This window comes from Drosophila kikkawai, chromosome 3L, assembly GCF_030179895.1.
Source record: "Drosophila kikkawai strain 14028-0561.14 chromosome 3L, DkikHiC1v2, whole genome shotgun sequence".
NCBI lineage: Eukaryota > Metazoa > Arthropoda > Insecta > Diptera > Drosophilidae > Drosophila > Drosophila kikkawai.
In genome coordinates this window covers 32,140,285-33,293,717 of record NC_091730.1, presented here as the reverse complement: position 1 = coordinate 33,293,717, position 1,153,433 = coordinate 32,140,285, and the positions used below count along the sequence as shown (strand labels likewise).

Below are 1,153,433 nucleotides of genomic sequence, written 5' to 3'. Positions count from 1 at the left end.
TGAGGTCAACCCCCACCAAAGCACTCGAAACCATAATCGTTATATATCCCTTAGATATCCAAGCGCAACTGACAGCAGGAACGGCGGCACAACGTCTGGTTGCATCAGGAAACTGGTCGCTACAAGGATTCGGGCACAGTTCAATTGGTCGAGACATGAGCAGTACATCTGGCTACATGATACCCAGAACGTGCCCGGATGTAAACACAACAGTATTCATGGGACCAAATGACTGGAAGTCAGGCCAGGACTCTGCTCAACACCTCAATATATACACCGACGGCTCCAAGATGGAAGGAGGAGTTGGAGCGGGCATATACTGTTCAGACCCTGAAATGAGGCTGTCGTATAAGCTACTGCAGTACATTCCAGGCGGAAGTATTCGCCATCAGGAAAGCAGCAGAGCTTTCGCAGAGCATAAACCGTCCACATGAGGCGGTCAATTTGTTCGTAGACAGTCAAGGCTCCATAAGATCAATGCAATCATCAGCGGTCAGTTCCAAAAATGTACTGGCAAGCAGGGAGTCACTAGATAGCCTAAGCACGACTAAGTCAGTGAGGATCTACTGGGTTCCCAGCCACCAAGGCATAGACGGTAACGAAACCGCGGACGAACTTGCAAAGGAAGGCGTTGGACTGGCGAGTGAAAGAACAGAAAACGTCCCTATCTCCATAAGAACGCTCCAAAGCGAGCTAGAGAGACGGGCTGACGCAAGCGCAAAAAGCAGGTGGAGTAATTCCGCAACCTGCAGAATATCAAAAATCATGTGCAAAGAGCACAACGAGAAACTCACCCACTACGTGCTGCATCTTCCGCGAAAGGACTGCAGAATGTTAGTGGGTATTCTTACAGGTCACTGCCTGTCTGCTGCACATGCAGTGTGGACCCTCGAGGGCCGTCCGGACAAACCTAACCTAACCGAACCTACTTGGGGATGCTTGCAGCTTTGGCGCCACATTTTAAATTCCATATTTCAATTTATAATAATATTATTATAATGGGAAATAATCCCAAAATACGCGGGTGATCATTGGCTGGCTTAGACGGGGAAGTTGGCACCGGAGTGTTCTTGGCAGCCACACCTTCAAATAAAAGTTCCGCTCGGCTTTCCGTAGTGAACTCGGCCGGCACCTCCTACGCGCGGCCGAGATTTGTTACATTGGTGTCAGGTGTGGGGTCCATAGGGTTTGCGAAAACCCTGACCTACGAAAATGCCGAAGAACTCCGCTCGCCACCGCCGTCAAGCCTCCCCTGAAGGGCATAACCAGGAAGAACCGCGGGATGATGCCGCCGCGCTGGACGCCGTAGATCGAGCCGTCGACCGCTCCTTCTGGCTGCTCGAGCGAAAAATGGAGGACCTGGATCAGTCGTTCAACCTAAAGCTCGAGTAGATGTGGGCGTCCTTCGAGAGGACTATGCTGGGCGACCGCTCCGGAAACAACGGCGACTTGCATTCCGCCAGCACCCCGCGCTTCGCGGAGGCAGCCAACCCCGACTCTGCACCGGCGCGGCAAATGTATTCCCGGAGGATGGACACCGGACCTGGGGCAGCGCCATCAGCGTGCGACCTAACCTCACATTTGGGAATGCTCGAGGTGTCGGACGCGGAGCTGCCGCCCACCTTCGACGGCACCCGTCGCTGGCCGGAGTTTCAGCGCCTGCTGGACGACATGGCCGAGGAGTACCATTGGTCAGAAAGGAAGAAGTGCAGGAAATTGTACACGAGTCTTTGGGGGCGTGCCCAACGTTTTTACGCCACCCTCCCCGAAGCCACCCTCCACTCGTATGAGGCCATAGCGGCTGCTATGCGCGAATATTTCACGGTCAGTAAGCATGCCAGCTATCACGCTTTTCACAATCGCATGCAGGGACCCCGAGAGTCGCTCGAAAACTTCGCCATGGAGCTGGAACGTCTGGGCAGATGCGTGTTAGGCGAGTTGCCACCTGCGACTTACAACAGCATCATCGTGCAGCGCTTCGTCGACGGGATCCGAGAGACCGGATATCAAGTCCCGATCATCAGCAGCAATCCGCGCTCGCTGACAGATGCCCTTGACATGGCCTGCCGCATCGACGCCCAGTGCCGACGACGCTCAACCGCTGCCGTGATGACCGTCGCCGCTGGGGACCCAGACGATCCCGTCGGCGCACCCCGGAGATTCCGGAATTCCGTGTCGTCCTCGGGAAACAAGCTGCCGTTAACCTCTCGGGGCGGAGGTTGACAGCCAACACCGACTGCCCCAGCCAGCGTGTGCTCACTCCCCCCAATCCTCATCGGTGGCCAAACAACCGCCGCACATATCCAGCTCGCCCTCAATCCCGGATTACTGGAGCGACCCTCCCCTGCGACCCTACGCCACCCCTCGAAGCGAAGCCGCCGCCCACCGAGCAACTTGGTGCCCGACAGAGTCTTCCTCCCAGTCGAATCGAAGCCGTCCTGGCCCCCTTGTTCCCGCCGCCGCCGCTCGAGGAGAGTGCCCAGCCGCCACGGGACATTGAGATCGCCGCAGCCCTGAACGCCTCGCAGCACCTCGACGAGAAAGCCGCGACTCACCGAGTAACCGGGCGCCCGACAGAGTCTTCCTCCCAGTGGAGTCGAAGCCGTCCTGGCCCCCTTGTTCTCAGAGCCGCCGCCCGAAGACAGTGCCGATTCGTCTCAGGAGTTAAAGTTTGCCGCGATCTGGGACACCGCCACAGTGCCCCGGCCGAGTGGCCTTTCGAGCACCTCCACCCAAGAAGTTGCCGGAACGGGAACCCCGGCAAGGGAAGTGCCGTCCGCCAGCGCACATCCGTTCCAGGAGCCGCCGCCCTCCGCAAATAGTGCGATCCGACCTGCCGCCGCCGCCGAGTCCTACGGGACCACACCGCCGCCGCCTGCAGTAGGAGAGGAATCGGACGTGCACGCAGTGGACTCCGCCTTGAGCCGATTATTCGACGAATACTCAGCCGGAGGCCCACCGCCAATCCCCTTACTACGGGAGACTGGAAATCCTAAAGCTGAACGTCAGTCTTCGCCCGCCCAAGCTACGTATACCTGTCGTGCCGTGGGTGGCCCTCACTTACACTGCTTAATCTTTTTACAGAAGCAGCCTTTACGCCTGATCATCGACACCGGGGCCGCCGTCTCCCTACTAAATGATAGGGATCTGCAAAAACGACTGACGACCAACCCGTGCCGAGTGACACTTCAGGGACCATCAGCTGAACAATTCGTGGCCACCGCTCGAGTGAACGCCTGACTCGAAATTGCTGGAAGGCCGGTTACCCACGAGTTCTTGCTGGTGGAGGGCAGCACTCCTAGCCATCTGGGCATGGACTTTCTGCTGCGATACGAAGTAACCGTCGATCCGAAAGACCTTCAGCTGCGTTTTCCGTGGGTCTACTATCCGACTCTGCTGTATGGAGTCTTAGTGTGGTGGCAAGCCACGGAGAAGAAAACGTATAATAAGCTATGCGCGAATATTTCACGGTCAGTAAGCATGCCAGCTATCACGCTTTTCACAATCGCATGCAGGGACCCCGAGAGTCGCTCGAGAACTTCGCCATGGAGCTGGAACGTCTGGGCAGATGCGTGTTAGGCGAGTTGCCACCTGCGACTTACAACAGCATTATCGTGCAGCGCTTCGTCGACGGGATCCGAGAGACCGGATATCAAGTCCCGATCATCAGCAGCAATCCGAGCTCGCTGACAGATGCCCTCGACATGGCCTGCCGCATCGACGCCCAGTGCCGACGACGCTCAACCGCTGCCGTGATGACCGTCGCCGCTGGGGACCCAGACGATCCCGCCGGCGCACCCCGGAGATTCCGGAATTCCGTGTCGTCCTCGGGAAACTAGCTGCCGTTAACCTCTCGGGGCGGAGGTTGACAGCCAACACCGACTGCCCCAGCCAGCGTGTGCTCACTCCCCCATTCCTCATCGGTGGCCAAACAACCGCCCTCAATCCCGGATTACTGGAGCGACCCTCCCCTGCGACCCTACGCCACCCCTCGAAGCGAAGCCGCCGCCCACCGAGCAACTTGGTGCCCGACAGAGTCTTCCTCCCAGTCGAGTCGAAGCCGTCCTGGCCCCCTTGTTCCCGCCGCCGCCGCTCGAGGAGAGTGCCCAGCCGCCACGGGATATTGAGATCGCCGCAGCCCTGAACGCCTCGCAGCACCTCGACGAGAAAGCCGCGACTCACCGAGTAACCGGGCGCCCGACAGAGTCTTCCTCCCAGTGGAGTCGAAGCCGTCCTGGCCCCCTTGTTCTCAGAGCCGCCGCCCGAAGACAGTGCCGATTCGTCTCAGGAGTTAAAGTTTGCCGCGATCTGGGACACCGCCACAGTGCCCCGACCGAGTGGCCTTTCGAGCACCTCCACCCAAGAAGCTGCCGGAACGGGAACCCCGGCAAGGGAAGTGCCGTCCGCCAGCGCACATCCGTTCCAGGAGCCGCCGCCCTCCGCAAATAGTGCGATCCGAACTGCCGCCGCCGCCGAGTCCTACGGGACCACACCGCCGCCGCCTGCAGAAGGAGAGGAATCGGACGTGCACGCAGTGGACTCCGCCTTGAGCCGATTATTCGACGAATACTCAGCCGGAGGCCCACCGCCAATCCCCTTACTACGGGAGACTGGAAATCCTAAAGCTGAACGTCAGTCTTCGCCCGCCCAAGCTACGTATACCTGTCGTGCCGTGGGTGGCCCTCACTTACACTGCTTAATCTTTTTACAGAAGCAGCCTTTACGCCTGATCATCGACACCGGGGCCGCCGTCTCCCTACTAAATGATAGGGATCTGCAAAAACGACTGACGACCAACCCGTGCCGAGTGACACTTCAGGGACCATCAGCTGAACAATTCGTGGCCACCGCTCGAGTGAACGGCTGACTCGAAATTGCTGGAAGGCCGGTTACCCACGAGTTCTTGCTGGTGGAGGGCAGCACTCCTAGCCATCTGGGCATGGACTTTCTGTTGCGATACGAAGTAACCGTCGATCCGAAAGACCTTCAGCTGCGTTTTCCGTGGGTCTACATATCGGTGGTGCGTCCGACTCTGCTGTATGGAGTCTTAGTGTGGTGGCAAGCCACGGAGAAGAAAACGTATAATAAGCTTATGGAGAGAACCTAGCGGCAGGCACTGCTCTGCATATCAGGGGCGCTGAGGTCAACCCCCACCAAAGCACTCGAAACCATAATCGTTATATATCCCTTAGATATCCAAGCGCAACTGACAGCAGGAACGGCGGCACAACGTCTGGTTGCATCAGGAAACTGGTCGCTACAAGGATTCGGGCACAGTTCAATTGGTCGAGACATGAGCAGTACATCTGGCTACATGATACCCAGAACGTGCCCGGATGTAAACACAACAGTATTCATGGGACCAAATGACTGGAAGTCAGGCCAGGACTCTGCTCAACACCTCAATATATACACCGACGGCTCCAAGATGGAAGGAGGAGTTGGAGCGGGCATATACTGTTCAGACCCTGAAATGAGGCTGTCGTATAAGCTACTGCAGTACATTCCAGGCGGAAGTATTCGCCATCAGGAAAGCAGCAGAGCTTTCGCAGAGCATAAACCGTCCACATGAGGCGGTCAATTTGTTCGTAGACAGTCAAGGCTCCATAAGATCAATGCAATCATCAGCGGTCAGTTCCAAAAATGTACTGGCAAGCAGGGAGTCACTAGATAGCCTAAGCACGACTAAGTCAGTGAGGATCTACTGGGTTCCCAGCCACCAAGGCATAGACGGTAACGAAACCGCGGACGAACTTGCAAAGGAAGGCGTTGGACTGGCGAGTGAAAGAACAGAAAACGTCCCTATCTCCATAAGAACGCTCCAAAGCGAGCTAGAGAGACGGGCTGACGCAAGCGCAAAAAGCAGGTGGAGTAATTCCGCAACCTGCAGAATATCAAAAATCATGTGCAAAGAGCAAAACGAGAAACTCACCCACTACGTGCTGCATCTTCCGCGAAAGGACTGCAGAATGTTAGTGGGTATTCTTACAGGTCACTGCCTGTCTGCTGCACATGCAGTGTGGACCCTCGAGGGCCGTCCGGACAAACCTAACCTAACCGAACCTACTTGGGGATGCTTGCAGCTTTGGCGCCACATTTTAAATTCCATATTTCAATTTATTCCTCGCCATCTTTGTTTACATTTTCGTAGTGAATTGTCAATTTTTCACTGTCGCCGAAAAATGGTTGTTAAATTTAGATGCACTCAGGCTCTCCCTCTGAGATCGGTTGTGCTTTATTTCGCTCCGTTGTTGATTTTACCTATCATAACAAAACAATTCATTTAGAGATTAGAGGATTTTGAGGTTTTATTCCAAGTTTTCTCTTAAAATCTATGAGGTTTCATTCTATTAAAACAAATATTGTAATTCAAAGTCCTTCTCTTCATGTATAAGTTTTGTTTTTTGGTTAAATTCAGGTTATCTTAAATATTAATTGTAATTCAAAGTCTTTCTCTAAACGTATAAGTTTTGATTTTTTGGTTAAATGCATGTTATCTTAAATATTGATCTTATTTTATAAAAGGTATAGGAGGTTTATTATGTTAAGAAAATAGTGAAGTTTAAGAAGGTTGCTTGTTGTAGGATTGGAAAGAAGCAGGGTAAGGTTTGAATTAGGAATAGAGATTCTGTGATTTTGAAATGCTGTACATTCGTTTAAAATATGTTCTATTGACATTGTGTTGTTGTCGCAGAATTGGCAGGTATTGGCTATGGCCTCCAATAGTCTGTAGTTGTGAGTAAGCCGATCGTGTTCAAGGCGTAATCGAATTTAAATATCGAATAACTTTGTCATTAGTAAACAAATTAACCAGTGTAGAGAAGCTCACTTCAGCAGAAATTTAATCATGGATCGCTTCACTCCAAAAGAACGCGTTAAAATAGTGACGCTTTACATTGAAAATAGTCGTTCAGTTGTGTTGACTCAAAAAAACTCAAAAAAGACTAAATTGATCGGACCTAGATTTCACACCTCCGGATTTCCTTTTGTGGGGCTTATTGTAAAGCAAAGTTTGCGCCAGCAAGCCTTAATGCATTGTAGAGATCATGGCTAATATTCGTGCAGAAATCATCGTTATACCACCTGAGATGCTAGATAAGTAATGGAAATGCAGCAAAAAGAGCTGTTACTCAACATTAATATTGAGCGGCAACACTTTGTTAGCCGAAGCACTAACCATACAACATATAGACTAGTCATTTCATACAACGAAAATTGAACCAAAAATTTCTTAGCGACAGGCCCCAGACACTTCGTGTGCGCCCTAAGCGACAGACCCCGTAGCTTCGTGTGTGCTCGGGTTTTTCGCTCTCTCATTCTTATGCTCGCACACTGGTTGCGAGAGTTCAGTCGCAGAGTGCCGCATCTTCAGAAGGTTGCTCTGCGCTTGAACTCTTCTTTATATGTATGCGTGTTCATGCATTCACGTACACGGGTGGATGTGTGCAATCATTTCATTTCGGCTCAGCAAGAATATTTGGTACCCTAACAATATGGGCATATTCACTATTGGGTTAATGATAAAAATAATGTTACATGTTATAATATATTTCTTACTTTTGCACCAATAAATCATAAAAAAAAAATAATAATAATAATATATTTCAATGTTTCAGCATACATTTCATATATGTTTACAAATTTAAATCACCCGCAGCAGTGAAATGATTTTGACCTCTCAACTCTGTGGCATGCAATTTCGTATGCATGAAGCCGAAGACCAGTGCGAAGACCGGCCCCGCCTGAGCCCATAGGCTCAGCAGATCAACAGCGAGAGGGGCAATCCGCCCCTTTCGTTTGCGAAGGAGCGTTAGTGCAGCCAACTGGCGACGACCAACTGACGCAGAGGATGCAGATAATCAATATACATCACATATATTATAATTAAATAAAAAAAAAATTTGTTTGAAAAATCGTGCTGAACCTTTTACCCTCGTTTAGAAGTTTAACTCGTTAAGCTATACGATTATTAGGTAGGATATATGTATGTAAAACAAAGAAAAACAAGCATACAAAATAAAAGCTTTTGTACGGGAAGTGGCAATTACACGCAACAAAGGAAAGGAAGCTAACTTCGGCGCGCCAAAGTTTGTATACCCTTGCAGATTGGTTTTGATGTTTATATTATAGATTTAAATGCTGAAAACACTCACAAAACAGAGTTTCATTACATTTTACCTATACTTATTATGTTTACAGTTTGACAGTTAAAGTTTAACATTCCCAGCTTTATATATTTTATACATTTACCGATCGCTCCTATGGCAGCTATAAAATATAGTTGTCCGATTTTTATGAAATTTATACCAAAATTCTATAATAATAAAAAAAGCTTATATCTCAGAGTAAATAAAAATGCGTTGAAAAACAACGAAGCTATAATTTTATTTCTATTAATTTCTCGATCGTTCCTATGGCAGCTATATCATATAGTCGTCTGATTTTCATAAAATTCTTACCAAAATTCAGAAATAAGGATGTCTGGTCTCTCTCTTATCTCTCTTGTTCTTAAGCCCGGTTTCCGAAAACAACACGCCGGATTGGCGAAAATAAAGTCAAGGATATAATCCCAAAATACGCGGGTGATCATTGGGTGGCTTAGACGGGGAAGTTGGCACCGGAGAGTTCTTGGCAGCCACACCTTCAAATAAAAGTTCCGCTCGGCTTTCCGTAGTGAACTCGGCCGGCACCTCCTACGCGCGGCCGAGATTCGTTACATTGGTGTCAGGTGTGGGGTCCATAGGGTTTGCGAAAACCCTGACCTACGAAAATGCCGAAGAACTCCGCTCGCCACCGCCGTCAAGCCTCCCCTGAAGGGCATAACCAGGAAGAACCGCGGGATGATGCCGCCGCGCTGGACGCCGTAGATCGAGCCGTCGACCGCTCCTTCTGGCTGCTCGAGCGAAAAATGGAGGACCTGGATCAGTCGTTCAACCTAAAGCTGGAGTAGATGTGGGCGTCCTTCGAGAGGACTATGCTGGGCGACCGCTCCGGAAGCAACGGAGCGCAGCTCGCACGGAGTCGCGACTGCGTGACACAAGCTGCGGGCGACTTGCATTCCGCCAGCACCCCGCGCTTCGCGGAGGCAGCCAACCCCGACTCTGCACCGGCGCGGCAAATGTATTCCCGGAGGATGGACACCGGACCTGGGGCAGCGCCATCAGCGTGCGACCTAACCTCACATTTGGGAATGCTCGAGGTGTCGGACGCGGAGCTGCCGCCCACCTTCGACGGCACCCGTCCCTGGCCGGAGTTTCAGCGCCTGCTGGACGACATGGCCGAGGAGTACCATTGGTCAGAAAGGAAGAAGTGCAGGAAATTGTACACGAGTCTTCGGGGGCGTGCCCAACGTTTTTACGCCACCCTCCCCGAAGCCACCCTCCACGCGTATGAGGCCATAGCGGCTGCTATGCGCGAATATTTCACGGTCAGTAAGCATGCCAGCTATCACGCTTTTCACAATCGCATGCAGGGACCCCGAGAGTCGCTCGAAAACTTCGCCATGGAGCTGGAACGTCTGGGCAGATGCGTGTTAGGCGAGTTGCCACCTGCGACTTACAACAGCATCATCGTGCAGCGCTTCGTCGACGGGATCCGAGAGACCGGATATCAAGTCCCGATCATCAGCAGCAATCCGCGCTCGCTGACAGATGCCCTTGACATGGCCTGCCGCATCGACGCCCAGTGCCGACGACGCTCAACCGCTGCCGTGATGACCGTCGCCGCTGGGGACCCAGACGATCCCGTCGGCGCACCCCGGAGATTCCGGAATTCCGTGTCGTCCTCGGGAAACTAGCTGCCGTTAACCTCTCGGGGCGGAGGTTGACAGCCAACACCGACTGCCCCAGCCAGCGTGTGCTCACTCCCCCCATTCCTCATCGGTGGCCAAACAACCGCCGCACATATCCAGCTCGCCCTCAATCCCGGATTACTGGAGCGACCCTCCCCTGCGACCCTACGCCACCCCTCGAAGCGAAGCCGCCGCCCACCGAGCAACCTGGTGCCCGACAGAGTCTTCCTCCCAGTCGAGTCGAAGCCGTCCTGGCCCCCTTGTTCCCGCCGCCGCCGCTCGAGGAGAGTGCCCAGCCGCCACGGGACATTGAGATCGCCGCAGCCCTGAACGCCTCGCAGCACCTCGACGAGAAAGCCGCGACTCACCGAGTAACCGGGCGCCCGACAGAGTCTTCCTCCCAGTGGAGTCGAAGCCGTCCTGGCCCCCTTGTTCTCAGAGCCGCCGCCCGAAGACAGTGCCGATTCGTCTCAGGAGTTAAAGTTTGCCGCGATCTGGGACACCGCCACAGTGCCCCGGCCGAGTGGCCTTTCGAGCACCTCCACCCAAGAAGCTGCCGGAACGGGAACCCCGGCAAGGGAAGTGCCGTCCGCCAGCGCACATCCGTTCCAGGAGCCGCCGCCCTCCGCAAATAGTGCGATCCGAACTGCCGCCGCCGCCGAGTCCTACGGGACCACACCGCCGCCGCCTGCAGAAGGAGAGGAATCGGACGTGCACGCAGTGGACTTCGCCTTGAGCCGATTATTCGACGAATACTCAGCCGGAGGCCCACCGCCAATCCCCTTACTACGGGAGACTGGAAATCCTAAAGCTGAACGTCAGTCTTCGCCCGCTCAAGCTACGTATACCTGTCGTGCCGTGGGTGGCCCTCACTTACACTGCTTAATCTTTTTACAGAAGCAGCCTTTACGCCTGATCATCGACACCGGGGCCGCCGTCTCCCTACTAAATGATAGGGATCTGCAAAAACGACTGACGACCAACCCGTGCCGAGTGACACTTCAGGGACCATCAGCTGAACAATTCGTGGCCACCGCTCGAGTGAAGGCCTGACTCGAAATTGCTGGAAGGCCGGTTACCCACGAGTTCTTGCTGGTGGAGGGCAGCACTCCTAGCCATCTGGGCATGGACTTTCTGCTGCGATACGAAGTAACCGTCGATCCGAAAGACCTTCAGCTGCGTTTTCCGTGGGGATATCTGCCGCTATATGCCCCAAATACACAGCAGCGAAATTCGTTTGATTCGACTGCATCCACCAGTATCCTGCCATATAGCGACACCCACATAATGTAACGTAATGTAATGTAACGAAAGCCGCCCAAAAAAGAGCTTTCGATCCTCGAGCCGGTACGGTACGCGAGAAGCTGCGCGATAATGAGTTTTGAGAGCACGGATCTCAAAACGAGCTGCGCGATCCCGAGAACTTGACAGCCAGGATGTCAGGTCTCTCTCTTATCTCTCTTGTTCTTAAGCCCGGTTTCCGAAAACAACACGCCGGATTGGCGAAAATAAAGTCAAGGAAGTAATCCCAAAATACGCGGGTGATCATTGGGTGTTGGCATCGGAGAGTTGGCATCGGAGAGTTCTTGGCAGCCACACCTCAAATAAAAGTTCCGCTCTGCTTTCCGTAGTGAACTCGGCCGGCACCTCCTACGCGCGGCCGAGATTCGTTACAATATATACAACCCCTGTTAGGGTATACAAGTTAGAAATTCTTTATATAGACACATTTAACTGTCATGCCTCAGCATTGTTTTACTGCATTGCAACCCAAAAAGGAATAGTATTAACAACAATTCCGGGTGTGCAAGTTAAATCAAGAATAAATGAACATCCAATTTTAGGTAGAGCAATTGTTATGATGGTGTGTAAGAAATAATTCATATCCATAATATAATGGAATGGAATGAATTATCAAAGGAATTCTAAAACATTAAAGCAGAATTTCACAAATCGGAGGAGGAGGAGGGGCTTTCAACCTCACCGTTTATTAAGTTGTTAAGAAATACGACACCAAGCATCGTTCTACGGTTAGCTAGCGAGGGTAAGTTAATTAATAGAAGTCTACTAGAATAGGATGGTAGTCTCTCTTCAGCATCCCAAAATATGTTCAGAGAACGAAAGTTTAGGATCTAAGCGAACGCCTAAATCATCAACAAGAGATATTCTTTCAAGAGCGCAATTATACATCATTTAGCATATAAGTGGCAAACTGGAGAGTGACAATTGAAATTGTCATCAGCTTGCATTTAGAGCTATTGAGATGTAATAATTTAGCATGACCAATAACATACAGTTCTGGCAACAGCTCAATACTTCTGCCAGCAAGATCCACAGTTATTAGAAAAATTCAATTAAATTCCCAAGAAGACAGTGTATTGATTCCAAACCAGGAAATTAAACATGGTATTTACATAGCTAGTACAATAACAACATCAAAAAATGCATCATAAGACGACTTAATACTACAAATAGAGATCCAGTAGTCAATACAAATAACTTGGCATATGAATCACGTTCAAACTACGAAGTAATCAAAACTAATAATGAAACTAGAAAAAAGTCTGTATTATCTCAACTATCAATGAACTTTCCTTCACAATTTAAGTCACAGCTCTCAAGCTTATGCACCAAATACAGTGATATATTCGGATTGGAAACAGAACCAATCAGTACAAATAATTTATACAAACAGAAACTGAGATTAAAGGATGATGAACCAGTATACGTCAAAAATTATAGAAGCCCACACAGTCAGGTGAACGAGATACAGAAGCAAGTTGGAAAATTGATCACCAACGTAATAGTCGAACCTTCTGTATCTGAATATAATAGTCCCAAAAAAATCATCTCCCGCTTTAGATTCAAAGAAATGGCGATTAGTGATTGACTATCGTCAAATAAACAAAAAATTATTGTCCGATAAATTTCCACTCCCTAGAATTGATGACCTTTTAGATCAACTTGGGCGAGAAAAATATTTTTCGTGTCTTGACCTTATGTCAGGATTCCACCAAATTGAACTCGAAAAAAGTTCATGCGATATAACGTTAATTTCAACGAGCAATGGCTCGTATCGTTTCACGCGATTACCTTTCGGTTTAAAAATAGCGCCTAGCTCATTTCAGATAATGATGACATTCTCGGGATTAGAACCTTCATAATTTCAATTTTCATTACTTTAAACCATAATCTTTAACAATATATTTCATTTTATAAACAAAAAAAAAAAAACTCAACAATAAATCAAGGAACACTTCCAATAGTTCTCAATGAATTTAATGAATGATCGAAGTTTAACAGTTTCATTCCACTTATGCTTACAGTGTAGTCCCTACTAAAGCAAATCCTAATTGGAAAATTTGTAATACATAGTAAGTTTTAATTCATTTTGTTTGGTTGTATAGAATATATATAAAGCTAATAATTGTAGAGTTAAGGGAATTTTTAATTTTCTAAAACATTTTTTCTTTCGGCATATTGACTGTGATTTTATTCTTATTTATTTATTGATTTATAGATTTAATTTTTTTGTATATACTACAGTTTAGTTTTTTTCTGTGTAGACCAAATTATTACTTTAAATTTAATGGCATAAATTCATTATCGCTTCGTTTTTTCAGTGTTTCAAAATAACTATTTACTCATTTATTGTTATTATTGATATTTTGTTTGTAAATTAGCGGTCACTAAAGGTTCTCATAAGTAAATTAAATCACTGAGTATTCTTGAGAAGATAATTTCAACTTAAAGCTAGAGATATATATACTTTGTTAAGGCATTACTGACAAGATTACTTTCTCCATCGTTGAAAGGCCTTCCAGCGGGTTACATGATGATCATAAAGACTTTAGGGGGCAACAGAACTTTAAAAATTGAACTTAACTTCTCATACTTATTTTTAATTAACAACAAGTTAATTCCATTAAGAATTTATTAAAAAAAAAAAAAATTTATCGAATTTAACTTGGAATTTTAACTCTCCTTGTAGCACTAATTGTAGGTCATTTTTAAGTCGCAACACTCTCTTTATCTTTTACGAATTTAAAGAACAAAAGAAAATCTATTGACAAAAAAAAGCTTGTTCAGGTCAGGAGCTTTCGTTTCCCCCCGCGCAACTCCGAAGCGCTCCCGCTTCTGCAAAGCTCCTCAGCGCGCTCTCGCTCTCAGCTTGCGCTCTTGCGCAGCTTGCTCTCTCGCTCTTCCAGCGGAGGCTTTCGACTCTGGGCGATCGGCGGTTCTGATCTCTCACTCCAACTTGTAAATTAGTTCCTTTTACGACATCAAATAAAGAAGACCACGTCCACGGTCGTTTAACACTGAGAATAACCACGCCCCCGGGCCTCCTACTTTTTCGTATTTCTCTTCATTTTGGTGGTGATTTCTTTGGTGTTTCCGACTGCGGCGCGGGAGTGATTTGTTTGACTAATAATTCTTGTGCTTATCTGGAAACTGAAAGAAGTTTTCCCCCCTACAGCCGAACAAAGCTTATAAAAAAAAACCAAAATGTACAACAAAACCCTTTGCCTAAACCTCGTGGTGCGATCGCTGCCTCCGCCGTTATCAGTCCTCTGGTCCAGGCGTCGCTGGACCCAGCGCTACCGCTGCTTTGTTCCTTGCGAGGGGTGCTGTTGGGGACAGGTGCGGATTTTGGGGCTCTGGCCAGGTGCGGATTTCGGGTTTAATTTATCCCGCCGGGATCCAAATGGCCAGCTTTCCTTAGATTTAATGATTCTTCTCCTTTTTCCTTTGTCGAAGGGGTTTATTTCAACTTCCAAACACAACTCTAATATAAAACAAATTTGGCGTTATAAAAACGCAATTTAGTTCGGCCTTCTAATAACACCTACCTTTAAGAGAAGGCTGCAAGGGTTATTTGCAGTTTTCCGGAAATTTCACCATGGAGTTTTCTCTGGCCAACTCGAAGTTGAGGCCAAGAAGAATATTTTCTCTCGAAAACGGAAATCACTTTTCCCAACAGTTGGCACAATTGATTTAAGCGCTTATTTTTTATTTTACTTCACGGAAACACCATCTCGATGTCCGCGGAGTTTTATTATATTGGTCGGAAAAGATCTAATGAAGCCACGTGGGTGGTTTATATAGCTAAGTACAGAAAGCTTTATCTGGAGTTGGTTTGAGCTCGAACAAAGTTGGCTGCGATTATCAATGCAGCTGAATTAAGAGAGCAAGCTTAAGATAGCTTCAGCTCTTATTAAAACTTTTGGAGCTTTAGATATTTGTTTTAAAATTCGAAATCTTAGCCGTTACACCACCCGATAATATTCCGACTTTTAGATGTAATATTAGCGGGAATTAGTTTCGGATGTCTTTCGCATGGAAAGTTCCAATTTCTCTTCCTTGTAAATTCTTGATTTGGTAATAGCAATTGCCTAATCCGACATTTTTAAAATTTTGGACCTAGTTTGGCGTTGAAATTAGCTGCAAACTTGCTTTGTGCAAAACTTCTACAGTAAACTTCTTGTCCTTCTTTGAAGGACATTGCGATCGTAAGCGGGACAGATGTTAGATTTAATTTCGTTCCGTATAAGGATAGACATTTTTTATTTTTCTTTGTACTTTATTTATTAAGGCATACGGAGTGCTGTTTACCCCTTTGTGTCCTTTGTATCCGTTCATTCAGCCCTAAATCGGGCGCGCCGGCTAACCTTTTCGGTTTGCATTTTCAATAATATTACAATAATAACAATTACATCACAATACAATTACATCACATTAAATATAGACATCACAGTCTGGCCATTGTAGGTCGTCTTCTTCTGGCCACAGGCGACCGAAGAATGAGATCCCCAGGGTTCCTCCTCCTTAGTCTCCTGGGGTTTATCCCCGGACGTACAACTCGCAGCCGGTGATAATTCTGGCTACTCTGTTCTGAGCAGCCTGGTTCTCCGGATCTGGCTATCACATGTCAGCCCCCAGATCTGGCATCCATATCTCCAGATTGGCGCTATAATCTGCTTGTAAATTGTGGATAGAACGTCGTCACAGAGAGCAGACGTTCAAAAATCAAAATCTACCAAGAAACACAACATTAATTAACATACATTAAACCACACAAAGTTCAGTGTATTCAGAAATCATCAACATAAAAGTCACAATAATATTAACCAAACGAAGTTGTTTAATTGAGAGAGACACCTGACCTTTGGACTTCTAAGCTTCTCTTTATCTTTACTGAGAACATCAGTGCTGAGAGCAGCCGTGCTCAGAGAACCAACTCGCTTATCTCTCTTTCTACACTCCACCTACCTTTCTTCGACGAGCAGACCAACCGCAACAACAACTCCAACAGAAAGAATAGCAAAGGACAGAGAACAGAGTAAGCAACCCTAACATAAACAACAACAATGCACAGTGGTTGGGCTTGTATGGAGACGCGGCCAAAAATAGTTCTAGTTGATGTATCGTTACGAAATTTATACCAAAAATCAAGAAAAATGTTTTAAGTATATGTCCAAAAAATTGGCCATGTAGCACGTCTATATCATATAGCTGCCATAGAAACAATCTGTTAAAAATCAACATTTAGTATGAAAAACTTTTTTGTTTTTCAAAATATCTTAACCAATTTCACAGATAATATGTTTGAACCAGGTTTATGCATTCTTACCAAATTTGGTTAAAATCGGATGTCTATATCTTATAGCTCCCATACAAAATTTTTATAAAATTATTTTTTTCCAAGAGCTAAAATTAATTTTTTATCTCTTAATGAGAATGTTGGTGAAATATAAGTGTCCAAAAGTAAAAAAAAAAATTATTAACTTATATATTGTGTATTTTATTTGTTTAGCAACAAATGCACACAGCTTAAGGGGGGTAAGGCTAATTCGGTGCAAAACTGCCCACTGTTCAAAAAAATGTTTTGGCGAAACGGCTAAAGTTAGCTTAATGATTTAAATACCATAAATTAACAAAACATTTGAGTCATTTTTTTAAATTTTTTTATTAAAAAATATTTACAGGCCTACGCTAGACATATACGCCGCCGCGCCACGCCGCCGCCGCCGCCGATTTTTGCCTTATTTGACGCGCCGCCGCCAAATTATGAAAATAACGGCGCGCCGCGGCGCGCCGCTGGTGCGGCATCGGCGCAGCTTCAGCGCGGCCTTCAGTGTCATTGTTCTTTATAAAACTTTAAAAAAAATAAATAACTCATTAAAATGGCCTTTTTGCCTTATTTGACGCGCCGCCGCCGCCGGTTCTTTCTGACTACTACGCCGCCGCCGCCGAGTCATTTTGACCTCTACGCCGCCGCCGATGCCTTTAACCATCGGCGTAAACCTCTAGCCTACGCTATATTGCTAATCTCCTGAGTCCCCACAAATAAAAGTTGGTTTTCGGTGTACATCCTAACTGTCCACAAAACGTCCGATATCAAAAAAATGTATTGCATTCCTTAAAGAATTAGTGCCCCAAGGTACTTAAGAGACGTTTTTATTTTTAAAAATTTTTCCCGATTGTTTATCAAAATTGGAAGTCAAAACCCCTATTTTCGACTAAAAAATTAAGTTAATTTAAAAAAATATATATATTAACATTAAAAATATAAAAAAGCTTTACGTGAGTACCTGTACAATTAAATTTCAAAGTTATGTTCGAAATTTCAAACCGATTGGTTAAGTAGTTTTTGAGTTATAGAGTACACCGATTTTCAAAATGGCATTTTTCAGGAGAACGCTTTAAACTTTGTGATTTTCATACATCAAACACCAAACGACTTCCGTTCAACTACCCATAACTTCGTCAATGTTGTAATAATCGATGTAAAACTTTTACACAATATTTTAAGAATATTAAACCTTTATTTAACAAAAAAAAAAAAAAAAAAATACCAAAAAAAAATTTAAAAACCTTACCCTAACCTGTGTTAGTATTTTTAAGATTATAGGCACATAGGCAAATTTCGGCAAAATTTTTTTTACCATTTGTCATCTTAAAAGTGCGACAAACACATTGGCATACATATGAACTGTAGATTATTGTGGGGTCACAACTATAACTTTAGCTAAACATAAAAAATACGTTTAAAATAAAGGCCAGAAACATGATTATTTCACATGAATATAATGAAAACAATAATTATTTTTAATATATTAAATTATATCTCATTTTATAGAAAATACCTTGAACTTCAAAATCCATTACAAAAAATATTAATTTGGACACGTAATTAATAATCGGACCTCTTCAAAGTTCGGTTTGGTTGTGAAACACTCGCGATGCGCGTAGCTACGCTTTGCAAATTAATACATCTTCACATCTTTAATTTAATTTTTAGAAAGTCCTGTTAGATTTAAAAAAAATCTGGTATGCCACAAAGAAGTTTGGATATTTAAGAGACGATCTGTTTACTTTTCGTACATTTTTGTTGTAATACATTTTTTTATTTTTGGCCTATGGGCGCAACCACTGTGCAATGTCAGCTCCGGTTACACGCTCGCTAACTGCAAACGGGTGCGAACTGACTCGTCAATAGATCTGAAGGCGGGTCGACCATCTGATATCATGGCAATGGAGTTGGTTGATCTTATCAACAAACGCTTCACGGAGCAAAATGAGCACATCAGTTCAAGCTTGGAAAAGCTGAACAATGAATTCTGGCGGAGCTTGAACACAGGTTTAGCCAAAAAATAAACGACCTATCTGAGGAGGTGATCGTTCTCCGCTCACAACGGGACAGACTGGATGAGAAGGTTGGGCAACTGGACAGGGAGGTCGCTGATCTGCGTGCACTGTGTGGAAAGGTGGCTTAACTAGAATCCAAACTGGCATCTCAGAAGGATCATAACCTGGTGTACGAGGTGCGCATACACGGCGTACCATATGGTGAGGGCGAAAATGTCCGAGCCTTATTCCACACGCTGTGCTTCAACCTGCAACACCCCCTCCAAGAATCCGGTATATCTTTCGCGCCCGAAAAACCCAAAACACACAAGTCGACCCGGGGATCATCGTCAAAATGGAAAGCGCTCGGGTGATGATCACACTTCTCAAAAAAATTGGGGCGTACGTACCGGCGCGAGTGTAAATGCCAACTAACTCTAAAGCTCTTTGGTATCGACTCGGAAGCTGCAGTTTATGTTAATGAGCAGCTGACCAGAGATAATTATCTCATTTTCAAAGAAGCCATGCCTATGAAAAAGCATCGTGTCCTTACAGCTGTTTTCGCCCGCCGTGGCTTAGTTCACGTTCGCTTCACGGACAAAGACGGCGTAAACTGCATCGCGCACATGAGCGAGCTTTCGACGCTCACTGCTGACCCTCTCTCTTCGTCCCTCACCACCTCTCTCTCTGGCGCTACGATGGAAGCTGGAGACGCTGCCGCTGCTGAACATAGCTTTCGCTCTTAATCAATTTTATTATTTTCTCTTAGTTAAGTTATCATTAGAATTTGTTTATTGTTTGTTGTTTGTTTTTACTTCTATGTTCTTAAATTGCTTTGCAGATATTTGAGCTTGCATTCCTAACTTTAGCCAAATCTTCCAGTGCAGGATGAAGTAAGGCGTTCCATCACTGACAGCCTGATAAAAGTAATTAGTAAACGTAAAATCGGGCTCAAAGTTGTTCATCTAAATGCCCAAAGTCTATTGCGAAAAATGGATGAATTTCGGTTTCTTTTTATTAATTCTGACGCAGATGTAATTTGTGTGTCATCTTGGCAGGGGACTTTAACAGCAATCTGTTAAAGGAAAGACACCTTTTAGATAATTTTGAGTCCTTGGGTTTTTATCCAGCTAACGACACGACGCCAACGCATTTCAGCAGCACCTGTGATACCCTACTTGACCTATTTTTTATAAATGACCCCAGCAAGATTTTACTTTATGACCAGGTTTCAGTACCAGTTTTTTCTAGACACGACCTAATTTTTCTGACATATGACACGTCCTTAGACTATAAAACAGACTTTTTTGCCTATAGGGACTTTAGGAATATTGACTTTACCGGACTCCAATTAGATTTAGGGTTATGTGACTGGGAATCTATTTCCACCTTACGTTGACATTCAACTCCGAATCCTAAATAGCAATATGCAGTACCTGTTTGAGAAATTCGTACCTTTAAAAACCAAAATGTCTAAGCCAAGCCTTGGTTTATTGTAGAGATTAAGAATCTTATACGACAGCGTGATGCTTCTAATAAAAGATGGAAGCGTTATAAAACTAACGAACTCCACAGTCATTATAAGATTGCCAGGGAAGCGGTTACACAAACTGGCCAAACGTGACCACTATAAACTAAAATTTGGAAACTGTATATCAGCAAAACACAGATGGACAGAACTAAAAAAGCTAGGGATCGGAAAGTGCGAACAGAAAACCGAGCTCAACGTTAATGTTGAAGAACTAAATCAACAGTTTACAACAATCAATGTACCTGAAGCAAAACGTAACGTGTACCTGAACAACGTAGCCCCCTGTGATAATATATTTAACTTTGGGTGTGTTAGCCAATGTGATGTCCTTGATTGTATACTTAAAGTTAAATCTAATGCGGAAGGTCTAGACAACATAAATCCTAACTTTCTAAAATTATTGTTACCATGTTTACTGCCCTATGTCACCTATATTTTTAACTATATCCTTAAACAGTCATCATTCCAAAATGCGTGGAAATTGGCAAAAATACTACCGATTCCTAAACAAAACAATGAGTACAGACCGATCTCCATTTTGCCATTTCTTTCAAAAGTGTTCGAAAACGTACTGGCCGGTCAGATACAAGATTTCCTGGATAGAAACATTCTCCTACATAATAAGCAATCTGGCCTTTGTAGGAAGAGAAGCTGTTTAACAGCAATAACGGACATCGCAGAGGACATCAGACAACAATTTGACAAAAACCATGTTACAATCTTGACGCTACTTGACCATAGTAAGGCTTTTGACTCCATGAATCACAATACCAAGCAAAAAAACCTATTTAACTTTTCTGATTCTTCAGTTAGACTGATTGCGTCTTATCTTATTGATAGACTTCAAGCGGTTGTAGCAGGGGCGGTGACCTCCGCCGTAAAAAAACTGACTCGTGGCATTCCTCAGGGATCCGTCTTCGGCCCTTTACTGTTTACAATATATGTCAATGATTTACCAAATGTCTTGTCCGATTGTGAAGTTCACTTGTATGCCAATGATGTCCAGATATATGTCAGTAGTCCTGTTCGTGAAATAAATATATGTATAAGTACATACTTTATTGACTTTATTCTTCCTTTAAGGGGGTTTCCTGAATTAGGAGGCAAAAAAAATCGATTTTTTTTTTATTGCTTAAATCGATAGATAAACTATCTAAGAATATACCACAAAAATTTCAGAAGCCAATTCGAAGTATTTTCGAAGATACAGAGATGAAAGCAAAGGAGCGCCCAGTAGGTTTGCAGGCTCTTGGCGAACTTTGAAGCGCGTTTTCTCCACTTCACATTTTTCGAATTGGCGGGAGAGATAACTAAAAAACTTATTGACCGATTGAAACGAATAAAGGCTTATTCTCTTTAGAATTAAATTCTCTTCTAAATAGACTACAACGGTTGTTGAAAACCGCTTTTTATATTTTTTACAGCATGTTAAAGTCAATATTTTATCCCGAAAAATGCAATATTGACTTTAACATGCTGTAAAAAATATAAAAAGCGGTTTTCAACAACCGTTGTAGTCTATTTAGAAGAGAATTTAATTCTAAAGAGAATAAGCCTTTATTCGTTTCAATCTGTCAATAAGTTTTTTAGTTATCTCTCCCGCCAATTAGGGACTTCTGTGACGAGGCGCTTCAGTAAACTACTTATAAGTCCGCCATTTTGAATTTTTTTTTTTTTTTTTTAATTTATTTAAGCACTTTAAATATGTATAAAAATATACCAAAAATTGCAAGAAGCTTGGTCGTTTCTTTACCTTCCAAAAAAAAATCGCGAAAAACAGCTATTTTTTGGCCTCCTAATTCAGGAAACCCCCTTAAAGTGAACGGACGTGTTTTTTTCTTGCGCTCCCGATTTGTGTAGAATATTTGGTGTTTCAAATAATTCCCGTTCACTTCGCGTGTGCATGCTACTAGTTTATTTTGTGCTATTTAATTCAATTTAAATTGCATTTTAGTTTGGGCTGCTGCGGTTGCTTTGCATTTTGCTCTTTTTGCATTCCCTTTTGTGCCTTTAGCGTTTGTTGTTGTTTGCGTTGCCGCGACAGCTATAAACGGTTCTACTCAGTGCTTATCTCTCGCTCTCCTGCTCTTTGCCCCCCCGCTCATCAAGTGCCGCTGCATTTAATCCCTTGCGCCCTCTCTTAAATAGTGGAAGTACAGTGGTAAGTCCTTATAATGTCCCATAATATGGTCTGCTTCGCCAAAAATGGTAAGAAAAATATTACTTACGGTGAACTCACCATCACCTGTTGGCTGTGTGACAACATAGTACATGCCAAGTGCATTGGCGTTGTTGCACGGACAGTAGATGACGTGGCCAAAAATATCGGCGTACGTTACTTCTGCGAGGCCTGCCGCGAGGTGGAGAGGGAAATTATGTCTTTTATGCGGCAAACCAGGGGTGGTTTTAAAGAGCTATTATTGAGTTTTCGCAAAACTCAAGATATGCTCTTGGCGCTGGATACTCAATTTAATAGCCTCAAGCTGTTAAATGAGTCTCCTAGGCGCAAAAAAACCGCAACTGGTGGGCAGCATATTGGCGGATCCCAGCCACTGCACAGCAGGCACTGCACAGCAGCCTCCCTCGACTCTGCCCCCGACCCCGGGACAAATTCCAAGAATCCTGAGATCGAGCGCTAAAAAAGATTCGGTATCCGAATGCGTCGCGGGTCCCTAATCCCCGTCCCTGCCAGGGTATCAGGCCCGGACTACCGGCCGAAAGTGGTATGGTGGGTGAGTCTGCCGTGCCAAAACCCCTTACGGCAATTCCACCAACAAAACAGTTATTTGTTTCGCGGCTTTCCCCTGATCAGACATCGGAAGATGTCATAGCTTTTATCCAAGGCAAAGTAAAAGTCGATAGAGAAAAAATTAAGGTGGAAAAATTTTAATTTTCTTACCCTAGGAACACTTCGTCTTTCAAGATAAATGTTCCTGACGAAGTCTTTGGCACTCTATGCTCTGCCCAAACCTGGCCACAGTATGTGGTTGTCAAAGAGTTTGAAGGTACGAAAAAGAAAAAGCGGCCTGTAGGAATTACTCTTCCTAGGCCAGATTTGCCCAATGCTCCGTCTACGTCTTTCAATTCCGTCCCAAAAAAATAACCAGTTCCCTTGGTTTTTTTTTTTTTTTTTTTTTGTCGCGCGGGGTCCGCTTCCACCTCCCGCCCAACCGACCGAGGGGCGCAGCCGCGTGACGTACGGCACGAATCGCGAACTAGATAGACGCGGTGAATGAAAGAAGAAAAGAACGAGGAAACGTTACGAGAGTACACAAATAAAATTTAATAAGAAAAAAAATATAATTTATTAAAATATGTATATAAGTAAAAACGCATGCAAAATAAATATAAAAAATATAATATGATGTAACTAACTAATAACTACGATAAAAATATAAAAACGCATGCAAAATAAATATTAAAAAAATAATATAATGTAACTAAATAATAACTACGATAAATAAATAAAAACGCATGCAAAATTAGACTAAGGTGATACATTACGAGCTAACTCAACAGGTATTAAAGTTTTTAGTACGGAAGGGCTATCACTACGAATTATAATGTCAGAGAGGCGGTTGTAATTCGTACATAAAACCCTAAAGGGTTCATGTACTTCAAACTCCCGCCTACAGTGATTTACTACTAAAGGGATAAGGGTTCTAGATGTTAGTCGAAGAACGTGGAAGTTAAGCTGCCCTAAAAGAAAGGGGCTCTCAACATCACCGTTTATTAGGTTATGAAGGAATACGACACCAAGCATCGTTCTACGGTTAGCTAGGGAGGGTAAGTTAATTAATAGGAGTCTACTTGAATAGGACGGTAGCCTCTCATCAGCATCTCAAGGTAGGCCACGGAGATTTATTGAGATTTAATAAATTAGCACGACACCATGCTTGAAAGTTATTAAGATCCGATTGCAGGTCTGACTGGCAAGAGCTGTCCTTATACTGCAAGCATAGCTTAACGTCATCAGCGTACATAAGTACTCTAGAATTCGTTAGAACCATCGGGAGGTCATTGATAAACAATGTAAATAGCAGCGGGCCGAGGTGGCTACCCTGTGGGACGCCAGAAGTGACTCTGAGGAATTTGGATAGAGCATTTTTAAACAAAACCTTTTGAGTTCTGTTACTCAAATAGCTCAAAATCCATTTAAGAAGATCGACAGGAAACCCGATTAAGTCAAGCTTCCTTACAAGAAGAGAGTGATTAACCGAGTCAAAAGCTTTACTGAAGTCTGTGTAAATCACGTCGGTTTGAAAGTTACGTTGGAAACCTCTAATAATGAAGGAGGTGAGTTCCAGGAGATTTGTAGTGGTCGATCTTCGCCTCATAAAACCATGCTGACATGATGAAATTACGGATCTGCATAAATGCTGCAAGTGGGGAGTAATTACATTCTCGAAAAGTTTTGGAATTGCCGACAACTTAGAGATTCCTCTATAGTTGCTGGCGTCCGATTTGCTACCTTTTTTGTGGAGAGGAATGAGAAATGATTCCTTCCAAATAAGGGGAAATTCTGAGGTTTCTAAAGATAAGGTAAACAATTTCAGAAGGGGATTGCACAGAGCTCCGGCACAATACCTGAGCACACAGCCTGGTATTCCATCGGGACCCGGTGAGTAAACTGGTTTTACACGATGAAGATCCGAACTAAGGGAGCTTTCGGTTAAAATAGGACTGAAAATTAGGTTCGACTTGGGCAAATCAAAAGAGTAAGTCTGATCTAAGCTATTTGAGGAACAATACGTAGTTTTGAAAAACTCGGCAAAGAGATCGGCGATGGCCTGATCAGAGTTTGCTGTAGCGTTCTTGAACGAAAGCGATGAAGGATGCAAATTGGGTTTTCGCTTAGTGTTAACAAAGGTTTAAAACTGTTTCGGGTCCTGCGTGAATTGAACCCTACAACGAGTTAAATAACTTTTATAACATTGCGCGTTAAGCACGGTGAAATTCGACCGAGCACTAAGATATCTTGAATGAACAGTAGGAGATCCGGTGCGTTTATAGCGATTATATAGCCTAGACTTAACGTTTTTTAGGCGTGTCAGCTCTTTGGTGAACCAAGGTGGTTTACTAGAAACCGACGGATAGGCTAAAGGAACACACAATGCAAAGAACGAATTCATGGCACTGTAAAAAATATCCACGGCGGACGCCATGTCAGTACATCTGTAAAGTTCAGACCAATTAAATTGGGAAATCAAGATATCTAGCCTTTGAAAATTTGCTTTACGGAAGCAGCGAACTTTAGTCGCTGAGCAACTCAAATCAGGTTTGGTCTTTACGACAGTCCCCAAATCGATGGTCACTTCGAAAGTAGGATGGTAAGGGTCTTCGGGAAGCGTCAATGGATCAACTCTTGTTAAGTTTACACCTACAGGATCAGAGACAAAACTCAGATCTAGTAAGCGATTCAAAGAATTTAAGACATGGTTAACTTGAGACAAAGAAATGTCAAGCAAGCCATCTATCAGGTCATGCTGTGCCGCAGTTTGGAGGACATTGGACGTACCATCTGATGAGTTATTAGTTGGTCTCTATCCGAAAGCATGTTGGAACGGCCTGAATTGCCGAAAGGTGTTTCCAATAAATAGGCTCTTCAGCAGATGGAGGAACGTAAGAACAGGTTATATAGATAAAACTACCTGGAAATGATAGTTTTACACAGATAAATTTAATACCTGTGAGATCGTCAATTTGAACCAGTTCGGATATAAGGGTGGAGTCAACGGCAATTAAAACTCCACCACCTCGCTGGGAAAGACGGTCCAATCTATAAGTTGTGTACTTACCCGGAAAAATTTCGGAACTGAGAATCTCCGGCTTTAACCAGGTTTCGGTAAACACAATCACCTGGGATGCAAACGAAAAACTATTAGAATACAATTTAGATAGCTTGCTGCGTAAGCCTCTAGTGTGTGAGGAGTCGTCTGACTCCCCACCAATAATGGCGGCGGCAACAACAACAGCCCTAACACCGGCCATCCGCGCCAGCAACAACGGCCACAACACCGGCCACAACACCGGCCCGAACAGCGGCCACAGCAACAGCCGCCACGTCACCAACAGCGACGCCATCAACAGCGGCCAACGGCCTCAACACCGGCCAGAGCAGCGGCCACAACAACAGCTCGCTCTCGCAGCCAACAACAACGACAGCCAGCGCCAGCTATCGGCATCAGCAGCTCCCAAAAACAACAACCATAGCGAAGCCGCGTCAACAGCAGCAACAACAACCGCAGCTACGTCACCAACAACGACAGCGGCAGCGCGCATTAGCAGCTCCCAAAGCCAACAACAACGGCGGTCAGGAGCCGGCAGCGCCAACGCTCATGGAGAGCTACAGCCGACGGCAATAACAACTGCCGCCAACGCTCATGGAGAGCTATAACGAAGACAACAACAACTGCCGCCAACGCTCATGGAAAGCCGCCGCAGCTACCAGCGAAACCAAAACAAACCGGCAAAAGCCCCAAATTATTCTTACTTTGTAAAATAAGTTTTTGTAAATAATTTTTATATAATAATTAATCATTTATCACTTTGTAAACATAAGCTTTGTATATAATCATTTGTCACGTTGTAACTTAATCTTTGTATAGATAATCATTTTCTATTTTATATAAAATAAGCTCTGTCTATTTAATCAGCCAAGTTTCACAATATAGGCATTTATTAGCTGTACAAAATTTAAGCGTAGACAAGAGTTTGTAGTTATCTTTGGTTCCCCGTTCTCACATCACTAGATCGCACACACACACACCCACACACCTACACTCGCGCGAAGCAACAGCGGCGCGCTCCCATGACGACTGGAGCCATTAGCTCGGACCAACCCTCCACCAGCCGACCTCCCATGGCCAACGCGGCCAAGCACAGGGCCCCGAACCCACCGCCGCCCATAGGCCCGGCTACTGGAGGCACCGAATCAGAAGGGAGCGCCTGGAGGACATTTACGAGGAAAAAGAGGCGTAAGAAAAACGATGCTCCTCCTCGATCCCGGCCGGACGCAGTCATCATAGCTGCGAAAGGGAAGACGTATAGCGAGATCCTGGCCATGGTCACCCGAAGCGGAGACAGCCAGCTTTCCGGCCTGGGAAGCTGCGTGAAGAAGGTGAGACGAACCACAAACGGCAACCTCTTGCTGGAGATGGCGAAGGAGAGTGCTGAGAGTGCAGAGTCCATGCGTACGTGCATAGCGCGGGTGCTCGGCGACTCGGCGGAGGTGCGAGCCATGTCGGAGGACTCGAAGGTGGCAGTACTCGAGATCCGAGAGTTAGACGCCCTAACTAAGGAGCCCGAGCTAGTGGCTGCGATCGCCGAGCAATACAGCCTGGATAAGGCAAAGGTAAAGGTGCGAAGCATCCGCCCGGGTTATGCCGAGTCCCAGACGGCTGTAATAAGCCTTCCATGCTCCCTGGCTAAGGCGGTGCTTAAGAGAGGAAAACTGCGTATAGGCTGGTCCTCATGCTCGATCAGGGAAAGGACGGGCCCCCCAAGATGCTATCGGTGCCTTGAGGCAGGTCACCTGGCATCCAACTGCAAAAGTGCGACTGACCGGAGTGGGTGCTGCATAAGATGCGGGGAAAAGGGCCATAAAGCTGCAAAGTGCTCCAACGAGCCAAAATGCTTTATCTGCGCTGCTTCCGGCAATAAGGAGACGAGGCACCAGGCAGGCAGCAAAAGTTGCCCGTCAAGGAGCTTCAGCAGCAGTGGAGCCGGCCCCCGTAATGAGTCATGCAATTGATTCAGCTGAACCTGAATCATTGCAGGGCCGCGCAGGACCTGCTGATGCAGACAGTGCGCGACCTGGACGTGGAGGTGGCGGTGCTCAGCGAGCCATACAAGGCTCCTAGCACACACGGCTGGGCCACGGACCGATCCGGCAAGGCTGCGCTATGGATGTGTGGACGGGAACACACCCACTTGTCCGACGTCAGATCGGCGGATGGTTTTGTTCGTGGTAGAGCTGGAGGGGTGTGGGTGTATAGCTGCTACCTGGCTCCGAGCCTCACCCTGGAGGCGTTTAGCAGCATCATGAACGCGCTCAGCGACGACATCCGGGGACGAAGCAACTCAATAGTGGGCGGCGACTTCAACGCATGGGCACAGGATTGGGGGTCGCCCTCAACCAACGCCCGAGGCCGCACCATCCTGGAGGCCTTCGCCTCCCTTGACATCGCTCTGCTCAACGAGGGTACCCAGCAAACCTTCAATAGGGCGGGAGCAGGGTCCATAATTGACCTTACATACGCTAGCAGCGCACTAGCCTGCCAAGCCAGGTGGAGAATTAGCGAAATTTATACAGCCAGCGACCACGAGGCCATCCTCGTTTCCCTCGGCGAGAACTCACCCCGCAGATCGGTTCCGCCTAGCGCAAACAAGGCATATCGACAAGACACGCTCAACGCCCAAGCGTTCTCGAGCGCTTTATCAGGACTAGCCACAGACGAAACGGACAGCGCTAACGATGCTGCGCTCAAACTGGCGGCCGCGGTCGAGCGTGCATGCAATGCAAGTATGCAGAAACGGAAATCTTTCCGGAAGCATCACGCACCGGTGTACTGGTGGAGCGATGACATCGCAAACCTCCGCTCATCTTGCCTCCGAGCCAGGAGGAAAGTCCAAAGAGCGCGCGGCTCTCCGAGCTTACCAGCTCGCAGTGAGGCTTACAGGATCGCAAGGGCGGCCCTAAAGAAGGCGATAAAGTCCAGTAAGAGAGAGTGCTTTCTTAAGTTATGCGACGACGTCGAGAAGGACCCATGGGGCGGGGCCTACCAGAAAGTTGTGAAGCGAGTGAGCGCTGGCAGCAAGGCGCCAACTGACCCTGAGGCTCTCGAAGGCATAGTCCGGGTGCTATTTCCGACTGGGCAACCGCTCAACTTCCATGTGAGCAGCGAGTCCATGGAGATATGCCCGGTCTCGGAGCAGGAGACCTTAGTGGCAGCGAGGTCACTCAAAAACAAGAAGGCGCCAGGCCCTGATTCAATCCCGAACAGGGCGACCAAACTGCTGCTCCCATTGCACGCCAAAACGATCGCCGATATTTTCAACAAGTGCCTGGCGGAAGGCTCGTTCCCAGTGAGATGGAAGCGCCAGAAGCTTCTTCTTCTCCCGAAACCGGGGAAGCCAGCGGGCGAGGCATCTTCGTACAGACCCATCTGTCTGCTGGATACGATTGGGAAAGTATTTGAGAAGATGATTGTTTCGAGGCTGGAGGCAGCGATAGAGCGCGCTGGTGGGCTCGCGCCAAACCAGTTCGGCTTTCGGAAGAGGAGATCGACCCTGGATGCCATTGAAACGGTCACAAACCTGGCCGCGAACGCCATCGCTGGCGCAAGATGGAAAAAAGGCGCCAAGGAATACTGTCTGGTAGTTACTCTAGACATCCGGAACGCCTTCAACTCTGCGGACTGGAGGCGGACACTGGAGGCTCTGGAAGCCTTCAGCATCCCGGGCTACCTGGTGAGGATAGTCCGCAGCTACCTCAGCGAGAGGAGTCTCATCGTGGACACGTCCCATGGTACCAGAACGCACGAGGTCTCAGCCGGAGTCCCGCAGGGCTCCGTTCTGGGACCGCTGCTCTGGAACACGATGTATAACCTCCCGTTATCCTCGAACACCACTATCGTCGGCTTTGCCGACGACGTGGCGCTGGTGGTCGTGGCGAAGGAGCTGGCAGACGCGGAGACAGCGGCAAATAGTGCGATCCGTGCGGTCGAGTCCTGGCTTGCAGTCGCCGGCCTCGAACTGGCCTCGCACAAGACCGAAGCAGTCCTGATCTCCAGCAGGAAGCGCGTGGAAACGGCGGAGATCCGGGTAGGTGGACTCCCAATCACCTCCCAGCGCGCACTGAGGTACCTGGGCGTCATCCTGGACACACGCCTCTGCTACAGAGAACACCTAGAGTATGTTCACAAGAAGGCCAGCGAAACCGCAAGGTCCCTCTCCAGGATCCTGCTGAACACCAGGGGGCCCAAGCAGTGCAAGAGGAAGCTGCTCATGAGCGTCGTCTCGTCACAACTCCTCTGCAGCCCCAGCCTGGGCGGAGGCTGTGAAAGTCAGGAGCTATGTGAGGGGTGTAGAAGGGGTGTACCGCCTATGCGCTCTAAGAGTAGCGTGCGCCTTTCGGACTGTCTCCGACGACGCGGCCCTAGTCATAGCGGGACAGGTGCCGATATGCGAGCTGGTTCGAGAAGCTCAGGAAGTCCGCCTCTCACGCGAGCCGGGAAACTCTTCGGCGAGGAGCGAGGTCAGAAGCAGCGCCAGACGCAGGAGCATCGCCCGGTGGCAGTCCAGGTGGGACAGTTCCACAAAGGGCCGTTGGACTCACCGCTTGATTCCGGATATCCAAAGCTGGATCAACCGAAGCACGGCGAGGTAGACTTCTACCTGACACAGGCGCTCTGTGGGCACGGTTGTTTTCGGAGCTACCTCAAACGCTTCGGCCACGACTCAGAGGACCACTGCCCGGAATGCGGGACCGGAGTCGAAGAGAACGCGCACCACGTTCTGTTCGAATCCCATCGCTTTCACCACGAGCGGCTAGCACTGGAGGAAGTCGTGGGCGCTGCCATCGGAGCTGACAATCTGGTCCCCACTATGCTTGGCAGCCAGAAGGCCTGGGACGCGACTGCCACTTTTGTGGCAAGCGTCATGAAAACGCTGAGGACCCTGGAGACGGAGAGAAGGATGCGTGCAGAGTAGGTGGCCCGTACCTCGCGCGAAGCAATGCCTAGCGGCGGTACCGCGCGACCAAGGCCCTCTACACTGCAAAACAAAGCAGCCTTCAAACCAACAATTCGCAGTCTTCGTTCTTTTTTGTTGTTATTTGTATATTAAGATTTAAGATTGGATGTTGTTAATAAATGGAATATAAAAAAAAATAAAAAAAAAAAAAACACACCTACACTCGGAGAGCAGAGAGAGTTATTCACCACGAACAAGTGGCCACGGAGTCAGCGCCGTGCAGGAGCAAGGGAGAGCGAGCATACGATCGAGCGCAAAACAACCCCCGAAAATTGGCACGCGCCAACGAGAGAGAGCGAGAGGGAAGCCGATACACCGCAATGCAAAAGAATGGAAAATAACCAGCGCGGCCGAAATTTGGCAAAACCGCATGGCATTTTTTCACTCTTGCGTACGTGATCAAAACCGGCAGTTGTGCGAGCGGACGATTTACTTCGAGACCCCGAGTTTTTTTTCAAGTTCAAGTTCACGGTGATAAACGGGACTTTGTCTGCGCGACGGAAAACGGCAAACGTGTGTAAAATAAAACAGATTGGCAGTGACAATTATTTTCCCTTACCCGAGACCAGCCAGGAGGTGGTGCTCGACGTAGTGCAAGTGCCGAACGCCAGTGGAGGTGCAACGGATTTGGTGGCCAAGGAGGCACATTTGGAGGCAGACGAAGACGTGGCGGAACATCAGCCACGGGCGAGAGTGTGTGTGCGGACAACTGAGACGGGTGAGTGATTAGGGTGAACCGCATTCTGGCCAGCGAGACTCACGTGCATATAGAAATTTCTCGACGGCCAAGATGCGGATTTACTAGAGTAGGCTAGAAAATCAAATAACTTATACCTGCGACGTAAAATTATACAAATTAAGCCCCGAGAGGAAAAAAAAATAAGAAAATATGAAACACAAAGAAAGTTAACCTCAAACACCTGCAAAGAAACAAAATTTGTTAAAATACCAATGAAAACTAAAATTTGTTAAATAAAAATGAAAACTAAAATTTGTTAAATAAAAATGAAAACTGAAATTAATTAAATAAAACTTGAACATACATATATATATAAAATAAAACTCCCCTCGCTGTCGCCATGTCATTTGCCCTGACCTACGCCAATTGTTGTCAAACGAGACATGCAGAGAAAAAAGGGGTGGACCCAACTTTCGCTAAAACTTCATTGAAATTTATAAATTAACATATTTCGCTCCGCACCGTTTTCTCCGCATGGTAAAAATCAGTGGGAAATTTAATAAGGAAATATTTTATTACAAAGTCGAAGTCCGGCGAAAAGGGCGGACCTTATCTTCGCGGCAAATGTATTACAGGAAATTAAATTGAATATTATTTGACGCAGTGCTGTGGCCACGCGTTTACGATGAGAGGATTTCAGGCATAGTTTTGGCGGGGAACGGCTGAGTTTTCGCCTACACAGGGAGAAATGAAACTCCAAACTTTAATTATAAAATTAAAGTAAATTTTATTTAAATATATTTTGCTTTCTCGCGGAGAGTCTAACTCCTGACTGCCACTTCTGGGAGCCCGTACGCTGCCCACACGGGGAAAAATAAACGCAGAGAAATTTAAATGAGGGAAATTAAATGAATTCAAGAAAAGCTCTCTTAAATATAATTTTCGGCTCAAATCGAGTCCAGCTCGCGGGGAACGACCCAAAATCACGCTGGCCATGACTCACGTAGAATATTTTCCCAAAAATGCCACGATTTTAGGCCATAAACTCTGCCCTAGGAAGCGGTGCTCCCCATAATCGATTCCGTCTCTTTCGGCCTCCTTACAACGCCTGCTATAAGCCCGGCCCAAGGCGCGACTCCGCCGATTATTTCGCTCCATTGCAAAGACCGAATCAGCCATTTTCTGGCTGCGTATTCCGGTGGCTGACAACCAACACCTCACGTCAGCTCAACCTGAAAGTTGAAAAAAAAAACTTTGAATTTTCGCGAGGCACATGGTAAAAATCGGGAGAACTTAACCAAAAAGTATACCCACTCTAATAAACTCGCGGCACACGAAAATTTTATGTCTCAGCCGCGAAAAGATCATAACCTAAAACGAGAGGTTATCCGATCACGTGACCAGAAAAAAAAAAAAACGGGAAGAAACACACGTGAGCCAAGAAATAGAACCGAGCAGAGAAAGCAAAGAAAAAAAAAGAGAGAGAACGAGAGCGAAATGCCCTCTAGGTTGCCAAGTCAGGTCGCGAGAATTTCAAAAGCACGAGGTAGGGAAAAGCTAACACAAATTCCCCACAGCGCAGCCATTTTGTTTTCGCCCTTCACTCTCATCGTCGTCTCCCTCACACCAGCAGCGATCGAGTACAGCCAGCGGAAACGCATCGGTGGCTCTTCTCTTTCAAACGTCGTCGAGGCAACACGTACAGTCGCAGTTTTCAACGGAAATCAAAAGTCATCGTCGTGAAAATTTTACCAAGTCTCGATCAACGTCGAATAAAATTTAAAGCATTGTGGAATAAACTTTGAATCACCGTCGAATAAAATTTACATCGCCGTCGAATAATCTAAATCATCGTCGTGGAAATTTTACAAGCTTGCATAGTCGTCGAATAAATTTAATCCCCGCCGAGGAGAGCAGCAGAATTAAATCGCCGTTTTACATCGAATTCTGGTTTAACCTAGTTGCACGTGGGCATTTAGTGATTTTTTTTTTGTGTGGCAAATAAAATCAAATATTTCACTGAAGTTTAATCAACTCAAACGTCGCACAGTAGCGCCTCTCGAACAATTAGCGTTGCAAAAATCGAAAAAGTCATGTTCGCAAAAACGATTTTAACCATACTTATTCGACAGAAAATTTCCCAAGGATTCAGAATCTGCAATAAAATCTATTTTAAGATTTTTTTTGTAGAAGATATGAGCATTAATAGTTGAACTTTCTTTTGTTTTTTGCATCATACCAAAAAAAGTAGGTAAAATGGTCGACTTTCAGGTAATATTACACAAAAACCATAAAACCAATGGTCATGGTTTTTACTTTAAATTATAGATACATTCATAAACTGCTAATTAAAGCAATAAAAACGTCACTTTGGTTTGGGCTTGTACAGGTAAATCGCTACCTGCCAGGTGTCCATTTTTTGCACCTTTTTCTGCCTAAAGTAGTCTATAACTTCTGAAGCCGATGAAAGCCACCAACTACACTATGTCTACAAGTTACGTGGATCTTTCCTGGACCAGAATTAACTTTCATCGGCTGCGTCGAGCTGCGTCTGCGAAAATGCAACGACATAAACCAAAGCTACTCATGGTGAAATATACCAAAATACCGACACAATATCATACATACATTGAAATATACTAACTGCAGCGCGTGGCGATTACACTTTGAAATAAAAAAAATTGTTTTTTTCAGTTTTCAAATTATTTTTATTTGAGGAAATACATAAAAATAAACATAAAAAATTAAATAAAAAATATTTTTTTAAAATTGTTTTCATTGAAAAAAAATTATTTTTTCACTTTGATCCCCTTTAAAAAGGCGTATTTGTGGGCGTGGTACTTTATGCAGTACATATATACATTTTACAACAATTACCTGTCCAATGCCGTTTAAATTATTCGATTACCTTATTTGGTTCAAAAGATATGATTTTTGCAACGCTAAATGAGAAAAGGCGCTACTGTGCGTCGCTTGGCCCTCGTCTGAAATATTTCCCTCGACCCATCGAAATTTTTCTTGTTGTTTGCCAGTTGATAAATTATTTCACAGCATTATGGGCGCACGCTGGATTTCGTATCTGCGGAAGCGGGAATTGGAGGCGATTTTGAAGGAGTTTTCTTTGGAAGCAACCGGAACCGTGGAGGAAATGCGGAGCCGACTGGCCTTCAACAATCGAGATGATCACGTGCTGGAAGTCACTGAACGACTACAGGAATGTGAAGCGGAAATTAACGCCACTCTAACGGATAGGAAACAGCGTTCACCGAGTCCACACCCACACCCACCGGGTCCCGCGCAACTGCAAGTACCAGTACTGGAGGGCAGAGCTACCGCCGACGTGGCCAGAGACATGGAGACCCTCCCGGCCAGGCGAGAGATTCTTCCAAAGAAGGCGGAGATGTCAGCAGCCACGTTGTCGGAGAAACTGAAGAACTGGGGGATAGCTTTCGATGGCACCACGGATCCCATCACCTTCATCCAGCATCTCTAGGAGCGGGCAACCGCCTACGAAGTCGACGTGGAGAAGATGCCGCAGGCCATCCCTGGTCTTTTGACGGACACGGCCGAACACTGGTTCCGGAAGAGCCAGCTGCTAGGGGAATCATGGACGAAGTTCAAAAAGGCGTTTTTGGATTTCTTCTTGCCGCCGAGGTATTTCCAGCTACTCGAGGACGAGATCCGCACTAGGGATCAGCGCCGAGGGGAGACGTTCAAGCAATATCTCGTCAACATCAGACTGTTGATGCACCGAGCGGGATACAACGCGGAACAGGAGTTGGAGCGCATCTATGAGAACCTCCAACCGGAGTACCAGATGTACGCCAGGAGGCATGATTTTACCACGTTGGACCAACTTACCAATTTGGCGGTAAATTTCGAGGTCACCCGGGACCGGAGCACTGGAAGCCATGCCAGGATGGTAGCTGAACCACAACCCGCGCCAAGGAGGAGCGGATACGAGCCACCAGCAGGTCAACAAAATTTCTCGCGAACAGCCGGGCGACCACCCATCCCAGCTACGGTCCCACAACACGGTCCTCGACACGATCCTCGAGTAGGGAATCTGTCGACGATCACAAATTTCAGGTTTGCTTGTAGGAATTGTGCTCAAGAGGGCCATCAGCAGGCAACGTGCCGCAATCCCAGAGTCCTTTTCTGTTGGGATTGTGGGCGCCGGGGAATACGCACAGTCGAGTGTTGCAGACGCATTCAGCCGGGAAACGAGAGGAGTCTTCGCCCACTCGGGGATCGGACGGAGACTGCCTTCAGGAATCCCCGGAATTAGGAGAGATATTGCAGGTGCAGGCTAGCCGGATCATCGCACAGGTGCAGATCGAGGGGCAGAAGTTTCACGCGACTATAGACACCGGAGCTAGTAGGAGTTTTGTGAGTGAACGAGTGGTTCAGCTCGTAGGGACAGCACATAACGTACGGCCGGTACGCACTCACGTCAGCCTGGCTGAAGGCTCCCGCAAAGAAATCACAACGTCTCTGGTCGCCAAAGTCCAGCTGGACCAACGTAGGGTAACTTTTCCGCTGCTAGTTCTGCCTTCGATCATGGAAGACGTGCTCTTAGGCATGGACTTCCTCTGTGGCGTATCCGCCATTATCCAATGTGGCCGCGCATCACTGCAGCTAAACCCTTTCTTGTTAACCAGCCCCAGCTATGCCGTCGGTTTTGACAAACGCGTTCACTCCGGAAACAAGAGACCCCATAGAAGCCGTAGAACCCACACCAGCCAGCAACGAGCCAGATCATGAGACGCAAGATACCCCGACCAGTAGCGTTTTAGGGCCTCGTGATGACAACGCCGTGCGAAGCAATCCGTTTCGACGAAAGCAAGCCACCAGGCCAGCGGAACCAGCAGTGGAACCCGTAGCGGAAAGGCGAGCGCCTTCACCAGCCATCCCAGAGCCTAGACGCTGGAGGAGCGCTAGCTGTCATCACCGAAAATACGGAGCACGCAGACTTGGAGCCATGGGTGAACCAGTTTCTACAGGAGGAATTGGCGAAATTCGACGGATTGACAGGAGTGTCAAAAATCGCTGAGCATACAATCACAATGCGGGATGATAAGCCCATCAAACAGAGATACTTTCCGAAGAATCCCGCGATGCAGAGGGTTATTGATGAGCAGATCGACGAGCTGCTGCGCAACGACTGTATAGAGCCTTCACGGAGTCCCCACAGTGCCCCGATCGTACTCGTGGGCAAGAAATCTGGAGAGATGCGACTTTGTGTGGATTTTCGTCAACTAAATGCTCACTCTATTCCAGATGCATACCCGCTGCCGAGGATAACACACATCTTGGAACGCCTGGGCTATGCCAAATATATATCGACGCTCAATCTGAAGAGCGGATATCGGCAAATCCCTGTAGCACCTGCCACATTCCAGCGGGCGCTCGACAGCGTCATAGGACCCGATATGGAGCCCAACGCGTTTGCGTACTTAGATGATATCATCATCATCGGACGTACTCTGGAAGAGCATGTACAGCACCTGCAGGAAGTATTCCGACGGCTACGAAAGGCGAACCTTCGCCTCAACGCAAAGAAGTGCAGCTTCTTTAAGCGCAGCCTGGTATACTTGGGACATGTTATTAGCGAGGAGGGAATACATGCGGATCCCGAGAAGATTTCGGCAGTACGGCAACTGAGTCCACCGACCACGTGCAAGGAGCTAAGGAGATGTTTGGGTATCGCATCTTGGTACCGGCGATTTGTACCAAACTTTGCTAGCGTAGTGCAGCCCATGTCTCTGCTGCTCAAGAAGGGCAAGAAGTGGCAATGGGAAAAGGAGCAGTAGGATGCGTTCGAAGACCTGAAGAGCAAGCTGACGAAGGTGCCGGTTCTTGCCTGCCCGGATTTTAACGAGAAGTTCGTGTTACAAACGGATGCCAGCGACATCGGCCTCGGAGCGGTGTTGACGCAAACAATCCAAGGGGAAGAACGAGTCATCGCATTCGCCAGCAGACGCCTCATCGCTGCAGAGGAAAACTACTCCGCCACGGAAAAGGAGTGTCTGGCTATCATATGGGCCATCAGGAAGCTCAGATGTTACTTGGAAGCATACCGATTTGAGGTGATAACCGATCATCTCGCTCTGAAGTGGCTCAACTCGATTGAGAATCCCACCGGCCGTGTAGCGCGCTGGGCGCTAGAACTCCAACAGTACCAGTTCGATGTCACCTATAGACGCGGGAGCCAGAACGTCGTCGCTGACGCACTTTCTCGACAGCCTTTGGAGGTACTGCAGATGATCCAGGAGGATAAGCCGGAGAGCACATGGTACCAGCGGATGGTGAAGCTTGTTCAGGACAGACCTGAGGATTACCCGGAATACGTGTACGAGAACCAGCAGCTGTATAGACACATCGGATCTCGACCCGACGACGAAGACTCCGTGCCATGGAAACTGTGTGTGGCCAAGGAACACCGGCAGCGAGTACTGGCGGAATGCCATGACCAGCCCACGGCAGGACACCTCGGAATCAGGAAGACAACTGCCCGGATCGCCCAGAAATACTACTGGCCGGGCCTCTTTCGCGATATTTCCAGGTATGTTCGCAAGTGCGACACTTGCCAGCGATTCAAAGTAAGCCAAGCCAAGCCAGCGGGGAAAATGTTCTCCAGGCAGGTGAGTGAGCCATTCGATACTGTCTGCGCCGATTTTGTTGGGCCTCTTCCGCGATCAAAAAGTGGAAATACAATGTTGCTCGTGTTTTTCGACGCGTTCTCGAAGTGGGTCGAGTTGATTCCACTTAGAAAGGCCACCTCTGCACATCTCGAAAAGTCCTTCAGGGAGAGGATTTTAAACCACTTCGGAGTTCCTCGCACTTTTGTCTGTGACAATGGGACACAGTTTACGAGTCGTTCGTTCAAATCCTTTTGTAAGCAGGCAGGAATGGAGATCCAGTACACCGCGCCATACACCCCGCAGCAGAACCCGACAGAGAGGGCCAATCGAACCATTAAAACAATGGTCGCCCAGTATATCGAGGACAAGCAGACGACTTGGGACGAACTCCTGCCCGAATTGAACCTGGCGATAAATAGCAGCGTCTCAGACTCAACCGGATTTACTCCGGCGTTCATCGTTCAAGGCCGAGAGCCACGACTCCCAGGAGTCTTGTATGATGAAGTGACTCCAGGACCAAGCCAAGCGCCACATTCACCGGAAGCAAAGGCGGAATTGCTACGGGATATTTTCAAGGTGGTTCGGGAGAACACTCAACGGGCGTCGCACAGTAGCGCCTTTTCTCATTTTACGTTGCAAAAATCATAACTTTTGAACAAAAACAAGATAACTAAATAATTTAAACGCCATTTGATAGGTAATTGTTGTAAAATTAACATATGTATTGGAAAATCTGCCACGCCCACTCATTCGCCTTTTTAAAGGGTATCAAAGTGAAGAAATATTTTTTTCTCAATGAAGACAATTTTTTAAAAATATTTTTTATTTAATTTTTTATCTTTATTTTAATGTATTTGCTTAAATAAAAATAATTTGAAATTTTTTTAATAATAATTTTTTATCTTTATTTTAATGTATTTGCTTAAATAAAAATAATTTGAAAACTGGAAAAAAAATTTTTTTTTGTTCTATGTTTAACCGCCACAGAACCGTGAGCGCTACAGTTAGTATTTTTTGTTGGTTTGTATGAAATTGTGTCGGTATTTTGGTATATTTTACCCTGAGTTGTTTCAGTGTTTGCTTCGCAATGCCAGAGTCGCAGCTGGACGCAGACTTTCTAAACGGATTCTGATTCAGGAAAGATACACGCAGTGCGTAGTCATAGTGTAGTCGCCGGCTCTGGGCAGCTTCAGAAGTTATAGACTACTTTAGCCAGAAAAAGGTGAAAATAATGGACACCTGGCAGGTAGCGATTTACCTGTACAAGCCCACACAAAACTACCTTTTTTTTTAATTTGAATAAGAGGTAATGAATATACCTATCATTTAAAAAAAAATTCAAGACCATTGGTTATGTAGTTTTTGTGTAATATTACCTGAAAGTCGACTAATTGACCTATTTTTTGTTGTATGACGCATACACGGAAAACAATTTCGACTTTGAATGCTCATATCTTCCTCAAAAAAAATCTGAAAATTTTTTTGGTTACAGATTCGGAATCCTTGGGAAATTCTCTGTCGATTTCTTATAGTTTAAATCGATTTTGCGATTATGACTTTTTCGATTTTTGCAACGGCTTTTGTTCGAGAGGCGCTACTGTGCGTCGGTGGAACAACGTAAACATTACGATCTCAGGCGACGTTCATGGAGACCAACCATAGGATCACTGGTCTTTGTAAAGCAGCATCATTTGTCCAAGGCGGCGGATAACTTTGCCGCCAAGCTCGCTCCCAAATATGAAGGCCCGTACAAAGTAATCAAATTCTATTCTCCCACCATAGTGCGCTTGCAGCATCTTCACAGCCGGCAACGTCGAACAGCAGCCCTTGGAGACTTGAAGGAAGCAGTCAACGAGCCAGAAACACAGAATCTGGTGCCCAGCCGACTGGACCACGCAGAAGACACACAGACGACGGAATAAGCTTAGCGATCGAGGAGCGCTAAACCCCTGAGCAGCGGAGCAGCAGCAGCAGAGACGCAGAAGACAAGGATACCCGCGGACGGCGGAAGAACACACGGCGATAGCCACGCAGCAGCAGTCGCGGAAGTCCGTATGAAGTCGGCGTAACAGCAACAAACTTGCTCAAAAGAAGCCGACGAGTAACGCTCGATCTGGCCGAGGCGAGAGCCACTGAGGAACACTGATACAGGAGCCAATAATAGAGTCAGTGGGGCCACTTGCTGGAGGGCGCGCCTTCCCAACGTCCCACTTTCCCTAGTGGAAACTCAACGCTCCCAGTGCCATCGCAGCGAACCTATTGCCCTGATTACTAACTTTCCTTAAAACTTAGTAATAGTCACAACTACTCGCTAATAAACCTTTGTTTTTCTCCTTCTACAGAGACAATGGCGTCGGACAATTCGAGCCGTTTGTGGCGCGTGGCAACATCAGCCACGGCTACCCTGGAAGTCTCCCGCACGGAGGACATGGTGCTGAAGTACCCAGCCGAGGGAGAGCCGAGCCCCGGCATCGAGGGCATCGACTGGGAGGCCTTCAACGAGGCAATGGAACACGCCGACGAAATCTTGTCGGGCGGAAGACCGCTGCCCGATATATATCGAGCAGTCAGCCACGCCGGCGCAGGCGCGGCGGTGCCCAACCGGGTGCCAGTCGCACGTCGCCGGGTGGTGTTCGAGTCGGCCGTGGGGACCCTGATGTCACCAACACTCGAGGAGAGCCGCCACGGTCGATCGAACGGGAGCAGCGACAACGACGACGTAGTCGCCACATGCCCTCGCAGCAAGGGCAGCGACGTGGGCGCCGCAGACGACGACGGCAGCAAGGAGGGCAGCGACTTGATCCCCATCGGCGCGATGTACACGCGGGAGGAGAACGACCTCGACGCCACCAGGGCTAGCAGCATGGGAGACTTCGACCCGGCCGACGTTGCCCGACGCACCATCTTCACCGCGTCCGGGGTCATATGCGGGCTGAAGCCGAAGCCCAAACGCAGCGCGACCGGGCTCAAGCCTGACCCGTGGATGGTGCAGTACGACAAGGACTGCCGCGCCAAAGCCCGCCTTGAGCGAGTTCAGCCGCGGAACCGCCCTGCACCGGTGGCGACCGAGGGACCCCCTGCCGTCCCCACCGCCGAGGAGAAGGAGGAATACCCCACAGCCGATCAGGACTGGGTCCTGCCGCCTCGACACTGGCGTATCCGGATCCAGGGAGGACGGATCCCACGCTCCGTGGTCGAGCGAGTCCAACCGCAGGAGGCCGCGAACAGGCGAATGAACAGGAAATTCCTGTTCTACGCGGGCACCGAGGAATTCGGGGTGCACTTCACCAAGGGGAACAAGATCACCATCTCGCAGCGCACCCCGAAGTAAGGGGAGGATGTGAGGAGTCGTCTGACTCCCCATCAATACTGGCGGCGGCAACAACAACAGCCCTAACACCGGCCATCCGCGCCAGCAACAACGGCCACAACACCGGCCAGAACAGCCGCCACAGCAACAGCCGCCACGTCACCAACAGCGACGCCATCAACAGCGGCCAACGGCCTCAACACCGGCCAGAGCAGCGGCCACAACAACAGCTCGCTCTCGCAGCCAACAACAACGACAGCCAGCGCCAGCTATCGGCATCAGCAGCTCCCAAAAACAACAACCATAGCGAAGCCGCGTCAACAGCAGCAACAACAACCGCAGCTACGTCACCAACAACGACAGCGGCAGCGCGCATTAGCAGCTCCCAAAGCCAACAACAACGGCGGTCAGGAGCCGGCAGCGCCAACGCTCATGGAGAGCTACAGCCGACGGCAATAACAACTGCCGCCAACGCTCATGGAGAGCTATAACGAAGACAACAACAACTGCCGCCAACGCTCATGGAGAGCCGCCGCAGCTACCAGCGAAACCAAAACAAACCGGCAAAAGCCCCAAATTATTCTCACTTTGTAAAATAAGTTTTTGTAAATAATTTTTATATAATAATTAATCATTTATCACTTTGTAGACAAAAGCTTTGTATATAATCATTTCTCACGTTGTAACTTAATCTTTGTATAGATAATCATTTTCTATTTTTTATAAAATAAGCTCTGTATATTTAATCAGCCAAGTTTCACAATATAGGCATTTATTAGCTGTACAAAATTTAAGCGTAGACAAGAGTTTGTAGTTATCTTTGGTTCCTCGTTCTCACATCACTAGATCGCACACACACACACACCCACACACCTACACTCGGAGAGCAGAGAGAGTTATTCACCACGAACAAGTGGCCACGGAGTCAGCGCCGTGCAGGAGCAAGGGAGAGCGAGCATACGATCGAGCGCAAAACAACCCCCGAAAATTGGCACGCGCCAACGAGAGAGAGCGAGAGGGAAGCCGATACACCGCAATGCAAAAGAATGGAAAATAACCAGCGCGGCCGAAATTTGGCAAAACCGCATGGCATTTTTTCACTCTTGCGTACGTGATCAAAACCGGCAGTTGTGCGAGCGGACGATTTACTTCGAGACCCCGAGTTTTTTTTCAAGTTCAAGTTCACGGTGATAAACGGGACTTTGTCTGCGCGACGGAAAACGGCAAACGTGTGTAAAATAAAACAGATTGACAGTGACAATTATTTTCCCTTACCCGAGACCAGCCAGGAGGTGGTGCTCGACGTAGTGCAAGTGCCAAACGCCAGTGGAGGTGCAACGGATTTGGTGGCCAAGGAGGCACATTTGGAGGCAGACGAAGACGTGGCGGAACATCAGCCACGGGCGAGAGTGTGTGTGCGGACAACTGAGACGGGTGAGTGATTAGGGTGAATCGCATTCTGGCCAGCGAGACTCACGTGCATATAGAAATTTCTCGACGGCCAAGATGCGGATTCACTAGAGTAGGCTAGAAAATCAAATAACTTATACCTGCGACGTAAAATTATACAAATTAAGCCCCGAGAGGAAAAAAAAGAAGAAAATATGAAACACAAAGAAATTTAACCTCAAACACCTGCAAAGAAACAAAATTTGTTAAAATACCAATGAAAACTGAAATTTGTTAAATAAAAATGAAAACTAAAATTTGTTAAATAAAAATTAAAACTGAAATTAATTAAATAAAACTTGAACATATATATATAAAATAAAACTCCCCTCGCTGTCGCCATGTCATTTGCCCTGACCTACGCCAATTGTTGTCAAACGAGACATGCAGAGAAAAAAGGGGTGGACCCAACTTTCGCTAAAACTTCATTGAAATTTATAAATTAAAATATTTCGCTCCGCACCGTTTTCTCCGCATGGTAAAAATCAGTGGGAAATTTAATAAGGAAATATTTTATTACAAAGTCGAAGTCCGGCGAAAAGGGTGGACCTTATCTTCGCGGCAAATGTATTACAGGAAATTAAATTGAATATTATTTGACGCAGTGCTGTGGCCACGCGTTTACGATGAGAGGATTTCAGGCATAGTTTTGGCGGGGAACGGCTGAGTTTTCGCCTACACTGGGAGAAATGAAACTCCAAACTTTAATTATAAAATTAAAGTAAATTTTATTTAAATATATTTTGCTTTCTCGCGGAGAGTCTAACTCCTGACTGCCACTTCTGGGAGCCCGTACGCTGCTCACACGGGGAAAAATAAACGCAGAGAAATTTAAATGAGGGAAATTAAATGAATTCAAGAAAAGCTCTCTTAAATATAATTTTCGGCTCAAATCGAGTCCAGCTCGCGGGGAACGACCCAAAATCAGGCTGGCCATGACTCACGTAGAATATTTTCCCAAAAATGCCTAGATTTTTGGCCATAAACTCTGCCCTAGGAAGCGGTGCTCCCCATAATCGATGTGGTTTGTGCCGGCCGTGAAGGCCGTTTTTTCTTTATTTTTACCTCGAACTCCTTAACTACAGCGTGCTCGGGCCAGAAGTGACCAGAACAAATTGTGTCAAAAAGCTCCTGGGAGATACTTATCTTGTAAGATGAGATATCTCTGGGGTATGAGAAATTGAATTTATCCACTTTCACATTTTTGTCTTGTGTTTTGCTCAGTAAATGAGCTAGTACATCTTCCGATGCGAGATCAGGGGCAAGCCGAGAAACAAATATTGTTTTTTGTGGTGGAATAGCGGTGATGGTCTTTGGTAACGCAGCATTACCGACTTCTGCTAGTGGTTCAGCCCTATTTTTGCCCTTTGGGATAGCTGAGATTTTTTTTTAAGTCTGCGGTGTCAGAGATTGAGACCCCGCAGCGGACTCAACTAATAACACTGGCGGAGCTGATGCCATTACTGCCCCGGCACCTTCGAATGCCGAATCTTTAGCCGTTCCCGATCTTAACACCATTGGAGTTGGCGTCAGTGTCGGGGGCTGTGCCGAGGGAGTGTGCCAAATTTTTGGTGGCTGGGATTCGCCTAACTGCAGCCGACCAGCAGCCGATTTTTTGCGCTTTGGTGACTCGCTTAGCAGCTTCATGCCGCTAAATTGAGCGTCCAGCGCTGTAAACAGGTCATTTGTTTTGCGAAAATTGACCCTAAGTTCACTAAAACCGCTTTTGGTTTGCCGCATGAAGAATAACATATCCTTCTCCACCTCACGACAGGCATGGCAACAATAGCGCAATCCATTTTTGGCAAAAATTGCGTCAGAGATACGGCCCGTTAAGCCTAGACACTTAGCGTGAACGACCGCATCGCAAAGCCAGCAGTAAAGGCCGGGCTGATCTGCCAAAACCTCCTTTTGCCAGCCTTTAATATCACAAATCATATTTGGAACCATTTTCACTAATGTTTAACCACGGTGCGCAGATAAGCAGTATTGAAAAAAAGCAAGAGAGCAGGAGCGTAAGCGTGGGAAGAGAAACACGAAAGCTTTGGAGCTGGTTAAGTGCTGCTGCTAGAAGCAAATAAACGGGACAATACAAAGAGGGGATAAGAAAACGCAAAAACACAAAAACTAAAGGTGATTATTTATATATATATTAATTAAACACTGAAATCCACATGCACATGCACTCGCGTAGCGAAACGGCAAAATTAGGAATTGTATTTTAACAATTTAAAATTTGGACCCCGGTGGTTTAAATGCAAAACAACACAAAAGTTAGGAGCGCAAAACAAAAACACGACCGTTCGCTATGAAAGTTAATTGATTGCGAATGCAAGATCAGAATGCAAGAGGCTTACGCAGTAAGCTTCCTAAATTGTATTCCGACAGCGTCGCATTTGCTTCCCAAGTTATTGTGTTCACAGAAACCTGGTTAAAGCCGGAGATTCTGAGCTCCGAAGTTTTTCCAGCTGCGTTCACAGTATACCGGCTAGATCGGCCTATCAGACGTGGGGGAGGTGTCCTTATGGCGGTCGACTCCACTCTCACGTCCGAATTAATAATTTTCGAGGAATCCAACAATGTTGAATTCCTTTGCGTGAAGCTATCAGTTAATGGTAGTTCCATTTTTGTTACATGTTCCTACATTCCTCCATTGTCTTCCTATTTATTCCTATCTTTCCGCTATTCAGTTGGTCTCCAAAAGACTTTCGGATAGGGACCATTTAGTTGTTCTTGGTGATTTTAACATCCCAGGGGCTATTTGGTCCCTAGATAATTCCACTAACACACTTCTTACGACAACACATCATGATTTTATTGCTGGCTTGTTTGACATTTCGCTGTCCCAAGTCAATCATGTTCGAAATTCCTTAGAGCGCTTGCTTGATCTTTGTTTGGTCTCAGATCCGGAAAGAGTTAGTTTAGCTAGGGTGGCGCCCCTGACGTAACCCGAAGATCCCTATCATCCCACTTTCGATGTGACTATCGACATGGGGACTGTTTCACGGAATAAATCTGCCAGTCCAGCCCAAGAAGTCTTCTGCTTTAGCAAGACGGATTTCGTACGGCTGAATAATTTCATAATTAATTACAACTGGTCCGCTTGAGCGCTCTGAGAGTGGCGTGCGCCTTCAGGACCGTCTCCGACGAAGCGGCCCTGGTCATTGCGGGGCTGGTGCCGCTAGGCGATCTAGTGCAGGAAGCCCAGGAAGCCCGCCTCCATAGCGTGCCGGACAATCCAACGGCAAGGCGCGAGGCCAGGAGGAGTGCCAGACGCAGAAGCGTTGTCAGGTGGCAGGACAGGTGGGACAGATCCACCAAAGGCCGCTGGACATACCGCCTGATTCCAGACATCAAAAGCTGGAAGAAGTCGACTGGAGAAGTCGACTTCTACCTGACACAGGCTCTTAGTGGTCACGGATGCTTCAGAAGCTACCTGAAGCGTTTCGGTCACGACACCGAGGATCACTGCCCAGAATGCGGGACCGGGGTGGAAGAAAATGCGCACCACGTACTCTTCGATTGCCATCGTTTCCACCATGAGCGGCAGGCGCTGGAGGAGGTCGTGGGTACGGCCATCTCAGTGGACAACCTGGTTTCCACCACGCTGGTCAGCCAGGTGACCTGGGACGCGACAGCCATGTTCGTGGCAAGCGTCTTGAAGACCTTGAGGACCATGGAGAACGAGAGAAGGACGCGAGCGGAGTAGGCGGCCTGCATATCGCGCGAAGCAATGCCTAGCGGCGGTACCGCGCGTCACGGCCCTCTACACTGTTTCTGCTTGTCCTTCCCAGCAACCCTGTGTTATTTATGTAGTTATAGTCTTAAATGTTATGTTTTTCAAATAAAAGAATATAAAAAAAAAAATCCTAAATAGCAATGTAGGGTTATAACTTTACTGAGTTCCCACAAACGTTTATTTATTATTATTAACTGAATTTCTTAAATATTAAACAATTTACATATATGTCGCGCTTTTTTACTTCAAACTTGTTAACTTCACAACCGCTCAGCTCTTCTCTCTAGTGTAGTGTGGCCGCATCTCATAAAGCATGCCATCCCGAATCTTAATACTAATCTTACATTAATGGATTACTTAAATACTAACAAACTTTAAGGATATACTTAAATACAAATATACCAATCCTACATTCGGCCATCCTGAATCTTAGTTCGTCCCGAACTAAATCCATTTTTTCATACACTCTGCTGCTGTAAACGTGCGATTGGGACCTTCTTGGCAACCAACTTTTTCTACCTCGTAGCGTCCATGGTCTTTCTTTGCAACTACCTTATAAGGTCAAAAAAATTTTGGTCGTAATTTCATTTTTGCTCCATACTGAGTTTTTTTAATTGCTACTAAATCCCCTACTTCATATTCTATTTCTATTTTCCTCTTTTCATTGAAGCTCTTTCTATTTTCTTGCTGTATTTTCTCAATGTTTTCTTGTGCATTTCGCCTGATCTCTTCACGTTCTTCTGTTAATGCCTTTAAATCTATTTCTTGTAAAAGTTCCCTAATTTCGTCAGTTTTTGTTTTCATTTGTAAGCCTGTTAGCACCGAGAATGGTGTGAACTTCGTACTTCGAGGGGGTGTGTTGTTTATAATCTGCTGTATCCGATCTACATGTGCATACCACTTGGTCGAATTGTCCTGGCAGAGTTTGTTCAGCATTGGAATAACAATTTTGTGGACTCTCTCAACCTGGCCATTACCTCTTGGCATACCTGTAGTAATGTGCAATAACTGTATTACTTCTTCCTCACAGTAGTCTCGAATTAAACTCGAAGTAAACGCTGTTCCTCTATCTGTTACAATTCTTCGCGGATTACCGAATATTGCCGCCTGCTTTTTGAGTTTGTCTAAAACTTCTTCTGTCCCTGTAGATTTAGTGGGGTATAACCATACAAACTTCGAAAACCCATCAACTACGACAAATATGTGGTTGTACATCTTTTTGGTTTCTGTTAGAGGTCCTACGTGATCCACGTGATATGTTCCTAGCGGTTCTTGTGCTTTATCAATCGGACATAAAAATCCCTCTTTCTTTCCTCGCTTAGCTTCAGCGATCAGACATTCTACACAATTTCGAACTATTTTCTCTACTTTCGATTGTATATTGTTTACATAATAATTTCTTTCTACCAACTCTCTCGTTTTCTTGCTTCCAAAATGCCCTTCTCGATGAGCCTTAGTGATTATTTCATCCTGCATTGATTCTGGTACTACTAATAGTTCCTTATTGGGGTCTTTATAAAGAATATTATTTCGCACAAAATAGTCCTCATAGGTTTTCTCAGCCTCCAACAGTATCTTCAAGGCTTTGATCCTGTCATCTTTGTCCTGCGCTTCCTTTAAAAAAAACCCTAATGCTTCGACTAACAGACAGCAAGACACTCGACTTAAAGCATCTACATGCTTCATTAGACTACTCGATCGGTGTTCGACTTTGTATCTATATTCGTCCAGAAACATTGCCCATCTTGCTACTCTTACAGGCACATCCTTTTTCCTACTGTCATTGCAAAAGCGTCACAGTCCGTTATTATCCTGAACTCGATTCCAAGTAAGTATACTCTCCACTTTTTGATGGCATTTATTATAGCTAGTACCTCCAACTCATACGCGCTGTATTTCTCTTCGGTTGGACTAGTTTTACGGCTCATGAACTCTACTGGATGGAACTGCCTAGCTTCTGAATCCATTTGCATTAGAATGGCACCAAATCCGTGCTTACTGGCATCTGTGTGTACCTCCGTGACAGCTTTTGGATCATACAACTTTAGAACTGGAGCTTCAACTATTAAACATTTCATATGTTCGAACGCTACTAACTCTGAATCCTTTAACTCGATATACTTCTTATCTGTTCTTTCGCTTTCTTTTCTTAGAATGTCAGTTAACGGTTTTGCCTCTGTTGCGTAGTTTTTGATGAATCTGCGCAAGTACGAAGTTAAACCCAAGAATCTTTGTAACGCTTTCTTTGTTTTAGGACATGGAAAGTGGAATACAGCCTCAATTTTGTCCTTTGAAGGAGAAATAGACTCGTTTTCGATAACGAACCCCAAAAACTGAATTCTTTTTTGCAAAAGCTGTGATTTTTCCCACTTGATACGCAACCCTGCTTTACTCGCGACTGTTAAAAACTGCTTTAAAACTGCTAGTCCTTCCTTTTCGTCAACTGTCGGGATAACTATATCGTCCATGTAGACTATTACCTTCTTTTGTTGCACTAAATCTCTCAAAACAGCGTTTATGTATCTGCAGAATACTGCTGGCGAGTTTGATATACCAAATGGTACAAAATTAAACTCATATTGCCCATTGTGAGTTACGAACGCAGTGTACTTCTTAGAATCTAGCTCGAGAGGCACATGAAAGTAACCATTTCTGAGATCCAACGTTGAAAAAACCTTTGCTCCCTTCAATCGGTCAAGTACGTCATCTATTAACACCATTGGAAAATTGTCTCTTCTAATTTTCAAATTAACTTTCCTGAAATCGCAACAAAGTCTTTTTGAGCCATCTTTCTTACCAACCAGCACTATTGGTGCTGCGTATGGAGAACAACTGGGTGATATGATTCCTTCCTCTAACCAATCTTGGACCTGTTTTTCAATGATCATCTTATTTTCATATGAAGTTCTACGTGGGGACTGATAAATGGGGAAATTGTCTTCAAGCACAATTTTCATTTTTACTGGCGACTCAATTTCCTTCTTTGCTTCATAGTTGTTTATCAGCTCTTTAACCTCACTTCTCAAACTCTTGCTAAGATGAATTAATTTGCACTCCATCGGATGTTTTAGGTTCAGAAATTACCTCACTCACGCACAATCCTTCAAATATCTCCGATACTTCTCTTTTCTTGAACTGTACACCACCTGCACTAAAGATAATATCTACTTCCTTTAAAACGTCGTTTCCAATGATAGTTGCATACTCAATGTCTTTTTGTTTGATTACATTAAAAGTTACATTGAAGCACACGCCTCCTGCTGTCACCTGTGTTTCAAATTGTCCAATCGTTTTAATCTCTCCATTACCTATGCCTCGCAAACTCTTTGTCTCCTTCCTCAGACATACTCCTTTTAATTTCTTCATTAGATCTTCCCTCATCAAGCTCAGATCGCATCCAGTCGCGACAAAATATACATCGTTTACGCACATAATCGTATTGATTTGGTCTTTTGACTTTGATTTAGAGTTCAATACCCCTACTTTCTCATTGTTTTCGTTTGTCTTTCCCTGATTGCAATTCTTAGCAATGTGGCCAGTTTTGTTGCATTTAAAGCATAAAATTGGCGCACTGCATTCCTTTGAAAAATGCCCCTCCTTGCCACATTTAAAACACTTCCTCTTAATCTGGGAGATTGGCTTTCTTGTACTGACGCCCTTGGTACTATCCTTGATCTTTTCGTAAATTTTTATCTCTGCTTTCAATTCGTCAAGTGTCTGGCATCGGTACAGATTACTCTTGTTTAATTTACTGTCTGTCCTGAAAAATGTGATACACTATCCTGAACGTCTTTGAGCGTAAATCTTGATGCACTCTTAAAACCATCTGTCTCTGCGTCTTGATATTCGCTGGACTTAACTGACTGCGTCTCTTCCTCTTCTTCATCTCCCTCAACGTCTTTTTCTACATTGTAATGCTCTAACAGCCTATCCTGCAGCACTGCTTTTCTACCAGTGGAATCTAACTCTAAAGCTCTTAGGTGTTGCGGTAATTCCTCCACTTTTAAGGACAAAATCTTTTTAGCATTCATACTTATTAGTTAACTACAGTTAGGTTACAATTGGAAAATTCGTACTTAAGACTCACGATCTCACGTTACTCTACTTTAACGATCCCTTGTCGATGCACTGCTTGCTGGTTTGTGTTGCAGTCGACAGCTTTGCGACAGTTGTTGTTGTTGTTGCAGCCTGCCAATGTACGACCTCTGTGTCGCACAGAATTGGCGCTCTTCAACTGCAACTCCCTCCACGACGCTTCTCTTGTTGTTGTAGCAGTCGACCTCTGTGTCGCACTGCTTCACCGCTCTCTTGTTGTTGTAGTTGTTGCAGCCTGCCAATCTATGACCTCTGTGTCGCACAGAATTGGCGCTCTTCAGCTGCAACTCCCTCGAAGACGCTTCTCTTGTTGTTGTAGCAGTCGACCTCTGTGTCGCACTGCTTTACCGCTATCCAACCGTTGTTGTAGTTGTTGCAGCCTGCCAATCTACGACCTCTGTGTCGCACAGAATTGGCGCTCTTCAGCTGCAACTCCCTCGAAGACGTTTCTCTTGTTGTTGTAGCAGTCGACCTCTGTGTCGCACTGCTTTACCGCTCTCTTGTTGTTGTAGTTGTTGCAGCCTGCCAATGTACGACCACTGTGTCGCACAGAATTGGCGCTCTTCAACTGCAACTCCCTCGACGACGCTTCTCTTGTTGTTGTAGCAGTCGACCTCTGTGTCGCACTGCTTTACCGCTCTCTTGTTGTTGTAGTTGTTGCAGCCTGCCAATCTACGACCTCTGTGTCGCACAGAATTGGCGCTCTTCAGCTGCAACTCCCTCGAAGACGCTTCTCTTGTTGTTGTAGCAGTCGACCTCTGTGTCGCACCGCTTTACCGCTATCCAACCGTTGTTGTAGTTGTTGCAGCCTGCCAATCTACGACCTCTGTGTCGCACAGAATTGGCGCTCTTCAGCTGCAACTCCCTCGAAGACGCTTCTCTTGGATCTTGCTTGCACACTCCTGCTTGGTGCTCCACACACACACGCACAAAATTTGACGATTAGTATGTGTATGTGATGCGCGTTTACCGCTGTATTTTTAAATCGTTCACTTCTTGTTGTAACTTTTGCAGGCGACCTCTGTGTCGCACTGCTTTGCCACTGACCGACAGTTGTTGCAGTCTGCCAATCTACGACCTCTATGTCGCTAGATTTGACGCTCTTCAACTGCAACACTTGCACACTCCTGCTTGGTGCTGCACACACACACGCACAAAATTTGACGAGGAAGGTGTGTGTGAAGTTGCCGAGTACGGTTGCGCCGCGGAGGCGCTCCCGCGGAACCCGCGTTGTGAGTGGGTTGCGGCATGTACTCACGCGAAAAGTGTTGCAGGCCAGTCGAAGGAAGTTACCTGGAGCACGTCCAGCCTCGGGTGACCACGGAGGACCAGGAGAATCCGATCTTCCAATCCAGAGATTTGGGCCGGCGGTGAGAGAGGAAAGCGGTGAGAGCATTTCCTACTTTCCACATTGTTGTTGCCTCCTGCGGTGAAATTTTCTCCAGCGGTTAATGTGGCTGCCCCCGCAGCTAATTGCCAGTCACTACAGCTGATTGCTTGATCAGCTGTGATCCAGCGTTATGAAGCACTCGGTTCCGCCCCGGTCTGGCAACTCCCCACCGCCACCAGGTGGCGCTGAGCGGATCTGACCTGCAGGTGGCGCTGCAGAGCCATCCGTTGATGCTGACGTTAGCTGCTTGCTGCAGCACGTACACGTCTCACTCCAATCGAGGAGGTAGCATACCTTTTAGGGCTGCTGCCCCTGATCCTTGGTTCGAGGATGTGGGATCGGCACGAAACCCGTGCCCAAGGCAAGCACAGGGGACTAAATGGTGGTAAAGGTTAAGGAGCTGACCAACAGCCAACCCCTCCGCCCTGCGGCCCACCTTAAAAAATCGGGGCTCTGGCGACCGAGCAGGGGCGGTAAACCCCCACCTGCCAAGTCTTGGGGAAACCCCTGACCCACGAGGGACCCCAAAAGTGCACACGCCTTCCCTCCACACTCCTCCACGTAGCGTCTGTCCCATAATGGGCGGCTACGTGATCTGCGTCTGTGCCACAGTGGCCGGCAGAAGACCAAACCTGGCAGCAGACACCAGCTGCTCCCAATCCCAAACCCAGGCAGCGTCTGACCCATATTGGGCGGCTGCCAGGTCTGTGTCTGAGCCATAATGGCCGGCAGCTAATTCTACCTGGCAGAAGGTCTAAAATGCAGCCCTCGCATTGGGCCAAAATGAACCTAAAAAGGAATGTCCATGAACAACGAATTTACTCCAGGTGGCAACCACTCAAGTGGAAATCCACCCGCGGGAGATCCCGCGGCTAGGGCATGGAGTCTGGAGGCCCTACATAACATTCCCCGAAGCACTGACGTGGCGGTGGCTGACTTGGCCGCCACGGAAGTTACTACGTCAAGCCAAGAAATCATAAAAGACAGCCCCATGGCATTCAGGAGGAGTAGCAGGACCGTAAGATCCCCGACCCTCCCTGCGAGCAAGACTCCGTCGGGCAGCGGAACTGCTGTTTCCCCAACCCCAAAAAGGACACGGGACGCCGCCAGCCCAGCAGGCTCTCAGCGAGTTACGCCGCCGAAGAGATGCAGGGCATCCCAGTGCCTGGAAAACATTGCGGAATTGGGCAAGATTCTGGACGATGTCCTCGACGATATCAACGTCAAGCAAGTCCGGCATATAACCCTGGCAATGAAGACCAGGCTAGCGAGGGTGAAAGACCTGCAAGCCAACATAGGCGAGTGGCTTAACTCCGCTAGGAAGACAGAGGAAACGGATCGCCCAGAGCCCGAAGCTACGTGCCACAAATGTAGTGGTGGGAGCTCCGTTGAGGGCACCCAGAGACGGGACGCCGAGCAAGAGACCCCCAAAGTCTGGTGCAAAGATGGAGCATCGCAAACGGAGGCCCAGCGCGCTCCGCCCAGAGCAGGGAATCCGCAAACAAGGGCAGCGAGCGCGAGCGCGAAGCAACAGCGGCGCGCTCCCATGCCGACTGGAGCCATTAGCTCGGACCAACCCTCCACCAGCCGACCTCCCATGGCCAACGCGGCCAAGCACAGGGCCCCGAACCCACCGCCGCCCATAGGCCCGGCTACTGGAGGCACCGAATCAGAAGGGAGCGCCTGGAGGACATTTACGAGGAAAAAGAGGCGTAAGAAAAACGATGCTCCTCCTCGATCCCGGCCGGACGCAGTCATCATAGCTGCGAAAGGGAAGACGTATAGCGAGATCCTGGCCATGGTCACCCGAAGCGGAGACAGCCAGCTTTCCGGCCTGGGAAGCTGCGTGAAGAAGGTGAGACGAACCACAAACGGCAACCTCTTGCTGGAGATGGCGAAGGAGAGTGCTGAGAGTGCAGAGTCCATGCGTACGTGCATAGCGCGGGTGCTCGGCGACTCGGCGGAGGTGCGAGCCATGTCGGAGGACTCGAAGGTGGCAGTACTCGAGATCCGAGAGTTAGACGCCCTAACTAAGGAGCCCGAGCTAGTGGCTGCGATCGCCGAGCAATACAGCCTGGATAAGGCAAAGGTAAAGGTGCGAAGCATCCGCCCGGGTTATGCCGAGTCCCAGACGGCTGTAATAAGCCTTCCATGCTCCCTGACTAAGGCGGTGCTTAAGAGAGGAAAACTGCGTATAGGCTGGTCCTCATGCTCGATCAGGGAAAGGACGGGCCCCCCAAGATGCTATCGGTGCCTTGAGGCAGGTCACCTGGCATCCAACTGCAAAAGTGCGACTGACCGGAGTGGGTGCTGCATAAGATGCGGGGAAAAGGGCCATAAAGCTGCAAAGTGCTCCAACGAGCCAAAATGCTTTATCTGCGCTGCTTCCGGCAATAAGGAGACGAGGCACCAGGCAGGCAGCAAAAGTTGCCCGTCAAGGAGCTTCAGCAGCAGTGGAGCCGGCCCCCGTAATGAGTCATGCAATTGATTCAGCTGAACCTGAATCATTGCAGGGCCGCGCAGGACCTGCTGATGCAGACAGTGCGCGACCTGGACGTGGAGGTGGCGGTGCTCAGCGAGCCATACAAGGCTCCTAGCACACACGGCTGGGCCACGGACCGATCCGGCAAGGCTGCGCTATGGATGTGTGGACGGGAACACACCCACTTGTCCGACGTCAGATCGGCGGATGGTTTTGGTCGTGGTAGAGCTGGAGGGGTGTGGGTGTATAGCTGCTACCTGGCTCCGAGCCTCACCCTGGAGGCGTTTAGCAGCATCATGGACGCGCTCAGCGACGACATCCGGGGACGAAGCAACTCAATAGTGGGCGGCGACTTCAACGCATGGGCACAGGATTGGGGGTCGCCCTCAACCAACGCCCGAGGCCGCACCATCCTGGAGGCCTTCGCCTCCCTTGACATCGCTCTGCTCAACGAGGGTACCCAGCAAACCTTCAATAGGGCGGGAGCAGGGTCCATAATTGACCTTACATACGCTAGCAGCGCACTAGCCTGCCAAGCCAGGTGGAGAATTAGCGAAATTTATACAGCCAGCGACCACGAGGCCATCCTCGTTTCCCTCGGCGAGAACTCACCCCGCAGATCGGTTCCGCCTAGCGCAAACAAGGCATATCGACAAGACACGCTCAACGCCCAAGCGTTCTCGAGCGCCTTATCAGGACTAGCCACAGACGAAACGGACAGCGCTAACGATGCTGCGCTCAAACTGGCCGCGGTCGAGCGTGCATGCAATGCAAGTATGCAGAAACGGAAATCTTTCCGGAAGCATCACGCACCGGTGTACTGCTGGAGCGATGACATCGCAAACCTCCGCTCATCTTGCCTCCGAGCCAGGAGGAAAGTCCAAAGAGCGCGCGGCTCTCCGAGCTTACCAGCTCGCAGTGAGGCTTACAGGATCGCAAGGGCGGCCCTAAAGAAGGCGATAAAGTCCAGTAAGAGAGAGTGCTTTCTTAAGTTATGCGACGACGTCGAGAAGGACCCATGGGGCGGGGCCTACCAGAAAGTTGTGAAGCGAGTGAGCGCTGGCAGCAAGGCGCCAACTGACCCTGAGGCTCTCGAAGGCATAGTCCGGGTGCTATTTCCGACTGGGCAATCGCTCAACTTCCATGTGAGCAGCGAGTCCATGGAGATATGCCCGGTCTCGGAGCAGGAGATCTTAGTGGCAGCGAGGTCACTCAAAAACAAGAAGGCGCCAGGCCCTGATTCAATCCCTAACAGGGCGACCAAACTGCTGCTCACACTGCACGCCAAAACGATCGCCGATATTTTCAACAAGTGCCTGGCGGAAGGCTCGTTCCCAGTGAGATGGAAGCGCCAGAAGCTTCTTCTTCTCCCGAAACCGGGGAAGCCAGCGGGCGAGGCATCTTCGTACAGACCCATCTGTCTGCTGGATACGATTGGGAAAGTATTTGAGAAGATGATTGTTTCGAGGCTGGAGGCAGCGATAGAGCGCGCTGGTGGGCTCGCGCCAAACCAGTTCGGCTTTCGGAAGAGGAGATCGACCCTGGATGCCATTGAAACGGTCACAAACCTGGCCGCGAACGCCATCGCTGGCGCAAGATGGAAAAAAGGCGCCAAGGAATACTGTCTGGTAGTTACTCTAGACATCCGGAACGCCTTCAACTCTGCGGACTGGAGGCGGACACTGGAGGCTCTGGAAGCCTTCAGCATCCCGGGCTACCTGCTGAGGATAGTCCGCAGCTACCTCAGCGAGAGGAGTCTCATCGTGGACACGTCCCATGGTACCAGAGCGCACGAGGTCTCAGCCGGAGTCCCGCAGGGCTCCGTTCTGGGACCGCTGCTCTGGAACACGATGTATAACGGGGTGCTAAACCTCCCGTTATCCTCGAACACCACTATCGTCGGCTTTGCCGACGACGTGGCGCTGGTGGTCGTGGCGAAGGAGCTGGCAGACGCGGAGACAGCGGCAAATAGTGCGATCCGTGCGGTCGAGTCCTGGCTTGCAGTCGCCGGCCTCGAACTGGCCTCGCACAAGACCGAAGCAGTCCTGATCTCCAGCAGGAAGCGCGTGGAAACGGCGGAGATCCGGGTAGGTGGACTTCCAATCACCTCCCAGCGCGCACTGAGGTACCTGGGCGTCATCCTGGACACACGCCTCTGCTACAGAGAACACCTAGAGTATGTTCACAAGAAGGCCAGCGAAACCGCAAGGTCCCTCTCCAGGATCCTGCTGAACACCAGGGGGCCCAAGCAGTGCAAGAGGAAGCTGCTCATGAGCGTCGTCTCGTCACAACTCCTCTATGCAGCCCCAGCCTGGGCGGAGGCTGTGAAAGTCAGGAGCTATGTGAGGGGTGTAGAAGGGGTGTACCGCCTATGCGCTCTAAGAGTAGCGTGCGCCTTTCGGACTGTCTCCGACGACGCGGCCCTAGTCATAGCGGGGCAGGTGCCGATATGCGAGCTGGTTCGAGAAGCTCAGGAAGTCCGCCTCTCACGCGAGCCGGGAAACTCTTCGGCGAGGAGCGAGGTCAGAAGCAGCGCCAGACGCAGGAGCATCGCCCGGTGGCAGTCCAGGTGGGACAGTTCCACAAAGGGCCGTTGGACTCACCGCTTGATTCCGGATATCCAAAGCTGGATCAACCGAAAGCACGGCGAGGTAGACTTCTACCTGGCACAGGCGCTCAGTGGGCACGGTTGCTTTCGGAGCTACCTCAAACGCTTCGGCCACGACTCAGAGGACCACTGCCCGGAATGCGGGACCGGAGTCGAAGAGAACGCGCACCACGTTCTGTTCGAATGCCATCGCTTTCACCACGAGCGGCTAGCACTGGAGGAAGTCGTGGGCGCTGCCATCGGAGCTGACAACCTGGTCCCCACTATGCTTGGCAGCCAGAAGGCCTGGGACGCGACTGCCACTTTTGTGGCAAGCGTCATGAAAACGCTGAGAACCCTGGAGACGGAGAGAAGGATTCGTGCAGAGTAGGTGGCCCGTACCTCGCGCGAAGCAATGCCTAGCGGCGGTACCGCGCGACCAAGGCCCTCTACACTGCAAAACAAAGCAGCCTTCAAACCAACAATTCGCAGTCTTCGTTCTTTTTTGTTGTTATTTGTATATTAAGATTTAAGATTGGATGTTGTTAATAAATGGAATATAAAAAAAAAAAAAAAAAAAAAAATTTGACGATCAGTATGTGTATGTGATGCGCGGTTGCCCCTTTTCACGTCGTTATGATTGTCTTTGAGACGCCAGAAACACGCGGTCTTTTGACCAGTTCTCGGTAAGTTCCGTTTTCCACGAATTCCAGCGACGCCTCACTTTCGACAATTTTCGTCATTTCAACACACACAAACAGCCTCTTTGCATGTATGTGTGACGCCAGAAACACGCGGTCTTTTGACCAATTCTTGGAAAGATCCGTTTTCGCAGAATTCCAGCAGCGCCTTTGCTTTTTACACTTTTCGGCTCCTTTTTTTATTCAACACAAACTCCTTTTAGTGTCAAACTGCACTTTTCCAAATGTTCTTTTTCACATCACAAGCACACGCATACATATATGCAAAAGTTTAACCGCATGCAATTTTGACGAATTGCGAAAAGAAAAAAAAATTCCAGAATGTTCTTTTATATTATTCCCGGACGAGCCCCCAATATTTGTAGGGTTATAACTTTACTGAGTTCCCACAAACGTTTATTTATTATTATTAACTGAATTTCTTAAATATTAAACAATTTACATATATGTCGCGCTTTTTTACTTCAAACTTGTTAACTTCACAACCGCTCAGCTCTTCTCTCTAGTGTAGTGTGGCCGCATCTCATAAAGCATGCCATCCCGAATCTTAATACTAATCTTACATTAATGGATTACTTAAATACTAACAAACTTTAAGGATATACTTAAATACAAATATACCAATCCTACATTCGGCCATCCTGAATCTTAGTTCGTCCCGAACTAAATCCATTTTTTCATAAACTCTGCTGCTGTAAACGTGCGATTGGGACCTTCTTGGCAACCAACTTTTTCTACCTCGTAGCGTCCATGGTCTTTCTTTGCAACTACCTTATAAGGTCAAAAAAATTTTGGTCGTAATTTCATTTTTGCTCCATACTGAGTTCTTTTAATTGCTACTAAATCCCCTACTTCATATTCTATTTCTATTTTCCTCTTTTCATTGAAGCTCTTTCTATTTTCTTGCTGTATTTTCTCAATGTTTTCTTGTGCCTTTCGCCTGATCTCTTCACTTTCTTCTGTTAATGCCTTTAAATCTATTTCTTGTAAAAGTTCCCTAATTTCGTCAGTTTTTGTTTTCATTTGTAAGCCTGTTAGCACCGAGAATGGTGTGAACTTCGTACTTCGAGGGGGTGTGTTGTTTATAATCTGCTGTATCCGATCTACATGTGCATACCACTAGGTCGAATTGTCCTGGCAGAGTTTGTTCAGCATGGCCATTACCTCTTGGCATACCTGTAGTAATGTGCAATAACTGTATTCCTTCTTCCTCACAGTAGTCTCGAATTAAACTCGAAGTAAACGCTGTTCCTCTATCTGTTACAATTCTTCGCGGATTACCGAATATTGCCGCCTGCTTTTTGAGTTTGTCTAAAACTTCTTCTGTCCCTGTAGATTTAGTGGGGTATAACCATACAAACTTCGAAAACCCATCAACTACGACAAATATGTGGTTGTACATCTTTTTGGTTTCTGTTAGAGGTCTTACGTGATCCACGTGATATGTTCCTAGCGGATCTTGTGCTTTATCAATCGGACATAAAAATCCCTCTTTCTTTCCTCGCTTAGCTTCAGCGATCAGACATTCTACACAATTTCGAACTATTTTCTCTACTTACGATTGTATATTATTTACATAATAATTTCTTTCTACCAACTCTCTCGTTTTCTTGCTTCCAAAATGCCCTTCTCGATGAGCCTTAGTGATTATTTCATCCTGCATTGACCCTAATGCTTCGACTAACAGACAGCAAGACACTCGACTTAAAGCATCTACATGCTTCATTAGACTACTCGATCGGTGTTCGACTTTGTATCTATATTCGTCCAGAAACATTGCCCATCTTGCTATTCTTACAGGCACATCCTTTTTCCTACTGTCATTGCAAAAGCGTCACAGTCCGTTATTATCCTGAACTCGATTCCAAGTAAGTATACTCTCCACTTTTTGATGGCATTTATTATAGCTAGTACCTCCAACTCATACGCGCTGTATTTCTCTTCGGTTGGACTAGTTTTACGGCTCATGAACTCTACTGGATGGAACTGCCTAGCTTCTGAATCCATTTGCATTAGAATGGCACCAAATCCGTGCTTACTGGCATCTGTGTGTACCTCCGTGACAGCTTTTGGATCATACAACTTTAGAACTGGAGCTTCAACTATTAAACATTTCATATGTTCGAACGCTACTAACTCTGAATCCTTTAACTCGATATACTTCTTATCTGTTCTTTCGCTTTCTTTTCTTAGAATGTCAGTTAACGGTTTTGCCTCTGTTGCGTAGTTTTTGATGAATCTGCGCAAGTACGAAGTTAAACCCAAGAATCTTTGTAACGCTTTCTTTGTTTTAGGACATGGAAAGTGTAATACAGCCTCAATTTTGTCCTTTGAAGGAGAAATAGACTCGTTTTCGATAACGAACCCCAAAAACTGAATTCTTTTTTGCAAAAGCTGTGATTTTTCCCACTTGATACGCAACCCTGCTTTACTCGCGACTGTTAAAAACTGCTTTAAAACTGCTAGTCCTTCCTTTTCGTCAACTGTCGGGATAACTATATCGTCCATGTAGACTTCTTTTGTTGCACTAAATCTCTCAAAACAGCGTTTATGTATCTGCAGAATACTGCTGGCGAGTTTGATATACCAAATGGTACAAAATTAAACTCATATTGCCCATTGTGAGTTACGAACGCAGTGTACTTCTTAGAATCTAGCTCGAGAGGCACATGAAAGTAACCATTTCTGAGATCCAACGTTGAAAAAACCTTTGCTCCCTTTAACACCATTGGAAAATTGTCTCTTCTAATTTTCAAATTAACTTTCCTGAAATCGCAACAAAGTCTTTTTGAGCCATCTTTCTTACCAACCAGCACTATTGGTGCTGCGTATGGAGAACAACTGGGTGATATGATTCCTTCCTCTAACCAATCATGGACCTGTTTTTCAATGATCATCTTATTTTCATATGAAGTTCTACGTGGGGACTGATAAATAGGGAAATTGTCTTCAAGCACAATTTTCATTTTTACTGGCGACTCAATTTCCTTCTTTGCTTCATAGTTGTTTATCAGCTCTTCAACCTCACTTCTCAAACTCTTGCTAAGATGATTTAATTGCACTCCATCGGATGTTTTAGGTTCAGAAATTACCTCACTCACGCACAATCCTTCAAATATCTCCGATACTTCTCTTTTCTTGAACTGTACACCACCTGCACTAAAGATAATATCTACTTCCTTTAAAACGTCGTTTCCAATGATAGTTGCATACTCAATGTCTTTTTGTTTGATTACATTAAAAGTTACATTGAAGCACACCCCTCCTGCTGTCACCTGTGTTTCAAATTGTCCAATCGTTTTAATCTCTCCATTACCTATGCCTCGCAAACTCTTTGTCTCCTTCCTCAGACATACTCCTTTTAATTTCTTCATTAGATCTTCCCTCATCAAGCTCAGATCGCATCCAGTCGCGACAAAATATACATCGTTTACGCACATAATCGTATTGATTTGGTCTTTTGACTTTGATTTAGAGTTCAATACCCCTACTTTCTCATTGTTTTCGTTTGTCTTTCCCTGATTGCAATTCTTAGCAATGTGGCCAGTTTTGTTGCATTTAAAGCATAAAATTGGCGCACTGCATTCCTTTGAAAAATGTCCCTCCTTGCCACATTTAAAACACTTCCTCTTAATCTGGGAGATTGGCTTTCTTGTACTGACGCCCTTGGTACTATCCTTGATCTTTTCGTAAATTTTTATCTCTGCTTTCAATTCGTCAAGTGCCTGTCATCGGTACAGATTACTCTTGTTTAATTTACTGTCTGTCCTGAAAAATGTGATACACTATCCTGAACGTCTTTGAGCGTAAATCTTGATGCCCTCTTAAAACCATCTGTCTCTGCCTCTTGATATTCGCTGGACTTAACTGACTGCGTCTCTTCCTCTTCTTCATCTCCCTCAACGTCTTTTTCTACATTGTAATGCTCTAACAGCCTATCCTGCAGCACTGCTTTTCTACCAGTGGAATCTAACTCTAAAGCTCTTAGGTGTTGCCGTAATTCCTCCACTTTTAAGGACAAAATCTTTTTAGCATCCATACTTATTAGTTAACTACAGTTAGGTTACAATTGGAAAATTCGTACTTAAGACTCACGATCTCACGTTACTCTACTTTAACGATCCCTTGTCGATGCACTGCTTGCTGGTTTGTGTTGCAGTCGACAGCTTTGCGAAAGTTGTTGTTGTGTCGCACAGAATTGGCGCTCTTCAACTGCAACTCCCTCGAAGACGTTTCTCTTGTTGTTGTAGCAGTCGACCTCTGTGTCGCACTGCTTTACCGCTCTCTTGTTGTTGTAGTTGTTGCAGCCTGCCAATCTACGACCTCTGTGTCGCACAGAATTGGCGCTCTTCAGCTGCAACTCCCTCGAAGACGTTTCTCTTGTTGTTGTAGCAGTCGACCTCTGTGTCGCACTGCTTTACCGCTCTCTTGTTGTTGTAGTTGTTGCAGCCTGCCAATCTACGACCTCTGTGTCGCACAGAATTGGCGCTCTTCAGCTGCAACTCCCTCGAAGACGTTTCTCTTGTTGTTGTAGCAGTCGACCTCTGTGTCGCACTGCTTTACCGCTCTCTTGTTGTTGTAGTTGTTGCAGCCTGCCAATGTACGACCACTGTGTCGCACAGAATTGGCGCTCTTCAACTGCAATTCCCTCGACGACGCTTCTCTTGTTGTTGTAGCAGTCGACCTCTGTGTCGCACTGCTTTACCGCTCTCTTGTTGTTGTAGTTGTTGCAGCCTGCCAATCTACGACCTCTGTGTCGCACAGAATTGGCGCTCTTCAGCTGCCACTCCCTCGAAGACGCTTCTCTTGGATCTTGCTTGCTCACTCCTGCTTGGTGCTCCACACACACACGCACAAAATTTGACGATTAGTATGTGTATGTGATGCGCGTTTACCGCTGTATTTTTAAATCGTTCACTTCTTGTTGTAACTTTTGCAGGCGACCTCTGTGTCGCACTGCTTTGCCACTGACCGACAGTTGTTGCAGTCTGCCAATCTACGACCTCTATGTCGCTAGATTTGCCGCTCTTCAACTGCAACTCCCTCGCCGCTGTCATTTCTCGCTATTGCTTGCACACTCCTGCTTGGTGCTGCACACACACACGCACAAAATTTGACGATCAGTATGTGTATGTGATGCGCGGTTGCCCCTTTTCACGTCGTTATGATTGTCTGTGAGACGCCAGAAACACGCGGTCTTTTGACCAATTCTCGGTAAGTTCCGTTTTCCACGAATTCCAGCGACGCCTCACTTTCGACAATTTTCGTCATTTCAACACACACAAACAGCCTCTTTGCATGTATGTGTGACGCCAGAAACACGCGGTCTTTTGACCAATTCTTGGAAAGATCCGTTTTCGCAGAATTCCAGCAGCTCCTTTGCTTTTTACACTTTTCGGCTCCTTTTTTCATTCAACACAAACTCCTTTTAGTGTCAAACTGCACTTTTCCAAATGTTCTTTTTCACATCACAAGCACACGCATACATATATGCAAAAGTTTAACCGCATGCAATTTTGACGAATTGCGAAAAGAAAAAAAAATTCCAGAATGTTCTTTTATATTATTCCCGGACGAGCCCCCAATATTTGTAGGGTTATAACTTTACTGAGTTCCCACAAACGTTTATTTATTATTATTAACTGAATTTCTTAAATATTAAACAATTTACATATATGTCGCGCTTTTTTACTTCAAACTTGTTAACTTCACAACCGCTCAGCTCTTCTCTCTAGTGTAGTGTGGCCGCATCTCATAAAGCATGCCATCCCGAATCTTAATACTAATCTTACATTAATGGATTACTTAAATACTAACAAACTTTAAGGATATACTTAAATACAAATATACCAATCCTACAGCAATATGCAGTACATGTTTGAGAAATTCGTACCTTTAAAAACCAAAATGTCTAAGCCAAGACAGGCCCCTTGGTTTATTGTAGAGATTAAGAATCTTATACGACAGCGTGATGCTTCTTATAAAAGATGGAAGCGTTATAAAACTAACGAACTCCACAGTCATTATAAGATTGCCAGGGATCGGAAAGTGCGAACAGAAAACTGAGCTCAACGTTAGTGTGGAAGAACTAAATCAACAGTTTACAACAATCAATGTACCTGAAGCAGAACGTAACGTGTATCTGAACAACGTAGCCCCCTGTGATAATATATTTAACTTTGTGTGTTAGCCAATGTGATGTCCTTGATTGTATACTTAAAGTTAAATCTAATGCGGAAGGTCTAGACAACATAAATCCTAATAGAAACTTCCTCCTACATAATAAGCAATCTGGCCTTTGTAGGAAGAGAAGCTGTTTAACAGCAATAACGGACATCGCAAAGAACATCAGACAACAATTTGACAAAAACCATGTTACAATCTTGACGCTACTTGACCATAGTAAGGCTTTTGACTCCGTGAATCACAATATTCTTTGTACCAAGCAAAAAAACCTATTTAACTTTTCTGATTCTTCAGTTAGACTGATTGCGTCTTATCTTATTGATAGACTTCAAGCGGTTGTAGCAGGGGCGGTGACCTCCGCCGTAAAAAAACTGACTCGTGGCATTCCTCAGGGATCCGTCTTCGGCCCTTTACTGTTTACAATATATGTCAATGATTTACCAAATGTCTTGTCCGATTGTGAAGTTCATTTGTATGCCAATGATGTCCAGATATATGTCAGTAGTCCTGTTCGTGAAATAAATATATGTATAAGTACATACTTTATTCACTTTATTCTTCCTTCAAAGTGAACGGACGTGTTTTTTTCTTGCGCTCCCGATTTGTGTAGAATTTTTCTAAAAACCTCCGGGGTTTACTAACATTTAATATTTGGTGTTTCAAATAATTCCCGTTCACTTCGCGTGTGCATGCTACTTGTTTATTTTGTGCTATTTAATTCAATTTAAATTGCATTTTAGTTTGGGCTGCTGCGGTTGCTTTGCATTTTGCTCTTTTTGCATTCCCTTTTGTGCCTTTAGCGTTTGTTGTTGTTTGCGTTGCCGCGATAGCTATAAACGGTTCTACTCAGTGCTTATCTCTCGCTCTCCTGCTCTTTGCCCCTCCGCTCATCAAGTGCCGCTGCATTTAATCCCTTGCGCACTCTCTTAAATAGTGGAAGTACAGTGGTAAGTCCTTATAATGTCCCATAATATGGTCTGCTTCGCCAAAAATGGTAAGAAAAATATTACTTACGGTGAACTCACCATCACCTGTTGGCTGTGTGACAACATAGTACATGCTAAGTGCATTGGCGTTGTTGCACGGACAGTAGATGAGGTGGCCAAAAATATCGGCGTACGTTACTTCTGCGAGGCCTGCCGCGAGGTGGAGAGCGAAATGATGTCTTTTATGCGGCAAACCAGGGGTGGTTTTAAAGAGCTATTATTGAGTTTTCGCAAAACTCAAGATATGCTCTTGGCGCTGGATACTCAATTTAATAGCCTCAAGCTGTTAAATGAGACTCCTAGGCGCAAAAAAACCGCAACTGGTGGGCAGCATATTGGCGGATCCCAGCCACCAGTGATAGGCACTGCACAGCAACCTCCCTCGACTCTGCCCCCGACCCCGGGACAAATTCCAAGAATCCTAAGATCGAGCGCTAAAAAAGATTCGGTATCCGAATGCGTCGCGGGTCCCTAATCCCCGTCCCTGCCAGGGTATCAGGCCCGGACTACCGGCCGAAAGTGGTATGGTGGGTGAGTCTGCCGTGCCAAAACGCCTTACGGCAATTCCACCAACAAAACAGTTATTTGTTTCGCGGCTTTCCCCTGATCAGACATCGGAAGATGTCATAGCTTTTATCCAAGGCAAAGTAAAAGTCGATAGAGAAAAAATTAAGGTGGAAAAATTTAAATTTTCTTACCCTAGGAACATTTCGTCTTTCAAGATAAATGTTCCTGACGAAGTCTTTGGCACTCTATGCTCTGCCCAAACCTGGCCACAGTATGTGGTTGTCAAAGAGTTTGAAGGTACGAAAAAGAAAAAGCGGCCTGTAGGGATTACTCTTCCTAGGCCAGATTTTCCCAATGCTCCGTCTACGTCTTTCAATTCCGTCCCAAAAAACTAACCAGTTCCCTTGGTATTTTTTTTTTTTTTTTCGCGCGGGGTCCCGCTTCCACCTCCCGCCCAACCGACCGAGGGGCGCAGCCGCGTGACGTACGGCACGAATCGCGAACTAGATAGACGCGGTGAATGAAAGAAGAAAAGAACGAGGAAACGTTACGAGAGTACACAAATAAAATTTAATAAGAAAAAAATATAATTTATTAAAATATGTATATAAGTAAAAACGCATGCAAAATAAATATAAACAAGAAAGGAAGCTAACTTCGGCACGCCGAAGTTTGTATACCCTTGCAGATATTATTTCATTACATTTTACCTATACTTATTATGTTTACAGTTTGACAGTTACAGTTTTGCATTCCCTGCTTTACATTTTGTATACATCTACCGATCGGTTTGTATGGCAGCTATATGATATAGATGTCCGATTTTTTTGAAATTTATACCAAAATTCTAGAATAATAAAATAAGCTTATATCCTGGAGTAGATGAAAATATGTTGAAAAACAACGAATCTATCATTTTTTTTCTATTAATTTCCCGATCGTTCCTATGGCAGCTATATGATATAGTCGTCCGATTTTCATACAATTTTTACCAAAATTCAGAAATAATATAAAATGGTAATATCTAAAAAATGGTGCAAAAATGTTGAAAAACAGCAAAGTTATAATTTTTTATCTAAAAATATGTCGAACATTTGTATGGCAGCTATATGATATAGTCGTCCGATCCGGCCCGTTCCGACATATATAGCAGTGAGAGCATATAGAAGACTATATGCAAAGTTTCATTGAGATAGCTTTAAAACTGAGGGACTAGTTTGCGTAGAAACGGACAGACGGACAGACGGACGGACAGACGGACATGGCTAGATCGACTCGGCTGTTGATGCTGATCAAGAATATATATACTTTATAGGGTCGGAAACGTCTCCTTCACTGCGTTGCAAACTTCTGACTGAAATTATAATACCCTGCAAGGGTATAAAAATATAATATGATGTAACTAACTAATAACTACGAAAGAAATAAAAACGCATGCAAAATAAATATTAAAAAAATAATATAATGTAACTAAATAATAACTACGATAAATAAATAAAAACGCATGCAAAATTAGACTAAGGTGATACATTACGAGCTAACTCAACAGGTATTAAAGTTTTTAGTACGGAAGGGCTATCACTACGAATTATAATGTCAGAGAGGCGGTTGTAATTCGTACATAAAACCCTAAAGGGTTCATGTACTTCAAACTCCCGCCTACAGTGATTTACTACTAAAGGGATAAGGGTTCTAGATGTTAGTCGAAGAACGTGGAAGTTAAGCTGCCCTAAAAGAAAGGGGCTCTCAACATCACCGTTTATTAGGTTATGAAGGAATACGACACCAAGCATCGTTCTACGGTTAGCTAGGGAGGGTAAGTTAATTAATAGGAGTCTACTTGAATAGGACGGTAGCCTCTCATCAGCATCTCAAGGTAGGCCACGGAGGGCGAAAAGTAAAAAGTTCTTTTGTACAGATTCAATACGGTTTATATGGATTCCAAATTGAGGACTCCAGACGCATGAACCATACTCCAATATAGGGCGAACTAACGAAGTAAAAAGGGTCTTCGTTATATAAGGGGAATCGAATTCCTTCGACCACCTCTTAATAAAACCGAGCATGCCTTTGGCTTTATTAACCATGCACGAAATATGTTCAGAGAACGAAAGTTTAGGGTCTAAGCGAACGCCTAAATCATCAACAAGAGATATTCTTTCAAGAGCGCAATCATTTAGCATATATGTGGCAGACTGTGGAGTGACACGTGAAAATGTCATCAGCTTGCATTTAGAACTATTGAGATGTAATAAATTAGCACGACACCATGCTTGAAAGTTAAGATCCGATTGCAGGTCTGACTGGCAAGAGCTGTCCTTATACTGCAAGCATAGCTTAACGTCATCAGCGTACATAAGTACTCTAGAATTCGTTAGAACCATCGGGAGGTCATTGATAAACAATGTAAATAGCAGCGGGCCGAGGTGGCTACCCTGTGGGACGCCAGAAGTGACTATGAGGAATTTGGATAGAGCATTTTTAAACAGAACCTTTTGAGTTCTGTCACTCAAATAGCTCAAAATCCATTTAAGAAGATCGACAGGAAACCCGATTAAGTCAAGCTTCCTTACAAGAAGAGAGTGATTAACCGAGTCAAAAGCTTTACTGAAGTCTGTGTAAATCACGTCGGTTTGAAAGTTACGTTGGAAACCTCTAATAATGAAGGAGGTGAGTTCCAGGAGATTTGTAGTGGTCGATCTTCGCCTCATAAAACCATGCTGACATGATGAAATTACGGATCTGCATAAATGCTGCAAGTGGGGAGTAATTACATTCTCGAAAAGTTTTGGAATTGCCGACAACTTAGAGATTCCTCTATAGTTGCTGGCCTCCGATTGTCTACCTTTTTTGTGGAGAGGAATAATAAATGTTTCCTTCCAAATAAGGGGAAATTCTGAGGTTTCTAAAGATAAGGTAAACAATTTCAGAAGGGGATTGCACAGAGCTCCGGCACAATACCTGAGCACACAGCCTGGTATTCCATCGGGACCCGGTGAGTAAACTGGTTTTACACGATGAAGATCCGAACTAAGGGAGCTTTCGGTTAAAATAGGACTGAAAATTAGGTTCGACTTGGGCAAATCAAAAGAGTAAGTCTGATCTAAGCTATTTGAGGAACAATACGTAGTTTTAAAAACTCGGCAAAGAGATCGGCGATGGCCTGATCAGAGTTTGCTGTAGCGTTCTTTAACGAAAGCGATGAAGGATGTAAATTGGGTTTTCGCTTAGTGTTAACAAAGTTATAAAACTGTTTCGGGTCCTGCGTGAACTGAACCCTACAACGAGTTAAATAACTTTTATAACATTGCGCGTTAAGCACGGTGAAATTCGACCGAGCACTAAGATATCTTGAATGAACAGTAGGAGATCCGGTGCGTTTATAGCGATTATATAGCCTAGACTTAACGTTTTTTAGGCGTGTCAGCTCTTTGGTGAACCAAGGTGGTTTACTAGAAACCGACGGATAGGCTAAAGGAACACACAATGCAAAGAACGAATTCATGGCACTGTAAAAAATATCCACGGCGGACGCCATGTCAGTACATCTGTAAAGTTCAGACCAATTAAATTGGGAAATCAAGATATCTAGCCTTTGAAAATTTGCTTTACGGAAGCAGCGAACTTTAGTCGCTGAGCAACTCAAATCAGGTTTGGTCTTTACGACAGTCCCCAAATCGATGGTCACTTCGAAAGTAAGATGGTAAGGGTCTTCGGGAAGCGTCAATGGATCAACTCTTGTTAAGTTTACACCTACAGGATCAGAGACAAAACTCTGATCTAGTAAGCGATTCAAAGAATTTAAGACATGGTTAACTTGGGACAAAGAAATGTCAAGCAAGCCATCTATCAGGTCATGCTGTGCCGCAGTTTGGAGGACATTGGACGTACCATCTGATGACCAACGAGCTCCAGGTATATTGAAGTCTCCTGGAGTTATTAGTTGGTCTCTAGCCGAAAGCATGTTGGAAACGGCCTGAATTGCCGAAAGGTGTTTCCAATAAATAGGCTCTTCAGCAGATGGAGGAACGTAAGAACAGGTTATATAGATAAAACTACCTGGAAATTATAGTTTTACACAGATAAATTCAATGCCTATGAGATCGTCAATTTGAACCAGTTCGGAACTAAGGGTGGAGTCAACGGCAATTAAAACTCCACCACTTCGCTGGGAAAGACGGTCAAATCTATAAGTTGTGTACTTACCCGGAAAAATTTCGGAGCTGAGAATCTCCGGCTTTAACCAGGTTTCTGTAAACACAATCACCTGGGATGCAAACGAAAAACTATCAAAATACAATTTAGATAGCTTGCTGCGTAAGCCTCTAGTGTTCTGATAGGAAAGTAGGAGGGAGGTATTTAGTTTTTTGGCACTGCCGTGACGCCCGCTGCCACTGTGGTTTGTGCCGCCCGTGAAGGCCGTTTTTTCTTTATTTTCACCTCGAACTCCTTAACTACCGCGTGCTCGGGCCAGAAGTCACCCGAACAAATTGAGTCAAAAAGCTCACGGGAGACACTTATTTTAAAAGATGAGATATCTCTGGGGTATAAAAAATTGAATTTTTCCACTTTCACATTTTTGGCTTGTGTTTTGCTCAGTATATGAGCTAGTACATCTTCCGATGCGAGATCAGGGGCAAGCCGAGAAACAAATATTGTTTTTAGTGGTGGAATAGCGGTGATGGTCTTTGGTAACGCAGCATTACCGACTTCTACTAGTGGTTCAGCCCTATTTTTGCCCTTTGGGATAGCTGAGATTTTTTTTGAAGTCTGCGGTGTCAGAGATTGAGACCCCGCAGCGGACTCAACTAATAACACTGGCGGATCTGAAGCCATTACTGCCCCGGCACCTTCGAATGCCGAATCTTTAGCCGTTCCCGATCTTAACACCATTGGAGTTGGCGTCAGTGTCGGGGGCTGTGCCGAGGGAGTGTGCCAAATCTTTGGTGGCTGGGGTTCGCCCAACTGCAGCCGACCAGCAGCCGATTTTTTGCGCTTTGGTGACTCGTTTAACAGCTTCATGCCGCTAAATTGAGCGTCCAGCGCTGTGAACAGGTGATTTGTTTTGCGAAAATTGACCCTAAGCTCACTAAAACCGCTTTTGGTTTGCCGCATGAAGGATAACATATCCTTCTCCACCTCACGACAGGCATGGCAACAATAGCGCAAGCCATTTTTGGCAGAAATTGCGTCAGCGATACGGCCCGTTAAGCCTAGACACTTAGCGTGAACGACCGCATCGCAAAGCCAGCAGTAAAGGCCGGGCTGATCTGCCAAAACCTCCTTTTGCCAGCCTTTAATATCACAAATCATATTTGGAACCATTTTCACTAATCTTTAACCACGGTGCGCAGATAAGCAGTACCGAAAAAAAACAAGAGAGTGGGAGCGTTAGCGTGGGAAGAGAAACACGAAAGCTTTGGAGCCGGTTAAGTGCTGCTGCTAGAAGCAAATAAACGGGACAACACAAAGAAGGGATAAGAAAACGCAAAAACACAAAAACTAAAGGTGATTAATTATATATATATTAATTAAACACTGAAAGCCACATGCACATGCACTCGCGTAGCGAAACGGCAAAATTAGGAATTGTATTTTAACAATTTAAAATTTGGACCCCGGTGGTTTAAATGCAAAACAACACAAAAGTTAGGAGCGCAAAACAAAAACACGACCGTTCGCTATGAAAGTCAATTGATTGCGAATGCAAGATCAGAATGCAAGAGGCTTACGCAGTAAGCTTCCTAAATTGTATTCCGACAGCGTCGCATTTGCTTCCCAAGTTATTGTGTTCACAGAAAGCTGGTTAAAGCCGAAGATTCTGAGCTCCGAAGTTTTTCCAGCTGCGTTCACAGTATACCGGCTAGATCGGCCTATCAGACGTGGGGGAGGTGTCCTTGTAGCTGTCGACTCCACTCTCACGTCCGAATTAATAATTTTCGAGGAATCCAACAATGTTGAATTCCTTTGCGTGAAGATATCAGTTAATGGTAGTTCCATTTTTGTTACATGTTCCTACATTCCTCCATTGTCTTCCTATTTATTGGAACCATCTTTCCGCTATTCAGTTGGTCTCCAAAAGACTTTCGGATAGGGACCATTTAGTTGTTCTTGGTGATTTTAACATCCCAGGGGCTATTTGGTCCCTAGATAATTCCACTAACACACTTCTTACGACAACACATCATGATTTTATTGCTGGCTTGTTTGACATTTCGCTGTCCCAAGTCAATCATGTTCGAAATTCCTTAGAGGCGCTTGCTTGATCTTTGTTTTGTCTCAGATCCGGAAAGAGTTAGTTTAGCTAGGGTGGCGCCCCTGACGCAACCCGAAGATCCCTATCATCCCACTTTCGATGTGACTATCGACATGGGGACTGTTTCACGGAATAAATCTGCCAGTCCAGCCCAAGAAGTCTTCTGCTTTAGCAAGACGGATTTCGTACGGCTGAATAATTTCATAATTAATTACAACTGGTCCGATCTATACACATGCACTGACATGGCGGAAGCCGTGGGTATTTTTTATACTGTTATGAATTCATTTTTTATTGACTCTGTTCCGTTATACTGTCCGTCTACATCAAACAAGCCTCCTTGGTTTACCAAAGAGTTGACCCGCATCAAAAATAGAAAATCAAATCTATATGCTAAATATCAACGTACCGGTTCTCCGATTGTCCTATCTAGTTATTTATCAGCTCGATCCACTTTTACTGTGTATAACGCGCAGTGCTACAATAATTATTTGACTCGTTGCAGGTCCCAGTTTTCTGAGGACCCAAAACAGTTTTATAATTTTGTTAATTCTAAGCGTAAATCCATTACTCGTCCGTCCTCGCTCTCTTTTGGTAATTCAACAGCAGATAATGATCAGGCAATAGCCGATCTTTTTGCTCAGTTTTTTGAAACCACTTACTCCAACTCAATAGACCCAAATCAGGCTTATCCTTACATCATCCCCAAATCGAACCAAATCTTCAGTCCTACCTTAAGCGAAAGCTCTCTTCTTATAGATCTTCATCGTGTTAAGCCAGTTTTTTTACCAGGTCCCGACGGAATACCAGGCTGTGTGCCTAGGAATTGTGCCGAAGCCCTGTGCAATACACTTCTCAAATTGTTTACCTTATCCTTAGAAACCTCCCACTTTCCCCTTATTTGGAAGGAATCATTCGTTATTCCTCTCCACGAAAAAGGTAGCAAATTGGATCCCAACAATTACAGAAGTATCTCTAAGTTGTCGGCCATCCCTAAACTGTTCGAAAATGTTATTACTCCTCATCTGCAGCACCTGTGTAGGTCAATTATTTCTCCATGTCAACATGGTTTTATTAGGCGAAGATCAATTACAACTAATCTGTGAGAGCTCACTTCCTTTATTATAAAGGGCTACCGAAATAACTTTCAGACAGATGTTATCAATACTGATTTCAGTAAGGCATTTGACTCTGTTAACCATTCTCTTTTTGTTCGGAAATTCATTTAATTTTTGACTGATCTTCTTAATTGGATCTCATGTTATCTAACTGGCAGGACGCAAAAGGTCCTTTTTGAAAATAAATTATCTAATATTCTTAGGGTTACATCTGGTGTCCCGCAAGGGAGTCATTTGGGTCCCCTACTGTTTACATTATTTATCAACGATCTGCCCGATGTTTTGACCAACTCTAGAGTACTTATGTACGCTGATGTCGTCAAGCTTTGTGTGCAATATAACGACGCTACTTGCCAATCAGACTTACAGATAGATCTTAACAATTTTCAAACATGGTGCTGCGTGAACCTTTTAAACTTAAATGGCTCTAAGTGCAAGCTAATGACATTCTCCCGTGTCATTCCAAAGCCTGCAACTTATACTCTAAACGGCTGCTCTTTAGAAAAAATTAATATAATTGATGATTTAGGTGTCCGTCTGGATCCTAAACTCGACTTTATCGATCATATTTCGTGCATGGTGAATTAAGCCAGGGGTGTGCTTGGTTTCATTAAACGGTGGTCGAAGGAATTCAATGACCCCTACGTTACAAAAACGTTATATACTTCACTTGTTCGTCCTATCTTAGAATATGGATCCTGCGTTTGAAGCCCCCAGTATGGCGTCCATAGTAAACGCATAGAATCGGTTCAAAAGAACTTCTTACTTTTCGCTTTACGCGGTTTAAACTGGGATGCAAACCAGAGGTTACCGTCTTATTCTAGTAGACTCTTACTAATTAACTTACCCTCCTTATCTAATCGTAGAACCATGCTAGGTATTACATTCTTATACAACTTAATCCGTGGTGACGTGGTGTGAGGAGTCGTTTGACTCCCCACAAATACGCGTCAGCCAACAACAACAGCGGCCAGCGCCAGCGGCCAAGTAACAACAACCACAGCCCTAACGCTCATGGAGAGCCACAACAACCACAACAGCAGCCGAAACGCTAACGGATAGCGACAACAACAACAGTAGCAGACAAACGACAGTAACAGCCTGCAGAACAAAACCCCCAGAAAACAACACAGGCAACCAAGCATAAAACTAAAACAAAACACATATTATAAACTAGCTATAGGACTAATTAATATTTAAGTTCAGCAGCGATCATTGTTAAGAAAGAGATTTAATTAAATTATATTTAAGCTTGCGTTCTCGCATCACCAGCAGCCACACACACACACACGCGCAGCGACGACAAACTTACCACGAACAAGAGAAAGAAGGCCATACGATCGAGCGCAAAAACAACCCCCGCAAATTGGCACGCGCCCAAGAAAGAGCGAGAGCAAAGGAATGCACCGAAACTTCGAGAAGTGGAAAAATACCGGAGCTGCAGAAACTTGCAGAAACGCATGGCATTTTTTCACTCTTGCGGACGTGACGAACTCGATCAGAAGTGCGAGCGGAATATATTTAAAACTTCGAGCCAGATCTTTGCGATTGCTAAGTGCGGTTTACAGTGAGCATCGAGTGACGACGAGGAAGTCCCAAGTGACCAAGGAGACCACCAGGAGGGATGCGCTGCAGCCAGTGGCCAGCGAGAACCAGCTTCGACGCGCGAGGCCAACAGCGGCGGCGATCAGGAGCGCCCGATTCCAGCCACCGGCTGACGACTTTGGAGATCAACCAGGCGATCTCGGAGAGCATGTGCCCGGCCCAGGACCAGCGGCGGGGCAACAGGAGATCACTCGTGTGTGTGTGTGCGTGAGAGCGAGACGGGTGAGCGAATTAGAGTGAACCGCATTCTGGCATTCACGTGCGATGAGAAACTTCTCGAAGGCCTCGATGCGGTGTCATCCAGAGTAGGCTAGAATTAATTACATAACCATGACCTAACCTAACCTGTTACACCCGCGGGCACCGAGAGAAAAGCCATGAAGAAAATATAAATGAACAAAACACAAAACGAAGCAAAACTAAATGTAATAAAGAATACTTTCTTACACATATGAAGCCAATTTGCCGTCGTCATGTTTTCTTTGGTTTTTTCCTGCCGAGCCTGACCACCGAGAGAAAAGGGGTGGACCAAATTTCACGGTTGCTAATTAGTAAATAAATATTTCTCAAAGATATTTAAATACATCGTTTTGCCATGTGTTCTCCGCGGATAAAACCTTAGAAATATTTGTATGGGAAAACACCCGATCTTTGGGCCGACACTGATAGAAATAAAAGTAGAAACTCGGGTTTAAAAAATAAATTAAAAATATATCAAATCAATGAATAAAATGCTCCCATAAATACATTTCTCGGCTAATTTCAATACAACTCACAGGGAACCAATCAAAATCAAGCTGGCCACGAATAAATATAAATATTTCCAAACAAATGCCTAGGTTTTAGGCCATAAATTCTGCCCTAGGAAAAGGTGTCCCCATAATCGATTCCCTCTCTCGGTCTCCTCGTCGCGAATGCTATGAGCCAGGCCCAAAACGCGTTACCGCTGACTCTTTTGCTCTTATGCAAACACCGAATAAATAATTTCTCTTACTTTGTACCCCGGGGGCTGACACTTTAAACCTCACGTCAGCTCACCGATCGTCCAAGTCGTCGCAAGTTCCACTTGATATGTACTGTACATAGCGCATCAACGTCTTGCAATTTAAAAGTACTTGTAACAGAATGTTGTCTTTAGTGCAAACATGGGCTGAACATAACGGCTTGAGTATAAACCCGAAAAAATCCAAATATATTTTAATTAGTCGCAAAGCCAATTGATACAAATGACCTTGCAAAACCAATAATAAATAATATACCTATAAGGTATATCGATCATGCAGTTAATCTGGGACTAACGTTCAACAACACCCTGTCTTGGGGCAATCCCTAAGCAGTAAAAATTATTATTAGTTGCGGAAAAACGAATCCCCAGAAACCAACTAGGTGGCAACCCCTGAGCATTTCGTTAGCCAAGACGCGACCCGCTCAAAGACCCCCCTAACTTGCTATCGCACCAGTCGCCATCGATAGGCCAATCGATAGCATCGGGCCGATCGATAAGCGCAACGCGTCGCTTAAGGGCGACCACTGATTTTTTCACTCACTATCTTCCATTTTGACAAGTCGCCGAGGACAGACGTGCGTCCGATCGCCGCATCCTCGCCGCCACGCGCAAGCCCGAACACGTGCCCGTATCAAAGCGAGAACACACCCCCGCCTTGCAACGCCAATCCGTGCTCCATCACATCGGAACTACGCCAGCTCGTTTGCTGCGACACACGCCTGATCGCCAAACGTCGACACCGCGAGTGTATACCCCCCCCCTTCCCCACGCGCCAGAGCGCGACAACCGCGTCGCTAGGGAAGTCACGTAAGCACCTCCTTCTTTTACTTATGTGTGAGGGCAGCAGAAGGGTCCCCCACAATACAACGAATAATTACAATAAAAGAATATAAAACTTGAGCAAAATATATTTTTTCTTATTTCCGTAGCTTTTGGTATCCCTTCTCTCCCCCCTTTCCTGCACCTCGACCGAGACTGACGCTGGTGTCTGGTTTCTCATTGGCGAGACGAAGTTCTGGTCGAGATTTCCTCCCTTCATCTGCATGCTCTAACCTAGCAGTATCATCCCGTAGCCTCCGAGTCCATCCGGAGCAATAGATTCTCCGTAGCCTCCGAGTCCATCCGGAGTAGTAGATTTCCCGTAGCCTCCGAGTTCATCCGGAGCAGTAGATTCCCGTAGCCTCCGAGTCCATCCAGAGCAGTAGATTCCCCGTAGCCTCCGAGTCCATCCGGAGCAGTAGATTCCCCGTAGCCTCCGAGTCCATCCGGAGCAGTAGATTTCCCGTAGCCTCCGAGTCCATCCGGAGCCGTAGATTCCCGTAGACTCCGAGGCCATCCGGAGGGGTAGATTCCAATAGCCTCCGCGTCCATCCGGAGGAGTAGCCCTGCCCCCCAGCGCCGATTCCGCTACCGTGAGTCGCTGCGACGACCAGCACGCATTTTTCCGTAGAAAGCACCACCTAGCGGGCCGAGCCCTCCGACGACCAGCACGCGTTTTCGACCGACAACACCACCTAGCGGTCCGAGTTGTGAACCCACGATTGGCGTGACCACCGTCAGAGGGCGCTGTCCCCCGAATTTACGGACGATCGCTGTCCCAAATCAACCGAATCTCACCTCCGTGGTGCTATCGCCCTTGGCCGGCAGACGGCGCTAATCGGGCTCACGGCGGTCACCCACCAGGGGGCACTAGCAGCAGTTTCCCTGAGTTTTACCACCCGCGAGCCTCATTCGAAGCCTCATTCGTTCACCCGACAGGTGGTGCTGAAGGCCCACATTTTCACTGTCAGACATACGGATGAGACAGTACAGTGGCTCTTGGCCTTAAACCACGTAGTGTGTAACGCTTGGTTACGAGGTTCGGTGGCGCCACCTAGGTGTCAGAGGGAAAATTGCGGATAAGGGCTTTGGTACGGTACAGTGCCATCTGTCGGCAGATCCGAGAAGGTCTCGGGGAGGAAAGTGAAATTGTTAAGAGAAATTAACCGGGTCAATCTCTCGTTGTTCACCCGAAGGGGTGCATCTTCGGGAGACGATCGAAGGTTCCCGCTGTCGTGAGGGCGCGACTGGCGGCCTTTTTTATTCTGGCGGTGCTATTAAACAGATCGGCAGCAGCTCTAGAAATCGAGCTTTTTTTTTTTTTTTTTTTTGCAAGACGTTGATGCACTATGTACAGTACATATCAAGTGGAACTTGCGACACCAAGCACGTGCTTGTTCTGTTAGCAATTAGTAAACGCGAAGGACTTAAAAAAAAGGATGCGGGGAGACTACTACTGGCGTACTGCCGGATTGGTTGCTTGCATGCGTAAGTAGGTTAGAATTGAAGTTTTTAGTTTTGGGAGGCTATCGACGTTAGATATTATTGTGTACAAATCGTTATAATTTGCACAGAGGACTCTAAAGGGTTCATGCAGTTCAAAGGATGTTCTACAGTGGGGCAAAACTAATGGTAAAAAGGATCTGGTGTTTCTTATTGGTACGTGAAAATTTAGCTGACCGAGCAAGTCAGTACTTTCCACGTCACCACGGATTAAGTTGTATAAAAATGTAATACCTAGCATGGTTCTACGATCAGATAGGGGGGGTAAGTTAATTAGTAAGAGTCTACTAGAATAAGACGGTAACCTCTGGTTTGCATCCCAGTTTAAACCGCGTAAAGCGAAAAGTAAGAAGTTCTTTTGAACCGATTCTATGCGTTTACTATGGACGCCATACTGAGGGCTCCAAACGCAGGATCCATATTCTAAGATAGGACGAACAAGTGAAGTATATAACGTTTTTGTAGCATAGGGGTCATTGAATTCCTTCGACCACCGTTTAATGAAACCAAGCACACCCCTGGCTTTATTCACCATGCACGAAATATGATCGATAAAGTCAAGTTTAGGATCCAGACGGACACCTAAATCATCAACTATATTAATTTTTTCCAAAGAGCAGCCGTTTAGCGTATAAGTTGCAGGCTTAGGAGTGACACGGGAGAATGTCATTAGCTTGCACTTAGAGCCGTTTAAGTTTAATAAGTTCACGCAGCACCATGTTTGAAAATTGTTAAGATCTGTCTGTAAGTCTGATTGGCAAGTAGCATCATTATATTGCACACAAAGCTTGACGTCATCAGCATACATAAGTACTCTGGAGTTGGTCAAAACTTCGGGCAGATCGTTGATAAATAATGTAAACAGTAGGGGACCCAAATGACTCCCTTGCGGGAAGCCAGATGTAACCCTAAGAACATTAGATAGTTTATTTTCGAAAAGGACCTTCTGCGTCCTGCCAGTTAGATAACCTGAGATCCAATTAAGAAGATTAGTCGGGAATCCCATTAAATCGAGTTTCCGAACAAGAAGGGAATGGTTAACAGAGTCAAATGCTTTACTGAAATCAGTATAGATTACATCTGTCTGAAAGTTATTTCGGTATCCCTTTATAATAAAGGAAGTAAGCTCCAACAGATTCGTTGTAATTGATCTTCGCCTAATAAAACCATGTTGACATGGAGAAATAATTGACCTACACAGGTGCTGCAGATGAGGAGTAATAACATTTTCGAACAGTTTAGGGATGGCCGACAACTTAGAGATACCTCTGTAATTGTTGGCATCCAATTTGCTACCTTTTTTGTGGAGAGGAATAACGAATGATTCCTTCCAAATAAGGGGAAAGTGGGAGGTTTCTAAGGATAAGGTAAACAATTTGAGAAGTGTATTGCACAGGGCTTCGGCACAATTCCTAAGCACACAGCCTGGTATTCCGTCGGGACCTGGTAAAAAAACTGGCTTAACACGATGAAGATCTATAAGAAGAGAGCTTTCGCTTAAGGTAGGACTGAAGATTTGGTTCGATTTGGGGATGATGTAAGGATAAGCCTGATTTGGGTCTATTGAGTTGGAGTAAGTGGTTTCAAAAAACTGAGCAAAAAGATCGGCTATTGCCTGATCATTATCTGCTGTTGAATTACCAAAAGAGAGCGAGGACGGACGAGTAATGGGTTAACGCTTAGATTTAACAAAATTATAAAACTGTTTTGGGTCCTCGGAAAACTGGGACCTGCAACGAGTCAAATAATTATTGTAGCACTGCGCGTTACACACAGTAAAAGTGGATCGAGCTGATAAATAACTAGATAGGACAATCGGAGAACCGGTACGTTGATATTTAGCGTATAGATTTGATTTTCTATTTTTGAGGCGGGTCAACTCTTTGGTAAACCAAGGAGGCTTGTTTGATGTAGACGGACAGTATAACGGAACACAGTCAATAAAAAATGAATTCATAACACGATAAAAAATACCCACGGCTTCCGCCATGTCAGTGCATGTGTATAGATCGGACCAGTTGTAATTAGTTATGAAATTATTCAGCCGTACGAAATCCGTCTTGTAAAGCAGAAGACTTCTTGGGCTGGACTGTCAGATTTATTCCGTGAAGCAGTCCCCATGTCGATAGTCACATCGAAAGTGGGATGATAGGGATCTTCGGGTTGCGTCAGGGGCGACACCCTAGCTAAACTAACTCGTTCAGAATCTGAGACAAAACAAAGATCAAGCAAACGCTCTAAGGAATTTCGAACATGATTGACTTGGGACAGCGAAATGTCAAACAAGCCAGCAATAAAATCATGATGTGTTGTCGTAAGAAGTGTGTTAGTGGAATTATCTAGGGACCAAATAGCCCCTGGGATGTTAAAATCACCAAGAACAACTAAATGGTCCCTATCCGAAAGTCTTTTGGAGACCAACTGAATAGCGGAAAGATGGTTCCAATAAATAGGAAGACAATGGAGGAATGTAGGAACATGTAACAAAAATGGAACTAACTGATAGCTTCACGCAAAGGAATTCAACATTGTTGGATTCCTCGAAAGTTATTAATTCGGACGTGAGAGTGGAGTCGACCGCTATAAGGACACCTCCCCCACGTCTGATAGGCCGATCTAGCCGGTATACTTTAAATTTTATTTTTTTGGTGAAGAAAAATCTATTTTTTGTAAATTTATATTGGAGACCTATTGGAGTTGGAATCGAATCACGGTGAGATTGAAGAAGTGGTTTTACAAAAGGCTGCGTCCTAAGTTATTATCGCTTAGGAATCTCGGAGGCGGTCAATTTCCTCGGCGCCAATATTGGTCAGCGCGAAGCACCAAGGCGAGGGCGCACCGGGGGAAGCGGGCAGAAAGAAGACCGCCAAAAGCGGTTCCATCCAAGCGCGGGAGAAGAGCGTCAGCAAAGCGGAGGAGCGGACAGGTTCACCCCCCTTCTTGCTACCGAAGCGCCGCTGATCTCAGCAAGGCGGAGGAGCAGAAGAGTTCACCGTTGATCTCCGCAAAGCGGAGGAGCCGTTAGCGTCACCCCCTCTTGCCACCAAAGCATCAGCCAAATTTGGCAAAGGCGGAGCCGCCGCTGCTTTTGTAACTTTTTCTTTGTGCCGATGGTTTTTGTCGTTTGATCTGGTGTCTCTGCCGCAGCCAATGTCCAACTCAATTGTCAGTATATAGGCCTGCCGTTGGGTCTCAAGCAATGCAGTAAGCAGTGAGTGGAAAGCATCAGGGAAAATTAGATCCGAGATCAGCAGAACCCCTATCGTCGGCGAGATGCTGTAGCTGGCGAATTTAAATATTTAATTTAATTTTATTTTTTCTTGTTACGCGTACTTAAATGTTTTTTTTTTTTGTGTAAGTTTTAGTGGAGAGCACGAGGGAAAAGATAGACCGGTGACATAGAGAGAGTGTAGAAATTAAATAATCATATGCAGGGCGAGATTTTCGGCAGGATTTAAACCATATTTGTTCCACACAGCCTCCCATCACATCTACGCGGGAAAGCGCTTTCTTCGCTGGAGTTATAAAAAGGTGAGTGAAATTCTGGCGTTTTTAAATCAACATTTTTCAATGAAAACATGAGATCCCTATACAAACAAAAAAAAAAAAACTAATACACAAAATTAGCTCCTCTGAATGTCTCTGAGTCCCATCTATTTTCTTTTCTACACTGAGAAAATTTGGCGAACACTCGAGGCCATTTTAATTTCATGATCGCCGAAGATTTTTAATTAATTTATTTTGTCAATTTTAAGCCCAGCAACCAATGCAGGCAAATAAGAGAAAAAATATTTTTTTAGGTAACTTTTTATTGCTAGTCTCAAATAATACCATACAGCCTAATTTTTAAGAATTTTAATTTAAAGGGAAATTTCGCAGCCAATGTCTTGTAAGATTTTAATATTCAAAACTCATTTAAATGTTTATTTTTAAGGGAATAAATTTTATAATGTTCTAATTTTCTTTGTTTTGCCTTCAGCTAGCTGATTCTCGTTGGGGATGCCTTAGATAGGTTTTAAAAAGGGGCCATCGGACGAGAGCTAGAGAGTGATGGCCAAGGAAGGGAGGGTGAAGCCACTCCAATTCCGTCAGGAGTGAGCCAAATTACCGTTGAGTGTATTTACAAGTAATTTTTCCCAGTGTATGTGTTAGTGTTTGGTTCTATGGATTTTTCGTCGTAGCACGCATTATTTGAAAATTATTATTCGAAAATGGGGCGAAGCCTAGGAGGGCAAGAATACCACCCTATAGCCGACGAGCCCCAGCCGGGTCAAAACGCGTGCGCCCCCTCTAGGTTGGAACAACTGCCCACGATCGTTACATTTATAATTTATTATAATGTTTTTAAATTAAGAATAATAATATTTTCTGGCGCCCAACGTATGAGACCAAATACTTTCGTTAGAGCTGCATCTAGATGCGGTCTACAAAAGCACATTAATACACATTCAACAACTTCGATTACCTTCCCGTGGCATAAGTAGTGGAGTGGGCTTTAGAGACAGATACGTGTGTATGGCTGGCTGCAAGCCACGATTGCTTCAGTATATGCAGCGAAGGGTGGTATTGGTGTACCAATCCAAGGCAAAGTCAACAGGGCAACTGTTGATGAATATTCCTTGGCTCTAATGGTACACCAAGTCGACTCGTAGGTGAATATCGGTTTGATAGACACCACCTTCTCCTCAGAGAAGGTCCTCCGCGTGGTACCTCCTGGAAACGTACTGCGGTACGGCCAATGCGAGCGGCACCTCCAGTGAATCCCTCACCTAATAATCCTTTGCCTCCCAATCCTTACCGAGACATGGGCAAGTCTTAAAACTACCTCCCCTCAAGTCAGGCGTGTAAAGCGACCCGTGCCCACTGACTATAAGGTTCGCAGCTGAGGGGTTAAACCAGCTGTGTTCGAACAGATCCTTCCCAGGGCCGGGCAACCCTGGGTCGGAACGAGCCTTGCCGTGGCTTAGGGGCGAAGCCACGGTCGACCTTCCTTCAATGCCGAGCAACGCGGGCGTTTATGAAAATGAGCACAACAAAAAAATCCGCTTTGGACCTCGTGGGGGAGGTAAAACCCCATCACAAATCGACGGAAAGCGAATTGGACGAGGAGGAGCTACTGCGCTCAGACGACGAGACGCTAGCTCCGTCCAATACAGAGGGAGGTGTAAAGACAAGCACACCTCAAACGACACAACCAAAGCACACTAAAGCGGCGGCAAGCCAAGCCAAAGCGACCGGCGAACACGGGAAGACAAAACCGTGGACCCACCAACAACGAAAGGCGCAGGCAAGCAAGGCCCATTTCATCCTCGCCAAAATAGTGAGGAATGAAAAGGAGGGCAAAGCCGACCCGCGCGACGCTGCAGACAAAGCCAGATTTCTAGCAGTGATCAAGGAATACGAGCGCTACAAGAAGGAGCACCCAGACACGTCTTTGCCTCCTCAAGCAAAGCGCAACCGCTCACAAGAGGTGAGCGAGAGCGCTCCAAAGAGAGCCAAGGACGCTAAGGGAGCACCGAGGCCGACCACCTTCGTCAAACCGGCGAAAAAGTTCAGCGAGGTGACCAGAGACAGCCTCGCAATGGCACTTATAAACGAGCTCAACGACGATGGGCGCCTTCTGATGGAGAAATGGGAGGAGGTCGAGACCCAGTTGGCGGAGATGGTAACCGACAAATTACTGTCCGAGCCAACGGGCCAGTCACCCTCCTTTGACTCCTCAGACATGGTTAGGGGGCACCGGGTAATCAGGTGCGACGACGAGTTTTCGCGGGACTTCCTGGCGGATTGCGTTGCCAGACTAAGCAAAGCATGGAAGGGGATTAGCATAAAGCTAGTCCCCGCCAAGGACATCCCAAGGAGACCCAGAGCTCGCACCTGGTTGCCCAAGGGGCTGTCTAGCCATGAAAGGGTGCTCAAGACTCAGCGAGCAATGAATAAGGGAGTCCACATGGAGGACTGGGCCATTCTCAGAGCTGACCGAGAAATGAAGTCCAGCCAGCCATATCTGTTCTTAATTAACAAGCGCTGCCTAGAACAGCTGAAGGCAGCAGACAACAAGGTCCGGTACGGCATCAGGAAAGCCAAGGTGAAGGTCTTCCTAGACGAACCGGACGACATCCGGGAAGATGAAGTAGAGGACGTCAATAAGCTGCTGGACGATTTGGCGATCGACGACAGCACCGCCAAAACCACCCCGATCTAATGCCGACGGTCGTTCAGATAAACCTGAAGCGCAGCTCCCACGCTTCAGCTAATCTGGGGGTCCTTCTCCGGGAGAGGGACATCGAGATCGGCCTTATACAAGAGCCATGGACGAGGGACGGACAAATCTCTGGCATGGCCATAAAGGGATACACAACATTGTACACAAACTCGACAGGTAGGCCGAGGGCGGGTATAATCATTAAAAACAACCTTAATGCTCTTCTCTACCCCAATCTCAGCAACTTAGATCTAGCAGTGGCAAGATTCAAGGCTGCGGATGGGACAGCCATACTAATAGCCTCCGGTTACATGGCCCACGACGAACCTGCACCACCTGAAGCGGTTAATAGGGTGATGCAGTGGGCCGAGGAGACTAAGACGACGCTCATCCTCGGGTGCGATGCCAACGCAAGGCACACACTGTGGGGAAGTAAGGAGACAAACGAAAGGGGTGAGTCTCTCTTCGATAGTATTATATGTCGTGACGTCAATATTTGTAACAAGGGAAACACGCCCACCTTCATCTTTCCAAGTACGGAAGGATTTCAGGGCTGGGAAGAAGTCCTAGACATAACCCTCCAAATGGAGCATAGCGATTATAAGGTAAGAAATTGGAGAGTCTCTACACAACCCTCGTTTTCATACCACAGGTACATATTCTTCGAAATCGTGATGCCGGTATGTGAAACGGCGCCAAAGCGAAACCCTCGAAACACTGACTGGGACAAATTCGGAAAGATTGTACAGTCAAAGGTCAAGGACAGAAGGATCAAGACCCGATCCACCCCGGAGAGAATAGATAAGGAAGTTGAGGACTTCACAAATATTCTGAACAAAGCCTACAAAGAGTCATGCAGACTAACATACTCTAAGAAGACATACCCACTGTTCAGGCAATTCAGTGGCAGCTTATCTTTGAAACCCAATGTTTACATTTAGTACCTAAGATCATAGAGCTGAGCTTGCATGCTCATATAGCGAAAAAGCTCTCTCCCTCTCTCTTACTCATTCACTCAAGAACCCATTATTTTGTAAATCAAACAGCCCAAGAAGGAGCTTTAATAAACTGTGAAATCACTCGCAATCTGGAATCGAAAGCGTTGAGAAGCCCATCTTTGTGTCCGCATTTTAATTTTTATTTTTATTTTTTTTTTTTTTTTTTTTAGGCTTTGCTTTTATTTATTGAATCTTCTCATTTATGAGACTAACAATAAGTGTATCAAATCTTACAATACTACCTAACTAGCAGTCATGAGACTGGTACAGAGTAAATGGCCCTGAATAATTATGGCTGGGTTGGATGGTCGTTACGTAGTAGGCGGCTTCTTCTGGAAACTTTTATCAAGTCCCTTGCTAAAGGATTTGGATGGGTGGAGAGTTTTTCCTTGTAGGACGCTTTTTGTTTTTCTATTTCGTTCTTAACTGCAGGAATGCCGAGATCCCTGTGGATGTTTTCGTTGCGAATATACCATGGTGCCCCAGTGATAGTTCTCAGGATTTTTGATTGGGCGCGCTGTATGATGTCTAGATTGGTACTGCACGCGTTCCCCCAGAGCTGGGAGCCATACGTCCATATTGGCTTTAGTGTGGAGTTGTAGAGCAGGACCTTGTAGTCCAGACACAGGGGCGATCGGGAGTTTATGAGCCAGTGGAGGCTGCTGGCTTTTAGTTTTAGATGAAGTTTCTTGCATTCAATATGTCTTCGCCATGTTAGGCGTCTGTCCAGGTGGACGCCCAGGTACGTTACCACGTTGACTTCGGGGATCAGTGTGCTGTTCAGGTAGAGCGGGGGGCATGTTTGTCTGTTGAGGGTGAACGTTATGTGCTTACACTTTTGTTCATTTATTTTAATACGCCAATCAGATAGCCACTTCTCGACTACCTTGAGGTGGTTGGCGAGCTGGGCTGTTGCACGGACTGGGCATCTGGAACGGCTGAGGATCGCAGTGTCATCAGCGAAAGTGGATAATGTTAGCTGGTCGCTTGTGGGGATATCCGCTGTGTATAGAACAAATAGGGTAGGCCCAAGTGCACTTCCTTGTGGGACTCCAGCTTCGATTGAATAGGTGCCGGATGTTGTTGCGTTGCACCTCACTGCGAAGACTCTGTTGTAGAGATACGACTCAAGTAATTTGTATGTGTATACCGGCAAGAGTGTTTTTATTTTGTGCATGAGACCGTTGAGCCAGACGCGGTCGAATGCTTGAGAAACGTCGAGAAATATCGCGCTGCAATATTCTCGATGCTCGAAGGCTGTGCGAATTTCTGATGTTATTCTGTTAACTTGCTCGATAGTTCCATGTTTTTCTCTGAAGCCAAATTGATGAGCTGGGATAATGTTGTGAGCTCCCAGATAAGGGATTATGCGCTTTAGTAGGCATTTTTCAAATAATTTGGACAAGCATGATAGTAGACTTATTGGTCGGTAAGATGACGGAATCGTGTGGTCTTTTCCGGGCTTCGGTATCATTATAATTATAGATTTTTTCCATTTTGTTGGGTAATGGCCGAGACTTATGATCCCATTGAAGATTTTACAGATGACCTCAATAGCACAATTCGGAAGTTCAATTATCATTTTTTGAGTTATTAGGTCAACGCCGGGAGCCTTTTTCGGCTTCAGTTCCCTGATGACCTTCGATATCTCGTTCGGACGAAATGATGCTGGAGTAGATTCCGTTTCAGTGTGGATTTGCGGTAGATCAAATGGATTTGCAGCAGGGTTCGGCTGGAAAACGCCCTGGAGATGTGAGGCAAAAGTTTCGGCTCTGTCTTTGTCGCTGCGGGCCCAGCAACCAGATGACATTCTTATCGGGGTGATGGTTTCAGCCGGTGAGCTTAAATTTGGGTGAGCTCTCCATAAGGGATGCTTTGTGCTGGTTGGCGAGAGTTTTTCAATATATCTTAATTGTGCTTTTTCGGCATCTTGCTTCAGGGCCCGGCTTAGTTTGCGTGTGGCTTCATTTAGACGTTGCTTTGTGCATGGCGATCTATTGGTTTGCCACGCCCGTCGCAGACGCCTCTTTTCTTGGATAAGCTGTTCAATTTGCTGGTTCGTTTTGAATTTGATTTTTTGCACATCCGTCTGTTGTGGTGTTGAGATTCTGGCTGCAGTCACAAGTACCTCTTCCAGTGCGGAGGTGGAGGAGTCGATGTCGGTTTCAGTATTGAGCTGGGGGGCTAGCTCAATGTGGGAACTCACATACTTTTTGTATTTCATCCAATTGGTTCTGTGCGACGTCAGCCTATAGGGGCGATCCGTAGTTTCTGGGCTTTGAAGGAGGGTTATCAACAGCGGCGAGTGATCTGAAGAAAGGTCTGGAAGGGCCTTGGCGTTTATTAAATTTCGTGGGATGTTTTTTGTCACCGCGAAGTCAATTAGGTCGGGTATCTTTCTGGGGTCTGCTGGCCAATATGTGGGGCTACCAGGGGAAACGTAGTCCAGCTTATTTCTCACATTGATGAGAGCGTTGTACAGTTGTCTTCCCTTGGGGGTCACGAGGCGGGATCCCCAATGCGTATGCTTGGCGTTGTAATCTCCTGCAGCTATAAATCGATCTCCAAGTGAGTTGTAAAAATCCATGAATTGACCTTCAATGCAGCAATGCAAAGGTTGCCGTTACCTGACTGCACTTTTATGGACGTAGCTTGCAGGTAATTTGTTGCAAACCTTTGGTGGAAGTGGTGTTTGATGCGTTCTCTGATAAGGATGCCGGTCCCGCCGTGGGCTTTACCATCTGGATGATCTGTGCGGTAGAAGGTATAACCTCTTATATGAAAGTTGTATCTGCTTGTGAGGTGCGTTTCAACCAGTAGCATGGCGTCGATTTGGTTTTCGTTTAGAAATTGTGTTCAAGTTTATGCCGTGAGACCCCATTGGCATTCCACGTGGATATACGTAGATTGGACATTGATTATTTTGACTGTTGTGCTACGAGCAGCTGTATCACCATATTCTGATTCTGGACGAGCGTTTGCATGGTCGTTTTCATAAATGACATGAGTTCCATCATGCTTTGTTGCATGGTCACCATCATGGATTCCATGTTGTTTCGTGGCTGCTCTGGGGCCTGCTGAGCATTTACTGAGTTTGAGGGGAGTGGATTTTGCATACCTGTCCGTAGAGCTTCGGCGTAGGAGATGCCCGTGGGGGCATTTAGCGGACCAAAAGAAGATCTGGCTGCTTTGGCAAAAAATACATCTGGAGTAGTTTTTGAATTAAAATACACATTTTGTGTATTTTGTTGGCGTGTAGCTGTCGCCCTTCGCATGCGACTCTTCAGCTCCTTGTAGACCTCACAGCCTCTGTAGTTAGCTGTATGGTTTCCTCCGCAGTTTCCACATTTTTTCGTGTTGGGGTCTTCTTTGTTCGCAGGGCAGTGTGCGGAGTTGTGGAAGTCTCCACAGACTACGCAGACTGACCGAAGGGTGCAGTATGTCCTTGTATGACCATACTCCTGGCAATTTGTGCATTGCACAGGACCGTTGCGTTTGTGAGGTTCTTCCACGGTGATTCTTCGATGCAGTAGGAACTGCAACTTGTAGATCGGGTGAACTTCGTTCTTCTTTAGGGCTTTACTGTCTGGCTCAAGTTCGACTTTGAAAAGAGGTTGCGGCTTTTTGTTTTTGTTGATAATGTTGCTAACATTCTTGGCAAAGAAACCCTTGCCTTTCAGGGCTTCTAGTATCTCGGAGGGGGCGACATCTGGTTCAATTCCTTTCAGCACTACTTGCAGTCCCTTGCTGCTTTTTAGTTGGTAGGTGTAAAAGCTCTTTTTTGCTTCCTGCAGGTAATTAGACACAGCTCGAAAGTGTTCTTCTGTTTTGGTTTGAACTTTGGTTTCGCAGATGTTCCCTTTAATAATTGGAACAACATGAAAGTTTCCGTCCCCGACCACCGCAACAATTTTGTTGACCAGGGCGTTTGAACTTTTCTCCCTTATATATATAGGTGGGGGCTTTGGCTGTTTTTGAGTCTCCTGCTCCAGCTCTGCTTCATTATTCTCACCAGCTGCTAGCGGAGAAAATTTGTTGGTGTTGTTTGGGTCGTAGCTTTTGGTGACACGGTTGATCTTAGGCTTGTTACCAACCGTGTTATTGGGGCTAAGCTTACGCTTAATTTGGATGTAGCGATCCATGCCAGTCTGTATGGCCGGAACCGCTTGTTGCTTATCGGAGCTCACGGTTTTTGTTACCATTGTATTTTGCGCTGCGGCCGTTGGCACCGATTTCGCAATATTAGTATTTGGTTTAGTTGTTGCTGTTGCTTTTGATGCGTTTGCAGAAATTGCAGCTCTGCTTGTTGTTGGTGCGTCTTCCATCGAAGCCGCTGGTGGTGGGGTTTGGCATTGGGAGCTCCAAGATGTAGGAGCTGGAATAAGTAGGGCGGGAGAGCAAGAGCGCGCTCTCGTGCCGTCGGCGGTCAGTAGAGCCGGGTTGGGCTTGGTAGACGTTTTTTCTGCTTCGATATCGCGAGTTGAGAAATAAGAGAAAACACCGTTTCTTTGGTTTACAGAGGTTCTACGCTCATTCTTTTGATCGCCGCTCATTATTTTGAGCTTGTTACGCGTGGCACCATATAAATGAACTTTGCAGCTCAAAAACACGTCTCACGCACTAGTGTCCGTATGTCATACGCACTGTAGGGCTTGGCCTAGCTGACAGTACGTAGTTTAGAGTTCCGAATTTACTTTTTCACCATGAAAAAACACTTCGAGAATAAACCCCGCGTAGCGGTCGTCCGTAAGCACGTCTGCACTCGATGAAGGTCGAATGCGAAATTTTTATTTGAAACATAATTTGCCGTACCGGCCAGTTCGCAAGTGGGCGAACATTTTGGCGCCCCCGGGTGGACATTTGGATCCCCATCGCTGGACATTTGGAGCCATATCGTTGGAGCCATTGGAAGCAGAACGTTGGATACTTTAGTTGGAGTCGATTTCTGGACGCCGGGCAATAAAATCTGGATTTAAAGCCCGCATCGCTGGATTGTTTGGAGTCAACGCTGAAGTGGTTTGAATTGTAATATGCGCCCTTATTATAATAAGTCGCATCAAACAAATAAGGTAATAATTCTGAAAAATAAAAAAGAACTCGCGCATGATTTTCGTATCACGCACACATACACATACATAGTACCGCTAATTTGGAAGCAGCAGCAGACAGAAGAATAAAGTGCATAAAGTACAAGAATTTACCGTACGTTTTCTCGACTTTTCGTTGTGCCCAACTTCGTTTTGTGCGGCTGCATTTGTCGGTACAGTCGTGTTAGTTTTCTTGGTCGCCGCTCAGCTAAGCCAGCGCTCATACAGTTGTTTCGCTCATTGCGCTCAATTAATTGGAAGTCACTCAAAAGGTCGAACCGTTTGAGTTGGTTTGTGTAATATAATTCCGAGTGGACTGAGTCTGAGTGAAGCGGGACTCTTTGGTTTGAGTAAGAGTGGAACTTTTCGGAAATTACAACATCGTTAAAACTCAATAAATAAATTATCGGAAAATGACTCGAAGACGTGGAGGTTCTGACAGCAATACTTCTGTTGTTGAAGAAGTCGATGCGGAAGGTATTATGAGAAAATTAAAGTCAGTTAAGGCAGATATCAATCGTCTAGCGCAAGCTATTAAAACTAAAAAGATTTCTTCAAACCCTACGCAATTGGATTGTCGGTTGAGTATTTAAGATACGTATATAGATCGAGCTTTTTCTTTACAATTGCAAGTGGAGGATATCGATTCGGAATTATCATCGCGAGCCGACCTCGAAGATTTGTGCGTGGTAACCAAAGCATTGTTGTTGTCTTTAAAAGGCCCAACCCCGCCTAATAATTTAAACGAGTCAGTTTTGAATACAACTACATCGCATACACGTCACTTGCCGCGAATGCAGTTGCCCAAATTTAGTGGGAAGTATTCTGAATTCAAAAACTTTATTGGATTGTTTTCAAGCATAATAGATTGTGACCCATCGCTAAGCAACGTTGAAAAATTTAATCATCTATTATGTTGTTTAGAAGGCGAAGCTCTCGGTACTGTTAAGGCCTTTCAGGTGACGGATCAGAATTATGCGAAAGCGCTTGATGCACTGAAACAAGTTTATGATAATGAGTGCCTTATTTTCTTCGACGGAATATCTCAACTTTTCGAACTGCAGGCTATACAAAGCCCTTCAGCTAGTGCATTGAGGTCACTAATTGATACCGTATCTGCAATTTATGAGTCCCTATTGTCTGTTGGTGATGAAAAGGTTATTGCAAACGCACTTTTGATTCATATAGTTATGTCGAAGGTTGACGAAAAGACTCGCTCTAGGTGGGAAGAGAATTTAGATTATCAAAAAATTCCGTTGTGGTCGGATTGCGTTAGTGCCCTCAATAAGCGTTTTCAGCATCTATCGGCTGAAGAAGCCACTACCGGACGGTCAAAGGGTCGCAAGGGACAGCAAGAACACAAAGGTACCACACCACTCAATAAGTTCCCGGCCTGACATATACGGGGCAGTAGTAACCAAACATCGATATTTTTTATTGATAGTGTCTTTTATCATAAGCTTTGTGTACAAATTTTACAACTCTGCGACCACGTGTTTTCAAGTTATAAATTTTAAAGTGAAACAACCTCTGAGTTTTTCTACAATATGGAAAAAAAAAAGAATTTCGTGTCCTCATTAAACACTGTTTTTTGATTGGAAAAAATACGGTAGAAGCCAAAATTTGGCTTGATAAGCATTACCCGGACTCTTCTCCAGGAAAATCAACCATCAAGGACTGGTACAATAAATTTAAACGTGGTCGTGTGGACACCGAAGACGCTGACCCTAGCGGTCGCCCAAAAACAGCAGTTACGCCAGAAAATATCGCCAAAATCCGAAAAATTGTATTGGCCAAACGCAAATTTAAATTAAAAGAGATAGCTAATGCATCAAAGATATCAGAAGGCAGTGTGTTCGCGATATTCCATGAATATTTGGATATGAGAAAGCTCTGCTCAAAGCGGGTGCCGCGATTGCTAACACCGGACCAAAAGCAACAACGCATTGATGATTCCGAGACGTTTTTAAGCATGTTGAAGCGCAATGGGACCGATTTTTATCGCCGTTACGTAACAATGGACGAAACATGGATACACTACTATACTCCAGAATCCAGTCAACAGTCTTCTGAGTGGGTGGTATTTGGTGAAAGCCGTCCGAAGCGTCCCAAAACACAAATATCGGCGGGTAAGGTTATGGCGTCCGTATTTTGGGATGCATATGAGATTTTGTTTATAGACTACCTGGAGAAAGGTAAAACAATCAACAGCGAATATTATATAAAGCTGCTGGATCTACTGGACCAAGCTATCAAGAAAAAAAACGTCCACATATGGCAAAGAAGAAACCGCTGTTTCACTGGATAATGCACTGTGCCACAAGTCTGTGGCAACAATGATGAAATTGAGCGAATTGAGATTCGAACTACTGCCGACCGCACCCTATTCTCCAGATTTGGCCCCCAGCGACTACTGGCTTTTTTCAGATCTCAAAAAGCACCTCCAAGGCAAGAGATATCGAAAAAATGAGGAGGCGATTGCCGATACTGAGGCCTATTTTGAGGGCAAAAGTTCAGCCTTCTCCAAAAATGGCATCGAAAGGTTGGAGAAGCGCTGGACTGAGTGTGTAGCCGTAGATGAAAACTAAATTGATGAATAAAACTAAATTTTCAGAAAAAAATGTGTTTTTCCTTCTTAGGCCGGGAACTTATTGAGCGGTGTGGTAGGCAGTTCGGAAAAACGGCATTGACAGCAGTACAAACAAGCAAAATGCAGGAAGTAAAATGTGTGTTCTGCAAATCTAATGATCACTTTATCACTACATGTCCGTCATTCGCAGCTGCGGCTGTCATTACCCGGTTTAAATTTGCCAAGGAATTCCCACTTTGCATAAATTGTTTGAGAAAAGGACATAATGTATCGGCATGCAAACTATCTCACTGCGGGGTATGCTCGAAACCCCACCATACATTGTTACATCGATACACTGCTGATGTATCCATATCACAAAACGTAGATTCTGCGGCAAGCCATCTTGGAGTGCTTGCTGCAGAACATCAAAGCCCTGTGTTATCAAATCACGCCAGCATCATTGATGCACAGCAAGTTGTTTTGGCAACTGCAGTCGTACACATAAAAGGTAGCTCTTGTTAGATTCAGCCAGCCAGGGTACTTCTAGATTCAGGTTCCCAGGTTAATTTTATTACGGAGGAAATGGCAAGAGGCTTGCAGTTAAAGCGAACTCGAAAAGAAGTTAATTTGTTGGGAATTGGAAAATCGAGCTTATCTGCGCACCAAGTGGTGCAAACTACAATTTGTTCTCGCGTTCATGGCTTTCAAATGGTGTTTGATTTCGTCGTTCTTAAGTCTAAGACGCATTCTTTGATTTGCTAAAAGATGGCCAAATTAGACAGAAAAACACACTCACTTTGCAAAACACTGTTTTTGGTTGGGTGGTGTCAGGGCGTTATAGATCAAAAGATCACCAAAAGACGGAAGTGTGCTCTATGGTAAGCACCGTGAATGAGTCTGGTCCACTGGAAAAACTAGTCAAACGTTTCTGGGAGTTGGAACAAGTTCCAAATGTGTCCGAGGACAAACGGTATACCCCAGAAGAAATGCTTTGTGAGAAAATCTTTCGAGTAACAGTTGTTCGTTTACCTTCAGGTCGATTGCAAGTATCCTTACCTTTCAAATCAAGCCCAACATGTCTCGGATCATCGTTTGAGATGGCAAGAAGGCGGTTTCTATCGCTAGAGAGACGCTTATCCAAAAATCCGAACACACAATTAATGTTTAATCAGTTCATGGAAGAGTATTTGGCTCTTGGGCATATGACTGCAATCGAGGGGTCAATACCGAAAGATCCACATTGTTTTATACCCTACCAATGTGTGGAACGTCCACAAAGCAAATCCACCAAGCTAAGAGTGGTGTTTGATGCATTTTGCAAGACTACTTCGCAAATGTCGCTTAATGACCTTCTGATGGTAGGAGCTACAATACAACCATGCTTATATTCAACTCTCCTTAGATTTCGCTGTCGCAAATTCGCCCTTGTGGCAGACATAACTAAAATGTACCGTCAAGTGGAGATTGACGAGGCGCAGCGAATTTTCCAGTTAATTGTATGGAGAAGAGATCCTGTAAGCCCCTTAGAAATTTATCGGCTGAATACTGTCACATATGGAACAGCAAGTGCCCCTTTTCTTGCAGTTAGATGCTTAAAGTATCTCAGCGACAGTCATTTACAATCACATCCTAGAGGCGCAAGAGCACTTGCCAAAGATTTTTACGTTGATGATCTGCTCACTGGAGCAGATACAGAAGAAGAAATAGTCATTCTTCGTCGAGAACTCGTTAACATATTGGAACCTGCAGGCTTTGTTCTAACAAAATGGGCTTCGAATTGTGAAACTAATATGTATACCAAATCGAATGCAGAAATTTTACATGCAGATCTTGAAGACCTCAAAACACTTGGATTAATATGGAATCCGCAGGCTGATGTGTTTAAGTACCGCGTTAGTAAGGTATCTTCTGATCAGCTGGTGACCAAAAGATCAATCTTGTTCTTTATCGCTACTCTCTTTGATCCGTTGGGTTTGTTATGCCCAATTATAACCAAAGCAAAAATATTCCTTCAAGAGGCTTGGCTCTTGAGTCTAAACTGGGATGATCCTGTTCCCAAAGAATTTGAAAATAGGTGGAACATAGTAAAAAATGACTTTGCACTGTTGGAAAAGTTGACCATACCGAGGTTTGTCGAAACAAGCAAGCAAGCAGTGTGTCACATTCATGGGTTCGCAGATGCTTCTACACGAGCCTATGGATGTTGCCTATATGTCAGAGTGGTTGATCCAAGCGGGGTATCTGTGCACTTATTAACAGCTAAATCTAGAGTAGCCCCTTTAAAAACAAAAACTATTCCTAGACTGGAATTATGCGCGGCGCATCTGTTAGCAAAACTGTGGGAAGAAGTTCGTAGCATTATTGACTTTCCTGTAGAGAGCGTTGTACTGTGGTCCGATTCGGAAGTAGTTCTTCACTGGATACAAACTCACCCATCCCAGCTTGCTACATTTGTATCGAACAGAATTGCTGATATTCAGGACATTGTGTCATCAGCGGTTTGGCGGCATGTGCCAACAAAAGAAAATCCTGCGGATTTAGTGTCGCGAGGATGCTCTGTGGATGAGCTAAATACCTCGTTTTGGTACAATGGTCCTAGTTTTTTACAGAAAGAAGCGGAATACTGGCCGAAAAACTCGCATTTTCAGCTCTCAAAAACAGAGTCAGAATTAGAATCAGCTCAATACTGAAACCGACATCGACTCCTCCACCTCCGCACTGGAAGAGGTACTTGTGACTGCAGCCAGAATCTCAACACCACAACAGACGGATGTGCAAAAAATCAAACTCAAAACGAACCAGCAAATTGAACAGCTTATCCAAGAAAAGAGGCGTCTGCGACGGGCGTGGCAAACCAATAGATCGCCATGCACAAAGCAACGTCTAAATGAAGCCACACGCAAACTAAGCCGGGCCCTGAAGCAAGATGCCGAAAAAGCACAATTAAGATATATTGAAAAACTCTCGCCAACCAGCACAAAGCATCCCTTATGGAGAGCTCACCCAAATTTAAGCTCACCGGCTGAAACCATCACCCCGATAAGAATGTCATCTGGTTGCTGGGCCCGCAGCGACAAAGACAGAGCCGAAACTTTTGCCTCACATCTCCAGGGCGTTTTCCAGCCGAACCCTGCTGCAAATCCATTTGATCTACCGCAAATCCACACTGAAACGGAATCTACTCCAGCATCATTTCGTCCGAACGAGATAACGAAGGTCATCAGGGAACTGAAGCCGAAAAAGGCTCCCGGCGTTGACCTAATAACTCAAAAAATGATAATTGAACTTCCGAATTGTGCTATTGAGGTCATCTGTAAAATCTTCAATGGGATCATAAGTCTCGGCCATTACCCAACAAAATGGAAAAAATCTATAATTATAATGATACCGAAGCCCGGAAAAGACCACACGATTCCGTCATCTTACCGACCAATAAGTCTACTATCATGCTTGTCCAAATTATTTGAAAAATGCCTACTAAAGCGCATAATCCCTTATCTGGGAGCTCACAACATTATCCCAGCTCATCAATTTGGCTTCAGAGAAAAACATGGAACTATCGAGCAAGTTAACAGAATAACATCAGAAATTCGCACAGCCTTCGAGCATCGAGAATATTGCAGCGCGATATTTCTCGACGTTTCTCAAGCATTCGACCGAGTCTGGCTCAACGGCCTCATGCACAAAATAAAAACACTCCTGCCGGTATACACACACAAATTACTTGAGTCGTATCTCTACAACAGAGTCTTCGCAGTGAGGTGCAACGCAACAACATCCGGCGCCTATTCAATCGAAGCTGGAGTCCCACAAGGAAGTGCACTTGGGCCTACCCTATTTGTTCTATACACAGCGGATATCCCCACAAGCGACCAGCTAACATTATCCACTTTCGCTGATGACACTGCGATCCTCAGCCGTTCCAGATGCCCAGTCCGTGCAACAGCCCAGCTCGCCAACCACCTCAAGGTAGTCGAGAAGTGGCTATCTGATTGGCGTATTAAAATAAATGAACAAAAGTGTAAGCACATAACGTTCACCCTCAACAGACAAACATGCCCCCCGCTCTACCGGAACAGCACACTGATCCCCGAAGTCAACGTGGTAACGTACCTGGGCGTCCACCTGGACAGACGCCTAACATGGCGAAGACATATTGAATGCAAGAAACTTCATCTAAAACTAAAAGCCAGCAGCCTCCACTGGCTCATAAACTCCCGATCGCCCCTGTGTCTGGACTACAAGGTCCTGCTCTACAACTCCACACTAAAGCCAATATGGACGTATGGCTCCCAGCTCTGGGGGAACGCTTGCAGTACCAATCTAGACATCATACAGCGCGCCCAATCAAAAATCCTGAGAACTATCACTGGGGCACCATGGTATATTCGCAACGAAAACATCCACAGGGATCTCGGCATTCCTGCAGTCAAGAACGAAATAGAAAAACAAAAAGCGTCCTACAAGGAAAAACTCTCCACGCATCCAAATCCTTTAGCAAGGGACTTGATAAAAGTTTCCAGAAGAAGCCGCCTACTACGTAACGACCATCCAACCCAGCCATAATTATTCAGGGCCATTTACTCTGTACCAGTCTCATGACTGCTAGTTAGGTAGTATTGTAAGATTTGATACACTTATTGTTAGTCTCATAAATGAGAAGATTCAATAAATAAAAGCAAAGCCTAAAAAAAAAAAAAAAAAAAAAAAAAGAATTAGAATTCAAAAAGTCACGCGTCGCTCTTATCGCGGCCGATGGTGAGCTAAACCCGATTCTCAATATTGTAGAAAGGTCATCTTCTTATCTAAAGGTGGTTCGCATAGTATCCTACATTTATCGATTTGTTAACCTTCGAAAAAATGCTACTTGGAATTCAATTTGCCCGTCAGCGGACGAATTGGGAACGGCATTTCTTAAGGTAGTAGAAACGGTTCAACAGAAAGCCTTTGCAGATGAAATTGTGAAGCTGGAGAAATCAGCCAATTTGCGTGCGGGAATTCAAAAGTTAAATCCCTTTGTCTCGGTGGAACAACTTGGGAATTCATCATTCTCCTTGCTGCGAGTAGGTGGTCGTCTACTACATGCCCCCATTGCGCACAACGCTAAATTTCCCTTACTAATGCCAAAGAACTGCAAATTTGTGAATCTATATTTGAGACACTTACATAGAACCAATTGTCATGCGGGACCAAGGTCGTTGGTGGGACTTTTAAGACAATCAATCTGGTTAATAAACGCGCGCCGTGAGTGCAGTGCCATTGTAAGGCAGTGCGTCCATTGCATTCACTACAAACCAAAACTTCTATCACAGATAATGGGTAATTTACCAAAAGATCGACTACAGGGAAATAGACCCTTTGAAGTTTCTGGGTCGCCGCGGCCCTGCTGTCAAACTTTATTGCGACAATGCTACAAATTTTGTGGGTGCTGCACGAATCCTCAAGGAGCACATGGAACCCTTCGGCACCAACGACCAGAGCATCATGTCGTATGCTGCAGCACACCGATTCACCATCGAATTCATCCCGCCCAGAGCGCCACACATTGGCGGTCTTTGGGAGGCGGCCGTAAAGTCGGCCAAGCACCTTTTGTTGAAGGCTATGGGCAAGGAAATTCTCAAGGAGGACGAGCTGCATACGGTCATCGTGGAGGTGGAAGCCGTGCTAAATTCGAGGCCGCTCATCGTGGACAGTGGCAGTCCCAACGAGGGAGAGGTCGTCACACCAGCGCACCTACTCGTAGGCACAACGCTAGCAACGCTGCCACCCGCATCCGCGCAGCCAAAGGCAGACTGCAACCTCACGTACTTGCAGAGATGGCAGCTAGTCTCAGCGATCAAACAGCGATTTTGGAGCGACTGGTCGAGAGACTATCTACTGAGCCTACAGCAGCGGGGAAAATGGACCAAAGGCGTGGACAATCTTCAAGTCGGAACAGTGGTGGCGATTCACGAAGACAACGTTCCCCCCAATTGTGGATAACAGGCGTAGTCGTAGAGGTCATTCCAGGACATGATGGGAAGGTTCGCGTAGCTGTAGTCAGAACAAAATCTGGCATATACAAGCGGTCTATTCACCGCCTTGCACCTATTCCTATGTGTTAAAGCATACATGCTGTCAACGCGGCCGATGTTCAGGCAATTCAGTGGCAGCTTATCTTTGAAACCCAATGTTTACATTTAGTACCTAAGATCATAGAGCTGAGCTTGCATGCTCATATAGCGAAAAAGCTCTCTCCCTCTCTCTTACTCATTCACTCAAGAACCCATTATTTTGTAAATCAAACAGCCCAAGAAGGAGCTTTAATAAACTGTGAAATCACTCGCAATCTGGAATCGAAAGCGTTGAGAAGCCCATCTTTGTGTCCGCATTTTAATTTTTATTTGAAACATAATTTGCCGTACCGGCCAGTTCGCAAGTGGGCGAACACCCACCATGGTGGAACAAAGAGCTATGCGAGCTCAGAAGGAAAATTCGAAAAGCCTTCAACACAAGTTACGGAACCAAAGACTGGCAGCCGTACAAAGCAATACACAAAGAATACAAAAAGGCAATCTATGTAGCCAAGAAGGAATCTTGGAGCAGCTACTGTGAATCGCTTTAGGGAGTCAAAGACACGGCGAGGCTAAGTAAAATCCTATCGAGAGGACACACAAGCCCCACGGTCATAAACAAACCCGATGGGACAGGAAGTACGTCGGCTGAAGAGTCACTGGAAATCCTGCTGAATACGCATTTCCCAGGAAACCAAAAAGAAGAACCTAGAATAATGGAAAGTCAGGGGGAAGACCAGCAGCTACAAGTAGAAGAGATCATCACCATGGAAAGAATCCATTGGGCGATAGATTCCTTCGACAAATACAAAAGCCCAGGTCCAGACGGAGTAATATCGGCAATGCTACAAACAACAAAAGCAAGCACGGGAAAATGGCTGCAAGCAATCTTCCAGGCATGCATTAAAACAGCACACATACCACTTCCATGGAAGGAAGCGAGGGTAGTCTTCATACCAAAACCAGGAAGAAGGGGACACATCCAAGCCAAGGATTATAGGCCGATAAGCTTTACCTCCTTCCTAATGAAAACACTGGAACGGATCATAAATATTGTGTGGAGTCGTTTGACTCCCCACCAATACTGGCGGCGACAACAACAACAGCCCTAACACCGGCAACAACAACGGCCACAACACCGGCCACCGCGCCAGCAACGACGGCGACAACAACAGCCAGAACACCGACCAGAACAGCGGCCACACCAACAGCAGCTACGCCATCAACAACAACAGCCACGGCGTAAACAACTGCCGTCAACGCTCATGGAGAGCTATAGCAAAGGTAACAACAACTGCCGCCAACGCTCATGGAGAGCCGCAGCAGCTAGCAGCGAAACCAAAACAAACCGGCAAACGCCCACAAATTATTCTCACTTTGTAAAATAAGTTTTGTAAATAATTTTGTATAATAATTAATCACTTCTCACTTTGTAAACCTAAGCTATGTATATAATCATTTCTCACGTTGTAACTTAATCTTTGTATATATAATCATTTTCTATTTTTTTATAAAATAAGCTCTGTATATTTAATCAGCCAAGTCGCAATATAATCCTTTACTAGTTGTACAAATTTTAAGCGTAGACAAGAGTTTGTAGTTATCTTTGGTTCCCCCCGTTCTCACATCACTAGATCGCACACACGCACACACACACACACATACTCGGAGAGCAGAGAGTTATTCACCACGAACAAGTGGCCACGGAGTCAGCGCCGTGCAGGAGCAAGGGAGAGCGAGCATACGATCGAGCGCAAAACAACCCCCGAAAATTGGCACGCGCCAACGAGAGAGAGCGAGAGGGAAGCCGATACACCGCAATGCAAAAGAATGGAAAATTACCAGCGCGGCCGAAATTTGGCAAAACCGCATGGCATTTTTTCACTCTTGCGTACGTGATCAAAACCGGCAGTTGTGCGAGCGGACGATTTACTTCGAGACCCCGAGTTTTTTTTTAAGTTTAAGTTCACGGTGATAAACGGGACTTTGTCTGCGGGACGGAAAACGGCAAACGTGTGTAAAATAAAACAGATTGACAGTGACAATTATTTTCCCTTACCCGAGACCAGCCAGGAGGTGGTGCTCGATGTAGTGCAAGTGCCGAACGCCAGTGGAGGTGCAACGGATTTGGTGGCCAAGGAGGCACATTTGGAGGCAGACGAAGACGTGGCGGAACATCAGCCACGGGCGAGAGTGTGTGTGCGGACAACTGAGACGGGTGAGTGATTAGGGTGAATCGCATTCTGGCCAGCGAGACTCACGTGCATATAGAAATTTCTCGACGGCCAAGATGCGGATTCACTAGAGTAGGCTAGAAAATCAAATAACTAATACCTGCGACGTAAAATTATACAAATTAAGCCCCGAGAGGAAAAAAAAATAAGAAAATATGAAACACAAAGAAATTTAACCTCAAACACCTGCAAAGAAACAAAATTTGTTAAAATACCAATGAAAACTAAAATTTGTTAAATAAAAATAAAAACTAAAATTTGTTAAATAAAAATGAAAACTGAAATTAATTAAATAAAACTTGAACATATATATATAAAATAAAACTCCCCTCGCTGTCGCCATGTCATTTGCCCTGACCTACGCTAACTGTTGTCAAACGAGACATGCAGAGAAAAAAGGGGTGTACCCAACTTTCGCTAAAACTTCATTGAAATTTATAAATTAAAATATTTCGCTCCGCACCGTTTTCTCCGCATGGTAAAAATCAGTGGGAAATTTAATAAGGAAATATTTTATTACAAAGTCGAAGTCCGGCGAAAAGGGTGGACCTTATCTTCGCGGCAAATGTATTACAGGAAATTAAATTGAATATTATTTGACGCAGTGCTGTGGCCACGCGTTTATGATGAGAGGATTTCAGGCATAGTTTTGGCGGGGAACGGCTGAGTTTTCGCCTACACTGGGAGAAATGAAACTCCAAACTTTAATTATAAAATTAAAGTAAATTTTATTTAAATATATTTTGCTTTCTCGCGGAGAGTCTAACTCCTGACTGCCACTTCTGGGTGCCCGTACGTTGCCCACACGGGGAAAAATAAACGCAGAGAAATTTAAATGAGGGAAATTAAATGAGTTCAAGAAAAGCTCTCTTAAATATAATTTTCGGCTCAAATCGAGTCCAGCTCGCGGGGAACGACCCAAAATCACGCTGGCCATGACTCACGTAGAATATTTTCCCAAAAATGCCTAGATTTTAGGCCATAAACTCTGCCTCCTTACAACGCCTGCTATAAGCCCGGCCCAAGGCGCGTCTCCGCCGATTATTTCGCTCCATTGCAAAGACCGAATCAGCCATTTTCTGGCTGCGTATCCCGGTGGCTGACAACCAACACCTCACGTCAGCTCACCGCGCGTCAAAAGGCTTTGTCCCATATCTTTATAAATTTTTCTGATAAAGAGGACCTCGGAACCAGCCGTCGAACTTCCTTACAAGTGTTCTGATAGGAAAGTAGGAGGGAGGTATTTAGTTTTTTGGCACTGCCGTGACGCCCGCTGTCACTGTGGTTTGTGCCGGCCGTGAAGGCCGTTTTTTCTTTATTTTTACCTCGAACTCCTTAACTACAGCGTGCTCGGGCCAGAAGTCACCAGAACAAATTGTGTCAAAAAGCTCCTGGGAGACACTTATCTTGAAAGATGAGATATCTCTGGGGTATGAGAAATTGAATTTATCCACTTTCACATTTTTGGCTTGTGTTTTGCTCAGTATATGAGCTAGTACATCTTCCGATGCGAGATCAGGGGCAAGCCGAGAAACAAATATTGTTTTTTGTGGTGGAATAGCGGTGATGGTCTTTGGTAACGCAGCGGAGTCAGCGCCGTTCAGCAGCAAGGGAGAGCGAGCATACGATCGAGCGCAAAACAATCCCCGAAAATTGGCACGCGCCAACGAAAGAGAGCGAGAGGGAAGCCAATGCACCGCAATGCAAAAGAATGGAAAATTACCAGCGCGGCCGAAATTTGGCAAAACCGCATGGCATTTTTTCACTCTTGCGTAAGTGATCAAAGCCGGTAGTCGTGTGAGCGGACGATTATTTTTCCCTTCGAAGTTCAAGTGCAAGTTCAAGTTCACGAGTGACAAACGGGATTTTTCTACGCGACGGAGTTCTGCGGCAAACGAGTGCAAAAATACAATTGATAGTGACAATTATTTTTGGATAACCCGAGACCAGCCAGGAGGTGGTGCTCGACGTAGAGTGGACAAGTGCGAGTGACGTCAGCGGAGTTGCGACAAATTGGTGGCCAGCAAAGGCATCTTGGAGGCGGACGGAGACCACGGCGGCGGAACATCAGCCACGTTCGTGTGTGTGTGCGGACAACTGAGACGGGTGAGTGATTAGGGTGAACCGAATTCTGGCCAGCGAGCGTAACGTGCATTTAGAAATTTCTCGACGGCCAAGATGCGGATTCACTAGAGTAGGCTAGCAAATAAAAAACCCAAACGTAACCTCTAACCCCTGCGACGTAAATTTTATAAATTAAGCCAAGAAAGAAAATAAGAAAATGAGAGAACAAAATGAAACCCAAAAATTTGTTAAATAAAACTTGAATATATATACATTGCTATTGAAAACTAAAACTCCCCTCGCTGTCGCCATGTTATTTTCCTTGACCTACGCCAACTTTCGTCAAACGAGACGGCTAGGGAAAAAGGGTGGACCCTGTGAGGAGTCGTCTGACTCCCCACCAATACTGGCGGCGGCACCAACAACAGCCCTAACACCGGCCATCCGCGCCAGCAACGACGGCGACCACAACGGCCACAACACCGGCCAGAACAACGGCCACGTCATCAACAGCGACGTCATCAACAGCGACGTCATCCGCAGCTACGTCATCAACAGCGACAGCGGGAGCGCGCATCAGCAGCTCTCAAAGCCAACAACAACGGCGGTCAGGAGCCGGCAGCGACAACAACAGCAGCCGACGGCAATAACAACAGCCGCCAACGCTCATGGAGAGCTATAGCCAACGGCAATAACAACTGCCGCCAACGCTCATGAAGAGCCGCCGCAGCTAGCCGCGAAATCAAAACAAACCGGCAAAACGCCCACAAATTATTCCCACTTTGTAATATAAGTTTTGTAAATAATTTTCTATAATAAGTAATCACTTCTCACTTTGTAACCATAAGCTTCGTATATTAATCTTTGTATATATATAGTTATTCCCTATTTCTTATAAAATAAGCGCTGTATATTTAATCAACCAAAACTTCGCAATACAGGCAGTTAATAGTTGTACAAAAATTAAGCATAGACAAGAGTTTGTAGTTATCTTTGGTTCCCCGTTCTCACATCTCTAGATCCCGCACACACACACACACACACCTACACTCGGAGAGCAGAGAGAGTTATTCACCACGAACAAGTGGCCACGGAGTTAGCGCCGTATGAGAGCAACGGAGAGCGAGTATACGATCGAGCGCAAAGCAACCCCCGAAAATTGGCACGAGCCAACGGGAGAGAGCGAGAGGGAAGCTGATGCACCGAAATGCAATAGCCATAGAAAAATACCAGCGCGGCCGAAAATTTGGCAAAGCCGCGTGGCGGGATTTACTTTTGCGCAGGCGACGAAAACGTATAGACGTGCGAGCGGTCGACGGAGTTTTCAACGAAGCCAAACGGGAGTGTTTCACGCGACGGAGTTTTCTGCGATCAACGAGTGTAAAAAAACAGATATTGACAGTGACAATTTTATAACCCGAGACCAGCCAGGAGGTGGTGCTCGAAGTGCCCAGTGATCGTGACGGCAGCCAGAGGAGTGCGCAGAAGTTTCTCGACGGCCAAGGAGTCATTTTTTTGAAGCGGACGGAGGCGAGGACGTGGCGGAAGCGGCAGCCACAGGCAGACGTGTGTGTGTGCGGAAAAACGGAGACGGGTGAGTGTATAGGGAGAATCGCATTCTGGCCAGCGAGTACATGTGTAAATAGAAATTTCTCGACGGCCAAGATGCGGTTTTCGCTAGAGTAGGCTAGAAATAATGCCCCAAAAACTTAACCTCAAATCCCTGCAAAGAAAACTTGTTCAAATAAATAAAGAAAACTAGAATTTATTTAAATACAAATGAAAACTAAAAATTTATTTAAATACAAACGAGAGTAAAAAAATGTATTAAATAAAGATGGAAAAAACTGAAACTAATCAAATAAAACTTGGACATATATATATGAAATAAAACTCCCCTCGCTGTCGCTATATCATTTTCCCTGACCTACGCCAAGCGTTTTGTTAAACGGGTGGACCCAAACTTTTGCTAAAACCCCATTAAAATTTACAAAATAAAATATTTCGCTCCTCGCCGTCCCCCCTCATAGTGAAGTCAGGTGGAAATTTAATTAGGAAATATTTTAGTACGAACTCGAAGTCCGGCGAAAAGGGTGGACCTTATCCTCGCAGCAAATGTATTCCGACGAATTAAATTAAATCTTTCTCCGGGTATTTAGCGCAGTGTGGTGGCCATGCGTTTGTGATGAGAGGATTTCAGGCATAGTTCTTGCGGGGAACGGCTGAGTTTTCGTCTACACTGGGAGAAATGAAACTCCAAACTTTAATTATAGAAATTAAAGTAAATTTTATTTAAATATATTTTGCTTTCTTGCGGAGAGCCTAACTCCTGACTACCACTTCTGGGAGCCCGTACACTGCCCACACTGTGAACAATAAACGCAGAGAAATTTAAATGAGGGAAATTAAATAAATTCCAGAAAAGCTCTTTTAAATATAATTTTCGGCTCAAATCGAGTCCAGCTCGCGGGGAACGACCGAAGATTACGCTGGCCATGACTCACGTAGAATATTTTCCCAAAAATGCCTAGATTTTAGGTCATAAACTCTGCCCTAGGAAGCGGTGGCCCCCATAATCGACCCCCTCTCGGTCCCCTTATAGCGATTGCTATGGGTTCGACCCAAAACGCGCTCCGCCGATTATTTCGCTCTATTGCAGAGACCGGACAAGCCATTTCTCTCGCTTCGTATCCCGGTAACTGACAACTACCATCTCATGTCAGTTTGCCGTCCGTCAAAACACTTTGTCCCACATCTTTATAAATTTTTCTGATAAAGAGGACCTTGGACGTGACTGAGACCTACCCCAGCCGTCGAACTTCCTTACAGAATGGCGCCCGAGCAGGGACATGGGGTTTACAAATTTTAGACGTCGAAAATATGGCCTAAAGACCCATTCGGACACATAAAGTTCGGAAAATTTTCGGTTCCGCCACTTAGAGAAAAATTTCTAAGTCAGAACGTATGGAGAGTCGGATGTCGAGGGACGCCGAAATTTCTAGGGCAGAAAACTACAGGAAAATATATATATCTTGACAAAGAATATATACAGGGCATTTGATATAACCTCAAAGTTGGAAAAAAAAACTTTGAATTTTTGCGAGGCACATGGTGAAAATCGGGAGAACTTAACCAAAAAGTATACCCACTCTAAAAACTCGTGGCACACGCAGAGAAAATTTGGTGTCTCAGCCGCGAAAAGATCATAACCTAAAACGAGAGGTTATCAGATCACGTGACCAGGAAAAAACCCACACGTGAGGAAACACACGTGAGCCAAGAAATCGAAACGAACAGAGAAAGGGAAAAAAAAGAGAGAGCGAGAGCGAAAAGCCCTCTAGGTAGCCAAGTCAGGTCGCGAGAATTTCAAAAGCACGAGGTAGGGAAAAGCTAACACAAATTCCCCACAGCGCAGCCATTTTGTTTTCGCCCTTCACTCTCATCGTCGTCTCCCTCACACCAGCGGCGATCGAGTACAGCCAGCAGAAACGCATCGGTGGGGACCTTTTTTTTTCAACCGTCGTCGAGTCAACGCATACAGTCGCAGTTTTTCAACAGGAACCAAAAATCATCGTCGTGAAAATTTTACCAAGTCTCGATCACCGTCGAATAAAAACTAAAGCATCGTCGAATAAAAACTAAAGCATCGTCGAATAAAACTTTCATCATCGTCGTGAACATTTACAAGCCTACATCGCCGTTGAATCAAAATTTAATCGCCGTCGAAGAAACCTGAAGAAATAAATCGCCGTTTTACATCGAATCCGGGTTTCACCTAGTTGCACGTGGGCATTTAGTGATTTTTTTTGTGTGGCAAATAAAATCAGATATTTCACTGAAGTTTAATCAACTCAAACATCGCTGACCCTCGCCTGAAATACTTCTCTCGACCCATCGAAATTTTTCTTGTTGTTTGCCAGTGGATTAATTATTTCACAGCATTATGGGCGCACGCTGGATTTCATATCTGCGGAAGCGAGAACTGGAGGCGATTTTGAAGGAGTTTTCCTTGGAAGCAACCGGAACAGTCGAGGAAATGAGGAGCCGGTTGGCCGCATTTAATAATCGGGACGATCATGTACTGGAGATAGCCGAACAACTGCAGGAATGCGAGGCGGAAATCACAGCCGCATTAACTGAGAGTAAACAACGTACACCGAGTCCGAATCCACACCCACCGGGTCCAACGCAGCTTCCGATGCCAACACAGGAAGGCAGAGGTGCCGCCACTACAGTCGGAGACATGGAGGCCAACCCGGTCAGACGGGACATTTTTCCCAAGAAGTCCGAGATGTCAGCAGCCACGCTCGCAGAGAAACTGAAGAATTGGGGAATTACTTTCGATGGGACCACGGACCCCATTGCCTTTATCCAGCACTTCGAGGAACGAGCCACCGCATATGAAGTCGACGTGGAGAAGACCAGGCCATCCCTGGTCTTTTGACGGACACAGCGGAGCACTGGTTTCGGACGAGCCAGCTGCTAGGAAAATCGTGGACGAACTTCAAGAAGGCGTTTCTTGACTTCTTCCTGCCGCCCAGGTATTTTCAGAGACTCGACGATGAGATCCGCAACAGATACCAACGACAAGGAGAGCCATTTAAGCAGTACCTGGTAAACATTCGACTCATGATGCACAGAGCAGGATACAACGCGGAACAGGAGTTGGAACGAATCTACGAGAACCTCCAACCGGAGTACCAGCTGTTTACAAGGAGACACGAGTTCACGACTTTGGAGCAACTTACCGCCTTAGTGGTAAACTATGAAGACACCCGCGACCGAGCCACAGGAAACCATGCAAGAATGTTGGCCGAACTACAGCCACCACCAAGAAGAGATGACCACGAGACCCCGGCGTACGCAGGAGTACCATCAACGAGTTACCAAAATGTCACGCGACCAGTCAGACGACCACCTACGCTCGCCGCAGTTCCACAACTAGGTTCTCGAGTGGGAAACATATCGATGGTGCCGCATTGTAGATTAGCTTGCAGGAATTGTGCCCAGGAAGGACACCGTTCATACACATGTCGCAATCCCAGAGTTCTCTTCTGCTGGGATTGTGGTCGCAGAGGAATACGCACTTACGAGTGCTGCCGTGTTTTACAGGTTCTCTCTTCTCTTTCAGTACCCAGCCCCAAGAACGTTCCAAGTCTACCCGCTGTTTTAACAAATGCGTCTTCGCCAGAACCAACAGACAACATCGAAGCCACAGAACCCGCACCAGCCAGCAACGATACAGATAACAGGATGCACGACACCCAGACCAGCAGTATGTTAGGGCCGCGAGACGACAATGCCGTGCGAAACAATCCGTTTCGACGAAATCAAGCTTCTGCTTCAACAGAACCAGTAGCGGAAGGGCGAGCGACTTCCCCAGCCAGAGCAGAGTGTACACCTGACGCTGGAGGAATCCTAGCCGCACTCAAGGAGACCGCGGAGCTGGAAGACCGCACCAAGGCGGTACCAGGAAGCAGAGAGACCCGTAGCTGAGAAGCATCAGCAGCAGAGAGCCTGTACCGAGACAGGAGAAGAATCCAGGAAATACCCGCACTCAGGCGGAAGCATCAGAGGAACGTCATCGATGAGCCCGCACCCCGGCGGCATAGCAGCAGGAGCCCGCACACGGCGGCACATCAGCGAGAACCCCGCTCAAGGCGGCATCAGCATCAGGAGTTCGCACACGGCGGACACATCATCGTGAAGACCGCACACGGCGGCTACATCAGCGAGAAGACCCGGACACGGCGGACACAGCCGCACGAATCCCGCACCAAGGCGGAAATAGCAGAGCAACAGCAGCAGCAGAGAACCGTTGGCAAGTGTCGCACCTGCGAACGTACCTGGAAATATCGCGAAAGAGGCCCGGCCAGTAGTATCTCTGGGCGATCCGGGCGGTTGTCTTCCTGATTCCGAGGTGTTCTGCCGTGGGCTGGTCATGGCATTCCGCCAGTACTCGCTGCCGGTGTTCCTTGGCCACACACAGTTTCCATGGCACGGAGTCTTCGTCGTCGGGTCGTGATCCGATGTGTCTATATAGCTGCTGGTTCTCGTACACGTAGTCCGGGTAATCCTCAGGTCTGTCCTGAACAAGCTTCACCATCCGTTGGTACCATGTACTCTCCGGCTTATCCTCCTGGATCATCTGCAGTACCTCCAAAGGCTGTCGAGAAAGTGCGTCAGCGACGACGTTCTGGCTCCCGCGTCTATAGGTGACATCGAACTGATACAGCTGGAGTTCTAGCGCCCAGCGCGCTACACGGCCGGTGGGATTCTCAATCGAGTTGAGCCACTTCAGAGCGAGATGATCGGTTATCACCTCAAATCGATATCCTTCCAAGTAGCACCTGAGTTTCCTGATGGCCCATATGATGGCCAGACACTCCTTCTCTGTTGCGGAATAGTTTTCCTCTGCAGCGATGAGGCGTTTGCTGGCGAATGCGATGACTCGTTCTTCCCCTTGGATTGTTTGTGTCAACACCGCTCCGAGGCCGATGTCGCTGGCATCCGTTTGTAACACGAACTTCTCGTTAAAATCCGGGCAGGCAAGAACCGGTGCCTCCGTCAGTTTGCTCTTCAGGTCGTCGAACGCATCCTGCTGCTCCTTCTCCCATTGCCACTTCTTGCCCTTCTTGAGCAGTAGAGACATGGGCTGCACGACGCTAGCAAAGTTTGGTACAAATCGCCGGTACCAAGACGCGATACCCAAACATCTCCTAAGCTCCTTGCACGTGGTAGGTGGACTCAGTTGTCGCACTGCGGAGATCTTCTCGGGATCCGTATGTATTCCCTCCTCGCTAATAACATGTCCCAAGTATACCAGGCTGCGCTTAAAGAAGCTGCACTTCTTTGCGTTGAGGCGAAGGTTCGCCTTTCGTAGCCGTCGGAATACTTCCTGCAGATGCTGTACATGCTCTTCCAGAGTGCGTCCGATGATGATGATATCATCCAAGTACGCAAACGCGTTGGGCTCCATGTCCGGTCCTATGACGCTGTCGAGCGCCCGCTGGAATGTGGCTGGTGCTGAGTGGAGGCCAAACGGCATCACTTTCCAGTAGTACAGACCCCTCCCGGGGACTGTAAAGGCAGTGCATTCGCGACTAGACTCGGCTACAGGGATTTGCCAATATCCGCTCTTCAGATCGAGCGTCGATATGTATTTGGCATGGCGCAGGCGTTCCAGGATGTGTGTTATCCTTGGCAGCGGGTATGCATCTGGAATGGAGTGAGCATTTAGTTGCCGAAAATCTACACAAAGTCGCATCTCTCCAGACTTCTTGCCCACGAGTACGATCGGGGCGCTGTGGGGACTCCGTGAAGGCTCTATACAGTCGTTGCGCAGCAGCTCGTCGATCTGCTCATCAATAACCCTCTGCATCGCGGGATTCTTCGGAAAGTATCTCTGTTTGATGGGCTTGTCATACCGCATCGTGATCGTGTGCTCCGCGATATTCGACACTCCTGTCAATCCGTCGAATTTAGCCAATTCCTCCTGTAAAAACTGGTTCACCCATGGCTCCAAGTCTGCGTGCTCCGTGTTTTCGGTGATGACAGCTAGCGCGCCTCCAGCGTCAGATCTAGGCTCTGGGATGGCTGGTGAAGGCGCTCGCCTTTCCGCTACGGGTTCCACTGCTGGCTCCACCGGCCTGGTGGCTTGTCTTCGTCGAAACGGATTGTTTCTCACGGCGTTGTCATCACGGGGCCCTAAAATGCTACTGGTCGGGGTATCTTGCGTCTCATGATCTGGCTCGTTGCTGGCTGGCGTGGATTCTACGGCTTCGATGGGGTCCGCTGTTTTCGGAGTGAACGCGTTTGTCAAAACCGACGGCGTAGCTAAGTTATAGGTGGGGCTGGTTACCAAGAAAGGGCTCAGCTGCAGTGATGCGCGGCCGCATTGGATAATGGCAGATACGCCACAGAGGAAGTCCATGCCTAAGAGCACGTCTTCCATGATCGAAGGCAGAACTAGCAGAGGAAAAGTTACCCTACGTTGGTCCAGCTGGACTTTGGCGACTAGAGACGTTGTGATCTCTTTGCGGGAGCCTTCAGCCAGGCTGACGTGAGTGCGTACCGGCCGTACGTTATGTGCTGTCCCTACGAGCTGAACCACCGGTGTCTATAGTCGCGCTGAACTTCTGTCCCTCGATCTGCACCTGCGCGATGATCCGGCTAGCCTGCACCTGTAATATCTCTCCTAATTCCGAGGATTCCTGAAGGCAGTCTCCGTCCGCTCCCCGAGTGGGCGAAGACTCCTCTCGTTTCCCGGCTGTGTGCGTCTGCAACACTCGACTGTGCGTATTCCCCGGCGCCCACAATCCCAACAGAAAAGGACTCTGGGATTGCGGCACGTTGCCTGCTGATGGCCCTCTTGAGCGCAGTTCCTACAAGCAAACCTGAAATTTGTGATCGTTGACAGATGCCCTACCCGAGGACCGTATTGGGGAACCGTAGCTGGGGTGGGTGGTCGCCCGGCTGTTCGCGAGAAATTTTGTTGCCCTGCTGGTGGCTCCTATCCGCTCCTCCTTGGCGCGGGTTGTGGTTCAGCTACCATCCTGGCATGGCTTCCAGTGCTCCGGTCCCGGGTGACCTCGAAATTGACCGCCAAACTGGTAAGTTGGTCCAACGTGGTAAAATCATGCCTCCTGGCGTACATCTGGTACTCCGGTTGGAGGTTCTCATAGATGCGCTCCAACTCCTGTTCCGCGTTGTATCCCGCTCGGTGCATCAACAGTCTGATGTTGACGAGATATTGCTTGAATGTCTCCCCTCGGCGCTGATCCCTAGTGCGAATCTCGTCCTCGAGTCGCTGGAAATACCTCGGCGGCAAGAAGAAATCCAAAAACGCCTTTTTGAACTTCGTCCATGATTCCCCTAGCAGCTGGCTCTTCCGGAACCAGTGTTCGGCCGTGTCCGTCAAAAGACCAGGGATGGCCTGCGGCATCTTCTCCACGTCGACTTCGTAGGCAGTTGCTCGCTCCTCGAGATGCTGAATGAAGGTGATGGGATCCGTGGTGCCATCGAAAGTTATCCCCCAGTTCTTGAGTTTCTCCGACAGCGTGGCTGCTGACATCTCCGCCTTCTTCGGAAGAATCTCTCGCCTGGCCGGGAGGGTCTCCACGTCGGCGGTAGCTCTGCCCTCCAGTGCTGGTACTTGCAGTTGCGCGGGACCCGGTGGGTGTGGGTGTGGACTCGGCGATCGCTGTTTCCTATCCGTTAGAGTGGCGTTGATTTCCGCCTCACATTCCTGTAGTCGTTCGGTGACTTCCAGCACGTGATCATCTCGATTGTTGAAGGCAGCCAGCCGGCTCCGCATTTCCTCCACGGTTCCGGTTGCTTCCAAAGAAAACTCCTTCAAAATCGCCTCCAATTCCCGCTTCCGCAGATACGAAATGCAGCGTGCGCCCATAATGCTGTGAAATAATTAGTCAACTGGCAAACGACAAGAAAAATTTCGAAAGGTCGAGGGAAATATTTCAGACGAGGGTCAAGCGACGTTTGAGTTGATTAAACTTCAGTGAAATATTTGATTTTTATTTGTCACACAAAAAAAAATCACTAAATGCCCACGTGTAACTAGGTTAAACTCGAATTCGATGTAAAACGGCGATTTAATTCGGCAGCTCTCCTCGACGGGGATTAAATTTATTCGACGACGCTGCAAGCTTGTAAAAATTTCCACGACGATGAGTTAAATTATTCGACGGCGATGTAAATTTAATTCGACGATGATTCAAAGTTTTATTCCACGATGCTTTGAATTTTATTCGACGGTGATCGCGACTTGGTAAAATTGGTACGACGATGGCTTTTATTTCCGTTGAAAAACTGCGACTGTACGTGTAGACTCGACGACGGTTGAAAAGAGAAGAGCTCCACCGATGCGTTTGCTGCTGGCTGTACTCGATCGCCGCTGGTGTGAGGGAGACGACGATGAGAGTGAAGGGTGAAAACAAAATGGCTGCGCTGTGGGGAATTTGTATTAGCTTTTCCCTACCTCGTGCTTTTGAAATTCTCGCGACCTGACTTGGCTATCTAGAGGGCTTTTCGCTCTCTCTCTCTCTTTTTTTTTCACCCTTTCTCTGCTCGTTTTCGTTTTCTTGGCTTACGTGTGTTTCTTCACGTGTGGGTTTTTCTTAGTCACGTGATCTAATAACCTCTCGTTTTAGGTTATGATCTTTTCGCGGCTGAGACATAAAATTTTCGCTGCGTGTGCCACGAGTTCATTAGAGTGGGTATACTTTTTGGTTAAGTTCTCCCGATTTTTGCCATGTGCCTCTCGAAAATTCAAAGTTTCTCGATTTTGAGGTTATATAGAATGCCCGGTATATATTCTTATCGATATATATATATATTCCTGTAGTTTTCTGCCCTAGAAATTTCGGTGTCCCTCGACATCCGACTCTCCATACGTTCCGACTTAAAAAATTTTCTCTAAGTGGCGGAACCGAAAATTTTTCGAACTTGACGTATCCGAATAGGTCTTTAGGCCATATTTTCGTCGTCTAAAGTTCGTAAACCCCATGTCCCTGCTCGGGCGCCATTCTGTAAGGAAGTTCGACGGCTGGGGTAGGTCTCAGTCACGTCCAAGGTCCTCTTTATCAGAAAAATTTATAAAGATGTGGGACAAAGTGTTTTGACGGACGGCAAACTGACATGAGATGGTAGTTGTCAGTTACCGGGATACGAAGCGAGAGAAATGGCTTGTCCGGTCTCTGCAATAGAGCGAAATAATCGGCGGAGCGCGTTTTGGGTCGAGCCCATAGCTATCGCTATAAGGAGACCGAGAGGGGGTCGATTATGGGGACCACCGCTTCCTAGGGCAGAATTTATGGCCTAAAATCTAGGCATTTTTGGGAAAATATTCTACGTGGGTCATGGCCAACGTGATTTGGGGTCGTCCCCTACGAGCTGGACTCGATTTGAGCCGATTTATATTTAAAAGAGCTTTTCTGGAATTTATTTAATTTCCCTCATTTAAATTTTTCTGCGTATATTTTTCTCAGTGTGGGCAGTGTACGGGCTCCCAGAAGTGGCAGTCAGGAGTTAGGCTCTCCGCAAGAAAGCAAAATGTATTTAAATAAAATTTACTTTAATTTTTATAATTAAAGTTTGGAGTTTCATTTCTCCCGGTGTAGGCGAAAACTCAGCCGTTCCCCGCAAGAACTATGCCTGAAATCCTCTCATCGCAAACGCATGGCCACCACACTGCGCTAAATACCCGGAGAAAGATTTAATTTAATTCGTCGGAATACATTTGCCGCGAGGATAAGGTCCACCCTTTTCGCCGGACTTCGATTTCGTACTAAAATATTTCCTGATTAAATTTCCACCTGACTTCACTATGAGGGGAGACGGCGAGGAGCGAAATATTTTATTTTGTAAATTTTAATGGGGTTTTAGCAAAAGTTTGGGTCCACCCCTTTTTTCTATGCATGTCTCGTTTGACAAAAAGCTTGGCGTAGGTCAGGGAAAATGATATAGCGACAGCGAGGGGAGTTTTATTTCATATATATATGTCCAAGTTTTATTTGATTAGTTTCAGTTTTCCCATCTTTATTTAATAAATTTTAACTTTCGTTTGTATTTAAATAAATTTTTAGTTTTCATTTGTATTTAAAGAAATTCTAGTTTTCATTATTTATTTGAACAAGTTTTCTTTGCAGGGATTTGAGGTTAAGTTTTTGGGGCATTATTTCTAGCCTACTCTAGCGAAAACCGCATCTTGGCCATCGAGAAATTTCTATTCACACGTGTACCCGCTGGCCAAAATGCGATCCTCCCTATACACTCACCCGTCTCCGTTTTCCGCACACACACACGTCTGCCTGTGGCTGCCGCTTCCGCCACGTCCTCGCCTCCGTCCGCTTCCAAAAAAATGCCTCCTTGGCCGTCAAGAAAACTTCTCCGCACTCCACTGGCTGCCGTCACGATCACTGGGCACTTCGAGCACCACCTCCTGGCTGGTCTCGGGTATAAATTGTCACTGTCAATATCTGTTTTTTTTTTACACTCGTTGATTGCAGAAAACTCCGTCGCGTGAAACACTCCCGTTTGGCTTCGTTGAAAACTCCGTCGACCGCTCGCACGTCTATACGTTTTCGTCGCCTGCGCAAAAGTAAATCCAGCCACGCGGCTTTGCCAAATTTTCGGCCGCGCTGGTAATTTTCCATTGCTCTTGCATTTCGGTGCATCAGCTTCCCTCTCGCTCTCTCCCGTTGGCGCGTGCCAATTTTCGGGGGTTGCTTTGCGCTCGATCGTATGCTCGCTCTCCGTTGCTCTCATACGGCGCTAACTCCGTGGCCACTTGTTCGTGGTGAATAACTCTCTCTGCTCTCCGAGTGTAGGTGTGTGTGTGTGCGGGATCTAGAGATGTGAGAACGGGGAACCAAAGATAACTACAAACTCTTGTCTATGCTTAATTTTTGTACAACTATTAACTGTATTGCGAAGTTTTGGTTGATTAAATATACAGCGCTTATTTTATAAAAAATAGGGAATGACTATATATATACAAAGATTAATATACAAAGCTTATGGTTACAACGTGAGAAGTGATTACTTATTATAGAAAATTATTTACAAAACTTATATTACAAAGTGGGAATAATTTGTGGGTGTTTTGCCGGTTTGTTTTGATTTCGCGGCTAGCTGCGGCGGCTCTCCATGAGCGTTGGCGGCAGTTGTTATTGCCGTTGGCTATAGCTCTCCATGAGCGTTGGCGGCTGTTGTTGTCGCTGCCGGCTCCTGACCGCCGTTGTTGTTGGCTTTGAGAGCTGCTGATGCGCGCTGCCGCTGTCGCTGTTGATGACGTAGCTGCGGTTGTAGTTGCTGGCTACGGGCGCGAGCTATTGTTTTCGCTGGTCGCGCTGGCCGTTGCTATTGCCGCTGCTGTTGGCCGCTGTTCTGGCTGTTTGTTGTGGCCGGCGTTGATGACGTCGTTGCTGGCGTTGGCGGCTGTCGTTGTTGTTGGCTGCGAGAGCGAGCTGTTGTTGTGGCCGCTGCTCGGGCCGGTGTTGAGGCCGTCTCGCGCCGATGGGGACCACGTCGTCGTCCTTCTGGCTGCCGTCGTCGTCGGCTGCGCCCACGTCGCTGCCCTTGCTGCGAGGGCCTGTGGCGACTACGTCGTTGCTGTCGCTGCTCCCATTCGGTCGACCGTGGCGGCACTCCTCGGGTGTTGGTGACCTCGGGGTCCCCACGGCCGACGCGAACACCACCCGGCGACGTGCGACTGGCACCCGGTTGGGCACCGCCGCGGCTGCGCCGGCGTGGCTAACTGCCCGATGGAGATCAGGCAACGGTCTTCTGCCCGACAAGATCTCGTCGGCGTGCTCCATCGCCTCGTTGAAGGCCTCCCAATCGATGTCCTCGGGCAGGACTCCCGCCTGGGGTCCGGTCTTCCAGGGGCTCGGCTCTCCCTCGGCTGGATACCCCAGCACCACGTCATCCGTGCGGGAGACTTCCACGGTGGCCGCGGCGGATGTTGCCGCGCGCCACAAACGGCTCGGATTGTCCGATGCCATGGTTTCTGTAGAGGGAGAAAAACAAAGGTTTATTAGCTCGTGGTTGTGACTATTACTAATTAAGGTTTGAAGGAAAGTTAGTAATTAGGGCAAAAGGTTCGCTGCGATGGCACTGGGAGCGTTGAGTTTCCACTAGGGAAAGTGGGGCGTTGGGAAGGCGCACCCTTCAGCAAGTGGCCCCACTGACTCAATTATTGGCTCCTGTATCAGTGTTCCTGGGTGGTCTCGCCTCGGCCAGATCGAGCGTCGCTCGTCGGCTTTATTTGATCACTTTTATTTGCTATTGTGCCGTCTTCATACGGACTTCCGGGGCTGTTGCTGCGTTGTTTTTCCTGTCGCGTGTTTCTTCCGCCGTCCGCGGGTATCCTTGTCTTCTGCGTCTCTGCTGCTGCTGCTCCGCTGCTCAGGGGTTTAGCGCTCCTCGATCGCTAAACTTGCTCCGAAATCTGTGTGTCTTCTACGTGGTCCAGTCGGCTGGGCACCAGATTCTGTGTTTCTGGCTCGTTGACTGCTTCTTTCAAATCTCCAAGGGCTGCTGTTCGACGTTGCCGGCTGTGAAGATGCTGCAAGCGCACTATGGTGGGGGAGAAGAATTTGATTACTTTGTAAGGGCCTTCATATTTGGGAGCTAGCTTGGCGGCAAAGTTATCCGCCGCCTTGGACAAATGATGCTGCTTTACAAAGACCAGTGATCCTATGGTTGGCCTCCATGAACGTCGTCTGAGATCATAATACTTGCGCTGTTCCAACGACGCCCGTTGAGTGTTCTCGCGAACCACCTTGAAAATATCCCGTAGCTGTTCCGCCTTCGCTTCCGGTGAATGTGGTGCTTGGCTTGGCCCTGGAGTCACTTCATCATACAAGGCTCCTGGGAGTCGTGGCTCTCGGCCTTGAACGATGAACGCCGGACTAAATCCGGTTGAGTCTGAGACGCTGCTATTTATCGCCAGGTTCAATTCGGGCAGGAGTTCGTCCCAAGTCGTCTGCTTGTCCTCGATATACTGGGCGACCATTGTTTTAATGGTTCGGTTGGCCCTCTCTGTCGGGTTCTGCTGCGGGGTATATGGCGCTGTGTACTGGATCTCCATCCCTGCCTGCTTACAGAAGGATTTAAACGAACGACTCGTAAACTGTGTCCCATTGTCACAGACAAAAGTGCGAGGGACTCCGAAGTGATTTAAGATCCTCTCCCTAAAGAATTTTTCTAGATGCGCTGAGGTGGCTTTTCTAAGTGGGACCAACTCGACCCATTTCGAGAAAGCGTCGAAAAACACGAGCAACATTGTATTCCCACCTTTTGATCGCGGAAGAGGCCCAATAAAATCGGCGCAGACAGTATCGAACGGCTCACTAACCTGCCTGGTGAACATTTTCCCCGCTGGCTTGGCTTGACTTACTTTGAACCGTTGGCAAGTGTCGCACCTGCGAACGTACCTGGAAATATCGCGAAAGAGGCCCGGCCAGTAGTATCTCTGGGCGATCCGGGCGGTTGTCTTCCTGATTCCGAGGTGTCCTGCCGTGGGCTGGTCATGGCATTCCGCCAGTACTCGCTGCCGGTGTTCCTTGGCCACACACAGTTTCCATGGCACGGAGTCTTCGTCGTCGGGTCGTGATCCGATGTGTCTATATAGCTGCTGGTTCTCGTACACGTAGTCCGGGTAATCCTCAGGTCTGTCCTGAACAAGCTTCACCATCCGTTGGTACCATGTACTCTCCGGCTTATCCTCCTGGATCATCTGCAGTACCTCCAAAGGCTGTCGAGAAAGTGCGTCAGCGACGACGTTCTGGCTCCCGCGTCTATAGGTGACATCGAACTGATACTGCTGGAGTTCTAGCGCCCAGCGCGCTACACGGCCGGTGGGATTCTCAATCGAGTTGAGCCACTTCAGAGCGAGATGATCGGTTATCACCTCAAATCGATATCCTTCCAAGTAGCACCTGAGTTTCCTGATGGCCCATATGATGGCCAGACACTCCTTCTCTGTTGCGGAATAGTTTTCCTCTGCAGCGATGAGGCGTTTGCTGGCGAATGCGATGACTCGTTCTTCCCCTTGGATTGTTTGTGTCAACACCGCTCCGAGGCCGATGTCGCTGGCATCCGTTTGTAACACGAACTTCTCGTTAAAATCCGGGCAGGCAAGAACCGGTGCCTCCGTCAGTTTGCTCTTCAGGTCGTCGAACGCATCCTGCTGCTCCTTCTCCCATTGCCACTTCTTGCCCTTCTTGAGCAGTAGAGACATGTGTAGTATGCTCATATATTGAGTACCCACTATACTTAGCGGGTACACACTGTAACACTAAGTTGCAATGTTTATATCATAAACATCAAGTGGACGAAATATGAACTACCCACTTATGTATATATCGGCCGCTCACAAAGAATGCAAGTGTCAGCATAAATGCTACACGAGCGGACCACATGTATGTATGTGCATATACCTCCGCGCTCAGTCCAAAAGAGCATAGCTATGTATTTAAGAATATTTAAGAATATATACATGACTCTCTGCTGCCGCTGTTGGCAGCGCAGCTAAGGGACTTAGACTTCCCTAGCTTTAAGTCCATATTGATTAAGACACACATAAATGAGAGTTCGGAGCGACAACAATGGTTGCTCCGACCAAACCAAGAAACTGAATGTAACATTGACCAAACCTAATCTGAAGAGTTAATAAAAATAATAATCAATAAAAACCCACTCGAGAACCTGCCTACTTATTTCTGGAGGAAACTGATGTTAATATTACATGGCGACCGATAACAGAGAAGAACCTCAAGGGACCGCAACTCCGAACCGCAAATGATGAAAACCGATGCTGGAAAACGGATCAAGAGGCAAAACGCAGTGAGTAGTGTGTGATGTGCGGAAAAAGAAGTGGTGTGGTAAAAAAATTAAAGGCCATAAAGGCCGAACTACTGAAGCTATTGAATAGCGGAAGTAATGTGAATTGGGCCCACTCGGTAAAAATACATGCCGAAGTGGAGCATATAAAAAATATATTGAATGAAAAAAAGAACAAACCACCAAAAACCACTGAGACAACCACATCCACCTTCACTGTGATTAAAAACAATGCAAAAATTAATCTGAAACAACCCCCTCCAGAAGAAGCTGAATTTCCACGATTTAAAAAGGAATGCCCAAAGGACTGCCCGGGACCTCTGGAGAGCCCGTTTTGCATATCAACATGTATGAAGCCTGTGCGATGACCAGCACCGGCACCGCCTGAGCCCATAGGCCCAGGACAGCTGCAGCAGAAACTGTGAGTGTGAGGGGCAGGCCGCCTCTTACACCTTCGAGGGAGCGTCAGCGAAGCCGGACTGGCGACGACCAGCTGACGCAGAAGGACGTCACTGGAACCTGTGGAATCCTGCACAATATTTAAAAAAAAAACATTTTGCACTGCGTTGCATATTTTTTTTAAATTGCACTACGATGCATATTTTTTTTATACATATAAAAAACAATTGTAAAATTGAGCGACATTAAAGTTGCCCGATAGCGTGTGGCCTGGCGGCTATACAACCAATAGGCAGGGAAAAATGTAAAATTTTTTTTATAAAAGAAAAGAAAATTAAACAATATCTTGAAATTTACAAATTCTCTAATATTTTCTATGAGCCATTGGCAAATAAGTTCAAAGCCAAAATCCACGCCATATGTTAATGGCATAAAATTGGAAGAAGATTTTACAAATTTTAAAAACAAAGCTAAACAAAACATAGCCACTATGGGATTGATAGAAACAAAGTCAGTGGACTCCACTGCAAATGTAATTAATAAAATCGAATCACACACCAGTGACACCAATTTGACAAATATTTTATTAGCAGTTATTGTTTTCATAATGAGTGCTTACATTCTGTACAAGGCTTATATTTTCCATAATAAATGCATTTCAAAAAGAGCCATAAACAGGAGTCAGGCTAATGACCTGGACAAAATATAAAAAGCACAAACAATAATTGAAAATAAAATTTGAAATATTATTATGTATACCATTGAGGAAATGTATAAAGAACTATATTAAAAATTACTTATCATATATCCTTGGAAATAAAATAAAATAAATAAATAAAACAAACACAATTCGAAAACAATCAATAGGAAACCATCAGCAAAATGGCTAGCAGCAACGCTGACATTAGACGTACTGACATGAGTCAGGAAATGCAGGAAAGCGCCATTGAATGCGCAAAACAAGCCATTGGTGCATTCGAAACTGAATCGCAGATTGCCAAATATATAAAAAACGAATTCGATGCAAAATTTAGACCCAACTGGCATTGCGTTGTCGGCAGGGATTTCGGATCATCTGTGTCCCACGATCCAGATCATCTTATATATTTCTATTTAAATCAGTTAGCGATTTTATTGTATAGGACAAGTTCGTAGAGACAGCAATTCCGTTTGTGTAGGTTCGAGAATAAAATTCGAGTAATGTTCTGAACAAAATTCCATTAAATAATGGAATGGGGTGAACTTTATAAAGAACTGAACAACATAAAAACCGATTTTGACAGATCATACAAGTCATTATCAAGGACCCGGCTGGCACAGCAAAATACTGTGAATAAGCATGCTGAAATATTAGTAGACCGCTTTAACGCAGCGCGTATATTAATATATGACCAGAGAGACCGGCTAGACAAAGCCAATTGGTCTCGAGTATCTAAGTTCTTACTAAAATTACGAGAGAACTTAATATACATAAAACAAAGGTATAACTTGGCCATTTCAGTGCCAACTATATTAAACACACCATTGGCAGTAGAAACTGAAGACGAGCCAGCACCATCAGATTCACCAGCTCTTGAGCCGGATGAAATAAGTGACCCAGCTACTGCAGATACCGAAATAGAGGAAAAAGATATAAACAACCTCACGGTACCTGCAGTCCTTATTCAATCTGAACCATCAGATCAGGATCTAACAGACTCTACCGATAACGACAGCATTGTAGAAACAAAACCTAACACAATGGCTGACGAAACGATTGCCCAACGGGCATACATTAAAGAAATTTCGAGTGCCATACCCGAATTCAACGGCCAAAAATTACATCTACAACGATTTGTAACGGCCTTGAAGTTAGTTAACCTAACAAAGGGAACATTCGAACACATAGCTGTAGAAGTGATTAAATCCAAAATTGTTGGATCAACACTATACAGAGTTCAAGATGAAACGACCATACTTGCGATAATCAAGAAGTTGCAAGACACCATAGTCGGCGAAACGTCCGATGTAATAAAGGCCAAAATGGCCAAAATGGCCAAGACTATACAGAAAGGCAAAACTGCCGAAAAATTTACCTCTGACATTGACAATTTACGGAAGCTCCTCGAAGCTTCGTATATCGATGAAGGCCTCTCAGCCGAACACGCTGATAAATTCAGCACAAAGGAAGCCATCTCCACAATGGTCAAAAATTGTGAGCATGGCCGACTTAAGACAATATTGGAAGCTGGCAACTTCACGACAATGAATGAAGCCGTCACCAAGTACATACAATGTAGTACCGAAATGACGGGTAATGCCAACGCCATATTGTACACACAGAGAGGTAACAACTATCGCGGTAATAATTACAGAAATAATTATCGCGGTAGGGGTAATAGCCGAGGTAACTACCGAAATAATGGCTATTACCAGAATAACCAAAATAACGGTTATAACCGCAGCTATAATAATAATAACAATAATTATTATAGAGGAAACAACCGTGGCGGAAACAACCGCAGCGGAAATAACAGCGGATCGAACCGAAATAATCAAAACAATGTCCGAGTAGCCCAAGGCACATCGGAAAACTCACAAACCCCTTTAAATATTCAAAATTAGACGAAGCTAGAATTCACACAGTTAATCTCAGCCAAAATGTATTTGTTCCATTTTTCAATGTAGCTACTGGGAAACACCTAACCTTTTTAATAGATACGGGTGCAGACATTTCAATTTTAAAAGAAACTTCGGATAACTTCCAAAACATTCAATATGATTACATAATAGATATAAAAGGCATAAGTCAAGAAATAACCAAATCTCAAGGTTTAGTTTCAATTGAGATACAAACAACTAAATACATAATTCCACACGATTTTCATATGGTAGATTCACACTTCCCTATTCCATGCGATGGAATATTAGGAATCACAGCTTTCCAACTTATGCACTCAGTATAGCGATATATTCGGATTGGAAACCGAATCAATAACAACGAATAATTTTTATAAACAAAAACTGAGATTAAAAGATGATGAACCAGTCTATATAAAGAACTATCGAAGCCCTCATAGTCAGGTTGATGAAATTCAAAAGCAAGTCGGAAACTTAATCTCCGACGGGATTGTCGAACCATCTGTTTCTGAATATAATAGCCCTCTGTTACTTGTTCCTAAGAAATCATCAACAGGGTCCAATTTAAAGAAATGGCGATTAGTAATTGACTATCGTCAGATTAATAAAAAATTACTATCTGATAAATTCCCATTACCTAGAATTGATGATATTTTGGATCAACTAGGTCGAGCTAAATACTTTTCATGCCTTGACTTAATGTCAGGATTCAATCAAATTGAACTAGAAAAAAGTTCAAGAGATATAACATCTTTTTCAACGAGCAATGGCTCATATCGCTTCACGCGATTACCTTTCGGATTAAAAATAGCTCCAAATTCGTTTCAGAGAATGATGACTATTGCATTCTCTGGACTAGAACCTTCTCAAGCATTCCTTTACATGGATGACTTAATAGTAATAGGTTGTTCCGAAAAACATATGCTTAAGAACTTAACAGATGTTTTTGAGAAATGCAGGAAATACAACCTAAAGTTACATCCAGAAAAATGTTCATTTTTTATGCATGAAGTGACTTTTCTAGGTCATAAATGCACAGATAAAGGAATACTTCCAGATGACAAGAAATATGACGTCATTAAGAATTACCCAGTCCCGCACGACGCGGACAGTGCTAGACGTTTCGTCGCGTTCTGTAACTATTACAGACGTTTTATAAAAAATTTCGCCGACTATTCACGGCACATAACAAGATTATGTAAAAAGAATGTTCCTTTTAAATGGACAGATGATTGTGAAGATGCATTTCAGTATCTAAAAACAAAACTTATGGAACCTAGCTTGTTACAATATCCAGATTTCACAAAAGAATTTTGCATAATAACAGATGCAAGTAAGCAAGCATGTGGAGCGGTTTTAACTCAAAACCATGATGGTCTCCAACTTCCCATTGCATACGCATCAAGAGCATTCACTAAAGGTGAAAGTAACAAGTGTACTACTGAGCAGGAATTATCTGCAATTCATTGGGCAATATTACATTTTCGCCGTATATTTAAGGAAAACATTTCGTAATTAAAACGGATCACAGACCCCTTACATATTTATTTTCAATGACTAATCCAAGCTCTAAACTTACACGTATGAGGCTCGAACTAGAAGAATACGACTTTACAGTCGAGTATTTAAAGGGAAAAGACAATTATGTAGCTGATGCGTTATCGAGGATAACCATCAAGGAATTACAGAATATCACTGGATCTATACATAAAGTCACTACTAGAAATCAAAGTAGACAGAAATCCTGCGCAGGAAATCAACAAACAGAATTGCCTAGGCAATGTGAAGAAAAAGCTTCAAAGCCCAACGTATATGAAGTCATTAATAATGACGAAGTACGTAAAGTAGTGACCTTGCATGTAAATAATAACATGTGTTTATTCAAACACGGAAAGAAAATTACAGCAAGTTATGATGTTAGCGATTTGTATACTAATGGAACCTTTGACCTAGGTCAATTCTTCCAAAGGCTTGAAAAGCAGGCCGGTATTAACAAAATCAGCCAACTCAAGGTGGCACCGTGGGAAAATATCTTTGAACTAGTTTCAATTGATAATTTTAAGATAATGGGCAATAAAATATTGAAATTATTGAGAGTAGCGCTACTCAACCCGGTGACCAAAATAAACAATAAAAAAGAACAAGAAGCTATACTGTCTACATTCCATGATGATCCAATCCAAGGAGGTCACACAGGCATTACAAAAACCTTGGCCAAGGTCCAGAGACACTACTACTGGAAAAATATGTCCAAAGACATAAAAGAGTACATAAGGAAATGTCCAAAATGCCAAAAGTCCAAAACGACTAAAAATACCAAGACCCCGCTAACAATAACAGAAACTCCGCAAAGAGCTTTCGATAGGGTAATTGTGGATACAATAGGTCCACTACCAAAATCTAATAATGGAAATGAATACGCAGTAACATTAATATGCGATTTGACTAAGTATTTGGTAGCAATACCCATACATAATAAAAGTGCAAACACAGTAGCGAAAGCTATATTTGAAAATTTTATTCTCAAGTACGGTCCAATGAAGACGTTCATTACGGACATGGGAACGGAATATAAAAATTCGATAATTGAAGACTTATGTAAATACTTAAATATCAAAAACATAACTTCTACTGCACACCATCACCAGACCGTCGGAACAGTGGAACGAAGCCACAGAACACTTAACGAGTTCATACGCTCATATATCTCGGTCGATAAAACAGATTGGGATACATGGCTACAATACTTCGTATATTGTTTCAATACAACTCCCTCTATGGCACATGATTATTGTCCATATGAGTTAGTTTTTGGTAAATCTTCAAATTTGCCAAAACACTTTAATAGCATAGATAGAATAGACCCATTATATAATATAGAAGACTATGCTAAGGAATCTAAATTTAGATTGGAGCAGGCATACAAGAGAGCTAGAATAATGCTAGACATTAATAAACAAAAACAAAAACATAGGTACGACAAAAATAGTTTAGACTTTGAATTAAAAATAGGAGACCAGGTTTTATTAAAAAATGAAACTGGTCATAAGTTAGACTTTAAATATACAGGTCCGTATAAGGTAGAATCAATAGGAGTTAACGATAACATAACCATAACAAATATTAGAAATAAAACACAAGTAGTTCACAAGGATAGATTAAAACCATTTATTTCATAACCATTTTAGTTCTTTTTATATTTCACGTATGGCCATACATAGCATAAATACTATTAAAAACATAATACATAAGGTAACTAAAAAAAAAAAAAAAAAAAAAAAAAAAAAATTTAAAAAAAATTCAAAAAAATTTTATATATACATATATACACATATACATATACACATACATATATATACATACAACTATAAAATAACTTCACTATATTACGTTATTTTCAAAAGGAGGGAGATGTAGTATGCACATATATTGAGTACCCACTATACTTAGCGGGTACACACTGTAACACTAAGTTGCAATGTTTATATCATAAACATCAAGTGGACGAAATATGAACTACCCACTTATGTATATATCGGCCGCTCACAAAGAATGCAAGTGTCAGCATAAATGCTACACGAGCGGACCACATGTATGTATGTGCATATACCTCCGCGCTCAGTCCAAAAGAGCATAGCTATGTATTTAAGAATATTTAAGAATATATACATGACTCTCTGCTGCCGCTGTTGGCAGCGCAGCTAAGGGACTTAGACTTCCCTAGCTTTAAGTCCATATTGATTAAGACACACATAAATGAGAGTTCGGAGCGACAACAATGGTTGCTCCGACCAAACCAAGAAACTGAATGTAACATTGACCAAACCTAATCTGAAGAGTTAATAAAAATAATAATCAATAAAAACCCACTCGAGAACCTGCCTACTTATTTCTGGAGGAAACTGATGTTAATATTACACATGGGCTGCACGACGCTAGCAAAGTTTGGTACAAATCGCCGGTACCAAGACGCGATACCCAAACATCTCCTAAGCTCCTTGCACGTGGTAGGTGGACTCAGTTGTCGCACTGCGGAGATCTTCTCGGGATCCGTATGTATTCCCTCCTCGCTAATAACATGTCCCAAGTATACCAGGCTGCGCTTAAAGAAGCTGCACTTCTTTGCGTTGAGGCGAAGGTTCGCCTTTCGTAGCCGTCGGAATACTTCCTGCAGATGCTGTACATGCTCTTCCAGAGTGCGTCCGATGATGATGATATCATCCAAGTACGCAAACGCGTTGGGCTCCATGTCCGGTCCTATGACGCTGTCGAGCGCCCGCTGGAATGTGGCTGGTGCTGAGTGGAGGCCAAACGGCATCACTTTCCAGTGGTACAGACCCCTCCCGGGGACTGTAAAGGCAGTGCATTCGCGACTAGACTCGGCTACAGGGATTTGCCAATATCCGCTCTTCAGATCGAGCGTCGATATGTATTTGGCATGGCGCAGGCGTTCCAGGATGTGTGTTAGCCTTGGCAGCGGGTATGCATCTGGAATGGAGTGAGCATTTAGTTGCCCAAAATCTACACAAAGTCGCATCTCTCCAGACTTCTTGCCCACGAGTACGATCGGGGCGCTGTGGGGACTCCGTGAAGGCTCTATACAGTCGTTGCGCAGCAGGTCGTCGATCTGCTCATCAATAACCCTCTGCATCGCGGGATTCTTCGGAAAGTATCTCTGTTTGATGGGCTTGTCATACCGCATCGTGATCGTGTGCTCCGCGATATTCGACACTCCTGTCAATCCGTCGAATTTAGCCAATTCCTCCTGTAGAAACTGGTTCACCCATGGCTCCAAGTCTGCGTGCTCCGTGTTTTCGGTGATGACAGCTAGCGCTCCTCCAGCGTCAGATCTAGGCTCTGGGATGGCTGGTGAAGGCGCTCGCCTTTCCGCTACGGGTTCCACTGCTGGCTCCACCGGCCTGGTGGCTTGTCTTCGTCGAAACGGATTGTTTCTCACGGCGTTGTCATCACGGGGCCCTAAAATGCTACTGGTCGGGGTATCTTGCGTCTCATGATCTGGCTCGTTGCTGGCTGGCGTGGATTCTACGGCTTCGATGGGGTCCGCTGTTTTCGGAGTGAACGCGTTTGTCAAAACCGACGGCGTAGCTAAGTTATAGGTGGGGCTGGTTACCAAGAAAGGGCTCAGCTGCAGTGATGCGCGGCCGCATTGGATAATGGCAGATACGCCACAGAGGAAGTCCATGCCTAAGAGCACGTCTTCCATGATCGAAGGCAGAACTAGCAGAGGAAAAGTTACCCTACGTTGGTCCAGCTGGACTTTGGCGACTAGAGACGTTGTGATCTCTTTGCGGGAGCCTTCAGCCAGGCTGACGTGAGTGCGTACCGGCCGTACGTTATGTGCTGTCCCTACGAGCTGAACCACTCGTTCACTCACAAAACTCCTACTAGCTCCGGTGTCTATAGTCGCGCTGAACTTCTGTCCCTCGATCTGCACCTGTGCGATGATCCGGCTAGCCTGCACCTGTAATATCTCTCCTAATTCCGGGGATTCCTGAAGGCAGTCTCCGTCCGCTCCCCGAGTGGGCGAAGACTCCTCTCGTTTCCCGGCTGTGTGCGTCTGCAACACTCGACTGTGCGTATTCCCCGGCGCCCACAATCCCAACAGAAAAGGACTCTGGGATTGCGGCACGTTGCCTGCTGATGGCCCTCTTGAGCGCAGTTCCTACAAGCAAACCTGAAATTTGTGATCGTTGACAGATTCCCTACCCGAGGACCGTATTGGGGAACCGTAGCTGGGGTGGGTGGTCGCCCGGCTGTTCGCGAGAAATTTTGTTGCCCTGCTGGTGGCTCCTATCCGCTCCTCCTTGGCGCGGGTTGTGGTTCAGCTACCATCCTGGCATGGCTTCCAGTGCTCCGGTCTCGGGTGACCTCGAAATTGACCGCCAAACTGGTAAGTTGGTCCAACGTGGTAAAATCATGCCTCCTGGCGTACATCTGGTACTCCGGTTGGAGGTTCTCATAGATGCGCTCCAACTCCTGTTCCGCGTTGTATCCCGCTCGGTGCATCAACAGTCTGATGTTGACGAGATATTGCTTGAATGTCTCCCCTCGGCGCTGATCCCTAGTGCGAATCTCGTCCTCGAGTCGCTGGAAATACCTCGGCGGCAAGAAGAAATCCAAAAACGCCTTTTTGAACTTCGTCCATGATTCCCCTAGCAGCTGGCTCTTCCGGAACCAGTGTTCGGCCGTGTCCGTCAAAAGACCAGGGATGGCCTGCGGCATCTTCTCCACGTCGACTTCGTAGGCAGTTGCTCGCTCCTCGAGATGCTGGATGAAGGTGATGGGATCCGTGGTGCCATCGAAAGTTATCCCCCAGTTCTTGAGTTTCTCCGACAGCGTGGCTGCTGACATCTCCGCCTTCTTCGGAAGAATCTCTCGCCTGGCCGGGAGGGTCTCCACGTCGGCGGTAGCTCTGCCCTCCAGTGCTGGTACTTGCAGTTGCGCGGGACCCGGTGGGTGTGGGTGTGGACTCGGCGATCGCTGTTTCCTATCCGTTAGAGTGGCGTTGATTTCCGCCTCACATTCCTGTAGTCGTTCGGTGACTTCCAGCACGTGATCATCTCGATTGTTTTAAGGCAGCCAGCCGGCTCCGCATTTCCTCTACGGTTCCGGTTGCTTCCAAAGAAAACTCCTTCAAAATCGCCTCCAATTCCCGCTTCCGCAGATACGAAATCCAGCGTGCGCCCATAATGCTGTGAAATAATTAGTCAACTGGCAAACGACAAGAAAAATTTCGAAAGGTCGAGGGAAATATTTCAGACGAGGGTCAAGCGACGTTTGAGTTGATTAAACTTCAGTGAAATATTTGATTTTTATTTGTCACACAAAAAAAAATCACTAAATGCCCACGTGTAACTAGGTTAAACTCGAATTCGATGTAAAACGGCGATTTAATTCGGCAGCTCTCCTCGACGGGGATTAAATTTATTCGACAACGCTGCAAGCTTGTAAAAATTTCCACGACGATGAGTTAAATTATTCGACGGCGATGTAAATTTAATTCGACGATGATTCAAAGTTTTATTCCACGATGCTTTGAATTTTATTCGACGGTGATCGCGACTTGGTAAAATTGGTACGACGATGGCTTTTATTTCCGTTGAAAAACTGCGACTGTACGTGTAGACTCGACGACGGTTGAAAAGAGAAGAGCTCCACCGATGCGTTTGCTGCTGGCTGTACTCGATCGCCGCTGGTGTGAGGGAGACGACGATGAGAGTGAAGGGTGAAAACAAAATGGCTGCGCTGTGGGGAATTTGTATTAGCTTTTCCCTACCTCGTGCTTTTGAAATTCTCGCGACCTGACTTGGCTACCTAGAGGGCTTTTCGCTCTCTCTCTCTCTTTTTTTTTCCCCCTTTCTCTGCTCGTTTTCGTTTTCTTGGCTCACGTGTGTTTCTTCACGTGTGGGTTTTTCTTAGTCACGTGATCTAATAACCTCTCGTTTTAGGTTATGATCTTTTCGCGGCTGAGACATAAAATTTTCGCTGCGTGTGCCACGAGTTCATTAGAGTGGGTATACTTTTTGGTTAAGTTCTCCCGATTTTTGCCATGTGCCTCTCGAAAATTCAAAGTTTCTCGATTTTGAGGTTATATAGAATGCCCGGTATATATTCTTATCGATATATATATATATTCCTGTAGTTTTCTGCCCTAGAAATTTCGGTGTCCCTCGACATCCGACTCTCCATACGTTCCGACTTAAAAAATTTTCTCTAAGTGGCGGAACCGAAAATTTTTCGAACTTGACGTATCCGAATAGGTCTTTAGGCCATATTTTCGTCGTCTAAAGTTCGTAAACCCCATGTCCCTGCTCGGGCGCCAAAGTGTTTTGACGGACGGCAAACTGACATGAGATGGTAGTTGTCAGTTACCGGGATACGAAGCGAGAGAAATGGCTTGTCCGGTCTCTGCAATAGAGCGAAATAATCGGCGGAGCGCGTTTTGGGTCGAGCCCATAGCTATCGCTATAAGGAGACCGAGAGGGGGTCGATTATGGGGACCACCGCTTCCTAGGGCAGAATTTATGGCCTAAAATCTAGGCATTTTTGGGAAAATATTCTACGTGGGTCATGGCCAACGTGATTTGGGGTCGTCCCCTACGAGCTGGACTCGATTTGAGCCGAAAATTATATTTAAAAGAGCTTTTCGGGAATTTATTTAATTTCCCTCATTTAAATTTTTCTGCGTTTATTTTTCTCAGTGTGGGCAGTGTACGGGCTCCCAGAAGTGGCAGTCAGGAGTTAGGCTCTCCGCAAGAAAGCAAAATGTATTTAAATAAAATTTACTTTAATTTTTATAATTAAAGTTTGGAGTTTCATTTCTCCCAGTGTAGGCGAAAACTCAGCCGTTCCCCGCAAGAACTATGCCTGAAATCCTCTCATCGCAAACGCATGGCCACCACACTGCGCTAAATACCCGGAGAAAGATTTAATTTAATTCGTCGGAATACATTTGCCGCGAGGATAAGGTCCACCCTTTTCGCCGGACTTCGATTTCGTACTAAAATATTTCCTGATTAAATTTCCACCTGACTTCACTATGAGGGGAGACGGCGAGGAGCGAAATATTTTATTTTGTAAATTTTAATGGGGTTTTAGCAAAAGTTTGGGTCCACCCCTTTTTTCTATGCATGTCTCGTTTGACAAAAAGCTTGGCGTAGGTCAGGGAAAATGATATAGCGACAGCGAGGGGAGTTTTATTTCATATATATATGTCCAAGTTTTATTTGATTAGTTTCAGTTTTCCCATCGTTATTTAATAAATTTTAACTTTCGTTTGTATTTAAATAAATTTTTAGTTTTCATTTGTATTTAAAGAAATTCTAGTTTTCATTATTTATTTGAACAAGTTTTCTTTGCAGGGATTTGAGGTTAAGTTTTTGGGGCATTATTTCTAGCCTACTCTAGCGAAAACCGCATCTTGGCCGTCGAGAAATTTCTAGTTACACATGTACCCGCTGGCCAGAATGCGATTCTCCCTATGCACTCACCCGTCTCCGTTTTTCCGCACACACACACGTCTGCCTGTGGCTGCCGCTTCCGCCACGTCCTCGCCTCCGTCCGCTTCCAAAAAAATGCCTCCTTGGCCGTCGAGAAAACTTCTCCGCACTCCACTGGCTGCCGTCACGATCACTGGGCACTTCGAGCACCACCTCCTGGCAGGTCTCGGGTATAAATTGTCACTGTCAATATCCGTTTTTTTTTTACACTCGTTGATCGCAGAAAACTCCGTCGCGTGAAACACTCCCGTTTGGCTTCGTTGAAAACTCCGTCGACCGCTCGCACGTCTATACGTTTTCGTCGCCTCTGCAAAAGTAAATCCAGCCACGCGGCTTTGCCAAATTTTCGGCCGCGCTGGTAATTTTCCATTGCTCTTGCATTTCGGTGCATCAGCTTCCCTCTCGCTCTCTCCCGTTGGCGCGTGCCAATTTTCGGGGGTTGCTTTGCGCTCGATCGTATGCTCGCTCTCCGTTGCTCTCATACGGCGCTAACTCCGTGGCCACTTGTTCGTGGTGAATAACTCTCTCTGCTCTCCGAGTGTAGGTGTGTGTGTGTGTGCGTGCGGGATCTAGAGATGTGAGAACGGGGAACCAAAGATAACTACAAACTCTTGTCTATGCTTAATTTTTGTACAACTATTAACTGCCTGTATTGCGAAGTTTTGATTGATTAAATATACAGCGCTTATTTTATAAAAAATAGGGAATGACTATATATATAAATTAATAAATATATTATATCGACTGTGTATTGCCGGCGGCAATAGAGATCCCTCGGACGGTCCCTCGCAGTTGCAGATATAGATCGGGGAGCGGGTGATAATATTCGCCGCTATGTTGTAGGCCGGTTGGCCTAGGTTTCTCCAAGGTAAGTTACCGCAGATGATCCACTGGGCGCAGGGGGCGTGTCCGCTGCGATAGTCACTAGCCGGTTGGCTGACGAATCTCCCAAACAAGTTATGAAGGTTACGTTGGAAGGGGGACTACCCTTCTTTAACTACTGGCCTAGAGACTCAGAAAGTTTTCAAATGATAAATCTTTAACGACGGTAGTCGGAGTATGATAAATTGAGCAGCAGCTCTTTATTGTATGAATATAAAATCAGAACTGAACTTAAAAGCTAACAAAAGTGAATATCATAGCGGCCACTCCAATGGGCTTGCCGGCTATGCATGAGCTTCCGGCCAGACGCTGTGTCAGCAGTTTGGCCGGAGCGAGCTTTCGGGCGGACGGTCATTGCCGTTGCCCGGCTGAGTTAGTTAACTACTCCCCCCTCAAAAACAAGGCCGCCCTCGGCCGACCCTATTTGGGCAATCATCTCTGTTATCTGGGCCGTAGATCTCCTGGCCTGGATGACTCGCCGATAGGTTAAGCCGACGCAGATCAACGCGCAGCATGTGGCTCCTGCCACTAGTACTATCTGATGTGAATGATAGTCGTTGATATCCTCCCCGAATCTCTTAATATGCTCCAGGTTACGCTCACTCAAGCGGTGAAGGTAAGGGAGGCTGAGTATATCATGTTCTAGGGTGATATTGAGAGAGGGCGCGCTAGCCACTCCTGGGACCCTCTTTTGGGCCGCGCCATAGTTGGCGTACCGGGTTTCATTGACCGTGGCGCATTCGGCGAAGGTGACAAGGTGGGTTCCTCGCAGATGAACGCAAGTGCCGTTGTCCACGCACACATGAGCCGGGCGATCGTTGATAATGATAATACCTTCGTCCACGAAGGTGACCGGATGCAGGTCGCTGGGTTGAATGTCGCAGTGTGCAACCCGTCCAGCGTGGAGTTCTTGGGCGCATGATCTTCTTTGCGCCAGACGACAGAAAGTGGCTCCCGTTGTTACAGAGCAATTCTGGACTGTATGAATTTCTCCGCTGCAATCCGCAATGATCTGGTCCTCCAGTCTAAGCATTGTGTCATGATGTGACACGGGGAAAACAGTGATTTTAACGCAAGCTGACTTGACTTTAGGGAATTTGATAACAAAATGCAAAAGGTTAACGGATTGTAATATCTTGACGGAAGCAACGGACAATAAATCTTTGATGGGGGTATCTGTGGGCTCTTCTATCCATATATCTTCCAGGTCTGCATGATCTAGTATATTGGGGCTAACGATGTTGGCTTTAGCCAGAGCTATTGCTAGTAATAGGTTCTGCAGCTCCATACTAATCATTCTGTTTCGGGATAATAGCATCTCATAAAGATGCCCCGAGTCGATTTGGGCTCCCTTGGCCGACCTCAGAAGTTGGTTGACGGTGCTAGTGATATTATTAATTTGATCTTGTACTTTATTATTAATATTTATCTGCCTATTGTTTGCATTTATTAATTGAAATTCATTAAGTTTAACTTTTTCAAAATCCTCCGCATCTGGCGTTCCCGCCACTACCTTTAATGCTGCCCCTAGGAAATCTAAGCTCCTAGCTACTCTGTGATGGATGCCCAACGAGTCGAGCAGGTCACGCAGATGAGCTACATCGACGCTCAAAAGTTTCTGCATATGTGACTGGGGAAACATGCTAATCATGCTACCCGTTTCCTCCACCACGCGCCTATACTCCGAGAGATTTGCTGAGTGTGTGACGAACGCTAATTCTTCCCAAACTAGAATTCTACCATCAATGATGGGAATATACTTGGCCTGCGAGTAGTCGGTGACATGTCCCGCTGTTACGGCAAGCAGGACTAACAGGGATATGAATGCGAACCTGTAATATTGGATGTATTGTAGTGTTTGATTAAAATGGGGTAGCCCACCACCAAAGTGTAAAGAATAAAGCATAGTGAATAAAAATGGGTATAAATGAATAATGAACGTGAAAACCATGATAATAACAAAACTTATGCCAAGCGGCTAGAGAAAAGAAATATAGAAAAAAATGAAAAAAAAACTATGCCAAGTGGCAAGGAATAAAAAATATAAAAAAGATAGTAAAAATTATCAGACAAATGTCGGTAAGATCAAGCTTCGTCTACCTAAGGTTGTCCTTGTGGACCACCCTCCCCTTAATGAGGACTGTGGTCCCCATGTCCGCTTCCACAACTTTCTCTTCACACAATGGGGAGAGTTTGTTGCCCAGTCGTCTGTTTGATTTAACCAGGACTTTTTCGCCAACGTCGAACACCCTGTTTTGTCGGGAAGCATTTTCCCTGTTCCTGAGCTTATCCTGGGCAAGTTTTATCTTATCCTGAACCTCATAAAGCGGCTCATCCGACTGTGCTTGAATGACATCGGCCGGCCTCTTGTCGATGACCGAATGGATAGATTTATTGTATCTGGCTGTGGCCAGCAGGATTAGCTCCACGGTGTCACTGATACCTTTATCGATTTTAAGGCATCTGGCAAGCTCCACCAGAGTGCTGTGGAAACGCTCCACTTGTCCGTTCGAGACACTGTGGAGGGGCGGTGCGTTTGAAACGCTGACGCCGAAATGGTTTTCCAGCATGGCCAAAATAGTGTGCGAGTTCAACGATGGTTCGTTGTCGCAATATATGACTTTGGCTTTAGGGAAAACATTCATCAGCATTAGTAATGCCGGTTTTAGATCCTCTATGGTTCTAGATGGAACTGGTTGGACCATGGCAAATTTCGAGAATTTGTCAATGCATGTAAGGAAATACTTTTTGTCCGTGGAAAAAATATCTATATGTAGCATTTCCCCTACATGAGATGGGACTGGTGTCTCGCCAAGCTCATGCTTCTTGGGATGTCTATCATATTTGGCCTTAGCGCATGTTCTACAATTAGCGACGATTTCGCTCGCCAATTTAGTCATTTTTGGGAAGTAGTACTCTGAGAGTACTTGCTTAACATTTTCCTGGGCCGTCCTGTGGGCCCTATTATGTTCGGCATTGAGGACTTCTCGTCTCTCAGCGACCGCAAAAATGTCCGTGACACGCTTTTTGCAGTGCCAAATTTTGGTGGCTGGGAATCGCCGAACCAATTCATCCTGTATCATCGCTAGCGCGTGCAAATCGCAATAAATGGCGTTTACGCCTTTAGGGACGATAATGTCTGCGAGTTCTTCCAGCAACGACCCCTTGCATACGAAGTTGATGTCGTGCCGTCTCTTATTTCCGAAGAGAACGAAGCTGCGCTTGGACGGAAAGCGTGCTTCTTCCAGAGTTATCCAGTGCCCAAACTATGGCTAATAGCTCCCTTTCATTGGTAGCATAATTAACTTCTCTGTCCTTAAGGGTCCTCGAGATCATAGTGATAGGTCGTCCCTCTTGGGATAGCACTGCGCCAATGCCGTAAGCTGAGGCATCCGTCGTTAGATCGAATGCCTTTTTATAGTCTGGGTATCTGAGGATGACATCCTCGGAAGCCAGAATGTTACGCAATTTTTGAAAAGCGGACCTTTGTTGCTCATCAAATTGTACCGGGATGTTCTTGGATCTGTGCCTACTGACACTTCCGTTCTCCCCCTTTAGAATGTTCGACACAGGTCTAGCTACTGACGCAAAATCTTTTATAAAGCATCGGTAGTAGCTGGCCAGGCCTAAGAACGACCTGACTTCAAACACGTTTTTAGGCTCAGGGAATTCCTGAATAGCCTTAATTTTTTCTGTGTCAGTAGTGGCACCGTTGTTGGTGACAATAAACCCGAGAAAGCTAACACTTTTTTTGAAGAACTTAGACTTCTGTGTTGAAACCCTCATGTTAGCATCGTGTAGGTTCTTAAGAACCCAATCTACGTGCTGGATGTGGGCGTTTTCGTCTTCTGAAAAAACGATGACGTCATCCACATAAACGTAGCAGAACTTGCCGATCTGCTCTCGCAGAATGTCATCTATAGTTCTCTGGAAGATGCTGGCAGCATTCTTCAATCCAAATGGCATCCGGCGAAATTCATATTTCCCTCCGTTGACGGAAAAGGAAGTTTTTTCGCGGTCGCGCTCTGCTAATATAATTTGATGGTACCCAGACTTTAAGTCTAGCGTAGTGAAGTACCTGGCCTTGCCTAGGTTACTCAGTATCATGGATATGTTCGGCATTGGATAGCGATCGGGTATCGTCCTCTCGTTTAATTTACGAAAGTCCAATACCAACCGCATTTTTCGATTTCCAGCCTCGTCGGTGCCCTTCTTGTCTACTACCCATATTGGGATATTGTAGGGGGACTTCGACTTTTGTATGATACCGTTACTTAGCAGATCTTGAATCTCGTTATTGACGAAATCGGCTGCTCCCATCGGATATGGGTAAAGTTTGGCATAGATCGGCTCCTCATCAACAGTTCTGATGGTAGCTACCACCGACGTGTTGTAGGGTAAGGCCTCATTGGGGTCCGCGAAGGCTTTTTTCCTGTCGCGGAGCATTTTTAGAAATGCGTTTCTAACTAAAGGCGGTGCATCTGAGCAGTCCACTTCAGTAAAATTAACATCGGGGCATGAGTGGAAATCAATTTTCTCTTCTCTATTGCCCCATTTAAGATGGCCAGAGGCCAGACAAAGCGATGCCCCTGCCTGTTTAAGTAGGTCGAGGCCGATGATCGCATCAAAGGAAGACAAGTCAGGTAAAATGAAGAACGTGGCCTTCAAATTGAAAAGTTGTAAGAAGCATTTCCTCGTGATAGTGGTAACGCCGTGAATGGAATGGATTTTAAAGGGGGTTTCGACCGGTACGCTTTTCAATCCTTCATGAGGACAGATGAAATTTTTGGCAGCGCCCGTATCAATAAGAAGTTTCATACTTATCCCCGCTACTCTTCGTCTGATGACAGGTAGCAAGGATTTTCCCCTAAAAAATGGACGGCATCGGAGTCGTATTCACAGATGGCGTCTTCGTCTATTTCTACTGCCGCGCTGGAAGCTGCGGTGTTGTAGGTGTCAGCCGTAGTATCGGCGCTTTGCGCAATGTGATTTACTCGCTGTCTTTTGGGTGGGCCGGATCGGTCAGACGCGGTCGGCTTCTTATTTTGGTATGCTGGGGCCTGCGATGGCCTAAGCATTTTGGACAGCGATGGGTCGATATCCATGGGTTCGGGCGTATTTCTACGAAGCCTATCACTGTGCGGGGCAGAGTGTACCTGGACTTTGTGTTGTTTGGAATAGTGGGGATTTTTACCGCCACTAGGCTGGGAATTGGCATGAGGGGCGGTTTGATGACGCTCCTGTGCCTTCGAAAATTGTTTTTTGTCCTTATCTTCTTGGCTTCTGGCAAATGTTGAAGCAAAGGTGTACCTATCATGGTTCGCCTCCACTTCTTGGGCCAATGCAAGTGCTGTTGGCATGTCCTTGGGCTTAGCCGCGAAGAGGACATCAGTGAGACTGCGTCTTAATCCAGAGATAAATACGCGAAGGGCGTCATCCCGGAATTTTTCGCATAAAACCTGCGCAGCCGAGGCTTCGTACGACATGGTCACCTTGTTGGTAAGGAGCGTGAGCTTCTTTTCGACCTCATCATAATACTGCAGAAACGAGAGATTCCCTTGTCTAAGGGTACCCATCTCCTGCTCTATGACGTGCATTGTTCGCTTGTAGTGACGTGAAGTCAAGTCGATCTATAATCGCGTCGAAATTAAGCACTGTGCCAAATGAGGATAGCACGGAATCGGCTGATCCCCTTATTTTGCTCCTAATTATAATGACTGCCTGATAATGGCGTGAAGTACCCTCGAATTTCCTAAAAATAAAGTACGCTCCTACCGCCGCTTGCCGCCAGGATACGTATGTTTCCTGGGCCCCCGAAAATTCGGGCAGGCATTTGACGGCGTCTAGTGGCTCATTACAAATGTCGGTGCTGGTTAAATCTATAGGTTTATAGACTTTAATTTGAGGAGCCACTGTTTGGGTGGGTGTGACTTGTATCGCCGCCACCTGATCGGCCAGTTCTTTAATAGTTTGGCGCAATTCATTCTCCCTACGCTGGCCTTCAGTGGCCGCTTCCTGTAGGGCAAGGTTGACGGCAGCCTGTACTACCGTTTGCAGTTGTTCTGTATTAAATGCCATATTTATGGCTGCGGGTTCGCCTGTGTTTACACTTTTCGGTGTAGAAGTTCCGGCCGGCTCTTCGGTCTCGGACTCAGATTCGCTGTCGAACTGCTTTTTGTTCCTATATTGCTGGAATGGGTTGCTCATATGGAGCTGTGCCAGCTAAATCGCCCTAATGAAAAAATGTATGCTTAAGCGGTCTTGCCCATGGATATAGCGGGGGGCCGCGGGGGCTGCGTTGCCGCTTGGTAACGATGGACGAGAGCTCTTTGAGCTGTTGCCTTGCCGAGCGATGACAAGGGAGAGGGGATCGCGGGGACCAGCCCTCTGTTATGGAGAACAAATATATAAACAACAAAAATTTACACAGTAAAAATCCGTGGTGGCTAAGCTGCCGTTCTCAAAGACAAAGAAGCGAAGCTAAACAGAGTCTGAATACAGCGTAGCGGTGTCAAGTTCGAGTGTCGTAGTGGATTGGGACAGCGACAACAAAAAAAACAAACCCAATATTCTTGCGAAGCTAACACAAAGAATTTAGGTGTAAGCAAAAAGACGATTACATATAAAGGGTAAATTAAATGCACAAATAAAATTGAGACAGTATGTACCACTGACAAAAAATATAATGAAATTAAATTTTAATAATTTGGCGAGACAGAGTTCGTCGCCAATAAATTGTTTAAATAAATTCACGATATATTAATTCCTCAGCAGCGCCCTTGCGCTTATATGGGGATGTAAAATGAGTGTGTTTTAATATACGGCTACACGTAAATGAAACTCATAACTGTGAAATTTATTAAAATTAAATGCAAACAATACACAAAATAATACATGTAAAATCACCAATACACTTGTCAAGCAAATAATGAGTGTGAGTATGAAGTTGTGTTTGTGGGGCTGCAGAGAATATTCTAGCAGCGATTTGTATTTATTTAAAAAAATGTAAATGCAAATGCAGACACTGGGAAAAATTCTTGGACTGAAGTGCTCACTTACATGTTTCCCAATTTGTAAAGAATGGGTAAATTTAGTTGGGCGCCAATTAATAAATATATTATATCGACTGTGTATTGCCGGCGGCAATAGAGATCCCTCAGACGGTCCCTCGCAGTTGCAGATATAGATCGGGGAGCGGGTGATAATATTCGCCGCTATGTTGTAGGCCGGTTGGCCTAGGTTTCTCCAAGGTAAGTTACCGCAGATGATCCACTGGGCGCAGGGGGCGTGTCCGCTGCGATAGTCACTAGCCGGTTGGCTGACGAATCTCCCAAACAAGTTATGAAGATTACGTTGGAAGGGGGACTACCCTTCTTTAACTACTGGCCTAGAGACTCAGAAAGTTTTCAAATGATAAATCTTTAACGACGGTAGTCGGAGTATGACAAATTGAGCAGCAGCTCTTTATTGTATGAATATAAAATCAGAACTGAACTTAAAAGCTAACAAAAGTGAATATCATTGCGGCCACTCCAATGGGCTTGCCGGCTATGCATGAGCTTCCGGCCAGACGCTGTCAGCAGTTTGGCCGGAGCGAGCTTTCGGGCGGACGGTCATTGCCGTTGCCCGGCTGAGTTAGTTAACTTATACAAAGATTAATATACAAAGCTTATGGTTACAACGTGAGAAGTGATTACTTATTATAGAAAATTATTTACAAAACTTATATTACAAAGTGGGAATAATTTGTGGGCGTTTTGCCGGTTTGTTTTGATTTCGCGGCTAGCTGCGGCGGCTCTCCATGAGCGTTGGCGGCAGTTGTTATTGCCGTTGGCTATAGCTCTCCATGAGCGTTGGCGGCTGTTGTTATTGCCGTCGGCTGCTGTTGTTGTCGCTGCCGGCTCCTGATCGCCGTTGTTGTTGGCTTTGAGAGCTGCTGATGCGCGCTGCCGCTGTCGCTGTTGATGACGTAGCTGCGGTTGTTGTTGCTGGCTACGGGCGCGAGCTATTGTTTTCGCTGGTCGCGCTGGCCGTTGCTATTGCCGCTGCTGTTGGCCGCTGTTCTGGCTGTTTGTTGTGGCCGGCGTTGATGACGCCGTTGCTGGCGTTGGCGGCTGTCGTTGTTGTTGGCTGCGAGAGCGAGCTGTTGTTGTGGCCGCTGCTCGGGCCGGTGTTGAGGCCGCTGGCCGCTATTGATGACGTCGCTGTTGATGACGTCGCTGTTGATGACGTGGCCGTTGTTCTGGCCGGTGTTGTGGCCGTTGTTGTCGCCGTCGTTGCTGGCGCGGATGGCCGGTGTTAGGGCTGTTGTTGGTGCCGCCGCCAGTATTGGTGGGGAGTCAGACGACTCCTCACATTGTTCAAGGAAGTTCTAAGGCTAGGGTAGGTCTGTCTCGTCCAGGTCCTCTTTATCAGAAAAATTTATAAAGAAATGGGACAAAAGGTATTTGACGTGCGGTAACTGACGTAAGATGGTAGTTGCCAGTTACCGGGATACGAAGCCAGAGAAATGGCTTGTCCGGTCTTTGCAATAGAGCGAAATAATCGGCCAGATCGCGCTTTGGGTCGGGCCCATAGCAGACGCTATGGGGAGACCGAGAGAGGGGTCGATTATGGGGACCACCGCTTCCTAGGGCAGAGGTTGTGGCCTAAAATCTAGGCATTTTTGGGAAAATATTCTACGTGGGTCATGGCTAACGTGATTTGGGGTCGTCCCCTACGAGCAAAAAAAAAAAAAAACGGGAAAATATGTAAAACTTCAAGTGCGGTTGACACTGAGCAGCGAGTGACGACGAGGGAGTTCCAAGTGACCAAGGAGACCACGAGAAGGGATGCGAAAGCCAGGTTATCCGATCACGTGGCAAAGAAAAAAAAAGAGAGAGAGCGAGAGCGAAAAGCCCTCTAGGTTGCCAAGTCAGGTCGCGAGAATTTCAAAAGCACGAGGTAGGGAAAAGCTAACACAAATTCCCCACAGCGCAGCCATTTTGTTTTCGCCCTTCACTCTCATCGTCGTCTCCCTCACACCAGCAGCGATCGAGTACAGCCAGCGGAAACGCATCGGTGGCTCTTCTCTTTCAAACGTCGTCGAGGCAACACGTACAGTCGCAGTTTTCAACGGAAATCAAAAGTCATCGTCGTGAAAATTTTACCAAGTCTCGATCAACGTCGAATAAAATTTAAAGCATTGTGGAATAAACTTTGAATCACCGTCGAATAAAATTTACATCGCCGTCGAATAATCTAAATCATCGTCGTGGAAATTTTACAAGCTTGCATAGTCGTCGAATAAATTTAATCCCCGCCGAGGAGAGCAGCAGAATTAAATCGCCGTTTTACATCGAATTCTGGTTTAACCTAGTTGCACGTGGGCATTTAGTGATTTTTTTTTTGTGTGGCAAATAAAATCAAATATTTCACTGAAGTTTAATCAACTCAAACGTCGCACAGTAGCGCCTCTCGAACAATTAGCGTTGCAAAAATCGAAAAAGTCATGTTCGCAAAAACGATTTTAACCATACTTATTCGACAGAAAATTTCCCAAGGATTCAGAATCTGCAATAAAATCTATTTTAAGATTTTTTTTTGTCGGAGATATGAGCATTCAAAGTTGGACTTTCTTTTGTTTTTTGCATCATACCAAAAAAAGTAGGTAAAATGGTCGACTTTCAGGTAATATTACACAAAAACCATAAAACCAATGGTCATGGTTTTTACTTTAAATTATAGATACATTCATAAACTGCTAATTAACGCAATGAAAACGTCACTTTGGTTTGGGCTTGTACAGGTAAATCGATACCTGCCAGGTGTCCATTTTTTGCACCTTTTTCTGCCTAAAGTAGTCTATAACTTCTGAAGCCGATGAAAACCACCGACTACACTATGTCTACAAGTTACGTGGATTCTTCCTGGACCAGAATTAACTTTCATCGGCTGCGTCGAGCTGCGTCTGCGAAAATGCAACGACATAAACCAAAGCTACTAATGGTGAAATATACCAAAATACCGACACAATTTCATACATTCCAAGAACTGCAGCGCGTGGCGGAAATACATAAAAATAAACATAACAAATTAAATAAAAAATATTTTTTAAAAATTGTTTTCATTGAAAAAAAATTATTTTTTCACTTTGATCCGTATTTGTGGGCGTGGTACTTTATGCAGTACATATATACATTTTACAACAATTACCTGTCCAATGCCGTTTCAATTATTCGATTACCTTATTTGGTTCAAAAGATATGATTTTTGCAACGCTAAATGAGAAAAGGCGCTACTGTGCGTCGCTTGACCCTCGTCTGAAATATTTCCCTCGACCCATCGAAATTTTTCTTGTTGTTTGCCAGCTGATAAATTATTTCACAGCATTATGGGCGCACGCTGGATTTCGTTTCTGCGGAAGCGGGAATTGGAGGCGATTTTGAAGGAGTTTTCTTTGGAAGCAACCGGAACCGTGGAGGAAATGCGGAGCCGACTGGCCTTCAACAATCGAGATGATCACGTGCTGGAAGTCACCGAACGACTACAGGAATGTGAAGCGGAAATTAACGCCACTCTAACGGATAGGAAACAGCGTTCACCGACTCCACACCCACACCCACCGGGTCCCGCGCAACTGCAAGTACCAGTACTGGAGGGCAGAGCTACCGCCGACGTGGCCAGAGACATGGAGACCCTCCCGGCCAGGCGAGAGATTCTTCCAAAGAAGGCGGAGATGTCAGCAGCCACGTTGTCGGAGAAACTGAAGAACTGGGGGATAGCTTTCGATGGCACAACGGATCCCATCACCTTCATCCAGCATCTCTAGGAGCGGGCAACCGCCTACGAAGTCGACGTGGAGAAGATGCCGCAGGCCATCCCTGGTCTTTTGACGGACACGGCCGAACACTGGTTCCGGAAGAGCCAGCTGCTAGGGGAATCATGGACGAAGTTCAAAAAGGCGTTTTTGGATTTCTTCTTGCCGCCGAGGTATTTCCAGCGACTCGAGGACGAGATCCGCACTAGGGATCAGCGCCGAGGGGAGACGTTCAAGCAATATCTCGTCAACATCAGACCATTGATGCACCGAGCGGGATACAACGCGGAACAGGAGTTACCGGAGTACCAGATGTACGCCAGGAGGCATGATTTTACCACGTTGGACCAACTTACCAATTTGGCGGTAAATTTCGAGGTCACCCGGGACCGGAGCACTGGAAGCCATGCCAGGATGGTAGCTGAACCACAACCCGCGCCAAGGAGGAGCGGATACGAGCCACCAGCAGGTCAACAAAATTTCTCGCGAACAGCCGGGCGACCACCCATCCCAGCTACGGTCCCACAACACGGTCCTCGGGTAGGGAATCTGTCAACGATCACAAATTTCAGGTTTGCTTGTAGGAATTGTGCTCAAGAGGGCCATCAGCAGGCAACGTGCCGCAATCCCAGAGTCCTTTTCTGTTGGGATTGTGGGTGTCGGGGAATACGCACAGTCGAGTGTTGCAGACGCATTCAGCCGGGAAACGAGAGGAGTCTTCGCCCACTCGGGGAGCGGACGGAGACTGCCTTCAGGAATCCCCGGAATTAGGAGAGATATTGCAGGTGCAGGCTAGCCGGATCATCGCACAGGTGCAGATCGAGGGGCAGAAGTTTCACGCGACTATAGACACCGGAGCTAGTAGGAGTTTTGTGAGTGAACGAGTGGTTCAGCTCGTAGGGACAGCACATAACGTACGGCCGGTACGCACTCACGTCAGCCTGACTGAAGGCTCCCGCAAAGAAATCACAACGTCTCTGGTCGCCAAAGTCCAGCTGGACCACCGTAGGGTAACTTTTCCGCTGCTAGTTCTGCCTTCGATCATGGAAGACGTGCTCTTAGGCATGGACTTCCTCTGTGGCGTATCCGCCATTATCCAATGTGGCCGCGCATCACTGCAGCTAAACCCTTTCTTGTTAAGCAGCCCCACCTATAACTTAGCTATGCCGTCGGTTTTGACAAACGCGTTCACTCCGGAAACAACAGACCCCATCGAAGCCGTAGAACCCACACCAGCCAGCAACGAGCCAGATCATGAGACGCAAGATACCCCGACCAGTAGCGTTTTAGGGCCTCGTGATGACAACGCCGTGCGAAGCAATCCGTTTCGACGAAAGCAAGCCACCAGGCCAGTGGAGCCAGCAGTGGAACCCGTAGCGGAAAGGCGAGCGCCTTCACCAGCCATCCCAGAGCCTAGATCTGACGCTGGAGGAGCGCTAGCTGTCATCACCGAAAATACGGAGCACGCAGACTTGGAGCCATGGGTGAACCAGTTTCTACAGGAGGAATTGGCGAAATTCGACGGATTGACAGGAGTGTCAAATATCGCTGAGCATACAATCACAATGCGGGATGATAAGCCCATCAAACAGAGATACTTTCCGAAGAATCCCGCGATGCAGAGGGTTATTGATGAGCAGATCGACGAGCTGCTGCGCAACGACTGTATAGAGCCTTCACGGAGTCCCCACAGTGCCCCGATCGTACTCGTGGGCAAGAAATCTCGAGAGATGCGACTTTGTGTGGATTTTCGTCAACTAAATGCTCACTCTATTCCAGATGCATACCCGCTGCCGAGGATAACACACATCTTGGAACGCCTGCGCCATGCCAAATATATATCGACGCTCGATCTGAAGAGCGGATATCGGCAAATCCCTGTAGTCGAGTCTAGTCGCGAATGCACTGCCTTTACAGTCCCCGGGAGAGGCCTGTATCACTGGAAAGTAATGCCGTTTGGACTCCACTCAGCACCTGCCACATTCCAGCGGGCGCTCGACAGCGTCATAGGACCCGATATGGAGCCCAACGCGTTTGCGTACTTAGATGATATCATCATCATCGGACGTACTCTGGAAGAGCATGTACAGCACCTGCAGGAAGTATTCCGACGGCTACGAAAGGCGAACCTTCGCCTCAACGCAAAGAAGTGCAGCTTCTTTAAGCGCAGCCTGGTATACTTGGGACATGTTATTAGCGAGGAGGGAATACATGCGGATCCCGAGAAGATTTCGGCAGTACGGCAACTGAGTCCACCGACCACGTGCAAGGAGCTATGGAGATGTTTGGGTATCGCATCTTGGTACCGGCGATTTGTACCAAACTTTGCTAGCGTAGTGCAGCCCATGTCTCTGCTGCTCAAGAAGGGCAAGAAGTGGCAATGGGAAAAGGAGCAGTAGGATGCGTTCGAAGACCTGAAGAGCAAGCTGACGAAGGTGCCGGTTCTTGCCTGCCCGGATTTTAACGAGAAGTTCGTGTTACAAACGGATGCCAGCGACATCGGCCTCGGAGCGGTGTTGACACAAACAATCCAAGGGGAAGAACGAGTCATCGCATTCGCCAGCAGACGCCTCATCGCTGCAGAAGAAAACTACTCCGCAACAGAGAAGGAGTGTCTGGCCATCATATGGGCCATCAGGAAGCTCAGATGTTACTTGGAAGCATACCGATTTGAGGTGATAACCGATCATCTCACTCTGAAGTGGCTCAACTCGATTGAGAATCCCACCGGCCGTGTAGCGCGCTGGGCGCTAGAACTCCAACAGTACCAGTTCGATGTCACCTATAGACGCGGGAGCCAGAACGTCGTCGCTGACGCACTTTCTCAACAGCCTTTGGAGGTACTGCAGATGATCCAGGAGGATAAGCCGGAGAGCACATGGTACCAGCGGATGGTGAAGCTTGTTCAGGACAGACCTGAGGATTACCCGGACTACGTGTACGAGAACCAGCAGCTGTATAGACACATCGGATCTCAACCCGACGACGAAGACTCCGTGCCATGGAAACTGTGTGTGGCCAAGGAACACCGGCAGCGAGTACTGGCGGAATGCCATGACCAGCCCACGGCAGGACACCTCGGAATTAGGAAGACAACTGCCCGGATCGCCCAGAAATACTACTGGCCGGGCCTCTTTCGCGATATTTCCAGGTATGTTCGCAAGTGCGACACTTGCCAGCGATTCAAAGTAAGCCAAGCCAAGCCAGCGGGGAAAATGTTCACCAGGCAGGTGAGTGAGCCATTCGATACTGTCTGCGCCGATTTTGTTGGGCCTCTTCCGCGATCAAAAAGTGGAAATACAATGTTGCTCGTGTTTTTCGACGCGTTCTCGAAGTGGGTCGAGTTGATTCCACTTAGAAAGGCCACCTCTGCACATCTCGAAAAGTCCTTCAGGAAGAGGATTTTAAATCACTTCGGAGTTCCTCGCACTTTTGTCTGTGACAATGGGACACAGTTTACGAGTCGTTCGTTCAAATCCTTTTGTAAGCAGGCAGGAATGGAGATCCAGTACACCGCGCCATACACCCCGCAGCAGAACCCGACAGAGAGGGCCAATCGAACCATTAAAACAATGGTCGCCCAGTATATCGAGGACAAGCAGACGACTTGGGACGAACTCCTGCCCGAATTGAACCTGGCGATAAATAGCAGCGTCTCAGACTCAACCGGATTTAGTCCGGCGTTCATCGTTCAAGGCCCCCTCGCTGTCGCCAAGTTATTTTCCCTGACCTACGCCAACTTTTGTCAAACGAGACATGTAGAGGAAAAAGGGGTGGACCCGAACTTCTCAAAACTTCATTGAAATTTATAAATTAAAAATATATTTCGCTCAGCCCCGATCGTTCTTGGGATAAAATTCAGTTGGGAATTTAGAATGAAATATTTTATTACAACGTCGAAGTCCGGCAAAAAGGGTGGACCTTATCTTCGCGGCAAATATATTCCAGCAAATTAAATTAAATATTTCTCCGGTTAGTTAACGCAGTGCTGTGGCCACGCGTTTGCGATGAGGGGATTTCCGACATCGTTTTGCGGGGAACGGCTGAGTTTTCGCCTACACTGGGAGAAATGAAACTCCAAACTTTAATTTAAAAATTAAACTAAAATTCATTAAATATATTTTTTTTGCTTTCTCGCGGAGAATCTAACCATCGACTACCACATTCGGGAGCCCATGCGCTGCCCACACTGGGAAAATAAACGCAGAAAATTTAAATGAGGGAGAAATAAATAAATTCGAGAAAACTCTCTTAAATACAATTGTCGACCCAAATTTAAATATTTGCTCGTAGGGGACGACCCTGAATCACGCTGGCCATGACTCACGGGATATATTACCACAAAAATGCCTAGATTTTAGGCCATAAACTGTGCCCTAGGAAGCGGTGCTCCCCATAATCGATTCCGCCTCTTTCGGTATCCTTATAGCGCCTGCTATAAGCCCGACCCAAGGCGCGTCTCCGCCGATTGTTTCGCTCCATTGCAAAGACCGAATCAGCCATTTTCTGGCCGCGTATTCCGGTGGCTGACAACCAACACCTCACGTCAGCTCACCGCGCGTCAAAACGCTTGGTCCCATATCTTTATAAATTTTTCTGATAAAGAGGACCTTGGACCCAGCCGTCGAACTTCCTTACACACGCATAATTTGAAAATTATTATTCGAACATGGGGCGAAGCCTAGGAGGGCAAGAATACCACCCTATAGCCGACGAACCCCAGCCGGGTCAAAACGCGTGCGCCCCCTCTAGGTTGGAACAACTGCCCACGATTGTTACAAGTGCTGCGCCCGGATGCTCAGTCTGCGAAGCATTTCCTACGATTCTACGTATGGTTCGCCTCGTTCCCCGGTATTCTGCCACCCCCATGCCATTCCTACTACAGGTCCCATCCCTCTATATACATTTTCTTGTATATGTTCCTTGGCCCCGACTGAGATTTTATCCCGGCCAGAGAACTACGTTACACACATATCGAAAGCAACCGGTCGAGTCTATGGTATCATGCGTCAATTGGCAAATACCAAAAACTTTTTACCCGAACTCATGAGCCTTCATATTTATTCAATAAACTAATACCGACAACTAGAACTAGAACTAAAAATTTTATATGCCCTCGAGTCCATATGCTCAACTCTGAGAGCCAGTTCTTTATCAACGCTATCCGCTTATGGAACCAATTACCACATGAGCCTAAGACAATTAGGAATGCAACTCAATTTAATTCCAAAGTAAAAATATTTCTGAGTAACATCAATCAAGCAAACAAACAGGAAACCGCATATTAAAAGGTAACTTAAAAAAAAAAATAAATTAAATAAATTTTTAAAATAAAATAGAAATAAGTTTATAAATAATTAGTTTATAAAATTATTTGTTAGTAAAGCCTAGTACTCTGACGACGAAAATCCGCTGTATAACGTAGTACAGCGGCCAAACTCCAATTAAAAAAAAATTCGTCGAAAAAGGAAGAAGAAGAACTTTTTGCCTCGTCGTTTTTGCTAGTACTCTGACGACGAAAATTATAGCTGCGAAAATTTAATGGCGTTGCCAGATCAAGAGAGTAAACAGCTGATATCGTGCTATAACAATAATTCATTTCATTTATTCTTACACCTCTAATGGAGGGAAAGCTAAAGGAAAAAAGTGGCATTGAAAGGGGCTGTTAAGGCGAAGCCCATAATATGGAATTTAACCCACAAAGGACATTTTAATGCCATATTTATTAATATTTTAAATATTTTTTTAATATTTGTTTACAAACAGCTGTCCAGTGAGACCAAAGAAAAGCCTTGAACGCCATAAAAGGTACATTTTCATGGCGTTTCATGGCTTTTCCTTAATTTTTTTGGTCACACTGGTTACCGAGCCAAATATACAGCGACTCTGCTATAACACATGTTACGGCGGATTTTCGTATTCAGAGTACTAGGCTAATGTTATGTTAAACAAAAATTACCATATAAGGATTTTATAATAAGGAGTATACGGTCACTTTGGTTTGACTTCTCTCTCTGTTCCTTTTTGATCTCAACGTGGCTGGTTGTGTGCGCAAAGTAATCAAATATAAATCAAACAAAATACAGAAGCATCAAACCATAAAAACATATAACTACAACTTAATTGGTCTGGGTAATATAAGGACTAGGCCTATCACATTAATGGCGCTAGTTTTATAGGAGCCATCTTTTTTTTAAGTTAATACTACGCTTCAAAAGACAGCTGTTAAAATTTCATGATATTCTTCCATTGGTTTGTGAAATATTGTGCTATGAGTAACTCTACTTCTGTTATTTTCAAACAAATTGATGTTTTAGTTTTATACTGATTCTTGATAGGAAAAAATACAGTTCAAGGGAAGCAATGACTTGAAAAGTTTTACTCCCTTCTATCAGAAACAACAATAAAACATTGGTTTGCTGACTTTAAACGTGGTCGTAGAGGCACCGATGTTGCAGAACGCAGTGGACGTCCAAATGAGGCCGTAACAGCAGAAAAAATAAAAAAAAAATTAACAAATACGTTTTTAATGATAAAAAAGTGAACTTGTGTGAGTTAGCTGACATCGTAAAGATATCAAAAGAATGTGTTAGCTTTATATTGCATAAGCATTTGACTATGAGAAAGCTCTATTCAAAGTGGCTGCCGCGTTTTCTCACATTTGGCCAAAAACAAGAACGTGTTCATGATTCTGAGCAATGGCAAAGCTAAATGAATTGAATTTCGAATCCACCGTATTTGCCAGATTTGGCTCCCAGTGACTACTGGCTGTACGCAGTCCTGGAAAAAATGCTCGCCGGTAAAAAATTTCTCACGATTGAAGAAGGTTTAGCTGAAACGAAGGCCTATTTTGAGGCATAAGATAAATCGTTCTACTAAAAAGGTATTGAAATGTTAGAGCGGCGCTGGATGTGATTGCGTTGCTCTTTATAAAGATTAAACTGATAAATAAAGCTTTTTTTTTTTCGTTTGGCATAACATTAAACAAATTTTATTAACGTTGATCAACCAACTTAATGGCTATAAAACGTTGGTTATAAATATGAACAAAAATATCATGGCACTTAACAGAAATGGAAACAAATTAACAAATTTTTAATGACAAGTGGAAAATGCTAGTTACTGCTTTAAGACTCGCGAGATATGTCTTCCTCTTGTCCAGAGATCGGCGGGATGTCTACGTTTGAGACTTCTTCTAACTGACGTGTTGGCCAATGAAGCCGCTAGGCGATTGGTGTGAGCCGTGAGACGTTTATTATAACGACTTGAATGCCGGTTGATCTGCTCCCTGATAGAGGGAATGTGGAGGTCACTTGCCAAGGTTTTGTTTCTTACGTACCAGGGGGCATTAGCAATCAAGCGCAGCGCTCGATTTTGGACTCTTTGGACCTTCATTACGTTCGAGTCAGAATCCATGCCCCACAATTGGATGCAGTAAGTCATCGAAGGCACAACAATTGACTTAAATAGCAACATTTTGTTGCCAAGGCTGAGCTTGCTCGTTGGTCTAAGCATCCAGTTGAGCTTTTTAAGCTTAGTACGACAGGAAGCTGCTACCTTCGTTGTGTGCTGCTTCCAGGTGAGCTGCTTGTCCAGGATAAGATCTAAATACTGCGCCTGTGGTGCTTGTGGGATGGCGATGTCATGGAGATCAACCCTAGGGAGGATCTTTCCAATAAGAGTGAAGTTGCAGTGCTGCGACTTTCTATTATTTATAGAAATATTCCACCTGTTGGTCCACTTGCCCTATGAGTCCAGAAATTCCTGGGTGATCCTTGAAGCTTCGTTTCGACAGGGGGAGTTAACAAGGAATGCGGTGTCATCAGCATAGGTGGCCAGAAGTGTGCCCGGTCCATTAGGGCTTGGTAGGTCAGAAGTGAACAGAGTGTACAGTACTGGGCCCAGGACACTTCCCTGCGGAACGCCAGCACGAACCATACGAATGCTTGCTCTTTCCCCTCTCACCTCAACCATAAAACTACGATCGTGCAGGTATGACTTTAAAAGCAGGAATTGGCCAGTCGGGAGTAGAGACTTCAACTTATAAAGTAAGCCATCATGCCACACGCGGTCAAAAGCTTCCTTGACGTCAAGAAAAATAGCAGAGCTGTATTGCTTGTTTTCAAAAGCATTTAAAAAGTGCTGGACGACTCGATGTGCTTGCTCTGGGGTCCCATGATGCTGCCTAAAACCAAACTGGTGGTCGGGAATGGCTTCCTGAACGCTTCTTACTCCCATTATTCTAGTAAGGAATATTCTCTCGAAAATCTTAGAGAAGGTGGGTAGTAAGCTTATCGGTCGGTATGACTCAACAAGGTTCTCCGGTTTACCAGGCTTTGGTATCATCGTTATCACAGCACACTTCCATTGAGAGGGGAAGTGGTGGATACGAAGCATGGAGTTAAAAAGGAGAACAAGGAACAAGATTCCCTTTTTAGGCAAAGCCTTGGCAATTCTGCTGTCAATGCCATCGAATCCCGGCGCTTTACTGGGATGTAGCTTTCGAATATGAAGACAAACTTCTTCTGGGCTTACATGTTGGATCGGAACCGCTTCAGGGGAGGGGGCATTTATGAAGGCTAATGTTTCTTCAACATCCTCGGGGTTCGCGAGGTCGAAAGGCTGGAAGCGCTTCTCTAGTTCATCCGCAAAAGCTAGTGAAATCTCTGTATCAGACCTGCACCATGTATCGTCAGATTTCTTAATGGGGATCTTTCGGATGGGCTGTCGCTTAATATTCCGGGTACATTTCCAGAGGTTAAAGCCGTTCGATTTGGTGGGGTCAGCGTTGAGGAGCATCTCATCAAAATATTTGCGCTTTGTTTCATACAGAAGCTTTTTGAGATCGTTTTCGGCGCGTCGATATGCAGCTTTGTCGAATGGGTCTTGGGATCTCATATATCTGCGCCGAAGGGATCTCTTCAACCTTACTAGATCCATAACCTCATGTTTTAAAAGAGCCTGAGGTGGGTTAGATGAGTTCGGTACTTGTCCACAGGTTGAGGACTCGGCAGCGGTATGAATATTTCGTATAAATATCTCGACAGCGTCGTCTATATCGTCCGGAGAGTTTAACAGCATGTTGAGGTTAACAAGCCGGTTAACTGTAGCGAGGCCTATGGCAAATTTTCTGCGCAGCAACTCTTAATTTAATTATCAATGGGATGTGATCAGAGCTAAGCTCAAAACTTTCTGAGATGGGGAGGCACTCAGGTCGTATCCCACTGTAGACAGCAAAGTCAATAGCTGTTAGAGTTCTTTGGCTATGAGGATAGTGCGTAGGCCCTCCAGTTGCAAGGACCTGGACATTAGACCTTTGAACTATGTCGGCGAGTGCTCTTCCGCGGGTAGTTGAGTTTCGAGACCCCCAAACGCGATGATGAGCATTCCAGTCACCTGCGACGTTGAAGTTCCTTCCAAGATCGTCAAAAACTTTTTCGAAGTCGTCAGCAGAACATTGAAAATTTGGTGGACAATAGATTGACGCAATAGCAGTTTCGCCATGATCAGTTTTAACTTTAACTGCTACACATTGTAAATTTGTACTTTGCATGCTGTAGAACTGGTAATATTGAAGACAGGATTTTATAATAATTGCTGAGCCACCGCGTTTTCGAGCGGCAGGATGAGTAGCTTGATGGATATCGTACCCGTGAAATTTGTAGAACGACCTTGAGCAAAAGTGTGTTTCGCTGACCAGCATAATATCAATATTATGACCTTGCACAAAGAGCTCCAGCTCAAGGGCTTTGTTGGCAAGTCCGTCGGCGTTCCACACACCAATGTTAAGGCCAATTTGACTCATTGTTGAACTATATTAGCTGGGAAAAACCCAGCAACTGCTTGTGCAGTTTCTGGAGAAGTTTGTGGTAGGAGTCTAGAGACAAGACCCATCATCGACACCATCATTTGGAATAATTTGTCAAACTGGGCGACAAGGACCGAAATTCTTTCGTTCGATTGCAAGAACATTTGCCCTTGGCGCTGCCACTGATGGTCGTTGAAAGATTGCTGCGAGCTGCGTCGCTGTTGTTGAGGGAAAGACTGCTGCTGTTGTTGTTGTTGTGAATGCTGCGGCTGGTGCTGCTGCTGCTGTTGGTGCTGCTGCTGCTGGTGGTGCTGCTGCTGCTGGTGGTGGTGCTGCTGCTGCTGACGAGGGGGTTCCTTTTGCTGGCGTAGCTGACTTTTCTTACTATTGTAGCTGCCCAATGGGGGAAATTGTTGACTCTGCAGGACATTCATAGGAGCATGATGATGGGGGCGACTAACTTGCCCACGAACTGCGTTAGCGTAGGAGCTTGAAGTTACAAGGTTAGACTGAACTATTGGATGAGCTGGCTGTTGGGGAACGGTGCTGCGATGAGTTGTGACACTTTTCCGTCGATTAGCAACTTGATGATAAACGAGGCAGCCTTTATAGCTAGCTGTATGGTCTCCGCCACAGTTTACACACTTCACTGGGTGAAGATCCTTTAAGCAGGCCTCCACACCGTGTTGCAGGCCGCATCTGACGCAGTTGAAAAGCTTTTGGCAATGATTTTTTGTATGTCCAAAAGCTTGACACCGGTGGCATTGAACAACATCATCCTTTTTGTAAGGGAGTTCAACTTGAACCCGTTGCCTACAAAGCGAATTAATATCATGGATTTCTTTGTTATTTGTCGCTGGTGCCAGTTCAACAAAAACTAAGTTAACGAACTTGGTTTTGTCGAAGCGGCTTCTGGGCCTGTTAACAAATCGAACCGTGTGACCAGCCGATGTAAGGCTTTCCTTTATGTTTTCATCCGGGACAGAATGATGGACACCACGGATGACAACTCGATAAGACCTTTCTTCTTTCAACTGCCAAGAATGGAAAGGAACTTTTTTAACAGTCAGGGATTTTGTTATAGCTCTGTATGTATCAGAATCAGCAGCTAAGATGCAAATAGAGTTGTTGGAATGACATTTTAGGGAATATTTGGTCGGGTCAACGATTTTGTCTGTGGATCTGATAAGTCCGTTCAGATTCTCACAGTTATCAACCACAATCGGAGGTGGCTTGTGGGTGGATAAATGTTCCTGACTCCCAGGCCGGCTGAGATTGTTGTTGTTGCTTCCGACATTGTTGGTAGAGCTGCTGGTAAGACTACTGCCGTTGTTAATAGTATTGCTACTGTTGGTGTTAACCTGCCTTAAGCCGGTTGAAGTACTAGCTATTTCTGGGTCTTCGGGGCTGACTGCTTGAGGACTTTCGATGTCTGTGTCCATGTCTGACAGTTCATCGAATTGGTTGGTAGAAGTATTAGTTTTTGGGCTATTGGCTTTTCTTAGAATTTTGGTGGCTGATCTCGGTGCTCCGGAGACGAGACGGCGTTTGTTGTTCGCCGATATAGGGGTCCACCAGTCTTCATCGTCGCCATTTATGACTGCTAGCTCTGGTTCTACATCAATGGTTGATATTGGTGCGGTATTGACGGAGGAGGAGGCGGCAAGTCGCCGGCTGAATTCGGCTAATGAGCAATTAAGTGCCTCACTCATTTGTCGTTGCTGCCGAGCCACGATCTCGCTGATGTTTAGATCTTCTTCAGTGTCCGAAAGATTAGACATTATGCACTGCTTTACTGACTTGTTGGATAAGTATGTCCTTTATCCGACCTCCAAAAAGAAGAGCGTAGCCAAGTGGATAAGACGCAAGCCCCGAAGTCGGGCGGCACCCAGAACAAATGCGACTGTCTTTTTGTTTCACTTGGTTTTCGCGATTGGAACAAACAACGGAAAGTAAGGGCACTGACACCACGACCTTAGAGGTCGGATTTGGAAAAGCAATAGCTTTTGCCACAGAGGTGGACTTGTCCATAGATTCTTCACAATGAAGTTCGCAGCGAAGCAAAAATGCGTTTGCACTTCACGAAAACATGAGAAATTTATTTATTTTTTTTAATTTTCCCTTTTTCTTTTTTAATAGCCGAAAACACGCCCGATGCCTTTGACAGCTAACGCAAAGCTGATAAATAAAGCTAATATTGAATTTTTAAAAATTGTTTACTTTGTTAGGCCCGGGACTTTTCAGCCCATGTGCTAGAACTCAATGCGCTCAGTAGAACGAGCCGTTGCAGCTGCGAATTTTTGTCGAAAGCGAAGAAAGCAAATAACGGAACCTGCATCGCGCACATAAGCGACCTTTCGACATTCACTGCTGACCCTCTCTCTTCGTCTCTCACCGCTTCTCTCTCTGGCGATACGATGGAAGCTGGAGACGCTTTCGTTGCTGAACCTAGCTTTCGCTCTTAATCAAGTTTATCATTTTCTCTTAGTTAAGTTAGCATTAGAATTTGTCTATCGTTTGTTGTTTGTATATACTTCTATGTTCTTAAATTGCTTTGCAGATATTTGAGCTTGCATTCCTAACTTTAGCCAAATCTTCCAGTGCAGGATGAAGTAAGGCGTTCCATAACTGATAGCCTGATAAAAGTAATTAGTAATTTTTTTATTAATTCTGACGTGGTTGTAATTTGTGTGTCTGAGACGTGGCTCTCACCAAATGTTAGTGATGTACTATTGCCGTGTGATGGATATGCTGTGTATCGTTCGGATCGCGTCGGTCATGCAGGAGGGGTAGCTATTTTTGTTAAAACAAGTCTTAAATGTACTGTTAAATGTAGACAACCAAGTGATTGACCATTAGAGTACCTGTTCACGGATATATGTTGTAAAAATAACAGAAATGCGCTGATTGGCTGTATCTACCGACCCAACTCCACGACTGAGTACGAGCACTACTGACAACGATTGCCGATTTATCTATGGCATACATAGATGTCATCTTGGCAGGGGACTTTCTGTTAAAGGAAAGAAACCTTTCTGATAATTTAGAGTCCCTGGGTTTCTACCCAGCTATCGACGCCAACGCATTTCAGCAGCATCTGTGATACCCTACTTGACCTATTTGTTAGAAATAACCCCAGCAAGAATTTACTTTATGACCAGGTTTCAGTACCAGTTTTTTCTAGACACGACCTAATTTTTCTGACATATGACACGTCCTTAGACTATAAAACCTGCCTATAGGGACTTTAGGAATATTGACTTTACCGGACTCCAATTAGATTTAGGGTTATGTGACTGGGAATCTATTTCCACCTTACGTTGACATTCAACTCCGAATCCTAAATAGCAATATGCAGTACCTGTTTGAGAAATTCGTACCTTTAAAAACCAAAATGTCTAAGCCAAGCCTTGGTTTATTGTAGAGATTAAGAATCTTATACGACAGCGTGATGCTTCTTATAAAAGATGGAAGCGTTATAAAACTAACGAACTCCACAGTCATTATAAGATTACCAGGGAAGCGGTTACACAAATTGGCCAAACGTGACCACTATAAACTAAAATTTGGAAACTGTATATCAGCAAAACACAGATGGACAGAACTAAAAAAGCTAGGGATCGGAAAGTGCGAACAGAAAACCGAGCTCAACGTTAATGTTGAAGAACTAAATCAACAGTTTACAACAATCAATGTACCTGAAGCAAAACGTAACGTGTACCTGAACAACGTAGCCCCCTGTGATAATATATTTAACTTTGGGTGTGTTAGCCAATGTGATGTCCTTGATTGTATACTTAAAGTTAAATCTAATGCGGAAGGTCTAGACAACATAAATCCTAACTTTCTAAAATTATTGTTACCATGTTTACTGCCCTATGTCACCTATATTTTTAACTATATCCTTAAACAGTCATCATTCCAAAATGCGTGGAAATTGGCAAAAATACTACCGATTCCTAAACAAAACAATGAGTACAGACCGATCTCCATTTTGCCATTTCTTTCAAAAGTGTTCGAAAACGTACTGGCCGGTCAGATACAAGATTTCCTGGATAGAAACATTCTCCTACATAATAAGCAATCTGGCCTTTGTAGGAAGAGAAGCTGTTTAACAGCAATAACGGACATCGCAGAGGACATCAGACAACAATTTGACAAAAACCATGTTACAATCTTGACGCTACTTGACCATAGCTTTTGACTCCGTGAATCACAATATTCTTTGTACCAAGCAAAAAAACCTATTTAACTTTTCTGATTCTTCAGTTAGACTGATTGCGTCTTATCTTATTGATAGACTTCAAGCGGTTGTAGCAGGGGCGGTGACCTCCGCCGTAAAAAAACTGACTCGTGGCATTCCTCAGGGATCCGTCTTCGGCCCTTTACTGTTTACAATATATGTCAATGATTTACCAAATGTCTTGTCCGATTGTGAAGTTCACTTGTATGCCGATGATGTCCAGATATATGTCAGTAGTCCTGTTCGTGAAATAAATGTATGTATAAGTACTTGTAACAGAATGTTGTCCTTAGTGCAAACATGGGCTGAACATAATGGCTTGAGTATAAACCCCAAAAAATCCAAATCTATTTTAATTAGTCGCAGGCCAATTGATACAAATGACCTTACAAAGCCAATAATAAATAATATACCTATAAGGTATGTCGATCATGCAGTTAATATGGGACTTACGTTCAACAACACCCTGTCTTGGGGCAATCACATGTAACGCCTCAAATTTGGGGCGCACAATTCTTTTGCCAACTACGTGCCGCGAATCTCGGAGTCACTTCTTTTGTTATCCAGCTTTCATTATTATTGTTATTATTAGGTTAAGTTCATTACTTGTAAATATCGTATTATTCATTATAAACTTAAACAAACTAAGCAGTAAAAATTATTATTAGTTGCGGAAAAACGAATCCCCAGAAACCAACTAGGTGGCAACCCCTGAGCATTTCGTTAGCCAAGACGCGACCCGCTCAAAGACCCCCCCTAACTTGCTATCGCACCAGTCGCGATCGATAGGCCAATCGATAGCATCGGGCCGATCGATAAGCGCGACGCGTCGCTTAAGTGCGACCACTTATTTTTCACTCACTCTCTTCCGTTTTGACAAGTCGCCGAGGACAGACGTGCGTCCGATCGCCGCATCCTCGCCGCCACGCGCAAGCCCGAACACGTGCCCGTATCAAAGCGAGAACACACCCCCGCCTTGCATCGCAAATCCGTGCTCCGTCACATCGGAACTACGCCAGCTCGTTTGCTGCGACACACGCCTGATCGCCAAACGTCGGCACCGCGAGTGTATACCACGCGTCTTTTCCCCCGCTTCCCCACGCGCCAGAGCGCGACAACCACGTCGCCAGGGAAGTCACGTAAGCACCTCCTTCTTTTACTTATGTGTGAGGGCAGCAGAAGGGTCCCCCACAATACAACGAATAATTACAATAAAAGAATATAAAACTTGAGCGAAATATATTTGTTCTCATTTCCGTAGTTTTTGGTATCCCTTCTCTCCCCCCTTTCCTGCACCTCGACCGAGACTGACGCTGGTGTCTGGTTTCTCATTGGCGAGACGAAGTTCTAGTCGAGATTTCCTCCCTTCCTCTGCATGCTCTAACCTAGCAGTATCATCCCGTAGCCTCCGAGTCCATCTGGAGCAATAGATTCCCCGTAGCCTCCGAGTCCATCCGAAGTAGTAAATTTCCCGTAGCCTCCGAGTCCATCCGGAGCAGTAGATTCCCCGTAGCCTCCGAGTCCATCCGGAGCAGTAGATTCCCCGTAGCCTCCGAGTCCATCCGGAGCAGTAGATTTCCCGTAGCCTCCGAGTCCATCCGGAGCCGTAGGTTCCCGTAGACTCCGAGGCCATCCGGAGTGGTAGATTCCAATAGCCTCCGCGTCCATCCGGAGGAGTAGCCCTGCCCCCCAGCGCCGATTCCGCTACCGTGAGTCGCTGCGACGACCAGCACGCATTTTTCCGTAGAAAGCACCACCTAGCGGGCCGAGCCCTCCGACGACCAGCACGCGTTTTCGACCGACAACACCACCTAGCGTTCCGAGTTGTGAACCCACGATTGGCGTGACCACCGTCAGAGGGCGCTGTCCCCCGAATTTACGGACGATCGCTGTCCCAAATCAACCGAATCTCACCTCCGTGGTGCTATCGCCCTTGGCCGGCAGACGGCGCTAATCGGGCTCACGGCGGTCACCCACCAGGGGGCACTAGCAGCAGTTTCCCTGAGTTTTACCACCCGCGAGCCTCATTCGAAGCCTCATTCGTTCACCCGACAGGTGGTGCTGAAGGCCCACATTTTCACTGTCAGACATACGGATGAGACAGTACAGTGGCTCTTGGCCTTAAACCACGTAGTGTGTAACGCTTGGTTACGAGGTTCAGTGGCGCCACCTAGGTGTCAGAGGGAAAATTGCGGATAAGGGCTTTGGTACGGTACAGTGCCATCTGTCGGCAGATCCGAGAAGGTCTCGGGGAGGAAAGTGAAATTGTTAAGAGAAATTAACCGGGTCAATCTCTCGTCTTTCACCCGAAGGGGTGCATCTTCGGGAGACGATCGAAGGTTCCCGCTGTCGTGAGGGCGCGACTGGCGGCCTATTATATTCTGGCGGTGCTATTAAACAGATCGGCAGCAGCTCTAGAAATCGAGCTTTAAATTTAATTTTTTTGGTGAAGAAAAATCTATTTTTTTTGAATTTATATTGGAGACCTATTGGAGTTGGAATCGAATCACGGTGGGATTGAAGAAGTGGTTTTACAAAAGGCTGCGTCCTAAGTTTTTATCGCTTAGGAATCTCGGAGGCGGTCAATTTTCTCGGCGCCAATATTGGTCAGCGCGAAGCACCAAGGCGAGGGCGCACCGCGGGAAGCGGGCAGAAAGAAGACCGCCAAAAGCGGTTCCATCCAAGCGCGGGAGAAGAGCGTCAGCAAAACGGAGGAGCGGACAGGTTCACCCCCCTTCTTGCTACCGAAGCGCCGCTGATCTCAGCAAGGCGGAGGAGCAGAAGAGTTCACCGTTGATCTCCGCAAAGCGGAGGAGCCGTTAGCGTCACCCCTTCTTGCCACCAAAGCATCAGCCAAATTTGGCAAAGGCGGAGCCGCCGCTGCTTTTGTAACTTTTTCTTTGTGCCGATGGTTTTTGTCGTTTGATCTGGTGTCTCTGCCGCAGCCAACGTCCAACTCAATTGTCAGTATATAGGCCTGCCGTTGTGTCTCAAGCAATGCAGTAAGCAGTGAGTGGAAAGCATTAGATCCGAGATCAGCAAAACCCCTATCGTCGGCGAGATGCTGTAGCTGGCGAATTTAAATATTTAATTTAATTTTATTTTTTCTTGTTACGCGTACTTAAATGATTTTTATACCCTTGCAGGGTATTATAATTTCAGTCAGAAGTTTGGAACGCAGTGAAGGAGACGTTTCCGACCCTATAAAGTGTATATATTCTTGATCAGCATCAACAGCCGAGGCGATCTAGCCATGTCCGTCTGTCCGTCTGTCCATCTGTCCGTCTGTCTGTTTCTACCCAAACTAGTCCCTTAGTTTTAAAGCTATCTGAATGAAACTTTGCATATAGTCTTCTATATACTCTCACTGCTATATATGTCGGAACGGGCCGGATCGACTATATCATATAGCTTCCATACAAATGTTCGATAAATTTTTAGAAAAATAATTATAACTTTGCTATTTTTCAACATTTTTCAGATTTGGCCATTTTATCGAGTTGTCATCCGTGGTGTCCATCATTCTGTCCCGGATGAAAACATAAAGGAAAGCCTTACATCGGCTGGTCACACGGTTCGATTTGTTAACAGGCCCAGAAGCCGCTTCGACAAAATCAAGTTCGTTAACTTAGTTTTTGTTGAACTGGAACCAGCGACAAATAACAAAGAAATCCATGATATTAAAACGCTTTGTCGGCAACGGGTTCAAGTTGAACTCCCTTACAAAAAGGATGATGTTGTTCAATGCCACCGGTGTCAAGCTTTTGGACACACAAAAAATCATTGCCAAAAGCTTTTCAACTGCGTCAGATGCGGTCTGCAACACGGTGTGGAGGCCTGCTTAAAGGATCTTCACCCAGTGAAGTGTGTAAACTGTGGCGGAGACCATACAGCTAGCTATAAAGGCTGCCTCGTTTATCAGCAAGTTGCTAATCGACGGAAAAGTGTCACAACTCATCGCAGCACCGTTCCCCAACAGCCAGCTCATCCAGTAGTTCGGTCTAACCTTGTAACTTCAAGCTCCTACGCTAACGCAGTTCGTGGGCAAGTTAGTCGCCCCCAGCACCATGCTCCTATGAATGTCCTGCAGAGTCAACAATTTCCCCCATTGGGCAGCTACAATAGTAAGAAAAGTCAGCTACGCCACCAAAAGGAACCCCCTCGTCAGCAGCAGCAGCACCACCAGCAGCAGCACCACCAGCAGCAGCAGCTCCAGCAGCAGCAGCAGCAGCAGCAGCAGCACCAGCAGCAGCAGCACCAGCAGCAGCAGCACCAACAGCAGCAGCAGCAACAGCAGCAGCACCAACAGCAGCAACAGCACCAGCTGCAGCATTCACAACAACAACAACAGCAGCAGTCTTTCCCTCAACAACAGCGACGCAGCTCGCAGCAATCTTTCAACGACCATCAGTGGCAACGCCAAGAGCAAATGTTCTTGCAATCGAACGAAAGAATTTCGGTCCTTGTCGCCCAGTTTGACAAATTATTCCAAATGATGGTGTCGATGATGGGTCTTGTCTCTAGACTCCTACTCCTACCTTCCCTGCTAATATAGTCCAACAATGAGTCAAATTGGCCTTAACATTGGTGTGTGGAACGCCGACGGACTTGCCAACAAAGCCCTTGAGCTGGAGCTATTTGTGCAAGGTCATAATATTGATATTATGCTGGTCAGTGAAACACACTTTTGCTCAAGGTCGTTCTACAAATTGCACGGGTACGATATCCATCAAGCTACTCATCCTGCCGATCGAAAACGCGGTGGCTCAGCAATTATTATAAAATCCTGTCTTCAATATTACCAGTTCTACAGTATGCAAAGTCCAAATTTACAATGTGTAGCAGTTAAAGTTAAAACTGATCATGGCGAAACTGCTATTGCGTCCATCTATTGTCCACCAAATTTTCAATGTTTTGCTGACGACTTCGAAAAACTTTTTGACGATCTTGGAAGGAACTTCATCGTCGCAGGTGACTGGAATGCTCATCATCGCCTTTGGGGGTCTCGAAACTCAACTACCCGCGGAAGAGCACTCGCCGGCATAGTTCAAAGGTCTAATGTCCAGGTCCTTGCAACTGGAGGGCCTACGCACTATCCTCATAGCCAAAGAACTCCAACAGCTATTGACTTTGCTGTCTACAGTGGGATACGACCTGAGTGCCTCACCATCTCAGAAAATTTTGAGCTTAGCTCTGATCACATCCCATTAATAATTAAATTAAGAGTTGCTGCGCAGAAAATTTGCCATAGGCCTCGCATCCTGCCTCGAAATGCGAACATTCCACGCTTCCAAGCTACAGTTAACCGGCTTGTTAACCTCAACATGGTGTTAAACTCTCCGGACGATATAGACGACGCTGTCGAGATATTTATACGAAATATTCATACCGCTGCCGAGGCCTCAACCTGTGGACAAGTACCGAACTCATCTAACCCACCTCAGGCTCTTTTAAAACCTGAGGTTATGGATCTAGTAAGGTTGAAGAGATCCCTTCGGCGCAGATATATGAGATCCCAAGATCCATTCGACAAAGCTGCATATCGACGCGCCGAAAAAAGCTTCTGTATGAGACAAAGCGTGAATATTTTGATGAGATGCTCCTCAACGCTGACCCCACCAAATCGAACGGCTTTAACCTCTGGAAATGTACCCGGAATATTAAGCGACAGCCCATCCGAAAGATCCCCATTAAGAAATCTGACGATACATGGTGCAGGTCTGATACAGAGATTTCACTAGCTTTTGCGGATGAACTAGAGAAGCGCTTCCAGCCTTTCGACCTCGCGAACCCCGAGGATGTTGAAGAAACATTAGCCTTCATAAATGCCCCCTCCCCTGAAGCGGTTCCGATCCAACATGTAAGCCCAGAAGAAGTTTGTCTTCATATTCGAAAGCTACATCCCAATAAAGCGCCGGGATTCGATGGCATTGACAGCAGAATTGCCAAGGCTTTGCCTAAAAAGGGAATCTTGTTCCTTGTTCTCCTTTTTAACTCCATGCTTCGTATCCACCACTTCCCCTCTCAATGGAAGTGTGCTGTGATAACGATGATACCAAAGCCTGGTAAACCGGAGAACCTTGTTGAGTCATACCGACCGATAAGCTTACTACCCACCTTCTCTAAGATTTTCGAGAGAATATTCCTTACTAGAATAATGGGAGTAAGAAGCGTTCAGGAAGCCATTCCCGACCACCAGTTTGGTTTTAGGCAGCATCATGGGACCCCAGAGCAAGCACATCGAGTCGTCCAGCATATTTTAAATGCTTTTGAAAACAAGCAATACAGCTCTGCTATTTTTCTTGATGTCAAGGAAGCTTTTGATCGCGTGTGGCATGATGGCTTACTTTATAAGTTGAAGTCTCTACTACCGACTGGCCAATTCCTGCTTTTAAAGTCATACCTGCACGATCGTAGTTTTATGGTTGAGGTGAGAGGGGAAAGAGCAAGCATTCGTATGGTTCGTGCTGGCGTTCCGCAGGGAAGTGTCCTGGGCCCAGTACTGTACACTCTGTTCACTTCAGACCTACCAAGCCCTAATGGACCGGGCACACTTCTGGCCACCTATGCTGATGACACCGCATTCCTTGTTAACTCCCCCTGTCGAAACGAAGCTTCAAGGATCACCCAGGAATTTCTGGACTCATACGGCAAGTGGACCAACAGGTGGAATATTTCTATAAATAATAGAAAGTCGCAGCACTGCAACTTCACCCTTAATGGAAAGATCCTCCCTTGGGTTGATCTCCATCACATCGCCATCCCACAAGCACCTCAGGCGCAGTACTTGGGTCTGATCCTGGACAAGCGGCTCACCTGGAAGCAACACACAACGAAGGTAGCAGCTTCCTGTCGTGCTAAACTTAAAAAGCTCAACTGGATGCTTAGACCAACGAGCAAGCTCAGCCTTGGCAACAAAATGTTGCTATTTAAGTCAATTTTTGTGCCTTCGATGACTTACTGCATCCAATTGTGGGGCATGGCTTCTGACTCGAACGTCATGAAGGTGCAAAGAGTCCAAAACCGGGCGCTGCGTTTGATTGCTAATGCCCCCTGGTACGTTAGAAATAAAGCCTTGGCAAGTGACCTCCACATTCCCTCTATCAGGGAGCAGATCAACCGGCATTCAAGTCGGTATAACGAACGTCTCACGGCTCACACCAATCGCCTAGCGGCTTCATTGGCCAACACGTCAGTCAGAAGAAGGCTCAAACGTAGACATCCCGCCGATCTCTGGACAAGAGGAAGACATATCTCGCGAGTATTAAAGCAGTAACTAGCATTTTCCACTTGTCATTAAAAATTTGTTAATTTGTTTCCGTTTCTGTTAAGTGCCATGTTATTGTTTTTGTTCATATTTATAACCAACGTTTTATAGCCATTAGGTTGGTTGATCAACGTTAATAAAATTTTGTTTAAAGTTATGCCAAAAAAAAAAGGCCATTTTATATTATTTCAAAATTTCGGTTAAATTTTCATGAAAATCTGGCGACTATATCTTATAGCTGCCATAGGAACGATCGGGAAATTAATAAAAAAAAAAATTATAACTTCGTTGTTTTTCAACATATTCTTATCTACTTTTAGATATGAGCTTCTTTTATTGTTTCAGAATTTTGGTACAAATTTTATGAAAATCGGACAACTATATCATATAGCTGCCATAGAAGCGATCGGTAAATGTATACAATATGTAAAACTGGGAATGTAAAACTGTAACTGTGAAACTGTAAACATAATAAGTATAGGTAAAATGAAATGAAACTGTGTTTTGTGAGTGTTTTCAGTATTATAATCTATAATATAAACATCAAAACCAATCTGCAAGGGTATACAAACTTCGGCATGCCGAAGTTAGCTTCCTTTATTGTTAATTTTAAAATAATCAAGAAGTTTTTTAATATAAAAAATCAGATTTTATAATACAAAATAATATTTTTCTAAGTCAAGGAATCATTTTCGATCCCATAAACCATATTCTTAATCAGCATCAACAGGGGAATCTTTCTAGATATGGCAGGAAGAAATCGATTTTTTGGCCATTTTTGCAAAATTTGATAAAAATTAATTGATTAAAATTAGCAAAAATGGCCAACAATTTTGATTTCTTAAAATTTTAAATTTGGTATGCAGTTTTTTTAAATTAATAAAAACTAACACAAAACTGCTTTCCGAATCGAAATTAATGCATTTTTGGCTTAGTTATGATATATTTTAATTGTTACCTGCAAGGGTATACAAACTTTGGCTGGCCAAAGTTAGCTTTCTTTCTTGTTTTGTGTAAGTTTTAGTGGAGTGCAAGAGGGAGAAGATAGACCGGTGACATAGAGAGAGTGTAGAAATGAAATAATCATATGCAGGGCGAGATTTTCGGCAGGATTTAAACCATATTTGTTCCACACAGCCTCCCCATCACATCTACGCGGGAAAGCGCTTTCTTCGCTGGAGTTATAAAAAGGTGAGTGAAATTCTGGCGTTTTTAAATCAACATTTTTGGCCTGAGGGCATAAACCAAAACCTGACCGAGAATTGAAAGTCCTATTTTTGAAGAAGAAAAGAAATGAAAACATGAGATCCCGATACAAACAAAAAAAAAATAACTAATACACTAAATTAGCTCCTCTGAATGTCTCTGAGTCCGATCTATTTTCTTTTCTACACTGAGAAAATTTGGCGAACACTCGAGGCCATTTTAGTTTCATGGTCGCCGAAGATTTTTAATTCATTTATTTTGTCAATTTTAAGCCCAGCAACCAATGCAGGCAAATAAGAGAAAAAATATTTTTTTATGTACTTTTTTATTGCTAGTCTCAAATAATACCATACCACCTAATTTTTAAGAATTTTAATTTAAAGGGAAATTTGGCTGCCAATTGTCTTGTAAGATTTTAATATTCAAAACTCATTTAAATGTTTATTTTTAAGAGAATTAATTTTATAATGTTCTAATTTTCTTTGTTTTGCCTTCAGCTAGCTGATTCTCCTTGGGGATGCCTTAGATTGGTTTTAAAAAGGGGCCATCGGACGAGAGCTAGAGAGTGATGGCCAAGGAAGGGAGGGTGAAGCCACTCCAATTCCATCAGGAGTGAGCCAAATTACCGTTGAGTGTATTTACAAGTAATTTTTCCCAGTGTATGTGTAAGTGTTTGGTTCTATGGATTTTTCGTCGTAGCACGCATTATTTGAAAATTATTATTCGAACATGGGGCGAAGCCTAGGAGGGCAAGAATACCACCCTATAGCCGACGAACCCCAGCCGGGTCAAAACGCGTGCGCCCCCTCTAGGTTGGAACAACTGCCCACGATCGTTACAGGTGCTGCGTCCGGATGCTCAGTCCATTTCCTACGATTCTACGTATGGTTCGCCTCGTTCCCCGGTATTCTGCCACCCCCATGCCATTCCTACTACAGGTCCCATCCCTCTATATAAATTTTCTTGTATAGGTTCCTTGGCCCCGACTGAGATTTTATCCCGGCCAGAGAACTACGTTACACACATATCGAAAGCAACCGGTCGAGTCTATGGTATCATGCGTCAATTGGCAAATACCAAAAACTTTTTACCCGAACACATAAGACTCCTGATTTCCAAAACCATTCTGAGTCCCACCCCGTTTTATGGTATATAAATATTTGGGTCTTGCGACTCACGGGACATGAGAAAATTAGTCACAACCTTAAATTCAATTGCTCGTTATGTGTTTAATTTAAATCGTTTTAACCATGTATTACACTTGACTACTAAACTTCTTGACATTAACTTAAACTCCTGGATTAATTGTAGCACTGGTAGACAATGTAAAATAGGCAGAGCAATCGCCATCTGTGGGTCAGTTGATAAACTCTATTCGCTGGCTAAGAGAAAGCAGCATAGGTCAACAGGGCGAATTGTCAGATGAGTTCTAGTGAGAGTGGGTTCCAGATCGGCTGTTAAGGGGTTTGGCGCCATGGGCAAGCGGCAGTAGCGTTCTATTCCCTTTGAACCTTTCGCAGTGAAAGTAGTGCTGATCCGGAAAAATTGAAAGATTTAATTGCTGGCGTTCAAACGGAAGAGGCAATCGAATTAAATATTTTTTTTATGGCCGAATCCTATGGATTAGGTGAGTCGGAAAAAGAAAGAATAAAGGCAGTCCGATCAGCGAAACTCTGTGCAATTTGTAGGGGTTCGGCAGCGGAAGAGAAAAGAGAATAACTCGAAGTACGATATTGAAGACCGACTAGCAGCCGAGAACCTACAAAGTTCCCATTGGAGCGATTTGGCGGCGGAGAGGGGGACCAGTGTCTGCGCCACTTACAGTCGTCGAACAACGTCGAGGGATCGTCCCAGTTTTGATAAATAAAGGGCAACCGCTGCGGGAGTTATTTTTTTTTATTGTGTCCCTACCCCTGATCTCGGTTTTCTCGCGCTAAAAATTCCATATATAAATCGTGAAAATCTGCCCAAGAAAAGGGAAAAATAAGCAGAGTACTAAGTGGAAAAAATAAGCGGGATAAAGTGTCGGCCGCAAAAGAAAATTTAACCTAATATAACTGGTGAAGAGGAGTAAAGAGAAAAGAGAAGAAAAAAAAGAGGATAGAAAGCATAAAAGAAAAAAAAAAAGAAAATGTCGATTTTTTTTGTATTTATTGGGCGTATTAATTTAATTGTTTTGTATACAGCAAATTGATTTGATTTTATGTTTTTTTAACGTGTAATTTTGTGAAATGCGTTTGAGTTCTGTGAAAGTTTCAAAAACTACAATTTTAATAAGTGAGCTCACAGATATGTAAATTTTAGCAGGCGACTTACCCCAAACCAAGAAAAAAAAAATTAAAGGTTAAAAGAAATTAATCAAAAATAAAAATCCCCATGTCCCCATAAAACCTTTCCTTTCGCAGCTTCAGGCGTCCCCGAACAAAGCGCTTTCTTCGTTGGATGCTGGAAAAATATTGGTGAGCGTACAAAAAAAAAAGACCTAAAAAAAAAAATGGTTAAATTATTTTAGCGGATATTTTGGATTTTGATTTTTATTTATTTGGTGTGAGTGGTCGGCTTAATAAAAAAGAGAAAAGAAATATAGAGAAAAAGTAAAAAGAAAAATTGCCAAAAATTGAGCTGTAGAGCAGCTGTAACGGAGCAAATGAGTAGTTATTGAAGTCGAGCGCAGAACTCACTCAGCCAATATCGTATTGGGAGCGTTGGCTTGTACTCTTGCGGTTTATCGAGCCTTGAGCGAAACGAATTTTAATGTCAAAGAAGAATATATAAAAAAAAAGTATACAATTTAGAAGGCCATAAATTTAAAGAAATTGTTTAAATTAAGTTAAAAGATATTTTAGGGAAACTAAGAGAGATCAGGCATGCCGTATTTTTAATTAAAATTTTATATTTATTGTATCTTTTTATATATAATATAAATTTAGATTTTTTACTCGCATTCTATAGGTTGCCTTGACTTATTTGAATTTTGACAGAAAATAGTAGTAGATAATCAAACCAAAAAAGTTGTTTTATTCGTTTAATAAATCCAATAAAATGTCCTCATGAAAACGCTTTAAACCGAAATTAAAGAATACAATGAACAATAGATTCAATTAATATTTAAAATTAGTTCCATATAAGATTTAATTCTCAGAATTGTTTTTTCATCACAGAAATGTTGAAAATTTTGGGAGTTTCAACTTTGGCGTCGAATTCCAAAGACATGGGCAATGGTCCACGATTAGGACTATTTTTTAGTAGTGCCGTGATGTATTGAGAGTAGGTCCTACCGAAAATAATAAAGGTAAGTCCGATTATATAGGCCACGTAATTCAAAATGTCGGCAAACATCGGTTTTTTGTATTCTTAGGTATACCGCGGAACCTGTAGGTGATGGAAAATAATTTTGTATGGGACTTTTACTCAGGAGCACCCAAATATCATGGAAAACTTGAAATGGTCCGTGGAAATTTCACAAAGTTTAATTTTGTGTTCCTGTGTTATTTAGAGCTATATTTGAAGACAGACGTTTTGTTGCTGACAGATGTCTTTCAGAATTTTAGGGCTATCTGTAAAGGTATCTACGAACTCGATCCTGCCCATTATTATACAACTCCGGGCTTCTCATGGGATGCGATGTTGAAGACTACCAAAATATCCCTCGAGTTAATATCGGATATAGACATTATTTTATTTATTCAAAGTGGAATTCGGGGGGGTTTAGTTCAAAGTAGTCATCGATATACAAAAGCGAACCTCAAATACCTCAAAGATTTCGATCCAACTAAGGAATCGGAATATTTGATGTATGTGGACGCGAACAATTTATATGGATGGGCAATGTCTGAACCACTCCCCTATGGCGATTTTAAATGGATGGAACCTTCAGAAATAGAATCATTTAATATTAATTCTATTTCTGAAAGTAGTGAGTATGGATACATTCTAGAGGTCGACTTGAAGTACCCATATGCACTTCACGACCAACACAATGACCTGCCTTTCTGTCCCGCAAATAGACGTCCTTCAAAAAAATCCATGACTGCAAAGTTAATAGCGGATCTTTGCGATAAAAATAAATACATTATGCACTACAGAACTTTGCAGCAATGCTTACTTAATGAATTGAAACTTGAAAAGATTCACAGTATCCTTCGATTCACGCAAAAACCTTGGCTTAAAGAATATATTGACATTAACACTGCACACAGGATTAGGGCTAAAAGTAATTTCGAGAAAGACTTGTATAAGCTTTTAAACAACAGCGTCTGTGGTAAGACGATGGAAAACAGCTTAAAGCGCAAAGATATTCGGATAGTAACAGAATGGGAAGCTCCACCTGTGGGTCCAAAAGGTGGGCGCCCGAGATTATGTGCTAGGGACCTAATAGCTAGATCAAATTTTCACAGTGCAACTAATTTTACTGAAAACATGTACGCAATTCAAATGAATAGGTTGCGTAACGTTTGTGATAAGCCAACATATCTAGGTTTTGTAGTGTTGGTGTTATCCAAATGGAAAATGTATGATTTTCACTACTCTTATATGAAACCAAAATTTCAAAATGCACTGAAATTAAACTATATGGATACAGATTCATTTATCTATTCCATTATGACAGAGGATTTATATAAGGACATTCGAGATGATATTCAATTAAAATTTGATACATCTGAATACCCTGAGGAATTGGCTAGGCAATATGATTTTCCACAGTGTAACAAGAAGCGCTTAGGGTACTTTAAGGATGAGCTGCATGGCAGGCCAATGACAGAGTTTGTGGGACTAAGGTCTAAGATGAAACCAAAATTTCAAGATGCACTGAAATTAAACTATATGGATACAGATTCATTTATCTATTCCATTAAGACAGAGGATTTATATAAGGACATTCGAGATGATATTCAATTAAAATTTGATACATCTGAATACCCTGATGAATTGGCTAGGCAATATGATTTTCCACAGTGCAACAAGAAGCGCTTAGGGTACTTTAAGGATGAGCTGCATGGCAGGCCAATGACAGAGTTTGTGGGTCTAAGGTCTAAGATGTACGCCTATACTAGGGATGTCGAAAATATATCAAAATATCAATATATCGATATTTTTTGCGAAAAAATAAATATTTTTATCGTGATATTTTTTTTGAAAAATTATCATATTTTATCGATATTTTTTTGAGATATTTTTTGATGTTTAAGGCGGTTACACTTTTTATCGGGACAAGGAAAGAAAACATGTTTTTGTTATCTTTCATATAAGATACTGTTAAAGCCTTAGTTCGGCGGAAAAAATGAAACTGAACCTAAAACAAGAAAGGAAGCTAACTTCGGCACGCCGAAGTTTGTATAGTTCATTACATTTTACCTACACTTATTATGTTTACTGTTTGACAGTTACAGTTTTGCATTCCCAGCTTTACATTTTCTCTACGTCTACTGATCGTTTCTATGGCAGATATATGGCAGTTGTCCGATTTTCATAAAATGTATACCAAAATTCTGAAATAATAAAATAAGCCTATATCTCAGAGTAGATGAAAAAACGTTGAAAAACAACGAAGGTGTTTTCATAAAACATACCAAAATTCTGAAATATTATAAAATGGACATATTTAAAAAATGATGCAAAAATGTTGAAAAACAGTCAGGTTAGAATTTTTTTTCTAAAAATTTATCGAACATTTGTATGGCAGCTATATGATATAGTCGTCCGATCCGGCCCGTTTCGAGTATATAGAAGACTTTATGCGGAGTTTCATTCAGATAGCTTTTAAACTGAGGGACTAGTTTGCGTAGAAACGGACGGACAGACGGACATTGCTCGATCGACTCGGCTGTTGATGCTGATCAAGAATATATATACTTTATAGGGTCGGAAAGGTCTCCTTTCTTGCGTTGGAAAACTTCTGACTGAAATTATAATACCCTGCAAGGGTATAATGAAAACGTTTGCTTTATTATTATTTAAGCATGTTTTTATTATCTTTCATATAAGATAAATTTTTGTTCTGATTTGATTTTAATATAAATAAAAGCAAAAGAAAGTAAAAATAAATATAGTTTTCTTTCATTTAGTTATAAATATAAAATAAAAATCTAAAAATATAATTTAAGATCGTATGTGAGTTAATGTTTAGTGGTTATTGAAATTAAAAAAAAATAATAATAAAACAAAAATATCAAAAATATTTGATAAATCGATATTTTTTTTTTGATATATCAAATATCATTTTGATATAAAAAAAAAAAAAAAAAAAATCATCGATACGATATTTTTAAATATTTCGACAACCCTAGCCTATACAGCGTCAAGTGCAGGTAGCGAGCCCGAAAAATGTGTAAAAAAAAAATAAGGGCGTGAAGCGAAGTGCCTTGGAGAAAATTACATTCGAGAAATATAAAAATTGTTCGTTCACAGGAAAACAAGAAAGTGATAGCATGTATTTGTTTCGGTCTAGGGGGCATGAAATTAATACATACAAAATTTCAATAATAACATTAGATAATAAGGATGATAAGAGGCTAATATGTGAAGACGGAATTGCCACAAAAGCGATAGGACACTATTCGACAAGAGATGGGGAACTTATGGGGTGTATCTCAACACGGGGGTTAAATAATGAAACTCTTGCGATAATGAGTGAAAGAAAGAGAGAAGACTTAAAAAGAAAGTTGGAGGAAACAAACAGTGCGCTCGACGAATATGAACGAGATTTAATTTGGCATTATATTAAAATAGCTAAACTAGAAAATCCAGAATTTGTGATATAAAATATAAATTCAAATTTGTAAATAAAACATTGTATTTAAGTTTTAAATTAAAAAAATTTATTCAAAATGTTTAGATCTAAGATTAAAATATAATGTATAATGTAAAGTTAAAATTTAAAAACAAATAAAAATAATAAAAAATAGAAATAAATATCCAGCTGTCGTCACGAGTACGAGTGCTCTTCTCCCCTCTGGGCTATTCCGAATAAAATTTCACTGGGAAACTGCTTAATGCTGCTATGCAGTGTGAAAACCCCAAATAAATTAGAAGTCTTCATCTGCTGAGTTTTTGTAAGAAACTGATTTTATTCCATTCAAACCCTAGCTTATATAGCTAACATGAGAATGTACATTGTAGATCTTAGTTCTAGACCCACGCATCGGACAGTTCCCGATCGTGAGAAATATACGATAAGGGTGCAAACAGTCACCCCGAAAGAACATATCTTAAACAAACCCAGACCGCTCGCAGGAGGTCATATTTCGGGTTACTTGTTACATAGGCTCAAGTGGCGGTTGTATTAATAGATCGATATGCCCATACAAGTGCTAGGCCGTGCTCTGCTGCTGGGACTTTATCGCTAACAGATGCTTCTTATCTAAAACCGTGTTCATGTTTGAACATTCTGCCAAGGGCCAGCAAGATTCGGGGTACATTTAAATTAGTTGCAATTAAAATTAAGTGGACTGTATTTATTTTGTTTCATTCGATATAATTAATTTTGCAACTAATATTTTACAAAGCCCTCCGTATCATGGCTTAATACATGTACAATTTTATTTCTTTTTAACTTTTAATTTTTAATTCATCAAAATTAGTTTATCCGCTTGTATTTCTTTTTTCTATTATTTTTGAACAATTTCCTTTATATTAAACAATTGGTATTGAAACTGACTTTATGACTTTAACTCCAGCTTTATAAATACCTCCGAAGTGAGGTCCTGCCGGGGGAATATTGCGTTAAGTAACTGCTGATTGAACTTTCTTTCTTCTTCTTTCTTCTTTTTAGTGCAATATTTATAAATTCTTTTTTTTTTTTATTACAAAATCAAAAAATTATTATAAAAACGAATTTTAATTAAGTTGACTTAGCTGCTGCTTCTGCCGCGCCGCCGTCGTCTTTAGTGTTGATGTTGTTGTTTTTGCTGCTGCTGTCGTCGCTGCCGCCGTTGTTGGTTGTAGGATGATTTCCTGATGCCGCCTGTTTCTGTATCGTCGCTGCGGCCGTCGTTGTTGTTGCAGACTTATTTGTAGTTGCTGCCGTGAGGTCGTCCCTCCTTCTACTTTTCTCCGTCAAGGGCTGGGTAACTTCCACACAATATCTTAGCCGATTTCTCGACCCCAGAAAATTATTTTATTCTTATTTTCTGGTTGCCATGTCTGGCATTTACAAAAAAACCAACCAATGGAGTTGGAAAAAAAATATTAATAAGGACTCTTATTGTCCTTTAATTTTAAAAAAACCAACCAATGGAGTTGGACAAATTTTTTTTTGTTTAAAAACAAAAGGGACTCTTTTTTGACCTTTTGAATTATCGTTTTCACGACCACCAAAAACTTTTTTATAATTGTGTTTTTTTTTTTTAATTTTGTCACGATAGGTCCTTTTTTTTCACTACCGCGACTTTTCGATGTTTTAGGCCTCGAAAAAACGCCCACAATAAATATTTGTTATATTTATTTTTTAATTTTGTCGATTCCTCGAACACTTTTTTTTTTTTTTTTAACAAGAAGGACTCTTTTTTTTATCCTTTTGCATATATATGGTATATGTTGGCCATTTCAAATACCATAACATAATTTTATGCACTTTTTACTTTTTCTTTAAGCACATTTTCTACTGATATTATTGGCTCCAGCACGCCTTACCATTTCTTCCATGGTATTACAGCAACCTAAATGGTGCTTCAATTTAAAACATAAAAGACTCTTTTGTGTCTTTTTGTTTTTATTTTATACTCTGTTCCTTACCACGGGTGGGGGGAAACAAGAGTTAATTATTTTGCTACCTTTTAGCTACAAGTGTTACTTGCTTCGCTTGAAGGAGCTGGCCTCACTCTGAGTCCCTTACCATAGAGGGGGAAACTGCAGAGTTGTCGAAGTAAATTTCTTCGAAGGCTCGATTGACCAAAATGAAAACCCCAAATAAATTAGAAGTCTTTTTAACTTTTAATTTTTAATTCATCAAAATTAGTTTATCCGCTTGTATTTCTTTTTTCTATTATTTTTGAACAATTTCCTTTATATTAAACAATTGGTATTGAAACTGACTTTATGACTTTAACTCCAGCTTTATAAATACCTCCGAAGTGAGGTCCTGCCGGGGGAATATTGCGTTAAGTAACTGCTGATTGAACTTTCTTTCTTCTTCTTTCTTCTTTTTAGTGCAATATTTATAAATTCTTTTTTTTTTTTATTACAAAATCAAAAAATTATTATAAAAACGAATTTTAATTAAGTTGACTTAGCTGCTGCTTCTGCCGCGCCGCCGTCGTCTTTAGTGTTGATGTTGTTGTTTTTGCTGCTGCTGTCGTCGCTGCCGCCGTTGTTGGTTGTAGGATGATTTCCTGATGCCGCCTGTTTCTGTATCGTCGCTGCGGCCGTCGTTGTTGTTGCAGACTTATTTGTAGTTGCTGCCGTGAGGTCGTCCCTCCTTCTACTTTTCTCCGTCAAGGGCTGGGTAACTTCCACACAATATCTTAGCCGATTTCTCGACCCCAGAAAATTATTTTATTCTTATTTTCTGGTTGCCATGTCTGGCATTTACAAAAAAACCAACCAATGGAGTTGGAAAAAAAATATTAATAAGGACTCTTATTGTCCTTTAATTTTAAAAAAACCAACCAATGGAGTTGGACAAATTTTTTTTTGTTTAAAAACAAAAGGGACTCTTTTTTGACCTTTTGAATTATCGTTTTCACGACCACCAAAAACTTTTTTATAATTGTGTTTTTTTTTTTTAATTTTGTCACGATAGGTCCTTTTTTTTCACTACCGCGACTTTTCGATGTTTTAGGCCTCGAAAAAACGCCCACAATAAATATTTGTTATATTTATTTTTTAATTTTGTCGATTCCTCGAACACTTTTTTTTTTTTTTTTAACAAGAAGGACTCTTTTTTTTATCCTTTTGCATATATATGGTATATGTTGGCCATTTCAAATACCATAACATAATTTTATGCACTTTTTACTTTTTCTTTAAGCACATTTTCTACTGATATTATTGGCTCCAGCACGCCTTACCATTTCTTCCATGGTATTACAGCAACCTAAATGGTGCTTCAATTTAAAACATAAAAGACTCTTTTGTGTCTTTTTGTTTTTATTTTATACTCTGTTCCTTACCACGGGTGGGGGGAAACAAGAGTTAATTATTTTGCTACCTTTTAGCTACAAGTGTTACTTGCTTCGCTTGAAGGAGCTGGCCTCACTCTGAGTCCCTTACCATAGAGGGGGAAACTGCAGAGTTGTCGAAGTAAATTTCTTCGAAGGCTCGATTGACCAAAATGAAAACCCCAAATAAATTAGAAGTCTTTTTAACTTTTAATTTTTAATTCATCAAAATTAGTTTATCCGCTTGTATTTCTTTTTTCTATTATTTTTGAACAATTTCCTTTATATTAAACAATTGGTATTGAAACTGACTTTATGACTTTAACTCCAGCTTTATAAATACCTCCGAAGTGAGGTCCTGCCGGGGGAATATTGCGTTAAGTAACTGCTGATTGAACTTTCTTTCTTCTTCTTTCTTCTTTTTAGTGCAATATTTATAAATTCTTTTTTTTTTTTATTACAAAATCAAAAAATTATTATAAAAACGAATTTTAATTAAGTTGACTTAGCTGCTGCTTCTGCCGCGCCGCCGTCGTCTTTAGTGTTGATGTTGTTGTTTTTGCTGCTGCTGTCGTCGCTGCCGCCGTTGTTGGTTGTAGGATGATTTCCTGATGCCGCCTGTTTCTGTATCGTCGCTGCGGCCGTCGTTGTTGTTGCAGACTTATTTGTAGTTGCTGCCGTGAGGTCGTCCCTCCTTCTACTTTTCTCCGTCAAGGGCTGGGTAACTTCCACACAATATCTTAGCCGATTTCTCGACCCCAGAAAATTATTTTATTCTTATTTTCTGGTTGCCATATCTGGCATTTACAAAAAAACCAACCAATGGAGTTGGAAAAAAAATATTAATAAGGACTCTTATTGTCCTTTAATTTTAAAAAAACCAACCAATGAGTTGGAAAAAATTTTTTTTGTTTAAAAACAAAAGGGACTCTTTTTTGACCTTTTGAATTATCGTTTTCACGACCACCAAAAACTTTTTTATTATTGTGTTTTTTTTTTTTTTAATTTTGTCACGATAGGTCCTTTTTTTTTCACTACCGCGACTTTTCGATGTTTTAGGCCTCGAAAAAACGCCCACAATAAATATTTGTTATATTTATTTTTTAATTTTGTCGATTCCTCGACCACTTTTTTTTTTTTTTTTTAACAAGAAGGACTCTTTTTTTTATCCTTTTGCATATATATGGTATATGTTGGCCATTTCACATACCATAACATAATTTTATGCACTTTTTACTTTTTCTTTAAGCACATTTTCTACTGATATTATTGGCTCCAGCACGCCTTACCATTTCTTCCATGGTATTACAGCAACCTAAATGGTGCTTCAATTTAAAACATAAAAGACTCTTTTGTGTCTTTTTGTTTTTATTTTATACTCTGTTCCTTACCACGGGTGGGGGGAAACAAGAGTTAATTATTTTGCTACCTTTTAGCTACAAGTGTTACTTGCTTCGCTTGAAGGAGCTGGCCTCACTCTGAGTCCCTTACCATAGAGGGGGAAACTGCAGAGTTGTCGAAGTAAATTTCTTCGAAGGCTCGATTGACCAAAATGAAAACCCCAAATAAATTAGAAGTCTTCATCTGCTGAGTTTTTGTAAGAAACTGATTTTATTCCATTCAAACCCTAGCTTATATAGCTAACATGAGAATGTACATTGTAGATCTTAGTTCTAGACCCACGCATCGGACAGTTCCCGATCGTGAGAAATATACGATAAGGGTGCAAACAGTCACCCCGAAAGAACATATCTTAAACAAACCCAGACCGCTCGCAGGAGGTCATATTTCGGGTTACTTGTTACATAGGCTCAAGTGGCGGTTGTATTAATAGATCGATATGCCCATACAAGTGCTAGGCCGTGCTCTGCTGTTGGGACTTTATCGCTAACAGATGCTTCTTATCTAAAACCGTGTTCATGTTTGAACTAGGGTTGTCGAAATATTTAAAAATATCGTATCGATGATTTTTTTTTTTTTTTTTATATCAAAATGATATTTGATATATCAAAAAAAAAATATCGATTTATCAAATATTTTTGATATTTTTGTTTTATTATTATTTTTTTTTAATTTCAATAACCACTAAACATTAACTCACATACGATCTTAAATTATATTTTTAGATTTTTATTTTATATTTATAACTAAATGAAAGAAAACTATATTTATTTTTACTTTCTTTTGCTTTTATTTATATTAAAATCAAATCAGAACAAAAATTTATCTTATATGAAAGATAATAAAAACATGCTTAAATAATAATAAAGCAAACGTTTTCATTATACCCTTGCAGGGTATTATAATTTCAGTCAGAAGTTTTCCAACGCAAGAAAGGAGACCTTTCCGACCCTATAAAGTATATATATTCTTGATCAGCATCAACAGCCGAGTCGATCGAGCAATGTCCGTCTGTCCGTCCGTTTCTACGCAAACTAGTCCCTCAGTTTAAAAGCTATCTGAATGAAACTCCGCATAAAGTCTTCTATATACTCGAAACGGGCCGGATCGGACGACTATATCATATAGCTGCCATACAAATGTTCGATAAATTTTTAGAAAAAAAATTCTAACCTGACTGTTTTTCAACATTTTTGCATCATTTTTTAAATATGTCCATTTTATAATATTTCAGAATTTTGGTATGTTTTATGAAAACACCTTCGTTGTTTTTCAACGTTTTTTCATCTACTCTGAGATATAGGCTTATTTTATTATTTCAGAATTTTGGTATACATTTTATGAAAATCGGACAACTGCCATATATCTGCCATAGAAACGATCAGTAGACGTAGAGAAAATGTAAAGCTGGGAATGCAAAACTGTAACTGTCAAACAGTAAACATAATAAGTGTAGGTAAAATGTAATGAACTATACAAACTTCGGCGTGCCGAAGTTAGCTTCCTTTCTTGTTTTAGGTTCAGTTTCATTTTTTCCGCCGAACTAAGGCTTTAACAGTATCTTATATGAAAGATAACAAAAACATGTTTTCTTTCCTTGTCCCGATAAAAAGTGTAACCGCCTTAAACATCAAAAAATATCTCAAAAAAATATCGATAAAATATGATAATTTTTCAAAAAAAATATCACGATAAAAATATTTATTTTTTCGCAAAAAAATATCGATATATTGATATTTTGATATATTTTCGACATCCCTAGTTTGAACACAGTGTATTATTTAACGAATACTCTACCTTCTCTACTACTACATCCCAGTGTAGTCCTCTTTCTGGTTCTGAAAGTTTCGCAATCATCTGTCCTAAACTTCTATTTACTCGCTCCACTTGACCATTTGCTTGTGATGACCCCGTAGCAATTTTTATGTGTTTTATATTCCTTTCCTCAACAAAATTTGCGGAATCCGTTGATGTGAAGTAGACTTCTGCATGAATGCATCCAAAACGACAAATGAATCATTTATTCTAAAAACGGGAACACACTTTTTACTGCACAGTATACTTGGGTGTGAGTGAGTAGGGTAGTATTGTCTGTTTTGACAGACAGTGTTCTCACTCATTCCATAGTTGTACAGCTATTTATGAGTACAGCAAAAATGGTGTGCAGTAGTCAAGGCACTGTACAGTGTTTTGGTGTGCAGTTGACTTATTGTACAGTGAGTAAACTTCATGACTGGTACATGCACACATATAGAGTTCTCGTGTGTACTATGTATTTCATATAAAGAATTTTATTTTATTAAAGTATTTACATTTAAATTATTAATATTAGAATGGAGAAACATTATTTTATGTACCATTTTTATGCACTTATTAAAGAATACTGAACTCATCTACACAGTTGTACACAAGCAACTAACAAGCTGTACAACTAACAAGCTGTACAGCAAATATAGTACTCACTACCGAAGGGTACAACCATATACTGCACTCACGCAAAGTGGGCACACTAAAAATGTTGTGCTATCTACTTCTGGCCTATAGAGTATACTGTACAGAAAGGATTGGGTGCAGTATTTTTAAGAACTCTACACTACTGTACAGATCTGTTATGCTACAAATGAGTACACTCATGCAGAAGTCTAATGTGAAGCAACTTCCTCGATCTGATATAATACACCTTGGTCTGCTATATGCCCGAAAATAGTCTGCTAATGCACTCAAAACTTCTTTGGTGTTTGTTGTTTTCGTCGTATAAAGCCTAACAAATTTCGTGAATCTATCTATCTCCACTAATATATGCTTCTTTGATCTGCTATTGTCTACTGGGCCATAATGATCAATATGTATCACCTCAAATGGCTTATTGCCTTTCGGTATACTGTGTAGCAATCCATCTCCTTTACCTACTTTAGGAGAGAACGCTATACACTTCAAACAGTTTTGAATGTGTTCACAAACCTTGTCTTTCATGCTCGGGAACCAATAACTTTTACTAATAGCGTCTAACATCTTATCCCGTCCAATATGCCCTAATTCGTCATGATACTTGTACAAAACATGTTGCTCCATTATACTTGGTACATAAAACAGTAATCTATTGTTATTATTCTTTTTATATATAACCCCATTCCTCATCTCAAACCATTTATGTTATCTGTTCTCTAAAATTTCCCTAATTTCTTTTAGCTTCGTATCTATTGCCTGACAAATTATTAAGTTATCCTCAAAAGTATTTGCGTCTATTATCATAACATTATTACATCTGCTAAGTGCATCAACATGCTGTATTTGCCTACCTGCTCTGTGCTTCAATTCATAATCAAATTCCTGTAGCTCTAAAGCCCACCTCGCAATTCTTGGGTTTAGGTCTATCTTATTCAGAGTTAATGTTAACGAGTTACAGTCTGTAACGATTTTGAAAGGTTTACCCTGTAAATATATCCTGAACCTTCTAAGTGCATAAATAATAGCTAACGTCTCTAACTCAAAGCTATGATATTTCGCCTCAGTTGGTGTGGATCTTTTCGAAAAATAAAATATTGGATGCAGTTTCTTATCTTCCTTCCTCTGAAGCAGTACAGCTCCAAAACCTAACGCACTCGCATCGCAATGAAGCTCAACATCATCCCTATGATCATATAAAGCCAGCATTGGAGCTGCTACTAATTTATCCTTCAAAAGTGTAAAACAATCCAACTCTTCTTTCCCAAACTCAAACGTCTTATCTTTTCTTAACAAGACATATGGTAGGTAGGTAAAAGTGGTGAGGCAGCCCTGGCCGCCTCCAATTAGAGCTGAGCTCCGTTTTGATCCACACCCTCGATTTGTTGTTGTCTGCGCCCTACTCAGTACCAGCCCGTGTCATTCAGGTAAGCTAGGATGGCCGCTACTGGCTGCCTTCCAATTTCCCCTACTGACTCGAGTTGGTGTGCTCCGAAGTGTCGGGCTCTTTGTTTGTTGAGTGCCGGGCAGTGGCACAGCAGATGCTCTGGTGTCTCCTGCTCGCTTGGTTCCTTGCAGGTTCTGCATTGTGGGTTGTAGGGTAGACCCATCTTGCAGGCTTGCGTGCCTATTGGCCAGTGGCCGGTGATGGTTGCCGCTATCCTCCTGATGTCCTTTTTGCTCTTGGAGATCAGTTCTGCGGTTCTCTTCCTATTAAATTCTGGCCAGCATAATTTCGATCTTCTGTGCTCTGCCTTCGTCGACCATTCCTTGCTGGCTAGTTGTTTGAAATGGTCATGAATTTCCGTCTGGACTGAGTTCAGGGAGATCTGTATGTCTGTTGTTGCTGAGTGTTCTTCTGACCCTTTTCTGGCCAGCTCGTCTGCTTTCTCGTTTCCGTCTATGTCATTGTGTCCGGGTACCCAGGCTAGTTGTACCCTGTTGTCTTCTGCTAGTCTGTTTAGTGCCCTTTTACATTTGGCCACTAGTTTTGAATTCGTCCGTGCTTGTGCGAGGGATTTGATCGCCGCCTGGCTGTCTGAGTATATCCTCACCTTGGTATTCCGGAGGCCTCGGTCTAGCGAAAGTTCGGCAGCTTTCAGTATCGCGAGAACCTCCGCCTGGAAAACCGTCGCTGACTCTGGGAGGTGGAAGTATTCCTCCACCTTCCAGCTCTCGGCGTAGATTCCGGCGCCTACTCCGCCGCTCATCTTTGAGCCGTCGGTGTAGAGTGATACTTCGTCCGCTTCGGTTACTCTCCCTCTCTTCCAGTCTTCCCTTGTAGGGTATATAGTGGTGTATGTGTTACCGAATCGCAGTTCGGTTGTCATGTAGTCTGTGTCTACTGTCGTCCGATAGTTTATCTCGTTCAGAATCCTGCAGTGCCCAGTGTGGTAGTCTTTCCAGCTTTGGCTAGCCTTAAGTCGTACCGCACCTTGTGCTGCATTGTTCCTGATGAAATGCTCTATCGTTATTATGTTTAGGATGGCGTTCAGCGCCGCCGCGGGGCATGATCTCAGTGCTCCTCTGGCTCCTGCGCATGCCGATCTCTGTATCCTTGTTAGTTTCTGTACGTTGTAAGCCCTAGTTAATGCTGGCCACCATACTAGTGCTCCGTATGTGAGTATGGGTCTTACCACCGCTGTGTAAAGCCATATTATTATCCTGGGGTGGATGCCCCAGTTCTTTCCGAACATCTTCCTGCAGAAATAGAATGCTATGCTTGCTTTCTTGACTCTCTCGTTGATGTTTTGTTTCCATGACAGTTTCGCATCCAGTATCACTCCCAGATACTTTGCCTGCTGTGATATCTCCAGTTCTATGCCATCTATCTTTGGCTTTGTGAAGCTAGGGACCTTAGTTCTTCTAGTGAAGAGCATTAGTTCCGTTTTACTTGGATTTATGCCCAATCCGCAGGCTTTTGCCCATGCATTGAGTTTAGTAAGTGCCCTTGTCATTAGTTCGCTGATGACGTCGGGGAATGGTCCTGAAGTGAGTAGGACTACGTCGTCTGCGTATGCTACCACTTTTACTCCTTCGCTATTTAGTGTTCTTAGTACTAGTAGTACTACTTAGGAGTAGAGACTCCTATACCGTTGAGGGAACTCAGGATGGAATCCGCATTGACGTTATTAAAGGCTCCTTCTATGTCCAGAAAGGTGGCCATGGCGTAGTTTTTGAAAAGTAGAGCCTTTTCTATGTATCGCACTACCTCGTGTAATGCTGTTTCCGTGGATCGGCCTTTCCTGTACGCATGTTGCGCAGTGGAAAGGTTTTTCTCCGTTCTTTCTCTGATGTGGATATCGATGATCCGTTCCAGTGTTTTCATTAGAAAAGAGGTAAGGCTTATCGGCCTATAATCCTTGGCTTGGATGTGTCCCCTTCTTCCTGGTTTTGGTATGAAGACTACCCTCGCTTCCTTCCATGGAATTGGTATGTGTGGCCATGGCGTAGTTTTTGAAAAGTAGAGCCTTTTCTATGTATCGCACTACCTCGTGTAATGCTGTTTCCGTGGATCGGCCTTTCCTGTACGCATGTTGCGCAGTGGAAAGGTTTTTCTCCGTTCTTTCTCTGATGTGGATATCGATGATCCGTTCCAGTGTTTTCATTAGAAAAGAGGTAAGGCTTATCGGCCTATAATCCTTGGCTTGGATGTGTCCCCTTCTTCCTGGTTTTGGTATGAAGACTACCCTCGCTTCCTTCCATGGAATTGGTATGTGTGCTGTTTTAATGCATGCCTGGAAGATTGCTTGCAGCCATTTTCCCGTGCTTGCTTTTGTTGTTTGTAGCATTGCTGGTATGATTCCGTCCGGACCCGGGCTTTTGTATTTGTCGAAGGAATCTATCGCCCAATGGATTCTTTCCATGGTGGTGATCTCTTCTATTTGTAACTGCTGGTCTGCCCCCTGGCTTTCCATTGTTCTAGGTTCTTCTATTTGGTTTCCTGGGAAGTGCGTATTCAGCAGGATTTCCAGTGACTCTTCAGCCGACGTACTTCCTGTCCCATCGGGTTTATTTATGAGCGTGGGGCTTGTGTGTCCTCTCGATAGGATTTTACTTAGCCTCGCCGTGTCTTTGACTCCTTCAAGCGATTCACAGTAGCTGCTCCAAGATTCCTTCTTGGCTACGTAGATTGCCTTTTTGTATTCTTTGTGTATTGCTTTGTACGGCTGCCAGTCTTTGGTTCCGTAACTAGTGTTGAAGGCTTTTCGAACTTCCTTTCTGAGCTCGCATAGCTCTTTGTTCCACCATGGTGGGTATGTCTTCTTGGAGTATGTTAGTCTGCATGACTCTTTGTAGGCGTTGTTCAGAATATTTGTGAAGTCCTCTACTTCTTTATCTATTCTCTCCGGGGTGGATCGAGTCTTGATCCTTCTGTCCTTGACCTATGACTGTACAATCTTTCCGTATTTTTCCCAGTCAGTGTTGCGAGGGTTTCGCTTCGGCGCCGTTTCACATATCGGCATCACGATTTCGAAGAATATCTACCTATGGTCTGAAAACGAGTCTTGTGTAGAGACTCTCCAGTGACGTACGGCACGAATCGCGAACTAGATAGACGCGGTGAATTAAGGAAGATAAGAACGAGGAAACGTTACAAGAGAACAAAAATTAATAAGGGGAACAAAAATATATAATATAATAAAAATGTAATATAATAAAAATATAATATAATAAAAATAGTACTAATTAAGTAAAAACGCATGCAAAATAAATATAAAAAATATAAAATAATGTAACTAAATAATAACTACGATAAATAAATAAAAACACATGCAAAGTAAATATAAAAAAAATAATATAATGTAACTAAATAATAACTACGATAAATAAATAAGAACGCATGCAACATTAGACTACGGTGTTACTCTACGAGCTAACTCTACAAGTATTAAAGTTTTTAGGGTTATATCTAGGACTTCTTCCCAGCTCTGAAATCCTTCCGTACTTGGTAAGATGAAGGTGGGCGTGTTTCCCTTGTTACAAATATTGACGTCACGACATATAATACTATCGAAGAGAGACTCACCCCTTTCGTTTGTCTCCTTACTTCCACACAGTGTGTGCCTTGCGTTGGCATCGCACCCGAGGATGAGCGTCGTCTTAGTCTCCTCGGCCCACTGCATCACCCTATTAACCGCTTCAGGTGGTGCAGGTTCGTCGTGGGCCATGTAACCGGAGGCTATTAGTATGGCTGTCCCATCCGCCGCCTTGAATCTTGCCACTGCTAGATCTAAGTTGCTGAGATTGAAGTAGAGAAGAGCATTAAGGTTGTTTTTAATGATTATACCCGCCCTCGGCCTACCTGTCGAGTTTGTGTACAATGTTGTGTATCCCTTTATGGCCATGCCAGAGATTTGTCCGTCCCTCGTCCATGGCTCTTGTATAAGGCCGATCTCGATGTCCCTCTCCCGGAGAAGGACCCCCAGATTAGCTGAAGCGTGGGAGCTGCGCTTCAGGTTTATCTGAACGACCGTCGGCATTAGATCGGGGTGGTTTTGGCGGTGCTGTCGTCGATCGCCAAATCGTCCAGCAGCTTATTGGCGTCTTCGACTTCGTCTTCCCGAATATCGTCCGGTTCGTCTAGGAAGACCTTCACCTTGGCTTTCCTGATGCCGTACCGGACTTTGTTCTCTGCTGCCTTCAGCTGTTCTAGGCAGCGCTGGTTGATCAAGAACAGGTATGGCTGGCTGGACTTCATTTCCTTTTCAGCTTTGAGAATGGCCAAGTCCTCCATATCGACTCCCTTGTTCTTCGCTCGCAGAGTCTTGAGCACCCTTTCATGGCTAGACAGCCCCTTGGGTAACCAGATGCGAGCTCTGGGTCTCCTTGGGATGTCCCTGGCGGGGACCAGCTTAATGCTAATCCCCTTCCATGCCTTGCCTAGTCTGGCAACGCAATCCGCCAGGAAGTCCCGCGAGAACTCATCGTCGCACCTGATCACCCGGTGCCCCCTAACCATGTCCGAGGCGTCAAAGGAGGGTGACTGGCCCGTTGGCTCGGACAGTAGTTTGTCGGTCACCATCTCTGCCAACTGGGTCTCGACCTCCTCCCATTTCTCCATCAGAAGGCGCCCATCGTCGTTGAGCTCATCAACAAGTGCCATTGCGAGGCTATCTCGGGCCACCTCGCTGAATTTTTTCGCCGTCTTGACAAAGGTGGTCGGTCTCGGGGCGCCCTTCGCGTCTTTGGCTCTCTCTCGCTCACCTCTTGTGAGCGGTTGCGCTTTGCTTGAGGAGGCAAAGACGTGTCTGGGTGCTCCTTCTCGTAGCGCTCGTATTCCTCGATCACTGCTAGAAATCTGGCTTTGTCTGCAGCGTCGCGCGGGTCGGCTTTGCCCTCCTTTTCATTCCTCACTATTTTGGCGAGGATGAAATGGGCCTTGCTTGCCTGCGCCTTTCGTTGTTGGTGGGTCCACGGTTTTGTCTTCCCGTGTTCGCCGGTCGCTTTGGCTTGGCTTGCCGCCGCTTTACTGTGCTTTGGTTGTGTCGTTTGAGGTGTGCTTGTCTTTACACCTCCCTCTGTATTGGACGGAGCTAGCGTCCCGTCGTCTGAGCGCAGTAGCTCCTCCTCGTCCAATTCGCTTTCCGTCGATTTGTGATGGGGTTTTACCTCCCCCACGAGGTCCAAAGCGGATTTTTTTGTTGTGCTCATTTTCATAAACGCCCGCGTTGCTCGGCATTGAAGGAAGGTCGACCGTGGCTTCGCCCCTAAGCCACGGCAAGGCTCGTTCCGACCCAGGGTTGCCCGGCCCTGGGAAGGATCCGTTCGAACACAGCTGGTTTAACCCCTCAGCTGCGAACCTTATAGTCAGTGGGCACGGGTCGCTTTACACGCCTGACTTGAGGGGAGGTAGTTTTAAGACTTGCCCATGTCTCGGTAGGGATTGGGAGGCAGAGGATTATTAGGTGAGCGATTCACTGGAGGTGCCGCTCGCATTGGCCGTACTGCAGTACGTTTCCAGGAGGTACCACGCGGAGGACCTTCTCCCAGGAGAAGGTGGTGTCTATCAAACCGATATTCACCTACGAGTCGACATGGTGTACCATTAGAGCCAAGGAATATTCATCAACAGTTGCCCTGTTGACTTTGCCTTGGATTGGTACACCCATACCACCCCAACATATAGAGGTTTTGCCAATATCGAAAATTCCTTTATAAATCGTCGAAAATAAGAACACAAACCTAAAAAACTTTAAACAGCTTGCACTTTACTCAGAATTGGAAAATTATTTATTGCTTCCAATCCCTTCTCATCAGCTTTTATTCCTTCCTTTGAAATTAAGAAACCTAAATATTTTACCTTATCTTGTAGAAACTTGCATTTATCCATTCTTAGCTCTAATTTATTCTCCACTAATCTCCAATACCTTCTCATCAGCTTATATTCCTTCCTTTGAAATTGAGAAACCTATATATTTTACCTTATCTTGTAAAAACTTGCATTTATCCATTCTCAGTTCTAATTTATTCTCCACTAATCTCCTAAATATATATTTAGAAGTATACTTCTACTAATATTTCTAAATGTTCTTTGATATCGTAACTTGCAATTAAAATATCATCCATGTATATTATAACCTTATTTTCTAGAATCATATCAGAAAAAATATCATTCACAAATCTTTGAAATACCTGAGGCGCTGTTTTCAAACCCATTGGCATACGTAAAAACTCAAACTGTCCTAATGGCGTTGTAAAAGATGTATACGTCACCGAATCTTTGTTCACGAACACATGAAAGTACCCATTCTTTAAATCCAATTTTGTAAATACCGATTTTGCACCCAATTTATCCAAAAAGTAATCAATTGAAGGAATTGGATAATTATCTTTGACCATAATTTTATTTAGCCTTCTGAAATCGATGCATAGTCTAAGCTCGCCACTCGTTTTCTTCATTAATACTATTGGAGAAGCATATTCAGACCTACTACTCTGAATAATTCCATTTTCTAAGTATTCATCCAACAGTTTCTGTAACGCTTCCTTTTCACTATACGACAGCCTCCTAGGTACACAACTAAATGGTTTTGAGTTCTCCAGAATTATATTAATTTCACATCTACTTTTCGGCAATTCAGGTCTCGGAACATGTATATAATTCGACTCTAATACTTTAATTAATTTCATTTTGTCTGTATAACTAACCTGTTATCCAATATCATAAACCCTTTCTTCATTCTCATGCTCTAACATATTTATTTGCATCATTTCCTTTTCAAAATTTTCCTCCAACACTCCCATTGGTTCATCTAACTTTTTTGTACCTAAAAGTTGCTCATCTAAATTTTTTGTTACACCTATCCTAACATCTTCCTCATTTTCATTCCACAATGAATCTTTATTCAAAACTGTACCTTCAAAATTCTCATTCCAAATTGTACCTAAACTTTGTTTACCTAAGCTTGTACCTAAACTGTTTCCAATTAATGTTGTACCTAAACTCTTTCCCCCTAATGATGTACCTAAATTCTTTCCATGCAAAGTTGTACCTAAACTCTTTTCACCTAAAGTTGTACCTAAACTCTTTTCACCTAAAGTTGTACCTAAACTCTTTTCATCCAAATAACTATCTCTTAATCTTATACCTAAATTTATGTCGCCTAATTTTCTTTTTCCATTTCCGAATTTCCTCTCCGAAATATTTTCAGTTTTACTAATTTCCATACAATTATTGGAAAACTTTTCCGCTTTTTTCTCGACATCGGTTTCAACACACTCTACAGTAACAATTTTTAATGTTTCTAAATCAATCTTTAAACCGCAAGCATCCATGAAATCTCTACCCAGCACAACATTACACACCATAGATAAATCAGACACTACAATTAATTTAAAGCAAATCTTTATCTCTTTCTTTAATATAAAGCATAATATTTTTCCGTAACTTTTCAATAAGCTTCTGTTAATTCCAAAAAAACTCTCTTTTTGAGGTTCTAATTTAATTCTTGCTGGTACATATGAAAGCTTAACAAATGAAACTGGGCTTCCCGAATCTGTTTGGCACTCTGTAATAATCGGCTGGCTAGGATTTTCAACGCAAAAAATTTTCAACAATCTTACATAATTATTTTCTGCCTTCTTCTTATATCCGGGACATTCCGCAATCAGGTGATCCTCTGCGCCGCATCCGTAGCACGAGCCTGGCGACCTTTTTGGCTTAGTACACTCCCTCTTCCAGTGCCCCTTCGCGTTGCAATTGAAGCAACGAGTCTCGCTGCTCGTTGGAACCGCCTTCGCTGCCGCCAATTTCGCCATGGTTGGCCCCCTTGCTCGGAGCCTAGTGTCTGCAAACGCCCTCAGCATCCTCTCCGGGCCATCAAAACATTGGAGCTTGGCCTGTGTACGCAAGCTTAGTACTGGAATGCCCTCCACGAGCCCATCCAGTAGTTCCTCCTCGTCCATTTCGACATCTCGAGCCAATCTGCATTTCTCGCCAAAGTATGTGGCAAACTGCTCATTTGGAGACCAACTACGTGCTTTGAACTTGCGCCGTAGTGCAGACTTGGACTCGATGCCTCCAAACGCCAACTTGAGTTGTTCCAGCAACTCATTAACAGGCTTCGCAAACCGCCCTGCAACAGCATGCCGTCGCCGTTTCTATCTCCATCTCTGCCTTCGCCGCTGCCGCCGCCTATATCGCCATCTCTGTCTTCGCCGCTGCCGCCTCTTCTACCTCCGCCTATCTCGCCGTCTCTGTCATCGCCACTGCCGCTGCTTCTGCCGCTGCTTCTACCGCCGCCTATCTCGCCGTCCCTGTCATCGCCACGCTGTGTGTTCTCCAAGCTTCTAACGCTCTGCTCCAAATTCTCGGAGCTGCTGTTGCCGTCTCTGTTCCTCAGTTGCGCATTTTCGCCTCCTTCATTCTCCGTGTCTTCGTTGCCGATCTGGCGATTCAAATTTTCACGCTTCTCCTGTGCCTTTGCAATTTCGACACGCAAATTTTCCAGAGTTTGAACTTCGCTCTGCATCTCCTTGCCGCTTTTCACGTCCGAACCACGCAACTCTTCCACTTCTGGCCGCAAAATTTGTCGATTTATTCTTATCGCACTGACGTTTTTGGTTTGCTGGGAAAATTTTTTCCCAAATCCCACTTCTGAAGTTTGTGACAGGATGTTTTATTAATTATTTCTTTATTCTTTTCTTTTACACACACGTCTTTATACACGTATTTACTTTTTGTTCGCTCGAATGACAGTGATCATGCTGCACGTAGGCAGCTCTCTTCAACCCCGAAAACCAGTAGCGGCGCTCTCTGAGAGAGAGAGTAACCTGCTCTCTCAGAGAGCGTAGCTCATCAAATAGTGTGACCAAACCTTAAATATCATAATTGGCCTGCTACTAATGTTTCCTCCAAACCCATAGTATTCTGACTTTTAAATTGTTTTAGCTCTAAAAATTTTTTTTAAAGCATTTCGAGTTTTATTCAATTGTGATAAAATATTTTGGTTCATTGTGATGAAATTTTAGAATGTTTCAATCGAAAGAACAATACTGGTTATTTCTGTCTCGGAGTTCGGTATGCACTGAGAAATAATTAATTAATCATGATCATATATTCCTAATCTGATAAACGGACCTGATAATCAGACCTGATTTGTTTATCAGGTTTCCTTTTTACCCTGCAGGCGTTGAAGGCCTGCATCAGAGGGTCTTCCTCATATCCCTCAAAAGGGCATCGATGTCCTCCTGCGTGACCCCAGGGGGAAGGTTGGAGGCGGTTAAGTTGGAGCTGGATGAGGCGGATGAGTTGGAGCTGGATGCGGTGTTGGAGTCGGTGGAGCTGGTGGAGCTGGTGGAGCTGGTAGAGCTGGAGGTGGTGGTGAAGTGGTTCATGATGCTAGAGTATTTCTGCTGATGCTGGAGTTTCTGCTGATGCTGGTGGCTGCTCGTCACGCTTGCTGGTCGCTTGTACTATGGTATTCGGTCTCAAGGGATAGAACGTCTAGCTTTGTAAAAGGTCAAAGTGTCCACTTCATGTGAAGTGGTTACGAAGGGTATGGGAAGAATTACAGTCTAGCAAAAATTTAAGGCATAAATGCCCACAGTTAAAAGTATCAAATTTTTGGAATCGCTGATAATTATATCTTATTTTTTCCCCTAAATATCTAATTATTTCTAAAGGCGGCTGCAAGTTACCAAAACTGTCAAAGTAGTACGAGTCTGATCCTTTCTTATAATACGCCACCCAATGCGTTCCTTCTGATGAGTCTGCTAAATTTATTATTCCACACTCGGAATAATGTGGTACTTTGGGTATCTCATCTCATATAAACCCCCCGAAAATGTGGAATATTTTTAAAGGCAAACTTCAATATATCAAAATTGGAAAGTGCTCTCTTGGGTAGTTCATTTAATAGTTTTTTTTGATTGCATTATTTATTATTTTTTGAAAATGATATACCATAGCCTTTCTTGTATGGTTGTAGGTACAAGCCTTTACCCAACGATACAGATTCCATTTTTCTGTTATGTCTCTGGTTTTCCTCAAGTTGTGCCTTTGCCATCTTTGCATTGTTAATTGATTTTACAATTGCAGCGCTACCTGACGCTAAACTACCACAGCGCTAAGGGCTGTTAAATTAGGTACCAATGGTAAAAAACCAACAACTTTGGGAACTGCTATTACCCGTGGAATTACAACATTTTTCTTACATCCCATTGATTTCGATACTGCACTGCGTGCCACTTTAACAGCATTCAATATGTCGAGTGGCTTATTCTTTCGCAATTCGATGGTTGCCTTTTTGATAATTGATGCAAGAGATTTTTTCACCACTTTCTTTTTCTGTTGCTTTGCTCCCATACCAAATTTCTTTTTTAGCTTCATCATGTTTGTAACAAAATATGATGCAGCCCTCTCACTAATGCTGCTATCCGCTGCTTTTACTCGATCCCAAGCCCTATTAATTAAAATCGAGTCTGCTTTATGACGTTCCCCCAAATCCTTTGTATTTGAATATGCTATATCGTGTTCCCTACAAGCTTCGTCTAAGCCGTTGATCCCCCGATCACCGCGAGCTAATCGTTTCTCTAGCTTCGTACCAGGTCCACAGTAATTATACCCAGATATATGAGCCTCAAAGGGAAGAGTGTTTATTAAATTATTTATGAGACCTGTACCCTGTTTGACATTTGATTTATGACTGATAATATTATAAAAATGTTTACCCATTTTATATCAACCTCAATTAACGACTGGTTGTCTTTGAATGAAGTACTTATCTCTAAAACATGCGTTTATTAAGACAAAATAAAAAATCATAGTATAAAACATTGAAAGTGGTGGTGATGGTGAGAGTAAACATCCGCGTCACAGCTCACTGCTACCAAACACGATTAGAGCTTTGGTGGTAGGTCCGTCCAATAGCGGAAAAACTAATGTGATGATTGCCTTAATCGAGGACCCAAACGGCCTGAAATTCGAAAATATATACGTGTATTCAAAGAGTTTATATCAACCGAAATATGAGTATTTGGAAAAACTTGTAAAACCAATACGAGGAATGGGATATTATACATTTTCAGCGAATGACAGCGTTTTTTCACCAGAGGAAGCTAAAAACAATTCCATCATGGTGTTTGATGACGTAGCGTGTGAAAAGCAAACTGCTATTCGCAATTATTTTTGTATGGGGCGACATAGAAATATTGATTCATTCTATTTATGTCAAACGTATACACATATTCCAAAACATTTAATACGAGATAATGCAAATTTTATTATAATGTTTAAGCAGGACGATATGAACCTTCGTCACATATATCGAGATCATGTTCATTTTGATATTGTTCACGCCAGAAAGGCGCTCAATTTCGGGAGGCAGTGTGATCCCGAACGCTCTCCTTTTCTCTCCCTCTTCCTCCGGACTTCCAGTCCTAGAGCTTCCAATCCGCTCTCCCTAGCATTAGTTTCTTTTGTATAGTCAGTACCAATTTACTTCTGCATAAATAAAGACATCCGACGCACGTCGCGCAAGCAACCCGAAAGTCCTACGTGTTTTTCTTATCGAGTGCATTTCAGCTTAAAGCCGCCCCCCTCCAACATTTGGTCCATCAGAGCCGGATTTCATCCACCAGCAGCTCCGGTGGCTTTAACACCGCACAAGACAAGTTCAAATATATTATTGCTGCCGGTCATACAGTTAGGTTTTGCGAAGCTCAATTCGTCTTAATCTCTCTGTATGATTTGTCTAAATCCTAAGTCCGATTGATCCGACACTACGGCAGCATAATAAGTTCCAATTCCAAATCCAAATTTCATTTTCTACATTTGTGCCAAAATCCAAAAGTGTGTGTTTAAATAAATAAATAAATGCAATAGCCACAGTGAGAATTTAATTCCAATAGTTCTCAATTCTTTTTCGTTAACTGTGTTCCCGCTACCCAGCAGGCAAAGAGCGGTCTCAGTGCGGATGGATCCGAGAAATGTCCGCTAAAAATATTAAATGCGAACAAAGAATCGGAGTTTCCGCATTAGGTTCGGGGAATGCTCAAAAACGGACGCGCAAACGGACGAAAAGCAAAACTGTGGCGTTCCCCGTGAATGTACCGAAAACGTATTGCTAACGGACACTGAAACGTACAGTGGGCGGCCAAAAAGCGGACTTACCGCAATAGGTTTGCCTAATTGTCGAAACCTGGTCCGAAAACAGATACTGAAACGGGCTAACACTGGGACCCGTGCAAATGCCGCAAATGTCCCGCTAACGGACACTAAAACGCACTGCACGCGTTAAAAATCTTGTCGTCAACGAAATTTCTAGAACTCGATGAACGGTTCTTCTCCTTACTTCTTTTGTCGCTTGCCTGTTTTTTGTTATTTCGCTGCACATGAGCGAGAGGCAAATATTATTGCATCATCTTTTAACTCTTTTGGTTTGTGGAATTTTTCCCGTTGCGACTCTTTTCCTTTTGACCGGCGAGTTGTGCGGACGTGAGTGAACAGTTTTTTACAAGACGCACGTGTTTTCATCGGTAAGTGTTAAATTTAAATTGATTAATATGTATATTCTCTTACTAATGAACTAATATTGACTAGATTTATATTTATTTATGCTGGCGAGACTTAATTTCCGACGAAGTGGCGCGCCAATGGTCCTGGTTTGGGACAGAGTCCAAAATGTCCATTCGAGAGATGCTTATTACATCATCCGTCAAAGGTATGTATATTTTTCGTATATTTTTTAATACGTATATACTTATAATAATTTATATTTTTACAGCCGCTTTTATAAACAAATTTCCGTTGGAGCATGCAAGCAGACACAAAAGCAGAATGCACAGGACGGTTTGTATTAGTATTAAGTATTATTAGTTTTAAGGAAATTAACAAATCTTAAGTAAAATGTTTATTTTTTAAGTTAAATAATGATAAATAATAAATAATGATAAACATAAATAAATGTATGTTTTATTTACATTTAAAAAACCCGAAATTCTAAAAAAATTTAGTTGGAAATAGATATTAAAAACGTATCTGAAACGCATCGTCAAAAGGTCCGCAAACAGTACTTCCTGCGGTATTGCCACAGGTCAGCAAACGATCCTTTTTCGGGTATCGTAAAGGGGTTGCTATCGGTACTGTTTCCGGTCTCGCCACAGCGTCCGCAAAAGCTATTAGTTCGTGCTCCGAAAATGAGAGGTTTTGGTGCCACAAACCCCAGGACATGTAATTTACTTTGCTACCGATCTTGAGCCTAAAATCGGACGTTTTGTCCGCCTGCGGTCCGCAAAACTTCAGTTTTTAATATTTTTTACGGAGTTTTTGTCTGCTGGGTAGCATTTATTTACTTTTACATACATAGTCAATACAGTCCACTCCACACCACTACAATCGCTGTCAACATTGACATTTCCCCAATGCGAGAAATTATATCCAAATAATTTCTATACAAGATCTACGGGTTCCAAAATTCATAAAGTGTTTGTTTAAATAAATGCCTAAGCCACAGTAAAACTTTCCAATTTCGAATTATTCTTAATTCCTTCTCGTTTACTGTGTTCCCGCTAGCATTTATTTACATTACATACATACTACAAATACAGTCCACTTCACTCCGAAATATAATATATAAATATATAACCCAATATATGAATATTCCTAAACGTACTGCATACCTACATGCTACAATTACTGTCCGCAGCTACTACAATTATAAATTGATTTAATTCTTACAGATATTTGTTTATTTCCTCCCTTGCTCTATCCTGAGCTGAACTCCACCTAAGCAATTAAATATACATATGTATGTACATACATACATAAATCGTCTGCAAGTCGACGCTCCAATATTTGGCAATTTTTTCCGCCTCTCCTTATTTCCGCTATTTTGCACTTGCATACGACAAGTGAACAAATATACACACACGCGTATTGGTTCCGAAATACAGCACCGGTCAATCAAATAAGACCAGACAAATAAAATAATTTTAAATTATTTTATATTAAAATTCCAACTAACCGATTAAGTTAGAAATCCAAGTGTGCTTCCATATCCGCATTAGTGTGACCGTATTTTCGTAATTCCGTATTTAATTCAAACATTGCCGATTTAAATTCCATACGAGAAAAATGCAATTTTCCACAAATAATAATTATTTCAAAAATAATTATTACGAGTCCGATAGGTTCCTAAATTCCCAATCCAACTTCGACCTATAAATTATTTTGTAACATATACCTATTTATAGTAAAAATTATAAAGAAATATCCAGAATGGCTCCTGCAATTTTAAACAAATTTACTTTGATCTGTGACCGTCTGAGTCACTTCGAGTCCAGAGTCTGCAATCCAGCAGCACCCACTCCATCCCAGTACTCTTGTCAAATCCATCTCGACCAAGTCCGAGCGCTATGGGACAAGGTCGAGTCAGAGTACGAAGCTTGTTCAGAGCTAATTAAAGTTGGTTTAGAGGGCGCGGCAGACACCCTGCCTACTCTTAAGGCAAAATACGACGACACCTATTCCATTTATGAACGGTGTGCCGCCAAGTTCATGGAACAGATCGATACGATCTCTGCTAAAGCAGCTCAAGTCCAATGCCCTGCGCCCAAAATTCCTTTTCGTCTGGCTGTCGGCTTCCTCCGTACGAAACGGAAGTTTTCTCAGGCGATTATCTTCGCTGGCCGACTTTCCGGGACCTTTTCACAGCGGTCTATATCGACAATCCTACGCTGACCCCTGTAGAAAAGTTGTTCTATTTAAATGCCAAGACGAGTGGTGAAGCTCATTCCATAGTTTCAAATTCGCCTCTGACCAACGACGGTTTCCGCTCAGCATGGAAAAACCTATCTGAGCGTTTCGAAAATAAACGCGCGTTGGTAAACAGCCAACTGAAGAAATTGTTGAACATTCAGTCCATTGAACGTGAGTCCTCGGCAGCCTTGAAGGAGCTGCAAAATATAATTCAAAATTGCCTCACATCCCTAACTCTGTCCGGCCTTCCTACGGATAATTGGGACTGCCTCCTGGTTTATTTGTGCTCCACAAAGCTTCCAAAGCTGACGCTCTTATTATGGGAGCAATCCTTAACAAATAAAACCGATATTCCGTCGTGGCTAGAACTCGATTCGTTCCTTACTGAGCGCCGTAGAACTCTGGAAACCATCGATTCTCTCCAGCCTCCTACGATATGCCTCAGTCCGTCCAACCCGAAAAAATCCATCGTGGCACCGCGAGTACTAAAATCCTTTAGTACGCGGATTGTTCCCATATCCAAAAGATGCGATTTGTGTTCTGCAGAGAACCATCCAGTGCGTTTGATATACTTCCTGGTACTTTTGCTGCGTATCCTCGCAAGGGGGGGGGGGGGGGGGAGAATGTTCACGCCAGAAAGGCGCTCAATTTCGGGAGGCAGTGTGATCCCGAACGCTCTCCTTTTCTCTCTCTTTTCCTCCGGACTTCCAGTCCTAGAGCTTCCAATCCGCTCTCCCTAGCATTAGTTTCTTTTGTATAGTCAGTACCAATTTACTTCTGCATAAATAAAGACATCCGACGCACGTCGCGCAACAACCCGAAAGTCCTACGTGTTTTTCTTATCGAGTGCATTTCAGCTTAAAGCCGCCCCCCTCCAACAGATATGAATTTTGAAACATTCATGGAAATTTCACGAAAGTGTTGGGACGATAAATTTGGATTTCTTGTAATCTCTAAAGAAGATGATATGAAAGCTGGACGATATAGAAAAGGATTCGACCAATTTATTATACTTGAATAAATAATAATGATAATACATATAAATATAATAATATTATTGGGAATAAAGTCAGTTCAGACTCTAGCATCATAATGACTACATCATTGACAATAGCTCTAAATGGCAATACATCTGTACTTAGCGAGAATTTTTTCCCACAAATTTTGCTAAAACGTAATTATGAATGTGCTCTAATTGATTTTTATACATTTAATTCTATACCGAATGTTGATAAGGGGAACAACTTATTTCATATTGGGAACAAAGTCATTGAAATACCAATTGGCTCATATGAGTTTGATGATATTTCAAAATATATTATTAATAAGCTCAAGGAGTATGAGCTTCAAGACAGTATAAAAATAGAGTGTAATATCAACACTTTACAAGTTCAAGTTATTACTAAAAATGAGACCGTATATTTTAATCATGAACGATCAATTGGTCGTTTATTCGGATTTAATAAACGAAAATTAAGACCACATGAGAAAGAAGTTTACATCTCGGATAATCCTGTGAATATTTTAAAAATAAACTCTGTTAGATTGGAATGCAACATTATAAGCGGGTCATATGTAGAGAATAAATCAAATCATGTGCTTCATGAATTTGGAATCAATGTCCCCCCTGGATATAAAATGATCATAACACCACGAAATTTGATTTATTTGCCTGTGAACACCAGAGAAATAAGCACACTCGAAATACGGATAACTGATCAGGACGGAGATTTAGTTAATTTGCGTGGAGAAACTGTATCAATCCGTCTCCACTTACGACCGAGAGAATGATTATTTACAATAAAAGGGGTACTCATCGATCCTTTGATAACATTATCAAATCTAAAGCTGAAGTGAAAGCACCATCATCTTCACATCAACGCCAGGCCCTCACATTAAAAAATAAATTGATTTTGACATCGTTGGGATTTAATATTAAATAAAGTTTATCAACTAATATTCAAATGAATGAGATCTTTTATGTCCAGGAAAAGCCTGCTAACGATGAATCTATTATTAAAAAAGAGTTTTATTCATATTATCCATATCAGCAGAACTTCAAAGCAAATGATGAAGTACGGATCAGTTTGCAAAACCAAGATTTGTATGTCCTTCCATGTGAAAGTTTTCTCCATTTTGAAGGAACGCTTAGCAAAATTATTGACTCAAATACAGGAACGACTAGTACAAATGGCATTAGCGGTTTGTTAAAAAATAATTGCATGGCCTATTTTCTGGATGAAATAAGATATGAGTTGAATGGCTGTGAATGGCCGCGGTTTACTGGAATAACAACGACTATTAAGAACTTTCTCTCAGTCGGCCAACAGGAAAGAGCGGCTTATCGCAATGCGGGGTGGAGTGGCGGGGACAATATCCCTTCTGGAGGACATTTCAGTTTTTCTGTACCTTTAAAAATGTTGATGGGGTTCGCTGAAGACTATAAGAAAGTCGTCTTAAACTGTAAACATGAGCTCGTTCTGTTACTTACGAAAAACCCTGATGATATGTTTGTGAGAAATGTTGATGGGAAAATCCATAATATTGCTATAAATAGTATAAGTTGGAAGATCCCCCACATCGTTCCAAGTGACAGTGCTAAAATTTAAATGTTTAATGTAGTAAAGAGTGGAGCTAGCCTCCCACTCGCATTTCCGGAGTTGGGATTGTTATATAAATACGACATTGGTTCAGGGAACACATCATATATGGAATGTCAAGATGTCTGCAAATAGAGAACGTCCACGTTTTGCTGTTATTACATTTACATTGAATATAGAATTAATTACAAACAATTTGAGAAATGCAAAGGTATATCTTAATTCTGAAGTATATCCCTATGGGGATTTGAATGTTAAATATAATGAGAATCGGTTTGCTGTCTTGTATGACATGTATACAAAATTTCCAGAGAGCTATTACAATCGAGAACCCCGAGCTCTTTTATCTCCAAAGAAATTCATGTCGAAGGCTCCTATTGTGGTTGTTGATCTCTCATACCAGAACGAGAGTGTCAAATCAGGAGCGACTGATATAAAAATTTCCACTGAGCTAACTGTTGCGAGTGAGATAAATACAAAGGCATATTGCCTTCTCATCCATGATCGACTAGTTGAATACTCGCCATTAACTGGATTGGTTCAACGTATCGTCTAACAATTTGGAAAGAATTACTTCATTTAAATTTTTGAATTCATTGCAAGTATACGTACACGGATCCATCAAAATGCTAACACTAAAAAACAAAGACATCATCTCAACCAGTAATAGCATTCAACAACTTGTAATAAAAATAAATAATTTCATGAAAATGTTTAAACATCAAATTTTCCCCGAACATGAGCAATATCTGGAGGAGTCGCTCAAATATTTTTATAAAAGGATGGCTGATACACCGCTGGTTTCTAATATTCATGGACAACATTTCACATCTTGTTGTTGGGCACACGATAATGTCGAGAATGGAGTTGATACATGTGCTTGCCATTTCTTTACTGTACGCTCACAAAAATCATTAAAAATTATAAAAAATGTATGTTAATTTGGAACATCGCTTGTGATTATTATACTTGAAAAATAAAATTATATTTACAAAAAAAAAAAAATAGATAGCATTTTTTTAATGGTGGAAATGGGATATGGGATATTTCTTTTGCAGCCTTTACTTTTCAGTTTGACTGTGGATTTGAGTTTTGGGTGGATGGGGTGTTTCACATTGCACAGACTATTGAGAAACCGTTACAAGTGCATCCTTCACCATCCCTACTTTGGTGAGCTAATTGATCAGGTTGTTGCACGCACTTGATCTAGTGTAGGTGGGATGAGGGTTGGAAAATTTGACTGCTCTGATCCTCTTTCCAGCGGCCCTTCAGTGGGAAAACAAGTGACCTTTTTCAAGTGAGGTATCTCACAGGGAAAATCACAGTCCTGAGTCGTGGGTGGGAACATGTTTCGACTCTGGCGCCCTTGTTCACTTACACCCCGTCCCTTTATCAATTGAGGATGTTGCCTGAACGTTCACTTCTGGCGCCCTTGTTCACTTACACCCTGTCCCTTTTTCAAACGAGGATCGTGGGTGAACGTACACGGGATGCTCAGGATCACGCCGGGCGGAGCAGGACCGCCGCCGTGCGCCCTTTTTCAATTGCCTTAAGTGGGTGAACGTACACGTGTGGGTCAGGATCACTCCGGTCGGAGCAGGATCTCCCCGGTGCGCCCTTTTTCAATTGCCTCACCCTCTAAGTGAGGGGTCGTCGGTGCACGTGCATCGATCCGGGATCGCTACCGGGATCGCTCCGTTGCATTCGCACTCGTATCCATATCCCTGTGGGAACCCTTGAACACTTGATCTCAAGTGTCCTTTTACATGCACTTACCCTAATTTATTCCATCTTTATTACCCCCCCTTATGACAGATTCATATCTCCCCCTAACTAAGTGCATTTTTATTATCTAAACCACTCTAAACCACTTTTGACAGCTAATCCATTAATTGCATTTTTATTACCCATGTTACCGACATCAAAGGTCCCGAAAGCCGGGTTATTTAACTACTGCTGCTAAATAAATATGTTTGTAATGTTTTAAATTGAGTGTTTGTCCTCGGCGGACATAAAACCCCCATAAAAACCAGAACCGCGAAGGGACCGTTCTTAAAGAAGGGAGATGGAAAAGACGAAAGGCTAATGGAAGGGTGGGCCAATGGCGCCTCATTAACAGCTGAGGTGGAAAAGCGGTAGACCCGATCGCAGGTGCATAGGGCTTTGAGCCCAACAATAGCCCAAATGTAGGAGTGTGTGTTTCTCACCGGTTAGAGTCCACACCATTTGCTGACGAGCCATAGCCGAGGAACATTTTTGCGTGCGCTCAAGTCCACCCGTAACATCAAGCCTTGTCATTGTTTATAGATGTTCGTTACATATATAAATAATTATTAGCATTCGTAATTGCAGACTTGAGGTCATAGCCGGCTTCGATTTTATAAAAATTAAAGGTTCGGCTTTAGCTAAAAACAACAAAAAGAACTTGTCAATAGACAAGCAGCAGCTGTGGTGACGATCGTTTCGTTGGCGCTACCCAACTCATCAGACCACTTGCTGACTATTGCTAATTTTCTTGGTGCTTTACCTTCAATCTTAGCTTAGACCCGTTGGGAATCGTAAGTTTCGATGTAAAGGCAAAAGCAAACCCTAAAAATCGGCAATAGTTCTTTTTGTTGTTTTTAACCAGTCGTTTGGCATGCAAGTCTCTCAGACTTGCCATAAGCCAAGCTTAAAAGCTTTTACGTATGGATTATTATTCATGATTATTAAAATTATTCTGGCGCCCAAACGTATGGCTGAAGTTTTTTCAGTGCACCACCCACACACACCTACATCTATCAACATTTTCGTAGAAAAAACTCACTTTTCCTTAGTGTAAAAGAAATTTCGTTCCGGCTTATTTTTTATACTTGTCCCGCATTCACTTTTGTTTTTGCAGCAGTTCAATCAGGCGTTTGGAAAACGCTTGCCAAGACTCCAAGAAGTTGGGCAGCGGCCACGGCTGACGAGATTCAATTACATTATTTTTTATTTATACTCTTATTATTTTGAGTACTTTAAATTTTGCATTCTGCCGCATAGGATTTATAGGCTTGCAGTTATTAATAACGGCTTGCCTAGCCACGTCAGATGTCGAATATTGGGTATTCATTCTGTCACATATTGGAAAAAAAATTAGTCCACGGCCGAACGCTTTGGATGCACTTAAAAGAACAATAATTTTTTTTATAAAAAAGTTAAGTGACCACGTTCTAAGGCCAGCTAATATGATCAATAAAAGGGTAAATGTGCAAAGTCGTTCGGAACGCCGCTCGAGCAGACCGCTCGCGGACCACGATGTGCCATTCGGCTAATTATGTTGTTGTTGTTTTTTAGAGATAAGCACAGCCCATATGCATGCCCTTTGTCAAACATATTTTTTATCAATTCCTTTATACACTTGTCTGGTCGACGTCTCAATTTGGTTTTTTGCAGGGGTATCAGTCTCGCTAGAGGCAAACGATTTTTTTCTGAGAAATTTTGTTTTCGATTTTTGTTAAGCGTTTGTTTTGTTTTTAGTAGTTCTCTTCAGCGCTTAGAACCTTGATTCGCTTTTAGTTCAAGCTGATATAAAATAAATAAGACAGCTGGTTGTGCGTTTGAGGGCATTGAACTTTGAAATAGAAACCCGGAAGAAGGAAAATAAGAAATTTAATTAGTTCTTTTTAAGAATAGATTATTGTTTTATTTATTTATTATTATTATACGTATTAATTGTCTTCTTTTATTAGGATTATTTTGTGTGGAATGTACTATTGATTTATTTAATTATTATTTAATTGCCTTGCTATTAATATTACAAAAATGGCAGATCAGGAAAATGATTCTACTTCGCCACCTCCAGAATGCGTTCTGTGTGTTGACAGAATTGACAGCTTCAACAGTTTTTCGAACCAAATGCTCCCACGAATTTCACAAAAATTGTATTGCAGATTATGCTAAAAAGAAACCAACGTGTCCAACCTGCAGAACGGTTTGTTTTGAAAAGCCTGCTACGCCCAATACCAGGTCACAAAGCAGACTTAATGTCGATAGTTCAGGAACCTCAGCCGGCTTGAACCAGTCGGTTAGACAGTCGTCAGATGCAAACATGGGGCAACCCGAATCAATTACAAGCGCTATAGCTGAGGCTGTTCGAGCAATGCAAGGCGAGTTAATGGCCCAATTATCGAGGGAAATGTGACAACTGATTCGCTCAAGCATAGCAACGCAGTTACAACCAATCAGTGATCAGCTATCTCAACGCGGAGGTCTTTTAGGCACCGCCCAACCTTCTCCCAGTGGTTTTCCAGAAATAGAAGTAGATGCTGTTCAAGGTTTTGGTCGTAGCCCCGGACCTGGACCAGGTTCACAGCGAAGTTTTGTCTCCGACTTAGCGCAAAGGCCAGATAAGGTTGCGCATATACTAAACGGTTGGAAGATTCGTTTTAGTGGAAATCAGGATGGCCTTAGCATCGATAACTTCATATATAGGGTTGAAGCTCTCACTCGTCAGACACTGGAAGGGAATTTTACTATTCTTTGCAGCATGCTTTTTGAGGGCAAGGCCAGAGATTTTTATTGGCGATTCCATAAAACAGCTCCAGTGCTAAGATGGGATCTGCTGTGCCAAGCCTTTAGGAAGCAATTCAGGGATACCCGTACAGATGTAGATATTAGGGAAGCCATTCGAGATCGCAAGCAAAGAGAGAAAGAGAGCTTCGACCGTTTTCACGATGCGATCATGCAGATGATAGATGGACTGGAAGTGCCTTTAGAGGAATTTACAGTGGTAGATATCCTGAAGAGGAATTTGAGACCAGAGATAAGGCATGAATTGCTTAACGTAGCCATTCATTCTGTGGATCGTTTGAGAGAAGTTTGCCGCCGACGTGAGAGTTTCCTAGACGACGTAAGGAAAAATCAAGGGTACCAAAAAGTAGTTCCTTTTCGGAGGCAAGTTGGTAGAAGAAGAAAAATTCGAGGAGCCAGTTGAGTTTTCCGATGCGGACGAGGATGAGGAAGTTGGTGCTCTGGCTTTAATCTGCTGGAATTGCCATAGAGACGGCCATCGCCACCAAGATTGCCAGGAAAAGAGGAGAATTTTCTGTTGGGGTTGCGATGCCAAGAATGTATTAAAGACTTCCTGCGCTCGTTGCCAAAAAACGGAAAACAGAGCACACAGTACCGTCAGCAACTTCAGAAGAACAAAGCCACCAACACAGAGCTGAGCCAATAAAATCAAAAGCGTCCATCCAAGAAGAAAACAATTCATTCATTTCGGGGGAGGAAACAAGGCAATTGAAGTGTTGGCCTCAACTTGGTAATACGGGCATGACACTGCCGCATTAATTAGAGACTTCATTAAAGATTTGACAGCGCTATAGCGTTTTACACAAGTGCGAGCAAGACGACTATATGGCGCTCAAATGCATTAGAATAATGCATTAGCTACTTCATTGGCGCGATAATCGATAGATCTACATAAAAATACTAGATTCTCGATAACAAAATACGGGCTTAATGAAGAAATTTGTAATTGAAAAATGTATTAGCCAGATCATTGACAGTATGGTCTCACAATGAGAATTTTATTTTTATATCATTTCGCTGGTTTTTGAACTCAAAATATATTAGAAAATTAGCAAAAATAATATGTTTTGCGGTGGCAAGGTTCTTGCGCTGTAAAATTAATTACATTTTTTTTTTTTTGTAATAATTAAAAAAATTTTAAGCATTATAGGTTAGAAACATAAATTTAAAGGATTCTGCATTTATTTATGCAAGAGTACTTCGACGAGGAATTCAGAAATTCAAAGTAATACGCCGCGAATGGCGGCCGTTTTTTTTGTTTACCTTTTACGGACCGTAGTCGTATTATCAAAATAATCCAAGAAAATGACACATATAGTGGACTCTTTCAAGGTTCTAATGAAGTAGCTAATTAATGAAAACTGCATTAGAGTATCATATGGGCATAAGCAGAAGTTTTCTAATAATATTCCTAAGGTTTCAGGTAGATCTAGATCAAGAAACGCAAAACGCATGAGATCTTATTGGAAAACCATAAAAACAATAAATACAATTAGATTCAAAGGAAATGATAAGCGACCCTATGCGGAGGTTCGACTTTTAGATAGAATAGTTATAGGACTTTTAGATACAGGTGCAGCAATCAGTGTGATAGGAGGAAATTTGGCTAAGCAGTTAATTCAAAGCAATCATCCGTTTAAACCAGTAGCGACTGCAGCGGGCACAGCTGATGGTAAAAGACAAGAAGTTTTTGGACGTTTTAGTACTCCAATCCAATATAAGGGAGTCGTCAAAGATTTGGATCTTAATATAATACCATCGCTGAGCCAAGACCTCTACTTCACACGAACTATCTGGCGAGCAGAACTCGGTTTTGGAGAAAGTAATTGCTAAGTTTCCCTCATTTGCAGTGTCGGGACTTGGGAAAACAACTCTAATATCTCATTCGATAGACACAGGAGATGCTAAGCCAGTCAAACAGCGGCATTTTCCGGTGTCTCCGGCCATTGAAAAATTATTATATGCGGAGATTGACAGAATGCTGAAATCAGATATTCCTTGGTCGTCTCCTGTGGTGTTAGTTCAGAAGCCTGGAAAGGTCAGACTCTGCCTCGATAGCAGAAAAGTCAACGCAGCCACCAAGAAAGATGCCTACCCCCTTCCGCAAATCGATGGAATACTAGGTAGACTTCCCAAAGCAGTCTATATTTCGAGTTTGGATTTAAAGGACGTTTATTGGCAGATTCCCCTGGAGCCCAGTTCTCGCGAAAAGACTGCATTTACTATTCCCGGAAAACCTCTCTACCAGTACAAAGTGATGCCGTTTGGACTAACGAATGCGTCCCAAACTATGACCTGTCTCATGGATAAAGTAATTCCAGCGGCATTGAGAAATGAGGTATTCGTGTATCTGGATGACCTGTTGGTGGTATCGGATACCTTCGAAGGCCATATGAGGGTTTTAGGTTTGGTTGCTGACCAAATGCGAGCCGCTGGCTTAACGCTTAATGTCGGCAAAAGCAAGTTTTGTATGAAGTCAGTTAAGTATTTGGGCCATATTGTTGGAGAAGGAGTCATTCGTACAGACCCTGAAAAAATATCAGCCATGAAGGACTTTCTATTGCCGAAATCGTTAAAGGCTCTTCGAAGTTTTCTTGGCATGGTCGGATGGTATAGAAAATTTATCAACAATTTCGCTTCGGTGGCAGCTCCACTCACAGATTTGCTAAAGCCAAAGAAAAAGTTTGAAATGACACCTGAAGGCAAAGAATCCTTTGAAGGGCTAAAAGATATGCTTTGCTCAGCGCCAGTGCTTCGAAGCCCTGATTTTTCTAGACCATTCTTTGTTCAATGTGATGCAAGTAAATCTGGTGTCGGTGGTGTCCTTGTTCAGAAAACAGACGAAGGCGATGAATATCCCATCGCATTCGTTTCAAAAAAGTTGAATAAGGCCCAAAGGAATTACTCTGTGATAGAACAAGAATGTTTGGCAGCCATAACTTGCATAAAAAGGTTCCGAGCGTATATTGAAGGCCATGATTTTACTGTGATTACGGATCACGGGTCTCTGAAATGGCTCATGTCTCAGACCGATTTGCATAGCGCGTTGGTCATTGAAGTTGCAAGGGTTTAGCTTTAAAATTGAGCACAGAAGTGGCAGGCTTAATGTGGTTCCCGATGCGTTATCGTGTGTGAATGAGGAGGAATTGGCAGCAATAGATGCCAGTCATCGTCTCTTGGTCGATTTGCAATCTGCAGCGTTTAAGGGAAGCGAATATACGGAACTACAGGAAAAAGTTAGCGCAAATAGCGATAAGTTTCCGGATCTAAGGATTTCTGATGGTTTATTGTATCGCAGGACTGATCATGCAACTGGGGACTTACTTCACGATACCTTCGCATGGAAGTTGTGGATTCCAAGCGAATTAGTGCCTGATATTTTAAAAAAAGCTCATGATGATCCGCTTGCGTCTCATGGTGGAGTGCACAAGACTCTAGAACGTATTCGCAGATATTATTTTTGGCCAGGATTAGTGGCGGATGTCAAGGAATATATAGGCAAATATGATATCTGTAGAAAAACAAAGGCACCAAACAGAGTGCAACGGCCACCAATACGAAATGCTCCCGAGTCGCAAAGATTCTTCCAGAGACTCTACATAGATTTTCTTGGCCCATATCCTCGATCCCGTGCCGGAAATGTGGGGATATTTATAATTTTGGACCACTATTCAAAATTTGTCTTTCCCTAAGCTGTGAAGAAAATGACAGCGGATTCGGTTAAGTGTTAACAGTGGTATCTGATAATGGCTTCCAATTTAAGTCCGAGCCATTCCAAAAGTTGATGAAACAGTACCAAATTGCCCACAGCTTAACTGCCGTCCATGCTCCACAGGCAAATGCATCCGAAAGGGTGAATAGGTCGGTAATAAGCGCGATACGGTCATATATTAGAGAGGACCAGAAGGATTGGGACGAATACCTAAGCAGTATCTGGTGTGCCTTGCGTACATCCGTTCATTCGGGAATTGAAGCAAGGCCTTATTACATGGCTTTTGGCCAGCATTTTATTTCGTCTTGTTCGACTTATAAGTTATTGAGGGCTCTTGGTATGCTTGAAGACAGAACAGCCAGGTTCACTCAGGAGGATTCGTTGGAATTGGTGCGTTCTAAGGCTCGAGAGGTTATGCAAAAAAAAAAAAAGAGAAAAATGAACGTCAGTATAATCTACGGTCTCGAGAGGTAGTGCATCACGAAGGTCAGGAGGTCTATCACAAAAGCTTCAGGCAAAGTAATTTTCCAGGAGGATATAGTGCTAAACTAGGCCCATTATATCTTAAAGCCAGGATTCAGAAAAGGCTTGGAAACTCATGCTACCAACTAGAGGATCTGCAAGGTCGATCCTTGGGACGCTATCACGCAAAGCACTTAAAGCAGTGATCAGGCTTAGCTACCAGCTTTGTTCGGATCTGTTTTGGGATGTCAAACCCCATTCCAGATCTTGAGGGGGGGATTTTGTAGCGCTGGTAGACAATGTAAAATAGGCAGAGCAAGCGCCATCTGTGGGTCAGTTGATAAACTCTATTCGCTGGCTAAGAGAAAGCAGCATAGGTCAACAGGGCGAATTGTCAGATGAGTTCTAGTGAGAGTGGGTTCCAGATCGGCTGTTACGGGGTTTGGAGCCATGGGCAAGCGGCAGTAGCGTTCTATTCCCTTTGAACCTTTCGCAGTGAAAGTAGTGCTGATCCGGAAAAATTGAAAGATTTAATTGCTGGCGTTCAAACGGAAGAGGCAATCGAATTAAATATTTTTTTATGGCCGAATCCTATGGATTAGGTGAGTCGGAAAAAGAAAGAATAAAGGCAGTCCGATCAGCGAAACTCTGTGCAATTTGTAGGGGTTCGGCAGCGGAAGAGAAAAGAGAATAACTCGAAGTACGATATTGAAGACCGACTAGCAGCCGAGAACCTACAAAGTTCGCATTGGAGCGATTTGGCGGCGGAGAGGGGGACCAGTGTCTGCGCCACTTACAGTCGTCGAACAACGTCGAGGGATAGTCCCAGTTTGGATAAATAAAGGGCAACCGCTGCGGGAGTTTTTTTTTTTTTTTGATCGGTCCCTGCCCCTGATCTCGGTTTTCTCGCGCTAAAAATTCCATATATAAATCGTGAAAATCTGCCCAAGAAAAGGGAAAAATAAGCAGAGTACTAAGTGGAAAAAAAACGAGATAAAGTGTCGGCCGCAAAAGAAAATTTAACCTAATATAACTGGTGAAGAGGAGTAAAGAGAAAAGAGAAGAAAAAAAAGAGGATAGAAAGCATGAAAGGAAAATAAAAGGAAAATGTCGATTTTTTTTTGTATTTATTGGGCGTATTAATTTAATTGTTTTATATACTGCAAATTGATTTGATTTTCTAAAACTACAATTTTAATAAGTGAGCTCACACTGACTTACCCCAAACCAAGAAAAAAAATTAAAAGTTAAAAGAAATTAATCAAAAATAAAAATCCCCATGTCCCCATAAAACCTTTCCTTTCGCAGCAAGTTTCAGGCGTCTCCGAACAAAGCGCTTTCTTCGTTGGATGCTGGAAAAATACTGGTGAGCGTACAAAAAAAAAAGACCTACAAAAAAAAAAATGGTTAAATTATTTTAGCGGATATTCTGGATTTTGTTTTTTTTGTATTTGGTGTGAGTGGTCGGCTTAATAAAAAAGAGAAAAGAAATATAGAGTGAAGACCCCAAATAAATTAGAAGTCTTCATGTGTTGAGTTTTTGTAAGAAACTGATTTTATTTCATTCAAACCCTAGCTTATATAGCTAACATGAGAATGTACATTGTAGATCTTAGTTCTAGACCCACGCATCGGACAGTTCCCGATCGCGAGAAATATTCTAAGCGCAATAAGGGTGCACATGTCAACCCGATCGTACATATCTTAAACAAACCCAGACCGCTCACAGGAGGTCATATTTCGGGTTACTTGTTACATAGGCTCAAGTGGCGGTTTCAAATAGCTATGCACACAAGTGCTAGACAGTGCACTGTGGCCGGGACTTAATCGCTAACAGATGCGTTCTTATTTATAACCGTGTTCATGTTTGAACATTCTGCCAAGGGCCAGCAAGGTGTGGGTGTATATTTAAATTAGTTGCAATTAAAAATAAGTGGACTGTATTTTTTTTGTTTAACTCGATATAATTCATTTTGCAACTAATATTTTACAACGCCTCTGTATCATGGCTTAATAAACAATTACAATTTCATTTTAATTTTTAATTCATGTTCCTGTGTGAACATTCTGCTAAGGGCCAGCAAGGTGTGGAATTTTAGGTTATCAACTTCTCAAAAAATACAATACAATTCAAAACGATTTTTTACGAATTACAAATTTTAAGATTTTGTTTACGGACATCGAAAGCATCAGCTTGTAATTGCCTGCTTACGAAATTATAATAATTTTTTATTATTATTAGCGGAGTGCCTTTAGTACTCCCAGATACCTCTAAAGTGAGGTCCTGCCGGCGGAATAGGCGGAATAAAATGCCATTCAATTCTATCTTTTAATGGCCTTTGCCAACTTTCTAGCTGCGCTTACAAAATTTGTTCCGTTTATCGGAATAAATAGTAGCGCATTTTCCTCTTCTTGCGACAAACCTTCTGAGTGCTGCTGCAGTCAGTGTTGGATGCGTTGAGGTGCCGCCTGAATCCTCGTTGCTGCTGTCGTCGCTGCCGCCTTGTCGTCGCTGCGGCTGTAGTGGTTGTTGCAGACTTATTTGTAGTTGCTGCCGTGCGGTCGTCCCTGCTTCTCCTTATTCTCCGTCAAGGGCTGGGTAACTTCCACACAAAATTTGTTTATATTTTGTCGATTACTCGACAATAAAAAATTTTTCATTTTTATTCTCTTAAAAAACCAACCAATGGAGGTGGAAAAATTTTTTGTTTTTTTTTTTAACAAAAAGGACTCTTTTTTATCCTTTTGCCTTTGGCAATTTCAAATGCCACAAAATTATTTTATTTATTATTTTCCAATTTAATGCACTTTTCTTTCCTTAGCACATTCACTACTGATGTTTTCTTTTATTTTTTTCAAAAAAAAGGCCTCAGTACGCCTCCAAACCATATATTTCCATGGTATTTTATTCCCTTCTGATGTTTTCTTTTATTTTTTTCAAAAGAAGGCCTCAGTACGCCTCCAAACCATATATTTCAATGGTACTGATGTTTTTTTATATTTTTTTCATAAAAAGGCCTCAGTACGCCTCCAAACCATATATTTCAATGGTATTACAGCAACCTTTAGCTATGTCAAGCCTAAATGGTGCTTCAATTTAAACATAAAAGACTCTTTTGTGTCTTTTTGTTTTATAATATTATTCTCTGTTCCTTACCACGGGTGGGGGGAAACAAGAGATAATTATTTTTGCAGCCTTAATATTTTAAGGTGCTGATTTATAACTCTGAACCTCTTACCACAGGGGGGAAAGTTGCAGAGCGGTCGAAGGACCAAAATGAAAGACCGCCCGAATTAGAGGACGTCTTCATACGTTGAGTTTTTGTAAGAAACTGACTTTATTTCATTCAAACCCTAGCTTATATAGCTAACATGAGAATGTACATTGTAGATCTTAGTTCTAGACCCACGCATCGGACAGTTCCCGATCGCGAGAAATATTCTAAGCGCAATAAGGGTGCACATGTCAACCCGATCGTACATATCTTAAACAAACCCAGACCGCTCACAGGAGGTCATATTTCGGGTTACTTGTTACATAGGCTCAAGTGGCGGTTTCAAATAGCTATGCACACAAGTGCTAGACAATGCACTGTGGCCGGGACTTAATCGCTAACAGATGCGTTCTTATTTATAACCGTGTTCATGTTTGAACATAGAGAAAAAGTAAAAAGAAAAATTGCCAAAAATTGAGCTGTAGAGCAGCTGTAACGGAGCAAATGAGTAGTTATTGAAGACGAGCGCAGAACTCACTCAGCCAATATCGTATTGGGAGCGTTGGCTTGTACTCTTGCGGTTTATCGAGCCTTGAGCGAACGGAATTTTAATGTCAAAGAAGAATATATAAAAAAAAGTATGAAATTTAGAAGGCCATAAATTTAAAGAAATTGTTTAAATTAAGTTAAAAGATATTTTAGGGAAACTAAGAGAGATCAGGCTTGCCGTATTTTTAATTAAAATTTTATATTTATTGCACCTTTTTATAAATTTTTAAGCTATTTATTCGATCTATTATATTTATTATATTTTGTCTAATTATGTTTAAACAATTCGCTCGTAATTAATGTGGATTTTAATGCGTATTTTAGGCGATATTATTTTTTAGGATTTTATTTTTATTAGCTGCTAAATAAATATGTTTGTAATGTTTTAAATTGAGTGTTTGTCCTCGGCGGACATGAAACCCCCATAAAAACCAGAACCGCGAAGGGACCGTTCTTAAAGAAGGGAGATGGGAAAGACGAACGGCCAATGGAAGGGTGGGCCAATGGCGCCTCATTAACAGCTGAGGTGGAAAAGCGGTAGACCCGATCGCAGGTGCATAGGGCTTTGAGCCCAACAATAGCCCAAATGTAGGAGTGTGTGTTTAGAGTAGTTGTTATTGGTTTGTCATAGCACGCAATCTGAGTGGGTATAATAATCGAAGAGGCGTTGGTGGATTAGAGCAAAGATCCACACCATTTGCTGACGAGCCATAGCCGAGGAACATTTTTGCGTGCGCTCAAGTCCACCCGTAACATCAAGCCTTGTCATTGTTTATAGATGTTCGTTACATAATCTTAAAGCCCTTTCTTTTTTCCACAAAATAGTGACAACTCATGAGCCTTCATATTTGTTCAATAAACTAATACCGACAACTAGAACTAGAACTAACAAGAAAGGAAGCTAACTTCGTCACGCCGAAGTTTGTATACCCTTGCAGATTGGTTTTGATGTTTATTTTATAGATTTAAATGCTGAAAACACTCACAAAACAGAGTTTCATTACATTTTACCTATACTTATTATGTTTACAGTTTGACAGTTACAGTTTTACATTCCCATCTTTATATATTTTATACATTTACCGATCGCTTCTATGGCAGCTATAAGATATAGTTGTCCGATTTTTATGAAATTTATACCAAAATTCTAGAATAATAAAAAAAACTTATATCTCAGAGTAAATAAAAATGCGTTGAAAAACAACGAAGCTATAATTTTATTTCTATTAATTTCCCGATCTTTCCTATGGCAGCTATATCATATAGTCGTCCGATTTTCATAAAATTTTTAACAAAATTCTGGAATAATATAAAATGGCTATATCTCAAAAATGATGCAAAAATATTGAAAAACAGCCAAGTTATAATTTTATTTCTAAAAATGTATCGAATATTTGTATGGCAGCTATATGATATAGTCGTCCGATCCGGCCCGTTCCGACATATATAGCAGTGAGAGTATATAGAGGATTATATGCAAAGTTTCATTCAGATAGTTTTAAAACTGAGGGACTAGTTTGCGTAGAAACGGACAGACGGACGGACAGACGGACAGACGGAAGGACGGACAGACGGACATGGCTAGATCGACTCGGCTGTTGATGCTGATCAAGAATATATATACTTTATAGGGTCGGAAAGGTCTCCTTCACTGCGTTGCAAACTTCTGACTGAAATTATAATACCCTACAAGGGTATAAAAAATAGGTCAAGTAGGGTATCACAGGTGCTGCTGAAATGCGTTGGCGTCGTGTCATTAGTTGGTAGAAACCCAGGGACTCTAATTTATCAGTAAGGTGACCTTCTTTAAATAGATTACTGTTAAAGTCCCCTGCCAAGATGACATCTGTGTATGCCATAGATAAATCGGCAATCGTTGTGTTTAACATGACATTAGCCTAGTACTCTGAATACGAAAATCCGCCGTAACATGTGTTATAGGAGAGTCGCTGTATATTTGGCTTGGTAACCAGTGTGAACAAAAAAATTAAGGAAAAGCCATGAAACGCCATTAAAATGTACCTTTTATGGCGTTTAAGGCTTTTCTTTGGTCCCACTGGACAGCTGTTTGTAAACATATATTAAAAAAATATTTAAACTATTTATAAATATGGCTTTAAAATGTCCTTTGTGTGTTAAATTCCATATTATGGGCTTCGCCTTGACAGCCCCTTTCAATACCACAGTTTTCCTTCAACTTTCCCTCCACCTCTAGTGTAAGAATAAATGAAATGAATTATTGTTATATCAGCTTTTTACTCTCTTTTCGCAGGTATCATTTTCGTCGTCAGAGTACTACCAAAAACGACGAGGCAAAAAGTTCTTCTTCCTTTTTCGACGCCTTTTTTTTATGTGGAGTTTGGCCGCTGTACTACGTTATACAGCGGATTTTCGTCGTCAGAGTACTAGGCTTTACTAACAAATTATTTTATAAACTAATTATTTATAAACTTATTTCTATTTTACTTTAAAAATTTTTTTTATTTATATATTTTTTTTTTTTTTTAAGTTACCTTTTAATATGCGGTTTGCTGTTTGTTTGCTTGATTGATGTTACTCAGAAATATTTTTACTTTGGAATTAAATTGAGTTGCATTCCTAATTGTCTTAGGCTCATGTGGTAATTGGTTCCATAAGCGGATAGCGTTGATAAAGAACTGGCTCTCAGAGTTGAGCATATGGACTCGAGGGCATATAAAATTTTTAGTTCTAGTTCTAGTTGTCGGTATTAGTTTATTGAACAAATATGAAGGCTCATGAGTTGTCACTATTTTGTGGAAAAAAGAAAGGGCTTTAAGATTATGTAACGAACATCTATAAACAATGACAAGGCTTGATGTTACGGGTGGACTTGAGCGCACGCAAAAATGTTCCTCGGCTATGGCTCGTCAGCAAATGGTGTGGATCTTTGCTCTAATCCACCAACGCCTCTTCGATTATTATACCCACTCAGATTGCGTGCTATGACAAACCAATAACAGCTACTCTAACCGGTGAGAAACACACACTCCTACATTTGGGCTATTGTTGGGCTCAAAGCCCTATGCACCTGCGATCGGGTCTACCGCTTTTCCACCTCAGCTGTTAATGAGGCGCCATTGGCCCACCCTTCCATTGGCCGTTCGTCTTTCCCATCTCCCTTCTTTAAGAACGGTCCCTTCGCGGTTCTGGTTTTTAATTTTAATTTTGTTTAATTTTGTATGGGACTTTTACTCAGAAGCACCCAAATATCATGGAAAACTTGAAATGGTTCGTGGAAATTTTTGGCTGTGTACCTGTGTTATTTAATGCTATTCTTTTTTTTCAAAATTAAAAATTTTTTTTTTTTCAAGAGTCGATTGAAATAATTCAATTTTAGGTTTAATTCATTTTTGGCTGGGTTTAAATTTTAGTAATGGATTTTTTTTATAAATTCTCGACCTTGACATTTCTGTTAACGTTTATGAGGATTTTAGTTAGCCCAGATATTTTACTGTTTTCTGGTTTATTATCATAATAGTAAACTCACACAGCTGATTCCTCGGCGGACGATCGATCTCCCGACGCAGGCAGGTTGAAAAAAAATCATGGCATTCCTGCTTTGATATAAACGTTTAATTTTTTTTGACTAAACCGAATAAAACTTTTGCCAAGGGAGAATAACCTTAAATTTAGCTGTGCACTCAATGAATCATAACTTAAATATATTTTCTAATTAATTATTTTTATCAAATTAAATTTTTATCCAATATAGTTGTTTTACTTCATGATAATTCTTTTAAGTATTCTTTTAAAAGCTTTCTTTTTGATTTACGTTAAGGCATGTTGAGGAATTTCTCCCAGTGTAGCAAAGTGCACTGGTCATGCACGTGGGATTTATTATTTTTCCGCGAGCTGAATATCTTTTTTGGAGGTTAAAAAAATACGGCAAAAATCTTTGCACCGCGGAAAATTCACATGGGGAATATAAAGAAATGGATTTAGAGTTGATCTAGATTGGCATTATTTAATCCGCGGGAAATAGGCCGAGAAGATTCCTCGTCTAGCAAAACAAAGGTACTCCCTGCTGCCACTGCTGAGCGATGAAATGTCAGGGCCGCTCCAGAAGGCACTGCCATTCGCTGGGCAAATGGGGTGCTCCTCAAGGCAAATCCGCAAGCTGACGACCACGGTGCTCCCAAAGGAAAATTCAGATCGCTGATTAACGCGGGCTTCTTTCGGCTACACAGTCCTGATACCTGTGACCTTCCTTGCGGCAGTTCCAGCACAACAAGGACATGGCTTCGATATCGCCTTCCTTATCAGATTCTGATTCTGGAGGCATCTCCTGATCTGGACTAAATTCCGAGACTTTGCGCTTGAAAAGGGGAAGTCTGTAATAACCCTGACAACGCTTAACATCAGACAAAAACGCTTCACGCCTGCGACAGATCTCCCTCAGTTCTGAAACTGATTGAATGTCAATATTCAAAATCTCATGTCTAATTTCGGGACGAAGATTGTTTCGGAGAACCCGAATGAGCTTGTGATGCGTCCAAGGCTGTTCTAACTGATCGATTAGACTTGAAATGGAGTCATAGAACCAATCGAAGGTTTCGTTCGGCTTTTGTTTGGTGTTCCTAATCAGCTCTTCAAGATCACCGTCATCCCTACTCTGTCGAAACTGTAGCCGCAAAGCTGAACAAAATCTATCCCATCGGACTTCGCCATGCGCCTTGTGATATCTCCAATAGAATTCATTAGCTTTGCCTTCGAAAAGCACGCTAGAATTTCTACAAAGAACTGTGAAATTGTTGCCTAACGTTTCCCTAGTTAGTGCTTCAACGCGGTAAATAAAATTGTCTACTGACACTCCTACACCGGAAAATTTTATTTTCCAGCCGTTCAAAATATGAACTACTTTATCTGGTCGATTTAATAAATCAGATTCGGCACTTCGTAGTGACGCAGGAGAACAGGGAGCTAAAATCTCTTGCCTAGAATTCACCCCGGTTTCTTCTCTTGTGTCGATTCTATTGTAATCACTTCCGAACTGTTGAGGATTGTTAGGTTGACTTCGCTCTCTCGTAGTTCCATTAGCACCTTGATCGGACATTATCCTTGACATAGCTTCAGAAACGAACTTTTGAATGGAATCGGCCATACTTTCGGTAAGTGTAGCTAGCAATCTTCTCTCCATTGCTAGTAAAGTAATGGCATTTGCAGTTATAACGCTTGGATTAGTATTACCGCTGTTAATGGTATTGGAAATGTATCCTGACGTCGAAGCTATATCATCTGATACTTGTCTGTCCGCGTTGTCTGCGGGCTGACGGTTCTTCGCTTGGCTACGAGTTTGTCGGCTATCTCCACTCTTCGGGAGTGTTGGCCTACAGGAAGCTTTGCACACCGGACACAGTGCACTTTTCTTCCAATGCTCCTCTAAGCATCGCTTATGAAATTCATGCTGACATGATGTAGTGCAAACCTCTACTATGTACATTCGTCCTTGCATATCGGACAGACGATGTTTGCACCCCTTCCGGTTGCCCTTTCCGGAGTATGGTCTATCCCCATCATGAATAAGGACGATAATAAAATTAGTTTTTTGTAAATGAAATGTGTATAAACGGTAAGATAATAGTTTCTTCAAAAATATCAGCGATCCGATAATAGATTCAGTGATAAGATATAAAAGGTACGCAATAGCTAAAAAAATATATAAGCGGAACGATAATGGTTCAGCAAAATCGAAATCTTTGAAACTAACGAAAAAATCGAAATAACGTAATCAGGAAATATTAACTGAACTCTTAGCTTGATGCTCTACGACGAAGGGTATCTATATTTTAACAAAATCTCTAAGAACTTAGGAAATAATAGAAAGGGGAAAGAAGTTACCTACTCTTTTTGAACTTGGTCAGCGGATTGTTCGAAAACATACCCGCTTGTATTCCAGCTCCGGATGAAAAGCGTATAAATCTTCTATTCACAAAAAGGGAAAACAAATTTGGTCATAACCTCTTTTTGGATATGGCACAGCTCGTGAGTAATGCCAGTATATTTTCCATATAGAGAAGTATATGTACTAATTTAATTTCTTAAGGGTGGTTAGCTCAAAGACTCGACATTTGAATCCGGGACAGAAAATCTACCTAGTTCTGGTTTCGGCTTCTGCGATCCTCAGTTCAAGACACCTTGTCCTCTCTGCTATTTATAGAAAAATTCTCTCGTTAATTCTTAATTTTCGGACAGTCAGCAATACTAATAGTCACTCGATCTGTTTTCCAGGAATATTTAAAACTTTAAGAAAGAACTTTGTAAAGAGTTTATAATTAATATTCATTCTTATTCTTTGGTGGTTTGCTAATTATTTAATGCAATCCTTTTTTTTTTCAAAATAAAATTTTTTTTTTTTTTCAAGAGTCGATTGAAATAATTCAGTTTTAGGTTTAATTCATTTTTGGCTGGGTTTAAATTTTAGTAATGGATTTTTTTTATAAATTTTCCACCTTGACAATTCTGTTAACGTTTATGAGGATTTTAGTTAGCCCAGATATTTTACTGTTTTCTGGTTTATTATCATAATAGTAAACTCACACAGCTGATTCCTCGGCGGACGATCGATCTCCCGACGCAGGCAGGTTGAAAAAAAATCATGGCATTCCTGCTTTGATATAAACGTTTAATTTTTTTTGACTAAACCGAATAAAACTTTTGCCAAGGGAGAATAACCTTAAATTTAGCTGTGCACTCAATGAATCATAACTTAAATATATTTTCTAATTAATTATTTTTATCAAATTAAATTTTTTTCCAATATAGTTGTTTTACTTCATGACCATTTCTTTTAACTATTCTTTTAAAAGCTTTTCTTTTTGATTTACGTTAAGGCATGTTGAAGAATTTCTCCCAGTGTAGCAAAGTGCACTGGTCATGCACGTGGGATTTATTATTTTTCCGCGAGCTGAATATCCGCGGGAAATAGGCCGAGAAGATTCCTCGTCTAGCAAAACAAAGGTACTCCCTGCTGCCACTGCTGAGCGATGAAATGTCAGGGCCGCTCCAGAAGGCACTGCCATTCGCTGGGCAAATGGGGTGCTCCCCAAGGCAAATCCGCAAGCTGACGACCACGGTGCTCCCAAAGGAAAATTCAGATCGCTGATTAACGCGGGCTTTCCTTCGCGCCGCTTGGATTGGCGGCAGGTGCGGGTGCTCCTCTTGGCAACTCCGAACCACCAGCCAAAGTAGGTGCTCCTTGGCACAGATAAGGACTGCCGGCCGATGTGGGTGCTCCCCCAGTCAACGGACGCAGATAGAGTGGGCACCTAGCGAAATGAAAGCGATCGATGTGTGAAAAAAACCTTCGAACGCTGATAAATTCTCTACTAACCTCGGAACTGCACTCGCACAGGTTTGCCGTGGCGGCCGTGGTGGCCGAGGCGACCGAAACGGGAAAAGTGGAGTTTTCAGCCTTCAAGAAAACCCAAAATTTTAGCACTTGCAAAGCATGTTTGCGCAACAAAGAAATAACTCACTTTTTTTGAAATAAATTGTTATATAAAAAAAATCACTTTTCGAACTTAGATCCGCGTGCTTTTATTTAACCACACTTTGAAAAATTGGCAGAAGAATTTTTTTTCACGTCTGTCTGCCTCGCCGGTTCAATAGAAAAGAAAGCTCAAAACTCATGCGGCGTTGGCTTCGACCATTGCCGGAAATTTCCACCAGCTGAGAAATCCGCCAACTCGGCTAATAGCAAGCTTTTCCAACCAGATGATTCAAGCCCGACCTGGCATCACACCCAAAGATATCAATTAGTATTTTTGTTTTTAGTTAAGCACTAATTACTGATACTAAATCGGGGTTACATCTGGCCAGTCTTAACTGGGTTTTACTACCAATTTTGAAGCATGCTTCTAGGCAGAACATAAGCCCCCCCGGAAAATCTGGCTAGGGTCTACTGTACCCTAGACTGATACCGACTGAACCCACGTTTTTGTCGAATATCTTTTGCATGATAAGTACCTATAATTCGACCCTGCAAATCTTCTAATTCGTAATAGGAGTTTCCTAATTTCCTACGAACTCTCGCTTTCACAAAGGAAGGACCGGATTTTGGCGTTGTAACCAGTTTGAAAACAGCTTTGTTTAAAATTTCGACGAAAGATCTTTTGTCCTTCTTCGAAAGACACAAATCTTGATCGAAGATTATACCGCTTCTCGTTTATATCGTGCTTGTCCTGCATTAACTTGCAAGCTTTATTTCGAACTATTTCAAATGAATCCTGACGATTGAATTTCAGCGAACGATCATCTAGTAAATTTAGCTTCCTTAACAAAGAGTATGTACTACCAGATGTAATCATTTGTTGTCCGAAGACCATGTAGTATGGAGATGTTCCCAAACTAGCATGCACAGATGATCTTAACGCGCAACATATTCTGCTAAGATACTCGTCCTAGTCCTTTTGGTCTGGTCGAAGATAAGCTCTAATTGCTGATATTACAGAGCGGTTAACACGCTCGGACGCATTATCTTGAGGCGAATGAACGGCCGTCAGCGTATGCGTAATGCTGTATTGCTGCATTAGCTTCTGAAATGCGTGAGAGCGAAATTGTGAGCCGTTGTCGGACACCACCGTTTCAGGAGTCCCATATGCCATAAATAACTCCCCTTCTAGATATTTTATCACTGCACTTGTATCTACCTTCTTTACGGGTTTGAGAAAGACATATTTGGAAAAATGGTCAAGCACGATAAATATACCGATGTTTCCACTCCTTGATCTGGGATAAGGTCCAAGGAAATCTATGAACAACCTTTGGAAAAATCGCTGACTTTCCGGCGCATTTCCTAATGGCGGTCGCAGTACACAATTCGGAGCTATAGTGGTTTTACACACTTCACAGGCATTTATATAAGCCTTCACATCTGGAACGAGACCAGGCCAAAAATAGTAACGCCTTACTCGCTCAATCGTTTTGTGCATAACGCCGTGAGATGATAATGGACCATCGTGTGCTCGCGAGAGGACTTCTGGAACCAGCTCTTTAGGTATCGAGAGCTTCCAGGCATACTCATCATGAACTTGCTCTCCCGTCAAATGTTCGGCTTTCCGATAAACATAACCGCTTTCAGACTTAAGATCAGGGAAATTCTCTTGGTTTGCTTTCACCTTTTCTACCAGAAAAACATACTCAGCTGATTGGAAATGCTTTAAGTCCATGTCCACTAAAAATTCTTCGCGTAAGTCTAGCATAGCATTTGACTTTCATAGCGAACGGTCGTGTTTTTGTTTTGCGGCATTTAACCGGCTCCAAAGCTTTCGTGTTTCTCTTCTCACCCACGCTTACGCTCCCGCTCTCTTGTTTTTCGGTACTGCTTATCTGCGCACCGTGGGTTAAGACTAGTGAAAATGGTTCCAAATATGATTTGTGATATTAAAGGCTGCCAAAAGGAGGTTTTGGCAGATCAGCCCAGCCTTTACTGCTGGCTTTGCGATGCGGTCGTTCACGCTAAGTGTCTAAGCTTAACGGGCCGTATCGCTGACGCAATTTCGGCCAAAAATGGCTTGCGCTATTGTTGCCAGGCCTGTCGTGAGGTGGAGAAGGATATGTTATCCTTCATGCGGCAAACCAAAAGCGGTTTTAGTGAACTTAGGGTCAACTTCCGCAAAACAAATTACCTGTTCACAGCGCTGGACGCTCAATTTAGCGGCATGAAGCTGCTAAGCGAGTCACCAAAGCGCAAAAAATATGCTGCTGGTCGGCTGCAGTTGGGCGAACCCCAGCCACCAAAGATTTGGCACACTCCCTCGGCACAGCCCCCGACACTGACGCCAACTCCAATGGTGTTAAGATCGGGAACGGCTAAAGATTCGGCATTCGAAGGTGCCGGGGCAGTAATGGCTTCAGATCCGCCAGTGTTATTAGTTGAGTCCGCTGCGGGGTCTCAATCTCTGACACCGCAGACTTCAAAAAAAATCTCAGCTATCCCAAAGGGCAAAAATAGGGCTGAACCACTAGTAGAAGTCGGTAATGCTGCGTTACCAAAGACCATCACCGCTATTCCACCACTAAAAACAATATTTGTTTCTCGGCTTGCCCCTGATCTCGCATCGGAAGATGTACTAGCTCATATACTGAGCAAAACACAAGCCAAAAATGTGAAAGTGGAAAAATTCAATTTTTCATACCCCAGAGATATCTCATCTTTTAAAATAAGTGTCTCCCGTGAGCTTTTTGACTCAATTTGTTCGGGTGACTTCTGGCCCGAGCACGCGGTAGTTAAGGAGTTCGAGGTGAAAATAAAGAAAAACGGCCTTCACGGGCGGCACAAACCACAGTGACTTTCCTATCAGAACACTAGAGGCTTACGCAGCAAGCTCTCTAAATTGTATTCTGATAGTTTTTCGTTTGCATCCCAGGTGATTGTGTTTACCGAAACCTGGTTAAAGCCGGAGATTCTCAGTTCCGAAATTTTTTGGGTAAGTACACAACTTATAGATTGGACCGTCTTTCCCAGCGAGGTGGTGGAGTTTTCATTGCCGTTGACTCCACCCTTTTTTCCGAACTGGTGCAAATTGACGATCTCACAGGTATTGAATTTATCTGTGTAAAACTATCATTTCCAGGTAGTTTTATCTATATAACCTGTTCCTACGTTCCTCCATCTGCTGAAGAGCCTATTTATTGGAAACACCTTTCGGCAATTCAGGCTGTTTCCAACATGCTTTCAGATAGAGACCAACTAATAACTCTAGGAGACTTCAATATACCTGGAGCTCGTTGGTCATCAGATGGTACGTCCAATGTCCTCCAAACTGCGGCACAGCATGACCTGATAGATGGCTTGCTTGACATTTCTTTGTCCCAAGTTAACCATGTCTTAAATTCTTTAAATCGCTTACTAGATCTGTGTTTCGTCTCTGATCCTGTAGGTGTAAACTTAACAAGAGTTGATCCATTGACGCTTCCCGAAGACCCTTACCATCCTACTTTCGAAGTGACCATCGATTTGGGGACTGTCGTAAAGACCAAACCTGATTTGAGTTGCTCAGTGACTAAAGTTCGCTGCTTCCGTAAAGCAAATTTTCAAACGCTAGATATCTTGATTTCCCAATTTAATTGGTCTGAACTTTACAGTTGTACTGACATGGCGTCCGCCGTGGATATTTTTTACAGTGCCATGAATTCGTTCTTTGCATTGTGTGTTCCTTTAGCCTATCCGTCGGTTTCTAGTAAACCACCTTGGTTCACCAAAGAGCTGACACGCCTAAAAAACGTTAAGTCTAGGCTTTATAATCGCTATAAACGCACCGGATCTCCTACTGTTCATTCAAGATATCTTAGTGCTCGGTCGAATTTCACCGTGCTTAACGCGCAATTTTATAAAAGTTATTTAACTCGTTGTAGGGTTCAGTTCACGCAGGACCCGAAACAGTTTTATAACTTTGTTAATACTAAGCGGAAACCCAATTTACATCCTTCATCGCTTTCGTTTAAGAACGCTACAGCAAACTCTGATCAGGCCATCGCCGATCTCTTTGCCGAGTTTTTCAAAACTACGTATTGTTCCTCAAATAGCTTAGATCAGACTTACTCTTTTGATTTGCCCAAGTCGAACCTAATTTTCAGTCCTATTTTAACCGAAAGCTCCCTTAGTTCGGATCTTCATCGTGTAAAACCAGTTTACTCACCGGGTCCCGATGGAATACCAGGCTGCGTATTGTGCCGGAGCTCTGTGCAATCCCCTTCTGAAATTGTTTACCTTATCTTTAGAAACCTCAGAATTTCCCCTTATTTGGAAGGAATCATTTCTCATTCCTCTCCACAAAAAAGGTAGCAAATCGGACGCCAGCAACTATAGAGGAATCTCTAAGTTGTTGGCAATTCCAAAACTTTTCGAGAATGTAATTACTCCCCACTTGCAGCATTTATGCAGATCCGTAATTTCACCATGTCAGCATGGTTTTATGAGGCGAAGATCGACCACTACAAATCTTCTGGAATTCACCTCCTTCATTATTAGAGGTTTCCAAAGTAACTTACAAACCGACGTGATTTACACAGACTTCAGTAAAGCTTTTGACTCGGTTAATCACTCTCTTCTTGTAAGGAAGCTTGACTTAATCGGGTTTCCTGTCGATCTTCTTAAATGGATTTTGAGCTATTTGAGCAACAGAATTCAAAAGGTTCTGTTTAAAAATGCTCTATCCAAATTCCTCAGAGTCACTTCTGGCGTCCCACAGGGTAGCCACCTCGGCCCGCTGCTATTTACATTGTTTATCAATGACCTCCCGCTGGTTTTAACGAATTCTAGAGTACTTATGTACGCTGATGACGTTAAGCTATGCTTGCAGTATAAGGACAGCTCTTGCCAGTCAGACCTGCAATCGGATCTTAATAACTTTCAAGCATGGTGTCGCGCTAATTTATTACATCTCAATAGTTCTAAATGCAAGCTGATGACATTTTCACGTGTCACTCCCCAGTCTGCCACATATATGCTAAATGATTGCGCTCTTGAAAGAATATCTCTTGTTGATGATTTAGGCGTTCGCTTAGACCCTAAACTTTCGTTCTCTGAACATATTTCGTGCATGGTTAATAAAGCCAAAGGCATGCTCGGTTTTATTAAGAGGTGGTCGAAGGAATTCGATTCCCCTTATATAACGAAGACCCTTTTTACTTCGTTAGTTCGCCCTATATTGGAGTATGGTTCATGCGTCTGGAGTCCTCAATTCGGAATCCATATTAACCGTATTGAATCTGTACAAAAGAACTTTTTACTTTTCGCCCTCCGTGGCCTACCTTGGGATGCTGATGAGAGGCTACCGTCGTATTCAAGTAGACTCCTATTAATTAACTTACCCTCCCTAGCTAACCGTAGAACGATGCTTGGTGTCGTATTCCTTCATAACCTAATAAACGGTGATGTTGAGAGCCCCTTTCTTTTAGGGCAGCTTAACTTCCACGTTCCCCGACTAACATCTAGAACCCTAATCCCTTTATTTGTAAATCACTGTAGGCGGGAGTTTGAAGTACATGAACCCTTTAGGGTTTTATGTACGGATTACAACCGCCTCTCTGACATTATAACTCGTAGTGACAGCCCTTCCGTACTAAAAACTTTAATACTTGTTGAGTTAGCTCGTAATGTATCACCTTAATCTAATTTTGCATGCGTTTTTATTTATTTATTGTAGTATTTAGTTACATTATATTAATTTTTTAATATTTATTTTGCATGCGTTTTTATTTATTTATCGTAGTTATTAGTTAGTTACATAATATTATACTTTTTTATATTTATTTTGCCTGCGTTTTTACTTTTACTTTACTTATATATATATATAAATAAATTATATTTTTTTCTTAGTAAATTTTATTTATGTACTCTCGTAACGTTTCCTCGTTCTTTTCTTCCTTCAATAACCGCGTCTATCTAGTTCGCGATTCGTGCCGTACGTCACGCGGCTGCGCCCCTCGGTCGGTTGGGCGGGAGGTGAAAGCGGGACCCCGCGCGAAAAAGAAAAAAAAAAAAAAAAAAAATGTATTGGCGGCTACTACGTCTTCGTTAACACGGGAAAGTGAGTCGGGAACAATATTTAGAGAACCCTTTCGATGTTCAATTGTGAAAACGTATCTCTGTAAAGCTAAAGCCCATCGAGCTAGCCTCGAATTTAGGTCGTGATTGGACATTAGCCACTTTATTGAGGCATGATCGGTTACAATTTTGAATTTGTGTCCCTCCACATACTCCCTAAAATTCTTGAGTGCTGCTACCGCCGATAGGCATTCTTGCTCGGTAACAGTATAATTACGCTGAGCTTTGTTCAGCTTCTTTGAAAAGAAGGCAATAAGCCGTTCGTCTCCATCTTCAGACACCTGTACTAGAACTGCGCCTATCCCGGTTTTGCTAGCGTCACAATGTATCGCAAAAGGCTTTGCAAAATCGGGGCTGAATAAGACTGGAGCCTTGCTGAGAGAAAGTTTTAAGACTTCGAAAGCTTTTATGGCTTCGTCCGTTAAATTAAACCTTCAATTGGTGGTCATTAAGTCTGTTAAAGGAGCTGAGAGTGAAGCAAAATTAGGAACAAACTTGCGATACCACCCACACAAACCCATAAAACTTCGTAGACTTCGTAACGTCTTTGGCAACGGAAAGTTAGTAATTGCGGCCATCTTTTCTGGGTCGGTGCGTATTCCACCATCGCCGATTATATGTCCCAGATATCGCACAGGAAGCATGCAGAAATGACTTTTGCAAAGTTGATCGTCAAACCTGCACGCTTTATCTGCAGAGCGATCTCTCTGAGAACTTCAAGATGCCTCTCAAAGCTGGCAGAAACTACCAATAAATCGTCGAGGTAAATAAACACCTCGTTTCTGAGATAAGCTGGCACAACCTTGTCCATTAAACGGGACATTGTACTTGTGGCGTTGCACAGCCCAAAAGGCATAACCTTAAACTGGTAGAGCGGTCTACCAGGGACAGTAAAGGCCGTTTTGTCTCGCGATGAAACCTCTAAAGGAACCTGCCAATAGGCATCCTTAAGGTCAAGGCTGGATATGAATTCCGCCTTAGGCAAACGACTTAAAATTCCCGCTATCTGGGAAAGAGGGTATGCATCCTTTTCCGTGAAGCTGTTTACCTTCCGGCAATCTAGACAGATCCTAATTTTTCCGGGTTTCGTCCCCTTCACGATGGGAGAAGACCACGAACTTTCAGACTCCTCTATCACACCCAATTGTATCATTCTATCTATCTCGGCATACATGGCCTTTTCTATAGCGGGTGAGACAGGAAAGTGTCGTTGTTTTATCGGCTTGGCCGTTCCAACATCGATTGAGTGCATTATCAAGTTGGTCTTGCCGAGACCTTCTTGAGCGAAAGACGGAAAACAGTTAATGACATTCATTAACTTGGCTTTGTCAAACTCGGACAATTTATGCTGGTCGTCATTAACCTTACGGTCGGGATCAAATTCTAGTGAGGATACATTTAGGCATTTGGGAAGCAGATCATAAAGTTTCCAGAAATCTATGCCTAAGTACAAATTCTGCTTCAGTGAAGGCACCACATAAATTTTTAAAGGCCTTTTGATATTGTTGTATTCAGCAGCAGTTGTAGCGCTGCCTTTAATGGTCTTAAATTCTTTGCTGTCAATTATGTCACTGGCTAGGTTTCCACCGACACAACTAATCGATGGGCCAGAGTCTAATAGTCCGTAAACGGTACGACCGAACATGCGAATCGATAAAAAGGGACGAGGGTATGCATCCTTTTCCGTGAAACTGTTTACCTTTCGGATTCTAGTGAGGATACATTAAGGCATTTGGGAAGCAAATCATAAAGTTTCCAGAAATCTATGCCTAATTACAAATTCTGCTTCAGTGAAGGTACTACATAAATTTTCAAAGGCTTTTTAATATTGTTGTATTCTACTTCAACTTTCAAATGACCAACTATCAGCAGCTGTAGCACTGCCTTTAATGGTCTTAAAGTCTTTGCTGTCAATTATGTCACTGGCCATGTTTCCACCGACACAACTAATTGATGCGCCAGAGTCTAATAGTCCGTAAACGGTACAATCGAACATGCGAATCGATAAATAGGGACGAGGATCTTTTGGTCCTGCCGGTAGAGAATTGATATACTCCAGTCCGGCTTTACACGCCTTGACCTCTTGCCAAAATGATTTTATTCGGACGGAACTTCGCGTTTTCCGCTTTTCTAATGCTGGTTCGTTTTTTACTTCCGGGATATTGATTTTTCCTAATATTGGAATTTTGCTATGAAGCAAAGGACAGTCTGGGGATATTTGTACGTCAGGGAAAAAAGTTGGTGCAACTACAGCTGCGTGCTCTATGGATCGCTCATCGTTGCTTGATTCCGAACGCCACTGAAGGCCTTCTGTTTGTATGGCGGCATCGATCCGCCCGCTCTGGAGTTTTTTGAGCATTTATTTCAGCCGGGTTTGTATGTGTTGGCAGCTCCGCAACCATAGCAAAAGATTCTTCTTTCGGCTACACAGTCCTGATACCTGTGACCTTCCTTGCGGCAGTTCCAGCACAACAAGGACATGGCTTCGATATCGCCTTCCTTATCAGATTCTGATTCTGGAGGCATCTCCTGATCTGGACTAAATTCCGAGACTTTGCGCTTGAAAAGGGGAAGTCTGTAATAACCCTGACAACGCTTAACATCAGACAAAAACGCTTCACGCCTGCGACAGATCTCCCTCAGTTCTGAAACTGATTGAATGTCAATATTCAAAATCTCATGTCTAATTTCGGGACGAAGATTGTTTCGGAGAACCCGAATGAGCTTGTGATGCGTCCAAGGCTGTTCTAACTGATCGATTAGACTTGAAATGGAGTCATAGAACCAATCGAAGGTTTCGTTCGGCTTTTGTTTGGTGTTCCTAATCAGCTCTTCAAGATCACCGTCATCCCTACTCTGTCGAAACTGTAGCCGCAAAGCTGAACAAAATCTATCCCATCGGACTTCGCCATGCGCCTTGTGATATCTCCAATAGAATTCATTAGCTTTGCCTTCGAAAAGCACGCTAGAATTTCTACAAAGAACTGTGAAATTGTTGCCTAACGTTTCCCTAGTTAGTGCTTCAACGCGGTAAATAAAATTGTCTACTGACACTCCTACACCGGAAAATTTTATTTTCCAGCCGTTCAAAATATGAACTACTTTATCTGGTCGATTTAATAAATCAGATTCGGCACTTCGTAGTGACGCAGGAGAACAGGGAGCTAAAATCTCTTGCCTAGAATTCACCCCGGTTTCTTCTCTTGTGTCGATTCTATTGTAATCACTTCCGAACTGTTGAGGATTGTTAGGTTGGCTTCGCTCTCTCGTAGTTCCATTAGCACCTTGATCGGACATTATCCTTGACATAGCTTCAGAAACGAACTTTTGAATGGAATCGGCCATACTTTCGGTAAGTGTAGCTAGCAATCTTCTCTCCATTGCTAGTAAAGTAATGGCATTTGCAGTTATAACGCTTGGATTAGTATTACCGCTGTTAATGGTATTGGAAATGTATCCTGACGTCGAAGCTATATCATCTGATACTTGTCTGTCCGCGTTGTCTGCGGGCTGACGGTTCTTCGCTTGGCTACGAGTTTGTCGGCTATCTCCACTCTTCGGGAGTGTTGGCCTACAGGAAGCTTTGCACACCGGACACAGTGCACTTTTCTTCCAATGCTCCTCTAAGCATCGCTTATGAAATTCATGCTGACATGATGTAGTGCAAACCTCTACTATGTACATTCGTCCTTGCATATCGGACAGACGATGTTTGCACCCCTTCCGGTTGCCCTTTCCGGAGTATGGTCTATCCCCATCATGAATAAGGACGATAATAAAATTAGTTTTTTGTAAATGAAATGTGTATAAACGGTAAGATAATAGTTTCTTCAAAAATATCAGCGATCCGATAATAGATTCAGTGATAAGATATAAAAGGTACGCAATAGCTAAAAAAATATATAAGTGGAACGATAATGGTTCAGCAAAATCGAAATCTTTGAAACTAACGAAAAAATCGAAATAACGTAATCAGGAAATATTAACTGAACTCTTAGCTTGATGCTCTACGACGAAGGGTATCTATATTTTAACAAAATCTCTAAGAACTTAGGAAATAATAGAAAGGGGAAAGAAGTTACCTACTCTTTTTGAACTTGGTCAGCGGATTGTTCGAAAACATACCCGCTTGTATTCCAGCTCCGGATGAAAAGCGTATAAATCTTCTATTCACAAAAAGGGAAAACAAATTTGGTCATAACCTCTTTTTGGATATGGCACAGCTCGTGAGTAATGCCAGTATATTTTCCATATAGAGAAGTATATGTACTAATTTAATTTCTTAAGGGTGGTTAGCTCAAAGACTCGACATTTGAATCCGGGACAGAAAATCTACCTAGTTCTGGTTTCGGCTTCTGCGATCCTCAGTTCAAGACACCTTGTCCTCTCTGCTATTTATAGAAAAATTCTCTCGTTAATTCTTAATTTTCGGACAGTCAGCAATACTAATAGTCACTCGATCTGTTTTCCAGGAATATTTAAAACTTTAAGAAAGAACTTTGTAAAGAGTTTATAATTAATATTCATTCTTATTCTTTGGTGGTTTGCTAATTATTTAATGCAATCCTTTTTTTTTCAAAATAAAAAATTTTTTTTTTTTCAAGAGTCGATTGAAATAATTCAGTTTTAGGTTTAATTCATTTTTGGCTGGGTTTAAATTTTAGTAATGGATTTTTTTTATAAATTTTCCACCTTGACAATTCTGTTAACGTTTATGAGGATTTTAGTTAGCCCAGATATTTTACTGTTTTCTGGTTTATTATCATAATAGTAAACTCACACAGCTGATTCCTCGGCGGACGATCGATCTCCCGACGCAGGCAGGTTGAAAAAAAATCATGGCATTCCTGCTTTGATATAAACGTTTAATTTTTTTTGACTAAACCGAATAAAACTTTTGCCAAGGGAGAATAACCTTAAATTTAGCTGTGCACTCAATGAATCATAACTTAAATATATTTTCTAATTAATTATTTTTATCAAATTAAATTTTTATCCAATATAGTTGTTTTACTTCATGACCAATTCTTTTAAGTATTCTTTTAAAAGCTTTCTTTTTGATTTACGTTAAGGCATGTTGAGGAATTTCTCCCAGTGTAGCAAAGTGCACTGGTCATGCACGTGGGATTTATTATTTTTCCGCGAGCTGAATATCTTTTTTGGAGGTTAAAAAAATACGGCAAAAATCTTTGCACCGCGGAAAATTCACATGGGGAATATAAAGAAATGGATTTAGAGTTGATCTAGATTGGCATTATTTAATCCGCGGGAAATAGGCCGAGAAGATTCCTCGTCTAGCAAAACAAAGGTACTCCCTGCTGCCACTGCTGAGCGATGAAATGTCAGGGCCGCTCCAGAAGGCACTGCCATTCGCTGGGCAAATGGGGTGCTCCCCAAGGCAAATCCGCAAGCTGACGACCACGGTGCTCCCAAAGGAAAATTCAGATCGCTGATTAACGCGGGCTTTCCTTCGCGCCGCTTGGATTGGCGGCAGGTGCGGGTGCTCCTCTTGGCAACTCCGAAACACCAGCCAAAGTAGGTGCTCCTTGGCACAGATAAGGACTGCCGGCCGATGTGGGTGCTCCCCCAGTCAACGGACGCAGATAGAGTGGGCACCTAGCGAAATGAAAGCGATCGATGTGTGAAAAAAACCTTCGAACGCTGATAAATTCTCTACTAACCTCGGAACTGCACTCGCACAGGTTTGCCGTGGCGGCCGTGGTGGCCGAGGCGACCGAAACGGGAAAAGTGGAGTTTTCAGCCTTCAAGAAAACCCAAAATTTTAGCACTTGCAAAGCATGTTTGCGCAACAAAGAAATAACTCACTTTTTTTGAAATAAATTGTTATATAAAAAAAATCACTTTTCGAACTTAGATCCGCGTGCTTTTATTTAACCACACTTTGAAAAATTGGCAGAAGAATTTTTTTTCACGTCTGTCTGCCTCGCCGGTTCAATAGAAAAGAAAGCTCAAAACTCATGCGGCGTTGGCTTCGACCATTGCCGGAAATTTCCACCAGCTGAGAAATCCGCCATCTCGGCTTATAGCAAGCTTTTCCAACCAGATGATTCAAGCCCGACCTGGCATCACTCCCAAAGATATCAATTAGTATTTTTGTTTTTAGTTAAGCACTAATTACTGATACTAAATTGGGGTTACATCTGGCCAGTCTTAACTGGGTTTTATACTGTCTTCCCACACAGCGCATTTGTGGAAACGTTTGGGATTTTTCACAAATGTGAAACTCGTGTTCCCACACAACATTAAAGCACATTCAACATCCGAACAGCTGATCGATCAGCTGTGGCTCATGAAAACGTAAACAAAGGCTGTCGAATTGGCAGTTGCAAATTTGAAATGGAGCATTTACCAACTATTTTGGCTGTTGTACAACAGCAAAAGTAACAGATTGCGTCAGAATTTATCCGCAATAAATTTAAATGAATTAAATGACAAGGAATTTTAGTTTTTCTAATGATTTTTCTCTAACAAAGAACAAATTCCCCGAAGAGTGTCTATAGGTGGTATAGGCATCCAAAATCTTTAAAATTAGGTAGAGGTAGGCGGTTTATATTAAATAGTAACAATTGGGGACATATTGGGGCAAGAATATACAGAAAAAACGCCAACAACTATTTTGGGCATGCTTGTAGCTTTGGCGCCACGTTTTAAATTCCATATCTCATTTGTTCCTCGCCAAATTGTTTACATTTTCGTGGTGAATGGTCAAATTAAGAAGAAGAATCAGAGTTGCACCGAAGAACTAACTATCGCCAAACAAACCGTGGTTAGATTTTAATGCTGAACTAACGCCGGGCCATTTGGGAAAATTCGGAACGGCAAAACCTTATGGAGCATTTGTTCAACGGATGCTAAATGCGCTTTAATGCTGTGTGGGAAGACCCTATTACTACCAATTTTGAAGCATGCTTCTAGGCAGAAAATAAGCCCCCCCAGCAAATGCATCCTTATAGGGTCTTCCCACACACCGTCAAAGCGCATTTACCGTCCGTTGAACTAACTGCCCATAAGGTTTTGCCGTTCCGATTTTTTTGAAATGGACCGCGGTTAGAACGCATTAAAATCTAACCACAGTTTGTTTGGCGATAGTTAGGCGATAGTTTTTCAGTGCAACTGTTATTTCTTCTTCTTAACAGTGAAAATTTGAGCAACACTATGAAAATATATACACACTTGGCGAGGAACAAGTGAAAAATGAAATTTAAAATGTGGCGCCAAAGCTACAAACATTCCCAAAATAGTTTTTGGTGTTTTTCTGTATATTCTTGCCCCAATTGTTACTATTTAATATAAACCGCCTACGTCTACTTTATATTAAAGATTTTGGATGCCTATACCACCTATAGACACTCTTCGGGGAATTTGCTCTTTGTTAGAGAAAAATCATTAGAAAAACTAAAATTCCTTGTCATTTAATTCATTTAAATTTATTGCGGATAAATTCTGACGCAATCTGTGCTTTAGCGGCTGTACAACAGCCAATATAGTTGGTAAATGCTCCATTTCAAATTTGCAACTTCCAATTCGACAGTCTTTGTTTACGTTTTCATGAGCCACAGCTGATCGATCAGCTGTTCGAATGCGGATGCGCTTTATCGCAGCTCTGTGGGAACACGAGTTTCACTTTTTTTAAAAATCCCAACCGTTCCTCACAAATGCGCTGTGTGGGAAGACAGTATTACACTATTTAGGGGACGGCTCACATACATTTTAACGTCATCTGCGAACATATGGATATCACAATTAGACAACATGGAGGGAAGATCATTTACGTAAAGGGTGAACAACAGCGGACCAAAAATAGAGCCTTGCGGCACACTGCTTTTTGTAAACGCAAAAGAAGACGATACATTTAATACTACGACAGATTGAAGACGGTTTTGTAAATTTTATGTCATTAGTTTGACAGCAGTTTTTGAGAATCTGAACTGAGTTACTAATTTTACACATAGGGCATTATGAATTATTTTCATGGATGAACGAATTAATTTGGGATGCCATTATATTCTCAAAGGCCTTTGACAAATACGGAATGATATAAATGGGGTATATTCTTATTTTGCCTTCAGAGCAGGGACAATTTTTGTGATTTTTCAACGGTCTGGAAACGTGGAAGTTGTAAAGGCAATGTTAAATATGTATGTTATGTATTTCAGGATTTTTGGTAGCAATAATTTTATAAATTTAGGATTAATGTCGTCAAGTCCAATTTTGATTTGATTTTAAGAATATTGACAAGCACTTCACACTGATCGACACAAACAAATCTAAATCTACTATCACAGAGATTTTTATGTACTGATCTCAGGTACATATTGTTTTCGCAAATTTCAGGTCTGTCAGATTTGACAGACTTGTGTTTAATTCCTCTATGTCTACATCCTGTTCCGCCGTTGCTACTTTCCTGCCTATTCCTCAGGACTTTATTTCGTATACAACAGATCCACAGAAGATTTGCCAATCGCTTGCATAAGGTTCTTGCTCGTAGAAAACAGACTTAAATAGACAACTTTTTGAAAGACCTGGGTCCTGATATGAGTGCAAACTACTTGCTTTGGCGTGTCACGGTTCAAAACTCAGTCGTCCCCTAAGTCAGCAATCAGAAATCAGGCTGGGGGCTGGTATCGCACTAGCTTAGAAAAAGCTGAAGTATTTGCTGATAACCTTGAGCAGCGTTTGAAGCCCTTTGATTACGCCCCTGATAGTTTGTGTCTTCAAGTGGAAGAGAATTTGGAGTCGCCGTTTCAAATGTGCTTTCCTGTTAGCGCTGTCTCTTTGGAAGAAGTGAAAGTTCTGGTAACCAAGTTGTCTCCCAAAGAAACCCCCGGTGAGGATCTTCTTGACAATAGAACAAAGCGAAGCGACTCTTCCCGCCTCAACTGTACCTGGCTATGAAAAGTTTTCTGCATGATCCCACATTCCACGTATCGGCAGATAGGTATTGTAAGGATGTGTCTTGGGCCGGGGTAAACCTCAGCGGCCCAGGATTCCTCTCCAGAAATATTTATATTTTAGAGACGGCCAGAACATGGACGCCGAAATTTATTGAATTCTATAGGGGGAAAATGGCAGCAAACGGGGCTCGTTTCAAGGGGAAAAATCGGACTTGATGAAATGGGAACGTTGGACGCGATTACCCTGGCAATGGCCAGGTGCTCCTCTGTTTCCCGCTCGGACTCTTTCGATCGGCAAAATCTCCGCCGCCCGGGGTGACCCAGCGGCGATGGCGGGCAAAATACATATCGGAAGGGAAAGGAGAGGGAAGAGAGGAAAATCTTTGAGCACGCGCCGGCGGCGAGGAGCTCGTAGCTCGGGAAAACCCAGCAGCCCCGATGCCCTACGCCAGATCTGTGCCCGGGAGAACCCAGCGGCGACAAATCCCGCTCCCGTCCCGCTGCTCTGGCCCGGAGCTTGCCCAGCGGCCACGCGAAGTTGGTGCGGGAGAACCCAGCCACCAGCTCGGCGAGTGAGTGAGCGGGAGGGGAACACTTTGGCGCGCGTCACAATAAGGAATAATTTTAGCAACGCGGAGTTTTATGCGGGTGCGAGGGAGAAAGCGATAGGTTTTCTGGCTTCATTTGTCTGCGCTTTTATTTTATTTAATTTAGTAATTATTTCTATATTTTTCTAAGCTATGACTGCCGTCCCTAACCCTAACCTACTTGCTGTTGTCTAATTACTTTGTAATCTGGCCCTTCTTGGGCAAAGTAACTCCGGCTCCGTGCCGCTAAATGTACAGTTGTGTGTGTGAGTGTGTAGTGTGTGTGTGGTGTGTGTGTGTGGTGTGTGCGTGTGGTGTGTGTTATGAGTTATGCTTAATTCTAGTTTATCAGAACATTAAATGCTAAGATTACTTATAATATATGGTATATACAGTATTTACATAAGTTTTTTGTGACTTCGTCACAGTATAAATCAAGTGTCAAGACAATTGAAGCTGGAGTTCCGCAAGGATGTGTTCTAGGACCTACTCTCTATTCGGTCTTTGCTTCGGACATGCCTAGTCACTCTCCTGAAATAGAATTGATCCGCTGTTCACATTTGCTTCATTGATTCCTAAATTTAATGATAAGTATTTTGCTTTAGATTTTATTTGTTCTTCACTTTATTTGGATTTTTATTTGAAGCAGCTATGGTGCCGCTCCAACGATCGAAGTGAATCTGCATTTTACAATATTCCTTAAGTTATAATTTAAGCTAGGTCTCGGCGTTCGACCCGTGGTTATTTCCACCGCGGTTGTTTCCTCCACGGTTATTTCCTCTATAATAATTATTGTTGTTATTATTATAATTTCGGTTGTAACCGTTGTTCTGGTTATAGCCATTGTTTCGGTAGTTACCGCGGCTATTACCTCTACCGCGATAATTGTTTCTATAATTGTTTCCGCGATAGTTGTTACCTCTTTGTGCGTACAATATAGAATTGGCATTACCCGTCATTTCAGTACTACATTGTATGTACTTAGTAACGGCTTCATTCATTGTCGTGAAGTTGCCAGCTTCCAATATTGTCTTAAGTCGGCCATGCTCACAATTTTTAACCATTGTGGCGATGGCTTCCTTTGTGCTGAATTTATCAGCGTGTTCGGCTGAGAGGCCTTCATCAATATACGAAGCTTCAAGGAGCTTTCGTAAGTTGTCTATGTCAGTAGTGAATTTTTCGGCTGTTTTGCCTTTCTGGATTGTTTTGGCCATTTTTGCCTTTATTACGTCGGATGTTTCACCGACTATGGTATCTTGCAATTTCTTGATTATCGCATTTATGGTCGTTTCATCTTGCACTCTGTATAGTGTTGATCCGACAATTTTGGATTTAATCACTTCTACAGCTATGTGTACGAATGTTCCCTTCGTTAGGTTAACTAACTTCAAGGCCGTTATAAATCGTTGTAGATGAAGTTTCTGACCGTTGAACTCATGTATGGCGCTTGAAATTTCTTTAATGTATGCCCTTTGGGCAATTGTTTCGTCAGCCATTGTGGTTGGGTTACTTAATTTGTTTTCCACTATACTTGAAGTATCTGAGTCTGTGAAGTCTAGATCAGAATATATCGCCGGAACAGTAAGATTATTTAAATCTTCCTCTTCTATTTTTGGGCTTACTTCGGGTGGTTCTTCTGACTCTTCTTCGTCTGTTTCTGTCGATTCTGGGTCAGGCGCAGTGTCGACTGCTATGGGTATGGTTAATACGGTGGGTACCGATACTTCCAAACTGAATTTTTGTTTGACAAATACTAAATTAGATCGTAGGCGTATCAGAAGTTAAATACTGGTGACCAATGATCTTGAGTCAATCTATCTTTATGCTCATATATTAGTATACGCGCTTCATTAAAGCACTCTACCAATATTTCGACGTGTTTCCTAATGAAAGAGATCCAAAATAAGAAGTCTTCATTCGTTGAGTTAATATTTCAAACTTGTTTTATTTTTTTCAAATCCTAGCTTATATAGCTAACATGAGAATGTATTTTGATCTTAGTTTTAGACCTACGCATCGGACAGTTCCCGATCGTGGGAAATATTCTAAGTGAGATAAGGGTGCACACAGTCAACCCGATAGCACATATCTTAAACAAAACCAGACCACTCACAGGAGGTCATATTTCGGGTTACTTGTTACATAGGCTCATGTGGCGGTTTCTTATAGCTATGCACACAAGTGCTAGGCAGTGCACTGCGGCCGGGACCTAATTGCTAACAGATGAATCTTATCTATATAAACGTGTTCATGTTTGAACATTCTGCCAAGGGCCAGCAAGGTGTAGGTATACATTTAAATTAGTTGCAATAAAAACATAAGTGGACTGTATTAATTTATTCGATATTATTAATTTTGCAACTAACATTTTACAACGCCTCTGTAGCATGACTTAATATACAATTAGATTTTCATTTCTATTTATCAAATTTTACAAATACAATTCAATTCAAATTACAAACATAATTTCATGTTCATGCGTAAACATTCTGGCAAAGGCCAGCAAGGTGTAGGATTTTAGTTTATCATGTTCTCAAAAAATACAATACAATTTCAAATACATATGATTAAAGAGGTATGACCCGATATGTGGTGCACGGCATTGCAGCATTGAATGATGCCTTCTATTACACAGCGAACATAAATTTTCGCTGGTGCATCTTCTGTTGTCAGGATGCTTAAGGCACCTTGTACATAATTGTACTTTTCTTACGACTTCTAGTCGTTCTGCGGGATTCATACCCTTAAATTTGTGGCACTGCGTTACAATATGACCCATCATTTTACAGATGTGGCACTTTACTTCGTTTGTATTTGAAAATTCGTTTCTTTTCGAAACATAACTATTTTTGGCAAAACTTTTTGAAAAATTAAAATTTCTATTGACAGGTTTTTCTTCCTGTACAGAGCTAGTGGAACTCAGCCGCTGCTCTAAAAATTCCATTACATCCGCTAATTGCTGGATGTCTTTGGATTTTTTTAATATGACTCTCACATAACTGAAGAGTCTGTGTATTAAATTTCCTGAGCACAATGTGAGCAAATAACACATCAACTTCATTGGACAGATTAGCGTTCAGTTTCAAAATGTTTATCGCTTCAATTATTGTGTCAAAAAATAATTTAATTTGCCTAACGGAATCAATATTCAACATTGACAAATCCATTAGGCGATTTAGTTGGTCAGAGAATATTTTTCTCTTATTTTCGTACCGCTTGGTTAGAAGGTCCCAAGCGGCCTCATAATTTTCCGCTGTACCCATTAACAGATGGGCTACAACGTTTCTTGCCTCACCTTTTAAGGCTGATTTCAAATAATTTAACTTTAGGGAAGTGCTAAGACTTTCCCTAGAATGAATTAATTCCATAAACAAATCATGAAATATGTCCCACTCTTTGGCATCACCGCCAAAGGTGGGAACCTCAATTTTTGGTAGGGTCGGTAGTTCTGGGGTGGTGTAAGTACCCTCAAATTTTTCTCCGACCCTCTCCTTTAATTGTTCATTTATCTCCAATGAGATATTTTGAACGTCAAATTCTAGCTCACTCAGTGCTGACTCCAAGTTTAAGCTACATGCTCCTACTTCCTTTTTGCGGTCGGAAATATTTTGCAAGAGGAAATGGATTTTATTTTTCCTTATACGCAAGGTTTCGCGTTTCTGGCTCTGTATCTCCCTATAAGTCTCCTCAAGGTAATCCCTCAGTTTTTTAATACTCGTGGTCTATGGGGCCTAATCTAACTAGCATTTTGTGAGTGGATTGACCTTCTCTCTCCAACTCATTTACATACTTTATTACCTGACTTGAAAATTTTATATCTCCATTCAGGATTTCCCCCCAGACCTTATCTATCTCCGACTGCCTTTTCAGCAGGCTTAAAATATGTTTTTTTTATATATATATATCAAAATTCGCTTATTATTATTATTTTTATACCCTTGCAGGGTATTATAATTTCAGTCAGAAGTTTGCAACGCAGTGAAGGAGACGTTTCCGACCCTATAAAGTATATATATTCTTGATCAGCATCAACAGCCGAGTCGATATAGCCATGTCCGTCTGTCCGTCTGTCCGTCTGTCCATCTGTCCGTCTGTCCGTCTGTCCGTCTGTCCGTCTGTCCGTCTGTCCGTCTGTCTGTTTCTACGCAAACTAGTCCCTCAGTTTTAAAGCTATCTGAATGAAACTTTGCATATAGTCTTCTATATACTCTCACTGCTATATATGTCGGAACGGGCCGGATCGGACGACTATATCATATAGCTGCCATACAAATGTTCGATAAATTTTTCGAAAATAAATTATAACTTTGCTGTTTTTTAACATTTTTGCACCATTTTTTAGATATGGCCATTCTATATTATTTCTGAATTTTGGTAAAAATTTTATGAAAATCGGACGACTATATCTTATAGCTGCCATAGAAACGATCGGGAAATTAATAGGAAACAAATTATAACTTCTTTGTTTTTCAACGTATTTTCATCTACTCTGAGATATAAGCTTATTTTATTATTGTAGAATTTTGGTATAAATTTTATGAAAATCGGACAACTATATCATACAGCTGCCGTATAAACGATCGGTAAATGTAGAGAAAATGTAAAGGTGTGAATGTAAAACTGTAACTGTCAAACTGTAAACATTATAAGTATAGTTGAAATGTAATGAAATAATATCTGCAAGGGTATACAAACTTCGGCGTGCCGAAGTTAGCTTCCTTTCTTGTTTTAACTTATAATTCTAATATATAGTAAAATTGTTTCTTATCTTTTTGATACTGTCGTTTGTTGCCGCTGCCGCTGTAGTTGCTGCCGCCGTAGTTGCTGTAGTCGCTGCCGCCGTAGTCGCTGTAGTCGTAGTCGCTGTATTTTAAGCTGCGGCTGTAGTCACTGCCGCCGTAGTCGGTTGTATTTTTTTTTTTTTGCTGCGGCTGTAGTCGCTGCCGCTGTAGCCGTTGAGCACTGCTTCACTTTTTCCTTTTTTGTTTTTCACCGAGCACTGGGAGTTAGATTTGATTTTTTCATCAATTTTATATTTTTTGATTTTCATGCACTTTTATATTTCTTTTTAGCACATTCACTGCTGATTTTTTTTTTTTTTGTCTAAAAAAAGGCCTCAGTACGCGAAGTTTTATAGATTCTTCGCGTCACTTTGATTTATAAATTTATAAATTAAGTGAAAGACGTAGTTCAATTAATTCTGACAATCTAAACGCATTGTTAATTATTCAACTTATTTCTGAATAAATGAATTAAAAGAACACTTCATTATTTTTTTCATTCTGGTTAAAAATTTCAAGAAGATCTAACGTAAAAAAAACATAATCCCGTAAAAGATCATTTGTGCCGACCTTTTCAGTGAATCGGTCTTTTAAAAATCGCTCTGAGTGAGCGTCAGTCGCATCAGTCCTCGGTAAAAGAGCGGTAGAAGAGCGCGCCATACGAACAGGTAACGTAAAGCAACAAACTGAAAACCAAAGCAAAGAGAGACGACGTCGGCTGTTAAGAGCGAGAGCGAAGATGCATAATTTTTTCTGTTTTTCGCACGAGTAGAGCGTAGGGGAAAAAACTGTTAACAGTTATTTGGAAGCTATGGTTATAATTTAAACTAGGTCTCGTAGCTGCGCTGCTCGCAGGCGGCGGCAGAGAGACGGCTGTGTATATATATTCTTATGTACAAAGGAATGTACTTATGTACATTAGCTATGCGCTCTCAAGTGGAGGCGCGAGGGGTATGCATATGCTGTCCGTTCGTTACAATTATGCCGACACTAGCACTTTCTGTGTGTGGGCTAAGGCATATCGATCGGTTCATATTTCGGCCACTTATGGTTTATGACCGGGACATTGAAATATGTAAACACTTCAACTATTTTCTGTAACCTTAAAGTCTGAGTTGATGTATGTACCTATTAATATGATCAGGTGTGTATAAGTCAATAGTAGCCCCCTACCTTCAAGTTTATGGAATTGCTGCAAGATGTCATTTGAACAAGATTCGGATTCTTCAAGCAAAAACGTTAAGGAGGATCTCTGGGGCTCCTTGGTACATGAGGACTAGAGACATTGAACGAGACCTGAAGGTGCCAAAGCTTGGAGACAAACTTCACACTATTTCAACTATGGTAAGTACATGGAAAAACTAAACAATCACCCTAATAGTCTGGCTAGAAGATTAGCCACCTCTGAACACAGAACACGTGTCAGAAGAAGTCTTAAACGTCACCACCCTCGAGACCTCCCTGACCGGGTCTTGTCATAACATATCAGACAAAATATGAAAATCATTCAAATTATATAAACATAACTTAACTTAATACTCCTCCATAACTCAGCATTGTAAACATAGAATTTACTTCGAATTAGGTTTAGTTGCCAAATATATATAGGTAACAGTGCACTAGTCTAATAAAACTTCATTATTTTTTTTGACCCAAAAAAAAAAAAAAAAAACAGGCTTGAATTCTATTGTTTTTTATTTAAATCTTTGTGTTTTATTTAAATCTTTTTGACCATGTATCACACTTGACCACTAAACTACTTGACATTGACTCAAACTCCTGGATTAATCTTAGAGCCCTTTCATTTTTCCACAAAATAGTGGCACCTCGTGAGGCTTCATATTTGTTCAACAAACTTATACCGGCAACTTCGCAAAGAACTAAAAATTGTATATGCCCTCGAGTCCAAATGCTCAACTCTGAGAGGCAGTTCTTTGTTAACGCTAAAACTATTAGGAATGAAACTCAATTTAATTCTAAAGTAAAACTATTATTTACTAAGTAACAACGCATAACAAACAAGCAAACAAACAGCAAACTACATATTAATAAGTGAATAAAAAAAAAAATAATAATAATAATAATAAAATAAAATAAAATAAATTAATTAATAACAAACATACATTTTTAAATAGAATAAAAAAAATTTATAAAATAATTAGTGTTTAGGTACGCGGCCCATCGTACCGCCGCTGCTGGCTGAGCTTTCCGCTCTCGCCCCTCTTGCTCTCCCGCAGCGCTAAGCGCTTTCGCATTCTCGAGCGCGGGCTTCAGGCTTCGCTTCCGACTACTCCGATCGGCCGCTGCCGCTCTCCCGCTCTCGCTTAGCGAAGTAAAGCGGACGGGAGCGCGTTCTTATGCTTAAGAAAAATCAGTATTATGTATGCAGCGAAATAAAGCTGACCTCTCCTACGTTGAATTTACCCACGACGCCCCCGCTTTTTATTTAGGCTCCACTTTACGCTTGCGCCGTTGGAATTTTTCGTCTACTAAAACCACAAACTTATCAGGAAAGAAGCGCTGCCCCCAACATTTGGTCCTACAGAGCCGGATTTTTTAGATTCCGGATTATTTTCAACTCCGCCCCACCAGCAGTTCTCGGCGTTTCTCTCCACCAAAGATAAGTACGAGCATTCCGTCTCCCCCCCCTCTCTGCTGATCTTCAGCAGTGGTCCGAACATTAAATTTTGTTCACTCCATTGCAAGATTTTCCGTGTCGACTCCAAGTCCGAGTTTTCCGGACACAACGGCAGTTGAGGAATTTCCATTCCTCCATTCTCGTCGATTCGTGGAAATTTTCTATCCGCCGCCGCTTTGTGTGTGTCGCCATATTCCTGGCTTTTTTCGATTCTCGGTTCCTCCGTTGCTCCGGTGTACATACATACATACTCGCGCGCCAAATATCGGCAGCTCCGCGAAAATCAAAAGGCAAAGTGAAATTGTGTGGTGAAGAAAAAAAAGGCATAATTAATATTAGGCAGCTGCAAAGTAATTGTTTCGAGAGTTCCCTGTCCGCCAAACAGTTCGCCGCTGCCGCGATATTTTTTTGTGTGCCAATCAAAATACAGTCCACTCCTCGAAGCTCCACTGTGCAATAAAAGCCCTACACACACACATATATAGATGTCCATATAACCCCCACCTGCCAAGTCTTGGGGAAACCCCTGACCCACGAGGGACCCCAAAAGTGCACACGCCTTCCCTCCACACTCCTCCACGTAGCGTCAGTCCCATAATGGGCGGCTACGTGATCTGCGTCTGTGCCACAGTGGCCGGCAGAAGACCAAACCTGGCAGCAGACACCAGCTGCTCCCAATCCCAAACCCAGGCAGCGTCTGACCCATATTGGGCGGCTGCCTGGTCTGCGTCTGAGCCATAATGGCCGGCAGCTAATTCTACCTGGCAGAAGGTCTAAAATGCAGCCCTCGCATTGGGCCAAAATGCACTTAAAAAGGAATGTCCATGAACAACGAAATTACTCCAGGTGGCAACCACTGAAGTGGAAATCCACCCGCGGGAGATCCCGCGGCTAGGGCATGGAGTCTGGAGGCCCTACATAACATTCCCCGAAGCACTGACGTGGCGGTGCCTGACTTGGCCGCCACGGAAGTTACTACGCCAAGCCAAGAAAACATAAAAGACGGTCCCATGGCATTCAGGAGGAGTAGCGGGACCGTAAGATCCCCGACCCTCCCTGCGAGCAAGGCCCCGTCGGGCAGCGGAACTGCTGCTTCCCCAGCCCCAAAAAGGTCACGGGACGCCGCCAGCCCAGCAGGCTCTCAGCGAGTCACGCCGCCGAAGAGATGCAGGGCATCCCAGTGCCTGGAAAACATTGCGGAATTGGGCAAGATTCTGGACGATGTCCTCGACGATATCAACGTTAAGCAGGTCCGGCACATAACCCTGGCAATGAAGACCAGGCTAGCGAGGGTGAAAGACCTGCAAGCCAACATAGGCGAGTGGCTTAACTCCGCCAGGGAGACAGAGGAAACGGATCGCCCAGAGCCCGAAGCTACGTGCCACAAATGTAGTGGTGGGAGCATCGCAGAGGGCACCCAGAGACGGGACGCCGAGCAACAGACCCCCAAAGTCTGGTGCAAAGATGGAGCATCGCAAACGGAGGCCCAGCGCGCTCCGCCCAAAGCAGAGAAACTGCAATTAAGGGCAGCGAACGCGAGCGCGAAGCAACAGCGGCGCGCTGCCATGCCGTCTGGAGCCATTAGTTCGGACAAACCCTCCACCAGCCGGTCTCCCATGGCCAACGCGGCCAAACACAGGGCCCCGAACCCACCCCTGCCCATAGGCCCGGTTACTGAAGAAGGGAGCGCCTGGAGAACATTTACGAGGAAAAAGAGGCGCAAGAAAAACGATGCTCCTCCTCGATCCCGGCCGGACGCAGTCATCATAGCTGCGAAAGGGAAGACGTATAGCGAAATCCTGGCCATGGTCACCCGAAGCGGAGACAGCCAGCTTTCCGGCCTGGGAAGCTGCGTAAAGAAGGTGAGAAGAACCACAAACGGCAACCTCTTGCTGGAGATGGCGAAGGAGAGTGCTGAGAGTGCAGAGTCCATGCGTACGTGCATAGCGCAGGTGCTCGGCGACTCGGCGGAGGTGCGAGCCATGTCGGAGGACTCGAAGGTGGCAGTACTCGAGATCCGAGAGTTAGACGCCCTAACTAAGGAGCCCGAGCTAGTGGCTGCGATCGCCGAGCAATACAGCCTGGATAAGGCAAAGGTCAAGGTGCGAAGCATTCGCCCGGGTTATGCCGAGTCCCAGACGGCTGTAATAAGCCTTCCTTGCTCCCTGGCTAAGGCGGTGCTGAAGACGGGAAAACTGCGCATAGGTTGGTCCTCATGCTCGATCAGGGAAGGACGGGCCCCCCAAGATGCTATCGGTGCCTCGAGGCAGGTCACCTGGCATCCAACTGCAAAAGTGCGACTGACCGGAGTGGGTACTGCATAAGATGCGGGCAAAAGGGCCATAAAGCTGCAAAGTGCTCTAACGAGCCAAAATGCTTTATCTGCGCTGCTTCCGGTAAGAAGGAGACGAGGCACCAGGCAGACAGCAAAAGTTGCGCGTCAAGGAGCTCGAGCAGCAGTGGAGCCGGCCCCCGTAATGAGTCATGCAATTGATTCAGCTGAACCTGAATCATTGCAGGGCCGCGCAGGACCTGCTGATGCAGACAGTGCGCGACCTGGACGTGGAGGTGGCGGTGCTCAGCGAGCCATACAAGGCTCCTAGCACACACGGCTGGGCCACGGACCGATCCGGCAAGGCTGCGCTATGGATGTGTGGACGGGAACACACCCACTTGTCCGACGTCAGATCTGCGGATGGTTTTGTTCGTGGTAGAGCTGGAGGAGTGTGGGTGTATAGCTGCTACCTGGCTCCGAGCCTCACCCTGGAGGCGTTTAGCAGCATCATTGACGCGCTCAGCGACGACATCCGGGGACGAAGCAACTCATTAGTGGGCGGCGACTTCAACGCATGGGCACATGATTGGGGGTCGCCCTCAACCAACGCCCGAGGCCACACCATCCTGGTGCCCTTCGCTTCCCTGGACATCGCTCTGCTCAACGAGGGTACCCAGCAAACCTTCAATAGGGCGGGAGCAGGGTCCATAATCGACCTTACATACGCTAGCAGCGCACTAGCCTGCCAAGCCAGGTGGAGAATAAGCGAAATTTACACAGCCAGCGACCACGAGGCCATCCTCGTTTCCCTCAGCGAGAACTCACCCCGCAGATCGGTTCCGCCTAGCGCAAACAAGGCGTACCGGCAGGACACGTTCAACGCCCAAGCGTTCTCGAGTGCCCTATCGGGCCTAGCCACCAATGAAGCGGACAGTGCCAATGTCGCTGCGTTCAAGCTGGCGGTAGCGGTCGAGCGTGCATGTGACGCATGCATACGGCAACGGAAAACGTTCCGAAGGCACCACAAACCTGTCTACTGGTGGAACGACGACATAGCTACCCTACGCTGATCTTGCCTCCGAGCTAGAAGGCAAGCCCAGAGAGCGCGCGGCTCCCCGAATCTTCCAGCCCGTAGCGAGGCGTATAAGATCGCAAGGGCTGCCCTGAAGAACGCGATAAGGACCAGCAAAAGAGAGTGCTTCCTTAAGCTCTGCGATGACGTCGAGGATGACCCATGGGGCGGGGCATACAAAAAGGTGGACCCGGAGGCCCTGGAAGGCATAGTTCGGGTGCTTTTTCCAGTTGGTCGACTCGATCCCTAACAGGGCGACCAAAATGTTGCTCTCCCTGCATCCCAAGGTGATCGTCGAGATCTATAACAAGTGCCTGGCGGAAGGTACGTTCCCAGAGCGATGGAAGCGACAGAAGCTCCTTCTTCTGCCGAAGCCGGGGAAGTCCGCGGGAGAGGCGTCGTCGTACAGACCCATCTGTCTGCTGGACACGATCGGGAAAGTCTTCGAGAAGGTGATTGTTGCGAGGCTGGAGGCCGCAATAGAGCGCGCGGGCGGACTCTCGTCAAAACAGTTCGGTTTTCGGAAACGGAAATCGACTCTGGACGCCATCGAAATGGTCACCAACTTGGCCGCGAATGCCATCGCAGGCACAAGATGGAAAAATGGCGCCAAAGAGTACTGCCTAGTGGTAACACTGGACATCCGAAACGCTTTTAATTCTGCGGATTGAAGGCGGACACTGGAGGCCCTGGAAGCCTTCAACATCCCCGGTTACCTACTGAGGATCATCCGCAGCTGTTTCAGCGAAAGGACGCTCATCCTGGATACCTCCTCGGGCTCCAGAACGCATGAGGTCTCAGCCGGAGTCCCGCAGGGCTCCGTCCTGGGTCCTCTGCTCTGGAACACGATGTATGACGGAGTGCTTAACCTTCCGCTAACCGCAAACACCACCATAGTCGGCTTTGCCGACGACGTGGCACTGGTGGTCGTAGCGAAAGAGCTGGCAGAGGCAGAGTCAGCGGCAAACAGCGCGATCAGAGCGGTCGAGTCCTGGCTGGCAGTCGCCGGCCTAGAACTTGCCTCGCATAAGTCGGAAGCAGTATTGATTTCCAGCAGGAAGCGCGTGGAGACGGCCGAGATACGGGTAGGCGGCCTCCCAATTACCTCGCAGGGCGCCATAAGATACTTGGGCGTCATCTTGGATACACGCCTCTGCTTCAGAGAGCATCTGGAGTATATCCACAAAAAGGCCAGCGAAACAGAAAGATCTCTCTCCCGAATCCTGCTAAATACCAGAGGCCCTAAGCAGTGCAGGAGGAAGCTCCTCACGAGTGTGATAACTTCGCAACTTCGCAGCGAAGGTCAAAAGCTACGTGAGGGGCGCGGAAGGAACATACCGCTTGAGCGCACTGAGAGTAGCGTGCGCCTTCAGGACCGTCTCCGACGAAGCGGCCCTGGTCATTGCGGCGCTGGTGCCGCTAGGCGATCTAGTGCAGGAAGCCCAGGAAGCCCGCCTCCATAGCGTGCCGGACAATCCAACGGCAAGGCGCTAGGCCAGGAGGAGTGCCAGACGCAGAAGCGTTGTCAGGTGGCAGGACAGGTGGGACAGATCCACCAAAGGCCGCTGGACCCACCGCCTGATTCCAGACATCAAAACCTGGATAAGTCGGAAGCACGGAGAAGTCGACTTCTACCTGACACAGGCTCTTAGTGGTCACGGATGCTTCAGAAGCTACCTGAAGCGTTTCGGTCACGACACCAAGGATCACTGCCCAGAATGCGGGACCGGGGTGGAAGAAAATGCGCACCACGTACTCTTCGATTGCCATCGTTTCCACCATGAGCGGCAGGCGCTGGAGGAGGTCGTGGGTACGGCCATCTCAGTGGACAACCTGGTTTCCACCATGCTGGTCAGCCAGGTGACCTGGGACGCGACAGCCATGTTCGTGGCAAGCGTCTTGAAGACCTTGAGGACCATGGAGAACGAGAGAAGGACGCGAGCGGAGTAGGCGGCCTGCATATCGCGCGAAGCAATGCCTAGCGGCGGTACCGCGCGACACGACCCTCTACACTGTTTCTGTTTGTCCTTCCCAGCAACCGTGTGTTATTTATGTAGTTATAGTCTTAAATGTTATGTTGTTCAAATAAAAGAATATAAAAAAAAAAAAAATGTCCATATGCATGCATGCCCATATAAAATAATTTTTCTGCCGCATTAATATTTGTACGCCCTTACAACCCAAGTCCGGTTACCAGGGGTCCACTGTACAACATATATTTTCTGCCTCCCACACAGGAACGACAAATAAATAAACTATACAAATTTAAATAAAATAAAATAAATTCAAATAAATTCAAAAACGCGACAAAAACAACAAACATTTATAACCAAACGGCAAATCAAATTCACGAGTGCGACTACAATTGTTTTTTTTTTTAATCATTTCAAATTAACCGCTGCAGCGGCCTTGTTTTTTTTCATGTGGTTGTTTGGGCGGCGGCAGAACCCAGTGCCCATTGTTCTTCAAAACGAATGCCAAGGTTTTAACTCCACCTTTCCGGCTCCGTAATAAGTGCGCCGCATTAATTAATTATTTGCGGCCAATAATTTTCGAAATTATTTATTGATTTATCAATTTTTTTTGATTACGGGAAGAAATCAACATTCGTGGGTCTCTGTTTTTCCTGCTCTGAGCCGAACAAAGCCAGATGCAAGCCGTTCGTCCGAAATACATAAATACAAAAATTTCGTTCCACTGTATAAAGACCTCGACAGGCCGGTCTACGCTCGCTGTTTTTTTTTTTAAATCGGCTCCAGACGCCCTACTCGAGTTATTTTTCTCCTTCACGAGTTTTCGTTATTTTTCTCGGTGGTGCCCCGAGGCTCTTAGAACCTGAGCCCGGCGCCTTCCTCGGATATTACTATTTCTTCTCCTGAGCGCCCGAGGCTCTCAGAACTTGAGCCCATCGCCTATTTTGCGAATTTCTCCGCGGCATCCACTGGCACTCCTGGTGCGGTATTTTCTGGGATTTTTTTACAATTTGCTACAATTCCGCTACTTCTGGCATTTCGTGGTTCGCCTCCTGTACCAAAGTGATCCCAGATCCCATTCCAAAACTGTTTTTCCGTCACGTTTTTGAACCATTGATTTCGGGACTCGTTCAGTTTTCTGCGGCGACCAACTGATCGGCGACCCATTCGAGTTAAGGAATGCCGACGGGAGACGAGAAGAAGCTTTCTCCGATCTCATTGATTCGTCTGGAAAGGTCCCAGTCCGCATCTTCGCCTTCTCAATTACAGCCAAAGGCTGCCACTACCATTCCAAGGGCAAGAAGTCAAGAGGCCGTCGACACTTCCCCCGGTGCCTCATCCAGACTTACTCGGGCGGTATCCAAGATGGCACAATCCGCCCTAGACGTCGCCCTCCGAAAGTTTATTTCCACAACGGACCGAGTTAGCCATTTTGAAGCTAACATCCACACTCCGAGCAACCCTGAAACCTATCGATTTTCCCCCGCCATGTGCCAAGTTCATCGGGAGCAGATCGGGGCCCTGTGGGATAAGGTGGAGAAGAGCTATGAAAGCTGCTCCGACCTCCTTTCATTGTCTTCCGACAGTACAGCCACCGCAACTGTGCTTGAATCCAAGTACTGTTATTGCTACTCCGTATATTCGAGGTGTCTTGTACAGCTGCAGGAAATTATCGACAAGGCCGCCTCCCAGTCCATTCAGGTCAAGATTGCACTAGTGCCCATAGCTGCTTTACGTGCCGCAGCCGTCATCACACCCTTCTGCACCGCGATAATCCCCGTCGCTTCCGGCTCAAGAGCCGTTCTACTGGGCACAGCCCTCATTAACATTTGCCATCTAGGCCGCGATTTCCAAGCGCGAGCCTTAATCGACTCTGGTTCCGAGGCAACATTCATCACCGAGACGTTGTTCCGTCAAATTAGCCCACCTTTTACGCCAGTTCAGACCAGAGTGTCTGGGCTCAATGAGATAGTTGCCGCCCAATCCACCAAGCTCTGCACTCTCTCCATCCGAGCGCCTTCCAGACCTGGGCTGCAGCTGGAAACTGCAGCTTATGTTATTCCACAGTTAGCCGGGAAGCTGCCCTCGTATCCGATTCCACGAGACCTACTAAAAGAACTTCCTGACGTCCCCCTCGCTGACCCAACGTTCTTCGAGAGCTCCGAAATCGACGTCCTGGTTGGAGCTGACATTCTTGCTTCTAGGCGGCTCCAAGAACAACATTTTCGGCTCTCTCCTCGCTCAAGAGACGATTTTCGGATGGGTACTCTCAGGCCCAGTGTCTACAGAGGCCATGGCCGGCGTGTCTGTGTTCTCGACACGTATTTCCATCCCGTCAAACCGCTCGGATTACAAATTCCGTCCCATTCGCAGTGCGGCTGTCTTGGGAAGCAGACGTACCCAAAGCACGCAGTCCAACCGTTGGCGAATCTGCAACGGATTCCACCCGCTCCGGAAATGCCAACAGTTCCTCAAACTCAGCGCTGATAAGAGGCTCCGTGCGGTTCTCGACAACCGCTATTGTTCAAACTGTTTGGCCGACGAACATTCTGAGGGAACCTGCCGCAGTTGTGACCAATGCAAGACGTGCAATCAGCACCACCACACACTCCTGCATAAGCATGACCATCCAGGGCATGCACCTCGTTCGCAGCATCGGGCACTTCCATATTTCAAGTTCGCACACTATCGACCATAGCGAAGGTCGTCCGTCTCCCGATGGAAGCGCCCGTCTATCCGCAATAACCAGTCGCCTGTCACTCCGATGTTTTATGTCACTGTGGTGTCGTAGCTCTATTCCGTGTTCCAAATTGCAAGGTTTCTGTTACTATCTCCGTCCTATTCCGCCAGTAATAGCAAACAGCATGTCTCCACATCCACCCAGCGCCATCGCACTGAAGCGCAGATGTACTCGAGGTTCCTAGTCCTACCGATGCCGAGTCTACAACAAGATCCATCCGCTCAAGAAATGTCGCCGATTTCTCCGACTGAGTGCCGAGCCGTCCTCGCCAACCGGTACTGTCCCAACTGCTTGGCCCACGAACACTCCGACGTAAGGTGCCAGCGAGGTGATTGCTGCAAAACGTGCGGCCAAGAGCGCCGGAGCGCCGGTGCCCGGCCTCGGAATTCTTCAGCTGCTCCTCAGACTTCGTCCCCACTGCAATCTTCAGCCGCTCCTCGGCCCCCGTCTGCCACTCCACGGCGATCTTCAGCCGCTCCTCGGCCCTCGTCCGGCACTCCGCGGCGTTCTGCAGCCGCTCCTCTGCCCTCGTCCGGCACTCCACGGCGGTCATCAACCGCTCCTCGGCCCTCGTTCGTCACTCCTTGGTGTTCTCCAGCCGCTCCTCGGTCGCCGCTCCATCGCTATCGTCGCTACTCCAGCGACACAGCGTAAATATCCTGCCGACAGCTCTGGTGCGTATCAACACCGGGACTCGGAGTTTCGACACGGCAGCACTCATCGACCCGTGCACCCCTATGAGCTGCATCGACGCTTCGCTAGCGACGTCTGCCAACTACCAGCGTTGGCGGTTTGTTCGGCCACAGTGGGCTCCAAGGCCGATAAAAAGGTCCTCCTCGACGTAATTTTGAAGATCGAGCCTTACGTGCGGATTCGTACTCCAGTCCGAGGCGGTTCAGGCCCACTTCCGGGACATTACGTTAGCCGACGAGCGGTTTTACCTACCCGCGACGATCTCCATGGTCCTGGGCGCCGACATGTATCCGCGTGTGATACAGCCGGGGTTCCTAAAAATCCAGGACGGACTCCCGGTGGCCCAGAGCACCGTCTTCGGCTGGGTCGTGTCCGGCGCCTGTAATGCAACGGACCTGTTGCAACCCGAGTGATTGCAAGGGGGGCGGAATGTTTAGGTACGCGGCCCATCGTACCGCCGCTGCTGGCTGAGCTTTCCGCTCTCGCCCCTCTTGCTCTCCCGCTCTCGCTCTCCCGCAGCGCTAAGCGCTTTCGCACTCTCGAGCGCGGGCTTCAGGCTTCGCTTCCGACTACTCCGATCGGCCGCTGCCGCTCTCCCGCTTTCGCTTAGCGAAGTAAAGCGGGCGGGAGCGCGTTCTTATGCTTAAGAAAAATCAGTATTATGTATGCAGCGAAATAAAGCTGACCTCTCCTACGTTGAATTTACCCACGACGCCCCCGCTTTTTATTTCTGCTCCACTTTACGCTTGCGCCGTGGGAATTTTTCGTCTACTAAATTCACAAACTTATCACCAAATGTACTAGGTATTAAGTTGAAATCCTGCCTAATTTTACCCCATGTTACCAGGGCATTAATTATAAGTATTTTTATACTTGTAGCACTGGGCTACTTTTGTGAAATAAATAAAAAAATATGAAGATTGAGCCACAGAAAAGCATGCAAGGATGCTGGCCGAACTGCATCCACCGCCGAGAGGAAATGACCACGAGACCCCAGCGTATGCAGAAGCACCACCAACGAGGCAACAAAATGTCGCGCGACCAGCCAGACGACCACCAACACCAGCCGCACTTCCATAACCAGTTTCACGGGTGGAAAACATTTCGATGGTGCCGAATTGCCGATTAGCTTGCAGGAGTTGTGCCCAGGGGGGACGCCATTCATACACATGTCGCAATCCCAGAGTTCTCTTCTGCTGGGATCTGCAGAAATCCCTAAAACTAGGAGAGATTTTACAGGTTCAGGCTAGCAGAATCATCGCACAGGTACAGATCGAGGGTCAGGTGTTTAACGCCACTATAGATACCGGAGCCTGCAGAAGCTTTGTGAGTGAACGAGTCGTTCAACGCGTGGGAACAACATGTCAGCCTGTCCTAAGGCTCGCGCAAGGAAATAAACAAGTCACTGGTAGCCAAAGTCCAGTTGGACCAACGATGGGTCACCTTTCCACTTCTAGTTCTATCGTCGATCATGGAAGACGTGCTGTTGGGCTTGGACTTTCTCTGTGGCGTATCGGCAACTTTTCAAAGGGTTGCGCGTCTCTGCAACTGAATCCTCTTCTAATACCCAGCCCCAAGAACGATTCAGATCTACCCTCTGTTTTAACAAATGCGTTTTCTCCGGAACCAACAACATCGAAGCCACGGTACCAGAATCACCAACCAACGACCCGGACAACGGGATGCAAGCTGCCCCGCCCAACAGTATTTTAGGGCCCCGAGACGAGATCCCCGTCCGTAACAATCCGTTTCGACGGAATCAGGCTATTGTTTCAACGGAAGCAGTAGAGGAAGTGCGAGTGCCTTCCCCAGCCAGACCAGAGTATGCACCTGACGCTGGAGGAACACTAGCCGTAATCAAGGAGACCACAGAGCAGGAAGAAACTCGTTCAGGACAGGCCTGAAGATGAAGACTCCATGCCATGGAAACTGTGTGTGGCCAAAGAACAGCGACAGCGCGTGCTATCGGAATGTCATGACCAGCCCACGGCAGGATATCTCGGCATCAAAAAGACAACCACCCGGATCGCCCAGAGGTATTACTGGTCGGGTCTCTTTCGCGAAATCGCCAGGTATGTTCGCAAGTGCGATACTTGCCAGCGGTATAAGGTAAGCCACAGCAAACCAGCGGGTAAGATGTTTACCAGACAGCAACAGCCTCGAGAAGCCTGCACCAACGCGGCACAGCATCGAGAAGCCCGCACACGCCTGCCACAGCCTCGAGAAGCCATCGCACGGCGGACACAGCCGCACGAATCCCGCACCAAGGCGGCATTAGAATACAGAGATATCCGCACCAAGACGGAAGCAGCAGAGAAGCATCATCCAGGGATACCCGCACCAAGGCGGAAGCAGCAGAGAAGCATCATCCAGAGATACCCGCACCAAGACGGAAGCAGCAGAGAATCATCATCCAGAGATACCCGCACCAAGGCAGAGAAGCATGCACGAAGACAGCAGCGGAGATGCAGCATCCAGGAGCCCGTACGAAGACGGCACATTTTTAAGAAACAAGCCACGGACAAGCCGTCAAGTGACGTTAGATCTTGGCCAAGGCAAGAGCCAGCAAGGAACACTGCGACAGGAGCCAATATTTGAGTCAGTGTGGGCCACTTGCTGGAGGGTGCTCCTTCCCAAAGTTCCCACTCCCCTAAGGGGAAACTCAACGCTCCCAGCCACCACAAGCAACGACGACGACGATACGGCCACTGTCGCCCCGGGACATCTGTCCCCAGCACTGGCCGCGGTCACTACATTCGCCGCGTCCACATCCGCAAGAAGGCCGAGATCGCCATCTCTTTGCGCCCCCCGAAGAAGGAGGGAATGTGAGGAGTCAACCGACTCCTCACAAGTAAATATTAAAATATATAATATATAGCTAAGAAGATCTAAGCATACGATAGTTATTTTCCCATCACCCACCCGTTCCCACATCACCAGCAACTACACGGACACACACACACCAGCACAGCAACGAAAATTGGCACGCACCCAAAAGAAAGAGCGAGAGGAGGCGAGGACAGAAACTTCGAGAAGCCGAAAAACGGGGCAGCGAAAACTTCACAAAGCGCGTGCCAAATTTACTTTCTGTGACGTGGCCGACTGGCAAAAAAGGGTGATTTTCGTGTAGAAGAATGTGTTTGCTACTCCGCGTGCCGGAGTGAGGAACCAGAGAAACATCGGATTTTGGCCAAGAGTTGCAGCTCAAAGAACCCGAAGACCAGTGAAACAAAACCCAGACGAACACAAGGATTGTTTTGGCCAAGGAATATCAAGCGAGGAGACGCGCCGAAACCCACCAGCGGCATCCAGACGAACAAGCTGTCGACGTGACGCAAACCAGTAACGGAGATCGCGCCACAAAATCCCAGCCGTCGACTGACGCTGGACGCCGGGAGAACGCAGGGAACGATGAGCATATTACCGGCCCAGGACAAGCGGCGGAGCACCCCCAGGAATTCACGTGTGTGTGCGTGAGAGTAAGACGGGTGAGTGCAAGAGTTGAAACCGCAACGAGTGGCCAGCGAGCATATCACGTGTAAGCATAACCTCACCTAACCCGCTAACGTGGTGCGATGAAAACCCAAATATTTTAACAAGAGTACTGAGAAAAATGTATGAAACGAAATTGCTAGTTAGTTAAATATTTCTACAATTGTAAAATCAATACTTCGCCATGGTTTCTCTGCGCATGTAACTCCGGAAATATTATTATGAACAAATCGTAAATATTTTCTTCCTTTAAATCGCCCTAGCTAGAAACTCGAACCCGTCTACACTGAGAGAAATAAATCAAACTCGGCCGCAAAATAAAAATGCTAAAATAAATACTTCTCGACTTTTCCCACACACACAGAAAAATCCAAAAGCTGGCTGCGCATAAAAATATATGTATTTCGAAATCCGATAATTGTCCAGGGCTAGGCTCAGCCGGCCGCATACTGCAGAACGGCAGCAAGTGCTGACGGAGGCACATCCGATACTCGGTAGTGACCCTTTCGGCGAGTGCCGGCTGATGCCTAGATTTTAGCCCGAAGATTTCGCCTTAGAAAAAGGTGTCCCCATAATTGATCCCCTTTCTCGGTCTTGAGCCAGACCCAATACGCGTTACCGCTGACCCCTTTCGCTCTTTCGCCAATAACGAAATAAAACCGTTTCGTACTCAATACCCCGGTGGCTGACACTCTCCATCTCACGTCAGTCCACCGTTCGTCAAGGCCTTTGTTCCAATCTTTATAAATTTTTTTCTAAAGAGACCCTGGCGTGAATGTGTCCTATTCCAGCCGTCGAAACTAACTTACAAGTGGTGTAATAGTGGGACCCCGACCATATCTAACGTCTCTATATTGGTAGAGCTTAGGCCCTCCGAATACCTCTCTATATTGGTAGACCTTAGGGCCTCCACAAAATTCTCGATATTGGAAGACCTTAGGGCCTCCACAAACTTATCGATATTGGAAGACCTTAGGGCCTTCACACACTTCTCATTAACTGGAAGATCTCTGGGTCTCCGCTAACTGGAAGATCTCAGGGGCTCCGCTAACTGGTAGATCTGAGGGTCTCCGCTAACTGGTAGACCTTAGGGCCTCCACCAGTCGTCTCAATTTAGGAAATCTGAGGGGCATCCGCGCAGCGCCGTTTTACTGACACTGTCGACCCGAGCGAGAAGGATGTACCTGACCCTGAAGTGCGGCGTTACAGATCAATCTTTCTTAACAATTGTAATATTCGAGACAATAAACATCTTATTATAATTACGGCATATTTCTCAGCGTTCTACTCTGGGACCGGGTCGGCATCTCTTTCAGCAACCACCTTTGACTAAAAAAATACTGAGCTACCGGAAACGACAAACCGTCACAAATTTAGAAAATCATTGTTTTTCACGTGGGCTGTTATACGTTGCGTGCTCACGAGTTGGGAAGCCATCCGCTTTGTTTTTGTTAACGTCAGACCAAAAAACAAAAAATCTGGTTTACCAAAGAGCACTTCAATGAAACTGATAATTTGCCGAAGGTAGCGGAACGGAATTTGTGTGTATTTTGGAGTTTTTTTTTTTTTTTTTTTTTTTTTAAATTCGTTTATTTAACATTAGGGGTGGGGGGGGGCATGTACATAAGGGAAGGGTGGGGTTTAACATTAGAAGGGGGGCAGTTCACTCGCGCGGTACGGCCGCGAAGCATTGCTTCGCGCGGGCGCCGCTCCCAGACTATGACTCCTCCTGGTTCCTGCGCCTCTCCTCGATCCTGAGCTTACCCATGATCGCGGCGGCGAAGCTGGAGACTCCTTGCCAGTTTACCTCGCTCCTCAACATCACTGCAACGAGGTTTTCCACGCTAATGCTGGTATGTAGAAGGGACTCCACCGCGCGCCGCTCGCTCTCGAATTTAACACACGAGAACAGCGCGTGCTCAGCTGTCTCCTCAACGTCCTGGCCGCATCGACTGCAGCCTCCACTCTCCTCGTGGCCGAACCTATGTAGCCCTTGAAGCACCCGTGGCCACTAAGTACCTGCGTCAGGAAGAAATTAACCTGTCCGTGTTTTCTCTTGGTCCACGTCTCCAGGCACGGGATTAGACGGTGCGTCCACCGGCCTTTTGTGGAGGCATCCCAGCGTGATTGCCACGCGGTTAGCGTTGCCATTTTCGCCTCTGCTTTTGCCTCCTTCTTCTCACGGGGCGACAGTGCTTGGCCGTGGACCTTCTTGAAGATATCGGCCTGCTCCTTGGCCAGCAGATCTATCGGCGGGGTGCCAGCTATGACTAGCGCTGCCTGATCAGAGACCGTCCTAAACGCACTGCAAATGCGAAGAGCGGCCAGACGGTGTGCGGCCATCAGCCCGCGGCCGTAAGAAGGCGTCGCCATGGCGTGGCTCCATACGTTGGCTGCATATAGCATAGTTGCTCTAGCTGCGCTCGCTAAGAGGAGCTTGCTCGCTTGTCTTGGGCCGTGATGGTTCAGCATGATCCTTGAGAGTGCTCTCACTGTCGTGGCAGCCTTGGAGCTTGCGTAAGTCAGGTGCTCCCTGAAGGAGAGTCTGGTGTCGATCATCACTCCTAGGTATTTAATAGCTCTAGAAGATCTGACCGATGCATCGCAGACCCGCACGCTTGCCACCTCCACCTTCTTCCTGCTGCTCACCAGGACGGCTTCGGTTTTCTGCGGCGCTAGCTGCAGTCCGGCGTTCGACAGCCACTCGTTGATTATGGCTATGCTCAGGCTGCTGTTCTCCTCTGCTCCTGCAATCTCCTTTGCGACGGTGACCACCGCTATGTCGTCTGCGAAGCCCACAATCTCCGTTCTCCCAGGCAGTGGAAGCCGGAGGACACCGTCGTACATTGCATTCCACAAAAGTGGCGCAAGCACGGACCCTTGTGGAACACCGCACGACAGCTCGACCGCTTGAGTACCGCTGTCCGAGTCTATCTGCAGCACCCTGTCGTGAAAGTAATTTCGCATCAGGTTGAGCAGATAGGTGGGAACTCCGAAGTTGGACAAGGCATCCATTATCCGTCCCCATCTCGCCGTGTTGAACGCATTGCGTATGTCCAGGGTGACAATAAAGCAATATTCCTTAGAGCCCCCTTTCCAGCGCTGTCCGGCGATCGCCGCGGAGGCAATGTCCACCACCTTGGAGATGGCGTCGACGGTAGACTTGGCCTTTCTAAACCCGTACTGGGAGTCAGAGAGACCTCCTGCCGCTACGATAGCCCTCTCCAGTCTCGTGCTGATTAAGTGTTCCAGCACCTTGCCGGCCCCGTCTATCAGGCATATGGGTCTGAAGGATGCTGGATCATCCAACGGCTTACCCGGCTTGGACAGCAGAACCAGTCTCTGCGCTTTCCATCTTGAGGGGAAGAGCCCCTCCCGCATGCATTTCCCGAACAGCACCGCGAATATGTCCGGGCGAAGACAAATGGCTAGCTTGAGCGCCCTGTTGGGAATGCAATCCGGGCCTGGCGCCTTCGTCACCTTGATCCTACCCGCCATCGCCATCATCTCCTCTTCGGAGACGGGCTCGAGCTCATGCATCGGGTAGGTGCCAGCCCCCGTGGCAAGCTCAGGGTTAGACATCCTGGGGAATAGGTGCGCAACTATCTTCCCGAGGCTTTCCGCGTCCAGTGGAGCGCAGTTGTTCGCTCTGCCGACTTTCTTTACAATTAATTTGTAAGCGTTCCCCCACGGGTCTCGGTCCGCTGCCTCGCACAGCTCCAGAAAGCATTTTCTCTTGCTGCCCTTTATTGCCGCCTTGAGAGCTCTTCTGCACCGATGGTATGCCTCGCGCTTTACCAGGTGTGACTGGGATCCGCGCGACCGTTGGTAAAGTCGCCTGGCTCTCACGCATTCCATTCGTGCCTCTGCTATCTCCTGGTTCCACCAGTACACGGAGGCGCGGTGCCTAGAGTGGGCGGACCTGGATGGAATGCACTCCTCACAGGCCGATAGCACCTGACCCATCACCGAATTGGCCATGACATCGGAGTCGCCTGACGCTTCCACACTCTGCATCCTTAGTGCAAAGGCTTGGGTGTCGAGCAAGTCGGCCTTAAAGCTTTTGCGCTGCTGCGCGGGGGGAGGTGGAGGGAGCGTGCTGCGAACATCCAGCGTGGTAAAAATAGCCGCGTGGTCACTTGCCGTGTACACCCCGCTAAGTATCCACCTGCACTGCCCAGCTCTCGAGCGACTGGCGAAGGTGAGGTCCACCACCGATCCTGCTCCCGCCCTGCTAAACGTGTGCTCCTGCCCTACGTTGAGTAAGGCCACATCTAGCGTTGATAGCGCTTCTAGGAGTGTTCTGCCACGGGCGTTTGTGGTAACGCTGCCCCAGTCGACCGCCCATGCGTTGAAATCTCCAGCAAGCAGAGTCGGAGAGCGGCCTCTTGCATCAGCAGCAAGCCTGTCCAGGATGGCAGCAAACTCTGCTATCGTGAGGCTAGGGGCTAGGTATGTACTGTAGACCCACCAGCCTCCAGCTTTGGCACGCACGAAGCCATTGTCCGCGTGAACGTTTTCCAGACGCAGTGACGCGGTTCCGCAAACCCACAAGGCCGCCTTGCCGGAACTATCCACGGCCCAGTTGTGGTTGCGACCACCTCTGTACGGCTCGCTTAGCACTGCGAGATCGGTTCCGTGTTCCCGGACCGTCTGCGACAGCAGGTCTTGCGCTGCCGCGCAGTGATTCAGATTAATCTGAATCACTTTCATGCCCTTTGTTTAAGGCCATCTCTGGACGACGCCACCAGTGGGCAGGAACGGCTTCCGGCCTGGTGACTCGTGTCCTTCCTTTTGAGCTGCTCGCACTTGTAGCAGTTTGCTGGATTAGGGCAGTCTGCTGCCTTATGCCCTTCCTTCCCGCATTTAAAGCAGGCCTTGCTTCTGTCTACGGAGCTCCGGCATCTGCTGGCCACGTGCCCCGTGTCCAGACACCTGTAGCACTTGAGCTGGGGCTCCAGCTCCTTGATCCGGCACCTGGTCCATCCGACCTTAATTTTGCCGAGTTTGATGAGCGCGCCTGCCACGCCCGCCGGAACCGTGAAGGTTGCGGCCTGGCTTCCTGAGGCCAAGGCGCGTATCCCTTTTATTGTCACCGAGTTCGTAGGGAGGTCCGCCTGCTTGACTAGCGCATTCACTAGCTCCTCCTTTGTGGTCAGCTCGTCCAGGTCCCATATCCGGAAGACGGCCTGTGGCGTCATTGTGCGGATCGTGGCTCTGGCTCCCAGTGCTTTGCCAATCAGCTCCTTAAAGCCGCTGGTTTGGGCCTGCGAGTTGCGCTTAATCTCCAGTAGCAACTCTCCTTTAGCTGTCTTTCTGACTCTGGAGACGCTATCGCCAACTTCTTCCATCCTGGCGTCCTTAGCTCGCGTAACCAGACCGAGCACTTCGCTATAAGACATGTCTGGAGGAGGGCTTATGATCAGCGCATCCTTACCCCGTCTTTTGGGCCTCTCGCGCCGGCCTGCTCCGGGATGAGCCCGTCGTGTTTGCTCGATGGGCGCCTTTCCGTCTCCTCCATTGGTGCCCTCCGCAATTCTCCTAGGATTCGGTGGTTGCGAGCTCCTCACCAAGTGGCGTTTAGGGTCGCTTCCCTGATCCCGTTTATCCGGGCGGACACGCCTGCTCGGAGAGGTTTGGGCTGACTTGTCGTGGCGCGGAATACAGACTTGAGCTGTCTGGCACCCGCGTTCCGCAGTTTCCTCACTCCGTGTGTGGGGGGGCCTTGCCTCCGGGTTGCGCATTAATGCTTCTTGGAGCTCCTTGAGCCTGGCGAAGGCATTCTTCATACCCTGGTTGATACTCCGCACCTTCTGCTCGTTGACCTTCGTGAGCAGGTCTTCGAGGATCACCCCCATCTCCACTAGCTGTGGCTGGGGGGCTCTGTGCCTCTTTGTAGGCTGCTCAGTCCCTGGTGGACTCGGGGAGTCCCTGTTGCGTTTCGCTAGTGGGGTACTCGAATTGTCCCCTTCAGCGGTCCCGCTTGGGGCTGGGACAGCAGACGCTTTAGCAGCATTTCCTGGCGGGCTGCGCCGTAGGCGGGAGCCCTTCTGGAACGCTCTCAGTTCTTCATCTACATCTACACTTGTAGCATCCGGGTTGACGTCGGCCAAGTGTGCCGCCGGCGTCGCCGTGGTGGGTGGAATGGTAGTTAGGGCCTCCAGAATCCGTGCCCTAGCCGCGGAGTTTACCGCGGGTGGATTTCCACCTGAGTGGCTGCCACCTGGAGTATTATTGTTAATACCAAGCATTCCTATTCCTTTAAATGCAGCAATATACCCTGCTGCTGGGTTGCATTTTATACCTCCTGCCAGGTTGCATTTTATACCTCCTGCCAGGTTTAGATTGCTGCCGACCGATACGGTGCAGACGCAGACCATACCGCCGGCCAATATGGCTCAGACGCGGTATGGATTTGGGGAGTCGTCGCAGCTCGAGCCTGCCGGCAATTATGGCACAGACGCAGACTGATCAGCCGCCCCATTTGGGGCAGGCTAAGTGCGTTACGGGCGTGGGTTGCACCATTCGGGGCATCCAACGATGGCCGAGGATTTCTCCACGACATTAACGCTGGGGGTTATACCGCCCCTCCTCGGTCGCCAGAGCCCCGTTTTAGGGTGTGCCGCGTCGCGGAGGGGATGGCAGTTGGTCCGTTCCATGACCTTTACCACCTCGAAGGCCTCCGCTGTGCTGAGAGGGAGATTCAAGTCCCTGCCATGACCCTCTGCCAAAGGATCGTGGCCGCCGCCCGAAACAGTATGCTACTGTTTCGTCGGCCTCCCCGCATGTTAACGTCGTAACAGGCAGCTTTTAACAGCCAGCACTGGTTTGATCGCCAGCGCCGCCTACCGGCCAAGCGCCCTCTGGCGCCCACTGGTTACGGGCCGAGTTACGCGGGCTACAAGCTTACGCACTTTCGCCTTTTCCAACACTGTTACTACAGCTGATCTAACGCTCAGCTGGGATGATATGCCACTTAGTGCGGGCCGCCACATTGGTAAGAGCAATTACCAACGCGTTGAAGAGAAAGTGAAGAAAGGCTCTCGGTGAAAGAGCCACCCCCACTTACCCCTGCCGCCGGAGCTGTGGCCATCGAGTGGACCCTTTGCGCAGAGCACCACGGTCCTAGGAACGGCGGACCGGGCATGTAGGTCCGACCCATGTTCATCCTACAACTTCACATATCACTAACACTTTTATTCGTACTAGGATTGGCCTCTATTCCGCCTCCCTGGGGGAGCGCCCCGGAAAACACAACCTCACCGTTCAGCGTACTACAACAACTATGTATTTTGGAGTGAAGTTGACTGTATTTGCAGTCTCTTTTAGTTTTTTCAATTTTTGTTATCAATTTGCATTGGACCTTCCTCGAGTGCAGACGTGCTTACGCACGACCGCTACGCGGTGTTTATACTCAAAATGTTTTTTCACGGTGAAAACGTAATATCTGAATTCTAAAATACGTACATATAGTAGACGAAGCCTTACAGTATGTATGACATACTGAAGCAAGTGCGTGGGACGTGTTTTTTAATGCCAAACCCAACCCCCACCAGCTTCGATGGAAGACGCACTAACAAAAAGAAGTGCTACAATATCTGAAATTTTTGTTAAATGTGTTCCGTTATACTGTCCGTCTACATCAAATAAGCCTCCTCGGTTTACCAAAGAGTTGACCCGCCTCAAAAATAAAAAATCAAATCTGTATGCTAAATATTAACGTACCGGTTCTAAAACTATCTTATCTAGTTATTTATCAGCTCGATCCACTTTTACTGTGTATAACGCGCAGTGCTACAATAATTATTTGACTCGTTGCAGGTCCCAGTTTTCTGAGGACCCAAAACAGTTTTATAATTTTGTTAATTCTAAGCGTAAATCCATTACTCGTCCGTCCTCGCTCTCTTTTGGTAATTCAACAGCAGATAATGATCAGGCAATAGCCGATCTTTTTGTTCAGTTTTTTGAAACCACTTACTCCAACTCAAGAGACCCAAATCAGGCTTATCCTTATATCATCCCCAAATCGAACCAAATCTTCAGTCCTACCTTAAGCGAAAGCTCTCTTCTTATAGATCTTCATCGTGTTAAGCCAGTTTTTTTACCAGGTCCCGACGGAATACCAGGCTGTGTGCTTAGGAATTGTGCCGAAGCCCTGTGCAATCCACTTCTCAAATTGTTTACCTTATCCTTAGAAACCTCCCACTTTCCCCTTATTTGGAAGGAATCATTCGTTATCCCTCTCCACGAAAAAGGTAGGAAATTGGATGCCAACAATTACAGATGTATCTCTAAGTTGTCGGCCATCCCTAAACTATTCGAAAATGTTATTACTCCTCATCTGCAGCACCTGTGTAGGTCAATTATTTCTCCATGTCAACATGGTTTTATTAGGCGAAGATCAATTACAACGAATCTGTTGGAGCTTACTTCCTTTATTATAAAGGGCTACCGAAATAACTTTCAGACAGATGTTATCTATACTGATTTCAGTAAAGCATTTGACTCTGTTAACCATTCTCTTTTTGTTCGGAAATTCGATTTAATGGGATTTTTGACTGATCTTCTTAATTGGATCTCATGTTATCTAAATGGCAGGACGCAAAAGGTCCTTTTTGAAAATATCTAATATTCTTAGGGTTTCATCTGGTGTCCCGCAAGGGAGTCATTTGGGTCCCCTACTGTTTACATTATTTATCAACGATCTGCCCGAAGTTTTGACCAACTCCAGAGTACTTATGTACGCTGATGACGTCAAGCCTTGTGTGCAATATAACGACGCTACTTGCCAATCAGACTTACAGATAGATCTTAACAATTTTCAAACATGGTACTGCGTGAACATTTTAAACTTAAATGTCTCTAAGTGCAAGCTAATGACATTCTCCCGTGTCATTCCTAAGCCTGCAACTTATACTCTAAACGGCTGCTCTTTAGAAAAAATTAATATAGTTGATGATTTAGGTGTCCGTCTGGATCCTAAACTCGACTTTATCGATCATATTTCGTGCATGGTGAATAAAGCCAGGGGTGTGCTTGGTTTCATTAAACGGTGGTCGAAGGAATTCAATGTTATAAAAACTTTATATACTTCACTTGTTCATCCTATCTTAGAATATGGATCCTGCGTTTGAAGCCCCCAGTATGGCGTCCATAGTAAACGCATAGAATCGGTTCAAAAGAACTTCTTACTTTTCGCTTTTAAACCGCGTAAAGCGAAAAGTAAGAAGTTCTTTTGAACCGTTCTATGCGTTTACTATGGACTGGGATGCAAACCAGAGGTTACCGTCTTATTCTAGTAGACTCTTACTAATTAACTTACCCTCCTTACCTAATCGTAGAACCATGCTAGGTATTACATTCTTATACAACTTAATCCGTGGTGACGTGGTGTGAGGAGTCGTTTGACTCCCCACAAATACGCGCCAGCCAACAACAACAGCGGCCAGCGCCAGCGGCCAAGCAACAACAACCACAGCCCTAACGCTCATGGAGAGCCACAACAACCACAACAGCAGCCGAAACGCTAACGGATAGCGACAACAACAACAGTAGCAGACGAACGACAGCAACAGCCTGCAGAACAAAACCCCCAGAAAACAACACAGGCAGCCAAGCATAAAACCAAAAGAAAACACATATTATAAACTAGCTATAGGACCAATTTATCATTTAAGTTCAGCAGCGATCATTGTTAAGAAATAGATTTAATTAAATTAGATTTAAGCTTGCGATAGTCTTTGTTTACCTTTCACCCACCGTTCTCGCATCACCAGCAGCCACACACACACACACACACACCAGCGCAGCGACGACAAACTCACCACGAACAAGAGAGAGAGGACATACGATCGAGCCCAAAAACAACCCCCGAAAATTGGCACGCGCCCAAGAAAGAGCGAGACCAAAGGAATGCACCGAAACTTCGAGAAGTGAAAAATATCGGAGCTGCAGAAACTTGCAAAAACGCATGGCATTTTTTCACTCTTGCGGACGTGACGAACTCGATCAGAAGTGCGAGCGGAATATATGTAAAACTTCGAGCCAGATCTTTGCGATTGCTAAGTGCGGTTTACAGTGAGCATCGAGTGACGACGAGGAAGTCCCAAGTGACCAAGGAGACCACCAGGAGGGATGCGCTGCAGCCAGTGGCCAGCGAGAACCAGCTTCGACGAGCGAGGCCAACAGCGGCGGCGATCAGGAGCGCCCGATTCCAGCCACCGGCTTACGACTTTGAAGATCAACCAGGCGATCTCGGAGAGCATGTGCCCGGCCCAGGACCAGCGGCGGAGCACCAGGAGATCACCCGTGTGTGTGTGTGCGTGAGAGCGAGACGGGTGAGCGAATTAGAGTGAACCGCATTCTGGCCAGCGAGAATCACGTGCGATGAGAAACTTCTCGAAGGCCTCGATGCGGTGTCATCCAGAGTAGGCTAGAATTAACATAATTACATAACCATGACCTAACTTAACCTGTTACCCCCGCGGGCACCGAGAGAAAAGCCATGAAGAAAATATAAATGAACAAAACACAAAACGAAGCAAAACTAAATGTAATAAAGAATACTTTCTTACACATATGAACCCAATTTGCCGTCGCACAGTAGCGCCTCTCGAACAATTAGCGTTGCAAAAATTAAAAAAGTCATGTTCACAAAAACGATTTTAACCATACTTATTCGACAGAAAATTTCCCAAGGATTCAGAATCTGCAATAAAATCTATTTTAAGATTTTTGTAGAAGATATGAGCATTCAAAGCTGAACTTTTTTTCGTTTTTTGCATCATACCAATAAAAATGGGTAAAATGGTCGACTTTCAGGTAATATTACACAAAAACCATAAAACCAATGGTCATGGTTTTTACTTTAAATGATAGATACATTCATAAACTGTTAATTAACCCAAAAAAACGGCACTTTGGTTTGGGCTTGTACAGGTAAATCGCTACCTGCCAGGTGTCCATTTTGTTCACCTTTTTCTGCCTGAAGTAGTCTATAACTTCTGAAGCCGATAAAAGCCACCGACTACACTATGTCTACAAGTTACGTGGATCTTTCCTGGACCAGAATTAACTTTCATCGGCTGCGTCGAGCTGCGTCTGCGAAAATGCAACGACATAAACCAAAACTACTGAGGGTGAAATATACCAAAATACCGACAGAATTTCATACATTCCAAGAAATATACTAACTGTAGCGCGTGGCGGTTACACCTTGAATTAAAAAAAAAAATTTTTTTCCAGTTTTCGAATTATTTTTATTTGAGCAAATACATCAAAATAAATATAAAAAATTAAACAAAAAATATATTTTTTAAAAATTGTTTTCATTGAAAAAAAATTATTTTTTCACTTTGATCCCCTTTAAAAAGGCGTATTTGTGGGCGTGGTACTTTATGCAGTACATATGTATATTACAACAATTACCTGTCCAATGCCGTTTAAATTATTCGATTACCTTATTTGGTTCAAAAGATATGATTTTTGCAACGCTAAATGAGAATAGGCGCTACTGTGCGTCGTCATGTTTTCTTTGATTTTTCCTGCCGAGCCTGACCACCGAGAGAAAAGGGGTGGACCAAATTTCACGGTTGCTAATTAGTAAATAAATATTTCTCAAAGATATTTAAATACATCGTTTTGCCATGTGTTCTCCGCGGATAAAACCCTAGAAATATTTGTACAAGAAAACACCCGATCTTTGGGCCGACACTGATAGAAATAAAAGTAGAAACTCGGGTTTAAAAAATAAATTAAAAATATATCAAATCAATGAAAAAAATGCTCCCATAAATACATTTCTCGGCTAATTTCAATACAACTCAAAGGGAACCAATCAAAATCAAGCTGGCCACGAATAAATATAAATATTTCCAAACAAATGCCTAGGTTTTAGGCCATAAATTCTGCCCTAGGAAAAGGTGTCCCCATAATCGATTCCCTCTCTCGGTCTCCTCGTCGCGAATACTATGAGCCAGGCCCAAAACGCGTTACCGCTGACTCTTTTGCTCTTATGCAAACACCGAATAAATAATTTCTCTTATTTCGTACCCCGGGGGCTGACACTTTAAACCTCACGTCAGCTCACCGATCGTCCAAAAGCCTTCTGTCCCATTTCTTTATAAATTTTTCGGTAAAGAGACCCTGGACGTGACTGAATTTTATCCCAGCCGTCGAGACTTCCTTACAGTGAAAAGTACTGACTTGCTCGGTCAGCTAAATTTTCACGTACCAATAAGAAACACTAGATCCTTTTTACCATTAGTTTTGCCCCACTGTAGAACATCCTTTGAACTGCATGAACCCTTTAGAGTCCCCTGCGCAAATTATAATGATTTGTATTTCCTTCGCGCCTACTAACTGTTAAGAGAACAAGCACGTGCTTGGTGTCGCAAGTTCCACTTGATATGTACTTAACATAGTGCATCAACGTTTTGCAATATATAATAAGCAACAGCAACCACTTAAACATCGACCAATATTGCGAAATCTGTGATAATGGCCCCAGTGCCGAAATCAATGGTAACAAAAACCGTAAAGACTGGCATGGATTATAGCAAGTAGCTTTTGTCACGTATCAGGGGTTTACTCCTTAGGTGGCGCAAGTGTGCGCATGTAGAGTACAGCGGAGCTGCAGCGCTGCCACACAGCTACAGTGCGTTCGTTGCTTTACACTGCTCGTCAGCTGATCGAGCAATCAACTGGCGTGACCGGCATAATATGTGGGGGAGGTAGAAGGTGCGGAGGTGGAAGATATAGTACGAGATCGGATCTTAATAACTTTCAAGAATGGTGTCTTGCTAATTTATTACATCTCAGTAGCTCCCAATACAAGCTGATGACATTTTCAATTGTCACTCTCCACTAAACTTTCGTTCTCTAAACACATATCGTGTGTGGTTAATAAAGCCAGAGGCATGCTCGGTTTTCAAAAGTTAGTCGAAGAAATTCGATTCCCCTTATATAACGAAGACCCTTTTTACTTCGTTAGTACGTTCTATATTGGAGTATGATTAATGTGTCTGGAGTCCTCAATTCGGAGTCCATATTAACCGTATTAAATCTGTACAAAAGAAGTTCTTACTTTTCGCCCTCCGTGGTCTACCCTAGGATGCTGATGAGAGGCTACCGTCCTATTCTAGTAGACTCCTATTAATTAACTTACCCTTAACAACTTAATAAACGGAGATGTTGAAAGCCCCTATCTCTTAGGGCAGCTCAATTTCCACGTTCCTCGACTAACATCTAGAACCCATATCCCTTTAGTAGTAAATCACTGTAGGCGGGAGTTTGATGTACATGAACCCTTTAGTATGGATTACAACCGCCTCTCTGATATTATTATACTATAAATAATAATATCTGATATTATTATACTATAAATAATAATATCAGAGAGGCGGTTGTAATCCATACATAAAACCCTAAATAAAATAACCCTTCTATACTAAAAACTTTAATACTTGTAGAATTAGCTCGTAGTGTAGTACTGTAATCTAGTTTTGCATGTGTTTTTATTTATTTATTTTATTATTATTATTTTGTATTTTTCTCCTCCCTCCTTACAATTTTTCCTCGTTCGTTTATCTTCTTTCACTCTAAGGCGTCCATCTAGTTCGCGATTCGTGACGTCGGTTGAGCGGGAGGTGAAAGCGGGACCCCGCGCGAAGGAAGAATGAATCCCCTCTTCGCCCTAGCCATCGTCCCTCTCACCAGATCAGTTGGGCACAGAAGTGGAGCCGTTTTTCGACGGGTAAGACCGGAGTCTACACTCACTCTGCATCCTTCATAATGCACGAGTCCACCTCGGAGTACCCGCGCGTGCGTCCGTTCAGAGTGACTACTTCACACAGTCTCCTGAATATGTATGTAAATGTAAATAAATGCAAGCGGGAATATAGTAGACGAAACGGAATTTGGAGCAGTTCGGAATTTGAATTCTCATGTTACTATGGCATTTATTTTAAACATTTTGGCACAGAAATTTAAATTAAATGTACAGAATGTGGAGAAGGAATAATTCTGGATTTGGAATTGTGTCGGATCAATCGGACTTGGACTTCGATACTGAAATCTGAAGCAATAGCAATACTTATCATTGTGCGGTGTTAATACCACCGGAGCTGATGAGTTTATCCGGCTTTGTAGGACCAAATGTTTGAAGTGGACTGTCGGGGTTTTAGCGACGTACTTTGGGATATTTACTAGGTCGTATTGTTACGAGCCGTTGTTTTCTCGATGGGGCAAGGCCGGCTAGCCAGTCTCCTCTCAGGAGGGATTTCTTCCCATTCGCCCACAGGTCGCACCATAACCTCCAGCTGATCTGGAATCGGCAAAAAAAAAATAAATAACGAAAAAACAAAGACCGACAAGAAAGGTAAATAAACTACATTATTATACAACAATTACTGCCGGACCACTTCACCTCTCTCTTCTTCTCTCTCGGAGCGTAGCCTTGGGCTTGGCTGGAATCGCCCTGGACGCCCCTCCCATCCAGAGATCCGGAATCTAATTCTCGGCGGATCTCCCCTTGACAGGCGGACTTCGCCGGCCTACTCCTGGCTACTGACGGGTCATCCTTTTCCTCCCCCAATCGGAAACGCTTAGCAGCTCATCATTATAAACATTTTAATTGCCTATATAAACTTACATATTTAACTTCGCCATACAACCAATTAACAAACTTTATTTCTCCTTTTTAGTACATCACATGGGCCACAACAATACCGGAATATACGAAAACCATTTAAGCGACGATGAATAAAGTAGAGCGCCGAACAACGGAGAAGGACCACGATCAATTTGTACAGGTATAAACGTATATGACTGTCAAAAATTATTTAAATGTACCCTCATTTCTTTCAGCACGGCATCCTACCTACTTGGAGCTCCAATCAGGGGAAGGGACTGAGACGGGACGTTCGAATTTTACTCTCAACAAGTATACCCCTACAAGACTAACCGGCCTTCGCAGCGCAGCCGCATATAAATATCCTTTTTTGGTTTACGATTTAGTCGAGGTTAATTTTTTCTGAAATTGTTTGTGCTCATGGACGCCTATTTTTACATATTGGTAATTTATGTGCCTTAGATTTGATTTCTACGTGCTTTTTAATTTTTAAATTTTATGTCTCTGGTGTATTTTCCAGTTATGGCGTGTTTATATTGCCAAATAAGTGAATTAGCATATTTACATACACATTGCCCTCGTGGCCTCCCTGCTGGCTCCGGTTGCTTTCCGTTTAGTCTCCTCCTAGTGGTTTGTTTCTTTTTTTTTTCTTCCGTCCAAAATATATATATTTCTACTTTCCCGTAAAATACTTTTCGGTTTTTCTGCGATTTTTGCGGGTTTTTTTGCGGTTTTCAGGTTTTTAGGTTTTTTTCCGGCTCCGTTTTTTCTCTTACTGGCCGCCATTAGCGGTCACCTTGCCCTATATAGGCGCGGTTCCCACCAATTCCTTTACCCACTTTTCTCGCCTCTCTCACCCGGGGTCGAGAACCGCTTCCAAGGCCAGTGCTCTTTGGTGCCTTGGGGTGGGTGTAGCTAGCCTCTCTCCCGATCGGCACCTACCTCCCACACTTCCCCTTCGGTGTGGATCGTATGAGACGCTCGAGGTGCGATCCACTTTCCCTCTTCCTGGACCTGCGAACCTATCCTCGGTGCGCATCCCAGACGATATTTGTTTCGCCTACGGCTATCGATTACCGCCCGAATGCAACACCACGCGAAAATTTGCCAATCGCAGAGGACGCTAATATTCGCGAGCATTCCCACTCTCACAAGAAAAAGTAAACAAACAAACAAAAACGCAATCATCCTCAGACCCGTTCAGCGGTGTCTCCTCGGCGGCGGGTCCTTGTCCCATGATTTCCGGGCTGCCCCAACGTAGGCCACACCCACTGTAAGTACTCTGCTCCCTACCTATACCTATCTATCAGCGTGTTGTTTTCCCTTTACATTCGCAAGTCTTTTGCATGGTATATGCCAATAGGCTTCCCCGCCAGGTCCTCCAGCTCGAACATGTTATTCCCTACGGGCTTCACGACTCGGCACCTAACGAATTTCCGGGGGAACTTGGCGTTGTAATTCTTCCAGAAATCGCTCAGGGTGAAATTCCGACGGAAGACTTCCTGGCCTGGTTTCACGTTGAACTACCGTGCGCGCTTGTTATACTGCCGATTTCTCCGCTCGTACGCCTGATGCAGGTGTTGCTTGATACGTTCGCGTATAATGTTGCGCTTGTCCTGGCAGTTTAAGGTGGCCACTTCGTGGTCCGTCATTGACTTCAGCTTCTTGGACAACTTGTAGCAGCTGCCGTGCAGGTACATGTGCTGCCCGAACACTGCAAAGAAGGGAGTCACGCCCGTCGCCTCGTGCACTGCATTTCGGATCGCGACCTCGATCTCCGGCAGAAATGCGTCCCAGTCCCGATGGTCTTCCTCGAGACCGAATCGCGGCCAGCACCGTCCGGTTGACCCTCTCTGCAGCGTTACTCTGCGGGGAATACACCGCCGTCCGCATATGTTGTACCCCATATGCCTCCATCATGTCTTGGAACGCCCTCGAGACGAACTGCTTCCCATTGTCGGAGTGTATTACTTCCGGCACACCAAACTTGAAGAATACTTCGTGCACCAGGAACTCGACGACGCTGGTGGCTGTGGCTTCCTTCATTGCTTTTAGGAATGTGAACTTTGAGAAGTGATCCACGACCACAAATATCCAGGCTTTCCCTCGTTTCGACCGTGGATATTTGCCCAGGAAATTTATATATAGTTTCTGGAATGACCTTTCCGCTTCCACTTCCTGCCCTATCCCGACCTGCGTGCGATAATTCGGGGCCTTCGCCTCAGTGCCCTGAATGCATTGTCCCACGAAGTCTCGAACTTGCGTCGTCATCCCTGGCCAGTAATACTGCCGTTGGAGTTTCTGTTGGGTCTTCTTTACTCCTCCGTGTTCCGACGCCGGTTCAGCCGTCGCGATCCTCCCGGCTGTCAGCGATGCCGGAATCCATAGTTTCCACGGCCCACCCTCGACTTCATCTCCCAATCTCCAAAATCGGAGGCGTTTAAAGATGAGGTCGCCTTCCACGCGAACGTCCGGTAGGCGAGCCTGGTTTTCCCTTATCTCATCTCGAATCTCTTTATATTCCGCAGATTGGAACTCCGTCGTGGCAAATCCCAGGGTGTCGTCGGCATCCAGCTTCAGCTCCTCCACGCATCTGGACAGCGTATCGGCCACCACGTTGTCGGCTCCCTTCCGGTGCGAAATCTCGAAGTCGAAGCCTTGCATCGCCGAGGTCCTTCATGGTCATCAACCACTTCAGACTCGCGTGGTCGGTGATTACTGTGAACGGCATCAGTTCTTCATATGGCCGGAATCTTTCTATGGCAAGCACTGCTGCCAAGCACTCCTTCTCTGTCACCGAATAATTTATCTGGTGTTTGCTCAGTTTTGCAGAGAAGAAGACTATCGGACAATCGTTCCTGTCCTCATCATATTGGAACAGGACTGCTCCCACCCCAAGATGTGACGCACTGGACATAAGGTTAGGTTAGGTTACCCTCGAGGGGCCACACATAGGCCAATATGGCCCATAGCTATCCGGAGAAACTTCTGGATGGACCTAGAGACTATTTATGCGGGTTCCGAGATCCTTGAATATCAAGGTGTTTTTCGCAAAGGCAAGGAGTTCGTCTGGCTTCCTCCTGGAGGCATCTTCTAGCGATGCCAGAACTGGAGAGTCTAGGTATCTCATTCTTGCCCTCGTTAGGGCCGGACATTTGCAAATGAGATGCTCCAAGGTTTCGATTGCCTCGGATTCATTAAATTTCCGGCTTTTGGCGTTGTCGGTAATACCCAGCTTGACTGCATGTGTAGCAGACAGGCAGTGACCTGTAAGAATACCCACTAACATTCTGCAGTCCTTCCGCGGAAGATGCAGCACGTAGTGGGTGAGTTTCTCGTTGTGTTCTTTGCACATGATTTTTGATATTCTGCAGGTTGCGGAATTACTCCTCCACCTGCTTTTTGCGCTTGCGTCAGCACGTCTCTCTAGCTCGCTTTGGAGCGTTCTTAGGGAGATAGGGACGTATTCTGTTCTTTCACTCGCCAGTCCAACGCCTTCCTTTGCACCGTCTATGCCTTGGTAGCTGGGAACCCAGTATATCCTCACTGTCTTAGGAGTGCTCAGGCTATCTATTGACTCCCTGCTTGCCAGTACATTGCATAGAAGATCCGCTTGACTGTCTACGAACAAATTGACCGCCTCATGTGGACGGTTTATGCTCTGCGCAAGCTTTGGTGCTTTCCTGATGGCGAATACTTCCGCCTGGAATATACTGCAGTAGCTTGGTAGCTTATACGACAGCCTCATTTCAGGGTCTGAACAGTATATGCCCGTTCCAACTCCTCCTTCCATCTTGGAGCCGTCGGTGTATATATTGAGGTGTTGAGCAGAGTCCTGGCCTGACTTCCAGTCATTTGGTCCCATGAATACTGTTGTGTTTACATCCGGGCACGTTCTGGGTATCATGTAGCCAGATGTACTGCTCATGTCTCGACCAATTGAACTGTGCCCGAATCCTTGTAGCGACCAGTTTCCTGATGCAACCAGACGTTGTGCCGCCTTTCCTGCTGTCAGTTGCGCTTGGATATCTAGGGGATATATACCGATTATGGTTTCGAGTGCTTTGGTGGGGGTTGACCTCAGCGCCCCTGATATGCAGAGCAGTGCCTGCCGCTGGGTTCTCTCCATAAGCTTATTATACGTTTTCTTCTCCGTGGCTTGCCACCACACTAAGACTCCATACAGCAGAGTCGGACGATATGTAGACCCAATGCATTAGAGTGGGTAAGAGGTTCCATGTGCTGCTAAGCATCTTCTTGGATGCATGTAGCGCTATGGTGGCCTTTTTTACCCTCTCTACTACATTGGCCTTCCACGTGAGCCTGCTGTCAAGCACAATGCCGAGGTATTTGACTTGTCTTTTCGGGGTCAGCCTGGTTTTGTTAATTTTCGGGGGGATCCATTGCGGCACCTTGTATCTCTTGGTGAAGAAAATAAGGTCCGTCTTATCCGCATTGATATTGAGTCCTACCTTCTCCGCCCACTCACATATCTCCCTGAGCGTTGTTTCCATGATCAAGCTGAGGGTCGATGGACAGACTCCCGTGATAATTATGCTTATGTCACCCGCATAACCTGCTATCTTTGGTGCTTTCCTCTCGAATCTCTTGATTAGGTCGTTTACCACCAGATTCCATAGGAGGGGCGACAGAACCCCACCTTGCGGCGTGCCTCTGTGCGCTCCTCTCACCATGGAAGCGGTACCCAAATCTGATTGTACCCGCCGGCAACTTAGAAGATTTTTTTTCCACAAGTTGATAGCGGGGGACGAGTTGGTCGCTTCTAGGCGATCCATTATTGCGTCCGGGCTAACGTTGGTGAATGCCCCGGATATGTCCACGAACACTCCAAGTGCATACTCCTTATTGTTTAGGGCTCTCTCAATGGTGTAGTGCCGTCTCCACTGATTTCCCCTTCGTGTAGGCATGCTGGTTGGTCGACAGTTGTCTCCCTACATCGTTCCTGATGTATAGGTCCAGCAGCTTTTCCAGCGTTTTAAGTAGGAATGAGGTGAGGCTTATCGGTCTGTAATCCTTGGGGCTCACGTGGCTGCACTTTCCTGCTTTCGGCAGGAAGACAATCCGAGAGGTCCTCCATTGGATAGGAATATAGCCCGTGCTTAAACAAGCTGTATATATTGCGTAAAGCCATGGGGTGATCACCTCCTTGGTCACCTGCAGCATTGCTGGGAATATTCCATCTGGTCCTGGTGCTTTTATCCTCGCAAAGGAGTCTATTGCCCAGTGGATTCTACCAGAGGATATTAAACCTTTTGGGAGATGCTCTACTCCAGTTGCTAGGTCCTGGTGCTTATTTGCATCGGGTACCTCAGTGCATCCTGGGAAATGCGCGTGCATTAGTGCTGTTAGGGCCTCTTCGCTGCCCTCAGTCCACTGTCCGTCGTCGCGTTTGAGCTGACTCTGTATGGTTGGCTGCTTCGATAGCAGCTTCCGGAGTCTAGCTGTTTCCGGGGCAGTCTCTATATTGGAGCAGAAGTTTTTCCATGAGTTTCCCTGCGGCTTGCGTATTTCCTTCTTGTAGTCCCTAAGTAGGACTTTGTATTCCTCATTGATGGTGTCATCTTTCGCCTGCATGGCGATTTTTAAGAATTCTTTACGTTTGTTGCGTCGGAGTGAAAGGTCCTTATTCCACCAGGGTGGCCTGGTCCTCTTTCTCGTGTCCGATATAGGGCATGATGCGTGGTACGCATCCAGCAGTTCTTTGGAGAGGGTCTCTAGGGACTTTTCTATGTCTTCCGCGGATTCTGCTATGCCCGGAGAGATCGCGAGCCGTGTCACGATAGTCTCCTTGAACTTTCCCCAGTTAGTATTCCGGGGGTTCCTGAAGACTGATTGTTTTGGAGAGTGTTCGAATGCGTATTGGAACCGTATGTACTTATGATCTGAGAAGGATGGTCTCTTAAGGACTCTCCATTCTGATACCAAAGTACCTTGTCCCCTTACAAGAGTAAAATCTAGCACGTTTGAGGAGGTGGGACCTACATAGGTGTGTTCCTCCCCACGTTTGCTATACTCAGGTTGGTTGAGAGTATAAAGTCTAAGAGGGACTCACCTCTGTCGTTTATGTCGGGGCTCCCCCATACGCAGTGGTGCGCGTTGGCGTCTGCACCCACGAGCAGTTGCTGGTCCTTCGGGCTGGCTTCTACCAAGCTCATGAGTTCTTCTGGTGGGGCCGTTCCGTCGTGTGCCATGTAGCAGGAAGCTACCAAAAGGCGCTTTTTCCCGCTCTCTAGCATCACCACGGTCAGGTCATCAGAGCTGTAGTGAGACATAAGGTTAGCGTGTAGACCCTTCCGTACAAGTACGGCGGTTCTATTCCTGCTTACCATTGGTGGATGGAGCAAATTGTAATTTGCGGACTTCAGTCCGGCGATGGCATTGCCTGAGGCGATCCATGGCTCCTGGACCAAAGCTATGTCGGCGGATCCTTGCTCCATGGCTATGAGGAGTTCCGCCAACGCGACCTTGCTCTTATGGAGGTTGAGCTGCAGCACCCTGAGTGTCATGGGTACTGGCCTCACCTCCATACGACGGGTTGACTACTACGGTCAGGTCACCGTCCTCTCCTTCGTCGGACTCATCCAGCGTCATTTCCCGGTCGGCATCCACGATGGTTTCCAGACCTAGGTCCTTCTCCACCACATCTGCCTTCAGGGTGTGAGCAACCTTATCCCCGGGGTGTCGCTTTTTGAGGCGCAGGTATACGCTACCCATGCCCCACGCCATCTTTTTTTTTTTTTTCGCGCGGGGTCCCGCTTCCACCTCCCGCCCAACCGACCGAGGGGCGCAGCCGTGTGACGTACGGCACGAATCGCGAACTAGATAGACGCGGTGAATGAAGGAAGAAAAGAACGAGGAAACGTTACAAGAAACAAAATTTAATAAGGGGAACAAAAAATATAATATAATAAAAATAGTAATAATTAAGTAATAACGCATGCAAAATAAATATAAAAAATATAAAATAATGTAACTAAATAATAACTACGATGAATAAATAAAAACGCATGCAAAGTAAATATAAAAAAAAAATAATATAATGTAACTAAGTAATAACTACGATAAATAAATAAGAACGCATGCAACATTAGACTACGGTGATACACTACGAGCTAACTCAACAAGTATTAAAGTTTTTAGTACAGAAGGGCTATCGCTACGAATTATAATGTCAGAGAGGCGGTTGTAATCCGTACATAAAACCCTAAAGGGTTCATGCACTTCAAACTCCCGCCTACAGTGATTTACTACTAAAGGGATAAGGGTTCTAGATGTTAGTCGGGGAACGTGGAAATTGAGCTGCCCTAAGAGAAAAGGGCATCACCGTTTATTAGGTTATGGAGGAATACGATACCAAGCATCGTTCTACGGTTAGCTAGGGAGGGTAAGTTAATTAATAGGAGTCTACTTGAATAGGACGGTAGCCTCCCATCAGCATCCCAAGGTAGGCCACGGAGGGCGAAAAGTAAAAAGTTCTTTTGTACAGATTCAATACGGTTAATATGGATTCCGAATTGAGGACTCCAGACGCATGAACCATACTCCAATATAGGGTGAACTAACGAAGTAAAAAGGGTCTTCGTTATATAAGGGGAATCGAATTCCTTCGACCACCTCTTAATAAAACCGAGCATGCCTTTGGCTTTATTAACCATGCACGAAATATGTTCAGAGAACGAAAGTTTTGGGTCTAAGCGAACGCCTAAATCATCAACAAGAGATATTCTTTCAAGAGCGCAATCATTTAGCGTATAAGTGGCAAACTGGGGAGTGACACGTGAAAATGTCATCAGCTTGCATTTAGAGCTATTGAGATGTAATAAATTAGCACGACACCATGCTTGAAAGTTATTAAGATCCGATTGCAGGTCTGACTGGCAAGAGCTGTCCTTATACTGCAAGCATAGCTTAACGTCATTAGCGTACATAAGTACTCTAGAATTCGTTAGAACCAGCGGGAGGTCATTGATAAACAATGTAAATAGCAGCGGGCCGAGGTGGCTACCCTGTGGGACGCCAGAAGTGACTCTGAGGAATTTGGATAGAGCATTTTTAAACAGAACCTTTTGAGTTCTGTTACTCAAATAGCTCAAAATCCATTTAAGAAGATCGACAGGAAACCCGATTAAGTCAAGCTTCCTTACAAGAAGAGAGTGATTAACCGAGTCAAAAGCTTTACTGAAGTCTGTGTAAATCACGTCGGTTTGAAAGTTACGTTGGAAACCTCTAATAACGAAGGAAGTGAGTTCCAGGAGATTTGTAGTGGTCGATCTTCGCCTCATAAAACCATGCTGACATGGTGAAATTACGGATCTGCATAAATGCTGCAAGTGGGGAGTAATTACATTCTCGAAAAGTTTTGGAATTGCCGACAACTTAGAGTTTCCTCTATAGTTGCTGGCGTCCGATTTTCTACCTTTTTTGTGGAGAGGAATGATAAATGATTCCTTCCAAATAAGGGGAAATTCTGAGGTTTCTAAAGATAAGGTAAACAATTTTAGAAGGGGATTGCACAGAGCTCCGGCACAATACCTGAGCACGCAGCCTGGTATTCCATCGGGACCCGGTGAGTAAACTGGTTTTACACGATGAAGATCCGAACTAAGGGAGCTTTCGGTTAAAATAGGACTGAAAATTAGGTTCGACTTGGGCAAATAAGTCTGATCTAAGCTATTTGAGGAACAATACGTAGTTTTGAAAAACTCGGCAAAGAGATCGGCGATGGCCTGATCAGAGATTGCTGTAGCGTTCTTGAACGAAAGCGATGAAGGATGTAAATTGGGTTTTCGCTTAGTGTTAACAAAGTTATAAAACTGTTTCGGGTCCTGCGTGAACTGAACCCTACAACGAGTTAAATAACTTTTATAACATTGCGCGTTAAGCACGGTGAAATGCGACCGAGCACTAAGATATCTTGAATGAACAGTAGGAGATCCGGTGCGTTGATAGCGATTATATAGTGTAGACTTAACGTTTTTTAGGCGTGTCAGCTCTTTGGTGAACCAAGGTGGTTTACTAGAAACCGACGGATAGGCTAAAGGAACACACAATGCAAAGAACGAATTCATGGCACTGTAAAAAATATCCAGGGCGGACGCCATTTTAGTACATCTGTGAAGTTCAGACCAATTAAATTGGGAAATCAAGATATCTAGCCTTTGAAAATTTGCTTTACGAAAGCAGCGAACTTTAGTCGCTGAGCAACTCAAATCAGGTTTGGTCTTTACGACAGTCCCCAAATCGATGGTCACTTCGAAAGTAGGATGGTAAGGGTCTTCGGGAAGCGTCAATGGATCGACTCTTGTTAAGTTTACACCTACAGGATCAGAGACGAAACACAGATCTAGTAGGCGATTTAAAGAATTTACGACATGGTTAACTTGGGACAACGAAATGTCAAGCAAACCATCTATGAGGTCATGCTGTACCGCAGTTTGGAGGACATTGGACGTACCATCTGAACACCAACGAGCTCCAGGTATATTGAAGTCTCCTGGAGTTATTAGTTGGTCTCTATCCGAAAGCATGTTGGAAACGGCCTGAATTGCCGAAAGGTGTTTCCAATAAATAGGCTCTTCAGCAGATGGAGGAACGTAAGAACAGGTTATATAGATAAAACTACCTGGAAATGATAGTTTTACACAGATAAATTCAATACCTGTGAGATTGTCAATTTGAACCAGTTCGGAAATAAGGGTGGAGTCAACGGCTATTAAAACTCCACCACCTCGCTGGGAAAGACGGCCCAATCTATAAGTTGTGTACTTACCCGTACAAAAGCAGTTGTGCTTAAATTGCTTTGCAAGCGGTCATCCACTCCGTAATTGCACAAGCGCCCACAACTGTCTTACTTGCCACGGTCGACATCACACTTTGTTGCATCCAAGCGACTCATCTTCCAGTGTTCCGATTCCTCGTGATGACACCCGACAAATATCTCCACCTATCCAGCGGATTTCGTCGTTCTCTACACGAGTGACCAATGCCGCCGACTCCTTCAACTACTGGGTTCCATACAACGACAACAAAAGCAGACGTTCCCGAGGTATTTCATCCTACCAATGCCGAGTCTGTCAAGGGAACCATCCTCTTCGGAAGTGCCACCGTTTTCTTCGACTTGATGCAAAGAAACGGCTCCAGGCAGTCATCGACAGAAAATACTGCGTCAACTGCTTGGCCCACCACCATTCTGGAGGATCTTGCCGTAGTAACGACCGATGCCAGTCGTGTGGACAGGATCATCACACACTTCTACATGCCGACGACCGCTCAGCGACTCCAACACTTTCTCGAGCGAAGGACTTCTGATATTTTGCTGCGTATCCTCGCAAGGGGGGGGAGAATGTTCAGGTCAGGAGCTTATGTTCCCGCCCCCCGCGACTCCGAAGCGCTCCCGCTTCTTCAAAGCTCCTCCGCTTGCTCTCGCTCTTCTAGCGGATGCTTCGGCTCTGGCCGATCGTCGCATCGCTGAGCGGCCGCTCCCGCTCTCCTAGTTGTTTGATCTCCCACTCCCGCTTGTACATTTAGTTCTAAACCTGAAGCCAAATACAGCGGACCAAGTCCATGCATTTATATATTGAAAATTACCCCTACGCCCCCGGCCTATTCTTTTCTTGTGGTGGTTTTCTGTGGAACCTTCGACTGCGTCGCGGGATTGAATACATTTTTTGGTGCCTATTCTGCGGAAGCCAGCTCTCCCCTACTACTATTTCTTTTCGTTTGGTGGTGATTTTCTCTTTCGCGATTTCGGTGATTTCTACAGTGGTTTCGTTGACTGCGGCGCGGGAGTGTTCTATAATAACCTGTTTGTATGAGTGTTTGTTAGTGTGAGTAGGCTTCGATGCCTGGCAAAATAGCACATAAACTAATTGCCTTGTTTGTGTCGCACCCAGCACTTGAACTAGGTGGACTGCAGTTGGAGGAGTAAAGATCTCTTTGAATTGCAGATGATTACTGACTTTATTGATTCAAACTTAACGATATTTATAGCTAACAAATGTGATTGCATTTACGAATATTAATGATAAAGAATAATGTAGGTTGCTAGTGCATGCGGAAACGAATATGCTTCTGGTTACAAATGTTGATGTGCAAGAATAATGTAGGTTGCTAGTGCATGCGGAAACGAATATGCTTCTGGTTACAAATGTTGATGTGCAAGAATAATGTAGGTTGTAATGGTATATGCAGAATGAGGCTATTGCTCCATTCCACTTCATCGTCGTCAGCAGAATCTACATATGCGCTTGACCTGGTAATCTATACTTTATTTTGGCTGCATATGAGAGTGCTGCGACTGACGACTTACAGATTATGTAATGTTATGATTATGAATTATATATATATTGCAGCGACTGAACATTCTCCCGGCCGTTGAACGGGTGTTCAACCTTCAGTAATGTCGAACGAAAAACTCCGTGGGGTAGGTTCGGGTGCTGGCGGTTCACTTGTTGTCCGGGGATTGGGGCTGCATTGTGGTGTTCTCCAATTGACTCGTCGATATCGTAGACTCAGGGTCACGATCAGTAGTATTGATATTGATAGTGCCACATAGGCGGCTACTTGATGATGGTGTACAATGCTGACTTGATTTTCGTACTTCGCATCTTTTAGTTTGGCCAGTTGTTGTTGTAGGGTATCTAATTCGCGTAATTCGGCGTCGGGTGTCTTGGTCGTCAATTCTACGCCTGGTTTCGGTGTCCCTTCTATGTCTATCTTGGTGATGTTGCCAAAACGCACATATGCTGCCTTTGTCTCGCTGCGCCTTGTGCTAAATGTACTAACACTGATTTTTGAGTTGCGCGCCGTGCAACCTGCGGTGAGTGATAGTAAGCCTGTTCCTTCCATTTGTACTGTGGAGGGAACTCCCTTGCATACCGCCTGCAGTTCGATCGGACTGTGTGTTGCAAACATCCATCTGTTTCGTTGATGTGTTGCTGACCATATTAAATCGGACTTCGATTTAGCAGTCTCACATTCCGTTTCAGTCTTGTTATTGAACAACTGAAATTCACATCGATTATCTACGCTAAACGTAGCTTGATGATTGACGCATATGTGTTCATCCTTTGGCAATTGTAGACATTGATCAAACTCGTCAGTAGTTAGTCCCATGAATTGGTCTCTATGGGCATTGACAGTTATGATCCTTGTTTTGAGCTTGAATTCATGCCAGCTTCCTGCCTTCCATGCAGGGATGGGGATGACGCTGAAAACTTCTTGCTGCGCTGTGGATACTAATGGCAGCGTTATTTTGAAGATAACATGGTCAGTGGTTGTTGTTCCCTCGGCATGCATGATTCGATAGAGTTGTATTACGTCATTTGAAGCGACTGGCAGCTGTTGATCCGGTGGGATGTGTTCCCTAATCTGATCAAGTTGATCCCTTAATTGTTGGGGAGAAACTAGCATAGGGCTAATTGTTCGGTGGCGAATGTCGGTAAGAACGTTGGTTATCTCATTTTGCATTCGCTGCATTCCATTTGCCAGTAGAGTGAGCTGGGCTGTCAGGATCATGAATGCTTGTTGCAGATAGTTGCCTTGATATTTTCCTCGTTCTCTGGTGAGAGCATCTATTTGTCGTTCTATGTTTCGTATGCGGTCGTTGGTAGCTGAATTGCTTTTCCTTACCACATTTATAGTGGAATCCAAGATTGATGTTTGGTTCTTCAGTAGCATCATTAAGACGTCCTCGTTTGATTTGACATCGTTTATGACCTTGGACATATCTTCCGCATACTTGGAATCCAGCACGCCAAATAATGAGTTCGCCACATTACCGACTATATCTAGCGGTGATCTTCGCTGCCGTGAGTGATTAATAAGCTCATTTCCGGTTTGTAATTCGGCATGTACGTGTTGAAAGTGCGCGTGTATAGAGTTACATGCATTGACATTCTGTAATTCTGAACACTTGTGCTTGAGTTCAGTTATCCCGGCAGCCAATACTCTCATGTCACTCCAATATGGTTGCAAGTCGTAATATACAATGATGGTCCAGTCTGAAATTGCCATTCTAGAGGTCCCGATTCTTTCATAGAACAGTCCTGGCTGATTTGTGAAATGCGTGACCTTTGTTTGTTGTCCCAACGCTAGTGGCAGAATGAGTAACATTGCCAGCAGGGTTGGAAGGATCGAAGGTGATATCTTCCTCCTCTGTGTAGGCATTTCATCCTTTGCCGTTGTATCTTCGATGGAACTGTGCGGACGTTTAACGGCTGTTTCTTCTTTTAACAGTGGCGCGAGACGAGTTACTGACCGTTTGAAGATCCCAGATGCAGTCTTTACATCTACTACTCGGACATGGTCGTCCTTACCGGGATATGTCTTCACTATTCGTCCCATTGGCCAACTCATCACAGGCACGTTGTCTTCCTTGACTAGCACAAGTAGTCCCTCTTTCACGTTTTGTGATGCGGTTTTCCACTTGTTGCGCATTTGAAGCTCTTGTAGATACTCCATAGACCATTGGTCCCAGAACATTTGTTTTAATCTGGACACTAATTCCCATCTTTTCACCAACGTTTTCCCTGGTGAGGCTAGATTTGCATCGGGAGCGGCGGTCAACGGTTCACCAATCAAAAAATGGCCAGGCGTCAGAGCTGATGTATCTGTTGGATCAGATGACATTGGTGTCAGCGGTCGGGAATTGAGGATTGCTTCGACTTCCACGATTACGGTGTTAAGCTCCTCAAATGTTAATGACGCTGTGGCTGTGACTGATACTAAAAGCCGCTTCGCAGATTTCACCGCAGCTTCCCAAAGCCCGCCAAACGATGGTGCTCGGGGCGGTATGAACTTAAACTCCACTTGCTTTTTATTGCAATGGTTTATAATCTGTTCTTGAGCCTTGTCGGTGAATATAGCTCCCTCTAGGGCCTTCAATTGATTATTGGCACCGACAAAGTTTGTTGCGTTGTCACAGTGAATAGTCTGACATTTTCCGCGTCGACCCAAAAATCGCCGAAGTGCAGCTAAAAATGCATCTGTTGTCAAGTCACTTACTAACTCCAGATGAACTGCTTTTGTTGCAAAACAGCAGAAGACTGCAATGTATGCCTTATCAGGTCTTTTTCCACGTAGTTTGTGATGAATCCAAATCGGTCCACAGTAGTCAACACCAGAGTTAAAGAATGGCCGAGCTTGTGTTACTCGGTCAGCTGGTAGGTTGCCCATGATTTGTTGCATCAACTTGGGCCGTGCCTTTGTACATCTGACACAGCTGTGAATTATGCTTCTTGCCATTGTTTTATCATTGAGAATCCAATATTGTTGTCTGGCAATGGCTCTTAGAGCTTGAACCCCGCAATGCATGTTCTCTTCATGCATCTCTCGCAGTAGCATTTTCACCAGTGGATCGTTGTATGGAAGCAAAATTTGATGCTTCGCGTTATATGGAAGGCTAGATTCTTCTAATCTACCTCCGACTCTGATAAGTCCGTCGTTTCCGATTATAGGACATAGGGAGACAATCGAGCTCTTTTTGTCCACTGTTTTGTGGATTCGGAGTTGTTTGTATTCAGCACTAAAATCAATTTGCTGGATAGTTCGCAGGATGATGGTCCTTGCATTGGTTAACTCACCGACACACAATGTAGTTGTGGGTGATCTGTTTTTCTTGTTACAGAACCGCATCATATATGCTACAATACGTTGTAGCTTATTGAAGGAGTTGCTGTGGTTGCACTTGTAGAGTACACTGCCAATTTCATTTTGACATGTGGGCAAGCTTATGTGATTGAGCCTGCGTTCTAGATCGCTGGGGGTGGTAGTTGGTACCTGAGCCCACTTGTCGCGAGAGCCATGTAGAAATAGAGGTCCATATAGCCATAGATTGTGTTCTGCTAACTTGCTGGCGGCAATTCCTCTTGATAGTACATCTGCTGGGTTGTTAGCTGATGACACGTGACGCCACTGAGATTGGTCTGAAACAGCTTGGATTTTTGCGATTCGATTTGCCACAAACGTGTGATATGATGATGCTGATGCGTTTATCCAGGACAGCACCACAGTCGAATCTGACCATAAGTATCCAGGTACCTTATCGTTTGGTATGCGTAAATCCTTCCTCACCCTGTGGGTTAGCTCTGCTCCCAATACTGCGGCGCATAGTTCCAGGCGAGGCAGCGTCTCTTTTGCTGTCGGCGCTACTCTTGACTTTGAGCACAGTAGCCGAACAGACACTTGATTGTTCTTATATGTGGCTCGGACATAGATTGCTGCTCCGTATGCCCGCTCTGACGCATCGACAAACGTGTGAATTTCCTGATTAATTGGCACCTTTCCGTCAAAGATGTGCCGTGGAATTTGCAAATTGTTCAATGCTTGTAGATCAGCACGATAATTTTTCCACTCAGTTTGCAGCAGTTGAGGAAGCTCGTCGTCCCAGCCCATCTTCAGCTCCCACAGGCCTTGCATAAATATCTTAGCCTTTACCACAACAGGAGCGAATAGTCCTAGTGGATCGAAAATTTGTGATGCCTCCGAGCTCACCACTGGTTTGGTGATGGTTGACGCTTCACTTTTTTGGGATCGCCCACATAGCTGATCCTTATTTGGTACCCAGATCAAACCCAATGTTTTCACACTGTAGTGTTGAAGGGTTTCGTCTAATTTGACGTGGTTGACTATGTCTTCCTTTGGAATTTGTGCAAGAACTTCGTCATTGTTGGAGCACCACTTTCGGAGCTTGAATCCGGCTGGTAGCAGTATTTTGTTTAGCTCTTGTTGAATCTGAACTGCTTCTGGGATGCTATTTGCTCCTGTTAGACAGTCGTCTACATAAAAATCATGCTTGAGCACGGCTGCTCCAAGCGGTAAATTCCTTTTGGTTTTCTCAGCCAAGTAATCCAAGCATTTTGTAGCTAGGAATGGAGCTGATGTTGTACCGTATGTTACGGTTTTAAGTCGATAATACTTGAGTTCGTCTGATGGATTCTTTCGCCAGACGATTAATTGATAAAATTGATTATCAGGATGTATCCATACCTGGCGATACATTTTCTCTATATCGGCTGTGAACACGTACTTGTGAGTGCGGAACCGTAGTAAAATTGCAAACAGTTCGCTCTGTACGGTGGGTCCAGCATACAATATATCATTTAACGACTTGTTGCTGGTGGTCTTGCAGGAAGCATCGAACACTACCCGAAGTTTTGTAGTGCTGCTCTCAGGTTTTAGCACACAGTGGTGCGGGATAAAGTAGTGATCCGTGTTCTTCATGAACAGCGAAGTGGATCTCCTGAACTTGTGACCATAGTGATTTTATCAAATCACTTGTAATGGTTTTTCCAGTCTCTGAAAATTCTTTCAGAGCCCGATGGATAGAGTCTGATATGGCTCTTTGTCGGCGACATGCCGACATGAGTTTGCCCACAGGCTGCTGTATGCTTGCAGCGTCTGCGTTTCCTTGGGCATGGCTCGTAGTTTGAGCCATTGCGTCAGTTATGGCGCTTCGATACTTGTCGCATGAGTCACGACAGTCTTTGTAAAAGTTTAGATATTCCGAGGTTCTATATTTCTCCAGAACATTACGGTCATTTTCCGCAAATCGATTCCACGCTTCATCGATTGCGGCCAACTTAGATTGAAAGTATGTTGGGTTTTGTTTCCTCTCCGCAGAATCTTTCTTGAAATTGCGGATCAGTTTTGAGATCTCTTGACTGATCTCTTCCTGCAAGTCTAACGCCTCTGTGGCTGCTCGCTCCTCCATGCTAGTCATGTTGAAAAGTGCTATATTCTTGACCCGTTGGGAGTGTTTTATTCGCTTTTAAGCTGGATACGCTCCGTTTCGCAACCGTTTGTGGTCTAAAAAATTAGCACTTGTTCAATTAACTTGGAGAACACACTAGACTCTGAGTTCTAGTGGAAGGATTATTTCAATGGATGCCCAGGATTGTTCCAAGAGTTGGGGAACTTGACTCGTGGGACTTGAATTTTCCTTAGGACTTGATCGTCAGGACCTGAATTGTCCTTAGGATTTGATCGTTAGGATGTGAATTGTCGTCAGGACGTGAATTGTCGTCAGGACGTGAATTGTCGGCAGGACGTCAGGACGTGAATTGTCGGCAGGACGTGAACTGTCGGGGTCACCAAAGTGTTTGTATGAGTGTTTGTTAGTGTGAGTAGGCTTCGATGCCTGGCAAAATAGCACATAAACTAATTGCCTTGTTTGTGTCGCACCCAGCACTTGAACTAGGTGGACTGCAGTTGGAGGAGTAAAGATCTCTTTGAATTGCAGATGATTACTGACTTTATTGATTCAAACTTAACGATATTTATAGCTAACAAATGTGATTGCATTTACGAATATTAATGATAAAGAATAATGTAGGTTGCTAGTGCATGCGGAAACGAATATGCTTCTGGTTACAAATGTTGATGTGCAAGAATAATGTAGGTTGCTAGTGCATGCGGAAACGAATATGCTTCTGGTTACAAATGTTGATGTGCAAGAATAATGTAGGTTGTAATGGTATATGCAGAATGAGGCTATTGCTCCATTCCACTTCATCGTCGTCAGCAGAATCTACATATGCGCTTGACCTGGTAATCTATACTTTATTTTGGCTGCATATGAGAGTGCTGCGACTGACGACTTACAGATTATGTAATGTTATGATTATGAATTATATATATATTGCAGCGACTGAACATAACCTTTGTGCCTATCTGGAGATATTGAAGGAATAATTCCCCCCCCTCGAGCCGAACATTTTGGTCCTTCGAGCCGGATTGAAAAAATTTGCCAATTTTATGGAATGGAAAATAGGAAATGGAAAATTTATTTGTATCCGGCCCCTACGCCCCCGGCCTATTCTTTTCTTGTGGTGGTTTTCTGTGGAACCTTCGACTGCGTCGCGGGATTGAATACATTTTTTGGTGCCTATTCTGCGGAAGCCAGCTCTCCAGCTCCCCCCAGCCGAACAAAATAAATAAATTATTTTCTGGCCGTGGGTTTCTTCGGGGCTTCCTTCTCTCTGTCTCGGCTGAGACGATGGCACCTCGGCCTTGGAGGTCCGGAATTTGGGACCCGATCGAATTTGGGGTTGGGTCCGATTTTTTTCTCTTTACTCCCCCCCCCACCAGAACTTTCGCCTCCAGGAGGCAGCTAGGGTCCTGTGAACGTGTCCATGTTTAAATTCTAATTTTTTGTTCCATTTGGAACGGACTCACTTTTTTCCTGCCTAGCTGTTTCCCTTCTTTCTTCTGGTTGCCTGGCGACCGGCTCCTGGTCGCCCTCGTGGCCTCCCTGCTGGCTCCGGTTGCCTTCCGTTTAGTCTCCTCCTAGTGGTTTGTTTCTTTTTTTTTTCTTCCGTCCAAAATATATATACCTACTTTCCCGTAAAATACTTTTCGGTTTTTTTGCGATTTTTGCGGGTTTTTTTGCGGTTTTCAGGTTTTTAGGTTTTTTTCCGGCTCCGTTTTTTCTCTTACTGGCCGCCATTAGCGGTCACCTTGCCCTATATAGGCGCGGTTCCCACCAATTCCTTTACCCACTTTTCTCGCCTCTCTCACCCGGGGTCGAGAACCGCTTCCAAGGCCAGTGCTCTTTGGTGCCTTGGGGTGGGTGTAGCTAGCCTCTCTCCCGATCGGCACCTACCTCCCACACTTCCCCTTCGGTGTGGATCGTATGAGACGCTCGAGGTGCGATCCACTTCCCCTCTTCCTGGACCTGCGAACCTATCCTCGGTGCGCATCCCAGACGATATTTGTTTCGCGTACGGCTATCGATTACCGCCCGAATGCAACACCACGCGAAAATTTGCCAATCGCAGAGGACGCTAATATTCGCGAGCATTCCCACTCTCACAAGAAAAAGTAAACAAACAAACAAAAACGCAATCATCCTCAGACCCGTTCAGCGGTGTCTCCTCGGCGGCGGGTCCTTGTCCCATGATTTCCGGGCTGCCCCAACGTAGGCCACACCCACTGTAAGTACTCTGCTCCCTACCTACACCTACCTATCAGCGTGTCGTTTTCCCTTTACATTCGCAAGCATGGTATATGCCAATAGGCTTCCCCGCCAGGTCCTCCAGCTCGAACATGTTATTCCCTACGGGCTTCACGACTCGGCACCTAACGAATTTCCGGGGGAACTTGGCGTTGTAATTCTTCCCGAAATCGCTCAGGGTGAAATTCCGACGGAAGACTTCCTGGCCGTGCGCGCTTGTTATACTGCCGATTTCTCCGCTCGTACGCCTGATGCAGGTGTTGCTTGATACGTTCGCGTATAATGTTGCGCTTGTCCTGGCAGTTTAAGGTGGCCACTTCGTGGTCCGTCATTGACTGCAGCTTCTTGGACAACTTGTAGCAGCTGCCGTGCAGGTACATGTGCTGCCCGAACACTGCAAAGAAGGGAGTCACGCCCGTCGCCTCGTGCACTGCATTTCGGATCGCGACCTCGATCTCCGGCAGAAATGCGTCCCAGTCCCGATGGTCTTCCTCGAGACCGAATCGTGGCCAGCACCGTCCGGTTGACCCTCTTTGCAGCGTTACTCTGCGGGGAATACACCGCCGTCCGCATATGTTGTACCCCATATGCCTCCATCATGTCTTGGAACGCCCTCGAGACGGACTGCTTCCCATTGTCGGAGTGTATTACTTCCGGCACACCAAACTTGAAGAATACTTCGTGCACCAGGAACTCGACGACGCTGGTGGCTGTGGCTTCCTTCATTGCTTTTAGGAATGTGAACTTTGAGAAGTGATCCACGACCACAAATATCCAGGCTTTCCCTCGTTTCGACCGTGGATATTTGCCCAGGAAATCTATATATAGTTTCTGGAATGGCCTTTCCGTCACCACTTCCTGCCCTATCCCGACCTGCGTGCGATAATTCGGGGCCTTCGCCTCAGTGCACTGAATGCATTGTCCCACGAAGTCTCGAACTTGCGTCGTCATCCCTGGCCATTAATACTGCCGTCGGAGTTTCTGTTGGGTCTTCTTTACTCCTCCGTGTTCCGACGCCGGTTCAGCGGTCGCGATCCTCCCGGCTGTCAGCGATGCCGGAATCCATAGTTTCCACGGCCCACCCTCGACTTCATCTCCCAATCTCCAAAATCGGAGGCGTTTAAAGATGAGGTCGCCTTCCACGCGAACGTCCGGTAGGCGAGCCTGGTTTTCCCTTATCTCATCTCGAATCTCTTTATATTCCGCAGATTGGAACTCCGTCGTGGCAAATCCCAGGGTGTCGTCGGCATCTAGCTTCAGCTCCTCCACGCATCTGGACAGCGTATCGGCCACCACGTTGTCGGCTCCCTTCCGGTGCGAAATCTCGAAGTCGAAGCCTTGCATCCTGAGGGACCATCGTGCCAGCCGTTCGCTGAGGTCCTTCATGGTTATCAACCACTTCAGACTCGCGTGGTCGGTGATTACTGTGAACGGCATCAGTTCTTCATATGGCCGGAATCTTTCTATGGCCAGAACTGCTGCCAAGCACTCCTTCTCTGTCACCGAATAATTTATCTGGTGTTTGCTCAGTTTTGCAGAGAAGAAGACTATCGGACAATCGTTCCTGTCCTCATCATATTGGAACAGGACTGCTCCCACCCCAAGATGTGACGCACTGGACATAAGGTTAGGTTAGGTTAGACCGGACGGCCCTCGAGGGGCCACACATAGGCCAATATGGCCTATAGCTATCCGGAGAAACTCCTGGATGGACCTAGAGACTATTTATGCGGGTTTCGAGATCCTTGAATATCAAGGTGTTTTTCGCAAAGGCAAGGAGTTCGCCTGGCTTCCTCCTGGAATTTGTTAGTACATCTGTGAAGTTCAGACCAATTAAATTGGGAAATCAAGATATCTAGCCTTTGAAAATTTGCTTTACGAAAGCAGCGAACTTTAGTCGCTGAGCAACTCAAATCAGGTTTGGTCTTTACGACAGTCCCCAAATCGATGGTCACTTCGAAAGTAGGATGGTAAGGGTCTTCGGGAAGCGTCAATGGATCGACTCTTGTTAAGTTTACACCTACAGGATCAGAGACGAAACACAGATCTAGTAGGCGATTTAAAGAATTTACGACATGGTTAACTTGGGACAACGAAATGTCAAGCAAACCATCTATGAGGTCATGCTGTACCGCAGTTTGGAGGACATTGGACGTACCATCTGATGACCAACGAGCTCCAGGTATATTGAAGTCTCCTGGAGTTATTAGTTGGTCTCTATCCGAAAGCATGTTGGAAACGGCCTGAATTGCCGAAAGGTGTTTCCAATAAATAGGCTCTTCAGCAGATGGAGGAACGTAAGAACAGGTTATATAGATAAAACTACCTGGAAATGATAGCTTTACACAGATAAATTCAATACCTGTGAGATTGTCAATTTGAACCAGTTCGGAAATAAGGGTGGAGTCAACGGCAATTAAAACTCCACCACCTCGCTGGGAAAGACGGCCCAATCTATAAGTTGTGTACTTACCCGTACAAAAGCAGTTGTGCTTAAATTGCTTTGCAAGCGGTCATCCACTCCGTAATTGCACAAGCGCCCACAACTGTCTTACTTGCCACGGTCGACATCACACTTTGTTGCATCCAAGCGACTCATCTTCCAGTGTTCCGATTCCTCGTGATGACACCCGACAAATATCTCCACCTATCCAGCGGATTTCGTCGTTCTCTACACGAGTGACCAATGCCGCCGACTCCTTCAACTACTGGGTTCCATACAACGACAACAAAAGCAGACGTTCCCGAGGTATTTCATCCTACCAATGCCGAGTCTGTCAAGGGAACCATCCTCTTCGGAAGTGCCACCGTTTTCTTCGACTTGATGCAAAGAAACGGCTCCAGGCAGTCATCGACAGAAAATACTGCGTCAACTGCTTGGCCCACCACCATTCTGGAGGATCTTGCCGTAGTAACGACCGATGCCAGTCGTGTGGACAGGATCATCACACACTTCTACATGCCGACGACCGCTCAGCGACTCCAACACTTTCTCGAGCGAAGGACTTCTGATATTTTGCTGCGTATCCTCGCAAGGGGGGGGGAGAATGTTCAGGTCAGGAGCTTATGTTCCCGCCCCCCGCGACTCCGAAGCGCTCCCGCTTCTTCAAAGCTCCTCCGCTTGCTCTCGCTCTTCTAGCGGATGCTTCGGCTCTGGCCGATCGTCGCATCGCTGAGCGGCCGCTCCCGCTCTCCTAGTTGTTTGATCTCCCACTCCCGCTTGTACATTTAGTTCTAAACCTGAAGCCAAATACAGCGGACCAAGTCCATGCATTTATATATTGAAAATTACCCCTACGCCCCCGGCCTATTCTTTTCTTGTGGTGGTTTTCTGTGGAACCTTCGACTGCGTCGCGGGATTGAATACATTTTTTGGTGCCTATTCTGCGGAAGCCAGCTCTCCCCTACTACTATTTCTTTTCGTTTGGTGGTGATTTTCTCTTTCGCGATTTCGGTGATTTCTACAGTGGTTTCGTTGACTGCGGCGCGGGAGTGTTCTATAATAACCTGTTTGTATGAGTGTTTGTTAGTGTGAGTAGGCTTCGATGCCTGGCAAAATAGCACATAAACTAATTGCCTTGTTTGTGTCGCACCCAGCACTTGAACTAGGTGGACTGCAGTTGGAGGAGTAAAGATCTCTTTGAATTGCAGATGATTACTGACTTTATTGATTCAAACTTAACGATATTTATAGCTAACAAATGTGATTGCATTTACGAATATTAATGATAAAGAATAATGTAGGTTGCTAGTGCATGCGGAAACGAATATGCTTCTGGTTACAAATGTTGATGTGCAAGAATAATGTAGGTTGCTAGTGCATGCGGAAACGAATATGCTTCTGGTTACAAATGTTGATGTGCAAGAATAATGTAGGTTGTAATGGTATATGCAGAATGAGGCTATTGCTCCATTCCACTTCATCGTCGTCAGCAGAATCTACATATGCGCTTGACCTGGTAATCTATACTTTATTTTGGCTGCATATGAGAGTGCTGCGACTGACGACTTACAGATTATGTAATGTTATGATTATGAATTATATATATATTGCAGCGACTGAACATTCTCCCGGCCGTTGAACGGGTGTTCAACCTTCAGTAATGTCGAACGAAAAACTCCGTGGGGTAGGTTCGGGTGCTGGCGGTTCACTTGTTGTCCGGGGATTGGGGCTGCATTGTGGTGTTCTCCAATTGACTCGTCGATATCGTAGACTCAGGGTCACGATCAGTAGTATTGATATTGATAGTGCCACATAGGCGGCTACTTGATGATGGTGTACAATGCTGACTTGATTTTCGTACTTCGCATCTTTTAGTTTGGCCAGTTGTTGTTGTAGGGTTCTAATTCGCGTAATTCGGCGTCGGGTGTCTTGGTCGTCAATTCTACGCCTGGTTTCGGTGTCCCTTCTATGTCTATCTTGGTGATGTTGCCAAAACGCACATATGCTGCCTTTGTCTCGCTGCGCCTTGTGCTAAATGTACTAACACTGATTTTTGAGTTGCGCGCCGTGCAACCTGCGGTGAGTGATAGTAAGCCTGTTCCTTCCATTTGTACTGTGGAGGGAACTCCCTTGCATACCGCCTGCAGTTCGATCGGACTGTGTGTTGCAAACATCCATCTGTTTCGTTGATGTGTTGCTGACCATATTAAATCGGACTTCGATTTAGCAGTCTCACATTCCGTTTCAGTCTTGTTATTGAACAACTGAAATTCACATCGATTATCTACGCTAAACGTAGCTTGATGATTGACGCATATGTGTTCATCCTTTGGCAATTGTAGACATTGATCAAACTCGTCAGTAGTTAGTCCCATGAATTGGTCTCTATGGGCATTGACAGTTATGATCCTTGTTTTGAGCTTGAATTCATGCCAGCTTCCTGCCTTCCATGCAGGGATGGGGATGACGCTGAAAACTTCTTGCTGCGCTGTGGATACTAATGGCAGCGTTATTTTGAAGATAACATGGTCAGTGGTTGTTGTTCCCTCGGCATGCATGATTCGATAGAGTTGTATTACGTCATTTGAAGCGACTGGCAGCTGTTGATCCGGTGGGATGTGTTCCCTAATCTGATCAAGTTGATCCCTTAATTGTTGGGGAGAAACTAGCATAGGGCTAATTGTTCGGTGGCGAATGTCGGTAAGAACGTTGGTTATCTCATTTTGCATTCGCTGCATTCCATTTGCCAGTAGAGTGAGCTGGGCTGTCAGGATCATGAATGCTTGTTGCAGATAGTTGCCTTGATATTTTCCTCGTTCTCTGGTGAGAGCATCTATTTGTCGTTCTATGTTTCGTATGCGGTCGTTGGTAGCTGAATTGCTTTTCCTTACCACATTTATAGTGGAATCCAAGATTGATGTTTGGTTCTTCAGTAGCATCATTAAGACGTCCTCGTTTGATTTGACATCGTTTATGACCTTGGACATATCTTCCGCATACTTGGAATCCAGCACGCCAAATAATGAGTTCGCCACATTACCGACTATATCTAGCGGTGATCTTCGCTGCCGTGAGTGATTAATAAGCTCATTTCCGGTTTGTAATTCGGCATGTACGTGTTGAAAGTGCGCGTGTATAGAGTTACATGCATTGACATTCTGTAATTCTGAACACTTGTGCTTGAGTTCAGTTATCCCGGCAGCCAATACTCTCATGTCACTCCAATATGGTTGCAAGTCGTAATATACAATGATGGTCCAGTCTGAAATTGCCATTCTAGAGGTCCCGATTCTTTCATAGAACAGTCCTGGCTGATTTGTGAAATGCGTGACCTTTGTTTGTTGTCCCAACGCTAGTGGCAGAATGAGTAACATTGCCAGCAGGGTTGGAAGGATCGAAGGTGATATCTTCCTCCTCTGTGTAGGCATTTCATCCTTTGCCGTTGTATCTTCGATGGAACTGTGCGGACGTTTAACGGCTGTTTCTTCTTTTAACAGTGGCGCGAGACGAGTTACTGACCGTTTGAAGATCCCAGATGCAGTCTTTACATCTACTACTCGGACATGGTCGTCCTTACCGGGATATGTCTTCACTATTCGTCCCATTGGCCAACTCATCACAGGCACGTTGTCTTCCTTGACTAGCACAAGTAGTCCCTCTTTCACGTTTTGTGATGCGGTTTTCCACTTGTTGCGCATTTGAAGCTCTTGTAGATACTCCATAGACCATTGGTCCCAGAACATTTGTTTTAATCTGGACACTAATTCCCATCTTTTCACCAACGTTTTCCCTGGTGAGGCTAGATTTGCATCGGGAGCGGCGGTCAACGGTTCACCAATCAAAAAATGGCCAGGAGTCAGAGCTGATGTATCTGTTGGATCAGATGACATTGGTGTCAGCGGTCGGGAATTGAGGATTGCTTCGACTTCCACGATTACGGTGTTAAGCTCCTCAAATGTTAATGACGCTGTGGCTGTGACTGATACTAAAAGCCGCTTCGCAGATTTCACCGCAGCTTCCCAAAGCCCGCCAAACGATGGTGCTCGGGGCGGTATGAACTTAAACTCCACTTGCTTTTTATTGCAATGGTTTATAATCTGTTCTTGAGCCTTGTCGGTGAATATAGCTCCCTCTAGGGCCTTCAATTGATTATTGGCACCGACAAAGTTTGTTGCGTTGTCACAGTGAATAGTCTGACATTTTCCGCGTCGACCCAAAAATCGCCGAAGTGCAGCTAAAAATGCATCTGTTGTCAAGTCACTTACTAACTCCAGATGAACTGCTTTTGTTGCAAAACAGCAGAAGACTGCAATGTATGCCTTATCAGGTCTTTTTCCACGTAGTTTGTGATGAATCCAAATCGGTCCACAGTAGTCAACACCAGAGTTAAAGAATGGCCGAGCTTGTGTTACTCGGTCAGCTGGTAGGTTGCCCATGATTTGTTGCATCAACTTGGGCCGTGCCTTTGTACATCTGACACAGCTGTGAATTATGCTTCTTGCCATTGTTTTATCATTGAGAATCCAATATTGTTGTCTGGCAATGGCTCTTAGAGCTTGAACCCCGCAATGCATGTTCTCTTCATGCATCTATCGCAGTAGCATTTTCACCAGTGGATCGTTGTATGGAAGCAAAATTTGATGCTTCGCGTTATATGGAAGGCTAGATTCTTCTAATCTACCTCCGACTCTGATAAGTCCGTCGTTTCCGATTATAAGACATAGGGAGACAATCGAGCTCTTTTTGTCCACTGTTTTGTGGATTCGGAGTTGTTTGTATTCAGCACTAAAATCAATTTGCTGGATAGTTCGCAGGATGATGGTCCTTGCATTGGTTAACTCACCGACACACAATGTAGTTGTGGGTGATCTGTTTTTCTTGTTACAGAACCGCATCATACAATACGTTGTAGCTTATTGAAGGAGTTGCTGTGGTTGCACTTGTAGAGTACACTGCCAATTTCATTTTGACATGTGGGCAAGCTTATGTGATTGAGCCTGCGTTCTAGATCGCTGGGGGTGGTAGTTGGTACCTGAGCCCACTTGTCGCGAGAGCCATGTAGAAATAGAGGTCCATATAGCCATAGATTGTGTTCTGCTAACTTGCTGGCGGCAATTCCTCTTGATAGTACATCTGCTGGGTTGTTAGCTGATGACACGTGACGCCACTGAGATTGGTCTGAAACAGCTTGGATTTTTGCGATTCGATTTGCCACAAACGTGTGATATGATGATGCTGATGCGTTTATCCAGGACAGCACCACAGTCGAATCTGACCATAAGTATCCAGGTACCTTATCGTTTGGTATGCGTAAATCCTTCCTCACCCTGTGGGTTAGCTCTGCTCCCAATACTGCGGCGCATAGTTCCAGGCGAGGCAGCGTCTCTTTTGCTGTCGGCGCTACTCTTGACTTTGAGCACAGTAGCCGAACAGACACTTGATTGTTCTTATATGTGGCTCGGACATAGATTGCTGCTCCGTATGCCCGCTCTGACGCATCGACAAACGTGTGAATTTCCTGATTAATTGGCACCTTTCCGTCAAAGATGTGCCGTGGAATTTGCAAATTGTTCAATGCTTGTAGATCAGCACGATAATTTTTCCACTCAGTTTGCAGCAGTTGAGGAAGCTCGTCGTCCCAGCCCATCTTCAGCTCCCACAGGCCTTGCATAAATATCTTAGCCTTTACCACAACAGGAGCGAATAGTCCTAGTGGATCGAAAATTTGTGATGCCTCCGAGCTCACCACTGGTTTGGTGATGGTTGACGCTTCACTTTTTTGGGATCGCCCACATAGCTGATCCTTATTTGGTACCCAGATCAAACCCAATGTCTTCACACTGTAGTGTTGAAGGGTTTCGTCTAATTTGACGTGGTTGACTATGTCTTCCTTTGGAATTTGTGCAAGAACTTCGTCATTGTTGGAGCACCACTTTCGGAGCTTGAATCCGGCTGGTAGCAGTATTTTGTTTAGCTCTTGTTGAATCTGAACTGCTTCTGGGATGCTATTTGCTCCTGTTAGACAGTCGTCTACATAAAAATCATGCTTGAGCACGGCTGCTCCAAGCGGTAAATTCCTTTTGGTTTTCTCAGCCAAGTAATCCAAGCATTTTGTAGCTAGGAATGGAGCTGATGTTGTACCGTATGTTACGGTTTTAAGTCGATAATACTTGAGTTCGTCTGATGGATTCTTTCGCCAGACGATTAATTGATAAAATTGATTATCAGGATGTATCCATACCTGGCGATACATTTTCTCTATATCGGCTGTGAACACGTACTTGTGAGTGCGGAACCGTAGTAAAATTGCAAACAGTTCGCTCTGTACGGTGGGTCCAGCATACAATATATCATTTAACGACTTGTTGCTGGTGGTCTTGCAGGAAGCATCGAACACTACCCGAAGTTTTGTAGTGCTGCTCTCAGGTTTTAGCACACAGTGGTGCGGGATAAAGTAGTGATCCGTAGGTATCCTTGTGGGAGGCACTTCTTTCATGTGTCCAAGGCTTTCATACTCGTCCATAAAATCTACGTAACCTTTCCAGACTTCAGGTGATGTTCTGCGCTCTAGTGCCAGGAACCTGTTAGTTGCAGTTTTCTGCGATGCCCCCAGGGCTGATGATTGCTCAGAAAAGGGAAGCTTTACTATGAACCTTCCATCTGCTGCGAATTGGAGATTTCCTAGGAAGTGTCTTTCGCAATGAGCCTCTATCGGTGATTTTGGTTTCCAAAGTCCAAAAACGTTCCAAAAGCGTGTCGATTTGGTCCTCTGTGGTTACAGGCGCGCAAATTGCTGCTTGGTTGTTTTCTGCAGATACTTTCCCGGCGACAATCCAACCAAGTTTAGTATTCTGTAGGACCGGGCCGCCTGGTTTTAACATCATCTGGTTTGGCAGTAGTAACGAATAGTAGTGCTCAGCTCCGATAAGCATGTCAATTTTTCCTGGCTTATCAAAGTTTGCATCTGCCAGAGCGATGTTTTGAGGGAGTCGTAGATTTGTTGGATCTAGCTGATGAGCCGGTTGATCGGCTATAATGTGTGGTAACACGAAAGCCTCGACTTGCTGAGTAAAGTCGTTATGCATTGATTTCATTTGCACATTTACTCTAGCTCGACTAGTCTTAGGATTGCCTCCAATACCTTCGATACGTAATGAAGTACCGTGGAGCCTTAATGATAGCTTTGAAGCCATTCGTTCAGAGATCAAGTTTATTTGTGATCCTGAATCAAGCAGAGCTCTGAAAGTGGCCACCTGACCATTGCTTGCTTTTACTGATACCTTGACTGTGGCTAGCAGATTGTAACTCTTGTTACTTGCTGCCCCTACAGAAGGTGATTGTGGTTCAGTTGCTGCACCTGATGACGTTTCAAGATGCAGCAGTGTATGGTGTTTTTTATCGCATTTAAAACACAAACGGCCTCGGCATTCTTTTGCCTTGTGGTCGCTGCTGAAGCAGTTGACACACATTCGTTGTTTTTGTACCCAATTGAGTCGTTCGGGTATTGGTTTATTACGGAAGTCATCACATTTGTATAGCCAATGATTCCGTTTGCAAAATGGGCAGCTTGGTAATTTTCCAGCGCTGGCAGAAGTGCATGTTGGCCCCTTCTGATCCCTTTTTGCTTGTTGACTTCTTTTTCCTGTTCCCAGTACGCGAATTCTCTGGTCGAGGAAGTTAAGTATTGTGTCGAGACCTTGCAGTTGTCGAGAACCATCCAACGACTGTTCGTACAAGGCTCTATTAGTAATATCCAATTTTTGCTTGATGATAGCAATCAATATTGTATCCCAGCTGGATACATCGATTCCTAGTCCCCTTAATGATGCCAGGGACTCGATAGTTGTTATATACAACTCTTTCAGTGATTTCGGATCGTCACTATTTGTGTGGTGTTGCAAGAGCCGATTAAGAATCGTGTCGGCTACGTGTCGGGGATTGTTGTATTCATCAACCAATATGCCCCATGCGCTTGCGTAATTTTCTTCTTTTAGATCGATGTGTCTTATCAATCTTTCTGCCTCTCCAGTTACGGTGGTTTTTAGATACCACATTTTCCGTACTGTCGGCATGTTGGTGTCATGGACCATGCATTTGAATAAATCAAAAAACTGCGTCCATTTGAGTAGATCCCCATCGAATTTGGGGATGCTAACTCTGGGCAAGTGTACATCTTCATTGCTCGATGCATTGGTTTTTGCCCCTAACACCTTTTGGATATCCCTTTCCAGTCGGAGAAATGACTGCATGTCGTATCCTCCCCTGACCGGGTCTTCGTGTTCTTCATGAACAGCGAAGTGGATCTCCTGAACTTGTGACCATAGTGATTTTATCAAATCACTTGTAATGGTTTTTCCAGTCTCTGAAAATTCTTTCAGAGCCCGATGGATAGAGTCTGATATGGCTCTTTGTCGGCGACATGCCGACATGAGTTTGCCCACAGGCTGCTGTATGCTTGCAGCGTCTGCGTTTCCTTGGGCATGGCTCGTAGTTTGAGCCATTGCGTCAGTTATGGCGCTTCGATACTTGTCGCATGAGTCACGACAGTCTTTGTAAAAGTTTAGATATTCCGAGGTTCTATATTTCTCCAGAACATTACGGTCATTTTCCGCAAATCGATTCCACGCTTCATCGATTGCGGCCAACTTAGATTGAAAGTATGTTGGGTTTTGTTTCCTCTCCGCAGAATCTTTCTTGAAATTGCGGATCAGTTTTGAGATCTCTTGACTGATCTCTTCCTGCAAGTCTAACGCCTCTGTGGCTGCTCGCTCCTCCATGCTAGTCATGTTGAAAAGTGCTATATTCTTGACCCGTTGGGAGTGTTTTATTCGCTTTTAAGCTGGATACGCTCCGTTTCGCAACCGTTTGTGGTCTAAAAAATTAGCACTTGTTCAATTAACTTGGAGAACACACTAGACTCTGAGTTCTAGTGGAAGGATTATTTCAATGGATGCCCAGGATTGTTCCAAGAGTTGGGGAACTTGACTCGTGGGACTTGAATTTTCCTTAGGACTTGATCGTCAGGACCTGAATTGTCCTTAGGATTTGATCGTTAGGATGTGAATTGTCGTCAGGACGTGAATTGTCGTCAGGACGTGAATTGTCGACAGGACGTCAGGACGTGAATTGTCGGCAGGACGTGAACTGTCGGGGTCACCAAAGTGTTTGTATGAGTGTTTGTTAGTGTGAGTAGGCTTCGATGCCTGGCAAAATAGCACATAAACTAATTGCCTTGTTTGTGTCGCACCCAGCACTTGAACTAGGTGGACTGCAGTTGGAGGAGTAAAGATCTCTTTGAATTGCAGATGATTACTGACTTTATTGATTCAAACTTAACGATATTTATAGCTAACAAATGTGATTGCATTTACGAATATTAATGATAAAGAATAATGTAGGTTGCTAGTGCATGCGGAAACGAATATGCTTCTGGTTACAAATGTTGATGTGCAAGAATAATGTAGGTTGCTAGTGCATGCGGAAACGAATATGCTTCTGGTTACAAATGTTGATGTGCAAGAATAATGTAGGTTGTAATGGTATATGCAGAATGAGGCTATTGCTCCATTCCACTTCATCGTCGTCAGCAGAATCTACATATGCGCTTGACCTGGTAATCTATACTTTATTTTGGCTGCATATGAGAGTGCTGCGACTGACGACTTACAGATTATGTAATGTTATGATTATGAATTATATATATATTGCAGCGACTGAACATAACCTTTGTGCCTATCTGGAGATATTGAAGGAATAATTCCCCCCCCTCGAGCCGAACATTGTGGTCCTTCGAGCCGGATTGAAAAAATTTGCCAATTTTATGGAATGGAAAATAGGAAATGGAAAATTTATTTGTATCCGGCCCCTACGCCCCCGGCCTATTCTTTTCTTGTGGTGGTTTTCTGTGGAACCTTCGACTGCGTCGCGGGATTGAATACATTTTTTTGTGCCTATTCTGCGGAAGCCAGCTCTCCAGCTCCCCCCAGCCGAACAAAATAAATAAATTATTTTCTGGCCGTGGGTTTCTTCGGGGCTTCCTTCTCTCTGTCTCGGCTGAGACGATGGCACCTCGGCCTTGGAGGTCCGGAATTTGGGACCCGATCGAATTTGGGGTTGGGTCCGATTTTTTTCTCTTTACTCCCCCCCCCCCCCCCAGAACTTTCGCCTCCAGGAGGCAGCTAGGGTCCTGTGAACGTGTCCATGTTTAAATTCTAATTTTTTGTTCCATTTGGAACGGACTCACTTTTTTCCTGCCTAGCTGTTTCCCTTCTTTCTTCTGGTTGCCTGGCGACCGGCTCCTGGTCGCCCTCGTGGCCTCCCTGCTGGCTCCGGTTGCCTTCCGTTTAGTCTCCTCCTAGTGGTTTGTTTCTTTTTTTTTTCTTCCGTCCAAAATATATATACCTACTTTCCCGTAAAATACTTTTCGGTTTTTTTGCGATTTTTGCGGGTTTTTTTGCGGTTTTCAGGTTTTTAGGTTTTTTCCGGCTCCGTTTTTTCTCTTACTGGCCGCCATTAGCGGTCACCTTGCCCTATATAGGCGCGGTTCCCACCAATTCCTTTACCCACTTTTCTCGCCTCTCTCACCCGGGGTCGAGAACCGCTTCCAAGGCCAGTGCTCTTTGGTGCCTTGGGGTGGGTGTAGCTAGCCTCTCTCCCGATCGGCACCTACCTCCCACACTTCCCCTTCGGTGTGGATCGTATGAGACGCTCGAGGTGCGATCCACTTCCCCTCTTCCTGGACCTGCGAACCTATCCTCGGTGCGCATCCCAGACGATATTTGTTTCGCGTACGGCTATCGATTACCGCCCGAATGCAACACCACGCGAAAATTTGCCAATCGCAGAGGACGCTAATATTCGCGAGCATTCCCACTCTCACAAGAAAAAGTAAACAAACAAACAAAAACGCAATCATCCTCAGACCCGTTCAGCGGTGTCTCCTCGGCGGCGGGTCCTTGTCCCATGATTTCCGGGCTGCCCCAACGTAGGCCACACCCACTGTAAGTACTCTGCTCCCTACCTACACCTACCTATCAGCGTGTCGTTTTCCCTTTACATTCGCAAGCATGGTATATGCCAATAGGCTTCCCCGCCAGGTCCTCCAGCTCGAACATGTTATTCCCTACGGGCTTCACGACTCGGCACCTAACGAATTTCCGGGGGAACTTGGCGTTGTAATTCTTCCCGAAATCGCTCAGGGTGAAATTCCGACGGAAGACTTCCTGGCCTGGTTTCACGTTGAACTACCGTGCGCGCTTGTTATACTGCCGATTTCTCCGCTCGTACGCCTGATGCAAGTGTTGCTTGATACGTTCGCGTATAATGTTGCGCTTGTCCTGGCAGTTTAAGGTGGCCACTTCGTGGTCCGTCATTGACTGCAGCTTCTTGGACAACTTGTAGCAGCTGCCGTGCAGGTACATGTGCTGCCCGAACACTGCAAAGAAGGGAGTCACGCCCGTCGCCTCGTGCACTGCATTTCGGATCGCGACCTCGATCTCCGGCAGAAATGCGTCCCAGTCCCGATGGTCTTCCTCGAGACCGAATCGTGGCCAGCACCGTCCGGTTGACCCTCTTTGCAGCGTTACTCTGCGGGGAATACACCGCCGTCCGCATATGTTGTACCCCATATGCCTCCATCATGTCTTGGAACGCCCTCGAGACGGACTGCTTCCCATTGTCGGAGTGTATTACTTCCGGCACACCAAACTTGAAGAATACTTCGTGCACCAGGAACTCGACGACGCTGGTGGCTGTGGCTTCCTTCATTGCTTTTAGGAATGTGAACTTTGAGAAGTGATCCACGACCACAAATATCCAGGCTTTCCCTCGTTTCGACCGTGGATATTTGCCCAGGAAATCTATATATAGTTTCTGGAATGGCCTTTCCGTCACCACTTCCTGCCCTATCCCGACCTGCGTGCGATAATTCGGGGCCTTCGCCTCAGTGCACTGAATGCATTGTCCCACGAAGTCTCGAACTTGCGTCGTCATCCCTGGCCAGTAATACTGCCGTCGGAGTTTCTGTTGGGTCTTCTTTACTCCTCCGTGTTCCGACGCCGGTTCAGCGGTCGCGATCCTCCCGGCTGTCAGCGATGCCGGAATCCATAGTTTCCACGGCCCACCCTCGACTTCATCTCCCAATCTCCAAAATCGGAGGCGTTTAAAGATGAGGTCGCCTTCCACGCGAACGTCCGGTAGGCGAGCCTGGTTTTCCCTTATCTCATCTCGAATCTCTTTATATTCCGCAGATTGGAACTCCGTCGTGGCAAATCCCAGGGTGTCGTCGGCATCTAGCTTCAGCTCCTCCACGCATCTGGACAGCGTATCGGCCACCACGTTGTCGGCTCCCTTCCGGTGCGAAATCTCGAAGTCGAAGCCTTGCATCCTGAGGGACCATCGTGCCAGCCGTTCGCTGAGGTCCTTCATGGTTATCAACCACTTCAGACTCGCGTGGTCGGTGATTACTGTGAACGGCATCAGTTCTTCATATGGCCGGAATCTTTCTATGGCCAGAACTGCTGCCAAGCACTCCTTCTCTGTCACCGAATAATTTATCTGGTGTTTGCTCAGTTTTGCAGAGAAGAAGACTATCGGACAATCGTTCCTGTCCTCATCATATTGGAACAGGACTGCTCCCACCCCAAGATGTGACGCACTGGACATAAGGTTAGGTTAGGTTAGACCGGACGGCCCTCGAGGGGCCACACATAGGCCAATATGGCCTATAGCTATCCGGAGAAACTCCTGGATGGACCTAGAGACTATTTATGCGGGTTTCGAGATCCTTGAATATCAAGGTGTTTTTCGCAAAGGCAAGGAGTTCGCCTGGCTTCCTCCTGGAATTTGTTAGTACATCTGTGAAGTTCAGACCAATTAAATTGGGAAATCAAGATATCTAGCCTTTGAAAATTTGCTTTACGAAAGCAGCGAACTTTAGTCGCTGAGCAACTCAAATCAGGTTTGGTCTTTACGACAGTCCCCAAATCGATGGTCACTTCGAAAGTAGGATGGTAAGGGTCTTCGGGAAGCGTCAATGGATCGACTCTTGTTAAGTTTACACCTACAGGATCAGAGACGAAACACAGATCTAGTAGGCGATTTAAAGAATTTACGACATGGTTAACTTGGGACAACGAAATGTCAAGCAAACCATCTATGAGGTCATGCTGTACCGCAGTTTGGAGGACATTGGACGTACCATCTGATGACCAACGAGCTCCAGGTATATTGAAGTCTCCTGGAGTTATTAGTTGGTCTCTATCCGAAAGCATGTTGGAAACGGCCTGAATTGCCGAAAGGTGTTTCCAATAAATAGGCTCTTCAGCAGATGGAGGAACGTAAGAACAGGTTATATAGATAAAACTACCTGGAAATGATAGCTTTACACAGATAAATTCAATACCTGTGAGATTGTCAATTTGAACCAGTTCGGAAATAAGGGTGGAGTCAACGGCAATTAAAACTCCACCACCTCGCTGGGAAAGACGGCCCAATCTATAAGTTGTGTACTTACCCGGAAAAATTTCGGAGCTGAGAATCTCCGGCTTTAACCAGGTTTCGGTAAACACAATCACCTGGGATGCAAACGAAAAACTATCAGAATACAATTTAGAGAGCTTGCTGCGTAAGCCTCTAGTATTCTGGTAGGAAAGTAGGAGGGAGGTATTTAGTTTTTTGGCACTGCCGTGACGCCCGCGGTCGCTGTGGTTTGTGCCGGCCGTGAAGGCGGTTTTTTCTTTATTTTTACCTCGTACTCCTTGACTACAGCGTGCTCAGGCCAGAAGTCACCAGAACAAATTGTGTCAAAAAGATCGAGGGAGACACTTATCTTGAAAGATGAGATGTCCCTGGGGTATGAAAAGTTGAATTTTTCTATTTTCACATTATTGGCTTGTATTTTGCTCTGTATATGAGCTAGTACATCTTCAGATGCGAGGTCAGGGGCAAGCCGAGATACAAATATTGTTTTTAATGGTGGAATAGCGGTGAGGGTTTTTGGTAAAGCAACATTACCGACTTCAGCCATTGGAACGGCCCTTTTTTTGCCCTGTGGGATAGCTGAGATTTTTTTTGAAGTCTGCGGTGTCAGAGATTGAGACTCCGCAGCGGACTCAACTAATAAAACGGGCGGTGCTGCTGCCATTTCATTCCCGGCACGTTCGATTGCCGAATCTTTCGCTGTTCCCGACCTCAACACCATTGAAGTTGGTGTCGGTGCCGGGGGCTGGGCCGAGGGGGTATGCCAGATCGTAGGTTGCTGGGGCTCGCCCAATTGCTGCCGACCAGAAGCTGATTTTTTGCGCTTTGGCGACTCACTTAACAGCTTCATCCCGTTAAATTGAGCGTCCAGCGCTGTGAACAGGTCATTCCCTTTGCGAAAATTGACCCTAAGTTCATTAAATCCGCCTCTGGTCTGCTGCATGAAGGATAACATTTCCTTCTCAACCTCCCGGCAGGCATGGCAACAGAAACGTATGCCTTTATTGGCAGAAATTACGTCAGCGATACGGCCCGTTAAGTCGAGGCACTTAGCGTGTACGACCGCATCACAAAGCCAGCAATAGAGGCTGGGCTGTTCTGCCAAAACTTCTTTTTGGCAGCCTTTAATAGCGCAAACAGTATTCGACACCATTTTACACAACCTACAACCACCGTGCACCGATAAGCAGAGCCGAAACGAAAAAAAAACAAGAGAGCGGGAGCGTAAGCGTGGGTGAGCAGAGACACAACGAAAGCTTGGAACCGCCTAAGTGCAGCTAGAAGCAAATAAACGGGACAACACAAAGAGGAGACAGGAAAACGCAAAAACTAAAAGTGATTAAGGGGGGACATCTGAGTAACTTTTTTTAAAAATCGAAATTTTTTTTTTTTGCTTAAAAAATACTTTAGGGTCTTAAAAATAACATATCTAAAGATAGAGTCCGGCAAAAGTTTCTAAGTGTCGAAATTTTCCATTCTGCGGCGATGCCTCACATGTAATCATATACGATTTTAAAACTTTAAACGCGTTATTCTCAAAACCACTTTTTTTGAGTTGGCCGGAAACCTAACTCGAACAAATCTTAACCGATCGATCTGAAATTTTGACAGTATATCAAAAATACCTATGGCTATCGACGTACGTAGGATTTTTTTTTTTTTTGCTTACTTTTTTTTTATCAACAATTTTGTGACGTTTTTTTTTTCATGAAAATTGAACATTGTTTTTAATCACTCACCATTTTGCTAAAAATGAAAAAATTTCGAAAAAATCCTACGTTCGTCGATAGCGGTTGAGATATAGAAACTAACAAAATTTGATTTTTTGTTCTAGATCAAAAACTAAGGACGTTAGGTTTTCGGCCATGGACCCCTTTCAAAAAAATATGGCCTACGAAGACATGCTGCACAGCCGCCATTTTGTTTTCGATTTATTAACAAAAAAATTTATTTTGTAGTTCACATCTAACATTATCAAACCTACTTTAAAATTTTTCGATTGGATTTTTCATTTGGCCAAAAAAAATTCTAGAAAATGGGCTTTTTTTTTGCCAGTTACTCAGATGTCCCCCCTTAAATTAGATATATGTATATATTAAATAAACACTTAAAGACACATGCACATGCACTCGCGTAGCAAAACAGCAAAGTTATATATTGTATTTTAACAAGTTAAAATCTGGACCCCGATGGTTTTAAATGCAAAACAACACAAAAGTTCGGAGCGCAAAACAAAAACACGACCGTTCGCTATGAAAGTTCAAGTTTTTACTTCCCGTATCTGGGATAAAGGATGTCCTCTGCCTCCTTGTTTATCTGGAGGACTGCACTTTGGCCCCCCCTCTTTGGGTGATGGGGCCGCAACGTGTAGAACCTTCCAGTCCGCGGTTGGGATATCCGGGTTCTGACGCTGCAGCAGCTTCAGCGCCCGGTCCGCTTTGATTGCGATGGGGAAGAGTACCTTCGCTTTTGGAGTGGATGGGATTAGCTCCCGGTCCACCACCTCTAGCTTGGCTCCCTCCCACAGCGCCTCCAACTGGCAGACCGCTTGCGTCAGCCACTTTCTCGTCGGGTCATTCATGCACTTTAGGATTTTGACCCCATTTAGCCACCCAGCGCCATCGAAGGTGGGCATGGGAGCTTCGGGATCATCCTCCATCCGTGCGTACAATGACTCAACGAGCCGCGCATGCACCATCTTCCACTGCGCCTCGGTCATTTGGCCGGCTTCATCGCTTCTGTCAATGAGGGCCACGATCAGGTGTCGTTTGGTCACCTCACTGACTTTTGCCGTTTTTTTGGGCTTTTCCGCCATTTGGGGAGGTCCTGTCTCCTTAGGCCCGCGTTGCCGCTTGCTCCCCGGTGCGTCCAGAGAAGCGCTTTTGGTTGAGCGTTGCCTTTTGTTGGCAAGCGTCTCCTCCACCTTGTTGGCGAATCCGCGGGTCGAACTCATATGGGGGAGTTTGGCGAAGTGAAGCCTCCCCTCAGCGATTTTCTCCTCAGCCCAGGTAAGCTTTGCCCTCTCCTCTGGGGATATTGCGGCTTTTTTCTGGAGCCGATCCTGGATACGGAGGGCAGCCTTGTACATCGCCTTGGCCTTCATTCCCTCGCTTGACCGCTTTGGCCCGTCCCTGCGCTGGGAGCTGGTGCCTGGTTTCGGTGAGTGGAGAAGCTGCACGCTCTCAAGGTCCAAGTCTGTATCTACTATGGCACGTGAGCGGCTCAACTTCACCTGGGTAGTTTTTCGGCAGTAGCGCTGCAACTGACATGACCTGCTCCCGTCACATCAGAGGTGTAACAGCTGGCGACACGCAGAGAGGATTGCTCCCCCCCCCCCCCCCGTGGCTGCCGGTGGTAGCGGTCACGCCTTCCACCGACGTTTGGGCTGACATCCCAGCCCTGGTTTCTTCCTTTAAACCCTCCAGAATGGTTTGTTTTTCAGGGGTACCACCCACTTGCGTTTTATGCCTTCCGCCAGGCACCTTCACCCATGGCTAACGGGTCACTTCCTGAGGCTTTTTAGGGCAGAAGGAGTTGAACCGTGGCCTTAGCTAGACACTGTATTATCCCGGACGGGGCTAGCAGCAAAGCATTACCCATGTCCGGGCTAATATAGTGTCCATTGCCCAGCCGGCACCCTCGGGGAGGGTTCAGATGGAGGATTTTTGCCAGCTCACTGGACATAAAACGGCCGTTTAAAATCAGCGTGGACCAGAACCGGGGCCGAGGTGAGTGCGTTCTTCAGCGCCTGTATCGTGCTCTTGGCCTCTTCGCCCAGCACTAACCGCGTGGTTTTTCCTTTTTTTTAGTTCGTCCGTGAGCGGTGTCGCCATGGCTGCGAAATCCTTGATGAACCGCCGGAACCACCCCGCTGTGCCCAAAAAGCTCCGCAGTTCCTTCATCGATTTCGGCTCGGGAATCTTTTGGATCGCGACGATTCTTTTAGCCCTATGGTCAAATTTGCCTTTCTCAGACATTCCGCCACCAAACGGAGGTACTTCATGTGCGTATCGAAGTCCGGCGTGATAATTAACAGGTCGTCTAGGTAGACGAACACATTCGACCTCAGCTGCGCGGGACTCACCTGGTCCATGAGCCGACAAAGCCTCTGCGCCGCGTTGCACAGCCCGAACGGCATTATCGCAAACTGGTACAGTGGCCTTCCGGCCACCGTAAATGCCGTGTACGGGCGGCTCTCTGGGTCCAGTTCCACCTGCCAGAAGGCGAATTTTAGGTCGACACTCGAGATGAAATGGGTCTGCTCTATCCTGGATAGGATTCCCTCGATGCTGGGCAGCGGGTACGCGTCCTTCACGATCTACTGGTTCAGCTTCCGCGCGTCCAGACAGAACCGGTTCTTGTCCGGCCTTCGCACCACCGTCGTGCGGTTACTCCATGGACTCTCGCTGACCTCGATCACACCCAGTTCCAATATCTTATCGACCTCAGCCCACACGAGATCCTGCATCGCTGGCAACAGAGGGTAATGCCGGTCCTTGAAGGGTTCTGCGCCTTCCATGAGTTGGATTCGGTGCTTCTCCACCGATGTCCTCCCCAATCCTACGTCCTCAAACGATAGGAACTCCTTCTTCACCGCCTCTAACCGTTCCTTTTCTTCATGTTGCAGGTCCCACCCCTCGATCACCGATTCCTTGATGGCTTTCCCGTCGAGGCACGGATTTGTTGCGTCCCAGAGTTCCGAAACGCTTGCTTTTGGATTTCTCTCCGAGAATGGCCGGCGCCAATGCGAATCGCCTTCAAAAGTCGATTCCGAAGTACATGGCCTGCTCCAAATACGGGCACACGTAGCAGGTGAGCACCCTCTCCACTCCCTTAAACTGTACCGGCACATGTACTCGTCCGATGATTGACCTATCTTCTCCAGCAGCAGTCTTCACTATGGACACGTACTTCTCCATCCTCCCGCCCATCTCCTCCAGCAACTCACGGCTGCCTCTCCCGAGGACGTTGACGGACGCGCCTGTGTCCAGTAAACCGGCCACTCGCTTGCCCTGGATGAGGACTTCGGCAAAGACTCGGGGATCGCTTCCCATTCCTCGGCGCACGGCTTCCACCACGGCTCGTCGAGTCTGGTGCCTCTGCCGGAATCGTTTCCTCGCCTTCAGGAGCCTCCGGCTGACGGTTCGCATCCCATCTAGCTGGGGATTGCTAAATATCCGCTCCTCCGCTGGTAAATACCTTAAATAATTGGTTATAATATTATTTTTCCTAACGGCTAAATCTTTATTTTTAGGTAAGCTTATAGTTGGGGTCCGCGAATCATTTAGTTGCCGTTGGGCCTGAATCTCGAGCGCGGGTCTCCCACCTTCCCTACGCTCGTCCTCGCGTTTCCCGCGCACACCGGGCAGTTGGGAGTGACCACCTCCGGTTTCCCGCAACGGTAGCAGAAAATCTTCCGCTCTGGCGACGGGCAATCGTGAAACCGTGGTCGGTCTGGCCGCAGTTCCAGCAGGTCAATCTCGGCCTGCCAACCTCCTCGACGACCTCCATTCCCGCTTAGACCTCGGGTCCGTCGACCGCCACCTCTTCAGCCTGACGTCCGCTTGGCTGGAACTTGGACGGCCCGCGATAGGTGGGTCTGACCTCCCGCTTCATGAAGGCCTCTTCCACCCCCAGGCACTCCTCACGCAGATGCTCCACGCTGTATACCCTCAGGGCATACACGAATCTCGCAATCTCGGCGATAAGTCCCTTTTTGACAATTCGGATCATCTCTGACTCCGGTATGGGTGCCATCAGTCGGTTACCCAGCCGCCGCATCGCTCGGAAATACTCCTCCACAGATTCGCCCCCTGCTGTTGCCGTCGGCCCTGGAGCGCTTGCCGCCGCTCGAACTCGCCGCCGCTCGAACTCGCCGCCTATGCCACGGAATCTGGCCACCAGGCTCTCCTTTAGGTCGTCCCAGGTCTGCGGTGGATTCTCCTTTACATGCTGCCAATACCATTCGGCGGCCTGGCCTCGCATCAGCTGGTAGAAGCTACCCAGCACCTGGTCCCAGGAACACCGAGACTGCAGTTGTAGCTATTTCACCCTGAAAACGAAGTCTTCTACGGAGAGCTTGTTCGGGTCGCCGTCGAAGAAGATCTCCCACTTCACGATTCGCACACCTCTCACCGCCTCCTCTCTTCTTTCAGGACCCCGAAGGCCCTCGGCGCTGTTTCTTCTGGCGTCGTCCGCCGTCTTCGGCGGCGGCTCCCGCCTCCTGGCGTCTGGGTCTAGGTCCGTATCCGCCATCAGCTTCGACGTCAACATGACCCGCTTGCTGCTGCAGCGTCCGGACTGCGGCTGTCGTTTCCTTTAACGGCTGGATCACCTGGTTGATCATTGTCATCATCTCCAGGAACCCATTTCGGATTTCCTCCTGCAGCGTCCGGCTGATGTTATCCGACGCCGCCTCCCGGTGTGTCTCGTACGCCTGGGCCACCGCGGCATTCACCGAGGATGCGATGTCACTCGGAATTCCGAGGCGTGGGGGAGACAACTCCCAGCTGTCCCCTGCTGCACGGCCTACTGCACCGCCTACTGCGCCTACATCCTCTCGGCCCTGCTGACCATCCGGCGGGGGAGTTCTAGTGGTCATGTTCCCAACTCAGGACCGCAAGTTGTATTGTTGGACCATTCACCTATTCTAGACGTAAAAACTCAATCTGGACAACAAAGGGGGGGAAAAAAAGTGACGCCATGCCGGAGCCAACTACCTTCTGCTTTTTCGCGTCTCTTGCCTACTCCGAGATCGATTGCTACTTCCATCGAGCTCCGTCGGATCCACTATCTTCTGCTCGGAAGATAGGGCATCGAGGGCGCTCACTTCTTTGTTGGCCTCCTGTCCAATTGTGCCGCAGATGTGTTTGCGAGTTCTTTGGCCGTTCCGGATGCATCGCATGCTGAACCCTGTGTTCCCATGGGCCACCCGGAGAACAGCCATTTCCTCGCACACATCCGCGTCGCAACCGGCAGGAGCCTATTGCATACATCATCCTCTGTTTGGAGATCCTCCCACGTCCACCAGGCAACGATAGGGAGCCTCCTAGCTGACGTTTTTCGCCGCTAGTGCAGTTTCTTTCATCTGGAAGAATCCCCATTTTTAGGTGAGTTTAACTACAAGCAAAACTTATTATTTGGACTATTACTTTGTGGTTTTTTCTCTTCCAGCAGCCCAGGTTTTCCTGCGACGAGCTATTATGCGCGGCATTCGGAACCACCGACATAAGCCATCGCATCGCTTTTCAACCTGGACAGCCGGTCCACCTGGATTTCAGCCCTCGGCTGGAAGATATCGATGGGGCAAGGCCGGCTAGCCAGTCTCCTTTCAGGAGGGATTTCTTCCCATTCGCCCACAGGTCGCACCATAACCTCCAGCTGTTCTGGAATCCGGAAAAAAAATTAATAACGAAAAAACAAAGACCGACAAGAAAGGTAAATAAACTACATTATTATACAACAATTACTTCCGGACCACTTCACCTCTCTCTTCTTCTCGCGTAGCCTTGAGCTGGAATCGCCTTGAGCCTGGAATCGCTCTGGACGCCCCTCCCTTCCAGAGATCCGGAATCTAATTCTCGGCGGATCTCCCCTTGGCAGGCGGACTTCGCCGGCCTACTCCTGGCTACTGACGGGTCATCCTTTTCCTCCCCCAATCGGAAACGCTTAGCAGCTCATCATTATAAACATTTTAATTGCCTATATAAACTTACATATTTAACTTCGCCATACAACTAATTAACAAACTTTATTTCTCCTTTTTAGTACATCACATGGGCCACAACAATACCGGAATATACGGAAACCATTTAAGCGACGATGAATAAAGTAGAGCGCCGAACAACGGAGAAGGACCACGATCAATTTGTACAGGTATAAACGTATATGACTGTCAAAAAATATTTAAATGTACCCTCATTTCTTTCAGCACGGCATCCTACCTACTTGGAGCTCCAATCAGGGGAAGGGACTGAGACGGGACGTTCGAATTTTACTCTCAACAAGTATACCCTTACAAGACTAACCGGCCTTCGCAGCGCAGCCGCATATAAATATCCTTTTTTGGTTTACGATTTAGTCGAGGATAATTTTTTCTGAAATGGTTTGTGCTCATGGATGCCTATTTTTAGATATTGGTAATTTATGTGCCTTAGATTTGATTTCTACGTGCTTTTTAATTTTTAAATTTTATGTCTCTGGTGTATTTTCCAGTTATGGCGTGTTTATATTGCCAAATAAGTGAATTAGCATATTTACATACACATTGCACCGACAAACCAATAAACAATATAAACTAGCACGGGCAAGTTAATTTAAATTTAATAAATAAATAAATAGGTAGAATAAATTAAATAAATAAATAAATATTGTGGAATTAAATAAATACATAATTTAACCTAATGTTTAATAAATAATTAAATATGTTCAGGTCAGGAGCTTATGTTCCCGCCCCCCGCGACTCCGAAGCGCTCCCGCTTCTTCAAAGCTCCTCCGCTTGCTCTCGCTCTTCTAGCGGATGCTTCGGCTCTGGCCGATCGTCGCATCGCTGAGCGGCCGCTCCCGCTCTCCTAGTTGTTTGATCTCCCACTCCCGCTTGTACATTTAGTTCTAAACCTGAAGCCAAATACAGCGGACCAAGTCCATGCATTTATATATTGAAAATTACCCCTACGCCCCCGGCCTATTCTTTTCTTGTGGTGGTTTTCTGTGGAACCTTCGACTGCGTCGCGGGATTGAATACATTTTTTGGTGCCTATTCTGCGGAAGCCAGCTCTCCAGCTCCCCCCAGCCGAACATTTGGTCCGTCGAGCCGGATTTGTGGATTTTTGGATTTCCGGATTTTGGATTTTTGGATTCCGGATTTTTTCCTTCCACACCAGCAGTTCTCGGCGTTTCTTATTTCCAAAGATAAGTACGAACGTATTCCGTCGCCCCCCTCGCTGCCGATCTTCAGCAGTAGTCCGAACATTTAATTTCGGTCTCTCTGCTGCAAGATTAATTTTCCGTGTCGACTCCAAGTGCGAGTTTTCCTGACAACGGCAGTTAAGGAATTTTCCATTTTTTCCATTTTCTAAAACTCGTACAATTTTCAATCCGTCTCCCTTTTGAACGTCGCCATATTCTTCTTATTCCGCTTTCCTCAATACATATTGGCATTTATCCGTACATCAATGTACAAAACGGTTCCTAAATAAGAATAAAATTCATACATACATATGTCCATACATATCGTCTTTACATAAAGACATCGATTTTTATTTCGCACAATAAAAAAATAAAATTCAAATAATAAAAATTTATTAACAATCCAATACAGTCCGCTGCCTACAAATAGCTATCCAGTGCTATAATAAATACATATACATACATACTTATATTATATTTTCTCCATGTAAACATATACATATATATTATTATATTATAAATCCATATATTTTCTCCACATAAAACATATACATATATTACATATTATATTTTCTTCCTCATTACATACAACATTTAAAAAAAATATAAAACAAGAAAATCAAAATATATAATAAATAAAGAATACAAAATTGCAAAAATTTGTAAACCAGTGTCCGTATTTTTGTGCATTTCATTATTGCGCCTTGCATAGTTCCGCTGCCGCCGCGACATATAATTGTCTACTTACAAACATATACATACACAAGAGCTTTACATCGCCGGCAGCGTAACCCAACGAACTTTGTGTTGGGATAAAAGTGTCAGGTGTTCCAATCCCACCATTTCGATCTAATTATTTTTTCTTCATAATTAATATTTTTACTAATTAATATTTAATCAATCAATTGATCATTAATTACTTTTAAAGTTTTGCACGCGATTAAATATCCGCAATTGTTAAGGGTACTCCATGGGGTTATTATTAAATACGAAAATAATAAAAACTCTGCATTTCCATTCCGCATTTATTTATAAATATAAATAAATTTCGATTCTCGTCGCATTTGCTCCAATTAATATTGGTTCCACTACATATATTTTCGATTCTCGTCGCTTCTACATCAAGTAAATTTTTTCCAGTTTATTTACTTGCAATTCTGAGATTGGTTAATTCCACCATCTACCATCTACCATCCGAATTCTACGGCATATTCTTGCAATCCATATTTGTTTCGATTTTACCGTCTCACATTGCTACTCCTTCGATTTTGTTGACGGTACTGGGAGCAAATAATTCTACCATTCGAATTCTACAGCATATTCTTGCGAACATCCTTTATTTTGAGAATTCTGCTCAATCCAGCAGCTTCATTCACCTAATTAGTTGGTCACTCCTGCCTACTCCCAAAGGAATATAAATATGTCTGGAGGACAAAAGTCAATTCCCCAAGACGCAAGTCAGAAGAGGGAGATATCCAGAGCCAACGGCCCTCTAGATGTTGCTATGCTTGAGTTTATAGCAACTAGCAACCGTCTCATCCAATTTGAGAGCCAGATCTTTGCGGCATCCACTTCCAAGCCCAATTCATTCACATTAAAGATCCGTCGAGATCAGATCCAGTCCTTATGGGAAAAGGTTGAACGGGAGTATGAGACCGTTTCCAGAGCAGCTCTTCACGAGGGAAGTAGCGGAAATCTTCCGCTACTTCAAAATAAATAAGAACACTATTATGCGGTGTATGAAAGATGTGCTTCCAAGCTGAGCGAAGACATTGACCGTGTGTCCGTCTCCAATTCACAGGCAAGAGCAGCTCCGCCACCATAGACATTCTCGAGGGGCTGCTATCTTCCGCCATGCAATACAGGAATCTTCGACGGAGATTATCTGCGCTGGCCCACATTTCGTGATCTGTTTACGGCCATGTACGTGAACAATTCCAACTTAACTCCAGTGGAAAAGCTTTTCCACTTAAACGCCGAAACTAGCGGCGAAGCTCACGCCATCGTTACGAAGTCTCCGCTAACTAATGATGGGTTTCAATCCGCGTGGTCAGCGCTTCACGATCGTTTCGAAAATAAACGCGCGTTAGTCAACAATCAACTTAAGAAATTATTTAACATGGCGTCAATTGAACGCGAATCCTCGGCAGCCTTAAAGGAGCTGCAAAATACAATCCAAAATTGTCTAACATCGCTGAGAATTTCCGGCCTTTCTACCGAGAATTGGGATTGCCTCCTTGTTTATTTGTGCTCCACAAAACTTCCAAAGCTGACGCTTTCATTATGGGAGCAATCCATCGAACAAAAAACCGAAATTCCTACGTGGCCGGAACTTGATTCATTCCTAACAGAGCGCTATAGAACTCTGAAAACCATAGATTCTATCCAGCCTACTGTGACACGCTTTCGTTCATCTAAACCGACAACCTCCAACCCATCGCAATGAGTACTACAATCCTTTAGTACGAGGATTCTTCATACGTCCAAGATATGCGATTTGTGTTCTGCGGAGAACCATCCAGTGCGTTTGTGTCCACGCTTCCTTCAGATGACGATAGTCGATCGATCATCTTATATCCAGAAAAAGCAGTTGTGCTTAAATTGCTTTGCAAGCGGTCATCCACTCCGTAATTGCACAAGCGCCCACAACTGTCTTACTTGCCACGGTCGACATCACACTTTGTTGCATCCAAGCGACTCATCTTCCAGTGTTCCGATTCCTCGTGATGACACCCGACAAATATCTCCACCTATCCAGCGGATTTCGTCGTTCTCTACACGAGTGACCAATGCCGCCGACTCCTTCAACTACTGGGTTCCATACAACGACAACAAAAGCAGACGTTCCCGAGGTATTTCATCCTACCAATGCCGAGTCTGTCAAGGGAACCATCCTCTTCGGAAGTGCCCCCGTTTTCTTCGACTTGATGCAAAGAAACGGCTCCAGGCAGTCACCGACAGAAAATACTGCGTCAACTGCTTGGCCCACCACCATTCTGGAGGATCTTGCCGTAGTAACGACCGATGCCAGTCGTGTGGACAGGATCATCACACACTTCTACATGCCGACGACCGCTCAGCGACTCCAACACTTTCTCGAGCGAAGGACTTCTGATATTTTGCTGCGTATCCTCGCAAGGGGGGGGAGAATGTTCAGGTCAGGAGCTTATGTTCCCGCCCCCCGCGACTCCGAAGCGCTCCCGCTTCTTCAAAGCTCCTCCGCTTGCTCTCGCTCTTCTAGCGGATGCTTCGGCTCTGGCCGATCGTCGCATCGCTGAGCGGCCGCTCCCGCTCTCCTAGTTGTTTGATCTCCCACTCCCGCTTGTACATTTAGTTCTAAACCTGAAGCCAAATACAGCGGACCAAGTCCATGCATTTATATATTGAAAATTACCCCTACGCCCCCGGCCTATTCTTTTCTTGTGGTGGTTTTCTGTGGAACCTTCGACTGCGTCGCGGGATTGAATACATTTTTTGGTGCCTATTCTGCGGAAGCCAGCTCTCCAGCTCCCCCCAGCCGAACAAAATAAATACATTATTTTCTGGCCGTGGGTTTCTTCGGGGCTTCCGTCTCTCTGTCTCGGCTGAGACGATGGCACCTCGGCCTTGGAGGTCCGGAATTTGGGACCCGATCGAATTTTGGGTTGGGTCCCATTTTTTTCTCTTTTCCCCCCCCCCCCCCAGAACTTTCGCCTCCAGGAGGCAGCTAGGGTCCTGTGAACGTGTCCATGTTTAAATTCTAATTTTTTGTTCCATTTGGAACGGACTCACTTTTTTCCTGCCTAGCTGTTTCCCTTCTTTCTTCTGGTTGCCTGGCGACCGGCTCCTGGTCGCCCTCGTGGCCTCCCTGCTGGCTCCGGTTGCTTTCCGTTTAGTCTCCTCCTAGTGGTTTGTTTCTTTTTTTTTTTCTTCCGTCCAAAATATATATACCTACTTTCCCGTAAAATACTTTTCGGTTTTTTTTTGCGATTTTCAGGTTTTTAGGTTTTTTTCCGGCTCCGTTTTTTCTCTTACTGGCCGCCATTAGCGGTCACCTTGCCCTATATAGGCGCGGTTCCCACCAATTCCTTTACCCACTTTTCTCGCCTCTCTCACCCGGGGTCGAGAACCGCTTCCAAGGCCAGTGCTCTTTGGTGCCTTGGGGTGGGTGTAGCTAGCCTCTCTCCCGATCGGCACCTACCTCCCACACTTCCCCTTCGGTGTGGATCGTATGAGACGCTCGAGGTGCGATCCACTTCCCCTCTTCCTGGACCTGCGAACCTATCCTCGGTGCGCATCCCAGACGATATTTGTTTCGCGTACGGCTATCGATTACCGCCCGAATGCAACACCACGCGAAAATTTGCCAATCGCAGAGGACGCTAATATTCGCGAGCATTCCCACTCTCACAAGAAAAAGTAAACAAACAAACAAAAACGCAATCATCCTCAGACCCGTTCAGCGGTGTCTCCTCGGCGGCGGGTCCTTGTCCCATGATTTCCGGGCTGCCCCAACGTAGGCCACACCCACTGTAAGTACTCTGCTCCCTACCTACACCTACCTATCAGCGTGTCGTTTTCCCTTTACATTCGCAAGCATGGTATATGCCAATAGGCTTCCCCGCCAGGTCCTCCAGCTCGAACATGTTATTCCCTACGGGCTTCACGACTCGGCACCTAACGAATTTCTGGGGGAACTTGGCGTTGTAATTCTTCCCGAAATCGCTCAGGGTGAAATTCCGACGGAAGACTTCCTGGCCTGGTTTCACGTTGAACTACCGTGCGCGCTTGTTATACTGCCGATTTCTCCGCTCGTACGCCTGATGCAGGTGTTGCTTGATACGTTCGCGTATAATGTTGCGCTTGTCCTGGCAGTTTAAGGTGGCCACTTCGTGGTCCGTCATTGACTGCAGCTTCTTGGACAACTTGTAGCAGCTGCCGTGCAGGTACATGTGCTGCCCGAACACTGCAAAGAAGGGAGTCACGCCCGTCGCCTCGTGCACTGCATTTCGGATCGCGACCTCGATCTCCGACAGAAATGCGTCCCAGTCCCGATGGTCTTCCTCGAGACCGAATCGCGGCCAGCACCGTCCGGTTGACCCTCTCTGCAGCGTTACTCTGCGGGGAATACACCGCCGTCCGCATATGTTGTACCCCATATGCCTCCATCATGTCTTGGAACGCCCTCGAGACGGACTGCTTCCCATTGTCGGAGTGTATTACTTCCGGCACACCAAACTTGAAGAATACTTCGTGCACCAGGAACTCGACGACGCTGGTGGCTGTGGCTTCCTTCATTGCTTTTAGGAATGTGAACTTTGAGAAGTGATCCACGACCACAAATATCCAGGCTTTCCCTCGTTTCGACCGTGGATATTTGCCCAGGAAATCTATATATAGTTTCTGGAATGGCCTTTCCGTCACCACTTCCTGCCCTATCCCGACCTGCGTGCGATAATTCGGGGCCTTCGCCTCAGTGCACTGAATGCATTGTCCCACGAAGTCTCGAACTTGCGTCGTCATCCCTGGCCAGTAATACTGCCGTCGGAGTTTCTGTTGGGTCTTCTTTACTCCTCCGTGTTCCGACGCCGGTTCAGCGGTCGCGATCCTCCCGGCTGTCAGCGATGCCGGAATCCATAGTTTCCACGGCCCACCCTCGACTTCATCTCCCAATCTCCAAAATCTGAGGCGTTTAATGATGAGGTCGCCTTCCACGCGAACGTCCGGTAGGCGAGCCTGGTTTTCCCTTATCTCATCTCGAATCTCTTTATATTCCGCAGATTGGAACTCCTTCGTGGCAAATCCCAGGGTGTCGTCGGCATCTAGCTTCAGCTCCTCCACGCATCTGGACAGCGTATCGGCCACCACGTTGTCGGCTCCCTTCCGGTGCGAAATCTCGAAGTCGAAGCCTTGCATCCTGAGGGACCATCGTGCCAGCCGTTCGCTGAGGTCCTTCATGGTTATCAACCACTTCAGACTCGCGTGGTCGGTGATTACTGTGAACGGCATCAGTTCTTCATATGGCCGGAATCTTTCTATGGCCAGAACTGCTGCCAAGCACTCCTTCTCTGTCACCGAATAATTTATCTGGTGTTTGCTCAGTTTTGCAGAGAAGAAGACTATCGGACAATCGTTCCTGTCCTCATCATATTGGAACAGGACTGCTCCCACCCCAAGATGTGACGCACTGGACATAAGGTTAGGTTAGGTTAGACCGGACGGCCCTCGAGGGGCCACACATAGGCCAATATGGCCCATAGCTATACGGAGAAACTCCTGGATGGACCTAGAGACTATTTATGCGGGTTTCGAGATCCTTGAATATCAAGTTGTTTTTCGCAAAGGCAAGGAGTTCGCCTGGCTTCCTCCTGGAACTTGGGACCCGATCGACTTTGGGGTTGGGGTGTAATGGTTGCCTACACTGAAGAAAAATTGATAATAACTATCTACAGAGTAAGGTAACTGAATCAGGCAGCAGTGTATGCAGCGCAACGGGACCCTCTTGTTGTTTCTAGCCCTTCCGGGATGGGGGGGTTATTGCTGTTACTACTTCCGACATTACACGAAAAATTATTTATAGAGTCCCTATCTGAAACTAATAAGCCATCGGATCATGGCTGAAATATTCAGGCTAACTGCCTACAAAAAAAATCAGAGAAAATCTCCAACTTACAGGACGACCATAATGATGAAAAGGGAATATGTCTAGCACCAGGATCTGTTCGTGGCGTCTTAGCTGTTGTTTGACACACACGGAGTCGCTACCCACCCACGTTAACTGTTAGCAAAGACCCCATCTTGTAGCTGATCAAAATTTCAAAGAAGAAGAAGAATCGATCGGTTGTGCTTTGTATCGCTCCGCTGTTGTTTTTACCTATTAAAACAAAACAATTAATATAAATTACTTGGTTTCATTTATTAACACCTTAAGTACCTGCGTATTCCTTATAATTTGGAAAACTGCAATTAAATCAATCTGTAAAAGTGAATCAAGTTATTAATTACAAATTGAGAAAGTTCGCTTTGACACACATATTCTCGTACATATACACTTATTAACTCACCACAAAACAAATACACCGAATCCGATACACTAACACAGCAAAATCGCTACACTCAACAACACAACAAAAGAAACTGCCGAAGATGTCTACGTCCACTGCATCCAAACGCCTACGCAGCAACGCTGGAACCGCAAATGACCGCCTTTCCGATGCCCCTCGTCCCAGATTCTGGATCTGCTTAAGGTGCGCTTCCAGGAGCAGACGGATGAGATTACGGCCTTCGTAAGGGAAACGGAGAAACGCATACTTAGTATTCTCTCGGACAGACTGGATTCCATTGCGGGTGAGGTGAAGCAAACTGGAGAGCGGGTATCTCGCCTGGAGCGGGAAGTGGTTGATCTGCGCTCGCAGCGGGAACAGCTGAGTGTTCTTGTTGACCGTCTCAGCCAGGAGGTAGCAGACATGCGGGTGGTCAAAGAGAGAGTGGGAGGTGTGGAGGCTAAATTGGCTGCTCACAACGCGGCTAACAATGCGCTTGACCTTCGCATACATGGAATCCCATATGTTGAGGGGGGAAACCTAAAAACACTTTTCAATACTCTGTGTTTTTCACTGAACACAACTCCGCCACCGCGGGTTCGGGACATTTTCCGGGCCCGTAAAACACAAAGAACAAATGTCGACCCGGTCATTATTGTTAAGTTGGATAACTTGCGAGAAAAGATTGGGCTACTGAAAATAATTGCAGCGTGCCGGCGAGAAAATAAAGTGCAACTGAGCTTAAAGCACGTGGGTATCGACTCTGATGCTCCGATCTATGTTAATGAGCAGCTTTTAAGAGAAAATTACATCATCCTCAAAGAAGCAATGCGATTGAAAAAACACAAGTTTTTGACTGCAGTTTTTACCCGACGTGGCCTTGTTCATGTTCGCTGTAATGGGAGCGAGAATGTGCGATGCATAGAGCGCATCGAAGAGCTAAACGTGATAACGAACCTCCTCTCTCCTCCTCCCGCTCTTCACTACTCCCCACACTAGCCTTGAAAGATGGACCTGCACAATCGGAGAGCTTTCGCTCTTAATTTTATACGTACTCTTAATGTTCATTTAATTGTTAGGTTATTTATTAAATTGTATCAGTATATAAGTAATTGTTTAATGTTTAATGTCTTTTGTTACACTGAGTTTGCGCCTCATAAATGGTATGTCCCAAATTATGTGGGATAATGTAGGGGGTTCCATGACAGGTAGCATTTTAAGAGTCTTAACTAATTATAAACACGGCTTAAAAGTGGTTCATATTAATGCACAGAGTCTCTTAAGAAAAAATGATGAGTTTAGGTATCTGTTCGTGAAGTCTAACGTAGATGTAATATGTGTATCTGTAACGTGGTTTATGTCTGAGCAGTCTGATTTATTGGTTAATTGTGATGGTTATAATGTTTTTCGTTCTGACCGAATTGGGAACGCTGGTGGAGTGGCTATATATGTCAGCAGCAGTCTAAACTGTGAGGTCAAGTGTAAACAGCCAAACGATAGTCCCATCGAATATTTATTTTTGGAGGTAAATAGTATTTCAAAGGAAACAAAATCCCTCATCGGCTGCATTTACCGACCTAACCGAACGATTGAATACGCACCTTTGATAGAGACTATTCGTGAGATATCTACTGCCTACACTGACATTACTTTAATAGTAACGTCCTTAATGAGAACCACCTAATAGATAGCTTCGAGGCTCTGGGCCTTTATGCTGTCAATAAATCAATGCCTACTCACTTCACTGACTCCACTGATACCCTTCTTGACTTGTTCTTCGTAAATGACTCTAGTTTAATTCTACTATATGACCAGGTCGCAGCACCAGTTTTCTCGAAACATGACCTTATATTCTTGACTTATGACGTATCTTTGACCCATAATGTTAACTCGTTCAGCTTTAGGGATTATAAAGGCATTAATGCTTTGGTTATTCAGAGCGAATATAGTATGTGTAACTGGTCTCCTATTTATCAATGTACAAGTGTTGAGTCCCAATTAAATGTCTTAAATATTAACATATTAAATATGTATAACAAATGTGTACCTGTCAAAATAAAAGTTATTAAACCAAGGCAAAACCTGTGGTTTAATAATGAAATAAAGGAACTTATACATCAACGAGATATCGCGTACAGGAAATGGAAGCGATATAAGACTGACCATTTTTGCACTGTGTCTAAAAAATTAAGGTGCAGAGTTACAAAACTTATAAAGGTTGCCAAGGGTGAAATATTCAAACTAAAATTTGAGAATGCCACCACGTCAAAAAAGACCTGGAATGAACTCAATAAATTGGAAATCGGAAAGTGCAGGCAAACAAACAATAACTATATTGATGTAGAGAATCTCTGTCAATCGTTTACGCAAATCGATGTACCTGAAGCAACTCATAACCAGTACCTGAACAATATATCTAGCTGTGATAATAGTTTTAGCTTTATGTGCGTCGACCAATGTGATGTTTTAAATGGAATCCTTAAAGTTAAGTCGAATGCTGAAGGTTTAGATAACGTCAGTCCCAAATTCTTAAAACTTACTACTCCGCTACTTCTTCCACATATAACATACATCTTCAATACTGCAATTACTACTTCGACTATGCCCACAACTTGGAAAAAGGCAAAGATTATTCCAGTTCAAAAACCAAATAAGGAATACAGACCCATTTCAATCCTTCCCTTTCTTGCTAAGGTGATTGAAAATTTAATGGCGCAGCAGATGTTGAGGTATCTCGAAGATAACTCCCTGCTGGCGCAAAAACAATCTGGGTTCAGGAAGAAAAGAAGCTGTATTAGTGCAATAACGGACATTGTCGAAGATATTCGGAAGCAACTAGACAATAATTGTGTGACGTTTTTAACTCTATTGGACCATAGCAAAGCATTTGACTCGGTAAACCACTCTATTCTCTGCTCTAAGTTAAAAAATCTCTTTAACTTCTCTGATACTGCAGCTCGATTTATTGAGTCATACCTAAGTGGAAGGTCACAGGCAGTTGTCTCTGGCACTCGCATGTCTAGCTGTAGATTGCTAACACGGGGAGTACCTCAGGGATCAGTACTTGGTCCTTTGTTATTCTCTTTGTATGTTAATGATTTACCTAGTGTTCTGTCTGACTGTGAAGTACATATGTATGCGGATGATGTTCAAATTTATGTTAGTAGTCCTGTTAATCAGTTAAATATTTGTATTAGTAAGAGCAATAATATGCTCAAGAAATTAAATGACTGGGCAACATGCAATGGATTAAGCATTAATCCGAAGAAATCCAAATGTTTAGTAATTTCCAAGAGACGACTTGATACTGGAAACCTTCAAAATCTGGTTATAAATAACAGCCCTATAAATTACACCACAAATGCTAATAACTTAGGGATGACTTTTAATAATACACTCTCTTGGAGCAAACATATCACTAAAGCCTCTGGTCGAACATATGGATTGTTGAGGCAACTTGCATGTACTAAGACACTCCTTCCGCAACACATAAAGACCTTAGTTGCAAAAACAATCCTTATTCCAACACTAATCTATGGTATAGAGGTGTTTGGACACTGTGACTCACGAGATTTCCATAATTTATCAGTAGCCCTTAATTCAATAACTAGATACGTGTTTAATCTTAGACGTCTTGACCATGTATCCAACTTGACAACTAAACTTCTTGACCTTGACTTGACTGCAAGGATTAGCTATAGAACTCTTACTTACTTTCATAGAATTATAACTTCGAAAGAACCAAAGTATTTGTATGATAAATGTGTGTTTGCAAATTCACTTAGAACGAATAACTTGATATGTCCCAGATACAAAACTTTATGCTCAAACCGTCAATTTTTTTTAAACGCTATCCGTCAATGGAACAACCTACCACACTATCTTAAAACCATAAGGAGCGCAACTCAGTTTAACAAACTAATTAAAGAATATTTAAAACAATAAGCAAAAGACTATATTTATAATATTTATAGTTTTAATATAGATTAAAAAAAAAGAAAATAAAAATATAAATAAAAATAAAAATAAAAATAAAAATAAAAATAAATATTGTTGAAACAAGAGCTTTATTCTTGAGTGTAAAATAATTAGTCGGAGGTGCTAGTTTAATTGTATAATTTTATTAATAATTTTTAATTCAGTTCTCTTCAACTTCAACTTTTTTCCAACAATGGCGTACAACTTCAAGTTCTTTTTCACACTATTTCTTATTCTCTCTCTGCCACTCATTCGATCATACGAGTTGGCAGCATCCGTATAACAGATGTAATGTTAACTAACAGTTGGAAGGCGCGGAATTTGACTATAATCAAATGTACTTATTGGGTTTTGACCCAACATACCAGCCCCCTTGAAAGTATGCGATTGACTTTCAAGAGACAGGTAATTAGGCGAGTTTCCGTATGGGACGGCGGATGATTCCCTTGGCGGTGCGTACGTTGGCTACACGCACGATGTTGTCCGATCCGATGGTGCTGACTACGCGGCCAAGAAGCCACCGTTGTGGGGGAAGATTATCCTCGTGAACAATGACCATGTCGTTGACCGCTAGATTTGGTGCAGTCTTCGTCCAGGTTGTGCGAACTTGGAGCTCGTTTATGTATTCGTGGCTCCAACGACTCCAGATGTGGTGCTTAATTGCGCTGACCTTCTTCCATCGGTCCAACTTGTCCAGATTGTCGTCGATTGGTGGAGCTTCTGGAAGAGCTCGGAGTGCGTCACCCACTAAGAAGTGACCAGGCGTGAGAGCGGCCAGGTCGTTTGGGTCGGTTGATAGCGGCGTTAATGGGCGAGAGTTCAAAATCGCCTCGACATCAGCAGCTGCTGTGGCTAGCTCCTCGAAGGTTAGTCTGGTGTCTCGAAGAGTGCGATTGAGTAGTCCTTTGACGCTTTTGACGGCAGCCTCCCATATGCCCCCGAAATGTGGAGCCCTGGGCGGAATGAAATGAAAGTTAATGAATTCATTGCGACAAAAATGATGGATCGATTCAGCCGTTTCTTTCTTGAAGAGAAACTGCTTCAAAGCTTCTAGTTTGTTGTTGGCTCCTGCGAAGTTAGTAGCGTTGTCACAAAAAATGTCCGAAGGCAGCCCGCGTCTGGCAATGAAGCGCTTGAGTGATGCAATGAAGCTATCCGTCGTGAGATCTGAGACCACTTCGACATGTATGGCTTTTGTGGCAAAGCAAACGAAGACGGCGAGGTATGCCTTGGTGGGCGGCTTACCCCGGATGCGCAAATAGACGTTGATTGGTCCGCAAAAGTCTATTCCGCATCTTGAGAATGGCCGAGACGGTGTGATGCGCTCCTTGGGCAGTTGACCCATAAGCTGCTTTTCTAGAGTTGGTCGGTAGCGGCGACAATGTATGCATGAGCGAACGACTTGTCGCGCTAAGTCCCTTGCGTTGACTATCCAAAACTGTCGTCGAATTAAGCCGACAAGAGTCCTTGGTCCCGCGTGATAGTTTTGGAGATGGAGACGGCGAACGAACTGAGAGACAAAGGGGTCCTTGGTTGGGAGCAGGACAGGATGCCTTTGGGTCTCTGGGTAGTCTGCTAACTCCAGGCGTCCTCCGACCTTTAGAAGTTGGAAACCATCTGTGACCTGAAGAAAGAGACTAAGGTTTTTAAGGTTAGTGCAAATCGGCTGGCCCTTCAGGACCGATGATATCTCTTGAGCGAAGTAATTGGTTTGGATATTCCAGACGATGCAATGCAGCGCCCGCTGCAATTCCGTTGGCGTTGGCGATGGCGATGGAGACTGGGATGGCGTGAGATTACGACAGCGATGAATAAACCTAAACATCCAGGCGACGACTAATAGGCAGCGCTGATATGAACTGGATTTGTAGACTCCTTCAAGCAGCTGATTACTGGTAGTCTGTACGGCAAACGCTGATTTTCTTTTCTCCAGTTGCACAGCTTCCAGATCAATGTCATTGATGTCTTTATTGTCCCTAGGCCAATATTGCGGTTCTTGACGTAGAAACTCAGGTCCCTCAAACCATATCGATTGTTCCAACTCGGCGATGGTGCAGCCTCTGGACAGGATGTCTGCCGGGTTGCAGTGTGTTGGAACATGTCTCCAGTGACAATCTGATGTCATTTCTTGAATTTCAGCAATTCGATTGCCGACAAAGGTCGATAATGTGGCTGAGTGCTGGCGATTCCAATGCAGAACGATTTGAGAGTCGCACCATAAGTACGAGGTTGGCTCTCTGTCAGCGAAGATTCGAATGATTTTCTGATGGAGTTGTGCTAGCAGATGTGCTCCGCACAGTTCTAATTTGGGTAGAGATAGCTTCTTGGTGGGAGCAACTCTGGACTTGGATGTGATTAGCTGTACCTTGATTAGCCCATCTGATCCGAGTGTGCGAGCGTAGATGCAGCATCCGTACGCTCTAATGGAAGCCATGTATCTGAAGAGTTTGTATAGCCGGTTGGAGGCAATATCTTGGTATTGCTATAGACTCCAACGACGTAAGCGACGAAAGAAGGGACATCCAAGCTGTATGGATTCCTTGGGGTACTGACTCATCCCAGTGTAGCTTTAGTAGCCACAGCTCCTGCAGGATGATTTTTGCCACGATGATGATGGGAGTAACTAATCCCAACGGATCGAATAGTGACGATGCAACTGACAAGATAGTGCGTTTGGTAACGTGGTCTGACTCTACTCTTGGCGAAAACGAAAACATGAAGGTGTCCCGTACTTGGTCCCATTTTAGGCCAAGCGTGCTAGTTAGCATCTTGTCGTCCAGCTGCAAGTGTTTTATTGTATTGTCATCGACGAACTTACAGTGGTTTGAATGCCATTTTGCGAGTTCCAATTGGCCATCCTGTAGAATCGTTGTAACTTCCCTCTTGATTTGATGTAGCTCCTCTACCGTGTCCGATCCACCCAGGAAGTCATCCACATAGAACGACGATTTGATGGCTTCAGCCCCAATTCTCAATTTGTCCATGAAGTGGTCGGCTAGATAGGACATGCTGCGTATGGCCAGATACGGTGCAGCCGCCGTACCATACGTTACGGTATTCAATTCGAAGGTGCTTAAGGGTTGCGATGGCGAAGCTCTCCAAAGGATGTATTGAAATCTGCGATCTTGGGCAGACACGTTGACTTGACGGAACATCTTTACTACATCCGCAGTGATTGCATAGCGGTGTATACGAAAACGAAGAAGCAATGTATAAAGGTCTGGCTGAATGGTCGGCCCGACCATTAAAAGATCGGTGAGCGATTTCTGGGACGTTGTCTTGCAAGATGCGTCGAAAACCACTCTGAGCTTCGTTGATGTGCTATTTGGCTTGAGCACGCAGTGGTGCGGAATATAATAATGCGGAGTGTTTAACTGCAGGTGACCCACGAGACTCATGTGTCCCAGGTCTTGGAACTCCTGCATGAATTGTACATATTTGGCCCATACCTCAGGCCGTTTGCCTAGGTTGCGTTCGAGCGATAAAAATCTCCTCCTCGCGATGTCGAAAGAGGCTCCGAGAGCGGTAGGTGCCTCCTTAAATGGGAGTCGTACTTCCACTCGACCATCAGAGTTGCGTCGTACCGTGGTTGTGTAGAACTCCTCACAATTTCGCTGCTCCGGCGTAAGTGTATTCTCGGGAGTCACTACATGATCGATGCGCCATAGACGTTCCAGATTTTCGTCAATTTTATCTAGTACGATAGATGAGTACTGATGGAGGGTTCTGGGATGAGCTCTGCATCGACCAGACACTATCCATCCAAGTAGCGTTTTCTGGAGTACGGGCAGATCCTTTCCTAATTTAACTTGGCCGACTGCCAAGATATCGAAGAAGGTTTCCGTGCCTAAAAGCAAATCGATGCGACGAGACTTGTTGAAGTGTTCGTCGGCTAGCGACGAGTGCTGCGGAAGATTCCATGAGGAAATGTCAATTTCCGAATCTGGGTGATAGGCGATGTGTGATGTCACGCAAAAATCAAGGAGTAGCTCGAAATGCTTGTGCCTCGACTTGATATTGGTGGTTGTATGGTGTTTGATTTGCGTTTGTGTCTCTCCAATGCTACGAATCTCTAGGTTGCGTTTGCTCCGCGGCAGTCGGAGACTTTGGGCGAACTCCTCGTTTATGAAATTCACCTGAGAGCATGAATCCAAAAGCGCTCTTCCTATTTTGTAGCATCCGGACGCATCCTTGACCAGGACCAGCGCTGTGGCCAGGATGACGCAATCGGAACGCGGTTCCGTGTGAGTATGTGTGACTGCGTCCGAAACTTGTGCAGACTCCGCTTGAGGTTGTGGCAAGGGAGTTGCGGTCGACCCAGGTGAGGGCCGATGAAGCAGAGTATGATGCGCTAACGCACAGGTGCGGCATCTCTGTGTAGACGGGCAGTTAGCGACAAGATGATTCTTGCCGAGACAATTAATGCATAGCTTGTAGCGTTTTACTGCATTGAGACGATTTTCTAGGGCGAGATTAATTAGTTCTGGGTATCTAAAGGTCTTGTGATCTGTATTTGAACAGATGTTACAAGTTTGCGTTGTACAATTGAAGGACAGACTTGCCTGGTTCCTCTGCGAGCGCGATCTATGGCCGCCTGGTTGGACCATAGAGGCTTCAGCAGTAGGCTTCTTATCCGATTCCAAATATTGGCAATGACGTTCGACGACTTGAACACAGTTATCCCAAGAAGGCAAGACGGTATAATCCAATGACTCATTCCATTTCCTCTTGGTCTCCTGGTCCACCTTTCCCATGACTATGGAGATGAGCATGGCCTGACAGATCTGTGTCTCGTTGCCCAACGAACGCAACGAGTTGTACAATGCGGACGCATTGTCGATTAGACTGCGCAACTGCTGACCATTTGCTTTGGCAGCGGTTGGCAAAGCGAAGAGCGACGATATGTTGTCCAAGAAGACGAGAGTTGGGTTGTCGTAGCGCTGCTTTAAGCGATCCAGAGCCTTCGTGTAGTTGTCTGCGGTCACCTGGAATGCTCGTACCGTTTCTAGGGCGGGTCCTCGAAGACAGTTTAACAACTGGTTGAACTTCTCGATCTTAGACATTGATGGCTGGTGGCCTACGACCTGATTGAACGACGTGATGAAGTTTTGGTACTCGCAGTACTTGCCGTCGAATGTAGGCAACGCTAAGCGAGGAAGCTTGACCGCAGTCGTATGCCCAAAATTAACCGTAGATTCGTTTATGCCTGTGCTGTTTGCTTCTGGTCCAAGCTGTTCTTGAACGCAAACCTTGGCTTGGATGAATAACTCCTCTAACTCGAAACGAGTGCTGCGGTGTAGCTCAGCTGGATCCAACTGCTCTATGGCCTCCTGTGTGGATAAAGCGAGTTTAAAATACGATTCCAGAATCGACAAACGGCAAGCGAGTTCCAACGGAGATAGATTCAAGTCAGGTTCCACTGATTTGCTCATACGCGTAAGGTTCTTTCGAGCACTCGTTCGCTGAGATTTAAGTTGCTCCAGCGAAGACATTTTGGTTGTTTACTTTATTAAATTTCGGGTTGGCAATGCCTTACTTGACAAGGTATGTGAGAGCGAGGGAGACGACGAGATGTAGTGGAAAGTTTTGCTCGCCGAGCAGCGGTGCAAAACGATGGCCAAAGAGGACAGTGCAAAGAATGTGCTGGGGACGATTGAGGTTATGTATTGGGGGTGCTCCGCTGGGGAGATGTATAGATGAAGGACCGAGACGTCGACTTCAACTATGACTGTGAGGCTTGGAGGATGGCGTGTCCACTCCAACGATGTCCAGACTATACGTTGATCCACAACGACCGTGAACAGTGGCAGGGACTGCTGCAGCGGGAGTTATGTGGCCGGCAGAGGCTCCGGTGGATGCACAAAGGCTGCACCAAGTGGGTGTGCAGACGTGCGAGCGACAAGGTGAGGCGGACGCTGGGTAAACCGGCAGCGAACGCGATGCGCGAATGTACGAAACTTTGGCAGGGCAAATTCGTAATAGCGCGTGCGAAACTTGGTCAAGTAGAAGATGGCGGAAAACTCAACCACAAATCACCACAAAATTAGACAAAATAAACTAGCACTAGTCCTGTCACGGTCGCCAAAATGTTGAAACAAGAGCTTTATTCTTGAGTGTAAAATAATTAGTCGGAGGTGCTAGTTTAATTGTATAATTTTATTAATAATTTTTAATTCAGTTCTCTTCAACTTCAACTTTTTTCCAACAATGGCGTACAACTTCAAGTTCTTTTTCACACTATTTCTTATTCTCTCTCTGCCACTCATTCGATCATACGAGTTGGCAGCATCCGTATAACAGATGTAATGTTAACTAACAGTTGGAAGGCGCGGAATTTGACTATAATCAAATGTACTTATTGGGTTTTGACCCAACAAATATAAAATAAAAATAAATAAAAAATAAATAAAAATAAAAAATAAAAATAATATAAAATAAAATTAACATAGTTAAATAAATAAATAATAAAAATAATTAATTAAAATATATATATAGCTAGTAAAATTAGTAAATGAATAATAAATAAATAACTAATAACTTTAGATAATAAGAATACAAATTGTTAGACTAAATAATATTTTTTTCTTGACTAGCGCAATAAATATAAGCTAATCACTTGTCGCACTAGGATAAAAACAAAATAAATGAAAATGAAAATGAAAACATTTAAATCCCCAGGTCACGAGAGGACTGCATCTACTCCATCATGATATTAAGGATCTGATATGAAATACAGCATTATTTATTTAATTAATTTCAACAGAAAAGTAACTTAAAGAAATTCAGGTTAATGACATAATAAATCTCGAATGTTCGTTTTAATTAATTTGCTTCTTTTCATTCTTAATTTAGAGAATTCAGTTGCGATTCATTTATGCTTTCATTGCGACTACAAATGTTTTTAAACGATGACTTAATGATTAGTTTCTAATTTACTTGTCTTTTATTTACATATTTTCTGATAAAGTTAGCGAAAAGCAGAATAAAACTACGCGTTCCTATTCATAGTTCAAATTTTTAATCTTCATAATTACGTTGGTGCTGGTAGCAATAGAGATCCACGATGCATACACTACCCAAGAATATAGCAACAAAAGCTTAAGGAGAATTAAGATTCGGTAATGATCATTACCCACTCAGTACTAGTGCTGCTGGATGAGCATTTATACGCAATTGGAAGTGTCCCTAAATTTGCAGTCCAAAACAAACAAACAGAAAAGAATAACCGACAGAGCTTATGGCTCTTCACGGTAGCAGCGGCCGTTTTGTATGATCATATTATGTCACATTAAATTGGTGTTTATATATATATATATACAGTTTGGATCGCTTACCCCATGCGATCCTCGTTGAAGGCCTTCACGATGACTTGGATGACCAGCTGTTAGCGTTTGTTTAAAGGATTGTTAATTTAATGCAACATAAATGATGAGTTTGATCGATCCTGCCTATCGCGTTATTTATGTCTGGTTGTGCGGATTTGTAGGGCACATGAACCTAGGTCAAGTTTACGCAATCGCGTTCGCTTAGCTAGCGCATGCACTCTAGATACACACTACCGTTTTCCGAGGCTCAAACAAGCCAAATGCGACCGAAATTTGATTAAGAACGCTAAGCTTTTACAGTTGCATAAAACCTAACTAAATCTGCGCTCCGGATCTAATGCCGGTTTTTATTTCTGGAGGAATTTACTCCGATTCTACGCCTTCGTCACGCGCTGGCCGAAAATTGCGGTCCCTGGCCACAGCGTTTGTCGTCTCCCTTCCTCTGCCGCAGCTGGCGAAGCGCGGAAAGGAAAATAAGTAATCCGACGCCGATGATGATGACGCGGGCAGGGTCGCAAAGGTTTTCGCTTCACCTCTGGCAATATTCCGCTGGCCCTTATAGGAAGGTTCGACTATAAAAACAACCGTGGTTACGGAGAGAGCTTTCAGTCATATAAGAAAACTATTTACCGACTGAGGATGATGCAGAGTACACTGCGGTACGCTTGAGCTCCAGAAAGTTCCTTAGCCTGTATGTAGGCTTGCAAGCCGAGAAAGCACGCGGTATTTCGCTGTCTCTATATAAAAACCAATATTAATGCAAGTGCAAATGGCTTGAAGTTTCAAAATAATTACCCAAAACCGGTGCGCGACACTGGCGGATGGTTAACTGGTCGGATGCAACGGCCGATGCCTTGTATTTAATTGGCAAATGGACACGTGGCACTTGTGTATTAATTTCGCTCACAGATCGACACTTCTGTAGCGTTCGGCGTTGCAGCGAAAAAAGGAAGAAGGCGGATGTTTTGATCGTGTCGGAAATGATGCTTAATCGATAAATTCGTGCTGTCATCTGTCAATTTCGCACAGCTGATTGTGATCGACTAGGGCTGGAGAATAAGATATGACTATCGTAAGGCGCGTATGTCAAATCTTTTGAATTTTACAACGTTAACCTTTTTGTCCAATGCTGCCCATTACAACCACAGATAATCTGGCAAGTAATCGCAGACACGATTAGCTGGAATCAGCTTCGTATATCCTTTGCGTGGTAGGTTCCTATCTCCTTTCCTGCTAACGTTTCCAATAGATAAAACGAACGACCTAATTTCTTCTTAATTCGACACTTAGAAAATTGGTGTCCTAACTTCTTATTGTAATTCTGACTAAAATTACTTAAATGAAAGTTTCGCTTAAAGACTTCTTGACCTTCTTTAAATACAATATGATTAGCTCTTAAATTGTATTGTTTCACGTTAGTTTCATATGCTTTACGACTATTCTTTTTGATTTCTTCGCGAATGATAGCAAATTGGTCTACTCTATCCAATCGAATTGATTCTTCTAGTAACGATAATTGTTTCAATAGCTTATAATCAGGTCCATGATTAATCATATTAAAACCAAAGAGAGCTTTATAAGGAGAACATCCTAAAGACTGATGTAAAGCAGATCGAAGAGCAGACGAGATACTTGTCAAATTTACATCCCATTCTGTTTTGATCTTCTTGAAGATATGATCGTATAGCTGCCAATAAAGAACGATTGACTCTTTCGGCCGCATCACTTTGCGGTGAATAAAGAGCTGAACAAATATGACGAATACCCCATTTGGTTGCCATGGCCTCGAATTCTTTTGCCTTAAGCTGGGATCCATTGTCACTAATTATTGTCTCTGGTACTCCAAACTCACAAAAAATTCGCTCGCACAAGAAGTTATTTAAGGCGGCAGTAGTGAACTTTTTAAGTGGACAGAGCCAATGATATCGGCTAAAATGGTCTAGTACGATCAGCAATCCAGTATAACCTCTTTTACTACGAGGATAAGGTCCGAGTATATCAACATACAATCGTTGGAATGGTCTGATTGATACACTCTGCTCAACCATGGGTGGTCGTAATATTTTATTGGGTGCTTTTGTCTGCTTACACATTGCACACTCATTTACATAATTTCGAACCTCTTTTGATAATCCTGGCCAAAAAAGATTACGTCGTAGTCTCTCAATAGTTTTGTGTATCCCTCCATGGGCTGACACGACACTATCATGAGCCTGCCAAATTGCAGCACTGCGCAGCATTTCACGAACCCAGAGCTTCCAACTATCCGCTTCCTACTCAGTATTTCCCGAGGGATGGTCCGTCCGTATGTAAACGAATTTCCCATGAACTCGTAAATCCGGAAACTTATCAACATTCTCTTCTACTCGCTTTCGAAGTTCTTCATAACTTTGTTCCGTAAAAGCATCAGAATCTAAATCGATTTCGGGTCCAACAAACTCTAAACTCTCAATGTGTTCCTCACAAATCCTTGATAAGGCATCGGGTACGATATGATCCTTACCTTTTCTATGAGATATTGTGAATTTAAATCCTTGTAACCGAAAGTAACTGGCAAGACGACCTGATACATTTTGTTGTCTCATCAGCCATAGTAGACTGGAATGATCAGTTACCACCTCAAATTCTTGCAACTCTAAATAGCAACGGAATTTTTCTATTGACATTATTACAGCCAAGCATTCACGCTCTGTGACACTATAATTACGCTTTGACTTGGAAAGTTTCTTTGACATGAAAGCTATAGGCCTTTCTTATCCCAAATAATTAACTTTGGTCACACAGAAATGACTCTTGGTGACATTCAGTGTTAAGTTTGCCTTACGGAATTGCTCTGCAATTCGAATCAGGACAGACAAATGAGATTCAAAGTCTTTGGTCACTATGCATAAATCGTCTAAATATCCAAACACACAGTGACGGAGATCTGTAGGAATTAGATCGTCCATAAGTCGACACATAGTTGATGGAGCGTTACATAAGCCGAATGGCATTACAACAAATTGAAAGAGAGCTCGACCTGGCGCTGTGAAAGCCGTGAGTGGTTTTGCTTCATCCGTTAACTGAATCTGCCAATGGGCATCCTTTAGATCCAATTTACTGATAATATTGGCCTTTGGTAAGCGAGAGAAGATCCCATCAATGCTTTGTAAGGGATACGCATCTTTTTTCGTTGCTTCGCTTAATTTCCGCGCATCTAAACAAAGTCGGACTTTATTTGGCTTAATTACCGTACATATTGGTGAGCTCCAAGAGCTGTTAGAGGGTTCGATTACCCCAAGCTCTAGCATCCGATCGATTTCCGCATAAAGGACTTTTTCGACGGCTGGACTGACAGGGTAGTGTCTCTGTTTCACTGGAGTGGCCAATCCTACGTCAATGTGATGCTTTAGTAAGGAAGTACGCCCTAAGCCTTGTTTCGTAAAATTTGGAAACAATTCCTTCAACGCTTCTAACTTTTGTAGTTGCCTCTCGTTGAGCGGATATGAATCCCGGACAATTTCAGTTACTAAAGGGCTCTCGATTGCACCAACTATACTCGGCGCTAATGCAAAAGTTCTCCAGAAATCAATTCCTAATGAAAGAGCTCCAAATAAATTAGAAGTCTTCATGTGTTGAGTTTTTGTAAGAAACTGATTTTATTTCATTCAAACCCTAGCTTATATAGCTAACATGAGAATGTACATTGTAGATCTTAGTTTTAGACCCACGCATCGGACAGTTCCCGATCGTGAGAAATATTCTATGTGCGATAAGGGTGCACATGTCAACCCGATCGTACATATCTTAAACAAACCCAGACCGCTCACAGGAGGTCATATTTCGGGTTACTTGTTACATAGGCTCAAGTGGCGGTTTCAAATAGCTATGCACACAAGTGCTAGACAGTGCACTGTGGCCGGGACTTAATCGCTAACAGATGCGTTCTTATTTATAACCGTGTTCATGTTTGAACACCTAACATAAGTCTCTGAGCTATGGTTGGAATAATGTATAATTCCATTATATTTTCATTGTCTTTATATTTCATTTTAACTTTCAAATTTCCTAAAACCTTATGGGCCTTGGCATCAGCAGCTTTAACTTGCGATACGATGGCTTTATATCCGGAAAAACAACTGAAATCCTGAAAAGCTAAATCTGCTACTATACAGCTAACATTTGCTCCTGTATCAAGCAAACCCCATTCTGTAAAATTCAGAAAGGAAACATTTGCATAACTTCGTCTTGCATACTTTTTAAATTACCATAATAGTTTTTCAATCGTTTTGTATTCCGCTTTCGTGGCTTTGTTTTCTCATTAAAGATTCTATCTCGTACTGAATAATAATTTCGGAGCCTGTCTTCATACGGCCGAAATGCTGTTTTCAAATCCACTGACTCTTGCGTGGTATCTGACTTATATGATATTTTAAATGGAAGATCAGCTATTTGGGATTGGAACTGGGACTGGGACATCCGATTGTTTTGGGATGCCCCCGCCTTTCGGTTTTCCGAACGATTCTTACAGTTCAGACAATTGGGCTTATATACTTCCGGCTTGCCACATCCGTAGCAAAATATGCGACGTTCTGCTAAACAATCCTCAAATATATGACCCGCCTTGGTACAGTTCCAGCAAATAATTTTCGAGGGCGCTCTCAAAGCCGAAATATCCTTGTCTTGTTCATCGATCTCTGCCTCTGTTATTAAGTCTTCCTCGACAGCGTAAGCTCGGTAGTTGGTCTCTTTGGGTTTTGCTTGAGTACGGATTGTTTTGGCAGCATCCTGCAGAAACCTTTCTCTCTTTTGGACCAACTTTCGTAAGTGTTCCATGGAATAGATATCTTCAAAAAGCAACCTATCTTTCATATCCGTGAGCAAATTTCCCTGAACTAATTCAATTAACTCGTTTTCTTCGAAATGAACTGACAATTTATCCATTAGTTTGCAAATGGATTCGTAAAAGGTATCAAACAATTCGCCAGGTTTTTGTTTACGAGCACGAATTTGTTCGCGTAGCTCGGTCATAGATCGACTTTCTTTATATTGGGCACGCAGCGCGGTTGCAAGCTGTTGCCAGTTCAGGTTTTCGGTTTGTTTATGCATTCGCCAAAACCAAGAACTAGCTTTGCCTACTAACAGCTGATGCACATTTCGAACAAGGGAATCAAAATCATTATTAAGATGTTCTCGCGTTAATACTTGTACTCGATATAAAAATTCTTCCACCGACAAACCCTCAGATGTCCCTTCGAAACGCACACCCCACTTCTAAATAATATCTGCGACCTTATTCGTTGCTAGAATGGATGTCTATTTTCCTGATTGTTTCTCACTGTTAATGATTGCATCATTTGCCTTACTGTTTCTCGAACTAAAACTTCGATGTCCGGTTGCGACCTATTATCTTCGTTTAGATTATCGTCACTCCGATTGAACCGTCTAGGCAATCTGCCTCTTCGTGCACCTCTTCGTATTGCACCTCCTCTATCTATATTAGTGTTATTACCCCTTGCACCTCTATTACTTTCGACAGCTACCACGTTAGGTATTAACTCTGGTTGCTGCGAAAAAACTTCTGCCTCTGTTGGGGGTTTTTCTACAAGTTGTAATTGTCTAGCCACTGAACGAGTATTTGGACGTTTATTCGTAGTAGTTCCTGGTGGATCGTTTCTCAGCTCTGGAGAGAAATTTCCAATAACTACTTTAACATCCTTCAACAGAACTTTCGTAAAACACGAAGGACATTCATTCTCTTTATCCGGATGAAACTTACTCTCAACACAAGATTTATGAAATACATGCTTACAAGGTGTCATCGCACAAGGCTGTGTATATACCATTGGCTCTCCGCACAATAAACAAACATCTTGGTTAGCCATTGGAGCGAACGTTTTATCAGGAGTATGATGAAGTGGCATATTGTTTTTTTTTTTTTGTTTAGGTTCTACCAATTTGTGTTTATTTTGTAAAATTTTTTTTGGTTATATTTTATTTATCTCGCTTTGACCTATCTTTGGGGATATGAATGATCTGATCGTTGTTTACCTGGTTCCGACATAATTTATTTTGGGTATTTTTATTTATTTATTTATTTAATGCTAATTATTAGTTATAAACTAATAGTTAACAAAAGATTAATGAGCAATGGCTACCAAGGCCTTCCGCTCTATAGTGTATTAACAAAGATATTTGTGTGGAATATGTTATAATTAAATTTTATGTATGAGATTCGTTTTGTGTAGAAAGTATATGATTTTATTAGAGTTTGCTGCTGTTGGATTCGCAAGGAGATGGATTGGGTTATCATTGGAAAAGCAAATTGTTCTAACATGTGAAAGTGCAGTGCAGTCTATTAAAATGTGTTGGATGTCTATCGCTGAGGTGTTGCAAAAGGGACAGATACTTGTTAGGGAACTATTCATATAATGGGCGTTTGTGAGTTGTGTGTGTCCTAGTCGTAGTCTATTTATTATAATTTGTTGTTGTCGGTTGAGGTTTGTGGTTTTGAAAGAGAAGTTTGTTGGGGTGTTTAGTAAGATCTGTTTGTACCATTGGGTAGTTTGTGCTTGAAGACTGTTCAGTTTGTCGGTATAGTGTTTTTTAAGGAGTTGTGTGATGTCTTTGGTGTTGAAGTTGTCTGTAAATATTAGAGGGTATTTGTGTGTTTCTTTAGCTGCTGTGTCTGCTCTCTCATTCCCTAGTATACCTATGTGGCTAGGGATCCAAATTAGTCTAATTTTGGGAAAGAGTTTGGTAATAAGTGATCTTATTGTGTTGGGGTAGTAAGAGTAATTGTTTATGTTTGAAATGGATTTGATTGAGGAAAGGGAGTCCGAGCATATAGCATATTTGCCAGGTGATCCAGAGCAAATTTTTATAGCTTCATGGATTGCAATTAACTCACTAGAGATTACGGAGGAGTACTGGGGAAGGAGGCCGTATTTGATTATGTCAGTATTGTTGATTACACTGTAGCTTACAGTGTCATTTGTTTTTGAGCAGTCTGTGTAAATGAATTTGTGATCGTGTAGGGAGTTTTTAATAGAGTGAAACAGCTGGTGGTATGTTATAGGTGAAGTTGTGTTTTTGTTGTATAGGGAAAGGGAGGTGTTTGTGGCTTTAAGAATTATTCCCGGATTGTATTTTTTTGACGTGTAGAATTTGGCGGGAGAGAATGGAATGGAAAATGATTTGCAGGAGTCGATGATTCTGTCTAATGTGCTGGGGTATCTGTAGTTTCTTTTTGTTTTGGCTATGGATTTGGAAAGTTTGCCTATTGGGGAGTTATGAGAGAGAATAAGTTTTGTTCCGAGCTTGCTTGTTAAAAGTTTACATCTGTTTTCCAGTGTATTAATTTTAGCTTCAATTAGCAGGTTATTTATAGGAGTTGTTACAAAGGCCCCGAGGGCTGCTCTTATAGCAGAGTTTTGGGTCGATTTAAGGCAGTTTAAGATGGAGGTGGGAGCTTTCCCGTATATAGGTAGGCAGTAATCAATTTTTGAGATGAGGATAGAGTTTACAATTTGTATGAGGAAGGTTGTATGCAGTTGTATTTTCTTGAGGAGAGGTGTTTTATGATATTTAGGGGACGGGAGAGGGATGTTTTCAGGTTGGTAATATGATGATTCCAGCTGTATCGTTTGTTTATCGTGAGTCCTAGGATTTTTGTTTGATCAGTGGTTGGGATGTTGCTGGAACCAGTGATGATGTTTGCTCTGCAACTTCTTTTCCGGCATATGTGGAGTAGTTGACATTTATCAATTGAAAGAGAAGAACCTGAGTAAGAACACCATTCTCCGATTTGATGAAAAAGAGTTGAAAGGTTGGCTTGGGGATTGTTGTTACGGTTATGTTGCAATATTAGATGAAAGTCGTCAGCATAGGCTGTAAAAGTAAGATTATTTAACTTTTTAACTATTATTTTTCTGTTCGTCATGAAATTCCATACGTATTTTATAATTCGGGGACCAAGTTTCCATTTTTCTAGTTGGTGAATGAGAGAATGAATGCCTATTTTATCAAAAGCTTTTGCAAAGTCGAGAGAGATAATAGAGATGTGTTTTTTTAGAGACAATGATCTTGTTGCAAGGTGGTCCACATAAAGTAGACTGTCTAGAACTGATCTGCCACGCTTAAAACCAAATTGATTATTATGAATTAGGTTATTTGAAAGGACAAACCACCACAACCTATTTGCTACGACATTGTCTAGGACTTTGGCTAGGCATGGGTTAAGGGAAATGGGACGGCAGGAGTTGGGGTTGGTTTTGGGTTTATTGGGTTTAAGGATTGCTAACACAAGGCTGAGTTTATAGGATTGGGGGATGTGGGAATCAAGAATGTCGTTGAAGTGTTGTAAAATTCTAAATTTAAATGAGATGGGAGTGTTTTTAATCATGGAGTAAGAAATACGGTCTAGTCCTGGTGTGTGTCCCTTAAGTGAGTTAATGGCAGAGTTTAGTTCTATTAGATTTATGATTTTTTCTATTTCTATGGCTGTTGGGGTTGGGGCATATGTATTGTGGGGAGTAATAAGCATTTTGTTAGTGCGGAATTCTGGGGAGAAGTTGGAGTCTTTTGCCTGTTTTGACCATAGGTCTCCGAGTGTGTTAGCTATTTTTATTTGTTTATATATTTTTCAATATATGTTTGGGCTATTTCCTTTAATTGGAATGATACTTGATTTTCAGATATTTACTAATCGCAACTAACGGACATATGTACACTTACGCATACCCTATGTATTCCAGTCAATCCAGCTTTGCAAACAACTAACCGATACACCATTTTCTCACTCCTCTGATGATAGAAAATGAAGAAATGAAGTCAGAGTTCACATTCGCAAACCTACGATATCCAGAGAGTATAAACTATAGTTATACTATGTACTGCAGACCCCTCTCAATAATTTATCATTCGAAAACAAACGAGCTATCTATGTAGGGAGTTCAGTTACTTTATTTTTATTGGTCGATATTACTCAGTGCACGCAAATAATTCGATATCCGAAAAAAATAAAGTACCTCCTAGACATTTGGGCTTAAATAACTGAAATCTCTCGTTATGTAGGATTCAATTATCGCGGCCCCACGTTTGGGCGCCAAATACTTATGTAATGGTTGCCTACACTGAAGAAAAATTGATAATAACTATCTACAGTGTAAGGTAACTGAATCAGGCAGCAGTGTATACAGCGGAACGGGACCCTCTTGTTGTTTCTAGCTCTTCCGGGATAGGGGGGTTATTGCTGTTACTACTTCCGACATTACACGAAGAATTATTTATAGAGTCCCTATCTGAAACTAAAAGGCCATCGGATCATGGCTGAAATATTCAGGCTAACTGCCTACAAAAAAAATCAGAGAAAATCACCAAATCACAGGATGACCATAATGATGAAAAGGGAATATGTCTAGCACCAGGATCTGTTCGTGGCGTCTTAGCTGTTGTTTGACACACACGGAGTCGCTACCCACCCTACCAATGCCTTTGTACGTTAACTGTTAGCAAAGACCCCATCTTGTAGCTGATCAAAACATTAAAATCCCCAGGTCACGTGAGGACTGCATCTACTCCATCATGATATTAAGGATCTGATACGAAATACTGCATTATTTATTTAATTAATTTTAACAGAAAAGTAACTTAAAGAAATTCAGGTTAATGACATAATAAATCTCGAATGTTCGTTTTAATTAATTTGCTTTATTTTATCCTTAATTTAGAGAATTCAGTTGCGATTCATTTATGCTTTCATTGCGACTACAAATGTTTTTAAACGATGACTTAATGATTAGTTTCTAATTTACTTGTCTTTTATTTACATATTTTCTGATAAAGTTAGCAAAAAGCAGAATAAAACTACGCGTTCCTATTCATAGTTCAAATTTTTAATCTTCATAACTACGTTGGTGCTGGTAGCAATAGAGATCCGCGATGCATACACTACCCAAGAATATAGCAACAAAAGCTTAAGGAGAATTAAGATTCGGTAATGATCATTACCCACTCAATACTAGTGCTGCTGGATGAGCATTTATACGCAATTGGAAGTGTCCCTAAATTTGCAGTCCAAAACAAACAAACAGTAAAGAATAACGGACAGAGCTTATGGCTCTTCACGGTAGCAGCGGCCGTTTTGTATGATCATATTATGTCACATTAAATTGGTGTTTATATATATATATATACAGTTTGGATCGCTTACCCCATGCGATCCTCGTTGAAGGCCTTCACGATGACTTGGATGACCAGCTGTTAGCGTTTGTTTAAAGGATTGTTAATTTAATGCAACATAAATGATTAGTTTAATCGATCCTGCCTATCGCGTTATTTATGTCTGGTTGTGCGGATTTGTAGGGCACATGAACCTAGGTCAAGTTTACGCAATCGCGTTCGCTTAGCTGGCGCATGCACTCTAGATACACACTACCGTTTTCCGAGGCTCAAACAAGCCAAATTTGATTAAGAACGCTAAGCTTTTACAGTTGCATAAAACCTAACTAAATCTGCGCTCCGGATCTAGTGCCGGTTTTTATTTCTGGAGGAATTTACTCCGATTCTACGCCTTCGTCACGCGCTGGCCGAAAATTGCGGTCCCTGGCCACAGCGTTTGTCGTCTCCCTTCCTCTGCCGCAGCTGGCGAAGCGCGGAAAGGAAAATAAGTAATCCGACGCCGATGACGTAATCGGGGCTCCTGGCCATCGAGCAGATTCGCGGGCAGAGTCGCAAAGGTTTTCGCTTCACCTCTGGCAATATTCCGCTGGCCCTTATAGGAAGGTTCGACTATAAAAACAACCGTGGTTACGGAGAGAGCTTTCAGTCATATAAGAAAACTATTTACCGACTGAGGATGATGCAGAGTACACTGCGGTACGCTTGAGCTCCAGAAAGTTCCTTAGCCTGTATGTAGGCTTGCAAGCCGAGAAAGCACGCGGTATTTCGCTGTCTCTATATGAAACTAATATTAATGCAAGTGCAAATGGCTTGAAGTCTCAAAATAATTACCCAAAACCGGTGCGCGACACTGGCGGATGGTTAACTGGTCGGATGCAACGGCCGATGCCTTGTAGTTAATTGGCAAACGCACACGTGGCACTTGTTTATTAAGTTCGCTCGCAGATCTACACTTCTGTAGCGTTCGGCGTTGCAGCGAAAAAAGGAAGAAGGCGGATGTTTTGATCGTGTCGGAAATGATGCTTAATCGATAAATTCGTGCTGTCATCTGTCAATTTCGCACAGCTGATTGTGATCGAATAGGGCTGGAGAATAAGATATGTCTATCGTAAAGCGCGTATGTCAAATCTTTTGAATTTTACAACTTTAACCTTTTTGTCCAATGCTGCCCATTACAGGGTCCGATTTTTTTCTCTTTACTCCCCCCCCCCCCAGAACTTTCTCCTCCAGGAGGCAGCTAGGGTCCTGTGAACGTGTCCATGTTTAAATTCTAATTTTTTGTTCCATTTGGAACGGACTCACTTTTTTCCTGCCTAGCTGTATCCCTTCTTTCTTCTGGTTGCCTGGCGACCGGCTCCTGGTCGTCCTCGTGGCCTCTCTGCTGGCTCCGGTTGCCTTCCGTTTAGTCTCCTCCTAGTGGTTTGTTTCTTTTTTTTTTCTTCCGTCCAAAATATATATATATTCCTACTTTCCCGTAAAATACTTTTTGGTTTTTTTTGCGGCTTTTTTTTTGCGGTTTTTAGGTTTTTAGGTTTTTTTCCGGCTTTTAGCGATCACCTTGCCCTAAATAGGCGCGGTTCCCACCAATTCCTTTACCCACTTTTCTCGCCTCTCTCACCCGGGGTCGAGAACCGCTTCCAAGGCCAGTGCTCTTTGGTGCCTTGGGGTGGGTGTAGCTAGCCTCTCTGCCGATCGGCACCTACCTCCCACACTTCCCCTTTGGTGTGGATCGTATGAGACGCTTGAGATGCGATTCACTTCCCCTCTTCCTGGACCTGCTAACCTATCCTCGGTGCGCATCCCAGACGATATTTGTTTCGCCTGTTTCGATTACCGCCCGAATGCAACAGTATGTAAAACAAAAAAATACAAAGAAACTTAAACCTAGCTTGGGAAAGCGTATTGGAAGCTTTATGGACTGGAAGTCCGAAGGGAGAGAGCGTACGGGATCATAAGAGGTTGGTAGCGCGATCACACCGCCTCCCGAAATTAAGGGCACTTTTGGCGTGAACAGATATATTCCGCGAATTACTCCCAATGTCTTACTCTCGCCGTGTCAGAGACAAAACTAAGATAAAAAAAATAGTATATCAACTATTTAGGCTTTTTAACAACAGTAAAACCCCAGACTGCGACAGTTTTCATCCGCACTAAATTAAAATTATTAGATGACGAGCAATTTGAGTTTCTGAAATGATTTTTCTCTAAAAAAGGGCCCAGAAGAGCGTAATGATATAGGCTTCCAAAATATATACAATAAAGTAAAAGTAGGCGGTTATATTAAAAAGTAGCAGTTGGGGATATTTTGGGGCAAGATAATACAGGAAAGCAACAACGATTTTTGTTTGGGCATGCCTGCAGCTTTGGCGCCATATTTTAAATTCCACAATTCAAGTGTTTCTACGAATTTTTGCTTACATTTTCTTAGTGAATGGCTAAATTTTTATTGTCAAGAAGAAGAAACCAACAGAAGGTCGGCAAATTTACATGCACAACGGATGCGGTACAAAATGAGACATTTTTAGGACGGAAAACTATATGGACCATCTGTTTATGGCCCTATGATACTCTAATGCAGTTTTCATTAATCAGCTACTTCATTAGGACCTTGAAAGAGACAACTATACGTTTTACTTTTCTTAAATTATTTGGGTGAGATGACAACGGTCACACCGATCGAAAAAGGTAAACAATAAAAACGGCTGCCATTCGCGGCGTATTACTAAGAATTCCTGAATTCCTTGTCGAAGTATTCACGCATAAATTAATGCGGAAACGTTTAAATTTATTTTTTTAACCTATAATGCCAAAAATTTTTTTAATTATTAGCAAAAAAAAATTATTTAAGGGGGGACATCTGAGTAACTGGCCAAAAAAAAAAACCGATTTTCAAGAATTTTTTTTTGGCCAAATGAAAAAGCAAATCGAAAAATTTTTAATTAGGTTTGATAATGTTATATGTGAAGTACGAAATACATTTTTTTGGAATAAATCGAAAACAAAATGGCGGCTGTGCAGCATTTCTTCGAAGGCCCTATTTTTTTGAAAGGGGTCCATGGCCGGAAACCTAACGTCCTTAATTTTTGATCAAGAACAAAAAATCAAATTTTGTTATATTCTTTATCTCAACCGCTATCGACACACGTAGGATTTTTTCGATATTTTGATTTTTAGCAAAATGGTGACTGATTTAGACATATACGCCGCCGCGCCACGCCGCCGCCGCCGCCGATTTTTGCCTTATTTGACGCGCCGCCGCCAAATTATGAAAATAACGGCGCGCCGCGGCGCGCCGCTGGTGCGGCATCGGCGCAGCTTCAGCGCGGCCTTCAGTGTCATTGTTCTTTATAAAACTTTAAAAAAAATAAATAACTCATTAAAATGGCCTTTTTGCCTTATTTGACGCGCCGCCGCCGCCGGTTCTTTCTGACTACTACGCCGCCGCCGCCGAGTCATTTTGACCTCTACGCCGCCGCCGATGCCTTTAACCATCGGCGTAAACCTCTAGACTGATTAAATAAAATTTTCAATTTTCATGAGAAAAAAACGTCACAAAATTGTTGATAAAAAAAAAGTAAGAAAAAAAAATCCTACGTGTGTCCATAGCCATAGGTATTTTGAATATACTGTCAAAATTTCAGATCGATCGGTTAAGATTTGTTCGAGTTAGGTTTCCGGCCAACTCAAAAAAAGTGGTTTTGAGAATAACGCGTTTAAAGTTTTAAAATCGTATATGATTACATGTGAGGCATCGCCGCAGAATGGAAAATTTCGACACTTAGAAACTTTTGCCGGACTCTATCTTTAGATATGTTATTTTTAAGACCCTAAAGTATTTTTTAAGCAAAAAAAAAAATTTCGATTTTTAAAAAAAGTTACTCAGATGTCCCCCCTTAAATTAATTTTACAGCGCAAGAGCCTTGGAACCGAAAACATAGTATTTTCCCTAATTTTCTAATAAAATTCTCATTGCGAGACCACTTTGAGTTTCGTCCTCTAATGAACTTGCTAATACACTTTTCAATTACAATTTTCTTTATTAAAACCGTAATTGGTTATCGTTCCAAGTCTAGTATCTCGTATATTTTATGTAGATCTACGATTTTCGCGGCAATGAAGTAGCTAATGTATTATTTTAATGCATTAAAGTGCCATATAGTCGTCTTGGTCACTCTTCTGTAAATCGCTATAGTGCTGTCAAATCTTTAATGAAATCTCTAATTAATGCGCTAGTATCATAATAGTATTTACGGATGGGGGATGCAGATGCAAGCTCTGTGGGAAGACCTTATAAGCTACTCTTGACCAGGGCCACGGCCATCAGAGTCGGGTGAGTTATGTCAACTCCCGTAGCCACCACAAAAATTAATAACTTTTCCTATTAAATTGTTTTGGTATGTCAATTGGGTACTGTAAAAAAACCCATTAAAAAGTTTACTTAAGTTTACTTGCACCGCTCTCGATGTAAAACATATTAATACATGGTTCGGTTTAAATGTTAAAAATCCCGTCAGAATAATTAGATTTTTCAAATCTATCTTAGTTATTTATAAAATTATGTTTTTATTTTCGCATATCTAATTCAACCATACAAGCTTTCAATTAAGATCTATTGATTCTGTTTAGATAAAAATTTTTCTATCCACTTTTCAATAATTGGCAAATTCTGCTCACTCCAAACAACTTCCACCTTAATGTTTCGAATTGACTTCTCAATTATGTGTTGAGCAGTGCCGAATTCTCCAATATGTTGGTTGTAAAAAGATTTAACCATCTCGTAACCATCTTGAGTAGAAAACATTCCAGTCGCAGAGCTTATGAGTTTGTTCCAAAAATTTGAGTTGTTTTGATACCTTAAACGATATAAAAATATTTACAATTTAAATAAAGAAATGAAATTAATATGCTTTATTGTATACAATTTGGTTTCTTATAGTTCTTCCCACTCAGTGCATATGTGTAAAACAATTGGGATTTTTCGCAGATGTGAAACTTGTGTTCCCACCACATTTCAAATTTCATATTTTAATTGCTCCTCGCCATCTTTGTTCACATTTTCGTAGTAAATGGTTCAATTTTCACTGTTAAAAAGAAGTAATCAGAGTTGCACCGAAAAACTATCGCCAACAGAAGGCCTGCAAATTTAGGTGCACAACGGATGGTTCTTCTTGCATCTGCATCCCCCATCCGTTAAACAGATGGCCGGTCCATAAGGTTTTGCCGTTCCGCAATTTCACATTTTGTTGCGCATCCGTTGAGCATCTAAATTTCATGCACTTCTGTTAGCTATAGTTAGGCGATAGTTTTCTAGTGCAACTCTGATTTCATTCTTTTTCTTGGCAGTGCAAATTTGACCATTCACTTGGTGTTTTCCTATATCTACTTGTCTACTGGGTGCATTTTTTAATATAAAACGCCTTCTACCTTATCGTATAATTTCCTAGAGCCTATATCATGCACGCTTTTCGGGGTATTTGCCCTTTGTTAGAGAAAAATCATTTCAGAAACTCAAATTTCTTGTCATCTAATTCATTTTAAATTAGTGCGGATAAAATCTGACGCAGTCTGTGGTTTTGCTGTTGCTGAAAGCCTAAACAGTCGAAACTATTTAATTACTCCCACATCAGCCCATTCAGCCATCTTTGTTAGAGCGCTTGCTTAATCTTAGTTTTGTAACTGACCCGGCGAAAGTTTAGCTAGAGTGGCGCTCCCAATTTCCGATCTATTTGTTAAGATTTTTCAAGCAACTTACTCAGACTAAACATCCAAATTCCCTCTTCTTTGGGGTTTATAAATATTTTTTATTCAGTTTAAATAACATTTTTGTTTTGGCTGCTTTGCTTGCTACAAGCAGACACACTACCTAATACACACACATATAAGTTAACTAAGTTAAGGGGGTTTCCTGAATTAGGAGGCAAAAAAAAATCGATTTTTTTATTGCTTAAATCGATAGATAAACTATCTAAGAATATACCACAAAACATGCTGTAAAAAATATACTTTTTATATTTTTTACAGCATGTTAAATTCAATATTTTATCCCGAAAAATGCAATATTGACTTTAACGTGCTGTAAAAAATATAAAAAGCGGTTTTCAACAACCATTTTAGTTCATTTAGAAGAGAATTTAATTCTAAAGAGAATAAGCCTTTATTCGTTTCAATCGGTCAATAAGTTTTTTTGTTATCTTTCCCGCCAATTCGAAAGAATCGTAAAAATGAAAGTGGAGAAAACACGCCTCAAAGTTCGCCAAGCGCCTGCAAACCTGCTCGGCGCTCCTTTGCTTTCATCTCTGTATCTTCGAAAATACTTCGAATTGGCTTCTGAAATTTTTGTGGTATGTTCTTAGATAGTTTATCTATCGATTTAAGCAATAAAAAAAAATTGATTTTTTTTGCCTCCTAATTCAGGAAACCCCCTTAACCGGGCGACGGCAATGACCGATCGTTCGAGCTCGATCCGGCCAAAATGCTGACATAGCGTCTGGCCGGATGACCGTGCATAGCCGGCAAACACAGCATATTTGCGTGGCAGCTATGATTTCTCTTCGGCTGGGGAACTCTTCCGTAGCAAGTTCTGCTCAAAGCACCAAGAAAAATAGCGATCCGAATGAATGTTCACTCCCGGGGGCGTCGGGGTAAATTCACTAATATGTGCTTGGACTCTGTCCGCTTTATTTGGCTTCAGTCTTAGAATTAATTTTACATATCGAGCGGCCGCCCTTTGCCCAGCGATGCTCCCATCTCTGCAACCCTTCCAAATAGTACTTGACGTCTTTGTCTGCAAAATACGAGTTCACGAAAGAGCTTGCCTCCTCATTTGACGAAAATCGCTGGCCGCCGAGCGCAGTTTTAAGTTGAGGAAACAAAAAAAAGTCCCTTGGTGCTAGATCCGGTGAATAAGGTGGATGGTAAAGCAGTTCGAACCGCAATTCGTGGATTTTCGCCATGGCGACTGTTGGGGTGTGAGATGGTGCGTTGTCTTGGTGGAACAAGACTTTCTTTTTTTGCAAATGTGGCCGATTTTTCGAAATTTCTTCCATTAGCTTGTCCAATAATGATACGTAGTATGCTCCTGTTATAGTTTTCCCTTTTCAAGATAGTCGATAAAAATAATTCCATGGCTGTCCCAAAAAACACTCGCCATCACTTTCCCAGCCGAATACTCAGCTTTAGGTTTTTTTGGGGCCGGTTCCCCCTTTTCAATCCACTGTTTAGATTGGATTTTTGTTTCGGGCGTATAATGATGAATCCAAGTTTCGTCTACAGTTATTAATCGGCGCAAAAACTCGGTCTTATTGCCTCTAAACTGAGCCAACAGAACGCTGGAAATGCACGTTTGTGGTCTAGCGTAAGCAAACGCGGCACCCAACGCGCGCACAGCTTTCTCATGCCCAAATCTTGGTTTAATATGTGACAAACACGTTCTTTTGACATCTTCATAATCTCAGCTATTTTCCTAACTTTAATCCGGCGGTCGTATAGTGCCAATTGATGAACTTTAGTGATGTTATCGTTAGTGGTTACAGTTTTTGGACGCCCAGGACGTTCATCATCTTCCAAGCTCCTGCGACCACGTTTAAATTCAGCTGCCCAACATTTTACGGTGGTAAACGATGGTGCAGAGTCACCATACACAGAGTCCAACTCATCTTTGATTTGTGAAGGCGTATTGCCTTTCAAAAATAAAAATTTAATTACAGTTCGATATTCAATTTTTTTTCATTTTGGGGAAATCACCGAAATAGACTCACAAAAACGACTGTTAACAGATAATTGCGCAAGATAAATTTCTGAAATTTTGCCGAGTAGCTAATATAGTATGCACAATTTAAAGTAGAAACTTTTTTTCAGATGTGCCGCTAGCTTCACGTTGAGGTCGGTTATTTATCAGACAGCCGTCGTACACTGTAAGAAAGCATCTGCAGCTCCATTATTAATACTGCTTATTAATATCATGCTTAATCTCTCATTAATTGATTGAAATTAAATTGCGTAATAATTATATATTATTAAAATATATTATTAATGGTCCCTATTTTTTTGCATGTTGTTTACATGTTGTTTTTTTCTGAGTAAATAAATATTTTGGTGATTCTTATTTCTTTATGTGCGAATAAATATTTTGGTGAAACAATACATATATTGTGACGTTTAAATATCTGAGCCGGGGCTCCTATTACGTAATACATAAAATTAGAATTCTTATTGAGCATAAATTATTTAAAAATAAATATAAAATAAACACCGTCTGACTGTTTTGTTTTTTGTGGACATTTAATTCAGTTTTTGTGTCGCTTTGCTCAAATAAAAATTCTTGATATTAGCAGTCCAGTTTCTTTTTTATTGTCCCCACTCCACTGCTGTGAATCCGATACCGCCGCATATACATTTGCATGGCAATTTGTTGTTCTTCACTTCTTGGTTTATCGTAGCGGAGGCTCAGACCCGCGTACTCCTCACCTTGCCAGTGCTTGACAAGGCGGCAGCTCGGTTCGACGAGCTCACATACATCGTTGCTAAGGCGGCGGGTCCGTCCTCGCATACCCCTTGCCATTTCAACTGCCTCCATGGGCAAAATAGCTTGAGCGGGCATTTCTTTACTAAGGCGGCGGCTCCGTCCCCGCATACCCCTTGCCATGCCAACAGCTGATAGTGAAGGGCCCCCGAGTACTTCCGCCCCAATACGGGCACCCGCTAACCCGCCTTCAGTAGAAATTATGGACCCAGAACAGCTTAAAGCTGTAATTCAGGCAGCTCCTTAAATCGAAGTGTATAAACCAATTGATATCACAGGCGATGTTCAATGTAACAAGCCCCTGGACGCCGTTAAATTCCTGCCCAAATTTACGGGGGCACAAGAGACATATGTCTCTTGGCGGCAAGCGGCAGTAGCCGAATATTTTATATTTAGAAGTTACGTAAATAGCTCACTCCACTACCAGGCGGTTGTAATAATTAGGAGTAAGTAAAATAAGAGGCCCTGCCGATGCAGTGCTATCCTCAATTGGCACTATATTGAATTTTGATGCGATCATAGATCGTCACCATTTCACATACAGTGACAAACGCCAGATTCATGTCATCGAGCAGGAGATGGGCACCCTCAGGCAGGGAAGGCTCACACTCCTACAGTACTATGACGAGGTTGAGAAAAGGCTCAACTTGCTCACAAATAAAACTACCATGTCGTACGAAGCATCGGCTGCAAGAATTTTATGCGAACAATTCCGGGATGACGCGCTCCGTGCATTTATTTTGGGCCTCAAGCGCAGTTAATGGCGTCACCACCATCACTTAGAAGTGCTTTGTCTTCCATTCAACTTGAAGACCACGTTCTTCATATTACCAGATTTGTCCTTCTTCGATGCCATAATTGACCTAGACCTGTTAAAACAGGCAGGGCATCGCTTTGTCTAGCTTCCGGTCACCTCAAATAGGGCTCCGAAGTAGAAAAGTTAGAATTCCAATCGCGCCATCAATTTTACAAACATTGATTGTTCGGACGCGCCGCCTCTAGCTAGAGAAGCCTTTATCAAAATGCTTGGCGAACGAATAAAAGGCTTTGCAGACCCCAACGAGGCCCTACATTACAACACGTCGGTGGCAGCTACCATTAAGTCGGTTAGTGATGAGCCCATTTATGCCAAGCTTTACCCGTACCCAATGGGGCCAGTGGCTTTTGTCAATAGCGAAATCCAAGAGTTGCTAAAAAATGCCATAATACAAAAGCCAAAGTCCCCCTACAATAACCCAATATGGGTAGTAGACAAAAAGGGCACTGACGAAGCGGGCAACCGCTCGTAAATTTCGCAAATTGAACGAGAGGACGATACCTGATCGCTATCCCATGCCGAACATCTCTATGATACTAGGGAATTCAGGCAAAGCCAAATACTTCACAACCCTCGATTTGAAGTCGGGCTACCACCAAATAACTCTGGCAGAGCGTGAACGCAAAAAACTTCCTTATCCGTAAACGGAGGAAAATACGATCTTCTCTGCGTGTCGCCAGCGGGTACACCTCTGATGTGACGGGAGCATGTCATGTCAGTTGCAACGCTACTGCTGAAAAAAACTACGCAGGGGAAGTTGAGCCGCTCACTTGTCATAGTCGATTAAGACTCGGACCTTGAGAGCGTGCAGCTCTCCAAAGAGATGGAAGAAAGCCTTCTTCACTCACCGAAACCAGGCACCAGCTCCCAGCGCAGGGACGGCCCCAAGCGGTCAAGAGAGGGAATGAAGGCTACGGCGCTGTACAAGGCTGCCCTCCGTATCCAGGATCTCCCCAGAGGAGAAGGCAAAGCTAACCTGGGCTGAAGAGAAAATCGCTGAGGGGAGGCTTCACTTCGCCAAACTCCCCCACATGAGATCGACTGGAGGATTCGCCAACAAGGTGGAGGAGACGCTTGCCAACAAAGGCGGCCTAAGGAGGCAGGCCCTCCCCAAATGGCGAAAAAGCCCAAAAACCGCAAAAGTCAGTAAGGTGACCAAACGACACTTTATCGTGGCCCTCATTGACAGAAGCGATGAAGCCGGCAAAATGACAGCGGCGCAGTGGAAGATGGTGCATGCGCGGCTCGTTGAGTAATTGTACGCACGGATGAAGGATGATCCCGAAGCTCCCATACCCACCTTCGATGGCGCTGGGTGGCTAAATGGGGTCAAAATCCTAAAGTGCATGGACCCGATGAGAAAGTGGCTGACGCAAGCGGTCTTCCAGTTTGAGGCGCTGTGGGAGGGAGGCAAGCTAGAGGTGGTGGACCGGGAGCTAATCCCATCCACTCCAAAAGCGAAGGTACTCCTCCCCATCGCCATCCAAGCGGACCGGGCGCTGAAGCTGCTGCAGCGTCAGAATCCGGATATCCCAACCGCGGACTGGAAGGTTCTGCACGTAGCGGCCGCATTACCCACGGAGGGGAGGCAAAGTGCAGTCCTCCAGATAAACAAGGAGGCAGAGGACATCTTTTATCCCAGATACGGGAAGATGGCGAGGGGCATGGGTAGCGTATACCTGCGCCTCAAAAAGCGGCACCCCGTGGATAAGGATGCTCACAACCTGAAAGCAGATGTGGTGGAGAAGGACCTAGGTCTGGAAACCATCGTGGATGCCGACCGGGAAATGACGCTGGATAAGTCCGACGAAGGAGAGGACGATGTCCTGACCGTAGTAGTCAACCCGTCGTATGGAGGTGAGCCCAGTACCCATGACACTCAGGGTACTGCAGCTCAACCTCCATAAGGTCGCGTCGGCGGAACTCCTCATAGCCATGGAGCAAGGATCTGCCGACATAGCTTTGGTCCAGGAGCCATGGATCGCCTCAGGCAATGCCATCGCCGGACTGAAGTCCGCAAATTACCATTTTCTCCATCCACCAACGGTAAGCAGGAATAGAACCGCCGTACTTGTACGGAAGGGTCTACACGCTAACTTTATGTCTCACTACAGCTCTGATGACCTGACCGTGGTGATGCTAGAGAGCGGGAAAAAGCGCCTTTTGGTAGCTTCCTGCTACATGGCACACGACGGAACGACCCCACCAGAAGAACTCATGAGTTTGGTAGAAGCCAGCCCGAAGGACCAGCAACTGCTCGTGGGTGCAGACGCCAACGCGCACCACTGCGTATGGGGGAGCCCCGACATAAACGACAGAGGTGAGTCCCTCTTAGACTTTATACTCTCAACCAACCTGAGAATAGCAAACGTGGGGAGGAACACACCTATGTAGATCCCACCTCCTGAAACGTGCTAGATCTTACTCTTGTAAGGGGACAAGGTACTTTGGTATCAGAATGGAGAGTCCTTAAGAGACCATCCTTCTCAGATCATAAGTACATCCAATACGCATTCGAACACTCTCCAAAACAATCAGTCTTCAGGAACCCCCGGAATACTAACTGGGGAAAGTTCAAGGAGACTATCGTGACACGGCTCGCGATCTCTCCGGGCATAGCAGAATCCGCGGAAGACATAGAAAAGTCCCTAGAGACCCTCTCCAAAGAACTGCTGGATGCGTACCACGCATCATGCCCTATATCGGAGACGAGAAAGAGGACCAGGCCACCCTGGTGGAATAAGGACCTTTCACTCCGACGCAACAAACGTAAAGAATTTTTAAAAATCGCCAAGCAGGCGAAAGATGACATCATCAATGAGGAATACAAAGTCCTACTTAGGGACTACAAGAAGGAAATACGCAAGGCGCAGAGAAACTCATGGAGAAACTTCTGCTCCAATATAGAGACTGCCCCGGAAACGGCTAGACTCCGGAAGCTGCTATCGAAGCAGTCAACCATACAGAGTCAGCTCAAACGCGACGACGGACAGTGGACTGAGGGCAGCGAAGAGGCTCTAACAGCACTAATGCATGCGCATTTCCCAGGATGCATAGCACCAGGACCAAGCAACTGGAGAAGAGCATCTCCCAAAAGATCTGATATCCTCTAGTAGAATCCACAGGGCTATGGACTCCTTTGCGAGGATAAAACCACTAGGACTAGATGGAATATACCCAGCCATGGTGCAGGTGACCAAGAAAGTGATCACGGCATTGCTCTACGCAATATATACAGCTTGTTTGAGCACGGGTTATATCCCTATCCAATGGAGGACCTCTCGAATTGTCTTCCTGCCCAAAGCAGAAGAGTGCAGCCACGTGAGCCCCAAGGATTGCAGACCGATAAGCCTCACCTCAGTTCTACCTAAAACGCTGGAAAAGCTGCTAGACTTATACATCAAGAACGATGTAGGGAGACAACTGTCGACCAACCAGCACGCCCACACGAAGAGGAAATCAGTGGAAACGGCACTACATCCGTTGGTAGCCACCATTGTGAGAGCCCTAAACAATAAGGAATATGCACTTGGAGTGTTCGTGGACATATCCGGGGCATTCAACCATAATCGGTATAGCACGGACGCAATAATGGATCGCCTAGAAGCGACCAACTCGTCCCCCGCTATCAACTTGTGGATAAAAAATTTTCTATGCTGCCTGCGGGTACAATCAGATTGGGGCACCGCTTCCATGGTGAGAGATGATTCCTGTGGAATCTGGTGGTAGACGACCTAAGATTCGAGAGGAAAGCACCAAAGATAACAGCTACCAAAAGGCGCTTTTTCCCGCTCTCTAGCATCACCACGGTCAGGTCATCAGAGCTGTAATCAGACATAAGGTTAGCGTATAGAGCCTTCCGTACAGGTACGGCAAGTTTGTTCCTCCTTACGATGGTGGATGGAGCAAGCAATACGTAGACTTTAGTCCGGCATTGCCTGAGTCGATCTATGGCTACTAGACCAAAGCTATGTGGTCGGATACTTGCTCCATGGCTATGAGGAGTTCCGCCGACGCGACCTTATACTTATGAACGTTAAGCTACAGCACCCTGAGGGTCATGGGTACTGGGCTCACCTCCATACGACGGGTTGACTACTACGGTCAGGTCACCGTACTTCCGGGACTTAGATTTTTGCACGCGGCGAGAGAAGTTCAGAGTTTTTGCAAAGTGGAGAAAGCGACGGAAAAAATAAGCTAAGTCCAAAATTCAACCGACGCGTGGCCAGGAAGTGGAATCAAGCACCCAACGAGACATCAAACAATGGCTTCGGCAAGCAGGGTGAGCATAAAGAGTGCGACAGGAACAGATAGGGATTAGAAAGGAAAAGTTCAGAGAAATAAAAGGAAAAGTAACTCGAAATCAAAGTGTTAGAATTATTTGTGCAAGTATCAAGCCTCCGATCGTGCCGTCTGTGAGTATTCCGGGCATGTGCGCAGTAGTTTTCTCGACAGGATTAGCCGCGCCGGTGCCGTCTGCGAGTATTCCGGGCACATGCGCAGTAGTTTTCCCTACAGAATTAGCCGCGACAGTGCCGTCTGTGAGTATTCCGGGCATTTGCGCAGTAGTTCGGGCTGGCCGTAATACCTCCGATTTTGTTGTCTGTGAGTATTCCGGGCATTTTCGTAGTAGGTGTTGCTTGCCGGAAATAGCCGCGACAGTGCCGTCTGCGAGTATTCCGGGGATTTGCGTAGTAGTCAGGGCTGCCAGTATTACCCCCGATTTTGCTGTCTGTGAGTATTCCGGGCAATTTCGTAGTAGGTTTCGCTTGCCAGAATTAGCCGCGACTGTGCCGTCTGCGAGTATTCCGGGCATTTGCGCATTAGTTAGAGCTGGCAGTATTACCTCCGATTTTGCTGTCTGTGAGTATTCCGGGCATTTTCGTAGTAGGTTTTGCTTGCCAGAAATAGCCGCGACTGTGCCGTCTGTGAGTATTCCGGGCATTTGCGCATTAGTTAGGGCTGGCAGTATTACCTCCGATTTGCTGTCTGTGAGTATTCCGGGCATTTTCGTAGTAGGTTTCGCTTGCCAGAATTAGCCGCGACTGTGCCGTCTGCGAGTATTCCGGACATTTGCGCATTAGTTAGGGCTGGCAGTTTTACCTCCGATTTTGCTGTCTGTGAGTATTCTGGGCATTTTCGTAGTAGGTTTCGCTTGCCAGAATTAGCCGCGACTGTGCCGTCTGCGAGTATTCCGGGCATTTGCGCATTAGTTAGGGCTGGAAGTATTACCTCCGATTTGCTGTCTGTGAGTATTCCGAGCATTTTCGTAGTAGGTTTCGCTTGCCAGAATTAGCCGCGACTGTGCCGTCTGCGAGTACTCCGGGCATTTGCGCATTAGTTAGGTCTGGCAGTATTACCTCCGATTTTGCTGTCTGTGAGTATTCCGGGCATTTTCGTAGTAGGTGTTGCTTGCCGGAAATAGCCGCGACAGTGCCGTCGGCGCGTATTCCGAGCCTGTGACAATATTTGTGGCCACCAGTATTACCTCCGTTAATGCCGACCGTGAGTACTCCGGGCATTTTTGTAGAAGGATTTCTGGGCAGGATTGGTCGCGACAGTGCCGGCCGTGAGTATTCCGGGCACACGTGTTAAGTTTGTACCACCAGGGCTAGCTACAATCGTGTCAGAGCGTAGCCATACACATTCATTATAGATTTTCATATTCATATAGATTTTCTTTCCATAAGCGTCCGTCTCGGCATAGCCGCCGGTACGCGACTCGGTGACCCGAGTAAGAATTTTCCCAAATATAATATTATGATACCCCCTCCTCAACTGTCTCAAAGATAAAAATTTTATCTGATGAGGACTCTGGGCGGACTGAGACGCCGACCCCAGCAAAACGCAACCTTACAGATTGGCGCCCGAAGCAGGGACTTGTTGAGGAAATTTTGGGGAAAATTCCAACCATCGTGGCCTAAAGAACCACTAGATTATTTTATTCTCCACCACTGGGAAAAATTCTGTCAAGGGAAAATACACTGAGAAAACTTCTGGGAGAAATTTTGTCGCAAGTTTCGAGAATACACTGAGAGGAATTTTCGAATGCATTGAGAAAAACGTTAAGTTGGAAAGTTCGGAATCAACAGGAGAGATAAAATATATCTGAGAACACGGAAAGAATTTTAATGGGAAAAATACTGTGGTCGCCACAATATAAATATGTAAATAATACCCTACAATTTAAGCTTAGAACTACTTATGTACATATCATACCTAAAATTAAGACTAGAACTAAGCACACACACTCACACACTCTTTTAACCCGGTGGATAGGAGCGCCTGCTGCATCAAATGTGGAGAGTCGGGCCACAAAGCAGCCGTATGCGCCAACGAGCCCTCTTGTTTCCTTTGCAAGGCGGCCGGTAGTAAGGACACAACGCACCAGGCTGGCGGCAGCGGCTGTCCAGCTGCTGGCGGAGGGAAAGGGAATAAACCAACCACATGCAGCTAATCCAGTTAAACCTGAACCACTGCAGGGCCGCGCAGGATCTTCTGACGCAGACGGTGCGCGAACGCGGCTCAGAGGTAGCTATCCTCAGCGAGCCATACAGGATAGGAAGCAGCCGAGACTGGGCCACGGACCGTACTGGCAAAGCGGCCCTATGGCTAAGCGGAGCGGGTGCGCAGCAGATGAGCGACATCAAGGCGACTGACGGCTTTGTCAGAGCAAATGTTGGCGGTACGTGGCTATACAGCTGCTACCTGGCGCCCAGCCTATCGCTGGAGTCCTTCGGTCGGATCCTGGATGAGTTGAGCATCGACCTCCGGGGACGTAGCAACGCGGTGGTCGGTGGCGACTTCAACGCCTGGGCTACCGAATGGGGATCTTCTCGGACAAACGCAAGAGGCCGCGCGGTGCTGGAAACCTTTGCCTCGCTGGACGTCGTCCTCTTGAATGAAGGCTCCCGGCAGACCTTCAGCAGGGCAGGCGCGGGATCTGTCATCGATCTCACTTTCGCTAGCAGTGCGCTGGCCCGCCACGCCTGTTGGAGGATCGGGGAAGTCTACACTGCCAGCGATCATGAGGCCATCGAGTGCACGCTAGGGTTGGGCGGCCGACCCAGTGGCCCCCCACCTCTACCAAGAAGGGCGTTCCGGCAGGACACCTTCAGACCTCGGGCCTTTGTAAGCGCCCTTGAGGGATTCTCAGTGGACGATGCGGACGGAGCTAACGGGATGGCAAACAAGCTGGCTGACGCCTTGGAAAACGCCTGTGACCAGAGCATGCTCCAGAGGAGGCCATTTCGAGGAAACCACCGCCCGGTTTTCTGGTGGAGCGAGGAGATCGCTGAGCTACGCCGCATCTGTCACCGCTCCAGAAGACTGCTTCAGCGAGCAAGAAGCAGCCCGCTCCTTGTGGAACGTAGCGAGCGATATAAAGCGGCGAGAAAGGCGCTGAAGATCGCTATTAGAGACAGCAAGCGGGAAAGCTTCCTGAAGCTGTGCGATGCCGCCGAGGATGATCCATGGGGAGGCGCGTACAAGATGACGGTGAAGAAGCTCAACGCGGGGGGAAACGCCCCATCCGACCCGGAGGCACTGGAGGGGATCGTCAAAGCCCTATTTCCAGATGGTCAGCCTGTCGGAAGCTTCCCAAGTGCTGAGCCAGGAGAGTTCCGCAGCGTCACGGAAGCCGAGGTACTGCAGGCCGGCAGAAACATAAAACCCAAGAAGGCGCCGGGACCCGACGGGATTCCTAGCAGAGCGACAAAGCTGGCTCTAGCGTTGCTGCCGGAGCAGGTGGCCGGGCTTTTCAACAAATGCCTCCAGGAAGGTACGTTCCCTGTAAGGTGGAAACGGCAACGGCTGTTATTGCTGGCCAAGCCAGGCAAGCCACCAGGAGAGGCTTCCTCCTACAGGCCAATCTGCCTGCTGGACATAGTAGGCAAAGTCTTCGAGAGGGTGATCGCAACCAGGATGACAGAAGCCATCGAAGCAGCGGGCGGCCTATCCACTGAGCAATACGGCTTCAGGAAGGGAAGGTCGACCATGGATGCCATCATGAAGGTGGTCGAGACAGCTAGGGAAGCCATCGCTGGTTCCAGGTGGAGAGGAGGAACGAAATCCTACTGTCTTGTGGTAACTCTGGACATTAGGAACGCGTTCAATACGGCTGATTGGGGGCGGACACTGGAGTCCCTGAGGATGTTTAACATCCCAAGCTACCTGCTCAATATAGCGCTAAGCTACTTTAGCAACAGAGTGCTCACGACGGACACATGCCAAGGTTCCAGAGCATACAAAGTCTCAGCCGGAGTCCCGCAGGGCTCCGTTTTGAGACCCCTGCTCTGGAACGCCATGTACGATGGAGTGCTGAGACTCCCAATGCCAGAGGGCACCAGCCTGGTTGGTTTTGCCGATGACGTCGCCATAGTGGTGGTAGCCAAGGAGCTAGCTACGGTGGAGGCTCACGCTGACGCAGCGGTGCAGGCTGTAGAGTCGTGGCTAGCGAACGCAGGGCTGCAGCTGGCGGCCCACAAGACGGAGGCGGTGCTTGTCTCAAGTCGAAAAGCGGTGGAGACAGCTAGCGTGAGGGTCGGTGGAACCACAATACGGTCCCAGCGGGCAATCCGGTACCTTGGCGTTCTCCTGGACACGCGCCTGTGCTTCAAGGAGCACCTGGACTTTGTGCACAAGAAGGCCAGCGGAACCGCGGGAGCTCTATCCAGGATGCTGCTAAACACTACAGGGCCGAAGCAAGCAACCCGGAAGCTGCTCACGACGGTTGTGACGTCGCAGATGCTGTATGCAGCGCCAGTGTGGGCGGAAGCAGTTAAGGTAAAAAGCTACGTGCGAGGGGTGGAGGCAACCTATAGGCTGTGCGCCGTCAGGATCGCGTGCGCCTTCCGAACCATTTCGGAAGACGCGGCGCTGGTCATCGCCGGACAAGTCCCGTTGACGCAGCTCGTTCGGGAGAGGGCGGATATCTACGCAGCCGCGCAGATCAGGGAAGCAACCCAGCAGACTAGAGCAGAGTCGAAGATTACCGCCAGAAGGAGAAGCCTCGAGAACTGGCAAAATCGCTGGGACTCGTCGCAAACAGGACGCTGGACGCACACGCTCATCCCCAACCTTACGAGCTGGGTAGAGAGGTCGCATGGGCAGGTAGACTTCTACCTCACCCAGGTGATCAGCGGTCATGGCTGCTTCCGCAGTTACCTTAAGCGATTCGGCCACGAGACGGAGGACTGGTGCCCAGTGTGCGGCTCCGGCGTCGTCGAGGACGCGCGGCACGTGCTGTTCGAGTGCCACCGGTTTGACCACGAGCGTCAGAAGTTGGAGGCGGTAGCAGGGTCCAGTATCTTGCCAGAGACACTGGTGCCGTTGATGTTGGCAGACCAGTGTGTGTGGGAGGCTGCAGCGACATTCGCCGCGGATGTCATGAAGTCTCTCAGGGAGCAGGAGCGAAGGCGAAAGGAGCAGACGGAGTAGGGGTCACAGCGCCCACGAAGCAATGCCAGGCGGCGGTACCGCTGGGCGTCCGATTCAAATTCTTCTGTAACTGTAAAGCCAACTATGTGTATATGTAGTGTAGGTCTATTGTAAGTGTAATAAACATATATCGAATACAAAAACACTCACACACTCTGGAGGGACGAGGATCCGGTCGCAGCGGGCGATAAAATACCTGGGCGTCCTCATCGACACTCGACTATCCTTTAAGGAGCACCTGGAGTACGTCCACAAAAAGGCAAGTGGGACGGTAGGAGCGCTCTCCAGAATGCTGCCGAATACGAGAGGGCCGAAGCAATGTTCGAGGAAACTGCTATCGTCAGTTGTGACCGCGCAGATCTTGTACGCGGCACCTGTATGGGCCAAAGCTGCAGCTGTCAAAAGCTACATGCGAGGAGTGGAGGCGACCTACCGCTTGTGTGCCATCAGGATCGCATGCGCGTTCCGCACAATCTCTGAGGACGCGGCTCTTGTTATCGCAGGGCAAGTCCCACTGACGGAACTCATCCGGGAGAGGAAGGAGATCTCCGAATCCCTACAGGACAGGCGGTCACCGCTGTCCAGAGCCGAGGTGAAGCTTGCAGCCAGAAGAACGAGCATGGTGAATTGGCAAGCCCGATGGGTCTCCTCTTCGAAGGGCCGTTGGACGCACAGGCTCATCCCAGACCTAGCGCGATGGGTGGAGAGGGCGCATGGGCAGGTGAGCTTTTTCCTTAGCCAGGTGCTTAGCGGCCACGGATGCTTCCGCCAATACTTGAAGCGCTTTGGCCATGAGACGGAAGACTGGTGCCCGGAGTGCGGCACTGGCATTTTGGAGGACGCGCATCACGTTCTCTTCGAGTGCCGCAGGTTCGGCCTCGAGAGACATGAACTGGAGGTAGCAGCGGGATCACCGATTACCGCCGAAACATTGGTGCCGACGATGCTCGGGGACCCAAAAGCGTGGGAAGCGGCAGACGCATTTGCCGCCCACGTCATGAAGACCCTCAGGACTCTGGAGAGAAGGCGGAAGGAGCGGCCGGAGTAGGGGCCTCCGCGCCCGCGAAGCAATGCCTGGCGGCGGTACCGCACGGTGTGAGCTCTTATTCCCTCGCACCATTCTTCGTCTTACTGTGGAGCATTATTGTTATTATTATTATTATATCTATTATATTAGGGAATAAATATTTATTTGAATACAAAAAAAAAAAAAAAACACTCACACACACATCACCCGGAGGGGAGTGTGTGTGAAGTTGCCGAGTACGGCTGCGCCGCGGAGGCGCTCCCGCGGAACCCGCGTTGTGAGTGGGTTGCGGCATGCACTCACGCGAAAAGTGTTGCAGGCCAGTCGAAGGAAGTTACCTGGAGCACGTCCAGCCTCGGGTGACCACGGAGGACCAGGAGAATCCGATCTTCCAATCCAGAGATTTGGGCCGACGGTGAGAGAGGAAAGCGGTGAGAGCATTTCCTACTTTCCACATTGTTGTTGCCTCCTGCGGTGAAATTTACTCCCGCGGTTAATGTGGCTGCCCCCGCAGCTAATTGCCAGTCACTACAGCTGATTGCTTGATCAGCTGTGATCCAGTGTTATGAAGCACTCGGTTCCGCCCCGGTCTGGCAACTCCCCGCCGCCACCAGGTGGCGCTGAGCGGATCTGACCTGCAGGTGGCGCTGCAGAGCCATCCGTTGATGCTGACGTTAGCTGCTTGCTGCAGCACGTACACGTCTCACTCCAATCGAGGAGGTAGCATACCTTTTAGGGCTGCTGCCCCTGATCCTTGGTTCGAGGATGTGGGATCGGCACGAAACCCGTGCCCAAGGCAAGCACAGGGGACTAAATGGTGGAAAAGGTTAAGGAGCTGACCAACAGCCAACCCCTCCGCCCTGCGGCCCAACTTAAAAAATCGGGGCTCTGGCGACCGAGCAGGGGCGGTATAACCCCCACCTGTCAAGTCTTGGGGAAACCCCTGACCCATGAGGGACCCCAAAAGTGCACACGCCTTCCCTCCACACTCCTCCACGTAGCGTCTGTCCCATAATAGGCGGCTACGTGATCTGCGTCAGCGCCACAGTGGCCGGCAGAAGACCAAACATGGCAGCAGACACCAGCTGCTCCCAATCCCAAACCCAGGCAGCGTCTGACCCATATTGGGCGGCTGCCTGGTCTGCGTCTGAGCCATAATGGCCGGCAGCTAATTCTACCTGGCAGAAAGCCAAAAAAACATGAAAGACGGTCCCATGGCATTCAGGAGGAGTAGCAGGACTGTAAGATCCCCGACCCTCCCTGCGAGCAAGGCTCCGTCGGGCAGCGGAATTGCTGCTTCCCCAACCCCAAAAAGGTCACGGGACGCCGCCAGCCCAGGCTCTCAGCGAGTCACGCCGCCGAAGAGATGCAGGGCATCCCAGTGCCTGGAAAACATTGCGGAATTGGGCAAGATTCTGGACGATGTCCTCGACGATATCAACGTCAAGCAGGTCCGGCACATAACCCTGGCAATGAAGACCAGGCTAGCGAGGGTGAAAGACCTGCAAGCCAACATAGGCGAGTGGCTTAACTCCGCCAGGGAGACAGAGGAAACGGATCGCCCAGAGCCCGAAGCTACGTGCCACAAATGCAGTGGTGGGAGCATCGCAGAGGGCACCCAGAGACGGGACGCCGAGCAACAGACCCCCAAAGTCTGGTGCAAAGATGGAGCATCGCAAACGGAGGCCCAGCGCGCTCCGCCCAAAGCAGAGGAACTGCAATTAAGGGCAGCGAACGCGAGCGCGAAGCAACAGCGGCGCGCTGCCATGCCGTCTGGAGCCATTAGTTCGGACAAAAACTCCACCAGCCGGTCTCCCATGGCCAACGCGGCCAAACACAGGGCCCCGAACCCACCCCTGCCCATAGGCCCGGTTACTGGAGGCACCGAATCGGAAGGGAGCGCCTGGAGAACATTTACGAGGAAAAAGAGGCGCAAGAAAAACGATGCTCCTCCTCGATCCCGGCCGGACGCAGTCATCATAGCTGCGAAAGGGAAGACGTATAGCGAAATCCTGGCCATGGTCACCCGAAGCGGAGACAGCCAGCTTTCCGGCCTGGGAAGCTGCGTAAAGAAGGTGAGAAGAACCACAAACGGCAACCTCTTGCTGGAGATGGCGAAGGAGAGTGCTGAGAGTGCAGAGTCCATGCGTACGTGCATAGCGCAGGTGCGCGGCGACTCGGCGGAGGTGCGAGCCATGTCGGAGGACTCGAAGGTGGCAGTACTCGAGATCCGAGAGTTAGACGCCCTAACTAAGAAGCCCGAGCTAGTGGCTGCGATCGCCGAGCAATACAATAAGGCAAAGGTCAAGGTGCGAAGCATTCGCCCGGGTTATGCCGAGTCCCAGACGGCTGTAATAAGCCTTCCATGCTCCCTGGCTAAGGCGGTGCTGAAGAGAGGAAAACTGAGCATAGGTTGGTCCTCATGCTCGATCAGGAAAAGGACGGGCCCTCCAAGATGCTATCGGTGCCTCGAGGCAGGTCACCTGGCATCCAACTGCAAAAGTGCGACTGACCGGAGTGGGTGCTGCATAAGATGCGGGGAAAAGGGCCATAAAGCTGCAAAGTGCTCTAACGAGCCAAAATGCTTTATCTGCGCTGCTTCCGGTAAGAAGGAGACGAGGCACCAGGCAGACAGCAAAAGTTGCGCGTCAAGGAGCTCGAGCAGCAGTGGAGCCGGCCCCCGTAATGAGTCTTGCAATTGATTCAGCTGAACCTGAATCATTGCAGGGCCGCGCAGGACCTGCTGATGCGCGACCTGGACGTGGAGGTGGCGGTGCTCAGCGAGCCATACAAGGCTCCTAGCACACACGGCTGGGCCACGGACCAATCCGGCAAGGCTGCGCTATGGATGTGTGGACGGGAACACACCCACTTGTCCGACTTCAGATCTGCGGATGGTTTTGTTCGTGGTAGAGCTGGAGGGGTGTGGGTGTATAGCTGCTATCTGGCTCCGAGCCTCACCCTGGAGGCGTTTAGCAGCATCATTGACGCGCTCAGCGACGACATCCGGGGACGAAGCAACTCAATAGTGGGCGGCGACTTCAACGCATGGGCACAGGACTGGGGGTCGCCCTCAACCAACGCCCGATGCCGCACCATTCTGGAGGCCTTCGCTTCCCTGGACATCGCTCTGCTCAACGAAGGTACCCAGCAAACCTTTAATAGGGCGGGAGCAGGGTCCATAATTGACCTTACATACGCTAGCAGCGCACTAGCCTGGTGGAGAATAAGCGAAATTTACACAGCCAGCGACCACGAGGCCATCCTCGTTTCCCTCAGCGAGAACTCACCCCGCAGATCGGTTCCGCCTAGCGCAAACAAGGCGTACCGGCAGGACACGTTCAACGCCCGAGCGTTCTCGAGTGCCCTAGCGGGCCTAGCCACCGATGAAGCGGACAGTGCCAATGTCGCTGCGTTCAAGCTGGCGGTAGCGGTCGAGCGTGCATGTGACGCAAGCATGCGGCAACGGAAAACGTTCCGAAGGCACCACAAACCTGTCTACTGGTGGAACGACGACATAGCTACCCTACGCTCATCTTGCCTCCGAGCTAGAAGGCAAGCCCAGAGAACGCGCGGCTCCCCGAATCTTCCAGCCCGTAGGGAGCGTATAAGATCGCAAGGGCTGCCCTGAAGAACGCGATAAGGACCAGCAAAAGAGAGTGCTTCCTTAAGCTCTGCGATGACGTCGAGGATGACCCATGGGGCGGGGCATACAAAAAGGTGGTGAAGCGGGTGAACGCCGGCAGCAAAGCACCATCGGACCCGGAGGCCCTGGAAGGCATAGTTCGGGTGCTTTTTCCAGTTGGTCATCCGCTGCACTACCCAGTGAGCAGCGAGTCCTTGGAGATTTGCCCGGTCTCGGAGCAGGAAATTATTGTGTCCGCGAGGTCCCTAAACAACAAGAAGGCACCGGGTCCCGACTCGATCCCTAACAGGGCGACCAAAATGTTGCTCTCCCTGCATCCCAAGATGATCGTCGAGATCTTTAACAAGTGCCTGGCGGAAGGTACGTTCCCAGAGCGATGGAAGCGACAGAAGCTCCTTCTTCTGCCGAAGCCGGGGAAGCCCGCGGGAGAGGCGTCGTCGTACAGACCCATCTGTCTGCTGGACACGATCGGGAAAGTCTTCGAGAAGGTGATTGTTGCGAGGCTGGAGGCCGCAATAGAGCGCGCGGGCGGACTCTCGTCAAAACAGTTCGGTTTTCGGAAACGGAAATCGACTCTGGACGCCATCGAAATGGTCACCAACTTGGCCGCGAATGCCATCGCAGGCACAAGATGGAAAAATGGCGCCAAAGAGTACTGCCTAGTGGACATCCGAAACGCTTTTAATTCTGCGGATTGGAGGCGGACACTGGAGGCCCTGGAAGCCTTCAACATCCCCGGTTACCTACTGAGGATCATCCGCAGCTATTTCAGCGAAAGGACGCTCATCCTGGATACCTCCTCGGGCTCCAGAACGCATGAGGTCTCAGCCGGAGTCCCGCAGGGCTCCGTCCTGGGTCGATCAGAGCGGTCGAGTCCTGGCTGGCAGTCGCCGGCCTAGAACTTGCCTCGCATAAGTCGGAAGCAGTATTGATTTCCAGCAGGAAGCGCGTGGAGACGGCCGAGATACGGGTAGGCGGCCTCCCAATTATCACGCAGCGCGCGATAAGATACTTGGGCGTCATCTTGGATACACGCCTCTGCTTCAGAGAGCATCTGGAGTATATCCACAAAAAGGCCAGCGAAGCAGCAAGATCTCTCTCCCGAATCCTGCTAAATACCAGAGGCCCTAAGCAGTGCAGGAGGAAGCTCCTCACGATTGTGATAACTTCGCAACTTCTCTACGCAGCCCCAGTATGGGCAGAGGCAGCGAAGGTCAAAAGCTACGTGAGGGGCGCGGAAGGAACCTACCGCTTGAGCGCACTGAGAGTAGCGTGAGCCTTCAGGACCGTCTCCGACGAAGCGGCCCTGGTCATTGCGGGGCTGGTGCCGCTAGGCGATCTAGTGCAGGAAGCCCAGGAAGCCCGCCTCCATAGCGTGCCGGACAATCCAACGGCAAGGCGCGAGGCCAGGAGGAGTGCCAGACGCAGAAGCGTTGTCAGGTGGCAGGACAGGTGGGACAGATCCACCAAAGGCCGCTGGACCCACCGCCTGATTCCAGACATCAAAACCTGGATAAGTCGGAAGCACGGAGAAGTCGACTTCTACCTGACACAGGCTCTTAGTGGTCACGGATGCTTCAGAAGCTACCTGAAGCGTTTCGGTCACGACACCAAGGATCACTGCCCAGAATGCGGGACCGGGGTGGAAGAAAATGCGCACCACGTACTCTTCGATTGCCATCGTTTCCACCATGAGCGGCAGGCGCTGGAGGAGGTCGTGGGTACGGCCATCTCAGTGGACAACCTGGTATCCACCATGCTGGTCAGCCAGGTGACCTGGGACGCGACAGCCATGTTCGTGGCAAGCGTCTTGAAGACCTTGAGGACCATGGAGAACGAGAGAAGGACGCGAGCGGAGTAGGCGGCCTGCATATCGCGCGAAGCAATGCCTAGCGGCGGTACCGCGCGACACGGCCCTCTACACTGTTTCTGTTTGTCCTTCCCAGCAACCCTGTGTTATTTATGTAGTTATAGTCTTAAATGTTATGTTTTTCAAATAAAAGAATATAAAAAAAAAAAAAAAAAAAAAACACACATCACCCGACAGGAAGCCAACGGCATGAAGCCAAATAAACCCCGCGAAGGGAAGTTCAAAACGAGCACTAAGCTTTGAAGTTACGCGCGCAAGTGGCAACGCTGTCAGCGATAGTATCAGCATCTGGCAACGCCAAGATCGATCGCGACAGCGCTGCCGGCAGGAATTAGGTCACGGCCACACTGCGGAAATTAGGTCAATTTAATTCTCGCAAAATTCTCGACCTCGCAAGTTGTGCCGCTCCCGAAGTAAAAAGTGTCCTTGAGAAACCGCGTGTCCGCGTCGGGAATAATTATCCTGCAGGACCTCTAAGGACATCCAGCCAGGGTGAGCATGGCTGCCGGCCATTAAGTATATATATATTGTGGAATTTATCCCACACCCGACCCCAGAAGTTATTTCCAAAATAAAATTACCAATTAGAAAACATGTGCCTAAATCAAATTGCGCGTTTTTCCTGTCCTCGTTCGCGGGCCGGCGCCCCTCGCCGGCAGTGACCAATTCCCCTCCTGCTTTCCCCGAAGCACCAGAGTGCAGGGAACAGGAGCCCGTAGCTGCTGGATTTTTCCGAGTCCGGACTCGGAGGCGAGGCCGCCGGTCCCCTTTCCCCTTGCCCATCAGAGAGCCATCCCGTCGCTGGATTTTTCCGGGCGAGGATCTGGGGTTGGCCGCTGGATTCTTCCGAACCAACTGTCCCGCTGCTGGATTTTTCCGAGCGCGGACGCAGGCATCGGCTGCTGGATTCCTCCGAGCCGTTGTCCTGTCCCAACGGACGCCGCGCTGCTGGATTATTCCGAGCGTGGGCGTGGCTGCTGGATTATTCCGAGCCCTCTGAGCAATCCTGCCGCTGGATTCTTCCGGGCGAGGATTTGGGGCTGGCTGCTGGATTTTCTCCGAGCCAGTGGTCCCGCTGCTGGATTCTTCCGAGCGGGGACACAGGCCTTGGCTGCTGGATTCCTCCGAGCCTTTGTCCTGTCCCGAAGGCGCCCCGCTGCTGGATCACTCCGAGCGTGGGAGTGGGCGTGGCCGCTGGATAATTCCGGGCCGCTCGTCTCGCCGCTGGATAATTCCGGGCGCGGACGCGGGTTTGACCGCTGGATTATTCCGGGTCGCCCAGTTTCCTGGCCAATAATCACGTGTGAATATTTTCTTCCCCAATTTCCCCGCTAGCTGGCCAGAAAATTATCGGCGCTTTTCCGTTCTGGGTGTCTCACAAATTATAAATTTTGTGAGGGGACTCTGGGCCGCTGAGGATCACCCCGGCCGCCCAGACGCTTCCTTACAATACTAACAAAAGTAGTAGTAGTAGTAGTAACAGTAGGGCTCTACCTAACTTCTGAGATCGCACGCTCATAATACCCATAGTAAGCAGAGAACCCGAACAAAAACCGACGATAAGCAACGTGATCACGCCGCCATCGGGTATATAACAACGAGAACTCATCGCAATCGGGACAGTCGTTCGTGAGAGCTCAAGCAGTCAACATCGGTCAAGACCAGCAAACAGCAAGAACATTTTTTTTATCGTGAGCAACATCGTGCAAAACAAGTACAGTCGTTCGTCGCCGAAGAATAAAACCGCGCGCATTTTGCAATTAAAAATCGTGAACCACGTGCACCATACATATAAAAATTAATTAATTAAACATTCGCGGCTGGCATTTCAAACGGAAAACAACACAGTAGTCCGTGGTCATCGAAACAATATTTAAGAAAATATTTATTTCTTCGTACAATCGTCGAGAATTTAAACGTCACGTGATCCGAACCGAGTGTATACCCTCAAGTAATGGGTGTCAAGTGGATCTCGTATCGTCGGAAACAGGAACTCGAGACCCTGACCGCCGCGTTCGGTTTAAGTAGCGTTGGAACCGTCGAAGAATTACGCCAACGACTCGTCGAATTTTCGAGGCGGGAGGATCTGTCGCCAGAAACGCAAGGACAATTGGAGAAAATGGAAACGGCATACGGGAATGCAGTTACTCCTGACCAAAAATCGCCGCTTACCGTCATGGTGGAACCCACGAGCGAAAAAGTATCGGGCGACTGCAGGAGTCACACTCTCCAGATACCACGGACCAATTCGGCTCCTAATTTGGTGTCGCTGATACAATGAGACGAACGTCGTAGCGCGCGACCTGATGCGCCACATTGGTGGACAAGATGGCCCGATGGGGGCTTACTTTTGATGGATCTGGCGACCCACTCCGATTTATGGAACATATTGAAGAAAGAGCAGCCACGTATCAGGTCGATCTAAGGCAATGCCAGTGCTCCTAGCCGGAAGGGCAGAGAGCTGGTTCCGAACGAGCAGACTGCAGGGCACGACATGGAAAACTTTTAAGAAGGAGTTTCTGGAATTTTTCTTACCACCACGGTACTTCCAAAGGCTGGAAGATCAGATACGGACGTATACACAGCGACCAGGTGAGCTGTTCAAATTCTACTTGATCGATCTCAGCATACTCATGCAACGAGCGGGATACACCATGGCGCAAGAACTGGAGCGCGTGTACGATTTCAGGATTTTCACACGCTAGCCGAGCTGACACAGCTAGTAGTAAACTTCGAGATCATAAGAAGTCGAGGACAATGGGTAGTCAGGAGCGCGAAGGATTTAATGCACCCCACCGAGGAACTACAGGTGGCCCGATAGGTGCACGAACACCCTCAAACCCGGAGGGGCCGAACGGGCCAGGTGCCGAGATACAGCATGGGGCCATAATGCCGAAATCAGAGGCCCCGATCAACGCGCTCAACGCCTGCAGGAACTGTGGGGAGAGTGGCCATTTCCAAAGGGAATGCCGACAGTCGCAAGTTTTATTCTGCTGGGACTGCGGCAGACGTGGTCTCCGCACAGCGGAATGCTGCCGCAGATCGGGAAACGTCTACGGGCCTCGAGCAGCTTCCCCAAGCCAGTAAGTCAAGTTTTAAGACTAAAGCAGGGCAGGATCCAGGCGCAGGTCCGCATCAAAGGAAACACGTTTAAGGCCACCCTGGATACGGGAGCCACACGAAGTTTCATTAGCGAACAGCGGGCGACGCAGAACGAGGAGTGCGTGGCTGCTCCTTCTGGAATCCTGCGAAGCAACGAGGAAAACCCGGAAATTTCAGCGAGGAACGACGCACCGAACGAGGAGTGCGTGGCTGCTCCTTCTGGAATCCTGCGAAGCAACGAGGAAAACCCGTAAATTTCAGCGAGGAACGACGCACCGAACGAGAAGTGCGTGGCTGCTCCTTCTGAAATCCTGCGAAGCATCGAAGAAAACCCGGAGATGTCGGCGAGGAACGACGCACCGAACGAGGAGTGCGTGGCTGATTCCCCCGGAATATCCAGGAGCAACGAGGACACAAAGGAGACCCCCACAGTCGAACACAGACGACCGAATCGTGCCAGACGGAACCGAAACCGCCACGGAGACCCGATGGTAAAGGAGGACCAACCATGTTGGACTTCGGCCTTGCCTACCAGTAGCCAGACCGCTCGACAACATAATCCTTTTCGGCAAGGGCCAGAGGCACCTCTACCAACCAGGAAAGTCCGGTTTCGAGAACCAATTGTGGAAAGCGAATACGGCGTTAGGCCTGACGAATCAACATCAACGGACCTCCAAAGGGAGGAAAGCCTAGCCAGCATCGACACCAACCCGAGCTTGACAGCGGCACCGGACACCATGTATCCGAGGGTGAGTGCTTTTCTGCAGACCGAATTAGATAAGTTTGACCATCTGGTGGGCACATCATATCATTATGAGGGATGATAAACCCATTAAGCAGCGATATTATCCGAAAAATCCAGCAATGCAAGCAGTTATAAACAAACAAGTAGATTAACTATTGCGGGATGGACGTATCGAGCCATCAAAAAGCCCTCATAGTGCACCAATAGTACTAGTCGGGAAAAAGACAGGCGATATCCGAATGTGCGTGGATTATCGGCAACTGAACGCGCGATCAATTCCCGACGCGTACCCCCTACCCAGAATTCATCACATTCTGGAACGGTTACGGAACGCGCGGTTTATTTCAACGCTCGACCTTAGGAGCGAATACTGGCAAATTCCGGTCGCGCCTGCCAGTCGGGAATACACCGCTTTTACCGTCCCGGGACGAGGCCTCTTCCATTGGAAGGTGATGCCATTCGGGTTACATTCAGCCCCGCGATGTTTCAAAGAGCTCTCGATAGCGTCATAGGTCCGGAGTTAGAACCATCAGCCTTCGCGTACTTAGATGACATCGTTGTTATCGGCACGACTCTCGACGAACACATCGAAAACCTGCGCGAAGTATTTAGACGACTCAGGCAAGCTAATCTGAAGCTCAACCGAGACAAATGTAGTTTCTTTCAGCGGAGTCTAAAATACCTGGGGCACGTGATAAGCGAGTCAGGGATTCACACTGACCCTGATAAGATCGCCGCGATTCGCGAACTACAACCGCCTACGAATGTCCGTCAATTACGACGCTGCCTCGGTGTCGCGTCGTGGTACCGCCGTTTCGTCCCGAACTTTGCAGCCATCGTAGAGCCGATATCCACACTCCTCCGGAAAGGTAGGAAATGGAGTTGGGACGCGGAACAGGAGCAAGCTTTCGAGACTCTGAAAACCCGACTCACCGAAGCCCCAGTACTTGCGTGCCCTGACTTTACGCAGAAATTCTCCCTGCAAACCGACGCTAGCGATCACGGATTAGGAGCAGTCCTACTACATAGCATCAACGGGGCGAGTCATAGCTTATGCCAGTCGACGATTAACCCAAGCCGAGGAAAATTACTCAGTAACAGAAAAGGAGTGCCTCGAAATCGTATGGGCCATTCGAAAAATGCGTTGCTACCTTGAAGGGTATCGATTCAACTCAATCGACAACCCGACCGGGCGAATCGCCAGATGGGCACTCGAACTACAACAATATCAGTTCGACGTTCAATATCGACGAGAGCAATTCAACATAGTAGCCGACGCCCTTTCCCGTCAGCCCTTGGACACGGTACAACAAGCCAACGTAGAGCGATCCCAATGCAAATGTGTGCGCAAGATGATGCTTCACGTAACTCAGGAACCGGAAAAATTCCCAGACTATTACTGGCCAGGACTTTTCAGGGAAGTTACAAAGTACGTACGACGGTGCCCCACCTGCCAAAAATACAAGGTGAGCCAACTTAAACCCGCCGGCCGGATGTTCACACGCCAAGTCGAAGAACCGTTCAGCGTAGTATGTGCGGACTTCATGGACCCATTTCCACGTTCTCGTCATGGAAATACCATGTTACTGGTATTTTTGGACTCCCATACATCTCCAGTGCTGACGAAACACAAAACCACGGCCCGGTCGTTCGCCACAGCGCATTGGGGTTCCGAAGCAGGAACCCGGCTGTCCAGCGCCACCACGGATGAGGTCATCGAGGTATCGGATTCCGACGACCGAAGCACGCCCCTGTGGAGGGAGATACAACCACGGCCAGAGACTCCACCGCCGTCTTACCAGGAACTGTTCGGGCCAGGTCCTTACGACAGCCCCCGCACCATGGCCAAGAAGCACCTGCCAGCAGCCCGTAACCCCAGGGCAGAGAACAACAACACAACCAACGATCCACTCCTGGAGGGCCCCAGCACGTCCGGCCAAGCAGTCAGGGCGCGGGCCGCCGTACACCAACAGAGTCGCAACAACACCCGGCGACCCAGCGGCAACAACACGAGCAACGCGCTGTTCGTGGAGGGACCCAGCACGTCCGGTCAAGCAGCCAGGGCGCGAGCCGAGCTACAGTCCCGAATCCACCTCTCCGGAATGGGCGCGTCACAATCTTTTCACCCACCCCAAAGTAAAGGGGGGGGGGGGGGTGTGTGAAGATTCACATTTTTCGCCTAATTCATTCACATTCATGATTCACATTTTTTACTTATATGTACATAGTTAGGATTAAGTAAATAGTTTAAGTTCATAATCAATAGTTTTAAGTCTATGGTATATACTGCAGTAGTTTTTAAGTGACAAAACCTGTAGTTAAATAATTTAAGTTAGCCCTAAGTGGCAACCCAAAACTATCAAATAAGTTAGGAGGATAGTTGAGTTTCCCGCCGAAGCCAGGACACCAACCACGATCACGCCATGGAAAATACCAAGAAGAAACAGAAACAGGGAAGGTTTCCTGGGAACATGACTAACAGCCACACTGACTTCCGGGACATAGATTTTTGCACGCGGCGAGAGAAGTTTTCTCTACAGAATTAGCCGCGACAGTGCCGTCTGTGAGTATTCCGGGCATTTGCGCTGTAGTTCGGGCTGGCCGTAATACCTCCGATTTGCTGTCTGTGAGTATTCCGGGCATTTTCGTAGTAGGTGTTGCTTGCCGGAAATAGCCGCGACAGTGCCGTTTGCGAGTATTCCGGGCATTTGCGTAGTAGTCAGGGCTGGCAGTATTACCTCCGATTTTGCTGACTGTGAGTATTCCGGGCATTTTCGTAGTAGGTTTTGCTTGCCAGAATTAGCCGCGACTGTGCCGTCTGCGAGTATTCCGGGCATTTGCGCATTAATTAGGGCTGACAGTATTACCTCCGATTTTGCTGTCTGTGAGTATTCCGGGCATTTTCGTAGTAGGTTTCGCTGGTCAGAATTAGCTGCGACAGTGCCGTCGGCGCGTATTTCGAGCCTGTGACAATATTTGACCGTGAGTACTCTGGTGTGGCGCTTTTTGAGGCGCAGGTATACGCTACCCATGCCCCACACCATCTTCCCGTATCTGGGATAAAGGATGTCATCTGCCTCCTTGTTTATCTGGAGGACTACACTTTGCATGGGATTAGCTCCCGGTCCACCACCTCCAGGTTGGCTCCCTCCCACAACGCCTTCAACTGGCAAACCGCTTGCGTCAGTCACTTTTTCGTCGGGTCACCCGTGCATTTTAGGATTTTTGACCCCATTTAGCCAGCGAAGGTGGGATCTTCCTCCATCCGTGCGTACAATGACTCGACGAGCCGCGCATGCACAATCTTCCAATGCGCCTCGGTCATTTTGCCGGCTTCATCGCTTCTGTCAATGAGGGCCCAATCAAGTGTTTTTTGGTCACCTCACTGACTTTTGCGTTTTTTTTTTGGGCTTTTTCGCCATTTGGGGAGGGCCTGCCTCTTTAGGCCCGCGTTGCCGCTTGCTCCCCGGTGCGTCCATAGAGGCGCTTTCGGTTGAGCGTTGCCTTTTGTTGGCAAGTGTCATCTCCACTTTGTTGGCGAATCCGCCAGTCGATCTCATGTGGGGGAGTTTGACGAAGTGAAGCCTCCCCTGAGCGATTTTCTCCTCAGCCCAGGGAAGCTTTGCCTTCTCCTCTAGGGATAGGGCGGCTTTTTCCTGGAGCCGATCCTGGATGCGGAGGGCAGCCTAGTACAGCGCCCTGGCCTTCATTCCCTCGCTTGACCGCTTTGGCCCGTCCCTGCGCTGAGAGCTGGTGCGTGGTTTCGGTGAGTGAAGAAGGCTTTCTTCCTTCTCTTTGGAAAGCTGCACGCTCTCAAGGTCCGAGTCTGTATCGACTATGGCACGTGAGCGGCTTAACTTCCCCTGCGTTGTTTTTTCGGCAGTAGCGTTGCAACTGACACAACCTGCTCCCGTCACATCAGAGGTGTAACCGCTGGCGACACGCAGAGAGGATTGCTCCCCCCCCGTGCCCGCCGGTGGTAGCGGTCACGCCTTCCACCGACGCACTATGGTTTTTTTCGCGTTTTTTTTGGCATAAAGTCAATTTTTTTATTTTTATGTATCTTAAAATTTTTTTTATTTTTAATTTTTAAATACCATAGACAAATAAAAAAATATGTAACTTTAACATATGGAACAACACTGTTCTGCTGGCCAGCTGTTAAAGTCAGCTGATTATGTAGCAGCTGTTTTGTATGAAATTGGCGCGAAAAATTGTGCGACTTTGATAGTTTGTTGTGGCAAAAGTTTACGAAGAAGTTAAATGAATAAATATGGAAAACGATTGTCCAGGTATATAAAACTAAAGTTTACCAATGTTTCTGTCGTTGTTATGTGTTTTTGTCCAATTGTACCGTCTTTTGTTTACGTGTATTTTTAGAGCGAGCTTAACAAGTGTAGCTGTGTTTCGTGGATCAGTACTTTTGCATGGCAAAGAGTTGCAAAAAGTTGTAAATGAGAAACTATTAACCAAAGTGTGCAGATTAATGAGAAACTAACCGTTTTTGTCCGAATCCACACGTTTTCGAAAAAATCAACATTTTCTAGTACCATATCAGTATGGTTTTTTTCCGTTTTTTTTTTTTCTATAAACTCCAATTTTAGGTCTATTGTATTGAAATTTCGTTTGAATACCTTTTTTAAGCTTTCAAGAAGACCTACCAAGTTTCAAATGATTTGGGGCACTATTTCATATAGCTGCCATATACAGATCTGGCCCATTCGCCAAAAAATTTTTTTTTTTTTTAAATATAACCAAATCATTTGAAACTTGGTAGGTCATCTTGGGAGCTTAAAAAATGTATACAAACCAAATTTCAAAGCAATAGCTTGAAAAACAAAAAAGTTGGTGCAAATCGGCCAGATCGGTTATATGGCAGCTATATGAAATAGTGCCCCAAATCATTTGAAATTTGGTAGGCCATCATAGAAGCTTAAAAAATGTATACATACCAAATTTCAGATCAATAGGTTTAAAATTAGAGTTTATGCCAAAAAAAACGCGAAAAAAACCATAGTGCGACGTTTGGGCTGACATCCCAGCCCTGGTTTGATCGTTTAAACCCTCTAGAATGGTATCTTTTTCGGGGGTACCACCCGCTTGCGTGGTCGAAAGTCAAAGGCGGAACAATGCAGTCAGGCTAGGGCTGCGCTGACAATCAGAGTTCCAGGTACGGGCAGCAAGCACTATTTTCGGGAATCACTTTATTAGGCACTAGCGCTAAAACGCACTCGAAAGCTTACCCGCAATAATCAAAGCGTAAGTTGAGCTAGGCAATGGCAGTATTCACTTTGAGAAAAATGTGAGTTTTTGTCTCGATGCACGCGGATTAAAATTTAGCTTTGCAGAGAAGTTGAACTGCACTCGATCACGCCATCCAGAAAAGAGAACGGAAATGCTCAGATCAAGAGTGACCACAGCTACGATAATCCGTTTTAGGGGATTTTTTAGGCATTTTATGAAAAGGAGTATCGAAACTTCTTTTTAGCAGGACCGATAGTTTGCTAATCTGGTTCGTTGCCAAATATGTAACCAGAAAGTTTATTTTCAGCGTTTCCAATGGGCTTGACTCCCACAAATTACACAAAAACTACATAACCAATGGTCATGATGTTTTTTTTTAAATGACATTTACATTCATTAACTCTTTGCCAAATTTAAAAAAATTGTAGTTTTGTGTTTACCTGTACAGGTATATCGCTACCTGCCAGGTGTCCATTATTTTCACCTTTTTCTGCCTAAAGTAGTATATAACTTCTGAAGCTGCCCAGAGCCGGCAACTACACTATGACTACGCACTGCGTGTATGTTTTCTGCATCAGAATCCGTTTAGATCGGCTGCGTCCAGCTGCGACTCTGGCATTGCGAAGCAAAAAACCGAAACAACTCAGGGTTAAATATACCAAAATACCGACACAATTTCACACAAACCAAAAAAAAAATACTAACTGTAGCACTCACGGTTCTGTGGCGGTTAAACTTAAACTTCAGTTTTCAAATTATTTTTATTTAAGCAAATACATTAAAATATAGATAAAATATTAAATAAAAAATATTTGTAAAATATTGTCTTCATTGAAAAAAAATATTTTTTTTGATACCCTTTAAAAAGGCGAATGAGTCGGCGTGGCATATTTTCCAATACATATGTTAATTTGACAACAATTACCTGTCAAATGGCGCTTAATAAATTTCGTTATCTTGTTTTGTTCAAAAGTTATGATATTTGCAACGTAAAATGAGAAAAGGCGCTACGACGCGTCGTAGGGGGACTGGCTACCATCGCAATAATTGCTTTAACATTTTGGCATGTGTCGAGCGTTACTTTGCTCATAATGCGCTCCAAGCAGTCGATCAGCGCCCTTTGCTCGCGAAACATGGATTCAATTTCTAGATCCTCTTCCGTAGATGCAATTGACTCAGTTTCAGTTTTTAATGCAAGATTAGTGTTGAATATATTTTTGTATTTAATAACTAAATTTTTTATTTCAATGAAATAATCTATTATATAAAAAAAAGTCGAGTTTTCTGCGGAGATCCTATAACTCCAGAACGCACGAACCGATTTCCACGGTTTTGCATTCGTTGGAAAGGTCTCGGAATTTGTGATTTTTGCAGTAAAGAAATTTCAGAAAAAATGGCAACAGAAAAGCGGGAAAGTCATTTTTCCATAAAGCGCCAATACTGACACATAGCATGCCATAATTCTCTACTCAGTTTATTTTATGACAAACCGAAATTGTGTTCAATTTTGAGAAAAATAAGTTATTCGTTTCATATCAGTGCAATTGGAAATCAGCATTTGTATTTAGGGTGGTAAGATGAACTGTGTAATTATGTGGATTAGAGGTTAAATTAACCGCTCTGCCTATAGTCCAAAATGCCTAGAGCACGACGTGTGAACATCGGTCTCCGCACACGGTATGCAATCCAGCAACAAGTGTATTCACAGAACTTAGGCGAGGAAAGACGAAATGCAAGAAGAGAATATGACCGATTAAGACGACGCGTGAGCACACGAAGATCATTGGCATCATACAATCGCTTGGCATTTCAATATGATCCCTCTGCGAACTACAGAGATGATAGAAAATTAGATATTGGACCTATGACGACAATATGCCGATATTGCAATGCGTTAAAGTTTAAAAGAGAAACGGCTGCAAGTGGATAAGTCAAACTGGATCCATTACTTACACCACCACAGCCACTGAAACATTGTTCGATGGAAGTGATCCAGATTCCAGCCATTTTCTTCAACACATCCTTGAATACAATAACTGCTTTCGCATGACTTCCTTAGGAGCTAATATCATTAGAGAAGGCGGCTTCATGCCGACTAGCAAGGTAAAAGTTACAATCACTTACACAAACACAAAGAATTGCAACATAATAACAGCATATACTCTACGGACTACACCATCACACGATTCTTCAACAAATGATTGTTTGCAATAACAGATACAAGGACAAATATATCATTTGCATGGTTCATTGGTGCCAACAACAGAGGAACCGCAACAATTTCTGCAAATATATTTCATTTCGTCGATGGTGGATCAGCTGAATGTGCGGTGCAACATTCAGGGAACACGACGCATGAACCGATTTCCACGGTTTTGCATTCCTTGGAAAGGCCTCGGAATTCGTGATATAATCAGTAAAGAAAATTCAGGAAAAATTTCAACAGAAAAGCAGGAAAGTCATTTTTGCATAAAGGCCATCACTGATACATAGCATGCCATAATTCTCTACTGAGCTTTATTATATGAAACAAAACAAAACAAATTTTGTGAAATTGTGAAGAATCAGTAAAAAAATAAGTTATTCATTTTCAGCTTTTGCCGGACTGTCTTCGTCCCCGATTTTAATTAATTTAATATTGGGCACTTTCGAATGGTTTAGTAAAACAAATGGTGCATCTGAGCCTTGGGAATTTGTAGCATTTGAGGCAAGCTTAGTGTCCTCTTCTTCGGACTTTTTCAAGAATAATTGCAACAGAAAAGGTGGTGAGTTGAACTGTGTAAATTATGCGGATTTGAGGTTAAATTAACCACTCTGCCTATAGACCCAGAGCATATACATAATTCCAGAACGCACCAACCGTTTTCCATGGTTTTGCAAAAAAAATAAAAGTTATTCGTTTCCTAACATTTCAATTGGAAACCAGCATTTCTTTTTAAGCTGGTAAGTTGAATAGTGAAAATTTTGAGGATTTTAGGTTAAATTAACCACTTTGCCTATAGTTCAAAATGCCTAGAGCACGACGTTTGAACATTGGTCTCCGCACAAGGCATGCATGCCAGCAACAAGTGTGTTCACAGAACTTAAGCGAGGAGAGACGAAATGTAGTAAGGGAAAATGCCCGATTGAGACAACACGTGGGCACACGAAGATCAACTGGTGTGCAGCATCTAAGAGGATCCCAACAGCAACAGTAACCATCGACCTCAGGACAAATTTCAAGAATCCTGAGATAGAGTGCCAGAAAAGATTCGTTATCCGTTATCGTGTCCCCGGTGTTGCCCATATCCGTTTTGTCCACTGGAGGGTCCAAACAATTGTCCTCTCAGAGCCATAGTTCCCTACCAGGGTTTCAGGCCCGGACTACCGGCCGAAATTGGTAAGGCGGATAATCAGCCTGCCTTAAAAAAACCCCTTATGGCAATACCACCAACGAGACAGTTTCATCTTTCAAAATAAATGTTCCTGAGGAATTCTTTGAGAAACTATGCTCTGTCCAAATCTGAACAAAGCATGTGATTGTCAAGGAATTCGAAGCATAGAAAGAGAAAAAAAGAACAGTTGGAATTACTCTTCCTAGGCCCGATTTGACCAATGCGCCTTCTACGTCTTCCAATTCCGTCCCAAAAAACTAACAAACTTCCTTGGTATCTCCTATCAAAATAATAGACTTTCGCAGTAAGCTTCCTAAATTGTACTATAATAGTGTCATATTTGCTTCCCAAGTGTTGTGTTCACAGAAACCTGGTTAAAGCCGGAGATTCTGAGCTCCGAAGTTTTTCAAGCTGTGTTCACAGTATACCGGCTAGATCGGAGTATCAAACCATATTTCCGCTATTCAGTTGGTCTCTAAAAGAATTTCGGATAGGGACCACTTAATTAGTAGTTCTTGGTGATTTTAACATCCCAGGGGCTATTTGGTCCCTAGATAATTCCATTAACCACAACACATCACAAAAAATGTGGTTTACCAAAGAGCACCTCAATTAAACGGATAATTTGCCGAAGGTTATTTATAAAATAATTATGGCGAATTGTTTCTCCTCTCAAGATAGCTTGTATGTTTGCATCTCTGCTGGCAAAATTTGTCCAGAGTCCCTCCAGATTAGCCAACCGCTCCGTATAGTATGCAGGTTTGGTTTTCCTGCTGTCGGAATCCTTTTTGAAATTCATAATAAGGGATTGAATGCGCTCTCCCAGCGCCTGCTGTTCATCCAATAGGGATTTAATGCTTGAAGATTCAATTGTATTTTATTAAATAAACCTTAAGCGGTATTTTGTTTTGATGTGCCTCACACCGTGGTTTATTAATAAACGTAAAAGGTATCGTAATCAAGTGTCAATTGCAGATTGGTTCGCCGAGTGCTCTGAATTTCGATCTCAAGTCGATTGTACTCTTTTTATTTATTTTTTTTGTTTCGGTCGCCTGGTTGACCTTTATTGATTTGTTTTGCACTGTCCTATCGCTAAGTTGATAGCAGTTAAACAGATTTCGCCCAATGAACTTCTGTTTTGATGTGTTGTTTGATCGCCTTATTGACAATTAATCACTACCGTGATTGTTTCAGTCGATTTACATTACTTTAAATCAAATATGATAAATTAATCACTACCGTGATTGCTGCAGTTGATTTAAATTAAATTTAATCAGGTTTCGAATAAAATGCGCTTCAAAGTCGGGGGTCAGCAAATGTGAGAATTCAAATTAAATCCTAATGCTGAAATAGGTTTTTGTTGCGTGCCTCAAGTACAGTACCAGTGGCAATAGTCGCCGCAATGAGTACAGTATAAATTGGGCTGCGGAGAAGGGAATACGTAGAGTTTTTTTCGTACTGATTTTATTAAATATGGCATATGGTTTGATATACATGTTCTTGGGTCAAAGAATATTTACTTAGGTCTACTTTTGGGTTACATTTATCAGATACATGGCTTGGTCCTATAAAAACATAAACAGCTGGATACAGACATGTGAACTACTTAGATAACTAATTCCTGCGAAGTCTGCATGCAACAGGTGTAAAGTACGTGACCGATCGCGGGATTCCGTTTATGGCCCGAAATAACACATGTGTGCGCGGACCTGAGTGACCCGGGTGTCGCGAGTTTTCCGAGTTTGTTTAAGTAGATGGACGGCGACCAAATGCAATCTTATCAATAAATTGCTGGTGGCAGCTGCGAGCAATTATTACAGATTCTTTTGCGAGGATAAAAGCACCAGGACTAAATGGAATATTCCCAGCTATACTGCAGATGATTAAAGAAGTGATCACCCCATGGCTCTACGCAATATATACAGCTTGTTTAAGCACGGGCTATATCCCTATCCAATGGAGGCCCTTTCGGATTGTCCCTCTGCCCAAAGCAGGAAAGTGCAGCCATGTAAGCCCCAAGGATTACAGATCGTAAGCAAGGTGGAGTCCTATCACCCCTCCAATGAATCTGGTGGTAGACAACCTGATCACGAGATTCGAGAGAAAAGCAGCTTATGCGGATGACGTAAGCATAATTATCACGGGAGTCTGTCCATCGACCCTCAGCTCGATCATGGAAACAACGCTCAGAGAGATATGTGAGTGGGCGGAGAAGGTAGGACTCAATATTAATGCGGATAAGACGAACCTTATTCTCTTCACCAAGAGATACAAGGTGCCGCAATGGATCCCCCGAAAATTAACAAAACCAAGCTGACCCCGAAAACACAAGTCAAATACCTCGGCATTGTACTTGACAGCAAGCTGACGTGGAAGGCCAATGTAGTAGAGGCTAAAAATCGCCACCATAGCGCTATATGCATCCAAGAAGATGCTTAGCAGCACATGGGGCCTCTCACCCGCTCTAATGCATTGGGTCTACATATCGGTGGTGCGTCCGACTCTGCTGTATGGAGTCTTAGTGTGGTGGCAAGCCACGGAGAAGAAAACGTATAATAAGCTTATGGAGAGAACCCAGCGGCAGGCACTCCTCTGCATATCAGGGGCGCTGAGGTCAACCCCCACCAAAGCACTCGAAACCATAATCGGTATATATCCCCTAGATATCCAAGCGCAACTGATAGCAGGAAAGGCGGCACAACGTAAACAGTACATCTGACTACATGATACCCAGAACGTGCCCGGATGTAAACACAACATTATTCATGGGACCAAATGACTTGAAGTCAGGCCAGGACTCTGCTCACCACATCAATATATACACCGACTTCTCCAAGAAGGAAGGAGGAGTTGGAGCGGGCATATACTGTTCAGACCCTGAAATGAGGCTGTCGTATAAGCTACCAAGCTACTGCAGTATATTCCAGGCGGAAGTATTCAGGAAAGCAGCAGAGCTTGTGTAGAGCATAAACCGTCCACATGAGGCGGTCAATTTGTTCGGCGATAAGATCCATGCAATCATCAGCGATCAGTTCCAAAAATGTACTGGGAAGCAGGGAAGTCACTAGATAGTCTGAGCTCGACAAAGTAACGAAACCATGGACGAACTTGCAAATGAAGGCTGTGAAAGTGAAAGAACAGAAAACGTTCCTGTCTCCCTAAGAACCCTTTAAAGCGATATATAGAGACGGGCTGACGCAAGCGCAAAAAGCAGGTGGAGGAGTAATTCCACAACCTGCAGAATATTAAAAATCATGTGCAAAGAGCACAACTAGAAATTCACTCATTACGTGCTGCAACTTCCGCGGAAGGACTGCAAAATGTCAGTGGGTATTCTAACAGGTCACTGCCTGTCTGCTGCATATGCAGTCAAGCTGGGGGTTACCGACAACGCCAAATGCTGGAAATGTGATGAATCCGAGGCAACCGAAACCTTGGAGCATTTCATTTGCTGATGTCCGGCCCTAACGAGGGCAAGAATGAGATACCTAGGCTCTCCAGTTCTGGCATTGCTAATAGATGCCTCCTGGAGGAAGCAAGGTGAACTCCTTGCCTTTGCAAAAAACACCGCGATCTTCAAGGACCTCGAAACCCGCATAAATAGTATAGAATAGAATTTTAAAACTTTAATTTAAAAAAGGAAAAAACTAATACTTACTTCTGACGTATGTATATCCAATTATCAGAAACAATGTTTAATAGTGTTGTGTATCCAACAAATCCAGATGCGACTGCATTAATAATTAAAATCTGGTCAGTTTCGGTGAATATAGAATTGTTACTAAGAATTGTCATCTTAAGCAAATAAAGAATCTTTTCATGTTGAACTGGACACCGAGCCAGCATTTTTAACAAATAGGTTCGATCACTTTGGGGCCGAAGCTTGGGAAATTGTCTTATGCGTTCCAGTCCAAACATCCATTCATTCATAGAACCCAATTTAAATACTGGGCAGATGTCTTCACTAGGTACGCTAATATAATTCTTGCATTAAAAATTAATAACAAATCAATAGAAATAATACATACGGATTTTCAAAATTTGGATTAGAACTGTTAATCCACAATTCAAAGCTCTTTCGTGCTGTATTAATACAAGGCAAATAGCCTGCACGGCACAGAAATGTCTTGCATAATTTTCGAAAGTCTGTTTTCCACATGACTTCATTATGTTTTGGGGTACCCAAACTTTCATATATAGGAGCCAAGAGAGCAATAACATATAACTGAAAAAAAAAAACAAAGTTACAAAAATATGTTTTGTTTCGTCATTATTGGTCCACCTCAAACTTTTTATAAACTGAAGACATTTCGATACGGCGTCCAATTTGGTCAATAAATGTAAATACTGGATTCCAAACAATATGATTGCGTTCCGTTTTAATAAACAGGGTCATATTTAATGCAGTTTCAAAGTTTAAGTCTCCAGCATATGCTAAGTTCCAAGCATCATGAAGTAATTTCGCTCTTAAAAAAAAAACAAAATGAATGAAAATCATTATTATCAGTGTTTTTATACCAGCAATAAAACGTAGTAAATAAAAAGCTGCTGTGAAATAATAAAAAACAAAAAGGGAAGCTAACTTCGGCGCGCCGAAGTTTGTATAACCTTGCAGATTGGTTTCGATATTTATATTATATATTTAAATGCTGACAACACACACAAAGAAGAGTTTGATAACATTTTTCCTATTTTCATATTATATTTACAATTTGGCTGTTACAGTTTTACATTCCCAGCTTTATGTTTTCTTTACATCTAGTGATCGTTTCTATGGCAGCTATATGATATAGTTGTCCGATTTTTATGAAATTTATACAATAATTTGTAACGTGTAACGCACAAGTAAATAAATAAATATTAAGAAATAAGAAGAAGAGACAACACATGAAGACACAAAATATACATATTAAGACATTGGAATAAGAGACAACACCTGAAGACACAAAATATACATATTAAGACATAGGAATAAGAGACAACACCTGAAGTCAATAAAAACAAAGAACAAACAAACCAAAATAAAATGAAGTCAAACGAGCGCCAGTTTAATTTAAATGCGCGCGCGCGCCATGAGCAGAGACAAAGGGTCACACTGGCCCGCTAAGGGACTGGCCTCACTATTATGGCAAATTTCTTCGGGTGCGACAGCCACACTTGATCGCTCCAGAGCGCTATATAAGGCGAGTTCCAGCCCTTGGGAGGCATTCCGTTTTCGGCCAGCGATCGGAGCAAGGACGAGTAAGGTATATTGGTAAAGTGGTAACTAATAGTCGGACCCCGACCATACCTTACGTATATAACTTGTGGAAGACCTTAGGGCCTCTCTGTACGTCTCAATATTCGAAGACCTAAGGGCCTCCCCATCAGTCTATATCTATCTCGGTAGACCTGAGGGCCTCCGTGCACGTCTCAATCTTAGAAGACCTAAGGGCCTCTAACAACTTCTCAATCTTAGAAGACCTAAGGGCCTCTAACAACTTCTCAATCTTGGAAGACCTAAGGGCCTCCCTCTAAGTCTCTATATATCTCGGTAGACCTTAGGGCCTCCGTGTACGTCTCAATATTCGAAGACCTAAGGGCCTCCCAATCAGTCTATATCTATCTCGGTAGACCTGAGGGCCTCCGTGCACGTCTCAATCTTAGAAGACCTAAGGGCCTCTAACAACTTCTCAATCTTAGAAGACCTAAGGGCCTCTAACAACTTCTCAATCTTGGAAGACCTAAGGGCCTCTAACAACTTCTTAATCTTAGAAGACCTTAGGGCCTCTACAAACTTCTCATCTTAGAAGACCTGAGGGCCTCTTCAAACTTCTCATCTTAGAAGACCTTAGGGCCTCTACAAACTTCTCATCTTAGAAGACCTTAGGGCCTCTACAAACTTCTCATCTTAGAAGACCTTAGGGCCTCTACAAACTTCTCATCTTAGAAGACCTTAGGGCCTCTACAAACTTCTCATCTTAGAAGACCTTAGGGCCTCTACAAACTTCTCCCCTTAGAAGACCTTAGGGCCTGTACAAACTTCTCTCTTAGAAGACCTTAGGGCCTCTACAAACTTCTCGTCTTAGAAGACCTTAGGGCCTCTACAAACTTCTCATCTTAGAAGACCTTAGGGCCTCTAACAACTTCTCATCTTAGAAGACCTTAGGGCCTCTACAAACTTCTCATCTTAGAAGACCTTAGGGCCTCTACAAACTTCTTATCTTAGAAGACCTTAGGGCCTCTACAAACTTCTCATCTTAGAAGACCTTAGGGCCTCTAACTAACTGCCCATCTTAGAAGACCTTAGGACCTCTACCCACTGATCTCTTGGTGGAAGACCTCAGGGCCTCCGCATATTTCACTAACTTGAAATACCTTAGGGCCTTCACCGATTACTCTCGCTCATCTAGGAAGCTAGACGACTCGAAACCCCAGCACGGGAACGGGCCACGGACCCCAGGGCGACGGAACGCATCTCGAAAAGGACGAGGGGACGGCGGACCACCGGGCGACGAAACGCATCCGAAGAAGGACGACCCGAGCCGGCGTACGGCGAACTGGAGCAGATATTCTCAATTGCCAACACCAAAACCCCGTTTTACCTCTTTGTACCCTTATCTACAATAAATTGTTTTGTCCAAGTATAACCTAACTATCGGCCTTCTCCTCTGGAACCCGGATCGAGAACTTCCTTGCAGCAACCACCTCAGACAACAAATAAATATCTGACACGAACCCTGGCCATCCTTGAGCCCCGAGGTATGACTAACCGTCACAGTGGCGCCCGAACAGATTGAAGTGGTTGCAAGGAACAGACCGACACCGGCAGAGTTATGTCCAGCTGGGTATACCTAGCGTCGAAAAACGAACTTACGGAATACGCGAAAGAGTTCGGATTAGACACGTCAGGGAAAAGCGAAGAGCTAAGACGGCTACTGGCAGCGTTTGCCAAGAGGACGGATCATAACGAAGAGGTCAGACAACGGCTCGCCGATCTAACGATAAGGTACAAGAGGGACAAAAGTCCGGCAAAAGATATCATACCGGAAATCGTAATATTAGAGGAAGAGGAGCAAGGACAGCAGATCGCCGGACCAGCGGTGAGATACAGAAGGGACAAAAACCCGGCAGAGATAAGACCGGAAAGCAGAGAAGAGGAGCAGAGCAGCAGAGCAGCGAGGAAGCAACAACAAGCGTAAAAGCTCGGATCAGAGCAGCGAAGAAGGAGAAGCTAAACGGAACGATGGAAGGAGAAAAAGAAAGGAAAATGGAGTGGAGGATGGAAACAGTGGTGGTTGAACGAGTACGGAGCTGGGGAATCCGATACCAAGGGACAACGAACCCACTGGAATTCTTGGACAAAATGGAGCAGTGGGCGTCCGGGTACGGTATTCAGGAGAACCAGCTCATTCAGACCATGCCGTACATATTTGAAGGAGCCGCCATAGACTGTTGGAACACCACTCCAACCAAAATAAACACATGGAAGCAGCTAACAACAGAACTACATGAGTACTTCCTGCCTCCAAGGTACGAGGAACAGCTAAGAACGGAGATCGCACAGCTTAAATAGCGGGATTCAGAACCGGTGAGGGAATACGCTATGGGATTAAGAAAGCTGATGCGATTCACGAAACTGTCAGAAGAGGAGAAGCTCGACCGCATATTTAACAACTGTAGGAGCAAGATCAAGCTCTACACGCGGAGATCAGGATTTAGGTCGCTGACGGGAGTTCCTCAAACTAGCAGAGGAAGTAGAAGAGATCGAGGCAGCGGACCAGCCGCGACACAACCAACCAGCACAGCGGCAAATACGGCCGGAAATTTGTATGCGATGCGGCGGGACAGGCCATGCGGCGCGCACATGCGGCAACCCGCAACGGTTATTCTTCTGGGTATGTGGACGAAACGACATCAGAACGACGGAATGCTGCAGAATGGGACCGGGAAACGCAGGAGGCCTGAGCAGATAAAGCTGGCAGCTCAGGCGACAAGACTAGAGCCAGCACCAGGAAAGCAGCTGAGTTGCGACGGATACCAAATAACCGCACGCATCAGGGTCGGAAGCAGAACGGCGAAGGGAGTAATAGACACCGGAGCGTCCCGAAGCGCGATAAGTATGAATAGGTACCAAGACCTCAGAAAGCAGGGCAGGTGGAGCGGAGCCCGAGCCGAAATCGTAAGGGACGACAGACCTATAAAACAACGGTATTACCCACGGAACCCGAAGCAACAAGCTATAATTAACGAACAGGTGGACGAATTGTTGGCATTAGGGCTAGTGGAGCCATCGCGCAGCCCATATAGCGCACCAGTACTGTTGGTAAAAAAGAAAAACAACACGTGGCGGATGTGCATAGATTATCGACTGTTGAACGAAAGAACGGAGAAAGACGCTTACCCGGTACCAAGGATGAAATATATACTGGACCAATTAAGGGAAGCAAAGTTCATAAGTACGATAGATCTGAAATCCGGGTACTGGCAGATACCAATGGAGAAAAACAGCCAGCAATATACGGCGTTCACAGTACCAGGACGGGGGCTATTCGAGTGGAAGGTAATGCCATTCGGATTGACGACAGCTCCAGCGACATTCCAGCGGGCACTAGACACAATAATAGGCCCGGAAATGGAACCATTTGCGTTTGCCTACCTAGATGACATCGTGGTCATTGGACGGAGCAAACGAGAGCATCTGGAGAAACTGGGGGAAGTGTTCAGAAGACTGCAAAGGGCGAACCTAAAGATAAATCCAGAGAAATGCCAGTTCTTCCAGAAAGAACTGAAATATTTAGGACACGTGGTGACCGACAGAGGAATCAGAACGGACCCAGAAAAAATAGCGGCAATCCAAGAGCTGGCGGCACCGAAAACAACGAAGGAAGTGCACAGTTTCCTAGGGATGGCGTCATGGTATCGAAGGTTTATAGCTAACTTCACGGAACAGGCCGGAGCGCTCCAAGACCTCCTGAAGAAAGAAAAAAAGTTTGAATGGGCCGAGAAGCACCAAAAGTCGTTCGACAGTAAGTAAGGAAGCTAAGTAACGTGGAACGGAACTACAGCGCCACCGAAAAGGAATGCCTCGCGATATATTGGGGCATCAATAAGTACAAAATGTACTTAGAAGGCTACCAATTTGTGGTGGTTACGGATCACATGGCACTGAAGTGGCTTAATTCAATAGAGAGTCCGTCAGGAAGAGTCGCGAGATGGGCGTTAAGTCTCCAACCCTTTCAGTTCGAGGTGCAATACCGAAAGGGAAAATTGAATGCGGTAGCAGACGCACCATCAAGAGCACCAAGAATCGAACTAAAAGCCATCAAGGAGGCAAAAGACTGGCTGGAACAAAAGCTCGAAGAAGTAGAGAACGACCCAGGAAGCATAGAGTTCATGAAAGTGGGAGATCGACTTTATAAATTAGGCGGCGATAGCGAGGACTCACAGCCATGGAAACTATGCGTCACAAAGGAGGAGATACAACAGGTGTTGGCAGAGAACCATAGCACGGCAGAAGCAGGTCACTTAGGCATCTACAAAACGCTGAAACGGGTCAAGCAAGGATACTTCTGGCCACGACTGGGAAGGGACGTGAGGCGATTCGTCAGGGAATGCCAGTGTGGCCAGCGATACAAAGTTTCCCAGCAAAAACGGCAGGAAAAATGTTGACACGGATCGCGGAGGCACCCTGGGTGACGATGTGTGTCGATTTTGTCGGACCACTTCCCCGCACTAAACACGGGAATACCACGTTGATCGTAATAGTGGACAAGTTCTCGAAATGGGTAGAACTGGCTGCAATCCGACAAGCAACCGGCGAAGCGTTCTTAAAAGTATTCAGAGAAAGGGTAATAGCGAGAGTCGGAGCGCCAAAAATACTGATCTCTGACAATGGTGTCCAGTTCACAGGGCGGAAAACGAAAACCGCTATGGAGAAATGGGGCGTGCGACAACAGTTTACAGCACCGTACACGCCGCAGGAAAACCCAACAGAACGCACAAACCGCACTATAAAGACAATGATAGCGCAACTAGCGGAGCAGGAGCATACGAAATGGGATGAGCACCTCCCCGAATTAATGTTGGCATACAATAGCAGCACGTCGGAGTCAACCAAATTCAGCCCGGCACAGCTGATATTCGGGAAGGAGTTGAGGCTACCCAACACAGTATTCGACGCCGTAACAGCCGGATCAGGGCTGGCGGGAGAAAATATAGGTACAAGATGGAAAAGGCTGAACAACCTGAGGGAAGAAGCCACGGCAAATATGCAAGAAGCGGCGGAAAAACAAAAACAGCACTACAATTTACGCAAACGGGAATGGAAGCCGGCGGTAGGGGACATGATATGGTGCAGAACACACCCACTATCCAACGCAGCAGACCAGTTCAACGCCAAACTCGCGCCAAAATATGACGGGCCATGGAAGGTAGGAAAATTCATATCCCCGGTCATAATACACGTACGGAATCCAAAAACCCATAAAACAAAACGCGTATACATTGGGGACACAAAACCACACCTGGGGGATAAATCAGAACCAGAAAACACAACACAAAATACACATAACACAACACTAAAATACACACACAACACAACACTAAAATACACACACAACACAACACTAAAACACACACACAACACAACACTAACCAAACCGCATCTGACAGCACTAAGGTTTAAACATTACAAAACACTGAAGAGATGCCAATTCAGCAAAAGTAAAAAAGCTCTTCGAATTCTAATTACAGGGAAGATGCAGCGGCTCCAGGAGAGTATGAAACGGTTCCGGCAGCGCCACGCAAACCTAGCGGCAGCTACCAGAACGATGGCAATGGTGGAAGCATCGGCACTGCCAGGGGGCACACGGAAGAGGACGGCGCCAGCGAAGATGGGCATAGCGAACGAGGAGACAACGGCAGCACCAGGGAGAAAGCGGATTGCGCACACGCCGCCAGGGACAACAGAGGCAGGAGGACGAGGCCAGACAGCAGCACCGTCAGCACGCCACCAGTCGCCGATGACACGGCCCTCATGCGCAGTTGCCAGCGCACGCTCGGCACCGCCGACAGATCGGGCACAACAACAAGGCAGCCAAGCACCAACGGCAGCCGCAGGCCAGCAGCAGGCGCCACCACGCAACGACCAAGGTCGACCGACAGCACCGGCCCGACCACGATCACCATCACGCAGCCACCTGGAACAACCGACAGCGCCGGTCCACCAACGAGGTCCAGCGCACAACCAAGGCCAGCAGACAGCGCAGACCCAACAACGATCTCCACCGGGCAATAGCCGCCAACCACGCCCGGCAGTACAACAGCAGTCGCCGAGACGTAGCCGGAACCGGAACACACAGGCAGAGGAGCACGAGCGCCAGACCAGGGAGAACAAACGCCCGCATCCGCCAGAGATGACAGCCACCTCACCCGACCGTGACGTGATTGATATCGACTCGTACGATGGGAACACGTGGGGATGGAGGATCCCAGCGGGAGTACAATTGTCGATGGAGGCCGTGGCAGAAATAAAAGGGAAACTAGAACGGAAAAAGTACGGCCGACAGCAAGCATGGATCACGCAGGATGGAGAGAGAGCCTGGCGCGTCGTGGTAACAAGAACCAACCAAGTGACGCTGATGGAGCACAGCGCCAACAAAAGGAGGGGGGGGGTGGTGTGACGTTTAACGCACAATAAATAAACAAATAGAACTAAGAATAAGAATATAGAAATAAGAATAAGAACAAACATGAAGTCACAAAATACAAAGAACAAGAATATAGAAATAAGAATAAGAACAAACATGAAGTCACCAAATACCAATAAGAATAAGAACAAACATGAAGTCACAAGACATGTAGTAAATAATAAGAAACCAGATTAAAACATGAAGTACAACAATAAAATGAAATCAAACACAACACGGAGAACACCATTTGAATTATATGCGCGCGCGCGCCATGATCGCGCCCAAATGGTCACACTGGCCCAAGAAGGGCCTGGCCACACTATTATGGCAAAATATCTTCGGGTGCGGCGGTCACACTCGACCCTGCCAGACCCCTATATAAGGCGAGCCTCAGCCCTTGGAAGGCATTCAGTTTTCGGCCAGCGATCGGCCAAGTCCTCTAACAGGAGCAAGGGTAAGCCAACAGGAAGGAGCCGCCCAAGGAGCAAGGACGAGTAAGGTATATTGGTAAAGGTGGTAACTAATAGTCGGACCCCGACCATATCTTACGTCTATAACTTGTGGAAGACCTTAGGGCCTCTCTGTACGTCTCGATATTGGAAGACCTAAGGGCCTCCCTATAAGTCTCGATATATCTCGGTAGACCTTAGGGCCTCCGTGCACGTATCAACCTTAGAAGACCTAAGGGCCTCTAACAACGTCTCAATTTTAGAAGACCTAAGGGCCTCTAACAACGTCTCAATTTTAGAAGACCTAAGGGCCTCTAACAACGTCTCGTTCTTAGAAGACCTAAGGGCCTCTAACAACTTCTCGATCTTAGAAGACCTAAGGGCCTCTAACAACTTCTCGATCTTAGAAGACCTAAGGGCCTCTAACAACTTCTCGATCTTAGAAGACCTAAGGGCCTCTAACAAACTTCTCGATCTTAGAAGACCTAAGGGCCTCTAACAACTACTCGATCTTAGAAGACCTAAGGGCCTCTAACAACTTCTCGATCTTAGAAGACCTAAGGGCCTCTAACAAACTTCTCGATCTTAGAAGACCTAAGGGCCTCTAACAACTACTCGATCTTAGAAGACCTAAGGGCCTCTAACCACTTCTCGAGCTTAGAAGACCTAAGGGCCTCTAACAACTTCTCGATCTTAGAAGACCTCAGGGCCTCTACAAACTTCTCACCTTAGAAGACCTGAGGGCCTCTACAAACTGCTCATATTAGAAGACCTTAGGGCCTCTACAAACCTCTCACCCTAGAAGACCTTAGGGCCTCTACACACTTCTTCTGCTAGAAGACCTTAGGGCCTCTACAAACTTCTTCTCTTAGAAGACCTCAGGGCCTCTACCCACCGATCCCTTGGTGGAAGACCTCAGGGCCTCCGCATCCTGCACTAACCTGAAAGACCTTAGAATCTTCGCCGACTACTCTCGCCCCTCTAGGAAGCTAGACTACTCGGAGCCCCGCCCGGGAACGAGCAACGGACCCCAGGGCAACGGAACGCATCTCGAAGAGGACGAGCGGACAGCAGACCACCGGGTGACGAAACGCAGCCGAGGAAGGACGACCCGAGCCGGCGTACGGCAAACTGGAGCAGATACTCTCGACGGCCAACACCAAATCCCGCTGTCCTATTTGTACCCATACATATATATAATAAATTGTTTGTCCCAGTATAACCTAACTACGGCTTTCTCCTCTGGAACCCGGATCGAGAACTTCCTTGCAGCAACCACCTCAGACAACAAATAAATATCTGAGACGAACCCTGGCCATCCTTGAGCCTCGAGGAATGACCTAACCGTCACACTACTATCACAGAGGTTTCGAAGTACTGATCTCAGGTACATATTGTTTTCGCAGATTTCAGGTACATTGCATTTCGACAGACTTGTGTTTAATTCCTCTATGTCAACAACCTGTTCCGGCGCTGCTGGTTTCGTGCCTATTCCTAATGACTTTATTTCTTTCCAAGTGTGTGAGGTGGATGCTGTTGTTTGGAATCTACTGCTATAAAAGTTAGTCTTTGCAGAGTCAATTAGTTTGGTCACCGTCTTTCTCAGTAATTTAAATCGTCCATAATGTTCTGGCGTCCTATACCTTTTCCACTTTTGGTATGCGTCATTTCGGGATTTTATTGCTAGCTTAATGTCATTATTAAACCAAGATTTGACGGAATGTTTAATCACTTTTGTTTTGACCGGAACAAAGTTTTCGTATAAATAGCTGATGTTGTTTTGAAAGTGTGCAAGTTGCTGGTCTACTGTTGGAGATACGAAAATATTATTCCAGTTGCACTTATCAAATTCAGTCATAAGCAAGCCATAGTCAAGGTTCTTAAAGTCTCTAAATACTATCGATTCGACATTGTATTGGAGGTCAAAGTTGTAGGTCAAATATATAAGGTCATGTTTTGAGAACGAAGGCACGATGAGTTGGTCAAACAGATATACTTTTTTAGCGTCAGAAACAAAGAAGACATCTAACAAAGAGCTGCAAGTTCTGCTGAAATGTGTTGGAAATACAGAGTTTACCAAGTGCATGCCTATAGATTCAAATTCATTTTTGAGATGTGTTTCCCTCAGCATGTTGCTATTCAGATCTCCAGCTACTATAATGTCTGCATAATTTAGCGATATATCTCCTAGCAAACTAATTATTTCATTATAAGTAATATCACATCGTGGGCGGTAAATGCATCCAATAAGGATTTTACTTGATGCAAATTTATTGCTTATATTCTATATTCTATATATTCTATCTGACTATTATCCGGATGCTTACATACGAACTTTATCTTTAATTTTTTAGACACAAAAATTGCTACACCCCCCCCCATGACTGACACGATCCCCACGGTAAACATAATAACCATCACATGAAATTAACAAGTCACAGAAATCTTGCACAAACCACGTTTCAGATACGCATATGACATCTAACCCAGAATTGACAAACATATATCTGAACTCCTCAATTTTTTTCGGCAGACTTTGAGCGTTTATGTGGCAAATTTTAAGGCCAGATCTCTGCTTTGCAAGTATGCGCAGCAAGGTATGGCTATGGGATACATCTACATTGCCTTCCATTTCAAGTATATAAGAAGAATTACCTGTTGCACAGATATTATGCATAAATTAAGGCATTGGAAACATACTAAAAAGGACATAAAGAAAACATAGCGACCTACATTAATTTTAAATCTAATAAATATTATAGTTATGTGTAAACATAGGGGATACAAAATATAGTGAAGCTTCTTATTCTCGAAATGTGCTCTTATCGGCGCCGCCAGCATCGTTGATCAGCTCAGAAAGCTCATGTGAGCTTTGCACATATCGAGGTTCCCCTCCGTCGCTCAGCTTCACGTACACCACACCACCTCGTGTAAAAACACCTGTGATCTGGTTGTGCTTTTTGCATCGCATTGCCTCTTTGAATATATCGTAGTTGTGCTTTGTCAGCTGCTCATTTAGATATATTAGAGCTGGCGACTCAAACCCGATCAGCTGCAGGCTTAGTTGTTTTTTATTATTTCGCCGGTATGCCCCTATTGCTCGCATTAGCTCCGCCTTGGCGAGCACGTGCTCGAATTTTATAATTATGACCGGGTCTACAAATGTTTGACCCGATCGACGTGGCCGTGTGCGGAAAACGGTCCTTACAGGAGGAGGCGGGGTTAAGTTCAGCGAGAAGCACAGCTTGTGGTTTTCGCCCTCGACCTGTGGGACACCATGCCAACGCAAATTGGTGGCGACCGCAGCTTCCTCTTCTGCGTTGCATTTGGCTGCCAGCCTTGCGTCCAAGTCCACGACTTGCTGCTTCAACTGTCCTACAAGGCCACTGGCAGAGCCCTTTGCTGACAATTGGCTCCCCAATTCCTGGAACCTTTGCTGCAGCTCGTCTACCTTCTTTACCTCATTCTCCAGTTGAGTGACTCTTTGAGTGAGGTTGGACATCTCTGCTGCCATCGCCTGGAACTTCTCCTGAAGGTTGCAGAGAACGCGTGCCTCACTTTCCCGCAGCTCCTTGGAAAGGATATCCTTCTGCTCATCAAACCTCGCATTGATGAGTTGAAGCATTTGAGTCGATGTGGCATCGGGCGCTTTCAACTCCGTGTTGGAACGCTCTCGTAGTCTCTTAGCAGCAGACATGTTGTTGTTGTTTTGTAGATTGAGTGCTTTTGTTGAATTGAGTGATTTTATAGTGTTTCGGATTCGCGTTTATTGCTTTGTGTTTTTGTTGAGTGTTTTAATAGTTTTGTTTTTGTAAAGTGCCGGTGTAGTTTGTTTTCTACTCTTCAACGTTTGTGTTATTGATTTGGTTTGATTTTAAAGAAATTAAGTTTTGTCAGCTTTTAAGACAACACACTGTCTTAAATGCACAAAATACTTATATTTTACGACTTTATGGAGCTATGTGCTGGAACTCAGCAATAGAATTAGTGTCTTTGTATTGATATTTTAAGTTTTGTGCGGAGGTCGAAATTTCACGTCTTTCTCTTTGCTTTCTCTCTAAGTGTGTCGTGTGTAACGTGTGTAACGTGTTTGCGATATAAATTCCTTAATCAATTTCTTGATTTAATATCAGAATTTGATTTTTTGCTGAGGGAAATTGTGTTTCTCGGACAACTTCGGAACGAGCGGGAAGTACTGTGGCATTATTTTCACCAAAGTGAAGTATTTGCAATTCAATTGGATAATTTAAGTTGTTTGGATGAAGAATTAGTGAGTCGCCTCTTTGAGTAAAATCTAGTTGACAATTGTATTGTTTTATGAAATCAATACCTAGTATGCCATCACTAGGTATTGGGAAACTTTGATCGACTAAACAGAAGTCGTGTGGTATAATATATTTGCCATTAGTGAGTTCTACACTGGCTAAACCTGTTGAAGATATTGTGCCTTCGCCTATTCCCGATATTTCGGTGTGTACTTTATCATTTATTATCTCAAATTTATCTATATTATCTTTTAATATAGATATGTCTGCACCAGTATCAAGTAACAGTGTATAACATTTACCTGTACTTTTGTTTTTTATTTTTATAAAAATGCTTAGATTGAGGTTGACTGTTTTTATTGAGCTAGTTGTTTGCTCTAAATATCTGAAGGGTTTTGTTGGTTTTCCGAGTGGGTTTGGACCAATCGGACATTGTTTTGGTTGTTTCGGGTTGATCCGTTGTTATTTCCGTTGCAGTTGTTTCCGCCGCGGTTGTTTCCTCTATAATAATTATTATTATTATTATTGTTGTTGTTGCGATCCTTTGTGCTGAACTTATCAGCATGTTCAGCTGAAAGTCCTTCATCTATATATGAAGCTTCTAGGAGCTTCCGTAAATTGTCGATATCTGTAGTAAACTTCTCGGCAGTTTTGCCTTTTTGGACAGTCTTGGCCATTTTGGCCTTTATTACATCGGATGTTTCGCCGACTATTGTGTCCTTCAGTTTTTTGATTATGTCGTTTATGGTAGTCTCATTTTAAACCCTGTATAATGTGGATCCAACAATTTTGGACTTAATGACCTCTACAGCAATGTGTTCAAATGTCCCTTTAGTTAGATTTACTAACTTCTTATGTTATGAGTCGTTGTAGGTGTAATTTCTGGCAATTGAATTCTGGTATGGCACTAGAAATTTCTTTGATATATGCCCTTTGGGCAATTTTCGTCGGCCATGGTTATTGTATTATTTAGTTTATTTTCCTCTGACTTGTCTGAAGTGTCTGAATCTTCTGATTCCAGATCAGTGTAGGTTGCCGGAATAGTAAGATTATTTAAATCTTCTTCTTCTATTTTCGGGCTTGCTTCAGGTGGTTCCTCAGGTTCTTCTTCGTCTGATTCTGACGATTCAGGATCAGGTACAGCGGAGGCTGCTATTGGTATGGTTAATATGGTTGGTACCAATATCTCCAGACCGAATTTCTGTCTAACAGTTAATAAATTGGACCGGAGGCGTATCAGAAGTTTAGATACTTGTGTCCAATGATCCTGAGTTAACCTATCTCTATCTATGCTCATATATTAGTAATCTCGCTGCGTTAAAGCACTCTACCAATATCCAGACGTGTTTCCTGATGGTGTTCTTCTGAATTGGTCTATTCTGAGCTAAAGATTTGTATGACTTGTCAAAATTTGTTTTTATATCTGCCAACTCTTTATAAATTTCATTCCAGTCCATCCCTTTAATTTAGCCATACTTCGAGTTAGAAAATTGGATATTTGTGTTTTTGTGTTTTATTGTTGTGTCATTTATTGAGTCTTTAGTTCTTAAATATCTTATCCAGGTCGTTTCCCCGGCTTATATATTTTTTCTGTAAGCATCTACTGTGCAGTTTGTAAATTTTAAAAAAGAAGTTAGAGCACATAATAACGACAATGATTATAAGGAGTATATGCTCCCAATATAGATCGATGTTACTCGATTCTACTTTGTTGATGACGTTTGCAGTGGAATCCACGGTTTTGATATCTAGCATCATTTTTGTTGTTATTTCATATACTTTGGGTTCATATACTGTATTATTTTGAATCTCTATACAAATTTTACTGATCCTATTAATTCCATTATGCCCATATGCTACTGTAATGCAGTTTTCATTAATTAGCTACTTCATTAGAACCTTGAAACAGACCACTATATGTGTAATTTTGTGTAATTTGGCTTGAATTTTGCTTGGATTATTTTGGTAATACGACTACGGTCACACCGACCGTAAAAGGTAAACAAAAAAAAACGGCCGCCATTCGCGGCGTATTATTATGAATTTCTGAATTCCTCGTTGAAGTATTATTGCATAAATAAATGCAGAATCCTTTAAATTTATGTTTTTAACCTATAATGCTTAAAATTTTTTAAATTATTACAAAAAAAATAATTTTAATTAATTTTACAGCGCAAGAACCTTGCTACCGCAAAACATATTATTTTTGCTAATTTTCTAATATATTTTCAGTTCAAAAAACAAGCGAAATGATATAAAAATAAAATTCTCATTGTGAGACCATACTGTTAATGAGCTGGCTAATACATTTTTCAATTACAATTTTCTTCATTAAACCCGTATTTTGTTATCGAGTATCTAGTATATAATATGTAGATCTATCGATTATCGCGGCAATGAAGTAGCTAATGCATTATTCTAATGCATTAGAGCGGCATATAGTCGTCTTGCTCGCACTTGTGTAAAACGCTATAGCGCTGTCAAATCTTTAATGAATTCTCTAATTAATGCGGCAGTGTCATGCCAGTATTACGACATGTTTTTGGTTCTATTGGAAATTTGCAATTTTTGTTGAATTTACTTTCGTCTTCTGTAAAATGTTTGCTGATCACGTTATCGCGCATCTGGTTTTACAAAATTCCTACCTAAGTTTCCGCATAGCTTTACAGGCTACACTTCTAATCGGGCAGAAAAGATTCCGCTCAATTTTATAATGGGTGGCAAAAAAAAAGGTGCATCACAGTGCACTCGCAAAAAATTGTGCAACGCAGTGCATAGGTTTGTATGTTCTGCTGTTTCCGGAGTCCAGTGTCGTACGTGTCAGCTGGTCGTCGCCGGCCTGGCTTCGCTGACGCTCCCTCGAAGGTGTAAGAGGCGGCCTGCTACTCACACTTGTCTTAATGTTGTAAGGGTTTCAGCTGCTGATGTCCTGGGCCTATGGGCTCAGGCGGTACCGGTGCTGGTCTTCGCACAGGTTAATGTTGTAAGGGTTTCAGCTGCTGATGTCCTGGGTAGTCGATCGGGCAGGATTGTGGTTTTATTTTGGATTGGTTGATTGTGGTTTTATTTTGGATTGCTTGATGAAATAGGTTTCGGAGAGGACGGTTTTGTTGTTCACGGTTATTATTGGTTTGGATTCTCCTTCGGTTTAAACAACACTATGTCCCATTTTCCCACATAGTGGAGGAACATTTCCCATTGGCACTCACTGAAGACGCTAGATTTTCTCCAACGATGCAATGCCAGTATCGGCCATGATGATTATCGAAGTAGTTTTGTATCTCAACCGCTATATCTTCCTTTCTTTCGTTAGCCTGGTCTATTGCTCTGAACGCTGTCTCGAATGCGTCCCATTCGAGGTAAGCAGGCATATCACCACGCCTTATTCCTTGCGACATTTATATTTCTTTTCACTTTTTTTACTGCAGGTTTTGTATCACGGTCACGGTCGCCATGAAATACCTTCGTCATTTTATTGTCCACAATCCCCAAGGATAAGATTTTGGATTTAAGTTTATTATTTAGTTTTATTAAATTGAAGCAGCCATGGTGCCGCTTCAAAGTTCCAAGAGTATCTTTTAATATATTTTGAGTTTCTATTAGGAGCAGCTATGATACCGCTCCAATGCTCAAAGAGTTTCTGATTTATACAAAGTTCCTTAAGTTATAATGTAAGCTAAGTCTCGTAGCTGCGCTGCTCGCAGGCGGCGGCAGAGAGACGGCTGTGTATATATATTCTTATGTATAAGGGAATGTACTTATGTACATTGGCTATGCGCTCACAAGTGGTGGCGCGAGGGGGTATGCGCGAGTAGTCCATTCGATACAAATATGCCCACACTAGCACTTTCTGAGTGCAGGCTAAGCCTTAGCAATCGGTTCATATTTCGGCCACTCAGGGTTTATGACCGGGACTTTGAAATGTGTAAACACTGCAACAATGTATTATAGTGCGCACTCTTTAAGTACTCTGGGTACAGTGCGTATTCGATATGTGCGCATACTACATCTCCCTCCTTTTAAAAAATAACGTAACTTAGTGAAGTTATTTTATACTGTTGGAGGGGGGCGGCTTTAAGCTGAAATGCACTCGAAATAAGAACACGTAGAACTTTCGGGTTTTTACGCGACGGGCGTCGATGTCTTTATTGTAGAAGGTAAATCGGTACTAACTCAATACAAAGAAATTAAAGCTAGGGAGAGCGGATTGGAAGCTCTTTGGACTGGAAGTCCGGAGGAAGAGGGAGAGAAAAGGAGAGCGTACGGGATCACACTGGCTCCCGAAATTAAACGCCTTTCTGGCGTGAACATTCTCCCCCCCCCTTGCGAGGATACGCAGCAAAAGTACCAGGAAGTATTAGCTCTGGAAAGCGTAGGATAACGCTGAGCGTTCGTCGGCATGTAGAAGAGTGTGGTGATCCTGTCCACACGACTGGCATCGGTCGCTACTTCGACAGGATCCTCCGGAATGGTGGTGGGCCAGGCAGTTGACGCAGTACTTCCTGTCGATGACTGTCTGGAGCCGTTTCTTCGCATCAAGCCGGAGAAAACGGTGGCACTTCCGAAGAGGATGGTTCCCTTGGCAGACTCGGCATTGGTAGGATAAAATACCTCGGGAACGTCTGCTCTTGCTATCGTCGTATGGAACCCAGTAATTGGAGGAATCGGCAGAAGTGGTCACTCGTGTGGAGAACGAGGAAATCCTTTGGATGGGTGCAGGAATTTGCGGTGCGTCATCACGAGGATTCGGAACACTGGATGAAGTGTTGCTTGGATGCAACAATGTGTGATGCCGACCGTGACAAGTAAGACAGCTGTGGGCGCTTGTGGAATTACGGAATGGATGACCGCTTGCAAAGCAATTTAAGCACAACTGCTTTTTCTCAATGTACGAAGTTCGATTTTCTATCGTCATCTGGAGGAAGCGTGGACATTTACGCACTGGATGGTTCTCTGCAGAACACAAATCGCATCTTTTGGATATGGGAACAATCCGCGTACTAAAGGATTTTAGTACTCGCGGTGCCACGATGGATTTTGTCGGGTTGGACGGACTGAGGCGTATCGTAGGAGGTTGAATAGAATTTATAGATTCCAGAGTTCTATGGCGCTCAGTAAGGAAAGAATCTAATTCTAGCCACGTCGGAATTTCGGTTTTATTTGGTAAGGACTGCTCCCATAATGAGAGCGTCAGCTTTGGAAGCTTCGTGGAACACAAATAAACCAATAGACAATCCCAATTATCCGTAGGAAGGCCGGACAGAGTTAGGGATGTGAGGCAATTTTGAATTGTATTCTGCAGCTCCTTCAAGGCTGCCGAGGATTCGCGTTCAATGGATTGTATGTTTAGTAATTTCTTCAGTTGGCTGTTCACCAACGCGCGTTTATTTTCGAAACGCTCAGATAGGTTTTCCCATGCTGAGCGGAAACCGTCGTTGGTCAGTGGCGAATTCGAAACTATGGAATGAGCTTCACCACTCGTCTTGGCATTTAAATAGAACAACTTTTCTACAGGGGTCAGCGTAGGATTGTCGATATAGACCGCTGTGAAAAGGTCTCGGAAAGTCGGCCAGCGAAGATAATCGCCCGAGAACACTTCCGTTTCGCACGGAGGAAGCCGACAGCCAGACGGAAAGGAATTTTGGGGCGCAGGAGGTTGGACTGGAGCTGCTTTAGCAGAGATCGTTTCGATCTGTTCCATGAACTTGGCGGCACACCGTTCATAAATGGAATAGGTGTCGTCGTATTTTGCCTTAAGAGTAGGCAAGGTGTCTGCAGCGCCCTCTAAACCAACTGAAATTAGCTCTGAACAAGCTTCGTACTCTGTCTCGACCTTGTCCCATAGCGCTCGGACTTGGTCGAGATGGATTTGACAAGAGTACTTGGATGGAGTGGGTGCTGCTGGATTGCAGACTCTGGACTCGAAGTGACTCAGACGGTCACAGATCAAAGTAAATTTGTTTGAAATTGAAGGAGCCATTTTGGATTTTTTTTTTTTTACAAAAAATGTACTATAAATATATATTAAAATTTATGTGTCGAAGTTTGATTGGGAATTTAGGAACCAATCGGAGTCGTAATAATTATTATATATAATTAATTTTGGAAAATCGTAGTTTTCCCGTATGGAATTTAAATCGGGAATATTTGAATTAATTCAATAATTCCGGTCAGCGGCGAAAATACGGTCACACTAATGCGGATACGGAAGCGCACTTGGATTTCTAACTTAATTAGTTAGTTGGAATTTTAATATAAAATAATTTACAAATTATTTTATTTATCTGGACTTATGTGATTGACCGGTGCTGTATTTCGGAACCAATACGTATGTATGTCTATTTGTGCACTTGTCGTATGCAAGTGCAAAATAGCGGAGATAAGGAGAGGCGGAAAAAATTGCCAAATATTGGAGCGTCGACTTGCAGACGATTATGTATGTACATATGTACATATGTATATTTAATTAGGTGAAGTTCAGCTCAGGATAGAGCAAGGGAGTAAATAGATAAATATACAAATGAAGTTGGCGTTGCGGTGAATATATTTATTTATAGGAGCTGTGGACTGTAATTATATATTATTTTTTTTTTTTTTAGATTTATTATACATATACTCAGAAGTAGAAGTAGTTGAAGATCAGTAGTGCGGACTGTATTGCAAAATATATGTACGTACGTACCTATATAAATGTAAATAAATGCAAGCGGAACACAGCGAACATAAAGGAATTTAGAACAATTCGGAACTGAAAGTTTCACTGTGGCTTAGGCATTTATTGAAACAAACACTTTATGAATTTTGGAACCCGTAGATCTAGTATAGAAATTATTTGGATATAATTTCTCGAATTGGGGAAATGTCAATGTTGACAGCGATTGTAGTCTTGTGGAGTGGACTGTATTGAATATGTATGTAAATGTAAATAAATGCTAGCGGGAACCCAGTTAACGAAGAGGAATTGAGAACTATTGGAATTAAATTCTCACTGTGGCTATTGCATTTATTTATTTATTTAAAGACACACTTTTGGATTTTGGCACAAATGTAGAAAATGAATACCGAATTATTTTGGATTTTTGGAAGGTATTATGCTGCCGTAGTGTCGGATTAATCGGACTTGGATTTAGACAATAATCATACAGAGAAGTTAAGACGAATTGAGTTTCGCAAAACCTAACTGTATGACCGGCAGCAATAATGTAATGGACTTATCTGGTGCGGTGTTAAAGCCACCGGAGCTGCTGGTGGATGAAATCCGGCTCGAAGGACCAAATGTTGGAGGGGGGCGGCTTTAAGCTGAAATGCACTCGAAATAAGAACACGTAGAACTTTCGGGTTTTTACGCGACGGGCGTCGATGTCTTTATTGTAGAAGGTAAATCGGTACTAACTCAATACAAAGAAATTAAAGCTAGGGAGAGCGGATTGGAAGCTCTTTGGACTGGAAGTCCGGAGGAAGAGGGAGAGAAAAGGAGAGCGTACGGGATCACACTGGCTCCCGAAATTAAACGCCTTTCTGGCGTGAACATATACTAAGGTTTATAATTAATACACTTTTTATCGTTTTTGCTATTTTTTTTGTTTTAGTTTTGTTAAAAATTTTTTTTTTTTGTGTATTGTTTTTTTTTTTTTATTCGTTATATTTATTACTCTACAATATATACATACACTACACATAAACGTGGATGGCTTAACAATTAACAGAAATAATACGAATCGGACGCCCAGCGGTACCGCCGTGTATTGTGTAAGTGTATTTATGTGTAGGTGTGGGTTTGTATTTAGGTATGGCCATACTAAATCCAAATTATGAAATAAAGATTTTTAACCTATCCTTATGAACTGTTTGTGTCTTACGTTTATCATTGGCTATTACTATATTATCTCTAGCACCTATTTCCGTTACTGTGTACGGACCTGTGTATTTAACATCTTATGACCTGTTTCGTTTTTTAACAAAACTTGGTCGCCCACCGATATATCTATATCGTTTACTCTATGGTCGTACAATAGTTTATTCCTATTCTTATTCGATTCTAACATAACCCTAGCTGTTTTATAAGCTAGTTCTAATCTATACTTAGATTCCTTAGCATAGTCATCTATATTATAAAGTGGTTCTATACTATCTATGCTATTGAAGTGTTTCGGTAAATTACTTGTTTTACCGAACACTAACTCATATGGACAGTAAGTATGTGCCATAGAGGAGGTCGTGTTGAAACAAAAGACGAAGTATTGAAGCCATACGTCCCAATCAGTTTTGTCAACCGATATGTAGGATCGTATATACTAATTAAAGGTTATGTGGCTTCTTTCTACTGTTCCAACTGTCTGGTGATGGTGTGCTGTTGATGTAATATTTTTGATTTTCAAATATTTGCACAGATCGTCTATGATTGAATTCTTATACTCTGTTCCCATGTCCGTAATGAACGTCTTCATTGGACCGTACTTCAGAATAAAAGATTCAAATATGGCTTTGGCTACACTATTAGCATTTCTGTTTGGAATCGGTATTGCAACTAAATATTTGGTTAGATCACATATTAATATGACTGCATACTCGTTACCATTTTCAGATTTTGGTAGTGGTCCGATGGTATCCACTATCACTCTGTCGAATGCATGTGCTGGTGTTTCTGTTAGTGTAAAAGGGGTCTTTGTGTGCTTTGTTACTTTAGCTTTCTGGCATTTTTGACATTTTCTTATGTACTCTTTTATGTCTTTGGACATATTTTTCCAGTAGTAGTGTCTCTGGATCTTGGCCAAGGTTTTTGTGATGCCGGTGTGACCTCCTTGTATTGGATCATCATGGAACGTAGACAAAATTGCTTCTTTATTTGTATCTTTTGATACTAGGGTCACCGGGTTGATGTCTTCAGTATCTTATTGCCCATTAATTTGAATTTATCTATTGATATTTTATCAAAGATATTTTCCCACGGTGCCACTTTGAGTTGGCTGATATTATGTATACCGGCTTGCATTGCAAGCCTTTGGAAAAATTGCCCTAAGTCGATAACTCCATTAGTATATAAATCGCCAACTTCATATCTTGCAATAATTTTCTTGCCATGTTTAAATAAACATAACATATCTTTTATATGCAAGGTCACTACTTTACGTACTTCGTCATTGTTTATGACGTCGTAAACGTTGGGCTTCGAAGCTTTATTTAAGGATTGCGTTGGCAATTCTTTTTCTTGATGTTCCGCGCGGAATTTTTGTCTACTTTGAAATCGTGTAGTGACTTTATTTATTGATCCAGTTATTTTTTGTAGTTCTTTGATGATTATTCTTGATAACGCATCAGCTACATAATTGTCTTTGCCCTTCAGGTATTCTACCGTAAAATCGAATTCCTCTAATTCAAGCCTCATACGTGTTAATGGTCTATGATCCCTTTTAATTGTGAAATGATTCCCATAAATATATGGTCGAAAATGTTTTATAGCCCAATGAAAAGCAGCTAATTCCTGCTCAGTAGTACTCTTGTTACTTTCTCCTTTAGTAAAGGATCTTGATGCGTATGCGATTGGAAGTTGGAGTCCATTATGGTTTTGAGTTAAAACCGCTCCACACGCTTGTTTACTTGCATCAGTTATTATGCAGAATTCTTTTGAAAAATCTGGATATTGTAACAAGGTTGGATTTATAAGTGCCGATTTAAGATGATCGAAGGCATTCTGGCATTCCGATGTCCATTCGAATTTTACATCTTTTTTGCATAACCTAGTTATGTAACGAGAATAATCGGCAAAATTTTTTATAAAGCTCCTATAGTAATTGCAAAATGCAACGAATCGTCTAGCGCTGTCCGCGTCATGTGGGACTGGATAGTTTTTTATTACGTCATATTTTTTGTCGTCAGGCAAGATTCCTTTATTTATGTCCCAAAAATGTGACTTCATGCATGAAAAATGAACATTTTTCAGGATGTCACTTTAGGTTGTGTTTCCTACATGTCTCAAAAACATCAGTTAGGTTCTTAAGCATATGTTTTTCGGAACATCCTATGACTATTAAGTCATCCATATAAAGAAATGCTTGTGACGGTTCTAATCCTGAGAAAGCAATTGTCATCATTCTCTGGAATGAATTTGGGGCTATTTTCAAGCCAAATGGTAATCGCGTGAAGCGATACGAGCCATTGCTCGTTGAAAATGACGTTATATCCCTGGAACTTTTTTCAAGTTCAATTTGGTGAAAACCAGACATTAAGTCTAGGCATGAAAAATATTTAGCTCTACCTAGCTAATCTAGAATATCATCAATTCTAGGTAAAGGGAATTTATCTGACAATAGTTTTTTATTGATTTGACGATAGTCAATTACTAATCGCCATTTTTTCTTGTCAGAGTCCGGGAGAGACTTCTTCGGAACTAATAAGAGAGGGCTATTGTAAGGTGAGACTGATGGTTCAACTATTTTGTCGTCTATCAGCTTTTGTACTTGGGCCTGAATTTCTTGCACTTGGCTGTGCGGACTTCTGTAATTTTTGATATATACGGGCTCGTCATCCTTTAGTCTAAGCTTTTGTTTGTAAAAGTTATTTGTTGTTATAGATTCGGTTTCGAGTCCGAATATGTATATCTGGTGCACAGATCTTTTAATTGAGTTTTAAACAAAGGCGGGAACTTTTTGGTTAATTTGCTCATAACGAATTCATCTCTTCCTTCGTTATTTTCTTTTATTATATCATAATTATTCAAAGTTTCATATTTGATATTATTTAAATTTACGATCTTAGTGGCATTTGTTGTATTTATAATACGGACAAAAGTATTTTTGTGATCGGATAATTATTATTATTATTATTATTATTTATTTGAAGATTTCTTCCTAACGCTACAAGTACAAAATACTTATAAGTTAATGCGCTAGTCACACAGGACAAGTTCCTTATCAGATCACATCTGTGGCGATCATGTTTTGACATCTGGCATCGCCGGGAAACTTCCCGGACTTATGCTTTGCCATCTGGCATTGCCCGGAAACTTCCCGGACTTCCAGGATTAGAGATTTATCTAAGAAGATACTCTGGTCACACTCTCTCATAAGCCCACGCTACGAAAGCCCACCAAAAAGAGATCTCTCACTGATATTCAATTCGTTTACATTTATCCTCTAATACAAGTACAAAATATAGATTAAACTGAAGCCCGTTCTCGTGTTTTAATAAAGTGCAACATATTAGCTTGGTTCAAGTAACCATAACTGGTGACCCCCGACAATTCGAACATCTGAAACAAAAGCGAACAAAGTCCAACTTACCAACCTCAACATAACCTAACACAATGCCAGACCACGAGGATTTCGTCGATGCGCAGGAACCATTGCAAATCCCTGATCCGAGTGCCGTTAACTCGGTATTTGCCAAAATGCCCTTCCCTCAACTAAATTCCATTACCAACATCGAAATGTTTTTCACCAAACTGGAGAGCTGGTTTTTGCTGCAAGGCCTTGGCGCACGCAAAGAACAAGAGAAATATGCGGCAGTAATCGCGTACGCCGATCCCAAATACCTCGATCAAGTGCACGATCTTGTCAATAACCCACCACAAACGAATCCGTACTCCACACTTAAACAAGCAATTTTGTCTAAATTTGCCGAATCAGAGATGGTGCGCCTCGACAGGCTTGCGACAGGAATTCAACTCGGCGACGGTCGTCCAAGCCATCTACTCAGCCAACTTCAGCAAACAAACGCCACCAATGACGAATCGGTTGTGCGTCGCTACTGGATCAAGCGCCTACCACCACCTGCACGTGCTGTAATCGTAGGCCTACTTGAAAGCTCTCCCAACACCACCCTCGCACAGCTCGCAACTGCCGCCGACGCTGTGATGGATTCTCTCAACTACGACACTTCAGACCACATGTGTGCGGTATCACAACAAAACGCCCACCATGCTTCACAGGAGGATCGCATCACACAACTAGGTAAACGCCTAGATGACAACGACAAAATTCTGCAGCAGATCAACAACAAGCTAAGTCAACTGCTTAGCACCACAAATCAACAACGCGGTCGGAGTTACAATCGATCGCCCAGCAACAACAGCTACCGGAGCAACACACCATCCAGGGACAACTCTAACCCTCAATTGTGCTGGTACCACAATAAATACGCGGACGGTGCCCAACGCTGCATCCAACCGTGCTCTTTCCACACCAACAACAGTTCAAAAAACTAAGCACCACCGTTGGAAATCCACAGGGCAGTTCCGACGGTCGTAACGCAAATGCCCCACAACGCCTACCATTGCTCAAAGTAAACATCTGCAGAATTTCGTCCTCTAACCGTCTCTTCGTTCCAGACTCCACATCGGGAAAAAGTTTTCTCATCGACACTGGAGCTGACGTATCCGTTATACCACCAAACACAATCAATCGGCACATCGCAGCTGCTAACAGCCATACACTATTCGCAGCCAATGGAACAGCAATTCAAACTTATGGAACCACTCGCCTTACGCTGGATCTCGGTCTACGTCGCCCTTTCACATGGATTTTTACCATAGCCGACACAAAAATCCCAATCATTGGTTCAGACTTCTTGCAGCACTTTAATCTACTGGTCGACCTTAAAAACTCAAGATTAGTCGACGTCGAAACACGCCTATCATGCTGTGGAATGTTTAGCCAACAATCAACCTCGGAGATCAGGACATACAACATTCACTGCGAGTTCTCCAAACTACTGGAAGAATTTAAGGACATCACACAGCTCAACTCAAGTCCTCCACAAGCAACAGCCACCAACGTCACACATTGCATCGAAACCAAAGGATCTCCACCATTCGCTAGGCCCAGAAGGCTTACTCCAGAAAAATTCCTAGCAGCAAAAAGTGAGTTCCAGTACCTAATCAACCTTGGCGTTTGCCGCCCGTCAAAGAGCCCTTACGCCTCCCCGTTACACATGGTCCGTAAGGCCACTGGTGAATGGCGTCCATGCGGTGATTACCGAGCCCTCAACGCAAAAACCACCCCAGATCGGTATCCCTTACCGCACATACAAGACTGTACTCATATATTTTACGGGAAACACGTTTTTTCAAAGATCGATCTAAACCGAGCTTACCATCAAATTCCCATCGAGGCCCGAGAGATTCCAAAAACGGCCATAACTACTCCTTTCGGTTTATTCGAATTCACCCACATGACATTCGGGTTGTGCAACGCGGCACAAACATTCCAACGATACATGCATACTGCACTGTCAGAGATGGATTTTGTCTTCGTTTATGTCGATGACATTGCGGTCGCATCAGTCAACATGGAGCAGCACCAACTTCACCTCCGCCAAGTTTTTGAACGACTACGACAATTCAACCTCACCATTAATCCAGCAAAATGCAGTTTCGGAAAAAAGTCGATCGAATTCTTAGGACACCATATCGACTCAAACGGCATCAAACCACTGCCAGAAAAAGTCAAGGCCATCTCGGATTTTCCACTGCCCAAAATCGCTAAGGAGCTACGCAGGTTCTTGGCAATGATTAATTTTTACAGGCGATTTTTGCCAAATGCAATCCAGCACCAGGCACCACTAAATCAACTCATCCCTGGAAATAAGAAGAATGACTCAACTCCAATCACTTGGACTGCCGCCACCATCAACAATTTCAATGAGTGTAAACGAACCCTTGCAGAGGCAACACTACTCGTCCACCCAGCACCGACTGCGCCACTGTCTCTCTGTACAGATGCAAGCGATTTCGCAGTGGGAGCCGTGCTACATCAAGTCGTCGACAATCAGCTACAACCAATGGGATTCTTCAGTGTAAAACTAACAGAAACGCAACGCAAGTATAGCACATACGATCGAGAGCTCCTCGCCATATACCTCAGCATTAAACACTTTCGCGACATGCTAGAAGGACGAACATTTGACATTCGCACAGATCATAAACCTTTGGTATACGCTTTTTCGCAGAAACCGGAAAAAGCCTCTCCACGACAACTCCGACAATTGGATTTCATCAGCCAATTCACCACCTCTATTGTTCATGTGGCTGGAATAGAAAACACTACTGCTGACACGCTTTCCCGCATATCATCCATCGACCGCGAAATCATCGACTACAAGCAACTCAGCATCGCACAAGCAAACTGCGAGGAACTAAAACGACTACTCAGCGACAACACCACAGCATTGCAGTTAAAGTCAATCAGCATTCCCAACTCTACAAACTCTGTAATATGCGATCTATCCACATCCAGCGTTCGACCTTTTGTTCCAGAGTCACTAAGGAAGAACGTCATCAGCAAACTACACAACATTTCTCACAGCGGAGTTGGATCAACGATAAAGCTCATCAAACAACGGTTTGTATGGCCCTCAATGCACAAGGACACTTCGCAATTCGTAAAACACTGCGTTCCTTGCCAAAAATCAAAAATTTCCCGACACGTTCGCTCACCGCTACAGCACTTCACGCTTCCTACTGAAAGATTTGACCACATCAATCTGGATCTCATCGGACCATTACCCCAATCAGGTCAATATAGATACTGCTTAACAATCATTGACCGTTATACACGTTGGCCGGAAGCCATCGCAATCGAGGACATGCACGCCAACACGGTAGCCTCAGCACTCATCGGCTCCTGGATCTCAAGATTTGGAGTTCCAGCCCGCATCACAACAGACCAAGGAAGACAGTTCGAGTCCAAATTGTTCCATGAATTGTCACGAATGCTTGGAATAGATCACCTTCGCACAACAGCATATTACCCGCAAGCAAATGGAATCATCGAACGCTGGCACAGAACACTTAAGGCAGCCATCATGTGCAAGAATCGCATGAATTGGCCACAGAAACTTCCAATGATCCTGCTCGGTTTGCGATCAGCATTTAAGCCAGACATCCAAACAACATCAGCACAACTTGTGTACGGCACAACCCTTCGCCTCCCAGGAGAATTTTTTCATCAAAAGTCAAACTTCCAACCGCAGACAGAGTTCGCAAAGGAACTGGAGGAAATTATGCGAAAAATACGGCCAACCCAGACGGCACACCATGACTCATCTAAGCCCTTCGTTTTTAAAGAGCTGGAACATGCAACTCACGTCTTCTTACGCAACGACACCGTCCGTGGATCTCTTCAGCCGCCTTACGATGGACCCTTTGAAGTAAAGGAAAAGCAAACCAAATACTTCACCATAAACACCGGCGCCCGATGCATCACAGTTTCTATTGACCGACTCAAGCCAGCCTTCATAGAGGCTCAGCAGCCAACAAACACACCATCACCTTCACCAAACCCATCCAGTAACCCCAACATCAGGACTGAAGACATCACGACGACCCCTGCAGCTAATCAACCTTCAAGACCTCGTCGCACGATTAGACTCCCTGTTCGTTTCACAACATGAACTCTAGGGGGGAGTACTGTGGCGATCATGTTTTGACATCTGGCATCGCCGGGAAACTTCCCGGACTTATGCTTTGCCATCTGGCATTGCCCGGAAACTTCCCGGACTTCCAGGATTAGAGATTTATCTAAGAAGATACTCTGGTCACACTCTCTCATAAACCCACGCTACGAAAGCCCACCAAAAAGAGATCTCTCACTGATATTCAATTCGTTTACATTTATCATCTAATACAAGTACAAAATATAGATTAAACTGAAGCCCCTTCTCGTGTTTTAATAAAGTGCAACATATTAGCTTGGTTCAAGTAACCATACATCTATATGTTATACAATTTTTAATTATTCTTATACTAAAATTAAAAACTACGGTCGCTTTGTTTTATTTTATGTCACATTTTGTTCTTGAAAGTGTGCAATAAGTTTTGCCTTAAACTGTGCGGCACTGCTAATATTTCTTAGATAGCTTGGTAATTGGTTCCATAATCTTATAGCATAGATAAAGTACTTTCGTTCAGAAAGCAGGGATCTGTGCCTTATTTGTATAATAATATTTGACCTTCGTGAAGTGGAGAATCTAAGTGTTTCATACAAATAAATTGGTAATTTGAAAAAAATTATTTTTTGTAAGTAAACTAACACTCTCATTTTTATCCAATCTGCCAAGTGGAGTTCAAATATATTGTATGATAGTCTAGTTACGTGATCAAATCGTCGCAAATTAAATAAATTTTAAATTTTAAGTTTGTGCTGGCTGTTTGAGTCGCAATTAGCAAATAATTCGATCCCATAGAATAGTGTAGGGATCAGGCAAGATTTCGCAAGCAACATTCTTACATTTAGGGGTAGAAAGTTTCTAACCAAATAAAGCGACCTTAGCAATCCATACGTTTTCCCAACCGCGGTGTTAATGTGATCACTCCAGTTTAGCGTATTATTTAAAATAAAACCCAAATTGGTCGCTCTTTCTACGTATTCAATAGGACTGTCATTTAAAAGTAAAGGCCCAATATTAAGACTGAGTTTCTTTTTATAAATAATTATCCACTTGGATTTTGACGGATTCAGTCCTAGTCCGTTTTCTTTTGCCCAGTTGCTTATTTTGACCAGTTCATTATTACATATGTCTACACACTCATTTATTATATGTAGGGGATGGCTCACATACATTTGGACGTCATCTGCATACATATGGACATCACAACTTGACAACATGGATGGAAGATCATTTACATAAAGGGTGAACAAAAGCGGACCAAGTACAGAACCTTGCGGCACACCGCGTTTTGTAAACACAAAAGACGACGACACATTTGACACAACGACAGATTGACGACGGTTTTGTAAATACGATGTCATTAGTTTGAGAGCAGTTTTTGAGAATTTGAACTGATTTACTAATTTTGCACATAGGACATTAAGATTAACGGTGTCAAAGGCTTTACTATAGTCAAGTAGTACAAGAAGCATCACATTGGAGTTGTCAGCATATTCTCGTATATCATTTGCTATTTTTAAAATTGCTGAAGTGCATCTGCGGTGTTTCCTAAATCCTGATTGGTTATTATTCAGTAAAGCGTTATCATGGATAAACGAGTTAATTTGAGATGCCATTATATTCTTAAAGGCCTTTGATAGATACGGGAGAATAGAAATGGGCCTATATTCTTTGTTTGCCTTCGGAACAGGGATAATTTTTGCGATTTTCCAACGGTCTGGAAACGTGAAAGTTGTAAAGGCCGTGTTGAATATATATGTTATGTATATTAGGATTTTCGGTAACAATACTTTTATAAATTTAGGATTCATATCGTCAAGTCCAACTGGGTCTGATTTGATTTTAAGAATATTGACGAGCACTTCACACTGATTGACACAAACAAATCTAAATCTACTGTGACGTTTAACGCACAATAAATAAACAAATAGAACTAAGAATAAGAATATAGAAATAAGAATAAGAACAAACATGGGGTCACAAAATACAAAAAGAACAAGAATATAGAAATAAGAATAAGAACAAACATGAAGTCACCAAATACCAATAAGAATAAGAACAAACATGAAGTCACAAGACATGTAGTAAATAATAAGAAACCAGATTAAAACATGAAGTACAACAATAAAATGAAATCAAACACAACACGGAGAACACCATTTGAATTAAATGCGCGCGCGCGCCATGATCGCGCCCAAATGGTCACACTGGCCCAAGAAGGGCCTGGCCACACTATTATGGCAAAATATCTTCGGGTGCGGCGGTCACACTCGACCCTGCCAGACCCCTATATAAGGCGAGCCTCAGCCCTTGGAAGGCATTCAGTTTTCGGCCAGCGATCGGCCAAGTCCTCTAACAGGAGCAAGGGTAAGCCAACAGGAAGGAGCCGCCCAAGGAGCAAGGACGAGTAAGGTATATTGGTAAAGGTGGTAACTAATAGTCGGACCCCGACCATATCTTACGTCTATAACTTGTGGAAGACCTTAGGGCCTCTCTGTACGTCTCGATATTGGAAGACCTAAGGGCCTCCCTATAAGTCTCGATATATCTCGGTAGACCTTAGGGCCTCCGTGCACGTATCAACCTTAGAAGACCTAAGGGCCTCTAACAACGTCTCAATTTTAGAAGACCTAAGGGCCTCTAACAACGTCTCAATTTTAGAAGACCTAAGGGCCTCTAACAACGTCTCGATCTTAGAAGACCTAAGGGCCTCTAACAACTTCTCGATCTTAGAAGACCTAAGGGCCTCTAACAACTTCTCGATCTTAGAAGACCTAAGGGCCTCTAACAACTTCTCGATCTTAGAAGACCTAAGGGCCTCTAACAAACTTCTCGATCTTAGAAGACCTAAGGGCCTCTAACAACTACTCGATCTTAGAAGACCTAAGGGCCTCTAACAACTTCTCGATCTTAGAAGACCTAAGGGCCTCTAACAAACTTCTCGATCTTAGAAGACCTAAGGGCCTCTAACAACTACTCGATCTTAGAAGACCTAAGGGCCTCTAACCACTTCTCGAGCTTAGAAGACCTAAGGGCCTCTAACAACTTCTCGATCTTAGAAGACCTCAGGGCCTCTACAAACTTCTCACCTTAGAAGACCTGAGGGCCTCTACAAACTGCTCATATTAGAAGACCTTAGGGCCTCTACAAACCTCTCACCCTAGAAGACCTTAGGGCCTCTACACACTTCTTCTGCTAGAAGACCTTAGGGCCTCTACAAACTTCTTCTCTTAGAAGACCTCAGGGCCTCTACCCACCGATCCCTTGGTGGAAGACCTCAGGGCCTCCGCATCCTGCACTAACCTGAAAGACCTTAGGATCTTCGCCGACTACTCTCGCCCCTCTAGGAAGCTAGACTACTCGGAGCCCCGCCCGGGAACGAGCAACGGACCCCAGGGCAACGGAACGCATCTCGAAGAGGACGAGCGGACGGCAGACCACCGGGTGACGAAACGCAGCCGAGGAAGGACGACCCGAGCCGGCGTACGGCAAACTGGAGCAGATACTCTCGACGGCCAACACCAAATCCCGCTGTCCTATTTGTACCCATACATATATATAATAAATTGTTTGTCCCAGTATAACCTAACTACGGCTTTCTCCTCTGGAACCCGGATCGAGAACTTCCTTGCAGCAACCACCTCAGACAACAAATAAATATCTGAGACGAACCCTGGCCATCCTTGAGCCTCGAGGAATGACCTAACCGTCACAGTGGCGCCCGAGCAGATTGAAGTGGTTTCAAGGAACAGACCGACACCGGCAGAGTGATGTCAAGCTGGGTATACTTAGCGTCGAAAAACGAACTTACGGAATACGCGGAAGAGTTCGGACTAGAGACGTCAGGAAAAAAACGAAGAGCTAAGACGGCTACTGGCAGCGTTTGCCAAGAGGACGGATCATAACGAAGAGATCAGACAACGGCTCGCCGAGCTAACGATAAGGCACAAGAGAGAGAAAAGTCCGGCAAAAGATATCATACCGGAAATCGTAATATTCGAGGAAGAGGAGCAAGGACAGCAAATCGCCGGACCAGCTGTGAGATACAAAAGGGACAAAAACCCGGCAGAGATAATACCGGAAAGCAGAGAAGAGGAGCAGGACAGCGAGGAGGAGGCAACAACAAGCGCGAAAGCTCAAATCAGAGCAGCGAAGAAGGAAAAGCTGAACGGAACGATGGAAGGAGAAAAAGAGAGGAAAGCAGAGTGGAGGATGGAAACAGAGGTGGTTGACCGAGTACGGAGCTGGGGAATCCGATACCAAGGGACAACAAACCCACTGGAGTTCTTAGAAAAAATGGAGCAGTGGGCGTCTGGGTACGGCATTCAGGAGAACCAGCTCGTACAGACCATGCCATATATATTGGAAGGAGCCGCCATAGACTGGTGGAACACCACTCCAACCAAGATAAACACATGGAAGCAGCTGACAACAGAACTACTGGAGAACTTCCTGCCTCCAAGGTACGAGGAACAGCTAAGAACGCAGATCGCACAGCTTAAACAGCGTGATTCAGAACCGGTGAGGGAATACGCGATGGGACTAAGAAAGCTGATGCGATTCACTAAGCTGTCAGAAGAAGAGAAGATCGACCGCATATTTAACAACTGTAGGAGCAAGATCAAGCTCTACACGCGGAGATCAGGATTTAGGTCGCTGACGGAGTTCCTCAAACTAGCAGAGGAAGTGGAGGAGATCGAGGCAGCGGACCAGCCGCGACACAACCAACCAGCACAGCAACAAATACGGCCGGAAATTTGTGGCGCGCACATGTGGCAACCCTCAACGGTTATTCTGCTGGGTCTGTGGACGAAACGGCATCAGGACGACGGAATGCTGCAGAATGGGACCGGGAAACGCAGGAGGCCTGAGCAGATAAAGCTGGCAGCTCAGGCGACAAGACTAGAGCCGGCACCAGGAAAGCAGCTGAGTTGCGACGGGTACCAAATAACCGCACGCATCAGGGTCGGGAACAGAACGACGAAGGGAGTAATTGACACCGGAGCGTCCCGTAGCGCGATAAGTATGAATAGGTACCAAGACCTCAGGAAGCAGGGCAGGTGGAGCGGAGCCTGGGCCGAAATCATGATGGCTAACGGATCGAGCCAGAGAACAGTAGGAATGTTCACAGCGGAGATCCAATTCGCAGGAAAGACATTTAACCTGACATTCCTAATTTTGAGACAGGTCGCAGGCGGAATCTTGTTGGGAATGGATTTTCTAGCCGGGGCTCACAGCCTACTACGGTGCGGGGAGCTGGAACTGGAAATAGCAGCCATAGAGGCCAAGGGGAGTGAGATGGACCCGACAGCCAGTGGAGCCGACGAAGAGATACCAGAACCATCGGACGCGGAAGTGCAAACGTTCCTGGAGAATCAAAGGCAAGTATTTGAGGGGTTGCAAGGAGTAAGTAACATTACGAGACACGCAACACACTTAAAGGACGGCAGACCGATTAAACAACGGTATTATCCACGAAACCCGAAGCAACAAGCGATAATTAACGAACAGGTGGACGAGTTGTTGGCATTAGGACTGGTAGAGCCATCGCGCAGCCCATATAGCGCACCCGTAGTGTTGGTAAAAAAGAAAAACAACACGTGGCGGATGTGCATAGATTATCGACTGTTGAACGAAAGAACGGAGAAAGACGCTTACCCGGTACCAAGGATGAACTATATACTGGACCAATTAAGGGAAGCAAAGTTCATAAGTACGATAGATCTGAAATCCGGATACTGGCAGATACCAATGGACAAAAACAGCCAGCAATATACGGCGTTCACAGTACCGGGGCGGGGGCTATTCGAGTGGAAAGTGATGCCATTCGGATTGACGACAGCTCCAGCGACATTCCAGCGGGCATAATAATTAGAAATAACACAATAATAGGCCCGGAAATGGAACCATTTGCGTTTGCCTACCTAGATGACATCGTGGTCATTGGACGGAGCAAACGAGAGCATCTGGAGAAACTGGGGGAAGTGTTCAGAAGACTGCAAAGGGCGAACCTAAAGATAAATCCGGAGAAATGCCAGTTCTTCCAGAAAGAACTGAAATATTTAAGACACGTGGTGACCGACAGAGGAATCAGAACGGACCCAGGAAAAATTGCGGCAATCAAAGAGCTGGCGGCACCGAAAACCACGAAGGAGGTGCACAGTTTCCTAGGGATGGCATCATGGTATCGAAGGTTTATCCTAACTTCACAGAACAGGCCGTAGCGCTCCAAGACCTCCTGAAGAAAGGGAAAAAGTTTGAATGGGCCGAGAAGCATCAAAAATCGTTCGACAGCTTGAAGGGAAGTTTGACAAAAACTCCAGTACTGTCATGCCCAGACTTCAGTCGCCAGTTCAAACTACAGACAGATGCCAGCGACTTAGGGATAGGCGCAGTACTAACGCAGGATGGAGAAGACGGGGAACACGTGATCTCGTACGCCAGCAGGAGGCTGAGTAACGTGGAACGGAACTACAGCGCCACCGAAAAGGAATGCCTCGCGATATATTGGGGCATCAATAAGTACAAAATGTACTTAGAAGGCTACCAATTTGTGGTGGTTACGGATCACATGGCATTGAAGTGGCTTAATTCAATAGAGAGTCCGTCAGGGAGAGTCGCGAGATGGGCGTTAGGTCTCCAACCCTTTCAGTTCGAAGTGCAATACCGAAAGGGAAAATTGAATGCGGTAGCAGACGTACTATCAAGAGCACCAAGAATCGAACTAAAAGCCATCAAGGAAGCAAAGGACTGGCTGGAACAAAAGCTCGAAGAAGTGGAGAACGACCCAGGAAACACAGAGTTCAAGAAAGTGGGAGATCGACTCTATAAATTAGGCGTAGATAGCGAGGACTCACAGTCATGGAAATTATGCGTCACAAAGGAGGAGATACAACAGGTATTGGCAGAGAACTATAGCACGGCAGAAGCGGGGCACTTAGGCATCTACAAAACGCTGAAACGGGTCAAGCAACGATACTTCTGGCCACGACTGGGAAGGGACGTGAGAAGGTTTGTCAGGGAATGCCAGTGTTGCCAGCGATACACAGTTTCCCAGTAAAAACAGCGGGAAAAATGTTGACGAGGATCGCGGAGGCACCCTGGGAGACGATGTGTGTCGATTTTGTCGGACCTCTCCCTCGCACTAAACACGGGAATACCACGTTGATCGTAATAGTGGACAAGTTCTCGAAATGGGTAGAACTGGCTGCAATCCGACAAGCAATCGCAGAGGCGTTCTTAAAAGTCTTCAGAGAAAGGGTAATAGCGAGAGTTGGGGCGCCGAAAATACTGATCTCGGACAATGGGGTCCAGTTCACGGGGCGGAAAACGAAAACCGCTATGGAGAAATGGGGCGTGCGGCAACAGTTTACAGCACCGTACACGCCCCAGGAAAACCCAACAGAGCGCACAAACCGCACCGTAAAGACCATGATAGCACAACTGGCAGAGGAGGAGCATAATAAATGGGATGAGCACCTACCGGAACTGATGCTGGCGTACAATAGCAGCACATCCGAGTCAACCAAATTTAGCCCGGCGCAGCTAATATTTGGGAAGGAGTTAAGACTACCCAACACAGTTTTCGACGCCATAACCGCCGGGTCAGGGCTGACGGCGGAAAGCGTAGATGACAGATGGAAGAGGCTGAACAATCTACGGGAAGAAGCCACGGCGAACATGCAAGAAGCCGCTGAAAGACAGAAACAGCACTACAATCTGCGTAAACGAGAGTGGAAACCGGCAATAGGGGACTTGGTATGGTGCAAAACACACCTACTCTCCAACGCGGCAGATAAATTCAACGCTAAACTAGCGCCAAAGTATGATGGTCCATGGAAGGTAGGGAAATTCATATCCCCGGTAATAATACACGTAAAAAATACAGAAACACAGAAAACAAAACGCGTTTACATTGGGGACACAAAACCACATCTGGGGGGCGGATCAGAACCGAACAACGTAACACAAAAAACCCAGAACACAACACTAAACACAAATAACACAACACTAGAACACACACACAACACAACACTAACCAAAACGCATATGACAATACTAAGGTTCAAACATTTTACAACACTAAACAGCGGCAAAATCCATAATAGTAAAAAGACACTTCGAAATTCAATTACAGGGAAGATGCAGGGGCTCCAGGAGAGTATGAGAAGGTTCCGGCAGCGCCACGCGAGCCTTGCAGCGGGGACCAGAACGGCAGAGACGATCGAGGCAACGGCAATGGCAGGGGGCACCCGAAAGAGGACGGCACCAGCAAGGATGGGTACGGCGGCATTAGCGAGCGAGGAATCAGCGATCCCAGCAGGAAGGAAGCGGATCGCGCACAGACCGCAGACAAAAGCAGAGGCACTGCTGCAGGTGCCAGGGAACATAGGCGAAACAGCAGCACCATCATCACGCCGCCAGGCGCCGATACGGGTAACGCAACCCTCGTGCGCAGTCTCCAACGCTCACGAACGCTCGCCACCGCAGGGCAGCCACCCGACAACGCCGACCAGCCAACGGTCACCACCTCGCAGCAGCCGCCAACCGCGCCCAGCAGTCCAGTAGCAGTCGCCGACACGGACTCAAGACCAGGCCCCACCGGGACAGGCAGAAGAATACAGGAGCCGGATGAAGGAACACGCACGCCCACATCCGCCAGGGCCAGCAGCCACCTCACCCGACCGGGATATTATTGAATTCCACTCAGACGAGGAGAACACTTGTGCCTGGAGGATCCCAGCGGGAGCGCAGCTATCAAAGGAGGCCGTGAAGGAGATCAAGGAAAGACTGGCGCGGAAGCAGTACGGCCGACAGCAGGCGTGGATCACGCATGATGGAGCGACAAGCTGGCGCGTCGTGGTGACGAGGACCAACAGGGTAACGCTGGTGGAACACAGCGCCAACAAAAGGAGGGGGGAGTGTGACGTGTAACGCACAAGTAAATAAATAAATATTAAGAAATAAGAAGAAGAGACAACACATGAAGACACAAAATATACATATTAAGACATAGGAATAAGAGACAACACCTGAAGACACAAAATATACATATTAAGACATAGGAATAAGAGACAACACCTGAAGTCAATAAAAACAAAGAACAAACAAACCAAAATAAAATGAAGTCAAACGAGCGCCAGTCTAATTTAAATGCGCGCGCGCGCCATGAGCAGAGACAAAGGGTCACACTGGCCCGCTAAGGGTCTGGCCACACTATTATGGCAAATTTCTTCGGGTGCGACAGCCACACTCAATCGCTCCAGAGTGCTATATAAGGCGAGCTTCAGCCCTTGGGAGGCATTCAGTTTTCGGCCAGCGATCGCCCAAGTCCTCTACAGGAGCAAGGGTAAGCCAACAGGAAGGAGCCGCCTAAGGAGCAAAGACGAGTAAGGTATATTGGTAAAGTGGTAACTAATAGTCGGACCCCGACCATACCTTACGTATATAACTTGTGGAAGACCTTAGGGCCTCTCTGTACGTCTCAATCTTAGAAGACCTAAGGGCCTCTAACAACTTCTCAATCTTAGAAGGCCTAAGGGCCTCTACAAACTTCTCATCTTAGAAGACCTTAGGGCCTCTAACTAACTGCCCATCTTAGAAGACCTTAGGGCCTCCACCCACTGATCTCTTGGTGGAAGACCTCAGGGCCTCCGCATATTTCACTAACTTGAAAGACCTTAGGGCCTTCACCGATTACTCTCGCTCATCTAGGAAGCTAGACGACTCGAAACCCCAGCACGGGAACGGGCCACGGACCCCAGGGCGACGGAACGCATCTCGAAAAGGACGAGCGGACGGCGGACCACCGGGCGACGAAACGCATCCGAAGAAGGACGACCCGAGCCGGCGTACGGCGAACTGGAGCTGGATATTCTCAATTGCCAACACGAAAACCCCGTTTTACCTCTTTGTACCTTTATCTACAATAAATTGTTTTGTCCAAGTATAACCTAACTATCGGCCTTCTCCTCTGGAACCCGGATCGAGAACTTCCTTGCAGCAACCACCTCAGACAACAAATAAATATCTGAGACGAACCCTGGCCATCCTTGAGCCCCGAGGTATGACTAACCGTCACAAATTCTAAAATAATAAAATAAGTCTATATCTCAGAGAAGATGAAAATACGTTGAAAAACAACGAAGTTATAATTTTTTTTCTATTAATTTCCTGATCGCTCGTATTGCAGCTATAAGATATAGTCGTCATATTTTCATGAAATTAAAACCGAAGTTCTAAAATAATATAAAATGGCCATATCTCAAAAATGGTGCAAAAATGTTGAAAAACAGCCAAGTTATACATTTTTTTCTAAAAATTTATCGATCATTTGTATGGCAGCTATATAATATAGTCGTCCGATCCGACCCATTCCGACATATATAGCAGTGAGAGTATATAGAAGACTGCAAAGTTTCATTTAGATAGTTTTAAAACTGAGGGACTAGTTTGCGTAGAAACGGACAGACAGACTTGGCTAGATCGACTCGGCTGTTGAGGCTGATCAAGAATATATATACTTTATAGGGTCGGAAACGTCTCCTTCACTGCGTTGCAAACTTTTAACTGAAATTATAATACCCTGCAAGGGTATAAAAAATTATAGTATTTAAAGCCATACCTCTGACCTCTGCTCCGACTCACATCAGATGGGCAAAGGCAAGGATAGGTGTCTTTATAAAACGAACATAAAACGTGTAAAAAGTCATGCATCTAGGAATTTGGTTTACACAAATCAAGCGATCGGCTGAAAGTGACGAGAAGATCTTGCAGGGACTGACAACTTCAATTGACTTAAAAGATAGAAAGAAGAAATATATCCATTATTTATTTTGTATAGGAACATCATCACAAAGGAAAAACCCTTTTAGCTTTACCATTAATTAAACCAATGTGGTCGGTAAAGTTTAGGTTTTGTGACAGATTTGTGACAGAATAGATGCCTCAAGATTAGAGAAAGAAAAAAAAAAGAATTAACGTTTTGAGCTGTTGACAAACAGCAAATTTTTTATGCACCAAAACTGCATGTTTTTCATGTCAGTTTGCAAAAGAATTTAAGAGTCTGAATTTGACAGTGGCAAACATAGTTTTACATCTGTGTACATTATTACGTGAGAATGAGAACCACATCCGGCAAGTAGTTAATAAAAAGGATAAACATAAGTGTCCCAAGGTGACTCCCTTGTGGAACAACCGAAGTTACGCGGACACGGATAGAAAATTAACTCTTGAAAGCTACTCTTTGAGTTCGATTCGATAAGTAAGTCCAATTGGCGATCCATTAGGTCTACAAAACAGGGAAACCCAAAAGTTTTTTAAACAGCAGCTGGTGGCTCACTGAATCAAAGGCTTTGCTGAAGTCTGTAAAGATAACGTCAGTTTGGTTATTGTTTTTAAACGCGTTTCTAATGACAGCAAACAATTCGATAAGGTTTGTGGAAGTAGATCTGGGGCGCATTATTGAGTGACATTGGTGCTGAACTAAGAGTTCGAAAAAAAACGAATTTCAATTTACTAATCGATATTCGACTTACTACTCTTTTTTTGAAGGGGAATTATGAAAGATTCCTTCCAACTTTCGAGAAAAAATGATCGCTGAAGGGATATCAGAAATAGGTTTGACAATGGTCTACATAACGCAAAAGCACAGCTAGCCCCGACCACTACTAATTCGCTTTTTAATCGAATATAATTTTTAGCAAACGATATTGTTAATAATATGGTACATCAAACATAGACAATTTTTTTAACAGAATAGTAATTTTATTAATAACACAAAAATTTTATAGTACTTTAAGAAAAACAACAATAATATGATTTTCTTTTACCGTGTCTTAAACTGATTAGATTAATTTGACCACTTTTAATTCATAAAGTGCCAAAAGCTTAGCTTAGAATTAAAAGGAGTTCGCCTGTCTTCCGCCTGGAGGCATGTTCTAGCGATATCACAATTGCCTCAAAATCATAATATTTCCGCCTTTGGCGTTGTCGAATTCCCACTAGCATTCTGCAATCCTTCCGAGGGTGACTGAGTTTCTCGTTGCCCTCTTTGCACATAATTTTTGATATTCTGTAGTTTGTAGAATTCCTCCTACACCTCCTTTTTCCGCTTGCGCCAGACCGTCTGTTTGGTTCGCTTTGGGGCGTTCTAAGGAAGACATGAACGTTTTCTTCTCTTTCACTCTCCAGTCCGACGCCTTCTTTTGCAAGTTCGTCCGCGGTCTCGTTACCGTCTTCTTGGTTGCATATAGCGCTATGGTGACCTTTTTCACCCTCTACAGGACCTCCCACGTCAGCTTGCGTTTAAGTACCGTGCCGAGGTATTTGACTTGACGGGGTCAGCCTGGTTGTGTTAATTTTTGAGAGGATCAACTGCGGCACCTTGTATCTTTTGGTCAAGAGAATAAGGGCCGTCGATATTGAGTACTACCTTTTTCGCCCACTCTCATATCTATCTGAGCGTTGTTTCCTTGATCGTGCTGAGGGTCAATGGACAGATTATTATGCTTATGTCATCCGCATAAGCTGTTATCTTTGGTGGTTTCCTTTCGAATCTCTTGATTAGGTCGTCTACCACCAGATTCCATAGGAGAGGCGATAGGACTCCACCTTGCGGCGTCCCTCTGTGAGCTCCTCTCACCATAGAAGCGGTGCCACAATCTGATTGTATCCGCCGGCAACACAGAAGATTTCTTATCCAAAAGATATAAGCTGCGGCCATGTTGGTCGATTCTAGGCGATCCATTATGGCGTACGTGCTAACTTTGTTGAATACCTAGGACTTTTTTTTTTCGCGCATGGTCCCGCTTCCGCCTCCCGCCCAACCGACCGAGGGGCGCAGCCGCGTGACGTACGGCACGAATCGCGAACTAGATAGACGCGGTGAATGAAGAAAGAAAAGAACGAGGAAACGTTACGAGAGTACAAAAATAAAATTTAATAAGAAACAAGAAAGGAAGCTAACTTCGGCACGCCGAAGTTTGTATACCCTTGCAGATTGGTTTTGATGTTTATTTTATAGATTTAAATGCTGAAAACACTCACAAAACAGAGTTTCATTACATTTTACCTATACTTATTATGTTTACAGTTTGACAGTTACAGTTTTACATTCTCAGCTTTATATATTTTATACATTTACCGATCGCTTCTATGGCAGCTATAAGATATAGTTGTCCGATTTTTATGAAATTTATACCAAAATTCTAGAATAATAAAAAAAACGTATATCTCAGAGTAAATAAAAATGCGTTGAAAAACAACGAAGCTATAATTTTATTTCTATTAATTTCTCGATCGTTCCTATGGCAGGTATATCATATAGTCGTCCGATTTTCATAAAATTTTTACCAAAATTCTGGAATAATATAAAATGGCTATATCTCAAAAATGATGCAAAAATATTGAAAAACAGCCAAGTTATACTTTTTTTTCTAAAAATTTATCAAACATTTGTATGGCAGCTATATGATATAGTCGTCCGATCCGGCCCGTTCCGACATATATAGCAGTGAGAGCATATAGAAGACTATATGCAAAGTTTCATTCAGATAGCTTTAAAACTGAGGGACTAGTTTGCGTAGAAACAGACAGACAGACAGACGGACAGACGGACAGACAGACAGACGGACAGACGGACAGACAGACAGACGGACAGACGGACATGGCTAGATCGACTCGGCTGTTGATGCTGATCAAGAATATATATACTTTATAGGGTCGGAAACGTCTCCTTCACTGCGTTGCAAACTTCTGACTGAAATTATAATACCCTGCAAGGGTATAAAAAATATAATTTGATAAAATATATATATATATATATATACGCATGCAAAATAAACATAAAAAAAATATAATATGATGTAACTAACTAATAACTACGATAAATAAATAAAAACGTATGCAAAATAAATATTAAAAAAATAATATAATGTAACTAAATAATAACTACGATAAATAAATAAGAACGCATGGAAAATTATACTAAGGTGATACATTACGAGCTAACTCAACAAGTATTAAAGTTTTTAGTACGGAAGGGCTATCACTACGAATAATAATGTCAGAGAGGCGGTTGTAATCCGTACATAAAACCCTAAAGGGTTAATGTACTTCAAACTCCCGCCTACAGTGATTTACTACTAAAGGGATAAGGGTTCTAGATGTTAGTCGAGGAACGTGGAAATTGAGCTGCCCTAAGAGATAGGGGCTTTCAGCATCACCGTTTATTAAGTTGTTAAGAAATACGACACCAAGCATCGTTCTACGGTTAGCTAGGGAGGGTAAGTTAATTAATAGGAGTCTACTATAATAGGATGGTAGCCTCTCATCAGCATCCCAAGGTAGGCCACGGAGGGCGAAAAGTAAAAAGCTCTTTTGTACAGATTCAATACGGTTAATATGGATTCCGAATTGAGGACTCCAGACGCATGAACCATACTCCAATATAGGGCGAACTAACGAAGTAAAAAGGGTCTTATATAAGGGGAATCGAATTCCTTTGACCACCTCTTAATAAAACCGAGCATGCCTTTGGCTTTATTAACCATGCACGAAATATGTTCAGAGAACGAAAGTTTATGGTCTAAGCGAACGCCTAAATCATCAACAAGAGATATTCTTTCAAGACCGCAATAATTTAGCGTATAAGTGGCAAACTGGGGAGTGATACGTGAAAATGTCATCAGCTTGCATAAGTACTCTAGAATTCGTTAGAACCAGCGGGAGGTCATTGATAAACAATGTAAATAGCAGCGGGCCGAGGTGGCTATCCTGTGGGACGCCGGAAGTGACTCTGAGGAATTTGGATAGAGCATTTTAAAACAGAACCTTTTGAGTTCTGTTACTCAAATAGCTCAAAATCCATTTAAGAAGATCGACAGGAAACCCGATTAAGTCAAGCTTCCTTACAAGAGTCAAAAGCTTTACTGAAGTCTGTGTAAATCACGTGGGTTTGAAAGTTATGTTGGAAACCTCTAATAACGAAAGATCTGAGTTCCAGGAGATTTGTAGTGGTTGATCTTCGCCTCATAAAACCATGCTGACATGGTGAAATTACGGATCTGCATTAATGCTGCAAGTGGGGAGTAATTACATTCTCGAAAAGTTTTGGAATTGCCGACAACTTAGAGATTCCTCTATAGTTGCTGGCGTCCGATTTGCTACCTTTTTTGTGGAGAGGAATGATAAATGATTCCTTCCAAATAAGGGGAAATTCTGAGGTTTCTAAAGATAAGGAAAACAATTTCAGAAGGGGATTGCACAGAGCTCCGGCACAATACCTAAGCACGCAGCCTGGTATTCCATCGGGACCCGGTGAGTAAACTGGTTTTACACGATGAAGTTCCGAACTAAGGGAGCTTTCGGTTAAAATAGGACAGAAAATTAGGTTCGAGCTGGGCAAATCAAAAGAGTAAGTCTGATCTTAGCTATTTGAGGAACAATACGTAGTTTTGAAAAACTCGGCAAAGAGATCGGCGATGGCCTGATCAGAGTTTGCTGTAGCGTTCTTGAACGAAAGCGATGAAGGATGTAGATTGGGTTTTCGCTTAGTGTTAACAAAGTTATAAAACTGTTTCGGGTCCTGCGTGAACTGAACCCTACAACAAGTTAAATAACTTTTATAACACTGCGCGTTAAGCACGGTGAAATCCGACCGAGCACTAAGATATCTTGAATGAACAGTGAGAGATCCGGTGCGTTTATAGCGATTATAAAGCCTAGACTTAACGTTTTTTAGGCGTGTCAGCTCTTTGGTGAACCAAGGTGGTTTACAAGAAACCGATGGATAGGCTAACGGAACACACGATGCAAAGAACGCATTCATGGCACTGTAAAAAATATCCACGGCGGTTCGGAAATAAGGGTGGAGTCAACGACAATTAAAACTCCACCACCTCGCTGGGAAAGACGGTCCAATCTATAAGTTGTGTACTTACCCGGAAAAATTTCGGAGCTGAGAATCTCCGGCTTTAACCAGGTTTCGGTAAACACAATAACCTGGGATGCAAACGAAAAACTATCAGAATAAAATTCAGAGAGCTTGCTGCGTAAGCCTCTAGTGTTCTGATAGGAAAGTAGGAGGGAGGTATTTAGTTTTTTTTGGCACTGCCGTGACGCCCGCTGTCACTGTGGTTTGTGCCGCCCGTGAAGGCCGTTTTTTCTTTATTTTTACCTCGAACTCCTTAACTACAGCGTGTTCGGGCCAGAAGTAACCAGAACAAATTGTGACAAAAAGCTCACGGGAGACACTTATCTTGAAAGATGAGATATCTCTGGGGTATGAGAAATTGAATTTTTCCACTTTCACATTTTTGGCTTGTGTTTTGCTCAGTATATGAGCTAGTACATCTTCCGATGCGAGATCAGGGGCAAGCCGAGAAACAAATATTGTTTTTAGTGGTGGAATAGCGGTGATGGTCTTTGGTAACGCAGCATTACCGACTTCTAGTGGTTCAGCCCTATTTTTGCCCTTTGGGATAGCTGAGATTTTTTTGAAGTCTGCGGTGTCAACTGATAATACTGGGGGATCTGCTGCCATTACTGCCCCGGCTCCTTCGAATGCCGAATCTTTAGCCGTTCCCGATCTCAACACCATCAGTGTCGGGGGCTGTGCCGAGGGAGTGTGCCAAATCTTTGGTGGCTGGGGTTCGCCCAACTGCAGCCGACCAGCAGCCGATTTTTTGCGCTTTGGTGACTCGCTTAGCAGCTTCATGCCGCTAAATTGAGCGTTCAGCGCTGTGAACAGGTCAAAACAAACACACGACCGTTCGCTATGAAAGGCAAAAGCTTGGATATGTCCTTATTGTCTAGGGCTCTCTCAATGGTGGCTACCAACGAATGTATTGCTGTCTCGGCTGATTTCCCCATCTTTCACGGCGCCTCGGTCATCTTTCCGGCTTCATCGCTTCTGTCAATGAGTACCACGATCAAATGTCGTTTGGTCACCTTACTGACTTTTGAGTCCTTGTTAAGTTTCTTCCCAATACAGGAGTATCGGTCGGTAACTGACTACTTTGTCAATCGCACTACCTGGCGGTCCGCAACAGACTTCGTTATCGATCGCGCTGCTCGATGGTTGGTAACTGACTCACTGCTGGTGATATACTGTTCTACCTTCCAAGTGAACGGAGGTGCTTTTTTCCCTTTCCTTTCTTTTCTTTTGCCTTCTTCGTTTGGCGCTGGCGCTGGACACTTAATTAAATAGCCTTAAACTATTAAATTAGTCTCCTACGAGCAAAAAAAAAAACGCAATTGGTGTGCAGAATCATGGCGGTTCACAACCTCCAGCGGCGGGATCTCAACAGCAGCCTCCATCCACCTCAAGACGAATTCCAAGAATCCTAAGATCGAATGCTAAAAGGATTTGGTTTCGAATGTATCGGGAAATTGACCGGTAATTTCCGTGTTGCCCTCTGGGTGGTAGGCTATGAAGATTTCCTGTTTCTAAACAAATAACTAGACGTATTTCTTGACAAACTATTCTCTGCCCAATTATGGCCAGAGTAAGGGGTTGTGAAGGAGTTCGAAGCTTTTTCGAAAAAGAAAAAGCGGCCAGTAAAAATTAGTCTTTCAATTCTGTTCTAAATAAAAATAACCAACTCCCTTGGTATCTCCTCTCAGAATGCGGCTTACGTAGTAATCTTTCCCAATTGTATTCTGATAGTCTTCATTTGCTTCATAAAGAAATCATACTCATAGAAACCTGGTTAAAGCCGAAGATCTGAGCTCCGAAGATTTTCCAGCTGTCTTTACCGTATACCGACAAGATTGACCCATCAGACGTTGGGCAGGCGTTCCTTTAGCGGTCGACTCCATTCTGGCGTCCGAATTAATAACTTTCGAAAAGTGCAAACGTATTGAATTCCCTTGCGTAAAGCTATCAATCAATAGTGGTTTTATTTTTATTACATGTTTCTACATTCCCTATTCCTATTGATTGGAACCATGTTTCCGCTATTCATTTGGTTTAGACTTTCGGGTAGGGACCATTTAGTAGTTCTTGGTGATTTTAACATCAAAAGGGCTATTTAGTCCTTCGATTATTCCACAAATATACTCTTATCGGGTCTTCCCTCAAAGCTTACGCCTGGGACATAAGGTTTTGTCGTCCCAAAATTTCTTATTTTGTACCGCATCCATTGTGCATTCGGCGCCACTCAGCTTTCATCTTCTTGACAGAGAGAATTTGACGATTTACCACGAAAATGTAATCAATGATGTCGAGGAAATAGGGAATTTAAAATGTGGTGCCAATCTCGGTGATGTTTTTCTGTTGATTCTGTCCTCAAATTGTTCCCAATTGCTACTATCTATATATATAAAAATGGAGACAAAAAATGTTACTAATGGCATCACAAGAGAACGGCTGGGCCGATTTGGATCAAATTTTTTTCAGTTGTTTGTAATTGCCAGAAGAAGGTTATTAAATAAGAAAATGTTGGGAAGTCCTTCCGGAAAAGTCGCTAGCGGCTCAACAGATGGACACACTGTTGTTTGTAAAATTCTGAAACACCCTACAAAGATCATAGCTGCGTTGAAATTGTGTATCAATGAACTCGGTAAAAAAATATTTAAACAAAAAAATCGAGCTAACGAAGCATTACCAATTGGAAGTATTGCCTGCTGTTAGACGATCAAGTTTTGGACGGCGTTCACGCAATGCAATAAGTATTCAGAGTTCCCGTAATAGTCGGACGCAAAAGGAACGTACAGAAATAAATGCATCGATACGTGCCCAAATGGCACAGCTTCGCGCTCCACAAAGATCACCTCAAGCCCGACAAAATAATAGAGAAAGACGAGCCGCAAATGAAAACTTGAATCGCGCTGCATTCGCATACAATCCTGAAACATCCTACAAGGATCCTGCGTTGTTATTGATTCATTGTCTGTTGTATGTTAGCATGGCAGTGCACCGAAGTTTCGGTTGGAAACCCCCGGCTTATGCTGTGCAGGTGGCAAAATTAAATTGCCCGTTTTGGCTCATCCACCAGAGCCATTGTATTCGCTACTATATGGAAATTCAGCCCAATCAGTTTCCTAAGATTGCACAAAAATATAACGGATGCTTTCAAATGACGTCTCTTGGAGCCGAGGTTGTTCAACAATCAGGCTACAATCCAAGTTATAAGGTAATGGCGTCTCTTTATTATCAAAATGAACAACTCACATTTTTTCGAAATTGCATTCAGATTCAAGGACAAATTCACCACCGAGCGGGCGCTTTATCACCACAAAACAAAGATCTTAAATTCCTTCAGATCTATTTCATTGGTAATTCACCGCTACTAAACGTGAAATTATGGAACAAGTGCAAAATCTTCTCCATGAGCATAATGAATTGTTCAGATTGTTCAAAACCGCATTGGATATAATGCATTATGACGAACAGCGCTGACAAAAAACCCATTGCAAGACAATTTAATGCTTCCACTATCAATGAAGTCGCAGTGGTGATTGTTGGCGAGAATGTGGAATAACGCGATATTGTTTTTAAGCGTCGGGATAATGGCCAAGTGCAGCGAGTTTATGAGACTCATCGGTCATATGGTGCTTTTCAATATCCGTTGATGTTCTGTCGTGGAGAAGATGGGTATCACTTCAACAAATAGATGGTCAACCCAATTTCAGGTTAGGAGGAGAAACGAATAAGAAGGTCGACTCTATGAATTTTTATGCGTATCGATTGATGATTCGACTAGATGTTGACAATCATCCGTTAAGATGCCGCCGTTTGTTTCAACAGTACTGTGTGGACATGTACGTCAAAGTAAAAACGGAACGTCTCAATTTCATTCGTTTTAATCAGTCGAAGTTGAGATCAGACGAGTACATTCACTTGCGTGACGCCATCGCTACTGAAGAACACGCGACCAACATCGGTTGTTTGACCAATCTCCCAGCTACTTATGTTGGAAGTCCGCGCAATATGCAAGGGCAAATTTAAAGGAGAGGAAGTTCTTATCCCACGAATTCCGATTATTCCAACAGATCTTCCATTCCAATTCAAGAGGATTCAGTTCCCAGTTTGATTGACGATTGCGATGACAATCAATAAACCGCAAGGCCAATCGTTGGAAGTCTGCGGGATTAATCTGGAATATCCATGTTTTTCACATGGCCAGCTATACGTAGCCTGTTCGCGTGTGGGAAAGCCGTCATCATTATTTATTTTTGCACCGGATAACAAAACAAAAAATATTGTTTATCAGATCGCTCTCCACTGATTTCAAGTCAAAAAAATTTGTCAATCCAACGACAGGTTTGTTTAAAAGTCATCACTTCTTTTTGATTCTCAACTAATTTTGAATTCAAATTTTAGCCTAAAATTTTTAGGAGAAGATAGGAATAAGGTCAGCTCTATGACTTTTTATGCGTATCGATTGATGATGTTTCAACAGTACTGTTTCGACATGTACGTCAAAGTAGAAACGGAACGTCTCAATTTAATTTGTTTTAATCAGTCTAAGTTGGGGCGAGATAAAGTTCGCCGGGTCCGCTAGTTATGTTATATTTGTAGATCAATATACACATTATTGTGTAACGTATTTAAATACAAATCAGATGTTTTTGCAATGTTTACCTTTAATTTGTAGGATTCCTATGAAACTATAAACAGGAGCTCTACTCCATGAACTAAACAAAATCAACCAATAACTAAAAACAAACACATTGAAAAAAAAAACTATAAGCGGACTGCTAGCTATAAACAGTTAGCAAGGTCTTAGGTGATATTTGACTCTCGCTGTCTGTACCCTACCCAACCATGATCTTCAAAGCGAAACAATTATTGAAGATACCCAAAACATTCCTCCGACGAGTTTTAATTTACCATGTCAATCCAGAATATAATAAAAATTAGCACGTCATGATTTCAACTTTCAATACTTTAATCCATAATTTTTTCATTTTTTAAACGCAACAAAACTGAACTCTAAATAAATGAACAGTTCCATTAGTACTGAAAAAATTTTAAGAATGATCGAAGTTCTACAGTTTCATCCCTTCTATGCTTACAGTGTAGTCCCTAAATTTACAAAAGTTAAACCTAATTGAATAATTTGTAATGGTAGGTATAAGTGGTGAGGCAGCCCTGGCCGCCTCCAATTAGAGCTGAGCTCCGTTTTGTTCCACACCCTCGATTTGCTGTTGTCTGCGCCCTTCTTAGTACCAGCCCGTGTCATTCAGGTAAGCTAGGATGGCCGCTACTGGCTGCCTTCAGACTTCCCCTAGTGACTCGAGTTGGTGTGCTCCGAAGTGTCGGGCTCTTTGTCTGTTGAGTGCCGGGCAGTGGCACAACAGGTGCTCTGGTGTCTCCTGCTCGCTTGGTTCTTTGCAGCTTCTGCATTGTGTGCTGTAGGGTAGACCCATCTTACAGGCTTGCGTGCCTACTGGCCAGTGGCCGGTGATGGTTGCTGTTACCCTCCTGATGTCCTTTTTGCTCTTGGAGATCAGTTCTGCGGTTCGCTTCTTATTGAATTCTGGCCAGCATAGTTTCGATCTTCTGTGCTCTGCCTTCGTCGACCATTCCTTGCTGGCTCGTTGTTTGAAATGGTCGTGAATTTCCGTCTAGACTGAGTTCAGGGAGATCTGGATGTCTGTTGTTGCTGAGTGTTCTTCTGACCCTTTTCTGGCCAGCTCGTCTGCTTTCTCGTTTCCGTCTATGTCATTGTGTCCGGGTACCCAGGCTATTTGTACCCTGTTGTCCTCTGCGAGTCTGTTTAGTGCCCCTTTACATTTGGCCACTAGTTTTGAAGTCGTCCGTGCTTGTGCGAGGGATTTGATCGCCGCCTGGCTATCTGAGTATATCCTCACCTTGGTATTCCGAAGGCCTCGGTCTACCGAAAGTTCGGCAGCTTTCAGTATCGCGAGAACCTCCGCCTGAAAAACCGTCGCTGACTCTGGGAGGTGGAAGTATTCCTCCACCTTCCAGCTCTCGGCGTAGATTCCGGCCCCTACCCCGCCGCTCATCTTTGAGCCGTCGGTGTAGAGTGATACCTCATCCGGTTCGGTTACTCTCCCTCTCTTCCAGTCTTCCCTTGTAGGGTATATAGTGGTGTATGTGTTACCGAATCGCAGTTCGGTTGTCATGTAGTCTGTGTCTACTGTCTTCCGATAGTTTATCTCGTTCAGAACCCTGCAGTGTCCGGTGTGGTAGTCTTTCCAGCTTTGACTAGCCTTAAGTCGTACCGCACCTTGTGCTGCAGTGTTCCTGATGAAATGCTCTGTCGGTATTATGTTCAGGATGGCGTTCAGCGCTGCTGCGGGGCATGATCTCAGTGCTCCCGTGGCTCCTGCGCATGCCGATCTCTGTATTCTTGTTAGCTTCTGGACGTTGTATGCCCTGGTTAATGCTGGCCACCATACTAGTGCTCCGTATGTGAGTATGGGTCTTACCACCGCTGTGTAAAGCCATATTTATACCCTTGCAGGGTATTATAATTTCAGTCAGAAGTTTGCAACGCAGTGAAGGAGACGTTTCCGACCCTATAAAGTATATATATTCTTGATCAGCATCAACAGCCGAGTCGATCTAGCCATGTCCGTCTGTCCGTCTGTCCGTTTCTACGCAAACTAGTCCCTCAGTTTTAAAACTATCTAAATGAAACTTTGCAGTCTTCTATATACTCTCACTGCTATATATGTCGGAATGGGTCGGATCGGACGACTATATCATATAGCTGCCATACAAATGTTCGATATATTTTAGAAAAAAAATTATAACTTTTCTGTTTTTTAACATTTTTGCACCATTTTTTAGATAGGACCATTTTATATTATTTCTGAATTTTGGTAAAAATTTTATGAAAATCTGACGACTATATCATATAGCTGCCATAGGAACGATCGGGAAATTAATAGAAAAAAAATTATTGATTCGTTGTTTTTCAACGAATTTTCATCTACTCCGGGATATTAGCTTACATTTTTATTTTAGAATTTTGGTATAAATTTCAAAAAAATCGGACAACTATATCATATAGCCATATAAACGATCGGTAGATGTAGGGAAAATGTAAAGCTGGAAATGCAAAACTGTAACTGTCAAACTGTAAACATAATAAGTATAGGTAAAATGTAATAAAATAATATCTGCAAGGGTATACAAACTTTGGCGTGCCGAAGTTAGCTTCCTTTCTTTTTTTATCTTGGGGTGGATGCCCCAAATCTTTCCGAACATCTTCCTGCAGGAATAGAATGCTATGCTTGCTTTCTTGACTCTCTCGTTGATTTTTTGTTTCCATTATAATCCTTGGCTTGGATGTGTCCCCTTCTTCCTGGTTTTGGTATGAAGACTACCCTCGTTTCCTTCCATGGAAGTGGTATGTGTGCTGTTTTAATGCATGCCTGGAAGATTGCTTGCAGCCATTTTCCCGTGCTTGCTTTTGTTGTTTGTAGCATTGCTGGTATGATTCCGTCCGGACCCGGGCTTTTGTATTTGTCGAAGGAATCTATCGCCCAATGGATTCTTTCCATGGTGATGATCTCTTCTATTTGTAACTGCTGGTCTGCCCCCTGGCTTTCCATTGTTCTAGGTTCTTCTATTTGGTTTCCTGGGAAGTGGCTATTCAGCAGGATTTCCAGTGACTCTTCAGCCGACGTACTTCCTGTCCCGTCGGGTTTATTTATGAGCGTGGGGCTTGTGTGTCCTCTCGATAGGATTTTACTTAGCCTCGCCGTGTCTTTGACTCCTTCAAGCGATTCACAGTAGCTGCTCCAAGATTCCTTCTTGGCTACATAGATTGCCTTTATGTATTCTTTGTCTATTGCTTTGTACGGCTGCCAGTCTTTGGTTCCGTAACTAGTGTTGAAAGCTTTTCGAACTTTCTTTCTGAGCTCGCATAGCTCTTTGTTCCACCATGGTGGGTATGTCTTCTTAGAGTATGTTAGTCTGCATGACTCTTTGTAGGCTTTGTTCAGACACACGCACACACACAAATACCCACGGGGCGCGGGCCCCGACCATGCGCCAAGAGGGGCAGAAACGATGCGATCATCTTAACCCCCGCGACGGAGATGTCATATAGCGATGTCCTGAATATGGTCACGCGCACCCATGCCTCCAAAATGGCAGGAGTTGGGGACAAGGTGACCAGAGTCAGAAAAACGGCGAAGGGCGAGCTCTTAATCGAGCTGAAAAAGTCATCTGGACCTTCCCTCACCGCTCTGAAGGAGCAGATCGGGAGTGCGTTGGGTGGAGGATTGCCGATCCGCACTGTGTCGCCACAGACCACATTCCTCATCCGGGACCTGGACGAGTTGGTAACCAGGGAGGAGCTTACGGCAGAGCTCGTCTCACAGGCTAATCTCCCGCCTGGATCCGTTACCATAAAGAGCATCCGCTCCCTCGCAAGTGGAGATCAATTGGCATCGTTCTCCGTCCTAGAGGCATTGGCTGGCTCCATAGATTGTCTTGGGAGGGTGAAAGTCGGCTGGACGAGGTGCCGCATCAAGGTGATAGAATCTTGTCCCAGATGCTTCTGCTGCATGGAGCCAGGGCACATAGCGGCCAAATGTACCAGCACCTCCGACAGGAGCAGCTCCTGCTTCATGTGTGGCCATAAAATAGCCGCCTGCAACAACAGCCCGCGCTGCCTTAGATGCGCTGAGTCAAATAGTAGCGACACGAAACACCAGACGGGCAGACGCCACTGCCCCTTGGTGACGTCGCTTAGAGCAGTCAAAACAAAAAGGGTTCAACTGAATTTGGTTCAACTGAATTTGAACCACTGCGCGGCAGCACATGACTTGCTGTCGCAATCGGTCCGTGAACGTGGTGTCGATGTTGCCGCTATTAGTGAGCCGTACAGGGTAGGCCCTGGCCCATACTGGGCGGTGGACAGCTCTGGTAAAGCTGCCCTGTGGTCATGCGGCAACACACCTAAGCGAATGGCTGACGTTCGCTCAAAGAGAGGCTTCGTGCGTGCCAAGATGGCAGGCTGTTGGATGTACAGTGTCTACCTGGCACCGAGCATGTCACTCGAGGAATTTGGGGACGCCGTGGATCGGCTAGCCACAGACTCGAAGGGCCACACTCCGTCACTCATAGCCGGAGACTTTAACGCCTGAGCGGTGGACTGGGGCAGCTCCCTGACCAATGCCAGGGTCAGGACCCTCCTCGAGGCCTTCTCCGCAGTCGACGTCACACTCCTCAACACTGGGGCGCAGCCCACATTTAGCAGAGCCGGGGTGAGCTCGGTGGTCGACCTCACGTTTGTGAGCTGCTCCAGGGCTAGCCAGCGCACCTGGGTCCTGAGCGATGCCTATACGGGAGTGATCACGCAGCGATCTTCACCGCGCTGGATACCGGGAGAGCGCACCCCACACCGCTGCCTCCCCAAGCACGAATGGGATACAAGGCCGACTCTCTAGACATCCAATCCTTCGCGGAGCATATGCAGAGGTTGGAAGCAAATGGCTGTGCAGAGCAGATGGCGGATTCTGCCATGAACCAACTGCAGGTCGCATGCGATAACTGCATGACTGCCAAGCGCGCCCACTATCGCCACAGAGACTCGGTGTACTGGTGGAACCAGACGATTGCCGCGGCCAGAACGGAGTGCATCAAGGCTAGGCGCCGCTACCAGCGCTCCTACCGTTCGAGCTCCCACCTGGAGAGGCGTTCCGAGTATCACCGGTGCCGCAAGGTTCTCAAGGCGGAAAGCAAAACCAAATGCTTCCTGGACCTTTGCGGCACCGCGACCACGATCCCTGGGGAAACACCTACAGAATCATCGTCAAGAAGATCCACGGGGCAAAACAGGACGCCCCTCATGACGCGGAGAGCATCGACAGGATAGTCGAGCACCTGTTCCCGAAGGCGGATAACCCCAGAGCTACGCTGGAGATTGCTACGTACTCTGTGGAAGGGTTCGAGCCAGTCATGGAGACGGAAATCCTGGCAGCGGCGACGAGAATCAGAGAGGCGAAAGCCCCTAGCCCGACTTCGTCCCTATTAGAGCCCTGAGACTTGCTCTTTCGCTTCGCCCGGACCTATTCGCGGAGCTGTACGGAAAGTGCCTCAGAGAGCGAATATTTCCCAGGAGATGGAAGGTGCAGAGGCTGGTCCTGATTCCGAAACCAGGAAAGCCGCCAGAAGACCCATCCGCCTACAGACCAATCTGCCTGATTGACGGGGCGGGCAAGGTACTGGAGCAGCTGATCCGGACGAGGCTAAAGACGGCTATCGCTGCGGCCGGCGACCTATCCGACTCCCAGTTCGGATTTAGGAAGACTACGTCGACGGTTGAGGCCATCTCCAAAGTGGTTGGCATCACAAAAGCCGCCATGGCGGGACAACGGTGGAAAGGAGGCGCGAAGGAGTACTGTCGGTAGAACGCTGACACCTCGAGACAAGCAGGTGTTACGCCTCGCGGCGAAAGACGCCACCTTAGGAGCGTGGCAAACGCGGTGGGAGTCAGCGTCCAAGGGAAGATGGACGTATCGTACTCCCCAATTGGATTGCTGGCTGAACTGGCAGGCCGTGTCGGACTTCGCAGCGAAGGCAATGACGGGGCTCCGAGCAGAGGAGCGACGCAGGAACCAGGAGGCACCATAGGTCGGGATCAGCGCCCGCGCGAAGCATTGCTTCGCGGCCGTACCGCGCGAGCAAACCGTCCCGTTAGCTGTGTGACCCAACCCCTCTATCCACCCCACTTTTGTATATTTTCTTTGTTCTTCAATAAACGAAAAAAATAAAAAAATAAAAAAACACCCACACACACACAAACGGCAAGGAGCCAAAAGGCGCGAAGGCACAGAAGCTTTGAATTACGCGCGCCAGAAGGGCCGATCATCGGCGATAGTAGCACCGTCTGGCAACGCCAAGATCGATCGCAGCGCTGCCGGCAGAAGTGGGTCACGGCCACACTGCCGAATTAGGTCAATTTAATTCTTGGAAAATTCTCGAGGAAGAGAGTCGCGCCGCTCCGAAAAGTTCTAAGTGAGAAAAAATGCAAATGTCAACCGCGTGTCCGCGTCGACCCAAAAGTTCCTGCAGATCCTGCGAGGACCCTGAAGCAAAGTCGAGGGTAAGCATGGCCACCGGCCAATAATTAGAATACGGGTTTAGCCGCTCCCGCAAGTAGTTACGAATAAAATACAATTAAAAAACATGTGCCACCAAATTCTGATTGTTCTTTTCTCCCGTCTTCGTTCGCGGGCCGGTGCCTTTCGCAGCAGTAACCGATACCCTCCTGCCTTCCCGTAGCACCGGAGAAATTCCGGGTGCGGACGAAGGCTGGACGGGAATAGGAGTCCGTGGCCGCTGGATTATTCCGAGCCCGGGCTTGCTGCGCGAGACCGCCGGTCCCCCTTCCCCCTTGCCCGACTGAGAGCCATCCCGCCGCTGGAGTATTCCGGGCGCGGATCTGGGGTTGGCCGCTGGAGAATTCCGAACCAACTGTCCCGCCGCTGGATTTTTCCGGGCGCTGACGCAGACATCGGCTTCTGGATTCTTCCGAGCCTTTGTCCTGCCCAACGGACGCCACGCTGCTGGATTCTTCCGAGCGTGGGCGTAGGCGCGGCTGCTTGAGTATTCCGAGCCCTCTGATTCATCCCGCCGCTGGAGTATTCCGGGCGGGGATTCGGGGCTGGCTGCTGGATTTTTCCGAGCCAGTGGTCCCGCTGCTGGATTCTTTCGAGCGTGAACACAGGCATTGGCTGCTGGAGAATTCCGAGCCATTGTCCTGCCCCAAAGGCACCCCGCTGCTGGAGCATTCCGAGCGCGGGCGAGGGCGTGGCCGCTGGATTATTCCGGGCCACCCGTCTCGCCGCTAGAGAATTCCGGGCTTGACCGCTGGATCATTCCGGGTCGCCCATTCTCTAGGCCGGTAACCATTTGCATATATTTTCTTCCCCTCGCCCCCACTATCTGGCTAAATAATTATCGGCGCTTTTCGTTCTGGGCGTCTCATAAATTATAAATTGTGTGAGGGAACTCTGGGCCGCTGAGGTCTACCCCGGCCACCCAGACGCTTCCTTACATGGCGCCCGAGCAGGGACAGCCAAGGACGGAAAGTTGGTCATCTTGGCGGATTAAGCCCCGCCAGCCGATTTTTTTTTTGGTCAGATAAAATAAGGAAGAATATCTGGCAACGGCCACTTTTTTTCGCAGTGCATACAGGTCGCGCCAATTCGGCGGCAGACGGCAGCGGCGAAGCATAATACAAAAAGAAGTAGACAATACAATTTTCCACACGCCACGCGGAATATTCCCGCCAAAAATTAGCTTCGCTGCACCGCTAGGAATTCGACATCGGTGCCCGCGTCAACGCCGCACAGTAGCGCCTTTTCTCATTTAGCGTTGCAAAAATCATATGATGAAAAAAACGAAAGAAAGTTCAACTTTGAATGCTCATAACTTCTACAAAAAAAATCTTAAAATAGATTTTATTGCAGATTCTGAATCCTTGAGAAATTTTCTGTCTGCGAACATGACTTTTTTGATTTTTGCAACGCTAATTGTTCGAGAGGCGCTACTGTGCGCCGGCAGAGTGACGACCTCTGCCGCTATCGCTCTGTGGCTTTGCTTGCATTCCCGCCAAAAATTAGCTTCGATGCATCTCTGCCCGCGTCAACGTCGGCAGAGCGACGCCCTCTGCCGCTATTGTTCTGTGGCTTCGCTGCACCGCTGCCATCGTGGGCAGCAATAAATAAAGCTACACTGGGCAGAAAAAATTAATTCTCGATACGCCCTCGTAATAAACACATCGCTTGAATTATTCCGCCGTCCCAAAAATATTTTCGCAAACGCCTGTCGCTAAAATCTTTCCGCCGTGGTCGAGAACATCCTTCGAAGACACTGTGTAATATTTTTTCTCCGCTGCATTCGAAATTAATAACATTCTTCGAGGACATTGTTATATTATTATATTTAAATTTATGTTTTATATTTAATTTATTGGTAAATAATTTTAATTTATTGGTAAATAAATTCCTACCGCTACAAGTTAAAAACTTATAAATTAGTGCGATAGTCACAACGGGTCAATTATAAAATTTTCATATCTGTCTTAAAACTACACAAGATTGAAATACATGTATATCTTATTCTAAGAATTTGAATGTCCCTTTGTTATAATTGAAGATTTATTTTATTATGTCTAGTTTATGTTTTCATTTCTATAAAACTTTATTAAATTATTCTTAAATTGCGGTGTGCTTCTTATTGATTTTAAATTTTGAGCAAGTTCATTCCACAAGCGAATAGTGTGAATAAAAAAGTGGCGTTCAGAAGACGAAAGATTATGACGAAAATTAATTAGATTATTGGTTCTTGCTGATGTTCCAAATTTTAGTTTTTCAAATAGATAACTGGGCTCTCTGGTATTTATTACCTTATGCAAAAGAATTAGATTTCTGGTATTGCTCCAAATTTTAAAGTTAAATCCGTGTCCGCGAATGAGAAGAACTTTGAAATAAAATTTCGTGGTTAACCGTGTCAAAGGATTTGCTAAAGTCCAAAAGACTTAATAACGTCACATGTTTGTCATCAAGTTTTTGTCTAATGCTCTCAGTTATATCTATTATTGCAGTGGTACAGCTTCTAAATTGTCTAAAGCCAGATTGGTTGTTGCACATTAGGGTGTTTTGTCTCAGAAACCAGTTGATCTGTTTGGCCAAAAGTTGCTCAAAGACTTTGGATAAAAATGGCAGTATGGATATCGGCCTATATTCGCCGTTAGTTTTTGGGACAGGAACAATTTTGGCTGATTTCCAGCAGGTAGGGAAACTAGACATAGTCAAAACGGAATTGAACACATATGTTATTTTGTCTAAAATCTTTGGCAATATAATTTTTATAAATTTGGGATGAACATTATCAAGCCCAACAGCACTCGATTTTACAGAAAGGACTGATTCTAGAACGTCACACGGCGAAACACACATAAAACTAAAGCTATTATCACAGATATTATTCACAGTCGTGTCCAAATAAGGGTTAGTCAATGTTTCAGGTACGTTTGATTGCAGGAATTTTCTGTTGAGATCATTGGGGTCTATGTCTAATTTGCTATTGTGGTTTGATTTTCCGATTCCCAACATTTTAAGTTCTCTCCATTTTTGTTTCATTGTCATTGTACTGGTAAATTTTTTGAGCGAAATAATTGCTCTTTGAATTGGCAATCATCAAGTTAGCAGTCATTCTCAAAGACTTAAATTCGTCATAGTAACTTGCAATTTTGTATCTTTTCCAGCGTCTATAGGCAATATCGCGTCGATTGATCATTGCAGCAATACCATTATTGAACCACAGTTTATCTTTGGCTTTAAGAACCTTTTGCTTAAGTGGCACAAACCTTTCGTACATTGAGTCAATGCAGTACGTTAAATAATGCAGTTGGGAGTTAACGTCACTAAAATTGTACATAGGGTTCCAATCATAAGTATCCAATTCATGACTTAGAAGTTCAAAGTCAATGTTCCTAAAGTCCCTATAGAAAATTGTATGGTCAGTACAGTTAGGGTTAAATTCGTACGTCATATATATTAGGTCATGTTTTGAGAAAGCCGGCACTGAGACCTGGTCATAAAGAAGAATTCTGTCTGTATTGCTGACAAAGAAGACATCTAGAAGTGTATTTGAATTCGTCGTAAAATGTGTTGGGAGGGTCTTATTTACTAGTTGTAGTCCAAGACTTTCCATTTCAGAGTTTAATTGTCGTTCCCCTAACATATTACTATTCAGGTCCCCAGTTATTAAAACGTCAGTGTATTCGGAACATAAAGAAGATACCTCGTCAATAAATTCACTACAGTCAATCGTTCTGTGTGGCCTGTAGACACATCCAAGGAGCATATTCAATGAGTTTCCACGCCCATGTACTTCCAGGAAAAGATATTCTATTGAACTGCCAGAGGGTTGTTTGATTACTAATTTGGTTTTTAAAGTTTTCTTAATATAGATGGCAACCCCTCCAGCATGCCCCTCGCGGTCAGATCTATAAAGGTCATAACCTTCACATTCAACTAGGACATCACTAAGTTGAGGGACAAACCAAGTTTCACTAACACACACAACATCAACATTAGATTTAATAAACAAATACCGGAACTCATCCATTTTTTTGCATAAGCTTTGAGCGTTAATATGGCATATACGCAACCCTTCTTTTTGTTTTGCACTACTACTCGCCCTGGATGCTGTTAAATCAAAGCTATTGAATTAAAATAATTAATTAAACACACACGCAATTTAAGAACTATAACATAATTACAAAAAAAGAATTCTATTAAACTGATCTCTCTTAAAGAACTTAGCCTATTAAACCTACATAAGAGACAAATACTTACGAAAAAGAGTTTCCTCTCTGTTCACACAGGAACATAAATTAAAAATTAAAATGAAATTGTAATTGTTTATTAAGCCATGATACAGAGGCGTTGTAAAATATTAGTTGCAAAATTATTAATATAAAAAAAATACAGTCCACTTAATTTTAATTGCAACTAATTTAAATGTACCCCGAATCTTGCTGGCCCTTGGCAGAATGTTCAAACATGAACACGGTTTTAGATAAGAACGCATCTGTTAAGCATTAAATAAATCTCTGCCGCAGTGCACGGTCTAACACTTGTGTGCATGGCTATAAGAAACCGCCACTTGAGCCTATGTAACAAGTAACCCGAAATATGACCTCCTGTGAGCGGTCTGGGTTTGTTTAGGATATTTACGATCGGGTTGACATGTGCACCCTTATCGCTTAGAATATTTCTCACGATCGGGAACTGTCCGATGCGTGGGTCTAGAACTAAGATCTACAATGTACATTCTCATGTTAGCTATATAAGCTAGGGTTTGAATGGAATAAAATCAGTTTCTTACAAAAACTCAACACATGAAGACTTCTAATTTATTTGGGGTTTTCATTTTGGTCCTTCGAGCCGGATGAAGACTTCTCATTTATTTTGGAGCTCTTTCATTTTGGTCCTTCGACCGCTCTGCAACTTTCCCCCCTGTGGTAAGAGGTTCAGAGTTTTAAACCAGCACCTTAAAAGATTAAGGCTGCAAAAATAATTATCTCTTGTTTCCCCCCACCCGTGGTAAGGAACAGAGAATAATATTATAAAACAAAAAGACACAAAAGAGTCTTTTATGTTTAAATTGAAGCACCATTTAGGCTTGACATAGCTAAAGGTTGCTATAATACCATTAAAAGATATGGTTTGGAGGCATACTGAGGCCTTTTTATGAAAAAAATATAAAAAAACATCAGAAGTGATACCATTGAAATATATGGTGTTGGAGGCGTACTGAGGCCTTTTTATGAAAAAAAATATAAAAAAACATCAGAAGTGATACCATTGAAATATATGGTGTTGGAGGCGTACTGAGGCCTTTTTATGAAAAAAAATATAAAAAAAACATCAGTAGTGAATGTGCTAAGGAAAGAAAAGTGCATTAAATTGGAAAATAATAAATAAAATTATTTTGTGGCATTTGAAATTGCCAAAAGCAAAAGGATAAAAAAGAGTCCTTTTTGTTAAAAAAAAAAAAAAAAACAAAAAATTGTTCCACCTCCATTGGTTGGTTTTTTAAGAGAATAAAAATGAAAAATTTTTTATTGTCGAGTAATCGACAAAATATAAACAAATTTTGTGTGGAAGTTACCCAGCCCTTGACGGAGAATAAGGAGAAGGAGGGACGACCGCACGGCAGCAACTACAAATAAGTCTGCAACAACCACTACAGCCGCAGCGACGACAAGGCGGCAGCGACGACAGCAGCAGCGAGGATTCAGGCGGCACCTCAACGCATCCAACACTGACTGCTGCAGCACTCAGAAGGTTTGTCGCAAGAAGAGGAAAATGCGCTACTATATATTCCGATGAACGGAACAAATTTTGTAGGCGCAGCTAGAAAAGTTGGCAAAGGCCATTAAAAGAAGGAATTGAGTGGCATTTTAGTCCACCTATTCCGCCGGCAGGACCTCACTTTGGAGGTATCTGGGAGTACTAAAGGCACTCCGCTAATAATGATAAAAAATTATTATAATTTCGTAAGCAGGCAATTACAAGCTGATGCTTTCGATGTCCGTAAACAAAATCTTAAAATTTGTAATTCGTAAAAAATCGTTTTGAATTGTATTGTATTTGTTTGAGAAATTGATAAGCTAAAATTCTACAGCTTGCTGGCCCTTAGCAGAATGTTCACACAGGAACATAAATTAAAAATTAAAATGAAATTGTAATTGTTTATTAAGCCATGATACAGAGGCGTTGTAAAATATTAGTTGCAAAATTATTAATATAAAAAAAATACAGTCCACTTAATTTTAATTGCAACTAATTTAAATGTACCCCGAATCTTGCTGGCCCTTGGCAGAATGTTCAAACATGAACACGGTTTTAGATAAGAAGCATCTGTTAGCGATAAAGTCCCAGCAGCAGAGCACGGCCTAGCACCATATCTATCTATTAATACAACCGCCACTTGAGCCTATGTAACAAGTAACCCGAAATATGACCTCCTGTGAGCGGTCTGGGTTTGTTTAGGATATTTACGATCGGGTTGACATGTGCACCCTTATCGCTTAGAATATTTCTCACGATCGGGAACTGTCCGATGCGTGGGTCTAGAACTAAGATCTACAATGTACATTCTCATGTTAGCTATATAAGCTAGGATTGGAATGAAATAAACCAGTTTCTTACAAAAACTCAGCAGATGAAGACTTCTTATTTATTTTGGAGCTCTTTCACTCTCTTAGTTGCTCTTCAGCATTTCCAGCAGACGAGATATCCAGAGATAGCGATGTATTAGCTTGCAGGTCGTGGAGCTTCTGCATGCTATCAATACGCATTATCTCTGCGTCGGCTCCCTCGTATTGGGTGACATGGACGACCGCCCGTCGTGTAAACACCCAGTGCAGACGCTTAAGCTTTTTTAAGCGCATGGCCTCTTTGAAGATAGCGTAGTTCTCCCTTGAAAGCTGCTCATTTAAGTAGAGGGCTGCCGGGGAATTGATACCCAAAAGTTTTAGGTTTAGTGGCTGCTTAAATTCTTTTCGGTATGCACCAGCCGCACGCAGCATCGCGGCCTTATCTCGCACGTGTTCAAATTTAATAATAATGGCCGGATCCACGGCTGGATTAGATCGCCGCGGCTTTATTCGGAAAATATCGCGGATCTTAGGCGGTGGCGTGAGTTTCAGGCTGAAGCATAGGGAGTGGATCAGAGTTTTTAAATTTTCGCCTTTCGTCTGCCGCGATGCAGGCGTTAGCCTGAGTAGCCACCTGAGCCTCCACTTCTCCGAGACGCCCACCCAAATGTTGAGCCTCCTGAGCAGAGGCCTCCAGCTGCAACAACCGCTTCTTCAGCTGCTCCACACCGGCGACTTCTCTTTCCAGCTGGAGCACCCTTTGAGTGAGTTTTTCAATGGTCTCACTCATCACAGTTACCTTTTCGCCCAGCTCTTGTAGTATGCGGCTCTCGGATGCTTGAACCGCATCAGTTATTGTGGCTGATATATTGGCTGTTTGTTCGGCTAGCTTGTTCTCGATGATGTCCAGTAATTTAGGACACGGCGCATCAGAGGGTCGATCCTTCTTTAAGTCCGTGGACGTAGCTTCACGCTGGCGCTTGGGTGCTGGAGCCATTTGTTTGTGTGCGTGCGACGGATTATGCTTTGTCTTCTGTGTTCTTCCTTGCCCACTTCTGTTTGAGTGTTTTATGTTTCGTTTGCTTGGTACTTCGCGCGCAAACAAAAATTATTTTTGCACTTTTAATTATTTTTATAGTGTTTTTTAAAGTGTTTTCAATCGGTTCAGATCAAAAACTGAGTGATTTTTGGAATTAAATGTATTTTCCACCGCAATAAGTGAGATTACAAAGGATTTTAATTATTTTCACGGAGCGGTCATAAAAATACGTCTTTCTCTGACTTTCTCTCTCTTGTATATGGTTAATATTTTTTCGCCGTTGCATTCGACTTGAATAATATTCGAACAGGCCGGCACTGTCGACGAGCAGCGCACCCGCCTGATTTCGTTCGCACGGGATCCGGAAAACGCCGAGGCAAACTAGATTCGCCTTGGCGAGTTGGAGCGGAGATTTGGGAACGCTCCCACCGGGGATACCAAGAGGTTCTCGCCGACTCCGTTCGATGCGATCCTGCTTCCACCGATGCCGACCACGTCAGCGCAGCAGACGCTGCCCACTCTTCTCTTGCCAAGGAGCTTGTCGTCCCGGCTACGGGACGACAAGCGACTCCAAAAATGGAAGAGCCACCGCGCCTTGCGACCCACCATGCCGACTCGGGCAGGGAAGCCATGAGGGTGGCACAGGCACAGGATGACCAAATGAGGACTCTCGTTCGACGGGACGACGGATCCCTTGAGCTTGTGAGGAGTCGTTTGACTCCCCACAAATACTGGCGACGGCAACAACAACAGCCACAACACCGGCCACAACAACGGCCAGCAACGGCCAGAACAACGGTCACCGACGCCATCAGCAGCGGCCACCAGCAGCCGCGTCATCAACAGCGGCAATAGCGGCACCGGCCACAACAACGGCGGCCCACGCCAGCAACAACAACAACAGCAGCCAGCAGGCAAAACAAAACCAAAACAAACCGGCGCACAGTAGCGCCTCTCGAACAATTAGCGTTGCAAAAATCAAAAAAGTCATGTTCGCAAAAACGATTTTAACCATACTTATTCGACAGGAAATTTAACAAGGATTCAGAATCTGCAATAAAATCAATTTTAAGATTTTTTTTGTAGAAGTTATGAGCATTAAAAGTTGAACTTTGTTTCGTTTTTTGCATCATACAAAAAAAAATGTGTAAATTGGTCGACTTTCAGGTAATATTACACAAAAACCATAAAACCAATGGTCATGGTTTTTACTTTAAATCAGCGATGGGCACGTGATCTAACGGTTTGAGCAGCAGCTCGCTGAAAAAAAAAAACAAGAACAACCCCCAGCGTCGCGAAGCGTCGCACCCACGCGACACACAGAATGTGCGAGCCGAGAAAATACACTGACAAAAACTTTTTGAGTAGATCAATATCTTCAGTCATTTTTGCGTGCATTTATGTCCGCCTAAGAAAACCGACTGCAAAAAAAATCCAATCTTTTTTCTTTAGTGCAGAAGTCAACGCCAGCCGCGCAGGTCCCTTTAAAATTGTTCTTGTTTTTGGGACGATGTGCGAGTTCGGGTCGCTTGTGTTTTGTTGTTGCAAACTCGGGATCGCGGCGATGGGCTCGCTACCTGCGCCAAAGGTCAGTGTGGTTGTTTTTGTAAATCTTCACGGTTCGCTGGTCGCGAGCACTGCACTTGTGCGTCTACAATTGTGCGACATGCTGGCGCCTCCGAAAAATGATAACGGTTTGAGCAGCGTGAGCAAATTGAGCCACTGCGTGCCCATCGCTGCTTTAAATGATAGATACATTCATAAACTATTAAAGAACCTAAAAAAAACGACACTTTGATTTGGGCTTCTACAGGTAAATCGCTACCTGCCAGGTGTCCCTTTTTTTCACCTTTTTCTGCCTAAAGTAGTCTATATCTTCTGACGCCAATGAAAGCCACTGACTACACTATGTCTACAAGTTACGTGGATCTTTCCTGGACCAGAATTAACTTTCATCGGCTGCGTCGAGCTGCGTCTGCGGAAATGCAACGCAAAAAACCAAAACAACTCAGGTAAAAAAAAAAACTGTAGCGCGTGGCGGTTACACTTCGAATTAAAAAAAATTTTTTTTTTTCTGTTTTCAAATTATTTTTATTTGAGCAAATACATAAAAATAAACATAAAAAATTAAATAAAAATTTTTGTTTAAAAATTGTTTTCATTGAAAAAAAATTATTTTTTCACTTTGATACCCTTTCAAAAGGCGTATTTGTTGGCGTGGTACTTTATGGAGTACATATATATATTTTACAACAATTACCTGTCGAATGCCGTTTAAATTATTCGATTACCTTATTTGGTTCAAAAGATATGATTTTTGCAACGCTAAATGAGAAAAGGCGCTACTGTGCGGCGTCGGCCAAGAGCCAGCGGCCAACAAGAACGCCCACAAATTATTTCTCACTTTGTAAACTAAGTTTTGTATATAATCATTTCTAACTTTGTAAAATAAGCTTTGTATATTAATAGGCTACGATTTGTAATATATCCATTTACTATTTGTACAAAGTTAAGCTTAGACGATAATTTGTAGTTATCTTTTGGTCCCCCGTTCTCACATCACTAGATCACACACACACACACACACTCGGAGAGCAAGGAAGGCCAAGGAACTAGCCGCTATCCAACCCCTCCGCTGAGGCGGCGCCAGTCAAAAGGGGCTCTGGGGACCGAGAAGGAGCGGTATAACTCCCATCAGGCATCCACTGGGGGAAATCCCTGTGCACCGAGGGACCCCACTAAGGAGCAGGTGCGATGAGCCAAATGAAACCGCCTGCAGGCCGGGACGACGAGACCCAGGCATTAGCAGTAGCTAGAGCAGAGGAGGAACTGCTGCGAAACTTCCAGCGCAACAAGCAGAGGATGCAACACTCGCCTCCCGCGAGCATGCCAGAGAAGCAACCGGCGTCGGCACCGCCAAATGTGCAGGGACCCGTGTTTGTTTTCGGCGAGACTGAGGAGGAAACGGCTACTCCGAAGAGAAGCTTTGATGCTGTGAGCCCCGATGGGAACCAGTCAGGAACGCACAAGAAGCAGAGAGTGGACACTAGCGCACCAGCACTAGCCGAAAAGCTGGGGAAGATGCTAGACGAGATGATCGCCAAGTTCACGGATACCAAGACAAACAACAAAAAGGTGGTCCGCCACGTCACCCAGGGGACAATCGACTCCATGATGGCGATGAAAAAGTTGCAGGTCGACATCAGTGCAGCGCTGGCCGATGGCCACACCAAGGGCTCTACCTCGAGCGTAAGCCAGCAGACCACTCCCACGCTGACAGCCACGATCCTTAAAGCGGCCTGTACCACCGGGCCAGGAAATTCGGCATGGCAACAGGTCAGGGCCAAGCCTAAACCCAGGAATCCCCAACCGAGACAGGAGAGCAGCGAACCCAAAGGGACTCGAGCACCAAACGCTGTCATGCCCAGGAAGCAGCGCGCCGACGCTATTTTAATAAAGTGTAGCGAAGGCTCGTACGCAGATATGTTGAAGCTGGTCAAAACTGAGCCCTCCCTCCAGGGACTCAAAGATAATGTTCAAGGCTTACGAAGAACTGCAAATGGCGGACTCCTATTGAGAATGCAGAAGCCTCAGGACCCGTCCACACAGCAGCTGCAGGCAGCACTCAGGACGGCCATATCCGATAAAGCAGAGGTGGCGGTCATGCAGGAAACTGTGCAAGTGGAGATTCGCGACCTGGACGAGATGACCAGCGGCGAAGAAGTCACTATGGCTCTGTTTGCCGGAGAGGATTCAGACATCGCAAGCAACGCTGCACCTAGGATGCGGAAGGCGTTTGGCGGCACGCAAACAGCAACCGTCAATCTCAGGCCTGATCATGCGCGGCGACTGCTCGATAAGGGCAAAATCCGAATCGGATGGGTCGTCTGTCGCATCAGACAGAAGACCGAGCTAAGGAGGTGCTTCAAATGCATGGGCTATGGGCATACCTCGACGAGATGCAGGGCCTCAGACTCAGTAGCCAAGGCCACACAAAACTCCTGCTTCAGATGCGGGGAAGAAGGCCACAAGCACTACACGTGCCAAGCCAAGCCCAGGTGTATCCTATGCACCAGAGGAGGCAAACCCGCGGGTGAAGCTGCGCACGCTACTTTGAGCAGGATCTGCCCTGAGTACCTGAAGGCCACCCACAACACGCAGAATGGTTAAGTTTTTACAGCTTAACTTAAACCACTGCAGAGCTGCCCAAGATCTGCTGTCACAGACGGTTTTCGAGGAGGAAATTGACATTGCTGTACTGAGTGAACCGTACAAGTCAAAGGCAGAGGGAGTATGGCAACAGAGTGCGGATGGTGGTGCAGCCATATGGAGCTGCGGGCAGTCCCCCGGACACCTGTCGCAGAGGGCGTCGAGACCTGGCTATGCAAGGGCTAAGGTCCAAGCAACCACCATCTACAGCTGCTACCTAGCCCCGAGCTTGCATATAGATGCCTTTAGAGACATCTTCCAGGAGATCGCCCGAGACGCCCGCGGAAGATCCCCAGTACTAATCGCAGGGGACTTCAATGCGTGGTCCACCGCCTGGGGGAGCTCGAAAACGACCCAGCGGGGAACCATCCTTCTGGACGCCCTGGCCACACTAGACGTTTGTCCCCTGAACGATGGAGCTAGATGCACCTATAGCAAGGCAGGCAGAGAGTCAATCATTGACCTGACTTTCGCCAGCTCGGAGCTCTGCCGGACCAGCCACTGGAAGGTCACGGATCTGCTCACATACAGCGACCACGCAGCCATTATCACCCAGACGACGCACAGCCAGCAGGGCCCGTCTCTCCGGCAATCTGCGTACAAGGTACACACCCTTAACGCAGATACACTCCTAAGCAGTATGGATGGCAACGTCATCACTGGCGACGCCAACACCTGCGCCGACATATTAGCTGCGAGAATCAAGGCTGCTTGTGATGCCGCCATGGTGAGCTCCACTAGAGGAAATGGAAGGAGACCAGTCCCCTGGTGGAATCATGAGATATCCGTCGCCAGGAGCGAGTGCCTCTCTGCAAGGCGAAGATGTCAACGAAGTAGAGAGCTGTGCGATGCAGCAGACCAGGAACCCTTCGGCTCGGCCTACAAGCTGGTCATGGGCAAGCTCTACAGACCGCCGACTCCAACCTCCCAGGAACAACTTGGAGCTATAATCTCCACGCTGTTCCCGTCGCAGCCGCCCCTCGTGCTGCCAAACATAGCTGCGAGTGAAGCGATCTTCACCAGCGAGGAGGAAATACTGTGCGCGGTGGCCAGCAGCAAAGCAGCCAAAGCCCCGGGACCCGATGGCATTCCCAACGCTGCACTTCATGCCATAATGAAGTCATTCCCAAGCCTATTTGCGCAGGTATACAACAGGTGCATTGCGGAGCGCACTTTTCCAAGAGTATGGAAGCAGCAGAGACTAGTGCTCATCCCTAAACCAGGCAAAACGAATGACGACCCGTCCTCATATCGCCCCCTGTGCATGCTCAACACACTGGGGAAGATATTTGAGCGCATAATCTGCAACAAGTTGGAGAGAGAGATCGAAGAGCGTGGAGCCCTATCGAATCAGCAGCACGGTTTCAGGAAGAAGCGGAGCACGATCGACGCGATACGAGAGGTAACGCTAATGGCAGCAAACGCGATTGAAGGCGAAAGATGGCAGGGAGGCACCAAGCAATACTGCCTGGTCTGCACCCTAGATGTCAAAAACGCTTTCAACTCAGCAAATTGGAGCTTAGTCCTCCAGGCACTCCAACACGGCGGCATATCAGGGAACCTCACCCTCCTGATAGCAGACTACTTCAAAGATCGCGTCCTTCTGTACACATCCGACGACGGCAACCAGATGCACCACGTGACAGGTGGTGTACCACAGGGATCTGTTCTTGGGCCAATCCTGTGGAACGTCATGTATGACGGGATCCTGAGACTTCCACTACCAGATGGCTGCGCCGTAGTAGGGTTCGCTGACGATATAGCGCTGGTCACGGTGGAGAAGCACCTGTCGGATGTCTCTGCTAAGTGCAGCCTTGCAATCGACATGATGATGTCTTGGCTGAAAGACAACGGTCTCTCGCTCGCCGAACACAAAACGGAAGCAGTGCTCATAAGCAGTAGAAAGACCGTAGAAAAGGTCACCTTCCGGGTCGGCTCGACATACGTCGAGTCCAGTCCGGCGATCAAGTACCTCGGAGTCATGATCGACCATAGGCTGAATTTTAAGAGCCACCTGGAGTACGCAGCGGCCAAGGCATCCAAGGCCACGGCCGCTATCTCTAGGATGATGGCCAACACCCGTGGCCCAAAGCAGCATAGCAGACGATTAATAGCTACAGTGGTGACCTCGACCATCTTGTACGCCGCTCCGATTTGGGCGGAAGCCATAAGGACTGCCAGCTGTGCTTTGCGCATCTCGAGCTGCTTCTGCACGGTGTCAGAAGAAGCTGCATTGGTGGTATCGGGAGCAATCCCAATAGACCTACTGGCAGAGGATCGCAGGACTGGGAATTCAGGTAGCAGAATCCAGAGAAGCAGCACCATGGCTCGATGGCAGGATAGATGGAACAGCGCGAGCACAGGACGATGGACCTACAGGCTCATCCCCGATCTGGTTCCCTGGTTGCAGAGACGACATGGTCAGCTGGACTACTACACCACGCAGATCATCACAGGACATGGCTGCTTCAAGGCTTACCTGCACAGGTTTAAGCATGAGGTCGACCCGTACTGCGACTACTATGGCAGCGCTTTTACTGAGGACGCGGAGCATGCATTCTTCGTATGCCCCCTTTTCTCGGCGAAACGAGCCGCGCTGGAAGCGTCAATGAACTGCCGCCTGACACCCGACAACTTAGTCTGCTGCATGATGGAGACCCCCTCCAAATGGGATGCGGTTGCTGAAATGGCAGCATCCGTGATGCGAGAGCTGAGGCGCCGGGAGCAGACCCGTCGCACTGAAGGCCGATGAGCGGCATTAGGACCGCCAGCCGCCCCCGTGACGTATAGCTTTGCGGCAGTCCCACGGGTGCGGACTCTTCCACTCTTTCCCTTTTTTGTATATTACACTTAACTCTATATTCTTTTTTAATAAAAAAAAAAAAAAAAAACACTCGGAGAGCAGACGAACATTCACCACGGCCAAGTGGCCACGGAGCCAACGCGTGCAAGCGAGAGAGAGAGAGGACGTGCGATCAGGCACAAAAACAACTCCCGAAATTTGGCACGCGCCAACGAGAGGGAGCGAGAGCGAAGACAATGCACCGCAACGTCGAAGAATGGAAAATTACCAGCGGCCGAAATTCGCCAAAACCGCATGGCATTTTTTCACTCTGGCGAAGGCGTGGAAATAGCGTAGACGTGCGAGCGGACGAATTGCGAAGTTTGACAAAACGGGATTTTTGCGCGGCGGAGTTTGTGCGGCAAACGTGTGATATTAATTGACAGTGACAATTTTTCTGGAAGATCTTACCCGAGACCAACCAGGAGGTGGTTCTCGACGGAGATTAGACGAGTGCGAGTGAGTCAGCCAACAGGAGTTGCGACAACTTGTGGCCAGCAAGGGCACCTTTGGGACGGACGAAGTCAACGGCGGCGGACCATCAGCCACGTGTGTGTGTGTGTGCGGACGATTGAGACGGGTGAGTGATTAGGGTGAACCGCATTCTGGCTAGCGAGAACTACATGCAATGAGAAATTTCTCAAAGGCCTCGATGCGGTGTCACTTAGAGTAGGCTAGGGAATCTAAATACTAACGGCACAAATACTGACCTGTCCAAACTTAACCTCGAACACTGCGGAAAATTTTGTATAAATTAAGACAAGACCAAAATGAAATGAAAAACATGAAAACCAAAGCGCAGAAATTTAAATAATAAAAATTTAAACACTTCGCTGAAATCCGATTTTAATAAATAATAAAAATTAAATTTCTCTTGAAATCTGAAATTCCACTTGCTATCGCCATGTTTCATTTTTTTGGCCTATACCAATTTCGCCAAGCGAGTCACACCGAGAGAAAGAGGTGGACCCTAACTGCTGGGAATATATTATTGTCGACTGAATAAAATTAACTCTCCGCTTAATTAAACGCAGTGTTTTCTTTGCCATGCGTTCTCCACGAGAGAATCGCAGACATAGCTTTGCAGGAAATGGCCCGAGTTTTGGCCTACACTGCACTATGGTTTTTTTCGCGTTTTTTTTGGCATAAAGTCAATTTTTTTATTTTTATGTATCTTAACATTTTTTTTATTTTTAATTTTTAAACACCCTGACAGATAAAAAAATATGTAACTTTAACATATGGAGCAACACTGTTCTGCTGGCCAGCTGTTAAAGTCAGCTGATTATATAGCAGTTGTTTTGTATGAAATTGGCACGAAAAATTGTGCAACTTTGATAGTTTGTTGTGGCAAAAGCTTACGAAGAAGTTAAATGAATAAATATGGAAAACGATTGTCCAGGTATTTAAAACTAAAGTTTACCAATGTTTCTGTCGTTGTTATGTGTTTTTGTCCAATTGTACCGTCTTTTGTTTACGTGTATTTTTAGAACGAGCTTAACAAGTGTAGCTGTGTTTCGTGGATCAGTACTTTTGCATGGCAAAGAGTTGCAAAAAGTTGTAAATGAGAAACTATTAACCAAAGTTTGCAGATTAATGAGAAACTAACCGTTTTTGTCCGAATCCACACGTTTTCGAAAAAAATCAAAATTTTCTAGTACCATATCAGTATGGTTTTGTTCCGTTTTTTTTTGCTATAAACTCCAATTTTAGGCCTATTGATCTGAAATTTGGTTTGTATACATTTTTTAAGCTTTTATGATGACCCAGTGCACTATGGTTTTTTTCGCGTTTTTTTTTGGCATAAACTCTAATTTTAAACCTATTGATCTGAAATTTGGTTTGTATACATTTTTTAAGCTTTAATGATGACCTACCAAGTTTCAAATGATTTGGGGCACTATTTCATATAGCTGCCATATAACAGATCTGGCCGATTCGCCCAAAAAAGTTTTTTTATTAAAATATAACCAAATCATTTGAAACTTGGTAGGTCATCTTGGGAGCTTAAAAAATGTATACAAACCAAATTTCAAAGCAATAGCTTGAAAAACAAAAAAGTTGGTGCAAATCGGCCAGATCGGTTATATGGCAGCTATATGAAATAGTGCCCCAAATCATTTGAAACGACCCAACAATCACGCTGGCCATGAATCAAGTAAGATATTTCTACACAAATGCCTAGATTTTAGGCCATAAATTCTGCCCTAGGAAGCGGTGCTCCCCATAATCGATTCCCTCTCTCGGTCTCCTTATAGCGACTGCTATAAGCCCGACCAAAAGCGCGTCTCCGCCGTTTCTTTCGCTCTGCTACAAAGACTGAATCAGCCATTTCTCTGGCTCCGTATCCCGGTGGCTGACAATCAACACCTCACGTCAGCTCACCGCGCGTCAAACGCCTTTGTCCCATTTCTTTATAAATTTTTCTGATAAAGAGACCCTGGACGTGACTGAGATCTATCCCAGCCGTCGAGACTTCCTTACAAGCTTCAACGAGCGCATCGAGGAGCGTTCCGATACCTGCCGGATTGACCGGAAATATCTGGGCCAAGCCCTGATGGTGCTCCTAGCCGGCCGAGCCGAGAGCTGGTTCCGGGCTAGCGGGCTACAGGAAGCCAACTGGGCCAAAGTCCGACACGAGTTCTTGGATTTTTTCCTGCCACCGCTGTACTATCAGCGACTGGAGGACGAGATCCGGACTCATCTGCAGCGGCCCAACGAGCCGTTCAAGGAGTACTTAGTGGATCTCCGTCTACAGATGCGCCGAACTGGATTCTCTCCGGACCGAGAGCTGGAGCGCGTCTACGACAACATGCTCCCGGAGTACCAGTTGTTCACCCGGAGACAGGATTTCCGCATCCTGGCGGAGCTGACCCACCTAGTAGTCGACTACGAGGTGACGCGCAGCTGGAATGGAGGCCAAGATCATCGCTCTCCGAGCCCTCCGAGCAGGAAGCCAGACCCAACTATGGGACGGAAGCCGGGCGACCGCCGCGCCGTGCCCAACAGCCCCATTGGGCAACACTATCAACGGAGTCACCAGCCGACGCGAGCACGAGCCAGAGCACAGCCTCTCTCGTCACATCGGAGCCACTCAACATACACGACGCCTGCCGCAACTGTGCCCAACCGGGACACTTCTCGGCAGAATGCCGGAACCCACGCGTCATTTTCTGCTGGGATTGTGGACGCAGAGGAACCCGGACTAGCGACTGCTGTCAACATGCAGCATCGGGAAACGGGAACGGGCCTCGAGTGACCGGGAATCACCCGGGGAACCCGTCCAACCCACGCAGCCAGTAGGAGGAACCCTCCACCAACACCAGGGACGGATTCGCGTCGCCATTACCATTGAAGGGCGAGAATTCTTAGCCACCCTGGACACCGGAGCTACGCACAGCTTAGTCAGCGAGGACCTAGCCCGAGACCCAGGCAACGCGAGCAATATGCGGGATATCACGACCCAAGTAAAGTTGGCCGACGGGACATGCTGAGAACTCACTCGGCCTCTCGCCACCAACATCCACCTCGGGAACAAACGTGCCCCAACCATCCTGCTAGTGATGAGCGAAGTCCTCGACGAAGTTCTCCTAGGCATGGATTTCCTTTGCAGGATTGGAGCTACCATGCAGTGCGGGGGACAGACCCTCAGCCTGCTGCCCGACCTCCACACGGTACCGCCTTGGGTGCGAGCTCCAAGCAGTGGAAGACGCCGAAAGGAAAAGCCACGCTCTGTCCGTTTCGAGGAGCCACGCTCCACACCTCACGAAGGGCCACGCCCTACACCACAGCCGAGAGAGCTCTGGCCGCCGGGAGCCAGCGACGACGGAGCCACGCTCCAGCCAGATGGAACCAGCGACGGTCAGAGAACCGACACAACCGGCACCACCGGGGCACATCCAACCGGCACGCCTGCCGGAGAGGATAGCACATCTTCCCGGAGGCCGACGGCCATCCCGGACGCAGACCCGTCCGCGACGGGGAACCAGCCGCCAAGTTGGAGCCACGTCTTGCCTGTAGGCGATGCCACCGCCGCGCAGCGGAATCCGTTTCGCACCTCCATGAAGCGTGTCCGTTTCCAGGACCACGCCGAGGAAACGCCAGTGCAAGACTCGCGTCTATGCGGAAACATTAACTCGGTGAGTCACCCCGCTGGCGATCCAGATTCAGCCGAGGCGGAAGAGCTCGAGACCCACAGCTACCTAGAGCCCTGGGTAGAGGAATTCCTGGAGAAGGAGTTGGCCTTGTTCGAGAACCTTTCAGGGGTGTCCCACATAGCGGAGCACCACATCATCATGCGCAGCGATCGGCCACTGAAGCAGCGATACTTCCCGAGGAACCCGGCCATGAGGGCCATCGACAAACAGATCGACGAGCTTCTTCGAGACGGGCGGATCGAGCCCTCGAAGAGTCCGCACAGCGCGCCCATTGTGATTGCGGCGAAGAAAAACGGAGACGTACGCATGTGTGTTGACTACCGTCAACTCAACGAAAACTCGGTTCCCGATGCCTACCCGCTCCCGAGGATTCACCAGATTCTGGAACGCCTTCGGAACGCCAAATTCATCTCGACGCTGGATTTGAAAAACGGTTACTGGCAGATACCAGTAGCCCCGGACAGTCGGGAGTGCATGGCTTTCACCGTCCCCGGCGGAGGATTATCATCGATATCATCGTCATAGGCTCAACCCTTGAGGACTTGCAATTTAGGTTTTGACGAGCCCCCAAATGTGAAATGGGTTGATAACCCTCTTACGTTCAGCTTTATTATAGTAGACTATGAATATTATATTTGTTTTAGAATTTGCAAGTTTCCGGTTATCTGCTTTTTTACTTTCTTCAACTTTCGTAATTTTTCTATGCTTACGACTTTACTGCCGAACTCCAAACAACTGAATGAATCTTTTCGTCTACGTTCCTACTTTTTCTGCTGTCACTTCGAAGCTCTTCGCCTGCCTCGATCAATCCCCTTTTACATATCTTCTTAATATATAAAAATCTCCTGTTACTATGTTTGTTCGCTATAGACTCCTAAACCGCTTAACAGATTTCGTTCAAATTTGCAGGCAATATGCAGTTTGGTTCAACTTGAGAGATAGGATTGCATACATCTTTTACATCATGGCAGTTTCGGCAGAACAAGGAGGAATCTTCTTTTTGTATGCACTCCTCCGAAACGGCTTTACCGATTCTCATGAAATTAAGTGTGTTTTTTTAACCAAATCTTTATGCTTTGCTCGGGCTATTTTGTTGATGAGTTTGCACAAAATTGGTCGAGCGGTTCTTCACGTATTACATATTTTGTAATAAATTATTTCAATAAATCGGATTTCGTCAGATTGTCTTTTCTATTATTGTCATTATTGTTTGTGATTGTTTTGTGTGTTTTTTTTTTTTTTTTAAGTTTTGCTGCTTACAACTTATTCTCTATCTTTATATAATTTAACATAATCTTAAACAGAGGTGTAGAATATAAATGAAATTTTAAATTGTTACAACCGTCGGGTGGGCAGCTCCCGAATAGTTATCCTCCGCAGGCGTCGTCTCGTCAGGTTAGGATGCGTGAGAAGCCTTGCACGGTGTCTGGCCACCATGTCGTTAATCTGGTCACCAACTGCAGGTACTTGCAGCTCTCTCCTTATGTCTAGGTTCCTTATGTACCACTCGGCGTTAATGATACGTCTAAGGAACCTAGACTGGAAGGCATGAATCCTTCGCAGGTGTGTCACGGCCGCTGTGCCATATATAGTCATTCGCATCCGACCTTCATCGAGTGAAGACGTGCTTACGGACGACCGCTACGCGGGGTTTATTCTCGAAGTGTTTTTTCATGGTGAAAAAGTAAATTCGGAACTCTAAACTACGTACTGATAGTTAGGCCAAGCCCTACAGTACGTATGACAATACAGACACTAGTGCGTGAGACGTGTTTTTGAGCTGCAAAGTTCATTTATATGGTGCCACACGTAACAAGCACAAAATAATGAGCGGCGATCAAAATAATGAGCGTAGAACCTCTGTAAACCAAAGAAACGGTTGCTTCTCTTATTTCTCAACTCGCGATATCGAAGCATAAAAAAAGTCTACCAAGCCCAACCCGGCTCTACTGACCGCCGACGGCACAAGAGCGAGCTCTTGCTCACCCGCCCTACTCACTCCATCTCCTACATCTTGGAGCTCCCAAGGCCAAACCCCACCACCACCGGCCTCGATGGAAGACGCACCAACAACAAGCAGAGCTGCAATTTCTGCAAACGCAGCAAAAGCAACAGCAACAACTAAACCAACGACCAATATTGCGAAATCGGTGCCAACGGACGCAGCGCCAAATTCAATGGTAAAAAAAACCGTGAGCTCCGATAAGCAACAAGCGGTTCCGGCCATACAGACTGGCATGGATCGCTACATCCAAATTAAGCGTAAGCTTAGCCCACATAACACGGTTGGTAACAAACCTGAGATCAACCGTGTCACCAAAAGCTACGACCCAAACAATTCCAACAGATTTTTTCCGCTAGCAGCTGATCAGAATAACCGAGCAGAGCCGGAGCAGGAGACTCAAAAACAGCCAAAGCCCCCACCCATTTATATTAGGGAGAAAAGCTCAAACGACCTGGTCAACAAAATTTTTGCGCTGGTCGGGGACGAAAAATGTCGTGTTGTTCCGCTTATTAAAGGGAACATTTGCGAAACAAAAATTTAAACCAAAACAGAAGAACACTTCCGGGCTGTGTCTAAATACCTGGAAGAATCCAAAAAGAACTTTTACACGTACCAACTAAAAAGCAGCAAAGGACTACAAGTAGTGCTAAAAGGAATTGAACCAGACGTCGCCCCCTCTGAGATAGTGGAAGCCCTGAAAGGCAAGGGTTTCCTTGCCAAGAATGTCAGCAACATTATAAATAAAAACAAAAAGCCGCAACCACTTTTCAAAGTCGAACTGGAGCCAGAAAGTAAAACCCTGAAGAAGAATGAAGTTCACCCGATCTACAAGTTGCAGTTCCTATTGCATCGAAGAATCACCGTGGAAGAACCGCACAAACGCAACGGTCCTGTGCAATGCACAAATTGCCAGGAGTATGGACATACAAGGACATACTGCACCCTTAGGTCTGCGTAGTCTGTAGTAGTCAATTCAGCACACTGTCCTGCGAACAAAGAAGACCCAAAAACGAAAAAATGCGGAAACTGTGGAGGAAACCATACAGTTAATTACAGAGGCTGCGTGGTCTACAAGGAGCTGAAGAGTCGCATGCGACGAGCAACAGCTGCACGACAACAAAATACACAAAATGTGTATTATAATTTCTCCTACGCTGAAGCTCTACGAACAGGTATGCAAAATCCTCCCCCCTCATTCGCTCAGCAGGCCCCAGGGCAGTCACAAACCAACCTGGAATCCATGATGGTGACCATGCAACAAAGTATGATGGAACTCATGTCATTTATGAAAACGACCATGCAAACGCTTGTCCAGAATCAGCATATGGTGATACAGTTGCTTGTAACACAACAGTCGAAATAATTAATGTCTAATCTACGTATATCCACGTGGAATTCCAACGGCGTCTCACGGCATAAACTTGAACTAACACAATTCCTAAATGAAAACCACATCGACACATTGAAACGCACCTCACAAGCAGATACAACTTTCATATCCTTCCACCGCACAGATCATCCAGATGGTAAAGCCCACGGCGGGACCGGCACCCTTATCAGAGAACGTATCAAACACCATTTTCACCAAAGGTTTGCAACAATTTCTTGCAAGCTACGTCCATAAAAGTGCAGTCAGGTAACGGCAACCTTTGCATTGCTGCTGTCTACTGCCCACCTCGCTATACAATCTCTGAAGGTCAATTCATGGATTTTTACAACTCTCTTGGAGATCGATTTATAGCTGCAGGAGATTACAACGCCCAGCATACGCATTGGGGATCCCGCCTCGTGACCCCCAAGGGAAGACAACTGTATAACGCTCTCATCAATGTGAGAAATAAGCTGGACTACGTTTCCCCTGGTAGCCCCACATATTGGCCTGCAGACCCCAGAAAGATACCCGATCTAATTGACTTCGCGGTGACAAAAAACATCCCACGCAATTTAATAAACGCCAAGGCCCTTCCAGACCTTTCTTCAGATCACTCGCCGCTGTTGATAACCCTCCTTCAAAGCCCAGAAACTACGGATCGCCCCTACAGGCTGACGTCGCACAGAATCAATTGGATGAAATACAAAAAGTATGTGAGTTCCCACATTGAGGTAGCCCCCCAGCTCAATACTGAAACCGACATCGACTCCTCCACCTCCGCACTGGAAGAGGTACTTGTGACTGCAGTCAGAATCTCAACACCACAACAGACGGATGTGCAAAAAATCAAATTCAAAACGAACCAGCAAATTGAACAGCTTATCCAAGAAAAGAGGCGTCTGCGACGGGCGTGGCAAACCAATAGATCGCCATGCTCAAAGCAACGTCTAAATGAAGCCACACGCAAACTAAGCCGGGCCCTGAAGCAAGATGCCGAAAAAGCACAATTAAGATATATTGAAAAACTCTCGCCAACCAGCACAAAGCATCCCAAATTTAAGCTCACCGGCTGACCCCTTAACCCCGATAAGAAAGTCATCTGGTTGCTGGGCCCGCAGCGACAAAGACAGAGCCGAAACTTTTGCCTCACATCTCCAGGGCGTTTTCCAGCCGAACCCTGCTGCAAATCCATTTGAACTTCCGCAAACCCACACTGAAACGGAATCTACTCCAGCATCATTTCGTCCGAACGAAATGACGAAGGTCATCAGGGAACTGAAGCCGAAAAAGGCTCCCGGCTATGACCTAATAACTCAAAAAATGATAATTAAACTTCCGAATTGTGCTATTGAGGTCATCTGTAAAATCTTCAATGGGATCATAAGTCTCGGCCATTACCCAACAAAATGGAAAAAATCTATAATTATAATGATACCGAAGCCCGGAAAAGACCACACGATTCCGTCATCTTACCGACCAATAAGTCTACTATCATGCTTGTCTAAGTTATTTGAAAAATGCCTACTAAAGCGCATAATTCCTTATCTGGGAGCTCACAACATCATCCCAGCTCATCAATTTGGCTTCAGAGAAAAACATGGAAATCGAGCAAGTTAACAGAATAACATCAGAAATTCGCACAGCCTTCGAGCATCGAGAATATTGCAGCTCGATATTTCTCGATGTTTCTCAAGCATTCGACCGCGTCTGGTTCAACGGCCTCATGCACAAAATAAAAACACTTTTGCCGGTATACACACACAAATTACATGAGTCGTATCTCTACAACAGAGTCTACGCAGTGAGGTGCAACGCAACAACATCCGGCACCTTTTCAATCGAAGCTGGAGTTCCACAAGGAAGCGCACTTGGGCCTACCCTATTTGTTCTATACACAGCGGATATCCCCACAAGGGACCAGCTAACACTATCCACTTTCGCTGACGACACTGCGATCCTCAGCCGTTCCAGATGTCCAGTCCGGGCAACAACCCAGCTCGCCAACCACTTCAAGGTAGTCGAGAAGTGGCTATCTGATTGGCGTATTAAAATAAATGAACAAAAGTGTAAGCACATAACGTTCACTCTCAACAGACAAACATGCCCCCCGCTCTACCTGAACAGCGAAGTCAACGTGGTAACGTACCTGGGCGTCCACCTGGACAGACGCCTAACATGGCGAAGACATATTGAATGCAAGAAACTTCATCTAAAACTTAAAGCCAGCAGCCTCCACTGGCTCATAAACTCCCGATCGCCCCTGTGTCTGGACTACAAGGTCCTGCTCTACAACTCCACACTAAAGCCAATATGGACGTTTGGCTCCCAGCTCTGGGGGAACGCGTGCAGTACCAATCTAGACATCATACAGCGCGCCCAATCAAAAATCCTGAGAACTATCACTGGGGCACCATGGTATATTCGCAACGAACACATCCACAGGGATCTCGGCATTCCTGCAGTTAAGAACGAAATAGAAAAACAAAAAGCGTCCTACAAGGAAAAACTCTCCATCCATCCAAATCCTTTAGCACGGGACTTGATACGAGTTTCCAGAAGAAGCTGCCTACTACGTAACGACCTTCCAACCCAGCCATAATTAGTCAGGGCCATTTACTCTGTACCAGTCTACATGACTGCTAGTTAGGTAGTATTGTAAGATTTGATACACTTATTGTTAGTCTCATAAATGAGAAGATTCAATAAATAAAAGGAAAGCATAAGCAAAAATAAAATAAAAAAATATATAGTCACTCCGTATTTCCATATCGGAGATATCAGGGATTGGTATAGGCGAGTCTTGCACTTGAGGCTCAGCTTGGACTTCGGGCCTGTTAGCTAGCTTATTCGCCTGGCTGTATTTTGGAGCTTGGCACTAGTCTGTTACACATGCGAGCTGAACGTCATCCTCTTGTACAGGACCAATCCCAGATATGTGTACACCACATGCTGTGGCAGGAGCTGACAATGAAGGAAGACACCTGGACATGTGCCTCTCCTCAGGGTGAATGTGACCACCGCACACTTGTCTGTGTTGATGGCCACATTCCATCTACAGGCCCAGTTTTCAAACTTCTTGAGAAGTAACTGGAATTTGTCCGTCCCACTGTAGATGCAGCCAGACCTGGCCAGCACTGCAGTGTCGTCTGCGTACGTGGCAGCACATGTGCTCTCAGAGCTTAGATGAAGCGGCGCATCGTGGGCAAAAAGGTTGTAAAGCGTGGGCCCTAGCACGCTTCCTTGAGGAACACCAGCTCGTATCCTCCTGGTGGTTGAGGCAACTCCATCCTGGACCACTTGGAAGCTCCTGTCCTTGAGGTAGCTGCAAATGACCTCGTAGACCTGTGGTGCCAGGAGCTCTGGTACCCCTCGACAATAAAGTCAACAACACGGTGGAGTTGTTCTGGGGTACCATGGCCTTTTAGAAATCCGAACTGGTGCCTTGGGATCGCCTCGATGACCTCAGGTAGTCTCTGGTTCCTGTCCAGTATACACCTCTCGAACACCTTGGCAAACGTGGGAAGGAGACTGATTGGTGTGTAGCTAGCTACATCATTGCAGCTCTTTCCCTTTTTTGCAGAATCACCACGTTTGCGTTCTTCCTGGAGGCCGGGAAGTGTCCGAGTCTCAGTGCAGCATTGTACACTAGGACCAGGAAGAGAAGTGCCTTGACCGGAAGGAGTTTAGCAACTCTACTGGAAATGCCATCCGCTCCAGGCGACTTCCGGTTCTTCAACTTCAACTGTCCTGAAGTTCTGGAAGCAGGATCGGCGCAATGGGAGGCGTCATTTGGTGTGGAGCTTCTAGGGAGGCACGCCCCTTTTCCCTCCTTTCCTTGGAAGATGTATCGAAAGGAGTAAATCGCCCCTCCAGGCTTTCCGCAAAGGCTTCCACTCGCCCCTGCGGAGATTTTGCCCTATTTCCGTCTGGTTTTTTGACTTGGTAGAGAATTTGCCTTTTGCTCTGCCCAGCAAGCTTCCAGAGCGCGTAGTCCGTGTCCCTGTCAGGTGTTGCATCCTCGACCTCCTTCTCCAAGCGCTCCGGGCGTAGGAGGCTTAGCCGGTTCCTGACGCGATTGCCCAGTCTGCGATACACACTTAGCACCCTGGCATCGTGTGTTCTGGAGTACTTCCTCCTGATCCTGTGTTTGGTGTCGATCATTGCCCTGATGTCCGGTGGAAGAGGAGGACGGGGCATAGTGTGGCGGCTTCTATCCGGGCGCGTTGCGAGCTCTGCTGCAGCCTTGATTTTATCCTCCAGAAGTATGGCAGCGTCATCTACGTCCTCGGCAGAGTTAATCTCCATATGCAGGTGGATGGAGTCCTTCAGGGTTCTTCTAAACATCCTGACGTCAGATCCGGGGTGCAGGAACGTCCTCCTTGGCACATAAGCGCTTCCTGGCAGGTGTAGGTTGACTATGAGTGGGATATGATCCGAGCTAAGCTCAAAGGATTCATTAATAGTCAGCCGACGTCCATGGAGTCCTTTAAGCAGGGCGAAATCCAGAGCAGAATGGGTTCTGCCGTTGCAGGGAAAGCACGTAGGTCTGCCAGTGGCCAGGATTTGTGTGTTCGTGTTATCCAGGGCCTCAACCAGCATTGTGCCTCGCCTGTCAGCTCGGAAGTTGCCCCAGTTGCGGTGTTTGGCGTTGAAGTCTCCTCCTAAGATGGCTTTATCTCCACAAAGGTTAAGTAGAGCCCCAAATCCATCACATGTCCAGGTGGGGCGAGGAGGAAGGTAGACCGCTGCCACATCCAGATCTCCAAAAGGAGAGTTGAGAGTGATCATCGCCATCTGTGCCAATCCCAGGCGTATCGGGTTGTGCTGATAGTAGGTCAGTCCACTTCTGACCAAAATCGCAGCTCCACCTATGGTTACAGCACCAGGGAAGTCAGCTCTATGGAGGAAGTACCCAGGAATGATGAAGAATACTCCGTGTTTAAGGAAGGTCTCAGACACAAGCATAATGTCAATGCTATGTCTTGAGAGGTACACCAGAAGCTCCTCTCGATTAGCAAGGAGACTTCTGGCATTCCATATACCCACTTTAAGGGTCCCCATGGATAGTTGGCATTCCTCTTTTCAGCTCCCTTACAACAAGAAAGATCGTGGCTAAGGAGGAAGCCAACTGCTCCACAGTGGCCTTGACGCTGGCAAGCATGGTCACTACCCTCGTCATGTCCCAATCAGTGTCTGGGTTAGGTTGCGCTGTAGTATTATGAGACCTGCCTCGGCTTCCTAGCACTGGAAAGTCGTCCTGCAGGTTATAGCTTGCCTGCCTGAATCCAGGAGGTAGTTCAAAGGCGGCCGCAGGCGCGGCTGGTTGTTGCTGCGGGGCTCTCGTCCTTCGGGCATACGACAACCCTGGTTGAAGCATTGCCGACGGGATTGCAGTATCACGTCTGCGGGCACCTCTCCCTGAGTTGTTAGATGGCAAATTCTCTCTGGGGAGGACTCTCTTAAGCATAGATGCAAAGATACGGCATTTTTTGTTATATGCCGCATGACCTTCTCCGCAGTTAGCACAGCAGAGATCCGCTGCGATGACCTCCTTACAGGCCTCAGAGCCCGTCCAGTAGCTGTCTCCACACCTTCCGTAGACTGGTGGTTTAAGGCAATAGTTCTTGGTGTGATTAAATCCGAAGCACCGAAAGCGTTGTTTCAGCCTGTTGCTATTCCTGTTTAATTCAGCTGTAACCCTCTGTCTGCCAATCTTAGCAAACAATAGTGTTAGCGGTCAGGAGCCGGGTAATGGCTCTGTGGGTGGTGGAGTCCTTTGCATAGATGCCCAAGTTTCCAGAGCGGGCAGTGCGCAGCTCAAAACCATCTTCCTCAATCTCCTGCAGGAGCACCTTCTCCATTTCTACAATGTTATTCACATTGGAAACAGTGATCGGCCTCGGTTTATAGGCGGTGGTAGCAGGGGGCTGAACAGCAGCAGTCACTTGTTCAGCCATAGAGGAAGCCTCCTCCATAACGACGTCCTCATCCTCACAATCCATATCCTGCGCGAGGTCTAACGAAGCAATGGGGGAGAACCGATTCGCCGTCTGGGGTTTAGTGACTTTCACCTTCCTGGATAACAGATCAGCTCCAGGAGCACGCCTCTTAAAGGAAGGCCTGCCCGGGAAAGTTTGCCAGCTCGGCTGGGGGTTTTGAAGGAGTCCCCCAGGAGCGGCTCCTCTCCACAGAGGGAGTGCTGAGGACTTAATTACATCCAGAGCTTGGGCTGCGTCCAATTTGGACAAAATGGACAAAATATGTCAATATTGTCAGGCGTTTAAATTTCCGAATGAAACTGCCGGTATGTGCTGCACAGCAGGAAAAGTCGTGCTGCAACCTCTACCTGCTCCACCAGAACCTTTATTATCCCTTCTTGCTGGAAATTCAAATGACTCAAAATTATGTTTGTGTAAAATACGCAAATTTAGTTCTTGCTTCCAAATGACGTCATTTGGGGCCACTAAAATTTGTGATCTTGCATCCGATGGACGTAATTTTGAAACTACATTCAAAATACAAGGCCAGGTGTACCACAAAATTGGATCATTGATGCCAATGTCTGAATAATCCGAAATTTCTTCAAATTTATTTTATGGGCAATTGTGAAGAGCGCGTAACGACTATGTGCCAGTATAATTTTATTGAACAAGCAGAGGAAGCGATTTAGGAGTCTATAGCGAACAAACATAGTGACAGGAGATTTTTATATATTAAGATTACTGTTTAAAGTTTAATATTTTATTTACTGACAACTCTGTAATATGCTCATTGTTTCCTTATTGTTTTCTACAAATAATATACATGACAAAACAGTGTTTGCCGGGTCAACTATAATTAGTTCGGGCCCAGCAAAGCGGGTCGGGTCTGCTAATATATATATATACATATTTTCAGCTTCCAAAAACAAATTTGGCGTTAGAAAAACGCAATTTAATTCGGCCTTTTTATAAAATATACCTTTAAGAAAAAGGCTGCAAGGGTTATTTGCAGTTTTCCGGACCGTTCGCCAGGGAGTTTTCTCTGGTCAACTCGAAGTTGAGGCCAAGAAGAAAATTTTTCTCCCGAAAACTGAAATCACTTTTTCCAACCGTTGGCACAATTTATTTATGCGCTTTGGCGCAATAACAATAGTTTATAAAAAAAATGTGCGCAAACGAATTTAACCTTGATTTTTCTATTTCACTTCAAGAAAACACAATATCGATATCTGCGGAGTTTTGTTATATTGGTTGGAAAAGACCGAATGAAGCCGCGTGGGTGGTTTATATAGCTAAGCACAGAAAGCTTTATCTAGACCAAAGTTGGCTGCGCTTATCAATGCAGCTGCATTACGAGAGCAAGCTTAAGATAAGCCATTTTTTTTTCAGCGATGCCAGATTTCAATATAGCTCTTCAGCTATTATAAAAACTTTTGGAGCTTTAGATATTGGTTTCAAAAATTCGAAATCCTAGCTGTTACAGTTGCTGTTCTATGCATGGGCATGACAAAGTTTAAATTTTTATAAAAAATCGGGGAACATTTAAAAAAATAAAGCCACCTGAGTATCTCGGGACACTTATTCTTTAAAGATTGAGGTATAAATTTTTTGATGATTATCCTACTTTCGATCCTACTTTCATCCTACTTTCGATGTGGCTATCGACATTATATATACTGAATATATAATATATATTCTAGCCTAAAATATCCTCTGTTTTCGCAAGACGGACCTCGAACGGCTTAATAATTGTATAATTTATTATAATTGGTTCGATGTATACATATGCACTGAAATGGCTGATACCGTGGATATTTTTTACAGTTGTACCATCCGTCAACATAAAATAAGCCTCCTTGGTTTCCCAAAGAGTTGATCCGACTCAAAAACAAAAAATCTATTTTGTATGCAAAATATAAACGTATAGGTTCTCAGACTGTCCTATCCAGCTATTTAACGGCCCGGTTAAAAAAATTATTTGATTCGTTGTAGGGCCCAATTTTCTAAGGACCCAAAAGAGTTTTATAATTTTTTTTTAAACTAAACTTAAGCCCATTACTCTTCCTTCCTTCAGAATGCTCAATTGCTGATCTATTTGCTCAGTTTTTCGAACAACTTACTCAAATTCAACAGACTCAAATTAGACTTATCCTTACATCACCCCCAAAGTAAACAAAATTTTCAGTCCTTCCTTAACCGAAAACTCTATTCTTTTAGATCGTGTTAATCAATTTTTTTGTCAGGTCCCGACAGAATACTTGTGTCCTTAGCTATTGTGCCAACGCCCTGTGTAATCCCCTTCTGAAATTGTTCACCTTCCTATCCTTAGAAACATTCCAATTCTCAGGTCGGTGTAAATATACTATAAATCTGTAATTGTCAAACTATTTATTTGTTTATTTATTTATAAAGAGCTAACAATTAATTAAAATTAAGAGCTAGCGATTGAGTTTGGGCGTTGGCAGCTAGGGCCTTCAGCTCAGTTTTACATTATATTTGCTATTTGTGTCTACTTAAGCTATTAAAGTGAGTGCTTAATTATATTTGATGGAATAGATTAGTAATTTTAAGGAATTGTATGATATTTAATATGTTTGATGGGTTGGGGCTTGATAGGAACTCTCTTGGGTTAGTATTTTTAAATATTTTGTATCTTTGGTTCCTAAGAGAGGTGCAGGTGGCCAGGGAGAGGTCGTCGTTGCAGAAAGGACAGGTTGTTGGAGCGGTTTGGTCGAGGTAGTGTTTGTGTGTGATTTGTGTGTGCCCAAGTCTGAGCCGTGTGATTTTTATTTGTTCTCTTCGGGAGATCGAAAGTTTTTTTAGGTTGAAAAGGTGGCAGCAGTTAAGTTGTGTTTGGTTAATTGTTTGGTACCAAGTTGAGGTTTTGGTAATGTTAGAAAGGTATTTATTGTTGTGTGCGTTTTTTATGTATTTAAGGATGTCCTCTGTGTTAAGGTTTTCAATAGTTGTAAGTGGCCGGTTTGTTGCGGATTTTGCTTGGCTGTCTGCTAGTTCGTTTCCTGGTATACCAACGTGTCCTGGTATCCAGAGAATTTTGAATTTGGTGCTGAATTTTTGTATATTCTAGCCTAAAATATCCTCTGTTTTCGCAAGACGGACCTCGAACGGCTTAATAATTGTATAATTTATTATAATTGGTTCGATGTATACATATGCACTGAAATGGCTGATACCGTGGATATTTTTTACAGTTGTACCATCCGTCAACATAAAATAAGCCTCCTTGGTTTCCCAAAGAGTTGATCCGACTCAAAAACAAAAAATCTATTTTGTATGCAAAATATAAACGTATAGGTTCTCAGACTGTCCTATCCAGCTATTTAACGGCCCGGTTAAAAAAATTATTTGATTCGTTGTAGGGCCCAATTTTCTAAGGACCCAAAAGAGTTTTATAATTTTTTTTTAAACTAAACTTAAGCCCATTACTCTTCCTTCCTTCAGAATGCTCAATTGCTGATCTATTTGCTCAGTTTTTCGAACAACTTACTCAAATTCAACAGACTCAAATTAGACTTATCCTTACATCACCCCCAAAGTAAACAAAATTTTCAGTCCTTCCTTAACCGAAAACTCTATTCTTTTAGATCGTGTTAATCAATTTTTTTGTCAGGTCCCGACAGAATACTTGTGTCCTTAGCTATTGTGCCAACGCCCTGTGTAATCCCCTTCTGAAATTGTTCACCTTCCTATCCTTAGAAACATTCCAATTCTCCCTTTTTTTTTTTTTTTTGGAAAAAATCGTTTATTTTTCCGATTCACAAAAAATTTAGCAAATTGCAGCCAAATATGGAGTTATGGGATTGTAGATAAATTTTTTCTCCAGGTCAATATGGAGAACAGCGGAGATCATTAAGATCAAATCTTTTGGAGTTCACGTCCTTTATTATAAAGAGCTACCCAAATAATTTTCAGACAGATTTAATATATACTGATTTCAGTAAAGCATTTGTCTCTGTTAACCATTTTTGTTAAAAAAAAATTATAACTTTGCTGTTTTTCAACATATTTTCATTTTTGAGATATTGCCTTTTTTTATTTTTTCAGAATTTCGGCTTTACTTTTATAAAAATCGGACGACTATGTCTTATAGCTGACATAGGAACGATCGGAATATTAATTTGGAAAAATTAAAACTATTTTTATTTCTTATCTACTCTGAGATATGAGCTGATTTTATTATTTCAGAATTTCGCCTAAACGTAGTTTTTTTTACTAGTAGTTTTTAGTGATGGGAAAAAGTTGCGTCCTAGTTGCGTCCTAGTTGCGTCCAAGTTGCGTTCATATCGATAACAACAGATTTGTTCGATATTCGTGTCGATTACAACAAATTTTTAGATTTCTACTCGATATTTGGACTATCTAACAAGTTCCACCACCAATTCGGAAAAAAAACTAAGCAGCCGACGATTGATAATTCAAATAATTCAATCTGATTTCAAAAATGGCCGAAAATGGATTTGTGTGATACACAATGTGTGAAGAAGAAGAGCTGTCGTTGGGGGCACTACTAGGGGATTGGACGGAAAATGTCTTAGCCAGTCTTCCATTCCTGAGACTGGCCAGTGAAAGAATTGTCAGGACCAATTGGAAGAACTGGTAAAAAGGAAAAAAACTTAAAACAAACAATTAAAATAAAAATCTATAAATTTAAAATGTATATGCAAATTATTTATTGGAAATATACGCCTAACGCTTGCCTAATGCGTTTAGCACTTTCGGTTGCATTTCCTATAAAAGTTTCTTGATCAGGTTGCCCCTCCCTTATTGCACACTTTTGCTCTGGATATGGCAAGGGACCTCGCTATAGTGGGGTACTCCACAGAGGATCCCAAGGTGCTCAGGGCAATCCCTGAATTTTGAAGCTCCTCGAAGGTTGATGAAGACATCCCAGCCAATTCCATGAACTTCATCTTTATGTTGCTTTATTGCTGATATTATCAATCTTTCGTCGTTGTTCATTTTCGTAATTTTTTTTGTTTCAAATAATTTCAAACAAGCTGTCAAAAACTAACGCAATAACGCAAGTTTTGTAGTATACCCTAGCGTCTTGCGTTAATTTCGATTTCGATAGGTAACTCAGGTCGGTGTAAATATACTATAAATCTGTAATTGTCAAACTATTTATTTGTTTATTTATTTATAAAGAGCTAACAATTAATTAAAATTAAGAGCTAGCGATTGAGTTTGGGCGTTGGCAGCTAGGGCCTTCAGCTCAGTTTTACATTATATTTGCTATTTGTGTCTACTTAAGCTATCAAAGTGAGTGTTTAATTATATTTGATGGAATAGATTAGTAATTTTAAGGAATTGTATGATATTTAATATGTTTGATGGGTTGGGGCTTGATAGGAACTCTCTTGGGTTAGTATTTTTAAATATTTTGTATCTTTGGTTCCTAAGAGAGGTGCAGGTGGCCAGGGAGAGGTCGTCGTTGCAGAAAGGACAGGTTGTTGGAGCGGTTTGGTCGAGGTAGTGTTTGTGTGTGATTTGTGTGTGCCCAAGTCTGAGCCGTGTGATTTTTATTTGTTCTCTTCGGGAGATCGAAAGTTTTTTTAGGTTGAAAAGGTGGCAGCAGTTAAGTTGTGTTTGGTTAATTGTTTGGTACCAAGTTGAGGTTTTGGTAATGTTAGAAAGGTATTTATTGTTGTGTGCGTTTTTTATGTATTTAAGGATGTCCTCTGTGTTAAGGTTTTCAATAGTTGTAAGTGGCCGGTTTGTTGCGGATTTTGCTTGGCTGTCTGCTAGTTCGTTTCCTGGTATACCAACGTGTCCTGGTATCCAGAGAATTTTGAATTTGGTGCTGAATTTTTGTAGGAGGTTGCGGGCGTGTGATGTGTAGTAATCGCTGTTATTTGGGTTTTTTATGGCTTCAAAAGCGGAGAGTAAGTCTGAGCATATACAAAATTTACCTCTTTTTGTTTTAAAAGTCTCTAGGGCCTCTATGATAGCTAGAAGCTCTGCCGTGAAGACTGTTGAGAAGTGGGGTAGGATCTGTTGTTTAATATTTTCGGTTTCATTTGTGACAGCAAGGCTGGTAATGTCGTTTGTCTGAGATCCGTCTGTGTAAATATAGGTGTATGAGAGATCGTTTGTTTGTTTTTCTGCGAATAATCTTCTGAATGTTTCTGGGATCGTTTTGTTTTTATGAAGCATATTTAGTGTTGTGTCGATTTTTGAGAGTTTTATGTTCCATGGTGGTGAGGTTTGCTTGTATATTTTTTGTTGTTTAAACGGTAGTTGTTCGGCTTTGCATTTTTCTATTATTCGGTCTATTGTTGATTTGTATTGGGTATGTTTAGAGGGGCGGTAGGATTTTAATATTTTTATAATTGGGGAGTTGTTGGCATTGATTATGGTTTTTGTTAGCTTTGAGGTAAATAGGTCTCGTCTGTCTTCCAGGGAGTCTGCATGTTCTTCGAAGAGGATGTTTATTACTGGCGTTGTTCTGAAAGCTCCAAGAACGGTTCTGAAGGCTGTGTTGATCGTGGACTTTATTTTTTTTAGAGTTGAGTTTGGGGAGTATCCGTAGATTGGGAGGCCGTAGTCTGCTTTTGCGATTAGGGGTTGTTTTTGTGATGTTAACAAGTGTGGAAGTGTTGCAATAAAATTTAGGGCTTGATAGACATTTTATTATGTTGATGGTTTTTTTAAGGTTGGAAGTTAGTTGATCTGCATGTGTTTTCCATCTGTATTTGTTATTAAAGTTTATTCCTAGTATATTTAGCGATGTTTCGTTTTGTATTTGCATGTTTTGGGTTAGTAAGTTGCAGTTACAATTGTGTTTTTTTCTGCAAACATGTAAATGGTTGCACTTTGAAGGTGAGAGCAGAGCACCTGAATATTCCGCCCAGTCTAATATTGTAGTGAGAATAGGGTTTACGTTTATGTTAATGTTTTTTTGTTTTTAATTTTTAGTATGATATTAAAATCGTCGGCATATGCGCTAAGGCTAATGTTTCGGTGAAGGGTGAGTTTTTCGGCAAGTTTATTGTTGGCTATTGTAAAGAGAACGACTGAGAGTGACGAGCCTTGACGAATGCCATTCTGTATTGGTTGGAAGGAGGAGAGGTCGGAGTTGATGCGCACAAGGATTTTTCTGTTTGTCGTGTAATTTTTTATGTAGTTGATTATTTTGGGTCCGGTTTTCCAAGCTACAAGTTGGTCTAGAATGGAGTGTATTCCTATACGGTCGAAAGTTTTTGCGAAGTCTAGCGATATTATTAAATCATGGTTTCCTCTAGAGATAGCTCGAGCTAATAGGTGGTCTACTAGAAGTAGACTGTCTATAGCCGATTTCCCTTTTCTGAAACCAGTTTGACTGTTATGGATTAGTTTGTCGTTGGATACAAACCACCACAGTATCTTTGCTATAATTTTATCCAATATTTTTGATAGCCATGAGTTTAGTGAGATGGGCCGGTATGAGTTTAGCATGGTTTTGTCTGTGTTTGGTTTGGCAATAGGAATAATTAGGCTATTTTTGTTTGCTTGGGGGATGTATTTGTTAAGAATTTCATTTTGGAGATTGATGTTTCTATCTTTTGTTTTTTTATCCAGGTTTTTTTTATCATTGCGTAGTTTATTCAGTCCAGTCCAGGTGTATTACCTTTTAGTGTGTTTAGTGCTGCTGTAAACTCAAGGTATGTTATTGGTTTTTCTATTTCTTTTGCTCTTTTACTGATGATGTATGAGTGATTGTGGATGGTGTTAAGTGAATTTTGTTTTTGGTTTATAAAGGTGTGCGAGAAGTGTCAAGTGATGCATCGGAAAATTTTTTGCAAAATAGCTCTGCTATTTGCAATTTTTTGGTAGTGTTTGTGTTTGAGAAAGGATTAAGAATGCTGTGAATTTGTTTTTGGGGCTTGAGACCGCAGAATGTTCGAATGTTGTTCCATATTTTTGTTGAGGGGGTGTCGGGTGAGATTTGGCTGGTGAGATTTTCGATAGATTGTTTTTTTGCTTGTTTTAGTGTTAGTCTAAAAATTGCATTTGCTCTTTTATATTTTATTATGTTTTCGGTAGAAATGTCTCTTTTTAAGGTTTTCCAACTTTTTATTTTTTCGTCTCTTAGAGATTTTAGATTATTGTTCTACCATGGTACTTTCTTAATCTGTTTTGTAGGATCTGTTTGAAGAATTGATTTGTGTGCGCTTGAGAGAATAATTTTTTGGATTGTTGCTGCTTCTTTATTTATGTTTGTACTTGTTTGTCGTTGCGAGGAATATTTTTCTGTTAATTTTTTAATTAATTGCAAGACGTTGATGCACTATGTACAGTACATATCAAGTGGAACTTGCGACACCAAGCACGTGCTTGTTCTGTTAGTAATTAGTAAAACGCGAAGGACTTAAAAAAAAAAGGATGCGGGGAGACTACTACTGGCGTACTGCCGGATTGGTTGCTTGCATGCGTAAGTAGGTTAAGATTGAAGTTTTTAGTTTTGGGAGGCTATCAACGTTAGATATTATTGTGTACAAATCGTTATAATTTGCACAGAGGACTCTAAAGGGTTCATGCAGTTCAAAGGATGTTCTACAGTGGGGCAAAACTAATGGTAAAAAGGATCTAGTGTTTCTTATTGGTACGTGAAAATTTAGCTGACCGAGCAAGTCAGTACTTTCCACGTCACCACGGTTGTATATGAATGTAATACCTAGCATGGTTCTACGATCGGATAAGGGGGGTAAGTTAATTAGTAAGAGTCTACTAGAATAAGACGGTAACCTCTGGTTTGCATCCCAGTTTAAACCGCGTAAAGCGAAAAGTAAGAAGTTCTTTTGAACCGATTCTATGCGTTTACTATGGACGCCATACTGAGGGCTCCAAACGCAGGATCCATATTCTAAGATAGGACGAACAAGTGAAGTATATAACGTTTTTGTGACATAGGGGTCATTGAATTCCTTAGACCACCGTTTAATGAAACCAAGCACGCCCCTGGCTTTATTCACCATGCACGAAATATGATCGATAAAGTCGAGTTTAGGATCCAGCCGGACACCTAAATCATCAACTATATTAATTTTTTCCAAAGAGCAGCCGTTTAGCGTATAAGTTGCAGGCTTAGGAGTGACACGGGAGAATGTCATTAGCTTGCACTTAGAGCCGTTTAAGTTTAATAGGTTCACGCAGCACCATGTTTGAAAATTGTTAAGATCTGTCTGTAAGTCTGATTGGCAAGTAGCATCATTATATTGCACACAAAGCTTGACGTCATCAGCATACATAAGTACTCTGGAGTTGGTCAAAACTTCGGGCAGATCGTTGATAAATAATGTAAACAGTAGGGGACCCAAATGACTCCCTTGCGGGACGCCAGATGTAACCCTAAGAACATTAGATAGTTTATTTTCGAAAAGGACCTTCTGCGTCCTGCCATTTAGATAACCTGAGATCCAATTAAGAAGATCAGTCGGGAATCCCATTAAATCGAGTTTCCGAACAAGAAGGGAATGGTTAACAGAGTCAAATGCTTTACTGAAATCAGTATAGATTACGTCTGTCTGAAAGTTATTTCGGTATCCCTTTATAATAAAGGAAGTAAGCTCCAACAGATTCGTTGTAATTGATCTTCGCCTAATAAAACCATGTTGACATGGAGAAATAATTGACCTACACAGATGCTGCAGATGAGGAGTAATAACATTTTCGAACAGTTTAGGGATGGCCGACAACTTAGAGATACCTCTGTAATTGTTGGCATCCAATTTGCTACCTTTTTTGTGGAGAGGAATAACGAATGATTCCTTCCAAATAAGGGGAAAGTGGGAGGTTTCTAAGGATAAGGTAAACAATTTGAGAAGTGGATTGCACAGGGCTTCGGCACAATTCCTAAGCACACAGCCTGGTATTCCGTCGGGACCTGGTAAAAAAACTGGCTTAACACGATGAAGATCCCTAAGAAGAGAGCTTTCGTTAATGGTAGGACTGAAGATTTGGTTCGATTTCGGGATAATGTAAGGATAAGCCTGATTTGGGTCTATTGAATTGGAGTAAGTGGTTTCAAAAAACTGAGCAAAAAGATCGGCTATAGCCTGATCATTTTCTGCTGTTGAATTACGAAAAGAGAGCGAGGACGGACGAGTAATGGATTTACGCTTGGATTTAACAAAATTATAAAACTGTTTTGGGTCCTCAGAAAACTGGGACCTGCAACGAGTCAAATAATTATTGTAGCACTGCGCGTTACACACAGTAAAAGCGGATCGAGCTGATAAATAACTAGATAGGGCAATCGGAGAACCGGTACGTTGATATTTAGCATATAGATTTGATTTTCTATTTTTGAGGCGGGTCAACTCTTTGGTAAACCAAGGAGGCTTGTTTGATGTAGACGGACAGTATAACGGAACACAGTCAATAAAAAATGAATTCATAACACGATAAAAAATACCCACGGCTTCCGCCATGTCAGTGCATGTGTATAGGTCGGACCAGTTGTAATTAATTATGAAATTATTCAGCCGTACGAAATCTGTCTTGCTAAAGCAGAAGACTTCTTGGGCTGGACTATCAGATTTATTCCGTGAAACAGTCCCCATGTCGATAGTCACATCGAAAGTGGGATGATAGGGATCTTCGGGTTGCGTCAGGGGCGCCACCCTAGCTAAACTAACTCTTTCAGGATCTGAGACAAAACAAAGATCAAGCAAGCGCTCTAAGGAATTTCGAACATGATTGACTTGGGACAGCGAAATGTCAAACAAGCCAGCAATAAAATCATGATGTGTTGTCGTAAGAAGTGTGTTAGTGGAATTATCTAGGGACCAAATAGTCCCTGGGATGTTAAAATCACCAAGAACTACTAAATGGTCCCTATCCGAAAGTCTTTTGGAGACCAACTGAATAGCGGAAAGATGGTTCCAATAAATAGGAAGTTCCGACAATGGAGGAAGGTAGGAACATGTAACAAAAATGGAACTACCATTAACTGATAGCTTCACGCAAAGGAATTCAACATTGTTGGATTCCTCGAAAATTATTAATTCGGACGTGAGAGTGGAGTCGACCGCTATAAGAACACCTCCCCCACGTCTGATAGGCCGATCTAGCCGGTATACTGTGAACGCAGCTGGAAAAACTTCGGAGCTCAGAATCTCCGGCTTTAACCAGGTTTCTGTGAACACAATAACTTGGGAAGCAAATGCGACGCTGTCGGAATACAATTTAGGAAGCTTACTGCGTAAGCCTCTAGCATTCTGATAGGAAATACCAAGGGAAATGGTTAGTTTTTTGGGACGGAATTGGAAGACGTAGACGGAACATTGGGCAAATCTGGCCTAGGAAGAGTAATTCCTACAGGCCGCTTTTTCTTTTTCGTACCTTCAAACTCTTTGACAACCACATACTGTGGCCAGGTTTCGGCCGAGCATAGAGTGCCAAAGACTTCGTCAGGAACATTTATCTTGAAAGACGAAATGTTCCTGGGGTAGGAAAATTAAAATTTTTCCACCTTAATTTTTTCCCTATCGACTTTTACTTTGCCTTGGATAAAAGCTATGACATCTTCCGATGTCTGATCAGGGGAAAGCCGAGAAACAAATAACTGTTTTGTTGGTGGAATTGCCGTAAGGGGTTTTGGCACGGCAGACTGAGCCGCCATACCACTTTCGGCCGGTAGTCCGGGCCTAATACCCTGGCAGGGACTGGGATTAGGGCTCTGAGAGGGCTGAGACAACAGTTGGGACCCCCCAGTGGACAAAACGGAACTGGGAAACACCGGGGGCACGGTCGCACCCGCGACGCATTCGGGTACCGAATCTTTTTTAGCGCTCGATCTCAGGACTCTTGGAATTTGTCCCGGGGTCGGGGGCAGAGTCGAGGGAGGCTGCTGTGCAGTGCCTATCACTGGTGGCTGGGATCCGCCAATATGCTGCCCACCAGTTGCGGTTTTTTTGCGCCTAGGAGACTCATTTAACAGCTTGAGGCTATTAAATTGAGTATCCAGCGCCAAGAGCATATCTTGAGTTTTGCGAAAACTCAATAATAGCTCTTTAAAACCACCCCTGGTTTGCCGCATAAAAGACATCATTTCCCTCTCCACCTCGCGGCAGGCCTCACAGCAGTAACGTACGCCGATATTTTTGGCCACGTCATCTACTGTCCGTGCAACAACGCCAATGCACTTGGCATGTACTATGTTGTCACACAGCCAACAGGTGATGGTGAGTTCACCGTAAGTAATATTTTTCTTACAGTTTTTGGCCAAGCAGACCATATTATGGGACATTGTAACGACTTACCACTGTACTTCGCTATTTAAGAGAGGGCGCAAGGGATTAAATGCAGCGGCACTTGATGAGCGGGGGGGCAACGAGCAGGAGAGCGAGAGATAAGCGCTGAGTAGAACCGTTTATAGCTGTCGCGGCAACGCAAACAACAACAAACGCTAAAGGCACAAAAGGGAATGCAAAAAGAGCAAAAAGAGCAAAATGCAAAGCAACCGCAGCAGCCCAAACTAAAATGCAATTTAAATTGAATTAAATAGCACAAAATAAACAAGTAGCATGCACACGCGAAGTGAACGGGAATTATTTGAAACACCAAATATTAAATGTTAGTAAACCCCGGAGGATTATAGACAAATTCTACACAAATCGGGAGCGCAAGAAAAAAACACGTCCGTTCACTTTGAAGGAAGGATGATTGAATGTTAAAGTGGAGTACATGGGCCAATTAGCTTTTTCGGTAATAAATATAGGTTTACGGGGGGGTACTTTTGTATCATCAGAGGAGAAAAGTTTAATTATGATGGGGAAATGGTCGCTGCCGAATAAATGATCTTCTGTGTGCCACGTGCTGTCTATTTGTAGTAGTGGGCTACCAAAAGTAAGGTCGACGTTAGTTAGTGTATTGTGTGTGCTGAAGTGGCTTGGTGACTTGTCGTTTAGTAGGATGAATTTTTTGATGTGAGTGTATAGTTGATGGGTATGGGTATGTAGTCGATGTATTTTATGTGAGTTTCTTGTAGAGAAATTATGAGGGGTGTGTGTTTTTTGATGATTAATTGTAGTTCGCAGTAGTTGTTTAGATAGCCATTCATGTTCTATTGTATGATTTTATGGTCATTTTAAAAGGTTTTTGTTGTTAGTTGAGTTGTTTTTGGTTACTATTGGTGTTTTAGGTGCTTTTAGAATTAGATACTGTCGGAATCGCTGTTATTATTGGGCTTGGTTTTACTTAGGTTTTTTTGCTTTTGGTTGGTTGTTTTTAGTGGTTTTGAGGTTTGTTTCAAGGGTTTTGTTTTTTTCTTTGGAAAAGATTCGAAGTTTCAGATCATTGGTTTTTTGGCTGGCAAGGACGCAAGTGAGGGTGGTCGAAGGGGTCGAAGTGGAGGGTGTGTCGATATCCATGTAGGTGTCATCTGTATTGTAACGATCGGTTAAAGCTTGGGAGGATGGTGCAGAGTTTACGAGATGTGCTGATGATGTGGCGTCTTGAGGTCTTGGTATGATATGGTGTCAGATTATATATATATATATATAGTAATTTTACTATTAAGTAATTTTACTATTAATTATTTTATTAATTGAGTCGAACTAATGTCCCGTCAGTTGACTAAGGACAACGCTAAGGAGAATAAATTCACACACAAGTTTAGGTTTAGGTGTTTATTGATTTGATCTCAGCTTAAGACTAATTTCTTGTTACAAAAATATTTCTTGAGGTGCTCTTTGTTTACAAAGAGATCTTGGGATATTGGTTGTACATAATGTGGGACGAGATTGCCCGCTTGGGATGTTGAATATATACAGTAATTTAATAGTATGAGTGCCATCCATGGAGGGCACTTAGTGATTCTAAGAATTATTGTTTTGTAATAGAAGAGCGGCATCGCTTGCTCTGGATGTAGATTGCTTGCAGGTGTTCAGCGTGGGATCGCCTACGCTGCATATTTTTATTTATTTGAACAAAGTTGAATATGAGAATATGTCACTATATATATATATATATATATATATATATATATATATATATATATATATAGATTCATCTATGTTGTTCTATGTCTGTTATATTTTTAAGTTTAAGTGGTTTCTGTGCTCTTAAATTGTTTTTTGTTTTAATGAGTAGGTAACCTGCGCGGTCGTTTTTACACGACTAGGCCTCCACATGCATAACCAAATGTTTTTTTAATTAGAAAAGGTGATATATTGAATTATTTCTTGTCTGTTCTATTTATTACAATGAATTTCGGTTCTCCTAGCTGTTTGTTGTAAATTTATGTTAATGAGGTTTTATGTATGACTGGTGGTTTATCCATTGTTTTTGATATGTTTGGGCTTGCGCCCGGCACTCTGAATTTTTGTTCTATGTGTAAATTGTTTATGTTTTCGAATTTTGTTTTGTTTTATTTGTTTTTAACTGATTAAGTTGGTGTGCTAATTTTTGGCGCTACGGTAAGTCAGAGGTAACACGTCTTATCTTCAAGAGAGTTGAAGTGGTACTGAACTGTCAAACTATAAATACAATAGGTATAGGTAAAATAGTAAATATAATGAAATTTGTTTTTTCGTGTAATCCTTGTAATTATTTACTATATTCAAAAAAAAAAAAAATTATTTTGTTTTTCTTATAAGCTGTATGGGGTGGGAGCGCATATAGCACATGAATAATTTATTTTGCTATTAATTCGTTGAAAAAGCTCATAAATAATCGAACACGGAATCCATTTAATTCGATGGAAGACATTAAGTCTCCGGTTAATATTACATTTTCTTTTACATCCATATCCTACGCCTAATCCTAGGCTAAGAACGCGAAGTTCCTTTATTTGTTTCATTTATATATTTATTATCATTTCCAGGTTGATAAATCCATGAAGCCTAAAAATACGCAATAATAATTAAGGCCTGAATAATGTTAGCTTTTTTCACCATGCGCGCATAGTTATAGAAACGACCTCTGGAACGATCCTGATCGAGAGGGAGTCCAATAGGATAAAATGATCTGTGGCTTGCTCTCTAGTCATACCTCTTCCGACTACGACCGTTGAAAAATTAAAATCTACACATATCCGAAATGAAATTTCCCAAGGATTTTGATTTCTTTTTTGTAGATATAAGCATTTAAAGTTGAACTTTTTAAGTTTTTTTTAAGAAAGGAAACTTACTTCGGCACGCCAAAGTTTGTATACCCTTGCTGTTTGCAATTGGATCATTAATAATCGATCCATTCTAGTCAAATTATTAGAAACAAGAAAGAAAGCTAACTTTGGCACGCCGAAGTTTGTATACCCTTGCATATTGATTATACCCAGGGATTGCAAATAAGAGTTATGAGTAAAATAAAAGTTATTACCAAAAAATTGAGCTGGAAAGATGAAATATTTATTATTATTATTTATTTATTTATTTTTCAAAATAAAAATTGGAGAATAATTTTAATTTTCAATTATTATTTTAAAAATTGAAAATAATTGTTATAACTCAACTTTTATATACAAATTGAAAAATAATAATTATTCTAAAACTTTTTTATAAAACTTGAATAATAAGAATTAATTTCCTATTTTTTCTATATAATTGTAAAATAACTCTTATTTCATAATCTATATATATAAAAATGGAGACAAAAATGTTAGCGATCAAATCACAAGAGAACGGCTGGGCCGATTTGGCTCAATTTTTTTTCAGTTTTTTGTAATTGCCAGAAGAAGGATATAGCATAAGAAAATTTTGGGAAGTCCTTCCGGAAAGGTCGCTAGCGGCTCAACAGATGGACACACTGTTGTATGTAAAATTCTGAAACACCCTACAAAGATCATAGCTGCGTTGAAATTGTGTATCAATGAACTCGGTAAAAAAAATATTTAAACAAACAAAGTGAGCTTAAACAATTGGAAGTAATGCCTGCTGTTAGACGATCAAATCTAAATAATCAGAATTTCCGTAATAGTCGGACGCAAGAGGAACGTACAGAAATAAATGCATCGATACGTGCCCAAATGGCACAGCTTCGCGCTGCACAAAGACCACCTCAAGCCCGACAAAATAATAGAGGAAGACGAGCAAATGAAAACTTGAATCGCGCTGCATTCGCATACAATCCTGAAACATCCTACAAGGATCTTACGTGCGTTGTTATTGGTTCATTATCTGTTGTATGTCAGCATTGTAATGCATTGAAGTTTCGGTTGGAAACCCCCGGCTTATGCTGTGCAGGTGGCAAAATTAAATTGCCCGTTTTGGCTCATCCACCAGAGCCTTTGTACTCGCTACTATATGGAAACTCAGCCCAATCAAACAGTTTCCTGAAGCTTGCACAAGAATATAACGGATGCTTTCAAATGACGTCTTTTGGAGCCGAGGTTGTTCAACAATCAGGCTACAATCCAAGTTATAAGGTAATGGCGTCTCTTTATTATCACATTTTTTCAAAATTGCATCCCAACATTCAGATTCAAGGGCAAATTCACCACCGAGCGGGTGCTTTGTTACCACCACAAAACAAAGATCATAAATTCCTTCAGATCTATTTCATTGGTGATTCGGAAGTTGAACTAAATCACCGCTGTGCAATTTTTACTGCAACTAAACGTGAAATTATTCAACAATTGCAAAACCTTCTCCATGAGCATAATGAATTGGTCAGATTGTTTAAAACCTCATTGGATATAAAGCATTATGACGAACATAAAATCATTATCAGCGCTGACAAAAGACCCACTGGTAGCCATGCAAGACAATTTAATGCTCCCACTATCAATGAAGTCGCAGTGGTGATTGTTGGCGAGAATGTTGAATCACGCGATATTGTTCTTAAGCGTCGGGATAATGGCCAATTGCAGCGAGTTTATGAGACTCATCGGTCTTATGATGCTCTTCAATACCCGTTGATGTTCTGTCGTGGAGAAGATGGGTATCACTTCAACATAAAGATGGTCAATCCAACGACAGGTTTGTTTAAAAGTCATCACGTCTTTTTAATTCTACAACTGAGTTTGAATTCAAATTTTAGGAGAAGAAACGAATAAGAAGGTTAGCTGTATGAATTTTTATGCGTATCGATTGATGATTCGACTTGATGTTGACAATCATCTGTTAAGATACCGCCGTTTGTTTCAACAGTACTGTGTCGACATGTACGTCAAAGTAGAAACGGAACGTCTCAATTTCATTCGTTTTAATCAGTCGAAGTTGCGCTCAGACGAGTACATCCACTTGCGTGACGCCATCGCTACTGAAGGACACGCGGCCAAAATCGGTTTTTTGACCATTCTCCCAGCTACTTATGTTGGAAGCCCGCGCCATATGCATGAGTATGCTCAAGATGCGATGACGTATGTCCGGAATTACGGACGCCCGGATTTATTCATCACCTTCACATGCAATCCGAAATGGCCCGAAATTACCAATTTGTTGCTTTCAGGACAAACATCCAGCGATCGACCTGACATCACTGCACGAGTATTCAAGCAAAAGATCACAGTACTTATGGATTACATTGTTAAGCAGAAGGTTTTTGGCGCAGTTCGTTGTTGGATGTACTCGGTTGAGTGGCAAAAGCGTGGCTTACCACATGCGCACATTCTGCTCTGGATGTTCGACAAGATCCGACCAGATCATATTGATTCGATTATTTCAGCCGAAATACCAGATAAGCAAACTGATCCCGAGCTGCATTCCATTGTGACAACGAGCATGATCCATGGCCCTTGCGGAGTCCACAACCCAGAGTCAGTATGCATGAAAAACGGAAACTGCACAAAACGATTTCCCCGTCCGTTGACGGCTGAAACAATCAGTGGAAACGATGGATATCCATTGTATAGGCGTCGTTCTCCAGATGATAACGGCAAATGGATCGAATTAATGGTGAAACGTAACGAAACAAACGTAACAGTAATCGTGGATAACCGCTGGATCGTTCCATATTGCCCGCTTTTGTCGAAAACGTTCTCAACGCATTGCAATGTTGAGTACTGCAACTCTACGTTTGCAAATATGTGAACAAAGGGAGCGACATGGCGGTGTTTGGCATTGCTGATTCGAATGCAAACGACGAGGTGACGAAATTTCAACTTGGACGCTACGTTAGTTGTAACGAGGCCATTTGGCGGCTATTTTCATTTCCGATTCATGAACGTTACCCGACTGTCGTGCACTTATCTGTTCACTTGGAGAACGGCCAGCGTGTCTACTTTACGGACACGAACGCAGCGCAAAGAGCAGAACGGCCACCAGCGACAACGATTGATAATTCGACTTGATGTTGACAATCATCTGTTAAGATACCGCCGTTTGTTTCAACAGTACTGTGTCGACATGTACGTCAAAGTAGAAACGAACGTTTCAATTTAATTTGTTTTAATCAGTCGAAGTTGGGGCGAGATAAAGTTTGCCGGGTCCGCTAGTTTGTATTATAAAAATTATAACTGTTACGATCCCTGATTATACCCTTGCAGGGTATTATAATTTTAGTCAGAAGTTTGCAACGCAGTGAAGGAGACGTTTCCGACCCTATAAAGTATATATATTCTTGATCAGCATCAACAGCCGAGTCGATCTAGCCATGTCCGTCTGTCCGTCCGTCTGTCCGTCTGTCCGTCCGTCTGTCCGTCTGTCCGTTTCTACGCAAACTAGTCCCTCAGTTTTAAAGCTATCTGAATGAAACTTTGCATATAGTCTTCTATATACTCTCACTGCTATATATGTCGGAACGGGCCGGATCGGACGACTATATCATATAGCTGCCATACAAATGTTCGATAAATTTTTAGAAAAATCATTATAACTTGGCTTTTTTTCAACATTTTTGAATAATTTTTGAGATATGGCCATTTTATATTATTTCAGAATATTATTATTTATATATTATATTATATTATATATTATTATTTAATATTTCAGAATTTCGGTTTTAATTTTTTGAAAATCGGACGACTATATCATATAGCTGCCATAGGAACGATCGGGAAATTAATAGAAAAAAATGTATAACTTCGTTGTTTTTCAACATTTTTTCATCTACTCCGGGATATAAGCTTGTTTTATTATTCTAGAATTTTGGTATAAATTTCATAAAAATCGGACAACTATGTATATCATATAGCTGCCATATAAACCGATCGGTAGATGTAGAGAAAATGTAAAGCTGGGAATGCAAAACTGTAACTGTCAAACGATCGTGAAATTAATAGAAAAAAAATTATTGATTCGTTGTTTTTCAACGTATTTTCATCTACTCCGGGATATAAGCTTACTTTATTATTCTAGAATTTTGGTATAAATTTCAAAAAAATCGGACAACTATATCATATAGCCATATAAACGATCGGTAGATGTAGGGAAAATGTAAAGCTGGAAATGCAAAACTGTAACTGTCAAACTGTAAACATAATAAGTATAGGAAAAATGTAATGAAATAATATCTGCAAGGGTATACAAACTTCGGCGTGCCGAAGTTAGCTTATCATAGACGGACATGGCTAGATCGACTCGGCTGTTGATGCTGATCAAAAATATATATACTTTATAGAGTCGGAAACTGACTGATAAAATTAATACCATAATTCTGATATAATAAAAATAAAAAATATCTCAGAGAAGATGAAAGTTCGTTACAAAAAAAACGAAATTATTTTTTTTTTTTTTGTCTATTAATTTTACGATCGTTCCTATGGCACCTATAAGATATAGTCATCCGATTTTCATAAAATAAAAACCGAAATTCTGAAATATTAAAAAATGGGTATATCTGAAAAATTATGAAAATATGCTGAAAAACAGCTTGGTTCTTTTTTTTTTTTTTTTTTTGTATAAGTCCATATTTATTTATACGTTAATCAACCAACCCTTGCAGATGGGAGTTACTGGAGTTATGTATATATATGTTATAGTTGTCCGATTTTTATCAAAGATGTACAACAATTCTTAAATAATAAAAAAAATCTTGGAGTACATGAAAATACGTTGAAAAACAACGAAGTTATATAAGACATAGTCGTCCGATCCGGCCTGTTCCGACATATATAGTAGTGAGAGTACATAGAAGACTATATGCAAAGTTTCATTCAGATAGCTTTAAAACTGAGGGGCTAGTTTGCGTAGAAATAGACAGACCGACATGACTAGATCGGTTGTTATGGGTATGATGCAATTCTGTGATAGTTTTTATAGCGCTGTACGATCATAGGGTATGCAGAAGTTTGTAATATCTTACCTTGTATAAGCGGGAATATTTTTTGTACCATTTTCAGTTTGTAAAAAATCGGAGAGCATATTCCAATTTTTTTCGTCATAGTTAACCGGAAATGGTCCAATTTCCTCTGGATTGACAATTATAAACTCGTGTTGAGGTGGTAAGTTTGAAATTTTAATTTGCTTAATTTTTTTCATCCATAAATACGTGTTGTTAAAAAAGTTGAGAGTGTCTTGTCGAATAACGAACAAAGGTATCCACCAAAGCATTTTGTCTTGATCAGGAACATCGTGAGGCCTTTCTCTTAAGTATACCTTTTGTTGTATTATTGCCGTTCTTGTCTCGTAGTCTCTGGTAATTTCTATAATCGGAAGGCGGCTTTGTTTTAACCAAGACTCTGAAATTTCTAATATACTTAGTTCTTTATCCAGAGTCTTATCTATTTTAGCTTGTTTTGAAAGTGTATTCCACAGGTCCGATCCCTTAAAAGATCTGTTTTTATAATCGGAAATAAATTTTCGTATTCCATTTTTAAAGGATTCCATTCCCAAAACGTGTTTAAGCATTCTAATTGTTAACTCAATTTTGTGAGAATTCAACTCTTGTTTCATTCCTGTTATGCGAGAATGAGGATATCGTTTTCCTAATTCATAGTACAATGAGTAGAGTATGGTCATGGGATATTTTCCGTTAAACTCAGCTTCTCCATTGATCTAAATAAAAGTATTTTTCAGTTTTCTTAATTACATTATTTTTTATATGTTTCTTACTTCAATGACTAATTCGGACGCTAAAAAACTTATTAAGGCTTTATTAATATAAGCCTCAGTCCACCAATCCGGAGTAATAAACGTACCAATCCACTGATACATAATCTCTCGCATAATTTCAGAAATCCCATTTGTTTGTAATTCAGACTCCCTAATAAGCATTAAAATATTATTATTTTGTGAATACAATTTTGCAGCTCCCTTACCTTACTATTAACATACCGTATTGGCTCATATAACGATATGTAGGAAGATCTGGAATGGCGATTACATCAAAATTCGTAAAAGGTAGAGATGCATTAAAGAAATTTCTTATGCATTCATGTGCTACGTATACTTTGTTTTGAAATTCCTGGAAATATTAATTCAACGATGTTACATTAAAGAGTGTAAATGGAGCGATATTTATATTCAGATTCAGATTATTATACAAGTTTCAAATTCATATATTATTGCGCAAGTCAAGTTTATAAAATATCTTTTCATATTTTACTTAAAACTAAAAAAAAATGAAATAGAAGATTGTAGTCGAACACTATTTTTTCAGTATCGACTCACCTGTCATAGAAACAGGTCTAGTTTCGATATTGCGCTCCAAAAATAACAAAAAACACGAACGGAAGCAAACTTCGGCACGCCGAAGATTGTATACCCTTGCAGTTAGCAATTGGATCATTAAGAATCCAGTCATTCTGGTTAAATTAGTAGGAAAAACAGGATATATATAAAAGTTTTATATTTATAGAAATACATATAATAATTTGGTTTTGATATTTTTTTTTTTTTTTTTTTTTTTTTTTTTTGGGCTTTGCTTTTATTTATTGAATCTTCTCATTTATGAGACTAACAATAAGTGTATCAAATCTTACAATACTACCTAACTATCAGTCATGAGACTGGTACAGAGTAAATGGCCCTGACTAATTATGGCTGGGTTGGATGGTCGTTACGTAGTAGGCGGCTTCTTCTGGAAACTCGTATCAAGTCCCGTGCTAAAGGATTTGGATGGGTGAAGAGTTTTTCCTTGTAGGACGCTTTTTGTTTTTCTATTTCGTTCTTAACTGCAGGAATGCCGAGATCCCTGTGGATGTGTTCGTTGCGAATATACCATGGTGCCCCAGTGATAGATCTCAGGATTTTTGATTGGGCGCGCTGTATGATGTCTAGATTGGTACTGCACGCGTTCCCCCAGAGCTGGGAGCCAAACGTCCATATTGGCTTTAGTGTGGAGTTGTAGAGCAGGACCTTGTAGTCCAGACACAGGGGCGATCGGGAGTTTATGAGCCAGTGGAGGCTGCTGGCTTTTAGTTTTAGATGAAGTTTCTTGCATTCAATATGTCTTCGCCATGTTAGGCGTCTGTCCAGGTGGACGCCCAGGTACGTTACCACGTTAACTGCGCTGTTCAGGTAGAGCGGGGGGCATGGGTGTCTGTTGAGAGTGAACGTTATGTGCTTACACTTTTGTTCATTTATTTTAATACGCCAATCAGATAGCCACTTCTCGACTACCTTGAAGTGGTTGGCGAGCTGGGTTGTTGCCGGACTGGACATCTGGAACGGCTGAGGATCGCAGTGTCGTCAGCGAAAGTGGATAGTGTTAGCTGGTCGCTTGTGGGGATATCCGCTGTGTATAGAACAAATAGGGTAGGCCCAAGTGCGCTTCCTTGTGGGACTCCAGCTTCGATTGAATAGGTGCCGGATGTTGTTGCGTTGCACCTCACTGCGAAGACTCTGTTGTAGAGATACGACTCAAGTAATTTGTGTGTGTATACCGGCAAAAGTGTTTTTATTTTGTGCATGAGGCCATCGAGCCAGACGCGGTCGAATGCTTGAGAAACGTCTAGAAATATTGCGCTGCAATATTCTCGATGTTCGAAGACTGTGCGGATTTCTGATGTTATTCTGTTAACTTGCTCTATAGTTCCATGCTTTTCTCTTAAGCCAAATTGATGAGCTGGGATGATGTTGTGAGCTCCCAGATAAGGAATTATGCGCTTTAGTAGGCATTTTTCAAATAACTTGGACAAGCATGATAGTAGACTTATTGGTCGGTAAGATGACGGAATCGTGTGGTCTTTTCCGGGCTTCGGTATCATTATAATTATAGATTTTTTTCCATTTTGTTGGGTAATGGCCGAGACTTATGATCCCATTGAAGATTTTGCAGATGACCTCAATAGCACAATTCGGAAGTTTAATTATCATTTTTTGAGTTATTAGGTCATCGCCGGGAGCCTTTTTCGGCTTCAGTTCCCTGATGACCTTCGTCATTTCGTTCGGACGAAATGATGCTGGAGTAGATTCCGTTTCAGTGTGGGTTTGCGGAAGTTCAAATGGATTTGCAGCAGGGTTCGGCTGGAAAACGCCCTGGAGATGTGAGGCAAAAGTTTCGGCTTTGTCTTTGTCGCTGCGGGCCCAGCAACCAGATGACTTTCTTATCGGGGTTAAGGGGTCAGCCCGTGAGCTTAAATTTGGGATGCTTTGTGCTGGTTGGCGAGAGTTTTTCAATATATCTTAATTGTGCTTTTTCGGCATCTTGCTTCAGGGCCCGGCTTAGTTTGCGTGTGGCTTCATTTAGACGTTGCTTTGAGCATGGCGATCTATTGGTTTGCCACGCCCGTCGCAGACGCCTCTTTTCTTGGATAAGCTGTTCAAACTGCTGGTTCGTTTTGAATTTGATTTTTTGCACATCCGTCTGTTGTGGTGTTGAGATTCTGGCTGCAGTCACAAGTACCTCTTCCAGTGCGGAGGTGGAGGAGTCGATGTCGGTTTCAGTATTGAGCTGGGGGGCTACCTCAATGTGGGAACTCACATACTTTTTGTATTTCATCCAATTGGTTCTGTGCGACGTCAGCCTGTAGGGGCGATCCGTAGTTTCTGGGCTTTGAAGGAGGGTTATCAACAGCGGCGAGTGATCTGAAGAAAGGTCTGGAAGGGCCTTGGCGTTTATTAAATTGCGTGGGATGTTTTTTGTCACCGCGAAGTCAATTAGATCGGGTATCTTTCTGGGGTCTACTGGCCAATATGTGGGGCTACCAGGGGAAACGTAGCACAGTAGCGCCTCTCGAACAATTAGCGTTGCAAAAATCAAAAAAGTCATGTTCGTAAAAACGATTTTAACCATACTTATTCGACAGGAAATTTAACAAGGATTCAGAATCTGAAATAAAATCAATTTTAAGATTTTTTTGTAGAAGTTATGAGCATTTAAAGTTGAACTTTGTTTCGTTTTTTGCATCATACAAAAAAAAATGTGTAAATTGGTCGACTTTCAGGTAATATTAAAAAAAAAACCATAAAACCAATGGTCATGGTTTTTACTTTAAATGATAGATACATTCATAAACTATTAAAGAACCTAAAAAAAACGACACTTTGATTTGGGCTTCTACAGGTAAATCGCTACCTGCCAGGTGTCCATTTTTTTCACCTTTTTCTGCCTAAAGTAGTCTATATCTTTTGACGCCAATGCCGGCGACTGACTACACTATGACTACAAGTTCCGTGGATCTTTCCTGGATCAGAATTAACTTTCATCGGCTGCGTCGAGCTGCGTCTGCGGAAATGCAACGCAAAAAACCAAAACAACTCAGGGAAAAATATACCAAAATACCGACACAATTTCATACATTTCAAGAAATATACTAACTGTAGCGCGTGGCGGTTACAGTTCGAATTAAAAAAAAAAAATTTTTTTTCAGTTTTCAAATTATTTTTATTTGAGCAAATACATAAAAATAAACATAAAAAATTAAATAAAAATTTTTGTTTTCATTGAAAAAAAAATATTTTTTCACTTTGATACCCTTTAAAAATGCGTATTTGTGGGCAGTACATATATATATATATATATATTTTACAACAACTACCTGTCCAATGCCGTTTAAATTATTCGATTACCTTATTTGGTTCAAAAGATATGATTTTTGCAACGCTAAATGAGAAAAGGCGCTACTGTGCGTAGTCCAGCTTATTTCTCACATTGATGAGAGCGTTATACAGTTGTCACGAGGATTTGATACTTGAATTATAAATTTAAATGCAGAAAACACACACAAAACAGAGTTTTATTTCATTTTACCTATGTATGTATACTTACTATGTTTACAGTTTGACCGTTTCAGTTTTAGATTACCAGCTTTACATTTTCTCTATATCTACCAATCGCTTCTATGGCAGCTATATGATATAGTTGTCCGATTTTTATAAAATTAATACCAAAATTCTGAAATAATAAAAATAAAAAATATCTCAGAGAGGATGAAAGTTCGTTGAAAAACAACGAAATTATATTTTTTTCTATTAATTTCCCGATCGTTCCTATGGCACCTATAAGATTAAAATTAAAATCGAAATTTTGAAATATTTATGAAATATTTATGGCTATATCCCAAAATATATGAAAATATGTTAATAAACAGCCAAATTATAATTTTTTTCTTAAAATTTGACTATATGCAAAGTTGCATTCAGAAAGCTTTAAAACTGAGGGACTAGTTTGCTTAGAAGCAGACAGACGGACATTACTAGATCGTTTGACCGGTTTATTCCATCTCCGCGGCATGTAAGGTTTCGAAAAGAAATAGAATCAAATGGTTATAGTCCAGAAATGCTTAGTTTATTAGAAATACTCCACAAACAAGCATATATTTAGTAAAAAAAAATACAAATGAAACAAAAATAAAAAAAAAAAAAACAATTTAAAAAGAAAAATTCAGAAAAGGTCCTACTGTGCGCCGTAATGAAGATTATAAAAACTCTTTAAGGAGAGCCGACTGAAACTGGACCTATTACCCAAACATTCGAAAATCTCGACCTCCCAGAATACGTTTATATAGGATACAAAAGAGTTCAAGTACCAGGCTCAATCCGATGTAATAACTGTCTACGTCTAGGCCATCTCCAAAAACTCTGCAAGAATACAGAAACCTGCTCTAAACGCATTTTCTGCAAGCTCAATGCAACGTAACATTCCCCATAACATTCACCCAGAATACACCAGCATCAACGTCTTATTGAGCGGCAGAATTTCAAGCGAGAAATCAAAACACCGTGTGTATGCTGCGGAATTGTATTTGCGACTGAATTTGAAGTTGAAGAATAAAGAGAAGTGGGTATGCATAATTTTTTATTCTTTATTCCTAAGAGCGAGACAAATATTGATACTTCAAAATCTCTATCCTATACCCATACAAGCGTGTAAATTAAGAAAAAGACTAAACTTTTAATTAAAAAATTATAATTGTGACCGAAGCTTTTATTGTGTCTTGATTCGGGTGAGTTAAGAACTAAAAACTATCTTATCAGTAGGGTCTTATAGGATACCTCAGCTAATGCAAAAGCTCTCTATTGTCTGAGTGGGAGCTTGAGACAGAGAGGACATGAGACAGTGGACTTCGAACTTATCATGAGAGAGTGAGATTTTGAGCGAACGGATCGTAAGGATTGCAATGTCAGCACTGTCCTGATATATATATATAAGTTAACAGTGCACTATGGTTTTTTTCGCGTTTTTTTTGGCATAAAGTCAATTTTTTTATTTTTATGTATCTTAAAATTTTTTTTATTTTTAATTTTTAAATACCATAGACAAATAAAAAAATATGTAACTTTAACATATGGAACAACACTGTTCTGCTGGCCAGCTGTTAAAGTCAGCTGATTATGTAGCAGCTGTTTTGTATGAAATTGGCGCGAAAAATTGTGCGACTTTGATAGTTTGTTGTGGCAAAAGTTTACGAAGAAGTTAAATGAATAAATATGGAAAACGATTGTCCAGGTATATAAAACTAAAGTTTACCAATGTTTCTGTCGTTGTTATGTGTTTTTGTCCAATTGTACCGTCTTTTGTTTACGTGTATTTTTAGAGCGAGCTTAACAAGTGTAGCTGTGTTTCGTGGATCAGTACTTTTGCATGGCAAAGAGTTGCAAAAAGTTGTAAATGAGAAACTATTAACCAAAGTGTGCAGATTAATGAGAAACTAACCGTTTTTGTCCGAATCCACACGTTTTCGAAAAAATCAACATTTTCTAGTACCATATCAGTATGGTTTTTTTCCGTTTTTTTTTTTTTCTATAAACTCCAATTTTAGGTCTATTGTATTGAAATTTCGTTTGAATACCTTTTTTAAGCTTTCAAGAAGACCTACCAAGTTTCAAATGATTTGGGGCACTATTTCATATAGCTGCCATATAACAGATCTGGCCCATTCGCCAAAAAATTTTTTTTTTTTTTAAATATAACCAAATCATTTGAAACTTGGTAGGTCATCTTGGGAGCTTAAAAAATGTATACAAACCAAATTTCAAAGCAATAGCTTGAAAAACAAAAAAGTTGGTGCAAATCGGCCAGATCGGTTATATGGCAGCTATATGAAATAGTGCCCCAAATCATTTGAAATTTGGTAGGCCATCATAGAAGCTTAAAAAATGTATACATACCAAATTTCAGATCAATAGGTTTAAAATTAGAGTTTATGCCAAAAAAAACGCGAAAAAAACCATAGTGCAGTGAAGGGCTGGCCGCCCGACCCAACTGTTCCCCCGCCCCCCGTGCCGACTCGGCACATCAACATCCGCTGACCGGCCAACTTCACCTGCCCCCTGCACCCCGTGCCGATCCAGCACATTGGTATCCACCGGCCGACGGAAAAGCTGACGAGCCACCTGCCCCCCGCACCCCGTGCCGACTCAGCACGGCGACAGACATCCGCCGGGCACGGCACATTGACCGCTCACCGTGCAACTGGAGCACGGTGAGAACTGCAAGGTCTGCAGTATGGCAAGCGCTGCCGACGCCGACGTCGGGCGGCGCCAACGGAACGCCCATCTACCCCGAGGGCTAAAGGCCAGATGACGACTTGGGTCAAGACAGTAGCAGTTGGACGGCGAACCAAACTAGTTATCATTACTTATCCTCTTGTTCTAATTAATTAAATAATGAATACGAATTATAACGATACGAATTGTAACGACGACTCCTATTCTGGTCTCCTGTTCTGAATCTTCTGTGGGAATGAATAGGTACAAGTATGAACTGGGGCCGTAGCTCCGCCATAGGGAGCCGAACTATGGCGGGGCTCCCCACATGTCCTTACAAAGGACTTAACTAAACGCCCTGGCAGTCTTCCAAAGGATGATCGACGACGTATTACGAGAGCATATCGGTAAAATTTGCTATGTATATCGACATCGACGATATCATTGTCTTAAGTAAAGACTATGAGTCTCACTGGCGTAATCTTCGCGCTGTTTTTGAAAAATTGAGACAGGCCAAGTTGCAAGTAAATTTGGAAAAATCGCAGTTCCTGCGCACCCAGGTTGAGTTTCTGGGTTATGTAGTAACGGCAGAGGGAATCCGCGCAGACGGGAAGAAAGTCAAAGCCATAAAAGATATGCCCCCACCTGTAAATTTGAAGGAACTTAAAAGTTTCCTCGGAATGACATCCTATTACAGGAAATTTATCTGCGACTACGCGAAGGTTGCTAAACCCTTGACGAACCTCACGAGGGGAGAACACGCTCAGGTTAAGGCCTCTCAATCCAAGAATATATCGATTTCGCTTGACGAGGAAGGCATGAAAGCTTTTGAAGATTTGAAAACCATTCTTGCCTCTTCGGAAGTTCTGGCATTTCCGGACTTTAACAAGCCTTTCCATTTGACAACCGACGCTTCAAATTACGCAATAGGAGCTGTTCTCTCTCAGAACGACGGTGGGAAAGACCGCCCGATCGCCTATATTTCGCGGTCTCTGAACAAAACAGAGGAAAACTACGCAGTGAATGAAAAAGAAATGCTAGCGATAGTATGGGCCCTCGATAATTTACGATCTTACCTCTACGGCGCTGCGTCAATTAAAGTTTATACAGATCACCAGCCCCTGACCTTTTCACTAGGTAATCGAAACTATAATGCGAAGCTAAAGCGGTGGAAAGCGCGTATTGAAGAATACAACTGCGAGCTCATCTACAAACCAGGCGAATCTAATGTGGTCGCTGATGCCCTTTCACGCATCATCTCAAATGTAAACTACCTTAATGCCGACGCAGCTTCAGTTTCAGCAACGGACTCCATTGCTACCGTCCACAGTGCGCTTCAAGACGCATCGGACTTAATTCCTCATGTGGAAGCCCCCCTTAACGTGTTTAAGAGTCAACTTGTGTTCGACCCAGACAGGTCGGAATACTCTTGTGAAACTCCACATCCAGGTTACGTGCGTCACTTGATTCCCATTGACGCCACACAAAATTTGCTGCCCTCTTTAACGAAATTCCTAAAACCATCAGTGATCAACGGCATAAAGATTCCCGAGAACTACTTACAGTCTTTACAAGAGTGCTGCCGAGAGAATTTCCCCGGGTACAAACTTCGCATTACGCAGAGGTTGGTAACCGATGTGGCAGACGAGGAAGAACTGTGTAGAGTAATAAATGTGGAGCATTCTAGGGCCCACAGGAATCCAAAGGAGATGAAGTTACAGATCCTAGAAAAATATTATTTCCCCAGAATGGCCAGCCGCATTAGGTCGTTGGTCTCTTCTTGCCAGGCCTGCAAAATGTTTAAATATGATAGGCACTCGGCCAAGCCAAAACTACAGCTCACGCTTATCCCCAGTTACCCATGTGAAATCCTATACATCGACCTCTTCACGATCGAAAACCTCAAATTCCTGAGTTGCATCGACAAATTCTCAAAATTTGCCAAGCTTTTCCCAATAGAATCGAAATCGGCAGTCCACCTCCGCGAGCGGCTGACCGAAGTCCTACATTATTTCACTGCACCCGAAACAATAGTCTCAGACAATGAAAGGGGCTTACTCTGCTCCACCGTACTAAATTACTTACAATCTCTTGGAATAGCCGTCTATTACACACCTTCTCAGAAGAGTGAGGTGAATGGCCAGGTCGAAAGGTTTCAGTCAACCTTCCTTGAGATATACCGATGTTTGAAAAACGATAACCGTAGCCTAAAAGCAACCGAACTGGTTTTTATTGCCGTAGACAGATATAATAACTCTGTCCATTCGGTGACAAACCGTAAGCCGGTCGATATATTCTTCGATAGAACTTCAAGAATAAACTATCAGGAGCTTACCAATTTTAAGGAACAGACAGAGGAAGACATAAGAGGGCTACTCCTGCATAAACAAAAAATGTCAACCGACAGGCTTAAAAAGAGCCGGGCACCGCCCCTGCAATACAGTCAGGGGGACACAGTTTATGTCGCCAACAAACAAATCAAGAGTAAAGATAAACATCGATTCAAACCAGAAGAGGTAGAGGAAAATGGCAGGGTTACGGTAATAACTAAATGAGGAAAGACGTTCCACAAGTCCCATATAAAGAGCTAAAAACAGCCTCGCTGGGAACGCTTCACAAATCCCTATCAAAATAAAATTAAAACAATAATTAAAATCAAGAAACCTTAAAGATAACAAATTATTTGGGTCTCAAAAAAAAAAAAAAAAACAAAAAAACAAAAAAAAAAACAAAAAAAAAAGAATAAAAAAATAAAATACAAAAATAAAATACAAAAATAAAATGTAAACAAAAAAATATACAAATAAGCAAGTACCCAAAATAATTAATTAAGGAAATAACAATTAACAAAATAAATATTAACACAAAATAATTCATTAAGGAATAACAATTACCAAAAATAAGAATTAAAACGTCAAGAGTAAATAATAAATAAAAAATGAATAACATCTCTCTCACAAGTACGGCGATCATTCAAGTCACAACCGCCCTAAATATCTTCAAGTATGACACGCCGGTCATCCCACTCCAGCAGGGCGTGGTATGGCGTGTGAACGGGGTGTTCAAGCTCGCCCACGTCATGGACTTGAGACAGATCCAAAACATAATAGACAAGACCACGGAGGAAACATCGGTAATAACCGACGCCAGAGTTGCGTCATTAATTTTCCACTACCTGGAAGAAGCCACTGATGGCATTAAGAGGATGACATCGGCGCACCGCGCGCCTCGATCTATAGACTGGTTGGGATCAGCCTGGAAATGGGTAGCTGGATCCCCCGATGCCACGGACTGGAATACCATCCCCCAGTCGCAGGAGGTCGTCATCAAAAATAATAACCAGCAGATACGAATAAATGCAAAGTTGTTCGACGCTACGCATGACTCACTACAGAAGCTCGACGTCATGATGGCGAGAGTAAACTCCATCGATGGGGAAGTCCATCTGGCGACCATATTAATGCAGAAAGCAGTGATACTATTAAAGCAGGTCGAGGAGATTACTAGGGCCTGCCAACTGGCAAAGGCATCTGTAGTAAACACGAATCTCTTAGATCAAAAGGAAGTGGAAACCATTCTAGAAGAAACCCACAGTCTGCCATACCAGAATGTGGTGGAAGCGGTGGAATTCGCAGAGCCGTCGATTCTGACTAATGGGAGCTGCGCTTTATACGTGTTGGCGTTGCCCAAAGTCATCGACACTAACTACAAGTTAATGCTCCTTTACCCTACAATTATAGAGGGTAAGCAAGTAGAGCTGGAATATAACAAACTGGCGATGGCTCCCCAAGAAACCTACGCGGTATTGGGTGACTGCCTCACCATCGGCAATACTACTGTTTGCCGAGAAAAGAATCTAAAAAGACTGGACGAGGCCGGCTGGATTCCCTGACTCTTGAAGGGAGGACACGCCCTCTGCGACCACCTAAGGAACGATCAGGAAATAGTGGAGTTGGTCGACGATGGTACCCTGTTCCTGACGAATTTCAATGGAACGGTCATAACAAATTCGGGAAAACGCCAGCTAATGGGCTCCTTCATAGTGCAATACAGCAATGAGACCATCCAGATTGGCAACATGACTTATAGCAGTTATGCGTCGACGCACGTGATGGCCATGCCAGCGGTGCTTAGTAAAGTAACCGCAACAGGTTACAAACTCTCGTTAAAATATGTGCATGACTTCAGCTTGCAGAACCTAAGAAAACTGTCCACAATATCTAATAATTTCTTGTTCTCAATTTTAACAGAAACAGCGATTACCCTCATTATCGCCTCACTGCTATATGTTGTGTGGAGAAAAATAACCTCCACCAAGGGCATCCCAACGCATCGAGGCATCGTCGAACTGGAGGCACCCGCCGCCGGTCCGACCCCTGTGAAGAGCTGCTGATCTGCGGGACGCAGATTTTCAAAGGTGGAAGAGTTAACAGTGAAGGGCTGGCCGCCCGACCCAACTGTTCCCCCGCCCCCCGTGCCGACTCGGCACATCAACATCCGCCGCCCGGCCACGGGAGCGCTGACCGGCCAACTTCACCTGCCCCCCGCTCCCCGTGCCCACTCGGCACATCAACATCCGCCGTCCGGCCACGGGAGCGCTGACCGGCCAACTTCACCTGCCCCCTGCACCCCGTGCCGATCCAGCACATTGGTATCCACCGGCCGACGGAAAAGCTGACGAGCCACCTGCCCCCCGCACCCCGTGCCGACTCAGCACGGCGACAGACATCCGCCGGGCACGGCACATTGACCGCTCACCGTGCAACTGGAGCACGGTGAGAACTGCAAGGTCTGCAGTATGGCAAGCGCTGCCGACGCCGACGTCGGGCGGCGCCAACGGAACGCCCATCTACCCCGAGGGCTAAAGGCCAGATGACGACTTGGGTCAAGACAGTAGCAGTTGGACGGCGAACCAAACTAGTTATCATTACTTATCCTCTTGTTCTAATTAATTAAATAATGAATACGAATTATAACGATACGAATTGTAACGACGACTCCTATTCTGGTCTCCTGTTCTGAATCTTCTGTGGGAATGAATAGGTACAAGTATGAACTGGGGCCGTAGCTCCGCCATAGGGAGCCGAACTATGGCGGGGCTCCCCACATGTCCTTACAAAGGACATAACTTATATATATAGATATATATTATATTATTATTATTATTCCCTTGCAGGGTATTATAATTTCAGTCAGAAGTTTGCAACGCAGTGAAGGAGACGTTTCCGACTTTATAAAGTATATATATTCTTGATCAGCATCAACAGCCGAGTCGATCTAGCCATGTCTATCCGTCCGTCTGTCCGTCCGTCTGTCCGTCTGTCCGTTTCTACGCAAAGTAGTCCCTCAGTTTTAAAGCTATCTGAATGAAACTTTGCATGTAGTCTTCTATATACTCTCACTGCTATATATGTCAGAACGGGCCGGATCGGACGACTAGCTGCCATACAAATGATCGATACATTTTTAGAAAAAAATTATAACTTGGCGGTTTTTTAATATTATTCCATCATTTTTGAGATATAGCCATTTTATATTACTCCAGAATTTTGTTTAAAATTTTATGAAAATCTGACCACTATATCGTATAGCTGCCATAGGAACGATCGGGAAATTAATCGAAAAAAAATTATAACTTCGTTGTTTTTCAACGTATTTTAATTTACTTTGAGACATGAGCTTCTGGTATTGTTTCTGAATTTTGGTATAAATTTTATGTAAATCGGACGACTATATCTTATAGCTGCCATAGGAAGGATAGGGAAGGTAATAGAAAAAATTATAACTTCGTTGTTTTTCAACGTATTTTCATCTACTTTGAGACATGAGCTTTTAGTATTATTTCAGAATACTAGTCTAGTTTCGATATTGCGCTCCAAAAATAACAAAAAACACGAACGGAAGCAAACTTCGGCACGCCGAAGATTGTATACCCTTGCAGTTCGCAATTGGATCATTAAGAATCCAGTCATTCTGGTTAAATTAGTAGGAAAAACAGGATATATATAAAAGTTGTATATTTATAGAAATACATATAATAATTTGGTTTTTATACTTTTTTTTTTTTTTTTTTTTTTTTTTGGTCTTTGCTTTTATTTATTGAATCTTCTCATTTATGAGACTAACAATAAGTGTATCAAATCTTACAATACTACCTAACTATCAGTCATGAGACTGGTACAGAGTAAATGGCCCTGACTAATTATGGCTGGGTTGGATGGTCGTTACGTAGTAGGCGGCTTCTTCTGGAAACTCGTATCAAGTCCCGTGCTAAAGGATTTGGATGGGTGGAGAGTTTTTCCTTGTAGGACGCTTTTTGTTTTTCTATTTCGTTCTTAACTGCAGGAATGCCGAGATCCCTGTGGATGTGTTCGTTGCGAATATACCATGGTGCCCCAGTGATAGTTTTCACGATTTTTGATTGGGCGCGCTGTATGATGTCTAGATTGGTACTGCACGCGTTCCCCCAGAGCTGGGAGCCAAACGTCCATATTGGCTTTAGTGTGGAGTTGTAGAGCAGGACCTTGTAGTCCAGACACAGGGGCGATCGGGAGTTTATGAGCCAGTGGAGGCTGCTGGCTTTTAGTCTTAGATGAAGTTTCTTGCATTCAATATGTCTTCGCCATGTTAGGCGTCTGTCCAGGTGGACGCCCAGGTACGTTACCACGTTGACTTCGGGGATCAGTGTGCTGTTCAGGTAGAGCGGGGCGCATGTTTGTCTGTTGAGAGTGAACGTTATGTGCTTACACTTTTGTTCATTTATTTTAATACGCCAATCAGATAGCCACTTCTCGACTACCTTGAAGTGGTTGGCGAGCTGGGTTGTTGCCCGGACTGGACATCTGGAACGGCTGAGGATCGCAGTGTCGTCAGCGAAAGTGGATAGTGTTAGCTGGTCGCTTGTGGGGATATCCGCTGTGTATAGAACAAATAGGGTAGGCCCAAGAGCGCTTCCTTGTGGGACTCCAGCTTCGATTGAATAGGTGCCGGATGTTGTTGCGTTGCACCTCACTGCGAAGACTCTGTTGTAGAGATACGACTCAAGTAATTTGTGTGTGTATACCGGCAAAAGTGTTTTTATTTTGTGCATGAGGCCGTTGAGCCAGACGCGGTCGAATGCTTGAGAAACATCGAGAAATATCGCGCTCCAATATTCTCGATGCTCGAAGGCTGTGCGAATTTCTGATGTTATTCTGTTAACTTGCTCGATAGTTCCATGTTTTTCTCTGAAGCCACATTGATGAGCTGGGATGATGTTGTGAGCTCCCAGATAAGGAATTATGCGCTTTAGTAGGCATTTTTCAAATAACTTGGACAAGCATGATAGTAGACTTATTGGTCGGTAAGATGACGGAATCGTGTGGTCTTTTCCGGGCTTCGGTATCATTATAATTATAGATTTTTTCCATTTTGTTGGGTAATGGCCGAAACTTATGATCCCATTGAATATTTTACAGATGACCTCAATAGCACAATTCGGAAGTTTAATTATCATTTTTTGAGTTATTAGGTCATCGCCGGGAGCCTTTTTCGGCTTTAGTTCCCTGATGACCTTCGTTATTTCGTTCGGACGAAATGATGCTGGAGTAGATTCCGTTTCAGTGTGGGTTTGCGATAGTTCAAATGGTAGTTCAAATGGATGTGCAGCAGGGTTCGGCTGGAAAACGCCCTGGAGATGTGAGGCAAAAGTTTCGGCTCTGTCTTTGTCGCTGCGGGCCCAATAACCAGATGATTTTCTAATCGGGGTAATGGTTTCAGTCGGAGAGCTTAAGTTTGGGTGAGCTCTCCATAAGGGAGGCTTTCTGCTGGTTGGCGAGAGTTTCTCAATATATCTTAATTGTGCATTTTCGGCATCTTGCTTCAGGGCCCGGCTTAGTTTGCGTGTGGCTTCATTTAGACGTTGCTTTGAGCATGGCGATCTATTGGTTTGCCACGCCCGTCGCAGACGCCTCTTTTCTTGGATAAGCTGTTCAAAGTGCTGGTTCGTTTTGAATTTGATTTTTTGCACATCCTTCTGTTGTGGTGTTGAGATCCTGGCTGCAGTCACAAGTGCCTCTTCCAGAGCGGAGGTGGTGGAGTCGATGTCTGCTTCAGTATTGAGCCGGGGGGATAGCTCTATTTGGGAACTCACATACTTTTTGTATTTCATCCAATTGGTTCTGTGCGACGTCAGCCTGTGAGGGCGATCCGTAGTTTCTGGGCTTTGAAGGAGGGTTATCAACAGCGGCGAGTGATCTGAAGAAAGGTCCGGAAGGGCCTTGGCGTTTATTAGATTGCGTGGGATGTTTTTTGTCACCGCAAAGTCAATTAGATCAGGTATCTTTCTGGGGTCTGCTGGCCAATAGGTGGGGCTACCAGGGGAAACGTAGTCCAGTTTATTTCTCACATTGATGAGAGCGTTATACAGTTGTCTTCCCTTGGGGGTCACGAGGCGGGATCCCCAATGCGTGTGCTTGGCGTTGTAATCTCCTGCAGCTATGAAAGGATCTCCAAGAGAGTTGTAAAAGTCCATGAATTGGCCTTCAGAGATTGTAAAGCGAGGTGGGCAGTAGACAGCAGCAATGCAAAGGTTGCCGTTACCTGACTGCACTTTAATGGACGTAGCTTGCAAGTAATTTGTAGCAAACTTTTGGTGGAAGTGGTGTTTGATGCGTTCTCTGATAAGGATGCCGGTCCCGCCGTGGGCTTTACCATCTGGATGATCTGTGCGGTGGAAGGTATAACCTCTAATATGAAAGTTGTATCTTTTTGTGAGGTGCGTTTCAACCAGTAGCATGGCGTCGATGTGGTTTTCATTTAGGAATTGTGTTAGTTCAAGTTTATGCCGTGACACGCCGTTGGCATTCCACGTGGATATACGTAGATTAGACATTGATTATTTCGACTGTTGTGCTACAAGCAACTGTATCACCATATTCTGATTCTGGACAAGCGTTTGCATGGTCGTTTTCATAAATGACATGAGTTCCATCATACTTTGTTGCATGGTCACCATCATGGATTCCAGGTTGTTTTGTGACTGCCCTGGGGCCTTCTGAGGGTTTACCGAGTTTGAGGGGGGAGGATTTTGCATACCTGTTCGTAGAGCTTCAGCGTAGGAGATGCCCGTCGGGGCATTTAGACAACCAAAAGAGGATCTGGCTGCTTTGGCAAAGAATACATCTGGAGATGTTTTTGAATTATAATACACATTTTGTGTATTTTGTTGGCGTGTAGCTGTTGCTCATCGCATGCGACTCTTCAGCTCCTTGTAGACCACGCAGCCTCTGTAGTTAGCTGTGTGATTTCCTCCACAGTTTTCGCATTTTTTCGTTTTTGGGTCTTCTTTGTTCGCAGGGCAGTGTGCGGAATTGTGGAAGTCTCCACAGACTACTCAGACTGACCGAAGGGTGCAGTATGTCCTTGTTTGTCCATACTCCTGGCAATTTGTGCATTGCACAGGAGCGTTGCGTTTGTGTGGTTCTTCCTCGGTGATTCTTCGATGCAATAGGAACTGCAACTTGTAGATCGGGTGAACTTCATTCTTCTTCAGGGTTTTACTTTCTGGCTGTAGTTCGACTTTGAATAGTGGTTGCGGCTTTTTGTTTTTATTTATAATGTTGCTGACGTTCTTGGCAAGGAAACCCTGGCCTTTCAGGGCTACCACTATCTCAGAGGGGGCGACGTCTGGTTCAATTCCTTTTAACACGACTTGCAGTCCCTTGCTGCTTTTCAGTTGGTAGGTGTAAAAATTCTTTTTGGAATCTTCCAGGTATTTTGACACAGCCCGAAAGTGTTCTTCTGTTTTGGTTTGAATTTTTGTTTCGCAAATGTTCCCTTTAATAAGCGGAACAACATGAAAGTTTCCGTCCCCGACGAGAGCAACAATTTTTTGACCAGGGCGTTTGAGCTTTTCTCCCTAATATAAATGGGTGGGGGCTTTGGCTGTTTTTGAGTCTCCTGCTCCGGCTCTGCTTGGTTATTCTCATCAGCTGCTAGCGGAGAAAATTTGTTGGAGTTGTTTGGGTCGTAGCTTTTGGTGACACGGTTGATCTTAGGCTTGTTACCAACCGTGTTATGTGGGCTAAGCTTACGCTTAATTTGGATGTAGCGATCCATGCCAGTCTGTATGGCCGGAACCGCTTGTTGCTTTTCGGAGTTCACGGTTACCGTTGTTACCATTGAATTTGGCGATGCGGCCGTTGGCACCGATTTCGCAATATTGGTCGTTGGTTTAGTTGTTGCTGTTGCTTTTGCTACGTTTGCAGAAATTGCAGCTCTGCTTGTTGTTGGTGCGTCTTCCATCGAAGCCGGTGGTGGAGGGGTTTGGCATTGGGAGCTCCAAGATGTAGGAGCTGAAATGAGTAGGGCGGGTGAGCAAGAGCGCGCTCTCGTGCCGTCGGCGGTCAGTAGAGCAGGGTTGGGCTTGGTAGGCGTTTTTTCTGCTTCGATATCGCGAGTTGAGAAATAGATGAAGCAACCGTTTCTTTGGTTTACAGAGGTTCTACGCTCATTCTTTTGATCGCCGCTCATTATTTTGAGCTTGTTACGCGTGGCACCATATAAATGAACTTTGCAGCTCAAAAACACGTCTCACGCACTAGTGTCCGTTTGTCATACGCACTGTAGGGCTTGGCCTAGCTGACAGTACGTAGTTTAGAGTTCCGAATTTACTTTTTCACCATGAAAAAACACTTCGAGAATAAACCCCGCGTAGCGGTCGTCCGTAAGCACGTCTGCACTCGTTGAAGGTCGAATGCCGACGAACTGAGAAAAGAATTTTTGCTGCAGTTAACGGACGGCCAAGGGCAGCTGTGCAAAGTTACGGACTAGAGCGAGAGAGTGATAAATTTTATGTTATGCAGAAGGCAGGCGGAGAGGCAAAGCTTTGCTACGCAGAGCAAATTTATTGTTATTGTTTGGCCGCTGGGTCATCAGGTGCGGGCTGCATAACCAGACATTCTCTCCCCGTTGGAAGACAAGGGCTTTCAACTTCATCCTGCTTCGGCAGCACACACAGCTTAGCAACTGCGCGATTGATGATGCCAGTGGCGGTCTTCAGCACAGCGACTCGAGCCACATTGTCGGATCCAGCGACGAGGTTGACCACTCGAGATAGTGGCCACTTGAGGGAGGGCAGGTTTTCGTCCTTAACCAGAACGACATCACCGGGTTGAACATCCGTCTTCTGTATGCGCCACTTGGAGCGCTGTTGAAGGAGCGTCAGGTACTCCTTTTTCCAGCGGGAACAGGACAGTTGCTGGTAGAACGAAATTTTCTGCCAGCGATCCAACCGATTGAGGTTCAAGTTTGTGTAGTCAGGCTCGGGAAACAAGGCCAGAGGAGCAGTACCCAAGAAGTGCGCCGGTGTCAGCACATCAAGATCGCCAGGGTGTTCTGAAAGTGAGACTAAAGGACGAGAATTAATGATTGCCGCGATGTGGCAAACGAGAGTGCGCAGGTCATCAGCGGGCAGTACTGCAGGTCCAACAGATCGGTAGAAGTGGTACTTCGCAGTCTTCACAGCCGCCTCCCATAGACCTCCAAAGTGGGGTGAGCGAGGAGGAATAAATCTCCATTCGATGATGTCAGTCAAGCAGAATTCATCTATTGCGGTTTGGTGGCTGGCATTCAGGAACAATCGCTTTAGCTCAGACAACTCGTTCTTAGCGCCAACAAAATTAGTCGCATTGTCCGACCAAGAGTAGTAGGAGCACGAGAATAGCCCCATTTGTTGTACTTCTTGAATGAGTTGAGCCAGCAACACGGCAGCAGACAACTCCAACTTAGGGACCGTGAGAGTCTTCAGTGGCGCCACACGAGATTTAGCGCAGAGAAGATGGGCAATCCTTCGGTCATCCTCCATGGAATTGACGTAAATGCAGCCTCCGTATGCGTCAATACTGGCATCACTGAATCCGTGGACTTCGATCACGCTGTTTGGGTTCAGTGCTAGCCGAGGAAACTGGAGCCTTTGCGTCTCACAAATATTGGCCGACAAACTTAGCCACGAAGAATTTAGCGCTGCCGGCAAGCTTTCGTCCCAGTCGAGTCTCTCTCTCCAGATCTTCTGTGAAAATATTTTGGCTTTAGTAATTACAGGACAAATAAGACCTAGAGGATCATAAAAGCAAGCGATCGTAGACAAGACTGAGCGCTTGGTTGGTTTGGCAATAATTTTCATTGGCGATGTGGAGAACAGCAAAACGTCCGACGACGAATCCCAAGCAAGTCCAAGCGTTTTTGTAATGTCGCTGCCATCGTCGAACTTCAAGAATGAATCCCTTTCGGCCTCTGGGATTTGTTGCAGCAACGCAGGATCGTTTGAGCACCATTTTCTCAACTTGAAATTGCCTCTTTCGAGAAGTCCAGTGGTCTGCCGCATGATCTCCAAAACGTCTTGTGTCGAGTTGCCTCCTGTGATGAGATCATCTACGTAAAAGTCTCGCAAAAGTATTTTGGCGCCAAGGGGTAACGATGCCTTCTCATCCTCTGCCAACTGATGCATGGCTCGAACTGACAGAAACGAGGCAGGTTTAGTTCCATAAGTGACAGTGTCCAGCCTATAAACACGAATTTCCTCTTGCCGTGAGTCACGCCACAAAATGCATTGCAAGTAGCTATCCGGCTCAGCAATCCGAACGCATCTATACATTTTGCAAATATCGCCGATTAGGGCGACAGGAAATGTGCGAAACTGCAACAATGTGTTGAACAATCTCGGCTGCCATGAGCACCTCATTCAATGAGTATCCAGACGACGATTTGGCAGACCCATCAAAAACAACACGCAGCTTAGTAGTTGTGCTATCCTCTTTAATGACGCAGTGATGTGGCAAATAAAACTTGCATAAATTCCGTGAGTCTAAATCTACAAGAGACATATGATTCAGATCGAGGTACTCACGAATAAATGCCGAGTACTGCGCTTTGAGATGAGGATGACGATCCATTTCGTTCTCCAGGTTGACGAAACGACGATAAGCTTGTTGATATGAATCTCCCAGGATTTCAACACTATGCTTAGTTGGCAGGGGAACCGAGTATTCTCCTGATGGCAGCCGAGTAAAGTTGGCGTTGAAATGAGCTTCACAATCGAGTTCCTCCTTGGTACGTTGAGATCCAGACTCTCCAACGTTTTCCACTTCCCAAAACTCCGCACAACGCTCTCCAGACCAGCGTCATCTCCGACTAACGTCCCTGCAATAGATTGGACAGCCAAGGCCGCTGACTGGCGTGGCGCTGATCCTCCGCCAGTGACAACCCATCCCAATCGGGTTTTTTGCAACAGAGGGAGCCCATCAGACAACTTAATTTGGCCAACACATAACAGCTCAAAGAATAGACTTGCTCCAATTAATAAGTCAATTCTTTGCGATCTGAAGAACTGTGGATCGGCCAGGCGAATATTGGAGGGTATGTTCCAGTCCTCTGGGCTGACAGTGAAGCTAGGCTGGTCGTCCGTGATGGCAAGCGCAACCAAAGCCGAGATACTGGAGACGAAATCTGAAGCTTGAGACTTTAAAGTAATATTTACCAAAAAACCATCCGAGCAAAATTTAGAGTCTCCAAGTCCAGATACAGTGGCCGTGGATTTGACCTTCGGCAACTGAAGCGAGTGTGCGAGGCGAGAAGTAATGATATGCAGTTGAGATCCCGAGTCGAGCAGGGCACGGCAAGGAACCCACGAACCAGAGCGATTTTGCACACTGATGACTGCAGTGGCAAGCAAAACACAATCCGTATCGAGATTCTGAGCGACTAAAGCAGCGGATTGCGATGACGACGAAGCGAGCGAAGAGTTTGACGATCCATTTTGAACAGTATTTGACGAAGATGGCACGTTAGGTGGAGCAGGTTGTGGGGGCGCTGTTACAGGCGGTGCGGGAAAGTGTAGAAGGCTATGATGTTTAGATCCACATGTTCGACAGGAGCCAGAACTACAATTCCTCATTTGATGTCCAGATTTGAGGCAGTTTAGGCATAAGGCTACCCGTTTAGTTTCACGCAGACGAGCTTAAGGAGAAAGGCTGGCGAATTGAGCGCATGATTTGCACCCTGGCACATAACGCACGATCTGGTCGAGGCTGTGCTGCTGGTGGCAATGAACGAACTTCTCCCATGACTGCTGAACCTCCTGGTCCTTGAAGCTTGCGAATTGCCACCATTGGATACAGCAGCATGCTCCACATTTTCAAGTTTCTGGCATCGCTTCTCCAGAAATGTAGTAAATTCTGCGCAGGTGGATATTTGGTCCAGAGAGGCAGACTCTTCCCATTTAGCCTGGGTAGTCGGGTCAACCTTTTGCAGCAGCGTACGAACAAGAATGCAACCAGCTATCTCCTCCAAGGTCCCCAAGCTCTGAAGCGCTCGAAGATTGGCATTGAGCTTGTCGGAGAGCTCCCGAAGCTTCACAGCTGATGCATTTTCCACCTTTGACAAACCAAAAATATCTGTTATGTGAGCCTGAAAAATAAGGCGTTTATTATTGAAGCGATTGTCAAGTAATTCCAGAGCTACTCCATAATTAGAGTCAGTGATCTCCAGCGAACGAACGGCATCTAAAGCTGGACCTTTCAGGCATGATTTCAGGTGCTGCAGCTTCTCAATTGGAGCCAGATCACTATTCCTATCAATATTTGTCAGGAACATCGAAATAAAATCGGCGTACTCAGTGTAGCCGCCGCTGAAGGTTGGCAACTTAAGCTCAGGAAGGCACGATCTTCTTGGATCAGGCGCAGCGGCCTCCATGGCCACCTCTGGATGCATGGTTGAACACGGAACTCCTGGGAATTTGCGCTTCCCCAGCTCTTGCAGCACCACCGATCTCATGGAGAACACCAACTCCTCAAAGTCGTCCCGCGCTTTGCTGCCAATTTCCTCATAATCGAGTTGCTCCAACGAATCATGAGCCAATGAGAAAGAGGCTTCGGTTCTATTTATAAGCTCAAGTTGCAGTGTGAGCTCCTCCTCAGGAACGGCCTTATCGGCAGTAAGGCCAGAAGCAATTTTTGTAGCATGGGCAGCTATCGCGTTTGCCTTACGTTTAAAAAACGTAACTCGATTGGGCGACGAAAACTGAGGAGTTTCTGGAGTCGACATTTTTATTTTATTAGTTCACAATAGAAACTGCAGTCAACAGTTTGACATGCACTGCAGATTTTTTCTTTGTACCGCAACGATGCCCGCACACAAGCTAAATTATTTTGTCAGAGTTACTGCACAAAATAAGCGGGAAGCGAATTCGAGTAGCTGTTACCGACGGCAAATGAACAGCAAGCAAGCGATCGAGAGCAAAGAGTAGACGACAAGTACCGGTGTATATATATGTATGTATGTACGTTTGCCTAACGCGGCGCGGCAAAGTCCAGCCACAAGCAATGCTCTAAACGAAATTGTTTACGCGCTTGGCACAATTATTATACCGAAATGTTTAATGTTTTTAATAGCCAATATCACGTCGGGGTCACCAAATGTTGAGCTACTGAGCTTTTTCAATAGCTGTCGAATTGTCCAATTTCTTTTTGACCCAAAAAAAACGTACTTGCTTTAAACGTTATAAATTAAATGCAATATTTATTAAGCCACGAAGTTTTCTATTATTTATCAGCACAGGCGAGCCGAATTGCCGCTGCGGATATTTATGACCCGAATTGGTCCGAAAATAGTTATAGGCAAATATTTGAGCTGATCGCTTTCAAGCGTAGACGAAGACAAACGAAGACGAACTGAGAAAAGAATTTTTGCTGCAGTATGCGGACGGCCAAGGGCAGCTATGCAAAGTTATGGACTAGAGCGAGAGAGTGATAAATTTTATGTTATGCAGAAGGCAGGAGGAGAGGTAAAGCTTTGCTAATTTATTGTTGTTGTTTGGCCGCTGGGTCATCAGGTGCGGGCTGCATAACCAGACAGAATTAATAATATAAATATAAAAACCAATCTGGGTATACAAACTTCGGCGTGCCGAAGTTAGCTTCCTTTCTTGTTATATATTATATATATATTATATTTCAACAAAACTTGCCCTTTCTTTACAACTTCTATAACAAAATGATAACTTATATTAATGTGCTTAGTTCTGGAATGATGAACAGGGTTCTTGGTTAACGCCTGCGCATTCAGATTATCTCTATAAACGACGATCGGGATGCCGTTGTCTCTGCAGCCGATCTCCATAATAAGCCTTGGCATGACTATCGCATCCCGAAATGTCGCCGATAGTGCCACGTAGTCCATCTCGGTACTGCTTAACGCCACGCTTTGCTGCTTTTCCGAATGCCAAGAAATCGGACCACCTGCTAACAGGTAGATATAGTCAACCCGTCGTATGGAAGGGAGCCCAGTACCCATGATACTCAGGGTGCTGCAGCTCAACATTCATAAGAGCAAGGTCACGTCGGCGGAACGCCTCATTGCCATTGTGCAAGGATCCGACGGCATAGCTTTGATTCAGGAGCCATGGATCACCTAAGGTAATGCCATCGCCGGACTAAAGTCCGCAAATTACGATTTGCTTAATCTACCAACGGTTAACAGGAACAGAACTGCCCTACTTGTACGGAAGGGTCTACACGATAACCTTATGTCACCTGACAGTGGTGATGCTAGAGAGCGGAAAAAAGCGCCTTTTGGTAGCTTCCTGCTACATGGCACACGATAGGACGGCCCCACCAAAAGAAATCAAGAGCTTGGTAGAAGCCAGCCCGAAGGAACTGCTCGTGGGTGCAGACGTCAACGCACACCACTGCGTATGGGGGATCCCCGACATAAACGACAGAGGTGGATCACTCTTAGACTTTTAAGTCTCACCTAACCTAAGTATAGTAAACGTGGGGGAGGAACACACCTTTGTAGGTCCCACCTCCTCAAACGTGCTAGATTTAACTCTTGTAAGGGGACATGATACTTTGCTATCAGACTGGAGAGTCCTTGAGAGTCCTTATCAGATCATAGGTACATACGGTTCCAATACGAATCGGGTCTACATATCGGTGGTGCGTCCGTCTTTGCTGTATGGAGTTTTAGTGTGGTGGTCAGCCATGGAGAAGAAAACGTATAATAAGCTTATGGAGAGAACCCAGCGGCAGGCACTGCTCTGTATATCACCATAAACCATAAACGGTATATATCCCCTGGATATCCAAGCGCAACTGACAGCAGGAAAGATGGCTTAAGGTCTGGTTGGATCAGGAAACTTGTCGCTACAAGGATTGGGGCACAGTTCAATTGGTCGAGACATGAGCAGTACATCTAACTACATGATACCCAGAACGTGACCGGATGTAAACACAACAGTATCTGTTCACGCCAGGAGGCCCCCTGTTCCCCCTCTGCCCACCGAGCGTCCAAAAGCTCAAGCGCTTCCAGCTTAGCAACGCTCACCCGCTCTCCGCTCCTCGGTATTCCCGATCGCACGCTCCCGTGTTCCCGATCGTCGCTCGCCTCTAGGGACGGCTACGCCGCTCTAATTCACGGTTCTCCCGCTCTTCCGCTCTCGCGCCGTTAAGCTGGGCTTCTCGGCCGGCAGCGGGCCCTTAGGCTAAGCTAAGTTTAGTACCGAATCGACTGCGACAATATATGTATGCTACGGGCACTCCGCCGACGTCATTTTTCGACCCCCGAATTTCTGGACTTTTTTTTCTACGTTTTGCTACTTCGTGGGATAAACTTTGTATTGATCCTTTTGCGGAGGATTTAGCAGCCACCCCACTCCTAAACATGGTCCTTCGAGCCGGATAAGGATATCGTCCTGGAATCCTTTTTTTCCAGCAGCTTGGTGGTGCCGCTGCAGAAAAGATAAGTAAAAAGTTTCCTCCCGTCTCTAATTGCCGGTCGTCAACAGTTGTCCGAAATTTAAATTTCACTCAACCTGCAGACGATATTTTTGTCAACTCCTAGTCCGAGTTTTCCGACACCACGGCAATTAGACAACTTAAAAATCATTTCCAAAGCCAATTTTCCCCACTTCCATTTGCCTGCACTTCGTTCTGCAACGGCATAATTATCGCCGTTTTTTCTTCCACTTCTTCGGACCCGTTGTACATTTCTCCGTACATACATATGTTACATACATCCCAATACTCGGCCGTACATTAACGGATAAAACGGTCTTGACATACATACATGTAATGTAAATCGGCGCGCATTACTCCGCGAGTTGGTTGGTCACTTACTTAGAGTGGTAATTGACATCCTCAACCTTCAGCCGAACAATATATAAAAAATTATAATAATAAAATAAGTGAAAGTGTGTTTCAAGTCGAGCGCCGCGGCAGTGAAAATTCTACAGTGAATATTTCGTGTTGCCGAATTCGGCCCCCTACCCGAGATTTTATTCTCATATGTATATTCGGTCACTGTGTGTTTCCCGCCGCCTCGATATTTTCTTGAACACAATTCCTTCAACTTCAAATAATACAGTCCACTTCTCGACGCTCTACTGTACTTATGCCAATATATAAATATATTTTCGGCCTCCAATATTTTTTGTACGCCCTCACAACTCCAGTCCAGTTCTCGGGTTTCCACTGTACAAAATATATTTTCTGCCTTCAATATTTTTTTGTACGCCCTCAGCAGTTCCGTTATCGGGTTTCCACTGTACAAAATAAAGACAACTTTTCCATACATATTTTGCATGCTCATACAATTGCATACGTATTTATATTTTCTGCCTTACATACAGGAATTAAATAACCATCAAACAATAACAAAAATAACCAAGATTTTGTCTCCACATCCACATAACCGCCGCAGCAAACGTGTTGTTATTGTTGTTGTTCCTCAAGTTCCGTTTTTGGTCTCTCTCCTGAGCTCTTCACTTAGGCTGTGTTTTGCCGACGGCTTTTCTTAAACCAAACTTCGATTTATGGTTGTTTTCGGACCCCCGCACTAACCGCCGCATCAGCCGTGCTGTTGTTGTTGTTGTTTCGGTTTCTGTTCCTTTCGTCTCTCATAGGCGCCTCACTTATGCACTGCTTTGCCGACGGCATAGCCCAGTGAGTTTTCCCCGAGTCAAAGCCAAGGTTTATATTTTAATTCCGCCTTTCCGGCTCCGTATTAATTACGTGCAAATATGTAAATAATTCACATTAATTATTTCCGACACTAATAATTAATTAATTTTTTTTTTGTTATCACGGACTATAATTAATAAATTAATTTTCCAATTTAGACAAACTCCCCTTCCGAGCCACGAAATATATATAGACATCTCTGCTTCCTACTCCACCACGATCACGGACAGTACGGTCTACGTTCTGGTTGCCGACTCTGCTTTCCACTTCGAATCAGGCATCCTTCGCTCAGGTCAGTCGACAACCGCTGATCCGCCGAGTCCCAAATTGAGTTTGTCTACTGGAAACAACAGAAAACCACTGCCAACCCAAGGGCAAAAAGCGACAAGTCCGTCGATTCTGGTCCCGTTCCTTCGCCAAGACTCACTCAGTCGGTTTCCAAAATGGCTCAAAATGCCCTAGACATCGCCCTGCGAAAGTTCATTTCGACGACAGCCCGTGTTAGCCAATTCGAAGCTAACATCCACATTCCGAGCGCTCCTGACACGGAGAGGTTTTCCCCCGCCATGTGCCGGATCCATCGGGACCAAATTCGGGCCCTGTGGGACAAGGTGGAGAAAAGCTATGAAAGCTGCTCCGATCTTCTTTCCGTGTCTTCCGACAGTACAGCCACCGCCACTGAGCTTGAATCCAAGTACAGTGAGTGCTACTCCTTATATTCGAGGTGTCTTGTACAGCTGCAGGAAATTATCGACAAGGCCGCCTCCCAGTCTATTCAGGCTTCCGCCCCTGCGCCCACACTCCCGTCCATGGGTTGTCGATTGCCACCAGTGGACACCGAGGTCTTCACAGGCGATTATCTTCGGTGGCCCACCTTCCGGGACCTCTTCACGGCGATTTACATTAATAATTCCCGACTTACGCCTGTGGAGAGGTTATTCCACCTACTTTCGAAGACAAGCGGCGATGCTCATGCCATCGTTTCAAAGGCCCCTCTGACCAACGAGGGTTTCGTCTCAGCATGGAGCAGCCTTTCCGACCGCTTCGAAAATAAGCGCTTGTTAGTCAACAGTCAGTTAAAGATTCTTTTTAACATCCAGGCTGTTCCTCAAGAATCCGGAGTTGCTCTAAGAGAGCTGCAAGGCACAGTTCAAACTTGTTTGACCGCTTTACAAATATCCTCCATTGAAGTCGAGGCGTGGGACTGCCTTCTTGTGTATATGGTCTCCTCGAAGCTTCCCGAAATTACGCTTTCCTTGTGGGAGCAATCAATTCGCAATAAAGCCGAAATTCCGACCTGGAAGGCGTTGGACGCATTTCTGACTGAGCGCCATCGCACTTTAGAGGCCATCGACGACGTCAGGCCTAGCGGCTCTGGGTATCTTCCGCCAAGGTCATCAAATGCTAATCCACCGGTGCGTAGGCTCGGATCACGCGAAGTTAGGGTGGCTCCAACACCGAGAAGGTGTAATCTATGTTCCAGAGAGGACCACCCTATCCGTATATGCCCGTTTTTCCTGGACATGAATGTCAATGAGCGGACAGACTTCATCCGAAAAAAGCAACTCTGCTTAAATTGTTTTTCGCGAGGGCACCAGCAACGGGACTGTACTAGTGCCCATTCCTGCTTTACGTGCCACAGCCGGCATCACTCTCTGCTGCACCGCGACAATCCAACTACTAGCGTTCCAAGACCCTCCGCTCCATCTAGTCCTCGACCTGCACCCATCCAAAGGGTTTCCTCGTTCTCCACACGAGTGACCACTTCTGCCGATTCCTCCAATTACTGGGTTCCGTACCACGACAGCAAGAGCAGACGTTCACGAGGTATTTTTTCCTACCAATGCCGAGTCTGCCAAGGGAACCATCCGCTCCGGAAGTGCCAACAGTTCCTCAAACTCAGCGCTGAGAAGAGGCTTCGTGCGGTTCTCGACCACCGCTATTGTCCTAACTGTTTGGCCCACGAACATTCCGAGGGAACCTGCCGCAGTGGTGACCGATGCAAGACGTGCAATCAGCACCATCACACTCTCCTGCATCCGCATGACCGTCCAGAGCATCCACTCCGCTCGCAGCATCGGTCTCCCCCATACTTGTAGTTCTACTTCATTTCTTCATGTTTTGACCATTACTCATCTCCATGTCATCCTCTTTCATCCAGATCACTTACGAGGGCTTCCACACACCGCGATCGCTCTGGAAGGCAGACGTACTCGAGGTTCTTAGTCCTACCGTTGCCGAGTCTGCCATCCTGGTTCATCCGCTACGGAAAGGTCGACGTCTTCTAGCGCTCAGTACCGATCAGCTTCGATGCGTCCTGTTCACGGCCTCCGACGCCTCCTAATCATCATCCGCCTCTCCATGGCAATCATCCGCCTCTCCATGGTACTCGTGCTTCGCCCCACTCGTCGCTCCGGCATCAGCGTCCTACGGTGCGATCTGATGCGACTTCACGCTCCTCCACACCATAGTGCTGCACGGGTTTATTGCAACCCGAGTGATTGCAAGGGGGGGGAGAATGTTCACGCCAGGAGGCCCCCTGTTCCCCCTCTGCCCACCGAGCGTCCAAAAGCTCAAGCGCTTCCAGCTTAGCAACGCTCACCCGCTCTCCGCTCCTCGGTATTCCCGATCGCACGCTCCCGTGTTCCCGATCGTCGCTCGCCTCTAGGGACGGCTACGCCGCTCTAATTCACGGTTCTCCCGCTCTTCCGCTCTCGCGCCGTTAAGCTGGGCTTCTCGGCCGGCAGCGGGCCCTTAGGCTAAGCTAAGTTTAGTACCGAATCGACTGCGACAATATATGTATGCTACGGGCACTCCGCCGACGTCATTTTTCGACCCCCGAATTTCTGGACTTTTTTTTCTACGTTTTGCTACTTCGTGGGATAAACTTTGTATTGATCCTTTTGCGGAGGATTTAGCAGCCACCCCACTCCTAAACAGTATCAATGGGACCAAATGACTGAAAGCCAGGCCAGGACCATGCTCAATACCTCAATATACGATGGATCCAAGATGGATGGAGGAGTAGGAGCGGGCATATACTGTTCAGACCCCGAAATGAGGCTGTCGTATAAACTACCAAGTCACTGCAGTATATTCCAGGAGGAAGTATTCGCCATCAGGAAAGTAGCAGAGCTTGCGCAGAGCATAAACCGTCCACATGAAGCGATCAATTTGCTCGTAGACAGTCAAGCGGCGATAAGATCTATGCAATCATCAGCGGTCAGTTTCAAAAATATACTGACAAGCAGGGAGTCCCTAGATAGCCTGAGCACGACTAAGTCAGTGAGGATCTACTGCCACCAGGGCATAGACGGTAACAAACTTCCAAAGGAAGGCGTCGGACTGGCGAGGGAAAGAGCAAAGAACGTTGACCACATTGCCGATAGTTTAGTTTCATGTCAACCGTGGACGAGAGGTACCTAAAGATGTGCTTTATGCCAGCTATGTGTTCAGCATGCAGTGTTTGTTTCCGATGTGCCAATTTCGACACCGTATGCAATAAGTCTGGCCTTGTTGTAAGAGCTCGCCACATAAGCTCTCCCACTACAGACAGATAAACCGTAGGATCCCATTTTTTGCACAGAGAGCTTGTGCAATCTACTTGGAAACCAGCATCCAAAGGTGTCTTTGTCGATTTGCAAAATTCGCTTTAATAGGCATTCAATGTCCTTAATATATTGCGTATGTCCCAAAGTAATCGCTCCAAGATCCATGCCCAGGAAATGGTTAAGCTGACCCTTGTCAACGCACTCGAATGACTGTGAGATGCTATAAGTATATTTTATTCTTTTTTTTTTTTATAATAAAATTTTTATTTATGTACAACATTGTTTATGTGAATGATTGTGAGCGTTAGAAGGCTTAGATTCCTGGCAAAATATTGCATAAACCACTTGCCTTGTTAGTGTCGCAACTAGCACTTGAACTTGGTGGACTGCCGTTTTGAGGAGTAACAGATCTTTTATACTCAAGGTCACGATCAGTATTATTGATATTGCTAATGCCACATAGGCAGCTTCTTGATAATGGTGTACAGCGCTGACTTGATTTTCATATTTCGCATCCTTTAGTTTGTAGGGCATCTAATTCACCTAGTTCGGCATCGATTATCTTGGTTGTATCTCCGACTGGTTTCGCTGACTCTTCTATGTTAATCTTGGTGATGTTGCCAAATCGGTCATATACTGCTTTTGTCTCGCTGCGCTTTGTGCTGAATGTACTAACACTGATTTTCGAGTTGCTCAGCAGTCTCACATTCTGTTTCAGTCTTGTTATAAAACAACTGAAATTCACATCGATTATCTACGCTAAACGTAGCTTGATGATCGATGCATGTGTTTATCTTTTGGCAATAATAGAGATTGGTCAAACTCGTCAGTAGTTAGTCCCATGAATTGATCTCTATGGGTATTGACTGTTATGACCCTTATTTTGAGCTTGAATTTATGCCAGCTTCCATGCTGTTATAGGGATGATGTTGAAAACTTCTTGCTGCGCTGTGGATACAAATGGTGGTATTTTGAAGATAACGTGGTCAGTATTGGATGTTAGTGGTGATTCTATAGAGTTGTATCACATCATTTGAAGATACTGGCAGCTGTTGATCCGGTGGGATGTGTTCCCTAATCTGATCAAGTTGATCACTAGTTTATTTTTATATTGTTTATGACTTTGGACATATCTTCAGCATATTTGGAATCAAGTACACCAAATAATGAGTTCGGCACGTTACCGACTATATTTAGTTGTGATCTTCGCTGCCGTGAGTGATTAATCAGCTCATTTCCGGCTTGTAACCAGCATATAAGTGTTGAAAGTGCGCATATATAGAGTTCCATGCATTGACGTTCTGTAATTAATTTATGAGACTAACAATAAGTGTATCAAATCTTACAATACTACCTAACTATCAGTCATGAGACTAGTACAGAGTAAATGGCCCTAACTAATTATGGCTGGGTTGGATGGTCGTTACGTAGTAGGCGGCTTTTTCTGGAAACTCGTATCAAGTCCCTTGCTAAGGGATTTGGATGGGTGGAGAGTTTTTCCTTGTAGGATGTTTTTTGTTTTTCTATTTCGTTCTTAACTGCAGGAATGCCGAGATCCCTGTGAATGTGTTCGTTGCGAATATACCATGGTGCCCCAGTGATAGTTCTCAGGATTTTTGATTGGGCGCGCTGTATGATGTCTAGATTGGTACTGCACGCGTTCCCCCAGAGCTGGGAGCCATACGTCCATATTCGCCATGTTAGGCGTCTGTCCAGGTGGACGCCCAGGTACGTTACCACGTTGACTTTGGGGATCTGCGTGCTGTTCAGGTAGAGCGGAGGGCATGTTTGTCTGTTGAGAGTAAACGTTATGTGCTTACACTTTTGTTCATTTATTTTAATACGCCAATCATATAGCCACTTCTCGACTACCTTGAGGTGGTTGGCGAGCTGGGTTGTCGCCCGGACTGGACATCTGGAACGGCTGAGGATCGCAGTGTCGTCAGCGAAAGTGGATAGTGTTAGCTGGTCGCTTGTGGGGATATCCGCTGTGTATAGGACAAATAGGGTAGGCCCAAGTGCGCTTCCTTGTGGAACTCCAGCTTCGATTGCATAGGTGCCGGATGTTGTTGCGTTGCACCTCACTGCGAAGACTCTGTTGTAGAGATACGACTCAAGTAATTTGTGTGTGTATGCCGGCAAGAGTGTTTTAATTTTGTGCATGAGGCCATCGAGCCAGACGCGGTTGAATGCTTGAGAAACGTCTAGAAATATTGCGCTGAAATATTCTCGATGTTCGAAAGCTGTGCGAATTTCTGATGTTATTCTCTTAACTTGCTCTATAGTTCCATGCTTTTCTCTGAAGCCAAATTGATGAGCTGGGCTTTAGTAGGCATTTTTCAAATAACTTGGACAAGCATGATAGTAGACTTATTGGTCGGTAGGATGATGGAATCGTGTGGTCTTTTCCGGGCTTCAGTATCATTATAATTATAGATTTTTTCCATTTAGTTGGGTAATGTCCGTGACTTATGATCCCATTGAAGATTTTACAGATGACCTCAATAGCACAGTTCGGAAGTTCAATTATCATTTTTTGAGTTATTAGGTCATCGCCGGGAGCCTTTTTCGGCTTCAGTTCCCTGATGACCTTCGTGATCTCGTTCGGACGAAATGATGTCGGAGTAGATTCCGTTTCAGTTTGGTTTTGCGGTAGTTCAAATGGTAGTTCAAATGGATGTGCAGCAGGGTTCGGCTGGAAAACGCCCTGGAGATGTGAGGCAAAAGTTTCGGCTCTGTCTTTGTCGCTGCGGGCCCAGCAACCAGATGATTTTCTAATCGGGATAATGGTTTCAGTCGGAGAGCTTAAGTTTGGGTGAGCTCTCCATAAGGGATGCTTTGTGCTGGTTGGCGAGAGTTTTTCAATATATCTTAATTGTGCTTTTTCGGCATCTTGCTTCAGGGCCCGGCTTAGTTTGCGTGAGGCTTCATTTAGACGTTGCTTTGAGCATGGCGATCTATTGGTTTGCCACGCCCGTCGCAGACGCCTCTTTTCTTGGATAAGCTGTTCAAACTGCTGGTTCGTTTTGAATTTGATTTTTTGCACATCCTTCTGTTGTGGTGTAGATATCCTGGCTGCAGTCACAAGTACCTCTTCCAGAGCGGAGGTGGTGGAGTCGATGTCGGCTTCAGTATTGAGCTGGGGGGATAGCTCTATGTGGGAACTCACATACTTTTTGTATTTCATCCAATTTGTTCTGTGCGACGTCAACCTGTGAGAGCGATCCGTAGTTTCTGGGCTTTGAAGGAGGGTTACCAACAGCGGCGAGTGATCTGAAGAAAGATCCGGAAGGGCCTTGGCGTTTATTAGATTGTGTGGGATTTTTTTTGTCACCGCAAAGTCAATTAGATCAGGTATCTTTCTGGGGTCTGCTGGCCAATAGGTGGGGCTACCAGGGGAAACGTAGTCCAGTTTATTTCTCACATTGATGAGAGCGTTATACAGTTGTCTTCCCTTGGGGGTCACGAGGCGGGATCCCCAATGCGTGTGCTTGGCGTTGTAATCTCCTGCAGCTATGAAACGATCTCCAAGAGAGTTGTAAAAGTCCATGAATTGGCCTTCAGAGATTGTAAAGCGAGGTGGGCAGTAGACAGCAGCAATGCAAAGGTTGCCGTTACCTGACTGCACTTTAATGGACGTAGCTTTCAAGTAATTTGTAGCAAACCTTTGGTGGATGTGGTGTTTGATGCGTTCTCTGATAAGGATGCCGGTCCCGCCGTGGGCTTTACCATCTGGATGATCTATGCGGTGGAAGGTATAACCTCTAATATGAAAGTTGTATCTGCTTGTGAGGTGCGTTTCAACCAGTAGCATGGCGTCGATGTGGTTTTCATTTAGGAATTGTGTTAGTTCAAGTTTATGCCGTGACACGCCGTTGGCATTCCACGTGGATATACGTAGATTAGACATTGATTATTTCGACTGTTGTGCTACAAGCAACTGTATCACCATATTCTGATTCTGGACGAGCGTTTGCATGGTCGTTTTCATAAATGACATGAGTTCCATCATACTTTGTTGCATGGTCACCATCATGGATTCCAGGTTGTTTTGTGGATGCCCTGGGGCCTGCTGAGCATTTACTGAGTTTGAGGGGAGTGGATTTTGCATACCTGTCCGTAGAGCTTAGGCGTAGGAGATGCCCGTGGGGGCATTTAGCGGACCAAAAGAAGATCTGGCTGCTTTGGCAAAAAATACATCTGGAGTAGTGTAGTATGCGCACATATCGAATACGCAATGTACCCAGAGTACTTAAAGAGTGCGCACTGTAATACAATGTTGCAGTGTTTACACAATTCAAAGTCCCGGTCATAAACCATGAGTGGCCGAAATATGAACTGATCGCAAAGGCTTAGCCTGCACTCAGAAAGTGCTAGTGTCGGCATATTTGCATCGAATGGACTACACGCGCATACCCCCTCGCGCCTCCACTTGTGAGCGCATAGCCAATGTACATAAGTACATTTCCTTATACATAAGAATATATATCCATAGCCGTCTCTCTGCCGCTGCCTGCGAGCAGCGCAGCTACGAGACCTAGCTTATATTATAACTTAAGGAATACTGTAAGTTTATGAACTGATTGAGCATTGGAGCGGCATCATAGCTGCACCTATCATCTAACTCTTGGAGCTCTGGAGCGGCACCATTGCCGCACCAATATAAAACCCAAATAAAAACCAATAATAAAAATATCAAACTAAAAACCAAGTCTTATCCTTTGGAGGAAATGTGTATGGCGGAATAATCCTATTTCATGGCGACCGTTGACATCAATGGACCTCAAGTGACCGTGATTTAAGTGACCGTGATTTAAGGCTGCAGAATAAAGTGGAACAATTCAAGTGCTAACCGGAAAAAAAAAAACTCTGTCTTACCCTAAACCACAAGGAATAAAACGCAGCAACGTCCCAGCATACCTCGAATGGGATGCCTTCGAATTGATATTCGGCATTGTGGGCAGAGGCGTAACAGATAGTGAAGATATTGCATACGAAATACAAGCTTACTTCAACAACCACCATGGTGGGCACTGGCACTGCAACATAGGAACGAATCTAGCATCGGCAGTGGACGCCAATCCGAAAAGATTCATCTTTGTTCACGCCAGGGGGCCCTGCTCCCCCTCTGGCCGCCGAGCGTCTGAGCGTCCAAAAGCTCAAGCGCTCCCAGCGTAGCAACGCTCGCCCGCTCTCGCCCTCTTGCTCTCCCGCGCTCGCTCTCCCGCAGCGCTGAGCGCTTTCGCACTCTCGAGCGCGGGCCTCGGGTGCATTCCGAACACCATGCTCACGGCAGCCAGCTTCTCTGGCCTCTTTTTTCTATGCTTAGAGTTAGTCTTATGTATGCAGCGAAATAAAGCTGATCGTCATCGAGTGAACCACATCCACGACGCCCCCGACTTTTTCTTCTCTACTGTGTTTTTTCTGGTCTCTGCGCCGGTGGAGTTTACTCTGCAAGGATCTTCAGTGGAAGGATCGCCCCCCTCCTAAACATTGGTCCTTCGAGCCGGATACGGATATCCTTCCGCAACACAGCCAGCAGTTCCGGTGATTTTTCCGCTCAAGATAAGTACGAGCCTCCTCTATCTCCCTCTCTCTGCCGGTCTTCAACAGTGGTCCGAACATTCAATTTCGTTCACACTGCTGCAAGATAATTTTTCCTTTTTGCGTCAACTCCAGATCCGAGTTTTTCCGACACAACGGCAGTCTGAGGAAAATTCCATTTATTACGAATTTTTTCTCCCATCAATTTTTTTCCACTCCGTCTCCGTTTTGTGTGATCGCCATATCGCCTGCCGTTTTCTTTTGTTCGTTTCGCTTCTCCGCTCCACTCGCCAACGGCCAAGGCATATGTACATCAACATACATACAGACATACGTGTGATAATTTCTGCATATACTTTTTTCGCGCAAGTCCGTCTCCGCCGAAATACAGTGAAATTGTGTGGTGAGAATAAATAAATCAAATTAAATAAATAAAACAAAAAGGCTCAATTAATATACGCCGGTGTCAACATATATATTTTTTTTTTTGTTGTGTGCCATTTTGGTTTTTTTGTTTTCTCCACGCAAGGTTCACAGGCCTTCACAGATTTATATGCCAAATTCCAAAAATACAGACCACTCTTCGTGTTCCCACTGTACCATAAGTCGAAACATCCAACACATACCCCCACACAAATCCGCTCTGCTTGTTCATATATAAATATTTTCTGCCTCAACTATATATTTTTGTTGTACGCCGCCGCAGTGCCGTTAGCGGTGTTCCACTGTGCAAATACATCCAACCACATACATACATATATTTTTTGCATGCGTATCCAACTCCATCCATACATATGTCATTATATTTTCTGCCCGCCCATATAGGAATTAAATTACAATAAAACCAACAAACGAAAATAACCAAGATTAGAAATTCAAGTGCAAGTGTTTATTTCTCCAAATCCGCACAACCGCCACAGCAGACGTTTTTTGTTGTTGTTTTTTTTCTTTGCGTTCCGCTTTGTTCTCGCTCCCTGAACTCTTCGCTCATACGGTGTTTTGCCGACGGCAAAACCAAACTTCGCTTTACGGTTAGTTTCGGATTCCCGCGCTGACCGCCGCATCAGCCGCGCTGGGGTTGTTGTTGTTTTTCGGTTGTCGGTGCCTTTATCTCTCGTAAGCGCCCCGCTTACGCACTGCTTTGCCGACGGCATAATACAGTGAGGTTTCCAAGTCAACGCCAAGGGTCATTCCTTTTTAATTCCGCCTTTTCAGCGCCGTCGTAGTTACGTGCAGTTAATTAAATACTTCACGCTAATTATTTCCAACACAAAAAAAATTAATCTTTTTGTTCCGAGCCAGCGCCAAGGGTTATATTTTTTTTAAGTCAGCCTTTTCGGTGCCGTGGCAACTACGTGTCAATAATCAAATACTTCACGTTAAATTATTTCCCACATTGAAATTAATTTCTTTCTCTCTTTATGACGGAGTAAAATTAATAAAGAAAGTTTCCAATTCTACATACGAGCTCCACGCCCGAACCACGGAATATACATATACATATAAATATACAATTGGCTCCTAAAATCCAAAGCCCGGGTCCGACATTCAGCGATAATTCGGCCAGCAGTAGCAATCGCTGCAACCGCTTCCCATCCATCATTTGTGGTTCGTTGCCGAACTTCTCCGCTGAGAAATTTCTTTTCGCTTGCCGTTGACATTTTTTCTTGTCACTGGTGCTGTCCACTGGCTTTCCGCGAACCAGAGTTGAGTCGTCTTTCCTTCGCAATCCGTGTGGATTTCCTGCGGCGACCAACTGATTCACGACCCATTCGATTTCAAGAATGCCCACGGGAGACGAGGAACAGACTCCTTTGATTCCAGCAATTACTCTGGAAGGGTCCCAGTCCGGATCCCCGCGGCCTGATCAATTGAAGCCAAAGGCGGCCACTGCCACTCCAAGGGCAAAAAGTCAAGAGGCCCTTGACACTGCCCCCAGTACCTCATCCAGATCTACGCGATCCGTGTCCAAGATGGCTCAAAAGGCGATAGATATCGCCCTCAAAAAATTCATTGCCGCAACGGACCGTGTTACCCAATTCGAGGCTAACCTGCACACTCCGGCTGCCCCTGACACGGACAGATTGCCCCCTGGCATGTGCCAAGTCCACCGGGACCAAATTCGGGCCCTGTGGGAAAAGGTTGAGAAAAGCTACGAAAGCTGCTCCGACCTCATTGCCGAATCCGACGACACTACGAACATTGCATCAGAGCTAGAATCAAAGTATAGTTACTGCTATTCCGTGTTTTCGAAGTGTGTGTTTCAGCTGCAGGGCGTAATTGACAGGGCTGCCTTCCAACCCACACAGGCTTCCGCCAGTAGTCAACCACCCCCTTCTACGGGTTGTCGTCTGCCACCAGTGGACACAGAAGTCTTCACTGGGGACTATATTCGGTGGCCAACGTTTCGAGACCTTTTTACTGCGATCTACATCCAGAATTCGCGCCTCACACCGGTGGAAAAGCTGTTCCACCTGTTGTCAAAGACAAGTGGCGATGCCCATGCCATTGTGTCGAAGGCTCCTCTCACAAACGAAGGGTTCATCTCCGCATGGCAGAGTCTCACCGAACGTTTCGAAAATCGGCGGTTGCTCGTCAACAGCCAGTTGAAAATCCTTTTCAACCTTCCGGCAGTCCCCCAAGAGTCAGGAGCAGCTCTGAAAGAGCTGCAAGGCACCATCCAGGGTTGCCTAACCGCCTTATCGATGTCCTCAATCCAAGTCGAAACCTGGGATTGTCTCCTGGTATACATGGTGTCCGTAAAACTCCCCAAAACCACACTGTCCATGTGGGAGCAATCCGTCCACAACAAGGCCGAAATTCCGACCTGGAACGAGCTGAACTCGTTTTTGACTGAGCGTCACCGCACTCTAGAGGCTATCGACGATATCAGACCTAGCAGTTCGGGGCAAGTTCCCCCCCGATCGACCCCTGCAAGCGCCCCTGCGCGCAGGCTCAACTCGTATGAGGCCCGAGTGACTCCAGCCCCAAGAGGGTGCGATCTTTGCGCCAGGGAAAACCACCCTATTCGTGTCTGTCCGCGCTTCCTGGAAATGGATGTGAATGGTCGCTCCGACTACATCAAACGGAAGCAGCTTTGTCTGAATTGTTTCGCACGAGGGCACCAGCAGCGGGACTGTACAAGTGCCCATAGCTGTTTCACGTGTCACAGCCGTCACCACACCCTCCTGCATCGTGGCAATCCATTCGCGACCGCTCCGACTCCGTCTGCGCCAGCGAGGCCGCGGCCCGCGGATTCCCCAAGAAACGCGAGCACTTCCGAAGATCACCCTGACGTACAAGTGTGCTTCGCTTCCGGCCCAAAGGCCGTCCTGTTGGGTACCGCTCTCGTCGACATTTGCCATCTGGGGTGCACTTTCCAAGCGCGTGCCTTGATTGACTCTGGTTCCGAGGCGACATTTATTACTGAGAGGCTATTCAACCTCGTGAAACTGCCATTCAAGACCATTTAAGCCCAAGTCTCCGGCCTTAACCAAACCATTGCCGCTCAGTCTACGAAATTCTGCCATTTCTCCATTCGAGCGCCTTCCAGACCCGGACTGCAGTTGGAAACGGCAGCGTACGTCCTTCCGCAGTTGGCCGGGAGTCTGCCTTCGTACCCCGTCCCACCAGACTTTCTGAAGGGGCTTCCTGACATACCTCTTGCGGACCCCAAGTTCTTTGAGAGCTCCCAAATCGATGTCTTGATAGGAGCCGACATTCTTCCGTCAGTCCTCCTAGGCAACTCCAAGGCGAATATTTGTGGTTCTCTGTTCGGCCAGGAAACCATTTTTGGATGGGTGTTGACAGGTCCCATATCTCCGAATGCCCCCCGAAATGTGTCCGCCTTCTCTACACGAGTCACCTGCGGCTCCGACGACTCGCTGGACCAGCTCCTCACCAAATTCTGGGAAGTCGAGGAAGGGTCCTCACAGATCGTCTCCGAGTCTGATGCGGTCTGTGAACGCAATTTTGTCCGAACTACCCGCAGGGACAGTTGTGGCAAGTACGTTGTGACGCTCCCCTTGCGCGACCCTGAGCATGGTGAGTCCGAGCTCTCATCTTCAAGATCCTTCGCTCTGGCTCAGTTTCTGCGTAACGAACAGCGCCTAAAAAGGGATCCTCCCCTCAAGGCCCGATACGACTCGGTAATCCAAGAATACCTCGACTTAGGCCACATGGCCGAAGTTTCTCCAAAAAGCCGTTCCGCTACGTATTACCTTCCGCATCATGCAGTTCTCAAGCCCGAAAGCACAACCACTAAGGTGCGGGTGGTTTTCAACGCCTCTAGCCCGTCCGCAAACGGGACAAGCCTTAAAGACATCCTCTACGCGGGCCCGGTCTTACAGTCCGACTTCACAATTACAATCCTAAAGTGGCGATACTTTAGGTTCGTTTTCAATGCCGACATCGAGAAGATGTATCGACAGATTTGGGTAGACCCCAACCATACACCGTTTCAGCGCATTCTATTTCGCAATCCCGAGGGGGAAATCCGTGACTACGAATTGAAAACGGTCACCTTCGGAGTCAACTGTGCCCCTTTCTTAGCGATCCGAGTCCTGCAACAGCTCGCCGACGACGAAGAGTCGAGGTATCCGCAGGCCAGTCGGATCATTCGACAGTTTATGTACGTCGACGATGTCCTCGCGGGGGCCGACTCCAGAACTGAGGCGCAGGTGGCTATCCGCGAGCTCCAGGGTGCCCTGAGTTCGGCGGGATTCCCACTTAGAAAGTGGACCTCCAATGATAAGGCGATTTTGGCCAACATCCCGAGTGACCATCTCCTTCACTCCGATTTTCTGGAACTCGACTCTGAGAGCACGGCTAAAACTCTCGGCGTGCGGTGGAAAGCGACGTCCGACGAGTTTTTCTTCATTCCGCCAAAATTGGTCTCGGAATCGTCATTCACCAAGCGTCAGGTCCTGTCTCAAATTGCCAAACTTTTTGATCCGGCAGGCTGGCTAGCCTGGTTGCATAAGCCGGCGTGTCACTGGACGACGTTCGTGGCAAATCGCGTGACCAAGATCACCCAGTTTACCGAAGTGGAGAAGTGGGCACATGTGCGCTCCGAGCACAACCCGGCAGACCTCGCCAGCCGGGGAGTAGCGCTCCAAGACCTCGCGGACAGCCAACTGTGGTGGCATGGGCCGGCCTGGTTACGAAGGCCCCGAAGCGAGTGGCCCATGCAAGGCGATGTCTCCCCTGTAACTGACCTCGAGCAGCGAGCAGTCAAAGTCCATGTAGCGAAGGTTCCTCCTGAAGACATTCTTGAACGTTTTTCCACACTCAATAAGGCGTTGCGAGTTCTCGCCTACGTCCATCGCTTCATTCAGCGCTCACGGAAGCTCCTGTCGTCGGTGGAGGATCACTTGACGGCTTCTGAAATCGTGTCAGCCGAGCGACTTCTTATTTCCGTGACGCAACGCAGGCACTTCGTCCTTGAGATGGGCTGTTTAAGCCAAAAGCGACCAATTCCAACCTCCAGTCTGGTTCAAAATTTGAACCCGTTCTTTGATTCGAATGGGCTCATGAGAGCATGCGGCCGGGTTACAACTTCCGAGTTTCTCCAATACGATGAACGACATCCCATTATCCTCCCATACGATTGCCATCTGTCTCGACTCATCGTCCATTTTACGCATCGAATAACGCTGCACGGCGGCAATCAGCTAATGATCCGTCTGATCCGTTCCAAGTTCTGGATCCCGAGGGTGAGGAAATTGGTTAAGTCGGTCATATATTCGTGCAAGGTCTGCGTCATCCACAAGAGGAAGTTGCAAACGCAACTCATGGGAGACTTGCCAAAGGAACGGACCTCCTTCTCGCGTCCTTTCACATATACCGGCATGGACTACGCCGGTCCCTTCGACATCAAAAATTATACGGGACGAGCCTGTCTCATCACCAAGGGGTATGTGTTGGTGTTCGTTTGCTTCTCGACTAAGGCCATTCACTTAGAGCCTACGTCCGACCTTACTACGGAAAAGTTTCTTGCCGCTTTCGCCCGTTTCGTGTCTCGAAGAGGATGTCCTCATCAAGTGCAGTCGGATAACGGAAAGACTTTCGTAGGGGCGGCTGCCCAACTCTCCCGAGACTTTCTCCACGCTCTCAAAGAGGCTGTGACGGGGGCCTATAGTCACCATCAGCTGCTCTGGCAGTTCATTCCTCCGGGAGCACCCCACATGGGAGGCTTGTGGGAAGCAGGCGTAAAAAGCTTCAAAACCTTGTTTTACAAGTCTACGGCCACGCGAAAGTACACATTTGAAGAGCTTGCCACCCTTCTGGCGAGAATCGAAGCGTGCCTGAATTCGCGTCCGCTCGCTCCAATGTCCGAAGACCCCGCCGACTTGTTGGCGCTTACGCCTGGGCACTTTCTGGTTGGAGGCCCTCTCCTCGCCGTGGTTGAACCCGAGATCAAGGGGGTCACCACATCCATTATAAATCGCTGGCAACATCTGAAGGCTCTCCATCAACACTTTCGTCTGCGATGGAAGGAGGAGTACCTCAAGGAACTCCATAAGCGGAACAAGTGGCGAGCTCCCACAAGAAATCTCCGTGCCGGGGATATGGTAGTCGTCAAGGAAGATAACCTTCCGTCCAACGAGTGGCGATTAGGCAGAGTTGACGCGGTGTTTCCAGGAGTCGATGGCCATGTCCGTGTGGTCGACATCCGCACCGCGCGAGGACTCATCAAGCGTCCCATTGCGAAGGTCGTCCTGCTTCCGATGGAGGAGGTCGCCTGCCCGCAGTAACCAACCGCCCCTCCACTCCATTAATCCACCGATCCGTTCCGTAGTTTCAATGTCTTGTTCCAATTCGTAGCTCCAATTCGTAGTCCTTACCAGTACTGATTAATTCTTTTTGTTCTTCTTCTCCATGTGTTATATTCCTCCAGTCAAGTGACGCACGATGTCGCCAAGCCCACGTACAGCCGAAAGCAGATGTTCTCGAGGTATGCAATCCTACCGATGCCGAGTCTGCAGAGGGATCCATCCGCTACGAAAGTGCCGTCAATTCCGCCGCTTGAGTGCCGAGAAGAGGCTCCGGGCCGTTCTGGCCAACCGGTACTGCCCCAGATGCTTGGCCCACGTGCACTCTGACGGGTCATGTCGTCGGGGTGATCGTTGCAAAACGTGCGGCCAGGACCACCACACGCTCTTACATCTCTCCGAATCGCCGATGTCGTCACGCCAGTCTCGCCCGGCAAACCGCCGGTCAAGGGATACCGTGGCCACGCCCAGGCCGTCGTCAGCCGCTCCACGGCCCTCGTCAACAGCTCCACGCGCTTCGTCCGACACCCCTAGGCATAGTTCCGCCGCTCGTCCGGGTACTCAGCCGACCGCGGTCACTGCTCCGTCGCTGTCGTCGCTTCTGCAGCGGCACAGCGTGAACATCCTGCCGACAGCGTTGGTGCGGATCCACACCGGGACTCAGAGCTTCGACACGGCCGCACTCATCGATCCGTGCACACCCATGAGCTGCATCGACGCGTCGCTAGCTGCAGCGTTTCGCCTGCCGACTACCAACGTCGGGGGTGAACAGATTTGTTCTGCCACCATCGGCTCCAAGATCGACAGCGCCGTCCGGCTCGACGTTGTCTTTAAGATAGAACCTCGCGTGCGCATCCGCACCCCAGTTCGGGAGCTCAGCGATGCGGTGCGGGCCCACTTCCGGGACATCACGCTGGCCGATGAGCGGTTCTATCGCCCTGCTTCAACTTCCGTGATCCTGGGCGCCGACATGTACCCGCGGGTGATAAGACCGGGCTTTCGAAAGATCGACGACGGATTGCCGGTGACCCAGAGCACAATCTTTGGATGGATCGTGTCCGGAGCTTGTCACCAGCCATGATGAGGACGGTTCCTTTGCAACCCGAGTGATTGCAAGGGGGGGGAGAATGTTCACGCCAGGGGGCCCTGCTCCCCCTCTGGCCGCCGAGCGTCTGAGCGTCCAAAAGCTCAAGCGCTCCCAGCGTAGCAACGCTCGCCCGCTCTCGCCCTCTTGCTCTCCCGCGCTCGCTCTCCCGCAGCGCTGAGCGCTTTCGCACTCTCGAGCGCGGGCCTCGGGTGCATTCCGAACACCATGCTCACGGCAGCCAGCTTCTCTGGCCTCTTTTTTCTATGCTTAGAGTTAGTCCATCTAAAGTGGCTTTTATTCACCAACGAGCCACCGCCGCCGTGGGCTACAGCCCAGAAATTTGAGTTTCTGGGCTGTAGCCCACGGCGGAGCTAGATTTCCTAAAAACGGAAGTGAAAAAGCGAGCACCAAAAAGCCCAGTCACAACTTGCATCGCCAATAAACACATAAAAACGATACGCAGCAACATAACCAAACCTCCACTTCCGAAGCCAAACCCGGAAAAACCACAAACCTGCCCGGCCGACTGCCCCGGACCCCTCTTCTCTGCGGCATGCAAATATACATGCACGAAGCTGAACAATTAACCTGTGCGAAGACCAGCACCGGTACCGCCTGAGCCCATAGGCCCAGGACATCAGCAGCTGAAACACCAACCTGTGCGAAGACCAGCACCTGTGCCGCCTGAGCCCATAGGCCCAGGACATCAGCAGCTGATAACACACGTGTGAGTGGCAGGCCGCCTCTTACACCTATGAGGGAGCGTCAGCGAAGCCAGGCCGGCGACGACCAGCTGACGCGACGCCACTGGATCCCGGGCAGCAGTAATAGACTAACATTTGCACTGCGTTGCATAATTTTTTGCGAGTGCACTACGATGCACCTTTTTTTTACCACCAATTGAAAAATTGAGCGGAATCTTATCTGCCCGATTAGCAGCGTAGCCCGTAAAGCTATGCGACCAAGTAGGCAGGAAGATTGTTAAATTTTATGCAAAGTAACGCAATAAGCAAATTCTCAATAAAAGAGCAGGATAACCTCACTAATACACACAAAATAGAAGTTTACACAAAACCCAGAAAAATGACTTTGGATATAAAAACAGTGGACTCCACTGCCAACGTCATCAACAAAGTAGAGTCTAGTAACATCGATTTATACTGGGTACATATCCTTTTGATAATTATTGTTGTTATCAGGGCACGTAATCATTATAAGTGAAAAAATAAAAATCAACGATTAATGATTATCTATTGATTTTAATATATTTCGCTTGCCATTAATAATTATAATTTTATTTTACTTCATCGCTCAAAGAATAATAATTATTATTTTGAGCGAAAATATTTCGATCAAAAAATAATGATCATTTTTTGAGCGATATTTTTTCGCTCAGAATTTCGCTCAATGTGTAATAACTTCTTTCTCAGAGGGGTCTTCGAAAAATTTTTTACATGCTTCTATGAATCGAATCGTACGTTTTTGATCCATAGAAGCATGTACAAATTTTTTCAAAGACCCCGCTGAGAAAATAGATATTACACTTTGAGCGAAATTCTGAGCGAAAAAATATCGCTCAAAAAATGATCATTATTTTTTTATCGAACTTTTTTCGCTCAAAATAATAATTATTATTCTTTGAGCGAGTAAATAAAACTCAAAAATTAATAATTAAAATTGGTTTATTATATAAAAAATCTAGATTTCAGCAATCATTGGTTTTCTCGAAAGAGCATCCAAATTGTAGCCGTTTGGTATAATTCGTTTCTTTGTGCGACTTTTCTAAGTGAATGATTTTTTTGTTTAAAGAAAACATTGATAATCATTATTTACGGTCCCTGGTTGTTATCATGTGCGCCAATTTTTTCTAATTCCAATTCCAATTTTTTCTGCGGCATAGCAGCAGGAGCCCGCACACGGCGGCACATCAGCGAGAACCCCACTCAAGGCGGCATCAGCATCAGGAGTTCGCACACGGCGGACACATCATCGAGAAGACCGCACACGGCGGCCACATCAGCGCGAAGACCCGCACACGGCGGACACAGCCGCACGAATACCGCACCAGGGCGGAACTAGCAGAGAAACAGCAGCAGCAGAGAAGCAGAGCATCATCCCACAGGAATACCCGCATCAAGACGGAAGCAACGGAGAAGCATTCAAGGATACCCGCAGACGGCGGAAGCACACACGGTGAACAGCAGCGCAGCAGCAGCTTCAGAAGTCCGTACGAAGACCGCACGACAGCAACAAACTTGCTCAAAAATAAGCCGACGAGCGACGCTCGATCTGGTCAAGACAAGAGCCAACCAGGAACACTGCGACAGGAGCCAATGCTTGAGTCAGTGGGGGCCACTTGCTGGAGGGTGCGCCTTCCCAACGTTCCCACTCCCCTAAGGGGGAAACTCAACGCTCTCAGTACCAGCATTAGCCCACGTTCCCCCTCACTAATAACTAACCCCCAACTAAAACCACTAGTTAGTCATATTAATAAACCTAAAAGGCTAATAAAACTTTGTTTTCCTACAACGCGTCATACTCAAGCCGTCGATTTGACACGGACCAGCCAGCCCGCTCGACGCAAGAAAGCTCGTCTCAGGCCTGGGCCAAGAGGCCATACACGCCTGGACAGCAGCGGTGGTGCCCAGCCTGTTACCATCCGCTCCCCGTCGAGTGACCCTTGGAGACGTGACCGCGAGCTCCGAGAGAGAGGGTGCCAGCGTTGGCCACGGCCGCCACCACAAGCAACGACGACGATGATCTGGCCACCGTCATCCAGGGAAATTCGTCCCCGGGCGAGGAGCAGGAGACGCCAGCACTGGCCGCGGCCATCACATCCGCCGCGTCCACATCACCACGGAGAACGAGATCTGCATTTTTTCGCGCCCCCGAAGAAAGAGGGGGATGTGAGGAGTCGTTCGACTTCCCACAAATACTGGCGGCCAACTACAACGGCAACCGCGCCAGCCGCCGACAACAAAAACAGCTCCCGCAGCCAACAACAACAGCAGAGTCAACGTCAGCCGAACCATAACCACAGCGCCAGCAGCGAATATCAACAGCGTCAGTAGCGCCCAAAAACAACAACAACGGCGGTCAGGAGCCGGCAGCGATAACAACAGTAGCCGACGGCAATAACAACTGCCGCCAACGCTCATGGAGAACCGCCGCAACTAGCAGCGAAATCAAAACAAACCGGCAAACGCCCAAATTACTCTCGCTTTGTAAACTAAGTTCTTGTAAATAACACAGGAACACAAAATTAAACTTTGTGAAATTTCCACGAACCATTTCAAGTTTTCCATGATATTTGGGTGCTCCTGAGTAAAAGTCCCATACAAAATTATTTTCCATCACCTACAGGTTCCGCGGTATACCTAAGAATACAAAAAACCTATGTTTGCCGACATTTTGAATTACGTGGCCTATATAATTGGACTTACCTTTATTATTATTGGTAGGACCTACTCTCAATACATCACGGCACTACTAAAAAATAATCCCAATCGTGAACCATTGCCCATGTCTTTGGAATTCGACGCCAAAGTTGAAACTCCCAAAATTTTCAACATTTCTGTGATGAAAAAACAATTCTGAGAATTAAATCTTATATGGAACTAATTTTAAATATTCATTGAATCTATTGTTCATTGTATTCTTTAATTTCGGTTTAAAGCGTTTTCATGAGGACATTTTATTGGATTTATTAAACGAATAAAACAGCTTTTTTGGTTTTATTATCTACTCCTATTTGCTGTCAAATTTCAAATAAGTCAAGGCAATCTATAAAATAGTAGTAGATATGTATCTTTTTATATATAATATACATTTTTTCTTTTTGACTAAACTTTAATATGTAAGGATTATCGCTGGCTACTAAGCTGTCTTAAAAATGTTATGTTCGGAAGACCTTTTTATTTAATATAAAACTAAATTTATATTATATATAAAAAGAAACATATCTACTACTATTTTATAGGTTGCCTTGACTTATTTGAAATTTGTCAGCAAATAGGAGTAGATAATAAATCCAAAATGGCTGTTTTATTCGTTTAATAAATCCAATAAAATGTCCTCATGAAAACGCTTTAAACCGAAATTAAAGAATACAATGAACAATAGATTCAATGAATATTTAAAATTAGTTCCATATAAGATTTAATTCTCAGAATTGTTTTTTCATCACAGAAATGTTGAAAATTTTGGGAGTTTCAACTTTGGCGTCGAATTCCAAAGACATGGGCAATGGTTCACGATTGGGACTATTTTTTAGTAGTGCCGTGATGTTTTGAGAGTAGGTCCTACCAATAATAATAAAGGTAAGTCCAATTATATAGGCCACGTAATTCAAAATGTCGGCAAACATAGGTTTTTTGTATTTTTAGGTATACCGCGGAACCTGTAGGTGATGGAAAATAATTTTGTATGGGACTTTTACTCAGGAGCACCCAAATATCATGGAAAACTTGAAATGGTTCGTGGAAATTTTTGGCTGTGTACCTGTGTAATTTTGTATAATACTTTAATCACTTCGCACTTTGTAAACATAAGCTTTGTATATAATCATTTTCTATTGTTTTTGTAAAATAAGCTCTGTATATTTAAGCAGCCAAGTTTCGCACTATAATCATCTTCTAGTTGTACAGAATTTAAGAATTAGTAGTTATCTTTGGTTCCCCGTTCTCACATCTCTAGATCCCGCACACACACACACACACACACCTACACTCGGAGAGCAGAGAGAGTTATTCACCACGAACAAGTGGCCACGGAGTTAGCGCCGTACGAGAGCAACGGAGAGCGAGCATACGATCGAGCGCAAAGCAACCCCCGAAAATTGGCACGCGCCAACGGGAGAGAGCGAGAGGGAAGCTGATGCACCGAAATGCAAGAGCAATGGAAAATTACCAGCGCGGCCGAAAATTTGGCAAAGCCGCGTGGCTGGATTGACTTTTGCGGAGGCGACGAAAACGGGTAGACGTGCGAGCGGTCAACGGAGTTTCAACGTGACCAAAATTGAAATTAATTAAAAAAAACTCGTACATATTTACATTTCGGTTTTTGCGGGGAATGGCTGAGTTTCGCCTACACTGGGAGAAATTTTACTCCAAACTTTAATAATGAAATTTAAGAAAATGTTATTTAAATATATTTTTTTGCTTTCTCGTGGAGAGCATAACTCCTGACCACACTTCCGAGAGGCCGTACGCTGCCCACACGGGGAAAATAAATGCAGAGAAATTTAAAAATGAGGAAAAATTAAATAAATTCAAGAAAAGCTCTCTTAAGTATAATTTTCGGCTCAGATCGAGTCCAGCTCGCGAGGGAACGACCCACAATCACGCTGGCCATGACTCACGTAGAATATTTTCCCAAAATGCCTAGATTTTAGGCCATAAACTCTGCCCTAGGAAGCGGTGGTCCCCATAATCGACCCCTCTCTCGGTCTTCCCATAGCGTCTGCTATGGGCCCGACCCAAAACGCGCTCCGCCGATTATTTCGCTCTATTGCAGAGACCGAATCAGCCATTTTTCTGGCTGCGTATCCCGGTAACTGACAACTACCATCTCATGTCAGTTTGCCGTCCGTCAAAACACTTTGTCCCACATCTTTATAAATTTTTCTGATGAAGAGGACCTTGGACGTGACTGAGACCTACCCCAGCCGTCGAACTTTCTTACAATATACTAATGGAGTTATCGACTTAGGTCAATTTTTCCAAAGGCTTAAATCGCAAGCCGGTATACATAATATCAGCCAACTCAAAGTGGCACCGTGGGAAAATATCTTTGATAAAATATCAACAGATAATTTCAAATTAATGGGCAATAAGATACTGAAAACATTAAGAGTAGCGCTACTCAACCCGGTGACCCTAGTATCAAAAGATACAGAGAAAGAAGCTATTTTGTCTACGCTACATGATGATCCAATACAAGGAGGTCACACTGACATTACAAAAACCTTGGCCAAGGTCCAGAGACACTACTACTGGAAAAATATGTCCAAAGACATAAAAGAGTACATAAGTAAATGTCCGAAATGCCAAAAAGCTAAAATAACAAGGCACACTAAGACCCCTTTTACAATAACAGAAACACCAGCACATGCATTTGACAGAGTGATAGTGGATACCATCGGACCACTACCAAAATCTGAAAATGGTAACGAGTATGCAGTCACATTAATATGTGATCTAACGAAATATTTAGTTGCAATACCGATTCCAAATAAAAATGCTAATACCAAAGCCATATTTGAATCTTTTATTCTGAAGTACGGTCCAATGAAGACGTTCATTACGGACATGGGAACAGAGCATGAGAATTCAATCATAGACGATCTGTGCAAATATTTGAAAATCAAAAATATTACATCAACAGCACACCATCACCAGACAGTTGGAACCGTAGAAAGAAGCCACGGAACCTTTAATGAGTATATACGATCCTACATATCGGTTGACAAAACTGATTGGGACGTATGGCTTCAATACTTCGTCTTTTGTTTCAACACGACACCATCTATGGCACACACTTACTGTCCGTATGAGTTAGTGTTCGGTAAAACGAGTAATTTACCGAAACACTTCAATAGCATAGATAGCATAGAACCTCTTTATAATATAGACGACTATGCTAAGGAATCTAAGTATAGATTAGAACTAGCTTATAAAAGAGCTAGGGTTATGTTAGAATCGAATAAGAATAGGAATAAATTATTGTACGACCATAGGGTAAATGATATAGATATATCAGTAGGCGACCAGGTTTTGTTAAAAAACGAAACAGGTCATAAGTTAGATGTTAAATACACCGGTCCTTACGTAGTAACGGAAATAGGTGATAGGGATAATATAGTAATAGCCAATGATAAACGTAAGACACAAACAGTTCATAAGGATAGGTTAAAAATCTTTATTTCATAATTTGTATTTAGTATAGCCATACACACCCATATCTACACATTAATACACTTACACAATACACAAAAAAAAAAAAAAAAATAGCAAAACCAATTAAAAGTGTATTAATTATAAACATTAGTATAAAATAACTTCACTTAGTTACGTTATTTTTCAAAAGGAGGGAGATGTAGTATGCGCACATATCGAATACGCACTGTACCCAGAGTACTTAAAGAGTGCGCACTGTAATACAATGTTGCAGTGTTTACACAATTCAAAGTCCCGGTCATAAACCATGAGTGGCCGAAATATGAACCGATCGCTAAGGCTTAGCCTGCACTCAGAAAGTGCTAGTGTCGGCATATTTGCATCGAATGGACTACACGCGCATACCCCCTCGCGCCTCCACTTGTGAGCGCATAGCCAATGTACATAAGTACATTTCCTTATACATAAGAATATATATCCATAGCCGTCTCTCTGCCGCTGCCTGCGAGCAGCGCAGCTACGAGACCTAGCTTATATTATAACTTAAGGAATACTGTAAGATTATTAACTGATTGACCATTGGAGCGGCATCATAGCTGCACCTATCATCTAACTCTTGGAGCTCTGGAGCGGCACCATTGCCGCACCTACATAAAACCCAAATAAAAACCAATAATAAAAATATCAAACTAAAAACCAAGTCTTTTCCTTTGGAGGAAATGTGTATGGCGGAATAATCCTATTTCAGTAGTTTTTGAATTATAATACACATTTTATGTATTTTGTTGGCGTGTAGCTGATGCTCGTCGCATGCGACTCTTCAGCTCCTTGTAGACCACACAGCCTCTGTAGTTAGCTGTATGGTTTCCTCCGCAGTTTCCACATTTGGGGTGTTGGGGTCTTCTTTGTTCGCAGGGCAGTGTGCGGAGTTGTGGAAGTCTCCACAGACTACGCAGACTGACCGAAGGGTGCAGTATGTCCTTGTATGACCATACTCCTGGCAATTTGTGCATTGCACAGGACCGTTGCGTTTGTGCGGTTCTTCCACGGTGATTCTTCGATGCAGTAGGAACTGCAACTTGTAGATCGGGTGAACTTCATTCTTCTTTAGGGCTTTACTGTCTGGCTCTAGTTCGACTTTGAATAGTGGTTGCGGCTTTTTGTTTTTATTTATAATGTTGCTGACGTTCTTGGCAAGAAAACCCTGGCCTTTCAGGGCTACCACTATCTCAGAGGGGGCGACGTCTGGTTCAATTCCTTTTAACACGACTTGCAGTCCCTTGCTGCTTTTCAGTTGGTAGGTGTAAAAATTCTTTTTGGAATCTTCCAGGTATTTTGACACAGCCCGAAAGTGTTCTTCTGTTTTGGTTTGAATTTTTGTTTCGCAAATGTTCCCTTTAATAAGCGGAACAACATGAAAGTTTCCGTCCCCGACGAGAGCAACAATTTTTTGACCAGGGCGTTTGAGCTTTTCTCCCTAATATAAATGGGTGGGGGCTTTGGCTGTTTTTGAGTCTCCTGCTCCAGCTCTGCTTCGTTATTCTCACCAGCTGCTAGCGGAGAAAATCTGTTGGAGTTGTTTGGGTCATAGTTTTTGGTGACACGGTTGATCTTAGGTTTGTTACCAACCGTGTTATGTGGGCTAAGCTTACGCTTAATTTGGATGTAGCGATCCATGCCAGTCCGTATGGCCGGAACCGCTTGTTGCTTATCGGAGCTCACGGTTTTTGTTACCAAAGAACTTGGCGCTGCGGCCGTTGGCACCGATTTTGCACTATTGGTCGTTGGGTTAGTTGTTTTTGTTGCTTTTGCTGCGTTTGCAGAAATTGCAGCTCTGCTTGTTGTAGGTGCGTCTTCCATCGAAGCCGGTGGTGGTGGGGTTTGGCATTGGGAGCTCCAAGATGTAGGAGCTGGAATAAGTAGGGCGGGAGAGCAAGAGCGCGCTCTTGTGCCGTCGGCGGTCAGTAGAGCCGGGTTGGGCTTGGTAGACGTTTTTTCTGCTTCGTTATCGCGAGTTGAGATATAAGAGAAAACACCGTTTCTTTGGTTTACAGAGGTTCTACGCTCATTCTTTTGATCGCCGCTCATTATTTTGAGCTTGTTACGCGTGGCACCATATAAATGAACTTTGCAGCTCAAAAACACGTCTCACGCACTAGTGTCCGTATGTCATACGCACTGTAGGGCTTGGCCTAGCTGACAGAACGTAGTTTAGAGTTCCGAATTTACTTTTTCACCATGAAAAAACACTTCGAGAATAAACCCCGCGTAGCGGTTGTCCGTAGGCACGTCTGCACTCGATGAAGGTCGAATGCGAATGCCATTCTTGAAGTCCCGATTCTTTCATAGAATATTCCTGGCTGATTTGCGAAATGGGTGACATTTGTTTGATGTCCCATAGCTAGTGGCAGAATGAGTAACATTGCCAGCAGTAATGGAAGGATCGAAGGTGACACCTTCCTCTTCTGTGTTGGCATTTCTTCCGTTGACGTTGTGTCTTCGATGAAACTGTGAGGACGTTTGACGGCTCTTTCTTTTTTTAACAGTGGCGCAAGTGGCGAGTTACTCACCGTTTAAAGATCCTCGGTGCAGTCTTGACATCTACTACTCGGACATGGTTGTGCTTACCAGGATGTGTCTTCACTATTTGTCCAATTGGCCAACTCATCAAAGGCACGTTGTCTTCCTTGATTAGCACGTTTTGTGGCAAAAATCCACCATCTGAACCCTCCCCGAGGGTACCGGCTGGGCAATGGGCACTATATTAGCCCGGACAGGGGTAATGCATTGCTGCTTGCCCCGTCCGCGATAATACAGTGTCTAGCAAAGGCCACGGTTCAACTCCTTCTGCCCTAAAAAGCCTATGGAAGTGAGCCGTTAGCCATGGCTGGAGGTGCCTGGCGGAAGGCATAAAACGCAAGTGGGTGGTACCCCTGAAAAACAAACCATTCTGGAGGGTTTAAAGGAAGAAATCAGGGCTGGGATGTCAGCCCAAACGTCGGTGGAAGGCGTGACCGCTACCACCGGCGGAAGACCAAGGCGCTGTACAAGGCTGCCCTCCGCATCCAGGATCAGCTCCAGGAAAAGCCGCCCTATCCCCAGAGGAGAAGGCAAAGCTTACCTGGGCTGAGAAGAAAATCGCTGAGGGGAGGCTTCACTTCGCCAAACTCCCCCATATGAGTTCGACTGGCGGATTCGCCAACAAGGTGGAGAAGACGCTTGCCAACAAAAGGCAACGCTCAACCGAAAGCGCCTCTATGGACGGGGAGCAAGCGGCATCGCGGGCCTAAAGAGGCAGGCCCTCCTCAAATGGCGGAAAAGCCCAAAAAAACGGCAAAAGTCAGTGAGGTGAAATGAGCGAGGCGCAGTGGAAGATGGTGCATGCGCGGCTCGTTGAGTCATTGTACGCACGGATGCAGGAAGATCCCGAAGCTCCCATGCCCACCTTCGCTGGCTAAATGGGGTCAAAAATCCTAAAGTGCATGGATGATCCGACGAGAAAGTGGCTGACGCAAGCGGTCTGCCAGTTGGAGGCGCTGTGGGCGGGAGCTAGAGGTGGTGGACCGGGAGCTAGTCCCATCCACTCCAAAAGCGAAGGTACTCTTCCCCATCGCAATCCAAGCGGACCGGGCGCTCAAACCGGATATACCAACCGCGGACTGGAAGGTTCTGAACGTTGCGGCCCCATTATCCATGGAGAGGGGGGGGGGGAGCAAAGTGCAGTCGTCCAGATAAACAAGGAGGCAGAGGACATCCTTTACCGCAGATACGGAAAAAATGGTGTGGGGCATGGGGAACTTATACCTGCGCCTCAAAAAGCGCCACCCCGGGGATAAGGATGCAGACGTTGTGTAGAAGGACCTAGGTCTGGAAACTATCGGTCTGGAGGACGGTGACCTGACCGTAGTAGTCAACCCGTCGTATGGAGGTGAGCCCAGTACCCATGACACTGCTGCAGCTCAACATCCATAAGAGCAAGGTCGCGTCGGCGGAACTCCTCATAGCCATGGAGCAAGGATCCGCCGACATTAGTTTGGTCCAGGAGCCATGGATCGCCTCAGGCAATGCCATCGCCGGACTGAAGACCCCAAATTACAATTTGCTCCATCCACCAATGGTAAGCAGGAAAAGAACCGCCGTACTTGTACGGAAGGGTCTACACGATAACCTTATGTCTCATTACAGCTCTGATGACCCTACCGTGGTGATGCTAGAGAGCGGGAAAAAGCGCCTTTTGGTAGCTTCCTGCTACATGGCACACGACAGGACGGCCCCACCAGAAGAACTCATGAGCTTGGTAGAAGCCAGCCCGAAGGATCAGCAACTGGGTGCATAAGCCAACGAGCACCACTGCGTATGGGGGATCCCCGACATAAACGACAGAGGTGAGTCCCTCTTAGACTTTATACTCTCAATCAACCTGAGTATAGCAAACGTGGGGGAGGAACACACCTATGTAGGTCCCACCTCCTCAAACGTGTTAGATCTTACTTTGGTAAGGGGATAAGGTACTTTGGTATCAGAATGGAGAGTCCTTGAGAGACCATCCTTCTCAGATCATAAGTACATACGGTTCCAATACGCATTCGAACACTCTCCAAAACAATCAGTCTTCAGGAACCCCCGGAATACCATCTGGGAAAAGTTCAAGGAGACTATCGCGACACGGCTCGCGATCCCTCCGGGCATAGTAGAATCCGCGGAATACATAGAAAAGTCCCTAGAGACCCTCTCCAAAGAACTGCTGGATGCGTACCACGCATCATGCCCTATATAGGACACGAAAAAGAGGACCAGGCTACCCTGGTGGAATAAAGACCTTTAAGCCTCACCTCATTCCTACTTAAAACGCTGGAAGAGCTGCTGGACCTATACATCAGGAACGATGTATGGAGACAACTGTCGACCAACCAGCACGCCTACACGAAGGGGAAATCAGTGGAGACGGCACTGCATTCGTTGATAGCCACCATTGAGAGAGCCCTAAACAATACGGAGTATGCACTTGGGGTGTTCGTGGACCTATCCGGGGCATTCAACAACGTTAGCACGGACGCAATAATGGATCGCTTAGAAGCGACCAACTCGTCCCCCGCTATTAACTTGTGGATAAAAAATCTTCTAAGTTGCCGGCGGGTACAATCAGATTGGGGCACCGCTTCCATGGTGAGAGGAGCGCACAGAGGCACACCGCAATGTGGGGTTCTGTCGCCCCTACTATAGAATCTGGTGGTAGACGACCTAATCAAGAGATTCGAGAGGAAAGCACCAAAGATAACAGCTTATGCGGGTGACATAAGCATAATTATCACGGGAGTCTGTCTATCGACCCTCAGCTCGATCATGGAAACAACACTCAGGGAGATATGTGAGTGGGCGGAGAAGGTAGGACTCAATATCAATGCGGATAAGACGGACCTTATTCTCATCACCAAGAGATACAAGGTGCCGCAATGGATCCTCCCGAAAATTAACAAAACCAGGCTGACCCCTAAAACACAAGTCAAATACCTCGGCATTGTACTTGACAGCAAGCTGACGTGGAAGGCCAATGTAGTAGAGAGGGTAAAAAAGGCCACCATAGCGCTACATGCATCCAAGAAGATGCTCTACATATCAGTGGTGCGTCCGACTCTGCTGTATGGAGTCTTAGGGTGGTGGTAAGCCACGGAGAAGAAAACGTATAATAAGCTTATGGAGAGAACCCAGCGGCAGGCACTGCTCTGCATATCAGGGGCGCTGAGGTCAACCCCCACCAAAGCACTCGAAACCATAATCGGTATATATCCCCTAGATATCCAAGCGCAACTGACAGCAGGAAAGGCGGCACAACGTCTGGTTGCATCAGGAAACTGGTCGCTACAAGGTTTCGGGCACAGTTCAATTGGTCGAGACATGAGCAGTACATACTGTTCAGACCCTGAAATGAGCCTGTCGTATAAGCTACCAAGCTACTGCAGTATATTCCAGGCGGAAGTATTCACCATTAGGAAAGCAGCAGAGCTTGCGCAGATTATAAACTGTCCACATGAGGCGGTCAATTTGTTCGTAGACAGTCAAGCGGCGATAAGATCCATGCAATCATCAGAGGTCAGTTCCAAAAATGTACTGGCACGACGTCAGTGAGGATCTACTGGGTTCCCAGCCACCAAGGCATAGACGGTAACGAAACCGCGGGCGAACTTGCAAAGGAAGGCGTTGGACTGGCGAGTGAAAGAGCAGAAAACGTCCCTATCTCCCTAAAAACGCTCCAAAGCGAGCTAGAGAGACGGGCTGATGCAAGCGCAAAAAGCAGGTTGAGGAGAAATTCCGCAACCTGCAGAATATCAAAAATCATGTGCAAAGAACACAACGAGAAACTCACCCACTACGTGCTGCATCTTCCGCGGAAGGACTGCAGAATGTTAGTGGGTATTCTTACAGGTCACTGCCTGTCTGCTGCACATGCAGTCAAGCTGGGTATTACCGACAACGCCAAATGCCGGAAATGTGATGAATCCGAGGCAATCGAAACCTCGGAGCATCTCATTTGCAAATGTCTGGCCCTAACGAGGGCAAGAATGAGATACCTAGGCTCTCCAGTTCTGGCATCGCTAGAAGATGCCTCCAGGAGAAAGCCAGGCGAACTCCTTGCCTTTGCGAAAAACACCTCGATATTCAAGGATCTCGAAACCCGCATAAATTTATTCTAGGTCCATCCAGGAGTTTCCCCGGATAGCTATGGGCCATATTGGCCTATGTGTGGCCCCTCGAGGACCGTCCGGTTTAACCTAACCTAACCCAACCTTTGTGATGTGGTTTTTCACTTGTTGCGCATCTGAAGCTCTTGTAGATACTCCATAGACAATTGGTCCCAAAACATTTGCTTTAATCTGGACACAAATTCCCATCTTTTCACCAACCTGTTTCCTGGTGAGGCTAGATTTGCATCGGGAGCGGTGGTCAAAGGTTCATCAACCAAAAAATGGCCAGGAGTTAGAGGTGATGTATCCGTTGGATCAGATGACATCAGTGTCAGTGGTCGAGAATTGAGGATTGCTTTGATTTTCACGATTACGGTCGAGCTCTCTTTGTTCACCGTTTTGTGGATACGGAGTTGTTTGTACTCAGCACTAAAATTTGCTGAATAGTCCGCAGGATGATGGTCCTTGCATTGGTGAATTCACCGACACACAATGTAGTTTTGGGTGATCTGTTTTTCTTATTACAGAACCGCATCATATATGCTATAATACGTTGCAGCTTATTGAATGAGTTGCTGTGGTTGCACTTGTAGAGTATACTGCCAATTTCATTTTGACATGTTGGCAGGCTTATTTGGTTGGGGGTGGTGGTTGGTACCTTAGATCACTTGTCGCGAGAGCCATGTAGAAATAGAGGTCCATATAGCCATAGATTGTGTTCTGCTAACTTGCTGGCGGCAATTCCTTTTGATAGTACATCTGCTGGATTGTTAGCCGATGACACGTGACGCCACTGAGATTGATTTAAAACCGCTTGGATTTTCCCATCCGATTTTTCACGAACGTATGATGACGATGATGCGTTTATGCAGGATAGCACCACAGTTGAATCTGACCATAAGTATCCAGGTACCTTATCGTTAGGTGTTTACGCCAGGAGGCCCCTGCTCCCCCTCTGCCCACCGAGCGTCCAAAAGCTCAAGCGCTTCCAGCTTAGCAACGCTCGCCCGCACTCCGCTCCTCGGTATTCCCGATCGCACGCTCCCGTGTTCCCGATCGTCGCTCGCTTCTAGGGACGGCTACGCCGCTCCAATTCCCGGTTCTCCCGCTCTCGCGCCGTTAAGCTGGGCTTCTCGGTCGGCAGCGGGCCTTAGGCTAAGCTCAAGTTTTAGTACCGAATCGACTGCGAAAATATATGTATGCTACGGGCACTCCGCCGATGTCATTTTTCGACCCCCGAATTTTCTGCGTTTTTCTACTTCGTGGGATAAACTTTTATTGATCCTTTTGCGGAGGATTTACCAGCCACCCCACTCCTATTCATGGTCCTTCGAGCCGGATAAGGATATCGTCCTGGAATCCTTTTCTCCCAGCAGCTTTGGTGGTGCCGCCGCAGAAAAGATAAGTAAAAAGTGTCCTCCCGGCTCTAAGTGCCGGTCGTTAATAGTTGTCCGAAGTGAGCCGTTAGCCATGGCTGGAGGTGCCTGGCGGAAGGCATAAAACGCAAGTGGGTGGTACCCCTGAAAAACAAACCATTCTGGAGGGTTTAAAGGAAGAAATCAGGGCTGGGATGTCAGCCCAAACGTCGGTGGAAGGCGTGACCGCTACCACCGGCGGGCACGGGGGAGAGCAATCCCCTCTGCGTGTCGCCAGCGGTTACACCTCTGATGTGACGGGAGCAGGTCATGTCAGTTGCAACGCTACTGCCGAAAAAACTACGCAGGGGAAGTTGAGCCGCTCACGCGCCATAGTCGATACAGACTCGGACCTTGGAAGCGTGCAGCTTCTCCACTCACCAGGCACCAGCTCCCAGTGCAGGGACGGGCCAAAGCGGTCAAGCGAGGGAATGAAGACCAAGGCGCTGTACAAGGCTGCCCTCCGCATCCAGGATCAGCTCCAGGAAAAAGCCGCCCTATCCCCAGAGGAGAAGGCAAAGCTTACCTGGGCTGAGGAGAAAATCGCTGAGGGGAGGCTTCACTTCGCCAAACTCCCCCATATGAGTTCGACTGGCGGATTCGCCAACAAGGTGGAGAAGACGCTTGCCAACAAAAGGCAACGCTCAACCGAAAGCGCCTCTATGGACGCACCGGGGAGCAAGCGGCATCGCGGGCCTAAAGAGGCAGGCCCTCCTCAAATGGCGGAAAAGCCCAAAAAAACGGCAAAAGTCAGTGAGGTGAAATGAGCGAGGCGCAGTGGAAGATGGTGCATGCGCGGCTCGTTGAGTCATTGTACGCACGGATGCAGGAAGATCCCGAAGCTCCCATGCCCACCTTCGCTGGCTAAATGGGGTCAAAAATCCTAAAGTGCATGGATGATCCGACGAGAAAGTGGCTGACGCAAGCGGTCTGCCAGTTGGAGGCGCTGTGGGCGGGAGCTAGAGGTGGTGGACCGGGAGCTAGTCCCATCCACTCCAAAAGCGAAGGTACTCTTCCCCATCGCAATCCAAGTGGATCGGGCGCTCAAACCGGATATACCAACCGCGGACTGGAAGGTTCTGAACGTTGCGGCCCCATTACCCATGGAGAGGGGGGGGGGGGGGGGGAGCAAAGTGCAGTCGTCCAGATAAACAAGGAGGCAGAGGACATCCTTTACCGCAGATACGGAAAAAATGGTGTGGGGCATGGGGAACTTATACCTGCGCCTCAAAAAGCGCCACCGCGGGGATAAGGATGCAGACGTTGTGTAGAAGGACCTAGGTCTGGAAACTATCGTGGATGCCGACCAGGAAATGACGCTGGATGAGTCCGACGATGGAGAGGACGGTGACCTGACCGTAGTAGTCAACCCGTCGTATGGAGGTGAGCCCAGTACCCATGACACTGCTGTAGCTCAACATCCATAAGAGCAAGGTCGCGTCGGCGGAACTCCTCATAGCCATGGAGCAAGGATCCGCCGACATTAGTTTGGTCCAGGAGCCATGGATCGCCTCAGGCAATGCCATCGCCGGACTGAAGACCCCAAATTACAATTTGCTCCATCCACCAATGGTAAGCAGGAAAAGAACCGCCGTACTTGTACGGAAGGGTCTACACGATAACCTTATGTCTCATTACAGCTCTGATGACCCTACCGTGGTGATGCTAGAGAGCGGGAAAAAGCGCCTTTTGGTAGCTTCCTGCTACATGGCACACGACAGGACGGCCCCACCAGAAGAACTCATGAGCTTGGTAGAAGCCAGCCCGAAGGACCAGCAACTGGGTGCATAAGCCAACGAGCATCACTGCGTATGGGGGATCCCCGACATAAACGACAGAGGTGAGTCCCTCTTAGACTTTATACTCTCAATCAACCTGAGTATAGCAAACGTGGGGGAGGAACACACCTATGTAGGTCCCACCTCCTCAAACGTGTTAGATCTTACTTTGGTAAGGGGATAAGGTACTTTGGTATCAGAATGGAGAGTCCTTGAGAGACCATCCTTCTCAGATCATAAGTACATACGGGTCCAATACACATTCGAACACTCTCCAAAACAATCAGTCTTCAGGAACCCCCGGAATATCAACTGGGAAAAGTTCAAGGAGACTATCGCGACACGGCTCGCGATCCCTCCGGGCATAGTAGAATCCGCGGAATACATAGAAAAGTCCCTAGAGACCCTCTCCAAAGAACTGCTGGATGCGTACCACGCATCCCTGGTGGAATAAAGACCTTTAAGCCTCACCTCATTCCTACTTAAAACGCTGGAAAAGCTGCTGGACCTATACATCAGGAACGATGTATGGAGACAACTGTCGACCAACCAGCACGCCTACACGAAGGGGAAATCAGTGGAGACGGCACTGCATTCGTTGATAGCCACCATTGAGAGAGCCCTAAACAATACGGAGTATGCACTTGGGGTGTTCGTGGACATATCCGGGGCATTCAACAACGTTAGCACGGACGCAATAATGGATCGCTTAGAAGCGACCAACTCGTCCCCCGCTATTAACTTGTGGATAAAAAATCTTCTAAGTTGCCGGCGGGTACAATCAGATTGGGGCACCGCTTCCATGGTGAGAGGAGCGCACAGAGGCACACCGCAATGTGGGGTTCTGTCGCCCCTACTATAGAATCTGGTGGTAGACGACCTAATCAAGAGATTCGAGAGGAAAGCACCAAAGATAACAGCTTATGCGGATGACATAAGCATAATTATCACGGGAGTCTGTCTATCGACCCTCAGCTCGATCATGGAAACAACACTCAGGGAGATATGTGAGTGGGCGGAGAAGGTAGGACTCAATATCAATGCGGATAAGACGGACCTTATTCTCATCACCAAGAGATACAAGGTGCCGCAATGGATCCTCCCGAAAATTAACAAAACCAGGCTGACCCCTAAAACACAAGTCAAATACCTCGGCATTGTACTTGACAGCAAGCTGACGTGGAAGGCCAATGTAGTAGAGAGGGTAAAAAAGGCCACCATAGCGCTACATGCATCCAAGAAGATGCTCTACATATCAGTGGTGCGTCCGACTCTGCTGTATGGAGTCTTAGGGTGGTGGTAAGCCACGGAGAAGAAAACGTATAATAAGCTTATGGAGAGAACCCAGCGGCAGGCACTGCTCTGCATATCAGGGGCGCTGAGGTCAACCCCCACCAAAGCACTCGAAACCATAATCGGTATATATCCCCTAGATATCCAAGCGCAACTGACAGCAGGAAAGGCGGCACAACATCTGGTTGCATCAGGAAACTGGTCGCTACAAGGTTTCGGGCACAGTTCAATTGGTCGAGACATGAGCAGTACATCTGGCTACATGATACCCAGAACGTGCCCGGATGTAAACACAACAGTATTCATGGGACCAAATTACTGGAAGTCAGGCCAGGACCATGCTCAATACCTCAATATATACACTGACGGCTCCAAGATGGAAGGAGGAGTTGGAGCGGGCATATACTGTTCAGACCCTGAAATGAGCCTGTCGTATAAGCTACCAAGCTACTGCAGTATATTCCAGGCGGAAGTATTCACCATTAGGAAAGCAGCAGAGCTTGCGCAGATCATAAACTGTCCACATGAGGCGGTCAATTTGTTCGTAGACAGTCAAGCGGCGATAAGATCCATGCAATCATCAGAGGTCAGTTCCAAAAATGTACTGGCACGACGTCAGTGAGGATCTACTGGGTTCCCAGCCACCAAGGCATAGACGGTAACGAAACCGCGGGCGAACTTGCAAAGGAAGGCGTTGGACTGGCGAGTGAAAGAACAGAAAACGACCCTATCTCCCTAAGAACGCTCCAAAGCGAGTTAGAGAGACCGGCTGACGCAAGCGCAAAAAGCAGGTGGAGGAGTAATTCCGCAACCTGCAGAATATCAAAAATCATGTGCAAAGAGCACAACGAGAAACTCACTCACTACGTGCGGCATCTTCCGCGGAAGGACTGCAGAATGTTAGTGGGTATTCTTACAGGTCACTGCCTGTCTGCTGCACATGCAGTCAAGCTGGGTATTACCGACAACGCCAAATGCCGGAAATGTGATGAATCCGAGGCAATCGAAACCTTGGAGCATCTCATTTGCAAATGTCCGGCCCTAACGAGGGCAAGAATGAGATACCTAGGCTCTCCAGTTCTGGCATCGCTAGAAGATGCCTCCAGGAGAAAGCCAGGCGAACTCCTTGCCATTGCGAGGATATTCAAGGATCTCGAAACCCGCATAAATTTATTCTAGGTCCATCCAGGAGTTTCCCCGGATAGCTATGGGCCATATTGGCCTATGTGTGGCCCCTCGAGGACCGTCCGGTTTAACCTAACCTAACCCAACCTTTGTGATGTGGTTTTTCACTTGTTGCGCATCTGAAGCTCTTGTAGATACTCCATAGACAATTGGTCCCAGAACATTTGCTTTAATCTGGACACAAATTCCCATCTTTTCACCAACCTGTTTCCTGGTGAGGCTAGATTTGCATCGGGAGCGGTGGTCAAAGGTTCATCAATCAAAAAATGGCCAGGAGTTAGAGGTGATGTATCCGTTGGATCAGATGACATCAGTGTCAGTGGTCGAGAATTGAGGATTGCTTTGATTTTCACGATTACGGTCGAGCTCTCTTTGTTCACCGTTTTGTGGATACGGAGTTGTTTGTACTCAGCACTAAAATTTGCTGAATAGTCCGCAGGATGATGGTCCTTGCATTGGTGAATTCACCGACACACAATGTAGTTTTGGGTGATCTGTTTTTCTTATTACAGAACCGCATCATATATGCTATAATACGTTGCAGCTTATTGAATGAGTTGCTGTGGTTGCACTTGTAGAGTATACTGCCAATTTCATTTTGACATGTTGGCAGGCTTATTTGGTTGAGCCTGCGTTCCAGATAGCTGGGGGTGGTGGTTGGTACCTTAGATCACTTGTCGCGAGAGCCATGTAGAAATAGAGGTCCATATAGCCATAGATTGTGTTCTGCTAACTTGCTGGCGGCAATTCCTTTTGATAGTACATCTGCTGGATTGTTAGCCGATGACACGTGACGCCACTGAGATTGATTTAAAACCGCTTGGATTTTCCCATCCGATTTTTCACGAACGTATGATGACGATGATGCGTTTATGCAGGATAGCACCACAGTTGAATCTGACCATAAGTATCCAGGTACCTTATCGTTAGGTGTTTACGCCAGGAGGCCCCTGCTCCCCCTCACCCACCGAGCGTCCAAAAGCTCAAGCGCTTCCAGCTTAGCAACGCTCGCCCGCTCTCCGCTCCTCGGTATTCCCGATCGCACGCTCCCGTGTTCCCGATCGTCGCTCGCTTCTAGGGACGGCTACGCCGCTCCAATTCCCGGTTCTCCCGCTCTCGCGCCGTTAAGCTGGGCTTCTCGGTCGGCAGCGGGCCTTAGGCTAAGCTCAAGTTTTAGTACCGAATCGACTGCGAAAATATATGTATGCTACGGGCACTCCGCCGATGTCATTTTTCGACCCCCGAATTTTCTGCGTTTTTCTACTTCGTGGGATAAACTTTTATTGATCCTTTTGCGGAGGATTTACCAGCCACCCCACTCCTATTCATGGTCCTTCGAGCCGGATAAGGATATCGTCCTGGAATCCTTTTCTCCCAAATTTAAATTTCGGTCAACCTACGTACGATTTTTTGTGTCAACTCCCGATCCGAGTTTTCCGACACAACGGCAGTTTGAAGGAAAAATCCATTTCTCCCTAATTCCACCGCCCAGTTTTTTTCAATCCGTCTCCGTTTTGTGTGATCGCCATATTGCCTGCCGTTTTTTTTGTTCTTTCGCTTCTCCGCTCCACTCGCCAACGGTCAAGGCATATGTACATCAACATACATACCTACATACGTGTGATAACTTATGCACATACATTTTCCGTGCAAGTCCGTCTCCGCCGAAATACAGTGAAATTGTGTGTTGAAATAAATTTATTTATTTATTTATTAAGAATAGCAAATATCTGCCATTTTAAATCCATATCCTTACCTCAGACCGGATAAGGAGTGTTTTTTAATGATATGCTCCGACTCACATCAGGTGGTCAGAGGCAAGGATAGGTGTCTTAAGATATTATTTTTGTTAAAGTCTAATGACATTTCAAAATATAACAGAGAGTACATGTCGTTGTAAAGCGAACATAAAACGCGAAAAGGATCGTGTGCTCGAAATTAGTTTTACAAATATCCAAAGCTATAGGCCGAAAGTAACGTGATGGCCTAGAAGGAACTAAAAAGCGTATTTGTTTAAGAAGATTACTGGAAAAAATATATCCATTTATTAATTTATGCAGGAACATCACGCCATGGCAGGTCCGACGATCCTTAAGATAGGGCAGGTCCAGAAGGCGTAGTCTGTCGGCATACGGAGGAAGGTGGCGATGTGGGTCCCAGTCTAAACCCCGAAGAGCGAACAAAAGGAATTGTTTCTGTACCGATTCGATAAGATCCTGATACTTTGCATATTGAGGGGACCATACGCACGAACAATATTCGAGTATGGGCCGAACCAGGGATATATATAAAAGTTTTGTAGTGTAGGGATCATCGAATTCCTTAGACCATCGTTTTACGAAAGCAAAAACACCCTTTGCTTTACCAACAATTATACCGATGTGATCGGTGAAGCTCAAGTTGTGGGTAAATAGAACACCAAGATCCGTTACAGAGTGGATACGTTCAAGAACACTCGTGCCTAAGGAATAGTTAGCCTGGAAACAATTTCTGCGGTAAAACGACATGTATTTACATTTGGAGTTGTTAAGAAACAATAAATTGTGAGTGCACCAGGACATCATGTTGTTTAAATCAGCTTGCAAAAGCTGAGCAGAGTCAGGATTCACAAGAGGCAAACATAGTTTTACGTCATCAGCATACATCAAGACGTAAGAGTGGAGAATAACTTGGGGCAGATCATTTATAAAAATGCCAAATAGAAGAGGACCGAGGTGGCTCCCTTGAGGAACACCAGAAGTCACGTGAACAAGGTTTGAGAATGAACCCTTGAACGCAACCCTTTGAGTACGGTTCGACAAATAAGTAGAAATCCACTTGATCAACGTAACCAGAAAACCCAACAGACAAAGTTTCTTCAGCAGTAATTGATGATTCACCGAATCGAAAGCTTTGCTGAAATCTGTAAAGATAACATCGGTTTGGGTGTTATTTTTAAATGCGTTTCTAATGACAGCAACAAACTCAAGGAGATTTGTAGACGTTGATTTACGTTTCATGAAGCCATGCTGTGAGGGGGACATTATTGAGCTACATTGGTGCTGAAGCTGAGTAGTAATTAGAAATTCGAATAATTTGGGAATCGCACTAAGTTTTGCAATACCTCTATAGTGTTCAATATTAGATTTACTGCCCTTTTTATGAAGCGGAATGATAAACGATTCTTTCCAAACTTTGGGGAAAAACGAATGCTGAAGTGGTAACTGAAAAAGTCTAGACAATGGTCTACATAATGAGCTGGCACAATTTCTCAGAACACAGCTAGGTACAAGATCTGGACCAGAGGAAAAGGAAAGTTTGATTGTTCTAAGATTATGAAGAACATCATCTTCGCTGATTACAGGCATAAAAATGCAATTGGAATTCGAGAGTGGAAAAGAATACTCTGAGTTATTATCGAAATTAGTTTGTGAGTATGTAGTCTGGAAGAACTTTGCGAACAGGTTCGCATTATCAGGCTCATTGGAAGCGGAGGCATTATCGAAATGAAGACATGAAGGAAATTGTTGAGATTTCCGTTTCGAGTTTACAAAAGCGTAAAATTGCTTCGGGTTAGCCTGAAATTCAATTTTGCACGGATTAAGTGGTTTCTGTAGCATTCAGAATTGTGTGCTAGGAAATTTGTACGAGCAGTTAAATATCTCGAATGGTCGACTTGAAGACCAGATTTGCTATACTTTTTAAACAGTCTGGATTTCAGATTTTTTTGATATGAAAGCCGACGAGAAAACCAAGGGGGCTTATGAGAAACTTCTGGTGAGGGAAATGAAGGGACATACATGTCGAAAACTGAGTACATTATTTCATAGAAACGCTTAACAATGTCTGAGGGATCCTCTGTGGAGTTCAAGAAAGTCCAATCCGTTAAGGATAAGTGGTGGTTCATTTCTGTAAACTTAGCTTTTCGAAAGCAACGAAGGCTCAGCTTCCGGACACAATAATAATGGTGTGGAGGCTTCGAGGGTTAGCTCCAAATTAACTCAAATTAAATAAATAAAACAAAAGGGCTCAATTAATATACGCCGGTGTCAACATATATATTTTTGTTGTGTGCCATTTGTTTTTTTTTCTCCACGCAAGGTCCACAGGCCTTCACAGATTTATCTGCCAAATTCCAAAATACAGTCCACTCTTCGTGTTCCCACTGTACCATAAGGCGAAACATCCAACACATGCCCCACACAAACCCGTTCTGATTGCCCATATGTAAATATTTTCTGCCTCAAATATATATTTTTGTACGTCGCTGCAGTTCCCGATATCGGTGTTCCACTGTGCAAATAACCATACATATATTTTTGCAGGCGTATCCAACTCCATACATATGTCATTATATTTTTCTGCCCTTACAGGAATTAAATTACAATAAAACCAACAAACGAAAATAACCGAAATAAGAAACTCAAGTGCAAGTGTTTATTTCTCCAAGATCCGCACAACCGCCGCAGCAGACGTGTTGTTGTTGTGTTTTTTTGTGTTCCGCCTTGTTCTCGCTCCTGAACTCTTCGCCTATACGGTGTTTTTGCCGACGGCAAAACCAAACTGCGATTTACGGTTAGTTTCGGATTCCCGCGCTGACCGCCGCATCAGCCGCGCTGGTGTTGTTGTTGTTTCGGTTTTCTGTGCCTTTATCTCTCGTAATCGCCTCGCTTGCGCACTGCTTTGCCGACGGCATAATACAGTGAGGTTTCCACGTCATCGCCAAGGGTTATTTTTTTAATTCAGCCTTTTCGGCGCCGTGGTAATTACGTGTCGATAATTAAATACTTCTTATCCATTATTTCCGACACTAAAAATTAATTATTTTTTTTTCTCTTTATTACGGAATATAATTAATAAAGAAAGTTTCCAATTCATACATACAAGCTCCACGTCCGAACCACGGAATATACATATATAAATATACAATTGGCTCCTAATATCCAGAGCCCGGGTCCGACATTCAGCACTAATTCGGCCAGCAGCAGCAATCGCTGCAATCGCTTCCCATCCATCAATTGTGTTTCGTGGCCGAACTTCTCCGCTGAGAATTTGCTCCTGTTTTCTCTTCGCTTGCCGCTGACATTTTTTTTGTCGCTGGTGCTGTGTCCACTGGCGTTACGCGAACCAGAGTTGAGTCGTCTTTTCTTCGCAATTCGTGTGTATTTCTTGGGCGACAAGTAACGTTGTTAGCGACCCAGATTGTGCCGAGCGCATTAATTTGACCGTCTGTGAGTCCGAGAATGCCCACAGGTGACGACAAGAAGCTCCGTGTGCTCCCGTCAATCCGTTTGGAGAGATCCCGATCCGCATCTCCGCGCCCGTCTCCGCGCTCAACTCCTCTAAGGTCGAAGGCAGCCATTGCCATCCCAAGGGCAAAAAGCGACAATTCAGTGAACCTTTGCCCCGGTCCAGCGCCAAAGGTTACTCGATCCGTGTCCAAGATGGCTCAAAAGGCGATAGATATTGCCCTCAAGAAATTTATTGCCACAACAGACCGTGTTAGCCACTTCGAGGCTAGCCTGCACACTCCGGCTGCCCCTGACACGGACAGCTTGCCCCCTGGCATGTGCCAAATCCACCGGGACCAAATTCGGGCCCTGTGGGAAAAGGTGGAGAAAAGCTATGAAAGCTGCTCCGACCTCCTTGCCGAATCCGACGACCCTCCGACCGTTGCATCAGAGCTAGAATCGAAGTATAGTTACTGCTATTCTGTGTTCTCGAAGTGTGTGTTTCAGCTGCAGGACGGAATTGACAGGGCCGCCTTCCAACCCACACAGGCTTCCGCCAGTAGTCAACCACCCCCTTCTACGGGTTGTCGTTTGCCACCAGTGGACACAGAAGTCTTCACTGGGGACTATATTCGGTGGCCAACGTTCCGAGACCTTTTAGTCAACAGTCAGTTGAAGATTCTTTTTAACATCCAGGCTGTTCCTCAAGAATCCGGAGTCGCTCTAAAGGAGCTCCAAGGCACAATTCAAGGTTGTTTGACCGCGTTACAAATGTCCTCCATTGAAGTCGAGGCGTGGGACTGCCTTCTTGTGTATATGGTCTCCGCGAAGCTTCCCAAGATTACGCTTTCCTTGTGGGAGCAATCAATTCACAATAAGTCCGAAATTCCAACCTGGCGTGAGTTGAACGCGTTTCTGACCGAGCGCCATCGCACTTTGGAGGCCATCGACGACGTCAGGCCTAGCGGCTCGGGGCATTTTCCGCCAAGGTCAGCAAATGCCAATCCACCGGTGCGCAGGCTCAATTCGTACGAAGCTAGGGTGGTTCCAACACCGAGAAGGTGTAATCTATGTTCCAGAGAAGACCACCCTATCAGTATATGTCCGCGTTTCCTAGACATGAATGTCAATCCTTCCGCACCCAAGATTGCGGAGATAATTCCAGACGAGGTAACGTCTCTTTTGCTGTTGGCGCTACTCTTGACTTTGAGCACAGTAGCCGGAGACACTTGATTGTTCTTATATGTCGGACTTAGATTGCCGCTCCGTATGCGCGCTCTGACGCATCGACAAATGTGCGAATTTCCTGGTTAATGGGCACCTTTCCATCAAAGATGTGACTTGGAATTTGTAAATTGTTCCATGCTTGCAGATCAGCACGATAATTTGTCCACTCATTTTGCAGAAGTTGAGGAAGCTCGTCGTCCCAGCCCATCTTCAGTTCCCACAGGCTTTGTATGAATATCTTGGTCTTTACCACAACAGGAGTGACGCCTTTGAGCTCACCACTCGTTTGACGCTTCGCTTTTTGGGATCGCCCACATAGCTGATCCTTATGTGGTATCCAGAGCAAGCCCAACGTTTTAACACTTCAGTGTTGAAGAGTTTCGTCTAATTTGACGTGGTTGACAATGTCTTCCTTTGGAATTTGTGTGGGAACTTCATCTTCTTGTTGGAGCATCAATTTCGAAGCTTGAATCCGGATGGTAGCAGTATTTTGTTAAGCTCTTTTGGAATTTGAACTGCTTTTCGGATGCTATATGCTCCTATTAGGCAGTCGTCGACATAGAAGTCATGCTTGAGCACGGATGCTCCAAGCGGTAAATTCTTCCTGGCTTTCTCAGCCAAGTAATCCAAGCATTTTGTAGCTAGGAACGGAGCTGATGTTGTACCGTATGTTACGATTTTAAGTCGATAATATTTGAGTTCGTCTGATTGTTTCTTTCGCCAGACGATTAATTGATGAAATTGATGATCTGGGTGTATCTATACCTGGCTATCCATGTTCTCTATATCGTAGCAAGATTGCAAACAGCTTGTAACGTCCTGTCGTCCGTGGATGGCTAGCGGGACGTCCAGGGTTCGTGCAGGAATATTTATTTGATTCAGGCGAGGTTGCTGTAAGAGATTCCGACCGATTCATGCCGCATTTCGATTCTGGGGTTACGCCGTAGTTCCGATTCGTCCTCCTCGTCCCGATTGCGGCTGTCCGGTAGGGAGATGCCGATAGTTCCGCCAGGGCATGGGCCTTGAAAGCCACCCAATAGCGAATGCGTTCCGACTCGAAAGTCATCCACGAGAGAATGCGTTCAGACTCGAAAGTCAACTGAACTCAGCGACGATTGTTGGACTCGAAAGTCAGCTCGGAAAAGTTCGGACTCGAAAGTCTGCAGATTCGGACTCGAAAGTCTGCAGATTCGGACTCGAAAGTCAGCAGAGAGACGTTATGGTCGGACTCAAAAGTCAGCTTAGCGACGTTTGTTTGACTCGGGCAGTCAACTCAGAGAATCGGACTCGAAAGTCTGCATATTCGAACTCGAAAGTCAGCAGAGTTCGGACTCGAAAGTCAGCAGAGAGAATCGGACTCGAAAGTCGGCCGTATTTAGGACTCGCAAGTCAGCAGAGATAATCGGACTCGAAAGTCTGCAGAGGTTCGAACTCGAAAGTTGACAGTATTTTGGACTCGCAAGTCTGCAGAGAGTTCGGACTCGAAAGTCGGCAGAGAGAATCGGACTCGAATGTCGGCAGTATTTTGGACTCGCAAGTCGGCAGAGATCCTAACTACGATTTATAAATAGGAACCTGAGTTCCCAAAAAGTGACTTCGCTGCTAACTACTGGGGAGGTTAACTCGACCCAATCGCAGTCGGCTGCTAAGTGATTACTCCAGGGCCGCGGTCCGCTTTATATAGGCCCTGGCGAGGCTTCCGTGTGGCCAGAGTCCTGTGCGGGATTTGCCCAAATAGTGTGGCCAGTCGTTCGGTCTAGTGTGACCCTCCGCTCGCGATCAGTGGCGCGCGCACGCATTGAATTCAAATTAAATTCATTATTTCGCCAATCCATTTCCTTATGTCGCTAATTGCTCCTATTTTGTTCTATTTCCTACTATTAAGATATATTGTGCGTACAAGCGTCACACTCCCCCCCCGTTTGGGAGACGGTGTGATACTGCACCGTAACATTTTCTCAGTCGAAGACGCTTCTCCAGTTCGGGATCCTGTCCATCGTTCCGTCTTTGTGCTGTTGCTTCCTCCGTTTCGCTCCTTGTTCTTTTTCCCGGGATGCCACTAGACCCGTCGCTCTCCGTTCGCTCCAGTCTTTCGCCGTTGCTTCTGTAATCGTGCCGTCTCTTTTCCACGATCCTCGTCCTGCCTTTATTTTTGCGAAGTTGGCTGCTTCCTATAGCGGGCTTTGTGTCTTCAAGACAATATGCCCCTCCTGTACCGGCTCTTCTCCTTGGTCCACGTCTTTCTTCTCTACGTCCGCCCTCATCTGGTCCTCCAATATTTCTCTTTCTTGATCCTCCTCTTCCTGCCCGTGCGGCTGTTCTTCCAGGAATTGTTGGTTCATCATGTCGGATTCCTCTAGTTCCTCGGTAACCTCCTTCCCAACGGCTGCCCGAATGCACACCTCGACCTCTCCACCTTCCAGTGTATTCCATTGGTTAGAAACCACCTGGCTTGTGTGCCCTGATCGGTTCCATGCCGTCTCACAGCATCCGATGGTTTTGGGGTTTTATTTAAAAGGCCCCCCGTCGGACTCTATGCAGATCTCTGGGTCGAGTCTGTGCTGTGGTTGATCGAAACTTTCTGCCTCGATCATCTCGACTACCTCTGCCAGTTTGAGAAACTCGGGAAGTGTTTTGAACCCCAATCTTCTCGTGTACAGTTTTATTTGGCTTCGGCAATTCAGATATATGTGGTTCAACTTTTCCTCCGTTGTATACTCCGCGAACCTCATCATTTCCATTAGCTCCATTGTGAACCCTCTCGCTGATTCGGTCTCTCCTTGCCTCCGATGCTGGATTTGCTCCTTGAGTTCCTCCTGATACCTCCGCGGTAAGACGTACTCCACCAGCTCTCCCGTCACTTTCTCCCAACTGTCCAATTTATTTGGTGTGCAGCTCCACCAATCGTTTGCCGCGTCTTCCAGGATGAAGAGCATAGTTTGCACCAACTGGTCGTGCCTGATGCCGTATTCAGTCGCCCAACCTTCCAGCTTCCGGATAAATTCCAGCGGGTTGGTCCTCCCATCGTACCGTATTTCCCAGCTCTTCACTTGTTCCAGGATCTCCACGTTTCTCTTCCACTCCATGATTGTATCTCTTAGCTTTGCGTCCGTCCAGCTATTACAATCCTTGACCGTTTCCTTGTGGTCGTTGCTCTGGCTCACGGTCTTGCTGCCTCTCTCTTAAATCTGCCTGCTAGCCATTACTCTTGGTGTCGATTTCTTGCAACCACTTCTACCTGTTCGGGCGCCACCTGTAACGTCCTGTCGTCCGTGGATAGCTAGCGGGACGTCCAGGGTTCGTGCAGGTATATTTATTTGATTAAGGCGTGGTTGCTGTAAGAGATTCCGACCCAGTCCCAGAGTAGAACGCTAGAGGATTATGCCGTAAATGTATCTTAATGTTTATTTGCTTAAAAGGTACAATTCTCAATAAGTTCATACCGGATCTCGATTCTGGGGTTACGCCATAGTTCCGAATCGTCCTCCTCGTCCCGATTGCGGCTGTCCGGTAGGGAGATGCCGATAGTTCCGCCAGGGCATGGGCCTTGAAAGCCACCCAATAGCGAATGCGTTCGGACTCGAAAGTCATGCACTAGAGAATGCGTTCGGACTCGAAAGTCAACTGATCTCAGCGACGGTTGTTGGACTCGAAAGTCAGCTCGGAGAAATTCGGACTCGAAAGTCTGTAGATTCGGACTCGAAAGTCAGCAGAGAGACTTTATGGTCGGACTCGAAAGTCAGCTCAGCGACGTTAGTTTGACTCGGGCAGTCAACTCAGAGAATCGGACTCGAAAGTCTGCAGATTCGGACTCGAAAGTCTGCAGAGAGAATCGGACTCGAAAGTCGGCTGTATTTAGGACTCGGAAGTCAGCAGAGAGAATCGGACTCGAAAGTCTGCAGAGGTTCGAACTCGAAAGTCGGCAGTATTTTGGACTCGAAAGTCGGCAGAGATCCTAACTACGATTTATAAGTGACTTCGCTGCTAACTACTGGGGAGGTTAGCTCGACCCAATCGCAGTCGGCTGCTAAGTGATTACTCCAGGGCCGTGGTCCGCTTTATATAGGCCCTGGCGAGGCTTCCGGGTGGCCAGAGTCCTGTGCGGGATTTGCCCGAATAGTGTGGCCAGTCGTTCGGTCTAGTGTGACCCTCCGCTCGCGATCAGTGGCGCTCGCGCGCATTGAATTCAAATTATATTCATTATGTCGCTAATTGCTCCTATTTTGGTCTATTTCCTACTATTAAGATATATTGTGCGTACAAGCGTCACAAGCTCCCTCTGTACGGTGGGTCGAGAATACAAAATATCATTTAACGATTTGTTGCAGGAATCGTCGAACAATACCCATACTTTTGTAGTGCTGCTTTCGGGTTTTAGCACACAGTGGTGCGGGTGAGGCACTTCTTTCATGTGTCCAATGCCTTTATACTTCTCCATAAAAGCTACGTAACCTTTCTTTTGCAATGAGCCTCTATCGGTGATTTCGGGTTCTCTTCTGTTTCTAGGTTTTCCAAAGTCCAAAATCGTTCCAAAAGCGTGTCGATTTTGCGCAAATCGCAGCTTGGTTGTGTTTTGCAGATACTTTTCCGGCGACAATCCAACAAAGTTTAGTATTTAGCAGAACCAGGCCGCCTTGCTTTAACATCATCTGGTTTGGCAGTATTAACGAATAGTAGTGCTCAGTTCCAATAAGCATGTCAATATTTCCTTGCTTATCGAAGTTTGCACCTGCCAGAGTGATGTTTTGAGGGAGTAGTAGATTTGTTAAATCTAACTGATGAGCCGGTTGATCAGCTATACTGTGTGGTTACACAAAAGCCTCGACTTGCTGAGTAAAGTCGTTATGCATTGATTTTATTATCACATTCTCCCTAGCTCGACTAGTCTTAGGATTGCCTCCAATACCTTCCATACGTAATGAAGTACTGTGGAGTTTAAGTGATAATTGTAACTCTTGTTACACCTACAGAAGGTTCTTGTGTGTCAAGTTTCAAGATACAGCAATGTTTGGTGTTTTTTGTCGCATTTAAAACACATACGGCCTCGGTATTTATTTGTCCTGTGGTCGCTGCTGATGCAGTTGACACACAGTCGTTGTTGTTGTACCCAATTAAGTCGTTCGGGTATCGGTTTGTTGCGGAAGTCATCACATTTATATAGCCAACGTTTCCCTTTGCAATATTGACAGCTTGGTAATTTTCCAGCGCTGGCAGAAGTACCCTTTTCGCTTGTTGACGTCTTTTTCCTGCTCCCACTACTCGAATTCTTTGGTCGAGGAAGTTAAGCATTGAGTCGACACCCTGCAGTTGTCTGGAACCATCTAACGACTGTTCGTAGAAGGCTCTATTAGCAAAAGTTATCCCAATATTCCAGCTATGGTGGATACATCGATTCCTAGTCCCTTTAATGATGCCAGGGACTCGATAGTTGTTATATACAACTCTTTCAATGACTTCGGATTGTCACTGTTTGTGTGGTGTTGCAAGAGACGATTAAGAATTGTGTTAGCTACGTGTTGGGGATTGTTGTATGCGTCAACCAATATGCCCCATGCGCTTGCGTAGTTTTCTTCTTTTAGATCGATGTGTCTTATCAATCTTTTTGCCTCTCCAGTTTCGGTGGTTTTGAATAAATAAAAAAACTGCGTCCATTTGAGTAGATCCCCATCGAAGTGTACATCTTCATTGCTCGAAGCATTAGTTTTTGCCCCTAACACTTTTTGGATGTCCCTTTCCAGTCGGAGAAACGACTGCATGTCGTATCCTTCCTTGACCGGGTGTTCGTGTTCTTCATGAACCGCAAAGTGGATCTCTTGAACTTGTGACCATAGTGATTTTATCAAATCACTTGTAATGGTCTTTCCAGTCTCTGCAAATTCTTTCAGAGCCCGATGGATAGAGTCTGATATGGCTCTTTGTAGGCGACATGCGAAATGAGTTTGCCGACAAGCTGTTGTATGCTTGCAGCGTCTGCGTTTCCTTGGGCATGGATCGTAGTTTGAGCCATTGCGTCAGTCACTTGTCGTATGAGTCACGATAGTTTTTGTAAAACCTCAAATATTCCGAGGTTCTATATTTCTCCGGAATATTGAGGATAGATTGAAAAAAAAGTTGGGATAAGCTTCCGCAGTCTTTCTTGAAACTGTGGATCAGCTTAGAGATATCTTGACTGATCTCTTCCTGCAAGTCTAACGCCTCTGTGGCTGCTTGCTCCTCCATGCTAGTCATGTTGAAAAGTGCGTAAACTCCTGACCCGTTGTGAATGTTTTATTTTAGCCGGATACGCTCCTATTCGCAACCGTTAGTGGTCTAAAGAATTACCACTTGACCACAGACTTGGAGAAAAATTCTAGAATCTGAGTTCTAGTGAAAGGATTTAAAAAAAATGCCCAGGATTGTTCCCAAGAGTTACGGAACTTGATTTGCGGGACTTGATTGTTAGGACTTGAATGTGAGGACTTGATTTTCAGGACTTGAATTGTCGTCAGGATAGGATACAAGGATTAGTGAAAGATTTCATCTCAGTACCCTTCCGGCTGCTTCATGTAGACCGTCTCGCCAGTGCTATAATGATCCAATCGGCGAAAATTATTCTTAATAATTTACGCCAAACTGCTGGGAGCATCATTTTGCTACCAGTCGAGACTTGATACGGTTTATGTGGCCATTTTTATTACGCTTCACGTTGAACGCCCACTTGCATCTAATTTCTCGCTGCTTTTTGGGTAAATCAGAGATCTGCCAAGTCTGGTTGGCAACCAGAGAATCATATTCTCTTGCCATGGCTTTACGTCACCCTCTTGCATGTGTACTATCCATCGCCTCTTTGCAGGTTAATGGAATCAGAACACTTCCGATCTGTTTCTAAATACCTAGAGGAAGCAAAAAATAACTAATACACCTATCAATTAAAAAGCAGCAAAGGACTGCAAGTAGTGCTAAAAGGAATTGAACCTGAAGTCCCCCTCTGAGATACTAGAAGCCCTTAGGCCAGGCGCACACTGGCAGCGGAAAGCGGATCTGACGGCTTATCAGCTCTCTGAAACAAACACACTACTTGTAAGAGAGCGCGCACATCGAGAGCAGAGCTGAGCTTAGAAATTTGCACTGAAATTATCAGCTCGCTTATCAGCTCCGCTCTCAGCTCCGCTTTCCGCCGCCAGTGTGCGCGCGGCCTTAAAGACAATGGTTTCTTTGCCAATAGTGTGAGCATCATTATCAACAAAAACAAAAAGCAGCAACCACTTTTCAAAGTCGAACTTGAGCCAGATAGTAAAACCCTAAAGAAAAATTAAGTTCACCCGAAGAGACACAGTGGAAGAACCGGATAAGCGCAAAGGTCCAGTACAATACACAAATTGCCAGGAGTATGGGCACACAAGGAGCTGAAAAGTCGCATGCGACACGCGAACAAAATACACAAAATGTGTATTATAATTCAAAACCTACTCCAGATGATTTTACCCAAACCTGCCAGATCCTCTTTTGGTCCGCTTAATTCCCCCACGGATCTCTTCATTTATGAAAACGACCATGCAAACGATTGGCCAGAAAATGATGATACAGTTGCTTCTAGCACAACAGTCGAAATAATCAATGTCCAATTTACGTATATCGACATGGAATGCCAACGGCGTCTCAAGGTATAAACCTGAACTAACGCAATTTCTAAATCTAAAGCACACCGACGCCATGATACTAGTTGAAACGCTGCTTGTAAGGTGCGTTTCATATAATTATATCTTCCACCGCACAGATCATCCAGATGGTAAAGCCCACGTCGGAACCGGCATCCTTATCAGAGAACGCATCAAACACCATTTTCACCAAAGGTTTTCAACAAATTACTTGCAAGCTACGTCAATAAAAGTGCAGTCAGGTAACGGCAACCTTTGCATTGCTGCTGTCTACTGCCCACCTCGCTTTACAATCTCTGAAGGCCAATTTATGGACTTCTACAACTCTCTTTGAGATCGCTTCATAGCTGCAGGAGATTACAACGCCAAGCATACGCATTGAGGATCCCGCCTCGTGACTCCCAAAGGAAGACAACTGTATAACGCTCTCATCAATGTGAGAAATAAACTGGACTACGTTTCCCCTGGTAGCCACACATATTGGCCAGCAGACCCCAGAAAGAAACCTGATCTAATTGAATTCGCGGTGACAAAAAACATTCCACGCAATTTAATAAACGCCAAGGCTCTTCCGGACCTTTCTTCAGAGCAGTCGCCGCTGTTGATAACCCTCCTTCAAAGCCCAGAAACTACGGAACATCCAGAGGGATCTTGGCATTCTTGCAGCTAAGAACGAAATAGAAAAACAAAAAGCGTCCTACAAAAAATAACTCTGTGCTCATCCAAATACTCTAGCAAGGGTTTGCAGCAGAAGCCGTCTACTACGTAAGGACCTTCCAACCCAGGCATAATTAGTCTGGGCCATTTACTCTGTACCAGTCTACATGACTGCTAGCTAGGTAGAGTTGTAAGATTTGATACACTTATTGTTAGTCTCCTAAATGAGAAGATTCTATAAATAAAAGCAAAGCCAAAAAAAAACATACAGACCAATTTCCCTTAACCCATGCATTTCAAAACACTGCATAGAATAATCTTCAAACGGGTTTGGTGGTTTGTTACATGTGACAAACTTTTCAACAGTCGTCAAGTAGGATTTGAAAGAATGAAATCTGTGACAAATTGTCTACTATATGTAGACTCCATCATCATGGATTAACCCTCTAGTGCCCAAGACCGCCTCTAGACGGGCAATGTAAAAAACACCGTTATTTTATTATTTTTATTCCTTTTCGCACGGTTTTGCGTTTTTTCTAATTCAGGAAAGTCCAAAAATTAAGTTCGTTGCGTTTGGAATATATACCAGAGCTAGCGCAAGCTGCTGTATTCATTTGAAGTTGAAAATTTGTGCAAATCGAACAAAAACATTTTTTTGTAGGAAATGCAACATATAAATACTTTTTTTGAAAATTGGAAAAAAATTAGAAAAAAAATTGTACTGTGTTGGCCTATCTTCCCAGAACCGCCTTTATGCGGTCCAAGGTTTTAGTAATATAAAACTCGATCCGAGCAAAAGTAAAATTTTTTCCAAAACAATCATTCACTTTTGATACATACTGAATCCAAAAATAATTTTTTTTTTTTGAAAAAAAAATTGGGGCACTAGAGGGGGTAATTATATACCGTGACTTCAAAAAAGCATTCGAGAAAGTTGGACTACACGCCATTAAAAGTAAATTGATTCAATTGGGATGTGGACCTAAATCAATTAAATTCTTTACACAATTTATGACAAACCACAAAAGCAGAGTCCGAGTAAACCACAGACAATTGCTACTCCACCCACTTCATAACGGGGTTCTCCGTTGTCAGTAATACTACTCTGATCAGTAATACTCTACTGATCGGACCCCGATTTCCAGATTTCACACCTCCGGACATCTTTTTGTGGGGATATTTGTAAAGCGAAGTTTGCGCCAGCTAGCCTTAAACCATTGACGAGATAATGGCTTATATTCGCGCAGAAATCATCGCTATACCACCTGAAATGCTAGAAAAAGTATGCAGCAAAAAGGACACATTTTGTGTGTCCGATAAAATCGGCCACTTGATTGATATTGTTTTCAAAAAATATACTGTAGAAATTCTGAAGAACCAAATTAAATTAAAATATCTCATACTTCAAAATCGGTTGTTTATTTTCAAAAATATTCAATGTTTACATACCGACATAAAAGATGGCGCACCCTGTATGCATATTTACAGGAAACTGCATTTGCGGAGTAATTACACAATTACACATAATCGACTCAGTACTGGAAATAAAAATATTAGGATTATCCTTTGACTCAAAATAGAGTTGGAAACCACACATTGAGGGGAAAAAAATACATCACAAAATCGTCAAAGATAATACAATTTCTGGAAAATGAAAAGTAAAATTGTCAGCCATTAACCCTTGTCAAAATGGTGAAAAACTTATCACTTTCAAAAATAGATTTCGGCCTAACACTGTATGGGCTGGCCCGGAAAACAGTTATTAAATCGACAAATGCCATACTCAATAATGCTCTTCGGACCGTGCTATGAGCCTGCTGCTCGACACCTACTTTCAACATCAACGCTTTCAACATCAGCTCTGGAAACCAGAATACATCACTTTCAAGCCAGGCTTTCAAAAACTATAACTCACTCAACTGACACGCCGCTGAAACCAATTATTGACAAAGTCTCAAAAAACAAAACTAGAAAATAAAGGAACTCAGCCATACAGAAATTTATTATCTCTTGTGCCAACCTTGATCTCCACGTCAGCCCAATAAAACTCAAACCAAAACAAAGCCGCCCCTTTCACCTACAAGCAGACTCCATAGATACAAGTTCATGCAGCATAGATACAAAAAAACTGTTCACGTCAGGAAGCCCCTGTTCTCCCACTGCCCACCGATCCCAACGCGCGCTCCATGCCAACGTCATTTTTGACCCCCCAATTTTCGACTTTTCTTCTTCGTGGAATACATTTTTTATTGAATCCTTTTGCGGAGGATTTCCTGGCCACCCCCCTCCTGAACATGGTCCTTCGAGCCGGATAAGGATATCGTCCTGGAATCCTTTTTTCCCAGCAGCTTTGGTGGAGCCATCGCAAACTAAAAAAAGATAAGTAAAAAGTTTCCTCCCGTATCTAATTGCCGGTCGTCAATAGGTGTCCGAAACTTAAATTTCGCTCAACCTGCGTACGATTTCTTGTCAAGTCCAAGTCCGAGATTTCCGACACCACGGCAATTAGACAACTTAAACATCTCTATCCAAATCCGATTTTCTCCATTTTCATTTGCCTGCACTTCGTTCTGCAACGCCATAATTATCGCCGTTTCTTTTGGGCAGAGTTTTTTTTCTTCCACTATTTCGGACCCGTTGTACATTTCTCCGTACATACATACATATGTCCCTACGTTCGGCCGCACATCAAAGTATAAAACGGTCTTGACATACATATATATATACATATGTAAATCGGCGCGCATTACTCTGCGAGTTGGTTGGTCATTTACTTAGAGTGGTAACTGACATCCCCAACCTTTAGCCGAACAATACCATATATTAACAAGAAAGGAAGCTAACATCGGCACGCCGAAGTTTGTATACCCTTGCAGATAGGTTTTGATATTTATATTATAAATTATAATGCCGAAAACTGACACTAAACAGAGTTTCATAATATTTTACCTATTCTTACTATGTTTAAAGTTTGACAGTTAGAGTTTTACATTCCCAGCCTTACATATTCTCTACATCTACGGATCGCTTCTATGGCAGCTATATGATATAGTTGTCCGATATTCATAATATTGTTACCAAAATTCTAAAATAATACCAAAAGCTCATGTCTTAAAGAAGATGAAAATACGTTGAAAAACAACGAAGTTATAATTTTTTCTATTACTTTCCCTATCGTTCCTATAGCAGCTATAAGATATATTGGTCCGATTTTCATAAAATTCTGGAATAATATAAAATGGCTATATCTCAAAAATGATGCAAAAATATTGAAAAACACCCAAGTTATAATTTTTTTTTCTGAAAACTGATCGAACATTTGTATGGCAGCTATATGATATAGTCGTCCGATCCGGCCCGTGCCGACATATATAGGACTGAGAGTATATAGAAGACTATATGCAAAGTTTCATTCAGATAGCTTTAAAACTGAGGGACTAGTTTGCGTAGAAACGGACAGAAGGACGGACAGACGGACGGACAGACGGACGGACAGACGGACGGACAGACGGACATGGCTAGATCGACTCGGCTGTTGATGCTGATCAAGAATATATATACTTTATAGGGTCGGAAACGTCTCCTTCACTGCGTTGCAAACTTCTGACTGAAATTATAATACCCTACAAGGCACAGTGGTTGGGCTTGTATGGAGACGCGGCCAAAAATACTTCTAGTTGATGTATCGTTACGAAATTAATACCAAAAATCAAGAAAAATGTTCTAAGTATATGCACAAAAAATTGGCCCTATACCACGTCTATATCATATAGCCGCCATAGGAACAATCTGTTAAAAATCAACATTTAGTATGAAAAACTTTTTTGTTTTTCAAAATATCTTAACCAATTTCACAGATAATATGTTTGAACCAGGTTTATGCATTCTTACCAAATTTGGTTAAAATCGGATGTCTATATCTTATAGCTCCCATACAAAATTTTTATAAAATTATTTTTTTCCAAGAGCTAAAATTAATTTTTTATCTCTTAATGAGAATGTTGGTGAAATATAAGTGTCCAAAAGTAAAAAAAAAAATTATTAACTTATATATTGTGTATTTTATTTGTTTAGCAACAAATGCACACAGCTTAAGGGGGGTAAGGCTAATTCGGTGCAAAACTGCCCACTGTTCAAAAAAATGTTTTGGCGAAACGGCTAAAGTTAGCTTAATGATTTAAATACCATAAATTAACAAAACATTTGAACCATTTTTTTTTTTAATTTTTGTATTAAAAAATATTTACAGGCCTACGCTATATTGCTAATCTCCTAAGTCCCCACAAATAAAAGTTGGTTTTCGGTGTACATCCTAACTGTCCACAAAAACGTCCGATATCAAAAAAATGTATTGCATTCCTTAAAGAATTAGTGCCCCAAGGTACTTAAGAGACGTTTTTATTTTTAAAAATTTTTCCCGATTTTTTATCAAAATTGGAAGTCAAAACCCCTATTTTCGACTCAAAAATTAAGTTAATTTAAAAAATATATATATATTAACATTAACAATTTAAAAAAGCTTTATGTGAGTACCTGTACAATTAAATTTCAAAGTTATGTTCAAAATTTCAAACCGATTGGTTAAGTAGTTTTTGAGTTATAGAGTACACCGATTTTCAAAATGGCATTTTTCAGGAGAACGCTTTAAACTTTATGATACTCATACATCGAACACCAAACGACCTCCGTTCAACTACCCATAACTTCGTCAGTTTTGTAATAATCGATGTAAAACTTTGATACAATATTTTTAATATTTTAAACCTTTATTTAAAAAAAAAAAAAAAAAATTACGAAAAAAAAATTTAAAATCTTACCCTCACCTGTGTTAGTATTTTTAAGATTATATTAACATCTGCAAATTTCCGCAGCTGACTTAAACACTTTTATTAAGTAAAAACTCTGATTAATACAATTAACATAATATCTATGGGGGAATCGGGGGGGAACACAACTAAAACCTTAGGTAAACATAAAAAAGACGTTTACAAAATACACAAAAAATATGAAATCGATTTTGTTAATTTCACCAAAAAATTTGTTGGATTCATTTAATTCTTAATAAATACATTTAAAGTAAATACCTTCAACTTTAAAATGCATTTTAAATAATGAAAATCGGATCACTATATCAAACGTTTGACCACTTTGAAGCGCAATTTTGTTTTGTAAAAATTCTTGCTAAGCACAGCTGCGCTGCAAAAATGTATACATTATCACGCTTTGCATTCTATTTTTAGAAAGTCCCGTTAGGTTTCCAGACAAAACCGGTTTGCCATCAAGAAGTATGAACATTTTAGAGACAATTTGCTTGAAATTTTTTTCTATGCGTTGTTATAAGTTTTTTTGATTTTTGGCCTCTGGCGGAACCACTGTGCAAGGGTATAAAAAAAAATATAATAATAATCAATAACGTGTTTTTCGAGTCAAGCGCCGCGACAGTGAACATTTTACAGTTCGTGTTGCCGAATTCGGCCCCCTACTCGAAATTTTCTTCTCATATTCACTGTATGTTTCCCGCGGCATGGATTTTTTTTTTTTTAGGCTTTGCTTTATTAATTGAATCTTCTCTTTTTTTTCTTCCATTCAATGTGCCTTCGCCATGTTAGGCGTCTTTCCAGGTGGACGCCCAGGTACGTTACCACGTTGACTTCGGGGATCTGCATGCTGTTCAGGTAGAGCGGAGGGTATGTTTGTCTGTTGAGAGTGAACGTTATGTGCTTACACTTTTGTTCATTTATTTTAATACGTCTCGACTAATCTCGACTACCTTGAGGTGGTTGGCGAGCTGGGTTGTTGCACGGACTGGGCATCTGGAACGGATAATGTTACCTGGTCGCTTGTGGGGACATCCGCTGTGTATAGGACAAATAGGGTAGGCCAAGTGCGCTTCCTTATGAAACTCCAGCTTCGATTGAATAGGTGCCGGATGTTGTTGCGTTGCACCTCACTGCGAAGACTCTGTTGTAGAGATACGACTCAAGTAATTTGTGTGTGTATACCGGCAAGAGTGTTTTAATTTTGTGCATGAAGCCGTCGAGCCAGACGCTTGAGAAACATCGAGAAATATCGGGCTGCAATATTCTCGATGCTCGAAGGCTGTGCGAATTTCTGATGTTATTCTGTTAACTTGCTCTATAGTTCCATGCTTTTCTCTGAAGTCACATTGATGAGCTGGAATAATGTTGTGAGCTCCCAGATAAAGATATATGTGCTTTAATAGGCATTTTTCAAATAACTTGGACAAGCATGATAGTAGACTTATTGGTCGGTAAGATGATGGAATCGCGTGGTCTTTACCGGGCTTCGGTATCATTATAATTAAAGATTTTTTCCATTAAGTTCATTTATCATTTTTTGCGGTTTTAGGTCATCGCCGGGAGCCTTTTTCGGCTTCAGTTCCCTGATGACCTTCGTCATTTCGTTCGGACGAAATGATGCTGGAGTAGATTCCGTTTCAGTGTGGGTTTGCGGAAGTTCAAATGGATTTGCAGCAGGGTTCGGCTGGAAAACGCTCTGAAGCTGTGAGGCAAAAGTTTCAGCTCTGTCTTTGTCGCTGCGGGCCCAGCTACCAGATGACTTTCTTATCAGGGTGACGGTTTCAGTCGATGAGCTTAAATTTGGGTGAGCTCTTCATAAGGGATGCTTTGTGCTGGTTGGCGAGAGTTTCTCAATATATCTTAGTTGTGCATTTTCGGCATCTTACTTCAGGGCCCGGCTTAGTTTGCGTGTGGCTACATTTAGACGTTGCTTTGAGCATGGCGATCTATTGTTTTGCCACGCACGTCGCAGTTGCCTCTTTTCCTGGATAAGCTGTTCAATCTGCTGGTTTGTTTTCAATTTGATTTTTTGCACATCCTTCTGTTGTGGTGTTGAGATCCTGGCTGCAGTCACAAGTACCTCTTCCAGAGCGGAGGTGGAGGAGTCGATGTCGGCTTCAGTATTGACCTGGGGGGCTAGCTCAATATGGGAACTCACATACTTTTTGTATTTCATTCAATTGGTTCTGTGCGACGTCAGCCAGTAGGTGCGATCCGTAGTTTCTGGGCTTTGAAGGAGGGTTATCAACAGCGGCGAGTGATCTGAAGAAAGGTTCGGAAGGGCCTTGGCGTTTATTAAATAGCGTGGAATGTTTTTTGTCACCGCGAAGTCAATTAGATCAGATATCTTTCTGGGGTCTGCTGGCCAATATGTGGGGCTACGCAGGGGAAACGCAGTCCATGTTTATTTCTCCCATTGATGAGAGCGTTATACAGTTGCCTTCCCTTGGGGGTAACGAGGCGGGATCCCCAATGCGTTGTAATCTCCTGCAGCTATGAAGCGATCTCCAAGAGAGTTGTAGAAGTCCATAAATTGGCATTCAGAGATTGTAAAGCGAGGTGGGCAGTAGACAGCAGCAATGCAAAGGTTGCCGTTACCTGACTGCACTTTTATTGACGTAGCTTGCAAGTAATTTATTGCAAACCTTTGGTGAAAATGGTGATTGAAGCGTTCTGTGATAAGGATGTCGGTTCCGGCGTGGGCTTTACCATCTGGATGATCTGTGCGGTGGAAGATATAACCGCTTATGTGAAAGTTGTATCTGCTTGTGAGGTGCGTTTCAACCAGTAGCATGGCGTTGTTTTCATTTAGAAATTGTGTAATGTCAAGCTTATGCCGTGAGACGCATTCCACGTGGATATACGTAGATTGGACATTGATTATTTCGACTGTTGTGCTACAAGCAGCTGTATCACCATATTCTGATTCTGGAAGTGCGTTTGCATGATCGTTTTCATAAATGACATAAGTTCCATCATACTTTGTTGCATGGTCACCATCATGGACTCCAGGTTGTTTTCAGGCTGCCCTGGGACATGCTGAGCGTTTGCCGAGTTTGAGGGGAGTGGATTTTGCATACCTGTCCGTAGAGCCTTGGCGTAGGAGATGCCCGTGGGGGTATTTAGCGGACCAAAAGAAGATAGGATATTTTCTTGAAAACAGTTTCTTCAACTTCAAAAAATATAGTCCACTCCTCAACGCTCTACTGTACTTATTAGGCATGCCCAAATGTAAATATATTTTCTGCCTCCAATATTTCTAGTACGCCCTTACAACTCCAGTCCAGTTATCGGGTTTCCACTGTACAATATATATGTGCTGCCTCCAATACAGAAACAAAAACTATATTATAAAAAATTTATAAAATTCAAAATTCCTTTCGACTATTCGACTTAGCAACCGCAGCGGCCGGGTTGTTTTTCCGTTATTGTTTTGTCTTGGGCCGCTGCTCTTACATACATACACATGTGTAGGATTGGTATATTTGTAGAAGAGTATTCCTAGTGTATTTAAGTATATCCTTAAAGTTTGTTAGTATTTAAGTAATTCATTAATGTAAGACTAGAACTAAGATTCGGGATGGCATGCTGTATGAGATGCGGGCACACTACACTTGAGAGAAGAGCTGAGCGGTTGTGATGTTAACAAGTTTGAAGTAAAAAAGCGCGACATATATTTATATTGTTTAATCGTTAAGAAATTCAGTTAATAATAATAAATAAACATTTGTGGGAACTCAGTAAAGTTATAACCCTACATATGTATGCACTGCGCTGACGACGGCTTAGCCCAGTGAACTTTTTCCGTTCGAAACAAGAATCAAGGTTTAAATTAATTATTAATTATTTAATTAATTAATTATTTTCGCTTCTCCGACCACTAAATAAATAATTAATTCTTATTTGCTTAAATAATAATTTGTTATCTTTTTGTTAATTATTGAATAATTTTAATTATAATTATTTTATGTAGTAATTTATTAATTAATAATAATTTGTTTCTGATTGCAAAGGATTAATTTATTTTTCTTAAATTCCACAAGATTCGTGAAATTTTTTCCCGGAATTAAATAGACGAAAAGGAAACCCCAAGCCCGAGCTCTGCAACATATAGTATATACATATATATGTAAAAGGGTGATGGTTCGGAGTAGGCTGAGAGGCTGATAGTGACAACAGCAAAAGTAGGAACGGAGACGAAAAGATTCATTGAGTGGTTTGGTTTTCAGCAGGAAAGTTGTAAGCGGAGAAAAATAACGAAAGTGGAAGAGAGTAAAAAAGCAGATAACCGGAAAACTCACAAACTCTAAAACAAATATAATAATCAAAATCTATTATAATAAAAGCTTAACGTAAGAGGGTTAACAGCCCATCTCACATTTGGGGGCTCGTCCAAACCAGAAAATTGCAAGTCCCGAGAAGTCTGAAAGGCGGATAGCGGAAGGGAATGAGTGTGAAGCCGCATTACACTAGATCTGTCGCAGCGGATAAAAGATCAGAATGGATAACTTTGGTAAAGCTGGTGAACAGGAGAATGACGATGAAATTTAAAGCATGCTTGAACGTTCCGAATCAAGAGGAGAACAAAAGGCTGCAAGAAGAAGCATGCGGAATTGTGTCGGAACAAGTGGAAGGCAGAATGATACAGTTATAGCAGTTGAGAGCAGCTCGATCGACGAAAACACAAGAATGCTGAAAGACCTTGTGCAGCTGCTTGCCATAAAGTTTGGAGCGGAGGAGCAAATAGTGGATGCTCGATTATTCCAGAGTTTGACGGAGAATCCATTCCAGTGAAGTACTGGTTCGACAATTTTGAGCAGAATGCTGCAGCCTACGGGTTGAACATAAAGCAAATGTATGTCCAGGCTCGGGCGAAAATGGTGAACACTGCAAAATTATTTTTGGAGTCTACGTTCGTTCATCAATATGCAGAAATGCGTATGCTGATGGAGACAGAGTTTAGTCGTCAATATGTGTGCAGTGCTGATGTCCATGAGCAGCTCCGTACTCGGAAGAAACGCAAGGACGAATCATTTCATGTATACCTGCTGCAGATGAAAAAGATTGCGTCACTTGGAAACATCGATGTACGTTCGGTAATCCGTTATGTTGTTGACGGCCTAAGCATGAGGAGTGACTTTAGATACTCTCTCTATTGTTGCAAAACGTATAAAGAGCTACAGGAGCAGTATGAGGTTTACGAACGCGTGGGCGAGAAGCCGTTCAAGCCGAACAACGAGAGGTCGACGCCGGACAATAGGATGCAGCGCGAGTTCAACCACAGGAGGAATCACTGCTTCAATTGTGGATCTACAGATCATCTTCGCAAGGATTGCAAGGCTGCCGTGTAATGCTTCAGTTGCAACAAAGAGGGTCACATGTCAAGGGATTGTCCTTGGTCAGCTGCTGGCGTTCAAGTTGTGCGGAGTGCAAATCGCATGAAAAAGGTGACCATCAATGACGTGGAAGTGGAGTGTCTGGTAGATACTGGAGCCGACGTATCTATTTTGCGCAATTATATCTTCAAGAAAATACCGAATGTCGTTTTGGTGAGATCTGCGTCGAAGCTGCGTGGGCTGGGAAAGAAGATCACATGTCCAGTTGGTTATTTTTTGGCTGAAGTTGCAGTAGATAAGGAGATGACGACACACAACTTTGTTGTAGTGGAGGATGCGGACATTGAGTATGATGCTCTGCTGGGTTTTGATTTCGTCTCTAAGTTTAACTTTTCGCTGTCGGCCGACGGATACAAGTTTTCTTCCCCGCTGGAGGAGAACGCTTGTGAGAAGCCAAATCAGTATGCTAAAGAAGTGTCGCAGCTGATCAAGAACTACTAGGCCGTGAATACAGTTGCTGAAGAAGCCGCCAACGGATCGAAATAGAAAAACCATTGGCTATGAGGCAGTGATCAAGAAGCTGACCCGCTGCGATGCTGGAACAACCCAAAAGTGTTTGGCGGAGACGCCGCGAAGAGCAAGCTTAAAATCAGATCTGGCCAGCAACTACAAGCTGCGTGAGTTGCGCAAAGCCCAGATTGATGGCACCAAGAAGGAGAAGTCACTGGCTAAAAAGAAGCGCCAGCTGCTGCAGAAGAAGTCGACCCACGATGAGATCTTCGGCCGCCGCCAGGAGTTGGCCTACATGAAGATGCGTGAGTCACAAAAGTCGACCATAGAGGATCGCAGATTTTTGGTAAAGATACAGGGAAGTTGGAAAAAATGCAAAGATCGAGATTCAATGAGCGCAGGAATTATATAAAAAGAACTTTGACCGAAAACGAAAACGGGAAGTCGATTTTAAAGTTGAAGATTTTGTCGCTATACGCCGGACACAGTTTGTAGCTGGAAAGAAGTTGGCTGGAGAGTACATGGGACCGTACGAGGTTGCAAAAGTGAAGAGAAATGGCAGATACGAAGTTCGGATGGCAGCGGATTTCGAAGGACCAATTAACACTTCAACCAGTTGTGACTCCATGAAGCTGTGGCGATATGTTCAGGACAACGAGGATGATTGGTCATCTGGGACAGATGATTAGTCAGGAACGGCCGAATGTAAAAGGGGGATGGTTCGGAGTAGGCTGAGAGCCTGATAGTGACAGCAGCAAAAGTAAGAACGGAGACGAAAAGATTCATTCAATTGTTTGGTTTGTTGCAAGCGGAGAAAAATAACGAAAGTGGATGAAAGTAAAAAAAACAGATAATCGGAAAACTCACAAACTCTAAAACAAATATAATAATCAAAATCTATTATAATAAAAGCTTATCGTAAGAGGGTTAACAACCCATTTCACATATATATAAACATCTCTGCTTCCTACTCCACCACGATCACGGACATTCCGGTCTACGTTCTTGTTCCCGACTCTGCTTTCTACTTTGAATCAGGCATCCTTCACCTGCAGCAGCTGTCGCCGTATCTCTTTTCCGTCCTTATTGAATTTTCTTTGCGACTCCCGACTTACGCTGTGTGTTTCCAAAATGGCTAAAAATGCCACGACAAAGCTAACCAATTCGAAGTTAACATTCACACTCCGAGCCCTCCTGAAAATGAGAGATTTTCGCCTGCCATGTGCCGAGTCCATCGGGACCAAATCCGGGCCCTGTGGGAAAGGAGAGCTATGAAAGCTGCTCCGATCTTCTTTCCGTGTACGCCGACAATACCGGCTCCTCGACAGTTCTCGAATCCAAATACAACGACTGTTACTCCGTCTATTCGAGATATGTTGTCCAGCTTTAGGACATACTTGACAAAGCCATTCAGGTTTCCGTCAGTGTCCAATCACTTCCTTCTACGGGTTGTCGCCTGCGACCAGAAGACACAGAGGTCTTCACAGGCGATTATCTTTAGTGGCCCACTTTCAGGGACCTCTTCACGGTGTGAGGAGTCGTCTGACTCCCCACCAATACTGGCGGCGGCATTAACAACAGCCCTAACACCGGCCACCCGCGCCAGCAACGACGGCAACAACAACAGCCTTAACACCGGCCATCAGCGCCAGCAACGACGGCAACAACAACAGCCAGAACAACGGCCACGTCATCAACAGCGACGTCGGCAACAGCGGCCAGCGGCCTCAACACCGGCCCGAGCAGCGGCCACAACAACAGCTCTCGCAGTCAACAACAACGACGGCCGCCACGTCACCCACGTCGACGTCATCAACAAACGGCCACAACACCGGCTGTCGACGTCATCAACGCAAAGCCAACAACAAACGGCCAGAACAGCGGCCAACAGCAGCGGTAATAGCAACGGCCAGCGCGACCAGCGAAAAAAACAATAGCTCGCGCTCGTAGCCAGCAACAACAACCCCAGCTACGCCATCAACAGCGACAGCGGCAGCGCGCATCAGCAGCTCGCAAAGCCAACAACAACGGCGATCAGGAGCCGGCAGCGACAACAACAGCAGCCGACGGCAATTACAACGGCCGCTAACGCTCATGGAGAGCTATAGCCGACGGCAATAACAACTGCCGTCAACGCTCTTGGAGAGCCGCCGCAGCGAGCAGCGAAAACAAAACAAACCGGCAAACGCCCCAAATTATTCTCGCTTTGTCAATACATAAATAATTTTGTAAAATACTTTAATCACTTCGCCCTTTGTAACCATAAGCTTTGTATATATAATCATTGTAGATATAAGCATTTTTTTTCTATTTCTTTATAAAATAAGCGACGTATATTTTAATATAATAATATAGTCATTTATAAGCATAGACAAAAGTTTGTAGTTATCTTTGGTTCCCCGTTCTCACATCTCTAGATCCCGCACACACACACACACACATCTACACGCGGAGAGCAGAGAGAGCTATTCACCACGAACAAGTGGCCACGGAGTTAGCGCCATATGAGAGCAACGGAGAGCGAGCATACGATCGAGCGCAAAGCAACCCCCGAAAATTGGCACGCGCCAACAGGAGAGAGCGAGAGGGAAGCTGATGCACCGAAATGCAATGAGCAATGGAAAGTTACCAGCGCGGCCGAAAATTTGGCAAAGCCGCGTGGTTGGACTTTTTACTTTTGCGGAGGCGACGAAATCGGATGGACGTGCGAGCGGACGACGGAGTTCCTTTTTTTCATCGAAAGCCAAAACGGGAGTGTTTTCACGCGACGGAGTTTCTTTATTTTCTGCGACCAACGAGTGCAGAAAAGTGCAATATTGACAGTGACAATTTAAACCAAGATCCGAGTGATCGTGACGGTGACCAGTGGAGTGCAGAGGAGCTTTATTTTTCTCGACGGCCAAGGAGGCAGATTCTTTTGGAAGCGGACGGCGAGGACGTGGCGGAAGCAGCAGCCACCGGCAGGCACGTGTGTGTGTGCGGAAATACGGAGACGGGTGAGTGTATAGGGAGGATCGCATTTTGGCCAGCGGGTACATGTGTGAATAGAAATTTCTCGACGGCCAAGATGCGGTTTTCGCTAGAGTAGGCTAGAAATAATGCCCCGAAATCTAACCTTGTTTTTTTTGTTAAAAATCCCTGCAAACTTTATTAAATAAAAACACAAACGAAAGCGAAAAGAAAATTCTGGAAAAAACACAACTTGATTAAATAAAAACCCCAATGAAAACTGAAAACTAATTAAACATAAACTCGTATATATTTACACTTCGATTTAAAACTAAAACTCCCCTCGCTGTCGCCCAGTTAATTGCCCTGACCTACGCCAAGTTTTTTTTGCCAACCGAGACATGCATCGGGAAAAAGGGGTGGACCCAAACTTTTACTAAAACTTCACTGAACTTGATAAATTAAAAATATTTCGCTCCTCGCCGTTTCTCCTCGTAGAAAATCAGTTGGGAATTTAAGAAGGAAATACTTTATTTCAAAGTCAAAGCCCGGCAAAAGGGTGGACCTAATCTTCGCGGAAAATGTATTCAGGCAAATTAAATTAAATATTTCTCCGGATATTTGGCGCTGTGTGATGGCCATGCGTTTGCGGTGAGGGGGAAATTTCCGGCATCGTCTTGCGGAGAACGGCTGAATTTTCGCCTACACTGGGAGAAATGAAACTCCAAACTTTGATTTTAAAAATTTAAGTAAATTTTATTTAAAGATATTTTTGCTTTCTCGTGGCAAGCATAACTCCTGCCCCACCCTTCCGAGAGGCCATACGCTGCCCACACTGGGGAAATAAATGCAGAGGAATTTAAAAAAAAAATGAGGAAAAAATTAAATAAATTCAAGAAAAGCTCTCGTAAATAAAATCTTCGGCTCAGATCGAGTCCAGCTCGCGGGGAACGACCCAAGATCATGCTGGCCATGACTCACGTAGAATATTTTCCCAAAAATGCCTAGATTTTAGGCCATAAACTCTGCTCTAGGAAACGGTGGTCCCCAAAATCGACCCCTCTCTCGGTCTCCTTCTAGCGATTGCTATGGGCCCGACCCAAAACGCGCTCCGACGATTATTTCGCTTTATTGCAAAGGCCGGACAAGTCATTTTAGTGGCTGCGTATCCCGGTAACTGACCACTACCATCTCATGTCAGTTTGCCGTCCGTCGAAACACTTTGTCCCACATCTTTATAAATTTTTCTGATAAAGAGGACCTTGGACGTGACTGAGACTTACCCCAGCCGTCGAACTTCCTTACAACGGCGATATACATTATTAATTCCAGACTCACGCCAGTGGAGAGTTTGATTCACCTACTTTCCAAGACGAGCGGCTATGCGCATGCAATTGTTTCAAAGGCCCCTCTGACCAACGAGGGTTTGTCTCAGCCTATCCGACCGCTTTGAAAATAAGCGATAGTTAGTCAACAGTCAGTTGAAGATCCTTTTTAACATCCAGGCTGTTCCTCAACAATCCGGAGTCACTTTAAGAGAGCTGTAAGGCACCATTCAAAGTTGTTTGACCGCCTTAGAAATGTCCTCCATTGAAGTCGAGGCGTGGGATTACCTTCTGGTGTAAATGGTATCCTCGAAGCTTCCCAATATTACACTTTCCTTGTGGGAGCAATCCATACGCAATAAGGCCGAAATTCCAACCTGGCATGAGTTGGACGCGTTTTTGACCGAGCGCCATCGCACTTTGGAGGCCATCGACGACGTCAGGCCTAGCGGCTCTGGGCATTTTTCGCCAAGGTGATCAAATTCCAACCCACCGGTGCGTAGGCTCAATTCGTATGAAGCCAGGGTGGCTCCAACACCGAGAAGATGTAATTTATGTTCCAGAGAAGACCACCCTATCCGTATATGTCCGCTTTTCCTGGAAGTGGATGTCAATAAGCGGGCAGATTTCAACAGAAGAAAGCCACTCTGCTTAAATTGTTTTTTGCGAGGGCACCAGCAACGGGACTGTACTTGTCCCATTCTTGCTTTACGTGCCACTGCCGGCATCATACTCTGCTGCACCGCGACAATTCTTTCACTACTGTTCCAAGCCCCTCCGCTCCATCTAGTCCACGACCCGCGCCCATTGCGAGAAGCGCTGCAGCCACCGACGACCACTCAAATGTGCAAGTGTGTTTTGCGTCAGGATCCAAAGCTGTCCTGCTCGGCACGGCGATTATTGATATCTGCCACCTTGGCCGCAACTTCCGAACGCGAGCTCTGATCGATTCAGGTTCTGCAGCAACCTTTATTACGGAGAGGCTTTTCAATATCATAAAACTTCCATCCCAGCCAGCTCAGACCCAAGTTTCCGGTCTTAATGGGATAGTTGCTGTTCAAGCCACAAGGCTCTGCAATTTTTCAATTCGCGCTCCCTCCAGACCGGGGCTGCAGTTACAAACGACAGCTTACGTTCTTTCTTAACTAGCCGGAAAACTTCCATCATACCCAGTTCCGAGAGATCTCCTAAATGAGTATCCTGATCTACGTTTAGCGAATACCACGTTCTTCGAGAGCTCTGAAATCGACGTCCTGATCGGAGCTGACATACTTTCGTCTGTGCTTCTGGGCGGTTCCAAAAATAAAATTTTCGTCTCTCTCCTGGCGCAAGAGACGATATTCGGATGGCCCCCACAGACCCAGTGTCTACTACAGCTAGGAGGGGCGTGTCTGTGTTCTCGACACGAATTTCAGTTTCGTCAAACGGCTCGCCGAAAAGCAGACGCACCTGAGGTACGCAGTTCTACCGCTGCCGAGTCTACAGCGAAATCCACCCGCTCCGGAAATGCCAACAGTTCCTCAGACTCAGCGCTCATAATAGGCTCCGTGCAGTTCCACCGGCTCCGGAAATGCCAACAGTTCCTCAGACTCAGCGCTAATAAGAGGCTCCGTGCGGTTCTCGACAACCGCTATTATACAAACTGTTTGGCCCACGAACATTTCGAGGGAACCTGCCGCAGCGGTGGCCGATGCAAGACGAGCAATCAGTAGCACCACACTCTACTGCATCCGCATGTCCGTCCAGAGCATCCACTCTCCTCGCAGCATCGGTGACCTCCATACTTCTAGTTCGCACATTATTGAACATTACTCATCTCCATGTCATATACGAGGGCTTCACTTCCACACACCGCGAACGCTCTGTAAAGCGGACGTACCCGAGGTACTTAATCCTACCGTTGCCAAGTCTGCCAAAGTTCATCCGCTACGGAAAGTTCGACGTCTTCTAGCGCTCAGTGCCGGTCAGCTTCGACGACTTAGCGCACAGTTATGCGTCCTGTTCACGGCATCCGACGCATCCTAATCATCGTTCAGCAAGTTCCTTACGACAAGCTCCTGCCTCTCCATGGAAATCATCATCCTCTCCATGGCACTCATCCGTCTTTCATCGCTACTCGTCGCCGCAGCATCAACAATCTACGCAGCGGTCTGATGCCCCTCCATACCATCGTCCTGTAAGGGTTTATTGCAAGCCGAGTGATTGCAAGGGGGGCAGAATGTTCACGTCAGAGGGCCCCTATTCCCCCTCTGCCCACCGAACTTCCAAAAGTTCAAGCGCTCCCAGCTTAGCAACGCACGCCGGCTGAAAACCCCAAATAAATTAGAAGTCCTCATCTGCTGAGTTTTTGTAAGAAACTGATTTTATTTCATTCAAACCCTAGCTTATATAGCTAACATGAGAATGTACATTGTAGATCTTAGTTCTAGACCCACGCATCGGACAGTTCCCGATCGTGAGAAATATTCTAAGTGCGATAGGGATGCACATGTCAACCCGATCGTACATATCTTAAACAAACCCAGACCGCTCACAGGAGGTCATATTTCGGGTTAATTGTTACATAGGCTCAAGTGGCGGTTTCAAATAGCTATGCACACAAGTGCTAGACAGTGCACTGTGGCCGGGACTTAATCGCTAACAGATGCGTTCTTATTTATAACCGTGTTCATGTTTGAACATTCTGCCAAGGGCCAGCAAGGTGTGGGTGTACATTTAAATTAGTTGCAATAAAACATAAGTGGACTGTATTTTTTTTTTCGATATTATTCAATTTGCAACTAATATTTTACAACGGCCTCTGTATCATGGCTTAATATACAATTACAATTTCTTTTAATTAAATTTTACTTATTAAATTTCACAAAATACAATTCAATTCAAAATACAAATATAATTACATGTTTATGTGTGAACATTCTGCCAAAGGCCAGCAAGGTGTAGAATTTTAGCTTATCAAATTCTCAAATAATACAATAAAATTTCAAATACAAATGATTAAAGAGGTATGACCCCATATCTGATGCACTCTTAACCCTTTTCTATATGGGGCATATTCCTTCTCCATTTACCTCTCTTTTTGAATTTTTGCTCAAATTTTCTAGCTTGTGCCATTGCTTGTGGCTTCGATTCTCCTAATAATTTGTTCTGTTTAAATGGAATCTTTACAATAGGTCTACATATGGTGGTACTTATAAAATTCTTTTTCCCTATTGACTGAGTGCCCTTGGACTTAGTTCTCCCAGAGATAATCCACCCAAACTTAGTATTCTGACCAAGCAAACCATCTATTTTTGCCAAACCTCTCTTCATGATATGCGTATATAAATCCGCTCCAATAATTACATCAACTCGACCTGGCTTATTAAAGTCCGGGTCAGCTAATGTAAAGTTTTGCCATTTGGACTTGTATACCTCTACCTTATTTATTGGTAGGGCTTTCATTAATTTGGGCAATATTCTTGCCTCGGTTATTACATCCTTTTTTGATGTAGGGTCGTCAATAATTAATTTAATTTTATGTTTTGACACACATGTATCTGTTGAAGAAATTCCACTAATTTCTGTTTTTGCTTTTATTCGAGGCAGCTTTAAAATTTGAGCTGCCTCCTCTGATATGATAGTGCTTTGGGATCCACTATCTATCAGAGCTGTTAAATTTGTAAAATCGCCATTTGCCGATTTTACCTTGATCTTTGCTGTTGCAAGCAATGCCTGAGTTGAAGTCACGCAGGTGTTGACATTTTCCCTATTTTGAGAATATGCAATATGCAGCATTGAATGATGCCTTCTATTACACAGCGAACATAAATTTTCGCTGGTACATCTTCTGTTGTCAGGATGCTTCAGGCACCTTGTACATAATTGTACTTCATTTACGACTTCTAGTCGTTCTGTGGGATTCATACCCTTAAATTTGTGGCACTGCGTTACAATGTGACCCATCATTTTGCAGATGTGGCACTTTACTTCAGTAATGTTTAAAAATTCGTTTCTTTTCGAACCATAATTATTTTTGGCAAAACTTTTTGAAAAATTAAAATTTCTATTGACAGGGTTTTCTTCCTGTACAGAGCTAGTGGAACTCAGCCGCTGCTCTAAAAATTCCATTACATCCGCCAATTGCTGGATGTCTTTGGTTTTTTTAATATGACTCTCATATAACTGAAGAGTCTGTGTATTAAATTTTCTGAGCACAATGTGAGCAAATAACACATCAACTTCATCGGACAGATTAGCCTTCAGTTTCAAAATGTGTATCGCTTCATTTATTGTGTCTATAAATAATTTAATCTGCCTAACGGAATCAATTTTCAACATTGACAAATCCATTAGGCGATTTAGTTGGTCAGAGAATATTTTTCTCTTATTTTCGTACCGCTTGGTTAGAAGGTCCCAAGCGGCCTCATAATTTTCCGCTGTACCCATTAACAGATGGGCTACAACGTTTCTTGCCTCACCTTTTAAGGCTGATTTCAAGTAGTTGAATTTTAGGGAAGTGCTAAGACTTTCCCTAGAATGGATTAATTCCAAAAATAAATCATGAAATATGTCCCACTCTTTGGCATCACCGCCAAAGGTGGGAACCTTAATTTTTGGTAGGGTCGGTAGTTCTGGGGTGGTGTAAGTACCCTCAAATTTTTCTCCGACCATCTCCTTTAATTGTTCATTTATCTCCAATGAGATATTTTGAACGTCAAATTCTAGCTCATATAGTGCTGACTCCAAGCTTAAGCTACATGCTCCTACTTCCTTTTTGCGGTCGGACATATTTTGCCAGAGGAAATGTATTTTATTTTTCCTTATACGCAAGGTTTCGCGTTTCTGGCTCTGGATATCCCTATAAGTTTCCTCAAGGTAATCTCTAAGCTTCTGAATTTGCTGCTCTAAAAACGGATGTTTGGCATCATCTTGACTACTTTGACTTTTCTTAACTGACTCCGCGATCTTTTCTCGAATTTGTCTAAAGGCATCAAATATTCGGTCATAACTCTTTTTGCTAAAATATTCATGGTCTATGGGGCCTAATCTAACTAGCATTTTGTGATTGGTTTGAGCTTCTCTCTCCAACTCATTCACATATTTTACTTCCTGACTTGACAATACTACATCTCCATTTAGGATCTCCCCACAGACCTTATTAATTTCTGACTGCCTTTTCAGCAGGCTCAAAATTTGCTCGGACAACATCTTTTTTTTTTTTTTTGTTATATATATCTCAAATTATCTTACTATTATATATTTTATTTTTTTTTAACTTATAATTTTAATAGTAAATTTGTGTCTTATCTTTTTCTGCCGCTGTCGTTGTTGCCGCTGCCGCTGTAGTTGCTACCGCCGTAGTCGCTGCCGCCGTAGTCGCTGCCGCCGTAGTCGCTGCTGCGCAGTAGTCGTTGCCGCCGTAGTTGGTTGTATTTTTAGCTGCGGCTGTAGTTGCTGCCGCTGTAGTCGCTGCAGCCGTTGTGAGTTGTAGGATGTTTTTGCTACTGCGGCTGTATTTGCCGCCGTTGTTGAATAATTTTGATGTTGTTGTTTTTATTTTTATTTTTCTTTCCAAAAATTTTTTTTAATGCACTTCACTACTGATGTTTTCTTTTATTTTTTCAAAAAAAGGCCTCAGTACGCCTCCTAACCATATATTTCAATGGTATCACATTCACTACTGATGTTTTTCTTTATTTTCAAAGAAAGGTCTCAGTACGCCTCCTAACCATATATTCCAATGGTATTACAGCAACCTTTAGCTATGTCAAGCCTAAAGGTGCTTCAATTTAAACATAAAAAACTCTTTTGTGTCTTTTTGTTTTATAATTATATTCTCTGTTCCTTACCACAGGTGGGGGGAAAAAAGAGATCTTTATTTTTGCAGCCTTAATCTTTTAAGGTGCTGGTTTAAAAACTCTGAACCTCTTACCACAGGGGGGAAAGTTGCAGAGCGGTCGAAGGACCAAAATGAAAGAGCTCCAAAATAAATAAGAAGTCTTCATCTGCTGAGTTTTTGTAAGAAACTGATTTTATTTCATTCAAACCCTTATATAGCTAACATGAGAATGTACATTGTAGATCTTAGTTCTAGACCCACGCATCGGACAGTTCCCGATCGTGAGAAATATTCTAAGTGCGATAGGGATGCACATGTCAACCCGATCGTACATATCTTAAACAAACCCAGACCGCTCACAGGAGGTCATATTTCGGGTTACTTGTTACATAGGCTCAAGTGGCGGTTTCAAATAGCTATGCACACAAGTGCTAGACAGTGCACTGTGGCCGGGACTTAATCGCTTACAGATGCGTTCTTATTTATAACCGTGTTCATGTTTGAACACCGGCTCTCCGCTCCTCAATATTCCCGATCGTATCTCGCTTCTAGACGATCTTAGGTACGGGTACTCCGTTCCAATTCACGGTTTTCCCACTCTCGAGCTGTTAAGCTGGGCTTCTCGATCGGCAGCGGGCCCACAGGCTAAGCTAAGTTTAGTTCCAAAACGAATGTGAAATATATGCAACGGGCGCTCCATGCCAACGTCATTTTTTACCCCCAATTTTCGATTTTTCTTCTTCGTGGGATAAATTTTATACTGAATCCTTTTGCGGAGGATTTCCTGGCCACCGCTCTATTCCGTTATTTTGCACAGCGGCCCTTGGCCGTCTGCTAACTGCAGCAAAACTTCTTTGCTCAGTATTCGCCTATGCTTGAAAGCGATAAGCCTCAATTATTTTTTGTAGTTCTTTCGGACCAATTTGGGTCATAAATACCCACAGCGGCAATTCCGCTAGCCTGTGCCGATAAGCAATTGGAAGCGTAGTGACTTAATAAATATTGTACTTAATTTTCAAAGTTAAAATAAGTGGGTATTTTTTAGTTCACAAGATATTGGATGGTTTTAACAGCTATTGAAAAAGCTCAGTAACTCAACAGAAAGTTTAATCGTATAAAAAAACAGAAAGAAAACACATATTTATATCATTTTTGAGATGTGGTCTTTTTTTATTCTTTCAGAATTTCGGTTTTAATTTTATGAAAATAGGATTTTATAGCTGCCATTGTTCTTCAACGTATTTTCATCTACTCTGAGATATGAGCTCTTTTAAATAGTTCCGAATTGTGGAATACATTTTATGAAATTCGGACAACTATATTAAATAGGTGCCAAAAAACAATCGGTAGAAGTAGAGAAAATGTAAACCTTGGAATGTAAAACTGTAACTGTCAAACTCTAAACATAAAGTATGGGTAAAATGGTATAGGTAAAATGTAATGAAACTTGTTTTTGTGTGAGTTTTCAGCATTTAAATTTATAATATAAATATCAAAACCAAATTAGTATACAACCTTTATATATGTAAAAAGGAAAGGGATCGAAGCAGGCCGAGAGCTTGGAACTGACAGCAGCTAAGCAGGAAGAGAGAGAGAATTATTGATTGTATTTTGTGAGTTCAGCAGCTACAGTTGAAAATAAGCAGATATAAAAGCAGCAAAAGTAACAAAAGTTGAAAAGAAAACGGAAGAAAACTTGCACATTTAGAAACATATAATATCCGAAAAATTATTATAATAAACGTAACACAAGAGGGAAATACCCATCTTACATTTGGGGGCTCGTCCAAACCTAAAATTGCAAGTCCGGAGAAGTTTAAAAGGAGGATAGCGGAAGGGAATGAGTGTGAAGCCGTATTACACTAGATCTGTCGCAGCGGATAAAACTATCAGAATGGATAACTTTGGTAAAGCTGGTGAACAGGAGAATGACGATGAAGTTAAAAGCATGCATGAACTTTCCGCATCAAGGGGAGAACAAAAGGCTGCAAGAAGAAGCATGCAGAATCGTGTCGGAACAAGTGGAAGGCAGAATGATACAGCTATAGCAGTTGAGAGCAGCTCGATCGACGAAAACACAAAAACGCTGAAAGACCTTGTGCAGCTGCTTGCCATAAAGTTTGGAGCGGAGGAGCAGAACAGTGGATGCTCGATTACAGCGGAAAGCTTCGCGAAAATTATTCCAGAATTTGACGGAGAATCCATTCCAGTGAAGTACTGGTTCGACAATTTTGAGCAGAATGCTGCAGCCTACGGGTTGAACATAAAGCAAATGTATGTCCAGGCTCGGGCGAAAATGGTGAACACTGCAAAATTATTTTTGGAGTCTACGTTCGTTCATCAATATGCAGAAATGCGTATGCTGATGGAGACAGAGTTTAGTCGTCAATATGTGTGCAGTGCTGATGTCCATGAGCAGCTCCGTACTCGGAAGAAACGCAAGGACGAATCATTTCATGTATACCTGCTGCAGATGAAAAAGATTGCGTCACTTGGAAACATCGATGTACGTTCGGTAATCCGTTATGTTGTTGACGGCCTAAGCATGAGGAGTGACTTTAGATACTCTCTCTATTGTTGCAAAACGTGTAAAGAGCTACAGGAGCAGTATGAGGTTTACGAACGCGTGGGCGAGAAGCCGTTCAAGCCGAACAACGAGAGGTCGACGCCGGACAATAGGATGCAGCGCGAGTTCAATCACAGGAGGAATCACTGCTTCAATTGTGGATCTACAGATCATCTTCGCAAGGATTGCAAGGCTGCCGTGAAATGCTTCAGTTGCAACAAAGAGGGTCACATGTCAAGGGATTGTCCTTGGTCAGCTGCTGGCGTTCAAGTTGTGCGGAGTGCAAATCGCATGAAAAAGGTGACCGTCAATGACGTGGAAGTGGAGTGTCTGGTAGATACTGGAGCCGACGTATCTATTTTGCGCAATTATATCTTCAAGAAAATACCGAATGTCGTTTTGGTGAGATCTGCGTCGAAGCTGCGTGGGCTGGGAAAGAAGATCACATGTCCAGTTGGTTATTTTTTGGCTGAAGTTGCAGTGGATAAGGAGATGACGCCACACAAGTTTGTTGTTGTTGAGGATGAGGACATCGAGTATGACGCGCTGCTGGGATTCGATTTCATCTCGAAGTTCGAATTTTCGATGTTAATCGGTTTTCTTCCCCGCTGGGGGAGAAGGCTTGTGAGGAATCAAACCAGATGAGTATTTACAATATAATAAATACAGATGAGGAAATAGATGTTCCTCCACAGTACGCTAAGGAAGTGGCGCAGGTCATCAAGAATTATAAGGCAATGGATTTGGTAGCAGAAGTTCCAGTAAAGCTGCGAATTGTGCCGGATGGTGAAATCGTCCCATTTCGTCAATCCCCGAGTTGATTGGCGATTGCCGAGGAGAAGGACGTCGAAAAGCAGATCGGTGAATGGTTAGATGCTGGAATCATACGCCCATCTACATCTAATTTTGCTAGCCGCATTGTATTGGTGAGCAAAAAAGATGGTACGCGGCGTATTTGCGTCGATTTTCGAAAGCTGAACTCGATGGTATTGAGAGATTGTTTTCCCGTTCCTGTAATCGACGACGTGCTACAAAAGCTGCAAAAAGCAAGGTTCTTTACCGTAATGGATTTAGAGAATGGTTTCTTTCACGTGGCTATTGAGGAAGATAGCAAGAATTTCACGGCGTTTATCACCAAAGCCGGACTGTACGAATTCAATAGGACCCCGTTTGGATTTCGGAACTCACCAGCTGTTTTTATTCGTTATGTTAACCATGTATTCCAGGAGCTGATGAACAAAGATGTACTCGACTTGTACATGGATGATATAATAAGATTAAGTGGCGGAAATGTCACTTCTTACAGCAGAAAATATACTTTTTGGGCCACAACATTGAGGACGGAAACATATGGCCTGGACAGGAAAAAACTGATGCGGTTAGAAAATTTGCTGTGCCGAAAAATGTCAGAGCAGTCCAAGCTTTTTTGGGGCTAACTGGATTTTTTAGAAAATTTGTTCTAAATTATTCACAGATTGCACGGCCATTGACTGATCTGCTGCGAAAAGATGCTCGCTTTTTAATGGCTGAGCCTCAGATGAATGCATTTCAAAGTTTGAAGGATGCGTTGACAAAAGAACCCGTTTTAAAGCTGTATATCAGAGAGGCCAAAACTGAGTTGCACACGGATGCATCAAAAGATGGATTTGCAGCAGTTTTAATGCAGTGGTTTGATGGCAGCCTCCATCCAATACAATATTGGAGCAAGAAGACGTCAGAAGCTGAGTCCCGTCAGCACAGCTATATCTTGGAAGAAAAAGCTGTTTATTTAGCGGTAAAGAAATTCAGACATTATCTGCTGGGATCGCCATTTAAGTTGGTTACGGATTGCTCCGCTTTCAAGCAAACCCTACAGAAGGCGGCCAAGAGCAGTAACACAGTGGATTACTTATTTACAGGATTTCGAGTTTAATGTGGAACATCGCCCTGGGGAACGGTTGAAGCATGTAGATTGCCTTAGTCGCTACCCCCACCGCGTTATGCTAGTGTCCTCTGAGATCACAGCTCGAATCAAATTCGCGCAAGGAATGGACGAGATGCTGAAGGTAATTATGGAAATTTTGGCAAGCCGTCCATATGAGGGCTACAAGAGCTACAAGATGAAAGCTGGACTTGTCTATAAGGAGGTGAATGGCAATGACCTCCTCGTGATCCCGAAAACGATGGAAAAAGAAGTTATTGTTGACGCCCACAGTGCAGGTCATTTTGCACTACAAAAAACTGTTCACGCTGTTCAACAATCTTATTGGATCCCTCACTTAGAACAGAAGGTTCAGCAGGTGGTGAACAACTGTGTGAGATGTATAATTTTCAATAAGAAACTTGGCAAGAAAGAAGGATTTTTAAGCTGTATTGATAAAGGTGATCAGCCCCTTCATACGCTGCACGTTGATCATCTCGGCCCGATGGATGCCACTGGAAAACAATATAAGTACATATTTGCGATGGTGGATTCATTTACAAAGTTTATATGGCTGTTTCCAACGAAAACTACAAGCAGCGAGGAGACGCTGAAGAAGTTAAAGGTTTGGTCCGAAAGTTTTGGCAACCCAGTACGGGTAGTTTCGGATAGAGGCACCGCTTTCACGGCCAACTTGTTTGCAGAGTACATTAAGGAAAATCGAATCGAGCATGTTTGGAGCACAACCGGAGTTCCCCGTGGAAATGGTCAAATTGAAAGGGTGAATCGTACAATTTTGTGAATTATTTCAAAGATTTCTGCAGATGAACCAGCAAGGTGGTTTAAGGCAGTTCCAGACGTCAGAGAGCGGTTAATTCACACGTGCATGCGTCCACTAAGAGGTCGCCATTTGAACTGCTGTTTGGTGTGAAGATGAACAATAAGCCAATGGATCGTATGCTTCAGCTTCTGGAGGAGGAGATGTACTTAAACTTTGACGAGCAACGGCAGCAACAGAGAAAATAGGCAAAGATCGAGATTCAACGAGCGCAGGAAGTGTATAAAAGGAATTTTGACCGAAAACGAAAACCGGAAGCTGATTATAAAGTTGGAGACTTGGTCGCTATACGCCGGACACAGTTTGTAGCTGGAAAGAAGTTGGCTGGAGAGTACATGGGACCGTACGAGGTTGAAAAAGTGAAGAGGAATGGGAGGTACGAAGTTCGGAAGGCAGCAGATTTCGAAGGACCAATTAACACTTCAACCAGTTGTGACTACATGAAGCTGTGGCGATATGTCCAGGACAATGAGGATGATTGGTCATCTGGGACAGATGAGTAGTCAGGAATGGCCGAATGTAAAAAGGAAAGGGATCGAAGCAGGCCGAGAGCTTGGAACTGACAGCAGCTAAGCAGGAAGAGAGAGAGAATTATTGATTGTATTTTATGAGTTCAGCAGCTACAGTTAAAAATAAGCAGATATAAAAGCAGCAAAAGTAACAAAAGTTGAAAAGAAAACGGAAGAAAACTTGCACATTTAGAAACATATAATATCCGAAAAATTATTATAATAAACGTAACACAAGAGGGAAATACCCATCTTACATATATTTCCCTTCATTTATTTATATTAATGCAGTGTCCTCTTTTAATAAAGTTGTATCACCGACTTTAAATAAGGATATTGTTTATTTCACTCGACTTTGACTAGTAACTTAAATTTCCAAAAACATACATAAATTGGTGCTAATTCGAAAACCGTGTACGATCGAGGCGAGATTCTGGTGGTGACTCCTTAACGAAGAGTTGCCAGAGCTTGACACTGCAATCGAGTATTCTTTCTAGTATTGTAAAGAAGGGAGCCAGAGACTAGTATTTGAGGCCGCTCCTGGTGACTCTGGCCACTCAACCAACACTACCGGATCCCACATTCGGCCTTCCTGACGTTTGATTCGACCCGAATGGTTTCATATAACACCTGTCTTGTTCGCCTTGTCCGACTCTTTCAACTTCATAACGCCCATACCAGGTACGTTTAATAGCTACTAAATCATTTAATGCAAACTTGCTTTCTACCTTTCTTTTAAAGTAAAATGCCTTTTTGTTTTCTGTTTGAACATCCTGAATATTCTGTCTTGCTTTTACTCGCAACTTATGTCTTTCGTCATTTAGCTCTGATATTAAACATTTTTGAATCAATTCCTTTAACTCTAAGTTACTGGAAACACGCATATGGAGGCCTGTTAGAATTTTAAAGGGAGAAACTTTTGTACTCCTGGGCTTAGTGTTATTAATCGTCTGTTGTACCTTGCCAACCTGCTTTTACCAGCTTCCTGAACTCTCCTCACTCAGTTTAGATAACATTGGAACCACTATTTTGTGCATGCGCTCTACCTGTCCATTACCTCATTACCTTATGTGCATTTCGAATTATCTTAGCTTCCATAAGGGATGTTACAACTAGCAACTCCTTATTCTCACCCTTGAATAAAATTCCGTTGGATATATAGAAATCTTCATACCCTTTGGTCTCAATAACACTCTTTACTGCCCTTGTCCAATCATCTGTATGCTGTGCTTCTCTTAAGCGATGTATTAAGCTATCCGTCACAGCAAAACAATACGCCCTGCTTAACGCATCCACATGTCTCATCTTGCTACCTGACTTATGTTCGATTTCATAGAAATCTGGCAAGTAGATTGCCCAACGCGAAACTTTCAGCGAAAACTCTTTCTTTTTCATAATCATACCAAAAGCGTTGCAGTCTGTGACTATTTTGAATCTTTTTCCAAGAACGTAAACTCGCCACTTTATCAAGGCTCCAATAACTGCAAGAACTTAAAGTTCATAAGAATGATACTTCTCTTCGCAAGGTTTGGTCTTCCGACTCATGTAGAAAATTGGGTGCCACAAACTATCTTCTCTGCCTTTCTGAAGTAACACGGCTCCAAATCCGAATTTTGAAGCGTCGGTATGAATTTCCGTTTCAACTTGAAACTTTCAAGTGTAGGGTCATACAGTTTCAGAACGGGCCCACTGATTAACGTAGCTTTTAATTATTCAAAAGCTTCTACCTGTATTTCTTTAAACTCAAACTTTACTTCCTTACGCAACAAATCAGACAATGGCTTTGCGAAGTTTTCTACCAACCTTCGAAATTACAACGTCAAACCTGCTAAAGTGCTGAAGAATTTGTGATACTGAATAGTACAAACATGAACTTGTACTGCCCACTCATGGTAAAAACGAAGTGTACTTCTGGACTCCACTCTACGGTAGCCGCACAATCTTCTAACTCTTCAATGCACACATTAATATTGGGAACACCTACGCCTGAAAACTGAGAAACAATTCCTTCGACGTCTTTCAAAGTAAACCATGATTTAGACTGTCCCTGCGCTTCTTGGCCATGTTGTCTACCTGCCCTGTTGCGGTTATTAATCGGTGTGGAAGATGTTTACCTAAACTCAGCGGCCTCACCCTCATTTTCTGACTCACCCTCATCTATCAACCCATAATGAGTTAGTAATCGTTGTTGTAGTTCAGCTTTCAATCCGTTTGTATTCAACAGCATCTCTGACAACTTCCATCTCAATTCTTCCACTCGCAATGCCAAGATCTCTCTTCTCTCCATTTTACCAATGTAACCTGCAGAAAATTATAGGTTACATTAATGCATCAGACTGTATTACAAAACCTGTGACAACCCTGTTTCGGGCTGTCTTGCTTCTTTTCGTGTTCACCGCAATTGGAGGCATAGCAGAGTCGCTAGTTGCTGTGCGAAGACGAAGAGTCCAATTGGAATCTGCTTTAACTGCTTGCAAAACCATGTGCCTTAGCTCTGGCCAACAAGGTTATATTCGCTCGCACTGACAATGCTCTGCTGCTCCCGTCTGTACCTCTCGCGTCTGCTCCGCTCCTTGTCCACCTCCATATCTTAATCTTGATCTGCTCCTGCTCCTTGTGTTCCAGCCCTGGCAAACACTTTCTTGCCTGCACGAACCGCTTACCCCACCAGCTCCAATGTCTTGTTCTACCTAATCCGCGCCTACTACGCTGCTGCTCCGCAACTGTATCGCTGCCTCTCCGAGGTTAAACTCAATTAAAATCTCCTGGCCGTCCACGTCTGCCTCCAATTTCGTGTCCCAATTCTGACCAACACGTTCTTGCCCGCACGAACCGCTAACGCCACCAGCTCCAATGTCTTGTTCGCTCTTCATCGTTTCCAGCCTGATCCGCTGCTTCTCAATTCTCGCTCTTTACCAGCCTCTACTGTGGAATCTCCATCCGTCGGACACCGCCACGCGTATTCGTCTTTGCCACTCGCTGCTTCTGCCTTACACGCCCATGTGTGTGTGTCTTTTCGCTTTCTGATGAAATTCTTTTCAGTCTTCTGTTGAAATTCTTGTTCACCTTCTGATGAAATTCTTTTCCGCTTCTCTTTCTGTCTTCGTCACTATTTGACCAATTTTCGTTCCTTTTCCAAAACTCTTGGCCAGTTTTGAACTTGCAATTTCATCAACCTCCTCACCGCACAATATTTTGTTAGTTATACATATTGTCCTTGTTTGAAATATGCGATCGCAGTTTGGAGGCCATCGACGACGTCAGGCCTAGCGGCTCTGGGCATTTTCCGCCAAGGTGATCAAATTCCAACCCACCCGTGCGTAGGCTCAATTCGTATGAAGCCAGGGTGGCTCCAACACCGAGAAGATGTAATTTATGTTCCAGAGAAGACCACCCTATCCGTATATGTCCGCTTTTCCTGGAAGTGGATGTCAATAAGCGGGCAGATTTCAACAGGAGAAAGCCACTCTGCTTAAATTGTTTTTCGCGAGGGCACCAGCAACGGGACTGTACTAGTGCCCATTCTTGCTTTACGTGCTTTTGACTACTGTTCCAAGCCCCTCCGCTCCATCTAGTCCACGATCCGCGCCCGTTGCGAGAAGCGCTGCAGCCTCCGACGACCACTCAAATGTGCAAGTGTGTTTTGCGTCAGGATCCAAAGCTGCCACCTTGGCCGCAACTTCCGAGCGCGAGGTTCAGGTTCTAAAGCAACCTTTATTACGGAGAGGCTTTTCAATATCGTAAAACTTCCATCCCAGCCAGCTGAGACCCAAGTTTCCGGTCTTAATGGGACAGTTGCTGCTCAAGCCACAAGGCTCTGCAATTTTTCAATTCGCGCTCCCTCCAGACCGGGGCTGCAGTTACAAACGACAGCTTACGTTCTTTCTTAACTAGCCGGAAAACTTCCATCATACCCAGTTCCGAGAGATCTCCTAAATGAGTATCCTGATCTACGTTTAGCGGATCCCACGTTCTTCGAGAGCTCTGAAATCGACGTCCTGATCGGAGCTGACATACTTTCGTCTGTGCTTCTGGGCGGTTCCAAAAATAACATTTTCGTCTCTCTCCTGGCGCAAGAGACGATATTCGGATGGGCCCCACAGACCCAGTGTCTACTACAGCTAGGAGGGGCGTGTCTGTGTTCTCAACACGAATTTCAGTTTCGTCAAACGGCTCGCCGAAAAGCAGATGCACCCGAGGAGTAGTTGAATAACCGGGTTTTCGGGACCTTTGATGTCGGTAAAAAGGGTAATAAAAATGCAATTAATGGATTAGCTGTCAAAATTAGAGTGGTTTAGATAATAAAAATGCACTTAGTTAGGGGGAGATATGAATCTGTCATAAGGGGGGGTAATAAAGATGGAATAAATTAGGGTCAGTGCATGTAAAAGGACACTTGAGATCAAGTGTTCAAGGGTTCCCACAGGGATATGGATACGAGTGCGAATGCAACGGAGCGATCCCGGTAGCGACCCCGGCTCGATGCACGTGCACCGACGACCCCTCACTTAGAGGGTGAGGCAATTGAAAAAGGGCGCACCGGGGAGATCCTGCTCCGACAGGAGTGATCCTGACCCACACGTGTACGTTCACCCACTTAAGGCAATTGAAAAAGGGCGCACGGCGGCGGTCCTGCTCCGCCCGGATAAGGCAATTGAAAAAGAGCGCACGGCGGCGGTCCTGCTCCGCCCGGAGTGATCCTGAGCATCCCGTGTACGTTCACCCACGATCCTCGTTTGAATAAGGGACAGGGTGTAAGTGAACAAGGGCGCCAGACGTGAACGTTCAGGCAACATCCTCACTTGATAAAGGGACGGGGTGTAAGTGATCAAGGGCGCCAGAGTCGAAACATGTTCCCACCCACGACTCAGGACTGTGATTTTCCCTGTGAGATACCTCACTTGAAAAAGGTCACTTGTTTTCCCACTGAAGGGCCGCTGGAAAGAGGATCAGAGCAGTCAAATTTTCCCACCCTCATCCCACCTACACTAGATCAAGTGCGTGCAACAACCTGCTCAATTAGCTCACCAAAGTAGGGATGGTGAAGGGTGCACTTGTAACGGTTTCTCAACAGTCTGTGCAATGTGAAAAAGGGCGCACGGCGGCGGTCCTGCTCCGCCCGGATAAGGCAATTGAAAAAGAGCGCACGGCGGCGGTCCTGCTCCGCCCGGAGTGATCCTGAGCATCCCGTGTACGTTCACCCACGATCCTCGTTTGAATAAGGGACAGGGTGTAAGTGAACAAGGGCGCCAGACGTGAACGTTCAGGCAACATCCTCACTTGATAAAGGGACGGGGTGTAAGTGATCAAGGGCGCCAGAGTCGAAACATGTTCCCACCCACGACTCAGGACTGTGATTTTCCCTGTGAGATACCTCACTTGAAAAAGGTCACTTGTTTTCCCACTGAAGGGCCGCTGGAAAGAGGATCAGAGCAGTCAAATTTTCCCACCCTCATCCCACCTACACTAGATCAAGTGCGTGCAACAACCTGCTCAATTAGCTCACCAAAGTAGGGATGGTGAAGGGTGCACTTGTAACGGTTTCTCAACAGTCTGTGCAATGTGAAACACCCCATCCACCCAAAACTCAAATCCACAGTCAATCTGAAAAGTAAAGGCTGCAAAAGAAATATCCCATATCCCATTTCCATCATTAAAAAAATGCTATCTATTTATTTTTTTTTTTTTGTAAATATAATTTTATTTTTCAAGTATAATAATCAAAAGCGATGTTCCAAATTAACATACATTTTCATAATTTTTAATGATTTTTGTGAGCGTACAGTAAAGAAATGGCAAGCACATGTATCAACTCCATCCTCGACATTATCATGTGCCCAACAACAAGATGTGAAATGTTGCCCATGAATATTAGAAACCAGCGGTGTATCAGCCATCCTTTTATAAAAATATTTGAGCGACTCCTCCAGATATTGCTCATGTTCGGGGAAAATTTGATGTTTAAACATTTTCATGAAATTATTTATTTTTATTCCAAGTTGTTGAATGCTATTACTGGTTGAGATGATGTCTTTGTTTTTTAGTGTTAGCATTTTGATGGATCCGTGTACGTCTACTTGCAATGAATTCAAAAATTTAAATGAAGTAATCCTTTCCAAATTGTTAGACGATACGCTGAACCAATCCAGTTAGTGGCGAGTATTCAACTAGTCGATCATGGATGAGAAGGCAATATGCCTTTGTATTTATCTCACTCGCAACAGTTAGTTCAGTGGAAATTTTTATATCAGTCGCTCCTGATTTGACACTCTCGTTCTGGTATGAGAGATCAACAACCACAATAGGAGCCTTCGACATGAATTCTATCGGAGATAAAAGAGCTCGGGGTTCTCGATTGTAATAGCTCTCTTGAAATTTTGTATACAAATTATTTAATTGTCCGTGCCGGTTGGCGGCTCCTCCGCGGCAGGGGTAGAGCCGGTAGGTGATATATCCGTAGGGGGTGGCAGTAGGGTACTGCCCGCTGAATGATTGTTGGCGGCCACTAAGATTGGCGGCCACAGCGGAGTCGGGTGGTAGCTTCGACTCCTTTGCTTCTTCCGAAGTATACGGTGGGAGATACTTATCTCCGATGTCACGGCCCTTAAGGCACGATAACCAAATTCAATAATCAAAATAATGTAACGGCTAAGGCCGGAGTTTTATGAACGAGCTGGAGCTCTTTATTTCAAATCCAAATTAAAACTAAACTTAAGATTGAACAACAGCTCATGCATAGCCGGATGCCCGTGGCGGACCGCTGACCTTGCACATTTTGCAGAAGTCATACGATCGCTGTCAGCCAATGAAAAGGAGCCACGGCTCGGAATGGTACAATGTGCTGGCTCAGCTCTAGGGCCAATAAGTCGGACCCAATTTAGGGTGGACCATGCATGAGGGAAAAATGTAATAATAATATTGATAATAATAAAAAGTGATTAATACTAGAGAATGATAAACATGATAAATGATTAATATTAATAAGGTAAGTAAGAACTGGCCTGCTCAGCCTAAGCTGGGAGTTGGTTGTTAACTTACATGTCATACAAGACAGCAAACCGATTCTCATTATATTTAACATTCAAATCCTCATAGGGATATACTTCACAATTAAGATATACCTTTGCTTTTCTCAAATTGTTTGTAATTAGTTCTCCATTCAATGTAAATGCAACAGCAAAACGTGGACGTTCTCTATTTGCAGACATCTTGACATTCCATATATGATGTGTTCCCTGAACCAATGTCGGATTTATATAACAATCCCAACTCCGGAATGCGAGTGGGAGGCTAGCTCCACTCTTTACTACATTAAACATTTTAATTTTGGCACTGTCACTTGGAACGATGTGGGGGATCTTCCAACTTATACTATTTATAGCAATATTATGGATTTTTCCATCAACATTTTTCAAAAACATATCATCAGGGTTTTTCGTAAGTAACAGAACGAGCTCATGTTTACAGTTTAAGACGACTTTCTTATAGTCTTCAGCGAACCCCATCAACATTTTTAAAGGTACAGAAAAACTGAAATGTCCTCCAGAAGGGATATTGTCCTCGCCACTCCACCCCGCATTGCGATAAGCCGCTCCTTCCTGTTGGCCGACTGAGAAAAAGTTCTTAATAGTCGTTGTTATTCCAGTAAAACGTGTCCTATCCAATTCACAACCATTCAACTCATATCTTATTTCATCCAGAAAATAGGCCATGCAATTATTTTTGAGCAAACCGCTAACGCCATTTGTACTAGTCGTTCCTGTATTTGAGTCAATAATTTTGCTAAGCGTTCCTTCAAAATGGAGAAAACTTTCACATGGAAGGACATACAAATCTTGGTTTTGCAAACTGATCCGTACTTCATCATTTGCTTTGAAGTTCTGCTGATATGGATAATATGAATGAAACTCTTTTTTAATAATAGATTCATCGTTAGCAGGCTTTTCCTGGACATAAAAGATCTCATTCATTTGAATATTAGTTGATAAACTTTATTTAATATTAAATCCCAACGATTTCAAAATCAATTTATTTTTTAATGTGAGGGCCGGGCGTTGATGTGAAGATGATGGTGCCTTCACTTCAGCTTTAGATTTGATAATGTTATCAAAGGATCGATGAGTACCCCTTTTATTGTAAATAATCATTCTGTCGGTCGTAAGTGGAGACGGATTGATACAGTTTCTCCACGCAAATTAACTAAATCTCCGTCCTGATCAGTTATCCGTATTTCTAGTGTGCCTATTTCTCTGGTGTTCACAGGCAAATAAATCAAATTTCGTGGTGTTATGTTCATTTTATATCCAGGGGGGACATTGATTCCAAATTCATGAAGCACATGATTTGATTTATTCCCTACATATGACCCGCTTATAATGTTGCATTCCAATCTAACAGAATTTATTTTTAAAATATTGACGGGATTATCCGAGATGTAAACTTCTTTCTCATGTGGTCTTAATTTTCGTTTATTAAATCCAAATAAACGACCAATTGATCGTTCATGATTAAAATATACGGTCTCATTTTTAGTAATAACTTGAACTTGTAAAGTGTTGATATTACACTCTATTTTTATACTGTCTTGAAGCTCATACTCCTTGAGCTTATTAATAATATATTTTGAAATATCATCAAACTCATATGAGCCAATTGGTATTTCAATGACTTTGTTCCCAATATGAAATAAGTTGTTCCCCTTATCAACATTCGGTATAGAATTGAATGTATAAAAATCAATTAGAGCATATTCATAATTACGTTTTAGCTCAATTTGTGGGAAAAAATTCTCGCTAAGTACAGATGTATTACCATTTAGAGCTATTGTCAATGATGTAGTCATTATGATGCTTGAGTCTGAACTGACTTTATTCACAATAATATTATTATATTTATATTATCATTATTATTTATTCAAGTATAATAAATTGATCGAATCCTTTTCTATATCGTCCAGCTTTCATATCATCGTCTTTAGAGATTACAAGAAATCCAAATTTATCGTCCCAACACTTTCGTGAAATTTCCATGAATGTTTCAAAATTCATATCAAAATGAACATGATCTCGATATATGTGACGAAGGTTCATATCGTCCTGCTTAAACATTATAATAAAATTTGCATTATCTCGTATTAAATGTTTTGGAATATGTGTATACGTTTGACATAAATAGAATGAATCAATATTTCTATGTCGCCCCATACAAAAATAATTGCGAATAGCAGTTTGCTTTTCACACGCTACGTCATCAAACACCATGATGGAATTGTTTTTAGCTTCCTCTGGTGACAAAACGTTGTCATTCGAAATGTAATGAAAATGTATAATATCCCATTCCTCGTATTGGTTTTACAAGTTTTTCCAAATACTCATATTTCGGTTGATATAAACTCTTTGAATACACGTATATATTTTCGAATTTCAGGCCGTTTGGGTCCTCGATTAAGGCAATCATCACATTAGTTTTTCCGCAATTGGACGGACCTACCACCAAAGCTCTGATCGTGTTTGGGAGCAGTGAACTGTGACGCCGATGTTTACTCTCCCCATCACCACCACTTTCAATGTTTTTTACTATGATTTTTATATTTTGTCTTAATAAACGCATGTTTTAGAGATAAGTACTTCATTCAAAGACAACCAGTCGTTAATTGAGGTTGATATAAAATGGGTAAACATTTTTATAATATTACCAGTCATAAATCAAATGTCAAACAGGGTACAGGTCTCATAAATAATTTAATATACACTCTTCCCTTTGAGGCTCATATACCAGGGTATAATTACTGTGGACCTGGTACGAAGCTAGAGAAACGATTAGCTCGCGGTGATCGGGGTATCAACGGCTTAGACGAAGCTTGTAGGGAACACGATATAGCATATTCAAATACAAAGGATTTGGGGGAACGTCATAAAGCAGACTCGATTTTAATTGATAGGGCTTGGGATCGAGTAAAAGCAGCGGATAGCAGCATTAGTGAGAGGGCAGCATCATATTTTGTTACAAACATGATGAAGCTAAAAAAGAAATTTGGTATGGGAGCAAAGCAACAGAAAAAGAAAGTGGTGAAAAAATCTCTTGCATCAATCATCAAAAAGGCAACCATCGAATTGCGAAAGCATACGCCACTCGACATATTGAATGCTGTTAAAGTGGCACGCAGTGCAGTATCGAAATCAATGGGATGTAAGATAAATGTTGTAATTCCACGGGTAATAGCAGTTCCAAAAGTTGGTGGTTTTTTTACCATTGGTACCTATTTTAACAGCCCTTAGCGCTGTGGGTAGTTTAGCGTCAGGTTGCGCTGCAATTGTAAAATCAATTAACAATGCAAAGATGGCAAAGGCACAACTTGAGGAAAACCAGAGACATAACAGAAAAATGGAATCTGTATCGTTGGGTAAAGGCTTGTACCTACAACCATACAAGAAAGGCTATGGCATATCATTTTCAAAAAATAATAATAAACAAAAAAACTATTAAATGAGCTACCCAAGAGAGCACTTTCCAATTTTGATATATTGAAGTTTGCCTTTAAAAATATTCCACATTTTCGGGGGGTTTATATGAGAGATGAGATACCCAAAGTACCACATTATTCCGAGTGTGGAATAATAAATTTAGCAGACTCATCATCAGAAGGAACGCATTGGGTGGCGTATTATAAGAAAGGGTCAGACTCGTACTACTTTGACAGTTTTAGTAACTTGCAGCCGCCTTTAGAAATAATTAGATATTTAGGGGAAAAAATAAGATATAATTATCAGCGTTTCCAAAAATTTGGTACTTTTAACTGTGGGCATTTATGCCTTAAATTTTTGCTAGACTGTAATTCTTCCCATACCCTTCGTAACCACTTCACATGAAGTGGACACTTTGACCTTTTACAAAGCTAGACGTTCTATCCCTTGAGACCGAATACCATAGTACAAGTGGATAGCAGTGGGAGGAGAAATATGCTCCTTGGCGGGTATAAATTCAGGGACCTCGTCTAGGAAAAATATCATTCAGCGACCAGCATCAGCAGCAACAACAGCAGCAGCAACAGTAGCATCATGAACCGCTTTACCACCACCACCACCAGCTCTACCAGCTCCACCAGCTCTACCAGCTCCACCAGCTCCACCGACTCCAACACCGCATCTAGCTCCAATTCATCCGCCTCATCCAACTCAACCGCCTCCAACCTCCCCACTGGGGTCACGCAGGAGGACATCGATGCCCTTTTGAGGGATATTGAGGAAGACCCTCAGATGCAGGCCTTCAACGCCTGCATAGTGAAAAGGAAGTTAACCTTTCACAAGCTGCCGATAAATATGCCCTTTCATATTTATTCGGCCAGGCGGGTGACGGGAAAGTTCGGCACCAATATTATGGTCGAACTGGATACAAGAAATGTATTCCTCCCGGATAGGTTCTCGCAGCTTAAGGATGAGGTAATCCAAAAGATTTCTTCAGGGTCGTATTCTCTCCAAAAGCTGAAGGATGAGAATGTTATAATAGATTTAAGTACATATTTCAATAATTAAATACAAAAAAAAAAAACATTTTTTTTAAATTACAAATTTTTTATTGGGAAAAGGGACTTGGGAAAATTCTTTTTCAGCTTTTATATTTCAGATTAAAAATGAAAACAAAAATAAATAAAAAAAAAATTTTATATATATAAAAAATATTACAAATTTTTTATTGGGAAAAGGGACTTGGGAAAATTATTTTTCAGCTTTTATATTTCAGATTAAAAATGAAAACAAAAATAAATAAAAAAAAAATTTTATATATATAAAAAATATTACAAATTTTTATTTGGGAAAAGGGACTTGGGAAATTTATTTTTCAGCCTTTATATTTCAGTTAAAAAATGAAAATAGAAAATAAATAAATAATAAAAAAAAAAAACAAATTTTTTATTGGGAAACGGGACTTGGGAAAATTCTTTTTCAGCCTTTATATTTCAGTTAAAAAATGAAAACAGACCTGATAAACAGATCAGAGCTGATACCAGGTCCGATTATCAGGTCGGTTTATCAGACCTGATACGGTTTATCAGACCTGATCTGTTTATCAGGTCTGATTATCAGATCGGTTTATCAGACCTGATACGGTTTATCAGACCTGATAAACAGATCAGGTCTGATTATCAGGTCGGTTTATCAGACCTGATACGGTTTATCAGATCTGATAAACAGATCAGGTCTGATTATCAGGTCGGTTTATCAGATTAGGTATATATGATCATGATTTATTAATTATTTCTCAGTGCATACCGAACTCCGAGACAGATATAACCAGTATTGTTCTTTCGATTGAAACATTCTAAAAGTTTCATCACAATGAACCAAAATATTTTATCACAATTGAATAAAACTCGAAATGCTTTAAAAAAAAAAAAAATTTAGAGCTAAAACAATTTAAAAGTCAGAATACTATGGGTTTAGAAGAAACATTTAAGCCCATAACTGAACCGCTAAATTAACTTGTTAATCATACCAAAAAAATGTAGTACAATAAACACAAAGAGAACCAATATGATAAAACTAAGGTGGAGATTGAAAATAAAACTCCGCATATGAAAAAGAGGAAACTTACATTTTACACTGCGCCTAACAAAAATTCAAATGCTGAAGAAGATGATGAATACAATCTATCGGATTGGAGGTTGAAAAGTGCTGAAGAAGATGATTATGAGAATACTCGCAATGATAATAGAGATGATGATGATGATGATGAGGATGATCAATTTTACTCCCAACCCGCTATAGACGATGATTCTTCATTCTCACCACCCGATCACCACTTAAATCAATCCCCTGCAATATCAAGCCAAACGTCTCCCCACGCACCAAGTGTATTATCAAGGCAATCCTCCCCCAATTCATCTCCATTGTTAGCAACTCAACCTCTGTTTGAAGACAGCCCGAAAAATTTTAATGTTAGTAAACTGGCACGAGAACGAATTTTGGATAAGACATATGGACCATACAAAAATGAAGCTGGTCAATTAATGTTGGAAAATAACAAAATAAATGTAACCAATAATATAATTGAATTTGATGATGGTCAAAACTGGCGACTCACAAGCGGATTATATTCTTTAATATGTCACCACCTCCCAAATAATTATAATGCAGATGACCTGGAAATATATCGAGAAATATTAATAAAAACAAATGTGTATCGAAGAAATTTTCAACCAAATGGACAAGTGAAAGGAACGAGAGCATTGAAATATTCGAAAATTATTAAACCACTTTTAGCTAAGGTACCCGTTGCCGAATCTACATCCAAAGGGAAAAAAGAAATAATAAGTGGGTCTGGTTTCATGACACTTGAGATGAATAAGCCTAAGTTCCTATACTGGGATGATCCAAATGAATTAGTGGAACGACTTCAGCTCTTAATAGCATCGGAATCAGCAGGCAATCAAAACCACAATAATGAGATTACATCGATAATTGAGGAACTAAGAGAGGCTAAAATTATATTATAATTAAGTATATAATTATGAAACATTAACAAATAAGATTATAATCATAATGTCCGTTGACAAGTTTGGACGTTTTTTACATGACAAGCAGAACACTAATTTAAAACGATATGAAAAATCTGGGACAGGACTCTTCATAGATACGGATGGAAACTTTAATATTCAGCGAAGGCGCTTAAAAAATTGAGACTTTCCAAAAGAGAATTCGGACTTAGTCATTAAAGAATATGTTGACAAGGCTATACTCGATATAAGAGCATCGCTAATGTCACATCAAGAGGAGTTAATTATTAGTATTCCTGATGTGAGGGCCACCGATATTGAGGATCGTTTAGACAGACTTGTGAGGTTATTATTTCAAGTATTATTGAAAAAAAAGGATATTCTAAGTAACTTGTGTGAAAATGAGTAGACGGGGTATTATTAATGAATTACATGCTCCTGCACGAAAACACTTTCTACGTCGGAGAGTTATTACAAAGGGAATAAATTGGTTATGGCAGGCTGACTTGGTGGATATGCAAAAGTACTCTCCCACGAATAAGGGATATCGCTACCTTCTTACAGTTATTGACACCTTCTCAAAGCTCGCCTTTGGCGAAGCACTTAAGTCTAAGACTGCTTCACATGTTTCTGAAGCAATGGAAAAAATTTTCAACTCTGGGTATGAAATAAATCATTATTCGACATTTAGTACTCTAAAGGCTTCCATTCTGGAACGATTCAACAGGACATTAAAAGAACTAATGTGGAAGGAGTTTTCTTACAATGGGACCTATAAATGGATCGATATGTATCAAGCCTTAATTAACTTTTACAACAATAAAGTACACAGGACGATAAAAATGGCTCCCGTAGAAGTAAACGCCGAGAATGAGAGGCATATCTTGCAAACGGTGTATAGTAATATCAAAATGTTTGCAGGTAGCAAACTGAAAATTGGTGACAATGTTCGAATTTCAAAATATAAGGGAGTTTTTGAAAAAGGATTTACTCCGAATTGGAATGTTGAAATTTTTACAATATACAAAATTCAAAACACTTATCCGGTAACATACCTATTAAAGGACTTGAATGGAAATCCCGTAAAAGGCGGATTCTATAAGGAAGAGCTGAAAAAAACCCGATTTCCCAACACATATCTAGTTGAAAAGGTACTTAAAAGACAAGGCAAAAGAGCACTCGTACGTTGGTTGGGCTTCCCGAAAAGTGACTACAGCTGGATAAATACATCTGAAATTTTGTAATGAAATAAACATACACATACAACACATTTTTTGTTTATTTTTTGTTATTTTTTTTAATTTTTATTTTTAATTTTAACTTTACATTATACATTATATTTTAATCTTAGATCTAAACATTTTGAATAAATTTTTTTTTAATTTAAAACTTAAATACAATGTTTTATTTACAAATTTGAATTTATATTTTATATCACAAATTCTGGATTTTCTAGTTTAGCTATTTTAATATAATGCCAAATTAAATCTCGTTCATATTCGTCGAGCGCACTGTTTGTTTCCTCCAACTTTCTTTTTAAGTCTGCTCTCCTTCTTTCACTCATTATCGCAAGAGTTTCATTATTTAACCCCCGTGCTTTGTCTGCTAAAGTTGAGATACACCCCATAAGTTCCCCTTCTCTTGTCGAATAGTGTCCTATCGCTTTTGTGGCAATTCCGTCTTCACATATTAGCCTCTTATCGTCCTTATTATCTAATGTAATTTTTGTAATTTTGTATGTATTAATTTCATGCCCCCTAGACCGAAACAAATACATGCTATCACTTTCTTCTTGTCCTGTGAACAAACAATTTTTATATTTCTCGAATGTAATTTTCTCCAAGGCACTTCGCTTCACGCCCTTATTTTTTTTTTACACATTTTTCGGGCTCGCTACCTGCACTTGACGCTGTATAGGCGTACATCTTAGACCTTAGACCCACAAACTCTGTCATTGGCCTGCCATGCAGCTCATCCTTAAAGTACTCTAAGCGCTTCTTGTTGCACTGTGGAAAATCATATTGCCTAGCCAATTCATCAGGGTATTCAGATGTATCAAATTTTAATTGAATATCATCTCGAATGTCCTTATATAAATCCTCTGTCTTAATGGAATAGATAAATGAATGTGTATCCATATAGTTTAATTCCAGTGCATCTTGAAATTTTGGTTTCATATAAGAGTAGTGAAAATTGTACATTTTCCATTTGGATAACTTCAACACTACAAAACCTAGATATGTTGGCTTATCACAAACGTTACGCAACCTATTCATTTGAATTGCGTACATGTTTTCAGTAAACTTAGTTGCACTGTGAAAATTTGATCTAGCTATTAGGTCCCTAGCACATAATCTCGGACGCCCACCTTTTGGACCCACAGGTGGAGCTTCCCATTCTGTCACTATCCGAATATCTTTGCGCTTTAAGCTGTTTTACATCGCCTTACCATAGACGCTGTTGTTTAAAAGCTTATACAAGTCTTTTTCGAAATTACTTTTAGCCCTAGTCCTGTGTGCAGTGTTATATATATATATATTCTTTAAGCCAAGGTTTTTGCTTGAATCGAAGGATATTGTGAATCTTTTCAAGTTTCAATCCATTAAGTAAGCATTGCTGCAAAGTTCTGTAGTGCATAATGTATTTATTTTTATCGCAAAGATCCGCTATTAACTTTGCAGTCTTGGATTTTTTTGAAGGACGTCTATTTGCGGGACAGAAAGGTAGGTCATTGTGTTGGTCGTGAAGTGCATATGGGTACTTCAAGTCGACCTCTAGAATGTATCCATACTCACTGCTTTCAGAAATAGAATTAATATTAAATGATTCTATTTCTGAAGGTTCCATCCATTTAAAATCGCCATAGGGGAGTGGTTCAGACATTGCCCATCCATATAAATTGTTCGCGTCCACATACATCAAATATTCCGATTCCTTAGTTGGATCGAAATCTTTGAGGTATTTGTGGTTCGCTTTTGTATATCGATGACTACTTTGAACTAAACCCCCCCGAATTCCACTTTGAATAAATAAAATCATGTCTATATCCGATATTAACTCGAGGGATATTTTGGTAGTCTTCAACATCGCATCCCATGAGAAGCCCGGAGTTGTATAATAATGGGCAGGATCGAGTTCGTAGATACCTTTACAGATAGCCCTAAAATTCTGAAAGACATCTGTCAGCAACAAAACGTCTGTCTTCAAATATAGCTCTAAATAATCTCTAAGTGTTTTACACTTGAAGTGGGTCCAAACCTGAACTGCATGGAGATAATCAGCTTCAGAACATTCTGAGTCTGTTAATTTGCTGAAAAATGCACTCCTTGGTGGGAGACAAGTTTCCATCAGCTTGCGCTCAGAATCTAAATATTCATAGGGAAATACACCTTTCCTACGAAGCAAACTAAAATCAGTACTATTTGGAAATTGATTTCGAAGAACTTTTAAATCCCCTTCATTTAAAGTTCCTGCAAGGTTGTCTAGGCTAGAGGGCATGAAACGAATAGTATCTAAAAATCTAATTTCTAATTTATTTTTTCCTATAGGAATATATTTTGAAATTGAAATATATACCTTCTTATTCAAGGGAATTATTTTAATTTCACCCTCAATCTCCCCGAGTTCTTTCACAAATAAATGAGCATCGTATTTAGACATATTGTGAAAGAAAACAGGTATGAAATCTCCTGTCTTATACTTTAGGCTACACTCGCTATGTGCAGCCCCTCGAAATTGACCTGTAAAATGACAGTGATCTCTCACTCTATCATTTCCTAAAACTCCCTTACATATGTGGCAGTTAAGGGCCTCATCAAAATCAAAGCATCCTGTGCACTCATTTGAAGGGGGACTATATAATTCATGTACTTCTCGTAAATAGCAGACAAATCAGACGTTAAACTATCTACAAAAGTGCGCCCGACATTTGACCCTGTCTTTGAAACATATTTATCTAAGGCAGGGTCAAATGAACACTTAATATAATACGCGAAGGCAATCGAAATATTATTATTATTATTTATTTGAAGATTTCTTCCTAACGCTACAAGTACAAGACTCTTATAAGTTAATGCGCTAGTCACACAGGACAAGTTCCTTATCAGATCACATCTATATGTTATACAATTTTTAGTTATTCTTATACTAAAATTAAAAACTACGGTCGCTTTGTTTTATTTTATGTCACATTTTGTTCTTGAAAGTGTGCAATAAGTTTTGCCTTAAACTGCGCGGCACTGCTAATATTTCTTAGATAGCTTGGTAATTGGTTCCATAATCTTATAGCATAGATAAAGTACTGTCGTTCAGAAAGCAGGGATCTGTGCCTTATTTGTATAATAATATTTGACCTTCGTGAAGTGGAGAATCGAAGTGTTTCATACAAATAAATTGGTAATTTGGAAAAAATTATTTTTTGTAAGTAAACTAGCACTCTCATTTTTATCCAATCTGCCAAGTGGAGTTCAAATATATTGTATGATAGTCTAGTTACGTGATCAAATCGTCGCAAATTAAATACGAATCTTGTAATGCTATTGAAGGCCATTTAAAGTTTGTGCTGACTGTTTGAGTCGCAATTAGCAAATAATTCGATCCCATAGAATAATGTTGGGATCAGGCAAGCTTTCGCAAGCAACATTCTTACATTTAGGGGTAGAAAGTTTCTAACCAAATAAAGCGATCTTAGCAATCCATACGTTTTCCCAACCGCGGTGTTAATGTGATCACTCCAGTTTAGCGTATTATTAAAAATAAAACCCAAATTGGTCGCTCTTTCTACGTATTCAATAGGGCTGTCATTTAAAAGTAAGGGCCCAATGTTAAGACTGAGTTTCTTTTTATAAATAATTATGCACTTGGATTTTGACGGATTCAGTCCTAGTCCGTTTTCTTTTGCCCAGTTGCTTATTTTGACCAGTTCATTATTACATATGTCTACACACTCATTTATTCTATGTAGGGGACGGCTCACATACATTTGGACGTCATCTGCATACATATGGACATCACAACTTGACAACATGGAGGGAAGATCATTTACATAAAGGGTGAACAAAAGCGGACCAAGTACAGAACCTTGCGGCACACCGCGTTTTGTAAACACAAAAGACGACGACACATTTGACACAACGACAGATTGACGACGGTTTTGTAAATATGATGTCATTAGTTTGGCAGCAGTTTTTGAGAAGTTGAACTGATTTACTAATTTTGCACATAGGACATTATGATTAACGGTGTCAAAGGCTTTACTATAGTCAAGTAGTACAAGAAGCGTCACATTGGAGTTGTCAGCATATTCTCGTATATCATTTGCTATTTTTAAAATTGCCGAGGTGCAGCTGCGGTGTTTCCTAAATCCTGATTGGTTATTATTCAGTAAAGCGTTATCATGGATGAACGAGTTAATTTGAGATGCCATTATATTCTCAAAGGCCTTTGATAGATACGGAAGAATAGAAATGGGCCTATATTCTTTGTTTGCCTTCGGAGCAGGGATAATTTTTGCGATTTTCCAACGGTCTGGAAACGTGGAAGTTGTAAAGGCCGTGTTGAACATATATGTTATGTATATTAGGATTTTTGGTAACAATACTTTTATAAATTTAGGATTCATGTCGTCTAGTCCAACTGCGTCTGATTTGATTTTAAGAATATTGACGAGCACTTCACACTGATTGACACAAACAAATCTAAATCTACTATCACAGAGGTTTCGAGGTACTGATCTCAGGTACATATTGTTTTCGCAGATTTCAGGTACATTGCATTTCGACAGACTTATGTTTAATTCCTCTATGTCAACAACCTGTTCCGGCGCTGCTGGTTTCCTGCCTATTCCTAATGACTTTATTTCTTTCCAAGTGCGTGAGGTGGATGCTGTTGTTTGGAATCTACTGCTGTAAAAGTTAGTCTTTGCAGAGTCAATTAGTTTGGTCACCGTCTTTCTCAGTAATTTAAATCGTCCATAATGTTCTGGCGTCCTATACCTTTTCCACTTTTGGTATGCGTCATTTCGGGATTTTATTGCTAGCTTGATGTCATTATTAAACCAAGATTTGACGGAATGTTTAATCACTTTTGTTTTGACCGGAACAAAGTTTTCGTATAAATAGCTGATGTTGTTTTGAAACTGTGCAAGTTGCTGGTCTACTGTTGGAGATACGAAAATATTATTCCAGTTGCACTTATCAAATTCAGTCATAAGCAAGTCATAGTCAAGGTTCTTAAAGTCTCTAAATACTATCGATTCGTCATTGTATTGGAGGTCAAAGTTGTAGGTCAAATATATAAGGTCATGTTTTGAGATCGAAGGCACGATGAGTTGGTCAAACAGATATACTTTTTTAACGTCAGAAACAAAGAAGACATCTAACAAAGAGCTGCAAGTTCTGCTGAAATGTGTTGGAAATACAGAGTTTACCAAGTGCATGCCTATAGATTCAAATTCATTTTTAAGATGCGTTTCCCTCAGCATGTTGCTATTCAGATCTCCAGCTACTATAATGTCTGCATAATTTAGCGATATATCTCCTAGCAAACTAATTATTTCATTATAAGTAATATCACATCGTGGGCGGTAAATGCATCCAATAAGGATTTTACTTGATGCAAATTTATTGCTTATCTCTAGGAAAATATATTCTGACTATTATCCGGATGCTTACATACGAACTTTGTCTTTAATTTTTTAGACACAAAAATTGCTACCCCCCCCCCCCATGACTGACACGATCCCCACGGTAAACATAATAACCATCACATGAAATTAACGAGTCACAGAAATCTTGTACAAACCACGTTTCAGATACGCATATGACATCTAACCCAGAATTGACAAACATATATCTGAACTCCTCAATTTTTTTCGGCAGACTTTGAGCGTTTATGTGGCAAATTTTAAGGCCCGATCTCTGCTTTGCAAGTATGCGCAGCAAGGTATGGCTATGTGATACATCTACACTGCCTTCCATTTCAAGTATATAAGAAAAATTACCTGTTGCACAGATACTATGCATAAATTAAGGCATTTGAAACATACTGAAAAGGACATAAAGAAAACATAGCGACCTACATTAATTTTAAATCTAATAAATATTATAGTTATGTGTAAACATAGGAGATACAAAATTGAGTGAAGCTTCTTAATCTCGAAATGTGCTCTTATCGGCGCCGCCAGCATCGTTGATCAGCTCAGAAAGCTCATGTGAGCTTTGCACATATCGAGGTTCCCCTCCGTCGCTCAGCTTCACGTACACCACACCACGCCGTGTAAAAACACCTGTTAGCTGGTTGTGCTTTTTGCATCGCATGGCCTCTTTGAATATATCGTAGTTGGGTTTTGTCAGCTGCTCATTTTGATATATTAGAGCTGGCGACTCAAACCCGATCAGCTGCAGGCTTAGTTGTTTTTTATTATTTCGCCGGTATGCCCCTATTGCTCGCAGTAGCTCCGCCTTGGCGAGCACATGCTCGAATTTTATAATTATGACCGGGTCTACAAATGTTTGACCCGATCGACGTGGCCGTGTGCGGAAAATGGTCATTACAGGAGGGGGCGGGGTTAAGTTCAGCGAGAAGCACAGCTTGTGGTATAGCGTCTTTAAGTTTTCGCCCTCGACCTGTGGGACACCATGCCAACGCAAATTGGTTGCGACCGCAGCTTCCTCTTCTGCGTTGCATTTGGCTGCCAGCCTTGCGTCCAAGTCCACGACTTGCTGCTTCAACTGTCCTACAAGGCCATTGGCAGAGCCCTTAGTTGACAATTGGCTCCCCAATTCCTGGACCCTTTGCTGCAGCTCGTCTACCTTCTTTACCTCATTCTCCAGTTGAGTGACTCTTTGAGTGAGGTTGGATATCTCTGCTGCCATCGCCTGGAACTTCTCCTGAAGGTTGCGGAGAACGCGTGCCTCACTTTCCCGCAGCTCCTTGGAAAGGATATCCTTCTGCTCATCAAACCTCGCATTGATGAGTTGAAGCATTTGAGTCGATGTGGCATCGGGTGCTTTCAACTCCGTGTTGGAACGCTCTCGCAGTCTCTTAGCAGCAGACATGTTGTTGTTGTTTTGTAGATTGAGTGCTTTTGTTGAATTGAGTGATATTATAGTGTTTCGGATTCGCGTTTATTGCTTTGTGTTTTGGTTGAGTGTTTTAATTGTTTTGTTTTTGTAAAGTGCCGGTGCAGTTTGTTTTCTACTCTTTAACTTTTGTGTTATTGATTTGGCTTGGTTTTAAAGAAATTAAGTTTTGTCAGCTTTTAAGATGACACACTGTCTTAAATGCACAAAATACTTATATTTCACTGCTTTATTTAGCTCTGTGCTGGAACTCAGCAATAGAATTGGTGTCTTTGTATTGATATTTTAAGTTTTGTGCGGAGGTCGAAATTTCACGTCTTTCTCTTTGCTTTGGTCTGAGATGAATGCTTATTTACTATTTGCGTCTTCTCACTTACATCTATCGTTGTGGGCTCGAGTATACACTCGAAGTCGGCATACACAGCAAAGGGTACCTCCAGCTGGCGGTTAATATGGTCGAATTTGATGACATCTCCTTCCTTCGGTGCTTCGCTCACAATGTTGGAACATCTTTCTGCATGGCGCTGAGCTCTGGCCTCATTTGTTGAGTATGAGAGGCACTTGTTGCAGAACCAACGCTTATCACCGCTTTTTCCCAATTGTGATGATAGAAGTCTGTAAAACAAAAATGTATGTATATGTATGAGTGGATTGTCATAAAAATGTATTTATTTCATATATTTTTTTGATTTATTTTTGTTTTTTCTTACCCGGACATATTTTTAATCCACATGTAATGGCCATAATTATCGGGGGTTGGTCCATCGAGGAGAAGTATATTAACGTGGTTCTCCTTCTCCATTCCATTTGAATATAGTGGGCCGTATACGGTGTCCTTCTCCTCATCATACCCAAACACATTTACACTTATGTGAGGGTTTTGAAGCACGAAATTGTCAATGCTCTTTATTTTCATCGGGAACGTCAACCCAGTAAAATCAATTTTTATATTATTGGTGTGGATAATTGGTGATTTAATATCCACACCATAGGCATTGCACCTTTCTCCTTTCTCTTTTAAGGGGTTAAGTGCTGAGACTATTGCCCACTTGAAGCAGAAAACATCCCTATTCTGCACATTGATGCATGCTCTGCGTTTTTTAAGAGAGGGAGGGAGATCGAAATACTCAGATCCCTTGAGAGGGACACATTGCATCATGTTCAACTCGACCCTAACTATGCGTGTTAGGGTCCATCCACTGTACTTCTCTTGGAACTCACCCATTTTCGTAATAATGGCTTCAGTGTGGGAATTATATAAATCGAATAAATTTGAGCCAATCGTAAGCAGAGTCATCTTACTCTGAAACGATTTCATTTCCACTTGTGTTTCATGTTCTTTAATTAACATGTATTCTGCAAACAGTTCAAAATTTATTTTTGAAGCTGTGTGGAACGATAGCACTCTTTCGATATGAGGGAGTAGCGCTTGGCCCGCTTCATTTAGGAATTCAACAGGAATCCTAAGAGCTGCTCCCTCATTTATGAACATATACTGAAGGATGCGTCCCTTATATCCATCGATGATTTGCTTTACACTCCCATCCAGGGGTCGGGTAGCAAAATATTTGTGCTGCTCCGTCCGCACATGGTTGTGCCATTGAGTGGATAGGGGTAGGTACCTCTGGCAGGAGTTGCAATAAATTGCATTCATGTTGTTGTTGTTGATGATGTTGTTGTTGTTGGCGTACATTTTTGTATTTGTTTGTTTTTAAAAACTTTTGGTTTTTTGTTATTAATTTTTTTAAGATTTTTGGTTTTGTTCGTTTTTGATTGTTTTTAAAAACTTTTGGTTTTTTGTTATTAATTTTTTAAGGTTTTTGGTTTTGTTTGTTTTTGATTGTTTTTAAAAACGTTTGGTTTTTTGTTATTAATTTTTGAAGGTTTTTTTCGATTTTGTGTATTTTGTAAATTATATTTTACAAACTTTTTTACACTTTGCACTTGTTTTTTATTTCACTTTGAAATTTTTCGGTTGCGGTTGCGGCGGCGGTTGATGGTGACGGTTGAGACACAAACTAGAAGTGATTCTTAAGTCACAACTAGTCTTTTCGTAGACCCACAAAAAGATCAACAAACAAATACAAAAATGTGGGACAAACACTTGATGTCCATTCCCAACCTTACCATCCTTTTTTGAAGTGTGATCCAACTTCGTTGAGTAACCGTTACAAGTGCATCCTTCACCATCCCTACTTTGGTAAGCTAATTGAGCAGGTTGTTGCACGCACTTGATCTAGTGTAGGTGGGATGAGGGTGGGAAAATTTGACTGCTCTGATCCTCTTTCCAGCGGCCCTTCAGTGGGAAAACAAGTGACCTTTATCAAGTGAGGTATCTCACAGGGAAAAATCACAGTCCTGAGTCGTGGGTGGGAACATGTTTCGACTCTGGCGCCCTTGTTCACTTACACCCCGTCCCTTTATCAAGTGAGGATGTTGCCTGAACGTTCACGTCTGGCGCCCTTGTTCACTTACACCCTGTCCCTTTTTCAAACGAGGATCGTGGGTGAACGTACACGGGATGCTCAGGATCACTCCGGGCGGAGCAGGACCGCCGCCGTGCGCCCTTTTTCAATTGCCTTATCCGGGCGGAGCAGGACCGCCGCCGTGCGCCCTTTTTCAATTGCCTTAAGTGGGTGAACGTACACGTGTGGGTCAGGATCACTCCTGTCGGAGCAGGATCTCCCCGGTGCGCCCTTTTTCAATTGCCTCACCCTCTAAGTGAGGGGTCGTCGGTGCACGTGCATCGATCTATCCCTGTGGGAACCCTTGAACACTTGATCTCAAGTGTCCTTTTACATGCACTGACCCTAATTTATTCCATCTTTATTACCCCCTCTTATGACAGGTTCATATCTCCCCCTAACTAAGTGAATTTTTATTATCTAAACCACTCTAATTTTGACAGCTAATCCATTAATTGCATTTTTATTGCCCTTTTTACCGACATCAAAGGTCCCGAAAACCCGGTTATTCAACTACTCCGAGGTACGCAATTCTACCGCTGCCGAGTCTACAGCGAAATCCACCCGCTCCGGAAATGCCAACAGTTCCTCAGACTCAGCGCTGATAATAGGCTCCGTGCAGTTCCACCGGTTCCGGAAATGCCAACAGTTCCTCAGACTCAGCGCTAATAAGAGGCTCCGTGGGGTTCTCGAAAACCGCTATTGTTCAAACTGTTTGGCCCACGAACATTTCGAGGGAACCTGCCGCAGCGGTGACCGATGCAAGACGAGCAATCAGTAGCACCACACTCTACTGCATCCGCATGTTCGCCCAGAGCATCCACTCTCCTCGCAGCATCGGTGACCTCCATACTTCTAGTTCGCACATTATTGAACATTACTCATCTCCATGTCATATACGAGGGCTTCACTTCCACACACCGCGATCGCTCTGTAAAGCAGTTCATCCGCTACGGAAAGTTCGACGTCTTCTAGCGCTCAGTGCCGATCAGCTTCGACGACTTAGCGCACAGTTATGCGTCCTGTTTACGGCATCCGACGCATCCTAATCATCGTTCAGCAAGTTCCTTACGACAAGCTCCTGCCTCTCCATGGAAATCATCATCCTCTCCATGGCACTCATCCGTCTTTCATCGCTACTCGTCGCTCCAGCATCAACGATCTACGCAGCGGTCTGATGCCCTCCATACCATCGTCCTGTAAGGGCTTATTGCAAGCCGAGTGATTGCAAGGGGGGCAGAATGTTCACGTCAGAAGGCCCCTATTCCCCCTCTGCCCACCGAACTTCCAAAAGCTCAAGCGCTCCCAGCTTAGCAATGCTCGCCGGCTCTCCGGTCCTCAATATTCCCGATCGTCGCTCGCTTCTAGACGAGCTTAGGTACGGCTACTCCGCTCCAATTCACGGTTTTTCCACTCTCGAGCTGTTAAGCTGGGCTTCTCGATCGGCAGCGGGCCCACAGGCTAAGCTAAGTTTAGTTCCAAAACGAATGTGAAATATATGCAACGGGCGCTTCATGCCAACGTCATTTTTGACCCCCAATTTTCGATTTTTCTTCTTCGTGGGATAAATTTTATACTGAATCCTTTTGCGGAGGATTTCCTGGCCACCGCTCTATTCCGTTATTTTGCACAGCGGCCCTTGGCCGTCTGCTAACTGCAGCAAAACTTCTTTGCTCAGTATTCGCCTATGCTTGAAAGCGATAAGCCTCAATTATTTTTTGTAGTTCTTTCGGACCAATTTTGGTCATAAATACCCACAGCGGCAATTCCGCTCGCCTGTGCCGATAAGCAATTGGAAGCGTAGTGACTTAATAAATATTGTACTTAATTTTCAAAGTTAAAATAAGTGGGTATTTTTTAGTTCACAAGAAATTGGGTGGTTTTAACAGCTATTGAAAAAGCTCAGTAACTCAACAGAAAGTTTAATCGTATAAAAAAACAACTATATTTATACCCTTTCAGGGTATACTAATTTCAGTTAGAAGTTTGCAACGACCCTATAAAGTATATATATTCTTGATCAGCATCAACAGTTGAGTCGATGTGTTCGTGTCCATCTGTCTGTCTGTCCTGTCCGTTTCTACGCAAACCAGTCCCTTAGTTTTAAAGCTATCTGAATGAAACTTTGCATATAGTCCTCTGATTACTCTCACTGCTATATATGCCGAATTGTTTAGAAAGAAACACATATTTATATCATTTTTGAGATGTGGTCTTTTTTATTCTTTCAGAATTTCGGTTTTAATTTTATGAAAATAGGATTTTATAGCTGCCATTGTTCTTCAACGTATTTTCATCTACTCTGAGATGTGAGCTCTTTGTAGTTCTTTCGGACCAATTTGGGTCATAAATACCCACAGCGGCAATTCCGCTCGCCTGTGCCGATAAACAATTGAAAGTGTAGTGACTTAATAAATATTGTACTTAATTTTTAAAGTTAAAATAAGTGGGTATTTTTGGTTCACAAGAAATTGGATGGTTTTAACAGCTATTGAAAAAGCTCAGTAACTCAATAGAAAGTTTAATCGTATAAAAAAACAACTATATTTATACCCTTTCAGGGTATACTAATTTCAGTTAGAAGTTTGCAACGACCCTATAAAGTATATATATTCTTGATCAGCATCAACAGTTGAGTCGATGTGTTCGTGTCCATCTGTCTGTCTGTCCTGTCCGTTTCTACGCAAACCAGTCCCTTAGTTTTAAAGCTATCTGAATGAAACTTTGCATATAGTCCTCTGATTACTCTCACTGCTATATATGCCGGATTGGACGACTATATCATATACCTGCCATACAAATGATCAAAAAATGTTTAGAAAGAAACACATATTTATATCTGAGATGTGGTCTTTTTTTATTCTTTCAGAATTTCTTTTTTAATTTTATGAAAATAGGATTTTATAGCTGCCATTGTTCTTCAACGTATTTTTATCTACTCTGAGATATGAGCTCTTTTAAATAGTTCCGAATTTTGGAATACATTTTATGAAAATCGGACAACTATATCAAATAGGTGCCAAAAAACAATCGGTAGAAGTAGAGAAAATGTAAACCTTGGAATGTAAAACTGTAACTGTCAAACTCTAAACATAAAGTATGGGTAAAATGGTATAGGTAAAATGTAATGAAACTTGTTTTTGTGTGAGTTTTCAGCATTTAAATTTATAATATAAATATCAAAACCAAATTAGTATACAACCTTTATATATTTCTTCATTTATTTATATTAATGCAGTGTCCTCTTTTAATAAAGTTGTAACACCGACTTTAAATAAGGATATTGTTTATTTCACTCGACTTTGACTAGTAACTTAAATTTCCAAAAACATACATAAATTGGTGCTAATTCGAAAACCGTGTACGATCGAGGCGAGATTCTGGTGGTGACTCCTTAACGAAGAGTTGCCAGAGCTTGACACTGCAATCGAGTATTCTTTCTAGTATTGTAAAGAAGGGAGCCAGAGACTAGTATTTGAGGCCGCTCCTGGTGACTCTGGCCACTCAACCAACACTACCGGATCCCACATTCGGCCTTCCTGACGTTTGATTCGACCCGAATGGTTTCATATAACACCTGTCTTGGTTCTATATGGCCCTTCTCCTTGTCCGACTCTTTCAACTTCATAACGCCCATACCAGGTACGTTTAATAGCTACTAAATCATTTACTGCAAACTTGCTTTCTACCTTTCTTTTAAAGTAAAATGCCTTTTTGTTTTCTGTTTGAACATCCTGAATATTCTGTCTTGCTTTTACTCGCAACTTATGTCTTTCGTCATTTAGCTCTGATATTAAACATTTTTGAATCAATTCCTTTAACTCTAAGTTACTGGAAACACGCATATGGAGGCTTGTTAGAATTTTAAAGGGAGAAACTTTTGTACTCCTGGGCTTAGTGTTATTAATCGTCTGTTGTACCTTGCCAACCTGCTTTTACCAGCTTCCTGAACTCTCCTCACTCAGTTTAGATAACATTGGAACCACTATTTTGTGCATGCGCTCTACCTGTCCATTACCTCATTACCTTATGTGCATTTAGAATTATCTTAGCTTCCATAAGGGATGTTACAACTAGCAACTGCTTATTCTCACCCTTGAATAAAATTCCGTTGGATATATAGAAATCTTCATACCCTTTGGTCTCAACAACACTCTTTACTGCCCTTGTCCAATCATCTGTATGCTGTGCTTCTCTTAAGCGATGTATTAAGCTATCCGTCACAGCAAAACAATACGCCCTGCTTTATGCATCCACATGTCTCATCTTGCTACCTGACTTATGTTCGATTTCATAGAAATCTGGCAAGTAGATTGCCCAACGCGAAACTTTCAGCGAAAACTCTTTCTTTTTCATAATCATACCAAAAGCGTTGCAGTCTGTGACTATTTTGAATCTTTTTCCAAGAACGTAAACTCGCCACTTTATCAAGGCTCCAATAACTGCAAGAACTTAAAGTTCATAAGAATGATACTTCTCTTCGCAAGGTTTGGTCTTCCGACTCATGTAGAAAATTGGGTGCCACAAACTATCTTCTCTGCCTTTCTGAAGTAACACGGCTCCAAATCCGAATTTTGAAGCGTCGGTATGAATTTCCGTTTCAACTTGAAACTTTCAAGTGTAGGGTCATACAGTTTAACGTAGCTTTTAATTATTCAAAAGCTTCTACCTGTATTTCTTTAAACTCAAACTTTACTTCCTTACGCAACAAATCAGACAATGGCTTTGCGAAGTTTTCTACCAACCTTCGAAATTACGACGTCAAACCTGCTAAAAAGTGCTGAAGAATTTGTGATACTGAATAGTACAAACATGAACTCGTACTGCCCACTCATGGTAAAAAACGAAGTGTACTTCTGGACTCCACTCTACGGTAGCCGCACAATCTTCTAACTCTTCAATGCACACATTAATATTGGGAACACCTACGCCTGAAAACTGAGAAACAATTCCTTCGACGTCTTTCAAAGTAAACCATGATTTAGACTGTCCCTGCGCTTCTTGGCCATGTTGTCTACCTGCCCTGTTGCGGTTATTAATCGGTGTGGAAGATGTTTACCTCAACTCAGCGGCCTCACCCTCATTTTCTGACTCACCCTCATCTATCAACCCATAATGAGTTAGTAATCGTTGTTGTAGTTCAGCTTTCAATCCGTTTGTATTCAACAGCATCTCTGACAACTTCCATCTCAATTCTTCCACTCGCAATGCCAAGATCTCTCTTCTCTCCATTTTACCAATGTAACCTGCAGAAAATTATAGGTTACATTAATGCATCAGACTGTATTACAAAACCTGTGACAACCCTGTTTCGGGCTGTCTTGCTTCTTTTCGTGTTCACCGCAATTGGAGGCATAGCAGAGTCGCTAGTTGCTGTGCGAAGACGAAGAGTCCAATTGGAATCTGCTTTAACTGCTTGCAAAACCATGTGCCTTAGCTCTAGCCAACAAGGTTATATTCGCTCGCACTGACAATGCTCTGCTGCTCCCGTCTGTACCTCTCTCGTCTGCTCCGCTCCTTGTCCACCTCCATATCTTAATCTTGATCTGCTCCTGCTCCTTGTGTTCCAGCCCTGGCAAACACTTTCTTGCCTGCACGAACCGCTACGCTGCTGCTCCGCAACTGTATCGCTGCCTCTCCGAGGTTAAACTCAATTAAAATCTCCTGGCCGTCCACGTCTGCCTCCAATTTCGTGTCCCAATTCTGACCAACACGTTCTTGCCCGCACGAACCGCTAACGCCACCAGCTCCAATGTCTTGTTCGCTCTTCATCGTTTCCAGCCTGATCCGCTGCTTCTCAATTCTCGCTCTTTACCAGCCTCTACTGTTGAATCTCCATCCGTCGGACACCGCCACGCGTATTCGTCTTTGCCACTCGCTGCTTCTGCCTTACACGCCCATGTGTGTGTGTCTTTTCGCTTTCTGATGAAATTCTTTTCAGTCTTCTGTTGAAATTCTTGTTCACCTTCTGATGAAATTCTTTTCCGCTTCTCTTTCTGTCTCTGTCACTATTTGACCAATTTTCGTTCCTTTTCCAAAACTCTTGGCCAGTTTTGAACTTGCAATTTCATCAACCTCCTCACCGCACAATATTTTGTTAGTTATACATATTGTCCTTGTTTGAAATATGCGATCGCAGTTTGGAGGCCATCGACGACGTCAGGCCTAGCGGCTCTGGGCATTTTCCGCCAAGGTGATCAAATTCCAACCCACCCGTGCGTAGGCTCAATTCGTATGAAGCCAGGGTGGCTCCAACACCGAGAAGATGTAATTTATGTTCCAGAGAAGACCACCCTATCCGTATATGTCCGCTTTTCCTGGAAGTGGATGTCAATAAGCGGGCAGATTTCAACAGGAGAAAGCCACTCTGCTTAAATTGTTTTTCGCGAGGGCACCAGCAACGGGACTGTACTAGTGCCCATTCTTGCTTTACGTGCTTTTGACTACTGTTCCAAGCCCCTCCGCTCCATCTAGTCCACGATCCGCGCCCGTTGCGAGAAGCGCTGCAGCCTCCGACGACCACTCAAATGTGCAAGTGTGTTTTGCGTCAGGATCCAAAGCTGCCACCTTGGCCGCAACTTCCGAGCGCGAGGTTCAGGTTCTAAAGCAACCTTTATTACGGAGAGGCTTTTCAATATCATAAAACTTCCATCCCAGCCAGCTCAGACCCAAGTTTCCGGTCTTAATGGGATAGTTGCTGCTCAAGCCACAAGGCTCTGCAATTTTTCAATTCGCGCTCCCTCCAGACCGGGGCTGCAGTTACAAACGACAGCTTACGTTCTTTCTTAACTAGCCGGAAAACTTCCATCATACCCAGTTCCGAGAGATCTCCTAAATGAGTATCCTGATCTACGTTTAGCGAATACCACGTTCTTCGAGAGCTCTGAAATCGACGTCCTGATCGGAGCTGACATATTTTCGTCTGTGCTTCTGGGCGGTTCCAAAAATAACATTTTCGTCTCTCTCCTGGCGCAAGAGACGATATTCGGATGGCCCCCACAGACCCAGTGTCTACTACAGCTAGGAGGGGCGTGTCTGTGTTCTCGACACGAATTTCAGTTTCGTCAAACGGCTCGCCGAAAAGCAGACGCACCCATGGTACGCAGTTCTACCGCTGCCGAGTCTACAGCGAAATTCACCCGCTCCGGAAATGCCAACAGTTCCTCAGACTCAGCGCTGATAATAGGCTCCGTGCAGTTCCACCGGCTCCGGAAATGCCAACAGTTCCTCAGGCTCCGTGGGGTTCTCGAAAACCGCTATTGTTCAAACTGTTTGGCCCACGAACATTTCGAGGGAACCTGCCGCAGCGGTGGCCGATGCAAGACGAGCAATCAGTAGCACCACACTCTACTGCATCCGCATGTCCGCCCAGAGCATCCACTCTCCTCGCAGCATCGGTGACCTCCATACTTCTAGTTCGCACATTATTGAACATTACTCATCTCCATGTCTAATACGAGGGCTTCACTTCCACACACCGCGATCGCTCTGTAAAGCAGTTCATCCGCTACGGAAAGTTCGACGTCTTCTAGCGCTCAGTGCCGATCAGCTTCGACGACTTAGCGCACAGTTATGCGTCCTGTTTACGGCATCCGACGCATCCTAATCATCGTTCAGCAAGTTCCTTACGACAAGCTCCTGCCTCTCCATGGAAATCATCATCCTCTCCATGGCACTCATCCGTCTTTCATCGCTACTCGTCGCTCCAGCATCAACGATCTACGCAGCGGTCTGATGCCCCTCCATACCATCGTCCTGTAAGGGTTTATTGCAAGCCGAGTGATTGCAAGGGGGGCAGAATGTTCACGTCAGAAGGCCCCTATTCCCCCTCTGCCCACCGAACTTCCAAAAGTTCAAGCGCTCCCAGCTTAGCAACGCTCGCCGGCTCTCCGCTCCTCAATATTCCCAATCGTATCTCGCTTCTAGATGAGCTTAGGTACGGCTACTCCGCTCCAATTCACGGTTTTCCCACTCTCGAGCTGTTAAGCTGGGCTTCTCGATCGGCAGCGGGCCCACAGGCTAAGCTAAGTTTAGTTCCAAAACGAATGTGAAATATATGCAACGGGTGCTCCATGCCAACGTCATTTTTGACCCCCAATTTTCGATTTTTCTTCTTAGTGGGATAAATTTTATACTGAATCCTTTTGCGGAGGATTTCCTGGCCACCGCTCTATTCCGTTATTTTGCACAGCGGCCCTTGGCCGTCTGCTAACTGCAGCAAAACTTCTTTGCTCAGTATTCGCCTATGCTTGAAAGCGATAAGCCTCAATTATTTTTTGTAGTTCTTTCGGACCAATTTGAGTCATAAATACCCACAGCGGCAATTCCGCTCGCCTGTGCCGATAAACAATTGAAAGTGTAGTGACTTAATAAATATTGTACTTAATTTTTAAAGTTAAAATAAGTGGGTATTTTTGGTTCACAAGAAATTGGATGGTTTTAACAGCTATTGAAAAAGCTCAGTAACTCAACAGAAAGTTTAATCGTATAAAAAAACAACTATATTTATACCCTTTCAGGGTATACTAATTTCAGTTAGAAGTTTGCAACGACCCTATAAAGTATATATATTCTTGATCAGCATCAACAGTTGAGTCGATGTGTTCGTGTCCATCTGTCTGTCTGTCCTGTCCGTTTCTACGCAAACCAGTCCCTTAGTTTTAAAGCTATCTGAATGAAACTTTGCATATAGTCCTCTGATTACTCTCACTGCTATATATGCCGAATTGTTTAGAAAGAAACACATATTTATATCATTTTTGAGATGTGGTCTTTTTTTATTCTTTCAGAATTTCGGTTTTAATTTTATGAAAATAGGATTTTATAGCTGCCATTGTTCTTCAACGTATTTTCATCTACTCTGAGATGTGAGCTCTTTGTAGTTCTTTCGGACCAATTTGGGTCATAAATACCCACAGCGGCAATTCCGCTCGCCTGTGCCGATAAACAATTGAAAGTGTAGTGACTTAATAAATATTGTACTTAATTTTTAAAGTTAAAATAAGTGGGTATTTTTGGTTCACAAGAAATTGGATGGTTTTAACAGCTATTGAAAAAGCTCAGTAACTCAATAGAAAGTTTAATCGTATAAAAAAACAACTATATTTATACCCTTTCAGGGTATACTAATTTCAGTTAGAAGTTTGCAACGACCCTATAAAGTATATATATTCTTGATCAGCATCAACAGTTGAGTCGATGTGTTCGTGTCCATCTGTCTGTCTGTCCTGTCCGTTTCTACGCAAACCAGTCCCTTAGTTTTAAAGCTATCTGAATGAAACTTTGCATATAGTCCTCTGATTACTCTCACTGCTATATATGCCGGATTGGACGACTATATCATATACCTGCCATACAAATGATCAAAAAATGTTTAGAAAGAAACACATATTTATATCTGAGATGTGGTCTTTTTTTATTCTTTCAGAATTTCTTTTTAATTTTATGAAAATAGGATTTTATAGCTGCCATTGTTCTTCAACGTATTTTTATCTACTCTGAGATATGAGCTCTTTTAAATAGTTCCGAATTTTGGAATACATTTTATGAAAATCGGACAACTATATCAAATAGGTGCCAAAAAACAATCGGTAGAAGTAGAGAAAATGTAAACCTTGGAATGTAAAACTGTAACTGTCAAACTCTAAACATAAAGTATGGGTAAAATGGTATAGGTAAAATGTAATGAAACTTGTTTTTGTGTGAGTTTTCAGCATTTAAATTTATAATATAAATATCAAAACCAAATTAGTATACAACCTTTATATATTTCCCTTCATTTATTTATATTAATGCAGTGTCCTCTTTTAATAAAGTTGTAACACCGACTTTAAATAAGGATATTGTTTATTTCACTCGACTTTGACTCGCTACTTAAATTTCCAAAAACATACATAAATTGGTGCTAATTCGAAAACCGTGTACGATCGAGGCGAGATTCTGGTGGTGACTCCTTAACGAAGAGTTGCCAGAGCTTGACACTGCAATCGAGTATTCTTTCTAGTATTGTAAAGAAGGGAGCCAGAGACTAGTATTTGAGGCCGCTCCTGGTGACTCTGGCCACTCAACCAACACTACCGGATCCCACATTCGGCCTTCCTGACGTTTGATTCGACCCGAATGGTTTCATATAACACCTGTCTCGGTTCTATATGGCCCTTCTCCTTGTCCGACTCTTTCAACTTCATAACGCCCATACCAGGTACGTTTAATAGCTACTAAATCATTTACTGCAAACTTGCTTTCTACCTTTTTGTTTTCTGTTTGAACATCCTGAATATTCTGTCTTGCTTTTACTCGCAACTTATGTCTTTCGTCATTTAGCTCTGATATTAAACATTTTTGAATCAATTCCTTTAACTCTAAGTTACTGGAAACACGCATATGGAGGCCTGTTAGAATGTTAAAGGGAGAAACTTTTGTACTCCTGGGCTCAGTGTTATTAATCGTCTGTTGTACCTTGCCAACCTGCTTTTACCAGCTTCCTGAACTCTCCTCACTCAGTTTAGATAACATTGGAACCACTATTTTGTGCATGCGCTCTACCTGTCCATTACCTCAAGTGACCTTGCTTATGTGCATTTCGAATTATCTTAGCTTCCATAAGGGATGTTACAACTAGCAACTCCTTATTCTCACCCTTGAATAAAAATCCGTTGGATATATAGAAATCTTCATACCCTTTGATAAAGAACCAAAAGCGTTGCAGTCTGTGACTATTTTGAATTTTTTTCCAAGAACGTAAACTCGCCACTTTATCAAGGCTCCAATAACTGCATGAACTTAAAGTTCATAAGAATGATACTTCTCTTCGCAAGGTTTGGTCTTCCGACTCATGTAGAAAATTGGGTGCCACAAACTATCTTCTCTGCCTTTCTGAAGTAACACGGCTCCAAATCCGAATTTTGAAGAGTCGCACAGTAGCGCCTTTTCTCATTTAGCGTTGCAAAAATCATATCTTTTGAACCAAATAAGGTAATCGAATAATTTAAACGGCATTGGACAGGTAATTGTTGTAAAATATATATATGTACTGCATAAAGTACCACGCCCACAAATACGCCTTTTTAAAGGGTATCAAAGTGAAAAAATAATTTTTTTTCAATGAAAACAATTTTTAAACAAAAATTTTTATTTAATTTTTTATGTTTATTTTTATGTATTTGCTCAAATAAAAATAATTTGAAAACTGAAAAAAAAATTTTTTTTAATTCGAAGTGTAACCGCCACGCGCTACAGTTAGTATATTTCTGGAAATGTATGAAATTGTGTCGGTATTTTGGTATATTTTACCCTGAGTTGTTTTGGTTTTTTGCGTTGCATTTCCGCAGACGCAGCTCGACGCAGCCGATGAAAGTTAATTCTGATCCAGGAAAGATCCACGGAACTTGTAGTCATAGTGTAGTCAGTGGCCGGCATTGGCGTCAAAAGATATAGACTACTTTAGGCAGAAAAAGGTGAAAAAAATGGACACCTGGCAGGTAGCGATTTACCTGTAGAAGCCCAAACCAAAGTGTCGTTTTTTTTAGGTTCTTTAATAGTTTATGAATGTATCTATCATTTAAAGTAAAAACCATGACCATTGGTTTTATGGTTTTTTTGTAATATTACCTGAAAGTCGACCAATTTACAAATTTTTTTTTGTATGATGCAAAAAACGAAACAAAGTTCAACTTTAAATGCTCATAACTTCTACAAAAAAAAACTTAAAATTGATTTTATTGCAGATTCTGAATCCTTGTTAAATTTCCTGTCGAATAAGTATGGCTAAAATCGTTTTTGCGAACATGACTTTTTTGATTTTTGCAACGCTAATTGTTCGAGAGGCGCTACTGTGCGATGCAGCATCTTCACCGGAGCCATTATCCACGGCTACGGACTTGACACGTCGGTTGAACTGCATAAGGGGGCTTGCAGGATCTGGAACAGATAAAAACCCCTCATATCGGGTTCGATATGCAGGCAGCTCGGGCACGACCAGTCCAATCCGGCATTATTTTGAATGCGATCGGCGTAACGCGGTCCAATGTGCCCCAGATCGGCACATCCAGGGTGAGCGATATTTTCGAAGAGCCAACAGTAAGCGATGGTCTGCCGCGAAGAAATTATTCGGCCGTTGGAGATACAACAGGTAACCATAATTTGATAAAAATAATTAATCGAAATAAATACAAAAAGATGTGTAAGTTTCGCGGCGAACAGACAGATCATTATTTATTTTTTTAGGAAAATCTAAAATGTAATGGATGTTGGTGGTTGAAGGATTGGAAAGAGAAGGGGTCAGGTTTCCTTTCGAAAAGTGGATATGGAAAGGATTAAATGCTAGGCTTGTCTTGGAATCCAGAGAATTTTAATTTTTAAGTGGAGGTTTATGAGTAGACTTTGAGTTAAGGTAGGGTAATGCGAAGAATTGTCGATGTTTATACCCTTCCAGGGATAAAACTCAGTCACGCCAGAGACCCAGAGACCCCTACAGAAAATATTTATAAAGATCTGGGACAAAAAGGTCTTTGACGAAAATCGGTTGGCTGACATGAGAAGTAGAGTGTCAGCCACCGGGATACTGAGTGAGAGAAAAAATTTATTCGGTGTCTGCAGAAGGGCGAAAATGGTCAGCGGTAACGCGTATTGGGTCTGGCTCATGGAACTCGCCACGAGGAGACCGAGAGAAGGTATCGATTATGGGGACACCTTTCTCTAAGGTAAAATCTTCGGGCTAAAATCTAGGCATCCGCCAGATAAGATGTGACTCCGTCAGCACTCGCTGCCGTTTTGGCAATATTCGGCCGGCTAAGCCTGGCCCTAATCAAATGCGAGGCCAGCTTTTGATGTATCCTTTTTCTATAAATGGCATTGAAACAGTCGAGAAACATTTATTTCAGCATTTTTATTTATTTATTTCCTTCATTTGGGACCGAACGTGATTAATTTCTCACAGTGTAGGCAGGTTCGAACTTCCTAGAAGTGGCAGCGAATATCTGTGGTTTTATAAAAAAAATATTTAATTTTTTTGAAGCCGAGTTCGACTTTGGTTTCTCTGTGTAGCCAGGCTCGAGTTTGCTTAATACGGCTGGCAGTGGCAGAAAAGATCTGAGACTTTCCCTTAAAAATATTTCCAGCACTTATTTGGGAATTTTATTTTATGTGAGAAAATATTTATATTTTTTTTCTAACTTGCAACAAGTTTCCTAAAATTTGGTCCACCCTTTTCTCTCAGTGTGGTCAGGCTCGGCGGAAAATCAAAGAAGTCAAAGAAAATCCACATGGCGGCGGCAAATTTGTGTGCAGATATGTGAGAAAATCTTTATTTAATTCTGCTTTTGTTTAATTTTGGGTTTTGTTCATTTTATTTATTTGTTTATACTTTCTGTCAGTGTGCACCCTTGCACGGGTTAGGTTAGGTCATGGTTATATTATTCAATTCGAGCCTACTCTGGGTGACGCCGCATCGAAGCCTTCGAGAAATTTCTCATTGTACGTATCTCTCGCTGACCAAAATGCGGTTCACTCTACACACTCACCCGTCTCGCTCTCACGCACACACACACGCGGGAATCTGGGTGCTCCGCTGCTGGTCCTGGGCCGGCACACTCTCCTCGAGATCTCCTGGTTGATCTCCGTCCAAATCGTCAACAGGTGGCTAGAATAGGCTCCCGTCGGTCTTCGCCGCTGTTGGCCTCCCGGTTGTCTCTGCGCTGCGGTTGTCTCTGCGGTTGTCTCTGCGCCATTGGCTGCAGCGAGTCCCACTTGGTGGTTCTTTGGCTCACAGTACTCCTCGTCGATCACTCGATTGTCACTTTCAATCACTTCTCAATTCACAAACTCCTCGTACAAAATCGGTCGCTTCCAGAACAATGTAAAACTCCGCTCGCACTTCTGATCAAGTTCGCCACGTCCGCAAGAGTGAAAAAAAATGTCACGCGCTTTTGCAAGTTCTGCAACTCCGTTTTTCGCTTCTCGAAGTTTCGGTACTCCTTTGCTCTCGTTCTTTCGTACTATGCCTTCTAGGGCTACGGGGTCCGATGGAGCAGTGCTGCCGGCTCTCAGCCCTTTGACCACCATCCTGTACGCTCCGCCCCAGGGGTCGTCCTCCGCCTCGTCGCAGAGTTGCAGGAAACGGTTCCTCTTGGCGTCCCTTATGGCCGTCTTGAGGGCCTTTCTCGCCGTCCTGTAGACCTCGCTACGCTCAGCGACTCGTGAGGTTCCGCGTGCACGAGTCAGCTGCCTACGGGCTCGAAGGCAGGTGGCCCTGAGGTCGGTGATCGCGTCGCTCCACCAGAACACTGGTCTGTGGTTTCCTCAAAACGAGCCTCTCTGGCGCATACTCTGGTCGCAGGCGTGCTCCAGGGTTGCTGCGATGCGGTTCGCAATTTCGTTGGCTCCCCCCGTCACTTCGGCCGCCATGCCGTCCAGCGCGTTTGTGAACGCCTGCGTGCACAGCGTATATGGCCGGTAGGCTTTGCTGGGCCGCGGTGCTGCACGGGTATCTTCCGCGGGACCTCCCACTGAGCATATGATAGCCTCATGGTCGCTCCCGGTGTATGCGTCGCAAATTCCCCATCTAGCGGTTTGGGAAATTGCTCCGCTCACATACGTAAGGTCGATGATGGAGGCTGCTCCTGCTCTGACGAACGTATGCCGCTCACCGTCGTTAAGGAGGAAGAGGTCTGTCGATGCAAACGCCTCGAGCACCGAGCGTCCTCTGGCGTTGGTCGAGACGGATCCCCATTCCTGGGCCCAGGCGTTGAAGTCTCCTCCGACTATAACTTTGGGCCTCCCACGAAGGTCAGAGCTTAGGTCATCCAGGATCCTACTGAACACCTCTAGTGGGAGACTAGGCGCCAAGTAGCAGCTATAGACGCAGTAGCCGCCAACTTCCGCCCGCACGAATCCGTCCGCAGCCAGGATATTGGACATCCGTAGTCGCCTGCCTCCGCAGAGCCAAAGAGCCGCCTTGCCAGAGCGGACCTTGGTCCACTCTCCTCCCACGCTCACCCTGTATGGCTCGCTGAGTATGGCCACATCCGCCGCTACCTCGCGCACTGTCTGCGTAAGCAGGTCCTGCGCCGCTCTGCAGTGGTTCAGGTTGAGCTGAATCAACTGCATACGGTCCTTGAAGTGTCAGTACCGACTTTTCCGGCCTGACGGCTTTTGCTGCCGGGTTGAACGTCGGCCTCTCCGGAGCTCGCTGGAAGGATCACTGGCTCCTTCTTGCAGGCCACTGCCTTGTAGCCTGCTTCGCCGCACTTGATGCAGCAGCCGCTCTTATCCACCAGGCTCTTACACCTAATGGCGATGTGGCCAAGCTCCAGGCATCTGAAGCAGCGGGGAGGGCCCTCGCGCTCCCGCACTCTACAAATGGTCCAGCCTATGCGGACTTTGCCGCGCCGCCTGACCTCCTTCGCCATCGAGCATGGCAGGCTGAAGACCGCCGTTTTGAAATCCCCGTACCCGGGGCGGAGGCTTCGTATCCTCACTGCTCCGTCGCTGAGCTGGTATTGCTCCGCGAGGGCGGTACGGATCTCCTTCTCCGTCGTGATCGCGTCGAGGTTGCGTATCTCGAAGACGCAGACCTTCGACTCCTCCGTTAATGCTCGTACTTCCGCAGTGTCGCCCAGGACCCTGGAGATGCTGTCCCTCATGGACTCGGCGCTCTCTGTGCTCCCTCTGGCTACCTCGAGGAGTAAATTCCCCCTAGCCGTCCGACGGACCTTGGTGACAGCCCCTCCGAGATCGGTCAGCTGCCTGTCCTCCCTTCTCGTGACCAGGGCCAGGATCTCGCTGTAGCTCTTCCCTGGAGCTTCCACTACCACCGCGTCTGGGCGTGTCCTGCGAGTTTGTTTTTTCCTTACCACTGTGCTCCACGAGTTCCCGGCAGTCACAGGCTCGGGTTCCGGTGGCCTACCTGCACTCCCATGCCGGCACTCCGCTACCCTGGGCAACACTGGGGCATCAGGCCGGGCCTTTTTGGCACCGTTCCTCGGCGCTGCGGGGGCTGTGGCCTGGGCTGGAGGGGCTCGCCTCCGCCTGGGGGCGTCGCTAGCACTGGCGTCTTGCTGGCTGACCCTTCTCCACGGGTCAGTCTGGACTGCCCGGTCTTTCCTCGGCACTGCCGCCGTCTGTTGCGCCTTGCTTTCTGCAGGCTTCCCGGCTGGTATGATCTGGGAGCATCTGCAGCAGACGCTCTCCGGCTTGCTCGCTATTTTGGGCTCCACTGCTCGGTCGCCAGAGCCCCGTTTACAGGTGTACCGTATAGCGGTGGGGTTGGCTATTGGTCTGCTCCATGACCTTTACCACCTTACTTGTCCTCTGTGCGAGCCTTGGGTTTGGGTTTTCACCCGTTTCCGCTACCTCCTGCCAAGGATCAAGAGCAGCAGCCCTGAAAGCTATGCTACATTTTGCATTTGCAGATCGCATATGCACGTCGTAGCAGGGAGCTTTTGTCTGCGCGACAGCTGGCACGATACCGCCACCTGGTGGCAGCGGAGTGTTGCCAGACCTGTGCAGTGTTCGACGCTTCTTAACACTCGGTCACAGCTGATCTCGCCCACAGCTGACGTGACTGGCATATGTTGCGGGGGCAGCCACATTTGCCACGAGAGAGAAGTTCGCGAGCGGAGGCAACAACAACCATGAAGGTTGTCTCGGGAAATATTCTCACCGCTCTCACCGCTGGCCCAGATCTATGGTTTGGAAGATCGGACTCCCTGGATCATCCATGGACACCACGGGGGTGACGTCGCAGGTGAGCAATCTCAGCCGCTTCACGCGGCCGCTCCGCATCCGATTTTGTGGGGGGGCCCTGCCACAACCCCCACACCACGCGTTCATCGGGGGAGCACCGCCGCGGCGCATCCGTGCCCGGCGACTACACACACGTACCAACCGCTGCGTTGGTGTATGTGTGTGTGTGTGGCTGCTGGTGATGTGAGAACGGAGGGGCAAAGGTAAACAAAGACTATCGCTTAGGCTTAAGCTAAAATGAATTATTATTACGAAACTTAAATATAAATGTTACAGCTATTGGCTAGGTTTACATTAGACGTCTGCAGGAAACCACTCACAACATACGCTTCATTGAATACATTCGAATGAAATAGAATGGAATGAGTGGAATGCAAGAAATGAAACGACATTGTATCAGGTATGCGTTCTCGTTTTGCTTCATAGCTTGGGACGTTGAACGAAATGAAAGATAACGAATGACGCGAAAAAAGAAGCAACAAATTTGGCAATGCTTGTTACATTCGAATGATTCGAGTTGTTGTGCACGAATTCGAATTTTCAGAGATCGCGGATCAAAGACAAAGAAACATGGAAACATGAAAACGCATATCAATTGCTTATGTTTCAATTTAGACTAGGCAACAGCCAAACGTGACGGTCGATCAAACCTATTTTTTCTGAAACATTTGCTACTGTATTGTTATTTACAATTGCAACTCGAATCATTCGAATTCAGCGTCTCAGTTTTCTGAGTTCTCATTTCATTCCATTCGTTTCTTCTTTGTGCGGCTGAGTCGTACGTAAGCGAGTCAACTCATTCAATTCAGTTTGGCATTTGCTTCAAATTCACTCAACTTATTTTGAGCTTTGTGCATTTGAATGCGAATTTTTTGCCACTCATGTTACTAATTTACATATTAAAGGAAATATAAAGAAATTTATAAAAGTTATTCGCGAGAGTTTTGTTTTGTGTCGGCTCTTGACCGCTGCCGGTTTGTTTTGGTTTTGTTCTGCTGATGTTGCTGTTGTTCGGCTGCTGCTGTTGTTGTTGTCGCTATCCGTTAGCGTTTGTACTGCTGTTGTTTATTGTTGGCTCTCCGTGAGCGTTTTGGTTGTTGTTGTTGCCTCTGGCTCGGTGGTTGGTCGCGACGCTTTGTTGACGTTGCGGCCGCTGTTTATCGCGACGCTTTGTTGTTGTTGTGGCTCTCCATGAGCGTTGGCGGCTGTTGTTGTTGTACAATTAGTGAGGGGTCATACGACTCAGACATTATAAAGTATATATATTCTTGATCAGCATCAACAGCCGATCTAGCCATATCCGTCTGTTTTTCAACATATTTTCATCATTTTTGAGGTATGGCCATTTTGAATTAGTCAAGAATTTCGGTTTTAATTTTATAAAAATGAGACGACTATATCTTATAGCTGGTATAGGAACGATAGGGAAATTAATATAAATTTATAACTTCTTTGTTTTTAAACGTATTGCCATCTACCTTGAGATATCAGCTATTTTTATTTTTTTAAGAATTTGTATTTCAATTTAATGAAAATCGGACGACTATATGCTAGCTACCATAGAAACGGTCTGTAAACGTGCAGAAAAATGTAAAGCTGAGAGTGTAAAGGAGTGACTGTCAAACTATAAATATAATAAAAATATGTAATGAAACTTAGTTTTGTGCGGTTTCAGCATTTAAATTTATTATATTTATTAAATAATATAAGATATTTCAAATCTAAACAAGACAGAAGGCTAACGTCGTCGTTGTATACCCTTGCAGTTTGCAATTGGATCATTAAGAATCTAGCCATTCTGGTTAAATGAATGTGGGATCCGGTGGTGTTGATGGAGTGGCCGGAGTCACCAGGAGCGGTCTCACATACTAGTCTCTGGCTCCGTTCTTTAAAATACTAGAAAGAATACTCGATTGCAGTAACTCTTCGTTAAGGAATCGCTGCCAGAATCTAGATCGTACACGTTTTTCGCATAATTTTTTGTATAATTAAGATACCAGTTAAAGCTGAGTGAAATAAATAATATCCTTATTTAAAGTCGGTGTTACAACTTTATTAATTTTTGGCATATTGCTCACAATTCGGCAACTTGGACCTTAAATTGTATATATCACACAAAGGAAATATAACTAAAAAAAATATTGTGCGGTGCGGAGAATGATAAAATTGCAAGTTTAAAATTGCTCAAGGGTTTTGGAAATGGAGCGAAAATTGGTCAGATAGTGACAGAGACAGCAAAAGAAGCGGAAAAGAATTTCATCAGAAGAGACAAAGAATTTCAGCAGAAGGCGAAAAGACACACACATATGGGCGAGTAAGACGGAAGCAGCAAGTGGCAAAAAAGAAAACGCGTGGCGGTATCCGACGGATGGAGATTTAACGGATGAGGCTGGTAAAGAGCGATAATTAAGGAGCAGCGGATCAGGCTGGAGACTAGGGAGAGCGAAAAAAACGTGCGGGAAAAAACGTGTTGGCCAGGATTGGAACACGGAATTGGAGGCAGACGTGGACGGCCAGGGGATTCTAATTGAGTTTAACATCGAAGAGCAGCAGAGTATCGTCAGTGCGTGCGAGCATAACTTTGTTGGATAAAACTAAGTCACGTGGTTTTGCAAGCAGGCAAAGCAGATTCCAATTGGAGGCATAGCAGAGTCGCTGATTGCTGTACGCAGAAGACGAAGAAGACCGTAACAGAGAGCGGTGAACACGAAAAGAAGCGAGACAGCAAGAGACGCAGCCCGAAACAGGGTTACTACAGGTTTTTTGTACAGTCTGATGCATTAGTGCAAAGACAGAGCTATTGTTTACAATTTGATAAAAAGAAATTAGAGTTAAAACACTTTGTCATCATATTAACTGTAATTTTCTGCAGGTTACATTGGTAAAATGGAGAGAAGCGAGATCTTGGCATTGCGAGTGGAAGAATTGTGACGGAAGTTGCTGCAGAGTTGCTTCAGAGCTGCAGTTGAATACAAACGGATTGAAAGCTGAACTACAACAACGATTGCTAACTCATTATGGGTTGATAGATGAGGGTGAGTCAGAAAATGAGGGTGAGGCCGCTGAGTTTCGGTCAACATCTTCCACATCCATTAATAACCGCAACAGAGCAGGTAGACAACATGGCCAAGAAGCGCAGGGACAGTCTAGAACATGGTTTACTTTGAAAGACGTCGAAGGAATTGTTTCTCAGTTTTCAGGCGTAGGTGTTCCCAATATTGATGTGTGGATTGAAGAGTTAGAAGATTGTGCGGCTACCGTAGAGTGGAGTGCACTGCAGCAGTTTGTATATGTGAAACAGTTACTGAGTGGAGCAGCAAAAATGTTTGTGCGTAGCCAGAGAGACATTAATGACTGGGAAAGTTTAAAGTCAGCGTTGTTGTAGGAGTTTGCAGTGCAGATATCTACAGCCGAGATTCATCGCAGGTTGGGAAAACGTCGTCAGCATAACGGAGAATCTTTGCAGGAGTATCTATATGCCTTAATGGAGATAGCTAAACCTATACGTTTGGAGGATGAAAGTCAGATTGAGTAGTTCGTAAAAGGAATTCCAAATGCAAGGTCAAATAAATCAATGTTGTAGCAGGCTAGAAATTTAAGACTTGAATTTGCAGATTGAAGCATACCAAAAAGCAAGAAGCGCATATAAGTCAGACAACAAGTACACTTCTCAGGGCAGTAAGGCAGGGATCGAATTCAATAAAAAAGGCAACTAATTCTGTGAGAAAATGCTTCAGGTTCGTAGATCCGACACATATGAAAAGAGATTGTCCAGTGCAGGAGAAATGTTTTAAATGTAATCGGCCAGGACACCGAGCAGCGTAGTGCAGAGCAGAGGTTCAAGTCAAAACTAAGAAGAGAAGAAGAAGAAGAGAGAGCTCGTGAACCAATTGCTTGCGGTCTTGAGCTGAAATCCGTTTTTTGCTCGAATGTTGAATTCAAAGGGCTTATCGATACAGGAGCGGAGCATTGCCTAATGCGTAGGCGTGTTTTTTTTAAAACTTGGCGTAGGCGTAAGTTTGATGGGCAGGCAAAGAGCTTTGGCAGAAATTGGAGAAAGTCAGGTGCTGACTTTCGGCAGTTCAAAGCGCAAGTCAGTATCGACGGCATAGAAATGTGGATTGAATTCCACGACGATATGAAGTTTGATGCAATTTTAGGGACAACAATTTTGGAAAATGGCGACTTGATGTTCACGAAGAAGGCAACTGTGTTTTCAAAAAGAGTGCAGTGCATCTAACAAGACCAGGTGCAGTTAACAGAGAGGTCCTGCATGCAATTATTGAATGAATTTGGTAGCATTTGCATCTTAAGCACGGAAGATCGAGAGTTAGGGTTGCAATTGGATCATTTAACTGAGGGTGTCGCTGCAGAAGTAGAGTTGTTGGTGAAGAATTATATGAAGATTTTGTTGACAGATGAATTGCCAGTATATCAACATCCAAGGCGTTTGGCCTATTGTGATCAAAAGATAATCGATGGTCAGCTCGAGAAATGGCTTAAGGAAAGTATAATTAAACCAAGTACGTCCGAGTTTACTTCGCCAGTTGTTTTAGTTGACAAGAAGAATGGTAAGAGGCGTTTGTGCTGCGACTACCGCAAATTGAATTAAAAGATAGTCAGAGATAACTTTCCAACAGAAACTGCAATGTGAAGAGATTTTCACAACCCTGGATTTGACAAATGGATTCTTTCATGTTCCTGTGTCACCAGAATCTCAAAAGTACACTTCGTATGTTACCCTGAGTGCGCAGTACGAGCGCATGTTTGTTCCTTTCGGTATCACAAATTCTCCAGCAGTCTTTACCAGGTTTATAATGGCTGTCCTACGGGATTTGATAAAAAACGACGATGCAGTAGTGTACATGGATGATGTGATCATTGCTAGCAAGAATGTAGAAAAGAGCGTGAAGAGTTAGGGCGAGTTTTGAAAGTGGCAGAAGAAAACGGTTTGCGTTAAATAAATAGAAAAGGATGCGAGAAAACTACTTCTTCGATTAGATATAAAGGGGAAGGTTAATAAGAAAGCATCTAGTAGTATAAGATGGTAAACTCTGGTTTCCAAAGTTCTTTTGAACCGATTCTATGCGTTTACTATGAACGCCATACTGAGGGCTCCAAACGCAAAATCCATATTCTAAGATATGACGAACAATGGAAGTGTATAGGGATCTTGTAACATTTTTTTTTTTTATTTTTTTTTTTTCGCGCGGGGTCCCGCTTCCACCTCCCGCCCAACCGACCGAGGGGCGCAGCCGTGTGACGTACGATACGAATCACGAACTAGATAGACGCGGTGATTGAAGGAAGAAAAAAATGAGGAAACGTTACAAGAGAACAAAAATAAAATTTAATAAGGGGGAAAAAATATAATATAATAATAATAATAATAAATAAGTAAAAACGCATGCAAAATAAATATAAAAAATATAATATAATGTAACTAAATAATAACTACGATAAATAAATAAAAAGGCATGCAAAATAAATATATAAAAAAATAATATAATGTAACTAAATAATATAATGTAATAACTACGATAAATAAATAAGACACATGCAACATTAGACTACGGTGAGCTAACTCAACAAGTATTAAAGTTTTTAGTACGGAAGGGCTATCACTACGAATTATAATGTCAGAGAGGCGTTTGTAATCCGTACATAAAACCCTAAAGGGTTCGTGTACTTCAAACTCCCGCCTTCAGAGATTTACTACTAAAGGGATAAGGGTTCTAGATGTTAGTCGGGGAACGTGGAAGTTAAGCTGCCCTAAAAGAAAGGGGCTCTTAACATCACCGTTTACGTTCTACGGTTAGCTAGGGAGGGTAAGTTAATTAATAGGAGTCTACTTGAATAGGACGGTAGCCTCTCATCAGCATCCCAAGGTAGGCCACGGAGGGCGAAAAGTAAAAAGTTCTTTTGTACAGATTCAATACGGTTAATATGGATTCCGAATTGAGGACTCCAGACGCATGAACCATACTCCAATATAGGGCGAACTAACGATGTAAAAAGGGTCTTCGTTATATAAGGGGAATCGAATTCCTTCGACCACATCTTAATAAAACCGAGCATGCCCTTGGCTTTATTAACCATGCACGAAATATGTTCAGAGAACGAAAGTTTAGGGTCTAAGCGAACGCCTAAATCATCAACAAGAGATATTCTTTCAAGAGCGCAATCATTTAGCATATATATGTCATCAGCTTGCATTTAGAACTATTGAGATGTAATAAATTAGCACGACACCATGCTTGAAAGTTATTAAGATCCGATTGCAGGTCTGACTGGCAAGAGCTGTCCTTATACTGCAAGCATAGCTTAACGTCATCAGCGTACATAAGTACTCTAGAATTCGTTAGAACCAGCGGGAGGTCATTGATAAACAATGTAAATAGCAGCGGGCCGAGGTGGCTACCCTGTGGGACGCCAGAAGTGACTCTGAGGAATTTGGATAGAGCATTTTTAAACAGAACCTTTTGAGCTCTGTTACTTAAATAGCTCAAAATCCATTTAAGAAGATCGACAGGAAACCCGATTAAGTCAAGCTTCCTTACAAGAAGAGAGTGATTAACCGAGTCAAAAGCTTTACTGAAGTCTGTGTAAATCACATCGGTTTGAAAGTTACGTTGGAAACCTCTAATGACGAAGGAGGTGAGTTCCAGGAGATTTGTAGTGGTCGATCTTCGCCTCATAAAACCATGCTGACATGGTGAAATTACGGATCTGCACAAATGCTGCAAGTGGGGAGTAATTACATTCTCGAAAAGTTTGGGAATTGCCGACAACTTAGAGATCCCTCTATAGTTGCTGGCGTCCGATTTGCTACATTTTTTGTGCACAGGAATGATAAATGATTCCTTCCAAATAAGGGGAAATTCTGAGGTTTCTAAAGATAAGGTAAACAATTTCAGAAGGGGATTGCACAGAGCTCCGGCACAATACCTGAGCACGCAGCCTGACATTCCATCGGGACCCGGTGAGTAAACTGGTTTTACACGATGAAGATCCGAACTAAGGGAGCTTTCGGTTAAAATAGGACTGAAAATTAGGTTCGACTTGGGCAAATCAAAAGAGTAAGTCTGATCTAAGCTATTTGAGGAACAATACGTAGTTTTGAAAAACTCGGCAAAGAGATCGGCGATGGCCTGATCAGAGATTGCTGTAGCGTTCTTGAACGAAAGCGATGAAGGATGTAAATTGGGTTTTCGCTTAGTGTTAACAAAGTTATAAAACTGTTTCGGGTCCTGCATGAACTGAACCCTACAACGAGTTAAATAACTTTTATAACATTGCGCGTTAAGCACGGTGAAATTCGACCGAGCACTAAGATATCTTGAATGAACAGTAGGAGATCCGGTGCGTTTATAGCGATTATAAAGCCTAGACTTAACGTTTTTTAGGCGTGTCAGCTCTTTGGTGAACCAAGGTGGTTTACTAGAAACCGACGGATAGCCTAAAGGAACACACAATGCAAAGAACGAATTCATGGCACTGTAAAAAATATCCACGGCGGACGCCATGTCAGTACACCTGTAAAGTTCAGACCAATTAAATTGAGAAATCAAGATATCTAGCCTTTGAAAATTTGCTTTACGAAAGCAGCGAACTTTAGTCGCTGAGCAACTCAAATCAGGTTTGGTCTTTACGACAGTCCCCAAATCGAGGGCCCCTTCGAAAGTAGGATGGTAAGGGTCTTCGGGAAGCGTCAATGGATCGACTCTTGTTAAGTTTACACCTACAGGATCAGAGACGAAACACAGATCTAGTAGGCGATTTAAAGAATTTACGACATGGTTAACTTGGGACAACGAAATGTCAAGCAAACCATCTATGAGGTCATGCTGTGCCGCAGTTTGGAGGACATTAGACGTACCATCCGATGACCAACGAGCTCCAGGTATATTGAAGTCTCCTAGAGTTATTAGTTAGTCTCTATCTGAAAGCATGTTGGAAACAGCCTGAATTGCCGAAAGGTGTTTCCAATAAATAGGCTCTTCAGCAGATGGAGGAACGTAAGAACAGGTTATATAGATAAAACTACCTGGAAATGATAGTTTTACACAGATAAATTCAATACCTGTGAGATTGTCAATTTGAACCAGTTCGGAAATAAGGGTGGAGTCAACGGCAATTAAAACTCCACCACCTTGCTGGGAAAGACGGCCCAATCTATAAGTTGTGTACTTACCCGGAAAAATTTCGGAGCTGAGAATCTCCGGCTTTAACCAGGTTTCGGTAAACACAATCACCTGGGATGCAAACGAAAAACTATCAGAATACAATTTAGAGAGCTTGCTGCGTAAGCCTCTAGTATTCTGGTACGAAAGTAGGAGGGAGGTATTTAGTTTTTTGGCACTGCCGTGACGCCCGCGGTCGCTGTGGTTTGTGCCGGCCGTGAAGGCGGTTTTTTCTTTATTTTTACCTCGTACTCCTTGACTACAGCGTGCTCAGGCCAGAAGTCACCAGAACAAATTGTGTCAAAAAGATCGAGGGAGACACTTATCTCGAAAGATGAGATGTCTCTGGGGTATGAAAAATTGAATTTTTATATTTTCACATTATTGGCTTGTATTTTGCTCAGTATATGAGCTTCTACATCTTCAGATGCGAGGTCAGGGGCAAGGCGAGAAACGAATATTGTTTTTAATGGTGGAATAGCGGTGAGGGTTTTTGGTAACGCAGCGTTACCGACTTCATAGTCATTGAATTCCTTCGACCACCGTTTAATGAAACCAAGTACACCCCTTTTTTTATTCACCATTATAAGGTAGTTCCACTTGTCACACTCAGCCGTCTCACCCGTGCTCTCCCGCTGGTCCTGGGCCAGCACGACCGTTTTTCTCAAATTCTCTTGGTCCTTGTCTCCAGCGTCACTCGACGGCTGGTTCTCCTTCCTCGTAGTGTCCAGTTTTCTCCCGCGTCGCCCGACGGCTGTGTCTCACGCTGCGCCTTCAGGTGGGCGGGTCTCCTGTGTGGCGTCTTGTAACGTCCTGTCGTCCCGGGTAGTCAGCGGGACGTCCAGGGTCTGTGCAGATATATTTATTTGGTTCAGGCGTGGTTGCTGTAAGAGATTCCGACCCCGTCCCAGAGTAGAACGCTAGAGGATTATGCCGTAAACGTATCTTAATGTTTATTTACTTAAAAGGTGCAATTTTCAATAATTTCATGCCGCATCTCGATTCTGGGGTACGCCGTAGTTCCGATTCGTCCTCCTCGTCCCGAGTGCGGCTGTCCGATAGGGGGGATGCCGATAGTCCCGCCAGGGTATGGGCCTTGAAAGCCACCCAATAGCGAATGCGTTCGGACTCGAAAGTCATGCACGAGAGAATGCGTTCGGACTCGAAAGTCAACCGAACCCAGTAGTTGTCGGACTCGACAGTAAGCTCAGCGACGTTTGTTGGACTCGAAAGTCAGCTCGGAGAAGTTCGGACTCGAAAGTCTGCAGATTCGGACTCGAAAGTCAGCTCGAAGACGTTTGTTGGACTCGAAAGTCAGCACGGAGAAGTTCGGACTCGAAAGTCTGCAGATTCGGACTCGAAAGTCAGCAGAGAGAATCGGACTCTGAAGTCTGCAGATTCGGACTCGAAAGTCAGCAGAGAGAATCAGACTCTGAAGTCTGCAGATTCGGACTCGAAAGTCAGCTCGAAGACGTTTGGACTCGAAAGTCTGCAGATTCGGACTCGAAAGTCAGCAGTGTTTTGGACTCGAAAGTCGACAGAGAGAATTGGACTCGAAAGTCGGCAGTGTTTTGGACTCGAAAGTCAGCAGAGAGAATTGGACTCGAAAGTCAGCAGTGTTTGGACTCGAAAGTCAACAGAGAGAATTGGACTCGAAAGTCAGCAGAGAGAATTGGACTCGAAAGTCGGCAGTGTTTTGGACTCGAAAGTCAGCAGAGAGACTAACTACGATTTATAAGTAGGAACCAGAGTTCCCAAAAAGTGACTTCGCTGCTAACTACTGGGGAGGTTAACTCGACCCAATCGCAGTCGGCTGCTAAATGATTCCTCCAGGGCCGTGGCCCGCTTTATATAGGCCCTGGTGAGACTTCAGTGTTGCCATAGTCTTGTGCGGGATTTGCCCGAATAGTGTAGCCAGTCGTTCGGTCTAGTGTGACCCTCCGCTCGCGATCAGTGGCGCGCGCGCGCATTCAATTCAAATTATCTTCATAATGTTGCCAATCCATTTCTTATGTCCCTAAGTGTTTCTATTTTATTCTATCGCATATATAATGTGCGCCTACAGGCGTCACAGTCTCTTGGCCAATATCCGGTGCTCCTTTAGTTTTTTTTTATGACTCGGAGTGGCACTCTCTACTTGACAAGAATCACCTTCCGTATCACTCGACCACATCTTGGAAACTCCTCTTCGAAAAGTTTCTCGTGCTTTAGTTTTCTCTTCTGGAAGCTTCTGTCATCGCTTCCCTTCGCTCTTTCCAATTGGCGCGTGCCCGTTTTCGGGGGTTGCTTTTCTACCACGATCGTGTGCTCTCTCGCTCGCTCTTATGTAGCTCTTGGTCATGGGACCACTTTTCGTGGTGAATTTCTCGTCGTTGTGCTAGTGTGTGTGTGGCCGTGTGAGTTCAATTGAGATGGGAGTACGTACCAGAGAACTGCAAGGGTGGCATTTCTTTGCACTCTACTCACACCCAACTAAATTCGGGTGCCGGTGCCACTCACCACCGAGCATCAAAGTAATAGAAACACCCACAAAAAAACATCTGTGTGTTGAAAGTACTCTGTGAATTGAGCACACGATCATTGCGGTACTTTTCGTTAGCGGGTGACGATCACATTCGCACTCAAAAAGGGCACGAGAAAAACAACTATGCAAAAAGAGTAGCAAGAAAAAAACACATTTATGACTTGGGTGTCGGGACGACACACATGAAGAAAACAACTGTGCAAAAAGAGTTGCAAGAAAGAAACGCATTTATGACGTAGGTGTCTTGAAAACACCCGGGTGTTTGTGACATGATCGCCTTCTTTGTTTTGAACACTTGTTAACTTTCAATTTAAAAAAATAAAAAACCACATCCCCAAAAAGCAACAAAATATAATATATAATAAGTATAGATTAAAAAAAAAAGTGTAGACTTAAAAAACAGACTTGAAAAAAGGTTGCACAATCTTAAAAATTTGCTAAGCCAACATGAAGTTCCTTTTAATATATTCTAAAATATTTAATGTACGTTTTATATATACTTTGTTATTATTATATCAGTAAGGGCATTAAAAAATTAAAAAAAAAAAAAAAAAAAACGAAATTGTAAAAAAATACACGCTCACGACAATCGGGCGGGCGCAGGTAATTTTTTGTATGTATACATTTTTTATGGGTGTCTGAAAAGACAACCTAAAAAAAGAAGAGTGAAACCGATCACCCATTTTCACCCTTCCTTTTTTAGCTTGCCTTTTCAGACACCCATAACAAATTAATGGATACAACAAATGACCAGCGCCCGATCCATGCTTGTGTGTGGGATCACCCGAAGCATTTTTTGAATCACTCGCTCGCACCCTTTCGGCAGTAACAAAAAACCATCGGGTGCCAAATACACCCGAGTGTTTCTTATTGCAGCAAATAGGGTGCCATAAACACCCGGGTGTCTGAGACACCCGGTGTTTGGCCGGTGCACTTGTAGTTCCGGTGGCATGCTGCAGTTCTCTGGTACGTACGCCTTCCAATTGTGATGTGAGAACGAGTTGCGTCGGGAGTTACACTAACTGTCGTATCGCCTTAAATCTTATTTATGTGTAGGCTTACTTTGAAGTTATTATTCACCGTCTTATATATATGTATTTTTATATTTATTTGTGGGGAGTCGGTTGACTTTTCACTCCATGAAGGAAATATGATCGATAAAGTCAAGTTTAGGGTTCGGACTGACACCCAAAACATCAACTATAATAATTCTTTTCATTAGCTTGCATTTAGAGCCATTTAGGTTTAATAAGTTCACGCGGCAACATGTTTGATAACTGTTAATATCTGTCTGTAGGTTTACTGGCAAGAAGCTTCCTTATATTGCACACAAAGTTTTACATCATCAGCGTACATAAGTACACTGCAGTTGATCAAAACTTTGCGCAGTTCGTTGACAAGGAAAGTAAACAATAGGGGACCCAAATAACTCCCTTGCGGGACGCCAGATGTAACCCTAAGAACATTAAAAAGTTTATTTTTAAAAAGGCCCTTTTGCGTCCTGACATTCAGATAACATGAGATCCAATTAAGAAGATCAATTGGGAATCCCATTAAGTCGAGTTTTCGAACAAGAAGAGAATGCTTAACAGAGTCAAATGCTTTACTGAAATCAGTATAGATCACATCTGTCTATTTTCTTGTATTCTATTTGTTTCGGTAGCCCTTAACCATAAAGGAAGTGAGCTCCAAAACATTGGTTGTTATTGATCTTCGCTTAATAAAATCATGTTGACATGGAAAAATGCAAATGAAGTTAATGACATTTTCGAACAGTTCTGTACAGTAAAAGTTAACTGAGCCGATAAATAGCTGCGCAAGCCTCTTGCACTCTGATAGGAGATACCAAGGGAGTTGGTTAGTTTTTTTAGGACGAAAACAGGCGTAGAAGGCGCAGTGGGCAAATCGGGCCTAGGAAGAGTAATTCCTACTGACCGCATTTTCTTTTCCTTACATTCGAACTCTCCGACAACCACATGCTGTGGCTAGTTTTGGGCAGTAGAGCTGGGAAAAAATCGATGTCAACATCGATTAAATCGATTCTTTCTTTTTGGTCGATGCATCGATTCGGTTTAGAAAGAATCGATTAATCGACAAGGTCCATGCATTGCGCTATCGGTGCGTTTCAGCTAGCTCAACAGAAGCAGAGCGAGTATTTAGTAAGGCTGAATGTATTGTAACCGATAGCTCGTTTTTGCCAACAAATTTGATATTTATTTTCATTTTTATAATTTGAAAATATTTTCTTTTGTTTTTTGTGATCTTATTGTATTGATCTCATTTAATTTTATTTAATTTTTCTGGAAATAACCAGTAAATAATTTATTTAGATATGAAAATATTTTGTTTCTGATTTTATGAACCTTTATTTTAAATATTTTTATTTAAAATAAGTTACTTTATTTAAAATAAAGGCTTTGAATAATTTTATTTAAAATAAATAATTTTATTTAAAATAAAGATTCATAAAATAAGAAACAAAATATTTTCTTTAAAAAAATCAAAAACAATTAATCACTGGTTATGGCCAGAAAAATTTATTTGATTTATTATGAATACATTTTTGGTTTATTGTTTAAGAATGATTATGTAAATAAATTTAAATTTTGGTGTTTTCTAAATTTATTTGAAGTAAAAAATAAAAAAGTTTTGTTTTCGATTTAATCGATTTTATTTTCAAAAAAATCGATTCGCTGAGAATCGATTTTTTCCCAGCTCTATTGGGCATACTATGCTCTGCCCAATAGAGCTGGGAAAAAATAATACCAAATAATTCGTGAGGAACATTTATTTTGAAAGGTGAAATGTTACTTTCATAAGCAAAAAAAAAATTGTCCACCTTCATTTTTTTACGGCTCTTGTTTTGCTTGGATAAAGGCTATTACATCTTCCCTTGTTTGATCAGGGGAGAGCCGCGAAACAAATAACTGTTTCGTTGGTGGTATTGCCATAAGGGGTTTTGGAAAGGCATTCTGATTATCCGCCTGACCAATTTCGCCCGGTAGTCCGCCCTTGACTGGGGCTCTGAGTGGTCACTTTTGGGGATCCCCAGGGGACGAAACGGAAATGGGTAATACCGGGGGCACGGTCACTTGCGACACACATTCCGAATCTTTTCTAGCACTCAATCTCAGGATTCGTGGAGTTTGTCATGAGGTCGAAGGCTGTGCCTGGCTTGTGGTTGGGATCTGCCTAGATGCTGCACACCAGTTGCGGAGACTTATTTAATAGCTTAGGCTGAGTGTCCAGCGCCAAGAGCATATCTTGAGGTTTTTGAAAACTTAATAACAGCTCTTTAAGACCGCCCTTGGTTTGCCTCATGAACGACATCATCACCCTTTCCACCTCGCGGCAGGCCTCTCAGCAATATCATACGTCGATATTTTTGGCCACGTCATCAACTCTCCGAGCAGCGACATCAATGCACTTGGCATGCACCATGTTGTCGCACAGTCGACAGCTGATGGTGAGTTCGCCGTAAGTAATATTTTTGTTATAGTTTTTGGCAAATCAGTCAATGTTGTGAGACATTTTATAGACTTACCACTGTACTTCAGTTGTTAAGAGAGGGCGCAAGGGATTAAGTGCATTGGCACTGGAAAAGCGGGAGAGCAATGGAGCGGTAGAGAGTGAGATTAAGCACTAACTAAAACCGTTTATAGCTCTAGCGACGGCGCAAACAACCACAAACGCAAAATGCAAAAAAAACCAAGGTAACCGCAGCAGCCCAAACTTAAATATAATTTAAATTGAATAAAAAAAAAAAACAAATTGAAAAGCTGCATGCACACCCGAAGTGAACGGGAACTGTTAAAAACACCAAATCTGACAAGTAAATAAAAAAAATTGCTGGAATGGCGATCACGGGAACGAGGTGGAAATGTGGTTCCAAATACTACTACTTAGTAGTAACGCCGGGCATAGGGAACGCCTTCCTACTGGAGATTGTGAGATTCAGTTAGAGGGTGCTCGTCGTGTTCACGGATTGTAGAAGCCCTCTTTTGGTTGCTGCTAAACACCAGAAGATCCAAGCAGAACACCAGTAGACTTGTGATAAGCGTTGTCACCGCCGGTATCGACTTAGCCGCATATAGGCCGTAGAGGATTTCAAGCCGAAAAGAGGTGGAAACGGCAGAGATCCTGGTCGGGGGCACTGTGATCAATCGACCTTCCTAAAAGGGTCATAACATAATACACTTAACAAAGTCACATAACATAATACACATAACATATTACACATAACATAATACGCATAACATCATATTACACAAAAATATAAATGTAAATATGTATGTAGGATATTGAATAGGTTGTACTTTATCTTTTTGTTTTTGTTTTTAATATGAAATTAGATTAAGTTGCCTCAGCGGTATCAGAAAGCTAGTTAAAATCAAATAAACATTTTTAACACAAAAAAAATAAAAAAAGAAGAATTAAATATTTTCTTTGGATTTCGTATTATTTACATTATCCTAGCATATTTTACATATGCATAACAACAGCCAATAGCACCATCTGTATCTCATAAGCACCCCTGGTATGGGTACATTTATAACCATTTGTTGAAATTTTGCAGAACGATTCGGATTATTTGGTTTAATTATTCCAGACTCGGACGTTTTGTTTTTAATAATCTATTTACTACACCGCCAATAACAAAATCTTTACTAAGCACAGAGCCCGCATTGTGCTGTACGGCCGCAAAGCATTGATTCGAGCAATAAAAGGTCGCTCAGCAAGTCTTCTCGTTCCTCCCTCTCTCTCATCAGATTTACTGAGAACTTCACTACCGCGTCCCATATCCTTGTATCCGCCAACATCAGTGGCATAGTCCCATAAAGCACAATAAAGCTTCTTGGTGTTCTCCTAGGTACCTAGCACCTCCAGTGCGGCTAAGGCGGCTAAAACAGAGTCTTACGTGCGGGAAATCGAGTAAACTTATAGACAACGTGCCATCCCTGTGCAAGCGCCTTCCGAACGATTTTGAACGATCACGGTGGATTCGCTGGTGCCACTGATGTTGGCGGATACAAGGATATGGGACGCGGTAGTGAAGTTCTCAGTAAATCTGATGAGAGAGAGGGAGGAACGAGAAGACTTGCTGAGCGACCTTTTATTGCTCGAATCAATGCTTTGCGGCCGTACAGCACAATGCGGGCTCTGTACTTAGTAAAGATTTTGTTATTGGCGGTGTAGTAAATAGATTATTAAAAACAAAACGCCCGAGTCTGGAATAATTAAACCAAATAATCCGAATCGTTCTGCAAAATTTCAACAAATGGTTATAAATGTACCCATACCAGGGGTGCTTATGAGATACAGATGGTGCTATTGGCTGTTGTTATGCATATGTAAAATATGCTAGGATAATGTAAATAATACGAAATCCAAAGAAAATATTTAATTCTTCTTTTTTTATTTTTTTTGTGTTAAAAATGTTTATTTGATTTTAACTAGCTTTCTGATACCGCTGAGGCAACTTAATCTAATTTCATATTAAAAACAAAAACAAAAAGATAAAGTACAACCTATTCAATATCCTACATACATATTTACATTTATATTTTTGTGTAATATGATGTTATGCGTATTATGTTATGTGTAATATGTTATGTGTATTATGTTATGTGACTTTGTTAAGTGTATTATGTTATGACCCTTTTAGGAAGGTCGATTGGATGGCATCTTTTTAATCGTCTTGTTCTGGGTCTCCCTCTAAGGTGTCTGGCCAAAGCATTAGGGTGGTTTTCGAGGCGATTCACAACGTCGAGGCGATTCAACGTCTCCGACCATCGGGACCTTCAGGTTCCTCTCGATGTCCTTGTTTCTGACATACCAGGGGACACCAGAAATTTTTCTTAGGATCTTGAATTGTGCTACCCTAATTTTGTTCAAGTTCGTTTTGGCTGTAGTACCATATATTTGAAAAGCGTATTTCCATATGGGAGATAAAATCGTCTTGTATATGGCAACTTTATTATGTAGAGTTAGCTTGTTTTGCGGTGAGAGTACCCACTTCATTTTCTTTGCATTCTGCAAGACAGAGTGCTTGACCATTGTGGTGTGGGCTTTGAAGTTGAGCGACCTGTCAAGTATGACCCCCAGGTATCTATGCGAGTTCAGAGCCCAACATCGTGATCACGTCGCAGGATTTGGTCCTTGTTGCAAAGATTACGTTTGCACATTTACTACTGTTGACACCTATATTCCATTTTTTTGTCCAATTTTCGAAGGTGTCAACATAGCTCTGTAGAGCTCGCCAAGCCGTATGTATACACGAGCTTCTTGTCAACACGGTAGTGTCGTCGGCAAACGTTGCAATAAGTACTTCGTCTTCTTAAATCCCTGCTATCGTGCTAGCGGTTGGCATATCGGCTGTGAATAGCGTGTAAAGTGTTGGGCCAAGCACGCTTCCTTGTGGGACGCCTGCACATATTGGGCGCTGTAAGGACTCAGCTCCATCTACAACCACTTTGAAGCTTCTGGCCTGCAAGAAGCTGCTAACCAGCTGGAACAGTTGCGGGGTCAATATGTTTTTTAACTTAGAGAGGAGGCCTTCATGCCACACCCTGTCGAAAGCCTGCTTAATGTCCATGAACACAGCTACCGCATATTGCTTCTCCTCCATTGCACTTAGGGCGAAGTTGACCCCTCGATGCAATTGCCCCGGAGTTCCATGACCTCGCCTAAACTCAAACTGCCACTTTGGTATATTGCGCTTCACCGCTTCAAGTTGCAGGATCCGATTAAGTACAATCCTTTCCGCCATTTTCCCAAGAGCAGGAAGCAGGCTTATAGGGCGATATCCATCAACTTCGTTGTGAGGCTTACCAGGTTTTGGGACCATTGTAATTAGATCAGTCTTCCAGCTCATTGGAAAGTGCCCTAGGCGAAGAACGCTGTTGAACAATAGTACCAAGAAAAGGACAGCTTTCTTAGGTAGAACCTTTAATGTTCTATTGTCCAGGCCATCTTCTCCAGAAGCTTTTTTTGGTTTTTAGCTTCTTTATTAACTCCGCAACTTCTGAAAGCGTTACTGGCTGTGCTGGCAAACACATTTGAAATGGCTCTTCCATTCTCATTTCAGTTTAATTCTTCAAATTTTAAATATATTAAAAAACATACATTACAACATCTCACAGAGAGCAGACGTTTATTTTGTTACCTCTGTCATAAAAATCAAAATCTGCCAAGAAACTCAACAATAATTAACATAAATTAAGCCACACAAAGTTCAGTGTTGCCGCAACATCTTCCAAGTGCAAATCTCCAACATAAAGTGCACAACAATATTAAACAAACGAAGTTGTTTAATTGGGAGAGCCACCTGACCTTTGGACTTACAAGCTTCTCTTTGCCTATGCTGAGAACAACAGTGCTGAGAGCAGCCGTGAGAACCAACCCGCTTATCTCTCTTTCTACACGCCACCTACCTTTCTTCGACTCTCCTTGCCGGCGAGCACGAGAGAGCAGACCAACCGCAACAACAACGCCAACAGAAAGAATAGCAAAGGATAGAAAACAGAGTAAGCCCTAACATAAACAACAACGATGTCAGCCCCGGTTACACGCTCGCTAACTGCATCGGCACCAAAACGGGTGCGAACTGACTCGTCGATCGATCATCTGATACCCTGGCAATGGAGTTGGTTGATCTTATCAACAAACGCTTTACGGAGCAGAATGAGCATATCAGTTCAAGTTTGGGAAAAGCTGAAGAACGAATTCTGGCGGAGCTTGAACTCAGGTTTAGCCAAAAAATAAATAAACTATCGAAGGAAGTGATCGATCTCCGCTCACAACGGGACAGACTGGATGAGAAGGTCGGGCAATTGGACAGGGAGGTCGCTGATCTGCGTGCACTGTGTGGAAAGGTGGCCCAATTGGAATCAAAACTGGCATCTCAGCAGCATAACCGGGCGTACGAGGTGCGCATACACGGCGTACCATATGGTGAGGGCGAACATGTCCGAGCCTTATTCCACACGCTGTGCTACAACCTGCAGCTTACACCCCCTCCAAGAATCCATTGTTTACACTTCTATGTTTTTAAATTGCTTTGCAGATATTGAGCTTGCATTCCTAACTTTAGCCAAATCTTCCAGTGCCGTATGAAGTAAGACGTTCCATAACTGATAGCCTGATAAAAGTTATTAGCAAACGTAAAATCGGGCTCAAAGTTGTTCATCTAAATGCGCAAAGTCTATTGCGAAAAATGGATGAATTTCGGTTTCTTTTTATTAATTCTGACGTAGATGTAATTTGTGTGTCTGAGACGTGGTTCTCAATAAATGTTTGTGATGTACTATTGTCGTGTGATGGATATGCTGTGTATCGTTCAGATCGCGTCGGTCATGCAGAAGGGGTAGCTATTTTTGTTAAAACAACTCTTATGTGTACTTACTTGTACTGTTAAATGTAAACAACCCAGTGATTGTCCATTAGAGTACCTGTTTCTGGATATATGTTGTACAAATAATATAAATACGCTGATTGGCTGTATATACCGACCCAACACCACGACTGAATACGAGCCACTACTGACAACAATTGCCGACTTATCTATGGTGCACACAGATGTCATCTTGGCAGGGGACTTTAACAGCAATATGTTAAAGGAAAGACACCTTTTAGATAATTTTGAGTCCTTGGGTTTTTATCCAGCTAACGACACGACGCCAACGCATTTCAGCAGCACCTGTAATACCCTACTTGACCTATTTTTTATAAATGACCCCAGCAAGATTCTACTTTATGACCAGGTTTCAGTACCAGTTTTTTCTAGACACGACCTAATTTTTCTGACATATGACACGTCCTTAGACTATAAAACAGACTTTTTTGCCTATAGAGACTTTAGGAATATTGACTATACTGGACTTCAATTAGATTTAGGATTATGTGACTGGGAAACTATTTATCTCCAACCTAACGTTGACATTCAACTCCAAATCCTAAATAGCAATATACAGTACCTGTTTGAGAAATTCGTACCCTTAAAAACCAAAATGCCAAAAGCCCAGACAGACCCCCTGGTTTACTATAGAAATTAAGAATCTTATACGACAGCGTGATGCCTCTTTTAAAAGATGGAAGCGTTAGAAAACCAACGAACTCCACAGTCATTATAAGACAGCCAGGGAAGCGGTTACCAAAAAGATAAAATTGGCCAAACGTGACCACTACAAACTAAAATTTGGAAACTGTATATCATCAAAACACAGATGGACAGAACTAAAAAAGCTAGGGATCGGAAAGTGCGTACAGAAAACCGAGCTCAACGTTAATGTTGAAGAACTAAATCAACAGTTCACTACAATTAATGTACCTGAAGCAAAACGTAACGTGTACCTGAACAGCGTAGCCCCCTGTGATAATATATTTAACTTTGTGTGTGTTAGCCAATGTGATGTCCTTGATTGTATACTTAAAGTTAAGTCTAATGCGGAAGGTCTAGACAACATAAATCCTAAATTTCTGAAATTATTGTTACCATGTCTACTGCCCTATGTAACGTATATTTTTAACTCTATTCTTACACAGTCCTCATTCCCAACCACGTGGAAATTGGCTAAAATACTGCCGATTCCTAAACAAAACAATGAGTACAGACCGATCTCCATTTTGCCATTTCTTTCAAAAGTGTTCCAAAAAGTACTAGCCGGTCAGATACAAGGTTTCCTGGATAGAAACCTCCTCCTAGATAATAAGCAATCTGGCTTTCGTAGGAAGAGAAGCTGTTTAACAGCAATAACGGACATCACAGAGGACATCAGACAACAACTTGACAAAAACCATGTTACAATATTGACGCTACTTGACCATAGTAAGGCTTTTGACTCCGTGAATCACAATATTCTTTGTACCAAGCTAAAAAACCTATTTAACTTTTCGGATTCCTCAGTTAGACTGATTGCGTCTTATCTCACTGATAGACTTCAAGCAGTTGTAGCAGGGGCGGTGACCTCCGCCGTAAAAAAAACTGACTCGTGGCATTCCTCAGGGATCAGTCCTTGGCCCATTACTGTTTGCAATATATGTCAATGATTTACCAAATGTCCTGTCCGATTGTGAAGTTCATTTGTATGCCGATGATGTCCAGATTTACCATATGTCAGTAGTCCTGTTCGTGAAATAAATGTATGTATAAGTACTTGTAACAGAATGTTGTCCTTAGTGCAAACGTGGGCTGAACATAACGGCTTGAGTATAAACCCCAAAAAATCAAAATCTATTTTAATTAGTCGCAGGCCATGATACAAATGACCTTACAAAACCAATAATAAAAAATATACCTATAAGCTATGTCGATCATGCAGTTAATCTGGGACTAACGTTCAACAACACCCTGTCTTGGGGCAATCACATATCGAAAGCAACCGGTCGAGTCTATGGTATCTTGCGTCAAGTGGCAAATACCAGAAACTTTTTACCCGAACACATAAGACTCCTGATTTCTAAAACCATTCTGATTCCCACCCTGTTTTATGGAAATATTTGGGTTTTGCGACACACGGGACACGAGAAAATTAGTCACAGCCTTAAATTCTATTGTTCGTTATGTGTTTAATTTAAATCGATTTGACCATGTATCACACTTGACTACTAAACTACTTGACTTAAACTTAAACTCCTGGATTAATTTTAGAGCCTTTTCATTTTTCCACAAAATAGTGACAACCCATGAGCCTTCTTACTTGTATAATAAATTAATACCGGCAGCCTCGCAAAGGACTAAAAATTTTATATGCCCTCGAGTCCAAATGCTCAACTCCGAGAGGCAGTTCTTTGTCAACGCTATCCGTCTATGGAACCAATTACCCCATGAACTTAAAACTATTAGGAATGCAACTCAATTTAATTCCAAAGTAAAACTCTTTTTAAGAAACAACGCATAACAAACAAATAAACAAACAGCAAACTTCATATTAATACGTAATTAAAGATATAAAATAAATAAAATAAAAATAAAATAAAAATAAATAAAAATCATAATATAAAATAAAATAAATAAATAATTAGTTCATATAATAAATAATGTACTAGGTATTAAGTAGAAATCCTGGCTAATTTTAACTCAAGTGACCAGGGCATTAATAATAAGTATTTTATACTTGTAGCACTGGGCTAATTTTGTCAAAATAAATAAAATAAATAAATAAATTTGGACCATTTAAGTAAAAGATAAGAGAAGATTAGATTAGTTTAGAAAAGAGGAGGACTTGAGTTGCGGCCCGAGACTTGGCAGAGAAACGTTCTGGAAATGGAACGTGAAAACAAGAGGATTGTGGGAGCGCTGAGGGCAAAGCTCCGGGCAGAATTTGGCAACGGCCGCGCGATCAAGAAGAGAAAAAACACCCAGTTTGAGTCGCGAGTTCTAAAGTGGGAGCACCCGCTAGACAGGTACCATCCCCAGGTGTGACCGTTGCCCCCGGCTTATAATGGAATAGCCACGTGTAGTAGCCGAGAGGCAGGTGCTCACCAGATGCTGTGGGTTCTCTAGCGTACAATCGGATCGGTATTTGTGCACTTCTTGCTATGCTCGGTTCAAAGCTCGTCGGATATGGCGTAGGCCTTCCTCACCGATTATAAGTCACACCTTTTCACTACTGTAATAAAAGTTTAAGTGCACATTCTGTAAACTAAATGATTGGTCAAAGGTTGAATTATTCGGACGTTCGGACGGACCCTAAAGAGTAGGTGTAAGAGAGGAACACTCGCGTTGTGGGTGGCTGAGGTGTCGTTCGCCCCCACGTCTTTACCCTGACTAAGTTCGTCTTTTCGATCTTAGCTCATTCCAAAGTTATTCGACATCCACTTGCTGTACTAACATAAACCAAAGATATTCGTTTATTACTCCATTATTATTTCTTTAAACATCAGGATAATTCATAATTCTGTCTCTTACAATTGCTAATCATTTTTCTTAAAATCGTATGATCATGTTCTGGAAGGCGCTACCCTACATCTTAGTCGCGTCATATGCGTTTCGATGAGTCGGTTCTATCACTTTATCTTATGACTTATACTTATTTATAATTTCCTATTTACTTTCTCTGCTCTTACCCTCTGACCCCTACACCACAGTTAACTCATCAAGAGTCCTACTCGAAGAGGTTTTAATTGAAAAAGGGCAGACGAGAATCGAGCTTTTTATGTCTTTCAGGTGATACACCCCTAAGGATTTTCCGGCATTGTTTTCTAATGCATAGTAAATATGGCTAAGCTTCTTAGTAACTGTCGCTTTCATAAAGACTAGAGCCACCTTACTGTTGAACTGTTTATCCGCATTGCTTTGCGCAAAACTGCGGGCATATACAGTATCACCGACTTTAAAACATGCTGAACGCGAACGCAAATTATAAACTCTTGCATTGTTTTCATGCGTTTCCTTAATTTTCCTCTGCGCTTGACTACGTGCTAGCTACATGACATCAGTTGTTTTCAATACAGTATCATCCTGTAACGACTTAATGTTTCTTAGTAATTCATAGTCCTTTCCGTTCATGATCATATTTTGACAAAAACACAAATAATAAGGTGAAAATCCGGTACTACGAAAGACGCGCTAATTTCATCTATATTCCTATCCCAATCGGTATGATCCGTCCCGATATAAGATTTTATGGCTGCCAGTACGGATTTATTTACTCGCTCGCTCGCGTTGGCTTGGGGAGAGTAAATCGCTGTACACACATGCGCTACGCCGAATCGCGTTAGGAAAGCCTTAAAATATCCAGATTTAAAGTGCGATCCGTTGTCCGTTAGTATGGATTCCGGAACTCCGAATGTACAGAAGACGTATTTCACCAAGAAGTCGCAAATTTTATCAGAAGTAAATTTTCGTAATGGGTGCAAGAAGTGAAACTTCGTGAAGTGATCGACGATAATAAGCAGGCCTATGTTACCGCTTTTGGATCGTGGATATGGTCCTAAAAGATCCATATCAAGTTTTTGAAACGGTCTTTGGGAAGTTGTTGGATTCCCCATGGGTGGTCTTAAGATTTGGGGACTTTTGGTCGACTTGCAAATGCAACAGTTAGCTACATAATCACGGATTTGGGTCACCATCCCTGGCCAAAATAAATAACGCTTCAATTTCTCAATCATTTTGGACATACCTACATGAGCCGAATCTGGGGTATCGTGTGCTTGGTACAAGATTGTCTTTCGTAAGGCTGTCGGAACCCAGAGCTTCCAAGCATCCGCTTCTTGCAGTGATTTCAAAATTCCTGTCCCTCTATATAAGTACGAAACTTTCTAATCCCTCTAATCACTGCTAAGCACTCTAACTTACTATGAACAAGAAAGGAAGCTAACTTCGGCACGCCGAAGTTTGTATACCCTTGCAGATATTATTTCATGACATTTTACCTATACTTATTATGTTTACAGTTTGACAGTTACAGTTTTGCATTTCCAGCTTTACATTTTCCCTACATCTACCGATCGTTTATATGGCAGCTATATGATATAGTTGTTCGATTATTTTGAAATTTATACCAAAATTCTAGAATAATAAAATAAGCTTATATCCCGAAGTAGATGAAAATACGTTGAAAAACAACGAATCTATAATTTTTTTTCTATTAATTTCCCGATCGTTCCTATGGCAGCTATATGACATTGTCGTCCGATTTTCATAAAATTTTTACCAAAATTCCGAAATAATATAAAATGGTTATATCTAAAAAATGGTGCAAAAATGTTAAAAAACAGCAAAGTTATAATTATTTTTCTAAAAATATATCGAACATTTGTATGGCAGCTATATGATATAGTCGTCCGATCCGGCCCGTTCCGACATATATAGCAGTGAGAGCATATAGAAGACTATATGCAAAGTTTCATTGAGATAGCTTTAAAACTGAGGGACTAGTTTGCGTAGAAACGGACAGACGGACAGACGGACAGACGGACATGGCTAGATCGACTCGGCTGTTGATGCTGATCAAGAATATATATACTTTATAGGGTCGGAAACGTCTCCTTCACTGCGTTGCAAACTTCTGACTGAAATTATAATACCCTGCAAGGGTATAAAAATAACTTATTATGAAAATCTGGGGTTCGTAACACAGCAACCTGCGAAGTTGTTTGACTGTCGTCGGAATCGGAAATGTTTCAATTGCGCTAACTTTGCCTGGATCGACTTTGATCTGTCCGTACCCTATAATAAAGCCTAAGTACTTAATCTCGGTCATACAAAATTTCGAGTTCGCTATGTTAATAGTTAGATTAGCTTGCCTCAACTTCATCGCGATTTCTTCTAACAACGCCATGTGGGACTCAAAATCTTCCGACAGAATTAATAAATCGTCTAGGTATACGAATACCCTAGTGCGCAAAAGTGTTGGTATCACGGCGTCCATCAGTCTGCATAGTGTTTGTGCTGCATTACACAGGCCGAACGGCATTACTTTGTACTGATACAAAGGCCTGTTGGGAATCGTGAACGCTGTACACTACCTGGACTTCTCCTCGAGCGGAATCTGCCAGAATGCGGGTTTCATATCGAGACCCGTTATGTACCGCGCTGGTGGCAATCTGCTGAGGATTCCGTCTACATGAGGGAGTGGATAGGCGTCTTTCATGGTTAGCTTGTTTACCTTCCTCGAGTCCAAACATATCCGAACTTTTTCTCCTCTCTTCACCAGCACGCAGTTACTGCTCCACGGGCTTCGAGATTCTTCGATCACGCCTAACGCTAACATGTTCTCCATTTCTTCAAACATAAGTTTCTCCTTATCTGGTGAGATGGGCCAATACCTCTGTTTTACCGGCTTCGCTTGTCCAACGTCTATGGAATGTTCTATTAATTGAGTTCGACCTAACCCTTCTGACTCGTAAGAGGGAAGTTTAGAGATTACAGTCTCTAGCCTCTTCTGTTGCTCAATCGAAAGAACGTGTGATTTCGGGCTATCGTCTGAATCTTCGTCTCGCCCTACGTCAAGCTCAGCTACACTCCCGGTCTTATTATTTTGGACAACAGACAGAAGTCTCGCCAGAAATCAACTCCCAGATATACATCTTGCTTGAGCTCTGGAATCATAAAGAATTCGACTGGATGTATACGATTCCGATAATTAATGTCTGCCACGAGTCTGCCTACGACTGGGCACTCAGAGTTATTCGCGGTTTTAACGCGACCTGAACATTTTCGTAAATTTGTGTTCTGAGCTAGCAGCGTTTCCTTCGATACAACTTATCGTTGCTCCTGAATCGAGTAACGCCATATAGCGCTTACCCACTAAATCGATTTCCGTATATAAACGGTTATCGGAATTCATTAAAACTGCTGCTATGAACTTTTTCCGGTTCTTTCGAACCTTTTTCCAAAATGATCGTGCTCTTAGTGTTGAACGTCCGGGCTTGTGAGTGTCAATACTGCTGCAAACGTCTGCGAATATTCTTTGTCTGGCTTCAGCGTACTGTGCTTCACGTACATGATATGGTTGGTTAACTTTCGCTGTGTTTGGGTGTACTTCTCGCAGATTTGAAACTTCACACGGTTCTGTCTGCGTACCACTACTGGATTTTAATGTTTCGGATGCGACGCGTGGATTTTGGCCGACGCATCCCTTTGTCGGTTTTCCGATGGTCTACAGTGCTGACAGTTCGGCTTAAAAGTGTTCTTGGCTCCGCATCCATAACAGAAGATGCAGCGAACTTCAAGACACTCGTCGAACCTATGGCCTAACTTATCGCAGTTCCAACATCTTATCTGACTATTCTGTAGGGCTGACACATCTTCTAGTCCTACGTCCTCAGATTCCTGTTCTAGTTGAGCAATATAAGGTCGGGTTCCATCTTGGTTCTTCCCTTGCTGCGGTCTATTCTGCTTACAAAACTGTTCGTGTGTTCGTATTTCTTCCCTTAGGGTGACTAAGAAAAAATGCATTAACTCGTACCTCAGCGATGGCTTCGCATGACGAATCAGTAGTTCAACTAACGACTGCTCTGAAAGTCGAGTACTCAAGCGCGAAACTAACTTTTCTATTTGGAATTGGTATTCTTTGAATGGTTCCCTGTCTGCTTGACGCCTATTATTGATAGATTCCCATATGTCCATGTCAGTATCCACATCTCGAAATTTCTGTCTAAATTCCCTGCAAAACTCTGCCCATGTAAAATTCGTACATGCTTGGTGGAATTTCCAATACCACTCATTCGTTTTGCCGGTAAAGAACAGATGTAGGTGATCACAAAGAAGCTGATGATCTCCGTTTAAATTCTGTTGGGCTAGTGCTTGTACTCTGTACAGAAAATCCTCTGTCTGCAAACCATCTTTGGCTCTATCAAATTTGATGTGCCAACTCTGAATAATACCGGGCACCTTCTCCGGCTGCACCGAAGTGTGCGACCTCTCAGAGTGTCGACTAGATTGTCGATTCCCTAATCTCTCGTTTTGCTCCCTGATCGGTAAATTCAATCCTGTCCCTGGCTGAGTTTGACCAACTGCAAAAGCTTGTACCTGTGTTACATTGTTCACGCTTGGGCATGTGGGCATTCTGTTCGAGCTGCAAATCCGATATCTGTGATTGTATGAAAAGAGTCAAATCCTGCATAAACTTCTGTTGCTGAGACTGCATTGCTGCTTGAACTACTCTACCTAGTTTTTCGACACTCTGCTCTAGACGAATCGAGAACAGATGGTGTATTTGCGCTTCTATTGCGCTGCAACGCCGCGTTACTACGTTTCTGAGACCTAGTAACCATACCTCTGCGTTGCCACAAACTTCGACCTTCTTGGTTCATTCCTGTTACGGCCTCGGTTTGTGATAAGACTGCTGCTGCCTTCGCCAGCGTCATATTCATTGTGTGCTCTTCCTGACTCGGATCTTTGTTCTGCATCTGCCAATTCGGCTAACAAATTATTGTTCGATACTGACAACATTCGCATTCATGGTAAAAAAGTAAATTCGGAACTCTAAACTACGTACTGTCAGTTAGGCCAAGCCCTACAGTGCGTATGACATACGGACACTAGTGCGTGAGACGTGTTTTTGAGCTGCAAAGTTCATTTATATGGTGCCACACGTAACAAGCTCAAAATAATGAGCGGCGATCAAAAGAATGAGCGTAGAACCTCTGTAAACCAAAGAAACGGTTGTTTCACTTATTCCTCAACTCGCGATATCGAAGCAGAAAAAACGTCTACCAAGCCCAATCCGGCTCTACTGACCGCCGACGGCACAAGAGCGCGCTCTTGCTCTCCCGCCCTACTCACTCCAGTCCCTACATCTTGGAGCTCCCAATGCCAATGCCGGCTTCGATGGAAGACGCACCTACAACAAGCAGAGCTGCAATTTCTGCAAACGCAGCAAAAGCAACAACAAAAACTAAACCAACGACCCATATTGGAAAATCGATGCCAACGGCCGCAGCGCCATGTTCTTTGGTAACAAAAACCGTGAGCTCCGATAAGCAACAAGCGGTTCCGGCCATACAGACTGGGAGAAAAGTTCAAATGCCCTGGTCAACAAAATTGTTGCGGTGGTCGGGGTCATGTTGTTCCGATTATTAAAGGGAACAAAGATCAAACCAAAACAGAAGAACACTTTCGAGCTTCCTTCGGACAGTCTGCGTAGTCTGTGGAGATTTCCACAACTCCGACAGCTACACGCCAACAAAATACACAAAATGTGTATAATAATTCAAAAACTACTCCAGATGTATTTTTTGCCAAAGCAGCCAGATCTTCTTTTGGTCCGCTAAATGACCCTCGGGCATCTCCTACGCCGAAGCTCTACGGACAGGTATGCAAAATCCACTCCCCTCAAACTCAGTAAATGCTCAGCAGGCCCCAGGGCAGTCACAAAACAACCTGGAATCCATGATGGTGACCATGCAACAAAGCATGATGGAACTCATGTCATTTATGAAAACGACCATGCAAACGCTTGTCCAGAATCAGAATATGGTGATACAGCTGCTTGTAGCACAACAGTCAAAATAATCAATGTCCAATCTACGTATATCCACGTGGAATGCCAACGGCGTCTCACGGCATAAACTTGAACTAACACAATTTCTTAACAAAAACCACATCGACGCCATGCTACTGGTTGAAACGCACCTCACAAGCAGATACAACTTTCATATAAGAGGTTAGACCTTCCACCGCACAGATCATCCAGATGGTAAAGCCCACGGCGGGACCGGCATCCTTATCAGAGAACGCATCAAACACCACTTCCACCAAAGGTTTGCAACAAATCACTTGCAAGCTACTTCCATTACAGTGCAGTCAGGTAACGGCAACCTTTGCATTGCTGCTGTCTACTGCCCACCTCGCTTTACAATCTCTGAAGGTCAATTCATGGACTTTTACAACTCTCTTGGAGATCGTTTCATAGCTGCAGGAGATTACAACGCCAAGCACACGCATTGGGGATCCCGCCTCGTGACCCCCAAGGGAAGACAACTGTATAACGCTCTCATCAATGTGAGAAATAAGCTGGACTACGTTTCCCCTGGTAGCCCCACCTACTGGCCAGCAGACCCCAGAAAGATACCTGATCTAATTGACTTTGCGGTGACAAAAAACATCCCACGCAATCTAATAAACGCCAAGGCCTTTCCGGACCTTTCTTCAGATCACTCGCCGCTGTTGATAACCCTCCTTCAAAGCCCAGAAACTACGGATCGCTCTCACAGGCTGACGTCGCACAGAACAAAATGGATGAAATACAAAAAGTATGTGAATTCCCACATAGAGCTAGCCAGCTCAATACTGAAGCCGACATCGACTCCACCACCTCCGCTCTGGAAGAGGTACTTGTGACTGCAGCCAGGATCTCAACACCACAACAGAAGGATGTGCAAAAAATCAAATCCAAAACGAACCAGCAGATTGAACAGCTTATCCAAGAAAAGAGGCGTCTGCGACGGGCGTGGCAAAACAATAGATCGCCATGCTCAAAGCAACGTCTAAATGAAGTCACACGCAAACTAAGCCGGGCCCTGAAGCAAGATGCCGAAAATGCACAATTAAGATATATTGAGAAACTCTCGCCAACCAGCACAAAGCATCCCTTATGGAGAGCTCACCCAAACTTAAGCTCTCCGACTGAAACCATTACCCCGATTAGAAAATCATCTGGTTATTGGGCCCGCAGCGACAAAGACAGAGCCGAAACTTTTGCCTCACATCTCCATTTGAACTACCGCAAAACCAAACTGAAACAGAATCTACTCCAGCATCACTTCGTCCGAACGAGATCACGAAGGTCATCAGGGAACTGAAGCCGAAAAAGGCTCCCGGCGATGACCTAATAACTCAAAAAATGATAATTGAACTTCCGAATTGTGCTATTGAGGTCATCTGTAAAATCTTCAATGGGATCATAAGTCTCGGCCATTACCCAACTTAATGGAAAAAATCTATAATTATAATGATACCGAAGCCCGGAAAAGATCACACGATTCCATCATCTTACCGACCAATAAGTCTACTATCATGCTTGTCCAAGTTATTTGAAAAATGCCTACTAAAGCGCATAATTCCTTATCTGGGAGCTCATAACATCATCCCAGCTCATCAATTTGGCTTCAGAGAAAAGCATGGAACTATAGAGCAAGTTAACAGAATAACATCAGAAATCCGCACAGTCTTCGAACATCGAGAATATTGCAGCGCAATATTTCTAGACGTTTCTCAAGCATTCGACCGCGTCTGGCTCGATGGCCTCATGCACAAAATTAAAACACTCTTGCCGGTATACACACACAAATTACTTGAGTCGTATCTCTACAACAGAGTCTTCGCAGTGAGGTGCAACGCAACAACATCCGGCACCTATGCAATCGAAGCTGGAGTTCCAAAAGGAAGCGCACTTGGGCCTACCCTATTTGTCCTATACACAGCGGATATCCCCACAAGCGACTAGCTAACAATATCCACTTTCGCTGACGACACTGCGATCCTCAGCCGTTACAGATCTCCAATCCGTGCAACAACCCAGCTCGCCAACCACCTCAAGGTAGTCGAGAAGTGGCTATCTGATTGGCGTATTAAAATAAATGAACAAAAGTGTAAGCACATAACGTTCACTCTCAACAGACAAACATGCCCTCCGCTCTACCTGAACAGCACGCAGATCCCCGAAGTCAACGTGGTAACGTACCTGGGCGTCCACCTGGACAGACGTCTAACATGGAGAAGACACATTGAATGCAAGAAAATTCATCTAAAACTAAAAGCGAGCAGCCTCCACTGGCTCATAAACTCCCGATCGCCCCTGTGTCTGGACTACAAGGTCCTGCTCTACAACTCCACACTGAAGCCAATATGGACGTATGGCTCCCAGCTCTGGGGGAACACGTGCAGCACCAATCTAGACATAATACAGCGCGCCCAATCAAAAATCCTGAGAACTATCACTGGGGCACCATGGTATATTCGCAACGAACACATTCACAGGGATCTCGGCATTCCTGCAGTTAAGAACGAAATAGCAAAACAAAAAGCGTCCTACAAGGAAAAACTCTCCACCCATCCAAATCCTTTAGCAAGGGACTTGATACGAGTTTCCAGAAGAAGCCGCCTACTACGTAACGACCATCCAAGCCAGCCATAATTAGTCAGGGCCATTTACTCTGTACCAGTCTCATGACTGCTAGTTAGGTAGTATTGTAAGATTTGATACACTTATTGTTAGTCTCATAACTGAGAAGATTCAATAAATAAAAGCAAAGCCTAATAAAAAAAAAAAAAAAGATACTGACAACTGCTGCACCGTGCATGGTTGATTGCAAGTCGGACACGAGTTCGTCACTGACAAGTGATCTCTAATACATTGATGATGAAATCGGTGATTACAAGGAGAAGCTGCCGTCAGATCGTTCACGCTTAAAGGTCGTGTGCATAGAATGCAAACACTTTCGTCATTTCTGGGAACGGTTGCTAAATTCTCTAAACTATGATGAAGTGGCATTTTCTTCTTATATATCTGTTATTGGTTGCTTAATACTTTCAAATTACGGTCTTTTCTGCTAGTTTCTGTCGAATACCTTTTTGCTGAGCGTTCTCTCCTAACCAACTCTACACTAATATTGTCTATATTGTTGCGGCTTTGTAGGTTTGTACTCGCTGTATTGGTCATCCATCGAAGTTCCTTCGACCACTTGATATTCCTAAATACGCGTACAGTACCTTTTGCCGGTAGTCTAAATAGTCGCCTTTGGATAGTATTTTGCGCTCGGTTAGTACTGGTCGATAATACCACGAAGTTTTGATAAAATATCGCTATTCCAAGCTACTAATTCCGGATTCGCTTCCGTCTACTCCGTAGGATCTCGAATCGAAGACGCAATTTCGGCTAAGAAGTCCTCAACTCGCACCTAGCAAATCTCTAGTATGAAATAGTAACAATTTCTGCTGATTAAATTAATTACAAGAAAATTCTTTTGGATGAATAGTCGAGCATTTTCATGGGCTAAAACCACTCGAGGGTCCTGCACCTAAAACAATAGGTATTTGCGGCTCCTACGAGTTGCACTCTAGCTTGATATTCTTCTTTCTCTTATTTCTCAAATGCAGATAACGGTCTTTAGCCCCACGTTGGGCGCCATTTATGTAGTAGCCAAGAGGCAGATGCTCACCAGATGCTATGGGTTCTCTAGCGTACACGTATTTGTGCACTTCTTGCTATGCTCGGTTCAAAGCTCGTCGGATATGGCGAAGGCCTTCCTCACCGATTATAAGTCACACCTTTTCACTACTGTAATAAAAGTTTAAGTGCACATTCTGTAAACTAAATGATTATTCGGACGTTCGGACGGACCCTAAAGAGTAGGTATAAGAGAGGAACACTCGCGTTGTGGGTGGCGGAGATGTCGTTCGCCCCCACGTCTTTACCCTCCCTGCCGTGGTAAACTCTGATAATTAAGTGTGACTAAGTTCGTCTTTTCGATTTTAGCTCATTCCAAAGTTATTCGACATCCTGTTGTTATCCGGCTGTTAGTTGGAAAGTGCAGAAACGTTACTTAAATGGGACGCTCGCGCTCGCATTCACATATTACGCTAAATGGCAGAAAAGCTACAACAATATCAGTTTCTTTCATCTACGCTATGCATTACGCTAAATTCGATTGATTTCAGACTTCTCGAAATCCATCCAGTTGCTGGAATCATCCAGCGGGAACGCGCCTCTAGCTCCTCCGACAGGTCACATGCCTGCTACCCGGCTGCGCCTGCTCCTGCCTAGTCTCCGCTCAGCTACTTTAGCTGCACCTCCACTGTTCTTCCTGGCTTATGCTCGAACAGTAGCGGCTCTCGAACAAAAACCGTTGTAAAAATCGAAATAGTTGTTGTCGCAAAAACGATTTTAACCATACTTATTCGACAGGAAATTTCCCATGGATTCAGAATCTGCTGTAAAATCAATTTTCGGAAAAAAAGGAGAAATTGGTTGACTTTCAGGTAATATTACACAAAAATATATTACCTATCGACATGATTTTTTGTTTAAATAATAGACACATTCATAACTGTAACCAAATCCAAAAAAAGGGGGAATTGGGTTAGGGCGTGCACAATTAAAATCGCTACCTGCCAGGTGTCCATTATTTTCACTTTTTTCTGGCTAAAGTAGTCTATATCTATTTCGGATGGGCTGAGCCACTATACACACTATAACTACGACCTTTGTGGATCTATTCTGGACCAAAATCAACTTATATCTGCTGCGTCGAGCTGCGTCCCCGGAAATGCAACAGTATAAACCAAAACTACTCAGGATTAAATACACCAAAATACCGACTCAGCTTCATACTAACCAAAAACAAGAAAGGAAGCTAACTTCGGCACGCCGAAGTTTATATACCCTTGCAGATTGGTTTTGATATTTATATTATAATCTATAATGCCGAAAACAGACACTAAACTGAGTTTCATAACATTTTACTCATACTTATTATGTTTACAGTTTGACAGTTACAGTTATACATTCCTAGCTTTACATTTTCTTTACATCTACGGATCGCTTCTATGGCAGCTATATGAAATAGTTGTCCGATTTTTATGAAATTTATACCATTATTTTAGAATAATAAACAAGAAAGGAAGCTAACTTCGGCACGCCGAAGTTTGTATACCCTTGCAGATTGGTTTTGATGTTTATATTATAGATTTAAATGCTGAAAACACTCACAAAACAGAGTTTCATTACATTTTACGTATACTTATTATGTTTACAGTTTGACAGTTACAGTTTTACATTCCCAGCTTTATATATTTTATACATCTACCGATCGCTTCTATGGCAGCTATAAGATATAGTTGTCCGATTTTTATGAAATTTATACCAAAATTCTAGAATAATAAAAAATGTTTATATCTCAGAGTAGATGAAAATACGTTGAAAAACAACGAAGCTATAATTTTATAGCTATTAATTTCCCGATAGTTCCTATGGCAGAAATATCATATAGTCGTCCGATTTTCATAAAATTTTTACGAAAATTCTGAAATAATATAAAACGGCCATATCTAAAAAATTATGCAAAAATGTTTAAAAACAGCAAAGTTATAATTATTTTTCTAAATATTTATTGAACATTTGTATGGCAGCTATATGATATAGTCGTCCGATCCGGCCTTTTCCGACATATATAGCAGTGAGAGTATATAGAAGACTATATGCAAAGTTTCATTCAGATAGCTTTAAAACTGAGGGACTAGTTTGCGTAGAAACAGACAGACGGACAGACGGACAGACAGATGATGCTGATCAAGAATATATATACTTTATAGGGTCGGAAAGGTCTCCTTCACTGCGTTGCAAACTTCTGACTGAAATTTTTATACCCTGTAAGGGTATACACTTTAAAATAAAAAAAAAAAATTTTGTCAAATTATTTTTATTTGAGCAAATACATAAAAATAAAGATAAAAAATTAAATAAAATATATTTTAAAAAAATTTTCTTCATTGAAAAAAAAAAAATTTTCACTTTGACACCCTATAAAAAGGCAAATGAGTGAGCGTGGCACATTTTCCAGTACATATGTAAATTTTACAACAATTACCTGTCAAATGGCTTTTAAATTATTTAGTTATCTTATTTTGTTCAAAAGTTATGATTTTTGCAACGTAAATTGAGAAAAGGCGCTACTGTGCGACGTGGCGAAACAGATTTTCCTGTAACGATCAGGCTAGATGTTGAGGCAAGATTCAGGCGCACGCTGATTTACTCGGCTATGCTCGTCGGCTATGGTGGTGGTGGTCTTGCCTGAATCTCGCGTTTGCCTTTTGCAACCAGTATCTTACTAAATTTTGCGTGCAGCGACGAGAAAGGAGAAAGGGAACTAGGACGGACTAGGCTACTCTCTCATTAACACACATTTAGGGCTTGGAATCCTCTGTTGTTGTCGAGGTCCATTGTCAGCCCTTCCTGCCTTGGCCATCTAATACGATATTATATATATATTTTTTTTTTGATGACCCCATAAACCATCGCTGGCTCTACTGGGGCGACATGCTGGTGGAGGCGAATAAATTAAGTTTTCTTAAAACATTATAAAAAGTTATTTATTTCCTAAGTAAAAAAAATGCACATATAATTGAGACATTAAACATAAATTAAACAACTGTATAATAATTCATTATAATGAATAAATAATTCTAAAGACTTCAAAAATTTCTCCTTACAATCCAATGAGTTTTACAAAAATAATTATTCTTAAAAAACTTTATTTTTCAAAGTGTGGCAAGGAAGGAAATAAAAGTAAAAAAATTGGTTTAAACACATTTACTTTGGTTCATTTTTTTGTTAGCGCACAGTGGGCTAAAATAAATAAAAATTTGGCAGATTGCCTTGCTGATCGATTCGGTAATTTGTTAGTTTTCTCCGTATTTATTTTTTGTCGAGTGTTTGGCGACATGCAGAATAAGGCTTTTTTTCTAATTTGGAGAATCCTCCACTCTTACTCACTCACCCTTGTTGCAGATCCACCGGCGAAAGCGCTTTCGACGAGCTAGCTGAAACTGAGGGGGGAAACAGGAAGAAATCAGTTCGCCCTAACACTCATGAAAATTTTTTGTCGACTGAGATAGAACCAACCTTATTCACTTTTTATCTTGCTCACTGCTTCATTTTTATACCCTTGCAGGGTATTATAATTTCAGTCAGAAGTTTGCAACGCAGTGAAGGAGACGTTTCCGGCCCTATAAAGTATATATTCTTGATCAGCATCAACAGCTGAGTCGATTTATCCATGTCCGTCTGTCCGTTTCTACGCAAACTATTCCCTCAGTTATAAAGCTATCTGAATGAAACTTTGCATATAGTCTATATATATAGACTCTCACTGCTATATATGTCGGAACGGGCCGGATCGGACGACTATATCATATAGCTGCCATACAAATGTTCGATAAATTTTTAGAAAAAAAATTATAACTTAGCTGTTTTTCAATATTATTCCATCATTTTTAAGATATAGCCTTTTTATATTATCCCAGAATTTTGGTAAAAATTTTATGAAAATCGGACGACTATATCTTATAGCTGCCATAGGAACGATCGGAAAATGAATAGGAAAAAAATTATAACTTCGTTGTTTTTCAACATATTCCTATCTACTTTTAGATTTTATTATTTTATTTTTTTTTATTATTTTAGAATTTTGGTAAAATTTTTATGAAAATCGGACAACTATATCATACAGCTGCCATATAAACGATCGGTAAATGTAGAGAAAATGTAAAGCTGGGAATGTAAAACTGTAACTGTCAAACTGTAAACATAATAAGTATAGGTAAAATGTAATGAAATAATCAGGCCTGCTCCGGTAATCGAAAACGGCAAGATTTTTTCGTTTTCGTTTTTGAAAACGAGAAATTGGTGCTCCGGTAATCGAAAACGAAAGATTTTTTCGATTTGAAAAACGGGCACCTTTTTCTGGCCGGAATGAAAAGTAAATGGCTTTTTTTATATGAAATCAGATCTTATTTACAAAAGGAAAAAAATAGTTTACTCAGTGGTCTATTGATGTTTATTCCACAACACCATAAGATCATTCTGGCAGGTAGTTATTTTATAAAAAATTTATTTCTGACCCCACCTCAGATTTGACAACAAAATTTTTGCCGTGTTCAACCAGTTTTCTCGGTTTGGCGATAGGTCGATAAGTTCACCGCAAAAAGTTATCGCCAAGGTTGCCATATTGTTGGTGGAACGAAACATCCAGTTAAAAATACTTATAAAATATAAATGAATACATTAATAACTTTAAAGGAGCGCCAAAATGGTTGTTTATGAATAATGCTATTTAATGTGATTATTTAAATGGTCAAAATTAACCAAATAATTAATTGAGACCACCGGAATTAAAACTGTGAAAAGTGTGGCAGCATCTTAGGTGCCTAGATTTGCTTAACTCGACCATTTTTTGCCTTCTTCTGGCTTATAAAAAGGGCAATTGTAAATATAATAGGCAGTATTTTACGTTGTTTGCTTATTACCAAAAACACAAGTTAGCTTCTTGAGCAGTGAGAAACGATGAGGAAACGAAACATTCCGATAGCAGAAATTTGCCGAAAACCTGAGCAGCTAAAAACAAAAAGCGTTCGTTTTCGTCCAAAACGAAATCGAAAAAATTTTACGATTACCGGAGCAGCCCTGAATATCTGCAAGGGTATACAAACTTCGGCGTGCACTATTCAGTCACAGGGAACTATGGATATCCAGTTTATCGTCGGCGTTCAAAAGAGGAAAATGGTCGAACTATTATAGTTAAAGTTCAAAATCAAGAGATTGAAATCGGAAATGAATTTATTGTACCATATTGCCCGCTGCTATCACGAATTTTCGAAACACATGCAAATGTTGAGAGTTGTCATTCGGCCAAATCAATCAAATATTTGTGCAAGTACGTCACAAAAGGCAGCGACATGGCTGTGTTTGGTATCGCGTCGGAAAATGCGAATGACGAAATCAGCAACTTCCAAATGGGCAGATACGTCAGTACTAATGAAGCACTGTGGCGATTATTGTCATTTCAAATTCATGAAAGATATCCCACAGTTGTACATTTAGCAGTGCATTTGGAAAATGGCCAAAGAGTTTACTTCACTGAGGCTAATGCGGCACAACGAGCTGAGAGACCACCATCGACCACATTGACTAGCTTCTTTGAAATGTGTGAAACAGATCCATTCGCAGCGACGCTGATGTACATTGAAATGCCCAAGTATTTCACTTGGAATCAATCATCAAAGAAATTCCAACGTCGAAAACAAGGAACCCCAGTTCCAGATTGGCCACAGGTCGCATTTATACTGTGCATCCAAGAAATGATGAATGTTTTTATTTGCGAATGCTGTTGATAAATATACGTGGACCACTGGAGGGTCCCGACAGTTGTCCTCTGAGAGCCCAGATCCCTACCAGGGTATCAGGCCCGGACTACCGGCCGAAATTGGTAAGGCGGATAATCAGCCTGCCTTGAAAAAACCCCTTATGGCAATACCACCAACGAGACAGTTTCATCTTTCAAAATATATGTTCCTGAGGAATTCTTTGACAAACTATGCTCTGACCAAAACTGACCAAATCATGTGATTGTCAATGAATTCGAAGCAAAGAAAGAGAAAAAAAGGACAGTTGGAATTACTCTTCCTAGGCCCGATTTGACCAATGCGCCTTCTACGTCTTCCAATTGAGTCCCAAAAAACTAACAAACTTCCTTGGTATCTCCTATCAAACTAGACTTTCGCAGTAAGCTTCCTAAATTGTATTATAATAGTGTCACATTTGCTTCCCAAGTGTTGTGTTTACAGAAACCTGGTTAAAGCCGGAGATTCTGAGCTCCGAAGCTTTTAAAGCTCTGTTCACAGTATACCGGCTAGATCGGACTATATTCCTCCATTGTCGGAACTTCCTATTTGTTGAAACCATATTTCCGCTATTCAGTTGGTTTTTAAAAGAATTTCGGGTAGGGACCACTTAATTAGTAGTTATTGGTGATTTTAGCATCCCAGGGGCTATTTGGTCTCTAGATAATTCCATTAACCACAACACATCACAAAAAATATGGTTTACCAAAGAGCACCTCAATTAAACGGATAATTTGCCGAAGGTGGCGTAACGGAGTTCGCCGGGCTTACTAGTTTTTTATAAAATAACTACCTGCCAGAATGATTTTGTGGTGGTGTGGAATAAACATCAAAAGACCACTGAGTAAACTATTTTTTTCCTTTTGTAAATAAGATCTGATTTCATATAAAAAAGTCATTTACTTTTCATTCCGGCCAGAAAAAGGTGCCCGTTTTTCAAATCGAAAAAATCTTTCGTTTTCGATTACCGGAGCACCAATTTCTCGTTTTCAAAAACGAAAACTAAAAAATCTTGCCGTTTTCGATTACCGGAGCAGGCCTGATAAGCTCTTTTTATTATTTCAGAATTTTGGAATAAATTTCATGAGAATCGGACAACTATATCATATAGCTGCCATAGGAACGATCGGTAGATGTAGAGAAAATGTAAGGCTGGGAATGTAAAACTGTAACTGTTAAACTGTAAACATAATAAGTATAGGTAAAATGTAATGAAACTCTGTTTTGTGTGTGTTTTAAGCATTTAAATTTGTAATATAAATATCAAAACCAATCTGCAAGGGTATACAAACTTCGGCGTGCCAACCAAAAAAAATATATAAAAAAAAGATTGAACTAACACTTATTTATTTAATCACTAAGATTTAAATGCGTTTACTCCGATCGCGGAATTTAATCATTTTTTTCGATTTCCGAAGGCGCGCTTCGCGGAAACAATTTTTCTTGGGTTGCGCTGGCGGTTGCTTTGCTTTAAGTGTTGAGGAACCGCGGAGCGCGCTAAAGATCAAAAGGAAATAATCGCCGCTAGTTGCCGCTCATCCCGCTATGCTTGTTGTTGCTGCAAATTTTATGCTGCCCTCTCTATGCCTGCTAAGCTCAGACCCAAAAAAAAATGCAACGGTGAAAATTCTGGGGCAAAGGGGGCTGAGGGGCTCCTCTAATCCCTTTTATCGCCGCGCTGCTGCGTTGGCGGTGTTGTTGGTTAGTTTAGGCTCCGCTATTTTTCCATCCACTGAGTAAACTTTCTTCGCCGTAACTGAGATAAAATGTTGGGCTTTTATTAAGCGCCGGGCCCCTGGGGGACTCAGCGCTGAGTTTGCTGGAGTTTGAGATCTTAAAATCTGGGACTCCCTTTTCCTTCTTAAAGCCTTCTTAATGTCTTGGCAGCGGCAACGCGTAGGAAAAAAAAATCGGCTTCCACTCGCGTGACTTTGGCGAACTTTATTTATTAATTTTCTTCAAGATGCCGAACTTATTTGCTCTGCTGCCAAAAACCAAAAGAAAGCGGACTCCGCCTCCAATCGCGCGGGATCCCTCTCCCTAGCTCTCACCCTCCTTCGGGTCGCAGCCGATCGCTGACATATGCCCCCCTTAGAGGTGAGTTTCGCCTCTTAGCTCCGCTCTGCACCAAGATTGGAGCTGTGCTGATACTCCCTAGATGGCGCCAGGGAAGTATCTTTATATTGCCCATGCATCAGGCGTTACATTCCCAAAAAGTAGGGTTATGCGCACGTGCTGCGTTGGCTGCACGTCGACGTCGCTGCCGCCGTAGGGCTTCCGAAAAGTAAGGTTATGGTCGCTCGAGTCGCACAGCTTTGGCCGCGCGTCGACGTCGCTGCCGCCGTAGGGCTTCCAAAAAGTAGGGTTAGGGCCGCTCGTGACGCACAGCGTTGGCTGCACGTCGCTGATCCCCAACTTCTCCCGCGTGTGGCGGCCACGCCGCGGTACGCCTACGCCTTCGTGAAGGACGTAAGAGCCGTCGCCTAGCGCCAAACTAGCCCTGCACAACAAAGAGGTTAACTCTAAACTATAAACTCTGCCGTTCCGTGGTTGATATTTACCAGATCTTTCTCGTGCACAACACTTATTAATTTCTAGTCGCTGGTCTCTTGCTGGCCCTTTACTATTAATTCGATTGGAAATTGTATAATCCACGTGCCGAAATTATTGTAGCAAGAATGATCTTCAAAGCGTGCGCTTTGCTCTGATTTTCAATTTCAAGTGAGCGAGCGTCACAAAACTGCTCAAAACTGCAGCGTGGCTTGCATAGCAAACGAGCCAAAAGCTACGTGACTTCTCAAATCCTCTCTCGGCGCTCTCGATGCTCGTGAGCGAAGGACTGAAGGAAGGAAAAATAAGCAAAAAATCGTATGATTTCGCTGGCGCTGCGAATGCAGGTAGAAAAAAACGGCATGTTCTGGAAGGCGCTACCCTACATCTTAGTCGCGGCATATGCGTTTCGATGAGTTGGTTCTATCATTTTATCTTATGACATACTTATCTATAATTTCCTATTTACTTATCTATAATTTCCTATTTACTTTCTCTATCTTCGCTTCCTTTATAGTTAAAAGATGTACAGTCCACTCGCCGTCCACTCGCCGTTACATGGAGAAAAAATTGAACGTATGAAATGTAAACAATGTAAAAAAAAAGAAGCTTATCGTTTGCACGCTTGCACTCAGCCGAGCTGAATAGCCGAACGCATAGCTTTCATAGCGAGGCAATTCGGATGCTGCTCGTAAAGGTAGTATCCGGATTAACACTTGGAACTGCTGGCTGGCAATAAACTTCTGTGCGACGGCAGTTTTTTCTTCGTTTTTTTTCTTTGCCCGCGCCAGTGGAAATTCCCCAGCTAGGCCGCTAGTTGCTAGTCACCTTTTTTTCGAATAATTGGTCCGGAAAACTCTCACGAATTTTCATTTTGGCGCCCGGACTACGACTAGCTTTTCGATTTTCGCGTCGGAAAAACGAACAAAAATAGTGAATTTTCGTGTCGTCTCGACACTTGTTCTGTTTTTTTGTACATTTTGCGAAAAAAAAACCTAGCTGGCGGAACTCGGCGAATCTTGGATTCGGATTGGATAAAATTAAAACTTGGAAGCACACCACTTTAACTGTGTATGCGTGAAATTATCTGGCTGTAATTCTTGGCACTTTGTATATTGGAAAACCAATTAAAACCCACATATAAAACCTCCAAATAAACAAATAAGAAGTGAACTACCTTTGACCATTTTGGAATTAAATTGTGAGAAAATTGATGTGCATGCGGTACAGTTAAATATATACATATCTACAATATATGTAGCGTTTTGCCGCGAAGTTCAATTCCCTTTTGTGCAGTGGCAGAGCAGTTATTTTTGAGCTATATACTCTGTCTGTGGCTTTCAAACCGTACATAGTGGCATATCGGTTAATTTCGACAGCATATACTCTGTCAGCGGTTTTCAAACCGTATACAAAGTGAAATTCCTGCAAAACTCGGCAGTGAAATTAAACCCTGCACATATTAATATATGTACATATATATGTATGTATTTACGTGCGACATTAATTGTGATACAGTTTAATTTCGGCGTTTGGTTTTTGGCATTATTAACCCTTATATAACCCTAATAAAATTGGTAGTGCTTGTGAATTTTTATATTAATAAAATATAATATTGGGGTATCGGCGGAATTTTATTAAGTCAATAATAATTTACGGAAGCATGTGCAAAACTGATTTGTTAAAACTTAGTGCCGAACATTTACATTTGGAGTATTTTTATTATTTCCCAATCAATTTCAAAATGGCTGAAAGAAAGTTAGCTGCAAAGCCAAATGCAAAACTTATGCTGGCTATTCAAAAACACGATATGGTCTTGAGTGACATATAGCGAAAAAGGGCATTTGAGGAAAGAATTATTTCATTCGACAAAATTCAAATGGAATACCGAATGCAACTTCTCGAATCATATTGCAAAAAATTAATGGATATCCAGGAAGACATTGATATACGAGGGTGGTCCGATAAATACTTAGCCTTAAACGACTGAGGTGTTCCAAATCGGTTATAGATATTACTATCGATTAGAATATTCTTTTGGACGACTACTGTACAAATTTCGATCGAATCGGTCCCAAAGCTTTTTTAAAACCACGTGTGGAAGTTGGCAAGCTCGTGAATTTTAAGGAAATGGAAAAAGAGCAGTACCGATCGGTGATAAGATTCCTATTTTTGGAAGGGGAGTCGCGCTCCGAAATCAAAGAGCGCTTGGATGCTGTGTATGGTGACTCTTCTCCTTCGATGGCAACCGTCAAAAATTGGTTCAATGAATTTCAACGTGGTCGCATATCCGTCGGCTAGTACGGAGGAAAATATAAACAAAATCCACGACCTCGTATTGGGAGACCGCCGATTGAAGGTGCGCGAGATAGCCGATACAATAGGCATCTCAAAAGACCGCGTGGGTTATATCCTGCACGAAGTTTGGGGGATCAGAATGCTGTCTGCGCGATGAGTGCCGCGTTTGCTTACTGCAGACAACAAACGTAATCGAGAGACCACTTCAGAACAGTGTTTGACGCTCTTTCAACGCAATCCGAAGGAGTTTTTGCGCCGTTTTGTGACCGTTGACGAAACGTGGATCCACTGGTATACACCAGAGGCCAAGGAACAGTCGAAACAGTGGACTTCACCTGGCGAACGTGCTCCGAAGAAGGCGAAGACAGTGATATCGGCCGGTAAGGTGATGGCCACTGTTTCCTGGGACTTACAATGTGTGGTTCTCACCGACTACCTGGAGAAGGGCAAAACAATTACAGGGTCGTACTACGCTGAATTACTGGGCCGATTCGATGACGAATTGCGGAAAAAACGGCCCCATTTGCCCAAAAAAAAGTTCTTTTCCACCATGACAATGCACCAGCTCACACCTTAGCTCTCGCCACCGCAAAGTTGGTCGAATTGCGGTACGAATTGCTGCCCCATCCACCGTATTCGCTAGATTTGGCTCCGTGCGATTTTTTTTTTGTTCCCAAACATGAAAAAGTCACTCGCCGGGCAAAAATGTCGATCAAATGCAGAGGTCATCGATGCCACGGAGGCCTATTTTGCAGACCTTGAAAATTCATATTTTTTAGAAGGGTTAAAAAAGTTGGAGCATCGCTGGACTAAATGTATATAGCTAAAAGGAGACTATGTTGAAAAATAAATTTGCACTTTTCCAAAATTTTCGTTTTTCTTTTTTAGGCCAAGTATTTATCGGACCACCCTCGTACTATACCCAGAAAATGATTTGAGAGCGTCGCACAGTAGCGCCTCCCGAACAATTAGCGTTGCAAAAATCGAAAAAGTCATGTTCGCAAAAACGATTTTAGCCATACTTATTCGACAGAAAATTTCCCAAGGATCCAGAATCTGTAATAAAATCTATTTTAAGATTTTTTTGTAGAAGATATGAGCATTCAAAGTTGAACTTTCATTTGTTTTTTGCATCATACCAAAAAAAATTGGTAAAATGGTCGACTTTCAGGTAATATTACACAAAAACCATAAAACCAATGGTCATGGTTTTTACTTTAAATTATAGATACATTCGTAAACTGTTAATTAACCCAAAAAAAAACGTCACTTTGGTTTGGGCTTGTACAGGTAAATCGCTACCTGCCAGGTGTCCATTTTTTCCACCTTTTTCTGCCTAAAGTTGTATATAACTTCTGAAGCCGATAAAGCCACCGACTACACTATGTCTACAAGTTACGTGGATCTTTCCTGGACCAGAATTAACTTTCATCGGCTGCGTCGAGCTGCGTCTGCGAAAATGCAACGACATAAACCAAAGCTACTAATGGTGAAATATACCAAAATACTGACACAATGTCATACATTCCAAGAAATATACTAACTGTAGCGCGTGGCGGTTACACTTTGGAATAAAAAAAAAAATTTTTAAATTATTTTTATTTGAGCAAATACATAAAAATAAACATAAAAACTTAAATAAAAAATATTTTTTAATAATTGTTTTCATTGAAAAAAAAATTATTTTTTCACTTTGAACCCCTTTAAAAAGGCCTATTTGTGGGCGTGGTACTTTATGCAGTACATATATAAATTTTACAGCAATTTCCTTTCAAATGCCGTTTAAATTATTCGATTACCTTATTTCGTTCAAAAGATATGATTTTTGCAACGCTAAATGAGAAAAGGCGCGTCGGTTGTGGATGCGTGTATTGTTACAAAGGCATTGTATCGCTCTGCAATGGCAGAAGTCAAACCTCAGAGACTTAGTCAAGGGGATTTCAGTGGGTACTACCAAAAATGAATCTGCCGAAGTTTGGTGGAAAACATTCAGACTACAAAAATTTTATAAGTCTATTCGAGAGTTTAGTTCATAACGATCCATCCCTTACGAAGATAGAAAAGTTCAACCATTTGCTTATATGTCTAACAGGTGATGCATTAGGAACTGTAAAGGCGTTTCAAATTTCGGAGTTAAATTATGAGAAAACATTGGCTATTTTGAAAAACGTGCACGACAATAAATGTTTGATATTTTTCTACACGATTTCCCAGTTGTTTGACCTTCCTCAGGTATCGAAACCCTCTGCATCACGTCTCTTGTTGATGAAATATCGGCTCTGTATGCATCATTGCAGTCGTTGGGTAGTGAACAGGAGATTAATAATGCAATTTTTATTCACATAGCTATGTCCAAGGCAAAAATCCTCCATCTGAACCCTTCCCGAGGGTGCCTGCTGGGCAATGGGCACTATATTAGCCCGGACAGGGGTAATGCATTGCTGCTTGCCCCGTCCACGATAATACATTGTTTAGCAAAGGCCACGGTTCAACTCCTGCTCCAGCTATTTATTTATTTATTTTGACAAAATTAGCCCAGTGCTACAAGTATAAAACTCCTGCTGCCCTAAAAAGCCTAAGGAAGTGAGCCGTTAGCCATGGGTGGAGGGGCCTGGCGGAAGGCATAAAACGCAAGTAAGCGTTACCCCCATTAAAGAGGGTAACGGAGGGTTTAAAAGATAAAACCAGGGCTGGGATGTCAGCCCAAACGTCGGTGGAAGGCGTAGCGGTCACGCCACCGGCGGGGGAGCAATCCTCTCAGCGTAACGCCAGCGGTTACACCTCTGAAGTAACGGTAGCAGGTCATGTCAGTTGCAACGCTACTGCCGAAAAAACTACGCAGGGGAAGTTGAGCCGCTCACGTGCCATAGTCGATACAGACTCGGACCTTGAGAGCGTGCAGCTTCTCCACTCACCGAAACCAGGCACCAGCTCTCAGCGCAGGGACGGGCCAAAGCGGTCAAGCGAGGGAATGAAGGCTAAGGCGATGTACAAGGCTGCCCTCCGCATCCAGGATCGGCTCCAAAAAAAAAGCCGCCCTATCCCCAGATGAGAAGGCAAAGCTTACCTGGGCTGAGGAGAAAATCGCTCAGGGGAGGCTTCACTTCACCAAACTCCCCCACATGGGATCGACTGGCGGATTCGCCAACAAGGTGGAGGAGACGCTTGCCAACAAAAGGCAACGCTTAACCGAAAGCGCCTCTATGGACGCACCGGGCAGCAAGCGGCAACGCGGGCCTAAGGAGGCAGGCCCGCCCCAAAAAAAAAAAGCCTAACAAAAACCGCAAAAGTCAGTGAGGTGACCAAACGACACTTGATCGTGGCCCTCATTGACAGAAGCGATGAAGCCGGCAAAATGACCGAGGCGCAGTGGAAGATGGTGTATGCGCGGCTCGTTGAGTCATTGTACGCACGGATGGAGGATGATCCCGAAGCTCCCATGCCCACCTTCGATGGCGCTTGGTGGCGAAATGGGGTCAGAATCCTAAAGTGCACGGATGACCCGACGAGAAAGTGGCTGACGCAAGCGGTCTGCCAGTTGGAGGCGCTGTGGGAGGGAGCCAAGCTAGAGGTGGTGGGCCGGGAGCTAATCCCATCCACTCCAAAAGCGAAGGTACTCTTCCCAATCGCAATCCAAGCGGACCGGGCGTTGAAGCTGCTGCAGCGTCAGAACCCGGAGGGGGGGCAAAGTGCAGTCCTCCAGATAAACAAGGAGGCAGATGACTTTATTCCAGATACGGGAAGATGGCGTGGGGCATGGGTAGCGTATACCTGCGCCCCAAAAAGCGCCACCCCTGGGATAAGGATGTTCACACCGTGAAGACAGATGTGGTGGAGAAGGACCTAGGTCTGGAAACCATCGTGGCTGCCGACCGGTAAATTACGCTGGATGAGTCCGACGAAGGAGAGGACGGTGACCTGACCGTAGTAGTCAACCTGTCGTATGGAGGTGAGCCCAGTACCCATGACACTCAGGGTGCTGCAGCTCAACCTCCATAAGAGCAAGGTCGCGTCGGCGGAACTCCTCATAGCCATGGAGCAAGGATCCGCCGAAATAGCTTTGGTCCAGGAGCCATGGATGGCCTCAGGCAATGAAATTGCCGGACTGAAGTCCGCAAATTACAATTTGCTCCATCCACCAACGGTAAGCAGGAATAGAACCGCCGTAATTGTACGGAAGGGTCTACACGCTAACCTTATGTCTCACTATAGCTCTGATGACCTGACCTGACAATATAGAGACTGCCCCGGAAACGCCTAGATTCCGGAAGCTGCTATCGAAGCAGGCAACCATACAGAGTCAGCTCAAACGCGACGACGGACAGTGGACTGAGGGCAGCGAAGATGCCCTGATGGAATATTTCCAGCCATGCTGCAGGCGACCAAGGAAGTAATCACCCCATGTCTCTACGCAATATATACAGCTTGTTTAAGCACGGGCTATATCCCTATTCAATGGAGGACCTCTCGGATTTTCTTCCTGCCCAAAGCAGGAAAGTGCAGCCACAACGATTACAGACCGATAGCCTCACCTCATTCCTACTTAAAACGCTGGAAAAGCTGTTGGACCTATACATCAGGAACGATGTAGGGAGACAACTGTCGATCAACCAGCACGCCTACACGAAGGGGAAATCAGTGGAGACAGCACAACATTCGTTGGTAGTCACCGATGAGATAGCCCTAAACAATAGGGAATATGTCCTTGGAGTGTTCGTGGACATATCCGGGGCATTCAACAACGTTAGCACGGACGCAATAATGGATCGCCTAGAAGCGACCAACTCGTCCCCCGCTATCAACTTGTGGCTAAAAAATCTTCTAAGTTGCCGGCGGGTACAATCAGATTGGGGCACCGCTTCCATGGTAAGAGGAGCGCACAGAGGCACGCCGCAAGGTGGGGTTCTGTCGCCCCTACTATAAAATCTGGTGGTAGACGACCTAATCATAACATAGATACCAGCTTATGCGGGTGACATAAGCATAATTATCACGGGAGTCTGTCCATCGACCCTCAGTTTGATCATGGAAACAACACTTAGGGAGATATGTGAGTGGGCGGAGAAGGTAGGACTCAATATTAATGCGGATAAGACGGACCTTATTCTCTTCACCAAGACATACAAGGTGCCGCAATGGATCCCCCAGAAAATTAACAAAACCCAGCTGACCCTGAAAATACAAGTCAAATACCTCGGCATTGTACTTGACAGTAAGCTGACGTGGAAGGCCAATGTAGTAGAGAGGGTAAAAAAGGCCACCATAGCGCTATATGCATCCAAGAAGATGCTTAGCAGCACATGGGGCCTCTGACCCGCTCTAATGCATTGGGTCTACATATCGGTGGTGCGTCCGACTCTGCTGTATGGAGTCTTAGTGTGCTGGCAAGCCATCGAGAATAAAACATATAATAAGCTTATGGAGAGAACCCAGCGGCAGGCACTGCTCTGCATATCAGGGGCGCTGAGGTCAACCCCCACCAAAGCACTCGAAACCATAATCGGTATATATCCCCTAGATATCCAAGCGCAACTGACAGCAGGAAAGACGGCACAACGTCTGGTTGCATCAGGAAACTGGTCGCTACAAGGTTTCGGGCACAGTTCACTTGGTCGTGAAATGAGCAGTACATCTGATACCCAGAACGTGCCCGGATGTAAACACAACAGTATTAATGGGACCAAATGACTGGAAGTCAGGCCAGGACCATGCTCAACACCTCAATATATACACCGACGGCTCCAAGATGGAAGGAGGAGTTGGAGCGGGCATATACTGTTCAGACCCTAAAATGAGGCTGTCGTATAAGCTACCAAGCTACTGCAGTATATTCCAGGCGGAAGTATTCGCCATCAGGAAAGCAGCAGAGCTTGCGCAGGGCATAAACCGTCCACATGAGGCGGCAAAAAGCAGGTGGAGGAGTAATTCCGCAACCTGCAGAATATCAAAAATTATTTGTAAAGAGCACAACGAGAAACTCACCCACCACGTGCTGCATCTTCCACGGAAGGACAGCAGAATGTTAATGGGTATTCTTACAGGTCACTGCCTGTCTGCTGCACATGCAGTCAAGCTGGGTATTACCGACAACGCCAAATGCCGGAAATGTGATGAATCCGAGGCAATCGAAACCTTGGAGCATCTCATTTGCAAATGTCCGGCCCTAACGAGGGCAAGAATGAGATACCTAGGCTCTCCAGTTCTGGCATCGCTAGAAGATGCCTCCAGGAGGAAGCCAGGCGAACTCCTTGTCTTTGCGAAAAACACCTTGATATTCAAGGATCTCGAAACCCGCATAAATAGTCTCTAGGTCTATCCAGGAGTTTCCCCGGATAGCTATGGGCCATATTGGCCTATGTGTGGCCCCTCGAGGGCCGTCCGGTCTAACCTAACCTATGTCCAAGGTAGATCACACGACAAAATCCCGATTTGAGGAGCAGCTAGATTATAATAAGTTGCGAACATGGTTTAATTGTGCGTTTCAACCAAAAGTAAAGGGAAGCCTAGCCAAGGTTCGAATAATCGTCATTCACATTCACAAAAACAGATCACAAATCTGATTCGAAATGTCAATATTGCTCAGCGACGAATCATAATTTAGGTAGTTACCAAGCCTTTACGGCTCTGTTCGCGATTCAACGCTTTGATTTTACAAAACATAATCGGTTGTGCATAAATTGTTTAAATCCAGGTCATCCAGTTAAAAAATGCAAAGCAACAAAGTGTCGCGTTTGCTCGTTCACACATGAACATGTAAATAGATAAGATGCACATGTTAGGTATTAAATCTCTGCAGCAGTGCACTGTACTTGTCTATCTATAAGTACAACCGCCACTTGGGCCTGTGTAATACAAGCAACCCGAAATATGACTTCCTGTGAGCGGTCTGCGTTTGTTTAAGATATTTGCTATCGGGTTGACTGTGTGCACCATTATCGCACTTAGAATATTTGCCACGATCGGGAACTGTCCGATGCGTGGGTCTAAAACTAAGATCAAAAATGTACATTCTCATGTTAGCTATTTAAGCTAGGATTTGAATAAATAAAAATCAGTTTGAGATATTAACTCAGCAAATGAAGACGTGTTCTTATTTGGGCGCTATTCATTTTGGCCAATCGAGCCTTCGGAGCAGTTTTGCTTCTATTAACTCTGCAGTTTCCCCCTATATGGTAAGGGACTCAGAGAAGGGCCAGCTCCTTCAAGCAAAGCAAAGTTACATTTGCAGCTAAAGGTAGCAAAATAATGAACTCTTGTTTTCCCCTCAATGCCGAACCACTGTGCAATGCTAATACGGGCATGACACTGCCGCATTAATTAGAGACTTCATTAAAGATTTGACAGCGCTATAGCGTTTTACACAAGTGCGAGCAAGACGACTATATGGCGCTCTAATGCATTAGAATAATGCATTAGCTACTTCATTGCCGCGATAATCGATAGATCTACATAAAATATACCAGATACTCGATAACAAAATACGGGTTTAATGAAGAAAATTGTAATTGAAAAATGTATTAGCCAGCTCATTGACAGTATGGTCTCACAATGAGAAGTTTATTTTTATATCATTTCGCTGGTTTTTTAACTCAAAATATATTAGAAAATTAGCAAAAATAATATGTTTTGCGGTGGCAAGGTTCTTGCGCTGTAAAATAAATTACATTTTGTTTTTTGGTAATAATTAAAAAAATTTTAAGCATTATAGGTTAAAAACATAAATTTAAAGGATTCTGCTTTTATTTATGCAAGAATACTTCGACGAGGAATTCAGAAATTCATAGTAATACGCAGCGAATGGCGGCCGTTTTTTTTTGTTTACCTTTTACGGTCGGTGTGACCGTAGTCGTATTACCAAAATAATCCAAGAAAATGACACATATAGTGAACTCTTTCAAGGTTCTAATGAAGTAGCTAATTAATGAAAACTGCATTAGTGTATCATATGGGCATAAGGAACAGAGTATGAAAATAAAAGCAAAAGGATAAAAACAGAGTCGTTAATGTTTAAAAAACAAACTTTTTCCAATAAAAAAAATATTGGTGGTGAATAAAAAACAAACAATTTTGTGGTCGATAAATCGGCAAAATAAAAATAAATATCAAAAATATTTATTGCGGGCGTTTTTTCGAGGCCTGAAACATCGACAAGTCGCGGTAGTGACAAAAAATTAAACAAGAAAGGAAGCTAACTTCGGCACACCGTAGTTTGTATACCCTTGCAGATTGGTTTTGATATTTATATTATAAATTATAATGCTGAAAACACACACAAAATAGAGTTTCATTGCATTTTACCTAAACTTATTATGTTTACAGTTTGACAGTTACAGTTTTACTTTCCCAGCTTTACATTTTTTCTACATTTACCGATCGTTCCTATGGCAGTTATATGATATAGTTGTCAGATTTTCATAAAATTTTTACCAAAATTCTAAAATAATAAAAGAAGCTCATATCTAAAAGTAGATAAGAATATGTTAAAAAACAACGAAGTTAAAATTTTTTTCCTATTCATATTCAAATTCGCATTCGACTTTCATCGAGTGCAGACGTGCCTACGAACAACCGCTACGCGGGGTTCATTCTTGTAGTATCTTTCATGGTAAAAAAGTAAATTCGGAACTCTAAACTACGTTCTGTCAGTTAGGTCCCGCCTCGTGACCCCCAAGGGAAGACAACTGTATAACGCTCTCATCAATGTGAGAAATAAACTGGACTACGTTTCCCCTGGTAGCCCCACCTATTGGCCAGCAGAACCCAGAAAGATACCTGATCTAATTGACTTTGCGGTGACAAAAAACATCCCACGCAATCTAATAAACGCCAAGGCCCTTCCGGACCTTTCTTCAGATCACTCGCCGCTATTGATAACCCTCCTTCAAAGCCCAGAAACTACGGATCGCTCTCACAGGTTGACGTCGCACAGAACAAATTGGATGAAATACAAAAAGTATGTGAGTTCCCATATAGAGCTAGCCCCCCAGCTCAATACTGAAGCCGACATCGACTCCACCACCTCTGCTCTGGAAGAGGTACTTGTGACTGCAGCCAGGATCTCAACACCACAACAGAAGGATGTGCAAAAAATCAAATCTAAAACGAACCAGCAGATCGAACAGCTTATCCAAGAAAAGAGGCGTCTGCGACGGGCGTGGCAAAACAATAGATCGCCATGCTCAAAGCAACGTCTAAATGAAGCCACACGCAAACTAAGCCGGGCCCTGAAGCAAGATGCCGAAAAAGCACAATTAAGATATATTGAGAAACTCTCGCCAACCAGCACAAAGCATCCCTTATGGAGAGCTCACCCAAATTTAAGCTCTCCGACTGAAACCATTACCCCGATTAGAAAATCATCTGGTTGTTGGGCCCGCAGCGACAAATACAGAGCCGAAACTTTTGCCTCACACCTCCAGGGCGTTTTCCAGCCGAACCCACATCCATTTGAACTACCGCAAAACCAAACTGAAACGGAATCTACTCCAACATCATTTCGTCCGAACGAGATCACGAAGGTCATCAGGGAACTGAAGCCGAAAAAGGCTCCCGGCGATGACCTAATAACTCAAAAAATGGTAAATGAACTTCCGAATTGGGCTATTGAGGTCATATGTAAAATCTTCAATGGGATCATAAGTCTCGGCCACTACCCAACTAAATGGAAAAAATCTATAATTATAATGATACCGAAGCCCGGAAAAGACCACACGATTCCATCATCCTACCGACCAATAAGTTTACTATCTTGCTTGTCCAAGTTATTTGAAAAATGCCTACTAAAGCGCATAATTCCTTATCTGGGAGCTCACAACATCATCCCAGCTCATCAATTTGGCTTCAGAGAAAAGCATGGAACTATAGAGCAAGTTAACAGAATAACATCAGAAATTCGCACAGCCTTCGAACATCGAGAATATTGCAGCGCAATATTTCTAGACGTTTCTCAAGCATTCGACCGCGTCTGTCTCAATGGCCTCATGCACAAAATTAAAACACTCTTGCCGGCATACACACACAAATTACTTGAGTCGTATCTCTACAACAGAGTCTTCGCAGTGAGGTGCAACGCAACAACATCCGGCACCTATTCAATCGAAGCTGGAGCTCCACAAGGAAGCGCGCTTGGGCCTACCCTATTTGTCCTATACACAGCGGATATCCCCACAAGCGACCAGCTAACACTATCCACTTTCGCTGACGACACTGCGATCCTCAGCCGTTCCAGATGTCCAGTCCGGGCAACAACCCAGCTCGCCAACCACCTCAAGGTAGTCGAGAAGTGGCTATCTAATTGGCGTATTAAAATAAATGAACAAAGGTGTAAGCACATAACGTTCACTCTCAACAGACAAACATGCCCTCCGCTCTACCTGAACAGCACGCAGATCCCCGAAGTCAACGTGGTAACGTACCTGGGCGTCCACCTGGACAGACGTCTAACATGGAGAAGACACATTGAATGCAAGAAAATTCATCTAAAACTAAAAGCGAGCAGCCTCCACTGGCTCATAAACTCCCGATCGCCCCTGTGTCTGGACTACAAGGTCCTGCTCTACAACTCCACACTGAAGCCAATATGGACGTATGGCTCCCAGCTCTGGGGGAACGCGTGCAGCACCAATCTAGACATAATACAGCGCGCCCAATCAAAAATCCTGAGAACTATCACTGGGGCACCATGGTATATTCGCAACGAACACATTCACAGGGATCTCGGCATTCCTGCAGTTAAGAACGAAATAGAAAAACAAAAAGCGTCCTACAAGGAAAAACTCTCCACCCATCCAAATCCTTTAGCAAGGGACTTGATACGAGTTTCAAGAAGAAGCCGCCTACTACGTAACGACCATCCAAGCCAGCCATAATTAGTCAGGGCCATTTACTCTGTACCAGTCTCATGACTGCTAGTTAGGTAGTATTGTAAGATTCGATACACTTATTGTTAGTCTCATAAATGAGAAGATTCAATAAATAAAAGCAAAGCCTAAAAAAAAAAAAAAAAAAAATATTCCTATCGTTCCTTTGGCAGCTATAAGATATGTTAACACTATTAAGGAGTAATCATAAGTCGGTACTAACCTTGGGTGATTATTGAATCACCCTAGTATTTAAATGCAAAATCAGCGTAAACACCTTTAGGGGCCGTACCCGATTCCCATTGGTGCACGGTATGGTGAGTTATGTCGGTTTTGCTAGTGTCAGCACTTTGCTGCACGAGCGGTCGGCTTGCCGGCCGGACGTTGACTTATGTAAATTCCTTTGTCTTTAGTTTTAATTTAAAGCACTAGCTTGAAGATTGAAACTCCGGCATTGGCCGTAACTTATTCTTTATTCATTGAAATTGGTTAATGTGCCTTAAGGGCCGTTAATAACGGAGTCGGTGACTCCCAACATAATCTTCCTAATTTGGAACATATAATAGAGCCAGCGGCAACCGCCCAGCTCGGCCGGAATACAGCTAGCCAAGGCTGAACCATCATCCCCTCCCCCGGAGCCAACTGACTGCTGCGAGGGACTGTGCGGGGAAGATATCTAAATCATAACTGGCGCCCAAGTAGAGAATCCACGACCCCAAAATATGTAAGTGGGCTGAACAATACTAATACAGTCATACTTCAAACACACGTATAGGGAAAAAATAAATAATAATCCCTACGAGTTTTAAAAATAAATAAATTTTTTTTTTTTTTTTTTTTTGTACATATTTTATTTACAATCTGTCTAGTGACAATAGGTAAATTTTATAACTAATATTTACATAACAGGAGTAGTAGATGTCCAGTGAAACCTACTACTAAATCTAGTTTATTGTTTACATGTCTTTACCTATCAGGGAGATCAAGAATGTGAAATCTTTTGAGTCTTCTTACTATTAGGCTATTGTCTACGAGACCTAGGGCTAAATTATTTTCGTGATTGTGAAGTCTTGCTGTATATTTCGTACTATATTTTTTAATTTCTTCTCTTATTGTTGGAATATTTAGATCTTTGTGAATGTTTGCGTTTGATACGTAAAATGGAGCAAAATGAGAAAAACGAACGAAATTACAACCTAAGGTCCAGAGAAATTTCTTACAAGGTTGGCCAGGAAGTGTTCTACAAAAATCATAAACAGAGCAACTTCCAAGCCGGATATAATGCTAAGTTAGGCCCAAGCTATCTCAAGGCCAGAGTGCGAAAAAAACTCGGGAACGCGTATTATGACTTAGAGAATCTGCAGGGACAATTTGTTGGACGATACCATGCCAAAGACATGAAGCAATAGCCAACTGCCGCAAGCTTGTGGTTATCAGTCTTGGGAGTCTCACCCCCAAGTCCGATCTTGTGGAGGGGGCAGTTTGTAGCGCTTGCGGCAGGCAGATAGACGGTGGCGCCATCTACATATGGGGCCTTGCGGCAAAAGAAGGAGTATAAGAGGGAGGTTGAAGTGCAGCCCTTAAAGAGAAAGAGGCATCTGACAGTTTGCAGAAGGGCCGAGGGTTATCCGGAGAGGAGGAATGGACTTCCCAACCAGATCGAGGGGGCACCATCTTTCTTTCCCAATTTGGCAGCCAAAGAAAGCGGTCAGTAAGTGAGCATCATCGGAGTACTGCAGCACAGTGGGGAGGAAAAGAGAGAACAAGGGGCTGGAAAAAGCCAATAAAAGATAATTTTACCAAACGGCGCTGAATCCAATTCTGGGTAAGTCCCTAAAATCTGGCGGTGGTGCAATGGAATTTTTGTGTTTGCATTAGGTTTGGCGCTTAATATCCAGCGAAAGAAGTGGGCAAGGAAAGTGGAGCCCAGTTTCGGCGGCGGAAAAGAAAAATCCAATTGGCTGAGGCGGCGACCAGAAAAGTTCCCGCAACGTTGAAAAATTCTCCTCGGGTTTTCTGTTGGTTTTCCCAGCTTTCGACAGAGTTTTGAATTTCCGCTTTATTTCCGCACTCCGCACTGTTAGGTGGCAGAAATTAAATAAAAAAAAATTACTCTCAGCGAAGTGCGGCGAAAGCTCTCTTTCTCAAATCCATCGAAATCGCCGCTAAACAGATGTAGATCAAGTTCCAACGTTTCAGCGCAGCGAAGGGGAATACGGAGAACGGAGAGAGGAACAGTCTCTGGCTTACGCCGAAAATCATCGGGCGCGAGCAGCGGTACTGAAGCTGCCCGGGAATTGCGGGGAGTCCGGTCGTGTGCAAAGGAAGAAAGAGACGGGAAAACGCTCCGAAAGCCGTCTGCGCAGAGTTTTTTTTATTAGTTTTTTTGCTTGTGGTAAAATCAGTGTAGATTCCTTGTGAGTGGAAAGGACCGGAACAGAAAGAAGAAAAAGGGTCCAAGAAGGCAAAAGGAATCAGAAAAAGTGAGAAGTGAGTGGGAAAGGCGAGACGAAGGAGAGCCGCCATGTTGGCTTAGTAGTTGTTGTTTTTTTTCTTTAAATTTTTCTTTTGGTGCAACGGCGGAATGCATAAGCCGTACAGTGGGCCAAGAGCCGCATTTTAGTGAAAAAAGGAAATATTTTTTGTGATCTCCCAACAGGTGCAGAACTCCACGGAAGCGCTTTCGTCGAGGGAACCCGGAATTCTGGTAAGAGTAAAAATTGTTTTTTTAAATATTGAAAGGAAGCCGAATATACTTGGTTTGCTAAATTTGTCCCACTGTTCGTCGCGGTTGAGACCGTAAGGGGTCTTAAAGGCATTGGAGAGGATAAGTGAGAGGGAATGTTAAATTTCAAGTTCAAGGGCAGCTGGTGAGACAGTTGGACTTGGAACGGCAATTTGCCTTGCAGGAGCAGTTTGATAGCCACTGAACAGGTGGACGACAAATAATATTTCAAGTTCAAGGCCAACAATAAAATCGAAAGTGAATTCGCTCCCTCTCTCTGGTTTTCGCGCTGCCTTAACCCTTGTGCGCCGTTGGCAAATGAAGATCGAAATTTAAACTAGATGATTTATATTGCTTTTAATTCCGAATCTCCTCCGTCGAAACTTTTAGTACTCTTCACACTCGCTAATTTTGCATTGGTAGAAGTTTTGATCCATTTCCATGAGGATTATACGGCCGCATGCCCGGCAAATATCATATCTATGTTGTTAGTTTATATTTTAGCTGTACGGAATTCTATTTAGCATTTTAAGGAATAAACGTTTATAATGTGGTGAAAATTCTTCGAGTTGCCTATGGCTAGAGAAACTCCCTCGTGATTGCCCGTTAGCAGACAAAAGGGGCCATCTGTAAATATTTTGCTTTATGCTCGGGAAATGATGGCCATGACAGGGAGGGCGAATCGTGACCTCAACGTCATCTGAGGATCACCTGGAAGGTTGAACAGGATGTATACCCTATATTTTTCGGCTGTGTCGTAGTTGATTTTCGCCCCCAAATCTCGTGAATTTTGTCGCTGCACGCAAAATATATTCATTATGACTATTTAGGGAATGAGCAGAGGCTAAGGTAGAAGGACAAGACCACCACCCCCACGTAGCCGACAAGAAGCAGCCGGATAATTGCGCGTGCGTCCTTTTTTACCTTTATTGACCACCATAGCCTTCGTGAATCGTTACAGAAATAATTATAATCATTTCTAAATATTCTGGCGCCCAACAATGGGGCAGAAAATCGTTTTTTTTTTTTTGAGAAAACAAACATTAATTAACACCGAGACATCAACACACGCAGAAAATACTCTTATCTATCTTTATTCGTTAATTTCTGGAGGAAAATAGCATCACGGTGGGCTGAAAATTTGTGTTAACAGTTCAGCCAACGGTTGCCGCGACGCTCACCTCAAATCAATTTCTCAGCCTCTTTTTAGCTACTAAATCAGTTGAATAGGATCTATAGCCTGATGACTCGCCCGCGAGCTCAGAGCTAGCCACAGCTCAATAGTAGGTAGGAACGAGACGAAATCTTTCTCATTACTTTGTTTCCGGGATTAATAACAAGTTTGATTAGACGCTTTGGATCTACAGGTAGTAGAGTTATTAGCAGCTCAACTCCTGGCCACGAATGATCAATCTAGGTTACGGATTCCGATTTTCTATGGAACGAGAGACATCGCGTTTGTGAGGGGCATAGGAATTACAGATGATTTTTCTTTTACAAGAAGTCTTCTGGCCACTCTTCACAGCGGAACTGATGTACCGACTCGGAAAAAGGGGGAAATAGTTGCTTATTGATTCTGAGTTCATCTATCAACAGAGGTATCTCTGCATAAGCAGCCAGTCTCTGATTTCTTTTTATTTTCTCTGACATCCAATCTTCCGAAAGTTGCTGACGAGATATTTCGCAGGGAGGAAACCTATGCCAAAAGGCAAATTCTATTTATGATTTTTTGGTATTCTTTTTTTTAAATCTTTTTGAATTGATTTTTTTTTGGTTTATACGCTGGTTAGTTATACCTGATATTGGCACATTTATTTTTATTTTTTATTATATCTTTTAAATCATTTTAATCTATTAGTAATCCCTAAGTTAGGAAAATATCCAGATTAAGTAATAGTTTGTAGAAAAATATTTGTTGGAGGCCCAGTCAAAACATTTTTTTAGCAATAGCAGATGCTGAGGGAGCAGCTGCAGCGGCACCAAGGTGTGCCCTGTGCGAAGCTGGTTTAAATGTGGGGAAAATACATAAAACAAAATGTGGACACGAGTTCCATCATTCCTGCATAGTATCTTATTCCCAAAATAGAAATACCTGTCCCACCTGCAACACGGTGTGTTTTGAAAGAGCGACATCACCCGCTCTGAACACCAGAAGCCAGAAGACATCAGCGTTAGCAGCTAGTGAGCAAACTCCAAGCGGCTCGTCAAATTTAGCAGGTTTGGGAAGGGCCCAATCCGAGCTTATCCAATATGCAGTGACAAACGCTGTCCAATCGATGCAAAACAACCTACTCGCGCAACTATCTGTAAAAATGTCCGAGTTAATTCAGACGAATCTGTCTGCCCATTTTCAGGCTCTTTCTGGGGGAAGCCACGAAAGAGAACAGAGAAACAATTCGTTTGGGGACTTAGTTTTGGATCAGTTGGATGGCCAAGCAGGCACTAGCCGTGAAACTCCCAGAAGCAATCAATCGGACCTCAGCTAAAGGCCAGATAAGGTTGGCCATATTATAAATAGTTGGAAGCTGCGGTTTAATGGAAATCCAGAGGGAATCAGCGTCAACAATTTTATATATAGGGTAGAAGCTTTGACTGGCCAAACCTTGGAAGGGAATTTTTCGGTTTTGAGCAGCAACGCTAGCCTTTTGTTCGAGGGAAAAGCTCGCGATTTTTATTGGAGGTGCCACAAGCAAACCCAAAATCTGAGCTGGGATGCTTTATGTGCAGCCTTACGAAGGCAATTCCGCGACGCCCGCACCGATCTCGATATCCGAGAAGCCATTCGGGATCGGAAGCAGCGGGATAAGGAAGGCTTTGACGCGTTCTATTATGCCATAGAGGAGTTGGTCGATAGTTTGGAGATGCCGTTGACCGAAATGGAAATGGTCGAGGTATTAAGGAGAAATTTAAGGCCGGAAATTCGTCATGAAATTCTCAATCTTCCGATCCGCACAGTAGAAAAACTTAGGGAAATTTGCCGGCGTAGAGAAAGTTTCTTAGACGACGTACGGAAGTCCCAAGGATATCAGAAGAGTGTCCCATATCGAAAGCAGGTTTGCGAATTGTTAGAGGAACAGCTGTCCGACAATGCGTCCGAGTTTTCCGAGACGGAAGGCGAAGCGGAAATTGGGGCTATGGCCTTACTTTGCTGGAATTGCCACAAAGAAGGTCATCGTTACCAAGACTGCGAAGGCAAGCGTAGAATATTTTGTTATGGTTGTGGCAAGCCGAACACATATAAGCCTTCTTGTGCTAAATGCCAAAAAAACGCGAGAGGGAACACACAAGTGAGGCCAGCGTTGTGTGTTCAACGTCAACGCTCGGCAAGCCCAAAACCAAAAACATAGATTCTCCAAATTCAGCATCACAAACCAGTTCGAGGTATGTGTTGCCAAGTCTCATAGATGTAAGTTCAAATTCGCCAAATATTCAGCCTTATCAGGGAAAAGACAAGCGTCCGTATGCCGAAGTGCGAATTTTAGATCGCATGGTGACAGGGTTGTTAGACACAGGGGCCGCGGTAAGTGTTATAGGGGGAAGCCTGGCACAACAGATAATTTGCAACCGAGTACCGTTTAAGCGCAGAATATTTTCTATAAGTACCGCAGATGGAAAAAAACAGGAAGTGCTAGGACGAATAACTACACCGGTCCAGTATAAAGATCAGGAAAAGAACCTGGAGCTCCACATAATACCATCTCTTAGTCAGGATTTATACTTAGGCATTGACTTTTGGGCTAAATTCGACTTATTGCCACCAGAAATGCAAATTTCCGAGTTAATGTCTGCATCACACGATCTCACCGCTACGCAGCACGAAAGCTTACAAAGAGTTATAGGAAAGTTTCCTTCATTCGCTGAGTCTGGCCTGGGAAAAACTTCCATTCTGTCACATACGATTGACGTAGGGGAGGCAAAACCAGTAAAACAGCGGCATTTTCCGGTATCACCGGCAATAGAAAAACTCTTGTACGCAGAAGTGGATCGTATGCTTAAACTGGGAGTTATTGAGGAATCGGACAGTGCTTGGTCCTCGCCAGTTGTATTGGTGCAGAAGCCAGGAAAAGTTCGGCTCTGTTTAGACAGCAGGAAGGTCAACGCAGTCACCAAAAAGGATGCTTATCCGCTTCCACAGATAGACGGGATATTAGACCGGCTTCCGAAAGCTGTATATATATCTAGCTTAGACCTCAAGGACGCCTACTGGCAGGTACCGCTCGACCCAGAATCTCGTGATAAAACGGCATTTACAATACCTGGAAAGCCGTTATATCAGTACAAGGTAATGCCGTTCGGATTATCCAATGCGTCGCAAACAATGACACGACTGATGGATAAAGTCGTTCCAGCAGAATTGCGGAATGAGGTTTTTGTCTATCTGGACGACCTTTTGATAGTGTCAGATTGCTTCGAGGCACATGAACATAGAAAAGAGCAAGTTTTTTATGCGATCCGTCAGATATCTTGTCCATATTGTTGGGGAAGGTGTTATTAAAACCGATCCGGAAAAGGTATCTGCTTTGACCGATTTTCCTCTGCCTAATTCTCTCAAGAGTCTTCGAAGATTCTTAGGCATGGTCGGCTGGTACCGAAAATTCATACAAAATTTTGCGACAGTCGCTTCGCCTCTGACCGATCTTTTAAAGCCCAAACAGAAGTTCAGTATGTCTGCGGAAGGAAAGCAGGCGTTCGAGCAGTTGAAGACATTATTGTGTTCAGCTCCTGTTCTGCGCAGTCCAGATTTCGAAAAACCATTTTTTGTACAATGCGACGCAAGCAAGACGGGTGTCGGCGGAGTTCTGGTGCAAAAAACTTCCGATGGCGACGAATATCCTATTGCATTCGTATCGAAGAAATTAAATAAAGCTCAACGAAATTACTCAGTCACGGAGCAGGAATGTCTGGCGGCCATAGTTTGTATTAACAGATTTAGAGCTTATGTGGAAGGCCATGAGTTTACAGTTATAACAGATCATGCCTCCCTCAAATGGCTGATGTCGCAGCCAGATTTGCACTCGCGGTTGGCTCGTTGGGCTCTGAAATTGCAGCGTTTTAATTTCAAAATTGAACATCGCAGCGGCAAACTAAATGTCGTGCCAGATGCACTGTCTAGGGTTACCGAGAGCGTCGAGGTATTGGAAGTAAGTACAGATTCACTAGTTGAGTTGGATTTAGAAGCATTCAAGACGGCAGATTATGCAGATTTTGTAGAACGGCTCAAAGCAAATGGTGATAGGTTACCGGACATGAAAGTAGTCGATGGCTTGGCGTACAAAAGAACAGAACATGCTACAGGTGAATTTCTGACCGATCAGTTCATCTGGAAGTTATGGATTCCGAAGGATTTGATCCAGGAAGTTCTGAAGAAGGCCCACGATCATCTCATGGCATCGCACGGGGGGATCCATAAAACATTAGAGCGAGTGAGACGGCATTGTTATTGGCCTGGTTTAGTAAAAGATGTCAAATCATATGTTCTAGTCTGTGATACCTGTAAGATGTCAAAAGCTCCTAATACAGTTCAAAGACCGCCGATAGGGGTTCCTCCGGAGTCAGACAGATTTTTCCAAAGACTATATATCGATTTCTTGGGACCTTATCCGCGCTCTAGAAGTGGAAACATTGGGATTTTCATTGTTTTGGACCATTATTCGAAATTCGTCTTTTTGAAGGCCGTCAAAAGCTATCAGCTGACGTGGTCGTCAAATATCTGCAACAGGAACTCTTTCATACATACGGAGTGCCTGACACAATTATTTCAGATAACGGGTCCCAGTTCAGGTCAGACCAATTTCAGAAAGTTGTTAGAGAATATAAGATCAATCATGTGCGCACAGCGGTGTACTCGCCATAGTCAAATGCGTCTGAACGAGTAAATGGGTCTGTGATAGCAGCCATAAGATCGTACGTTCGACCAGATCAAAAGAATTGGGACGAGGAGTTAAGCAGCATTTGTTGCGCTTTGCGTTCGGCGGTACATTCTAGCTTAGGTACTTCGCCCTATTACATGGTGTTCGGACAACATTTTGTTGGGTCTGGATCCACTTATAAATTGTTAAAGGCTTTAAGTTTGTTGCAAGACCGTTCCGCAGTATTCTCAAAGGAAGATTCATTGGAGTTGGTGCGCAGCAAGGCTATCGAATTGATGAGGAAGCAAAATGAGAAAAACGAACGAAATTACAACCTAAGGTCCAGAGAAATTTCTTACAAGGTTGGCCAGGAAGTGTTCTACAAAAATCATAAACAGAGCAACTTCCAAGCCGGATATAATGCTAAGTTAGGCCCAAGCTATCTCAAGGCCAGAGTGCGAAAAAAACTCGGGAACGCGTATTATGACTTAGAGAATCTGCAGGGACAATTTGTTGGACGATACCATGCCAAAGACATGAAGCAATAGCCAACTGCCGCAAGCTTGTGGTTATCAGTCTTGGGAGTCTCACCCCCAAGTCCGATCTTGTGGAGGGGGCAGTTTGTAGCGCTTGCGGCAGGCAGATAGACGGTGGCGCCATCTACATATGGGGCCTTGCGGCAAAAGAAGGAGTATAAGAGGGAGGTTGAAGTGCAGCCCTTAAAGAGAAAGAGGCATCTGACAGTTTGCAGAAGGGCCGAGGGTTATCCGGAGAGGGGGAATGGACTTCCCAACCAGATCGAGGGGGCACCATCTTTCTTTCCCAATTTGGCAGCCAAAGAAAGCGGTCAGTAAGTGAGCATCATCGGAGTACTGCAGCACAGTGGGGAGGAAAAGAGAGAACAAGGGGCTGGAAAAAGCCAATAAAAGATAATTTTACCAAACGGCGCTGAATCCAATTCTGGGTAAGTCCCTAAAATCTGGCGGTGGTGCAATGGAATTTTTGTGTTTGCATTAGGTTTGGCGCTTAATATCCAGCGAAAGAAGTGGGCAAGGAAAGTGGAGCCCAGTTTCGGCGGCGGCAAAGAAAAACCCAATTGGCTGAGGCGGCGACCAGAAAAGTTCCCGCAACGTTGAAAAATTCTCCTCGGGTTTTCTGTTGGTTTTCCCAGCTTTCGACAGAGTTTTGAATTTCCGCTTTATTTCCGCTTTATTTCCGCACTCCGAAGCAGCTGTTAGGTGGCAGAAATTAAATAAAAAAAAAATTACTCTCAGCGAAGTGCGGCGAAAGCTCTCTTTCTCAAATCCATCGAAATCGCCGCTAAACAGATGTAGATCAAGTTCCAACGTTTCAGCGCAGCGAAGGGGAATACGGAGAACGGAGAGAGGAACAGTCTCTGGCTTACGCCGAAAATCATCGGGCGCGAGCAGCGGTACTGAAGCTGCGCGGGAATTGCGGGGAGTCCGGTCGTGTGCAAAGGAAGAAAGAGACGGGAAAACGCTCCGAAAGCCGTCTGCGCAGAGTTTTTTTTATTAGTTTTTTTGCTTGTGGTAAAATCAGTGTAGATTCCTTGTGAGTGGAAAGGACCGGAACAGAAAGAAGAAAAAGGGTCCAAGAAGGCAAAAGGAATCAGAAAAAGTGAGAAGTGAGTGGGAAAGGCGAGACGAAGGAGAGCCGCCATGTTGGCTTAGTTGTTGTTGTTTTTTTTCTTTAAATTTTTCTTTTGGTGCAACGGCGGAATGCATAAGCCGTACAGTGGGCCAAGAGCCGCATTTTAGTGAAAAAAGGAAATATTTTTTGTGATCTCCCAACAGGTGCAGAACTCCACGGAAGCGCTTTCGTCGAGGGAACCCGGAATTCTGGTAAGAGTAAAAATTGTTTTTTTAAATATTGAAAGGTAGCCGAATATACTTGGTTTGCTAAATTTGTCCCACTGTTCGTCGCGTTTGAGACCGTAAGGGGTCTTAAAGGCATTGGAGAGGATAAGTGAGAGGGAATGTTAAATTTCAAGTTCAAGGGCAGCTGGTGAGACAGTTGGACTTGGAACGGCAATTTGCCTTGCAGGAGCAGTTTGATAGCCACTGAACAGGTGGACGACAAATAATATTTCAAGTTCAAGGCCAACAATAAAATCGAAAGTGAATTCGCTCCCTCTCTCTGGTTTTCGCGCTGCCTTAACCCTTGTGCGCCGTTGGCAAATGAAGATCGAAATTTAAACTAGATGATTTATATTGCTTTTAATTCCGAATCTCCTCCGTCGAAACTTTTAGTACTCTTCACACTCGCTAATTTTGCATTGGTAGAAGTTTTGATCCATTTCCATGAGTTTGGGCTCGTATTAAGGCCTTTTCTTTCAAACCACGAAGATAAATATTTTTTTATGCCATCTATTTTTGTTCATTATATTTAATTTATACGGCCGCATGCCCGGCAAATATCATATCTATGTTGTTAGTTTATATTTTAGCTGTACGGAATTTTATTTAGCATTTTACGGAATAAACGTTTATAATGTGGTGAAAATTCTTCGAGTTGCCTATGGCTAGGGAAACTCCCTCGTGATTGCCCGTTAGCAGACAAAAGGGGCCATCTGTAAATATTTTGCTTTATGCTCGGGTCAACTCATCACAGGCACGTTGTCTTCCTTGACTAGCACAAGTAGTCCCTCCTTCACGTTTTGTGATGCGGTTTTCCACTTGTTGCGCATCTGAAGCTCTTGTAGATACTCCATAGACCATTGGTCCCAGAACATTTGCTTTAATCTGGACACTAATTCCCATCTTTTCACCAACGTCTTCCCTGGTGAAGCTAGATTTGCATTGGGAGCGGTGGTCAACGGTTCACCAATCAAGAAATAGCCGGGAGTCAGAGCTGATGTATCTGTTGGATCAGATGACATCGGTGTCAGCGGTCGGGAATTGAGGATTGCTTCGACTTCCACGATTACGGTGTTAAGCTCCTCAAATGTTAATGAAGCTGTGGCTGTAACTGATACTAGCAGCTGTTTCGCAGATTTCACCGCAGCTTCCCAAGGCCCGCCAAAAGATGGTGCTCGGGGCGGTATGAACTTAAACTCCACTTGCTTTTTATTGCAATGGTTTATAATCTGTTCTTGAGCCTTGTCGGTGAATATAGCTTCCTCTAGGGCCTTCAATTGATTGTTGGCACCGACAAAGTTTGTTGCGTTGTCACAGTGAATAGTCTGACATTTTCCGCGTCGACCCAAAAATCGTCGAAGCGCAGCTGAAAATACATCTGTTGTCAAGTCACTTACTAACTCCAGATTAACTGCCTTTGTTGCAAAACAGCAGAAGACTGCAATGTAAGCCTTATCAGGTCTTTTTCAACGTAGTTTGTGATGAATCCAAATCGGTCCACAGTAGTCAACACCAGAGTTAAAGAATGGCCGAGCTTGTGTTACTCGGTCAGCTGGTAGGTTGCCCATGATTTGCTGCATCAACTTGGGCCGTGCCTTTGTACATCTGACACAGCTGTGAATTATGCTTCTTGCCATTGTTTTATCATTGAGAATCCAATATTGTTGTCTGGCAATGGCTCTTAGAGCTTGAGCCCCGCAATGCATGTTCTCTTCATGCATCTCCCGCAGTAGCATTTTCACAAGTGGATCGTTGTATGGAAGCAAAATTTGATGCTTCGCGCTATATGGAAGGCTAGATTCTTCTAATCTACCTCCGACTCTGATCCGTCGTTTCCGATTATCGGACACAGGGAGACAATCGAGCTCTTTTTGTCCACCGTTTTGTGGATCCGGAGTTGTTTGTATTCAGTACTGAAATCAATTTGCTGGATAGTCCGCAGGATGATGGTCCTTGCATTGGTTAACTCACCGACACACAATGTAGTTGTGGGTGATCTGTTTTTCTTGTTACAGAATCGCATCATATATGCTACAATACGTTGTAGCTTATTGAAGGACGCCACTGAGATTGGTCTGAAACAGCTTGGATTTTTGCGATTCGATTTGCCAAAAACGTGTGATATGATGATGCTGATGCGTTTATCCAGGACAGCACCACAGTCGAATCTGACCATAAGTATCCAGGTACCTTATCGTTTGGTATACGTAAATCCTACCTCACCCTGTGGGTTAGCTCTGCTCCCAAGACTGCGGCGCATAGTTCCAGGCGAGGCAGCGTCTCTTTTGCTGTCGGCGCTACTATTGACTTTAAGCACAGTAGCCGAACAGACACTTGATAGTTCTTATATGTGGCTTGGACATAGATTGCTGCTCCATATGCCCGCTCTGACGCATCGACAAACGTGTGAATTTCCTGATTAATGGGAACTTTTCCGTCAAAGATGTGCCGTGGAATTTGTAGATTGTTCAATGCTTGTAGATCAGCACGATTATTTTTCCACTCAGTTTGCAGAAGTTGAGGAAGCTCGTCGTCCCAGCCCATCTTCAGCTCCCACAGGCTTTGCATGAATATCTTAGCCTTTACCACAACAGGAGCGAATAGTCCTAGTGGATCGAAAATTTGTGACGCCTCTGAGCTCACCACTCGTTTGGTGATGGTTGGCGCTTCACTTTTTTGGGATCGCCCATATAGGTGATCCTAATGTGGTACCCAGATCAAACACAATGTTTTCACACTGTAGTGTTGAAGGGTTTCGTCTAATTTGACGTGGTTGACAATGTCTTCCTTTGGAATTTGTGCGAGAACTTCGTCATTGTTGGAGCACCACTTTCGGAGCTTGAATCCGGCTGGTAGCAGTATTTTGTTTAGCTCTTGTTGAATCTGAACTGCTTCTGGGATGCTTTTTGCTCCTGTGAGACAGTCGTCGACATAAAAATCATGCTTGAGCACGGCTGCTCCAAGCGGTAAATTCTTTTTGGTTTTCTCAGGCAAATAATCCAAGCATTTTGTAGCTAGGAATGGAGCTGATGTTGTACCGTATGTTACGGTTTCAAGTCGATAATACTTGAGTTCGGCTGATGGGTTCTTTCGCCAGACGATTAATTGATGAAATTGATGATCCGGATGTATCCATACCTGGCGATACATCTCTATATCGGCTGTAAAGACGTACTTGTGAGTGCGGAAGCATCGCACACTACCCGTAGTTTGTAGTGCTGCTTTCGGGTTTTAGCACCCAGTGGTGCGGGATAAAGTAGTGATCCGTAGGTATCCTTGTGGGAGGCACTTCTTTCATGTGTCCAAGGCTTTCATACTCGTCCATAAAATCTACGTAACCTTTCCAGACTTCAGGTGATGTTCTGCGCTCTAGTGCCAGGAACCTGTTAGTTGCAATTTTCTGCGATGCCCCCAGGGCAGATGATTGCTCAGAAAAGGGAAGTTTTACTATGAACCTTCCATCTGCTGCCAATTGGAGATTTCCTAGGAAGTGTCTTTCGCAATGAGCCTCTATCGTTGATTTTGGTTTCTTTTATGTTTCTAGGTTTTCCAAAGTCCAGAAACGTTCCAAAGGAGTGTCGATTTGGTCCTCTGTGGTTACAGGCGCGCAAATTGCTGCTTGGTTGTTTTCTGCAGATACTTTTCCGGCGACAATCCAACCAAGTTTAGTATTTTGTAGGACCGGGCCGCCTGGTTTTAACATCATCTGGTTTGGCAGTAGTAACGAATAGTAGTGCTCAGCTCCGATAAGCATGTCAATCTTTCCTGGCTTATCAAAGTTTGCTTATGCCAAAGCGATGTTTTGAGGGAGTAGTAGATTTGTTGGATTTAGCTGATGAGCCGGTTGATCAGCTATAATGTGTGGTAACACAAAAGCCTCGACTTGCTGAGTAAAGTCGTTGTGCATTGATTTCATTTGCACATTCACTCTAGCTCGACTAGTCTTAGGGTTGCCTCCAATTCCTTCGATACGTAACGAAGTACCGTGGAGCCTTAATGATAGCTTTGAAGCCATTCGTTCAGAGATCAAGTTTATTTGTGATCCTGAATCAAGCAGAGCTCTGAAAGTGGCCACCTGACCATTGCTTGCTTTTACTGATACCTTGACTGTGGCCAGCAGATTGTAACTCTTGTTACTTGCTGCCCCTACAGAAGGTGATTGTGGTTCAGTTGCTGCACCTGATGACGTTTCAAGATGCAGCAGTGTATGGTGTTTTTTATCGCATTTAAAACACAAACGGCCTCGGCATTCCTTTGCCTTGTGGTCGCTGCTGAAGCAGTTGACACACATTCGTTGTTTTTGTACCCAGTTAAGTCGTTCGGGTATTGGTTTATTACGGAAGTCATCACATTTGTATAGCCAATGATTTCGTTTGCAAAATGGGCAGCTTGGTAATTTTCCAGCGCTGGCAGAAGTGCATGTTGGCCCCTTCTGATCCCTTTTTGCTTGTTGACTTCTTTTTCCTGTTTCCAGTACGCGAATTCTCTGGTCGAGGAAGTTAAGTATTGTGTCGAGACCTTGCAGTTGTCGAGAACCATCCAACGACTGTTCGTACAAGGCTCTATTAGTAATATCCAATTTTTGCTTGATGATAGCAATCAATATTGTATCCCAGCTGGATACATCGATTCCTAGTCCCCTTAATGATGCCAGGGACTCGATAGTTGTTATATACAACTCTTTCAGTGATTTCGGATCGTCACTATTTGTGTGGTGTTGCAAGAGCCGATTAAGAATCGTATCGGCTACGTGTCGGGGATTGTTGTATTCGTCAACCAATATGCCCCATGCGCTTGTGTAGTTTTCTTCTTTTAGATCGATGGTTCTTATCAATCTCTCTGCCTCTCCAGTTACGGTGGTTTTTAGATACCACATTTTCCGTACTGTCGGCATGTTGGTGTCATGGACTATGCATTTGAATAAATCAAAAAACTGCGTCCATTTGAGTAAATCTCCATCGAATTTGGGGATGCTAGCTCTGGGCAAGTGTACATCTTCATTGCTCGATGCATTAGTTTTTGCCCCTAACACCTTTTGGATGTCCCTTTCCAGTCGGAGAAATGACTGCATGTCGTATACTCCCTTGACCGGGTCTTTGTGTTCTTCATGAACAGCGAAGTGGATCTCTTGAACTTGTGACCATAGTGATTTTATCAAATCACTTGTAATGGTTTTTCCAGTCTCTGAAAATTCTTTCAGAGCCCGATGGATAGAGTCTGATATGGCTCTTTGTCGGCGACATGCCGACATGAGTTTGCCCACAGGCTGCTGTATGCTTGCAGCGTCTGCGTTTCCTTGGGCATGGCTCGTAGTTTGAGCCATTGCGTCAGTTATGGCGCTTCGATACTTGTCGTAGGAGTCACGACAGTCTTTGTAAAACCTTACATATTCCGAGGTTCTATATTTCTCCAGAACATTACGTTCATTTTCCGCAAATCGATTCCACGCTTCATCGATTGCGGCAAACTTAGATTGAAAGTATGTTGGGTTTTGTTTCCTCTCCGCAGAATCTTTCTTGAAATTGCGGATCAGTTTTGAGATCTCTTGACTGATCTCTTCCTGCAAGTCTAACGCCTCTGTGGCTGCTCGCTCCTCCATGCTAGTCATGTTGAAAAATGCTATATTCTTGACCCGTTGGGAGTGTTTTATTTGCTTTTTAAGCTGGATACGCTCCTATTCGCAACCGTTTTAGTGGTCTAAAGAATTAGCACTTGTTCACTTGACTTGGAGAACACACAAGACTCTAAGTTCCAGTGGAAGGATTTTTTTCAAAGGATGCCCAGGATTGTTCCAAGAGTTGGGGAACTTGACTCGTGGGACTTGAATTGTCCTTAGGACTTGATCGTCAGGCCTGAATTGTCGTCAGGACTTGATCGTCAGGACCTGAATTGTCCTTAGGATTCGATCGTTAGGACGTGAATTGTCGGCAGGGCGTGAAACTGTCGTCAGGACTTGAATTGTCGGCAGGACGTCAGGACGTGAATTGTCGGCAGGACGTGAAACTGTCGGGGACACCAAAATGTTTATATAAGTGTTTGTTAGTGTTAGTTAAACTAATTGCCTTGTTTGTTTCGCACCCCAGCACTTGAACTAGGTGGACTGCAGATGGAGGAGTAAAGATCTCTTTGAATTGAAGATGATTACTGACTTTATTGATTCAAACTTAACGATATTTATAGCTTACATATGTGCTTGCATTTACGAATATTAATAATAAAGAATAATGTAGGTTGCTAGTGCATGCGGAAACAAATATGATTCTGGTTACAAATATTGATGTGCAAGAATAATGTAGGTTGTAATGGTATATGCAGAATTAGGCTATTGCTCCATCCCACTTCATCGCGTCAGCAGAATCTACATATGCGCTTGACCTGGTAATCTATACTTTATTTCGGCAGCATATGAGAGTGCTGCGACTGACGAATTACAGATTATGTAATGTTATGATTATGAATTATATATATATTGCAGCGACTGAACAGTCTCCTTCACTGCGTTGCAAACTTCTGATTGAAATTATAATACCCTGCAAGGGTATAAAAAAAGAACTAAAAACCCTATCGTGACAAAAAATAAAAAACCGACTGCTCCATATGAAGTGAAGTGCGAAATCAAAAATACAGACGCTTCCAAAAGTGCCAAAGAAAAAATTAAAAAACAAAGACAAAGAAAAATCAAGAAAGTGTGACAGGATGTTTTATTAATTATTTCTTTATTATTTTATTCTTTTACACACACACGTCTGTACTATTTCTTCGCTCGAATGACAGTGATCTTGCTGCACGTAGGCAGCTCTCTTTAACCCCGAAAACCAGTAGTACCGCTCTCTGAGAGAGAGAGAGTAACCTGCTCTCTCAGAGAGCGTAACTCATCGAATCGTGTGCCCAGACCCCACTTATGGCAATTGGCCTGCTACAACTCGGCCGTCCTGACCTTGAGATAGCCCACTATCTCGGCTAAGAATATCTTAAATTTAGTCTTAAAATTAGTTAGCAATTTCATATAGTTTTTTATTCATCTAGATTTACCATCATCTTTCATCCAATGCCGGATATTATTAGCGCTCCAAACTCCTTGATATGGATTTCGAGATAATTGAAACCCATCGATGTCTTTTAACAAAAATCTATCGTTTCTCAAAACTTTTCCAATAATGTACGGTCCTTTGTTTTTGGGTATTAACTTCCTACTAACTCCTGCGGAACTATCAAAATTCTTTACCATTACATAGTCACCTTCTCTTTCGTTTCTTAACTGCGACTTTCTTTGATTTTCTTCTGCTTTCTGTCTAAGTTGTTCTAAATTTTTCCTATTTTCCTCAATGATTTCTTCTTCATTTTCTAAGTTTTCTCTAATTTCTTCTTCACCTTCTAAATTTTCTTCAATTTCCTCTTCGCCTTCTAATTTTCTTCTTAGTTGTTCCAAATTTCTCCTGTTTTCCTCAATAATTGCATCATCCTCCTCTAACGTTTCTTTAAGTTTTTCTTCCTCTTTTAACTTTTCCTTAAATTCATCATAATCTTCTCCTCTCTGGGCTATTCCGAATAAAATTTCACTGGGAAACTGCTTAATGCTGCTATGCAGTGTATTATTCAACGAATACTCTACCTTCTCTACTACTACATCCCAGTGTAGTCCTCTTTCTGGTTCTGAAAGTTTTGCAATCATCGGTCCTAAACTTCTATTTACTCGCTCCACTTGACCATTGGCTTGTGGTGATCCCGTAGCAATTTTTATGTGTTTTATATTCCTTTCCTCAACAAAATTTGCGAAATCCGTTGATGTGAAGCAACTTCCTCGATCTGATATAATACACCTTGGTCTGCTATATGCCCGAAAATAGTCTGCTAATGCACTCAAAACTTCTTTTGTGTTTGTTGTTTTCGTAGTATAAAGCCTAACAAATTTCGTGAATCCATCTATCACCACTAATATATGCATTTTTGATCTGCTATTGTCTACTGGGCCATAATGATCAATATGTATCACCTCAAATGGCTTATTGCCTTTCGGTATACTGTGTAGCAATCCATCTCCTTTACCTACTTTAGGAGAGAATGCTATACACTTCAAACAGTTTTGAATGTGTTCACAAACCTTATCTTTCATGCTCGGGAACCAATAAGTTTTACTAATCGCGTCTAACATCTTATCCCGATCAATATGCCCTAATTCGTCATGATACTTGTACAGAACATGTTGCTCCATTCTACTTGGTACATAAAACAGATGTCTATTGTTATTATCCTTCCTATATATAACCCCATTCCTCATCTCAAACCATTTATGTTCTCTGTTCTCTAAAATTTCCCTAATTTCTTTTAGCTTAGTATCTCTTGCCTGACAAATTATTAAGTTATCCTCAAAAGTATTTGCGTCAATTATCATAACATTATTACATCTGCTAAGTGCATCGACATGCTGCATTTGCCTACCTGCTCTGTGCTTCAATTCATAATCAAATTCCTGTAGCTCTAAAGCCCATCTCGCAATTCTTGGGTTTAAGTCTATCTTATTCAGAGTTAATGTTAACGAGTTACAGTCTGTGACGATTTTGAAAGGTTTACCCTGTAAATATATCCTAAACCTTCTAAGTGCATAAATAATAGCTAACGTCTCTAACTCAAAGCTATGATATTTCGCCTCAGTCGGTGTGGATCTCTTCGAAAAGTAAAATATTGGGTGTAGTTTCTTATCTTCCTTCCTCTGCAGCAGTACAGATCCAAAACCTAACGCACTCGCATCGCAATGAAGCTCAACATCATCTCTATGATCATATAAAGCCAGCACTGGGGCTGCTACTAATTTATCCTTCAAAAGTGTAAAACAATCCAACTCTGCTTTCCCAAACTCGAACGTCTTATCTTTTCTCAACAAGTCATATAGAGGTTTTGCCAATATCGAAAAGTCCTTTATAAATCGTCGAAAATAAGAACACAAACCTAAGAAACTTTGTACAGCTTGCACTTTACTCGGAATTGGAAAATTTTTTATTGCTTCTAATCCCTTCTCATCTGCTTTTATTCCTTCCTTTGAAATTAAGAAACCTAAATATTTTACCTTATCTTGTAGAAACTTGCATTTATCCATTCTAAGTTCTAATTTATTTTCCACTAATCTCCTAAATACTTCTACTAATATTTAATATTTCTAAATGTTCTTTGATATCGTGACTTGCAATTAAAATATCATCCATGTATATTATAACCTTGTTTTCTCGAATCATATCAGAAAAAATATCATTCACAAATCTTTGAAATACCTGAGGCGCTGTTTTCAAACCCATTGGCATACGTAAAAACTCAAACTGTCCTAATGGCGTTGTGAAAGATGTATACTTCACCGAATCTTTGTTCACGAACACATGAAAGTACCCATTCTTTAAATCCAATTTTGTAAATACCGATTTTCCAACCAATTTATCCAATAAGTCATCAATTAAAGGAATTGGATAATTATCTTTGACCATAATTTTGTTTAGCCTTCTGAAATCGATGCATAGTCTAAGCTCGCCACTCGTTTTCTTCACTAACACTATTGGAGAAGCGTATTCAGACCTACTACTCTGAATAATTCCATTTTCTAAGTATTCATCTAACAATTTCTGTAACGCTTCCTTTTCACTATACGACAGCCTCCTAGGGACACAACTAAATGGTTTTGAGTTCTCCAGAATTATATTAATTTCACATCTACTTTTCGGCAATTCAGGTCTCGGAACATGTATATAATTCGACTCTAATATTCCAATTAACTTTATTTTGTCTGTATAACTAACCTGTTCTCCAATATCATAAACCCTTTCTTCATTCTCATGCTCTAACATATTTATTTGCATCATTTCCTTTTCAAAATTTTCCTCCAAAACTCCCATTGGTTCATCTAACTTTTTTGTACCTAAAAGTTGCTCATCGAAATTGTTTGTTACACCTATCCTTACATCTTCCTCATATGCATTCCACAATGAATCTTTATTCAAAACTGTACCTTCAAAATTCTCATTCCAAATTGTACCTAAACTTTGTTTAGCTAAGCTTGTACCTAAACTGTTTCCAATTAATGTTGTACCTAAACTCTTTCCCTCTAATGTTGTACCTAAACTCTTTTCACCTAAAACTTAAGTGCCTAAACTCTTTTCACTTAAAGTTGTACCTAAATTCTTTTCACCTAACGTTTCACCTAACTGTTCATCCAAATAACTATCTCCTAATATTGTACCTAACTTCATGTCGCCTAATTTTATTCCTCCATTTTTTAGTTCCATACAATTATTGGAAAGCTCTTTCGCTTTTTTCTCGACATCAGTTTCAACACACTCTACAGTTACAATTTTCAATGCTTCCAAATCAATTTCTAGACCACAAACTTTCATAAAATCTCTACCCAGCACAATATTACAGCCCATAGATTCATCAGCCACTACAATTAATTTAAACCAAATCTTTATTTCATTTTTAAATATAAAGCATAATATTTTTCCAAAACTTTTCAATAAGCTTTTGTTTATTCCAAAATAACTCTCTTCTTGAGGTTCTAATTTAATATTCGCTGGTACATATGAACGCTTAATAAATGAAACTGGGCTTCCCGAATCTATTTGGCACTCTGTAATAATAGGCTGGTTAGGATATTCACTGCAAAAAATTTTCAACAATCTTACATTATTGTTTTCTGCCTTCTTCTTATTTCCGGGGCATTCAGCAATCCGGTGATCCTCTGCGCCGCATCCGTAGCACGAGCCTGGCGACCTCTTTGGCTTAGTGCACTCCCTCTTCCAGTGCCCCTTCGCGTTGCAATTGAAGCAACGAGTCTCGCTGCTCGCTGGAACCGCCTTTGCTGCCGCCAATTTCGCCATGGTTGGCCCCCTTGCTGGGAGCCTAATGTCTGCAAACGCCCTCAGCATCCTCTCCGGGCCATCAAAACATTGGAGCTTGGCCTGTGTACGCAAGCTTAGTACTGGAATGCCCTCCACGAGCCCATCCAGTAGTTCGTCCTCGTCCATTGCGACATCTCGAGCCAGTCTGCATTTCTCGCCAAAGTATGTGGCAAACTGCTCATTTGGAGACCAACTACGCGCTTCGAACTTGCGACGTAGTGCAGACTTGGACTCGATGCCTTCAAACGCCAACTTGAGTTGTTCCAGCAACTCATTAGCAGGCTTCGCAAACCGCCCTGCATCAGCATGCATCCATTCCAACGAATTTCCCTTCAATTTGCTGATCAGCAAAGCACGTCGCTGCATGTCTGACAGAGAATATAACGCTGATATATTCTCGTATTGCGCAATCCACGATCGCACAGACACTTTCTCAGTGAAAGATTTCCCAGGCCATGTTAAAGCCGGGTGACAACAAGCCGCTAGTTTCAAATCTGCCTCCGTTTTGCTGCACACCAATTTCGCCAGAATTGCCTCTGACGCCGCGTCTATCGCCGTCTCTATCTTCGCGTCTGCCGCCGTTTCTATCTCCATCTCTGCCTTCACCTCTGCCGCCGCCTATATTGCCGTCCCTGTCTTCGCCGCTGCCGCCGCCTATCTCGCCGTCTCTGTCATCGCCGCTGCCGCCGCCGCCTATCTCGCCGTCTCTGTCATCGCCGCTGCCGCCGCCTATCTCGCCGTCTCTGTCTTCGCCACGCTGTGTGTTCTCGAAGCTTCTAACGTTCTGCTCGAAATTCTCGGAACTGCTGTTGCCGTCTCTGTTCCTAAATTGCGCATTTTCGCCTACTTCATTCTCCGTGTCTTCGTTGCCGATCTGGCGATTCAAATTTTCAAGTTTTTTCTGTGCCTTTGCAATTTCGACACGCAAATTTTCCAGAGTTTGAACTTCGATCTGCAACTCCTCGCCGCTTTCCATGTCCGGATCAAGGGACTCCACGTCCGGCTGCAAAATTTGTCGATCCATTTCGGCACAATTTTCGGGAGCGCTTCCTCGAACTTCCACCGGAACTTTGGCTAGCCTCGCAAACAACTCGTTCTTCGTTCCCTTTGTTGACAAATTCAGCACCTCTAGCCACCGTTTTAATTGAACCACTGTTATTTCATTAATGTTTAGATCCATTTTAATCCCACTGGAGTTGAGGGAAATTTTTCCCAAATCCCACTTCTGAAGTTTGTGACAGGATGTTTTATTAATTATTTCTTTATTATTTTATTCTTTTACATACACACGTCTGTAATATTTGTTCGCTCGAATGACAGTGATCTTGCTGCACGTAGGCAGCTCTCTTTAACCCCGAAAACCAGTAGTGACGCTCTCTGAGAGAGAGAGAGAGTAACCTGCTCTCTCATCGAATCGTGTGCCCAGACCCCACTTATGGCAATTGGCCTGCTACAAAAGGAAGCTAACTTCTGCACGCCGAAGTTTGTATACATTTATAGATATAAATGTTGAAAACACTCACAAAACAGAGTTTCATTACAGTTTACCTCTACTTATTATGTTTACAGTTTGACAGTCACAGTTTCACATTCCCAGCTTTACATATTTTATACAATTACCGATCGCTTCTATGGCAGCTATATGATATAGTTGTCCGATTTTCATAATATTGTTACCAAAATTCTGAAATAAAACAAAGAGCTCAAAGTAGATAAAAATACGTAGAAAAACAACGAAGTTATAATTTTTGTTCGATTAATTTCCCGATCGTTCCCATGGCAGCTACATATATAGTCGTCCGATTTTCATAAAATTTTTACCAAAATTCAGAAATAATATAAAATGGTCATATCTATGGTGCAAAAATATTGAAAAACAGCAAAGTTATAATTTTTTTTCTAAAAATTTATTGGCAGCTATATATAGTGAGAGTATATAAAAGACTATATGCAAAGTTTCATTCAGATAGCTTTAAAACGTAGAAACGGACAGACGGACATGGCTAGATCGACTCGGCTGTTGATGCTGATTAAGAATATATATACTTTATAGGGTCGGAAACGTCTCCTTCACTGCGTTGCAAACTTCTGGCTGAAATTATAATACCCTGCAAGGGTATAACAACACAAAAACAACAACAAACCGAAACCAGACGTATAGAAGGCAGGAGATCCGCAGCGACAACAACAACATCAACATTAAAGACGACAACGACAGCAGCAGCAACAACAGCAGCAGCAACAACAGCAGCAGCAACAACAGCAGCAGCAATTACAAATAAATCTGCAACAACAACTACGGCGGCAGCGACGACCGAGGAGAAGGAGCAGCTAAGTCTAATTACAAAATTCTTTTTCAATATCTATACATATATGTAAAGTATTTATTATTAAGAGTTAGGTTAGATTAGGTTAGACCGGACGGCCCTCGAGGGGCCACACATAGGCCAATATGGCCCATAGCTATCCGGGGACACTCCTAGATGGACCTAGAGACTATTTATGCGGGTTTCGAGATCCTTGAATATCAAGGTGTTTTTCGCAAAGGCAAGGAGTTCACCTGGCTTTCTCCTGGAGGCATCTTCTAGCGATGCCAGAACTGGAGAGCCTAGGTATCTCATTCTTGCCCTCGTTAGGGCCGGACATTTGCAAATGAGATGCTCCAAGGTTTCGATTGCCTCGGATTCATCACATTTCCGGCATTTGGCGTTGTCGGTAATACCCAGCTTAACTGCATGTGCAGCAGACAGGCAGTGACCTGTAAGAATACCCATTAACATTCTGCTGTCGCACAAGCTTTGTTTATTTTGCATTTCTCATTTAATAGGGATATTCTTACACACCTCCTCAAAATAAACATAGATTATACTTTAATATAAACTAAATACAATGATTAAACTTCCATTTTGATAAGTCGAGCACTCTGAGGAGTATTACAAAAATTAGTCCAATATTTGTTGCAATGGGGGAAACCCAGAAAAAACCCAACCAGACCAATATAACTTAAATTAAATGTATTACAATATTAATGTAGTAGTTATTAATCAAATTAGGAAAATTGTGTCGCGCAGACGCGCACCAATATATACGTAAGATATAAAATAAGGATGAGAATAGAATATACAATAGAAAACTATGAATATGGAATAGATTTGAATTAAATGCGCGCGCGCACCATGATCAGGCGCAAAGGGTCACACTGGCCCAAATGAGGATCTGGCCACACTCTTAATGGCAAATTTCTCCGGGAGCGTCGGTCACACTCGGCCGCACCGGAGCGCTATATAAGGCGAGCTCCAGCCCTTGGAAGGCATTCAGTTTTCGGCCAGCAATCGGCCAAGTCCTCCACCAGGAGCTAAGGGGAAGCCAGCAGCAAGGAGTCACACAAGGAGCACGGTTAAGTAAGGTATATTGGTAAGCGGTAACCCATAGTCGGACCCCGACCATATCTTACGTCTATAACTTGTGGAAGGCCTTAGGGCCTCTCTGTACGTCTCAATATTGGAAGACCTAAGGGCCTCCCTATAAGTCTCTATATATCTCGGTAGACCTTAGGGCCTCCGTGCACGTCTCAATATTGGAAGACCTAAGGGCCTCCATATAAGTCTATATATCTCGGTAGACCTTAGGGCCTCCGTGCACGTCTCAAACTTAGAAGACCTTAGGGCCTCTAAAAACTTCTCTCTTTTAAAAGACCTTAGGGCCTCTAACCACTTCTCAAACTTAGAAGACCTTAGGGCCTCTACAAACTTCTCAATCTTAGAAGACCTGAGGGCCTCCACCCGTTATTCTCACTCTAGGAGATCTGAGGAGCATCTGCGCATCGGCGTTTCACCGACACTGTCGACCCGAGCGGGAAGGATGTACCTGACCCTGAAGTGCGGCGTTCCAGAGCGACTACCCGCAGCAGCAGACTAAACCCAATCTTTTTAACACTTGTAATGTTGGAGGCAATAAACAGATAATTATAGTTACGGCATATTTCTCGGCGTTCTACTCTGGGACCGGGTCGGCATCTCTTTCAGCAACCACCTCAGACAACAAATAAATTTCTGAGACGAACCCTGGCCATCCTTGAGCCCCGAGGAACCTAACCTAACCGTCACAGTGGCGCCCGAACAGATTGAGTGGTTGCAAGAGATAGACCGACAGACCGGTAGAGTTATGTCGACCTAGGTATATTTAGGGTCGAAGAACGCACCTGCGGAATACACGTAAGGGCTCAAGACAGGATTGTTGCATTGAGTCGGGATCAGAGCAGACAGATCTGAAGATGGAGCGAAAGATGGACGTCGAGGTCCTGGACCGGATACGAAGCTGGGGAATCCGGTACGATGGGATGACTAATCCACTGGAGTTCATTAAGAAAATGGAGGATTGGGCGACGGGATACGGCATCCAGCACGATCAAATGGTGCAAACGATGCCATTCATTTTGGAAGACGCAGCAATCGACTGGTGGATCTGCTTCCCTGTCAAAAAAGACAGTTGGGCAAAGCTGACATCAGAACTAGTTGATTACTTCTTACCACGAAGGTACAAGGAGCAATTAAGGGAGAAAATTTCGCAGCGTAAGCAAGAAGAGTGGAAGTCGGCGAGGGAATACGCAATGAGCTTAAGGCAAATGATGAGATTTGCAGATTTGACAGAGGAGGAAAAATTGGACCGTATCTACGTAAATTGTAAAAGCGAGATAAAGTTGTATACGAGAAGATCGGAATTTAAGACACTTCTCGAATTCCTCAAACTGGCGGAAATAGTCGAGATAATCGAATCGGAATCGGGTTTCGAACAGGCACAGCAAAGACTCATCCCGGAGATCAGCGAGGGATACAAGGAGTGCTGTGGAACTGCGACGATTACACCAGAGCAGACAGGCCAGGAGATTCAAGACCCGTATAACACACTCGGAAGTCGAAAGAGCGAGTCGTATATGCGGTCAACCGATGGGCAAGGAGACACAGAACAACCAGAGGAAGCAGAAAGGGAGGTCGATCAAGACGGTATGGACACGGGAATCATGGACCAATCAAAGGAGGTTGCGATGTGGGCAGAGGAACTGGAGCGAAAAAGACGGCGAGAGCAGGAAAGTTACGGAGTGGAGCAGGAAGGGCCAGACGTAAGGGAGCAGATGATGGCAGAAGTAGAAGCAGGGGCAAAACTGCAACGAGCAACCCCAGGCAACGATGGCACGACGATCCAGACAACGGAAAGGGGCAAGAGGAAATGGCAACGGATAAGTTCATCGGTAGCACTAAGAGCATGCGGCGCGGGACTTGCTCAAGAAGAACAACCGAGAGAAAAAAGGAAAATACAACGGCAGATGGTACAATCAGAGGGCACCACCGGATCCTGGAGAAGCGTATTCGACAGGGGAAAATAATTACGGTGCGGTATCACACCGCCTCCGAAGCGAGGGGGGAGTGTGACGCGCAGACGCGCACAAATATATATATAAATTATAAAATAAGGAGGATAATGGATTAGACAATAGAAAACTATGAATATGAAATGGATTTGAATTAAATGCGCGCGCGCGCCATGATCGCGCCCAAATGGTCACACTGGCCCAGGAAGGGCCTGGCCACACTATTATGGCAAAATATCTTCGGGTGCGGCGGTCACACTCGACCCTGCCAAAGCCCTATATAAGGCGAGCCTCAGCCCTTGGAAGGCATTCAGTTTTCGGCCAGCGATCGGCAAAGTCCTCCACCAGGAGCTAAGGGGAAGCCAGCAGCAAGGAGTCACCCAAGGAGCACGGTTAAGTAAGGTATATTGGTAAGCGGTAACCCATAGTCGGACCCCGACCATATCTTACGTCTATAACTTGTGGAAGGCCTTAGGGCCTCTCTGTACGTCTCAATATTGGAAGACCTAAGGGCCTCCCTATAAGTCTCTATATATCTCGGTAGACCTTAGGGCCTCCGTGCACGTCTCAATATTGGAAGACCTAAGGGCCTCCATATAAGTCTATATATCTCGGTAGACCTTAGGGCCTCCGTGCACGTCTCAAACTTAGAAGACCTTAGGGCCTCTAAAAACTTCTCTCTTTTAAAAGACCTTAGGGCCTCTAACCACTTCTCAAACTTAGAAGACCTTAGGGCCTCTACAAACTTCTCAATCTTAGAAGACCTGAGGGCCTCCACCCGTTATTCTCACTCTAGGAGATCTGAGGAGCATCTGCGCATCGGCGTTTCACCGACACTGTCGACCCGAGCGGGAAGGATGTACCTGACCCTGAAGTGCGGCGTTCCAGAGCGACTACCCGCAGTAGCAGACTAAACCCAATCTTTTTAACACTTGTAATGTTGGAGGCAATAAACAGATAATTATAGTTACGGCATATTTCTCGGCGTTCTACTCTGGGACCGGGTCGGCATCTCTTTCAGCAACCACCTCAGACAACAAATAAATTTATGAGACGAACCCTGGCCATCCTTGAGCCCCGAGGAATGACCTAACCGTCACAAGTATTAATAAATATGGCAATAAAATGTCCTTTGTGGGTTAAATTCCATATTATGGGCTTCGCCTTGACAGCCCCTATCAATGCCACTTTTTTCCTTCATCTTTCCCTCTATTAGAGGTATAAGAATAAATCAAATGAATTTTTGTTACACCCCGATATCAGCTGTTTACTATCTTGGTCTGGCAACGTCATTTAATTTGAACAGGCATCATTTTCGTCGTCAGAGTACCGGCAAAATCGATGAGGCACAAATTTGTTCTTCTTCTTTTTTTCACACCGTTTTTATACCCTTGCAGGGTATTATAATTTCAGTCAGAAGTTTGCAACGCATTGAAGGAGACATTTCCGACCCTATAAAGTATATATATTCTTGATCAGCATCAACAGCCGAGTCGATCTAACCATGTCCGTCTGTCTGTCTGTTTCTACGCAAACTAGTCCCTCAGTTTTAAAGCTATCTCAATGAAACTTTGCATATAGTCTTCTATATGCTCTCACTGCTATATGTGTCGGAACGGGCCGGATCGGACGACTATATCATATAGCTGCCATACAAATGTTCGATATATTTGTAGAATAAAAATATAATTTTGCTGTTTTTCAACATTTTTGCACCATTTTTTAGATGGCCATTTTATATTATTTCAGAATTTTGGTAAAAATTTTATGAAAATCGGACGACTATATGATATAGCTGCCATAGGAACGGTCGCGAAATAAATAGGAAAAAAATTATAGTTTCGTTGTTTTTCAACGTATGTTTATCTACTCTGAGATATAAGCTTTTTTTATTATTCTAGAATTATGGTATAAATTTCATTAAAATCGGACAACTATATCATAAAGCTGCCATATAAACCGATCGGTAGATGTAGAGAAAATGTAAAACTGGGAATATAAAACTGTAACTGTCAAACTGTAAACATAATAAGTATAGGTAAAATGTAATGAAACTCTGTTTTGTGAGTGTTTTCAGCATTTAAATCTATAATATAAACATCAAAACCAATCTGCAAGGGTATACAAACTTCGGCGTGCCGAAGTTAGCTTCCTTTCTTGTTTTTATACGTGTTACAGAGGATTTTCGTCGTCAAAGTACTAGGCTTTAGGATCAAAAAAATTAAGTTTTACTGGGATAGACTTGTTATTTTAAAACAAGTCACCCATATTGATGTCACCGATAGGGCTATGATTCTAGATTCAATGAAATCGAATTCGACATCGCAACATTAATAAACGATATGAATATAAAAAAAAACCCAGGAAGTTGTGCCAATAAATGTAGATGTGGCAACTCAAAAAATTGATGATTTGCCAACATTACCAAAAATAGGGACCTGTATTTTTTTGGAGATTCCAAAGATTGGGACCTATTTTATGAGCTCTTCGATGAGCTCATTCATTTAAGGGAGGCGTTGGAGCAGTAGATTATATTATATTATATTGTTCTTAGAAATAAAATTTACATGAAGAAAAAATATAACTAAAACGTAAACAATGTAAAACAAAAAGCTTATCGTTTGCACGCTTGCACTCAGCCTAGCTGAATAGCCGAACGCATAGCTTTCATAGCGAGGCAATTTCGGACGCTGCTCGTGTAAGGTAGTAGCCGATTAACCTTTGGAGTCCAATTCTTCCTTCAAAGTGAACGGACGTGTTTTTTTCTTGCGCTCCCGATTTGTGTAGAATTTGTCTAAAAACCTCCGGGGTTTACTAACATTTAATATTTGGTGTTTCAAATAATTCCCGTTCACTTCGCGTGTGCATGCTACTTGTTTATTTTGTGCTATTTAATTCAATTTAAATTGCATTTTAGTTTGGGCTGCTGCGGTTGCTTTGCATTTTGCTCTTTTTGCGTTCCCTTTTGTGCCTTTAGCGTTTGTTGTTGTTTGCGTTGCCGCGACAGCTATAAACGGTTCTACTCAGCGCTTATCTCTCGCTCTCCTGCTCATTGCCCCCCCCGCTCATCAAGTACCGCTGCATTTAATCCCTTGCGCCCTCTCTTAAATAGTGGAAGTACAGTGGTAATTCCTTATAATGTCCCATAATATGGTCTGCTTCGCCAAAAACTGTAAGAAAAATATTACTTACGGTGAACTCACCATCACCTGTTGGCTGTGTCACAACATAGTACATGCCAAGTGCATTGGCGTTGTTGCACGGACAGTAGATGACGTGGCCAAAAATATCGGCGTACGTTACTGCTGCGAGGCTTGCCGCGAGGTGGAGAGGGAAATGATGTCTTTTATGCGGCAAACCAGGGGTGGTTTTAAAGAGCTATTATTGAGTTTTCGCAAAACTCAAGATATGCTCTTGGCGCTGGATACTCAATTTAATAGCCTCAAGCTGTTAAATGAGTCTCCTAGGCGCAAAAAAACCGCAACTGGTGGGCAGCATATTGGCGGATCCCAGCCACCAGTGATAGGCACTGCACAGCAGCCTCCCTCGACTCTGCCCCCGACCCCGGGACAAATTCCAAGAGTCCTGAGATCGAGCGCTAAAAAAGATTCGGTATCCGAATGCGTCGCGGGTGCGACCGTGCCCCCGGTGTTGCCCAGTTCCGTTTTGTCCACTGGGGGGTCCCAACTCTTGTCTCCGCCCTCTCAGAGCCCTAATCCCAGTCCCTGCCAGGGTATCAGGCCCGGACTACCGGCCGAAAGTGGTATGGTGGCTCAGTCTGCCGTGCCAAAACCCCTTACGGCAATTCCACCAAAAAAACAGCTATTTGTTTCGCGGCTTTCCCCTGATCAGACATCGGAAGATGTCATAGCTTTTATCCAAGGCAAAGTAAAAGTCGATAGAGAAAAAATTAATGTGGAAAAATTTAAATTTTCTTACCCTAGGAACATTTCGTCTTTCAAGATAAATGTTCCTGACGAAGTCTTTGGCACTCTATGCTCTGCCGAAACCTGGCCACAGTATGTGGTTGTCAAAGAGTTTGAAGGTACGAAAAAGAAAAAGCGGCCTGTAGGAATTACTCATCCTAGGCCAGATTTGCCCAATGCTCCGTCTACGTCTGTCAATTTCGTCCCAAAAAACTAACCAGTTCCCTTTGTATTTCCTATCAGAATGCAAGAGGCTTACGCAGTAAGCTTCCTAAATTGTATTCCGACAGCGTCGCATTAGCTTCCCAAGTTATTGTGTTCACAGAAACCTGGTTAAAGCCGGAGATTCTGAGCTCCGAAGTTTTTCCAGCTGCGTTCACAGTATACCGGCTAGATCGGCCTATCAGACGTGGGGGAGGTGTCCTTATAGCGGTCGACTCCACTCTCAAGTCCGAATTAATAATTTTCGAGGAATCCAACAATGTTGAATTCCTTTGCGTGAAGCTATCAGTCAATGGTATTTCCATTTTTGTTACATGTTCCTACATTCCTCCATTGTCGGAACTTCCTATTTATTGGAACCATCTTTCCGCTATTCAGTTGGTCTCCAAAAGACTTTCGGATAGGGACCATTTAGTAGTTCTTGGTGATTTTAACATCCCAGGGGCTATTTGGTCCCTAGATAATTCCACAAACACACTTCTTACGACAACACATCATGATTTTATTGCTGGCTTGTTTGACATTTCGCTGTCCCAAGTCAATCATGTTCGAAATTCCTTAGAGCGCTTGCTTGATCTTTGTTTTGTCTCAGATCCGGAAAGAGTTAGTTTAGCTAGGGTGGCGCCCCTGACGCAACCCGAAGATCCCTATCATCCCACTTTCGATGTGACTATCGACATGGGGACTGTTTCACGGAATAAATCTGACAGTCCAGCCCAAGAAGTCTTCTGCTTTAGCAAGACGGATTTCGTACGGCTGAATAATTTCATAATTAATTACAACTGGTCCGATCTTTACACATGCACTGACATGGCGGAAGCCGTGGGTATTTTTTATCGTGTTATGAATTCATTTTTTATTGACTGTGTTCCGTTATACTGTCCGTCTACATCAAACAAGCCTCCTTGGTTTACCAAAGAGTTGACCCGCCTCAAAAATAGAAAATCTAATCTATATGCTAAATATCAACGTACCGGTTCTCCGATTGTCCTATCTAGTTATTTATCAGCTCGATCCACTTTTACTGTGAATAACGCGCAGTGCTACAATAATTATTTGACTCGTTGCAGGTCCCAGTTTTCTGAGGACCCAAAACAGTTTTATAATTTTGTTAAGTCCAAGCGTAAATCCATTACTCGTCCGTCCTCGCTCTCTTTTGGTAATTCAACAGCAGATAATGATCAGGCAATAGCCGATCTTTTTGCTCAGTTTTTTGAAACCACTTACTCCAACTCAATAGACCCAAATCAAGCTTATCCTTACATCATCCCCAAATCGAACCAAATCTTCAGTCCTACCATTAACGAAAGCTCTCTTCTTAGGGATCTTCATCGTGTTAAGCCAGTTTTTTTTACCAGGTCCCGACGGAATACCAGGCTGTGTGCTTAGGAATTGTGCCGAAGCCCTGTGCAATCCACTTCTCAAATTGTTTACCTTATCCTTAGAAACCTCCCACTTTCCCCTTATTTGGAAGGAACCATTCGTTATTCCTCTGCACAAAAAAGGTAGCAAATTGGATGCCAACAATTACAGAGGTATCTCTAAGTTGTCGGCCATCCCTAAACTGTTCGAAAATGTTATTACTCCTCATCTGCAGCACCTGTGTAGGTCAATTATTTCTCCATGTCAACATGGTTTTATTAGGCGAAGATCAATTACAACGAATCTGTTGGAGCTTACTTCCTTTATTATAAAGGGATACCGAAATAACTTTCAGACAGATGTAATCTATACTGATTTCAGTAAAGCATTTGACTCTGTTAACCATTCTCTTCTTGTTCGGAAACTCGATTTAATGGGATTTCCGACTGATCTTCTTAATTGGATCTCAGGTTATCTAAATGGCAGGACGCAGAAGGTCCTTTTCGAAAATAAACTATCTAATGTTCTTAGGGTTACATCTGGCGTCCCGCAAGGGAGTCATTTGGGTCCCCTACTGTTTACGTTATTTATCAACGATCTGCCCGAAGTTTTGACCAACTCCAGAGTACTTATGTATGCTGATGACGTCAAGCTTTGTGTGCAATAGAACGATGCTACTTGCCAATCAGACTTACAGACAGATCTTAACAATTTTCAAACATGGTGCTGCATGAACTTATTAAACTTAAACGGCTCTAAGTGCAAGCTAATGACATTCTCCCGTGTCACTCCTAAGCCTGCAACTTATACGCTAAACGGCTGCTCTTTGGAAAAAATTAATATAGTTGATGATTTAGGTGTCCGTCTGGATCCTAAACTTGACTTTATCGATCATATTTCGTACATGGTGAATAAAGCCAGGGGTGTGCTTGGTTTCATTAAACGGTGGTCGAAGGAATTCAATGACCCCTATGTTACAAAAACGTTATATACTTCACTTGTTCGTTCTATTTTACAATATGGATCCTGCGTTTCGAGCCCTCAGTATGGCGTCCATAGTAAACGCATAGAATCGGTTCAAAAGAACTTCTTACTTTTCGCTTTACGCGGTTTAAACTGGGATGCAAACCAGAGGTTACCGTCTTATTCTAGTAGACTCTTACTAATTAACTTACCCTCCTTACCCTCCAGAACCATGCTAGGTATTACATTTTTACACAACTTAATCCGTGGTGACGTGGAAAGTACTGACTTGCTCGGTCAGCTAAATTTTCACGTACCAATAAGAAACACCAGATCCTTTTTACCATTAGTTTTGCCCCACTGTAGAACATCCTTTGAACTGCATGAACCCTTTAGAGTCCTCTGTGCAAATTATAACGATTTGTACACAATAATATCTAACGTTGATAGCCTCCCAAAACTAAAAACTTCAATCTTAACCCACTTACGCATGCAAGCAACCAATCCGGCAGTACGCCAGTAGTAGTCTCCCCGCATCCTTTTTTTTTTAAGTCCTTCGCGTTTACTAATTGCTAACAAGAACAAGCACGTCCTTGGTGTCGCAAGTTCCACTTGATATGTACTGTACATAGTGCATCAACGTCTTGCATAAACTGCTGGCTGCGCCAGCGCAATAAAACTTTCGTGCGACTGCAGTTTTTTTCGTCTTCTTTTTCTTTGCCTTTGGTTTCTCACTTGTTCTGGGGTCTGGGGATAATTATGAAGCCGCTTGGGAATTATTAACCAAGCGGTATGAAAATAAGAGGAAAATATTTTCCGAACATATTAGTCGACTCCTTGAGATTGAGAATGTGAATCTCAACTCAACAAGGCAATTAAGGATGTTTATTGACTCTATAAATGAGTCAATTCACATTATTAAACTAAAGGCACAAGTTTCCGATGAGGTTGATGTAATCTTTGCACAAATAATTTTGAAGGAATGTAATAAAGAGGCTCTGCAGCTTTATGAGAGTCATACAAAAAAACCAAAAGAAATTCAATTGTTATCCTATGTAATTGAATTCTTAGAGCAGCGATTAAGTTCAATAAGCTCTGTTCAGCATGAAAATCCTGTTAAAGAAAATAGTGTTAGGAAAAAGTTTTCACTAAGAATTGTCCTATATGCAAAGGTTTGGGACATACCGTGGCACAATGCCAAACGTTTAGAGCATTAAATCCATCAGAAAGGATGGAGAAAATTGGAAAAAATTAAAAATTATGTTTTAAATGCTTTAATCATGTATATTATAAAAAATGCCTAAGCAAAATATATCGTGTTCGAGTTGCAAGGGAAACCATCATAGCATGCTTCACGTAGCACTATATCAAAAAACAGAAAAAGTCAATACGCTAAGGACATCGGCCTTATTAGCTACGGCTAGGATTCAAATAAAGAACTCTGAGGGAAATTACGAAAATTTTAAAGCTTTGATTGACACAGGGTCACAAAGCACAATCATTTCAGAAGAATCTGCGCAGATTCTAAAATTAAATAAAATTCGATCTCAAACAGAGATAAGTGGAATATCTTCCACTGGAAAGTGCGTCTCCAAGCACAAAATCGTAATTTCAATTAAAAATTCTCAAAAAAATGTGATAACTGAAGCAATTATACTCCCAAAGCTTATGAAGGCTCTTCCAGTCAATGTAGTTAAAGTTGACAAAGAAAAATGGAAGAAATGTAAGTTAGCTGACCCCGAATTTGATAAGCCAGGTCGTATTGACCTATTATTAGAATAGACGGGCTGACTGGGCAAAAAACTCTTTTCGGGTGGATTGTTTCTGGATGTAAAAAATCCAAAGGAAGCAAAACAATTGTAGCAACGACAATCGAGCTAAAAGATTTAGATCGATATTCGGAGGTTGATTCATGAAAGAATACATGGATTTAGGACATATTGTTGAAGTGCAGGATGAAGGTAAATATTTTTTACCGCCCCAGGCTGTGATAAGAGACTCCAGCCTGACAACCAAATTAAGAGTGGTTTTTGATGCTTCAGCAAAAACTACAAACAATAAAAGTTTGAACGATATAATGTGGGTAGGTCCACGGGTTCAAAAATATATTTTTTATATTGTCAAGTGGAGAAAGTGGGTGTCGGCGGACATTGAAAAAATCTACCGTCAGCTAAAAATAAATGATGATCAAAAATACCAATATATATTATAATCCAGAAGAAAAAATTAAAAATTATTAGTTACCAACAGTCACTTACGGTACTGCATCTGCACCATATTTGGCTACCATAGTCTTGGAAGATACTGCAGAAATATGTGAAAACCAGAAAATCAGTGAAATAATTAGGAATGATTTCTATATGGATGACCTAATGACTGGAGCTGATTCGGTAGAAGAAGCCAATAAATTAATAAAACTGGTTTCACAAGAATTGGAGAAAGTGGGGTTCAATTTGAGGAAATGGATTTCCAACGATCTCAAAATATTAACCACTGTAGAAGACACAGGGGATAAGCTGGAGAAGGATTGGATTGATTGGCATTTTATCCCCCCGGCAGGACCTCACTTCGGAGGTATTTGGGATGCTGGGGTTAAATCAATGAAATACCATTTAAAGCGAATAATCGGAGACAGTAGTTTGACATACGAAGAAATGTCAACGCTTCTGTGTCAAATAGAAGCATGTTTGAATTCAAGACCATTATATACCATAGTTGACGAAATGGACCAACAAGAGGTTTTAACGCCAGGTCACTTTTTGATTGGAAGACCCCCCTTAGAAATAGTCGAAGCCATGGAAGATGAAAGAATTGGAAATTTGGATAGGTGGAAACATCAAAAACATGAAAAAAGATTTCTGGGTGAAATGGAAAAATGAGTATTTGCATACACTTCAGCAAAGAAATAAATAACATAGAAGAATGGCAACTGGTGTTATTAAAGGATGAAAATTGTCATGGCCTTTAGGAAAGGTAGAGAAAATCCATAAGGGGAATGATGATAAAGTCCGAGTGGTAGAGATAAAAACACAAGAAGGATTTATCACAATACCCATTACTAAAATTTGCCCCTTGGAAGGAATAAAATCAGTTGAAAATAGAGAGGTTGACCCCCAGCCAAAAAGGCAAACTAGAGCCACATCAAAAGCTAGGGTTTATCATGGCAATGCTTATATTTATATGGAGTTGTCAATTGTCTAACGCATTGCCAAAAAAAACCGAAATACTCAATAGAGAGTATAAATAAAACCTCGGCAATATACTTAAATCCAATGGGCGACGTTGAAATTGTGGCCTCGTCTTGGAACTTGGATATGGGATCTCTTTATCACATATTATTTGGAATAATGAATGAGGATGATAGAGAAGCAATGGAAAATAATATGAGAAATTAGGTAAGCAATCAGCAGAGTCTTAACGAATTAGACAAGAAGCAAACGTCAATAGTCGATTCAACAGCTAATATATTAAAAAAAAAAACAGATGAAGTTATTGCAAACTTTAAGGGCATGAATAAGAGGATCAACAATATGACTGCTGTGCTAAAGGAATCGCATTATGTATACAAAGAATCGATTAATTTCTTCATGATCTCCAAGCAATTAGCCAATATAATAGATGATTGGGAAAAGATACAATCCAGAATCATAGGCTTATTAATTTACATCAATCATGGTAGACTTAATACTAACATGCTGAAACCCAGTCAGTTAAAACTATAAATTTCGAAAATAAAAGACTTGTTGTCAGAGAATTTAGTTTTGCCAGAAAAAAGGACAGGCACTGAGTTAAAAAAAATGTATACGTTACTAACAGCTAGAGGACTCTTCGTTGATAGGAAGTTGATTATTAATGCAAATATACCTTCGTTTGGTAGGCATGCTTCCGTGCTTTATAGAATCGTTCCTGTGCCATTTAAAATTGACGAACGCATGATTATAGTACATCTCGAGTCCCAATATTTAGTCTACAATTTTGAACTAGATGTTTATCATCTAATGGCAGAATTCACTCTTAATAAGTGTCAAAGGTGGCAATCAAATAAAAGAGTTTGTGATGGAAGCTGACCTTGGAAAAGTGCCAACGATAACAGTTGTGAGATTATGTCTCTTAAACCAAACAGGGTTTCAAATTGTAGGTATAAATCAATTATTGAGAATTAGTCATACTGGTTTGAGTTAGATAGACGAAGTAGTTGGCTCGTTAAGGTACAGAGCAACCCCAAATCTAGAGTGCAATGCAGAAGTTCCAAATTGGAGATAGTAGATTTACCTGAACAGGGAATTTTTACAATAAGATCAGATTGCACTGCCCCAACAGATAATGATATACTAGTAGCTCACCAAAGGATTCAGTAAGAAGATCAACGGTGATTAGGAGGGGGGCGATCCTTCCACTGAAGATCCTTGAAGAGTAAACTCCACCGGCGCAGAGACCAGAAAAAACCCAGTAGAGAAGAAAAAGTCGGGGGCGTCGTGGATGCAATTCACTCGATGACGATCAGCTTTATTCGGCTGCATACATGGAACTAACTCTAAGCATAGAAAAAAGAGGCCAGAGAAGCTGGCTGCCGTGAGCATGGTGTTCGGAATGCACCCGAGGCCCGCGCTCGAGAGTGCGAAAGCGCTCAGCGCTGCGGGAGAGCGAGCGCGGGAGAGCAAGAGGGCGAGAGCGGGCGAGCGTTGCTACGCTGGGAGCGCTTGAGCTTTTGGACGCTCAGACGCTCGGCGGCCAGAGGGGGAACAGGGCCCCCTGGCGTGAACATTCTCCCCCCCCTTGCAATCACTCGGGTTGCAAAGGAACCGTCCTCATCATGGCTGGTGACAAGCTCCGGACACGATCCATCCAAAGATTGTGCTCTGGGTCACCGGCAATCCGTCGTCGATCTTTCGAAAGCCCGGTCTTATCACCCGCGGGTACATGTCGGCGCCCAGGATCACGGAAGTTGAAGCAGGGCGATAGAACCGCTCATCGGCCAGCGTGATGTCCCGGAAGTGGGCCCGCACCGCATCGCTGAGCTCCCGAACTGGGGTGCGGATGCGCACGCGAGGTTCTATCTTAAAGACAACGTCGAGCCGGACGGCGCTGTCGATCTTGGAGCCGATGGTGGCAGAACAAATCTGTTCACCCCCGACGTTGGTAGTCGGCAGGCGAAACGCTGCAGCTAGCGACGCGTCGATGCAGCTCATGGGTGTGCACGGATCGATGAGTGCGGCCGTGTTGAAGCTCTGAGTCCCGGTGTGGATCCGCACCAACGCTGTCGGCAGGATGTTCACGCTGTGCCGCTGCAGAAGCGACGACAGCGACGGAGCAGTGACCGCGGTCGGCTGAGTACCCGGACGAGCGGCGGAACTATGCCTAGGGGTGTCGGACGAAGCGCGTGGAGGTGTTGACGAGGGCCGTGGAGCGGCTGACGACGGCCTGGGCGTGGCCACGGTATCCCTTGACCGGCGGTTTGCCGGGCGAGACTGGCGTGACGACATCGGCGATTCGGAGAGATGTAAGAGCGTGTGGTGGTCCTGGCCGCACGTTTTGCAACGATCACCCCGACGACATGACCCGTCAGAGTGCACGTGGGCCAAGCATCTGGGGCAGTACCGGTTGGCCAGAACAGCCCGGAGCCTCTTCTCGGCACTCAAGCGGCGGAATTGACGGCACTTTCGTAGCGGATGGATCCCTCTGCAGACTCGGCATCGGTAGGATTGCATACCTCGAGAACATCTGCTTTCGGCTGTACGTGGGCTTGGCGACATCGTGCGTCACTTGACTGGAGGAATATAACACATGGAGAAGAAAAACAAAAAGAATTAATCAGTACTGGTAAGGACTACGAATTGGAGCTACGAATTGGAACAAGACATTGAAACTACGGAACGGATCGGTGGATTAATGGAGTGGAGGGGCGGTTGGTTACTGCGGGCAGGCGACCTCCTCCATCGGAAGCAGGACGACCTTCGCAATGGGACGCTTGATGAGTCCTCGCGCGGTGCGGATGTCGACCACACGGACATGGCCATCGACTCCTGGAAACACCGCGTCAACTCTGCCTAATCGCCACTCGTTGGACGGAAGGTTATCTTCCTTGACGACTACCATATCCCCGGCACGGAGATTTCTTGTGGGAGCTCGCCACTTGTTCCGCTTATGGAGTTCCTTGAGGTACTCCTCCTTCCATCGCAGACGAAAGTGTTGATGGAGAGCCTTCAGATGTTGCCAGCGATTTATAATGGATGTGGTGACCCCCTTGATCTCGGGTTCAACCACGGCGAGGAGAGGGCCTCCAACCAGAAAGTGCCCAGGCGTAAGCGCCAACAAGTCGGCGGGGTCTTCGGACATTGGAGCGAGCGGACGCGAATTCAGGCACGCTTCGATTCTCGCCAGAAGGGTGGCAAGCTCTTCAAATGTGTACTTTCGCGTGGCCGTAGACTTGTAAAACAAGGTTTTGAAGCTTTTTACGCCTGCTTCCCACAAGCCTCCCATGTGGGGTGCTCCCGGAGGAATGAACTGCCAGAGCAGCTGATGGTGACTATAGGCCCCCGTCACAGCCTCTTTGAGAGCGTGGAGAAAGTCTCGGGAGAGTTGGGCAGCCGCCCCTACGAAAGTCTTTCCGTTATCCGACTGCACTTGATGAGGACATCCTCTTCGAGACACGAAACGGGCGAAAGCGGCAAGAAACTTTTCCGTAGTAAGGTCGGACGTAGGCTCTAAGTGAATGGCCTTAGTCGAGAAGCAAACGAACACCAACACATACCCCTTGGTGATGAGACAGGCTCGTCCCGTATAATTTTTGATGTCGAAGGGACCGGCGTAGTCCATGCCGGTATATGTGAAAGGACGCGAGAAGGAGGTCCGTTCCTTTGCAAGTCTCCCATGAGTTGCGTTTGCAACTTCCTCTTGTGGATGACGCAGACCTTGCACGAATATATGACCGACTTAACCAATTTCCTCACCCTCGGGATCCAGAACTTGGAACGGATCAGACGGATCATTAGCTGATTGCCGCCGTGCAGCGTTATTCGATGCGTAAAATGGACGATGAGTCGAGACAGATGGCAATCGTATGGGAGGATAATGGGATGTCGTTCATCGTATTGGAGAAACTCGGAAGTTGTAACCCGGCCGCATGCTCTCATGAGCCCATTCGAATCAAAGAACGGGTTCAAATTTTGAACCAGACTGGAGGTTGGAATTGGTCGCTTTTGGCTTAGACAGCCCATCTCAAGGACGAAGTGCCTGGGTTGCGTCACGGAAATAAGAAGTCGCTCGGCTGACACGATTTCAGAAGCCGTCAAGTGATCCTCCACCGACGACAGGAGCTTCCGTGAGCGCTGAATGAAGCGATGGACGTAGGCGAGAACTCGCAACGCCTTATTGAGTGTGGAAAAACGTTCAAAAATGTCTTCAGGAGGAACCTTCGCTACATGGACTTTGACTGCTCGCTGCTCGAGGTCAGTTACAGGGGAGACATCGCCTTGCATGGGCCACTCGCTTCGGGGCCTTCGTAACCAGGCCGGCCCATGCCACCACAGTTGGCTGTCCGCGAGGTCTTGGAGCGCTACTCCCCGGCTGGCGAGGTCTGCCGGGTTGTGCTCGGAGCGCACATGTGCCCACTTCTCCACTTCGGTAAACTGGGTGATCTTGGTCACGCGATTTGCCACGAACGTCGTCCAGTGACACGCCGGCTTATGCAACCAGGCGAGAACAATTGTAGAGTCCGTCCAACAGTGCAAGGCGGACGCAGGCCCGGGCATCTTCGGAAGGATGGCGGCAGCCATCTCGGACAAGAGCAAGGCTCCGCACAATTCGAGCCGCGGAAGCGACAACGTTTTTACTGGGGCCACACGCGTCCTTGCCGTCAGTAAGGTCACCTCTACCGTGGACCCAACCTCCACCCGGACGTAAATGGCGGCACCGTACGCCTTCTGGGATGCGTCGCAGAATCCATGATGCTCGATGTTCAAATGCGGTCGGAACGTGACCCATCGGGGAATACGAATATTGTCAAGTGCGGAGTAATTTTCCAGGAAGTCAATCCATCTTTGATAAAAATCTTGAGGAAGAGTATCGTCCCACCCTAGATCCTGGAGCCAAATGTCCTGCATGAACATCTTTGCCCGGACAACGAAGGGGGCTAGCCTGCCGGATCAAAAAGTTTGGCAATTTGAGACAGGACCTGACGCTTGGTGAATGACGATTCCGAGACCAATTTTGGCGGAATGAAGAAAAACTCGTCGGACGTCGCTTTCCACCGCACGCCGAGAGTTTTAGCCGTGCTCTCAGAGTCGAGTTCCAGAAAATCGGAGTGAAGGAGATGGTCACTCGGGATGTTGGCCAAAATCGCCTTATCATTGGAGGTCCACTTTCTAAGTGGGAATCCCGCCGAACTCAGGGCACCCTGGAGCTCGCGGATAGCCACCTGCGCCTCAGTTCTGGAGTCGGCCCCCGCGAGGACATCGTCGACGTACATAAACTGTCGAATGATCCGACTGGCCTGCGGATACCTCGACTCTTCGTCGTCGGCGAGCTGTTGCAGGACTCGGATCGCTAAGAAAGGGGCACAGTTGACTCCGAAGGTGACCGTTTTCAATTCGTAGTCACGGATTTCCCCCTCGGGATTGCGAAATAGAATGCGCTGAAACGGTGTATGGTTGGGGTCTACCCAAATCTGTCGATACATCTTCTCGATGTCGGCATTGAAAACGAACCTAAAGTATCGCCACTTTAGGATTTGAATTGTGAGGTCGGACTGTAAGACCGGGCCCGCGTAGAGGATGTCGTTAAGGCTTGTCCCGTTTGCGGACGGGCTAGAGGCGTTGAAAACCACCCGCACCTTAGTGGTTGTGCTTTCGGGCTTGAGAACTGCATGATGCGGAAGGTAATACGTAGCGGAACGGCTTTTTGGAGAAACTTCGGCCATGTGGCCTAAGTCGAGGTATTCTTGGATTACCGAGTCGTATCGGGCCTTGAGGGGAGGATCCCTTTTTAGGCGCTGTTCGTTACGCAGAAACTGAGCCAGAGCGAAGGATCTTGAAGATGAGAGCTCGGACTCACCATGCTCAGGGTCGCGCAAGGGGAGCGTCACAACGTACTTGCCACAACTGTCCCTGCGGGTAGTTCGGACAAAATTGCGTTCACAGACCGCATCAGACTCGGAGACGATCTGTGAGGGCCCTTCCTCGACTTCCCAGAATTTGGTGAGGAGCTGGTCCAGCGAGTCGTCGGAGCCGCAGGTGACTCGTGTAGAGAAGGCGGACACATTTCGGGGGGCATTCGGAGATATGGGACCTGTCAACACCCATCCAAAAATGGTTTCCTGGCCGAACAGAGAACCACAAATATTCGCCTTGGAGTTGCCTAGGAGGACTGACGGAAGAATGTCGGCTCCTATCAAGACATCGATTTGGGAGCTCTGAAAGAACTTGGGGTCCGCAAGAGGTATGTCAGGAAGCCCCTTCAGAAAGTCTGGTGGGACGGGGTACGAAGGCAGACTCCCGGCCAACTGCGGAAGGACGTACGCTGCCGTTTCCAACTGCAGTCCGGGTCTGGAAGGCGCTCGAATGGAGAAATGGCAGAATTTCGTAGACTGAGCGGCAATGGTTTGGTTAAGGCCGGAGACTTGGGCTTGAATGGTCTTGAATGGCAGTTTCACGAGGTTGAATAGCCTCTCAGTAATAAATGTCGCCTCGGAACCAGAGTCAATCAAGGCACGCGCTTGGAAAGTGCACCCCAGATGGCAAATGTCGACGAGAGCGGTACCCAACAGGACGGCCTTTGGGCCGGAAGCGAAGCACACTTGTACGTCAGGGTGATCTTCGGAAGTGCTCGCGTTTCTTGGGGAATCCGCGGGCCGCGGCCTCGCTGGCGCAGACGGAGTCGGAGCGGTCGCGAATGGATTGCCACGATGCAGGAGGGTGTGGTGACGGCTGTGACACGTGAAACAGCTATGGGCACTTGTACAGTCCCGCTGCTGGTGCCCTCGTGCGAAACAATTCAGACAAAGCTGCTTCCGCTTGATGTAGTCGGAGCGACCATTCACATCCATTTCCAGGAAGCGCGGACAGACACGAATAGGGTGGTTTTCCCTGGCGCAAAGATCGCACCCTCTTGGGGCTGGAGTCACTCGGGCCTCATACGAGTTGAGCCGGCGCGCAGGGGCGCTTGCAGGGGTCGATCGGGGGGGAACTTGCCCCGAACTGCTAGGTCTGATATCGTCGATAGCCTCTAGAGTGCGGTGACGCTCAGTCAAAAACGAGTTCAGCTCGTTCCAGGTCGGAATTTCGGCCTTGTTGTGGACGGATTGCTCCCACATGGACAGTGTGGTTTTGGGGAGTTTTACGGACACCATGTATACCAGGAGACAATCCCAGGTTTCGACTTGGATTGAGGACATCGATAAGGCGGTTAGGCAACCCTGGATGGTGCCTTGCAGCTCTTTCAGAGCTGCTCCTGACTCTTGGGGGACTGCCGGAAGGTTGAAAAGGATTTTCAACTGGCTGTTGACGAGCAACCGCCGATTTTCGAAACGTTCGGTGAGACTCTGCCATGCGGAGATGAACCCTTCGTTTGTGAGAGGAGCCTTCGACACAATGGCATGGGCATCGCCACTTGTCTTTGACAACAGGTGGAACAGCTTTTCCACCGGTGTGAGGCGCGAATTCTGGATGTAGATCGCAGTAAAAAGGTCTCGAAACGTTGGCCACCGAATATAGTCCCCAGTGAAGACTTCTGTGTCCACTGGTGGCAGACGACAACCCGTAGAAGGGGGTGGTTGACTACTGGCGGAAGCCTGTGTGGGTTGGAAGGCAGCCCTGTCAATTACGCCCTGCAGCTGAAACACACACTTCGAAAACACAGAATAGCAGTAACTATACTTTGATTCTAGCTCTGATGCAATGTTCGTAGTGTCGTCGGATTCGGCAATGAGGTCGGAGCAGCTTTCGTAGCTTTTCTCAACCTTTTCCCACAGGGCCCGAATTTGGTCCCGGTGGACTTGGCACATGCCAGGGGGCAATCTGTCCGTGTCAGGGGCAGCCGGAGTGTGCAGGTTAGCCTCGAATTGGGTAACACGGTCCGTTGCGGCAATGAATTTTTTGAGGGCGATATCTATCGCCTTTTGAGCCATCTTGGACACGGATCGCGGAGATCTGGATGAGGTACTGGGGGCAGTGTCAAGGGCCTCTTGACTTTTTGCCCTTGGAGTGGCAGTGGCCGCCTTTGGCTTCAATTGATCAGGCCGCGGGGATCCGGACTGGGACCCTTCCAGAGTAATTGCTGGAATCAAAGGAGTCTGTTCCTCGTCTCCCGTGGGCATTCTTGAAATCGAATGGGTCGTGAATCAGTTGGTCGCCGCAGGAAATCCACACGGATTGCGAAGGAAAGACGACTCAACTCTGGTTCGCGGAAAGCCAGTGGACAGCACCAGTGACAAGAAAAAATGTCAACGGCAAGCGAAAAGAAATTTCTCAGCGGAGAAGTTCGGCAACGAACCACAAATGATGGATGGGAAGCGGTTGCAGCGATTGCTACTGCTGGCCGAATTATCGCTGAATGTCGGACCCGGGCTTTGGATTTTAGGAGCCAATTGTATATTTATATGTATATGTATATTCCGTGGTTCGGGCGTGGAGCTCGTATGTAGAATTGGAAACTTTCTTTATTAATTTTACTCCGTAATAAAGAGAGAAAAAAATTAATTTCAATGTGGGAAATAATTTAACGTGAAGTATTTGATTATTGACACGTAGTTGCCACGGCACCGAAAAGGCTGACTTAAAAAAAATATAACCCTTGGCGCTGGCTCGGAACAAAAAGATTAATTTTTTTTGTGTTGAAAATAATTAGCGTGAAGTATTTAATTAACTGCACGTAACTACGACGGCGCTGAAAAGGCGGAATTAAAAAGGAATGACCCTTGGCATTGACTTGGAAACCTCACTGTATTATGCCGTCGGCAAAGCAGTGCGTAAGCGGGGCGCTTACGAGAGATAAAGGCACCGAAAACCGAAAACAACAACAACCCCAGCGCGGCTGATGCGGCGGTCAGCGCGGGAATCCGAAACTAACCGTAAAGCGAAGTTTGGTTTTGCCGTCGGCAAAACACCGTATGAGCGAAGAGTTCAGGGAGCGAGAACAAAGCGGAACGCAAAGAAAAAAAAAACAACAACAAAAAACGTCTGCTGTGGCGGTTGTGCGGATTTGGAGAAATAAACACTTGCACTTGAATTTCTAATCTTGGTTATTTTCGTTTGTTGGTTTTATTGTAATTTAATTCCTATATGGGCGGGCAGAAAATATAATGACATATGTATGGATGGAGTTGGATACGCATGCAAAAAATATATGTATGTAAGTGGTTGGATGTATTTGCACAGTGGAACACCGCTAACGGCACTGCGGCGGCGTACAACAAAAATATATAGTTGAGGCAGAAAATATTTATATATGAACAAGCAGAGCGGATTTGTGTGGGGGTATGTGTTGGATGTTTCGACTTATGGTACAGTGGGAACACGAAGAGTGGACTGTATTTTTGGAATTTTGCATATAAATCTGTGAAGGCCTGTGAACCTTGCGTGGAGAAAACAAAAAAACCAAAATGGCACACAACAAAAAAAATATATATGTTGACACCGGCGTATATTAATTGAGCCTTTTTGTTTTATTTATTTAATTTGATTTATTTATTTTCACCACACAATTTCACTGTATTTCGGCGGAGACGGACTTGCGCGAAAAAAGTATATGCAGAAATTATCACACGTATGTCTGTATGTATGTTGATGTACATATGCCTTGGCCGTTGGCGAGTGGAGCGGAGAAGCGAAAGGAACAAAAGAAAACGGCAGGCAATATGGCGATCACACAAAACGGAGACGGAGTGGAAAAAAATTGACGGGAGAAAAAATTCGTAATAAATGGAATTTTCCTCAGACTGCCGTTGTGTCGGAAAAACTCGGATCTGGAGTTGACGCAAAAAGGAAAAATTATCTTGCAGCAGTGTGAACGAAATTGAATGTTCGGACCACTGCTGAAGACCGGCAGAGAGAGGGAGATAGAGGAGGCTCGTACTTATCTTGAGCGGAAAAATCACCGGAACTGCTGGCTGTGTTGCGGAAGGATATCCGTATCCGGCTCGAAGGACCAATGATTTGGAGGGGGGCGATCCTTCCACTGAAGATCCTTGAAGAGTAAACTCCACCGGCGCAGAGACCAGAAAAAACCCAGTAGAGAAGAAAAAGTCGGGGGCGTCGTGGATGCAATTCACTCGATGACGATCAGCTTTATTCGGCTGCATACATGGAACTAACTCTAAGCATAGAAAAAAGAGGCCAGAGAAGCTGGCTGCCGTGAGCATGGTGTTCGGAATGCACCCGAGGCCCGCGCTCGAGAGTGCGAAAGCGCTCAGCGCTGCGGGAGAGCGAGCGCGGGAGAGCAAGAGGGCGAGAGCGGGCGAGCGTTGCTACGCTGGGAGCGCTTGAGCTTTTGGACGCTCAGACGCTCGGCGGCCAGAGGGGGAACAGGGCCCCCTGGCGTGAACAAACGGACAATATCCTTGTCATATATAGGTGAAATTAATGGAATACCTAAAGTTATATATGATCAGTCAGGTACACCTATGATAAATCATACAGTAGAAATTAAGAATCTGTTAAATGAAATAAATGATTTAAAAACGCATAAGTTAAAATTGCATGAATTAGATTTTCATCGTATTACTGGCCATACCTCTTTAATATTGGCTATTATTATTATAATAATCTTGATTGTATATTTTGCGAGGAAAATAAAAATACGACGGCAATTGCTAGCCATAGCTATTCCCAGTAATATACTAAATGTTTAAGATAAAGCAAAATTGTTAAATCTAAGAAAACTTAAGAAAAATAATACAAAATAAAAATGAAAAGAAATAAATTTTTTTATGTATATTTAGCCATGATACGGAGGCCTTTGCAAAATGTTTGTTGCAAAATTAATTATATCGAATAAATAAATACTGTCCACTTACTTTTTATTGCAACTAATTTAAATGTACACCGAATCTTCCTGGCCCTTGGCAGAATGTTCACACATGAACATGTAAATAGATGAGATGCACTTGTTGTCTTGTCTATCTATAAGTACAACCGCCACTTGGGCCTATGTAATACAAGCAACCCGAAATATGACCTCCTGTGAGCGGTCTGCGTTTGCTATTGGGTTGACTGTGTGCACCCTTAGCGCACTTAGAATATTTCCCACGATCGGGAACTGTCCGATGCGTGGGTCTAAAACTAAGATCAAAAATGTACATTCTCATGTTAGCTATTTAAGCTAGGATTTGAATAAATAAAAATCAGTTTGAAATATTAACTCAGCAAATGAAGACGTGTTCTTATTTGGGCGCTATTCACCTCATAACACACTTCTTCACAGATATGGGGTAGAGCGGCAACCTATAGCCTGGCTGGGACAAATAGGTTGTCGAGAATGCTAACCGTCAAGTCACGAGTATCCCCGCTAAAAACAAAATCAATTCCAAGGATCTAATTATGTGCAGCGCATTTGCTTGCTAAGCTATGGACTCAAGTATCTCCTTTGCTACACAAGATAGAGTTGGAGAGCGTTAATTTCTGGTCTGACTTCCAAGTCACTCTATACTGGTTAAAGAGGGATCCGTCTACTTTAGCAACATTTGTCGCGAATAGAGCTGCTGAAATCCAAGAACTCCCAGAGAATATAGTCTGGCGTAATGTGCCTACGGACGAGAATCCGGCTGACTTAGTATGTAGCGCTTGCTCGGGTTAAAGATACTTTTGTAGCGCCACCTATGGGATGATCGCACCGAATTGCCACTCAAGCAGAGGACGGAATGGAAGATAAGATGAAAACAGATTTTTATCCGTGAGAGGAGCGATGACATAGGCTCGGGTGCAATGTCAGGTTTCGGTTGCGACCCGAAGTGGGTTCAAAAGAAGGGAGAGGGTTCCCGCTCGAAGCGCGGCGTCTCTAATGACATTGCGAAATCTGCACTGAAACGGAGAGGTTCCAAAAATCGGTCCGGCTGAAGTTCTACCTATAACCCGAAAAGCTAACGGCAGTGTTTAATATTTTGTGACCAGTGGTTTCATTCTGCGGCTAGGCCAGCTTTCCCTCAGTGTCCACGAAGAAATAGGGCGAAAAGCCTGGAGTCCCCTGGGTAAGCGAGTGCGGGAAGAGTGACGAAAAGTGTGCAGAATATTAACAGTGAAATTTTGGCTTAGGCTTGGGGCTCGAAAAAAGGGGTCAAGAGTTCCGACGTCTCCGTCTGGGAGGGCGCATCGACCTGGCCCGATCGGAAGTTGGATCGAGAAGCAGCAGCGAGACCGACCGTCAGCAGCAAGATAAGGAAACTTCCAGCCTCGGCCCTCAGCTAAGCGCAGAAGCGACGGAAGCAGCGGAAGCAGAAACGGCGGCGAGAGAAGTGCCAGAAATCCAATAAAACCTCCTCATAAATAGCAGCAGAGGCAGAAAAATTTAACCACCGCGCATACGCGCTAATTTTCGACCCATTTCTATTCTCCTCGTAGCATGAAAAAGAATATGTGAAAGGGCAAAGTCCAGAGGTTTAAGTAGCGGCTTTCTTCGTCTCTTTTATGTCCCATTTTTTTTTTGTCTCGAGCTGGAACCCAAAAGGAATCAAATGGGAAGTAACGCTTCGATTTCAAGCCAAGCCAGCGAAGAAGGCTAAAAGACTCTGAGATTTCTTTATTAGTTCCGGATGACTGCTGAGATTTATTTTTATTTAAATATATAGGTTAAATTTTAATTTTTTTTTTGCTTATTTTTCATCAGAGCTTAAGGGCGGTAAAAGAGAGAGTAGAAAGCCAAGATGGCGACATAGAGAAAGAAACCAAGCATAATTGTCCGCTTTTCCTAATTTTTATGTTGCATGAAATATTTAACTAAAACGACAGTAATTGTTTTGCATTCAATGGCACAGTGGGAAGATTCGGGTTTTTGTCGCTGAGAAGTGTGAGGCCTTTTATTTCTTTTCCCTCCACAGCTAGCACCGAGGAAAGCGCTTTCGTCGATGGATGTTAGTAATGAGTGAGTGATATGCCCATATTTTCCTATCTCTGGCCCCTGATCGAAATATAAAAAAAAATATAATGAAGTAATGACAATTGAGAGTGCCATAATTTAAAGGTTAATTTTGTCGGATCATCCCACAGTTCGGCTTTGCGTTTTTCTTTCTCTTTTGCTCGCGCCCCTGCTGATATAAATCCATTTTAATTGTGTAGGATTATGTTTTAAATTGTTTTACCTTTTATGTATTTTTAAAATTTAGTTTATGTTCGAAATTTATTTATTTATGTACCAGCATGTTAAGAAATATTATTTTTAATTTGTTAGAATAAAAATTATAATGTTTTAAAGGAATTTGAAAGTGGCCGCGGCTAGCGTATGCTTGTGATGTAGGGTAGCACGACAAAGGGGTCGCTCAGGCTATTATGCTCTGAGGCAGGAGCGACTGTAGGTAGGGAGGGCGAGCCAGATCCTCCGGGTCAGCAAAGGAGGTAAGAGGCGGTAGACAGCAGAAGGGGATCAATATATTCTGGGGCATTATTTCGACTGTTTGTGTGTTATCTCTATCCGGTTTTAATTGGCTTGTTTTAGCACGCGAGTATCGTAGTTATTATTAAAGGCAATCCGAGAGTCGAGCAAGACCACCACTCCTATAGCCGACGAGCCGCAGCCGGACACTATTTCCGCGTGCGCTCGAATCTCGAGGATCCATCCAGCCGAATATATAGTTAAGTGTAGCCGCTCGTTACATTTATAAATTATATAGATAAAGTAATAATAATAAAGATTGGCGCCCAAGCGTGTGGCCTCATATATATTTTTATGTGACTCACACACACACAAACACAGAAGTATTTGCCAAAAATTTTCTTTCAGTCAAGGGGTGGGCTTAAAACTAGGTTGTGTTGACAGGTAGTCACTAAGCCACGGTTGCTCCAGCTGTTAGGAAATCATAGTCTATTTCCACTCATAGTTGTTCGGAAGCAGGAAGACGGAAAGATGACTCAGAGTTGAAGTGTCTAGCCGGCCGCAGACGATAACATAGAGATCCGAAGTAGACAGACTTGTGTATACTCTACACAGTGCAGCCCGAGTCAGTGCACATCAGACGCATAGGACTAGCAGGTACATTTGCTTTCAGAAGCGAGAACCTGACCACGGATGATTGGCATGGACAAAGGGGCACAACAAATTTCATGGGGACTATTATCTTTCGATATTATTTGCATAGGATATACTGAGCGTTTATCTTTCAGAAGAGAAACTCAGGCCACAGATAATAGCGGAAGACATATACCCGAAATAAACGGAAGAGTAGGAGCATCAGCCGCTTGGACGGCAGACAGCGAAGCTTAGTCTGACCGCGGCGAAACGCTCCGTGTTGTTGTTGGTGGTTAGCAATGAGCAACGCATTGTTGTTATTGCCAAACAGCGATAAGCAACGCTCGTCAATTTTTCTAAATTCTCTTTTGTGCTGTTCGAAACCTTTTGGTTGTAAATAAGTGCATTTTAATTGCAAGCATTGCTATGCTTGCTGGCCGACTTATATTATTGATTTTTGATTTTGATTTTGATTCTGATTTTTGATTTTTGATTTATGTCTTTTGATTTTTGATTTTTTGATTTTTGGATTTTTGATTTTTGATTTTTTGATTTGTGATTTTGATTTTGTATTTGGGACAAAGTTTTGTTTATATTTTTCATATTATTTTGTATTATCGTTAGTTATCTGCGTTTAAATAATTTTTTTTGTATACTTTATTATTAAAAACATTTATTAAAAGAACCTAAAATTCCTAGTTCTGAGGAAAGCCGGAGTTTAGTTGTGGAACTTGGATAAATTCTATATTTATTTATTTTAGACTTTTAATTTTTTTTTATTTCTTAATTTCCTTATAATTTTATCGTTAATTATAGTTTTAAATAATTGCATTTTGTCGTTTTTTATTTATTTTATCGCTTTATGGTGGGTGTCTCGTAGGCGTCCCATACTCATTACTCCGTTTTTGCCAGAAAAATTTTCTTTCGAGAGATCATGGATCCAGAAGCTTCGGGGTCACCGAAATGCATGCTCTGCGACAAGACCTTGTCGCCAGACCAAGTGACACGGGGAAATTGTGGACATTCATTCCACAAGGAATGCGCGGAAGCATTAGTCAGAAAGCAGGGTAGTTGTCCAGGTTGCGAGGCCAAGGGAACTGCCAGCAAGACGGCAAGGACCCCAGTTGCTAAGAAGGCAGCCACAAGCAGCATTGACGCAGAAGCGATCAGTAGAATAGTGGCGCAACAACTTAAAACGTTGCAGCACGATATGCTAACCACGCTATCTGAGCAGATGGGGCAAATAATTCAGGCAAATTTGGCGGCACAGAGGCACGAGCCACCGAGATCAAACGAATTCGTCCATAACTTCGGAGTCCAATCAGTGTCAGGGGATATTGAAGTCCAAGATAGGCCCACCTCCGCCTTTTCCAGCTCGGATTTGGGCAGTCGTCCTGATAAAGTCGGACAAATCATCAGCAGCTGGAAGTTGCGATTCAATGGGGCTCAAGATGGGTTAAATGTTGATAAGTTTCTATACCGAGTTGAGGCTTTAACACGGCAGACACTAAATTCGCGGTTTGATTTGGTCTGCGGCAACGCCAGTGTGCTGTTCGATGGGAAAGCGCGAGAATTCTATTGGCGTTTTCACAAAGAGTCAGATAGCTCAAGGTGGGATCTGCTTACAGAAGCTTTACGCAAGCAGTTCCGAGATACGAGAACGGATGTGGATCTGAGAGAGTCAATTCGAGATAGGAAACAGAGAGAAAAGGAAAGCTTTGACTCTTTTTACGATGCCATCGTGCAGATAACGGACTGTCTAGAAGTTCCAATGCCAGAAAAAGATCTTATTGAAACACTTCGCAGAAACTTACGGCCGGAAATACGGCATGAGCTTTTAAACGTAAGAATAGATTCCGTTCAAAAGCTTCGCGATATTTGTCGGCGTAGAGAAGGGTTCTTTGAGGACGTTAAGCGTACTTATGGATATCAAAAGCCAGCTCCTTATCGGAAGCAGGTATCTGAGCTATTGCAGGACTATTTCTCGGATGACGCTTCGGAGTTTTCCGACGCGGATCAGGTAGCGGAGGTAGACGCACTTGCACTTATATGTTGGAATTGTAGAAAAGAGGGGCATCGTTATCATGATTGTGAAGAAAAAAGAAAGATATTTTGCTACGGCTGTGGCGCCCCGAATTCTTATAAACCATCCTGTCGCAAGTGTCAAAAAAACTCGAAGCTGAACACACGACCCCGACAACAGCCGTGTGTTCCTCGGGAAAAGCCAGCGAATCTAGATGTCAACTAGCTGAGTATTTCGAGAAATTAGAGGCAGATACTGTCGGCAATCCGCCGCTTTTCTGGCCTCAGGCTTTGAAAAACAAGCTAATACCGAATATATCAACAAAAATAGCTAAAACGTGCTCGCGAAATGCAAAGAGGATTAGGAACTTTTGGCAAGTGGCAAAAACGATCGACGCCATCAGATATAAAAGCCAGGATAGACGCCCATATGCTGAAGTTCGCCTGTTAGACAGAGTGGTACTTGGCCTTTTAGATACTGGTGCATCCATGAGTGTTGTGGGCGGGAATCTGGCCGAACAAATCATCAAACAGAGAATACCTTTTAAGAGGGTGGCAACCATAGTAAATACAGCCGATGGTCAACAGCAAAGAGTGATAGGTCGATTTAAAACTCCGATTCAGTATGAGGAAAAGAAACAAGAGCTTGATTTATATATCATTCCTTCGCTGAGTCAGGATTTATATTTGGGTATCGATTTTTGGACCGCTTTCGACCTGTTGCCTCCTGAGATGAGTATAGAGGAATTGTCTAGTGACGCGCATGTTCTGTCTGATATCCAGCAAGCCAAATTGCAGGCAGTCATTGAGCAGCTTCCATCTTTTGCGGTTTTGGGTTTGGGAAAAACGAGCATGCTTTCGCATTCAATCGATGTTGGGGAAGCCAAGCCCGTAAAGCAAAGACATTTTCCCGTTTCGCCAGCTGTAGAGAAGTTGCTCTATGAGGAAGTCAATCGCATGATTCAGCTCGGTGTAATCGAGGAATCAGATAGCCCTTGGTCTTCGCCCGTGGTATTGGTGCAGAAACCAGGGAAGGTGCGACTTTGCCTCGACAGCAGGAAGGTGAACGCTGTGACAAAGAAAGATGCATATCCTTTGCCACAAAAAGATGCCATACTCAATCGATTACCCAAAGCAAATTTTATTTCTAGCCTCGATCTTAAAGATGCGTACTGGCAAATTCCATTAGATCCGCAGTCGCGCGATAAAACCGCATTCACGATCCCGGGCAAGCCATTGTACCAATACAAGGTAATGCCTTTCGGTTTAACGAATGCATCGCAGACAATGACTAGGCTGATGGATAAGGTAATACCAGCGGAACTCAGAAACGAAGTTTTCGTGTATCTAGATGATCTCTTGATTGTCTCAGACAGCTTTGAGGGTCACTTAGGGGTGTTGAAGACAGTTGCTAGCCACATAAAAGCCGCTGGTTTGACACTCAATGTGGAGAAGAGTAAATTTTGCATGAGGAACGTTAAATATTTGGGCCATATAGTGGGCGAAGGAGTAGTGCGAACGGATCCAGATAAAATATCTGCAATGACGGATTTTCCGTTACCAAGATCTTTGAAGGCATTAAGAAGATTTCTTGGAATGGTCGGTTGGTACCGGAAATTCATAAGCAATTTTGCAGCGGTATCAGCTCCTTTGACTGATCTCTTAAAGCCCAGGCAAAAATTTGTTATGACTCCGGAAGGAGAAGAAGCATTCACAAAATTAAAAGAGATGCTTTGTTCTGCCCCAGTTCTTCGTAGTCCGGACTTCAGTAAGCCATTTTATATCCATTGCGATGCTAGCAACTCCGGAGTTGGAGGAGTGTTAGTGCAGAAATCGGAAAGTGGCGAAGAATGTGCGATAGCTTTTGTCTCGAAAAAGTTGAACAAGGCTCAGAAGTCGTACACTGTTAGCGAGAAGGAGTGTTTGGCGGCAATTATTTGCATAAAGCGATTTCGAGCTTACGTGGAGGGCCATGATTTCACTGTCATCACTGATCATGCGTCCCTCAAGTGGCTTATGTCCCAAACGGATTTAAACTCTAGGCTTGCTCGGTGGGCGTTGAAACTTCAAGGCTTCACTTTCAAAATTGAGCATCGGAGTGGTAAGCTGAATGTGGTCCCTGATGCGTTATCCCGAGTCAATGAGGAAGAGATAGCGGCCGTAGATGCAAGTCATGGGCTATTAGTTGATCTTGAATCTTCCCATTTTTGCGATCCTGACTATGTAGAGTTAGTCGAAAAGGTTGAGGCTAATGCAAGTAACATCCCAGATTTAAAAGTAACTGACGGATTTCTCTATAAAAAGACAGAGCATTTAACAGGAGACCTGATGCATGATAAATTTTGTTGGAAGCTATGGATTCCTATGGGCTTGGTGCCCGAAGTTCTCAGGAAGGCTCACGATGATCCCTTAGCCTCTCATGGAGGGGTCCATAAAACTCTAGAGAGGATAAGGAGATATTATTACTGGCCTAGATTAGTGAAGGACGTGAAGGAATACATTCAGGCGTGCGACACCTGCAAGATGACTAAGGCTCCCAATAGCACATTGAGACCACCCCTGGGAGTAGCTCCAGAGTCCGCGAGGCCTTTCCAAAAGCTATATGTGGATTTTTTGGGTCCGTATCCTAGGTCTAGAAGTGGGAATGTGGCCATATTTATCGTCCTAGATCACTACAGCAAGTTCGTTTTCCTTAAGGCGGTGAAGAAACTGACAGCGGATGTTGTTGTAAAGTATATGCAGCAGGATCTATTCCACACCTTTGGTGTCCCTGAGACTATTATCTCAGACAATGGATCTCAGTTTAAATCGGAAGTATTCCAAAAGCTGTTAAGGGAATACAAGATTTCGCATACTTGTACTGCAGTTTACTCGCCCCAAGCTAATGCGTCCGAGCGAGTGAATCGATCCGTCATAGCTGCCATACGATCGTATGTACGCAGCGACCAGAAAGATTGGGACGAGCAGTTAAGTAGCATCTGCTGTGCTCTCAGATCAGCGGTCCACTCAAGTCTAGGCACGTCACCTTACTACATGATCTTTGGGCAGCATTTCATCTCATCAGGTGCAACTTATAAATTGCTGAGAGCTCTCAATCTGCTCGAAGATAGGTCTCTGGCGTTCACGAAGGAGGATTCTCTAGAACTTGTTCGCAGTAAAGCCTTGGAGGTGATGAAAAATCAATTCGAAAAGAATGAAAAGAGATACAATTTGCGATCAAAGGAAGTATCTTTTAGTGAAGGCCAAGAAGTCTACCGAAGAAATTTTAAGCAGAGCAATTTTGCAGCAGGGTATAATGCGAAATTAGGTCCGTCCTTTATAAAAGCAAGGGTAAAGAAAAAGATTGGACAAGCTTATTATGGTCTCGAGGACTTGCAAGGGCGTTATGTTGGTAGGTTCCATGCCAAGGACATAAAACAGTAGCCTCGCAAGCTGTTTTATCAGTCTTGGAGTGTTGACCCCCAAGTCTGATCTTGGTGGGGGGGTATTTCTGTAGCGCTTGCTCGGGTTAAAGATACTTTTCTAGCGCCACCTATAGGATGATCGCACCGAGTTGCCACTCAAGCAGAGGACGGAATGGAAGATAAGATGAAAACAGATTTTTATCCGTGAGAGGAGCGATGACATAGGCTCGGGTGCAATGTCAGGTTTCGGTTGCGACCCGAAGTGGGTTCAAAAGAAGGGAGAGGGTTCCCGCTCGAAGCGCGGCGTCTCTAATGACATTGCGAAATCTGCACTGAAACGGAGAGGTTCCAAAAATCGGTCCGGCTGAAGTTCTACCTATAACCCGAAAAGCTAACGGCAGTGTTTAATATTTTGTGACCAGTGGTTTCATTCTGCGGCTAGGCCAGCTTTCCCTCAGTGTCCACGAAGAAATAGGGAGAAAAGCCTGGAGTCCCCTGGGTAAGCGAGTGCGGGAAGAGTGACGAAAAGTGTGCAGAATATTAACAGTGAAATTTTGGCTTAGGCTTGGGGCTCGAAAAAAGGGGTCAAGAGTTCCGACGTCTCCGTCTGGGAGGGCGCATCGACCTGGCCCGATCGGAAGTTGGATCGAGAAGCAGCAGCGAGACCGACCGTCAGCAGCAAGATAAGGAAACTTCCAGCCTCGGCCCTCAGCTAAGCGCAGAAGCGACGGAAGCAGCGGAAGCAGAAACGGCGGCGAGAGAAGTGCCAGAAATCCAATAAAATCCTCATAAATAGCAGCAGAGGCAGAAAAATTTAACCACCGCGCATACGCGCTAATTTTCGACCCATTTCTATTCTCCTCGTAGCATGAAAAAGAATATGTGAAAGGGCAAAGTCCAGAGGTTTAAGTAGCGGCTTTCTTCGTCTCTTTTATGTCCCATTTTTTTTTTTGTCTCGAGCTGGAACCCAAAAGGGATTAAATGGGAAGTAACGCTTCGATTTCAAGCCAAACCAGCGAAGAAGGCTAAAAGACTCTGAGATTTCTTTATTAGTTCCGGATGACTGCTGAGATTTATTTTTATTTAAATATATAGGTTAAATTTTAATTTTTTTTTTCCTTATTTTTCATCAGAGCTTAAGGGCGGTAAAAGAGAGAGAAGAAAGCCAAGATGGCGACATAGAGAAAGACACCAAGCATAATTGTCCGCTTTTCCTAATTTTTATGTTGCATGAAATATTTAACTAAAACGACAGTAATTGTTTTGCATTCAATGGCACAGTGGGAAGATTCGGGTTTTTGTCGCTGAGAAGTGTGAGGCCTTTTATTTCTTTTCCCTCCACAGCTAGCACCGAGGAAAGCGCTTTCGTCGATGGATGTTAGTAATGAGTGAGTGATATGCCAATATTTTCCTATCTCTGGCCCCTGATCGAAATATAAAAAAAAATATAATGAAGTAATGACAATTGAGAGTGCCATAATTTAAAGGTTAATTTTGTCGGATCATCCCACAGTTCGGCTTTGCGTTTTTCTTTCTCTTTTGCTCGCGCCCCTGCTGATATAAATCCATTTTAATTGTGTAGGATTATGTTTTAAATTGTTTTACCTTTTATGTATTTTTAAAATTTAGTTTATGTTCGAAATTTATTTATTTATGTACCAGCATGTTAAGAAATATTATTTTTAATTTGTTAGAATAAAAATTATAATGTTTTAAAGGAATTTGAAAGTGGCCGCGGCTAGCGTATGCTTGTGATGTAGGGTAGCACGACAAAGGGGTCGCTCAGGCTATTATGCTCTGAGGCAGGAGCGACTGTAGGTAGGGAGGGCGAGCCAGATCCTCCGGGTCAGCAAAGGAGGTAAGAGGCGGTAGACAGCAGAAGGGGATCAATATATTCTGGGGCATTATTTCGACTGTTTGTGTGTTATCTCTATCCGGTTTTAATTGGCTTGTTTTAGCACGCGAGTATCGTAGTTATTATTAAAGGCAATCCGAGAGTCGAGCAAGACCACTACTCCTATAGCCGACGAGCCGCAGCCGGACACTATTTCCGCGTGCGCTCGAATCTCGAGGATCCATCCAGCCGAATATATAGTTAAGTGTAGCCGCTCGTTACAAGTATCACGTGGAACAGATATAGGGTTTGAAGCGTACTCTATGGGAAAATGGACCTGAACTCTTACTGCGAAATCCAGACGAGTGGCCTAGTTCTCATCAGATTGAGGTATCACAGGAGTTATAGTTGTCCGAGAATAAAAAAAGCGTAGCAGTATGTTCCGTCAACCGAGTGTCTTTATTGAACTTGTTGGACGATGTTCGTCATTTAATGAATTAATGCGGATAATGCATACGTAAATCGATTTATTCAAGGGAAAAAGCGTCAACGCGATGTTGTTATTTCGGCCAACGAACTGAATCTGTCGTTCCTTAGGAGGATCCAAGTACTGCAAAGAGATGAATTCGAGTCAGAATATGTCAAGATAGAGAAATCTGAAAGTTTGAGTCCACATCTACAAAGTCTATATCCTTTCATACACTCCAGCGAAATAGATGGTGTAAAGTTTCAATTAATTCGCGTTGGGGGAAGGTTAATAAACGCGCAAATTCCGTATGATGCCAAATTTCCGCTGTTACTGCCATCGAAATCAGAATTCGTTTCGTTGTTTCTTCGCAAATTGCATCGGACTCATTACCACGCTGGTGTCAAGATGTTGGTATCACTTTTGAGACAGCAGATATGGCTTAACAATGCTCGAGGAGCATGCACAAAAGTTGACCGAAGCTGCGTACACTTTTTTAGGTACAAACCAGTGATAATGGACCAGATAATGGGTAATTTTCCCGCCGATAGGGTCAAAATAGCTAACCTCTTTTTGGTTTGTGGGGTAGACTTCTGCGGTCCATTTTACGTATCATTGAAGATCCGCGGTAAGCCCCCAATTAAGACTTCTGTGGCCGTCTCGTGTGTTTCTCGTCAAAGGCTGTTCACCTTGAGCTTGTGATAGACCTATCCACTGACAGTTTTTTATCTGTTTTTAAAAGGTTTTTCGGGAGGAGAGGGCTGCCGGTGAAGGTGTACAGCGACAACGCCACGAATTTCGCAGGAGCGAGCAACGTGCTTCAGGAACTGAACGCTGCGTTTCACCACAGCAAGGATCAATTGAGAGGGTACGCGGTTTAGAGAGGCGTTGAGTGGTGTATCATACCGCCGAGGTCACCACACTTCGGAGGACTCTGGGAGGCAGCCGTCAAGTCCGCCAAACATCGACTGCTGAGAGGGTTCGGCAACGCCAAGCTAACGGCCGACGAATTGAGCACCCACCTGGTCGAGGTAGAGGCGCTGCTCAATTCTCGACCAATCGCATCGCCTGGCAACGATCCCAACGATGGAGAGGCGCGGACACCAGGACACCTGCTGATCGGTCAGGCTCTGCTTTCGCTGCCGCTCGAGTCAGGCACAGGCGTAACTTCCAGCAAGACCGGATGCGGGTATTTGAGGCATTGGCGAATGCTGTCCGCTCTCAAGCAGCATCTTTGGGACAGTTGGTCCAAGGACTACCTCGTCAGCCTGCAGCATCGCAACAAGTGCAGCACAGGATGAAGCGATTTGGAGGTCGGTCGCTTGGTGTCCGTACACGAGGACAACTCGCCCCCATAACGGTGGCTAACAGGGCGCGTGTTGGCAACAACAGTCGACGGGGACGGTAAAGTGCGTGTAGCACAAATTCGGACGTCAGGAGGCGTTATCAAACGCGCCATCAATAAGCTGGCGCTCCTAACGAGGAGGATAAAGCGCCGGAGGCCTTTAACGGGGCCGGAATGTTAGAGCAGTAGGTTAAGATTATATTGTTAGAAATTAAATTACATGGAGAAACAAGAAAGGAAGCTAACTTCGACACACTTATTAATTATAATGCTGAAAACACACACAAAACAGCGTTTTATTACATTTTACCTATACTTATTATGTTTACAGTTTGACAGTTTTACATTTGCATTTTTACATTTTCTCTATATCTACCGATCGCTTCTATGGCAGCTATATGATATAGTTGTCCGATTTTTATGAAATTTATACCAAAATTCTAAAATATATCTCAGAGTAGATGAAAATACGTTAAAAAAAAACGAAGTTAAATTTTTTTTCCTATTAATTTCCTGATCGTTCCTATGGCAGGTATAAGATATAGTCGTTCGATTTTCATACAATTCCTATAGAAGACCATATGCAAAGTTTCATTCAGATAGCTTTAAAACTAAGGGACTAGTTTGCGTAGAAACGGACAGACGGGCGGACAGACGGACGGACGGACGGACGGACGGACGGACATACGGACATGGCTAGATCGACTCGTCTGTTGATGCTGATCAAGAATATATATACTTTATAGGGTCGGAAAGGTCTTCTTCACTGCGTTGCGAACTTCTGACTGAAATTATAATACACAGCAAGGATATAAAAATGGAACGAATGAAATGTAAACAATGCAAAAACAAGAAAGGAAGCTAACTTCGGCACGCCGAAGTTTGTATACCCTTGCAGATTGGTTTTGATATTTATATTATAAATTCTAATGCTGAAGACACACACAAAACAGAGTTTCATTATATTTTACCTATACTTATTATGTTTACAGTTTGACAGTCACAGTTTCACATTCCCAGCATTACATTTTCTCCACATTTACCGATCGCTTCTAAGGCAGCTATATGATATAGTTGTCCGATTTTCATAAAATTTATACCAAAATTCTATAATAATAAAAAAAGCTTATATCTTAGAGTAGATAAAAATACGTTAAAAAACAACGAAGCAATAATTTTTTTCCTATTCATTTCCCGACCGTTTCTATGGCAGCTATATCTTATAGTCGTCCGATTTTTATAAAATTTTTACCAAAATTCAGAAATAATATAAAATGGCCATACTTAAAAAATGGAGCAAAAGTGTTTAAAAACAGCAATGTTATAATTATTTTTCTAAAAATTTATCGAACATTTGTATGGCAGCTATATGATATAGTCGTCCGATCCGGCCCGTTCCGACATATATAGCAGTGAGAGTATATAGAAGACTATATGCAAAGTTTCATTCAGATAGCTTTAAAACTGAGGGACTAGTTTGCGTAGAAACAGACAGACGGACAGATGGACAGACGGACAGTCGTACATGGCTAGATCGACTCGGCTGTTGATGCTGATCAAGAATATATATAGTTTATAGGGTCGGAAACGTCTCCTTCACTGCGTTGCAAACTTCTGACTGAAATTATAATACCCTGCAAGGGTATAAAAAGCTTATCGTTTGCACGCTTGCACTCAGCCGAGCTGAATAGCCGAACGCATAGCTTTCATAGCGAGGCAATTCGGATGCTGCTTGTAAAGGTAGTAGTTTAATGTTATTATAAAAGTTATATATTTTAGAATACATACATGAATAAGGAATTTTATGTACTTTTAAAACTTACGGTTAAAACCCCGGATGTGATTTTATTGTGCCAAATGTTTAAAGTTGGTATATATGGCGAGGTTGATGTATTAACGCCATCTGACTTTTGAAGTTTTGACATAACAAAACTAAATGTATGTGCGGACATAGGTCCAGTGCCATAAAAGAAATCCACAACATAGTCATTCAAGTCAGGTCTAAAAGTAAATGTTGAAGTTAATATATATAATATAGGTTACTTACGATATGTTTTATTGAAGATTAAATCAATATTACATATTTTGTAAAGAACGGATTAGAGTACTAAAAAAATAAAAATAGCAGTGAGACCTTCGGCGATCTTTCAAGTTCATTCCTTTGCAGGGTATTAAAATTTAAGACAGATATGTGCAACATCTTTATTGACCATTTTCGACCCTATTAAGCATCAACAGCGGAACCATGTTTGGTTTGTTTTTCAATAAAAAAAATTACAGTAATAAAGAAATATGACTTAATTATATACTAGACTAAGTTTCAATATTAAATCTCCTTTACTTTTGCATATGAAATCTAACGCCATAAATATAAGTGTAAGCTTGTCGTATTAGGATAATCACTTCATAGCATTGCCCGTTCGTCGGTTTCCCGATCACACGCTCCTGTGTTCCCGATCTTCACCTTGCTCGGGGGCTCAATAATCCCAATAAATCTGAGGCGCATTCGCTTGGAGTTACACCACGACGCCTGACTTATTTTATTATCTCAACGGTATTCGTAGTGGAAGAATCGCCCCTCTACAAACTTTCGAGCCGGATACGGATATCCTCCCAGAATTCTCATATCCATCCCTTCACCAACCCGTTTGTTTTCCCCTAAAAGATAAGTATGAGTTTCCTTCCGTTTCCTTCTCACTGACGTCTTCAGAAGTGATCCGCATATTAAATTTCGTTCACAAAGATCCACAGTGTAAGATTTTGCCAAACCAGGACGTTTTAATTCAATTTAGTATTTTTTGGAACCTTAACTTGAAATTTGAAACGAACATTCCAGCGAGCCCAAAGAAATAGTTACGCTTCGAAATAGGGGTGTGGCATTTGTATAGGCGTAAAAATTACAAAAAGTATATTGCGACGCCTCTTTCTAGGAGGCGCACAACACTAATATCCAGATATTAACGCAGACAGACAAGGAGTCGGTATATCATATATGTTTGTGGGGAAGACAACGAATATGCCACCCTTTAGTTTATAATAAAAACGCAAGATAGGTAATTAATATAAGCCGTGTTTAATTTTCGTGTATCTTTACTCGGAGCTGCTGACTGTGTGTATGTAAGCTTGGCTTCAGAATATATATATGTTTATGAGAGTACAATTGTAGTTTGGCTGCATAGATAACGCGACAGCTTAGGCGAGATAAGAAAGAGTAGAAAGAGAAAACATAAGAGCGCTGCAGCTGCAGTGGTACACCTATGCGCGCGTGTCTTGGTGCTGGCGGTCTGCTCCGAAAAATATACTAGCTTAGATTCTTCTACTTTATCATAGATATAAGTTGGCACTGAAGCCTTGTAAATTCTTTTATGTTCCTTAGATTAACGATTATTATAGATAATCTTTGGAGCCGACTAAATTAAAATAAGCAAATGCTAAGCTTAACACCCGGAAATCTGGTGAATCGGGAAAGTTATTAAATAATCGATACCCAAGCCGAGTCAGTTCCGATCCCAGGGAACTAGTTCGCGAAACCGAAGCTCACGCAAAATACGATCGCTAGAAATTCCGCTTTCCAGGCTCTTCCGCCAACGAAACTTGCCAACGCCAGACGTACACCCACACACACATAGATACCCACAGTACCGGACTCGGCTGATTCAGCAATTCAAGCCGCCTCAAGAACTTGCAGGTAGGGGGGCGGGGGAACTCTAGCCTCTCTTCCCTGCAAACGCCTTCCACTTTTACTTTTACTCTTCCACAAGTCTTTTCTCCCTGCGTTTTCTTTAGGCACACAAACACAGCCGATCGCAGCTGATCCCAGTGTTGAGCAACGCTATCGCTGGGGCTTTTAAAGCCGTGCTGAACAGCACGACACTTTTAGTGTTGGAAAGCGCTTGCGGCTAAACTTTCCCGCCCTGCCTCGTTTTAAATTTTAAATTTAAATTAACTATCAACCGAGGCCGTGCAAGGTCGAGCAGCTGGCAGGCTGGCAGGTCTCGGAACTGACCAATTTCCGATTCCCCGCTTAGGCGGTGTTCCGATCAAGGACCTTCGGGGACTGAGTTGGGGCGGTATATCCCCAGTCGTAGAGCCAGGTGGAAATCCTTGGCTAGCGTGGGAGCCGGCCATGGAGGAGGAAAACCCCTTCGTGGGCAGATCAGCACTGGCGTGGCCGCCACCGAGAGACGAGGAAGAGGCAGCGGCATTCAGGAGGAGCAGTAAGCTCTCCCGATCGCCACAGCTGCACGAGACCCAAGAAGGAGGGCAGAGCTCAGACTCTACGCCGCCCCCCAAGAGGTTACGGGACCCTGCTAGCCCGGCTGGTTCACCAAGACCTACGCCGGCCAAGATGAGCAAGTCGTCAGAGGAGGCAGCATGCCTGCAGGATCTCTAGGAGATGGGCAAACGCTGCAGGAGGTCTCATCAAAAATGATGGACAAATCGACGCGGCATATTACCGTGCCGATGAGGAAGATGATCGCTAAAGTGAAGACCCTTCACTCGAGCATCCTCAAGGCAAGCAGAGCGGCCGCGGCAGGTGTCAGCGACAGACAGGAGAGCGGGTCGCGAATAGCCTGTGCCGGAAATGCGCTCAGAAAACGATGTCCGGCCGGAAGAAGCAGGCATCGGTCCAAGCCGAGCCCTGGAGAAGGCTAAGCCAGACGGACGTGCCGAGACTACCCGCACCAGTGCTGGCCCCGCCACCCATTCGTCTAGCGCAGCAGAAGAGCGCAAAGGCGCCCAAGAAGACCCGTGCGAACCCACCAGTGGCTGCTCATGATGCAGCGGAGCAGCATTTGACCGCCCGGAAGCCTGAGAGCCTGGCAAACCCTGGAAACGACTGGGAGGTCGTTGCGAGGAAGGCAAGGACAGCGCGCCGCACTCGCCCGGACGCCGCCATTGAGAAGACAAGCAGCTGTCGGACCTGGACGCTGTGTTTCAAAGGTTCGCCAAACCAACAAGGGCAATTTGCTCCTGGAGGTCGCGAAAGGTAGTGCCGAGAGCGCCATGGCAATGAAGGAGAGTATAGAGAAGGTGCTCGGAGATTCAGCGTCGGTGCGCGCAACGACAGCGGTCTCGAAAGTTATCGTCTTGGAGGTGAGCAATATCGACGATCGATCGCGACGAAGCAGGAGGTTTGCGCCACCCTCGTGGGGCAATTTAACTTCGAGGAGGAGAGGGTGAAAGTGAGGAGTATACGCCGCAGCTTTGCTGAAACCCAATCTGCAATAGACAGCCTTCCCGTCTCTCTTGCCAAAACCGTCCTCCACTGTGGTGAAGTTCGGATTGGATGCACCATCTGCAGGATCCGGGAACAATTTTGTCTCGTGAGGTGCTTCCGATGCCTGGAACCGGAGCACATTGCGATCCACTGCAAGGGCCCTGTGGACAGGAGCGGATGCTGCATTAATTGCGGTGAGCCCAGACACAAGGCTGCTTCGTGCAGCAAGGAGCCGTCATGCTTTATATGTTCCGCGGCTGGAAGGAGACGACGCATAAGGCAAGCGCCAGGGGATGCCCAGCCTCAAATAGTGGAAAAGGGAATCTTCGGCTTACTTGCAGTTGATTCAAGTCAACCTGAATCACTGCAGGCTGCGATGCCCTGTCGCAGACAGCGGAAGGATTTGTGCGGGCGAACATTGGCGGAACATGGCTGTACAGCTGTTACTTGGCACCCAGTCTCTCACTGCATGCGTTTCGCACGGTACTGGACGAACTGTGTAGCGAATTGCGTGGAAGGAGCAACGTGGTGGTTGGCGGTGACTTCAACGCCTGGGCCATGAAATGAGGGTCCTCCCGGACCAACGCCACAGGCCGAGCGGTGCTAGAGACCTTCGCCTCCCTGGGCGTAGTCCTTCTGAACGAAGGCTCCCGGCAGACCTTTAGCAGAGGAGGGGAGGGTTCGGTAATCGACCTCACCTTTGAGCAGTGCGCTGGCCAGCTGCGCCCGCTGGAAAATCAGCGAGGCCTATACCGTCAGCGACCACGAGGCTATCGAGTCCTTGATAGGCGCCGCCCATCGCACGAGTGGAAAGGATGGCGTTCCGGCAAGACACCTTCAGACCGCGGGACTTCGCAAATGCCCTCGAGGGCTTCACGGCTTAAAGCTGTGCGACACCGCCGATGAGGGTCCTTGGGGAGGAGCCTACAAAATGGTAATGAAGAGTAATATGCGGGTGGCAGTGCCCCAACCGACCCGGCGACACTGGAGAGAATAGCTTGCACCCTGTTCCCGAGCGGACGGCTGGTCGTGATCTGCAGCAACCAAGCTGGCTCTATCGCTGCTGGCGACCGAAGTTGCCGGTTTGTTCCACAAGTGCCTTTTGGAGGGGACGTTCCCCGAGAGATGGAAATGCATCGGCTGCTGCTGCTGCTGCCCATGCCTAGCAAGCCATCAGCAAAAGCATCGTCCTACAGACCGATCTGTCTGCTGGACACGATTGGCAAGATCTTCGAAAGGGTGATCTTAACCCTGCTGAGCCACGCCATGGAAGACGCTGGTGGACTCTCCACGGAGCAATATGGCTTCACGAAGGGGAAGTCAACGCTGGACGCCATTGCGAGGGTAGTCAAAGTGGCGCAGGATGCCATTGCCGGAACCAGGTGGAAAGGAGGAAGCAAGTCCTACTGCCTGGTGGTCACCCTGGACATCAGGAATGCCTTCAACTCGGCAGACTGGAGCCGAACGCTAGAGTCCCTGAGGAATTTTAACATTCCTGGGTACCTGCTGAACGTAGCTCACAGCTACTTCAGCAACAGGGTCCTCATGGTGGACACGAGCATGGGTCCCAGAGAGTATAACGTCTCAGCCGGAGTCCCGCAGGTCTCCGTCTTGGGAGTTCTCCTCTGGAACTCAATGTACGACGGCGTACTGAGGCTTCTGATGCCAGTCAGCACTAACCTGGTTGGATTTGCGGACGACGTCGCTGTCGTAGTGGTAGCAAAGGAGCTAGCAACTGTGGAGGCGCGCGCGGACACGATCCAAGCCGTAGATTCGTGGCTGGCGGTTGCAGGTCTGGAGTTGGCTGCCCTTATCTCGAGCCGGAAGGCGTGCTGGTTGGAGGGACGAGGATCCGGTCGCATCCGGTCCTCATCGATACTTGTCTGTCCTTCATGCAGCACCTGGAGTCCGTCCACCAAAAGGCCAGCGGTATGGCAGGAGCGCTCTCCAGGATGCAGCCGAATACGAGAGATCCAATGCAGTGCACGAGGAACTCCCTTCATCAGTGGCGATCCTGTATGCGGCACCAGTTTGGGCTGAAGCTGTATCGCTCAAAAGCTACATGCGGAGAGTGAAGGCGACCTACAGACTGTGCGCCATCATCTCGAAAGACGCAACACTGGTCATCGCAGGGCAAGTCCCACTAGCAGAGCTTATCCGGGAGAGCAAGGAGATCTTCGTAGCCATGCAGGACAGGAGGGCACTGACGTCTAGATCAGAGCTAAAGGCGAAGAAAGTATCTCAATGGGACTCCTCTTCGAAAGGCCGTTGGACGCACCGAATCATCCCAAACATAGCGTGATGGGTAGCTCAACTTCTACCTGAGCCAGGTGCTAAGCGGCCACAGATGCTTTCGCCAGTATTTAAAGCGCTTCGGCCACGAAACGGAGGATTAGTGCCCGGAGTGTGGATCTGGCATTGTGGAGGACACGAAACACGTCCTCTTTGAGTGCCGGAGGTTTGGCTTTGAGAGGCAGAAGCTAGAGGAGGTAGCTGGATCTACGATCAGCGCCGAATCCTTGATACCGAGGATGCTCAAAGACCAGAGAGTGTGGGAAGCGGCAAACTCATTTGCCGCGTACGTGATAAAGACCCTGAGGACCCTAGAGCGAAGGCGGAAGGAGTGGCCGGAGTAGGGGCATTTGCGCCCGCGAAGCAATGCCATGCGGCGGTACCGCACGGCGTGAACCCGTACTTCTTCTACGTACATTTTCCGTCTTGTTCTATCTGTATTGTATTGTTTGTAATTGTAAGATAGTAGCGTAAATAGAGAAATAAACATAATCTTGAATACAAAAAAACGGTGCCGGACTCGTGGAAGAATCGGCAAATATCCAGCACCCCACGGACGCTCGCACGTGTGCTTAACCGTAAGTTAACCACCTCTGTAAGGGCAGTAGTAGGGCAAAAAACACAAGAAATAAAAGCAATAATATGTACTCGCAAACTAACCCAACAATTGGTAGATATTATTTTGGTAGTGTTGGCCTCGGTTGTTTTCTCCTCTCATTTCCGCAGCGAAGACTCTGCGAATATTGCGTTTCAGTATATCCAACCGCAAAGATTTGCAGCAGTCGAGCCCTCTTTTCTCTCTGCATAGCGATTCGCCACGGCTGAGAGTGTGCCCACTTCCCTGTCCACTCCTAGAGTAGTGATCTGGCCCTTAGATAGCCTCCGCGACTAGCCGGAGTGGCTAGCCTCCGCGACCAGCCGGAGTGACCTTAAATAGCTTCCGCGACAGCCAGATCGCGGCAAGCAGAGCGTGTGCTCCGCAAGGTTCCTGGTCACCCAGTCGACCAGGTCGGCAGTCGCGAACCAACCGACGGCAACCGGGCCCCAAGAATAAAAATAGGTCCACGCAAATTGAGTCCCGGCTCTCCACGTTCCGTTTATAGCAATTTCCTACTATCACTCCCATCAATTTTATACAAATTTCTTGTAGAGGTTCCCTGGTTCACGACTGAGACCTCCCCCGGCCAGAAAGCCTAGTTACAAGTGTCACCCGAGCAGGGACGTGATAGGAATAAAAACCAGCAAAAATAACACCCTATAAAGGAGGTGTAGCACCAGGACCAAAGCCAGAACTTAACATTGCCGAAACAGCAAACGAAATTCGCCGCAAAGTGTCCGCGACCGCACCGACCAGCAGCCGCGCCGATCAATAACCGCGTCCAAGTTAAAGCCCACGAGCTTACTCGCGATTTCGTAGAAGTTAACGCGATCGAGTACTTGTAAAAATAAACAGATATCCTGTAAACGGACACATAGCCAATCCCAGAGACGAGCCAGACGAAGGTTATAATTAAACAAGAAAGGAAGCTGACTTCGGCACTCCGAAGTTTGTATACCCTTGCAGATTGGTTTTTATATTTATATTATAAATTGTAATGCTGAAAACACACACAAAACAGAGTTTCATTTCATTTTACCTATACTTATTATGTTTACAGTTTGACAGTTACAGTTTTACAGTTTTACAGCTTCTATGGCAGCTATATGATATAGTTGTCCGAATTTCATAAAATTTTTACCAAAATTCTGAAATTATAAAAGAAGCTCATATCTAAAAGTAGATAAGAATATGTTGAAAAACAACGAAGTTATAATTTTTTTCCTATTCATTTTCCGATCGTTCCTATGGCAGCTATAAGATATAGTCGTCCGATTTTCATAAAATTTTTACGGAAAATCTGAAATAATATAAAATGTCAATACCTCAAAAATGATGCAAAAATATTGAAAAACAGCCAAGTTATAATTTTTTTTCTAAAAATTTATCAAACATTTGTATGGCAGCTATATAATATAGTCGTCCGATCCGGCCCGTTCCGACATATATAGCAGTGAGAGTCTCCTTCACTGCGTTGCAAACTTCTGACTGAAATTATAATACCCTGCAAGGGTATAAAAAGAGGCATATCACGACGAGGAAAAGCAACTATGGAGCCCGATTTAAAACTCCACGGTGAGTCCGTTCCACATAGATTTAAGAACTCAGGGGTCTCAAGGTGGTGGATATACTCACACCTAAGGGCAGAACTGCTCGCATTCGCCGATGATTTAGGATTTTCGGCACACGGAGTTGTCGACGATATGCGACGAAGCTTCGCAGCTCTTGTTAAGGACTCGGAGCAAACGCAAGAGGTGTGGACCCGCCTCGCCGACTTAGAGCGGCAATACACAACTCGTGCCCCGAGCCCCGCGCCTCCTGGAGAGGACAAGGCTACCGTCAGTGGCCTCACAGCGACTCCAGTCGCAAATCCTGGAGTCAGTACACGGCGTGCTCGTGAGCCGCCGAGCACAGTTTTCATTGCCCCTCCATCCACTGGGACGACCCGAAATAACCCTCGCGATCCAAGTCTTGATAGAAGTCGTCGGTTGAGAGCCGCGCGTTGTCCTAATGGTTTGAGATAGGATCGCTTTCCCGTGCCATGGCCGAGTTACTAACATGGCGAGTCGACAAATGGTTCTAGACCAGCCGCCTGCAAGGGGCTAATTGGATGACATTCAGGCGGGAATTTCTAGAATTTTGCCTTCCGCCGAGATACCTACAGCGCTTGGATCGACCGGATCCACAGTCGCGAGCAAGTGGAGGGAGAGAACTTAAAAGATTTCCGCGTCCTCATGTGTCAGGCGGGCTACAAAGAAACCCAAGAACTCGACGGGCTCTACGAGAATGTCGCCCCGGAGCACCAGATGTACATGTGACGCAGCGGGAATTTCTAGAATTTTGCCTTCCGCCGAGATACCTACAGCGCTTGGATCGACCGGATCCACAGTCGCGAGCAGCTGGAGGGAGAGAACTTAAAAGATTTCCGCGTCCTCATGTGTCAGGCGGGCTACAAAGAAACCCAAGAACTCGACCGGCTCTACGAGAATGTCGCCCCGGAGCACCAGATGTACATGTGACGCAGCAAATTCCGAACCATCGGGAAACTGGCCCAGCTGGCCACAGAATTTGAAGCCGTCAAGCGACGCAGTCTATGGCGAGACAACGCGACCCAAACGCCTCAGAGTAGTCCCCCTTACAGCCCGCCTCTGCACGGTCGGGGTCAAACATTCTCTCCCGAACGAACCGGGTCGGGAGACTCTCCACGAACGCCTTTACAGCAGCAACTATCCGTGCCCACAAGGGTCAGCCGTGTAACAGCACCAGACCGTCGAATCGACATTCGGGATGCGTGCCGAAACTCCGGGGAATCGAGGCATTTCAGCCGTGAATGCCGGAACCCTCGGCAGTAATTCAGCTGGGACTGCAGACGACGAGATGTCCGCACGGTGGAATGTTGTCGTCGGCCCCAGCCGGGAAACGGGATGGGTCCTCACGACAGGCGGAGACCGTTGGGGATCAACCCCGCCACGAACACTTTGTTAATGCACCGCTTAGAATCGAGAGAGGGAGGATCGTTGCAGAGGTCGAGATAGGTGGACATTTTCGCCTAGCTACACTGGCACGTCCAAAAGCTTCATTAGCCAAGAAGTTGTCAATATAGTTGGCCAACGACACCAGTTCCAGGAGGTTTGCACCCAAATTAACCTTCCCGATACTTCGCGAGTCGAGGTTCGACAACTCCTGCGCGCTGATATAACTCTCGCTCGAAAAACCATCCAAGTGCCCCTCCTCGTCATGCCGGCTATGCTAGAACCCTTGATATTGGGGATGGACTTATGGCCACGATTGGTACTACCACCCAGTGCGGGACAGCCAAACTCACCCTGTCAAGACGGAGGCCGGAGAAACACGGAGCTAGGCAGCGCATTCATGCAGGACGCACGAGAGTAATGATTGATTGAACGCCAAGTCCATCCCAGATGCGTACGCATTACCGCGCATCAACGATATACTGAAGCGGGTTCGAAATGCGAGATATATATCTACCCTCGATCGACCGTGGCCTATTCCTGTGGCGAGTCATGCAGTTTGGGCTACTTTCGCCTCCAGCAACTTTCCAGCGACGCTCGACAGCGTGATCGGACCAGCGACCAAGGCATCCACACGGACCCAGAAAAGGTAGCCGCCGTGCGGAACCTAAGCCCACCCGAGAGCTGCGTGCTGACACAAGAAGTAAATGGGCAAGAAGGAGTCATTGCTTACGTGAGTCGGAAGTTCGATGCGGCCGAACTTAACTACTCCCCTACAGAGAAAGAATGCTTAACCATCGTCTGCGGAACTCGCAAACTTCGATGCTTTCTCGAGGGCTACCGGTTCGACGTGATCACGGACCTCTTTGCACTGAAATGGCAGGATCAGATCGAGAATCCCAACGGGAGGATCGCCAGATGGGCTTTAGAGCTCTAGCAGTATCAGTACGACATGCACTGCCGCCGCGGCAAATACAACGGGGTCGCCTCTCGGCAACCACTTGAACCCCTGCAGAAACTGACACCAGACGAACGCCTGTGTAAATGGCTGAAACGAAAAATGACAGAAGTACACGACGACCCCCAAAAGTTCCCGGACTACGTCATTGAGAATGCACACCGCCCAGACCACCAAGACTACTGTTAAGTCTCGTAAAGGCATTGGTTTAAGTTTGTATTTTCGTATTTATTCACTTTTTTCGGCACGTTTCAATTTTGTATTTTCTCGGCGCGTCTTACTTCCTCGCTTACATTTTTCAGTGTGCCCAGGCTACTATATCGTCAAAATACAACTTAGGGAAATACTTCATCGCTTAACCTATCGATATCTTATACAAATATCGAATTCAAATTTAACAAATTTAAACTAATTTCAAATTCTTACAACCTTCCCTGCCGAGAATCGTCCTCGGATTCACCATATAATTGGAGCTGTATTAATTTTGAAGCTGGTCGGTGCAGAATGGTCACCGCTGTTTTCATCTCGGCTGAACGTACTTGCTGATCCTTTCCAGTGAAAACCTTGATTATTCGTCCTCTCTTCCACGTACATCTTGGTAGGGTGGCGTCCATTATGAGTACCAGATCGTCTATTTTTAGTGGACTACTGACTTGGTGCCACTTAGAACCATGAACCAGTTGAGGGAGGTACTCCACTACCCATCTTTTCCATATTTTTTTCTTAAGAGCTTGCGCAATTTTCCACTGTTTTCTAAGGCACATATTTTGGACAGTTGGCTGTGGGGTCTGTGTCGAATTGGTACAACCCATTAAAAAATGATTTGGTGTAAGGTGTTCTTCGTTTTCATCTGTGATTGGCAACTCAGAAAGAGGGCGTGAGTTTATAATGTTTTCTGCTTCGATCAATACAGTTTGGAGTGTCTCGACTCGTGGGTTGGCACTGTGCAAGGTTTTACTAAAGAATCGTTTTATTATTCGTATTAGCCTTTCTCAACATCCTCCGGCATTAGGGCAATTGAAAATCCATTTTATTCACTTTTGGACGGCTTCATTTTTGATGGCGTCTTGATCTAATAAATTTTCGTTGTTCTTCAGTTTTTTTGTATTTGTATTTCATGTGAAAATGCCTCATAATTAAATATGAATCTCTGTGATCTTTCGGAAGGAGGATTGGACGACGCACAGTAGCGCCTCTCGAACAAAAGCCGTTGCAAAAATCGAAAAAGTCGTTGTCGCAAAAACAATTTTAAACATACTTATTCGACAGGAAATTTCCCATGGATTCAGAATCAGCTGTAAAATCAATTTTCGGATTTTTTTTTAAGAAGATATGAGCATTCAAAGTTGAATTTTGTTTCCATTTTTGCATCTCAAGAAAAAAAAAGGGAAAATTGGTTGACTTTCAGGTAATATTACACAAAAACTATATTACCTATCGCCATGATTTTTGCTTTAAATTGTGACGTCCTTCCGTCCGTGGATAGCTAGCGGGACGTCCAGGGTTCGTGCAGGAATATTTGTTTGATTCAGGCGTGGTTGCTGTAAGAGATTCCGACCCAGTCCCAGAGTAGAACGCTAGAGGTACAATTCTTCATAATTTCATGCCGGGTCTTGCTCCTGGGGTACGCCGTGGTTCCGAGTGGTCTTCCTCGTCCTGCTTTGCGGCTGTCCAGTAGGGAAGATGCCGCTAGTTTCGCCCAAAGGTGGGTCTGTGGCCTTGAAAGCCACCCACAAGCGAATGCGTTCGGACTCGTAAGTCATCCACGAGATCGGACTCGAAAGTCAACTCAGAGAATCGGACTCGAAAGTTAGCAGTGTTTTGGACTCGCAAGTTAGCAGAGAGACTTGGACTCGAAAGTCGGCAGTGTTTTGGACACGCAAGTCAGCAGAGAGGATCGGACTCGAAAGTCTGCAGAGGTCGGACTCGCAAGTCAGCAAAGAGAGTGTCGGACTCGAAAGTCAGCATTATGTTGGACTCGCAAGTCAGCCGAGATTGAACTCGAAAGTCAGCAGAGTTCGGAATCGAAAGTCAGCAGAGTTCGGACTCGAAAGTCAGCAGAGATCCTAACTACGATTTATAAATAGGAACCTGAGTTCCCAAAAAGTGACTTCGCTGCTAACTACTGGGGAGGTTAACTCGACCCAATCGCAGTCGGCTGCTGAGTAACTTCTCCATGGCCGTGGCCAGCTTTATATAGACCCTGGCGAGGCTTCAGTGTGGCCAGAGTCCTGTGCGGGATTTGCCCGAATAGTGTGGCCAGTCGTTCGGTTCAGTGTGACCCTCCGCTCGCGATCAGTGGCGCGCGCGCATTCAATTTAAATTATATTCATTATGTCGCCAATCCATTTCCTTATGTCGCTAATTGCTCCTATTTTGTTATATTTCCTACTTTTAAGATACATTGTGCGCGTACAAGCGTCACAAAATAATAGACACATTCATAAACAGTAACCCAATCCGAAAAAAGGGAAATTGGGTTTGGGCTTGCACAGGTAAATCGCTACCTGCCAGGTGTCCATTTTTTTCACTTTTTTCTGGCTAAAGTAGTCTAAATCTTTTTTGGATGGGCTGAGCCACGTACTACACTATAACTACGACCTTTGTGGATCTATTCTGGACCAAAATCAACGTACATCTGCTGCGTCGAGCTGCGTCTGCGGAAATGCAACAGCATAAACCAAAACAACTCAGGGTTAAATATACCAAAATACCGACACAATTTCATACAAACCAAAAAATATACTAACTGTAGCGCGCACGGTTTTGTGGCGGTTACACTTTGAATTTAAAAAAATTGAAATTTTTTTTCAGTTTTCCAATTATTTTTATTTGAACAAATACATAAAAATAAAGATAAAAACTTAAATAAAAAATATTAAAAAAAAATTGTTTTCATTTAAAAATAAAATTATTTTTTCACTTTAATACCCTATAAAAAGGCGAGTAAGTGGGCGTGGTACATTTGCCAGTACATATGTAAATTTTACAACAATTACCTGTCACATGGCGTTTAAATTATTTAGTTATCTTGTTTTGTTTAAAAGTTATGATTTTTGCAAAGTAAAATGAGAAAAAGCGCTACTGTGCGACGTCTCGACTGTGGTAAATATGAGGCCTCATCTATTTGACCCGATAGATGCAAGAGTCCGTCTGTTTCAATTTATGGCGACAGTTCATAAATTCGGCTTTGCTTGGTAATAATCTGTTGATTCCGTAGGGTCTTGATTTCCTCAGGAAAGGCCTCTTGTTGCACCATCCGACAGATCTCAATTTCGGCGTCAGCTAACTCTTGGACAGTTAAAAGTCTTTTCTTGTCCGAACGCTTAAGCCAGAGTCCTTTGGCCCTCATTACCCAACCAATTACCCGCTTGAGGTTGCTGTAAGAAGAGAATCGGTCAAACTCTATTATCGGTATAACTAGCTGAATCTCAACACTGGGTGTTCGGACACTTCTTCTTCAAAAACATCTGATATAGTGGTGTCAGTACTTCGTGGTCAATCACAGCGTGGTTGCTTTAAAAAACTCGGGCCCAGTATCCATGGGCTCTGGCTAGAAATTTTCGGGGAATTCGATAGACGAGTGGCGACATTAGCAGAGTTGTTGGACGATGGTACCCAATTCCATTGTAATTCGGTTGAACTTGACAGTATTTCGGTGATCCGCTGGCTTAAAAACGGTTTTAATTTTCTCGTCTTTGAAAAAACCCACTGCAGAACAGTTTGGGAATCACTGAAAAAAAAATGTTTCAATAATTGGGAGTTTATGATTCTGTTGTAGTAAGTGATTTAATCGAATTCCAAGGACTGCAGCTTGAAGCTCCAGTCTAGGAACGGACAATAATTTCTTCGGTGCTAGGCGTGTTTTTACCATGACAAAGGCTATGTCAACGACGCACAGTAGCGCCTTTTCTCATTTAGCGATGCAAAAATCATATCTTTTGAACCAAATAAGTTAATCGAAAAATTTAAACGGCATTGGACAGGTAATCCACGCCTTCAAAATCGCCTTTTTAAAGGGTATTAAAGTGAAAAAATAATTTTATTTTTAAATGAAAACAATTTTTTTTTAATATTTTTTATTTAAGTTTTTATCTTTATTTTTATGTATTTGCTCAAATAAAAATAATTTGAAAACTGCAAAGAAATTTAAAATTTTTTTTTATTCAAAGTGTAACCGCCACAAACCCGTGCGCGCTACAGTTAGTATATTTTTTGGTTTGTATGAAATTGTGTCGGTATTTTGGTATTTTTAACCCTGAGTAGTTTTGGTTTATGTCGTTGCATTTTCGCAGACACAGCCGATGAAGGTTATTTCTGGTCCAGGAAAGATCCACGTAACTTGTAGACATAGACACATTCATCGGCTTCAGAAGTTATAGACTACTTTAGGCTGAAAAAGGTAAAAAAAATGGACATCTGTCAGATAGCGATTTACCTGTACAAGCCCTAACCAAAGTGCCGTTTTTAGGTTCTTTAAGGGGTTATATACAGTTGTACCGCGCAAAAATATGAAGTTTTGTCGATTTTTTTTGACACCATAAAGAATATTTATTAAAAATGTTTTACCGGCGTTGTTTAGTACATCTTTCTGGGTACTTATTAAAATTTTTTTTATAAAAAATATTAACTAATAAAAAAGTTATGGCCGAATTCAAATACCCTCTTTTTCCGATAGTGACTTGCGGTGGACATCATATCCCGAGATCGGTTCATCTTCTATCTTCTATCTTCTATCTTCTATCTTCTATATATATAAAAATCAATTGCTGTTCGTTAGTCTCGCTAAAACTCGAGAATGGCTGAACGGATTTATCTTATCTTGGTCTTGAATTATTCGTGGAGGTCTAGGGAAGGTTTAAAAGGTGAGAAAAATTCGAATAATTACCGGGAAAATCCTCAAAACAGTATTTTTCTATTTCCCATACAAACGTTTTCTAAATAAAATGGAGAGTCAATTTGTAATTTATTACCGCTGTATAACAGGGGTGCCCAAACGTTGCTTATGGCAGAGCAACGCACCAATACATATAAATGAAAACACAAATACATTTACGCAAAAGTTTTTTTTTACTTCAAATTTCTGCACTGAAAAAAATGAAAGTAAATTCAAATTAAGATATCGGAAGTAATAAAAATACATGAAAATACATTTTAACAATGCATTGGGGCTCACCATAGCAATTTTTACAAAATAAAAAATTAGATTCTGCAATATCAAACATCTTGCCCGCAACGCAAAATACAACTGATTTTTCGCGATGTACTTTTTTCGGCGATCCAACAACAATTTACATTCGGACAAGCGAGATAACGGTGAAGCCTATGAAAGTGTTGTTGCCGAGATCAACGAAGACGTGGAGAATGAAGAGAATACGCAAAATTGTTTGTGTAATCTCCTTTGCTTATGGAGTGAGCCGTGCATGCATACGGCGATTGCTCTGCCTATGCTAAAGAGCAATTACAAAAACAATGCGAGCACAAAGAGCTATGGGCTGGGCATGACTGCTGTATAAAGTTCAAATTCGCATGCGCGTTGGAGGATCTAATATCGCGTTCCGAAACTCAACAAAAGTGAAAGTGAATCGCGAACGCGACAAAATTGCATAGTCTCACAGCTTCATATAGCTTCGAGAAAATTAATTTTAGCTAACTTCAGTTGTTAATCTGTCTTTTGTTTTTAATAAGACTATATAGAAATCGAAAGATAAATCTTAAGTTTTGTCACAAACGTTAAATTATAAATCTTAAGTTAAATTTCTGAACGCAATCATAATATTTGACATTAGATTTGACAACCAACTAATATGTCAATCCATCCTGTCTGTCGCTTTTCAGTCAGAGCACGGAAAAAAGTATCCATCCTGTCTGTAAGATCTTTTAAATCATGGCAGTTTCGGCAGGACAAGGAGGAATCTTATTTTTTTATTCACTCCTCCGAAACGGCTTCACCGATTCTCATGAAATTTAGTGTGCTTATGCAGTTCGGTTCAACTTGAGAGATAGGATAGCTAAGATCTTTTACATCATGGCAGTTTCGGCAGGACAAGGAGGAATCTTATTTTTTTATGCACTCCTCCGAAACGGCTTTACCGATTCTCATGAAATTTAGTGTGCTTATTTAACCAAATCTTTATGCTTTGCTCGGGCTATTTTGTTGATGAATTTGCTCAAAATTGGTCGAGTGGTTCTTCACGTATTACATATTTTTTAAGAAATTATTTCAATAAATCGCATTTCGTCAGATTGCCTTTTCTATTATTGTCATTTGTCATTCATAATTATTGTTTTGCGTTTATAAGTGGTGAGTCTCTAAATTCTCATTTTAAATACGTTAAGAAGGTAAGATATTATTTTCAGTAAAATGCCACCGAAAAGATCGAATCTCAACAACGTAAGCAGCAGAGTGGCACGACGCAGACGTTTCGAAAGAGCTCATCAGTTGCCAGAACAAGTCAATACAAGAAATAGAGCTCAAAGAATTAGGACAGCAGAAGGTCGTGCACAAGAATCCCAGGAACAGCGTAGCGAACGTCTCAGCAGAATATTACGAGAATCAGGGCGACTCCAGATAGAAACATAGATATAGTACGAGCACAAGAACGACAAAGGCAGCGGAACAGTCGCTCATTAGTTCGTACATCATTCGTTCGTCTTGCTTTTGAATATGCACCAGATATTAACTACTCTGCGCATTCAAAAATTGCTATCGGTGGAAAGGACAAAGTATGTCAATATTGTCAGGCGTTAAAATTTCGGAATGAAACTGCCGTGCTCTCTACCTGCTCCGCCAGAACCTTTATTATCCCTTCTTGCTAGAAATTCAAATGACTATTATTATTATATTATTTTTGCGTAAAATACGCAAATTTAATTCTTGCTTCCAAATGACGTCATTTGGGGCCACTAAAATTTGTGATCTTGCATCCGATGGACGTAATTTTGAAACTACATTCAAAATACAAGGCCAGGTGTACCACAAAATTGGATTATTGATGTCAATGCCTGATGATAATCCGAAATTTCTTCAAATTTATTTTATGGGCAATTGTGAAGAGCGCGTAACGACTCGATGCCAGTATAATTTTATTGAACAAGCAGAGGAAGCGGTTTAAGAGTCTATAGCGAACAAACATAGTGACAGGAGATTTTTATATATTAAGATTACTGTTGAAGGTTTAATATTTTATTTACTGACAACTCTGTAATATGCTCATTCTTTCCGTATTGTTTACTACAAATAATATACATGACAAAACAGTGTTTGCCGGGTCAACTATAATTAGTTCGGGCCCAGCAAAGCGGGTCGGGTCTGCTAGTCTATATATATAAAAATCAATTGCTGTTCATTAGTCTCGCTAAAACTCGAGAATGGCTGAACGGATTTATCTTATCTTGGTCTTGAATTATTCGTGGAGGTCTAGGGAAGGTTTAAAAGGTGAGAAAAATTCGAATAATTGCCGGGAAAATCCTCAAAACAGTATTTTTCTATTTCCCATACAAACGTTTTCTAAATAAAATGGAGAGTCAATTTGTAATTTATTACCGCTGTATAAAGTTCAAATTCGCATGCGCGTTGGAGGATCTAATATCGCGTTCCGAAACTCAACAAAAGTGAAAGTGAATCGCGAACGCGACAAAATTGCATAGTCTCACAGCTTCATATAGCTTCGAGAAAATTAATTTTAGCTAACTTCAGTTGTTAATCTGTCTTTTGTTTTTAATAAGACTATATAGAAATCGAAAGATAAATCTTAAGTTTTGTCACAAACGTTAAATTATAAATCTTAAGTTAAATTTCTGAACGCAATCATAATATTTGACATTAGATTTGACAACCAACTAATATGTCAATCCATCCTGTCTGTCGCTTTTCAGTCAGAATGGCAGTTTCGGCAGGACAAGGAGGAATCTTCTTTTTTATGCACTCCTCCGAAACGGCTTTACCGATTCTCATGAAATTTAGTGTGCTTATGCAGTTTGGTTCAACTTGAGAGATAGGATAGCTAAGATCTTTAACATCATGGCAGTTTCGGCAGGACAAGGAGGAATCTTATTTTTTTATGCACTCCTCCGAAACGGCTTTACCAATTCTCATGAAATTTAGTGCGCTTATGCAGTTTGGTTCAACTTGAGAGTTAGGATAGCTAATCATGGCAGTTTCGGCAGGACAAGGAGGAATCTTCTTTTTTATGCACTCCTTCGAAACGGCTTTACCGATTCTCATGAAATTTAGTGTGCTTATGCAGTTTGGTTCAACTTGATAGATAGGATAGCTAAGATTTTTTACATCATGGCAGTTTCGGCAGGACAAGGAGGAATCTTATTTTTTTATTCACTCCTCCGAAACGGCTTTACCAATTCTTATGAAATTTAGTGCGCTAATGCAGTTTGGTTCAACTTGAGAGTTAGGATAGCTAATCATGGCAGTTTCGGCAGGACAAGGAGGAATCTTCTTTTTTATGCACTCCTTCGAAACGGCTTTACCGATTCTCATGAAATTTAGTGTGCTTATGCAGTTTGGTTCAACTTGATAGATAGGATAGCTAAGATTCTTTACATCATGGCAGTTTCGGCAGGACAAGGAGGAATCTTATTTTTTTATGCACTCCTCCGAAACGGTTTTACCGATTCTCATGAAATTTAGTGTGCTTATGCAGTTTGGTTCAACTTGAGAGATAGGATAGCTAAGATCTTTTACATCATGGCAGTTTCGGCAGGACAAGGAGGAATCTTATTTTTTTATGCACTCCTCCGAAACGTTTTTACCGATTCTCATGAAATTTAGTGTGCTTATGCAGTTTGGTTCAACTTGAGAGATAGGATAGCTAAGATCTTTTACATCATGGCAGTTTCGGCAGAACAAGGAGGAATCTTCTTTTTTTATGCACTCCTCCGAAACGGCTTTACCGATTCTTATGGAATTTAGTGTGCTTATTTAACCAAATCTTTATGCTTTGCTCGGGCTATTTTGTTGATGAGTTTGCACCAAATTGGTTGAGCGGTTCTTCACGTATTACATATTTTGTAATATATTATTTCAATAAATCGCATTTCGTCAGAATGTCTTTTCTTTTATTGTCATTTGTCATTCATAATTATTGTTTTGTGTTTATAAGTGGTGAGTCTCTAAATTATCATTTGAAATACATTAAGAAGGTAAGATAATATTTTCAGCAAAATGCCACCGAAAAGATCGAATCTCAACAACGTAAGCAGCAGAGTGGCACGACGCAGACGTTTCGAAAGAGCTCATCAGTTGCCAGAACAAGTCAATACAAGAAATAGAGCTCAAAGAATTAGGACAGCAGAAGGTCGTGCACAAGAATCCCAGGAACAGCGTAGCGAACGTCTGCAGCAGAATATTACGAGAATCAGGGCGGCTCGAGATAGAAACATAGATATGTATAGTACGAGCACAAGTACGACAAAGGCAGCGGAACAGTCGCTCATTAGTTCGTACATCATTCGTTCGTCTTGCTTTTGAATATGCACCAGATATTAACTACTTTGCGCATTCAAAAATTGCTATCGGTGGAATGGACAAAGTATGTCAATATTGTCAGGCGTTTAAATTTCGGAATGAAACTGCCGGTATGTGCTGCGCAGCAGGAAAAGTCGTTTTGCAACCTCTACTTGCTCCGCCAGAACCTTTATTATCCCTTCTTGCTGGAAATTCAAATGACTCAAAATTATTTTTGCGTAAAATACGCAAATTTAATAGTTGCTTCCAAATGACGTCATTTGGGGCCACTAAAATTTGTGATCTTGCATCCGATGGACGTAATTTTGAAACTACATTCAAAATACAAGGCCAAAATTGGATTATTGATGCCTGATGATAATCCGAAATTTCTTCAAATTTATTTTATGGGCAATTGTGAAGAGCGCGTAACGACCCGATGCCAGTATCATTTTATTGAACAAGCAGAGGAAGCGGTTTAGGAGTCTATAGCGAACAAACATAGTGACAGGAGATTTTTATATATTAAGACTAGCAGACCCGACCCGCTTTGCTGGGCCCGAACTAATTATAGTTGACCCGGCAAACACTGTTTTGTCATGTATATTATTTGTAGTAAACAATACGGAAAGAATGAGCATATTACAGAGTTGTCAGTAAATAAAATATTAAACCTTCAACAGTAATCTTAATATATAAAAATCTCCTGTCACTATGTTTGTTCGCTATAGACTCTTAAACCGCTTCCTCTGCTTGTTCAATAAAATTATACTGGCATCGAGTCGTTACGCGCTCTTCACAATTGCCCATAAAATAAATTTGAAGAAATTTCGGATTATCATCAGGCATTGACATCAATAATCCAATTTTGTGGTACACCTGGCCTTGTATTTTGAATGTAGTTTCAAAATTACGTCCATCGGATGCAAGATCACAAATTTTAGTGGCCCCAAATGACGTCATTTGGAAGCAAGAATTAAATTTGCGTATTTTACGCAAAAATAATATAATAATAATAGTCATTTGAATTTCTAGCAAGAAGGGATAATAAAGGTTCTTGCGGAGCAGGTAGAGAGCACGGCTTTTCCTGCTGCGCAGCACATACCGGCAGTTTCATTCCGAAATTTTAACGCCTGACAATATTGACATACTTTGTCCTTTCCACCGATAGCAATTTTTGAATGCGCAGAGTAGTTAATATCTGGTGCATATTCAAAAGCAAGACGAACGAATGATGTACGAACTAATGAGCGACTGTTCCGCTGCCTTTGTCGTTCTTGTGCTCGTACTATATCTATGTTTCTATCTGGAGTCGCCCTGATTCTCGTAATATTCTGCTGAGACGTTCGCTACGCTGTTCCTGGGATTCTTGTGCACGACCTTCTGCTGTCCTAATTCTTTGAGCTCTATTTCTTGTATTGACTTGTTCTGGCAACTGATGAGCTCTTTCGAAACGTCTGCGTCGTGCCACTCTGCTGCTTACGTTGTTGAGATTCGATCTTTTCGGTGGCATTTTACTGAAAATAATATCTTACCTTCTTAACGTATTTAAAATGAGAATTTAGAGACTCACCACTTATAAACGCAAAACAATAATTATGAATGACAAATGACAATAATAGAAAAGGCAATCTGGCGAAATGCGATTTATTGAAATAATTTCTTAAAAAATATGTAATACGTGAAGAACCACTCGACCAATTTTGAGCAAATTCATCAACAAAATAGCCCGAGCAAAGCATAAAGATTTGGTTAAATAAGCACACTAAATTTCATGAGAATCGGTAAAGCCGTTTCGGAGGAGTGCATAAAAAAATAAGATTCCTCCTTGTCCTGCCGAAACTGCCATGATGTAAAACAGCGATGGGCACGCAGTGGCTCAATTTGCTCACGCTGCTCAAACCGTTATCTTTTTTCGGAGGCGCCAGCATGTCGCACAATTGCAGACGCACAAGTGCAGTGCTCGCGACCAGCGAACCGTGAAGATTTACAAAAACAACCACACTGACCTTTGGCGCAGGTAGCGAGCCCATCGCCGCGATCCCGAGTTTGCAACAACAAAACACAAGCGACCCGAACTCGCACATCGTCCCAAAAACAAGAACAATTTTAAAGCGAACTGTGCGGCTAGCGTTGACTTCCGCACTAAAGAAAAAAGTTTGGATTTCTTTTGCAGTCGTTTTTCTTAGGCGGACATAAATGCACGCAAAAATGGCTGAAGATATTGATATACTCAAAAAGTTTTTGTCAGTGTATTTTCTCGGCTCGCACATTCTGTGTGTCGCGTGGGTGCGACGCTTCGCAACGCTGGGGGTTGTTGTTGTTTTTTTTTTTCAGCGAGCTGCTGCTCAAACCGTTAGATCTCGTGCCCATCGCTGATGTAAAAGATCTTAGCTATCCTATCTCTCAAGTTGAACCGAACTGCATAAGCACACTAAATTTCATGAGAATCGGTGAAGCCGTTTCGGAGGAGTGAATAAAAAAATAAGATTCCTCCTTGTCCTGCCGAAACTGCCATGATTTAAAAGATCTTACAGACAGGATGGATACTTTTTTCCGTGCTCTGACTGAAAAGCGACAGACAGGATGGATTGACATATTAGTTGGTTGTCAAATCTAATGTCAAATATTATGATTGCGTTCAGAAATTTAACTTAAGATTTATAATTTAACGTTTGTGACAAAACTTAAGATTTATCTTTCGATTTCTATATAGTCTTATTAAAAACAAAAGACAGATTAACAACTGAAGTTAGCTAAAATTAATTTTCTCGAAGCTATATGAAGCTGTGAGACTATGCAATTTTGTCGCGTTCGCGATTCACTTTCACTTTTGTTGAGTTTCGGAACGCGATATTAGATCCTCCAACGCGCATGCGAATTTGAACTTTATACAGCAGTCATGCCCAGCCCATAGCTCTTTGTGCTCGCATTGTTTTTGTAATTGCTCTTTAGCATAGGCAGAGCAATCGCCGTATGCATGCACGGCTCACTCCATAAGCAAAGGAGATTACACAAACAATTTTGCGTATTCTCTTCATTCTCCACGTCTTCGTTGATCTCGGCAACAACACTTTCATAGGCTTCACCGTTATCTCGCTTGTCCGAATGTAAATTGTTGTTGGATCGCCGAAAAAAGTACATCGCGAAAAATCAGTTGTATTTTGCGTTGCGGGCAAGATGTTTGATATTGCAGAATCTAATTTTTTATTTTGTAAAAATTGCTATGGTGAGCCCCAATGCATTGTTAAAATGTATTTTCATGTATTTTTATTACTTCCGATATCTTAATTTGAATTTACTTTCATTTTTTTCAGTGCAGAAATTTGAAGTAAAAAAAAACTTTTGCGTAAATGTATTTGTGTTTTCATTTATATGTATTGGTGCGTTGCTCTGCCATAAGCAACGTTTGGGCACCCCTGTTATACAGCGGTAATAAATTACAAATTGACTCTCCATTTTATTTAGAAAACGTTTGTATGGGAAATAGAAAAATACTGTTTTGAGGATTTTCCCGGCAATTATTCGAATTTTTCTCACCTTTTAAACCTTCCCTAGACCTCCACGAATAATTCAAGACCAAGATAAGATAAATCCGTTCAGCCATTCTCGAGTTTTAGCGAGACTAACGAACAGCAATTGATTTTTATATATATAGAAGAGAAGAAGAAGATAGAAGATTACTGTTGAAGGTTTAATATTTTATTTACTGACAACTCTGTAATATGCTCATTGTTTCCGTATTGTTTCCTACAAATAATATGCATGACAAAACAGTGTTTGCCGGGTCAACTATAATTAGTACGGGCCCAGCAAAGCGGGTCGGGTCTGCTAGTCAGAAATAAAAAATTCAAGAACATTTCGTTAGTATATTGAATTGTCTAGTCCGTGAACGAAGGATTTGTAAAAATTTTGATATAAAAAAAAAATGGCGACGATTTTAACAAAAAATGTCCTTTTTAAGGGCTAAAATTTTCGGTTTTTATGCTCTAAAAAAGGAAGTTTTCAAAAAAATTGAAAATCCTTCGTTCACGGACTAGTTTTTGTGATAATAAATAAGTGGTCAAAATTTGGTGTCGATCGGATTAATAGTTTTTTAGTAATCGTGTCCAAAGGTAACTTCGAAAAAAAAACGATTCTGAGATAATCGCGTTTAAAGTTTCAAGTTTGTTCCGGCCGACGTGCAGGTCGTGCGCTATAAATAGCTACAACTTCGGTTCTAATGCTCCGATCGTTATGAATTTTTGTGAGAGTATTCTCAACAGTATATACTTTAAGAATATGCAATAAAAAATCGATTTTTTTTTGAACTATCACAACTGTATATAACCCCTTAATAGTTTATGAATGTATCTATCATTTAAACTTTAAATTTTAAAGTAAAAACCACGACAATTGGTTTTATGGTAAAAAAAAAAGAAAAAAAACGATTCTAGAAACTTCCGACCTCTACGCGTATCAACCACTCTTACAGCAATTGGAGGGTGGGTGAACAGTAAATTGTTCTAGATCATTTTTACGCGTATCGATCACTCTTACTGCAATTATAGGATGGGTAATCAATAAATCACTCATAAAGAAAACACAGATTTATGAATAGAGAACTATACGACGAAGAAATTCCTTCAGACGAGGAAGTTCTTGAGGAATATAGGAAAAGGATGGAAGCAAATCAGAGAAACGCACACTCTGAAGCAGGTCAATCGACCAGCAGGGAGGCGCAAGACTAAATCTTGCTTATTCAACAGGTACAAATCACTGCTATGGAGGCGGCCATAGAAGACGCACTCCGGAAGCAACAGAAATTATTCGAGGAAAAATTAGCCATTGTTCAACAGGAGTTAGACTCACTGAAAGTTAAGGACAATGTTCCAAAAATAAAAACATATACACTCATAAAATTGTTTACCTATAATCGCCGTAAAAAAGGAGCTTTTCGATTCAGAAATTCGCCATTAAAATGGCGTCATCCTAAATTGCAGAAAATTTTGACCTAAAATTAAGAAGGAAAATTTCTAGGGCGATTTTTCTTGAATGTAGAAAAAATTTCTTCTCTTAATGGCGATTTGCCCTAAATAAGTAAAACTTTTCTAAAACGAAAGGTGAATTTTTCTTTCATTTAGGGTTATTTTTCTTGAATTGAATATTATGTTGTTGCTGCTGCATTGTAAATAAGCAACAATAAAATTATTTTTGCTGTAAAAAATTATTGTTAATAAATATTAATAATAATATTATTTTTTGTTGTTGTATTACAACAAAAACAATATTATTATGGTTTATAAACAAAGGCGGCCAAAATGCTAACACTTTTGGTGTTGCAAAAGAGACTAGCTTTTACTAAGTGTTGGCCGGCCACCGTCACCTCAAGACAGAGATGTTTGAACCAGTTGGGAATTGTATGCGACGCGTGCGGAACTTGCCGTCCTAAATTTAAGAAAGAATCCGCCGAAGTTTTACGAAAAGTTGACCAGCAAAACGAGAAAATTTCCCCGTAATTTAAGAAAATTCGCCCGTAATTAAAGAAAGAAAATAGTTAAAAATAGAAAAATTAACATTAAAAAATATTACTTATGGTAGCTTAATTTAATTTTACGGTACCTGCCTTAAATTCAAGTATACTTTTTTCAGGACCCAGAAGGATAATAACCAAGGCGGTTAACTTCGACAAAGACTGCGAAATAACGCAGAAAATAACCAGCCAGCGCCAGAGCCAATGGATGTTGACACATCCTCTCGGTTCAAGCTACAACTTTGCAAAAAGGGCAGTCGAATCGATTCCCACAAAAAATTAACTTCATGCTGAAACAAGAGCCCGACAGTGAAGACTACAACTCAGTCGCTCAGGTCTGCGCTAGGTGGCAGGAAGAGAAATAAGAATATTAGTAGATACGGGTACTTCTAAGAATTTCATTATGCAACTTCCGGGGCAGAAAGGCATCGTGGAAGCAGAGAAACCTTTTACAGTAAAGTCAATCCATAGCTCTACTAAAACCAACAAAAAATGTCTTGTTTCGGTGTTCAACGTAAAAACACAATTTGTTATCTTAAGTAAAATCAAAGACTGTGCGGTATTATCGGACTCGACTTGTGTTCGGAGCAGACCGCCAGCACCTGGTCACGCGCGCATAGGTGTACCACTGCACCTGCTGCGCTCTTATGTTTTCTCTTTCTACTCTTTCTTATCTCGCCTAAGCTGTCGCGTTATCTATCAGCCAAACTACATTTACACGCTCATAAACATGTATATATTTTGAAGCTAAGCTTTCACATACGCAGTGTGCAGCTCCGATGAAACAAACACGGAAATAAAACGAAAATAATTACCTATCGTGCGTTTTTATTATAAACCAAAGGGTGGCATATTCGTTGTCTTCCCCATAAACATTTTGGTGACCCCGACGTGATATTCTTTATCGGAGTCTGCATCTCGGTTTTGTGATTGTTTTTTTATTTTTTATTTATTTATTAAGAATAGCAAATATCTGCCATTTTAAACTCATATCCTTACCTCAGACCGGATAAGGAGTGTTTTTTAATGATATGCTCCGACTCACATCAGGTGGTCAGAGGCAAGGTTAGGTGTTAAAATATTATTTTTGTTTAAGTCTAATGACATTTCAAAATATAACAGAGAGTACATGTCGTTGTAAAGCGAACATAAAACGCGAAAAAGATCATGTGCCTCGAAATTAGTTTTACAAATATCCAAAGCTATAGGCCGAAAGTAACGTGATGGCCTAGAAGGAACTGAAAAGCGTATTTGCTTAAGAAGATTACTGGAAAAAATATAATCATTTATTAGTTTATGCAGGAACATCACGCCATGGCAGGTCCGACGATCCTTAAGAAAGGGCAGGTCCAGAAGGCGTAGTCTGTCGGCATACGGAGGAAGGTGGCGATGTGGGTCCCAGTCTAAGCCGCGAAGAGCGAACAAAAGGAATTGCTTCTGTACCGATTCAATAAGGTCCTGATACTTTGTGTATTGAGGGGACCATACACACGAACAATATTCGAGTATGGGCCGAACCAGAGATATATATACGAGTTTTGTAGTGTAGGGATCATCGAATTCCTTAGACCATCGTTTTCCGAAAGCAAAGACACCCTTTGCTTTACCAACAATTATACCGATGTAATCGGTGAAGCTCAAATTATGGGTAAATAGAACACCAAGATCCGTTACAGAATGGATACGTTCAAGAACACTCGTGCCTAAGAAATAGTTAGCATGGAAACAATTTCTGCGGTAAAACGACATGTATTTACATTTAGAGTTGTTAAGAAACAATAAATTGTGTGTGCACCAGGACAACATGTTGTTTAAATCAGCTTGTAAAAGCTGAGGAGAGTCAGGATTCACAAGAGGCAAACATAGTTTAACGTCATCAGCGTACATCATGACGTAAGAGTGGAGAATAACTTGGGACAGATCATTTATAACAAGAAAGGAAGCTAACTTCGGCACGCCGAAGTTTGTATACCCTTGCAGATTGGTTTCGATGTTTATATTATAGATTTAAATGCTGAAAAGACTCACAAAACAGTGTTTCATTACATTTTACCTATACTTATTATGTTTACAATTTGACAATTTCAGTTTTACATTCCCAGCTTTACATATTTTATACATTTACCGATCGCTTCTATGGCAGCTATAAGATATAGTTGTCCGATTTTTATGAAATTTATACCAAAATTCTAGAATAATAAAAAAAGCTTATATCTCAGAGTAGATAAACATACGTTGAAAAACAAGAAAGGAAGCTAACTTCGGCATGCCGAAGTTTGTATACCCTTGCAGATTGGTTTTGATGTTTATATTATAAATTTAAATGCTGAAAACACTCACAAAATAGAGTTTCATTACATTTTACCTATACTTATTATGTTTACAGTTTGACAGTTACAGTTTTACATTCCCAGCTTTACATTTTCTCCACATTTACCGATCGTTTATATGGCAGCTGTATGATATAGTTGTCCGATTTTCATAAAATTTTTACAAAAATTCTGAAATAATAAAAGAAGCTTATATCTAAAAGTAGATAAGAATATGTTGAAAAACAACGAAGTTATAATTTTTTTCCTATTAATTTTCCGATCGTTCCTATGGCAGCTATAAGATATAGTCGTTCGATTTTCATACAATTTTTACCAAAATTCTGAAATAATATAAAATGGCCATATCTCAAAAATGATGCAAAAATATTGAAAAACAGCCAAGTTATAATTTTTTTTCTAAAAATTTATCGAACATTTGTATGGGAGCTATATGATATAGTCGTCCGATCCGGCCCGTTCCGACATATATAGCAGTGAGAGTATATAGAAGACTCTATGCATTCAGATAGCTTTAAAACTGAGGGACTAGTTTGCGTAGAAACGGACAGACGGACAGACGGACAGACGGACAGACGGACAGACGGACATGGCTAGATCGACTCGGCTGTTGATGCTGATCAAGAATATATATACTTTATAGGGTCGGAAACGTCTCCTTCACTGCGTTGCAAACTTCTGACTGAAATTATAATACCCTGCAAGGGTATAACAACGAAGCTGTAATTTTTTTCCTATTAATTTCCCGATCGTTCCTATGGCAGCTATATCAAATAGTCGTCCGATTTTCATAAAATTTTTACCAAAATTCAGAAATAATATATAATGGCCACATCTAAAAAATGGTGGAAAAATATTGAAAAACAGCAAAGTTATAATTTTTTTTCGAAAAATATATCGAACATTTGTATGGCAGCTATATGATATAGTCGTCCGATCCGGCCCGTTCCGACATATATAGCAGTGAGAGCATATAGAAGACTATATGCAAAGTTTCATTCAGATAGCTTTAAAACTGAGGGACTAGTTTGCGTAGAAACAGACAGACAGACAGACGGACAGACAGACAGACGGACAGACGGACAGACAGACAGACGGACAGACGGACAGACGGACATGGCTAGATCGACTCGGCTGTTGATGCTGATCAAGAATATATATACTTTATAGGGTCGGAAACGTCTCCTTCACTGCGTTGCAAACTTCTGACTGAAATTATAATACCCTGCAAGGGTATAAAAATGCCAAATAGAAGACGACCGAGGTGGCTCCCTTGAGGAACGCGTGAACAAGGTTTGAGAATGAACCCTTGAATGCAACTCTTTGAGTACGGTTCGACAAATACAAAATGCCTGACACTTGATCAACGTAACTGGAAAACCCAAAAGACAAAGTTTCTTCAGCAGTAACTGATGATTCACCGAATCAAAGGCTTTGCTAAAATCTGTAAAAATAGCATCGGTTTGGGTGTTATTTTTAAATGCGTTTCTAATGACAGCAACAAACTCAAGGAGATTTGTAGACGTTGATTTACGTTTCATGAAGCCATGCAGTGTAGTAGCGCTTGTCACTAGCGACTGAGCCATCTAGCGGCTGAATTCAAACTAGGCGCCCTATCGGCTAGTATGATCAACAGCGCCACCTATGGGCGGACTTGCTATACCATAGTTAAATTTATATCGCATTATTTATTTTATACTGGCCCAAAATACAAGCCTGGGCTTAGCGTAAGTGCAGCTAACTTTGCGCTGCCAATTTCCTTTTCCTCTAAGATCTTAAGCCGGACAGACGTGGTATTGTTAATTAAAAATTAATCCTCCACCTGTCCGCCAATCTAAAGTGTTTGAGTGTGCCAGACTCAAGTTTCTGGCACTTTGTGCCTAATTGAGGATCGACTTGCCTTTTTTTGTACAACAACAACCAGTGAAAATCATCAACATTTTGGCTGAATAGCAACAACAACTAGGGACTATGTGCCTTCCTTAAGTTTTTCTGTACAACAAACACAAGTGTTAATAACCTATATTCCGGCAACAACAACAAGTGACCATGTGCCCTTAGTTTTGTACAATAACAACAATTAAAAATAACCTAATTCGGTGCCTGAGTCAACAACAACCACAAATAAAAATAATTTAATTAATTAAATAGAAATAATGTGATTTTTCTTGTTGTTTGCCGCATCTTAAATAATACCAATAAGCAATGATTAAAATGGCACAATATTAGATTAATTAATTTTCAAATATATTCTTTCCTTAATTATTTTTATTTTTATTTACAAACTCAATACTATAAATAAATTTAGATTGTGAATATGAGCGAGAAGAAATGAGAAATGGGGCTGAGCTACAGTGAAATAAATAAAAATAATTAATTTTATTTGTATAATGTAGATAGTAAGGAAAAATCCTTTTATTCTTTATTTTTTTTTTTTTTTTGTTTTGGTTATATAGTAATAAAAGAAGACCCTAGGATGAATTTAATTAAATGCACAAGCGAATCAAATTATAAATAATAAATAAACAAATAATTAATATTAACCCCACCATTCAGCACCTGGAGAAAGATCTTTCGCCGAGGAAGTAATGGATTACTGTAAGTCACCCAAACTCTTTATTATTTAATTTTATTATTTTTGCTTGATCGCCTTTTCTTATCCTTTAATGAAGGAATATATTAAATAATGTAAGTTTAACTATTAAAAACAATTATATACTTCTTTTGAATTCTTAAAATACCTAGTAACGAAATAATAACCAAATATAAATTGATACACTGAAAAGAATCAGGGTGAATCAAAATGAAAAGAACTCTTAATTAATCCTTTATTAATTATTATTATCATATTTAATATTCGGTTAGTTTTTACTGTATAAATTACTGCCTTCTCATTATCTCGTCATAGTTAAATGAAAGAAAACTAGTTAAAAGCGAAAGAAAGCCAATGAAGACAACTTAATGAAGTATTATTATTATTAAAACTCGTTAGTAATTAAATTAAGTTCTTATGTTAATGCCAACCCAAAATGAATTCTATTTCCTCTATAATTAGTTCTTAATAAAAATTATAATGAAGCGTGAGTAGACGATTTTCTTCAGGAATCATGGCAATCGGAAATGGAGCAATGACTTAGCGGTTCGACAACCGATCAAGGGATCGCCTAATATCTTTTAGGAACACCTAGCACTGGTGATCATTGGTAGGGTGGGGATAACGTTGCTCAATACCACCTGAGGTGGCGCATACGGTTGTGCAGGACTCGATGACTTCCTCTCTCAGACTATTTTCCATTTGCCTCTCTCTCTATAATGACACTCAAGACCAATGACTACACCAATACCCGCACGTGAATTTTATTTGTTATTGTGTATACCCGCGAGCAATGAGCCTAGCAGAATATTAACTAGGGAACCTCCCCAACGCCCGACTAACACTGAGCCGGAAAATTATCACGTGCTCTGCGATATAGGACTCCCCGATCATCCGTTCGTTTTCTCATATCCCTAATCTTTCTCGGATATGTACGTTATATGCTACAGCAGTGAGGGGGACATTATTGAGCTACATTGGTGCTGAAGCTGAGTAGTAATTAAAAATTCGAATAATTTGGGAAACGCACTAAATTTTGCTATAGCTCTATAGTGTTCAATATTAGATTTACTGCCCTTTGTATGAAGGAGAATGATAAAAGATTCTTTCCAAACTTCGGGGAAAAACGAATGCTGAAGTGATAACTGAAAATGTCTAGACAGTGGTCTACATAATGAGCTGGCACAATTTATCAATTTAGCTTGTAAGTATGCAGTCTGGAAGAATTTTGCGAACAAGTTCGCGATATCAGGCTCATTAAAAGCGGAGGCATTTTCGAAATGAAGACATGATGGAAATTGTTGAGATTTCTGTTTCGAATTTACGAAAGCGTAAAATTGCTTCGGGTTAGCCGGAAACTCAATTTTGCATCGATTTAAGTGGCTTCTGTAGCATTCAGAATTGTGTGCTAGGAAATTGGTACGAGCAGTTAAATATCTCTAGTGGTCGACTTGGAGACCACTGAGTACATTATTTCATAGAAACGCTTAACAATGTCTGAGGGATCCTCTGTGAAGTTCAAGAAAGTCCAATCCGTTAAGGATAAGTTGTGGTTCATTTCTGTAAACTTAGCTTTTCGAAAGCAACGAAACGGGCTCAGCTTCCGGGCACAATAGTAATAGAGAGGAGGCTTCAAGGGTTAGCTCCAAAGTGGGATGATAAGCGTCCTCAGGACTAGAAAGAGGGTCAATTCTAGTGACATAGGCATTGGCAAACTCAGAGACAAAGATGACGTCTAAGACGTTATAACTGCAGTTTCTAACGAAGTTTAATTGTCCCAATGCGTGGTCAATGACACCATGAATTAAATCGTGGGGTGAGGTGGGAACAAGAACATTTGAATCGTGTAAGGGCATCCAGGAAATGGAGGGCAGATTGGAATCACCGACGATAAGGTGGTCATTAACACCAAGGGAAGAATGAATTTCTTGAATTAAGGATAAATGCTGCATATAAATATCAGTGTCAGACCTAGGTGGAATATACGAGCATGAAACGTAGATAGCATATTCGTAAACCTGGATGCGAACCGCCACAAACTCTAGATCAGTGTCGGTTTTAGAAATGATATTAGAAACCAGATCGGATTTAACCGCAATGAGAACACCACCTGTCCGTATAGGACGATCACGTCTAAAGATGGCATAGTTCCCTGAAAAAATCTCAGAGTCAGACACAGAGGAGTTGAGTCATGTTTCTGTATAGACAATAACATTGGCATCGAAAGAGACACTATTGACGTGCAGCCTACTGAGCTTGCCAAGTAAACTACGAACATTCTGATAGTGAAGAACAAAAGAGTCAATTAGTTTTTTGGAGGCCTAGTTGCAGGAGTTTGAGGCCAGCGAGCACGAGGAGTACTTTTGTTTTCGAATTCATGAACAATTGCATGGTCAGGCCACACAGAAGGATCAAGAGCCTTAGAAAATAGTAGGTCAGAAAGTGCAGTTTTAAACGAAGATATATCACGTCTTTGCTTAAAATTAAACTTGGAGACACTAAACTCAGTAACAGAAACTTTCAATTTGCTGCTCAAGTGTCTTAACGTCGCTCTCAGAAGCACCTGGATTGAGGCGGGAAACAAAAATCTGTTTATTTCGGAGCAACACCAGCCAAAGGCACCGGTCCACGTTTGGCAGCGCCAGAAATTGTCGACTATAGGGGGCCACTTCTGGTAACGGCCGGCGCCGAGATAGCGACCACCAGGGGAGCCACTGGGTGGGCATTCGACACCACCGACGCGTCGTTGATGGCAGCAGCACGCGACGTAGATGCCTGATCGGTGTAGACAGGCTGCTGAACCGGAGAATGGAGACCGGTGCAACAACTTCAGCAGAGGCTGTAGCATGCAACGTGGATACCTGTACAACGTTGACAGGTTGCTGATCCAACGGCCTGACGAGATCTTCAAGCACAGAAATTGGGATCGATGCAGCATCTTCACCAGTGCTGTTATCCACAGCTACGGGCTTGGCACGTGGGCTGAACTGCATAAGGGGGCTTGTAGGGTCTGGAAGAGATAAGAACTTAGTCACTTAGGTCACTTAGCAGTTTTAGCGACTTAAAATGGTGTTACGCCTTCTGGACACGAGTTGACAACTCCTTAAAGCCGGCCGCCAACGACTGAAACTCCAGGTGAGTTTGCCTCATGAAGACCCGCATATCGGATTTGATATGCAGGCAGCTCGGGCACGTCCAGTCCAATCCAGCATTTGCTCGAATGCGATCGGAGATACGCGATCCATTTTGCCCCAGATCGGCAAATCCAATGTGAGCGATATTATCGCAGAGCGAGCAGTAGACAGTGACCTGCCGCGAAGAAATTTTTTGGCCGTTCGGGCACTTAGAGAAACAACACGTAGCCATTTTTGGAATAAAAAAATACTTTATCCAAGTAAATTGCGAATTGATTTAATTTATTTGCGCGACGAAATAGCCGATCAAAACAATTTATACAATTGTTTTTTTGAAAAAAAAATTGTATAAGTTTCGCGGCGAACAGACCGATCAAAACAGAAAGCGAAGAGCGCACAAATAAAAGCTTTTATCTAAGCGCCAAAAAAATAAGAAATTTGTGTTATTGATTTAGCTAGCGCCAACAACAACACAAGGCGGTGCAGCAATAAGCGGTAAACACAATGCACAAGAATAGAAAGGCAAGGCAATTGTAAAACCGAAATTGTTTTATTTACAAAGGTCCGGTTGTTTATTGATTATGAAGTTCACGGAAATACTGACCACTTGCCAAAAATTTGGGCTTTGATAAATAGAATTTCACTAAGAATAAATGTAGAGCAATGTAAAGCAGGTCCAACTTAAAGCTTGGCGAAGAGAATTTTTGATATCGTTTTTCGATATTTTAATATTTAAACAAAACGCTTGTTTTGCTGTCGTTTGCGGGCATTCGGTCATAAACACACGAACATACATAATAATAATTCTAATAATTCGAAATGAAAGTAAATCGAATTTAATCTTTGTTAATAGCGCATAGTGCATATATATACATATGTACATATAGCCACCGCCATACATACATACATTCGTTTGCATATATCCGCTGTTGCTAAGCAGGCAATTTACCGGCAAAAACAACAACAACCAAGCTTAAGGTTCCGTTGCATTTCGGCGACGCTTGTAACCTCTACATTTTCGCGGTAGAAAGCATAGGGTGTTTCGTGCCTCTGACGCGGTCAGACATTTTATTTTATTTTATTTTTTTTTTCTCGTGATCGAATAAAATAATGTCTTATACGGAAAATTCGGTTCGGGCGCAAAATGAATCCACAAGTGACGTTGACTTCTATCGAGCCAAAGCCGAATCTATTTTGCGGCATGAGCTCGATGAAATTTTATTTAAATGCTGATTCGGTCAATCAGTTTGAATGGATTAATTCCTTAAACCAGGCATTTGATGCTGCGCAGACTTCGTTGGAGCGACTGGATTTTACGGAGATCTCGAGCGACCATCGGATTGAGTTTTCCGGAGTTTTCATGGAAGTAAAGGCGAAACTAAGCCGAGGCTTAGCTGCTCTTCGCAAGTTGCAATTGCCGGCTTCAAACGCTGCCAATGACATGCCTAACTGAAAGAGCATTCCGAATAAATGAGAAGTCCTCATTCGTAGAGTTAATATTTTAAACTAATTTTATTTCAATTCAAATTATCTCCATAATGTTGCCAATCCATTTCTTATGTCCCTAAGTTTTCTATTTTATTCTATCGCATATATGTATATATTGTGCGCCTACAGGCGTCACACTCCCCCCCCGTTTGGGAGACGGTGTGATTCCGCCCCGTAACGTCTTTTCCCCGGTCGAATACGCTTCTCCAGTTCGGGGTCCTATCCATCGTTCTGTCTTGGTGCTGTTGCTTCCTCCGTTTCGTTCCTCGATCTTTTCCCTGGGATGCTACTTGACCCGTCGATCTCTGTTCGCTCCAGTCTATCCTCGTTGCTTCTGTAATCGTGCCGTCTCTTTTCCACAATGCTCGTCCTGCCGTTGTTCTCGCGAAGTTGGCTGCTTCCTGTACTGGCTCCTTGAGTTCCTCCTGATACCTCCGCGGTAAGAAGTACTCCACCAGCTCTCCCGTCACTTTCTCCCAACTGTTCAATTTATTTGGTGTGCAGCTCCACCAATCATTCGCCACGCCTTCCAGGATGAAGGGCATAGTTTGCACCAACTGGTCGTGCCCGATGTCGTATCCAGTCGCCCAACCTTCCAGCTTCCGGATAAACTCCAACGGGTTGGTCCTCCCATCGTACCGTATTTCCCAGCTCCTCACTTGATCCAGGATCTCCACGTTTCTCTTCCACTCCATGATTGTATCTCTTAGCTATGCGTCCGTCCAGCTATTACAATCCTTGACCGTTTCCTTGTGGTCGTTGCTCTGGCTCACGGTCTTGCTGCCTCTTTCTTAAATCTGCCTGCTAGCCATTACTCTTGGTGTCGATCTCTTGCAACCACTTCAACCTGTTCGGGCGCCAATCTGTAACGTCCTGTCGTCCACGGGTAGTCAGCGGGACGTCCAGGGTCCGTGCAGATATATTTATTTGGTTCAGGCGTGGTTGCTGGAAGAGATTCCGACCCCGTCCCAGAGTTGAACGCTAGAGGATTATGCCGTAAATGTATCTTAATGTTTATTTGCTTAAAAGGTACAATTTCAATAATTTCATGCCGGATCTCGATTCTGGGGTACGCCGTAGTCCCGATTCGTCCTCCTCGTCCCGAGTGAGGCTGTGCGATAGGGGGATGCCGATAGTCCCGCCAGGGTATGGGCCTTGAAAGCCACCCAATAGCGAATGCGTTCGGACTCGAAAGTCAACCACGAGAGAAGGCGTTCGGACTCGAAAGTCAGCTCAGCGCCGTTTGTTGGACTCAAAAGTCAGCTCGGAGAAGTTCGGACTCGAAAGTCTGCAGATTCGGACTCGAAAGTCAGCTCGAAGACGTTTGGACTCGAAAGTCTGCAGATTCGGACTCGAAAGTCAGCAGAGAGAATCGGACTCGGAAGTCGGCAGTGTTTCGGACTCGCAAGTCAGCCGAGAGACTCGGACTCGAAAGTCGGCAGAGTTTTGGACTCGAAAGTCGGCAGAGAGAATCGGACTCGAAAGTCGGCAGTATTTTGGACTCGTAAGTCAGCAGAGAGAATCGGACTCGAAAGTCTGCAGTGTTTTGGACTCGAAAGTCAGCAGAGAGACTCGGACTCGAAAGTCTGCAGTGTTTTGGACTCGAAAGTCGTCAGAGATTAGACTCGCAAGTCAGCAGAGATCCTAACTACAATTTATAAATAGGAACCAAAGTTCCCAAAAAGTGACTTCGCTGCTAACTACTGGGGAGGTTAACTCGACCCAATCGCAGTCGGCTGCTAAGTGATTCATCCAGGGCCGTGGACCGCTTTATATAGGCCCTGGCGAGTCTTTAGTGTGGCCAGAGTCCTGTGCGGGATTTTCCCCGAATAGTGTGGCCAGCCTCCGTTCGGTCCAGTGTGACCCTCCTTCAAGATCGGTGGCGCGCGCGCGCATTCAATTCAAATTATCTCCATAATGTTGCCAATCCATTTCTTATGTCCCCAAGTTTTCTATTTTATTCTATCGCATATATATATTGTGCGCCTACAGGCGTCACACTTTTTTTCTTTTTTTAACAAAAAGGACTCTTTTTTTATCCTTTTGCTTTTGGCAATTTCAAATACCACAAAATAATTTTATTTATTATTTTCCAATTTAATGCACTTTTTTTTCTTTAGCACATTCACTATTGATGTTTTTTTTATTTTTTTCAAAAAAAGGCCTAAGTACGCCTCCTCACCCTATATTTCAATGGTATCACTGCTACCTTTAGCTATGTCAAGACTAATGGTGCTTTAATTTAAACATAAAAAACTCTTTTGTGTCTTTTTGTTTTATAATATTATTCTCTGTTCCTTACCACGGGTGGGGGGAAACAAGAGATAATTATTTTTGCAGCCCTAATATATTAAGGTGCTGATTTATAACTCTGAACCTCTTACCACAAGGGGGAAAGTTACAGAGTGGCAGAAAGACCGGCCAACCAAAAAACCGTCTTCATACGATGAGCTGCTATTGCAAACTCGTAGGACCAAAAGGAGACTCTGAACCTCTTACCACAGGGGGGAAGGGTGCAGAGCGCTCGAAGGTCCAAAATGAAAGACCGTCCGAATTAGAGACGTCTTCATAGGGAGTTATTGTTTCAAACTCATTTTATTTCATTCAAACCCTAGCCTATATAGCTAACATAGTTCTAGACCCACGCATCGGACAGTTCCCGATCGTGAGAAATATTCTAAGTGCGATAAGGATGCACATAGTCAACCCGATAGCACATATCTTAAACAAACCCAGACCGCTCACAGGAGGTCATATTTCGGGTTGCTTGTGTTTTCATAGGCCCAAGTGGGGGTTGTAACTAGAAGATAGATATGCACATACAAGTGCTAGCCAGTGCTCTGTTGCTGGGACTGTAGCGCTTGTAGCATGGGAGTTGGTTTCTAGCGCCACCTAGGGGTGGGTGAGTGACGTAAGAAGGAGGAAAGGTAGATCAGGAAGGGAGAGCAACAGAGTGAAATGTCAACCTGCTCTGGGGCACATCTCTCCTTTTGGACTCGGGAAGGGGATAGCCGCCAGAAAATTGACGTCGGTTCGATCTTTCCCAATCCATCCTTCAAGCGGTCGAGAAGTGCCAACCAGTGGACAGACCCTAAGGGAAAAACACTTAGTACCAGCTATACCAGCCTTTCCGCTATATTTAGCGAGGTGAGTTGGCGAGAAAAAAAAAGGAGAAATAAGTAGGTTTATCTGACAGGGGCCTGCCCAATTTATTCTACAGGTTGCGGCAGCAGAAAGCAAGTATTTCATCAAGGGAAATCCCCAGCAGCGCAGAAGCTAGCGCCAAGATCAGCCACCGGGAAAGAAAGGGAGAAAATAGCGCTCCGGAGTGATTTAAAAAAAAGCGCTCAATTGCGAGCGCTGTGGCCACGGAAGGAGGGCCAATAAGACGCTCAGGCCAGTCGTCGCGGAAGCGCTCGCGGAGCGCCTTAGTTCGGCGGAGTCCAAATCCAAATCAAGCAGAGACGAACGTTTTTTTTGCTGTGCTTAGGGGAAAATCGACCAATTTTTTTTGCCCAAGTGTTGTGAGAAAACTCGAGCTCGTAACGGGGAAAATCCCGACCCAAAAAGAGAAAAATTCGCTGAAAAAAAAAAAGTATAACATAACCTGCCAGTGCCCCATAAGAATTCTGAGTGGAAGAAAAGGGAAATAAAAGTGGAAAAAACTAAAAGAAGGAAAGAAAAAAAAAAGAGAAAGAGAATCTCAAAAAAAAAAAATGAAGCTGATGTAGATTTAGTTAGTTAAATTTATTTATTAATTTTTTTAAGTGAAATGAGCCGAGAGTGGAAAAGAATTTGTTCAATTTAATTTGCCAATGGGCAAAGGCATTTAGAGGCATGAAGTGAGAGAGTTTAGTTTTTGGTGTTGTAATTTTTCGTCTCTGCTCCGGTCGTGTAATTTTTATTTAATGTTTCTTTAAAAAAATGTGATCTTTGACCCCCTCCAAACAACATTCATAGCGTTGCAGCCTCCTGAAAGCGCTTTCATCGAGGGATCTGTCGACGGAAAAATTGTGGTGAGCTACCAAAACCAATTAAAAGTAAAGAAAGGAATGGAGTCCATTTTTTTTTATCACCGATTTAAAAATTTTAAATTCAAAAGCAATGAAAGAAATATAAAATAAAGCAAAAGAATTAAAAAAAAACTATAACGGAGACAGAGACTCAAAAAAAAAATTAGCATAAAGAATACATAAAAAATAAAAAATAACGTAAATTGTCTCTTCGTGTCTGATGTCTCTTTGTCATTTGTTTTCGCTTTTAGAGTTTTCACTCATTAGTTTTGGCTCAAATTTAAAAAAAAAAAAAGAAATCATTAATTTAATGCTGAGTGATTCTTGCGAAATTTTCATGCATACACTTAAAATATATATTGTCACATTCAATTATTTTTATATTATACATTTATTTTAATTTTATATTATTTCTGTAGATTTAGTTATATTTATATTATATTTTGTTCCTTGTCTATTTTTCTAATGTGTTCGCAGCTAGGAGGGGAAAATGTTTATATTAGTGAATAAAATGCAGTTTATAATGTGGTAAATTATTCTTTAAATTTGACGGAGCAACTATAACCTCGGGGAGCCCGTAGGACTCAAAAGGGACCGTTCAATAAAAAAAAAATGTTTAATAGTCTATTTACACCAGGCTGCGTTATTGCGTTATTGCGTTAACTCAGTAAACGTAGTTTTTTTTACTAGTAGTTTTTAGTGATGGGAAAAAGTTGCGTCCTAGTTGCGTCCAAGTTGCGTTCATATCGATAACAACAGATTTGTTCGATATTCGTGTCGATTACAACAAATTTTTAGATTTCTACTCGATATTTGGACTATCTAACAAGTTCCACCACCAATTCGGAAAAAAAACTAAGCAGCCGACGATTGATAATTCAAATAATTCAATCTGATTTCAAAAATGGCCGAAAATGGATTTGTGTGATACACAATGTGTGAAGAAGAAGAGCTGTCGTTGGGGGCACTACTAGGGGATTGGACGGAAAATGTCTTAGCCAGTCGTCCATTCCTGAGGCTGGCCAGTGAAAGAATTGTCAGGACCAATTGGAAGAACTGGTAGAAAGGAAAAAAACTTAAAACAAACAATTAAAATAAAAATCTATAAATTTAAAATGTATATGTAAATTATTTATTGGAAATGTACGCCCAACGCTTGCCTAATGCGTTTAGCACTTTCGGTTGCATTTCCTATAAAAGTTTCTTGATCAGGTTGTCCCTCCCTTATTGCTTACTTTTGCTCTATATGGCAAGGGACCTCGCTATAGTGGGGTACTCCGCAGAGGATCCGAAGGTGTTCAGGGCAATCCCCAGCCAATTCCATGAACTTCATCTTTATGTTGCTTTAGTGCTGATATTATCCAGCTTTCGTCGTTGTTCATTTTCGTAATTTTTTTTGTTTCAAATAATTTCAAACAAGCTGTCAAAAACTAACGCAATAACGCAAGTTTTGTAGTATAAACTAGCGTCTTGCGTTATTGCGTTAATTTCGATATCGATAGGTAACTCAGGTCGGTGTAAATATACTATTATTTGGCAGTCGAACGGCCGAAGGAAGGGAGGGCGAAAGGGATCCCATCAACACCGGAGATCCCAAGGGAGTTCTAGGGCAGGGAATAAGGGCAGATCTGAGTATATATTTCGTCGTTAATCCGTCTATATGTTGTTGCTAAAATGTCCAGGTTTTCTACCACTTCATATCGGCAAGAAATTTAAACACGCAATCCCTTTTTCTTTAAAACAATAATAAGCATAGGCAATACTGAGGGAAGCAGCAAGACCACCACCCCCCTTGCCGACGAGCCGCAGCCGGAGAACAATTTTGCGTGTGCGCTTCTCTCAGTCCCAACAGCTAGCCTGAGTATATGATTTAAAATGTTCGTTACATTTATAATTATATATTGTATAATTATTATTATTAAAGATGGCGCCCAACGTGGGGCCACGTAATTTTTACGTTGCTTCAGAAACAAATAGACATTTTAGCTAATTTTGATGGTTCGGGATGAACTTAAGCAAAGGCAAGTAAATTTTTACTTTCGTTGCAAACATTGAGTCGTTCCGATTTGTCACTCATCGCAGCTTCAAACCTCGGGTGGAATTTTACTTAAACGCATTGGATCACGGAGAGACAAAATCTTAAGAGATTTGTCGTCCGACCACGGTTGAGTGAAATTGCAAGCGAGGAAATATAGCTCAACCAGATACTCTACAATTCAACTAGAGTCAATAGGTCTGTCCATTAAACGCATTGGAATTGCAGTCATTGAGGTTTCATAATTGCATTGATTGACCACGGGTAATGGATAAACACAACCCACCAAATTTCCATCTAATAAAAAAAAACAGATCATTCGCCATTAGTCGCTTCGGAAAGCAGTGGATTTTTTTTCTAAACAGTTCGCTGACCACGATGAAAGGCGAAACCGATAGGCTCAACTTTGCAGAGTGCGAATGCGCAGGTGGCGCTTAACATATGATAAGCGCCAAGCGTCTAGCACAGGCAGTGAGTTTGTTTTTTTTCCTTCGTTCCTGTTTCTGCACTTGTCTCATATTCCCAGGGGGATTAGTCACGATCGACGTCAAATTTGATTTATTACAATTGTTTTTGTTATTTCCGAATTCTTGTGGTTTTGTCTGTTCCGAGTAAATTTTTTTTTTGCATGCTTATGGTTCTGATTTCGTGATCGGCTGATCGTTTGATCTTTTCTTTGTCGTTTGCCGCTTTGAAACCCGATTAAAGTTTGAGCGTTTGAGAGCGAGCTCATACCATTCCTGAGCGTAAGCGGTAAAAAAAATTTAAAATCAATTAATTCGGCAAGCAGTTCGAAGTAAAAACAAACAAAATTTATACAAGAAAAACAATAATAAATAAAAAATTAAATAGAGAACAATTATTAATATTACGTTTTAATTATATTTTATATCTTATATTCACATCTATATTTTAGCATAAATATTTTTATTTTTTGTTTTAATTATATGGTCATAGAAATAATTTAAAAAATCAATATGGAAGAATCAGAGAGTAGTAGTGCACCTATTTGTCCGCTATGCAAAGCTGAATTAGCTGCTGCATCCACTTACACAACTAATTGCGGGCACCAGTTCCATCAGACCTGCGTAGCAGCATATTCCAAGTCGAGTACTAAATGCCCTACTTGCTCTGCAATTTGTTTCGAGATACCGGCTACTCCATCCCAGAACACTAGGAGGCAAAAGGGGCAAGTTTTGGCTGTCAGCGACACGACACCAGGTGGCCAGCGAAATACTCAAGTCCTGGGTACCGCGCAAACTGAGCTGATAGAAAATACAGTCATCAGCGCAGTACAGGCCATGCAAAACGATTTGCTTATTCAATTGGGTGAGAAAATGGCCCAGTTGTTCCAAACCAACTTGGCTGGCCATTATCAGCCAGGAGGTGGGACAAACCCTGGAGCAGAAACAGCACTAGACAGTGATAACCGTCCTCTATTTGACCACCGTAGAGAGCTAGCAGGTCCAAGACGCGATACGCCCAGAAGTTTCGCTTCAGAATTGAGTCAAAGGCCCGACAAAGTAGGCCACATTTTGAGTAGCTGGAAGCTACGCTTCAGCGGCCACCCTGACGGGATCAGTGTGGATAATTTCATCTATCGGGTCGAGGCTCTTACATACCAGACTCTGGAGGGGAATTTCGCCCTTCTCAGCAGCCAAGCAAGCCTTTTGTTTGAGGGAAAGGCTAGGGAGTTTTATTGGCGGGGCCACAAAAAGCTGACCGAACTAAGGTGGGATTATCTTTGCACGGCATTGAGAAGACAGTTTAGGGATGGTCGGACGGATATAGACATCAGGGAGGCAATTCGCGATCGGAAACAAAAAGAAAAGGAAGGATTCGACGAATTTTATGAGGCCTTGTCCGAAATGATGGATGCGCTTAAAATGCCCTTGACGGAGCTGGAAGTTGTGGAGATTTTAAGGCGGAATTTGAGGCCAGACATTAGACATGAAATACTGAACCTGCAAATCAAAACTGTGGAAAATTTAAGAGAAGTTTGTCGTCGCAGGGAAAACTTTCTGGAGGATTTGCGAAAGACCCAGGGATACCAAAGGTCGGTGTCAGTCCGTAGGCCAGTCGCAGAGCTAGTCGAGGGGGCACCGTGGGAAGACGCAGAGGAATTTTCGGAAGAGGAAGTTGGTCAGGAAGTTGGGGCGGTAGCACTCATTTGTTGGAATTGCCACAAAGAGGGCCACCGGTACCAAGACTGCGGATCAAAAAGGAAAATTTTCTGCTATGGTTGCGGGGCGAAAAACGCGTATAAAACGACCTGTGTGCGCTGTCAAAAAAACGGGATTTCGAACACAGGCAGCAGCCGCTTGCAGTCCTGTGTTCTCAGAAACAAGGCGACACACACGGAAGCGAGTCAGCAGTAGAATCTGATCAGTCTGAGCCAGTAGGAGATAATAGGAGGCAGAATTTAGAAGGCCACATGGAGTTTTGGCCAAAAATAGTTAGTAAGGAAATAAATTTAAATAGTTATTTAGTAGAAAACTCAGCTATTTCAGGGAATGCAAAAAGGATGAAAGAATTTTGGAAGACGGTTCGAACAGTGAATTCCATTCGATTCAAAGCTAATGATCAGCGTCCCTATGCCGAGGTCCGGTTGCTGGATAGAGTAGTGGTCGGATTGTTGGATACCGGGGCGGCGATCAATGTTATTGGTGGCCACTTAGCAAAACAGGTGATATGCAGTGGAATAAAATTCAAGAGAGCGGCCACGGTAGCACACACGGCAGATGGGAAAACGCAGGATATTGTGGGAAGATTTAAGACTCAGGTCACTTTCAAAGATACAACTAAGAAAGTAGAGTTCCTCATAGTCCCTTCTCTGAATCAAGATCTGTATCTGGGAATCCAGTTTTGGTCAGATTTTAAGTTGCTTACATCGGATTCCCATTGTCTCTCTGAAAGCAAACAAGGCAGTCTTAGTGCTGTGGTGGGCAAATTTCCTTCGTTCGCTATCTCAGGTCTGGGGAAGACAAATTTGCTCTCGCACGAAATCGAGGTGGGGGAAGCCAAACCCATAAAGCAGCGTCACTTCCCTGTGTCTCCCGCTGTCGAGAAGCTGCTATATGCGGAAATTGACAGTCGAAAAGTGAATGCGGTGACGACAAAAGATGCATATCCCCTGCCGCAGATCGATGGCATATTGTCGAGGTTGCCAAAAGCGATGTTTATCTCCAGTCTAGATCTAAAAGATGCGTATTGGCAGATCCCTCTTGACCCCAAGTCTCGCGATAAGACGCCTTTTACTGTCCCAGGAAAGCCGCTCTACCAATATAAGGTGATGCCATTTGGTCTGACTAACGCTTCTCAGACGATGACGCGGCTAATGGATCGAGTCATACCCGCAGATTTGAGGAATGAGGTGTTCGTTTATTTAGATGACCTGCTAGTGGTCTCTGACACCTTTGAGAGGCATTTGCGAGTTTGGGATTGGTAGCTAATAGAGTTCGAGCAGCTGGTTTAACTCTAAACGTAGAGAAGAGCCACTTTTGTATGAAGTCAGTGAAGTATTTGGGGCATATCGTTGGTAATAGAGTTATACGTACTGACCCCGAAAAAATATCTGCGATGTCCGAATTCCCACTCCCGAAAAGTTTGAAATCTTTTCGTAGCTTCTTAGGGATGGTTGGGTGGTATCGCAAATTCATTAGCAAGTTTGCCTCTGTGGCTGCTCCTCTGACAGATTTGCTCAAGCCTAGGAAGAAATTTCATATGACGCCAGAAGGTAAGAAGGCATTTCAAGAGCTGAAAAATATGTTGTGTTCGGCTCCTGTGCTTCGCAGCGCAGATTTCAGCAAGCCATTCTTCGTGCAATGCGATGCATCTAAGACAGGAGTAGGTGGAGTTTTAGTGCAGAAGACAGAGCAAGGGGATGAGTATCCAATTGCTTTCGTATCTAAGAAGCTCAATAAGGCACAGAGAAATTATTCTGTCACTGAGCAAGAGTGTCTGGCAGCTATAGTGTGCATTAAGCGGTTTAGGCCGTATATTGAGGGCCACGAATTTACAGTTATCACGGACCACGCCTCTCTTAAATGGCTAATGTCCCAAACTGACCTGCACTCGCGCTTAGCCCGTTGGGCATTAAAGCTGCAAGGCTTTAATTTTAAAATAGAGCACCGCAGTGGGAGGCTCAATGTGGTGCCAGATGCTCTATCCAGAGTAAACGAAGCAGAAATGGCCAGCATTGTAGCGAGCCAGGGTTTAATGGTTGATCTTCAGTCGCCAGAGTTTAAATCCGGGAAATATGTCGAGTTGTTAGAGCGAGTTAAGGCCAATGAGGAGAAGTTGCCTGACCTAAAGGTAAGGGATGGACTATTATACCGAAGATCCGAGCACGCAAAAGGGGATCCCTTACATGATACCTTCCTTTGGAAGCTGTGGATACCAGCAGGTTTAGTGCCTGAAGTATTGAAGAAGAATCATGATGATCCTCTTGCTTCGCATGGTGGTATTCATAAAACGCTTGAACGGATTCGGCGTTACTACTATTGGCCCAGCTTAGTAAACGATGTATAATCGTATATCCAATCCTGTGAAGTCTGTAAGACCACCAAAGCGCCGAACAGGACTCAGCGACCGCCAATAGGCGTTGCGCCTGAGTCGCAAAGATTTTTCCAGCGTTTGTACATTGATTTCCTTGGACCCTATCCACGCTCTCGTAGCGGCAATGTTGGGATATTTATTGTGCTGGATCACTATTCCAAGTTTGTGTTCCTGAAAGCCGTAAAGAAACTCACGGCGGATGTCAAGTATCTGCAGCAGGAATTGTTCCACACTTTTGGAGTGCCGGAGACGTCAGTGTCCGATAATGGTTCTCAATTTAGGGCTGAGGCATTTCAAAAGTTCTTGAGGGAGCATGAGATCTCGCACACTCTAACAGCCGCGTATAGCCCACAGGCGAACGCTTCTGAAAGGGTGAATCGTTCGGTGATCGCTGCGATTCGATCCTATGTTAGAGCAGACCAAAAAGATTGGGACGAGCAGCTAAGTAGCATTTGTTGCGCCCTTCGCTCAGCAGTGCATTCGGCAATCGGCACAACCCCATATTGCATGGTGTTCGGACAGCACTTCATGTCGTCCGGGTCGTCATATAAACTGTTAAGGCTATTGGGCCTTTTGGAGGACAGGTCGGCAGTTTTTTCTCGAGGGGATTCTTTGGAATTGGTGAGGCTAAAGGCAATGGAGGTGATGGGCAAACAGAATGCGAAGAACGAGCGTCAATACAATTTGCAAGCTAGGGATGTGGTTTACGCTGAAGGACAGGAAGTTTATCGGAAGAACTTTAAGCAAAGCAGCTTTCCGGCCGGATATAGTGCCAAACTGGGACCCGCTTATGTAAAGGCGAGGGTTCGGAAGAAGCTTGGCAATTCCTGCTATGATCTGGAGGATTTGAATGGTCGAGCGGTAGGGCGGTTTCATGCGAAGGACATGAAGCAGTAGACCGGATAGGCTACAAGCTTTGGGTGGATCAGCCTTCGGGTGTCTAACCCCAAGTCTGCTCTTCAGAGGGGGCTTTTGTAGCGCTTGTAGCATGGGAGTTGGTTTCTAGCGCCACCTAGGGGTGGGTGAGTGACGTAAGAAGGAGGAAAGGTAGATCAGGAAGGGAGAGCAACAGAGTGAAATGTCAACCTGCTCTGGGGCACATCTCTCCTTTTGGACTCGGGAAGGGGATAGCCGCCAGAAAATTGACGTCGGTTCGATCTTTCCCAATCCATCCTTCAAGCGGTCGAGAAGTGCCAACCAGTGGACAGACCCTAAGGGAAAAACACTTAGTACCAGCTATACCAGCCTTTCCGCTATATTTAGCGAGGTGAGTTGGCGAGAAAAAAAAAGGAGAAATAAGTAGGTTTATCTGACAGGGGCCTGCCCAATTTTTTCTACAGGTTGCGGCAGCAGAAAGCAAGTATTTCATCAAGGGAAATCCCCAGCAGCGCAGAAGCTAGCGCCAAGATCAGCCACCGGGAAAGAAAGGGAGAAAATAGTGCTCCGGAGTGATTTAAAAAAAAGCGCTCAATTGCGAGCGCTGTGGCCACGGAAGGAGGGCCAATAAGACGCTCAGGCCAGTCGTCGCGGAAGCGCTCGCGGAGCGCCTTAGTTCGGCGGAGTCCAAATCCAAATCAAGCACAGACGAACGTTTTTTTTGCTGTGCTTAGGGGAAAATCGACCAATTTTTTTTGCCCAAGTGTTGTGAGAAAACTCGAGCTCGTAACGGGGAAAATCCCGACCCAAAAAGAGAAAAATTCGCTGAAAAAAAAAGTATAACATAACCTGCCAGTGCCCCATAAGAATTCTGAGTGGAAGAAAAGGGAAATAAAAGTGGAAAAAACTAAAAGAAGGAAAGAAAAAAAAGAGAAAGAGAATCTCAAAAAAAAAAAAAAAAAATGAAGCTGATGTAGATTTAGTTAGTTAAATTTATTTATTAATTTTTTTAAGTGAAATGAGCCGAGAGTGGAAAAGAATTTGTTCAATTTAATTTGCCAATGGGCAAAGGCATTTAGAGGCATGAAGTGAGAGAGTTTAGTTTTTGGTGTTGTAATTTTTCGTCTCTGCTCCGGTCGTGTAATTTTTATTTAATGTTTCTTTAAAAAAATGTGATCTTTGACCCCCTCCAAACAACATTCTTAGCGTTGCAGCCTCCTGAAAGCGCTTTCATCGAGGGATCTGTCGACGGAAAAATTGTGGTGAGCTACCAAAACCAATTAAAAGTAAAGAAAGGAATGGAGTCAATTTTTTTTTATCACCGATTTAAAAATTTTAAATTCAAAAGCAATGAAAGAAATATAAAATAAAGCAAAAGAATTAAAAAAAAACTATAACGGAGACAGAGACTCAAAAAAAATGAGCATAAAGAATACATAAAAAATAAAAAATAACGTAAATTGTCTCTTCGTGTCTGATGTCTCTTTGTCATTTGTTTTCGCTTTTAGAGTTTTCACTCATTAGTTTTGGCTCAAATTTAAAAAAAAAAAAAAAGAAATCATTAATTTAATGCTGAGTGATTCTTGCGAAATTTTCATGCATACACTTAAAATATATATTGTCACATTCAATTATTTTTATATTATGCATTTATTTTAATTTTATATTATTTCTGTAGATTTAGTTATATTTATATTATTTTTTGTTCCTTGTCTATTTTTCTAATGTGTTCGCAGCTAGGAGGGGAAAATGTTTATATTAGTGAATAAAATGCAGTTTATAATGTGGTAAATTATTCTTTAAATTTGACGGAGCAACTATAACCTCGGGGAGCCCGTAGGACTCAAAAGGGGCCGTTCAATAAAAAAAAAATGTTTTATTTGGCAGTCGAACGGCCGAAGGAAGGGAGGGCGAAAGGGATCCCATCAACACCGGAGATCCCAAGGGAGTTCTAGGGCAGGGAATAAGGGCAGATCTGAGTATATATTTCGTCGTTAATCCGTCTATATGTTGTTGCTAAAATGTCCAGGTTTTCTACCACTTCATATCGGCAAGAAATTTAAACACGCAATCCCTTTTTCTTTAAAACAATAATAAGCATAGGCAATACTGAGGGAAGCAGCAAGACCACCACCCCCCTTGCCGACGAGCCGCAGCCGGAGAACAATTTTGCGTGTGCGCTTCTCTCAGTCCCAACAGCTAGCCTGAGTATATGATTTAAAATGTTCGTTACAGGACTTAATCGCTAACAGATGGTCCTTATCTATAAACGCGTTCATGTTTGAACATTCTGCCAAGGGCCAGCAAGGTGTGGGTGTACATTTAAATTAGTTGCAATTAAAAAAAAAGTGCACTGTATTTATTTTGTTCAATTCGATATAATTCATTTTGCAACTAATATTTTGCAAGGCCTCTGTATCATGGCTTAATATACAATTACAATTTCATTTCAATTTTTAATTCATGTTCCTGTGTGAACATTCTGCTAAGGGCCAGCAAGCTGTAGAATTTTAGCTTATCAACTTCTCAAAAAATACAATACAATTCAAAATGATTTTTTACGAATTACAAATTTAAAGATTTTGTGTACGGACATCGAAAACATCAGCTTGTAATTGCCTGCTGTAAGGATGTGTCTTAGGCCGGGGTAAACCTCAGCGGCCCAGGATTCCTGTCCAGAAATATTTATATTTTAGAGACGGCCAGAACATGGACGCCGAATTTTAATGAATTTTCTAGGCAAATAATAGCAGCGAAAGGGGCTCGTTTCGAGGGGAAAAATCTGACTTGATGAAATGGGAACCTTAGACGCGATTACCCTGGCGACCTGGCCATCGCCTACTCCGTTTTCTGCGTCCGCTCGGTTGCCCAGCAGCGGCGACTCTTTCGATCGGCAAAATCTCCGCCGCTCGGGATGACCCAGCGGCGATGGCGGGCAAAATGCAGATCGAAAGGGAAAGGGAGAGGGGAAGGGGAATTCTTAGAACGCGCGATCACCCTGGCGATGGCCAGGCGCTCGCCCGATTGCCCAGCAGCGGCGACTCTTCCGACTGGCAAAATCTCCGCCGCCCGGGATGACCCAGCGGCGATGGCGGGCAAAATGCAGATCGGCGGGGAAAGGAGAGGGTAGAGGGGAAAATCTTTGAGCACGTGCCGGCGGCGAGGAGCTCGTAGCTCGGGAAAACCCAGCAGCCCCGATGCCCTTCGCCAGATCTGTGCCCGGGAGAACCCAGCGGCGACAAATCCCGCTCCCGTCCCGCTGCTCTGGCCCGGAGCTTGCCCAGCGGCCACGCGAAGTTGGTGCGGGAGAACCCAGCCACCAGCTCGGCGAGTGAGTGAGCGGGAGGGGAACACTTTGGCGCGCGTCACGATAAGGAATGATTTTTAGCAACGCGGAGTTTTAAGCGGGTGCGAGGGAGAAAGCGATAGGTTTTCTGACTTCAGTTTCTGTGCTTTATTCTATTAATTAATTATTATGTCTACATTTTTCTAAACTATGACTGCCGTCCCTAGCCTGGCCCTACGCCACACTCCAGAAATCTACCCTGACATGGCACTCAGCCGGCTCACCCGCTGTTGTCGGTGGACTGGGACACGTGTCCTGCAGCCAGGATATGTAAGGGCACTCGCGTGTCCTTTTTGGGACTTAGCCGTTTGGGAAACTTTTCCACGTGTCCTTGAGGACTTGTCGCCCGCGGCGGGAGAGATGTGTAGCGATCGCGTTCGAAGCTGTCAGAGAAGTGAAAGAGGCCAAGTTCGGGCAGAGTCCTTGTCGCCTAATTCTGCCCGGAATTTAGCGGGCAGCGCAGCTTTCTGTTGTCGGCTTTGTTTATGTTTTGGTCGTGTTGTTTATGTTTTGATCGGCATGCAAACAAGCACGATCGTTGTTGTCGTCCCGGAGGGGAAATGTCGCTGCCTCTGCCGCTGTCGCGTCGGCTTGCGTCGGCAGCGGAGAGGGGAAATGTCTTTAGCGCGGTCGCTGCAGTCCGTCTTTGAAAAATGTATACGCTTGTTCGTTGCGGTCTTAATTTAAATCTAATTTGGCCCTTCTTGGGCAACGTAACTTTGGGCTTCATGCCCGCAAAATGTACAGTTGTGTGTGTGAGTGTGTAGTTTTTTTTGTTTTTTTTTTTTTTTTTTGTGTTCAAATAAATATTTATTCCCTAATATAATAGAATTAATAATAATAATAATAACAATAATGCTCCACAGTAAGACGAAGAATGGTGCGAAGGAATAAGAGCTGACGCCGTGCGGTACCGCCGCCAGGCATTGCTTCGCGGGCGCGGAGGCCCCTACTCCGGCCGCTCCTTCCGCCTTCTCTCCAGAGTCGCCCATGACGTGGGCGGCAAATGCGTCTGCCGCTTCCCACGCTTTTGGGTCCCCGAGCATCGTCGGCACCAATGTTTCGGCGGTAATCGGTGATCCCGCTGCTACCTCCAGTTCATGTCTCTCGAGGCCGAACCTGCGGCACTCGAAGAGAACGTGATGCGCGTCCTCCAAGATGCCAGTGCCGCACTCCGGGCACCAGTCTTCCGTCTCATGGCCAAAGCGCTTCAAGTACTGGCGGAAGCATCCGTGGCCGCTAAGCACCTGGCTAAGGTAAAAGCTCACCTGCCCATGCGCCCTCTCCACCCATCGCGCTAGGTCTGGGATGAGCCTGTGCGTCCAACGGCCCTTCGAAGAGGAGACCCATCGGGCTTGCCAATTCACCATGCTCGTTCTTCTGGCTGCAAGCTTCACCTCGGCTCTGGACAGCGGTGACCACCTGTCCTGTAGGGATTCGGAGATCTCCTTCCTCTCCCGGATGAGTTCCGTCAGTGGGACTTGCCCTGCGATAACAAGAGCCGCGTCCTCAGAGATTGTGCGGAACGCGCATGCGATCCTGATGGCACACAAGCGGTAGGTCGCCTCCACTCCTCGCATGTAGCTTTTGACAGCTGCAGCTTTGGCCCATACTGGTGCCGCGTACAAGATCTGCGCGGTCACAACTGACGATAGCAGTTTCCTCGAACATTGCTTCGGCCCTCTCGTATTCGGCAGCATTCTGGAGAGCGCTCCTACCGTCCCACTTGCCTTTTTGTGGACGTACTCCAGGTGCTCCTTAAAGGATAGTCGAGTGTCGATGAGGACGCCCAGGTATTTTATCGCCCGCTGCGACCGGATCCTCGTCCCTCCAACAAGAACGCTGGCCGTCTCCACTGCTTTCCGGCTCGAGATGAGGACAGCTTCCGTCTTGTGAGCCGCCAACTCTAGCCCCGCGAGAGCCAGCCACGCCTCTACGGCTTGGATGGCCGTGTCCGCCCGCGCTTCCACGGCAGCTATCTCCTTCGCTGCCACGACGATAGCGACGTCGTCCGCAAAGCCAACCAGGCTGGTGCAGGCAGGCATCGGAAGCCTCAGTACGCCGTCATACATGGCGTTCCAGAGAAGAGGTCCCAGGACGGAGCCTTGAGGGACTCCGGCTGAGATATTATACTCTCTGGAACCCATGCTCGTGTCCAACGTGAGAACTCTGTTGCTGAAGTAGCTGAGCGCTACATTCAGTAGGTACCCCGGAATGTTGAATTTCCTCAGGGACTCTAGCGTTCGGCTCCAGTCTGCAGAGTTGAAGGCATTCCTGATGTCGAGGGTGACGACCAGACAATAGGATTTGGTTCCACCTTTCCATCTGGTTCCTGCAATGGCATCCTCCGCGATCTTAACGACCCTCGCAATGGCGTCCAGCGTAGACCGTCCCTTCGTGAATCCGTATTGTTCAGGGGAGAGACCACCCGCGGCTTCGATGGCTTCGCCCAACCGAGTTGAGATCACTCTCTCGAAGACCTTGCCAATCGTGTCCAGCAGGCAGATTGGCCTATAGGACGATGCCTCACCAGGTGGCTTGCCTGGCTTGGGCAGCAGCAAAAGCCGCTGCCTTTTCCATCTGTCGGGGAACGTCCCCTCCAGGAGGCACTTGTTGAACAAGCAGGCCACCTCGGACGACAGCAGCGATAGAGAAAGCTTGGTTGCTCTGCTCGGAATGGCGTCCGGCCCCGGCGCCTTCTTAATCTTCAGGCTTCTGCCGGCCTGTAGAACCTCATCTTCCGAGACCCAGCGGATGTCGCCCAACTCGGTACTAGGGCAGATCGCGACCTGCCGTCCGTTAGGAAACAACGTGCCAACTATGCTCTCCAGAGTCGCCGGGTCAGTTGGGGCACTGCCGCCCGCATTGAGCCTTTTCACCACCATTTTGTAGGCTCCTCCCCAAGGATCCTCATCGGCGGCGTCGCACAGCTTGCGGAAGCACTCGCGTTTACTGTTCCTGATGGCAGTCTTCAGCTCCTTCCTTGCCACCTTGTAGCGGTCGTTGCACGCAGGAAGGCGCGAGGTGCCTCTAGTTCGCTGCAGCAGCCTTCTGCTTCGGAGGCATTTGCGACGAAGTTCAGCAATCTCCTCGCTCCACCAGAACACCGGGGAGTGATGCTTCCTAAACGGCTTCCTCAGCAGCATGCTTTGGTTGCACGCGCCATCAACCGCAGCCGCTAGTTTGTTGGCCATCTCGCTGGCTCCATCGTCCTCACAAGCCGTGAAGCCTTCAAGGGCGCTTGCAAATGCTCGCGGCCTGAAAGTGTCTTGCCTGAACGCCTTCCTGTCTGGGAGTAGGGGCCCTCTTGTGCGGTGAGCGGTACCTATCGAACACTCAATAGCCTCGTGGTCGCTGGCGGTGTAGGCATCGCTGATCCTCCAGCGGGCTCGGCTGGCAAGCGCACTACTGGCGAAGGTGAGGTCAATTACCGAGCCCACCCCTGCCCTGCTAAAGGTCTGCCTGGAGCCCTCATTCAGAAGGACTACGTCCAGGGAGGCGAAAGTCTCCAGCACCGCTCGGCCTCTGGCGTTGGTCCGGGAGGACCCCCACTCCATGGCCCAGGCGTTGAAGTCGCCGCCAACCACAACGTTGCTCCGTCCACGCAGATTGCTGCTCAGCTCGTCCAGAATCCTGCCGAACGCCTCCAGTGAGAGACTGGGTGCCAAGTAGCAGCTGTACAGCCAGATGCCGCCAATGTTCGCTCGGACGAATCCTTCCGCTGCTTTGGTGTCGCGGAGCTCCGGCGCATCCTCTCCGCAGAGCCACACAGAGCTGCTACCAACTCTGTAGGGTTCGCTCAGGACTGCGACCTCCGAGCCAAGCTCCCGTACCGTCTGCGACAGGAGATCCTGCGCAGCCCTGCAGTGATTCAGATTGAGTTGAATCAACTGCATGCAGGCTTAGGATTCATGTTCCCACTGTTTGAGGCTGGACATCCCCTGCCTCCTGCCTTGTGCCTCGTCTCCTTTCTTCCAGCCGCGGAGCACATGAAGCATGACGGCTCCTTGCTGCACGAAGCAGCCTTGTGTCCCGGTCCGCCACAGTTTATGCAGCATCCGCTTCTGTCCACAGGGCCCTTGCAGTGGATCGCAATATGCCCTGGTTCTAAGCACCTGAAACACCTTACGGGGCCAGGTCGTTCCCGGATCCTGCAAATGGTCCATCCAATCCGGACTTCACCCCGATGGAGGACGGTTTTGGCAAGAGAGACGGGCAAGCTAACCACCGCAGCCTGGGTTTCCGCGAAGCCGCAGCGCATACTGCGCACTTTTACTCTCTCCGCCTCGAAGTTGAATTGCCCAGCGAGGGCGGCGCAGACCTCCTGCTTCGTCGTGATCGGGTCTATATTTCGAACCTCCATGAGTGTGTAGTGTGTGTGTGGTGTGTGTGTGTGTGTGGGTGTGATTCTAGGATTAATATTATATATATTTACACCTATGTACATATGTTTTTGTGACTTCGTCACACTCCATCCCATCTTCGGGAGGGCTGGAGAGTGACGATTACCTTGTCGTTCCGATTCACCTGAACCCGGAAACGCTGGTTCCCTTCCTCCTCCAGAACTCGGATCGTCCGTCGTTGAGGAGTCCCGAGTCGTCCTTGGATCCGGTGGAGCAAGGCGGCCGGCAACGTGTCGTTCGGCGTAGTCCATTCCGCTGGGGCAGGTACCCAGCGTGGAGGGTTGAGAGCTCCCTCGTCGGTGTCCAACGACGATTCGTCGGATGAGCTGGGCGGGCTGTCTGCCCATGGTGCGCTCCGGCGTCGTGCTCGGCGGCGCGGGGTCGGTGATGGTGGGCCATTCATTGGCGGTTGGGCAACCGGTGGGTTGCCGAGTTCCTCGCTGAGGTCTTGCGCTCTTCGGCGTGCCTCCTCTGCGGCCAGCTCCGCAATGGTGGGCATGCGTGGTCGAGGATCGCGCCTTGGGGTTACCGCGGCGCATCGGGCGGTAGCGTGAGGGCCGGCGTAGAGACCTGGGCCAAATATCTCCTCGTACGAGGGCGGAGGAGATCGGCTGCGACTGGTGGTGGCTGGGGCCCAGCGTTGTAGCGGCGAAGATCCAGCGCGCGTGGTGCTGGGTGGAGTCCAGCGTGGGGGCGGCGAAATCCTCTGGAGCATCCTCGTGATCCACTTACAGTTGACTCCTTGTACCTCCGCTTGCTGCACTATGGGCAGCGGTTGGCGAGAAAGGGCATCGGCCACCAAGTTCTGGGCCCCCTTCCGGTAATGGACATCATACTGATACTGTTGCAACTCCAATGCCCAATGGGCAATCCTGCCTGTTGCATTGTCGATGGAGTTCAACCACTTCAAGGAGTGGTGGTCTGTGAGGACTTCGAAGCGGTATCCCTCGATGTAACACCGCATCTTCCGAATCGCCCAGACGATGGCGAGGCACTCCTTCTCAGTCACCGAGGAATTCCTCTCGACTTTGTTGAGCCTGCGGCTGGCGTACGCTATCACCCTCTCGTTTCCCTCGATGGTCTGTGTGAGTACGGCTCCGATTCCATAATCACTGGCGTCAGTTTGTAGCACAAACTTCTCTGTAAAATCTGGGCAAGCTAGAATAGGGGCTTCGGTCAGCAGCGTCTTCAGCTCCTGGAAGGCCTGGTCTTGTCTTTGGGTCCATTCCCACTTGTGGACCTTCTTCAGCAGCGATGTCATCGGAGCCACAACATCGGCGAAGTTCGGCACGAAGCGGCGGTACCAGGAAGCAATTCCCAGGCACCTGCGTAGCTCCTTCAAGTTCGTCGGCGGTGCGAGTCCACGGATCGCAGCGACCTTGTCTGGATCCGTGTGGATTCCGGCTTCGCTGATCACGTGACCCAAGTACACGATGCGGCGCTGGAAGAAATGACACTTCCCTCTTTTGAGGCGCAGGTTTGCGCAGCAGAGGCGTCTGAAGACCTCTCCAAGATTGGCGACATGCTCCTCCAGTGTGGAGCCGATGACAATGATGTCATCCAGATATGCAAACGCATGGGGTTCCATATCCGGACCGATGACCGTGTCTAAGGCGCGTAGAAACGTGGCGGGGGCGGAGTGGAGTCCAAAAGGCATGACTCTCCAATGAAACAACCCTCTTCCGGGAACGGTAAACGCCGTGCACTCCCGACTGTCCGGGGCCACTGGGATTTGCCAATACCCATTTTTGAGGTCCAACGTCGAGATGAATTTCGCATTCCGGAGTCGCTCCAAGATCTGATGGATCCTCGGAAGCGGATACGCGTCCGGCACGGAGTTCTCATTGAGCTGGCGGTAGTCCACGCACATGCGGACTTCGCCATTCTTCTTGGCCGCGATTACGATAGGCGCGCTATGCGGGCTTTTGGAAGGTTCAATGCGTCCGTCTCGCAGGAGACTTGATCCTCTGTGGGATGACTCACCGAATTGACGGTTCCGCATAGGGGCGGGCTCGGCTCCGGCGTTTCCTCGACGTGATCCTGGAAGCGGACATGTTTAATGGAGGCACGGAAGGGATTCCGTTGCGCGGCTGTGGCGTCTGCGGGTCAAAGCCTGTCTCCAACAGGGCGGCTGGTTCTCCGTCGCTGGTGATGCTGTGTCTCGAAATTGTGCTCGAGGTGTGGTGCTTGACTGGTCTTCGGGATCGGAGCATGGCTCTCTTGGCTGCCCTCGATGGGTAGAGCGTGGCTCTCCTTGGGCTGTCGTCTGTGGCTTCTCAGCGTGGGTGGAGTGTGACTTCCTCGTCGTTCTTCGTTGGTCAGAGCGTGGCTCTGCGGGATGGTCCCGTGGGTTGGAGCGTGGCTCCCTTCGCTGGTCAGAGCATGGCTCTGTCGTTGGTCTCCGCTGGTCAGAGCGTGGCTCTGTTGTTGTTCTTCGCTGGTCAGAGCGTGGCTCTGTTGTTGGGCTTCGCTAGTCAGAGCGTGGCTCTGTCGTTGGTCAACGCTGGTCGTTCGGTCGCAGTCGGAGGGTCTGCCCGCCGCATAGCAGGGTTGCTCCGATTCCACAGAGGAAGTCCATTCCTAGGAGTGTGTCGTCCAGTGCGTCCGACATCACGAGGAGAATGGTGGGCGTCCGTTCACTCCCCAGGTAGATGTTTGCCGCCAGAGCTCTGGTCAGCTCGCGGCATGTTCCGTCGGCGAGTTTCACCTGGGTACGGATGTCCCGTGTGTTCCTTCCGTTGTCCAGCGTTTGAGCCAGCCCTTCGCTAATGAAGCTATGGGTGGCTCCGGTGTCCAGGGTAGCGATAAACCGTCGCCCTTCCATGTGGATGGCAGCGCGGATGCGTCACTGGTACTGATGGAGAGTGTCTCCTATTGGCTTCGGGGATACGGAGGGTTCCTCGGGTGATTCCCGGTCACACGAGGCCCTTGACCGTTTCCCGACGGTGGCTGACGGCAACAGTCGATCGTCCTGCGTCCTCGTTGACCGCAATCCCAACAGAATAGGGTCCTTGGGTTCCTGCATTCGGCTTCGAAGTGCCCGGATTGGCCACAGTTCCGGCAGGTGTCGCGAACGTTGACGGCTTCTGGTCGTGGTGCCACCGCGCTCTGGCTGGTGCAAGCGTTCCGGCCAAGGGAACCGTTGAGGGCGTTGCCTGAAGAGGGCGCCTGTTGAGCTCGTCGAGTGGGCATCCTGTCTCCGTCGGCTGCGTAGCTGGCTCCGGCGGCCTGGCGTTGAGTCGGGATCCGGTTCTCGAGCGTTCTTCCGCCTCGGCTGCGTGTCTCCTCGTAGTTGGTCACGAGATGCGTTAGCTCGGTCAGCGTACGGAAATCCTGCCTCCGGGTGTAGAGTTGATACTCCGGCAGCATATTTTCATAGATCCTGTGACGCCTCTATCCTATAGGCGCACAACAACTCGCTATAACTTAAGAATTAGTATTAAGCATATATCTATCCCCCCCATATCATAATCGTAGGCTAAGTTTAGGAAGTAAGCCGGCACTGAAGCCAATATATTAAAACTCATTTAAGTTGGCACTGAAGCCGTAACAGACGCACACCTGGAGTATATTAAAAGTAGAAATAGTTAATTTTAAAACATTAAGCTAAGTTCGGCACCTTAGAAGTCGCCGAACCGGGAAAGCTATCGACTAGTCGAACTATTCGAACCAGACCCGTTCTCGGTGAACCGGTTCGAGGCTCCGGTTCACGCAAAAGCTATGACAGCTCGCGTTTTCCGGGATTCAGTCTCTTCCGTCGACAGCTTTACACCGAGGCAGACGTGCCCATCGTCGCGCCTCCGCGATCGAAACCAAACAGTCCGAGTATATCGCGTACTCGCCTCCTCCCGCGACGAAGACGCCCGCAGCGCGATATCGACGAAAGTGAAATAAGCCAAGAGAGTGAAAAGAAAAGCACCGTGATCAACAGTCCCCACGCACGCAGACACGTGGGCTAGTTGCGTAAGTTTACAGGAATCGACTCTGTAAGGCAGTAGTAGGCTAACCAAGTAACCAATAAACTAACAATTGAACTGACCCACCGTAGTATTTCCTTGGTAGTATTGGTTTTCAGGTTCCCCGACCTCTGCCCCGCTGGCGGCCCAAAAATTACTGCGTTTCGGCACTACCATTCGCACGTATTTTACGGCCATCCAGCCTCCCATCGGCCCCTTTTCCGTGTCTACAGCCGCAGCGTCACGTCAGCGCAGGCTCTTTCCGCGCCCAGCGTGCCGACGCGACTGGAGGTCACCTGCTCCTCCGCCCTCGCCCAGCTTAGGGATCCTTTCCCGTGTCTACAGCCGCAGCGTCACGTCAGCGCAGGCTCTTTCCGCGCCCAGCGTGCCGCCGCGACTGGAGGTCACCTGCTCCTCCGCCCTCGCCCAGCTTAGGGATCCTTTCCCGTGTCTACAGCCGCAGCGTCACGTCAGCGCAGGCTCTTTCCGCGCCCAGCGTGCCGCCGCGACTGGAGGTCACCTGCTCCTCCGCCCTCGCCCAGCTTAGGGATCCTTTTCCGTGTCTACCGCCGCAGCGTCACGTCAGCGCAGGCTCTTTCCGCGCCCAGCGTGCCGCCGCGACTGGAGGTCACCTGCTCCTCCGCCCTCGCCCAGCTTAGGGATCCTTTTCCGTGTCTACCGCCGCAGCGTCACGTCAGCGCAGGCTCTTTCCGCGCCCAGCGTGCCGCCGCGACTGGAGGTCACCTGCTCCTCCGCCCACGCCCAGCTTAGGGATCCTTTCCCGTGCCCGCGGCCGCAGCGTCACGTCAGCGCAGGCTCTTTCCGCGCCCAGCGTGCCGCCGCGACTGGAGGTCATCTGCTCCTCTGCCCCGTGCCGTTAAGAATCCTTTCCCGTGCTCCTCGCCGCAGCGTCACGCCAGCACAGGCTCTTTCCGTGCCCAACGTACCGCCGCGACTAGAGAATACGTGCTCCTCCGCGTTCGCCCCACTAGGGACCCCCTTCTTGTGCCCACAGTCGCCGCGCCACACTAACGCTGGTTTCCCGCGTACCGTGCACCGCCACGACTACGAGGGCACCCGCGCCCGAGTCTACTCCTAGATTAGGGACACTTCGACACACGCTGTCGCCCCGCCTGCAAGGGCCATTCCCCACGCCGAGCATCGCCGCGGCGGCACCAGAACCTCTGCCTGCCCGACCCGTAGCCAGCCTCCGTGCCTAACCGGAGTTGACTAACACCTCCCTGACGCCCTGGCCATTCCCTCGACCCACGTCGCCCGGATTCTGGGCGAGATCAAGCAAATTCCGCCAGAAGTCCGCCGGAGTTGCCACCCCGCGCATCTGTGAAAGCAGTGCCGTCAAGCAGTAGGCGCAAGCAGTGTCTGAAAGCAGTTCGCGACAAGCAGCTTTGTGTCAGAGACCGACCGATCAAGCAGATCGACGGGTCGGTATAAGCAGCGCGATAGCCAGTCGCTGATAAGCAGTGCGTGTGCCCCGCCTGCTTCTAGAGCACCCAGTGACCACCACACCCGGCAGCCACGGTGCCAACCCTCAGTGACCGGATTTTAGTGCGCGCAAACTCACAACCCGGGCCCCGCACGGTACTGTAATAAATTCCTATAAATATTTCCGTCCCCTCTAAATAAAAATTTCTTGAAGAGGATCCCTGGTCACGGCTGAGGTCTATCCCGGCCGGAGAGATTCGTTACAAGTGGCGCCCGAGCAGGGACGGGATTGGGTTAAAAACCAGGAAAAATAACACCTATATAACAGCCGTGTGGCCCCGGGCCGAAGCCGGGAAATAACTTCCACCAAAACCCGCGAGTGAAAATCCACCGAAAAGTGCCCGCGACCGCGAAATTAAAACCGCCTCGCTCAGTAACCGCGACCTGCGACAACCGTGTCCACCAGTAACCGCGTCCAGGAGCCCACGAGCTCATCCGCGTCTCCGCTAAGTCAACGCGAACGAGTGTTATTGCCAACAGACTGTTAATCCACACAACGTGCCCCAGCGGCCAAGGCTTCCTGATATCACGGACACAGACACACGAGAAGACAGCCAAGCAACAGAAACCATGGATTCGGACCAGAAACCTGCCGGTGAGTTCGTTCCACGTTTACTTAAAAACCCTGGGGTCTCCTCGCGGTGGATTTATTCCCGCCCGAAGGCCGAATTATTAGCATTCGCGGAGGAATTTGGGTTCTCTGCCGACGGGGTCGTCGATGACCTCCGACGGAGCTTCGTCACCTTGATCAAGGAATCCGAGCAACCACAGGAAGTGTGGACTCGACTCGCCGATCTGGAGCGCCGATATACCACTCGGGGCCCGAGCCCTGTGCCTCAGGGAGAAGAGCGGCCGGGACCCAGTGGTCTCTCCGCCGGCAAAAATGCCAATTCGGGACGCTCACGTAGCGCCCCCGGCTCCGCTACTCCAGTTCCTCTAACTAGCTTCGTCGTTACCCCTCCCAGCTTCACTGTTACCGCCCCAAGCCTCGCCGTCGCCGCCCCTTCTACTTTCACTACCGCTCGAGAAACCTACGCGGAGCCGAGCTACGACCGGCCCCGTCGCGACTTGGTGTGCGTCCCTGAGCGGATCCGCAAATGGGGTTTGCAATTTGATGGGTACTCCGACCCATTGGCCTTCATCGAACAGGTCGAAAGCCGGGCCTTGTCTTATGGAATCGACTTAGGACTCCTCCCTCGAGCCATGGCGGAACTGCTGACGAGCAGGGCCGACAAGTGGTTTCAAACCAGCCGCCTCCAAGAGGCTGATTGGGCTACATTCCGACGGGAATTCCTCGAGTTTTTCCTCCCGCCCAGATACCTCCAGCGCTTGGACGACCGAATCCGGAGTCGCGAGCAGCTAGGAGAAGAAACGTTTAAAGATTTCATGCTCGACCTTCGCGTTCTCATGCGCCACGCGGGCTATAACGAGACGCAGGAGCTCGACCGCCTGTACGAGAATATCGCACCCGACTATCAGATGTACATTCGGCGCAGCGAGTTCCAAACAATTGGGGAGCTGGCTCAACTAGCGACCGAATTCGAAGCCGTCAGGCGACGCAGCCTAGGGCGATCCCAAGCCCTGTCAACGCCTCCGAATAGCCCCTCCTTCCGTCCGCCTCCCCACAGTGGGGGTCAAACACTTTCTCCCGGGGGCAACAGATCAAACGACGTTCCGCGGACGCCAGGCCAGGCACGGCCACCCGCACCCGTGCGAGTAAACCGGGTAGCGACACCAGAGCGCCGCATCAACGTGCAGGATGCGTGCCGAAATTGCGGGGATTCCGGGCATTTCAGCCGCGAATGCCGGAACCCTCGGCTATACTTTTGCTGGGACTGCGGACGACGCGATGTTCGCACCGTAGAGTGCTGTCGCCGACCCCAGCCGGGAAACGGAGCGGGTCCCCACGACCGGCGGAGTCCGTTGGGGACCAATCCCGCAACGAACCCCTTGTAAACGCGCCGCTAAGAATCGAGAGAGGGAGGATCGCCGCAGAAGTCGAGATCGGTGGCCATCGACGTCTGGCCACCATCGACACTGGCGCATCGAAGAGCTTCATCAGTCAGGAAGTCGCCAACCTAGTTGGCCAACGACACCAGTTCCAGGAGATCCGCACCCAAATTAACTTGGCCGACACCTCGCGAGTCGAGGTTCGACAACTCTTGCGCGCCGACATCACCCTCGCCCGGAAGACTATCCAGGTGCCCCTCTTCGTTATGCCGGCCATGCTGGAACCCCTGATCCTGGGCATGGATTTCCTGGCCACGATCGGCACCACCATCCAGTGTGGGACGGCCACACTTATCCTGTCGAGACGACAGCCGGAAGAGCGGGACATGAGGCCACCCAGAGGAGCGAGACGCAGCACACGCACAACGGACACCACGGACCCTCGAACCACCGAACCACCTAGCCCTCGGGACCCAGCCGGGTCCGAGCTGAGCGAGGAAGCACCGCCTACTCGTCAGGAAGACCCCCGCCTGGGCATCGCCGACCATTTCACGGGGACCCACGCCGGAGAGCAACACAATATACACGAGAATACTAACGCCAGAGAGCAATACAAGGAACACACGGAGACACACGGGAACCCCGACGCGGGCATACAGGGAAAACACACGGAGACACACGGGAACCCCGACGCGGGCATACAGGGAAAACACACGGAGACACACGGGAGCCCCGACGCGGGCATACAGGGAAAACACACGGAGACACACGGGAGCCCCGACGCGGGCATACAAGGAAGACCCACGGAGACACACGAGAGCCCCGACGCGGGCGCACAAGAGAAACACACAGAGACACATAGGAATCCAAGCACAGCAACCTCTGAGAGTAACCTCATGAACCTGCATGAGATGGTAGGCCCTGAGGACGAGCATACAGAGGCACACCCCGACACACACCCCGAGACACCCGAGGAGAATCTTGAGGGCGCCCCCGAGGCCACCAACGAGGAACAAGACCCTCGCATCCAAGCATTCTTATACGAGCAGCTGGTCCAATTCGAGGGAATGACCGGAGTGGCCAACATCGCCGAGCATAGGATTACCATGCGAGACGATCGGCCCATCAAGCAGCGGTATTTCCCAAAGAACCCAGCTATGCAGAAGATCATCGACGAGCAGGTGGACGCCCTCCTTGATCAGCAGTGTATCGAGCCATCGCGCAGTCCGCACAGCGCTCCTTTGGTCCTGGTCAAGAAAAAGACTGGACAATGGCGCATGTGCGTGGATTATCGCCAGCTAAACGCCAAGTCGATCCCTGACGCGTATCCACTGCCGCGTATTAACCATATCCTCGAGCGGCTTCGAAACGCAAAGTATATTTCCACCTTGGATTTGCGCAATGGCTATTGGCAGATTTCAATGGAAGCAGGCAGTCGGGCGTGTACCGCCTTTACGGTCCCTGGCCGCGGCCTCTTCCAGTGGCGGGTCATGCCTTTTGGGCTCCATTCGGCTCCAGCCACCTTCCAGCGAGCGCTCGATAGCGTAATCGGGCCAGACTTGGACCCATATGCTTTCGCTTACCTCGACGACATAATCGTCATCGGGGCCAGCCTTGAAGAGCACATGGAGAATCTGCGGAAAGTCTTCAAACGCCTCCGGAAGGCGAACTTGCGGATAAACCAAGATAAATGTTCCTTCTTCAAACGGAAGTTGGTTTATCTCGGCCACGTCATTAGCGACCAGGGCATCCACACGGACCCTGAGAAGGTAGCCGCGGTACGGAACCTAAGCCCCCCTACGAGCCTGCGAGAATTACGCCGATGCCTAGGTATGGCCTCTTGGTATAGGAGGTTCGTGCCAAACTTCGCGTCTGTTGTTCAGCCCATGACGAACTTGCTGCGCAAAAACCAGCGGTGGAAGTGGGAGCAAGAACAACAGACTGCCTTCGAGCTCCTCAAAAGTCTGCTAACGGATGCTCCGGTGCTAGCATGTCCAGACTTTTCCGTCAAGATGACGCTCCAGACCGACGCGAGCAACTACGGGCTCGGCGGTGTGCTGACGCAAGAAATCGAGGGGCAAGAACGGGTCATCGCCTACGTAAGTCGGAAGCTAGACGCTGCCGAACTCAATTATTCTCCTACGGAAAAGGAATGCCTAGCCATCGTCTGGGGAATTCGTAAACTACGATGCTACCTCGAGGGCTATCGCTTCGACGTGATCACCGACCACTTGGCCCTGAAATGGTTAGATCAAATTGAGAACCCGACTGGAAGGATCGCCAGGTGGGCCTTGGAACTTCAACAGTACCAATATGATGTCCACTATCGCCGCGGGAAATATAACGTGGTCGCCGATGCCCTATCCCGGCAACCACTGGAGCACCTCCAGCGGCTAATGCCAGACGAACGCTTGTGCAAATGGCTGAAACGAAAACTGACGGAAGTTCAGGATGATCCCCAGCGGTTTCCAGATTACGTGATCGAAAACGGAGAGCTGTACCGACACCTCGGACACCGCCCAGACGACCAAGATTATATTCCTTGGAAACTCTGCGTTGCGGCTGAGCATCGAGCACGGATTCTCCAAGAATGCCACGACGCGCCCACGGCTGGCCATTTTGGCACCCGGAAGACGATTCTGCGGATTTCACAAAAATATTACTGGCCCGGAATGTTCCGCGACGTGAAACAATACGTCCGGCAATGCGTCCCCTGCCAGAAATACAAAGCAGAGCAAAAGGCACAAGCAGGAAGGATGCTAACGAGGCAGGTCGACGAACCCTTTGGCATCGTATGTGCAGATTTCGTGGGACCACTACCGCGCTCCAAGGCCGGAAACACAATGCTGCTGGTCTTCTTCGATAGTTTCACCAAGTGGGTGGAACTAGTCCCACTGCGAAAAGCCACCACCACCACGTTGATACAGGCATTCCGCGAACGAATCATTGGGAGGTTTGGAGCTCCAAAGAAACTGGTGTGCGACAACGGCACCCAATTCACCAGCAAGGCCTTCAGAGGATTCCTTAAGGAGATGGGCGTAGAATTGCAATACACGGCCCCCTATTGCCCCCGCGAGAACCCCACGGAGCGGGCGAACCGCACAGTCAAGACCATGATCTCTCAGTACGTCGGCAGCGATCAGAGTACGTGGGATCAGCTAATACCTGAGCTGAGCCTCGCCATCAACACCAGCGTTTCGGAGACCACGGGATACAGCCCGGCTTTCCTATTACAGGCACGAGAGCCGCGGTTACCAGGCTCATGGTACGACCAAGTGACACCGGGAGCAGGCGTCGCTCCGGAGACCCCTGCCGACCGAGCTGGGCGACTGAAGGAAATTTTCCAGATCGTCCAGACAAACATCCAGAAGGCCAGCCGCGACCAAGGACGGCAGTATGACCTCAGGCGTCGGGCATGGAGGCCCACCATCGGCTCCCTGGTCCTCGTGCGCCAGCATCACCTCTCTAAGGCCGTGGATGGGTTCGCTGCCAAACTCGCGCCCAAGTTCGACGGGCCATACAAAGTGGTCGCCCTTCCATCCCCAAACATAGCCCGAATCCGCTTGCCCGGGAAACGAAAGGGCCGCCTTGCCAATATCGCCGACTTAAAAGAATTCCATTCTTCTCTTCCCACAGGTGATGCAGACACTGACGACGACGCCATGTCGGAGGACAACGCCGGTGTTCAACCCGGGTCCGACAAGCCACGGTCACCCGACCACGATACCAGCGAGGGGTGAATTTAAGTGACCCACTAGTTTCCCTCTAACCTTACGACCATTGTTAGCAATTAGATTAACATTAGAAGTTTTGCCTACTACTGCCCGTTAGGACATTAACATTTAAGTACTGGTTAGTTTAAGTTTGGATAGTTCTCTTTCTCCCTTAGATTCATTCATACGCGTGTCACGAACAAGGCAGGATGGAGCCGATCACCATCGACTCTAGCGATGAGGAAGACACGGCTCCAACTGGAGCGCATAACAGGCCCACGACCGACCGCGACCCCCGGCTACGCCCTGGCGCCTACTACGCTGGTAGGCCCACGAGAGCCTGCCCAACCGGGATCCGACAGGCTCGAGGACCTACCCGAGCCCCGTCGACCCCGATGCGCCCAAGTACGGCCAGAGCACCACCACGCCGAGCCGCGTCCCACCCGATGTCGGAGTCGTCGGATGAGTCACCGGTAGCCTCGCCAACACGGCGCGCCGCGCCACCAACGCCGCCACGACCCTCGGGCCGATCCCGAGCTCCGTCGCCACCGATGCGCTCAAGCACAGCTAGAGCACCACCACGCCGAGCCGCGTCCCACCCGATGTCAGAGTCGTCGGATGAGTCACCGGTAGCCTCGCCAACCCGGCGCGCCGCGCCACCAACGCCTCCACGACCCTCGGCCCGCTCAGTCTCTCCGTTTTATACGGACAGAACGGGACGCAGGATCCCCTGCTCCCAGGCTCCGCCGTCGGGACCGTACCACGGATCCTACAACCCGGGCCCGCCAAATCCAGACGCGCCGGGCCACCCGCGTTGGTTTTCCAACCCGCGCCCAGCTCCCGGAGACCCTGACCCGACCGCTGCCGCTCCACCAACTGCCGGGCACTACAGCCCATGCAGCCCTCGCCAGCAGGATTCGGAGTCGGACGAGGACGACGACGAGGAGGGAGACTCCCGATCCTCCAGTCCAGCTGCCCCGGCCCGCGACGAGGATTATGTGCTGGAGGATGCTACCGACAGCGATGCCACCCCTCTGTACCCTGGGGAGGAAGCCGACGACCAGAGCAACGACGATGCACAGACCATAAGCAGCGACAGCGAGACCAACGATGGTGCCCCGAGAGCCGCCCACTATCAATGGGAAGGGGAGGAGCGATACGGGTTCTGGCGGGGATCATGGATCCAATTGATCCACGCCCGTTACACCTCCATCCTCATTGAGGCACCCTTCCGACCCACCCCGGACCCGATTGTTACTTTTCCCCCATCACCGGAGAGGCTCTGTATCATGGCCCCGGATGAAGACTGGGAGATGGATTGGGGAAACAACCCCGAGGTCCGCCCGCCGTCGCCAGCACTGGGGGAGGATGCGGTCCTGCCCATCTTCCCCGGCGACCGGGCCGACGACAACTCACTACGGGCATCCACGAGCCACGAAGCGCTCCGCCACATCACGAGCAAAGCCCACGATGACGCCCCACGAGCGTCCACAAGCCGACAAGCGCTACACCACCTCAGTGCCCAGGTCGAGGACAACGCGCCGCTAACCTCATCCAGCCAAGGCTCGATCTCCGTCGCCGACGAGACCACTGAGCCTGCCTACCAGCCTACCGGGAAGGCAATGCTATGGGAGTCGGAGAGCAGCGACAGCGAGGTAGAGACGGAGCAGAAATTCCGTCGTAAGGAGGCACAACCGCGGCCAGCGCCGAATCCCGTTATGACTGACCAGCGATCCTCGGCCCACCGCCGCGGGATAGCCACGGCCATGAACGCGCCACACCACTCAGCTGAGACCAACCGCCGGGTCACCAACCCTAGTCGCTCCACTACCCACGAGGAGATCACGCCCCCAGCCACCCCACGTGCCGGCCTAGGAGATCGCGGGTTCGATCTCTCCCCGGGCACCATGGACATCCTCATGGAGGAGCTAGAGCCGGGAGTGGAGGGTCTAATCCAAGGATTGATCCCAGATTGGGACCCGAGCCTGCCGCCAACTGCACCAATGCCTACGACCACCACTGTCGACGAGGTCCCACCTCCGGCACCGCGCTTCCCGCGCCCAGGTACTACGGCCACCCTCGCCGACGAGGTACCCCCTCCGGCGCCGCGCTTCCCACGTCCAGCCCCTGTAGACCCTACCGCCGACGAGGTTCCGCCTCCGGCGCCACACTTCGCTCGTCGAGCCCCTCCGGCGGAAGATTTCACCGCCGACGACCCAGCGCCCGAGAGAGTTGCGATACCATCCGCTTGGTGGACGAACACGTATGACCAGCGAGTTCCACTGGCGGTTTGGCAGGAGGTCGAGCGCCGGAGCCATGCAGCGCAATACTCGCGTCAGCGCTTTCGCGTCCGCACGCCGGAAGGGCCGTACCAGGTCACAATGAAGACGACAGGAGAAGTACAGGTCCGTTTCGGCCGGGCGGATTAAGGAGGGAGTGTGACGCCTCTATCCTATAGGCGCACAACAACTCGCTATAACTTAAGAATTAGTATTAAGCATATATCTATCCCCCCCATATCATAATCGTAGGCTAAGTTTAGGAAGTAAGCCGGCACTGAAGCCAATATATTAAAACTCATTTAAGTTGGCACTGAAGCCGTAACAGACGCACACCTGGAGTATATTAAAAGTAGAAATAGTTAATTTTAAAACATTAAGCTAAGTTCGGCACCTTAGAAGTCGCCGAACCGGGAAAGCTATCGACTAGTCGAACTATTCGAACCAGACCCGTTCTCGGTGAACCGGTTCGAGGCTCCGGTTCACGCAAAAGCTATGACAGCTCGCGTTTTCCGGGATTCAGTCTCTTCCGTCGACAGCTTTACACCGAGGCAGACGTGCCCATCGTCGCGCCTCCGCGATCGAAACCAAACAGTCCGAGTATATCGCGTACTCGCCTCCTCCCGCGACGAAGACGCCCGCAGCGCGATATCGACGAAAGTGAAATAAGCCAAGAGAGTGAAAAGAAAAGCACCGTGATCAACAGTCCCCACGCCCGCAGACACGTGGGCTAGTTGCGTAAGTTTACAGGAATCGACTCTGTAAGGCAGTAGTAGGCTAACCAAGTAACCAATAAACTAACAATTGAACTGACCCACCGTAGTATTTCCTTGGTAGTATTGGTTTTCAGGTTCCCCGACCTCTGCCCCGCTGGCGGCCCAAAAATTATTGCGTTTCGGCACTACCATTCGCACGTATTTTACGGCCATCCAGCCTCCCATCGGCCCCTTTTCCGTGTCTACAGCCGCAGCGTCACGTCAGCGCAGGCTCTTTCCGCGCCCAGCGTGCCGACGCGACTGGAGGTCACCTGCTCCTCCGCCCTCGCCCAGCTTAGGGATCCTTTCCCGTGTCTACAGCCGCAGCGTCACGTCAGCGCAGGCTCTTTCCGCGCCCAGCGTGCCGCCGCGACTGGAGGTCACCTGCTCCTCCGCCCTCGCCCAGCTTAGGGATCCTTTCCCGTGTCTACAGCCGCAGCGTCACGTCAGCGCAGGCTCTTTCCGCGCCCAGCGTGCCGCCGCGACTGGAGGTCACCTGCTCCTCCGCCCTCGCCCAGCTTAGGGATCCTTTTCCGTGTCTACCGCCGCAGCGTCACGTCAGCGCAGGCTCTTTCCGCGCCCAGCGTGCCGCCGCGACTGGAGGTCACCTGCTCCTCCGCCCTCGCCCAGCTTAGGGATCCTTTTCCGTGTCTACCGCCGCAGCGTCACGTCAGCGCAGGCTCTTTCCGCGCCCAGCGTGCCGCCGCGACTGGAGGTCACCTGCTCCTCCGCCCACGCCCAGCTTAGGGATCCTTTCCCGTGCCCGCGGCCGCAGCGTCACGTCAGCGCAGGCTCTTTCCGCGCCCAGCGTGCCGCCGCGACTGGAGGTCATCTGCTCCTCTGCCCCGTGCCGTTAAGAATCCTTTCCCGTGCTCCTCGCCGCAGCGTCACGCCAGCACAGGCTCTTTCCGTGCCCAACGTACCGCCGCGACTAGAGAATACGTGCTCCTCCGCGTTCGCCCCACTAGGGACCCCCTTCTTGTGCCCACAGTCGCCGCGCCACACTAACGCTGGTTTCCCGCGTACCGTGCACCGCCACGACTACGAGGGCACCCGCGCCCGAGTCTACTCCTAGATTAGGGACACTTCGACACACGCTGTCGCCCCGCCTGCAAGGGCCATTCCCCACGCCGTGCATCGCCGCGGCGGCACCAGAACCTCTGCCTGCCCGACCCGTAGCCAGCCTCCGTGCCTAACCGGAGTTGACTAACACCTCCCTGACGCCCTGGCCATTCCCTCGACCCACGTCGCCCGGATTCTGGGCGAGATCAAGCAAATTCCGCCAGAAGTCCGCCGGAGTTGCCACCCCGCGCATCTGTGAAAGCAGTGCCGTCAAGCAGTAGGCGCAAGCAGTGTCTGAAAGCAGTTCGCGACAAGCAGCTTTGTGTCAGAGACCGACCGATCAAGCAGATCGACGGGTCGGTATAAGCAGCGCGATAGCCAGTCGCTGATAAGCAGTGTGTGTGCCCCGCCTGCTTCTAGAGCACCCAGTGACCACCACACCCGGCAGCCACGGTGCCAACCCTCAGTGACCGGATTTTAGTGCGCGCAAACTCGCAACCCGGGCCCCGCACGGTACTGTAATAAATTCCTATAAATATTTCCGTCCCCTCTAAATAAAAATTTCTTGAAGAGGATCCCTGGTCACGGCTGAGGTCTATCCCGGCCGGAGAGATTCGTTACAATCCTCTCCAGTTCCTTGTCCGAGGAGAATCCGGCCCGGCGCATCTGCAAACGGATGTCGATAAGGTATTCCTTAAATGGCTCGTTGGGCTTCTAAAAGTGCATCCTTATCTCATCCTCCAGCCGCTGATAGTATCGCGGTGGCAAGAAGAAGTCAAGGAACTCTCGGCGGACCTCGGTCCAGCTGGCTTGTTGGAGTCCGCTCGTGCGAAACCAACTTTCGGCTCGGCCGGCCAGCAGCACCACCAGGGCTTGAGCCAGATATCTCCGGTCGATCCGGCAGGTATCGGCACGCTCCTCGATGTGCTCTATGAATCCTAGTGGATCCGTCGTCCCGTCGAACGAAAGGCCCCACTTGGTCATCCTGTCGATCAGGATTGCTCCCAAGCCGGCTTCACTAGGGGAATGTGCAGATCGCGCAGGCTCCTCCGCCTTCGGGCGTCGCCCGCTGGCGGTTGACGTACTGCGTGGTAAGAAGAGCGAAGGTGGTATCAATGATGCCGACGTGGTCGGTTCCGGCGAGATGAGAGACGGATCTAGCGGTATGGGCGACTTCACGTCGCCGGTGGGTGCGTTCCCGAACCGGCGTTCCAGTTCATCGAGTCGATCCTGGATTTCCTCGGAATTGCTAGGCTGCCGCGCAAATGCTATGAGCCTCGCGCGTTGCTCGTCCACCGTGCCGCTTCGGTCGAGTCCGAACTCGCCTAAGATGGCTTCTAGTTTCATCTTTTTGTGGTAGCTTATCCACGTGACGCCCATGGTTCGCAGGAAACGTAGAGAACAAGGATTAAAAGTAACAACGGGGCTCGAGTGAGTGGAAAACGGCAGGATACCGTGGCAACGACTGGATTCTATATTGCTGGATACGGATTTTCTTGGAATGGATCTCGCAGGATCCGCACTGTGTGCACGTACACCCTTGGTTTGGATCTCGCAGGATCACTGGGCTTTTGTCCCGAGAATTGTATTCCGTTGACTCGTTTATTATTTTCTTCGATTCCGATTTATTCTATTTATTTCTATTCGTTTAGCGATCGGTTATTATTTATTCGATTAATTTTTATTCGATTTTAGTATTTTCGGCGGTTATTTTATTTTATTCAAATTTTATTGTTAATTTATGCCCTATATTTGCATTTATTTTATTTTATTTGTCTTGTATTTATTTATTTGATTATTTTATTTGGATTTATTTTAATTTGATTATTTTTGGTTTTATTTATTTTATTTCGATTTATTTTAATTTTATTGATTCATTTAAAATTTTATTGGTTCCTTTTAATTTTTATTGTTTCCATTTATTTATTTGCATTAATTATTTTTTTTATGAAATTTGTTATTATGTTCTCGGCGGCAGGATCTCGCAGGATTCTTTGAGGATTCGTGGGCGTCCCTAACTTGGTCCCCTAAGGGTCCCTTAGCGAGGGTCCCCTGTATTTATCATAATGCTTAAGCTAACCGACGCTGCTGCCGCGGGCAGAGCAGAACTGGAGATGTGTGTGGGCCCCGTGTGTGTCGGCGTCGACGCTGGCAGTGACGTTGACTACGATTTCTGGCGTAACTGTACCGCTTGTTTTGGCGACGATGCGCCGTATGCACCAATGGAAATTTACCATGCGTTTTGTCTATTCCCTTTTCTCCTGTACCGTACGTCGCGACACGTGGGACGAAAATTTCTTACACTCGCAAAAACGAATGTGCCCTGATCGAAAAATATATATATCAAATATATTTCCTGAGATTAAATTTTCTATCCTCGTCCTTTAGAAAACTAAATTTCCCTGTTTTTGCCTTCGCGAAAAATGTATATTTATATATTTTTCTACTAAAAAATTTTGTTTTCGGCCAATGGGGCTTTAATCCACTGAGAAAAATTATCCTAGCTGTCCTGACCGGTCCCTGTTCGGGCGCCATCTGTAAGGATGTGTCTTAGGCCGGGGTAAACCTCAGCGGCCCAGGATTCCTCTCCAGAAATATTTATATTTTAGAGACGGCCAGAACATGGACGCCGAATTTTAATGAATTTTCTAGGCAAATAATAGCAGCGAAAGGGGCTCGTTTCGAGGGGAAAAATCTGACTTGATGAAATGGGAACCTTGGACGCGATTACCCTGGCGACCTGGCCATCGCCTCCTCCGTTTTCTGCGTCCGCTCGGTTGCCCAGCAGCGGCGACTCTTTCGATCGGCAAAATCTCCGCCGCCCGGGATGACCCAGCGGCGATGGCGGGCAAAATGCAGATCGAAAGGGAAAGGGAGAGGGGAAGGGCAATTCTTAGAACGCGCGATCACCCTGGCGATGGCCAGGCGCTCGCCCGGTTGCCCAGCAGCGGCGACTCTTCCGACCGGCAAAATCTCCGCCGCCCGGGATGACCCAGCGGCGATGGCGGGCAAAATGCAGATCGGAGGGGAAAGGAGAGGGTAGAGGGGAAAATCTTTGAGCACGTGCCGGCGGCGAGGAGCTCGTAGCTCGGGAAAACCCAGCAGCCCCGATGCCCTACGCCAGATCTGTGCCCGGGAGAACCCAGCGGCGACAAATCCCGCTCCCGTCCCGCTGCTCTGGCCCGGAGCTTGCCCAGCGGCCACGCGAAGTTGGTGCGGGAGAACCCAGCCACCAGCTCGGCGAGTGAGTGAGCGGGAGGGGAACACTTTGGCGCGCGTCACGATAAGGAATGATTTTTAGCAACGCGGAGTTTTAAGCGGGTGCGAGGGAGAAAGCGATAGGTTTTCTGACTTCAGTTTCTGTGCTTTATTTTATTAATTAATTATTATGTCTACATTTTTCTAAACTATGACTGCCGTCCCTAACCTGGCCCTACGCCACACTCTAGAAATTTACCCTGACATGGCACTCAGCCGGCTCACCCGCTGTTGTCGGTGGACTGGGACACGTGTCCTGCAGCCAGGATATGTAAGGGCACTCGCGTGTCCTTTTTGGGACTTAGCCGTTTGGGAAACTTTTCCACGTGTCCTTGAGGACTTGTCGCCCGCGGCGGGAGAGATGTGTAGCGATCGCGTTCGAAGCTGCCAGAGAAGTGAAAGAGGCCAAGTTCGGGCAGAGCCCTTGTCACCTAATTCTGCCCGGAATTTAGCGGGCAGCGCAGCTTTCTGTCGTCGGCTTTGTTTATGTTTTGGTCGTGTTGTTTATGTTTTGATCGGCATGTAAACAAGCACGATCATTGTTGTTGTCCCGGAGGGGAAATGTCGCGGCCTCTGCCGCTGACGCGTCGGCTTGCGTCGGCAGCGGAGAGGGGAAATGTCTTTAGCGCGGTCGCTGCAGTCCGTCTTTGAAAAATGTATACGCTTGTTCGTTGCGGTCTTAATTTAAATCTAATTTGGCCCTTCTTGGGCAACGTAACTTTGGGCTTCATGCCCGCTAAATGTACAGTTGTTTGTGTGAGTGCGTAGTGTGTGTGTGGGTGTGAAGTGCCTAATTCTAGCTTATAAAATATGCTAAATTCTAGGATTAATATTAATTACATTATATATATTTACACCTATGTACATATGTTTTTGTGACTTCGTCACACTGCTTACGAATTTATTATTATTAGCCGAGTGCCTTTAGTACTCCCAGATACCTCCAATGTGAGGTCCTGCCGGCGGAATAGGTGGAATAAAATGCCACTCAATTCCTTCTTTTAATGGCCTTTGCCAACTTTCTAGCTGCGCCTACAAAATTTTTTCCGTTTATCGGAATAAATAGTAGCGCATTTTCCTGTTCTTGCGACAAACCTTCTGAGTGCTGCTGTAGTCAGTGTGGGATGCGTTGAGGTGCCGCCTGAATCCTCGCTGCTGCTGTCGTCGCTGCGGCTGTAGTGGTTTTTGCAGACTTATTTGTAGTTGCTGCCGCCGTAGTCGCTGTATTTTTAACTGCGGCTGTAGTTGCTGCCGCCGTAGTCGCTGTAGTCGCTGCCTCACGTCCACGGGTAGTCAGCGGGACGTCCAGGGTCCGTGCAGATATATTTATTTGGTTCAGGCGTGGTTGCTGTAAGAGATTCCGACCCCGTCCCAGAGTAGAACGCTAGAGGATTATGCCGTAAATGTATCTTAATGTTTATTTGCTTAAAAGGTACAATTTTCAATAATTTCATGCCGGATCTCGATTCTGGGGTACGCCGTAGTCCCGATTCGTCCTCCTCGTCCCGAGTGCGGCTGTCCGATAGGGGGATGCCGATAGTCCCGCCAGGGTATGGGCCTTGAAAGCCACCCAATAGCGAATGCGTTCGGACTCGAAAGTCAACCACGAGAGAAGGCGTTCGGACTCGAAAGTCAGCTCAGCGCCGTTTGTTGGACTCAAAAGTCAGCTCGGAGAAGTTCGGACTCGAAAGTCTGCAGATTCGGACTCGAAAGTCAGCTCGAAGACGTTTGGACTCGAAAGTCTGCAGATTCGGACTCGAAAGTCAGCAGAGAGAATCGGACTCGGAGGTCGGCAGTGTTTCGGACTCGCAAGTCAGCCGAGAGACTCGGACTCGAAAGTCGGCAGAGTTTTGGACTCGAAAGTCGGCAGAGAGAATCGGACTCGAAAGTCGGCAGTATTTTGGACTCGTAAGTCAGCAGAGAGAATCGGACTCGAAAGTCTGCAGTGTTTTGGACTCGAAAGTCAGCAGAGAGACTCGGACTCGAAAGTCTGCAGTGTTTTGGACTCGAAAGTCGTCAGAGATTGGACTCGCAAGTCAGCAGAGATCCTAACTACAATTTATAAATAGGAACCAAAGTTCCCAAAAAGTGACTTCGCTGCTAAGTACTGGGGAGGTTAACTCGACCCAATCGCAGTCGGCTGCTAAGTGATTCATCCAGGGCCGTGGACCGCTTTATATAGGCCCTGGCGAGTCTTTAGTGTGGCCAGAGTCCTGTGCGGGATTTTCCTCGAATAGTGTGGCCAGTCTCCGTTCGGTCCAGTGTGACCCTCCTTCAAGATCGGTGGCGCGCGCGCGCATTCAATTCAAATTATCTCCATAATGTTGCCAATCCATTTCTTATGTCCCTAAGTTTTCTATTTTATCCTATCGCATATATATATTGTGCGCCTACAGGCGTCACACTTTTTTTCTTTTTTTAACAAAAAGGACTCTTTTTTTATCCTTTTGCTTTTGGCAATTTCAAATACCACAAAATAATTTTATTTATTATTTTACAATTTAATGCACTTTGTTTTCTTTAGCACATTTACTACTGATGTTTTTTTTATTTTTTCAAAAAAAGGCCTCAGTACGCCTCTTCACCCTATATTTCAATGGTATCACTGCTACCTTTAGCTATGTTAAGACTAATGGTGCTTTAATTTAAACATAAAAAACTCTTTTGTGTCTTTTTTTTTATAATATTATTCTCTGTTCCTTACCACGGGTGGGGGGAAACAAGAGATAATTATTTTTGCAGCCCTTATATATTAAGGTGCTGATTTATAACTCTGAACCTATTACCACAAGGGGGAAAGTTACAGAGTGGCAGAAAGACCGGCCAACCAAAAAACCGTCTTCATACGATGAGCTGCTATTGCAAACTGGTAGGACCAAAACGAGACTCTGAACCTCTTACCACAGGGGGGAAGGGTGCAGAGCGCTCGAAGGTCCAAAATGAAAGACCGTCCGAATTAGAGATGTCTTCATACGGAGTTATTGTTTCAAACTCATTTTATTTCATTCAAACCCTAGCCTATATAGCTAACATAGTTCTAGACCCACGCATCGGACAGTTCCCGATCGTGAGAAAAATTCTAAGTGCGATAAGGATGCACATAGTCAACCCGATAGCACATATCTTAAACAAACCCAGACCGCTCACAGGAGGTCATATTTCGGGTTGCTTGTGTTTTCATAGGCCCAAGTGGGGGTTGTAACTAGAAGATAGATATGCACATACAAGTGCTAGCCAGTGCTCTGTTGCTGGGACTTAATCGCTAACAGATGGTCCTTATCTATAAACGCGTTCATGTTTGAACATTCTGCCAAGGGCCAGCAAGGTGTGGGTGTACATTTAAATTAGTTGCAATTAAAAACAAGAAAGGAAGCTAACTTCGGCACGCCGAAGTTTGTATACCCTTGCAGATTGGTTTTCATATTTATATTATAAATTATAATGCCGGAAAACAGACCCTAAACAGAGTTTCATAACATTTTACCTATACTTATTATCTTTACAGTTTGACAGTTACAGTTTTACATTCCCAGCTTTACATTTTCTCTACATTTACCGATCGTTTATATGGCAGCTGTATGATATAGTTGTCCGATTTTCATAAAAATTTTACCAAAATTCTGAAATAATAAAAAAAGCTCATATCTAAAAGTAGATAGGAATATGTTGAAAAACAACGAAGTTATAATTTTTTTCCTATTCATTTTCCGATCGTTCCTATGGCAGCTATAAGATATAGTCGTCCGATTTTCATAAAATTTTTACCAAAATTCTGGAATAATATAAAATGGCTATATCTTAAAAATTATGGAATAATATTGAAAAACAGCCAAGTTATAATTTTTTTTCTAAAAATTTATCGAACACTTGTATGGCAGCTATATGATATAGTCGTCCGATCCGGCCCGTTCCGACATATATAGCAGTGAGAGTATATAGAAGACTATATGCAAAGTTTCATTCAGATAGCTTTAAAACTGAGGGACTAGTTTGCGTAGAAACGGACAGACGGACGGACGGACAGACGGACAGACGGACATGGCTAGATCGACTCGGCTGTTGATGCTGATCAAGAATATATATTCTTTATAGGGTCGGAAAGGTCTCCTTCACTGCGTTGCAAACTTCTGACTGAAATTATAATACCCTGCAAGGGTATAAAAAAGTGGACTATATTTATTTTGTTCAATTCGATATAATTCATTTTGCAACTAATATTTTACAAGGCCTCTGTATCATGGCTTAATATACAATTACAATTTCATTTTAATTTTTAATTCATGTTCCTGTGTGAACATTCTGCTAAGGGCCAGCAAGCTGTAGAATTTTAGCTTATCAACTTCTCAAAAAATACAATACAATCAAAATGATTTTTTACGAATTACAAATTTAAAGATTTTGTGTACGGACATCGAAAGCATCAGCTTGTAATTGCCTGCTGTAAGGATGTGTCTTAGGCCGGGGTAAACCTCAGCGGCCCAGGATTCCTCTCCAGAAATATTTATATTTTAGAGACGGCCAGAACATGGACGCCGAATTTTAATGAATTTTCTAGGCAAATAATAGCAGCGAAAGGGGCTCGTTTCGAGGGGAAAAATCTGACTTGATGAAATGGGAACCTTGGACGCGATTACCCTGGCGACCTGGCCATCGCCTCCTCCGTTCTCTGCGTCCGCTCGGTTGCCCAGCAGCGGCGACTCTTTCGATCGGCAAAATCTCCGCCGCCCGGGATGACCCAGCGGCGATGGCGGGCAAAATGCAGATCGAAAGGGAAAGGGAGAGGGGAAGGGGAATTCTTAGAACGCGCGATCACCCTGGCGATGGCCAGGCGCTCGCCCGGTTGCCCAGCAGCGGCGACTCTTCCGACCGGCAAAATCTCCGCCGCCCGGGATGACCCAGCGGCGATGGCGGGCAAAATGCAGATCGGAGGGGAAAGGAGAGGGTAGAGGGGAAAATCTTTGAGCACGTGCCGGCGGCGAGGAGCTCGTAGCTCGGGAAAACCCAGCAGCCCCGATGCCCTACGCCAGATCTGTGCCCGGGAGAACCCAGCGGCGACAAATCCCGCTCCCGTCCCGCTGCTCTGGCCCGGAGCTTGCCCAGCGGCCACGCGAAGTTGGTGCGGGAGAACCCAGCCACCAGCTCGGCGAGTGAGTGAGCGGGAGGGGAACACTTTGGCGCGCGTCACGATAAGGAATGATTTTTAGCAACGCGGAGTTTTAAGCGGGTGCGAGGGAGAAAGCGATAGGTTTTCTGACTTCAGTTTCTGTGCTTTATTTTATTAATTAATTATTATGTCTACATTTTTCTAAACTATGACTGCCGTCCCTAACCTGGCCCTACGCCACACTCTAGAAATTTACCCTGACATGGCACTCAGCCGGCTCACCCGCTGTTGTCGGTGGACTGGGACACGTGTCCTGCAGCCAGGATATGTAAGGGCACTCGCGTGTCCTTTTTGGGACTTAGCCGTTTGGGAAACTTTTCCACGTGTCCTTGAGGACTTGTCGCCCACGGCGGGAGAGATGTGTAGCGATCGCGTTCGAAGCTGCTAGAGAAGTGAAAGAGGCCAAGTTCGGGCAGAGTCCTTGTCGCCTAATTCTGCCCGGAATTTAGCGGGCAGCGCAGCTTTCTGTTGTCGGCTTTGTTTATGTTTTGGTCGTGTTGTTTATGTTTTGATCGGCATGTAAACAAGCAGGATCGTTGTTGTAGTCCCGGAGGGGAAATGTCGCTGCCTCTGCCGCTGTCGCGTCGGCTTGCGTCGGCAGCGGAGAGGGGAAATGTCTTTAGCGCGGTCGCTACAGTCCGTCTTTGAAAAATGTATACGCTTGTTCGTTGCGGTCTTAATTTAAATCTAATTTGGCCCTTCTTGGGCAACGTAACTTTGGGCTTCATGCCCGCTAAATGTACAGTTGTTTGTGTGAGTGTGTAGTGTGTGTGTGTGTGTGGGTGTGATGTGCCTAATTCTAGCTTATAAAATATGCTAAATTCTAGGATTAATATTAATTACATTATATATATTTACACCTATGTACATATGTTTTTGTGACTTCGTCACACTCCATCCCATCTTCGGGAGGGCTGGAGAGGGACGATTGCCTTGCCGTTCCGATTCACCTGAACCCGGAAACGCTGGTTCCCTTCCTCCTCCAGAACTCGGATCGTCCGTCGTTGAGGAGTCCCGAGTCGTCCTTGGATCCGGCGGAGCAAGGCGGCCGGCAACGTGTCGTTCGGCGTAGTCCATTCCGCTGGGGCAGGTACCCAGCGTGGAGGGTTGAGAGCTCCCTCGTCGGTGTCCAACGACGATTCGTCGGATGAGCTGGGCGGGCTGTCTGCCCATGGTGCGCTCCGGCGTCGTGCTCGGCGGCGCGGGGTCGGTGATGGTGGGCCATTCGTTGGCGGTTGGGCAACCGGTGGGTTGCCGAGTTCCTCGCTGAGGTCTTGCGCTCTTCGGCGTGCCTCCTCTGCGGCCAGCTCCGCAATGGTGGGCATGCGTGGTCGAGGATCGCGCCTTGGGGTTACCGCGGCGCATCGGGCGGTAACGTGAGGGCCGGCGTAGAGACCTGGGCCAAATATCTCCTCGTACGAGGGCGGAGGAGATCGGCTGCGACTGGTGGTGGCTGGGGCCCAGCCTTGTAGCGGCGAAGATCCAGCGCGCGTGGTGCTGGGTGGAGTCCAGCGTGGGGGCGGCGAAATCCTCTGGAGCATCCTCGTGATCCACTTACAGTTGACTCCTTGTACCTCCGCTTGCTGCACTATGGGCAGCGGTTGGCGAGAAAGGGCATCGGCCACCAAGTTCTGGGCCCCCTTCCGGTAATGGACATCATACTGATACTGTTGCAACTCCAATGCCCAATGGGCAATCCTGCCTGTTGGATTGTCGATGGAGTTCAACCACTTCAAGGAGTGGTGGTCTGTGAGGACTTCGAAGCGGTATCCCTCGATGTAACACCGCATCTTCCAAATCGCCCAGACGATGGCGAGGCACTCCTTCTCAGTCACCGAGGAATTCCTCTCGACTGTGTTGAGCCTGCGGCTGGCGTACGCTATCACCCTCTCGTTTCCCTCGATGGTCTGTGTGAGTACGGCTCCGATTCCATAATCACTGGCGTCAGTTTGTAGCACAAACTTCTCTGTAAAATCTGGGCAAGCTAGAATAGGGGCTTCGGTCAGCAGCGTCTTCAGCTCCTGGAAGGCCTGGTCTTGTCTTTGGGTCCATTCCCACTTCTGGACCTCCTTCAGCAGCGATGTCATGGGAGCCACAACATCGGCGAAGTTCGGCACGAAGCGGCGGTACCAGGAAGCAATTCCCAGGCACCTGCGTAGCTCCTTCACTAACAATCCGGATCTTTCTGTTAGATCTAGGAAGCCTCGGTTGCCAAATCTGGAAATTGCTCGGTTTCATGGATCCTATTCGGAGTGGCCGGATTTTCTGGCGACGTTCACTACGGTCGTCGGAAATGATGCTGAGCTAAGTTATATTGAAAAATGACAATATTTACGGTCGAGTTTAGGCGGCGTGGCTCTGGAGACCATACGCTCGCTCGAGCCCTCAAATGCCAATTATCATAAGGCTATGAATTTGCTGATAAATCGATTCGATAATAAAGTTTTACATTTTCAGGCACACGTACAGGCAATATTTGGTTTAAAGGGTGTCGAGAATGGATCGTCAAAGGGTCTTCGTGAGCTCAGTGATTGCATGAATTCACGTTTGCGAGCAATATGAACCCTGGCCACTACGCAACAAATTTTGGATGGGCTTCTGATACACATCGTCACTCGAAAGCTGGACCATAGAACGCGGGAAAATTGGGAAGAGGATTTGTCGATCATAGAGCTGTCTACCTGGGGTGCTATGGAGTCATTTTTGGAGAAGAGGTGCAGGATGATGGAAAACTTGGATCAAGCCTGGTTAACTCAAACTCCAGGCCAGCAGGTGGGAAAAAACTTGCACAATTATAATCCAAGTGCACTTATTGCTTCTGCCACTAACTCAAGTCAGCCGATATATTCATTTTGCGATGCAAGGGATCATTATTTTATTTTTAAACTTGAGTCCGAATCTTCGGTATAGAGAAGCAAAGAAGTTGCACCTTTGCTTAAACTGTTTGCGCAAGGGGCATAGTTTGCAGCAATGCAAGTCGACTCACTGCAGATATTGCCGCATGAAGCATCATTCTTTAATACACATGAATCATGACCCATCCGCACCATCCATCTCATTTTTATCTCCATCATGCGATCCATCCTCGAGCTTTCAGCCAGTAACATCTACTTCATCATCAGCATTAGTATCATGTTCTTAAGCATCATCTCATCCTGATCATCACATATCAAGCCGTCCACACAAAGCCTCAAATATTATGTCGAATTACTACGTGTTGCTTCCGAATGCCGGAGATCGATCTTCTTCGTTGGAATTATCCTTATACATGTATTTCAATCTTGTGTAGTTTTAAGACAGATATGAAAATTTTATAATTGACCCGTTGTGACTATCGCACTAATTTATAAGTTTTTAACTTGTAGCGGTAGGAATTTATTTACCAATAAATTAAATTAAATAGAAATTAAATTAAATTAAATAGGCTTTGCTTTTATTTTTTGAATCTTCTCATTTATGAGACTAACAATAAGTGTATCAAATCTTACAATACTACCTAACTAGCAGTCATGAGACTGGTACAGACTAATTATGACTGGGTTGGATGGTCGTTACGTAGTAGACGGCTTCTTCTGGAAACTCGTATCAAGTCCCTTACTAGAGGATTTGGATGGGCGGAGAGTTTTTCCTTGTAGGACGCTTTTTGTTTTTCCATTTCGTTCTTAACTGCAGGAATGCCGAGATCCCCAGTGCCCCAGTGATAGTTCTTAGGATTTTTGATTGGGCGCGCTGTATGATGTCTAGATTTGTACTGCACGCGTTCCCCCAGAGCTGGGAGCCAAACGTCCATATTGGCTTCAGTGTGTAGTTGTAGAGCAGGACCTTGTAGTCCAGACACAGGGGCGATCGGGAGTTTATGAGCCAGTGGAGGCTGCTGGCTTTTAGTTTTAGATGAATTTTCTTGCATTCAATGTGTCTTCGCCATGTTAGGCGTCTGTCCAGGTGGACGCCCAGGTACGTTACCATGTTGACTTCGGGGATCTGCGTGCTGTTCAGGTAGAGCGGAGGGCATGTTTGTCTGTTGAGAGTGAACGTTATGTGCTTACACTTTTGTTCATTTATTTTAATTCGCCAATCAGATAGCCACCTTTCGACTACCTTGAGGTGGTTGGCGAGCTGGGTTGTTGTACGGATTGGAGATCTGGAACGGCTGAGGATCGCAGTGTCGTCAGCGAAAGTGGATAGTGTTAGCTGGTCGCTTGTGGGGATATCCGCTGTGTATAGGACAAATAGGGTAGGCCCAAGTGCGCTTCCTTGTGGAACTCCAGCTTCGATTGCATAGGTGCCGGATGTTGTTGCGTTGCACCTCACTGCGAAGACTCTGTTGTAGAGATACGACTCAAGTAATTTGTGTGTGTATGCCGGCAAGAGTGTTTTAATTTTGTGCATGAGGCCATTGAGCCAGACGCGGTCGAATGCTTGAGAAACGTCGAGAAATATCGCGCTGCAATATTCTCGATGTTCGAAGGCTGTGCGAATTTCTGATGTTATTCTGTTAACTTGCTCTATAGTTCCATGCTTTTCTCTGAAGCCAAATTGATGAGCTGGGATGATGTTGTGAGCTCCCAGATAAGGAATTATGCGCTTTAGTAGGCATTTTTCAAATAACTTGGACAAGCATGACAGTAGACTTATTGGTCGGTAGGATAATGGAATCGTGTGGTCTTTTCCGGGCTTCGGTATCATTATAATTATAGATTTTTTCCATTTAGTTGGGTAATGGCCGAGACTTATGATCCCATTGAAGATTTTACAGATGACCTCAAAAGCACAATTCGGAAGTTCAATTATCATTTTTTGAGTTATTAGGTCATCGCCGGGAGCCTTTTTCGGCTTCAGTTCCCTGATGACCTTCGTGATCTCGTTCGGACGAAATGATGTTGGAGTAGATTCCGTTTCAGTTTGGTTTTGTGGTAGTTTAAATGGATGTGCTGCAGGATTCGGCTGGAAAACGCCCTGGAGATGTGAGGCAAAAGTTTCGGCTCTGTCTTTGTCGCTGCGGGCCCAACAACCAGATGATTTTCTAATCGGGGTAATGGTTTCAGTCGGAGAGCTTAAGTTTGGGTGAGCTCTCCATAAGGGATGCTTTGTGCTGGTTGGTGAAAGTTTCTCAATATATCTTAATTGTGCATTTTCGGCATCTTGCTTCAGGGCCCGGCTTAGTTTGCGTGTGGCTACATTTAGACGTTGCTTTGAGCATGGCGATCTATTGTTTTGCCACGCCCGTCGCAGACGCCTCTTTTCTTGGATAAGCTGTTCAATCTGCTGGTTCGTTTTGAATTTGATTTTTTGCACATCCTTCTGTTGTGGTGTAGATATCCTGGCTGCAGTCACAAGTACCTCTTCCAGAGCGGAGGTGGTGGTTGTCTTCCCTTGGGGGTCACGAGGCGGAATCCCCAATGCGTGTGCTTGGCGTTGTAATCTCCTGCAGCTATGAAACGATCTCCAAGAGAGTTGTAAAAGTCCATGAATTGGCCTTCTGAGATTGTAAAGCGAGGTGGGCAGTAGACAGCAGCAATGCAAAGGTTGCCGTTACCTGACTGCACTTTAATGGACGTAGCTTGCAAGTAATTTGTTGCAAACCTTTGGTGGAAGTGGTGTTTGATGCGTTCTCTGATAAGGATGCCGGTCCCGCCGTGGGCTTTACCATCTGGATGATCTGTGCGGTGGAAGGTATAACCTCTTATATGAAAGTTGTATCTGCTTGTGAGGTGCGTTTCAACCAGTAGCATGGCGTCGATGTGGTTTTCGTTTAGAAATTGTGTTAGTTCAAGTTTATGCCGTGAGACGCCGTTGGCATTCCACGTGGATATACGTAGATTGGACATTGATTATTTTGACTGTTGTGCTACAAGCAGCTGTATCACCATATTGTGATTCTGGACAAGCGTTTGCATGGTCGTTTTCATAAATGACATGAGTTCCATCATACTTTGTTGCATGGTCACCATCATGGATTCCAGGTTGTTTTGTGACTGCCCTGGGGCCTGCTGAGCGTTTACCGAGTTTGAGGGGGGAGGATTTTGCATACCTGTTCGTAGAGCTTCAGCGTAGGAGATGCCCGTGGGGGCACTTAGCGGACCAAAAGAGGATCTGGCTGCTTTGGCAAATAATACTTCGGGAGTAGTTTTTGAATTATAATACACATTTTGTGTATTTTGTTGACGTGTAGCTGTTGCTCGTCGCATGCGACTCTTCAGCTCCTTGTAGACCACGCAGACTCTGTAGTTAGCTGTGTGATTTCCTCCACAGTTTCCGCATTTTTTCGTTTTTGGGTCTTCTTTGTTCGCAGGGCAGTGTGCGGAATTGTGGAAGTCTCCACAGGCTACGCAGACTGACCGAAGGGTGCAGTATGTCCTTGTATGTCCATACTCCTGGCAATTTGTGCATTGCACAGGACCGTTGCGTTTGTGCGGTTCTTCCACGGTGATTCTTCGATGCAATAGGAACTGCAACTTGAACTTCATTCTTCTACATGGTTTTACTTTCTGGCTCCAGTTCGACTTTGAATAGTGGTTGCGGCTTTTTGTTTTTATTTATAATGTTGCTGACATTCTTGGCAAGGAAACCCTTGCCTTTCAGGGCTTCCACTATCTCAGAGGGGGCGACGTCTGGTTCAATTCCTTTTAACACGACTTGCAGTCCCTTGCTACTTTTAAGTTGGTACACAGAAAAAATATTCTTGATTTTTTCGATGTGGTGGATTAAAATTTTTAAGTACGATTCGGGGTTAGACAGTCGAGTTAATCCCGTTTCGGGATTAAATGACAAATTAAGCCTAAAAATTCTTGAATCAATCCCGTTTCGGGATTAAATGACAAATTAAGCCTAAAAATTCTTGAATCAATCGCGTTTCGGGATTAAAATGACAAAATGAGCGTAAGAATTCTTGAATTAATCTCATTTTGGGATTATAGAGGCATAATAAGCCCAAACATTCTTGAATTAAGCCTAAATATTCTTAAAAATTTGGTGAGAGCAGCAAATCTATTTTTAGCTCAGAGAGAGAGATAACATTTTTGCTCTTTCCTTGAAACTGTATGTATTCGCGTTCCCGACATTAGCTTTTGATTTGACTCAGTGGCCCAGTTGGTAAGCGGACGGTCTGTGATTTCTGAGACATGGGTTCGAATCCCGACCGGGAACTAGGAAAAGTAAGTTTAAGTGGCTTTTAATAAGATTTATACATTAATATAATTAATTTAATAACCATTTGTAGCTTTATAATTACAGATTTAAATAAAAACTTCTCTTTCACTTCTCACTAAGAACTTTAGAGGGATTAAATCAAGGATTTTTGGGATTAAAATAATTAAGAACTTCGGGGACTAAATCGAGAAAAAAAAATTTTTTTTTTTTAAATTAAATTTAAATTTAAATTTCTAAATTAAAATTTAAGAATGTTTGAGATTAAATTAAGAAAAATTGGGATTGAAATTTTTAAGGTTAGCGGGATTGAATCAAGAATTTTCGAGATTGAAAAAATTAAGTATGTTCGTTCTTATATTAAGAAAATCCGACCTTAGCTCGAAATCATGCCCACTTGGGATTGATTTTGGCAACTTTATCCCGGATTTTTTTTTCTGTGTAGGTGTAAAAATTCTTTTTGGATTCTTCCCGGTATTTAGACACAGCCCGGAAGTGTTCTTCTGTTTTGGTTTGAATTTTTGTTTCGCAAATGTTCCCTTTAATAAGCGGAACAACATGAAAGTTTCCGTCCCCGACCAGCGCAACAATTTTGTTGACCAGGGCGTTTGAGCTTTTCTCCCTAATATAAATGGGTGGGGGCTTTGGCTGTTTTTGAGTCTCCTGCTCCGGCTCTGCTTGGTTATTCTCATCAGCCGCTAGCGGAGAAAATTTGTTGGTGTTGTTCGGGTCGTAGCTTTTGGTGACACGGTTGATCTTGGGCTTGTTACCAACCGTGTTATGTGGGCTAAGCTTACGCTTAATTTGGATGTAGCGATCCATGCCAGTCTGTATGGCCGGAACCGCTTGTTGCTTTTCGGAGTTCACGGTTTGTGTTACCATTGAATTTGGCGATGCGGCCGTTGGCACCGATTTCGCAATATTGGTCGTTGGTTTAGTTGTTGCTACGTTTGCAGAAATTGCAGCTCTGCTTGTTGTTGGTGCGTCTTCCATCGAAGCCGGTGGTGGTGGGGTTTGGCATTGGGAGCTCAAAGATGTAGGAGCTGGAATGAGTAGGGCGGGTGAGCAAGAGCGCGCTCTCGTGCCGTCGGCGGTCAGTAGAGCCGGGTTGGGCTTTGTAGACGTTTTTTCTGCTTCGTTATCGCGAGTTGAGAAATAAGAGAAAACACCGTTTCTTTGGTTTACAGAGGTTCTACGCTCATTCTTTTGATCGCCGTTCATTACTCCGAGCTTGTTACGCGTGGCACCATATAAATGAACTTTGCAGCTCAAAAACACGTCTCACGCACTAGTATCCGTATGTCATACGCACTGTTTGGCTTGGCCTAACTGACAGTACGTAGTTTAGAGTTCCGAATTTACTTTTTTACCATGAAAAACACTACAAGAATGAACCCCGCGTAGCGGTTGTCCGTAGGCACGTGTGCACTCGATGAAGGTCGAATGCGAATTATCCTGAGTGAGTTATATAACCGAATGGTATTGTGTCTATTCTTTCGACAAATTGAATGAGAAAGGTGATCTCAACTTAACGATTTCCTTAATTGAAATTGAAACAATGGATCTTTTGCAACTTTTCGAGATCAGTACGGAGCTTAGCTTATATTATTCTTTAAAACAATTACGATTAAATAAGTAAAATTAAATCTATCTTACGAAATTTACCAGAATCCTCCTCGATGAAAGAAGATTAGTTTTAAAATATTCATAAATAAAGATTAGGTTCTTAAAGAAAACTTAATAACGATGAGATAAAGTACATCGAAATCTAGTTCTACGAGTTTTGTATAATTTTGGTTATATTATCATGATCACCTCCTTGGATTAGCTACACTTGGAGAAATTTCCATTAAAATTCTAATTATGGTTAATATTATTGCATTTATTATTCTTTAACTATATCTACACTTACCTTACAATGTTCTTGGGTTATACTATCTATATGAATACAAGGAAAAACGATTAAAATCATGAATACAAGCACGCTCAATTCTAGTTCTTTTAATAATAAAGCGCAGAGGTCTGGTGGAGCAAGACCACTACCCCCAAAGCCGACGAGCTAGAGCCGGATCCTATACCGTGCTCTCGCAGCTTAGATCCTCAGTAACCCGTCAGATATTCTAACGTTACACGCTACAACATCGGAACCCACCGAGATAAGCTTACAGTGGGCTCCCTCATTAACTACACTTTCGATCTACTCGCCGCTTTCCTACTTGGCTCCACTGTTTGGCTGGGATACTATCATCTAAAGACCAATAGCGACGCAACCTCTGGAACCATTGGCGACATAGAAACGGTAGGTCACCGGGACGGCGACCACTTAAAGGAGGGAAAAGTTAACACACCCAGTTCCCACAAAGGGAATTCGCAAAGTTGCAGGCCGTATCCGGTGGCCAACACGCGCAATTGCGAAACTGTTGACCAAGAACCCCCAGGGAAATTGCCCGGAGTCTGTCGCCAAGCGGATAGTTGCGGACCCGGCACCAGTGCCGGGAATACTCGGCCAACTCATGATCAACATGCGCCGGATACCAAGTGCTGACCAAGCATCTTGGCGGCAGCGCTGCAGCGAGCCGGAGACTACGAGCCGTGACCGGATCAGACCTTAGGTTGGGTTAGGTTAGGTTAGTCCGGACGGCCCTCGAGGGGCCACACATAAGCCAATATGGCCCATAGCTATCCGGGGGAACTCCTGGATGGACCTAGAGACTGTTTATGCGGGTTGCGAGATCCTTGAATATCAAGGTGTTTTTCGCAAAGGCAAGGAGTTCACCTTGCTTTCTCCTGGAGGCATCTTCTAGCGATGCCAGAACTGGAGAGCCTAGGTATCTCATTCTTGCCCTCGTTAGGGCCGGACATTTGCAAATGAGATGCTCCAAGGTTTCGATTGCCTCGGATTCATCACATTTTGGTGACTCCGACAGTTTCACGTCCTGCCGACAATTCACGTCCTGACGTCCTGCCGACAATTCACGTTCTGACGACAATTCACGTCCTGACGACAATTCACGTCCTGACGACACTTCACGTCCTAACGATCGAATCCTAAGGACAATTCAAGTCCAACGAGTCAAGTTCCCCAACTCTTGGAACAATCCTGGGCATCCTTTGAAAAAATCCTTCCACTAGAACTTAGAGTCTAGTGTGTTCTCCAAGTCAAGTGAACAAGGGCTAATTCTTTAGACCACTAAAACGGTTGCGAATAGGAGCGTATCCAGCTTAAAAAGCGAATAAAACACTCCCAACGGGTAAAGAATATAGCACTTTTCAACATGACTAGCATGGAGGAGCGAGCAGCCACAGAGGCGTTAGACTTGCAGGAAGAGATCAGTCAAGAGATCTCAAAACTGATCCGCAATTTCAAGAAAGATTCTGCGGAGAGGAAACAAAACCCAATATACTTTCAATCTAAGTTGGCCGCAATCGATGAAGCGTGGAATCGATTTGCGGAAAATGACCGTAATGTTCTGGAGAAATATAGAACCTCGGAATATGTAAGGTTTTACAAAGACTGTCGTGACTCCTACGACAAGTATCGAAGTGCCCGACGCAATGGCTCAAACTACGAAACATGTCCAAGGAAACGCAGACGCTGCAAGCATACAGCAGCCTGTGGGCAAACTCATGTCGGCATGTCGCCGACAAAGAGCCATATTAGACTCTATCCATCGGGCTCTGATGAACACATATGCGTCAATCATCCAGCTACGTTTAGCGTAGATAATCGATGTGAATTTCAGTTGTTCAATAATAAGACTGAAACGGAATGTGAGACTGCTAAATCGAAGTCCGATTTAATATGGTCAGCAACACATCAACGAAACAGATGGATGTTTGCAACCCACAGTCCGATCGAACTGCAGGCGGTATGCAAGGGAGTTCCCTCCACAGTGCAAATGGAAGGAACAGGCTTACTATCACTCGCCGCAGGTTGCACGGCGCGCAACTCAGTAATCAGTGTTAGTACATTTAGCACAAGGCGCAGCGAGACAAAAGCAGCATATGTTCGTTTTGGCAACATCACCAAGATTAACATAGAAGAGACACCGAAACCAGGCGGAGACTCAACAACCAAGGTAACCGACGCCGAATTAGGCGAATTAGATGCCCTACAACAACAACTGGCCAAACTAAAGGATGCGAAGTACGAAAATCAAGTCAGCGCTGTACACCATCATAAAGTAGCCACCTATGCGGCACTATCAATATCAATACTACTGATCGTGACCCATAGTCTACGATATCGACGAATCAATTGGAGAACACCACAATGCAGCCCCAATCCCCGGACAACAAGTGAACAGCCAGCACCAGAACCTACCCCACGGAGTTTTTCGTTCGACATTACTGAAGGTTGAACACCCGTTCAACGGCCGTGAGAATGTTCAGTCGCTGCAATATATATATAATTCATAATCATAACATTACATAATCTGTAATTCGTCAGTCGCAGCACTCTCATATGCTTTTTTTTTTTTTTTTTTTTTTTTTTTTCGCATAATATTTATTGGTTTTATAAGCTTTGCTGCTTTAAGCTTAATATCTACTATTCAATCATTGGTCCAATAACATGTAGCAGAGGAAACAATTCAAAAAAATATTTAACTAGGTTATTCGCCGGGTGGGCAGCTCCCGTATGATGACTCTCCTAAGTCGTCGTCTTCCTCTCGCAGCTGGCAGTGCTCTCGCCAGCGGGTTGGGGTGTCGAATTAACCTGGTTCGGTGTCGGGCGGCAATGGTGTTTATGGAGTCTCCCACAGCAGGGACATGTAGCTCTGTCCGTATATCCCGGTTCCTGATATACCACTCAGCACCTGTAATACGCCTTAGGAATCTGGCTTGGAAGGCTTGTATCCTTCGCAGATGCGATCTGGCTGCAGTGCCATATACAGCCACTCCGTATTGCCAAATCGGTGCCAGTAGGGACTAGTATAGGCGAGTCTTGCACCTAAGGCTCAGCTTCGATTTAGGGCCTGTGAGCCAGCTAATGCGCCTGGCAGTGTTTTCCAATTTAGCCCTAATCTGCTTGATATGTGTGCTGAACGTCAGTCTCTTATCAAGCACCAGTCCCAGGTATGTGTGTTCCACAAGTTGTGGCAGAAGCTGGCCGTGAAGGAAGACACCTGGGCATGTGCTTCGCTTCAGGGTGTATGTGACCACCGCACACTTCTCCGTATTGAGTTTTCAAACCTCTTGAGGAGAATCTGAAGTTTATCAGTGGCACTATAGATGCAGCTGGATCTAGCCAATACTGCGGTGTCGTCTGCATATGTAGCAGCACACGCGCGCTCAGAGCTTAGATGAAGCGGGGCATCATGAGCGAATAGATTGTAGAGCGTGGGTCCTAATACGCTTCCTTGAGGGACACCAGCTCTGATATTCCTGGTGGAGGAGGCAACTCCATCCTGCACCACCTGGAAGCTCCTATCCTTGAGGTAGCTGCAGATGATCTCAAAGAGCTGTGGTGGCAGGAGCTCTTTGATCTTGGACAGAAGCCCCTCGTGCCAGACCCTGTCGAAAGCCTGCTGAATATCGAGAAATGCAGCCACGACATACTGGTTCCTTTGGTACCCCTCGACAATAAAATCGACGACTCAGTGGAGCTGTTCAGAAGTACCATGTCCTTTCAGAAATCCGAACTGGTGTCTTGGTATCGCCTCGATGACTTCAGGTAGCCTCTGGATCCTGTCAAGTATGCACCTCTCGAACACCTTGACAAACGTGGGAAGGAGGCTGATCGGTCTATAGTTGGCTACGTTGTTGCAGCATTTCCCCTTTTTGTGGATCATTACCACGTTTGCGTTTTTCCAGGAGAGCGGGAAGTGTCCGAGTCTTAAAGCAGCATTGTATACCAGGACCAGGAAGAGGAGTGCGTTAACCGGAAGGAGTTTAGCAACTCTATTGGTGATGCCATCCGCTCCTGGCGACTTCCGGTTCTTCAACTTCCTGATCCAGGCCCGCACTTCTGGAAGCAGGATCGGTGAAATGGGAGGCGTCATTTGGTGAGGTATTTCTAGAGAAGCACGGACCTTTTCCGTCCTTTCCTGAGAGGATGTTGCAAAAGGGGTAAATCGCTCCTCCAGACTTTCGGCGAAGGCTTCCGCTCGGTCCTGTGGTGACTTTGCCCAATTTCCATCCGCTTTTCTCACAGGAAACTTGGGGGTTACTTGCCTTTTACTCTGCCCGGCAAGTTTCCAAAGCGCGTAGTCCGTGTCCCTGTCTGGTGTTGCCTCCTGGAGCTCCTTGTCAATGCGCTCCTGACGTAGAAGTCTCAGCAGCTTCCTGACCCGGTGTGCCAGTCTTCGGTACACCCTCAGCACCCTGGCTTCATGCGTCCTGGAGTATTCCCTCCTGAGCCTGTGTTTGGTGTCAATCAGTGCCCTGATGTCCGGTGGTAGAGAAAAGCGGGGCACAGAGTGGCGGCTTCTGTCCGGGGGCATTGCGAGCTCTGCTGCAGCCTTGATTTTATCCTCCAGAAGTATGGCAGCGTCATCTACGTCCTCGGCAGAGTTAATCTCCATAAGCAGGTGTATTGAGTCCTCCAAGGTTCTTTTAAACATCCTGACGTCAGATCCGGGGGGCAGGAGCGTCCTTCTTGGCACATAAGCGCTTCCTGGCAGGTGTAGGTTGACTATGAGTGGGATATGATCCGAGCTAAGCTCAAAGGATTCATTAATAGTCAGCCGACGTCCATGGAGTCCTTTAAGTAGGGCGAAATCCAGAGCAGAAGGGGTTATGCCGTTGCAGGGAAAGCACGTAGGTCTGCCAGTGGCCAGGATTTGTGTGTTCGTGTTATCCAGGGCCTCAACCAGCATTGTGCATCGCCTGTCAGCTCGGAAGTTGCCCCAGTTGCGGTGCTTGGCGTTGAAGTCTCCTCCTAAGATGGCTTTATCTCCACAAAGGTTAAGCAGAGCCTCAAATCCATCACATGTCCAGGTGGGGCGAGGGGGAAGGTAGACCGCTGCCACATCCAGATCTCCAAAAGGCGAGTTGAGAGTGATCATCGCCATCTGTGCCAATCCCAGGCGTATCGGGTTGTGCTGAAAGTAGGTCAGTCCACTTCTGACCAAAATCGCAGCCCCACCTCTGGTTACAGCACCAGGGAAGTCAGCTCTATGGAGGAAGTACCCAGGAATGTTGAAGAATACTCCGTGTTTAAGGAAGGTCTCAGACACAAGCATAATGTCAATGCTATGTCTTGAGAGGTACACCAGAAGCTCCTCTCGATTAGCAAGGAGACTTCTGGCATTCCATATACCCACTTTAAGGGTCCCCATGGATAGTTGGCATTCCTCTTTTCAGCTCTCTTACAACAAGAGATATCGTAGCTAAGGAGGAAGCCAATTGGTCCACAGTGGCCTTGAGGCTGGTAAGCATGGTCACTATCCTCGTCATGTCCCAATCAGAGTCTGGGTTGGGTGGCGCTGTAGTATTATGAGACCTGCCTCGGCTTCCTAGCACTGGGAAGTCGTCCTGCAGGTTATAGCTTGCCTGCCTGAATCCAGGAGGAAGTTCAAAGGCGGCCGCATGCGCGGCTGGTTGTTGCTGCTGGGCTCTCGTCCGTTGGGCATACGACAACCCTGGTTGAAGCATTGCCGACGGGATTGCAGTATCACGTCTGCGGGCACCTCTCCCTGAGTTGTTAAATGGCAAATTCTCTCTGGGGAGGACTCTCTTAAGCAAAGAACCAAAGATACGGCATTTTTTGTCATATGCCGCATGGCCTTCTCCGCAGTTAGCACAGCAGAGATCCGCTGCGATGACTGCCTTACAGGCCTCAGAGCCCGTCCAGTGACTGTCTCCACACCTTCCGCAGACTGGTGGTTTAAGGCAATAGTTCTTGGTGTGATTAAATCCGAAGCACCGAAAGCATTGTTTCAGCCTGTTGCTATCCCTTTTTAATTCAGCTGTAACCCTCTGCCAAAATAAAGTATAGATTACCAGGTCAAGCGCATATGTAGATTCTGCTGACGCGATGAAGTGGGATGGAGCAATAGCCTTATTCTGCATATACCATTACAACCTACATTTATCTTGCACATCAATATTTGTAACCAGAAGCATATTTGCTTCCGCATGCACTAGCAACATACATTATTCTTTATCATTAATATTCGTAAATGCAAGTACATTTGTTAGCTATAAATATCGTTAAGTTTGAATCAATAAAGTCAGTAATCATCTTCAATTCAAAGAGATCTTTACTCCTCCAACTGCAGTCCACCTAGTTCAAGTGCTGGGTGCGACACAAACAAGGCAATTAGTTTTTGTGCTATTTTGCCAGGCATCGAAGCCTTCTCACACTAACAAACACTCATATAAACAACTCCTCTTCCTGCTTTTTGCGCTTGCGTCAGCCCGTCTCTCTAGCTCGCTTTGGAGCGTTCTTAGAGAGATAGGGACGTTTTCTGCTCTTTCACTCGCCAGTCCGAAGCCTTCCTTTGCAAGTTCGTCCGCGCCTTTGTTACCGTCAATGCCTTGGTGGCTGGGAACCCAGTAGATCCTCACTGACTTACTCGTGCTCAGGCTATCTAATGACTCCCTGCTTGCCAGTACATTTTTGGAACTGACCGCTAATGATTGCATGGATCTTATCGCCGCTTGACTGTCTACGAACAAATTGAGCACCTTATGTGGATGGTTTATGCTCTGCGCAAGCTCTGCTGCTTTCCTGATGGCGAATACTTCCGCCTGGAATATACTGCAGTAGCTTGGTAGCTTATACGACAGCCTCATTTCAGGGTCTGAACAGTATATGCCCGCTCCAACTCCTGCTTCCATCTTGGAGCCGTCCTGGCCTAACTTCCAGTCATTTGGTCCCATGAATACTGTTGCGTTTACATCCGGGCACGTTCTGAGTATCATGTATTCAGATGTACTGCTCATTTTTCGACCAATTGAACTGTGCCCGAAACCTTGTAGCGACCAGTTTCTTGATGCAACCAGACGTTGTGCCGCCTTTCCTGCTGTCAGTTGCGCTTGGGTATCTAGGGGATATATACCGATTATGGTTTCGAGTTCTTTGGTGGGGGTTGACCTCAACGCCCCTGATATGCAGAGCAGTGCCTGCCCCTGGGTTCTCTCCATAAGCTTATTATACGTTTTCTTCTCCATGGCTTGCCACCACACTAAGACTCCATACAGCAGAGTCGGACGCACCACCGATATGTAGACCCAATGCATTAGAGCGGGTGAGAGGCCCCATGTGCTGCTAAGCATCTTCTTGGATGCATATAGCGCTATGGTGGCCTTTTTTACCCTCTCTACTACATTGGCCTTCCACCTCAGCTTCCTGTCAAGTACAATGCCGAGGTATTTGACTTATGTTTTCGGGGTCAGCCTGATTTTGTTAATTTTCGGGATGATCCATTGCGGCATCTTGTATCTCTTGGTGAAGAGAATTAGGTCCGTCTTATCCGCATTGATATTGAGTCCTACCTTTTCGGCCCACTCACATATCTCCCTGAGCGTTGTTTCCATGATCGAGCTGAGGGTCGATGGACAGACTCCTGTGATAATTATGCTTATGTCATCCGTATAAGCTGTTATCTTTGTTGCTTTCCTCTCGAATCTTTTGATTAGATCGTCTACCACCAGATTTCATAGGAGGGGCGACAGAACCCCACCTTGCGGCGTGCCTCTGTGCGCTGCTCTCACCATGGAAGCGATGCCCCAATCTGATTGTACTCACCGGCAACTTAGAAGATTTTTTATCCACAAGTTGATAGCGGGGGACGAGTTGGTCGCTTCTAACGTTATTGAATGCCCCGGATATTTCCACGAACACTCCAAGTGCTTACTCCTTATTGTTTAGGGCTCTCTCAATGGTGGCTACCAACGAATGTAGTGCCGTCTCCACTAATTTCCCCTTCGTGTAGGCGTGCTGGTTGGTCGACAGTTGTCTCCCTACATCGTTCCTGATGTATACGTCCAGCAGCTTTTGCAGCGTTTTAAGTAGGAATGAGGTGAGGCTTATCGGTCTGTAATCCTTGGGGCTCACGTAGCTGCACTTTCCTGCTTTGGGCAGGAAGAAAATCCGAGAGGTCCTCTATTGTATAGGGATATAGCCCTTGCTTAAACAAGCTATATATATTGCGTAAAGCCATGGGATGATCACCTTCTTGGTCACCTGCAGCATAGCTGGGAATATTCCATCTGGTCCTGGTGCTTTTATCCTCGCAAAGGAGACTATAGCCCAGTGGATTCTACCAGAGGATATTAAACCTTTTGGGAGATGCTCTACTCCAGTTGCGAGGTCCTGGTGCTTATTTGCATCGGGTACCTCAGTGCATCCTGGGAAATGCGCGTGCATTAGTGCTGTTAGGGCCTCTTCGCTGCCCTCAGTCCACTGTCCGTCGTCGCGTTTGAGCTGACTCTGTATGGTTGGCTGCTTCGATAGCAGCTTTCGGAGTCTAGCCGTTTCCGGGGCAGTCTCTATATTGGAGCAGAAGTTTCTCCATGAGTTTCTCTGCGCCTTGCGTATTTCCTTCTTGTAGTCCCTAAGTAGGACTTTGTATTCCTCATTGATGATGTCATCTTTCGCCTACTTGGCAATTTTGAAGAATTCTTTGACTTTGGTGCGTCGGAGTGAAAGGTCCGTATATCACCAGGGTGGCCTGGTCCTCTTTCTCGTGTCCGATATAGGGCATGATGCGTGGTACGCATCCAGCAGTTCTTTGCAGAGGGTCTCTATGGACTTTTCTATGTCTTCCGCGGATTCTACTATGCCCGAAGAGATCGCGAGCCGTGTCGCGATAGTCTCCTTGAACTTTCCCCAGTTAGTATTCCGCGTGTTCCTGAAGACTGATTATTTTGGAGAGTGTTCGAATGCGTATTGGAACCGTATGTTTTCCTATGATTTCAGAAGGATGGTCTCTCAAGGACTCCATTCTAAAACCAAAGTACCTTGACCCCTTACAAGAGTAAGATCTAGCACGTTTGAGGAGGACCTACAAAGGTGTGTTCCTCGCCCACGTTTGCCATATTCAGGTTGGTTGATAGTATAAAGTCTAAGAGGGACTCACCTCTGTCGTTTATGTCGGGGGCTCCCCCATACGCAGTGGTGCGCGTTGGCATCTGCACCCACGAGCAGTTGATGGTCCTTCGGGCTGGCTTCTACCAAGCTCATGAGTTCTTCTGGTGGGGCCGTCCTGTCGTGTGCCATGTGGCTGGAAGCTACCAAAAGGCGCTTTTTCCCGCTCTCTAGCATCACCACGGTCAGGTCATCAGAGCTGTAGTGAGACAAAAGGTTAGCGTGTAGACCCTTCCGTACAAGTACGGCGGTTCTATTCCTGCTTACCGTTGGTGGATGGAGCAAATTGTAATTTGCGGACTTCAGTCCGGCGATGGCATTGCCTGAGGCGATCCATGGCTCCTGAACCAAAGCTATGTCGGCGGATCCTTGCTCCATGGCTATGAGGAGTTCCGTCAACGCGACCTTGCTTTTATGGAGGTTGAGCTGCAGCACCCTGAGTGTCATGGGTACTGGGCTCACCTCCATACGACGGGTTGACTACTACGGTCAGGTCACCGTCCTCTCCTTCGTTGAACTCATCCAGCGTCATTTCCCGGTCGGCATCCACGATGGTTTCCAGACCTAGGTCCTTCTCCACCACATCTGTCTTCAGGGTGTGAGCATCCTTATCCCCGGGATGATGCTTTTTGAGGCGCAGGTATACGCTATCCATGCCCCACGCCATCTTCCCGTATCTGGGATAAAGGATGTCCTCTGCCTCCTTGTTTATCTGGAGGACTGCACTTTGCCCCCCCTCTTTGGGTGATGGGGCCGCAACGTGCAGAACCTTCCAGTCCGCGGTTGGGATATCCGGGTTCTGACGCTGCAGCAGCTTCAGCGCCCGGTCCGCTTGGATTGCGATGGGGAAGAGTACCTTCGCTTTTGGAGTGGATTGGATTAGCTCCCTGTCCATCACCTCTAGCTTGGCTCCCTCCCACAGCGCCTCCAACTGGCAGACCGCTTGCGTCAGCCACTTTCTCGTCGGGTCATCCATGCACTTTAGGATTTTGACCCCATTTAGCCACCCAGCGCCATCGAAGGTGGGCATGGGAGCTTCGGGATCATCCTCCATCCGTGCGTACAATGACTCAACGAGACGTGCATGCACCATCTTCCACTGCGCCTCGGTCATTTTGCCGGCTTCATCGCTTCTGTCAATGAGGGCCACGATCAGGTGTCGTTTGGTCACCTCACTGACTTTTACGGTTTTTTTGGGCTTTTTCGCCATTTGAGGAGGGCCTGCCTCCTAAGGCCCGCGTTGCCGCTTGCTCCCCGGTGCGTCCATAAAGGCGCTTTCGGTTGAGCGTTGCCTTTTGTTGGCAAGCGTCTCCTCCACCTTGTTGGCGAATCCGCGAGTCGGACTCATATGGGGGAGTTTGGCGAAGTGAAGCCTCCCCTCAGCGATTTTCTCCTCAGCCCAGGTAAGCTTTGCCTTCTCCTCTGGGTATAGGGCGGCTTTTTCCTGGAGCCGATCCTGGATGCGGAGGGCAGCCTTGTACAGCGCCTTGGCCTTCATTCCCTCGCTTGACTGTTTTGGCCCGTCCCTTCGTTGGGAGCTGGTGCCTGGTTTCGGTGAGTGGATAAGCTGCACGCTCTCAAGGTCCGAGTCTGTATCGACTATGGCACGTGAGCGGCTCAACTTCCCCTGCGTAGTTTTTTCGGCAGTAGCGTTGCAACTGACATGACCTGCTCCCGTCACAACAGAGGTGTAACCGCTGGAGACACGCAGAAAGGATTGCACCCTCGGGAAGGGTTCAGATGGAGGATTTTTGCCAGGCCGATCAGACCTTAAATTATTTTGGCAATACACTTAACTGTGCTAACCATTAATAATAATCAAATGTTGTAAATCATTCTCCCCTTGACCTAACGGGTCTAGGATTAATAAAGAACAATAAAATAACTTTTAGCCTATTATTTAACATTGCCTTAACAGGCATTCGGAGTAATAAACTTAACAAAAAAAAAAAATAATACTAATTTATCCAATTAGGGACTCTTCGTCGATTGTTCCCTGTGCAGCTATATTTTTCATAATCAAAATATTCTCTTGGAACTCTCATCTTTCTTTTCTTCCTCTCTCTCCTAAAGGGCAAGTAAATCAGCACTTCTCATTTTACGCTTAAATTTTCCCATTAACACGTTTTTCAGCTGAGCAAACGTATTAACTACTTCCGAATCTAAAAACATCCGTGCTAACTTTGTTATCTTTCCAAACGCTTGTACATACTTATGTTTTTCACTCAGGCTATAGATTTCGACATTTTGTTCACAATTGTTAAACCACTTTTCGACAGGAATAGTCTCTCCGTCAAAATCCGGAACCACATTTGGAAAATTTTGAGCTGAAATTGTTGTTTTATTCTGCTCCCTGACAGTGACTTCGTGCGATTGTATTTTCAGCGTGAGTAGCTGGATTATTTTTTAAAGGCTCGTTGTTTCTTCTTTAATTTGTATTTCCAATTTGTTTTCTTTTTTCAGCAGTTTTTCTCCCTGTAAGGCATTAAAGCCTTTTTATTATTAAATTAATGTTGGATTATGTTTAGATATAGAAAAAACGTGAATGTTGAAATCAAAGCAAAGGACACTTTTTGGCTTCTTCTGACCAGTGCTGCTAGATGACGACTTGATTGACGACTTTACCAACGATTGACGCTCCGACTGTTATGCTCGAACTTGATCCCTCGACGATTATGGTGACTAATTGATGACTTTACTCCAATTTGACAACTAAAATATTCAGTTTTTCCGTACCGCTTCTTTTCCTTTTATTTCTTAGACGTGTTACTGAACAGCATTTTTCCCTGGGCAATGCCGGGCTAGCTCAGGGTGGCCCAGGGCGGGTTCAACCCGATGCCCGCAGTCCGCACAATAAAAATACCGATTAATCGAACGTCTCGGAAAAACTCCTTACTGACAAAAAAAGACATCTCAAACATCAAAACGTAAACAATAAGATTTATTCCAGGCGGTAAGGCGACCGACTCATCTCCCCCAGGTAATAATGCTTACTCAATATTCATTGCGCTTTAATACATTATAATTTGTTGTTTCAGATTCGCTTATATTAAAATGGCAGATTGTTCTTCCCACATGTAACACCTCATTCGCTTCCGGCGAAACCGTGGCCTCAGCCAAGGATGCTCTCGCGCCAAGGCTGCTAAGCAAACGTGCCCAGAGTTCGCGGAGGAGAAGCGGAGCTCCGCTAATACGCAACAGGCCACAACCTGGCCAAAAGGATTCACTACTTCCAACCTGATATCCCTACTGATGCTCCAAAAGAAATAAGAGGGGAGTGGGTTCAAATTTGATTTTCCTGTCCAGCTTCTTCACACCGAATCGGCCCTATTGCTGCCTTGTGTTGCACAAATCCCGGACCCAGGGACTACGACAACGCAGAGGACAAATTACGGCAATACGTGAGTTTAACAATATAATAATATTTAATGACAGTACCACAAAAATAATCAACAAGTATGTATTAAGTTAATGCTTGCAGAGAAGCGTCGCGGTATTGAGCGCAGTGTAAAAAATGGGCGCGGCTGCCTCAAGTGGCCAGTATGGGTAGATGGCTCTAGAGGCGGCAGAACATGCGCCAGGATCGGTGCGGAAATTTATGGCCCTATAGGCGGCGGAAACTCAGCCGACAACCTAGGTTAGGGCCGGTCGACTTGTACGGACTCACCGCTGTCCTCCAGATGGCTTCCGATCTCGCCTGATGGCGGCTTGTGCTGGCGGCCGCTGGCACGCAAATGTGCTGGGACCTGATGTCGCACAGGTGTCTTGGGGAATGAGGGGCTCACCCAGTCCAAATCCACAGCGCGGCTCGGAGACGGCGAATGCACCAACACAAAAAGCACAAAAAAAAAAAAAAAAAAAACCGTGGCCCGTGTTATTGTTCACGGCCACGCTGTAGGAAACACCTTCTTACTAACCAATCTTGGTTATTTTCCTTTTCCACTTCACTCACGTTTTTTCTAAATCTTTTTTTGTTCCACTAGGTTCAATCTGCTGCACCGGCTGCCGTCCCGCTAATCTTCCTTTTTCTGTCTTCTACCCCCCTATATAGGCTCCGTTGCTTGAGTCCCAATTTTCGGCTTACCGTAATTTTGGCGCTCAGTGCAACCGCCGATTATCTTAACTTTGATTTTCCCGGTTTGCTCATCCGTCCCTGCTGTAGTATGCACACATATTGAATACGCACTGTACCAAGAGTACTTAAAGAGTGCGCACTGTAATACTTTGTTGCAGTGTTTACATATTTCAATGTCTCGGTCATAAACCATAAGTGGCCGAAATATGAACCGATCGTTATGGTTTAGCCCGCACACAGAAAGTGCTAGCGTCGGCATATTCATAGCGAACGGACTGCACACGCATACCCCCCTCGCGCTTCCACTTGAGAATGCATAACCAGGGTACATAAGTACTTTCCTTTATATATAAGAATATATATACGCAGCCGTCTCTCTGCCGCCGCCTGCGAGCAGCGCTGCTACGAGACTTAGTTTAAATTATAACTTAAGGAATATTGTAAGAATCAGAAACCTTTTGAGAGTCGGAGCGGCACCTTAGCTGCTCCTACCAACCAAACAAATAAATAAAATATAAATTGAAAAACTCAAAATAAAAGTCTTCTACATTTTCGGAACAATAAGGATCAACATATTTCATGGCGACCGTGACAGTGTAAAAAAAAAAGAACCTGCAAAAAAAAAAAAAAAAAAAAACTCCCTAAAAACTCCAAAAAATTAAACTCCAAATTTCAAAAAAAAAACAACAACAAAGAGTGAAAAATATCTATGTCACGCCCAAAGATAGGAATACGGCATTGCAGTGTGTCATTGGCAATGCAATATGAAGCCATCGAAACGGCAAGCGATATAATAGAGGAGCTCAGTGAAGAGGACACCAATAAGGACATCGCAAGGGAACTAAAAAATCATTTCAACGAAACTTATGGCCCGTATTGGCAGTGCATCGTGGGAGGAGCATTCGAATCGTCGGTAAAATCCCAGCCAGGTACGCTCATCCACTTCTTCATAGGAGAGCGAGACATATTGCTGTTCAAAAGCAATAGAGAATAGCGTGACGGACACGCAGAATCAACAACAATAAAACTATAACAAGTAAATAAAAAGTGATGGGAAGAGCTGGAGCAAAGAATCGAATGAAGAAGAGAATAGCCCATCTAAAGTGGCTTTTATACGCTAAAGAGCCACCGCCGACGTGGGCCACAGCACAAAAACTCCAAGCAGAGCTGGATTTCCTGAAAATAGAAGTGACTAAACCAACGCAAAAAAGCGCAATCACAACTGAACAAGCCATCAAGCAAATAAAATCACTATATAACGAGAAAACAAAACCACCACGTTCAGAGCCAATTCCCGAAAAACCGCAAACCTGCCCGGCCGACTGCCCCGGACCCCTCTTCTCAGCGGCGTGCAAATATACATGCGCCAAGCTGAATAAGTAACCTGTGCGAGGACCAGCACCGGTACCGCCTGAGCCCATAGGCCCAGGACATCAGCAGCTGAAACACCAACCTGTGCGAAGACCAGCACCGGTGCCGCCTGAGCCCATAGGCCCAGGACATCAGCAGCTGATAACATACGTGTGAGTGGCAGGCCGCCTCTTACACCTACGAGGGAGCGTCAGCAAAGCCAGGCCGGCGACGACCAGCTGACGCGGCGACACGGGATCCCGGAGCAGCAGAAATAGAATAACATTTGCACTGCGTTGCATATTTTTTTGCGAGTGCACTACGATGCACCTTTTTTTTTACCACCTATTGTAAAATTGAGCGGAATCTTTTCTGCCCGATCAGAAGTGTAGCCTGTAAAGCTATGCGAAAAATTAGGCAGGAAAATTGTTAATATAGATGCGCAGTAATGCGATAAGTAAATTTTCAATAGAAAATCACAACAATTTTAATGAAATCAGTAAACTTTCAATAGAAGATCTGAATAATTTTAAAACACTTCATACAAACGCAACAGAATTTTACACAAAACCCAGAAAAATGACTTTGGATATAAAAACAGTGGACTCCACTGCCAATGTCATCAACAAAGTAGAGTCCAGTAACATAGATTTATACTGGGTCCATATTCTTTTAATAATCATTGTTGTTGTCATGTGCGCTAATTTCTTTTATAAAATTTACAAACTGCACAGCAGGTGCCTAAAAAAGAAATACATAAGCCGGGGAAATGACCTGGATAAGATTTAGGCAATATAATAACAACAATGATTAAAAACTAACATATTAAATAATTAAAATCCACATTTTCAATAAAACAACATAACAACACAAACAATACACCTTCCTTTTTCCAATGGCTAAATGGATTGGAACACAATCTTTAAAGAATTAGGAGACATAAAATCGAATTTTGACAGGTCTTATAAATCCTTAGCCCAAAACAGACCAATCCAGAAGAACACCGTCAGGAAACACGTCGAAATATTGGTAGAATGCTTTAACGAAGCACGCATACTAATATATGAGCATAAAGATAGGTTGACCCAAGATCATTGGACACAAGTATCTAAACTTCTGATACGTCTACGATCTAATTTAATATCCATCAAACAAAAATTCGGTTTGGAAATATCGGTACCAACCGTATTGACAACACCAATAGCAGTCTCAACTGCACCTGACCCTGAATCGACAGAAACAAACGAGGAAGAGTCAGAGGAGCCGCCTGAAGTAAGTCCGAAGATTGAAGAAGAAGATTTGAACAATCTAACTATTCCGGCAACTTATACTGATCTAGAATCAGAAGATTCAGACATTTCAGGCGACTCAGAGGAAAACAAACTAAATAACACAATAACCATGGCCGATGAATCAATTGCCCAAAGGGCATATATCAAAGAAATCTCTAGTGCCATCCCAGAATTCAATGGCCAGAAGTTACATCTACAAAGATTCGTAACAGCGTTGAAGTTAGTCAATCTAACAAAAGGGACATTTGAGCACATCGCCGTTGAGGTTATTAAGTCCAAAATTGTGGGATCCACTCTATATAAAGTTCAAGACGAGACCACAATAAATGCAATAATCAAAAAATTGCAGGACACAGTAGTCGGTGAAACATCCGACGTATTAAAGGCTAAAATGGCCAAAACAATACAGAAAGGCAAAACTGCCGAAAAATTTACGACCGAAATAGACAACTTACGAAAGCTCTTAGAAGCTTCGTATATTGATGAGGGGCTCTCGGCCGAACACGCTGATAAATTCAGCACAAAGGAAGCCATCACCACAATGGTCAAAAATTGTGAGCATGGCCGACTCAAGACGATACTGGAAGCTGGCAACTTCACAACAATGAATGAAGCCGTCACTAAGTACCTACAAAGTAGTACTGAAATGACGGGTAATGCCAATACAATATTGTACGCGCAAAGAGGTAACAACTATCGCGGTAATAATTACAGAAATAATTATCGCGGTAGAGGTAATAGCCGAGGTAACTACCGAAACAATGGCTATAACCGGAATTACCAGAATAACGGTTACAACCGAAACAATTATAATAATAATAACAATAATTATAGAGGAAACAACCGGAGCGGAAACCACCGCGGTGGAAATAGCAACTGGTCGAACTCAAATAATCGAACCAATGTCCGATTGGCCCAAACCAATTCGGAAAACCAAGAACACCCTTCAGTTATTTAGAGCAAACAACAAGCTCAATAAAAACAGTCAACTTGAATCTAAGCATTTTCATAAAAATCAAAAACGAAAATACACGTAAATGTTATACACTGTTACTCGATACTGGTGCAGACATATCTATATTAAAAGAAAATATAGATAAATTTGAGCATGTAAACAATAAAATCCGAACTGAAATATCGGGTATAGGCGAAGGCACAACTTCTTCAAAAGGTTTAGCCTTCATAGAACTCACTAATGGCAAATACATTATTCCACACGACTTTCATTTAGTTAATCAAGACTTTCCAATACCTAGTGATGGCATACTAGGAATAGATTTCATAAAACAATATAATTGCCAACTAAATTTTACTCCAAGTGGCGACTCCCTAATTCTTCGCCCAAACAACTTAAATTATCCGATTGAATTGCAAATATTTCACACCTGTGAAAATAATGCCACAGTACTCCCAGCACGTTCCGAAGTTGTCCGTGAAATACAAATTCCAACAGCAAAAAATCAAATTCTGATATTAAATCAAGAAATTGATAAAGGAATTTATATCGCAAACACGATATCCAATCACCAAAATACTTATGTCCGTATAATCAATACAACGAATGCCAATAAAATTGTAAATTTAAATAATATCAAATACGAAACCCTTAATAATTATGATATAATAAAAGAAAATAACGAAGGAAGAGATGAATTCGTTATGAGTAAGTTAGTTAAAAACTTCCCGCCTTTGTTTAAAACTCAACTAAAAGATTTGTGCACCAGGTATACAGACATATTCGGACTAGAAACCGAATCTATAACAACGAATAACTTTTACAAACAAAAGCTTAGAGTAAAGGATGACGAGCCCGTATACATAAAAAACTACAGAAATCCGCACAGCCAGGTGCAAGAAATTCAAGCCCAGGTACAAAAATTGATAGACGACAAAATAGTCGAACCGTCAGTGTCACCTTACAACAGCCCACTTTTATTAGTTCCGAAGAAGTCTCTGCCGGACTCTGACAAGAAAAAATGGCGATTAGTAATTGATTACCGTCAAATTAATAAAAAATTATTGTCAGATAAATTCCCTTTACCTAGAATTGATGATATTCTAGATCAACTAGGTAGAGCTAAATATTTTTCATGCCTAGACTTAATGTCTGGTTTTCACCAAATTGAACTTGAAAAAAGTTCCAGGGATATAACGTCATTTTCAACGAGCAATGGCTCGTATCGCTTCACGCGATTACCATTTGGCTTGAAAATAGCCCCAAATTCATTCCAGAGAATGATGACTATAGCTTTCTCGGGATTAAAACCGTCTCAAGCATTTCTTTATATGGATGACTTGATAGTCTTAGGATGTTCCGAAAAACATATGCTCAAGAACCTAACTGATGTTTTTGAGACATGTAGGAAACACAACCTAAAGTTACATCCTGAAAAATGTTCATTTTTCATGCATGAAGTCACATTTTTGGGACATAAATGCACTGATAAAGGAATCTTGCCTGATGACAAAAAATATGACGTAATAAAAAATTATCCAGTCCCGCATGACGCGGACAGCGCTAGACGATTCGTTGCATTCTGCAATTATTATAGGCGCTTTATAAAAAATTTTGCCGATTATTCTCGTCACATAACTAGGTTATGCAAAAAAGATGTAAAATTCGAATGGACATCGGAATGCCAGAATGCCTTCGATCATCTTAAAACGGCACTAATAAATCCAACCTTGTTACAATATCCAGATTTTTCTAAAGAATTCTGCATAATAACTGATGCAAGTAAACAAGCGTGTGGAGCGGTTTTAACTCAAAACCATAATGGACTCCAACTTCCAATTGCTTACGCATCAAGATCCTTTACTAAAGGAGAGAGTAACAAGAGTACTACTGAGCAGGAATTAGCTGCTATTCATTGGGCTATAAAACATTTTCGACCATATATTTATGGCAACCATTTTACAATAAAAACAGATCATAGACCATTAATTTACTTGTTCTCAATGGTAAATCCAAGTTCAAAACTGACACGTATGAGGCTTGAATTAGAGGAATTCGATTTTACGGTAGAATACCTGAAGGGCAAAGATAATTACGTAGCTGATGCGTTATCAAGAATAACCATCAAAGAATTACAAAACATTACCGGATCAATACATAAAGTCACTACAAGATATCAAAGTAGACAAAAATTCCGCGCGGAACAACAAGAAAAAGAATTGCCAACGCAATCTTTAAATAAAGCTTCTAAGCCCAACGTATACGACGTCATAAACAATGATGAAGTACGTAAAGTAGTGACCTTGCATATAAAAGATATGTTGTGTTTATTCAAACATGGCAAGAAAATTATTGCAAGATATGAAGTTAGCGATCTATATACTAATGGAGTTATCGACTTAGGTCAATTTTTCCAAAGGCTTGAAATGCAAGCCGGTATACATAGTATCAGCCAACTCAAAGTGGCACCGTGGGAAAATATCTTTGATAACATATCAATAGATAATTTCAAACTAATGGGCAATAAGATACTGAAAACATTAAGAGTAGCGCTACTCAACCCGGTGACCCAAGTATCAAAAGATACAGAGAAAGAAGCAATTTTGTCTACACTACATGATGATCCAATACAAGGAGGTCACACAGGCATCACAAAAACCTTGGCCAAGGTCCAGAGACACTATTACTGGAAAAATATGTCCAAAGACATAAAAGAGTACATAAGAAAATGTCCGAAATGCCAGAAAGCGAAAATAACAAAACACACGAAGACCCCTTTTACAATAACAGAAACACCAGCACATGCATTTGACAGAGTAATAGTGGACACCATCGGACCACTACCAAAATCTGAAAATGGTAACGAGTATGCAGTCACATTAATATGTGATCTAACGAAATATCTAGTTGCAATACCTATTCCAAATAAAAATGCTAATACTGTAGCCAAAGCAATATTTGAATCTTTTATTCTGAAGTACGGTCCAATGAAGACGTTCATTACGGACATGGGAACAGAGTATAAAAATTCAATCATAGACGATCTGTGCAAATATTTGAAAATCAAAAATATTACGTCGACAGCACACCATCACCAGACAGTTGGAACAGTAGAAAGAAGCCACAGAACCTTTAATGAGTATATACGATCCTACATATCGGTTGATAAAACTGATTGGGACGTATGGCTTCAATATTTTGTCTTTTGTTTCAACACGACCCCCTCTATGGCACATACATATTGTCCATATGAGTTAGTGTTCGGTAAAACAAGTAATTTACCGAAACACTTCAATAGCATAGATAGCATAGAACCACTTTATAATATAGACGACTATGCTAAGGAATCTAAGTATAGATTGGAACTAGCTTATAAAAGAGCTAGAGTTATGTTAGAAGCAAATAAGAATAGGAATAAATTACTATACGACCATAGGGTAAATGATATAGATATATCAGTAGGCGACCAAGTATTGTTAAAAAACGAAACAGGTCATAAGTTAGATGTTAAATACACCGGTCCTTACGTTGTAACGGAAATAGGTGATAGGGATAATATAGTTATAGCCAATGATAAACATAAGACACAAACAGTTCATAAGGATAGGTTAAAAATCTTTATTTCATAATTCGAATTTAGTATGGCCATACATATTCACAAATACACACCCATATATACACATTAATACACTTACACAATACACAAAAAAAAAAAAACAAAATCAAACAAAACTAAAAACACAACAAAAAAAAAAAAAAAAATAGCAAAAACAATTAAAAGTGTACTAATTATAAACCTTAGTATAAAATAACTTCACTATGTTACGTTATTTTTCAAAAGGAGGGAGATGTAGTATGCACACATATTGAATACGCACTGTACCAAGAGTACTTAAAGAGTGCGCACTGTAATACTTTGTTGCAGTGTTTACATATTTCAATGTCTCGGTCATAAACCATAAGTGGCCGAAATATGAACCGATCGTTATGGTTTAGCCCGCACACAGAAAGTGCTAGCGTCGGCATATTCATAGCGAACGGACTGCACACGCATACCCCCCTCGCGCTTCCACTTGAGAATGCATAACCAGGGTACATAAGTACTTTCCTTTATATATAAGAATATATATACGCAGCCGTCTCTCTGCCGCCGCCTGCGAGCAGCGCTGCTACGAGACTTAGTTTAAATTATAACTTAAGGAATATTGTAAGAATCAGAAACCTTTTGAGAGTCGGAGCGGCACCTTAGCTGCTCCTACCAACCAAACAAATAAATAAAATATAAATTGAAAAACTCAAAATAAAAGTCTTCTACATTTTCGGAACAATAAGGATCAACATATTTCACTGCCTCCCCCTGGTCCTACCTCTATCGATAAATCGATAGCCCTCCAGTCCATTCCGACTTGAAATGCAACACACGCTTGTGATGTTCTTTTCTTGCCTCTATCGATAACCCTGATCGTACTTTACATACGTGTAATTTGGGAGTGGATTGCCGAACATGTGATTGATTGTGACTATCTTTAAAACAATAAATTTAACTTCGTACGAACTCATGAACTCATCATATAGTTTGCATAGAATCGGACAGACAGACAGGCTGTGCATGAAATGATATATTTACATACAAAAAAAAATTGTTTGTGGGTTGTACATAATATTTTTGTGGGTTGTATTACAGTAAAGTCACAATCAATGTATTTTGTTGTTTGATTTTTGACGGTATTAAACTTAACAAAACTGTTGTTACAGCCAATTACAGTAACTCTTACGTTGCAAATTATGTGAGTATTTTGTTGTTTGCGTTGGATTTTGGGTTGGGGCATTTTGACTGTGAAATTGGTGGGATTTACTGAAGGATTTTTTTCTGTGTCCTTTTGCTATGAATGTTTAAAGCTTATACCCACAATGTGAAAAACGAAGTATTAGTTTCAGGTAATTATTTTTACTTACTCTTGGACTGTATGATGCAATTTCGAGTTGAAAAGCGTAATATATCTACTAGGTCTGGCAATAGACACATTAAATGGAACCTACTTCAAAATATAAAATAATTAAAAAATATATATTTATTTTATTTTATATATATAACCTTTATTCCAGGTTCATCGAAGCAGGGAAAAAGCCGGCGAGCATGGTTGGGCTTCATGTTTGTTGCTAAATATATTTCTTTCTCATTGCTAAAAGAACTCTTATATTGTCCACTAAAGAGTCCTTCTGGAACTTCTAATATGTTTCCTTCAAAAGAAATTTCTAGTATGCATTCGGAATCCTTTTTGACTGTCTCTTTAAGGTATAAAACAAAAATGGCACTCCTTGGTAGTCGACTACTTCTTAAAATAGTTAAGTTATCAGAAGTCGTCCTAGTATAAAAACATAAATTATATTTCTTTTGGCTTAATAATTTAAAGGACTACTTACTTAGATTTGTATTTAAGGTTTTTTAGTTTAATCTCCCTACTATCAATATATAATCTTTCGTGTGCATGAAAATTCACCTTTTTTGAGTCGGCCATCCATCTTAAATGAATTTTTATAAATCCCTTGAAAGTTTTATTTTCCATATTTGGATTTATGCTGAGTTCATAGCTGAGAGGCAAAACATCTTTAGATAATCTGGCTTCTGATATAACGTGCAGTGAAGGTATATCGATGTCAGCTCTTACAGTTTCCTGATTAGAAAAAAAATTAAAGTTACCATGAGCTGTTTAAATTTTCTTATAGGTATAGAGGGTATGTCTTTACTTATATATATGTGGGATTGGTTTCCTTTTTAACCCTTTTTACCGGAAGTTGCTTGTGGGCAACTTTAGAACTGAAAATTACTCACCTGGTTATTAGTTAAAACATAAAAAAAATTAATTTTTAGCATAGTTAAGCATACATTTATCTTAATAATTTTCAGTTTACACTTTTATATATTACCTTTTTTATACCCTTGCAGGGTATTATAATTTCAGTCACAAGTTTGCAACGCAGTGAAGGAGACGTTTCCGACCCTATAAAGTATATATATTCTTGATCAGCATCAAAAGCCGAGTCGATCTAGCCATGTCAGTCTGTCCGTCCGTCTGTCCGTCCGTCCGTTCGTCCGTCTGTCCGTTTCTACCCAAACTAGTCCCTCAGTTTTAAAGCTATCTGAATGAAACTCTCCATATAGTCTTCTATATACTCGCACTGTTATATATGTCGGAACGGGACGGATCGGACGACTATATCATATAGCTGACATACAAATGTTCGATAAATATTTAGAAAAAAAATTATAACTTGGCTGATTTTCAACATTTTTATATTATTTCCAAATTTCGATAAAAATTTTATGAAAATCGGACGACTATATGACTATATAGATGCCATAGGAACGATCGGGAAAATAATAGGAAAATAATTATAACTTCGTTGTTTTTCAGCGTATTTTTATCTACTCTAAGATATGAGCTTTTTTTTATTATTTTAGAATTTTGGTATACAATTCAGAAATGTCGGAGAACTATATCATATAGCTGCCATAGCGATCGGTAAATGTATACAATATGTAAAACTGGTAAAATGTAATGAAACTCTGTTTTGTGTGTGTTTTCAGCAATATAATTTATAATATAAATATCAAAACCAATCTGCAAGGGTATACAATCTTTGTCGTGCCGAAGTTAGCTTTCTTTCTGGTTTCAAAGTATATTAACATTCTTGTTGCCTCGTTTAAATTAGACAACTCAATTTTTGGCGACGCACATTTACTATCAAAGAAATGGATAACAGTTAATAAATAAACAGCACAAATTTCCCACAAGAAACGCTGGGGTCGAAAGGGTTTAATAAGAAGTCCCACTAGTTTTAAGTTTTATTATATAATGATATTGTATAGTAGATAGTTTAGTTTAGTATAAGGTGATCGTTTATACGTATTTTAGAATAGTTTGTGATAGGTTTTTATGGCGTAATAATTTAATGTTCGTCGTTTAATCTTCTATTTTGGCCGTTGTAAGCTCGCGAGTCGTCTATCGTTGCGAACTCCTCGCTTTTCACCTTCCCTCTTTTCTTCTTCTGTAGCGTGGTGGGTTAGATGCCAAACCCATTCCTACAACTCGGCCATCCTTCTAAACATATGTCGCGAATGCATTGTTGTCGTCGTCCTTAGAGCTTAGATAAGCCCACGGCTTCATATACTCGGCACTGAGTTTAACTCCTAATGAAGGATTTCTTTTATCTGTACGTCAGTTTTAGTTCTCATCTTTACGCCTACTAGTAGCTCAAATGGAGCTGTGAGTGTACTCCTACAGTACATTGAGTTAATAGTTTGCTGAACACTGATTACAAATTTGTACCACTTGCTAGGATCTTCGCTCGATAGCTTGGACAGGACTGATAAAATTGTAGCATTAAGGCGTTTGACTTGTCCGTTTGCTCTAGGAAAGCCAGTCGTCACAGCATGAAGTTCGATGTTTTCGTTGGTACAATACTGCTTAAACTCGTCGGATCTGAAGGCGGTACCATGGTCAAAGATGATTTGCGCAATTCTTCATTGTTAGATTGTTCGAGAGCTAGGCGTCGCATGTCGCCCAAAGATTGCTTCCCGCCATGAAATGTCGTTCCGTTGTCCGAGTACAGCTCGGTGGGCTTCGTTCATCGGGCAACAAATCGCCTTTCCAGTCAGATCACTGACAACCTCGATATAGATTGCCTTTGTGGTTAGGCAGACAAAAATTGAAAACCATGCCTTTCCGATCCGAGGAGCTCGTCCTGTTGATTCCTTGATGGCGATCGGCGTAATCCAGCCCTGTATGTTGTTACTGGTGCCTTTGCGTTGAAGAAAGCAGCGTTTTCATTGGAAAACTGCCTTTCTGACGAGATTGCGAGCACCCAGAATCCAGTATTGCTGACGAAGATTGGTGAACTTAGCATAAACTCCAGTGTGTTGATTTGAAACGTGGAAATGTCGAACCAGGAGTCCGGCTAGTGGTGAATCCTTTGGTATTAGGATTGGATGCTTGGCTTTGAAGTTGAGTGTAGATTTTTCGATTCTTCCACCGACTCGCATAATTCCAGGATCGTCCAGAAATGGGGAGAACTGAATTAAATACGATTTAGCATTAAGCGGGCGTTGATTCTCTAGCTGCGCATATTCTCTGGCAAAGACATTTTGTTGCACGTGTCGAATGAGTCGTCATCGTGCGGCCTGCAACTCTTCGGATGTAAGAAATGGTGCCGGATTCCTATGACGAGATCGAAGAGAGTGAATAAAGCGATAACAGTAGCTAGATACCCTTACTTTTATCTGGAAAGTTATGTAGAGTTGTGGGCTTGACAGATCGCTCTTCGGTGTTGACATCGAGATTTGATGATACGCTGAACTTGCTTGTAGACGGTGGCCACTTAGAGGGCGGTGTGGCCAGCCATGATGGACCCTTCCACCACAGTCGATGCTCCAGAAGCTTGGACGGATGAAGTCCACGAGAAGCACAGTCGGTTGTCCTCTGTGCGGACATGATTCCAGCAGCTGCGGGGAAAGTCGTTCAGGATCTCAGCCGTTCGGTTGCAGACGTAGGTGTTCCAGTTTCGTGGGGAGCTGAAAGCCAGTGTAGCACAATTTCTGAATCTGTCCAGCAGCTCGTGCTGAAAATAAGAATCGTTAGAGAGGCTTTGACAATCGAGAGCAGTCGAGAAAGAAGTAACGCAGCATTCAATTCCAAACGTGGGATCGAAACTGGCTTGATCGGGGCTTCACGGGTTTTGGCAGCAACTAGTGTGATTTGAAAAATGATGCGTGAAGTTATTTTCCGCGGGAGGTATACTCCCTAATTGATGACGTTCTCGACCATGCGGTTGATTCTGGCCGATTGTAGATGCAGCTTGTGAGGTGGATGGGCAATCGCCGCTGTCCATACTGGCTCTCTCCAGGTAGTTACCAATTTGAGTTGGCTGCGCCCAGCCAGGGTGAACCAGGGTGTGATGCTTGCGGCGACAAATCTGACAAGTATGTCTCGATGTACAGTTACCCGCCATGTGACTTGGGCTGAGGCAATTGAAACATAGCTTTTTCGTCTTGAGATACTCCCGGCGAGCTGCGATGTCGAGTCCGTTGAACTGAGGACACTTGAACAGTTGATGAGTTTGCTGGCACGATGTGCATTTGGGTTCTTCTCGTCTAGGATGCGTATCTGCGTAGTGCGTTGTGGCTGCGCGTCGAGCTTGGGTTGGTCGCACTAAGTGAAAAGCCTCCAAAGTATCGCAGCGAGAGGTGAGAAATTTAAGGAATTGGTTGATGGTCACACCTTTTCCCTCGGAGTCTGCGCACTGCACCCAAGCTTGGCAAGTATCGGTATCCAATTTTGACAATAGGATGAAGATTAGCCAGGGATCCCTCTCTTCGCAGTCAAGGGCTCGAAACCACGAATAACTTCATCTGCGCCATCGACCAGTTTCCGCACTGTGCTAAGATTAGTAGACGTAGCACTGGGAAGGGTCATGAAACTGTTGAGGAATAATCGAATAATTTGCGATTGTTTGTTATATCGCTGTTCAAGCCGATCCCGATAGTTCTCATTAGTCACAGGAATATGTTTGACTAAATTCAGCGCGTCTCCGGATAGGTACGATTTGAGATAATGAAATCGTTGACAATCCGTCAGGCTCGAATTGGAAGCAATCGACTCCGTAAACATATCCGAAAAATGTTTCCAGTCCTCATAATTCCCGGAAAAGGTTGGGAGTTTGATTCGCCCGAACTGGAAATCCACATGGCTCCTCTGGGGCGCATCTGCTTCAAGATAGTTCTCATTAGTCACAGGAATATGTTTGACTAAATTCAGCGCGTCTCCGGATAGGTATGATTTGAGATAATGAAATCGTTGGCAATCCGTAAGGCTCGAATTGGAAGCAATCGAGTCCGTAAACATATCCGAAAAATGTTTCCAGTCCTCATAATTCCCGGAAAAGGTTGGGAGTTTGATTCGCTCGAACTGGAAATCCACATGGCTCCTCTGGGGCGCATCTGCTGGTTGCACAGTGACCAAAATATTGTTAGACGTTTGATCACGCCGTTACTCCCCCATAGTGTTGCTTAGAATGGCGTGTGTAGCGTAATGTTTTTCCTCGCAGGCATCACAATCGTCGCCCGGATTCTCCCAATCCGACTCCGTTTGGAAGGCATACAACTCTTCCGAATGTCGCACAAACCGCAAATAATTGTCTTGAATTTGCGACAGGCGCACCACTATTGTGTCCACTGATTGGATGTCACAGATTTGAGGGCATTATTATGCGCGCGTGTGATTTGGCTTTTACAAAAGCCCCGTTGTTGAATCACACTCCGCATGGCGATCGCGAAAAGATAACGACTCTATACGATTTTGGAATCAATAGATCACCGTTGACAAAAACCTCAATAATTAAATTAAATGGCCGAAAATAAACAGTATTGGCGGATCCGGCTCGAAGGACCAGTTTTGGGAATGTTCATAAATGAATCCGACCTAGTGTATACTCTGTTTTATGATTTTATTTATATCCGAACACTTAAATTTAACATTGTCGACCGCGATGCATTAGATTGCATTGAGAGCAAAAATGTGACTAAATTAGCTTTGGCCATGCACATCATTTAATTCTGCTAGTCGAAGACGTAAACAATACAGTTAGTTAGTTGAATGGAAAAGTACTGGGCAAAGCTCGCGCGCAGGTGCAGCGATGTGATGCTCGCTTAGCGACCGCTGATAAGGCCGACGGCAATGGCGATCAAAACAAAGGGAGCGAAACCCAATACAGGGTGTCTCGTTCCCAAACAATAATTAAAGATTTTAATACAATATTCTTTCACAACAAAGTTTTCTTTTTTTAACCCCAAACTTAATTTAATGAATACAGCCAAAAGCCACAGCAGCTTTGGCTGATAATCCATACTGTAGCTTAATTTAAAATTAAGTATTGTAACGTCCTGTCGTTGTTGGACTCGTAAGTCGGCAGAGATCGGACCCGAAAGTCGGCAAAGATCGGACCCGAAAGTTGGCAAAGATCGGACCCGAAAGTCGGCAAAGATTGGACCCGGAAGTCGGCAGAGATGGACCCGAAAGTCAGCAGAGATTGGACCCTAAAGTCGACAGAGATTGGACCCGAAAGTCGGCAGAGGTTGGACCCGAAAGTCGGCAGAAACTGGACCCGAAAGTCGGCAACGCTTGGACTCGAAAGTCGGAAAGGAGGAGGGAGGGGGGTTAGCGGGGAAGACTACGACTAACTACAATGTATTGGTTGGAACCTGGGTTTACCTGGTTCCAGAAAAAGTGACTTGGCTGCTTGGGTGATTACGATCGCAATCAGCGGCTAAGTGATTACTCCAGGGCCGTGGTCCGCTTTATATAGGCCCTGGCGAGGCTTCAGTGTGGCCAGAGTCCTGTGCGGGATTTTCCCCGAATAGTGTGGCCAGCCTCCGTTCGGTCCAGTGTGACCCTCCTTCACGATCAGTGGCGCGCGCGCGCATTCAATTCAAATTATATTCCATTTCTTTTATCGCTATTTGTTTCTATTTTATTCTATTACTTCCTAATAAGATATATTGTGCGCGTACAAGCGTCACAGTATACAATTTAAAAATTTAATTCAATTTAATTTTGGTATTGAATAGCGCCCAAATAAGGACACGTCTTCATTTGCTGAGTTGATATTTCAAACCTGATTTTATTTCATTCAAACCCTAGCTTATATAGCTAACATGGGAATGGAAAATTTGTCTTAATTCTAGACCCACGCATCGGACAGTCCTCGATCGTAGGAAATTTTCGGGAGGTCACAGCCACCCCGATAGCACATATCCTATATAAACACTGTGACCGCTCGCAGGAGGCCATATTTCGTGCTGCTTGTGTTACATAGGCTCAAGTGGCGGTTTCTTATAGCTATGCACACAAGTGCTAGACAATGCACTGCTGAAGGGACCTAGTTGCTAACAGATGCATCTTATCTATATACATATATACGTGTTCATGTGTGAACAGATATTAAGAATGTTTCGTATTAACTAAGGTCGGTCTAGTTAGGATTACATTATTTTTATTTGTAGTTTGCTTTAATAATAATTTGTGGACTTATTTGGGTGGAAATTAAAAGGTATTTAACGGTACTGTATACTGTAATTGTGGGTCAACCTGCAGTTTTTTAAAGTGAAACTGTAAACTACTGTATTTCACAATTTTCATAGGTGGCGCGCATTACTCCGCGAGTTGGTTGGTCGCTTACTTAGAGTGGTAAGTGACATCTCCAACCTTCAGCCGAACAATATATTAAAAAAAAATAATAATAAAATAAGTGAACGTGTGTTTCCAGTTGAGCGCCGCGGCAGTAAAAATTATACAGTGAACATTTTGTGTTGCCGAATTCGGCCCCCTACCCGAGATTTTCTTCTCCTACATATCTTCGTTCACTGTACGTTTCCCGCGGCCTCAATATTTTCTTGTGAAACAGTTTCTTCAACTTCAAAAAAATACAGTCCACTCCGAGACGCTCTACTGTATGCCAATATATGAATATATTTTCTGCATCTAATATTTTTTGTACGCCCTCACAACTCCAGTCCAGTTATCAGGTTTCTATTGTACAAAATATATTTTCTGCCTTTAATATTTTTTGTACGCCCTTACAACTCCAGTCCAGTTATCGGGTTTCCACTGTACAAAATATATGTGCTGCCTCCAATACAGAAACTGAAATCTATTATATAAAAATAAGTCGAGTTTTCTGCGGGGATCAAATAACTCCAGAACGCACGAACCGATTTCCACGGTTTTGCATTCGTTGGAAAGGTCTCGGAATTTGTGATTTTTTGCAGTAAAGAAAATTCAGGAAAAATTGCAACAGAAAGCGGGAAAATCATTTTTGCATAAAGCGCCAACACTGACACATAGCAAGCCATAATTCTCTACTCAGTTTATTTTATGACAAATCGAAATTGTGTTCAATTTTGAGTAAAATAAGTTATTCGTTTCATATCAGTGCAATTGGAAATCAGCATTTGTATTTAGGGTGGTAAGTTAAACTGTGTAAATTATGCGGATTAGAGGTTAAATTAACCGCTCTGCCTATAGTCGAAAATGCCTATAGCACGACGTGTTAACATCGGTCTCCGCACAAGGCATGCAATCCAGCAACAAGTGTATTCACAGAACTTAAGCGAGGAGAGACGAAATGTAGTAAGGGAAAATGCCCGATTGAGACAACGCGTGGGCACACGAAGATCAACTGGTGTGCAGCATCTAAGCGGATCCCAACCAGCGTGGCAGGCTCCTAACAGCAGCCTTCCTCGACATAGCCATCGACCTCAGGACAAAATTTCAAGAATCCTAAGATAGAGTGCTAGAAAATATTCGTTATCCGACCGTGCCCCCGGTGTTGCCCATATCCGTTTTGTCCACTGGAGGGTCCCAACAATTGTCCTCTCAGAGCCCCAGTTCCCTACCAGGGTGTCAGGCCCGGACTACCGGCCGAAATTGGTAAGGCGGATAATCAGCTTACCTTGAAAAAACCCCTTATGGCAATACCACCAACGAGACAGTTTTATCTTTCCTCCATTGTCGGAACTTCCTATTTATTGAAACCATCTTTCCGCTATTCAGTTGGTCTCTAAAATACTTTCGGATAGGGACCACTTAGTTAGTAGTTCTTGGTGATTTTAACATCCCAGGGGCTATTTGGTCCCTAAGTAATTCCATTAACCACAATACATCACAAAAAATGCGGTTTACCAAAGAACACTTCAATTAAACGGATAATTTGCCGAAGGTGGCGTAACGGAGTTCGCCTGGCTTACTAGTTATATTATAAAAAATTTATAAAATTCGACCCGATACAAAATCAACAACATTTAAAAAAAATCGAAAGCCCAATCCTAATCCACACTCGGCGGCGTGATTTTCTTTCCTCTCGACTCTTCGACTTAGTGACCGCAGCGTCCTGGTTGTTTTTCCGTTGTTGTTTTCTCTTGGGCCGCTGCTCTTACATACATTTGTACATAGTTATGCATTGCGTTGACGACGGCATAACCCAGTGAACTTTTTCCGTTCCAGACAAAACCAAGGGGTTTAACTTCGCCATTCCGACCACGAAAAATAATTAATTATTTTTTTGATAAATAATATTTAATAATTATTTACTTATTTTTAATTGACAATAATAATTATAATTATTTTTCTTATTTTCATTATTACTTAAAAATTATATTTTGTTTATTTTTTATTAATTATTGACTAATAATTTCGAAAAAAATATTAGGAGCATTAGTTTGACCGTTTTTCACTTTCCGCACGAAGTATCCTTTGCTCAGGTCAGTCGACAACCGCTGATCCGCAGAATCCGAGATCGAGTATGCCCAAGGGAGACGACAAGAAGCTACGTCCGTCCCCATCAATCCGTTTAGACAAGTCCCGATCCGCGTATCCGCGGCCGTTTCACCTTACTCCAAAGGCTTCCACTGCCAATCCAAGGGCAAAAAGCGATAAGTCGAGGTGTGTTGTCCAACTTCAGGACGTACTTAACAAGGCCGCCTCCCAGGCCAATCAGGCTTCCCAAGATTACGCTTTCCTTGTGGGAGCAATCAATTCACAATAAGGCCGAAATTCCAACCTGGCGTGAGTTGGACGCGTTTCTGACCGAGCGCCATCCCACTTTGGAGGCCATCGACGATGTCAGGCCTAGCGGCTCTGGGCATTTTCCGCCAAGGTCAGCAAATGGCAATCCACCGGTGCGCAGGTTCAATTCATACGAAGCTAGGGTGGGTCCAACACCGAGAAGGTGTAATCTATGTTCCAGAGAAGACCACCCTATCCGTATATGTCCGCTGTTCCTAGACATGAATGTCAATGAGCGGACAGACTTCATCTGAAGAAAGCAACTCTGCTTGAATTGTTTTTCACGAGGGCACCAGCAACGGGACTGTACTAGTGCCCATTCCTGCTTTACGTGCCACAGCCGGCATCATACTCTGCTGCACCGCGACAACCCTGCGGCTACCGTTTCAAGACCCTCCGCTCCATCTAGTCCACGACCCGCACCCATTGCGAGAAGCGCTGCAGCCTCCGACGACCACTCTAATGTGCAAGTCTGCTTTGCGTCAGGATCAAAGGCTGTCCTGCTCGGTACGGCGATTATTGACATCTGCCATCTTGGCCTCACCTTCCAAGCGCGAGCCCTGATCGATTCAGGTTCTGAAGCGACCTTTATTACTGAGAGGCTTTTCAATATCGTAAAACTTCCATCCCAGCCAACGCAGACCCAAGTTCCGGTCTCAACGATACAGTTGCCGCTCAAGCCACAAAGCTCTGCAAATTCTCAATTCGCGCTCACTCCAGACCCGGGCTGCAGTTACAAACTACAGCTTATGTTCTTCCTCAACTCGCTGGAAAGCTTCCCTCATATCCAGTTCCGAGAGATTTCCTAAAGCAGCTTCCTGATTTCCCCTTAGCGGATCCAGCGTTCTTCGAGAGTTCTGATATCGACGTCCTAATTGGAGCTGACATACTTCCGTCTGTGCTTCTGGGCGGTTCCAAAAATAACATCTTCGGCTCTCTGCTGGCCCAAGAGACGATCTTCGGGTGGGTTCTCACAGGCCCAGTGTCTCAACCGCAACTGGTGGCGTGTCTGTCTTCTCGACACGAATTTCCGTTTCGTCAAAAAGTTCACCGGTAAAATTCCTTGCCGCTCGCAGTGCTGCTGGCCTGGAGAGCAGACGTACCCGAGGTACGTAGTCCTACCGTTGCCGAGTCTGCAGCGGATTCCACCCGCTCCGGAAATGCCAACAGTTCCTCAAACTCTGCGCTGAGAAGAGGCTCCGAGCGGTTCTCGACCACCGTTATTGTTCCAACTGTTTGGCCCACGAACATTCTGAGGGAACCTGCCGCAGCGGTGACCGATGCAAGACGTGCAATCGGCACCACCACACTCTCCTCCATCCGCATGACCGTCCAGAGCATCCACTCCGCTCGCAGCGTCGGTCACCCCCATACTTCTAGTTCGCATTTACTTGACCATTACTCATCTCCATGTCATCTTCTTTCATCCAGATCACATACGAGGGCTTCATTTCCATACACCGCGATCGCTCTGGAAAGCAGACGTACCCGAGGTACTTAGTCCTACCGTAGCCGAGTCTACCAACGTTCATCCGCTACGGAAAGTTCGACGTCTTCTAGCGCACAGTGATGCGTCCTATTCACGGCATTCGACGCCTCCGCCTTGTTCAGCAAGCTCCTTACGACAAGCTTTTGCCTCTGCATGGCACTCATCCGTCCTTCATCGCTACTCGTCGCTCCAGCATCAACGATCTACGCAGCGCTCTGACGCCCCTCCATACCATCGTCCTGTACGGGTTTATTGCAACCCGAGTGATTGCAAGGGGGGGGAGAATGTTTACGCCAGGAGGCCCCTGCTCCCCCTCTGCCCACCGAGAGTCCAAAAGCTCAAGCGCTTCCAGCTTAGCAACGCTCACCCGCTCTCCGCTCCTCGGTATTCCCGATCGCACGCTCCCGTGTTCCCGATCGTCGCTCGCGTCTAGGGACGGCTACGCCGCTCCAATTCCCGGTTCTCCCGCTCTCCCGCTCTCGCGCCGTTAAGCTGGGCTTCTCGGTCGGCAGCGGGCCTTAGGCTAAGCTCAAGTTTTAGTACCGAATCGAATACGAAAATATATGTATGCTACGGGCACTCCGCCGATGACAATTTCGACCCCCGATTTTTCTGCGTTTTCTTCTTCGTGGGATAAACTTTTGAACTGATCCTTTTGCGGAGGATTGACCAGCCACCCCCCTCCTAAACAGGGCCATTTACTGCAGAATCGTGGTTGGATTTACTGTAGAGCAGTCATAAAACGTAACATCGTTACGTCGTTATACTGTAGCTTACAGTAAATTTAACCCATACTGTTGGGTTGGGGCACTTTGACAGTGATATTGGTTGAATTTACTGCAGGCATTATTTCTGTGTGCGTAATCAAGTCTGTTAGAATATCAATAGCAGCTATCTCTCTCTCTCTCTCTCTCGGTAATTAAAAATTTGGTGTATATGCTTCAAAAGATCAGTCAGGGCCTTCGCGATGATTGCAAAGTCAAGAATAAACTTCCGAAAATATCCCACTAAGCCCAGAAAGCTCTGCAATGGCTTCTGGTTTATCGGAACAGGGAATTTCGTCACGGCCTTGGTCGTCAAATATAGTAATCTTTTGGTCTTCGATCACGTGCCCTATGAACTTGATTTTTTTCAACAAATAACAGTATTTTAGATTCGATACGACTTGTTCTTCGTTTGCATCAGGATGTTAAGGCAAAAGCAAACCCCGAACATCGGCAATAGTTTTGTAGCATCGACCTGTAATTTGTTAGCATTCGTAATTGCAGACTTGAGGTCACAGTCGGCTTCGATTTTATAAAAATTAAAGGCGCGACTGTAGCTAAAAACAACAAAAAGAACTTGTCGATACACAATTAGCAGCTGTGGTGACGATCGTTTCGTTGGCGCTACCCAACTCATCAGACCACTCGCTAAATATAGCTAATTTTCTTAAGCCCGTTGGTGGTTACGGACGTTAAAGTGATGATGGAACTTTTTCTTCCTCAGCGATTAACGCAATGAAAAATTTTAGAGGCTTAAAGTTTCCAAAGGATTTCTATTCGCCCAATACCACCAAAACTATGTAATATGTGTTGCTTGCGGATGAAGCTTATCCTATTTTGGATTCTTCTACCTTATGGCAGAAGAAATCTAACATTGGAAAATGAATACTTTAATCGTGAAGCTCAAGTTGTGGGTAAATAGAACTCCAAGATCCGTTACAGAATGAATACGTTCAAGAACACTCGTGCCTAAGAAATAGTTAGCATGGAAACAATTTCTTCGGTAAAACAACATGTATTTACATTTAGAGTTGTTAAAAAACAATAAATTGTGAGTGCACCAGGACAACATGTTGTTTAAATCAGCTTGCAAAAGCTGAGAAGAGTCAGGATTCACAAGAGGCAAATATAGTTTATCGTCATCAGCGTACATCATGACGTAAGAGTGGAGAATAACTTGGGGCAGATCATTTATAAAAATGCCAAATAGTAGAGGACCGAGGTGGCTCCCTCGAGGAACACCAGAAGTCACGTGAAAAAGGTTTGAGAATGAACCCTTGAATGCAAGGCTAATAAATAGAAATCCACTTGATCAACGTGACCGGAAAACCCAAAAGACAAAGTTTCTTCAGCAGTAACTGATGGTTCACCGAATCGAAGGCTTTGCTGAAATCTGTAAAGATAACATCGGTTTGGGTGTTATTTTTAAACGTTTGGGTGTTATTTTTAATGACAGCAACAAACTCAATGAGATTTGTAGACGTTGATCTGCGTTTCATAAAGCCATGCTGTGAGGGGGACATTATTGAGCTACATTGGTGTTGAAGCTGAGTAGTAATTAAAATTCGAATAATTTGGGAGTCGCACTAAGTTTTGCTATAGCCCTATAGTGTTCAATATTAGATTTACTGCCCTTTTTATGAAGCGGAATGATAAAAGATTCTTTCTAAACTTCGGGGAAAAACGAATGCTGAAGTGACAACTGAAAAAGTCTAGACACTGGTCTACATAATGAGCTGGCACAATTTCTCAGAACGCAGCTAGGTACAAGATCTGGACCAGAGGAGAAGGAAAGTTTGATTGTTCTGAGGTTATGAAGAACATCATCTTCGCTGATTACAGGCATAAAAATGCAATTGGAGTGCGGGAGTGAAAGAGAATACTCTTAGTTATTATCGAAATTAATTTGCGAGTCTGTAAGAATTTTGCGAACAGGTTCGCGATATCAGGCTCATTGGAAGCGGAGGCATTATCGAAATGATGACATGATGGAAATTGTTGAGATTTCCATTTCGAGTTTACGAAAGCGTAAAATTGCTTAGGGTTAGCCTGAAACTTAATTTTGCACCGATTTAAGTGGTTTCTGTAGCATTCAGAATTGTGTGCTAGGAAATTTGTACGGGCAGTTAAATATCTCGAATGGTCGACTTGGAGACCCGATTTGCTATACTTTTTAAACAGTCTGGATTTCAGATTTTTTAGATAAGAAAGCTGACGAGAAAACCAAGGGGGCCTATGAAAAACTTCTGGTGAGGGAAAGGAAGGGACATACATGTCGAAAACTGCGTACATTATGTCATAGAAACGATTAACGATGTCTGAGTTCAAGAAAGTCCAATCCGTTTGTGACGCGCAAACGCGCACAAATAGATAATATAGAATAGGGATTATACTATAGACAATAGAAAACTATGAATATGAAATATGGAATAAATTTGAATTAAATGCGCGCGCGCGCCATAATCAGGCGCAAAAGGTCACACTGGCCCAAATGAGGATCTGGCCACACTCTCAATGGCAAATTTCTCCGGGCGCGTCGGTCACACTCGGCCGCACCGGAGCGCTATATAAGGCGAGCTCCAGCCCTTGGGAGGGATTCAGTTTTCGGCCAGCGATCGGCCAAGTCCTCTAACAGGAGCCAAGGGTAAACCAGCAGCAAGGAGTCACCTAAGGAGCACGGTTAAGTAAGGTATATTGGTAAGCGGTAACACATAGTCGGACCCCGACCATATCTTACGTCTATATCTTGTGGAAGACCTCAGGGCCTCCCTATAAGTCTCTATATATCTCGGTAGACCTTAGGGCCTCCGTGCACGTCTCAAATTTAGAAGACCTTAGGGCCTCTAACAACTTCTCTTTTAGAAGACCTTAGGGCCTCTAACAACTTCTCTCTTTTAGAAGACCTTAGGGCCTCTAAAAACTTCTCTTTTAGAAGACCTTAGGGCCTCTACAAACTTCTTAATCTTAGAAGTCCTTAGGGCCTCTAAAACTTCTCTCTTTTAGAAGACCTTAGGGCCTCTACAAACTTCTCGAACTTGGAAGACCTTAGGGCCTCCCCAAACTTCTCGAACTTGGAAGACCTTGGGGCCTCCCCAAACTTCTCAATCTTAGAAGTCCTTAGGGCCTCTACGAACTTCTCAATGTTAGAAGACCTTAGGGCCTCTACACACTTCTCAATTTTTGGAAGACCTCAGGGTCTCCACAAACTTCTCAAGATTGGAAGACCTTAGGGACTCAGATTCGCTAACTGGAAGATCTCAGGGTCTCCGCTAACAAGTTATTCCACCAACTTGTAGACCTGAGGGCCTCCACCAGTTATTCTCACTCCAGGTGATCTGAGCGGCATCCGCGCATCGGCGCTTCACCGACACTGTCAACCCGCGCGGGAAGGATGTACCTTACCCTGAAGTGCAGCGTTCCAGAGCGACTACTCGCGGCAGCAGACTAAACCCAATCTTTTTTAACAGTTGTAATATTCGAGGCAATAAACATATGATTATAGTTACGGCATATTTCTCGGCGTTCTACTCTGGGACCGGGTCGGCATCTCATTTAGCAACCACCTCAGACAACAAATAAATTTCTGAGACGAACCCTGGCCATCCTTGAGCCACCGGAATGACCAAACCGTCACACGTTAAAGATAAGTTGTGGTTTATTTCTGTAAACTTAGCTTTTAGAAAGCAACGAAACGTTGCAGTCTCAGCTTCCGGACACAATAGTAATAGAGTGGAGGCTTCAAGGGCCCCAATGAGTGGCCAATGAGTGGCCAATGAGACCATGAATTAAATCGTGGGGTGAGGTGGGAACGAGAACATTTGAATCATGTAAGGGCATCCAGGAAATGGAGGGCAGATTGAAATCACCTGTGACAATAAGGAGGTCATTAACACCAAGGGAAGAATGAATTTCTTGAATTAAGGATAAATGCTGCATATATATTTCAGTGTCGGACCTAGGTGGAATATACGAACATGAAACGTAGATAGAATAATCGTAAACCTGGATACGAACCGCCACAAACTCTAGATCAGTGTCAGTTTTAGAAATGATATTAGGAACCAGATCGGATTTAACAGCAATGAAAACACCACCGCCAGTCCGTATTGGACGATCACGTCTAAAGATGGTATAGTTCCCTGAAAAAATCTCAGAATCAGACACAGAGGAGTTGAGCCATGTTTCTGTAAAGACAATAACATTGCCATCGAAAGAGGCACTAAACTACGAACATTCTGATAGTGAAGAACAAAAGAATCCACCTGCTCTGACAAAGCCAGAACGATGGAAAACGTACAATCAGCACCACCACACTCTTCTGCATACTCATGACCGTAAAGGGCATGCACCCTCCTTGCAGCAGCGGGCACATCTATACTTCTAGTTCGCACATTAGTGACCATTTCTTTTCTCTGTTATAATTTTTCATCCATATCACAATCGATAGCCTCCCTTCCACGCATCGCGATCGCTCTTGAAGGCAGACGTACCTGAGGTATTTAGTCCTATCGTTCTGCCAAAGTCCATCCGCTATGGAAAGTTCGACGTCTCCTAGCAATCAGCGACGATCAGCTTCGATGATTTAGCGCACAGTGATGCGCCCCGTTCACAGCATATGACTCCTCCCATGGGTTCTCTCCATGGGTTAAGTGTCATCTCCATGCCTTTCCATGGTGCGCTGTCATTCGTCGCTCCAGCATCAACGTCTTAAGGAACGAGTGAATACAAGGGGTGCGCTCTTGTGCTCCCAGCTTACCACCGGTCGCCCGCTCTCCGTTCCTCGGTATTCTCGATCGCATGCCCCCGTGTTCCCGATCGTCGCACGGTGCTAGTCGAGCTTAGGGGCGGCTAGTCCGCTCCTCTTCGCTCTCGCGCTGTTACGATGGGCTTATCGGTCGCTAGCAGGCTCTTAGGCTAAGTTAATTGAATGTCAAATAAATGCAACGGGCTCTCCGTGCAATTGTCACTTTTTGACCCCCCGATTTAAGATTTTCTTCTTCGTGGAATTATTTTCTACTGTATCCTTTAGCGGAGGATCTCCTGGCCACCTCCCTCCTTAACAATTATTGACCGTCGAGAAAAATTATTTGTGTTTTCCGACTGGGAAATTTTAAGCCCCACGTACACCAGTTCGATTTAATGTAGTAATACTTTAGTCTTACCTTCATTAGACATACAAAAATCCATATCGACAGCAGTCCAGATATCCATTTTATGCCTGACATTTTCCTAAGGAAAAAATAGTAATTATCTGTTAAATTGTAGTTTGCATTGTTTCATCTTTTCTAAAATAAGTGCTCCATATTATAGTATTAATTTTACATATTCAGCAACAACAGCCTACTTATTCTAGCCTACTCGATTTACTCTATTTACTTGGCCCTCATTCCGGCTTCATCGAAGCAACCTTTTCGATAGTACTTTAAGTTTCGATGCTTGAACTACATACTCGAATACCTCGTGCTTGGGTACTTTCTTAACTGACGTTATAGTACGAATCAATTATCGGGCTTTAGGAAGCGAACGCCAAAACAAGGTATTCATGTGTTTAATATAACATATTTTAAAACAGAACTAAATATTTCCCGTTGAATAAATATTATTTCCATTATGCATATTTTTAAAAACTAAAATGAATAGAAAAAAACTTCAAAAATTAAACTCTAAACATAAATTATGTACATTATTATATAAACAAAAAATCATGAAAGTTACGACAACCAATATTATTATAAAATTATTAGTGAAAGTCACATTAGAAGACTAGTGACGCGCAGACGCGCACAAATAGATAATATAGGGATATAGGGGATACTATAGACAATAGAAAACTATGAATATGGAATAAATTTGAATTAAATGCGCGCGCGCGCCATGATCAGGCGCAAAAGGTCACTCTGGCCCAAATGAGGATCTGGCCACACTCTAATGACAAATTTCTGTGGGCGCATCGGTCACACTCAGCCGCACCGGAGCGCTATATAAGGCGAGCTTCAGCCCTTGGCAAGCATTCAGTTTTCGGCCGGCGATCGGCCAAGTCCTCCAAAAGGAGCAAAGGGACCAAGGAGTTATCACCCGAGGAGCACTGACAAGTAAGATATCCTGGTAAAGCGGTAAAACATGGTCGGACCCCGACCATATTTAAGTCTATATTTCTTGGAAGACCTTAGGGCCTCTACGTACGTCTCTATATTTTGGAATACCTTAGGGTATAAGTCTTGATATATTAGTAGACCTTAGGGCCTCTATGTCTCTATATCTCGGTAGACCTTAGGGCCTCCGTGCACGTCTCAATCTTGGAACACCTTAGGGTCTCCCAAACTTCCCAATCTTAGAAGACCTTAGGGCCTCTTGGCCTGGCAAAATCCTCCATCTGAACCCTCCCCGAGAGTGCCGGCTGGGCAATGGGCACTATATTAGCCCGGACAGGGGTAATGCATTGCTGCTTGCCCCGTCCGCAATAATACAGTGTCAAGCAAAGGCCGCGGTTCAACTCCTTCTGCCCTAAAAAGCCTAAGGAGAGAGCCGTTAGCCATGGGTGGAGGTGCCTGGCGGAAGGCATAAAACGCAAGTGGGTGGTACCCCTGAAAAACAAACCATTCTGGAGGGTTTAAAGAAAGAAACCAGGGCTGGGATGTCAGCCCAAACGTCGGTTGAAGGCGTGACCGCTACCACCGGCGGGCACGGGGGGGAGCAATCCTCTCTGCGTGTCGCCAGCGGTTACACCTCTGATGTGACGGGAGCAGGTCATGTCAGTTGCAACGCTACTGCCGAAAAAACTACGCAGGGAAAGTTGAGCCGCTCACGTGCCATAGTCGATACAGACTCGGACCTTGAGAGCGTGCAGCTTCTCCACTCACCGAAACCAGGCACCAGCTCCCAGCGCAGGGACGGGCCAAAACAGTCAAGCGAGGGAATGAAGGCCAAGGCGCTGTACAAGGCTGCCCTCCGCATCCAGGATCGGCTCCAGGAAAAAGCCGCCCTATCCCCAGAGGAGAAGGCAAAGCTTACCTGGGCTGAGGAGAAAATCGCTGAGGGGAGGCTTCACTTCGCCAAACTCCCCCATATGAGTTCGACTCGCGGATTCGCCAACAAGGTGGAGGAGACGCTTGCCAACAAAAGGCAACGCTCAACCGAAAGCGCCTCTATGGACGCACCGGGGAGCAAGCGGCAACGCGGGCCTAAAGAGGCAGGCCCTCCTCAAATGGCGAAAAAGCCCAAAAAAACCGTAAAAGTCAGTGAGGTGACCAAACGACACCTGATCGTGGCCCTCATTGACAGAAGCGATGAAGCCGGCAAAATGACCGAGGCGCAGTGGAAGATGGTGCATGTGCGGCTCGTTGAGTCATTGTACGCACGGATGGAGGATGATCCCGAAGCTCCCATGCCCACCTTCGATGGCGCTGGGTGGCTAAATGGGGTCAAAATCCTAAAGTGCATGGATGACCCGACGAGAAAGTGGCTGACGCAAGCGGTCTGCCAGTTGGAGGCGCTGTGGGAGGGAGCCAAGCTAGAGGTGATGGACAGGGAACTAATCCAATCCACTCCAAAAGCGAAGGTACTCTTCCCCATCGCAATCCAAGCGGACCGGGCGCTGAAGCTGCTGCAGCGTCAGAACCCGGATATCCCAACCGCGGACTGGAAGGTTCTGCACGTTGCGGCCCCATCACCCAAAGAGGGGGGGCAAAGTGCAGTCCTCCAGATAAACAAGGAGGCAGAGGACATTCTTTATCCCAGATACGGGAAGATGGCGTGGGGCATGGGTAGCGTATACCTGCGCCTCAAAAAGCGCCACCCCAGGGATAAGGTTGCTCACACCCTGAAGGCAGATGTGGTGGAGAAGGACCTAGATCTGGAAACCATCGTGGATGCCGACCGGGAAATGACGCTGGATGAGTTCAACGAAGGAGAGGACGGTGACCTGACCGTAGTAGTCAACCCGTCGTATGGAGTTGAGGCCAGTACCCATGACACTCAGGGTGCTGCAGCTCAACCTCCATAAGAGCAAGGTCGCGTCGGCGGAACTCCTCATAGCCATGGAGCAAGGATCCGCCGACATAGCTTTGGTCCAGGAGCCATGGATCGCCTCAGGCAATGCCATCGCCGGACTGAAGTCCGCAAAGTACAATTTGCTTCATCCACCAACGGTTAGCAGGAATAGAACCGCCGTACTTATACGGAAAGGTTTACACGCTAACCTTATGTCTCACTACAGCTCTGATGACCTGACCGTGGTGATGCTAGAGAGCGGAAAAAAGCGCCTTTTGGTAGCTTCCTGCTACATGGCACATGACAGAACGGCCCCACCAGAAGAACTCATGAGCTTGGTAGAAGCCAGCCCGAAGAACCAGCAACTGCTTGTGGGTGCAGACGCCAACGCGCACCACTGCGTATGGGGGAGCCCTGACAAAAACGACAGAGGTGAGTCCCTCTTAGACTTTATACTCTCAACCAACCTGAGTATAGCAAACGTGGGGGAGGAACACACCTATGTAGGTCCCACCTCCTCAGACGTGCTAGATCTTACTCTGGTAAGGGGACAAGGTACTTTGGTATCAGAATGGAGAGTCCTTGAGAGACCATCCTTCTCAGATCATAAGTACATACGGTTCCAATACGCATTCGAACACTCTCCAAAATAATCAGTCTTCAGGAACACGCGGAATACTAACTGGGGAAAGTTCAAGGACACTAACGTGACACGGCTCGCGATCTCTCCGGGCATAGTAGAATCCGCGAAAGACATAGAAGAGTCCCTAGAGACTCTCTCCAAAGAACTGCTGGATGCGTACCACGCATCATGCCCTATATCGGACACGAGAAAGAGGACCAGGCATCCCTGGTAGAATAAGGACCTTTCACTCCGACGCACCAAACTCAAAGAATTCTTCAAAATTGCCAAGTAGGCGAAAGATGACATCATCAATGAGGAATACAAAGTCCTACTTAGGGACTACAAGAAGGAAATACGCAAGGCGCAGAGAAACTCATGGAGAAACTTCTGCTCCAATATAGAGACTGCCCCGGAAACGGCTAGACTCCGAAAGCTGCTATCGAAGCAGCCAACCATACAGAGTCAGCTCAAACGCGACGACGGACAGTGGACTGAGGGCAGCGAAGAGGCCCTAACAGCACTAATGCACGCGCATTTCCCAGGATGCACTGAGGTACCCGATGCAAATAAGCACCAGGACCTCGCAACTGGAGTAGAGCATCTCCCAAAAGGTTTAATATCCTCTGGTAGAATCCACTGGGCTATAGTCTCCTTTGCGAGGATAAAAGCACCAGGACCAGATGGAATATTCCCAGCTATGCTGCAGGTGACCAAGAAGGTGATCATCCCATGGCTTTACGCAATATATATAGCTTGTTTAAGCAAGGGCTATATCCCTATACAATAGAGGACCTCTCGGATTTTCTTCCTGCCCAAAGCAGGAAAGTGCAGCTACGTGAGCCCCAAGGATTACAGACCGATAAGCCTCACCTCATTCCTACTTAAAACGCTGCAAAAGCTGCTGGACGTATACATCAGGAACGATGTAGGGAGACAACTGTCGACCAACCAGCACGCCTACACGAAGGGGAAATTAGTGGAGACGGCACTACATTCGTTGGTAGCCACCATTGAGAGAGCCCTAAACAATAAGGAGTAAGCACTTGGAGTGTTCGTGGAAATATCCGGGGCATTCAATAACGTTAGAAGCGACCAACTCGTCCCCCGCTATCAACTTGTGGATAAAAAATCTTCTAAGTTGCCGGTGAGTACAATCAGATTGGGGCATCGCTTCCATGGTGAGAGCAGCGCACAGAGGCACGCCGCAAGGTGGGGTTCTGTCGCCCCTCCTATGAAATCTGGTGGTAGACGACCTAATCAAGAGATTCGAGAGGAAAGCACCAAACAGCTTATGCGGATAACATAAGCATAATTATCTCGGGAGTCTGTCCATCGACCCTCAGCTCGATCATGGAAACAACACTCAGGGAGATATGTGAGTGGGCGGAGAGGGTAGGACTCAATATCAATGCGGATAAGACGGACCTTATTCTCTTCACCAAGAGATACAAGATGCCGCAATGGATCATCCCGAAAATTAACAAAATCAGGCTGACCCCGAAAACATAAGTCAAATACCTCGGCATTGTACTTGACAGCAAGCTGAGGTGGAAGGCCAATGTAGTAGAGAGGGTAAAAAAGGCCACCATAGCGCTATATGCATCCAAGAAGATGCTTAGCAGCACATGGGGCCTCTCACCCGCTCTAATGCATTGGGTCTACATATCGGTGGTGCGTCCGACTCTGCTGTATGGAGTCTTAGTGTGCTGGCCAGCCATCGAGAAGAAAACATATAATAAGCTTATGGAGAGAACCCAGCGGCAGGCACTGCTCTGCATATCAGGGGCGCTGAGGTCAACCCCCACCAAAGCACTCGAAACCATAATCGGTATATATCCCTAGATATCCAAGCGCAACAGACAGCAGGAAAGGCGGCACAATGTCTGGTTGCATCAGGAAACTGGTCAATACAAGGTTTCGGGCTCAGTTAAATTGGTCGAGACATGAGCAGTACATCTGACTACATGATTCCCAGAACGTGCCCGAATGTAAACACAACAGTATTAATGGGACCAAATGACTGGAAGTCAGGCCAGGACTATGCTCAATACCTCAATATATACACCGACGGCTCCAAGATGGAAGGAGGAGTTGGAGCGGGCATATACTGTTCAGACCCTCAAATGAGGCTGTATTCCAGGCGGAAGTATTCGCCATCAGGAAAGCAGCAGAGTTTGCGCAGAGCATAAACCGTCCACATGAGGCGGTCAATTTGTTCGTAGACAGTCAAGTGGCGATGAAATCCATGCAATCTTCAGCGGTTAGCTCCAAAAATATACTGGCAAGCAGGGAGTCACTAGATAGCCTAAGCACGACTAAGTCAGTGAGGATCTACTGGGTTCCCAGCCACCAAGGCATAGACGGTAATGAAACCGCAGACGAACTTGCAAAGGAAGGCGTTGGACTGGCGAGTGAAAGAACGGAAAACGTCCCTATCTCCCTAAGAACGCTTCAAAGCGAGCTAGAGAGACGGGCTGACGCAAGCGCAAAAAGCAGGTGGAGGAGTAATTCCGCAACCTGCAGAATATCAAAAATCATGTGCAAAGAACACAACGAGAAACTCACCCACCACGTGCTGCATCTTCCGCGGAAGGACTGCAGAATGTTAGTGGGTATTCTTACAGGTCACTGCCTGTCTGCTGCACATGCAGTCAAGCTGGGTATTACCGACAACGCCAAATGCCGGAAATGTGATGAATCCGAGGCAATCGAAACCTTGGAGCATCTCATTTGCAAATGTCCGGCCCTAACGAGGGCAAGAATGAGATACCTAGGCTCTCCAGTTCTGGCATCGCTAGAACATGCCTCCAGGAGAAAGCCAGGTGAACTCCTTGCCTTTGCGAAAAACACCTTGATATTCAAGGATCTCGAAACCCGCATAAATAGTCTCTAGGTCCATCCAGGAGTTTCCCCGGATAGCTATGGGCCATATTGGCCTATGTGTGGCCCCCCGAGGGCCGTCCGGTCTAACTTAACCTAACCTAAACTTAGGGCCTCTACAAACTTCTCGAACTTGGAAGACCTTAGGGCCTCCCCAAACTGCTCGAACTTGGAAGACCCTAGGGCCTCCCCGAACTTCTTAATCTTAGAAGACCTTAGGGCCTCTACAAACTTCTCAGTCTTAGAAGACCTTAAGGCCTCTACAAACTTCTACATCTTAGAAGACCTTAGGGCCTCTACAAACTTCTCAATCTTAGAGGACCTTAGAGCCTCTACACACGGCTCCACAAAGTTCTGCTGCTAACTGGAAGATCTCAGGGTCTCCGCTAACTGGTAGACCTGAGGGCATCTCTTTCAGCAACCACCTCTGACTAAAAATACAAATTTCTGAGACGAACCCTGGCTATCCCTGAGCCACCGGAAACGACAAACCGTCACAGACTGTAAGAACTAACAAACAAAAAAGTACAGACAAATTAAACGTTTTGCCGCAAATGTTAATACGCTTACAGAAGAGGCAAAAGGAACAATGATATTTATATCGATAAAGATTATCCTAATCGTGTTGGCATATTGATTGATTGAGAACCGGTATGTTTAACTTAAGCATTAACGCATTCGATAAAAAATAATGGCACTAGGAGTCGAAACAATCGAACTAAAATATATAATGTATATAGAACTCCCTATCCAAAAGCCTATTGGAAAGATACTTGAAGGCGGAAAGATGGAGATGGATAGTCCAGATACTGGAGGAATTTAGGAACATGTAATGAAATAGGAGTTACCATTGACTGATAGCTTTACGCAAAGGAAGTTAATATCGTTGCACTCCCCGAAAGTTGTCAAGACACCACCTAGAAGATTTGCCGCAACAACAACGCGAAACGAGAGCCACCAGCCGTCGATTGACGCACGGAAATCGGAGACCACGCCACCGAATAGCCAGCCGTCGATTGACGCTGGAAGCCAGGACCAGCGGCAGAGCACCCACCTTGACCCACGTGTGTGAGTGTGTGACAGTGAGACGGGTGAGTGTGACAAGTGAAACCGCAACGAGTGGCCAGCAAGTATAACCCGGCCAAAATGGTTTCGGCGGGCCTTGATGCGATATCACCTCAGAGTAGGCTAGCCAATCCTAACCTTTAAATATAACCTCATTAAACCTGCTAACTATATTGCAAAGAAAAGCCTGAATATTGTAACGACCCTCTTTAGGGGTTGCACGGCCTAGCTCGCCGGGGTCGGGGTTCGTACAGAGATTTATATGTCCAAGCCCCTCGTTTCCCAAAACATCCAGTAAAAAAGGCAGAGAGAATGTTCTAATTCGATGATAGTTTTATTTATAATTATACAGTAAAACCCTGTGAGGAAGCCTCACAACCGGGGAAACGTTTGGAGCATTTAAGTTGAATTTTCATAGTACGTAAGGTTATATATAAGTAGTATATAAGATAGACAGACGACACCACACAAAGTCCCACGAAGGGCACATAAAACAAGGGACAAGAAGTTAAGAGAGACGCGCGCACTCAAGATTTAGTTTTTAAGAGAAGAGACGAAGAGCAGCCGAAAAACCAAGAGCAGCCGAAAAACCAAGAGCAGCCGAAAACCAAGAGCGGCCTAACAGAAGACCCGAGAGCCGAAGCCGGCAGTCGGCAGAGCCAAAGAACGGCCAACCGAACCGCCCTTCGGTAAAACCCGAAAGCGGGGCCCGATCAGCTGAGTCGATAACGTCGGCACCCACGACAGGGCCCGAGGATCGGGATCGGCAGCCGAGCCAGGCACGACGCGAGCCGAAGCCACCCGAAGCACTTCCCGACGCCGGAAGTAAAGCGGCGCCGCCGATCGCCAGTCACCTATAAAACGGCCTCGGCTTGCGGGACTCGCTCTCTTCTTCGGGATACAGCAGAACGTACCAGACATGCCACGGAATTAAAGGAATTAAAATTTCTAACCACGTTGCCGGCCGCGAGCCACATGGAGTTGGAGTAGAATACTGGACATAAGTTAATGGACATATCAGCGGAATATTATCTACCCACTCACGGCAGATCACCCTCTCGGCGCCACCTTACTGCTGGAGAGCAAGGGCCACCGGCACATGGCCAGCGTGGTCGGCAAACCTTCGCTTTTTCTTTTCTTAGAGGAGTACCCCGGCTTGCGGGATCGACCTCTTCCTGGTTAGGCGCCCATCCTTTCTCTCCTGAGGCGGCGAAGCGGTTTTCGGCTTGCGGGACCGGTCTCCTCCGATTTCGGACCACCCCGTCTCACCCGGAGGCGGCGGGGGATACTCGGCATGCGGGATCGACTCGCCACTTCGGCATCCCTTCTCCGGAACCCAGGGCGGCCGACACATGACTCTGCGTGGCCGGCGGCTCTCACCTCGGGCCACTCTTTCGGAGATCTGGGGAAACCGATACCCCGGCTTGCGGGATCGGTCCGACTCCGGGAGACCCCCCTTCGCTCCGGATCTGGCAATCGGATCACGGCTCGCGGAGCTGGTTGCACGGACTTCTGGGCTTTTTGACCTTCGCCTGCCCCTATTTTTCGCACCCAATTAAAACCCGGCCTCCGGGCCTCGTCCTTTTCCTGCCTGTCTCCGTAAAATAATAAATATTTCTGTAGAGGACGCCTGGGCCGACTGAGTCATTATCCTGGCCATAGCATCCTTATAACCCTATGGGGAAGAAAATACAATCAGGTGGTGTTGGAGCGTCTGACTGCTACCCTGGATCCGGGTGTATCCGCGTAATTGTGGCTCCGTCGATGAGTAGCCGGCTGGCTGATGTCCTGTGGTGGGTCAGCTCTGCTTTCCCTTGTTCGGATTAGTGGACTTGATGGCACCCTGTGGTGGGTGATGCGACTCAGCGACGAGTTTGCGGGTTAGTTGACTTGATGATACCCGGTGTGGGTGATGCCACTGCGCGATATGTGTGCGTTTTGATCGGCTTGGTTATACCCTATGTAGGCGATGCGACTGCGCGTGGTGCGTGTGTAGTCGACTTGATGCTACCCTATAGCGAAGGGCGTAGGGCGCGTGACCGGTCGCGGGGTGGTCGCTGCTGTGGTCACGGTGGGTGGGTCCGGAGGACCAGGGCCAGACCTCGTCCCGCACCTAACTTCTCTATACGAAGTCCGCCGACCAGGGCCGAACTCCGCTCCTCCCGTCTACTGAGCTAGACCTGCCTACCAGGGCCAGACCTAGTCCCACTTTTACCTACACCTACTTCTTGGCCACCAGGGCCAAACCTTGTCCTACTTCTTTATTTATTCACTCACCAGATATTTCCTGCTCGGCTGCTCTGTAAAAAGTGAAGCTTCACTGGCTGGTGCGCCACTTTATATAGGCGGTTGTAAACTGTTTCCCGAAGATATCGATCTTCGATAGGCGATGGTGTTGCCAGATCGGTGATATCCACTCGATTACTATCAGCTGTTCAGGGGTGAGCGCGCTATTACTAAAGATCACTCTTACCAACAAACTATGAAGCACCCATTTTCCGTTATTAATTATCTAAACTAGGATTAAGAATCACCAACTCCGACCTTAAAACTACTATTCTTATTCTTACTAGTAATTTTAGTTCCAATTAGAAATTGTATATGTTGTTGCGGCTTGGGTTGTCGCAATATTATTAAAACAAGAAAGGAAGCTAGCTTCGACACACCGAAGTTTTTATACCCTTGGTTTTGATATTTATATTATAAATTTAAATGCTGAAAACACACACAAAACAGAGTTTCATAACATTTTACCTAACCTATTATGTTTACGGCCTGGCAAAAATCCTCCATCTGAACCCTCCCCGAAGGTGCCGGCTGGGCAATGGGCACTATATTAACCCGGACACGGGTAATGCATCGCTGCTTGCCCCGTCCGCGATATTGCAGTGTCTAGCAAAGGCCACGGTTCAACTCCTTCAGCTTCCAGCGCAGGGACGGGCCAAAGCGGTCAAGCGAGGGAATGAAGGCCAAGGCGCTGTACAAGGCTGCCCTCCGCCGCCCTATCCCTAGAGGAGAAGGCTTACCTGGGCTGAGCAGAAAATCGCTGAGGGGAGGCTTCACTTCGCCAAACTCCCCCAAATGAGACCGACTGGCGGATTCGCCAACGAGGAGACGTTTGCCAACAAAATGCAACGCTCAACTGAAAGCGCCTCTATGGACGCACCGGGGAGCAAGCGGCATCGCGGGCCTTAGGAGGCAGGCCCTCCTCGAATGGCGAAAAAGCCCAAAAAAACCGCAAAAGTCCGTGAGGTGACCAAACGACACTTGATCGTGGCCCTCATTGACAGAAGCGAAGAAGCCAGCAAAATGACCGAGGCGCAGTGGAAGATGGTGCATGCGCGGCTTGTTGAGTCATTGTACGCACGGATGGAGGATTAAGCAGGAATAGAACCGCCTTATTTGTACGGCAGGGTCTACACGCTAACCTTATGTCTCATTACAGCTCTGATGACCTGACCGTGGTGATGCTAGAGAGTCTACCTTTTGGTAGCTTCCTGCTACATGGCACACAACAGGACGGCCCCACCAGAAGAACTCATGAGCTTGGTAGAAGCCAGCCCGAAAGACCATCAACTGCTCGTGGGTGCAGACGCCAACGCGCACCACGACAGAGGTGAGTCCCTCTTAGACTTTATACTCTCAACCAACCTGAGTATGGCAAACGTGGGGGAGGAACACACCTTTGTAGGTCCCACCTCCTCAAACGTGCTAGATCTTACTCTTGTAAGGGGTCAAGGTACTTTGATATCAGAATGGAGAGTCCTTGAGAGACCATCCTTCTGAAATCATAGGAAAACATACGGTTCCAATACGCATTCGAACACTCTCCAAAACAATCAGTCTTCAGGAACCCCCGGAATACTAACTGGGGAAAGTTCAAGGAGACTATCGCGACACGGCTCGCGATCTCTTCGGGCATAGTAGAATCCGCGGAAGACATAGAAAAGTCCATAGACCCTCTCCAAAGAACTGCTGGATGCGTACCACGCATCATGCCCTATATCGAACACGAGAAAGAGGACCAGGCATCCCTGGTGGAATAAGGACCTTTCACTCCGACGCACCAAACTCAAAGAATTCTTCAAAATTGCCAAGTAGGCGAAAGATGACATCATCAATGAGGAATACAAAGTCCTACTTAGGGACTACAAGAAGGAAATACGCAAGGCGCAGAGAAACTCATGGAGAAACTTCTGCTCCAATATAGAGACTGCCCCGGAAACGGCTAGACTCCGAAAGCTGCTATCGAAGCAGCCAACCATACAGAGTCAGCTCAAACGCGACGACGGACAGTGGACTGAGGGCAGCGAAGAGGCCCTAACAGCACTAATGCATGCGCATTTCGCAGGATGCACTGAGGTACCTGATGCAAATAAGCACCAGGACCTAGCAACTGGTGTAGAGCATCTCCCAAAAGATCTAATATCCTCCGGTTTACTGCACTGGGCTATAGACTCCTTTGCGAGAATAAAAGCACCAATCCGCTCTCCCTAGCTTTAGTTTCTTTTGTATAGTTAGTACCAATTTACCTCCTACAATAAAGATATCGACGCACGTCGCGCAAAACCCCGAAAAGTTCTACGTGTTTTTCTTATCGAGTGCATTTCAGCTTAAAGCCGCCCCCCTCCAACATTTGGTCCATCAGAGCCGGATATCATCCACCAGCAGCTCCGGTGGCTTTAACACCGCACCAGATAAGTCCATTACATTATTGCTGCCGGTCATACAGTTAGGTTTTGCGAAACTCAATTCGTCTTAACTTCTCTGTATGATTATTGTCAAAATCCAAGTCCGATTAATCCGACACTACGGCAGCATAATACCTTCCAAAAATCCAAAATAATTCGGTATTCATTTTCTACATTTGCGCCAAAATCCAAAAGTGTGTGTTTAAATAAATAAATAAATGCAATAGCCACAGTGAGAATTTAATTCCAATAGTTCTCAATTCCTCTTCGTTAACTGTGTTCCCGCTAGCATTTATTTACATTTACATACATATTCAATACAGGCCACTCCACAAAACTACAATCGCTGTCAACATTGACATTTCCCCAAATCGAGAAATTATATCCAAACTAGTAAGCCAGGCGAACTCCGTTACGCCACCTTCGGCAAATTATCCGTTTAATTGAAGTGTTCTTTGGTAAACCACATTTTTTGTGATGTATTGTGGTTAATGGAATTACTTAGGGACCAAATAACCCCTGGGATGTTAAAATCACCAAGAACTACTAAGTGGTCCCTATCCGAAAGTCTTTTAGAGACCAACTGAATAGTGGAAAGATGGTTTCAATAAATAGGAAGTTCCGACAATGGAGGAAAGATGAAACTGTCTCGTTGGTGGTATTGCCATAAGGGGTTTTTTCAAGGTAAGCTGATTATCCGCCTTACCAATTTCGGCCGGTAGTCCGGGCCTGACACCCTGGTAGGGAACTGGGGCTCTGAGAGGACAATTGTTGGGACCCTCCAGTGGACAAAACGGATATGGGCAACACCGGGGGCACGGTCGGATAACGAATATTTTCTAGCACTCTATCTTAGGATTCTTGAAATTTTGTCCTGAGGTCGATGGCTATGTCGAGGAAGGCTGCTGTTAGGAGCCTGCCACGCTGGTTGGGATCCGCTTAGATGCTGCACACCAGTTGATCTTCGTGTGCCCACGCGTTGTCTCAATCGGGCATTTTCCCTTACTACATTTCGTCTCTCCTCGCTTAAGTTCTGTGAATACACTTGTTGCTGGATTGCATGCCTTGTGCGGAGACCGATGTTCACACGTCGTGCTATAGGCATTTTCGACTATAGGCAGAGCGGTTAATTTAACCTCTAATCCACATAATTTACACAGTTCAACTTACCACCCTAAATACAAATGCTGATTTCCAATTGCACTGATATGAAACGAATAACTTATTTTTTTAAAAAATGAACACAATTTCGATTTGTCATAAAATAAACTGAGTAGAAAATTATGGCATGCTATGTGTCAGTGTTGGCGCTTTATGCAAAAATGATTTTACCGCTTTCTGTTGCAATTTTTCCTGAATTTTCTTTACTGCATAAAATCACAAATTCCGAGACCTTTCCAACGAATGCAAAACCGTGGAAATCGGTTCGTGCGTTCTGGAGTTATTTGATCCCCGCAGAAAACTTGACTTATTTTTATATAATAGATAATTTCTATACAAGATCTACGGGTTCCAAAATTCATAAAGTGTTTGTTTAAATAAATGCCTAAGCCACAGTAATACTTTCCAATTACGAATTATTCTTAATTCCTTCTCGTTTACTGTGTTCCCGCTAGCATTTATTTACATTACATACATACTACAAATACAGTCCACTTCACTCCGAAACTTATATTTACAAATTTACAACAATAACTGTCCGCAGCTACTAAAATTACAAATTTATTTAATTCGTACATATATTTTTTGTTTGTTTTTTACTCCTTCGCTCTATCCTGAGCTGCAATACGTATTTACATACGTACATAATCGTCTGCATACGACGCTCCGATATTTGGCAATTTTTCCGCCTCTCCGCTCTCTCTCCTCTCCGAAACGACGGTTTCCGCTCAGCATGGAAAAACCTATCTGAGCGTTTCGAAAATAAACGCGCTTTGGTAAACAGCCAACTGAAGAAATTGTTGAACATTCAGTCCATTGAACGTGAGTCCTCGGCAGCCTTGAAGGAGCTGCAGAATACAATTCAAAATTGCCTCACATCCCTAGCTCTGTCCGGCCTTCCTACGGATAATTGGGACTGCCTCCTGGTTTATTTGTGCTCCACGAAGCTTCCAAAGCTGACGCTTTCCTTATGGGAGCAATCCTTAACAAATAAAACCGATATTCCGTCGTGGCTAGAACTCGATTCTTTCCTTACTGAGCGCAATAGAACTCTGGAAACCATCGATTCTCTCCAGCCTCCTACGATATGCCCCGTTCGTCGAAACCGACAATCTCCAACCAGTCGCCACAAGTACTACAATCCTTTAGTACGCGGATTGTTCACATATCCAAAAGATGCGATTTGTGTTCTGCAGAGAACCATCCAGTGCGTTTGTGTCCACGCTTCCTTCAGATGACGATAGTCGATCGATCATCTTACATCCAGAAAAAGCAGTTGTGCTTAAATTGCACAAGCGCCCACAGCTGTGTTATTTGTCACGGTCGGCATCACACATTGTTGCATCCAAGCAACACTTCATCCAGTGTTCCGAATCCTCGTGATGACGCACCACAAATTTCTGCACCCATCCAAAGAATTTCCTCGTTCTCCACACGAGTGACCACTTCTGCCGATTCCAATTACTGGGTTCCGTACGACGACAGCAAGAGCAGACGTTCCCGAGGTATTTTATCCTACCAATGCCGAGTCTGCCAAGGGAACCATCCTCTTCGGAAGTGCCACCGTTTTCTCCGGCTTGATGCGAAGAAACGGCTCCAGACAGTCATCGACAGGAAGTACTGCGTCAACTGCCTGGCCCACCACCATTCCGGAGGATCCTGTCGAAGTAGCGACCGATTCCAGTCGTGTGGACAGGATCACCACACCCTTCTACATGCCGACGAACGTTCAGCGTTATCCTACGCTTTCCAGAGCTAATACTTCCTGGTACTTTTGCTGCGTATCCTCGCAAGGGGGGGGAGAATGTTCACGCCAGAAAGGCGCTCAATTTCGGGAGGCAGTGTGATTCCGAACGCTCTCCTTTTCTCTCCCTCTTCCTCCGGACTTCCAGTCCAAAGAGCTTCCAATCCGCTCTCCCTAGCTTTAGTTTCTTTTGTATAGTTAGTATCAATTTACCTTCTACAATAAAGACATCGACGCACGTCGCGCAAAACCCCGAAAAGTTCTACGTGTTTTTCTTATCGAGTGCATTTCAGCTTAAAGCCGCCCCCCTCCAACACCAGCCATGCAGCAGGCGACCAAGAAAGAGATAACCCCATGACTCTACGCAATATATACAGCTTATTTAAGCACGGGCTATATCCCTATCCAATGGAGGACCTCTCGGATGGTCTTCCTGCCCAAAGCAGGAAAGGGCAGCCACGTGAGCCCCAAGGGTTACAGACCGATAAGCCTCACCTCATTTCTACTTTAAACGCTGGAAAAGCTGCTGGATCTTGTAACGCCCCAAATCTGGGGCGCACCATTTTTCGCCAACTGCGTGCCGAGAAATCTCGGAGTCACTTCTTTTCTTATCCAGCTTTCATTATTATTGTTATTATAAGGTTAAGTTCATTACTTGTAAATATCTCATTATCTATTATATAAAAATAAGTCGAGTTTTCTGCGCGGATCAAATAACTCCAGAACGCACAAACCGAATTCCACCGTTTTGAATTCGTTGGAAAGGTCTCGGAATTTGTGATTTTTTGCAGTAAAGAAAATTCAGGAAAAATTGCAACAGAAAGCGGGAAAATCATTTTTGCATAAAGCGCCAACACTGACACATAGCATGCCATAATTCTCTACTCAGTTTATTTTATGACAAATCGAGATTGTGTTCAATTTTGAGTAAAATAAGTTATTCGTTTCATATCAGTGCAATTGGAAACCAGCATTTGTATTTAGGGTGGTAAGTTGAACTGTGTAAATTATGTGGATTAACCGCTCTGCCTATAGTCCAAAATACCTAGAGCACGACGTGTGAACATCGTTCTCCGCAGAAGGCATGCAATCCAGCAACAAGGGTATTCACAGAACTTAAGCGAGGAAAGACGAAATGCAAGAAGAGAATATGACCGATTAAGACGACGCGTGAGCACACGAAGATCATTGGCATCATACAATCGCTTGGCATTTCAATATGATCCCTCTGCGAACTACAGAGATGATAGAAAATTAGATATTGGACCTATGACTACTATATGCCGATATTGCAATGCGTTAAAGTTTAAAAGAGAAACTGCTGGATTGTGCTGCGCAAGTGGAAAAGTCAAACTGGATCCATTACTTACACCACCACAGCCAATAAAAGCATTGTTCGATGGAAGTGATCCAGATTCCAGCCATTTTCTTCAACACATCCTTGAATATAATAACTGCTTTCGCATGACTTCCTTTGGAGCTAATATCATTCGAGAAGGCGGCTTCATGCCGACTTGCAAGGTAAAAGTTACAATCACTTACACAAAACACAAAGAATTGCAACATAATAACAACATATACTCTACGGACTACACCATCATATCATTTATCATCATTTGCATGGTTCATTGGTGCCAACAACAGAGGAACCGCATCAATTTCTGCAAATATATTTCATTTCGTCGATGGTGGATCAGCTGAATGTGCGGTGCAACATTCAGGGAACACGACGCATGAACCGATTTCCACGGTTTTGCATTCGTTGGAAAGGTCTTGGAATTCGTTATATAAGCAGTAAAGAAAATTCAGGAAAAATTGCAACAGAAAATCGGGAAAGTCATTTTTGCATAAAGGCCATCACTGATACATAGCATGCCGTAATTCTCTACTCAGTTTATTTTATGAAACAAAACAAAACAAAACAAATTTTGTGAAGAATCAGTAAAAAAATAAGTTATTCATTCGTTTTGTTTTCTCAGCTATTGCCGGATTGTCTTCGTCCCCGATTTTAATAAATTTAATATTGGGCACTTTCGAATGGCTTACTAATACAAATTGTGCATCTGAGCCTTGGGAATTTGGTGCTTTTCAGGGAAGCTTAGTGTCCTCTTCTTCTTCCTCATATATTTCAGCGTCTTTTTCAAGAATAATTGCAACAGAAAAGGTGGTGAGTGTAATGTATAAATTATGTGGATTAGAGGTTAAATTAACCGCTCTGCCTATAGTCCTTGATCAAGACCAGAATTTCCCGGATAGGACAGAATTACTATCCAATCGGGACCAGCGGTGGAAATATTCTCAGCTATTGCCGGCCTGTCTTTGTCCCCGATTTTAATTAACTTATTGGGCACTTTCGAATGGTTTAGTAAAACAAATGGTGCATCTGAGCCTTGGGAATTTGTAGCATTTGAGGCAAGCTTAGTGTCCTCTTCTTCGGAATTTTTCAAGAATAATTACAACAGAAAAGGTGGTGAGTTGAACTGTGTAAATTATGCAAATTTTTGAGGTTAAATTAACCACTCTGACTATAGGCCCATATCATATACATAACTCCAGAACGCACCAACCGATTTCCATGGTTTTGCAAAAAAAAAAAAAAGTTATTCGTTTCCTAACATATCAATTGGAAACCAGCATTTGTCTTTAAGCTGGTAAGTTGAACTGTGAAAATTTGGTGGATTTGAGGTTAAATTAACCACTTTGCCTATAGGCCCATATCATATACATAACTCCAGAACGCACCAACCGATTTCCATGGTTTTGCAAAAAAAAAAAAGTTATTCGTTTCCTAACATTTCAATTGGAAACCAGCATTTGTCTTTAAGCTGGTAAGTTGAAATGTGAAAATTTTGTGGATTTGAGGTTAAATTAACCACTTTGCATATAGTTCAAAATGCCTAGAGCACGACGTTTGAACATCGGTCTCCGCACAAGGCATGCATGCCAGCAGCAAGTGTGTTCACAGAACTTAAGCGAGGAGAGACGAAATGTAGTAAGGGAAAATGCCCGATTCAGACAACGCGTGAGCACACGAAGATCAACTGGTGTGCAGCTTCTAAGAGGATCCCAACCAGCGTGGCAGGCTCCTAACAGCAACAGTAACCATCGACCTCAGGATAAATGTCAAGAATCCTGAGATAGAGTGCTAGAAAAGATTCGTTATCCGAAGGTGTCGCGGGTGAGACCGTGCCCCCGGTGTTGCCCATATCCGTTTTGTCTACTGGAGGGTCCCAACAGTTGTCCTCTCAGAGCCCCAGATCCCTACCAGGGTGTCAGGCCCGGACTACCGGCCGATATTGGTAAGGCGGATAATCAGCCTGCCTTAAAAAAACCCCTTATGGCAATACCACCAACGAGACAGTTTCATCTTTCAAAATATATGTTCCTGAGGAATTCTTTGACAAACTATGCTCTGTCCAAAACTGACCAAAGCATGTGATTGTCAATGAATTCGAAGCAAAGAAAGAGAAAAAAAGGACAGTTGGAATTACTCCTCCTAGGCCCGATTTGACCAATGCGCCTTCAACGTCTTCCATTTCCGTCTCAAAAAACTAACAAACTTCCTTGGTATCTCCTATCAGAATGCTAGAGGCTTACGCAGTAATCTTCCTTAATTGTACTATAATAGTGTCACATTTGCTTAACAAGCTCCAAAGTTTTTAAAGCTCTGTTCACAGTATACCGGGTAGATCGGACTATATTCCTCCATTGTCGGAACTTCCTATTTATTGAAACCATATTTCCGCTATTCAGTTGGTCTCTAAAAGAATTTCGGGTACACTTAATTAGTAGTTCTTGGTGATTTTAGCATCCCAGGGGCTATTTGGTCCCTAGATAATTCTATTAACCACAACACATCACAAAAAATATGGTTTACCAAAGAGCACCTCAATTAAACGGATAATTTGCCGAAGGTGGCGTAACGGAGTTCGCCGGGCTTACTAGTTCATTATAAACTTGTAAGACTAAACAAACTAAGCGGTAAATGTTATTATTAGTAGTGGAAAAACGAACCCCCAGAAACCAACTAGGTGGCAGCCCCTGAGCACTTCGTTAGCCAAGACGCGACCCGCGCAAAGACCCCCCTAACTTGCTATCGCACTATCCGCGATCGATAGGCCAATCGATAAGAGACCAGGCCGATCGATAAGCGCGACCCGTCGCTTAAGTGCGACCACTATTTTTTTGACCCTTCCTCTTCCGCGTCGAGATTTCACCGAGGAAAGTCGTGCGAACGGTCGCCGCATCCTCAGAGCCAACGAACCACGCGACGCATCTAAGCGAAGAGACGCCGCGCTCAGCCAACGCGAACCCGTGCTCCGCCGCGCCACCACTACGCCCGATCGTACATTGTGACAGGAGCCGCCATTGCCAAACGCCGGCAACGCGAGGTTCTACCGCTGTTACCCCGCCCGCTCGCACGTGGTGACGCGAGCTTGACTGCCGAACGCCGGCACCATGAGTGAGTTGCCACGCGCATTCTCCCCCTTCCCCTCGCGCCAGATCGCGACAACCGCGCCGCCAGGGAAAGTCACGTAAGCACCTTCTTTCTTTTACCTATTTGTGAGGGCAGCAGCAGGGCCCGCCACAAGATAAAAGAATAATTATAATAAAAAACATAAAACCAAAGTGAAATATAATTGTTATTATTTCTGTAGTTTGGTATCCTCGCTTCCTGCTGCAGAGCTGCTACTTGGCGCCTAGTCTCCCACTAGAGGTGTTTAGTAGGATCCTGGACGACCGAAGCTCTGATCTTCGAGGGAGGCCCAAAGTTATAGTCGAAGGAGACTTCAACGCCTGGGCCCAGGAATGGGGATCCGTCTTGACCAACGCCAGAGGACGCGCGGTGCTCGAAGCGTTTGCATCGACAGACGACGTCCTCCTTAACGACGGTGAGCGGCATACGTTCGTCAGTGCAGGAGCCGCCTCCATCATCGACCTGATGTTTGTGAGCGGAGCAATATCCCAATCCGCTATTTGGGGAATCTGCGACGCATACACCGGGAGCGACCACGAGACTATCCTATGCTTAGTGGGAAGTCCCGCGGAAGATACCCGTGCAGCACTGCGACCTAGCAAAGCCTACCGGCCAGACACGCTGTGCACGCGCGTTCACAAACGCGCTGGACGGCATGGCGGCCGAAGTGACGGGTGGAGCCAACCAAATGGCGAACAACATCGCAGCAACCCTGGAGCACGCCTGCGACCAGAGTATGCGCCAGAGAGGCTCGTTTCGAGGAAACCACAGGCCAGTGTTCTGGTGGAGCGAAGCGATCGCCGACATCAGGGCCACCTGCCTTCAAGCCCGTAGGCAGCTGACTCGTGCACGCGGAACCTCACGAGTCGCTGAGCGTAGCGAGGTCTACAGGGCGGCGAGAACGGCCCTCAAGACGGCCATAAGGGACGCTAAGAGGGACCGTTTCCTGCACCTCTGCGACGAGGCGGAGGACGATCCCTGGGGCGGAGCGTATAGGATGGTAGTAAAAGGGCTGAGAGCCGGCAGTACAGCTCCGTCGGACCCCGAAGCCTTGGACGGCATCGTGCGGGCGCTTTTCCCGACAGGATCCCCGGTGACCATGGGGCCCAGTGCGGAGCGTCTCCCAAACGACGCCTGCGAAGTTTCGGAAGCGGAGGTGATCCAGATGGGAAATAGCGTGCCCCCCAAGAAGGCGCCGGGGCCGGACGCTGTACCCAACAGAGCGTTGAAGCTGTCCATCGCCTTACATCCGAGGGCGTTCGCCACCCTGTACTCCAAGTGCGTGGAGGAGAGGACCTTTCCGGAGAGGTGGAAGAGGCAGAAACTACTGCTACTCGCCAAGCCGGGCAAGCCGCAGGGGGAGCCATCCTCGTATAGGCCCATCTGCCTCACCGACACCACCGGAAAGGTATTCGAGCGATCACATCGATCGAATCGTTGCTCGCGAGAGCGGGCCTGGAGCTAGCGGCGCAAAAGACGGAGGCAGTCCTGATATCGAGCCGGAAGATCGTGGAAACGGCCGAGATCCGGGTTGGCGGAGCCGTGATCAGATCGCAGAGGGCAATAAAATACCTCGCCGTTCTGATCGACACCCGGCTATCGTTCAAGGAGCACCTGGAGTACGCCCAGAAGAAGGCCAGAAGGACGGCAGGTAGCCTCTCACGGATACTCCTTAATACCAGAGGTCCTAAGCAGACCATCAGGAAGCTGCTGACTAGCGTCGTAACCTCCCAGATGCTGTACGCGGCACCGGTGTGGGCTAAAGCCGCCGAGACCAAGTCCTACATGCGGGGAGCGGAGTCTACATACAGACTATGCGCTGTCCGAATGGCAAGCGCGTTCAGGACGGTCTCGGACGACGCCGCGCTAGTGAGTTGGTCCGCGAGAAGGCTGAGCTGCGCAACGCACTCCGCGGGCACCATAGGCCAGATCGCGCCGCGAAGGCCGAGAACAAGATAGTGGCCAGAGGAAGTAGCTACGATAGCTGGCAAGCCAGATGGGATGCCTCGTCCAAAGGGAGATGGACGTACAGCTTGATCCCCAACTTTGAGGCATGGATGGAGAGGAAGCACGGGCAGGTGGATTTCTACCTGACCAAGGTGCTGAGCGGGTACGGCTGCTTCCGTAGCTACCTAAAGAGGTTCGGCCACGAGAACGAGGATGGCTGTCCGGAGTGCGGTTCTGGCGTACAAGAAGACGCGCGCCACGCCGTCTTCGAGTGCCGCTGGTTTGCCGAAGAAAGGGCAGAGCTAGAGGAGATAGTAGGAGCGGAGATCTGTGTGGGCACGCTGGTGCCGCTGATGCTGGAGAGCCCAAGGTCGTGGGAAGCGACGGCGGAATTCGCGGCGAAGGTGTTGAAGACACTTAGGCGTCTGGAGAGGGACAGAAGCGAGCGGATGGACTAAGAGGCCTGCCACTGTGCGAAGCAATGCTTTGCGGCCGTACCGCACAGTGAGGGCCATGGTTTTCGTCCGCAAGAGAGATAACGATATAGCATCCATCTTTAAATTACTACAGCTGCTGGCAAGGATAGATGGATGGTATTTGGGCAGGACACGAGCCAAAATCATCTCCGAAAGCGACTGGATACTCGGGATGTGCGAAAAATGTGGGTGCCGGGGACAACATGTCAAGGAGCTGACACAAATTGAGCAAAGATGAGATTTTAATTCGATTTCCCGGACCGAACCCTTAACGGAAGGAGAAGGGACGTGTTCGGGTTGTTTTCAATATATGTCAAAGCAAATTTAAAAAACACATACACGGGGGCACACAGGCACACATTGTGCAGAGAAAAAATGTGTACGGTACTATGTACAGGCTCTTCACCTTTTGGATTTTTTTTTTTTTTTTTTTATTAGGCTTTGCTTTTATTTATTGAATCTTCTCATTTATGAGACTAACAATAAAAGTATCAAATCTTACAATCCTACCTAACTAGCAGTCATGAGACTGGTACAGAGTAAATGGCCCTGAATAATTATGGCTGGGTTGGATGGTCGTTACGTAGTAGGCGGCTTCTTCTGGAAACTCGTATCAAGTCCCTTGCTAAAGGATTTGGATGGGTGGAGAGTTTTTCCTTGTAGGACGCTTTTTGTTTTTCTATTTCGTTCTTAACTGCAGGAATGCCGAGATCCCTGTGGATGTTTTCGTTGCGAATATACCATGGTGCCCCAGTGATAGTTCTCAGGATTTTTGATTGGGCGCGCTGTATGATGTCTAGATTGGTACTGCACGCGTTCCCCCAGAGCTGGGAGCCATACGTCCATATTGGCTTTAGTGTGGAGTTGTAGAGCAGGACCTTGTAGGGGCGATCGGGAGTTTATGAGCCAGTGGAGGCTGCTGGCTTTTAGTTTTAGATGAAGTTTCTTGCATTCAATATGTCTTCGCCATGTCAGGCGTCGGTCCAGGTGGACGCCCAGGTACGTTACCACGTTGACTTCGGTGATCAGTGTGCTGTTCAGGTAGAGCGGGGGGCATGTTTGTCTGTTGAGAGTGAACGTTATGTGCTTACACTTTTGTTCATTTATTTTGATACGCCAGTCAGATAGCCACTTCTCGACTACCTTGAGGTGGTTGGCGAGCTGGGCTGTTGCACGGACTGGGCATCTGGAGCGGCTGAGGATCGCAGTGTCATCAGCGAAAGTGGATAATGTTAGCTGGTCGCTTGTGGGGATATCCGCTGTGTATAGAACAAATAGGGTAGGCCCAAGTGCACTTCCTTGTGGGACTCCAGCTTCGATTGAATAGGTGCCGGATGTTGTTGCGTTGCACCTCACTGCGAAGACTCTGTTGTAGAGATACGACTCAAGTAATTTGTGTGTGTATACCGGCAAGAGTGTTTTTATTTTGTACATGAGGCCGTTGAGCCAGACGCGGTCGAATGCTTGAGAAACGTCGAGAAATATCGCGCTGCAATATTCTCGATGCTCGAAGGCTGTGCGAATTTCTGATGTTATTCTGTTAACTTGCTCGATAGTTCCATGTTTTTCTCTGAAGCCAAATTGATGAGCTGGGATAATGTTGTGAGCTCCCAGATAAGGGATTATGCGCTTTAGTAGGCATTTTTCAAATAACTTGGACAAGCATGTTAGTAGACTTATTGGTCGGTAAGATGACGGAATCGTGTGGTCTTTTCCGGGCTTCGGTATCATTATAATTATAGATTTTTTCCATTTTGTTGGGTAATGGCCGAGACTTATGATCCCATTGAAGATTTTACAGATGACCTCAATAGCACAGTTCGGAAGTTCAATTATCATTTTTTGAGTTATTAGGTCATCGCCGGGAGCCTTTTTCGGCTTCAGTTCCCTGATGACCTTCGTCATTTCGTTCGGACGAAATGATGCTGGAGTAGATTCCGTTTCAGTGTGGATTTGCGGTAGTTCAAATGGATTTGCAGCAGGGTTCGGCTCGAAAACGCCCTGGAGATGTGAGGCTAAAGTTTCGGCTCTGTCTTTGTCGCTGCGGGCCCAGCAACCAGATGACTTTCTTATCGGGGTGATGGTTTCAGCCGGTGAGCTTAAATTTGGGTGAGCTCTCCATAAGGGATGCTTTGTGCTGGTTGGCGAGAGTTTTTTAATATATCTTAATTGTGTTTTTTCGGCATCTTGCTTCAGGGCCCGGCTTAGTTTGCGTGTGGCTTCATTTTTAGACGTTGCTTTGAGCATGGCGATCTATTGGTGGGCGTGGCACGTCGCAGACGCCTCTTTTCTTGGATAAGCTGTTCAATTTGCTGGTTCGTTTTGAATTTGATTTTTTGCACATCCGTCTGTTGTGGTGTTGAGATTCTGGCTGCAGTCACAAGTACCTCTTCCAGTGCGGAGGTGGAGGAGTCGATGTCGGTTTCAGTATTGAGCTGAGGGGCAAGCTCAATGTGGGAACTCACATACTTTTTGTATTTCGTCCAATTGGTTCTGTGCGACGTCAGCCTGTAGGGGCGATCCGTAGTTTCTGGGCTTTGAAGGAGGGTTATCAGTAGCGGCGAGTGATCTAAAGAAAGGTCTGGAAGGGCCTTGGCGTTTATTAAATTTCGTGGGATGTTTTTTATCACCGCGAAGTCTATTAGATCGGGTATCTTTCTGGGGTCTGCTGGCCAATATGTGGGGCTACCAGGGGAAACGTAGTCCAGCTTATTTCTCACATTGATGAGAGCGTTGTACAGTTGTCTTCCCTTGGGGGTCACGAGGCGGGATCCCCAATGCGTATGCTTGGCGTTGTAATCTCCTGCAGCTATAAATCGATCTCCAAGTGAGTTGTAAAAATCCATGAATTGACCTTCAGAGATTGTAAAACGAGGTGGGCAGTAGACAGCAGCAATGCAAAGGTTGCCGTTACCTAACTGCACTTTTATGGACGTAGCTTGCAGGTAATTTGTTGCAAACCTATGGTGGAAGTGGTGTTTGATGCGTTCTCTGATAAGGATGCCGGTCCCGCCGTGGGCTTTACCATCTGGATGATCTGTGCGGTAGAAGGTATAACCTCTTATATGAAAGTTGTATCTGCTTGTGAGGTGCGTTTCAACCAGAAGCATGGCGTCGATGTGGTTTTCGTTTAGAAATTGTGTTAGTTCAAGTTTATGCCGTGAGACGCCGTTGGCATTCCACGTATATATACGTAGATTAGACATTGATTATTTTGACTGTTGTGCTACGAGCAGCTGTATCACCATATTCTGATTCTGGACGAGCGTTTGCATGGTCGTTTTCATAAATGACATGAGTTCCATTATGCTTTGTTGCATGGTCACCATCATGGATTCCATGTTGTTTTGTGGCTGCTCTAGGGCCTGCTGAGCATTTACTGAGTTTGAGGGGAGTGGATTTTGCATACCTGTCCTTAGAGCTTCGGCGTAGGAGATGCCCGTGGGGGCATTTAGCGGACCAAAAGAAGATCTGGCTGCTTTGGCAAAAAATACATCTGGAGTAGTTTTTGAATTAAAATACACATTTTGTGTATTTTGTTGGCGTGTAGCTGTCGCTCTTCGCATGCGACTCTTCAGCTCCTTGTAGACCTCACAGCCTCTGTAGTTAGCTGTATGGTTTCCTCCGCAGTTTCCACATTTTTTCGTGTTGGGGTCTTCTTTGTTCGCAGGGCAGTGTGCGGAGTTGTGGAAGTCTCCACAGACTACGCAGACTTATTTGAAATAAAGAATTTTCCACACACTCGGAGAGCCAATAGTTGTAGAAAGAGATGGGGCAGGATATTGGATGCTTTGTCCAACTTCGGTGTTCCCACCTATCTGCTCAACCTGATGCGAAGCTATTTTTATGACAGGGTGCTGCAGATAGACTCGGACCGCGGCACTAAAGCGGTCGAGCTGTCGTGCGGGGTTCCGCAAGGGTCCGTGCTTGCGCCACTTTTGTGGAATGCAATGTACGACGGCGTTCTCCGGCTTCCACTACCAGGGAGAACGGAGATTGTGGGCTTCGCAGACGACATAGCGGTGGTCACTGTCGCAAAGGAGATCGAGAGAGCAGAGGAGACTAGCAGCCAGAGTATCGCCATCATCAACGAGTGGCTGTCGAACGCCGGATTGCAGCTAGCGCCGCAGAAAACCGAAGCCGTCCTGGTGAGCAGCAGGAAAAAGGTGGAGGTGGCAAGCGTTCGGGTCTGCGATGCAACGGTCAGATCTTCTAGAGCTATCAAATACCTAGGAGTGATGATCGACACCAGACTCTCCTTCAGGGAGCATCTCACGTACGCAAGCTCTAAGGCTGCCACGGCAGTGAGAGCGCTGTCCAGGATCCATGGCCCAAGGCAAGCGAGCAAGCTCCTTCTAGCGAGCGCAGCTAGAGCGACCATGCTGTACGCAGCCCCTGTGTGGAGTCACGCCATGGAGTCTCCTTCGTACAGTCGTGGTCTGGTTGCCTCACACCGTCTTGCCGCTCTACGCATCTGCAGTGCGTTTCGGACGGTCTCGGACCAGGCGTCGCACGGTGGAGACCCTCCTACGGACCAGCATCACGGTGGAAAACCTTGTCCCTGAGATGCTGAGGAATGAGGAAAACTGGCAGGGAGTCTCCAGCTTTGCCGCCACGATCATGGGCAAGCTCAGGATCGAGGAAAGGCGCAGGAACCAGGAGCAGACGTAATAGGGAGCGGCGCCCGCGCGAAGCATTGCTTCGCGGCCGTACCGCGCGAGTGTTACGCCCCATCTATTGTATGTACAGCGGGAGTCGCTACAGCCAGTGGCCAACGAGCGCCCTCCGACGAGCGAGGCTACCAGCGGATTTCGAGTCGTCGGCTGACGATTTGTTCTGGAGGAGAGTGATCTTGGCGAGCGTGTACCCAGCCCGGACCAGCGGCGGGACATTTCGGAGATCGCACGTGTGTGTGTGCGTGCAAGTGAGACGGGTGAGTATTTAGAGTGAACCGCATTTTGGCCAGCGAGAATCTCGTGCAATGAAGGAATTTTCTCAAAGGCCTCGATGCGGTGACACTTAGAGTAGGCTAGAAAAACCTAAATCGCCATAACCATGAGCTGCCTTAACCAAATTGTAACGCTGAGCAAAAACACATGTATGAAGAAATAAAAAAGAGTATAAATTAAGTCAACGCAGAGCAAAATGAAACCAACGCAGAAAAAAAAATACAAATAATAAAATAAATATTTCGTAAGAATCTAAACACCACTTTGTCACCACTGTGTTTATTTTCTTGACTTTTTTTTTCAACTTTGCGCCAAGCCTGACTACACAGAGCAAAAAGGGTGGACCCAAATTTCTCAAAAATATGTTGCAAAAATTTATAAATAAATATTTCGCTCCCATTGCTTTCCCTCGACTCCCTCGATTCTTTTATAAATACGTTGTAAATTTATAAATAAATAGGGTGGACCCTAACTTCAGGAAATATATTGCTGAAAAAAATTAAATAAATATTTCCGACCAAATGCCTAGGTTTTAGGCCTCCCATTTTGCCCTAGGAAAAGGTGTCTCCTTAATCGATCCCTCTCTCGGTCTCCTAATAGCGACTGCTATAAGCCAGACCCAAAGCGCGTCTCCGCCGATTCTTTTGGCTCTTCTGCAGACACTGAGTCAGACATTTTCAGGCTTCGTATCCCGGTGGCTGACAATCAACACCTCACGTCAGATCACCGCGCGTCAAAACGCATGTTTTCCCATTTTCTTTATAAATTTTTCTGTTAAAGAGACCCTGGACGTGACTGAGGCCTACCCCAGCCGAAGTCGAACTTCCTTACAGTTCCTTGGCCCCGACTGAGATTCTATCCCGGCCAGAGAAGTGCGTGACAAGTGGCGCCCGAACAGGGACCGTAGGGAGAAAATACCAGGGAAAATACCACCTGTATGGGGAATGTGTAACCCCGGAACGAGTGAAAAAAAATCGAGAAATAATTCAAAGTTCCCGTGACCGGGAACATATTCACACCGAACCAGTACGCGCGTCCGGTACTAAGCCCACGAGCTTACTCGCGAACTCGAACAGTAACGCGACAAGTGTCAGTGCAAAAACCATAACATATCATATCCAATCAAGAACCCCAGTGGTCCAACGGCATCCAGAGACAAGAAGCTAACCCACGAAGACAACACAGAAGAATCCTCCGAAGCTATGGATCCCGACCAAAAGCAAACCGGTGAGTTCGTTCCACGTAAGATTAAGAACCCTGGGGTCTCCTCGCGGTGGATTTACTCCCGCCTGAAGGCAGAATTGCAAGCTTTTGCCGAAGAATTTGGGTTCTCCCCTGAGGGTGTCGTCGACGATTTGCGGCGGAAATTTGTCGCCCTCATCAAAGAGTCCGAGCAAACACAGGAGGTGTGGACTCGACTCGCCGACCTCGAACGGCGGTATACCACTCGGGGCCCGAGCCCTGGTCCTCCTGGAGAAGAGAGGCCGGGACCCAGTAGCCTGTCAACAAATCAATACGCCGGATCGAATGCCGGAGTCTCTCCTGCGGGACGCCCGCGTTCTACTCACAGTTTCGCCTCCACCCCCCAGAGTTTCGTTATGACGGCCCCTATCTTTACGGTTCCCGCACCGGAAATGTACCCTGAGCCGAGTCACGACCGGCACCGTCGGGAGTTCGTTTGTGTTCCGGAGCGAATTCGGAAATGGGGCTTACAGTTCGATGGGTATTCAGACCCATTTGCATTTATTGAGCAGGTCGAAGGCCGGTCTCCCTCGGTCAATGGCGGAACTGCTGACGAGAAGAGCCGACAAGTGGTTCCAGACGAGTCACCTCCAAGGGGCCGACTGGACCACCTTCCGAAGGGAATTTCAGGAGTGCTTCCTTCCCCCAAGATACCTCCAACGCTTAGATGATGGCATTCGGAGTCGCGAGCAGCTGGAGGGGGAAACCTTCAAGGATTTCAAGTTAGACCTTCGCGTCCTCATGCGCCATAAAGGCTATTCAAAGGAATTTCAAACAATTGGTGAACTAGCCCAACTAGCCACCGAGTTCGAGGCTGTCCAAAAGCGGAGACGCGAGCGACAACACGGCAACCTTACCTCTATGAATACCCCTGACCGAAATCCGCTTCCTCTACGTCAGATTCGCTCTCCTTCTTCGATGAGACCTAGTCAGGGAAACATACCTCGTACACAACCTGAGCCCCGAGCACCCGTGCCCGCCAGGGTTAATCGGGTGACAGCATCTGATCGACGAATTGATGTCCGAGATGCATGCCGCAACTGCGGAGAGCCAGGACACTTCAGCCGCGATTGTCGGAACGCCCGACAGTACTTCTGTTGGGATTGCGGACGTCGAGACATCCGGACAGTCGAGTGCTGCCGACGTCAACAACAGGGAAGCGAGGTGGGTCCCCACGACCGGCGGAGTCCATCGGGACCCAATCCAGGGAATCACCAGTAACCGCACCACTTAGGATAGAGAAAGGGAGGATCGCTGCCGAGGTCGACATCAGCGGACACGTGCGTCTAGCCACCATTGACACAGGGGCGTCGAGAAGCTTTATCAGCCAGGACATCGCCGACGTAGTAGGGCAACCCCATCAGTTTAGGGAAATCCGTACGCAGATCAACCTCGCCAACACATCTCGGGTCGAAGTGTCAAGGTTGCTTTTAGCCGATGTGACTCTGGCACAAAAGTCTATTCAGGGTCCCCTACTCGTAATGCTCGCGATGCTGGAGCCCCTAATCCTCGGGATGGATTTCCTTGCATCTATTGGCACTACCCTCCGATGTGGGACGGCAAGCCTCACGCTCTCTCTACACCGACCCGAAGAACTCGACAACACCAGGCCCAACGGACCAACGCATACCGATCAACGCAACCACCCATCGGCATCAGGATCCCAGAGTCAAACACGAGTGACGCTGGGACCCGCAGATATCCCTAGGCCATTGAACCCTCCACCAACCAAACCTCGGCTAGGCATAGCCAATCATGATGTAAGACCACGGAAAGACAAGGGTACTAACGAACCACCCAGATCCTATTGCCCAGAGCCCCAAAGATGCGAAGAAACACGAGGAGGAAACCAGACTGTAGCACCGGTCGAGATCAACGAGGCCGAGAGGAGCACAGAAGCAAGCGAGGAGAACAAAGTAAGGCGAGAGGCGGACCACGAGCTGGAAACACACGGGCACCACGTCGGGGAACGCACGCCGAGAACACGCGAGGAGGATTACGACAGAGAACATCGGGAGACACGCGAGGATACCGACACCGAGGGGTATCAACGGGAACAGGAAAATGAGGAACACAACGAGAACACGCCAGGAATACACAACCTCGACACCCAAACCCCGAACCCCGGAGAACGACGCCGAGACGTACAAGCGTTCCTCAGCGAGCAACTAGCTCAATTCGAGGGAATGGCCGGAGTAGCCAACATCGCCGAGCACCGAATCACTATGAGGGGATCGGTCGATTAAACAACGCTACTTCCCGAAAACCCCGCCATGCAACGGATCATTGACGAACAGGTGGATGCGTTGCTAGAGCAGGGCTGCATCGAGCTGTCGCGTAGCCCACATAGTGCCCCCTTAGTCCGGGTGCGGCAGAAAACCGGCCAATGGCGTATGTGTGTAGCCTACCGACAGCTAAACGCCAAACCCATACCGGATGCTTATCCGCTACCACGGATTAACCACATCCTAGAGCGTCTGAGAAACGCCAAATACATCTCAACCTTGGATCTGCGCAATGGGTACTGGCAAATCCCTATGGCTGTTGACAGCCGAGCATGCACCGCGTTTACTGTGCCTGGAAGGGGCCTATTTCAATGGCGGATCATGCCATTTGAACTGCATTCGGCTCTGGCCACCTTTCAGAGGGCGCTTGATAGCGTGATCGGGCCTGACCTCGATCCACACGCTTTTGCGTACCTCGATGACATCGTCATTGGAGCGAGTCTCGAGGAACACACGGAGAACCTACGCAAAGTGTTCCAACGGCTAAGGAGAGCCAACCTGCGGATCAATCAGGAAAAGTGCTCGTTCTTCAAGAGGAAGATAGCCTATCTGGGACAAGTGATCAGCGATCAAGGTATCCACACCGATCCGGACAAGGTAGCCGCAGTGCCCAACTTGAGTCCTCCCGGAGCCTCGGGATGGCCTCGTGGTACAGGCGATTCGTGCAAACTTCGCTTCAGTAGTGCAACCCATGACGAACATACTGAGGAAGAATCAGAGGTGGAAGTGGGAAGCAGAGCAGCAGGATGTATTCGACCTACTGAAGACCCTGCTAACAGACGCGCCGGTGCTGGCATGTCCGGAATTCTCGGTCAAGATGACCTTGCAAACGGACGACAGTAACTATGGGAGTCCTAACCCAGGAAATCGATGGCCATGAGCGAGTCATTGCCTACGTCAGCCGGAAACTTGACGCCGCTGAGTTAAACTATTCACCCACGGAGAAGGAGTGTTTAGCAATTGTCTGGAGAATCCGGAAGCTAAGATGCTACCTTGAAGGGTATAGGTTCGACGTCATCACCGATCATCTGGCACTTAAATGGCTCGACCAGATAGAAAACTCCACCGGAAGGATTGCCAGATGGGCGTTGGAGCTCCAGCAATACCAATTTGATGTACATTACCGACGCGGGAAGTACAATGTGGTTGCCGACGCTCTATCGCGACAACCACTGGAACATCTACAGATACTCGCACAAGGAGACCAGTGCAAGTGGCTTCAAAGGAAGACGAAGGACGTCCGGGAGGACCCACAGAAGTTCCCGGATTATATTATCGAGAACGGAGAGCTGTACCGGCATCTCGGCCATCGCCCAGACGACCAGGATTACATCAACGACGGCAACTCTTATACGAGCCTTCCGCCAGCGCATCATCAGTCGCTTCGGAGCTCCGAAGAAGATGGTGTGCGATAACGGGACTCAGTTTACCAGCAAGGCGTTCAAGGACTACCTCCAGGAAACGGGAGTCGAGCTGCAGTTCACCGCACCCTATTGCCCACGAGAAAACCCGACTGAACGTGCCAATCGCACGGTGAAAACAATGATCGCCCAATACGTGGAACATGAGCAGAATACGTGGGACAGCCTGTTGCCGGAACTGTCACTGGCGATCAACACGAGCGTCTCGGAGTCGACCGGGTTTAGCCCAGCGTTTCTACTCCAAGCCCGCGAGCCACGACTACCCGGATCATGATATGGCAGTGTGACCCCTGGAACAGCCTCCTCGCCGCAGACTCCTTCGGAGAGAGCAAATCGCTTGAAGGAAGTGTTCCAAATAGTGCAGAACAACCTGCAGAAGGCCAGCCGGGAACAGGGTAGACACTACAACATGCGTCGCCGCACCTGGAAGCCGGCCATGGGATCACTCGCCTTGGTGCGACAACATCACCTCTCAAAAGCAGCAGAGGGATTCGCAGCGAAGCTTGCCCCAAAATTCAACGGACCCTACAAAGTGGTAACCTTTCCTTCGCCCAACGTCGTCCGAATCCGCCTCCCAGGCCAACGGAAGGGACGACTTGCCAATATTGGGGATCTAAACGCGTTTCATTCTTCTTCCACAGGTGATCCCGAAGGCGAAGACAGCGATGGGGCCGAAGATGGCGCCGGAGACCAACCCGGGCCGTCCCACCGAGGTCAAGCGACCCCTACTATCAACGAGGGGTGATTATAAGTACCCGTAACCTACTCTGTGCCCCAATATTCCTAAGAACCTTTGTTAATTTTAAGGATACTCGCAAGTTAGGAGTTTATCTCTGCTGCCCACTAGGTCTCATGTCGTAGGCAGCCTCAGACTTAGTTAGTTTAGTTGTATCTTCCACAGATCCGGCAGAGTCATGGAGACTATTAAACTGTCTTCCAATGACGGTGAGGGAGAACACGGACCCAACATCAGGGTCACCAGCCAGCCGACGAACCTTCGGGACCCCCGGCTACGCCCAGGATCGGCGTACGCTGGAAGGTCCAACCGGTCAGACCCGACGGGTATGAGCCAGCCGGGAGGCTCCGGTCGAGAGTCTGCAACCTCGCCGGAGACCTCCAGAGCTCGGACGGGTCGTCGAGCCCCGCCGCCAACCCGTGGCACATCGCCCCATTACACAGACGCGAACGGGAATCGTATTTACAACGCTCCCGCCGATGGATTCGTGTCAGGAAGGTACATGCAGTACTTTGCGGACGCCTTTCCTGACCGCCAGGAGTACGCCCCGCGGCCGGAGCGCCCGAGTCCATCCGGGTCCTCCGACACGGAGGTCTGCAATCCATGCGATCGGAAGGCGGACTACCGGTCGAGATCTGAAGAGCGAGAAAGCATTGGGAGCGACCAGGAGTTCGTCAGTGACGACCAGGACGACGAGGACGAGCCGCCGGCCGCCTATGTCGAGGACGTCACTGATGACGAGGATGAACCGCACCCTACTCCGAGAGCTCCGCCGATGAAGACGCCGATGACCGGGAGTACAGCCAGGACGATGACAGCGTCCCACCAGAAGGGGCACAGCACTATTACTACACCGGAGAGGACCGATTCTGATACCAGCGAGGGTCGTGGGCGTACCTCGTGCATACGACCTACGAAACCATCCAGGTCGAGGTCTCGTGGCGGCCCTCCGAGATCCCGTTCGTGACCTTTCCGGCATCCCCAGAGCATCTCTGCATTCTGGGCGTGGACGATAGAACCGCAACTGAATACGCCAGGTCCGGCAACGGCTACGGCGTACTAGGGGACCTGGCCCCGACGATCTCCAAGCCAGCGACGAAGACCCAGGCTGATACCCTCCCGCAGGACGTCGAGATGCAGGATGCCACGCCTAGCACCTCAGACCCCTCCAGCCGCCCACACCATCCCACGGGCAAGGCCATGGGGTGGGAATCGGAGTCCAGCGACGACGGGAGCACGGGCCAGCGGTTCCGACGCAAAGAGCCGACCCTGACCCTGGTGCCGTATCAGCCGCCACCCACGTACGCCGAGGAAGGGTCCTACCAGGTCACCCTCCGGCCAAGCGGAAGAGGGACCATTTCCTTTGTCCCCTCAAGTAGGGAGGGGATGTAACGCCCGAAATCAGGGGCGCACCATTTTTCGCCAACTGCGTGCCGAGAAAACTCGGAGTCACTTCTTTTCTTATTCTCCTTTCAATATAAACTTGTAAGACTAAACAAACTAAGCGGTAAATGTTATTATTAGTAGTGGAAAAACGAAGACTAAACAAACTAAGCGGTAAATGTTATTATTAGTAGTGGAAAAACGAACCCCCAGAAACCAACTAGGTGGCAGCCCCTGAGCACTTCGTTAGCCAAGACGCGACCCGCGCAAAGACCCCCCTAACTTGCTATCGCACTATCCGCGATCGATAGGCCAATCGATAAGAGACCAGGCCGATCGATAAGCGCGACGCGTCACTTAAGTGCGACCACTATTTTTTTGACCCTTCCTCTTCCGCTTCGAGATTTCACCGAGGAAAGTCGTGCGAACGGTCGCCGCATCCTCAGAGCCAACGAACCACGCGACGCATCTAAGCGAAGAGACGCCGCGCTCAGCCAACGCGAACCCGTGCTCCGCCGCGCCACCACTACGCCCGATCGTACATTGTGACAGGAGCCGCCTTTGCCAAACGCCGGCAACGCGAGGTTCTACCGCTGTTACCCCGCCCGCTCGCACGTGGTGACGCGAGCTTGACTGCCGAACGCCGGCACCATGAGTGAGTTGCCACGCGCATTCTCCTCCTTCCCCTTGCGCCAGATCGCGACAACCGCGCCGCCAGGGAAAGTCACGTAAGCACCTTCTTTCTTTTACCTATTTGTGAGGGCAGCAGCAGGGCCCGCCACAAGATAAAAGAATAATTATAATAAAAAACATAAAACCAAAGTAAAATATAATTGTTATTATTTCTGTAGTTTGGTATCCTCGCTCCCTTCCTCGGTATTCTGCCACCCCCATACCATTCCTACTACAGGTCCCATCCCTCTATATAAATTTTCTTGTATAGGTTCCTTGGCCCCGACTGAGATTCTATCCCGCCCAGAGAACTGCGTGACAACCTATACATCAGGAACGGGGGAATCAGGGGAAATCAGTGGAGACGGCACTACATTCGTTGGTAGCCGCCATTGAGAAAGCCCTAAACAATAAGTAATATGCACTTGGAGTGTTCGTGGACATATCCGGGGCATTCAACAATGTTAGCGCGGTCGCAATAATGGATCGCCTAGAATCAGATTGGGGCACCGCTTCCAAGGTGAGAGCAGCGCACAGAGGCACGCCACGTGGTGGGGTTCCGTCGCCTTTTCTCATTTAGCGTTGCAAAAATCATATCTTTTGAACACAATAAGGTAATCGAATAATTTAAACGGCATTGGTCAGGTAATTGTTGTAAAATAAATATATGTACTGCATAAAGTAGCACGCCCACAAATACGCCTTTTTAAAGGGTATCAAAGTGAAAAAATAATTTTTTTTTAATAAAAACAATTTTTAAACAAAAATTTTTATTTAATTTTTTATGTTTATTTTTATGTATTTGCTCAAATAAAAATAGTTTGAAAACAAAAAAAAAAAATTTTTTTTAATTCGAAGTGTAACCGCCACGCGCTACAGTTAGTATATTTCTTGGAATGTATGAAATTGTGTAGGTATTTTGGTATATTTAACCCTGAGTAGTTTTGGTTTATGTTGTTGCATTTTCGCAGACGCTGCTCGACGCAGCCGATGAAAGTTAATTCTGGTCCAGGAAAGATTCACGTAACTTGTAGACATAGTGAAGTCGGTAGCTTTCATCGGCTTCAGAAGTTATAGACCACTTTAGGCAGAAAAAGGTGAAAAAAATGGACACCTGGCAGGTAGCGATTTACCTGTACAAGCCCAAACCAAAGTGCCGTTTTTTTTTTGGGTTCCATAACAGTTTATGAATGTATCTATAATTTAAAGTAAAAACCATGACCATTGGTTTTATGGTTTTTGTGTAATATTACCTGAAAGTCGACCATTTTACCAATTTTTTTTGGTATGATGCAAAAAACGAAAGAAAGTCCAACTTTGAATGCTCATATCTTCAACAAAAAAATCTTTAAATAGATTTTATTGCAGATTCTGAATCCTTGGGAAATTTTCTGTCGAATAAGTATGGTTAAAATCGTTTTTGCGACCATGACTTTTTCGATTTCTGCAACGCTAATTGTTCGAGAGGCGCTACTGTGCGTCGCCCCTCCTATGGAATCTGGTGGTAGACGACCTAATCAAGAAATTCGAGAGGAAAGCACCAAAAATAACAGCTTATGCGAATGACATAAGCATAATCGACCCTCAGCTCGATCATGGAAACAACACTCAGGGAGATATGTGAGAGGGCGGTGAAGGTAGGAGTCAATATCAATGCGGATAAGACGGACCTCATTCTCTTCATCAAGAGATACAAGGTGCCGCAATGGCTCCCCCGGAAAATTAACAAAACCAGGCTGACCCCGAAAACACAAGTCAAATACCTCTGCATTGTACTTGACAGCAATCTGACGTGGAAGGCCAATGTAGTAGAGAGGGTAAAAAAGGCCACCATAGCGTTATATAAATCCAAGAGATGCTTAGCAGCACGTGGGGCCTCTCACCCGCTCTAATGCATTGGGTCTACATATCGGTGGTGCGTCCGACTCTGCTGTATGGAGTGTTGCTTTTATTTTATTAGATTTATTATATATACTCAGAAGTAGTAGAAGATCAGTAGTAGAAGTATCAGTAAATGTAAATAAATGCAAGCGGGACACAGCGAACGTAAGGGAAGTTAGAACAATTCGGAACTGAAAGTTTCACTGTGGCTTAGGCATTTATTTAAACAAACACTTTCGGAATTTTGGAACCCGTAGATCTTGTATAGAAATTATTTCTCGGATTAGAAAATGTCAATGTTGACAGCGATTGTAGTCTTATGGAGTGGACTGTATATGAATGTAAATGTAAATAAATGCTAGCGGGAACACAGTAAAGGAAAAGGAATGAAATTCTGACTGTGGCTATGGCATTTATTTAAACACACACTTTTGGATTTTGGCAAAAAAGTAGAAAACGAATAATTTGGATTTGGAATTGGAAGTTAATAGGCGGCCGTAGTATCGGATTAATCGGACTTGGATTTAGACAATAATCATACAGAAAAGTTAGACGAATTGGGCTTCGCAAAACCTAACTGTATAACCGGCAGCAATAATGTACTTGGAACTTATCTGGTGCGGTGTTGAAGCCACCGGAGCTGCTGGTGCAAGCGTCAAAAAATCCGGCTCTGATGGACCAAATGTTTGGAGGGGGCGGTTTCCTAACAAGCATCTGTCCCTTTTGCAACACCTCTGCCATAGACATCCAGTACATTCTAACAGACTGCACTGCACTTTTCCAAATTAGAACCTTTTGCTTTTCCCACGAATCCAATCCATCTCCTAGCAAATCCAAAAGCAGCAAACTCTAACAAACCCCTTTCCTTTCTACACAAAACCAATCTTATACACAATAAATTATTTATAATTTTATCATGTAAATACCTCAACAACTTGTTAATACACAGATGAGCAGTAGGCCACAGCAGCTAATACTCTTGTAAATAATTTTACTTTTAGTAGAACTTGTAAAATTCGGCTGGATTTGAGGTCTCAGTCTTTTCTTTACTTTAATGTATTTGCTTAAATAAAAATAATTTGAAAACTATAAAACAAATTTTTACGTTTTTTTTAATTCTAAGTGTAACCGCCACAAAACCGTGAGCGCTTAAGTTAGTATTTTTTGTGTTTGTATGAAATTGTGTCGGTATTTTGGTATATTTTGCCCTGAGTTGTTTCGGTGTTTTGCTTCGCTATGCCAGATTCGCAGCTGGACGCAGCCGATCTAAACGGATTTCAAATGGACCGCGGTTAGAACGCATTAAAATCTATCAACGGTTTTTTTGGCGATAGTTTTTCGGTGCAACTCTGATTTCTTCTTCTTAACAGCAAAAATTTGACCAACACTACGAAAAATGTAAAATGTAAGGAACAATTGAAAAATGAAATATAAAATGTGGCGCCAAAGCTACAAACATGCCCAAAATAGTTGGTGTTTTTCTGTATATTCTTGCCCCAATATGTCCCCAATTGTTACTATTTAATATAAACCGCCTACCTCTACCTTATTTTAAAGATGTTGGATGCCTATACCACCTATAGACACTCTTCGGGGAATTTGCTTTTTGTTAGGAAAAAATCATTAGAAAAACTAAAATTCCTTGTCATTTAATTCATTTAATTTTAGTGCGGATAAATTCTGACGCAATCTGTGCTTTTGCGGTTGTACAACAGCCAAAATAGTTGGTAAATGCTCCATTTCAAATTTGCAACAGCCAATTCGACAGTCTTTGTTTACGTTTTCATGAACCACAGCTGATCGATCAGCTGTTCGGATGCGGATGCGCTTTAACGCAGCTCTGTGGGAAGTTTCACTTTTTGTAAAATTCCCAACCGTTTTTCACAAATGCGCTGTGTGGAAAGACAGTATTAATAGGGTCTTCCCACACACTGTCGAAGCGCATCTGGCATCCGTTGAACAAACGGTCCATAAGTTTTGCCGTTCCGAATTTTCTCAATTGGACCTGCATCAAAGGCATCTAAATGTAACGACCGTTTGTTTGGCGATAGTTAGGCGATAGTTTTTCGGTGCAACTCTGAAAATTTGACCATCACTACGAAAGTGTATACACACTTGGCGAGAAACAAATGAGATATGGAATTTAAAATGTGGCGCCAAAGCTGCAAGCATGCCCAAAATAGTTGTTGGCGTTTTTTCTGTATATTCTTGCCCCAATATGTCCCCAATTGTTACTATTTAATATAAACCGCCTGCCTCTACCTTATTTTGAAGATTTTGGATGCCTATACCACCTATAGACACACTTCGGGGAATTTGCTCTTTGTTAGAGAAAAATCATTAGAAAAACTAAAATTCCTTGTCATTTAATTCATTTAAATTTAGTGCGGATAAATTCTGACGCAATCTGTGCCTTTTCCTGTTGTACAACAGCCAAAATAGTTGGTAAATGCTCCATTTCAAATTTGCAACTGCCAATTCGACAGTCTTTGTTTACGTTTTTATGAGCCCACAGCTGATCGATCAGCTGTTCGGATGCCAGATGCACTTTGACGCTCTGTGGGAACACGAGTTTCGCATCTGCGAAAAATCCCAAACGTTCCTCACAGATGCGCTGTGTGGGAAGGCCGTATAAAATACAATGCGATTACAAAAATTTAAAATGTTAATTGAATATGATTCCCCGAGGTTTTATTATTGCATATCTGATTTTGCGAAAGGTAAAATATTTTATTTAGAAATAACTCTGAATAGAAAAATCAAAACTGAGAAGGATATTCAGGCCTGCTCCGGTAATCGAAAACGGCAAGATTTTTTCGTTTTCGTTTTTGAAAACCAGGAATTGGTGCTCCGGTAATCGAAAACGAAAGATTTTTTCGATTTAAAAAACGGGCACCTTTTCTGGCCGGAATGAAAAGTAAATGCCTTTTTTTTATATGAAATCAGATCTTATTTAAAACAATAGTGTACTCAGTGGTCCATTGATGTTTATTCCACACTACCATAAGATCATTCTGGCAGGTAGTTATTTAATAAAAAATTTATTTCTGACCCCACCTCAAAATTGACAACAAAATTTTTGTCGTGGTCGATAAGTTCACCGCAAAAAGTTATCGCCAAGGTTGCCATATTGTTGGTGGAACGAAACAGCCAGTTAAAATCACTTATAAAATGTAAATGAATACATTAATAACTTTAAAGGAGCGCCAAAATGGTTGTTTATAAATAATGCTATTTAATGTGATTACTTATATGGTCAAAATTAACCAAATAATTAATTGAGACCACAGGAATTAAAACTGTGAAAAGTGTGGCACCATCTTACATGTCTGGATTTGCTTAACTCTGCCTTTTTCTGGCTTAGAAAAAAGGCAATTGTAAATATAAAAGGTAGTACTTTATAGGGGTCATCCCATACACCGTCAAAGCGCATCCACCGTCCGTTGAACAAACGGTCCATAAGGTTTTGCCGTTCCAAATTTTCTCAAATGAACCGGCATCAAAGCGCATCTAAATCTAACGACCGTTTGTTTGGCGATAGTTTTTCGGTGCAACTCTGATTTCTTCCTCTTAACTGTGAAAATTTGACCAACACTACGAAAATGTATACACACTGGGCGAGAAACAAATGAGATATGGAATTTAAAACGTGGCGCCAAAGCTACAAACATGCCCAAAATAGTTGTTGGTGTTTTTCTGTATATTCTTGCCCCAATATGTCCCCAATTGTTACTATTTAATATAAACCGCCTACCTCTACCTTAATTTAAAGATTTTGGATGCCTATACCACCTATAGACACTCATCGGGGAATTTGCTCTTTGTTAGAGAAAAATCATTAGAGAAACTCAAATTCCTCGTCATCTAATTCATTTTAAGTTAGTGCGGACAAAATCTGACGCAATCTTTGCTTTTGCACAAAACCTTATGGACCGTTTGTTCAACGGACGGTGGATGCGCTTTGACGGTGTGTGGGAAGACCCTATAAGTTTTAGTTTAATATATAAACTGAACAAACCGATATGTGAAGGGTACTTTTTCCGCCAGCCTCAAAAACTCTATTCTGCAGTATTTGGCTACTAGAATAGCCGACTGCAGCTGAACATTTTTTAAAAGGCTTATTTACGCCCGCGAATGTTTCTTTCTTTAATCTTATGGGGGCCAAAATATGATCAATTCTTTATAACAAAAACTCAGACAAAGCTAACCCATTATTTGAGGACGGCGAACAGACATTTTTTGGAATTCAAGGTAAATTAGACAAAATCATAAAATCAACATGGAAACTCGCAAATGTTATCAATTCACTTTAGAACGGAAATTGGAACAGAATTTATATCATAAAAATCGAAAAACGGGCAGACAAGTTGGACGAACAGACGGATATGGCTGCTAATCAAGAATATTTTTCCTTTATATGGTCGGAACGACTCATTCACTGCGTTGCAATGCCTCAGACTTAAATTATTATATTCTTCAACAGTTTAAAAATGCCGATAGAGGCTTGATATTTTTAGAAAGATTGTTTTAAAACGCCACATAATATCACCTTCACTAATTTTCAAGTTTCTAAATGAAATTATAATACCCGGCGACGTTTTCAGTGAACTTAGACTTGGGGCTACAAACAAAATTGTTGTGTAAAAATGTATATGATTATCGTACAATTTTGCTAAAATTTTCAGAGACCTTCCACACAGGTCTCATTATCCCATATCAGTGAGCTTGGGAACGTCTCATAAGAATGTTAAAAACTTGCTCTCAAAGGCATTCAAGATTAATAAGTTTGCACGAAACCATGTTTTGAAAGAATTTATAATATAAATTTAATTTCTGTTTGTAACTCCGACTGTCGATAGCTAGCTCTATAATGCCTTAATACCTAAGTGACATTTTTGTACAACACATGTTATTCGCTAACTACTGGGAAACATAATATATATTTTTATTGTAACTATTTCGATTGAATTATGTGTAATTTTATGACAAACCCTTTTTTAATTCAATAAAAACAATTTAAATGAAATATATGTACATATATACGAAATATTAATATACTTGCTGTAAATCGAGTGAAACTACAGCTTTCTTAACCGTCAACCAACTAAAATTGTCCTATATAATAAAATTACTTGTCCCATATTATATATGCATAATAGAATCTGAAGAAATTTGGAACAGGGGCGTACTTATCGGTGTACAATTGATGGTGTATATGATGTAATTGTAAGCTCCCTTTCTCATACAAACGAGTTAATCTCTATTTTATTAAGTAATCAATATTCTTATTTTTTATATTAGTAAAACTTTGGATTACCCCAAAGAAGTCAAAATAAATTTATCAACAATGTAGTAATCTTGTTCGTTTTTAATATTACAGTGTTACCCGACTAAGAGATACCTAAGGCATCCCTTTGTTGTATCATCCAATTATGCAATTATATTAGTAAAACTTGGGATTACCCCAAAGCAGAGTTTGCAAATAACTGTCGACGGGGTTTTTCCTGTGCTCTCGTTGCGAGCAAAACCGAAAAAGATCATACCCTCTCGCTCTCGCTCAGAGCAAGGGAGTTTTGCTGTCTTCATTTCGGTTTTTTGTTGAACGCTTTTCGTTGAGCTCTTTTTACTTCGGCCTTTCAATGAGCCGTGCGTAAAGAGCGGGACGAGAAACGTTCGCACACAGAGAGCCAGCAAAAGACCAAGGGACCGAACAGCTCAGCGCGAACGGTCTTCATCTTTGTTTGTTTTTTTTTTTTATTTATTTATTTTTGTGAACAAGTGTCCATATAACAAAATGCTATTAAAAAGAAAAGAAAAGTTTTAGACAATTTTGTTTTTAAATCGCAACTAAACGTTTAACGATTTGCTTGCCTATGCGTGTGAATGTATACCAATACATACGCAAAAGACTTTTGTTCACTGACCACGGTTCATGGGACAACCGAAACAAAGCAGAATAGAAAAAAACGAGTTCGCTCTGAACGCGCGCGAGCTGATTCCAAGAACTCATGAACGGGTGCTCTCTGAGTCTTTTCGTAAAGAGTGAGAGAGAGACAGATATATGCAGACAACTAGAAACGGTCGACACTTTCTTGCAAGCTCTGCCCCAAAGAAATCATAAAAATAAATTTATCAACAATGTAGTAATCTTGTTTGTTTTTAATATTACAGTGTTACCCGACTAAGAGATACCTAAGGCATCCCTTTGTTGTATCATCCAAATATGCTGGGTGTTGGGCGGGGGGGTAAGGTATTTAATTTTTTTTTCGTAAATTTTATTAATTTAAAAGCTCAATATCTTAAGAATATTGTATCCACGTTTTACATCGATCATAGAGAAATTGACGAAGTTATGCAGAGTTCATAGAAGGTCGGTTGGCTCTCCTGAAAAATGCCATTTTGAAAATCGGTGTACACGATAATTCAAAATCTACTGAACCAATCGGTTTGAAATTTTGAACATAACTTCTTCAGGAAATTCCACAGGAAATTCCACGTCGAGCTTTTTTTAATTTTTAATTTTATTATATTTTAAAATTAACAAATTTACTTAATTGTTTAGTCAAAAATCGTGGTTTTGATTTCAAATTTTTATAAAAAATGGAAAAAAAGTTCTTAAAAATAAAAACGCTTCGTGAGTATCTCGGGACACTCGGGGAACCGCATTTTAACTTTTTTTAGAGGCGACTCGGGAGATTCCCTATAACTCCTCTGCCTCTAAATGTTTTCCAATTCAAAATTTATAAAAAGTTGCTCAAATGTTGTGTTATTATATGGTATTTAATTTATTAAGCTAACTTTAGCCGTTTCATCACAATAATTTTTTGAAAAGTTGCCCGTTTTGCACCGAATTAACCTTACCTTAAATATCAGGAATACTCACGTCTATGGTTTCGTATGCGGCTGCCACTTAAGTTGGAACACTCGGCACTATTACACAAATAATTTCACAGGTCTAAAAATTCTAGAACCAAGAAACAAAATATACTATTTCTTATGTAGTTGCTGCCATAGAAACAGTATTCCGAAATTTTTTTCGTTGTTCAACATATTTTCATCTTCTTACCAAAGGAACTAATTTGGGCACACCAAAGTTTGTATACCCTTGCAGATTGCAATTGGATCATTAAGAATCGATACAAAACATATCATATACAGGCTTCTTCTAGTTTCCACTCGGAAGTGAATTTGATAACATTTGCGGATTTCCCTTTAACCTAAGCGAATTTCCCTTGGTGATTTAAGGACATTTTTTTTAATTTCCCTTAAATTCCCAAACAAAATCAGCTGGTCGCTTTCAACAAAAGAGTTTGCCTTGTCTAAGATTTGCTAAAAGGGGCTGATCAAATTTTGGCCCGCTGTAGTCTCTAACTCATAGATAGTAATAAAGCGCTAATTTAATTAATAAAATCGAAGGAATAAGCATTTACGGCTGGAAATAAACATTTTGAAATATTTGTAATTGCAATCAGCTGTTCTGGTGGCAAAATGCTCTAGAGTAGAGTTGCCAAGGGGTTTAGAAAAAATTTAGGTACTTTAGTATTAGCTAATTCAATTATGCAATAATGTTCCCAAAACCTCTAGGAATAGATTACAATTAACATTTGTAATATACATAATCGCATTGTATTTTAAAATAATTAATTTCTGATTTTGCGGATTTGAATCTGCCGGCCAAATGGCACACGGAAAGTTTCCGAATGTTTCGCCTGCAAATTAACAGAGACTTAACAGAGGGAAATACAAATCCCTAAGAATTGTTCGGAAGTGAAAACTAGAACAGGTCAGGGAAATCCGGATCCGAATAAATTTTGCGGAAGTGGAAACTAGAACAGGCCTGATAATTATTCGGTTGTGATTTCAAATATGTCATTTTTATATCGTACAAAAACACTTTATTTTCGATTTGAAATATCTTATATAATAACATTAATAGTTTTACATTTACAGCTTTTCATTATACCCTTGCAGGGTATTATAATTTCAGTCAGAAGTTTGCAACGCAGTGAAGGAGACGTTACCGACCCTATAAAGTATATATATTCTTGATCAGCATCAAAAACCGAGTCGATCTAGCCATGTCCGTCCGTCCGTCTGTCCGTTTCTACGCAAACTAGTCCCTCAGTTTTAAAGCTATCTGAATGAAACTTTGCATATAGTCTTCAATATACTCTCACTGCTATATATGTCGGAACGGGCCGGATCGGACGACTATATCATATAGCTGCCATACAAATGTTCGATAAATTTTTAGAAAAAAAATTATAACTTGGCTATTTTTCACCATTTTTGAGATATAGCCTTTTTATATTATTCCAGAATTTTGGTAAAAATTTCATGAAAATCGGACGACTATATCATATAGCTGCCATAGGAACGATCAGGAAATTAATAGAAAAAAAAATTATAGCTTCGTTGTTTTTCAACGTATGTTTATCTACTCTGAGATAAAAGCTTTTTTTATTATTCTAGAATTTTGGTATAAATTTTATAAAAATCGGACAACTATATTATATAACTGCCATAGGAGTGATCGGTAGATGTAGAGAAAATGTAAAGGTGTAAATGTAAAACTGTAACTGTCAAACTGTAAACTTAATAAGTATAGGTAAAATGTAATTAAACTCTGTTTTGTGGGTGTTTTCAGTGTGTTCGGCATGCTGAAGTTAGTTAAAAAATATAAAATATAAAAAATATAAAATTTAAAATATAAAATATAAAATATAAAATATAAAATATAAAATATAAAATATAAAATATAAAATATAAAATATAAAATATAAAATATAAAATATAAAATATAAAATATAAAATATAAAATATAAAATATAAAATATAAAATATAAAATATAAAATATAAAATATAAAATATAAAATATAAAATATAAAATATAAAATATAAAATATAAAATATAAAATATAAAATATAAAATATAAAATATAAAATATAAAATATAAAATATAAAATATAAAATATAAAATATAAAATATAAAATATAAAATATAAAATATAAAATATAAAATATAAAATATAAAATATAAAATATAAAATATAAAATATAAAATATAAAATATAAAATATAAAATATAAAATATAAAATATAAAATATAAAATATAAAATATAAAATATAAAATATAAAATATAAAATATAAAATATAAAATATAAAATATAAAATATAAAATATAAAATATAAAATATAAAATATAAAATATAAAATATAAAATATAAAATATAAAATATAAAATATAAAATATAAAATATAAAATATAAAATATAAAATATAAAATATAAAATATAAAATATAAAATATAAAATATAAAATATAAAATATAAAATATAAAATATAAAATATAAAATATAAAATATAAAATATAAAATATAAAATATAAAATATAAAATATAAAATATAAAATATAAAATATAAAATATAAAATATAAAATATAAAATATAAAATATAAAATATAAAATATAAAATATAAAATATAAAATATAAAATATAAAATATAAAATATAAAATATAAAATATAAAATATAAAATATAAAATATAAAATATAAAATATAAAATATAAAATATAAAATATAAAATATAAAATATAAAATATAAAATATAAAATATAAAATATAAAATATAAAATATAAAATATAAAATATAAAATATAAAATATAAAATATAAAATATAAAATATAAAATATAAAATATAAAATATAAAATATAAAATATAAAATATAAAATATAAAATATAAAATATAAAATATAAAATATAAAATATAAAATATAAAATATAAAATATAAAATATAAAATATAAAATATAAAATATAAAATATAAAATATAAAATATAAAATATAAAATATAAAATATAAAATATAAAATATAAAATATAAAATATAAAATATAAAATATAAAATATAAAATATAAAATATAAAATATAAAATATAAAATATAAAATATAAAATATAAAATATAAAATATAAAATATAAAATATAAAATATAAAATATAAAATATAAAATATAAAATATAAAATATAAAATATAAAATATAAAATATAAAATATAAAATATAAAATATAAAATATAAAATATAAAATATAAAATATAAAATATAAAATATAAAATATAAAATATAAAATATAAAATATAAAATATAAAATATAAAATATAAAATATAAAATATAAAATATAAAATATAAAATATAAAATATAAAATATAAAATATAAAATATAAAATATAAAATATAAAATATAAAATATAAAATATAAAATATAAAATATAAAATATAAAATAAAATATAAAATATAAAATATAAAATATAAAATATAAAATATAAAATATAAAATATAAAATATAAAATATAAAATATAAAATATAAAATATAAAATATAAAATATAAAATATAAAATATAAAATATAAAATATAAAATATAAAATATAAAATATAAAATATAAAATATAAAATATAAAATATAAAATATAAAATATAAAATATAAAATATAAAATATAAAATATAAAATATAAAATATAAAATATAAAATATAAAATATAAAATATAAAATATAAAATATAAAATATAAAATATAAAATATAAAATATAAAATATAAAATATAAAATATAAAATATAAAATATAAAATATAAAATATAAAATATAAAATATAAAATATAAAATATAAAATATAAAATATAAAATATAAAATATAAAATATAAAATATAAAATATAAAATATAAAATATAAAATATAAAATATAAAATATAAAATATAAAATATAAAATATAAAATATAAAATATAAAATATAAAATATAAAATATAAAATATAAAATATAAAATATAAAATATAAAATATAAAATATAAAATATAAAATATAAAATATAAAATATAAAATATAAAATATAAAATATAAAATATAAAATATAAAATATAAAATATAAAAAATATAAAATATAAAAAATCAGATTTTATAATACAAAATAATATTTTTCTAAGTCAAGGAATCATTTCCGACCCCATAAACCATATATATTCTTGATCAGCATTAACATGCGAATCTTTCTAGACATGTCAGGAAGAAATCGATTTTTTGGCCATTTTTGCAAACTTTTATAAAGGGTTACATCATTAAAATTAGCAAAAATGGCGAAAAATTTTAATTTCTTAAAATTTGAAATTTGGTAGGCAGTTTTTTTAAATTAATTAAAACTAACACAAAACTGCTTTCCGAATCGAAATTAATGCATTTTTGGTTTAGTTATGATACCTATATTTTAATTGTTACCTGCAAGGGTATACAAACTTTGGCTGGCCAAAGTTAGCTTTCTTTCTTGTTTTTATCTACAACTACCGATCGTTCCTATGGTAACTATGTATATCATATATTCCTCCGATGATTATAAAATAAAAACATAAACAATATGGCCATATCGCAAAGAAAATGAAAATATTTTGAAAAACAGTGAAGTTACCAATTTTTTATTAATTTCCTTATTGTTCCCATGACAGCTATACCATACAGTTATCCGATTCTCAATAAATTAAATCTAAAATATAGAATTAAGTGATATATAATTTGTATACCCTTGCACGGTATTATAATTTTAATCAGAAGTTTAAAACGCAGTAATAGAGTCACCCAAACCAGTTCCTCAATTTTAAAGCTATCTCAATGAAACTTTGCAGATAGTCTTCTGACAATTCTCATGTCTGTCATTTGAATAATCTGAAAATTTGTAAAATAAAATTATAACTGTGCCGTTTTTAACATATTTTCATCTACATTGCAAGATGGTCAATTTGTATTATTATTTTTTTTTATATTATGAAGATCGGACGACTGCTTATATCATATTTCTGATATAGAAACGATCGCAATAATTGCGCGCACACTTGAGGCTGAAAACGGAGCTGACGGCTGCGCTAATTATCTCGCTTAAAATCAAACAGCTTATCAGCGAGCTTACATTTTTCATATAGAGAGCTGAAGCTTACCCTGAATTGTAATGATAGTCGCTTATTGTTTTTAAGCAATATGCAATATATGTATTTAAAAAAAAGAATATAGACCGCATAGACCGAAAATTAATGCATAAACTTTCCAGTCAAATTTGATGAATATCGTATATGAAAATAAAATCATTTTACATAACGAATTTCTTTTAGTAAAGTAATTTTTCGAAAATGATTATTATTTATTTTCTTTATTGTAAAGTTCTTCAGACTGATAGTTTAGTAGTCGGCTTTGACTTTGTAAAAATCAAAGTCGCGACCTTAGCAAAAATCAACACAAAGAAATTGTCAAAAGACTTGTAGCAGCTATTCTTACGATTGTTTCGTTGGACCTCCTAAGTGGAAGACGTGAACGCTACCACCGGCGGGCACGGGGGGGAGCAATCCTCTCTAATGTGACGGAAGCAGTGACCTGCTTCAACGCTACTGCCGAAAAAACTACGCAGGGGAAGTTAAGCCGCTCACGTGCCATAGTCAATACAGACTCGGACCTTGAGAGAGTGCAGCTCTCCAAAGAGATGGAAGAAAGCCTTCTCCACTTGCCGAAGCCAGGCACCAGCTCCCAGCGCAGGGACGGGCCAAAGCGGTCAAGCGAGGGGATGGAGGCCAAGGCGCATTACAAGGATGCCCTCCGCATCCAGAATCGGCTCCAGGAAAAAGCCTCCCTATCCCCAGAGGAAAAGTTAAAGCTTACCTTTGCCGAGGAGAAGATCGCTGAGGGGAGACTTCACTTCGCCAAACTCCCCCACATGAGATCGACGGGCGGATTCGCCAACAAGGTGGAGGAGACGCTTGCTAACAAAAGGCAAAGCTCAGCCGAGAGCGCCTGTATGGACGCACCGGGGAGCAAGCGGCAACCCGGCCTAAGGAGGCAGGCCCTCCCCAAATGGCGAAAAAGCCCAAAAAAGACCGCAAAAGTCAGTGAGGTGACCAAACGATGAAGCCGGCAAGATGACCGAGGCGTGGTGGAAGATGGTGCATACGCAGCTTGTTGACTCATTGTATGCACGGATGGAGGGAGATGCCGAAGCTCCCATGCCCACCTTTGATGGTGGTCGGTGGCTAAATGGGGTCAAAATCCTGAAGTGCATGGATGACCCGACGAGAAAGTGGTCTGCCAGTTGGAGGCGGTGTGGGAGGGGCCAAGCTGGAGGTGGTGGACAGGGAGCTAATCCCGTCCATTCCAAGGGAGAAGGTACTCTTCCCCATCGCAATCCAAGAGGACCAAACGCTGGAGCTGCTGCAGCGTCAGAATCCGGACGCTGGATGAGTCCGACGAAGAAGATGACGGTGGCGTAGTAGTCAACCCGTCGAATGGAGGTGAGACCAGTACCCATGATAGTCAGAGTACTGCAGCTCAACCTTCATAAGAGCAAGGTACCTTCGGCGGAAATCCTCATAACCATGAAGCAAGGATCCGCCGACGGTCTATGAGACATGGATCGCCTCAGGCACTACCATCGCCGGACTAAAGTCCGTGGAGAAACTAAAATCGTGGAGAAACTTTTGCTCCAATATAGAGACTGCCCCAGAAACGGCTAAACTCCGGAAGATGCTATCGAAGTAGCCAACCATACATAGTCAGCTCAAACGCGACGACGGACAGTGGACTGAAGCCAGCGTAGAGGCCCTAACAGCACTAATGCATGTGCATATCCCAGGATGCACTGAGACACCCGTTGCGAATAAGCACCAGGACCTAGCAACTGGAGATGAGCATCTCCGAAAAGATCTGATATCCTCTAGTAGAATCCACTGGGCTCCACTACAATCCTTTGCAAGGATAAAAGCACGAGGACTAGATGAAATATTCCCAGCCATGCTGAAGGTGACGAAGGAAGTGATCACCCCATGGCTCTACGCAATATATACAGTTTGTTTAAGCACGGGCTATATTCCTATCCAATGGAGGACCTCTCGGGTTATTTTCCTGCCCAAAGCAGGAAAGTACAGCCATGTGAGCCAAAAGGACTACAGACCGATAAGTCTCACCTCATTTCTACTTAAAACGCTGGAAAAGCTGCTGGACTTCTACATCAGGAACAATGTAGGGAGACTACTGTCGACCAACCAGCATGTCTACACGACGGGGAAATTAGTGGAGACGGCACATCATTCGTTGGCAGTCACCATTGAGAGTGGCCTACACAATAAGGAGTAAGTACGCGGGGTGTTTTTGTACAGTACATATCAAGTGGAAATTGCGACACCAAGCACGTGCTGGTTCATATTATCAGTTACTAGGCGCGAAGGAAATAAATAGAAAAGGTTGCGAGTAAACTACTACTGGCGTGCTGCTGGATTGGTTGCTTGCATACGTACTAAGAGTGTTAAAATTAAAGTTTGGAACTACCATTAACTTATAGCTTTACGCAAAGGAAAGTTATTAATTCGGACGTAAGAGTGGAGTTGACAGCTATAAGGACACCTCTCCCACGTCTGATAGGCCGATCTAGCCGGTATACTGTGGGACAGAATTGACAGACGTAGAAGGCGCACTGGGCAAATCGGGCCTAGGAAGAGTAATTCCTACTGGCCGCTTTTTCTTTTTCTTACTTCAAACTCTTTGACAACCACATGCTGTGGCCAGGTTTGGGCAGAGCATAGTATGCCAAAGACTTCGTCAGGAACATTTATGTTGAAATCTCTCGCTCTCCTGCTCATTGCCCCCCCGCTCATCAAGTGCCGCTGCATTTAATCCCTTGCGCCCTCTCTTAAATAGTGGAAGTACAGTGGTAAGTCCTTATAATGTCCCATAATATGGTCTGCTTCGCCAAAAACTGTAAGAAAAATATTACTTACGGTGAACTCACCATTACCTGTTGGCTATGTGACAACATAGTACATGCCAAGTGCATTGGCGTTGTTGCACGGACAGTAGATGACTTTTTATCCAAGGCAAAGTAAAAGTCGATAGAGAAAAAATTAAGGTGGAAAAATTTAAATTTTCTTACCCTAGGAACATTTCGTCTTTCAAGATAAATGTTCCTGACGAAGTCTTTGGCACTCTATGCTCTGCCGAAACCTGGCCACAGTATGTGGTTGTCAAAGAGTTTGAAGGTACGAAAAAGAAAAAGCGGCCTGTAGGAATTACTCATCCTAGGCCAGATTTGCCCAATGCTCCGTCTACGTCTTCCAATTCCGTCCCAAAAAACTAACCAGTTCCCTTTGTATTTCCTATCAGAATGCAAGAGGCTTACGCAGTAAGCTTCCTAAATTGTATTCCGACAGCGTCGCATTTGCTTCCCAAGTTATTGTGTTTACAGAAACCTGGTTAAAGCCGGAGATTCTGAGCTCCGAAGTTTTTCCAGCTGCGTTCACAGTATACCGGCTAGATCGGCCTATCAGACGTGGGGGGTGTCCTTATAGCGGTCAACTCCACTCTCACGTCCGAATTAATAATTTTCGAGAAATCCAACAATGTTGAATTCCTTTGCGTGAAGCTATCAGTTAATGGTAGTTCCATTTTTGTTACATGTTCCTACATTCCTCCATTGTCGGAACTTCCTATTTATTGGAACCATCTTTTCGCTATTCAGTTGGTCTCCAAAAGACTTTCGGATAGGGACCATTTAGTAGTTCTTGGTGATTTTAACATCCCAGGGGCTATTTGGTCACTAGATAATTCCACAAACACACTTCTTACGACAACCCATCATGATTTTATTGCTGGCTTGTTTGACATTTCGCTGTCCCAAGTCAATCATGTTCGAAATTCCTTAGAGCGCTTGCTTGATCTTTGTTTTGTCTCAGATCCGGAAAGAGTTAGTTTAGCTAGGGTGGCGCCCCTGATGCAACCCGAAGATCCCTATAATCCCACTTTCGATGTGACTATCGACATGGGGACTGTTTCACGGAATAAATCTGACAGTCCAGCCCAAGGAGTCTTCTGCTTTAGCAAGACGGATTTCGTACGGCTGAATAATTTCATAATTAATTACAACTGGTCCGATCTTTACACAGGCACTGACATGGCGGAAGCCGTGGGTATTTTTTATCGTGTTATGAATTCATTTTTTATTGACTGTGTTCCGTTATACTGTCCGTCTACATCAAACAAGCCTCCTTGGTTTACCAAAGAGTTGACCCGCCTCAAAAATAGAAAATCAAATCTATATGCTAAAATCAACGTACCGGTTCTCCGATTGTCCTATCTAGTTATTTATCAGCTCGATCCACTTTTACTGTGAATAACGCGCAGTGCTACAATAATTATTTGACTCGTTGCAGGTCCCAGTTTTCTGAGGACCCAAAACAGTTTTATAATTTTGTTAAATCCAAGCGTAAATCCATTACTCGTCCGTCCTCGCTCTCTTTTGGTAATTCAACAGCAGATAATGATCAGGCAATAGCCGATCTTTTTGCTCAGTTTTTTGAAACCACTTACTCCAACTCAATAAACCCAAATCAGGCTTATCCTTACATCATCCCCAAATCGAACCAAATCTTCAGTCCTACCATTAACGAAAGCTCTCTTCTTAGGGATCTTCATCGTGTTAAGCCAGTTTTTTTTACCAGGTCCCGACGGAATACCAGGCTGTGTGCTTAGGAATTGTGCCGAAGCCCTGCGCAATCCACTTCTCAAATTGTTTACCTTATCCTTAGAAACCTCCCACTTTCCCCTTATTTGGAAGGAACCATTCGTTATTCCTCTGCACAAAAAAGGTAGCAAATTGGATGCCAACAATTACAGAGGTATCTCTAAGTTGTCGGCCATCCCTAAACTGTTCGAAAATGTTATTACTCCTCATCTGCAGCACCTGTGTAGGTCAATTATTTCTCCATGTCAACATGGTTTTATTAGGCGAAGATCAATTACAACGAATCTGTTGGAGCTTACTTCCTTTATTATAAAGGGATACCGAAATAACTTTCAGACAGATGTAATCTATACTGATTTCAGTAAAGCATTTGACTCTGTTAACCATTCTCTTTTTGTTCGGAAATTCGATTTAATGGGATTTTTGACTGATCTTCTTAATTGGATCTCATGTTATCTAAATGGCAGGACGCAAAAGGTCCTTGTTGAAAATATCTAATATTCTTAGGGTTACATCTGGTGTCCCGCAAGGGAGTCATTTGGGTCCCCTACTGTTTACATTATTTATCAACGATCTGCCCGAAGTTTTGACCAACTCCAGAGTACTTATGTACGCTACTTGCCAATCAGACTTACAGATAGATCTTAACAATTTTCAAACATGGTGCTGCGTGAACTTATTAAACTTAAAGGGCTCTAAGTGCAAGCTAATGACATTCTCCCGTGTCACTCCTAAGCCTGCAACTTATACGCTAAACGGCTGCTCTTTGGAAAAAATTAATATAGTTGATGATTTAGGTGTCCGTCTGGATCCTAAACTTGACTTTATCGATCATATTTCGTGCATGGTGAATAAAGCCAGGGGTGTGCTTGGTTTCATTAAACGGTGGTCGAAGGAATTCAATGACCCCTATGTTACAAAAACGTTATATACTTCACTTGTTCGTCCTATTTTAGACAAGAAAGGAAGCTAACTTCGGCACGCCGAAGTTTGTATACCCTTGCAGATTGGTTTTCATATTTATATTATAAATTATAATGCCGAAAACAGACACTAAACAGAGTTTCATAACATTTTACCTATACTTATTATGTTTACAGTTTGACAGTTACAGTTATACATTCCCAGCTTTACATTTTCTCTACATCTACGGATCGCTTCTATGGCAGCTATATGATATAGTTGTCCGATTTTCATAATATTGTTACCAAAATTCTGAAGTAATACTAAAAGCTCATGTCTCAAAGTAGATGAAAATACGTTGAAAAACAACGAAGTTATAATTTGACAGCTATAAGATATAGTCATATAGTTTCATAAAATTTATACCAAAATTCTGAAATAATACCAGAAGCTTATATCTCAAATTAGATTCAAATACGATGAAAAACAACGAAGTTATATTTTTTTTCGATTAATTTTCCGATCGTTCCTATGGCAGCTATAAGATATAGTAGTCCGATTTTCATAAAATTTTTACCAAAATTCTGGAATAATATAAAATGGCTATATCTTAAAAATGATGGAATAATATTGAAAAACAGCCAAGTTATAATTTTTTTTCTAAAAATTTATCGAACATTTGTATGGCAGCTATATGATATAGTCGTCCGAGCCGGCCCGTTCCGACATATATAGCAGTGAGAGTATATATAAGACTATATACAAAGTTTCATTCAGATAGCTTTAAAACTGAGGGACTAGTTTGCGTAGAAACGGACAGACGGACAGACGGACGGACAGACGGACAGACGGACATGGCTAGATCGACTCGGCTGTTGATGGTGATCAAGAATATATATACTTTATAGGGTCGGAAACGTATCCTTCATTGCGTTGCAAACTTCTGACTGAAATTATAATACCCTGCAAGGGTATAAATATGGATCCTGCGTTTGGAGCCCTCAGTATGGCGTCCATAGTAAACGCATAGAATCGGTTCAAAAGAACTTCTTACTTTTCGCTTTACGCGGTTTAAACTGGGATGCAAACCAGAGGTTACCGTCTTATTCTAGTAGACTCTTACTAATTAACTTACCCTCCTTATCTGATCGTAGAACCATGCTAGGTATTACATTTTTACACAACTTAATCCGTGGTGACGTGGAAAGTACTGACTTGCTCGGTCAGCTAAATTTTCACGTACCAATAAGAAACACCAGATCCTTTTTACCATTAGTTTTGCCCCACTGTAGAACATCCTTTGAACTGCATGAACCCTTTAGAGTCCTCTGTGCAAATTATAACGATTTGTACACAAAATATCTAACGTTGATAGCCTCCCAAAACTAAAAACTTCAATCTTAACCCACTTACGCATGCAAGCAACCAATCCGGCAGTACGCCAGTAGTAGTCTCCCCGCATCCTTTTTTTTTTTAAGTCCTTCGCGTTTACTAATTGCTAACAAGAACAAGCACGTGCTTGGTGTCGCAAGTTCCACTTGATATGTACTGTACATAGTGCATCAACGTCTTGCAATTCTAAAAAAAAAAAAAAAAAAAAAAAAAAAAAGAAGAAATGTTCCTAGGATAAGCCAATTCAAAATTTTCCACCCTAATTTTTTCTTTTTCGGCTTTCGTTTTGCTGGTGGTATTGCCATAAGGGGCTTTGGCAAGGCAGACTGATTATCCGTCAAACCAATTTCGGCCATTAGTCCGGGCCTGACACCCTGGTCGGAAATTGGACTGGGCCTCTGAGAGGACAACTGCTGGGACCCCCCAGGGGACAAAACAGAAATGGGTTACACCAATATATGTATTTAAAAAAAAGAATATAGACCGCATAGACCGAAAATTAATGCATAAACTTTCCAGTCAAATTTGATGAATATCGCCTGTATGGACGCACCGGGGAGCAAGCGGCAACCCGGCCTAAGGAGGCAGGCCCTCCCCAAATGGCGAAAAGCCCAAAAAAGACCGCAAAAGTCAGTGAGGTGACCAAACGATGAAGCCGGCAAGATGACCGAGGCGTGGTGGAAGATGGTGCATACGCAGCTTGTTGACTCATTGTATGCACGGATGGAGGGAGATGCCGAAGCTCCCATGCCCACCTTTGATGGTGGTCGGTGGCTAAATGGGGTCAAAATCCTGAAGTGCATGGATGACCCGACGAGAAAGTGGTCTGCCAGTTGGAGGCGGTGTGGGAGGGGCCAAGCTGGAGGTGGTGGACAGGGAGCTAATCCCGTCCATTCCAAGGGAGAAGGTACTCTTCCCCATCGCAATCCAAGAGGACCAAACGCTGGAGCTGCTGCAGCGTCAGAATCCGGACGCTGGATGAGTCCGACGAAGAAGATGACGGTGGCGTAGTAGTCAACCCGTCGAATGGAGGTGAGACCAGTACCCATGATAGTCAGAGTACTGCAGCTCAACCTTCATAAGAGCAAGGTACCTTCGGCGGAAATCCTCATAACCATGAAGCAAGGATCCGCCGACGGTCTATGAGACATGGATCGCCTCAGGCACTACCATCGCCGGACTAAAGTCCGTGGAGAAACTAAAATCGTGGAGAAACTTTTGCTCCAATATAGAGACTGCCCCAGAAACGGCTAAACTCCGGAAGATGCTATCGAAGTAGCCAACCATACATAGTCAGCTCAAACGCGACGACGGACAGTGGACTGAAGCCAGCGTAGAGGCCCTAACAGCACTAATGCATGTGCATATCCCAGGATGCACTGAGACACCCGTTGCGAATAAGCACCAGGACCTAGCAACTGGAGATGAGCATCTCCGAAAAGATCTGATATCCTCTAGTAGAATCCACTGGGCTCCACTACAATCCTTTGCAAGGATAAAAGCACGAGGACTAGATGAAATATTCCCAGCCATGCTGAAGGTGACGAAGGAAGTGATCACCCCATGGCTCTACGCAATATATACAGTTTGTTTAAGCACGGGCTATATTCCTATCCAATGGAGGACCTCTCGGGTTATTTTCCTGCCCAAAGCAGGAAAGTACAGCCATGTGAGCCAAAAGGACTACAGACCGATAAGTCTCACCTCATTTCTACTTAAAACGCTGGAAAAGCTGCTGGACTTCTACATCAGGAACAATGTAGGGAGACTACTGTCGACCAACCAGCATGTCTACACGACGGGGAAATTAGTGGAGACGGCACATCATTCGTTGGCAGTCACCATTGAGAGTGGCCTACACAATAAGGAGTAAGTACGCGGGGTGTTTTTGTACAGTACATATCAAGTGGAAATTGCGACACCAAGCACGTGCTGGTTCATATTATCAGTTACTAGGCGCGAAGGAAATAAATAGAAAAGGTTGCGAGTAAACTACTACTGGCGTGCTGCTGGATTGGTTGCTTGCATACGTACTAAGAGTGTTAAAATTAAAGTTTGGAACTACCATTAACTTATAGCTTTACGCAAAGGAAAGTTATTAATTCGGACGTAAGAGTGGAGTTGACAGCTATAAGGACACCTCTCCCACGTCTGATAGGCCGATCTAGCCGGTATACTGTGGGACAGAATTGACAGACGTAGAAGGCGCACTGGGCAAATCGGGCCTAGGAAGAGTAATTCCTACTGGCCGCTTTTTCTTTTTCTTACTTCAAACTCTTTGACAACCACATGCTGTGGCCAGGTTTGGGCAGAGCATAGTATGCCAAAGACTTCGTCAGGAACATTTATGTTGAAATCTCTCGCTCTCCTGCTCATTGCCCCCCCGCTCATCAAGTGCCGCTGCATTTAATCCCTTGCGCCCTCTCTTAAATAGTGGAAGTACAGTGGTAAGTCCTTATAATGTCCCATAATATGGTCTGCTTCGCCAAAAACTGTAAGAAAAATATTACTTACGGTGAACTCACCATTACCTGTTGGCTATGTGACAACATAGTACATGCCAAGTGCATTGGCGTTGTTGCACGGACAGTAGATGACTTTTTATCCAAGGCAAAGTAAAAGTCGATAGAGAAAAAATTAAGGTGGAAAAATTTAAATTTTCTTACCCTAGGAACATTTCGTCTTTCAAGATAAATGTTCCTGACGAAGTCTTTGGCACTCTATGCTCTGCCGAAACCTGGCCACAGTATGTGGTTGTCAAAGAGTTTGAAGGTACGAAAAAGAAAAAGCGGCCTGTAGGAATTACTCATCCTAGGCCAGATTTGCCCAATGCTCCGTCTACGTCTTCCAATTCCGTCCCAAAAAACTAACCAGTTCCCTTTGTATTTCCTATCAGAATGCAAGAGGCTTACGCAGTAAGCTTCCTAAATTGTATTCCGACAGCGTCGCATTTGCTTCCCAAGTTATTGTGTTCACAGAAACCTGGTTAAAGCCGGAGATTCTGAGCTCCGAAGTTTTTCCAGCTGCGTTCACAGTATACCGGCTAGATCGGCCTATCAGACGTGGGGGGTGTCCTTATAGCGGTCAACTCCACTCTCACGTCCGAATTAATAATTTTCGAGGAATCCAACAATGTTGAATTCCTTTGCGTGAAGCTATCAGTTAATGGTAGTTCCATTTTTGTTACATGTTCCTACATTCCTCCATTGTCGGAACTTCCTATTTATTGGAACCATCTTTTCGCTATTCAGTTGGTCTCCAAAAGACTTTCGGATAGGGACCATTTAGTAGTTCTTGGTGATTTTAACATCCCAGGGGCTATTTGGTCACTAGATAATTCCACAAACACACTTCTTACGACAACCCATCATGATTTTATTGCTGGCTTGTTTGACATTTCGCTGTCCCAAGTCAATCATGTTCGAAATTCCTTAGAGCGCTTGCTTGATCTTTGTTTTGTCTCAGATCCGGAAAGAGTTAGTTTAGCTAGGGTGGCGCCCCTGATGCAACCCGAAGATCCCTATAATCCCACTTTCGATGTGACTATCGACATGGGGACTGTTTCACGGAATAAATCTGACAGTCCAGCCCAAGGAGTCTTCTGCTTTAGCAAGACGGATTTCGTACGGCTGAATAATTTCATAATTAATTACAACTGGTCCGATCTTTACACAGGCACTGACATGGCGGAAGCCGTGGGTATTTTTTATCGTGTTATGAATTCATTTTTTATTGACTGTGTTCCGTTATACTGTCCGTCTACATCAAACAAGCCTCCTTGGTTTACCAAAGAGTTGACCCGCCTCAAAAATAGAAAATCAAATCTATATGCTAAAATCAACGTACCGGTTCTCCGATTGTCCTATCTAGTTATTTATCAGCTCGATCCACTTTTACTGTGAATAACGCGCAGTGCTACAATAATTATTTGACTCGTTGCAGGTCCCAGTTTTCTGAGGACCCAAAACAGTTTTATAATTTTGTTAAATCCAAGCGTAAATCCATTACTCGTCCGTCCTCGCTCTCTTTTGGTAATTCAACAGCAGATAATGATCAGGCAATAGCCGATCTTTTTGCTCAGTTTTTTGAAACCACTTACTCCAACTCAATAAACCCAAATCAGGCTTATCCTTACATCATCCCCAAATCGAACCAAATCTTCAGTCCTACCATTAACGAAAGCTCTCTTCTTAGGGATCTTCATCGTGTTAAGCCAGTTTTTTTTACCAGGTCCCGACGGAATACCAGGCTGTGTGCTTAGGAATTGTGCCGAAGCCCTGTGCAATCCACTTCTCAAATTGTTTACCTTATCCTTAGAAACCTCCCACTTTCCCCTTATTTGGAAGGAACCATTCGTTATTCCTCTGCACAAAAAAGGTAGCAAATTGGATGCCAACAATTACAGAGGTATCTCTAAGTTGTCGGCCATCCCTAAACTGTTCGAAAATGTTATTACTCCTCATCTGCAGCACCTGTGTAGGTCAATTATTTCTCCATGTCAACATGGTTTTATTAGGCGAAGATCAATTACAACGAATCTGTTGGAGCTTACTTCCTTTATTATAAAGGGATACCGAAATAACTTTCAGACAGATGTAATCTATACTGATTTCAGTAAAGCATTTGACTCTGTTAACCATTCTCTTTTTGTTCGGAAATTCGATTTAATGGGATTTTTGACTGATCTTCTTAATTGGATCTCATGTTATCTAAATGGCAGGACGCAAAAGGTCCTTGTTGAAAATATCTAATATTCTTAGGGTTACATCTGGTGTCCCGCAAGGGAGTCATTTGGGTCCCCTACTGTTTACATTATTTATCAACGATCTGCCCGAAGTTTTGACCAACTCCAGAGTACTTATGTACGCTACTTGCCAATCAGACTTACAGATAGATCTTAACAATTTTCAAACATGGTGCTGCGTGAACTTATTAAACTTAAAGGGCTCTAAGTGCAAGCTAATGACATTCTCCCGTGTCACTCCTAAGCCTGCAACTTATACGCTAAACGGCTGCTCTTTGGAAAAAATTAATATAGTTGATGATTTAGGTGTCCGTCTGGATCCTAAACTTGACTTTATCGATCATATTTCGTGCATGGTGAATAAAGCCAGGGGTGTGCTTGGTTTCATTAAACGGTGGTCGAAGGAATTCAATGACCCCTATGTTACAAAAACGTTATATACTTCACTTGTTCGTCCTATTTTAGACAAGAAAGGAAGCTAACTTCGGCACGCCGAAGTTTGTATACCCTTGCAGATTGGTTTTCATATTTATATTATAAATTATAATGCCGAAAACAGACACTAAACAGAGTTTCATAACATTTTACCTATACTTATTATGTTTACAGTTTGACAGTTACAGTTATACATTCCCAGCTTTACATTTTCTCTACATCTACGGATCGCTTCTATGGCAGCTATATTATATAGTTGTCCGATTTTCATAATATTGTTACCAAAATTCTGAAGTAATACTAAAAGCTCATGTCTCAAAGTAGATGAAAATACGTTGAAAAACAACGAAGTTATAATTTGACAGCTATAAGATATAGTCATATAGTTTCATAAAATTTATACCAAAATTCTGAAATAATACCAGAAGCTTATATCTCAAATTAGATTCAAATACGATGAAAAACAACGAAGTTATATTTTTTTTCGATTCATTTCCCGATCGTTCCTATGGCAGCTATAAGATATAGTAGTCCGATTTTCATAAAATTTTTACCAAAATTCTGGAATAATATAAAATGGCTATATCTTAAAAATGATGGAATAATATTGAAAAACAGCCAAGTTATAATTTTTTTTCTAAAAATTTATCGAACATTTGTATGGCAGCTATATGATATAGTCGTCCGAGCCGGCCCGTTCCGACATATATAGCAGTGAGAGTATATATAAGACTATATACAAAGTTTCATTCAGATAGCTTTAAAACTGAGGGACTAGTTTGCGTAGAAACGGACAGACGGACAGACGGACGGACAGACGGACAGACGGACATGGCTAGATCGACTCGGCTGTTGATGGTGATCAAGAATATATATACTTTATAGGGTCGGAAACGTATCCTTCATTGCGTTGCAAACTTCTGACTGAAATTATAATACCCTGCAAGGGTATAAATATGGATCCTGCGTTTGGAGCCCTCAGTATGGCGTCCATAGTAAACGCATAGAATCGGTTCAAAAGAACTTCTTACTTTTCGCTTTACGCGGTTTAAACTGGGATGCAAACCAGAGGTTACCGTCTTATTCTAGTAGACTCTTACTAATTAACTTACCCTCCTTATCTGATCGTAGAACCATGCTAGGTATTACATTTTTACACAACTTAATCCGTGGTGACGTGGAAAGTACTGACTTGCTCGGTCAGCTAAATTTTCACGTACCAATAAGAAACACCAGATCCTTTTTACCATTAGTTTTGCCCCACTGTAGAACATCCTTTGAACTGCATGAACCCTTTAGAGTCCTCTGTGCAAATTATAACGATTTGTACACAAAATATCTAACGTTGATAGCCTCCCAAAACTAAAAACTTCAATCTTAACCCACTTACGCATGCAAGCAACCAATCCGGCAGTACGCCAGTAGTAGTCTCCCCGCATCCTTTTTTTTTTTAAGTCCTTCGCGTTTACTAATTGCTAACAAGAACAAGCACGTGCTTGGTGTCGCAAGTTCCACTTGATATGTACTGTACATAGTGCATCAACGTCTTGCAATTCTAAAAAAAAAAAAAAAAAAAAAAAAAAGAAGAAATGTTCCTAGGATAAGCCAATTCAAAATTTTCCACCCTAATTTTTTCTTTTTCGGCTTTCGTTTTGCTGGTGGTATTGCCATAAGGGGCTTTGGCAAGGCAGACTGATTATCCGTCAAACCAATTTCGGCCATTAGTCCGGGCCTGACACCCTGGTCGGAAATTGGACTGGGCCTCTGAGAGGACAACTGCTGGGACCCCTCAGGGGACAAAACAGAAATGGGTTACACCGGGGGCATGGTCTCAACCGCGACACCTTCGGATATCGGGTCTTTTCTAGCACTCGATCTCAGGATTCTTGGAATTTGTCCAGAAGTCGAGGGCTGTGTCGATGGAGGCTGCTGTTGAGAGCCTGTCACTGGAGGTTGGAATCCGCCTAGATGCTGCACACCAGTTGCAGTTTTTTTGCACCTAGTAGACTTATTTAATAGCTTGAGGCTATTAAATTGAGTGTCCAGCGCCAAGAGCATATCTTGAGTTTTACGAAAACTCAATAACAGCTCTTTAAGACCGCCCTCGGTTTGCCCCATGAAAGACATCGTTTCCCTCTCCACCTCGCCGCAGGCCTCACAGCAGTAACGTACGCCGATATTTTTGACCACGTCATCTACTGTCCGTGCAACAACACCATTGCACTTGGCATTCACTATGTTACCACACAGCCAACAGGAGATGGTGAGTTCAGCATAGGTTATATTCTTCCTGCAGTTTTTAGCAACGCAGACCATATTCTGAGACATTTTAATGACTTACCACTGTACTTCAGTTGTTAAGAGAGGGTGCAAGTGATTAAGTGCAGCGGCACTGGAAGAGCGGAAGATCAAAAGAGTGGGAGAGCGCGAGGATAAGAAATCTTCTGAGTTGGGGCACCGTTTCTATGGTGAGAGGAGCGCACAGAGGCACGCCGCAAGGTCATGTCCGCTACCAAGCCACTGCAGTATATTTCAGTTGGAAGTATTCGCCATCAGGAAAGCAGCAGAGCTTGCGCAGAGCAACCGTCCACATGAGGCGGTCAATTTGTTCGTAGACAGTCAAGGGCCAAAAGATCCATGCAATCATCAGCGGTCAGTTCCCAAAATGTACTGGCAAGACGCGAGTCACTAGATAGCCTGAGCACGACTAAGTCAGTGAAAATCTACTGGGTTCCCATCCACCAAGGCATAGACGGTAACGATACCGCGGACGAACTTGCACAGGAAGGCGTTGGACTGGCGAGTGAAAGAACAGAAAACGTCCCTGTCTCCCTAAGAACGCTCCAAAGAGAGCTAGAGAGACGGGCTGCGCAAGCGCAAAAAACAGGTGGAGGAGTAATTCCACAACCTGCAAAATATCAAAAATCATGTGTAAAGAGCACAACGAGAAACTCACTCACTACGTGCTGCATCTTCCGCGAAAGGACTGCAGAATGTTAGTGGGTATGCTAACAGGTCACTGCCTGTCTGCTGCACATGCAGTCAAGCTGGGTGTTACCGACAACGCCAAATGCCGGAAATTTGATGAATCCGAGGCAACAGAAACCTTGAAGCATATCATTTGTAAATGTCCGGCCCTAACGAGGGCAAGGATGAGATACCTAGGCTCTCCAGTTCTGGCATCGCTAAAAGATGCCTGCAGAAGGAAGCCGGGTGAACTCCTTGCCTTTGCGAAAAAACCCTCGATATTCAAGGATCTCGAAAACCGCATAAATGTCTAGGAATTTCCCCGGATAACTAAGCACCATATTGGCCGATGCGTGGCCCCATGAGGGCTATACGGATAACCCTAACCTAAATTACTTATAAGAAATTGTGAAATTTGAAACCTAGTTTTTCCTCCGCACAATTTAAATCAGCAATGAACCCGGCCGGCTTAACAATCTCCTATGCAAAACCCAGACATAGCCTGTCCAATGACTAAGTAGAAAGAGTGCATTCGACTCTAATAGAAATATCTCGTTGCATAAAAGAATACAATCCAATCGATTACTCCGAGATTCTTTTCCGAGCAGTCAAAAAATACAACAAGACCAGTCAATCAACTACCAAAGAGAAACCATGTGGCATTTTATTTAATAGAAAGGACCATACCGACCTTTTCAAAACAAGGACACGGAATTTTCTGAGGTTGAGTATGAGGGCGAAGTTGGAGCTATGGTGCTCGTTTGTTGGAATTGTCGGAAGAGGGGACATAGCTATCAAGTTTGTGATGGAAGGCATATTCTGCTACGGCTGCAGAGCCCCAATATATATAAACCGCCATGCATAAAGTGTCAAAAATCGTGAAAGGGGACACGCAGCGTCCACAGTGGAATCTATAACGCCAAACACTCAAACGCGTGAAGATATTGTTTTGGGGCTGAGCCACAAAACAATTTGGCTTCAAATTTTTCAATTTACTTTAGAGAAAATAAATATACACAATTTACAGCTACTGAAGTCCGAATAGCGTAGTTCCAAACGACTTAGGGAGTATAACAGAGCCTGGAAAGTGGTTAATGCCATCAGATACAAATCGACGGATAGGCGTCATTATGCTGGAGTAAGACTTGGGCCGACAGGTCATGGGTCTTTTGGATACAGGAGCTGCAATCAGCCTACTAGGGGGTAGTTTGGCAGAAGAAATAATCAAAAACAAAAATCCATTTAAGAAAGAAGGTTCCTCAGTCAGCACAGCCAACGGGAAAATTCACGAAGTCATTGGTCGAATAAAAGTTCCCATGCAATACAACCAACCTTTTCTTTTGAGTATTGATAATTTGAGCGATTGACAAAAGCGGAAGTCAAGCGGCGGAGCGATTTTTAAAATATTTTTTTAGTAGCCAAGTGGTAAGAAAATTGTAATTGTGAGCGGAGTAAAAGAAAAGAAGATTGCAAAGGGAAGATAGCAGCCTAAAAAAAATTTTCGCTAGTTAGTTTTTTATATGTTTGTGATTGTGGATTTTGTTATTTTTCTTGTAGTGAATGTTAAGTGCACTTTAACATTTTAAGTTGTTTCTTATCCTTATCCTTCAGATAAATTCAACTTAAAAACACGTGTGTATGGAGTTCTAGCTCAACCGTTAAGTTACGTTTTTTTTTCTTGATTATTGTGCATACATATTTTTATCCCCATTTCCAGCCAGCCTCGACGAAAGCATTTTCTTCAATGGATAATTCAGGAGATGGCGAGTGTGAATAAAAGAAAATCCTTATATTTATCAACCTTTACATGTCTACGCGCACATAATAAAAAATAAAATAACTCGAACCCCATTTAAGGTCAGCGAACCTTTCTTTATGCCCATATGATACACTAATGCAGTTTTCATTAATTAGCTACTTCATTAGAACCTTGAAAGAGACCACTATATGTGTAATTTTGTGTAATTTGGCTTCGATTTTGCTTGGATTATTTTGGTAATACGACTACGGTCACACCGACCGTAAAAGGTAAACAAAAAAAACGGCCGCCATTCGCGGCGTATTACTATGAATTTCTAAATTCCTCGTCGAAGTATTCTTGCATAAATAAATGCAGAATCCTTTAAATTTATGTTTTTAACCTATAATGCTTAATTTTTATACCCTTGCAGGGTATTATAATTTCAGTCAGAAGTTTGCAACGCAGTGAAGGAGACCTTTCCGAACCTATAAAGTATATATATTCTTGATCAGCATCAACAGCCGAGTCGATCTAGCCATGTCCGCCTGTCCGTCTGTCCGTCCGTCTGTCCGTTTCTACGCAAACTAGTCCCTCAGTTTTAAAGCTATCTGAATGAAACTTTGTATATAGTCTTCTATATACTCTCACTGCTATATATGTCGGAACGGGCCGGATCGGACGACTATATCATATAGCTGCCATACAAATGTTCGATAAATTTTTAGAAAAAAAAATAATAACTTGGCTGTTTTTCAAAATTATTCCATCATTTTTAAGATATGGTCATTTTATATTATTCCAGAATTTTGGTAAAAATTTTATGAAAATCGGACTACTATATCTTATAGCTGCCATAGGAACGATCGGAAAATTAATCGAAAAAAAATATAACTTCGTTGTTTTTCATCGTATTTGAATCTAATTTGAGATATAAGCTTCTGGTATTATTTCAGAATTTTGGTATAAATTTTATGAAAATCGAACGACTATATCTTATAGCTGTCATAGGAACGATAGGGAAAGTAATAGAAAAAATTATAACTTAGTTGTTTTCCAACGTATTTTCATCTACTTTGAGACATGAGCTTTTAGTATTATTTCAAAATTTTGGTAACAATATTATGAAAATCGGACAACTATATCATATAGCTGCCATAGAAGCGATCCGTAGATGTAGAGAAAATGTAAAGCTGGGAATGTATAACTGTAACTGTCAAACTGTAAACATAATAAGTATAGGTAAAATGTTATGAAACTCTGTTAAGTGTCTGTTTTCGGCATTATAATTTATAATATAAATATGAAAACCAATCTGCAAGGGTATACAAACTTCGGCATGCCGAAGTTAGCTTCCTTTCTTGTTTTTTAATTATTACCAAAAAAAAATTTTAAATTAATTTTACAGCGTAAGAACCTTGCCCTCGCAAAACATATTATTTTTCATAATTTTCTAATATTTTTTCAGTTTAAAAAACCAGCGAAATGATATAAAAATAAAATTCTCATTGTGAGACCATACTGTCAATGAGCTGGCTAATACATTTTTCAATTACAATTTTCTTCATTAAACCCGTATTTTGTTATCGAGTATCTAGTATATTTTATGTAGATCTATCGATTATCGCGGCAATGAAGTAGCTAATGCATTATTCTAATGCATTAGAGCGCCATATAGTCGTCTTGCTCGCACTTGTGTAAAACGCTATAGCGCTGTCAAATCTTTAATGAAGTCTCTAACTAATGCGGCAGTGTCATGCCAGTATTAGCAGAGTTTGGCGAACATAATCGAAAATATTCCTTGTTTTTAAAGAAAAATTAAAAATTCTCTTTTATGGAAAACTAGATCTCTCAAGTTTCTTTCTTTTCTTTTTATCCACTTACTTATATAATTAATAATAATAATTATATAAATAAATTTCATGAAAAGTACGATATTCTATTCTTCCTTCAAAATGAAAGGACGTGTTTTTTTTTTTGCGCTCCCGATTTGTGAAGAATTTGCCTAAAAACCTCCAGGGTTTATTAACATTTCATATTTGGTGTTTCTAATAATTCCCGTTCACTTCGCGTGTGCATGCTTCTTTTCTATTTGTGTTGTTTAATTCAATTTAAATTACATTTTAGTTTGGGCTGCTGCGGTTGCTTTGCATTTTTTTTGCATTCCCTTTTGTGCCTATTGCGTTTGTTGTTGTTTGCGTCGTCGCGACAGCTATAAACGGTTTTAGTTAGTTCTTATCTCACGCTCTCCCTCTCTTTGCCCTCCCGCTCTTCCTTGCGCCCTCTCATAAATAGCGAAGGTACAATGGTAAACCTTTAAAATGTCTGTTAATATGGTCTGCTTCTAAAAAAATTGTTTAAAAAAATATTACTTACGGCGAACTTACCGTCACCTGTTGGCAGTGTGATTATATAATGCATGCCAAGTGCAGTGGTGTTGTTGCACGGACAGTAGATAACATGGCCAAAAACATTGGCGTACGTTATTGCTGTGAGGCCTGCCGCGAGGTGGAGAGGGAAATGATGTCTTTCATGCGGCAAACCGGGGGCGGACTTAAGGAGCTGTTATTGAGTTTTCGTAAAACTCAAGATATGCTCTTGGCGCTGGACACTCAATTTAATAGCCTCAAGCTATTAAATGAGTCTCCTAGGTGCAAAAAAACTGAAACTGGTGTGCAGCATCTAGGCGGATCCCAACCACCAGTGACAGGCTCTCAACAGCAGCCTCCCTCGACTTTGCCCCCGACCCCAGGACAAACTCCAAGAATCCTGAGATCGAGTGCTAGAAAACACTTAATATCCGAAGGTGTCGCGGGCGAGACCGTGCCCCTGGTGTTACCCATTTCCGTGTCCCCAGGGGACAGGGGGTTCCAACAATTGTCCTCTCAGAGCCCTAGTCCATTTCCCTGTCAGGGTGTCAGGCCCGGCCTACCGGCCGAAATTTGTAAGGTGGGTCAGTCTGCCTTGCCAAAACCCCTTATGGCAATTCCACCAACGAAACAGTTATTTGTTTCGCGGCTTTCCTCTGATCAAACATCGGAAGATGTTATAGCTTTTATACAAAGCAAATTAAAAGCCGATAAAGAAAAAATTTAGGTGGAAAAATTTTAATTTGCTTATCCTAGGAACATGTCTTCTTTCAAGATAAATGTTCCTGACGAAGTGTTTTTATACCCTTGCAAGGTAATATAATTTCAGTCAGAAGTTTGCAACGCAGTGAAGGAGACCTTTCCGACCCTATAAAGTATATATATTCTTGATCAGCATCAACAGCCGAGTCGATCTAGCCATGTCCGTCTGTCCGTCCGTCCGTCTGTCCGTTTCTAACCAAACTAGTCCCCCAGTTTTAAAGCTATTTAAATGAAACTTTGCATATAGTCTTCTATATACTCTCACTGCTATATATGTCGGAACGGGCCGGATCAGACGACTATATCATATAGCTGCCATACAACTGTTCGATAAATTTTTAGAAAAAAAATTATAACTTGGCTGTTTTTCAAAATTTTTGCATCATGTTTGGGATATGGCCATTTTATATTATTCCAGAATTTTGATAAAAATTTTATGAAAATCGGACGACTATATCATATAGCTGCCATAGGAACCATAGGGAAATTAATAAGAAAAAATTATATTTTCGTTGTTTTTTAACGTATTTTTATCTACTTTGAGATACAACCTTTTTTTATCATTCTAGAATTTTGGTATAAATTTCATAAAAATCGGACAACTATATCATATAGCTGCCATAGAAGCGATCGGTAGATGTAGAGAAAATGTAAAGCTGGGAATGTGAAACTGTAACTGTCAAACTGTAAACATAATATCTGCAAGGGTATACAAACTTCGGCGGGCCGAAGTTAGCTTCCTTTCTTGTTTTTAATTCAATTTAATAATTTTGCTTTAATTTCCATAATAATATTCCAAATAGATTATAAAATAATATTCCATAATAAATTTTGTTTCTTAGAGTTTAGACTTATTAACTATTATTATTATTACATTATTACAACTATAACATTCTATTATTTTGTTTACTTAATATTTATTTGTGCATAGTTAGTGATTTGATCAAGTGGGTGAATGCAGTTAAGAAAGGCACGAAAGCCATACTGAACTGAGGGTAATAGGGTCTTCCCACACAACATTAAAGCACATTCAACATCCGTTGAACAAACGGTCCATAAGGTTTTGCCGTTCCGAATTTTCCGAAATGGACCGGCGTTAGATCAACATTAAAATCTAACCACGGTTTGTTTGGCGATAGTTTTTCGGTGCAACTCTGATTCTTCTTCTTAATTTTACTATTCACCACGAAAATGTAAACAAACTTCGCGAGGAACAAATGAGATATGGAATTTAAAACGTGGCGCCAAAGCTACAAACATGCCCAAAATAGTTGTTGGTGTTTTTCTGTATATTCTTGCCCCAATATGTCCCCAATTGTTACTATTTAATATAAACCGCCTACCTCTACCTAATCTTAAAAATTTTGGATGCCTATACCACCTATAGACACTCTTCGGGGAATTTGCTCTTTGTTAGAGAAAAATCATTAGAAAAACTAAAATTCCTTGTCATTTAATTCATTTAAATTTATTGCGGATAAATTCTGACGCAATCTGTGCCTTTTGCTGTTGTACAATAGCCAAAATAGTTGGTAAATGCTCCATTTCAAATTTGCAACTGCCAATTCGACAGCCTTTGTTTACGTTTTCATGAGCCACAGCTGATCGATCAGCTGTTCGGATGTTGAATGTGCTTTAATGTTGTGTGGGAACACGAGTTTCACATTTGTGAAAAATCCCAAACGTTCCTCACAAATGTGCTGTGTGGGAAGAAATATAACTTCTGAAGCTTCCCAGAGCCGGGAACTACTCTATGACTACGCACTGCATGTATCTTTTCTGAATCAGAATCCGTTTAGATCGGCTGCGTCCAGCTGCGAATCTGGCATAGCGAAGCAAAACACCGAAACAACTCAGGGCAAAATATACCAAAATACCGACACAATTTCATACAAACACAAAAAATACTAACTTACTATTTAAGCAAATACATTAAAATAAAGAAAAAAAATATAATAGAATATATTTTAAAAAAATGGTCTTCACTGAAAAAAAAAATGTTTCACTTTTATACACTTTGATTTTCCAATACATATGTAAATTTTACAATAATTACCTGTCAACTGGCGTTTAAATTATTTAGTTTTCTTGTTTTCTTCAAAAGTTATGCAGGCCTGCTCCGGTAATCATTCTGGCAGGTAGTTATTTTATAAAAAATTTATTTCTGACCCCACCTCAGATTTGACAACAAAATTTTTGCCGTGTTCAACAAGTTTTCGATAAGTTCACCGCAAAAAGTTATCGCCAAGGTTGCCATATTGTTGGTGGAACGAAACATGCAGTTAAAAATACTTATAAAATATAAATGAATACATTAGTAACTTTAAAGGACCGCCAAAATGGTTGTTTATAAATAATGCTATTTAATTGTACTACTTAAATAGTCCAAATTAACCAAATAATTATTTGAGACCACCGGAATTAAAACTGTGAAAAGTGTGGCAGCATTTTAGGTGCCTAGATTTGCTTAACTCGACCATTTTTTGCCTTCTTCTGGCTTAGAAAAAGGGCAATTGTAAATATAATAGGCAGTACTTTACGTTGTTTGCTTATTACCAACAACACAAGTTAGCTGCTTGAGCAGTGAGAAACGATGAAAAAACGAAACATTCCGATAGCAGAATTTTGCCGAAAACCGGAGCAGCTAAAACGAAAACGGTTCGTTTTCGCCCAAAACGAAAACGAAAAATTTTTACGATTACCGGAGCAGGCCTGATGATTTTTGCAACGTAAAATGAGAAAAGGCGCTACTGTGCGTCGGTTTAATTTTTTTTATTAGCATCGACCTGTATTTGTTTAGAACTTGGAATATTTTGCAGGACTTGATTTAATAAAAATCAAAGCGCGACTTTAGCGCCAAAGAAACGATTGTAAACACAGCTGCTACTTGTCGCGCCTTTGATTTTTAAAAAATCGAAGCCGACTGAGACCTCAAGTCCTGCCGAATATTACAAGTTCTACTAAAAGTAAACTTATTTATAAGAGTATTAGCTGCTGTGGCCTACTGCTCGTCTGTGTATTAACAAGTTGTTGAGATATTTACATGATAAAATTATAAATAATTTATTGTGTATAAGATTGGTTTTGTGTAGAAAGGAAAGGGGTTTGTTAGAGTTTGCTGCTTTTGGATTTGCTAGGAGATGGATTGGATTCGTGGGAAAAGCAAAAGGTTCTAATTTGGAAAAGTGCAGTGCAGTCTGTTAGAATGTACTGGATGTCTATGGCAGAGGTGTTGCAAAAGGGACAGATGCTTGTTAGGAAACCGCCCCCTCCAAACATTTGGTCCATCAGAGCCGGATTTTTTGACGCTTGCACCAGCAGCTCCGGTGGCTTTAACACCGCACCAGATAAGTTCCAAGTACATTATTGCTGCCGGTTATACAGTTAGGTTTCCTACTGATACTTCTACTACTGAACTTCTACTACTTCTGAGTATATATAATAAATCTAAAATCTAATAAATAAAATAAAAGCAACACAGTCCACAGCTCCTATAAATAAATATATGCACCGTGACGCCAACTTCATTTGTATATTTATTTATTTACTCCCTCGCTCTATCCTGAGCTGAGCTACACCCAAGTATTTACATACATACATACATAATCATCTGCATACGACGCGTCGGTGTATATATTGAGGTATTGAGCATGTTCCTGGCCTGACTTCTAGTCATTTGGTCCCATTAATACTGTTGTGTTTACATCCGGGCACATTCTGGGAATCATGTAGTCAGATGTACTGCTCATGTCTCGACCAATTGAACTGTGCCCGAAACCTTGTATTGACCAGTTTCCTGATGCAACCAGACATTGTGCCGCCTTTCCTGCTGTCTGTTGCGCTTGGATATCTAGGGATATATTCCGATTATGGTTTCGAGTGCTTTGGTGGGGGTTGACCTCAGCGCCCCTGATATGCAGAGCAGTGCCTGCCGCTGGGTTCTCTCCATAAGCTTATTATATGTTTTCTTCTCCGTGGCTTGCCAGCACACTAAGACTCCATACAGTAGAGTCGGACGCACCACCGATATGTAGACCCAATGCATTAGAGCGAGTGAGAGGCCCCATGTGCTGCTAAGCATCTTCTTGGATGCATATAACGCTATGGTGGCCTTTTTTATCCTCTCTACTACATTGGCCTTCCACGTCAGCTTGCTGTCAAGTACAATGCAGAGGTATTTGACTTGTGTTTTCGGGGTCAGCCTGGTTTTGTTAATTTTCTGGGGGATCCATTGCGGCACCTTGTATCTCTTGGTGAAGAGAATGAGGTCCGTCTTATCCGCATTGATATTGAGTCCTACCTTCTCCGCCCACTCACATATCTCCCTGAGTGTTGTTTCCATGATCGAGCTGAGGGTCGATGGACAGACTCCCGTGATATCATCCGCATAAGCTGTTATCTTTGGTGCTTTCCTCTCGAATCTCTTGATTAGGTCGTCTACCACCAGATTTCATAGGAGGGGCGACAGAACCCCACCTTGCGGCGTGCCTCTGTGCGCTCCTCTCACCATGGAAGCGGTGCCCCAATCTGATTGTACTCGCCGGCAACTTGGAAGTTTTTTTATCCACAAATTGACAGCGGGGGACGAGTTGGTCGCTTCTAGGCGATCCATTATTGCGTCCGTGCTAACGTTGTTGAATGCCCCGGATATGTCCACGAACACTCCAAGTGCATACTCCTTATTGTTTAGGGCTACCAACAAATGTAGTGCCGTCTCCACTGATTTCCCCTTCGTGTAGGCGTGATGGTTAGTCGACAGTTGTCTCCCTACATCGTTCCTGATGTATAGGTCCAGCAGCTTTTCCAGCGCTTTGAGTAGGAATGAGATGAGGCTTATCGGTCTGTAATCCTTGGGGCTCACGTGGCTGCACTTTCCTGCTTTGGGCAGGAAGACAATCCGAGAGGTCCTCCATTGGATAGGGATATAGCCCGTGCTTAAACAAGCTATATATATTGCGTAAAGCCAGGGGGTGATCACCTCCTTGGTCACCTGCAGCATGGCTGGGAATATTCCATCTGGTCCTGGTGCTTTTATCCTCCCAAAGGAGTCTATAGACCAGTGGATTCTACCAGAGGATATTAAACCTTTTGGGAGATGCTCTACTCCAGTTGCTAGGTCCTGGTGCTTATTTGCATCGGGTACCTCAGTGCATCCTGGGAAATGCGCGTGCATTAGTGCTGTTAGGGCCTCTTCGCTGCCCTCAGTCCACTGTCCGTCGTCGCGTTTGAGCTGACTCTGTATAGTTGGCTGCTTCGATAGCAGCTTTCGGAGTCTAGCCGTTTCTGGGGCAGTCTCTATATTGGAGCAGAAGTTTCTCCATGAGTTTCTCTGCGCCTTGCGTATTTCCTTCTTGTAGTCCCTAAGTAGGACTTTGTATTCCTCATTGATGATGTCATCTTTCGCCTGCTTGGCGATTTTGAAGAATTCTTTAAGTTTGTTGCGTCGGAGTGAAAGGTCCTTATTCCACCAGGGATGCCTGGTCCTCTTTCTCGTGTCCGATATAGGGCATGATGCGTGGTACGCATCCAGCAGTTCTTTGGAGAGAGTCTCTAGGGACTCTTCTATGTCTTTCGCGGATTCTACTATGCCCGGAGAGATCGCGAGCCGTGTCACGTTAGTGTCCTTGAACTTTCCCCAGTTAGTATTCCGGGGGTTCCTGAAGACTGATTGTTTTGGAGAGTGTTCGAATGCGTATTGGAACCGTATGTACTTATGATCTGAGAAGGATGGTCTCTCAAGGACTCTCCATTCTGATACCAAAGTACCTTGTCCCCTTACCAGAGTAAGATCTAGCACGTCTGAGGAGGTGGGACCTACATAGGTGTGTTCCTCCCCCACGTTTGCTATACTCAGGTTGGTTGAGAGTATAAAGTCTAAGAGGGACTCACCTCTGTCGTTTATGTCGGGGCTCCCCCATACGCAGTGGTGCGCGTTGGCGTCTGCACCCACGAGCAGTTGCTGGTCCTTCGGGCTGGTTTCTACCAAGCTCATGAGTTCTTCTGTTGATGCCGCCCTGTCGTGTGCCATGTAGCAGGAAGCTACCAAAAGGCGCTTTTTTCCGCTCTCGAGCATCACCACAGTCAGGTTTTCTGAGCTGTAATAGAACATAAGGTTAGCGTGTAGACCCTTCCGTACAAGTACGGCGGTTCTATTCCTGCTAACCGTTGGTGGATGGAGCAAATTGTAATTTGCGGACTTCAGGCCGGCGATGACATTGCCTGAGGCGATCCATGGCTCCTGGACCAAAGCTATGTCGGCGGATCCTTGCTCCATGGCTATGAGGAATTCCGCCGACGCGACCTTGCTCTTATGGAGGTTGAGCTGCAGCACCCTGAGTGTCATGGGTACTGGCCTCACCTCCATACGACGGGTTGACTACTACGGTCAGGTCACCGTCCTCTCCTTCGTTGGACTCATCCAGCGTCATTTCCCGGTCGGCATCCACGATGGTTTCCAGACCTAGGTCCTTCTCCACCACATCTGCCTTCAGGGTGTGAGCAACCTTATCCCTGGGGTGGCGCTTTTTGAGGCGCAGGTATACGCTACCCATGCCCCACGCCATCTTCCCGTATCTGGGATAAAGAATGTCCTCTGCCTCCTTGTTTATCTGGAGGACTGCACTTTGCCCCCCCTCTTTGGGTGATGGGGCCGCAACGTGCAGAACCTTCCAGTCCGCGGTTGGGATATCCGGGTTCTGACGCTGCAGCAGCTTCAGCGCCCGGTCCGCTTGGATTGCGATGGGGAAGAGTACCTTCGCTTTTGGAGTGGATAGGATTAGCTCCCGGTCCACCACCTCTAGCTTGGCTCCCTCCCACAGCGCCTCCAACTGGAAGACCGCTTGCGTCAGCCACTTTCTCGTCGGGTCATCCATGCACTTTAGGATTTTGACCCCGTTTAGCCACCCAGCGCCATCGAAGGTGGGCATGGGAGCTTCGGGATCATCCTCCATCCGTGCGTACAATGACTCAACAAGCCGCGCATGCACCATCTTCCACTGCGCCTCGGTCATTTTGCCGGCTTCATCGCTTCTGTCAATGAGGACCACGATCAAGTGTTGTTTGGTCACCTCACTGTCTTTTGCGGTTTTTTGGGCTTTTTCGCCATTTGGGGAGGGCCTGCGTTCCCGCTTGCTCCCCGGTGCGTCCATAGAGGCGCTTTCGGTTGAGCGTTGCCTTTTGTTGGCAAGCGTCTCCTCGTTGGTGAATCCGCCAGTCCATCTCATGTGGGGGAGTTTGGCGAAGTGAAGCCTCCCGTCAGCGATTTTCTTCTCAGCCCAGGTAAGCTTTGCCTTCTCCTCTAGGGATAGGGCGGCGGAGGGCAGCCTTGTACAGCGCTTTGGCCTTCATTCCCTCGCTTGACCGCTTTGGCCCGTCCCTGCGCTGGAAGCTGAAGGAGTTGAACCATGGCCTTTGCTATACACTGTAATATCGCGGACGGGGCAAGCAGCGATGCATTACCCGTGTCCGGGCTAATATAGTGCCCATTGCCCAGCCGGCACCCTCGGGGAGGGTTCAGATGGAGGGTTTTTGCCAGGCCGTAAACATAATAGGTTAGGTAAAATGTTATGATACTATGTTTTGTGTGTGTTTTCAGCATTTAAATTTATAATCTATAGGTATATATAAAAATGGAGACAAAAAATGGTACTAATGGCATCACAAGAGAACGGCTGGGCCGATTTGGCTCAAATTTTTTTCAGTTGTTTGCAATTGCCAGAAGAAGGTTATTAAATAAGAACATTTTGGGAAGTCCTTCCGGAAAGGTCGCTAGCGGCTTAACAGATGGACACACTGTTGTATGTAAAATTCTGAAACACCCTACAAAAATCATAGCTGCGTTGAAATTGTGTATCAATGAACTCGGTAAAAAAATATTTAAACAAAAAAATCGAGCTAACGAAGCATTACCAATTGGAAGTAATGCCTGCTGTTAGACGATCAAGACTTGGACGGCGTTCACGCAATGCAATAAGTATTCCGAATTTTCGTAATAGTCGGACGCAAGAGGAACGTACAGAAATAAATGCATCGATACGTGCCCAAATGGCACAGCTTCTCGCTCCACAAAGATCACCTCAAGCCCGACATAATAATAGAGAAAGACGAGCCGCAAATGAAAACTTGAATCGCGCTGCATTCGCATACAATCCTGAAACATCCTACAAGGATCTTACCTGCGTTGTTATTGGATCATTGTCTGTTGTATGTCAGCATTGCAATGCATTGAAGTTTCGGTTGGAAGCCCCCGGCTTATGCTGTGCAGGTGGCAAAATTAAATTGCCCGTTTTGGCTCATCCACCAGGGCCATTGTATTCGCTACTATATGGAAATTCAGCCCAATCAAACAGTTTCCTAAAGCTTGCACAAAAATATAACGGATGCTTTCCAATTACGTCATTTGGAGTCGAGATTTTTCATCAATCAGGCTACAATCCAAGTTATAAGGTAATGGCGTCTCTTTATTATCAAAATAAACAACTCACATTTTTTCGAAATTGCATTCCAACATTCAGATTCAAGGGCAATTCACCACCGAGCGGGCGCTTTGTTATCACCACAAAACAAAGATCTTAAATTCCTTCAGATCTATTTCATTGGTAATTCACCGCTACTAAACGTGAAATTATCGAACAAGTGAAAAATCTTCTCCATGAGCATAATGAATTGGTTAGATTGTTCAAAGCCGCATTGGATATAATGCATTATGACGAACACAAAATCATTATCAGCGCTGACAAAAGACCCACTGGTAGCCATGCAAGACAATTTAATGCTTCCACTATTAATGAAGTCGCAGTGGTGATTGTTGGCGAGAATGTGGAATCACGCGGTATTGTTTTTAAGCGTCGGGATAATGGCCAAGTGCAGCGAGTTTATGAGACTCATCGGTCATATGATGCTCTTCAATACCCGTTGATGTTCTGTCGTGGAGAAGATGGGTATCACTTCAACGTAAAGATGGTCAGGTCAATCCAACTTCAGGTTTGTTTACAAGTCATCACTTCTTTTAGATTCTACAACTAAGTTTGAATTCAAATTCTAGGAGAAGAACGAATAAGAAGGTCAACTCTGAATTTTTATGCGCGTCGATTGATGATTCGACTAGATGTTGACAATCATCTGTTAAGATACCGCCGTTTGTTTCAACAGTACTGTGTCGACATGTACGTCAAAGTAAAAACGGAACGTCTCAATTTCATACGTTTTAATCAGTCGAAGTTGCGGTCAGACGAGTACATTCGCTACTGAAGGACACGCGGCCAACATCGGTTGTTTGACCAATCTCCCAGCTACTTATATTGGAAGTCCGCCCCAAATGCAAGGGCAAATTTAAAGGAGTGGAAGTTCGTATCCCACGAAATCCGATTATTCCAACAGATCTTCCGTTCCAATCCAAGAGGATTCATTTCCCAGTTCGATTGGCATTTGCGATGACAATCAATAAATCGCAAGGCCAATCGTTGGAAGTCTGCGGGATAAATCTGGAATATCCATGTTTTTCACATGGCCAGCTATACGTAGCCTGTTCGCGTGTGGGAAAGCCGTCATCATTATTTATTTTTGCACCGGATAACAACACAAAAAATATTGTTTATCAGATCGCTCTCCACTGATTTCAAGTTAAAAAAATTTGTCAATCCAACGACAGGTTTGTTTAAAAGTCATCACATCTTTTTGATTCTCAACTAATTTTGAATTCAAATTTTAGCATAAAATTTTTAGGAGAAGATAGGAATAAGGTCAGCTCTATGAATTTTTATGCGTATCGATTGATTATGTTTTAACAGTACTGTTTCGACATGTACGTAAGTAGAAACGGAACGTCTCAATTTAATTTGTTTTAATCAGTCGAAGTTGGGGCGAGATAAATTTCGCCGGGTCCGCTAGTATAATTTATAATTTATAAATATCAAAACCAATCTGCAAGGGTAAAAAAAAAATCGCGGTGTGTCGAAGTTAGCTTCTTTTCTTGTTTTCATGTTAGTGCGACTTAGATTTTTTTGCGTAATAATATTGCGACGACCCAAGCCGCAACAACAAATACAATTTCTAATTGGAACTAAAATTAGTAGTAAGAATAAGAATAGTAGTGTAGGAAGGTCGGTTGATGATTCTTAATTCTAGTTTAGATAATTAATAACGGAAAATGGGTGCTTCATAGTTTGTTGGTAAGAGTGATCTTTAGGAATAGCGCGCTCATCCCTGAACAGCTGATAGTAATCGAGTGGATATCACCGATCTGGCAACACAATCGCCTATCGAAGATCGATATCTTCGGGAAACAGTTTACAACCGCCTATATAAAGCGGCGCACCAGCCAGTGAAGCTTCACTTTTTACAGAGCAGCCGAGCAGGAAATATCTGGTGAGTGAATAAATAAAGAAGTAGGACAAGGTTTGGCCCTGGTGGCGGAACTTGTTAGCTAGCCATAGTAGGAAAAGGTGTAGGTAGAAGTGGGACCAGGTCTGGCCCTGGTAGGCAGGTCTAGCTCAGTAGACGGGAGGAGCGGAGTTCGGCCCTGGTCGGCGGATTTCGTATAGAGAAGTTAGGTGCGGGACGACCACCCCGCGACCGGTCACGCGCCCTACGCCCTTCGCTATAGGGTAGCATCAAGTCGACTACACACGCACCACGCGCAGTCGCATCGCCTACATAGGGTATAACCAAGCCGATCAAAACGCACACATATCGCGCAGTCGCATCACCCACACCGGGTATCATCAAGTCAACTAACTCGCAAACTCGTCGCTGAGTCGCATCAACCACCACAGGGTGCCATCAAGTCCACTAATCCGAACAAGGGAAAGCAGAGCTGACCCACCACAGGACATCAGCCAGCCGGCTACTCATCGACGGAGCCACAATTACGCGGATACACCCGGATCCAGGGTAGCAGTCAGACGCTCCAACACCACCTGATTGTATTTTCTTCCCCATAGGGTTATAAGGATGCTATGGCCAGGATAATGACTCAGTCGGCCCAGGCGTCCTCTACAGAAATATTTATTATTTTACGGAGACAGGCAGGAAAAGGACGAGGCCCGGAGGCCGGGTTTTAATTGGGTGCGAAAAATAGGGGCAGGCGAAGGTCAAAAAGCCCAGAAGTCCGTGCAACCAGCTCCGCGAGCCGTGATCCGATTGCCAGATCCGGAGCGAAGGGGGGTCTCCCGGAGTCGGACCGATCCCGCAAGCCGGGGTATCGGTTTCCTCAGATCTCCGAAAGAGTGGCCCGAGGTGAGAGCCGCCGGCCACGCAGAGTCATGTGTCGGCCGCCCTGGGTTCCGGAGAAGGGATGCCGAAGTGGCGAGTCGATCCCTCCGGGTGAGACGGGGTCGTCCGAAATCGGACGAGACCGGTCCCGCAAGCCGAGTACCGCTTCGCCGCCTCGGGAGAGAAAGGATGGGCGCCTAACCAGGAAGAGGTCGATCCCGCAAGCCGTTCTTCGGCTCTGCCGACTGCCAGCTTCGGCTCTCGGGTCTGCTGTTAGGCCGCTCTTGGTTTTCGGCTGTTCTTGGTTTTTCGGCTGCTTTTCGGCTGCTCTTCGTCTCTTCTCTTAAAAACTAAATCTTGAGTGCTCGCGTCTCTCTTAACTTCTTGTCCCTAGTTCTATGTGCCCTTCGTGGGTCTTTGTGTGGTGTCGTCTGTTTAACTTATATACTACTTATATATTACCTTACGTACTAAGAAAAGTCAACTTAAATGATACAAACGTTTCCCCGGTTGTGAGGCTTCCTGAGACTCCATCCCTACCTCGGGAATGTGGAAGGATGGTGACGCGGTCCCCGCCGCGGGAGATGTGGACCCGATAGCTAATGTAGTCCACCTCCACCAAGAACCGAAGGTACTTGGTCACGGGCTGCCGGAGGCGCGTCTGTACGCGTTCGATTGGCTCGGCGGGGAGCCAACCATCTCGCGTCGTCCAGCCTGCTGGCGCGAGCACCCAGTTCTCCGGTTCGGGTTCGGGCTCGGAGTCGGTTGGTGCTTCTTCGTCCGATCTTGGCTCCTCCTCGGGCCAAGGGGCGTGGCGTCGACGGTCCTCGTTTCGCAGGATGCCGGGGCGGTCGTCTGCGGGCACGTCGGGGTCAGGGCTTGCTGGGTTCCGGCGGAAACGCCAGCGGTATTCGTCGGTGGCGGGCAGCGGGCGTACCCGCTGAATCGGCCGGGGTGTTGCCATGGTGCGGCTAGCGGTGGCCCGGTCAGCATCCCTCGGCGGAGGTATGCGCGTTGGGGCTGTCTGCAGCAAGTTCTCGGCGGCGGCTCGGGCTGCTGCTCATCGGCTGGCTGCAGCCGATGTGGTGGGCCCTTCTAGAGAGACCACTAGCTCCGCTACGAGCGGTCCGAGGGTGGAGCGAATGCGAATGGTGGCGTCCGTGTGGTGGTCCTGGCTGGTAGTGGCACTGTTGCTGTGGTCGCTAAGGTTTCTGTGGTTGCTGAGGTTGGTGCCCCCAGCCCTGGTGGCTGTGGTGTCCAGGGTGACGGAAGGCGGTCCGCCGGCATCGGTTCCGGTGACCCTCGCGTCCCCAAAGGGCGTCGCGTTGGTGGTCCCCGTAGGTGCTGCCGCGGCCGATGATGCGCCCATGATGTGGGCCATGTGCCCGTTGGAACTGTCGGTGGTGTTGGCCGTGGTCTCCCCGGCTTTGTCTGTCTCCGTTTGGCCAGGGTAAGGGCTAGGTCCGAATAGAACCTCATACGCTGGTGGTGACGTCTCGTAGCGGGATGGCGGCCCCGCCTCCGTTCCGTCGTGGCCCTCCTCGTCGGAGATGACGATGGCGTCGCGCGTTGAGTCCGGCTCCTCTTCTTCCCCGGAGCTTAACTCTAAGATTTCCGGAGCAGGCCTGATTATCTTCCACATGCAGATTGATCCTAGCTTTAATAAGTCTTTTAAAAATTTTAGAGAAACCATATAGCAAACTTATCGGATGGTAATTATTTGGACAATCTAGTGGCTTTCCTGGCTTTATTATGGCGTCGATGTCCTTAGGAGTTATTTCAGGTGTGAAAGTCAAGTCATTCGAATTATTTAATTCGCTTAAAGTATTGTGGACTACAGTTGAGGTATTATAGTCTGAGTTTCTCAGTAATGTGATGTTTTAATTCAAAAACTTCTGCTAAGATATCTGCTTTTTCTGCTCTTGTGGAAAACACATTGTTATTGTGTATGAAACTTAGGATAAACTATTTTTTGTTCTTAATAATTTTAGTAAGCTTCCAAAAAGGCCTGGAATTTTTGTCCAATTTAGACAGTTTAAGATTCCATTTTGTAATGTTATATTCAAATAGTTAGTTACCCTAGCCTTAAAGATGGGTTGTCTGATTCATTTTCTTTGATTTGTGTTGCTATCACTGATGATATTTTTAATGCACCTTGGAATTTTTTTTAAACTATGGGCCTAGCAGGCACTTCGGGTACACACTGTTTTATTCCATTATGAATGTCTGATTAAAGACAATCGAGCATTTATCTACTTCTTCTTTCTCCGCTTCAAAAATCGAAAATAATTCCAAATTGACTTGGGATGCGACATTGAGGATATGCTTACTTTTTTTCAGTTAGCTTTATTTATTTATTTTGACAAAATTAGCCCAGTGCTACAAGTATAAAATACTTATTATTAATGCCCTGGTCACTTGAGTTAAAATTAGACAGGATTTCTACTTAATACCTAGTACATTAATTATTATATGAACTAATTATTTGTTTATTTTATTTTATATTATTATTTTTAGTTATTTTTATTTTATTTTATTTTTATTTTATTTATTTTTATATCTTTAATTACGTATTAATATGAAGTTGTTATGCGTTGTTTCTTAAAAATAGTTTTACTTTGGAATTAAATTGAGTTGCATTCCTAATAGTTTTAAGTTCATGGGGTAATTGGTTCCATAGACGGATAGCGTTGACAAAGAACTGCCTCTCAGAGTTGAGCATTTGGACTCTAGGGCATATAACATTTTTAGTCCTTTGCGAGGTTGCCGGTATTATTTTATTAAACAAGTAAGAAGGCTCATGGGCTGTCACTATTTTGTGGAAAAATGAAAGGGCTCTAAGATTAATCCAGGAGTTTAAGTTTAAGTCAAGTAGTTTAGTAGTCAAGTGTGATACATGGTCAAAACGATTTAAATTAAACACATAACGAACAATAGAATTTAAGGCTGTGACTAATTTTCTCGTGTCCTGTGTGTCGCAAAACCCAAATATTTCTATACCATAAAACAGGGTGGGAATCAGAATGGTTTTAGAAATCAGGAGTCTTATGTGTTCGGGTAAAAAGTTTCTGGTATTTGCCAATTGACGCAAGATACCATAGACTCGACCGGTTGCTTTCGATATGTGATTGCCCCAAGACAGGGTGTTGTTGAACGTTAGCCCCAGATTAACTGCATGATCGACATGGCTTATAGGTATATTATTTATTATTGGTTTTGTAAGGTCATTTGTATCAATTGGCCTGCGACTAATTAAAATAGATTTTGATTTTTTGGGGTATATACTCAAGCCATTATGTTCAGCCCATGTTTGCACTAAGGACAACATTCTGTTACAAGTACTTATACATACATTTATTTCACGAACAGGACTACTGACATAAATCTGGACATCATCGGCATACAAATGAACTTCACAATCGGACAGGACATTTGGTAAATCATTGACATATATTGCAAACAGTAATGGGCCAAGGACTGATCCCTGAGGAATGCCACGAGTCAGTTTTTTTTACGGCGGAGGTCACCGCCCCTGTTACAACTGCTTGAAGTCTATCAGTGAGATAAGACGCAATCAGTCTAACTGAGGAATCCGAAAAGTTAAATAGGTTTTTTAGCTTGGTACAAAGAATATTGTGATTCACGGTGTCAAAAGCCTTACTATGGTCAAGTAGCGTCAAGATTGTTACATGGTTTTTGTCAAGTTGTTGTCTGATGTAGGAAACCTTGTATCTGGCCGGCTAGTACGTTTTCGAACACTTTTGAAAGAAATGGCAAAATGGAGATCGGTCTGTACTCATTGTTTTGTTTAGGAATCGGTAGTATTTTAGCCAATTTCCACGCGGTTGGGAATGAGGACTGTGTAAGAATAGAGTTAAAAATATACGTTACATAGGGCAGTAGACATGGTAACAATAATTTCAGAAATTTAGGATTTATGTTGTCTAGACCGTCCGCATTAGACTTAACTTTAAGTATACAATCAAGGACATCACATTGGCTAACACACACAAAGTTAAATATATTATCACAGGGGGCTACGCTAGTAGTAGGATATCCTCAGGTGCGGGCCAGCTTTGATCTTTAATCGTTAATTAGGGTCATTAATTAAATAGATAGGGGTGGACTACAGTTGAGGTATTATAGTCTGAGTTTCTCAGTAATGTGATGTTTTAATTCAAAAACTTCTGCTAAGATATCTGCTTTTTCTGCTCTTGTGGAAAACACATTGTTATTGTGTATGAAACTTAGGATAAACTATTTTTTGTTCTTAATAATTTTAGTAAGCTTCCAAAAAGGCCTGGAATTTTTGTCCAATTTAGACAGTTTAAGATTCCATTTTGTAATGTTATATTCAAATAGTTAGTTACCCTAGCCTTAAAGATGGGTTGTCTGATTCATTTTCTTTGATTTGTGTTGCTATCACTGATGATATTTTTAATGCACCTTGGAATTTTTTTTAAACTATGGGCCTAGCAGGCACTTCGGGTACACACTGTTTTATTCCATTATGAATGTCTGATTAAAGACAATCGAGCATTTATCTACTTCTTCTTTCTCCGCTTCAAAAATCGAAAATAATTCCAAATTGACTTGGGATGCGACATTGAGGATATGCTTACTTTTTTTTCAGTTAGCTTTATTTATTTATTTTGACAAAATTAGCCCAGTGCTACAAGTATAAAATACTTATTATTAATGCCCTGGTCACTTGAGTTAAAATTAGACAGGATTTCTACTTAATACCTAGTACATTAATTATTATATGAACTAATTATTTGTTTATTTTATTTTATATTATTATTTTTAGTTATTTTTATTTTATTTTATTTTTATTTTATTTATTTTTATATCTTTAATTACGTATTAATATGAAGTTGTTATGCGTTGTTTCTTAAAAATAGTTTTACTTTGGAATTAAATTGAGTTGCATTCCTAATAGTTTTAAGTTCATGGGGTAATTGGTTCCATAGACGGATAGCGTTGACAAAGAACTGCCTCTCAGAGTTGAGCATTTGGACTCTAGGGCATATAACATTTTTAGTCCTTTGCGAGGTTGCCGGTATTATTTTATTAAACAAGTAAGAAGGCTCATGGGTTGTCACTATTTTGTGGAAAAATGAAAGGGCTCTAAGATTAATCCAGGAGTTTAAGTTTAAGTCAAGTAGTTTAGTAGTCAAGTGTGATACATGGTCAAAACGATTTAAATTAAACACATAACGAACAATAGAATTTAAGGCTGTGACTAATTTTCTCGTGTCCCGTGTGTCGCAAAACCCAAATATTTCTATACCATAAAACAGGGTGGGAATCAGAATGGTTTTAGAAATCAGGAGTCTTATGTGTTCGGGTAAAAAGTTTCTTGTATTTGCCAATTGACGCAAGATACCATAGACTCGACCGGTTGCTTTCGATATGTGATTGCCCCAAGACAGGGTGTTGTTGAACGTTAGCCCCAGATTAACTGCATGATCGACATGGCTTATAGGTATATTATTTATTATTGGTTTTGTAAGGTCATTTGTATCAATTGGCCTGCGACTAATTAAAATAGATTTTGATTTTTTGGGGTATATACTCAAGCCATTATGTTCAGCCCATGTTTGCACTAAGGACAACATTCTGTTACAAGTACTTATACATACATTTATTTCACGAACAGGACTACTGACATAAATCTGGACATCATCGGCATACAAATGAACTTCACAATCGGACAGGACATTTGGTAAATCATTGACATATATTGCAAACAGTAATGGGCCAAGGACTGATCCCTGAGGAATGCCACGAGTCAGTTTTTTTTACGGCGGAGGTCACCGCCCCTGTTACAACTGCTTGAAGTCTATCAGTGAGATAAGACGCAATCAGTCTAACTGAGGAATCCGAAAAGTTAAATAGGTTTTTTAGCTTGGTACAAAGAATATTGTGATTCACGGTGTCAAAAGCCTTACTATGGTCAAGTAGCGTCAAGATTGTTACATGGTTTTTGTCAAGTTGTTGTCTGATGTAGGAAACCTTGTATCTGGCCGGCTAGTACGTTTTCGAACACTTTTGAAAGAAATGGCAAAATGGAGATCGGTCTGTACTCATTGTTTTGTTTAGGAATCAGTAGTATTTTAGCCAATTTCCACGCGGTTGGGAATGAGGACTGTGTAAGAATAGAGTTAAAAATATACGTTACATAGGGCAGTAGACATGGTAACAATAATTTCAGAAATTTAGGATTTATGTTGTCTAGACCGTCCGCATTAGACTTAACTTTAAGTATACAATCAAGGACATCACATTGGCTAACACACACAAAGTTAAATATATTATCACAGGGGGCTACGCTAGTAGTAGGATATCCTCAGGTGCGGGCCAGCTTTGATCTTTAATCGTTAATTAGGGTCATTAATTAAATAGATAGGGGTGGACTACAGTTGAGGTATTATAGTCTGAGTTTCTCAGTAATGTGATGTTTTAATTCAAAAACTTCTGCTAAGATATCTGCTTTTTCTGCTCTTGTGGAAAACACATTGTTATTGTGTATGAAACTTAGGATAAACTATTTTTTGTTCTTAATAATTTTAGTAAGCTTCCAAAAAGGCCTGGAATTTTTGTCCAATTTAGACAGTTTAAGATTCCATTTTGTAATGTTATATTCAAATAGTTAGTTACCCCAGCCTTAAAGATGGGTTGTCTGATTCATTTTCTTTGATTTGTGTTGCTATCACTGATGATATTTTTAATGCACCTTGGAATTTTTTTTAAACTATGGGCCTAGCAGGCACTTCGGGTACACACTGTTTTATTCCATTATGAATGTCTGATTAAAGACAATCGAGCATTTATCTACTTCTTCTTTCTCCGCTTCAAAAATCGAAAATAATTCCAAATTGACTTGGGATGCGAAATTGAGGATATGCTTACTTTTTTTTCAGTTAGCTTTATTTATTTATTTTGACAAAATTAGCCCAGTGCTACAAGTATAAAATACTTATTATTAATGCCCTGGTCACTTGAGTTAAAATTAGACAGGATTTCTACTTAATACCTAGTACATTAATTATTATATGAACTAATTATTTGTTTATTTTATTTTATATTATTATTTTTAGTTATTTTTATTTTATTTTATTTTTATTTTATTTATTTTTATATCTTTAATTACGTATTAATATGAAGTTGTTATGCGTTGTTTCTTAAAAATAGTTTTACTTTGGAATTAAATTGAGTTGCATTCCTAATAGTTTTAAGTTCATGGGGTAATTGGTTCCATAGACGGATAGCGTTGACAAAGAACTGCCTCTCAGAGTTGAGCATTTGGACTCTAGGGCATATAACATTTTTAGTCCTTTGCGAGGTTGCCGGTATTATTTTATTAAACAAGTAAGAAGGCTCATGGGTTGTCACTATTTTGTGGAAAAATGAAAGGGCTCTAAGATTAATCCAGGAGTTTAAGTTTAAGTCAAGTAGTTTAGTAGTCAAGTGTGATACATGGTCAAAACGATTTAAATTAAACACATAACGAACAATAGAATTTAAGGCTGTGACTAATTTTCTCGTGTCCCGTGTGTCGCAAAACCCAAATATTTCTATACCATAAAACAGGGTGGGAATCAGAATGGTTTTAGAAATCAGGAGTCTTATGTGTTCGGGTAAAAAGTTTCTGGTATTTGCCAATTGACGCAAGATACCATAGACTCGACCGGTTGCTTTCGATATGTGATTGCCCCAAGACAGGGTGTTGTTGAACGTTAGCCCCAGATTAACTGCATGATCGACATGGCTTATAGGTATATTATTTATTATTGGTTTTGTAAGGTCATTTGTATCAATTGGCCTGCGACTAAATAAAATAGATTTTGATTTTTTGGGGTATATACTCAAGCCATTATGTTCAGCCCATGTTTGCACTAAGGACAACATTCTGTTACAAGTACTTATACATACATTTATTTCACGAACAGGACTACTGACATAAATCTGGACATCATCGGCATACAAATGAACTTCACAATCGGACAGGACATTTGGTAAATCATTGACATATATTGCAAACAGTAATGGGCCAAGGACTGATCCCTGAGGAATGCCACGAGTCAGTTTTTTTTACGGCGGAGGTCACCGCCCCTGTTACAACTGCTTGAAGTCTATCAGTGAGATAAGACGCAATCAGTCTAACTGAGGAATCCGAAAAGTTAAATAGGTTTTTTAGCTTGGTACAAAGAATATTGTGATTCACGGTGTCAAAAGCCTTACTATGGTCAAGTAGCGTCAAGATTGTTACATGGTTTTTGTCAAGTTGTTGTCTGATGTAGGAAACCTTGTATCTGGCCGGCTAGTACGTTTTCGAACACTTTTGAAAGAAATGGCAAAATGGAGATCGGTCTGTACTCATTGTTTTGTTTAGGAATCGGTAGTATTTTAGCCAATTTCCACGCGGTTGGGAATGAGGACTGTGTAAGAATAGAGTTAAAAATATACGTTACATAGGGCAGTAGACATGGTAACAATAATTTCAGAAATTTAGGATTTATGTTGTCTAGACCGTCCGCATTAGACTTAACTTTAAGTATACAATCAAGGACATCACATTGGCTAACACACACAAAGTTAAATATATTATCACAGGGGGCTACGCTAGTAGTAGGATATCCTCAGGTGCGGGCCAGCTTTGATCTTTAATCGTTAATTAGGGTCATTAATTAAATAGATAGGGGTGATCTGACCCCTGTCACCTTAAAAGGGTAGGGTAATAAAAATTGATTAGGGTGTGATTGAATGGATTGAGGACACGTGAGAAACGTGTGCGGAAGCGGTACCGCCCCGAAGACGCACTCGATACGGGAGCGAGGGGGCGAGGGACCGATAACGCACACGATACGCCTTCGAGTGCGTATGCGAGGGAGCGATATCGTTCGACCCGCGCGCGAGCGGGTGCGTTACCGCCTCGAAGACGCACTCGAAACGGCTTCGAGAGGGAGCGATAACGTTCGATCCGCGTGGGAGCGGGTACGTTACCGCCCCGATGGCGCACTCGAAACGGCTTCGAGAGGGAGCGATAGCGTTCGACCCGCACGCATTCGTTTCCCACAATCAAATCCCACACCAAAAGGGGATGGAGGGTGAAAAGGTCAGTGCGATCCTTAAAGGGATGAAGATGACACCGGGTACACCTGCAAACGCACATTGCAATGAAGAGGGAGGGATGAAAAGGTCAGTCGAGATTTTTGCTTGTGATACATATGGAGACTTGTGTGTACACGAAAGGACAAGCTGGTCAGCGATCATCCATTTCATAAAGAGAGGGGAGGGCGCTCATAGACAGGTAAAATAATGTATGCGACCGGGAATCAAGGGATGAGGTTTAAACCCATGCCACATACCCTTTCGGAGTCAAAGAACACTCCCCCTCAGTGTCATAAAAAAAAGGTTGTTTACGATGTTGACTAATTGAAGACTTCTCAAGAAGGTTACAGCTCATTTATTAATGGGTGGTTGAAGGGAACATGCATTGATATACAACCCGTTTAAAAACTAATTTCAAAACAAAGAAAAGGAAGGGAAAAGTCAACGAAGGCTGGCGCCGAACGCCGTCCACTTTAGAGGCAATCTCATTTGCTTAATGTGATAAACAAAGGACCATGGCCTCGTATACCACCAGTTCTCAAAAGTCATTTCAAAATGATAAAAAGTCACCGAGACCAACATATTTTCTTCAATTAACTGGCGAGACGTCTCTCATTTATTTTCAATTAAGGGTGAAAAGGATTCGTCCTCTCACCCCTTTATTATAGGTAAATTTCCCGTACCTGAAAATGAAAAAACTGAAAAGAATAACCATTTTCCCATTTCCCAATGAAAAGTATTGAATATAGTTTATTTTTTCTGAATATTGTATAATTTTATTTTCTCAATAACTAAATCGATGTTCTAAATTACAATACGAATTTATAATTTTTAAACATTTGGTTGAGCGTACAGTAAAGAAACGACATGCGCATGTATCAACCCCATGGTTGACATCATTTTTAGCCCAGCAACATGATGAGAAGTGTTGTCCGTGTTCATTAGAAACCAGTGGAGTATCGGCCATCCTTCTATTGAAATATTTTATTGAATCTTCCAGATATTTCTTGTGCTCGCCGAAAATTTTATTGTCTTTGTTCCAATATTTCAAGAAATTGTTTATTCTGCATATAAGTTCATAGATCCCCATTTTGGATACATTTTTCATTTCACTTTTGTTTATAAACATTTTATAGTATTTTTTATTTAATTATTTTGTTGAATTTATTTTTTTTTGTGTTTTGTTCCGTAGACGTCCACTTCCAACGATTTCCAGAAATTGATTGAAGAAATGTTATTCAATTTTTATACAATACGTTGAACCAATCCAGTTAGTGGTGTGTATTCGACTAACCGATCATGAATGAGAAGGCAATATACCTTCGTATTCATCTCACTCGCTTTAGTTAGTTCTGTTGTTATATCAATGGGTCCTGATTTTACACTCTCATTTTGATATGAGAGATCGACAACTACAATGGGAGCCCTGCTCATAAATTCCGTTGGAGATAGAAGTGGATGGGACTCTCTATTGTAATAGCTCTCTTGAAATCTGGCATACATATCATACAAGACAGCGAAACGATTTTCATTGTATTTAATATTCAAATCCTCATAAGGGTACACATCGGAATTAAGATATACCTTTGCATTTCTCAAATTGTTTGAAATTAGTTCTCCATTTAAGATGAATGCAATAATAGCCAATCGTAGTCTCTCTCTATTTGCAGCCAGCTTAACATTCCATACATGATGCGTTCCCTGTACCTGTATGCGAGGGAGCGATATCGTTCGACCCGCGCGCGAGCGGGTGCGTTACCGCCTCGAAGACGCACTCGAAACGGCTTCGAGAGGGAGCGATAACGTTCGATCCGCGTGGGAGCGTTCCCTGTACCAATGTTGGATTTATATAACAATCCCAGCTGCGAAATGAAAGTGGAAGACTAGCTCCACTTTTTACTATATTATACATTTTAATTTTTGTACTTTCGCTTGGAACAATATGGGGTACTTTCCAACTAATACTGTGTATAGCAATATTATGTGTTTTCCCATCCACAGTTTTATGATACATTTCATCTGTATTTTTAGCTAGTAGGAGGATTATTTCATGTTTACAATTTAACATGACTCTCCTAAAATCCTCTGTAAAACCCAAAAGCATCCGAAGCGGAACAGAAAAGGAGAAATGACCCCCAGATCTGATATCATCTCCTCCGCTCCATCCAGCATTGCGATAAAGATGTTTTTCCTCATGACTGATGGATAGAAAGTTCTTGAGGGTTGATGTAATACCAGTGAACCGTATCCTATCAAGCTCAGTTCCATTTAGTTCGTATCTTATTTCATCCAAAAAATAAGCCATGCAATTATTTTTAAGTAGACCATCAACACCATTTGTACTGCTTGTTCCTGTATTTGCATCAATAATTTTGCTAAGTGTGCCTTCAAAGTGGAGAAAGCTTTCACATGGCAACAGATTGATGTCAGAGTTCTGTACACAGATCCGGACTTCATCATTTGTTTTGAAGTTTTGTTGATATGGATGATACGTATGGTACTCCTTTTTAATGATACTTTGATCATTGATAGGCTTTTCTTGAACATGAAAAATTTCATTCATTTGAAAACTAGTTATAAAACTTTATTTAATATTAAATCCAAGTGATTTTAAAATCAATTTATTTTTTAATGATAGAGCAGCTCGTTTATGTGAAGCTCCTTGAGATGATGTTGATGTTTTCACTTCAGCTTTCGACTTAGTAATGTTGATAGGGGCGCGAGGAATGGGCTTTTTATTATAGATGATCATTCTGCTGCTCGCAAGTGTAAACGAATTGATACAGTTTCTCCTCGCAGATTAATTAAATCTCCGTTCTGATCAGTTACCCGTACTTCAAGCGTGCTTATTTCTCTACAGTTGACAGGTAAATAAATTAAGTTTCGTGGGGTAATGTTCATTTTATAGCTAGGGGGTACATTAATCCCAAATTCGTGAAGCACATGATTTGGTTTATTTCCAACATACGATCCGCTAATAATATTACATTGCAATCTAATGGAATTTACTTTTAAAATATTTATTGGATTATCCGAGTTGTGAATTTCATCATTATGAGGCCTTAATTTCCGTTTATTGAATCCAAATAGCTGACCAATCGATCGTTCATGATTAAAATATATAGTTTCATTTTTTGTTAGAACTTGAACTTGAAATGTATTATTATTACATTCAATTTTAACGCTCTCATGAAGTTGATGTTCTTTAAGTTTATTAAAAATATATTTTATAATGTCATCAAATTCATATGAACCCTCTGGTATTTCTATTACTTTATCACCAATATGAAATAGATTATTCCTCTTATCAACATTCGGAATAGAATTGAATGTATAAAAATCAATGAGAGCACATTCATAATTACGTTTTAATTCAATTTGTGGAAAAAAGTTTTCGCTTATAATTGATGTATTTCCAGTTAAGGCAATTGTTAGCGATGTAGACATTATGACGCTTGTTTCTGAACTGTCTTAATTATCATCATTTTGATAGAGATATATGATTTTTAAATATTATAGAATAATAAATTGATCAAAGCCTTTTCTATATCGACCAGTATTTATTTCATCATCCTTTGAAATTATGAGAAAGCCATATTTATCCATCCAACACTCTCGTGCAATTTTCATAAAAGTCTCATAATTCATGTCAGTAACAACATGGTCTCGATAAATGTTTCGTAAGTTCAATTCATCCTGCTTAAACATTATTATAAAATTTGCATTATCACGTATCAAATGTTTTGGTATATGTGTATAAGTTTGTGATAAGTAGAATGAATCAATATTTCTATGACGTCCCATGCAAAAATAGTTCCGAATGTTTTCTTGGTTTTCACAAGCGACGTCATCAAAGATAAATATTGAATTACTTTTAGCTTCCTGTGGCGACAAAACTATTTCATTATCCGAAAATGTGTAATATCCCATTCCTTGTATTGGTTTTATTAGTTTTTCCAAGTATTGATATTTCGGTTGGTATAAGCTTTTTGAAAACACATAAATATTTTGGAATTTAAGACCGTTTGGATCCTCGAGTAAGCTTATCATCACGTTAGTTTTTCCACAATTGGATGGACCGATAACCAAAGCTCTAATCGAATTCGGCAACAAAGTACTATGGCGTGGATCTCTGTTCTCTCCATGTCCTCCACATTCAATGTTTCTAACTATGATGCTTTTATTTTGTCTTAATAAACGCATGTTATTGAGATATGTACTTCATTCAATGACAAACTTTTGATAATTAAGGTTGTTATAAAATGGGTAAACATTTTTATAATATAAACAGTCATAAAACAAATGTCAAACAGGGTGCAGGTCTCGTAAATAATATAATTAATGCTCTTCCCTTTGAGGCCCATCTACCTGGTTATAATTTCTGTGGTCCTGGTACAAAGCTAGATAAAAGATTAGCTCGTGGCGATCGAGGTATCAATGGATTAGACGAAGCCTGCAGAATTCACGATATAGAATATTCAAATAGTAAAGACCTGGGTGATAGACATAAAGCAGACTCTGTTTTAATTGATAGGGCTTGGGAACGTGTAAAAGCGAAAGATAGTAGTCTTGGTGAGAAAGCTGCTGCGTATTTTCTGACAAACATGATAAAGGCTAAGAAAATGTTTGGGATGGGAACAAAGCCAGTAAAAAAAGGGTCGTAAAAAAATCACTTGCTTCAATAATAAACCATGCTACCAAGGAATTGAAGAAGAAAAAGCCGCTAGACATATTGAATGCTATTAAAGTAGCACGCAAAGCAGTATCAAGCACAATTGGATGTAGGAAAAATGTAATTGTGCCAAGGGTAATCAATGTACCCAAAATGGGTGGCTTCTTACCACTTGTTCCAATTTTAACAGCTCTAAGTGCTGTAGGAAGTTTGGCTTCAGGAAGTGCAGCAATTGCAAAGACTATTAATAATGCAAGACTAGCAAAAGCACAGCTGCAAGAAAACGAGAGGCATAATAGAAAGATGGAATCAGTTGCGTTGGGTGAGGGCCTATATTTACAGCTATATAGGAAAGGATATGGGATTTCATTTACAAAAAATAAACAAAAACGAAAACGTATTCAAAAAAACTACTAAGTGAGCTACCCAAAAGGGCATTATCCAACTTTGATATAATGAGGTTCGGCTTTAAAAATATTCCACATTTTCGTGGAGTATACATGAAGGATGAATTACCGAAATTCCCAAATCTTCATGAGTGTGTAGTAATTAATTTAGCAGACTCTTCATCTATTGGAACGCATTGGGTGGCTTATTTTAAAAAAGGAAAAGATTCATATTATTTCGACAGTTTTGGAAATTTACAACCACCTTTGGAAGTAGTTTTATATTTGGGAAAAAAATCTCATGTTTAATTATCAGCGGGTACAAAAATTTGGAACCGTCAACTGTGGACACTTATCTCTAAAATTCTTGCTAGACTGCTCTTCGTCTCGCTAATGATGCTTTGGTGTATCGCTACCTCCATTTTTTATTGCCCTACGCTGAACAGGTACTGGCAAATCTATCCCTTTTTAACCAATCACACACACACACACACAAAACTGTTGTCCTTGGTTGGGTATAAATTCAGCATCGACATCGGCACCAGCATCAGCACCACCAGCTCCAACACCACCAGCTTCAGCACCATCAGCTCCAGCACCACCAGCTCCAGCACCACCAGCTCCAGCACCACCACCACCACCACCACCACCACCACCAGCACCACCACCACCACCAGCACCACCACCACCACCAGCTCCAAAACCACCAGCACCACCACCAGCACCACCAGCTCCAGCACCACCAGCTCCAGAACCACCAGCACCACCACCACCAGCTCCAGCACCACCAGATCCACCACCACCACCACCACCACCACCACCACCAGCAAAATGAACAACGGTAACGACAACAACAACCATATTGACAATTTGCCTCTTGGGGTCAACCAAGAGGATATTGACGCCCTAATTAGGGATATCGAGGAGGATCCGTTGATGGTGGCATTCAACGGATGCCGCCTTAAGACAAAAATTTCCTTCAATGCACTACCGGTGAATGTCCCTTTGGAGATTCATTCGGGGAAGAGGGTGAGTGGTAAGTTTGGCTATAACATAAAGTTAGAGCTAGACTTCAACTATGTTTACCTCCCAGAGAGGTTTAATATAATTAAGGATATGGAGATAGAAAAATTTAAAAATAGAACGTATATGTTAATTAAGTGTGAGGATGGGAATGCAAGTGTGTTTCCAAAAATGTGAAAATTAAATAAATAAATGAATAAATAAATATAATATAAAAGAAATTAAAAAGATTTTTTAATTGGGGAATGGGAATCATTTTTTTCAGCATTTTCTTTTCAGCTTAAAAAGTTAAAAAATGAATAAATAAATAAATATAATATAAAAGAAACTTAAATCATTTTTTAATTGGGGAATGGGAATCATTTTTTTTTTTCAGCATTTTCTTTTCAGCTTAAAAAGTTAAAAAATTAATAAATAAATATAATATAAAAGAAAATTAAAACATTTTTTAATTGGGGAATGGGAATAATTTTTTTCAGCATTTTCTTTTCAGCTTAAAAATAATAATAATAATAATAATAAAATAAAAAAAAAATAAAAAAAAAATATGAAGAGTAAATTAAAACATTTTTTTTTTTTATTTGGGGAATGGAAAACATATTTTTCAGCATTTTCTTTTCAGCTTAAAAAAAAAAATAAAAAAATAAAAAAATAAAAAAATAATAATAATAATAATAATAAAATAAAATAAAAAAATAATAAAAAATAAATATTATTAAATAAATGATAATATTCTGAAAAAATAATTAAATATTTAATTAAATAAAATAAAATAAATTTTTATAAATTTTATATTGCGAATTTGGTTTTCAATTTCAGGTTTTTTTTTTTAAGAATGCGAAAACACACATTAGCAGGTCTAATTATCTGATCAGCTACCAGGTCTGATTATCTGATCAGGTACCAGGTCTGCTTATCTGATCAGCTACCAGGTCTGATTATCTGATCAGCTGGTAGGTCTAATAAGGTTTTATGATTTCGCTATAAATGATATCGAAACATGATTTATACATCAGTTCATATTTCAACTGCGAAGACGTAATATCCACTTCACTTCATAAACTTTTAATTTTCATTATTTATGATGATAAATGAAAATATTTTAAGTCAATTGACAAAAAGTCGAAATGCTCTTAAGAAAAAATTTTCAGAATTAAAACAATATCAATCTCTAAATACTATGGGTTTGGAAGAAGCATTTAAACCTATAACTGACCCATTACATGAACTTGTTAATAATAATAATAAAAAATTACAACATATATTTCCAAAGGATTTTTCAAATGATAATACAGAAATAAAAACTAAACAAAACAACTCAACATTAGACATTGATACCCCCCCACATATGAATAAGAAGAGAAAACTCATATTTTACACTGCAAATAAACAAAAATCACCACCTAAACATAATGATGATTTCAACTCAAGTGATTGGAAAATAAAAGGCAATAATGATGCTGATGCTGATGGTGAAGATGATGATGATGATGATGACCATTTCTTTTCTCAACCAGCTATAGAGGAGGATGATGTTATCTCTCCTACCACATCACCTGCGTTAACAAGTCAACTACCTAATGACGCATCGTCTTCGATATCGGAAAAAGCATTGGAAGATGAAGACAGTTCAAAAAATTTAAACATTAGTGAACTGGCACGAGACCGAATTTTGGATAAAACATATGGCCCAAGAAAAAATGAAAATGGTCAGTTAATGCTTGGAAGCAGTCGCATTACTGTTTCCAACAATTACATTTTATTTGATGATAATCAAAAGTGGCGACTTACTAATGGATTATATTCCCTAATTTTTCATAATCATCCAGAAAATTATAATGCAGATGAATTGGAAATTTATAGATCAATTTTATTACAAACCAATGTCTATCGAAGAAATTTTCTTCCAAATGGACAGGTGAAAGGAACGAGAGCATTTAAATATTCTCGCATTATTAAACCACTTTTAGCTAAATCTCCTATTGCTGAATCTACCCCGAAACATACTAATCCACTAATAACTGGGACTGGTTTCATGAGACTTGACATGAATAAACCAAAGTATGTATATTGGGATAATCCAAACGAATTAGTTGAGCGATTACAGCTATTAATAGCATCGAAATCTGCAGGAAATTCAAGTCATGAGAATGAAATTACATCCATAATTGAAGAAATGAGAGAGGCTCAAATAATATACTAATGAAGTATATATATTAATACAACAGTATTCAAATAAGGTTATTTACATAATGTCTGTTGACAAGTTTGGACGGTATATTCATGATAAGCAGAGCTCTAACCATTTAAAACGATATGAGAAAACACCAACAGGATTTTTCATAGACACAGATGGAAACTTTAATATTCAACGCAGACGTATAAAAAATGGAGGCTTTCCAAAAGAGAATGGTGACATAGTTATCAAGGAGTATGTTGATAGAGCTGTGAACGATATAAGAGCATCGTTAATGTCACATCAAGAGGAGTTAATTATTAGTATTCCTGATGTGAGGGCCACCGATATTGAGGATCGTTTAGACAGACTTGAGGTTATTATTTCAAGTATTATTGAAAAAAAAAGGATATTCTAAGTAACTTGTGTGAAAATGAGTAGGCGGGGTATTATTAATGAATTACACGCTCCATCACGTAAACATTTTTTACGTCGTAGGGTTATTATGAAGGGGATTGATGATTTATTTCAAGTGGACTTAGTCGAGATGGGGAAGTATTCATCCACTAATAAAGGGTATCGCTACCTTCTTACTGTTGTAGATGCATTCTCAAAATTTGCATGGGGTGAAGCAATTAAATCAAAAACTGGTAAAGATGTAACTGAGGCCATGGAAAAAGTATTTAAAACTGGTGGAAGAGTACCTAAGAATCTTCAATCGGATGATGGGAAAGAGTTCTTTAACTCACACTTTAAAGCATTAATGAAACGATATAAAATTAATCATTATTCAACTTTTAGTACACTAAAGGCTTCAATTGTCGAACGTTTTAATAGAACATTAAAAGAACTCATGTGGAAAGAGTTTTCTTTCAATGGGACATATAAGTGGATTGACATGTACAAAGAGTTAATAAATAATTATAATAATACAACACATAGAACAATAAAAATGGCTCCCATAGATGTAAACAGCGAGAATAAGAATCATATTTTAAAAACTGTATACAATAACATAAAAATGTTTACAGGTAGCAAACTAAAAATTGGTGATAATGTTCGAATTTCTAAATATAAAGGAGTTTTTGAAAAAGCCTATACGCAAAATTGGAGCACTGAAATCTTTAAAATTATTAAAGTACAAAATACTAATCCTGTGACATACTTACTGGAGGATTTAAATTCTAATCCAATTAAGGGCGGTTTTTATAAAGAAGAACTGAAAAAAACTAGTTTCCCAGATGAATACCTAGTTGAAAAAGTCTTGAAAAGAAAGGGTAACAGAGCTCTTGTCCGCTGGCTCAATTTTCCAAAAAGTGCTGATAGTTGGATTGAAAAATCTGAAATATTATAATAAAACACATGGAGAAATATATTTTTTTTTTTTGTATTTTTATTATAATTGTTTTTTGTTTTGTATTGTTTATAATTATGTGCGTAGTATTATATACATTAGATTTATTTTAATATCTTATATTTAAACATTTTTAAATAAAGTATATTATTTCAAACTTAAATTAATAGTTGTATTTATTTATTAATATATTTTTCAATTTTTTTATTTATTTATTTATTTTTTTTTTTTTTGTGTTTCCTAACATTCTTTTAATTTCTTAGCATAATAATCGGAAGCGAAATGCTTTATTAAATGTGTCATTTGTTTGATAGTCGCACTTTCATTTTCCTTCAACTTCCTTTTTAGTCTTTCTGTACGAATAAGACTTTGAGAGCTATCAGTTTGTCTCTGAATTTGAGACTCCAAATCCTGTGACTGAGCTTCTAAAATCGTCATTTCACCCCTAATTCTATTTTCCACTGTTGAATAGTGTCCTATTGCTAAAGTTGAAACTCTATCATCACAAATAACTCGCTTGTCATCTTTATTGTCTAATGTTATTTTCGTTATTTTTATCGTGCTTATTTCATGTCCTCTAGATCTAAACATACACATAGAATCATATTCTTGCTGACCAGTAAATAAACATGTTTTATATCCATCAAATGTTATTTTTCTTAAGCTGCTATATTTTATACCCTTGTTCTTTTTCACACACTTTTCAGGCTGATTACCGACACTTTCTGATTTATAGGCATACATCTTTGACCTCAAGCCTACAAACTCTGTCATTGACCTACCATTCAATTCATCCTTAAAGAAACCTAAGCGCTTTTTATTACATTGTTTAAAATTATATTGCCTAGCCACTTCATCTGAATACTCGGATGTATCAAATTTATACTCGATATCATTTCTGATGTCAGCATATAAATCATCAGTTTTTATTGAGTAAACGAATGAATCGGTATCCATATAATTAAGTTTTAATTTATTTTCAAATTTTGGTTTCATATACGAATAATGAAAATCATACATTTTCCATTTTGATAATTCTAAAATTACGAAACCTAAATAAAGTGGTTTATCACAAACGTTTCGTAATTTCTTTAACTGAATCGCATACAGTTTGTCTGTAAACCTTGTTGCGCTATGGAAATTGGGTCGACTTATTAACTCCCTGGCGCATAGTCGTGGACGTCCTCCTTGTGGACCACTGGGTGGAGCTTCCCATTCAGTGACTAGACGGACATCTACATGCTTTTCACTTGACTCAAGACATTTTCCATAAATTGAATTATTTAGGAGCTTGTAAAAGTCTTTTTTAAAGGTAGTGTCTGCCCTGGTTCTATGCTCAGTATTTATATCAATATAAATTTTTAACCAGGGCTTCTGTTTAAATTCAAGGATAGAGTGAATTTTTTAAGCTTCAATCCATTCTTCATACACTGCTTTAGGGTTTTGATATGAATAATATAACTCTCCTTGTCATGGAGATCTGCTATTAACTTTTTTGCTTTTGAATTTACTGTGGGGAGCTTGTTGGCTGGACAGAAAGGGAGATCATTATGTAAATCGTGAAGCGAGTATGGATATTCTAAGTCAACCTCTAATATATATCCATACTCGCCGTCATCACTAATATTTTCTACATTAAATTTTTCTACTTCTTCTACTTCTAACCACTTAAACTTTCCATAAGGTAGGGGCTCAGACATGGCCCAACCATACAAATTATTCGCATCCACATACATTAAGTATTCTGACTCCTTAATAGAATCAAAATCTTTAAGGTATTTATGGTTTGCCTTGGTATACCTATGACTACATTGTACTAAGCCCCCTCGAATCCCACACTGTATAAATCGAATCATGTCGATATCCGTGAGTAATTCGAGGGTAATTTGTGTAGTTTTCAGCATAGCATCCCAAGACAAACTCGGGATTGTAAAATAATGAGCAGGATCAAGCTCATGAACTTGTAAACAAATTCCTCTAAAATTTTGAAAAATGTCGGTCAACAACAAAACATCAGTTTTTAAATATAATTCTAAGTAGTCTTTAAGTGATTGACACTTGCAATGACTCCATACTTTACATGCGTGTGCGTAATCATCCCCAGAACATTCTGTCTCTGTCAAATTGCTATAAAACTTTTCCCTTGGCGGAAGAGAAATATCTTCAAGTTTTTGAGACGAATCTAAATATTCGTATGGGAAAACACCTTTCCTACGAAGAAGGGTAAAATCTTCTCTATTTGGATATTGTTGGCTTAAAACATTTAAATCTTCATCATTTAAATTATTCGCAAGAGTTCCTAGACTAGAGGACATGAATCTGAATGAGTCTAAGAATCTAATTTCCAATGTATTTTTTCCTACTGGGACATATTTTGAAATGGGTATATATAATTCCTTGTTCGTAGGAATTACACGAATTTCTCCTTCTGTTTCACCGAGATCTTTCACAAATAAATGGGCGTCATATTTGGAAAAGTTGTGGAAGAAAACGGGAATAAAATTACCTGTTTTAAATTTGAGATTGCAATCATTATGCGCTGCACCTCGAAATCTGCCTGTAAAATGACAGTGATCTCTCACTCTGTCATTCCCTAATTTTGCCTTACAAATATGACAATTAAGAGCTGCATTAAAATTTAGATTGTCCTGTTGAGACATTTGAAGTGGGATTATTTTTGACATATGATTTTGATATATCTCGGACAAATCGGACGTTAAATTTTCAATGAAAGTGCGACTAACATTTCCACCTGTTTTTAAAACTACCTTATCTAAATTAGAATTATATACACACTTTATGTAGTATGCAAATGATATTGGAACATGCTTATTAATTAACTTTGTTTTCTCACTTACTGCTACTGACATCGGTTCCGCATAAACCACAAAAGGCACCTCCAGTTGTCGATGATAATTCGAATATTTCAGCTCTGATTTATTGGGATGTGGTACTTCAGTGACGACATTGCTGCATATTTCCGCATGTTTTGCAGCTCTTGCGTCATTCGTTGAATAAGACAAACATTTGTTGCAGAAAAGTCGCGCCTTCTGTTGCTTACCCATTTGGGCTGAGAGTAGTCTGCAAAAGTAATTTTTGAGTTTAATTAGTATTTTAATTATATTACATTATTTATAATTTTATTTATTTATTTATTTTTTTTTTTATTATTTATTTATTTATTTTTTAACTTTATTGTTACTTACCGTGACATATTTTTTATGTAGACGAAATGTCCGGGAACGTTGGCCGTTGGTCCTTTGACCAACATCAAATTTATGTATTTATTTTTTTCCACTCCATCTGAATAAAGTGGTCCAATAACTTTATTTATATCCGTATCCCATCCAAGCACATTTATGCTTATGTGTGGATTTTGTGCAGTGAACTTTTTCACATCATCCACCACCACTGGGAAATTTAATCCAGTAAAATCTAGTTTTACACCTCCTTCACCGTATATTATATCTGATAATATGTTCACTCTATATGTTGAGCATCGCTGTGGCTTATCATTTGTTGAAAAGCTCGAAAGAATCGCCCACTTAAAACAATATTCATCATTGTTATTTACATTTATTACAGCGTTTTTGCGTTGCAGTATTTCAGGGAGCTTGAAATGAGCTGATCCTTTCATTGGATCACATTTCATCATATTCATTTCCATTCTGATGATTCGAATTAGGGTCCAACCACTGTCCCTTTCTTGGAATTCTCCCATTTTTATTTCCAGTTCCTCTTTATGAAAATTCATGTAGGCTGGTAAATTTGATGCTGAAGTAATAAATGTCATTTTTGTTTGGAATGACTTTATCTCAACACGAGTATCATGCTCCTTTACTAACATATACTCTCCAAAGAACTCAAAATTAATTTTGGAGCAAAGGGTGGTCAGCGCTTTTTTTAAATGGGGGAGAAATGCTACACCCGCTTCATCGAAGAATTCAATGGGATTCCTGATTGCAGGCCCCTCATTGACAAACATGTATTGCAGAATTCGTCCCTTGAATCCATCCAGAATCTGCTTCACACTTCCAGTTATATGTTGTGTGGTGAAGACTTTATGGGCTTCAGTGCGGATATGATTTTTCCATTGCACTCCCATCGGCAAATATATTTTGCAATATTTGCAGTAAATTCCACTGGTTGCCGCAAGAGGGGGAATGGAACCAGCATTACTAGTGGAGGTGGAGCTGGTGCTGATGATGTTGCTGTTGTTGTTGTTTGTCGAATTCAGCTTGCTGTTATTATGATTTTGTTTGTTGAAATAAAATAAATTTATTTATTTATTATTATTATTATTTTTTTTTTTTTGGGTGGTAAGTGTGCGACAATCCAAGGCAAAGTCAACAGGGCAACTGTTGATGAATATTCCTTGGCTCAAATGTAACACAAAGTCGACTCGCAGGTGAATATCAGTCTGATAGACACCACCTTCTCTTCGGAGAAGATCCTCCGCGTGGTACCTCCTGGAAACGTACTACGGTACGGCCAATGCGAGCGGCACCTCCTGTGAATCCCGCACCCAATAATCCTCTGACTCCCAATCCCTACCAAGACATGGGCAAGTCTTGAAACTGCCTCCCCTCAAGTCAGGCGTGTAAAGCGACCCGTGCCCACTGACTATAAGGTTCGCAGCTGAGGGGTAAACCAGCTGTGTTAGAACGGAGCCTTCCTAGGGCCGGGCAACCCTAGGTCGGAACGAGCCTTGTCGTGGCTTAGGGGCGAAGCCACGGTCGACCTAACTTCAATGCCCCAAACCCCTCGGGCCCGCCGCGCTCGCCCTGTCGAGCAACGCGGGCGTTTATGAACATGGACACAACAAAAAAATCCGCTTCGGACCTCGTGGGAGAGGTAAAACCCCAAAAACCAGCAACAGATAGTGAATTGGACGAGGAGGAGCTACTGCGCTCTGATGACGAGACTCTGGCTCCGTCCATTTCAGAGGGAAGTGCTAAGACAAGCACACCTCAAGCGGCACAACCAACAACAAGCAAAGCAGCGGCAAGCCAAGCCAAAGCGACAGGCGAACACGGGAAGTCAAAACCGTGGACCCACCAACAAAGAAAGGCGCAAGCTAGCAAGGCCCATTTCATCCTCGCTAAAATAGCAAGGAACGAAAAGGAGGGCAAAGCCGATCCGCGCGACCTGGCAGACAAAGCCAGGTACCTCGCAGTGATCGAGGAATATGAGCGATTCGAAAAGAAGCACCCAGAAACGCTTTTGCCTCCCCAAACGAAGCGCAACCGCTCACAAGAAGTGAGTGAGAGCGCTCCAAAGAGAGCCAAAGACGCGAAGGGCGCCCCAAGACCGACAACTTTTGTCAAGACGGCGAAGAAATTCAGCGAGGGTGAAAGGGTGATCAAGACTCTGCGAGCAATGAACAAGGGAGTCGACATGGAGGACTGGGCCATTCTCAAAGCCGAACGAGAGATGAAGACCAGCCAGCCATATCTGTTCCTCATCAATCAGCGCTGCCTAGAACAGCTGAAGGCAGCTGACAACAAGGTCCGGTACGGCATCAGGAAAGCCAAGGTGAAGGTCTTCCTGGACGAACCGGACGATATACTAGAAGACGAAGTCGAGGACGCCAACAAGCTGCTGGACGACTTGGCGATCGACGACAGCTCCCCCAACACCACCCCAATCTAATGCCGACGGTCGTTCAGATAAACCTGAAGCGCAGCTCCCACGCTTCAGCTAATCTGGGGGTCCTTCTCCGGGAGAAGGACATCGACATCGGCCTTATACAAGAGCCATGGACTAGAGACGGACGAATCTCTGGCATGGCCATAAAGGGATACACAACACTATACACAAACTCGACAGGTAGGCCGAGGGCGGGTATAATCGTTAAAAACAATCTTAATGCTCTTCTTTACCCCAACCTCAGCAACTTAGATATAGCAGTGGCAAGATTCAAGGCGGCGGATGGGACAGCCATACTAATAGCCTCCGGATACATGGCCCACGACGAACCTGCACCACCTGAAGCGTTCAATAGGGTGATGCAGTGGGCCGAGGAGACTAAGACGACGCTCATCCTCGGGTGCGATGCCAACGCAAGGCACACACTGTGGGGAAGTAAGGAGACAAACGAAAGGGGTGAGTCTCTCTTCGATAGTATTATATGTCGTGACGTCACTATTTGTAACAAGGGAAACACGCCCACCTTCATCTTTCCAAGTACGGAAGGATTTCAAGGCTGGGAAGAAGTCCTAGACATAACCCTCCAAATGGAGCATAGCGATTATAAGGTAAGAAACTGGAGAGTCTCTACACAAGACTCGTTTTCAGACCACAGATACATATTCTTCGAACTCGTGATGCCGATATGCGAAACGGCGCCGAAGCGAAACCCTCGTAACACTGACTGGGACAAATACGGAAAGATTGTACAGTCAAAGGTCAAAGACAGAAGGATCAAGACTCGATCCACCCCAGAGAGAATAGACAAGGAAGTAGAGGACTTCACAAATATCCTGAACAAAGCCTACAAAGAGTCATGCAGACTAACATACTCAAAGAAGACATACCCACCATGGTGGAACAAAGAGCTAAGCGAGCTCAGAAAGAAAGTTCGAAAAGCCTTCAACACAAGTTACGGAACCAAAGACTGGCAGCCGTACAAAGCAATACACAAAGAATACAAAAAGGCAATCTACGTAGCCAAGAAGGAATCTTGGAGCAGCTACTGCGAATCGCTTGAAGGAGTCAAAGATACGGCGAGGCTAAGTAAAATCCTATCGAGAGGACACACAGGCCCCACGCTCATAAATAAACCCGACGGGACAGGAAGTACGTCGGCTGAAGAGTCACTGGAAATACTGCTGAATACGCATTTCCCAGGAAACCAAAAAGAAGAACCTAGAATACTGGAAAGCCAGGGGGCAGACCAGCAGCTACAAGTAGAAGAGATCATCACCATGGAAAGAATCCATTGGGCGATAGATTCCTTCGACAAATACAAAAGCCCGGGTCCAGACGGAGTAATACCGGCAATGCTACAAACAACGAAAGCAAGCACGGGAAAATGGCTACAAGCAATCTTCCAGGCATGCATTAAAACAGCACACATACCACTTCCATGGAAGGAAGCGAGGGTAGTCTTCATACCAAAACCAGGAAGAAGGGGACACATCCAAGCCAAGGATTATAGGCCGATAAGCCTTAACTCATTTCTGATGAAAACACTGGAACGGATCATTGATATCCACATCAGAGAAAGAACGGAGAAAAACCTTTCCAATGCGCAACATGCGTACAGGAAAGGCAGATCCACGGAAACAGCATTACACGAGGTAGTGCGATACATAGAAAAGGCTCTATTTTTCAAAAACTACGCCATGGCCACCTTTCTGGACATAGAAGGAGCCTTTAATAACGTCAATGCGGATTCCATCCTGAGTTCCCTCAACGGTATAGGAGTAGAGGGAGGCATCAGGGCATGGAATGGCGCAATGCTGACGAGCAGGAGGATAACAGCCGAACTGAGTGGCACTCATCACACAAGATTTGTGAAGAGGGGCACACCTCAGGGGGGAGTCCTGTCCCCACTGCTCTGGCTGATAAACATGGACGACATACTAAGAACACTAAATAGCGAAGGAGTAAAAGTAGTAGCATACGCAGACGACTTAGTTCTACTCACTTCAGGACCATTCCCCGACGTCATCAGCGAACTAATGACAAGGGCACTTACTAAACTCAATACATGGGCAAAAGCCTGCGGATTGGGCATAAATCCAAGTAAAACGGAACTAATGCCCTTCACTAGAAGAACTAAGATCCCTAGCTTCACAAAGCGAAAGATAGATGGCATAGAACTAGAGATATCACAGCAGGCAAAGTATCTGGGAGTGATACTGGATGCGAAACTGTCATGGAAACAAAACATCAACGAGAGAGTCAAGAACGCAAGCATAGCATTCTATTCCTGCAGGAAGATGTTCGGAAAGAACTGGGGCATCCACCCCAGGATAATAATATGGCTTTACACAGCGGTGGTAAGACCCATACTCACATACGGAGCACTAGTATGGTGGCCAGCATTAACTAGGGCATACAACGTACAGAAACTAACAAGGATACAGAGATCGGCATGCGCAGGAGCCACAGGAGCACTGAGATCATGCCCCGCGGCGGCGCTGAACGCCATCCTGAACATGATACCGATAGAGCATTTCATCAGGAACACTGCAGCACAAGGTGCGGTACGACTTAAGGCTAGCCAAAGCTGGAAAGACTACCACACCGGGCACTGCAGGATTCTGAACGAGATAAACTATCGGACGACAGTAGACACAGACTACATGACAACCGAACTGCGATTCGGTAACACATACACCACTATATACCCTACAAGGGAAGACTGGAGGAGAGGGAGAGTAACCGAACCGGACGAAGTATCACTCTACACCGACGGCTCAAAGATGAGCGACGGAGTAGGGGCCGGAATCTACGCCGAGAGCTGGAAGGTGGAGGATTACTTCCACCTCCCAGAGTCAACGACGGTTTTCCAGGCGGAGGTTCTCGCGATACTGAAAGCTGCCGAACTTTCGCTAGACCGAGGCCTCCGGAATACCAAGGTGAGGATATACTCAGACAGCCAGGCGGCGATCAAATCCCTCGCACAAGCACGGACGAATTCAAAACTAGTGGCCAAATGTAAAGGGGCACTAAACAGACTAGCAGAAGACAACAGGGTACAAATAGCCTGGGTACCCGGACACAATGACATAGACGGAAACGAGAAAGCAGACGAGCTGGCCAGAAAAGGGTCAGAAGAACACTCATCAACAACAGACATACAGATCTCCCTGAACTCAGTCCAGACGGAAATTCATTACTATTTCAAAAAACTAGCCAGCAAGGGATGGTCGACGAAGGCAGAGCACAGAAGATCGAAACTATGCTGGCCAGAATTCAATAGGAAGAGAACCGCAGAACTGATCTCCAAGAGCAAAAAGGACATCAGGAGGATAGCGGCAACCATCACCGGCCACTGGCCAATAGGCACGCAAGCCTGCAAGATGGGTCTACCCTACAACCCACAATGCAGAAGCTGCAAGGAACCAAGCGAGCAGGAGACACCAGAGCACCTGTTGTGCCACTGCCCGGCACTCAACAGACAAAGAGCCCGACACTTCGGAGCACACCAACTCGAGTCACTAGGAGAAGTTGGGAGGCAGCCAGTAGCGGCCATCCTAGCTTACCTGAATGACACGGGTTGGTACTAAGAAGGGCGCAGACAACAGGAAATTGAGGGTGTGGATCAAAACGGAGCTCTGCTCCAATTGGAGGCGGCCAGGGCTGCCTCACCACTTTACCTACCTACCTACCTATTATTATTATTTTTTTTTTTTTTTTATGTTTTTTATTTTGTTTTGTTTATTTGTTTTTTGCACTTTTGTCTTTTCTTTAAGACAAAGGGAAGACCGGCGTGTTGAAATCACTTGGAATTATAACAAAAAGTTTTTGTTTTTGATTTTCAATGTTTATATTTTTTGTTTTGTTTAAAATGTTTAAAATTGATTTTTGTTCAATTTTCACTAGCACTTTTGATTTTCTTCAAGTTGAAGGGAAGACCGGCGTGATGAAGTCGCTTGGAACACAAACTAAAAGTGAAAGTCTAGAACTCTGCATTAATGCTCTATGGTCTCATTCACCTGAGTTTCCAACATATTGATCCAGTTTTGCATTCGTCACGATTGACTGGAAAAAAGATCCTTTTTCTTGTGTGGCGCCTCATACCATTGCGAGTTAGAATGAATGGAGGAGTTACTTTCCTTTTTCGATGTTCAGACTTTTTTATCAGTGAAATGGGTATGAGACTGAACCTTTTCCCATACCGCCCCACCCTTATGAGAAGTCGGCTCTTCTAAGATGAAGACATGAGCCTTCATGCATATCACAGCACGTTGCGAATGATATGGGGGAATTGAAAGGATGAATGCAGTTTATCACCTTTTCACCCTCCATCCCTTTTTCGGTTGCTTCTTCAGTGACCGTCCTTTGGTTGAAAGGTAGCACACACAAGTTCTCTATCACTCCTAAAGATCTCGGGTGACTGTGACCTTTTCATCCCTCTTAATTGCATTGTGCATTCGCAGGTGTACACCGGCTTTTGCTAACATCTTCATCCCTTTAAGGATCGCACTGACCTTTTCACCCTCCATCCCCTTTTGGTGTGGGATTTGATTGTGGGAAACGAATGCGTGCGGGTCGAACGCTATCGCTCCCTCTCGAAGCCGTTTCGAGTGCGCCATCGGGGCGGTAACGTACCCGCTCCCGCGCGGATCGAACGTTATCGCTCCCTCTCGAAGCCGTTTCGAGTGCGTCTTCGAGGCGGTAACGCACCCGCTCGCGCGCGGGTCGAACGATATCGCTCCCTCGCATACGCACTCGAAGGCGTATCGTGTGCGTTATCGCTCCCTCGCCCCCTCGCTCCCGTATCGAGTGCGTCTTCGGGGCGGTACCGCTCACCGCACACGTTTCTCACGTGTCCTCAATCCATTCAATCACACCCTAATCAATTTTTATTACCCTACCCTTTTAAGGTGACAGGGGTCAGATCACCCCTATCTATTTAATTAATGACCCTAATTAACGATTAAAGATCAAAGCTGGCCCGCACCTGAGGATATCCTACTACTTACGCTGTTCAGGTACACGTTACGTTTTGCTTCAGGTACATTAATTGTAGTGAAGTGTTGATTTAGTTCTTCAACATTAACGTTGATCTCGGTTTTCTGTACGCACTTTCCGATCCCTAGCTTTTTTAGTTCTATCCATCTGTGTTTTGATGATATACAGTTTCCAAATTTTAGTTTGTAGTGGTCACGTTTGGCCAATTTTATCTTTTTGGTAACCGCTTCCCTGGCTGTCTTATAATGACTGTGGAGTTCGTTAGTTTTATAACGCTTCCATCTTTTAAAAGAGGCATCATATACGACAGCGTCGTATAAGATTCTTAATTTCTATAGTAAACCAGGGGGTCTGTCTGGGCTTTGGCATTTCGGTTTTTGAGGGTACGAATTTCTCAAACAGGTACTGTATATTGCTATTTAGCATTTGGAGCTGAATGTCAACGTTAGGTTGGAGATAAATAGTTTCCCAGTCACATAATCCTAAATCTAATTGAAGTCCAGTATAGTCAATATTCCTAAAGTCTCTATAGGCAAAAAAGTCTGTTTTATAGTCTAAGGACGTGTCATATGTCAGAAAAATTAGGTCGTGTATAGAAAAAACTGGTACTGAAACCTGGTCATAAAGTAAAATCTTGCTGGGGTCATTTATAAACAAGAAAGGAAGCTAACTTCGGCACGCCGAAGTTTGTATACCCTTGCAGATTGGTTTTCATATTTATGTCATAAATTATAATGCCGAAAACAGACACTAAACTGAGTTACATACCATTTTACCTATACTTATTATGTTTATAGTTTGACAGTTACAGTTATACATTCCCAGCTTTACATTTTCTCTACATCTGCGGATCGTTTCTATGGCTGCTATATGATATTGTTGTCCGACTTTCATAAAATGTATACCAAAATTCTATAATAATAAGTAAAGCTCATATCTCAGAGTAGATGAAAATACGTTGAAAAACAACGAAGTTATAATTTTTTCTATTACTTTCCCTATCGTTCCTATGGCAGCTATAAGATATAGTCGTCCGATTTTCATAAAATTTTTACCAAAATTTTGAAATAATACCAGAAGCTCATGTGTCAAAGTAGATTAAAATACGTTGAAAAACAACGAAGTTATAATTTTTTTGATTAATTTCCCGATCGTTCCTATGGCAGCTATAAGATATAGTGGTCCGATTTTCATAAAATTTTTACCAAAATTCTGGAATAATATAAAAAGGCTATATCTCAAAAATGATGGAATAATATTGAAAAACAGCCAAGTTAAAATTTTTTTTCTAAAATTTTATCGAACATTTGTATGGCAGCTATATGATATAGTCGTCCGATCCGGCCCGTTCCGACATATATAGCAGTGAGAGTATATAGAAGACTATATGCAAAGTTTCATTCAGATAGCTTTAAAACTGAGGGACTAGTTTGCGTAAAAACGGACAGACGGACGGACAGACGGACAGACGGACATGGCTAGATCGACTCGGCTGTTGATGCTGATCAAGAATATATATACTTTATAGGGTCGGAAACGTCTCCTTCACTGCGTTGCAAACTTCTGACTGAAATTATAATACCCTGCAAGGGTATAAAAATAGGTCAAGTAGGGTGTCACAGGAGCTGCTGAAATGCGTTGGCGTCGTGTCGTTAGCTGGATAAAAACCCAAGGACTCAAAATTATCTAAAAGGTGTCTTTCCTTTAACAGATTGCTGTTAAAGTCCCCTGCCAAGATGACATCTGTGTACACTATAGATAAGTCGGCAATTGTTGTCAGTAGTGGCTCGTATTCAGTCGTGGTGTTGGGTCGGTATATACAGCCAATCAGCGTATTTCTATTATTTTTACAACATATATCTAGAAACAGGTACTCTAATGGACAATCACTGGGTTGTTTACATTTAACAGTACATTTAAGAGTTGTTTTAACAAAAATAGTTCGGATCGCGTCGGTCATGCAGGAGGGGTGCATGACCGACGCGATCCGAACGATACACAGCATATCCATCACACGACAATAGTACATCACAAACATTTATTGAGAACCACGTCTCAGACACACAAATTACATCTACGTCAGAATTAATAAAAAGAAACCGAAATTCATCCATTTTTCGCAGTAGACTTTGCGCATTTGGATTAACAACTTTGAGCCCGATTTTACGTTTGCTAATAACTTTTATCAGGCTATCAGTTATGGAACGCCTTACTTCATCCGGCACTGGAAGATTTGGCTAAAGTTAGGAATGCAAGCTCAATAACTGCAAACCAATTTAAAAACATAGAAGTGTAAACAAACAACAAACGATAAAAAAATTCTAAAGATAACTTAACTAAGAGAAAATGATAAAATTGATTAAGAGCGAAAGCTAGGTTCCGCAGCGACAGCATCTCCAGCTTCCATCGTAGCGCCAGAGAGAGAAGTGGTGAGAGACGAAGAGAGAGGGTCGGCAGTGAGCGTCGAAAGCTCGCTCATGTGCGCGATGCAGTTTACGCCCTCTCTGCCCATGCAGCGAACGTGAACTAAGCCACGGCGGGTGAAAACGGCTGTGAGAACACGATGCTTTTTCATACGCATGGCTTCTTTAAAGATGAGATAATTATCTCTCGTCAGCTGCTCATTGACATAAACTGCAGCGTCCTAGTCGATACCAAATAGCTTTAAAGTTAGTTGGCATTTACGCTCGCGCCGGTACGCCCCAATTTGCTTGAGGAGTGCGATCATCTTCCGAGCGCTTTCCATCTTGACGATGATCACCGGGTCGACGTGCGTGTTTTGGGTTTTCCGGGCGCGAAAGATATCCCGGATTCTTGGAGGGGGTGTAAGCTGCAGGTTGAAGCACAGCGTGTGGAATAAGGCTCGGACATTTTCGCCCTCACCGTATGGTACGCCGTGTATGCGCATCTCGTACGCCCGGTTATGCTCCTGCTGAGATGCCAGTTTTGATTCCAGTTGGGCCACCTTTCCACACAGTGCACGCAGAGCAGCGACCTCCCTGTCCAATTGCCCGACCTTCTCATCCAGTCTGTCCCGTTGTGAGCGGAGATCGATCACTTCCTCCGATAGTTTATTTATTTTTTGGCTAAACCTGAGTTCAAGCTCCGCCAGAATTCGTTCTTCAGCTTTTCCCAAACTTGAACTGATATGCTCATTCTGCTCCGTAAAGCGTTTGTTGATAAGATCAACCAACTCCATTGCCAGGGTATCAGATTGTCGACCCGCCTTCAGATCGATCGACGAGTCAGTTCGCACCCGTTTTGGTGCCGATGCAGTTAGCGAGCGTGTAACCGGGGCTGACATTGTTGTTGTTTATGTTAGAGCTTACTCTGTTTTCTATCCTTTGCTATTCTTTCTGTTGGCGTTGTTGTTGCGGTTGGTCTGCTCTCTCGTGCTCGCCGGCAAGGAGAGTCGAAGAAAGGTAGGTGGCGTGTAGAAAGAGAGATAAGCGGGTTGGTTCTCACGGCTGCTCTCAGCACTGTTGTTCTCAGTATAGGCAAAGATAAGCTTGTAAATCCAAAGGTCAGGTGGCTCTCCCAATTAAACAACTTCGTTTGTTTAATATTGTTGTGCACTTTATGTTGATGATTTGCACTGGGAAGATGTTGCGGCAACACTGAACTTTATGTGGTTTAATTTATGTTAATTATTGTTGAGTTTCTTGGCAGATTTTAATTTTATGACAGAGGTAACAAAATAAACGTCTGCTCTCTGTGAGATGTAAATTTTGTTTTTTTTTTTATTTATTTTTTTTTTTTCTTTGCAGTATTGCAAGTGTGAAACATTTTTGCAACGAGCTCCTTTAGTAAACTTACAAAGTACTGGTAAATGGTCCGATGAGAGTCAATCAGTAATCAGTATGCACAATTGGCTCGGAGAAATTTGTCGGTGTATTGATAAGGAAAATATCAAGAGTTAAAGGCTTGCTACTAAAGTTTGCTGGTATATAGGTTGGCTCGGGCTGCTGCTCGTCGGCTGGCTGCAGCCGATGTGGTGGGCCCTTCTAGAGAGACCACTAGCTCCGCTACGAGCGGTCCGAAGATTTAGCGGATGCTCCCCTCCCTTCCCACGTCGGGTTGACCCGGGCGAGGGGGTGTCCTCTGGCCGGCGGTAATCCCGGGCGTGTTGGCGGCTGTACCGGCGTCGGTGTCAGGGGCACGGCTAGTGGTGGCGGCCGTGTGGTGGTCCTGGCTGGTAGTGGCACTGTTGCTGTGGTCGCTAAGGTTTCTGTGGTTGCTGAGGTTGCTGAGGTTGGTGCCCCCAGCCCTGGTGGCTGTGGTGTCCAGGATGACGGCAGGCGGTCCGCCGGCAGCGGTTCCGGTGACCCTCGCGTCCCCAAAGGGCGTCGCGTTGGTGGTCCCGGTAGGTGCTGCCGCGGCCGATGATGCGCCCATGATGTGGGCCATGTTCCCGTTGGAACTGTCGGTGGTGTTGGCCGTGGTCTCCCCGGCTTTGTCTGTCTCCGTTTGGCCAGGGTAAGGGCCAGGTCCGAATAGAACCTCGTACGCTGGTGGTGGCGTCTCGTAGCGGGGGGGCGGCCCCGCCTCCGTTCCGTCGTGGCCCTCCTCGTCGGAGATGACGATGGCGTCGCGCGTTGAGTCCGGCTCCTCTTCTTCCCCGGAGCTTAACTCTAAGATCTCCGGAGCAGGCCTGATTATCTTCCACATGCAGATTGATCCTAGCTTTAATTAGTCTTTCAAAAATTTTAGAGAAACCATATAGCAAACTTATCGGTCGGTAATTATTTGGACAATCCAGTGGCTTTCCTGGCTTTGGAATTGGAATAATTCTTGCAATTTTGAAATTTTTGGGGAAATAACCAATTTGAAGACATTTGTTCATGATTAGAGCAAGAAAGTCTATCGCAATTTTTGGTAAATTTTTTAGACAAATGTTTGGAATTTTATCAATGCCAGGCGATTTATTCTTTTTTAGTGACTTTATTATAGCGTCGATGTCATTAGGAGTTATTTCAGGTATGAAAGTCAAGTCATTCGAATTATATAATTCGCTTAAAGTATTGTGATCTGCAGTTGAGGTATTATAGTCTGAGTTTCTCAGTAATGTGATGTTTTAATTCAAAAACTTCTGCTAAGATATCTGCTTTTTCTGCTCTTGTGGAAAACACATTGTTATTGTGTATGAAACTTAGGATAAACTATTTTTTGTTCTTAATAATTTTAGTAAGCTTCCAAAAAGGCCTGGAATTTTTGTCCAATTTAGACAGTTTAAGATTCCATTTGGCAATGTTATATTCAAATAGTTTCTGACGAATCATGCGGTTAAAATAGTTTACCCTAGCCTTAAAGATGGGTTGTCTGATCCATTTTCTTTGATTTGTGTTTCTATCACTGATGATATTTTTAATACACCTTGGAATTTTTTTTAAACTATGGGCCTAGCAGGCACTTCGGGTACACACTGTTTTATTCCATTATGATTGTCTGATTAAAGACAATCGAGCATTTATCTACTTCTTTCTCCGCTTCAAAAATCGAAAATAATTCCAGATTGACTAGGGATGCGACATTGAGGATATGCTTACTTTTTTTTCCAGTTAGCTTTTGAGTATTGCAAGTGTGAATCATTTTTGCAACGAGCTCCTTTAGTAAACTTACAAAGTACTGGTAAATGGTCCGATGAGAGTCAATCAGTAATCAGTATGCACAATTGGCTCGGAGAAATTTGTCGGTGTATTGATAAGGAAAATGTCAAGAGTTAAAGGCTTGCTACTAAAGTTTGCTGGTATATAGGTTGGCTCGGGCTGCTGCTCGTCGGCTGGCTGCAGCCGATGTGGTGGGCCCTTCTAGAGAGACCACTAGCTCCGCTACGAGCGGTCCGAGGGTGGAGCGGATGCTCCCCTCCCTTCCCACGTCGGGTTGACCCGGGCGAGGGGGTGTCCTCTGGCCGGCGGTAATCCCGGGCGTGTTGGCGGCTGTACCGGCGTCGGTGTCAGGGGCACGGCTAGTGGTGGCGGCCGTGTGGTGGTCCTGGCTGGTAGTGGTACTGCTGCTGTGGTCGCTAAGGTTTCTGTGGTTGCTGAGGTTGCTGAGGTTGGTGCCCCCAGCCCTGGTGGCTGTGGTGTCCAGGATGACGGCAGGCGGTCCGCCGGCAGCGGTTCCGGTGACCCTCGCGTCCCCAAAGGGCGTCGCGTTGGTGGTCCCGGTAGGTGCTGCCGCAGCCGATGATGCGCCCATGATGTGGGCCATGTTCCCGTTGGAACTGTCGGTGGTGTTGGCCGTGGTCTCCCCGGCTTTGTCTGTCTCCGTTTGGCCAGGGTAAGGGCCAGGTCCGAATAGAACCTCGTACGCTGGTGGTGGCGTCTCGTAGCGGGGGGGCGGCCCCGCCTCCGTTCCGTCGTGGCCCTCCTCGTCGGAGATGACGATGGCGTCGCGCGTTGAGTCCGGCTCCTCTTCTTCCTCGGAGCTTAACTCTAAGATCTCCGGAGCAGGCCTGATTATCTTCCACATGCAGATTGATCCTAGCTTTAATTAGTCTTTCAAAAATTTTAGAGAAACCATATAGCAAACTTATCGGACGGTAATTATTTGGACAATCCAGTGGCTTTCCTGGCTTTGGAATTGGAATAATTCTTGCAATTTTGAAATTTTTGGGGAAATAACCAATTTGAAGACATATGTTCATGATTAGAGCAAGAAAGTCTATCGCAATTTTTGGTAAATTTTTTAGACAAATGTTTGGAATTTTATCAATGCCAGGCGATTTATTCTTTTTTAGTGAGTTTATTATGGCGTCGATGTCCTTAGGAGTTATTTCAGGTGTGAAAGTCAAGTCATTCGAATTATTTAATTCGCCTAAAGTATTGTGGACTACAGTTGAGGTACTATAGTCTGAGTTTCTCAGTAATGTGATGTTTTAATTCAAAAACTTCTGCTAAGATATCTGCTTTTTCTGCTCTTTTGGAAAACACATTGTTATTGTGTATGAAACTTAGGAGAAACTATTTTTTGATCTTAATAATTTTAGTAAGCTTCCAAAAAGGCCTGGAATTTTTGTCCAATTTCGACAGTTTAAGATTCCATTTTGCAATGTTATATTCAAATAGTTTCTGACGAATCATGCGGTTAAAATAGTTTACCCTAGCCTTAAAGATGGGTTGTCTGATCCATTGTCTTTGATTTGTGTTTCTATCACTGATGATATTTTTAATGCACCTTGGAATTTTTTTTAAACTATGGGCCTAGCAGGCACTTCGGGTACACACTGTTTTATTCCATTATGATTGTCTGATTAAAGACAATCGAGCATTTATCTACTTCTTCTTTCTCCGCTTCAAAAATCGGAAATAATTCCAGATTGACTAGGGATGCGATATTGAGGATATGCTTACTTTTTTTCCAGTTAGCTTTTGAGTATTGCAAGTGTGAAACATTTTTGCAACGAGCTCCTTTAGTAAACTTACAAAGTACTGGTAAATGGTCCGATGAGAGTCAATCAGTAATCAGTATGCACAATTGGCTCGGAGAAATTTGTCGGTGTATTGATAAGGAAAATGTCAAGAGTTAAAGGCTTGCTACTAAAGTTTGCTGGTATATAGGTTGGATCCTTGAAATATAGAAGCGAACATTTTCCTGTTGACAAAAGCTCATTGTTCAGGTCAGGAGCTTATGTTCCCGCCCCCCGCGACTCCGAAGCGCTCCCGCTTCTTCAAAGCTCCTCAGCTCGCTCTCTCGCTCCCGCTCTTCTAGTGGATGCTTCGACTCTGGCCGATCGTCGCATCGCTGAGCGGCCGCTCCCGCTCTCCTAGTTGTTTGATCTCCCACTCCAGCTTGTACATTTTAATTCCTAACTAGAACTCCAATAAAGCGGTCCAATTTATACATTGAAATTACCACGCCCCCCCGGCCTACTACTTCTTTTCGTTGGTGGTGATTTTATCGCGATTTCGGTGATTTCTACGGTGGTTTCGTTGACTGCGGCGCGGGAGTGTTCTATATTAACCTTTGTGCCTATCTGGAAATATTGGGAATTGAATTTCCCCCCCCTCGAGCCGAACATTTGGTCCTACAGAGCCGGATTTGTGGATTATTTGGATTTTTTCTGGATTTTGGATTCCGGATTTTTTCTACAACTCCGCTTCACCAGCAGTTCTCGGCGTTTTCTGCTTCCAAGATAAGTACTCCGTATTCCGTCGCCCCCCTCGCTGCCGATCTTCAGCAGTAGTCCGAACAATTAATTTCGGTCACTCTGCTGCAAGATTAATTTTCCGTGTCGACTCCAAGAGCGAGTTTTCCTGACAACGGCAGTTGAGGAATTTTCCATTTCCTATTTTCCATTTCATAAAATTGGCAAATTTTTTCAATCCGTCTCCGTTTTAAACGTCGCCATATTCTTTTTCGTCCGCTTTCCTCTACATAATGGCATTTATCCGTACATCAATGTACAAAACGGTTCCGACACAAAATTAAAAATTCATACATACATATGTCCATACATCTGTCTACATAAAGACATTGATTTTATTTCACACAATATAAAAAGAAAAAATTATTAAGATTCCGATCATAAAAAATTACAAATAATAAAGAATACAGTCCGCTGCTAACATCCACATCCATATATACACATATATTATTATATTATTCCATATTATATTTTCTCCAGGTCAAATATATATTATTCCATATTATATTTTTTCCCATCCACACACATTTTCATACAACAAAAAAAAAAAAGAACCCAGAAAATAAAACATAATAAATAAAGAATAAAATATTAAAACAAAATTTTATAAGCCAGTGTCCGTCTTTTTTCTGCATTTTATTGGTGCGCTATATACATACATACATACATAACCAAGAGCTTTACATTCTTTACAACGAACATTGAATTGAGAAAAAAGGTGTCAGGTGTTCCGATCCCACCATTCCGATCGAATTGCTTTTTTCCATACAATTAATATTTTTTGTTAATAATTAACGAATTAATTGATCATTTAATACTTTTTAAAGTTTGCACGCGATAAATATCCGCAATTGTCAAGGGTACTCCATATATATTTTCTTTGCATTTATTGGGTTATTATTAAATACGAAAATAATAAACAACTCGGCAATTCCATTCCGCAATTATTTATAAATATAAATAAATTTCCATTCTCGTCGCATTTGCTCCAATTAATATTGGCTCCTCTACACATATTTTCGATCATCGTCGCTTCTACGTCAAGTAAATTTTTTCCAGTTTATTTACTTGTAATTCTGAGATTGGTTAAATCCACCATCTAACATTTGAATTCTACGGCATATTCCTGCCATCCATACTCGCTTCGTTTTGACCGTCTCACATTTCTACTTCGGCGATTTAGTATTGGGAGCAAATAATTCTACGATTTGAATTTTATTGGTTAATTCTGAGATTGATTAATTCTACCATCTACCATCTACCATCCTAGTTCTGCGGCATATTCTTGCCATCCATATTCGCTTCGTTTTTACCGTCTCACATTTCTATTTCGGCGTTTTTAGTTGACGGTATTGACCACAACTAAGTCTAACATTTGAATTCTACGGCATATTCTTGCCAATCCAATCCAAAAAAAAAATGTCGGAAGGACAAGAACCAATTCCGCAAGACGCGAGTCAGAAGAAGGAGGCAGCGCAGTTAGCGCCTTCAACAGATGGAAGTCAAAGGCGGGAACCGAGTCCGAGAAACACGGGCGCGGGACCGGCAAGTAATTTGAGATCCAAAGCCAAGACCACTTTAGACGTTATTTTGCTTGAGTTCATAGAAACTAGTGACCGTCTTAGCAAATTTGAAAGCCAGATATTTACGGCATCCTCTTCCGAGCCTAACTTGTTTACCTTAAAGATCCGTCTGGATCAGATACAATCCTTATGGGGAAAGGTTGAACGGGAGTATGAAACCGCTTCCAGAGCAGCTCTTCGCGAAGGAGGTAGCGGAAATCTTTCGTTACTGCAAAACAAATATGAGCACTGCTATGCGGTGTTCGAAAGATGTGCTTCGAAGCTAAATGAAGACATCGCCCGTATGTCCGTCCCCACTTCACCGCCAAGAACAGCTCCGCCGACAGAGACATTCTCCAGGGGTTGCAGTCTTCCGCCATGCGATACCGAGATCTTTGACGGAGATTATCTGCGCTGGCCCACCTTTCGTGACCTGTTTACGGCCATTTATGTAAACAATTCCAGGTTGACTCCAGTGGAAAAGCTTTTCCACTTAAACGCCAAAACTAGCGGTGAAGCTCACGCCATTGTGGCGAAGTCTCCGCTAACTAATGATGGCTTCCAATCCGCGTGGTCAGCGCTTCACGATCGTTTTGAAAACAAACGCGCGTTAGTAAACAATCAGCTTAAGAAATTATTTAACATGGCGTCCATTGAACGCGAATCCTCGGCAGCCTTGAAGGAGCTGCAAAATACAATCCAAAATTGTCTAACATCGCTGAGAATTTCCGGCCTTTCTACTGAGAATTGGGATTGCCTCCTTGTTTATTTGTGCTCCACAAAACTTCCAAAGCTGACGCTTTCATTATGGGAGCAATCCATCGAACAAAAAACCGAAATTCCTACGTGGCCGGAACTTGATTCATTCCTAACAGAGCGCTATAGAACTCTGGAAGCCATAGATTCTATCCAGCCTACTGTGACACACTTTCGTTCATCTAAACCGACAATTTCCAACCCATCGCCACGAGTACTACAATCCTTTAGTACGAGGATTCTACATACGTCCAAAAGATGCGATTTGTGTTCTGCAGAGAACCATCCAGTGCGTTTGTGTCCACGCTTCCTTCAGATGACGATAGTCGATCGATCATCTTATATCCAGAAAAAGCAGTTGTGCTTAAATTGCTTTGCAAGCGGTCATCCACTCCGTAATTGCACAAGCGCCCACAATTGTCTTACTTGTCACGGTCGGCATCACACTTTGTTGCATCCAAGCGACTCGTCTTCTAGTGTTCCGATTCCTCGTGATGACACCCGACAAATATCTCCACCTATCCAACGGATTTCGTCGTTCTCTACACGAGTGACCAATGCGGTCGACTCCTTCAATTACTGGGTTCCATACAACGACGGCAAAAGCAGACGTTCCCGAGGTATTTCATCCTACCAATGCCGAGTCTGTCAAGGGAACCATCCTCTTCGGAAGTGCCACCGTTTTCTTCGGCTTGATGCGAAGAAACGGCTCCAGGCAGTCATCGACAGGAAATACTGCGTCAACTGCTTGGCCCACCACCATTCTGGAGGATCTTGCCGTAGTAACGACCGATGCCAGTCGTGTGGACAGGATCATCACACACTTCTACATGCCGACGACCGCTCAGCGACTCCAACACTTTCTCGAGCGAAGGACTTCTGATATTTTGCTGCGTATCCTCGCAAGGGGGGGAGAATGTTCAGGTCAGGAGCTTATGTTCCCGCCCCCCGCGACTCCGAAGCGCTCCCGCTTCTTCAAAGCTCCTCAGCTCGCTCTCTCGCTCCCGCTCTTCTAGCGGATGCTTCGGCTCTGGCCGATCGTCGCATCGCTGAGCGGCCGCTCCCGCTCTCCTAGTTGTTTGATCTCCCACTCCAGCTTGTACATTTTAATTCCTAACTAGAACTCCAATAAAGCGGTCCAATTTATACATTGAAATTACCACGCCCCCCCGGCCTACTACTTCTTTTCGTTGGTGGTGATTTTATCGCGATTTCGGTGATTTCTACGGTGGTTTCGTTGACTGCGGCGCGGGAGTGTTCTATATTAACCTTTGTGCCTATCTGGAAATATTGGGAATTGAATTTCCCCCCCCTCGAGCCGAACACTCATGAAGACAATTCCCAAATGAGTTTGCTCTGGCACAATTCCATAAACGATTTATGCAGTTCAAGCCGCCTCCCAATATGTAATGGCCATCAATTTGTGAAAATTTAACGAGGTCGGCCCTGAACATTGTTTTTATGTGTTCATTTGTTAAAGGAAAGTTGCATGGATAGTTTAGGCATTTAGCTCATGCACCAGGAAAATAGGCTGAATGTATTTTTAGAGATTGATTGGAGTCGTTGTTTATCTTTATAGCAATGTTTTCTATAAGATAAGTGTTTATAATTTTGATTTGTTCATGCTGAATACTGTTTTCTACTATAATCGCAACACCTCCACTTTTTGTAGCACCACGATCATTTCGATAAACTTTATAATTTGGTATGAGCAATTTAATTTTATCCGTTAACCATGTTTCGCTAACAAGGCAGATATGAATTTGGTTTTTAACGAGGAAGTTAACTAACTTATTCGAGTACACATATTTGATAGAAAGTAGAGTTATTATGCTAAACTGCTCACTTTTTGAGGTACAGGCACTCAATTTATTGATGAGCTTAGTCGTGAGAGCTGTGATTTCATCAATGGTAAAAAGGTCGGGAGAACTCGAGGGATTTGAGTCATTGCCTACGACTGCATGTCTGTAGCTCTGATATGAAGCTTGAGGAAGATTTGGCGGCTGAATCGGAGTTGAGTGCTGTCTTGGTAGAGCTGATTCGGGCATATTTCGGTTTGCTCCACGTGTTGTTTGGCTCTCGTACCTCGTTTTGATGAATCGATTACCGCTGGACGATCGTCTTTGGAGAAGCTACTGATATGAGAGTCGGCAAGGGCACTGAAGGTCGGTGGAGGGGTGATTCCCTTTGCAGTTAGCGCATTTTAGTTTGGTGTTGTCGGGGCACTCAATGGTCTTGTGTGGGCCGGCACAGTGGGCACAAGAAGTTTTCACAGCGCAATGCATGGACCTATGTCTATAAAGCTGGCAATTGTAGCATTGTTTCAGTTTGCTGCTTGATTTTGACTTGTATGGTTTATATATTGTAATCTTCGCGTAGCTGGTACAGAGTGATGCTTTTATTTGCGAAATAAACTACATAGAGCAATAACTTATTGTCATTATACCCTTGCAGGGTATTATAATTTCAGTCAGAAGTTTGCAACGCAGTGAAGGAGACGTTTCCGACCCTATAAAGTATATATAGCCATGTCCGTCTGTCCGTCTGTCTGTTTCTACGCAAACTAGTCCCTCAGTTTTAAAGCTATCTCAATGAAACTTTGCATATAGTCTTCTATATGCTCTCACTGCTATATATGTCGGAACGGGCCGGATCGGACGACTATATCATATAGCTGCCATACAAATGTTCGATATATTTTTAGGAAAAAAATATAATTTTGCTGTTTTTCAACATTTTTACACCATTTTTTAGATATGGCCATTTTATAATATTTCTGAATTTCGATAAAAATTTTATGAAAATCGGACGACTATATCATATAGCTGCCATAGGAACGATCGGGAAATGAATAGAAAAAAAAATTATAGATTCGTTGTTTTTTAACGTATTTTCATCTACTCCGGGATATAAGCTTATTTTATTATTCTAGAATTTTGGTATAAATTTCAAAAAAATCTCACATCTATATCATATAGCTGCCATATAAACCGATCGTTAGATGTATACAAAATGTAAAGCTGGGAATGCAAAACTGTAAACATAATAAGTATAGGTAAAATGTAATGAAATAATATCTGCAAGGGTATACAAACTTCGGCGTGCCGAAGTTAGCTTCCTTTCTTGTTTTTTGTTGTTTTTTAAATTGATTTAACATCAATGCACTTTAGGCCTAGGTTATTAAGCAAGGTTTTGACGTCAGCATTGGGTAGTATGTCGAGACCTACTTTCTGGCCTTGTAAGGTTTGGTGTTTTTAGAATGGTACGAATAAAATTCACATTTAAGATCACGCAGCTGAGTGCTAATTTTATTGTAATTTTTCCACCTGTAGTGAATATTTTAATACCAATAGATATGGTTTTGATGTATTAGTCACTTATTTTGATGCTGATGATGCATCATGTAGAAACTTGGCAGACTGTGTAAGGACAGTAATAGGTGGCATTTCAATATCCTCTTTTGGGACGGCTTCAGGATCCTCTTCTACTTCATCTATGTTGTTATTGTCCTCAATAGTTTGAAGCGGACAAAAGAAGTTTTTGTTAACAATAATATTTTTCCTTTGACGTGGCATGTTATTTATTACGGCTGATGCCATAGCATCGCCAGTTATTGTCTTTCGACGTTTAATGTTTATGATAATATGCTCTTTCAATCGTCAAAACTTTTCAGACTTTATTTAATTGGCAAGATGTGCTGATCGTAATAACGGAAGATGACAGACGAAATCTACGTGTGCAAGACAATCGAACACTTGGAGTGTTAGTCAGAGACTGTGACGAAGTCTTTGACATACTATGCTCTGCCCAAACCTGGACAAAGCATGTGGTTGTTAAAGAGTTCGAAGGTAAGAAAAAAAAACAAGAAAGGAAGCTAACTTCGGCACGCCGAAGTTTGTATACCCTTGCAGATTGGTTTTCATATTTATATTATAAATTACAATGTCGAAAACAGACACTAAACAGAGTTTCATAACATTTTACCTATTATTACCTTATTATGTTTACAGTTTGACAGTCACAGTTATACATTCCCAACGTTACATTTTCTCTACATCTACGGATCGCTTCTATGGCAGCTATATGATATAGTTGTCCGATTTTCATAAAATGTATACCAAAATTCTATAATATTAAGTAAAGCTCATATCTCAGAGTATATGAAAATACGTTGAAAAACAACGAAGTTATAATTTTTTTCGATTAATTTCCCGATCGTTCCTATGGCAGCTATAAGATATAGTCGTCCGATTTTCATAAAATTTATACCAAAATTTTGAAATAATACCAGAAGCTCATGTGTCAAAGTAGCTTAAAATACGTTGAAAAACAACGAAGTTATAATTTTTTTCGATTAATTTCCCGATCGTTCCTATGGCAGCTATAAGATATAGTCGTCCGATTTTCATAAAATTTATACCAAAATTTTGAAATAATACCAGAAGCTCATGTGTCAAAGTAGCTTAAAATACGTTGAAAAACAACGAAGTTCTAATTTTTTTCGATTTATTTCCTGATCGTTCCTATGGCAGCTATAAGATATAGTGGTCCGATTTTCATAAAATTTTTACCAAAATTCTGGAATAATATAAAATGGCTATATCTAAAAAAACAGCCAAGTTAAAATTTTTTTTCCAAAAATTTATCGAATATTTGTATGGCAGCTACATGATATAGTCGTCCGATCCGGCCCGTTCCGACATATATAGCAGTGAGAGTATATAAAAGACTATATGCAAAGTTTCATTCAGATAGCTTTAAAACTGAGGGACTAGTTTGCGTAGAAACGGACAGACGGACGGACAGGCGGACGGACAGACAGACGGACATGGCTAGATCGACTCGGCTGTTGATGCTGATCAAGATTATAAATACTTTATAGGGTCGGAAACGTCTCCTTCACTGCGTTGCAAACTTCTGACTGAAATTATAAAACCCTGCAAGGTTATAAAAAGCGGCCAGTAGGAATTACTCTTCCTAGGCCTGATTTGCCCACTGCGCCTTCTACGTCTGTTAATTCCGTCCCAAAAAACTAATCAACTCCCTTGGTATCTCCTATCAGAATGCAAGAGGCTTATTTATTTATTTATTTATTAATTATCTTCTCATTGGGCAACTTTTTTTTTGGTTTTTTTTTTCTTTTTGCATTTATTTATAGCTTGGGATGTTGTGTATAAGTTCCCAAAAGGATTTTTAGAAATTCGAAATACTTTAGAAGATACAGCCTTTTTTGTGAAGCAAGGTCTTCGCAAAATGAGCTTTTTTCACGCTTCAAACGCGTTTATCTCGAAACCACGTTTTTCGAACTGGCGGCCATGATATCTCCAGTTTAACTGAACCGATTTTCTTGAAACAAAGTGGAATCGACGCAGAACTGTCACCATTCTCGGGTGACGGAACAGATTTTTTAAAATATTTTTTTCTATTTTTTTTTTATTTTTTTTTTACACTAAACTACAAAAAAAAAAAAGCCCAAAATCGAAATTTTTGTTTGAATGGCCGCCATTTTGTTAAAATTTTTTTTGTTTTAATCTGTTCCGTCGCCCGAAAATGACATCTATTCTGATTATAACCCCGTTTTTTTCATTTCGGACGCTCTGGAGACCCTGAATCGTGGCCGCCAGGACGACACCTTTTTTTCCACCACCAAGTTTGAAGTCTCATTACTCTTTGAACAACCCTCGTATCGTGGAAAAAACTATTTTTTTATTTACTTTGCACATTTTTTAATACAATAAATAAAAAAAGTTTTCAATTATTCTTTGCGTTTTCAAATAAGAATTTTTTTAAAAAGGGTCCAAAAAACGGGTTTTTGTGGAGACCCCCTTAAGAATAGCAAATATCTGCCATTTTAAAATCCATATTCTTACCTCAGACCGGAAAGGGGTGTTTTTTAATGATATGCTCCGACTCACATCAGGTGGTCAGAGGCAAGGATAGGTGTCTTAAAATATTATTTTTGTTAAAGTCTAATGACATTTCAAAATATAACAAAAAGTACAACTCGTTGTAAAGCGAACATAAAACGCGAAAAAGATTGTGAGATTTAGATTACTGGAAAATATGTTGTTGAACCGGCTTGAGGTCAGGGAGGGGGTGGAGTACCAAAATAAATAAAAAGCTTTTATTTTGATTTCGTCCAATATATTTCGGTTGACAAAGGAAATAAAAAAGGAGCAATGGAAATGGACGACTACAACAGGAAAATGAAGGATATTCTAGACGATTTGAGCACATACAGGACATTAAGGAAGGACCCAACATCAAGATTGCAAACCAAAAACAACGAAATAACCGAAAAACTCTTCAAAATGGGAATCATTACAAAAACGGAAAAACAGAAACTAACCACGACGACGGCAACATCACCACAAATATATGGACTCCCCAAAGTGCACAAGAAAGGAACGCCTCTACGACCCATTTGCTCATCACTTGGTTCTCCGTCTTATGGACTAGTGGCTTTCCTGGCTTTGGAATTGGAATAATTCTTGCAATTTTGAAATTTTTGGGGAAATAACCAATTTGAAGACATATGTTCATGATTAGAGCAAGAAAGTCTATCGCAATTTTTGGTAAATTTTTTAGACAAATGTTTGGAATTTTATCAATGCCAGGCGATTTATTCTTTTTTAGTGACTTTATTATGGCGTCGATGTCCTTAGGAGTTATTTCAGGTGTGAAAGTCAAGTCATTCGAATTATTTAATTCGCCTAAAGTATTGTGGACTACAGTTGAGGTATTATAGTCTGAGTTTCTCAGTAATGTGATGTTTTAATTCAAAAACTTCTGCTAAGATATCTGTTTTTCTGCTCTTTTGGAAAACACATTGTTATTGTGTATGAAACTTAGGAGAAACTATTTTTTGATCTTAATAATTTTAGTAAGCTTCCAAAAAGGCCTGGAATTTTTGTCCAATTTCGACAGTTTAAGATTCCATTTTGCAATGTTATATTCAAATAGTTTCTGACGAATCATGCGGTTAAAATAGTTTACCCTAGCCTAGAAAACAGAAACTAACCACGACGACGGCAACATCACCACAAATATATGGACTCCCCAAAGTGCACAAGGAAGGAACACCTCTACGACCCATTTGCTCATCACTTGGTTCTCCGTCTTATGGACTATGAAAATACATAGTACACATACTTAAAAACATCACAGCGGACTCAAAATACAACATAAAAAATGCAGAAGAATTTAAAGGAAGAATAAATAACTCATATATATTTGATGACGAAAAACTCATCTCTTTTGATGTGGCTTCACTCTTCCCGAGTATCCCAATTGAATTGGCATTATACACTATACGAGAAAAATGGACAAAAATCAAGGAGCACACAAAAATACCTAAACAAATGTTTATGGACATAGTTCGGTTTTGCATACAAGAAAACAGTATTTCAAATATAATGACACAATTTTCACGCAATTAAAAGGCATGCCCATGGGATTCCCCGCGTCACCAATCATCGCTGACATTGTGATGGAAGAACTTCTAGACAAAGCAATCAATAAGCTCGACATACGACCAAGGATCCTGACAAAATTTGTAGACGACCTATTCGCGATTGTAAAAGACACGGAAATTCAAAGAACACTTGACACACTAAATTCGTACCACAAGAACATCAAATTTACAATAGAATAAGAAGAAGACGCAAAACTACCCTATCTAGACTCAATAATCAATAGACGAGGAAACGAAATAAAATTAAAATGGTATAAGAAACCGACAGCATCAGGACGAATAATTATTTACCATTCAAGACACCCAAAAACCATGATTATTAATACAGCAATCGGCTGTATCAGACGGATGATAAGCATATTGGACGAGCATATTCCGAACAAAGTCATCAAGACTTTTTTAAAGAAAAACAAGAAAGGAAGCTAACTTCGGCACGCCGAAGTTTGTATACCCTTGCAGAGTGGTTTTCATATTTATATTATAAATTATAATGCCGAAAACAGACACTAAACGGAGTTTCATAACATTTTACCTATACTTAATATGTTTACAGTTTGACAGTTACAGTTATACATTCCCAGCTTTACATTTTCTCTACATCTACGGATCACTTATATGGCAGCTATATTATATAGTTCTCCGATTTTCATAATATTGTTACCAAAATTCTGAAATAATACTAAAAGCTCATGTCTCAAAGTAGATGAAAATACGTTGAAAAACAACGAAGTTATAATTTTTTCTATCGCTTTCCCTATCGTTCCTATGGCAGCTATAAGATATAGTCGTCCGATTTTCATTAAATTTATACCAAAATTTTGAAATAATACCAGAAGCTCATGTCTCAAAGTAGATGAAAATACGTTGGAAAAGAACGAAGTTATAATTTTTTCTATTACCTTCCCTATCGTTCCTATGGCAGCTATAAGATATAGTGGTCCGATTTTCATAAAATTTTTACCAAAATTCAAAAGTAATATATAATGGCCATGTCTTAAAAATTGTGCAAAAATGTTAAAAAACATCCAAGTTATAATTTTTTTTCTAAAAATTTATCGAACATTTGTATGACAGCTATATGATATAGTCGTCCGATCCGGCCCGTTCCGACATATATAGCAGTGAGAGTATATAGAAGACTATATGTAAAGTTTCATTCAGATAGCTTTAAAACTGAGGGACTAGTTTGCGTAGAAACGGACAGACGGACAGACGGACGGACAGACGGACAGACGGACGGACAGACGGACGGACAGACGGACATGGCTAGATCGACTCGGCTGGTGATGCTGATCAATAATATATATACTTTATAGGGTCGGAAACGTCTCCTTCACTGCGTTGCAAACTTCTGACTGAAATTATAATACCCTGCAAGGGTATAAAAAGAACAATTAACAACAAAAAACAATCAGAACAGCCAAAAACTTAAATGTCCACTATATATGTACCCAAACTGTCCGAAAGATTGTCAAAATAAAATTGCTACAACAAAGACGGAATAATATTAGCCCACAAACCAATAAACACGTTAAAAGACTTTTTTAATACAACAAAATCAAGATTATTGACAACAGAAAAAAACAATGTCATCTACAAAATTCCGTGCAACGGTACCGACAACAAGCCATGCAATAACATATACATGGCACAACAAAATCAAAATTAAAAACAAGAATATCCCAACACAGATCTGACTACAAACTACGACACCATACTAACATAAAAAAAACAGCACTCATGGCCCACTGTGCGACAAACGGTCACTCTCCGATCTTAGAGGAGACGACAATACTGCAACAAGAACAACACTACAAGAAGCGGTTTACTCTGGAGATGCTACACATAATCAACACTGCGACTGAATTACAAGACTGACACTGAAAACTGCGCTCACATATACAGACACTTAACAAGAAAGAAAACAGTAAAAAACTCCACGTCGAACAGAGCGTACACGTCCGCTCAATGTATGTTAGAAAGTTATGTTTGTTATTTTAAATGTTATGTATATTAATTGTTAAATGTTGTCACAGTTGCCCTGAAGACGGTTGACGCAGATCAACCGAAATATATTGGACGAAATCGAAATAAAAGCTTTTTATTTATTTTGGTACTCCACCCCCTCCCTGACCACAAGCCGGCTCAACAACATACATATAAACAAAGGAAAGATCACCAAAAACCACAACTAAGATTACTGGAAACAAGAAAGGAAGCTAACTTCGGCACGCCGAAGTTTGTATACCCTTGCAGATTGGTTTTGATGTTTATATTATAGATTTAAATGATGACAACACTCATAACACAGAGTTTTATTACATTTTACCTATACTTATTATGTTTACAATTTGACAGTTACAGTTTTACATTCCCAGCTTTACATAGTCTATATATTTACCGATCGCTTCTATATATTTACCGATCGCTTCTATGTCAGCTATATGATATAGTTGTCCGATTTTTATGAAATTTATACCAAAATTCTAAAATAATAGAAAAGCTTATATCTTAGAGTTGATAAAAAAACGTTGAAAAACAACCAAGCTATAATTTTTTATACCTTTGCAGGGTATTCTAATTTCAGTCAAAAGTTTGCAACGCAGTAAAGGAGCCCTTTCCGACCCTATAAAGTATATATATTCTTGATCAGCATCAACAGCCGAGTCGATCTAGCTATGTCCGTCTGTCTGTTTCTACGCAAACTAGTCCCTCAGTTTTAAAGCTATCTGAATGAAACTTTGCATATAATCTTCTATATACTCTCACTGCTATATATGTCGGAACGGGCCGGATCGGACGACTAAAAAAATTATAACTTTGCTGTTTTTCAACATTTTTGCACCATTTTTTAGATATGGCCATTTTATATTATTTCAGAATTTCAATACAAATTTCATGAAAATCGGACGACTATATCTTATAGCTGCCATTGGAACGATCGGGAAATTAATATGAAAAAAATGATAACTTCGTTGTTTTTCAACGTATTTTTATCTACTCTGAGAAATAAGCTTATTTTGTTATTCTAGAATTTTGGTATAAATTTCATAAAAATCGGACAATTATATCATATAGCTGCCATAGAAGCGATCGGTAGATGTAGAGAAAATGTAAAGGTGTGAATGTAAAACTGTAACTGTCAAACTGTAAATATAATAAGTATAGGTAAAATGTAATGAAATAATCAGGCCTGCTCCGGTAATCGAAAACGGCAAGATTTTTTCGTTTTCGTTTTTGAAAACGAGAAATTGGTGCTCCGGTAATCGAAAACGAAAGATTTTTTCGATTTGAAAAACGGGCACCTTTTTCTGGCCGGAATGAAAAGTAAATGGCTTTTTTTATATGAAATCAGATCTTATTTACAAAAGGAAAAAAATAGTTTACTCAGTGGTCTATTGATGTTTATTCCACAACACCATAAGATCATTCTGGCAGGTAGTTATTTTATAAAAAATTTATTTCTGACCCCACCTCAGATTTGACAACAAAATTTTTGCCGTGTTCAACCAGTTTTCTCGGTTTGGCGATAGGTCGATAAGTTCACCGCAAAAAGTTATCGCCAAGGTTGCCATATTGTTGGTGGAACGAAACATCCAGTTAAAAATACTTATAAAATATAAATGAATACATTAATAACTTTAAAGGAGCGCCAAAATGGTTGTTTATGAATAATGCTATTTAATGTGATTATTTAAATGGTCAAAATTAACCAAATAATTAATTGAGACCACCGGAATTAAAACTGTGAAAAGTGTGGCAGCATCTTAGGTGCCTAGATTTGCTTAACTCGACCATTTTTTGCCTTCTTCTGGCTTATAAAAAGGGCAATTGTAAATATAATAGGCAGTATTTTACGTTGTTTGCTTATTACCAAAAACACAAGTTAGCTTCTTGAGCAGTGAGAAACGATGAGGAAACGAAACATTCCGATAGCAGAAATTTGCCGAAAACCTGAGCAGCTAAAAACAAAAAGCGTTCGTTTTCGTCCAAAACGAAATCGAAAAAATTTTACGATTACCGGAGCAGCCCTGAATATCTGCAAGGGTATACAAACTTCGGCGTGCCGAAGTTAGATTCCTTTCTTGTTTTCTATTAATTTCCCGATCGTTCCTATGGCAGCTATATCATATAGTCGTCCGATTTTCATAAAATTTTTATCGAAATTCTGAAATAATATAAAATGGCCATATCTAAAAAATGGTGCAAAAATGTTGAGAACAGCAAAGTTATAATTTTTTTTCTACAAATTTATCGAACATTTGTATGGCAGCTATATGATATAGTCGTCCGATCCGGCCCGTTCCGACATATATAGCAGTGAGAGTATATAGAAGACTATATGCAAAGTTTCATTCAGATAGCTTTTAAACTGAGGGACTAGTTTGTGTAGAAACGGACAGACGGGCGGACGGACGGACAGACGGACAGACGGACAGACGGACGGACGGACATGGCTAGATCGACTCGGCTGTTGATGCTGATCAAGAATATATATACTTTATAGGGTCGGAAACGTCTCCTTCACTTCGTGGCCGCCAGGACGACACCTTTTTTTCCACCACCAAGTTTGAAGTCTCATTACTCTTTGAACAACCCTCGTATCGTGGAAAAAACTATTTTTTTATTTACTTTGCACATTTTTTAATACAATAAATAAAAAAAGTTTTCAATTATTCTTTGCGTTTTCAAATAAGAATTTTTTTAAAAAGGGTCCAAAAAACGGGTTTTTGAGGAGACCCCCTTAAGAATAGCAAATATCTGCCATTTTAAAATCCATATTCTTACCTCAGACCGGAAAGGGGTGTTTCTTAATGATATGCTCCGACTCACATTAGGCGGTCAGAGGCAAGGATAGGTGTCTTAAAATATTATTTTTGTTAAAGTCTAATGACATTTCAAAATATAACAAAAAGTACAACTCGTTGTAAAGCGAACATAAAACGCGAAAAAGATTGTGAGATTTAGAAGATTACTGGAAAATATGTTGTTGAACCGGCTTGAGGTCAGGGAGGGGGTGGAGTACCAAAATAAATAAAAAGCTTTTATTTCGATTTCGTCCAATATATTTCGGTTGACAAAGGAAATAAAAAAGGAGCAATGGAAATGGACGACTACAACAGGAAAATGAAGGATATTCTAGACGATTTGAGCACATACAGGACATTAAGGAAGGACCCAACATCAAGATTGCAAACCAAAAACAACGAAATAACCGAAAAACTCTTCAAAATGGGAATCATTACAAAAACGGAAAAACAGAAACTAACCACGACGACGGCAACATCACCACAAATATATGGACTCCCCAAAGTGCACAAGGAAGGAACACCTCTACGACCCATTTGCTCATCACTTGGTTCTCCGTCTTATGGACTATGAAAATACATAGTAAACATACTTAAAAACATCACAGCGGACTCAAAATACAACATAAAAAAAGCAGAAGAATTTAAAGGAAGAATAAATAACTCATATATATTTGATGACGAAAAACTCATCTCTTTTGATGTGGCTTCACTCTTCCCGAGTATCCCAATCGAATTGGCATTATACACTATACGAGAAAAATGGACAAAAATCAAGGAGCACACAAAAATACCTAAACAAATGTTTATGGACATAGTTAGGTTTTGCATACAAGAAAACAGTATTTCAAATATAATGACACAATTTTCACGCAATTAAAAGGCATGCCCATGGGATTCCCCGCGTCACCAATCATCGCTGACATTGTGATGGAAGAACTTCTAGACAAAGCAATCAATAAGCTCGACATACGACCAAGGATCCTGACACAATTTGTAGACGACCTATTCGCGATTGTAAAAGACACGGAAATTCAAAGAACACTTGACACACTAAATTCGTACCACAAGAACATCAAATTTACAATAGAATAAGAAGAAGACGCAAAACTACCCTATCTAGACTCAATAATCAATAGACGAGGAAACGAAATAAAATTAAAATGGTATAAGAAACCGACTGCATCAGGACGAATAATTATTTACCATTCAAGACACCCAAAAACCATGATTATTAATACAGCAATCGGCTGTATCAGACGGATGATAAGCATATTGGACGAGCATATTCCGAACAAAGTCATCAAGACTTTTTTAAAGAAAAAAAGAACAATTAACAACAAAAAACAATCAGAACAGCCAAAAACTTAAATGTCCACTATATATGTACCCAAACTGTCCGAAAGATTGTCAAAATAAAATTGCTACAACAAAGACGGAATAATATTAGCCCACAAACCAATAAACACGTTAAAAGACTTTTTTAATACAACAAAATCAAGATTATTGACAACAGAAAAAAACAATGTCATCTACAAAATTCCGTGCAACGGTACCGACAACAAGCCATGCAATAACATATACATAGGCACAACAAAATCAAAATTAAAAACAAGAATATCCCAACACAGATCTGACAACAAACTACGACACCATACTAACATCAAAAAAACAGCACTCATGGCCCACTGTGCGACAAACGGTCACTCTCCGATCTTAGAGGAGACGACAATACTGCAACAAGAACAACACTACAAGAAGCGGTTTACTCTGGAGATGCTACACATAATCAACACTGCGACTGAATTACAAGACTGACACTGAAAACTGCGCTCACATATACAGACACTTAACAAGAAAGAAAACAGTACAAAACTCCACGTCGAACAGAGCGTACACGTCCGCTCAATCTATGTTAAAAAGTTATGTTTGTTATTTTAAATGTTATGTATATTAATTGTTAAATATTGTCACAGTTGCCCTGAAGACGGTTGACGCAGATCAACCGAAATATATTGGACGAAATCGAAATAAAAGCTTTTTATTTATTTTGGTACTCCACCCCCTCCCTGACCACAAGCCGGCTCAACAACATTCATATAAACAAAGGAAAGATCACCAAAAACCACAACTAAGATTACTGGAAACAAGAAAGGAAGCTAACTTCGGCACGTCGATGTTTGTATACCCTTGCAGATTGGTTTTGATGTTTATATTATAGATTTAAATGATGACAACACTCATAACACAGAGTTTTATTACATTTTACCTATACTTATTATGTTTACAATTTGACAGTTACAGTTTTACATTCCCAGCTTTACATAGTCTATATATTTACCGATCGCTTCTATGTCAGCTATATGATATAGTTGTCCGATTTTTATGAAATTTATACCAAAATTCTAAAATAATAAAAAAGCTTATATCTTAGAGTTGATAAAAAAACGTTGAAAAACAACCAAGCTATAATTTTTTATACCTTTGCAGGGTATTCTAATTTCAGTCAAAAGTTTGCAACGCAGTAAAGGAGACCTTTCCGACCCTATAAAGTATATATATTCTTGATCAGCATCAACAGCCGAGTCGATCTAGCTATGTCCGTCTGTCCGTCTGTCTGTTTCTACGCAAACTAGTCCCTCAGTTTTAAAGCTATCTGAATGAAACTTTGCATATAGTCTTCTATATACTCTCACTGCTATATATGTCGGAACGGGCCGGATCGGACGACTAAAAAAATTATAACTTTGCTGTTTTTCAACATTTTTGCACCATTTTTTAGATATGGCCATTTTATATTATTTCAGAATTTCAATACAAATTTCATGAAAATCGGACGACTATATCTTATAGCTGCCATTGGAACGATCGGGAAATTAATATGAAAAAAATGATAACTTCGTTGTTTTTCAACGTATTTTTATCTACTCTGAGAAATAAGCTTATTTTGTTATTCTAGAATTTTGGTATAAATTTCATAAAAATCGGACAATTATATCATATAGCTGCCATAGAAGCGATCGGTAGATGTAGAGAAAATGTAAAGGTGTGAATGTAAAACTGTAACTGTCAAACTGTAAATATAATAAGTATAAACGGCAAGATTTTTTCGTTTTCGTTTTTGAAAACGAGAAATTGGTGCTCCGGTAATCGAAAACGAAAGATTTTTTCGATTTGAAAAACGGGCACCTTTTTCTGGCCGGAATGAAAAGTAAATGGCTTTTTTTATATGAAATCAGATCTTATTTACAAAAGGAAAAAAATAGTTTACTCAGTGGTCTATTGATGTTTATTCCACAACACCATAAGATCATTCTGGCAGGTAGTTATTTTATAAAAAATTTATTTCTGACCCCACCTCAGATTTGACAACAAAATTTTTGCCGTGTTCAACCAGTTTTCTCGGTTTGGCGATAGGTCGATAAGTTCACCGCAAAAAGTTATCGCCAAGGTTGCCATATTGTTGGTGGAACGAAACATCCAGTTAAAAATACTTATAAAATATAAATGAATACATTAATAACTTTAAAGGAGCGCCAAAATGGTTGTTTATGAATAATGCTATTTAATGTGATTATTTAAATGGTCAAAATTAACCAAATAATTAATTGAGACCACCGGAATTAAAACTGTGAAAAGTGTGGCAGCATCTTAGGTGCCTAGATTTGCTTAACTCAACCATTTTTTGCCTTCTTCTGGCTTATAAAAAGGGCAATTGTAAATATAATAGGCAGTATTTTACGTTGTTTGCTTATTACCAAAAACACAAGTTAGCTTCTTGAGCAGTGAGAAACGATGAGGAAACGAAACATTCCGATAGCAGAAATTTGCCGAAAACCTGAGCAGCTAAAAACAAAAAGCGTTCGTTTTCGTCCAAAACGAAATCGAAAAAATTTTACGATTACCGGAGCAGCCCTGAATATCTGCAAGGGTATACAAACTTCGGCGTGCCGAAGTTAGCTTCCTTTCTTGTTTTCTATTAATTTCCCGATCGTTCCTATGGCAGCTATATCATATAGTCGTCCGATTTTCATAAAATTTTTATCGAAATTCTGAAATAATATAAAATGGCCATATCTAAAAAATGGTGCAAAAATGTTGAGAACAGCAAAGTTATAATTTTTTTTCTACAAATTTATCGAACATTTGTATGGCAGCTATATGATATAGTAGTCCGATCCGGCCCGTTCCGACATATATAGCAGTGAGAGTATATAGAAGACTATATGCAAAGTTTCATTCAGATAGCTTTTAAACTGAGGGACTAGTTTGCGTAGAAACGGACAGACGGGCGGACGGACGGACAGACGGACAGACGGACAGACGGACGGACGGACATGGCTAGATCGACTCGGCTGTTGATGCTGATCAAGAATATATATACTTTATAGGGTCGGAAACGTCTCCTTCACTTCGTGGCCGCCAGGACGACACCTTTTTTTCCACCACCAAGTTTGAAGTCTCATTACTCTTTGAACAACCCTCGTATCGTGAAAAAAAACTATTTTTTTATTTACTTTGCACATTTTTTAATACAATAAATAAAAAAAAGTTTTCAATTATTCTTTGCGTTTTCAAATAAGATTTTTTTTAAAAAGGGTCCAAAAAACGGGTTTTTGAGGAGACCCCCTTAAGAATAGCAAATATCTGCCATTTTAAAATCCATATTCTTACCTCAGACCGGAAAGGGGTGTTTTTTTTTGATATGCTCCGACTCACATTAGGCGGTCAGAGGCAAGGATAGGTGTCTTAAAATATTATTTTTGTTAAAGTCTAATGACATTTCAAAATATAACAAAAAGTACAACTCGTTGTAAAGCGAACATAAAACGCGAAAAAGATTGTGAGATTTAGAAGATTACTGGAAAATATGTTGTTGAACCGGCTTGAGGTCAGGGAGGGGGTGGAGTACCAAAATAAATAAAAAGCTTTTATTTCGATTTCGTCCAATATATTTCGGTTGACAAAGGAAATAAAAAAGGAGCAATGGAAATGGACGACTACAACAGGAAGATGAAGGATATTCTAGACGATTTGAGCACATACAGGACATTAAGGAAGGACCCAACATCAAGATTGCAAACCAAAAACAACGAAATAACCGAAAAACTCTTCAAAATGGGAATCATTACAAAAACGGAAAAACAGAAACTAACCACGACGACGGCAACATCACCACAAATATATGGACTCCCCAAAGTGCACAAGAAAGGAACACCTCTACGACCCATTTGCTCATCACTTGGTTCTCCGTCTTATGGACTAGTGGCTTTCCTGGCTTTGGAATTGGAATAATTCTTGCAATTTTGAAATTTTTGGGGAAATAACCAATTTGAAGACATATGTTCATGATTAGAGCAAGAAAGTCTATCGCAATTTTTGGTAAATTTTTTAGACAAATGTTTGGAATTTTATCAATGCCAGGCGATTTATTCTTTTTTAGTGACTTTATTATGGCGTCGATGTCCTTAGGAGTTATTTCAGGTGTGAAAGTCAAGTCATTCGAATTATTTAATTCGCCTAAAGTATTGTGGACTACAGTTGAGGTATTATAGTCTGAGTTTCTCAGTAATGTGATGTTTTAATTGAAAAACTTCTGCTAAGATATCTGCTTTTTCTGCTCTTTTGGAAAACACATTGTTATTGTGTATGAAACTTAGGAGAAACTATTTTTTGATCTTAATAATTTTAGTAAGCTTCCAAAAAGGCCTGGAATTTTTGTCCAATTTCGACAGTTTAAGATTCCATTTTGCAATGTTATATTCAAATAGTTTCTGACGAATCATGCGGTTAAAATAGTTTACCCTAGCCTAGAAAACAGAAACTAACCACGACGACGGCAACATCACCACAAATATATGGACTCCCCAAAGTGCACAAGGAAGGAACACCTCTACGACCCATTTGCTCATCACTTGGTTCTCCGTCTTATGGACTATGAAAATTCATAGTACACATACTTAAAAACATCACAGCGGACTCAAAATACAACATAAAAAATGCAGAAGAATTTAAAGGAAGAAAAAATAACTCATATATATTTGATGACGAAAAACTCATCTCTTTTGATGTGGCTTCACTCTTCCCGAGTATCCCAATTGAATTGGCATTATACACTTTACGAGAAAAATGGACAAAAATCAAGGAGCACACAAAAATACCTAAACAAATGTTTATGGACATAGTTCGGTTTTGCATACAAGAAAACAGTATTTCAAATATAATGACTCAATTTTCACGCAATTAAAAGGCATGCCCATGGGATTCCCCGCGTCACCAATCATCGCTGACATTGTGATGGAAGAACTTCTAGACAAAGCAATCAATAAGCTCGGCATACGACCAAGGATCCTGACAAAATTTGTAGACGACCTATTCGCGATTGTAAAAGACACGGAAATTCAAAGAACACTTGACACACTAAATTCGTACCACAAGAACATCAAATTTACAATAGAATAAGAAGAAGACGCAAAACTACCCTATCTAGACTCAATAATCAATAGACGAGGAAACGAAATAAAATTAAAATGGTATAAGAAACCGACTGCATCAGGACGAATAATTATTTACCATTCAAGACACCCAAAAACCATGATTATTAATACAGCAATCGGCTGTATCAGACGGTTGATAAGCATATTGGACGAGCATATTCCGAACAAAATCATCAAGACTTTTTTAAAGAAAAAAAAGAACAATTAACAACAAAAAACAATCAGAACAGCCAAAAACTTAAATGTCCACTATATATGTACCCAAACTGTCCGAAAGATTGTCAAAATAAAATTGCTACAACAAAGACGGAATAATATTAGCCCACAAACCAATAAACACGTTAAAAGACTTTTTTAATACAACAAAATCAAGATTATTGACAACAGAAAAAAACAATGTCATCTACAAAATTCCGTGCAACGGTACCGACAACAAGCCATGCAATAACATATACATGGCACAACAAAATAAAAATTAAAAACAAGAATATCCCAACACAGATCTGACTACAAACTACGACACCATACTAACATCAAAAAAACAGCACTCATGGCCCACTGTGCGACAAACGGTCACTCTCCGATCTTAGAGGAGACGACAATACTGCAACAAGAACAACACTACAAGAAGCGGTTTACTCTGGAGATGCTACACATAATCAACACTGCGACTGAATTACAAGACTGACACTGAAAACTGCGCTCACATATACAGACACTTAACAAGAAAGAAAACAGTACAAAACTCCACGTCGAACAGAGCGTACACGTCCGCTCAATGTATGTTAAAAAGTTATGTTTGTTATTTTAAATGTTATGTATATTAATTGTTAAATATTGTCACAGTTGCCCTGAAGACGGTTGACGCAGATCAACCGAAATATATTGGACGAAATCGAAATAAATGCTTTTTATTTATTTTGGTACTCCACCCCCTCCCTGACCACAAGCCGGCTCAACAACATTCATATAAACAAAGGAAAGATCACCAAAAACCACAACTAAGATTACTGGAAACAAGAAAGGAAGCTAACTTCGGCACGTCGATGTTTGTATACCCTTGCAGATTGGTTTTGATGTTTATATTATAGATTTAAATGATGACAACACTCATAACACAGAGTTTTATTACATTTTACCTATACTTATTATGTTTACAATTTGACAGTTACAGTTTTTCATTCCCAGCTTTACATAGTCTATATATTTACCGATCGCTACTATGTCAGCTATATGATATAGTTGTCCGATTTTTATGAAATTTATACCAAAATTCTAAAATAATAAAAAAGCTTATATCTTAGAGTTGATAAAAAAACGTTGAAAAACAACCAAGCTATAATTTTTTATACCTTTGCAGGGTATTCTAATTTCAGTCAAAAGTTTGCAACGCAGTAAAGGAGACCTTTCCGACCCTATAAAGTATATATATTCTTGATCAGCATCAACAGCCGAGTCGATCTAGCTATGTCCGTCTGTCCGTCTGTCTGTTTCTACGCAAACTAGTCCCTCAGTTTTAAAGCTATCTGAATGAAACTTTGCATATAGTCTTCTATATACTCTCACTGCTATATATGTCGGAACGGGCCGGATCGGACGACTAAAAAAATTATAACTTTGCTGTTTTTCAACATTTTTGCACCATTTTTTAGATATGGCCATTTTATATTATTTCAGAATTTCAATACAAATTTCATGAAAATCGGACGACTATATCTTATAGCTGCCATTGGAACGATCGGGAAATTAATATGAAAAAAATTATAACTTCGTTGTTTTTCAACGTATTTTTATCTACTCTGAGAAATAAGCTTATTTTGTTATTCTAGAATTTTGGTATAAATTTCATAAAAATCGGACAATTATATCATATAGCTGCCATAGAAGCGATCGGTAGATGTAGAGAAAATGTAAAGGTGTGAATGTAAAACTGTAACTGTCAAACTGTAAATATAATAAGTATAGGTAAAATGTAATGAAATAATCAGGCCTGCTCCGGTAATCGAAAACGGCAAGATTTTTTCGTTTTCGTTTTTGAAAACGAGAAATTGGTGCTCCGGTAATCGAAAACGAAAGATTTTTTCGATTTGAAAAACGGGCACCTTTTTCTGGCCGGAATGAAAAGTAAATGGCTTTTTTTATATGAAATCAGATCTTATTTACAAAAGGAAAAAAATAGTTTACTCAGTGGTCTATTGATGTTTATTCCACAACACCATAAGATCATTCTGGCAGGTAGTTATTTTATAAAAAATTTATTTCTGACCCCACCTCAGATTTGACAACAAAATTTTTGCCGTGTTCAACCAGTTTTCTCGGTTTGGCGATAGGTCGATAAGTTCACCGCAAAAAGTTATCGCCAAGGTTGCCATATTGTTGGTGGAACGAAACATCCAGTTAAAAATACTTATAAAATATAAATGAATACATTAATAACTTTAAAGGAGCGCCAAAATGGTTGTTTATGAATAATGCTATTTAATGTGATTATTTAAATGGTCAAAATTAACCAAATAATTAATTGAGACCACCGGAATTAAAACTGTGAAAAGTGTGGCAGCATCTTAGGTGCCTAGATTTGCTTAACTCGACCATTTTTTGCCTTCTTCTGGCTTATAAAAAGGGCAATTGTAAATATAATAGGCAGTATTTTACGTTGTTTGCTTATTACCAAAAACACAAGTTAGCTTCTTGAGCAGTGAGAAACGATGAGGAAACGAAACATTCCGATAGCAGAAATTTGCCGAAAACCTGAGCAGCTAAAAACAAAAAGCGTTCGTTTTCGTCCAAAACGAAATCGAAAAAATTTTACGATTACCGGAGCAGCCCTGAATATCTGCAAGGGTATACAAACTTCGGCGTGCCGAAGTTAGCTTCCTTTCTTGTTTTCTATTAATTTCCCGATCGTTCCTATGGCAGCTATATCATATAGTCGTCCGATTTTCATAAAATTTTTATCGAAATTCTGAAATAATATAAAATGGCCATATCTAAAAAATGGTGCAAAAATGTTGAGAACAGCAAAGTTATAATTTTTTTTCTACAAATTTATCGAACATTTGTATGGCAGCTATATGATATAGTCGTCCGATCCGGCCCGTTCCGACATATATAGCAGTGAGAGTATATAGAAGACTATATGCAAAGTTTCATTCAGATAGCTTTTAAACTGAGGGACTAGTTTGCGTAGAAACGGACAGACGGGCGGACGGACGGACAGACGGACAGACGGACAGACGGACGGACGGACATGGCTAGATCGACTCGGCTGTTGATGCTGATCAAGAATATATATACTTTATAGGGTCGGAAACGTCTCCTTCACTTCGTGGCCGCCAGGACGACACCTTTTTTTCCACCACCAAGTTTGAAGTCTCATTACTCTTTGAACAACCCTCGTATCGTGGAAAAAACTATTTTTTTATTTACTTTGCACATTTTTTAATACAATAAATAAAAAAAGTTTTCAATTATTCTTTGCGTTTTCAAATAAGAATTTTTTTAAAAAGGGTCCAAAAAACGGGTTTTTGAGGAGACCCCCTTAAGAATAGCAAATATCTGCCATTTTAAAATCCATATTCTTACCTCAGACCGGAAAGGGGTGTTTTTTAATGATATGCTCCGACTCACATTAGGCGGTCAGAGGCAAGGATAGGTGTCTTAAAATATTATTTTTGTTAAAGTCTAATGACATTTCAAAATATAACAAAAAGTACAACTCGTTGTAAAGCGAACATAAAACGCGAAAAAGATTGTGAGATTTAGAAGATTACTGGAAAATATGTTGTTGAACCGGCTTGAGGTCAGGGAGGGGGTGGAGTACCAAAATAAATAAAAAGCTTTTATTTCGATTTCGTCCAATATATTTCGGTTGACAAAGGAAATAAAAAAGGAGCAATGGAAATGGACGACTACAACAGGAAAATGAAGGATATTCTAGACGATTTGAGCACATACAGGACATTAAGGAAGGACCCAACATCAAGATTGCAAACCAAAAACAACGAAATAACCGAAAAACTCTTCAAAATGGGAATCATTACAAAAACGGAAAAACAGAAACTAACCACGACGACGGCAACATCACCACAAATATATGGACTCCCCAAAGTGCACAAGGAAGGAACACCTCTACGACCCATTTGCTCATCACTTGGTTCTCCGTCTTATGGACTAGTGGCTTTCCTGGCTTTGGAATTGGAATAATTCTTGCAATTTTGAAATTTTTGGGGAAATAACCAATTTGAAGACATATGTTCATGATTAGAGCAAGAAAGTCTATCGCAATTTTTGGTAAATTTTTTAGACAAATGTTTGGAATTTTATCAATGCCAGGCGATTTATTCTTTTTTAGTGACTTTATTATGGCGTCGATGTCCTTAGGAGTTATTTCAGGTGTGAAAGTCAAGTCATTCGAATTATTTAATTCGCCTAAAGTATTGTGGACTACAGTTGAGGTATTATAGTCTGAGTTTCTCAGTAATGTGATGTTTTAATTGAAAAACTTCTGCTAAGATATCTGCTTTTTCTGCTCTTTTGGAAAACACATTGTTATTGTGTATGAAACTTAGGAGAAACTATTTTTTGATCTTAATAATTTTAGTAAGCTTCCAAAAAGGCCTGGAATTTTTGTCCAATTTCGACAGTTTAAGATTCCATTTTGCAATGTTATATTCAAATAGTTTCTGACGAATCATGCGGTTAAAATAGTTTACCCTAGCCTAGAAAACAGAAACTAACCACGACGACGGCAACATCACCACAAATATATGGACTCCCCAAAGTGCACAAGGAAGGAACACCTCTACGACCCATTTGCTCATCACTTGGTTCTCCGTCTTATGGACTATGAAAATTCATAGTACACATACTTAAAAACATCACAGCGGACTCAAAATACAACATAAAAAATGCAGAAGAATTTAAAGGAAGAAAAAATAACTCATATATATTTGATGACGAAAAACTCATCTCTTTTGATGTGGCTTCACTCTTCCCGAGTATCCCAATTGAATTGGCATTATACACTTTACGAGAAAAATGGACAAAAATCAAGGAGCACACAAAAATACCTAAACAAATGTTTATGGACATAGTTCGGTTTTGCATACAAGAAAACAGTATTTCAAATATAATGACTCAATTTTCACGCAATTAAAAGGCATGCCCATGGGATTCCCCGCGTCACCAATCATCGCTGACATTGTGATGGAAGAACTTCTAGACAAAGCAATCAATAAGCTCGGCATACGACCAAGGATCCTGACAAAATTTGTAGACGACCTATTCGCGATTGTAAAAGACACGGAAATTCAAAGAACACTTGACACACTAAATTCGTACCACAAGAACATCAAATTTACAATAGAATAAGAAGAAGACGCAAAACTACCCTATCTAGACTCAATAATCAATAGACGAGGAAACGAAATAAAATTAAAATGGTATAAGAAACCGACTGCATCAGGACGAATAATTATTTACCATTCAAGACACCCAAAAACCATGATTATTAATACAGCAATCGGCTGTATCAGACGGATGATAAGCATATTGGACGAGCATATTCCGAACAAAATCATCAAGACTTTTTTAAAGAAAAAAAAGAACAATTAACAACAAAAAACAATCAGAACAGCCAAAAACTTAAATGTCCACTATATATGTACCCAAACTGTCCGAAAGATTGTCAAAATAAAATTGCTACAACAAAGACGGAATAATATTAGCCCACAAACCAATAAACACGTTAAAAGACTTTTTTAATACAACAAAATCAAGATTATTGACAACAGAAAAAAACAATGTCATCTACAAAATTCCGTGCAACGGTACCGACAACAAGCCATGCAATAACATATACATGGCACAACAAAATAAAAATTAAAAACAAGAATATCCCAACACAGATCTGACTACAAACTACGACACCATACTAACATCAAAAAAACAGCACTCATGGCCCACTGTGCGACAAACGGTCACTCTCCGATCTTAGAGGAGACGACAATACTGCAACAAGAACAACACTACAAGAAGCGGTTTACTCTGGAGATGCTACACATAATCAACACTGCGACTGAATTACAAGACTGACACTGAAAACTGCGCTCACATATACAGACACTTAACAAGAAAGAAAACAGTACAAAACTCCACGTCGAACAGAGCGTACACGTCCGCTCAATGTATGTTAAAAAGTTATGTTTGTTATTTTAAATGTTATGTATATTAATTGTTAAATATTGTCACAGTTGCCCTGAAGACGGTTGACGCAGATCAACCGAAATATATTGGACGAAATCGAAATAAATGCTTTTTATTTATTTTGGTACTCCCCTCCCTGACCACAAGCCGGCTCAACAACATTCATATAAACAAAGGAAAGATCACCAAAAACCACAACTAAGATTACTGGAAACAAGAAAGGAAGCTAACTTCGGCACGTCGATGTTTGTATACCCTTGCAGATTGGTTTTGATGTTTATATTATAGATTTAAATGATGACAACACTCATAACACAGAGTTTTATTACATTTTACCTATACTTATTATGTTTACAATTTGACAGTTACAGTTTTACATTCCCAGCTTTACATAGTCTATATATTTACCGATCGCTTCTATGTCAGCTATATGATATAGTTGTCCGATTTTTATGAAATTTATACCAAAATTCTAAAATAATAAAAAAGCTTATATCTTAGAGTTGATAAAAAAACGTTGAAAAACAACCAAGCTATAATTTTTTATACCTTTGCAGGGTATTCTAATTTCAGTCAAAAGTTTGCAACGCAGTAAAGGAGACCTTTCCGACCCTATAAAGTATATATATTCTTGATCAGCATCAACAGCCGAGTCGATCTAGCTATGTCCGTCTGTCCGTCTGTCTGTTTCTACGCAAACTAGTCCCTCAGTTTTAAAGCTATCTGAATGAAACTTTGCATATAGTCTTCTATATACTCTCACTGCTATATATGTCGGAACGGGCCGGATCGGACGACTAAAAAAATTATAACTTTGCTGTTTTTCAACATTTTTGCACCATTTTTTAGATATGGCCATTTTATATTATTTCAGAATTTCAATACAAATTTCATGAAAATCGGACGACTATATCTTATAGCTGCCATTGGAACGATCGGGAAATTAATATGAAAAAAATTATAACTTCGTTGTTTTTCAACGTATTTTTATCTACTCTAAGAAATAAGCTTATTTTGTTATTCTAGAATTTTGGTATAAATTTCATAAAAATCGGACAATTATATCATATAGCTGCCATAGAAGCGATCGGTAGATGTAGAGAAAATGTAAAGGTGTGAATGTAAAACTGTAACTGTCAAACTGTAAATATAATAAGTATAGGTAAAATGTAATGAAATAATCAGGCCTGCTCCGGTAATCGAAAACGGCAAGATTTTTTTGTTTTCGTTTTTGAAAACGAGAAATTGGTGCTCCGGTAATCGAAAACGAAAGATTTTTTCGATTTGAAAAACGGGCACCTTTTTCTGGCCGGAATGAAAAGTAAATGGCTTTTTTTATATGAAATCAGATCTTATTTACAAAAGGAAAAAAATAGTTTACTCAGTGGTCTATTGATGTTTATTCCACAACACCATAAGATCATTCTGGCAGGTAGTTATTTTATAAAAAATTTATTTCTGACCCCACCTCAGATTTGACAACAAAATTTTTGCCGTGTTCAACCAGTTTTCTCGGTTTGGCGATAGGTCGATAAGTTCACCGCAAAAAGTTATCGCCAAGGTTGCCATATTGTTGGTGGAACGAAACATCCAGTTAAAAATACTTATAAAATATAAATGAATACATTAATAACTTTAAAGGAGCGCCAAAATGGTTGTTTATGAATAATGCCATTTAATGTGATTATTTAAATGTTCAAAATTAACCAAATAATTAATTGAGACCACCGGAATTAAAACTGTGAAAAGTGTGGCAGCATCTTAGGTGCCTAGATTTGCTTAACTCGACCATTTTTTGCCTTCTTCTGGCTTATAAAAAGGGCAATTGTAAATATAATAGGCAGTATTTTACGTTGTTTGCTTATTACCAAAAACACAAGTTAGCTTCTTGAGCAGTGAGAAACGATGAGGAAACGAAACATTCCGATAGCAGAAATTTGCCGAAAACCTGAGCAGCTAAAAACAAAAAGCGTTCGTTTTCGTCCAAAACGAAATCGAAAAAATTTCACGTTTACCGGAGCAGCCCTGAATATCTGCAAGGGTATACAAACTTCGGCGTGCCGAAGTTAGCTTCCTTTCTTGTTTTCTATTAATTTCCCGATCGTTCCTATGGCAGCTATATCATATAGTCGTCCGATTTTCATAAAATTTTTATCGAAATTCTGAAATAATATAAAATGGCCATATCTAAAAAATGGTGCAAAAATGTTGAGAACAGCAAAGTTATAATTTTTTTTCTACAAATTTATCGAACATTTGTATGGCAGCTATATGATATAGTCGTCCGATCCGGCCCGTTCCGACATATATAGCAGTGAGAGTATATAGAAGACTATATGCAAAGTTTCATTCAGATAGCTTTTAAACTGAGGGACTAGTTTGCGTAGAAACGGACAGACGGGCGGACGGACGGACAGACGGACAGACGGACAGACGGACAGACGGACAGACGGACGGACGGACATGGCTAGATCGACTCGGCTGTTGATGCTGATCAAGAATATATATACTTTATAGGGTCGGAAACGTCTCCTTCACTTCGTGGCCGACAGGACGACACCTTTTTTTCCACCACCAAGTTTGAAGTCTCATTACTCTTTGAACAACCCTCGTATCGTGGAAAAAATTATTTTTTTATTTACTTTGCACATTTTTTAATACAATAAATAAAAAAAGTTTTCAATTATTCTTTGCGTTTTCAAATAAGAATTTTTTTAAAAAGGGTCCAAAAAACGGGTTTTTGAGGAGACCCCCTTAAGAATAGCAAATATCTGCCATTTTAAAATCCATATTCTTACCTCAGACCGGAAAGGGGTGTTTTTTAATGATATGCTCCGACTCACATTAGGCGGTCAGAGGCAAGGATAGGTGTCTTAAAATATTATTTTTGTTAAAGTCTAATGACATTTCAAAATATAACAAAAAGTACAACTCGTTGTAAAGCGAACATAAAACGCGAAAAAGATTGTGAGATTTAGAAGATTACTGGAAAATATGTTGTTGAACCGGCTTGAGGTCAGGGAGGGGGTGGAGTACCAAAATAAATAAAAAGCTTTTATTTCGATTTCGTCCAATATATTTCGGTTGACAAAGGAAATAAAAAAGGAGCAATGGAAATGGACGACTACAACAGGAAAATGAAGGATATTCTAGACGATTTGAGCACATACAGGACATTAAGGAAGGACCCAACATCAAGATTGCAAACCAAAAACAACGAAATAACCGAAAAACTCTTCAAAATGGGAATCATTACAAAAACGGAAAAACAGAAACTAACCACGACGACGGCAACATCACCACAAATATATGGACTCCCCAAAGTGCATAAGGAAGGAACAACTCTACGACCCATTTGCTCATCACTTGGTTCTCCGTCTTATGGACTATGAAAATACATAGTACACATACTTAAAAACATCACAGCGGACTCAAAATACAACATAAAAAATGCAGAAGAATTTAAAGGAAGAATAAATAACTCATATATATTTGATGACGAAAAACTCATCTCTTTTGATGTGGCTTCAATCTTCCCGAGTATCCCAATTGAAATGGCATTATACACTATACGAGAAAAATTGACAAAAATCAAGGAGCACACAAAAATACCTAAACAAATGCTTATGGACATAGTTCGGTTTTGCATACAAGAAAACAGTATTTCAAATATAATGACACAATTTTCACGTAATTAAAAGGCATGCCCATAGGATTCCCCGCGTCACCAATCATCGCTGACATTGTGATGGAAGAACTTCTAGACAAAGCAATCAATAAGCTCGACATACGACCAAGGATCCTGACAAAATTTGTAGACGACCTATTCGCGATTGTAAAAGACACGGAAATTCAAAGAACACTTGACACACTAAATTCGTACCACAAGAACATCAAATTTACAATAGAATAAGAAGAAGACGCAAAACTACCCTATCTAGACTCAATAATCAATAGACGAGGAAACGAAATAAAATTAAAATGGTATAAGAAACCGACTGCATCAGGACGAATAATTATTTACCAATCAAGACACCCAAAAACCATGATTATTAATACAGCAATCGGCTGTATCAGACGGATGATAAGCATATTGGACGAGCATATTCCGAACAAAATCATCAAGACTTTTTTAAAGAAAAAAAGAACAATTAACAACAAAAAACAATCAGAACAGCCAAAAACTTAAATGTCCACTATTTATGTACCCAAACTGTCCGAAAGATTGTCAAAATAAAATTGCTACAACAAAGACGGAATAATATTAGCCCACAAACCAATAAACACGTTAAAAGACTTTTTTAATACAACAAAATCAAGATTATTGACAACAGAAAAAAACAATGTCATCTACAAAATTCCGTGCAACGGTACCGACAACAAGCCATGCAATAACATATACATGGCACAACAAAATCAAAATTAAAAACAAGAATATCCCAACACAGATCTGACTACAAACTACGACACCATACTAACATAAAAAAAACAGCACTCATGGCCCACTGTGCGACAAACGGTCACTCTCCGATCTTAGAGGAGACGACAATACTGCAACAAGAACAACACTACAAGAAGCGGTTTACTCTGGAAATGCTACACATAATCAACACTGCGACTGAATTACAAGACTGACACTGAAAACTGCGCTCACATATACAGACACTTAACAAGAAAGAAAACAGTACAAAACTCCACGTCGAACAGAGCGTACACGTCCGCTCAATGTATGTTAAAAAGTTATGTTTGTTATTTTAAATGTTATGTATATTAATTGTTGAATATTGTCACAGTTGCCCTGAAGACGGTTGACGCAGATCAACCGAAATATATTGGACGAAATCGAAATAAAAGCTTTTTATTTATTTTGGTACTCCACCCCCTCCCTGACCACAAGCCGGCTCAACAACATACATATAAACAAAGGAAAGATCACCAAAAACCACAACTAAGATTACTGGAAACAAGAAAGGAAGCTAACTTCGGCACGCCGAAGTTTGTATACCCTTGCAGATTGGTTTTGATGTTTATTTTATAGATTTAAATGATGACAACACTCATAACACAGAGTTTTATTACATTTTACCTATACTTATTATGTTTACAATTTGACAGTTACAGTTTTACATTCCCAGCTTTACATAGTCTATATATTTACCGATCGCTTCTATGTCAGCTATATGATATAGTTGTCCGATTTTTATGAAATTTATACCAAAATTCTAAAATAATAAAAAAGCTTATATCTTAGAGTTGATAAAAAAACGTTGAAAAACAACCAAGCTATAATTTTTTATACCTTTGCAGGGTATTCTAATTTCAGTCAAAAGTTTGCAACGCAGTAAAGGAGACCTTTCCGACCCTATAAAGTATATATATTCTTGATCAGCATCAACAGCCGAGTCGATCTAGCTATGTCCGTCTGTCCGTCTGTCTGTTTCTACGCAAACTAGTCCCTCAGTTTTAAAGCTATCTGAATGAAACTTTGCATATAGTCTTCTATATACTCTCACTGCTATATATGTCGGAACGGGCCGGATCGGACGACTAAAAAAATTATAACTTTGCTGTTTTTCAACATTTTTGCACCATTTTTTAGATATGGCCATTTTATATTATTTCAGAATTTCAATACAAATTTCATGAAAATCGGACGACTATATCTTATAGCTGCCATTGGAACGATCGGGAAATTAATATGAAAAAAATTATAACTTCGTTGTTTTTCAACGTATTTTTATCTACTCTGAGAAATAAGCTTATTTTGTTATTCTAGAATTTTGGTATAAATTTCATAAAAATCGGACAATTATATCATATAGCTGACATAGAAGCGATCGGTAGATGTAGAGAAAATGTAAAGGTGTGAATGTAAAACTGTAACTGTCAAACTGTAAATATAATAAGTATTGGTAAAATGTAATGAAATAATCAGGCCTGCTCCGGTAATCGAAAACGGCAAGATTTTTTCGTTTTCGTTTTTGAAAACGAGAAATTGGTGCTCCGGTAATCGAAAACGAAAGATTTTTTCGATTTGAAAAACGGGCACCTTTTTCTGGCCGGAATGAAAAGTAAATGGCTTTTTTTATATGAAATCAGATCTTATTTACAAAAGGAAAAAAATAGTTTACTCAGTGGTCTATTGATGTTTATTCCACAACACCATAAGATCATTCTGGCAGGTAGTTATTTTATAAAAAATTTATTTCTGACCCCACCTCAGATTTGACAACAAAATTTTTGCCGTGTTCAACCAGTTTTCTCGGTTTGGCGATAGGTCGATAAGTTCACCGCAAAAAGTTATCGCCAAGGTTGCCATATTGTTGGTGGAACGAAACATCCAGTTAAAAATACTTATAAAATATAAATGAATACATTAATAACTTTAAAGGAGCGCCAAAATGGTTGTTTATGAATAATGCTATTTAATGTGATTATTTAAATGGTCAAAATTAACCAAATAATTAATTGAGACCACCGGAATTAAAACTGTGAAAAGTGTGGCAGCATCTTAGGTGCCTAGATTTGCTTAACTCGACCATTTTTTGCCTTCTTCTGGCTTATAAAAAGGGCAATTGTAAATATAATAGGCAGTATTTTACGTTGTTTGCTTATTACCAAAAACACAAGTTAGCTTCTTGAGCAGTGAGAAACGATGAGGAAACGAAACATTCCGATAGCAGAAATTTGCCGAAAACCTGAGCAGCTAAAAACAAAAAGCGTTCGTTTTCGTCCAAAACGAAATCGAAAAAATTTTACGATTACCGGAGCAGCCCTGAATATCTGCAAGGGTATACAAACTTCGGCGTGCCGAAGTTAGCTTCCTTTCTTGTTTTCTATTAATTTCCCGATCGTTCCTATGGCAGCTATATCATATAGTCGTCCGATTTTCATAAAATTTTTATCGAAATTCTGAAATAATATAAAATGGCCATATCTAAAAAATGGTGCAAAAATGTTGAGAACAGCAAAGTTATAATTTTTTTTCTACAAATTTATCGAACATTTGTATGGCAGATATATGATATAGTCGTCCGATCCGGCCCGTTCCGACATATATAGCAGTGAGAGTATATAGAAGACTATATGCAAAGTTTCATTCAGATAGCTTTTAAACTGAGGGACTAGTTTGCGCAGAAACGGACAGACGGACGGACGGACGGACGGTCGGACAGACGGACAGACGGACAGACGGACAGACGGACGGATGGACATGGCTAGATCGACTCGGCTGTTGATGCTGATCAAGAATACATATACTTTATAGGGTCGGAAACGTCTCCTTCACTGCGTTGCAAACTTGTGACTGAAATTATAATACCCTGCAAGGGTATAAAAATATGTCCATTTATTAGTTTATAAAGGAACATCACGCCATGGAAGGTCCGACGATCTTTAAGAAAGGGCAGGTCCAGAAGGCGTAGTCTGTCAGCATACGGAGGAAGGTGGTGATGTGGGTCCCAGTCCAAACCCCGAAGAGCGAACAAAAGGAATTGTTTCAGTACCGATTCGATAAGGTTCTTATATATTGAGGGGACCATACACACGAACAATATTCAAGTATGGGCTGAACCAGAGATATATATAAGAGTTTTGTAGTGTAGGGATCATCGAATTCCTTAGACCATCGTTTTACGAAAGCAAAGACACCCTTTGCTTTACCAATACCGATGTGATCGGTGAAGCTCAAGTTGTGGGTAAATAGAACTCCAAGATCCGTTACAGAATGGATACGTTCAAGAACACTCGTGCCTAAGAAATAGTTAGCATGGAAACAATTTCTGCGGTAAAACGACATGTATTTACATTTAGAGTTGTTAAGAAACAATAAATTGTGAGTGCACCACAACAACATTTTGTTTAAATCAGCTCGTAAAAGCTGAGCAGAGTCAGGATTCACAAGAGGCAAACATAGTTTATCGTCATCAGCGTACATCATGACGTAAGAGTGGAGAATAACTTGGGGCAGATCATTTATAAAAATGCCAAATAGAAGAGGACCGAGCTGGCTCCCTTGAGGAACACCAGAGTTCACGTGAACAAGGTTTGAGAATGAACCCTTGAATGCAACTCTTTGAGTACGGTTCGACAAATAAGAAGAAATCCACTTGATCAACGTGACCGGAAAACCCAAAAGACAAAGTTTCTTCAGCAGTAACTGATGATTCACCGGATCGAAGGCTTTGCTGAAATCTGTAAAGATAACATCGGTTTGGGTGATATTTTTAAGCGCGTTTCTAATGACAGCAACAAACTCAAGGAGATTTGTAGACGTTGATCTGCGTTTCATAAAGCCATGCTGTGAGGGGGACATTATTAAGCTACAGTGGTGCTGAAGCTGAGTAGTAATTAAAAATTCGAATAATTTGTGAGTCGCACTAAGTTTTGCTATAGGTCTATAGTGTTCAATATTAGATTTACTGCCCTTTTTATGAAGCGGAATGATAAAAGATTCTTTTCAAACTTCAGGGAAAAACGATAAGTGAAAAAGTCTAGACAGTGGTCTACATAATGAGCTGGCACAATTTCTCAGAACGCAGCTATATAGAAGATCTAGACCAGAGGAGAAGGAAAGTTTGATTGTTTTGAGATTATGAAGAACATCATCTTCGCTGATTACAAGCATAAAAATGCAATTGGAGTGCGGGAGTGGAAAAGAATACTGTGAGTTACTATCGAAATTAATTTGTGAGTATGAAGTCTGGAAGAATTTTGCTAGCAGTTAAATATCTCGAATGGTCGACTTGGAGACCAGATTTGCTATACTTTTAAGCAGTTTGGATTTCTGATTTTTTAGATAAGAAAGCCGACGAGAAAACCTTTTTTTTTTTTTTTTTTTTTTTTTTGAATATATGGTATATTTTTGCCGGAAACGTTCAATGCCATTTTAACTTTGATTACAATTTGAACTACATATTTACAATATTTTTACATATTTACAAGTTGGTGAAGAAGACGGGAGGTCAAATCGCCGGGGTGGAATCTCTTGAGTCTTCTAAGAGATTGCGGGTCGGCCAGCCTGCTAGCCAGCGGATTTGGGTGTGCCTGAAGCCTGTCCATGTAGCGACTGCTGTGATTGTTTATGAGGTCGCCCACCGGAACAAGGCATAGGTCGTTCTGGATGGCCTGGTTAGTGACGTACCAGGGAAGCCCGGATGCCCGTCGAGAAGCACGTGCCTGCACCACCCTCAGCCTATTTAGCTGGTGCTTGGATGCAGTACCCCATACCTCAATCGCATACGTCCAGGTTGGCGTAAGAATTGCCTTGAGCAGCAAAACCTTAGTCGAAAGCTGGAGGCTTTTGGAACTCAGGAGCCAATCGAGCTTCTTTAATTTGCGAATGCACTTTGCTCTAATTGCCGTGATGTGGGTGTTCCAAATGAGGCGGTGATCCAAGTGTACACCCAAGTAGCAGTGAGAGGTGGCATTTCTGATAGTGTCTCTATGGAAAATGTGGACGATGTCGATCACAAGCCTTAAAAAGAAAGTGACGCAAGCCGACTTGCTGCAGTTTATGGCAATGTTCCACTGCTTGGTCCAGCGCTCCATCGCACGCAGCCAGTCTTGAACTGCAGCCGAGGCTGCCAGCTGAGACGTGTGGGACGCAAGCAAGGCCGTGTCGTCAGCGTATGTAGCCAGAAGCATGCGAGCGTCTGTGGTGGGCGATGGAACTGGCATGTCACTTTTGTACATGGTGTATAGGAACGGACCAAATACACTTCCTTGGGGCACTCCTGCGTGAATGTGTGCCAAGCTGGATCGTGATTCCTTTACTGCTACCTCGAAGGTTCGATCAGCAATAAAAGACCTCAGGATGGCAAAATAGGATGCAGGGAGAAGTTCCTTGATTTTCTAGAGGAAGCCCTCTTGCCACACCTTGTCAAAGGCTTGTTTTACGTCCAGGAAGACACCTACAGTGTGCAGTTTGTGCTCGAGTCCGTGGGTGATGTGGTTGACCAGGCGATGAACTTGTTCTGGGCAGCCATGGGATTTTCTGAAGCCGAACTGGTGTTGAGGAATATGGCCTTCTACTTGTGACAGTACCAACAGTCGACTGAGAAGAATCCACTCGAACACTTTCGACAACGTAGATAGCAGGCTGATTGGGCGGTAGCAGTCTATTTGAGCTGGTGACTTGTTTGGCTTTGGGATCATGATAATCCGGGCTTGTTTCCACTGTTTAGGAAAATATCCCAGGCTTAGCATGGCGTTGAAAATTTTCACCAGCGCTAGCACTCCTTTGGGTGGGAGAACCTTTGCCGCTCGATTGTCGATGCCATCGGGTCCAGGCGTCTTTTTTAGATTAAGCGCCTTTAATTGCAGCGTGACTTCTTGCGGCGTGGTGTGTCTAATGGTTCGCAACTTCGTCGCGGTGTGAAGCGTCAGGAAGATAAAAAGGAGTGAATGTAGCAGACAGATGTACAGCAAAAGCGTTAGCTTTGTCAGAGTCGCTTTTAAGTCATTGGCCACTGTGGCTCTGTATTGGGGATTGGACAAGCGGCTGTCTTTTAATTCCTCCCGTTAGCTGGGCGCCCTCCTAGTAGCTGGGACACCAGATTGCCGCTGAGGTGGCGTAGCTCTCTGGGCGGCTTCAGCGATTGTGGAAGTGAAGCTATCAACGTATGCTTCCAGATTGCTGCTGGTTGCAATTGGTGTGCTGAGTACGGTGTGAGGATCGATGAAGGACTTAAAAGTGGCAACGTCTGCATGTGCCGGCAGCATTCTAGAGACTCCTTTACGGAATTGAGCTTCTTCATTTAACAGGAAAAGCAACGGGAGGTGGTCAGAAGATAGATGCCAAAGTCAATTGCACTGGGGGTGGCGTTTGCACGATATGGGTAGCAGGTGGCTTCTCCAGTTGCTACAATATCCACATTGACATTGGCCAGGACAGAGCTGAAGGTCCGGCCCCTGCCACACATTCTGTAGTTGCCCCACCACCTGTGTTTGGCGTTCCAATCACCTGCCGCAAGAAACTTATCTCCGAGATGGGAGAGGAGTGTCGTGAAATCTGCTTCTGTCCACCTGACAGGAGGAGGGCAATACACCGAAGCAATGTTGAACCTACCTCTTCTTGAATATATCTCAATGGAGACGGCTTGAATGTGCTCTTCCGAAAGAGTGAGAGAGAGTTGATGGGGTATGCCCGACTTGAGGAGGATTCCTGCGCCCCCATGTCTCCGGTCGTCCGGATGATCGGCTTTGTGCAAGGTAAAGCCAGGGATAATGAAGGTGGACCGCGAGCAGAGGCGGACTTCTGACAACAAGAGGATGTCAACTTCGTAGAGCTCTATGAAAGCAATGATCTCATTTGCTTTTGAGATTAGCCCATTGGGGTTCTAGTAGGCTATTTTAAGCACACCCATTGTGGAGAGTAGAGGAGGAAGGACGCGCCTGAAAGATTGCTTGCATTAGTGTTTCTACCAGAGACATCATCCTGTCGAGCCTCGTAAAAAGCTGTTCTAGTTTGGCTTCCAGAGCGGCATTTGCGGTGGAATGTGTTGGAGGCGGCTACACTAGCAAATGATTCGTTACCAAAGTTGGGTGAGAGATGGGTTGGAAGAATCGTGTTCGAATCTGTGGCTGCTGTAGTCTTCAATTGATGATTTTGCTTGAATGCTACTTGCAGGTATTTACGACATCCTCTGAAGTTTGCCGCGTGAGAGTTGACGCAGTGAAAGCAGCATCTAGGGTCGTCTTTTCCAAGCTTGCACTCCAGGGTAGGGTGGTTTTCTCCGCATACCCTGCAGATATGATGCCGTGTGCAGTATATTTTGGTATGTCCGAATTCCTGACATCTATGGCATTGTACAGGACCGGATTGCTTGCGTGGCTTCTCCCAGGTCACTATGTGTTTGCAAACAGCAGGGATGTTTTTAAGAAGCTTGTTGTTGTCAGCCTTCTTAACGTCCACAAACCTCATGTTGAGCGGAAGCTGTGTTGCCTTGTTACGAGGGGTATAGATGCGCAAAACGCAATGACCCTTTTCCTGCAGGCACTCAATGATGTCCTCCGATGGGATGTCATGGTGAATGTTCCTCATTACCATGCGAAAGGGTTGGTCTTCTGGCAGCTGGAGGAGTTGCACTGAACGGCGCAGCCCCCTGAGTTCAGCGCTTTAATGGAGTAAGCGTCTCCAATAAGAGCATCCAGCTCACTGCGTAAACAGAGAAACTGACTATACCGGGAACCATAATCCTTGGGACCTTGGGAGATCGAGCCGCTTGCGGTGCGACTGTTTGGAATTGTCCCGAGCTGTTGGAGTTTTCTGGCTGCAAAGTTGCGTCGCACTCTTTTTCAAATTGATGGATTGTTGTTGAAGAGGTGTGTCCATTGTATCCGATGATGCGTTGACAGCGCGTTTTTGGGATTTTTACAAAACAAATAATTGAGGTTATAATTTTTGCACAATGTTAAAAATCGTTTTGCAGCTATTAGAGTCACTATGAGGATTCGATATGACCAGCGGAGCACGGAAAATTTGTTTTATACCTGGACTTGCAGGATTTGTCGGTGTGGCCAGTGACGAGAAAACCAAATGGGGCTTATGAGAAACTTCTGGTGAGAGAAATGAAGGGACATACATGTCAAAAACTGCGTACATTACGTCATAGAAACGCTTACCGATGTCTAAGGGATCCTCAGTGGGGTTCAATAAAGTCCAATCCGTTAAGAATAAGGGGTGGTTAATTTCTGTAAACTTAGCTTCCGGACACAAAAGTAATGGAGTGGAGGCTTCAAGGGTTAGCTCCAAAGAAGGATGATAAACGTCCTCAGGACGCAGTAAGCTTCCTAAATTGTATTCTGACAGTGTCACATTTGCTTTCCAAGTTATTGTGTTTACAAAAACCTGGTTAAAGCCGGAGATTTTGAGCTCCGAAGTTTTTGCAGCTGTGTTCACAGTATACCGGTTAGATCGGCCTTTTAGACGTTGCGGAGGAGTCCTTATAGCGGTCGACTCCACTTTCACTTCCTAATTAATAACTGTCAAGGAATTCAACGATGTTGAATTCCTTTGCATGAAGCTATTTCGCTGTCCCAAGCCAACCATGTACGAAATTCACTAAAGCGCCTGCTTGATATTAGCTTTGTCTCTGATCCGGCAAGAGTTAGTTTAACTATGGTGGCGCCCCTGATGCAGCCCGATGATCCCTATCAACCCACTTTCGGTGTGATTATTGACATTGGGACCCTTCCACGGTGTTGCTGTCGGGGGCCTGGCAGTTGCGATCCCAAAATTCCCAGAGAAAAATATACAGAAGTTGGTGGTGATGATTGGAGTTGCGATCAGTCTATCCGTCTTCTTTCGGGTTTTATTTTAGAGTGGTAAAAAAAATGTACATGATATATAGCAACAGGTACATTTGCTCATAGAGATGCCCCCCTGGTGATATTGCTCCTTTGTTCAGCATTAACATCCCCCCCCCCCCCTTGCAAGAGGAATACTTGCAATCTCCGAGAGGGAGCACCGTCCGGAAAGGATCTATCCCAGCGTCGTGTTCTGTGCCATCGGCAAGCCGTCCTGACCCTGGAGGATACCCAGCAGCATCAAATAAGGGTAGACATCCGCCCCAAGCACAACCGACATTAGAGATGTGTGGAACCACCGGTCATCCGCCAAAGTGACATTCTGGAACATGTCTTGCACCGTTGGATCCATCGATTGCCCCGGCGTTCGCTTCTGCATCTGTTCGTCCACCACATCAGCAGCTCATCTTGGACGCCTTGGAGCGAATCTCGGTGGTGTACACCCATTCGTCGCCAAAGCCCGTGATGGCCAGATTAAGGGTCTTCACCAGGGAGATGTGGATGCGACTCACAGGACAGCACGGATCCACCAAGGCTCGGACATCAAAACGCTTTTGTTCGGATTCGATTAGCACGGACGCGGTCGGGAGGATACTAACACTCGTGCGGGCCAGGATAGGTGAGCACGACGGGCTGCGGGATGGAGACATATCCATTGGCGTGGGGGAGCGTCGAGATCCGGATAAAGACGACTGCTGGCGCTGATGTGGTTGACGCTGAGGCCGAGAATCCAAGGGTGGCTGGCGCCTATGTCGGGGTCACGAAGATCGCGGCTGCCCAGTGTGGATGTGCAGCAGCGTGTGGTGGGCGTCCTTGCAAATGTGACACCTCGCTATACTGCGACATGACCGACCGGAATGCTCGTGGGCCAGACAGTTTACGCAGTACTTGTTAATCAGTACTGCGCGGAGCCGTTTCACAGCCGGCAGTTCAAGAAAACCCTGGCAACTCCTCAGTTCGTGGACTCCCCTGCTGACTCGACATCTGTATACATTGCTCTCTGATGAGCGACGAGCATTTTGGTGGGACGTTAGAGCCATTGTATACACATATTCTTGTCAAAGAAAATGGATAAATATGAAAAATGAAGTACTGTGGATTCGGATGATCATGACACGTGGACGGAACAACGACGTTGGATGACATAACTTATGACTAGTAACGGTCAGTTGAAAGGACTAAGGTATTGAGGAGTCAATATGGTCACTGGGGCCGCCCATTGGGAGGCGAATCATTTTCGCCACTGGTCGTCGGATGACGCCCCGTGCTGTGCCTGTCGAAGATTGAAAAACGCTCCAGGATATCCACTGCTGGCGGCACCGTGACACTGTGACATTTGATGGGCCGTTGCCCACTTTCGGTATCTGCGCCCTTCTTAGTACCAGCCCGTGTCAATTAGGTAAGCTAGGATGGCCGCTACTGGCTGCCTTCCAACTTCCCCTAGTGACTCGAGTTGGTGTGCTCCGAAGTGTCGGGCTCTTTGTTTGTTGAGTGCCGGGCAGTGGCACAGCAGATGCTCTGGTGTCTCCTGCTCGCTTGGTCCCTTCCAGCTTCTGCATTGTGGGTTGTAGGGTAGACCCATCTTACAGGCTTGCGTGCCTATTGGCCAGTGGCCGGTGATGGTTGCCGCTATCCTCCTGATGTCCTTTTTGCTCTTGGAGATCAGTTCTGCGGTTCTCTTCCTATTGAATTCTGGCCAGCATAGTTTCGATCTTCTGTGCTCTGCCTTCGTCGACCATTCCTTGCTGGCTAATTGTTTGAAATGGTCATGAATTTCCGTCTGGACTGAGTTCAGGGAGATCTGGATGTCTGTTGTTGCCGAGTGTTCTTCTGACCCTTTTCTGGCCAGCTCGTCGGCTTTCTCGTTTCCGTCTGTGTCATTGTGTCCGGGTACCCAGGCTATTTGTACCCTGTTGTCTTCTGCAAGTCTGTTTAGTGCCCCTTTACATTTGGCCACTAGTTTTGAAGTCATCCGTGCTTGTGCGAGGGATTTGATCGCCGCCTGGCTATACTTTATTGCAAGACGTTGATGGACTATGTACAGTACATATCAAGTGTAAACGCGAAGGACTTAAAAAAAAGGATGCGGGGAGACTACTACTGGCGTACTGCTGGATTGGTTGCTTGCATGCGTAAGTAGGTTAAGATTGAAGTTTTTAGTTTTGGGAGGCTATCAACGTTAGATATTATTGTGTACAAATCGTTATAATTTGCACAGAGGACTCTAAAGGGTTCATGCAGTTCAAAGAATGTTCTACATTGGGGCAAAACTAATGGTAAAAAGGATCTAGTGTTTCTTATTGGTACGTGAAAATTTAGCTGACCGTGCAAGTCAGTACTTTCCACGTCACCACGGATTAAGTTGTATAAGAATGTAATACCTAGCATGGTTCTACGATTAGATAAGGAGGGTAAGTTAATAAGTAAGAGTCTACTAGAATAAGGCGCTAACCTCTGGTTTGCATCCCAGTTTAAACCGCGTAAAGCGAAAAGTAAGAAGTTCTTTTGAACCGATTCTATGCTCCAAACGCAGGATCGATATTCTAAGATAGGACGAACAAGTGAAGTATATAACGTTTTTGTAACATAGGGGTCATTGAATTCCTTCGACCACCGTTTAATGAAACCAAGCACACCCCTGGCTTTATTCACCATGTACGAAATATGATCGATAAAGTCAAGTTTAGGATCCAGACGGACACCTAAATCATCAACTATATTAATTTTTTCCAAAGAGCAGCCGTTTAGCGTATAAGTTGCAGGCTTAGGAGTGACACGGGAGAATGTCATTAGCTTGCACTTAGAGCCGTTTAAGTTTAATAAGTTCACGCAGCACCATGTCTGAAAATTGTTAAGATCTGTCTGTAAGTCTGATTGGCAAGTAGCATCGTTATATTGCACACAAAGCTTGACGTCATCAGCATACATAAGTACTCTGGAGTTGGTCAAAACTTCGGGCAGATCGTTCATAAATAATGTAAACAGTAGGGGACCCAAATGACTCCCTTGCGGGACGCCAGATGTAACCCTAAGAACATTAGATAGTTTATTTTCGAAAAGGACCTTCTGCGTCCTGCCATTTAGATAACCTGAGATCCAATTAAGAAGATCAGTCGGAAATCCCATTAAATCGAGTTTCCGAACAAGAAGAGAATGGTTAACAGAGTCAAATGCTTTACTGAAATCAGTATAGATTACATCTGTCTGAAAGTTATTTCGGTATCCCTTTATAATAAAGGAAGTAAGCTCCAACAGATTCGTTGTAATTGATCTTCGCCTAATAATACCATGTTGACATGGAGAAATAATTGACCTACACAGGTGCTGCAGATGAGGAGTAATAACATTTTCGAACAGTTTAGGGATGGCCGACAACTTAGAGATACCTCTGTAATTGTTGTCATCCAATTTGCTACCTTTTTTGTGGAGAGGAATAGCGAATGATTCCTTCCAAATAAGGGGAAAGTGGGAGGTTTTTAAGGATAAGGTAAACAATTTGAAAAGTGGATTGCACAGGGCTTCGGCACAATTCCTAAGCACACAGCCTGGTATTCCGTCGGGACCTGGTAAAAAAACTGGCTTAACACGATGAAGATTCCTAAGAAGAGAGCTTTCGTTAATGGTAGGACTGAAGATTTGGTTCGATTTGGGGATGATGTAAGGATAAGCCTGATTTGGGTCTATTGAGTTGGAGTAAGTGGTTTCAAAAAACTGAGCAAAAAGATCGGCTATTGCCTGAACATTATCTGCTGTTGAATTACCAAAAGAGAGCGAGGACGGATGTGTAATGGGTTTACGTTTAGACTTAAAAAAATTATAAAACTGTTTTGGATCCTCAGAAAACTGGGACCTGCAACGAGTCAAATAATTATTATAGCACTGCGCGTTATTCACAGTAAAAGTGGATCGAGCTGATAAATAACTAGATAGGACAATCGGAGAACCGGTACGTTGATATTTAGCATATAGATTTGATTTTCTATTTTTGAGGCGGGTCAACTCTTTGGTAAACCAAGGAGGCTTGTTTGATGTAGACGGACAGTATAACGGAACACAGTCAATAAAAAATGAATTCATAACACGATAAAAAATACCCACGGCTTCCGCCATGTCAGTGCATGTGTATAGATCGGACCAGTTGTAATTAATTATGAAATTATTCAGCCGTACGAAATCCGTCTTGCTAAAGCAGAAGACTTCTTGGGCTGGACTGTCAGATTTATTCCGTGAAACAGTCCCCATGTCGATAGTCACATCGGGTTGCGTCAGGGGCGCCACCCTAGCTAAACTAACTCTTTCCGGATCTGCGACAAAACAAAGATCAAGCAAGCGCTCTAAGGAATTTCGAACATGATTGACTTGGGACAGCGAAATGTCAAACAAGCCAGCAATAAAATCATGATGTGTTGTCGTAAGAAGTGTGTTAGTGGAATTATCTAGGGACCAAATAGTCCCTGGGATGTTAAAATCACCAAGAACTACTAAATGGTCCCTATCCGAAAGTCTTTTGGAGACCAACTGAATAGCGGAGAGATGGTTCCAATAAATAGGAAGTTCCGACAATGGAGGAAGGTAGGAACATGTAACAAAAATGGAACTACCATTAACTGATAGCTTCACGCAAAGGAATTCAACATTGTTGGATTCCTCGAAAATTATTAATTCGGACGTGAGAGTGGAGTCGACCGCTATAAGAACACCTCCCCCACGTCTGATAGGCCGATCTAGCCGGTATACTGTGAACGCAGCTGGAAAAACTTCGGAGCTCAGAATCTCCGGCTTTAACCAGGTTTCTGTGAACACAATAACTTGGGAAGCAAATGCGACGCTGTCGGAATACAATTTAGGAAGCTTACTGCGTAAGCCTCTTGCATTCTGATAGGAAATACAAAGGGAACTGGTTAGTTTTTTGGGACGGAATTGGAAGACGTAGACGGAGCATTGGGCAAATCTGGCCTAGGATGAGTAATTCCTACAGGCCGCTTTTTCTTTTTCGTACCTTCAAACTCTTTGACAACCACATACTGTGGCCAGGTTTCGGCAGAGCATAGAGTGCCAAAGACTTCTTCAGGAACATTTATCTTGAAAGACGAAATGTTCCTAGGGTAAGAAAATTTAAATTTTTCCACCATAATTTTTTCTCTATCGACTTTTACTTTGCCTTGGATAAAAGCTATGACATCTTCCGATGTCTGATCAGGGGAAAGCCGCGAAACAAATAACTGTTTTGTTGGTGGAATTGCCGTAAGGGGTTTTGGCACGGCAGACTGAGCCACCATACCACTTTCGGCCGGTAGTCCGGGCCTGATACCCTGGCAGGGACTGGGATTAGGGCTCTGAGAGGGCTGAGACAAGAGTTGGGACCCCCCAGTGGACAAAACGGAACTGGGCAACACCGGGGGCACGGTCGCACCCGCGACGCATTCGGATACCGAATCTTTTTTAGCGCTCGATCTCAGGATTCTTGGAATTTGTCCCGCGGTCGGGGGCAGAGTCAAGGAAGGCTGCTGTGCAGTGCCTATCACTGGTGGCTGGGATCCGCCAATATGCTGCCCACCAGTTGCGGTTTTTTTGCGCCTAGGAGACTCATTTAACAGCTTGAGGCTATTAAATTGAGTATCCAGCGCCAAGAGCATATCTTGAGTTTTGCGAAAACTCAATAATAGCTCTTTAAAACCACCCCTGGTTTGCCGCATAAAAGACATCATTTCCCTCTCCACCTCGCGGCAGGCCTCGCAGCAGTAACGTACGCCAATATTTTTGGCCACGTCATCTACTGTCCGTGCAACAACGCCAATGCACTTGGCATGTACTATGTTGACACACAGCCAACAGGTGATGGTGAGTTCACCGTAAGTAATATTTTTCTTAAAATTTTTGGCGAAGCAGACCATATTATGGGACATTATAAGGACTTACCACTGTACTTCCACTATTTAAGAGAGGGCGCAAGGGATTAAATGCAGCGGCACTTGATGAGCGGGGGGGCAATGAGCAGGAGAGTGAGAGATAAGCACTGAGTAGAACAGTTTATAGCTGTCGCGGCAACGCAAACAACAAACGCTAAAGGCACAAAAGGGAATGCAAAAAGAGCAAAATGCAAAGCAACCGCAGCAGCCCAAACTAAAATGCAATTTAAATTGAATTAAATAGCACAAAGTTCGGCAGCTTTCAGTATCGCGAGAACCTCCGCCTGGAAAACCGTGCTGACTCTGGGAGGTGGAAGTATTCCTCCACCTTCCAGCTCTCGGCGTAGATTCTGGCCCCTACTCCGCCGCTCATCTTTAAGCCGTCGGTGTAGAGTGATACTTCATCCGGTTCGGTTACTCTCCCTCTCTTCCAGTCTTCCCTTGTAGGGTATATAGTGGTGTATGTGTTACCGAATCGCAGTTCGGTTGTCATGTAGTCTGTGTCTAGTTTATAGTTATAGTTAATCTCGTTCAGAATCTTGCAGTGTCCGGTGGGGTCTTTCCAGCTTTGATTAGTCTTTAGTCGTACTTTGTGCTGCAGTGTTATGAAATGCTCCATCGGTAATGTGTTCAGGATGGCGTTCAGCGCCGCTGCGAGGCATGATCTCATTGCTCCCGTGGCTCCTGCGCATGCCGATCTCTGTATCCTTGTTAGTTTCTGGACGTTGTATGCCCTAGTTAGTCCTGGCCACCACACTAGTGCTCCGTATGTGAGTATGGGTCTTACCACCGCTGTGTAAAGCCATATTATTATCCTGGGGTGGATGCCCCAGTTCTTTCCGAACATCTTTCTGCAGGAATAGAATGCTTTGCTTGCTTACTTGACTCTCTCGTTGATGTTCTGTTTCCATGAGAGTTTCCCATCCAGTATCACTTCCAGATACTTTGCCTGCTCTGATATCTCTAGTTCTATGCCATCTATCTTTGGCTTTGTGAAGCTGGGGACTTTAGTTCTCCTAGTGAAGAGCATTAGTTCCGTGTTACTTGGATATATGCCCAATCCGCAGGCTTTTGCCCATGCATTGAGTTTCGTGAGTGCCCTTGTCATTAGTTCACTGATGACGTCGGGGAATGGTCCTGAAGTGAGTAGAACTAAGTCGTCTGCGTATGCTACCACTTTTACTCCTTCGCTATTTAGTGTTCTTAGTATGTCGTCCATGTTTATCAGCCAGAGCAGTGGGGACAGGACTCCCCCCTGAGGTGTGCCCCTCTTTACAAATCTTGTGTGATGAGTGCCACTCAGTTCGGCTGTTATCCTCCTGCTCGTCAGCATTGCGCCAATCCATGCCATGATGCCTCCTTCTACTCCTGCACCGTTGAGGGAGCTCAGGATGGAATCCGCATTGACGTTATTAAAGGCTCCTTCTATGTCCAGGAAGGTGGCCATGGCGTAGTTTTTGAAAAGTAGAGCCTTTTCTATGTATCGCACTACCTCGTGTAATGCTGTTTCCGTGGATCGGCCTTTATTGTACGCATGTTGCGCATTGGACAGGTTTTTCTCCAATCTTTCTCTGATGAGGATATCAATGATCCGTTCCAGTGTTTTCTTTAGAAAAGAGGTAAGGCTTGTCGGTCCCCTTCTTTCTGGTTTTGGTATGAAGACTACCCTCGCTTCCTTCTATGGAAGTGGTATGTGTGCTGTTTTAATGCATGCCTGGAAGATTGCTTGCAGCCATTTTCCCGTGCTTGCTTTTGTTGTTTGTAGCATTGCTGGTATTTTGTATTTGTCGGACCCGGGGTTTTGTATTTGTCGAAGGAATCTATCGCCCAATGGATTCTTTCCATGGTGATGATCTCCTCTATTTGTAACTGCTGGTCTGCCCCCTGGCTTTCCATTATTCTAGGTTCTTCTTTTTGGTTTCCTGGGAAGTGCGTATTCAGCAGGTTTTTCAGTGACTCTTCAGCCGAAGTACTTCCTGTCCCGTCGGGTTTGTTTATGAGCGTGGGGCTTGTGTGTCCTCTCGCTAGGATTTAGCGATTCACAGTAGCTGCTCCAAGATTCCTTCTTGGCTACGTATATTGCCTTTTTGAATTCTTTGTGTATTGCTTTTTACGGCTGCCAGTCTTTGGTTCCGTAACTTGTGTTGAAGGCTTTTCGAACTTTCTTTCTGAGCTCGCATAGCTCTTTGTTCCACCATGGTGGGTATGTCTTCTTAGAGTATGTTAGTCTGCATGACTCTTTGTAGGCTTTGTTCAGAATATTTGTGAAGTCCTCGACTTCCTTATCTATTCTCTCCGGGGTGGATCGAGTCTTGATCCTTCTGTCTTTGACCTTTGACTGTACAATCTTTCCGTATTTGTCCCAGTCAGTGTTACGAGGGTTTCGCTTCGGCGCCGTTTCGCATATCGGCATCACAAGTTCGAAGAATATGTATCTGTAGTCTGAAAACGAGTCTTGTGTAGAGACTCTCCAGTTTCTTACCTTATAATCGCTATGCTCCATTTTTGAGGGTTATATCTAGGACTTCTTCCCAGCTCTGAAATCCTTCCGTACTTGGTAAGATAAAGGTGGGCGTGTTTCCCTTGTTACAAATAGTGACGTCACGACATATAATACTATCGAAGAGAGACTCACCTCTTTCGTTTGTCTCCCTACTTCCCCACAGTGTGTGCCTTGCGTTGGCATCGCACCCGAGGATGAGCGTCGTCTTAGTCTCCTCGGCCCACTGCATCACCCTATTAACCGCTTCAGGTGGTGCAGGTTCGTCGTGGGCCATGTAACCGGAGGCTATTAGTATGGCTGTCCCATCCGCCGCCTTGAATCTTGCCACTGCTAGATCTAAGTTGCTGAGATTGGGGTAGAGAAGAGCATTAAGGTTGTTTTTAATGATTATACCCGCCCTTGGCCTACCTGTCGAGTTTGTGTACAATGTTGTGTATCCTTTTATGGCCATGCCAGAGATTCGTCCGTCCCTTGTCCATGGCTCTTGTATAAGGCCGATGTCGATGTCCATCTCCCGGAGAAGGACCCCCAGATTACCTGAAGCGTGGAAGCTGCGATTCAGGTTTATCTGAACGACCGTCGGCATTAGATCGGGGTGGTGTTGGGGGTGCTGTCGTCGATTGCCAAATCGTCCAGCAGCTTATTAGCGTTCTCGACTTCGTCTTCCAGAATATCGTCCGGTTCGTCTAGGAAGACCTTTACCTTGGCTTTTCTAATGCCGTACCGGACTTTGTTATCTGCTGCCTTCAGCTGTTATAGGCAGCGCTGGTTTATCAAGAACAGATATGGCTGGCTGGACTTCATTTCCCGTTGAGCTTTGAGAATGGCCCAGTCCTCCATATCGACTCCCTTGTTCTCCGCTCGCAGAGTCTTGAGCACCCTTTCATGGCTAGACAGCCCCTTGGGCAACCAAATGCGAGCTCTGGGTCTCCTTGGGATGTCCTTGCCGGGGACCAGCTTAATGCTTATCCCCTTCCATGCGTTGCCTAGTCTGGCAACACAATCCGCCAGGAAGTCCCGCGAGAACTCATCGTCGCACCTCATTACCCGGTGCCCCCTAACCATTTCCGAGGAGTCAAAGGAGGGTGACTGGCCCGTTGGCTCGGACAGTATTTTGTCAGTTACCATCACCGCCAACTGGGTCTCGACCTCCTCCCATTTCTTCATCAGAAGGCGTCCATCGTCAATGAGCTCATCGACAAGTGCCATTGCGAGGCTGTCTCGGGTCACCTCGCTGAACTTTTTCGCCGGTTTGACGAAAGTGGTCGGTCTCGGTGCTCCCTTAGCGTCCTTGGCTCTCTTTGAAGCGCTCTCGCTCACCTCTTGTGAGCGGTTGCGCTTTGCTTGGGGAGGCAAAGACGTCTCTGGGTGCTCCTTTCCTCGATCACTGCTAGAAATTTGGCTTTGTCTGCAGCGGCGGGCGGGTCGGCTTTGCCCTCCTTTTCATTCCTCGCGATTTTGCCGAGGATGAAATGGGCCTTGCTTGCCTGCGCCTTTCGTTTTTGGTGGGTCGACGGTTTTGTCTTCCCGTGTTCGCCGGTCGCTTTGGCTTGGCTTGCCGCAGCTTTACTTGACATTGGTTGTGTCGCTTGAGGTGTGCTAGTCTTTGCACTTCCCTCTGAATTGGACGGATCCAGAGTCTCATCGTCAGAGCGCAGTAGCTCCTCCTCGTCCAATTCGCTTTCCGTCGATTTGTGATGGGGTTTACCTCCCCCACGAGGTCCGAAGCGGATTTTTTTGTTGTGCTCATTTTCATAAACGCCCGCGTTGCTCGGCAGGGCGAGCGCGGCGGGCCCGAGGGGTTCGGGGCATTGAATGAAGGTCGATCGTGGCTTCGCCGCTAAGCCTCGGCAAGGCTCGTTCCGACCCAGGGTTGCCCGGCCCTGGGAAGGCTCCGTTCGAACACAGCTGGTTTAACCCGTCAGCTGCGAACCTTATAGTCAGTGGGCACGGGTCGCTTTACACGCCTGACTTGAGGGGAGGTAGTTTTAAGACTTGCCCATGTCTCGGTAGGGATTGGGAGGCAAAGGATTATTAGGTGAGGGATTCACTGGAGGTGCCGCTCGCATTGGCCGTACCATAGTACGTTTCCAGGAGGTACCACGCGGAGGACCTTCTCCCAGGAGAAGGTGGTGTCTATCAAACCGATATTCACCTACGAGTCGACTTGGTGTACCATTAGAGCCAAGGAATATTCATCAACAGTTGCCCTGTTGACTTTGCCTTGGATTGGTACACCCATACCACCCGAATACAGAAAAGATTGAAGCAAACCGAAGTGTGAAATTTGCATCAGCGAAAAGCAAACGGCAAATAAGTATAAAAGTGCTACGGAAAAGAGATCGCAGAAAACTCCAGAAATTGTGCACAGTGACGTGTGTGGACCGATGCGTACACAGTCAAAATGTGGGTGCAAGTACTTTGTTATATATATCGATGACTATTCGCGATATAGCTCGGAATATTTTTTGTAGCAAAAATCTGAAGTATTAAAGGCGTTTAAATCGTTCAAAGCCTTAGCTGAAAATGTAACAGGTAACACAATTAAACAATTACAGAGCGATAATATAACCGAATTCCTGAATAAGGAATCCGAAGAATTCCAGCGACAAAGCGGAATTAGCAGACGTCTGTCAGCGCCACATACTCAACAAAACGGCGTGGCAGAGCGGCAGAACCGTACACTGGTAGAAATGGCCAGGTGCATGATGAAGCAAACGGGGGCTCCACCGTCATTTTGGGCAGAATCTATTAACACGGCTTCCTATCTGCGTAACCGGTGCCCAACAAAGGCTCTATTTGGTGAGCTACCCTACACCTATTGGACAGGTAAAGTTCCCACGGTAATGTATTTACGCACTTTTGGAACGAAAGCGTATGCATTAATAAAAGGCACAAATAAGGGAAAGTTTGAGTCACGATCTGAGATATGCATACTGGTAGGATATGCTGCAGAATCGAAAGCGTATCGCCTTTATTCTCCTCAGAGAAGATCCATCGTGCCAATGATGTAAAGTTTATGAATACATCAGGGTTTAAGAGTAAATATGAAGAATTTTACGAGAACGAACCTGAGGGAGAATTGTCTATTCAAATGACTGATAATGTACCAAACGAACAAGTAGAACCCTCTAGCAGCAGTGATGTCGAAGGAGAGACTCCCAAAATTGCTGCGAACCGGACAGCGTGGGAGGCCTCGTAAGATGTATCTGCAAAGACAGGAAGATGAAACTCTCAACAATGATCCCGCAGAAAATGGCACATTGATTGATGACGAATTTGAGGATTGCGAATTGGCATTCAAATCCAAAGAAGCAGTTCATTGGAAACGCGCAGTGGAAGACGAGTTTATGGCCCAAGTCCTCAACAAAACTTGGGAGATAACAGAAAGCCCGGAAAATCGTAATGTAATTGAAAACTAGATGGTATTCCAAACTAAAGATGACGGCAGCAGCTTGGGAAATAAGAAAGCCCGATTGGTTGCAAAGGGGTATGCTCCGAAACCTGGAGAAGATTTCTTTGAGTCCTACTCACCTGTAGCGCGATTTACATCAGTGCGACTATTGGTTGCTCTATCAGCAGAATTTCAGATGGAAATTCACCAAATGGTCGTCGTCACCGCCTACCTCAACGGTGAGCTAGAGGAGCAGGTAAGTTATGTATCTATAATATTTCCCAGTGTATTTTTTCTCTTAGTTTCTTTTTGTCTCATTTGTTTGTGCAAAGCCACCGCTTATCTCGGGCCTAGCAATCGAATATCAAGCTACTGATAAACGCTGATTTGCCTACGTGCAATCAGCCACTTTTTTCGATTACCTTTTACTAACAATAAAAAAGCTTTTGTTACAATTTGGGAGTACAGTAGAAGTTTAAGTTTTAGTTCCTAAGATGATGGGAAGCTGAACAGTTGAGTCGACAACCAAATTAATTATAATCATAAATATAATTTAAATTAAAATGAACTGAAACAAAATCTACGATCGTTATTATTTAAAAACAGAACTAAAAACCATAAAACCAAACAAGAAAGGAATCTAACTTCGGCACGCCGAAGTTTGTATACCCTTGCAGATTGGTATTGATATTTATATTATAAATTTAAATGCTGAAAACACACACAAAACAGAGTTTCATTACATTTTACCTATACTTATTATGTTTACAGTTTAACAGATACAGTTATACATTCCCAGCTTTATATTTTCTCTACATCTACCGATCGCTCCTATGGCAGCTATATTATATAGTTGTCCGATTTTCATGAAATTTATACCAAAATTCTGAAATAATAAAAAAAGCTTATATCTAAAAGAAGATAAGAATATGTTGAAAAACAACGAAGTTATAATTTTTTTCCTATTCATTTTCCGATCGTTCCTATGGCAGCTATAAGATATAGTCGTTCGATTTTCATAAAATTTTTAACAAAATTCTGGAATAATATAAAATGATGCAAAAATATTGAAAAACACCCAAGTTATAATTTTTTTTCTAAAAAATTATCGAACATTTGTATGGCAGCTATATGATATAGTCGTCCGATCCGGCCCGTTCCGACATATATAGCAGTGAGAGTATAGAAAACTATATGCAAAGTTTCATTCAGATAGCTTTAAAACTGAGGGACTAGTTTGCGTAGAAACGGACAGACGGACGGACGGACGGACATGGCTAGATCGACTCGGCTGTTGATGGTGATCAAGAATATATATACTTTATAGGGTCGGAAAGGTCTCCTTCATTGCGTTGCAAACTTCTGACTGAAATTATACAATTGGCGCAGCCGGTAGGATCTTGAAAAAAATTTTTTTACAATTAAATTACCCTGCATAAAATTGATTATTACCCTAACATCGGATAATATCATGCCCAAGTCTGAATGAAAATCAGAAGGGTTTCGGCGTAAAAATTGTTTTTTAAAGATCCGCAAAAGAACCTCGTGATTTTTCTAACTGCAAAAATGATCACGAAAACGTGTACCCCACGGCACGGTAAAGACAAAATTCGCAAACAAAATTTACAACAAAAATCAGCCAACTGAGTAGAGGTAAAAACCAAGAAGGATGGCCGAACCTGTACTAACTAATCAAGCGTTATCGCAATGCTTAACCGAGATCCGGCGAATTACTCCATTTGATGGTGATACCCTCTATTTGGCCCTATTCATCGAAAGAGTCGAGCAACAACTTTAATTTTACTCGACTTCCAACCCAGACGAATATTATATATGGTGCTGTCGAGAATCTCATCGTTGGACCTGCTCAACGTTTGCTTATGATGTCAACACCGCAGAACTGGGCAGAATTAAAGAGCCTTTTAATCGAAGAGTACAACAGCCAAATACCTCTTTCCCAGTTGCTCATAGATATTTATAAAACAAAATATTCCGGCAGCTTAAGAAAATTTGTTGATGAGCTGGAGTTAAAGTCGTCCGTTATTTCTAATAAATTACATTTAGATGGATTCGTGAATGCCAGACTTATGTTTCTCCAAGCGATGAATTCAGCTATTAGTGAAACTATTCGAAAAGAATTACCTGACAGAATTTTTATGTCCGTTTGTTGATATGATATTAGTTCAGCTAGTAAATTAAGACGTGCTGCTCAAGAGCTAGAAATTTACGAAAATTGTAGAAATATAATTTATAACCAACATTTTCCAAAACAAAATTATTATAATAATTCTCACTTTCATTATATTGATAATTACCGATATTCGAGCGTACCCCCCAATAATAATAATCATATATATAATCATACTAATAATAATATTAATAATCATAGCAATCATAACATAAATTCAAATCCGGGTCACAATATAAATAATATTATTCCATATTCAAAAGCAATTCCACAGGTTGAAACACAACAACAACATTTTGTTAGAAACCATTCTCGCCAAAACAGAAATCAACATTTTGATAGTAATAGATAAAAAAAAAAAATTATAACTACAGAAATTATCCAGAACAGCAAACAAAATAATTTAAGACAGTTTAGACCAGCAGAAAACTACATTAATAAAAGAATGCGTGAGTCAGAGTCAGCTCAATTCAGGCGATCAGAACCAATGGATGTTTCTGAACATTTTCAAGTACAAGCCTTGGAAGATCAAAGAATTCCACTATTAAATTAAAAATAAATAACATAGAATTTAATTTCCTAGTAGATACTGGATTTAGTATAAGTTTAATTAAGGCAGACATATAAAAAAATTATCCCCTACATGAAACCAATCCTAAAATTATCCATTGACAGGTAAAATAGGAAGATTAAAGCTATTCGTTCAGAATTTTTCCGCTAAATACGATATTTTAATTGGAAGAGATATCCTAGCATTATCAGATGCCAAAATAGGCTTTAAAGAAGAATACATTCAATTAAATAACTTTACTTTCTATTTCACTTCTTAAATATAGAAAAGCCGGAAAATACTTTAGAAAATAGGGATAAATTAAAAAATATAGATAAGCCTGAGAATATTTTAGAAAATAGTGATGCGACAATAAATAAGAACATCAAATTAACTGGGAATGCCGAAAATTTGGACAATACCTTAGAAGATTCTGATTTCAATCTATTATATAAAAATAAGTCCAGTTTCTGTGCAGATCCTATAACTCCAGAACGCACGAACCGATTTCCACGGTTTTGCATTCGTTGGAAAGGTCTCGGCATTTGTGCAGTAAAAAAAAAATGCAGTAAAAATTGCAACAGAAAATCGGGAAAGTCATTTTTGCATAAAGCGCCAACACTGACACATAGCATGACATAATTCTCTACTCAGTTTATTTTATGAGACAAACCGAAATTGTGTTCAATTTTAAGAAAAATAAGTTATTCGTTTCCTAGCAGTGCAATTGGAAACCAGCTTTTTTCTTTGAGGTGGTAAGTTCCTTGATCAAGACCAATCCAGAATTCCCCGGATAGTTCACCAACGCTTTGATCTAAGTATTTCTGAAGTAAGTCGACACTACCATCGAATCGCTGCAGAATTACTATCCGATCGGGACCAGCGGTGGGAATATTCTCGCTATTGCCGGCCTGTCTTCGTCCCCGATTTTAATTAACTTATTGGGCACTTTCGAATGGTTTACTAATACAAATTGTGCATCTGAGCCTTGGGAATTTGTAGCATTTGAGGCAAGCTTAGTGTCCTCTTCTTCGGACTTAACCTCATATATTTCAGTGTCTTTTTCAAGAATAATTGCAACAGAAAAGGTGGTGAGTTGAACTGTGTAAATTATGCGGATTTGAGGTTAAATTAACCACTCTGCCTATAGACCCAGATCATATACATAACTCCAGAACGCACCAACCGATTTCCATGGTTTTGCAAAAGAAAAAGTTATTCGTTTCCTAACATTTCAATTGGAAACCATCTTTTGTCTTTAAGGTGGTAAGTTGGACTGTGTAAATTATGTGAAATTGAGGCTAAATTAACCACTTTGCCTATTGTTCAAAATGCCTAGAGCCCGACGTTTAAACATCGGTCTCCGCACAAGGCATGCATGCCAGCAACAAGTGTATTCACAGAACTTAAGCGTGGAGAGACGAAATGTAGTAAGGGAAAATGCCCGATTGAGACAACGTGTGGGCACAAGAAGATCAACTGGTGTGCAGCATCTAAGCGGATCCCAACCAGCGTGGCAGGCTCCTAACAGCAGCCTTCCTCGACATAGCCATCGACTTCAGGACAAATTTCAAGAATCCTGAGATAGAGTGCCAGAAAAGATTCGTTATCCAAAGGTGTCGCGGGTGAGACCGTGCCCCCGGTGTTGCCCATATCCGTTTTGTCCACTGGAGGGTCCCAACAGTTGTCCTCTCAGAGCCCCAGTTCCCTACCAGGGTGTCAGGCCCGGACTACCGGCCGAAATTGGTAAGGCGGATAATCAGCCTACCTTGTGTCTGGTTATGCAGCCCGCACCTGATGACCCAGCGGCCAAACAACAACAATAAATTTGCTCTGCGTAGCAAAGCTTTGCCTCTCCGCCTGCCTCTCTCGCTCTTGTCCGTAACTTTGCATAGCTGCCCTTGGCCGTCCGCTAACTGCAGAAAAAATTCTTTTATCAGTTCGTCTTCGTTTGTCTTCGCCTATGCTTGAGAGCGATCAGCTTAAATATTTGCCTATAACTATTTTCGGATCAATTCGGGTCATATATATCCACAGCGGCACTTCGGCTCGCCTGCGCTGATAAATAATAGAAACATCGTGGCTTAATAAATATTGCATTTAATTTATAACGTTTAAAACAAGTGCGTATTTTTGGGTCAAAAGACAGCTATTGAAAAATCTCAGTAGCTCAACATTTGCTGACCCCGACGTGATTGGCTATTAAAAACATTAAACATTTCGGTTAAATAATTGTGCCAAGCGCGTAAACAATTTCGTTTAGTGCATTTACTTGTGGCTGTACTTTGCCGCGCCGCGCTAGGCAAACGTACATACATACATACATATGCACCGGTACTTTGGCGTGTACCCAGCAGACAAAAACTTCGTAAAAAATATTAAAAACTGAAGGTTTGCGGACCGCAGGCGGACAAAACGACCGATTTTAGGCTCAAGAACGATAAGAAAGTAATTACATGTCCTGGGGTTTGTGGCAGCAAAACCTCTCATTTTCGGAGCACGAAATAATAGCGCTTGCGGACGCTGTGGCGAGACCGGAAAAAGTACCGATAGCAGCCCCTTTACGATACCCGAAAGAGTACCTTTAGTGGACCTGTGGCGATACCGGAAAAAGTACCGTCTGCAGGCCCTCGACGATACCCAAAAAAGAATCGTTTGCAGACCTGTGGCAATACCGCAAGAAGAACTGTTTGCGGACCTTTTAACGATGCGTTTCAGACACATTTTTAATATCTATTTCCAACTCAATTTTTTTAGAATTTCGGTTTTTTTAAATGTAAATAAAACATACATTTATTTATGTTTATAATTATTTATTATGTATCATTATTTAACTTAAAAAATAAACATTTTACTTAAGATTTGTTCATTTCCTTAAAACTAATAATACTTAATACTAATACAAACAGTCCTGTACATTCTGCTTTTGTGTCGCTCTATCGAAATCTCCGTCCTCCAACGCAAATTTGTTTATAAAAGCGGCTGTAAAAATATAAATTATTATAAGTATATAAGTATTAAAAAATATACGAAAAATATACATATGTACCTTTGACGGATGACGTAATAAGCATCTCTCGAATGGACATTTTGGACTCTGTCCCAAACCAGGACCATTGGCGCGCCACTTCGTCGGAAATTAAGTCTCGCCAGCATAAATAAATATAAATCTAGTCAATATTAGTTCATTAGTAAGAGATTGTACATATTAATCAATTTAAATTTAACACTTACCGTTGAAAACACGTGCGTCTTGGAAAAAACTGTTCACTCACGTCCGCACAACTCGCCGGTCAAAAGGAAAAGAGTCGCGACGGTATAAATTCCTCAAACCAAAAGAGTTGAGAGATGATGCAATAATATTTGCCTCTCGCTCATTTGCAGCGAAATAACAAAAAACAGGCAAGCGACAAAAGAAGGAAGGAGAAGAACCGTTTATCGAGTTCTAGAAATTTCGTTGACGACAAGATTTTTAACGCGTGCAGTGCGTTTTAGTGTCCATTAGCAGGACATTTGCGGCATTTGCACGGGTCCCAGTGTTCGCCCGTTTCAGAATCCGTTTTCGGCTCAGGTTTCGACAATTAGGCAAACCTATTGCTGTAAGTCCGCTTTTTGGCCGCCCACTGTACGTTTTAGTGTCCGTTAGCAATAAGTTTTCGGTACATTCACGAGGAACGCCACAGTTTTTCTTTTCGTCCGTTTGCGCGTCCGTTTTTGAGCATTCCCCGAACCTAATGCGGAAACTCCGATTCTTTGTTCGCATTTAATATTTTTAGCGGACATTTCTCGGATCCATCTGCACTGAGACCGCTCTTTGTCTGCTGGGTACTCTTTGCTCTCGTTCGCCTGCTTGCTGTTCATTTGCCGTCGGTAACAGCTATTCGAATTCGCTCCCCCCTTATTTTGTGCAGTAACTCTGACACAATAACTTCGCTTGTGTGCGGGCATCGTTGCGGTACAAAGAAAAAATCTGCAGTGCATGTCAAACTGTTGACTGCAGTTTCTATTGTGAACTAATAAAATAAAAATGTCGACTCCAGAAACTCCTCAGTTTTCGTCGCCCAATCGAGTTACGTTTTTTTTACTGCCGATAAGGTTAAGGCCGTTCCTGAGGAGGAGCACACACTGCAACTTGAGCTTATAAATAGAACCGAAGCCTCTTTCTCATTGGCTCATGATTCGTTGGAGCAACTCGATTATGAGGAAATTGGCAGCAAAGCGCGGGACGACTTTGAGGAGTTGGTGTTCTTCATGAGATCGGTGGTGCTGCAAGAGCTGGGGAAGCGCAAATTCCCAGGAGTTCCGTGTTCAACCATGCATCCAGAGGTGGCCATGGAGTCCGCTGCGCCTGCTCCAAGAAGATCTTGCCTTCATGAGCTTAAGTTGCTAACCCTCAGCGGCGGCTACACTGAGTACGCCGATTTTATTTCGATGTTCCTGACAATTATTGATAGGAATAGTGATCTGGCTCCAATTGAGAAGCTGCAGCACCTGAAATCATGCCTAAAAGGTTCAGCTTCAGATGCCGTTCGTTTGCTGGAGATCACTGACTCTAATTATGGAGTAGCTCTGGAATTACTTGACAATCGCTTCAATAATAAACGCCTTATTTTTCAGGCTCAGAGCTTGGGTACCTTGGAGCTTCAGAGCTTGGGTACCTTGGAGGAGATAGCTGGTTGAATTCTTGTTCATACGCTGCAGCAAAAAGTTTACCCGACTACCCAGGCTAAATGGGAAGAGTCTGCCTCTCTGGACAAAATACCCACCTGCACATAATTTACTAAATTTCTGGAGAAGCGATGCCTGAAACTGGAGAATGTGGAGCATGCTGCTGTATCCAATGGTGGCAATTCGCAAGCTTCACGGCCCAGGATGTTCAGCAGACATGGGAGAAGTTCGTTCGTCGCCACTACCATCACAGCCTCGACCAGATCGTGCGTTATGTGCCAAGGTGCAAATCATGGCATTTATAATTGCGCTCAATTCGCCAGCCTTTCTCCTCAAGCTCGTCTGCGTGAAGCTAAACGGCTGGCCTTATGCCTAAACTGCCTCAAATCTTGGCATCAAATGAGGAATTGTAGTTCGGGCTCCTGTCGAGCATGTGGATCTAAACATCATAGCCTTCTACACTTTCCCGCACAGCCTGTAACAGCGCCCCCACAACCTGCTCCACCTAACGTGCCATCTTCGTCAAATGCGGCTCAAAATGGATCGTCAAACTCTTCGCTCGCTTCGTCGTCATCGCAATCCGCTGCTTTAGTCGCTCAGAATCTCGATACGGATTGTGTTTTGCTTGCCACTGCAGTCATCAGTGTGCAAAATCGCTCTGGTTCGTGGGTTCCTTGCCGTGCCCTGCTCGACTCGGGGATCTCAACTGCATATCATTACTTATCGCCTCGCACACTCGCTTCAGTTGCCGAATGTCAAATCCACGGCCACTGTATCTGGACTTGGAGACTCTAAATTTTGCTCGGATGGTTTTTCGGTAAATATTACTCTAAAGTCTCAAGCTTCAGATTTCGTCTCCAGTATTTCGGTTTTGGTTGCGCCTGCCATCACGGACGACCAGCCTAGCTTCACTGTCAGCCCAGAGGACTGGAACATACCCTCCAACATTCGCCTGGCCGATCCACAGTTCTTCAGATCGCAAAGAATTGACTTATTAATTGGAGCAAGTCTATTCTTTGAGCTATTATGTGTTGGCCAAATTAAGTTGTCTGATGGGCTCCCTCTGTTGCAAAAAACCCGATTGGGATGGGTTGTCATTGGCGGAGGATCAGCGCCACGCCAGTCAGCGGCCTTGGCTGTCCAATCTATTGCAGGGACGTTAGTCGGAGATGACCCTGGTCTGGAGAGCGTTGTGCGGAAGTTTTGGGAAGTGGAAAACGTTGGAGAGTCTGGATCTCAACGTACCAAAGAGGAACTCGATTGTGAAGCTCATTTCAACGCCAACTTTACTCGTCTGCCGTCAGGAGAATACTCGGTTCGCCTGCCAACTAAACATAGTGTTGAAATCCTGGGAGATTCATATCAACAAGCTTATCGTCGCTTCGTCAACCTGGAGAACAAACTTGTTCGTCATCCTCATCTCAAAGCGCAGTACTCGGCATTTATTCGTGAGTACCTCGATCTGAATCATATGTCTCTTGTGGATTTAGACTCACGGAATTTATGCAAGTTTTATTTGCCACATCACTGCGTCATTAAAGAGGATAGCACAACTACTAAGCTGCGTGTTGTCTTTGATGGGTCTGCCAAATCGTCGTCTGGATACTCATTAAATGAGGTGCTCATGGCAGGGCCCACCTTGCAGCTGAGATTGTTCAACACCTTAACCGGTGATATTTGCAAAATGTATAGATGCGTTCGGTTTGCTGAGCCGGATAGCTACTTGCAATGCATTTTGTGGCGTGACTCACGGCAAGAGGAAATTCGTGTTTATAGGCTGGACACTGTCACCTATGGAACTAAACCTGCCTCGTTTCTGTCAGTTCGAGCCATGCATCAGTTGGCAGAGGATGAGAAGGCATCGTTTCCCCTTGGCGCCAAAATACTTTTGCGAGAGGCGAGGCAACTTGACACAAGACGTCTTGAAGATCATGCGGCAGACCACTGAACTTCTCGAAAGGGGCAATTTCAAGTTGAGAAAATGGTGCTCAAACGATCCTGCGTTGCTGCAACAAATCCCAGAGGCCGAAAGGGATTCATTCTTGAAGTTCGACGATGGCAGCAACATTACAAAAACGCTTGGACTTGCTTGGGATTCGTCGTCTGACGTTTTGCTGTTCTCCACATCGCCAATGAAAATTATTGCCAAACCAACCAAGCGCTCAGTCTTGTCTACGATCGCTTGCTTTTATGATCCTCTAGGTCTTATTTGTCCTGTAATTACTAAAGCCAAAATATTTTTACAGAAGATCTGGAGAGAGAGACTCGACTGGGACGAAAGCTTGCCGGCAGCGCTAAATTCTTCGTGGCTAAGTTTGTCGGCCAATATTTGTGAGACGCAAAAGCTCCAGTTTCCTCGGCTAGCACTGAACCCAAACAACGTGATCGAAGTCCACGGATTCAGTAATGCCAGTATTGACGCATACGGAGGCTGCATTTACGTCGTTTCCATGGAGGATGACCGAAGGATTGCCCATCTTCTCTGCGCTAAATCTCGTGTGGCGCCACTGAAGACTCTCACGGTCCCTAAGCTGGAGTTGTCTGCTGCCGTGCTGCTGGCTCAACTCATTCAAGAAGTACAACAAATGGGGCTATTTTCGTGCTCCTACTACTGCTGGTCGGATTCTGCAGTTGTTTTTTCCTGGATTAGAGATGAGTCGTCACGTTTTCAAATATTTACTGCTAACCGAATCTCTTTAATTCAGTCGATTACAAACGGAATGGAGTGGCGCTACGTCCCTACGAGCTGCAATCCAGCAGATATCCTGTCAAGAGGTGCTCTTCCCAGTGAACTTGTAGCTTCTAACCTATGGGCTCATGGACCGGACTATCTTCTAAAGGAAAAATCTCAATGGCCAGAGTCCTGCCTTGCCGTGAAGACTCTTCCTGACCTTAAAAAGATTGCTTTGGTTGGCATCTCGACAGCTGCTGATGTATCCTTGTACTGCAAATTCTTCAACTCGTGGGAAAAATTAAAGCATGTCTTTGGCTACATATACAAATTTCGCCATCGCATCAAGCAACCAGGTCTCACTTCGGAGCATGTTCGCTGTGGCACCCAAATGCTCATCCGCTCCATTCAGATAGTTCATCTTAATGTCGAATATCATTGCTTGCTTCGAGGACGGCCAATAAGGGCCCAGCTCCATCGCATCGCTCTCGCCCATTATCGACGAACTTGGGCTTCTTCGTGTTGGCGGCCGACTCAAAAACTCTGTTTTGGACTATGAGGCACGCCATCCACTGATATTACCTCGTCAGCATCCTGTAACTCGCGCAATAATCCTGCATTTTCATCGGCGCAACCTACACTCTGGACCTCGCTCGCTGCTCGCTTCAATCCGGCAGCAGTTTTGGCCAATTGGTGGCCGCAAGACGGTTGCGAGTGCTGTGAGCAAATGCATAATTTATTTTCGGGCCAAGCCACATGTTGCTGGCCACATTATGGCTGATCTTCCGGAGGACCGCGTCAGCGCATCTTACGCCTTCCAGCTGAGTGGACTGGATTTTTGCGGCCCTTTCTACCACAAGTCGGAAGTTCGGAATAAGGCACCCATCAAATGCTACGTCTGCATTTTTATCTGATTTTCCACAAAGGCTGTGCACCTCGAGCTAGTCCAGGATCTCTCCACTTCAGCGTTTCTTAGCGCATTGAGGCGCTTTATACTGATTCGCGGCAAGCCTGCCCGCATATGGTCGGACAATGGGACTAATTTTGTTGGCGCTAAGAACGAGTTGGCTGAGCTAAAGCGATTGTTCCTGAATGCCAGCCACCAAACCGCAATAGATGAATTCTGCTTGACTGACAGCTCACCCCACTTTGGAGGTCTATGGGAGGCGGCTGTGAAGACTGCGAAGTACCACTTCTACCGATCTGTTGGACCTGCAATACTCCCCGCTGATGACCCGCGCACTCTCGTTTGCCACATCGCGGCAATCATTAATTCTCGTCTCACTTTCAGAACACCCTGGCGATCTTGATGTGTTGACACCGGCGTACTTCTTGGGTACTGCTCCTCTGGCCTTGTTTCCTGAGCCTGACTACACTAACTTGATCCTTAATCGGTTGGATCGCTGGCAGAAAATTTCGTTCTACCAGCAACTGTTCTGGTCCCGCTGGAAAAAGGAGTACCTGACGCTCCTTCAACAGCGCTCCAAGTGGCGCACACAGAAGACGGATGTTCAACTCGGTGATGTAGTTATGGTTAAGGACGAAAACCTGCCTTCCCTCAAGTGGCCACTAGCTCGAGTGGTCAACCTCGTCGCTGGATCCGACAATGTGGCTCGAGTCGCTGTGCTGAAGACCGCCACTGGCCTCATCAATCGCGCAGTTGCTAAGCTGTGTGTGCTGCCGAAGCAGGATGAAGTTGAAAGCGCGTGTCTTCCAACGGGGGGAGAATGTCTGGTTATGCAGCCCGCACCTGATGACCCAGCGGGCAAACAACAACAATAAATTTGCTCTGCGTAGCAAAGCTTTGCCTCTCCGCCTGCCTTCTGCATAACATAAAATTTATCACTCTCTCGCTCTTGTCCGTAACTTTTCATAGCTGCCCTTGGCCGTCCGCTAACTGCAGAAAAAAATTCTTTTGTCAGTTCGTCTTCGTTTGTCTTCGCCTATGCTTGAAAGCGATCAGCTTAAATATTTGCCTATAACTATTTTCGGACCAATTCGGGTCATAAATATCCACAGCGGCACTTCGGCTCGCCTGCGCTGATAAATAATAGTAACATCGTAGCTTAATAAATATTGCATTTAATTAATAACGTTTAAAACAAGTGCGTATTTTTGGGTCAAAGGAAAATTTGACATTTCGACAGCTATTGAAAAAGCTCAGTAGCTCAACACCTTGAAAAAACCCCTTATGGCAATACCACCAACGAGACAGTTTCATCTTTCAAAATAAATGTTCCTGAAGAATTCTTTGAGAAACTATGCTCTGTCCAAATCTGAACAAAGCATGTGATTGTTAAGGAATTCGAAGCAAAGAAAGAGAAAAAAAATGACAGTTGGAATTACTCTTCCTAGGCCCGATTTAACCAATGCGCCTTCTACGTCTTCCAATTCCTTCCCAAAAAACTAACAAACTCCCTTGGTATCTCCTATCAGAATGCTAGAGGCTTACGCAGTAAGCTTCCTAAATTGTACTATAATAGTGTCACATTTGCTTCCCAAGTGTTGTGTTTACAGAAACCTGGTTAAAGCCGGAGATTCTGAGCTCCGAAGTTTTTCAAGCTGTGTTCACAGTATATTGGGTAGATCGGCCTATCAGACATGTTCCTACATTCCTCCATTGTCGGAACTTCCTATTTATTGAAACCATCTTTCCGCAATTCAGTTGGTCTCTAAAAGACTTTCAGATAGGGACCACTTAGTTAGTAGTTCTTGGTGATTTTAACATCCCAGGGGCTATTTGGACCCTAGATAATTCCATTAACCACAACACATCACAAAAAATGTGGTTTACCAAAGAACACTTCAATTAAACGGATAATTTGCTGAAGGTGGCGTAATGGAGTTCGCCTGGCTTACTAGTTATTCTATAAATGAAGAATAAAATTATTCCAATAAGATACGAATCGAGCAGTTAAATAAAGAAGAACAAATTTCTATTACCCATTTAATTAATAAATATAAGGATTTAAAATTTTTCGAAGGTGACGATTTGACCTTCACACATACTGTTGGGGCAGCGCTTCCTTCCTTCAAGACCAGTGGAGTTTTAGAAGAGGGAAAATTCCCACGGCGCAAGCGAAGTAGTGCGAAGTCGAAATAAAAAACGGGGGCGTCGTAGGGAAATTCACACGTAGTCGATCAGCTTTATTTCGCTGCATACATAATACTAAAACCAAAACTTCAGCAAACGGCCGCGCTCCCGCCCGCTGACTTCGCTAAGCGAGAGCGAGAGAGCGGCAGCGGACGATCCGAGTGTTCGGCAACGAAGCCCGAGGCCCGCGCTCGAGAGTGCGAAAGCGCTTAGCGCTGCGGAAGAGCGAGCGCGGGAGAGCAAGAGGGCGAGAGCGGGCGAGCGTTGCTACGCTGGGAGCGCTTGAGCTTTTGGACGCTCAGACGCTCGGTGGGCAGAGGGGGAACAGGGCCTCCTGGCGTGAACATTTCCCCCCCCCCCCCTTACAATCACTCGGGTTGCAATAATCCCGTACCGGACGATGGTAGAGGAGCGGCTGCAGAACGCCGCGGAGTGCCGGACGAGGGCCGAGGAGCGGCTGAAGATTGCCGTGGAGACAAGGTCCGAGGAGCAGCAGTAGACTTCCGAGGCCGGGCCCCGGCGCTCCGGGACCGTCGCGCCTCCTAACGTGACTGGCGCGGATCCATTGGCTGTTCGGATAGGTGCAGCAATCACCTCGCTGGTCGGAGAAATCGGCGACGTATCTTGAGCGGATGGATCTTGTTGCAGACTCGGCATCGGTAGGAACTGGAACCTCGAGTACATCTGCGCGCCAGCGCTATGGCGCTGCGTGGATGTGGAGACATGCGGTTGGCTATTACTGGCGGAATAGGACGGAGATAAAAATCGGAATTAGTAATAGAAACCTTGCGATTTGGAACACGGAATAGAGCTACGACACCACAGTTACATATAACATCGGAGTGACAGGCGACTGGTTATTGCGGGCAGACGGACGCTTCCATCGGGAAAGGGACGACCTTCGCTATGGTCGATGGTGTGCGAATTTTAAATATGAAGGTGCCCGCTGCTGCGAACGGGGTGCATGCCCTGGATGGTCATGCTTATGCAGGAATGTGTGGTGGTGCTGATTGCACGTTTTGCATTGGTCACCACTGCGGCAGGTTCCCTCAGAATGTTCGTGGGCCAAGCAGTTTGAACAATAGCGGTTGTCGAGAACCGCACGGAGCCTCTTATGAGCGCTGAGCTTCAGGAACTGTTGGCATTTCCTGAGCGGGTGGAACCCGTTGCTGATTCGGCAACGGTAGGACTGCGCGCTTTGGGTACGCCTGCTTTCCAAGACAGCGGCACTGCGAATGGGACGGAATTTGTCCACCGAGCGGTTTGACTGGACGGAAATTCGTGTCGAGAACACAGACACGCCGCTCGTGGCCTCTGAAGACACTGGGCCTGAGAGCACCCATCCGAAAATCGTCTCTTGCGCCAGGAGAGAGTCGAAAATGTTATTCTTGGAGCCGCCTAGAAGCACGGACGGAAGAATGTCAGCTCCAATCAGGACATCGATTTCGGAGCTCTCGAAGAACGTTGGATCAGCAAGCGGGACGTCAGGAAGTTCCTTCAGTAGGTCTCGTGGAATCGGATACGAGGGGAGCTTCCCGGCTAACTGCGAAAGAACATAAGCTGCTGTTTCCAGCTGCAGCCCGGGTCTGGAAGGCGCTCGGATGGCGAGAGTGCAGAGCTTGGTGGCTTGGGCGGCAACTGTCTCGTTGAGCCCAGACACTCTGGTCTGAACTGGCGTAAATGGTGGGCTAATTTGACGGAACAACCTCTCCGTGATGAAGGTTGCCTCGGAACCAGAGTCGATTAAGGCTCGCGCTTGGAAATCGCGGCCTAAATGGCAAATGTTAATAAGGGCTGTGCCCAGTAGAACGGCTCTTGAGCCGGAAGCGAAGCACACTTGCACATCAGTGTGATCTTGAGCGGCGCTCGTGCCCTGTGGAGTAGGCGCCGGTCGAGGCCTGGGTGGCGCCGTCGGACTTGGTGCGGTCGCGGAGGGATTATCGCGGTGCAGAAGGGTGTGATGACGGCTGCGGCACATCAAGCAGCTATGGGCACTAGTGCAATCCCGCTGCTGGTGCCCTCTTGCAAAGCAGTTGAGGCAAAACTGCTTTCTCCTAATGTAGTCGGAGCGACCATCTACATCCATTTCAAGGAAACGCGGACACAGGCGAATAGGATGGTTCTCCCTCGAGCAGAGATCGTTCCCTCTTGGGGCCGGAGCCACTCTGGCCTCGTAGGAATTCAGCATGCGCACTGGGGCGCTCGCAGCTGTCGGTCTTGACGGAAACTGCCCTGAACTGCTAGGCCTGATGTCGTCAATAGCTTCTAGAGTGCGATGACGCTCTGTCAGAAACGCGTCTAACTCACTCCATGTAGGGATTTCTGCCTTATTGTGTATGGATTGCTCCCACATAGAAAGTGTGATCTTGGGAAGCTTTAGGGAAACCATATACACTAGTAGACAATCCCACGACTCGGTTTGAATAGAGGACATCTCTAAGGCTGTCAGGCAACTTTGGACGGTGCCTTGCAGCTCTTTTAGAGCGGCTCCGGACTCTTGGGGGACAGCCTGAATGTTGAAGAGGATTTTCAATTGGCTGTTGACGAGTAACCGCCGATTCTCGAAGCGGTCGGTGAGGCTTTGCCACGCGGAGATGAAGCCATCATTTGTCAGAGGGGCCTTGGATACGATGGCGTGCGCATCGCCACTTGTTTTGGACAACAAGTGGAACAACTTTTCCACCGGTGTGAGGCGCGAGTTGTGAATATATATCGCGGTGAAAAGGTCTCTGAAGGTGGGCCACCGAAGATAATCGCCAGCGAAAGCTTCTGTGTCCACTGGTGGCAATCGACAACCCATGGACGGGGGTGTGGGCATAGGCGCGGAAGCCGGAGTGGACTGGGCGGCGGCCTTGTCGATTATTTCTTGTAACAGGACCACACACCTCGAATAAACGGAGTAGCAATAACTGTACTTGGATTCAAGCACATCTGAGGTGGCAGCGCTGTCGGCGGACACGGAAAGTAGGTCGAAACAGTTTTCATAGCTCGTCTCCACCTTATCCCACAGGGCCCGAATCTGATCCCGATGAACCTTGCACATGGCGGGGGAAAAATCTATCGGTTTCAGGGGCGCTCGGAGTGTTGATGTCAGCCTCGAAATTGCTCACACGGTCCGTTGTGGAAATGAACTTGCGGAGGGCGATATCGAGTGCGGATTGAGCCATCTTGGCTACCGACCGAGTAGATCTGGATGAAGTACTGGGGGCAGTGTCGAGTGCCTCTTGACCTTTTGCCCTTGGAGTGGCAGTGGCCGCCTTTGGCTTTAATTGATCAGGCCGAGGAGATACGGACTGGGACCCCTTCAGAGTAATTGCCGGAATCAGAGGAGTCTGTTCCTCGTCTCCCGTGGGCATCCTTGAAGTCGAATGGGTCGCGAATCAGTTGGTCGCCGCAGGAAACGGACAAGTCCCGAACTCAATGGTTCGAAAACGTGACGGAAAACAAGTTTCGGAATGGGACTTGGGGTCACTTTGGCAAAGGGGCGCAATAGGAACTGCCAGAAGCCGCGGAATTGTATAACTTAGGCAGTACAAAATCCTAGAAAATTCCGCACTCGGAGAACACAATGTGCTCGCTTACGGTCACACTGCTAGTGGATGCCGCGGGTGAATTCAAGAATTAAATGCCGGGCTCAGGTTCTGAGAGCCTCGGGCACCACCGAGAAAAGAATTGCCGAAAACTCGTGAAGGAGGAAATCACTCGAGTACGGGCGTCGCACAGTAGCGCCTCTCGAACAATTAGCGTTGCAAAAATCAAAAAAGTCATGTTCGCAAAAATGATTTTAACCATACAGGAAATTTAACAAGGATTCAGAATCTGCAATAAAATCAATTTTAAGATTTTTTTTGTAGAAGTTATGAGCATTTAAAGTTGAACTTTGTTTCGTTTTTTGCATCATACAAAAAAAAATGTGTAAATTGGTCGACTTTCAGGTAATATTACAAAAAAACCATAAAACCAATGGTCATGGTTTTTACTTTTTTTCCATTTATATTTTTTTCACCTTTTTCTGCCTAAAGTAGTCTATATCTTCTGACGCCAATGAAAGCCACTGACTACACTATGTCTACAAGTTACGTGGATCTTTCCTGGACCAGAATTAACTTTCATCGGCTGCGTCGAGCTGCGTCTGCGGAAATGCAACGCAAAAAACCAAAACAACTCAGGGTAAAATATACCAAAATACCGACACAATTTCATACATTTCAAGAAATATACTAACAATAGCGCGTGGCGGTTACACTTCGAATTAAAAAAAAAAAATAATTTTTTTCAGTTTTCAAATTATTTTTATTTGAGCAAATACATAAAAATAAACATAAAAAATTAAATAAAAATTTTTGTTTAAAAATTGTTTTCATTGAAAAAAAATTATTTTTTCACTTTGATACCCTTTAAAAAGGCGTATTTGTGGGCGTGGTACTTTATGCAGAACATATATATATTTTACAACAATTACCTGTCCAATGCCGTTTAAATTATTTGATTACCTTATTTGGTTCAAAAGATATGATTTTTGCAACGCTAAATGAGAAAAGGCGCTACTGTGCGTTGGGCGCCGACTTGGACCAAAAATAAATAAAACAACGAACGTCGACCGGAATGTCGAGGAACAAATATTTAGGTGTCTCGGATGAGAAGGTTGTATCCGGCTTTAGTCGGCTCAGAACAGGACTAAACAGAGGCCCACGAATGTTTGGTTTCTTCCCGCAATAAATGAATTAATTCACCAATAATTCGAAAAAAAATTATTGGCCGCAAATAATTAGTTAATAATTCGGAAAATTATTGGCCGCAAATAATCCACTAAGAATTCGAAAAATTACTGACCGCAAATAACTAATTAATAATTCGGAAAATTTATTGGCCGCAAATAATGAATTAATAATTCGGAAAATTATTACGGAGCCGGAAAGGTGGAATTAAAACCTTGGCTTTTGTTTGGAAGAACACGGGCACTGGGTTCTGCCGCCGGCAAAAACAACCCCAATAAAAAACACAGGCGCTGGCGGTTAATTTGGAAAAGGTGAAAGAAAAAAAAACACAGTCGTAATCGCACCCGTGAAATGATTTGCCGTTTTGTCCTAAACGTTTGTTGTTTTGTCGCGGTTTATATATATATATTTTAATTTTATTTTAATTTATTTTATTTGAATTTTTTATAGTTTATTTATTGGTCGTTCCTGTGTAGGAGGCAGAAAATATATGTATATTGTATGGGCATGCAAATTAAATATGATCGTTGTGAAATATTTAAAAAAAAAATAATTTTTATTTTTTATTTTAACTTCACTTTGTTACACTTATCCTTAACATTTATTTTTATTTTACTGATTAACTTATTTTTGAACGGACCGAATACTGTGCCAAGAACCGACTCGAAACCGACTGACTGAGCTAGTGTAATTTGCCTATCAGCTAACCTCTGCTTAAGAGAATTAGGGATCTGTTTAAAGAGTTCGATTCAAGAGAATCGGACAATTGGGTGATGCAATTTGTCATCTTGATTTATGAAATTTAATTAAACTGATTAATCTTCAATGTCTTAGCTCGGCGGATATTTGTATTATCATAAGCTGGACTCAGCTTTGTTTATGGTGGAAGGACCGCGCGGCTTTAATTAAAAAGAGCTTCTGTGAGCTTCTGTTTATACAAGAAGGAAGGCTGGTTAAACGGTTCCCAGCTAAGAATTGTTTGTAAACAAAATTGTATATGAAATGGGTAAGGCGGCCTGTTAATAAAAAGAGCTTCTGTGAGCTTCTGTTTATGTAAGAAGGACTGCGGTGCAATTGTCCACTGAAGTGTGGAAGATAATAAGTTCTCATGGGAAGGCTGGTTGATAGGTTCCCAGCTAAGAATTGTTTATAAACAAAATTGTTTATTAAATGGGTAAGGCGGCCGGGATATCGGGTTGGATAACTCCCCCCATCCTAAATTGGATCGTCCCGATTCGTTGGAACTGATGGATAAGTTGAATGAAGATGATTGGTCAATTCGACTATAATTTCATCTTCCATGGTATTTGTATTGTCGGACAAATTGTTTTCTTGGTTTACTTCAAAATGACCCTTTCGTGGTTTGCATTTTAGATATTTTCTGAATTTAATTAATAGCGAGATAATTAAATATAACAAAGTTAATATGATCAGTATTAAGGTTACTGGAATCTGAGTTTGTTTAATTTGAATCAAAGGGTTTATCATATTGATGTTATCAAATTTAAGTTCTGAATCATTTGACATAAGATATTCGGATACTAAAAAATCATTGTATTGTTTGGCAGTTACATATTCCAGTATCTTTCGGTCCAGATTAGTGTAGGATATATTATTAATTACAGTAGTACTGTTAAACGTTATTAAAAATGATCCATACAAATGAGTATCATTTACAATATTATGACCATTTATAAAAATGGCTCCTTCTTGGATGATCTCAAATTTTTTATTATGTTCTCTGATTTTATTACATAGAGATTTTTCTCCATTTAGTAGTTTTGTAAAACAAGTACTCTGTGGATTTAAAGTGCCATAATTATTAAATAGTTCTGATTTAAAATTGGAGATTACATAATACTTATTGTTACACTTAGCGACCTGATTATCAATTAATAGTTTTCCGTCATCGTGTGTGATGGATCTGGCGTTGTATACTTGGCAACGGTTAATTATAACAGGGTATTTAATATATATAATAATTAAATCTAAGTGTAGTGCAATTTTAAATTCGGATATATCCAATATATCAGTGATTACAACAGGTTTATGTTCGTGTTTGAAAATTTCTTGTATATCTTCAGCATTTAAAATTTTAGTGTTGAAAACGTCTATTTTTGCCAATGTAATTGTATCCACTAAATTCGTTAGATCGTAGGTAAGCAAACGAAGTCGATGCCTTCTAAGTGGAAATTCTTGGTTTGAAAATACTGTTTGAAGATTTTCAGATAGAGTTTTTATTTCTTTAAATAATTTTGAATTAATAACAAATTGATTGTTATTATTTTGAATTAAATCATTAATTTTATTTTGGACTGTTATAAAATCATCGTGATCGGGTGTCCCTGCTATCTATTTCCAAATTGTTCCTAATTCATTGATTCCTCTTTTTGCTCTACTGTGTGAAATTTGTGAAAGCAAAATTTTTATCATATCTAAATCATAGGAAATTTCCCATTGTGAAATCCGATTGTTTATGTTTAAGTGTTTAGATTCAAGATTAATTATGTTCTTATATAAACTTAAATTAGTTATATGAAAAAGATCGGCGTAAGATTCATAAATAAGAATATCCTTAGTATCCTTGTAGAGAAAAAAATCATGGTCAGTATAATCCGTTATTTCGGAATTGGTGGCGGATATCATCAACAATACGTATATTATTGAATGCATTTTCTGTAATTTAAATTTGGTGTTATCTTTGTGAATCGTACGATTTCTATTATTTATGATAACTTTGTTGTGTAAATTCTCTTTAACGACCTGTTTTTTATATCTTGTTTTAAGTTTGTTCCTTTCCCCGTGTTTTTTCTCATAAATGACTTCTCCTACGAGATAGTCTTTCTCTTTTCTGCCTTTATTGTGAGAATCTAGCATTTTCTCTTGTGTCTGTTTTAATATCTGCGGAATTTTATCATGTTCGATTTTATTATATAAAATATCAAACGGACGTTGGTTAGTGACTGAATGTATAGTCAATTTGTATTTCTGAGCCGCTCTGATTATGATTTCAGAATAATCAAGCAAATTGAGTTCATCCTTAATGCAACGAGCAATCTCTGTAAGAGTTGAATGAGCTCTTTCGATTTGTCCATTGGACGTACTATGGCGGGGATCCGCAAAATGTAAATTAATACCGCATCTTTGTGCGAAAGATTTAAATTGTGATGATGTGAAACTAGGTTCATTATCTATCATCAAAGTTTTTGCAAGTGGAAATTGTTGCAGAATTTCCGAAATCTTGGTTTCTATGTTGAGTTTGTTTTGAATTTCTTTTACAACTAGGTATTTGGAATATGAATCAATACAAGTTATGAATATTAAACCTTGAGCGTAATAAATGTCAATATGCAGATTTTCTCCTTCTTTGGTTGGGATAGGTGCCTGACCAATAGGAATTAAAACAGGGTGTCTATTATATTTGTTACTATTGCAAATAGAACAGTTCTTTATATATTCTTGGAGTTTTTTATTTAAATTTGGCCAATAGTAAAATCTGCTGATTTGCTTGTAATTTTCGTCTAATCCCCTGTGTGCTCTACAATGAGTTTCCTCAATTATAATGGCTCTGTCTTCAGGGTTTTCGACATCTTGGACGAATACTTTAGTGTACAAGAATTTATTAGTGAATTCTTCCTTAAGAGGATTTTGAATTTTATAGAAGTCCTCTAAAGTACAGTGGACACCAACTGTTACATTTGGAGGAATGTATTCTTGTAAGAGTGATACCAAATTTTCCGTGGTATCGAATTCAATAATATGCCTGGTGTTTTCGAATATTTTGACCGACTCATGTATTGTATACCTCCCCGTTGTTAATAACAATTGTTGCTTAAACTGGTTTAAGGGTTTTCGGGTTTCTTGTATAGCATTCTCAAAACTACTCTCTGCTGAATGCTGAGTGTTTTGATCTGAGACCGAATCATTGCTATCTGTTAAGTTATTAATTTGAATCCTCGATAACGCGTCTGCGACTACATTTGTAGAACCTGGTTTGTAAATTATTTTTGGTGAATAACTTTCGATAAATGAATACCATCTTTTCATTTCAATATTTGGATTTTTTTGAGAGATGGAAAAAGAAAGTGGTTGGTGATCCGTATAAATTTCGATGTTGTTAACACCGTATAAGTAATTTCGCAAATTTTTAAAAGCCCAAAAAATTGCTAAGAGTTCTTTTTTATTAGTAGCATATATTTGCTCGGCTTTTGTAAGAGTTTTGGAAATGAAGGTAATAGGTTTCCCTTCCTGTGAAAGAACCGCACCAATACCTAAATCTGACGCATCGGTGGTTAAAGTAAATTTTTTATTGTAATCTGGTTGTATCAATTCAATTTGAGCAATTAAGTTATCTTTGAGCTCGTTGAAAACTCTTACAGCTGAATCGTCCAACTGTATTAAAGTTTTACGGGACATGTTCTTGGATACTTTTCCATTTTGACCTTCCAAATATTTTGTTAAGGGTTTGGCTATTTTTGCGTAGTTTTGTACAAACTTTCTGTAATAGCCAGGAAGGCCTAAGAAGCTCCTAAGTTCACGAATGTTTTTAGGGATTGGATATTTTACAATTGTAGATATTTTTTCGGGATCAGTTTTTATTACATTATGTGATACAACGTATCCTAGAAATGTGGTTTCTAGTTTGAAGAACTTTGATTTTTCAATTGAAATTTTCATGTTTGCGTTCAGCAATATTTTAATTATGACGATTATGTCTCTATAATGTTGTTCAATTGATTTAGAAAATACAATAATGTCATCCATATAAACATGACAAGTTTTACCTACTTGTTCTCTTAAAATATCGTCCATTGCACGTTGGAATATTCTTGGGGCGTTAGTTAACCCAAATGGCATTCTGAGGAATTCATATTTTCCATTATTTATAGAAAATGAAGTTTCTCAATGTCAGTTTCTTTCATGAGAATTTGGTGAAATCCAGATTCCAAGTCGATTGTGGAAAAGTATTTAGCTTTTCCAAGGTTTGACAAGATCACCGAAGGATCTTGCATTGGGTATCTATCCGGAATAGTGTTTTCATTCAGTTTTTTATAGTCTATGACTAATCTGAGTTTTGGAGTACCATCTTCATTTAAACCCTTTTTTGGTACCACTAAAACTGGTGAATTATAAGGACTTTTACTTGGTCTTATAATTTCTTCTTTTAACATGCGATTAACTTCAGAGTTTACAAAGTCTGAACCCGATAAGGCATAGGGATACTGCTTGCTATAAATAGCTCTATCGTTTTCGGTATTTATTTCACCGCGAATGTCTGTTCTGAAAGGAATTTGCATGTTTATTTTAGAGTGCTCTTTATTGATAATATTTATTATCTCGTTTTCCAAATCTTTTCTTTGATTTGAAATTGGTTCACTCAAATTGTTTAATTCTTGATTGTCCGATAATTCTACGACGGCGTGTTCAGGATTTTTGGATCCCAAACTTTTTATGCTTTGATTTGCCTTCACAGACTCAGTTCTGATTTGGGCTTTTTCATCAAAGTATTTTTGTATAATAAATTCTTTCAGTGGAAGAATGTGTTTTTCTTCAGTTAAGGAAAGTTAGTTAACTGAACTGTCCTTATCATAAATCAGTTTCTCTTCTTTATCCCCATATTTGATTACCCCTTCTTCTGTGTCAATTACGGCTCCAATTTTTTTCAATAAATTGTAGCCTATCAATAAGTCAGAATTTAACCCATCAATTTCATAAAATGTGTAACGCGTATTAAATATAGTTACCATGTGGTAAAATTTAATTATTGAATATCCATTAACCGTAGATACTCTTTTATAGATCGGTTCGTTTTTGTTATTATAAATCCCCGTTCTGATATAGCACGAGGTTGCACCTGTGTCAATTAATATTTTGAGTTCTTTATTTAGTTTAGCATCATACCGTATTAAGTAGGGTAGTCCTACTCCGGTGTCTGGCCTAAAAAATGGTCCTCTTCAATGTTATTTAGTCGCATGATTTTATTAGCCGGTTGGTTTACCATACCTGTAGGTTCCCTTTTATTTTGTGGTTGATTTGACTGAGTAACGTGAGCATCAGCCTTTTTGTTATGGTAATAATTATTATTGTTGTAATTATTATAACCCTGGTATCTTGGCTTGTTTTGGACCTGTAGAGATTCGTCAACCTCCATTGGTTCCGGTTTAGGTTGTTGAGGTTTATACGAGTTCCATTGATATTGATTATTATTATGGAAATGATTCTGTCTACCCTGATTCCAATTGTGATTTTTATTTTGATTATAGTTATTTTTATTTGGGTTATCTTGCTGGTAAAATCGGAAGTTGTTATTATTCCTTAAATTTGTATTATGATTGTTATTATAGTTTTGCTTGGGTTTATAATTAGGATTTTGATGACCAAACAGATTTGCGTCACTAGTCTTTCGCTGTGAAGTTGAGTAATTATTTGCGAATTGTGCTCTCAAATTATTGCTCTCTAATTCTTGAACTATCACCATGGCATTGGGTAAATCGGGTGGATTCATTGAGAATATTACATCTGAAATGTGACCGTTGAGGCCAGTTATAAACACCCTTAATGCCGTCTTTCTATGTTTTTCGTTCATTTCAGCAGTTATAGGTTTATTCCTGCCATAAGTCATAATGGTTTTATTGATTAGAAGAGTTAACTTTCTATTTATTAATCCATAATATTCCATTATGGAAAGTTTGCCTAGACTTAGTACTCCTAAGTCTTGTTCAATAATATGGATTGGACGTTTGTCACTAAAGACAAAGTCTAGTCTTGCCATTATGGCATCGAAATTTAGAACTGTTCCATTATGAGTTAGGGCATCGTTTGCTGTTCCGGTTATTTTATTCCTTAGAATAGATAATGCTGAAAAATATCGTTCGCTTCCCCTAACATATTGCCCCATGGCAATTTCTGCTGACTCCCTCCAACTTACATACTTATCTTCTTCACCCTTGAATTCTCTCACTGATTTTATAATTTCAAAGGACGTTTCACATTTAATACTTGGCTCATGTGGTTCTATCTGATAATCTTCAACCTTTTTTACATTATGATTCAATCGGGATTTCAATCTAACGATTTCATCCTTTAGTGGATTTAATTCATTGTGTACAATTTTTGTAATTAAATCACTAACATTGATGTTACCTTGGCTGCTAGAAGCCGTTGCGGGAGGTGGTTGTGACATTGTGAGAACTCTATTAAATTCGTTTATTAAATCTTCTACTTCCACCTTGTTTTATTATGTGTATTTATTTATGTTTAAAATTATTATTAAATATATTAGAAACAGCTCACTGATTGCCTTATTGAACTCTTCCTTCTTGTTGTCGTCCTTCTTGATGTAGTTCTTCTTGTTGTCGTCCTTCTTGATGTAGTTTTTCTTGTTGTCGTCCTTCTTTATAGTATTTAGCGAGGGAATGCCCTCAGCTCTTCCTTCAGTTTTTATGATGGTTGTGAATGTACTGGGTTGTACTCAGCTCATTTATTATTAATGTTTGTCGTAGTATAGTTGTTGTTGTATTTGGCACTCCCGTTAAAATTTTATCAAACAGGATATTTTTGAAACTTTAGCTTTAACTTTTGTTAAACCAATTTTATTCAGCACGTCAGTTTTAATTGTTGCTTAACAAATTGTATTTGGCACTTCCGTTTTAATTTTAGTTGCACAAATAGTATTCGGTATTCCGTTTAAATTTTTTAGTTAAACAGCAGGTTTATTATATAAATAATTAATTAGCGGATTGTTGTAACTTATAGGGGGATTATTTCATTTATTAATTTCCTCCTTTGGGTTTTTACTAGACCGCACTTGTTCTTTTTCACTTTAAAACTGTTTGTTATTTATTTTAAAGCTTTTTATTTGAACTGCTTTAGTGCGGCCCCACGTTGGGCGCCAATTAAATATGATCGTTGTGAAATATTAAAAAAAAAATTAATTTTTATTTTTTATTTTAACTTCACTTTGTTACACTTATCCTTAACATTTATTTTTATTTTACTGATTAACTTATTTTTGAATGGACCGAATACTGTGCCAAGAACCGACTCGAAACCGACTGAAAACCGACTGACTGAGCTAGTGTAATTTGCCTATCAGCTAACCTCTGCTTAAGAGAATTAGGGATCTGTTTAAAGAGTTCGATTCAAGAGAATCGGACAATTGGGTGATGAAATTTGTCATCTTGATTTACGAAATTTAATTAAACTGATTAATCTTCAATGTCTTAGCTCGGCGGATATTTGTATTATCATAAGCAGGACTCAGCTTTGTTTATGGTGGAAGGACCGCGCGGCTTTAATTAAAAAGAGCTTCTGTGAGCTTCTGTTTATACAAGAAGGAAGGCTGGTTAAACGGTTCCCAGCTAAGAATTGTTTGTAAACAAAATTGTATATGAAATGGGTAAGGCGGCCTGTTAATAAAAAGAGCTCCTGTGAGCTTCTGTTTATGTAAGAAGGACTGCGGTGCAATTGTCCACTGAAGTGTGGAAGATAATGAGTTCTCATGGGAAGGCTGGTTGAAAGGTTCCCAGCTAAGAATTGTTTATAAACAAAATTGTTTATTAAATGGGTAAGGCGGGCGGGATATCGGGTTGGATAACTTGCATGCATATGGAAATATATGTGTATGTGTAAGACTTGTGCTTCGCAGTGGAGCTTCGAGAAGTGGACTGTATTTGGATTGGCGGAATAGCACAAATTATGTGGAGAAAAAAATTGCACACAACAAAAATATCGCGGCAGCGGCGAACTGTTCGGCGAACAGGGAACTCCCGAAACAATTACTTTCCGGATGCCGAATATTAATTATGCCTTTATTTTTCTTCACCACACAAATTTACTTTGCCTTTTGACTTTTGCGGAGATGCCGATATTTGGCGCGCGAGTATGTGTGTGTGTACACCAGAGCAACGGAGGAACCGAGAATCGAAAAAAGCCAGGAATATGGCGACACACACAAAGCGGAGGCGGATCTAAAATTTCCACGAAACGACGAGAATGGAGGACTGGAAATTTCTCAACTGCCGACTTTGAGTCGACACGGAAAAACTTGCAGCAGAGTGAACGAAATTTATGTTCGGACCACTGCTGAAGATCGGCAGAGAGGGGGGGGAGGCGGAATGCTCGTACTTATCTTGGTGGAGAGAAACGCCGAGAACTGCTGGGGGCGAAGTTGAAAATAATCCGAAGTCCAAAAAAAATCCGGCTCTGTGGACCAAAATGTTGGGGCAGCGCTTCCTTCCTTCAAGACCAGTGGAGTTTTAGAAGAGGGAAAATTACCACGGCGCAAGCGAAGTAGTGCGAAGTCGAAATAAAAAACGGGGGCGTCGTAGGGAAATTCACACGTAGTCGATCAGCTTTATTTCGCTGCATACATAATACTAAAACCAAAACTTCAGCAAACGGCGAGCGAGAGAGCGAGAGAGCGGCAGCGGACGATCCGAGTGTTCGGCAACGAAGCCCGAGGCCCGCGCTCGAGAGTGCGAAAGCGCTTAGCGCTGCGGGAGAGCGAGCGCGGGAGAGCAAGAGGGCGAGAGCGGGCGAGCGTTGCTACGCTGGGAGCGCTTGAGCTTTTGGACGCTCAGACGCTCGGTGGGCAGAGGGGGAACAGGGCCTCCTGGCGTGAACACATACTATTAAACATATAATAAAAACTAAACATGAGAGTCCTGTATATAAGAAACCATATAGATATCCCTATATTTACAGAGATGAGGTAAATAATTAAATAGATGATATGATAAAGCAAGGCATAATTAGGAAATCATCTTCTCCATATTGCAGACCGATATGAATAATTCCAAAGAAAGATGACAGTTCCGGGAAAAAGAAATTTCGTCTAGTAATTGATTACCGAAATTTAAACTTCATTACTATTGTAGGGACGCGCCTGGGTCCCGGGTTTTACCACGAACAACAAGCGCCTGGTTGTAGTATACTGATAGCAACAGCGCTGAAATCTTTATTTAATCTTGTTAAAAAATAAAGAAGTTTGACATTTTCTCTGATCTTACACTTGTGGTTTGCCGCTCTTCAATTCACAAAGTGACGCTTACATATATATAGCGGTCTCATTCTCGCAAAATAATACTTGCCCATCCTTTCCGCAATGTACCTCAGCAACGATTCCTTTCGGCCAGGAGTTCCGCTTGCTCGTCTCATCCACGACGATGACCACGTCGTTCACAGCAATTGGTTTTGGGTTCGGCTGGAACCATTTGGTCCGTCTCGTAAGTGTTGGTAGATACTCTAGAACCCATCTTTTCCAGAAACGATCCGCTAATTGGCCAGCTATCCAGAAGTTTTTAGTCAATCCAAGTCCAGTGCTCTCCATCGTGCCTCGTTCGAGTAGTCCACTCGAATTACCGACCAAAAATGGTTTGGAGTCAGAGCTTCGGAGTTTTCAGATTCAAACGGAATATACGTTAAAGGTCTGGAATTTAACGTACATTCGACATCAGCCAGCGCCGCTCGCAGTACCTCTTCTCGCAGTCCGGCATGCGCCAGAATTTCTGTCAGGATCGACTTTGTAGAACGCACCATGCGTTCCCAGGCTCCGCCCATGTGAGGGGATCCGGGTGGAATAAAGGCAAACGACATTTCCGGATACTTTGATTCCACCTCCAATGTTGATATGCGCTCGATCTCTTTCACCAATACTCTGCATGCACCGCGAAAATTAGTTCCGTTGTCTGACAGCATCTTAACAGGAACACCTCGGCGAGCAGTAAACAACTTTAGGGCCAGCAGGAATGAGTCTGTCGATAGAGATGGAACGATCTCTAAATGGACAGCACGAACTGTTAGACAGGTGAACAATACTCCCCATCTTTTCTCCCTACGTCTTCCCACGGCGATTTCCATTGGTCCGAAATAGTCCACTCCTGTGTACGTGAAATGCAGAGTGAACGGTGAAAGACGTTCCTTGGGTAAATTTCCCATTATTGGTGGAAGCGGCTGCGCGCGTCTGATGCAGCAAGCCGAACAGTTTTCCACGATGTCCTTCACAAGCGCTCTCAGTCCTGGTATCCAATATTATTGCCGAATTTCGTTGACAACAATCTCTCCGTGCAGATGATGATATTTGCGATGATAGTATCCCACTATTAGATACGTTACTCTGTGGCGTGACGGGAGGATAATCGGATGCTTCACGTTCACCTCCTCATCTTCAATGGCTTCGATCCGTCCTTGCATTCGAAGCATTACAACTGCATCAAGATATGGTGAGAGCTTGAAAATTGTACATTTCCGGTTAGTTACGCAGTCTCCTTACTTTAGACAGCGTATTTCATCAGCAAATGCTTCTTCTTGGCATGCTCGTATAAAGACAGTATCCATTTCCACATAGCGTTCAAGTTTGAATAGTCTCACCAGTTCAGGCCCACGCGGTTCCTTGCATATATAGCGTAGGAAATCCAGTACTCGTTTTTGGGCAGCACGCATACGCTCAAGTCTTTTGAAACGCAACGGATCCGGCATAATCGAATCAATGGGTGACTTGTTCACCCGCGTTTTGTCATCATGGTACATTAGTTCACACTCGCTGCTAATGTCAACTCCTGGTCGCGATGGCCACTGCGACTCGCCTTGCAATAAAAATTCCGGGCCAGTAAACCATCTGCCTGAGCTGTTTATTTCGCTTTTCTTGGTCCATTTGGTCCCTTCGTCCGCCACATTCTGTTCCGAAGGTACCCAGCGCCAATCTTCAATCTCAGATCCTTCAAGAATCTCTCCAATACGTAAGCCCACGAATTGAGGGTACTTACGGGCGTAGGATTTTATCCAGTACAGAACGTCTCGCGCATCAGTCCAAAATATACGCTTCTCAATTTTTGTTGACAGCTCCGATTCCAAAAATTTGGCCAGGCGCAGACCCAAAACAGCTGCCATCAATTCCATTCGAGGCAGTGATATTGGTTTTAATGGAGCTACTCTATTTTTTGACGCCACCAAAGAGCATCGGATCTCGCCGCCTTGTTCAACACGCAGGTATGCTACTTCAGCATAAGCATCCAGGCTGGCATCGACAAATACATGCAACTGCACCCCTTTGACGGAACTTGAACAGTACATGTAGCGTGGGATGCGGAGATCTCCTAGTTTGATCAGTAAAGCCTTCCATGCCATCCAGTCATTCTCATCCGGTTCTTTAATGGCGTCATCCCAGCTCACTCCTGATCTCCATATATTTTGCAGGATGATTTTGGCGCGGATGTTGAAAAATCCAAGTATCCCAAGCGGATCAAAAATGGACATTACAATACTCAACACTCGACTTTGTGTGAGTTGCCGACCTCTGCAACAACTCGGGCCGGATGACGAACGTTAGCATGTCCGATTCCGGTAGCCACCACATGCCTAAAACTTTCTCCTGAAGTTCTTGCTCCACGCCAAGATATTTCGGTGAAGGCTCCCGTGAGTTATTCAGGGATTGAAGGACGCTTTTCGAGTTTGAAAGCCAATTCCTCATTTCAAATCCACCTTTGGTGTGGATATCTTTCACATTTGTTGCCAGTTCAATCATCTGATCTTCCGTATCTACCGACTCCAGCCAGTCGGCAACAAACGTGTTTCGGAAGAACGCCTTTATCGCGCTGGGATGTTTCTCGCCGAACTGCTCCGCATTGCGCCTCAATACGAAGTTGGCAAGCGACGGCGAACAAGAAGCGCCAAAGGTCATCACTTGCATTACATATGTATCCGGCGGACGATCAATTTCTCCATTTCTACATAAGATCTTCTGCGAAGATTGATCAGAGACGCTAACTTTAATCTGGTGAAACATCTCTCGTATGTCACCTGATACAGCCACAGGTCGCTCGCGGAAGCGCAGCAGTACTCCCATCAATGATACCAACAAATCCGGTCCTTTTCAAAGTGTATCGTTCAAAGACACGCCATCGACCTGTGCTGCGGCGTCCCAGACCAAACGTTTCTTTCTTTTGTTGGGGGTTTCCACTACAAAGACAGGCAGATACCAAGAACATTTGTTATGAGTCAGCTCTCGTTCTTGCAGTTTTCGAATGTAACCCTTCTTCTCGTAGTTCCGCATGGTATCAGTCAGAAACTCATTCAGCTCCGGATTCTTAAGCATTTTTGACTCGAGACATTTGAGACGTCTAAGAGCCATGTGATAGGAATCAGGCAGCTCAACATTCTCGTATCTCCACAATAATCCAGTTTCCCAGCGACTGTCATTGGAAATGTACTTCGTAGTTCGGTTCATAATCTTCAGCGACAGCTCATCTTCCTTCGATCGCAGTGGTTTTGAGGGAACGCTCACACCAATAGCTTCCAATGAAAAGTGCGCCTTCACCGCCTCGTCGAGTGCTCGTGTAGCGCACGTACACTGGCAGACATGCCGCACACGTGGCAGCATGGCTTCCTCCAATCCATATTGGCCGTAAACAGACCATCCCAATTGGCAACGAACCGCAATAAGATCGTCATTATCAGCTTCTTGTACCTCCAGTGGCACACAGATCTTAATGTGATCCAGTCCAATGATCATTTGGGCTCTAGCATTTGAGTACGTCGAGACAGGAACGGATCTTAGGTGATTGTGATCATCAAGCATTTGATCATCAATACTTTGCAATGGCAGATCCAATTTGCTCACAGTGCGCACTCCTTTCAGCATATATTTTACATCCAGACAACCGGCAGCGGAAACATTGATACAGACGAGCTTGGATTTGGCTTCAGTCTGCGTCATATCGCCGGTCGACTTCAAACAGAGCTCCTCTTCTGATCCATCTAAGCCCAGCTCATCAGCTAACTTGCGCTCCATTAGCGTACAGGATGATCCCTCGTCGATGAGGGCCAATACATCTACGGCTCTTGATCCATTGTGCAAAGTTACCGGTATATATCGGAACAGTGCCTTCTTTGTCGATTTATCATGGAAGAAAACAGTTGACTCACTGGTTATTATATCGCTAGTTTTCTTCTCTGGTTCGATCGCGTCCTCGTTCACAACTCGCTCAAAGTGTAGAAGCTTATTGTGATGTAACTTGCATCCATTGACATTGCAAGTCTTCTTTACTTTACAGTTCCGAGCAATATGCTTCCCAAAGCAACAGAAGCATAGTCGTTTTGCCATGATTATGTCAAATCTAGACCTGATTGACATGGCCAAAAATACTTTGCATTTAACAAGTTCATGGTCACCGTCACATCCTGGGCACGATGATTCTTGTACATCCTGCAGATTCTGATTGTTCTTGTCATCGCCTTCCACCGTATTGTGGACTAATAGGCGTTCCTTCACGTGTCTGCCACCTTTTTCTTTCTCTGTTGGTTGATAATCATACGGCGTCACCATCGTAGCGCACATAGCTACGCCAAATAGCCAATTATCAAAGGCGGGCAAATTTCCGCCGCCTGCTGCCAAACGATGTCTGCCCCAATCTAGCTTCAAATCGCTCGACAGCTTAGGTACTAAATCACTTAGCAGGGCTGAATCGTTTAGGTAATCATTGTGAGGAGTCGTTCGACTTCCCACAAATACGGGCGGCCAACTACAAAGGCAACCGCGCCAGCCGCCGACAACAAAAACAGCTCCCGCAGCCAACAACAACAGCAGAGTCAACGTCAGCCGAACCATAACCACAGCGCCAGCAGCGAATATCAACAGCGTCAGTAGCGCCCAAAAACAACAACAACGGCGGTCAGGAGCCGGCAGCGACAACAACAGTAGCCGACGGCAATAACAACTGCCGCCAACGCTCATGGAGAGCCGCCGCAACTAGCAGCGAAATCAAAACAAACCGGCAAACGCCCAAATTACTCTCGCTTTGTAAACTAAGTTCTTGTAAATAATTTTGTATAATACTTTAATCACTTCGCACTTTGTAAACATAAGCTTTGTATATAATCATTTTCTATTGTTTTTGTAAAATAAGCTCTGTATATTTAAGCAGCCAAGTTTCGCACTATAATCATCTTCTAGTTGTACAGAATTTAAGCGTAGTCAAGAATTAGTAGTTATCTTTGGTTCCCCGTTCTCACATCTCTAGATCCCGCACACACACACACACACACCTACACTCGGAGAGCAGAGAGAGTTATTCACCACGAACAAGTGGCCACGGAGTTAGCGCCGTACGAGAGCAACGGAGAGCGAGCATACGATCGAGCGCAAAGCAACCCCCGAAAATTGGCACGCGCCAACGGGAGAGAGCGAGAGGGAAGCTGATGCACCGAAATGCAAGAGCAATGTTATAACCCGAGACCAGCCAGGAGGTGGTGCTCGAAGTGACCAGGGATAGTGACGGCAGCCAGTGGAGTGCGGAGAATTTGGAGGCACCTTTTTGGAAGCGGACGGAGGCGAGGACGTGGCGGAAGCATCAGCCACAGGCGAACGTGTGTGTGTGCGGAAAAACGGAGACGGGTGAGTGCATAGGGAGAACCGCATTCTGGCCAGCGAGTACATGTGTAAATAGAAATTTCTCGGCGGCCAAGATGCGGTTTTCACTAGAGTAGGCTAGGAAATAAACCCCAAAACCTAACCTAAAATCCCTGCGAAGAAAACTTGTCAAATTAAATAAAACAAATGAAAGCTAAAAAAATCTGAGAATACAAATCGATTAAATAAAAGAGACAATGAAAACTGAAATTAATTAAAATAAACTCGTACATATTTACATTTCGGTTCTTGCGGGGGAATGGCTGAGTTTCGCCTACACTGGGAGAAATTTTACTCCAAACTTTAATATTGAAATTTAAGAAAATTCTATTTAAATATATTTTTGCTCTCGCGGAAAATCTAACCACTGATCGCCACTTCCGAGAGGCCGTACGCTGCCCACACTGGAAAAATAAATGCAGAGAAATTTAAAATGAGGAAAAATTAAATAAATTCAAGAAAAGCTCTCTTAAGTATAATTTTCGGCTCAAATCGAGTCCAGCTCGCGGGGAACGACCCAAGATCACGTTGGCCATGACTCACGTAGAATATTTCCCCAAAAATGCCTAGATTTTAGGCCATAAACCCTGCCCTAGGAAGCGGTGGTCCCCATAATCGACCCCCTCTCGGTCTCCTTATAGCGATTGCTATGGGCTCGACCCAAAACGCGCTCCGCCGATTATTTCGCTCTATTGCAGAGACCGAATCAGCCATTTTTCTGGCTGCGTATCCCGGTAACTGACAACTACCATCTCATGTCAGTTTGCCGTCCGTCAAAACACTTTGTCCCAGATCTTTATAAATTTTTCTGATAAAGAGGACCTTGGACGTGACTGAGACCTACCCCAGCCGTCGAACTTCCTTACAGAATGGCGCCCGAACAGGGACATGGGGTTTACAAATTTTAGACGTCGAAAATATGGCCTAAAGACCCATTCGGATACGTAAAGTTTGAAAAATTTTCGGTCCCGCCACTTAGAGAAAAATTTCTAAGTCAGAACGACCAGAAAACGAAGGAAAAAAAAGAGAGCGAGAGCGAAAAGCCCTCTAGGTAGCCAAGTCAGGTCGCGAGAATTTCAAAAGCACGAGGTAGGGAAAAGCTAATACAAATTTCCCACAGCGCAGCCATTTTGTTTTCGCCCTTCACTCTCATCGTCGTCTCCCTCACACCAGGAGCGATCGAGTACAGCCAGGAGAAACGCATCGGTGGGCGCTTCTTGTTCAACCGTCGTCGAGGCAACACGTACAGTCGCAGTTTTTCAACGGAAATCAAAAGTCAACGTCGCACAAAATTTTACCAAGTCTCGATCATCGTGGAATAAACTTTTCGAATAAAATTTACATCGCCGTCGAATAATTTAACTCATCATCGTGGAAATTTTTACAAGCTTGCATCGTCGTCGATTGAATTTAATCCCCGTCGAGGAGAGCAGCAGAATTAAATCGCCGTTTTACATCGAATTCGAGTTTAACCTAGTTGCACGTGGGCATTTAGTGATTTTTTTGGTGTGGCAAATAAAAATCAAAAATTTCACTGAAGTTAATCAACTCAAACGTCGCTTGACCCTCGTCTGAAATATTTCTCTCGACCTATCGAAATTTTTCTTGTCGTTTGCCATTTGACTAATTATTTCACAGCAATATGGGCGCGCGTTGGATTTCGTATCTGCGGAAGCGAGAACTGGAGGCGATTTTGAAGGAGTTTTCCTTGGAAGCAACCGGAACAGTCGAGGAAATGAGGAGCCGGTTGGCCGCATTTAATAATCGGGACGATCATGTACTGGAGATAGCCGAACAACTGCAGGACTGCGAGGCGGAAATCACAGCCGCATTAACTGAGAGTAAACAACGTACACCGGGTCCGAATCCACACCCACCGGGTCCAACGCAGCTTCAGATGCCAACACAGGAAAGCAGAGGTGCCGCCACTACAGTCGGAGACATGGAGGCCAACCCGGTCAGACGGGACATTTTTACCAAGAAGTCCGAGATGTCAGCAGCCACGCTCGTAGAGAAACTGAAGAATTGGGGAATTACTTTCGATGGGACCACGGACCCCATTGCCTTTATCCAGCACTTCGAGGAACGAGCCACCACATATGAAGTCGACGTGGAGAAGATGCCGCAGGCCATCCCTGGTCTCTTGACAGACACAGCTGAGCACTGGTTCCGGACGAGCCAGCTACTAGGAAAATCGGGAACGAACTTCAAGAAGGCGTTTCTTGACTTCTTCCTGCCGCCTAGGTACTTTCAGAGACTCGACGATGAGATCCGCAACAGATACCAACGACAAGGAGAGCCATTTAAGCAGTACCTGGTAAACATTCGACTCATGATGCACACAGCAGGATACAACGCGGAACAGGAGTTGGAACGAATCTACGAAAATCTTCAACCGGAATACCAGCTGTTTACAAGGAGACACGAGTTCACGACTTTGGAACAACTTACCGCCTTAGTGGTAAACTATGAAGACACCCGCGATCGAGCCACAGGAAACCAAGCAAGGATGCTGGCCGAACTGCAGCCACCACCAGGAAGAGATGACTACGAGACCCCAGCGTATGCAGGAGCACCATCAACGAGCTACCAAAATGTCACGCGACCAGTCAGACGACCACCTACGCTCGCCGCAGTTCCACAACTAGGTCCTCGAGTGGGAAACATATCGATGGTGCCGCATTGTAGATTTGCTTGCAGGAATTGTGCCCAGGAAGGACACCGTTCATACACATGTCGCAATCCCAGAGTTCTCTTCTGCTGGGATTGTGGTCGCAGAGGAATACGCACTTACGAGTGCTGCCGTGTTTTACAGGTTCTCTCTTCTCTTTCAGTACCCAGCCCCACCTATAACTTAGCTACGCCGTCGGTTTTGACAAACGCGTTCACTCCGACAACAGCAGACCCCATCGAAGCCGTAGAATCCACACCAGCCAGCAACGAGCCAGATCACGAGACGCAAGATACCCAGACCAGCAGTATGTTAGGGCCGCGAGACGACAATGCCGTGCGAAACAATCCGTTCCGACGAAATCAAGCTTCTGCTTCAACAGAACTAGTAGCGGAAGGGCGAGCGACTTCCCCAGCCAGAGCAGAGTGTACACCTGACGCTGGAGGAATCCTAGCCGCACTCAAGGAGACCACGGAGCAGGAAGACCGCACCAAGGCGGCACCAGGAAGCACAGAGACCCGTAGCAGAGAAGCATCAGCAGCAGAGAGCCTGTACCGTGACAGGAGCAGAATACAGGAAATACCCGCACCCAGGCGGAAGCATCAGAGGAACGTCATCGAGGAGCCCGCACCCCGGCGGCATAGCAGCAGGAGCCCGCACACGGCGGCACATCAGCGAGAACCCCACTCAAGGCGGCATCAGCATCAGGAGTTCGCACACGGCGGACACATCATCGAGAAGACCGCACACGGCGGCCACATCAGCGCGAAGACCCGCACACGGCGGACACAGCCGCACGAATACCGCACCAGGGCGGAACTAGCAGAGCAACAGCAGCAGCAGAGAAGCAGAGCATCATCCCACAGGAATACCCGCATCAAGACGGAAGCAACGGAGAAGCATTCAAGGATACCCGCAGACGGCGGAAGCACACACGGTGAACAGCAGCGCAGCAGCAGCTTCAGAAGTCCGTACGAAGACTGCACGACAGCAACAAACTTGCTCAAAAATAAGCCGACGAGCGACGCTCGATCTGGCCAAGACAAGAGCCAACCAGGAACACTGCGACAGGAGCCAATGCTTGAGTCAGTGGGGGCCACTTGCTGGAGGGTGCGCCTTCCCAACGTTCCCACTCCCCTAAGGGGGAAACTCAACGCTCTCAGTACCAGCATTAGCCCACGTTCCCCCTCACTAATAACTAACCCCCAACTAAAACCACTAGTTAGTCATATTAATAAACCTAAAAGGCTAATAAAACTTTGTTTTCCTACAGCGCGTCATACTCATGCCGTCGATTTGACACGGACCAGCCAGCCCGCTCGACGCAAGAAAGCTCGTCTCAGGCCTGGGCCAAGAGGCCATACACGCCTGGACAGCAGCGGTGGTGCCCAGCCTGTTACCATCCGCTCCCCGTCGAGTGACTCTTGGAGACGTGACCGCGAGCTCCGAGAGAGAGGGTGCCAGCGTTGGCCACGGCCGCCACCACAAGCAACGACGACGATGATCTGGCCACCGTCATCCAGGGAAATTCGTCCCCGGGCGAGGAGCAGGAGACGCCAGCACTGGCCGCGGCCATCACATCCGCCGCGTCCACATCACCACGGAGAACGAGATCTCCATTTTTTCGCGCCCCCGAAGAAAGAGGGGGATGTGAGGAGTCGTTCGACTTCCCACAAATACGGGCGGCCAACTACAACGGCAACCGCGCCAGCCGCCGACAACAAAAACAGCTCCCGCAGCCAACAACAACAGCAGAGTCAATGTCAGCCGAACCATAACCACAGCGCCAGCAGCGAATATCAACAGCGTCAGTAGCGCCCAAAAACAACAACAACGGCGGTCAGGAGCCGGCAGCGACAACAACAGTAGCCGACGGCAATAACAACTGCCGCCAACGCTCATGGAGAGCCGCCGCAACTAGCAGCGAAATCAAAACAAACCGGCAAACGCCCAAATTACTCTCGCTTTGTAAACTAAGTTCTTGTAAATAATTTTGTATAATACTTTAATCACTTCGCACTTTGTAAACATAAGCTTTGTATATAATGATTTTCTATTGTTTTTGTAAAATAAGCTCTGTATATTTAAGCAGCCAAGTTTCGCACTATAATCATCTTCTAGTTGTACAGAATTTAAGCGTAGTCAAGAATTAGTAGTTATCTTTGGTTCCCCGTTCTCACATCTCTAGATCCCGCACACACACACACACACACCTACACTGGCTCTGCGGAGCGGATGCTCCGGAGATGTGCGACACCAAAGCAGCGGAAGGCTTTGTCCGGGCGAACGTCGGCGGCACTTGGCTGTACAGCTGCTATCTGGCACCCAGTCTCTCATTGGAGGCGTTCGGCAGGATTCTGGACGAGCTGAGCAGCGATCTGCGTGGGCGGAGCAACGTCGTGGTCGGCGGCGACTTCAACGCCTGGGCCATGGAATGGGGATCCTCCCGGACCAACGCCAGAGGCCGAGCGGTGCTGGAGACCTTCGCCTCTCTGGACGTAGTCCTTCTGAACGAAGGCTCCCGGCAGACCTTCAGCAGGGCCGGGGTGGACTCGGTAATCGACCTCACCTATGTCAGCAGTGCGCTGGCCAGCCGCGCCCGATGGAAGATCAGCGAGGCCTATACCGCCAGCGACCACGAGGCTATCGAGTGCTCGATAGGCGCCGCGCATCGCACGAGTGGGTCCCTACTCCCGGATAGGAAGGCGTTCCGGCAAGACACCTTCAGGCCGCGGGATTTTGCAAATGCCCTCGAGGGCTTCACGGCAGGCGAAGCAGACGGAGCCAACGAGACGGCCGACAAGCTGGCATGGGCCGTGGACGGCGCTTGCAGCCAAAGCATGCTACTGAGAAGGCCGTTCAGAAAGCACCACTCCCCGGTGTTTTGGTGGAGCGAGGAGATTGCGGACCTGCGCCGTAAATGCCACCGCAGCAGAAGATTGATGCAGCGAGCTAGAGGCACCCCGCGCCTTCTTACGTGCAACGACTGCTACAAGGCAGCAAGAAAGGAGCTCAAGACTGCCATTAAGAACAGCAAACGAGAATGCTTCCTCAAGCTGTGCGACGCCGCCGAGGAGGATCCATGGGGAGGAGCCTACAGAACGGTAGTAAAGAGGCTTAATGCGGGTGGCTGTGCCCCAACCGACCCGGCGACGCTGGAGAGGATAGTTGGCTCCCTGTTCCCGAGCGGTCGGCAGGTCTTGATCTGCCCCAGCACCGAGTTGGGCGACATCCGTTGGGTCACGGAAGCTGAGGTTCTCCTTGCCGGTAGAAGCCTGAAGCCCAAGAAGGCTCCGGGACCAGACGCGATTCCGAGTAGAGCAACCAAGTTGACTCTATCGCTGCTGACGTCCGAAGTTGCCGGCCTGTTCAACAAGTGCCTTCTGGAGGGGACGTTCCCCGACAGATGGAAAAGGCAACGTCTGCTTCTGCTGCCCAAGCCAGGCAAGCCACCAGGAGAAGCATCGTCCTACAGACCGATCTGCCTGCTGGACTCGATCGGCAAGGTGTTCGAAAGGGTGATCTCAACCCGGCTGAGCCAAGCTATCGAAGCCGCTGGTGGACTCTCCCCGGAGCAATATGGCTTCACGAAGGGGAAGTCTACGCTGGACGCCATTGCAAAGGTAGTCAAATTGGCGCAGGATGCCATTGCCGGAACCAGGTGGAAAGGAGGAAGCAAGTCCTACTGCCTGGTGGTCACCCTGGACATCAGGAATGCCTTTAACTCGGCAGACTGGAGCCGTACGCTAGAGTCCCTGAGGAACTTTAACGTTCCTGGGTACTTGCTGAACGTAGCTCACAGCTACTTCAGCAACAGGGTACTCATGTTGGACACGAGCATGGGTCCCAAAGAGCACAACGTCTCAGCCGGAGTCCCGCAGGGCTCTGTCCTGGGTCCTCTCCTTTGGAACGCAATGTACGACGGCGTGCTGAGGCTTCCGATGCCAGTCAGCACCAACCTGGTTGGATTTGCGGACGACGTCGCTATAATGGTGGTAGCAAAGGAGCTAGCATCTGTGGAGGCACGCGCGGACACGGCCATCCAAGCCGTAGAGTCGTGGCTGGCGGTTGCAGGTCTGGAGTTGGCGGCCCACAAGACGGAAGCGGTCCTAATCTCGAGTCGGAAAGCGGTGGAGACTGCTAGCGTGCTGGTTGGAGGGACGAGGATCCGGTCGCAGAGGGCGATCAAGTACCTGGGCGTCATCATCGACACCCGGCTGTCCTTCAAGGAGCACCTGGAGTACGTCCACCAAAAGGCTAGCGGTACGGCTGGAGTGCTCTCCAGGATGCTGCCGAACACTAGAGGTCCAAGGCAGTACACGAGGAAACTCCTCTCATCGGTGGTGACCGCGCAGATCCTGTATGCGGCACCAGTTTGGGCTGAAGCTATTTCGGTCAAAAGCTACATGCGAGGAGTGGAGGCGACCTACCGGCTATGTGCCATCCGGATCGCATGCTCGTTCCGGACGATTTCGGAGGACGCGGCACTAGTGATCGCAGGGCAAGTCCCACTGACGGAGCTCATTAGGGAGAGGAAGGAGATCTCCGAATCCCTACAGGACAGGCGATTACCACTGTCCCACGCTGAGGTGAAGCATACCGCTAGAAGAAGGAGCATGGAGAACTGGCAAGCTCGATGGGACTCTTCTCCGAAAGGCCGGTGGACGCACAGGCTCATCCCAGACCTAGCGCGATGGGTTGATAGGGCGCATGGCCAGGTGAGTTTTTACCTCAGCCAGGTGCTTAGTGGCCACGGATGCTTCCGCCAGTACCTGAAGCGCTTTGGCCACGAGGCGGAAGACTGGTGCCCGGAGTGCGGCTCCGGCATAGTGGAGGATGCGCACCACGTTCTCTTCGAGTGCCGCAGGTTCGGCCTCGAGAGACAGGAACTGGAGGAAGCAGCGGGATCCTCGATTAGCGCCGAAACTTTGGTGCCGAGGATGCTGGAAGACCCAAAAGTTTGGGAAGCGGCAGAAACATTTGCCGCACACGCCATGCAGACCCTCAGAGCGATGGAGCGAAGGCGGAAGGAGCGGCCGGAGTAGGGGCCTCCACGCCCGCGAAGCAATGCCTGGCGGCGGTACCGCACGGCGTGAGCTTCTATTCCCAAGTACCTGTTCCGTCTTGTCCTAGTTGTAACTTTAAGTGTATTATAGTTTATTAGTATTGTAAGATGGAATAAAAATAATTGGAATACAAAAAAAAAACACTCGGAGAGCAGAGAGAGTTATTCACCACGAACAAGTGGCCACGGAGTTAGCGCCGTACGAGAGCAACGGAGAGCGAGCATACGATCGAGCGCAAAGCAACCCCCGAAAATTGGCACGCGCCAACGGGAGAGAGCGAGAGGGAAGCTGATGCACCGAAATGCAAGAGCAATGGAAAATTACCAGCGCGGCCGAAAATTTGGCAAAGCCGCGTGGCTGGATTGACTTTTGCGGAGGCGACGAAAACGGGTAGACGTGCGAGCGGTCAACGGAGTTTCAACGTAACCAAAACGGGAGTTTCTACGCGACGGAGTTTCTGCGGCCAACGATGACAATGTTATAACCCGAGACCAGCCAGGAGGTGGTGCTCGAAGTGACCAGGGATAGTGACGGCAGCCAGTGGAGTGCGGAGAATTTGGAGGCACCTTTTTGGAAGCGGACGGAGGCGAGGACGTGGCGGAAGCATCAGCCACAGGCGAACGTGTGTGTGTGCGGAAAAACGGAGACGGGTGAGTGCATAGGGAGAACCGCATTCTGGCCAGCGAGTACATGTGTAAATAGAAATTTCTCGGCGGCCAAGATGCGGTTTTCACTAGAGTAGGCTAGGAAATAAACCCCAAAACCTAACCTAAAATCCCTGCGAAGAAAACTTGTCAAATTAAATAAAACAAATGAAAGCTAAAAAAATCTGAGAATACAAATCGATTAAATAAAAGAGACAATGAAAACTGAAATTAATTAAAATAAACTCGTACATATTTACATTTCGGTTCTTGCGGGGGAATGGCTGAGTTTCGCCTACACTGGGAGAAATTTTACTCCAAACTTTAATATTGAAATTTAAGAAAATTCTATTTAAATATATTTTTGCTCTCGCGGAAAATCTAACCACTGATCGCCACTTCCGAGAGGCCGTACGCTGCCCACACTGGAAAAATAAATGCAGAGAAATTTAAAATGAGGAAAAATTAAATAAATTCAAGAAAAGCTCTCTTAAGTATAATTTTCGGCTCAAATCGAGTCCAGCTCGCGGGGAACGACCCAAGATCACGTTGGCCATGACTCACGTAGAATATTTCCCCAAAAATGCCTAGATTTTAGGCCATAAACTCTGCCCTAGGAAGCGGTGGTCCCCATAATCGACCCCCTCTCGGTCTCCTTATAGCGATTGCTATGGGCTCGACCCAAAACGCGCTCCGCCGATTATTTCGCTCTATTGCAGAGACCGAATCAGCCATTTTTCTGGCTGCGTATCCCGGTAACTGACAACTACCATCTCATGTCAGTTTGCCGTCCGTCAAAACACTTTGTCCCACATCTTTATAAATTTTTCTGATAAAGAGGACCTTGGACGTGACTGAGACCTACCCCAGCCGTCGAACTTCCTTACATCATGTAGACCCATCGACAACATGGTAGCGCAATAATTCTGCACCGCAAGTGCCAAACGAATTACGGACTCCAAATTGTTCGGTTTGATTGCTGGTTCCTCCTTTAATTTACGCTGCAGACTAGCGTGCACTATTTCCGAACGTCCATATAGCATTCTCAACGTTCCAATCGCATATGGAACCATAGCTGGAACCATAAGCTTACCTCATACAGCATCTAGAGCTGATCCTCTAAGGCACTTCTGAAGTCGGATGAGATTCTCCTCGTTGCTGAATCCGCATCTTTCTGTTGACTGCTCATAGTTGCTTATGAATAGCAGCCACTCCTCGGCCTTACCGGAGAAAACAGGTAATTCTCTCGATATGACTTTACGCGCAGCTATCTGAGTCGGCGTCAGCATAACTGCATTATTCCCTGCCTGCTGGAACTGTGTGCTGGCAAAATGCGGCATATATCCACCTGCTCCACCAGCATTAACTCCAGAATTGTAGGGCTGGTAAAAGTTCGCCATGTTGGGGTTACATTGTGGCATGAAACCCACTCCACTGAATGGCGGCGCAAATCCCGCCGAACTGCCTTGGAATCCAAACATGTTTGCGTTATTCGCCATGAATCCAGCAGCATTTCCTGACAGTACTGGTTGCTCTGCTCTGTTTGGTATGAATCCTGCTGCGCCCCTTGGTGGTGCGGCCTGTGCTCCATTATTTGCCATGAATCCAACCTCATTTCGTTGTGGAACCGGCCACGCGCCGTGTGGCGGTGCGGCTTGGGCTACGTTGTTCCCTTGGACTCGTGCATAGGGAACAGACGTCAAGATTGGACCACGTGCAGCCCTCTGTTGCATATAGGGTACCGTTGTCCATGGAGTATTTCCATTCTCTGTGTTCATTTGCTGCGCAGAAAACTGTGTAGCAGCTTCCATCGTAGAAGCCCGCAAATGGTCCTGTGAAACTACAACTAGAGCTTCCAACAGAACCGTCCTCAATGCCCATAGCTTCGGCATTCTGATCGCCACTCTCGCGATCCATTATGTCATCCATGACGTCACTCTCCACAGGCCAGAAAATCGCAACCCTTGTGCGATTCACTGGCTACAAACATCCGAATCTGGACTCCAATTGAAGCTATCCTGTATACTCCTCCTCACTCCTTCACTCCTTGAGCGCTTTCCAGACGCTGTGCACCCTTGGCACAGAATTCCGGATGGCAAAGTATTTCAGAATGTTGGGACGCGCCTGGGTCCCGGGTTTTACCACGTACAACAAGCGCCTGGTTGTAGTATACTGATAGCAACAGCGCTGAAATCTTTATTTAATCTTGTTAAAAAATAAAGAAGTTTTACATTTTCTCGGATCTTACACTTGTGGTTTGCCGCTCTTCAATTCACAAAGTGACGCTTACATATATAGCGGTCTCATTCTCGCAAAAAAAGGTGTTTTACAATACTAATTTAGTGTTGGTCAAAACAATTTCGGTGATATACAACGCTAAACAAATTTAAATTACCGCCCTTTTCAAATTGGGCATCTAGCGCGGGCAGCGAACCTTCGCCAGCATCGCAACAACTATCGACGACAAATTTCCAATTCCAAATATTGATGAAATATTAGACAAAATGGGAAAATGTCAGTGTTTTACGACTCTTGAACTTGCCAAAGGATTTCATCAAATTGAAATGGATCCTGAGTCAATTAAGAAGAAGACTGCATTTTCGACACAAACTGGGTAATATGAATACACCCGAATGCCGTTTGGGTTGAAGAATGCGCCCGCTATATTTTTTCTATGTCGTTGCAGGAGCACATTCTCTCAATAGAAAAAGTTTTCGCAAAATTTAGGGAAGCTAATTTAAAATTACAATTAGATAAGTGTGAATTTTTGAAACGAGAAACTAACTTTTTGGGACACATATTTACACCTACTGGTATTAAACCTAATCCATGCAAAATTAAAGCTATTATAGAATACCCAATCCCTAAAACAGACAAACAAATAAAATCATTTCTAGTGTAAGCCCCTCATTTTTAAGGTTGCGCACCTTAGAGTGACCAGCTATTGTAGAGCTATCGATAAGAGACCGATCGTAGACTTAAGTTGGATTTTGTATAAAGGAAGAGGCGGTCACTTTTGGATCAGCAGAAAATGAAAGAACAACGTGTTTTAGATCGCGGAAAAAAAATCGTGCTTAATAAAAGCAATCCGTTGGAAATATTAATAAAAAAGAACCCAGGAGTTTACAAATCAGGTGTGCGGGTTCGCCCGAAACATTATTTCGTGATGAAATACGCCGACATACTCAACCTGACGATGGAGGTGCTATCTAAATGGCTTTCTGAGAAGCACGTGCCGCTGACCGGGAAGGAGACCATTCACCAGTTGCGGGGAATGGTAAAGACTGTGGTTGTAGACCAAGATGATGACGCCTTGATGGAAGCCGGAGAGCTGAACGACGACATTGGCGTGGCAGAGAGCAGAGCGGAGAGCGTCGTGGGAAGGGAGTGCGAGCAGGAGGATCGGGGGCCAAACGAAATTGCCGAAATCATGAAGCAGATGACGCTATATACAGCACGAAAGGATCTCGTGGAATTAAAGGCGAAGGTTGCCGCCTTGGAAGGCAATTCGCTGGATTGCAAGCCCGTTGTTGATGTCAGGGACCTTGAGGCTAGTTTGCGAAAATTTTCTGGAGACGATAACATGTCTGTGCACTTTTGGATTCGTGACTTCGAGCTTGCTGCAGTTACGCACGGATTAAGCAGCTCTCAATGTTGACTGTTGGGCAATCGAATGCTGGAGGGTTCGGCCCGCTCATACTTGATGTTCGAGAAACCCGCTACTTGGAAGGAGCTAAGCGAAAGCCTACTAAAAACCTTCGGATTCCGGATGACCAATCACCAGGTGGCAAAGCAGTTACAGAGTCGCTCAATTCTGACGAACGAATCGTTGTTGCAGTATTTTATCGCGATGCGTCACATTGCGGAACAAGGAACCTTTGAGGAAACACACATCATAAAATACATTGTTGATACATTCCGGATGCGCAGCGCCATTGTATTATTGCGCTTCCCTAGATGAGCTGCGCGAGTAGATGATGCGTTACCAGATGGTACAGCCTGAAGGCAAGCGGAAGACATCGGGAGTGGTACGTCCAGTTGCACCTTTGCGGCAGGTGCCTCCAACAAAACCTACACATGCCGGAGGAGACGTCGAAAACGTAAGGTGCTTTACAGGGTGACAATAAATAACCCGGACAAATTTTGAAGCAATCGATAATAAATGTGTTATGATGCAGCCTTTAAATAAATGCATTTATTAATAGCTTGTACTTTTCTGAAACAAATATATTTACATTTTTGTGATTTCCATCAATTTGATATTTGATTCGGGATGTCTAATAATTGTTGTGCAATTTTAAAACTGTTTGGACAAGGAAATCGCCAATGCGACATTGTTCGTTTGCTTGGCATACCAAAACAAACGGTCTCTGACGCTATCCGGCGATTTAATGAATTTGGCCATGAAGGTGACCGTCCCGGACGAGGCAGACCATGCACGGCTAAAACTTCCAGAATTCGCCAGATCGTGAAAAAGCGGATCACTCGGAATTGCAGAGTCTCGGTCAGAAAAATACGCCGTGAAATCGGAGTGAATCGAGAAAGTGTTCGGTTGATTGCAAAAAATGAACTTAATCTCAAGCTCCAAAAAGTGCACCTTCTTACGGATGACAATAAGCGCGTGAGACTCCAAAGATGCCGTCAGCTAAAGCGTCGGGCCGCAGGAGCATATTCTCTTCACGGACGAGAAGATAGTCACCATCCAACAGGCGCACAATCACCAAAATGACTGAATCTGGTCGGCTGAAGCTCCAGGTACCTCTGCAATAATCGAGCGCCGTCAATGTGAGCAGTCTTGAATGGTTTGGGGAGGAATATGCGCCACTTGAAAAACTCCCCTTGTTTTCATCGATCAAGGGGACAAAATCAATCAGGCAGTGTACCGCCGGGACATTTTGGAAACTGTTGTGCTTCCTTGGGCCCAGCAGTACTTCGCTGATACGGAGTGGACGTTTCAACAGGATTCAGCGCCAGCCCATAGAGCCAAATTGACTCAGGACTGGTGCAAAGCCAATTTTCTGGACTTTATCATATCCAGTGAATGGCCACCTTACTCGCCAGATCTTAATCCGATGGACTACAGTGTGTGATCTACTTTGGAGTCCAGGGCATGTGCTAAACGCCACATAAGTTTGGAGGCGCTGAAGCAATCATTGCTCCAAGAATGGGATCGATTATCGGAAGAAGACCTGCGGCCCATTGCGCTAAATTTCCAGAAACGTTTAGGGCTCTGCATCGCAGCCCAATGACGCCACTTCGAAACCGGCTGAATATATGTTAACGCAATACCTATTTAATAGTTTTGCATCTGCATTTTTTCTCAAATACAGTTCCTTAAATAGTTATGATCAAAAATGTTTGTCCGGGTTATTTATTGTCACCCTGTAATTGCCGAGCGATGGGGCACTTCAGCAGCCAGTGCAAAAAACCAAAGCGACCGGAGGGAGCTTGTTTTCATTGTTTCGAGACTGGACACCAATATCGGCGGTGCCCTAAGCGTGTGCGAACATCTGCCCTCAGTACTGGTGACGGGCAAGACGAGAAGGAAGACGACGACGACGCCATTGATGGAAATCCATACATTCAATTAGTAAGCATAAGAATACTTAGTGAAGAGGGATGCATTGATATTGATAACATTTTTGCGTTACTAGATACCGGAAGCCCCGTGAGTTTTGTTAGTAGACGAGTTATTCCACAAGCAGTAAAGAATGAACATCTAGTAAAGAGCAGTTTTCGCGGCCTAAGCGGCCAAAATATTTTGACATTTGGAAAAATTAAGATTGTCCTTTTGTTTCAAGAAGAATATAACAGTACTTAAGCTTTTGTTATTCCTAATTTTATTCTACCTACGCCTATACTTCTAGGCAGAGATGTACTAAAACTCTTATCACTTAAATTAGTCAAACGCAAAAATGTTATGAAAACAGATCTTAATAAGTTATCATTAAATAAAACCATTGCATTATCTATCGATTTAATTTGTGCATCCCTATTTACTAGTACATATAAGTTAGATAACACCATAATGACAAGTAGAGAAAATTATTTACGTGTAAACGCACCTGCAACCTCGGCAAAGCCTCAGATCTTTCAGGAATGGATGCAAGATTTCGCGAATTGTAGGGTATCGAATGAAGATGACGTAGTTAAGGTAGGCAGTGAGTTTGGTGGTGCCTCAATGCGAGAGTGTCGTGAAATAATATATAAACAATACATTGATAGGTTTTCTAAAAGTTATGGTGTGCCAAAATGCAAAATGTGTATTCGTCTCACTGATTCTCCATTTTATTGTGCCCCTAGAAGGTTGTCATATCGTGAGAGAGAAATAGTTTCCGAAACCGTTAATGATCTTTTAGCCAATAGAATCATCCGACCTAGTAATTCGCCATATGCTTCAGCCGTGGTTTTAGTTAAGAAAAAAGATGGAAATGTGAGAATGTGTGCTGATTACCGTGGATTGAATAAGAAGACCGCTAGAGATAATTTTCTGTTACCCCTTATTGAAGACTGTTTAGAATACCTTGAAGGAAAATCCGTGTTCTCCGTCATTGACCTTAAGAGTGGCTTTCACCACATAGGTGTTGAAGAAGAATCTGTAAAATATACCGCCTTCGTGACTCCGGACGGGCAGTTTGAATGCCTTTTGGGCTTAAAAATGGTCCCGCTGTTTTCCAAAGATTTATTTCCGACGCCTTGAGAGACTTTGTGAGAAACCGAAAGATTGTTGTTTATATGGACGATATTATTTTAGCATTGTATTCCGTAGAAGAGCATAAAAAGATATTAGCTAGGTTGTTAGATCGACTCGTAGATTTTAACCTTGAGATAAATTTTAAGAAAAGTAGTTTTCTGCAGAAGCGAATAGATTACCTAGGTTATGATGTTAGTGTTCAAGGAATTCTGCCTAACGATCCACACTTAACTGCCATAAAACAATATCCGGAACCAATTAATAGCAAGGCGTTACATTCCTGTCTCGGTTTATTTTCTTATTTTAGGAAGTTCGTTCCCAATTTTTAGCGTGTAGCAAAGCCTTTGACCTTTGAGGGACCGTTTCCCATGTCGGATTCCGAAAAAAGAGCATTCCTGCAGCTAAGGACAGCGTTATCTAGTCCTCCCGTCCTATCAATCTTCAATCCGCAGTATGAAACCGAATTGCACGCAAGTTCCCACGGGTTTGGTGCTGTTTTGCTGCAGCGACAGCCGGATAAGAAACTACACCCTGTTTTCTTCTACTCAAGAAAGGCCACTGCAGCCAAATCTCGCTATCACAGTTTTGAACTCGAAACCTTGGCAATCATATACTCCTTGCGCCGTTTCCGAATACACTTAGAGCATAAACCCTTTTTAATAGTAACCGACTGTAGTTCCTTGGTTCAAACCTTAAGTAAAAAGTCTATAAATCTCCGAATTGCCCGTTGGTCCCTTGAGCTAGAAAGTTTTAATTATTCGATAGCCCATAGGCCAGGGTCAAACATGGCCCAAACAGAGATGCTGAGAGAAGTGGAAGGAATTTCTGATCCGTGTCCGATTCCGTCAAGAGATGTTGCACCTTTTGGACCTTGCAGCCCTATTAAACCTAGTGTTTCCTTTAAGTCTTGTGGTCCTACTGCACCTTGTGTAATTTCTGAACCTGGAAAATCTTGTGAGCCTTGTAAAATTGATGAGATTTGTAAACCTTGTGAACCTTGTGAACCTATGATGTACCTTGTGGTCGTGAGAAAAGTGTTAAATCCGTTAGATCTGCCCCTGAGGTTGAAGAGATTGTTGGAATTGTAGGTGCATCCCCATATGATATTGATTTACTTTTGCAGACCGAACAGATAAGAGATCCGGAAATCCGTCGAGTGCGAGAGAAGTTAGAGATGGGTGAAATTGAAAATTTTGTGTTGTTAGATGGGATAGTGTATAAAGCGAAGGATAGTGAGAAACTGTGTATGTATGTTCCGAGCCGAATGCAAGAAGATCTAATTAGAAAATTCCATGAGAAGTTGGGCCATTTTGCGACGGATAAGTGTGTAAATAAACTGAGAGAAAAGTATTGGTTTCCTGGTATGAGGAGTAAGGTCGATCTGTTTATAAAGAACTGCTTACCGTGTATCCTACATTCAGTCCCGAGAAGTATTCACAATAGGACGCTTCATAGTATTCCTAAAGCACCGGTCCCGTTTGACACAATCCATATCGACCACCTAGGTCCCCTTCCGTCTATTAACTCAAAGAGAAAGCACTTGTTGGTGATCATTGATGCGTTCACAAAATTTGTTAAATTATATCCTGTCAATTCTACCAGTACTAAGGAAGTTATATTTCGAATATTATAGCCGGCCTCGCAGAATCATCTCAGATAGAGGCACCTGTTTTACTTCCTTTGAGTTTAAGGAATTTCTTGCGTGTAGGAATATTGATCATATTAAAGTAGCCACGGCGGCCCCGCAGGCAAATGGACAAGTCGAGCGTGTGAACCGTGTTCTAACGCCGATGTTGGGAAAGCTATCAGAGCCGTTGAATCAGGCCGATTGGTATAAATTGCTTAACCGTGTTGAATTCGCTATAAACAACTCCGTTCAGTGTAGTACCGGAAAGACCCCTAGTACGTTGTTTTTTGGTTGCGAGCAGCGTGGTCCAGTGGTGGATGAGCTCACCGAGTATTTGGAAGAAAAATTTGATCAAGAGGAACCGCGATGTTTGGATACCGTAAGGGACGAAGCACTTGAGAATATACGTCAATCACAGGTCCGAAATGAAACCGCATACGGCTTCAAGCATAAGGCACCAACGTTATACAAGGTCGATGATTTTGTTGCTATTCGTAATGTTGAAGTTTGCACCCAAGTATCGTGGCCCATATAGAGTAAACCGTGTTTTTCCGAATGACCGTTATGAGATTACAGATATTGTAATTGGCAAAGAGTTTGACGAGGAAAAGTTTCGGTTTTAGAGCAGGACACAATAACAACACAGGCGGATAGCGTTAAACATATTTATTCATTATTTGCTTGCGAATCGATGTGAATATATAGCGTAGTAGCGGGCTTAAAAACTTTTGTCTTTTTTCCTCGATCTTGTCCAAAACTTAAGTGGCGTCCCTTCTAGAGATCGTACATGACATTCGATACATTTATATCGGTACATCGATAAAGTCTACCGATAGTTATAACAATGGAAATGATCAGATAGTTATATCAAAGAAAATTAAATTAAACTTAAATTATGGCGGCAACATTCCCCCCTTCGTAATTGATCCCAAAGCGGTCAGTTACCCTCTCCTTCGCCGACATCTAGAACCGCAATCTTCGTAGCTGGTCGATCGAAAATTCCATTCTGCGTTTTAATAGTGGCTCAACGAACTTGGCCATCCTTGGCCGGAATAGTGTTGGTTACGCGTCCCTTAAGCCAAAGATTTCTGGGCAAGTTCTCGTCGACGATGATGACTATGCTTCCAACTGATATCGGCGGGCACTTCTCAAACCCCTTTGTTCTTCTAGTAAGCATCGGTGTAAACTCCTTCACCCAACGTTGCTAGAAACGATCTCCAAAACGTTTTACCTCGTTCCATTGACGTCTCAAATTCAAATGCTCCGGGTTGATCGGTTTATAGCCATTCGACGATCCCATTAACAGGTGGTTTGGAGTGAGCGCGGAATCGTCTTTAGAGTCCAGGCTGACAAAGGCTAACGGACGTGAGTTAATGATGAATTGTGCCTCCATTATAGTACTTCTCAGGCTTTCGTCGTTGAATGAATAGTTTGGGCAGATGTGTTTTAGGACTGTCTTGGTAGTGCGGACCAATCAATCCCATGCTCCGCCCATGTGGGGGGGCGCCTGGAGGGTTAAATCGCCATTTAATGCCATCGAACTTTATGGCTATTTTGTCGAAGTCGATTTTGATTAACTCCTCTCGCACTGCTTTTCCAGTAGCCTTTAAATTGGTGCCATTATCGAAATAAATTTCTCTCGGGGTACCGCGAAGTGCCATAAAATTTGTCAGACACATCACACAGGAGCTTGTATCGAGACTGAGGGCGATCTCGAAGTGAGCTGCACGCAAGGTCAGGCAAGTAAGCAGCGCAACCCATCTCTTCTCTTTGCGCCTTCCAACGTTAACAAGAATTGTCCCAAAATAATCAACTCCAGTGAAGGTGAACGGTTTTTCAAAACTTCCCAACCTGGCTTTTGGAACCGCAGCCATTTGTGGAGGCTGTGGCATGGCGCTACGATTTCTGCGTATTTGGCAGGCCTTTCTAACAGATTTATGGAGTACTCTGAGCCGCAAAATATAACATTTCGATTTTATGTCGTTTATGACGGTTTCGTGGGCGAGGTGATGATATTTCTCGTGATAAAATCGAACTAGCAGGAATGTTACTCAACTCTCCGGTGGCAATATTATGGCGTCCGCAGAGTTTTCGATGGCGTTCACTCTTCCTTTAGTGCGAAGAATTTCCTTGTCGTCTAGATATACGTTTAATCCGGTCAATCTGCTCTTTGCGCTTATTGGTTTCTGACCCTTCAATGAATTGAGCTCATCTGCGAACTCGAGTCCCTGCGCTTCTTTGTATAGCAGATTCTGTGCTTCTTCGACGTGAACTGTAGTTACCACGCCTGGCATGTCGATCCTGTTGCATTTAGCTCGCAGTCGATGGATATACAGAAACATGACTGCAACGGCTCTGTAAAGGCGGCGCCAATCAGAAAAATATTCGATGTCCTGTTGGACTTTAGCCGCTTTACGAGTTGTGAAGATGTGTTTACGTAATTCAGTTGTATCGACCTTCGTTGGCTTGGAGGGAATCGTTGGCCAAGAATTAGGTTCGTTTTTTAAGAACTCGGGCCCGTAAAGCCCCATCCGCAACGTTGAGTTTCGTCGGGATCCATCGCCATTGATCCGCTCGTGTGGTTTCCAGGATTTCGCCGATTCTGTGCATGACGAACTGTTGAAAGTGGCGGGGGTCTATAACCAGCCATTGAAGAACGGTGCGTGAGTCCGACCAGAAGGTAGTAATGTCGACTTGAAGGTTACGGACATTGATCCCATCACTGCCGCTTGGAGCTCCATGCGTGGAATGGACAGTGGTTTTAGTGGCGCCACTTTGCTTTTAGCGACCACGAGCATTACGTCCACCTTGTCCTTTTGCTGTACCCGCAGATAGCAGGCAGCGGAATAAGCATGCTCGCTAGCGTCCACAAACGTATGCAGGTCGATGCGGCTTGCTTTTGGTATTCCCATAGAGTAGCATCTTGGAATGCTGACTGTTGCAACTTGGGACAGTAACAGCTTCCATTGTTTCCAGTCCTCCAGCAATGACTCTGGCAGCTCTTCGTCCCAGTTAATATTTGCCCGCCAGATCTTCTGCAGAAGAATTTTTAGCCCAATGGTATGACACGATAGCAGACCCAAGGGGTCGAAGATAGACATTAGAACCTGGAGAACTTCTCTCTTAGTTGGGACCGCAGTATCAATACAGACGTCTCGCTTAAGTCTTGAGAATCTGCAAACAAACTTAAAAATACATACAGTACATACCCAAAACCTTTTCTGTAGCGCTAAACTGCACTGGCTTTTGATTTTCGGTGTCTCCGTCGTTCTTAAGATGAGAGAGGACTTCTCTGGAATTTTATGCCCAGTTGCGAATTTCAAATCCGCCTCTGGCGTGAACCTCTTTGACTTGGTTGGATATTTGGATATATTTTCCTCGTCGCTCATACTGTCGATAAAGTCGTCGACGTAGTGCGCACGCTGAATCGCGTCCACGGCTAATGGAAATTGATGTTGGTGGAGCTCGGCGTTTTTGTTGCGCACGTAGTGAGCTATAAATGGTGCGCAGCTAATTCCGAAGGTCATGGCTCTCATTACGTAAATGTTTATTTTATTCTGGCTAGCATCGTACCAAAGAAAGCGCTGAGCATGCATGTCCTCTTGGCGAATGTTGATTCTGTGGAACATTTCGGCAATATCACCGCTTACAGCGACTTTTCCGACTCTAAAGGCTAGTAAGACATCGATAAGAGGGTTCAAACAGTCCGGTCCGCTCAGCAGAAGGTCGTTGAGGCATATTTCATTCGTCTTTGCCGCCGCGTCCCAAACCAGCATAATTTTTCCTGGCTTATTCGGGTTTAAAGCTATGAATATGGGTAAGTACCAAGTGCGATCTTCCTCTTTTCCAGCCTCCTCGTCAGTTAGTTGCCTGGCGTATCCTTTTAAAAGAAGATTTTTGATTTGGTCGTCGATTTGTGTGTACAGATCTGGCTCGCCCAGAATCCTTTTTCTCATGCATTGCAGACGCTTTAGAGCAGTAGCTCGACTTTCGGGGAGCCTTTCAAGATCGTTCCGCTATATGAGCCCGACTTCATATTTTCCAGATTTGTTTTGGCACGTCTGTTCCAGTATTTCGACTGCTCGTTTGTCCTCGCTAGACAGTAGCTTTTTAGGAGAAATTATTTCAAGGTCGAATTGCTCCTTGACTTGATCGTGAAGCTTTTGCCAATTGCAGTCGCAGTGGTGCATGGACACGTGGCATTTGGAGTTTGATGATCCCTGGATGGTCCATCCTAACATGCATTTTGAAGCTATTGGATCGTTCCTTTTGCCTTCGCATATCCAGCGAGGAACGTCAATTTTCCAATTGTTTGTTCCGATTAACAAGGTTGGCTGCGCAGAATAAGACTTTAGTGGCAGGTTCTTCAGGTAGCTATACTTACTGCGCAGTTCCTCTATATCAACAGTTTGTTTTGGCAGCGCGATGTTTTTTACAGTCTGAACATTGTTGAGCCAGAACCGTTTTTCTGAATTTTCCGCGGAAATCTGAATTGATGCGCGCACGGAAGTATCTTCGAATCGTGTGGTTTCCCCAGTCCATTGTAAGCATATCGGTGACGGTGAGCCTTTTATACCCAGCTTGTCAAAAATTGTTGCTTCTATTAAGGTAACAGAGGATCCTTCGTCCAAAAAGGCGAAGGTGTCGAATTTTTTGTCGGCGAAATGCAGAGTTACGGGCACGATTCGGAAAAACTGGCTACCTTCTACGTCGCTTTGGTGCGTGCTTACGTGTTGTTGATTCATCGTGCTGTTGGCTGCGTTGTGAACATTTTCCGAGTGGAGTAGTGGATGATGCTTCCTTGTACAGCCGTTCACTCCGCAATCCTTCGGACGACAACTGTTTCGATGGACCTTCAAGCAACGGAAGCAAGCATTTCCAGCTTTTGCAACTTGCCATCTCTGCTCAACGGTGTTGGATTTGAATTGGTCGCATTGCGTTACCCAATGATTCGTAGATTCGCATGCTATACATTTTGGATTCGGCTGCTGCTGAACTGCAGCTGCATGGCTGGAATTTATGGCGTTAGGATTCCTATCTGCGCTGCTATTGTGAGTGTTTACAGAACTTGCCCTGTAAGAAAACGGTGTAACGACTGTCGACGCAGCTTGAGCTATTTGATAGAGCCAGTCACTAAAAGCCTTAATGCAGGGAACTGTTTCGTTGCGCGGTTGCATCGCCCAGCTTAGCTTGTGATTATTTGGAAGTTTGTCCACCAACTCTTTTACAAGCATTGGGTTGTTTAGGTGCGCTTCCAGTTTGCACGCTTCTATTGTGGCGCAAATATTGCGTACTGCGAGCGCGTACTCTATTATGGCTTCCAATTTTTCCTTGGGTGGCGGGAGCTTTCTCACCCGATCGATCATCCTCTCAAGGATGTGCTCCGGTCTGCCGAAGAACATTTTCAGCGTGTCCATTACTTCCGGAACTAGACCAGGGAGCAAAAGCTTATCTTTGACCATTTCGCGTGCCCTGCCCTTCAGGCACTTTTGCAGGCGAAGCATATTTTCCACGTTGGAGAATCCCGCTGCTGAAGTGCTATGCTCAAAAGTACTGATGAACATTGGCCACTCCTCAGGGTCTCCGCTAAACGGAGGGAGATCCTTAGGTATAGCTTGTCTTGCGGCGATTTGGGAGCTTGACGGAGACGCAGGCGTCATCTGGAACGACCCATGTGGCGATCCGGGAAGCACGTCCATTTGAAGTAGGATTTTATATTTCTCCTCGATAAATCTCTGTTCGGAAGGTCTTTTTTCTTCCAACATGTCGAGCATTATTTGGTTTCTGTTGGCGCTTAAATTAGCGTCGAGAATACTTGGGACATCGATGTGCTCCTCCATGTCGATGAGAGCGTCCACTTGCTGTGCGATTTTGTTTTCGCCGGGTGGTGGCGCGGTGAAATTGTCGGATCGATTTACGGTATTTGCCGGTGATCGCAGTGTCCTTCCGTGTGGGCTTATTGAGCTACCCTTGGTAAGGCACGAAGCGCAGATCCAATCTTTATCCTCGATGCTGTCGTCAACGCCGGCGTAGTGAAAATGGTACAATTGTTGCACGCGTCGCACTGAACCCAGTTTTCCTCAGATCCAGCCGACTTTTTCTTGCAAATTCTGCACGCTTCGTTCATATTTTGAGGTTATGTGAATTTGCACGTGGCGATGGCAAATTGCATTTTCTGATTGCAATTGTATGTGTAATTTCGGGTGCTTTGACTTGCTCTGGTTGTAGATTACGAGTTGCTCACCTAACGTTAAATGTACACAGAAAAAATGGTAGAACGAAAAAATCAAGAATATTTTTCTTGATTTTTTCGATGTGGTGGATTAAAATTTTTAAGTACGATTCGGGGTTAGACAGTCGAGTTAATCCCGTTTCGGGATTAAATGACAAATTAAGCCTAAAAATTCTTGAATCAATCCCGTTTCGGAATTAAAATTACCAATTAAGCCTAAAAATTCTTGAATCAATCGCGTTTCGGGATTAAAATGACAAAATGAGCGTAAGAATTCTGGAATTAATCTCATTTTGGGATTATAGAGGCATAATAAGCCCAAACATTCTTGAATTAAGCCTAAATATTCTTAAAAATTTGGTGAGAGCAGCAAATCTATTTTTAGCTCAGAGAGAGAGATAACATTTTTGCTCTTTCCTTGAAACTGTATGTATTCGCGTTCCCGACATTAGCTTTTGATTTGACTCAGTGGCCCAGTTGGTAAGCGGACGGTCTGTGATTTCTGAGACATGGGTTCAAGTCCCGACCGGGAGAACTAGGAAAAGTAAGTTTTAAGTGGCTTTTTTAATAAGATTTATACATTAATATAATTAATTTAATAACCATTTGTAGCTTTATAATTACAGATTTAAATAAAAACTTCTTTCACTTCTCACTAAGAACTTTAGAGGGATTAAATCAAGGATTTTTGGGATTAAAATAATTAAGAATTTCGGGGACTAAATCGAGAAAAAAAAATTTTTTTTTTTAATGAAATTTAAATTTCTAAATTAAAATTTAAATTAAAATTTTTAAATTAAAATTTAAGAATGTTTGAGATTAAATTAAGAAAAATTGGGATTGAAATTTTTAAGGTTAGCGGGATTGAATCAAGAATTTTCGAGATTGAAAAAATTAAGTATGTTCGTTCTTATATTAAGAAAATCCGACCTTAGCTCGAAATCATGCCCACTTGGGATTGATTTTGGCGACTTTATCCCGGATTTTTTTTTCTGTGTAGGGATGCGATCACAATTTCACAATGTTATGGCTAATTGGAAATCGTCGCTTCGTAAATGTACGATTATAAGAGCAGCCACGTCTGCACAAGAGTTTTCAAGATTTACACAAAAGTTTGACGAGGAAAAGTTTCGGTTTTAGAGCAGGACACAATAACAACACAGGCGGATAGCGTTAAACATATTTATTCATTATTTGCTTGCGAATCGATGTGAATATATAGCGTAGTAGCGGGCTTAAAAACTTTTGTCTTTTTTCCTCGATCTTGTCCAAAACTTAAGTGGCGTCCCTTCTAGAGATCCTACATGACATTTAATACATTTATATCGGCACATCGATAAAGCCTACCGATAGTTATAACAATGGAAATGATCAGATAGTTATATCAAAGAAAATTAAATTAAACTTAAATTATGGCGGCAACAGATATAGACAATTGTCAGCTTACGCAACTCCCATATAAGGGAATCCTTGACACTGCTAGGCTAAAACCGTGGTTGCAATTGTGTAATATAACCACAGGAATGTGTGTATGATCGAGGTCGATCAAATGTCAGGTTGCCCGAATGTAAACCCCTCATTTTTAAGGTTGCGCGCCTTAGAGTGACCAGCTATTGTAGAGCTATCGATAAGAGACCGATCGTAGACTTAAGTTGGATTTTGTATAAAGGAAGAGAAGGTCACTTTTGGATCGGCAGAAAATGGAAGAACAACGTGTTTTAGATCGCGAAAAAAGAAATCGTGTTTAATAAAAGCAATCCGTTGGAAATTTTAATAGAAAAGAACCCAGGAGTTTACACTAGGTTTATGTGGCTTTTACCGAAAATGTATTAAAAATTTTGCTAAGATCGCTAAACCTATGACTAAGTATTTAAAAAAGGCAAACGTAGTAGATATAACTAACAGGGAATATAAAAACGCCTTTAACAAATTAAAAATCTTAATAACTAGTGATCCTATACTAATTTACCCCCACTTTAATAAAATATTTACATTGACGACAGATGCCAGTGATTTCGCAATAGGCACTGTTTTGTCTCAAGAATCGAAACCTATTTGTTTTGCAAGTCGAACATTAATTGAGCACGAGTGTTAATATTCAGCTATAGAAAAGGAACTTTTGGCAATTGTTTGGGCAACCAAATATTTCCGTTGCTATCTATTTGGAAGAAAATTTAAAGTCCTTTCCGACCAAAGACCTTTAGCTTGGCTACATAATGTAAAATAGCCCAACATGAAGTTGCAAAGGTGGAAAATAAAACTAAATGAATATGACTTTACCATCGAACACATTCAAGGAAAACAAAATTTTGTAGCTGATGCTCACTCTCGAGTAACTATTTTTTTGGGAATTCCAATCACTGAAAGACCCCTTAATATCTATAGGAGACAAATTATTTTCATAAGACATAGTGAAAAAAAAATGTTGAAGTAGAAAATTATTAGAAAAATTATTTAATCGTACTATAATAAAAATCTATTATATAAATATGACAAATGAAATAGCAAAGGATATAATATTAGAATCTATTTGCGGAAAAACAACAACCGTATTATCTGAAAACACAGCACTTTTGTTATATTTCAAGCTGCATATGTAAATATTATTAGACCTAATACAGGAACAAAACTTCTTATAGCGACTAAAAATCTAATAAATATTAAAACTTATTCTGAGTTTAAGGAATTAATATTAAAAATACATAAAGATAAAATTCACCAAGGAATACAAAAGATGATTATTGAATTTTGAAATAAATACTTTTATCCAGACTACATTAAGTTAATTCAGAACAAATTAAATAAGTGTTACACGTCTAATTTAAGTAAATTTGAAAACAGACGAACGGATTTGCCAAACGAAATTACACCAAAAAAAAAAAAATAGATCAAGACCCTGGTATGACAAGTAGATAGGATAGATAGCATAGATAGCATTAGGTTCTTTTTTTTTCATTTATTTTGTTTTTATCCTAGTGCGACAAGTGATTAGCTTATATTTATTGCACTAATCAAGAAAAAATTATTATTTAGTCTAACAATTTGTATTCTTATTATCTAAAGTTATTCGTTATTAATTTATTATTCATTTACTAATTTTACTAGCTATATGTATATTTTAATTAATTATTTTTATTATTTATTTATTTAACTATGTTAATTTTATTTTATATTATTTTTATTTTTATTTTTATTTTTATTTTTATTTTTATTTTTATTTATTTTTTATTTATTTTTTATTTATTTTTATTTTATATTTATATTTATTTTTATTTTTATTTTTATTTTTATTTTTATTTTTATTTTTATTTTTATTTTTATTTTTATTTTTATTTTCCTTTTTTTTAATCTATATTAAACCTATAAATATTATAAATATAGTCTTTTGCTTATTGTTTTAAGGTTTATGGCTAGAAAGTGAAAATATGGAAATTTAAATTACGAGTAGTAAAATTGGAATTGCTGACATTGAACGTTGCCATAGAACAATAAATGAAAAGATGAGAATAATTAGAACAGAAGGCAACCTGGAAACTATTGCAATGGATATGGAAGAAATTATATATAACTATAATCATAAAATAATTCACAGTGCTACAGGCAAAACTCCTGCTTCAATATTTTTATTTAATGAAGAACCCACAATTGATGTCCAACTAAGAAAAGAAAATATAATTAAAAAACTAAATAAGAAAAGGAAAAAACATGAAATTGATACAGCTTTTGCTAAAGTAGATTTACAATTAAAACGAAAATTAAAAATTGACAACCCATTTAGAAAAACGAAACAAATAGAGCAAATAGATGATACTCATTATAAAGAATATATGAATAATAGAAATATAAGGCAACATAGATCTAAGATCAAACGCAAGAAATTAATTAAAAACTCGAAGTACTCCAATGATTGCACAAACAATAACAATAATAATAATGCAAAACTAACACTGATCAATAGGCTTATACAATTTAATCTTTAAAATTAATTATATTTAAGATACACTGAAAAGAAAAACATAATAATTTTATATATTTATAATATTTGTATTTAAGCCTTTACCCAAGAATCTCCTACCTCATACAGATGTATAATATAATTTAAATCATATTTATATAAGTTAACGAGGACGTTAACATTTTTTTTAAGAGGGGAGGAGTTATGTATCTTTAATATTTCCCAGTATATTTTCTCTCTTAGTTTCTTTTTGTCTCATTTGTTTGTGCAAAGCCACCGCACATCTCGGGCCTAGCAACCGAATATTAAGCTACTGATAAACGCTGATTTGCCTACGTGCAATCAGCCACTTTTTTCGATTACCTTTTACTATCAATAAAAAAGCTTTTGTTACAATTTGGGAGTACAGTAGAAGTTTAAGTTTTAGTTCCTAAGATGATGGGAAGCTGAACAGTTGAGTCGACAACCAAATAAATTATAATAATAAATATAATTTAAATTAAAATGAACTGAAACAAAATCTACGATCGTTATTATTTAAAAACAAAAATAAAATCTATAAAACCAAAAAACAACAAAAATAAATATATACAATTAGTATTCATGGATATACCTGAGTGTTTCAGCGAGTTCATGGAGCAGCTGGAATCAGACGCGAAAATCGCATCAACAGATTTTAGAAAAGCAGCATGTTTTTGGAGAAAATCCTTAAAACAAATGAGTGATCCTGTTTGTTTACTACGAAAGGCACTCTACGGACTTCGTCAATCAGGACTTCGTTGGTATTGCAAGCTTACAGAGAAGCTTAAAGAAAACGGACTTAACCCAACTGAGCAAGATCCATGCCTGTTTGTCAAGCAAGGAGACGGAAAGTTTCTACTGATCACCATATATGTTGATGATTTGCTTTTGGCGTCAAATTATCCTAATTGGCTGCTTGAAACCAAAGCTCACTTGGGAGCATCATTCAAGATGAAGGATTTTTGACCAGTCAAAACATGCTAGGGCATCGAGTTCAAACAGAATGCGAGGCAGCAGACAGTCTTTATGAGCCAAGAGAAATACATCGACGCTATCCTTCGAAAATACGGAAAGGAAGACTGCAAGTCGGCTATCACCCCGATCGAGTCCAAATCAGCACTGAAGCGACCAGAGAAACCAGACGAGGAGGAGATGAAACGGTATCCTTATCAAAGCTTAATTGGTTCTCTTATGTTTCTTGCAGTTTCTACGCGACCAGATATCGCGTTCGCAGTGAATTTCCTGAGTCAGTTCAACTCCAACTATCAACCGAGCACTGGAAGGCGTCGAAGCGTATCCTACGGTACTTAAAGGGTACGAAGATGCTTGGGTTACTCTTCAAGAAGATTGGAGATAACCTTTACGGCCTTGTGGATACGGATTGGGGGTCCAACCTATCCGACCGTCGCTCTTATTCAGGGCAAGCGTTCATTCTGGCAGGCGCTTCCATATCCTGGGAGGCGCGTAAGCAGCGTACCGTGGCTTTGTCGAGTACTGAATCAGAGTACTTGGCGATGTCGGAAGCCGTTAAGGAGGCGCTGTATTTGAAGGTTCTCCTTAACCTAATCGGATTGACTTGTGAATCCGTCCGCACAAGAACTAATAAAGGCGTTCGGCTTCCATCCTCGGACTAAACACATTGATGTCCGACACCACTTCATACAAGAGAAGGAGAAGAGTGGTGATATCACGGTGGCGTACATGCCGACTGAGAAGATGCCCGCCGATGTCCTCACCAAAGGATTATGCAGTAGCAAGCATAATAATTGTATCCTTTCTCTGGGCATAACAAATATGTAGTATACGATTGCTACTTTGAGGGGGTGTGTTCGAATTAAGCGCCTTATTCAAAGTACCAATCTGGTAACCCCATCTGGGAACCGTTTGGCCAATTTAATATCATTGTAATTGACCACACTTTTGATTTCCGGCATTCGCGGCAAAATATCTAGAAAAGAGCAGTCGATCTTGCGCGTACCTTTTAGAAAATAATTTAGACCAGGGACCAGTAGCGATTATCAATGTTTTGTTAAATCAAAAAAAATCATCCATATAGATATCCCTATATTTACAAAGATGAGGTAAATAATCAAATAGATGATATGATGAAGCAAGGCATAATTAGGAAATCATCTTCTCCATATTGCAGACAGATATGGATAATTCCAAAGAAATATGACAGTTCCGGGAAAAAGAAATTTCGTCTAGTATTTGATTACCGAAATTTAAACTTCATTACTATCGACGACAAATTTCCAATCCCAAATATTGATGAAATATTAGACAAATTGCGAAAATGTCAGTATTTCACGACTCTTGAACTTGCCAAAGGATTTCATCAAATTGAAATGGAGCCTGAGTCAATTGAGAAGACAGCATTTTCGACACAAACTGGGCATTATGAATACACCCGAATGCCGTTTGGGTTGAAGAATGCGCCCGCTACCTTTCAACGATATATGAACGAGATTTTGAAAGATTTAATTGGGATTCATTGCCTCGTTTATCTCGACGATATCGTCATTTTTTCTACGTCGCTGCAGGAGCACATTCTCTCAATAGAAAAAGTTTAGCATTCGTAATTGCGGGACTTGAGGTCATAGCCGGCTTCGATTTTATAAAAATCAAAGACTCGGCTTTTGCTAAAAACAACAAAAGGAACTTGTCAAGTCCCGCAATTACGAATGCTAAACAAAAACAGGTCGATGCAACAAAACAAACTAGAAAAAGTTTTCGCAAAAGCTAATTTAAAATTACAATTAGATAAGTGTGAATTTTTGAAACAAGAAACTAACTTTTAGGGACACATAATTACACCTACTGGTATTAAACCTATTCCATGCAAAATTAAAGCTATTATATGGGTATTCTATTATCCAACAAACAATAAAATAAAATCAGTTCTAGGTTTATGTGGCTTTTACCGAAAATTTATGAAAAATTTGGCTAAGATCGCTAAACCTATGACTAAGTATTTAAAAAAGGCAAACGTAGTAGATATAACTAACAGGGAATATAAAAACGCCTTTAACAAATTAAAAATCTTAATACCTAGTGATCCTATACTTATTTATCCGCACTTCAATAAAATATTTACATTGACGACAGATGCCAGTGATTTCGCAATAGGCGCTGTTTTGTCTCAAGAATCGAAACTTATTTTTTTTGTCTATTTGGAAAAAAATTTAAAGTCCTTTCCGACCACAGACCTTTAGCTTGGCTACATAATGTAAAATAGCCCAACATTAAGTTTCAAAGGTGGAAAATAAAACTAAATGGATATGACTTTACCATCGAACACATTCAAGGAAAACAAAATTTTGTAGCTCGAGTAACTATATCTAACAGCGAACCGGGTGAGCGAAACTCAGATACCAATTTTATGAACAGCGAAGCCACAGATAAAAGGGTTGCAGAAGATGTAGACTCTTTAGCAGCAACAATCCACAGTGCAGAGGAAGATGAATTTTTGTGAATTCCAATCACTGAAAGACCCCTTAATATCTATAAGAGACAAATTATTTTCATAAGACATAGTGAAGAAAAAGTTGAAGTAGAAAATTATTAGAAAAATTATTTAATCTTACTATAATAAAAATCTATTAAATATATTGGAAATGTTGAATGCTTTATTTCAGAGTTTTAAGAATACAAAATTAGGAGAGACGCGTCCACACGTTGCGGAATTACAGAACAGAATCATCGATACTCGATATGCGATACTCGATATGCAATTGCTCGCAGGCAACTATCGGAATCAGTTGACAGACGGCGTTGCCATATACTTCAATACTTCTAACACTCCTTCTCAACGCTGTTTGTCATTTTACAAGATAACTAAAGTACATAATTTACAGCAAACCCATCATATTAATACATTTCAAGTGCTTAACTTTGCTCAAATTCTTAGTTAACACATCTGCCATCATGTTTTCTGTTGATACATATCTCAAATCTATGATTTTTTCCTTAAACATATCTCTTACATGATAGTATATCTGGCCTCATAGTTATAGCCAAATACATGAGCGAGCGTATCAGGGACTGGTATTCAACCTGATTCGCTTTCATGCACTCCTACTTGCTGCATCGAACTTGGTAGCCAGCTTCAGAGATTGGATGCCTTACAGTTTTGCATCCCGTAGTCTTCCAATAAGGCCTCTATGTACTGCTTATGACCCACTCGAACACTGCCAACTTCGCCATCTCGCGCAATTTCCATTCCTAGGAAATGTTTCAGGATACCGCCATCGACAGCATCGTACCTCTTGGATATAAGGTACTTGATCTCTCTCAGCTCAGCTTCTGAGTCGCTCGCTACAATGATGTCATCTACGTAGACTATGATGAAGCTCATTTGGTCACCTTGACCCCTTTTGTAGATGCAGGGTTCGCTTGAACATGCTGAGAACCCCAACTGCAGGATGACCAGGATGTCCAGGTTGCTATTCCACTCACGACCACTTTGTTTTAGACCGTAAAGCGATTTGTGCAGCTTAAGGACCTTTCCTGTATGCTTTGCGTCAGTAAACCCATATGCCATATGCCCATGATGCCATATTTTTGTCCACAGCCCTTTGCGACAAGCCGTGACTTCAGACGTTCCACATTTCCATGTTTATCTCTCTTGACCGCGAAGACCCACTTGCATCCAATGGCCTTCTCTCCCTCAGGTAACTCGACGAGTGTCCAAGTTTTCTCTCTCTCAATTTCCTGCTGCATAGAATTATTCCAGTCCTCTGCATACGAGGGCTGTCTAATAAATAACCGACCTCAACGTGAAGCTAGCGGCACATCTGAAAAAAAAGTTTCTACTTCAAATTGTGCATATTATAAAAGCTACTCGGCAAAATTTCAGAAATTTATCTTGCGCAATTATCTGTTGACAGTCGTTTTTGTGAGTCTATTTCGGTGATTTCCCCAAAATGGAAAAAATTGAATATCGAGCTGTAATTAAACTTTTATTTTTGACAAATCACAAATCAAAGGTGAGTTGGACTCTGTGTATTGTGACTCTGCACCATCGTTTACCACCGTAAAATTTTGGGCAGCTGAATTTAAAAGTGGTCACAGGAGCTTGGAAGATGATGAACGTCCTGGGCGTCCAAAAACTGTAACCACTAACGATAACATCGCTAAAGTTCATCAATTGGTACTAGACGACCGCCGGATTAAAGTTAGGGAAATAGCTGAGATTATGAAGATGTCAAAAGAACGTGTTTGTCACATATTAACCCAATATTTGGGCATGATAAAGCTGTCCGCGCGTTGGGTGCCGCGTTTGCTTACGCTAGACCACAAACGTGCATTTCCAGCGCTCTGTTGGCTCAGTTTAGAGGCAATAAGACCGAGTTTTGACGCCGATTGATAACTGTAGACGAAACTTGGATTCATCATTATACGCCCGAAACAAAAATCCAATCTAAACAGTGGATTGAAAAGGGGGAACCGGCCCCAATAAAACCTAAAGCTGTGTATTCGGCTAGAAAAGTGATGGCGAGTGTTTTTTGGGACAGTCATGGAATTATTTTTATCGACTATCTTGAAAAAGGAAAAACTATAACAGGAGCATACTACTCATCATTATTGGACAAGCTAAAGGAAGGAAGTCTTGTTCCACCAAGACAACGCACCATCCCACACCTCAACAGTCGCCATGGCGAAAATCCACGAATTGCGGTTCGAACTGCTTGACCATCCACCTTATTCACCAGATCTAGCACTAAGCGACTTTTTGGAAGGGTTTCAGAGATGGGAGCATCGCTGGGAGAAGTGTGTGGAGTTACAAGGAGACTATGTATAAAAAAAAAAAAAAAATTTTGTTTAAAGTCGGGTGCATCATGGTTAGGTCAGTTATTTATCAGACAGCCCTCGTATTTGGAACGTTTACGCTTGCTGGTACCTCAACATCACGTTTTATGACATTGACAGTCTGATACTCCTTTCGAGATCTCCCACGCCGGCCAGTTCGAATCAGTTTTGGTCTCCCTGGACCCCGTTTATCACTAAGCAGCACCTCTGCTTCTGGCAGCACATCTTCATCTGGAAACACCTCCTCTTCTGGCAGCACATCCTCATCTGGTTTATCTTCTTCCTCTGGTGGTTCTTCTCTGCTGACATCTGTGTTGAGCTCATTTTCGTCATACGCTGCAGTCTCTTCGATTTGAGGAGCGAAATTCGATTCTTTACTTTCTTGCTTCTGAAAGTACTCCAAAAATATTACGTCACGAAACTCTATAAGCTTTCCTGTACTAGGATTGTACAAACGGTAAGCAGCAGCCGTATCTGAGTACCCTACAAAAATGTACACAATTCCCTTTGGTTGGAATTTACGAAAATGCTTCTTGTCCAAACCAATCGCTTTGACTCCGAATATCTTGAGATGAAATACACTCGGCTTCCGTCCGAACCAAGCTTCGAATGGTGTCATATGATGATGACTCCGACCTCAAATGCTTCCGCTCAAAATGCTTCGTCCAAATTAGCGTACTGCAACATGCTCCGCGCCATCTCAACCAGTGTCCTGTTAGCTCTTTCCGCCACACCGTTTTGTTGAGGTGTATATGGTAAGCTCTCTCTTTATTCCATTGTTCACCAAGAACTTCATAAATACTCCGCTCAAGTACTCACGTCCATTATCGATTCTCAGGATTTTAAGCTTTTCTCCAGTTTGTTTTTCCACCAAGGCTTTGAACTCCTTGAATTTTTCGAAAACTTCATCACGCGTCTTCAGGAAACAAACATGCATATATCGCGATTTATCGTCTATAAATGTCACGAAATACCGAGATCCACCGTTTGATGTTTTGCTCATCGGCCCGAAAATGTCTGTGTGTACACGTTGCAAAATATTATTCGTCCGATTCTCTGCAGCTTTAGGAAACGGTTTTACAGTTATTTTACACTTTGCACACGTTTTGCAAACATGATCTCGCATGTCACACTGATTCGCCTTTAGTCCACGCACCATTTTGTTTTTCATCATTTTATTTAGACTTCCAAAGTTTAAATGTCCAAATCTGTAATGCCACTTAATTATTTCTGAGCCTTTCGCTTCTGCCGCAAAACATACACTCTTGTGTAGTATGCACATATGTATATTGAGTACCCACTATACTTAGCGGGTACACACTGTAACACTAAGTTGCAACGTTTATGTCATAAACATCAAGTGGACGAAATATGAACTACCCACTTATGTATATATTGGCCGCTCACAAAGAATGCAAGTGTCAGCATAAATGCTACACGAGCGGACCACATGTATGTATGTGCATATACCTCCGCGCTCACTCCAAAAGAGCATAGCTATGTATTTAAGAATACATACATACAGCGCTGCTAAGGGACTTAGACTTCCCTAGCCTTAAATTCATATTGATTAAGACACACTTAAGGGGGGATATACATGTAAGCGGTCAAAATTTGGCCATTTTTCGTGAATTTTTTTTTATAAGAAATAGTCAAGCAATCGTCGTGAAACTTTGGATATAGTTAAAAGTAGAATCAGAGATGATACAAAAAATTAGTTATAAACAATATTTTACAAAATGGCGGACTTATGGAACATATGCCGTAGCGCCTCGAGCTTTGACAGGATGCTATGGACAGGATAGAGCTTTTAAATTCTGTCCGAAATCCGAAAACTAAATTTTTTTGTATTCACTATACCTTTATCTTCTATTTGAACCTAAAAAACCAAAAAGAAAAGAAGGAAAAATGCCATTTTCAGGTGATCAGTTTTCACTTCCCACCCTCTTAAAAAATAGTAATACTCAGTTTTATAACAACCATGTAGGTTCAAATAGAAGATAATTTCATGCTGATCATAATAATTTTTGATTCACTCCGATATGTTACATAGTTTTTTGTGAATCGTGTCCAGAGCATAGGTAGAAATGCAAAAATTAGAAGCTGAAAAAAAGACGTTTAAACTTTTTAATGCGCCCACGTTAACACTTGTGAGCCTTGCGTGCATACTTGATTTGAGGCACTTAGAGTTGGAATTCGATAATGAAACTTACACACTATATTCTTTAAATAATAAACTATTTTTTAAACCAAAAAAACAATTTGCCCAAAAAATGTTGGTTTACATGTATATCCCCCCTTAAATGAGAGTTCGGAGCGACAACAATGGTTGCTCCGACCAAACCAAGAAACTGAATGTAACATTGACCCAACCTAAAACTAAAGATACTTATAAAGGAAATCAAGTGAAAAACACAGAAACCAAATCCTGCTTACTTATTTGATGGACATTATGCCTGGCGACCGCAAACATATTACATGGCTTCAAGGGACCGCAACTTTAAAATGGAAAGCTAATAAATTAATATAAGCCAACAACAAAAAAAAAAACACCGTGTGCACTAAAATCTACAGATGAGAACCGAAGCTGGAAAACGGATCAAGAAGCAAAACGCAGTGAGTAGGGTGTGATGTGCGGAAGAAGAAGTGGTGTGGTAAAAAAATTAAAGGCCAGAAAGGCCGAACTACTGAAGCTATTGAATAGCGGAAGTAATGTGAATTGGACCCACTCGGTAAAAATACATGCCGAAGTGGAGCATATAAAAAATATATTGAAAGAAAAAAAAAACATACCACCAAAAACCACTGAGGCAACCACATCCACCTACACTGTGATTAAAAACATTGCAAAAACTAATCTGAAACAACCCTCTCCAGAAGAAGCTGAATTTCCACGATTTAAAAAGGAATGCCCAAAGGACTGCCCGGGACCTCTGGAGAGCCCGTTTTGCATATCAACCAGCATGAAGCCTGTGCGATGACCAGCACCGGCACCGCCTGAGCCCATAGGCCCAGGACAGCTGCAGCAGAAACTGCGAGTGTGAGGGGCAGGCCGCCTCTTACACCTTCGAGGGAGCGTCAGCGAAGCCGGGCCGGCGACAACTAGCTGACGCAGAGGACGTCACTGGAACCTGTGGAATCCCGCACAATATTTTTAAAAACATTTTGCACTGCATTGCATATTTTTTTTAAATTGCACTACGATGCATATTTTTTTTATATATATAAAAAACAATTGTAAAATTGAGCGACATTAAAGTTGCCCGATAGCGTGTGGCCTGGCAGCTATACAACCAATAGGCAGGGAAAAATGTAAATTTTTTTTATGAAAAAAAAAAAGAAACTTAAACAAAATCTTGAAATTTACAAATTCTCTAATATTTTCTATGAGCCATTGGCAAATAAGTTCAAAGCCAAAATCCACGCCATATGTTAATGGCATAAAATTGTAAGAAGATTTTACACATTTTAAAAAGAAAGCTAAACAAAACACAGCCACTATGGCATTGTTAGAAACAAAGTCAGTGGACTCCACTGCAAACGTAATTAATAAAATCGAATCACATACCATTGATACCAATTTGACTGAAAACCCCAAATAAATTAGAAGTCTTCATCTGCTGAGTTTTTGTAAGAAACTGATTTTATTCCATTCAAACCCTAGCTTATATAGCTAACATGAGAATGTACATTGTAGATCTTAGTTCTAGACCCACGCATCGGACAGTTCCCGATCGTGAGAAATATTTTAAGTACGATAAGGGTGCAAACAGTCACCCCGAAAGAACATATCTTAAACAAACCCAGACCGCTCGCAGGAGGTCATATTTCGGGTTACTTGTTACATAGGCTCAAGTGGCGGTTGTATTAATAGATAGATATGGTGCTAGGCCGTGCTCTGCTGCTGGGACTTTATCGCTAACAGATGCTTCTTATCTAAAACCGTGTTCATGTTTGAACATTCTGCCAAGGGCCAGCAAGATTCGGGGTACATTTAAATTTGTTGCAATTAAAATTAAGTGGACTGTATTTTTTTTTTTTATATTAATAATTTTGCAACTAATTTTTTACAACGCCTCTGTATCATGGCTTAATAAACAATTACAATTTCATTTTAATTTTTAATTCATGTTCCTGTATGAACATTCTGCTAAGGGCCAGCAAGCTGTAGAATTTTAGGTTATCAACAAAAAATACAATACAATTCAAAATTATTTTTTTTACGAATTACAAATTTTAAGATTTTGTTTACGGACATCGAAAGCATCAGCTTGTAATTGCCTGCTTACGAAATTATAATAATTTTTTATTATTATTAGCGGAGTGCCTTTAGTACTCCCAGATACCTCCAAAGTGAGGTCCTGCCGGCGGAATAGGCGGACTAAAATGCCACTCAATTCCTTCTTTTAATGGCCTTTGCCAACTTTTCTAGCTGCGCCTACAAAATTTGTTCCGTTCATCGGAATAAATAGTAGCGCCTCTTCTTGCGACCAAACCTTCTGAGTGCTGCTGTAGTCAGTGTGGGATGCGTTGAGGTGCCGCCTGAATCCTCGCTGCTGCTGTCGTCGCTGCTGCTGTCGTCGCTGCTGCTGTCGTCGCTGCTGCTGCCGCCTTGTCGTCGCTGCGGCTGTAGTGGTTGTTGCAGACTTATTTGTAGTTGCTGCCGTGCGGTCGTCCCTCCTTCTCCTTATTCTCCGTCAAGGGCTAGGTAACTTCCACACAAAATTTGTTTATATTTTGTCGATTACTCGACAATAAAAAATTTTTCATTTTTATTCTCTTAAAAAACCAACCAATGGAGGTGGAACAATTTTTTGTTTTTTTTTTTTTTAACAAAAAGGACTCTTTTTTATCCTTTTACTTTTGGCAATTTCAAATGCCACAAAATAATTTTATTTATTATTTTCCAATTTAATGCACTTTTCTTTCCTTAGCACATTCACTACTGATGTTTTCTTTTATTTTTTTCAAAAAAAGGCCTCAGTACGCCTCCAAACCATATATTTCCATGGTATTTTATTCACTTCTGATGTTTTCTTTTATTTTTTTCAAAAGAAGGCCTCAGTACGCCTCCAAACCATATATCTCAATGGTATTACATTCACTACTGATGTTTTTTTATATTTTTTTTTCATAAAAAGGCCTCAGTACGCCTCCAACACCATATATTTCAATGGTATCACTTCTGATGTTTTTTTATATTTTTTTTCATAAAAAGGCCTCAGTATGCCTCCAACCCATATCTTTTAATGGTATTATAGCAACCTTTAGCTATGTCAAGCCTAAATGGTGCTTCAATTTAAACATAAAAGACTCTTTTGTGTCTTTTTGTTTTATAATATTATTCTCTGTTCCTTACCACGGGTGGGGGGAAACAAGAGATAATTATTTTTGCAGCCTTAATATTTTAAGGTGCTGATTTATAACTCTGAACCTCTTACCACAGGGGGGAAAGTTGCAGAGCGGTCGAAGGACCAAAATGAAAACCCCAAATAATTGAGAAGTCTTCATCCGGCTCGAAGGACCAAAATGAAAGAGCTCCAAAATAAATTAGAAGTCTTCATCTGCTGAGTTTTTGTAAGAAACTGATTTTATTCCATTCAAACCCTAGCTTATATAGCTAACATGAGAATGTACATTGTAGATCTTAGTTCTAGACCCACGCATCGGACAGTTCCCGATCGTGAGAAATATTTTAAGTACGATAAGGGTGCAAACAGTCACCCCGAAAGAACATATCTTAAACAAACCCAGACCGCTCGCAGGAGGTCATATTTCGGGTTACTTGTTACATAGGCTCAAGTGGCGGTTGTATTAATAGATAGATATGGTGCTAGGCCGTGCTCTGCTGCTGGGACTTTATCGCTAACAGATGCTTCTTATCTAAAACCGTGTTCATGTTTGAACATTGACAAATATTTTATTAGCAGTTATTGTTTTCATAATGAGTGCTTTCATCCTGTACAAGGCTTATATTTTCCATAATAAATGCATTTCAAAAAGAGCCATAAACAGGAGTCAGGCTAATGACCTGGACAAAATATAAGAAGCACAAACAATAATTGAAAATAAAATTCGGTATAATATTATGTATATCATTGAGGAAATGTATAAAGAACTATGTTAAAAATTACTTATCCTATATCCTTGAAAATAAAATAAAATAAATAAATAAAACAAACACAATTTAAAAACAGTCAATAGGAAACCATCAGCAAAATGTCTAGCAGCAACGCTGACATTAGACGTACTGACATGGGTCAGGAAATGCAGGAAAGCGCCATTGAATGCGCAAAACAAGCCATTGGTGCATTCGAAATTGAATCGCAGATTGCCAAATATATTAAAAATGAGTTCGATGCAAAATTTAAACCCAACTGGCATTGCATTGTCGGCAGTGATTTCGGATCATCTGTGTCCCACGATCCAGATCGTCTTATATATTTCTATTTAGATCAGTTAGCGATTTTATTGTATAGGACAAGTTCGTAGAGACAGCAATTCCATTTGTGTAGGTTTGAGAATAAAATTCGAGCAATGTTCTCAACAAAATCCCATTAAATAATGGAATGGGGTTAACTTTATAAAGAACTGAACAACATAAAAACTGATTTTGACAGATCATAAAAGTCATTATCAAGGACCCGGCTGGCACAGCAAAATACTGTGAATAAGCATGACTAAATATTAGTAGACCGCTTTAACGCAGCGCGTATATTAATATATGACCAGAGAGACCGGCTAGACAAAGCCAATTGGTCTCGAGTATCTAAGTTCTTGCTAAAATTACGAGAGAACTTAATATACATAAAACAAAGGTATAACTTGGCCATTTCAGTGCCAACTATATTAAATACACCATTGGCAGTAGAAACTGAAGACGAGCCAGCACCATCAGTTTCACCAGCTCTTGAGCCGGATGAAATAAATGACCCAGTCTCTGCAGATACCGAAATAGAGGAAAAAGATATAAACAACCTCACGGTACCTGCAGTCCTTATTCAATCTGAACCATCAGATCAGGACCTAACAGACTCTACCGATAACGACAGCATTGTAGAAACAAAACCTACCACAATGGCTGACGAAACGATTGCCCAACGGGCATACATTAAAGAAATTTCGAGTGCCATACCCGAATTCAACGGCCAAAAATTACATCTACAACGATTTGTAACGGCCTTGAAGTTAGTTAACCTAACGAAGGGAACATTCGAACACATAGCTGTAGAAGTGATTAAATCCAAAATTGTTGGATCAACACTATACAGAGTTCAAGATGAAACGACCATACTTGCGATAATCAAGAAGTTGCAAGATGCCATATTCGGTGAAACATCCGACGTAATAAAGGCGAAAATGGTCAAAACCATCCAGAAAGGCAAAACTGCCGAAAAGTTTACCACTGATATAGATAATTTACGCAGGCTCCTCGAAGCTTCGTATATTGATGAAGGCCTCTCAGCCGAACACGCTGACAAATTCAGCACGAAGGAAGCCATCGCTACAATGGTTAAAAATTGTGAGCATGGCCGACTTAAGACAATATTGGAAGCTGGTAACTTCACAACCGTGAATGAAGCCGTCACCAAGTACATACAATGTAGTACTGAAATGACGGGTAATGCCAACGCCAAATTGTACAGAGAGGTAACAACTATCGCGGTAATAATTACAGAAATAATTATCGCGGTAGGGGTAATAGCCGAGGTAACTACCGAAATAATGGCTATTACCAGAATAACCAAAATAACGGTTATAACCGCAGCTATAATAATAATAACAATAATTATTATAGAGGATACAACCGTGGCGGAAACAACCGCAGCGGAAATAACAGCGGATCGAACCGAAATAATCAAAGCAATGTCCGAGTAGCCCAAGGCACATCGGAAAACTCTCAAACCCCTTTAAATATTCCAAATTAGACGAAGCCAGAATTCGCACAGTTAATCTCAGCCAAAATGTATTTGTTCCATTTTTCAATGTAGCTACTGGGAAAAACTTTACCTTTTTAATAGATACGGGTGCAGACATTTCAATTTTAAAAGAAACTTCGGATAACTTCCAAAACATTCAATACGATTACATAATAGATATAAAAGGCATAAGTCAAGAAATAACCAAATCTCAAGGTTTAGTTTCTATTGAGATACAAACAACTAAATACATAATTCCACACGATTTTCATATTGTAAATTCACACTTCCCTATTCCATGCGATGGAATATTAGGCATTGACTTTATTAAAAAATACAACTCTCAATTAGATTTCAAGCCATCTGAAGATTGGCATATAATTAGACCCAATAATTTGAAATTCCCAATTAATGTACCAATAACTCACAGTTCTGGCAACAATTCAATACTTCTGCCAGCAAGATCCCAAGTTATTCGGAAAATTGAACTTAATTCAAAAGAAGACAGTGTATTAATTCCAAATCAGGAAATTCAGCATGGTATTTACGTTGCGAATACCATAGCAACATCCGAAAATGCCTTCATAAGATTAATTAATACAACAAATGCAAACCAAATAGTAAGTACATATAATCTAACATATGAACCACTTTCCAACTACGATTTAGTCAACACAAATCCAGACAATAGAGAAAAATCTGTACCATCGCAACTTTCAAAAAACTTCCCTCCACAATTCAAGTCACAGCTTTCCAGCTTATGCACTCAGTATAGCGATATATTCGGATTGGAAACCGAATCAATAACAACGAACAATTTTTATAAACAAAAACTGAGATTAAAAGATGATGAGCCAGTCTATATAAAGAACTATCGAAGCCCTTATAGTCAGGTTGATGAAATTCAAAAGCAAGTCGGAAAATTAATCTCCGACGGGATTGTCGAACCATCTGTTTCTGAATATAATAGCCCTCTGTTACTTGTTCCTAAGAAATCATCCCCCGGGTCCAATTTAAAGAAATGGCGATTAGTAATTGACTATCGTCAGATTAATAAAAAATTACTATCTGATAAATTCCCATTACCTAGGTCGAGCTAAATACTTTTCATGGCTTGACTTAATGTCAGGATTCCATCAAATTGAACTATCTGATAAATTCCCATTATCTAGGTCGAGCTAAATACTTTTCATGCCTTGACTTAATGTCAGGATTCCATCAAATTGAACTAGAAAAAGGTTCAAGAGATATAACGTCTTTTTCAACGAGCAATGGCTCATATCGCTTCACGCGATTACCTTTCGGATTAAAAATAGCTCCAAATTCGTTTCAGAGAATGATGACTATTGCATTCTCTGGACTAGAACCTTCCCAAGCATTCCTTTACATGGATGACTTAATAGTAATAGGTTGTTCCGAAAAACATATGCTTAAGAACTTAACAGATGTTTTTGAGAAATGCAGGAAATACAACCTAAAGTTACATCCAGAAAAATGTTCATTTTTTTTTGCATGAAGTGACTTTTCTAGGTCATAAATGCACAGATAAAGGAATACTTCCAGATGACAAAAAATAGGACGTCATCAAGAATTACCCAGTCCCGCACGACTCAAACAGTGCTAGACGTTTCGTCGCGTTCTGTAACTATTACAGACGTTTTATAAAAAATTTCGCCGACTATTCACGGCACATAACAAGATTATGTACAAAGAATGTTCCTTTTAAATGCATTTCAGTATCTAAAAACAAAACTTATGGAACCTACCTTGTTACAATATCCAGATTTCACAAAAGAATTTTGCATAATAACAGATGCAAGTAAGCAAGCATGTGGAGCGGTTTTAACTCAAAACCATAATGGTCTCCAACTTCCCATTGCATACGCATCAAGAGCATTCACTAAAGGTGAAAGTAACAAGTGTACTACTTAGCAGGAATTATCTGCAATTCATTGGGTAATATTACATTTTCGACCGTATATTTATGGAAAACATTTCGTAATTAAAACGGATCACATACCCCTTACATATTTATTTTCAATGACTAATCCGAGCTCTAAACTTACACGTATGAGGCTCGAACTAGAAGAATACGACTTTACAGTCGAGTATTTAAAGGGAAAAGACAATTATGTAGCTGATGCGTTATCGAGGATAACCATCAAGGAATTACTTTTAGTTTTAGATGAAGTTTCTTGCATTCAATATGTCTTCGCCATGTTAGGCGTCTGTCCAGGTGGACGCCCAGGTACGTTACCACGTTGACTTCGGGGATCAGTGTGCTGTTCAGGTAGAGCGGGGGGCATGTTTGTCTGTTGAGGGTGAACGTTATGTGCTTACACTTTTGTTCATTTATTTTAAGGGGGGATATACATGTAAGCGGTCAAAATTTGGCCATTTTTCGAGAATTTTTTTTATAAGAAATAGTCAAGCAATCGTCGTGAAACTTTGGATATATTTAAAAGAAGAATCAGAAATGATAAAAAAAATTAGTTATAAACAATATTTTACAAAATGGCGGATTTATGGAACATATTCCGTAGCGCCTCGAGCTTTGAGTTGCCGTGCTATGGACACGATAGAGCTCGTAATTCCTGCCCGAAATCCGTAAACTAAATTTTTTTGTATTCATTACACCTGTATCTTCTATTTGAACCTAAAAAACCAAAAGGAAATCAAGACAAAAAAATTAAATTTTGATTTGAAGGAAAAAAAGCCATTTTCAGGTGATCAGTTTTCACTTCCCACCCTCTTAAAAAATAGTAATACTCAGTTTTATAACAACCATGTAGGTTCAAATAGAAGATAATTTCATGCTGATCATAATAATTTTTGATTCACTCCGATATGTTACATAGTTTTTTGTGAATCGTGTCCAGAGCATAGGTAAAAATTCAAGAATTTAAAGCTGAGAAAAAGACGTTTAAAGTTTTTGATGCGCTCACGTTTACACTTGTATACCTTGCGTACATACTTGATTTGAGGCACTTAGAGTTGGCATTTTATTATGAAACTTATATAGTATATTCTTTAAGTAATAAACTATATTTTAAAGCAAAAAAAAAATTTGGCCCAAAAATTTTGGTTTACATGTATATCCCCCCTTAATACGCCAATCAGATAGCCACTTCTCGACTACCTTGAGGTGGTTGGCGAGCTGGGCTGTTGCACGGACTGGGCATCTGGAACGGCTGAGGATCGCAGTGGTGGATAATGTTAGCTGGTCGCTTGTGGGGATATCCGCTGTGTATAGAACAAATAGGGTAGGCCCAAGTGCACTTCCTTGTGGGACTCCAGCTTCGATTGAATAGGTGCCGGATGTTGTTGCGTTGCACCTCACTGCGAAGACTCTGTTGTAGAGATACGACTCAAGTAATTTGTGTGTGTATACCGGCAAGAGTGTTTTTATTTTGTGCATGAGGCCGTTGAGCCAGACTCGGTCGAATGCTTGAGAAACGTCGAGAAATATCGCGCTGCAATATTCTCGATGCTCGAAGGCTGTGCGAATTTCTGATGTTATTCTGTTAACTTGCTCGATAGTTCCATGTTTTTCTCTGAAGCCAAATTGATGAGCTGGGATAATGTTGTGAGCTCCCAGATAAGGGATTATGCGCTTTAGTAGGCATTTTTCAAATAATTTGGACAAGCATGATAGTAGACTTATTGGTCGGTAAGATGACGGAATCGTGTGGTCTTTTCCGGGCTTCGGTATCATTATAATTATAGATTTTTTCCATTTTGTTGGGTAATGGCCGAGACTTATGATCCCATTGAAGATTTTACAGATGACCTCAATAGCACAATTCGGAAGTTCAATTATCATTTTTTGAGTTATTAGGTCAACGCCGGGAGCCTTTTTCGGCTTCAGTTCCCTGATGACCTTCGTTATCTCGTTCGGACGAAATGATGCTGGAGTAGATTCCGTTTCAGTGTGGATTTGCGGTAGATCAAATGGATTTGCAGCAGGGTTCGGCTGGAAAACGCCCTGGAGATGTGAGGCAAAAGTTTCGGCTCTGTCTTTGTCGCTGCGGGCCCAGCAACCAGATGACATTCTTATCGGGGTGATGGTTTCAGCCGGTGAGCTTAAATTTGGGTGAGCTCTCCATAAGGGATGCTTTGTGCTGGTTGGCGAGAGTTTTTCAATATATCTTAATTGTGCTTTTTCGGCATCTTGCTTCAGGGCCCGGCTTAGTTTGCGTGTGGCTTCATTTAGACGTTGCTTTGTGCATGGCGATCTATTGGTTTGCCACGCCCGTCGCAGACGCCTCTTTTCTTGGATAAGCTGTTCAATTTGCTGGTTCGTTTTGAGTTTGATTTTTTGCACATCCGTCTGTTGTGGTGTTGAGATTCTGGCTGCAGTCACAAGTACCTCTTCCAGTGCGGAGGTGGAGGAGTCGATGTCGGTTTCAGTATTGAGCTGGGGGGCTAGCTCAATGTGGGAACTCACATACTTTCGGGGTATCTGCTGGGGTCTGCTGGCCAATATGTGGGGCTACCAGGGGAAACGTAGTCCAGCTTATTTCTCACATTGATGAGAGCGTTGTACAGTTGTCTTCCCTTGGGGGTCACGAGGCGGGATCCCCAATGCGTATGCTTGGCGTTGTAATCTCCTGCAGCTATAAATCGATCTCCAAGTGAGTTGTAAAAATCCATGAATTGACCTTCAGAGATTGCAAAGCAAATAATAACATGTATTTATTCAAACACGGAAAGAAAATTACAGCAAGTTATGATGTTAGCGATTTGTATACTAATGGAACCTTTGACCTAGGTCAATTCTTGCAAAGGCTTGAAAAGCAGGCCGGTATTAACAAAATCAGCCAACTCAAGGTGGCACCGTGGGAAAATATCTTTGAACTAGTTTCAATTGATAATTTTAAAATAATGGGCAATAAAATATTGAAATTATTAAGAGTAGCGCTACTCAACCCGGTCACCAAAATAAACAATAAAAAAGAACAAGAAGCTATACTGTCTACATTCCATGATGATCCAATCCAAGGAGGTCACACAGGCATTACAAAAACCAAGGCCAAGGCCCAGAGACATTACAACTGGAAAAATATGTCCAAAGACATAAAAGAGTACATAAGGAAATGTCCAAAATGCCAAAAGTCAAAAACGACTAAAAATACTAAGACCCCGCTAACAATAACAGAAACTCCGCAAAGAGCTTTCGATAGGGTAATTGTGGATACAATAGGTCCACTACCAAAATCTATTAATGGAAATGAATACGCAGTAACATTAATATGCGATTGAACTAAGTATTTGGTAGCAATACCCATTCATAATAAAAGTGCAAACACAGTAGCGAAAGCTATATTCGAAAATTTTATTCTCAAGTACGGTCCAATGAAGACGTTCATTTCGGACATGGGAACGGAATATACAAATTCGATAATTGAAGACTTATGTAAATACTTAAATATCAGAAACATAACTTCTACTGCACACCATCACCAGACCGTCGGAACAGTGGAACGAAGCCATAGAACACTTAACGAGTTCATACGCTCATATATCTCGGTCGATAAAACAGATTGGGATATATGGCTGCAATACTTCGTATATTGTTTCAATACAACTCCCTCTATGGCACATGATTATTGTCCATATGAGTTAGTTCTTGGTAAATCTTCAAATTTGCCAAAACATTTTAATAGCATAGATAGAATAGACCCATTATATAATATAGAAGACTATGCTAAGGAATCCAAATTTAGATTGGAGCAGGCATACAAGAGAGCTAGAATAATGCTAGATATTAATAAACAAAAACAAAAACATAGGTACGACAAAAATAGATTAGACTTTGAATAAAAAATAGGAGACCAGGTTTTATTAAAAAATGAAACTGGTCATAAGTAAGACTTTAAATATATGGCCATACATAGCATAAATACTATTAAAATCATAATACATAAGGTAACAAAAAATTAAAAAAAAAAACGAGAAAAAAAATTAAAAAAAAAAAAACTAAAAAAAAATTTTATATATACAACTATAAAATAACTTCACTATATTACGTTATTTTCAAAAGGAGGGAGATGTAGTATGCACATGTATTGAGTACCCACTATACTTAGCGGGTACACACTGTAACACTAAGTTGCAACGTTTATGTCATAAACATCAAGTGGACAAAATATGAACTACCCACTTATGTATATATTGGCCGCTCACAAAGAATGCAAGTGTCAGCATAAATGCTACACGAGCGGACCACATGTACAGTGGATCACAGCTTATTTCGTGCAGTCAAGAAACGAAAATTTAAAACGTCCCTGTGACCCAACCTAAAACTAAAGATACTAATAAAGGAAATCAAGTGAAAAACACAGAAACCAAATCCTGCTTACTTATTTGATGGACATTATGCCTGGCGACCGCAAACATATTACACTTGTTTGTTTCTATCAAAAACAAATCATTTTTCTAGTCGGCACTGTAAGGAAGTTCGACGGCTGGGGTAAGCCTCAGTCACGTCCAAGGTCCTCTTTATCAGAAAAATTTATAAAGATGTGGGACAAAGTGTTTTGACGGACGGCAAACTGACATGAGATGGTAGTGGTCAGTTACCGGGATACGCAGCCAGAAAAAATGGTTGATTCGGTCTCTGCCATAGAGCGAAATACTCGGCGGAGCGCGTTTTGGGTCGGGCCCATAGCAGACGCTATAAGGAGACCGAGAGGGGGGTCGATTATGGGGACCACCGCTTCCTAGGGCAGAGTTTATGGCCTAAAATCTAGGCATTTTTGGGAAAATATTTTACGTGAGATATGGCCAGCATGATCTTGGGTCGTTCCCCGCGAGCTGGTCTCGATTTGAGCCGAAAATTATATTCACGAGAGCTTTTCTTGAATTTATTTAATTTTTCCTCATTTTTTTTTTTTAAATTTCTCTGCATTTTGTTTTTCCCACTGAGGACAGCATACGGCCTCTCGGAAGTGGCGATCAGTGATTAACTTCTCCGCGAGAGCACAAAAAAAATATATTTTAAATAAGATTTTACTTATATCTCATTATTAAATTTCGGAGAAAAAATTTCTCCCAGTGTAGGCGAACTCAGCCATTCCCCGCAAGCACCAAAGAAGAAAATATAAATACGTACGAGTTTAGGTTTAATTAATTTTCCGTTTTCATTGAGTTCTTTTATTTAATCAAGTTGTATTTTTCTTTCAAAATTTTCTTTTCGCCTTCGTTTGTTTTATTTAGTAACGTTTGTAGGGATTTTTAACAAAAAAAATAAGGTTAGATTTCGGGGCATTATTTCTAGCCTACTCTAGCGAAAACCGCATCTTGGCCATCGAGAAATTTCTATTCACACGTGTACCCGCTGGCCAAAATGCGATCCTCCCTATACACTCACCCGTCTCCGTTTTCCGCACACACACACGTGCCTGTGGCTGCTGCTTCCGCCACGTCCTCGCCTCCGCTTCCAAAAGAATTTGCCTCCTTGGCCGTCGAGAAAAATAAACTCCTCTGCACTGCACCGGCTGCCTCACGGTCACTGGGCACTTCGAGCACCACCTCCTGGTTGGTCTCGGGTAGAAAAGAAATTGTCACTGTCAATATATATATACACTTTTCTGCCCTCGCTGGTCGCAGAAAAAGAACAACTCCGTCGCGTGAAAAAAAAACACTCCCGTTTTGGCTCCGTTGAAAAAAAGAACTACGTCGTCCGTTCGCACGTCTATCCGATTTCATCGCCTCCGCAAAAGTAAATCAGACCACGCGGCTTTGCCAAATTTTCGGCCGCGCTGGTAACTTTCCATTGCTCATTGCATTGCGGTGCATCAGCTTCCCTCTCGCTCTCTCCTGTTGGCGCGTGCCAATTTTCGGGGGTTGCTTTGCGCTCGATCGTATGCTCGCTCTCCGTTGCTCTCATACGGCGCTAACTCCGTGGCCACTTGTTCGTGGTGAATAGCTCTCTCTGCTCTCTGCGTGTAGATGTGTGTGTGTGTGTGTGCGGGATCTAGAGATGTGAGAACGGGGAACCAAAGATAACTACAAACTTTTGTCTATGCTTATAAATGACTATATTATTATATTAAAATTTACGTCGCTTATTTTATAAAGAAATAGAGGAATGCTTATATCTACAAATGATTATATATACAAAGCTTATAGTTACAAAGGGCGAAGTGATTAAAGTATTTTACAAAGTTATTTATACATTGACAAAGCGAGAATAATTTGGGGCGTTTGCCGGTTTGTTTTGTTTTCGCTGCTCGCTGCGGCGGCTCTCCATGAGCGTTGACGGCAGTTGTTATTGCCGTTGGCTGTAGCTCTCCATGAGCGTTGGCGGCTGTTGTTATTGCCGTCGGCTGCTGTTGTTGTCGCTGCCGGCTCCTGACTGCCGTTGTTGTTGGCTTTGAGAGCGGCTGATGCGCGCTGCCGCTGTCGCTGTTGATGACGTAGCTGCGGGTGTTGTTGTTGGCTACGGGCGCTGTTATTGTTTTCGCTGGTCGCGCTGGCCGTTGCTATTGCCGCTGCTGTTGGCCGTTGTTCTGGCCGTTTGTTGATGACGTCGACGTTGGTGACGTGACGGCCGTCGTTGTTGTTGACGGATGGCCGGTGTTAAGGCTGTTGTTGTTGCCGTCGTTGCTGGCGCGGGTGGCCGGTGTTAAGGCTGTTGTTGTTGTTGCCGCCGCCAGTATTGGTGGGGAGTCAGACGACTCCTCACATCTTCCCCTTACTTCGGGGTGCGCTGCGAGATGGTGATCACGTTCCCCTTGCTGAAGTGGACCCTGAATTCCACGGTGCCCGCGTAGTACAGGAACTTCCTGCTCACTCGCCTGTTCGCGGCCTCCTGCGGTTGGACGCGCTCGACCACCGAGCGTGGGATCCGTCCTCCCGGGATCCGGATACGCCAATGTCGTGGCGGCAGGACCCAGTCCTGATCGGCGGTAGGGTACTCCTCCTTCTCCTCGGCTGCGGGGGTGGCAGGCGGACCCTTGATCGGCACCGGTGTAGGGCGGTTGCCCTGCTCAGCTGGCGCAAGGCGGGCCTTGGTGCGGCAGTCCTCGTCGTACTGCACCATCCAGGGATCGGGTGGCAGCTCACTCGCGCTGCGCTTGGGCTTCGGCTTCGGCTTCAGGCCGCATATCACCCCGGACGCGGAGAAAATGGTGCGTCGGGCAACGTCGGCCGCGTCGAAGTCCGACATGCTGCTGGCCCGCCGGTGTCTCTCGTAGATGGGGACCACGTCGTCGTCCTCCTGGCTGTCGTCGTCGGCTGCGCTCCCGTTGCTGCCCTTGCTGCTAGGGCCTGTGGCGACTACGTCGTTGCTGTCGCTGCTCCCGTTCGGTCGACCGTGGCGGTTCTCCTCGGGTGTCGCCGACCTCGAGGTCCCCACGGCCGACGCGAACACCACCCGGCGACGTGCGACTGGCACCCGGTTGGGCACCGCCGCGGCTGCGCCGGCGTGGCTAACTGCTCGTTGAAGATCGGGCAGCGGTCTACGGCCCGCTAGGATCTCGTCGACGTGCTCCAGCGCGTCGCTGAAGGCCTCCCAATCGATGTCGTCGGGTAGGAACCCCGCCTGGGTTCCGGTCTTCGCGGGGCTCGGCCCTCCTTCGGCTGGATATCCCAGTACCACGTCCTCCGTGCGGGGGACTGCTACTGTGGCCACGGCTGATGTTGCCGCGCGCCACAAACGGCCCGGATTGTCCGACGCCATTGTCTCTGTAGAGGGAGAAAAACAAAGGTTCATTAGCTCGCGGTTGTGGTGATTACTAACTAAAGTTTTAAGGAAAGTTAGTAATAAGGGCAAAGGTTCGCTGCGATGGCACTGGGAGCGTTGAGTCTCCACTAGGGAAAGTGGGACGTTGGGAAGGCGCACCCTCCAGCAAGTGGCCCCACTGACTCAATTGTTGGCTCCTGTATCAGTGTTCCTCGGTGGCTCTTGCCTCGGCCAGATCGAGCGTGACTCGTCGGCTTCTTTTGAGCAAGTTGGTTGCTGTTTTGCCGTCTTCATACGGACTTCCGTGACTGCTGCTGCGTGGCTATCGCCGTGTGTTCTCCCGCCGTCTGCGGGTATCCTTGTCTTCTGCGTCTCTGCTGCTGCTGCTCAGGGGTTTAGCGCTCCTCGATCGCTAAACTTGCTCCGAAATCTGTGTGTCTTCTACGTGGTCCAGTCGGCTGGGTACCAGATTCTGTGTTTCTGGCTCGTTGACTGCTTCCTTCAAGTCTCCAAGGGCTGCTGTTCGACGTTGCCGGCTGTGAAGATGCTGCAAGCGCACTATGGTGGGAGAGAAGAATTTAATTACTTTGTATGGGCCTTCATATTTGGGAGCGAGCTTGGCGGCAAAGTTATCCGCTGCCTTAGACAAATGATGCTGCTTTACAAAGACCAGTGATCCTATGGTTGGCCTCCATGATCGTCGTCTGAGATCATAATGCTTGCGCTGTTCCAACGACGCCCGTTGAGTGTTCTCTCGAACCACCTTGAAAATATCCCGTAGCAATTCCGCCTTTGCTTCCGGGGAATGTGGCGCTTGGCTTGGTCCTGGAGTCACTTCATCATACAGGGCTCCTGGGAGTCGTGGCTCTCGGCCTTGAACGATGAACGCCGGACTAAATCCGGTGGAGTCGGAGACGCTGCTATTTATCGCCAGGTTCAATTCGGGCAGAAGTTCGTCCCAAGTCGTCTGCTTGTCCTCGATATACTGGGCGACCATTGTTTTAATGGTTCGATTGGCCCTCTCTGTCGGGTTCTGCTGCGGGGTGTATGGCGCTGTGTACTGGATCTCCATCCCTGCCTGCTTACAAAAGGATTTAAATGAACGACTCGTAAACTGTGTTCCATTGTCACAGACAAAGGTGCGAGGGACTCCGAAGTGATTTAAAATCCTCTCCCTAAAGGATTTTTCAAGATGCGCTGAGGTGGCTTTTCTAAGTGGGACCAGCTCGACCCACTTCGAGAACGCGTCGAAAAATACGAGCAACATTGTATTCCCACCTTTTGATCGCGGAAGAGGCCCAATAAAATCGGCGCAGACAGTATCGAATGGCTCACTCACCTGCCTGGTGAACATTTTACCCGCTGGCTTGGCTTGACTAACTTTGAATCGCTGACAAGGGTCGCACTTGCGAACGTACCTGGAAATATCGCGAAAGAGGCCCGGCCAGTAGTATCTCTGGGCGATCCGGGCGGTTGTCTTCCTGATTCCGAGGTGTCCTGCCGTGGGCTGGTCATGGCATTCCGCCAGTACTCGCTGCCGGTGTTCCTTGGCCACACACAGTTTCCATGGCACGGAGTCTTCGTCGTCGGGTCGAGATCCGATGTGTCTATATAGCTGCTGGTTCTCGTACACGTAGTCCGGATAATCCTCAGGTCTGTCCTGAACAAGCTTCACCATCCGTTGGTACCATGTACTCTCCGGCTTATCCTCCTGGATCATCTGCAGTACCTCCAAAGGCTGTCGAGAAAGTGCGTCAGCGACGACGTTCTGGCTCCCGCGTCTATAGGTGACATCGAACTGATACTGCTGGAGCTCTAGCGCCCAGCGCGCTACACGGCCGGTGGGATTCTCAATCGAGTTGAGCCACTTCAGAGCGAGATGATCGGTTATCACCTCAAATCGATATCCTTCCAAGTAGCACCTGAGTTTCCTGATGGCCCATATGATAGCCAGACACTCCTTTTCCGTGGCGGAATAGTTCTCCTCTGCAGCGATGAGGCGTCTGCTGGCGAATGCGATGACTCGTTCTTCCCCTTGGATTGTTTGTGTCAACACCGCTCCGAGGCCAATGTCGCTGGCGTCAGTTTGCTCTTCAGGTCGTCGAACGCATCCTGCTGCTCCTTCTCCCATTGCCACTTCTTGCCCTTCTTGAGCAGTAGAGACATGGGCTGTACGACGCTAGCAAAGTTTGGTACAAATCGCCGGTACCAAGACGCGATACCCAGACATCTCCTTAGCTCCTTGCACGTGGTCGGTGGACTCAGTTGCCGTACTGCTGAGATCTTCTCGGGGTCGGTGTGAATTCCCTCCTCGCTGATAACATGTCCCACTTCTTTGCGTTGAGGCGAAGGTTCGCCCTCCGCAGCCGCCGGAATACTTCCTGCAGATGCTGTACATGCTCTTCCAGAGTGCGTCCGATGATGATGATATCATCTAAGTATGCAAACGCGTTGGGCTCCATGTCCGGTCCTATGACGCTGTCGAGCGCCCGCTGGAATGTGGCTGGTGCTGAGTGGAGGTCAAACGGCATTACTTTCCAGTGATACAGGCCCCTCCCGGGGACTGTAAAGGCAGTGCATTCGCGACTAGATTCGGCTACAGGGATTTGCCAATATCTGCTCTTCAGATCGAGCGTCGATATGTATTTGGCATGGCGCAGGCGTTCCAAGATGTGTGTTATCCTTGGCAGCGGGTATGCATCTGGAATGGAGTGAGCATTTAATTGACGAAAATCCACGCAAAGTCGCATCTCTCCAGACTTCTTGCCCACGAGTACGATCGGGGCACTGTGGGGACTCCGGGAAGGCTCTATACAGTCGTTGCGCAGCAGCTCGTCGATCTGCTCATCAATAATCCTCTGCATCGCGGGATTCTTCGGAAAGTATCTCTGTTTGATGGGCTTGTCATCCCGCATCGTGATCGTGTGCTCCGCGATATTTGACACTCCTGTCAATCCGTCGAATTTAGCCAATTCCTCCTGTAGAAACTGGTTCACCCATGGCTCCAAGTCTGCGTGCTCCGTGTTTTCGGTGATGACAGCTAGTACTCCTCCAGCGTCAGATCTAGGCTCTGGGATGGCTGGTGAAGGGGCTCGCCTTTCCGCTACGGGTTCCACTGCTGGCTCCACTGGCCTGGTGGCTTGTCTTCGTCGAAACGGATTGTTTCGCACGGCGTTGTCATCACGAGGCCCTAAAATGCTACTGGTCGGGGTATCTTGCGTCTCCTGCTCTGTCTCGTTGTTGGCTGGCGTGGATTCTACGGCTTCGATGGGGTCTGCTGCTTTTGGAGTGAACGCGTTTGTTAAAACCGACGGTGTATCTAAATTGTAGGCGGGGCTGGTCAACAGGTAAGGGTTTAGCTGCAGTGATGCCACATTGAATAGTGGCAGATACGCCACAGAGGAAGTCCATGCCTAAGAGCACGTCTTCCATGATCGAAGGCAGAACTAGCAGAGGAAAAGTTACCCTACGTTGGTCCAGCTGGACTTTGGCGACTAGAGACGTTGTGATCTCTTTGCGGGAGCCTTCGGCCAGGCTGACGTGAGTGCGTACCGACCGTACGTTATGTGCTGTTCCTACGAGCTGAACCACTCGTTCACTCACAAAGCTCCTACTAGCTCCGGTATCTATAGTCGCGTTAAAATTTTGCCCCTCGATCTGCACCTGCGCGATGATCCGACTAGCCTGCACCTGTAATATCTCTCCTAATTCCGGGGATTCCTGAAGGCAGTCTCCGTCCGCTCCCCGAGTGGGCGAAGACTCCTCTCGTTTCCCGGCTGTGTGCGTCTGCAACACTCCACCGTGCGTATTCCCCGACGCCCACAATCCCAACAGAAAAGGACTCTGGGATTGCGGCACGTTGCCTGCTGGTGGCCCTCTTGAGCGCAATTCCTACAAGCAAACCTGAAATTTGTGATCGTGGACAGATTCCCTACTCGAGGACCCTGTGGGGGAACCGTAGCTGGGATGGGGGGTCGCCCGGCTGTTCGCGAGAAATTTTGTTGGCCTGCTGGTGGCTCGTATCCGCTCCTCCTTGGCGCGGGTTGTGGTTCAGCAACCATCCTGGCATGGCTTCCCGTGCTCCGATCCCGGGTGACCTCGAAATTGACCGCCAAACTGGTAAGTTGGTCCAACGTGGTAAAATCATGCCTCCTGGCGTACATCTGGTACTCCGGTTGGAGGTTCTCATAGATGCGCTCCAACTCCTGTTCCGCGTTGTATCCCGCTCGGTGCATCAACAGTCTGATGTTGACGAGATATTGCTTGAACGTCTCCCCTCGACGCTGCTCCCTAGTGCGAATCTCGTCCTCGAGTCGCTGGAAATACCTCGGCGGCAAGAAGAAATCCAAAAACGCCTTTTTGAACTTCGTCCATGATTCTCCTAGCAGCTGGCTCGTCCGGAACCAGTGCTCGGCCGTGTCCGTCAAAAGACCAGGGATGGCCTGCGGCATCTTCTCCACGTCGACTTCGTAGGCAGTTGCTCGCTCCTCGAGATGCTGGATGAAGGTGATGGGATCCATCGAAAGTTATTCCCCAGTTCCTGAGTTTCTCCGACAGTGTTGCTGCTGTCATCTCCGCCTTCTTTGGAAGAATCTCTCGCCTGGCCGGGAGGGTCTCCACGTCTCTGGCCACGTCGGCGGTAGCTCTGCCCTCCAGTACTGGCACTTGCAGTTGCGCGGGACCCGGTGGGTGTGGTTGTGGACTCGGCGATCGCTGTTTCCTATCCGCTAGAGTGGCGTTGATTTCCGCCTCACATTCCTGTAGTCGTTCGATGACTTCCAGCACGTGATCATCTTGATTGTTGAAGGCAGCCAGCCGGCTCCGCATTTCCTCCACGGTTCCGGTTGCTTCCAAGGAAAACTCCTTCAAAATCGCCTCCAATTCCCGCTTCCGCAGATACGCGATCCAGCGTGCGCCCATATTGCTGTGAATTAATTGATTAACAGGCAAACAACAAGGAAAATTGCGAAAGGTCGAGAGGAATATTTCAGACGAGGGTCAAGCGACGTTTGAGTTGATTACACTTCAGTGAAATATTTGATTTTTATTTGCCACAAAAAAAAAATCACTAAATGCCCACGTGCAACTAGGTTAAACTCGAATTCGGTGTACACCGGCGATTTAATTCTGCTGCTCTCCTCGACGGGGATTAAATTTATTCGACGACGATGTAAGCTTGTAAAATTTCCACGACGATGAGTTAATTGTTCAACGATGATGTAAATTAAATTCGACGGTGATTCAACGTTGTATTCCACGATGCTTTGAAATTTTTTAATCGACGGTGATCGAGACTTGGTAAAATTTGTACGACGATGGCTTTTATTTCCGTTGAAAAACTGCGACTGTACGTGTTGACTCGACGGCGGTTGAAAAGAGAAGACCCCCCGATGCGTTTGCTGCTGGCTGTACTTGCTCGCCGCTGGTGTGAGGGAGACGACGATGAGAGTGAAGGGTGAAAACAAAATGGCTGCGCTGTGGGGAATTTGTGTTAGCTTTTCCCTGCCTCGTGCTTTCGAAATTCTCGCGACCTGACTTGGCTACCTAGAGGGCTTTTCGCTCTCGCTCTCTCTCTCCCTTTTCTTTCCCTCTTTGCTTTCTCTGCTCGGTTTTATTTCTTGGCTCACGTGTGTTTCTAGTCACGTGATCAAATAACCTCTCCTTTTAGGTTATGATCTTTTCACGGCTGGGGTATAAAAATTTTCGCTGCGTGTGCCACGAGTTTCTTAGAGTGGGTATACTTTTTGGTTAAGTTCTCCCGATTTTTGCCATGTGCCTCTCGAAAATTCAAAGTTTTCTCGATTTTGAGGTTATATAGAATGCCCGGTATATATTCTTATCGATATATATATATATATTCACGTAGTTTTCTGCCCTAGAAATGTTGGTGTCCCTCGACATCCGACTCTCCATACGTTCCGACTTAGAAAATTTTCTCTAAGTGGCGGAACCGAAAATTTTTCAAACTTGACGTATCCGAATGGGTCTTTAGGCCATATTTTCGACGTCTAAAGTTCGTAAACCCCATGTCCCTGTTCGGGCGCCATTCTGTAAGGAAGTTCGACGGCTGGGGTAAGCCTCAGTCACGTCCAAGGTCCTCTTTATCAGAAAAATTTATAAAGATGTGGGACAAAGTGTTTTGACGGACGGCAAACTGACATGAGATGGTAGTGGTCAGTTACCGGGATACGCAGCCAGAAAAAATGGTTGATTCGGTCTCTGCCATAGAGCGAAATACTCGGCGGAGCGCGTTTTGGGTCGGGCCCATAGCAGACGCTATAAGGAGACCGAGAGGGGGGTCGATTATGGGGACCACCGCTTCCTAGGGCAGAGTTTATGGCCTAAAATCTAGGCATTTTTGGGAAAATTTTACGTGAGATATGGCCAGCATGATCTTGGGTCGTTCCCCGCGAGCTGGTCTCGATTTGAGCCGAAAATTATATTCACGAGAGCTTTTCTTGAATTTATTTAATTTTTCCTCATTTTTTTTTTTTAAATTTCTCTGCATTTTGTTTTTCCCACTGAGGACAGCATACGGCCTCTCGGAAGTGGCGATCAGTGATTAACTTCTCCGCGAGAGCACAAAAAAAATATATTTTAAATAAGATTTTACTTATATCTCATTATTAAATTTCGGAGAAAAAATTTCTCCCAGTGTAGGCGAACTCAGCCATTCCCCGCAAGCACCAAAGAAGAAAATATAAATACGTACGAGTTTAGGTTTAATTAATTTTCCGTTTTCATTGAGTTCTTTTATTTAATCAAGTTGTATTTTTCTTTCAAAATTTTCTTTTCGCCTTCGTTTGTTTTATTTAGTAACGTTTGTAGGGATTTTTAACAAAAAAATAAGGTTAGATTTCGGGGCATTATTTCTAGCCTACTCTAGCGAAAACCGCATCTTGGCCATCGAGAAATTTCTATTCACACGTGTACCCGCTGGCCAAAATGCGATCCTCCCTATACACTCACCCGTCTCCGTTTTCCGCACACACACACGTGCCTGTGGCTGCTGCTTCCGCCACGTCCTCGCCTCCGCTTCCAAAAGAATTTGCCTCCTTGGCCGTCGAGAAAAATAAACTCCTCTGCACTGCACCGGCTGCCTCACGGTCACTGGGCACTTCGAGCACCACCTCCTGGTTGGTCTCGGGTAGAAAAGAAATTGTCACTGTCAATATATATATACACTTTTCTGCCCTCGCTGGTCGCAGAAAAAGAACAACTCCGTCGCGTGAAAAAAAAAACACTCCCGTTTTGGCTCCGTTGAAAAAAAGAACTACGTCGTCCGTTCGCACGTCTATCCGATTTCATCGCCTCCGCAAAAGTAAATCAGACCACGCGGCTTTGCCAAATTTTCGGCCGCGCTGGTAACTTTCCATTGCTCATTGCATTGCGGTGCATCAGCTTCCCTCTCGCTCTCTCCTGTTGGCGCGTGCCAATTTTCGGGGGTTGCTTTGCGCTCGATCGTATGCTCGCTCTCCGTTGCTCTCATACGGTGCTAACTCCGTGGCCACTTGTTCGTGGTGAATAGCTCTCTCTGCTCTCCGCGTGTAGATGTGTGTGTGTGTGTGTGCGGGATCTAGAGATGTGAGAACGGGGAACCAAAGATAACTACAAACTTTTGTCTATGCTTATAAATGACTATATTATTATATTAAAATATACGTCGCTTATTTTATAAAGAAATAGAGGAATGCTTATATCTACAAATGATTATATATACAAAGCTTATAGTTACAAAGGGCGAAGTGATTAAAGTATTTTACAAAGTTATTTATACATTGACAAAGCGAGAATAATTTGGGGCGTTTGCCGGTTTGTTTTGTTTTCGCTGCTCGCTGCGGCGGCTCTCCATGAGCGTTGACGGCAGTTGTTATTGCCGTTGGCTGTAGCTCTCCATGAGCGTTGGCGGCTGTTGTTATTGCCGTCGGCTGCTGTTGTTGTCGCTGCCGGCTCCTGACTGCCGTTGTTGTTGGCTTTGAGAGCGGCTGATGCGCGCTGCCGCTGTCGCTGTTGATGACGTAGCTGCGGTTGTTGTTGTTGGCTACGGGCGCTGTTATTGTTTTCGCTGGTCGCGCTGGCCGTTGCTATTGCCGCTTCTGTTGGCCGTTGTTCTGGCCGTTTGTTGATGACGTCGACGTTGGTGACGTGACGGCCGTCGTTGTTGTTGACGGATGGCCGGTGTTAAGGCTGTTGTTGTTGCCGTCGTTGCTGGCGCGGGTGGCCGGTGTTAAGGCTGTTGTTGTTGTTGCCGCCGCCAGTATTGGTGGGGAGTCAGACGACTCCTCACAGCACTCAACACAACATGTCCATTTCTGTTTATTATTTGCGCACTATTTCCATAAAACTCTGCACGAAATCCATTTCCATTTTCAACCGCTCTCGATACGGATAAAAGATTACACTGCAAATCTTTTACATAAAGTACATCCACTAGATCGATCGTACTTTCCTTCCACTGTATGCGCACATTTCCAAGGCCTTCCGCCATGATGCTATTACTACCGGCCGGCCAACATTATTTTCTCTCTGTGTTCCTTTATGGCTGTAAAGCTGGAACGATCGCAGCACAAATGCGTCACTGTCTAAACACCAAACACTCTCTTTACGCTCTCCGAACTTCGGCCCGTACGAGAAAACAGAATAGTTGCGACTATTCTCCTTCTTTTCTCCTTCTTTCTTTTCGTCCTTTCCTTTTTCACGACAGTTAACCGCGATATGCCCTTGACGACCGCATATCCAACACGCTCTCTTGTTTTTGTTTTTGTTCTTCCATTCGGTTTTAACCGCACTCTTTTCATTTCGCGACGCGAACATTCTTGTTTCTTTCTCGCGAACCGTTTCGTCGTTCTTCCGTCTCTCTCCTTCTTCCAGCAATTTTATTTTCAGCAAATGCAACGACGGCAATCTGTCGCGCGTCTCGACAGCAACGACAAAATTTTCAAGGCCATCACTTAGGCCAGACAACAACAAAATAACAGTTACTTCTTCGGGTAGCGTCACGCCGACTTCGTTAAGTTTCTCCAGAATGTCCGAAAACTTATTTATATGCGCTCCGACATTGTCTTCTTCTGCCATTTTCATGCGAAGCAATTGTCGAAGTAGAAAAACACGCCTTGCCGGCCCTGTTGGCCTATGTATTGCTAGAAGCTTCTCCCATGCTTCTGCTGAACTAGCACACTGTTTCACATGGTTTATTTGAGACGGTTTTATGTGCAACATAATGCTCGCAAGAGCTTTCTCGTCTTTTACATCAAATGCAACCTTCACTTCTTGACTGTCATCTTCGTTTTTTACCAAACGACGGCAAACCACTGCACTATGGTTTTTTTCGCGTTTTTTTGGCATTAAGTCTAATTTTAAACCTATTGATCTGAAATTGGGTTTGTATACATTTTTTAAGCTTCTATGATGACCTACCAAGTTTCAAATGATTTGGGGTACTATTTCATATAGCTGCCATATAACCGATCTGGCCGATTTGCACCAACTTTTTTGTTTTTCAAGCTATTGCTTTGAAATTTGGTTTGTATACATTTTTTAGGCTCTAAAGAAGACCTACCAAGTTTCAAATGATTTGGTTATATTTTAACAAAAAAATCTTTTTTGGGCGAATCGGCCAGATCTGTTATATGGCAGCTATATGAAATAGTACCCCAAATCATTTGAAACTTGGTAGGTCTTCTTGGGAGCTTAAAAAAGGTATTAAAACGAAATTTCAATACAATAGGTCTAAAATTGGAGTTTATAGCAAAAAAAAAAAAAACGAAAAAAAACCATACTGATATGGTACTAGAAAATTTTGATTTTTTCGAAAACGTGTGAATTCGGACAAAAACGGTAAGTTTCTCATTAATCTGCACACTTTGGTTAATAAACTTTTGCCACAACAAACTATCAAAGTCGCACAATTTTTCGTGCCAATTTCATACAAAACAGCTGCTACATAATCAGCTGACTTTAACAGCTGGCCAGCAGAACAGTGTTGCACCATATGTTAAAGTTACATATTCAGACCTATTCTAGTTTCCACTTCCGCAAAATTTATTCGGATTCGGATTTCCCTGACCTGTTCTAGTGTTCACTTCCGAAAATTTTTTACGGATTCGTATTTCCCTCTGTTAAGTCTCTGTTAATTTGCAGACGAAACGCACGGAAACTTTCCGTGTGCCATTTGGCCGGCGGATTCAAATCCGCAAAATCAGAAATTAATTATTTTAAAATACAATGCGATTATGTATATTACGAATGTTAATTGTAATCTATTCCTAGAGGTTTTGGGAACATTATTGCATAATTGAATTAGCTAATACTAAAGTACTTGATTTATAAATAATTATTTTGTGGGTGCACTTTAAAATCGCTTCGATTCTAACCTTCAGCATTATTGCAAATCCGCGGCCGCTGTGTCGTATTTGAGAGGGACCATTTAAGGGTTGTCAGCGTTTTAAAAAAAAAACGGCATATATTTAAGATTAATTTCGAACAATTACTTTTTATGTTGTTTTACAATTAAAATATCTGCTATTAGGTAAAGTATATGAAAAAGTGTTTTTCTTTAAAATACCAGCCAATTCAATCCACAAACTGAACTAAATTTTATGCGAAGGGAATTTTTTCTAAACCCTCGGCAACTCTACTTTCCAGCATTTTGCCACCAAAACAGCTGATTGCAATTACAAATATTTCAAAATGTTTATTTCCTGTCTTAATGCTTATTCCTTAGATTTTATTATTATAATTCGTGCTTCATTACTATCTATGAGTTGGAGACTACAGCGGGCCAAAATTTGATCAGCCCCTTTTAGCAAATCTTAGACAAGGGAATCTCTTTTGTTGAAAGCGACCAGCTGATTTTGTTTGGGAATTTAAGGGAAATTAAAAAAAATTTCCTTAAATCACCAAGGGAAATTCGCATATGTTAAAGGGAAATCCGGAAAAATGACTTTATGCCAAAAAAAACGCGAAAAAAAACATGGTGCACTGCCCACAAATCTGCGTATACCAAAACGCTTTTCATTTGTACAGCCCACGCGCTGTAATTTTCATCGTCCAGTCTTTCGATCGAATTCATACTCGGATTCATTTTTCCCGTGTTTAGTCGCGAAGCTGCTAACTCAGCCTTAAGTCCAGAAGTTTCCACGCAGGGACAAGATCACTTTTTACCGCAACTATAACGCACACACACACAACCGCAACCACCGTTTTTAACGCGAAGCTACATATTTACTCGGCCTTAAGTCCAGAACATTCCTCGCAGGGACAAGTTCACTTATTTACCGCGATTAGTAAATACGACCGCTAAAAACTCTTTGTATTCTTTTCGCGCAATGAAGGCACTCTGGGCCCATAACCTATTGGAAATGTTGAATGCTTCATTTCAGAGTTTTAAGAATACAAAATTAGGAGAGACGCGTCCACACGTTGCGAAATTACAGAACAGAATCATCGTTACTCGATATTCGAGACTTGATTTGCAGTTGCTCGCAGGCAACTATCGGAATCAGTTGACAGACGGCGTTGCCATATACTTCAATATTTCTAAAAATATAGCCAAGGATATAATATTAGAATCTATTTGCGGAAAAACAACAACCGTATTATTTGAAAACACAGCAGATTTTGTTATATTTCGAGCTGCATATGTAAATATTATTAGACCTAATACAGGAACAAAACTTCTTATAGCGACTAAAAATCTAATAAATATTAAAACTTATTCTGAATTTAAGGAACTAATATTAAAAATACATGAAGATAAAATTCACTAAGGAATACTAAAGATGATTATTGAATTTAGAAATAAATACTTTTATCCAGACTATATTAAGTTAATTCAGAACATAATAAATGAGTGTTACACGTGTAATTTAAGTAAATTTGAAAACAGACGAACGGATTTGCCATACGATATTCAGTGTTTAAAAAACTGTGGTAAGTTTCATTTCGCATGATTTTGATTCTGCTTCTGCTTCTAAACAAATCAGAAGTCGCAGTCAAAGCATAGTCAAAAATCCAACAGCGACCAAAATCAAAAATCAGCAGCAGTCGCCGCTTTTCGTTTTTTTGCTTTTCGCTTTGCTGTTGCTTTCGTCGTAGACGTAAGTCGATGCTGTGGCACGCGTCGACTTTCGGGAATCGTCGGAAGCTACAGTCGCATAAGTCGCTGCATTCGACTTTTTGCTACTTTTGATTTTGGTAGCTGTTGCTTTCGAACAGCAGCGTAAGTCAAAATTAGCAAGAATATGCAGATCGTGGAAGTCGCTCGTAGCCGCCGTCGCTTTGCTTTGCTTCTTTTGATTTTACTTGTAGTTAGTTTGTTGCGGGACTCACACGTATTTAGCCATGGCTCCAAGTGAAGTGTGGAAGTATTTCGAAAATAAGGCAGACGAGGGTTTAGCAATATGCAATGTATGTAATAACTCTCTTAAAAACAATAGACTTTCGAATTTAAAAACACACTTAATAAAACAACACAAAATTAATTTAAACGTGCAAAATCTTGAAAATATTGAAACGTCATCCACGAGTTCCTTAATTAAAACAATCAGAAAAAAAAAAAATTAAAATAGAAGTTAATAAAAAACAAGAAAGGAAGCTAACTTCGGCACGCCGAAGTTTGTATACCCTTGCAGATATTATTTCATTGCATTCTACCTATACTTATTATGTTGAGAGTTTGACAGTTACAGATTTACATTCCCAGTTTTACATTTTCCCTACACCTACCGATCGGTTTATATGGCAAATTTTATTCTCAAGTACGGTCCAATGAAGACGTTCATTTCGGACATGGGAACGGAATATACAAATTCGATAATTGAAGACTTATGTAAATACTTAAATATCAGAAACATAACTTCTACTGCACACCATCACCAGACCGTCGGAACAGTGGAACGAAGCCATAGAACACTTAACGAGTTCATACGCTCATATATCTCGGTCGATAAAACAGATTGGGATATATGGCTGCAATACTTCGTATATTGTTTCAATACAACTCCCTCTATGGCACATGATTATTGTCCATATGAGTTAGTTCTTGGTAAATCTTCAAATTTGCCAAAACATTTTAATAGCATAGATAGAATAGACCCATTATATAATATAGAAGACTATGCTAATACTGGCATGACACTGCCGCATTAATTAGAGACTTCATTAAAGATTTGACAGCGCTATAGCGTTTTACACAAGTGCGAGCAAGACGACTATATTGCGCTCTAATGCATTAGAATAATGCATTAGCTACTTCATTGACGCGATAATCGATAGATCTACATATTATATACTAGATACTCGATAACAAAATACGGGTTTAATGAAGAAAATTGTAATTGAAAAATGTATTAGCCAGCTCATTGACAGTATGGTCTCACAATGAGAATTTTATATTTATATCATTTCGCTGGTTTTTTGAACTGAAAAAATATTAGAAAATTAGGAAAAATAATATGTTTTGCGAGGGCAAGGTTCTTACGCTGTAAAATTAATTTAAACATTTTTTTTGGTAATAATTAAAAAAAATTTTAGCATTGTACGTTAAAAACATAAATTTAAAGGATTCTGGATTTATTTATGCAAGAATACTTCGACGAGGAATTCAGAAATTCATAGTAATACGTCTCGAATGGCGGCCGTTTTTTTTTGTTTACCTTTTACGGTCGGTGTGACCGTAGTCGTATTACCAAAATAATCCAAGCAAAATTCAAGTCAAATTACACAAAATTACACATATAGTGGTCTCTTTCAAGGTTCTAATGAAGTAGCTAATTAATGAAAACTGCATTAGTGTATCATATGGGCATTAGGAATCCAAATTTAGATTGGAGCAGGCATACAAGAGAGCTAGAATAATGCTAGATATTAATAAACAAAAACAAAAACATAGGTACGACAAAAATAGATTAGACTTTGAATAAAAAATAGGAGACCAGGTTTTATTAAAAAATGAAACTGGTCATAAGTTAGACTTTAAATATATGGCCATACATAGCATAAATACTATTAAAATCATAATACATAAGGTAACAAAAAATTACAAAAAAAAAAACGAGAAAAAAAATTAAAAAAAAAAACTAAAAAAAAATTTTATATATACAACTATAAAATAACTTCACTATATTACGTTATTTTCAAAAGGAGGGAGATGTAGTATGCACATGTATTGAGTACCCACTATACTTAGCGGGTACACACTGTAACACTAAGTTGCAACGTTTATGTCATAAACATCAAGTGGACAAAATATGAACTACCCACTTATGTATATATTGGCCGCTCACAAAGAATGCAAGTGTCAGCATAAATGCTACACGAGCGGACCACATGTACAGTGGATCACAGCTTATTTCGTGCAGTCAAGAAACGAAAATTTAAAACGTCCCTGTGACCCAACCTAAAACTAAAGATACTAATAAAGGAAATCAAGTGAAAAACACAGAAACCAAATCCTGCTTACTTATTTGATGGACATTATGTCTGGCGACCGCAAACATATTACACTTGTTTGTTTCTATCAAAAACAAATCATTTTTCTAGTCAACACTCAACACAACATGTCCATTTCTGTTTATTATTTGCGCACTATTTCCATAAAACTCTGCACGAAATCCATTTCCATTTTCAACCGCTCTCGATACGGATAAAAGATTACACTGCAAATCTTTTACATAAAGTACATCCACTAGATCGATCGTACTTTTCTTCCACTGTATGCGCACATTTCCAAGGCCTTCCGCCATGATGCTATTACTACCGCCATGATGCTATTACTTGGGCCAGACAACAACAAAATAACAGTTACTTCTTCGGGTAGCGTCACGCCGACTTCGTTAAGTTTCTCCAGAATGTCCGAAAACTTATTTATATGCGCTCCGACATTGTCTTCTTCTGCCATTTTCATGCGAAGCAATTGTCGAAGTAGAAAAACACGCCTTGCCGGCCCTGTTGGCCTATGTATTGCTAGAAGCTTCTCCCATGCTTCTGCTGAACTAGCACAATGTTTCACATGGTTTATTTGAGACGGTTTTATGTGCAACATAATGCTCGCAAGAGCTTTCTCGTCTTTTACATCAAATGCAACCTTCACTTCTTGACTGTCATCTTCGTTTTTTACCAAACGACGGCAAACCACTGCACTATGGTTTTTTTCGCGTTTTTTTTGGCATTAAGTCTAATTTTAAACCTATTGATCTGAAATTGGGTTTGTATACATTTTTTAAGCTTCTATGATGACCTACCAAGTTTCAAATGATTTGGGGTACTATTTCATATAGCTGCCATATAACCGATCTGGCCGATTTGCACCAACTTTTTTGTTTTTCAAGCTATTGCTTTGAAATTTGGTTTGTATACATTTTTTAGGCTCTAAAGAAGACCTACCAAGTTTCAAATGATTTGGTTATATTTTAACAAAAAAATCTTTTTTGGGCGAATCGGCCAGATCTGTTATATGGCAGCTATATGAAATAGTACCCCAAATCATTTGAAACTTGGTAGGTCTTCTTGGGAGCTTAAAAAAGGTATTAAAACGAAATTTCAATACAATAGGTCTAAAATTGGAGTTTATAGCAAAAAAAAAAAAAAAAACGAAAAAAAACCATACTGATATGGTACTAGAAAATTTTGATTTTTTCGAAAACGTGTGAATTCGGACAAAAACGGTTAGTTTCTCATTAATCTGCACACTTTGGTTAATAAACTTTTGCCACAACAAACTATCAAAGTCGCACAATTTTTCGTGCCAATTTCATACAAAACAGCTGCTACATAATCAGCTGACTTTAACAGCTGGCCAGCAGAACAGTGTTGCACCATATGTTAAAGTTACATATTCAGACCTATTCTAGTTTCCACTTCCGCAAAATTTATTCGGATTCGGATTTCCCTGACCTGTTCTAGTGTTCACTTCCGAAAATTTTTTACGGATTCGTATTTCCCTCTGTTAAGTCTCTGTTAATTTGCAGACGAAACGCACGGAAACTTTCCGTGTGCCATTTGGCCGGCGGATTCAAATCCGCAAAATCAGAAATTAATTATTTTAAAATACAATGCGATTATGTATATTACGAATGTTAATTGTAATCTATTCCTAGAGGTTTTGGGAACATTATTGCATAATTGAATTAGCTAATACTAAAGTACTTGATTTATAAATAATTATTTTGTGGGTGCACTTTAAAATCGCTTCGATTCTAACCTTCAGCATTATTGCAAATCCGCGGCCGCTGTGTCGTATTTGAGAGGGACCATTTAAGGGTTGTCAGCGTTTTTAAAAAAAAAACGGCATATATTTAAGATTAATTTCGAACAATTACTTTTTATGTTGTTTTACAATTAAAATATCTGCTATTAGGTAAAGTATATGAAAAAGTGTTTTTCTTTAAAATACCAGCCAATTCAATCCACAAACTGAACTAAATTTTATGCGAAGGGAATTTTTTCTAAAACCTCGGCAACTCTACTTTCCAGCATTTTGCCACCAAAACAGCTGATTGCAATTACAAATATTTCAAAATGTTTATTTCCTGTCTTAATGCTTATTCCTTAGATTTTATTATTATAATTCGTGCTTCATTACTATCTATGAGTTGGAGACTACAGCGGGCCAAAATTTGATCAGCCCCTTTTAGCAAATCTTAGACAAGGGAATCTCTTTTGTTGAAAGCGACCAGCTGATTTTGTTTGGGAATTTAAGGGAAATTAAAAAAAATTTCCTTAAATCACCAAGGGAAATTCGCTTATGTTAAAGGGAAATCCGGAAAAATGACTTTATGCCAAAAAAAACGCGAAAAAAAACATGGTGCACTGCCCACAAATCTGCGTATACCAAAACGCTTTTCATTTGTACAGCCCACGCGCTGTAATTTTCATCGTCCAGTCTTTCGATCGAATTCATACTCGGATTCATTTTTCCCGTGTTTAGTCGCGAAGCTGCTAACTCAGCCTTAAGTCCAGAAGTTTCCACGCAGGGACAAGATCACTTTTTACCGCAACTATAACGCACACACACACAACCGCAACCACCGTTTTTAACGCGAAGCTACATATTTACTCGGCCTTAAGTCCAGAACATTCCTCGCAGGGACAAGTTCACTTATTTACCGCGATTAGTAAATACGACCGCTAAAAACTCTTTGTATTCTTTTCGCGCAATGAAGGCACTCTGGGCCCATAACCTATTGGAAATGTTGAATGCTTCATTTCAGAGTTTTAAGAATACAAAATTAGGAGAGACGCGTCCACACGTTGCGAAATTACAGAACAGAATCATCGTTACTCGATATTCGAGACTTGATTTGCAGTTGCTCGCAGGCAACTATCGGAATCAGTTGACAGACGGCGTTGCCATATACTTCAATATTTCTAAAAATATAGCCAAGGATATAATATTAGAATCTATTTGCGGAAAAACAACAACCGTATTATTTGAAAACACAGCAGATTTTGTTATATTTCGAGCTGCATATGTAAATATTATTAGACCTAATACAGGAACAAAACTTCTTATAGCGACTAAAAATCTAATAAATATTAAAACTTATTCTGAATTTAAGGAACTAATATTAAAAATACATGAAGATAAAATTCACTAAGGAATACTAAAGATGATTAATGAATTTAGAAATAAATACTTTTATCCAGACTATATTAAGTTAATTCAGAACATAATAAATGAGTGTTACACGTGTAATTTAAGTAAATTTGAAAACAGACGAACGGATTTGCCATACGATATTCAGTGTTTAAAAAACTGTGGTAAGTTTCATTTCGCATGATTTTGATTCTGCTTCTGCTTCTAAACAAATCAGAAGTCGCAGTCAAAGCATAGTCAAAAATCCAACAGCGACCAAAATCAAAAATCAGCAGCAGTCGCCGCTTTTCGTTTTTTTGCTTTTCGCTTTGCTGTTGCTTTCGTCGTAGACGTAAGTCGATGCTGTGGCACGCGTCGACTTTCGGGAATCGTCGGAAGCTACAGTCGCGTAAGTCGCTGCATTCGACTTTTTGCTACTTTTGATTTTGGTAGCTGTTGCTTTCGAACAGCAGCGTAAGTCAAAATTAGCAAGAATATGCAGATCGTGGAAGTCGCTCGTAGCCGCCGTCGCTTTGCTTTGCTTCTTTTGATTTTACTTGTAGTTAGTTTGTTGCGGGACTCACACGTATTTAGCCATGGCTCCAAGTGAAGTGTGGAAGTATTTCGAAAATAAGGCAGACGAGGGTTTAGCAATATGCAATGTATGTAATAACTCTCTTAAAAACAATAGACTTTCGAATTTAAAAACACACTTAATAAAACAACACAAAATTAATTTAAACGTGCAAAATCTTGAAAATATTGAAACGTCATCCACGAGTTCCTTAATTAAAACAATCAGAAAAAAAAAAAATTAAAATAGAAGTTAATAAAAAACAAGAAAGGAAGCTAACTTCGGCACGCCGAAGTTTGTATACCCTTGCAGATATTATTTCATTGCATTCTACCTATACTTATTATGTTGAGAGTTTGACAGTTACAGTTTTACATTCCCAGTTTTACATTTTCCCTACATCTACCGATCGGTTTATATGGCAGCTATATGATATAGTTGTCCGATTTTCATAAAATTAATACAAAAATTCTATAATAATAAGTAAAGCTCATATCTCAGAGTAGATGAAAGTTGAAAAACAACGAAGTTATACTTTTTTCTATTACTTTCCCTATCGTTCCTATGGCAGCTATAAGATATAGTCGTCCGATTTTCATAAAATTTATACCAAAATTTTGAAATAATACCAGAAGCTCATGTCTCAAAGTAAATTAAAATACGTTGAAAAACAACGAAGTTATAATTTTTTTTCTATTAATTTCCTGCTCGTTCCTATGGCAGCTATATGATATAGTCGTCCGATTTTCATACAATTTTTACCAAAATTCAGAAATAATATAAAATGGTCATATGTAAAAAATAGTGCACATATGTTGGAAAACAGCTAAGTTATAATTTTTTTTCTAAAAATATATCGAACATTTGTATGGCAGCTATATGATATAGTCGTCCGATCCGGCCCGTTCCGACATATATAGCAGTGAGAGCATATAGAAGACTATATGCAAAGTTTCATTCAGATAGCTTTAAAACTGAGGGACTAGTTTGCGTAGAAACGGACAGACGGACAGACGGACGGACGGACAGACGGACAGACGGACAGACGTACAGACGGACATGGCTAGATCGACTCGGCTGTTGATGCTGATCAAGAATATATATACTTTATAGGGTCGGAAAGGTCTCCTTCACTGCGTTGCAAACTTCTGACTGAAATTATAATACCCTGCAAGGGTATAACAACTAATAAGATCCTATATAGGACTGGTAACAGAAGACAGCATCCCTTTTAATGTCTTAAATTCACCAAATATGAGGAATATTCTCGATCCAATATGCGAGGGCCTGAAGACTGCGGATGGCAAAATAATGAAATTAAATGCATTAAACTGCAAAAAAACACTCGAAGTTGTCGCAAATAATATAAGATCTCACATAACAAGTGAACTTAAGAGCACATTATTGTCCTTAAAAATAGATAGTGCAACCCGAATGTCCAGAAATATTTTTGGAATAAGTGCACAATACATAAGAGCTGCTCAAATAAAGTCAATTATTCTGGGAATGATTGAATTAAGAGGTGCAGGATCAAGTGGATCTAATAATCTTGCCGCCGAAGTAATCAAAGTCCTCAACAGATATAATATAAATTTAAATCAAATTGTTTCCATTACTTCTGACAACGGTGCCAATATGGTTAAAACTACAAATATTTTATCATATCTTTCTGAACAAAACAATGAAGAGGACGACGAAGAGTGCACCAACGACGATTATATACAAAAAATTGAGTTCATAGAAAAAGTGCCCTATGTATTAATAGGTAATATTCAAGTTTGTCGTTGTGCTGCACATACAGCACAGCTGGTTGCGATTGATGTAAATAAATCACCGGACATACTTAAGTTCTTACTCAATTGTCGAAATTTGACAAAATACATAAGAAAAGCATCGAATGGATATCGCGAAACTTTTGAGCTCAAAAAATTGAAAGTGCCACAACTAGATTGTCCAACCAGGTGGGGATCTACCTACACAATGCTACAAAACTTGTTGGAAGCTAAGGACTTGTTAAAAAAAATTGAATCGGTCAAAAACAAAACGGATGAGGATAATTTTGACATGGATTCCTCGTTTTGGGATTTCATTGAGACGTATTGCAATGTTTTTAGTCCCTTGCAAAAATCAATAAAAAAATTTCTAGAGGAGCAATTACATTACAGTAACTTTTAGCCCAATGGCTAAAGCTTAAAATATCAACAGAAAAAATGGTAAAGGATTCAACTCAGGATTTAACAAAAACTATCGGAAATAAAATTTTGAATTCTATAGAAATACGAACAAAAACATTGTTGAATAATAAATTCGTAGTTTCTTGCTTGTTTCTGGATCCTCGCTTTCAACATATATTGTCATCGCAACAAAAAAGTGATGCTACAAATCATTTGAAATCTATTTGGGACAGATTATATAATCTAAACCCTCTTGGCCATATGTGCTCAACTCCGAATTCCAGTTTAAATCAAATGGACAATTTCATTTTTGATGAGGAAGATGAGTTGTTAGAAGCATATTTATCGCAAGGCGTTCATTCGGAAGTGAACAGTTCTATGGACGTATATACAAAAATTGAAAATCTTCAACTTTCGTATCAAAGGATTGATATAGACGTGCTATCGTATTGGAAAGGTAAACAAGATACCGATCAGGAGTTGTACGCAATAAGTAATGTTTGCTTTGCTGTACCGCCAACTCAGGTAAATTAAAATGGCATAAATAATTGAAGTTTTGTTATTTATTTATTTATTTAATAACAGGTTTCGATTGAACGAGCATTCTCCACTCTGAGACTACCGCAATCGTTTGAGCCAGGATGTTCTTGAGAACATATTGCTGGTCAAATTAAATCCCAGCTTTTTGGATGTGGCCATTGACACCTTGCCACTGTTTGAAAATGAATAAATTTATTAATACTCAAACTGTTTTTATGTTTTTATTTTAATTAATTTTGTTTTCATTGATATTGAATTACTCGCATTTTTGATTTATTGTGTTATTTTTCGTTAAAATTTAAAATAAATAAATAATTAATTGCCAAATAATTAATCAAACTAATATGTTATAAATGAAAAGTCGCGACGATCGAAAACAACGGGCGACTTCCACGATCTGCATATTCTTGCTAATTTTGACTTACGCTGCTGTTCGAAAGCAACAGCTGCCAAAATCAAAAGTAGCAAAAAGTCGAATGCAGCGACTTATGCGACTGTAGCTTCCGACGATTCCCGAAAGTCGACGCGTGCCACAGCATCGACCTACGTCTACGACGAAAGCAACAGCAAAGCGAAAAGCAAAAAAACGAACGAACGACTGCTGCTGATTTTTGATTTTGGTCGCTGTTGGATTTTTGACTATGCTTTGACTGCGACTTCTGATTTGTTCAGAAGCAGAAGCAGAATGATTTTTTTCATTTTATAATATCGCTCGCAGTTGAAGTAGTGGAAAGCAAAAATATTGCGACTTATGCTAATTCGACTGCAGTTTTTTAAACACTGACGATATTACACCAAAACCCGAGAATATAAGAGATAAATTCGTCATTGACTATTTTCTTACAAATAATCGAACTTTTCTTACTTGTATAGTTTTAAAATCAAAATTTTTATCAGCTACTGAAACTTTTTCGACTGACTGGCTTGAAACAAAAAAGGCATTATTAAAAGTTTTCAATTATTTAGGTAAGCCGAATATATTAAAAATGGATCAAGACCCTGGTATGACAACTAGAGCATTAGGTTTATGGCTAGAAAGTGAAAATATGGAAATTTAAATTACGAGTAGTTAAATTGGAATTTCTGACATTGAACGTTGCCATAGAACAATAAATGAAAAGATGAGAATAATTAGAACAGAAGGCAACCTGGAAACTATTGCAATGGATATGGAATAAATTATTTATAACTATAATCATAAAATAATTCACAGTGCTACAGGCAAAACCCCTGCTTCAATATTTTTATTTAATGAAGAACCCACAATTGATGTCCAACTAAGAAAAGAAGATATAATTAAAAAACTAAATAAGAAAAGGAAAAAACATGAAATTGATACAGCTTTTGCTAAAGTAGATTTACAATTAAAACGAAAATTAAAAATTGACAACCCATTTAGAAAAACGAAACAAATAGAGCAAATAGATGATACTCATTATAAAGAATATATTAATAATAGAAATGTAAAAAGGAAAGGGATCGAAGCAGGCCGAGAGCTTGGAACTGACAGCAGCTAAGCAGGAACAGAGAGAGAATTATTGTGTTTTGGGAGTTCAGCAGTTACAGTTGAAATTAAGCAGATATAGAAGCAGAGAAAGTAACAAAAGTTGAAAAGAAAACGGAAGAAGCAGATAAAGTTGCACATTTTTAGAAACATATAATATCCGAAAAATTATTATAATAAACGTAACACAAGAGGGAAATACCCATCTTACATTTGGGGGCTCGTCCATCTTACATTTGGGGGCTCGTCCATCTTACATTTGGGGGCTCGTCCATCTTACATTTGGGGGCTCGTCCATCTTACATTTGGGGGCTCGTCCATCTTACATTTGGGGGCTCGTCCAAACCTAAATTGCAAGTCCTGAGAAGTTTAAAAGGCGGATAGCGGAAGGGAATGAGTGTAAAGCTGTATTACACTAGATCTGTCGCAGCAGATAAAAGTATCAGAATGGATAACATTGGAAAATCTGGAGAACAGGAGAATGATACAGCTATAGCAGTTGAGAGCAGCTCGATCGACGAAAACACAAAAACGCTGAAAGACCTTGTGCAGCTGCTTGCCATAAAGTTTGGAGCGGAGGAGCAGAACAGTGGATGCTCGATTACAGCGGAAAGCTTCGCGAAAATAATTCCAGAGTTTGACGGAGAATCCATTCCAGTGAAGTACTGGTTCGACAATTTTGAGCAGAATGCTGCAGCCTACGGGCTAAATATAAAACAAATGTATGTCCAGGCTCGGGCGAAAATGGTGAACACTGCAAAATTATTTTTGGAGTCTACGTTCGTTCATCAATATGCAGAAATGCGTATGCTGATGGAGACAGAGTTTAGTCGTCAATATGTGTGCAGTGCTGATGTCCATGAGCAGCTCCGTACTCGGAAGAAACGCAAGGACGAATCATTTCATGTATACCTACTGCAGATGAAAAAGATTGCGTCACTTGGAAACATCGATGTACGTTCAGTAGTCCGTTATGTTGTTGACGGCCAAAGCATGAGGAGTGATTTTAGATACTCTCTCTACTGTTGCAAAACGTACAAAGAGCTACAGGAGCAGTATGAGGTATACGAACGCGTGGGCGAGAAGCCGTTCAAACCGAACAATGAGAGGTCGACACCGGACAATAGGATGCAGCGCGAGTTCAACCACAGGAGGAATCACTGCTTCAATTGTGGATCTGCAGATCATCTTCGCAAGGATTGCAGGGCTGCCGTGAAATGCTTCAGATGTAACGAGGAGGGCCACATGTCAAGGGATTGCCCTGAATCAACTGCAGATGTTCAAGTTGACGCAGTGCTAATCGCATGAAAAAGGTGACCATCAACGACGTGGAAGTGGAGTGTCTGGTAGATACGCGAGCCGACGTATCTATTTTGCGCAAGTATGTCTTTGAAAAAATACCGAATGTCATCTTAAAGAGATGTGCGTCGAAGCTGCGTGGGCTTGGAAAGAGGATGACGTGCCCAGTTGGCTATATTTTGGCTGAGGTTGCAGTAGATCAGGAGTTGACGACACACAACTTTGTTGTAGTGGAGGATGCGGACATTGAGTATGATGCGCTGCTGGGTTTCGATTTCGTCTCGAAGTTTAACTTTTCGCTGTCGGCCGACGGATACAAGTTTTCTTCCCAGCTGGAGGAAAAGGCTTGTGAGAAGCCAAAGCAGTATGATAAAGAAGTGTCGCAGCTGATCAAGAACTACACGGCCGTGAATACAGTCGCAGAAGTCCCAGTCAAGGTGCTGAAGAAGCCGCCAACAGATGGATATATAAGAATCCTTGGCTATGAGGGAGTGACCAAGAAGCTGACCCGCTGCAATGCTGGAACAACCCAAGAGTGTTTGGCGGAGACGCCGCGAAGAGCAAGCCTAAAATCAGATCTGGCCAGCAACCACAAGCTGCGTGAGTTGCGCAAAGCCCAGATTGATGGCACTAAGATGGAGAAGTCACTAGCTAAAAAGGAGTGCCAGCTGCTGCAGAAGAAGTCGACCCACGATGAGATCTTCGCCCGCTGTCAGGAATTGGCCTTCATAAAGATGAGTGAGTCCCAAAAGTCGGCCATAGAGGACCGCAGAATTTTGAAAAAGAAGCAGGAAAGTCGAAGAAAAGATACAAAGAGAGAGATTCAACGAGCACAGGAATTGTATAGGAGGAACTTTGACCGAAAGCGAAAACCGGAAGTCGATCATAAAGTTGGAGACTTAGTCGTTATACGCCGGACACAGTTTGTAGCTGGAAAGAGGTTGGCTGGAGAGTACATGGGACCGTACGAGGTTGCAAAAGTGAAAAGGAATGGGAGGTACGAAGTTCGGAAGGCAGCAGATTTCGAAGGACCAATTAACACTTCAACCAGTTGTGACTACATGAAGCTGTGGCGATATGTCCAGGACAACGAGGATGATTGGTCATCTGGGACAGATGAGTAGTCAGGAATGGCCGAATGTAAAAAGGAAAGGGATCGAAGCAGGCCGAGAGCTTGGAACTGACAGCAGCTAAGCAGGAACAGAGAGAGAATTATTCATTGTGTTTTGGGAGTTCAGCAGTTACAGTTGAAATTAAGCAGATATAGAAGCAGAGAAAGTAACAAAAGTTGAAAAGAAAACGGAAGAAGCAGATAATAGGAAAGTAAACTTGCACATTTTTAGAAACATATAATATCCGAAAAATTATTATAATAAACGTAACACAAGAGGGAAATACCCATCTTACAGAAATATAAGGCAACATAGATCTAAGTTCAAACGCAAGAAATTAATTAAAAACTCGAAGTACTCCAATGATTGCACAAACAATAATGATAATAATGCAACAACTAACACTGATCAACAGGCTTATACAATTTAATCTTTAAAATTAATTATATTTAAGATACACTGAAAAGAAAAACATAATCAGGCCTGCTCCGGTAATCGAAAACGGGAAGATTTTTTCGTTTTCGTGTTTGAAAACGAAAGATTTTTTCGATTTGAAAAACGGGCACCTTTTTCTGGCCTGAATGAAAAGTAAATGCATTTTTTTATATGAAATCCGATCTTATTTACAAAAAGAAAAAAATGGTTTACTCAGTGGTCTATTGATGTTTATTCCACAACACCACAAGATCATTCTGGCATGTAGTTATTTTATAAAAAATTTATTTCTGAACCCACCTCAGATTTGGCAACAAAATTTTTGCCGTGTTCAACCAGTTTTCTCGTTTTGGCGATAGGTCGATAAGTTTACCGCAAAAAGTTATCGCCAAGGTTGCCATATTGTTGGTGGAACGAAACAGCCAGTTAAAAATACTTATAAAATATAAATGAATACATTAATAACTTTAAAGGACCGCCAAAATGGTTGTTTATAATTAATGCTATTTAATGTGATTACTCAAATGGTCAAAATTAACCAAATAATTATTTGAGACCACCGGAATTAAAACTGTGAAAAGTGTGGCAGCATCTTAGGTGCATAGATTTGCTTAACTCTACCATTTTTTGCCTTTTTCTGGCTTCGAAAAAGGGCAATTGTAAATATAATAGGCAGTACTTTACGTTGTTTGCTTATTACCAAAAACACAAGTTAGCTGCTTGAGCAGTGAGAAACGATGAGAAACGAAACATTCCGATAGCAGAAATTTGCCGAAAACCGGAGCAGCTAACAACGAAAACGGTTCGTTTTCGCCCAAAACGAAATCGAATCGGAAGATTTTCGCTACTTCCCTCGTGAAGAGCTGCTCTGGAAACGGTCTCATACCCCCGTTCAACCTTTTCCCACAAGGACTGGATCTGATCTAGACGGATCTTTAATGTGGATTGTTACGGAACTGCTTCTTGCCAGGGCAATGCCGGGCTAGCTCAGAGTGGCCCAGGGCGGGTTAGACCCGATGCCCGCAGTCCGCACAATCGAATACCGACAAAATATCGGACGTCTCGACTAACACCATCACTAACAAAACTCACATCACTACGTTAAAAATGTAAACAAAGATTTGGACGACAATTTGGACGAATTGGTGGCTTAACTGTGAACGCCACGACGCACCCTCCCATCCAGTGATGCCTCCTGGTCATCTCGGGGCATCTCCCATTCTCCGGCGGACCGGAGTCTATTCCAGGCGGTCTGGCGACCGACTCATCTCCCCCAGGTAATAAGGCTTATTCCATGTTCATTGTTTTTTTAATACTTTATAATAATTCGATTTCACGTATGCTTACATAAACATGGCAGAGTACGTGTTTGTAACACAGGTAACACCTCACTTTCTCCCGGCGAGAGCGTGGCCTCAGCCAGGGATGCGCTCGCGCCAAGGCTGCCAAGCAATTGTTTCCAGATATCGCGGAGGAGAAGCGGCGCTCCGCTAACACGCAACAGGCCACAACCTGGCCAAAAGAATTTCCTACTTCCAACCTGATATCCCTACTGGAGCTCCAAGAGAAATAAAAGGGGAGAGGGTTCTACTTCGATCTTTAGTCCAGCTTCTTCACCCCGAATCGGCCCTATTGCAGCCTTGTGTTGCACAAATCCCGGACCCAGGGACTACGACAACGCAGAGGACAGAAAAAGATACATCAAACACTAATAACTAATAACAAAGTTTTATGCACAATATCTTTTATTTCCGGCTGCGGAGAATCAATGGCTATTGATATGGGGCATGCAAAACCCAGGCGAAGAGACTACGGCCAGGATTGGCGGCGAAAATATATGCCTCCGACCACTTAGGTTAGGGCCGGCCGATTTTGATCGGAACGGACTCACCGCTGTCCTCCAGTTTATGTTGGGTTTGCCAGTTGCTCCCCGTTTCGCCTGCTGGTGGCTTGTGCCGGCGGCCGATGCTGCGCAGGTGCGCTGGGACCTGGACCCAGACAAAATCCACCTAACGCTCGGAGACGCGAATGCACCAACACAGGAACACAGAAAAAACCCCGTGGCCCGTGTTATTCGTCACGGCCACGGTTTTTCTTTTTTTTTTATCTTAGATTTCACTGTTTCTCTAAGATGCTAACGCGCCGGCTGACGTCCCGCTAATATCTCCCTCTTCCAGTCTCCTGCCTCCCTATATAGGCTCCGTTGTCCGAGTTTCAATTTTCGGCTTTCCGTAATCTTGGGGCGCTCAGTGCAACGGCCTAGTGAAAAGGGTAAAAACCCTTTCTCTTAATTTTTGTTTTTCCCGGTTCGCTCACTAGTCCCTGCCTCCCCCTGTTCCTACCGACCCTACCTCTATCGATATATCGATAGCCCTCCAGCCCATTCCGACTTGAAATGCAACACCACCGAAGGATTTGGAGAGATGCTACTAGATTCCGGCGGCTCGACAAGATCATTGGGAGCATTTGGATCAGGATCTTGATCGCAGTTCCGTACGGTGCCCAACGCGGGGCCCACGCTTTACGGGAAGTATTAGACATCTTTTGGTTCCTTTTCGTCCTGGCACACTTTGTGTTCTTCTTTGTTCCCTTCCAGGTCAGATGCGGATGTCCTTGGCGTGATAGATGCCCAAACTTCGGCCCTGCAGATCCTCCAGCTCGTACGCATTGTTGCCTACGGCCTTCACCACTCTGGCCTTCAGGAACTTTTTGGCGAACTTTGCATTAAATTGCTTCCCAAAGTCGCTGAGGACAAAGTTCCGGCGATAGACTTCCTGCCCCGGCTTCGCGGTGAAGACTCTGGCCCTCTGGTCGTATCGCTGGCGACTGTGGTCATACGCGGTCTCCAGACTCTTGCGCACCTTCTCCTGTACCACCCGGAGTTTGTCAGCCGTCGGCATTCCGGCCATTTCATGGTCACACATCGACTGCAGCTTCCTTGCCAGTCTGTAGCTGGACCCATGCAGGAACATGTGATGCCCGAACACGGTAAAGAACGGCGCCTCGCCTGTTGCTGAATGGACTGCATTCCTGATGGCCACCTCAATCTCCGGAAGGTACGCATCCCACTCCCGATGGTCACTCTCCAGGAACCCTCGAATCGCTGCCAGGACACTCCGGTTGACCCGTTCCGCTGCGTTGCTCTGGGGGGAGTAAATCGGGGTCTTCAGATGACGGATCCCGAAGCTCTCCATCGCCTCCTCGAAGATCTTCGAGGTGAACTGCCGCCCGTTGTCAGAGTGCACCACCTCCGGCACTCCAAACTTGTAGAATACCTCCGTAATGAGGAAATCTACTACGTTTGAAGCGGTTGCGTCTCTCATCGCCTTGAGGAACGTGTATTTGGAGAAATGGTCCACCACTATGAAGATCCAGGCGTGTCCCTTCTTCGACCTTGGATATTTGCCAGGAAGTCGACGTACAGCTTCTGGAAAGGCCGCTCCGTCTGTACCCGCTCTCCGATCCCCACCATCATCCGGTGGTTCGGGGCCTTCGACTCCTTGCAAATTTGACAGCTTCGGACGAACTCGCGGATCTGCATCACCATCCCAGGCCAGTAGAACTGCCTCCGCAGGATCTCCAGAGTCTTCCCCATTCCGCCGTGAGCTGCCTTGGGATCCGTATGGGCTCGCTCAACCAGGCTGTGGGTCAGACTCTGCGGTATCCACAGTTTCCATGCGGATCCTTCCACTTCGTCATCCAGCGTTGCCGGGGAGACTCGCTTGAAGATGACCCCGTCCTCGATCCTAAGATCCGGTAAGATATCCGAATTCTCCTCCACTTCACGGACTAACTCCTGGTACTCATCCCCAGCAAACTCAGTGGTCTCGAAACCCAGCAACTCTGTCGGATCGACGGAGATCTCCTCCACGCAGCGCGAAAGCGTGTCTGCCACCACGTTCTCGCTGCCTTTCCGGTGCTCAATGTTAAAATTGAATCCCTGGAGCTGCAGAGACCACCTGGCCAGGCGTCCCGATAGGTCCTTCATGGACATCAACCACTTCATGGCATCCCTTCCACATACGGACGGAACTTCCGGATCGCCAGGGGCGCTGCCAGGCACTCTTTCTCGGTGACGGTGTAATTCACCTGGTGCCTATTCATCTTCGCCGAGAAGAAGACTATCGGCTGCTCCTGGTTGTCCTCATCCTTCTGGAACAGAACCGCTCCAACCCCGATGTGAGAAGCGTCGCACTGGATGAAAAAGTGCCGCATCTTCAGGGCTTCGACCGCCAGCTGCGCCTCCGGACTCAGAGAAAACTTCGTGTTCCCGGTCTTCTTGAGCGCCTCGGTGAGCGGTGCTGCCAGCGTTGCGAAGTTCCTGACGAAGCGCCGATACCATCCAGCCGTGCCCAAAAAGGCTCGTACCTCCTTCATAGTCCTCGGCTCTGGCATCCTATGGATCGCAGCCACCCTTCCTGGATCCATTCGCAGACGACC

The 1,153,433-nt window shown here is 43.8% G+C and overlaps 10 protein-coding genes and 4 long non-coding RNA genes across 14 annotated transcripts; 8 read left to right on the top strand and 6 right to left on the bottom strand.

The window, feature by feature from the left end:
• The first annotated feature begins 18,319 nt into the window (after window positions 1–18,319).
• On the top strand, window positions 18,320–26,314 carry LOC138928450 (uncharacterized). The gene is made up of 2 exons (XM_070285526.1): window positions 18,320–18,431; window positions 25,950–26,314. Exons 1-2 carry the CDS (start codon window positions 18,320–18,322, stop codon window positions 26,312–26,314), a joined length of 477 nt encoding a protein of 158 aa, XP_070141627.1.
• Window positions 26,315–82,789: 56,475 nt separating this feature from the next.
• LOC121502719 (uncharacterized) lies at window positions 82,790–83,971 on the top strand. Its single transcript, XM_041776421.2, has one exon. The coding sequence runs from the start codon at window positions 82,790–82,792 to the stop codon at window positions 83,969–83,971; it is 1,182 nt and encodes a 393-aa protein (XP_041632355.2).
• A 66,837-nt stretch (window positions 83,972–150,808) lies between these two features.
• On the bottom strand, window positions 150,809–154,651 carry LOC138928449 (myb-like protein I). Its single transcript, XM_070285525.1, has 3 exons — window positions 154,078–154,651; window positions 153,005–153,342; window positions 150,809–150,976 (listed from the first exon to the last, which is right to left on the bottom strand). The coding sequence occupies exons 1-3, from the start codon at window positions 154,649–154,651 to the stop codon at window positions 150,809–150,811; spliced, it is 1,080 nt and encodes a 359-aa protein (XP_070141626.1).
• Window positions 154,652–185,011: 30,360 nt separating this feature from the next.
• Window positions 185,012–186,183, bottom strand: LOC121502720 (uncharacterized). Its single transcript, XM_041776422.1, has 2 exons — window positions 185,737–186,183; window positions 185,012–185,677 (listed from the first exon to the last, which is right to left on the bottom strand). The coding sequence occupies exons 1-2, from the start codon at window positions 186,181–186,183 to the stop codon at window positions 185,012–185,014; spliced, it is 1,113 nt and encodes a 370-aa protein (XP_041632356.1).
• A 2,231-nt stretch (window positions 186,184–188,414) lies between these two features.
• On the bottom strand, window positions 188,415–189,537 carry LOC138928558 (anti-sigma-I factor RsgI-like). The gene is made up of 2 exons (XM_070285776.1): window positions 188,596–189,537; window positions 188,415–188,540 (listed from the first exon to the last, which is right to left on the bottom strand). The coding sequence occupies exon 1, from the start codon at window positions 189,501–189,503 to the stop codon at window positions 188,886–188,888; it is 618 nt and encodes a 205-aa protein (XP_070141877.1). The 5' UTR covers window positions 189,504–189,537; the 3' UTR covers window positions 188,415–188,540; window positions 188,596–188,885.
• Window positions 189,538–192,932: 3,395 nt separating this feature from the next.
• On the top strand, window positions 192,933–193,840 carry LOC138928638 (uncharacterized). Its single transcript, XR_011445035.1, has 3 exons — window positions 192,933–193,509; window positions 193,574–193,694; window positions 193,758–193,840. It is a non-coding gene; the product is annotated as an uncharacterized lncRNA (long non-coding RNA).
• Window positions 193,841–243,686: 49,846 nt separating this feature from the next.
• Window positions 243,687–244,658, top strand: LOC138928448 (uncharacterized). The gene is made up of 2 exons (XM_070285524.1): window positions 243,687–243,709; window positions 243,833–244,658. Exons 1-2 carry the CDS (start codon window positions 243,687–243,689, stop codon window positions 244,656–244,658), a joined length of 849 nt encoding a protein of 282 aa, XP_070141625.1.
• Window positions 244,659–294,700: 50,042 nt separating this feature from the next.
• Window positions 294,701–296,099, bottom strand: LOC138928447 (uncharacterized). The gene is made up of 2 exons (XM_070285523.1): window positions 294,930–296,099; window positions 294,701–294,838 (listed from the first exon to the last, which is right to left on the bottom strand). Exons 1-2 carry the CDS (start codon window positions 296,097–296,099, stop codon window positions 294,701–294,703), a joined length of 1,308 nt encoding a protein of 435 aa, XP_070141624.1.
• Window positions 296,100–323,398: 27,299 nt separating this feature from the next.
• On the bottom strand, window positions 323,399–328,481 carry LOC121502721 (uncharacterized). The gene is made up of 4 exons (XM_070285522.1): window positions 328,410–328,481; window positions 327,548–328,319; window positions 325,808–327,496; window positions 323,399–325,062 (listed from the first exon to the last, which is right to left on the bottom strand). The coding sequence occupies exons 1-4, from the start codon at window positions 328,479–328,481 to the stop codon at window positions 323,399–323,401; spliced, it is 4,197 nt and encodes a 1,398-aa protein (XP_070141623.1).
• A 16,533-nt stretch (window positions 328,482–345,014) lies between these two features.
• LOC108081262 (aminopeptidase N) lies at window positions 345,015–1,136,219 on the bottom strand. The gene is made up of 13 exons (XM_041776406.2): window positions 1,136,111–1,136,219; window positions 870,686–870,752; window positions 854,077–854,327; window positions 853,748–854,018; window positions 853,609–853,688; window positions 745,192–745,369; window positions 486,382–486,527; window positions 486,176–486,326; window positions 485,427–486,118; window positions 382,542–382,725; window positions 382,288–382,484; window positions 381,918–382,232; window positions 345,015–345,328 (listed from the first exon to the last, which is right to left on the bottom strand). The coding sequence occupies exons 1-13, from the start codon at window positions 1,136,122–1,136,124 to the stop codon at window positions 345,085–345,087; spliced, it is 2,790 nt and encodes a 929-aa protein (XP_041632340.2). The 5' UTR covers window positions 1,136,125–1,136,219; the 3' UTR covers window positions 345,015–345,084.
• On the top strand, window positions 388,548–389,886 carry LOC138928630 (protein SPT2 homolog). Its single transcript, XM_070285981.1, has 2 exons — window positions 388,548–388,671; window positions 388,994–389,886. The coding sequence occupies exons 1-2, from the start codon at window positions 388,655–388,657 to the stop codon at window positions 389,535–389,537; spliced, it is 561 nt and encodes a 186-aa protein (XP_070142082.1). The 5' UTR covers window positions 388,548–388,654; the 3' UTR covers window positions 389,538–389,886.
• LOC138928668 (uncharacterized) lies at window positions 596,540–597,470 on the top strand. The gene is made up of 3 exons (XR_011445058.1): window positions 596,540–596,876; window positions 596,928–597,083; window positions 597,140–597,470. It is a non-coding gene; the product is annotated as an uncharacterized lncRNA (long non-coding RNA).
• On the top strand, window positions 760,162–760,559 carry LOC138928669 (uncharacterized). The gene is made up of 2 exons (XR_011445059.1): window positions 760,162–760,274; window positions 760,362–760,559. It is a non-coding gene; the product is annotated as an uncharacterized lncRNA (long non-coding RNA).
• A 13,185-nt stretch (window positions 1,136,220–1,149,404) lies between the features above and the next one.
• Window positions 1,149,405–1,150,725, top strand: LOC138928573 (uncharacterized). Its single transcript, XR_011444984.1, has 2 exons — window positions 1,149,405–1,150,270; window positions 1,150,354–1,150,725. It is a non-coding gene; the product is annotated as an uncharacterized lncRNA (long non-coding RNA).
• Window positions 1,150,726–1,153,433: the final 2,708 nt, after the last annotated feature.

Excerpts from the sequence above, each read along its gene's own strand:
- LOC121502719 (XM_041776421.2), top strand. The coding sequence starts at position 82,790 with ATGAGCACAACAAAAAAATCCGCTTTGGACCTCGTGGGGGAGGTAAAA.
- LOC138928448 (XM_070285524.1), top strand. The coding sequence starts at position 243,687 with ATGCTTTATCTGCGCTGCTTCCG. Across the intron at positions 243,710-243,832 it reads CTTTATCTGCGCTGCTTCCG|GGCCGCGCAGGACCTGCTGA; the intron begins GTAAGAAGGAGA and ends GAATCATTGCAG.
- LOC138928450 (XM_070285526.1), top strand. The coding sequence starts at position 18,320 with ATGGCAATGGAGTTGGTTGATCTTATCAACAAACGCTTCACGGAGCAA. Across the intron at positions 18,432-25,949 it reads CTGGCGGAGCTTGAACACAG|CAACAACGGCCACAACACCG; the intron begins GTTTAGCCAAAA and ends CATCCGCGCCAG.
- LOC121502720 (XM_041776422.1), bottom strand. The coding sequence starts at position 186,183 with ATGAGCACAACAAAAAAATCCGCTTTGGACCTCGTGGGGGAGGTAAAA. Across the intron at positions 185,678-185,736 it reads AGCGCAACCGCTCACAAGAG|ACGGCGAAAAAATTCAGCGA; the intron begins GTGAGCGAGAGA and ends ACCTTTGTCAAG.
- LOC121502721 (XM_070285522.1), bottom strand. The coding sequence starts at position 328,481 with ATGTCTTCGCTGGAGCAACTTAAATCTCAGCGAACGAGTGCTCGAAAG. Across the intron at positions 327,497-327,547 it reads CTCGCAGAGGAACCAGGCAA|ATCACAAGACCTTTAGATAC; the intron begins GTCTGTCCTTCA and ends GTTCAAATACAG. Across the intron at positions 325,063-325,807 it reads AAAATGGCATTCAAACCACT|ACATCCTGTCCAGAGGCTGC; the intron begins GTAAGTTCGTCG and ends GCAACCCGGCAG.
- LOC138928447 (XM_070285523.1), bottom strand. The coding sequence starts at position 296,099 with ATGAAAGAAGTGCCTCCCACAAGGATACCTACGGATCACTACTTTATC. Across the intron at positions 294,839-294,929 it reads GAGCAGAGCTAACCCACAGG|CATCATCATATCACACGTTT; the intron begins GTGAGGAAGGAT and ends TAAACGCATCAG.
- LOC108081262 (XM_041776406.2), bottom strand. Across the intron at positions 745,370-853,608 it reads TTGCATCATACAGTCCAAGA|ACCTGACTTGAATGACTATG; the intron begins GTAAGTAAAAAT and ends ATTTACTTTTAG. Across the intron at positions 382,485-382,541 it reads CAGTTTATAAAAAGTTTGAG|TTATATGTTATTGCTCTCTT; the intron begins GTGGACCAATAA and ends TTTTTTTTTCAG.
- LOC138928449 (XM_070285525.1), bottom strand. The coding sequence starts at position 154,651 with ATGTCTAATCTTTCGGACACTGAAGAAGATCTAAACATCAGCGAGATC. Across the intron at positions 153,343-154,077 it reads TCCGATTGTGGTTGATAACT|TTCGTGGGCAAGTTAGTCGC; the intron begins GTGAGAATCTGA and ends ACGCTAACGCAG. Across the intron at positions 150,977-153,004 it reads AATCGAACGAAAGAATTTCG|GGAAGTGTCCTGGGCCCAGT; the intron begins GTCCTTGTCGCC and ends GGCGTTCCGCAG.
- LOC138928558 (XM_070285776.1), bottom strand. The coding sequence starts at position 189,503 with ATGCAGAGCGAAGTTCAAACTCTGGAAAATTTGCGTGTCGAAATTGCA.